This window comes from Schistocerca serialis, chromosome 8, assembly GCF_023864345.2.
Source record: "Schistocerca serialis cubense isolate TAMUIC-IGC-003099 chromosome 8, iqSchSeri2.2, whole genome shotgun sequence".
NCBI classification, from domain to species: domain Eukaryota; kingdom Metazoa; phylum Arthropoda; class Insecta; order Orthoptera; family Acrididae; genus Schistocerca; species Schistocerca serialis.
This window is the reverse complement of record NC_064645.1, coordinates 416,209,441-417,362,873: the sequence shown is the minus strand read 5'-3', so window position 1 is coordinate 417,362,873 and position 1,153,433 is coordinate 416,209,441. Positions and strand designations below refer to the sequence as shown.

The following is a 1,153,433-nucleotide window of genomic DNA, read 5'->3' as shown; positions in this document are numbered from 1 at the left end:
GTACTGTAACCAGATCAGACGGACAGTTACCTGCGGAATGCTTCTTACATAACAACGCGGAGGTAGTATTGTTCTGTATTGCTGGGCACTGGCGCGGAGTACACCACATCTGCGAATAACAGGCTACCGGTGTGGAATGATACCGTATCTTCGCACGGTTGCCTGCCCAGGACACGTGATGTGCAACGTAGCCACTTGTCGTTTGCCTTCCTCTGTGGGGGCTGCCTAAACACTGTCGTCCCACCGTCGCCTGGTGCATATGCAATTCCTACTATTACCTGTGCTTGACGGGTAGACTAAGTTATAGACGTTGTGACACACATCGCAAAGCTATAAGGGGCAGACGAATGAAAACGAGACAGACGGAAAAAATAAGTAAACTGTTCATTATTTCAAAAGTAATCGCTGCAACTGTTAATGCATTTATCCCGTTTTGAGTCTAGACAGGCAATGCCTTCATGGAAAAATGTTTGCGGTTGCTTATGGAACAATGATTGTAGCCAGATGTCCATCTCTTCGTCCAAATTAAATCGAATGTCTTTCTTCAGCGCTCCAAACAAACTGAAATCGAATTGGGAGAGATCGGCTCACTTCTATATTTACAAAGTGTCCTCCTAGAGCTGTACTTTAAATTGATGTGCCATGTCCGAGGAAGCCAATAAGCAGCGAGCCCTTGCAGTTAATACTACGGACGTTTCGCTGGGAAGTCCTCACACATCCTCCCTACAGTTCCGATCCCTCCCCATGTGCCATCCATATTTTTTGAGCCATGAATATATTCGTGGCCATCGATTCGCTTCGGACGGAGAGGTGTATGATTTGGTACAATCATGGTTCCATGAGCAACCACAAACGTTTTTCTCTGAAGACATTGACATCTTGTCTCACAGCGAAAAAAAATGTATTACAGTTATATGGCGATTACTTTTCAAATAATAAATAGTTCACTTACTTTTTTTCCATCTGTCTCGTTTTCATGTGACTTCTCCTTATTACACATATGTATTTTTATTTTTGGAACTTTCGGATCCTCATTTTCATAGCCTTACCTAAAGGTTTACTGAAACACAATAAGTCGTGACGAAATAGTTGAAGCCAACTGCTTGTTATATTAAGGATGCTAGTTCGATAGTCCAACATACGTGTTTACTTTCGTTTAGCCTCGTAACACTGGCAGAACCGTGTCTAAGAGTTAAAGACTGTTGCAGATAAGAAGCAAAAGTGTTACCTAGCAGTAGCAAATCAATGCGTACGCCTTCCTTTTACTTGGTCTTCTTCTCTGGAGTGATTACAGCAGAACAACAGTTTGTGTATAATAAAGAGATCTTGCACGTTACGCATCTCTGAAGAAACTACGATTATCCTAACCTGTAAGCAATATTGCTGCACTAGTATGAATACAAATACTAGCTGATTAAGCCTTCGGTTTATGATAAGCCTCTGATGAGACAGCACGTGCAATTGCGCACTGGGCTGTCAGTTTGTGCACTTGGCGACTAATATAACCAAAATACCGGGTGATCAAAAAGTCAGTATAAATTTGAAAACTGAATAAATCACGGAATAATGTAGATGGAGAGGTACAAATTGACACAGATGCTTGGAATGACATGGGGTTTTATTAGAACCAAAGAAATACAAAAGTTCAAAAAAATGTCCAATAGATGGCGCTTCATCTGATCAGAATAGCAATAATTAGCATAACAAAGTAAGACAAAGCAAAGATGATGTTCTCTACAGGAAATGCTCAATATGTCCACCATCCTTCCTCAACAATAGCTGTAGTCGAGGAATAATGTTGTGAACAGCACTGTAAAGCATGTCCGGGGTTATGGTGAGGCATTGGCGTCGGATGTTGTCTCTCAGCATCCCTAGAGGTAACGGTCGACCACGATGCACTTGCGACCTCAGGTAACCCCAAAGCCAATAATCGCAAGGAATGAGGTCTGGGGACCTGGGAGGCCAAGCATGACGAAGTTGCGGCTGAGCACACGATCATCACCAAACGACGCGCGCAAGAGATCTTTCACGCGTCTAGTAATATGAGGTGGAGCGCCATACTGCGTAAACATCGTACGTTCCAGCAGGTGTTTATCAGCCAGGCTGGGGATGATGCGATTCTGTAACATATCGGCGTACCTCTCACCCGTCACGGTAGCAGTTACAAAACCAGAATCACGCATTTCCTCGAAGAAAAAAGGCCCGATAACGGTAGATATGGTAAATCCAATCCATACCGTGACTTTTTCGTCGTGCAATGGAGTTCCCACAAGAGTTCTAGGATTTTCGGTAACCCAAATTCTGCAGTTGTGGGCGTTGACAGACCCTCGGAACGTGAAATGAGCTTCGTCGGTCCACAACACGTTACTCAAGCAATCGTCATCTTCCGCCGTATATGGAAACGCCCACACCGCAAATGCCCTCCGCTTCACTAAATCTCCGGGTAACAATTCATGATGCCGATGGATTTTGTACGGATAGCATCGGAAGGTACGCCTAGGTGCCAACCAAACAGTAGTGTATGGAATGACGGTGCGACGTGCGACTGCACGAGGGCTAACTTCCCCGTGCATAGACGAACCCGCTACAGTCTCCATTTGTTCCTGAACTGTCTCAGCAGCATTACGCCTTGTGCTCGGTCGGCCACTACGGGGTCTATCGTCCAAACAACCCGTGGCTTCGAACTTCGAAATAATTCTCGCCACAGCTGCATTTGTCCACGGACCTTTACCCGTTCGAATCACCTTCCTATGGCGATACTATCGTACCGCTGAACTAGTACATTCCCCATTCTGATAATACAGCTTCACTAAAAGATCCTTTTCAGGTAACGTCAACATGCGGCGACTGCTAGCGCATCTGATTCTCTCTCTGATTACAGCTCCCTTTGTACACGATTTTCATGCGCAGTCACTGACGTTTTGCTGTCCAGCGCAGTCTGTCGGACATTTTGTGAACTTTGTTTTTTTTTTTTGTTCTAATAAAACCCTGTCATTCCAAGGACGTGTGTCAATTTTTACCTCCCTGTCTGCATTATTCCGTGGTTTATTAAGTTTTCAAATTTATACTGACTTTTTGATCACCCGGTATATAAGGCAATGGAGGCATGTATATGAGCCAGGCAAACATCCTTGATTTACTCGTACCTATAATGTGTGTAAGTGCAAGTAATGTCTTTATGGGAAATGAATTTTTTTAAGTTTCATTTACATGCTACAACTAATATTAATTATGTAACTGACTTCAAGCATCCTTTCTTTAACCTGATGAAACGAGATTTACGGGAATCTGCTGTGCGCAGTAGTTAACGTTAACTGCCTTGAAAGGTTCTGTTTCTTATCTATTTCTGTTTTCATGTAGGTGACTTGAAGATGGTCCCTTGACAGAAAATTGTTGTCCATAAATAAGTACGCCTAACAGCAGCTTTTCGTGGTTTCGTGATGCCACTCTTTTAGTACACTTAAGCTGTATAGCTCTATTTATAGAAAAAATTATCACTCACAATGGTCAACCAGAAATTTTTAACAGTACTAAGCATTTTTATGAAGTTTATTTATTTACTACTGTGTATCTAAAGAAAGTAGTGCAATATATTCTGTGCACTGAAAATTCTCTGCGTTAACAGCATACGTTTTTCCTTGCCTCTAATAATGCAATATTAAGACACTAATAGGTTCAGTATCAATTGATAGTAAATATACACACAAAGAAAACATAAGTAGCTTTAAGGAATATAAAATTAATTTAAGTAATGTGTTAGGTTAATTCTTATGTAAATTTTTTGTCTAACCTTTGGTTTGTTGCTGCCTCGATCCATCTACGAGTTTTTCCTGCGCTGAGTGGGAAACTAATCAACATTTCAGCGACTTGTTCATTTCCTAGGTATACTACACCCCACATCTAGTCTTAAAAGATTCAAAATTGTAATTATAATTTATTGTCCTGTTCTTGTGTGACTTGGCAAAAACATCGATTCATTACAGTTATTTGTAAATAACAAAACCATAGTATTACTAATAACTATTGTATTTATATTACACTAAATTACAGTTACATATGATCTTGCTCACCACCACAACACACAACTTCACTTACCACATTGTGTTTTTAGTCTACTTGTGAGCTTGTCCTTTCATAGCACAACATTCGCATATTCCCTCTTATTCGACCTCCAATTCTTGTGGTAGCGTCTCTTATACGTGTTTTCCTGAACTTATTTAATTCATGCTGTAACACCCCAATTATAGAACCCATAATGAAAACCCTTTTGCTGCAAAAATAAATAGAAATATCACTCATCCTGTCAGTGATGACAGCTGCTAACAACAAAATTTACACTCTAGACAGTTTGATTAACAAGAAATACTAACGCTTATCATAAAGAAAGGACTGAATGAAAGAATACCATATGATAAGAAACAGAAAATTTAAAGAAAGAATTCAAAAAATTATTATTTACGAAGGTTAAAGCCCAGACCATAAATTGACCAAAGATAACATTTATCCTAAAAGAGAGTTGTAGCCGCATCGAGCTGTAAATTCGATGTGACTACGATGTAACTCGGCAATGGAGATGTTAAACTCACTTCTCTCTTGCACTCTTGCAATATTATTACGCATGTTAAGCTCTACTAGATTGTTTTAAAACCGATCTGAAGTTTAAAAGTTTTGCGGTTGGAAGTATTAGTCAGAAGTCGGACTGAAGTAAAATCATCCTTACCTGATTCCGATGGCCTAGGCGCGTCTTTTCCCCTTGTTCGTCAGAGCTCTAATTTTACGTGGGTCATTTTTATATGGAATGGTGCTAATCCCTACGGAAATCCAAGAAAAATTTACTTTAAAAAAGAATCATGTAGTGACCACCTTGCAGAATGTAGTATAGTGGGTCGGTGGCTCAGTGTTTTAGTGTCAGGCTACGAACTCAAAGATCAGGGGTTCGCCCACAGTTGAGTTCTATAGCTTTTATGTGTGAATTAAATCTTCTTTCACTTGTGGCAATGTTCATTAATGTGAAATATATCGATTTCCTGTGTCGTTTGGAGTACACGTTACTTTGTACATCTGTTGTCACTGACTGGGGAACACAGTCCCTAGGTCAAAGGAGAGAATGGCGAACATCCTCCAGTGAGGCCATACCTGGTAAATCATTGAACTCAGATTATGTGTTTACAACAGCTTACCATTTCTGTATCTTTTCCTGCTGTTGAAAAATTGTTGAAATACACCAATCATAGGTGATACTCCTTCGAAAACGTATTGTCTATGGTTACATTCCCTGTTAACGTAACCATGGTACATAAACGGAGACAGGTGAAATACTCCCAGACTTTAATATCAGTTTAATATTACCGAACTTTTGCTTTCCGCTGGCTACAAACACTACATGGTGTTTCAATATGTTGTTGTTGACAAAAGCTTGGGAAAGTCTGGGTTCTGAGACATGTGACGCTCATGCGCTTTCATACGTATCGCAAAATGTAATGTTCGAAAACTACCTCATATGAGGCAAAACTTTTTTTATCCGTCAATCGAAATGTAAATTGTTCGTATAAATAGTCAGTAATACACTTAACAGGGACTAAACGCCACCAACATAGTTCTAGTGGTGTCAAAAAATGAACGTGGTGTAACCATTTTATACTCCTTGAAATTTCTCAATTTTGCTTCGTTTCCCATTACCTTATTATAAAAGAAATTCGAATACATTTTTTTGTCATTCTGACATTCAGCAACGATGAGGGCAAAAATACGCGCGCGAAGGGCGATGCGCATAAGTTTTACTGCTGCTTATTCTAAATTTCCGTTATTTTTATAGTGCTTTTCGTTAAGTTATTGTTGTTGTTGTTGTGGTCTTCAGTCCTGAGACTGGTTTGATGCAGCTCTCCATGCTACTCTATCCTGTGCAAGCTTCTTCATCTCCCAGTACCTACTGCAGCCTACATCCTTCTGAATCTGCTGAGTGTATTCATCTCTTGGTCTCCCTCTACGATTTCTACCTCCAATAATAAATTGCTGATCCCTCGATGTCTCAGAACATGTCCTACCTACCGATCCCTTCTTGTAGTCAATTTGTGCCACAAGCTCCTCTTCTCTCCAATTCTGTTCAATACCTCCTCATTAGTTATGTGATCTACCCATCTAATCTTCAGCATTCTTCTGTAGTATAAATGTTTAAAAATTTTTATTGTTTCAAATATTTCACATAATAAACAAAAGTTTATTATTAACATAAGTTTATTTCTTTAATATTTATTTATTAATAAATAGCATTCGTTTCATTGCATATTATTTTAATAGTATACAGCTTGCCATCTCTTTCTATCGACAGTTTGCAAGACTAATAACGCATAAAATTTTTTAGCTAGTGCTAGTTAGTTGGCTTGGACCTTGCCGATTACGAAGTGGCTTGCGTGCCTCAGCGATACAGAGAGCCGTACCGTGGGTACAACCATAACAGAATGGTATCTCTGTTGAGAGGCCAGTCAAACGTGTGGTTCCTGAAGAGGAGCAGCAGCATTTTCAGCAGCTGCTGGGGCAAAAATGTGGATGATTGACTAACCTGGCTTTGTAACATCAACAAAAACGATCTTGATGGTACTGCGAACGGCTGAAAGCAAGGGGAAACTACAGCTGTAATTTTTCCCGATGACATGCAGTTCTGCTGTACGATTAAATGATAATGATGGCATCCTCTTGGGTAAAATATTCCGGAGGTAAAATAGTCTCCCTTTCGGATCTCCAGGCAGGGACTACTCTGGAGGATGTCGTCATCAGGAGAAACAAAAGTGGCGTTCTATGAAACGGAGAATGGAATGTTAGATCCCTTAACAGGGAAGGTAGGTTAGAAAATTTAAAAATGGAAATGGACAGGTTGAAAGTAGATACAGTGGGAATCAGTGAAGTTCGGAGGAAGGAGGAAAAGGACTACCGGTCAGGTAAATACAGGGCTATAAATATAAAATCGAATTGGGGTAAGGCAGTAGTGCGTTTAATAATGAAAACAGGAATGCATGTAAAAGCATGGTGAAAGCATTACCGTAGCCAAGACAAACACACCTGCCAACTAATTCCACAGATGAAGAGATTGGTGAAATATATGAAGAAATTATTCAGACAGTTAATGGAGATCAAAATTTAATTGTGATGGGGAACTACAACTCGATAACAGGAAAAAGAAATGAAGGAAGAATAGTAGGTGAATATGGATTGGGGGGAAAGGAATGAAATAGAGGCTGCCTGGTAAAATTCTGCCGGCCGCGGTGGTCTCGCGGTTAAGGCGCTGAGTCCGGAACCGCTCTACTGCTACGGTCGCAGGTTCCAATCCTGCCTCAGGCATGGATGTGTGTGATGTCCTTAGGTTAGTTAGGTTTAAGTAGTTCTAAGTTCTAGGGGACCGATGACCACAGATGTTAAGTCCCATAGTGCTCAGAGCCATTTGAACCATTTGGTAAAATTCTGCACAAAGCATAATTTAATCATTGATAACACTTGGTTTAAGAAACATAAAGAAAGTTAATGTACGTGGAAGAGACATGGAGCCTCTAATGCACCAAAATTTGTATTGCGTGAAATTCGCATTAATAGTAGGTGTCGCCTCATACTATTATCACAATTTGCTCTTATGAAAGGAAATGATGGTTTAATTACACTGAAGTGCCATAGAAACTGGTTTAGGCATGTGTTTTCAAATACAGAGATATGTTAACAGGCGCCTATATAAGATGACAAGTGCCTGTCGCAGTTGTTAGATCGGTTATTGCTGTTGCAGTGGCAGGTTATCAAGATTTTAATGAGTTTGAACGTGGTTGTGTAGAAGGCACACGAGCAATGGGGCACAGAATCTCCGAGGTAGTGATGAAGTGGTGATATTCCTGTACGACCATTTCACGAGTTTACCATGAACATGAAATCTTGCTGCGCCCGGAATAAGATCCTGCAACAACGGGACAAACGACGACTGAAGAGAATCGTTCAACGTGACAGAAGTGCAGCCCTTTTGCAAATTGCTGCGGATTTCAATGCTGAGCCATAAACAAGTGTCAGCGTGCGAATCATTCAACGGAACATCATCGGTATGGACTTTCGGAGGCGAAGGCCCACTCGTGTACTCTTGATGACTGCACGGCACAAGTTTTGACGCCTCGCCTGGGCCTATCAGCACCGACATGGAACTGTTGATAACTGGAAAGATGTTATCTTGTCGGACGAGTCTCATTTCAAATTGTGTCGAGCGGATGGATGTGTACGAGTATGGAGACAACATCATGAATCCATGGAACCTGCATGTTAGCAGGGGACTTTTCAAGCTGGTGGAGGCTCTGTAGTGGTGTGGGGCGTATGCAGTTGGAGTGATTTGGGAACCCCGATACGTCTAGATACGACTCTGACTGGTGACACGTACGAAAGCATCCTGTCTGATCACCTGCATCCATTAGTGTCCGTTCTGTATTTCGACGGGCTTGGGCAACTCCAGCAGCACAATACGACATCCCACACGTCCAGAATTGCTACGGAGTGGCTCCAGGAAAACGTTTTTGAGTTTAAACACCTTTGCTGGCCATCAAACTCCCCAGATATGAACATTATTGAGCAAATCTGGGATGCCTTGCAACGTGCTGTTCAGAAGTGATTTCCATCGCTTCGTACTCATATGGACTGATGGACAGCCGTGCAGGTTTCATGGTGTCGATTCCCTCCAGCACTACTTCAGACATATGCCATGTCATATTGTGGCACTTCTGCTTGCTCGCTGGAGACATACACGATATTAGGCAGGTGTACAAATTTCTTTGGCTCTTCAGTGTAGTTGTTCGCAAAGTGTCCTTACATGTATTTTGGTAAAATTTTGTAGAGATTGTCGCCTGAAAATATCTGAGCAGCAGAATTTGGTCAGTCAGCGAGTGTACTACGCGCAAGAGATTGCTGACTTGTGGCTTGCGGCTAACATAACATCTACGGGGCAGCTGTCCACCACAAGGATATAACGATAGCTGCAGAGAAAAAAATCAAAGCACGCAATAAAGAAATATTGCCTCTCCATTAATGTATTATTGGAATGGAAAGTCAACGCAAGCACTTAGGAAACGGTGGCTTTGCGATACTGTGGCAGGGATTTTTTGCGACTTCAGCGTGAAGGTCGGTATATTTTAGTTAAGGTTTGAAAATTCTTATACTGAGACACGAACTGTGTTATCTTGGTAACTAGGAGAACAAATGTCCTGCAGTTGTATGTGATATAGCAAGAACCAGTTTAATTTAGTAAGGACCCTTTCACGTGCGATCTCGAATTTAGTAGCTTTTCCTATAAAAGCCTAAATGACAAACCAAGAGCAATTGTTACTGAGGACACACTAATTTTCTCTCCTATCGTGCAAGCGCTGTTTTTTAAATGATTTCAGTAGTAGTGGGTCCGTGGAGGGGAAACACCTTAAGTGGGATTATTTTTGTGTCAGTTTTAAAGTTCAAGCATTTTAAAAGTGGCGGTGACACCCAGGTTTTTTGTTTAAATTCTTTTTACTATTCCGCTCAAAGGAGTTTGTTTGGTTGGCCAGCACTCGTAAAATCAAAGCTGACTTGTACCTGTACCTGAAGGAAAACAGGTTATAAAGACAGAACAGCTTCTGTTCTAAAAATAAAAATGGTCTCGTGAGTCTCATTTGCCTCATATTTAATATTCAAGATCTCGAGCTCTTCTGCCATCACAAAGATAGCGGCAGCAACCTGATTAATGATCAGGTTGTTATGAAAAATACGCGGTTCTGGGAATTGTTCGAAGATTTGTTGCTGGTAAACAGTGAAGGATTTGACCCAGGAGGAACGAGGTAACACCTTTTTTTTTCCTTTATTGAGTTTCGATTCCCCCAGAAGGGGGCGGGCTGGCAGCAGCTTAGTATGCCGCTATTCAGCCTACATAATTTTTAAAACATAAGAAGAAGATAATAAACAATAAAAGCAGGCAATAAAAACGGTGACTTAAATTGTAAAATGGCGAAAAATTGTGGAGGTGAAAACATAAAACAAAGTGTTGGCGATGCTAATAAAATACACAGGAGGCAGACAGGTAGAACAGTAGACAGACAATTAAAAAAACACAGCGACAGTCTGGTTTCTGTTCGCAAGAGATATAAAAATCACACCCAGCGACAGTATGATTTCCATTCGTGACACTTCGGAAAAGACGCACAACACTTAACACTCACTTGAAACACTGCACTCAAAAGTTGCCACGAAAATGACACACCACATTCAAGGGCAGATGGGGGGGGGGGGGAGGGGGGGAAAGACGACATGGACAGATGAGGGGAAGAAAAGGGAGGGAGGAGAGGAAAAACGGAGTGGGCAGGAATTGATGGAGGGACAGGACTCATAAGGGGGGACGGGCAGGACAGACACGAGACAGAGTGGGGAAAGGCAGAGGAGGGGAATGCAAAAGGACTCGGGGGAAGCTCAGAGGGGATAGGCGGGGGAAAAACAGGATGGAAGGGGGGGAGAGGTAGCCTGGGAAAAGGACAGAGGAAAGGAGGGGGAGGTGAGGATCGGAGTCGATAGGAGGGATAAATGGTGGGAGAGAGGGCATCATCTGGGAGGGAGAGTCAATGGAAGCCAACTTGTGAAAGGAGATGAAGGGTTTAGAGGTGGAGGGTACGGAGGACACAGCTGTGAAGGTGTGGCAGAGGGTGGGGGTTGGAGAGGAGAGGAGAAACCAGGGGATGAGGGGGTCAAGGCGGCGGGAGGTGTAGAGGACGAGGTAACACCTTTTTTTCTCCTTTATTGAATTTCGATTCCCCCCAAAGGGGGTGGGCTGGCAGCAGCTTAGTACGCTGCTCTACAGCCTACAGACTTCTTTAAAAATGTAAGAAGAAAAGAACAATAAAAGCAGGCGATAAAACAGTGACTTAAATTGCAAAAAGGCGGAAAACTGTGGAAAGTTAAAACATAAAGCAAAGGGGTTGGCAATGCTCGGGAAAAGGACACAGGAAAGGAGGGGGGATGAGGATCAGAGTTGATAGGAGGTATAAATGGAGGGAGAGAGGGCATCATCTGGGAGGGGGAGTTGATGAAAGCCACCTTGGGAAAGGAGATGAAGGGTGTAGAGATGGAGGGTAGGGGGCACACAACAGTGAAGACGTGGCAGGGGGTGGGGAGGGGAGAGGAGAGGAGCAACCAGGGGGTGGGGGGATCAAGGCGGCGGGAGGTGTAGAGGATGCGGATATGTTTGAGGAATAGGAGCAGATGGGGGCCACATGGGCGACGGGAGGCGTATACGGTAGGCGAGGCGGAGGTAACACCTGACGTCTTGCCAGTATTTACCAACCATTCGTATCATTCTGTACGAGTATGACGATTATAATTCTGAACCAACAGAACATCTTCCATGATATGCTAGTTCAGATGCATAAACAGTATTATTAACAGCAATTCAATATACTGGTTGTTTTGCATTTACAAGGAAAATTGGTTTTATGCGATAAAGAGGCTAGCATCCTCCATATCTATAGCGGAGTAGCCAAATTGCACCAAACATGCATCTGACTGACATTTGGCGCCATCTATAAACTATTTAGTAAATATGATGAAAAATATACTTATTATGTTTTAATAAAGAGAGATATAATATAATAATAAATATTTAAGCCATACGAGTAATAGGTGTATACAGCAAGTGTCTTATTGTGTTTTATAAATTAAAATAAAAAATTAAAATGCTTTACCCACCTGACGTAATTTAAATGTTTCAATAATAATAATGGACTCACAAGGAGTGAACATGGAAATTTTATTACTGGCAAATATAAGTCGGATGACAATGTAAGAATTTTACTTTTGTTTCATTTTATGTAATTCTCATGCGAATTTGAAGGGGTTTACTTCCCTTGAAGTTTATATAAATAGTTCACGTAGATGGCGCCATGTAACCAACTGATGTGTTCTCCATACAGCCTGCCTTCCGCAGACAGTAGCATTAAATGAACTGTGGATGAAGCACAACCAACAGGCGTTACATGCATTGAGCGAAAATAATAGTGGTATGCAATATACAAACCATATGAGTTAAGCCATTACTTGTAACTTTTTATTACGTCATCTAACTATGTACTTCTTGCATTCTTAGCATTGAGAATGGCTTCTAAACGAAATCTAGATCTGCATAATAAAATTTAAAAAGGACGACTGATCGCTGCAGTCTATAATTTACAGGTCAATATAACAGTCGCTGAGTGCAACAGCTTTTTGAATGGAAGGTAACCCGATTACAAATTAGGTCAATAGTAGCTTGACATATTAATACAAAACTATATAACTGGACATCATTTAAAAACAGCTACTGATAAACGATCAACAATGTCATAAAATATTTCAGTGAGATCAAATGACAAAAGGTTACAGTGTTAATTAAGATAATTCCTTTCTGCTCTCCAAAAGGTCATTCATGGGAAAATCAAGTATGGAAATTCAAATTTACAACAAATGTTATTCTTTTATCAAAATATACAATTTTTGTGTGCAACAACTTACTACTTTTGGAATATTTACAGACAATTTCAGTAAGAGAGGCAAGATCATATTTCATCAACTGAAGTTACATAACAATAGTAGTAGTATAATAGCGTTTGTAGGACACTTTTGATATCAAATTGATATGCAAGATAATTAAATTGATCAATTAGTCACCTCCACCCCGACCACTGCGGCCCAACCCAGCCACCGACCACACCCACCCCTGCGCCCGGGTGACATCACATGTTTTCTCAGCTGCATGAGTGCCCCAGTCCACTCCTCCCCCTCACCCCTCCACCCTCCCCTCTCCTCCACCCCTTCCCCCCAACCTACCCTATTGGTCGGAATTTCGAATTTTGTCGAGAATTTCGAATTTTGGTAGGTATTTCTTTTGTCCTAGGGCTGTGCTGACAATCCACCCCACCCAGGAATTGACGGGAAATTAAAAATGGCTGTGCCCTTTCTGAGACTCGACCCCCGATTCTACTGGATACAAAGCCCAAGTGCTCCCATAACTCATGGAAACTGTCCAGATGCGGGACAGGTTAGTATACACTATTTATTTTTGGTCGGGAAACTGACGCAAGGAATGATTCTAATTATGTAATTAATCACAAAGATATGGCCTAACTGGGTAACTACATGCACAAGGACGGCGTAAAAGCGCAGTACAGCTCAAAAACTGACGATACCATACAACTGGTGTTATTTCGCAATACCACTCGGAACAAGTGACAGAAACACTCAAACTCCACCCTACACCTAGAAGCTAGGAGTGAAAGAGGCAATCTTTATTCTTTTTGGTGGGAAATACGTTCAACTGACTAGATGCTGGTGTTGGACAGAGAGGAGTTTAAAAAGTATATTACCTGTAAGCGTACAGTTTCTATCGCTGTTTGACCTCAGAGTTCGCTACAGATGCCTGCTCAAAAACCATCCTGCAGCCCAGATAATCGAAGCCAATACATGCTACTACAACTCATGCAAAAGAAATGCGTCACAGTTCCAATTACACTTCGAAATTGTCGTGAAAAAACCAGCACTCAGAATGAACGGGTCATAATGCAGCACATGTACTGGAGGGGGGGGGAAGGGGGGAGGGGGGAAATCGCCGTCCTAAAAGACTGCAGAGTCCACAAGGGGTGGTAGTTGAACATGCGTTCTTCTCTATGTACAAACAGCCGAAAATCAAGGCCTTCTAGCTTCCCCTCACACCTCCCCCTCCCCCCTCTATGATTCTCTGCCGAGCATCTTGCGCCCCGCTACCACCATCTAAGGCTGCTGCCCGCCCTCGGCTTTCAACCATCTGGCCGCCACGTTAAGGTGGCGACTCTGCGCCTGCACCTCGTCAACCAAGCAATAGGAGATGAAAGGACGGAAATATAGCGAGAGCGCCCCCACACGCCGTCCTCCCCCCCCCCCCCCCCCGGAAAGAGAGCGGTTGTGTCGAGCGACCGCCACAGCAGATAGGCCCCCCCCCCCCAACCCCTTGGCCACAGCGGTCCACCATTCGGCGATGGAGAACTATTTTATTTGACGTCAACGCATCTCTAATCAAGCATCTATTACAAAAAAAAAGCAAAACACATTTGCGACCATAATAAATGTCCTCTTTCCACGAAAATAGGTAAAGTCAATTTTCTTTTAGTTTCATGAGCAAAATCGGTGTAGTTTTTACGTTCGACTGCAGCCGCATCTCATTATTTTGTAATGTCCAGCGAAGTGCACCGCCACCGATCACAACTGATCAGCAGAAACATGCCCACCCTGCGTAAAATCACGAAAAAAAAACCTTCGACTATTTTGATGCAAGAACTACCGATCACAGCAGAATGTCGTCGTTATTTCGAAACCGTCTTAACAGTAAAGAAAAAGCGAGAATTTAAACTCCAAAGAAAAAAAATCTGTATTAAGCAATTTCTTCCAGCTTGTTGAACAAATTACATGACCTGAGAGTGTCTGTAAATAAACTGTCATGCACGTGCGTATAACAAACAATCTTTCATGCCATTGGCACACATGTCGCAAAAGAAAATACATTCATTGGACGTTTGACAACCAGAAGCTATAATGCAAGAGAACGCAGCAGTTTTTGTACACTATGACAGGGCTCCTTTTACCAGTGCGATTCTATATCATACAAGCGATTACTAAACAAATCGTGATAGCCTGTCAAGAATCATTCCGTGGTTCCCTAGCCATCTCCTCCACCAGTCAGGTGGCACATCATTGATATCAATTTGATAGGCTCATTAATTAAATTGATCATGAGAGTCACTTTGTATGGAGAGAAATTTTTTTTTTTTCAGTAACAGCGTTGCATTCCATACGACCAACAGGTCGGAAACCGCAACGATCTAACATTATAGCGTGTTTAAAGTGCAGAACATTGTAGCCTCAGAAGTGCATGTATTTATGTTCTCTCTTACCAATACCTTATTGGTACCGACCCCAGACACTAGAACAATGCTTTAGAATTGCAAGCGTAGTTGATTTACGTAAAACACAACAAACTCCGTCCGTCTGGAGCTCCATCATGCATAAAACTACCCGTTTCTTGTTCTTAACCGTCTGTTATATCATCACAACAGTTTCATATCTATTGTTTAGCGATATGTGGTGCTAACCTCCTCGACATTCGCGCATCTGGTGAAATCTTGTGCACTTGGACGGGTGCAGGACAGCAGTCACAGCCTCAGTTCGCACTGTTCCTATAAGAAACGTGGAATGTAGCGGTCTACTTCTGGTTAGCTGCATGGAGCGTTTGTCAAAGACAATGCGAGGAGGTCTTTCGCTTCAAAATGGCTCTGAGCACTATGGAACTTAACATCTCAGGTCATCCGTCCCCTAGAACTTAGAACTACTTAAACCTAAGTAATCTGAGGACATCACACACATCCATGCCCGAGACAGGATTCGAACCTGCGACTGTAGCGGTCGCACGGTTCCAGACTGAAGCGCCTAGAACCGCTCGGCCACCAGAGGCCGGCAGGTCTTTCGGTCTCTAGCTGTATCCTAAGAATGCAGGAATGCCCTGTGACTCTAATCGACATACAGAAAGATAGTATGTTACACGCTGTGATCGAAGTGCTAGAAATATGTAGGTTGCTGTCTGGTATACTTTGGCGTATATGTTCGAGAATTAATCAATGAACATACTGCACAGTCATCTACCTACATTCGCGATGGTACTCACAAAGTAGTGGAGGGGCTGTTTAGCGATGATACAGAAATTGGTAAGCATGCTGCCGCATCATTGGTCGGTGTTGAAATTACGATAAAACTGCTAAAAGTGATCGCACTATCAACTATGATGCTTATTATTACAGCACATCGACAGTGTCTTTCCCATCCCAACAGTCCAGGAATGCTGTTGATTACCACATAATGTGATTTACACTGAGCGATGTCTAGTTTCCTGGAGGAGTCAATGGACCAAACATGTTAATGTCAGCTTAGAATCTGACACAGACGTTGAAGTCATGGACGGAAAAAAATGTATGGCAGTGTACAAAGCGTGTTACAGCAGAAAAGTCGGTGTATCAAACAATGAAACAGGGTCCCTCTCCTGCAACGGATAGCATGTGGGAGAAATTCTCATACAGTATAGGTGATGAAACTTTACATCGGTCAGTCCGGAACCGCGCGACTGCTACGGTCGCAGGTTCGAATACTGGTTCGGGCATGGATGTGTGTGATGTCCTTAGGTTAGTTAGGTTTAAGTAGTTCTAAGTTCTAGGGGACTGATGACCACAGTCCCATAGTGCTCAGAGCCATTTTTTTTACATCGGTCTGTACAAGCGACGGCGATCACTGGCCATCTGCTCCAATGGATAAATACCTGTATGTTTAAAAGGATCGCCGCACATGCTCGATGCTGGCAAGTAGATGGTATTCGTTTTCGATATATCGGAAGAGAGAGATGCGGTAAAAATCTGTCGGATGAAACTAACGTAGCTTTTATAGTTCGTAATTTTTTTCTGCTGGATGGTACAGAATAATGATGACAGAATGTTAGGGTGATAGACGTGAATCGATCCCGAGGGATGCGCATCTGCTTCGATGTTGACTCTTCCCAATTCTCCCAGCAAGAAACACCACTGTAACTGTTCTTAGTGTCATCGTGTTGCAGGAGCAGGCTTAATTTGGCACTGACCTTACACATCGTACACGGATGGCCAGGCTACGACAACATGTTCCCACTTCCACCGAGTGGTCAAAACACGCTCCTACAGCATCAACTCAGCTCACTCTGTTTCTAAACAGGTTGCTGAATGTGGTGGACATTACTCTCTCTGACTTCTGGGGCATCCGTACAGCAGAGAAAACACGTGACGTCATCCAGGGGGCGGGGGTGGTTGGGGTCAGGAGCGGGGGTGGGTGGGGGTGGGGGGTAATTAATTGATCAATTTAATTAATTTTCATATCAATTTGATATCAAAAGTGTCCTACAAGCGCCCTTACACTACTACTAACAATATTTTAAAAGGTTCTGAGAAAATAGTCTTTAAAACAGGTAGGCTACAAAGAACTATAGAATGTTTTTGACTAAAATGCAACAAATAATTCAGGTTTACCGAAAAAGTAGGTCATTAACAGGAAACAAGAAACAATAAAGCTCCTTGCTCCTTGATATGAAAGCACCACACGTCGGGCAATGTGATGCAGACAGACGAACCCGAAATTCCTTGGGGCAGACCCGATACATTGCTCACCACACTCCTTTCCTAAGCAACCAGTGGCAACACGCATCAAAGCACAAACCACAATGATAGCTTGATGAACAGAGAAGTAATATTTCAGTAACGAGTAGAAACTTAAGTCATGTGATTACATGCTGGCAGCATAGACGAAATGTTTGTGAAAAGTCACTAAAAGCTAACAGGTCAAGGCAACCCAGCCTTACTTACACCTTGTAGTGAAGACGGTCAGTGGACAAACGAAATTCAGCTTCAAATCACACCACGAGGTGGAAACAGTAAACACTGAGTTACATGGAACAATATTTGCCAAAGTAAGGCGCATAAGCTTACCGGCTCCAAGTAACTAAAGAAAGCGACTTGGTGATTTAGCGCAACAACGTATCAGAAAAATAAGTTTGAACGTCCTAAATGCCGGCCGCTGTGGACGAGCGGTTCTAGGCGCTACAGTCCGGAACCGCGCTGCTGCTACGGCCGCAGGTTCGAATCCTGTCTCGGGCATGGATGTGTGTGATGTCCTTAGGTTAGTCAGGTTTAAGTAGTTCTAACTCTAAGGGACTGATGACCTCAGATGTTAAGTCCCACAGTTCTTAGAGCCATTTGAACCATTTGAACGTCCAAAATATTGACATGTTGAACATTAAAGGGACATACAAAAACTGTACTTTAAAACGCACCACCAAATAACAATTATGACAGTTACCAAATGGAAGCTGTTATGTTTTTATACACATCGTAACAGGCAAAAAAAAAACACAATGAACGCTCTAAAAAATTGTTCAGATGGCTCTGAGCACTATGGGACTTAACAGCTATGGTCATCAGTCCCCTAGAACGTAGAACTACTTAAACCTAACTAACCTAAGGACAGCACACAACACCCAGTCATCATGAGGCATAGAAAATCCCTGACCCCGCCGGGAATCGAACGCGGGAACCCGGGCGCTGGAAGCGAAAACGCTACCGCACGACCACGAGCTGCGGACCAGAAACGCTCTAAATTTTGACTCGTTAAACATTAAAGGAACTTACAAAACCACAATATTTTAAAACTCACCATCAACTCACAACTATGACAATTACCAAATGGGAGCTATTATGTTTTGATACGAGCGACGAGCTTCTCAAATAGCCTGGCCAGACACAGGAAAAGAGAACAACAACAGAAGGCTGAACCGAATCCGATATGGAAGCAATAGGGCAGAAACACGCGGCGGCCCGGAGCGGCCGCACGGTTTGAGGCTCCATGTCAAGGATTGTGTGGCCCCTCCCGCCGGAGGTTCGAGTCCTCCTTCGGGCACTGGTGTGTGTGTTGTTCTTAGCATAAGTTAGTTTAAGTAGTGTGTAAAACCTCAGCAGTTTGGCCCCTTAGGAATCCACACACATTTGAACACAAACACGCACAGGAAGCGAACCAGTCACAATAACCACGCTCACATCGGAGAGCAAGATCAGACTTTACAAATGCCGCTTGGTCTCGTCACCGAATCAACGAGCTAAAAGCACCGAGCATAAAAAGCCGATGTGCGATGACAGGCTAAAAGCACCGAGCATGCAAAACTGATGTGCGATGACAAACAGTAAAAAAAATTTGAGCCACCAGAAGATGTGTGGATGACGACGACCCATCGCTCACCTCCAGACCCGGTGGGCCCGTTCCCGAAGCACGTCCCTCGTATCAGCACGATGCTCAGCCAGACGCACTTGGATGTCATACGGGCGTTAAAACAAACAGCCGGTCAGTTGCCCCGCAAACCACCGCTCGTCCATGCCTCCCCCGGAAAACGATCTCAGTAGCCCTCGCAGAAAACATGCCACGCCCCCTTAACGCCAAAGATCGTGTTCCATAAGACGTGATGCGAGCTATCGATCGCCCAATGGTTCGGAAGTATATCTACTCTCAATTAAGCTACAATTTGTAACAAACCCGGTAGCCGTACAGTTGCTCAGAAGTACATATTTGCAAATAGCAAAAGATATTACGTTTACACCGTAATTAAGAGCGTACAAATAAAATGTAGACTGACAACAGTAACAAAATCGCTTTTGAAAAGTGAAATTTATCGAAGTCGTATGTACACTGAGGAGACAAAAGTCGTGGTCTAGCGATATGCACTTATTCAGATGACGGTAGTACCGCGTACACAAGCTACAAAGGGCCAGTGCGTCGGCAGAGCTGTCAAATTGTAGTCACGTGATTCCTGTGAAAAGAATTCCGACGTAATGGTGGCCGCACGACGGCAATTTACAGACTTTCAGCACGGAATGGTAGTTGGAGCTACATGCATGGGACATTCCATTCCGGAAATCGTTAGGGAATTCACTATTCCGAGATCTACAGTCTCAAGGGTGTACCGAGAATATCAAATTTCAGGCATTGACTCTCACCTTGTCCTTCTTATTACCAACTAGTTGTGATGAAGAAACGTCTGCGTGGATCTTTATTGTTTCTAATCTATATAAACAATATAGAAAAAATTTGAGTATCCCTCTTACATTGTTTGCAGATGACATGTCATTTACCGTCTAGTAAAATCATAAGAAGTTCAAAACCAATTGCAAAATGACTTAAGATACGATATTTGTGTGATGCGAAAAGCGGCAATTGACTCAAAATAAATTTGGGGTGATTCACAAGACTACTAAAGGAAATCCATAAAAATTTCAGTTCCACGATAAATAATAAAAATATAAAGGGTGTCAATTCAACTAAATACATAGGATTTATAATTAAGAACAACTTAATTTGGAGCGACCACATGGATAATGTTGCTGGGAAAGACTGCAGTTTACTTGCAGAAAACTGAGAAGATAGCACAGGTCCACTGAAGAGACTGCCTACACTACGCTTGTCCGTCCTCTGCTAGTGTGTTGTTGTTCGGTATGGGATCCCTACCAGACTGGACTGACAGAGGACATCGCTAATGTCGAAGGCAGCTCCTTTTGTGTTATCGTGGAATACGGCGGAATGTGTCATGGATGTCATAAGGCGTGTTGGCGTAGCAATCATTAAAACAAAGGTGTTTTTCGTTGCGGCGAGGCCTCTTATCGAAATTTCAATCACCAAATTTCACCTTTGAATGTAAAAATGTTTAACTGAAGCCTACCTACCGAGGAAGAAATGATCGTCGTAATACAATGAGGTAATGTTACTTAAAATCCGTCTTGATTGCAAATTTTTTTTATTATTCATATGACCGGTTTCGGTTCATTCAGAACCATCTTCAGATCTGATAATTCAGTTACAGAAGTAACCCGTCCAAATCCAGCAACTTTCACATGCTACGTAGCATGTGAAAGTTGCTGGATTTGGACGGGTTACTTCTGTAACTGAAATACCAGATCTGAAGATGGTTCTGAATGAACCGAAACCGGTCATATGAATAATAAAAAAAATTTGCAATCAAGACGGATTTTAAGTAACATTATAAAATCACTGATTGCTGTTATCCCATAAGACATTATGTCTGTTTTTGCAAAAAATACAATGAGGTGACAAATGTCACGGCTAGCGACATGCACACATACATCTACATGTACATTTATACTCCGCAAGCCACCCAACGGTGTGTGGCGGAGGGCACTTTACGTGCCACTGTCATTACCTACCTTTCCTGTTCCAGACGCGTATGGTTTGCGGGAAGAACGACTGCCGGAAATCCTCCGCGCGCGCTCGAATCTCTCTAATTTTACATTCGTGATCTCCTCGGAAGGTATAAGTAGAGCGAAGCAATATATTCGCTACCTCATTCAGAAACGCACCCTCTCGAAACCTAGACAGCAAGCTACACCGCGATGTAGAGAACCTCTCTTGCAGAGTCTGCCATTTGAGTTTGCTAAACGTCTCCGTAACGCTATCACGCTTACCAAACAACCCTGTCACAAAACGCGCCGCTCTTCTTTGGATCTTCTCTATCTCCTCTGTCAACCCGACCTGGTACGGATCCCACACTGATGAGCAATACTCAAGTATAGGTCGAACGAGTATTTTGTAAGCCACCTCCTTTGTTGATGGACTCTCCCAATGATCTCAACCTGGCATCCGCCTTACCAACAATTAATTTTATATGATCATTCCACTTAAAATCGTTCCGTACGCATACTCTCAGATATTTTACAGAAGTAACTGCTACCAGTGTTTGTTCCGCTATCATACAATCATACAATGAACGATCCTTCTTTCTATGTATTCGCAATACATTACATTTGTCTATGTTAAGGGTCAGTTGCCACTCCCTGCACCAAGTACCTATCCGCTGCAGATCTTCCTGCATTTCGCTGCAATTTTCTAACGCTGCAACGTCTCTGTATACTACAGAATCATCCGCGAAAAGCCGTATGGAACTTCCGACACTACAGATGGCGGTAGTATCGCGCACAAAAGGTATAAAAGGTTATTGCAGTGTCGGAGCTGTCATTTGTATTCAAGTGATTCACGTGATTCTGGCTGCAAGACGGGAATCAACAGACTTTGAACGCGGAATGGTAGTTGGAGCTAGATGCATGGAGCGTCCCATTTCGGAAATAGTTAGGGAATTCAATATTCCAAGATGCACAATGTCAAAAGTGCGTCGAGAATGCCAAATTTCAGCCATCATCTCTGACCATGGACAGCGCAGTCGCCGACAGCTTTCGCTTAACGACGGACAGCAGCTGCCGTTGAGCAGAGATGTCACTGCCAACAGACATGCTACGCTGCGGGTAATAAAGAAATCAATGTGGGACGTACGATGAACTATCCATTAGGACAGTGCAGCGCAATATGTCGTTAATGGCCAGGGCAGTAGACGACCGACACGAGTGCCTTCGCTAACAGCACGACATCGCCTGCAGCGCCTCTCCTGGGTTCGTGACCATACCGGTTGGGATCAAAACGTTTAGACAACCGTGCCCTGGTCAGATGAGTCCCGATTTCAGCTGGTGTCGAGTATGGCGCGGACCTCATGAAGCCATGGACCTAAGTTGTCAACAAGGCAAGCTGATGGTCGCTGTGTAATGACGCGTGCTGTGTTCATATGGAATGGACTGAGCCCTCTGGTCCAACTGAACCGGTTATTTTCGGCTGCCTGGAGACCACTTGCAGCAATTCATGTCACCTAGAAGCGATGGAACTTTCATGGATGACGATTCGCCATGTAATCGGCCAACAATTGTTCGTGATTGGTTTGAAGAACATCCTGGATAATACGAGCGAATGATTTTCCCTCCCAGGTTGCCCGACATTAATCCCATCATACATTTATGAGACATTATCGAGAGATCAGTGCATGCACAAAATCCTCCACCGGCCACGCCTTTGCAGTTATGGGCAGCTTCGGAGGCAGCATGGACCAATATTTCTAGGACTTGTTGAGTCTGCCGCTCAGAGTGGCCGCGTGCTTTGAGGCATCATGTCACGGAATGCGAGGCCCCTCCGCCGGAGGTTCGAGTCCTCCCTCGGGCATGGGTGTCTGTATTGTTCTTAGCATAAATTAGTTTAAGTTAGTGTAAGTAGTGTGTCAGTCTAGGGACCGATGACCTATGCAGTTTGGTCCCTTAGGAATTCACACACATTTGAACATTTTTTGTTGAGTCTGTTGCTGTACTACGCCGGACAAAAGAAGATCCTACACGAAATCAGGAGGTGTCCCATGACTTTTTTCACCTCAGCGGTAATGTGGTAAGTCTTATTCCAAACCGAACGAGGTGGCGCAGTGGTTAGCAAACTGGACTCGAATATGGGAGGACGACGGTTCAATCCCGCGTCCGGCCATCCTGATTTAGGTTTTCCGTGATTTCCCTAAGTCGCTTCCGGCAAATACCGGAACGGTTAATTTCACTGGGCACGGCCGACTTCCTTCCCCACTCTTCCCTAATCCGATGAGACCGATGACCTCGCTGTTTGATCTCTTCCCCCAAATCAATCCAATCTTAATCCAAAGCGATTTCTCTGAAATGTAGCTTTGTACGGAAGTCAAGCGTGGATGATAATCAGCTGAGACAAGATGTGAACAGAAGCTTTGAAATGTTGTTCACATAATAATCAGATGCCTGGTACTGCGAACGGTTGAAAGCAAGGGGAAACTACGGCCGTAATTTTTCCCGAGGACATGCAGCTTTACTGTATGATTAAATGATGATGGCGTCCTCTTGGGTAAAATATTCCGGAGGTAAAATAGTCCCCCATTCGGATCTCCGGGCGGGGACTACTCAGGAGGACGTCGTTATCAGGAGAAAGAAAACTGGCGTTCTACGGATCGGAGCGTGGAATGTCAGATCCCTTAATCGGGCAGGTAGGTTAGAAAATTTAAAAAGGGAAATGGATAGGTTAAAGTTAGATATAGTGGGAATTAGTGAAGTTCGGTGGCAGGAGGAACAAGACTTTTGGTCAGGTGAATAGAGTGTTATAAATACAAAGTCAAATAGGAGTAATACAGGAGTAGGTTTAATAATGAATAAAAAAAATAGGAGTGCGGGTAACCTACTCAAACAACATAGTGAACCCATTATTGTGGCCAGGATAGATACGAAGCCCACGCCTACTACAGTAGTACAAGTTTATATGCCAACTAGCTCTGCAGATGACGAAGAAATTGAAGACACGTATGACGAAATAAAAGAAATTACTCAGATAGTGAAGGGAGACGAAAATTTAATAACCATGGGTGACTGGAATTCGGTAGTAGGAAAAGGGAGAGAAGGAAACGTAGTAGGTGAATATGGATTGGGGCTAAGAAATGAAAGAGGAAGCCGCCTGGTAGAATTTTGCAAAGAGAACAAATTAATCAAAGCTAACACTTCGTTCAAGAATCATAAAAGAAGACTGTATACGGGGAAGAAGCCTGGAGATACTGACAGATTTCGGATAGATTATTTAATGGTAAGACAGAGATTTAGGAACCAGGGAGAGCGTAAGGGAACAAATGGCAGGAATGGGGGAAAGAAATACAGTAGAAGAAGAATGAGTAGCTTTGAGGGATGAAGTAGATAGAGATTTAGGAACCAGGGAGAGCGTAAGGGAACAAATGGCAGGAATGGGGGAAAGAAATACAGTAGAAGAAGAACGGGTAGCTTTGAGGGATGAAGTAGTGAAGGCAGCAGAGGATCAAGTAGGTAAAAAGACGAGGGCTAGTAGAAATCCTTGGGTAACAGAAGAAATATTGAATTTAATTGATGAAAGGAGAAAATGTAAAAATGCAGTAAATGAAGCAGGCAAAAAGGAATACAAACGTCTCAAAAATGAGATCGACAGAAAGTGCATAATGGCTAAGCAGGGATGGCTAGAGGACAAATGTAAGGATGTAGAGGCTCATCTCACTAGGGGTAAGATAGATACTGCCTACAGGAAAATTAAAGAGACCTTTGGAGAAAAGAGAACCACTTGTATGAATATTAAGAGCTCAGATGGAAATCCAGTTTGTAACCTCCCCCCTCACTTATCGACCTTAATGACAGTGAAAAATGAAACCGCGTGTACCTAATGGGAGTTTTGGAAAAGCAATCGTCACCGAAGTTAACCTGTCGGTAAAGAGGGAGGAAAGGGTTACATCTAAATGAAAGGAAAAATGCAAATGAAACTGGTGGAAATTAATTTTGAAAAGGGGTAAAGTTAATAAAGGAAGTAAATGTGCGGCCGTTACGTTAACAATTAACTAGCGGTAATTAGATATTTGAGATTTGGGGGAAATCACGGTCGCCAGTCCTAAGGACAATTACTATAGTAACTGAAAAGAAAGGTTATTACACATATAATTAACACTAGAAGCGTGGCAACTGAAGGTTGACACGTGTAGTGTGAAAACTGAAAGTTTATCAGAAGTAATAAATTTCGCTACACTCTGACTTAATTTAGCAAAAGAATTAATAAAACCGGAAAATCGAAAGTTAATTTAGTGACTGAAGTTAATAGTGAGCTTTCTTTCTGAAGCACATCGAAATCCAGTAAAATACGGTTAGTCTTGGACTACCTCAACAATCATTTCAAAAGCTACTTGAATCTACGCAATTTAGAAATAAGAGATTTAACTTTGAACTTGAATTAAACGATTCTGAACAATTAACAATAGTAAAATGTAGTACGTACCAAGCTGAGCTGCAGTCACAGGTAAGCTAAAATACGGTAACAAAGCTCGCACTCTTAATTCGTGCTTGTGTAATCTGAATATTGTAGCCAGCTACTGAACTTTGAAATTAAAGCAGTGAAATCTAATTATATTATTTTAATGCTGGCGTTTGAATTTCAACGACACTCGGGTTCATTTCGGAAAAGGAACGGACCCTGCTTGGCAATGCAATCGGGACAATGAGCAACAAAGGTTAATGCTAAGTTGCTGTAATTTTGCGAGGCAAATGGAACAATTTGAAAAGCTGAGGTCTGCCATACAGTTCTGAAACTTTACGTGCTTTTAGTCTTCCTTGTTGGTTGATTGAAGGTTTGAAGCCGTCGATCGAGGAGGTGGCGACAGTCACTCATTGTCGGCCGTCGCTGTTGCAGAAGCTGGATGTTGGCGCGCCTTCTTCTCGACACGGTCACCAGGCGAAACGGGCTCTTGATGTGCGCCAGCTAATGCTTCCCGTCCGCGACACCATGTCAGAAACTATCATCGCGAGTCGAGCGCAATTACATGCTGCTAAACCCCGAAAGCGCGTCAACTCGCGGGAGCGTCACACAACACACCTGCTCCACTCGCTACTCCCGCCAGACTCCTTCTGTTCTGCCCGCGCTCCACGCGGCAGAGTTAACACTACTAAAGATCCTACACACTTTGATTCGTCACACGACCTATCGACGTAATCGTTCGATAGCAGTTTTCCCTAGGCAAGACCCAGCGTAAAAATACAAATAATATTTACGAAACAAACCAATTATACATCGACATGAGTGCATAAATATATATATACAAACAGTAAAACAATTACAATATATAAAGAGACAGAAATGTCATATCTTGAGGTAACAAAACAAGGAAAAAAAATAATAGTACAATAGATGGAAATAGGAGTATATGCATTTCCGGCGTTACACGTGCCCCACATTGTCTGAGGATGTTCGTGTAACGTAAACAGACTCAGAAAATGTCCCAAAAAAGAAACAGCGGAAATGCATATGCTCAAAACATCAACAAAATTTAGCATTCGTCTAATTAATCATAAATCAATTTTTAGACCATAATAATTGAGTGGGGACACTCCTAATTTTATTCCACTCTGTCATCTTGCACAAAATAAAACAGGTTGACAACATATTAAAATTCATAGAAGATATAGAAAATGGTTTAGCTATTCCAAAATCATTAAAATTCGTAACACTATGAGAAATGGAATACTATTTGCAAAATTAATCAGAGTACATGGTCATAAAAACAGGTAGATCAAAATACGCAAATTAATCATTAATTACATAGAATACACATTTTTACATAACCTTTTCATAATTAATATCTCGTCATGAGATTCCATTAAACGCTAAACAAGAAAATAACACACATCAGATCGAAAAAAACATAAATATTGACAGTAGAATTCTTTCAGCTGTCCAGGAAGAAAAACAATTCCGCCTTCCGTACTCGCAAGTACAAAGAATGCCGACAGCGGCCCAAGAGCCAACAGCGGCACAAGAGCCGACAGCGGCTCGCCTCGCCAGTATTGTTGCGCCCGCGTGTGCGGCACGCTTGATCTCACTCGCCCTTGTGACGGCGTTTCCAGAACGTCCGTTTCACTGAATTCTTTCGGTAAAACTCACTCCCGAGTAATCTCAAGGAGTCCATAAACACTATCACAGTGGATAACTCAACACTGTCCATCATCACAGGCATGTACTAGCCTGAAACTTAAAACAGCGTCTAAGTACATCGGCAATGACTAATAAAACACACATTCATGAAATCTGACAGCTAGTTGCAAAAGCATATTTACATTCCTTAATCTACTGTGACTCAGCTGAAAACTTAAACTAGCAGCTTGGATTTTTCAGTTGATTAGATCATGATTAAATTGATTAATATTAAATTGATTAATCAAAATTAATTACTTATTAATTACAACTTCTTTAATGACCTTGGTCAGTCAAAAGCATGGCAATCTAGCAAATCGTTAAATCTTACACTCTATATTTACATATTGTACAAATTACCCATTGTGTGGTATTAATCGATCCTAGGTTGGTACAATTTCAAGTCTACAATATTCCGTAAGCATTTGTGTGAGGTATACCAATGACTTTATATGGTCCATTATAAACAAACTTAAAATTAGAGATTTCATGGTCTATCTCGCTCGATTTCTCATGAGCTTTTACAAGTACTAAGTCTCCGATTGCAAACTTAGCAAAACGCGCTTTAGCGTCATGACGACGTATGCGAGCATCGGCTTTTAGCTTCATTACTTCTCGCAAACGATCTTTTTTCACACCAATACTAATGTTAATCCGTGGAGGGAATTTGATTATCTCTTCCAATTCACTTTCTACACTTTTGTCAATGCCGAAATTCCTCATGTTACGGCAGTTTAAACTTATTCCTACGTCAATGTCATCCGGCCAGTTAACAATGTGTATAGGCTGGTATTGCCTATGCACACCGTCTCCTGCCTCGTCAAAACCAACTACCATTGTTTTATCTAGTGACACACATGTCAAAGTTTTGCTTTCGCAGTTAATCACTGCACGGTACTTTAATAGCCAATCTAACCCGATAATTACTTCCGTAGTTAAGTCTGGCACGACGACAAACTCTTGTTCAAATCGTGCCCCACATATCTCGAAGTTGACAAAAATCTGTTTTGTGACCGGTTTACTGGCCTTCCCAGTAGCACCGATAATTTCCACTCCTGTTACTGGCATAACTACGATGTCGGGTCTGTCTTTCAGTAACTCAAATATTTTCCCAGATACAGCACTCAATTCTGCACCGGTGTCAATCAACACGTTTAGTTGTAGGTCGTGCATATTAACAGACACTACTATCTGTCTACACTTGTCCTCGACTGTTTCTTTATTTTCCCACAGTAAATCCTCGTCTATATCCAGGTCATTCCAGAAAAAACCATCCGGCTTTGATCCTAAATCCAGTTTATCTGGCGGCTTTTTCTGCCTCTGTTCACATACAGTTTTTATTTCAACACGTTTGTCCTGAGGCTTAGTCTGTAGCGTCGCCTCCAATACTGAAACCTTTTCCTGTGACTCGTCAACTAGTGAGTGTTGCTTTGCTATCAATTCATTAATTGTCACCTTCTTTGATTCCTCTTTGGTCAGATTGATCTCATCTGCCACTCTACCTGGAGACATGTGCCCAGTAGTATCTGCAATTACTTCCTCTGGATCTGCGCAACCCACACTGCTATCGTCTGACCGTATAACGTCAGCTCTAACCTCATACACACTGTAATCTACGTGGTTTTCTACCAATCGTGTCCGGCTATCACTAAAATTTTCGTAATCTTTCTCCTTAATACTCTCGCAATGTTTAAACTGGATGTTCGCATCGGATGGGTCGGCTACTTCTACCATTACAACTTTCGGTAAAGTCTGCCGGTTAGGGCCAGAACTTTCCGTCACTACTTCAACATTCAACTCCTGCGGGACGAAACACGACGAATCTTGCTCGTGCTCCCCATTAACATCAACTATTTCTAGTAAAGTCTGCCGGTTAGGGCCAGAACTTTCTATCATTTCACAAACACTATCTTCCTGCGGGAAGAGACGCGGAAAATCCTGCACGCGCTCCCCATAAACACTTCTCCCATACAGACCCCTATAATCTCTTAGTTCGTCGTATAAGCGACCGAACTGCCTTAACCAGACCTCATCCCTCTCTGCATCCCCTCGCTCGATGACGGACGTGTTATCCGACATCTGATCTTCTCTCAACAATTGCGAATCATTCTTAAACTCAATCTCCAGTTCCGCTGCGGGTATTACAGCTGCCACTTTATGATCGATTTCCGGAACACTACTTAAATTGTTCTCACTGACAGTGAATGTATTTTCTACTGCCGTGTCTACAGCTGATCTACTACTTGTGGGCGCACTCTTTTCTCTTAACACTGGCACACTCTCCCGCCGTTGATTATTCCATACGGAATTTCCATAACGACGACACCTCGGTTTTCTACTGTTATTGGGCCGCCAAAATTTCTCCACGCCCGGTCGGCCCCTCACCGGCGCGGATAATGGTTTCCCTGTCTCGTCCCAGCAGATACGCTCCCCGGATGCTGCTGAGGCGGCTGGTCACACCCTCTGGCGTTATTACTATTCTGCGCAGCCCGTATCACGCTAGTATGATACTGGTTTCTGTCATTCCGGTTATTATTTGCATTGTACCGATTGTTATTACGGTCCGAACCATTATTGTTATTGCTGCCATGGTTGCGGTATGCATTATTCCCATGGTTATCGTTGGTGTGGTTGCTGTGGTACCCATTGTTGTTACCACGGCCTCTGCCACTGTCGCGATTATTGCGCCAATTGTCCTCGTCCTCCACTCTTTCCAGGAAATCATTGATTGTTCTGTAATTGCTTCCTACGTATCGTTTTGTATCATCTGGAAGCTTCTTGTAGAGTTCCCAGACTATTTCGGATTCCGAGCGGCGGTCACGCAAATATTCCAACTTGCGGATCCAGCCCTCACAAAACTCCTTCATCGAACCGCGCGTATTCGCATCGAAAGGCCTCGATACGACAAATTCGCGCCAGACACTTTGCTGTTTTTGCTCTGACCAGTATTCAGCCAGAAACAAATTTTTAAATTCGTCAAAAGTCAGGTTCGTAATGTTGAGGTTTAAGCCCCAACGCTTGGCATCACCAGCCAACACATCAATAATCGCATTAATTTTTCTCTCATCAGTCCATGATCTGGGTAAAACTCTTTCACAATTTTTAATGAAATCCGTCGGGTGTATACCGCCTTTTTTCAAGGGGTCGAACCGCTCCTCTTTCGTCAACAACTCCGAACTATGTGCACAGATTGGCACATAGCTCTGTTTTTCGTCAAGTTTCCTTTCTAATTCCGACACCCTCGTAATCACTTGGCAAGTGGTTGTCGCAAGCGTTTCCACTTCCCTCTTTTTCTCTTCGCAGGTATTAGCCTGCTTCGTCACTTTGGTATCTACTTCGGATACTAAAGCCTTTAAAGTTTCCACCTTCTTTTGATCCTCTTTTTTCACTAATTGAATTTGTTCCGTCACCTTATTCTCGATGATCGGAGCAACTGATTCTCCTACACTTTCCTCGATTCTGCTAATTTCAGAATTAAAACGAGTATTTATGCTCGCAATTTCCGCCTGAACGCCTATCATTTCCTGTTTAAGATTACCGATTTCGGTATTAATTACAACAATATCTTCTTTGATTTTATCAACTTTTGTGTTAACAACTCCAACATTGTTGTTAACAACGTTAATAGCTTTGTTCTGATTGTCTAGCATCCGTTCAAATTTTTCAGACTGAGCTTCTTGCTTGACCGATTGACTCTTGATTTCGTTAATCAAAACGTTCAATAAATCAGTTAAATTCCCGGAAACTACCGGTTTTACTTCCGTAGCGGCTTCCTCTTTAATTGTCCCCCCGTATTCGTCATCAAGGGATTCAGATTTGATTTTCACTTCTGATTCCGAAACATTTTCTAAAGTTTGGAATTCCATTTCTGCTCTTTGTTGCGTTTCGCCGGTCGCGTCTTTCATGCTAGCCGCCTGCCCCTGAACAATGGGTACCGCGGTGCGCGTTTCCCACTGTTCGACCGATTGTTCCGTATCCAAGTCTACCAAATTTTGGCAATTGTTGCCTTCACTCATTTTAATAATTTTCAATATAACTGCCAAATCTCAACTCTAATTAGGATTCCTCACACGAATATTCTCGCTGACGTATCGACCATTTCGTAACCAGTACTTTGTTACGAGATTTGCACAATGCAAAATTCGTGTCCAGAACAACCTCAAATTTGAAGATTGTCCTGTCACCAGGTCGCCACGTGTAACCTCCCCCCTCACTTATCGACCTTAATGACAGTGAAAAATGAAACCGCGTGTACCTAATGGGAGTTTTGGAAAAGCAATCGTCACCGAAGTTAACCTGTCGGTAAAGAGGGAGGAAAGGGTTACATCTAAATGAAAGGAAAAATGCAAATGAAACTGGTGGAAATTAATTTTGAAAAGGGGTAAAGTTAATAAAGGAAGTAAATGTGCGGCCGTTACGTTAACAATTAACTAGCGGTAATTAGATATTTGAGATTTGGGGGAAATCACGGTCGCCAGTCCTAAGGACAATTACTATAGTAACTGAAAAGAAAGGTTATTACACATATAATTAACACTAGAAGCGTGGCAACTGAAGGTTGACACGTGTAGTGTGAAAACTGAAAGTTTATCAGAAGTAATAAATTTCGCTACACTCTGACTTAATTTAGCAAAAGAATTAATAAAACCGGAAAATCGAAAGTTAATTTAGTGACTGAAGTTAATAGTGAGCTTTCTTTCTGAAGCACATCGAAATCCAGTAAAATACGGTTAGTCTTGGACTACCTCAACAATCATTTCAAAAGCTACTTGAATCTACGCAATTTAGAAATAAGAGATTTAACTTTGAACTTGAATTAAACGATTCTGAACAATTAACAATAGTAAAATGTAGTACGTACCAAGCTGAGCTGCAGTCACAGGTAAGCTAAAATACGGTAACAAAGCTCGCACTCTTAATTCGTGCTTGTGTAATCTGAATATTGTAGCCAGCTACTGAACTTTGAAATTAAAGCAGTGAAATCTAATTATATTATTTTAATGCTGGCGTTTGAATTTCAACGACACTCGGGTTCATTTCGGAAAAGGAACGGACCCTGCTTGGCAATGCAATCGGGACAATGAGCAACAAAGGTTAATGCTAAGTTGCTGTAATTTTGCGAGGCAAATGGAACAATTTGAAAAGCTGAGGTCTGCCATACAGTTCTGAAACTTTACGTGCTTTTAGTCTTCCTTGTTGGTTGATTGAAGGTTTGAAGCCGTCGATCGAGGAGGTGGCGACAGTCACTCATTGTCGGCCGTCGCTGTTGCAGAAGCTGGATGTTGGCGCGCCTTCTTCTCGACACGGTCACCAGGCGAAACGGGCTCTTGATGTGCGCCAGCTAATGCTTCCCGTCCGCGACACCATGTCAGAAACTATCATCGCGAGTCGAGCGCAATTACATGCTGCTAAACCCCGAAAGCGCGTCAACTCGCGGGAGCGTCACACAACACACCTGCTCCACTCGCTACTCCCGCCAGACTCCTTCTGTTCTGCCCGCGCTCCACGCGGCAGAGTTAACACTACTAAAGATCCTACACACTTTGATTCGTCACACGACCTATCGACGTAATCGTTCGATAGCAGTTTTCCCTAGGCAAGACCCAGCGTAAAAATACAAATAATATTTACGAAACAAACCAATTATACATCGACATGAGTGCATAAATATATATATACAAACAGTAAAACAATTACAATATATAAAGAGACAGAAATGTCATATCTTGAGGTAACAAAACAAGGAAAAAAAATAATAGTACAATAGATGGAAATAGGAGTATATGCATTTCCGGCGTTACAAGTTCCATGCAAAGAAGGGAAAGCAGAAAGGTGGAAGGAGTATGTAGAGGGTCTATACATGGGCGATGTACTTGAGGACAATATTATGGAAATGGAAGAGGATGTAGATGAAGATGAAATGGGAGATGTGATACTCCGTGAAGAGTTTGACAGAGCACTGAAAGACCTGAGTCGAAACAAGGCCCCAGGATTACACAACATTCCATTAGAACTACTGACAGCCATGGCAGAGCCAGTCCTGACAAAACTCTACCATCTGGTGAGCAAGATGTATGAGACTGGCGAAATTCCCTCAGACTTCAAGAAGAATATAATAATTCCAATCCCATAGAAAGCAGGTGTTGACAGATGTGAAAATTACCGAACTATCAGTTTAATAAGTCACAGTTGCAAAATACTAACGCGAATTCTTTACAGACGAATGGAAAAACTGGTAGAAGCCGGCTTCGGGGAAGATCAGTTTGGATTCCGTAGAAATGTTGGAACTCGTGAGGCAATACTGACCCTACGACTTATCTTAGAAGCTAGATTAAGGAAAGGCAACCTACGTTTCTAGCATTTGTAGACTTAGAGAAAGCTTTTGACAATGTTGACTGGAATACTCTCTTTCAAATTCTGAAGGTGGCAGGGGTAAAATACAGGGAGCGAAAGGTTATTTACAATTTGTATGGAAACCAAATGGCAGTTATAAGAGTTGAGGGGCATGAAAGGGAAGCAGTGGTTGGGAAGGGAGTGAGACAGGGTTGTAGCCTCTCCCCGAAGTTATTCAGTCTGTATATTGAGCAAGCAGTGAAGGAAACAAAAGAAAAATTCGGAGTAGGTATTAAAATCCATGGAGAAGAAATAAAAACATTGAGGTTCGCCTATGACACTGTAATTCAGCCATAGACAGCAAAGGACTTGGAAGAGCAGTTGAACGGAATGGATAGTGTCTTGAAAGGAGGATATAAGATGAACATCAACAAAAGCAAAACGAGGATAATGGAATGTAGTCGAATTAAGTCGGATGATGCTGAGGGAATTAGATTAGGAAATGAGACACTTAAAGTAGTAAATGAGTTTTGCTATTTGGGGAGCAAAGTAACTGATGATGGTCGAAGTAGAGAGGATATAAAATGTAGACTGGCAATGGCATGGAAAGCGTTTCTGAAGAAGAGAAATTTGTTAACATCGAGTATAGATTTAAGTGTCAGGAAGTCGTTTCTGAAAGTATTTGTATGGAGTGTAGCCATGTATGGAAGTGAAACATGGACGATAAATAGTTTAGACAAGAAGAGAATAGAAGCTTTCGAAATGTTGTGCTACAGAAGAATGCTAAAGATTAGATGGGTAGATCACATAACTAATGAGGAGGTGCTGAATAGGATTGGGGAGAAGAGAAGTTTGTGACACAACTTGACTAGAAGAAGGGATCGGTTGGTAGGACTTGTTCTGAGGCATCAAGGAGTCACCAATTTAGTATTGGAGGGCAGCGTGGAGGGTAAAAATCGTAGAGGGAGACCAAGAGATGAATACACTAAGCAGATTCAGAAGGATGTATGCTGCAGTAGGTACTGGGAGATGAAGAAGCTTGCACAGGATAGAGCAGCATGGAGAGCTGCATCAAACCAGTCTCAAGACTGAAGACCACAGCAACAACACAGATGCCTAGATTGGACAATTAACGAAGAGGTACAGAATCTGATCAAAAAACAAAACCTACGGCAGTAACCGAATAAACGAAGTGTTAGTTTGGTAGGACACATTCTGAAGAATCAAACAATAATTAGTTTAGTAATGGAGAGAAGTGCGCAGCGTCGAAATTGTAGAGCGAAGCCAGTGCTTGACAACAGAAACCACATTTAAATGGCTACAGTTTGCAGTACTTATGCAAGGATGAAGAGACTTGCACACGATACACTAGAGCAGAGGGCTGCATCAGGTAAGTCTTTAGACTGAACACAACAACAACAAAACGGGATGAGACTTGCTGGCGCCCCAGATACGTCGGTGCAGCATTGTGCGCTGAGGATGCAGCGGGACGGATCGATGTTAACCCATGCACTCATTCACCGACAGAATGGAATCGCGCGGCAGTGGAGAAAGAAGCCACGTTATCTGACGGCAGCGGCGATAAATCTCTTTTAAGCAGAGAACAGAGCCGTGGAGTGGAAACTTCGGACGAGACCCACTGAGGGTAGAGAGGGCCGGAAGAGGTGCGGAGAGGAGGAAACAAGACGCCGCGCCGACAATGGGCAGAGGTGCACAAAAAGCGGACAGGCTGTTCGCGTGGGAGAAACACTCAGCGAACGTCTGGACGGCTACGTGACCGAGGAAACCCATCGGAGGTGTGGTCCCACCTCTTTGAGTCTGCCCGCCACGAGGGCAATTCGAGATTCTTTTGTTGTGACATTCACGAGATATAGTCGGCAGCGCATTTCTGGGATCAGATGACAGAGAAGCTGCCAGACGCTTTTACACGAGCTGCTGTCTTAGCTGAGTCGACCAGTCGTGTCAAGTGAGTCGACTGCAGCACTCCTGGCGTTTTATTCCTGCACTGCGTCTCGCCTGCTGCAAGTGGTCGTTCTCGCACACATGTCAGCTCCAAAACTGCGTGTGTCATGAGGGCTGTCTGCTGTGCAGTTTTCCACCTGAGCAGTAAAACTGAGATTATGACGCACAATCCCTTGTACGACAAGATCTAAATATACCGAAATAATACAGGAATGTTCAAAAATGTTCAAATGTGCGTGAAATTTTATGGGACTTAACTGCTAAGGTCATCAGTCCCTAAGCTTACACACTACTTAACCTAAATTATCCTAAGGACAAACACACACACCCATGCCCAAGAGAGGACCAGCCGCACAGTCCATGACTGAAGCGCCCCTGACCGCTCGGCTAATCCCGCGCGGCAATACAGGAATAAGCAATGACAATAGTTTGTTAATGAAAAATGCAAAATTAATATAGGATGTTTTCGATGTACGTTACGTGGTAAACTCTCCACTCTCCTTAGAACTAGAAGAATGTTTCGTCCAAACACTTCAAAACATCTACGAGGGCTTTTCGTAAAGTAAGGAACGATCGGTCACGAAATGAAACACGTTCGGAAAATCAACTGCGTTATTTTCAACAGTTAGCTACAGGGGATAGGCAAAATAATGTGAGCACCTGTACTTACTTGGGGATGGTTTGTTAATAAGGGGTGGGACCCCCATTTGCCTGTAACACAGCTGCGATTCTTCTTGGAATACCGGCACATAATGATTGTATAGTCTCCAGTGGAATGTTATGCCACTCTTCGATCAGAACCTCTTCTAATTCCTGTAGTGACGAGGGAGTCGGAAATCTGCTCCAGAGTCTGCACTCCAATACTGCCCACAAGTGTTCGAAAATGTTCAAGTCCAGGGATTGTGCTGGCATGGGAAGACGCTGCAGTTCAGTTGCATGCTCCTCATACCACGATTGTACTATCCTGGCGGTGTGAATGGGTGCATTATCGTCCGGAAATCTGGCATCATCGTTAGGGAACAAGATTTGAATCCTGGGGTGCATCTAATCGCCTAAAGTGTTCACGTAATCGTTGGCTGTAACACGGCCTTTTGGGGGTAATGATGGGACCAGCAGAATAACAGCATATGGCTGCCCACACAATCAGACTTCCACCTCCATGCTTAACCGTTGGAATCAAGCAATCAGGATTGTAGGCTTCTTTTGGCGTTCTCCAGACGTAAGCAGTCCCGGTGTTGGAAATAACGAAAACGTCAACCCGTCGGACCATAAGACGTGTTTCCACTGATAAGCCGTCTAGGATTAATGCTCCTGACACCATGTTTTACGCTTCTTTGCGTTAGTTGTCGCCACAAATGGTTTGGGTACTGCAGGTCGTCCATGAATATCCGCTTTACGGAGTTCTCGGCGGACAGTGTCGATAGATACGGGGTCTCGAAGATGGCTATTGAGCTCTTCAGTCACCATAGCTGCCGTAGTTTTGTGATGTTTTGCCACAATTCGTGTTAGCATACGACGATCACTGTCATTTAGTTTGGATTTGAACCCACTATTACGTTTACACGATGATGTCTCTCCGTGTTTTGTGAAGGTTGTCATGACTGTTGAAACAGTTGCTCTTGAAACATTCAATAAGTTGGCTGTCTTGGTCACTGAAGCTCCAGCTGATCGGGCCCCCACAATCTACCCTCTTTGAAACTCTGTTGGGTCTTTCATTGGAAGGCGACCTCGGCCTCTGAACGCAAATATGAAGTGTGCACTCGTAAACAACCTGAACTGATGGCCAGTCCCCACTGAACACGCATAGGCCAGCGCGACACGTACATTACCTGCATTGTTGACCGTCAAACACAACCATCAGATTACAACCACTGTTCAAATTTTTTTCCTATCCATACTGTACACCTTCCACATGCTTCTCTACATACACTTGTTTTGTAAATAAAACCGCCTTTCCCTGCTGTAACTTATTTTATTTATCCCAGTCGCGTTTCGCCTTTATCTTGTTCTAAGGCATCATCAGTGGGGTCTATAACGAAACTGTATCGTTGTAGATCCCACTGATGATGCCTTAGAACAAGAAAAGGCGAATTGCGACTGGGATAAATAAAATAAGTTACAGCAGGGAAAAGCGGTTTTATTTACAAAACAAGTATTTCTATGTTTGCTGTGGAGGATGGCCTCGCAAAGAAACATTTTTCCCACAGGCATCGCACCACATCCCGATAGTACCATCGATTAACAGTTTGTCCCTGTAGCGCGAATTCATCAAGAACTAAATCTTCAAAGCAAACAATCAGCATGGCTTTGACATTTGACCTGACCTGACAAGCATTTCTTGGTCTTGGAGAATCTTTCAACACCCTTTCTGAAGATCGAACCTTGGTCTCAGTATCATATTCGTAGACCCACGTCTGATTACCAGTTATGATTCTCATAAGAAACAACTCGTTCTCATTTGTACGACCCAAAAGCTCTTTACAGATTGCGGGGCGAAGGTCTTTCTGGTCTTGACTCATGAGCCATTGGACGAACGTGCGACAACACGATGAATTCCAAGATGCTGTGTCAGAATTTCACGATATGATCCAACTGAAACGTTACATTCTTCAGCAATCTCTCGGAGAGTCCGTCTTCGACCAGCACGCACAATTGCTGGCTGGCTGGCTCTGAGCACTATGGGACTCAACTTCTGAGGTCATTAGTCCCCTAGAACTTAGAACTAGTTAAACCTAACTAAGCTAAGGACATCACAAACATCCATGCCCGAGGCAGGATTCGAACCTGCGACCGTAGCTGTCTTGCGGTTCCAGACTGCAGCGCCTTTAACCGCACGGCCACTTCGGCCGGCACGCACAATTGCGCTGACCTTCCTAACATAAGCGTCGTTGGTAGACATCGAAAGGCGTCATGAACGAGGATTATCTTTAACTTCCGTCCGACCATTCGTAACATCAGTTACAGCTTAAGCACCCATCACCGTAGGCTTTCTGCATCATTTGGCATGTCTCTGTACAGGTTTTATTGAGTTTCACGCACAATTTAATGCAGATGCGTTGCTCCTATAACTCTTCCATCTAGAAATTCGCAAACTGTGCGACACAACTTTCTGGTCAATACAGCACTGAACAATAACTGAGATACAACAATGAAACATCCGGCAGTGAACACAGGAGTGAGCAGGGATGCCAACCGCATTTCGCTCCTAGACACCACTGGCACTAAATTACGAATGTTCTGAAAGTTTTTGAACAGAGCTCAGACATTGGGTTTGCATCCTAAATAGCCTTTGGATTATCTATATGGAAGATTTTATGGTCTTACAGTCCAGGAAGTTTTGTTTCCTTGACGGGTTTCCTTACTTCAAATCCTTTGTAGTTGAAACATTCTCGCTAGGCTCTTGTCGTTCATTTCAAGTGCCACACTGTTTCGCAAATAAGTCTTTAATTGTCAGCTACGTAAGTCTTCTTTACCAATTCATTATACAACTCTATGTACGTTTAACGAAGTACTCGACCTGTCTCTTCCTATTCGACTCCTTACTTCTTCAAGATCGCGTTCCTTAAAAATTTTCACTGCAACGTCCATCCTTCTGAAGAATTCTTCCACATTTTTCGTTGTCAGCTTTTTAACAGGCTGAAAAAGCTCGTTTTCTAAAATGAGATTTTTACTCTGCAGCGGAGTGTGCGCTGATATGAAACGTCCTGGCAGATCAAAACTGTGTGCCGGACCGATACTCGAACTCGGGACCTTTGCCTTTCGCGGGCAAGTGCTCTACCAACTGAGCTACCCAAGCATCACTCACGCCCCGTCCTCACAGCTTCACTTCTGCCAGTACCTCGTCTCCTACATTCCAAACTTTACATAAGCTCTCCTGCGAACCTTGCAGAACTAGCACTCCTGAAAGAAAGGATATTGCGGAGACATGGCTTAGCCACAGCCTGGGGGATGTTTCCAGAATGAGATTTTCACTCTGCAGCGGAGTGTGCGCTGATATGAAACTTCCTGACAGATTAAAACTGTGTGCCGGACCGAGACTCGAACTCGGGACCTTTGCCTTTCGCGGGCAAGTGCTCTACTGGCAGAAGTGAAGCTGTGAGGACGGGGCGTGGGTCGGCCGAAGTGGCCGAGCGGTTCTAGGCGCTACAGTCTGGAACCGCGCGACCGCTACGGTCGCAGGTTTGAATCCTGCCTCGGGCATGGATGTGTGTGATGTCCTTAGGTTAGTTGGGTTTAAGTAGTTCTAAGTTCTAGGGGACTGATGACCTCAGTAGTTAAGTACCATAGTGCTCAGAGCCATTTGAACCATTTGAACTGGACGTAAGTCGTCCTTGGGTAGCTCAGTTGGTAGAGAACTTGCCCGCGAAAGGCAAAGTTCCCGAGTTCGAGTCTCGGTCTGGCACACAGTTTTAATCTGCCAAGAAGTTTCGTATCAGCGCACACTCCGCTGCAGAGTGAAAATCTCATTCTGGAAACATCCCCCAGGCTGTGGCTAAGCCATATCTCCGCAATATCCTTTCTTTCAGGAGTGCTAGTTCTGGAAGGTTCGCAGGAGAGCTTCTGTTAAGTTTGGAAGGTAGGAGACGAGGTACTGGCTGAAGTAGAGCTGTGAGGACGGGACATGCGTCATGCTTGGGTAGCTCAGTTGGTAGAGCACTTGCCCGCGAAAGGCAAAGGTCCCGACTTCGAGTCTCGGTCCGGCAGACGGTTTTAATCTGCCAGGTCGTTTCATACCTCGTTTTCTGTTTCTCGTTTGTTACTGTCATCAATGAAAGTTATCAAATGTTCATTAGTCAGATCCTCGGAATGAGGAAGTCACGTATTCTCTTCATCGACATCAGAGGATCCAACATAAAATTGCAACATCCGCAATCTCTCTCGTTGCGGTGGTGATACCACTGATGTCTTCATCTTCTAGCACTGGCACAGCGTCTGGACACAATTTCTTCCATACACCAGTCACAGACTTTGGAGTGACGTCGGTTCGTAGGTCTCTAATAACATCAATCGTTCTCTTAATATTAAACTGTAGTCAGAAAATCTTGAAGGTATGTTCGACACTCGAATTACATTTTTCTACAAGATGGGAGAAAGATGTATGCCGGTAGTATTCCATGAATGTAGAAAGAACTACCTGGTTCATGGGTTCCCGAAAAGACGTAGTGTTCGGTGACGGAAACAAAACATGAGTGTTTTGAAAGACATTGTGTTCACGCTGTAAGGTGTCGGGCAAATCGAACACCTTCCATGAAAACCCTGACATGATAAGCAAATCCAGTAGTATGTCACATAGCTCCGAATAAATCGTGACATTAAATTAACCAAAGTAATACAAGTAACGAGTGAGCAAATGGAATACCACAGACTAACACAAGAATGCCTAAATGCATGTCATACCTTCCCACCGTGAGACAGACGCAGTTCCGAGGGGAGAAACGAGAACAGAAGCCGAGAGCAGAACCGTGTTAAGCGAGAAGGCCCTACGATAAGGGACGGACGGACACCCACTTCGCCAGCTAACTGCTAGGACCACACCACCCGCAAGTTTTTTAGCGTGAGACTTTTTCGCTTCTCTGTTACGTTGCAAACTTTAAAAACATTGCCCCACCACGAAAAGTATAACGTTTCTCATTGGATAGACAGAATTTTTGTAGGCGGAGCTTAAGGTTAACATTGAGACCCAGATTGGTCAGATGAAAACACAGCCAGATAGTTTTTTTTTAAAACCAACTTCGATAAATTGTAGTGAGGAGGAGTTAGGAAAGAGTTGCTTCCGAGAGGGCGAGCTGGACGGAGCTGTGCTGCCTGCCGCTCCCTGACGAACACCGACAAGGTAATGAACGCATGCGATGCCGCATTTTTGAGCGCATAAGGCTTCACTCAGAACTGCAGAAGTCTCATCTGTTACGTCCCCTTTTTGCGTAATACTAGTGTCGATCGTCAATTAAAGCTCATGGTGTTCACATTTGCCACTTGAAGTAAAAATCTGAAACGCGATGATTTTTCTGTTATATAGTTATTGAGAAGCCACATCAGCCACTGTAATTGAGGGTCACTGTAGACCATTTTGATAGTTTTCTCTTTTGTGAAACTTAATTTAAACCTAGATTATAGATGTGATATGGCATAGGTCATCCTTCGATCCACTGTAGAACTTGGAAACCCACTCAGGGAATATTCTTTCACATTTTTGTTGAACGCAGTTGGTTTTTACCATCCTGTATTAAAACATTTCCTTTTATCAATAGCACAATTTATAAACAATGTTTTGTGAGTAGAATAAAATTTCCAATGGTAAACTTAACTGCTTTTTAGACGTTATTTTACCAGCTAACTAAAATTAGGAAAGCCTTGAACCCCTTCCACTAAATTTAGTTAGTATTAAGATTCTTTTACAGGGAGTGCAGTGGAGCTGACGCTGAAATCATTAAGTATTTGGTTATATCATCGCTAGTCTCACTGAACTCTTCTGAATTCCACATGTCATGTGTGGTCTGGTGTCTCCTTACCAGCAACAGGTCCCAGGTTCAAACTAGTCAATTCCCTAAAAAAACACGCTCCGAGTGCCGTTGCGCGAAAGTGGTAGGGAGACACGATATAGAACAAACAGAAACCACACAAACTGTTTAGAAAATGGCGGCCCTGCCAGGACGGTAAAATACCATGATTGAAGGTCGACCACATGCCTAACTAGGTCAGAAAAATATCCCGTTGAAAAATTTTTGTAGTAAAAATCTTTTTTTTCCTAAAGTTTTAAATACTCGATAACATTAGCTGCAGCGATAGATAGTAAGAAAGTGTCAGAGACAATAGCATAATTAAGTTGTGAATTTTAATATTGTTAGAATTAAGTTTCCTCCTCAATGCAAGCGCACAGACGGCGGATACATCGTTCACAAGTTGGTTCTGACCCAACAAGTAAGTGAATGGATTCTCAGTCTTGGTAGTGTCAAGTCGTGTGAACAAAAAGTTTATGAAACGCGTGAGATCGTATGAGCGCATGTTGACGCGAAGTAGGGCGCGTGAATTGCTTTTAAAACGGAAAATAAGTTTAGCAATGGCAGATCGAGACCTTGACCGAATTGAGGTAGAGACCCAGCACGAAAATGGACAGAGAATAGAGGACAGTACAACAGACGATGCAGTATCGCGAGAAATAGGACATATAACGCACCATTACGAGGATAATGTACGTCAAGGCACAGAAAACCTAGGTCAGCATACGACAGAGGAGCAGGAAAGTAGAGAGACAGTCGATGAGGATTCTAACTTGCGTCTTGAATACGTAGAACCCATAGTACAAGTAATCAGAGCTCCCTCACCACAGAGTACAAGGAATGCGAGCAGAAACGTGTCACAGCACAGTTCAATGCAATCGGTTGCGAACCAACACTTAGGCGAAAACACAGAGCGTAGGACGTCGGAAGAAAACGCAATAGGACCCACCAATCTGGCAGAATTATTACAACAAATTACGGAAACTATGACAAGACAAAATAAAGAAATTGCGAACCAAATTCAAATTCAGAATGCAGAAACCACGAGACAAATGCGTGAGATTAAAGAACAAAACAAAAAAATTCAGTTACATCTAAGTCGTATTGAAGACGAGGCAAAACAATCTCGAGAAGTGATAGGAAACTTAATAACAGGTTACAATCAATTGAGAACAGACATTGACAAGGTACAAGTGGACATACAAACATTGCGTAATGACACTCAGGACGAGATCAAAACCTTACGTAACAACATCCAGGGAGAAGTCAAGAAACTAGAGAAACAGATAAACGTAATTACTAGACAAGCAGCAGGTACAGCGCGTGAAATTGTTGAAAACAGTACGTTACACAAACGTATCACAAAAGCAGCGCTGAAAAGATATGATAACCGCATAGTCAAAATAGAAGCGCAAACGAAGCGACAATTTCAGAAATTTCCAACAGAGTTGTTGCAAACCATTGAAGAGCGTAGTGAACAGGATCGAACAAGCACAGAGTCTGCAACCACATCCGTATCTCTAACAGCACCGGAAAAACAAGCAATTAACGAAGATATTACACATTTGCGATTCCAACCATAGGCGGAAAGTAACATACGTGAAATCAGACAGCCTGCACAGCAACAAACAGGTTTCGAAATTCTTGATGAACAAACGTCATCACAAACACATGCGGAACCACAAATGTATGTTTCAAGACAGTTGGGATCGTGCAATGAAGCAGCAAGGTTAGCCAGACAAGATACCGAACCAATACCTGATAATAGAAAGCCAGGTCGCGAAGAGTACAGTGCAATGCATTCAGCTACACGTTCACAACAGATGGAAGAAAATTATTGCGTACCACTCCAACGATACTACGCAAGGGTAGGCGAAAGTTACAGTGGACAATATCCAATGGATCTACCACAACCGGAAAGAACGACGGGAGAAATGATCAGAAACAAAAGTGGCGAAGAATCGGGAATTTCATATGGAACTATGACGAAGTACGACAACGATCATTTCCTCACAGTCAGAAAATTTCAACACTTTCGAGAAGGAAACTCATTACATCCACGAACTTTTATTGATCATTTCCTAGTAGGATTACCAGAACACTGGACGCTAGCACACAAATTAGACTTTATATGTGCACACATGTCCGGAACAGTCGCAGAAACCACGCAGAATGTTGCAGCGACATGCCGATCGTACGAAGATTTCAGAGAGAAGTTTCTCTCACGATATTGGTCCAGCGAAGCACAGAACAGAGTGAAGTACGAATTATTACAGAACCCATATTTTGAAAATTCAGGAGAGAAGAGTCCCGTGAAATTTTTCGAATTAATGGCAAAGAAAAATCAATGCTTAGATGTACCATACAGTGACGGAGAGTTGATTAAGTTATGCGCGATGAAGATACCGTTGAAATACCAGCAATCATTAGTAGGTCGCGGAGGCAATGACGTCGAAGCATTTAATGGTATTCTAAGGGAACTAGAGTTCATATTTTCGGAAGATGACGCAAGAAAAAGACGAAGCGCACGTGAAAACGAAAGCAAAAAGCAGTGGAATCCACAAGACACAGTACAAAGAAACTATAATTACGAACCATGTGATAACTTTGCACCAAGAAATGACAATAGATTTCAACAAAGAACCGGTTATGGATTTAGAAGAGAATATGGCAATAATTCACCCAGGAACGGCAACAACTATTACAGAGGGAATAACGACAGCCGGAACGGGTACTGGAGAACCAATAGACCGACAAATTATCAACAAAGAAACCACTATCAACAAGCTGGACAAGAAAAGAGAATAAAGATAGAAGAGGTGGAGGTAAGACCACCAAACCCCGATAAACGTTCGAATTGACAGCTAAGCGCCCATGCCAAAGAGAATGACGCACCGACCCAGGACAATTGCAGCACCTTGAACAGAGAAGTAAAAATCTTATCACGAGAAGAGAAGAAGGAAGAAACAAATCCGCAGGGACCAGATGAAAACGAAGACAAGAAAATAAGAATATCGTGTTGGGACGAAATTAATTGGGAGAATACCGACGAGGAAGATGAATTACCAGAGGCATGCACAACGAATGTAGGAGGAAAGGACGAAGTAATGAGTATTGCAGAGCTATTTGAGATGGAAACCAGGGAAAGCGAATTCAATGAGGATAATGCGCAGTCGACAGAAGTTGAAAATAAGTTACGAGTGGGCACACAATCCAACGTATATAATGAAGGAAGTTATGAAGCGATAATTAGAGCATTTAGATGCGATTATGTGGAAGTAGCGACGAAGAAGGAGAAGATAGACGAGGATGAGGAAAAAGTAGAGGATGTTGAAGAAAGCGTAAATGAAGGAAGAAATAGAGAAGAGGAAATAAAAGAGAGAGAAGTAGCAGTCGAAGCTTATCCTGCAGAAAGTTCGAATTCACAAGGGAAATTCCTAAAAAACTCATGTATGATTCAGTGGAGGATTCGTTGATGCAGGAAGAAGAAGAACAGGACCAACCCTTTCAAATTCAACCAATTGTGAAGGCCATGGTAAAGCATATCCCAGTCAATATTTAGTTGATAGCGGAAGTGAACTGACTGTGACCTCAGAAAATTTATTCATGCAGTGCAATGCCAATGAGGAATTGCCAGTTCTGAAAACACATAAGATTAAAGTAAGAGGTCCTATTAGAAACAATGCTGTGGAAGTTACGAGACAAACAAGGTTAACTCTTTTGTGCCAAGGTCAAAAGATCGAAGCCAACTTCATGATTATACCCAAACTAACTGTAGATTTGATTATAGGTGCAGATTTTTTAAATGAGAGACGAGCAATAATAGATATTGGGAAAGGTAGCGTAACATTCGGGAATGTCACACTTATCTTTGAGCAAAAGCTAAAATTAGAAGAAATACCAGTTATAAACAAACAATTAAGAATGACACGAGATAAAGAGGATGAAGAATTAGAATGGTATGCACAAAAGGGGGAATTGCCGCAACTCATATTAGAAGTCCATAAAGAAATCGACAAAAAATTGCAACAAGTTCAAGGTATTTCGGAACACTGTAAAAGAGAATTAGAGGGTATTTTACCAGATAAAGCAGAGGTATTTTTACCTAAGACTGGCAGTATTAAGCACTTTCAGTACAAGTTTGAAGATTAATTTTATTACTGGTAAATAACCAGCCCAATCTTTCAAGATTATGTTGCAGATAAGATCGTCAGGAGAAAAGAATGAAGAGAGAGGAAGGTGGGAAAAAGAAAGTAGTTTCAATAAAAACAAAAACAAAAATTACACCAATAGAACCATAGATTAAGGTGAAGGGGTAAAGCGTAGATAGTCTAACAGCATGAAATACTAAAATGTTATACACCATGACACTACACAAAAAAATAAAATAAAATAACGAATTTGAGGATTTCTTGTAGGAGTTAAGACTCAAAATATCTTAGAATTGTAACATGGAAAGGGCGACGAAATTTGTAAAGCTTTTTAAGAAAGCATAAAATAATGTAAGTACTAGACATATGTTAGATGATTATAAGTAAAACTTTTTGTAAGAACCATTGTAAAAACTCCAGCAAAGACCAGATGCAATGACCCACAAGTTGCAACACGAGAAGTATCAAGAAATAAAAGGACGTAATTAGCAAGACACGATTCCTACAAGGCAGAAGCGTCGAGAGAAGGGAAAGGACAGCAAGACCAACAGAATGTCCTTGTAACTGAAGTGGACAATAAATTTAACCGCTAGGCGGAACCCTGCTGGGACGGAACACCCTGCAGTGATGTGGTGCAACGCCGAACGCCGGAAGGGTCTCCGAGCACCTCCACTCAGCGGAGCGAGCAAAAAACGGCCTGACGAGAAGACCGCTTGGGCAAGCCACCACTGGCAAAAAATATGTGTAAAAGTCAAACTACCGCTATTATACAGCACGCTAATGCACGAAACTGAAGAAAACGTCCCCAAAGCAGAAATGACATGTCCAAACCATTCATCAAACTGTTACTAGGTGGAGAAATTCAAAGCGACTATATATATATTTCCATATCCTGCCCAGAGAAGAACCAAGAATCAAGTAAGAAGCAGAGAAAAAGCAGGAAGAACAGAAGTTGAAATTCACAAGATTGAGACCAAGAAAGAAGATGGGTGAAGAATAGACGACATACCTTCACAAATCCCTATCCTATTGTAAACTAGTCATCTGCGAAGTATTACAACGAAAAACGACCGCTTTCAGCGATACATAAAGATGACTTTTACGCATACAAAGCCAGTAAACCATGAGATTCTGCACTCACAGCTCCATTCCATTATGGGACCTCCACAACAGCAACACACACTTGCAAAGCCAACAAGGAACGACGAACGAAGCTGTACATCAAATACTTGCCCACATCCATCTCGCTCAAGTCCATCACGTTCATGCAAAAATATTCACCAACCTCATGCTTAAACATCCATAGGATTGTGTGAATGTGTGAAATCAAATTATGTGATGTAGGAATTGTGAAAAAGAAACGTGTGAGAAACTAAATAAGTTAAGCACACCAGACAGCTAATAAACTACAAAATAACAGTCATTGACTATGGACTTAAGTAAAAAATAGACTATCGATAAAAATAAGTCATTAGTTCTGAAATGGACAGTATATAAAGAACAAAAGTAAGGCATAATAAACACTAAAACTATATGCCACTTACTTTCTCCTCATAAAAATAAAAGAATAACTATATTTTACTTATTTTCTCCTTATAAAAACAAAGAATAAAAAATTATCTTGTTGGATGTTTTCCCTTCTTTTAACATTTGTACCATTTTTTAGGATAATATCTCAATACTTGTGTATGTATATTACTTTGTCAAAGTAATTCTTGGAAATAATTCGTATTTGTTAGTGTAACAATGTTGAAATGAGTGTTTAGAAACAAAAACATTTTACTTGTACATGATATTTAGAAAATGTGTTAGGAATAGATTTTACTTAATTACTACATTTATAAATATATATATATATATATATATATATATATATATATATATATATATATTTCTAAGAAAAAGCGATGTGAAAGACTCCTCACTTTCGATAACAAACTTCTTAAAAAACAAACTTCACACTTAAATAAAGAAAGAAAATAATTAAAAATTAATAATAACATAAAAATATTCTTCTCTTGTCATTTTTTATAATAATGTGGAAAAATATAAAAATATAAATTAGTAATAGAAACTAGCATAGAACAGAATAACGTGGCCTAACAGTAGGCAACAAAATTTAGATAAAGAAATAATTTTTGACTGACTTAGATAACGATTCAATCATTGCCTAACTTCAGTACAAAAATTAAGTTCGAAGGGTGGTGATATGTAAGGTGTCAGGCAAATCCAACACCTTCCATGAAAACCCTGACATGATAAGCAAATCCAGTAGTATGTCACATAGCTCCGAATAAATCGTGACATTAAATTAACCAAAGTAATACAAGTAACGAGTGAGCAAATGGAATACCACAGACTAACACAAGAATGCCTAAATGCATGTCATACCTTCCCACCGTGAGACAGACGCAGTTCTGAGGGGAGAAACGAGAACAGAAGCCGAGAGCAGAACCGTGTTAAGTGAGAAGGCCTTACGATAAGGGACGGACGGACACCCACGTCGCCAGCTAACTGCTAGGACCACACTACCCGCAAGTTTTTTAGCGTGAGACTTTTTCGCTTCTCTGTTACGTTGCAAACTTTAAAAACATTGCCCCACCACGAAACGTATAACGTTTCTCATTGGATAGAAAGAATTTTTGTAGGCGGAGCTTAAGGTTAACATTGAGACCCAGATTGGTCAGATGAAAACACAGCCAGATAGTTTTTTTTTAAAACCAACTTCGGTAAATTGTAGTAAGGAGGAGTTAGGAAAGAGTTGCTTCCGAGAGGGCGAGCTGGATGGAGCTGTGCTGCCTGCCGCCCCCTGACGAACCCCGACAAGGTAATGTACGCACGCGATGCCGCATTTTTGAGCGCATAAGGCTTCACTCAGAACTGCAGAAGTCTCATCTGTTACGTCCCCTTTTTGCGTAATACTAGTGTCGATCGTCAATTAAAGCTCATGGTGTTCACATTTGCCACTTGAAGTAAAAATCTGAAATGCGATGATTTTTCTGTTATGTAGTTATTGAGAAGCCACATCAGCCACTGTAATTTACGACAAGTTAGATAAGTAATTAAAGATAATTGAGGGTCACTGTAGACCATTTTGATAGTTTTCTCTTTTGTGAAACTTAATTTGAACCTAGATTATAGATGTGATATGGCTTAGGTCATCCTTCGATCCATTGTAGAACTTGGAAACCCACTCAGGGAATATTCGTTCACATTTTTGTTGAACGCAGTTGGCTTTTACCATCCTGTATTAAAACATTTCAAAAAAAAATGGTTCAAATGGCTCTGAGCACTATGGGACTCAACTGCTGAGGTCATTAGTACCCTAGAACTTAGAACTAGTTAAACCTAACGAACCTAAGGACATCACAAATATTCATGCCCGAGGCAGGATTCGAACCTGCGACCGTAGCGGTCTTGCCGTTCCAGACTGCAGCGCCTTTAACCGCACGGCCACTTCGACCGGCTAAAACATTTCCTTTTATCAATAGTACAATTTATAAACAATGTTTTAAATTTAGTTAGTATTTAGATTCTTTTACAGGGCGTGCAGTGGAGCTGACACTGAAATCATTAAGTATATGGTTATATCATCGCTAGTCTCACTGAACTCTTCTGAATTCTACATGTCATGTGTGGTCTGGCGTCTCCTTATCAGCAACAGGTCCCAGGTTCAAACTAGCCAATTCCCCAAAAAACACGCTCAGAGCGTCGTTGCGCGAAAGTGGTAGGGAGACACGATATAGAACAAACAGACACCACGCAGAATGTTTGGAACGCCAGTGACTGTTAAAATTTTTATTTCCACTACTGCAGTTTCGGCCTTAGGCCATTATCAAGTGCAGATGTTTTGGCTTTAAACCATGTCAACTTTATACACGCCGACACATTTATATGTCATTATCATTTGCTGTTATATACATGCAGATGACAACGACGTATAAATGTGTCAGCGTGTACAAAGTTTACATAGTTTAAAGCCAAAACATCTGCGCTTAATAATGGCCTAAGGCCGAAATTGCAATAGTGGAAATACAAAGTTTAACAGTCACTGGCGTAAACATGATGTCTTTCAAAAAATTTTACATGACTGTGAATCCCGGTTATGAAAAGTTAATTGAGTGATTTAATTTGAATCAGTAATGGAAAGCTGGAGGTTGGGAACATTACCAAGGAGGAGATGAATTTTGAAGTGGGTTTCTTCTTTACAGATATAGCCTTTAATTACCTATTTATTTAATTAGAGTAGTCACTGAAAATAGCAGAAGTCATCTAACCGTTATATTCTGTCTCCAGTGAACTCCCAGCTTCTCCTTGTCACAATCCTTTAGTGCTGTAGGATTTTGAGAGTACTAAATCATATGGGGTTTTAATTTGGATTCCCCAGCAACATTTCCTTCGAAAAGAGAGCAGCGTTAAATCTTGTCACTGTATATGCGTATATACGTACATGCGGCCAGGCATTCGTTTCGAAAATAAGCCCGTTTCGTTAAGGTTGAAAGCGTGCTTCGCAGTATAGTCATTTACTGCAAAAACTCTTTACACGCCTTTTTAAATTCCTCGGATCCAACGTCAATCACCCCAGCTGCCTCTCGTGTTATCTTATTGTTATAACAGTCAAAACGATGCTTGAAGCGATCACATGAACCAAAGATGGCCAAGAACAGTGCTGGTTCGTCCTCTCCTTTCATCAAATCTGAGTAGAATGTCTTGGCTATAGCCCGAGTAGCAGTTCCGGATAGAGACATGCGCTGTTGGTTGTGGTACCCAATCCAATGACTTGGCATTTTTTCCATTCTACGGCCTCCGATCGAGATTTGGTCACTCCAACTGCACTTACGTTTGCTGAAGACTGAGTAATTTTTCAAACTGATTCCGCATTGTCATGAATAGTTCTCACAGTGCATTCACTAAGCACAAAAGCTCGTTGAATGTTTACCGACTCAAAAGTTCTTTGCTTCTATTGAATACGACGTCCGTGGACGTTTATTTCCCTCGACGGGGACACATTCTTGCCTTTTACTCGACATTGTACACTGAAGAGCCCAAGAAGCTGGTACACCTGCCTAATATCGTGTTGGGCCCGTGCGAGCCGCAACACGACGTGGCACGGACTCGACTCATACCTGAAGTAGTGCGGGAGGGAATTGACACAATGAATCATGCAGGACTGCCCATAAATTCGTAAGAGTACGAGGAGTGGAGTTCTCTTCTGAACAGCACGTTGCAATGTATCCCAGATATGCTCAATGAAGTTCATGTATGGGGAGTTTGGTGACCACCGGAAGTGTTTAAACTCAGAAGAGTGTTCCTGGAGCCACTCGGTAGCAATTCTGGACGTGTAGGGTCATCCAATTGTCCTGCTGGAATTGCCCAAGTCCGTCGGAATGCACAGTGTACATGAATGGATGCAGGTGATCAGACGGGATGCTTACGTCCATGTCACACATCAGAGTCGTACCTAGGCCCCTAATAGGGGGTCTCATATCACTCCAACTGCACATGCTCCACGCCATTAGAGAGACTCCACCAGCTTGAACAGTCCCCTGTTGACATGCAGGGTCCATGGATTCATGAGGTTGTCTCCACACCCGTACACGTCTATCCACTCGATACAGTTTTAAACGGGACTCGTTCGACCAGGCAAGATGTTTCCAGTCATAAACAGTCCAATATCGGAGTTGACGGGCGCAGGCCAGGTGTAAAGCTTCGTGTCGTGCAGTCATCAAGGGCACACGAGTCATCGTTGGTCCTGTTCTTGCACGATCTTTTTCCGGCCGCAGCGATGTCGGAGATTTGATTTATCGGATTCCTGATATTCACGGTACATTCGTGAAATGGTCGAACGGCAGAATCCCCACTTCATCTCTGTCTCGGAGATGCTGTGTCCTATGACCTGTTCGCCGACTATAGCACCACGTCCAAACTCATTTAAATCTTGATAACCTACCATTGTAGCAGGAGTAAGTGATCTAACAACTGTGCCCAACATTTGTTGTCTTATATAGGCATTGCCGACCTCTGTGCCGTATTCTGCCTGTTTACATATGTCTGTATTTGAATACGTTCAAATGGTTCAAACGGCTGTGAGCACTATGGGACTTAACTGCTGAGGTCATCAGTCCCCTAGAACTTAGAACGACTTAAACCCAACTAACCTAAAGACATCACACACATCCATGCCCGAGGCAGGATTCGAACCTACGACCGCAGCGGTCACACGGCTCCAGACTGTAGCGCCTAGAACCGCTTGGCCACTCCGGCCGGCTTTGAATACGTATGTCTATACTAGTTTCTTTGGCGCTTCAGTGTAAATAAAGACCTTGTCAACTGGTCTGCTGACCTGAACTGACGATTCTCGTGTCGACGAACACGAAAGAAGATGCTCTTTGAGGCTAACTGCACTGGAACTTAAAACTAGAATCGTGTATATGCGAAAACGCAGGTAACGAATCGACGTATATCGAAATCCAACTGTAGGTAAATGTATAGCCGCGCGGGATTAGCCGAGCGGTCTTAGGCGCTGCAGTCATGGACTGTGCGGCTGGTCCCGGCGGTGGTTCGAGTCCTCCCTCGGGCATGGATGTGTGTGTGTTTGTCTAATTATGTTAAGTAGTGTGTAAGTATAGGGACTGATGATCTTAGCAGTTAAGTCCCATAAGATTTCACACACATTTTTTTTATAAATGTATAATTGCAATTTGTCATTTGCAATGCCTTGCGAAAACAATGACGGTAGATGTGGTACATGTAAATGCATAATGTTACAGGTCTGAAGACGACAGACACACCTGTCGAAACCGGCCAATAAAATATAGTTTTCAACGCGATCTTGGCAATAAAAGATGTAGTGAGAGGAAATGGCTTGTTGTGGTATAATGTATCCTCGACCACGCACCATATGATGGCTTGCACGATATTTATGTAGAAGTAAACAGATATTTCAGGTTAGCGGGCTGAAGATTTTACAATCAGCGCCAGTCGACCAGTCTTCGACCTCGTGCAGATATCGATCCCTGCGGGCAGGAGACGCAGTATCTGTGCCACTGTACGGGCCGGAGTTCCGGGCCCTCGTCCCTGCAGCGGTGCCCAGCCGACCCGCTCGAGCGGGCCGACTAATATCTCGTGGCCGGGCGGCGGGGAGAGCCTGCACAGATTTATCCTCGGCTATCGATTGCGTTCGGCAAGCGCGCGCTTCCCCGGCGGGCCTTCTGCCGCACAAACAACCGGCGGCGCAAAAACGTCCCGAGGTAACCGTCGCAATTACCATATTATGGAAATCCGCGCGCCGCGCCATTAAAATGCGCGTTGCCGGCACCCGCTACAAACAGATCTCGGTCCTTTGTAATGGCCTGTAGCGCCGCAGCTGAATCCAAATGGCGGCCCGCCAGACATCGCTCACGGGGCGCGCGCTGCCCGATGCCGGCCCGGGACCGGTGAAACATTAAAAGCGCGCAGTTGCCCAGCGGAGGGTTGATGGCCCCGGTAGGTGAAGGGGCGAAAGTATTCGCGGAAGTTGACAACTGAAAGGTCTGATGGAAAATAAGAAGTCCGGGAACCATTCTATTCTTTAAATTTTTTACATCCACGTTGCAACGACCAGCAAATACTTTTAAAAAGCTTTATTTTAATGCCATTGCGTGTTTCATTCTATCATGTCCATCGTGGCTGACTTTTCCAATCATTGCATCAGCAGTATGGCTTCCGCTTGTACCAATGGTACCCCGGGGGTAATTACCCACTGAGGGGTGAAATGAAATTTTCTGAGGGGTAAAAACTAAGAGATTTCGTTCTGTTTCAGTCCCGAAACTAAATTGTTTTCGAAAGATCATTACTATTATCACAATTTTGTAAGAATCTAATACTGATCATAAAAATTATCAATAATTATTTTTTCTCGGTTAGTAGCATTAATGCGGTGAAGGTTACAGGTTCCTCACATAGTCCACCCACTACATACATACGGGGTGCTTTGTTCCGGACATTACTCATGATAAAAGTTGGAAACGGGTAACAAATGATATCTCAAGAAAATTTCTTCTCCAAGTTACAAATAGCACCTGCAGATAAATGAATTAATTTACAGCACGACGCAGCATTAACTACATAAGTCTGTACGCAGTATTACTATTATTATTTTTTTGTTATTAGACTGCTTAGAGACAAAGAATTAACAGCCTGAAGTCGTCCAGTTCGTGCCGGTTCGCAAGTAAGGAGTCCAGCAACCAAGTGATTCACAAACAGTAAGTATAGCGCACACATTTGAACTTATTTGATTTTATATGGGGTTACAGTGTGCAGATCAAACAAATGTCGCAAAGGAGAGGAGTAATATAGGGGAAGTATGTTCAGTAACAAGTCTCTATCACCAAGGTGGATAGTTAGCTTTCTTATCTGAGAAGGAGTTGTGGGTAGCACTTGAGATGCAACGCAAATTGCTTCATCATTCATTCTATCTCTCCCTCTCATTCTCTCTCTCTCTCTCTCTCTCTCTCACTCACTCACACACACACACACACACACACACACGCACACACGCACACACACACAATATATCATTCACCTTTCATCATTTTAGAAATAAAAGTGTTCTAAGAAAAGTCTTCCATTCTGCAGTTTAGTTAGGTGCTAATGTTGGTGATAATGTGGGTGGGGGAGGGGGGCAACAAATGGCAGGTGTGGGGAAAGGTGGGGTTATCAGCTACGTCTGATTACACTCAGGGGTAATGGTTAAAAAAACGTTGGAACCACTGGCTTACACTGTATCTTCCAGTGGACGGTGTTCCGTCTTGCCTTGGTTCTTGCGCTGTTTCAGGACGATGAGCAAAGTGTTGCAGGGTAAGCAGTACACTTACTCTAAACAAACCACTGTGACACACAAACCGTTCATAAAATTCCTCATTCAGTATTTTCTAAACAAAAAGCTGCAATGACCACAGCAATACGAAACACCGTCCCAAAAAAAATGGTTCAAATGGCTCTGAGCACTATGGGACTTACCATCTGAGGTCATAAGTCCCCTAGACTTAGAACTACTTAAACCTAACTAACCTAAGGACATCACACACATCCATGCCGGAGGCAGGATTCGAACCTGCGACCGTAGCGGTCGCGCGGTTCCAGACAGAAGCGCCTAGAACCACTCGGCCACACCGGTCGACTACACCGTCTCGTGGAGTATATGACAGGAGTGGATGATATGTTACTCATAAATGCAGTAAGTTAATTGGAAAGGTCGGTATTCTGAAAAAGGGCATGATAGCTCGAAATCAGAAATGGCATTAAAATATTTCTTTTTGAAAGCGCTGCCTGACAGAAAAGGTGAACTATGCAGAAGGGAAGCAGGAAACAAACTGAAGCCTGACAGGTTGAAGGAATGTGGCGTTGTTTTAGTGATCACAAAACAGAGTCAAATTTACAAAGAGCTGGTCAGTATAAGCCTACTAGTAAGTGCGACGTTCCACCCCATCCGGCGTTCACGTACGCAGCGTCTCGGTTTGGGTTCGGATCCTGATCCGCCACACATTATCACTCGTTGCCGCTAACTTCGCTTGAAGTCCCTATGCAGCTGGCATCGGCCATGTCCGAAAGAACAGGCACCACACATTTATATATCCGTCTAATATGCTGCAAGTTCTGTGAATATACACACACAGAAAAGTTTTGCGTCACCTCGGTTCCGAGAGTTCCGGAACCTGTACAGAAAATTGGAATAGAGATCAACATAAACAACATTTCCGCCCTTTTTATTGCTCATGAAAAACCACACATTGCATCTTGTACCACCATACAGTGACACCTTCAGAGGTGGTGGTCTAGATTGCTGTACACACTGGTACCTCTAAATACCCAGTAGCACGTCCTCTTGCATTGGTGCATGCCTGTATTCGTCGTGGCATACTATCCACAAGTTCATCAAGGCACTGTTGGTTCAGATTGTCCCACTCCTCAACGATGATTCGGCGTAGATCCCTTTTCAATCTATCCCAGGCATGTTCGACAGGGTTCATGTCTGGAGAACATTCTGGCTACTGTACTCGAGCGATGTCGTTATCCTGAAGGAAGTCATTCACAAGATGTGCACGATGGGGCGCGAATCGTCGTACATGAAGACGAATGCCTCGCCAATATGCTGCCGATATGGTTGCACTATCGGTCGGAGGATGGCATTCACGCATCGTACAGCAGTTACGGGGCATTCCATGACCACCAGCGGCGTACATCGGTTCGACCTAATGCCACTCCAAAACAGCAGGGAACCTCCAACCTTGCTGCAGTCGCTGGACAGTGTGTCTAAGAAGTTCACCCTGACCGGGTTGCCTCCAGACACGTCTCCGACGATTGTCTGGTTGAAGGCATGTGCGATACCTCATCGTTGAAGAGGACGTGATGCCAATACTGAGCGGTCCATTCAGCATGTTGTTCGGCCCATCTGTACCGTGCTGCATGGTGTCATGGTTACAAAGATGGATCTCGCCATGGAAGTCGGGAGTGAAGTTGCGCATCATGCAGCCTGTTGCGCACTGTTTGAGTCGTAACATGACGTCCTGTGGCTGCACAAAAAGCATTATTCAACATCATGGCGTTGCTGTCAGAGTTCCTCCGAACCATAATTCATAAACGGCTCTGAGCACTATGGGACTCAACATCTGAGGTCATCAGTCCCCTAGAACTTAGAACTACTTAAACCTAACTAACCTCAGAGCATCACACACATCCATGCCCGAGGCAGGATTCGAACCTGCGACCGTAGTGGTCGCGCGGTTCCAGACTGAAGCGCCTAGAACCGCTCGGCCACCCGGCCGGCCAAGGACTAAGACCTTAAGTATTTAGCGTGTTCTGAATAATGCCAAGGAAGCATAAAATTAGAACATGTGACTGTGTCCAATTTGGAACTCACTGAATCTTCAAAAGGATAAATATTTCCTAGAATACAAAACCATGCTCCGTCAGATATCCTGAAGAATTAACAATCAGCAAAGCGAAAAACCGAAGACACGCAATTGATTTTGAACAACAATTCAAGTGAAAAATATCGGATCTGACGTTATAATATTATAGAGAGCAAAACTGTTTGTTTAGCCAGAACGGTAAAGTGAATTTAAAGTGCCAGAGTACGGCAAAAAGTATTAATGGAAAGTATTAATTAATGTATTACCAAGAACTGAAAGTGATCCGCTGCAAATATTTTCACCAAATTAGAGTTCAAAGCAACAGTATCGAGGCTGTAATCACACGATGGCTGGTGTTACCCGCAGGGAAAGTAGGAGTAGTGGCCACGGGAAACCGCTGTAGTTGTATTCCGAAGGGCTGTTGCAGGTGTTACTTGTAGCTGTCTTGTAAGACGTTGACAGTGCTACAATTAAGGAAGCTACTGGAGGCATCTGACGAAATGACGACTCAACAGGGTATAAAGTTCTGCGGACAACAGCAGCTAAACGTTACAAATGATTACGCCGAAGTGTAAGACCCTCTGTAGCCGAAAGCGGCTTCTGACAACTCCCCATCGCACCCCCCACAGATCTGATGGTAAAATGACTCTGTGGATATACCATCAAAAACTGAACACAGATCAAGCATAAAAACAGGAAGAAGCTATACTGAACTGTGAAAGAAGAAGCAAAGTAGAAACAGTGAACAGTCCAAGCTGAAGATGTGCAACATCGTGTGTGTAGTAAAAATCAATGCGTCGTGGTTGTGTGGTTAGTGTATTGGACTGCGAAGTGGGAAATCCGTATTCAAATCTCCCTCGTGCCGCATTTTTTCCGCAAAATTATGAACTTTCCCTCCAGTCACAGGGTTTCTGTTCTCCTTCTGTAGTTTTGGCAACTGTCATACTGGACACTGATTATAGAATATGGTATGTGGTAAGAATATTGAAAGGGCCCTGTAGTCCCCTTTCATTATCATTTTATTTGCTTTCCAGTGATACAGGACTCTCTGGCATAAATGAGTGAATGAATGTGGGTGTGTTTCATTTTGCTATACTGTGGTTTAGTCTGCTACAGAGAATCAGCGGTAGTGGTACAGAATGGCCAAACCTTGTAGTTTTCAGGTAGACAAAGAGGTTTGCTCGCTTTGTGCGAAAGCTACCGCTGCTAGGTTGGTGGCGGAAGCCTCATCTCTGGGTTTTCCTGGCCGCGGAGTCGCGTATGAGACGTTGGAATGTGTGAGACGGTCAGTCTGGTTCCAGCTCGCCGAGGGTCTGCAGCCGAGGTCTCTTCGAAGAAGGGTAAGTTGACTTAACCACGTGGCGCGCTGTCTCATAGATACAGGGGAGAAGTTAGTTTTTGGCCTCGCTTTTCATCTTATAAAGATTGTTTTGCTCGGTCGCAGCAAGGAATGCAAGGCTTTTGCAGACTTTCAGTTTGATTCCTAATGCAGGCTTTGATCCGTAAGAAGAACGTAGCACAAAATTGTTGCATATGTTGAAGCGCCCTCGGTTCAGTGTAAATGTTTGTGTGCCTGCAACTGCGTCTGTATACATTCTAATCTTTTCCTAAACTTGATAATTTTTGCCTCTTTGTGGATTTTCTTGTCGCATTGCTTTATGTCTGTTGGAAACCATCCACATGGGTTAATATTAGAGCATTATCCTTTGTCTATTCAAATGTGTCATACGTAAATTTGTTAACTGTCGCGACTGCGTGGTTTGATATCCCTGAAATTTGTCCACGGTACGTTGAAATTGTGTCCCCGCGAACCACATGGGCACACGAGTGTGTTGTAAAACGTATAGCGTTTCACAAGCAGCTGTACTTACCAGACAACAGCAGTTGTATATATGCCTTCCATCAATATTTTAAGGAATAAATAATTCCGCCTCCAATCTTATCCTGTGTACCGATGTTACGTTCCGTTACCTACGCCATTTACCTTGCAGTTTTTCTTGTTAGCCCATCCATAGCGTTTCCATGCGCACAGGTCCAATAATTAGTGTCCCATTTTATTTAAAACAAATGCCTTGGAATAGATCTTGTTTTCAGGAATGTTGCTGCAAGCTGCGCATATGCACAGTGTCCACGCACTCTTTGCTTTATTCAATATTTAATTCACTTGAACAATGTCTGGATCATATTAATAATTACATCCCATTCTTTATCAGTGACTTTACAATGAATGTTCTTTTCTGAGTTTTTCTTATCAATAAATTTAGTAATTTTCAGACTCAGTACAACTGAAACGTCCCCTTTGAAAAATTGTACAGGACTGTGCTTAAACTGACATACAATATTTTTAGCGCAACGCAATCTGACTTTCAATAATCCCTACAAAAGAATGGGCCCTGACTAACATTAAACTATACCTTTCACAAATCACTTACCTCACAAAAATCTTCGCTACTCAAGCTACTGCAATACAGCGAGCGCCACTACTGCCAGCTAAATAAAAGATTCAAACTACGGAAGGCACTAACTACTGATCGGCATAGTTAGCAAACGAAAGATTTTAATAGAGAACAAACAATGTATTTACCTTAAAAGTCATAATATATATAGCAGTTCATGACAGTCTTACAAATTTCTGTCTCCCCACATCCACCACTGCTGGCGGCTCACCTCCAACTGCGCAACGCTACGCGCTGTTCACATCCAGCTGCCGCTGCCCAACACTACAATGGCAGACAACAATGCAAACTAGCCACAGACTGCACACAGCACAGCCAGTGATTTTCATACGGAGGTGGCGTTACCAATAAGAAAACCTAAATAGCCTACTTACACAACCTCTTACTTGTCGTGTGGCTAGAGTTGGTGGCGACCCAATCTTTTACGTTGATTCCAATGTCAGATAGCATTTTCTTATCCAAAGTTCGCGTGGCTCTTCTAGCCATCAGGTACATTCAAAATGCGCTTCAGACTTCTTACACATAGCGACCTTTTCCTCACGCTACATGCAATATACTACCAACGCTAGTAAATGTGACGAATAGTGAGAGCAAGCTAGGTGCCACATAGACCTCTCACAGAAATGAAAGCAACAAATAATCGGATGTGAACAATGTTGCAACAAAGCAATTAAGGAGCCAAAACGTCCAAAACGGAATGCAAGAGTCGTATATGTGGTACCTGTGTAGAAGAAAAAGGAGGTACGTACATCTGTATGTCCCTTCCTTACACGTCGCTGTTGCGAACGGACATTACATCACAACACAGACACAAATCTGAATATAGCGAACAAGCACGTCAATGACCGGATGGACAGTTAATAGTTTTCTGAAAAAAAAAATATTGGGCTGGAGGGATATTTGATCACGGACCTCCCGCGGCGCAGTTCAATACATAAGTACGCGTACAACACCGCAGCTAGTTACATTCACTGGATGTTTCACAACTTGAGCTTGTACCGTTCGATGTTTCGAGTTTTCTTATTTTTCCACTATATCTTCTTCCTGTTTTCGTACTTGATCTGTGTATAGTTTTTGGCGGTCGATCCCCTGTGCCATCTTACCACTAAATCTGAAGGGGGTGCGACTGGGAGTTTCCCCTGTGAGGAACAAGTGGCCCACTTTCCCCTTTCTATGAGTGCTCGGCTCTAATTAACTCCCAGACATGTAGTACTACAGAAATTGTCAGTATGTGGTGCTAGGCAGTATCAGCCAGTGAAATGATTAGTAATACGACTGTGTCTCGTAAACTGTGACCTAATGTAAACATAAATCTAAAAGAATATTAAATAAAAATAAAAAAGCTTAAAGCTTTATTAAAATAGCTAAAGAAAATTAAAAGGAAATAAAGGTAAAGGAAATAAATATTAATAATACCTACAGTCTCAGTTATATGGACTTTGCGAACTTATTTAACTTGATTTGCTCCCCTCGATCTGCTCTATAATGACTACACCAAAATCGCATGAGGCCACCTTGAGCATGATTGCTACCGTGCTAGCATCTTTCATTGAGCTGCATCGCAGAAGAGTATGTCTGATGTACACTTCTCAAACAGTTAACGCAAGCATTCGTTCGTGCCAGACGAGTGCGTTTGGGCGGTCAGCCAGTCCCTAGTGGAGCATACATATCTCAAATTTTTCACTTCTCTTTTCCCCAAATTTATTTCATTCAGTTTAACTATATTTGTTTAATAGGCTGCGTGAAAAATGGGCCGTGAGGAATCCAAGACCACCATGTATAAAAATTACGCGCTTCGCCGGATAAAAAGCCAGGGAAAATAATTACTACCATAAATATCAGCGGACAAAATATTACACCAGTTGGTCGATAGGCTGCTCCACCTGAGCTCCCAATAAAGTGCTAAATTCATTTCGAGTACAAAATTTAGTCCGCTGTTGCCATCCTAATACTCGTTTTTCTGGAGCGTTGTACAAACGAATAAGGAAATAAATACGCAAGACTTAGCGTATACTTTAACACTGTTTTCAGATAGCTGTAAAACAAGATTCGTGACGTGATGTACAGGGTGTCCCACGAGGAACGATCAGTGATAAGGGATATGACAAGAGCTGCGATCACTTGTTTACCTTCGATAGAGTGAAACACATCTCTTCCTCTGAACAAGCGCTCATCGCATTTAACGTATGGATTTTAGAGTCCATGTCCTCCCCAGACACCCTGTGTGTGCATGTATCTACACAGACGCAGGGTATGTTCGTGAGTGTGCCTGTGTGTGTGTTTGTGTGTGTGTGTGTGTGTGTGTGTGTATGTCCGCGTGTGTGTGTGTGTGTGTGTGTGTGTGTGTGTGTGTATGTGTGTGTGTGGGTGTGTTTGCGTGTATGTGCAGAGGGAGAGAGAGAGCGATCTTTTAAGGTCGTCTCTACATTACGCAGTACAATTCTTTCGTCACCCTTGATGTTCGTTCCAAATGCATCAGCCTTGAAATTGCTGGCGTGTAGAGCTCCCTTTGCTTCGTTAAGACGTTTACTCTTCAACGACGGGATTCCATTAAGCTGTTTCGCTAAGAAGAATTTATCTCCACTCTTTCTAAAGCATGTTGAAATATTGCTTCTGAGTTTTTTCCTCTATTAAACTGCCACGCTCGACATTATAGTTATGTGGCAGACGTTCACGTCACCGCTCTGAGATGACAAGACCGACAAATATCCATCTCTTACCCGTAGACAGAGGTTTTACAAGTGAAATAGATTTGTTGACGTGAGTGATTACATAAAGATGATGAGATACTATCTCTCTGAGATGATGCACTCACAGTGATTATATGAAAAATGTAAATCACAGTAAAAATGGCTCAAATGAATCGCGACGTGTTCCTAACGTCACCATTACTGAGCGGTTCTTCCTGACAACTTCATTTCTCTGCATTTTCGATGCTTTCGAGTGTAGGGTGTTATCATAATTAATAGCGAAATATGATGCAAGTGCAAGACAACGGAAGCAAAAACTATCCGGCGGTATAAACAGATGCGCATGCGAGCAGTATGCGAGGTAGTTGCAAACGTGTGGTTGCGAGTAGCGCCTGACTTCAACATGAAATAGTGAATATTAAGTACAAGTGTATTTCAAATACGTATTTCTCAGGTAAGGCTCCATCTAATTGTACTCATATTTCACCAATTAATTCCGGAGACCTTCCCTTCAGGAGACGTGACTGCCATTCTAAACAGGCCGTATAAGTAACAACGACAGTTTCTTGGGATAGGCTTCAGTCGCAGATATTTGCTATAACAAGGTACGTTGTCCCATTTGGAGTCCTGATGGTTATACAATGGGCGGAAAAAAATGTTGAAATAGCAAAAACACATTACCATCCCTAGTACGGTGTAGGAAACCCGATGGCTGGAAAACAGCTTCCAGTCGTCTCGAAATAGATAAATACAGGTCGTGTATGGTTTACAACGGAATCTTATACCGTTCTCCCTGCAAAATAGGGGCAAGTTCAGGTGACAATGATGGAGGTAGATACTGATTAAGTAAAAAAAATGGTTGAAATGGCTCTGAGCACTATGGGACTTAACATTTGAGGTTCAAATGGCTCTGATCAGTATGGGACTTAACATCTGAGGTCATCAGTCCCCTAGAACGTAGAACTGCTTAAGCCTAACTAACCTAAGGACATCACACACATCCATGCCCGAGCCAGTATTCGAACCTGCGACCGTAGCGGTCGCGTGGTTCCAGACTGAAGCGCCTAGAACCAATCGGCCACATCGGCCGGCTGATCAAGTAAGTTTCTCTCCAAAGTAGACCACAAAGGCTCAGTAACATCGCGATCTGGTGACTGTAGTAGTAAGGAGTGATGCGACAATTCATCCTTGTGTTCACAAAACCAATCCCAGACGATGCGAGTGGTGTGGACAAGGGCCATGTCGTATTGGAATATCCCGTCATCATTGGGAGACGAATATCCTGTCATGGGATGGACAAGATCAGCCCGGAAACGTGACCCTGCAGGGTTATGGGACCTAAACTCGACCAGATGTTGGAAACAGTGTAAAACAAAACTCGTCCGACCAAATGACTTCCTTCTATTGCTCCACATCCAGGTTTTATGGCTTCGCCACCACATTTTCCTGTTCCAGACATTTGCATCACTGATACGTCGTTTTGAAATTCCACCTCGTCCTGCGATTTCCAGCTCATGGAGCTATCTTTGTGTTGTACATTCAGTTCTGCAATGGCATTTGCAGCTGTGCATCCTCTTATTTTTCGTCACTGTCCTCTTCAATTACCATCTATATCACTAGACACACATTTTCGTCGGCGTTGTGACACACCATAGGATACTTTTGCTTTCGTCCCTGTATGCGATGTAAACCTTGGATACTGTGCCTCTTCAAACACCAAACACTTCGGCTACCATGGTTACGAAAGCACGCACCATATGGGAATCAATAACTTGTCCACGTCCGAATATACTTAGCTCCGACGTAACGCACTCACAACATCACAGAACACTTACGACGTACTGTACTGAAAACATTGTACAGGTGGTGTTCGTGGTGAAATACAATAGTCATCCAGAAGGCTTGGCTAGCAAATGCATTTGTGCTCAAGAGCACATTTCTCGCGTGTTTCCATATTTTCGCCCAACCCCTATTCGTCTCTGTATTCGTGAACGCATATTTTCTCTACGGGTTCCCGATGGAGTTGTTACGATGAACGCAAGATAACCCTGTTAACGTCAATAGAACGCCATTTCACTCTGGTTCCAGAAATCCTTCTGATTGACATCCATTCTACCATGATTGGAATCGAACAATTTTTTTGGATATTTCCGTATTATTTAACATTTCGTCTCTGCCTTCACCATTAGAAAGGCTGCTAAGCCCTCTAGTGGTTGTCTGAAATTGATTCTTCGCAGTGCCACCTACCTGACCCTGATTACGGTGCTTGTTTCTCCAGTAGGATACAAACTGTCTCTTTTGCTGTCCTGGAGTCTCTGAATGCTTCGACAGCTTGGTGGATCACATTTGTGATGGGTTGTACCCGCTCCCGTAAGCCGTCTCGAAGTTCAAGCATCGTATCGCCAGCCGGAAGCACAGCTTTCAGCCTGCTCTGCCGAGCATCCGCCATGGCTGCTTCCTTCCAGGAACTGTCCTTTCTGGGAAGTGTGTCTGAGCAGTGTCTACGACGGCTTGGGACACTCGTACGAAGTGACTGTTTTGCAGAAAGACTCTTCCGAGGGGCCTAGGGCTCTTACTGGAGTAATAGGGTTTTTGCAGGTCGCTCAAATGCACACTAAAAATTTGTTTCCCATCTAGCGTCAAGCACAGTTAAGAAAGTCAATTCATGTGTAAGTGAGAAACCTGCTTGTGCTGACAGAATGTCCTGTAGTTTAATTCGATCTCTAGGTTGGGTTGAACTCTGACAGTTTGATTGTGATCTGGCGAAGCCAACGAATGTAAAAGCCAGAAACTACTTGAAGTGTCTTGGGCTCCAGAGTAATGTCAACAAATTCCATCTCCGCACAACTGCCACACCGCGCAACTGTCACAAACTCAACTGCAAAAGCAGGAAGTGAAAAGAAAGATCTATTACACGGAGGACATCATTGTCAAGTTCATTGCTGAACTCTATTCAGAACACAAATTGTACTACCAGTATACGGTACTCTATGCTGTGCGCGTGGTGCACATATTCGTTGCACCCCATAAGGTATGGTGAGTATTAGATCCAAAAATAAGTTAGAGGCGAAGGACTTCCTTGCGTAACTCGGTACGAGCCGTTCCGTCAGGAAGGTGGAAGATAATTTGTACAGAAGTTGGTCTTGAGTGATGAGTGACTAACCACAGTAATTGGCTGTAAGTGGGTGTTTGTGGTGCCTAAATTGGAGTGGTATGTCCAGTTGATGAACACATATATGCCGTCTTTTCCTTTTTCACCACTGAATCCGCATGTCCTCTACAGCAGGGGTTTCCAGATGAATGCAGGACATTTGCCACACCCGACATTTGCCACGCCGGACATTTGCCACACTTGCCCCTTTGCCAGGTAGCCTGAGTAGCGATCCCTCAGGTAAGGGACGCCCTTCCCCGCACTACCTCTGTCCGCTTTCAAACCGCCGTCTCCACATCTTACTCGATACAACCAGTACGTAATGGACCTTCTTCTTCGACATCTTGGCCAAATACAGAGCTTCTTTTCCGAAACCGTAATATTTATAACTTTTGCGAAACGAAAGCAATACCGACGATTATGTCAGTATGTAATTAGTTCTGCCAAGTATAAATACAGATTCCTCTGTCTGTACGGTAGCTTCCTTTCACGCTTACTGATTGCGATAGAAAAAGTCCATCGGCATGGGAGCAACAAGAAAGGAACGATGTAACGAGAACGCGAATGTACGGTAATCATTTCTTTTTGATCACTGCATTTGTGCCTACTTTAATTACTACAACTGCATACCCAAAAGACAATAGGGGAAGAATAAATGGGTATGTTTGAAAAGAAGAACGACATACTCCATATTAATTTACTCTCTAAAAACATCAGTTAATAAAGTGTAGCGGGACAATGTTCAAAACATAACTGAAAACACGTTCACTAAATTGAGATAAGAACATCTATGATTGACATGGCATCTAAAGTCGACTTACAATTTTAAAATGTTAGAAATAAGGAGATGAAGTAATAAATGCTATGCTTGTAACGTACGTTCTTATTCTACATTTTTTAGCTCTGGTATTTACAGGGTCACAGAGACAGCATCTTAGGTTTTGGAGGAAAAAGCCGTAATTGTAATTATCTGCACTACAACAGAAACAAGAAGGAGAACTTAAGGAAAAATGATGTAAGCTCTGAATCGACTTTGAAGCAGGTAGTTCCTGTGACTTAGTAATGGCAGAGGTTATGTTCGACAACCGGAATAAATTAATAACTGGTTCCTTTTACCGACCCCCTGTCTCAGATGAAACAGTAGCTGAACTGATCCCCCATGGTACACAAAACACGACAGAAAGCTGTTGCAGGAGCACCGCAAAAGGCACGTATAGTTTAGACGAACGCAAAACCTCCAAGATTGGTGAAGTTTTACTGAGGCTCGAAATTTGGTGCGGATTTCAATGCGAGATGCATTTAATAGTTTCCACAACGAAACTCGCTCTAGAAATGTGGCGGAAAATCGAAAGAGATACTGGTCCCATGTTAAGTAATCCAGCGGAAAGGCTCAGTAAGTACCTTTACTGCGCGACAGCGACGGTAATGTTACTGATGACAGTACCACTAAAGTGGAGTTAGTAAATGCATTTTCCGAAATTCCTCCACCAAAGAAGACGAAGTAAATATTCCACAATTCGAAATGAGAACAGCTGCAAACATAATTTAGAAGTAGACATCCCTGGTGTTGCAAAGCAACTGAAATTACACTGTCAGTGACAGAGGAAATGATCAAATATCTTTTCAAAAAGTCTCTAATGTATAAGAAAAGTAGGTCTAATACATTTCTTTCTGATGTTCTTTAGTAACAATTAATTTTAAGTAGTAAGCTCCTTGCCTTTACTGACCTGTTTAAAGATAATCAACAATTTAGTAAGACATTTTAATTTTTAAAGGACTATATCTAAATGTACTTAAGTAGATTTACATCTGCTATAAATGTTTGCTGCTAAACTTAAATAAAAAATATTTGAGGTGGCAAAATTGTCAACCTTAGGATCAGTTCAGTTTTGGGATAATTGTAGGTGCAATTCAAATGTTCAGTTCCCATTTTCTTTTACAAAACAGTATACTATCAGTTTAATAAACGATGATATTTTAGGTGATAGTTGCGATTCTGAAGCTTCAGAAAATTATTTTAGAAATCACAATTATTTAATAGTATAGGCATAATAAAAACGTTATCTTAACGTGACAACAGTAGGGATACTTTTGTGAGGCGTGAAACACTTTTTAATTTTTACATTAAAGACTGATTCGCTTCACACTTTGCGTAGGCTTTGGACCGTGAAAATGATAAATGACCATTTACCATTCTGGCGTGTGTAAAATCAGCCTAAAGACGCCGAACTAATGTACACTCTATTTACAATTACAACTTAAGACTAGCTCCTATAATGCTGCTTCAGTGTTTTAATAATTTTATCTCAGTAATCTGCGAGAACTCAGTGGTCCTCATAGTTTTTTAATACATTATTTTTAACGTATTTTAGTCCAGTTTCTGAATATGAGCAATGGCTTTCAAGCAAGGCCTAATGTAGCCAGTCTCTTCATAATTCTTTATGATTCTCTCTATCCTGTCGTCGAGCTTCAAGTACTTCTTCTTCCTCTTCTTACCTTCAAGATTCATTTACAATTTCATGTAAATGCAGTTTGTAAGCTCTGCTTCCTTTTTCAAGCACTCCACTAAATAGTTGATTCTAGGGTGAGGGTTTCCAATAATACTATTTATTTTGTTGTGCCACCCTTCAACAGCATTCGTCGTTCGGTGCCTTTTTCCGTAACAGTCCCACATTTCTATTGCGATATCCTCATTCTCTAGCCAGTTATCCACAAAGTAGTCAAAAAATTGAGAGAATCTTCCGTTATCAGGAGCTTCTGCATGAATCTCAATCCATCCATTGCTTACGTCCTCCGGTTTTACAACTGCCAGTTCTGCAAACACGCTGACGTGAAGTCTTAAATCCTCGTTCTAGCGGTACTCCTCAGTTAGACCGAGAACTCGAATTCTTCTGCATAAAGTCTTCTTCATATGGAAATAGAATCCATTTATTTCAGTTGTGGGAAAAACTTGACGAATGGCCAATATCACAGCTGCCTCAAAGTCCACCTTTACTTGTTTAGGACACCACTGAGAGACTGCCTGTTTTATCAGACGAAACAGACGAACATATGTGTCGTTCTTCTTATTACGGAGCAGTGCAAATACAGTAGGAAGAATGTTTGTTTATTTAATCGGGCCTCCTAAGTCTACGTGTATGGTGTAGATCTGTGCAAAATGCTTGCTGCATCTTTTAAATGTTTCATCCATAAAAAAATGGGAACATGTTTTTGAACTTTCTTTTCCTTTGCTTCCACTAAAAATCATTATTCTCACCTCTAATCTATTGTCTTCCAGAAGAAAACTACTGCCATCTCCCATTTTAATAGATCTTCATGAAGATTAGTTTCATAAGAGTTCTTAGGCTCTTGTTGGTTCCCCTGCTCTTGACTCCATAGACGACGAATGGTTCTCTTCATAGATTCTGAATTAGGCATCACTGTAACAAAATCATAAACTTTATTATGTAGATTTCCCATTTCATCCGATAACCTTCTCTTCGCCCTTTCCACTTGCTTTTCCACTTTCAGAGCCGCATCGTCAGGTGGTCCACAGAGATGTTGTAATACGTTTAACACTTCTCCGTTCCTCGAAAGCAGCTTTCCCTTGCAATGTTTCGCTTTTTGGCGTAAGCACATCCACGTAACAACACCTTCTTTAGATTCCCCCAGTCTAAGATACGCGTAACCTTTGTAATGAGCAGGAGGCCTGCCCTTGTTCTTTGTAATAACTTCCATACTGATGGTCACGTTAGGAACTTCGAAAGCAAACTGGGCGGGCGAGTGAGGAGGAGGAGGAGGAGGAGGAGGAGGAGGAGGAGGAGGGGGAGACAAGGGACCCGACCCTTCGGAGCAGGCAAAATCGAGGTAAATGTCCGGCGTGGCAAATGTCCGGCGTGGCAAATGTCCGGAGACCTTCCAGATTTTCCTCTGACGAACAATATGAGAATCGTGGCACCTTAATGTAACGTCTTGTTTATTTTGAAGGTTAATGAAATTTTAAAAAATGAGAATTCCTCTTCTGTGCCAACCTTTCCATCTCGGAGCAGGACCCTCTGTGGTCCAAATGTACATTCTCAGAAATTATTTCCTCAAATTAAGACCTATTTTTGATAGCAGTAGACTTCTCTTGGCCAGTAATGCCCTTTTTGCCAGAACTAGTCTGCTTCTGATGTCTTCCTTGCTCCGTCCGTCACTGGTAATTTTGCTGCCTAGGTAGCAGAATTCCTTAACTTCATCTACTTCGTGATCTTCAATTCTGATGTTTCTCGCTATTCTCATTTCTCGCTGTTCTTATTTCTGCTACTTCTCTTTCTTCGATTTACCCTCAATGCATATTCTGTACTCATTAGACTGTTAATTCCATTCACCAGATTACGAAATTCTTCTTCACTTTCACTAAGGATAGCAGTGTCATTGGCGAATCTTAACAGTCATATTCTTTCACCTTAAATTTTAATCTCACTATTGAACCTTTCTTTTATTTCCGTCATTACTTTTACGACGTACAAGTTTAACAGTAGGGGTGAAAGCTACATACCTGGCTTACACCCTTTTTATTCCGTTCTTTTCGTTCTTAGTCTTCCATTTTTATTGTTCCCGCTTGGTTCTTGTACGCATTGTATATAAGCCGTCTTTCCCTGTGGTTCACCTCTGTTTTACGTAACTAATAACACAGAAACCATAATCAAATTTTTGAAAAATTAGTGTCATCAATGAGCCGTGCTGACTCGAATCGGTCAATCGATCGCTAGATCACGATAGGGGGGGCACGATCTTTGTTGTTTGTTGTTGTTTTTTGTGGGAAGAGACTAGACAGCGTGGTCATCGGTCTCGTCGGATCAGGGAAGGACGGGAAAGGAAGTCGGCCGTGCCTTTCAAAGGAACCATCCCGGCATTTGCCTGGAGCGATTTAGGGAAATCACGGAAAACCTAAATCAGGATGGCCGGACGCGGGATTGAACCGTCGTCCTCCGGAATGCGAGTCCAGTGTGCTAACCACTGCGCCACCTCGCGCGGTGGCACGATCTTTGGTGGTTCCCTACGCGAGAAGCTTCGACCAGCACAAAGGTTGACAGAATTGGCGGGCTGAATTGGAAGGAGCATTTGCGGGGCGAAGCCCGTTTATCTCTGCTGTCTGGAGCCGACAGTAAACAGCTTTTGCAGAGCACACGCCTCAGCCAGCGAAGGCGGTGTTTTGGACTGGCTGTGATGGCGAGGGGACTCTGGAAATTTGCCTGCGCCGAGCGTGTGGAGATTTTGAGTGCCACTGCGCTATCGATTCAACAAATATTTAGATGAGACTCTTTCTGTGGCTTCTGCCCCTTGTCTGTTAAAGTCATAGTGCAGTCACTAGTTTCTCCTACCCAAGATCTGCTGTGTTTGCTCTTCATGGGGGTTCGCTCCGAAATAACTGAAGTTTACCTTCATGGAAATAACTCTGTTTCATTACAAACGTTAGTCGCAACTGTTTCTGTAATGTGTGAAAGATACATGGCCTGTCTTACAGAGTTAGTGGAGGAACATTAATCAGAATTGCCTGTTTACGTTGCTCATATTTCGAGTGGCTTACCGAGGAACATGTTGAGGGCTGAACAGTGTGTTGTTCTTTCTTTTCAATACAGTGAAGTCTAACTTTATCAGTGCCTTTCACAGAAATCATTTTAGTTAAGCATTTGCAAGACATTTTAGCGGGGTTAGTCTAAATTAATCAGAGTGCCTTTCCACTGTTATCATTTTACTTAAGTGCTTGCAAAAATTTTGGCGAGGTTGTTAGTTGACCCGCCCTGAGATTTACTACGGTAAATTCTGCTGCAACAAGAATGTCCTTTTCCGCTGTAGATGTTACGGGCAGCCCGGTGCACAGAGTTTAACATCTGAGATTCGGTCGCTTAATTATTTGAAATCTGGAGTTTACGTTAGCAAGAGCTGCACGATTCGTTACTTATGGCTATATTTTCTTCCATTTCAAAATAGGTTGAATGACTGTTCCTACGACCGGCCGCGGTGGCCGAGCGGTTCTAGGCGTTTCAGTCCGGAACCGCGCTCCTGCTACGGTCGTAGGTTCGAATCCTGCCTCGGGCATGGATGTGTGTGATCTCCTTAGGATGGTTAGGTTTAAGTAGTTCTAAGTCTAGGGGACTGATGGCCTCAGAAGTTAAGTGCCATAGTACTTAGATCCATTTGAAGCCATTGGACTGTTTCTACTGCATAATTAGTACAAGTGAGTGTTTCCAAATTAATTTTGCGGGCGCGTAGGCATTATTGGTTTTCTCATTTCCGTAAGCAAAGTGCTACCCAATTACGTCCTTTGTTGCTTATCACCATATTCGTTGATTGGGTAGATGTTCGTTTATTTATTTATGTTTGGCTCTTAAATGGTAATATAACGAAATACGTGTCACTCTGTAAAGCAATCCACTGTTACTAGTTTTCTAAGACTAGTTCTTAGGTTGCTGTAGTTCCGGTTGTAACGGGACCTGCGCCATCCACCAGCACAGCTCTGGGTGGCGAGTTCACACCGCCGATACTGTCCATCGAGTTATCCCGCCTATCGCGGGGCTTAATTGTGACTGCATAACTTCTCTTGGTTGTAAACGTATCCCACCGACATACATGACGCATTGCTTATGTTACTACTGTTGTTAACAAGTCTACTGCAAGCATTTAACATATTAAATGTCAACTGAAAAATTTTGTAAATTTAAAGATTTTGCTTATTAACATGCAGCCCGACTGACTTTAAACACCTCTTAATCTTAGACAAATTACTTAGTTTCTTAATTGTTCAAAAGCTTTTTTCTTGGCGTTAATTGCTGATCTCATTTTCATGTTAATAATCGAGATGTTGTTTAATATTTTACTTGTTTTTAAAAGCTATTTTACTGACGTCGTAAGTAGTTGACATGTATTTAAATTAAAGATTATCCATGTTTTCAACTGTGAACGCTGCTTTCTGGCCTCGTGGCCCAGCCCTACAGCCCAACATCGAATTAAGCTGCTTTAGGGTACCTATGCCCAGTTCAGTCAAAATGTCGGGAAAAACGCCACGTTTTTAATACGTTTTTCACGAAGGACTTATTCAATTCCTTCGGACCACCAGTGTTCAAGGCCGGCGGTTGTGGCCGACCGGTTCTAGGCGCTCCACTCCAGTGTTTGCGGAACTAGCACCCCTGGAAGAAAGGATATTGCGGAGACACGTCTTTGCCACACCTGGGGGATGTTTCCACAATGTCGTTCTGAATGTAAAATCTCTGTACTTTATTTTCCTACACAGGATGAACATAAATAAAACCGACAAATTGCAGGGATGGATTCCTGGCTGGAAATGTAGCAAAAAAGGCATTATAAATATGTGTGCGGACACTGTGTGTGCAACGACAACAAATCGCCCCGGAACACAGTACAGAGATGCATCACATCCACGTAACAATAGATGTTCAAAGTGGCCTCCATTGGCTTGCAGGTAATAGGGACAACAGTTGGTGTGTTGAAGGATACACATAATCGTACTTTGGCTTGCACCATGTTGGCGGGCCACTTGCCTGGAGCTTGTACTAGGGTTCGCCTCAGTATCTTGCAGAACCCGGTCCTCCACACTTGGAGTACGTACACTTCGCTGCCTCCCTGCTCGTTCCTCAGTCTGAAAGATTCCATTATCACACAAACGCCTAAAAAAGGATTGAAATGTTTTGTTATGGGTTGGTGTATGTGACGGTATAGTCGTTTCTATCTGCTTGGCCGTACACAAACAATATCTCGGCATGTTGCCTACATGAATACCGGACCATTCTGCTGCTTACAGCACGCTGCATCAATCACATAGCCTGCAACACCCAAAGAACACGCGGCACGTGGTCAGAGGAACTGTCATTCGTCAGCGCCATTTACCGTCAAAACGATGCATTTCCGGACACATCTTCACACGCTACTGGTCATTAAAATTGCTACACCAAGAAGAAATACGGGCCGGCCGGAGTGGCCGAGTAGTTCTAGGCGCTGCAGTCTGGAACAGCGCGACCGCTACGGTCGCAAGTTCGAATCCTGCCTCGGGCATGGATGTGTGTAATATCCTTAGGTTAGTTAGGTTTAATTAGTTCTAAGTTCTAGGGGACTGATGACCTCAGATGTTAAGTCCCATAGGGCTTAGAGCCATTTGAATTTGAACCAGTGCTCCCCGGGACACAGTATGGGAAGCCGTGCACTAAGGGATACATAATCTGTGAAGTGCGATTCTCGTAGGAATGTGGTTAACGATCTGGCACGTGCTAAAAGTCTCAGCACTTCCACCTGAGCTCTGAATCCCTTCATATTATAGAGACCAGCGATATTTACTAACTATTGAAATAACAGTGTTACTGAATCTTACATATGAAAGAAATGATTCAACTTTTAATTGGGTAAGATTCACCAGCAGAAAAGCGAGTTGTTACTACATTCATTTCGATTTTGCTGATTAAATTTCAATAATTTTAAACAAACCAATGCCACCTGCGCTTTGTTACTGTAATAGGCAGCGACAGGTTCCTGTCTCGCTACGTTTTACAGACACAGACAACTCTGTGAGGTTACAGTGCCATCCGCGCGCCTGCAACCTACTCCTTCCTGGGGAACGTTGGCTCGCAGCTGTTCCGTTCTGCAGCCGTGACTCGGTAACAGGACCGTCCAGGCTCAGTTTCACTCGTGCCTGGCTCGAGTACGTTCCATCGCTAACAGTTAACGGGAGAGAACTGGCAAGTGCCGTGTCTTTCAAATGCGGAAACCTAACACGTTTACATGTCCACAATGGTTGTGCATTTTTGACTGTACTCGTCTGTTCATGTGATATGAGTATCTGACAAAGTACAGGGTGAACATTAATAAAACCGACACACTGTAGGGACGGATTCCTGACTGAAAATGTAGCAAAAAAGATCATACACTACTGGCCATTCAAATTGCTACACCACGAAGATGACGTGCTACACACGCGAAGCTTAGCCGACAGGAAGAAGATACCGTGATATGCAAATTATTAGCTTTTCAGAGCATTCACACAAGGTTGGCGCCGGTGGTGACACCTACAACGTGCTGACAAGAGGAAAGTTTCCAACCGATTTCTCATACACAAACAGCAGTTGACAGGCGTTGCCTCGTGAAACGTTGTTGTGATGCCTCGTGTAAGGAGGCAGTTTCCGACTTTGATAAAGGTCGGATTGTAGCCTACTGCGGTTGCGGTTTATCATATCGCGACATTGCTGCTCGCGTTGGTCGAGATCCAATGACTCTTAGCAGAATATAGAATTGGTGGGTTCAGGAGGGTAATACGGAACGCCTCGCTGGATCACAACGGCCTCGTATCACTAGCAGTCGAGATGACAGGCATCTTGTCCGCATGGCTGTAACGGATCGTGCAGCGAAGTCTCGATCCCTCAGTCAACAGATGGGGACGTTTGCAAGACAACAACCATCTGCAAGAACAGTTCGACGACGTTTGCAGTAGCGTGGACAATCAGCTCGGAGACCATGGCTGCGGTTACCCTTGACGCTGCATCACAGACAGGAGCGCCTGGTATGGTGTACTCAACGACGAACCTGGGTGCACGAATGGCAAAACGTCATTTTTTCGGATGAATCCAGGTTCTGTTTACAGCATCATGATCGTCGCATCAGTGTTTGGCGACATCGCGGTGAACGCACATGGGAAGCGTGTATTCGTCATCACCATACTGGCGTATCACCTGGCGTGATGGTATGGGGTGCCATTGGTTACACGTCTCGGTCACCTCTTGTTCGCATTGACGGCAGTTGAACAGTGGACGTTACATTTCAGATGTGTTACGACACGTGGCTCTACCCTTCATTCGATCCCTACGAATAATGCACGACTGCATGTTGCAGGTCCTGTACGGGTCTCTCTGGATACAGAAAATGTTCGACTGCTGCCCTGGCCAGCACATTGTCCAGATCTCTCACCAATTGAAAGCGTCAGGTCAATGGTGACCGTGCAACTGGCTCGTCACAATACGCCAGTCACTACTCTTAATGAACTGTGGTATCGTGTTGAAGCTGCATGGACAGCTGCAGCTGTACACGCCATACAAGCTCTGTTTCACTCGATGCCCAGGCGTATCGAGGCCGTTATTACGGCCAGAGGTGGTTGTTCTGGGTATTGATTTCTCAGGATCTATGACCCAAATTGCGTGAAAATGTAATCACATGTCAGTTCTAGTGTAATATATTTGTCCAATGAATACCCGGTTATAATCCGCATTTCTTCTTGGTGTATAAATTTTAATGGCCAGTAGTGTATGAAGAACTGTCCGGAAATGCATCGTTTCGACGGCAGATTACGCTGACGAATGGATGTTCCTCTGACCACGTGCCGCGTGTTCTTTGGGTGTTGCAGGCTGTGTGATTGATGCAGCATGCATGTTAGCAGGAGATTGGTCCGGTATTCATGTCGGGAACATGCCGAGATATTGTTTGTGTACGGCCAAGCAGATGGAAATGCTCGAGAGGCAGCACGACTATACCACAACAAATACCCTCACAGACACCAACCACATAACAAAACACTTCAACCCTTTTTAGGCGTTTCTGTGATAATGCAATCTTTCAGACTTAGGAACGAGCAGGGAGGCAGCGAAATGTACGTACACCAAATGTGGAGGACCGGGTTCTGCAGGATACTGAGGCAAACCCTAGTACAAGCTCCAAGCAAGTGGCCAGCCAACATGGTACAAGCCAAAGTACGATTATATGTATCCTGCAACACAACCACTGTTATCCCTATCACCTGCAATCCAATGGAGGCCACTTTGAACATCTATTGTTACGTGGATGTGATGCATCTCTGTACCGTGTTCCGGGGCGATTTGTTGTCGTTGCACGCACAGTGTCCATTTCCGGACACATATTTATTGGGCCTTTTTTGCTCCATTTCCAGACAGGAATCCATCCCTGCAATTTGTCGGTTTTATTTATGTTCATCCTATGTAGGAAAATAAAGTACAGAGATTTTACCTTCATAATGATATTCTGGAAACATCCCCAAAGCTGTGGCTAAGCCATGTCTCCGCAATATCCTTTCTTTCAGGAGTGCTAGTTCTGCAAGGTTCGCTGGAGAGTTTCTGTGAAGTTTGGAAGGGAGGACACGAGGTACTGGCGGAAGTAACGCTGTGATAAGGGGGGCGTGAGTCTTGCTTGGGTAGCTCAAATGGTAGAGAACTTGCCTGCGAAAGGCGAAGGTCCCGAGTTCGAGTCTCGGTTCGGCACACGGTTTTAATCTGCCTGGAAGTTTCATTCTAGATTCAGTTTTTGTGTTTACATGTGGCTGTCAACAATGAATAAAAGACGAAGTCTTTCCTGTATGAGACGAAAATAACCAAAGTGTACAGTGGGACATATGTGTCAAGTGTTACGTTTCAAAGCCACAGTGAGCAACCTGCTACGAAGCGTGCTGTCAGAGTTACTTTTAGCGTCGTTGTATCTGTGATGAAGCACATACTTTCAGCTGTAACGAATCCTTTTCCAGAATTCGGATACTTATGTTCTGCTTTCGTCTACCGCAGGTCTCACTGTACTGCACGACGTAAGTGGAAACAATTTCAAAATTAATAGGTTTATGGTAACTCTTAAGTGGTTGGAACTGGAAAGTTGTAATCTTAACTTCATTAGTTTGCAAGTTCCTATTTACCGGCGAGGAATTTCATTCCCCTCTTCTCTCTTGCTCGCGCGCGCTAGAGAACTTTCAGGTTAGTCAGTATATACATCGATGTCTAGAAATTTATTTTTAGCGCCGGCAGTGAGTGATTTGCGATTCGACAGATTTAAACCCACTGCCTTTGATCTTTCCTTTGCTCTTTCCTGTGGGTTTCTAATTGCCTGCGCAGACAAGACTGATTTTCCTCGATGTTCCTTTAACTCTGCAGAAATATTACCCCACTACCTTGTGCACCAACCATTAAGTTGGGAACAGCTATGAACAATATAATATGTATTACCTTGCAGGTACAGGTATTAGTGCCGATTTCGTTGGCATCTGGCTGTGCAGGTGCTTCGTTTTCACTCTGGCGTTTTTTCAAACTGTGAGAAATAGAACTGCAAAAACTCCTGAAGTAGCAGATACTCGGCAAGTACCCGGTATTCTCTACTCCACACGTCAAGATTACCCCAGCAGTTGACACATTTCCACATACGTGAACACGAACTCCTAGACGTTGTCACAGAGAGAGGTGGCGCAGTGATTAGCACACTGGACTCGCATTCGGGAAGACAACGGATCAAACTCGCGTCCGTCCATCCTGATGTAGGTTACCCGTGATTTCCTTAAATCGCTTCTGGCAAATTCTGGGATCTTTGAGGAAGGGTATGGCTGATATCCTTCCCCATCCTTCCCTAATACGAGCTTATACTCCGTCTCCAATGACTTCGATGTTGACGAGACGTTAACCATTAATCTCCTCGCCCTCCTCCTACATCTTTTCATAGCTTCTCTCTATTCCTTCGGACTCGACATAAGGCCTGAAACGCGGAGCGATGTATGTTGCATGTTAGTAGTACTGCACACTGTCCACCAAAGCTGCCGTTCGCTTCGAATCAGGTTGTGGCTTACAGTCTCAGTACGAAACGTAGTTTTCACTTCTCTCGAATAATCAACGAAGCAAATACTCCACACAAGTTAGAAAACTTCAGGTATACGTATAAACCTAGGTTAGTTCTATCAAATCTCTAAAAGTGTGATTTCGTTCGACAACGCAAAAACACTGAAAACTGCAAACGTCTCAGGTTAATCATTAGTGCTATGAGATATGCATACAGCGACAGGAAATCTGGCCATCTTCTTTTACACTCAAAAAACAAACGATTGAACTACAAGTTCATTTCACGAAGGAGTTAAATCTCACGTTCTACATCTTCTTCCCCAGTACCTCTATTTACATACCAGGTACTCTATCATAACTATAACATAACTGTAGTGTCCTTGTTGTTTATCACCGTAAATCTAAATATTTCAGCTTCTTCTCCATTATAGCCTCACTTCTCTGCAGCAGCTTCCAAATGATCTATCTACGATCTCCGTTCAGGGGTGAAGCCTTTCGTGTTGTCTTCTGTGTGCATCTAAGCAAAAGCCTTCTTGGCTAATAATATTACTGCATTTCTCCCTCATCCTTAACATTTCTCTCTATTTTATCCTTTCTTTCCTGCATCTTCGCATATATTTTCTTACTTTTTCTTCCATTACCATTTCCGATTTCCTGCGCTGACCCTACTGTAAGTCAGTTTGCACTACAGTTTTACTGATGTGGGAACTACCGTTAGCGTTACTATTTTCCAAATTAACAGGTCCAATGCACGGGTTTTGGAAATTACATTTTTCTGATTTACAAAAGTCAAAGACAATCTAAGCGTTGTCTATACATACGAGTAATGAAGACTAAATATAAGAGACGCAATTATGTAAAACATGTTTGTGTTTGATGGAATAATGCAAAATACAAGGTCGAGAAAAGAGAAGGCAGTGACTCAGATATAATTATGGTGAAGACGGACATTAGGTTAGCTGTAAGAGACACTCATGATCGCTTCGGGCACTAGCGGTGAGTGTAGAGGTAGCGAATAGCAGAGACGTGATCCTGATAGCTGGCTGCACGACGTGCTCTCTATGGTGCCCGATTTTATATCGTATTATTGTTATTACAGTTGCCTTAGAAGTGGTATTGTTACTACACGAAATATCGAATGCTCATCCTCGAACAATATTGAAAGCTGCCTGTTTATTTGGCACTTTCATTGCTTCCCATTATGTTTCTTATTTAGCAGGTCACAATAGCTTTCTTTGCTCTAGTTTGTGGGCGCCTATTTTAATCAGTTTCGATTCATAAATATGAGCACTGCATCATCCCATTTGCATAGTTAAGTGGCCGTTTTATTTTCGTGGCGATTCTGTTTATTTCAGTTCGATTCGCTCGTGGATGTCATACCACGGGGCTCTGCTCGTCTGAAGATAACTCGCCTCGGTTTCGATTCTGGCTTGCGCTGTGCTCTAAAGCGACGATTCTGTTATGCTCTGGTGTCAAGAGGAAGACAGCCGTTGTTGGTCTTCGAGAATCTGAATATTGCAGGCTGAATGTCTAAGTAGTATGCAAATATGCTTCATTGTGTGTTGAGATAATGGAAATCTTTATTCAAATCATTTTGGATTTATTTCAAAATACCTAGTCTTTTTTTTTTATTCAGTGCTTGGGATCTGTGCCACATCGTATGTCGGAGTGGCAGAGCGGTTCTAGGCGCTACAGTCTGCAGCCGCCCTGCCACTACGGTCGCAGGTTCGAATCCTGCCTCGGGAAAGGATGTGTGTGATGTCCTTAGGTTAGTTAGGTTTAAGTCGTTCTAAGTTCTAGGGGACTGATGACCTCAGAAGTTAAGTCCCATAGTGCTCAGAGCCATTTGAACCATTTGAACTATATGACTCACATTCACTTTGATGGATAGGCAGTCAGCTGTTGAGTTGTCATTAAGAAGTATTAGTAACTATTAACTGGTAGCTAGTAACAACCGTAGTATCTGCTAGTGGTTGTCAGGGCCTGAGACTTATCAGAAAGAATGTTGTGGTTTCCCGATACAACGCGTGTCTCTTAACAATTGATTTATTGATTTCCACTCTTAACAGCTGCCATTATATTCCACTGCTCGTTTCTCCACCGTTCTATTTCCAGTTCATATAAATCATTTATCTAGATATGCTACAAGTATGTCTGTTAGTTGAGAATTCTCACCAATCGTTCGAAGAAGAGTGACTATTGGGAAACTGTAGGAAGATAAAATTTCCAGTTGATGTGATGAATGGCAGCTAGCCCTAAAAGTGGAAAAAATGTAACTTCATTCGGATGGATAGGAACATCAAATCATTAATGTTCGGATACAGTAGTATTAGTGTCCTGCTTGACACACTCAAGTCGTTTAAATATCTGGAATTATCGTTGCAAAGCGATATGAGGTGGAACGAGCATGTAAGAACTATGGGAGAGAAGGCAAGTGGTCGACTTCGGTTTTAGAAAAGAGTGGTTCACCTGTAAATGAGACCGCATACAGGAGGTTGGTGCTACCAATTCTTGAGTGCTGCTCGTGTGTTTGGGATCCGTAACAGGTCGGATTGAAGGAAGACATCGCAGCAATTCAGAGGCGGACTGCTAGATTTGTTACCGGTAGGTTCGAACGACACTCAAGTGTTACAGAGATGCTTCGGGAACTCAAATGGAAATCCCTGGAGTGCGGGCGACGTTCTTTTCGAGAAATAGTATTGAGAATATTTAGAAAACCGGCATTTGAATCTGACTGCCGAACGATTCTAATGCCGCCAATATACAGGGTGAGTCACCTAACGTTACCGCTGGATATATTTTGTAAACCACATCAAATACTGACGGACCGATTCCACAGACAGAACGTGAGGAGAGGGGCAAGTGTAATTGTTTAATACAAACCATACAAAAATGCACGGAAGTATGTTTTTTAACACAGACCTAGGTTTTTTTAAATGGAACCACGTTAGTTTTGTTAGCACATCTGAACATATAAACAAATACGTAATCAGTGTCGTTTGTTACATTGTAAAATGTTAATTACATCCGGAGATATTGTAACCTAAAGTTGACGCTTGAGTACCACTCCTCCGTTGTTCGATCGTGTGTATCGGAGAGCACTGAATTACGTAGGGATCCAAAGGGAACGGTGATGGATCTTAGGTACAGAAGAGACTGGAACAGCACATTACGTCCACATGCTAACACCTTTTTATTGGTCTTTTTGACTGACGCACATGTACATTACCATGACGTGGAGGACACATGAATTGGCCAGCCCGTTCTCCTGATCTTACACCTCTGGACTTCTTTCTGCGGGGTACCTAACTAACCTAAGGAGATCACACACATCCATGCCCGAGGCAGGATTCGAACCTGCGACCGTAGCAGTCGCTCGGTTCCAGACTGTAGCGCCTAGAACCGCCTGGCCACTCCGGCCGGCGCTTGCGGAGTATCTATGTGGATGTAGAGGCATAGTTCTATAGAGTACCTAGTTGTGGGCAGCAGGACATCGATATTAGGAGGAGAACAATGGAAAAACGAATTCCAATTTTTAATTTTTAGGGTTACGTACCTCAGACGGTCAAAACGGAACGCTTGTAGGTTCAATTTGTTGTCAGTCCGGCTGTCCGTCTCTCCGAAAGTTAAGACCGCTTTCTCTCAAAAACGGGTAAGGATAATTATTGTTGCTGTGGGCTTCAGTCCGAAGACTGGTTTGATTCACGTCTCCATGCCACTCTAACCTATGCAAGTCTCTTCTTCTAATATTGCTGCAACCTACATCCATCTTTATTTGCTTACCGTATCCATCTCTTGGTCTCCCTCTACCATTTTACGCCCCCCCCCCCCCCCCCACTTCCTCCAGTACTAAACTGATGACCCCTTGATGTCTCACAATGCGTCCTATCAACTGATTCCTTCTGTCTGTCAGGTCGTGCCACAAATTAGTCTTTCTATTCCATTAAGTACCGCCTCATTAGTTACGCGACCTATCCATGTAATTTTCAGCATTCTTTTGCAACACCACATTTAAAAATCTTCTGGTACTCTTCTTGCCTAAACTGCTTATCGTCCGTGTTTCCCCTCCACATACGTCTACATCAGGTTGAAATTTATGTCACTTACAAAGGTCTACGGTCCCTTGGCGTTGTCAAAAATTTGAGCTTCTAAGTCAATTCAGCCAAAAGGTATAGTTGTCTGTTAAAACCCTTTTTTCTCAGTAACAGGTGTAGGCATCACGCTCAAATTTATGTCAAATACTAAGGTCAAAGCTTCCTTGTGGTGTTACTAATTTAAGGTTCTGAGTCAATGTAGTCAAAAGATATGGCCATATATGTACATATTTTCATACTCGCAAACTCACTCATCCTACATACGAGCTGTCTACACACTCGTCCTACCTGGTGGTCAGCGGCAAGGGCGTTCCTGGAAGCCGAGAGTAGTGGGATAGACTCGCACATCAGATTCGTCTGATTTCGATTTAACCTATCCTTCACCTCTCGCCGATGTGAGGAATCGACAGAAACACGTGGCTCGAATCTCCTTTCCACCGTCGGATAACTGGTGTGGGTTAGGGAGGCGCAAATAGCCGAAGTGGCCTCTAATATAAAGACTTGCACCAGGTCATGAAGCCACACGAAATAATAATAATACCGGCACTAACCCCATTTTATTTTTATTTATTTATTTTTTTAATTAGTGGACTATTTGCCCTCGGGACCCCCGGGGCATAGCTCAGGTTGCCCCAGAAAAGTTACGCCCCTGGTGCCACATCGCAACATGTTGTCGCGAATACGATCCACGAAACTCGCTAACACCTAGGCTGAACTAAACTAGTGTCTACAGGATTGGGATGCAGTGCAGCTCGTAAACATCTTACGATCGAGGTGGCGCAGTTTTAAGAGATCGCACCCACATCACGGAGGATTGTGGTCTTAATCTGCTTCCAGGAGATCCGATTCGGGTGTCCCGTGATTTCCTTAATTCACGTGAGGCGAATACCGGGATGATTTCTTTGAAAGGAATTTGTCCTCCGTCTCCAATGACCTTGTTGGCGACGGGACGGTAAACCCTAACGCCTTAAACTTTCTGGGGAAAATAAAAGCACAAATACTCTCAAAATTTTGTTATCTTCCTACAGATAATTTACACATGTTACCGTATGCTATCTGATCTTTATTGAAAGCTAAGAATTTTTGCAGCCAAGATCATATTTTTATTTCCTCTATGACCTGTTTCGACAGGTCTAGCTGTCATCTTCGGATCTTCTGGAAATAATTTTACTGTCGTGGTTGTCTGATTAATGAATAGTAATACTCTTTCCAGTAGATCCGAAAATGACAGCTAGACCTGTCGAAACCGGTCGTTGAGGATAACAAAACATTTCAACATGCAATATTGGCTGCAAAACTTCTTGTTTATCTTCCTACAGAGAACATAAGCAATCACAAAAAAAATTTAAAGGTATTTAAAACGTAAGCGAATCATGCTGTGACCAAATTCCATCTCCCCTGATTCAGTCATCCCAGACAGTAATTGTTGTATCAGTAAAAAAGGAGAACACCTCTCTCGATCGTACATTTAAAACAATAGGGGGGGCTAAGGAAATTATGTGTTTCTAAGACAACCTATGTTCACTGAGAGTTCAATATTCTATTTGACCTTACTAATAGCATGCTCTGTAATGTCCAACATAGTAAGATGCATTTTTCCAGAGGCTAATTTACACATTAACTGAATAAAAAGCAATAAAACGACCCATTCACTAAAAATCGGCACTAAGGAACTGTTTAATCGCCTAAAAAGTGACGATTTTAACAATGTGATGCGCACAAAAAATGTGTTATTTTGGATAAGAAATTATTACCTCTCTAGCGCCTTGCACATGCAGCACAATTTCGTCCAAAAAGGAGCGGAAATAGCTACTGTCTGCGCTGCAGTGTCTCTAAGACATATCCATTACTCGAATTACACTTTTTCTTCTTGTTTCCTGTCACGACTCATTTTTAAGGCTTACATTTTCTTGTAGCGTATCCAACGGCCTTCTCATCCACTCAGAGCGAACCATACGTCATTTCTTCGGCTTCTCGAGGGATGCCACGTCTCTCCTTCCGACAGCCATCTATTTCTACCTCTCCAAGTTCCTGAATCATTTATAACCGTTAGCTATGGCTGCAAGTGCCCGATCTCTTTCCTTCCAGTATATCCAGAATAGTTCTATCCATCACCGAATACTCTCTCCACGTAATATATTCCATTCAGATAAAGTCTTGTCTGTTCTGGGCATTTCATTTGTAAGAAATACTGTTTCCTTTCACGTATTTTCTTGTTCTTAGCGTAATAGATCTACGGATATTTCTATTAGCGATTAGTCAAAGAATTTTTGATAGTGTCTTCATGCCATAGGGCACGGATCAGAAACTCTGTGACTAGATGTTATTTCCAGATGTTGTAAAGGCAATGTCAGTCAATCAGTGAGGAGCATCGGCCTAATAACGAGCCACATGCAGATTAGTATTCTGGTTCCACTGAGTGCCGGGTTAGTAAACTGTAGGAGACGGAAGGTAATATTCGGTAACTTTACAGTCAAATGATGCTAAGACAGAAAGTTATTATTTCTCAGAAGATGCAGAAGACGTTCATGACGCGTAAGGAACATTGCATTTAAAAATGTGATTGAGTAGTTTTACTGCTTCACCCTGCAACATTCCTTTCATCTCCGCGTAAATATCTTTCTTCTTCTTCAGTGTTGTTTCCCGGCTAAAAGAAACAATGATAAAGATTTATATCTTGAGGATACTAGCCCTCCGTTTCACCCTTCAACAGCTGAAGTGGAATGATACCTCAGAGGGAGAACAGTGTGATATACAGGAGCAGTAACGTTGTGGTTACCAAAAACGTTTCGTAAATCAGGATTCGTGGTCTAAGAGCATAGTCTCTTACTAGTAATCAAAAGCCCATAGGTCGCGGGTTCCACGGCAGGCAATGCTTAAATTATACATAAAAATCATCAGCAATGACTGCCGAAGACTTCCGGCACAAAGAAATTATCCGCGTTGTGCCAATGGCTTTGTCAAAGAGGGCGGAGGAGCAGACAGAGGTTCAGAGCTCTCTCTTGCCCTTGGGAGAGAAAGGGCCCCTGAAAGGCGGAAAAATCAGCACTAATCCGTAGGCAGGAGGACGCAGAAGGCTATGGAAACGACTGTATTGAAGACACATATGGGTATCCACAGAACATTATTTAACACATCAAGTTGCTGTATAATTTAACTGTACGATCAGTTTCGTTCAGAGACCATTTTCCAGTACCTACTGCTCTATGTTATGGATACAGTACAAATTTCGTACTAGAAACATGTTTGATAATTGTAGCAAAATAGAAGCAATACCCACAAATTTTTGTTAGAACCAAACGTTGTACAGATATCATTTTGAAGAGAAACCCTGAAAGTTTTTTTCATGCATACCGCCATAGCATAGTTTGGTAATTTCCCGATAGTCAGCGCTAGTCAAATGGTTCAAATGTCTCTGAGCACTATGGGACTTAACATCTGTGGCCATCAGTACCCTAGAACTTAGAACTACTTAAACCTAATTAACCTAAGGACGTCACACACATCCATGCCCGAGGCAGAATTCGAACCTGCGACCGTAGCAGCCGCGCAGTTCCGGACTGAGCGCCTAGAACCGCTAGACCACCGCGGCCGGCCAGCGCTAGTCGCAAACATGGTAAGTTCAGTTGCGGAAAGAGCTTTCTGTGTGCTGGAGTTCGACAAAAACAAGCGTGCTACAGCTGTTACACGGACGTTTACAACCAAGTACGGTAAGAAGCCACCAACAAGGGAGGCCATTTACCACTGGCACAACAAATTCGTTTCGACGGGTTGCTTGTGCACGGTAAAAAGAAGCGGACATCCCAGTGTGAGTGAAGTGAGTGAAGTAAATACGGAAGGCGTACGAGAGACTAGCGCTGACTATCGGCAAATTACTAAACTACGCTCTGCCAGTATACATGAAAAAAAAAACTTTCAGGGTTTCTCTTCAAAATGATATATAAAGAGGGGTACAAAAAAATGTATCTACTGTTTAAAAGTCCATAACTGGCAAACTAATTAACGGAGTTGTCTCATTTTTGGTAGTGCAATAGTTTGTAGTTACGGCAATCGCCACACAAGCGTTGTATTTCGTTGTTTTCTTTTGTCAGATGACAGTCGCCAGATAGTCACTGTTTTGTTCTTAGTTGCACCTAGTTACTCGAGTAAACATGGCTGGCGCAAGGCTTACATTCTATGAAAGGAAGTCAGTTTTGAAGTGGTATTTTAAGTACGAAAACAATTAATGAGGTTCTACGGCAATGACGAAATGACTATCAAACAGAGCCACCGACTCGTTTAACGATTCGTCGCATTCGAGACAAATTTGTAGCCGAAGGCTGTGTTAAAGATGTACACAAACAACGATGTGGACGACCTGTAACAGCAACAAGTCCAGCTAACTCCCGTCGTGTGTTACAACAATTCACTCGATCACCACAGAAGTCTGTGAGACAGTGTGCCCGTGAAACTGGAGTGAGTCGCTCAAGTGTTCGGCGAATTTTGAAGATAGCAAAGGGGAAGTGACACATCCCACGATTGCTACACGCAGTGAACGAGGACGACCCAGATCGTAGAATGGAGTACTGCGAGTGGTTTACTAATATGGTACGCAATGGTGAAGAGTTTGCAGAGATGATTGTGTGGTCTGATGAGGCACAGTTCAAACTCAACGGTACAGTAAATCGCCACAATTGCATCTACTGGACCGCCGAAAATCCGAACGTCCATGTAGACAAAGCCGTGAATTTGCCAGGATTAAATGTGTGGTGTGAGTTGTCTTACCGGGGCTTGATTGGACCATTCTTCTTTGACGGCACAGTTACCGGTGAGGTGTACCTTCAGAAGCTTCAGACATCCATTTTACCTGCCATCCGAGACTTGTACGGAGACGGAAGAGTTTACATTCAACAAGATGGTGCCCCAGCCCACTACCAAAATCGTGTTAGGGTGTATCTCAACGAAAATCTACCAGGAAGATGGATAGGCCGTAGATATGCTGTGGAGTATCCACGACGTTCCCCAGACCTAACTCCTCTGAACTTTTACCTGTGGGAACACTAAAGGACGTCGTTTGTCGACAAAAGCCACGCACATTGGATGAACTTCGAGAATCCATCGTACATTCATGCGCAAATATCCAAGTGAACACGTTGCAGTCAGTAGTTCGTGCTCCAGTTCGGCGGCATCGATTGTGTGTGGATGTTAATGGTGACCATTTCGAACACCTACAGTGATATCTTTAAGTTTGACTTTAAGCTACACTTTCAGCAAAAATGAGACAACTCCGTCAATTAGTTTGCAAATTATGGACTTTTAAAGAGTGGATACATTTTTTTACATTTTTTGGACCCCTATCTATATACATATATATTATCCAGTCACATTAATGTGACGCCCCGTCAACAGCCAGAATAACTGCCTTTTGCAGAGTGGGCCACTGTGAGGCGTGCAGGAAGTTTCGACAGGGATGTGGAGCCATGCCTCCTCTAGTACCTTGGCCAGATACGCCAGATTTGTCGGTTAATGATTCGTGGCGGAAAAAGCCCGATTGAGGTGGTCCCAAAAATTCTGCGTTGGGTTTAAATCTGTGGAGTTTGGTGGCCAGGGTAGCACTGTAAACTCATTATCCTGGTGCTCTTCGAACCACCCATGTGCACTGCGAACTGTGTGAGAAGTTGCATTATCCTGCTGGTAGATGCCATTTTGCTAGGAACAACAAACTGCACGAAGGGATGGATATGGTCCCCAAGGACGGATCCGTACTTGTGTTGATCCGCTGTGCTTTCCGAAATGTAGAGATTAATCAGGAAAGGTCACGAAAACATTTCCCAGGCCAAAACGCACCCTCCTTCGGCCCGAACCACTCCGACGATTGTTATATGATCTTTGCTTTCAGACGTTTCACGTAATACACGTCAATGGTCATCTGTCCGACGGAGCACAAGATGTAATTCATCTGGAAAGACCACTCACTTGACATACAGTTGCGGTATTGGCGTGCAAATTCGAGCCTGCGTCGCCAATTAACAAAATCTGGCATGGGTTCATGAACCAGGCACCTGCGGGTGTGGAGGCCGATATGCAGCAACTTTTGTTGAACGGTCGTTGAGGAGACACTGTTCGTAGCCGCTTGGTTCATCTGGGCGGTCAGTTGCTCAACATCTGGACTCCATGGCTGTCGTTCACCTCTGCTGCCCATGGCCCATGGTGCTCCGTAGCTGCCTCGAAGACGGTTTTGTAAAGCGTCATTTTTTCCATACTCTGTGCGCTTTAACCATGATGGCATACGAACATTTTATATATAGGGTTCAGCGACCACAAGGCAGTTGCTGCTAGGATGAATACCGTAATACCTACAACCATCAAAAAGAAATGCAAAGTATATCTATTTAAAAAAAAGCTGATAAAAAGGTTCTTAACGCCTTTTTAAGAAACAGTCTTCACTCCTTCTGATCTGATCCTGTAAGTGTACAAAAGTTGTGGAATATTCTCAAAGAGATAGTAACGACAGCAATTGAGAGATATATACCACATAGATTCATAAGTGACGGTACTGATCCCCCACCGTACATAAAACTGGCCAGATCGCTGATGCAGAAGCAGTGAAAAAAGCATGCCAAATTTAAAAGAACACAAAATCCCCAAGATTGGCAAAGTTTTACAGAAGTTCGAAATATGGCGCGTACTTCAAAGCGAGATGCTTTTAATAATTTCCACAACGAAATTCTGTCTCGGAATCTGGCAGAAAACCCAAAGAGAGTCTGATCATACATAAAGCACACCAGTGGCAAGACGCAGTCAATACCTTCACTGCGCGATAACAACGGTGAAGTCACTGATTACAGTGCCAGTGAAGCAGAGTTGTTCACACGGTTTTCCGAAACTCCTTCACCAAAGAAGACGAAGTAAATACTCCTGAATTCCAATCAAGAACAACTGCCAAGATGAGAAACATAGAAGTAGATCTCCTCGGAGTAACGGAGCAGCTTAAATCACTTAATAAAGGCAAGGGCCCCCGTCCAGATTGTGTAACAGTCAGGTTCCTCTCAGAATACGCTGATAAAATAGCTCCATATTTAGCAATTATATATAACCACTCGCTCACAGAAAGATCCGTATCTAAAGACTGGAAAATTGCTCAAATCACACTAATACCCAAAAACGGAAGTAGGAGTAATCCGCTGAATTATAGGCCTATATCACTATCATCGATTTGCAGTAGGGTTTTAGAACAAATACTGTATTCGAAAATTATGAAGTATCTCGACTTATTGACACATAGTACGGATTTAGAAAATACCGTTTTCGTGAAACACAACTAGCTCTTTACTCTCGTGAGATAATAAGTGCTATCAACAGGGGATGTCAAATTGATCCCATATTTTTAGATTTCCAGAAGGCTTTCGACACCGTTCCTCACAAGCGTCTTCTAACCACACTGCGTGCCTACGGAGTATCGCCTCAGTTGTGCGACTGGATTCGTGATTTCCTGTCAGAAAGGTCACAGTTCGTAGTAATAGACGGAAAGTCATCGAGTAAAATAGAAGTAACATCCGGCGTTCCCCAAGGAAGTGTAATAGGCCCTCTATTGTTCCTGATCTATATTAACGACGTAGGAGACAATCTGAGTAGCCGTCTTAGATTGTTTGCATTTTTACCGTCTTGTAAAGTCATCAGATGATCAAAACGACTTGCAAATTGATTTAGATAAGATATCTGTTGGATATTAAATAAGTAAAAGTGAGTACTAAAATAAATCAGCTAAATTTAGATTACACCATTAGTCACACAAATCTGAAGGCTGTAAATTCAACTAAATACTCAGGGATTAGAATTACAAATAACCTAAATTGGAACGATCACATAGATAATACTGTGGGTAGAGCAAACCAAAGACTGCGATTCATTGGCAAAACACTTAGAAGGTGCAACAGGTCTACTAAAGAGACTGCTTACACCACGCTTGTCCGCCCTATTCTGGAATATTGCTGTGTGGTGTGGGATCCGCATCAGGTGGGAGTGACGGATGACATCGAAAAAGTACAAAGAGGGGCAGCTCGTTTTGTAGTATCGCGAAATAGGGAGATAGTGTCACAGACATGATGCGTGAATTGGAGTGGCAATCATTAAAACAAAGGCGTTTTTCGTTGCAATGGAATCTTCTCACGAAATTTCAGTCACCAGTTTTCTCCCCCGATTGCGAAAACATTCTGTTGGCACCCACCTACATAGGGAGAAGTGATCATCACGATAAAATAAGAGAAATCAGGGCTCGCACAGAGCAATTTAAGTGCTCGTTCGAGAGTGGAACGGTAGAGAGACAGCTTGAAGGTGGTTCATTGAATCCTCTGCCAGGCACTTTATTGTGAATAGCAGAGTAATCACGTAGATGTAGATGTAGATGTACAAACTTAGGCGTCTCGGAAATACTCTCACTTTTGGTCCGAAAGCCAATGATCATGCCGTTTTGGATGTCAGATACATTGGTCCGTTTCCACATTATGACAACGACTGCACTGTTTTCCGCGCCTCTGCCAACATGCTTCGTATAGCCCCCACTGAAAGTGCTGTAACCTGCCTTCTGTGAGTGGTTGCTGCACGATGATGTCGAATGTAGGTGATTGTCGCATTAATGTGACTGGACCGCGTATGATAATAAAGTATTAAGAGGGAGTAAAATATGAAGAATGACTGTGCTGGCCAGTGCTGACCGCTACCACGCTGCAGCAGCGCTGCTCAGGCCCACGACTGCTAGGAGGGAAACGTTACATGCAGATTTTCTGTCCCATTCCGTTCGCGTACTGAGTGAGGGAAAATTGACTGAACGCCTCTGTACGTGCCCTTGTCCCTGTAATCTTACTGCCAACATCCCCTGCGTTAGAAATACAATGGTGGCGCCAGAATTGTGCTCTTTGAAGACAGGTTCCATAAACTTATCCAACAGTGTTATGCGAGAACTACGTCATCTTTCTAGGAACCCGCACTGAAGTTTCCTTAGCATTTCTGTTACACTTTTGTACGGCCTGCACCAACCTGTTACGACCTTAACATAGCGTCTCTGAATAATTTGTTGAAGGTTTGTTGTTAGGCCTACTTGGTGAGTACCCCAAACACTGGAACAAACTCTATAATTGGTGACAATAACGTCTTACATTTTTGTATATTTAAGGCAGAGTGTAAGTGTGTATGTCCAGGATCTCCTCCCAAACCACTAGATCTATTTCAATCAAATCAGGCACAGAAATAGGCCTCACAGGTATCTACAATGTAGAATTTATGATCTCCTAGTTCCAACAGAAGCATAGATACGGCCAGACAAGTGTTTTTTATAGCCTCTGGCTGCAGGCTGCGCTGCGTTACAGCCATTGTGTGTGGGAACAGTTCGATCTGGCAAATCAAGTTGCTTTGCAGTCCAGCCTGCGTGTCAGTTGATAAAAACTGTTATCCACCTCCTGACATAAAAGCTTCGCTGCATGATAGATGTGTTGTGTCGGAGTAGTAACAGCCAGCCAGCTTTATCAACCTGCTTTGCGTGGTTGCCTGTAAATCAGGGGCATGTAAGTGGTATTCAAGTCGCACCATTGACAAGCATGTTGTAAAAGTAGTGTCAGCCTGTTTTATTGAGCTGTATTACAGGGGCTATAAGTGCCGATTAGAATGGCTGGGGATGGGGAGGAGGAAATGAACTGATAGAGTGGGGACGGGTAGATTCATGAGGCAGGTGAAATACGAACTGCATCAAGTTCTAAGGCCTCCGATTAACTACTCACCCGAAATTGATGAAACTGGCGTTATTTCTCGACGTAATCGCCCTGCAGACGTACACATTTTTCACAACGCTGACGCCATAATTCCATGGCAGCGGCGAAGGCTTCTTTAGGAGTCTGTTTTGACCACTGGAAAATCGCTGAGGCAATAGCAGCATGGCTGGTGAATGTGCGGCCACGGAGAGTGTCTTTCATTGTTGGAAAAAGCGAAAAGTCACTAGGAGCCAGGTCAGGTGAGTAGGGAGCATGAGGAATCACTTCAAAGTTGTTATCACGAAGAAACTGTTGCGTAACGTTAGCTCGATGTGCGGGTGCGTTGTCTTGCTGAAACAGCACATGTGCAGCCCTTCCCGGACGTTTTTGTTGGAGTGCAGGAAGGAATTTGTTCTTTAAAACATTTTCGTAGGATGCACTGGCGGTTACCCGAAATTTTTTTGGTGGCGGTGAATCTGTGTGCTTCCATTGAGCTGACTGGCGCTTTGTTTCTGGATTAAAAAATGGCATCCACGTCTCATCCATTGTCACAACTGACGAAAAGAAAGTCCCATTCATGCTGTCGTTGCGCGTCAACATTGCTTGGCAACATGCCACACGGGCAGCCATGTGGTCGTCCGTCAGCATTCGTGGCACCCACCTGGATGACACTTTTCGCATTTTCAGGTCGTCATGCAGGATTGTGTGCACAGAACCCACAGAAATGCCAACTCTGGAGGCGATCTGCTCAACAGTCATTCGGCGATCCCCAAAACAATTCTCTCCACTTTCTCGATCATGTCGTGAGACCGGCTTGTGCGAGCCTGAGGTTGTTTCGGTTTGTTGTCACATGATTTTCTGCCTTCATTAAACTGTCGCACCCACGAACGCACTTTCGACACATCCATAACTCCATCACCACATGTCTCCTTCAACTGTCGATGAATTTCAATTGGTTTCACACCACGCAAATTCAGAAAACGAATGATTGCACGCTATTCAAGTAAGGAAAACGTCGCCATTTTAAGTATTTAAAACAGTTCTCATTCTCGCCGCTGGCGGTAAAATTCCATCTGCCGTACGGCGCTGCCATCTCTGGGACGTATTGACAATGAACGCGGCCTCATTTTAAAACAATGCGCATGTTTCTATCTCTTTCCAGTCTGGAGAAAAAAAATCAGAGGCCTTAGAACTTGAATGCACCTCGTATGTAGAAGAAATGGAAGATGGATTGGTGGAGAAGGAAAAACAGAATGGGGGACGAACATATGGGCAGAGGGAGTGAAGAAGAAGAGAGAAAGTGTGGAGGAAATGGAAAAAGATGATGAGACAGAGAAGTGGGGAGGAAGATGTAAACAGAGGTGGAAGGTGGACAGACACAGAGAGGGGGAGGAAGAGGTGTGTTCGACATGTGTGTCGAGCGCATAAGCGAGGAAAAGCTGGAGAAAGTTTAATGTACCGTATCCTTCACAGATGCCTTCTGTTTCACAGAATGACGTGAAAGAAAACAATTTCACACTCCGTCAATGGCTGATTGCCAGTATTTATTATTACATACGCTGACAGAAATGAAAAGTGTACAATGAACACCTTGCCCGAACGCTACCAACTGATACTCCAGTGTTTCCATATCTAGCGCAAATGTTGATTAAACATTTATCCTTATATTACCTTACCTTGAATATTTTTCACTGAAGTAAAAAAGCAGTTCCTAAGTATGATGAATGGTATGAACAGTTGATGCTTATTCATTATATCCAATGTTAATTGTTAGGGGTACAGGCTTTGATTAGTAATCAAATACGTCTTAAACACTGACTAAATATCATTAGTAACGGTAGCCGAAGACTTCCGCTATAAGGAGTCACTCTTGTTCTACCAATGGCATTGTGAAAGAAAGAGGTTCAGGTTACCCTCTTGTCTTTGGGTTGGGAAACTACCTATAAAAGGCGGAATAGCAAAGTAACAATTAAGGCAATGGAATCCACAGCATTAAAGATGCATAATATGTACCCACAGAACACGTGGCCTTTAATAGAAAAAGTGTCAAGATGACCTCTCCATTGCCAAAAGATTCCAGATCAGTCCCACTTCAGATCTCCAAAAGGGGACTGCCAAAGGGAAGATGGTCATGTGAAATATATGGTAATAATCAACGAAAGAGTAACTTTCTAATAGAATTAGGGCATAATGTCAGGAGTCTCAATGTCGTAGGGAAGTTAGAAAATCTGAAAACGGAAAATCAATGGCTAAAACTAGATATAATGAGAGGTTCAGTGAAGTGTAATGGAAAGAAGGTGTTTTTGGTCAGGCGAATGTAGAGTAAGATCAACAGGAGCATTAAATGGTGTAACAGGAATAGGATTCGCCATGAATAAGAAGGTAGGCCAGAGTGTGAGCTACTATAAACAATTCAGCTGCCACAACAATATGTCAATTATACACACCGAATATGAACAGATAGAGAATGTGTATGAGGATAGTGAATGATCAATTCAGTATGTGACGAGAGATCATAATTTAATTATCATGAGTCATTGAAGCGTTGTGGTCGGGAAAGGATAGAAGACAGAGTTACGGGAGAATATAAACTTGGTAGAATGAGAAATGGGAGAAACTAATTGAGTTCCGCAACAAGTTAAATACAGTCACAGCGAATACTGTGTTTAAAAATCTCAAAAGGAGGAAGTATGCACAGAAAAGGGCTGGAGGCGCATATAACCCTGAGACTATTCTAAGGTGTGTAACACTTAACGTTCAATACCCCCAATGTCGGAATAATTCATTAGATGTATGTTGTCATGCCTCGAAACACTGAAACAGTAGTTAGTCACACTAGTGCCTTATATACCATACCCTTCACAGATGATTTAACACAGTACACTTAATTAGAAATATAATGATAGTAATCACACACAAATTGCTTAACTAATTGACTAATTGACCCCCTTAATTGGCAATTTAATACATTAATTTTAACTTTCCTCAGGTATCTGAACCAAATAATGTGTTGCCTTAGTAAAGGCCCACTTTATAGTGGAGGTGGGTCATTTTAATGTCCTTCGAACAGTTAAATTCAGTAAGTCGTACGTTTCACAGAAGCGAAGATGAACAAGTGCACATAGATATGTATTTTAGAGCCCATCTTTACTAGACTTTTCTGCTTAGAACGATAGTTCCTACTGAAACCGAGGTAATAGGTTCAGGATAGAAAAGGATCAAACATCAACACATTGAAGGGAGATCCATCAGATAGTTCGTCGTTTTCACCAAATTAATATTTATTTAAGAAAAAAATACTAATCAATTAAATTCCAGATTAATAACAACACGAAAACCATCATAATTATACAAGGATGAGACAAATGAAAATCTTAAATATTTTTTAAAATATTATTTATTGTGCAGAAGTGGTACAAAGCTGTTTCACATAATCTCCCCCAATCTCAATGCAACTCCTCCAGCGCTTACAAAGTGCGTAAATTCTTTTATAAAAAAATTCTTTTGGTAGTCTGTGCAACCACTCATGCGCCGCGTGGCGTACCTCTTCATCAGAACGGAACTTCTTTCCTCCCATTGCGTCTTTGAATGGTCCAAACATATGGAAACCACTTGGGGCAAGATCTGGTGAGTATGGTGGATGAGGAAGACACTCAAAATGCAGGTCTGTGATTGTTGCAACTGTTGTACGGGCAGTGTGGGGCCTTGCATTGTCACGTTGCAAAAGGACACTGCTGACAGCAATCCACGTCGCTTTGATTTGATTGCATTCCGCAGATGATTTTTTAGGAACTCTGTGTAGTATGCACTGGTGACAATGGTCCCTCTGGGCATGTAATGCTCCAAAATGACGCCTTTTTCGTTCCAAAAAGAGAGTCAGCATAACCTTCCCTGCTGATGGTTCTGTTCGAAACTTCTTTGGTTTTGGTGATGAAGAATGGTGCCATTCCTTGCTCGCTCTCTTCATTTCCGGTAGGAGGAAGTGAACCCACGTTTCGTCCCCAGTAATGATTCTTGCAAGGAAGCCATCACCTTCTCGTTCAAAGCGCCGAAGAAGTTCTTCACAAGCACCAACAATGTTATTCTCTCATTTCAGGAGTCAACTGTCGTGGCACCCATCTTGCAGACACTTCGTGAAACTGGAGCACATCATCCACAATGTGGTGTGCTGACCCATGACTAATCTGTAAACATGCTGCAATGTCATTCACTGTCACTCGGCGGTTCTCCTTCACTATCGCTTCAACTGCTGCTATGTTCTGTGGAGTCACAACTCGTTGTGCCTGACCTGGACGAGGAGCATCTTCCACTGAAGTCACCCCATTTGCGAACTTCCTACTCCATTCGTAGACTTGCTGCTGTGACAAACATGCATCACCGTACTGAACCTTCATTCGTCGATGAATTTCAATAGGTTTCACACCTTCACTACGCAAAAACCGAATAACAGAACGCTGTTCTTCCCTGGTGCAAGTCGCTAGTAGGGCGGCCAACTTTATACTGATACTGCGACGGTATGTGTGCATCTGCACTATGTTGCCACCTACAGGCCATTCTGCACGCTGTTTGTAGCACGCTTACTAACTTACATGATAACGGCGCGAAATTTCGATTTTTTATTACAAATTTGTTTTCATTTGACTCACCCTCGTAGTGACATATAAAGTCACAAATTAGTGAAATTTACCAATATAAGCAAAAGGCAACAGTATTCAATAAACACAAAACATCCGAGTTTATGATCAGTAAGAATAAAATTTGAGTCGTTCAGTAAAGGGAAACTACATTTACCAAATACAGAGCACATCCGATTTTATGAAGAACAGGTACTAGGGAGTTTGAACACTCTTCTTTTATGAACAGCAAGAGGATAATTTACAAAGTTCGAGTCAATCCCGATAAACTCCACAGCCTGCAACCCTAGCGGCAGTCGCTCAACCCAGGTATAGCTCCAAGGAACAAGACAATTACTCAACTTATGCTAGGTATGACAGACGACGCAGCAAAGCGCTCCCGCGACAGTAACTTAGGCCTCGGGCGTTGGGCAGGATGCCGCCAAGGTAGCGGCCCAGAAGTCACGGCTGCAAACATCAAGGTAAGATGATAAGCGAGTACATGTAACTGACAAGGTGCAGGTACAAACAGAGTAGTTGCACTTAAACCCCCTGAAGCATAAATAAGTATTGCTAAAAATGCCTTAAGAAACGCTAGTTAAGGTGAGCTTACGCAAAGCGTATAATTTCACTCAGTAGCAGCCCTGCATAATTCAGTTATGACTAAAACACATCAACATAGGTTAGAGCAAATATACTTACTAAATCACAGTTAGGTTTCAGATTCATACCCAGTACCTGATACAGTACCATGTCATTGCCATCGGGTACAGTGCCACTCACAGGTGTTATCACTTCAATTCATAACATCGCGCCCCAAGCTTGTGCACACAAGCTGTTTACCAATTAACAGAATCACGTGGCTTTGGACGCACTAGCAACCATTGGCTACTCTCAAGCCAAGGCACACTGCTTAACAAACAAATACATATTATTCACTGAATAAGACACAATAATATTGTGCCAATGTTCCTTTAAATAATAAAAGCACAGGGCCAGAATGTCTATAGGCAGTATGTTCCCATGCACTCTCCCCACCGTCAATTATCCTTTTACCTCCTCTTCAAGGTCCCCGTCACCAGAGCTCCAAAGCACGACATTCGTCACCTTCTTTAGCGGCTGCCCAACATTCGACAAATCGCTCGGCGATCCGGCTGGGTACATAAGTTTGTCCAACCGACAACGGCCCAACCAAACCACGCCTACCTCCTTCCGTCACGTGCCGTTCACCACTCACTACCGCCAAGCCGAGCCTCTACACCTCAACCAGGAAAACCAAAGATAAGTCACAAGGGAGGTGTCTATCTCATACCAGTGCCAGAGGTAGTTAGACCAGCAAACGAGCCGCCACGGCTCACCTGCCTTATCCCTTACGGCATACGAAAGGGTAACATTCTGCGAGAAGTAGGTCGGAATGTCAGGAATCTCAGTGTGGTAGGGAAGTTAGAAAATCCGACAAGGGAAAAATCAAAGGCTAAAAATAGATATAGATGACCTTGTCCCCTGGGACACGCTATGTATTACTGTCTTGCTTTTTCTGAACGTTTTTGTACTTTCTTCTTTCGTCGATCAACTGAAGTATTTCTTATGTTTCCCAAGGTTTTTCTTCGCAGTTGCTTTGCTTGTAACTGTCCAACCCACAACGGCCCAACCAAACCCCGCCTCCAGGCACTGCCCTCTTTGAGCTGTCCATTCCTCTTCAGCTGAACTTCCCGTTGTTGTATTCACTATCGGAATATCTACAGCCGTACATATCTTCAAACGCACCTCATAATTTTCCAGTAGTTCACTCTCCCACTTGTTTCCACATTGATTCTTTCGGACAACTTTCATAAATTTCGGTCTGCTCTTCATCGTTACTAAATTGTGATCTGAATCTGTATCTACTCCTCATTTTGCAGCAAATTCAGTATGTGATTTCGGAATCTCTCTGATCATGATATAACCCAGTTGAAACTTTCCTTTTGTAAAGACGATGATTTCGAAGAGATGTAAATGAAACACCTAATCAGCTGCTCTGGCTGTCACAGTTTCTTGTTAGCAAATGAAAGAATTACTACTTGTATATCTTCTGTCCACTAACCGTGGAGGTATCGGACTCTTTCTCGTTAGGCAGGTATTTCTGTTGCCAGATAAATGATATTGACCAGGAACAAAGGGAACAGCTACAAACGAGTAACAGACAAGCAGTAAAAGAAAGCAATTTATATTGTTGATCAGAAGCAGATTAAATGTGAGGTATCCCTGTGACACCGGCAGTGGTGGCCGAGCGGTTCTAGGCGCTACAGTCTGGAACCGCGCGACCGCTACGGTCGCAGGTTCGAATCCTGCCTCGGGCATGGATGTGTGTGATGTTCTTATATTAGTTAGGTATAAGTTGTTCTAAGTTCTAGAGGACTGATGACCTCAGATGCTAAGCCCCATAGTGCTCGGGCCATTTGAACCATATCCCTGTGACACACTGAAATGAAATCAGCTCACGGTTGTGGATTACTCGCTAGTGTGCCGTCATTCTGTAGGAAAACTTGATAACATAGTAAATACTATAAAACAAAAATGTGAGATCGTGCAGGTCCTAGAGAGTTGTCTTCATCGAAATGAGATGAACTGTTTGACGTAAATATCTATACAGAATGTCGTTTGCCACTAGAAATGTCATTTACGGACGCAAATGAGGGAAGAGAGACAGTTCGTACCTTGTTATCATCGTTGACTGCGTGATACTGACAGCGTGGAATAAAGTTGGGCGGCGTGGATGCGAGCATGCTATCGCGACGCGCCGTAACTGCTAATCTGAATTTACAAAAGACTGCTTCCAATGCGATGGTAGCCAACACATGACAAATAAATACGGCGGCAACTTGCGAAGTGATATTTTGTAAGGTCTGCAACGGAATGGGTGCCAGTCTCAGGTCCACGAACGAATGGGGGCTCGGAGAGCATCTCTCAGTGGATTCATAGACTCAGACACATCACTGCAGCGTGCTACTCCAAGAGAATGTACTTCCTGTTACCAGTTTTAGCCGGGCTCGGAGTGAAGACAATTTTTGCGGCCTAGGGCCGACTAGGCGATGAGACCTCATTGCTTTATGGTTTGGAAACCTGTCATAGCACCAGGTCAGTGACCACAGCAGAGAATCGTTTACGTAAACGACATGGTGTGCCGGCAGTGGAAGCTGGGAAGCAACCGCTCCTTCAGTGTACTGTAGTTTGTTGTATCTGCTTACAGAGAAACCGTAACAGAGAAACTCATTAGGTGCTTTATTTGCAACCCTTCTAAATCATCGTCGTTACAAAAGGAAAGATTCCAACTATATTATATGATGATCAGACAGATTCAGAAACTGCACGCTGAATTTATGGTGAACTGAGGAACAGATACAGACCCAGATCACAGATTAGTAACGATGAAGTATAGACTGAAACTTAACAGAATCGTACGAAAGAATCAACGTGGAAAGAAGCAGAATAGTGCACTACTGAAGAATGTTGAGGTGCGTTCGAAGATTTGCAATGCTGTAGATATTGCGTTAATGAATACAACAACAGGCAGTTCGGCTGAAGAGGAACAGACAACTTCAAAAGGGCAATCACAGAATTTTGACAGATAAATGTAGGTACAAGTAAAGAAATTGCGAAAAAACCTTGAGAAATACAATAAATACTTCGGTTAACAGACAAAAGAAGAAAGTACAAAACTGTTCAGAAAAAGCACGAAAGCAATCAATAGGCTGTTCCAGGAGGAATTTTCATTATCCAGGGATATGACAGGAACTATCGTTCAAAGAAAAAAAGGCTTCGTAAACATTGGCTCTAAAATGCATATCTATGTGCACTTGGGCATCTTCGCTACTGTGGAACTCATCCCTTCTACTGAAGAAGTGCTCATAACTGTTGAGATGGGCATTTTAGAAACTATATTTACTATGCTTCTCTGCTTCGAACGATCGTCCTCATCACATCCCTGAATACTGCCCATTCTTCCTGGGGCACCCTACAGTTGAATTAGGATGAAAAAAATGAGAAGCGCAGGGAACTGCAGGGAGCTGCAGGAAAGATGCGTGAAATCGAAAAAGAAATAGTCACCCGAAGGACAGATTCAGTATATGGGAAAGTCAAAACGACCGTCGGTGAAATTAAAAGCAACTGTGTTTGTATTAAGAGTGCAATGGGAATTCCATTGTTAAATGTAGAGAAGAGAGCGGATAGGTTGAAGGAGTACAGTCAAGACACTTACGAGGCGGACAAATTGTCCGGTAACATAATAGAAGAAGCGTTTCACAGAGTTTTGGAAAACTAGGCACCAGATAAGGTGGAAGAGATTGGTAACGCTGTTTACGAATTCAGAAATTCTGAAATCATTGTGCGAAGTCGGAACAAAGCGAGTATTCAGCATGGTGTGCAGAATCTATGAATCTGGAGACATATCACCCATCCAATCCTAAAGACAACAATGCCAGATAAGTGCGGAAACTACTTCACAATCAGATTCGCATGTCATGTATCTAAGTTGTTGCCCAGAATAATTACAGAATAATGGAAAAGGAAACTGAGGTTTTGCTCGATGACGATCATTTTGACTTTACGAAAGGTAAAGGTAACAGATACGAGTACTGACGTTGAGCTTAATAATGGAAGTACGACTTACGAAAAATCGAGACATAGTTTTTGTCGACCTAGGGTAAGCATTCGATAATGTAAAATGGCAGAAAATGTTTGATATTCTCAGGAAAGTACATGTAAGTGGTAGGGAAAGACAGGCAATTTTGAACTTGTACAAAAACAACTGCGAGAATGGATGATCAAAAACAAACTGCTCGTTTTATAAAGTGTATATCAAATGATAGTCTTTCGCCCTTTTATTCAAGCTTTACATCGAATGAGCAATGGTGGTAATACAAGAAAGGTTCAGGAGCGCAGCTGAAATTCAGGACGAAAAGAAATCAACAACAAGATTCTCTGATAACAGTGCCATCTTCACTGCAAGTGCGGAAGAAGTGCACGACACGTTTAATGAATTGCTAACGAGTATAGAATATGAACCGAGAGTAAACGGTGTGTACTGAGATTTAACCGAATTACAAAATCAATGGATAGTTGTAAAAATGAGATTAGCGATAACTATAACATCAAAATTGGGGAAGGATGCTGCTACCTCGGAGGCTGGATAACACATGGAGGACGAAGCAAGGAGGACAAGAAAAGTAGTCCAGGACAGGCAAAGTGACTTTTATGGCTATAAGAAGCCTACTAGTATCAAACATTGGCCTTGGAGGAAGAAATTTCGCCGGCCGCGGTGGTCTAGCGGTTCTAGGCGCTCAGTCCGGAACCGCGGGACTGCTACGGTCGCAGGTTCGAATCCTGCCTCGGGCATGGATGTGTGTGATGTCCTTAGGTTAGTTAGGTTTAAGTAGTTCTAAGTTCTAGGGGACTGATGACCACAGATGTAAAGTCCCATAGTGCTCAGAGCCATTTGAACTATTTGAAGAAATTTCAAAAATGGTTCTAATGGCTATGAGCACTATGGGACGCAACTGCTGAGGTCATCAGTCCCCTAGGACTTAGAACTAATTAAACCTAACTAACCTAAGGACATCACACACATCCATGCCCGAGGCAGGATTCGAACCTGCGGTTCCAGACTGTCGCGCGGTTCCAGACTGTAGCGCCTAGAACCGCTCGGCCCGCCGGAGGTTTGAGTCCTCCCTCGGGCATGGGTGTGTGTGCTGTTCTTAGCATAAGTTAGTTTCTAAATTAGCGCAAGTAGTGTGTAAGTCTAGGGACCGATGACACACACACACACACACACACACACACACACACACACACACACAAACACACACACACTCACACGCAGTACATCTTGATAAATGAAGAACAGCAACAGTTGGTAAATAAACCCTTATTAAATATGCGTAGATCTGTATTTAAGCTGGCTAGGTCGCATAAAAAGTCATACAGATGGTGGAAAATGACTTCATTGATCACGAAGGATTATTTCTCTTTGTCAGAAAACCAAGTTGAAAGGTAGTACAGTGGTGTGTCATCTCACGTTACGTACACAACTGGTTACGCCCTTGTCATTGTGCTACCTTTGAATTAATGTGAAATGTAAACAAAATTAATCTGATTATAAAAAATTTAATTTAGAATATATCTTTCGCACTCTTGAAGATAAAGAGATGTTTGCGCTTGATTTCTTATTTCTATGTGAAAATTTAATGTCAAACTCAGAAAATTACTGAGAAAGAAGAGCAAACAGTTTTTCTCTAAGCCCAACAAACGACATTTATGTAAACACAACGGCTTCTCTAGGAACAAAGTGTGGCATCCTCAGTGTTGACAGCCTTTACCTGTGCCAGTAAAAAAATGATAAATAATGCGAAATTTCCCTCTATCATAAAATTAATTCATGTTTACTCAAGGAAATGAGAGCTAAGTAAACATTTTAAACATCATATTCCGTCATTTTAAATGGTAATGAGTAGCATTTAATTATTTTTTTATCTCTCACAGATATTTAGTGCAGACCATAATTCCAGTTTCTAAAAGAATCTAGAAGCTTAAGACAATATTTTGATCATGAAACATATGTTACTAAAACTTTATTTAATAGTGTATGCAAATGACTTTGCTTAATTTGTCATTCCTGTGTGAAGTTATCAATGTTTTCAAGTGCTATTCCCATTTACATAGAAATTTACATTACAAAGTGTTTTACCAAATATATTGATGAATTTTGGTAGTACACCTTACTAAGAGGACATGGTTTCAATAATGGCTGTCATTAGTGCTGAAAGTAGCTACTGAGAGTCTTTATCGCTTAAAAAACATGTTAATACCTTCAAATTTTTCTCACTTATTGCCAAGTCAGAATTGTTAATGATTGTAGTGGAAGTTGGACTTATTTAGTAATCGTTGTTGTTGTTGTTGTGGTCTTCAGTCCTGAGACTGGTTTGATGCAGCTCTCCATGCTATTCTATCCTGTGCAAGCTTCTTCATCTCCCAGTACTTACTGCAACCTACATCCTTCTGAATCTGCTTAGTGTATTCATCTCTTGGTCTCTCTCTACGATTTTTACCCTCCACGCTGCCCTCCAATGCTAAATTTGTGATCCCTTGATGCCTCAAAACATGTCCTACCAACCGGTCCCTTCTTTTTGTCAAGTTGTGCCACAAACTCCTCTTCTCCCCAATTCTATTCAGTACCTCCCCATTAGTTATGTGATCTACCCATCTAATCTCCAGCATTCTTCTGTAGCACCACATTTCGAAAGCTTCTATTCTCTTCTTGTCCAAACTATTTATCGTCCATGTTTCACTTTCATACATGGCTACACTCCATACAAATACTTTCAGAAACGACTTCCCGACACTTAAATCTATACTCGATGTTAACAAATTTCTCTTCTTCAGAAACGCTTTCCTTGCCATTCCCAGTCTACATTTTATATCCTCTCTACTTCGACCATCATCAGTTATTTTACTCCCTAAATAGCAAAACTCCTTTACTACTTTAAGTGCCTCATTTCCTAATCTAATTCCATCAGCATCACCCGATTTAATTTGACTACATTCCATTATCCTCGTTTTGCTTTTGTTGATGTTCATCTTATATCCTCCTTTCAAGACACTGTCCATTCTGTTCAACTGCTCTTCCAAGTCCTTTGCTGTCTCTGACAGAATTACAATGTCATCGGCGAACCTCAAAGTTTTTATTTCTTCTCCATGAATTTTAATACCTACTCCGAATTTTTCTTTTGTTTCCTTTACTGCTTGCTCAATATACAGATTGAATAACATCGGGGATAGGCTACAACACTGTCTCACTCCCTTCCCAACCACTGCTTCCCTCTCATGCCCCTCGACTCTTATAACTGCCATCTGGTTTCTGTACAAATTGTAAATAGCCTTTCGCTCCCTGTATTTTATCCCTGCCACCTTCAGAATTTGAAAGAGAGTATTCCAGTTAACATTGCCAAAAGCTTTCTCTAAGTCTACAAATGCTAGAAACGTAGGTTTGCCTTTTCTTAATCTTTCTTCTAAGATAAGTCGTAAGGTTAGTATTGCCTCACGTGTTCCAACACTTCTACGGAATCCAAACTGATCTTCCCCGAGGTCAGCTTCTACCAGTTTTACCATTCGTCTGTAAAGAATTCGCGTTAGTATTTTGCAGCTGTGACTTATTAAACTGATAGTTCGGTAATTTTCACATCTGTCAACACCTACATTCTTTGGGATTGGAATTATTATATTCTTCTTTAAGTCTGAGGGTATTTCACCTGTCTCATACATCTTGCTCACCAGATGGTAGAGTTTTGTCATGACTGGCTCTCCCAAGCCTGTCTGTGGATCTAATGGAATATTGTCTACTCCCGGGGCCTTGTTTCGACACAGGTCTTTCAGTGCTCTGTCAAACTCTTCACGCAGCATCTTATTTCCCATTTCGTCTTCATCTACTTCCTCTTCCATTTCCATAACATTGTCCTCAAGTACATTGCCCTTGTATAAACACTCTATATACTCCTTCCACCTTTCTGCCTTCCCTTCTTTACTTAGAACTGGGTTTCCATCTGAGCTCATGATATTCATACAAGTGGTTCTCTTCTCTCCAAAGGTCTCTTTAATTTTCCTGTAGGCAGTATCTATCTTACCCCTCGTGAGATAAGCCTCTACATCCTTACATTTGTCCTCTAGCCATCCCTGCTTAGCCATTTTGCACTTCCTGTCGATCTCATTTTTGAGACGTTTGTATTCCTTTTTGCCTGCTTCATTTATTGCATTTTTATATTTTCTCCTTTCATCAATTAAATTCAATATTTCTTCTGTTACCCAAGGATTTCTTTTAGCCCTCGTCTTTTTAGCTACTTGACCGTCTGTTGCCTTTACTACATCATCCCTCAGAGCTACCCATTCTTCTTCTACTGTATTTCTTTCCCCCATTCCTGTCAATTGTTCCCTTATGCTCTCCCTGAAACTCTCTACAACCTCTGGTTTAGTCAGTTTATCCAGGTCCCATCTCCTTAAAGTAGCACCTTTTTGTAGTTTCTTCAGTTTTAATCTACAGTTCATAACCAATAGATTGTGGTCAGAATCCACATCTGCCCCTGGAAATGTCTTACAATTTAAAACCTGGTTCCTAAATCTCTGTCTTACCATTATATAATCTACCTGATACCTTTTAGTATCCCTAGGAATCTTCCATGTATACAACCTTCTTTTATGATTCTTGAACCAAGTGTTAGCTATGATTAAGTTATGCTCTGTGCAAAATTCTACCAGACGGCTTCCTCTTTCATTTCTTCCGCCCAATTCATATTCACCTTTTATGTTTCCTTTTATCCCTTTTCCTACTGACGAATTCCAGTCACCCATGACTATTAAATTATCGTCTCCCTTCACTACCTGAATAATTTCTTTTATCTCATCATACATTTCATCAATTTCTTCATCATCTGCAGAGCTAGTTGGCATATAAACTTGTACTACTGTAATAGGCGTGAGCTTTGTGTCTATCTTGGCCACAATAATGCGTTCACTATGCTGTTTGTAGTGGCTTACCCGCACTCCTATTTTTTTTATTCATTATTAGACCTACTCCTGCATTACCCCTATTTGATTTTGTATTTATAACCCTGTATTCTGACCAAAAGTCTTGTTCCTCCTGCCACCGAACTTCACTAATTCCCACTATATCTAATTTTAACCTATCCATTTCCATTTTTAAATTTTCTAACCTACCTGCCCGATTAAGGGATCTGACATTCCACGCTCCGATCCGTAGAACGCCAGTTTTCTTTCTCCTGATAAGGACGTTCTCTTGAGTAGTCCCCGCCCGGAGATCCGAATGGGGGACTATTTTACCTCCGGAATATTTTACCCAAGAGGACGTCATCATCATTTAATCATACAGTAAAGCTGCATGCCCTCGGGAAAAATTACGGCTGTAGTTTCCCCTTGCTTTCAGCCGTTCGCAGTACCAGCACAGCAAGGCCGTTTTGGTTAATGTTACAAGTCAATCATCCAGACTGTTGCCCCTGCAACTACTGAAAAGGCTGCTGCCCCTCTTCAGGAACCATACGTTTGTCTGACCTCTCAACAGATACCCCTCCGTTGTGGTTGCACGTACGGTACGGCCATCTGTATCGCTGAGGCACGCAAGCCTCCCCACCAAAGGCAAGGTCCATGGTTCATGGGGGGGGGGGGGTTTAGTAATCGTATGGTTAACGAAAGCATGTCCAATTGGACGGGCGATCTTGTGCTATACTGTCGCAAGATACAGGTATTCGTCGGAAAGATATAAGTGTTGGTTTTTCCGCACGCTGTTGGAGAGTGGAGTAATAGAGTTTTAATGAGAAGATGGTTCGGTGAACCCTCTCTCAGTCACTTAAGTGTGACTTGCAGAGTAGCCACGTAGATGCGGATGTAAGGGACTGAAGTAGTATTGTCTGTTTTAAATGCATTAGACTCGCACTCTGTTCTATTCATATTTGTGTTGAACTTTGAATTGCTTTTGTAATATCGTAACAATAAAGTGGGGTTCAAACTGATATTTGTTTCTTTCAATCTCTGTGAGATGAAGGCCGAAAACTTTTCTATAATTTAGGTAACACTTCTACGACCAACATTACTGCAGACTTTATGGAAATTGGAGGTACTGTAGATTCAACACAGTTGGTGTTACATATTCCCTGTATACTGTCGGGTGGAATAGCGAGCAACACAATTAGAAAAAAATATTTGCTCTAGTCTGTATTGGTGCAGTCATTTTGTCTAATGACTAACTGTCCGAGAACAAAGTACCGTAGTCAGGCGATCCCTAGTAGGTGTGTGCCCTGATGATGGTACTTGGTAGTGGTCTGACGAAATAATAGTGCAGCTACGTATTAAAATAAATATTTTTTATTACAAATAGGTTACCACTGTATTCCTCACGACCGTGTATTGTTAAAGCAGACACAGGGGGACTGACCACTAGATGTCACAAGCTATGAACCCGCCAGTGAGTAGGGGAGTATTGTGTTGTCAATATAGAAACATTAACAGTAACGAAATGGACATCTCTAAAAGAGAAAAACATAGGTACAGAGAGGATAAGTGCTAGTAACACATGGGTAACAGAAGAAATACTTCAGCTAATCGATGAAAGAAGGAAGTACAAAAATGTTCAGGGAAATTAAGGAATACAGGAATACAAGTCACTGAGTAATGAAACGCATGGCAAATTCGGGGAAGCTGACACGAAATGGCTTCGTGAAACAAGTGAAGAAATCGAAAAAGGAATGATTGTCGGAAGAACTGACTCAGCATATAGAAAAGTTAGAACAACCTTTCGTGAAATTAAAAGCAAGGGTGGAAACGTTAAGAGTGGAACGGAAACTCCAGTGTCAAATGCAGAGGAGAGAACGGAGAGGTGGGAAGAGTACACTGAAGCCCGCTGTGAGGGGGATGACTTGTCTGATGACGTCGTAGAAGAAGACACAGGAGTCGATGTAGAAGGGATAGGATGCAGTACTAGAAACAGAATTTAAAAGAGCTTCAGAAGACTTAAAATAAGGCAGAAGCTATAGATAATATTCCATCAGAATTTCTAAACTCATTCGGGGAAGTGGCCACAAAGCAAGTGTCCACGATGGTGTATAGAATGTATGACTCTGGCGATGTATCATCTTACTTTCGGGAAAATATCATTCACACAATTTCGAAGACTTCAAGAGCTGAAAAGTGCTAGAATTATCGCGGAGCAAGATTAACAGTTCATCCATTCAAGTTGCTGGCAAGAATAATATACAGAAGAATGGAAAAGATAAATGAGGATGTGTTACATGAGGATCAGTTTGCCTTTAGGAAAGGTGAAGGCACAAGAGAAACATTTCTGACGTTGCGGTTGATAATGGATGCCAAACTAAAGGAAAATCAAGAGACGGTCATAGGATTTGTCCACCTGGGAAAAGCGTTCGACACTGTCAAATTGTGCAAGATGTTCGCAAATCTGAGGAAAATAGGAGTAAGTTATATGGACAGAAGGGTAATATACAACGCGTACAAGAGCCAAGAGGAATTAATAAGAGTGGAAGAAATAGTTCAAATGGCTCTGAGCACTATGTGACTTAACTTCTGAGGTCACCAGTCCCCTAGAACTACTTAAACCTAACTAACCTAAGGACATCACTCACATCCATGCCCGAGGCAGAATTCGAAGCAGCGATCGTAGCGGTCACGCGGTTCCAGACTGTAGCGCCTAGAACCGCTCGGCCGGCAAGAGTGGAAGACCAATAACGAAATACACGGATTAAGAAGGGTGTAAGAGAAGAATGTAGTCTTTCGCGCGTGCTGGTCTATAAATCGAAGAAAATGATGGAAATAACAAATGAAGTTCAAGAGTGGAATTCAAATTCAAGGGGAAAGGGTATCAGTGATAATATTCTTGATAACATTGCTATCCTCAGTGAAGGTGTAGAAAATTTACAAGATCTGCTGAATGATGTGAACAGTCTATCGAGTACAGAGTATGGACTGAGAAAAAATCGAAGAAAGACGAAAATAACAAGAAGTAGCACAAATGAGAACAGCGAGTATCTTATCATCAGAGTTGCGGATCACGAAGCAGATGAAATTGAGAAATTCTATTACCTACGGAGCAAAATAATTCATGATGGACAGAGCAAAGGAGACAACGATTGGCAAAAAGATCGTTGCTGGCCAGGAGAATTCTACTAGCATCAGTCACAGGCCTTAATCTGTGAAAGATATTTCTGCGAATGCAACTTTGGAGCACAGCACTGTATATTAGTGAAACATGGACTTCGGGAAAACCAGAACAGACGAATGTTGAAAATTACGTGGACCGGTAACGTAAGGAATGAGGAGGTTCTCCTCAGAATAGGCAAAAACAGGATATATAGAAAAAAACTGACAATAAGAGGCGACAGGATGACAAGACATCTGTTAACGCATCACGGACCAACTGCCTTAGCACTAGCGGGAGCTTTAGAGGGTAACAACTGCAGAATAAGATAGAGATTGGGGTTCATCCAGCAAATAATTTAGAGTTTGGTTGCAACAGCTGTTCTCAGAGGAAAGGGTTGGCACTGGAGAGGAAGTCTGTCAGAAGACTGATGACTCAAAAAAAAAAAAAAAAACTGGTGGCTCAGGAGCGCTCTGTGACTTCGGAAGTCACGTATCAACTACGAATAACATTACATTTACGAAAAGGCCATTGTCAAGCGTCTGATACCGAATAATTAAACGTCCAAGTTCCAGATACGCAAATATTAATTACAACCAATCACTATCATACAATAATACATAATTAATATTTTATTTTATTTTATTTTATTTATTTTATATTGGATGTCACCCGAGTAAGACCTGTCCGCCCCAACAGCTGCACGGTCAACGCGTTGGAATGCCACGCACGGGGTCCCGGGTTCGATTCCCGGCTGGCGTGGGAGATTTTCTCCCCTCAGGGACTGGGTGTCCTCATCATCATTTCATCCCCATTCTCGACGCACAAGTCGCCCAATGTGGCGTCGCACTCAATAAGACTTCCACTTGGCGGCCGAACTTCCCGCCTGGGAACTCCCGGCCACTGACGGCATAGGATCATTTCCATTTACCCGAGTAAGACACTCATCAGTTCTAAAGCTGCCGAAGTTCGACTGTTGGTGAGGAGATTGTGAAGTGGAAACGCGAGCTAATTCAAGACCAGGCAGACCTCATGTTCTGACAGACAGAGACAGTCCACCATTGTGGCGGATGTTCGTAAAAAAATCGCATGAAATCGGTCGAAGGAATTACTCGTGGGTTCCAAAATGTTAGCAGCAGTCCTGGTAGCACAATAGCTGTGCATGTTGAGTTAAAAAGAATGGGGTGCAGAAGTCGAGCTGGTCCTCGTAAGCCACATGTTTCTGTATAGCGCCAGTGTCAGGCACATTTGTAACATCTGAATTTCATGTCATTTTCAAATCATTCTTAATTATAAGTTCAAGGTACATAGTAGCCAAACAAAAGAAAAATTCGGAGCAGGAATTAAAATTCATGGAGAAGAAACAAAAACTTTGAGGTTTGCCGATGGCATTGTAATTCTGTCAGAGACAGCAAAGGACCTGGAAGAGCAGCTGAACAGAGTGGACAGTGTCTTGAAAGGAGGATATAAGATGAACATCAACAAAGGCAAAACGAGGATAATGGAATGTAGTCGAAGTAAATCGGGTGATGCTGAGGGAATTAGATTAGGAAATGAGACACTTAAAGTAGTAAAGGAGTTTTGCTATTTGGGGAGCAAAATAACTGATGATGGTCGAAGTGGAGAGGATATAAAATGTAGACTGGCAATGGCAAGGATAGTCTTTCTGAAGAAGAGAAATCTGTTAACATCGAGTACAGATTTAAGTGTCAGGAAGTCTTTTGTGAAAGTATTTGTATGTAGCCACGTACGGAAGTGAAACATGGAAGATAAATCGTTTAGACAAGAGAATAGAAGCTTTCGAAATGTGGTGCTACAGAAGAATGCTGAAGATTAGATGGGTAGATCACATAACTAATGAGGAGGTATTGACTAGATTTGGGGAGAAGAGAAATCTGTGGCACAACTTAACTAGAAGAAGGGATCGGTTGGTAGGAGGCATCAAGGAATAACTAATTTGGTACTGGAGGGCAGCGCGGACGGTAAAAATCGTGGAGGAAGACCAAGAGATGAATACACTAAACAGAGTCAGAAGGATGTATGTTGCAGGAGGTAGTGGGAGATGAAGAACCTTGCACAAGATAGAGTAGCACGGAGAACTGCAGCAAACCAGTCTCTGGACTGAAAACCACAACAACAACAACAACAACAGAGGCCATGTACTTGTAGTATAGCATGATTTGAAAATGACATAAAATACAGATGTTACAAATGTGGCTGACATTGGCGTTTAGTCGAAATTAGCTAATTTCACGATTAAATGGTGGTGGTGGTAAGTTCCTGTGGGACCAAACTGCTGAGGCCTTCGTTCCCTAGACTTACAAGCTACTTAATCTAACTTCAACTAACTTACGCTAAGGACAACACGCACACCCACGCCCGAGGGAGGACTCGAACTCCTGACGGGGGTAGCCGGGCGAACCGTGGCAAGTCGCCTCATACCGAGAGGCTACCCCGGACGGCCACGATTAAATAAACATCACTTTACAGCCCACTACGTACCATGTTTTCGTTCATTAAGCATCTGGAGACTGTGGACCCCCACAAATACAAAATTTTAAACACATTTCTGTAGTCATTTCTAAGCGAAGCTCGAGGTGGTGTGAAGAGATACGTCACTGGACACTGGATGATTGGCATCGAGTGGTTTGTAGAGATGATAAGTCACGCTATACAATCCCATGGAAGGGTTTGAGTTTGGCGAATTCCTGGGAAATGTTGTCTGCCATCCATCACGTGTACAGTCAACAGTGAAGTACAAAGGAGACGGTGGTAGGGTGTGGTGTGTTTTTATTGGTCGTGGTGTGGATCCCTTATCGTGCTTAGGAAAACGCTAAATGTGGAAGGATATGAATGCATTTTGCAGCATTGTGTACTGCATGCAGTAGAGAAACAGTTAAGAGACAATGATTGTATCAGTGTCACAATGCACGCTACCATAAGGCAGCATCTACGGGGCAACCATTTGTGGATAATATTTTTGGAACGGACTGGCCTCTGCCCAGACTCCTGACCTAAACCCAATGGAACACCTATGGAAACCAGAAACTCTGCAGCGGGATGTGAGCTGATATGAAACTTTCTGTCAGATCAGAACTGTGTGCCGGACTGAAACTCGAACTCGGGACCTTTGCTTTTCGGGGGAAAGTGCTCTACCGCCTGAACTACCCACGCACTACTGATGCCCGTCCTCACAGCTTGGATTCTGTCAGTATCTCGTCTCCTACTTTCCATACTTCACAGAAGTGGAAACGCGAAGGCAGGAGACGAGGTACTGGCAGCTGTGAGGACGGGGTGTGTGTCGTGCTTGGGGAGCTCAGTCGGTAAAGCACTTGCCCACGAGAAGCAAAGGTCACAAGTTCGAGTCTCTGTCCTGCAAACAGTTTTAATTCTCCTGGAAGGTACCTATGGAATCACTTACAACGTCGACTTCGCTCCAGACTGGCGTCCAGCTTCACTACCTTTCCTGGTTTCGGCTCTTGAGGAAGAATGGGCAGCCATCCCTGAGCTAGTGCACTGCTGGCGCCAGTCTCCATCGATTATAATCACGATCGTTGTGAGTCGATTTTCGATGCCTACTTATCTTCTTCGCATCTTTGGCGGATGGCTATTCAGTTGCGGTGCGCGCGCTCTGCAGGGGCTTGCCATCGAGTATCAGCTGTGTGAGCGACAGTGACGTATGATGCTGGCGAGTGGTCGAGTCGGTACGACGGAGGAGCGTGGGCAGCTGCTGCGGCGCGTTTAGCCGTATGAATGCAGATCCGCTGCAGACGGTGATTGGGATTTCCTTGAGATTTGAAGGACAGATTTCCTTCGCATCTGTTACATGTTACTCAAAGTGAATGAAATGGAGTCGTCGAATTGTTCCTTGGTGGGTTCTGTTCATGTTAATTGAATACCCGAGTGCACTGAAATTTGTCTTGATTGTTTCAGTTGCTTCTCACTGTATTTGGTCTGGCCGCCTGATATGTTGATGGTATTTAAGGGAGTGCTAGCTACGCACATCAAATAGGCATGAAGCCATGCTTAATGCTTAGCTAGAGGTCATCCCAAGTAGTACGTAAGTCTGCGCCTGACGTTCAAGATCGGGCCGAAATAATTTTCCTATTTCCTTTTCCTATGTTATTATTTCATTTGTTTGTCTAGAGAATTGGCTAATCAAATTTTAAGAGCCATTGCTTCAAATGGCTCTGAGCACTACGGGACTTAACATCTGAGGTCATCAGACCTCTAGAACTTAGAACTACTTAAAACTAACTAACCTAAGGACATCACACACATCCATGCCCGAGGCAGGATTCGAACCTGCGACCGTAACCGCCGCGCGGTTCCAGACTGTAGCGCCTAGAACTGCTCGGCCACTGCGGCCGGCGAAGAGTCATTACTGGGCAAGTTTTGACGTGGGTTAGTTCTGCTTGGGTTCATTTGTGCAGTGTATAATTAGAAGTTGGGCAGATATGTATTGCGTACCTGATGCTCAAGAATATTGTCTGCCGCTGATGTGTTTATATTACAGATAATTGCCAGTGGTCGACGCGAGCAAACTCCGATCGAGGTATCACGGTCGAAGAGGGAAATTTAAGGACCTGGATCGGTGTCTATGGTTATGTTGTTAGTGTCCTGCAATTTCATCTTTCCGTGGAGCGTTGTGATTTTCTGGAAGCTTAATTGTGGCTCAAAACTGAGCATAGTTCTACTTTACTTTTGGTCCTTGGATCTCCTGTATCTGGTAGAACCTTTCGGTCTGCTCGCGTCCATCACTGATTTTCAAGCCTTTTAAGACTGTTTAACATGTTATTTTTATATTCTGGCCATGAAATGTATGTGAACCTCGTACCTGTAAATAATACTATAGAGAAGCTTAGTTGAGTGTATTAATGTGGTAAAACTTTTAATTTGTTACAATTGCTTAAGATCAGTCCATGGAAGATGTCTTAGTCGTTGGAAGCAGTTTTAGACTTTGATATGAGTTCTGTGAAAGCCAGTTGCTATGTAAGTCATGAAGCATTCACTTATGTCAGTTAAATTTTATTAATGGTGGTTTTATGAACATTCTTTTAATTAGTGAAAATTGGTTGAGTAAATTTTGAATGATCTGTGTCTGTCCTACTTAAATGCATTAATGGTTCAAATGGCTCTGAGCACTATGGGACTTAACTTCTGAGATCATCAGTACCCTAGAACTTAGAACTACTTAAACCTACCTAACGTAAGGACATCACACACATCCATGCCTGAGGCAGTATTCGAACCTGCGTCCGTAGCGGTCGCGCGGTTCCAGACTGTATCGCCTAGAACCGCTCGGCCATCCCGGCCGGCTAAATGCATTAATGTATAATCTGAGAGCGGCTGCTGGTTCTGTGGCCAGGTTCGTTTTATTACAATCATTGTTACTGTTGGTTTCATTAACAGCATGTGTTTGTAATAAAGAACTGCAGGGCAACTACACGTTGGTTATGTGTTTAATTTCGATGTGTGGAAAGGAATAACACATCAATCCCTCCACAGACACCCTGACGCCTCATGAAATTGTTCTCAGCAGAGTTGAGGCCGCCATACAGACGAAGGGCGGCTACATCTGTAAGGTGTCAGGCAAATCCAACACCTTCCATAAAAACCCTCACATGATTGCAAATCCGGCAGTATGTCACATAGCTACGAATAAACCCTGACATTAAATTAACCAAAGTAATACAATCAACGAGTGAGCAAATGGAATACCACAGACTAACACAAAAACGCCTAAATGCATGTCATACCTTCCCACCGTGAAACAGACGCAGTTCCGAGGGGAGAAACGAGAACAGAAGCGGAGAGCAGAGTCGCGTAAGCTAGAAGGCCGTACGATAAAGGACACCTACATCGCTGTCCAACCCCCAAGACCACCCCCCAGCCCATGTTAAAAGATAGAGCCCTCCAGAAGAACAGTATAGATCTTACGATAACACTAAAAGGGCCACACCAGCTGCAAGTTTTAGCGTGAGACTATACGCGTCTCTGTTACGTTGCAAACATTAAAAACATTCCCCCACCGCGAAAAGTATAACGTTTCTCATTGCACAGACAGAATTTTTGTAGGCGGGGCTTAAGGTTAACATTGAGACCCTGATTGGTCATTTGAAAACACAGCCAGATACCTTTTTCTTAAACCAACTTCGGAAAATTGTAGTAAGGAGAAGTTAGAGAGAGTTGCTTCCGAGATGGCGAGGTGTGTGGAGCTGCGCAGCCCGCCGCCCCCTGACGCTGCCTAACCACCGACAAGGTAATGAACGCACGCAATGCCGCATAACAGCGCATAAGGCTTCACTCAGAACTGCAGAAGTATCATCTGTTACATCCCCTTTTTACGTAATACTAGTGTCGATCGTCAATTAAACTTCGTGGTATTCACATTTGTTACTGGAAGTTAAAATCTGAAACGCGATGATTTTTCTGTTATATAATTATTGAGAAGCCACATCAGCCACTGTAATTTACGACAAGTTAGATAAGTAATTAAAAATAATTGAGGCTCACTGTAGACCATTTTGATAGTTTTCTCTTTTATGAAACTTAATTTAAACCTAGATTATAGATGTGATATGGCATAGGTCATCCTTCTATCCATTATAGAACTTGGAAACCCATTCAGGGAATATCCGTTCACATTTTTGTTGAACGCAGTTGGTTTTTATCATCCTGTATTAAAATATTTCCTCTCATCAATAGCGCAATTTATAAACAATATTCTGTGAGTAGAATAAAAATTCCAATGGTAAACTTAACTGCTTTGTCGACGTTATATTACCAGCTAACTACAAATAGGAAAGCCTTGAACCCCTCCCACTAAATTTATTTAGTATTAAGATTCTTTTACAAGGAGTGCAGTGGAGCTGACGCTGAAATCATTAAGTATTTGATTATACAGGGTGTTACAAAAAGGTACGGCCAAACTTTCAGGAAACATTCCTCACACACAAAGAAAGAAAATATGTTATGAAGTCATGTGTCCGGAAACGCTTAAGCCGTCGGCACACGGACCGTGCTGTCGAACGTTAACGTTGAGCGTGCCAAGTTCAACGTGCTGCTGAACGCTCAGGAACGATGCGACTTATGCATACGGTACGTGGGCCCCAACGTGGTATACGCGATCGCAACGCAGTCCAGCGGCAGTTGAGCGACGTTTCTAGTCCGTAAATCACACTGTTTACTCAACGGACGCGCGTAAAATTAGCTCTATTAAAACGCACATTTCCTCCATCGTCCACGAAAAGGAAAGTACCATGTCCAATCAATAAGGACACAGGCTTATAAAAGTTCCATTACAAACAGTGCTGTAAAATTTAGAATATTTCTCCACATAAGATAAACATTATTTATCATTCCCACATTTTAGTAAAACTCCATGGTCAGTCTTGATCACTGTTCCTACCCAGTAGCAGAATCTTTGCAACATGTGAATTACGAAGCTTTAAAAGAAAAAGGAAGCAAAATATCTTTATATAAGTAGCGCAATGTGTCCTGTAGATTAAGCCTATCGAACAGTCACCCCTCAAAAAAAGGTGAACTTATATTTACATAACATCAAATATTATAGTATATACTTATATTAAACTAAACTAATAATAAAGTAGCAGAAACTAATAAAAACGGGAGTGTCAGGAAAAAAAATTTGGTGGTGTTACGACGCGAATCACCACCCCATCAAAATCTTATAATTGGTCAGAGACGCTACTCACTACGCTAAACCAACAACAAGCTCTTTGCATACAATCATATTCTTTGCTAAAAACGTTAATCGTAGAGAGTTATGGTACTAATTGAAATTTAATTGTAACAAATTGTACCAAGAACAATACGTTTTTTGGTGGATCTTCAGTGTGTCGCTGCCTACAAATAGCCTACTCTCATAATACGCAAGTTACAATAATTCTTTGACTTCGAATATGATGTTTATCCTTATTTTATTGGATCGAATCACACAACTAACAACGGGTTTTCCAGTCATTCTCAATTTGCTGGTGCTCAGAAACGGCTTATAGACATATAGGCTTGAAATGAATGCCAATATGGCGCCACACAACTCTGTACTGAAGGTAGACGGCCTGCGTGTGACGTAGGTGGCGTTGTGCCATCTCATTGGTCAACGCTCAGACGCACGCTCAGAATATCTGACATGCCAGATATTGCTCTGCGCGTTGGGAAAGACTCCAGAGCATGCTATTCCACGCTATGACGTCAGAAACTCGTCACGCTCAACGCTCAACGTTCGGATGCACGGTCCGTGTGCCGACGGCTTTACTTTCCATGTTAGAGCTCATTTTATTACTTCTCTTCAAATCACATTAATCATGGAATGGAGACACACAGCAACAGAACGTACCAGAGTGACTTCAAACACTTTGTTACAAGAAATGTTCAAAATGTCCTCCGTTAGCGAGGATACATGCATCCACCCCCCGTCGCATGGAATCCCTGATGCGCTGATGCAGCCCTGGAGATTGGCGTATTGTATCACAGCCGTCCACAATACTAGCACGAATGGTCTCTACATTTGGTACCGGGGTTGCGTAGACAAGAGCTTTCAAATGCCCCCATAAATGAAAGTCAAGAGGGTTGACGTCAGGAGAGCGTGGAGGCCATGGAATTGGTCCGCCTCTACCAATCCATCGGTCACCGAATCTGTTGTTGAGAAGCGTACGAACACTTCGACTGAAATGTGCAGGAGCTCCATCGTACATGAACCACATGTTGTGTCGTACTTGTAAAGGCACATGTTCTAGCATCACAGGTAGAGTATCCCGTATGAAATCATGATAACGTGCTCCATTGGGCGTAGGTGGAATAACATGGGGCCCAATCAAGACATCACCAACAATGCCTGCCCAAACGTTCACAGAAAATCTGTGTTGATGACGTGATTGCACAATTGCGTGCGGATTCTCGTCACCCCACACATGTTGATTGTGAAAATTTTCAATCTGATCACGTTGGAATGAAGCCTCATCCGTAAAGAGAACATTTGCACTGAAATGAGTATTGACACATTGTTGGATGAACCATTCGCAGAAGTGTACCCGTGGAGGCCAATCAGCTGCTGATAGTCCCTGCATACGCTGTACATGGTACGGAAACAACTGGTTATCCCGTAGCACTCTCCATACAGTGACGTGGTCAACGTTACCTTGTACAGCAGCAACTTCTCTGACGCTGACATTAGGGTTATCGTCAACTGCACGAAGAATTGTCTCGTCCATTGCAGGTGTCCTCGTCGTTCTAGGTCTTCCCCAGCCGCGAGTCATAGGCTGGAATGTTCCGTGCTCCCTAAGACGCCGATCAATTGCTTCGAACGTCTTCCTGTCGGGACACCTTCGTTCTGGAAATCTGTCTCGATACAAACGTACCGCGCCACGCCTATTGCCCCGTGCTAATCCATACATCAAATGGGCATCTGCCAACTCCCCATTTGTAAACATTGCACTGACTGCAAAACCACGTTCATGATGAAACACTAACCTGTTGATGCTATGTACTGATGTGCTTGATGTTAATACTATAGAGCAATGAGTCGCATGTCAACACAAGCACCGAAGTCAACATTACCTTCCTTCAATTGGGCCAACTGGCGGTGAATCGAGGAAGTACAGTACATACTGACTAAACTAAAATGAGCTCTAACATGGAAATTAAGCGTTTCCGGACACATGTCCACATAACATCTTTTCTTTATTTGTGTGTGAGGAATGTTTCCTGAAAGTTTGGAGGTACTTTTCTGTGACACCATGTATAATCGTAGACTCCCTGAACTCTTCTGAACTCTACATGTCATGTGTGGTCTGGCGTCTCCTTACCAGCAACAGGTTCCAGGTTAAAACTAGTCAATTCCCTAAAAAACACGCTCAGAGCGTCGTTGCGCGAAAGTGGTAGGAAAACACGACTTAGAACAAACAGAAACCACGCAGAATGATAGACATCCATCATTAGCGCCCACTAACAGGTGTCTAGATACTTTTGATTAGAATTTGTAGCCCATCGGGTTGTTGAAACAGCCCATTAATCGATTCCAATGAAGCTTCGATGGCAGTTTCTAGTAGTTTTATAAACTTTACCAAACGTGGACGTACTCTGGTATTTAGCTGCCGGACCTACTTTTTACCATCCGGTGCTGCCGTGTATAAGAGGAGTCCTGCATTCCCGACGTGTCGCCGCCGGCGAAGTAGATGCCTTAGGGTTTGCGATGCAACTCAAATCGCTTGATACGGGCAAGTCTTCAGGTCTAGATTGTATACCGATTAGGTTCCTTTCAGATTACGCTGATACAATAGCTCCCTACTTAGCAATCATATACAACCGCTCGCTCACCGATAGATCTGTACCTGCAGATTCAAAAATTGCGCAGGTCACACCAGTGTTTAAGAAGGGTAGTAGGAGTAATCCGCCGAACTGCAGACCTATATCATTGACGTCGGTTTGCGGTAGGGTTTTGGAGCATGTACTGTATTCAAACATTATGAATCACCTCGAAGGGAACGATCTATTGATACGCAATCAGCATGGTTTCAGAAAATATTGTTCTTGTGCAACGCAGCTAGCTCTTTATTCGCACGAAGTAATGGCCGCTATCGACAGGGGATCTCAAGTTGATTCCGTATTTCTGGATTTTCGGAAAGCTTTTGACACCGTTCCTCACAAGCGACTTCTAATCCAGCTGCGTGCCTATGGGGTATCGTCTCAGTTGTGCAACTGGATTCGTGATTTCCTGTCAGGAAGGTCGCAGTTCGTAGTAGTAGACGGCAAATCATCAAGTAAAACTGAAGTGATATCAGGTGTTCCCCAGGGAAGCGTCCTGGGACCTCTGCTGCTCCTGATCTATATAAATGACCTGGGTGACAATCTGAGCAGTTCTCTTAGGTTGTTCGCAGATGATGCTGTAATTTACCGTCTAGTAAGGTCATCCGAAGACCAGTATCAGTTGCAAAGCGATTTAGAAAAGATTGCTGTATGGTGTGGCAGGTGGCAGTTGACGCTAAATCACGAAAAGTGTGAGGTGATCCACATGAGTTCCAAAACAAATATCCGTTGGAATTCGATTACTCGATAAATAGTATAATTCTCAAGGCTGTCAATTCAGCTAAGTACCTGGGTGTAAAAATTACGAACAACTTCAGTTGGAAAGACCACATAGATAATATTGTGAGAAGGCGACTCAAAGGTTGCGTTTCATTGGCAGGACACTTAGAAGATGCAACAAGTCCACTAAAGAGACAGCTTACACTACACTCGTTCGTCCTCTGTTAGAACATTGCTGCGCGGTGTGGGATCCTTACCAGGTGGGATTGACGGAGGACATCGAAAGGGTGCAAAAAAGGGCAGCTCGTTTTGTATTATCACGTAATAGCGGAGAGAGTGTGGCAGATATGATACGCGAGTTGGGATGGAAGTCATTAATGCAAAGACGTTTTTCGTCGCGGCGAGATCTATTTACGAAATTTCAGTCACCAACTTTCTCTTTCGAATGCGAAAATATTTTGTTGAGCCCAACCTACATAGGTAGGAATGATCATCAAAATAAAATGAGAGAAATCAGAGCTCGACAGAAAGGTTTAGGTGTTCGTTTTCCCCGCGCGCTGTTCGGGAGTGGAATGGTAGGGAGACAGTATGATTGTGGTTCGATGAACCCTCTGCCAAGCACTTCAATGTGAATTGCAGAGTAATCATGTAGATGTAGATGTAAATGTAGATGTAGATGCCTTCGCCGTGATCCGCCGCTGCCCTCCTCCGGACCGGCAGTCACCGGTGGCAGCGGCTGCAAGTATGCGCGCAATGCGGCCAGGCGGCCGGGACGGGTTCACCTGCCGCGGAGAGCGCGCGAGCTGTCGCCGCAGCCAGGAATGGCAATCCCCGCGCTGACGCGCCGGTCGCGCGCTGCAGTTCGGCAGCCGTCGCTTCGCCCGCTGCGGCGCCGCCCGCGTGCCGCGTTTTGTTTTGCCGCGCGCGGGGCGCGAGCCACGCATTCCCCCATCGGCGACTGCGGTCGCGCCCGGGTATTCCCGAACAGTGCGCCGTATTTCACGAACTGGTGGGCTTCGTCGTCCTCAAGCACAACACTTCCAACCAAATTACACTGACAGTGGTATTTATCAAACTTTATTAAATGATTAAACTTGCATTCCATTGGGAACTGGTGTCCATCATCAGTGTCAGTTCCAGGTCTTTTATTCACTGTACACTACTGGCCATTAAAACTGCTACACCACGAAGATGACGTGCTACAGACGCGAAATTTAACCGACAGGAAGAAGATACTGTGATATGCAGAGCACTCACACAAGGTTGGCGCCGGTGGCGGCACCTACAACCTGCTGACATGAGAAAAGTTTCCAACCGATTTCTCATACACAAAACAGCAGTTGCCCGGCGTTGCCTGGTGAAAGGTTGTTGTGATGCCTCGTGTAAGGAGGAGAAATGCGTGCCATCACATTTCCGACTTTGATAAAGGTCGGATTGTAGCCTATCGCGGTTGCGGTTTATCGTATTGCGAAATTGCTGCTCGCGTCGGTCGAGATCCAAAGACTGTTCGCAGAGCATGGAATCGGTGGGTTCAGGAGGGTAATACGGAATGCCGTGCTGGATCCCAACGGCCTCGTATGACTAGCAGTCGAGATCACAGGCATGGCTGTAACGGATCGTGCAGCCACGTCTCGATCCCTGAGTCAAAAGATGGGGACGTTTGCAAGACAACAACCATCTGCACGAACAGTTCAACGACATTTGCAGCAGCATGGACTATCGGCTCGGAGACCATGGCTGCGGTTACCCTTGACGCTGCATCACAGACAGAAACGTCTGCGATGGTGTACAACGAACCTGGGTGCACGAATGGCAAAACGTCATTTTTTCGGATGAATCCAGGCTCTGTTTACAGCATCATGATGGTCGCATCCGTGGTTGGCGACATCGCGGTGAGCGCACATTGGAAGCGTGTATTCGTCATCGCCATACTGTCGAATCACCCGGCGTGATGGTAGGGGTGCCATTGGTTACACGTCTCGGTCACCTCTTGTTCGCATTTACGGAACTTTGAACAGTATTACGACCCGGGGCTTTACCCTTCATTCGAACCCTACATTTCAGCAGGATAATGCACGAACTAATGTTGCAGATCCTTTACGGGCCTTTCTGGATACAGAGAATGTTCGACTACTGACGTGGCCAGCACATTCTCCAGATCTCTCACCGATTTAAAACGTCTGGTCAATGGTGGCCGAGCAACTGGCTCGTCACAATACGCCAGTCACTACTCTTGATGAACTGTAGTATCGTGTTGAAGTTGCATGGTCAGCTGTACCTGTACACGCCATCCAAGCTCTGTTTGACTCAATGCCCACGCGTATCAAGGCCGTTATTACGGCCAGAGGTGGTTGTTCTGGGTACTGATTTCCCAGGATCTATGCACCCAAATTGCGTGAAAATGTAATCACATGTCAGTTCTAGTATAATATATTTGTCCAATGAATACCCGTTTATCATCTGCATTTCTTCTTGGTGTAGCAATTTTAATGGCCAGTACTGTAGTATGGAAGCAAACAGACTGTGTAATTCATCTTCAGGAAAATCGGCAAGCCTGAAACAAACTGTGTTCGTATTTATGAAACTTGCTGGCTGGATTTTCGTATAGAAGTATTCATCTTCCCACCGCAACACAGACACACTCTGTGTATAACAGATCAGGTGACCTAGCAGAAAAGCTACAGATCCATACATTCCCCAAGGCATTTGTAGTCTGAACTGTAGATTTTGGTCTTGCATTATCCTGTTCGAATATACCATGTCGCCATGGAGGATATGTCAAATCTTGATAAACGAAGAATCATAATAGCTGTTAAATGATGCTTTGTTCAAACGACTGGTTTCTCAGCTTATAGCTGCATCCTCATGTACACATAATCAATTCGCATAAAATCCTTACAAGGATTAAATGACGACCCCAACAGTCAAATCACAATCAAACATCTGCCGCAAGAACCGTAGTCAGGTAATAAAATCGGCAGAACGACATAGTCAACCACTCCAAATAGCTAGGGATCCTTTGCGAGATCCTGCCACGTAAATCTGTTATCATTTTGACTACTTTTTGCTAGGTGTGAGCAGGCCGCTGTGGCCGAGCGGTTCTAGGCGGTCAGTCTTGAACCGCGCAACTGCTACGGTCGCAGGTTCGAATCCTGCTTCGGGCTTGGATGTGTGTAATTTCCTTAGGTTAGTTAGGTTTAAGTAGTTCTAAGTTCTAGGGGACATATGACCTCAGATGTTAAGTCTCATATTGCTCAGAGCCATTTTGAACCAAATTTTTGCTGTAATTCATTTGCAAGAAAAGTCAGTTCTTAGTTAAACAAAACAGTAAAGTCAACGCCATTCGGAGTTCCCATGATTAACAGCTGAAAATTACAAATCAGCTGTTAATAAACTTCTGAGGACATACCAAGAGCAGAGACTCAAGATCCACTTCTTGGCCTCACAGTTCGAATTGTTTCTAAGCAATTGGGACGCTGTGAGTGACGGGTGCGGAGAGCGCTTCCATCAAGACGTTTCAGCAATGGAAGTAAGGTATCACGACATCTTGTACTCATGTATGCTTGCACATTATTGTTGGGATGTCATGAGAGATGTCCCTGAAGTAGATTACAACCGAAAACAAAACAAAACAAAATAACAGAAACGCTCAAACGAATATTTAAATAGGTAAGAGAGGAAATGGAGTAGTTCCTTACACACACACACACACACACACACACACATATATATATATATATATATATATATATATATATATATATATATATATATATATATACTGCTGGCAATTAAAATTGCTACACAAAGAAGAAATGCAGATGATAAACGGGTATTCATTGGACTAATATATTATACTACAAGTGACATGTGATTACATTTTCACGCAATTTGGGTGCATAGATCCTGAGAAATCAGTACCCAGAACAACCACCTCCGGCCGTAATAACGGCCTTCATACGCCTGGGCATTGAGTCAAACAGAGCTTAGATGGCGTGTACAGGTACAGCTGCCCATGCAGCTTCAACATGATACCACAGTTCATCAAGAGTAGTGACTGGCGTATTGTAACGAGCCAGTTGCTCGGTCACCATTGACCAGACGTTTTCAATTGGTGAGAGATCTGAAGAATGTGCTGGCCACGGCAGCAGTCGAACATTATCTGTATCCAGAAAGGCCCGTACAGGACCTGCAACACGCGGTCGTGCATTATCCTGCTGGAATGTAGGGTTTCGCAGGTATCGAGTGAAGGGTAGAGCCACGGGTCGTAACACATCTGAAATGTAACGTCCACTGTTCAAAGTGCCGTCAATGCGAACAAGATGTGACCCAGACGTGTAATCAATGGCACCCCATACCATCACGCCGGGTGATACGCCAGTATGGGGATGACGAATACACGCTTCCAACGTGCGTTCACCGCGATGTCGCCAAACACGGATGCAACCATCATGATGCTGTAAACGGAACCTGGATTCATTCTAAAAAATGACGTTTTGCCATTCTTGCACCCAGGTTCGTCGTTGAGTACACCATCGCAGGCGCTCCTGTCTGTGATGCAGCGTCAAGGGTAACCGCAGCCATGGTCTCCGAGCCGATAGTCCACGCTGCTGCAAACGTCGTCGAACTGTTTGTGCAGATGGTTGTTGTCTTGTACACGTCCCCATCTGTATACTCGGGGATCGAGACGTAGCTGCTCGATCCGTTACTGCCATGCGGATAAGATGCCTCTCATCTCGACTGCTAGTGATGCGAGGGCGTTGGGATCCTGCACGACGTTCCGTATTACACTCCTGAATCCACCGATTCCATATTCTGCTAACAGTCATTGGATCTCGATCAACGCGAGCAGCAATGTCGCGATACGATAAACCGCATTCGCGAAAGCTTACGATCCGCCTTTATCAAAGTCGGAAACGTTAACCATCAGTTGACCCAACACATTGATCAAACATTTTTCATTTGTAACAGTTTATATGCTATTTTCTCATAACTTTCAGTATTCGTAAAATCTATGATTTACATAGTGATTTATAGATTTCAGTTTTGCAAAAAGCAAAATATTGAAGAACTATTGACACACCAAAGTACAGAGTACATGTGACTACATTTCTTAGTGTTACAAGCTGACGCGGTTCGTCTTTGGACACCCCCGTAGAGCCCCATAGTCAAAGGTGCCTATGTTAATTCCGTGTTCTCTGATTTCCGGAAGAAACTCGTTTCAGCTCAGTACTGTTGTTTAGTGAACAAAATGCGAGTTTACCGAATACAGCACCAGTTCTGCAACTGGATTCAGCACTTCCTACCAGACAGAACTCAGCAAGTTGTTCTTGATGGGACGAAATAGACAGACGTAATTTTGGGAGTACTGCAAGGGAGTGTCACATGACCGTTCCTCTTTACAGTACTCATAAAAGATGTGGTGGATAACATCATAATCAACATGAGGCTGTCAGCAGAAGATGCTGTTGTCTGTAGCAAGGTTCTAGCGAAAAGCATCAATATCTGTGGAAGGTCGATGGTTGATTCGAAACCGGTAGGCCGACCCCGTACATGGATAAATGTAACGTAAAGGGCGTAAACAGCAGATGATGTCTATTATTGTTCGATTACGTTATGGACGATGAATCACTGAAATCATCAGCTACCGTAAAATACCGAAGAGTATACGTTCGTCAGAAGCAGCGTGCTGTCAAAGAATTCCTGTGCTGCGAAAATGAGACAGTGGGAAACATCTACAAGAGGTTGAAAAAGGTGTATGGAGATGCAGCTGTCGATTGCACTACAGTTAGTCGGTGGGCAAGCAGGTTACTTGATGAAAGCGGGCACGGCAATATTGAGGATTGTCCTCGCAGCGGCAGCCCTCGTACTGCACACACTCCAGACAATGTGCAGAGAGTTAACGAATTGGTGACTGCTGACAGACACATCTCATTGAACGAATTGTCACGCTACGTTGGGATAGGGGAAGGAAGTGTTTGCGGCATACTGAAATTGTTGGCGTTAAAAAAGGTTTGTGCCAGGTGTGTTCCCAGGATGTTGACAGTGGCTCACAATGGCTCACAAAGAAGCAAGGAAAACGGTATGCAGCGAACTTTTGGAGCAGTACGAGAATGGTGGAGATGAATTTCTTGGAAGAATAGTGACAGGTGATGAAACACGGCTTCATCATTTTTCACCAGAGACGAAGTGGCAGTCAGTGAAGTGGCGTCATGCAAATTCACCCAAGGAAAAAAAAATTTCAAAACCACACCTTCTGCTGGAAAAGTTATGGCTACGGTGTTTTTCGACTCCGAAGGACTCTTGCTTGTGGACATCTTGCCAAGTGGAACCACCATAAATTCTTATGCATATGTGACGACACTGAAGAAACTTTAAGCTCGACTGAGTCGTGTTCGACCACATTGGCAACAGCAGGCTGCTTTGCTGTTGCACGACAATGTACGGCCACATGTCACTCAAAAACTCATGGAAGCGATCACAAAACTCGGATGGACAACAGTGAAACACCCGCCTTTCAGTCCTGACCTGGCTCCATGTGACTATCGTCTCTTTGGGGTACTGACAGACTCTCTTCGTGGAACAAGGTTTGAAGATGATGACTCCTTTGTGCACACTGCCAAAGAGTGGCTCCAATAGGTTGGTCCAGAATTTTACCGTGCTGGTATACAGGCGCCGGTTCCAAGATGGCAAAAGGCAGTTGAGAGGGATGGAAATTATGTGGAGAAATGAAAATATTATTCCTAAAGGATGTATCTACACACTATAAAACTTTTAAACATGCAGAATAAAAGATGGATTTTAAAAAAAATGGTGTGCATTTCTTTTGGAGTGACCCTCGTAGTTGTTTCAATAAAGACGTGGCTTGTAAAACACTTCTTTGACCATTTCAAGAGTATTGTTCATCAGTCGGGGACATGTGACACTTCCACGGTGGCACTGGTCAGAAGACATCATTAATCAACCTTACACGTCACATGAACTTCTTACGCACCTTGAAGCACATTTCAAACTTAAAGGTGGCAACGGAAGACGATAACAGTAACCCTTCTGTTGCACCGTTTATTCATATACTTTGCAAAGTTGAAGGACATCCCGCTCACAACATTAATAATAACAATACTGACAGATCATTTTCGACGATGAACTAAAAACCTGTTAATTAAAGACTATTGTTTCAGTCATACAGGGTGATTTTATTAAATTGGGGCAAACTGCAGCAATAGATCAACAAAGGTCATAAGGGTACCTGACGGGAAATAATTTCCAACGGAAGATACTGAGGCCGTAGATAAAAGATATTTACAGTATCAGAATTCACTCGGGAGGACGACGGTTCAATCCCCCGCCCGGCCGTCCTGATTTAGCTTTCCATGATTTCCCTAAATCGCTTCAGGCAAATGCTGGGATGGTTCCTTTGAAAGGGCACGGCCGACTTCCTTTCTCCTCCTTCGCTAATCCGATGAGACCGATGAGCCCACTGTTTGGTCCCCTTCCCCAAAACCAACCAACCAGTATCAGGATCTTCAGGACCAGTATCATTATTCACGGTGTCAACGCCCAGCAGACTCTCCGCCAGCATGGGGTAAGAAAGACCACCATGTCGAAAGTTCGCCACGACAACTACCACTATCTGTGTCACTTACAACACGTGCAGATCATATTACCAACGGTCTTGCCGCCGTGGGGGAGGTTTGGCTGCTGGTGTGTCGCTCATGCCACCACGGGCCTGGCATCCTTCATTAACGCCTCACAGGCGAACATATTTGCACTTCCAGCGGATGACCCTGTGTCACATTCTGGAAAACGCGCCTTTAGTGATACGAAAATTAATGTGGCTACTTCACGATAGTGCTCCAGCTCACTGACCTCTTGGGTGTGGAGCTCAAATTATTCACCCTTTATTGGTGTGTTCTCATGCGAGCTTTCAGTTGTTGAAAATCTCACACCGTCGAAGATCTTCTACATCAACTTTCAAATGGGTGAATCTGTCGTGGAACGTATTTCCGGTCATATGATCAAATAAACTACCCTGGTCCTTATTCTCTCAGGAATAGTTTCCCGCATTTTCTCCCAACTTAGCAAAATCCTTCTTTACTGCACACGGGCCACGCATGAGAAATTAAAAATACTACAATATTAACCAAAAAATTACTTCTGTAGCAGTTGCATTAAGGCTCCACGTGATTAGTATGTTTACATTAGACACCCGTTGTGACATGATCGATATCAGCGAATCGGATTATGCTCAAATCGAAGGTGCTGGTCGGATCGAAATTCCATCTCCACAATGGCTCAAACCATGGGCTTCCCTCGTGCCAGCGTGTCAAACGTGTACCGCGAGTTCCTCGATTCAAATAAAAGTAGCGCAGCTAAACTGCCACGGCCAAGGCTGCCGCAATCAGCGGATACAAGCGGCTCATTGCAGCAAATCACTGGACGGTTCAGTACTGGGTAACGACTGTAACTGAGCAGACACACTATTCAGAATCATTTCCTCGCTATGGGGCACAATATTTGTCGTCCAAAGACATTAACACTGGTGCAGAAACACAGCCACTGGATAGCTCAAATCGTGGGAAAAATGTGCCCTGTACACGCCGATGGCAGGATGGGATTTCATAGAAATCAACACAAGGCCAAAGTGTCCCGGGAGGAAGGTGGCAGAGGCATTTTCACGTAAAAGTTTGTTTGTTTTTTTTTTTTTTTTTTTTTTTGAGTCATCAGTCTCCTCACTAGTTTGATACGGTCAGCCACAAACTTCTCCCCTGTCCCAACTTCTCCCCTGTGCCAACTTCTTCATCTCAGAGTAGCAACCGGCCGGGGTGGCCGAGCTGTTCTAGGCGCTACAGTCTGGAACCGCGCGACCGCTACGGTCGCAGGCTCCAATCCTGCCTCAGGCATGGATGTGTGTGATGTCCTTAGGTTAGTTAGGTTTATGAAGTTCTAAGTTCTAGGGGACTGATGATCTCAGAAATTAAGGCCCATAGTGCTCAGAGCCATTTGAACTATTTTTTTTTTTTTTCAGAGTAGCATTGCAACCGATATTCTCAATTATTTGCTGGATATATTCAAACCCTCTGATTCCTTTGACAGTTGCTATCTGTGCATCATGATCTCACAAGCTGTTACCAATTTTCCTCAGCCTGTCCCCGTTGACTAAAGAACAATCTGTGAAGATATTGTCTATGATCTTGCTGCTTGAAAAGAAGTTATTTAACAATATGTGAAGAGCTGTTGTTACACCGCCAATTCATTCTCACTTCCAGTTACTGCACGCACTATAAACATTGTTGTATAATTCAAAGAGTTTCGTGATGTTGGAAAAATTGCCTTGTGTCCCTGTATATTAATTCAGCAGTAACGCATCCGTGAAGATTCTTGTCATTACAACCTGCCTTTTCTCGACACTCTTAGGAGAAAAAAGAAAACTCTTAACTACAGCTCCTGAGAAGCTCCGTGGAGATTGTCTTGCGTGACTGTCGATTCTGAAACTTCTATCAAAACCTTATTATCAAAATATTAATAAAAACTTTACGTCAACACTACAAGAGAAGCTTAAATGTGTTGTTGTTGTTGTTGTGGTCTTCAGTTCGATGACTCGTTTGATGCAGCTCTCCATGCTACTCTCTCCTGTGCAAGCTTCTTCATCTCCCCCGCGCGAAGTGGTCGCGCGGTTAGAGGCGCCCTGTCACTGATTGCACGCCCCTCCCGCCGGAGGTTGGAGTCCTCCATCAGGCATGGGTGCGTGTGTTGTTCTTATCGTAAGTTAGTTTAAGTTAGGTTCCCGAGGGCATGCAGCTTTACTGTATTACATGATGATGGCGTCCTCTTGGGTAAAATATTCCGGAGGTAAAATAGTCCCCCATTCGGATCTCCGGGCGGGGACTACTCAAGAGGATGTCGTTATCAGGAGAAAGAAAACTGGTGTTCTACGGATCGGAGCGTGGAATGTCAGATCCCTTAATCGGGCAGGTAGGTTAGAAAATTTAAAAAGGGAAATGGATAGGTTGAACTTAGATATAGTGGGAATTAGTGAAGTTCGGTGGCAGGAGGAACAAGACTTCTGGTCAGGTGACTACAGGGTTATAAACACAAAATCAAATAGGGGGAATGCAGGAGTAGGTTTAATAATGAATAGGAAAATAGGAATGCGGGTAAGCTACTACAAACAGCATAGTGAACGAATTATTGTGGCCAAGATAGATACGAAGCCCACACCTACTACAGTAGTACAAGTTTATATGCCAACTAGCTCTGCAGATGACGAAGAAATTGAAGAAATGTATGATGAAATAAAAGAAATTATTCAGATTGTGAAGGGAGACGAAAATTTAATAGTCATGGGTGACTGGAATTCGAGTGTAGGAAAAGGGAGAGAAGGAAACATAGTAGGTGAATATGGATTGGGGGACAGAAATGAAAGAGGAAGCCGCCTGGTAGAATTTTGCACAGAGCACAACATAATCATAACTAACACTTGGTTTAAGAATCATGAAAGAAGGTTGTATACATGGAAGAACCCTGGAGATACTAAAAGGTATCAGATAGATTATATAATGGTAAGACAGAGATTTAGGAACCAGGTTTTAAATTGTAAGACATTTCCAGGGGCAGATGTGGACTCTGACCACAATCTATTGGTTATGACCTGTAGATTAAAACTGAAGAAACTGCAAAAAGGTGGGAATTTAAGGAGATGGGACCTGGATAAACTAAAAGAACCAGAGGTTGTACAGAGATTCAGGGAGAGCATAAGGGAGCAATTGACAGGAATGGGGGAAATAAATACAGTAGAAGAAGAATGGGTAGCTTTGAGGGATGAAGTAGTCAAGGCAGCAGAGGATCAAGTAGGTAAAAAGACGAGGGCTAGTAGAAATCCTTGGGTAACAGAAGAAATATTGAATTTAATTGATGAAAGGAGAAAATATAAAAATGCAGTAAGTGAAACAGGCAAAAAGGAATACAAACGTCTCAAAAATGAGATCGACAGGAAGTGCAAAATGGCTAAGCAGGGATGGCTAGAGGACAAATGTAAGGATGTAGAGGCCTATCTCACTAGGGGTAAGATAGATACCGCCTACAGGAATATTAAAGAGACCTTTGGAGATAAGAGAACGACTTGTATGAATATCAAGAGCTCAGATGGAAACCCAGTGCTAAGCAAAGAAGGGAAAGCAGAAAGGTGGAAGGAGTATATAGAGGGTCTATACAAGGGCGATGTACTTGAGGACAATATTATGGAAATGGAAGAGGATGTAGATGAAGATGAAATGGGAGATACGATACTGCGTGAAGAGTTTGACAGAGCACTGAAAGACCTGAGTCGAAACAAGGCCCCCGGAGTAGACAATATTCCATTGGAACTACTGACGGCCGTGGGAGAGCCAGTCCTGACAAAACTCTACCATCTGGTGAGCAAGATGTATGAAACAGGCGAAATACCCTCAGACTTCAAGAAGAATATAATAATTCCAATCCCAAAGAAAGCAGGTGTGGACAGATGTGAAAATTACCGAACTATCAGCTTAATAAGTCACAGCTGCAAAATACTAACACGAATTCTTTACAGACGAATGGAAAAACTAGTAGAAGCCAACCTCGGGGAAGATCAGTTTGGATTCCGTAGAAACACTGGAACACGTGAGGCAATACTGACCTTACGACTTATCTTAGAAGAAAGATTAAGGAAAGGCAAACCTACGTTTCTAGCATTTGTAGACTTAGAGAAAGCTTTTGACAATGTTGACTGGAATACTCTCTTTCAAACTCTAAAGGTGGCAGGGGTAAAATACAGGGAGCGAAAGGCTATTTACAATTTGTACAGAAACCAGATGGCAGTTATAAGAGTCGAGGGACATGAAAGGGAAGCAGTGGTTGGGAAGGGAGTAAGACAGGGTTGTAGCCTCTCCCCGATGTTGTTCAATCTGTATATTGAGCAAGCAGTAAAGGAAACAAAAGAAAAATTCGGAGTAGGTATTAAAATTCATGGAGAAGAAATAAAAACTTTGAGGTTCGCCGATGACATTGTAATTCTGTCAGAGACAGCAAAGGACTTGGAAGAGCAGTTGAATGGAATGGACAGTGTCTTGAAAGGAGGATATAAGATGAACATCAACAAAAGCAAAACAAGGATAATGGAATGTAGTCTAATTAAGTCGGGTGATGCTGAGGGAATTAGATTAGGAAATGAGGCACTTAAAGTAGTAAAGGAGTTTTGCTATTTGGGGAGCAAAATAACTGATGATGGTCGAAGTAGAGAGGATATAAAATGTAGACTGGCAATGGCAAGGAAAGCGTTTCTGAAGAAGAGAAATTTGTTAACATCCAGTATTGATTTAAGTGTCAGGAAGTCATTTCTGAAAGTATTCGTATGGAGTGTAGCCATGTATGGAAGTGAAACATGGACGATAAATAGTTTAGACAAGAAGAGAATAGAAGCTTTCGAAATGTGGTGCTACAGAAGAATGCTGAAGATTAGATGGGTAGATCATGTAACTAATGAGGAAGTATTGAATAGGATTGGGGAGAAGAGAAGTTTGTGGCACAACTTGACCAGAAGAAGGGATCGGTTGGTAGGGCATGTTCTGAGGCATCAAGGGATCACCAATTTAGTATTGGAGGGCAGCGTGGAGGGTAAAAATCGTAGAGGGAGACCACGAGATGAATACAATAAGCAGATTCAGAAGGATGTAGGTTGCAGTAGGTACTGGGAGATGAAAAAGCTTGCACAGGATAGAGTAGCATGGAGAGCTGCATCAAACCAGTCTCAGGACTGAAGACCACAACAACAACAGGTAGTGTGTAAGTCTAGGGACCGAGGACCGCAGCAGTTTGGTCCCTTAAGAATTCGCACACATTTAAACATTCTTCATTTCCGAGTAACTACTGCAACCCACATGCTTCCGAATCAGCTTCCTGTATTTACGTCTTGTTCTCCGTCTACGATTTTTACCCCACACATTTCCCTCTAGTATTAAATTGGCGATCCCTTTACGCGTCAGAATGTATCCTTCCGACCGCTCCCTTCTTCTAGTCAGAATGTGTCACAAATTGATTTTCTCTCCACTTCTGTTCAATAGCTCCTTATTTGTTACCTAATCTACGAATCCAATCTTCAGCTTTCTTCTGCAGCAGTACATTTCAAAAGCTTCTATTCTCTTCTTGCCTAAACCGTTTATCGTCCACTTTTCACTTCCATATATGGCTACATTCCATACAAATACTTACAGAGAGGACTTCCTAACACCAAAATCTACACTAAATGTTATTTCTCTTCTTTAAAAATGCTTTCCTTGCCATTGCTAGTCTACATTTTATATGCTCCCTAGTTCGACCATCATCAGTTATTTTGCTTCCCTAATAGAAAAACTCATCTACTACTTTGTCTCATTTTTTAAGCTAATTCCCTGATTTAATTTGACTACATTCCGTTATCCTCGATTTGCTTTTGTTGATGTTCATCTTATATCCTCCTTTCAAGAAACTGTCCATTCCGTTCAACTGCTCTCCCAAGACGTTTGCTGGCAGAATTACAATGTCATCGGCAAACCTCAAAGTTTTTCCAGAATAAGAATTTCACTCTGCAGCGGAGTGTGCGCGGATATGAAACTTCCTGGCAGATTAAAACTGAGTGCCCGACCGAGACTCGAACTCGGGACCTTTGCCTTTCGCGGGCAAGTACTCTACCATCTGAGCTACCGAAGCACGACTCACGGCCGGTCCTCACAGCTTTACTTCTGTCTGTATCTCGTGTCCTACCTTCCAAGCTCTCCTGCGAACCTGCAAGGAGATACTGGCAGAAGTAAAGCTGTGAGGACCGGGCGTGAGTCGTGCTGCCGACACGGTAGCTCAGCGTGCTCGGTCAGAGGGTTAGCAGCCCTCTGTAATAAAAAAACTGAGTTAATCGATCAACAACGTACTTAAATGGATGTTTTACGACGTCCGCCCCGAGCAGATGCAACGAACGAAAGCGAATAAAATGAGATTTCTTAAAAAAAAAATGATAGAGCACTTGCCCGCAAATGACAAAGGTCCCGAGTTCGAGTCTCGGTCGGGCACACAGATTTAATCTGCCAGGAAGGCTCAAAGTTTTTATTTCTTTTCCCTGGACTTTAATAGCTACCCCAAATTTTCCTTTTGTTTCCTTTACTGTTTGCTCAATACACAGGTTGAATAACATCGGGGATAGGCTACAACCCTGTCTCACTCCTTTCTCAATCATTGCTTCCCTTTCGTGTCCCCGTCTCTAATTTTTATATAATTTTAACTTTTATTGCGTGTGTAAATAAGTACGGAAAACTGAGAAATTTTTTGTTGTTGATATCCCTAACTTATTATGAATGTTAATGGCTTTCACAGTGCTATTGAAAAGCTTTTTGGTATTCAGCCGGGTGACAGTCGATCAGTATAACACTCATCATTTCAGTAAGATATTCACCATCAGAGTACTTCCTGCATCCGTGTACAGGAATTTTGCAATAACGGTATTTCAGTTATTCATGACACACGTAAGTCTTCAAAATATGAAATAGAATATCAATGTAGTGCAACTGTAAAATCAATTTACAGTGCGTTTCTTATATTGTGTCTGAATAAGTTCGCACATCCAGTTCTATAACGGACGATAGCCTGAAGAAAATTTCCCCTCTGTTTGGGACATCGATTCGTTGTTTCTTGTTTCCAGAGTATAGCTTCGTTTTTTTATGATTTTACAGCCACAGGCTCGGCGCAGTATTGACGCCTGGATCAATACCAAGAGCACATAAAACTTTTATCTGCCGGCCGTTCCCGTGGCTGCCTTAAGTCAAGCCATGAAGAATATTCTGTTTTAAACTTATCACACCAAATACGTGTTTTGGCCCTTTCGCCGAGGTATATAACTTTACTTACAGTAATCTAGATATTTAATGGCGTGTACACCATTTGTCAGATAATGATGTATTGATTGTAAAACGGCAGGAAGTGTTGCAATGGTGGGATGGATTGTGCTGGTGGATGTAGCTGACAAATTTCAGTTCCTCGGAGTCTTTCGCGGTGACAAGCTTCAATAAAATCTCCGTTTACAAGCCTTGTCGTTTTGAATAAACTTTCCAGCTTTCAACAGCTGTCTCCGCCATCATCATCGGGAGCTGAATCACACAGTTCAGGAGTTAAAATCACTGACTGAGTGATTTCAACTCATGATCTGTCGAAAGCTCAGTGTTTTATTCGAAACAACACGGCTTGTAAACCGAGTCAATTTCACTCAAATGTCAATTCATCATTTAGTAATAGTAAAGATCGAATATTCATTACACATAATTATTAGCAACTTCACGCTGGCTGGTCACAACAGTTTGATCTCAAAGCACAATTTATGACATTTGGCCGTTAAGACCAGAAATGTTAACAACACATTTTCAAATCGTATAATATTTTAACCATAAGAAAATGAATATTCGTCCTTACCGTTGGTAGCAAAGCATGTGTGGCTGTAATGTCACATACATCTACATCTACATCTACGTGATTACTCTGCTATTCACAATAAAGTGCCTGGCAAAGGGTTCAATGAACCACCTTCAAGCTGTCTCTCTACCGTTCCACTCTCGAACGGCACGCGGGAAAAACGGGCACTTAAATTTTTCTGTGCGAGCCTTGAATTCTCTTATTTTATCGTGACGATCATTTATCCCTATGTAGGTGGGTGGCAACAGAATGTTTTAGCACTCGGAGGAGAAAACTGGAGATTGAAATTTCATGAGAAGATGCCGTCGCAACGAAAAACGCCTTTGTTAAAACAAAGGTGATTGCCACCCCAGTTCACGTATCATGTCTGTGACGCTATCTCCCCTATTGCGCGATAATACAAAACGAGCTGCCCTTCTTTGTATTTTTTCGATGTCATCCGTCAGTCCCACCTGATGCGGATGCCACATCGCGCAGCATTGCTCCAGAATAGGGCGGACAAGCGAGGCGTAAGCAGTCTCTTTAGCAGACCTGTTGCACCTACTAAGTGTTCTGCCAATGAATCGCAGTCTTTGGTTTGCTCTACCCACAATATTATCTATGTGATTCTTCCAATTTAGGTTATTTGTAATTGCAATCCCCAAGTATTTAGCTGAATTTACAGCCTTCAGATTTGTGTGACTTATCGCGTAATCGAAATTTAGCTGATTTCTTTTAGTACTCATGTGAATAACTTCACACTTTTCTTTATTCAGGGTCAGTTATGTAGAGTAATGTAGAAAACGTAACTCAGATATGCATACCATTAACGCACAATGTTCACCAAAGCTGATGACAAAACTGAATGCAATGATCAACATAAAACCAAAGTCAGTCATGAGAAATACTTAAATTAGCAGTTACTGCAAATTCGCAAACAATGATACTTTCTTCTAACGTATCGCGAAAGGCATTTACAGGCAATCACCAAATTCTTTAATATAAACATTCACGTGAAAACTTTAATGAATACACACATACATAACCCATGTAGATCACTTAGCTTGACCTTAGCGTAACTGCTGCACTAAACTTCCCAGAATCAAATGGTGTCATACACTCTGTGACCAAAGTATCCGGAAACCCCCAAAAACATACGTTTTTCATATTAGGTACATTGTGCTGCAACCTACTAGCAGGTACTCCATATCAGCAAATTCAGTAGTCATTAGACATCGTGAGAGAGCAGAATGGGCCGATCCGCGGGACTCACGGACTTCCAATGTGGTCAGATGATTGGATGTCACCTGTGTCATACGTCTGTACGCGAGATTTCCACACTCCTAAACACCCCTAGGAACCGTGGAGGGACGTGTACAGCACAAAAGCGTACAGGTCGACCACGTCTGTTGACTGACAGAGACCGCCGACAGTTGAGGAGGGTCGTAATGTATAATAGGCTCACATCTGTCCAGACCATCTCACAGGAATTCCAAACTGCATCAGGATTCACTGCAAGTGCTATGAAAATTAGGGGGAGGTGAGAAAACTTCGATTTCATAATCGAGCAGCTGTTCACAAACCACACATGACGCCGGTAAATGCCAAACGACGCCTCGCTTTATGTAAGGAGCATAAGCATTGGACGATTGAACAGTAGAAAAATGTTGTGTGGCGTGACGAATCACGTATCTGCCAACGTGTGTAGGGCCAACAGTGAAATTCGGAGGCGTAGTGTTATGGTGTGGTAGTGTTTTTCATGGAGGGGGCTTGCACCCCTTGTTGTTTTTCGTGGCACTATGACAGTACAGGCGTACACTGATGTTATAAGCACCTTCTTGCTTCCCACTGTTGGAAAGCAATTCGGGGATGGCGATTGCATCTTTCAACACGATCGATCACCTGTTCATAACGCATGACCTGTGGCGGAGTGGTTACACGACAATAACATCCCTGTAATGGACTGGCTGCACAGTGTCCTGATCTGAGTCCTATAGTAGACCTTTGGGATGTTTTGGAACGCCGACTTCATGCCAGGCCTCACTGATCGACATCGAAACCTCTCCTCAGTGCAACACTCCATAAGAATGGGCTGCCATTCCCCAAGAAACCATCCAGTACCTGATTGAACGTATGCCTGCAGGGATGGAAGCTCTCATCAAGGCTAATGGTGGGCCAAAACCATATTAAACTGCATCATTACCGATGGATGGCGCCACGAACTTGTAAGTCGTTCTCAGTCATGTGTCCGGATGCTTTTGATCACATAGTGTACTTGCTTATGGCCAATATAAACAATTATTCAATCAAAGTAGCAGGTGAATAAAAGAAGTTTCACATTCGAAAGCAGCCCACTCATTTGTATGGAAGCCCCACGTGCTGGGTCACGCAGACAGCTAGCATTCCATGCTGGGCACGTCACAACACCCATACGGGCGCCGTAGTGCGTGCACGCATCGGAATGTCGCTGGTGCGACTCACGGCTGCCCTCATCACTCTCGCCTGAGGCGACAACTTCGGTTTACAACGAGGTGACAACTCATGGAAGACCTCCTAATATCGTGCCGTCTTCCATTTGGTAGGCGTAGGGCAGCAACTCCACCTGGCTCAGCCACCAATTGGAAATTCCCTGCAGAAATAGTCATGCTGCCTCTATAGTCGTCCATTTTCAGAAAGTGATGCCGGTGCAGGATTTTGCACGCAAACTGACCTTTCAGTTATGTCCCATATCTTCGATAGGATCCAGGTGGCCAACTCATTCGCTCTAGGTGTCCAGAAGGTTCTTCAAACCAATCGCGAACAACTGCGGTCCATTGACATAGCGCATTGTCACCCATGCAAATTCCATAGATGTTTGAGAACATCCATGAATGGCTGCAAATGGACTTCAAGTAGTAGCTGCACCAGACGACCCAGTCCATTCCATGTAAACACAGCCCACACCATTATGGAGCCACCACCAGCATCCACATGCCTTTATGACAACTTAGGTCCATGGCTCCATTGAGCCTGCGCCACACAAACCCTACCGTCAGCTCTTATCAACTGAAATCGGAACTCATCTGACCAGACAACGGTTTTCCAGTCTGCTAGGGCCCAACCGATACGGTCACGAGCCAGGAAGAGGAGCTGCTTGCGATGTCGTGCTGTTAGCTAAGGCACTCGCGTCGGTCGTCTGCTGTCATAGTCCATTAACGTCACTCGTGGCAATGTTCTAACGGGTACGTTCATCGTACGTCCCACAATGATTTGTGCGGTTATTTCACGCAATGTTACTTGTTTGTCGGCACTGATAACTCTACGCAAATGCTGTTGCTCTCGGTCGTTAAGTGAAGGCCGTCGGCCACTGCATTGTCCGTGGTGAGAGATAATGTCTGAAGTTCGGTATTCTCGGTACACTCTTGACACTGTGCGTCTCGGAATTTGAATTCACTAATGATTTCCGGAATATGTCTGGCTCCAACTACCATTCCGCATTTATAGTCTGTTAACTCCCGTCGTGCGACCGAAATGACATGGGAAACCTTTTCATATGAATCACGTGAGTACAAATGACATCTCCGACAATGCAATTTCATACCATGTGTACGCGGTACTACCGCCATCTTTATATGTACATATCGCTATCCCAGAAGTTTTGTCGCCTGTGTGTAGTGCATCCTAAATGCAGTGGTTTCCATTGGATTCCTCATTTCCATAATGCTGATCTACGCTGATTCTTCGGGCTAAGAGGGGCAGTTTACCACTTACTGACAAGAGCATGCCGCAAACGTTTGTCCACTGCTCCACTCTCTTTGACAGGGGCTACCATTCCATATTACAGCGACCATTTATGATTATCTACACTGCGTGTTTCTGGATTGGCTGGGATCGTACGTGGGCACACAGATGTTTTCATTACAACATACATACATACATAACAGTGATCTTAGGAAAAGGGAAGATTCAACAGTTAAATGGACTATCGACTACCAAAATAATGAAGTAATATGAAAGAAAAGCAAAGAAAAAAGCAAATAATTTATCATAATGGACAAAATGGCGTTTCAAAAGCACAATTTCAGAAACATTGTAAGAAAATTCTACAACATAGTAAGCTAGATGGTATGGGACAAAGTAGGCAGGACATAATGTGAAGCCTGGAATGTGAAGAATACCACTCTCCAACAAAAATTATCTGCTGCTTCCTCAAACTGCTACTGTGGTTACAGCTTCCTATGAAAGAGAAACAGCCCAAGATTAAAATAATGAGAAAGCAAGTGACAAAGTAACGTGGTACTACAGAGTAATACCACAGTAAAGCGAATGTAGAAATTTTAGAATACAGCACTCAGAAAAGGGGTTCAGAGTACGCAAATATCAGAAAATGGGATTGGTATTACACTATCTGGATCCGTCAACGTTTCCTTGTGCGAAGAGTTAGAGTGAGGGAGGTTAGCTATACTTCTTGAAAAAGTTTTCTTACTGTTCATTTTTTTCCTCTTTTTGTATTTTGCTTCGAATGTTGCTGGACGAAACTTTCATTACTTGCACACTGTCTGATAAAAACAAATACAGTGCCAAGGAGGAGAGGAGAAGCCGACGCTGAACTTCACGAGCTGAGAGGATATGTGATGTTATTTGGTTGATAACAAAATCGAGGCACATTTTAAGGAACTTGGCAGTATGAACCCACATATGAGTGTGACGTTGCACCCTCTCTGGATGCAAGCACTGATTCGGTTGCGAATAGTGTCACACAGCCATTGTAACCTCTGCTGAGCCAAACTGGCCCACAGCCAGATATCGGGGACACTGGTACTGGGATGGATTTGACGTCCGAGCAGCTCCCACACACGTTCTATCGGGAGGAGATCTGGGTAACTTGCTAGCTACGAGAGTGCCTCAGTGGACAGTTCAGAGACACACAAGATGTGAATGGACGAGCACCGTCCTGTTGGAAAATGTCATCACGATTCTGTAGGATGGGAGCTAACACAGGAGGCTTCAGGATGTCCATGGCATACTGTTGTTCACAGCATCACTCCAAACAGATGTTCGTGTCGTGGTGTTAATAGCAGCCCAAAAGGTCACTTCTCCGACTGTTGCTAGTCTCCAGCGAATGGCTCTGGATGACGCAGAATGCTGCACAGAGTCCATTATTCCTTCTAGGATGGCTGATGCATATGTGAAGAGGCTGTGACGTGCTTGTTGCACAATGTGGCGTTCCCTATGTTGTGGTGGTCAGACCTAGTCTACCGCAGTTTTGATGGTGTGTATGTGTGCCCCCATGTTTCCAGGCAGTCCAACATCGGGCTACCACCACATCTAAATGCCCAGTAAATCTAGATACTGCGTGAATCGACCAGCTGACCAGATGGGGACACATAATGAGAACGCTTTCAAACTCTGTCTGGTGCTGTCTCACACGAGTAAACGGAATCTCCTTCACAATGATCGCTCAACATCAGACGCTAGTCACGTCCCTTTTACACATTCTCATGCTCGGTAAAGGGTCTAAACACAAACAAAAATGTAAGTTTTCTTTTAAAATTATTCAAGTGAAAGTTTTCCTTATAAATTCTTTTTCGTTTGATTTGGAGCTCGCAACTGGCGTGGTTGCTTTAGCTTCGCTGTTGTTCAGCTTTGGGTGACTTTGTGCATTTCCAGCTGCGACAGAAGCTAAGGAAATCTGCCAGCGGGAATACAATGCGAATTTGCCCCACTTTTATAATCTCTCTAAAAAAATGTACAATCTGACTAAATCCTAAACTTTACAACTAATCTCTTTAATTTAACAAAGCGGTCCGTGTGCGTTAATGATGTGCCTAATAATACTGTTCATGGAATGGTTCCAGTGCGTTGTTAATTTGGTATCAAACTCATCCTGAAATGAAAATATCTTACCTCGTAATGGAATTGCTTGGAAACGTGCTGCTTCGTGCTCTCTATGCGCCAGCTGCAGATTTTGTAACTATATTTACCGAGAGCTTAATGCATTGCTACAGACCACAAGTAAGCTATTTTATACATATCACTGAGTGAGACACTTCTTTAAATAAAAATGACTTGGATAGAGGGTATGGACAATGCTCTTCGGTGAAATATTTCTTCAGCAAACTGTTTTTAAATTATCTGATGTACTATTGCCTGTACACAATTCATGTTAGAACACTCATTAATTTTGACTAAGAACAACGCTGATAGCAAAGTCTTACTTTCACAAATGTTGAACAAATTATTAATGAACACGAAAAATACCCTATGTAAACATTACTCAGTCTTTAATGAATAATCTAAAGTTCCCTGATATGGAAGTCTCATTCGACAATGACTCTAAACTACGTGAGACTGCAGTACCAATAAATAAAATTATTACAGTCCTGGTCGCGCAGTCGTTCAGTCCTCTTCATAATCTTTTCTGATCTCATGACATTTCATTTCATTCTAAATCTCTAATCAAATCTTTCTCCTCTGTTACACAATATTCACACACAAGTCATTGTACTTAAATACAGAGGTACACAACTTTACGTCTACATTGCCATGAGTCCTCTGCTAGGCGAATTTCGCTATCACCGTGCTAGTCGCTGCCAAGCACCGATGTCAAAACAAGCACCTCTTCCAGCGACACAGCTAGCCCGACCAAAGGCTGCGCGCGAATAATAATCAATTCAAAATTATCGCTTAGCGTTTGAGACAACCATAGCATGTACAAATTCCAGAAATGCAAATAACAAACTCCCAAGAGACCTGTTTCGAAACTAATCAATTCCGAATGCCGTTCTACCTGTAACACGGAATTAATAATCTAATGAACTCGCCGACGGTGCGTAAGTCTACAAAATTACATTGACATGTCTTCTGGGCATTTCACTCGTAACATCTCTTTCTAAAACATGGTCTCGAGAAGTGTGGCGCAGTAGTTCAGATACCTGTCTCGTATTCCAGAGGATGGTGGTTCCAACCACTCAAATATCAGCACGCAGGAAGAGTGTTAATTGCAGAACGAAGTTATTGCCTCCAGACAAAGGCAGCAATCATGTACAGACGGACAGGTATCGTGGATCACTACGAAGGGTAATTATAAAGAATCACATCAGCAGAAGAAGAAATTCCAAAGTGTTAGCAGCAAGCCAGTCGACACAATCTGACTGTGCGTAGGAAGTTAAAAAGAATGGGATACAATTCTCGAGCAGTTCCATAAGCCACATATTTATGCGGTCAGTGCTAAGCGACACTTGACGTGATGTAGAAACTAAGGTACTGGACAGTTAATGGCTGCAAACGAATGAACAGGACTGATAAATCACGATACAGACTGTGGCGATCCGAATGAAGGATTTGGCTTTGGCGAATGCCTGTAGAGCGTTTCCTGCCATCATGTGTAGTGCCAACAGTGAACTGTGGGAGAGCTGGCGTTACGGTATGAAAGTGCTTCTCGTGGCTAGAGTGTGGTTTCCTTATTGCTCTTAAGAAAACGCAAAATGAGTAACGGAAGAACACGTTTTACACCATTGTATTCTGCGTACAATAGAGGATCACCTCGGAGACGATGATTGTTTCAATCAGAAAGACAGTCCACCCTGTCACAAAGCAGCATCTGTGATACAGCGGTCTGCTGACAGTAACATTCGTGAAATGGACTGGCCTGAATCCTGCGTAACACTTTTGGGATGAATTTGATGTCGACTTCGCTCCAGACCCCTGCATACAGTATCACTAGTTTTTCGCGTTTCGGCTCATGGGGGAAAATGGGCTGTCATTCCACCACAGACTTTCAGACATCTCGTTGAAAGTGTCTACAGCACAGCTCAAACCGACATTTTAATGTCTAATAATACGTGTCCAGATACTTTTGGACGGGTAGGTTGGTTGGATGGTTGATTTGGGGGAGGGGACCAAACAAGGAGGTCATCGGATTAGGGAAGAATTGGGTAGGAAGTCACCCTGTCCTTTCAAAAGAACCATCCCGCCATTTGCCTGAAGCGATTTATGAAAATCGCGGAGAACCTAAATCAGTGTGGCCAGACGCGGGTTTGAACCGTCGTCCTTCCGATGGTCGGCTAGTGTATCAATTGTTTGAGATTTGGCGCACTGCAAAGCTTCGGTTCTTTTCAAATACCAGACAAGATATTAGTGGGTGGATGGGTTCCTAATTGACAATGAGTGGGAGGGTTACCAGTACCGGCATTTGGCTTAAAAACGAGGTAAACATGACAGTCAATATTATTAGCTGGCACTAAACACAGGGACAGTGAGAGCTAAGACAATGTAAGTTGTTGTCGTACGTAAGCCACTTTTGTGCTTCAAATTGACCAAATTGTTGTTGCTGTTGTGGTCATCAGTCCTGAGACTGGTTTGATGCAGCTCTCCATGCTACTCTATCCTGTGCAAGCTTCTTCATCTTCCAGTACCTACTGCAGCCTATATCCTTCTGAATCTACTTAGTGTATTCATCTCTTGGTCTCCCTCTACGGTTTTTACCTCCACGGTGCCCTCCAATACTAAATTGGTGATCCCTCGATGTCTCAGAACATTTCCTACCAACCGATCCCTTCTTCTAGTCAAGTTGTGCCACAAGCTTCTCTTCTCCCCAATTTTATTCAATACCTCCTCATTAGTTATGTGATCTACCCATCTAATCTTCAGCATTCTTCTGTAGCACCACATTTCGAAAGCTTCTATTCTCTTCTTGTCCAAACTATTTGTCGTCCATGTTTCACTTCCATACATGGCTACACTCCATACAAATACTTTCAGAAATGACTTCCTGACAAATCTACACTCGACGTTAATAAATTTTTCTTCTTCAGAAACGCTTTCCTTGCCATTGCCAGTCTACATTTTATATCCTCTCTACTTCGACCATCATCAGTTATTTTGCTCCCCAAATAGCAAAACTCCTTTACTACTTTAAGTGTCTCATTTCCTAATCTAATTCCCTCAGCATCACCCAACTTAATTCGATTACATTCCATTATCCTCGTTTTGCTTTTGTTGATGTTCATCTTATACCCTCCTTTCAAGACACTGTCCATTCCGTTCAACTGCTCTTCCAAGTCCTTTGCTGTCTTTTCCACGGATTTTAATACCTACTCCAAACTTTTCTTTTGTTTCCTTTACTGCTTGCTCAATATACAGATTGAATAACATCGGGGATAGGCTACAACCCTGTCTCACTCCCTTCCCAACCACTGCTGCCCTTTCATACCCCTCGACTCTTATAACTGCCATCTGCTTTCTGTACAAATTGTAAATAGCCTTTCGCTCCCTGTATTTTACCCCTGCCACCTTCAGAATTTGAAAGAGAGTATTCCAATCAACATTGTCAAAAGATTTCTCTAAGTCTACAAATGCTAGAAACGTAGGTTTGCCTTTCCTTAATCTTTCTTCTAAGATAAGTCGTAGGGTCAGTTTTGCCTCACGTGTTCCAACATTTCTACGGAATCCAAACTGATCTTCCCCGAGGTCGGCTTCTATCAGTATTTCCATTCGTCTGTAAAGAATTCGCATTAGTATTTTGCAGCTGTGACTTATTAAACTGATAGTTCGGTAATTGACCAAATTGCAAGGCTTATATTACTACAGCTCAATGCCTTGACCAGGATTTAATTAGGTCCTTTTAATAGGATTAATAGATCCAAGAGCCGACTTAGGCGCTTTTGTTGTCATTAGCTAAATAGTGCTATGGTTAGACGCTTCGACAAATATCATTCCTTCACATTCAAACACGGTCATCTTCTCAGCTTGCTGGAGTGACAGTATTGCCACGATGATGCCGCTGTACGATGCTGGTTCCATAGGCCAATAACGGCGGCGATTGAGGCTAGCTCCATTTCTCACTGGAAGTTCGAAAACTTGACGTCTCACTACGTTGCAGCTTTTGTCCAACGTAATTTCTGGAATTCAGTCTCAGACTGTGTTAGCACAGTCTAATTCACTGTGGACAGAACGCAGGATATAACACCTGAGAATCGGAGTTCTGAGACTTTTGCGGAAGCCTTAACTATTTTGGTACAGAATCTTCAGTCACTGACACGAGGCCAGCAGATAGTTTACTTTACAGTTTTACATTTACGATATTCTCTACGCTGCTCTTGTTTCGAAGTTCATATTCGCTAACGCACAAACGGTGACACTCCAGGTAACTACTTACGTTTCACAACTACCACATGAAGTTTTCGATTCAACGAAGAAGCACTACTGTTCAGCTTCTTATCAGCTATTATTCGATCGATATTCACTACCGTAAATCAAAATGTCTCGACAGGCTTTCCACATAATCTTTTAAAAACTATAAGATATTTTCAAATAAAATTAACATCTTCTTCAAAATATAGATTTTTTTTTATAGCACCACTCTTATGATTGGTTTGAGGAGGCCCGCCACGAATTTCTCTCGTGTGCCAATCTTTCCATCTCACAGTAGCAATTGCAACCAAAATCTAAATTATTTGCTGCATGTTTTCCAATCGCAGCCATCATCTGCAGTTGTTATCCTCTAAAGCGCCCTCTGCTACCAAGAATGTCCTATCATCCTGTCGCTTCTTCTTCCTTCTTCCTTCCTCGCCGATTCTGCGGGAAACCTCCTCGTTACTTTCCTTATCAGTCCACCTAATTTTCAACATTCATCTGTAGCATCACGTCTCAAATGCTTCGATTCGCTTCTGTTCCGGTTTTCCCACGTCTATGTTTAACTACCATACAATGTTGTGCTTCAAAGATACATTCTCACAAAATTTCTTTATCACATTAAGGCCTATATTTGATACTAGTACACTTCTCTTGCCCAGGAATGCCCTTTCTGCCTATGCTAGTCTGCTTTTGTTATCCTTCTGCCTAGGTAGCAGCATTCCTAAACTTCATCTACTTCATGACCATTAGTCCTGATGTTAAGTTTCTCGCTGTTCTTATTTCTGCTACTTCTCATTGGTTTCGTCTTTCTTCAATTTCCCCGCAATCCATATTCTGCTTTCATTAAACTGCCCATTTCATTCAGCAGATCATGTAATTCTTATTGACATTCACTCAGGATAGCAATGCCATCAGCGAATCGTAGCATTTTAATTCAACTCCTGAACATTTATTTTATATCCATCATTGCTTCTTTGGTGTAGAGACTGAACAGTAAGACTAGATCCTTGCCTTACACTCTTTTTAATCCGAGCACTCCGTTCTTGATCTTACAGTCTTATTGTTCCTTCTTGGTTCTTGTACATATTGTACATTATTCGTCTTATCCGTATTTTCCTCAGAATTTCTAACATCATTTGGTAACCATTTGACATCGTCGAATGATATTCCCAGGTCGACAGATCAATGAACGTGTCTATATTTTTCTTCAGTCTTGCTTTCATTATCAACCGCAACGCCTCCCTCGTGCCTTTACCTTTCCTAAAGCCAAATTGCCCCTCATCTGACAGACCCTCAATTTTCTTTTCGATAGCTCTACAAACAGCAAAACGTGGAAATACCTCACTCACGTCTGTTTCCACGATATTCCATTTTACCCTCATATCACCGTGACACAGAGAGGGCAATGATATCAAACTGTTAGTCTACGCACTATGAGGCATACTGATGTAAAACGAAGAATTAACAAATATATATGGAAATATAAAAATACACGGTTCAGTTACCTCTGTACGAAGATTCGTAGCATAAATAAGAACGTTAGCAAAACCACTGAAATGGAAACACACATTGATTGGTCTCCCTACAATTAGAAGTAGAACAGTTTGGAGTTGGCTATAGAGCTATGGTTTCCATGCTCTCTGGACCTCCCTAGTACGTATAACGTATAAACAACACGTTAAAAACACTTTACGGCTGTACTGCTCGTTGGTGTAAATCCAACTTCATTTTAAAACTTTGACCACGCAATATGTGTTTCCAGTCCAGTGTTACTCCAATGTATTTTAATTTTTTGTGTATATTGGTACGGCAACAATATGTTATTTCGATGTAACTGATGAGCATACTTTTATATTTTCGTATTTTTTATTAATCCTTGTTTTACTTGCAGCGACACATAACTTTTTTGGCATCACGTAACTTGATTGTGTCTAGTGGGTGAAATCAGCTATTTGTCAAATAATGAAATAGACTGTTTATTTTAAAACAAAAGAATAAAATAAAAGAACGATCTACTTGCTAAAATGACTTCCGTTTAGAAATTATTCAGCAGCTGAAGACCCGTATATAAGAAAGACTTTGGTCATCTATGTGTGTGGCCTATCATTCCTCAAAGTTGATGGATAAGGTTCTGAGACATCATCTAACGTTAACAGTTTTACTTTACTGTTTACTGTGTAATAATGCCTAGATTAAACTTAAAGAATTTAAATAAGATTGTATAAGGAACCTAAAAATTCCAAGGATACCTACACATAGAATACGATGAATCTACAAGAGTCTCGATAAGTGGGATGATTAATCAAACCGCCTAAAGAGTGCTAATTTCGTTTTCCAGCAATGGCTTCGATATAGATGGACAAAATATTTGCATCGTATTCCCAGAATAATTCGTACCTCTTACACATCTGCAGTTGACATGTCCGCCCAAGGCGTAGTTTTCATGACATGCTCGCTAGAATGTCCCAGAAAGAAACCGTAACTGACCGAGACTTCAAAGGCATTAATTTATCTGTGCGTGTAACTGAGGCGCAAGAAATAGTTTGGGGGATGTCTTCTACTCCCTTCTCCGACATTAACGAAAAACTTCATGGATTTACTAACAAACAACTACGTGGTAAATATGCTCCGCCAAAGACCGGAAAAGTATCGATAAAACCTGCACCTTGGCTGACTGAAGAACTAAACCGGCCCATGAATCTCAGAGACGCTGCACATCGGACGTCCAAACTACATCTCACGCCTGAAAATCGTATTGCCTACAAGCAGAAGCGGAATACAGCCAGTCAGTCCGTGAGAAATTGAAAACTCAAGCATGCCCATATATTAACCGATAACAGAGACAAAAATCTGTGTTGTCTTGGGATAGGCAAGGTTAAAGCCGCTGCTCATCCCACTGTCCCAGCCGAAGAACTGAACAGGTACTCTCCATGACCTACACAAATGTGAAAAACTATTCCCACTTGACCTAAAAAAGAAACTTATACAAACCTTTATACTGCCAGTTATTGATTACAGCAATGTAACCCTCCAAGGCCTTTCTCAGGAAAGCTCACAGTGCCTGTAACTGGTTATGAAAGCCTGTTTTCGTTATATCTGTGGTGTTCGACTCTCTGATCATATTTCACCACCATATGCACAGCTATCTTGGCTGCGAGCACACAAGCACAGAGCTTTCCATAAGCTCTGTCTTGTTTTGAGCGGGCACTGTCCCTCACATCTGTGCTAGACATTACGCTCTTAACTGAACATCATGGCAGAAATGCGTGTTCCCATCAGAGTAAAATCCTTTCTGTCATACCCCATCGTCCAGTCATCCCCTCGAAGTCCTTCTCAGTAGCAGAAACCCAATTCTGGAATAACCTCGTGTATTATTTCAGAGAACTGAATAAAATCTCCAACTTCAGAAGACAACTAATGACGTATCTACGAAAGCAACAATGAGCATTATCATTGTCCCTGTAATCACTCGTTACTCTTGCACATCCTTTACAACCAGATCTTCCTCTTTTCCCAGTCTTCTTATCTGGTAGAGCCTCCTGAAATTTCCTTTCTCCAGAACTCGCTATAATAGGAAACAGCTATTTTGCACATCTCTAAATTCTTCTTGTATCTGCAACTATCATTACTGATTTTACTGCTACTTTGTATTATATTTTCGGGTTGATCATCTAAGATCAAGTAACAATCTCAGTTCCTCGTCTTCCCTTGTTCTTTTCTACGCACCTAAAAAAAGTTTTGCATCACCTCGATTCCCAGAACTCCTGAAGATAGACGTTGACTGTGTGTATTGTATCACAGACACAGTACCTTTGACTGTTCAGATATGTCACTAAACCCGCCCAAAGATGAGCAGCGCCTATTAGGCGGAGGGGGTCCGACAGGCGATCAGTTCCAGTCATTCCACCAAGAAGGAGGTACACGGCTCTTGTTGTCTGTAATTCAACCATACCTAGACGGTCAATACCGTGGTTCGATCGCCTCCGAATTGTTACTTTGTGCCAGGAAGTGCTCTCAACAAGGGAAATGACCAGGCGTCTCGGAGTGAACCAAAGCGATATTGTTCGCACATGGAGGAGATACAGAGAGACAGGAACTGTCGATGACATGATTCGCTCGGGCCGCCCAAGGGCTACTACTGCAGTGGATGACCGCTACCTCTGGATTATGGCTCGGAGAAACCGTGATAACAACCCCACCATGTTGAATAACGCTTTCCGTGCAGCCACAGCGCGTCGTGCTACGACTCAAACTGTGCACAATAGGCTGCATGATGGGCAGCTTCACTGCCGACATTCATGACGAGGTCCATCTTTGCAGCCACGACACCATGCAGCACGGTACAAATAGGTCCAACAACATGCCGAATGGACTGCTCAGGATTGGCCTCAAATTCTCGTCACCGATGAATGGCGTATATGCCTTCAACCAGACAATCGTCGGAGAGTGTTTGGAGGCAACCCAGTCAGGCTCAACGCCTTAAGCCGTCGGCACACGGACCGTGCATCCGAACGTTGAGCGTTGAGCGTACCGAGTTTCTGACGTCACAGTATGGAATAGCACGCTCGGGAGTCTTTCCGAACGTGCAGAGCAATATCTGGCATGTCAGATATTCTGAGCGTGCGTCTGAGCGTTGACCAATGACATGGCACAACGCCACCTACGTCACACGCACGCCGTCTCCCTTCAGTACAGAGTTGTGACGCGCCATATTGTCATTCATTTCAAGCCTATACGTATATATGCCGTTCCGAGCACCAGCAAATTGAGAATCACTGCAAAACTCATTGTCAACTGTGTGATTCGTTCCAATAAAATAATGAGAAACATCATATTCGCGACAAAATAATTATTGTAACTTGCGCATAATGAGAGTAGGCTATTTGAAGGCAGCGACACACTGAAGATCCACCCAAAACGCATTGTTCTTGGTGCAATGTGTTATAATTAAATTTCAGTTAGAAAATATCTACGATTAAAGTTTTTAGCAAGAGGTAATCTGCTATCATTAGATACAGCAGATGTGATGTTGGTATAGCGTAATGAATAGCGTCATTGTTTACTAATGAGGTTTATTTGTTGGGGGCGGTGGTTCGCGTTCTGACACAACAGAATTTTTTTTCCTAACATTCGCGTTTTTATTAGGTTCTGATGCTTTATTATTAGTTTAATATAAGTATAGACTGTAATGTTTGATTTTATGTAAATAGAAGTTCACCTTTTTTTGATGGGTGACTTTGTTCGATTGGCTTAATCTAAAGGACAGCTTACGCTACTTGTATAAAGGTATTTTTTCTGCTTTTTCTTTTACGTTTCATAATTGACATGTTGCTAAGATTCTGCTACCGGGTACGAACAGTGATCAAGTAAGACTGACCTTGGGGTTTTACTAAAATGTGGGAATGATGAAATAATGTTTATCTTATGCGGAAAGTATTCCAATTTTGTAACGCACTGCTTGTAATGGAGCTTTTATAAGCCTGTGTCCTTATTGATTGGACATGGTACTTTCCTTTTCGTGGACGATGGAAGAAATGTGCATTTTAATAGAGCTAACATGGGAATTTTACGCGCCCGTTGAGTAAACAGTGTGATTAACGAACTAGAAACATCCCTCAACTGTCGCTTGAATGCGTTGCGATCGCGGATACCACGTTGAGGTCCACGTACCTTATGCACAAGCCGCATCATTCCTGAGCGTTGAGCAGCACGTTGAACTGGGCACGCTCAACGTTAACGTTCGGCAGCACGGTCCGTGTGCCGACGGCTTTAGACATGCTGTCCAGCGAGCGCAGGAACGTGGAGGTTCCCTTCTGTTTTGGGGTGGCATTATGTAGGCCCGACGTAAGCCCCTGGTAGTCATGGAAGGCGCTGTGACGGCTGTACGATACGTGAATGCCATCTTACGACCGACAGTGCAACCATAACGGCAGCATATTGGAGAGGCATTCGTCCTTCAGGGACGACCATTCGCGCCCCATCGTGCACACCTTGTGAATGACGTCCTTCAGGATAACGACTTCGCTCGATAGAGTGGCCAGACTGTTCTCCAGACATGAATCCTATCGAACATGCCTAGGACAGATTGAAAATGGCTGTTTGTGGACGACGTGACCCACCAACCACTCTGAGGGATATACGCCGAATCGCCGTTGAGGAGTGGGAAAATATGGACCAACAGTGCCTTGATGAACTTGTGGATAGTATGCCACGACGAATACAGGCACGCATCAAAGCAAGAGGACGTGTATTAGGTATTAGAGGTACAGGAGTGTACAGCAATCCGGACCACCACCTCTGAAGGTCTCGCTGTATGGTGGTACAACATGCCATGTGTGGTTTCCATGAGCAACAAAAAGGGCGCAAATGATGTTTGTGTTGATCTCTATTCTAATTTTCTGCACAGGCTCCGCAACTCTCTGAACCGGGGTGATGCAAAACTTCTTTTGATGTGTGTATTTTTCCAGTACGCCATCTTCTCTCATGTTGTCTTTCCCTTTCTTTTGTCCACGTTGTTACCGATTTCTTATTACTTATGCCTTCTAAATTCAGTATTTTATTCTGAAAAAGATTTATGTCTGGTATTTCTTCTTTGAGATTGTTTCTTTCTAGATCTTTCCTAAGTTCTATAATCCATGCTAATTGTCTTCTTCCTGAAATACAGGAATATTTCTTTCGTGAGCTAGTTCTCATGCATTCGGTGGAGGGGTCCATAAAGATTTATCTTCTTTTAGCCATTACTTCTGATATTTTCTCTGTATTTTTGTAGATGTCTTCGTTACTTCACATTTTCCAACCATCTTTAGTTTGTGTTCCACCGATTATTTTTCTAACTCTCTGTGTTTCAAGTACCTGTAGTCTGTCCAGCTCGTAGATCATAGTTAGGCATTCACACCCAAAAAACATTCTGGTAGTACTACTGTGGTACATTGTTTTAGTTATGTTTTTCTAGGTATGCATTTCTTGTTGTAAATATTCTTTGTCGAACCATATGCTCTCTCCATTTTGTTAACTCTTATATCTACTGCAAATTTTTCTAGTCTATTCTGTTGTACACTTTCTCCAAAATATTTGCATTTACTTACTCGCTCTATTTTACCTATTTCTGCATTTTTGATGATTTCATGAATTTTGTTTTTCAGCTGTAACTTTGAAAACAGTTCTATTTGCTATTTCTTTCAGATTTATTTATCTGCGTCTGTCACATTTTCCAAAAGTATTGCAAAATCGTCTGCAAAAGACGAGCTGCTTATCTTAAAATTGCATTTGTTTTCCTCCGCAGAATAAGTGGTCCCATTTTTTGATTTGTGCTATCTTATTGCATTTATGATGTGTGTATGTGTGTTGTCGAAACTTTAATTCTTATCAGACGTCACTTAATCTTGTGTAAGCCTTTTTGGGCATAATTCCTGTGCTAAGGTAGTGAAAGATAAAATTGAAGATTACGGTCAATAGGGATAAAGTCCATACATTTTTTTTATTTGTTTCTATGATTCTTACATATGCTGTTGCTAACTACTGCTACTCACTGTGCAGTTCGTCTAGTTGTAACAGGTGTTCATTGCACTTTACAAAGAAAGTACATATGAAAGTTCCCTGTTTGCAAGAGTAAAGACAAATCTATTGGAAATAATGTTTTCACATTATTATGCCCAATTAGGCTGGCGACCGTTTATTATTTCATTTACATTAAATCTGTTACTGTGATTTCTTACGAAGATTCAAGTCCTTTTTAATTTCTACCAACATCCATAGTTGCGAAATTCACGTTCGATTCCCTCTGTCTGTTAGGTAACACACGGTCAAAACTTTCAAAATCCTCTCAGAGGGCAACAGCCACTGTGCTTTTAAGTCATATTTAGGCAAATTGCAGCGGTAGTGCTATACTTGGCTTATTTGTGACAAGTTTGTAAGTTCCGTTATTTGGAAACAGTGTATCACGCGCAGCGCCGGTAATAGTGCTATAAGCGGATTTAATTTCAATAGGGTCTACATCTCAAACGTTGCGATTATTGTAAATCCGGTGGAATGAACCACCTTGGCTATCACAACATCCAGATTTATGGCCGAACAGTCATAACGCATCTATTGCACCTAAAACTGTATTGGAAGCTAGAAAACTAGACAGAGCTAAGACTTTCCTCATTCATTCTCCACAACCACCCTGGACGGAAATAGATTCACCACTGCTGAAGTTCTCTGCTTCAAAAGGAAACTCCTTCTGAAAACTGACAAGTGCGAAGAATTCACTGCAGAAGGGACAGCAGAGGCTCGTTTCCATTGGATGAAGACCGTGCAGCAAGAATGCTTCTCCTAAGAAGTTATCGTTCTAGTGAAAGGCCTACCACGTATTAGCACATCGAAGATAAAATGCTTCAACCCATATTTAGATGGTTATTTGTTACGTTTAGGAGGTCGCCTGCAGTTAGCGGAGGGGCCTTAATGATGAGCAGCATCCCCTTATTCCAGAACAAAACCGTTACTTCACCAAACTTGTTACCATGTACATGCATATCAACCACCACACCTTGGATTACAACGTGAGACAGTGTATCAGAAATACGTTGCACCTGCAACATTTCGTTCTCACCACGGTCACTTGAGAGAAGAACTAGTTCTTTTACAACAAAGAGGGTACTTCCGGATACTACAGTCCCAGCGTCTGATCAAACCTGTCATACGTAATTGTCTTCCCTGCAAAACTGCACATACCATCGCTGGTCACTGCCAGCTGATAGAGTGAAATCTCAAAAACAGACATCGCTATAAATATTGCAGTCTGTTAATCATCAATGCTGTAAATAGAGCTGCCCATTTGGAACTAACCACCAATTCAACAACGGACGGATTCTTATCAGTCCTTCAAAGGTTTATAGGTTGGCGTGGCATTCCACACACTATTTACAGTGATAGCACCCAAACTTTCCGTGCAACTAACGGAAAATTAACAGAAATATGGTGAGCCGTGCTGCGGCTTGCGTTGGTGCTGCTTGTAGGTTTCCGCCCTCTGTTAGAGGCCATACCGTATCCTTTAGTTGGCATGGTTGCGGTTGTTTCTCTTCTTCTCGTCTTGACTGGCGCCACTCGTTTCGCAAGCGTTGCCTGTCCGCTAGTGGCAGCAGCGGCGGTTATCGATATGTAGTAACTGTTGCCCTATCTTTGGGGCTACGTCGTTGTTTTTCCGTGTCTTGTGAGTGTGGCAGTTCGGTTGGGGCCTCAGGAGGAGCCAGGTCAACGCAATGCCAGAACACGTCGGGATCGCTGACAGCACGCATGGAGTGCCGGATGGAAGGGCTGTGGTCACGAGGGTGCACGACATCGTCGTAAACCTGATCCTGCAGGCTTTAAGATGAGTGCATTTCAATGCAAGTAGAGAAACCTCCACCATCGTGACATCTCGAGATTCAGTGATTCGGGTTCGTGCTGCTACTCGTAGTGTCACTGAGGCGAAGAGCAGCGAGTGGAGTGCTTGGGGAAAAAGGATCTGATTAGCTTTCCACGACTTCTTATCACTATTTACTGCGTCTGTGACTGATCCTTGTGTTTTATTATTGTATTATTTATTACCATACTTTGTAATGCCTACATTAAAGGTTAATGTATGTCTAGTTGACAGTTCTGGTCGCCTTCTGGAATAAATCTAGCAGTGTAAAGGTTGTGGTACAAGGTTACCATCATCTTATTTCACCCGTTTGGTGGTCAGTTGGTTGTTTCTTTTAATTAACTTTTGCTTGTATTTGCTGTTTTACAGCAGGTTTGTAAATTTTTTATGTAATTGCCGTTTCTGGCGTGTAAGGCCTTCAGCCATGATTGTGTGCTTCGAAAAAATAATTTGGTATTTTTATTTTAGCTGTAAGCCTGAAAACATTATTTACTGCTATTCCTGGCATCTGATACCTTCTACTGTGTTTGTGGCCACTTACTTTTTAATATTTCAATACCTGTAAGTTGTAAGTGTAGCGAGTTCTTAAACATTCTTAATTTATTACCATTCTTCGCGTGTAAGACCTTCACCCGTGATCACTGTGGCTTGTCTTTTTTTAAAGAAAAAAAAAAGAAAAAATTATCTGTATCTGCATTTTATGGTGATTTGCTAAATTGTAACGCAGTGAAATCACTATTATTTACATAGTTGATTATTCCTTCATTAATCACATGTGGTATTTTTTATTCATTGTTTAGTCTGGAATTACTGTTTTAAAAATAAATACGTGTAACTGTAAAGGGCAACCAACAGTCACTGATTACGGCCCCGTCCACAATCGTAACCGAATCCTGCCTTCCCTTGACTAACAGGTTTCATATGGACTTCTATCCCCCTGCTAATAAGACACACCGGTTCGTCGCGAAACAAGGTATCAAATGGAAACTTATAGTACCACGAGTGGCAGGGTGGGGAGTGAGTCGTGTCGCTCGCCGGCGATACATCGATTTGCACGTTTGTGCTTTCTTCCGCTCCCCTTTTGGCCTGGGCGGCAGCGCGGCCTGCTGACCGTTCTCGCCCAGCTTGGAGGTGTGACTCCGAGCCGCGGGCAGTTAAGGAGCGAACACCGGTTAACGGCAGACGTCTGAACTGGTTTCAGCACAAGCTGATGGCTCGTACAACGAGAGCCGGAGAGGTGCTCTTGCGGGGCCGCACCGCCGCGGCTAAGCTGTGGACGTGCAGCGGGGGCAACGCGCTTCTTCCCTGGGAAGCGGCTGGTGCGTTCCGCCGGACGCTATTTTCTTACCTCGTCACTTGCTAATGGCTAGTGCCAGTCTCATGTGACCGTGGTGAGAACGAAATGTTGCAGGTGCAACGTATTTCTGATACAGTGTCTCACTTTGTAAGCCTTTTGTGTTCGGAACCTCTAATGTGACCACGTGCCGCAGCTCGCTGTCTTGTTCCTAATTTAAATTGTACTCGATGTGCTAAACTACAGTGGTAAACTGCTTGTCGTCATCGTCTTAATTTGTTGAATTAATGACCTCGCTATTGCGTGGCTATTCTATGTATGAATTAAAGTTTGTGGAAGTTATAGAAGGGTCAGGGTAAGCAACACGGTTGATCGTATGTTTTGCGATTAAAGATCGCTTGATAAACTAAAGAGTGATTGCTGCTCGGAAATTTGGAAATTTGTGGTAAGTTCCTATGGGACCAATCTGCTGACGTCATCGGTCCCTAGGCTTGCACACGACTTAATCTACCTTAAACTAACTTACGCCAAGGACAACTCACACACACACACACACAGCCTTTCCTGAGGGAGGATTCGAACCTCCGACGGGAGGCGCGGCGCGAGCCGCTGCAAGGCGCCTCATGCCGCGGCCCTACCCCATGCGGCGATTGCTGTTCGTGTAAGTTTAAACGTGTATCATGCAAGATGAGTTCGAACCGGAGCTCTGGTTGCTTTAATTCTTTTTAATGTCAAGAGTGGATTCTGGTGTTGTAATCTATTGTTTGCCATAAATTTTCGAATTGGGGCTTTGAGTTGGATACACCCGTCGGCTTGCAGTTTGCCCTGAGTTCTTTCCTGCGTTCGCTACACCGGCCTGCCCGGTTTATTTATTCGAGCTGTTAAGCCATTGCGCTGCGTTTGTGTACTTGTGTCATTACAGCCTGCGTGACTGACTGCCGCGTGGCTGCGTTCACTAAGGCTTGTGTCCTCTCCCGCCCTGGATTTTCTTAGGTACCCACCAATGCTTTCATAAATCTGTTGACTTGCTCTGTATGTATGTAACTGAATTAGATCCATTCTGTTGCCACACTATGTGATCAGAAGTACCCGGACACACCCAGAAACATACGTTTTTCACATTAGCTGCATTGTGCTGCCACCTACTGCCAGGTACTCCATATCAGCGACCTCAGTAGTCATTAGACATCGTGAGAGCACAAGGGGCTCTCCGCGGAACTTACGGACATCGAACGAAGTCAGGTGATTGGATGTCACTTGTCTCATACGTCTGTACGTGAGATTTCCACACTAATAACCATCCCCAGGTCCACTGTTTCCTAGTGAAGTGGAAACGTGAAGGGACACGTACAGCACAAAAGCGTACTTGCCGACCTCGTCTATTGACTGACAGAAACCGGCGACAGTTGAAGAGGGTCGCAATGTGTAATAGGCAGACACCAGCCAAACCCTCACACAGGAATTCCAAACTGCATCAGGATCCACTGCAGGTACTATGACAGTTAGGCGGAGTTGAGAAAACTTGGATTTCATGGTCGAGCGGCTACTCATCACCCACACATCACCCCGGTAAGTGGCAAACGAAGTCTCGATTGGTGTAAGAAGAGTAAACATTGGACGACTGAATAGTAAAAAGACGTTGTGTGGAGTGATGAATCACGGTACAAAATGGTTCAAATGGCTCTAAGCACTATGGGACTTAACATCTGACGTCATCAGTCCCCTAGATTTAGAACTACTTAAACCTAACTAACCTAAGGACATCACACACATCCATGCCCGAGGCAGGATTCGAACCTGCGACACCGTAGCAGCGGCGGGGTTCCGGACTGAAGCGCCTAGAACAGCTCGACTACAACGATCGGCGAAGCACGGTACATAATGTGGCGATCCGATGGCAGGGTGTGGGTATGTCCGATGCCCGGTGAACGTCATCTACCAGAGTGTGTAGTGGCTACAAAAACATTCGGAGGCGGTGGTGTTACGGTGTGGTCGTGATTTTCATGGAGGAGGCTTGTACCCCTTGTTCATTTGCATGGCACTATCATAGCAGAGGCCTACATTGATGTTTTAAGCACCTCCTAGATTCCCACTGTTGAAGAGCAATTGGGGGATGGCGATTGCATCTTTCAACACGATCGAGCACCTGTTCATAATGCACGGCCTGTGGCGAAGTGGTTACACGACAATAACGTCCGTGTAATGGACTGCCCTGCACAGAGTCCTGACCTGAATCCTATAGAACACTATTGGGATGTTTTGGAACGGTAACTTCGTGCCAGGCCTCACCAACCGACATCGATACCGCAGCACTCAGTGAAGAATGGGCTTCCATTCCCCAAGAAACCCAGCACCTGACTGAACGTATGCTTGCGAGAGTGGAAGCTGCCATCATGACTAAGGGTGGACCAATACGATACTGAATTCCAGCGTTGCCGATGGAGGACGCCACGAATTTATAAGTCATTTTCAGCCAGGTGTCAGGATACTTTTGATCGCATAGTGTACTAGCTTATGGCCAATCTTAGCCTGTTATAGTCTGTTATGTGTGGCACCGTCGCGGTATCTCGCCTGGAAACGAGAGTGATTGGTCTGCCTTACTGGTGGGGTCGCGGTCTCAATTTGTATATCTTGGGATATTTTGCTGTAATTCTTTTTAATTCAGTAGTAGTAATTGAAGCCTGAAATGGCAAATTAATATGTGTTTATCCTATTGTGCGGGGCTAATTCACCCTCACACTGAATGTTCGAATAATCTAGTTATTCATTTCCCTGACCTGGAAAATTGTAAGAACTGAAGTCCTATGTTTTAGGTAAGCTAGTGTTTAGATTAGTGGTTCTCAACCTTTCTTAGACTATTACCCCTGAGTGCAATCGGACATTATTTACTAGCCTCCCGCCCTCACGCCCCCCCCCCCCCTGCGTCTGTTGCCCCCCTCCGCACATTAACACCAACTTCAGCATCTAACTAAAGTGTAGAATGAAAGACTTTTCATGAAACACTATATTTTTAAAATGACGAAAGGTGTGTGTGTGTGTGTGTGTGTGTGTGTGTGTGTGTGTGTGTATGTATGTTATAATGAATGCGAGGTGCATCGTAAGTGCTATCCACAACTCCTTCTCAGATAAGAAAGCTAACTATCCACAGTGAGGGTAGACACTTGTTAGAAAACATCCTTCCCCTGCATTACTCCTCACCTTTGCGGCACTTGCTTGACCTGCACACTGCGACCCCATTTAAAAATCAAACAAGTTCACATGTGTACACTACACTTACTGTACTTCGTAAATCTCTTCATTGCTGCACTCCTTACCTCTAAACTGGCAGAAATTGGACGACGTCAGGCTGTTAATACTTTGTGTCTAATCACTCCAATTATAATAATATTAATAATAATAAGACTGTGTACAACACTATACTAGCCCTTACGTAGTTACTGCTGTGTCGTGCTGTCAGTTTGTTTCGAAATGAGTAATGAAGCATTTTCTGGACTGATGCAGGTACTATCTACAACTTGGAGAAGGTATTTTCTTGAGATATTTATCATTCTTTACGAATATGGCTCACTTATCATCACTAGCGTACGGGACAAAGCACAACATACGTGTGTAGTGGGTGGACTATGTGATATATGTAAGCTCCACCACATTAATCCTACGAAAAAGTGAGAAAAAGTGATTATCGATAACTTTGTGATAGTGGTAATGATCTTTTAAAAATCATTTAGTTTCGTGACTGAAAGAAAATCGAATCGTTTAAGTTTTTACCACTCAGAAAATTCCATTTTACCCCTCAAGGGGTAATTACCCCGAAGCTGGGAACCACTGGTTTACATTCATTTAGACACGACAGTAGTTTGTCCATGAGATTGGTTGCTTCTAGTGTTAACGTTTATTAATCGTTCTTTTATTTCTGTATTTCCACTTTAGGTAAATTTTGGAGAAGTTGCATTTAATTGCCTTGCAGGAGCGAAACTATTTTTAATTGGGTTCTGTATAACTTGGTCATAGATGTGGGAAACTTGGCAGCTATTTGCCCTCCTGGTTAGATGTATTTAATTATTTTATTGTTGTCATTTATATTATTCTTAATTTTTAGAGGGCTTTTATGAACTTTAATTATTTGTACAGGGAGGACATTAACTATTTGAGCCTCTGCGGTCAAGTGCTGTCTCAACATGACTATGGTTTGCCTTTAGATATTCTTTGCAATATGAATTTGATATTTCTATGAGATGCATTGTTACATTAACTTTTGCATAAAGGGGCTGACTGAGTGCACATGTTTACTTTTCCTTAGGCGTGATACCAGTTGCTGAAACTCTCACTTATTGCCATATGAAATTTTATTAGTGTAATCATTAAAAACAGTTAGATTGAGTAATTGTTGTTCTGAACTTAAATAAAGAGTGTATAACTAATAATGCTGGTGCCCCTGTATGTTTTTGGGTTCGCCCTTCCACTCCACAGTCACTTGCGCTGCAGCTTGCGTCGTTTTAGCCCAGAAAGACGCCTCAGGTAGGATAGTGGGAAATGTTGATTGGTTCGACTAAACGATGCCTCCGCCAACTGCTAGGGCGCCGCAACATGGATAAGGACGGCCTGTAAACGATACTCGTGGACATAGAAGCCGCCCTCAACTCAAGATCCTTCACAAAAATTGGGGACCAAGTGCTTAAACCACTTCACTTTCTCATTGGAGGCAGGCTTACCACCCTGCCCATGGGCTCTGAGCTTAGGTAAGGCCACTTAAACTTAAGCTGAAGATACCCGAGGATTTTTGGAAGCAGCGGACATTCCATCACGTCAAAAACACTGGCAGACTCTGAAGGTCTGGAGTGAAGATATAGTACTTCTACAAGAGGATGTCCTTTCCCATCACATCTGGAACAGCGAAAGAGTAAAAGTACTATTAACAGGTTGAGATGAACTACCTCGAACTGTCATCATCGATACACCAGATAGAAGGGATATTACCAGGCCAGTTCAGCTGTATACCATAGTCCTGAATACTTTCTTTTTGTGCTTATGTTTATGTAATACCGCTGCTGTCGTATTGATGTAGTTAAGTTAATGAACAGTTTGAATCAAGTGATCGGTCTTGTACTTTTTTGTGTTCACGAATCTTCAGCGGCACGAAGAACCTTCGAAAGATAGATTGGAGACTCTATTTCGGCAATTTTCTTGAAAGAGTTTCATCTGCCTTGAGCGCAGGTCAGTGCCTGAACTACCCCTGCAGTTTAGTCCGGTCACAGATACGTTTTACTACAAATGTTCCGGCGTTGTTTAAAGATTAAAAACTCTGTAATCCAGATTAAAGAGCAGACGAACGTCCCCTCCCGCTCCTGCCTCCTGCCCTTGCCTCTCCCTCCCCCATCCCCCCCCCCTTGCGGGTGCTTATGCATTCTAGTCAAAAATATGCGTTGCCTACCAACACAGATTAAATAATATCACTCTCTACCCAAAAGAAAATAGCTCCCGTTGCGGAGATATTTCTTGGCCATCGATGGGTAAAATATGCAGTCCAAATGCACTGATGCCGAATGTGACATGAAAGCTGTTGTAGACAAGGGAGCTGAGTACGTATCTCACTGGCTCCAGTCGGGAGCTACGAGTCGTTTTTCATGTCATTCAGTATCGACTAGTAAATGTATCATATGAAAGGAGGTAGCGAGCTGTTTCCATATTTTTGGCACAATACCAAAGATAACACACGCACACCGGTTCCGGATACGAAAATAAAATAAAAGAAAGTCGCATGTTAAGCGACCGTTTCGGCTCCATGAGCAGTAACCACTATCCGTCTCTGACAACCTCCCGTTCCTTAAAGCACATTTTCTACAGATGATACCTAAAATTCAGCTTCATGAGATTCCATATATTTTCCCTTCACTTAATATTTTAGTTCCAGAACGAAACTTTCGTTCTGCGGTGGAGAATATATTACAAAAATTTCATGGAGAGTAAACATCGTGTGCTGTACCAATATATGTACCTGGATATCTCAACGGCGAGCAACATTGATTGCTAAAGGCACGGAATCGGTTTCGAGTCATTTCCCAGCGCACCGTTTTCGTACCTTACATCAATAAGTTATTTATTCTTAAAAGAACCGCTGGGCTGTACGTAAGCCAGTCTGATAGTGATTACTTAGTGGCTCCATCCTGTCCAATAACACACTATCTGGTCAAAAGTCCGCTGATATCCACATTTAATGCAAACAATCCTGTTGGAGGAACAACCACAACTGAGCATTATACCACAGGTTGAAAATACCGCTTCAGTTTTCAAATTCTTTTATTATCACAGGACTGGTTTTGGGCTCTTATACGCCCATCTTCAGGCGTCGTAACTTGGTGCTGCGACCCCCGAGCGCCACGGTTGACGTGTACAAGGCGCGGTGTGCTACCTATGAATGCAGAGCATGTGGAAATATTTAAACACATTTTACAGCATTGTGGCCTGTCTACACTAGAGGAACATTTAGGAGACGATGATTTTTTGCATCAACATGAGAATGTACCTTGTCATAAAGCAACACACGTGAGGCAATGATTTGTGGACAATAATATCCCTGAAATGGATTGGCCTGCGCAGTGTCCCGACCTAAACCCAACAGGGCATCTTTGGGAAAAATTCGAACGTCGACTTGGCTCCGGATCCCAGCTCCAACGTCACCACATTCTCTGTTTTTGCTCTGAGGAATGATGGGCTGCCATCACTCCACAGACATTCAGTCATCTCATTGAAAGTGTCCCCGGAAAAGCTTAAGTCGTCATATAGACAAACCACATATTGATGTCCACTAGTAGTGTCTGGGTAGCTTTGATCAGTTAGTGTACATCCTGGAGAAAATTTTTGCATTTTACAAAACTATGTCACAGATAAGGTCTGTTTAGAGCCGTGAGGTACGTTGAGTGCTCGTATAGTTCTGTCAACAAGAGCATTACCAGCTGAAAGATACACAGTGGATTTCAAGTCGCCTCAGACGTTTACAGTTTTAATCTAACAATCAGTATACTAACAAGCCATGTATGTGCTAGTACACTTACTTGTTTATTTATTTGTAAGTGGTTAACGTAAATTAACATACACTGAGAATGATGGTCTCAGCTATTTATAAGCAACCAAAACAGCATTACTTGTGTGATATTACAAGAAACAAAAATTGCCAGTCACACACACAGTAGCAAATCACTGACAGGAACTTCTACAAATGTATTTCGCTAGGTATCTTTGGCAGAGGATACTTCTGGCACCAGTCTTCCCTGATTGTTTCGTGAATGCCGTGTGTGAGACGGCTGTAGATAAACCTCCATACGGGCTCTAATTTTCTTTAATCTACTCTCTGCGTTTTTTTGCATGACTCTTCTTGGAATGTACGCTCTTACAATTTCAGCAGTAACCCTGTCATGATGCACAACGCCTCTGTTGTAGTGCCTACCACTGAAGTTCACTGAGAATCTCCATAACGCTCCTGCTCCTATTTAGAGCTATAAGGTAGGTAGCGTGCTTCTACAGTAATCTCACCTCACATAGAAAAATAAAATTAATGAAGGTAATCAAGCAATCTTGAATACCTGAATAACAAATAGAATTCAGTGTCAAGACAGATTTATTTCCAAAGACATGAATGACATGGAGCATAGCTCAACATAACACGTGTTATATTTATGCCTGCGTTCCTAAAATGAAGTGCGCTGCTGTACCGCAAGGATGGACAGGGGGTGGCAAATTGACTCTATTTCCGACTTTAAAAATGGATAACGCGATCTGACTGTGACCATTATAACTGGCACTGACTGTGAACTAAAACTACCACAAAGGCATTAAATAGGGCAGCGGCTGCAGTTGCTGTGGACACACAGTGTAGTGAGTGAAATTCACTCTGAAGGTGTCTAGTGCCAGTGCTGCGAAATGCTCACCACGCGCATGTAGAAATCTCGAATGCAGTGGCCAGCACACCTGTGCGTCAGGTTGAACAGTGTACCTCCCTGTCCTCCTCTCGTTCAGATCCACCTTAGTGTCTAGACTCTAGGGCCCAACCTCAGATCGACTTCCCTGCTCCAAGCCACAAGACTGAATCCACTTCCTTGCTCCATGTAACCTGACCATATTGTACCACTCGCCTCCACGCTACAAGACCGAGCTCTCACGTCCTCGCACTTCATGCAAGTCGACAAAACACTCTGCATACAGTATGCCCCAAACAGCTGAAAACCGCCAGTCGAAAACGGTAGCACTCTCCTGTGCCAGTCACATATTAGCCTATGCATAACATGGTAATAAACTGTTCCTCCAATCCTAACACATATCGGGGCATTGAACTGGTGTCCACTGTTACGTTTTCTGACGTTACAGTCGGAGACCAATCAACACACTGCTATTCTGCGTGCGCGGGAAACAGCGTGGCTGTCGTTCCTATGTGGTCTTGAAAACAACGCAACAAGCTCTCACAGTGACACAGTGTTGGGCGCCCTGCAGTGTGAGATCTCCTGCTATACCCGTAGGACAGGACAGATAGTTTAATTTGCGGAAAGGGGCCAAAATGAGTAGCTGTCGTTGCACTGGAACATACTACTTTATTCGTTTGACAAACATTACAAGAGTAAAGAAAACATTAAAAACAGAGCAGGCCAAAATTTTATTTTAGAACTTAATTTCCGTCTGAATGCACCATTCACTCTCACGCCTCAAGGGCAAAACAACTTTAATTTAAAACCGGCTGAAGGCAAATCACTTAAGACTCAAAAATAGGAATTTGAATTTAAAAAGGAAGAAGGCCTCATCTTACAATATTTCTCTAAATTAGGCTGAAGGCCCAAACAATCTCACGCCCTAAGGGCAAAACAACTTTAACTTGAAATCGGCTAGAATCTATACATAAACAAACAACAGGGACAAATGAGAAAGGCAGGACATCAAACGGTGCTCAGAAGTTTCCAAGGGTAGGCCTGGTATTCAAATACTAACGCTCGCTTAGGTGAGATAGGCAGTCGGCCCAACAATTCTCAATCCGACGGCAACCCAACCGACAGACATTCGACGGACCAAGCGGCAGGATAATTTCCGTCCACCCGACCAGCACACACGAGGGAGTTCAATGGAACAACGCAGAATGTATCGGCGCCCACAACGAATTACACATTCAACTGTCAAACTACACGCCGTGCTGGACAGCCACAACACGACGTGGAATATACGCTGTCTCAATTCACGTCAACGGCCAGGGCAGGTAACCGGAACGTTAACGGCGACAAGGCAGAAGATTCCGCTGGTGCACTTCAATTTCCAAATAATCAAGTTAAACTCCCCAGGACGGCGGCTGGAATTTCGCCAACTTGAAAACACACGGTGTTGCTCGCGGGAATGTCCCAACAGCCCACAACGAAAGTCAAACAACACAAAGTGAACAGTTCGGGTTGGCTGGTAGATTAAGTAAAGACTCAACTTTAGTGTCCGGGATCGGTGAGCCACGGACCTCGTAGCAATGGGAACAGCCCCTCACACTCCGACCGCTCGTGGACGCCGCCAGCGGCCCGGCCAGACACGAGCCACGGAGATTTCCTCGCTGCTCCACGCCAACCGACCAACTGCCCGGGCCCGGAAACAGTGAAAGAACCAAATATACGTCGGCCGATGAGACGACCAACCGAACGACCAACCAACTATCGTCCCGCTCCAGTCTCCCTCCGTCGGACAGTTCATGTGTGTCGCCAGCGGTCGGCGAGCACTGGCTGTCGGCGCGTCACCGGCGCTCCGTCCCCACTTCACTGCCCCTGTGTCCCCACTGCACTGCTGGTCCGTGCCCAACTGACTGCCAGACACACGACGACCCGGAAATACTATCGGTCGCTCCAGAGATGGTACGACAGTGCACTTATCGATACGCGCTGCTGCTGCCACTCACGGTCAAGTAAGGCAGGAAATTAGTGACGCCAGTAAATGGAATAAGAAAACGAGGTGGCAATACCGTAATAGAAGATGACAAACAATAAATGGCATGAACACGAGCCGTGCGCGACTCACAGTGCTGTCCCATTTTGGCCACTTTGGCGAAATGTATTCACAAGTCTAACTGGTACCGATCTGCAGAAACGGCGGAATCCCCTGCTCCTTAGCTGAGAACAATTGATAGTGCCTCGGTCCGTCGCAACTCGGCGAAAGTAGTCGTAAAGAGTTCTGCTTCAGGTGTCCGGGACAATATGCCGCGACCCACTGCAGGCTTGCCTCTTTCCGCGGCCAATGGACCCCCTTGGCTTACGCCATGCCCTCTGCCTCGGCCTCCGTTGCGCGAAAGCGCCGGCCAGAATTTACCTACCCTCTGCCCATACCTACTCTCGCGACCCACCGTGTTCTTCGAACTCGCAACAACAAATTTACCCTGGCTCAGCTATGGCTGTCCAACATAACAAGTGCTCGACTCCCACTAATAACTTCATGCTCCTACCACTGATGTCAGTGTTACAACCACTGTCAACCCTTGTTTATAGTCTCATTGGTCATAGACCCACCCTAAACTAATCAAAGTACCCCAGTTTTATCTGTCAGCTCAATTGAATAAATAATGTGGAAGAAAGGCAGGTCCAAAGCAAAGGACTTGCTATTTTTCATGCACAACGCCTCTCTTGTAGCATCTGCCCCCGAAGTTCACTGAGAATCTCCATAACGGCCAGTGTGTACTAAGCAGTGGTAAAACTTCCAGCTCTTCCTTGGACCTTTACTACCTCTTCCATTAAGACAACCTGGTAAGAGTCCCAGATTAATAAGTGGTAGTCGAGAATCGGTCTTATGAATATTTTTAAGCTGCTTCTTGCTGCGTGAATTAAATTTTCTTAAGAATTTCTTATGCATTTCATAGTGGCATCCGCAAGATCGCTCTGGGCAGTTATTGCTAGGTATTTTCCCATAGTTACGGGTTACAGTCATTTGTCGCCAATGGCGTAACCATACAGCAATGAGTCTCTTCACATATTTATTCATAGTACGTTACATTTACTTATGTTGAGGTTAATAGCTAATCTCTACACCAGTCATCGATTCTCTACAGGCTTTCCCAAAATCTTCTGGTGCTGTATAGAGCACAGCATCGTTTACATACAGTCTCATGGAGCATCAGACGTTTTCCATAGACCACTCCTATCTTCTATGAAGTGTAACTGTTAGGCCCTATAGCTGTTAGGAAGACCTCAATCCCGTCACGGTTGTGGTCCAGTACTCAGTAGCCCCGCGTTATGTTCGCTAAATGACAATGCCAAACAGGATCAAATGCCTTCCTGATGTCAAGCAACGTGGAATCAACCTGGGCAGTTGTCTACTATGCTCTGGTTCCCATGGACAAGTGGAGTGAGCCGTGTTGCAAGATGTCTGAATGCGGAGTCCTTGTTCATTGGTGTGATATTTTGGTACCTCAAAAACATAATAATGTGAAGTTATAAAATATATTCCATAATTCTGCATGTCTGCCTTCTCCTCCCAAATCCCTGGATCGATTTCATCCTAATTTGGCACTGAAACAGCAGGCCTCATTGAGCTCAGCACTGTGGCGATTATAGCCTGCTAGCTGTAATAGGAATTTAGATACGGTTGAAACTGCATTTCTTTTACATCACTACTGTATAGGCTGCTCTGCATGATAGATGTGTTATGGGAGTAGTATTGGCCTGTTTTTTCTACTTCTTAAGCAAGTGCTACTTCTGCTGAAGGGCATAGGTGGTGACAGGGTTGAGGTGGATAGAGGTGAGATGCATCGGGGAGGATGATGTGGACGGAGGTGGATGAGGAGAAGGATAGGGAAAGAGAGGGAGGGTGAGATGGATGGAGAGAGTGAGGAGGAGTAGATGGACAGAGAGGGGAGAAGGGGATGGACAAAGAGACAGTGGGGAGGAGGAGATGGACAAGGAGAGGGGGAGGAAGAGACTGGTAGAGAGAGGGGAGAAGGGCAGCGAGGGGGTGCAAATGGAAGATGTGGGAGGCAGGTAGAAGTGGTATAGCGTTAGTGGTCACGACGTGGAAAAGGAAGAAGGGGAGGAGAAGATGGACACACAAAAGGGGAGGACGATATGGTGAGATGGAGATGGGAGGAAGATATAGACACAGAGAGGGGTGGAGGAAAAATTACAAAGGGAAGGGGAGGAGGAGGTGTGTTCAGTATACATGTCAAATGCACACGTGAGCCAAGGCTAACAGACCTATACTTATATGTATTCGTCTGAACGAAGAGAATGAGAGGGTTTTTTTTTTCTAGTTACTCGCTATGCATCGTTGCTCAAGAGACCTACCATAGATCGCTGCGGTGGCCGTGCGGTTCTAGGCACTTCAGTCCGGAACCGCGTGACTGCTACGGTCGCAGGTTCGAATCCTGCCCCGGGCATGGATGTGTGTGATGTCCTTAGGTTAGTTAGGTTTAAGTAGTTCTAAGTTCTAGGGGACTGATGACCTCAGATGTTGAGTCCCATAGTGCTCAGAGCCATTTGAACCATTTGAACCTACCACAGATCACTGCTAGAACAGGAGGAGGTTCATTCGCATTATTTCTTTACAACTGGACAAGTATCTCGTCCAGTCGTGGTGCTTTTTCTCTGTTGAGGGCTTTTAGTTGATTTAATACACGATCACTTGACTCACTATCTCCGCTGATGGAAGGAAGAGATCTAACACGATCTTCCGCACTGAAACAATTTTAGGAGACTAACTTCAGTATTTTGTCCTTCTTCCTGTCATCTCTCTGACCATTTGTCCGGCCACTTACGTTAAGTGTTTACATTGTCCGTCAAATTTCAAAAAAAATTTAGAATTAACACTTGTAATAATTTTAATTGATTCAGCTGTGGGTTCTTGGCGAAACGTTGTACTTTGTATTAACTAGGTGAAACGAAGCTGATAAAGTTTTGTGAAACAATACAAAAAACTGTTTCGTTAAATGAAAATATCTAGTTTTGCTGATTACTTCGCCACAGCCTTTTACATAAATATATGTACATTCACTACGTTAGAAATGTTAAATATTATGAATTTCTTCAGAAGTTCGTTAACAAGTGAACTACACGGCAGTCGCATTTTTTGTACTTTTTATATTTATGGTACATCAAGTGCAGAACTCAAATATGAATCCCAAAAAGCAGTTAGATACGACTGTCAAACATTCTCGAGAAAATCTACTTTGAAATTTTCCGACGCTCTTCAGTGCTGTAAAATAAGGCCGACTTGTCGACAAGGCGACGAAGTGCTACCAACATACTATGCGCAGGTGTGAAATTGAAAAACTATCCGGACTTAGTCACACTGCTTTAAATCATGTGTAAGACTTTATTAATGCTGATTAGTCTGTTAAACACAACACATAAATAAAAGATATAAGTGAAAGAAGAAACGCTAATTAGTATGAACTGTACTAATAAAAATGAATTTCAGCTTATCCAGATGACACAACAATTTTAATAAGACAAGGTACCCCAGATCGTTACGAATTAGCAAAATATTATACGCATTCGGCCGCCAAACGGTCTGTGTCAACGTTCAGACGAGTCATACTGGATTACCGTTGCTGACCTACCATGAAAATGTGCAAATTTAGCAATGCGTGAAGATTCATAACGAAATTCAGTTAAAAATCATTCAGTGCCACACTTAACTCAGTTCAATTATTGAGAGAAGCGGAAAAACTAGGCAGTAACAAGTATGCAACTCTACAAGATTTTCGTATTTACATCCACAGGCCGCCGGTACAGAATAAAGGTAGCAATAAACCGTATTGGGGGCGCGAGAATTTCTTAAAATTGCTTTACTGATAGTCTATTTGCCTCCATCAAGATTAGAACCGAAAACAAACCAGACCTCTCTTCCAGTAGCAAACACCTTTCACTACGCTAGCAGACAAACCAGGAAAACAGCCCTCTATTATTACCCCAGACAGGAATAAGCCGGCAATTTCGCAATGAAAATGGCAAAATGATCTGCAGTTTCTGTTGCATAGAGCTTTCTGGACTCAAAACATGAATTTTCTACCTTTATGTTTAAAAATTTCTATGGGCCAGGGATGGAACCCAAGCCATCCAGTTGCAAAGTTAGCACTCTACCACAGCTCCGAAGTGCCTGTTGGGAAAAGAGACCTTACTTTGCAATATTAAAGACGCTCGGAAAATTTCAAAGTCGATTTTGTCGAGAATTTTGAATTAACTTGATTGGCGAGACTGGTATCTGAGTTCTGAACTTCATGTATCATAAACATAAAAAGTTACGGAAACCCAACTGCTGTGTGGTCACCTTGTAGGTTAATTAGAGGGCTCACTAGCACTACATCGTATACAGAGGTAGACTGTGTACACATAGCAACTATCTGAACTAGTATGTAGATTATCCCTGTGTCGTTACAGCAGCTCAATAAATGCGAAACACGTAGCAACTAGACCATACACGAGAAGGAAACCAGAGATATACTAATTTCTCCTCATAATGTGTTACAGTTCAGTTCTTGATGATAAGAACAGTCGCAAGGACCGCGCTACGAACACTGCAAGATTAATTCAAATGTATCAGTCACAATTTCTCCATACCAATGAATCTAGCAGAAATGATCGACTTCGCAGACGAAACTTTTCCTTCCTCAGTTATGCGGAGCTGAATGCAGAAGCTGGGTTCTGATTTAATCCGGGAACTTTTTTCAGCGGCAGGACAGTATTCGCAGGTAAGATGGTACTGAGAAATTTATTTGCGTATTGGGAGGCAAAAGTTCTTGCCGGAAACTGAAACGCCAAGAAGGCTGCACCGAAAGAGTCAGAAGAGCTAACTTTATTGAGCTTCCATAAATCCGGAGTTACCTAAGGAAAGGTGACGACCGGTCTTGACTCGGATTCTGCGAAATGAAAAATATGCAGATCACGACTCTTATAGAAGGAACTGGGGTGGGTTCGTCGAAGACTACGACGTTCTATGGGGCTTCTAAATGTACGTGCAACATGGTAGTAGCATCTAAAGATTGTTTCGTTTAGCTGAAACTATTAATTAATTTTGTTCAACAAGTAAGACAGTTAATTTTTCCACTATGTGTGTTTCTTTAACACACGGAACGAAAACAATATTTTAAACGAACTAGACACAATTTCTCAAATCAAACGAACTACAACACGGTTAAATTGCAATCGCCGAATGATCGTAACCCTAATAGGTCGGAAAAAAGGCAGTTGGTTTCGAAGCACAACCGAAACGTGTTGGAGCAAACTTACATTTACTATATAAAAATGGAATTCTCATCTGCTACTGGATTACGTGGTAGTTTTGAAAAAAGTAAGGCGAATCACTACCAATCGGAAACGGTGAAACTGCTCACTTATCGACAAAATTAAAAAAGAAAATAACATAATTATTACACATAATATGTTCGCCAGTCCAATACAGGCAGTTCCACTGCGTAACTGATTACTTATTGCAACAGTGAATCTCGTAATCTAGACAAAGACACGTGTTTATTATTACGTAAATGAGTCGTGGGTACAAAGAGAAAATTACCCTCTTCAAATATAAATCAAGTTACTTTAATTTAAAGGAATGTGTACCCTGCCAAATATTTAAGAAAGTCTACAACAGTAATGTGTAACGTAATTACTCAAATAACGTATCTTCGATAATGTAAGCCGGTCGTGACACAATAACTCTTTTTTACAACGTCTAATCTGTCCGAAACTACTAAAGTAACTTTTTGAATATCACAAGAAATAGTTCTGCCCTCAGAATGAAAATCAAGTCCACGATACTGTATGTTAACCCACAACAAGGGCAATTCACAGACACAATATGTCAGCAAGAAAATTTCAATCATCCGTGCCACATAAATTGCCATAACTCAATTACACCAAAGAGCCAAAAAACTGGTAGACCTGCCTAATATCGTGTAAGGCCCCCACGGGCATTCAAAAATGCCTCAACAAGACGTGGCATGGACTCGACAGATATCTGAAGTAGCGTTGGAGGTAATTGACACCATGAACCCCGCGGGGCCGTCCATCAATTCGTAAGAGTACAAGGGGTGGAGATCTCTTCCGAACACCACGTTTCAAGGCAAAAAAAAAATGGCTCTGAGCACTATGGGACTTAACTTCTGAGGTCATCAGTCCCCTAGAACTTAGAAATACTTAAACCTAACTAACCTAACGACATCACACATCCATGCCCGAGGCAGGATTCGAATCTGCGACCGTAGCGGTCGCGCGGCTCCAGACTGTAGCGCCTAGAACCGCTCGACCACTCTGGCCGGCGTTTCAAGGCATCCCAGATATGTTCAATAATGTGTCTAGGGAGCTTGGTGGCGGAAGTGTTTAAACTTAGAAGAGCAACCCTGTAGCAGTTCTGGACGTGTGGTGCGTTGCATTGTCCTGCTGGAATTGCCCAAATCCGTCGGAATGCACAACGGACGTGAATGGATGCAGCTGATCAGACAGGATGCTTCGTATGTGTCACCTGTCAGAGTCGTATCTAGACGTATCAGGGGGCCCATATCACTCCAACTGCACACATCCCACACCATTGCAGAGCCTCCACCAGCTTGAACAGTTCCCTGCTAACATGTAGCGTTCATGGATTTATGAGGTTATCTCCATACCCATACACGTTGCAGGGTCCATGGATTCATGAGGTTGTCTCCATACCCATACAAGTCTATCCGCTCGATACAATTTGAAACGAGACTCGTCCGACCAGATAACATGTTCCCAGTGTTCAACAGTCGAAAGTCGGTGTTGGCAGGCCCATCCCAGGCATAAAACTTTGTGTCGTGCAGTCATCAAGATTACACGAGTGGGCCTTCGGCTCCGAAGGGCCATATCGATGATGATTCGCTGATGGTTCGCACGCTGATACTTCTTGATTGCCAAGCATTGAAATCTGCAGCGATTTGCTGATTTCTATCACGCTGAGCGATTCTCTTCAGTCGTCGTCGGTCCCCTTCTTGCAGGATCTTTTTCCGGCCGCAGCGATGTCTGAGATTTGATGTTTTAACTGATTCTTGATATTCACGGTACACTCGTGAAATGGTCGTACGGGAAAATCCCCACTTCATCGCTACCCCGGCGATGCTGATTCTCATCGTTCGTGCACCGACTATAACACCACGTTCAAACTAACTTAAATCTTGATAGCCTGGGGTTATAGCAGCAGTAAAAAATATAACAGGGCCGGACACTTTTTGTCTTATACAGAATTTGCTGACCGCAGCGCCGTATTCTGCCTGCTTACATATCTCTGTATTTGAATACGCATGCCTATACCAGTTTCTTCGGCGGTTCAGTGTAAATTTGTTTAGCAATAGGAATGACTATGAACCTGAACTCCGCCGATTACGTTATCCAGGAATGTCTTCGAAGTATTTTGGTACAAGGGACATATGGTCTCCGTAGGTTCGTTACAGAGTTTTTGTATTTCGCTTGGTATCTTGTCCCAGTTAGCTTTGTATCTGTATAGTAAATATCAGTAGTGCTAATTTCAACAGTGCAAATGTCGACGGGGTGCGCTGCGTGTCTTGTTTGGAAACATTCGCGTTCCATTTATCCACAGCACTACGTTGATAACAGTAAACCACACTTCACTCTTCGGCTCACGATTGCTTTATTCGCGATCCATTTATTCACAGCACTACGTTGATAACAGTAAACCACACTTCACTCTTCGGCTCACGATTGCTTTCAGTACCGCACCGTACTATCCATAGTTCTTTGTTGTTATAGTGTTAATGCGCGTTAACAGAAACGTAGATGTATGGGTAGATTTACTGATGAAGGGTTGGCGATATGCACCTAATTGTTTGGATTGATCGAACGCAATGGAAGACCGTCACAACGACGCTATGCTGAGCTGTTCACGGACCGGCGACAATATTTCAGCACCTCTGCATGTGAAGGTTGTGGAATTACTGTGTGCTGTCTGGAACAAGCAGTCCAGGATAACTAGTATCAGGCTATACTCGGGACATTATCATCACCACGACGAGACGTCGAAGCAACCAGCCATCGACTCCGGTACGGCAGATCGTGTTCTTGCAGTAAAGAAGACAGCCTGGTAATGTATGTCACACCGGCAGATTAGAGAATTTTGCTACATGATAATCAGAGCTCAGCAGGGGCGCCTGTATCCATTCTTTCTATTTTGGTTCTGGCTTGGGTTTCCACTGTCTGACTTCTCACTACCGTTGCAGCGCAATTAATGTCGGGTTTGCTGGGTGTTTTTCTTAAGATCTGAGTTGTAAATAATTGGCTCCACATAGCACTTGGTCATAAATGTCACAAGCTATTTTATGGACAACTTCACCTTCACAGCAATTATCTGTGTATCAAATTGACATATTGTAAATGTTTTACATGTTTTTCATTTTCAGTTTAGTCAGAATAAATCCAATTGTTATCTTGAACAGATATTTCACTCTGCAGTTAGGTAGCGAAACCCTTTCATCTGTCACGACATTAATTAAACTTTCCACTATCAAATTAATTTGTATCAAATTAAATCATTGGAGGTGCCAAACTCTTCTCTGCTCCACTTGTAGGGTCGATTACAATCAGTTCGCTTTTCCTTTCTAATCCATGTGCAACAGGAAAAAGTCTGAGTTAGGAAAGGGGGGGGGGGGGGTTAGAGCATCATTTCCATATGAAAATTCTAGCTACATTTACTGCTACACTCACTGCTAGCCCCGGCACCTCGCAAGTGCACCGTGATCTTCAGCAATGAAAACAGTTTCTGCCTGTACGCAAGCAATGGTCGCCTGCGCGTACGACGGAGACCTGGTGAGCGTTGTCTAGTATAGTACATTCGTCTAGGACACACTGGCCCCACTCCAGTCTGGTTTCGGTAAAAATTGCAGCAACTTCCCTGGCCAGCACGATATCCAAACTTGTCTCTAGTCGAGCACGTATGGCACATAATTGGCGAGAAGTTACTCGTGCGAGTCGTCAACCAATAACTCTTACAGAACTACGTGAACAGATCGAACAGACGTGGCGTAACGTATCCAAGGACAGTATTCACAATATGCACAATCGACTGGATGCCAGCGTCAGCGCCTGCACTGCCCGTGGAGGCCACACAACATACTAGTATGGATGTTTCAGCGTGGTCGATAGCTGGTACCTGAGAAACGCTTCTGCTCGGGATCTAAAATTTGACGTCAAATGAAGGTAATTTGGCAACGCTTTAATCACATGTATGACTAGCAAAAAAACGGGCTTTTCGCCAGGCCGTGAGGGCTCAAGGAATGTCTAGTGGTCTTCGTGTCATCCCCTGCCTTACGGCGTCGTGTGGATGCAGCATGAAGGGTTGTTTGGTCAACGCGCCGCTCTGCCGCCCGTTGTGCAGACTCTCCAGACCGTGGGGCTGCTATACTCTTGTCAACTGGCTCCTCAATTGGCATCACGAGGCTGAACGTACGTCATACCACTACCCCGAACAAAGAAAAGTGCTTCGCAGTACAGGGAATCGGATCCAGGTCCTCCTTATGGCAGCCTTCTATGCCCATCACTTTTTTTCCCAATGAGTTAATTTTTGCGTCTATCTCCTTATCTGACTAAGCTTTATCTAAAGGAAAAATTAAACGAAAATAAAATCGACCTCTAACTGACACCGCCACTTTTACTTTACCATAAAAAAAGTGAACTAACTCTCTTTGGGTGTTATTCCCAAAAATCCTCACAAGGCCTTAGGATGCACGGAACTCTCATCACCTTTCAGCTACTCAGTGATGGAAGCGGGCTATACGACAAGTACATTCATTCATTACTCCATAGCTAAGCGACTCAATTAGTGCAATGAGTAGCGTTTTGCCTTAGAGTTCCCGTGTTCGTTTCGGGGCTTAGGAGCAATACAGGGCTATTACAAATGATTGAAGCGATTTCATAAATTCACTGTAGCTCCATTCATTGACATATGGTCACGACACACTACATATGCGTAGAAAAACTCATGAAGTTTTGTTCGGCTGAAGCCGCACTTCAGGTTTCTGCCGCCAGAGCGCTCGAGAGCGCAGTGAGACAAAATGGCGACAGGAGACGAGAAAGCGTATGTCGTGCTTGAAATGCACTCACATCAGTCAGTCATAACAGTGAAACGACACTTCAGGACGAAATTCAACAAAGATCCACCAACTGCTAACTCCATTCGGCGATGGTATGCGCAGTTTAAGGCTTCTGGATGCCTCTGTAAGGGGATATCAACGGGTCGGCCTCCAGTGAGCGAAGAAACGGTTGAACGCGTGCGGGCAAGTTTCACGCGTAGCCCGCGGAAGTTGACGAATAAAGCAAGCTGGGAGCTAAACGTACCACAGCCGACGGTTTGGAAAATTTTACGGAAAAGGCTAAAGCAGAAGCCTTACCGTTTCGAACTCATTGATGGGGACATGCTGCGCTGAGTGTGGGAGGAACTTGATTATCGGCTTGATGTCTGCCGAATCACTAAAGGGGCACAGATCGAACATTTGTGAATGCCTAAAAAAACTTTTTGAGTTTTTGTATGTGTGTGCAAAGCATTGTAAAAATATCTCAAATAATAAAGTTATTGTAGAGCTGTGAAATCGCTTCAATCATTTGTAATAACCCTGTATTTTACTTGAATTTCCAAATTTTAGACTGCATTATACTGTTTCTGGCTACTCAATCGTTATACAGCAATCGTAGTAGGTCTTACACAAAAGACGTCCAATTGTCAGTACTGGCACAGAAAAGAGAGTAGGAGGGCATGTTGCACTTTTCAGACTTTCGCCCCACTTATTACGTGCTGCAGTCTTGCAGTCTTTTTCCTTAAGTACAGAAATTACTCAGGAAAATTAAGGTTTTTCTGAATGTGGAAACGTCTACCAAGGTACAACAAGGTCATGTACCTACGAACAAATATTCTACTGAAATTTAAAAGCCCTGCAGTTGACAAAATGTTGTTATTACTGTACTTAATCATCTATCTGTTGCATTATTTCCCTACTAAACACCAATAATCAGTAGTTGAAATCAAATTAAGCAGAAATATTAACAAAAACCAGTTACAAGCTACATACATTTTGAAACAGAAGCTATCTAAATTTAAGAAAAATTACCATTATCAAGACAGGCAAAATTGTTAAGACATTCACAAGCAAGTATCACATGCTTCATGGTAAAAGACTTTCTTCTGTTTCAAGGTAAAAGACGGTGCACGACCAATGAGGTCTTGCTTAACTGTCCACATGTTACATACATATTTCTAAAATTATGTGCCATTTTACCTACCATAAAATTCTGTAACTGAAGAAGTGATAACATATTCAAAATAGCTTAAATATACTACACAGCACTTAAATGTCTAGAACAAGAAATATTTACAAATGCTGCACTGAACACCTTCTCGTATCCAACAACAACAAAAGCCGTAAAAATGACGGCAACTACATATGGCAGTCTCTAATTCACATTTCTACACGTCATGCTATAATCACTCCCTAAAGTGAAGTATCGACGAAAAAAGCATCCCGTGTTCCCAGCTACACTTCATTCCAAGTACAACACTCTCCTGCAGTTGTTTTCATTATTCGAATTTTAGTAGAAGAGTTCAATCCACTGTTTAGACTAGGTACGTTTTGCGAAAGACATGTTGCACTGATAATGTATTGAAAATACAAGTAGTAAGTATGTTTGAAATCTCCACACTGATAAGTTCTGCGGTTATTTCTGTGATGAAAGGTAATATATTTTTAACTGATAACTGCTGTTTATGAATATTTCTGATAAGTCTGACAAGTAATTTTTATTTTCAGTATTAAAAAAATTAAATGTGATTTGAGACTTTCTCGGCGTATTCCATTCGTGAAATCTTCTCGGGTGATCAGCCGAGTAAAGGCGTCGTCTTCTCGCAACGTTTCGAGGGGTTTCGTACCCATCATCTTCAAGCGAAGTGTCGAGATGCTGTGTTGCGTGATCCTATAAAGGCTCCTGGACCAGTGACTGATTCCGGGCGCCGACCAATCAGGTACCTGCGGAATCGGACGCCGCGCCAGTGGTGGGGGGTTCGCGGTGCGGACCGGGCGTCGAGTCCCTGCCGGTTCCTAATACGTCTGTGGCCGCTACCGTCTTCGTGCCGGAGCGTTCTCTTCTAATTTTAGTTATTGCGGGATTCCAAGCTGTACTAAGTTGGAAACCAGTGTCTCGATTGATCAGGTTGCTGTTCAACCGAATTTCTACAGCCTCTTTGAAAACTGAATCCCAAAATCCTTTAGCGTCACACAGCTTCTTCGTACCCTCAAAGAGGAAGGTGTGTCCTTCGTTAAGGCTATGTTCCGCTACCGCCGATTTTTCTGTCTGACCAAGGCGTACATTTCTAATGTGTTCCGAGCGCCTCTGCGTGATGCAGCGCTGCGTTTGTCCGATGTATTTCGTACCACATTCACATTCAATACTGTATACGCCCGGAGTCTGCAGTCCTAGGTGGTCTTTGACTGAGCCAAGTATGTCCTTAATTTTACTTGGGGCATGAAAAATTGTCTTGATGTTGTGTTTCTCCAGAATGCGGGCAATCTTGGCTGTTGGCGGTCCCGCGTATGGTAGAAATGCCAGGCATCTGGTCTCATCTTCTTCTTCTGGTGTGTCTACCTTCCTGCTCTTGTGTAGGGCGCGCGAGATTTGCGTCTCATTATAACCGTTGCTGCGGAAGGTCTTCCTTAGGTGTTGTAACTCTGCAGGTAGGCTGTCATCATCACAGATAGACTTGGCCCTGTGCACAAGTGTGTTAAGCACTGAGTTGCGTTGTGCTGGGTGGTGGCAACTCTGTGCATGAAGGTATAAATCCGTATGTGTCTTCTTCCTATACACAGCGTGACCCAAGGTGCCATCAGGGTGCCTCTTGATTAGAATGTCAAGGAAGGGCAAGCTTCCGTTTTCTTCCACCTCCATGGTGAATTGTATGTTGCTGTGTATGCTGTTGAGATGTCGCAGGAAGTCTTGCAGGTTCTCTCTGCCATGTGGCCACACGACAAAAGTGTCATCAACATATCTGTAAAAGCCTTTAGGTTTCAATGGGGCGGTGTCCAGGGCTATGTCTTCAAAATGCTCCATGTAAAGATTAGCGATGCCTGGAGCTAAGGGGGACCCCATGGCTACACCATCCACTTGTTCATAAAATTTGCCTCCACACTTAAAGTAGGTGTTTGTTAACACATGACGGAACAGCTTTATTGTGTCCTCACTAAAGCGTGTTTCGAGCAGCGCTAGGGAGTCTTCCAGCGGTACTCGTGTGAAGAGGGAGGTGACATCAAAGCTGACAAGAAGATCTTCTTTATCCAGGCGAAAGCCTTGTAGTACCTTCACAAACTCCGCCGAGTTCTTGACATGGTGCTCACAGTGACCCACGATCGGTTTGAGCAGTTGTGCTAGGTACTTGGCTAAACCATATGTCGGTGAGTTGATGGTGCTCACTATGGGTCGCAATGGAACTCCATCTTTGTGGATCTTAGGGAGCCCATATAGCCGTGGTGGTGCCGGTGCTCTGGGGTACAGCTTCCTGATGACGTCCTTTTCCAGTCCAGAGTCATTGAGCAAGGCGATGGTCTTGCGAGTCACGGAAGCTGTCGTGTCCTTGTCCAGTTGCTTGTAGGCAGTATCTTGTAGCAGTGAGTTTATCTTCTGCCAATAATCTTCTTTCCTCAGTATCACCGTGGCATTGCCTTTGTCAGCAGCTAGAACGACAGTGTCCTCATCCTCACGTAGGGCCTTAAGAGCCTTCCATTCAGCAGACGTTATGTTGCTCTTGGGCATTTTTGCCTTCTCCAGGACCCTGCACGTCTCTCTCCTAACTTCCTCAGCTGCCTCCGTAGGGAGGCCGCGCACGGCTTGCTCGATGCTGCTGATAATGTCTCGCTTAGGTAGTGTCCTGGGTACTGGAGCAAAGTTAAGTCCTCTCGACAGCACTGATATTGTGGTCTCGTCCAGTTCTTTGCCTGCCAGATTGATGACAGTCTTGGCATTGGTTGTGTGGTCGGCATGTTGCCGGGCTCCAGACAGTCTGGTGAACTTGCCACATTGTTTTTCCGTGGCTTTTCTCTTGTGGATCTCACTACTTGCATATGTGTTTCCATCGATCCACTCCCATGTGTGTGGTGGGAGATGGGATGCCAATCGAAGGTGTTGAGTAAGCAGCATCCTTGCGTTCTTATCTAACTCCTGCCTGGTGACCCGTATGTGTTCGCGCACCAGGGCCGCACCGGCTCGTTGTAGTATGCGTCTGGATCTTGTCGTGCTAACAGGGTGTCGCAAGTTGGCAAATTTCGGCAACACTTCTTTATCTCGACACCGTTGTAAGAAGGCCAGTCTGCTAAGCAGCTTGCCCGTCTTGAGTCGTAATTTCTGTAGCATCTGGTAGCTGCGATGGATATCCTCCCCGTAGAGGTATGTTAAATGTGATTTGAGACTTTCTCGGCGTATTCCATTCGTGAAATCTTCTCGGGTGATCAGCCGAGTAAAGGCGTCGTCTTCTCGCAACGTTTCGAGGGGTTTCGTACCCATCATCTTCAAGCGAAGTGTCGAGATGCTGTGTTGCGTGATCCTATAAAGGCTCCTGGACCAGTGACTGATTCCGGGCGCCGACCAATCAGGTACCTGCGGAATCGGACGCCGCGCCAGTGGTGGGGGGTTCGCGGTGCGGACCGGGCGTCGAGTCCCTGCCGGTTCCTAATACGTCTGTGGCCGCTACCGTCTTCGTGCCGGAGCGTTCTCTTCTAATTTTAGTTATTGCGGGATTCCAAGCTGTACTAAGTTGGAAACCAGTGTCTCGATTGATCAGGTTGCTGTTCAACCGAATTTCTACAGCCTCTTTGAAAACTGAATCCCAAAATCCTTTAGCGTCACACAGCTTCTTCGTACCCTCAAAGAGGAAGGTGTGTCCTTCGTTAAGGCTATGTTCCGCTACCGCCGATTTTTCTGTCTGACCAAGGCGTACATTTCTAATGTGTTCCGAGCGCCTCTGCGTGATGCAGCGCTGCGTTTGTCCGATGTATTTCGTACCACATTCACATTCAATACTGTATACGCCCGGAGTCTGCAGTCCTAGGTGGTCTTTGACTGAGCCAAGTATGTCCTTAATTTTACTTGGGGCATGAAAAATTGTCTTGATGTTGTGTTTCTCCAGAATGCGGGCAATCTTGGCTGTTGGCGGTCCCGCGTATGGTAGAAATGCCAGGCATCTGGTCTCATCTTCTTCTTCTGGTGTGTCTACCTTCCTGCTCTTGTGTAGGGCGCGCGAGATTTGCGTCTCATTATAACCGTTGCTGCGGAAGGTCTTCCTTAGGTGTTGTAACTCTGCAGGTAGGCTGTCATCATCACAGATAGACTTGGCCCTGTGCACAAGTGTGTTAAGCACTGAGTTGCGTTGTGCTGGGTGGTGGCAACTCTGTGCATGAAGGTATAAATCCGTATGTGTCTTCTTCCTATACACAGCGTGACCCAAGGTGCCATCAGGGTGCCTCTTGATTAGAATGTCAAGGAAGGGCAAGCTTCCGTTTTCTTCCACCTCCATGGTGAATTGTATGTTGCTGTGTATGCTGTTGAGATGTCGCAGGAAGTCTTGCAGGTTCTCTCTGCCATGTGGCCACACGACAAAAGTGTCATCAACATATCTGTAAAAGCCTTTAGGTTTCAATGGGGCGGTGTCCAGGGCTATGTCTTCAAAATGCTCCATGTAAAGATTAGCGATGCCTGGAGCTAAGGGGGACCCCATGGCTACACCATCCACTTGTTCATAAAATTTGCCTCCACACTTAAAGTAGGTGTTTGTTAACACATGACGGAACAGCTTTATTGTGTCCTCACTAAAGCGTGTTTCGAGCAGCGCTAGGGAGTCTTCCAGCGGTACTCGTGTGAAGAGGGAGGTGACATCAAAGCTGACAAGAAGATCTTCTTTATCCAGGCGAAAGCCTTGTAGTACCTTCACAAACTCCGCCGAGTTCTTGACATGGTGCTCACAGTGACCCACGATCGGTTTGAGCAGTTGTGCTAGGTACTTGGCTAAACCATATGTCGGTGAGTTGATGGTGCTCACTATGGGTCGCAATGGAACTCCATCTTTGTGGATCTTAGGGAGCCCATATAGCCGTGGTGGTGCCGGTGCTCTGGGGTACAGCTTCCTGATGACGTCCTTTTCCAGTCCAGAGTCATTGAGCAAGGCGATGGTCTTGCGAGTCACGGAAGCTGTCGTGTCCTTGTCCAGTTGCTTGTAGGCAGTATCTTGTAGCAGTGAGTTTATCTTCTGCCAATAATCTTCTTTCCTCAGTATCACCGTGGCATTGCCTTTGTCAGCAGCTAGAACGACAGTGTCCTCATCCTCACGTAGGGCCTTAAGAGCCTTCCATTCAGCAGACGTTATGTTGCTCTTGGGCATTTTTGCCTTCTCCAGGACCCTGCACGTCTCTCTCCTAACTTCCTCAGCTGCCTCCGTAGGGAGGCCGCGCACGGCTTGCTCGATGCTGCTGATAATGTCTCGCTTAGGTAGTGTCCTGGGTACTGGAGCAAAGTTAAGTCCTCTCGACAGCACTGATATTGTGGTCTCGTCCAGTTCTTTGCCTGCCAGATTGATGACAGTCTTGGCATTGGTTGTGTGGTCGGCATGTTGCCGGGCTCCAGACAGTCTGGTGAACTTGCCACATTGTTTTTCCGTGGCTTTTCTCTTGTGGATCTCACTACTTGCATATGTGTTTCCATCGATCCACTCCCATGTGTGTGGTGGGAGATGGGATGCCAATCGAAGGTGTTGAGTAAGCAGCATCCTTGCGTTCTTATCTAACTCCTGCCTGGTGACCCGTATGTGTTCGCGCACCAGGGCCGCACCGGCTCGTTGTAGTATGCGTCTGGATCTTGTCGTGCTAACAGGGTGTCGCAAGTTGGCAAATTTCGGCAACACTTCTTTATCTCGACACCGTTGTAAGAAGGCCAGTCTGCTAAGCAGCTTGCCCGTCTTGAGTCGTAATTTCTGTAGCATCTGGTAGCTGCGATGGATATCCTCCCCGTAGAGGTATGTTAAATGTGATTTGAGACTTTCTCGGCGTATTCCATTCGTGAAATCTTCTCGGGTGATCAGCCGAGTAAAGGCGTCGTCTTCTCGCAACGTTTCGAGGGGTTTCGTACCCATCATCTTCAAGCGAAGTGTCGAGATGCTGTGTTGCGTGATCCTATAAAGGCTCCTGGACCAGTGACTGATTCCGGGCGCCGACCAATCAGGTACCTGCGGAATCGGACGCCGCGCCAGTGGTGGGGGGTTCGCGGTGCGGACCGGGCGTCGAGTCCCTGCCGGTTCCTAATACGTCTGTGGCCGCTACCGTCTTCGTGCCGGAGCGTTCTCTTCTAATTTTAGTTATTGCGGGATTCCAAGCTGTACTAAGTTGGAAACCAGTGTCTCGATTGATCAGGTTGCTGTTCAACCGAATTTCTACAGCCTCTTTGAAAACTGAATCCCAAAATCCTTTAGCGTCACACAGCTTCTTCGTACCCTCAAAGAGGAAGGTGTGTCCTTCGTTAAGGCTATGTTCCGCTACCGCCGATTTTTCTGTCTGACCAAGGCGTACATTTCTAATGTGTTCCGAGCGCCTCTGCGTGATGCAGCGCTGCGTTTGTCCGATGTATTTCGTACCACATTCACATTCAATACTGTATACGCCCGGAGTCTGCAGTCCTAGGTGGTCTTTGACTGAGCCAAGTATGTCCTTAATTTTACTTGGGGCATGAAAAATTGTCTTGATGTTGTGTTTCTCCAGAATGCGGGCAATCTTGGCTGTTGGCGGTCCCGCGTATGGTAGAAATGCCAGGCATCTGGTCTCATCTTCTTCTTCTGGTGTGTCTACCTTCCTGCTCTTGTGTAGGGCGCGCGAGATTTGCGTCTCATTATAACCGTTGCTGCGGAAGGTCTTCCTTAGGTGTTGTAACTCTGCAGGTAGGCTGTCATCATCACAGATAGACTTGGCCCTGTGCACAAGTGTGTTAAGCACTGAGTTGCGTTGTGCTGGGTGGTGGCAACTCTGTGCATGAAGGTATAAATCCGTATGTGTCTTCTTCCTATACACAGCGTGACCCAAGGTGCCATCAGGGTGCCTCTTGATTAGAATGTCAAGGAAGGGCAAGCTTCCGTTTTCTTCCACCTCCATGGTGAATTGTATGTTGCTGTGTATGCTGTTGAGATGTCGCAGGAAGTCTTGCAGGTTCTCTCTGCCATGTGGCCACACGACAAAAGTGTCATCAACATATCTGTAAAAGCCTTTAGGTTTCAATGGGGCGGTGTCCAGGGCTATGTCTTCAAAATGCTCCATGTAAAGATTAGCGATGCCTGGAGCTAAGGGGGACCCCATGGCTACACCATCCACTTGTTCATAAAATTTGCCTCCACACTTAAAGTAGGTGTTTGTTAACACATGACGGAACAGCTTTATTGTGTCCTCACTAAAGCGTGTTTCGAGCAGCGCTAGGGAGTCTTCCAGCGGTACTCGTGTGAAGAGGGAGGTGACATCAAAGCTGACAAGAAGATCTTCTTTATCCAGGCGAAAGCCTTGTAGTACCTTCACAAACTCCGCCGAGTTCTTGACATGGTGCTCACAGTGACCCACGATCGGTTTGAGCAGTTGTGCTAGGTACTTGGCTAAACCATATGTCGGTGAGTTGATGGTGCTCACTATGGGTCGCAATGGAACTCCATCTTTGTGGATCTTAGGGAGCCCATATAGCCGTGGTGGTGCCGGTGCTCTGGGGTACAGCTTCCTGATGACGTCCTTTTCCAGTCCAGAGTCATTGAGCAAGGCGATGGTCTTGCGAGTCACGGAAGCTGTCGTGTCCTTGTCCAGTTGCTTGTAGGCAGTATCTTGTAGCAGTGAGTTTATCTTCTGCCAATAATCTTCTTTCCTCAGTATCACCGTGGCATTGCCTTTGTCAGCAGCTAGAACGACAGTGTCCTCATCCTCACGTAGGGCCTTAAGAGCCTTCCATTCAGCAGACGTTATGTTGCTCTTGGGCATTTTTGCCTTCTCCAGGACCCTGCACGTCTCTCTCCTAACTTCCTCAGCTGCCTCCGTAGGGAGGCCGCGCACGGCTTGCTCGATGCTGCTGATAATGTCTCGCTTAGGTAGTGTCCTGGGTACTGGAGCAAAGTTAAGTCCTCTCGACAGCACTGATATTGTGGTCTCGTCCAGTTCTTTGCCTGCCAGATTGATGACAGTCTTGGCATTGGTTGTGTGGTCGGCATGTTGCCGGGCTCCAGACAGTCTGGTGAACTTGCCACATTGTTTTTCCGTGGCTTTTCTCTTGTGGATCTCACTACTTGCATATGTGTTTCCATCGATCCACTCCCATGTGTGTGGTGGGAGATGGGATGCCAATCGAAGGTGTTGAGTAAGCAGCATCCTTGCGTTCTTATCTAACTCCTGCCTGGTGACCCGTATGTGTTCGCGCACCAGGGCCGCACCGGCTCGTTGTAGTATGCGTCTGGATCTTGTCGTGCTAACAGGGTGTCGCAAGTTGGCAAATTTCGGCAACACTTCTTTATCTCGACACCGTTGTAAGAAGGCCAGTCTGCTAAGCAGCTTGCCCGTCTTGAGTCGTAATTTCTGTAGCATCTGGTAGCTGCGATGGATATCCTCCCCGTAGAGGTATGTTAAATGTGATTTGAGACTTTCTCGGCGTATTCCATTCGTGAAATCTTCTCGGGTGATCAGCCGAGTAAAGGCGTCGTCTTCTCGCAACGTTTCGAGGGGTTTCGTACCCATCATCTTCAAGCGAAGTGTCGAGATGCTGTGTTGCGTGATCCTATAAAGGCTCCTGGACCAGTGACTGATTCCGGGCGCCGACCAATCAGGTACCTGCGGAATCGGACGCCGCGCCAGTGGTGGGGGGTTCGCGGTGCGGACCGGGCGTCGAGTCCCTGCCGGTTCCTAATACGTCTGTGGCCGCTACCGTCTTCGTGCCGGAGCGTTCTCTTCTAATTTTAGTTATTGCGGGATTCCAAGCTGTACTAAGTTGGAAACCAGTGTCTCGATTGATCAGGTTGCTGTTCAACCGAATTTCTACAGCCTCTTTGAAAACTGAATCCCAAAATCCTTTAGCGTCACACAGCTTCTTCGTACCCTCAAAGAGGAAGGTGTGTCCTTCGTTAAGGCTATGTTCCGCTACCGCCGATTTTTCTGTCTGACCAAGGCGTACATTTCTAATGTGTTCCGAGCGCCTCTGCGTGATGCAGCGCTGCGTTTGTCCGATGTATTTCGTACCACATTCACATTCAATACTGTATACGCCCGGAGTCTGCAGTCCTAGGTGGTCTTTGACTGAGCCAAGTATGTCCTTAATTTTACTTGGGGCATGAAAAATTGTCTTGATGTTGTGTTTCTCCAGAATGCGGGCAATCTTGGCTGTTGGCGGTCCCGCGTATGGTAGAAATGCCAGGCATCTGGTCTCATCTTCTTCTTCTGGTGTGTCTACCTTCCTGCTCTTGTGTAGGGCGCGCGAGATTTGCGTCTCATTATAACCGTTGCTGCGGAAGGTCTTCCTTAGGTGTTGTAACTCTGCAGGTAGGCTGTCATCATCACAGATAGACTTGGCCCTGTGCACAAGTGTGTTAAGCACTGAGTTGCGTTGTGCTGGGTGGTGGCAACTCTGTGCATGAAGGTATAAATCCGTATGTGTCTTCTTCCTATACACAGCGTGACCCAAGGTGCCATCAGGGTGCCTCTTGATTAGAATGTCAAGGAAGGGCAAGCTTCCGTTTTCTTCCACCTCCATGGTGAATTGTATGTTGCTGTGTATGCTGTTGAGATGTCGCAGGAAGTCTTGCAGGTTCTCTCTGCCATGTGGCCACACGACAAAAGTGTCATCAACATATCTGTAAAAGCCTTTAGGTTTCAATGGGGCGGTGTCCAGGGCTATGTCTTCAAAATGCTCCATGTAAAGATTAGCGATGCCTGGAGCTAAGGGGGACCCCATGGCTACACCATCCACTTGTTCATAAAATTTGCCTCCACACTTAAAGTAGGTGTTTGTTAACACATGACGGAACAGCTTTATTGTGTCCTCACTAAAGCGTGTTTCGAGCAGCGCTAGGGAGTCTTCCAGCGGTACTCGTGTGAAGAGGGAGGTGACATCAAAGCTGACAAGAAGATCTTCTTTATCCAGGCGAAAGCCTTGTAGTACCTTCACAAACTCCGCCGAGTTCTTGACATGGTGCTCACAGTGACCCACGATCGGTTTGAGCAGTTGTGCTAGGTACTTGGCTAAACCATATGTCGGTGAGTTGATGGTGCTCACTATGGGTCGCAATGGAACTCCATCTTTGTGGATCTTAGGGAGCCCATATAGCCGTGGTGGTGCCGGTGCTCTGGGGTACAGCTTCCTGATGACGTCCTTTTCCAGTCCAGAGTCATTGAGCAAGGCGATGGTCTTGCGAGTCACGGAAGCTGTCGTGTCCTTGTCCAGTTGCTTGTAGGCAGTATCTTGTAGCAGTGAGTTTATCTTCTGCCAATAATCTTCTTTCCTCAGTATCACCGTGGCATTGCCTTTGTCAGCAGCTAGAACGACAGTGTCCTCATCCTCACGTAGGGCCTTAAGAGCCTTCCATTCAGCAGACGTTATGTTGCTCTTGGGCATTTTTGCCTTCTCCAGGACCCTGCACGTCTCTCTCCTAACTTCCTCAGCTGCCTCCGTAGGGAGGCCGCGCACGGCTTGCTCGATGCTGCTGATAATGTCTCGCTTAGGTAGTGTCCTGGGTACTGGAGCAAAGTTAAGTCCTCTCGACAGCACTGATATTGTGGTCTCGTCCAGTTCTTTGCCTGCCAGATTGATGACAGTCTTGGCATTGGTTGTGTGGTCGGCATGTTGCCGGGCTCCAGACAGTCTGGTGAACTTGCCACATTGTTTTTCCGTGGCTTTTCTCTTGTGGATCTCACTACTTGCATATGTGTTTCCATCGATCCACTCCCATGTGTGTGGTGGGAGATGGGATGCCAATCGAAGGTGTTGAGTAAGCAGCATCCTTGCGTTCTTATCTAACTCCTGCCTGGTGACCCGTATGTGTTCGCGCACCAGGGCCGCACCGGCTCGTTGTAGTATGCGTCTGGATCTTGTCGTGCTAACAGGGTGTCGCAAGTTGGCAAATTTCGGCAACACTTCTTTATCTCGACACCGTTGTAAGAAGGCCAGTCTGCTAAGCAGCTTGCCCGTCTTGAGTCGTAATTTCTGTAGCATCTGGTAGCTGCGATGGATATCCTCCCCGTAGAGGTATGTTAAATGTGATTTGAGACTTTCTCGGCGTATTCCATTCGTGAAATCTTCTCGGGTGATCAGCCGAGTAAAGGCGTCGTCTTCTCGCAACGTTTCGAGGGGTTTCGTACCCATCATCTTCAAGCGAAGTGTCGAGATGCTGTGTTGCGTGATCCTATAAAGGCTCCTGGACCAGTGACTGATTCCGGGCGCCGACCAATCAGGTACCTGCGGAATCGGACGCCGCGCCAGTGGTGGGGGGTTCGCGGTGCGGACCGGGCGTCGAGTCCCTGCCGGTTCCTAATACGTCTGTGGCCGCTACCGTCTTCGTGCCGGAGCGTTCTCTTCTCATTTTAGTTATACTGAGGAAAGAAGATTATTGGCAGAAGATAAACTCACTGCTACAAGATACTGCCTACAAGCAACTGGACAAGGACACGACAGCTTCCGTGACTCGCAAGACCATCGCCTTGCTCAATGACTCTGGACTGGAAAAGGACGTCATCAGGAAGCTGTACCCCAGAGCACCGGCACCACCACGGCTATATGGGCTCCCTAAGATCCACAAAGATGGAGTTCCATTGCGACCCATAGTGAGCACCATCAACTCACCGACATATGGTTTAGCCAAGTACCTAGCACAACTGCTCAAACCGATCGTGGGTCACTGTGAGCACCATGTCAAGAACTCGGCGGAGTTTGTGAAGGTACTACAAGGCTTTCGCCTGGATAAAGAAGATCTTCTTGTCAGCTTTGATGTCACCTCCCTCTTCACACGAGTACCGCTGGAAGACTCCCTAGCGCTGCTCGAAACACGCTTTAGTGAGGACACAATAAAGCTGTTCCGTCATGTGTTAACAAACACCTACTTTAAGTGTGGAGGCAAATTTTATGAACAAGTGGATGGTGTAGCCATGGGGTCCCCCTTAGCTCCAGGCATCGCTAATCTTTACATGGAGCATTTTGAAGACATAGCCCTGGACACCGCCCCATTGAAACCTAAAGGCTTTTACAGATATGTTGATGACACTTTTGTCGTGTGGCCACATGGCAGAGAGAACCTGCAAGACTTCCTGCGACATCTCAACAGCATACACAGCAACATACAATTCACCATGGAGGTGGAAGAAAACGGAAGCTTGCCCTTCCTTGACATTCTAATCAAGAGGCACCCTGATGGCACCTTGGGTCACGCTGTGTATAGGAAGAAGACACATACGGATTTATACCTTCATGCACAGAGTTGCCACCACCCAGCACAACGCAACTCAGTGCTTAACACACTTGTGCACAGGGCCAAGTCTATCTGTGATGATGACAGCCTACCTGCAGAGTTACAACACCTAAGGAAGACCTTCCGCAGCAACGGTTATAATGAGACGCAAATCTCGCGCGCCCTACACAAGAGCAGGAAGGTAGACACACCAGAAGAAGAAGATGAGACCAGATGCCTGGCATTTCTACCATACGCGGGACCGCCAACAGCCAAGATTGCCCGCATTCTGGAGAAACACAACATCAAGACAATTTTTCATGCCCCAAGTAAAATTAAGGACATACTTGGCTCAGTCAAAGACCACCTAGGACTGCAGACTCCGGGCGTATACAGTATTGAATGTGAATGTGGTACGAAATACATCGGACAAACGCAGCGCTGCATCACGCAGAGGCGCTCGGAACACATTAGAAATGTACGCCTTGGTCAGACAGAAAAATCGGCGGTAGCGGAACATAGCCTTAACGAAGGACACACCTTCCTCTTTGAGGGTACGAAGAAGCTGTGTGACGCTAAAGGATTTTGGGATTCAGTTTTCAAAGAGGCTGTAGAAATTCGGTTGAACAGCAACCTGATCAATCGAGACACTGGTTTCCAACTTAGTACAGCTTGGAATCCCGCAATAACTAAAATTAGAAGAGAACGCTCCGGCACGAAGACGGTAGCGGCCACAGACGTATTAGGAACCGGCAGGGACTCGACGCCCGGTCCGCACCGCGAACCCCCCACCACTGGCGCGGCGTCCGATTCCGCAGGTACCTGATTGGTCGGCGCCCGGAATCAGTCACTGGTCCAGGAGCCTTTATAGGATCACGCAACACAGCATCTCGACACTTCGCTTGAAGATGATGGGTACGAAACCCCTCGAAACGTTGCGAGAAGACGACGCCTTTACTCGGCTGATCACCCGAGAAGATTTCACGAATTAAAAAAATTATTTGTAGGATAGATATCGTTTAATTAATAGTGTATACTACACCAGATCTATAATAGATCAAATTGTAAAATAAAAATAAATAGACAAAGACCCGAAATCGTACTCATTAACTCTAGCGTTCTAAAACAATACTTTACCCGCTGACCTATGTGGTGCGTCTTAGTGTAAAACCAAAACAAAAGGCGGTCCAATATCATTAACCCTATTTTACTTATGAATAATTCCCCATTCTGAGAAAGTTGTTTTATTGTGTATACACCATGACTTTGTCAGTGCAACATTCTGCATGCTTTTAGTTCCGATAAAAACCAGTTGCAGCAATATCTGTGATACCGTAATATTTGAGCTTCTCTAGGAGCTACCTGCATACGGCAAGAAACAGCTAAAATGAAGATTCCGCGTAGACCTCTTACTGTCTATGAGGTTAGCTTTCATCTACCATGAACTGTCGTCGTGGGCTGAATCCAACACAGAATCTCCATCATTGATACGAATCAGCTCACACGCAGATAGAATCGCCAGATATCACATCACTTGAATCCATTGTGTACTGGGATTAGCCGAGCGGTCTCAGGCGCTGCAGTCATGGACTGTGCGGCTGGTTCCGGCAGAGTTTCGAGTCCTCCCTCGGGCGTGGGTGTGTGTATTTGTACTTAGGATAATTTAGGTTAAGTAGTGTGTAAGCTTAGGGACTGATGACCTTAGCAGTTAAGTCCCATAAGATTTCACACACATTTGAACACGTTATGTACTACCATACACAAACATTTCTCACCCAGAAGCACGAAACTGCTACAAGCCGTATTAGCTACAGGGTATCTCTGTGGATACACTGTCTGCAAGAACGTTCTGTTACACCAAAAAAAAGGAAACGTATACTGCCCAATCAATTTTTTATTACATCTCCTTCTACTGCGACTTGGAATTTTTTTGCGGTTTTTTTGTTTTTCAGTCATCAAATTTCTTACTAATTGATTCGGTCCGCCATGAATGCCTCTCGTGTGTCAACCTCTTGCTCCCAACGTCCCCAACTAGGTATTTATTGGATATATTCCCCTATGCTTTTGTATTTTACAGCTCCCTCTAATTCTATGGAAGACATTCAATTATGACTTAAGAAATGTCCTATCATCCTGTCTGCTCTTCTTGACAGTGTTTTCCACATGATCCATTCCTCGCCATTCTGCGGAGAACGTCCTCAATTCTTATCTGTCCACTTGATTTTCAGCATCCTCCAATAGCACCTCACATCCAATGCCTCAGTTATCCACTTTTTGGTTTTCCAGCAATCCACGAATCATCAAGAATTGTAATCTCACTTCTGAATCTTTCTTTTGTTTCTGCTTCTTCGATATACAGGGTGAGTCACCTAACGCTACGGCTGGATATATTTCGTAAACCACATCAAATACTAACGAACCGATTCCACAGACCGAACGTGAGGAGAGGGGCTAGTGTAATTGTTTAACACAAACCATACAAAAATGCGCGGAAGTATGTTTTTTAAAACAAACCTGCGTTTTTTAAAATGGAACCACGTTGGTTTTGTTAGCACATCTGAACATATAAACAAATACGTAATCAGTGCCGTTGTTGCACTGTAAAATGTTAATTACATCCGGAGATATTGTAACCTAAAGTTGACGCTTGAAACCTTCGACGTTCAGTTGCGTGTTGTAACAAACACGGGCCACTGTCGGCGAGCAGCATCTGCAGGGACATGTTTACGATGACGACCGTGTTTACGAGTGTGGCTATAGTGCACTGTTGTGGTTTGATCTAGCTGTCGCAGTGTCCACATGTAGCGCTTACTGCTATTGTTATTCTGCATTCGTCTCCGCACGCAGACCAACTGTAGTACACAGTGTTACCAGACGTCTGTGACAGTGTAGTGTTGTAGGAACTGTGACCATGGTGTATTCGAAATCATGATACTCATCTATGGCGAGTGTCGACGAAATGCAGCTGAAGCCTGCAGTGTGTATGCAGAACGGCACCCGGACAGAGAGCATCCAACGTACCGCACATTGCAAAACATCTACCGCCAACTGTATGCAACAGGTATGGTCGTAGCACGCAAACGGGTCCGTAAGAGGCCCGTCACAGGAGAAGCGGGTGCAGTTGGTGTGTTAGCTGCTGTTGCCATGAACCCACACATGAGTACACGGGACATTGCGAGAGCCGGTGGACTGAGTCAAAGTAGTGTCATGCGCATACTGCTTCGTCACCGCTTTCACCCGTTTCATGTGTCACTACATCAGCAATTACATGGTGATGACTTTAATCATCGAGTGCAATTCTGTCAATGAGCATTAACAGAGAATGCGTTGCAGTTCTACCTGTTTACCGATGGAGCGGGTTTCACAAACCACGGGGCAGTGAATCTACGGAACATGTAATACTGGTCCGTGGACAATCCTCGCTGGCTCAGACAGGTAGAGCGACAGCGACCGTGGACTGTAAATGTATGGTGCGGAAGCATTGGCGACAACCTCGTTGGTCCTCACTTCATTGCAGGGGCCCAAACAGCTGCAACATACATCGCGTTTCTACAGAATGATCTGCCAACGTTGCTCGAAAATGTCCCACTGGAAACGCGTCGACGTATGTGGTATCAGCATGATGGTGCACCTGCACATTCCGCAATTAACATTAGGCTGACCCTTGACAGGATGTTCGACGGGCGTTTCATAGGACGTGGAGGACGCATAAATTGGCCAGCCCGCTCGCCTGATCTTACACCTCTGGACTTCTTTCTGTGGGGCACGTTAAAGGAGAATGTGTACCGTGATGTGCCTACAACTCCAGAGGATATGAAACAACGTATTGTGGCAGCCTGCGGCGACATTACACCAGTTGTACTGCGGCGTGTACGACATTCATAACGCCAGAGATTGCAATTGTGTGCAGCAAATGATGGCCACCACATTGAACATCTATTGGCCTGACATGTCGGGACACACTCTATTCCACTCCGTAATTGAAAACGCAAACCACGTGTGTGCGTGTACCTCACCCCTCATGGTAATGTACATGTGCGTCAGTGAAAAAGACCAATAAAAAGGTGTTAGCATGTGGACGTAATGTGCTGTTCCAGTCTCTTCTGTACCTAAGGTCCATCACCGTTCCCTTTGGATCCCTACGTAATTCGGTGCTCTCCGATACACACGATCGAACAGTGGAGGAGTGGTACTCAATCGTCAACTTTAGGTTACAATATCTCCGGATGTAATTAACATTTTACAATGCAACAAACGGCACTGATTACGTATTTGTTTATATGTTCAGATGTGCTAACAAAACTAACGGGGTTCCATTTAAAAAAACGTAGGTTTGTGTTAAAAAACATACTTCCGTGCATTTTTGTATGGTTTGTATTAAACAATTACACTAGCCCCTCTCCTCACGTTCGGTCTGTGGAATCGATTCGTCAGTATTTGATGTGGTTTACGAAATATATCCAGCGGTAATGTTAGGTGACTCACCCTGTATAGACTGAACAGTAATGACGAAAGACTGTATCCCTATCTTACACCCCGGGTTTCCTAAGTCCCAAGACCCGGGGTGTACAAAATTCCGTGTCAATGTGGGAAAGCTTACGTTGGCCGTTCTATTTGCACAGTGCATGACCGGTGTGTGGAACATGGCCGTCATACGAGGCTACAACAGCCGGAAAAATCGGCGGTAGCAGAACACTGCCTAAATCAGGGGCACAAAATGAAATTTGAGGAAATTGTTGTGGTTGCCAACATTTCCGGTTTTTGGAGCAGTGTCTATAAAGAGGAGATTGAAATTAGGTTGGCTGATAATTTAATCAACAGAGACAATGGGTTTCCTCCCAGCAAAACGTGGAATCCTGTATTATCTCGCATCAAAACTGAACGTTCTTCGGTGCGGCCTTGATTGCGATATATCGTTGCCAGCAGTGTTTCACTAAGGGCGGCGCCACCTCCCTGTTTTGGAAGGTAGAAACCGTGATGGGCGGCGCATGCGCCGTGTACTGAACGTTGGCCTATATAGGACGTTGATTTGCAACCTGGCGTCAGTTCTCAGCGGGACTCATCAGCAGAAGCAGCATTTCCTGAAGATGGCGAACAGTTGGATTGCCGAAATATCGAGTCAAGTTGATTTTAGGATGCGGCAGCAAACCCGAAGGGACTTTCAAGACTTATTACGCCGGGAAACCCTATGTAATCACTTCAGCCTACTCTTCATCATTACTAAATTTTGATCTGAATCTACAGTGGTTCGACAAATATATGAAAACACCGCGAGAAACCCATTGTTGAACATAAAAGCAGCTGCTCGCCAAGCCTCTAGGTTGCGCTGTTGTATTTGACCACCAACGGCGGCTGTCCAACGTCCTCAATATGCTATAAGTGTCAGTCGTGATCAGAACAGTGTTGTGTGTAGTTGTGATTGCGTTAAGTCAGAGGCAGGTGAGTCCAAACATGGACAGATTGCTGGTGCACGTATGTTAGGTGTTTCCGTAACCAATGTAGCCAAAGTGTTTGGTGTTTCAAGAGACAGCGCATGTAGGGAAGGCGGAAGAACATCATCAGCTAAGTCACGAAGCGGACGAAAGTGTGCTGACTGATCGTGACAGACAGTCATTGAAGATGACTGTGATGAAAAATAAGAGGACGACAGCTGTAAGAGTCACTGGAAAACTGAATGTCGCACTTGTGACACCTGTCAGCAATAAAACATTAAGAAGGGAGCTCTACAAGCAGGTACACTGAAGCGCCAAAGAAACTGGTATAGGCATGCGTATTCAAATACAGACGTATGTAAACAGGCAGAATACGGCGCTGGGGTCGACAACACCTATATAAGACTACATGAGTCTGACACAGATGTAAGATAGGTTACTGCTACTGCAATGGTAGGCTGTCAAGATTTAAGTGAGTTTGAACGTGGCGTTACAGTCGGCGCACGAGCGGTGGGACACAGTATCCCCGAGGTAGCGAGGGAGTGAAGATTTTCCCGTACCACCATTTCACGAGTGTACCGTGAATATCAGGAATCCGGTAAAACATCAAACTCCAACATAGCTGCTGCCGAAAAAAGATCCTGCAAGAACGGGACCAATGACAACTGAAGAGAATCGTTCAACGTGACAGAAGTTCGACCCTTCCGCAAATTGCTGCATATTTCAGTGCTGGGCCATCAACAAGTGTCAGCGTGCGAACCATTCAACGAAGCATCATCGATATTGACGACAGGAGCCGAAGGCGCACACGTGTACCCTTGATGGCTGCACGACACAAAGCTCTACGCCTCGTCTGGGCTTGCCAACACTGGCATTGGACTGTTAATGACGGGAAACATGTTGCCTGATCGGACGAGTCTCGTTTCAAAGTTTATCGAGCGGATGGACGTGTACGGGTATGAGGACAACCTCATGAATCCATGGATCCTGCATTTCAGTAGGGAACTGTTCAAGCTGGTGGAGGCTGTGTAATGGTGTGGGGCGTGTGCAGTTGGAGTGATATGGAACCCCTGATATTTCCAGATACGACTCTGACAAGTAACACGTACGGAAGCATCCTGTCTGATGACCTGCATCCTTCCGTGTCCATTGTACGTTCCTATGAACTTGGGCAATTCTGGCAGGACAGTGCGACACCCCACACGTCCGCAATTGCTACATAGTGGCTCCAGGAACACACTTCTGCGTTTAAACACTTCCGCTGGCCACCAAATTAGACATGGACATTATAGAGCATATCTCGGATGCCATGCAACGTGCTGTTCAGAAGAGATCTCCACCCCTCTCGTACTCCTATGGATTTATGGACAGCCCTGCAGGATTCGTGGTGTCACTTCCCTCGAGCACTACTTCATACATTAGTCGAGTCCATGCCATGTTGTGTTGCGGCACTTACGCTCGCTCGAGGGGGCCCTACAAGATATTAGGCAGGTGTACCAGTTTCTTTGGCACTTCAGTGTAATTTCAGGGCACGCTGGAATTCCAAAAGCAGTCGTCAGTGATGCAAATGTCCGTAACAGGACAACGTGGTGCCGAAACCATAAATATGGGGTATGGAGGAATGTAAGAAAGTCATTTGGTGGAGTGAGTCTTCTTTCACACTTTCACAGTTTCTGGCCGAATTTACGTCCGAAAAGTGAAACGTGACGGCCGTTTGGTGATGATTTGGGCAGCCACATTGGTGTATTCCCTGAACCTCTTGGTTACGTTGCAAGGCCGCATTACTGCCAAGGATTATGTGACGTAATGGCTGATCAGGTCCATCTCATGGTCATGTTTGTTCCCCAGTCTGGTGTCTTGCAAGGCGACAGGCCCCTTTTCACAAAGCTCGGTTTTGTGACCACTAAGATGAACTGTCACAACTACCCTGGCCATCATCATTACCATCTCTAAATATTATTGAATGCTTGTGCCTACTTTGCAGAGAAGGTTGCGTGATCACTAACCACCTTCTTCTTCGTTACCTGACATGCCACTATTTTGCAGGAAGAATGGTATAAGTTTCTCTTGAAAATCATGCAAGACATATATTCATCCATTCCGACAAGACTGAAAGCTGTTTTGAATGCCATCTGGTTTCCTACAGCGCATTAGGCATTTTGTAATCCATCTGGAATCTTACAGAGTCTCCACGCCTTTTCAAAGTATATCTCTTCCTTTTATAGTTTTTGAACACTGTATTCGCTGTTACCACCAGAACGTTATTGCAAATCTTAATTAGTCTTTCTCCTCTCTCATGGCCACTACCGAACTCATATTCTGTAACTCTTTCTTCTGTTCCCTCTCACAGATTTTCATCTCCTTCTGCGTACTGCATTACCCGTTTAGTGCCCTCAGCACTATACTCTGTCGTCTACCTGTGACGTCGGCAGGTATACCTGAATTACGGTTGCCGCTGTTCTGCTGTATGTTGTAATGGTACTTGAATTACGTAACCATTACGGCATCTCACCTCAATCTCTCGATACCAGCAATATTCTACTGTGTTTCTGTAAAATAGTTAACGTATTTCTGTGACAACATTCAGATTTGATTTCATTAATGTAGAGGTACTTCGATACATCGATATGTATATATTGCAATGATATTATTCTTATGTGTATTCTTTCTTTTGTCACTATGATCTTTGACGTACTTGTAACTCTGATTTTTGGGTGCGTAAGCAGTTATTAGAGAGTCAAGCTTTGGTCGTCATGTTATAAAGACGCAAATTGTAGTCAGTTTATGAAATGTGAACTTTAAGAGTGAGGAAGATGTTTTCAAGTGTGTTTTATATCGTGAAGTGATGTTTTGGAACGAGTTACAAAAGTAATAAAAAAGATGCGTAACTTAAATTCGGAGTGCTGATTACTTTTTTTACATCACCATTGTCCTAACTTGCAAAAGTTTAACCTTCAAGAATGGTTTGTAAAACACATCTATAAAACTTTCGAATATCGCAGAATAGCACCTAGGCCTCTTTGCACCCGAGCTTGGAATCATCACCACCTAGATTTTCGACGATTGAGCCATGATTTCACAACGAGACCAGCGTGGGAAACACGGAAAGATGAGTGCCTAGTTTATCCATTATTTCAAGAAATGACTTTATTAAGTGTGTTCTAATGACACCTGCCACATAATATAGCTTTGTTGTTGCCCGAAAATGCAATATTTAGCAGCGCGAGCAACACTACAATCATAATTAATTTTTGACCTTTGTTGTGGTAGAGTTGTTAGAATGTTCTAGTGAGAATAATCCTATCACAGAACTGTTCACAGCAGCCTACTATCGGCTTATCGCCTTATTTATGACAAATCTTAATATCCTTACACCATTTTACTCCTCTGTTGATCTTACCCTACAAGCATCAGAGCAGAAATTCCTACCCTCTTTCGATTTCAATTCACTGATCCCCGCTACATCTAGACTGAACGTTTGCATTTCTACTTTCAGGTTTTCTAGTGTCTTGATGATCTCTCCATCGGCGAAACATTCCGAAATAGTCCCCCATTCGGATCTACGGAAGGGGACTGCCAAGGGGGAGCTGATCATGTGGAAAAGATTGAATAACCAACGAAAGGATAACGTTCTACGAGTAGGGGCTTGGACTGTCAGAAGCTTGAATGTGGTAGGGAAGCTAGAAAATCTGATAACTGAAAACCAACGGCTCAATCTAGATACAGTAGGGGTCAGTGAAATTAAATGGAAAGAAGACAAATATTTCTGGTCAGATGAGTATGGAGTAATATCAACAGCAGCAGAAAATGGTACAACGAGAGTAGGATTCGTCATCAATAGAAAGGTATAGCACAGAGTGTGTTACTGTGAACGGTTCAGTGATATGGTTAGTCTCATCAGAATCGACAGCAAACCAACACCGACAACGATAACTGCAGGTATACCTGCCACCGTCGCAAGCTGAAGATGAAGAGATAGAGAAAGTGTATGAGGATATTGAAAAGGTAATACAGTACGTAAAGGGAGAGGAAAGTCTTATAGTCATGGGGGACTGGAATGCAGTTGTAGAGGAAGGAGTAGAAGCAAAGGTTACAGGAGAATATGGCTCGTGACAAGAACTTATTAAATGCCCTGTGGCTAGGGCTTCCCGTCGAGTAGACCATTCGCCTGGTGCAAGTCTTTCGATTTGACGCTACTGCGGCGACATGCGTGTCGATGGGGATGAAAGGATGACGATAAGGACAACACAACACCCAGTCCCTGAGCGGAGAAAATCTCCGACCCAGCCGGGACTCGAACCCAGGCCGGTAGGTATGACATTCCATCGCGCTGACCACTCAGCTCCCAGGGGCGGAAGGCTCAACGAATGAGAGAGGAGAAAGACTAATTGAGATCTGCAATGAATTTCAGCTAGTAATAGCGAATACTCTGGTCAAGAATCACAAGAGAAGGAGGTATACTTCGAAAAGACCTGATTTTACGGTATGTTTTCAGTTAGATTATATCATGGTCAGATAGACATTCCGATTCAGATACTGGATTGTAAGGGATACCCTAGAGCAGATATAGACACGTATCACGATGCAGTAGCGGCGAAGAGTAGGCTAAAGTTTGAGAGATTAGTCAGGAAGAATCAATACGGTAAGAAGTAGGATACGTAAGTACTAAGGAATGAAAAGATGCGCTTGAAATTCTCTAAAGCTATAGATACAGTAGTAAGGAGTAGCTGAGAAGGCAGTACTGTCGAAGAGGAACGAACATCTCTGATCAAAAAATGTTCAAATGTGTGTGAATTCCTAAGGGACCAAACTGCTCAGGTCATCGGTCCCTAGAGTTACACACAGCTTAAACTAACTAACTAATAACAACACACATACCCATGCCCGAGGGAGGACTCGAACCTCCGGCGGGAGGAGCCGCGCAATTAGTGACATGGCGCCTCTAACCGCGCGGCTGGACATCTCTGCAAAGGACAGTCACAGAAGTTGGAAAGAAAAACATAGGTATAAATATGATAAATGCGAAGAAACCATGGGTAGCAGAAGAAAGAATCTACGAAAGAAGGAAGTACAAAAATTGTCATATCCTACCCGCTCGTTTAATATAGGGTGCCTAGGAGGCTGTTTTCTCGGATCGCTAGACAACAATTTTTTTTAATTTTTTTTTTTTACTTTATTGTTATTTGGACACCTGAACAACCAGGTAGGCTGGCAGCAGCACAATACGCCGCTCTTCAGCCGAAGAGAGTACATGGAGATAAACAAAGAAGAGACATCACTTAGAAGAACGGCGGGAAAAAACAGGAGACACAAGAACATAAAAGCACAAGAAGCCGTTCACACTGGATGACAATCCACACTATGAACTGGAGACCCGACGCACAAACACTGAAGAAGACGATGGCACTGGTGAACAATGGAGCGTGACGGCGAAACTGAACACTAAACATGACGGCACACACGATACACTGATGGCGGTGATCTCCGGCAGACAACAATTCAAGCAAATCATATTTATGGAGTTTATTACAGTAAGTTAAGTTGAGAATACTTAACTTTGAGTGCTCACAAAAGTGTATCAAGCGAATAGCGACATGGAAATAATCAATGTCCTACGGTACCTAAAATTTCAGTGCAATCAAAACAACAGAGTTCGTAACTCACTGCTGTGGCGTTGTATGGCGGCTCTTCGTCCACTCACCCCGCGGCTAGGCTGAGCGGCGCTTACGTTCTCTTCGTACAGATACCGCTCCAATCGTGGTGTCGTCCTAGTCAGCGTATTATCAGCTGACGTCGTCTCACAGCCCTCTCTGCTGTAACGTTCCAGGCCGACGTGCCGACCCTTGATGTTACGCCGGAACAAAAACGTTCAGGGAAATTCAGAAATACAGAAATACAAGTCGCTGAGGAATGAAATAAATAGGAAGTGCAGGCAAGTTAAGGCGAAATGGTTGCATGAAAAATGTGAAGAAATCTAAAAATAAATGATTGTCGGAAGCACTGACTCCGTATATAGGAAATTCAAAACAACCTTCAGTGAAATTAAAAGCAAGTGTAGTAACGTTAAGAATGCAATGCGAATTCCGCTGTTAAAAGCAGAGGAGAGAGCGCACAAGTGGAAAGAGTACATTCAAGGCCCCTGTGAGGGAGAAGATTTGTCTGCTGTGGTAGAAGAAGAAACAGTAGTCAGTTTAGAAGAAATTGGGGCTCCAGTATGAGAATCAGAATTTACGAGAGCTTTGGAGGATTTAAGGTCAAATAAGGCAAAAGGGATAGATATCATTGCATCATAATATCTGTAACCATTTGGGGGACTCGTAACAAAACGACTACTCACGATGATGTGTAGAATGTATGAGACTGACTTTCGGGTTCCGAAGACTGAAAGAGCTGGCAAATGCGAGATTTATCGCGCAGTCAGCTTAACAGTCACGCATCTAAGTTACTTCCAATAATAATATACAGAGGAATGGAAAAGAAAATTGAAGATGTGTCAGATGACAATCAGTTTGGCTTCAGCAAAGGTACAGGCACCACAGAGGCAATTCTGACGTTGCGGTTAATAATGGAAGTAAGGCTAAAGAAAAATCAAGATACAGTCATAGGATTTGTCGACGAGCAAAAAGTGTTCTACAATGTAAAATGGTGCAATATGTTCGACATTCTGAGAAATATAGGGGTAAGCTATAGGGAGAGACGGGTAATATACAACAAGTCCAAGAGCCAAGAGGGATCAATAAGAGTGAACAACCAAGAACGAAGCGCTCAGATTCAAAAGGGTGTACGACAGGGATGTAGCCTTTCGCCCTTACTGTTCAATCTGTACAACGAAGAAGCAATTATGGAAATAAAAGAGAGGTTCACGAGTGGAATTAAAATTCAAGGTGAAAGTATATCAATGATACGATTCGCTGATGACATTGCTATCCTGAGTGTAAGCTAAGAAGAATTACATTACCTGCTGAATGGAATGAACTGTCTAATAAGTGCAGAATATGGTTTAAGTGTAAATCAAAGATATGAAAGTAATGAGAAGTAGCATAAATGAGAACAGCCAGAAACTTAACATCAGGATCGATGGTCACGATGAAAGAATTCTTCTACCTAGGTAACAAGATAACCAATTACGGACGGAGCAAGGAAGACACCAAAAGCAGACTAGAAATGGCAAAAAGGGCGTCCCTGGCCAAGAGATGTTTACTAGTACCAAACATAGGCCTTAATTTGAAGAACAAATTTCTGAGAATGTACGTTTGGCGCACGGCATTGTATGGATGTGAAACATGGGCTGTGGGAAAGTGGAACAGAAGAGAATCGAAGCATTTGAGATTTGATATTAAAGACGAATGTTGAAAATTATGTGGACTGGTAAGATAAGGAGTGAGGAGGTACTGCGCATAATCGGAGAGGAAAGCAATGTTTGGAAAACACAGGCAAAAAGAAGGGGCAGGTTGACAGGACCTGTTAAGACATCAGGGAACTAGTTCCATGGTTCTAAAGAGAGCTGTAGAGGGCATAAATTGCAGATTGGAATACATCCAGCAAACAATTGAGGACGTAGACCCTAGGTTCAAAGTACTACTCTGAGATGAAGAAAGGAGAGGAATTCGTGGCGGGACGCATCAAATCAGTCATAACAATGACGAAAAAAAAAATGTTTCTCCATCACATTCAAACTTCTTACATTCGATGCTCCGACTCATAGAATGTTATCCTTTCATTGATTATTCAGTCTTCTTCTCACGATCACCTCCCCCTTGGCAGTCCCCTGCCGGTGATGCGAATGGGGGACTAATCTGGAATCTTTTGCCAATGGAAAGATCATCATGACGGTTTTTCAGTCATAGACCAAATGTGACAACCAAAAATAAGAGGATACATAGAATCAGATGAAACCTTCATAATAAGGAGTGCACATTAAGGACAGGATATGAATTCACCATGTCCCAAGACAGCTCCACAATCATGTTATCACGTGTTCGATGTGTCTTTCAGTAACAATAAATTATTCTTATTATTTGCTCGTAGAGGGTTAAAATCTGTTGAATGCGTATAAATAAATATTTAATTAATTAACTATAAGTTATTCAGAGCAATGATTAATTAAGTTTGCTTGTGACTGTAAGTTTTAAATTATACATAATCTGATTTGGGGCGCGAAACTATTTTTACATCGGTGATCACAAATCTAAAGCATGATTCCACAAATGTTCATCGGTCAGACTTCGTTAAAGAAAGGAGACACAAAATAAAACGCTGTTTCACTTATTACTCATGAAGTATTCGTGAAATAATAAAATAGAGCTGATTTTTGACGAGGTGACTAAGTAATAACGTAATCGGTTTGTGGTACAGACACATTGACTGAAAATTTCTAAAATTTTTGCAGTATATATTCAGAGTTTTATCATATTTAGAAAATCCACTATTTATCTTTAGAAGAACTCGGCTCCCTTGACCGTACTTAATAAAAATTTTATTACGTGCCGCAGTGGCGGACAACAATGATATTAATATAAACACTCTTCTTATGCTGATATTGCGTTTAGGATACTATTTCTATATAAACCGAAAGGCCTTTACAGTTAACAAAACTTAATGTATTTTCAAGCTCACTAGTCACTGTTATACATTACAGACCTTAACAGGCAGTTGAGAGCCATCAGACATTGCGAGTATTCAGTCCAACAAAAAAAGAATCGAAGTCGCGACAATGTTCACATATAACAAAAGACAATGCCGCCGACTTTTTGATAACGTCTTTATCATCTCTGAGAGACTGTTCGTCTGTTGCTTATTCATAGCTCTTTAACCTCACAGCACTGTACATTCAGTACATTTATAGGGCTATTTTATTTATTATATTCCAGGTGAAGATGCAGTCTCTAAGAAGACATTCAGTGAGTTACCTGAGGATATTCGGTAACCAATGACTTAGTTGCTTAGAAATTGTGCCTAGTTACGAAAGAACCTGGGCTATGTAAAGTGCAAGAAACTACAGCAGTTTTACCTACTTCCGTGTTTGTTCCGACTTTCTGAATTTCATGGTGCACAATCACTCAGCAGCATAGCAGCCTATCTTATAATTAGGTTTATGACGAGGCAAGCTGGGATAATTTTAATTCCCCTCTTGTTTAGCCATCTGCCTCTTTAAATTCGTTTCTTCAGTTTTAACTAATTACCGTTAATATACGTGAATATAATCTGCATTTTCATAAAAGAGAAAGGTTGGCCCTCAGTTTTAAAGAATATAACACCAGATCTACATTTGTGCTTAGTTTTATGTATTTAATTGATTTTCTAATTTATTTTGACTATTACTAGTTAGTATCTTTTGTTACAGGGTGAAATCAGAAATTGTTTCGTAACTTAAATCCTATTGTTGACGTATAAACAAATATAAATTCTTCACTAATTATAAACATTTGGAAGACGAAATACTAGAAATCTTAAGGTATCTATTTGGCTTTAGTTGGAAACATGTTAGCAAAATCAGCCCTTAATTAATTACAAAGTAATTAACAGTTTTGTCCAAAGTATTGTTTGCCTAACTACATTTGTTAATTTCACGATGTAAGCAAGTAATTCGTCCTAACTCTTGTAATAGACGAAACTGTCAAAAAGACGCCATTTTTCGATGTATTCAGTTACTTTAATGAGTTAAGTTTTAATTGTAATTTCTGCAAATTTAACTTTAAACAATGTGTAGTTTCAGGTCCTGTTATATAGGGGCCCTATTTTTGGTCACGAGACAGTCAGTCCACGACCGAGTTTCAGATGAGGAACCTGTGTTTGTTAGAACGACAACAATGCTTCAAATCAACTGTGGAATGAGTGTTAAACAATTAGGCCGTGTATTAAAACACTGACAGTGTCTGCTCCATACGTACATGATTATTCTTCAATAATTGTGAACTTTGTGGTTAGGTTTCTACTGTTCGTAGATGTTCAACAGTAAACCATTGTAGCAGTATGTGGAGGTCCGTCTGCTAACTATTAATGAGGCTTATCGAAAGTTATAACAATAGTGCACTGGCCATATAACTGCGTATTATTAGGGGTTGTGAAGAGTGAAATTAAAGAATTGTGAAACGCAACTGTGCATATTGCGGCTACGTTATTTGCCGTAGTCGGTGTCCAAATTAAATACCCCAGTTTTCAGCCAATGTCGCGACGCATTACGTCGACACCAAAGACAACAAACGAAGAAATAAAAAGCAGGTGGAACCGCTACAGTTTCCATCTTATAATATGACTGTCATCAGATATCTGTACAAAAAGCAAAAAGTAAAATAAAGAAGATCTTCACACAAATCCGATGCAACGTCATGGTGTTTAGTAAGTACTTACACAAAGACTGCCATTAATTGTGATTTATTTTTTCAAATTACTGTTTCAGTAACAATATTTAGTAATGGAAAGCATTGATTAATGAATGGTTTACCTTGTATTTAATCGTAATACATTTACAGTACTATCGCTTTTCGGTATCACTGTGTAGACAAACAGCTAATGTCGGTCACTTACATACCACTTTTCCACATTTTTATTTATTTTTTTATTTATTATTTTTATTTTGTTCACACAAGCCTAATGATGATCAAAATTAATACTGTAACTGACTGTAAAACAGGTTGGCTGTAACTGAGTGTTTGTGCACCATGAAATTCAGAAAATTAGTTAATGCCAACAACCATCAGGTCGAAAGTCAATGTTTATTTTGATTCTTATCTTCATCGATAAGCTATAGTTGTAGGCAATAAACCGTAAAATTAACCATGTCTGTCCAGATGTGGCAGATGAGTAACACAATAAACACGGTGGAAGTCAGAGCGCGCCTGCAGCCTCTCAGTCGGCAACCCGCCAGACTCCTATGCCGTGCAGTTTCACATACGAGCAGTACTCACACCCGACAAGCTGTTGCGGACATCCGGCGATATCCAAGCATCCGTCTAGCGGCGGGACAGGAGAAAAATTCACAGTAATCAGCCTCAGTCTTTTTACAGACACTTCAACATCGGAATAAGAGCAATCACGTTTTTACAGCATCTGTCTGGTAAGATCATATTCGCCTGGAAATTCCAGTAAATCTAGCTTAATCGCATGCATTTTTCACATATAGTAAGAGATTTCAAGCTCCTTATGGAATGTATGATGGAAGATATAGTTACCATACTATGGCCTATTCTGTTCTTCATAGCAAAAAAGTTTCGTGTGGTATATAAGTGTTTTGACACTGACACTTACTAATTACGTAAGTTGCACATATACAAAAATTTTTGGAGCCAAGATCACGTACTGAACTATTCTTAATGTGCTGGCATTGTGGTCGTACGATGCATACACAGCAGTATTATTCAGATCCGAAGATGACAGGTAGATTGTCGAAACCGGTCACTGAGGAAATAAAAATGTTTCAACGTTCCAATTTGGCTGCTAAAATTTTTGTTTAAATTGCACTTCCGAAGATGGAGATGGAAGCAGCTATGGCCTTTTTAATGACTACACCTTCATGGGATCTTTAATTTCAAACCTTCCAAATACCAGTCCTCGTCTGGGCCAGTGCGCCATATAGTTCGCCGCTGACCACAGCACTGGGCCATTCTTGTGGAAATAAGATGGAAATGTTGCTACGTTCTTTATTCAATACAGTTGTCACTTCGCACAAGCTGTAAGCTAACTAACATAAAGGATAAAATTCCACGAATCGTGATTTTATGATGTATCATTGATCAATCATGTTCACCACTGTAATTACACCGACAAAAAAAAATTTCGAACACTGAAAAATAATTAATGTAGAATGATGAAATTTCGAGAGAACACTTGTCTAGGTAACATATTTAAGACTTATCGTTGCAAGATCACAGATTAATGGAAGTACGAGATAAGCCATTGCAAATGTGAAATGCTGGTACATTAATAACCGTTGTAACAGACAGAATGTTGAATGTAAGCATGCAACCGTGTATGCATTGTGTTGTACAGGTGCCAGATGTTAATTTATGCGATGGAGTTTCATGTCTGTTGCACTTGGTCGGTCAGTACAGGGACGGTTAATGCTGGTTGAGGATGATGCTGGAATTGTCGTTCGATGATGTCTCATACATGCTCGATTGGAGACAGATCTGGTGATCGAGTAGGCCAAGCCAAAATGTCGACACCCTGCAGAGCATGTTACGTTAAGACAGCGATATGTGGGCGAGCGTTATCCTGCCGGAAAACACCTCCTGGAATGTTGTTTACCAGTACAGCACAACAGGTCGAATCACCAGATTGACGTACAAATTTCCAGTCATTGTAAGTGAGATGACCACGACAGTGCTCCTGATGTCATACGAAATGACACCTCAGGCTGTAATTCTAGGTGTAGGTCCAGTGTGTCTATCACGCAGACACGTTGGTTGTATGCCCTCAGTTCACCTCCAACATAACAGACCTCCACCCTGCCATCCATTGAGCTCTCGCTTGACACCATAGAAGATTGGCGGTTATTTGGGGTCAGTGAAATGCACGCTACAGAGCGTCTGTTTCAGAGATGTCCTTGAAGTAATGGGTTTGTAACAAATCGTTGTGTCAGTGTCGTGCCAACTGCTGGTCAGATTGCAGCTGCAGAGCCATGCACCGAACACGATGGTCTTCCCTTTCGGTAGGGCTACGTGGCCGTCCGGTGCCGGGGCTACTTGCGATCGTACATTTTCGTGACCACGGCTGCTAGCACATTCTTCTCAAGTCTTCCTGCTGTATTGCGGATGGAACACCAGCTTCTTGTAGCCCTATTGCACGACTTCGTTCAAAATCATTCTGGTGTTGATAATGGTGTCTTTGTCGCTTTAAAGGCATTCTTTACTAACATCGACTCACCGCGTCCAGTCTCAGAGATAGACAAAGCTCACAGGCGTTACAATCCGCATTTAAAGCAAACCTGATTTTCACCCTGGTAGTGGCGCTACTAGCGCCATTCTCTTGCGTCAGACGCGAAATTCGAATAGATATCCTTCAGATGTAGAAACACACCTAAGAAATCACGCTTTCATTTATGTCGCACAACTCCTTCTTGTTGCGATTTCTTTTCCATGAGTGTAGTTGTTGCCCTTTTGCAGAACTTTCTGAACTTGGTGTTGCGAAACACGGGATGTCGAGAGGTAGAATCAAGGGTGTCGTGAGACTAGGAAATTCAGAATGTAAAATATATACAACGTTGTGATAAAACAAAACAAAAGACCTCCTCTTCGTTCGGTGTATTGTATTAAACTTGTGACGGTACAAACCCCCGTTACTAGATGGATGTTTTTAGTATGCAAGGATTGCTTTGTGGAGAGCGAGCGCTCCACACGGCCCCCGCGCGAGATTTGTAACGGTCGGCGGGCGGCCACGTGGCCTGCAGCTTGGGGCATTGTTTGGTTTTTTGCACGTTACGCGAAAACTATGTAACTTACGGTGAAGAGCGATGCGGCAGCGGATTGTCGTCAGCAATATGCACCTTCTGAAAAATCGATCTTTCCTTCAAGTCACGAGACGCAAAAGTTATAGTAACCTCAAAATCGGTTAATATCAAATACTGAAAGATTAATAAAAATAGTAAATACCGACTTTCAGGGATGCGCGAGCACTCATTAAAAACGTTTCGTCATAGCGCATCGAGTGCCGTAGTCATATGTTAAGATTCATAAATAATTAAGCCGGTGAAGAGCAATAAACAAAGTTTGAGGGAAAATTGTTTATAAAATTCAATAGAAAATTCAGGACGGGAAGAACGGCACTATAGAATAGTTTGGGTGGCATCACACGCATTTTAAACTAGTTAAGTTATACTAACACTTGACTTCCAATAGTTTTCATTGTTTGCAAATTATTATTAACATTTATCGCCCATAATTAATTAATTATTATAGATATGAAGATTTTGAGCAGCTCAATGTGTAGCTCGCTATAGATTACGTCTAAAAACGGTGATACATACAGTTCTATGTTAAAACATTGCAGCACAGATGTCAACAAACAAATTTGCGCTAACTGGAGAAGTTTTGCAACAACTAAAACTTGATTTACGAACGATAGAAAAACCCTAGAAATTAATGTAACATATTAAATAAGATGTACTTTTCAGCGCCGTTCCGATGGTGTAGTTATTTCTATCGAGGGATGTATGTATCATAATTTGTAACCTTAACTGGTGAGACTGGTACTTGCATAACGAGGGGATTGATGTCCGAGCCTATATAAGCGAGCAGCCATCTTGGCCAAGAGTCAGTCGTTGGTCAGTCGTTCGTCAGTCGTTTTGGAGGGTGGTTGGCGAGCAAGCCCCACTTGAGGATGGCCCGTGTGGTCTTTTGAGAATTCTTTCTCGCGCCGATTTATTTCTACAGAGAGTATTGTTTAATAGTGGAAGTGTGCAAGCATGTATTTGGTGAACTGGAAGTGCTACGATTATTTGTGTGAGTATGATTTACGAGGAATGCATCGTCGTAAGTGAACATGTGGCGATCTGTGATTTCGCGCCAAGACTGTTAGAACAAAGAGGACAGTGGGACTTGTGGATCTGTTCGAATTGACTGAATAACTTTAGATTATAGCAGCCTACATTACTGCTATTGGGGGCTCGGAGTCAAATTATTATTAAAGTAAAACTGTAAACCGTCTCACCAGTGCAACTTTCATTGTGTGAAGGAAAAAGACAACGCCAATAAATAGTGATTGAACTGTGTCGTGAAAAACTGATTTTGCTCTAATAATCGCCTAATTTTGTTCACTAGCATAAACTGTACTTATGTCTCAGTGAATAATTAATTCATGGATGTGGATGTGAACTAATGCACGAAGTGTGGAAATCATCCCCTGAGACTTACGTGAGAGCCAAAATTTCCAATAACATTTTTAACCAACATTTGTATATGAACATTCGTGTGAGCTCTCTGCAACTGCACTTCTGTCTTTATTTACCGCCCCGTCGCAAACTGGTGATCGGTATGTTGAATTCCACTATTTTGTACATGTAATTTTCAATTATGGCGCTAGATGACTCTCTTCTGCTGTGGTAAATTCGTGCTCTCTATCGGTCCATGTCTTAATAGGCTCTTCGAGCGGCGGAAGTGGGAGATTGTACATTTTCTCTTCACTCTGTTTCTTTGTTTCCTTCGTGAAATGTGGTATTATTTTACTTCTTTCAAAGTGATATAATTTTCAAAAATCATTATAAATTAATAAATTTATTAGTCAGAAAGAGACTTCTGGTAGTTTATGAAACACCAGATGTAGAGCAACAGGCAAGTAATGTCTGAAACTTCAGTAGATACAGAAGAACAATCAAACAGTGTGTCTCAAACATCTCTTTGTTACGCGTTGTCATGGAATAACAAGAACACAAAAGTGAGGTTCTGTAGTGAAGCTTGCTTGAAAATGGGATTCACGTGTAGAGGAGATGAAGGATGTTCTACGCCAGAGTGCGTGATGTGCGGAGAACAACTTTCCGATGCAAGCATGGTAGCGAATAAATTGCTGCGCCATATTTCAAAAAAACACAATCATTTGCAAGGTAAAGTCTGAGAGTTAGATGAGATAACGCGTGTGAATTTCTCCTACGTTCGAGCTAACTTAAGACACATTTGCTGTTGTGTCTAGACAAGGCAGCCTAGACACAATGAGAGGAAGCCGAAAGGCACGCGCTAAGCCAAAGCAGGGTGCGTGAGGTCTGAAACAGGATACGTAATGAATGCTATAAAGAAAAGTACGTAGCTTCTGGAATACTTAACTTTAATCCATCCTTTTGGTACATCTGGAGATTGTGGCGATACAAGTGAGACTCTTTAGATACATTCAATGTTACTAATGGCGCCTTGCTAGGTCGTAGCCATTGACTTAGCTGAAGGCTATTCTAACTATTGGCTCGGCTAATGAGCAATGCTTCGTCCATGTAGTCGCTAGCAAAGTCGTCCGTACAACTGGGGCGAGTGCTAGTCCGTATCTCGAGACCTGCCTTGTGGTGGCGCTCGGTCTGCGATCACACAGTGGCGACACGCGGGTCCGACATGTACTAATGGACCGCGGCCGATTTAAAGCTACCACCTAGCAAGTGTGGTGTCTGGCGGTGACACCACATTTGCAACGTTCGTAAATGAGTTCAAAATAGTGTTGTAAATTTTGTATCTATGAAAAATTATGTAATGTATAAATACAGTGTACGTAGAAATGAAATATAAAAATTAATATATTTACTTGTATGTCTGGAAGAACAGACATTAATGACGATTCACAACCGTCCGAAATAAATTCACTGACTGCGAACATCTTGGCATCAGCTGTTAGATGTACTACCTATTAATGACGGTTGTCTATTGTCGTTAATGTCCATTCGCCTAGACGTGCAAGTAAATATGACATGCCGAGGTGGGCGCAAGATGATAATAACGTACGTGTCTCTGTTCCTCGAAGTCTCTTTCTCACTGGTGCGGGAATACAGAGTAAAGTTGCGAGCACTAAGTGATGAATGTAGGGGACTATGGTATTGGGATGTAGGCAGTGTGACATAGCCAGTGTGGTGAAGGCAACCGCTAGTGGGAAGCAGGAAATACGGGTTCGAGTCCCGGTACGGCACTAATTTTCATATTTTAATAGTTAGTTTATTTACGCTTAAGCACATGATGCCAAGATATTCGCAGTCAGTGAATTTATTTCGAAAAAATTTATATTTCTTTAAAATATCATTTGTTTCAATATAATCTCTTCTATTAACGATTTTCTTGATGCCGGGCACCACAGCCGTACATTCGTTAAAGAACGTTTTGAAGTACTCCACCTCGGTTTTTTTTCACAAGTATTCAATTTATTATACCTTCCACGATTGGTCAACTTCCGCAGTGGGTGTCGATGTGTTGTACAGTTATTATCCTGTTGATAAACGCCGTTTATTAACAGGATAATAACTTTACACCTTATAGACACGTACTGCGCTTTAAAATGCCCCGTAACGCTGAAATTGGTCAATCGTGCAAGGTATAATAAATTGAATTCTTGTGAACAGCCGAGGTGGAACACTTGAAAATGTCTTTTATTATTATTAGTGAAAGGTATCTCGTGAACTTGTATGTATTGTAAGTGTATCGACATGAGGGAAAGTTTGGAAAGCTCTGCCCGGTAGGAAGGCGACTATATTGTGTAAGACAGTGTATGACACTATAACCTCCCAACAGTAAAAATAATTATATAGTATTCACATTTAGTGTAACCTCCCAACAGTTTATTATTCCGTAACCTAACAATAATAAAATGTGACTAATCTCGCAATAAAATTGTGGCTCACATATAAGTTTTCAATAATTAACTGACTGCGAATCTAAACTGGTAAATTTGGACGTCAGCAGTGCTGCGTCATGGCCCTGAAAGATCATTCTGAATAAATTGAAAACTCTTACCTCAATGAAGTCGACGGATAACGCGTATATATCTGCTCCTAAAGAAATTTTTCTGGCACAGCCCAGTGCAATGCTGGCCGCTAGTTTTGTCATGTATAAAAGGAAACGACTGATTTTTCTTTACGATAATCGCGAGGACCACGGATTGCAGAAATTAGTAAATTATTTAAATTCAGATGTATGATTGTCAAAAAGTTAATTTTATGAAAAGGATTATTATTAAAAGATTTTTTGAAACATTTACATGGGACGTGATATAACAATAGTAGAAATTTTGTTGCAACAAACTACAAATGCGCGCGATTTGTTTTACCTTATATTACGTCGCTCAGGCACCGCCATCGCTCCCTACGACCGCCCCAGTCAACTCCATACAAAAGACTGCTCGCTACTACTTACTCCTACTGACATAGCTCTTACTGCAGCCAACACCGCTCTCTCGTCTGAGATTCTCTTATAGCTTACATATCGCAGGCAGCGCGTGAGCAATCCATCGAAATTACATGTGCTCGAGTGCGCTAGCTATAAATTCCTTAGTCATGGACCTCTTACAACATATTCACCTGAGAAATTATGAGACGCAAGCTAAAAGTGACCTTTCTGAATTTCACGGTGCAAGAATTGTTAGATCACGGTCATTTGGAAAAAGTGTACCGAGTACTGCCCCAGTGTATTAACAGCACAACTGAGCCAGCTAACAAAGATAAGATCAATAGCGAGACACAATATCCTGCGCAAGACACGGTCAGTGAAGGTTGATAGAGGGCGACAACCTTTCCACATTTTGAAGAAGACTGTAGCATAGACCTACAGCGCTAGTTCCAAATGAGTCCGCACAGTGGTCAGATATTGTACGACCGTTCTCATCAGAATGCGCCAAATGTGTTATACATTTCTACCCCTTCCGCTATGAATGACGTCTAATTTGGACGCTAGCTATTAAATCTTAGGGCGTGGAGGGCTGCAACTGAAGCACAGCAAGTGACCGTTGGGGGTCGGTGGTCAGCTTGAGATCGGTTGGAGCTACTAACGAAATATGGAAACATACACTCCTGGAAATTGAAATAAGAACACCGTGAATTCATTGTCCCAGGAAGGGGAAACTTTATTGACACATTCCTGGGGTCAGATACATCACATGATCACACTGACAGAACCACAGGCACATAGACACAGGCAACAGAGCATGCACAATGTCGGCACTAGTACAGTGTATATCCACCTTTCGCAGCAATGCAGGCTGCTATTCTCCCATGGAGACAATCGTAGAGATGCTGGATGTAGTCCTGTGGAACGGCTTGCCATGCCATTTCCACCTGGCGCCTCAGTTGGACCAGCGTTCGTGCTGGACGTGCAGACCGCGTGAGACGACGCTTCATCCAGTCCCAAACATGCTCAATGGGGGACAGATCTGGAGATCTTGCTGGCCAGTGTAGTTGACTTACACCTTCTAGAGCATGTTGGGTGGCACGGGATACATGCGGACGTGCATTGTCCTGTTGGAACAGCAAGTTCCCTTGCCGGTCTAGGAATGGTAGAACGATGGGTTCGATGACGGTTTGGATGTACCGTGCACTATTCAGTGTCCCCTCGACGATCACCAGTGGTGTACGGCCAGTGTAGGAGATCGCTCCCCACACCATGATGCCGGGTGTTGGCCCTGTGTGCCTCGGTCGTATGCAGTCCTGATTGTGGCGCTCACCTGCACGGCGCCAAACACGCATACGACCATCATTGGCACCAAGGCAGAAGCGACTCTCATCGCTGAAGACGACACGTCTCCATTCGTCCCTCCATTCACGCCTGTCGCGATACCACTGGAGGCGGGCTGCACGATGTTGGGGCGTGAGCGGAAGACGGCCTAACGGTGTGCGGGACCGTAGCCCAGCTTCATGGAGACAGTTGCGAATGGTCCTCGCCGATACCCCAGGAGCAACAGTGTCCCTAATTTGCTGGGAAGTGGCGGTGCAGTCCCCTACGGCACTGCGTAGGATCCTACGGTCTTGGCGTGCATCCGTGCGTCGCTGCGGTCCGGTCCCAGGTCGACGGGCACGTGCACCTTCCGCCGACCACTGGCGACAACATCGATGTACTGTGGAGACCTCACGCCCCACGTGTTGAGCAATTCGGAGGTACGTCCACCCGGCCTCCCGCATGCCCACTATACGCCCTCGCTCAAAGTCCGTCAACTGCACATACGGTTCACGTCCATGCTGTTGCGGCATGCTACCAGTGTTAAAGACTGCGATGGAGTTCCGTATGCCACGGCAAACTGGCTGACACTGACGGCGGCGGTGCACAAAAGCTGCGCAGCTAGCGCCATTCGACGGCCAACACCGCGGTTCCTGGTGTGTCCGCTGTGCCGTGCGTGTGATCATTGCTTGTACACCCCTCTCGCAGTGTCCGGAGCAAGTATGGTGGGTCTGACACACCGGTGTCAATGTGTTCTTTTTTCCATTTCCAGGAGTGTATTTGCAGTCTGAACGCCAGAACAGAATACTTCAGCAATAGATATTAAACGAAACATACAACAGTTACAAACATGGATTAAAAGGTAAGCATCCCCATACATTTCTTGTTCAAATGGTTCAATGGCTCTGGGCACTATGGGACTTAACTGCTGAGATCATCAGTCCCCCAGAACTCAGAACTACTTAAACCTAACTAACCTAAGGACATCACACACATCCATGCCCGAGGCAGGATTCGAACCTGTGACCGTAGCAGTCGCGCGCTTCCAGACTGTAGCGCCTAGAACCGCTCGGCCACCCCGGCCGGCACATTTCTTGTATCATTTCTGTTTTTAAGTACCTGAGCAGTTTTGTGAAACCATTTCCAGCTTGTTTCCGAGCCCGATATTTCCCGGGGTGATAAAGATTTCCGAAACTGAGACATTACAGACAGGCGCGGCTAAAGGAGCCCTTGCTTGTTTGACACGTGATGCGACGCGGGAGGGTCCCTGCAGAGGCGAGCATAGATCGCGAGAAGGTCGCGGCTACAGCTGTCTGCTTACCTAGCAGACGACACTTCGGCTCTGCTGTCTGCGGAGTAAGAGTGCCACGAACTGAGCGGGCTGTCAGAAGCGCAGCAGGTAACCTGGTCGGTTACTGCGGGGAGGAATATCCGCAGGCGTGTCACCATTGCCGGTCCATTCGTCGCTTTAGGGTGGCGCTAATTCAGAGGCCGTAAGTTATTCCACGGCCGCTGTACAACTAAACTCCATAATAATAAAGATATAGAACAGGCAGTGACGACAAGTGAATGAGAAAACCGTGTCGTAAAAGAATGTATAAACAACTCTGTAGATAAAATAATATTTGAAATACAGAGGGGTCCAAAAATTGTATCCGCTGTTTAAAAGTCCATAACTAGCAAACTAATTTGACGGAGTTGTCTCATCTTTGGTAGTAATAGTTTGTATTCCTGCAATCGCCTCACGAGCGTTTATTGCATTGTTTTGTTTTGTCAGCTGACAGTCACCAGATAGTCAGTGTTTTGTTCTTAGTTGCACCTAGTTACTCGAGTAAACATGGCTGGCGCAAGGCTTACATTCGATGAAAGGAAGTCAGTTCAAGTGTTCGGCGAATTTTGAAGACAGCAAAGTGGAAGTGCTACATCCCACGATTGCTACACGGAATGTACGAGGACGACCCAGATCGTCGAATCGAGTACTGCGAGTTGTTTACTAACATGGTGCGCAAAGATGAAGAGTTTGCAGAGATGATTGTGTGGTCTGATGAGGCACAGTTCAAACTCAGTGGTTCACTAAGTCGCCACAATTCCATTTCCTGGACCGCCGAAAATCCGAACGTCCATGTAGACAAAGCCGTGAATTTCCCACGAGTAAATGTGTCGTGTGGGTTGTCTTACCGGGGCTTGATTGGGCCATTCTTCTTTGACGGCACAGCTACCGGTGAGGTGTACCTTCAGAAGCTCAGATATCCATTTTACCCGCCATCCGAGACTTGTATGGAGACGGAAGAGTTTACTTTCAACAAGATGGTGCCCCAGCCCACTACCAAAATCGTGTTAGGGCGTATCTCGAGGAAAATCTACCAGGAAGACTGATAGGCCGTAGAGGTGCTGTGGAGTATCCACCACGTTCCCCAGACCTAACACCTCTGGACTTTTACCTGTGGGGAACACTAAAGGACGTCGTTTATCGACAAAAGCCACGCACATTGGATGAACTTCGAGAATCCATCGTACATTCATGTGCAAATATCCAACTGAACACGTTGCAGTCACTAGTTCATGATGAAGTTCGGCGGCATCGTTTGTGAGTGGATGTTAATGGTGACCATTTCGAACACCTACGGTGATATCTTTAAGTTGGACTTTAAGCTACACTTTCACCAAAAATGAGACAATTCCGTCAATTAGTTTGCAAGTTATTGACTTTTAAACAGTAGATACATTTTTTTGACCCCTCTATATTAATACAATACAAATTTAGCTGTGAGGGGCAATATTAATTACGAGAGTTAAGAAAACCTTTTTTGCGCAAAGTAAACTGCAAAACAATAAATTTAGCAACAGTATTAGAGAGGCGCTACAGTCTGGAGCCGAGCGACCGCTCCGGTCGCAGGTTCGAATCCTGCCTCGGGCATGGATGTGTGAGATGTCCTTAGGTTAGTTAGGTTTAATTAGTTCTAAGTTCTAGGCGACTGATGACCTCAGAAGTTAAGTCACATAGTGCTCAGGGCCATTCGAACCATTTTGAATGCAAAAACCAATGACCGCAGCAGAAAACTAATTTCACCATGGACAAGCTGCTGAAATTACATCCAAATTCGAGTGTAATATTTGTGGTAGTGATGATATTAATGTAAATTTAATTTGGTGTGACGATAATGTGTAACAAGCAAATGACATTATGTAACAAGCAAATGACGTTGCGCTGAAAATCTTGATGAATCAACAATGAATCTAGTGTATTTCAACAGCTCAAAAGAATCAACATGCAGGCTCGAGTATTTATGTGGGCTGCATTTATTTGTGTTTATTTTGTAATAATAAGTACAAAATGTGTAAATTTGATATTTTTGCAACGGCAAATCGCGTCTATATAAAGGCGACAGCCATGGGCCTGGACAGTTCGCTTTGAGAGGTCACCAAGTACGGACATACTTCCTGATGAGCATCGTCTCCGTCGCGAATGTAGTGATCGAAATTTTTTGCGAGACTTGTTTAGTAACTTGTAAAATTGCTTTTGGAGTACGGGAACTCAAAAAATAAATATTCGACAAGTAGTTTGAATAGCATATCGGTTATGCACTCGTCAATTTATCCACGTATTTTCTGTACTTTTAACTTCGAGCAGGATCGTGTTTGGACCGGACTTTAACCCTAAACAGTACCGTGATGCGCCGGTCTTCACACAATCATAATCTAGTTGGTGATTCACATTTATTGTCGGTTCTCCCAAGCTATTAGAAAAGCGTTTTACAAACGTCTTATTACCAAACGTTTGTATTTAGAACATTATTCACTTCACTAACCATAATACTGATTACACTGTAATGAAGTTATTAGAAGTTAACAGAACAATTAGATGGTAACGAGACAGGTGTGTGGCGAACATCTAGACACCAGCGTAGCCAACCAAATTCAAATCGGTCATTCACTTAATTAAACCTCTGACACAAAGAGAATTGTGTCTGACGGAAGAAAAGCGCGGTAGGAGGTCAGTCTTGGCTTGAGTTTACTCTAACAAACGTTATGTCTCACTTGCCATGATTTTATGCGCAGTTGAGCAAATCGATGCTTGAAAAAGTGTGTACAGCCTTGGAATTACACTACATAGAGAGTAAATTTTGTGTAATACATGTAAATGGAGTTATAATCCACAAAGTAAAGAGACTTTTGTATGAGTTGTTTAGTTGAAGGGCACTGCTTATTTGGTTGCCTTCAATAAATATTAATTAATAGCATCACGTATGAGCATTCAATTCTAAGCACCACAACCCACTAGTCATCAGCATGTATCCCGAAAACGCCGATCATGTGAAGCCCAACTCACAGATTTCTCACATAAGATAATGAAAGCTTTTGATCAAGGTAATCTGATAGCTGCAGTATTTCTTGATTTCCGAAAAGCATTATAGTCAGAACTACATTTACCCATATTGTCAAAAGTACGATTATACAGTTTATAATCGAAATTTATGACTAGATTGAGAATTTTTTGGTAGGGAGGACGCAGCATCTTCGATGAACAGTCATCGTCAGATGTGGAAGTAAACTAAGGTGTGGCTCAAGAAATTGTGCCGGGACCCTTGCTGTTCACGTTTTATATTAATGACCTTGAGGACAAAATTAATAGTGACCGAGAATTTTTTCGCAGATGTTGCAGTTATCTATAATGAAGCACTGTCAGAAAGAAGCTGTATAAACATTCAGTTAGTGCTTGATAAGATTTCAAGATAGTGCGAAGGTTAGCAACTTCCTTTAAATGTACAGAAAAGTAGAATTGTGCACTTCACAAACTGAAAACACGTAGTATCCTATGACCATAATATCAATGAGTCATAGTTGGAATCGGTCAACTCATACAAATATCTGGGTGTAACACTTCGTAGGGATATGCAATGGAATGATCACATAGGCTCATCCGTGGGTAATTCAGGTGGTAGACTTCGGATTATTGGCAGAATACTGGAGAAATGGATGATCACTTTGGCTTCAGGAAAGGTAAAGGCATCAGAGAGGCAATTCTGACGTTGCTGTTGGTAATGCAAGCAGGACTAAAGAATAAGCAAGACACATTCATAGAATTTGTCGATCTCGAAAAAGGGTTGGACAATGTAAAATGGTGCAAGATGTTCGAAATTCTGAGAAAAGTAGAGGTAAGCTATAGGGAGAGACTGGTCGTATACAACATGTACAACAACCAAGTGGGAAATTATTATTGGACGGCCAAGAATGAAGTGCTCGGTGTAAAAAGGGTGTATGACAGGTATGCAGTCTTTCGTCCCTACTGTTCAAACTGTACATCGAAGAAGGAATGATGTAAACAACAGAGTACCTACAGCACTGTACCTTGGCCACCAGCCTCAGAGTACCTATAGTTAAAAGTCGGCACCATTCGTAACACTTCATGTTGACTTTGGTCTGTATCAGATTGCTGACAACCCATGCGATTGGACAATCGTGAGGCTATAGTTGCGTGGTGAAGTGTTGTTGGTTTTGCTACATGTGCGAATGCCTCCGATTAGTAACTGTATTTGTACCCACATTTAAATACACTGTTGAATGTGGGACACCTTATAAAGTATGATAAATTATTTAAATGACAGTTTTCTTCTTTCCACTAGGTTGTATAACCACAACTTTAATTAATTTAAAGTTCCTTGCATTTCAGGATGATAAGACGCATTCACGAATCCATGTTACTTCCGTATCAAAATTTATACCATAGCAACGAGTCGCGCAAGCCACTGCATTCTCAGTGTTGATAGACAAACAATAAAACATTCTCCCTCTCATATGATGTAACCCTGCAGTGGTAGCCCTACTTATAATCTGCCCCTGAGGGAAGCCATCATCATACTGATAACTCACGGCCCAATTCACCAACGTCAATTAAGTTTAAGTACATATTAAAATATTACTGACCCTGTACGTATTTTTCTTTGTTACTGATCAGAAAAAATATTCTTAAGAAGCTCTTAACGTTAGTTGACGTTTTTGGATTTGGATGTTAGTTGGTAGATGGATATTATTCTAACACAGACTGAGAATCGCAGACCGCGAAAATACTTGATTCGGGCCGCATGCGGGCTGCAGTTTGACGACTACTGCTATAGATGGATTTCTTGCCTTCGTTGACTACGAAAAGGCGTTTGATAAAGTCAATCAAAACAACCTGTGTGAAATTTTAAGAGACAGAGGGATCCCATCTCATAAGAGCTGTACAGGGTTTCTATATGAAAAACAAAATAGAAATAAAAACAGCAGGCAGCAGTCATAATGTGGCTGAAATTAACCAAGGAGTTAGACAAGGGTGTCTTCTCTCACCCATTCTGTAATATGTACATCGACGATGTAACCATATCTTGGGTACAGATAATAAATCATTTTAAAATTAACAACAGTACTTTTTTGCTGATGGTCAAGTGTCTGTTAGTCAGAATGAAAATGATTTACGAGAAGCTGTCTTTCATTGACGTAAAACAGCCAGAGAATGCAATCTGAACACCTCCATCACAAAGACAAAATCAACTGTATTCTTACGACACCAGCCCATGTGAGTTCAGATTCTAACTGACACGCAGATCATAGAACAAGTTAATATACAGAAATATTTAGGCAAATATACATGGCAAACAATGAAATAGAAACTTAGACCTATTTAACTATTTCTTTGGAAATTTACGCAGAACACAAGAAAAAAGACCAAGGATATACTTTGCGAAAGTCCTATAAGGTTATGCCAATTCCACGATAGCCATGGATGCGAAAACTTGACCTTAACAAGAATTATGAAAACACAATAGAAGCATGTGAAATGAATTTCCTTAGATACGTGTCTGGTTACGCTTTAATAGATAAAAAGATAAATGATGACATCCAAGCTGAACCGAATATACCAAATGATTGACATAATTGCCATGAACCCGATGGCCGCCTAAAGCCATCGACAACCCGTCAGACACTGAATCATCACGGGGCTGCATATGTACAAGGCGTTGGTTCCCCGGACTGCGTCGATCATAACAAGGACGACAGGCGGCAGGGCAAGCGCCACCATAGGTCCGTGTCAGGGACACACAAGTATTTCCTCCGCCGTGTCACGTGTGCGGAACTGGATCCGTACCCCAGCTATACAGGGCGGCACAAGCCAAGAAGTCGGCAGTTCGCCCCACCGAAGCTCTGGGCCAATTAATGTGCCGGCTCTTAGCACTCTGTCAGAGCCCAGTCGTAAGTCAGTGGAATGGGACCTACAAATTTCCAGCGATGTCCCGAGAGGCATCTGTCGGCCAACGTAGCCGAACGCTCAGCTTCCGTCGCTAGGGATTATCAGTGGCAAGGTCTTCAAGTGCCATTATGTTTTATTCACTGTGTGTTCCAGGCGAATGATTGTTAGTGTCTGAGAAGCTGCATTATTTTTTTATTGAGAAGAGTTTTTCCTTTGTAATTAAATCTCTCTACTGTGGCCGTAATAAATGCTTGTTCTCGTTTAGTTGTGTCTTATTATTTTTTATCAAGCATCTCCCTGTGAGAGATATAGCAATAATAAAAGAATATCACTTAATATTGTAAGAACATACATACCATATGCCAGATGTAAGAATCAGTGAAGCCATAAAATAATGCAAACGAAGAGGCAAAAGATCTTTAGGAAGATTAATGAAGAGATAGTTTGACAAATTTTTAGGGAGCCAGTGAGCTTTATAGTTTGCTGGAACAATCTGTTATGGCAGTAGCGATGGAGGGTTTTGGAAGAGAATGGGTGAGAAGAGTAAGAACTGAATGGATGACCACGGAGTTGTTGGAGGTTGCTGAGGGAAAGAAGAAACTATGTCATATATGGTTAAGCTCTTGGAGTTAAGAGGACTGGAGTAGTTACTTAAAAAGAGGGCTAAGAAATTATCAGTCAAGTGAAAGAAAGAAGAGTGGGAAAGAGTGCGTGACGAAAAAGAGCATTCGCTTTGATATAGATCGGCAGAGGCATGGAGGACGATAAGGAAGATGAAAATGGTTTGCAACCCCGCGCGCACGGTACAGCCTATGTCTGTTGGACAGTACTTTGGATAACTTCCAGTAGAAAAAAGAAGTGACGTCTACAACAAAACGAGTACATTAGGTAATACAGAACCTGTATTAGAAGAGGAGGTAAAAGAGATGCTGAAAAAAAAACAATAAATGGAAAGGCATGTGGGCCGGAAGGAGCTGTGATGGATTTGTGGAAATATGGACTCCCTCGAATGGTGAGTCTTAGACGTAAATCGCTCAGTCATATTGTGGACGGAGAGGAAATACCAAGAGAATGATGTGTATCGTACATATCCGCTATCTACAAAAAAGGAAGAAAGAAGCACCTAAATAAGTATAGGGCAATTAGTGTAATGGCTTCTATCAGCAGACTTATTAGCGCTGTGTTGAAAAACAGGTTGGAAAATGAGATTGAGGGAAAGATGCGAGTGGAACAGGCACGTTTTACAGTTGGACGATCTTATGTGGACCATATTTTTAGCGTTAGACAAATAAATGAGAAGATGTATTCTAAGAGTCAGGGAATAAACCTAATACTTGTGGATTTAGAAAAAGCGTATGATTCTGTACCACCGTAGGAAGGGATGGAGTATATAGATGAAGAAGCACAACAGACATCCCTGATTCAAAGAATATACCACCAGTCGCACACAGCAGTTAAAGTAGGGAGAAAGTTGAGTCAGACGTTCCAAACATTGAAAGCACGTAGAAAGGGCTGCAGTAAATCGCAGGCTGTTTAACATATATATGCAGTATACAGGGTGGTCGGAAATTCCCGTTACAGATTTCTAGGAGTTGTAGAGGGGAGTGAGTACATCTTATTTTGAATAGGAACCCATGTCCGGAAACGTCATCCAACGAGACTACAGAGCGTCGAAGTTATAGGCGCGGGCGTCTGTAAAGATACACGGGGTGATTCCGTGATGATGTTACAGACTTTCTAGGAAGATGGAGAGCGATAAATGTAATAATTTGAAGTAAGGATCCCTGTACCGGAAACGAACGAGTCGAACGTCATAAACGAAAACTGTTCTGATACTTCTGACAGTTGAATACATTTACCGGTTCTTGTGTTGCAAAGAGTGTAGTGCTGGTAACTTTCAGTGGTGGTAGTGTAAACAAAAACGGGAAAAAATGTCCAGTAATCGTGTGGAGCTATAACCATTCGTTCATCTTCGCTAATGTGAAACACATCTCCTCAACTGAGCAAGTGTTCAAAGCTGTTAACGTACGGAATCACCCCGTGTACTCGTAAATTTACAGACGCCCGCGCCTATAACTTTGACGCTCTGTAATCTCGTTGGATGAAGTTTCCGGACATGGGTTCCTATTTAAAATATGATGTACTCACTTCCATCTACAACTTCTAGAAGTCTGTAACAGGAATTTCCGACCTCCCTGCATATTGGAACAATGGAATCAGTCGTGCGGAAGCGTGGGATTTCCTTCTGAGCGTGGTACAATCTACTGATTATTATTTGCGATAATCAGATACTGGCAGTACAAAGTAGATAGGGTGTCAAATTTACGGTAAAGAAGTTTATGGAAGATTTGAATGAGACGAACTTTGAAGAAATATGAGCAAAACAGAATATCTAGTGGTAGGAGCAGCTGGAAGGGATATAGTACTGCCGCAAGGACCTATTAAAGCTGTAAAATAATTTAAATTCTTAGGACAGATTATCTGTTCCTTGGGAAGCTGTGAAGCAGATATGGAACGTCGGATCCCGCAGGCAAGAGGAGCAATTAAAAAGCCGGAGTTCTGTCGAGTTGGAAAGTTTCGAAAGAAACAAAGAAGAGGATTCTGCAAACAATAGTGGAAAGTATACTTACGTAAGGCGCAGAAGGATGGACCCTGGGGGAGCGGCAGAGCAGTAGAGCAGTAGAGCATAGGCAGTAGAGATGAAGAGAATAAGGAGGGCAGCCAGGATAACCAGGACGGAGCGGAGAAGAAATGAGGAAATTAGGAAGATAACGGATGTGGATTAACTACTAGTGCAAAGAACTGAGAATAGAACTCTTCAATAGTACGACCATAAACGGTGAATGGAGCAAGGGCGAAGGCCAAAAGCAATCTTGGAACGGTCGCCGTCAGCAAGGAGGATATGTGGACGAGAAGTGAGGACGACCGAGATTAACATGGAGAGAAGAGTAATAGGAATGATGAGGGAGAGAGATATGAAACAGGAAGACTGCCATGAAAAGCTTGCGAATGGGAGTGCAGGGCCACTGTTAAAGGGTGGAGAGGATCTTAAAAGTAAAAGTAAGTAATGTATTAAGAAATTCCTCTTTTTCAGAAATAGTTATCTTGCAACTGCCATTCTGTTTTTCATATCAGCTCTTCTTCGACCATTACCAATTGTATTGCTGTCCAAATAACAATACTAATCTACAACTACCAGTATCTCATTTTCTAATCTAAGTCCTTCAGCATCAGCTGGTTTAATTCTACCACAGTCCATTACCCTTGCATTACTTTTGTTGCGGTTCATCTTATTACATCTTTCCAAGATATTCTCCAGTCCATTGAACTGTCCATTCCAAGCTCTTTGCTATCTCAGACAATATTACAATGTCATCGACAAAACTCAAAAATTTTATTTCCTCTCCTTGCACATTAATTCTCTCTCTAAATTTCTCATTAGTCTCCTTCCCTGCTTGCTGAGCGTACAGAGTGAATAACGAATGTGATGCTTTACCACCCCGTTTCATTCACTTCTCAAATACTGCTTCCTCGATATGTCCGACTACTAAAATGTTCAAGTACTGAAAATAAGTGAAAACTAAGCGTTCAGTCTTCCGCTTCAGTCTTCCGTCCAAAAGCCGCATTCGATGAAAATTTATATGCAACATTTGTGATGCCCTGTTATTATGCTAGAAACATAACGTCAGATTTCAAATACCTAGGCGCCACGATACAAACAAGTGTAAGATATTTGGCTGAAGACAGAACAAAGAAAGCAACACAAGCGATGATGGCTATTTAAGAAATGGTTCACTTTAGATCCCTCAGCCTAGATGCAGCAATAGCGCTATTCAGAACCGAAATCTCGCCAACACTGAGGTAACGTACAGAAATATAGGAATAACACCACTAAACAGAGTAAAGGCAAAATATACGAAGAAGACGATCGGAGTGTTCAAAACAATACAAACAGGCTCCTATATACGTTGGCGAGGGAATCCATACTCCCTCAAAACCTGATGCTACCATCTGAAAAGAAACTATTAAAAGCAATGAAGGAAAAAAGAGAATACATACCTCCAGACTCTAACCAAAAAATGTTCAAATGTGTGTAAAATCTTGGGGGACTTAACTGCTTAGGTCATCAGCCATTAAGCTTACACACTACTTAACCTAAATTATCCTAAGGACAAACACACACAAACCCATGCCCGAGGGAAGACTCGAACCTCCGCCGGGACCAGCCGCCATACTTTAACAGCACAAGTTCCATGACTGACCAAACAAGGACAAGCAAAACTTCTAGATGAGATACGTCATTACCAGAATGGAAGTCCTTGTTTCCAGAACCTTATCTGCAACAATACACATGTCATGATCCAAACGCAACGTGTGAATGTGTACTGCGTAACCGAATATGTGAACGTTACCATCTAAAAACAAAACTGCAAAAAGAGGACAGTGGCAGTAAGTGACTATGGAGACCATAATATGTAAAATTTCTGCTTTCTAAACTAGTACAACTATTAACGTACTATTGTTATTATTGTCAGTATTACGCTAGAACCGCAGTTTTTGAAGCATTAAGTTTACTAAGTTTAATTATGTTAATTATGTCTTGATCTTCCCCCATGTTTTAGGCATTGACTTTTTTGTCATTCGAAAAAAAATCGGAGCATCAAATAAAGTGTAGAGTAATGAAATTTCAGGTATACATGTGTCTAGGTAACATATTTAAGAAATTAACATTACAAGATCACAGTTTAACGTAAGCGCGAAATACGCCATTGCAATCGTAAAATGCTGGTACATTAATTGCAACGTCCCCTTAGAAAAATTTATAAATGACAATGCTGGAAAACCTCTCCGTTATATGACTTTCAAACCGCTTAGCAAAACTGAACGTACTCAGACATTTCTCTCTTTACTTATTCTGATCAACACTAAACTGACACACAATATTTTTAGCGCAACGCAATCTGACTTTCAATAATCCTTACAAAAGAATGGCCCTGACTAACAATAACCTATACCTTTCACGAATCACTTACCTCACCAAAATCTTCGTTACTCTAACTACTGCAATACAGCGAGCGCCAATACTGACAGCTAAATGAAAAATTCTAACTACTGAAGGCACTAACTACAGATAGTCATAGTTAGCAAATGAAAGATTTTGATAGAGAACAAACAATGTACTTACCTTAACAGTGTTCAAAAGTCATTATATATATATATATATATATATATATATATATATATATATATATATCAGTTCATGACATCCAGTATTACAAATTTACTGTCTCTGATGGACACACGTCCAGATCATCCGATCTCAAAACCCCGCCATCTCTCTCTCTCCCCACATCCACCATTTCTGGCGTTTCACCTCCAACTGCGCAACGCTACGCGCTGTTCACATCCAACTGCCCAACACTACAATAGCGAATATTGCAACAATGCCAACCAGCCACAGACTGCACGCGGCACAGCCAGTTATTTTCATATAGAGCGCTACATGGTGTTACCAACATAAAAACCTAAACAGCCTACTTACATAATAACCGTTGCAACCGCCAGACTGTTGAATAGAAGCATACAGTTGGGCATGTATTGTGTTATGCATGTGCCGGATGTTAGTTTGTGGAATGGAGTGCCATACCTGTTGCACGTGGTCGAACAACACAGGGGCGGTTAATTCTATCTGCGGATGACGATGGAGATGTCGTCCGATATGTGCTAGATTAGAGACAGTCTGATCTGGTGATCGAGCAGACCAAGGCAACATGCCAATATTCCGTAGAGCGTGTGGATTACAGCACTGCTATGTGGGCGAGCGTGATCCTGCTGAAAAACATCCGTTGAAAAGCTGTTCATGAATGGCAGTACAGCAGGTCGAATCACCAGATTGACCTACAAATTTTCAGTTAGGGTGCGTGGAATAACGCACCCCAGACGCTAACTCCACGTGTAGCTCCATTGTGTCTAGCACACAGACAGGTTAGTTGCAGGCTCTCAACTGGCCTTTTTCTAACAACACACGGCCATCAGTAGCACAGAGACAGAACCAGATTTCATTCAGAAAACACAACAGACCTCCACCGTGCCCTCCAATGAGCTCTCGTTTGACACCAGTGAAGTCGCATACGGTAGTGGTTTGGGGTCAGTGGAATGCACGCTGCAGGGCGTCTGGCTCGCGATTATCCTTAAAGTAACCAATCTGTAACACTGTGGTGCCAACTGCTGCTCAGATTGCTGCTGCACATGCAGTACGATGCGCCAGAGCCATACGGCGGACACGACAGTCTTCCCTCTGGGTGGCGCCACGTGGCCGTCCGGAGCCCGGTCTTCTTGCGACCGTACGTTCTCGTGAGCACAGCTACCACCAATCGTGTACAGTGGCTATATTCCTGCCAAGTCTTTCTAAAATATCGCAGAAGGAACATACAGTTTCTCGTAGCCCTATTACACGACAGCGTTCACTAGCGCCACTCTTAAGCGACTGGCGCGAAATTTGAATAGACGTCAACTACAGATTTCAGACACACTCACACACACACACACACACACACACACACACACACACACACACACACACACACACACATATATATATATATATATATATATATATATATATATATATATATATACTCCTGGAAATTGAAATAAGAACACCGTGAATTCATTGTCCCAGGAAGGGGAAACTTTATTGACACATTCCTGGGGTCAGATACATCACATGATCACACTGACAGAACCACAGGCACATAGACACAGGCAACAGAGCATGCACAATGTCGGCACTAGTACAGTGTACATCCACCTTTCGCAGCAATGCAGGCTGCTATTCTCCCATGGAGACGATCGTAGAGATGCTGGATGTAGTCCTGTGGAACGGCTTGCCATGCCATTTCCACCTGGCGCCTCAGTTGGACCAGCGTTCGTGCTGGACGTGCAGACCGCGTGAGACGACGCTTCATCCAGTCCCAAACATGCTCAATGGGGGACAGATCTGGAGATCTTGCTGGCCAGGGTAGTTGACTTACACCTTCTAGAGCACGTTGTGTGGCACGGGATACATGCGGACGTGCATTGTCCTGTTGGAACAGCAAGTTCCCTTGCCGGTCTAGGAATGGTAGAACGATGGGTTCGATGACGGTTTGGATGTACCGTGCACTATTCAGTGTCCCCTCGACGATCACCAGTGGTGTACGGCCAGTGTAGGAGATCGCTACCCACACCATGATGCCGGGTGTTGGCCCTGTGTGCCTCTGTCGTATGCAGTCCTGATTGTGGCGCTCACCTGCACGGCGTCAAACACGCATACGACCATCATTGGCACCAAGGCAGAAGCGACTCTCATAGCTGAAGACGACACGTCTCCATTCGTCCCTCCATTCACGCCTGTCGCGACACCACTGGAGGCGGGCTGCACGATGTTGGGGCGCGAGCGGAAGACGGCCTAACGGTGTGCGGGACCGCAGCCCAGCTTCATGGAGACGGTTGCGAATGGTCCTCGCCGATACCCCAGGAGCAACAGTGTCCCTAACTTGCTGGGAAGTGGCGGTGCGGTCCCCTACGGCACTGCGTAGGATCCTACGGTCTTGGCGTGCATCCGTGAATCGCTGCGGTCCGGTCCCAGGTCGACGGGCACGTGCACCTTCCGCCGACCACTGGCGACAACATCGATGTACTGTGGAGACCTCACGCCCCACGTGTTGAGCAATTCGGCGGTACGTCCACCCGGCCTCCCGCATGCCCACTATACGTCCTGGCTCAAAGTCCGTCAACTGCACATACGGTTCACGTCCACGCTGTCGCGGCATGCTACCAGTGTTAAAGACTGCGATGGAGCTCCGTATGCCAAGGCAAACTGGCTGACACTGACGACGGCGGTGCACAAATGCTGCGCAGCTAGCGCCATTCGACGGCCAACACCGCGGTTCCTGGTGTGTCCGCTGTGCCGTGCGTGTGATCATTGCTTGTACAGCCCTCTCGCAGTGTCCGGAGCAAGTATGGTGGGTCTGACACACCGGTATCAATGTGTTCTTTTTTCCATTTCCAGGAGTGTATATTGAGTGCATAGATCCAGAGAAATCAATATCCAGAACAACCACCTCTGGCCGTAATAACGACTTTGATACGCCTGGGCATTGAGTCAGACACAGCCTGGATGGCGTGTACAAGTACAGCTGCCCATGCAGCTTCAACGACGACATCTGGAGAATGTGTTGGCCAGGGCCGCAGTCGGTCATTCTCTGTATCCAGAAAGGCCCGTACAGGACCTGCAACATGCGCTCGTGCATTATCCCGCTGAAATGTAGGGTTTCGCAGGGATCGAATGAAGGGTGGAGCCACGAGTCGTAACACATCTGAACTGTAACGTCTACAGTTCAAAGTGCCGTCAATGTGGACAAGAGGTGACCGAGACGTGTAACCAGTGGCACCCCATACCATCACGCCGGGTGATACGCCAGTATGGCAATGGGGAATACACGCTTCCAATGTGCGTTCACCGCGATGTCGCCAAACACTAATGCGACCATCATGATGCTGTAAACAGAACCTGGATTCATCCGAAAAAATGACGTTTTGCCATTCGTGCACGCAGGTTCGTCGCTGAGTACACCATCGCGGGCGCTCCTGTCTGCGATGCAGCCTCAAGGGTAACCGCAGCCATGGTCTCCGAGCTGATAGTCCATGTTGCTGAAAACGTCGTCGAACTGTTCGTGCAGATGGTTGTTGTCTTACAAACGTCCCCATCTGTTGACTCAGGGATCGAGACGTGGCTGCACGATCCGTTACAGCCATGCGGATAAGATTACTGTCATCTCGACTGCTAGTGATACGAGGCCGTTGAGATCCAGCACGGCGTTCCGTATTACCCTCCTCAACCCACCGATTCCACATTCTGCTAACAGTCATTTGATCTCGACCAACGCGAACAACAATGTCGCGATACGAGAAACCGCAATCGCGATAGGCTACAATCCGACTTTTATCAAAGTCGGAAATGTGATGGTACGCATTTCTCCTCCTTACACGAGGCATCACGACAACGTTTGACCAGGCAACGCCGGTCAAATGCTGTTTGTGTATGAGAAATCGGTTGGAAACTTTCCTCATGTCAGCACGTTGTAGGTGTCGCCACCGGTGCCAACCTTGCGTGAACGCTCTGAAAAGTTAATCATTTGCATATCACAGCATCTTTTTCTTGTCGGTTAAATTTCGCATCTGTAGCAGGTCATCTTCATGGTGTAGCAATTTCAATGGTCAGTAGTATATATATATATATATATATATGGTGAGTCACCTAACGTTACCGCTGGATATATTTCGTAAACCACATCAAATACTGACGAACCGATTCCACAGACCGAACATGAGGAGAGGGGCTAGTGTAACTAGTTAATACAAACCATACAAATATGCACGGAAGTATGTTTGTTAACACAAACCTACGTTTTTTTTTAAATGGAACCACGTTAGTTTTGTTAGCACATCTGAACATATAAACAAATACGTATCAGTGCCGTTTGTTGCATTGTAAAATGTTAATTACATCCGGAGATATCGTAACCTAAAGTTGACGCTTGAAACCTCCGACGTTCAGTTGCGTGTTGTAACAAACACGGGCCACGGTCAGCGAGCAGCATCTGCAGGGACATGTTTACGATGACGACCGTGTTTACGAGTGTGGCTGTAATGCACTGTTGTGGTTTGGTCTAGCTGTCGCAGTGTCCGCATGTAGTGCTTGCTGCTAATGTTATTCTTCATTCTTCTCCGCACGCAGACCAACTGTAGTACACAGTGTTACCAGACGTCTGTGATAGTGTAGTGTTGTAGGAACAGTGACCATGGTGTATTTGAACTCTGAAAAGGCGGAGATGATACTCATCTATGGCGAGTGTCGACGAAATGCAGCTGATGCCTGCAGGGTGTATGCAGAACGGTACCCGGACAGAGAGCATCCAACGTGCCGCACATTGCAAAACATCTACCGCCAACTTATTGCAACAGGTATGGTCGTAGCACGCAAACAGGTCCGTAACAGGCCCGTCACAGGAGAAGCGGGTGCAGTTGGTGTGTTAGCTGCTGTTGCCATGAACCCACACACGAGTACACGGGACATTGCGAGAGCCGGCGGACTGAGTCAAAGTAGTGTCATGCGCATCCTACATCATCACGGCTTTCACGCGTTTCATGTGTCGCTACGTCAGCAATTACATGGTGATGACTTTAATCATCGAGTGCAATTCTGTCAATGGGCATTAACAGAGAATGCGTTGCAGTTCTACCTGTTTACCGATGAAGCGGGTTTCAGAAACCACGGGGCAGTGAATCTACGGAACATGCATTACTAGTCCGTGGACAATCCTCGCTGGCTCAGACAGGTAGAGCGACAGCGACCGTGGACTGTAAATGTATGGTGCGGAATCATTGGCGACAACCTCACTGGTCCTCACTTCATTGCAGGGGCCCAAACAGCTGCAACATACATCGTGTTTCTATAGAATGATCTGCCAACGTTGCTCGAAAATGTCCCACTGGAAACGCGTCGACGTATGTGGTTATCAGCATGATGGTGCACCTGCACATTCCGCAATTAACACTAGGCTGACCCTTGACAGGATGTTCGACGGGCGTTTCATAGGACGTGGAGGACGCATAAATTGGCCAGCCCGTTCTCCTGATTTTACACCTCTGGACTTCTTTCTGTGGGGCACGTTAAAGGAGAATGTGTACCGTGATGTGCCTACAACCCCAGAGGATATGAAACAACGTATTGTGGCAGCCTGCGGCGACATTACACCAGATGTACTGCGGCGTGTACGACATTCATTACGCCAGAGATTGTAATTGTGTGCAGCAAATGATGGCCACCACATTGAACATCTATTGGCCTGACATGTCGGGACACACTCTATTCCACTCCGTAATTGAAAACGGAAACCACGTGTGTACGTGTACCTCACCCCTCATGGTAATGTACATGTGCGTCAGTGAAAAATCCCAATAAAAAGGTGTTAGCATGTGGACGTAATGTGCTGTTCCAGTCTCCTCTATACCTAAGGTCCATCACCGTTCCCTTTGGATCCCTACGTAATTCGGTGCTCTCCGATACACACGATCGAACAGCGGAGGAGTGGTACTCAAGCGTCAACTTTAGGTTACAATATCTCCGGAAGTAATTAACGTTTTACAATGCAACAAACGGCACTGATTACGTATTTGTTTATATGTTCAGATGTGCTAACAAAACTAACGGGGTTCCATTTAAAAAAACGTAGGTTTGTGTTAAAAAACATACTTCCGTGCATTTTTGTATGGTTTGTATTAAACAATTATACTAGCCCCTCTCCTCACGTTCGATTCGTCAGTATTTGATGTGGTTTACGAAATATATCCAGCGGTAATGTTAGGTGACTCACAAGTGTAATCGGCTGGCTCTTATACAACAGAATCAATTATCCGAGAATAACTAACATCGTGGAAAGAGTTGCTGGATATGTTAACGAGAAGCCCAGAGTTGGACACTCCATCACATCATTCTAATTGGACAAGGACAGAGGAAAGAACTGATTGTGGCCCTGATACAATAACAATCCCGAAATTTGTCTTCAGTAATTTTGCGAAACACAGATTCAGAGGGGAATTTGATCTCCATTCTTCCCGAGTGGGAAGCCAGTGCCTTTACAACAGCAGCACCGCGTACAGAGGAAACGGATAACACAGCAGCGCCTCTTGCATTCGCACACATGTTAGCCACACCCTTTTTATCCTAGGAGCTTCCAGTAATAGAATTGCGTTAATTTGGTAAAGCCGTAGAGGAGCACTTAGTTTAGCCAACTCAATTAAGGTTGCTCTTCTGGAGGGGGCAAGGGGTGGGAAGGGAGTCGTTCTTTTGGTAAAAGAAACAAAATTACAAGTAGGACAGGCCAGCGGAAAGAAGGTAGTACTACTACATGGGTTTGGACAACTGCTCGTTGTGGAAACATCGGAAGTAAAGCCGTTGACAGTAAAAAATCATGTCGCATCCAACTGAGAGGGAATAAACGGAACATTGACAAGTTACAGGAACGGGGAATTAAGAAATTCTGCTACACTTGTAACACTGATTGCAAAACGAAGCAAAATGTAATACGATTGTCACCTTTTCAAGTCTGGGCATATAGAAAAAGATACCACGAAGCGTAATTGATAACGGTGGAATTCATAGTGTATGGAAATTACTGGGCAATGGTGTATGGAAGATGCGCTTTCCCAGATTCACATGACCAATATTATGTGCATGCTTGTGCTATAGAGAGATTATTCATCGTACGTTGTAGGAAAATTACATGGGATTATATGTCTTCTCACCCTTATTGGGTCTCAAATTTACCTATTTCATAATCAAATTATTGTGAACAATGTGTTGGAAACGATTCCTAGTTGCAAATAAGGATAATGAGAAAGACTACATCGGGGACTTTGTAAACCGTAAAAACAACTTTACAAAAAAAATGGTTCAAATGGCTCTGAGCACTATGGGACTTAACGTTTGACGTCATCAGTCCCCTAGAACTTAGAACTATGTAAATCTAACTAACGGAAGGACATCACACACATCCATGCCAGAGGCAGGATTCGAATCCGCGACAGTAGCGGTCGCGCGCTTGGACACTGAAGTGCCTAGAACCGTTCGGCCACACCGGCCGGCTAAAGCTTTACAAACAATTTCCTTGCATCTGCTTACAAGGTGGAATATTTTTGCAATTATTTGTAATGGAAAGTTTGAACATGGATGACTAATTATTCGGTTAACAGTTACCAAAATTGAAAAATTGTGGTGCATATGCAAAACAACATCAGAGGTGACGGCAGAAGTATGGTGCAGAGGTTTTTGCCTGTTCGATGTGTGCATACTAGTAACAAAACCTGAAGAAAATGTTATGGAAGCGGAAAAGGAAGTGAATGAAGATGAGCTAGCCGATACTATGCAACGTGAAAAATTTTACAGTGCACAGAAAGAGGTAAGTCCAAAGAAGTCGCCTATAGAAGGCAACATACTCTTATATATATACAAGGGCCTGATGGAAAGTAATTCCTCCGAATTTTTTATTCTGTTCTCAATATCGGTTGAACTATTACATGTCATGCGTATTACTCGGTTGGCTTTTCAGCTTTAGTGACGCAAGAGGGCTCCGATTTGTAGCATGTAACAGGGCGGTGTGTAAACTAACATTCTCGGTGCGTGAGAAACAGCATCCTGTAATCGAAAGCACGAATTCGAAGAGTTTGTCCGCACCTGGAGCGTCCTCTACTTCAGCCTGACAATGCCAGACCACACACGAGCGTTGCGACATCTGCAACAATCCACGCCTTGTGTTCTCTGTCATTGGTCTTCTCCACACAGTCCCGACTTGGCCCCATCCAATTTCCATCTGTTTCCAAACCTTAGAGAACACCTTCGAGGAATTCTTTTGATAGTGCTCAAGCGGTGCAAGCAGAGGCGAGGTTGTGGCTTTGTCAACAAAGTCAATCATTGTACAGTGATGGAATCAACAAACTGCTCTCGGTAGGAGAGTGTGTTCATCGCCGGGGTGATTATGTTGAGAAATAAATAAGTTTACACGAAGAATAAAGACGTAGAATTTTTAATCAAAAAGCTTTAAGAGCTTTCACATAAAAAATTCGGAGGCATTACTTATCAGCACCTCCTGGATTGTCTGCAAATTTCTTTTCCTTGTATAGTCCTCCTAAATGCTGCTTCCAACTTTTCAGCCTTCCACTCTTTATGTAGTACTGCTTACTCAACTAAGCTGCTTCTCTGTTCTCCAAAGGTCTCATTAACTTTACTCTAGGCAGTATCTATCTTTCCTATAGTCATGCATGCTTGAACAGATTTTCTTTCCTCCTCTAACCAATGTTACTTCGCCATTTTGGACACACTTACAGAATTGTTCCATGTGGCCTCGTATATAAGTTATATGAGACAAGAAACACCCTCAAAATTCAAGCAGGGTGTATTAATTCCAGTTGCAAACAAGAAGGCGCTGGAAGGTGTGAATACTACCGATCCGTCACCTTAATAATTCATGCTTGCTAAATATAGACTAGAAAAACGGGTAGAAACGAACCTCGGGGAAATTCAATAGGGCCTACGTCCTCCGGAGGCTACTAACCTTACAACTTACCTTAGACGAAATGGGAAACTACGTTTACAGCAATTGTAGATTTGGAGAAAGCTTTTGTCAACGTTGAATGGAATACGCTCTTTGAATTCTGAAGATATTAGCGATAAGGTACGGGGAGCAAGAGGTTATTCACACTTTGAGCAAAACCCAGAAATCAGTTATAAGAGTCGGTGGACAGAGAAGGAAAACATTTGTTGAGAAGAGAGTGAGACAAGATTAGAATCTATTATTTAATCTGTAAGTAGTAAAGGCACCCAAGGAGAAATTTGGAAAGAGAATTAAAGTTCAAGGAGGAAAATTAAAACTCTGATGTTTGTGGATAACTATCTAATAGTGTCAGAGATGGCAAAGGACTTGGAAGATCAGATGAACTGAATAAATAGTGTCTCGAAAAGAGATTATAAGACGAATATCAAAAAAAGAAAAACAAGGGAACTGGAAAGCAGTCGAATTAAATCAGGTGCTGCTGAAACTAGTAGATGCGTTTTTCTATTTGGACAATAAAGAAACTCATGATGGCCGCAGTAAAGAAGATATGAAAAGCAGACTGGCTATAAAAGGAAAAGGAATTTTGAAAAAAAATAATTTGTTAACATATAATATAAATTTAATTATTAGGAATTCTTTACTGAGGATATTTGTCTGGAGTGAAACGTGGATGATAAACAGCTCGGATAAGAAGAGAACAGATGCTTTTAAAATGTTATGCTACAGAATAATGTTGAAGATAAGATGGGTAAATGTAATTACTAGGGCGGTACTAAATGTAATAGGGGAAAAAGAAATTTGTGGCACAAAGTGGCTAAACGAATGGATCAGTTGATAGCAGTTGTCAGATCGGTAATATAAGGAAGTTTGGGGAGGGGGGAGCGCAAATATTATAGACGCAGGAAGCGGGTTCCCTCGAATGTAGGTTGCAGTAGTTGCGCACAGATGAAGATGTTTGCACGGAACAGACTAGCGCGGAGAGTTGCATCAGACCATCAGGTCAGGCAACAGAAACAGCGTCATCTGTTTACACAACAGCTTCCGCAAGCAGTACGCACTATCACCTCACTGCCAATGATGTCGCAGGGGGACTCTATGTTGGAAACGACCTTGAATTGTATGTCCACGTCATGACCTTTCGAAAAGTCAATAGTGACGTCTCCACAATGAAATTTTCATACTGCAGCGGAGTGTGCACTGATATGAAACTTCCTGGCAGATTAAAACTGTTTGCCGGACCAAGACTCGAACTCGGAACCTTTACCTTTCTTGGGCAAGTGCTCTACCGACTGAGTTACCTAAGCACGATTCACGACCCGTTCTCAAAGCTTTAATTATGCCAGTATTTCGTTTCCTACCTTCCAAACTCCACAGAAGGTTCGCAGGAGAGCTTATGTAGAAATGTAGCAGACTTGGTACTGGCACAATTAAAGCTGTCAGAACGGGTCGTGAGTGGTGCTTGGGTAGCTCAGTCGGTAGAGCACTTGCCGACGAAAGGCAAACGTCCCGAGTTCGAGTCTCGGTCCGACACACAGTTTTAATCTGCCAGGAAGTTTCAAGTCAGTAGCCATTCAGTAACTAGCTGCAGTCTCTGATGCAACGTTAGTATCGATACTAGTGCGCTATTAGTATTTCCGTTTACGTACTCTTGCGCACTTTGCTGATTGCGCTACCACTAATAGGAAAATAATATGCCATTTGTGATCTTAAATCACAAGCTTAATTTGGGTAAATCTCCTTACGAAGAACTTTAGGTATCGCTAACCCATGTCCAACTTATGAACAACAATGTTGTGTGGAGAGCAGCTGACAGATTACAGTAGTTACCTCTTCCGTCGTCTTTGTTCCTACCTTTTAGTGAGTTAGATGTTCCTACACGTATAGAAGACTAGGTAGAAACAACGCCTGCAGAGAGGCCGCCAGTTTCATAGTCTACAACCTCCTCCTCAAGATAATCATAGTTTACAGCCTGTTCGTTTAAGCAGTTGCCAGAGAGCTACTTTCAAGAGTGTCCTGTAATCTGCACCCAGTGAAATTTGCACCGAGGGTAGGTCGTGGAGAGGTTCACTAATCTACTCGTCCGAAATTCCGAACTTCCACGACAGATAGAAACGAAACCATCGTGCGGCATTGTTGACCGGGAGGCACTGTCCGGCGGAAGTTCGGCCGTCGGGTGCAAGTCTTATTTCAGATGGCGCTACACTGGGCGACTTGCACGTCGGTGATGATGAGATGACACCCAATCCAAGGGCAGATAAAATCACCAACCCGGTCGGGAATCGAACCCGGGCCCGCGGCGTGGCAGACAATCGCGTTATCACTCAGCTAAGCCGGCGAACGGCAGATAGTAGAGCCGAGAACTCTTAGCCCTTTGACACGGGTCGTATTTTACGGCAATCTGCGGCTTCAATGGTGTTGCCGGCGACGTACCTGCAGTACGTGTCAATATTGCTAATAGAGAGAACTGTTGCGGTTAGTCACCGACGTACTGCCGAGCTTTTGTTCGTAGTGCCCAGCAAGGCTGGAGAATATTTCCTATGCACAGGCCATATCTGTCTCTGTCCTTGTTTCTAAACGTTTCTCTCTCACTCTCAGCCTTGCTTCCTCATTCTAACAACGACAGCGCTGCAGTGCCTTCACGTGACACACTATCACTCGAGTTTATGTGATCGCTCTAAGCTTGTGGTTATAGCTTGATACCAGTGCCTATCAATTTTAATTGTATATTACAGCACTGAGGATGGTCACTAAGTGACCGAAAATCGATTTTACTGACAACAAAACAACAAAAGACGGCCAATGCTGTTTTTCCTTCCAATGCTATCACTTCGAGAGTTAGCGCGCGTACGTAGAAGTACATGATGTGGTTGTTGTAAATACAGGCTGTTCGTAAATGCCAATTACAAACTTCCAGCACTTGTAAATGAGAGTGAGTACATAATATTTTGAACAGGAACCCATGTCCGGAAACGTCATGCAACGACACGGCAGAGCGTCAAGGTTACAAGTGCCGGAGCCTGTAAATGTGTGTATGTACAGGGTGATCTCGTGATGATGGTAAAAATTTTCAAGGATGGTGGAGAAGGATTAATATATCAATTTGAGGTAACGGTTGCTGTACTGGAAGCGAACTAGTCGAAAGTTATAAGCGAAAACCGTTCTGAGAGTGGAATACATGTAGAGGTACTCTTGTTGCTAAAATTGCATGGTAGGCAACTTACAGTCCGCAGCTCGTGGTCTCGCGGTAGCGTTCTCGCTTCCCGAGCACGGGGTCCCGGGTTCAATTCCTGGCGAGGTCATGGATTTTCACCTGCCTCGAGATGACTGGGTGTTGTTGCGTCGTCTTCATCATCATCGTTCATCCCCATTAGGGTCGGAGGAAGGCCATGGCAAACCACCCCCGCTAGGACCTTGCCTAGTACAGCGATGCGGGTCTTCCGCATCGTCCCCTACGCTCTGTCAAGAAGCATAGGACATCATCATCAGTATGGACTGAAACAAGAAAAAAAAATCTAGTAAACATTAACTCTAAAATGCATGCCTTAAGAGCTATAAGCACTTGTTCACCCACATAAGCGAAGATGAACAAATGTTCATAGTTCCTCAGGTATGCATTTTAGAGCTTATATTTACTAGATATTTGTTACATACCCTACATTCTTAGCAACAACGGTGCTGGTACATCGACTCATTCGTTTCCGAGCCAGAGACCCTTACCACAAAATGATGCATTTATCCGTCTCCATCTTCCTCGAAAATTTGTAATATCATCACAGAATCAGCCTGTATACACAAACATTAACAGGCACCAGCGCCTATAACTGTGACCTTCTGTAGCATCGTTGTAAGACGTTTGCGTACATGGGTTCATATTCAAAATATTATGCACTCACTGCCCTCTAGAAATTCATATTTATGACAGTCTGTGAAGAAACTGCGCAGCCAGAAGTGGTCAAACGGAACAACCATTAAAACCATGAATGTGATACGTGTATCTACGACCAGAGCTATTTAACACGGAAAATATATACGAAGACGGAATTCGTGAAGGAACATTCTTGCTGCTGCCATCTTCGTAGAAGGTCTGTATTAGCGAGCCATAATTTTATTCTACTTAGGTCTGTAAGACGTCTAAATATTTTTGAAGCTTCGTCACGTGTTACGTTTGGTTGCATAACCATCTTGCCCAGCAGCTGTTATATTTAGTTATTTAGTCCTAAGCTTACTGCAATCAAAGAGTGTTTTACGTCGAACGCGTTTTGCTTTTATTTAGATTGCATCTTCTATGGTCGTTTGTGTTTTTGATGCTCGACCACATAGTCTGAAAAAGGGAAAAGGCAGTGGTTTTCGGAATATGCAAACAAAAGGAAAAACAACGACCACAGAAAAGTAAAAGCGAAACGCATCTGGTGTAAAACACTCTTTAAAGGCACTAAGTTTTTTTTTATTGCGGTGCATGTTCGTTTAAGCAGCTGCCAGAGAGCAAATTTCATGTATCCTGTGAACTGTACCCAGTGAAATTTGCACCGAGGGTAGCTCGAGAAAAGGCTCAATAATCTCCTCGTCTGAACTTCCAAACTTCCACTTCCGTAACTCTCGTCGCAGACGAATCGCATTTATGAAATTAATAGATCTCTCACAGTACTGATGAATCTCCAGCTCACTATTAGTTCCAACTGTTTTAATAATTTCCTTGAGTCGTTCCACCAAAGGACCTTGTACTAAAAGGCATCTCGATGAGACGTTCACTTTAGAGATGTAAATCGGACTTATGTGTGAATCACCACTAGCCAGAAATTGAGGTGCACCAGCTCGTATACAGTCATTTATGTTGATATTTGTTTTGCTAATTCTCGGACGAACTACTTTTAAACGATACACTCAAAATCATGTGTCAATGTTCTGGAAAAGGTATCCATGCAGTATGAGTTCACGAATTAACGTTTCTAAATCAGCTCGTTTACTTTTAAAATAAAGAAGAAACACTCGTTCACGAAGCCCGATAGCCCCATTTATCTTTTTCTTGCCGACTTTTTCTTTGTGCTACGCAAATGAACGAGAGAGGCACTGTCTCGTCTTCGTTCATTTCGCAGTTAAAGTTTGGCTCATATAAACACTCCTGGCCTCGAAAGTGCTTTGCCACAGACATGGAAGAGCAACAACGGCTGGTAATGTTGCTGTACATACTGCTGCAACCCGTGTAGTTGTAATGTTGCGGGACCACACTGGTGGGAGGACTTTTGGAATGCAGACACTCGCAGAGTCGTGTCTGGTGGACGAGAGATATCGGGGTTCAGCTATGCCGTGACAGTGAGCAGGTAGCTTGCAATCTGAAATATTTATGTTTGATCGCAATTGTCGCGACGAGCAGTTTTCCTATATCGCCTATCAAGAGCCACAGACCAGGCATTACTGCCAAGACCAGCTATGCTGAACCTCGTGATCCGTGTTCGTACAACTCAGACGCTTTTTTTCCACTTCTGCTTGGGACTTCGTTGCTTGTTCATCTCTGCCCCTGGTTCTCAGCCTCTACTTTCTTTTTAAGCCAAGCTGGATTCCATCGTTACAAAAATAAAATGCCATATTCGGCAGCTTTCATATCGAAATTTGGGTACTAAGAAAATGCCGTGCTTAGATGCTTCAAAAATCTATGAAAGGAACGTCGTTTTTCGTGTAACTTCATACAGCTAAATTCGGGAAATAAGACGGAGGTGTATAAACGTGTTACCTTAAATCTATCTCTGTTTATACCGTCACTAATCAAGCTACTTTTTAATCTTGTACATCACGAAACCTATGCTTGCACATATGTAATAGCCACAAAATACACCCAGAAAGGACTTAGAACAAGCCAATTCGTCTAGCACACTGGAAAAGTGTTGCCTGTATTTCATTTCTCTTGGCAAGTTTTATTTAATTCCTTTATAACAAGGGCTATTTTTATACAGACAAAGTTTCTGTTGTATGAACATAGTGACACATTTTAAGTCTTGAGCACAAGCATTTAATTTTTTGTTGTTACTTACAACAGACGTAGATTATCTCAATATGTAGACACTGCTAAGATGTTAAATTGCTGAATGCTGGAAAAATAGGTCTTCTGCTTATGTCTTTTAGCTTTGTGCTGTTCATTTCTTTTTTCTGATGGAGAACAACGTCTGAGCTGCGTGGAGAGAGCAACCACTACATGTATCATGCTATTTAAACCAGAAATAGTACTCTGTCAGTCTCTGTTCTCGTATTGTATTATGCACTAAATCAAAACGAACGCTGTTCACTTTCAGACCACTGGTGCATTTAAGTTAGGAGTGTGTATTACGAAAGGACTCACTGCCGTCCCCTTATTTCCACTCCCCATGATGAGAAGGAACATAATCTTTACGTAAGAATACTTTATTCCGTATTATCTTACAAGTGCAGATGGTTGTATTCAGTAATACGTTAGCAGGTGGCCGTTGATCGAGACTTGTGTCTGCTCTCTGCAGTGTCTCCAGGCTACCTGAGGCATCAGCTCTCAACGACCGCACGGCATTACCTGCCTGAAGAAGAAACCTAGAAAGTCCAGATCTGCACATGAAAAGTTACAATATTTCCCGACAAGGAGCGAATTATACTAGACAGACTGACATGTCCAGTTTGCAATACGCCGGTAAGTGGCACTTGGAGTGGCAATTGAGTTACAGAACCGCGTATTCTTGTTATTAGCTATTAAGGTTCAGGACAGTGGTTCTACATAACTTCAAGGCGAAACTATCTGTTATCTCATTAAATTTTCGGCATTCCTATATAATGTCAGTCTATTGTGCAGAGCAGTAACAGTACCGCAATAACACTTAGAATGTGTGGGTTAAAGTTTTTTCATTCTTTCATTAGTGTGAATTAACGAAACCAAAATAAAAGTGAGGTGCATGAGAGTACAAAACTGTTCACAAAATATATCATACATATTAACCGAGCAGAATGTATGAAAATGATAAATCATGACATGCTGCTAGTCTATAATTTACAAAAGAATGTAATTCTGTAACTTTAAGGGAAAAAAACGCAAATTAAGATCTTAAAAGAAGGCTAAAGAAGTTGCCAGACAGGTGTCGAAATGTGTGACAGAAAAATATTGTGTTTCTCGGAAGGAACATGTGTAAAAGAAACCATTTGCTCTGCTAAAGCTGTCGATACAATTGAAACAAAATATTTTATTGCATAGTATTCATCAAAATCTGCAGCTAAGTCACCTTCAGGTGAACTACGTCTGCTCGTATTTATAGCATTAACTGAATTGACGTTATGTATAAAAAGAACAAGACAGTACAGAACACAACAAGAGTGTCACAATTTCGTAAATCTTACTAAAAAGGCTAATTCATGAGTCCAGATTCATACAGAAGAATATGGTATTAAGGTATAAGTTGTGGTTTTCGGGATGTCAATTCTCTTGTAGTATTCTCTCATGTTTGGTTCTTTGTTATGGCATAATGTGTGTGGTCTGTTAATGCTACAAGCACAAGAGAATAAAACACTTTGTTTCAGATAAATTTACTGCCTCGGAGGATAATAAGAATTTAGTTGATTATTAAAAGCCAGATTTCTTTATCTAACCGACAAAAATAACTCCAGTGTTCTGCAAGACGATAAATGCTACCAATAATGTGGAAATAAAATCAAACCAGAAAACTGAAATTAATTACGTATTATTTTAGCTTCCCGCCATCATGTGAATGTATTTTAATTCACGTTCAAGCTCCCAGTCACAGAACTCCGTTTTGTTTTCATTTTATGTGAAAGCTGTTCAGGAAATAAAAATAGAAAACAGTGAAATAACGAAACGTAACCGTGAAGACTGTTCCCACTTTAACTCAGAGATCTACGGGCATATCCGAAACTGACAGCTTGAGAGCGCCAGGAAAAACTCTCTGGGCAGGCTTTGGCTGCTTGCTAATCATTGCGTAAACAACCAACACACACACACACACACTCACTCCAAGTGGTCAGCAGTGGGAGGAGGCGTTCCTTGAGCGCGACTTTAGCTCTGCGCACGCGCCAGAGCCCGCTGGCAGCTGCTTACTGTTACTGTTACTGCTCCTGTTACTGGTGGCTGGTTAGCAAAATTTCTGGTGGCGCTGAGTGTATTTCACGGGGCGGGTGGCAGCCACTAGCCGATGAGCGGCTGTGGTAGAGCGAAGTTCCGAGCGCAAAGGCTTCCTCGCTGGGTGAGCCGAAACATGGATGTTACTGTAGGGAGGAATATGGTCATACACTGTGATATTATGTTGAAAATACTTAAAATGCTTTACAGGTATGCTACAAGAAAATTAGATGCAACACATAAATTGCGGCGATGAGACGAGTTGATTGCAAATTTAACCTTGATAGTAAACTTACTACTTAAAAAGCTATTGATGTTTTTCATTATTATACACGGTGTCCCAAAAAGAATGACCCGATTTCAACTTGTAATAATATTGAGACAAATGTCACTAGGTAATTGAAACAGCGCTAGATGTAATCGGCATGGTCTAGAGTTTCAGAAGAAATCCGCTAGATGTCGGTACGTGCGCAGCTTGTTCAATGCCAACGTGCCTCTACGTTGGATAGGGTGTTCAGGATGGCGAGACCAGGCTTTACTCTCTTGGCCTCTTAGGTCCCCTGACTTGACACCATGTGATTTGTTCCTGTGGGGATATGTTAGACAATGTGTTTACGTTTCTCCCTTACCTCGTGACACTGATGAACTAAAAACGAGAATATCAGCTGCTGCAGCTTCAGTGACAAAAGACACCTTACGTTCAGTTTGGGATGAATTCGGCTATCGGCTAGATGTCGTCCGTGCAGCCAGTGGAGGACATATTGAACATTTATGATGGATTTTTATAAAATTCTATCTTTTATGAGTAATTTAGTACGTAATTTGTTGGTGTTAAACCCTTCTGCCTAATAAATAATTCTACGAGGGTCACTCCAAAAGACATGCACACTATTTTTTTTAAATTCCATCTTTTATTCTACATGTTTGAAAGTTTTGCCGTGTGTAGATACATCGTTTAGGAACAATATTTTCATTTCTCCACATAATTTCCATCCCTCTCAACTGCCTTATGTCATCTTGGAACTAGCGCCTGTATACCCGCACGGTAAAATTCTGGACCAACCTGTTGGAGCCACTGTTTGGCAGCGTGCACAAGGGAGTCATCATCTTCAAATCTTGTTTCACGAAGAGAGTCTTTCAGTTTCCCAAAGAGATGATAGTCACATGGAGCCAGGGCAGGACTGTAAGGCGGGTGTTTCAGTGTTGTCCATCCGAGTTTTGTGATCGCTTCCATGGTTTTTTGACTGACACGTGGCCGTGCATTGTTGTGCAACAGCAAAACGTCCTGCTTTTGCCGATGTGGTCGAACACGACTCAGTCGAGCTTGAAGTTTCTTCAGTGTCCTCAAACATGCATCAGAATTTATGGTGGTTCCACTTGGCATGATGTCCAGAAGCAAGAGTCCTTCGGAATCGAAAAACACCGTAGCCATAACGTTTCTAGCAGAAGGTGTGGTTTTGAATTTTTTTTTCTTGGGTGAATTTGCATGATGCCACTCCATTGATTGCCTCTTTGTCTCTGGTGAAAAATGATGGAGCCACGTTTCATCACCTGTCACAATTCTTCCAAGAAATTCATCTCCACCATTCTCGTACTGTTCCAAAAGTTCGCTGCACATCGTTTTTCTTGTTTCTTTGTGAGCCACTGTCAACATTCTGGAAACCCACCTGGCACAAACCTTTTTTAACGCCAACACTTTCAGTATTCTGCAAACACTTCCTTCCCCTATCCCAACGTAGTGTGACAATTCGTTGCGTCTGTCAGCAGTTACCAATTCGTTAACTCTCTGCACATTGTCTGGAGCGTGTGCAGTACGAGGCCTGCCGCTGCGAGGACAAACCTCGATGCTACCGTGGCCGCTTTCATCACGTAACCTGGTTGCCCACCGACTGATGTACTGCAATCGACAGCAGCACATCCATACACCTTTTTCAACCTCTTGTGGATGTTTTCCACTGTCTCGTTTTCACAGCACAGGAATTCTATGACAGCACGTTGCTTCTGACGAACGTCAAGTGTAGCAGCTATCTTGAAGACATGTTGTGACGGCGCCACTCACGGGAACGGGTTGAACTAAGTTTGAAAACAAGCAGGAAGGATGTATCTACACACTGTAAAACTTTCACACATGCAGAATGAAAAGTGTATTTTTACAAAAGTAGTGAGTATTTCTTTTGGAGCGACCCTCGTATTTAAAATCGGGTCATTCTTTTAGGGACACACTATAGTTTTTAAAAAAATCATATTAAAGGCGATCAAAAACTTTTCGTTCGAAGGCCGTTCAGTCCAGATTCTGTATGCTAATCAGACCAAGTCACCGTGAGCTCTGAGACAGTCATCCATCGGAACACCACGTTGAAGATAGCCATTTCGTAAAGCACCGTGTCCTGCTGCGTGAAGAAATCCGTAACTACCTGCTGCACATCGTCGCTCGCCAGGAATTGGCGACCCTTCAAGCCCTCTTTAAGGGTCTGAAGCCTAGGGACAGATCAGTACTATAGGGCGGGTGCCCCAGTGTCTCCCAGTTGAGTTGGAGTAACTTCCGTGTGACTATACTTGCGATATGGGGACATGCGTTGTCACGAAGCAGCAGAAACACCCCTTGTCGCGGTTTTCTCGGACGTTTCAACTTAATTGCACGCCGTAATTTCTGCAGCGTTCTGCACTATCGTTCCCCAGTGATGGAGGAACCAGATTTTTTTTAAATCAATAAGCACTGGGCCCTGTTAATGAAAGAACAGGGGGTGTACCACCTTTCCAGCAGATGAGTGGCTCTTGAGCTTCATGGCACCAGGAGACGGTGGCTGACGCCACAACATCGTCCACGCTTTCGACTCCATTTTCCAGAGGTGCCACCAGCTTCCGTCGCCTGCAGCAATGCGCTCGAGGAACGTGTTGTCTTCAAGACTGAATCTCATTAGGTCTTCGGGCAGACAGACATTGGGTTCGCTTTTTCTTCGCCCGCTTCTTGTCCGTAATAGATGAAGCAGGGCTCTAAGGCCAACCGGCATCCTGTGTTAAATCGCTACCAGCATGGGACGGGGCGCACCACTCCACGATGGTGGTTTTCGATAGACAAGCCACCGCACACACATTCTTCATTCGCCGATGGATGTCTACTGTTGTTTGTCCTTCAGCATGCAAAGAAAAGTATAACAACACGTTGGTCCTGTTTGAACGCACTTTGTAACAACGTTACCATACTTCACATTTACGCAATTACCACACGCATGTCGGAAAGACATAAATGAAAAATTAATGCCCTGCCTATAAATCGCTGCTAACATAAGTTCATGTCAGTCACGCTGGGTTACATATGCCCTGGTGCGACGCCCTCAGAAGGTAACGTTCTGATCGTTCCTTGTAACAAAATGGTTCAAATGGCTCTAGGCACTATGGGACTTAACATTTGAGGTCATCAGTCCACTAGACTTAGAACTACTTAAACCTAACTAACCTAAGGACATCACACACATCCATGCCTGAGACAGGATTCGAACCTGCGACCGTAGCAGCAGCGCGGTTCCGGACTGAAACGCCTAGAACCGCTCAGCCACAGCGGTCGGCCCGTTATAACAGGTGAATGAAACATGAAATATACACTTGCAGTAGCCGGCCGGTGTGGCCGTGCGGTTTTAGGCGCTTCAGTCTGGAACCGCTTGACCGTTACGTTCGCAGGTTCGAATCCTGCCTCGGGCATGGATTTGTGAGATGTCCTTAGGTTAGTTAGGTTTAAGTAGTTCTAAGTTCTAGGGCACTGATGACCTCAGAAGTTAAGTCCCATAGTGCTCAGAGCCATTTGAACCATTTTTTAAACACTTGACATACATTATATGAAAGCTGACAACACCAGCAATTACGATGTCATGTTTCTTTTACAGTTAAACAGAAATATAAACAATTTCATCAGGTTACCTTCCATTAGGAAAGTGGGTGCACTCAGCGACTGTTATGTAATTTATAAATGATAGAGCGCAGTAATCAGTTGTCCTTTTTTATGCAGGTTTTATTACGCAAATCCAGATTTCGGCTAGTGCCTAGCCATTGTCAATGCACTATTTTTTAAACTCGATGCATGTTAGTTCCCTAATGTTCGGGCGTCAGTTACAGTTTAAAAAATAGTGCATTGATAATGTCTAGGCACTAGCCGAAATCTGGATTTGCGTAATAAAACCTGCTTAAAAAAGGACAACTGATTACTGCGCTCCATCATTTATAGATAAACAATTTGCTAAGTGATGCGCAAATTGTGCCACAGCTATGATTTATCCACATAAAAACATAGTATGAATTCAGCATAACTATCTCTGTCCATTACCCAACAAATCCCTACGTTTAAGAAAGCATAATTCGTTACTTCAAATATATTATTTTGTAGTTTTGAATTTGAATGAGAACACACTAATATCCCGGGTGTGAGGAGATATTCGTCAATTTATTCATATTTGCTAAAATAACATACAGATGTTTTAATACGAGTATGAGATCGCAAACTGCCTCTGTATACTCTCTAGTGTGTATATAGTGTGAAGTCAATGTTTAAAAACTGAATAGTGGTCATTTTGTGGACGCATGTATTGAGTTCGGTAGTAGTCACGTGACTAAATGCGTGAAGTAGCGCGCATAGTGGCTGCGTGGTCTTCTGTCGAGGTTCATTCGCGCTGCATTGTCTGAGGTGGCGTTCGGGGGACTTTATACCCGGATTAAAATTACTTAATAATTGACAGCTCACGCGCTGGAGCTGCTTTCCTCCAATCAGAATGTTTAACGTCACACAATAATTGGTCAGTTCACTTCCAATTCCTTGTCAACAACAATGATAGCTTGTCCAGCTTTCTTTCTTGATGTGTTTTCATCCATAATCCTTATTTCGTATTTCATCACACAGATAACCACGCTAAAAATAACACACACACACAAAACAATGGTAACGAAATACACACGTTTCACACACAGCTCTAACCAAACAGTACAAGATCATTCCGCACATTACGCGATTCAGCTTATATATGCAGGTATTGTAATCACAGAGATCTACTTACGCTGCATAAGCTTCCCACGAAACTGCGCGGAGTCGAAATTTTGAAAGCTGCAGTTCATCACTGTGACTTGATCACCAGAGTTATAAATACAACAAACTCTTGCGGTATAGTGCCCTCGCGCAGTATGTGGCGTATTAAACTCCCGTTTACAAGGTAGCAGGGTCGAATTTCGTCAAAGGCGGCGAAATCTTTTTTTTATTATTTCTAGATCTGATCACAAGACTTTCATTGTTATTTTCATGCAATTGAATGATTTAAATATAATTTTTTGTCTCTAGTACTTTGCCGCTTCTTTTTCATAGTCGTATCGACTTTCTTCTTCGCTCTTATTTTTCTTCCTATCATTCTTTTTTGTTTGGATTCTGCCTGTGTCGCCTATAATCACAGCCAAGTGTCAACCAGGACTGCTCATCGGTTTGGTAAGGCGGCAGTTGGCGTAGCCAGTGTGAGGATGGTTTCAGGTAACCAATGACAGCGAGAAATTGCTGTTTTCTTTCAGCGTTGAAACTGAAATTTTTGTCTTGAGTTTGCTCGTAGAGGTTAGTTTTAATCGCCATGAACAAAGAAATTGTGATTTTAGTTCTGTCGCATATAGTAGATTGCCATTTTATCGAATACATTGTACATCACGAAGTTGTGGTCGGGTTGGGATATCAGTTTAAATTTGAGGCTAGAAAACACGTCGTCTGCCGCACTGCAGTCATTAAAATTAGCTGTCTACAGAGCATCTCGCACTTCCGTCATACCTCGCTGCGGCTGCTTCCAACATTGGTCCACGTAACACATTAACTGCTAGTCAGATTAACAGCACTTGTAAAGTGATCAGCCGCGTTTGTGTGTTGCTAGGGAGGTGAGCGGCAGTCGATGTGGCAACACTGTAGAGGCAAGTGACAGACGTCAACTACGAAGCAATTTTAATCAGACTATAGTAAATTTCCGGTTGTCTCTAGCTGCACACTTAGAAAGATTTCGGGACTTAGAACAGTTAATGGGAGTGACTTTTGGACTTCGAATTCTGTCGAGATTTACAGACTTTCGTGTGGTTTTCAGTGATTGTTACTTTTGTGGCCGCGCTAACTTTATCGTTATTCAGTTTAAGATAGCTGTGTGTTTTCGCTGCATTTTGCTATTTCAAGTTGCGTAACGAACTAGTTAGATGTTTATCGCAATAACATTGGTGATTAATGAACTTTAGCTCCTGCTGATATTGTGAGTGATATTTCGCGCTGACGAACTTTAAGATTTCGCTACTGTTCCTCGTGAATTAATGCGTGGCATTATGTATTTAATTTGCGCGTCCTACTCTCTGTAAAGTGCTATGCCTGCACCACGTAACTACTTGTTGCACTACTGGCTTAACTATTGTTCAACCGACATCTCAATTTTATCTGTGTATTTGGGTGCGTATTTCTAAAATAAACATTTGGCTCTAACTTTAAACAATCTGGTTTAGTCCACATTATTTTCCCACTGGATTTCATTCAACAATTTGATTCTAATTTTATTAGTTATTTGTTATATATTTTATTTCGTTAATTTATTTCTGCTATTAGAATGGTTTAGGAATATTTAATTGTATCAGGGTTTGAGCTTAAAAGCGACGGTGCACGAGACCCCTACTGACTTCGGTGAACCTTGCAAAAGTTTAGGTCGCACATTTCCCACACCAAGGTATGACATTTCGCCAGTCGTAATTGAGATGCTTGTTCGGCGATAGATAGCCACTGTCAGTTTATTGTTAGGTCGTAATTTGGGACGACTCTTTCCGGGACAGACAGCAAGTGACTTTTGTTACGTTGCAAAAAGCCCAAAACTTATTCCACTTATAAATAAAGACGGAAGTTATACTCAGGGGAAACCTGCCACTGCTACTACGATGCTCATATCGTTGACTGTCGCTTGTCCAGTATCGTCTATTCGTGATTTAAATATTTTTGTTGGTCACATTGGACCAGTGAGTCGTTCCACACACATTTCTTCTTTGAAGTTTGTACTGTTTGGCTCCCTTAGTGCGCCCAGTACCTTTTGATTCTCTCTAGTCGCGATTTCCTCATTCGTATGGATTTTCTAAAGCATTTCTGTGTATTTCTCCTGAAAATTGGAAAGCCTTAAGAAGGCTGTTAACTTTGCCTCGTGTTCAATTGCTTTGAAGTCTTGCTGAATTTCTCGAAAACATTATTGCCCATCTGCTTTTCCAGTTTTCTCATCACAAGTTGCAAGATACTGATTTCTGGCAATCACATTAATTATTGGGTTACTCTCTCGACAGACAGTTTCGTTGGAGAAAAAATCTACTAATTCCTTCGACCTTATTTTTTTTATTGTTGTAAGTTCTGGTGGTTCTATTTGTAGTTTTGACGAACTGTTCAGCATCGTTTAAAACCATAATGACTGTTTATCCATTGTGATTGTTTCAAAGATGTGAAAAAGTTTCTCGGAGATCACTACCAGTCACAAAATATTGTTGACCTGCCTAAATCGGCCCATGCACGACATTGCACTGTACCAATTCGTTCCAAAAAGAGGCATTCGAAAGTGCGATTTTTTAGGGAACAAATGCCGGGCTCTATCGACCGCAGAAGTAATGGGCCAAACGTTTTGGATAGCTCTTAACTAAGAGAACATTCGAATGTCCATCAAAAGAACGGAGGCACTTCCTAAAGCCTAAGCAAATTGAGCAAATAGGTTGATTCCTTTGAGTTAGGTATGGTCTAGGACGCACCTTATGGTCTTATCAAAGCACCATTTCTCATGGGCGATTGGTGTGACAACCGGGAAAAATCATATCTTTTGGGTACCAAAATTCACAATTATGGGAATGGGCACTTCTATAAATTATCTGTAAATTATACTCAGGGTAAACTGTCGAAATTTTTACGGTATTTTCTTAAGATCACGTTCTCGGGGTTCCTCGAAATCTTTTTCGGTATCACAATGCGCAACCGAGATCCAGAGGTTCAAACTGACCATACTGATGCACGTAAAATATGTACTAATATCCATTCGTGGGCATGAATATAATTTTAGATGATGTAGTGAACATATAGAAATGGTTCTGGGATCGTCACAAGGATTTTTAGGTCACTAAACTATGTTTTTAGTCGTACTTCTTTCAGCAATAAAATCTTGTGATGCACTGTCTGTTCACAACAAGTGCTTCACGCCTACACGAGTTCTCTTGACCTAAAAATTATTCGATAGTGCCACCGGGCGGTAAGCACCTTAGAAAAAATTATTCTGCCATATGCAATTCATCGTAACTGCAAATCAAGTGCCACGTTTTTTGGTACACTATAGTTGTAGTCTAAAAATATTGTGCAGTTTAATGTTAAGTAGTGTAAAGTGAACCTGCGTTGTATAGGAGAAGATTTTGAGTCAGCCTTATATTATGCGTACTTATTTGATGTTTGTTTGCGTAAAAGTATACAAATATGTCGAAGTATATAAATAAACCGTCAAAACTTCACTGACTTTCTGAATTCGTTTTATATGAGCAGCACACTCTGCAGTAACAGGAAAAAGGAGGGAACCAGTTGAGAAATTCTCCTGTCGAAACGCAAAAAAGGCAAATATGCTCCTCTTTAAAAGATTTTGATAGAAAAGTGGATCCTCATTCCGCCTTCCTCGCGGAAAACTTCGGCATACGAATATATTCACGCTTTTCTGTGCTGGAAGAGAGTAGCAGATAGACTGTACGGAGGAAGAGAGAGGAGATAGTGCCAGAAAGAAAGAAGAGAGAGTGATGGCGAGTGAGCGACAGTGGCAGTAAAAGAGAAAGAGAGATAGATGGAGATAATAGCAGTGGGAGCCAAACAGGGAGGAGAAAGTGGGAACGAAGAACAATGATGAGTGGAGATCATACATACATACATACATTCGGAGCCCTCTAACGGCGGAGGGCTGCAGATATGTAGACATGAAGAATAAAGACGTATAATATTAATAACCTTTGTCATATTCGCAAAGCTTTAAGAGTTTTCACATAAAAAATTCGGAGGCATTGCTTTTCAGCATGCCCTCGTAGGAATAAATATCGTGACCTCGGCTGAAATTATTCCCCATCACAATAAAGAGTGCGTAGTCCAGCGGGCTACAGAACGTTAATTAAATTCAGGACAGTACAATTTTTCATTTTTCCATCTTTGGCCTTCCAACTATAGCAAATGCCGTACACTTAATCTCCAACAATGTTCGTTTTATCGTCGCTGGCTGTTAGCAGTATCTTTGAGCAGCAAATTGCATCGCCGCGGCTGCAGTTCCCTAGCGTCGCCTTGTTGCTTATCAGAACACCTCTGATTTATTCCAACAACGAACTCAGTATCGACACGAATATTTTATGCACATCAGTACCTCCCAGGTTGTTGAACTTACGCACCCTCACTAGCAAAATAGGTTTCGAGTATCTACCAAGAAACTAGAAAAGCGGGCGAAGGAAGCGAGCTGCTGAACTCCTCGGTTATTTGTACTTCGATAATACGGTATTACAAAGTCTATCAGGACTGTGTATCTGGAGGCTAAGTTTATTGCATCTCTATAGTTCATAGCACAAAACTTGTAACCTTCGCGTATAAATAAAAAATAAAAATAATGAAATTTGGATAATTAAATTCTGACGTATGAAAACTGATAAATCTTAACTAGTGAAAAACTGATAAATTTTGACGTAAGCGGCGCTACGCCATGGCCCTGTGAAATCAATCTGAATCTGTCCGAGAGAAATAAGCTGACAAATTCTTACCTCGTGATGGTGTCTCCGAATAACGCTGGCTATATATCTGCTCGTAAATGGCACGGATTAAGGCAATGCTGGCCTATCTACTAATACTGGAAAAAATTTGTCTGAGATCTGAATTACTAGAAAAACTGACTTTATTTAGTGACACAGCTGCACAGCTGGTCACTATGATCTGACTATGGTCTGACAAAAGTTCTGGAATATTTTAATTTAGATAAATGACTGGATCGGGACTGGCAGTGACTTAAGGGTAAATTATATTTTTATGGTTGACTGGTAAAAACAGTTATATTCTGAAAATTTTTTACGTTATTGACACAGATCTACAATCCGTTACAGGGAAAATCGAATATACTACAAATCTGGGTCAACTGGTGCTTACGAATTACAAAAGAAAAGATTGAAACAAATTCGTATTAACATCTCAGACATCTCTACGCGCATGGCAATAAAAATAATAAAATTTACCTTACAATAGATGGTTGACTTAATTACACTGTTGATTTTCATTATATTAACAATTATTCATTTGTTAATCATCATCTCATTCAACGGTATCACTTAGTTCTGCGGCTGATCACAATTATTGTTCAGTTACATATAATAAAATTTTACAATTCGTTCTGCACTGTGACTTTCGCAATTACTAACTATAAACTGCGGTGTACCAGAGACAGACTACAACTACACTGTGGCAGCGAGCGATTGCAACTGCCGCAGAGACTGCTCTGACCTGCGACTCTATTACAGCTCTCTTTTAACAGGGGCGAAGATATTTTATATCTCAGGCAGCGCCTGTGAATTGTCGTTCTAGCAAGTGAGCAATACATCGAGATTACATTTGCTCCAGCAAGGTGGTGAACCCCTTACAAACTTTAGTCTGTGAGACAAAATACAAAGTCGCTAATTATGGGTTTTGCAGGATAGGTTGTGCTCAGAAATAACTGTTCAGAATAAAATACTATACCTTGCGCCATTTCCGAGTTAATTAGCATTGAAGTGGGTCAATAGGGCCGTTGCGAGCGCAAATTCGAGCGGCTTGGCAAGGACTGTGTAACTAAACGTGTTCTTCCTTTGGTTTCCTAAAACACAATAAGAAAGCGATACAAAAAATCGGACATGAGGCGGTAGAAAGTATCGAACCCGAGCCGAGGGCTGTGCAACCTTCTGCGCTATTACCCACGCTATGAGAACAGCTGACGCCAATTGTAGCTGACGGGTCGTTCGAAGTTGCGTGCGCAAGAGCCTGATTGGCTGACTTTAGTGTTAAGTAACTCGGAAACGGAGGAACGTGTCGATTTTTTTTTTCTGAAAAATTATTCCTCAGCACAACCTACCCTGCAATACCTTTACAAGCTTTTCAGACCGGTTCTGACGACCCTGTATAAAATCAACTTCGTTGAATACAAGCAGGTAACTACAAATATTATCACAGAACTTACCAGTCAACTCCACAACAGCCCATTTGTTTCAAGAAAATCCTTTCATAGTTTACCAAGAAAATATGCAACCGTGATTACATGGCCGCTTCACATAGCTATTTTGATATTGCATCAAAGACAGCACAGCTTTCACCACAAAGAAGTTAACCCAGCTATTAATTTTGCCTGTGCTGTTCTGTATACAGTCTTCCTGTTTACCAAAATGTTTAGTAACCATATCACCATTATTGTTCTGCTCAGTGTTAAAAGAAATTTTGAGGAAACTTTCAAAATTTCGTCGTCCGTATATCCCGGTGAAGGAAAAGGATATTAACACTGTGTATGAAGCGTAGTTCAACAACGTTGGAGAACTTCGCTGCTGTTTTTTTAGTGACAGATCTGCATGTTGGAACTCACCACCAAGAATGGAGTTTAATCTATTTCAAGAGAGACAGTCTCCTGATATAAGAAAAAATATGACGTCTTTTCATGCACAGTCTGAAAGGGATTATCAGAATGCAGACTTAACATTTTCAGTGAATAGAGGCAGGGAAAAAAAACGGGTGTGCATGACACATCATGGTTTGAGTTGTTAAGCTTTTCTACGACATTTGCTGGCTGAAATGTGAATTACCTGCTGATAGTAGCTGACCTTTCTTTTAACAGTTGGGAGTAACTGGTAGCACTGTTGCCTCATCGCTCGTGCTGTCGATACCAGAGAGACGGCAACATTTAACGTTGCTTCAGCGTCTATTAGAAGCTTTTTCGTCTCCGAGCTGTTTCTAATAGCAAGGTAACGTTTCTCTGTATCAGTGAAAGTCTTTTATCGCTTGAAAATCACGCTTGACATGAGTAATAGCATGTATAACGTTCCTCTACAAATGAAAACTAGTGTTCACTTGAATCTAATATAAAATTATGATGCATAAATTAATTTTTATATATTCTAGTGGGATTAGTTGTTAAGAGTAACTATTTGTCCCGTGTCACATTTTATGTAATTTTGTTTTAAGACAACGTAAGACATTACAAAAGAAGTCGGAGACACGATACCAAAACAAAAATACAGCAGAGCCGAGTGGGTCTTCCAAGACGCACATCAACAGAGCATTTATCAAAGGTAATCATAATGAAACTGTGACTATTTATCATACGCATTAGTGCGTCAGGCACTGCCAAATGTTCTAACGCCAATATCGCGGCAGGAATGATGGCGACTGGCATCTGACTATTCAATAATACACTATGTGATCAAAAGTACCCGGAAACCTCCAAAAACATACGTTTTTCGTATTAGGTGCATTGTGCTGCCACCTAATTCCAGGTACTCCATATCAGGGACCTCAGTAGACATTACACATCGTCAGAGAGCAGAATGGGGAGCTCCGCGGAACTCGCGGACTTCGAACGTGGTCAGGTGATTGGGTGTCACTTGTGTCATACGTCTGTAAGCGAGATTTACACACTCCTAAACATCCCTAGGTCCACTGTTTCCGACGTGATTGTGAAGTGGAAACGTACAGCGCAAAAGCGTACAGGCCGACTTCGTCTGTTGACTGACAGAGATCGCCGACAGTTGAGGAGGGTCGTAATGTGTAATAGGCAGACATCTATTCAGACCATCACACACATCCAAACTGAATCAGGATCCACTGCAAGTACTATGACAGGCGGAAGGTCAGAAAATTGGGATTTCATGGTCGAGCGGCTGCTCATAAGCCACACACGACGCCTCGCTTGGTGTAAGGAGCGTAAACATTGGACGATTGAACAGTGGAAAAACGTTGTGTCGAGTGACGAAATACGGAACACAATGCGGCGATCCGATGGCAGTGTGTCGGTATTGCGAATGCCCGGTGAACGTCATCTGCCAATGTGTGTAGTGCCAACAGTAAAATTCGAAGGAGGTGGTGTTACGGTGTGGTCGTGTTTTTCGTGGAGGTGGCTTGTTGTTTTGCGTGGCACTATCACAGCACAGGTCTAAATTGATGTTTTGAGCACCTTCTTGATTCCCACTGTTCAAGAGCAATTCGGTGATGGCGATTGCACCTTTCAACACGATCGAGCACCTGCTCATAATGCACGGGCTGTGGCGGAGTGGTTACACGATAATAACGCCCCTGTAATGGACTAGCATGCACAGAGTCCTGACCCGAAGCCTTTAGAGCACCTTTGGCATGTTTTGAAACGCCAACTTTGTGCCGGGCCTCACCGACCGACATCGATACCTCTCCTCAGTGAGACACTCCGTGAAGAATGGGCTGCCATTCACCAAGAAACCTTCCAGCACCCAATTGAACGTATGCCTGCGAGAGTGGAAGCTGTCATCAAGGCCACGGGTGGGCCAACACCATTTGAATTCCAGCATTACCGATGGAGGGCGCCACGTACTTGTAAGTCATTTTCAGCCAGGTGTCGGGATACTTTTGATGACATAGTGTATACACAGGTCTGTTCAAAAAATTCAGAAACTTCGTCCACAAAATTTTTCTACGTTTACCTTTTACTTATTGTGCGTGGTATCCTTCGATACACTCTCCTCCACAATTAATACACCGCTCCCAACGCCGTTTCCACTTTCGGAAGCAATGTTGACACGCGTCTTGCTGGACTGTGTGAAGCGCAACCTGCGAACTTTCTTTTATGTCGTCTATCGTTGCAAATCTTCGTCCTTTCAGCGGTGTTTTAAACTTTTGAAGCAAAATAAAGTTCGCAGGGGCCAGGTCTGCATAGTACGGAGGATCAGGTAGTCCAGTGATTTCGATTTTTGTACAGTAGTCACGCACCAACAGGGATGAATGTGCGAGTGCGCTATCTGATGTGAGAACCATGAATTGTCTCACCACATTTCAGGCCGTTTCATATTTTCTCGTAGGCGACGCAACACATGCCGATAGTACCATCGATTAACAATTTGTCCCTGTGGCATGAGTCCATGATGAACTGATCCTTCGAAGTCAAAGAAAACTATGGTTCAAATGGCTCTGAGCACTATGCGACTTAACTTCTGAGGTCATCAGTCGCCTAGAACTTAGAACCAATTAAACCTAACTAACCTAAGGACATCACACACATCCATGCCCGAGGCAGGATTCGAACCTGAGACCGCAGCGGTCGCTCGGCGCCAGACTGTAGCGCCTAGAACCGCACGGCTACTGCGACCGGCCAAAGAAAACTATCAGCGTGGCTTTAACAGTTGTCGTGACCTGACGAGGTTTTTTTTTTTTTTGTCTTAGAGAACCTTTCCCGACCCATTGTGAGGACTGAACGTTCGTCTTAACACTATAACCATAAAAAATTTGTGTTTGACGTAATTCGTCGGGAGGCCCCTTACGGGGTAAGTCCGGCCGTCTTGGTGCAGGTCTTATTACATTCGACGCTACATCACATTGGGCGACCTGTGTCCTGGATAGGGATGAAATGATGATGAAGACAACACAACACCTAGTCCCTGAGCGGAGAAAATCCCCTACCCAGTCGGGAATCGAACCCGGTCCCCTTAGGACGGCAGTCCGTCACGCTGATCGTTATCGGGGCGGACTACACTATAATCATAGACCTCGTCTTATCACCAGTTATGATTCTCTTAAAGAACGTCTCGTCCTCATTTGTTAGATCCAAAAGCTCTTCACAAATTGCGAGGCGAAGGTCTTTCTGGTCTTAACTCATGAGTCGTGGGACGAACTTGGCGGCAACACGATGCATTCCAAGATGCTGTTTCTGGATGTCATGACATGATCCAACTGACATGTTATTTTCTTCTGCAGTCTCTCGGAGTCAGTCAGTCTTCGATTGACACGCACAATTTCGTTGACGTATTAGAAATGAGCACCGTCATTATATGTCGAAAGGCGTCTTGACAAGGGTCAACTTTAACTTTTGTCCGGCCGTTTTTAAACTGTGAGAACCATTCTTAAGACCGATTATAGCTAAAGCACTCTTCACCGTAGGCTTTTTGCATCATTTGTTGAGGCTCGGTAGAGGTTTGCGTGAGTTTCCCTCAAAATTCAATGAAGACTGAGCGAGAAGGCACTGAACAATAATTAACAGACATAGCAATGATATTTCCGACAGTTACACATTAAACACAGGCGCGTGCAGGGACGCCAACAGCATTTCGCTCCAACACACCATTGCCGTGAAATTAAGAAAGTTTCGGAATTTTTTGAAGATATCTGGTATTTGATGATGAAGAGTCTCTGGTCCACGGCCGTCACTGATCGTTCGAAACCTACTGAAAGCGAAAGGATATTTTACATAATTCCTTCCAGGCTTTCGCTGATTTTTATTGAAACTTTATTAATTCGTTATATGTCTATCACGATAAGCTCGTTTCTTTATTTTTGATATTTTCAAGTGATCCTGCAATCTTGGTACAATTTTTCGTAAAATTTTTACGAGAAATTATATCAGCACTGCAGGATCGCTTGAAAAATGGCTAAAATGGTGACACGAGTGCGTGCCTCCTATAACGCATTACTAAAGTGTAAATGAAAAAGCAGCAAAAACGTGGAATAATTTATGTAATATGTTATTCATCCTAAAACGCTCTGCAGGCCCATCAGAAGGGCGACTTTAGGATTTCATACCAAGAGAGGACATTGTTAATGACAGACCTATTTGTAGCATTGTTTCAGCTTCATGTTCAAAAGAAGGTGTTTTCGCACCAGAGACAGATATTCATGTTGGTCACTTATCACATAGCTGGCTAGCATAAGGCGATCTACAAGCGGAAGCAAAGGAAAGTGCTGTTTTCACTGACCCACCGGTAAAGCTGGCCTCATATCGTATAGCAGAAACAGTGACAACTGTGAAAACGAAGTTGTCACTCATTGAAAGGTAGAAAATCAGTATAAATTAAACAAATCTAAGATATATATGCGACGAGACATTTCATCCAGTGGAGTAATTCTGTGCTCCCCCCTATTCAGGTGTACAGAATGGAATAATGACATTTGTGAAAATTCCCATAAACGTTACATTTCCAAGAACAGCAGTTCTGGTAATGATATGAGGATGTTTATCAACCTAAGCCTTCGTGAAGTTAATGTTCAAAACTAAAGGACATCTTTCTACAATATCTACGGCATTTCCCGCTAGGTAGGTACTAGGAATAAATTGATCTAACCATGAATATGGATGTATGTCATTCTTAGAATTGCGAAAGATCTTAAATTTCCGAACAGTTAAAAAGTGTTTATAGTCAAAGTTTCCGCCTCGTGGCGACAAAGACCTACCGCGTCTGTCCCAGTCCGAATGTCGATTATTGTCAAATTCGCGCGCCTGGCGCTCTCTTGTTGCATCTCGTAAATGAAATAAATTATTTTCTTCAAAACCCGCTGCTATCTCTGATTCTAAATTTCTTCTGCTGTCTTTTCCTACGATTTCGCTTTCAATTTGTTTAGCTTGCTTTCGTAACGCCTCAAATTCCCTTTTAACGCGTTCATTAAATTTTCCTTGATTTTAAACATGTTTATTTATGTTCTGGTACTCTTCTGTATCTGCAAATGGCAATGGAGCTGTATCATCTGAATCTCTGTCCCCACTTAAACTAAGACTTGTCAATTTATCTGAAATCTCCTCAACTCTTTCCGATAAGTCACCTATTTGTTCCTTCTGTTTATTTACGTCTTCCGTAAGTGTCGCGACTCGGGTTTCAGTATTGACACATTTAGTAGTTAACTGTTCATATTGTTGTGTTAGGTTATTTATTCTATCATTTGGTACGGATTCCTCGATTCTTTCAAATATTTCTTCCTTATCATGTGCACGTTGTAAATTTAACTCTGAAAATTTTTGTACTATCACGTGATCTCTTTCTTCTTGGTCTCTATCCTGTTCCTTTTGTCTAATTTCTATTGAAATTAATCTATTATTGTGAGAATTCAAAATCGGTTGTACTTCTCTAATTTCTTTCTTTAATTCATCTTTCATGTTTTTGAAACATGTCCCTATTCGTGCGTCTAACCGTGTTTCCACTGTTCCCATATCAGTTTTAATTGTTCCTATTTGTGAGTCTAACCGTGATCTCAAATTTAATATTGCAGTCATCAACTGCTCCATATTAACTGGTTCGAAATTCTTTCCGCCCCTAACATTTCCCGTAAAACTAACTTCCTTCGTCATAGCAGTAAAGCTATCTGTGTTCGATACTATTCCAGAATCTTCTTTCGTTAATCTCGTATTCTGAAAATTTTTTGATTGTGAAATATTTAGAACTGGTTCCGGACTATTTTCCCGGCTTATTAAATTGTTTTCTACTTCATTATTCATCATACTGTTCTCCTGTGTTGGCGAGTTCGCCATGTTAACAATTTCGTCATTCTGACTGTCCATCATTTTTGCCTTTTTCATCGATCGCGTAGTCATTTACAAAACATACAAAACTCGTCACTATACGAAAATTACACACAATGTAACACTTTATCACCAACAATACCATTCACACGAAATGTTTCCTGACAAACACGATTAACGAACAACTGAAATCTTCATAATCGCACATAACTGTCAAACCCGTATACGACACATCAAAAATTAAGTTCTGCAAAAATACCATTAGAAGAATAACAAGACAACTACAAATGTTCAATTACCAAATCTACACATGCAATATAGACTACAATTATTAAACTACAAATTACTACAACAATACTACTATCTGCTGTTTTACTGTCAAAAGAATTCCAAGGGACGATCCGAAGCAGCGGTCGCCACGTGCATGGGGGCTTCATTATTAAATGAAAATAATTTTAGTAGCTGTGTGTCCAGTTACGAAGTCTCGTAACCGGTTGGCCCTGAGTAGTATTAGTACGCAATCTGACTGCATAAAATAACAATAAAGAATGAAAGGAAATTTCCGTTAACACAATTGATTATTTAAGTCCCCAGCAACTATAAAAGCTAAGAAACAACAAAGCAGAAATGTAACTGTTCTGTGTGTGGAAGTGTGATTCAACGTACATGTATCTGGTATGGTTCTTCCTCAATATGACAAGAAATTTTAAACACCATTTACAATGAAGTAATCAAAAAACCATAAATACGATAATTGCGCATAGAAACCAGAATTACAAGTCTAATACATGAACACGGCCCAGATGCTTTGTTGACTGGACCTGTGACCAAGAGGCATTGTTATTTAGGAAATTTGAAATGAAAGAAAATTTTTTGCCTCCATATATATTGACGAAAAATACACTGTGATTATTGCAACATCTTCCATATATGCATTACACCAACCGGACAGCATCAACTCTCTCGGCCAGCAGAAGAACAACTGCAAACGACATGCTCTCAACTAGTACAGCTCTCGACATCCTCTCAACAAGCATCTCCCACTACAACCTATGAACTACAACTGCCCTCGACATTCTCTGAACGACTACTGCGCCAGTGGAGGGGGCGGAATAATAGTCTTTGGCGCAATCTCTGGCGCTGTGACTCAGTGTAGCCACCTTTCAACAGGACTTGGTCTCATACGGAATAAAGAAATAGGAGCGCGGGCAACTACTGTGAACAGCATTATTGTAGCCAAGATAGACACGAAGTCCACACCTACCGCAGTAGTACAAGTTTATATGCCAACTAGCTCCGTGGACGACGACGAGATTGAAGAAATATATGATGAGATAAAAGAAATTATTCAGATAGCGAAGGGTGACGAAAATTTAATTGTCATGTGAAACTGGAATTCGATAGCAGGAAAAGGAAGAGAAGGAAAAATTGTAGGTGAATATGGAATGGGGGTAAGGACTGAAAGAGGAAGCCACCTCGTAAAATTTTGTACAGAGCATTACTTAATCATAGCCAACTCTTGGTCTAAAAATCATGAAAGAATGGTTTATACGTGGAAGAGGCATGGAGACACTGGAAGGTTTCAGATAGATTATATAATGGTAAGACAGAGATTTAGAAACCAGGTTCTAAATTTTAATAAATTTCCAGGGGTAGATGTGGACTCTGACCACAATCTATTGGTAATGAACTGTAGATTAAAACTGAAGAAACTGCAAATAGGTGAGAATTTAAGAAGATGGGACCTGGATAAACTGAAAGAACCAGAGGTCGTAGAGAGTTTCACAGAGAGCATTAGGGAACAATTGACGAGAACGGGGTAAAGAAATACAGTAGAAGAAGAATGGGTAGCTTTGAGAGACGAAAGAGTAAAGGCAGCAGAGGATCAAGTAGGTAAAAAGACGAGGCTATTAGATATCCTTGATTAACAGAAGAGATAGTGATCTTAATTGATTAAATCAGAAAATATAAAAACGCAATAAATGAAGTAGGCAAAAAGGAATACAAACGTCTCAAAAATCAGATCGACAGGAAGTGCAAAGAGATGGCTAGAGGACAAGTGTAAGGATGTAGGGGCATATGTCACTAGGGGTAAGACAGATACCGTCTACAGGAAAATTAAGGAGTCGTTTAGAGAAAAGAGACTCACATGTATGAATATCAAGAGCTATGATGGAAAACTAGTTCTAAGAGAAGAAGGGAAAGCAGAAAGTTGAAAGGAACATATAGGGGGTCTGTACAAGGCCGACGTACTTGAGGGAGATATTACAAGGCCGCAGGAGTAGACAACATTCCATTAGAACTACTGATAGCTTTGGGAGAGCCAGCCCTGACAAAACTCTACCATCCGGTGAGCAAGATGTATGAGACAGGCGAAATACCCTCAGACTTCAAGAAGAATATAATAATTCCAACCCAAAAGAAAGAAGGTGTTGAGAGGTGTGAAAATTACTGAACAATCAATTTAATAAGTCACGGCTGCAAAATACTAACACGAATTGTTTGCAGACGAATGGAAAAACTGGTAGAAGCCGACCTCGGGAAGGATCAGTTTGGATTCCGTAGAAATGTTGGAACTCTTGAGGGAGTTTGACCCTACGACTTATCTTAGAAGAGAGATTAAGGAAAGGCAAACCTACGTTTGTAGCATTTGTAGACTTAGAGAAGACTTTTGACAATGTTGACTGGAATACTTTCTTCCGAATTCTGAAGGTGGCAGGAGTCAAATACAGGGAACGAAAGGCTATTTACAATTTGTACAGAAACCAGATGACAGTTATAAGAGTCGAGGGGCATGAAAGGGAAGCAGTGGTTGGGAAGGGAGTGAGACACGGTTGTAGCTTAACCCCAATGTCATTCAATCTGTATAATGAGCAAGCAGCAAAGGAAACAAAAGAAAAATTTGGAATAGGAATTACAATCTATGGAGAAGAAATAAAAACTTTGAGGTTTGCAAATGCTATTGTAATTCTGGCAGAGACAGCAAAGGACCTGGGAGAGCAGTTGAACGAAATGGACAGTGTCTTGAAAGGACGATATAAGATGAACATCAACAAAAGCAAAACGAGGGTAATGGAATGTAGTCAATTATATCGGATAATGCTGAGGGAATTAGATTAGAAAATGTGACATTTAAAGTAGTAGATAGGTTTTGCTATTTGGGAAGTAGAGAGAATATAAAATGTAGACTGGCAAAGGCAAGTAAAGCGTTTCTAAAGAAGAGAAATTTGTTAACATCGAGTATAGATTTAAGTGTCAGAAAGACTTTTCTGAAAGTATTTGTGTGGAATGTAGCCAAGTATGGAGGTGAAACATGGACGATAACTAGTTTAGACAAGAACAGTAGCTTTCAAAATGTGGTGGTACAGAGGAATGCTGAAGGTTAGATGGATAGATCACGTAACTAATGAGGAGGTACTGAATAGAATTGGGAAGAAGAGAAATTTGTGGCACAACCTGACTAAAAGAAGGGATCGATTGCTAGGATATGTTCTGAGGCATCAAGGAATCACCAATTTAGTATTAGAGGTCAGCGTGGAGGGTAAAAATCGTAGAGGAAGACCAAGAGACGAATACACGAAGCAGATTCAGAAGGATGTAGGTTGCAGTAGGTACTGGGTGATGAAGAAGCTTGCGCAGGATAGAGCAGCATGTAGGGCTGCATCAAACCAGTCTGTGGATTGAAGACCACAACAACGTTCTTGACATTGCCTTAAAAAGGTATTGGCTACTACAGGGAAAGCATATACGGAGGCCAGATAAAACCTAACACTAGACCAAACAAACTTAAAAGAGAAACCGTATTTAAAATCCATCATCATACACAGTCACTGAAAGACCGTAAATCATATTATAGAATTTATGTAGCAAGCAGTTATATTTGCAAGAAGAACTTAATATTCGAAAGTTATACCTGTTTTATTCGGAGAGATCTCCTGCAAACTTGATGTCATATGTACAATATCGACGGATTTTTGTGACTAACTACAAGTTTTGGGTACCCCAGAACTGACACATGTTCAGTGTTTGACAGATTTAGAGCTAACTGTTCTGAACTTGATCTACAGATAATTCGCGAGTATGATGCTACTCCGATACTAACTTTGAGTAAGCAGAAACAACATGTAACGACTTAAAATGACCTGCGTGAGAGGAATGCAGAAAAGTTTTGCGAGGTTGAACTTCTGAAAGTTTGAGGTCCAGAAAACGTGTGATTAAGAAAACAATCTTGTATGGATTAGCAGAAGAATCTTCCGCTCTGTAATACGTTGTATTTCAGCCAATGAAGCATGTTATTGCATGCAACTATCACTTTATTCCCCTCAATATTAATTTGCTTTATTCCGGGAAATCTGTGTTTTATACATATGACGAAACACTTTCCAGCAATGGTCCTCATGAATTGTGTTCAGTGTTGTGGTATTTCTGTTTGGAAATTTTGCTGTCTGACAAAAATAACTGCAAACAATAGATCGTTGCTCCAGGGCGAAATCTCCACATATTCATAACAAGTTACGTATATGAGAAGAAGAACAATAAATTATATAAATGTATTATGTTCCTTATAAATTCCTAATACGCTGCAGTAGATCGAATAACTGGAAGAACTCTCTCCATTGCGGCATAAATTGTTACAACAGGCATAAACGGAAATAGTATGTTATTTTTCTGGTACCTGAACCTATGGAAAAATGTGTAATTAGTCTATAATATTGGTGCTAGATTATAAGACGAGTCACATCAAAAGAGCTCTACAATTTCTTGCAGAAAATTACTAAAAAAGTTCTAGCAACCAGCCCTGATCTACACAAGACGAGCTGGGTGGCTGGCGCATTGGCCGGCAGCTGCTGCCATCTGGCGGCAGCGCATAGAACTGCAGGTCGCTATGAGAGTGATGTTTGCCTACATCTACATTACCATAAGGACTGAGCGAACCGCTGTCTAGTGTACGGCAGAGAGCATTTCACATCATTATTTATTCCCCTCTGTGCTAATGCAGTAGCGAGTGAGGAGAACAAAAATTCTGTCTGTATTACTGCAGAAAATACCAGGAGCGGCCACACTTTTTTAATGATTTATTTATTTCAGCGCAGCTCGTAGCGGGTCTAAGTCCGTTGTCGGACGGCAAAGTGGCTTACTCACACAAATTTCATGTTTTTGTCCTATAATACAACAAAATAACCATGATTTTTTTGGTTTACGTAAGGTTTTCTTCAGATGCGGCGTCTATATATTTTATTTTCTTGACAAAAGGTTTTGTTATTTGAATCACAGCATACGAGTCCCATTACACAGCCGGTAACCTCCTCCTCACTTATCGACCTTAATGACATCTTACACAAAATAAAACAGGTTGACAACATATTAAAATTCATAGAAAACATAGAAAACGGATTAGCTATTCCAAAATCATTAAAATTCGTAACACTATCAAGCAACGGAATACTATTTACAAAATTAATCAGAGTACATGGTCATAAAAACAGGTAGGTCAAAATACGCAAATTAATAATTAATTATATAGAATTCACATTTTATGTAAACTTTTCATAATTAATATTCTCGCCATGAGAGTCCACTTAACGCTAAACAAGAAAATAATATTCAACAGATCGAAAAAAACATAAATATTGACAGCAGAATTCTTTCACATCAGCTGTCCGGGAAGAAAAACAACTCCGCCTTCCGTACCCGCAAGTACAAAGAATGCCGACCGGCACAAGAGCCGACAGCAGCACAAGAGCCGACAGCAGCTCCGCCTCGCCAGGATTGTTGCGCCCGCCTGTGCGGCACGCTTGATCTCACTCGCCCTTGTAACGGCACTTCCAGAACGTCCGTTTCACTTAGTTCTGTCGGAAAAACACACTCCTGAGTAATCTCAAGGAGTCCATTAACACTATCACAGTGGATAACTCGACACTGTCCATCATCACACGCATGTACTAGCCTGAAACTTAAAACAGCGTCTAAGTACAATTGCAATGACCAGTAAATCACATGTTTATGAAATCTTACTGCTAGTTACAAAATCATATTTACGTTCCTCAATCTACTGTGACTGAGCTGAAAACTTAAACTACCAGCTTGGATTTTTCAATTGGTTACTAATCAGTTACTCTTAAATCATTTAATCAAAATTACTTATTAATTACAACTTCTTTAATGACCTCTTGGTCAGACAAAAGCGTGGCAACCTAGCCAATCCTTAAATCTTACACTCTATATTTACATACTGTACAAATTACCCATTCTGTGGTATTTATCAATCCTTGGTTGGTAAAATTTCAAGTCTACAATGTTCCGTATACCTAATAGTTTTCCAGAGCTTGGACACTCTAAGCAACAAGCATTTGTGTGAGGTATACCAATGACTTTATATGGTCCATTATAAACAAACTTAAATTTAGAGATCTCATTGTCTATCTCGCTCGATTTCTCATGAGCTTTTACAAGTACTAAATCTCCGACTGCAAACTTAGCAAAACGCGCTTTAGCGTCATGACGACTTATGCGAGCATCGGCTTTTAGCTTCATTATTTCTCGCAAACGTTCTTTTTTCACACCAATACTAATGTCAGTCCGTGGAGGGAATTTGATTATCTCTACGTTTGACACACCGTCTACAATACTTTCCAATTCACTTCCTACACAATTGTAAAGGCTGAGATTCCTCTCGTTACAGTAGTTCAAATTCATGCTTACGTCAATGGCATCCGGCCAGTTAACAATGTGTATAGGCTGGTATTGCCTCGTCAAAACTAACTACTATTGTTTTATCTTGTGACGTACATGTCAAAGTTTTGCTTTCGCAATTAATCACTGCACGGTACTTTAATAGCCAATCTAACCCGATAACTACTTCCGTAGTTAAGTCTGGCACGACGACAAACTCTTGTTCAAATCGTGCCCCACATATCTCGAAGTTGACAAAAATCTGTTTTGTGAACGGGTTACTGGCTTTCCCAGTAGCACCGATAATTTTCACTCCTGTTATTGGCATAACTACGATACCAGGTCTGTCTTTCAGTAACTCAAATATTTTCACAGATACAGCACTCAATTCTGCACCGGTATCAATCAACACGTTTAGTTGTGGGCCGTGCATATTAGCAGACACTACTATCCGTCTACACTTGTCCTCGACTGTTTCTTTATTTTCCCACAGTAAATCCTCGTCTATATCCAGGTCATTCCAGAAAAAACCATCTGGCTTTGTCCTAAATCCGGCTTATGTGGCGGCTTTTTCAGCCTCTGTTCACATACAGTTTTAATTTCAACACGTTTGTCCTGAGGCTGTAGCTTCGCCTCCAATACCGACACCTTTTCCTGTAACTCGTCAACTAGTGAGTGTTGCTTTGCTATCAATTCATTAATCGTCACCTTCGTTGATTCCACTTTGGTCAGATTAATCTCATCCGCCAATCTACCTGGAGGAATGTGCCCAGTAGTATCTGCTACCGTCTGACCGTATAACGTCAGCTCTAACCTCATACACGCTGTAATCTACGTGCTTTTCTACCAATCGTGTCCGGCTAAAATTCTCGTAATCTTTCTCCTCAATACTTTCGCAATGTTTAAACTGGAGTTTAGCGTCGGATGGGTCGGCCACTTCTAACACTATAACTTTCGGTAAAGTCTGCCGGTTAGGGCCAGAACTTTCTATCATTTCACAAACACTATCTTCCTGCGGGACGAGACGCAGAAAATCCTGCACGCGCTCCCCATAAACACTTCTCCCATACAGGCCCCTACAATCTCTTAGTTCGTCGTATAAGCGTCCGAACTGCCTTAACCAGGCCTCATCCCTCTCTGCATCCCCTCGCTCGATGACGGACGTTTTATCCGACATCTGATCTTCTCTCAACACTTACGAATCATTCTTAAACTCAATCTCCAGTTCCGCTGTGGGTGATACAGCTGCCACTTTATAATCGATTTCCGGAAGACTACTTAAATTGTTCTCACTGACAGTGAATGTATTTTCTACTGCCGTGTCTACAGCTGATCTACTACTTGTGAGCGCACTCCTTTCTCCTAACACTGGCACACTCTCCCGCCGTTGATTATTCCATACGGAATTTTCATAACGACGACACCTCGGTTTTCCACTGTTATTGGGCCGCCAAAATTTCTCCACGCCCGGTCGGCCCCTCACCGGCGCGGCTAATGGTTTCCCTGTCTCGTCCCAGCAGATGCGCCCCCCGGATGCTGCTGATGCGGCTGATCACACCCTCTGGCGTTATTACTATTCTGCGAAGCCCGTATCACGCTAGTATGATACTGGTTTCCGTCATTCCTGTAATTATTTGCATTGTACCGATTGTCATTACGGCCCGAACCACTATTGTTATTGCTGCCAAGATTGCGGTATGCATTATTCCCATAGTTATCATTGTTGTGGTTGCTGTGGCACCCGTTGTTGTTACCACGGCCTCTACCACTGTCGCGATTATTGCTCTAATTGTCCTCGTCCTCAACTCTTTCCAGGAAATCATTGATTGTCCTGTAATTGCTTCCTACGTAGCATTTTGTATCATCTGGAAGCTTCTTGTAGAGTTCCCAGACTATTTCGGATTCCGTGCGGTGATCACGCAAATATTCCAACTTGCGGATCCAGCCCTCACAAAACTCCTTCATCGAGCCGCACGAATTCGCATCGAAAGGCCTCGATACGACAAATTCGCGCCAGACACTTTGTTGTTTTTGCTCTGACCAGTATTCAGCCAGAAACAAATTTTTAAACTCGTCAAAAGTCAGGTTCGTAATGTTGAGGTTTAAGCCCCAATGTTTGGCATCACCAGCCAACACATCAATAACCGCATTAATTTTTCTCTCATTAGTCCATGATCTGGGTAAAACTCAATTTTTAATGAAATCCGTCGCGTGTATACCGCCTTTTTTCAAGGGGTCGAGCCGCTCCTCTTTCGTCAACAATTCCGAACTATGTGCACAGATTGGCACATAGCTCTGTTTTTCGTCGAGTTTCTTTTCTAATTCCGACACTCTCGTAATTACTTGGCAAGTGGTTGTCGCAAGCGTTTCCACTTCCCTCTTTCTCTCTTTGCAGCTATTAGCCTGCTTTCTCACTTTAGTATCTACTTCGGATACTAAAGCCTTTAAAGTTTCCACCTTCTGTTGATCCTCTTTTTTCACTAATTGAATTTGTTCCGTCACCTTATTCTCGATGATCGGAGCAACTGCTTCTCCTGCACTTTTCTCGATTCTGCTAATCTCGGAATCAAAACGAGTATTTATGTTCACAATTTCCGCCTGAACTCCTATCATTTCCTGTTTAAGATTACCGATTTCGGTGTTAATCATAACAATATCTACTTTGATTTTATCAACTTTTGTGTTAACAATTCCAACATTGTTGTTAACAACATTAATAGCTTTGTTCTGGTTGTCTAGTTTCCTGTCAATTTTTTCAGACTGAGCTTTAATTTCTGCAGATTGACTCTTGATTTCATTAATCAAAACATTCAATAAATCAGTTAAATTCCCGGAAACTACCGGTTTTACTTCCGTAGCTGGTTCCTCTATATATGTTCCCCCGTATTCGTTATCAAGGGGTACAGATTTGATTTTCGCTTCCGATTCCGAAACATTTTCTTAAGTTTGGAATTCCATTTCTGCTCTTTGTTATGTTTCGGCGGTCGCGTCTTTCATGCTAGCCGCCTGCCCCAGAACAAAGGGTTCGGCGGTGCGCGTTTCCCACTGTTCGACCGATTGTTCCGTACCCAAGTCTACCAAATTCTGGTAATTGTTACCTTCACTCATTTTACCAATTTTCAATATAAATGCCAAATCTCAAATCTAATTAGGATTCCTCCAACTACTTATTCTCGTTGACGTAACGAGCTGTTCGTAACCAGTACTTTGTTACGAGATTTGCACAATGCAAAATTCGTGTCCAGAACAACCTCAAATCTGAAGATTGTTCTGTCACTGGGTCGCCACGTGTAACCTCCTCCTCACTTATCGACCTTAATGACAGTGAAAAATTAAACCGCGTGTACCTAACGGAAATTTGGGAAAAGCAATCGTCACCGAAGTTAATCTGTCGGTAAAGAGGGAGGAAAGGGTTACACCTAAATGAAGGGAAATATGCAAATGAAACTGGTGGAAATTAATTTTGAAAAGGGGTGAAGTTAAAAAAGAAGGTAAATGTGCGGCCGTTACGTTAACAATTAACTAGCGGTAATTAGATATTTGAGATTTGGGGGAAATTATGGTCGCCAGTCCTATGGACAATTACTATAGTAACTGAAAAAGAATGGTTATTACACATATAATCAGCACTAGAAGGGTGGCAAATGAAGGTTGACACCTGTAGTGTGAAAACTCAAAGTTTGTCAGAAGTAATAAATTTCGCTACACTCTGACTTAATTTAGCAAAAGAATTAATAAAACCGGAAAATTGACAGTTAATTTAGCGACTGAAATTAATAGTGAGCTTTGTTTCTGTAACACATCGAAATTCAGTAAAATACGGTTAGTCTTGGGCTACCTCAACAACCATTTCAAAATCTACTTGAATCTACGCAATTTAGAAATAAGAGATTTAACTTTGAACTTGAATTAAATGATTCTGAACAATTAACAATAGTAAAATTTAGTACGTACCAAGCTGAGCTGCAGTCACAGGTAAGCTAAAATACGGTAACAAAACTCGCACTCTTAATTTGTGCTTGTGTAATCTAAATATTGCAGCCAGCTATGAATACCTTAACTGAACTTTGAAATTAAAGCAGTGAAATCAAATGATGTTACTTTATTACTGGCGTCGGAATTTCAACGACACTCGGGTTCATTCCGGAAAAGGAAGGGACCCTGCTTGGTAATGCAATTGGGACAATGAGCAACAAAGGTTCATGCTACGTTGCTGTAATTTAGTGAGAAAAATTTAATAGTTTGAAAAGCTGAGGTCTGCCATACAGTTCTAAAACTTTACGTGCTACCAGTCTTCCTTGTTGGTTGATTGAAGGTTTGAAGTCGTCGATCGAGGAGGTGGCGACAGTCACTCATTGTCGGCCGTCGCTGTTGCAGAAGCTGGATGTTGGCGCGCCTTCTTCTCGACACGGTCTCCAGCCGAAACGGGCTCTTGATGTGTGCCAGCTAACGCTTCCCGTCCGCGACACCATGTCAGAAACTAACATAGCAAGTCGAGCGCAATTACATGCTGCCAAACCCCGAAAGGGCGGCAACTCGCGGGAGCGTAACACAACACACCTGCTCCACTGCCCTCCTCCAGCCAGACTCCACTGCCCGCGCTCCATGCGGCAGAGTTAACACTACCAAAGATCCTAAACACTTTGGTTCTCCACACGACCTATCGATGTATTCGTTCGATAGCATAGTTTTGCCTAGGCAAGACCCAGCGTAAAAATACAAATAGTATTTACAAAACAAACCAATTATACATCGACATAAATGCATATATATATATATATATATATATATATATATATATATATATATATATATATATACATATATATATATCTGTGTGTGTGTGTGTGTGTGTAGTGGACTGGCCAGACAGCCAATCCACTATGACCGTTAGCCGAAAGGCACGCGTTAAGCTCACGCAAGCTGGCGTGAGGTCTGGAACATTACAAGGAAATGACAACTTAGAAAAACGGACGCAGTTGCTGTAATACTTAACTTTAATCCATAATTGTAGAACATCGCTCTTGATGATACAGAATTATAATCTCAATATAAGCTGGTAATGGCGCCTTGCTAGGTCGTAGCAAATGACGTAGCTGAAGGCTATGCTAACTATCGTCTCGACAAATGAGAGCGTATTTGTCAGTGTAGCGTCGCTAGCAAAGTCGACTGTACAACTGGGGAGAGTGCTAGGAATTCTCTCTAGACATGCCGTGTGGTGGCGCTCGGTCTGCAATCACTGACAGTGGCGACACGCGGGTCCGACGTATACTAATGGACCGCGGCCGATTTAAAGGCTACCACCTAGCAAGTGTGGTGTCTGGCGGTGACACCACACACACACACATATATATATATATATATATATACACAAATAGTAAAACAATTACAATTTAAAAAGATACACATAAATGTCATATCTTCAGGTAACCAAATAAGGAAAAAATTTATAGTACAATAGATGGAAATAGGAGGATATGCATTTCCGGCGTTACAAGCCTACGAAAATGTTTTGATTAAGTAGTTAATTGACTATGTGATTGCTTATGCCACTCTTTACTGGAAATGCCTCATTAAACTCCAAGTCACTAAGTTTCAACAGTATCAGTCCTCTCACATGGCTATTTGTGTCTTGGAAGTCCTGGATCAATACCTGGTTGGTGTATTTTCAGGAAGGTTTTACACTTTTATATTATTATACACGGTCTAACCACATTAGTGTAACCACTGCCTATATCTGACGTCCAAGTACAACAACCACTCACGGACGGCAGGCGGCACCACTAGCAGTGTAGGATATGTAGCTGGTCAGAAACAGTCTGAAAAACTTATATGAATATTGCAGGATAGGTTGCTGAGGAAAAATGGGTGACCAAAAAATCGATACCTTGCGCCGTTTCCATTGTAAGGGGTTCATAAGGTGTTCATTACTATTCCCTAGCGCACTTGAGCAGATGTAATTTCGATGGATTGCTCACGCGCTGCCTGCGATATGGAATATCTTTGCTACAATAGAACCGCAGGTCAGAGCTGTGTTGGCAGTATAAGTCGAGTTTAGTAGCTCGCAGAGAGCTGTTGTGTTTTGTTGCTCGCACAGAGCACTTCGAGTTACGGAGTTCAGCGGCTGACTTGCGTTGGGCCGGTCGTGCAGAACGATGGCAGTGCCTGAGCGATGTAGTATAAGTAAAAAAAAAATATTTTTGTTCTTTGTTGCCGCGCACATATGTTAATTGCCACAACTGATTTAACCACAACTGTAATGTTAAAGTCCCATGTAATTCCTTACAGAAATGTTTCAATAATAACTTTTGTTCTGAAGAAAACTTTTGCCAGTCATTTATCTGAGTTTAAAGATTTTACGAATTTTTCCTGTGCATACTCATGTTGATTAAGCAAAAGAAAATCAGTTGTTTTCCTGCAAATGAAAATCTAGTGGCCAGCATTGCACTGGGCTGTACCAAAAATTTCTTGTAGGAGCAGATATATAGATAGCGTTATCCGGCGACATTATTGTGAGGTAAGAACTATTCAGTTTATTCAGGATGATTTCACAGGGCCATGACGCAGCGCTGCTGACGTGAAAACGTATTAATCTCGATATGCAGTCAGTCTTTAATGGAAGGTCACATTAAAACTTGAAATTTTAATATTGGAAAGAAATTTTTCTATTGTGAACTTAAACGAGATTTTTCTGTTGGGAGATTACACTTAATGTGAATATTATAATTATTTTTCTGTTGAGAGGTTACACCATGTTAATTACCTTGAAGTTAGCCAATCAGGACGTTGCGCGCGAAAATTCAAGCGGCGCGCCAGATACTATTCGTCCAGGTCCTAATTTTTTTATCGCTCTCTTGTTCGGTTTTAGGAAACCAAACGAAGCAAATGTTTGGCAGCACCCTATCTGGCGGGCCGCTTTAATCCGCATGCGAAACGGTCTGACTGGCTAACTTTAACGCTAATTCACTCAGAAACGGCGCAACGGATCGAATTTCTTTTTAACAGTTATTTCTCATCACAGCCTCCTTTGCAACACCCATACAAGCTTGTTAGAGTGTTTCTGGCCGCCTGTTCAAATCGTGTCCGCAGCAGCGGAAAACAGTGCAGGCGTCGTCGTAATGCAGAAACGGAGCGGTTTATCTGACGTCCAGAAGGGGGTTGTCATTGGATTTTGGGCCAAGGGTGGAAGCATTTTCGAAACGACTAAGTGCGGCATGGTTACAGTCTACTGTGCCTCGCAAAATGGCGCTACCCAAAACCGGCGCCAAAGTAACTGTCATGCACCATGAGCCATAGATGACAGTTGCAGAGATGTGTACTGGGGAACAGACGTGTAACTGCTGAGCAACTGACCGCCCAGATAAAGAAAGACGCTACAACAGTGCCTCTTCAACGACCGTTCAGCGAAGATCGCTACGTATGGACCTCCGCAGCTGGTGCCTGTTTCACACACCCATACTGACTGCTGTTCATCTGCTACAAAGGCTAGAATTTACATGCCAGAAGCGCAACTGGGCGTCCACTGAATGGCGATAGGTGACTTTGTAACACGCTCGGGTGTGCAAATGGGTGGGGTCCCTAAAACTGGTTGTCGTTTCGACCGCGCGCCCTGTCCACACCATGTACCTGGTAATTCAGCAGCGATCGTACTGTTCTGCTCCACACTGCTGCCGGCTTGCCTGAAATTATGTGTGTAATATGCAAGCAAGTTGGGGGAGCCACTCAACGTCAAAGCACAACACTGTTCGACGTCTGGTATGAACAACTACATTCTGAGACGCTAAAGAAAATCGCAGGTTGCACTGTTTACATTCTAATTCCTAAATGTTTATCCCAATTAGCAATCTTGATGATTATCTGTCCACAGTATCACTTGGACGAGCGTACGCGTACCGAACGTGGCGCGGATGATGATGCGAAAGCCGAGTAATCGAACGAAAGTTCTTACGCTCGCCACGCATACACAGATTTCTTTTGATACCAGTCCTCCTTGACACTAGTAATGATATAACACAGTTCGTAAAGTTAATTTTTCAGTTCTCAGTTGTACGAGCGTGCGCGTAACCGTCGCGGCGCGGTTGATTGTTGATGATGCGGAACGCGATGATCGAACCCAAGTTCTAACGCTCGCTACAAGACACTGGCACTTAAATGCTCTCTTTCGTGGTAAATAGTATTACCGATTCACATTAGTTCATTCTTGGAGACCGAACACGGCGCGGATGATTGATACAGTACGGTACGACACGCAACGAGAGGATACACAAATACGTTATCAGCAGCACTGCACATTTTTAAATTACTTACTAACGCACTTTCCTCTGAATCATTTGCTTATTTTATCACTTTACTGTAATATCACTTGTAGCATCACTTCAACTTCCATACTCACAATAGCTCTCACATACAGAGCTACACACAACACAACATAACAGTTCCGTGTCCCGCGTTCGACACTCTAGACGCGACTGCCCGCAAAGATACTCCACAATTAAGCCAGCGATATGGTAATACGCTTACAGCCTTTTCAGGTGCATTATGTATAATGCTCCGTCGGACAGACGACAGTTGGCATGTATGGCGTAAAAGATCTGAAAGAAAACACCCTGGAACAATGGTCGGAAGGGCCCACGCTGGAGCAGGAAGCGTTATGGTCTGGGGAATGTTTTCGTGGCACTGCCTGGGTGATCTCGTCATCTATCCTTGGCGACTATGTACATCCCTACATTCAGGTTTTTTTTTCCTTTCCACGATGGCATCTACCATTTGGACAATGCAATGTATCACACAGCTCGCAGTGTACGTGCGTGGCTCGAAGAGAACTGAGTTTACTGTACTCTCCTGGCCACGGAATACCCCGCATTTAAATCCAGTTGAGAATCTGCGGGACCACATGGATCGCGCTGTTCACACCATGGATCCTCAAGCGAGAAACCTGGGGCAGCTCACCACGTCACTGAAGTCGGCATGGCTGCCAGTATCTTACAGAACACCACTGACTGCCTTTCTGCACGTCTAGAGCGCTCCGCACGGCAGAAGGTCGTTCTTCAGTGTTTTGACAGGTTGTCACATTAATGTGACTGGACAGTACGCGAAGGAACTTGCCCCCCTTCTTGCAGCGGTGTACCGTAGGTATCAAGAAGAGCGTAGCGTTCCAAAGGATTGGAAAAGGACACAGGTCATCCCCGTTTTCGAGAAGGGAAGTCGGACAGATGTGCAGAATTATAGAACTATATCTCTAACGTCGATCAGTTGTAGAATTTTGGAACTCGTATTATGTTCGAGTATAATGACTTTTCTAAAGACAAGAAATCTACTCTGTAGGAATCAACATGGGTTTCGAAAAAGACGATCGTGTGAAACCCAGCTTACGCTATTCGTCCACGAGACTCAGAGGTCCATAGACACGGGTTCCCAGGTAGATGCCGTGTTTCGTGACTTCTGCAAAGCGTTTGATACACTTCCCCACAGTCGTTTAATGAACAAAGTAAGAGCATATGGACTACCAGACCAATTGTGTGATTGGATTGAAAAGTTCCTAGATAACAGAACACAGCATGTCATTCTCAATGGAGAGAAGTCTTCCGAAGTAAGAGTGATTTCAGGTGTGCCGCAGTGGAGTGTCGTAGGACCGTTGCTATTCACAATATACATAAATGACCTTGTGGATAACATCGGAAGTTCGCTGAGGCTTTTTGCGGATGATGCTGTGGTATATCGAGAGGTTGTAAAAATGGAAAATTGGACTGAAATGCAGGAGGATCTGCAGCAAATTGGCGCATGGTGCAGGGAATGGCAATTGAATCTCAATGTAAACAAGTGTAATGTGCTGCCAATACATGTAAAGAAAGATCCTTTATCATTTAGCTACAATATAGCAGGTCAGCAACTGGAAGCAGTTAATTCCATAAATTATCTGGGAGTAGGCATTAGGCGTGATTTAAAATGGAATAATCATATAAAGTTGATCGTCGGTAAAGCAGATGCCAGACTGAGATTCATTGGAAGAATCCTAAGGAAATGCAATCCGAAAACAAAGGAAGTAGGTTACAGTACACCTGTTCGCCCACTGCTTGAATACTGCTCAGCAGTGTGGGATCCGTACCAGATAGCGTTGATAGAAGAGTTAGAGAAAATACAACGGAGAGCGGCGCGCTTCGTTACAGGATCATTTAGCAATCGCGAAAGCGTTACGGAGATGACAGATAAACTCCAGTGGAAGACTCTGCAGGAGAGACGCTCAGTAGCCCAGTACGGACTTTTGTTGAAGTTTCGAGAACATACCTTCACCGGAGAGTCAAGCAGTATATTGCTCCCTCCTACGTATATCTCGCGAAGAGACCATGGGGATAAAATCAGAGAGATTAAAGCCCACACAGAGGCATACCGACAATCCTTCTTTCCACAAACAACACGACACTTGAATAGAAGGGAGAACCTATAAAGGTACTCAAGATACCCTCCGCCACACAATGTCAGGTGGTTTGCAGAGTATGGATGTAGATGTAGATGTAGAGACACTGTATTATGATCTTGAAGTCAAAATAATCTTCTACACTAACGGATCTTGAAACTAGAAGTGTACTGCAGGCGGTTGAATAGCGAAACGGATTAAAATGTGTCAGTGACCCAGATGGATATGTAAAGTATCTGCGCATATAACTCTGTGAAAAAACTGAATTCATTTATTTGGTCTGGATCAAAGAACATGCAACAATTTGCAACAATGGAGAAGTGGATAGAAAATTCGGCAAGACAAAGTCTGAACTCAAGTAAAGCGAATATTGTGTCAAGAACGGACGGAATACGTCAACCACTTACTTTTTTAAATGCAGAAGCATGTAAAACCCAAAAAAATTATAGAACTGGAATACTTTTTCTCTTGGCACTGAGAAATTAATTTATTTGCCTGTAATTAAGGACATTAATGTCAGAAAGTGATTTTTTTATGTGTGTGAAATCTTATAGGACTTAACTGATAAGGTCATCAGTCCCTAAGCTTACACACTACTTAACCTAAATTATCCTAAGGACAAACACACACACCCATGCCCGAGGGAGGACTCCAACCTCCACCGGGACCAGCCGCACAGTCCATGACTGCAGCGTCCCAGACCGCTCGGCTAATCCGGCGCGGCAAAAAGTGATTTAAAAGGTCTTTATGTTGTTAATAGCTGATAATCTAGACATCTTTCCATTATTTCTTGTAACGTGATTATTCCCGACGTCTTATGCAGTGTAAATCATATCTGGTAAATGCCTTGTTACACTTCATAAATTCGTTGTGAAAGTTATCTTCATCACCTAGGACAAAATCATTGTTGCCAACGTCTTGTGTACCCTACATTTTGTGTTGTACATTGATAAGGGTGTATAGTGCAGCTGCGTCAGTGGGCAAATAAAAATAATTGTAAAGACTTCCACACATGGCTATTCACATCCTCGCTACTAGTGTTCTAAGCAGAATATGAGCGTGTTGGAGACTGCTTTCATTACACTTTCCTCTCGTCGCTGTCGCCGTATCCACCACACTCACTGTTGGTCTTCACTGTACAGTGAATTTACAGTTTCCAGTTTCTCAGTCTGCTCTTTTAACCTTCATGTCTAGTTCAGCATTACACACCGAAGTCTAGGCATAACATCAACTTGTCCGAAACTACACGCGTGTTTGGAAATGGAGGAGTTACGTTGCCTCAGTTTCTTATTCCGGGCCGCAACATTGCTAAAATAATTTCCTCTCGGTATCCAGCATCTCTCTGGTGTCATTTCCAATGTTTTTAAGCGTATTACCAAAAATATTAATTACGCGATACACATAATTATTCACTGTTACAGACGAATAATTCCGTGCTTTTCACTTTTGGGAGAGTAATTACACGGAAAATTACCTACAAGTGTCCATGCAATTTTGTGTGATGAAAGACTTAGATTTCTAAGAATAGATTGCATTTCTCTCATCTGAATTTGATGACGGTGAAATCGTACGTCCTTGAAACTCGTCTCACAACAAAGAGAGGAAACTATTCCCAGAAACAAACCGAGGATGAGCATTTCATATATTTATTCGTTTGCTTTGTTGACCAATTCCCGTGCAGTAAAACTCGCAAATACTCTGAATCGCTAATCCAAATTCAATCATCGTACAATTTACTATAGTACTAAAAGCATTGCCAACATTTACGAGCGTTCGTCGATAAGGTTTTACTGCAGCAACGGCAACGACTGAAAATGGACAGTTGTCTAGCAAGTTTCATTATACTAAAAGCCTGCTGTTCTCAGAAGACAGCTAGACAGTGACAGGGAAACGATAAGAGAAGTTTGTTGTGCAATGCGCTGTCACAGCTGTTAATACTTTAATATACTTACGTAAAACACCGCCTCATCTGCTGTTAAGAAAAGCGTTCATTTCCGGTACGGGTTACGTTCGTTGAACATCCTCAGTTGATAATTGTTTAGGGTCTCGCGGAGTGCCTTGTTACACATGGAAACAGTTTCAATAGCATGTGTTTCTTTGCCACATCTCGCGACAGAACACTAAAAAGTCATTGCAGCGTAATGACGAGCAAACAAGTCGAAGTGAGCCACCTACACGTCGTAGTAACAACACTTTATGTATCTAGCGAACAACTGGAGTCACTCGTGTTGGGTCTTATTTGTAACAACGGTATATACGAGGGTAACTGAATTATTATCCGCAATTTAGTTATATTTTTTTATTTTGGTAATACTGTCGTTTTACGTTGATGACGCCTGCTTTGATTATTTGTTGTTGTATCTTTGCAATTTTCAAGCAGCTACGTTAGTTTCGTTATAGCTGCCGTGCTGTTAATCACGGCTGCTCCGCTGTCTATTTGCACCAAAGAAGAGCAACGTTCAGTGATCCGTTTTTTTGTGGTCTGAAGGCGTATCAGGGGCCGATATTCATCGAAGACTTTCGGTGCATTACGGGAACCGTGATTTTCCACAACGGAGTGTCTGCGAATGGAGTGAAAAATTCCAAAATGGTCGCACAAGTGTTACGCACGATGAAGAAGCCGGACGACCGTTTACCGCCACAACTGAAGGAACCATTGAGCGTTCACGTGAATTGATTCTCTTAGACAGACGATTAACTATTGACGCAGTGGCACATCGTCTGCAAATTAGTCACGGCTCTGTCTACGAAATCATGCACAACAGACTTGGGTTTCATAAAGTTTGTGCAAAATGGGTCCCAAAACAACTCACACAGTTGCATAAACAAACGCGCTTGGATAAATGTTAAAATGTGTGTGATTTCTTAAGGAACCAAACTACAGAGGTCATCGGGCCCTATGCTTACACACTACTTAAACTAACTTAAACTAACCTATGCAAAGAACAACACACACACAGCCATGCCCGAGGGAGGACTCGAACCCCCGGCGGGAGGAGCCGCGCAGTCCGTGATAAGGCGCCCCTAACTGCGCGGCCACTCCGCGCGGCGCGCTTGGACATCTGCTAAAAACATCTGGATCGCTAAGGTAACGAAGGGGACAACTTCTTAGACAGCATCATTGTTGTTGTTGTTGTGGTCTTCAGTCCTGAGACTCGTTTGATGCAGCTCTCCGTGCTACTCTATCCTGTGCAAGCTTCTTCATCTCCCAGTACTTACTGCAACCTACATCCTTCTGAATCTACTCAGTGTATTCATCTCTTGGTCTCCATCTACGATTTTTACCCTCCACGCTCCCTCCAATGCTACATTTGTGATCCCTTGATGCCTCAGAACATGTCCTACCAACCGGTCCCTTCTTCTTGTCAAGTTGTGCCACAAACTCCACTTCTTCCCAATTCTATTCAATACCTCCTCATTCGTTATGTGATCTACCCATCTAATCTTAAGCATTCTTCTGTAGCACCACATTTCGAAAGCTTCTATTCTCTTCTTGTCCACACTATTTAACGTCCATGTTTCACTTCCATACATGGCTACACTCCATACAAATACTTTCAGAAACGACTTCCTGACAAATCTATGCTCGATGTTAACAAATTTCTCTTCTTCAGAAACGCTTTCCTTGCCATTGCCGGTCTACATTTTATATCCTCTCTACTTCGACCATCATCAGTTATTTTGCGCCCCAAATGGCAAAACTCCTTCATTACTTTGTCTCATTTCCTAATCTAATTCCCTCAGCATCACCCGACTTAATTCGACTACATTCCATTATCCTCATTTTGCTTTTGTTGATGTTCATCTTATATCCTCCTTTCAAGACACTATCCATTCCGTTCAACTGCTCTTCCAAGTCCTTTGCTGTCTCTGACAGAATTACAATGTCATCGGCGAACCTCAAAGTTTTTATTTCTTCTCCATCGACTTTAATACCAACTCCGAATTTTTCTTTTGTTTTCTTTACCACTTGCTCAATATACAGATTGAATGACATCGGGGATAGGCTACAACCCTGTCTCACTCCCTTCCCAACCACTGCTTCCCTTTCATGCCCCTCGACTCTTATAACTGCCATCTGGTTTCTGTACAAATTGTAAATAGCCTTTCGCCCCCTGTATTTTATCCCTGTCACCTTTAGAATTTGAAAGTATTCCAGTCAACATTGTCAAAAGCTTTCTCTAAGTCTACAAATGCTAGAAACGTAGATTTGCCTTTCCTTAATCTTTCTTCTAAGAGAAGTCGTAAAGTCAGTATTGCCTCACGTGTTCCGATATTTCTACGGAATCCAAACTGATCTTCCCCGAGGTCCGCTTCTACCAGTTTTTCCATTCGCCTGTAAAGAATTCGCGTTGGTATTTTGCAGCTGTGACTTATTAAACTGATAGTTCGGTAATTTTCACATCTGTCAACATTTGCTTTCTTTGGGATTGGAATTATTATATTCTTAAAGTCTGAGGGTATTTCGCCTGTCTCATACATCTTGCTCACCAGATGGTAGAGTTTTGTCAGGACTGGTTCTCCCAAGACTGTCAGTAGTTCTGATGGAATGTTGTCTACTCCCGGGGCTTTGTTTCCACTTAGGTCTTTCAGTGCTCTGTCAAACTCTTCACGCAGTATCCTATATCCTATTTCATCTTCATCTACATCCTCTTCCATTTTCATAATATTGTCCTCAAGTACATCACCCTTGTATAGACCTCCGATATACTCCTTCCAGATTTCTGCTTTCCCTTCTTTGCTTAGAACTGGGTTTCCATCTGAGCTTTTGATATTCATACAAGTGGTTATCTTTTCTCCAAAGGTCTCTATAATTTTCCTGTAGGCAGTATCTGTCTTACCCCTAGTGAGACACGCCTCTACATCCTTATATTAGTCCTCCAGCCATCCCTGTTTAGCCATTTTGCACTTCCCGTTGATCTCATTTTTGAGACGTTTGTATTCCTTTTTGCCTGCTTCATTTACTGCATTTTATATTTTCTCCTTTCATCAATCAAATTCAATATTTCTTCTGTTACCCGAGGATTTCTACTAGCCCTCGTCTTTTTACCTACTTTATTCTCTGCTGTCTGCACTACTTCATCCCTCAGAGCTCCCCTTTCTTCTTCTACTGTATCTCTTTCCCCCATTTGTGTCAATTGTTCCCTTATGCTCTCCCTGAAACTCTGTATAACCTCTGATTTAGTCAGTTTATCCAGGTCCCATCTCCTTAAATTCCCACCTTTTTGCAGTTTCTTCAGTTTTAAGACAGAATCTTTACTGGTGACAAAACATGGCTCCATCAGTACGAGCCGCAGAGTAAACGGCAGATTGTAGAATGGAAACATCCAAATTCGCCGTTCAAGAGTAAGTTCAAGACCCAACCGTCCGCAGGAAAACCGATGCTTACGGTTTTTTGGGATGCACAAGGTCCAGTACTGGAACTTTATGGGGAAAGGGGCACAACAATAAAAAGCGTACGCTACAGTGAGATGCTTACTGCCAGGCTAAAGCCTGCAATTCGCTGCAAACGCCGAGGATTGCTGTCAAAAGGTGTTATGTTGTTGCACGACAATGCCCGTGCGCATGATGCTGCCCGCAGTGTTGAAACGCTCCAGAAACCCAAATTTGAAGTACTGGATCATCCCCCATATAGTCCCAATCTAGCCCCTTCTATCACTTGTTTGGTCCACTCAAACAGGTATCACGGGCCGCTGATTTGCCTCGGACGAAGCAATAAAAGAAGCGGTGCATTCCTGGCTCGCAGCTCAACCGATAACCTTCTTTTATGAGGGTATCAGGAAGCTTGTACAACGATGGACAAAGTGCGTTGAAACGCAAGGAGACTATGACGAAAAATGATGTTCTTGTAGGTTTCCTATTTCATTACAATAATATTTTATAATTACTTTACGAATAATAGTTGACTTACCCTCGTGACTTGCTGACTACGCTGCAGTGGGATTTGTGTTTATCAGACGAATCTGTGGCGAAACGCGCTCCTCTTCTTTGGAACTTCTCTATTTCATCTATTAATCCTATCTGGTAAAGAGCCCAAACTGAACAGCAGTACTCAAATATCAGGGTGTTGTAACGTGCCCTCTTCGTAGGTGGGATTGAGGATTATTCCGATGAATCTCGGTCTGACATTTACGTTTCCTTTTATGTGGTCTTTTCGAATCAAATCGCACCGTACGTTTATTCGCGGATACTCACTGAATGTGATGTTTCCAGTGACTGTTCGTAAAACATATAGTCATACAGTAATAAGTCTTCCCGCCTGTTTACGTCCAATATGTAACATTTGTTTATGTTGAAGGTCAACCGCCAATACGTGCACCAAGCGTCGGCCATCTGCAGGTTCTCCTGCACCTCAACATTTTCTACCGTTGGGACTCGTCTATAAGCAATAGTATGAACCTTGGCCACAAATCAACACCCTCGCCCCACGCGCCTCGGTACCATTTGAGCCAACGGTAGCAGCCTCAAGCCTGTGGACTGCGGAGGACGCTACCTCCATTTTTCCAACAATGGCCAATTCGCCTTTCATCTGTGCGCAACAGTCGCAGTTGCTAACCAACATAAAACTGCTTTCGTCTTGTAACACGCCCGGGGATACAATTGGTGTGGGTACCTTTTAAACTGATTTTTCACTTCTGGACCTTGTGCCCTGTCCACACCACGTACCTGATAATCTCGCGGCGGTCGTACTATTCATTGCCACACAGCAGCTGGCTTGCCTGAAAGTATCTATCGAAATATGCAAGCGAGTAAGGGAAGCCACTCGACGTTAAGCACAACACTGTTCTACGTCTGGTACGAATATTCTGAGGCGTTATGGAAATCACAGATTGCACTGTTTACACTCTAAGCCGTAAATGTTTATCCCAATTAAGAGTCTTGATGGTTATCAGTCCACAATATCATTCGGACGAGCGTACGCGTAACCGACACGACACGGGTGATTGTTGATGATGCGGAAGCCGAATGGTCGCACGAAAGTTCTTACGCTCGTTACGCATACACAGATTTTTTTTGGTACCAGTCCTCCTTGATACTAGCAATGTTATAACACTGTTCGTAAAGTTACTTTTTCAGTTCTCAGTTCTCACTTGTACGAGCGTGCGTGTAGCCGTCGCGGCGCGGCTGATTGTTGATAACGCGGAAACGAGATGATCGAACGCACGTCCTCACCCTCGCTACAAGACACTGGCACCTGTTTGCACTCTTTTATGGTAACTAATTTCTGCTGATTCACATTAGTTCATTCTGAGTGACCGAACACGGCGCGGATGGTCGATACTGTGCGACACTCAACGAGGGGAGACACAAATACGTTATCGGCGGCACTGCTCATTTTTTTTATTACTTCTTGACGCACTTTCCTCTGAATCATTTCCAAATTTCATCACCTTACTGTAATAGCACTTGTAGCAACATTTCTACTTCCATACTAACAATGCCTCTCACACGTAGAGCTACCCACAACACAACATAACAGTTCCGTGCCCCGTGTTCGACTCTGCAGACGCGGCTGCCCGCAAAGATATTCCGCAACCAATCCAGCGATATGACACTACGCTTACACTCTATTCAATCATGAATTTGACCACAAGCTGAGCAGTCGCTAGATGCAATCTAACCTTTGCTGCTGCCCTGATTCTGGCTACCATTTCACCACAAAATGATTTCAGGCTATAGCAAAGCTAAAACTTCCAATCAGAAAAAACGTTCATAAACATCAATGTAGTTAATACAGACAGTATTCATTTTTTCCCAGAAGCACGTGAGAAAGTGGTTAAACTAAACCCTGTGTACAAACAGGTGGCCGCCCGACGTGGCCGGGCGGTTCTAGGCGCTTCAGTCTGGAACCGCGCGACCGCTACGGTCGCAGGTTCGAATCCTGCCTCGGGCATGGATGTGTGTGATGTCCTTAGGTTAGTTAGGTTTAAGTAGTTCTAAGTTCTAGGGGACTGATGACCTCAGCTGTTTAGTCCCACAGTGCTCAGAGCCATCTGAACCATCTACAAACAGGCACTACTACTGTTGTTAGTTACGCCAGCCTCGGCGGCTGGAGCTCTACTGACTTGAAATACACTGCCTGACTAAAGAGGTGAGACACCCAGAAGACATGGTCGGAAGTCGATGTAACTTCATGCTATTCCGGCGTAACGTCAAGCGCCGGCACATAGGCCAGGGACATCAGAGCAAAGAGGGCTGTGAGACGATGTCAGCCAATAGTACGCTGACAGACCCCTTTCTAGGACGATACCGGGGCAGGAGCGGCCTGGCCGCAGCCCAGATGAAGTCTAGCCGATCTACGAGCACTACAGTAGCGTATTAGTGGACTTGTATTGGAATTGTACACACTGAAGAGATTTCTTATGTTGCATGTCACCCTTTGCTTGCGACATCTCATCGTACATTTCTCAAAGTTAAGTATTGTCATTTATCTTACTGTAATAAGCTTCATTAATACGATTTGGTTGAACTGTTGTCTAGCAATCCGAGAAACCAGCTTTCCTAGGCACCCTATTGAAACGCCCGCTAAACCCGCTGGGCAGAACAGGTAATTAGCATTGTGGAAAGGGCCAAATATGGTTGGCCGGCCGCGGTGGTCTAGCGGTTCTAGGCGCGCAGTCCGGAACCGCGCGACTGCTACGGTCGCAGGTTCGAATCCTGCCTCGGGCATGGATGTGTGTGATGTCCTTAGGTTAGTTAGGTTTAAGTAGTTATAAGTTCTAGGGGACTGATGACCACAGAAGTTAAGTCCCATAGTGCTCAGAGCCATTTTCAACCAAATATGGTTGGGGTCAGTTTTACCTTCTAATTGTAATTTATTGGAATTTAATAACACTTTTAAACCAAAGTGTAACATAGCCGAACCTTTACAACAGTTTCAGAATCTAAATCTTTCACAGCTGAAGGCCTCCAAACAAGGAATCTTAAAAAGCAACAAGATAAAAATGCAGTTAAAATGCAAATTAAATAATTAAAATATATATATTTTTACAGCTAGGCTGAAAGCCTCAAGGTAAAAGTGGATACACAAACATAGACAAGATGCAATACAAACGGTCGAAGGCCCACAATAAAATTTTCAAGATTAAAAATAAATTACCATAACCTTTCAAAGGCAGAAGGCCGCAATGTTTAAGTCTGAAAGGTAATTTTAAGAATAAGGTTGCAAGGCTGAAGGCTCACAATTGACTTACATAAATTGATTGACATAAAACATAATTAATTTTTTTTCTTTTAAAGCATTGTCTGTAGTAGATTACCAACAGACAATTAAACACCGGTGAGAAAGACAGTAAAGACAACGGCACTCAGAAGCCTCCAGGGAGGTCGGTCTGCCCTCGTTCACTTAGGTGAGACAGGTGGAGAGACCAACTACACTTGATCCATCGGAACCCAGCCACGGGAGAGCCACGGAACGACTGACAAACGACTTGCTTGCCACCAATCGGTACATGAGAAGTCAAACACGAAAAGTTACGAACGTGATTTTCCACAATGAAATATGTATTGGCTGTAAAATCTACACACCATGTTGGACAGCGACAACAGGTGAGGAAAGGACGCTGCCTGAATTACGTTAGTGGCCAGGTCAGGTAACTGGAACACTAACGGCCACAAGACAGAGAATTCCGCTGGTGCACTCGAATTGTATTCAACCAAAATAGTTAATTGCATCGCATGGCGGCTAAATTTCAGCAATAGAAACACTCGGTGTTGCTCACAGGAACACCTCCTGGGTAGCTGAAACCACTACTCAACTTTGACGTCCTCAGTCGATGAACCACAAAGCTCGTAGCGATCTGACGGCTCCACACACGCTCCGACACTGCGCAGGGACGGCCAGCGGACCCAGAGGACTTCACCGCGCGGAGATAACGTTCCTGGTCTGCAGCAACCGACCGACTCCTCTCAGAATGCCGACAACATATAAAATAGTCGTCAGTGGAAATAACGCCAACTACACACACAACCTGACAAACACTTGGACGAAGACATGAACTATACCCGACACTAACTAAACACACACGAAGACAAATCGGGAGTCAATGAAGACACACACACACACACACACACACACACACACACACACACACACACACAGCCGACTCATGGACGCTCGGCGAGCCAACACACACACACACACACACACACACACACACACACACAGCCGACTCATGGACGCTCGGCGAGCCAAAACGCGTCATACGGTAGGACCACCGACCGACGATCCAGAAAGACCGTGGCCCGGCTCAAGTGATGCGTGGCGGCAATGGTCGGGCGAGCCCACTGCTCCAACCCGACTGCACTAGTGGCGCATTAACTCCCGACTGGCAGGTCCGGACAGCGCTCCAGACACGTTACAATTCCCTGGCAGACGCGAACTCGCCTACGACAGAGAACGATCGGGAAGTAATAGCGCCTACGGTCAGGCAAAGCAGCAGCTCAGTGACTGTAGTAATTTAAATTAACGTAGTGAGGTGCAAGTACGTTGAAAACAGGATGTACAGTACATGATGGCAGGAACATGAGCCACGCAGGGCTCAAATGTATTAGACGAGTTGAGAGAACACAACACATACGCCAACGGTAGGTATGTAAATGATAGGAATTGCAATCCCCTGTGAAAGGTAGAACGGCCATCAGAGTGCGGTAGTGTTGTTCGTGTTTAGTGCTGTTACTACGCCTGGTAGGCGTGAACAGCGTCAGATGTTGAGAGAACACTGTGTAGGACACGGAGATGATTCGCTTTCGTACGAGACAGCGTTATCGGTAGCTGACAGGGTTTGAAATGGCTTCATTGTTGGTATCCACTTGGTCAGATGATCTAAGCGTGCAGTATCCAGATTTGTGAGGCATTTTGATGTGACAGCGCTCCGATGTTGGTCTGCATAAAAACGTAAGGGCAGTGCTCCGGTCGACCACGTCTGAACACAACAAGGGATGACGTCCGTATTGTGTACCAATTTCATCGTAACCCGCTCACACATCCGTCTGCTGCCCAAGAACAAGTGAGGAAGTCGCTGCAGCATTCTGCGTCATCGCGCACCACTTGTTGCAGACAGACAGCACCCACCCGATGCGTAGGCTACGTCTGGAGTGCTGTCCTGCCTGGGAAGCATGCACTGCTGGTGAATGGCCTCGCATTGTATTCAGAGATGAGAAACTGGATGACCATCGACGGAGAATATGACGGCGACCTTGGAGAGGTCCCATTCTTCCATTGTTTTGAACAGGCACAGCGGTGTTACTTCTCGTGTCACAGTGTAGCGAACCATCTGATGACGTCAGATCACAGCTAGTAGCGACGAAAGCTACTCTGACGGCAGAATGCTGCGTCACGAACATCCCGCGTCCTCACGTGTTACTTCTCATACGACAGTATTGTGGTGCCATTTTTCAATGGGACAATGCACTTCCACTCACACACGCCACGAGCCTCTATGAACTCTCTGACTGATGTTGAGGTACTCGCTGACAGAACACGTGCTTAATCGGCTCGGACGTCAACTTTGCCCCTGTGCCACTATCCAAGGACTGTCAAGGACTAGTTACAATAGTTGTGGGGCAGCTTTCCTCCAGGAGAGCCTACAGTGGCTTTAGGACACTCTTCCCAGTCAAATGAGTGCATGCTCTAGGCCAGAGGTGGTGCAACGTTATTCTGATAGAAGGGCTCATAAAGCCAGGTTCTTTGTAAATTTGACACCATCTTGTAATCACTGAATTAGCGTTACGTACTCTTTCAACTCGTGAAGTTTTTATTTCCTTTTCTTCTCCACTTCTGGATGCTTCACTTTGTTTAGCAGTCAAGGTACTACTTGCAAATGGTCGCGAAGCTGAAAGTGACTCAGGTAACAGTAGCGCTCATATTGGCGCGAAGCTTCATTTGAAAATCATTTCATACCAGATATTGCTCGAAAACAGCTGAACAAACTAGAGTCGTAATTTTCTTTCTGGAATAACTAAAACCTCTGTTGGGCTGGTATAACTTAAATCCCTTTAAGTGTAACCTAAACCTTCTTTGACAGGATTCCTATAATATAAAGCACTCCGTCTTCAGGCCACAAGTGGCCCATCGGGACCATCTGACCTCCATGTCATCCTCAGTTGAGGATGCCACAGTAGGGGCGTGTGGTCAGCACACCGCTCTCCCGGTCGTTATGATGGTTTTCTTTGACCGGAGCCGCTACTATTCGGACGAGTAGCTCCTCAATTGGCATGACGAGACTGAGTGCACCCCGGAAAATGGCAACAGCACATGGCGGCCTGGATGGTTACCCATCCAAGTGCCGGCCACCCCCGATAGCGCTTAACTTCGGTGATCTCACGGGAACCGGTGTATCCACTGCGGCAAGGCCTTTGCCATAATATACGTTGAACACAATTTTTGTGAAAGAGGTTATCCTGTTGCTCAGGTTACGAATGGACAAGTAAAGTCAACACAAGTAGAGTTGTTCCTGTATCAATGACGAACGGAAATTAAAAATACTCTCTCCTACAACAAAGGTTAAATATTTCTCAGAGCCATTGACAAGTAAACTAAGGTAATGTACATTACGTCACACCCTCCCTTAAATAGAGCTTTCCTTTCAAAGTACATCTGCTATGGATACAAATCATAAGTTCTCAGATTTCTTGGAAAATATTACATTGCGGACCTCATAGCTGAAAGCAAAATGTCCTTAGTTTCAAATATACTGACAATACCACTTGGCTGGAAATGGATCTTCTTCAAATGGCTCTGAGCACTATGGGACTTAACATCTGAGGTTATCAGTCCCCTAGACTTAGAACTACTTAAACCTAACTAACCTAAGGACATCACACACATCCATGCCCGAGGCAGGATTCGAACCTGCGACCGCAGCAGCAGCGCGGTTCCGGACTCAAGTGCCTATAACCGCTCGGCCACAGCGGCCGGCTGAAATGGATCCTCTGTCACGACCATTAACTTTGATTTTTTTTTTCGAAATATGATTCATAGTGACTTAAACGCTTTCATAGGCGTTAATTTTGAGTGGTTCCAGATTGTTATGCCGAGGTTCGACCACATCGATGGTCACGACACCCTACCTCTCCGTGTCTGTCAAATCTGGAAATGTGAGAGAGTGACGCCTGCGGCAGTGGCACAGTTTTAGCTCTCCTGACTGCAGTTTTTGCTAGATTTGGAGTAAAACTCAGTTGCAGTTAATGACAGATTATCCTGTTCACTTATTTTCCAATAAACCTCAGAGTCCTTAAAGAATCGAACCCCATATATAAAACAGGGCAAACTTCTGATTGTTTTACAGCTGAGTTAACGTGTTAAATGGTTGACGTTAAGCATGAAAGCGAGAAAAAGTTTAGACAAGGCTTTAAATGATGTTTCAAGTTTGTTGGAAGTCGCTAAGTGCCTTCATTCTCAAATACTGTATGAATATATTCAGAGTAATTTCCGTTCCATTTTAAGCAAAAGCTTGTTTCTCACATTTCTCAATGTTTATGACGTCATATTTCCTTAACTATATGTCGCACAATAATATAATCCTGAAGGTACACTGAGCGTATATGTGGATACTGTCTGCAAAATGTGTTGGGAATAGGATTAGTAGTAAAGTAATAATAAATTAAATCGTCATACCTGAAGCTGATTTTCTTGTACATAAACAGCGAAAATGTGGTAAGTGATAAACTACTTTCCTTTCATCATTTTGTGGGAGAGGGGGCTTGTCAGCAAGATAACGTTGCTTAAAGATTTTAGTTTACGTGGAAAGTTTGTTGGAAGTCACTAAGTGCTTTCTTTCTCAATTACTGGATGGGTTTAGTCTGGGTAATAGTGCGCTACGGTGCCTCAAAACTTTTACACAGTTTCTAACTGTAATAATTGCATTACTGTGCTGAGTGTTTAAAACAAAATTATACCTCTTAATGAGTAGAGTAATATAACATTTTAAATTATTGAATTAGTCAATAATTAAATTAAATACTGAACACAAATTTTAGTAGCCTCTTGAAGCCGTTAGATATCCGGTCAGCAACTGGGATCATGCATAATGAACCATCACCATGAACCGGGTTAGTCATGTAGCAATATAGGTTACTTATTCGCTTCCTAAACGCATATCGAAAAACAGCAACAACATGGTGGTGTTCATCCCACGGTGGACGTCTATAATCCAGAATTTTCATACACCTTATCTTGAAATCGTGCGGTAAAACAGATGGAATCAGTCTTCGATTGTTAACCTGTCCACAGAAGTTTTTAGCTAAACTGCAAACCCTACCGCAGAGCCGTAAGTATTAGTAATACAATAACAATGATAAAACTCATCTCGTTGACGGAGAAACTTCGTGCTTTTTGATCAAGGGTACATGTCTTCTTCGATGCAGCATTTTTTAAGGTCAGTGCACTTTGTCCAACATCTTTCGAGTGACAGTATTCAGTCCCTGAACTGTAATTCCTGAAGGTCTGCAAAATGCCCCACTGTGACTGCCAGGACCTCTAAACTTACCGTAAAATATTTTTCAGACTCGAGTTTCATTACGTGTGGGAATAGGTGCCTGACTTATAGTGTCACATCTGTTTAATAGAATGGATGACGCAGCAGTTACTGCTTAAAATTCCTCTTTTTTCCCATTGCTGATTCACTTCTATAGCCAGCTGTATTGACCTCTTAAAAGATGTTTGTTTTTCTTTTGTTATCCACGCGTTTTCTTGAGCATTCTTTCATCAAGTTGATCCAGAAGACTTGCACAGCAATTGTCAGTTATTGTTTAATTATTCCAAAGTTTATGGATAACGTAATTCTTTTTGCATCTCACAAATTCTGTCTATCCCGTCCGGCAGGTGACATATATACTTCAACGTTTAGGGCTACTAGCTTCTACCAACTGCTTTGACTGCTGCTTCCTTGATAGCATGAAGTAGTGGACTCAGGTCTAATTCAACAGACCCATCAGTGTACCAAATCAAGAGCTTCTTCGTTTCTGTGTTCATAGTGACCGAGAGTCCTCCATAATTAGTAGAGGTATTTCAAATCTGTCTGTGCTAACTGTAATAATTTTCGTCACCAAAGGCGTTTCTTTTTATCGATGTACAAAATCATGCTCACTTCTCTCACTCACTTTTCAGTCTCATAGTGACATTCAGTGTTGACTTTGCAATGGGTCAGGTCAATCCGCCCACTGTAGCCTGTTCCCTGTAACATAGAGCTGTACTTGTGAGCAGCTACTGTCCTTTTTTTTTTAGGGAGGTAAAGCTGAAAAGCCACAGTGAGCGGAAGCTGCAGTTGCCTTGAGACACTGCAGCAAGCAAATGTATCTCTCTTCCTGGCAAGTGTAGCAGTGAGTGCATGTGGCAGTTACCTTGGAGGCTCTGCAGCTGGCAGATGTATCTCTCAGCTAGGCAAGTGCCATAGCTAGCAGATGTGGCAGTTACCTTGAAGATGCTGCACCGAGCAGACAGATGTCTGAGCCAGGCAACTGCCACAGTGAGCGGATGTGGCAGTTACATCGGAGACTATGCAGCTGGCAGATTTATGTCTCAGCCACGCAAGTGCCATAGCTAGCAGATGTGGCAGTTACCCTGAAGACACTGCACCAAGCAGGCAGATGTCTGAGCCAGGCAAGTGCCACAGTGAGTGGATGTGGCAGTTACATCGGAGACTATGCAGCTGGCAGATGTATGTCTCAGCCAGGCAAGTGCCATAGCTAGCAGATGTGGCAGTTACCTTGAAGACACTGCACCAAGCAGACAGATGTCTGAGCCAGGCAACTGCCATGGAGTGGATGTGGCAGTTGCCTGGCTCAGACATCTGTCTGCTTGGTGCAGTGTCTTCAAGGTAACGACCACATCTGCTAGCTAAGGCACTTGCCTTGGTTGTCATATAGCATCGGACTATGCAGCTGGCAGATGTAGGTCTCAGCTGGGTAAGCACCACACAGAGGACGTGGTAGTTACAATGGAGACTGTGCAGCGAGCAAATGTGTGCATGCACCAGGCAAGTGCAGCAGTGAGCAGACGCGCCACTTACCTTGGAGACTCTACAGCAAGCAGGAGTTAGCTTGGAGACTCTGTAGTGAGCAGATGTGTGACTCAGATAGGAAAGCACCGAAGTTAGTGGACGGTGGATAGGGCAGCTACTGTGTGCTGCGAGCTGATGTATGTCTCAGCCAGGCAAGCAACAAAGTGAGTGGATGTGGGAGTTACCTACGAGACCATGCAGTGATCAGATGTATGTCTCAGGCAAGTGCCACAGTGGGCAGATGTGGCGCTACCTTGGATACTCTGCAGCGATTAAAAAATGGCTCTGAGCACTATGGGACTTAACATCTGTGGTCATCAGTCCCCTAGAACTTAGAACTACTTAAACCTAACTAACCTAAGGACATCACACACATCCATGCCCAAGGCAGGATTCGAACCTGCGACCGTAGCAGTCGCGCGGTTCCGGACTGAGCGCCTGAACCGCTAGACCACCGCGGCCGGCTGCAGCGATTAGATGTACGTCTCAGACAAGCTCTGCCAAGTGCTAGAACATAGGTAGAGTACCTACCTCCTAGCGAAAACACACGTTCTCAGTCATGCATTGCAGCAAGCTGGCTTTATTTTTACATAACAAGTGGTGTTCTGTCTTATCATTTGAATGGAAATGGGGGGGGGGGGGGCAGTGGGTCCTCTCGCACTATACACTCAAAACTTAAATGCACCAATGTATGACCAGAGATCTGCAAGTCAGCTGCCTACAGTGGTGGTATTTTCTGTCCGATTTTCGCTCGCATCAGGAAGTGTGTTCTGTTTACAAGTTTTTGATGTACTCCTTCGTTTGGCACTGTTGTGTGTCGTCTAATCCCAAACTGCTTTGCAGCACAAAATATCTTTTCATTTGAATCACGTGACGATGTACCTCCACTAACAAGAAGTTATTGTGCTACGTTGCCTTGTGCTTCACACTAAGAAATGAGCTGTGAAGGCATGTGAGATTATGTAACTATACGAAAGGAGCGTCCACCATGTATGATACAATATAAGAATGAAAGCTTTGGTTGAGTATCATATAGCAAACTAACAAAGTCGCAGCAGCAAGCTCGAGAAGGAGGCTGGATGATGACCTGCTGGCTGCTGTGCGAAAGCTGCCAGGAATTCGCTTGGGGGCAAGGGTTAACTGTGTCGGTGCGTGGTTATAGCTACTAAGCACCACAGCGATATTCTGACTGTTCAAATTGAAGTTTCAAATATTCATCAAAACCCTAAAATCAGTTCCAGGCAAGCTACGGAAAACGTGATGAAAACATCGAAATCACAGTACCAGAAGATTGAGTAAATTTATTATCACGTGTAAGGAACAAAATTATCAATATTTTCATGTAAACTTGTTTATTACACTGTAACAAAAGCTACAGACACTCTCCTTTGGTGCACGACACACCATTTGATAATTCTTGAAGCCAGCTGTAAAATGAGCATATTTATCTTAAAATAAACAGAAAAAGTAATGGTTGAAATTGAATTATTACCACTTGAAGGCGATGATTGAAGGAATCGCTTTGTTAAAAAGAAGTCTGCGGATGGATACCAGTGACTAGTTTTGCCCCTATTTTGATTGTATAAGAGGTGCGATTCTTCCTGCACATCGGTCAGGGAGCATGAAGATGCCGTAATGTAACGCTGAAACTGATAGCAAAAATAAAATAAAACAAGAAATTTAGACGGCTGAAGTTGTTTCCATTTAACATTTCTATTTTGGTATCCAAAGCTTCGAGTTCGATCCCCCATCTGTCGTAAGATTTTTCCTGCCACTTGATCATCTCTTTCACATTTGGCAATGAACTTTTAATGTGAAAAATGCCAAGTTGTATCGTGATTCGGGATCGATGTTGTGTTGTAGCTCCTCTCATAAATGGCTGCTTAAGTCAGCTGAAAGGTCGGAGGAACGTAATGGCCTACGACATATAGTAGGCATCAGGACAAGTAAAGCACTGTGGTGTTCAAAACAACCACCTGGTTAATTGCAGCGTTACCTTCTACCTTCCTTTCACTTCATGGATGATGGCTTCATGGGTGATGGCAGCATAGTGGCGAAGGGATATTGAACCCAGGCAGACGAAAAAGTAACACAGTGGAGAAAGATTTGTTCACAGGCGATGAAGAACATGCATTACCTAAAATAGTGCGATATGAAAGTTTGGAAACAAAGTATGGCGTACTCACATTAGAGACTGGACCATAGATTGTCATAACATCTGATAAACTTTCATGTTGAGTATATCATAGAGAAACTGAAAGTAAAACTGAGAAGTGTAGTGATAGCGCTAGAAAACAGATAACAATGTGAAGACTCGCCGAAGACGGTTAATTTCAATTGAAACTTTAGAGCACGAGAAACTTAATAGAGAGAATTTTGAGAATAGAGTTCCCATGGGAAAAAGTAAACTATAGACAAAAGTAACGAACAATAGAAAATGTGCGTTGGGAACGTAATTGTTACAGAAGGGTCCCACAAATTAAACGTAGAAATTACTTAAGAACGGAGAAGTATTAAACAGGATGGGGAAATAGCTGAAGAAAAGGGTTTAATAGGAATTATAAAGTCAGTCAGGACCAGTTTGTCTGGAAATTTAAACTGAAGTATGCGCAAAAAATTGGGGGGGGGGGGGGGGAGGGGGGGAAATAAAGCCTTAAATAGTCAACACAGAGGTCGGACTTAGGAAGCATCTGTCCACAGGTTATCTCTGGTAACAGTTGTCAGGCGCTTTTTCCCTGGTGTTTCGGCAGATATTTACAATCTCGTTTCTTCCACGCACAGCTGACGTCAACCCAAACGCCGGCCGATGTGACCGAGCGGTTCTGCGCGCTTCAATCCGGAACCGCGCTGCTGCTACGGTCGCAGGTTCGAATCCTGCCTCGGGCATGGATGTGTGTGATGTCCTTAGGTTAGTTAGGTTTAAGTAGTTCTAAGTCTAGGGGACTGATGACCTCAGCAGTTAAGTCCCATAGTGCTCAGAGCCATTTGAACCACATTCATTTGCAAATATCTGGCGAAACACTACAGAAAATCTTAGGAGAGACACCCTGTATAATGAGCTTGGGACAGCAGAGGAACGCATGGATTACCTGACAAAGCATATGACACGTTGAGAACACCAAAACAGTTTAGACTAGTTGCCTTTCCAGTCACTAGGTTTTGTAGTTTATTTGCTTTTATTTATCTCCTCTGAATGTACGCTGTATCCTCCCATGGAGCAATTAGGTACAGAGTATCTGCGCATCTGATGGATTTGTTTGGCAGTGGGATCTTTTTTTTTCGAATAATTCAGTCGTTGGCGTCTGTCGTTTCAAGAAAAACTGCCCCCGAAACGCGCTGGTGGTTCCCTAATCACCGGCACAGCCATTCGTTCGGCTGTTTGTAGATGCCGTTACTTCAGGGCAATTCCAGCGCTTGCCCCGATGGCTTACCCCCATTGTGTTGAATTGTAACTAACTCTAAGTTTCGATCTATATGGCGTCCAGCCAACAGATGGCTAGCGAGACCTTCCCCGTGAGCACAGTTCCTGGCAGAGACTAGGCTGAAAGTGCTGCGTGCAGAAGACCAACCGATGCCGTAACTAGCAGAATTGCGTTTGTTCCTGAAAGTGCATTGCAGAAACTTCGCAGTCGGATCCACATATTCGCACGCATATTTTATAGCGTTTTTGGTGGTGAAGTGCAAATTTTCATAACAGGTAGAGGGCAATAAATTAGTGAAAAGCTATTTATGTATTATTATTGGAATCCTAGCTTTATGTAGTGATGTTTCAGGACTCAACATTCACAAATTTTCTAAGAGCAATGATGTAATATGACGGCTTTCCACTGACTGATAAATTCCAGAAATAGCATCTAGAAATATATGTCATAGATTTACAAGGAAAATTTCTAAGAAATACGCAATTATGCTTGTCAGCATATACTTCACTGCCTTAGCTGGAAACTTGTTAACATATAATGTTTCTTTTATAAATAAGTGGTTGATAAATTAGACCTAAAAACTACACTTGAAACAACGAAGACCCGGAAGGAATGAATACGAATTTTTTGCACATTTGATAAAAACTGTACGCTGTGTCTGGTCATATTTACAGGTTAAACGCCCAATGACAAATTGCACTGAACAACAATTTTAGTGTCTTGTATAGCCTCCTCTAGTTGCTATACAGTCTTGCAATCAGAAAGGTATCAGATGGCATCTGGTTCTGCGTGACATACCACAAGCTTGAAAATACACTAACGTATGCGATTTTGTCATATGATGACATGGCTGGAAACCGTGGCTGTTATCTGAAGACAAATGTTGATGTTGTTGAGACAGCAACCAGCCACAAATTTATTTTCAGTCCCTTTACTCAAAAGGTACCGTTACCGGTTCCGAATCATTACGATTCATCGTCAGACTGCTTTCAAGCTTTCATTGCAACATGTGCTGCGTTTTTTACTGATTAGTTATCCTAAAATATAAATAATACATAATTATAAGCACGTCACAAAGATGATTGAGTTACAGATTTGCATTCGGATGTGACTCACGTGACATGTCGGTTTGTAGTACTTGTTTTCATAGTTTTCGTCTAGCAGACAACGTTTGAATAAAGGAACTTAAAATAAATTTGTGGCTGGTTGCTCTCAACAACATCAACACTAACGTATATTCTGAAAATCCTTAAATGTAACTAACCAGTTTACTTTTACATTTGATAACTGTTAATCCCATGTGTGTGACCATAACTATTTTCTCATTGTTCATACTGTACGAGTAAGTTGAGACTATTTTGTTTTCGTGACGTACTACTGCAATAAACTTTATAAGTATAGGCCTGGTACTGTTGGCAAACATTTTTTATTCACAAGAAGCACAATTCAGTTTCGTTATGTTACAGAATTGAAAAGCATTAGGTCGTTTCGGCTCATCACGGAGGAAGAGATTAGTGTTTAACGTCCCACTGACAACGAAGTCATTAGAGACGGACGACGAGTTCGGACAGGGAAGGATGGATAAGGAAAGTGGCTGTACCCTTTCAAGGAATTATCGAGGCTTATTCCTGAAGCGATTTAGGGAAACTACGGTAAACCTGAAGGAGGATGGCCGGATAAAGCCAGTGATAGTAACGGACGATTTCATTTCTTTTTCTTTACTGTACTGCAGTTAACCTAGTGCAGGCTGTTATGATAATTTCTTTGGGAAAACTTTCAAGTTGTGGCATGCTGCAGTTCGCGGAGCAGGGCATTCGGAGTGAAACAAGCGAAAGAGAACCCCACGGGTGAGGGACAAGCTGTTCTGAGATTTGGCAAGTGGCCGACTACAGTAAAGGTATATGGGGTGCCATTCTCTGTCCGCGTGAAAGTGGGGGACCAGACACAGCGACACCAGTATGACAGAGCCAATTTCTCTGAAAAAATATGAGCCAAGGAGGCAGAGACATTAAAAAAGGCGAGGTCCAGCTGGGGAAATGTGCTTTTTGAGACCTGCACCCTGTTAGAGAAAGGTGCCATGAAAGGATTAATTCGGCACAATAAAGGCGGCAGTTGGTCCTGGCTTGGCTCTGAGCACTATGGGACTTAACATCTCAGGTCATCAGTCCCCTAGAACTTAGAACTACTTAAACCTAACTAACCTAAGGACATCACACAACACCCAGTCATCACGAGGCAGAGAAAATCCCCGACCCCGCCGGGAATCGAACCCGGGCGCAGTTGGTCCTGTGTCAAAAAAACATTCTGAGCGATGGACTTCTCTTAGTCATGCTAAAATACATGGGGACAAGACTCTAAGAAATTGTAGCTTGCAAGTGGTCACCAGGCTGTTTCCAGGGGACGAAGTTACTTTCTTCTCTTACTTTTTTTCCCACGGCGAGAGGAAACCATGCTAGCAGCTAAAAAGACCTCTGATTGGTGGCTGTAGTGAGACGTCAGTATGACATAATATCTGAGTTTATTTTTTCAAGAATAGAGGAGCGGAAAGCGAGCTTATAGGATTTCATGTTTTTGCCAGTTTCTGGTGGGAGACTTTTAACAAGCTAACAGTTACACCATCGATGGAGAAAAATGAACTTTTTAAGGATTGGTAGAGGAAATGTTCTAGGAGCGAAATGCGGACAGTCTTAATTCGAACTCCTAAAAAGCCGGGACTGCGGTTTAGGACGTGGAATGAGAAATGATTCTGACTTCCGTAGTAGTGAAACTGTTGGCTTCGCTCACAGCTGGGGTGGCAGACTTCGAAGGCACCTTTCCTCTGTAGTGGAGACCGTTGAGTCCAGTGTTCGAGTTCACAGCAGAGCACTTCCAGGCGCGCATTTGATTGCTACTAACCACAGCACCAGCAGTCTGCTCACGTTACGTGTACGAGTAGTGTGAGAGCAACTTGCAGCACCTGCTCGTTAAGACGAACGGAACGTGGGGATTCAACATCATCTTGATGTTGAATGTTTGACAGCACAGTCACAGTTACAGATATAATTTCAATTTCTCTTTAAAGCCCCGCAATTAATGTTGTCAATTCATAGGCAGGTTGCAGTAAATTCGCTACGAAACGGAAGTGCTGTCTAGCAAATTTCAGTTCCCCTCCAATTAACTTTGCTAACCGTTATTTGAACTACCTCAATCTCATCGTAATCCATGTTCAACTGTGTACCAAATAATTTCATGTTATGCCTTTTTAATTTTTTGCGCATTTAAAATTTTGGTGCGCTATTCTGAGTCATGCAAATCATACTTTTGAATAAAATAGTTGAAAACTATGTATTATTATCTATATATTTTGAATAAAACAATTTTAATACTTCAAATTAAGTTTCACTGCTGGGGCCGGAAGCTTCTGTGGTGTTAATTTAATTCATTGAGTACATTTGATCCAGCACTGATTCTTAAGGGTGTTTCTTACAAAACGTCCATGGTGAGAGTGTATTTTGGTAACATGGGATACCTCTCCTAACTTCAGCTATGCCACTATAAAAGTATGCATAATAGAGTTTTTGGCTATCTAATTACTATTTTGGTCTAACTGAAGTGGATGTAATGTAATATATTTTTTAGCTGCTTTAAGTATGTCGAGTGACATGGCACAGTCGGTACCACACTGGACTCTCATGCGGGAGGACAACGGCATCTGGCCATCCTGATTCAGGTTTTCCGTGATTTCCCTAAATTGCTTCAGGAAACGGCCGATTTCCTTCCCCATCCTCCCCTAATACAATCTTGTGCTCCATCTCTCATGACCTCGTTGTCTATGGGACGTGAAGCACTAATCTCTTCCTCTTCCTCCTTCTGCTTTAAGTATCTATCACATAAATTAATTTAAAAAGGGTTATAGGGCCTGATATCTACTGAAATTGTGTGACTATACAGATTTACTGTCGAAAAACATTCGATTACCAAGTATAAGTAACTCTTGATTAGAATGAACACAAAAAGTGCTGCGATGCACTAGACAAAGTCGGTAATGGGTGGAGTCCCTACAGTACATTTCCCACTTAAAATGTGGATAACGCTATCTGACTGCAATTCACTAGGTTGTCAGAGACTGTGAAAGACAAACTACGTGCTAACGCGCGATATTCAAGTGGAGCTGGAACTGCTGCTGTCTGCAGAGGTGAACGCCGTATGCGGTGACCAGTTCACCTCCAACATTCCTATCAAGCCGGATCAGAGCAGTGCTTACGATGCGCCATCGGGAGTCTGCAGTGTGGTGAAATGCGTGCCACTAGACGGATTACCACAGCCTCCACTGCTCGATACAGGATCCGAAACTACGTCTCCAAACCAGACGCGAAAGTCTGAAGCCACGTATGAAAAAGGCTCTCGGTCAGAAAATTCGCTCAGATTTTCCTCGACCCGAGCTACCTCGCACCTAACACCGAATGTATAGTGGGCCATTTCGGCTACCACACAATATTTACACTTGTCTCACTCCGGGCAGTCTGATCACCAGTGTCCTCTGCCTCTGCCTTCCCGCTGTTCTCTGTGCACTTCTTCTAAGTACTCTCCAAACATACACTCCACATACGCTCCTTCAAAAAGTACAGGTGGGACATGAGTGACGTGTTTCGCCATTACAATATTTCTTAATACCCAGTGAAGCCTCCTTCCAACAGACGGGCAGATCGTGTTCCACAAATCCTCCCGTACACGCCTCAACGTCACAGTCAGCTCGCCAGTCAAGACACAGATTCACCAATCGTGCGGGAATACTGGTGTATGAGCCTACATATCCTCGAAAAAGGTAGCAGTTCTTGGAAAGCCTATGTGGCACACATCAAGCCACGATGACCCATTACGGCGAACGAAGCTAAAACGTTTCGTTTCACAGGCCGATAAGGCATTCTCAGGAAAGCCCACAGAAGAACATTGTCCGGGCTACCTCCGTCAGCCGTGGCGCACTCTCTCCTCTGCAGGGATCAACTACTAGCATCCAGTTCCGACGCGATCCGACAAATAAACTATAAAAACTGGGCCACTGGTATCTGCAGAGCAACGCTCTGCTCTGTTTAAGGTGTATCCCTCTGGGACACAGGCAACGCCCCTGCTGCTTAAGGTCCGTCCGCGACCGTTCCTCCTATAGGAGGAAGCAGTGACCAAGGCTCCTCGTCCATCGCCCCGTATACCTGAGCTCAGTCCTCCACATTCTCTAAATTGCCAGCAGCAAAGTGGCTGCCCTGCCGTGTAAGTCGCATCTAACAGCAGCGTCCATGTAGAAGATACGCTTTCAATATGAGCAGAATACTCTCACCGCAGAACACTACATTGCCAAGTCATATTACATACCTACCTAATCACTGTCAATTACATACACTGCTCACTGAATCACTGAGCAGTGAATACAAATCAGTAACATCTTGCACCGTACGTGCTTGAGCATTGTCCTGTAAAATAATGGTCAGGTCCTGCAGAAAGTGTCATGTCATCACTTCAAAGCTGGTCGTAGGCTGTGTTCCAAAAATGATCAGCATAGAGACAGAAGTGAGGACACTTTCTGCAGGACCTGAGCATCATTTTACAGGACAATGCTCAAGCACGTACGGTGCAAGCTGTTACTGATTTGTGTGACTGATGGGGCTGCTAAGTGCTTTACCACCTACTGCACTCCCCTGACTTAAGCCCTCGTGGGTTAAACTCGATTTCTAAACTGAAGGAAACATTTCACGGCAGTCGCTTCAGAACTGCTACAAATTCGTCGGGCAATAGACTGCGCCACTATAACTGTCAACAGAACTGGCACTGCTAAGATTCAAAATGGTTCAAATGGCTCTAAGCACTATGGGACTTAACATCTGAGGTCATCAGTCCCCTAGACTTAGAACTATTTAAACCTAACTAACCCAAGGACATCACACACATCCACGCCCAAGGCAGGATTCCAAACTGCGACCGCAACAGCAGCGCAGTTCCGGGCTGAAACGCCTAGAACAGCTCGACTACAGCGGCAGACCACTGCTAAGAGTATCCTACGACTTTAACATCGCTGGAACCGGGCTATACATATTGCTGGTGACTACTTTGAAGGTCAATAAAACTTCGAAACACGTATCTATTTTGTACTAGCTGTAAATAAATAGTTGCCATTATTAAAGTTCCAACCCTCGTGTGTACATAAACACTGCAAGCAGAAACATTTTCCATTTGCTAGCATGTACAGCTCACTTCTGTAAACATACTTTCGTCTAATTGTTCGCAATGTTCAAACCACACTGCAACACAGCAGTTGTAGAACTATTTATTTATTTATTTTTTATTTATTTATTTATTGTTCCGTGGGACCACATTTAGGAGAAGTCTCCATGGTCATGGAACGAGTCAATACATGAAATTATAACACGATTGTAGAAACAGATAAAATGAAATATAAGAAACATATTCAGGCGACAAGTCGTTAGTTTAAATAAAGAAAATCAAGAATGTAACACTGGAATTTGCTTAATTTTTTAGCTCTTCCAGGAGCTCCTCGACAGAATAGAAGGAGTGAGCCATGAGGAAACTCTTCAGTTTAGACTTAAAAGTGTTTGGGCTACTGCTAAGATTTTTGAGTTCTTGTGGTAGCTTATTGAAAATGGATGCAGCAGAATACTGCACTCCTTTCTGCACAAGAGTCAAGGAAGTGCATTCCACATGCAGATTTGATTTCTGCCTAGTATTAACTGAGTGAAAGCTGCTAACTCTTGGGAATAAGCTAATATTGCTAACAACAAACGACCTTAAAGAAAATACATACTGTGAGGGCAATGTCAAAATTCCCAGACTATTGAATAGGGGTCGACAAGAGGTTTTCGAACTTACACCATACATAGCTCGAACAGCCCGTTTTTGAGCCAAAAATACCCTTTTTGAATCAGAAGAATTACCCCAAAAAATAATACCATACGACATAAGCGTATGAAAATATGCGAAGTATACTACTTTTCGTGTTGAAATGTCACTTATTTCAGATACTGTTCTAATGGTAAATAAAGCAGCATTTAGTTTCTGAACAAGATCCTGAACATGGGCTTTCCACAACAGCTTACTATCTATCCGTACGCCTAGGAACTTGAACTGTTCCGTCTCGCTCATAACATGCCCATTCTGTCTGATTAAAATGTCAGTTCTTGTTGAATTGTGGGTTAGAAACTGTAAAAACTGAGTCTTACTGTGATTTAGCATCAAATTATTTTCCACAAGCCACGAACTTATATCATGAACTACATTATTTGATAATGTTTCAATATTACACACAAGATCCTTCACTACCAAGGTGGTGTCATCAGTAAACAGAAATATTTTTGAATCACCTGTAATACTAGAAGGCATATCATTTATATAAATAAGAAACAGCAGTGGTCCCAGCACCGACCCTTGGGGAACGCCCCATTTAACAGTGCCCCATTGGGACTGAACATAATTACCACTCTCAATATTGCGGAGGATTACCTTCTGCTTTCTGTTCTTAAAGTAGGAGGCGAACCAATTGTAAGCTACTCCCCTTACTCCATAATGTTCCAACTTCTGCAGTAACATATTGCGGTCAACAGTCAAAAGCCTTCGTTAAATCAAAGAAAATACCTAACGTTCGCAACCTTTTATTTAATCTGTCCAAAACCTCACAGAGAAAAGAGACTATACCATTTTCAGTTGTTAAGCCATTTCTAAAACCAAACTGTACATTTGACAGCAAATTATGTGAATTTAAATGCTGCAGTAACCTTGTATATACAACCCTCTCGATAACTTTAGCAAACACCGATGGCATAGAAATAGGTCTATAATTGTCAACATTATCCCTGTCTCCCTTTTTATAAAGTGGCTTCACTACCGAGTACTTTAATCGGTCAGGAAAGCGACCACTCCTAAAGGAAAAGTTACAGATATGGCTAAGTACTGAGCTAACATACATGGAACAATACTTCAGTATTCTGCTAGATACCCCGTCATATCCATGAGAGTTCTTGGTCTTTAGTGATTTAATTATTAACTCAATCTCCCTTTTGTCAGTATCATGGAGGAGCATTTCAGGTAACAGTCTCAGAACACTTTTTTCTAAGAGCGCTATATGATTTCCTGTTGGGACTAGGTTTCTATTTAGTTCACCTGCTATATTCAGAAAGTGATTATTAAGTACTGTACATATATGCGACTTATCAGTAACACGGACATCCCCACTACGCACTGATTCTATATTCTCGACCTGTCTCTGCAGACCAGCCACTTCCTTTACGACTGACCATATGGTTTTAATTTTATCCTGAGACTTAGCTATTCTATCTGCATACCACATACTTTTTGCCTTCCTAATAACTTTTTTAAGCACCTTACAATACTGTTTGTAATGGGCTGCTGCATTTAGATTTTGACTGTTTCTAACGTTTTGATATAATTGCCACTTTGTTCTACAAGATATTCTTATCCCTTTAGTCAGCCACGCAGGCTGCCTGTTTGTGCTAGTACCCTGTTTTGAACGTTCTAACGGAAAGCAACTTTCAAAGAGCACGAGAAAAGTCTTGAGGAAGGCATTATATTTATCGTCTACTGTATCAGCACTATAAACATCTTGCCACTCTTGTTCCTTGATAAGGTTTACAAAAGTCTGTACAGCAACTGGATCAGCTTTCCTAAAAAGTTGGTAACTATATTTAACATGTGTTGCAGCACAAAAATCTTTTAGACTTAAAATTTGTGCATCATGATCTGAAAGGTCATTCACCTTTTTGCTAACAGAATGCCCTTCTAATAATGTCGAATGAACAAAAATATTGTCTATGGTTGTTCTACTGTTCCCTTGCACTCTCGTTGGAAAGAATACGGTTTGCATAAGATTATATGAATTAAGGAGGTCTACCAGCATCATTTTCCTTGCACAATCACTTATACAATTAATATTGAAGTCACCACATATAACTAACTTTTTGTATTTCCTATAAAGTGAACCAAGAACCTCCTCTAGCTTTAGCAAAAATGTTGTGAAATCGGAGTCTGGGGATCTATAAATAACAACAGTAAGAAGTTTAGCTCCACTAAATTTAACCACACCTGCACAACATTCAAACACCTTTTCAGTGCAGTACTTTGAAACATCAATTGACTCAAATGGGATACCGTTTTTCACATACATGGCTACTCCCCCACACCGCAAAGAGCTCCTAGAAAAGCTGCCAGCCAACCTGTATCCTGGTAAAGGAAGCCTCTGAATTATCTCCTTATTTAAGAAGTGTTCAGATATACCAATAATGTCAGAGTCAACATCTATAAGCAGTTCACTAACTTTATCTCTAATACCTTGTATATTTTGATGAAATATACTAATTCCCTCATTAATCGGATACCCAAGCTTTGTAGAAAGTGGTTTCTTTGTTAGAGAGACTTCCCTTAAGCAGGATACCTATCAGCTGACTTCAATCTAAAAAAGGTACAGCTCTAACACCCACAACTACCGGAATTTTCCCATGAGTGATCCCACCACCCCCACCTATGCTGTCACCTATACGTTTTGCCAACCTCCCCTTCCCATACCTGTTGAGGTGCAGGCCATGTGTAGTGAAACCCATCCTACTGATAGACTCCACCGACACCACTGAAATGTGACTCATGCCTTCTGTCATCAGCGCACCCCCAAGTCTCATGTTATTACGCCTGACGGCTGTATTAAGATGAGGCCGATCGTGACGCTGAAACAGTTCCACGAAATGCACATTCGTGTTGCCAGTCTGAGTGGCTATCTTTTCCAGGTCACCATCTATGTCATACTCCCCATCCCTATCAATACTATTACCAGCCCCACCCACAATCACTACCTGATCCTCTTTAGTAAAATCCCTACATAACCCCTCTATGTTAAAAGTCACCTGAGCCAATCCTGCATTAGGCTTCACAATGCTGGTGACCTGGTACTCACTCCCCAAAACTTCCTGCAACTGCTGGCCTACACCTCTACCATGAGAACTACCTAACAGCAGAACCTTCTTCTTTCTCTTAGACTTTGCAACTGTCCTAGCCACCTTAACTGCTGAGGTCTGCTGCATACTTCCTACATCTACAGCTACTAGAGATTCCTCTCCACTAGACTCTGACAGTTGGTCATATCTATTACAAACACCAATAGTAAAACTATCTGAAAATCTCCTTCTCCTAGGAGATCTCTTGCCAACAGCCAGCTCCCATTCCCCAACCCCCTTCTCCCTCCTCATCCTATCTAGCTCCTCCTGTGCGTTTTTCAACTGCACCTGAAGGGCACAGATCTTACGCTCCTGCTCCTCTATCAACTTACTCTTGCTACATAACCTGCAGTTCCAGGAGAGGATCTCACCAGAATGCCCACTGGATTCCCCACTGCATTCCCCCCAGTGAAAATACTTCGAACAAGTCTCACACCGCAATCCACTACTCACGAACCTACGGCAAAGCCCACACTTCTCACTCATGGTAAAATTTTACAATTATTGAAACAAGAAAACAACTTTATCTAAGTTCCGCTACTACAATAAGAAGATGTTAAAAACTGACTACAATTATCAGAAACTTGCTCTACAAGGGAAGTAACTACTATTATTGACAGTATTAATCAACAACAAATGAGAATATAACAAAATACTAACACAGAAAGAAAATCAAACGTCTAATGACAGTAACGAAACTGAAAGCAGTTCGCAAAAATTTCTTCTGAAGTTATTTCACCGGGAAACACCAAGAACACCGCTTGAAGACTACTAAAGTTCCTAAATAAACTACTGTACACAAACAATTAATTAGTACTTAGCTTTCGATGCGCCGCTACAGCTGCAACTGGTCAGCGCGGAATGTAAACACGGGTAAGAGGTTAAGTTGCTCGATACGTTCTGTCTAACACAATTTACGTTATGATGAGACACTCTCTACTACCTAGCTAATCACGCTAGTCCCTCCTGCGCACACTGGGGACAAATACCATCAGTGCCTCAGATCTAATTAAAAGTGCCAGGACGCTACTCAGATGTTCAAATATTGCGTGAGGTGGAATGACAGTACACTCACAATCACTGAATGCATACCAAGAAGGTTGGGGCAAATGATCACGGGCCTGTCAGACTGGCGAGAGATTGAAAACTGAACTGGTGCTCTAAAAAAGATGGCCTGTTTAGGAGATTCCAAAGATAGTGTGAAAGCGATCACTACTTTTAATGTTTAACCTTGCATGCTTGCTACTCTCTTCTAGGATGTGAACTTTAATAAAAATGGCAAGGTAATGTTAATCAGAACACAGGGAGAAGTTGTGATCTAAATGGCAATAGATTTATTCATCCTTAACATCACAAGACAACAAAAATGACTAAAGAAACGTCACACAAACATTTTTATTTGACAAACGCTTTCAGTAACATGGGGTCTATGGTGGACAAAGTGATCAGCTGGGGATCGACACACAACACTAACCGGAACACTAATCACTTTACCTGCCTTAATACACGTGAATCTGGGTTAGGGCACAAAAACCATGCCACCCTCAAGCATCTATAATCTACTATTCCAAAAAAAAAAAATTTGGTTCGAAAGAACAGGGTGCTAAGAAACATACACTCCTGGAAATGGAAAAAAGAACACATTGACACCGGTGTGTCAGACCCACCATACTTGCTCCGGACACTGCGAGAGGGCTGTACAAGCAATGATCACACGCACGGCACAGCGGACACACCAGGAACCGCGGTGTTGGCCGTCGAATGGCGCTAGCTGCGCAGCATTTGTGCACCGCCGCCGTCAGTGTCAGCCAGTTTGCCGTGGCATACGGAGCTCCATCGCAGTCTTTAACACTGGTAGCATGCCGCGACAACGTGGACGTGAACCGTATGTGCAGTTGACGGACTTTGAGCGAGGGCGTATAGTGGGCATGCGGGAGGCCGGGTGGACGTACCGCCGAATTGCTCAACACGTGGGGCGTGAGGTCTCCACAGTACATCGATGTTGTCGCCAGTGGTCGGCGGAAGGTGCACGTGCCCGTCGACCTGGGACCGGACCGCAGCGACGCACGGATGCACGCCAAGACCGTAGGATCCTACACAGTGCCGTAGGGGACCGCACCGCCACTTCCCAGCAAATTAGGGACACTGTTGCTCCTTGGGTATCGGCGAGGACCATTCGCAACCGTCTCCATGAAGCTGGGCTACGGTCCCGCACACCGTTAGGCCGTCTTCCGCTCACGCCCCAACATCGTGCAGCCCGCCTCCAGTGGTGTCGCGACAGGCGTGAATGGAGGGACGAATGGAGACGTGTCGTCTTCAGCGATGAGAGTCGCTTCTGCCTTGGTGCCAATGATGGTCGTATGCGTGTTTGGCGCCGTGCAGGTGAGCGCCACAATCAGGACTGCATACGACCGAGGCACACAGGGCCAACACCCGGCATAATGGCGTGGGGAGCGATCTCCTACACTGGCCGTACACCACTGGTGATCGTCGAGGGGACACTGAATAGTGCACGGTACATCCAAACCGTCATCGAACCCATCGTTCTACCATTCCTAGACCGGCAAGGGACCTTGCTGTTCCAACAGGACAATGCACGTCCGCATGTATCCCGTGCCACCCAACGTGCTCTAGAAGGTGTAAGTCAACTACCCTGGCCAGCAAGATCTCCGGATCTGTCCCCCATTGAGCATGTTTGGGACTGGATGAAGCGTCGTCTCACGCGGTCTGCGCGTCCAGCACGAACGCTGGTCCAACTGAGGCGCCAGGTGGAAATGGCATGGCAAGCCGTTCCACAGGACTACATCCAGCATCTCTACGATCGTCTCCATGGAAGAATAGCAGCCTGCATTGCTGCGAAAGGTGGATATACACTGTACTAGTGCCGACATTGTGCATGCTCTGTTGCCTGTGTCTATGTGCCTGTGGTTCTGTCAGTGTGATCATGTGATGTATCTGACCCCAGGAATGTGCCAATAAAGTTTCCCCTTCCTGGGACAATGAATTCACGGTGTTCTTATTTCAATTTCCAGGAGTGTATATTGGAGCCCTACGCCATAGCAGCGAATACTTTACCCTTCTGCTGGTCGGGGCGTCACACCACGATGCTTCCGGCGACTGAATCTGTTATTAATGGCGCGCGCCCGAAAAATGCAAGTATGCGGTCTCGCGTTCCAGTAATTCGGAAGCGCCGGCCTTTTTGGCCGAGCGGTTCTAAGCGCTTCAGTCCGGAACCGCGCTGCTGCTACGGTCGCAGGTTCGAATCCTGCCTCGGGCTTGGATGTGTGTGATGTCCTTAGGCTAGTTAGGTTTAAGTAGTTCTAAGTCTAGGGGACTGATGATCTCAGTGCCACAGTGCTTAGAGCCATTTGAACCATTTAATTCGGAACGCAGGTACTTCCCTACGAGCCTCTAAAACCCCAATGGATTCCAGTGCGCAGGTGGACCCGTTTGCTGGTCTGCCAAATCAGTTTGACTCCGTGCCACAACTATGCGTGATGGAATATGTCAAATGTTTAGACAGCCGACTCACGACAAATAAGTACATCCACACATCACTCGTTTTGTGCATGATGCTAGAAGCAGTACCTCTAACATTTCAGAAGGTGACTGGCACAGGCTCCAAATGGCACACAAGCAATGGACACAAAACATAAATCTCACTGTTTAGGTAGAGACCTGCAGTTCTTTACCAGCGAAGCGCCAGTACAAGAGAGATCTTCTCTTTCTGTCCGCTTTCCTCCTCAGCCCGGTAGCAAAAGCCCATTTACATCTTAGGCTTCCTCACTTTAGCACAAGCCAATCACGAGCTGGAGCATGGCATTCGATGCTCAGAGAGTGCCCTTGTTCTGCATACACCGATTTGACCAATCAGAGACTTTGTAATGTCCCCACAGGACCTCTACCACGCACCAATTAATCATTTTCAATCAAACCATCCACATTCATTCACTGTAGAAAAGTTACCTGATCTGATTTTCTCGTAATATATGCGGCAACAGCTCGTCGACGCCAAAGTATTTTCTAGTGCATTTATTCTTTGAAATAACAGAGATGCATATATGCATTCTCTATGGTTGTTAGAGTGGTAACTAGGACAGCTTCTGGAGTATCTGTTGAGGGATTGACGTGCTTCTGAGAGATACATATTCTGCTTTTCTTCTCGCTAAAGCGAGCCAATTAACATTTGTGCCGCTAGCGGTTTGTTTTGAAGAGAAAGGGATTGTAAAAGGAAAATAATTAAGGCGTGGAATCACCGGAAATGTGGACATGTAATGGAGATGGATTTAATACACGATTTCCTCCATAAATAAGGTTTGTGACTTTTTTGTTCTGGAGTAAATGAACGAATGAGTTTTTTCTGAATCATTTGTTGATCACGTTGGCCCTGTAATTAGTGGGGAAGTTTCAGCTGTGTCGAAGAGAGCCTGCAATCACTGAGTCTGTGTTAAATCGTCCAAAAAGGCTTCGTACACATCTGGAATTCGCAATCTTTCATAAAAGGAACAAATTGTCCAAACGATTGATTCTCCCGACTGACTGCAGTGTTTAACAGTAATAATGAATGTAAAGATCTATGGGAGCCTTTATATTTTATGAAGTAACAGCTTTTTCATGAGATGAGAAAACATTTTATTTTCCAAGCACAGATCAAAAACTAACATGAATAAACAACTCGTAACCAAGCCGACTATGGCAAAGATAAATAACTATCAGCTGCAGCTTTCACCCGCTGTTTTTGGCGCAGTGGATAAATGACGTCGCCACATCAGCCCCCCTCCTTTTGAAACCGGGTGCTCCAGGTATGTGGGGAAACTTGCACTTTATTTTTCTACCAGATCTCGTGAAAACATCTGGTGCAGGCATCGGCTGCTCCTGTTCTGCACTTGCTGCCTCGTTGTCCTCTTCTGAAACCGATGGCTCGGCGAGACTATCTGCTGTTTCTTTGGCCTCCAAGTTTGAGGGTGAGTTTGCAGACCGAGGAAGGAGTGTACCCTCTTCGGTGTAAGCAGGTTTAAGCCGCCCAATTGAGACTGTCTCTTCTTTACCATCCTTATCGATTTTGAAGCTGTGGCTTCCTCTTGTGATTACCCTGTATGGTCCAGAGTAAGGCGAAACAAGCAGCGGGCGCACCGTATCATCCCTAAGCCACACGTGGGACGTTGCTTGCAGGCCTTTATGTACAAACACTCTCCGGTCTCCATGTCTGACAGGGTTAGTGGGTTTGATGTTTCTCATTCTAACGCTGAGTTGTCTCGCGAATTGCGTGCATAGCTCAGGGGCGAACGGCTGTGTAGATGCTGGAACGATAAATTCTCCAGGAACCCTCAATTGCTCGCCATAAACCAATTCTGCGGAAGAGCATTGTAAGTCCTCCTTCACGGCCGTTCTCAATCCGAGTAGGACCAGCGGTAGTGCTTCAGGCCATGAAGTGGAACTACACATTAATGCAGCTTTGAGCGTGCGGTGTAGTCGTTCCACCATTCCATTACTAGATGGATGATAACTTGTGGTGCGTAGGTGGTTGCACCCGCACAGTAGTAAAAGTTCATTGAAAAGTTGGCTTTCAAACTGCCTTCCGCGATCTGTTGTTATGTTTTGCGGAACGCCAAACCTGGAGAACCATGAATGCAACAGTGCTTTTGCAACCGACTCCGCAGAAATGTCTTGTATTACAACTACTTCTGGCCACCTGGTAAAACGATCAATGATGTGAGCAAATAGCGTTGTTCTGAAGAGCATGATAGCGGGCCCACAATGTCCACATGTATATGTGAAAATCTTGCCGATGGCGTCGGGAAGTCAGCAATAGGTGCAAAGACATGTCTGCTGATTTTATTACGCTGGCATGTTAGGCATGCACGCGCCCATGCACGACAATCTTTTTGTATTCCAGGCCACACTACTTTGGAGGAAACTAACTTGGCTGTTGCTCGTACTCCTGGATGTGATAGGTTATGTAGTGGACTATAAATCTCGCGACGATATTGTTCTGGTATGTAAGGTCGCTCCTTTCCTTTTGCTACATCACACCAAATTCCGTCTGGAACATTTGGGATAGACACACGACTGAGCTCCAGCGCAGTTCTCTGTTCCTCTATTAGACGGCGCAAGAAAGGATCTTCTCGTTGTTTAGACGCTAATTCGGTCCAACGAATTGAATTTAAACTGGCACAATTCCTAGACAGGCAATCTGCGACCAGGTTGTCTTTTTCCTGAAATGTGACGCACGTCAGTTGTGAACTGTGCAATGTACTCGACTTGCCTGCACTGACGTGGTGAATTGAGCTCTGTGTCTCGTTGAAATATAGCTACTAACGGCTTGTGATCGGTAAAAATTGCAAAGTGCCTCCCTTCGACAGACGTGCGAAAATGCTTTATGGCTAAGTAAATAGCAGGCAACTCACGGTCAATAGCACTCCATTTTTGCTGCTGTCGAGTCAGGTTTTTAGAGAAAAATGCGAGCGGCTGCCATCTGCCATCAACTTCTTGCTGTAGCGCTGCACCCACTGCTGTTTGGCTCGCATCAACCATGAGCGCTAAAGGAGCGCTCAATCTTGGATGTCCCAGTAGTGTTGCCCGAGAAAGACATTTCTTTAAGTCATGGAAAGCTGCTTCAGCATCTGGACTCCATGGAATTTTACGATTTCCTGTTGTATTTTTACCTGCAAGTAACGTTGTGAGTGGCTCTTGGGCGGCAGCTAATTTAGGTAAGTGACGTCTGTAATAGTTGAGCATGCCTAAAAATCTGCGAAGTGCTTTGTAAGTTGTGGGAAGGGGCATCTGTTGTACTGCTTCAACCCGCTCAGGCAAAGGTGACAGGCCTGCTGCTGAAACCAAATATCCAAGGAACTTAACCTCGCGTTTTCCAAACGTGCACTTTGTTTCGTTAATAATTATGCCATACTCTGTCAGACGGCGTAAAAGCTGCCGCAGATGTTCGACATGCTGATATACAGAACCAGAGAATACTAAAATGTCGTCCATATAACAAAATACGAATGGTAATTCTCGAAGCACCTCATGCATGGATCTTCGCCATGTTTGGGCGGGGTTTCTGAGGCCAAATGGCATAAAATTGTACCCAGACAAACCGAATGGTGTGATAACTGCTGTTTTTTTAATGTCAGATGGAGCCATGGGAATCTGGGAAAATGCTTTGGCGCAATCAATCACACTAAATATTTTGGCATTGCTAATCGTACCGTTAAAATCAGTCACATTGGGTACTGGGCAGCGGTCGGGAATTGTGCGGGCATTGAGCGCCCTGTAGTCTCCACATACTCTCCATGAATTGTCTTTTTTACGGACCATGTGAATTGGAGATGCCCATGAACTATCAGACCTACTTACAATACCTGTTTTTAGAAGTCTGTCGAACTCAGCTCGCGTCGCGAGTAGCTTCTCTGGAGGCAGACGCCGCGGGCAGAAGGCAACGGGTTAACCTTGTGTCGTGCTGATGTGGTGTTGAGTATCGTGTCTGCATTTCCTGGTTGCGTTGACGGGTTCGGTAAGTGCTGGAAAGTCTTGAAGCAGTTTACGAAAAAGTGATTCCTCCGACAGTGCTATGATATTGCCTGCAGTATACGAATCGTTACGACTGTCGGGTGTCTTCTTGCGTGTTGCGGGTACGAACTCGTATCACAATATCCCGACGCGGATGACGCGGTAGAGGAGCCGGAAATCTTCGTGCGGAAAGACACGGGCACATCGCACTGCACTTGAACCGACGCGGAAGACGCAGTAGGCAATATCTCTTCTGTGGGAACTGTCACCAAACGACGGTTAACCAGGTCGGGCGTAAGTCGGTAGTTCCGTAAAAAGTCCGCTCCAATTATAGGACTCGGCACATCAGCAACCACAAAAGTCCATTTTGGATGGAAGTTGGAATTCAGATGTAATGCCAACTGTTTCTCAACATAGGTAGATGTTCTGGAATTGTTTGCCGCAGTCAGCACATGTTGCGTTGTTGTCGTGAGTATATCACCTCTCTTTCTTGGATAAACTCTGACTTCTGAACCTGTGTCAATCAGAAACTTCTCACGTGAAGAGAGGTCCAACACGAACAATCGGTGTGATTGGTTGACTGCAGATACCGTGGCGTTTTCACCTCTTTGAATCACGCTATGACTCGGGCGCCTATGTTGTTGTTGACGAACGTTAGCGCCCTTTAACGCCCGCCTTTTAAGTTTGGGTAGCTTCCGGGTTGAATACATTGACGGGCAGTGTTACCGAAGCGTCTGTGGTACCAGCACCATTGATCTGTCAAATCCTGTTGGACAGCATTTCTTCGTCTTTTCCAACTGCGACTTCGTAGCTGCTGGTGGTGTGAAGTTACTTGCACGTTGAGTTTTGCCACTTGTGCTGCCAGTTCCTGTATGGTGAGTTCGGTCGATGAGCACTGCTGTTGGGAAGTATTATTGCATGTTCCTGGCTCACTGATGTGAGATTCCATCACACTACACGTTCTTGGGCCTCTATCCTGGCTGTAGTTGAATTCGGAACACGCAGAAACTTCGGTTAAGGTGTTTGCGATGGTGTCTGCCTTTTTTGCTAAGACTTGCAATGGTAAGTCTGTTTCTGCTGCAATGATGGCACGGATGTTGGCAGGAAGTTTACGAAGCCATATTAGACGTAAAGACACTTCAGGTAGGAGTTCCGGGCCGGCTAATGTACGTAAGGCTTTGAGTACTTGTGACGGAGTCTTGTCGCCCAAATCTTCGTACGCGAAAATTTTTTGTAGTCGCAAATCTGGTGACAACGTATAATGGTGTATGAGAGCTTCCTTTAGCACAAAGTAATTTTGTTGCGACAAGGTTTCTTCTACTTGCTCTATCACTTCTAAATTTAGATGTGAAACCACTATATTAAATTTGTCAATGTTGTTAGACACCCCACGCTGCCGAAATATGCATTCAGCCTGCGTAAACCAAAGCTGGGGGCGCGTCGGCCAGAACGCGGAAAGCTTAACATTTCCGTGTCGCGCGTAGGTACTCCCATCTTTTGCGTTAACATCTGTCGTTCCGTTTTGTGGCGAATCAAAGGGCGTGGACCGCGATCCTTGGTCGAACAGACTGTAGTCTTCAATCTTGATTCCACTGCCCCATGCTTTTGTCTCTGAATTCATTATTCTCGTCGGTATATATATTTTCTTTATGCTTCTGCTACGATTTTTCGGGGTCACCGCTATGGGAGCCTTTATATTTTATGAAGTAACAGCTTTTTCATGAGATGAGAAAACATTTTATTTTCCAAGCACAGATCAAAAACTAACAAGAACAAACAACTCGTAACCAAGCCGACTATGGCGAAGATAAATAACTATCAGCTGCAGCTTTCACCTGCTGTTTCTGGCGCAGTGGATAAATGACGTCACCACAATCTCTTACAGCAAGCCAGCCGCTGATTACCAGGAGGAAGGACTCCACCAAAGATTCTATTTGGCTGATTCTTTTTATCACTATATCACGTAATGAAATCTTATATTAAAAACTATGCATAGATAAAGGAGAGAAATAGAGAGAGCGAATGAAAATGGAGATAATACTAATAATCCTCCATTAGTCTAATTTTTCGCCTGTCTTACCACGGATCAGCCAAGAGCTGGGAGGGCCTTACTTTACTGTATAGACTTATGTGTGAAGGTGAAGGGTTCTTAAAGACAACAGATACACGTCTATACAGACAAGACATTACACAGAGATAGCGGCTAGCTGCATTGATCATCTATTCTTAGATTAAAGAGACGGCAACTTATTATACGATCATTAAAATGTTAAAACTTCAAAGTTAATTGGGAGAAAAGGAAAAACGATTCAGTTTCGCGGCCTCTTTCCCACGCATTTACGCCATGTCTTTTACTAACAACATGACTAGGGTGGAAACACACCCCTCCATAAAAAGCTTCTTATCTACCCTGTTGCGTCCATTCCGAAGTTTCCAAAGAAAGGCCATAAACTCGCTAAAAGCCTCGTGCTTTCACAAATATGTTTTGTAACAGAGTCTGGACGTCTGGGTGCCAATGACCTGTACCACGGAAATTCGCAGAACGCTCACAGTTGTCTTGTCGACTTCCTGCCTAACAAGGCCCCATCCTCTGTTTTATTGCTGGTCCACAATGCACTAGCCATTGCAATGGCGACTTTTCGGCGCTTATCAGTCTGCCTGTAGGTGGAGCCAATGTGTTTGCACAATGAGACTGCAGAACTCAGTGGTCTGAAAATGTTTCCACCCAGGTTCCGCAGAAAAAACGCCCTTCCCTCAGCCCACCGTCGCAATGTTTTAACTGCAGTCATTTAAATCGGCACCCTGTTCCTTTGAACGCAGGTAAAGCTTAAAGTTACTCCTTCCTTAGAGCACGCAAGAAGGTCATTAACTACTGTCCACCATTTCATCATGATGTATGAAGTCAAATTGCAATAAAGATAATATTCCCTAAGAACATGAAGCGGCATAACACCGAATCAGAAGTGAGAGTGCCCTGCAAGCTCTCTACCTGTGAGTACATAGTATATTGTGTTCTGCCCATTCGTCTAAGACAGGGTGCCTAGAAAAGCTGCTTTCGGATTGCTAGACAACAATTCAAGCAAATCATATTAATGGAGTTTATTAGAAAAAGAAATGATTATAAAACTTTGTGAGATGTCATCCTAGAGAGGGGTCCATCAGCATACTATTGGCTGATGTCCCACAGCCCTCTCTGCTGTAACGTTCCAGGCTGACGTGCCAGTGCTTGATATCACACCAGAACGTATTACGACTCCGATTTTAATGCCCAGAAACTTCTTATTTCTATGACATTTGACCCACAAATTAACAATTGCGCTAGTAGATTACTGAGAAAGAATATGCTGCAGTGAGCCGACAGGAATGACACATGCATTGCAGATAACTCTGCTCGATGTATTGTATATTGAATAATGCCTAACCAACAAAGTGATTCATTGAAAGGCAAAATCTCGAAGATTTCGTCGCTGCAGAGGACGTGTCTTGAAGATTCACTGCAACTCGTATCCATCTTATTTAGTTCAGTGTTCATTTAAAATAAAGAAATGCTGTTTCTGCTTAAGGTAGTTCATTCGCTCTCGTGGCTCAATTTGTTTGCGGATTAACTTAAAGATCAAAGGCTTTGAAACAGAGCGACGGAAGAAACCTAGTTTGGACGAAGACTGAAATTAAATTATTGCATTCTTCAGAAAGTTGATACAAAAAGCTCATGAATAATATCTGCAAATGTCCTTAAATGAACCATATGTCTTCACAGAACCAATCATTTACAAACGACATAAAAATAACCCCATTTTAATATAAACTTCTGTAAAATTATTTAATGAATGGGAAGATAAGATAGGCGACTTGTCTGCTCGGGTGACCAATAAGAAATTACGTGTACTGGATAAAAAGCAATGGCAGCACATGAGCCGTGTGCGGCTCGCGTTGATGCCGTTCATAGCTAGGCATCTTGCAATAGCGATAGTGGCGTCTCGTTTTCTTAGTGTGTTCACTGGCGCCACTACATTCGCTAGCCTTGTCTGTCCGTGAGTGGCAGCAGCAGCGCTTATCGATAGCGCGTGCTGTGGTACCATCTTTGGAGCAGCCTCTAGTATCTCCGGGTCGTGGTGTTTCGAGCTAAAGGAGTTACGGAGCAGCAGTGAGGTATGGACAGCCAGTACTCGCCCGATCGCTGGCGACACACATGCACTGTCCGACGGAAGAATGCGGTCGTGAGAGTGCACGACCACGTCAACGACCGGATTCAGCGAGTTTTAGTTGAATGGACCGTGATATTCGAGTAATGCAACTTTCACTTGTTTGTGTGTGTCCGCCTGTCGAAGTGACCTTATGGTAGTAAGTTGTCAGTCGACGATTTATACTAAGATCTTTCCCGTGCCTGACTTGACTGGAGACGACCGTTGATTGGTCGTTCGGTCGGTCGTCGCAGCGGACGACGTGTACTTGGTCTACCGACCGCTTCTGGCTTCTCTGTGCTTGTGCCGACTTCGTCCATGTTGTTTCACAGTGACTGGTTTTAGTATTGTGAGTGTTGGTGGAATTGTTTTCCCGGATCCGTGTGTATGTTGCGGTTTCGAATGAGGAGTTATTTTAATTCTGTCTGCATATTGGATTTGGTGAGGAGTGCCGAACGGACATCAGGTCGGTTGGGGGCGCAGCAGCGAGCAGGTCCGTGCAGCGCGAGGGGAGGCCAGGGCCAATGGCAGCATGCTGCCATTGCCGGATCGAGGAGGGGTAGTTGCGAGATCGACGACTTCGTTGCACACCGAACTTTGGACGTTTGAGTGAAGAGTTAACTGCTAATGCAATCTCGACCATTCTGAGATCTCGCCTTTGGTCAGCGGGTTGTTTCTCCCAGGGCGGCTGAGCCTGGCGGCAACGAGTGAAGTGTTTCGAGGCGGTGAAATATTACAGCCGTCTTTCTCTATTTGTTATTCAATTTGAATTTTAGTATCATTCTTATTAGTGAAGTGCAACCGGCAGCATTTTCTTCGTTGTGGCCGCTAACTCCCCAGTTACCTGCCCTGAAGGTTAGCGTACTTTTCTGGCAGTGTACTGTTCCTCATCGTGTTGATGCTGTCCGATGCAGCGTCTAGTTCGACAGCCTCTTGTATTGTACTGTGCATTTTTTTGTGAGGTCTACCTTGATTCTAGGGTCTCCTTCGGCCTTGGGCGTTTTCTGAAGACGTAGTGCTGTCTGTCTCATCGCCCTTGCCTAAAAACATTCCATCGTTGTACCGGTGATCGGACTTTATGCGAATTGGTTAGTCGATCGGTCGGCGCGTAAGTTGCCCCTAGTTTGAGTTGCCATCCTGTTACGTGAGTACAACTCTTGGCTGCCTGTCTCACCTTACCTTATGTTTGAGTTACCTTCCCAGGCCGACTCTTGGAACACTTGCTTAGAACCGCTTGTCCTGATTCCTTAGATTGTGATGTTTGTTTTAAGGATACATCTAATTTTCTAATTATTGTTGGTGTGGCCTTCAGCCGAGCAATAATTTCACTTCTTTCGTAATTAGGCCTTCAGCCATGTTACAATAAGTTTTTTTTTTAGCAAACTTGTTTTAAAGACAAAGTATTTGTTGAAACGTGTGCTTTTCGGAATTGTTTTCCTGACTTCCAATTCAGACCTTCAGCCGTTAGTTGTTTGAGGTTATTGTTGGTGGCCCTCGGCCCTAAAATTATGGAACTTTTTTTCTGTGATAAAGCCTTCAGCCCTCATACAGTCAATTGCGTTTTTTTTTTTTTCGAGAGATTCTTTTAAAATTTTAATTTCTTTAAATAAAGTTTACGTATTTGTTGGGTAACCGAGAGTAACTGATTACATCTCCGTCCACAATCGTAACCTTATCCTGCCCCATCCTGAGAAACCAGCTCTCTGCACTGTTATAATTCATACCAGACTTTACTGACAGACGTTCGCCATATCACATGCCCTTAATACAATCGCCTGCATCTCGATCACCTCCCCTCACACAGATGGAAGGCGTCGTACGACGTTAACGCGTCCACATCTGTCAAGAACAGTCCTGTAGCACGGTTGATGTCCTCTCATGTATTGTAGCGCTTGGCATGAAGAGGTTCCCTCGTTTTGGTGAACAGGTCGTAATCGCACGGGCTCATATCGGGTATACACTGTGCACGTTACAGTAATTCGCACCCCTATGTACACAGGAGCTCCTGCACAGGGCCGGCCGAAGTGGCCGTGCGATTAAAGGCGCTGCAGTCTGGAACCGGAAGACCGCTACGGTCGCAGGTTCGAATCCTGCCTCGGGCATGGATGTTTGTGATGTCCTTAGGTTAGTTAGGTTTAACTAGTTCTGAGTTCTAGGAGACTAATGACCTCAGCAGTTGAGTCCCATAGTGCTCAGAGCCATTTGAACCATTTTTTTTTTCCTGCACAGGGTTCGCCGAGTGGCATCGTGTGTTTTCTTGAAGCATGAGGGTATGCAGTGCCAAAATGAGCAGTCGGTTTCTTCTGTGCGGGAGAAAGGTGAAGTCGCAGGAAACTGCAGTCCTGCTACGCATTTGTGCCTTAGTGACCGACAGACAAAATTAGGTAAATAACATCCCGCACAGACGCGTACAAAGGGTCATACATCCCACGCTCCATCCTTGAAAGAAACGGCTAAACAGCTTTAATGTAAGGTAAAGATGAAACATTCCCTTAGAAAAATTAATGAATTACTGTGTTGATAAACCTCTTACGTTATTTGATTTTCAAACAGCTGAGCAGAACTAAACGTACTCAGACATTTCTCTCCTTATTTATTCCGATCATCACTAAACTGACACACAATATTTTTAGCGCAACGCAATTTGACTTTCAAAAATCCCTACAAAAGAATGGCCCAGACTAACAGTAACCTATACCTGTCATGAATCACTTACCTCACAAAAATCTTCGTTACTCGAACTACTGCAATACAGCGAGCACCAATACTGGCAGCTAAATAAAAGATTCTAACTACTGTAGGCACTAACTACTGATAGGCATACTTAGCAAATGGAAGATTTTGACAGAGAACAAACAATGTATTTACCTTAATAATGTTCAAAAGTCATCATATATACATCAGTTCATGACATCCAGTCTTACAAATTTCGTTTTTATGACGGACACACGTCCAGATCGTCCGCTCTCAAAACTCTGCCACCTCTCTTCCCACATCCACCACTGCTGGCGGCTCACCTCCGACTGCGCAATGCTACACGCTGTTCACATCCAACTGCCCAACACTACAATAGCGAATATTCCAACAATGCCAACCAGCCACAGAGTGCACACAGCACAGCCAGTGATTTTCTTACAGAGCGCTACATGGCGTTACCAACATAAAAACCTAAACAGCCTACTTACAAAGTGAGAAGTACCCTCCGGCACGCACTTTACGCTGTTTAGCAGAGTATAGCTGAAACTGCAGGGGCAGACGGTATGAGGGAAGGCCTGGCAAGTGAAGCCCCAGGCCGTATCCCAGCTTCCAACAAATGGTTCCTTGGAGCAACTCAACAGGTGGCGCTGTTGTATTTGACAATGAACGGCACCTGTGCAATGCCCTCAACATGTTGTATTAGACAATGAACGGCACCTGTGCAATGCCCTCAATACGTTGTATTTGACAGTGAACGACACCTGTGCAATGCCCTCAATATGTTGTATTTGACAGTGAACGGCATCTGTGCAATGCCCTCAATACGTTGTATTTGACAGTGAACGACACCTGTGCAATGCCCTCAATATGTTGTATTTGACAGTGAACGGCACCTGTGCAATGCCCTCAATATGTTGTTAATAATAATATGGCTCTGAGCACTATGGGACTCAACTGCTGAGGTCATTAGTACCCTAGAACTTAGAACTAGTTAAACCTAACTAACCTAAGGACATCACAAACATCCATGCCCGAGGCAGGATTCGAACCTGCGACCGTAGCGGTCTTGCGGTTCCAGACTGCAGCGCCTTTAACCGCACGGCCACTTCGGCCGGCCCCTCAATATGTTGTATTTGACAGTGAACGGCACTTGTGCAATGCCCTCAATATGTTGTATATGACAATGAACAGCACCTGTGCAATGCCCTCAATATGTTTGTAACACCATAGCTCTAATACTCTATTGATTTATTTTTGCCTTTTGTTTTATTTAATTTACATCGTTGAGCTTCTGCGAATGTGTTTGATTGAATAGATAACACAAAATTGTATACTCCTTTCTTTGTAAAATCTTTGATGTCACGGTTTGATTCTATGCAATGTAGTATATCTGTCATTTAAATTCTTTGTCCCATTTGGAGGGAGACAAAACTTATTGTATATATTTGGAATCTGTTTAAATAATTTTGTTTAGCACTACCTATATGTGCAAATGATATGTTCTGTTTAAAATGATTGTTTGCTGTTATGTAAACTGCAGACCTTCACTTAGAATTCTTAAGAGATAGTGTAGTTCCCCTCGGGAACGGAACTGAGTAGCGCGCGCAAATTGTGGTTGGCCCAGGTAGAAAAGGTGGAACACGAGTCAGTCGGGGACGAGCTACCAAACTGTGCACTGCCCATGTAAAAGTTGTATATTGTGCTGGTTCCGAGAGAGGCTTTTCCTGCCGCTTTCCAATGTCTCGGATGGATGGATAAAGAGCTGGAACTATTCTGGAATTGATGTCTTCCATCGCCACCAAGAAGGGACAGAGTCCAACAATTCTGCCTGCAAATCCACCTACCAACATATAGTTGCCACCACATTGCGCAATCACTGTAACTTAATATTATAATAATGTACAGTGAAGGATCAGCTTATTGGATGTTTTAGTGTGCACAAATATAAGGTAACTTATAACTGAATTTATGTACCTACCTTGATTTTTTCTCTATCACAACCCCTCTCAGGTTCCTCTCCATTTGAACTATGATTACCGAGTGTCCTAGTTTGTGGAAAAATTGAAAGCCTCAAAGCCAAATAATTAATTGAATAATGTTGTTTGATCTTTGGTAAGAAGGGAATGTTCAGATTTACTGTGGATTTAGTGAAATTTTGGGAGGTAGTAAATGTAGTTTTGTGAAGTTTCAAAGTCACCTATTTAATCATTTACTTGAAAATAGAAGATTGTGGTAATAAAGACAATTTGCTGTTTCTTTTAGAGATGAAAAGTTCTTAAAACTGAGGCTTATAAAGTTTTGCTTGGTTAATGATCATAGTGCTACCTGTAGTAAATTTTAAAGAGGTGAGTCAGGTTCTTGCAAATTTGTCAACATTGTGTCTCACTGAAGTAAAAGTCGTGAATTGCATTTATGGAAAGCTATATACTCGTTTGCTAAGTGTTTGTCTTTCTTGTGTATTGGAAGTGCATATTAATAGTATAACAGGATCCACAGTTCGTCTATTGTGTTAATGCTAGGTAACCAGTAACGGAAAGACCACTATCTATGAAAACATTAATGTCTTTATTCAAAAGACAGTGAGAAGTAACCTGTTAATGAATTCCATTTAACCTTCATTCCTAATAGAAAACTATTTAGTTGAGAGAGACTTACCCTGTGATCAGTTCATAATTTTGCAGTGAACTACATTTATAATTTTATGTCAGCTAGGAAAATGTTTGAACAATAATACTGAACCTATGTCCAATTAATGATTCTGCAGTGAATATTAATAGTAACGTTATAAAGACCATTCAGTTCGAATAAACCCTGAAAGTAATAGTGTGTTTCGTTACCTGTTATATTTTTGCAAATAGTTTGTGCTACTCTAGCTGTTAGTTCCAACACTAACGTTAACATATGCAGGTGTCAGAGTTCAATGCACTCGCGTGTGGTAAAGTATAGGTTGTGTTTATCCGTTAAAGTTACTCATACCTACTTTCTTAAACAAGAACGTTAACCTTTCTCTTGCCTAATTAGGCTCGCGACCGTTTTCCTTATTCTTTAAACAGTGTAGCTAGGTAAAACATTATTTGTTACTGTTTGAATAATTACGTAATTCTGACTTTCAGTTTCGATAAGCCACCTCCGTTAGGCACAACGCGGTCAATATAACAAAATTCCTCTCAGAGGGTAACACTGCTCTGCTTCTTCATACTATAATTACTAGAATAAGAATAATTTCTTTATACGAATTGCCTTAGGCTTTGAGGTTATGGTATAGTAGTAGCAGACGGAATTATATGTTGTATTTGACAATAAACAGCACCTGTGCAATGCCCTCAATATGTTGTGTTTGACAATGAACGGCACCTGTGCAATGCCCTCAATACGTTTCGAGTGTCAGTCGTGGTCAGAACAGTGTTCTGTGTAGTTGTGAAAGCATTATGTCGGAACTAAGTGAATTCGAACGTGGGCAAATTGTTGGTGTTCCTACGGTGAGTGCTTCCGTAACCAAAGAAGCCGAAGTGCACGGTGTTTCAAGCTGCACCGTATCGAAGATTTATATCGCGTGTAGTGAATGCACAAAAACGTCATCGACAAAAACTTCATTGAGCCGTGGCGCGGCTGGTGCCAGGGTTCTCGCAGCCGGCCGCGGTGGTCTAGTGGTTCTAGGCGCGCAGTCCGGAACCGCGGGACTGCTACGGTCGCAGGTTCGAATCCTGCCTCGGGCATGGATGTGTGTGATGTCCTTAGGTTAGTTAGGTTTAAGTAGTTCTAAGTTCTAGGGGACTGATGACCACAGAAGTTAAGTCCCATAGTGCTCAGAGCCATTTGAACCATTTTTTGGTTCTCGCACTTAGAATGGCATCGCTGCCATCGATTATAGGGTCGCCATCTTTGCCTTCCGCGATTCAGGCCGGTGGTCGGGTGGTTGACGGAGAGAGAAAAGAGACAGGGGAGTGGATATTCGCAGGGTCGGAGGTGGCTTGTTGACGTTTACCGTGAGGCCTGTGTGGTACGACAGCTGTACGCTATGGGCAGGGTCAGCGAGAGATCCCGGCAGTGACTTGATGGAACCTCGGGTTTGGTATCGCGGTGTTGCACTGTTGTGTTTTGGGGCTTTTCTGCTGCGAGGGCATGTATAGGTTCTTGTTACAGGCCACTGAAATTGAGATGTGTCTATGGCGTGACGGAGGAAATGTGTGATGCTCGCCGCTGTTGCATGTGAAAACGCTTCGTCTGCCTTGCGTCTGCGCAGGAAATTATGTCAAGTAAATAGCTGATACCACAGCGACGTCTTGCTCTCACACGTTGTTGAATACAGTGTGTTACAAAAAGGTACGGCCAAACTTTCAGGAAACATTCCTCACACACAAAGAAAGAAAATATGTTATGTGGACATGTGTCCGGAAACGCTTATTTTCCATGTTAGAGCTCATTTTATTACTTCTCTTCAAAATCATATTAATCATGGAATGGAAACACACAGCAACAGAACGTACCAGTGTTACTTTGTTACAGGAAATGTTCAAAATGTCCTCCGAGGATAAATGTATCCACCCTCCGTCGCATGGAATCCCTGATGCGCTGATGCAGCCCTGGAGAATGGCGTATTGTATCACAGCCGTCCACAATACGAGCAAGAAGAGTCTCTACATTTGGTACCGGGGTTGGGTAGACAAGAGCTTTCAAATGCCCCCATAAATGAAAGTCAAGAGGGTTGAGGTCAGGAGAGCGTGGAGGCCACGGAATTGGTCCGCCTCTACCAATCCATCGGTCACCGAATCTGTTGTTGAGAAGCGTACGAACACTTCGAGTGAAATGTGCAGGAGCTCCATCGCGCATGTTGTGTCGTACTTGTAAAGGCACATGTTCTAGCAGCACAGGTAGAGTATCCCGTATGAAATCATGATAACGTGCTCGATTGAGCGTAGGTGGAAGAACATGGGGCCCAATTAAGACATCACCAACAATGCCTCCCCAAACGTTCACAGAAAATCTGTGTTGATAACGTGATTGCACAATTGCGTGCGGATTCTCGTCAGCCCACACATGGTGATTGTGAAAATTTACAATTTGATCACGTTGGAATGAAGCCTCATCCGTAAAGAGAACATTTGCACTGAAATGAGGATTGACACATTGTTGGATGAACCATTCGCAGAAGTGTACCCGTGGAGGCCAATCAGCTGCTGATAGTGCCCGCACACGCTGTATATGGTACGGAAACAACTGGTTCTCCCGTAGCACTCTCCATACAGTGACGTGGTCAACGTTACCTTGTACAGCAGCAACTTCTCTGACTCTGACATTAGGGTTATCGTCAACTGCAGGAAGAATTGCCTCGTCCATTGCAGGTCTTCCCCAGTCGCGAGTCATAGGCTGAAATGTTCCGTGCTCCCTAAGACGCCGATCAATTGCTTCGAACGTCTTCCTGTCGGGACACCTTCGTTCTGGAAATCTGTCTCGATACAAACGTACCGCGCACGGCTATTGCCCCATGCTAATCCATACATCAAATGGGCATCTGCCAACTCCGCATTTTTAAACATTGCACTTACTGCAAAACCACGTTCGTGATGAACACTAACCTGTTGATGCTACGTACTGATGTGCTTGATGCTAATACTGTAGAGCAATGAGTCGCATGTCAACACAAGCACCGAAGTCAACATTACCTTCCTTCAATTGGGCCAACTGGCGGTGAATCGAGGAAGTACAGTACATACTGACGAAACTAAAATGAGCTCTGACATGGAAATTAAGCGTTTCCGGACACATGTCCACATAACATCTTTTCTTTATTTGTGTGTGAGGAATGTTTCCTGAAAGTTTGGCCGTACCTTTTTGTAACACCCTGTATATTTCGGAATTACTAAATGGTGAAGATATCCCATGTGTAAAGCAAACGAAGCCATTTTCGGCATACTAAGGTACTGTTTCATTCTGCTTAAATCTGTGTCAGTTATATGTGCATTTATATGCCCTTCTTTAGTTGCAGAAGTTATAGAAATATGTAAACAGAGAGCTATGTGGAAAGGGATGTAAAGTTGAAACCCTTCCAATAAGTGAATACACTCGAACTATGTATTACTAAAGATGCCTTTCGATACCAGCACGTACCTTGGGTAATAAGTGTTATTCGGAGGTTGTCATGGTACTGTAAGTAATTATTATACACAAAATTGTTTATTCAGATTATGCTAAATTCGAGATGTAAGGTCGGTTGTGTGCCGCTGTAAATTACTATTGTCTACTCAGTGTGGCAGTCTAGCATTGTCAGTGGCTTCAGTCATTATTCCTGTCATATTTCGAGTTTTGTATTCGCGGGTTAGCTTAAACTGACACTGTTAAGTTGAGTTGTAAGACCCATAAACAGGCAAGTCAAACTGAGTATTCTATGAGTTCAAGACGATACTCTATTACGTGGTACCTTAGTTCGTTATAGGTTAGACGTATTTTACGTGTTATTAACATTCTGCTGTTTGCTTTGTCTAAAGAGGAGCTAGTACTGTGAAGTAGTCGTTAATATTTTATTAGTGTGTTACACGTTGTGCCTTTTCATGTTAATTGTTTTTAAGAAGCTACAAATGACTCTGTGTACGTTGCAGGTAGCTTAAACTGACGTGCTCACGGGGGTCGCGTCCTGACAGGGTTGATAGCGGCCCTTTTTGCTACGGCACATCCGGCTATCCGCCTTCAGTACATTTGTCTCGCTTATATCGTTACTACGTTTGTCGAGTGGAATTAGGACTTACGGTATTCACCTTATATGTTGAAGTTAAGTATCTCCCTTGCCAGGGCGCGAACCTTCGTGGATGTAGTGTTAATCTCATCTGTAAAGATTGAGAGTGTTATTCATTTGTTCTCGTCACATGTATGATTATTTATCTTGTTATATTTAATGTCAGTAAAATCTAAGTGTTAGCGAGGTCCGAAGTGGGACGTCGTATTCACCTCTTGTGGAAACAAATTTAAGTAATTTGACTCCTTTTTTTAAGTAGCCTTTAGATGCATACATTCTGCCTCCATGTTTGATGTTTTTATGGCTTCCACGTTAATTAAAATTACAATAAAGGTAAATTTGGCAACGGGGGGTTTCGTGTATTTATTAGTTGCTAAGTGGATCCTAAGTTACTACCCTACTAATCATCACAAGGCGAACACAAGTGTGTGTTGAGTGATCGTAAGATACGGTCATTGAAGAGGACTTCGACGAAAAATAGAGAGGACAAGAATTGCTAAAGTTACTGTAGAACTGAATGTCGCACTCGCGAACTCTGTAAGCATCAAGACAACACGCAGGAAGCTCCGTACGCTGTGAATCACAGGACGAACTGGAATTCTAAAACCATTCATCTATGATACAAATGCCCGTAACAGGAAAAAGCGGCGCCGAAGCCGTAACAGATCGACTCTGTAGCAATGGAAAACTGTTATTTGGTTGTATGAGTGTTCCTTCACACTGTTTCCAACTTCTGGCCTAGTCAAACATGGCGGAGGGGTCCGGTGGCGACACGGGCAGCCATACCGTGGTGTCCCATGGTTTCCATAGTTACTATGCAATGTCGCATTGCTGCCAAGGATTTTGTGATCATTCTGGCGGAACAGGATCATTTCTAATACAACACAGAGAGTTCCAAAAAGAAAATTCATATTTCGAACGATTTATTAAACTGTAAAAACTTACTTTAATGAAACTTCGGTCACATACACTACTGACCATTAAAATTGCTATACCAAGAAGAAATGCAGGTGATAAACGGGTATTCATTGGGCAAATATATTATACTAGAACTGACAAGTGATTACATTTTCACGCCATTTGGGTACATAGATCCTGAGAAATCAGCACCCAAAACAACCACCTCCGGCCGTAATAACGGCCCTGATACGCCTGGCCATTGAGTCAAACAGAGCTTGGATGGCGTATACAGGTACAGCTGCCCATGCAGCTTCAACACGATACCACAGTTCATCAACAGTAGTGACTGGCGTATTGTGAAGAGCCAGTTGCTCGGCCACCATTGACCACACGTTTTCAGTTGGTTAGAGATCTGTAGAATGTGCTGGCCAGGGCAGCAGTCGAACTTTTTCTGTATCCAGAAAGGCCCGTACAGGAACCGCAACATGCGGTCGTGCATTATACTGCTGAAATGTAGGGTTTCGCAGGGATCGAATGAAGGGTAGAGCCACGGATCGTAACACATCTGAACTGTAACGTCCACTGTTCAGAGTGCCGTCAATGCGAACAAGAGGTGACTGAGATGTGTAACCAATGGCACCCCATACCATCACCCCGGGTGATACGCCAGTATGGCGATGACGAATACACGCTTCCAATGTGCGTTCACCGCGATGTCGCCAAACACGGATGCGACCATCATGATGCTGTAAACAGAACCCGGACTCATCTGAAAAAATGACGTTTTGCCATTCGTGCAACCAGGTTCATCGTTGAGTACACCATCGCAGGCGCTCCTGTCTGTGATGCAGCGTCAAGGGTAACCGCAGCCACGGTCTCCGAGCCGATAGTCCACGCTGCTGCAAACGTCGTCGAACTGTTCGTGCAGATGGTTGTTGTCTTACAAACGTCCCCATCTGTTGACTCAGGGATCGAGACGTGACTGCACGATCCGTTACAGCCGTGCGGATAAGATGCCTGTCATCTCGACTGCTAGTGATACGAGGCCGTTGGGATCCAGCACGGCGTTCCGTATTACCCCCCTGAACCCACCGATTCCATATTCTGCTAACAGTATTGGATCTCGACCAACGCGAGCAGTAATGTCGCGATACGATAAACCGTAATCGTGATAGGCTACAATCCGACCTTTATCAAAGTCGGAAACGTGATGGTACGCATCTCTCCTCCTTACACGAGGCATCACAACAAGGTTTCACCAGGCAACGGCGGTCAACTGCTGTTGTGTATGAGGAATCGTTTGGAAACTTTCCTCATGTCAACACGTTGTAGGTGTCGCCACCGGCGCCAACCTTGTGTGATTGCTCTGAAACGCTTATAATTTGCATATCACAGCATCTTCTCCCTGTCGGTTAAATTTCGCGTCTGTAGCACGTCATCTTCGTGGTGTAGCAATTTTAATGGCCAGTAGTGTACTTTAATGAACCTTCGGACACATTTTACATATCTCTCAAGTTTAGATTACGGGTGTTCAATACTTCCTGCACTTTCACCGGCTACACGAACAATATCACGTTGATAGTCGACTTCTTCCCAAACTCGAGTAAGTATGTCCATCGTCAGTGATATTATGCCAGAAGGATCCGGTTCTTCGGCTCTTCTGGGTCCTGTGATAGCGCTGGTGCATAAATGTTGTCCTTAATGAAACCCCACAGGAAGAAGTCACACGGCGTCAAATCCGGCGACCGCGGACAACAGCTGAGAAGTAGTAAATCGCCGGCTGTTTGATGACCAGTCCAACGGCTTGGTGGAGTTTCAAAAAAATGGCTCTCAGCACTATGGGACTTAACATCTGTGGTCATCAGTCCCCTAGAACTTAGAACTACTTAAACCTGACTAACCTAAGGACATCACACACATCCATGCCCGAGGCAGGATTCGCACCTGCGACCGTAGCAGTCGCGCGGTTTCGGACTGAGCGCCTAGAACCGCTAGACCACCGCGGCCGGCTGGTGGAGTTTCATTCAGATATTCACACACGTGACTTGTTGAAAATTGAAGTGTCCTTGTTCAGCCTCGGAAAGCACCAGATTTGTAAAGTTTGAAATCGTGCGACGTTTCCCTCGGAACCACGAGGGCGCTCAGGAGTCTTTCCATTACATACACATCTTGTGTCTATAGACTGTCGATACCACCTGCTAATGTTCCATGCATTTGGAAGATCAGTTTGGTACCTCAACCTGAAATGTTTGTGCACTGTAATCACAGAATTACACTTCGGAAACTCGAGAACTCAATTCGATTTCTGCAACATGTGACTGAAGCAAGCAAACAGAAAGCAGTCGACATCTAGCGACAATGAACGTAAACTGAACAATGTATTCGTTCCTCAAATAATCGAGCCGTGGCGCAGTGATCACTAGTTTTGGCAACATAATGATTCGTGAATCTCAATGTAGACAAGTATAGTGTGCTGCGAATACACAGAAAGAAAGATCCTTTATCATTTAGCTACATTATAGCAGGTCAGCAACTGGAAGCCGTTAATTCCATAAATTAATTGGGAGTAGGCATTAGGAGTGATTTAAAATTGAATGATCATATAAAATTAATCGTCGGTAAAGCAATTGCCAGACGGAGATTCATTGAAAGAATCCTAAGGAAATGCAATCCGAAAACTGCTTGAATACTGCGCACCGGTGTGGGATCCGTACTAGATACGGTTGATAGAAGAGATAGAGAAGATCCAACGGAGAGCAGCGCGCTTCGTTACAGGATCATTTAGTAATCGCGAAAGCGATTCATTGAAAGACAAAGTCTCGAAGATGGTTCAAATGGCTCTGAGCACTATGGGACTTAATTTCTGAGGTCATCAGTCCCCTAGAACGTAGAACTACTTAAACCTAACTAACCTAAGGACATCACACACATCCATGCCCGAGGCAGGATTCGAACCAGCGACCGTAGCGGTCGCGCGGTTCCAGACTGTAGCACCTAGAACCGCTCGGCCACCCCCTTGTATCTTACCTACTCTCTTTAGGAATTTCTGCGATATTTAAAACGTCAGTGCTCGACTGTGTGGCAGCTCAGAAACCCGAATGCACATCACAGTCCGCCACAAGACATCACACCACCGCACTTCCGAACTCCTTGCGAGCGGTCCTGCGCACGTTCCTGGACAGGCACTCCCTGGGAGAAGGATATGACAGGGAATGGCTCGGCGACAGGCGCGTGCTTGTTTCCAGAATGAATACCCCGCTGCGCGGCGGGGCGTGAGCCGTAATGAAATTCCTGCCTGGCAGAATAATGCTGTGCGACGGGCCGGAACTCAGTTCCAGACTATTGCGTTTCGCGGTCAGCGCTGTTTAGCACCTGAACTATTGCCCCCGCGGCTTACAACGTCGAAAGTGAGAGGTACCGGCGTATTGGAGCTTTGAATTCAGCCGTGAGGCGGTTCCGTCAGTGGTTAAAACGTTTTCAGAGAGAAGATAAGGTCGGCGTTCGAGCCCCTTTCGGATGCGTTGCGAGTTGTAGAGTAGTATTTGATTTCTTTATGAATCTATGAGTAAAAATGCTTGAGTTTTCCCCGATTTTGTTGGGTATGTATGAAATTTATGATTGGGAAACAATATATAACAAAACTGGAGAAAAAACAATATCAGTTACTGGAACGGTGATACAGAACGAGTCAACTAGGAAATGGAGGGTCCTGGTTGATTTGCCCTTCAAAACTAACATTGCTTTCAAATTACGCTTTTGTTTTCAACCCTGGTGTAATTACCTGTTCACAGCTTCCAAAGTTGTAAGTAAGGTTACTCACAATCCCATTTACCTTCAGAAAATATAAAATTTTGAGAAGGTGGTTTGTTGCACCTGTAATTCGTAATAACAATTACCGAATACACAATAAAACATAAAATGGTTCAAATGGCTCTGAGCACTATGGAACTTAACATTTGAGGTCATCAGTCCCCTAGAACTTAGAACTACCTAAACCTAACTAACCTAAGGACATCACAGACATCCATGCCCGAGTCAGGATTCGAACCTGCGACCGTAGCGATCGAGCGGTTCCAGACTGAAGCGCCTAGAACCGCTCGTCCACTCCTAAAACATTAAACACTGTAATCAAAACCAAATAAAAAAATCAATGCGTTAAGATTATAAATGTACAGCTTTCTTTCAAATTTGGCTGAAAGACAATTGGTCTAAAAACAGCTTAAGAAGATTCAGTTAATCAATGAAACAATTCAGCGCAATATCTTTTAAGCATAATAAACTTCCATTTTAGACAAGAAGAGAATAGAAGCCTTTGGAAATGTGGTGCTGCAGAATAATGCTGGCGATTAGCTGAGTAGGTCACATAACTAATGAAGTACTAAACAAAACTGCGAAGAAAAGAAGCGTGTGGCACAATCTGACTGGAAGAGGGGCTCGGTAGATAGGACACATACTGAAACATCAAGGGATCATCAGTTTAATGCTGGAGGCATAAAAATCGTAGAGGGAGACTCAGTCATGAATATAGTGAGCAGATTCAGAAGGATTTAGGTTGTAGCAGTTCTTCGGAAATGAAGAGCATTGTGCAGGATAGACCACCATGAAGAGCCACAACAAACCAATCTTCGGACTGAAGGCCACAACAAAACAACAAACTTCCATGCGACACCTATGGCAGCTATACTCTGGCACAAACTTAAACGCTGTATCCTAAGGCTCATTCAACTGCTTTTAAAGGTCTGATAGAAGTATAATTGTCCTAGAAGTAAAGGCGGTATAATCTAAAAGTGATAAGATAATAACTGCAAAATAATTCGAACTACAGTTCTAAAAGTGGCCACATGGTAATTACAAAATAAATCATACTTTAGCTCTTAAGGTCTTTGGACGATACGTGAAGGGTTCCGACGCACACTACCCGTTTAAGCATGGTTGCAACACGCTGACCACAGCAAACAATATCATGATCAGTTCCGAACAGCTAATTTCAAACAACTGCCGTTACAAGAACAAAGATCAATTAATTCAATCAAATTTTTTATTTATTTATTTATTTGCTATTTTCTTTTACTCTGTTATCTAGACACAGGAAGAGCCCAAATGTCGCACATGAATTGTCGTAGGTACAGCGGAAACACTGCCCTACGACTTCTCATAGACCATATGTTAAGAAAAGGCAAACCTACGTTTGTAGCATTTGTAGACTTAGAGAAAGCTTTTGACAATGTTGACTGGAACACTCTCTTTGAAATTCTGAATGCAGCAGGGGTAAAATGCAAGGAGCTACACGCTATTTACAACTTGTACAGAAACCAGACGTTAGTTATAAGAGTCGAGAGGCATGAAAGGGAAGCGTTGGTTGAGAAGGGAGTGAGACGTTATTCAATCCGTACAATGAACAAGCAGTAAAGGAAACTAAAGAAAAATTTGAAGTAGGAATTGAAGTTCAGGGAAAAGAAAAACTTAGCGTATTGCCGATGACATTGTAATTCTAACAGAGACAGTAAACAACTTCAAAGAGCAGTTGAACAGAATGGAGATTGTCTTGAAAGAAGGATGAACACTAACAAAAGCAAAACGAGGATAGCAGAATGTAGTCAAATTACATCAGGTAATGCTGAGGGAATTGGATTAGGAAACAAGACACCTAAAGTAGTAGATGAGTTTTGCTATTTCGCCAGCAAAATAACTGGTGATGGCCGAAGTATAGTAGGTATAAAATGGTGACAGACAGTGGCAAGAAAATCATTTCTGAAGAAGAGAAATTTGTTGACATATTTAAGTTCAAATGGTTATAATGGCTCTGAGCAGTATGGGACTTTACTTCGAGGTCATCAGTCCCCTAGAACTTAGAACTACTTAAACCTAACTAACCTAAGGACATCATGGGAAGTCTTTTCTGAAAGTATTTGTCTAAAGTATTTGTCTGGAGTAACCCCCCCGCCTACATGAACCATGGACCTTGCCGCTGGTGGGAAGGCTTGAGTGCCTCAGCGCTCAGCGATACAGATAGCCGTACCGTAGGTGCAACCACAATGGTGGGGTATCTGTTGAGAGGCCAGACAAACGTTAGGTTCCTGAAAAGGGGCAGCAATTTTTTCAGTAGTTGCAGGGGCAACAGTCTGGATGATTTACTGATCTGGCCATGTACCTTTAACCAAAACAACCTTGCCATGCTGGTACTGGGAATGGCTGAAAGCAAGGGGAAACTACAGCCGTAATTTTTCCCGAGGGCAAGCAGCTTTACTGTATGGTTAAATGGTGATGGCGTCCTCTTGGGTAAAATATTCCGGAGGTAAAATAGTCCCCCATTCGGATCTCCGGGTGGGGACTACTCAGAAGGACGTCGTTATCAGGACAATGAAAACTAGTGTTCTACGGATCGGAGCGTGGAATGTCAGATCCCTTCATTGGGTATGTAGGTTAGAAATTTTTAAATGGAAATGGGTAGGTTAAAGTTAGATATGGTGGGAATTAATGAAGTTTGGTCTCAGGAGGAACAAGACTTCTGGTCAGGTGAATGCAGTGTACCAGTGTACCAAAAATCTTAGCAGTACCCCAAACACTTTTAAGTCTAAACTGAAGAGTTTCCTCATGGCTCACTCCTTCTATTCTGTCGAGGAGCTCCTGGAAGAGCTGAAAAATTAAGCAAATTCCAGTGTTACATTGTTGATTTTCTTTATTTAAACTTACGAATTAGGTTGAATATGTTACTTACATTTCATTTTATCTGTTTCTACTATCGTGTTATAATTTCATGTATTGACTCGTTCCATGACCATGGAGACTTCTCCTTAATTTGGTCCCACGGAACAATAAATAAATAATAAATAAATAAACACAAAATCAAACAGGAATAATGCAGGAGTAAGTTTAGTGATGAATAAAAAAATAGGAGCACGGGTAAGCTTCCAAGATGCTACTCCAGTGGTGTGTAAAAATGAATGTGCGCAACGGAAAACACTGAACGCGAAAATGAAGATTTGGCCCTGCCTGACTAACCCCTGAAGCAGAGCTTAGGATCTCTTAACGGTGATCTCCTTCTTTTTGCTCATTAACATTTAAATTACAACATAAACATAAATGAGTAGTTAAGGGAACTAGTAACTAGAAATGATAACTGCTGTTTCTGCTTATACATTTATTGCGGATTAAAACAGCTTTACATGTTACAAATGTTTATATATCAATGGCCAATGGACATAAAAAGATACAAATGGATTGCCTAACTAATATGATTGGTCAATTTCCCAAATCTGCCCCTTTTTATGGCTATCCGATCTGCATAAATAACGCGAAATGACTGACATCATCTACGTACCAAACACTAGAAGACACTACTTTTCAAAGATGACCTACAGTGGTGTGCAACCTACGTGAAAATAAAAATCACGTGATCGAAGATGTTTAGCTTTATAGCCCTGATAAGCTGAAGCAGTTGAAAGGTGGCTACACTGAGCCACTGCGCCAGAGATTCCGCCAAAGAGTTTTATTCTGCCGCCTCCACAGTGCTTGGAGAGAACTCGTAGCAGTCAGTGCTTGTCGAGAGCTCGTAGTAGTCAGTGCCTGTCGAGGACTCGGGGTAGTCTGTGCTGAGATGTTGTAGCAGAGAGTGTTTGTTGAGATGTGCTAGTAGGCAGTGCTTGCCGAGATGTGATATTGGAGAGTTCTGGTTGAGATGTGATAGTAGAGAGTCGGTGTGAGATATAATGTAAGGATTAGAGTGATTTTCATCAATATAAATGAGGTAACTAACTCCGTTTCTTTTTATTTCAGTGTCCTAAATAATGCGTCATTACAGGTTCAGTCAACAAAGCATCTGGCGGGCGTTCTTGTATTAGAGTGTAATTCTGCTTTCCTTGAGCAATTATAGTATTTCTAATTTTCTTTTATCACGTCAGTATAATTGGTATTTAAAAATTCTTGTCTTGTTGGAGAAGAACCGTGCCAGATGTGTACGTTGAGTCACACTCCCACACACAGAACAATTACACTTGTGCTTTGGTTTAGTAGGTTTTATAGTTGCTGGGGACTTAATTAATTAATTGTGTTAACGAAAATTTTCTTTCGTTGTTTGTTGTTATTCTATGCAGTCAGATTGCGTAATAATACTAGTCAGGGCCAACCGATTACGAGACACAGCGTAATCGGACGTACAGCTACTAAAAACTAAAAATTATTTTCAAACATATTCAATTAAGCCCCCATGCACGTGGCGACTGCTGCTTCGGATCGTCCCTTGGAATTCTTCTGATTGTAAAAATAGTAGATAGTAGTATTGTTGTAGTAATTTGTAGTTTAGTAATTGTAGTCTATTTTGAATGTGTAGATTTGGTAATTGGCGATCTTCTAATGGTAGTTTTCAAAATTTGTTTTTTTTGTTGTCTTGTCTACGGGTTTGACAATTTAGTGCAATTATTTCAATTGTTCGATTGATCGTGTTTGAGGGAGACATTGCATGTAAATAGTATTGTTGGAGATAAGGAGGCATTGTGTGTAATTTTCGCACAGTGACGAGTTTTGTATGTCTTGCAAATGATTACGCGATCGATGAAAAAGGCAAAAATGATGGATAGTGAGAATGACGAAATTGTTAACATGGCGAACTCGCCAACAGAGGAAAACAGTATGATGGATAATGAAGTGGAAAACAATGTAATAAGTCGGGAAAACAGTCCGGAACCATTTCAAAATTTTTCTCAATCAGAAAATTCACAGAATCCGAGATTAACGACAGAAGATTCTGGAATAGTATCGAACACAGATAGCCTTACAGCTATGACGAAGGAAGTTGGTTTTGTGGGAAATGTTAGGGGCGAAAAGAATTTCGAACCGGCTGATATGGAGCAGTTGATAAGTGCAATATTGGGATCTCGGTTAGACTTACAAATGGGAACAATGGAGTAGTTACGATCTGAATTAAAAACAGATAGGGGAACAATGGAGCAGTTTCGATCTGAATTTAAAACAGAGATAGGAACTTTACGATCTGAATTAAAAAGTGATATGGGAACAATGGAAACACGGTTTGGATCTGAATTAAAAACAGAGATGGGAACTTTGGAAACACGGTTAGATTCACGAATAGGGACATGTTTCAAAAATATGAAAGATGAATTAAAGAAAGAAATCAGAGAAGAAGTACAACCGATTTTGAATGCTCACAGTAATAGATTAGTTGCAGTAGAGATTAGACAAAGGGAACAGGATAGAGAACAGGAAGTAAGAGATCGCGTGATAGTACAGAAATTTTCAGAGTTAAATTTACAACGTGCAAAAGATAAGGAAGAAATATTTGAGAGAATCGAGGAATCCGTACCAAATGACAGATTAAATAACCTAACACAACAGTATGAACAGTTAACTACTAAATGTGTTAATACTGAAACCCGAGTCGCGACACTTACGGAAGACGTAAATACACAGAAAGAACAAATAGGTGACTTATCGGAAAGAGTTGAGGAGATTTCAGATAAATTGACAAATCTTAGTTTACATGGGGACAGAGATTCGGATGATACAGCTCCATTACCATTTGCAGAAACCGAAGAGTATCAGAACATAAATAAGCATGTTGAAAATCAGGGAAAATTTAATGAACGCGTGAAAAGGGAATTTGAGGCATTAAAAAAGCAAGTCAAACAAATTGAAGGCGAAATCGTAGGAAAAGACAGCAGAAGAAATCTAGAATCACAGATAGCAGAGGGCTTTGAAGAAAATAATTTGTTTCATTTACGGGATGCAACAAGAGAGCGCCAGGCGCGCGAACTTTACAATAATCGACATTCGGACTGGGACAGACGCGGTAGGTCTTTGTCGCCACGAGGCGAAAACTTTGACTATAAACACTTTTTGACTGTCCGGAAATTTAAGATCTTCCGCAATTCTAAGAATGACATACATCCATGTGCATGGTTAGATCAATTTATGTACGCACTTCCACCAAATTGGCCACTAAGTCACAAACTGGAATTTGTGTGTGGATATTTAGAAAACGAACCGGTGACGCGGATGCGCGCACTCATTAGAGATTGTAATAATCTGAATGATTTTTATCATGCATTTCTATCGGCATATTGGTCCGAAAACACACAAGACAGAGTCAAACATAGTCTGATTATGCAGCGTAATTTTAAACAGTCTGAGTTCCGCACGCCGGCAGAGTACTTTGAAGACATGATTCGAAAGAATCAGTTCCTGTCCAACCCTTATAGCCCGACTGAATTAATTCGCATTTGTTTAACTAAGCTGCCACAATCCATAAGACAAATTGCTTTAGCCGGAAGATGTAAAGACGACATTGAGACTTTTAAGACTTTGTTGCAAGAACTCGAGTATGACAACGACGACGGGACTTCTTGTAACATTTTCAGTAACAGTAATTACAATAGATTTTCAGAGAAAAGGGATAGTGATCGGAACGGGCGTTATATGGGTAATTTTGAGAATGACAGACGTAACAGACAGGATAATAGATACCAGCCTTATGACAATAACAGACGTTCTAACAGAAATTACACAGACAATTATAACAACGGTAATTCGTACCGGAATGATCAATCATATGGAAACAGTAATCGGTATCATCAAGACAGAAATTATTCATACAGTAATAGAAATTCTTACTACAGAAATAACCAGGGTAGTAGATACAACAATAATTTCAGAAGTGACAGTCGAAATTACACAAGAAGTAGTTATGCAGACAGACAGGAAAACAGAAATTTTAATAACAGACACAGCCAAGAATTTGCATCTAACAGACAGGAAGGACCTAATTGGCATCCTCCACGTGACAGAACTTCAGAGAGACAAGTGCAAATCGTAGAAATTGATCCGCGAAATGACTCGAATACTCAAAGACGTGACGCAAACAATCGACAATGACTTGCAGCTTCGGCTTCTGGCAGCAATATAGACGGTTCAGAAAGTAATGACACTACGACTTTACACTACGTACGCCTGGAAGACATGAGAGACATTTTGCTAGACGAAAAGGAAAATAATGTAGACGCATTTTTACACCCTGTTATTGAAGTATGTGTGGGTAAGAATACGTTCACTGCAGTTTTAGATTCTGGGAGCCCATTGAACGTCATTAGTGAATCAGTTTTTCGTATATGTGAAAGAACTATTGCCTGTCCTGTGTTACCTATTTCTAAAACTACAATTCGAGGAGTGATTTCTGGAAAAAGTGTGGAAGTCAAACAACAGACCAACCTAAATTTCAATTGTCAAGGATACGAATTTTCTGCTAATTTTATTATTGTTCCATTACTCAGTACACAAATTATATTAGGTATGGAGTTTCTTAACGCACATAAGGCAATTCTGAACTTTAAAGAAGGAAGTGTAAATTTGACTGTTGCCGGAATGCCGAAATGTTTGAAATTTTTCGAGTGTTTAACAAGATCTGAGTCAGATACAAAATGTTTAAGGTTTCTTACTTCTGATGTTTTCGTTGAGCATTATGACGACAATGTGTTCATTCATGACAATGACAATAGATACAGGGACGTGATGGATGATATAATTAATAGCGAAGAATTAATTAATGAAAAGGTTAAGAAAGCTGAAGTGCCAGATGACGTTGCAAGAGAAGAGCTGCACCACATTTTGACTTCACATGCTACAGTATTTAGTCATCACACAGGAACTATACAAGGCTTACAATACTTTTTTAAAGTAAAAGAACACACACCATTTCGAGGAAAAACGTACGCTATTCCTTTGGCTCACAGAGACAAGGTTAAGAATGAACTTCAATACATGTTAGATCAGGGCATTATTGAGCCTGCGGTCAGTCCTTATACCAGCCCATTACACGTTGTTCTTAAAAAGGATGGATCAGTTCGTTTGGTTCTGGATTCCAGACAGATAAATAACATCATCATTCCTGAAACTGACCGCCCACAAAATTTAGATGAACTTCTTCAACATTTCCATGGAATTAAAGTTTTATCCACGATTGATATGCGCGCAAGTTTTTGGCAAATAGAACTCCACCCTGATTGTAGAAAATATACTGCCTTTTTAGCCTTTGGTAACTGTTACCAATTTCGGAAATTACCGTTTGGACTTACTGTATCTTCAGCAGCATTCATTCGTAGTTTAAATGAAATTTTACCTGTTTATCTTCGTGACAACATTACTTCATATGTTGACGATATTCTTATTGCTAAACATTCTTGGAGTGAGCACAACAAAATTTTGGATTCATTGTTACGTATCTTTGCAAGAGTTGGCATTACAGTAAACTTGGAAAAATCTGAATTTGGTCGCTCTCAGGTGAAATTTCTCGGTCACATTATTTCTACAGAAGGTATTCTTCCGGATCCAGAGAAACTAGACGCTATTCGTAATTATGCTGTTCCTACCACAAAACGTGATGTTCGTAGTTTCCTTGGTGTCTGTAATTTTCTTAGACGCTTTGTTAAATTGGACGATTTGGCCACACCTCGTTTATGTGAACTATCTGGAAAGAAATCTAATTGGTGTTGGGATGAGGAAGCTCAGTCAGAATTTGAACAGCTTCGTGATGCTTTAGTTGCTGCTCCACTTCTTTCACATCCGGATTTATCTAAAGATTTTTGTTTGGCGACGGACTCATCATACAAGGGCGTAGGTGCACATTTATTTCAAGAGATAGAAGAAAACGGCGTTGTAGTACAGAAGACTATTGCATTTGGAAGTCGTGTTCTTTCTAAATCAGAAAAGAATTATTCGATTACGGAACTTGAAGCTTTGGCTGTTGTTTGGGCTTTCACAAAATTTCGGACATTTTTGTTTGGCAGACATACTAAGGTTTACACCGATCATCGAGCTCTGGAATTTCTTATGTCAACAAAATTAACTCACGGCAGATTGTCACGATGGGCGTTGTCCCTACAGGAATTTGATTTTAGTATTGTTTACATACAGGGTTCTTCAAATATTGTTGGCGATGCTTTATCACGTGCACCTATGGGTTTGAAACAAAGTGCTGAAGAGGACTGCAAGGAAAACAATTATTGTTTGATGTATATACAAGGTGTTGCGTTTGAGAACTTTATTTCGTCTTCGCTCCAGGACATCGCTAAGGAGCAAAATAAGGATCCAATCTGGAAGGACATTAAAGAGAAGTGGAGGAGAAAGGAAAGCGTAGCGATTAGACAGCATTATTTAGTCCGCAATGACACTCTTTTTAAACGAAAATCGGTCGACAACTCCGTTTGGTTAGTTTGTATTCCTGATGAGTGGGTCAATAAATTGATTTGGTATACGCATTTCAAAAATGGTTGAAATGTGTTAACGAAAATTTTCTTTCATTGTTTGTTGTTATTCTATGCAGTCAGATTGCGTAATAATACTAGTCAGGGCCAACCGATTACGAGACACAGCGTAATCGGACATACAGCTACTAAAAACTAAAAATATTTTCAATTTTATTTAATTAAGCCCCCATGCACGCTTTTCGTTAACACAATTAATTAATTAAGTCCCCAGCAACTATAAAACCTACTAAACCAAAGCACAAGTGAAATTGTTCTGTGTGTGGGAGTGTGACTCAACGTACACATCTGGCACGGTTCTTCTCCAACAAGACAAGAATTTTTAAATACCAATTATACTGACGTGATAAAAGAAAATTAGAAATACTATAATTGCTCAAGGAAAGCAGAATTACACTCTAATAAAAGAACGCCCGCCAGATGCTTTGTTGACTGAACCTGTAATGACGCATTATTTAGGACACTGAAATAAAAAGAAACGGAGTTAGTTACCTCATTTATATTGATGAAAATCACTCTAATCCTTACATTATATCTCACACCGACTCTCTACTATCACATCTCAACCAGAACTCTCCAATATCACATCTCGGCAAGCACTGCCTACTAGCACATCTCAACAAACACTCTCTGCTACAACATCTCAGCACAGACTACCCCGAGTCCTCGACAGGCACTGACTACTACGAGCTCTCGACAAGCACTGACTGCTACGAGTTCTCTCCAAGCACTGTGGAGGCGGCAGAATAATACTCTTTGGCGCAATCTCTGGCGCAGTGGCTCAGTGTAGCCACCTTTCACAGTGAGCAATATCACCACATGTACTGCGTCCGGTGTGTCGGAGTGACTGTTCTCGTACACGTCTGCGACGACGGAAGAACTCCAGCCACAAAATATAAAAACAACTCATTTAAACACTAGGACGGCAGAGGACGGTCCTCTGACTAGTATAATTTAATATTGTCTTCTCCTCTCTGTGTTCTACAGACGAGGAACGCGAACTCCCAGCCACAAGGACGGAGTTCAGATAACGTCTCTACGTGAGTATAGGCAGAAGAAGTGCTCTCAATCACTGAACGCTGCGTACTCATCCGCGACTTCCTACCCGGAGGCGAAGTCCAGAATCGTATAAGTTCGCAACACTACAGTGCCTAACAGTTCTAACTATAAAATCTCCTGAGAGCAAAGACAGTAATTCCGTCTGCAGCAACAAAGCTGATACTGAGCGGCCATCAAACACAGGCGGTCAAAACGGAAGACCTCTTTCTTTCCAGCGCTGGCTTCCAAGCAAAGCATGGCTCCTCTCCCTCGTAACAGCAGAAGGCGAATCATATTCTCGAAACCATGGAATATTCTCCCTCTCAACAGATTCTTCCGAATACAAACCAACCATATTTTAGTCTTTTGTCGCCCAGCATGGAAAATTTGCCAGGAAATACCTATCCCCCTTAATTAGGAATTCATACAATGGTACGCTTCTCAGAGTAAAAACCCTCGGAAATAACCCAGTCTGCATCATTTCCGAGGTAACGCTTCCTCGTTCCTCTCTGTGCCGTCCTAGGTTGTCAGAGTTTTCACAACATTATCCTGTTATACAGGGTGCGGCAACGTTCATAGCGTAATTTGACTTGCGTAGTACAATGACGTACTGCAGGAATGCGCGACAGCTCGTGCCGCATTCGTGTACTAATGAGCTGCCATATCGAGTGTGACAGTGATATGGAGCGGTGGAGTGCACAGCATCGTGTCTTTGCTGTTGAAAGTTATTTCAAGAATGACGACTCTGTTAATGCTATCCAGCGTCTATTTCGGCCACATTTCGACTTGGGACGTCATGGGAAAGTTCCAGATGGACGGACCATTGTGAGGTGGGTACATGCATTTCGAACAACAAGAAGTGAAAGAACTGTGCGAACACCAGAAGCCGTGGAAAATGTTCGTGCTGCACTATTGCATAGCCCAAAATATAAAACAAACGGTGCGTATGGCCGATCCTGCTAGAACGGGACCAACGACGGCTGAAAGGCGATCGTTCAGCGTGACAGAAGTGCAACCTTCCGCAAATTGCTGCAGATTTCAACGTTGGGCCTCAACAAGGGTCAGCGTGCGAACCATTCAACGAAACATTATCAATATAGGCTTTCGGAGCAGATGGCCCACTCGTGTACCCTTGATAACTGCACGACACAAAGCTTTACACCTCGCCTGAGCCCGTCAGCAACGACACTGGACTGTTGATGACTGGAAACATGTTGCCTCGTCGGACGAGTCTCGTTTCAAGTTGTATCGAGCGGGAGGACGTGTACCTCAAAAATCCCTGAACCCCGTATATCAGCAGGGGACTGTTCAAAATGGCTCTTTTTAATGGTGTGAGGCGTGTGCAGCTGGAGTGATATGGGACCTCTGATACGTCTAGATACGACTCTGGCAGATGACACGTACGTAAGCATCCTCTCTGATCACCTGCATCCGTTCATGTCCATTGTGCATCTAGACGGACTTGGGCAAATACCAGCAGGACAATGGGACTCCCTACACGTCCACAATTGTTACAGAGTGGCTCCAGAAACACTCTTATGAGTTTAAACGCATCTGCTGGCCACCAGACTCCCCAGAGATAAACATTATTGTCAATATCTGGGATGCCTTGCAACGTGCTGTTCAAAAGAAATCTCCACCCCTCTTACGGATTTATGAACAGCCCTGCAGGATTCATGGTGCTAGTCCCTCCAGCATTACTTCAGACATTACTGAAGCCCATGCCACGTCGTGTTGCGGCACCTCTGTGTGCTCGAGGGGCCCCCACACGATATTAGGCAGGTGGACAAGTACATTTGGCTCTTCATTGTATTTATTAACAGTATCCTGTGTTGAGGGATAGCACAAACTCCCATTATAAAAGAAAATCCAAAAAAGTGAAGCCACCAAGAGCTGCACATACCAGGTGAGGTATAAAGGATGGACATTTAGAAAAAAGCAATATATCGTTAGCTGTGCTTCAAAAAAATTTTAGTTATAGGATAATACTCAAGTGATGTTGGAATTTTACAAAAATAGTGCTTGAAAACAACATCTCCCAGGTGACAGCCATTTTCAGCCATGCACTTCTCGAGTCGCCCACGGAAGTCAGCTTCCACTCCCTCCAACGTTGCTCTGTCAATTTGAACGACTTCCACACGATCTGCTTCCTTCAGTTCTTCAAGTGTACGTGGTTTATGCTCGTATACACGTGACTTGACGTAACCCCACAAAAAGTAGTCGCCCTTGGACAGGTCTGGGGGACAAGGAGGACAACTAATGTCACCAAAGCGGGAAATGAAGCGACCACGATAAACAGTTGTAACTCCATAATTAATTCTGTAAATATTTTGTACTGATTAGTTCTTTTTAATGACCAGTATGTATTTTTTTTACTATGTAATGTCTCTGACCTATTGTAATGAAGTGAAAAGTTGTGTAAAATGTTTTCTCTTTACCATTTAAATTATTTTTATTAACTGGAGAAACGTAGTATTTAATTATGGTGAGTTTATTTTGACTTATTACTGTGGTTAAATGTTGGGATTTCATTAAAGATGTTTGTTTACAACTATGTACAAGATGGTTCATACCTAGGAACTTGCATTGCATAAAATGAAAAGCAACAGTACTTCCCATTTGTAACGGACGTGAGTGGGCGTGCGCCAAAAAGTGGTTGGCGCGGGCTAAAAGATGGATGTGGCGCTCAGTCTGGGCGCCAAGTGAGAGAGCACAGGCAGTCGGCAGCTAGCTAGCTAGTTACTGGAAAGTCTGGTCTGAGCAGAAAGTGAGTGAACAGCGCAAGTGGCGAGTGAGACATTCAGTACCTCGATTAATATGGAAAGGCCTCGGATATGTGTACGACTCTAAAATGGTGCTCTATTATTAGAAAAGGCTCTGAAGTCGGTAATTCCGTCGCTAAGAAGAAAGTAATAGAGCAAATTACATCCAGAGGAAAGACCAGGTAGCCACTATGTACTCGCCACCAATATCACGCCATCACTTCAGCAAATCTAAGAGGTCAGATTTATGTCAAAGTGTGGATCAGTATATTTAAGTGTTGTTTAATTTGCAATAATAAGGCAAATTATGTTAAACTGTGTGTCTGACCCTTGAATTGGTTCCTCTCATCATACCTCTCAGGTTTCATTCCACATAATTTCGAACATCCGAGTATCCTGTGTGTGAAAAACGATTGAAAATAAGTGATTGGTGGTGTTGCTAAGTTTTGAATGCAACAAGAATATAGAAATACTGTGGATTTCATTGAAATCAAGGGAGGTAGTTAGTATTGCATTTATGAAAACCTCCATAATGTTTGATTTGTTTTAATTCAAAGTATTTGTGCTTCAAAGGTTAACTGCATTTAATTCTGTCAGTGAAAATTACTGGTTGTGCTAAAGACGAAAGGAAGCACGGTATTTTGAGGTTAGTTGAAGTAAACTGCATTTAAAGTCATTCTTAAGGACCTGTGTAAATGATCACTGACATTAACTGCTTTAAAAGTCCTGCAAGGTGAGTAAAATTAGTGAAAGAATAATACCATAATTTGCATCTCGCCATTTGCCTCAGAAAAGTGTGTTTAGTTTGTTTTTTGTAATTGATACTTCAAGGGCCCTCACTTTTGTGTTGCTTAGTATGAGAAAACATTCTTTAACAATGAGTTTATTAATTGCATTTTGAAGAAATTCTATAGTTTTGTGTGCTTTGTGTAGTAAAATTTGGAAAGACAGTTTGAGGGCCCCCACCTGTCTTTACCTATGAAACATAAAGTTACTGTAATTGCCCTTATCCATAAAAATAGAAATAATATTACTTCTTATTGAGTGTAAAAGCTTTTAATTATATTTGTACTATTTGGAAAGTAACTATTGAAATAGGACTAAGTCCATGTCCAATTTCTATTTTATTACTGACTTTCATAGCTTTTGGTAATCACATAATTCATGTATAACAAAGCAATTACTATTGAGAAGAAATAAGCCGTTAACGGTTTCTGTGAGAACTTGCATATGCTATTTATAGCTGTTAGCATCACTGTACCACTTGTTTGGTTATGGTAAAGTTCATTTACACTTCTCTGGGAAAGAAGTAATGGTAGCTTTCATTTACCAAAATTTAATGCAGATTCTTAAAAGTAATGTTTCATATTACTATGCCTAATTAGGCTGGCAACTGTATTTTATTTCATTTAAGTAAACTTGGTTACTTAACCAATTTTCCAAATTTCAATCTTTAGCTTGCTTGTTTCTACAGTTATATTAAATTCAGGTTCGATAATCCAAAACCATTAGGTAACTCACTTTCAATTTATTTAAATCCTCCCAGAGGGTAACATTTACTAATACGTAATACCATATTTGGTAATTCACGTTGTGCCAGTGTAACAAACGGCGCAGTATAGTGTTGCATTTGGTTTTTCCCGCTACAGTATTATCTGTTGGGCAGTAAGTGTTATACAGTCCAAATAGCGTCCACTGACATTCTTGCTCTGTGAGCTGTGGCCCCATCCTGCTGAAACCAAACTCGCCGGACAGGAATACGTTCTCTTCTCAGTTCATGTACGAAGAATTCAGTGATCATCCGCCTATAACGTTCCGAGGTTACACTTACAGTGTTCCTTTAATCGTGTTGCAAAAAGTATGGACCAATAACATCTGTACCAGTTACAACACACCAGACAGAGGCCGGCCGAAGTGGCCGTGCGGTTAAAGGCGCTGCAGTCTGGAACCGCAAGACCGCTACGGTCGCAGGTTCGAATCCTGCCTCGGGCATGGATGTTTGTGATGTCCTTAGGTTAGTTAGGTTTAATTAGTTCTAAGTTCTAGGGGACTAATGACCATAGCAGTTGAGTCCCATAGTGCTCAGAGCCATTTGAACCATTTTGAACACCAGACAGTCACATTGGGACCGTGTAATGGTCTCTCATGTATTATTTTTGGATTTTCACTGGCCCAACAACAACGGTTCTGCTGATTTACCATGCCGTTCAACTGAACATTTTCATTTGAACGTCATAGTAGATCAGTTGCATCACTCATAAACAAAATAATGGCATTTTGCTCAAGTATGGCCTCCATTTCTCGAGCAAAATTTAGAAGCTGCCCATAATCTGTATGGTTCAATTGTTGCACCATGGCCATTTTGTAGGGATGAAATACAAGATCAGTATGCAAAATAAGCTCTACTGGCCGATTACTGAGACGCAGCAGTTCAGCAGAATGTCTCCTAACTCTTTCAACATTTTTTGCAGTTCGTACTGAGCGAAGACCCCCGGCTGTTTTCCATTCATCACTGTTCCTCGTAAACGAAATGATTCAGCCCAATGTCAAATGATATTACGAGTGAGAGCACTATCATGTCTCGCAAGATTGAAATGGCGATGAAACTCACGCTGAGCTGCAACGATGGACTCACTATTATGCACAATAATATTGCAAGCAAACACTCGATGTTGCACAGTCGACAGCTCCATGACCTTGACTAAACAAAATAGCAGGAGCTACCAAACACGTGACCACATCAGATTCCCCCCCCCCCCCCCCTACCACTACCTGAACCTGAATACTATCTGTTCAAAGGCGTCTGTCCTTTATTCCTCACCCTGTACCCTAGGAACAATGTTTGATATCACTTTCTAGGAGGCTTTAAGTAAGAAAGGAGACTGGAGTAGGAATCGCCAGTAGGTGTCTGACCATAAGTGGCAACGACTCAGTAACTGGTATAGCTTTCCGAAATTTTCTGTCAGCCTTTGCTATCTTCAGTCCAACAAAATTTATCAAAATCAGATGAGGATATACGGCAAAATGTCTCGAAATTTATGTTTTCAACATGCAAGTAATCATCACGTCACTCACACTAAATCTTTTTCTGCTTCTGGAAACTGTGGTCATCCACCACCTGTGTTCTTTTGGGTCTTCGTTGCATCGTTTTCTGTCTAGTTCCTGAGCTAACAGCCGCAACACAAGGAAGGTGGCATTTGCCATAGCCACTTCGTCCATTTTTAAATTAGGTTCAAAATGGTTCAAATGACTCTGAGCACTATGGGACTTAACTTCTGAGGTCATCAGTCCCCTAGAACTTAGAACTACTTAAACCTAACTAACCTAAGGACATCACACACATCCATGCCCGAGGCAGGATTCGAACCTGCGACCGTAGCGGTCGCGCGGTTCCACACTGTCGCGCCTAGAACCGCTCGGCCACACCGGCCGGCTTTAAATTAGGAAGCTGGCACTGGTCACGAGTGACAGTACAGAGCGGATCCTAACGAGTCAAAGCCTGGCGAGCAACAGTGTGGATGAAAGTACACTGAAGCGTCAAAGAAACTGGTATAGGCATGTGTACTCAAATACAGCGATATGGAAACAGGCAGAATAGGCGCTACAGTCGGCAACTCCTATATAAGACAACAAGTGGCTGGCGGAGTTATTAGATCGGTTACTGCTGCTACAATGACAGGTCATCAAGATTTAAGTGAGTCTGAACGTGGTTTGTAGTCGGCGCACGACCGATGCGTCACATCGTCACCGAGATAGCGACGAAGTGGGGATTTTCCCGTACGACCATTTCACGAGTGTAGCTTGAATATCAGGAATCCGGCAAAACATCAAATCTCCGACATCACTGCGCCTGAAAAAGGTTCGGCAAGAACGGGACCAACCACGACTGAAGAGAATCGTTCAACGTGACAGAAGTGCAATCCTGCAGATTTCAGTGCTGTGCCATCAACAAGTGTCAGCGTGCGAATCATTGTGCGAAACAGTATCGACATGGACTTTCGGAGCCGAAGGCCCACTCTTGTACCCTTGACGACTGCACGACACAAGGCTTTACGCCTCGCCTATGCCCGTCAACATCGACATTGGACTGTTGATGACTGGAAAAACGTCTCGTCGGACAAGTCTCGATTCAAATTGTATCGAGGGGATCGACCTGTAGGGGTATGGAGACAACCTCATGAATCCATGGACCCTGCATGTTATCAGGGGACTGTTCAAGCTCGTGGAGGCTCTGTAATGGTGTGAGGCGTGTGCAATTGGAGTGATATGGGACGCCTGATACGTCTACTTACGACTCTGAGAGGTGAAACGTACGTAAGCATCCTGTCTGGTCATCTGCATTGATTCATGTCCATTGTGCATTCCGATGGACATGGGCATTTCCAGCAGGACAAAGAGACAACCCACACTTCCAAAATTGCTACAGCGTGGCTCCAGGAACACTCCTCTGAGTTCAAACACTTCTGCTGGCCGCCAAACTCCCCAGACATGAACTTTATTGAACGTATGTGGGATGCCTTGCAACGTTCTGTTCAGAAGAGATCTCCACCCCATCGTGCTATTACGGACTTATGGACAGCCCTGCACGATTCATGGGGTCAGTTCCCTCCAGCACAACTTCAGACATTAGTCGAGTCCATGCCACGTCGCGTTGCGGCACTTCTGCGTGCTCGCGGGGGCCGTACACGATATTAGGCAGGTGTACCAGTTTCTCTCGCTCTTCAGCGTAGAAGCAGCACGAGCGCGAACCAGACAAGTTAGACGAGTCTCCTGACAGACGAGAATGACGAGCACGAGTGTGGTGAGCACGAGAAGTGCGGAAGCAGCTTTACAGACATGCAGAAACGACTGACGTAAAGCGCGCCGTGTCGCCGTACATGCCTCATTCAGCCAGCCCTGCGACGATTAGATTAGATTAGATTAGATTAGATTAGATTAATACTAGTTCCATGGATCATGAATACGATATTTCGTAATGATGTGGAACGAGTCGAATTTTCCAATACATGACATAATTAGGTTAATTTAACAACATACTTAAGTTAATATAACAACTTTATTTTTTGTGTTTTTTTGTTTTTCTTTATTTTTTATTTTTATTTTTTTAATATTTTTTTTCTTAATTTATATCTAAAAATTCCTCTATGGAGTAGAAGGAGTTGTCATTCAGAAATTCTTTTAATTTCTTCTTAAATACTTGTTGGTTATCTGTCAGACTTTTGATACTATTTGGTAAGTGACCAAAGACTTTAGTGCCAGTATAATTCACCCCTTTCTGTGCCAAAGTTAGATTTAATCTTGAATAGTGAAGATCGTCCTTTCTCCTAGTATTGTAGTTATGCACACTGCTATTACTTTTGAATTGGGTTTGGTTGTTAATAACAAATTTCATAAGAGAGTATATATACTGAGAAGCTACTGTGAATATCCCTAGATCCTTAAATAAATGTCTGCAGGATGATCTTGGGTGGACTCCAGCTATTATTCTGATTACACGCTTTTGTGCAATAAATACTTTATTCCTCAGTGATGAATTACCCCAAAATATGATGCCATATGAAAGCAATGAGTGAAAATAGGCGTAGTAAGCTAATTTACTAAGATGTTTATCACCAAAATTTGCAATGACCCTTATTGCATAAGTAGCTGAACTCAAACGTTTCAGCAGATCATCAATGTGTTTCTTCCAATTTAATATCTCATCAATGGACATACCTAAAAATTTGGAATATTCTACCTTAGCTATATGCTTCTGATTAAGGTCTATATTTATTAATGGCGTCATACCATTCACTGTACGGAACTGTATGTACTGTGTCTTATCAAAATTCAGTGAGAGTCCGTTTACAAGGAACCACTTAGTAATTTTCTGAAAGACAGTATTGACAATTTCATAAGTTAATTCTTGTTTGTCAGGTGTGATTACTATACTTGTATCATCAGCAAAGAGAACTAACTTTGCCTCTTCATGAATATAGAATGGCAAGTCATTAATATATAATAAGAACAACAAAGGACCCAAGACTGACCCTTGTGGAACCCCATTCTTGATAGTTCCCCAGTTTGAGGAATGTGCTGATCTTTGCGTGCCCTTCCTGACGCACTGCAAAGACGTTGTGGATAGCTCGACACTGCGTTTGTTGGCTTCGGTGGTACTACCAGTATATTAGTACACTTTACAGCTGTCCTCCTCGTGCTAGCGTCGTCTCCGTGGTTATTGTTTACCGAGATGTGTTCGTAAAGTCGGCCATCACCGACTGGTCATGCCACACTCCCCAACTTTCTCGTTTGGCAATGGGCGGAGTCCAGGAAACCAGAGATAGCGCCTTGATAGCGCGCTCTGGAGGTTGCAATTAATCGAGCCACCGTTAGTCACGGCTCAGTTATCTCACATGAAATAACAACTGTACCCGGCCCTCTACGTGACCACTCGCCATGTCTGACTGCCTCTAAGGGAGCTGTTTCGATACGTTATTCGATCTTGACGCAACTCTGCTGATTTTAGCAGAGTACAGTATCTACTTGAGTATGAGACAACTGCAGTTTTTATTTACTTATGTAGTTTGTTGTTTGCCGGCCGGTGTCGCCGAGCGCTTGTCAGCGCTTCAATCTGGAACCGCGAGATCGCTACTGCCGCAGGTTCGAATCCTGCCTCGGGCATGGATGTGTGTGATGTCCTTAGGTTAGTTAGGTTTAAGTAGTTGTTAGGTTTAAGTAGTTCTACGTTCTAGGGGACTGATGACCTCAGATGTAAAATCCCATAGTGCTCAGAGCCATATGAACCATTTTTAGTTTGTTGTTTACACGGCCATCGTTAGACACTTTTCTGCCTGTCGTAGCCTTCAGCTTCTGATATAAGTACACCAGACAAATATTAATCGGTACCGGGAGACAATGTATCGCCCACCTCTCGGCTTCATAATGACTCATTTCAGCGAGGAAGGGAGCTGACAAGTTCCTTCAGTTTCACCTCGTCCAGCTGAACCCCTCGTTAGATCTCGTAGAGCAACGAAATTGTGGCGATGTTGATTGCTATGCTTCACCCACTGTTCAAAATAGCCTCCCACATTTTTGTGTGGTTAAGGCCTTATGGCTATGAAGTCACTCGTCGAGCAGTCTCGTGTGATATTAGAAGACAGTAAATGGAAGACCGAAATTATAAATGTAGCTTTTAAGAAATCGTTCACGCAGGAGAATCACACAAACAAACCGATCGTTTGAGTTCAGGTAAGCACCTGGTGTGGAAGGCTGTCCAGTTCGGTTTTACGAGTGACATTGATTAAGTAAAGGAACACTTCTTTTTCTGGAAGCAGGCTGGTTTTATTCAGGAGTCTAGTACACCATATTATTCCCCCTACTCTTTTGGTTACAAAACCCTGTTTTGCCTAACGCCACCTCACCGGGAGAGCCTGAATGCTCACATTGTACCGCTCTACTGGCCGACTTGCTTGATCAATAAACTCACCTTCATTCACGTACTGCTTACCGTGGAGGGCATCCTTCGTTGGGCCAAACGGATGGAAGTCGGAGGGTACGAGACCTGGGCTGTAGGGTGCATGAGGAAGAACAGTCCAATAAAGTTTTGTGAGCTCCTCTCGTGTGCACAGACTTGTGTGAGGCCTTGCGTTGTCGTTGAGAAGGAGAAGTTCGTTTCCATTTTTGTGGCGATGAACACGCTGAAGTCGTTTCTTCAATTTCCTCAGCGTAACACTTCATAGTTCATCATTGTACCATGAGTGACGTCATCAACTCCTTTCAGGGCCCCAGAAGACTGTCGACATGACTTTCGCGGCTGAGGGTGCGGGTTTGAATTTTTTGCATGAAGATAGTAACTGTTCCGAAAGAACAGATACCAACGATGACCATGCAGCTTCTCTAGAAAGAAATGATAATTAATCGTAACCCTCGGCTGCCAATAGGTGTTGTTGATATACCTCAATGGGGACAGCTGAAAATGTGCATTGAGGTAATCAACAACTCCTGTTGGCAACTGAGGGTTTCGATTAATTATCATTTCTTTCTAGAGAAGCTGCATGGCCATCATTGGTATCTGTTCTTTCGGAACAGTTACTATCTTCATATACTTAAAGGCTATCCGGCCATTGACCTTCTTCTGTGCGAATGCGCACACTTTGCCCGAACTCTTACGGGAATCGTCACCTTAGTTGGCGCAAGTAGTGAGTGAATGGGCAAATATCCTTGAGCAACATTACAAATGTAGGTTGTGGACACTTGGGAATGTGGGTCTCACGGGAAGCGTGCAAGGGATAAATCCCTGCAGTCGCGTTATCCTGTGTGCCCTCGGTGGCTCAGTTGGATAGAGATCTGCCATGTAATCGGGAGATCCCCGGTTCGAGTCCCGGTCGGGGCGAACATTTTCAGCTGACCCCATTTAAGTATATCAGCAACACCTGTTGACAGCTGAGGGTTTCGATCAATTATCATTTCTTTTTGAATTTTTTCTTCGGAGGAGAAGTGGTGAGGTGCCACTCCATGAAATGAAGTTGTTTCTGGTTCGAAGTGATGAACCCATGTTTCGTCGCTTATGAAGATGTTCGATACAAACTTGGCACGATCAGCCTCGTACCACGCAAGCAATTCCTTACTGATGGTGATTCGTTGTTCTTTATAGGCTTCTTTTTGATGGCGAGTAACCCACGCAGCATACACTTTTGAGTACCCCAACTGGTGGACGAATATATTAGCACTACCAACAGAGACCTGCAGTTGAGCAGCGAGGTGTTTAATTGCGATTCGTCGACCACATCGAATGAGAGTGTCCGCACGTTCTAACATAGCAGAAGTCAGAGCTGTGTATTCTGTAAGCGCCTATGAATATCTGCTTTGCTCTAGTTTTCCACCAAAAGAAACTCAATGACAGCTCTCTGCTTCGAGCGCGTCTCCGTCACAGATGCTATTTTGAAGGCTACGTATTGAGCCGATATCTATCAGAACTTCATGAAACTAGGGGCTGAAGTGGGAATATTGCACGATATTCCACAACAAAATCCGCATTTTTTCAAACCGAAACTGGCCGAGAAAAAAATCTGTTGCATTACTAATGTACAAAGAGTATTCCCTGCTTTCGTCCGTTACTTTATCGTAAGCCCCTCGCCAAGATAAAAGTGCCAAGCTGCTGGAAAAAGGCGCGGGTGAGTACTGTTTATAAGAAATTAAAAGAACGGACCCGCAAAATTGCTGACAAATAATTGTAACATCGGTTTGCTGCAGAACAAGTTCTCAGTTCGAATAAAATAAATTTCGTTAGGATGCAAAAGTTTCTGTCCTCCAGTCAGCACAATTTGGAAAGCATCGCTCGTACAAAACACAGTTTCCCTTTTCTCGCATTATATCCTGTGAGCTCCGAATGAAGAGTGTGAAAGATGGACGATAACCACTTTAGACAGGAAGGGAGTATAAGGTTTTGATATGTGGTGCTACAGAAAAATACTGGAGAGTACATGGGTACATCACATAACTAATGAGAAAACAATTGATTCGAGAGAAAAGACGTTCGTGGCACTACCTGACTAAAAGAAGGGACTGGTTGATAGTACGCATTCTGAGACATCAAGGGATCAGCAATTCAGTATTGGAGGGAAGAGCAGGTGGTAAAACTCGTAGCACGATTTTTAGACTTAGAGAAATCTTTTGACAATGTGGACTGGAATACTCTCTTTCAAATTCTAAAAGTGGCAGGGGTAAAATACAGGGAGCGAAAGGCTATTTACAATTTGTACAGAAACCAGATGGCAGTTATAAGAGTCGAGGGGCATGAAAGGGAAGCAGTGGTTGGGAAGGGAGTGAGACAGGGTTGTAGCTTATCCCCGATGTTATTCAATCTGTATATTGAGCAAGCAGTAAAGGAAACAAAAGAAAAATTTGGAGTAGGAATTAAAATGCATGGAGAAGAAATGAAAACTTTGGGGTTCGCCGATTACATTATAATTCTGTCAGAGACAACAAAAGACCTGGAAGAGCAGCTGAGCGGAATGGACAGTGTCTTGAAAGGAGGATAAAGATGAACATCAACAAAAGCAATACGACGGTAATGGAATGTAGTCGAATTAAATCGGGTGATGCTGCGGGAAATAGATAAGGAAATGAGATGCTTAAAGTAGTAAATGAGTTTTGGGGAGCAAAATAACTGATGATGGTCGAAGTAGAGAGGAAATAAAATGTAGACTGGCAATGGCAAGGAAATCGTTTCTGAAGAAGAGAAATTTGTTAACATCAACTATAGATTTAAGTGTGAGGAAGTCGTTTCTGAAAGTATTTGTATGGAGTGTAGCCATGTATGCAAGTGAAACGTGGACGATAAATAGTTTAGACAAGAATAGAATAGAAGCTTTCGAAATGTGGTGCTACTGAAGAATGCTGAAGATTAGATGGTAGATCACATAACTAATGAGGAGGTATTGAATAGAATTGGAGAGAAGAGAAATTTGTGGCGCAACTTGACTAGAAGAAGTGATCGATTGGTAGGGTATATTCTGAGGCATCAAGGGATCACCAATTTAGTATTTGAGAGCGGCGTGGAGGGTAAAAATCGTAGAGGGAGTCCAAGAGATGAATAAACAGATTCAGAAGGATGTAGGTTGCAGTAGGTACGGGGAGATGAAGAACCTTGCACGGGATGGGGTAGCATGGAGAGCTGCATCAAACCAGTCTCTGGACTGAAGACCACAACAACAACATGTAAAACAAATAATCTTCATCGATTATCAATCTCATATCATACTATTCAACTTTAAACATAGCAAATTAACTGGTTTTATTCATTTTTATACACCAAAGACGAAAATGCGGAAAACCTAGCCAACGTGGCATCTCTGTTCACTTTGGCACTGCAGTTTTATGATAGTCACATGGCAATCTTGCATACATTAAGTTACCATCTCTCATTAAATAAGCATGGATTTATGGGTTAATGTAACAAATCTCTCGTGCTGGATGAGTCTCAGAGTTCATAATCCCAAACGAATACAGTGACTGTAAACCTTCTGATTAATCAAAACGCTCGAGCATTCAGGATAGCAATTGTGAACCTGAGCCGGGTAATCGTACAGATGTCTGTACTACGTACTCTCTCAGTAATTATTCACGGATAGCCATAGTGAATGCTACTGTCATACGAATGGCTTTGTCGTAGACAAGCCGAGGGAGCGTTGTTGCTGGGGAATTCCGGATCCAGTTCATGTCCTAAGAAGCGCATTGATATCTGCTCCAGTGTACGTGGCTCATAGGCACAAGATGTGTACAACTAAAGCCTCTTCTGATCCATTCTCTGCACGTAACCACTGATTCCTACGAATTTTCTTTGATTCCTACGCCCTGCTATTATTTCCCACCAAACACTGCGTGCCTACCAATAACGAAAAATGCATACACGCTGGCCCAGTAGCGTGGATTCTCCCAAAACAAAATCCCGTCAGGACAATGTGCTGCGTACAACGCCAGTCACATGACAAAACACCTTCCCACTTCTAAAAATTGGCTGCCATACCTGCATCTCTGTGACGTCATCAACTACTTTATCAATGGCATACTTTAACTCCCTGCACTTGCCTCACATCAGAGGTCCTTTGAATCTGGAAAGCGTCTATTGAGGCTAAGCCATTATTCTCTGCAAACCATGTTTATTTCAGAAAACGAGCGAAGGTTACCTATAAAAAACTCTCAGTAAAATATGAGGCAGCAGCACTCTCTTACTGCTAACATTGCGTTGCGGGCACAGTTCGGCTGCCGGGCAGAGCCGAGGTTGTAAGTAACAATAACCGGCTGCAGCTACCAGCTGGCTAACCACTGGCATCCCAACGTCCGCGAAGACAGACGCCTGAGGCTCCAGGCTGCACTGATAGCAAATGACAGCTTTTTTAGCAGCATTCTCTGCCTGACCTATCCCAAATCCAACACACAGTGCTATGCTATTCACACAAAAATCAGATAACAAGCCATCGCAGCATCACATTAAATAGAAGGAAACAAACATACAAAGAGCGCAGTACGTCCAGTCACTGCCATTCGATACACTTTAGATAAAAACATTGTCCAAGGAATATGCTCCATTATCTTCCTCTATTTACCATTTCATAACATCCCCCTACCTATGAGTATTTTGTACGGTAAGTTAGGTAGAGGGCCTGTGGCAAGAAAAAAGTTACTACTCATTGACCGTTTGAAATTGCATCAAAATATCTGGTCTGCCCAAATGATAAGTCTTATTATCGACCATCAACATCATACCAAGCAGCTCTGTTAATCACAACGTGTAAAAGATGATTAAATGAAACATATATACAGTCCCACACACCTTATTTTATTGCTGAAATCGATGCTGAAGGCAGGTGCTTGTGAATTATGGGTTATAAAGTATAATAGCAAATAAGGACTAGAGTACCAGCTGAAAACCTCAGGAGCAAAGTCTTGTCCCAGGTTAGAGTCAACATTATGTTACAGACATACGCAAATACAAGACTAAAATCCCTGAGCTCTGCTCTGCCTCCCTTTATAAAAGCTTGGTCATGTGCTCCACTGCGTTACTTATAACAGCAGCTTACAATCTGAGTGCCAATCGTGAGACTTGACGTATGATGCAACATGTCGAGTGCACCAGTGTCGTATTAAGATGTTTACCCTGTAGCTGTTGAGCTTCAAACTTTTACTGCAGCTTCACTGATTTTGCTGTTTGGGTCCAATCATTTAATTCACATGCAGTACTGCCTGAAAATGTGCTGCCCTCGCTGCAAAATTAATCGCTTTTATCCTGTCTTGAAGCTATATTGTGTTCATATCAACTTACAAGAGGCCACCTTTCGAATAAATTTGCATATTATTTGAATAAACAAATAATCAAAGGTTAATACATTGTTTTTAGCCCAGACTAGTATCCTGCAGGATATCTTCCAAAAATCTTCCTTTTAATGATCACAATCTATATATTTGTTTAATTATATCTCTTGTGTCACTGCCTATCCAGGTGTTTGATGAATAATCCATGGTTCTATAATGGGCTTAAAGAAAAGTGCAAGATCGAACTCCTTTCGATCAGATGAACCGTGATGTGAAAGTAGTAATCGAATGCTACTGTTAACTCAGCCCAAACATCAATGGAAGCAGGAAACTGCTATAGTTCATTGAAGATAGCCCTTGCGCTCTACCGAGCGAGGTGGCGCAGTGGTTAGACACTGGACGCGCATTCGGGAGGACGACGGTTCAATGCCGCGTCCGGCCATCCTTATTTAGGTTTTCCGTGATTTCCCTAAATCACTCCAGGCAAATGCCGGGATGGTTCCTCTGAAAGGACACGGCCGACTTCCTTCCCTAATCCGATGAGACCGATGACCTCGCTGTCTGGTCTCCTTCCCCAAACAACCCAACCCAACCCCGGCGCTCTATGATTATTAAACACTTATCTGACATGGCACATCAATACAGAAATGTGGCAACACAATAAAAAAATTATTAAACACTCACCTGACAGGACATGTTACTATAGAAATGTGGCAACGCAATAAGAATTAACAAATAACATTTATTAAGAGTATTTTACAAAATGGTACTTTGGTACAATTTGATGCGTGACACTCGATGTCTTAAGCCTAATACAGTGATATCTAAGTTGCTTTGATCTCTCTTGGCAGTATACGACATTGTATCAACGATACTAGTGTTTACAGACACTCTTAATAGTCCAGTTACTCCTAAATAGCGACCGCTGATTCGGAAGTATTGTAATAAGCAGGCTGCAGACTGAACTGAACTTCTAACTGCTGGCTCGTTGTAAGGTGTCAGACAAATCCAACACCTTCCATGAAAATCCTGACATGATAAGCAAATCCAGTAGTATGTCACATAGCTTCGAATAAATCGTGACATTAAATTAACCAAAGTAATACGAGTAACGAGTGAGCAAATGGAATACCACAGACTAACACAAGAATGCTGAAATGCATGTCATACCTTACCACCATGAGACAGACGCAGTTCCGAGGGGAGAAACGAGAACAGAAGCCGAGAGCAGAACCGTGTTAAGCTGGAAGGCCCTACGATAAGGGACGGACGGACATCCAGGTCGCCAGCTAACCGCTATGACCACACCACCCGCAAGTTTTAGAGTGAGACTTTTTCGCGTCTCTGTTACGTCAGGACCACCCCCCAGCCCATGTTAAAAGATAGAGCCATCCAGAAGAACAGTATAGATCTTACGATAACGCTAAAAGGACCACACCAGCTGCAAGTTTTAGCGTGAGACTTTTTCGCGTCTCTGTTACGTTGCAAACTTTAAAAAACATTGCCCCACCACGAAGTTTCTCATTGGATAGACAGAATTTTTGTAGGCAGAGCTTAAGGTTAACATTGAGACCCTGATTGGTCAGATGAAAACACAGCCAGATAGTTTTTTTTTTTTTTTTAGAGCAACTTCGGTAAATTGTAGTAAGGAGAATTTAGGAGAGAGTTGCTTCCGAGACGGCGAGGTGAGCGGAGCTGCGCCGGCTGCCACCCCCAGACGAACACCGACAAGGTAATGAACGCACGCGATGCCGCATTTTTGAGCGCATAAGGCTTCACTCAGAACTGCAGAAGTCTCATCTGTTACATCCCCTTTTTACGTAATACTAGTGTCGATCGTCAATTAAAGCGCATGGTGTTCACATTTGCCACTTGAAGTAAAAATCTGAAACTCGATGATTTTTCTGTTATATAGTTATTGAGAAGCCACATCAGCCACTGTAATTTACGACAAGTTAGATAAGTAATTAAAGACAATTGACGGTCACTGTAGACCATTTTGATAGTTTTCTCTCTTGTGAAACTTAATTTAAACCTAGATTATAGATGTGATATGGGATAGGTCATCCTTCGATCCATTGTAGAACTTGGAAATCCACTCAGGGAATATTCGTTCACATTTTTGTTGAACGCAGTTGGTTTTTACCATCCTGAATTAAAACATTTCCTTTTATCAATATTGCAATTTATAAACAATGTTTTGTTAGTAGAATAAAATTTCCAATGGTAAACTTAACTGCTTTTTCGACGTTATTTTACCAGCTAATTAAAAATAGGAAAGCCTTGAACCCCTTCCACTAAATTTAGTTAGTATTAAGATTCTTTTACAGGGAGTGCAGTGAACTGACGCTGAAATCATTAAGTATTTGGTTATATCATCGCTAGTCTCACTGAACTCTTCTGAATTCTACATGTCATGTGTGGTCTGGCGTCTCCTTACCAGCAACAGGTCCCAGGTTCAAACAAGTCAGTTCCCTAAAAAAACACGCTCAGAGCGTCGTTGCGCGAAAGTGGTAGGGAGACACGATACAGAACAAACAGACATCACGCAGAATGTTAGATCGTAACTGTCTCAGAGTCTGTGCTATGTTTTGTTTTGGTGCCTGTCGGCGGAAGGATTTCCCTGTCTGGCACAATAAGGCAGAAGCAAAATAATCCGCAGTTGATAGCATTCCCTGGAACCTGATTGGTAGGTAATCAGAGAGCGCACAGGGTAAGGTTACGATTGTGGGATTGTGGATGGGGCTGTAAACAGTTACTGTGAGTAGCATAATCAAACACACAACTTTATTTTTCTATGAATCACTTATTTACGCATTGCTTTAAAAGATCACAATTAGACAATACGGCTGAAGGCCTAGTTTAAGAAAATTTGAGATGCTTTCTGGGCTGAAGGCACAAAACCGCAGCAGAAACAAGAAGGGCTGACGGCCTGGCTTAGAAAACCAAAGCAATTAAAAATAGAAGGTATAATTTTTTTTAAAAAGTACATACAACTGAAAACAATTAACGGCTGAAGGTCTGCACTACACGTCTGAAGGACAACTATAATTAAAACACATTAATATACATTTTTTTCTAACTAACAAATGTCTTTTTACACTTACAACAGAACAACCGAAAGCCTAATTAAAGAAATATCAACTTATTGCACGGCTGAAGGCCACAAACAAATTTGAAACAACGGCTGAACGCCTGAACAACTAGTCAGACAAACAATTTAAAATAAATCCCTTCCTTCTTATAAAAAATTATCCTTTAAAGAATACACACGGCTGAAGGCCTTATTGAAAGGGATTCACGTAAATCTTCGGCTGAAGGCCACACATAACACATTGAACAACTAATGACTTAGGGATTGGATTACAAACAATTTCAGGTAGAACAAATTTTAAGGAAAAATTTTTCGTTTTTAAAATAAAATCAATCTTCAAAACTTTAATTTAACACAGCTGAAGGCCTTTATGTAAAGTTTAAAAAGTACTGAATTAACACACGAATGAAGGCCTCGCACAATACTTCAAACTAAAATGAAAATCACAATTTGAAACAAACAGAACAAGTGATGCTCAGAAGTGTTCCAATGGTCGACCTGAGAAGGTAGCTCAAACGTAAGGTGAGGTGAGACAGGCAGCCAAGAGCTGACGTTAAATAACCGCATGGCAACCCAAACTAGGGACGGCCCAAGGACCGACCAGCAATTTAACCAATTCCCTTCCGTCCGACCAAAAGCACAACGATGGAAAATATCGGCCGAGGACAAGGATACGAACAGCACTACATCTTCAGAAATAGGAGTCTAAAAACAGCCAAGGGAACAATAACCACCCTAAGCAAAATATGAACCAAGCAACTTAAAAGGCTGTCGAACTACACACCATGCCGGACAGCATCAACACGACGAGTAAAGGCACACTGACGGCAAACTACTCTAACGACCAGGTCAGGTAACTGGGGCCTTAAGGGCCACTGGGCGGAAAATACCGATGGTGCACTTCACTCGCAAGTAACAGTCAATTTAATAATTAATCACAATATAGGAAGACAGCTGCAAGATTTCGCCGACTCGAACACATCATACTCGTACGTCGCTGCTAGGCCGAGCGGCCCAGGGAGCAACAATCTGCAAACGAACGAAGAGATGTCACAGTAGTTGAGGTTTCATAACAGGTTAACCACTCGACTTCAGCGTCCAGGTTCGGTGGGCAGCGAACTTCGTCGCTCTCGCAGCTAGCGCCTCACGATCCGACAGCGCGTGCACGCCGCCAGCGGTCCCAGCCTGGCATCGCGCCACGGAGAGTTCCTCGCTGCTCCGTCCCAACTGACTGACTGCCTGCAGCACGCAGACAGCATTAAAATAGCTGCACAGTCAAAACCACACAAGCTACATACGGTTCCACGAAAACACTTCCACAAACAACTCGAACAATACTAAAACCAGTGACTGTGAAACAAGGACGAATCACAAGTCGACGCACACGGAGAACCCAGAAGCGGTCGGCGACCAAATGCACGTCGTCCGATGAGGCGACCTACCGAACGACCAACCAAGGTCGTCCCCACTCAAGTCATGTGTGTCGGCAACAGTCGGGCGAATCATGGCTGTCCGGACCTCACTGCTGCTCTGTCCCGGACTGAACTCCCAACACACGATGACCCGGAAATACTAGCGGTCGCTCCAAAGATAGTACGACAGTGCTCTTATCGATAAGCTCTGCTGCTGCCACTCACAATCAGGCAAGCCAGCAACTTAGTCACGCCAGTAAATCGAATAAGAAACAGGACGGCAGTACCAAAAAGGCAAGATGACAAGCAATAAACGGCACGAACACGAGCCACGCACGGCTCACTCCCAATGGTGGCTGTCCACACTATTAGCAGACATATACGACACGCTGAAGGAAGTGACGCAGAAGCAGTAGGAGTTTCAAGTTTGTGAGTGACATCTGGAGGCCAGTGTCCTGAACTGAGAGAGACCAGGTGAACGTTTGTGCCTGTGCAGTGGCAGGCTCTCGCAGTATGTGATGTGTAACTCTTGCTTCATACACAACCATATGAAATCTAAGGTTGTGTACTCATGCTCTGGTGGTCTGCTGGCAACGGACTGACGTTGACTGGTGATTAATTTCTCATTATTGTTACTTGGGCCCCATTGATGGTGCAGTTGGTTTGGTCTTATCTCGGATTAAACCGTTGTACCTAGTCAAGTTGCATACTGCTCTAACGAGTAGATGAATTTCATCTCATCAACAGCCCTAAAACTGTAGCTATGCTGATATCTCCACTGTAGCCTATACCCCAGAGACAATACTTCAGCAGTTTAGCAGGTGAGCACCCATGGAGGTGACAGATACGTCGTATGGTGGCTACTGCAGATGTGTACGATGTGCTGGAGGAAGTGGCTTGGAAGCAGGAAGAAATCTGTACACGTTCAAGTCTTAAGCCATTCCATAAGGCAAGGAAATGCAGGGATCCAAGTTTGGGTCTTGGTCAAGCACACGATTTTAGCTTGTCACAAAGGTTCAAAGTAATATAATATAAAAACCAGCAGAAAACTGAAATGACTGAATATCTCAAAGTAATGTTAGGTATAGAAGACCTTAGCACAGTATGATGGGAACTTGCCACACTTTTTTTACTTGTTGTGTATTTATTTCTACTTTCTGGAAACATAGCCCCTTTTGTGGAGGGACGATTACGGTTTAACGTCCTGTCGAAAACAAGGTTTTCTTTTGTGTCTGAAGTAGGTCATGTAATACATTCACCATATTGAATGTTCTTTCTGTAATACACTGCCAGCCATTAACAATGCAATACTACGACGGTAGCTTGCAAGAAACGTCAAACTGGTATGGAATGTACACCATGCTTGGATATGCAAATGATTGGCATTTCAGTAAAAACATAGGACTAACGTCATCTACATTCCGTACATAACACAGCAGGTTTCACATGCAGAAGTCGCATTTTAATGCTGTTTGTGAGAACATCATGTTATGAAACCTAATATCTACCAGCACAGCAGAAGGATCATAGTCCATCAAGAGTGCGGTTTATCGTACCACGATATTTCTGCTTACATTACTTGGGATACTATGACCATCGTGCAGACAAAGAATCGACGGCTTCGGGAGAGACACACTTAAAGCCATGCACTATACCGACGGCCCGCGCGACTAGCGCACGGGAGGACAGACATACTGTTCATTCTGTCGTGCAGTACCTTACAAAGACAACTATTCATCCAGATAGTGTGACAACGTCTAATGGCGTACAGCATGGCAAATTTTGTTTCTGCTTTCCTCAACAGGGGAGCGGAGAGAGGTCCAAAATTCAAACGGCTCTGAGCACTATGGGACTTAACCTAAGGACATCACACACATCCCTGCCCGAGACAAGATTCGAACCTGCGACCGTAGCAGCAGCGCGCTTCCGGACTGAAGCGCCTAGAACCGCTCTGTCACAGCGGCCGGCAGAGAGGTGCATCTACAGTGGTGCACCCAATGACAACACTGGACACAGGAGAGGCATGACGTCACATTTTAGACAAGTCACGGTCCAGCGTATAGAATAACAATGGACGTACGGGTGTGTAGAGGATCTGAGGACAACGAACGTCGCCGAACTGCATTCGTCATCGTCATCCACCTCTCGTGATGGTACGGGGTGCCATTGGGTACACAACGTAATCACTTCTGCTACACATAGCCCATAAGTTACAAAACAGGTGTTACATTTCTGGCGTGTGTCGGTAGTGTAGTGGCTGTGCACTGTCTCCGAGATTTCAGTGAAGTTATGTTACAATAAGACCGCTTATTATCCTTGCCATACTGACAGATACAGTAGTTGTTTCACTGTTGTCCTGGTCAATTCATTCTCCAGGCGATGCTTTATTAACAAAATTAGTCCTGAACTAGAAATAAATCTCTAAAAACATAAAAAATTAATTACAACAAACTGCAATTTTGGTTTGCTGTCTAACTTCACTGGCTCCTCAGACTCTACTGTATTCGCTTTATTAGGTTATTTCACATTAGTGAATTCGGGAGATCCAGTCCAATCATCAGATATGCATGTAAATTAAAATATATCTATAGTGGGACTCCATCTCTTGATACTGTTCCCACTCACAGGCCTTACCAGATGCAAACTGAACATCCACAACGCTATGACACTGTTCAAATTCCACCTCCTCTCCATCGCACTAACAACAAACTGTGGCCGATATAAAATTATGCTGTCTCAAAACCACCATGAACGATGAAAACACTTGAAAGCAGTTTGCTTTGTTCGAGTTCCCGGCAGAATGTCAGCTAGGTTACTTCTGTCTAAGACACAAGGAAAGCAAGTGTTACATTACACGCTGGAGGCTCTCCAAGCAATTCCTAGAACGTGCAGGAGGTGAAGTGTATATTTGAAAAGCAAACGAAATTCGCAGAAGGCGATACGTCCAGCTGCCACAACACCGTCTGCAGTATACTCATTTGCTTCGCTACTGTGCTTTCTGCTTCCCGCTGCATATTACGCTTCCTGCAGTTCCGAGAACGTGCTGCCGGGTAACAGTTACACGCGTTAAAACACGTGACTCAACGACCGCCACTTCCTACAAGCCGTCGAGTAGCTGAACTACACCTTTTCCAAATGATACAACGAAAGCACATTAACAGTAACGATAAGGGTTCGAGCTTTCGTTGGTTTTAGTCTTTGATAAGCAGCAGAAAGCAGCAAATAGCCACATTACAGGAAATGAGCTCGTATCAAGTCGGGACTGTATCATTCTGCTGCTCAAGGTCCCGTAGGAAGGTTATTTCCTTCCCTGACGTGAAGTATCGACTTGCTCCTAACTGTAGCAGATAACTCCAAACTATTTTTTTGTTGATGACGGAAGTGTAATTGTTACAGCCACAGGCCCAGAACTGAATTATAGCAAAGGATACTCTGGACACGTAATGTTGATCCGCTTGTTGTCTCTGACTAGATAAGTACCGAGCTCGAACAGCTCAAACGGAAGAAAAATTGTTCTGCTCTATCACCCAAAAGGTCTTTTACACTATCTGCTCACAAATATACGTACACAACTATACAGTGCGGAAAAAAACAGTAGACGTCAAGAGACGCCGATATAGAAAATAAGATACGTACCAGTAGTCTACCTTGTTAGAGTCTCCTACAGAATTAATGCTCTTTTCCAAGCCACAAATATTTAACTAACCTTTCACATCAATAACAACCTTTCAATAAAATTACGTTCCGCCACCACTAGAACTTCGAAATATGATAAACCAGGCACATATAAAATTACATGTGGCAGCAGTAATAGCTTTTACATTGGCCAAAAATGAAGAAATTTTAAAGTGAGATATAAAGAACACATTAAAGGGAATACAATAAATCTGGCTTCTTTCTACATTTGATAATCAAAATCACACTGCTGATACGATCGAAAATACACTCCAGATTCTGCACAGAATACCGAAAGGTTCTGCAATGAACATTCTTGAAGAAGTAGAAATCTATATGTTCACGAGAAAGTACCCACAAGAAATATTAAACAAAGATACCGATTTTAAACACACGTACTACCTCAAAAACTTTATTGAACTTTTAGAACAAGGAAATGGTTAAATCGAAAGTAACATGTGCAACAACCAAATTCAACCGCAACAAATTTTAGTTGTAAACATGTATCGTCGTAAGAGTGGAGCTGTCACAATACTGTCACACCGTAATTAACATTTTATTTTCAACACAATGACATCATTTACCCTCTCATCAAAACAATCACAGTTATACACTGAAGAGCCAAAACAACTGGTACATCTGTATAATATAGTGTAGTGCTCCCGTGAGCACGCAGAAGTGCCGCAACACGACGTGGCATGAACTCGACTATTTTCTGAAGGGAATTCACACCATGAATCCTGCAGGGCTGTCCATAAATCCATAAGAGTACGAGGGGGGTGGAGATCTTTCCTGAACAGCGCTTTGCAAGACATCCCAGATATGCTCGAAAATACTCATGTCTGGGACGTCTGGCGGCCAGCGGAAGTGTTTAAACTAGGAGGGGTGCTCCTGGAGCCAGTCTGTAGCAATTATGGACCTGTGGGGCTGTCGCCCTGTCCTCCTAGAACTGCTCAAGTCTGTCGGAATGTGCAATGGACATGAATGGATGCAGGTGATCAGATAGGATGCTTAAGTACGTGTTACCTGCCAGAGTCGTATCTAGACGTATCAGGAGCCCAACACCATTCCAACTGCGCATGCCCCTCACCATTAAGCCTCCACCAGCTTGAACAGTTCCTTGCCGACAAGCAGTGTCCATAGATTCCTGAGGTTGTCTCCATACCCGTACACGTCCATCCGCTCGATACAATTTGCATCGAGACTCGCCCGACCAGGCATCATGTTTCCAGTCATCAACATCAACAGCTGAACATTAACATGGTTCGCACGCTGACACTTGTTGATGGCCCGGCATTGAAATCTACAGCAGTTTGCGAATGGGTATCACTTCTGTCACGTTGAACGATTCTCTCCAGTCGTCTTTGGTCCTGTTCTTGCAGGATCTTGCCTCGGCGATGTAGGAATTTGATGTTTTATCGTATTGCTGATATTCACGGTACACTCGTGAAATGGTCGTATGGGAGATTACCCACTTCGTCGCTACCTCAGTGATGCTGTGTCCCATCGGTCGTGCGCCGATTATAACACCACGTTCAAGCTCACTTAAATCTTGATAACCTGCCACTGTAGCAGCAGTAACCAATCTAACAACTCCGCCAGACACTTGTTTATACGAGTATATGGGCGTTGCAGACCGCAGCGCCGTATTCTGCCTGTTTACGTATTTCTGTCTTTGAAAACGCATGTCTATGCCAGTTTCTTTGGCAGCGCTTCAGTGTATGTCTTGTTGCTCGCCATAAAGAAGAAAAATTGTTGACGAAACAGTTTACACTCTGTGGGAATCCAATGGAACAGTATGAATTCACGAATGTCTGGAATCGTCACCTGCCGTCATATGCAGTGCCAACAGTGAAGTACGTAGGAGATGGTGTTACGGTATGGGTGCGATTTCCTGTTGAGGGTGTCGCGCCTTATTGCGTTTAAGATATGTCTTAATATTTCAGCATTGTGTGCTGCACACAGTAGACTAACAGTTTAGAGACGATGACTGTATCAGCTTGACATTGCGCCCTGACATATAGTGGCATCTATGAGGCAATGGTTTATGGACGATAACATTCATGAAATAGACTTGCTTGGCCTCGTCCCTACCTGAACCGAATGGAACACCTTTGGAATAGGTTAAAACGTCTACTTCGCTCCAGACTCGAAAGTCCAAAATCACATCTACTCTGGTTTCGTCTCTTCAGGAAAAAACGGGCTACCATTCTTTCACAGACATTGAGGAACATCTCTGAAAATGTCCCAGCAGGGTTCAAGCCGTCATAAAGGTGAAATGTTGACACGCTTCATATTAATGTCAACTAACAGGTGTCCAGATACTTTTAATAGGACATTGTGTCTGAAAAACTCTGCAGTGGTATATAATCGAAGTTGGAAGATCTACGAATCTGAAGACTGCAGACACATAGGTCGCCGAAGAAACGGTGTCGCGTAAAAGATTCACAAGAGTCATAAACAACATATAATATGGTAAAAAGCCAAATATTTGTTGCATCCAAAGTATGTTAACATTACAGTCACACTTCCCAAAGTAGAAATTGCTGTGTTGATGTACTGACACACGGTATTTATTTATTTATTTTTTCTCGTTCGTCGTCGAAGTACAAATGTCGAGTTTCAACGAAGTGATTAAAGCACAGCAGAGTAGAACTGCTGGTGACAAGGATAGGCGAGATCCGGTCCGTGTAGCTTTTGATATTGGATGACTTCAGTGCCGACACTCCGAAAATGGTACTGCGTGACCCCGCGCTGGCCTTGTTAAATGTGTCTACTACACTGAAGCGCCAAAGAAACTGGTATAGGCATGTGTATTCAAATACAGAGATATGTAAACCGGCAGAATACGGCGCTGCGGTCGGCAACGCCTATATAAGAAAACACCTGTCTGGAGCAGTTGTTACTGTTGCTCAAACAGCAGGTTATCAAGATTTAAGTATATACGCCGTTTCTAAGCACCAGCCAATTGAAAATCACTCGAAAACTCGTTGTTGACTGTGTGATTCATTGCAATAAAATAATGAGAAACTTCATATTTGTGGCAAAAGAATTACTGTAACATGCGTATTATGAAAGTATGCCATTTGAAGGCAGTGACACACTGAGGATCCACCAAAAACACAGGTCCGCAGCTCGTGGTCGTGTGGTAGCGTTCTCGCTTCCCACGCCCGGGTTCCCGGGTTCGATTCCCGGCGGGGTCAGGGATTTTCTCTGCCTCGTGATGACTGGGTGTTGTGTGATGTCCTTAGGTTAGTTGGGTTTAAGTAGTTCTAAGTTTAGGGGACTGATGACCATAGCTGTTAAGTCCCATAGAGCTCAGAGCCATTTGAACCATTATGAACCAAAAACACATTGTTCTTGGTACAATTTGTTATAATTAAATTGCAGCTAGTAACATAGCTACGATTAAAGCTTTTAGGAAGAGGCAACTTGTTAGGACGGCCGTAAATGATTTGTTGTCTGTTTAACGACGACTAAAACGGAATTAACAAAACACATCTGATGTGTCAGCACAGCATGAAATTCAAATTTTACACAACGACACAAGCTCAGCACAATAGGCTGGGGTGGTAGGACTAGACCAAGTGACACATCAGGGAATCACCATCGACAGTTGCACTGAACAGTTATTTGGCACTTATAAACAAGACAAATAACAAATCAAACCATCAACACATTTTTTAATTACCATTTAGGTGAGAGCAAGTTACTTCAAAATTTAAACACACATAAACCACGGCACTTATGGCCTGTTACACATTTAGTGAAATGAGTTAAAAATTATTTACTGAAAAACTATGATCAACCTGAAGAACATTTTACTAAAATTTAACCAGGAAATGTAGTCTTTCGTTACTGCAGTGATTGGTATTATCAAAAGTAATTCACAGTACAGTCAACAACCAATCAGATACCATAGCACACAACCACGTTACTTCAATGGCAGGCACCATACAATGTAGCATATAAAACAAAAAATTTCATGTGACCAAGCAACCTTGTGGGATTCAACGAACTGTGCCCAGAAGCGGACGCCCGCCCACTCAGCTGTTTCCAGTACAGGCTCGGCATGGACCCCCAAACGGGAGCAGCAACGGTCACGTATAGGCACGAAAAATCCCAGAACTACTAGGTATCTACAAGAGACTAACATCTGCATTAAGTAACTAGAAACACAATAATTTATTACAGCACATCATCTGTAGATGACCTATTAATGAATATCAACTAAGCAGTACAAATCTATTATCTTATGTGTGTAAGGCCAATTAATCATTAAGCCGCGAGCGAACTAGATACACCGCCAGCCGGCACTCGCGAGCAAAGGGGGCGGAAAATACACAACAGCACAAGCAGGACGCAACCCGGGACCCCGCACCCGCTACCAAGACAAACAGCAGAAATCTGGGGACGATTTTCGTAGTACTGACAAACATCATAATGTAAGTGTAGGAACAATTTTGTAAAGAAACTTCTAGTTAAACTTTAATATTGTCGTTTTTTGGATAATTTAACCGTCTGAGAGTTAATATTTAATATTGTTGTGTTTAGGATTATTTCACTTCTTGATGTTGACGGGATGTGTTATCCTGACAACTGTTTTTTTGTTGTCACTCTGAAAACTGTGTAAAATCGTGTATTTTTGTGCTAACATTGCGACATTAAACATGTCATTGCAACTTACACAGTTGTCTTCAATCCTAGAATAAGTAAACCACAAAATATTGCACCTTATAACACCATCATGAACACATTCCAAAAATCGTCAGGCGCCCAAACCAACCCCAGAAAAACAGAGCTGCTGCCCATTGGGAACCAACGACTCAAACCAGACAGGCAGTGGTACAAAATAGTAGAAATTCATTAAATTCTCGGAATATTTATACAGCCTTGTCCGCTTAGAATGGCCGCATACAACTGGAGAGACGCGCTACATACCAAGAGGTCTCTCCAGACAGCACCAGAACCGAAAACTAACGATTCACCAGAAAATAGACATGATAAACATGACGATCCTGTCGAAAGCATGGTACCTGGCGCAAATCTTAAGCATCCCGACCGAAACTGCCCTAGCAATTACGAGCGCAGTGTACCACCTGCTGTGGCGTCGAAATACATTCAAAGTGACGCAAGCAACGTGCTCGCGGCCAACGAAAGGTTCAAATGGCTCTGAGCACTATGGGACTCAACTGCTGAGGTCATTAGTCCCCTAGAACTTAGAACTAGTTAAACCTAACTAACCTAAGTACATCACAAACATCCATGCCCGAGGCAGGATTCGAACCTGCGACCGTAGCGGTCTTGCGGTTCCAGACTGCAGCGCCTTTAACCGCACGGCCAGGCCAACGAAAGAAGGGGGATTAGGTCTAGTGGATGTAAAGACCAAATATGCAGCTCTTCTATTAAAACGAACACTCACCATCCAGTAAAAAAACCCTGACAGCGTCACAGCCACAGTGATTGCAAGATACAAGCCCGCTTCAGAAGAAGAGTCGATCGACACGAGGCATATCCCCTTTAGAATGCGACACGTCAGGCTGCACTACGCCAACAAAAGCTACGCTCTGAACACAGCGGCGAAGCCCGGCCACAGGACAGCCAAAAAAATAGGAGAGAGCATACTGGGCCCTCAGGGGGAAGCCGGCGAAAAACAAAATTGAAAACAAACTTCCGCAGTAGAACTGGAAACAAATATGAGAAAATGTCTCCGAAAACGTGTTGCCTATAGATGCAAAGGAGACATGGTACAAAATAGTAAACAGAACGGTACCAACCAAACAAAGACTGGCGGAAATAAAACTCGTCGCAGATGACAAGTGTGACGTATGTGCCATGACCTACACCCTCGAGCACCTTTCACCTGCGGGAATGCCACAAAATATGGAAAGCATGCCAGCAGATGGTGGCGCACATCAACAGAACGTCGCCGGGAAGCATCACAGTGGAAGCAATCACTGCCCCAGACTCCAACCCATTTCCACGACCCAAGCGGCTGGTGACTCTCTGGATCCTCGCCATGACGGCACACGCTATCGTAGCGAGGAGGCAGACCGATCAGCTGGCCTTCCTGATGGACCTTCGGGAGGAGAACAAGACACCCCAGCAGCACAGGCGCTACTGCGAGAACTTCAAAAACTTCCTGCAGATTCCACTGCAGACGGCAGTCGGCAGAGTCCTCCCAAGCTTGTGACTCTCAACACCGCCACTAGCCACCCAACCACAAGAGTAAAGTGTGCAGTGAAAGTGAGCAGGTGCAACAGAAGAGATAAAGTGTTCCTCCTCTCGTCCCAAATAATCAAGTAGTAGTCTAAATTGTTTCTTCTCAGTGAAATCAGTGTTACAAAGTGCTCCCCACTAAGTACCTGTTATGCTCACGTACAAATCAGGGTCAAAAGTACTTAATAATAGTACTACCAGTTTATTCTAAACGTGTGTTTGTTAAAAAAAGACATTTATTTCCTGTCATGCAGTGTTGCATAGCATCCAGGTATACTTCATTATTGGTACCATATTGTGTTAGGATACAAGCATTACTTAGTGAAAAGTGCCTGATAAAATTTGAAAAAAAAAAAAAAACGAGGTGCGTGATATGGTGGTGGTGGTTCGCGTATCGCCAAGTCTAAGTATTTTTTTCCTAACATTTGCGTATTTTGTAGGTAAATGGAAATGGAAATGCCGTGTGCCTAGAGCCTCCCGTTGAGTAGGCCGTTCGCCTGGTGCAAGTCTTTCGAGCTGACGCCACTTCGGCGGCTTGCGTGTCGATGGGGATGAAATGATGATGATAAGGAGAACACAACACCCAGTCCCTGAGCGGAGAAAATCCCCGACCCAGCCGGGAATCGAGCCCGGACCGTTAGATATGACATTCCATCGCGCTGACCACTCAGCTACCAGGGGCGGACTTTTGATAGGTTGTGATGCTTTATTATTAGTTTAATGTAAGTATATACTACAATATTTGATGTTATGTAAATATAAATTCACCTTTTTTTGAGGAGTGAGATTGTTCGATTGGCTTAATCTACGGGACAGCTTGCATTATTTGTATAAAGATATTTTGTTCCTTTTTCTTTTACGTTTCGTAATTCACATGTCGAAAAGATTCTGTTACTGGGTAGAAACAGTGATCAAGTCGGAATGAATTTAGGGTTTTACTAAAATGTGGGAATGATAAAATAATGTTTATCTTATGTGGAGAACTATTACAAATTTGTGTCGCACTGTTTGTAATGGAACTTTTATATGCGTGTGTCATTGATTGGACATGGTACTTTCCTTTTTGTCTTAAAACATGTACATGGGTATTGAAGTATTTACTTGCGCATATTACATATAGAACAACGTGACTATCATATAGACAGTGCAGGAAATTTGCGTTTTAATAAAGTTAACGTGGGAATTTTACGCGCGCCCGTTGAGTAAACAGTGTGATTTACGAACTAGAAACCTCCCAGAAGTTCTGCTGGAGTGCGTTGCGATCGTGCATACCACGTTGGGCCCACGTACCGTATGCCCAAGTCGCGTCATTCCTGAGCGTTCAGCAGCTCGTTGAACTCAACACACTCAACGTTGACGTTCGACAGCACGATCCGTGTGCCAACGGCTTTGTAGTCGGTGCACGAGCGATGGGACACAGCATCTCCGAGGTAGCGATCAAGTGGGGATTTTCCCGTACGACCATTTCGCGAGTGTACCGTGAATATGTCCGCCCCCGGTAACTGAGTGGTCAGCGCGATAGAATGTCAATCCTAAGGATTCGATTCCCATCTGGGTCGGAGATTTTCTCCGCTCAGGGACTGGGTGTTGTGTTGTCCTAATCATCATCATTTCATCCCCATCGACACACAAGTCGCCGGAGTGGCGTCAAATCGAAAGACTTGCACCCGGCGAACGGTCTACCCGACGGGAGGCCCTAGTCACACGACATTTATTTTAACATGAATATCAGGAATCCGCTAAAACATAAAACCCCCGACGTCGCTCCGGCCAGAAAAAGAACCTGCAAAGACGGGACCAAAGACGACTGAAGAAAATCGTTCAGCTTGACAGAAGTGCAACCCTTCCGCACATTGCTGCAGATTTCAACGCTGGGTCGTCAACAAGTGTCAGCGTGCGAACTATTCAACGAAACATCATCGATACGGGCTTTCGGACCCGAACGCCCACTCGTGTACCCTTGATGAAAGCACGACACGAAGCTTTACGCCTCGCCTGGGCCCGTAAACATCGACGTTGGACTGCTGAAAACTGGAAACAAGTTCCCTGGTCGGACAAGTCTCGTTTCAAATTGTATCGAGCGGGTGGACTGTTTGGTCACCTGCATCCATTCATGTCCATTGCGCATTCCAACGAACTTGAGCAATTCCAGCACGGACCCAGGTCTGCTACAGACTGCCTCCAGGAATACTCTTGTGAGTTTAAACACTTCCGCTGGCCACCAGATCCCCCAGAAATGAACATTATTGAGCATATCTTGGATGCTTTGTAAAGTGCTGTTCAGAAGAGATCTCCACCCGTTCGTACTCTTACGGATTTGTGGACAGCCCTGCAGGATTCATGGTGTCAATTCCTTCCAGCACTACTTCAGACATTAGTCGAGTCCATTCGACGTCGTGTTATGGCACTTCTGCGTGTTCACTGTGACACTACACGATATTAGGCGGCCGTATCAGTTTCTTTAGCTCTTCAGTGTATTTCATTCTGCAGTATTTGAATCACTTCATTGAAATTCCATAATGGCACTTCAGTGAAGAGTTAGAGAAAAATACACTGCCGGCCACCACACTGCATTACTGTTGTTCGTATTCAGTGTTGTTACCAGGCCTGGGAGGACGTATAAGAAGTGTGAATAGCATCGGATGTTGAGTAACAGTTGTGAAGAACTGTGAGACACCGTGCACTCGTATCAGACAGTGTTATAAGCACCTGACGGAGTTTGAAAAGGGTCCCATTGTGGATTTATATCAGGCCGTCTTGTCGATTCCTGCCATATGCAGATGTGTGAGGCATTCGGACGTGACAGTGGACCGATGTTGGACGACATGGGGATCTGAGGGCAGGGCAGGTATACTCGTCGTCATCGTTTCGACTGACCCCGTCTGATCACCACAAGGGAGCATCGCCGTACTGTGCAACCAAGCCCATCGTAACCCATTCACATCTGTGCCCGCCATCCGACAGCAAGTGACAGAATGCCTGCAACATTATCTGTCATCTCGTACCATTGCTCGGAGATCAGTAGCAGCTGGACCAGGGCGTAGGCGTAGGCTGTGTAAGTAGGCTGTTTGGGTTTTTATATTGGTAACGCCACGTAGCGCTCTGTATGAAAATCACTGGCTGTGCTGTGTGCAGTCTGTGGCTGGTTGGCATTGTTGTAATACTTGCCATTGTAGCGTTGGGCAGTTGGCTGTTAACAGCGCGTAGCGTTTCGCAGTTGGAGGTGAGCCGCCAGCGGTGGTGGATGTGGGGAGAGAGATGGCGGAGTTTTGAGAGCGGATGATCTGGACGTGTGTTCTTCAGAGACAGTAAATTTGTAAGACTGGATGTCATGAACTGATATATACACTCCTGGAAATGGAAAAAAGAACACATTGACACCGGTGTGTCAGACCCACCATACTTGCTCCGGACACTGCGAGAGGGCTGTACAAGCAATGATCACACGCACGGCACAGCGGACACACCAGGAACCGCGGTGTTGGCCGTCAAATGGCGCTAGCTGCGCAGCATTTGTGCACCGCCGCCGTCAGTGTCAGCCAGTTTGCCGTGGCATACGGAGCTCCATCGCAGTCTTTAACACTGGTAGCATGCCGCGACAGCGTGGACGTGAACCGTATGTGCAGTTGACGGACTTTGAGCGAGGCCGTATAGCGGGCATGCGGGAGGCCGGGTGGACGTACCGCCGAATTGCTCAACACGTGGGGCGTGACGTCTCCACACTACATCGATGTTGTCGCCAGTGGTCGGCGGAAGGTGCACGTGCCCGTCGACCTGGGACCGGACCGCAGCGACGCACGGATGCGCACCAAGACCGTAGGATCCTACGCAGTGCCGTAGGGGACAGCACCGCCACTTCCCAGCAAATTAGGGACACTGTTGCTCCTGGGGTATCGGCGAGGACCATTCGCAACCGTCTCCATGAAGCTGGGCTACGGTCCCGCACACCGTTAGGCCGTCTTCCGCTCACGCCCCAACATCGTGCAGCCCGCCTCCAGTGGTGTCGCGACAGGCGTGAATGGAGGGACGAATGGAGACGTGTCGTCTTCAACGATGAGAGTCGCTTCTGCCTTGGTGCCAATGATGGTCGTATGCGTGTTTGGTGCCGTGCAGGTGAGCGCCACAATCAGGACTGCATACGACCGAGGCACACAGGGCCAACACCCGGCATCATGGTGTGGGGAGCGATCTCCTACACTGGCCGTACACCACTGGAGATCGTCGAGGGGACACTGAATAGTGCACGGTACATCCAAACCGTCATCAAACCCATCGTTCTACCATTCCTAGACCGGCAAGGGAACTTGCTGTTCCAACAGGACAATGCACGTCCGCATGTATCCCGTGCCACCCAACGTGCTCTAGAAGGTGTAAGTCAACTACCCTGGCCAGCAAGATCTCCGGATCTGTCCCCCATTGAGCATGTTTGGGACTGGATGAAGCGTCGTCTCACGCGGTCTGCACGTCCAGCACGAACGCTGGTCCAACTGAGGCGCCAGGTGGAAATGGCATGGCAAGCCATTCCACAGGACTACATCCAGCATCTCTACGATCGTCTCCATGGGAGAATAGCAGCCTGCATTGCTGCGAAAGGTGGATATACACTGTACTAGTGCCGACATTGTGCATGCTCTGTTGCCTGTGTCTATGTGCCTGTGGTTTTGTCAGTGTGATCATGTGATGTATCTGACCCCAGGAATGTGTCAATAAAGTTTCCCCTTCCTGGTACAATGAATTCACGGTGTTCTTATTTCAATTTCCAGGAGTGTATATTATGACTTTTGAACACTATTAAGGTAAATACATTGCTTGGTCTCTATCAAAATCTTCCATTTGCTATTTATGCCTATCAGTAGTTAGTGCCTTCAGTAGTTTTAATCTTTTATTTAGCTGGCAGTAGTGGCGCTCACTGTATTGCAGTAGTTTGAGTAACGAAGATTTTTGTGAGGTAAGTCATTCATGAAAGGTATAGGTTATTGTTAGTCAGGGCCATTCTTTTGTAGGGATTTTTTAAAGTCAGACTGCGTTGCGCTAAAAATATTGTGTGTCAGTTTAGTGTTGATCAGAATAAGTAAAGACAGTAATGTCTGAGTACGTTCAGTTTTGCTCAGCTGTTTGAAAATCAAATAATGTAAGAGGTTTATCAGCACAGTAATTCAGTAATTTTTCGAAGGGGACGTTTCAGCTGTTCCAACGCAAACGGCTGCGGGGTGCCAAGACTGTTGATGAATGGCATCGCATTGTTTTCAGCAACGTTTCGCGGTTATGCATTACCCCCAATGTCCATCGTCTATATATACATCTACATCAACATCTGCCTCGATATTCTGCAAATCACTTTTAAGTGCCTGGCAGAGGATTCATCGAACCACATTCACATTTCTCTATTATACCAATCTCGCATATCGCGCGGAAAAAAATGAGCACCTAAATAATTTCGTGCGAGCTCTGACTTCCCTTATTTTATTATGGTGATCGTTCCTCCCTATGCAGGTCGTCGTCAACAAAATATTTTCGTATTCGGAGGAGAAAGTTGGTAAATGAAATTTTTTGACAAGATTCCGCTGCAACAAGAAACGCCTTTGTTTTAATGATGTCCACCACAAACACTGTATCATTTCGCTGACGCTCTTTACCCCATTTCGCGATAACATAAAACGTGCTGCCCTTCTTTGAACTTTTTCGATCCACTCCGTCAATCCTATCTGGTAGGGATCCCACACCGCGCAGCAGTATTCTAAAATAGGACGTACAAGCCTAGTGTAGACAGTCTCTTCAGTAGATCTGTTAATTTTCTAAGTGTCCTGCCAATAAAACGCAGACTTTGGTTAAACTCCCACAGTATATTTTCCATGTGTTCCTTCCAATTTAAATTGTTCGTAATTGTAATTTCCGGGTATTTAGCTAAATTTATGCCATTAGATTTGACTGATTTATCGTGTAACCGAAGTTTAACGAGTTCCTTTTAGCACTCATATGGATGACCTCACACTTTCCGTTATTTATGGTCAACTGCCAATTTTCGCACCATACAGATATCTGTTCTAAGTCGTTTTGCAATTTGTTTTGATCTTCTGATGACTGGTAGTCGATAAACGACAGCTTCATCTGCAAACAACCTAATACGGCTGCTCAGATTGTCTCCCAAATCGTTACCGAGCGATGTGGCGCAGTGGTTAGCACACTGAACTCGCATTCGGGAGGACGACGGTTCAATCCCGCGTCCGGCCATCCTGATTTAGGCTTTCCGTGATTTCCCTAAATCGCTTCAGGCAAATGCCCGGATGGTTCCTTAGAAAGGGCACGGCCGATTTCCTTCCCCATCCTTCCCTAATCCGAGCTTGTGCTCCGTCTCTAATGACCTCGTTGTCGACGGGACGTTAAACAGTAATCTCCTCCTCCTCCTCCTCCCAAATCGTTTATGTATGTAAGGAACAGCAAAGAGCCTATATCACTACCTCGGGGAACGCCAAAAATTAATTCTGTTTTACTCGATCATTGTCCGTCAATTACTACGGACTGTGACCTCCCTGACAGGCAATCACGAATCCAGTCACATAACTGAGACGATATTCCATACGCATGCAATTTCAATGCAAGCTGCTAGTATGGTACAGCGTCAAAAGCCTTCCTGAAATCCAGAAATACATAATCAATTTGAAATCTCTTGTCAATAGGACTCATCACTTCGTGCGACAGGGTGTATACGAACCGGGAGATCCGGGAAATAGCCGGGAATTTTTTTATCCGGGAAAACCCGGGAAAAACCCGAGAATTTTTTAGAATTCCGGGAATTTTTCGTTGTTTTAATTTTCAGTTAGTTTTTTGTAATTTTGACTGGTAAGAACCGATACTCCGACGAAGGATATTACTGTATCCCGCTACTGCAGAATAATGCTGCAGCAACAATATATGAACGGGAGAATAAAACCTAAATTGCAAAGGAAATGCGTCATATATATAAAGACAGTGCTCATGCAAGCGTTTGCCATCAGCAAAATGTGTCAAAGGGTTTAGGAAGACTATGCAATCCTTCGTGACTACAAATTGCCTCCTATGAGCGTAACGTCACAACTGTTTACCTTCTATTCATTTAAGCAGTTACGAGCGGGATCATGCGCATGCGCAGTTGAGTCGCGTATGGATAGTACCTTCTCCCGCTTCTGTGTACAGAAATGTCGCTGTTGGTTGTGTCCGCAGCAAACCAGGGTATCTAAACCGGGCGGCAATTTTGCTGGTGAGGGGGGCAAATTCGTATTCTTGAGGGGAAAAAAAACCTTGTTTCACAAAGCATCTAGCGCACGCTAGTCTATCGATTATTCAAATGATTTTGAAATGCATCCCTGTTGCTTTTTTAACACATTCTAAGTTGATTTATGAATGAATCATAAGTTGCTTTTTGAATGCGTGCATAGTGTACATGATGTCCATGCCAGGGGAATCCTCGTCGCATCTAGAAATAAAAAGTACTTTCCTGCAGACAAAAGGTGACGGGGCTATACGAGCTGAGCGGAATAAAGCCGAACGGGTGAATGCCGTAGGTTTATGTGATTGATTGATTGGGTATGCGAATGATCAGCGTTGTTATAACTACTAGCTACGTCCATAGATTCAGACTACCAGAGTGGAAATAAACGACTAACAGGAATAACAGGTAAGAAAGATTACGTATTATCTTCTCGGTGTATCCAAGAAAATGAAATTTAAACAGAAAATTTTTGGCCACATCGCTACAATAGAAAGGGCAAGTTGTACATTTCCCGGCTAGCAGCCCCTAAGTTCTATTCTGGGAGTAGCGCGGAAAACGCGTTGAACGAACACGTAATAACGCCTAACCGGAGAATAATCGCTAGATAACTAAACAGTTGATTCTGGCAGGGTTAGTAGAGTTAACCGGAGAATGAGCTTTGACAATGGTAGGAATAGTTACAGAATTAGTGATGAGAAGATAGTTTGTTAGAACGAGGAAGGAGAAGAAACGGGGACATCACACAAATTATGGAATAATATGACGATTCCAAATTTATATAAACATTTCGTACTACTACTTTTCGATCTCGTGCTTCAAAAACTGGAGCGTATGAATGAAATGTGCAACCATTTCCTAACATTAAGCATTTTGCTTGTAGTAGGCCAAATAGGCATTTCATATTGTTACTTAGCGAATTATATTGTGTCGTATTATAAAAATGACCATCATTACCAAAACATTAGAAAGGCCTGTTTTCTTTTGTCTAGCAGACAGTGACAACATAGACGTAATCAGATCGAGAAACCACACCAGTCTTGGGTACTATTTGTATTAACTGCTTTTGCAGTATTAGACAACGGCATTTAAGTTTTTCATGTAGCAAAACGTTTGACGAACTTTGATGAGATAATAGATTCTTTCGCAGAAAGGAAAGCACACCATGTAAAGCTGTAGCAAGATTAGAGAGGGGGAAAAAAAGAACGCTAGGACTTAAGGATTGAAGAACTGTGTACTGTCTTGCTTGCCTCTTGTCATACCTGGTTTTGTGTATCCTGTATTTCATTTTATGTCACACAGAACAGCAAGTTATTAGCTAATAGGCAATAAAGAGTCCAAATTTTCTGAGGGGCTCTTGTTCTTCCGGTTACAAATAATCCCATTCACTATTAATTGAGGTGGGGGGGGGGGGGGGGGAGGCATGATGTCAAACCGGCTGACTGGGAGCAGGAGAGACACCACAGGACATTTTAATTTGCACTGCCCTGAATATAGTTTGATGGCACCCAGTACAAAATGTACACATTTGAGTTCCACAGTGCGAAGTACAGTGACGTGCGGTAGAAGAATGCTGTGTGAAGAGGCGTGGCACTGCCCTTGGCACACTTAAGACCAAATAACATGGCTTACATTTCCTCGAAGTTATATGTTTTATGCATCAGACTCTTCAGAAAGATGTGCACTACAAAACGAACATTTTTGAAAAGTTTTTTTTTATTTTTTGCGTCCTGTCTCAAATGCTCGATCGTGGATCCATGTGATATGTGTTTACATTTAGTGATTTTGCTGTTTCCTCTTCGTTTACTGCTCTCACGTCAAATGGAAAGAAAAGTTATTTCTGTGGCTGGGAGCTATCAAGTGAATTAAAATACATCCACATAATTATCGAAGGCTACAGTATGTTGTTAGTTCCAGATTTGATTTGATTTCCACCTTTCTGACAAGTCAAGCATTAATCGCCTTGCAGAACAATTAAGTTATTTTTGTCACTTTGCTAAAGAAATTCGGCTTTTATTTATCTTTTCCGCCGAGGCAACCAGTTTGTTTCAAACGAAGTGTTTTATTCCACACTATTGGCTAGTTTCAACTGTTCACTGCATTTCAAGCGCACGTTTTCATCTTCTACCACGTATGGCATTATGCCATAATAAAGAAACAAACATGAGACAATACAGTACTGGTACTCCAAGAAAATTTACACCCTGAAAACCACACTGAAAAGATTAATATTAGATCGAGGCCTACTTCGCTGGGTATCTGGACATACGAATGTGCACTTTAAAGCGAATTATTCATTTCAGTATGGTTCAAGAAATTCCGACTTTCGTGGAGTATCCTCTGATGTCTTGTTTCTTTTATGGCATAATGCAAGATCTTTAAATGTTTTACTCATATGAACATACGGGCTCCCTACGTCATCGTAGCTGCGCAAGCGCGGGGATGCATCTTATGTGGCATTCTCTGACAACTGCTGGAACAAATCTATTTGTAACAGACCTCGGAAAATATTGCGAATTGTGATTTGAAAAGCGTTGTTTTCAGAGTAAATTTCCTTTTGCGCAAGATGAATTATGTGCGAGAATGTACGATGAATTTCTTAAATCATAGAGCGTTTGGCTCTCATTTAAAAATCAACTCTTTAATGACAAGCCATTTAGAAGAATTTCGAGCCCAGATGATCAGAGATTTACGTTGGTAATAAACATTTTACTAGAAAATTTATGTGATGCCTTAAAGTATAAAACGCGCAAAAAAGATCGACGTTATATGAGAAAGCTTCTCTTGTAGCTTATTAATCTTCGCGACAAATATTAAAAATGAAAACTTTGCTTTTCCTGCCGAAACAGTGTGTATTAAATTAAACCATTAACTTTTCCTGCTTGTGTGTTTGCGCTACTGTGATGCTGTTGGCTGACTACATCACGCTACCTACGCTATGAATATCCGCTGTCATCGGCTAGTGAGATCACGGGAAGTGAGATGAGCTATGACTGGCTTACAAAAGCGCATCGCAATGTTTATTTCAATGTTTCAAAAAGTAACATGCGGTTTTTGGTGCAATTCGAATTTATACTTTCGTTATACAAAAATATGCAACGTATATGTTGCTGCACATTAAAGAACTTTTCAAAACGTGGTTTTCCTTCCCGAGTTTCGTTTTCTAAAGTGCCGGGAAATTCTAAGCCGCTGTATAAAACCATAACCATTCAAATGATTGATAAATTTTACTGCTCCGAGGAAACGTATACTGTCACTTTAACACGGAAAAAGTGTATTTTCACCCGGGAGAAAGTGTATTTTTAACCGGGAGATCCGGGAAAAATCCGGGAATTTTTTTTCCTTGTCCACGTATACACCCCGTGAGAGTAAAGAGCTATTTATGTTTCAAAGAACGATGTTTTCTAAATCCGTGTTTTTTTTTTTTTTTGAGGTAATTCATAATGTTCGAACACAATAAATGTTCCAAAATCCTGCTGCATATTGGCGTTAATAATATGGGCCTGTAATATAGTGGATTACTCCTACTATCATTCTTGAATATTGCTGTGATCTGTGCAACTTTCCAGTCTTTGGGTACGGATCTTAAGTGATTTAAGTTGCTTCACTACTCCGAGGATATTTACTTCTACGTTACTCATGTTGGCAGCTGTTTTTTATTCGAATTTTGGAATATTTACTTCGTCTTCTCTGGTGACGGAATTTCGGAAGGCTGCGTTTAGTAACTGTGTTTTGGACGTACTGTCTCCGATAGTATTTTCATTGACATCGCGCACAGAAGTCAGCGAGAATGGCGGCGACCTCTGGAAAGACCCCATTCCTCCAATGTTTCGGAGGGGCACAGCAGTATTAGTGCTGGCGTCGTGGCGTGGGGAGACATCGGGTGTGATTGGTTCTGACTGAGAGAAATCTGACGGCACGTCATGGAAATCTTGTGTGCTCATCTACTTTCTCAAATACGACACTACTGTGGTTCCATTTTTCATTTGGACAATCCTCGTCCACACATGGCACATCTCTGTCGATTACTTGCGTAATGTTTAGAGACACCCATGGCCAGCAGAATCCACAGGCCTATCCCCAATACCATAATGCCGATATTCAGGATACTCAGAACCAGTTACAGCAGTTGTAGGCTAGCTTGCCTGAGGAGAGTATAGAACGGTTTCATAACAGCTTTCTCAACTGAATCAGAGCTTGCATTCTGAACAGAAGCGGTGTAACCTTATACTGATAAGTGAGCTCATATTGCCGAGTACTTTGTAAATGTCTGATTCGACATTGTAATCACTGCAGCAGTATCACATATACCCTCTCAAACCGCGAAGTTTCATTTGGTTACCACGTCCCTTTCTGTGCTTCACTTTTATATTGTTGTACCATTGTTTCAGACAAGTACTTAGCTTTTAGTCAAACAATGCATGATTTACGACTCCTGCGAAGGTGTCGGTCACAATTCCCGCCTCACGGCACTGTTTCTGCAGTCTTCAGAAAAGTTTGCTTTTAAACACCGATTGTATACAAATGCAGAATTATACTGGTCAATTACTTTGATTTGTGGTAAAACAGAACCATCTCCATATTTTAAAACCATATTTATTCGATTTTAACCGTCCGAACAAAGAGGTGTAAAGTGTTCGTGCATTAAAATTATTTTCCTACTTTCATTAATGTTAATATGTTACTATTGCTGCAACACAAATAAGACAAAAGCTTTCAGTTTGACTTTAGTAATCTGCAGTTTCTCTCTGAAAGCCTTCAACTCTTGTGGACATCTACTGGAAGTAACGAAACGGCGTGCCTTTCATTGAGCAGTACTTAAGGATGTGCCTGCATTCCACGATGAAGACCGCTCCTCTTTCATTGGAACAGTGCTGCAGTTCGTTCTAACGAAGCAGATGTACTTAGATTCATTTGCATCAAAGCAAATGCGGTTAAAGATTTCTGTAGATTGCTCTTACTCCTAGTATTGATTCTGTGAAGAACAGAGATGTTAGTTTGAAAAGGGGACGCATTATTTGCGGCGAATGTTGTTAACGAATAAATAAACTGAAAAGCTGTTTTTGGGAGACTCCAACTAACTGTTTGAACAGGCACCTGTAACGTATTCTTCTATTAAAATTACAGGTATTTTAAGTTAGATGCTTTTTGACTCGCAAAGTTTTTGTTTGACTTGGCATTAACATAAGCAAATTATCTGTTTATTTCTTTTATCACTTAACTCTGACAACTTTTAACTTTCATGTAAAGATTTCGTAAGGCTTTTCAGTTGTTTTGCTCGCACTCTTCTCGAGTGAGCGAGTTAGTTACGATCCAAACAAATTGGTTTATCATGGTTACCTATTTTATACATACAACTTCATATTTATATGTATGGCTTCATACATGTTCTGAGCTACTTATAGCCTCTCAAAATTATTGTATCTACAAACATTCACTGAACGCTTGTGTGAAGTTGGTGGTAGAACGTACTTGACGAAAGGTCTGCTCCTAAAGACTGGAAAGTATCACGGGTCACACCAATATTCAGGAAGGGAAATAGGAGTAACCCATTTAATTACAGACCCATATCACTGACCTCAATTTGCAGTAGGATTTTGGAGCATAAACTGTACTCGAACGTTGTGAATCACCTTGAAGAAAATGACATATTGATACATAACCAACAAGGATTTAGAAAATATCGTTCTTGTGCAACACAGCTAGCTCTTTATTCCCATGAAGTAATGAGTGCTGTCGACAAGGGATGTCAGATCTATTCCATATTCCTAGATTTCCATAACGTTTTCGATACCGTCCCTCACAAGTGACTATTAATCAAATTGCTTGGATATAAAGTATCGTCTCAGTTGTGTGACTGGATTCGTGATTTCCTCTCAGAGAGTTCACAGTTCGTAGTGACAGACGGTAAATCATCGAGAAGAACAGAAGTGATATCTGGCGTTCCGCAAGATAGTGTCATAGGCCCTCTGCTGTTCCTGATGTACATAAATGATCTAGGTGATAATCTGAGCAGCCCCCTTAGATTGTTTGCAGATGACGCTGTAATTTACCGTCTAGTAAATTCATCAGACAATCAACTCCAATTACAAAATGGTCTAGAGAGACTTCTATATGAGGCGAAAAGTGGCAATTGGCACTAAACAAAGAAAAGTGCGAGCGAGGTCGTCCACGTGGGTACTAAAAGAAATCTGAAAAATTTTGGGTATACGATAAATCTTCACGAATCTAAGGACTGTCAATTCGACTAAATACCTAGGAATTACAATTACGAGCAACTTAAATTGGAAAGATCATATAAATAATATAGCGGGGAAGGCGAAAGGAAGACTGCGTTTTGTTGGCAGAACACTTAGAAGATGCGACAAACCCACTAAAGAGACAGCCTACATTACACTTGTCCGTCCTCTGCTGGTATATAGCTGCGCGGTATCGGATCGTTGCCAGGTAGGATTGACGGAGGACATTGAAAAAGTGCAAAGAAGGGCAGCTCGTTTCGTGTTATCGCGCAATAGGGCTGAGAGTGTCACTGATATGATACGCGAGTTGGGGTGGCATTCACTGAAACAAAGGCGGTTTTCTTTGGGGCGAGGTCTATTTACGAAATTTCAATCACCAGCTTTCTCTTTCGAATGCGTAAATATGTTGTTGACACCCACCTACGTAGGGAGAAATGATCATCACAATAAAATAAGAGAAATCAGAGCTCGAAAGATTTAGGTGTTCCTTTTTCCCACGTGCCATTCGAGAATGTAATGGCAGAGAAGTAGTATGAAAATGGTTTGATGAACCCTCTGCCAGGCACTTGAATGTGAATTGCAGAGTAACCATGTAGATGTAGATGTACTTGGTTTGTACCTCGTATTAGGTTTTCTTCCCGTTCCAGTCTTATATGCAGCGCGTGAAGACGGACTGTTATACGAGGGTCGTTCAATAAGTAACGCGACACATTCTCTTCTAGATTCCTATACACCATGTTATTCCTACTCTTTTGGCTACAAAATCCAATTTTTCAACATAATCTCCGTTCAATACGACGGCCTTACGCCAGCTTACAGGATGGCCTGTACTCTATATGGCACCACTCTACTGGTCGACGTCGCAGCCAACGTTCTGCTGCATCAGTAACTTCGCCGTCCTCCACGTAATGCTTCCTGCAGAGTGCATCCTTGAGACAAACAGAAGCAATTCAGAAGGTGCGAGATCCAGACTGTAGAGTGGATCAGGAAGAACAGCCCAATGAAGTTTTGTGAGTTCATGTCGGGTGCTCAGACTTGCGTGAAGCGATTCCGCAAAGATGGCAGTTCGTTGCTCTTCATGGTCTTCTGTTAGTCGGCGAGGAACGCAGCAGGCAAACCCCTTAGAATACCTCAGCCGCTGGACGAGTGTGTCAGCACTACCGGCAGAAACATCCCCTTGAGCACCGACGTGTTTGACTGTGATCAGTCGATCACGCAAGTGAGAGTGTCCGCACGTTCGAACATTGCAGAAGTCACAGCTGTGTGCGGCCAGCCGGTTTGTGCGAGCTTGTAGCGATGACGACAGACGTCTCGCCCAAGTGCTCACGATACTTTTGTTCACTACCAGGTCTTCGTAGACAGTCTGCAAGCGCCTATGATATCTCTGATACTATGGTTTTCCGCCAGGAGAAACTTGGTGACAGCTCTCCGCTAGGAACACACCTCACAAGGGGACCCTCCATATTGTAAATCACGGATTTTGATGCGCTCCAAACATGTTTTAGAGGCACTTACCCTGAGTACCTGGCTATCTGGTTTTTTAGCGACGGGCCCTGATTTTTGAGAAAATCGATTTTGAAGTTCATTGCGTGCTTTGTATACCCGTACGTTACAAACATTTCGATCAAGTCAGTGCAGCGCAGGGGTTAAATTTCACGGCTACCGCGCTGGAGGTACCGTATTCGAATCCTCCTCGTGAAAATTTTTTTTCTCAAAATCGACCAAGTTATTCAATTTTAGTTCAAAGAATATCAACGAACAGTGTAATGTGTGCGAAATTATAAAGATATATTCAGTTATCAATTTTTTCAAATATTCATTCGGTTTGTGGTTCGCAGTTGAGTTCTAAATGTTCGTACAACTGTCGCTTCTTGTATTGCCTGGATTCGATCTCCGCCCATTATCGTCCCCTCTCCCGTGAACACCGTTAGCCGTAACGGGAACCCCAGCTCCTAGTTGCGGCCAATGAGGATGCGAGTTGCATTCCTTTACGTTCGCATCTAACTACAGCGTCAGTTGCTCGCAAAGCGTCTCTAGTGCCGTGTGTTAGAAAAATTCTGTGAAATGGAAGAACCAAGTGTTTCTGCAGTAGTGCACCCAGAAGAAGATCCACAAGTAGAGGAGTTGAACGAAGAATCAAAAGGCGAAGTCACAAATGCCATTAAATACGCCGGAAATCTACTCCGCGATTTGAATCTCGTAACGAATACACGCCTAGCGTGATCTCTGCCAATTCCGTTGCAATTGGCGATGAGATATGTATCGCCATGCAGGATCTCTTGGCCGAAAGACAGATCATTATTGATGACGAATTGATAGATTTCAGCGAAGAAGATGAATTGGGAGAATATGATGCGAACCACAAACGGAAAGAATATTTGAAAAAATTAATAACTGAACATATCTTTATAATTTCGCACACCTTACACTGTTTGTTGATATTCTTTGAAATAAAATTGAATAATTCGGTCGATTTGAAAAAAAAAGAAAAAACCACAAGAAGGAGTCGAACACCGCACGCCTAACGCGGTAGCCGTGATCCTTTACCGCTGCGCTACGCTGACTTGCTCGAAATATATATAATGTTACTGGTATACAAATCCAGCAATGAACTTCAAAGTCGATTTTCCCAAAAACCAAGACCCGTCACTAAAAAACCGGATAGCCAGTTACTCAGGATAAGTGCCTCTGCAACATATTTGAAGCGCATCAAAATCCGTAATTTACAGTGTGGAGGGTCCCCGTGTCAGTTGCAGACACCATTTTGAACTGCACGTATAGCGTCACCATCTATCGGAACTTTATGAAACTATACGAGCTGAAACGGTAGTACTCCACGATGTCTCACAACAAACTCCACATTTTTTCAATCGAAATTGGCCGGGAAAAATATATTGCATTACATATTGAACGTCCCTCGTAATTAATCTATTCTTGTGTTCATCGTACCCTCGCGACCAGTACGTGTGCAAGTATAGCGCCATATTTGTTCGTTTAATACTTTACCTCCAAGCATCTGCCAGTGCAGGATTTAAGCGTTTCCTTGTCTCTCTCTGGTGAGTCACAAGACGGTAAACCATTCTTGCTGATCTTCTTTGTATACGTTAAATAGCTTCCTGTTGGTCTTCTACAGTGTGAGTCCCACATTCTTGAGTAATATTCTAAGGTGGACGCATTAGTGATTGTAAGCAGTCTCTTTTTTACACTGAATTCCAGCAGTATCCTCCCGATGAAAGGAAGTCAGTCACCTACCTTACCAACGACTGAATCTATGCAGCTCTCAGATATATTTCGATACACATAACTGAGAGGTTCCATGCCCTCTTTTGCATGACTCCTCTCATTTCCATCAATTTTATTAATGTTCTATGTCATTGCACAGCAGTAACAGACCAAATAAGGTTACTGTAATGAGAGTATTTGTACTGAGAGCTCAAAAAATACTCTACACCACAGTCCTAAACATGCTGGGTTAGTTCCCTGGGTGGCCTGTGCGAGGCAAGCATCGGAGCACATGGCACACGGCATTTCCGGTTGGGGGCTGCACTTCCCTGAATTCTGAGGAGTTCGTACAATAGGCTTAAGCGCCTGGCGGACAGGCTAACATCGGTCGAGTTTGGCCTGTTGTATGCAGGGCGAAACGACCTGCGAGACGTCTGAGTGTCACCGCAGTTTATGTGTTTACCATTCCGGCGCGTCCAGAATGAAGATTCCTGGCACCTACTGACTGCATTGTCCTCTTGATTCTGAGAATACTTGCGGACCATGCCCTGCTGAGTGCGACTGTCTGGCGCCGGATAGTCGGTGCTCTAGGCAGGTGGTTTTTGTAGCCGGTTAAACGGCAAGTTGAGTGCCCTCAGCTGAATAGCAGAGGCATGATTGGTCAACTTAAACTGAGGCTAGTTGATGTCATAAAGCCCTGCTCGAAACTGGAGGGAACAGTCGCTATTGGCGCGAATGGTGTTCTGAGACAGTGTGGGGGAATTTTGGAATCAGAACTGAATGCTGAATCGCTGTTTTTCGAGGAGAGTAGGGAGTAGAGCACTGTTGGCTTCGCTCTTGTGTTGCGCGGGCAGAAGTTTCGGGATCTGATCTTCCTCAGAGTCGGACAGTCTTGCGACTTGGTCGCTCGTTTTCGGAAGAACTTAGAATTCTCGGACAGCCTTCGAGGCCAGGGGTTGAAACAGCACAGCAGAAGTCGGCGCCTACATAATCGGGTCGCTGCCTACCGACGATGTGCTGCAGAGTTCAGTACTGGTACAGTATTTTGCGGCTCCAGCATTGTAGGACCTTATCAGTTTTATACTGAATCCCATAGTAGCACGCGCGTTCGCTTTGCTACAAGTCCGCCTTGCTTGTTTCTCCATGTGATCCCATTTGAGCTCTCAGTACTAATTGCGTTACTGCTATATAGTCGGGAGATTAATATTTGATTCATTAGGACATCCAGACATTATCGTCAACCTATTGCATTACAGAGAGTAGGAGCCCCTTGTTCTCGAGCCAACTCTTATTCTCATAATATTTCAGTATACCCTATCCTTTAATCTACTGTGTGTGTCGACAATCATGTGCATTTATGTTCTGATATATAATAAATCTCATTGTGATATTTAATCGGCATATCATTTCGTAGATATAGGCAGAATCCCATTTCCTGTTATTTATTATGATAAAGTTCTCTTTATTTTAGTAGATTACGATTTTTATTAAATTATTGTGAGTGTGCATTGCTTATTTTAACTACTAGCATGGTCTACCATCATTTCCTTCCGATACCGTTGTGCGCATAATTAATTACCTGGAATACAAGGAGGGGGTCGAGTGCATGTCTCGTTCTCATGCAAGATTCGTCAGAATCAGAGGTACAAACCTTTCTCCACCCCGGCACCTCGCATAATATGGCGATCCTTGCCTCGGTTCTTTCCTGTGACTGCTGAGACGCAGTCAGGGCTTGATCGATAACATTAATTTTCTTTGATGTAATTAGATTTCGCGATAGAAATATTTTGCGGCGCGCATGTAATAGCCATTGATTTTGTTCATTTATGTAGTTCAAATGGCTCTGAGCACTATGGGACTCAACTGCTGTGGTCATAAGTCCCCTAGAACTTAGAACTACTTAAACCTAACTAACCTAAGGACAGCACACAACACCCAGCCATCACGAGGCAGAGAAAATCCCTGACCCCGCCGGGAATCGAACCCGGGCGTGGGAAGCGAGAACGCTACCGCACGACCACGAGATGCGGGCCATTTATGTAGTAATTCCATGTTGTTTTATATTGTGTATGTTGGTTGATGTGTGTGGGCTCTGTACCACATCACATTCCGTTGAAATTGACAGCGTTGCTTCAGCGTTGAAATTATTTTGGTGGAGTTGTTTTATCGAGATTTGTACTTGTGGATTAAATTCTTTTCTGTAGTAGTAGGTGTCGATTAGTGCAATTTTCGTGTCAAGTGTTATATGGGGTTTTCGCTGTTATATTTTTGTTGCTGTTGATGTTCTGTGAATGAATGTTCACTCGTAGCAGGGCACGACTGTTCTCGGACGCATCTCAAATAAATAGACTGCACACGATGGAGCAGGATCAGGGTAGTAACAGGGTTGGGCCAGATGAAGAATTGTTGAGTTTTCCTATGGGACGGGAGGTGTGGAACACAGACGTTAGACGCGAATCGGAGGCAGACCGAGAACAGGAGGATTTGGACGGTGAAATCAGTGAGAAAGAAGGGGAGGTAGAAGTGAATAGGCATGTGGTGGCTCTTGTATATATAAATAAGAAGGCAGATGAGAACATACCGAGGAAAATTCGGCCTCGACAGTATAACAGTGCTCAAGTGTTCAGAGTAACATCACCAATATGTGAAGAAAGGCCTAGCGAGCTGAAGGATTTATTATTAGAGATTTTGGGGGTGGTAAAGGACATGAAGCAGAGCCTAGAAAAGAGAATGGATGAAGTAGAAAATAAGGTACCAGTAGAGTGGCACCATGTGGCCATACAGGCGCTCCTAGTTACGTGGCGTAAGGCTGTTGCATTGAACGGAGATTATATTGACAAACAGGGGTTTTCAGCCGAGAGAGTGGGGAATAATGTCGTGTACTGGAATTCTGAATAAAATCGAGCTGTTATTAGAAAAATGGGTTGTGTTGCTTACTGAACAACTCTCGTGTTGTTCGCCAACTCATTACTGTGCAATATGAACAACAAGGTTCCCTACACACTTCACCGACGCAGGCCCGAAGTTACTTCTCCTTCTATTGACATTCTCCATCTACGACAACTTACTGTGTCCTCCCTAGCAAGACATCCTCAGTACAGTCGAAAATTTTCTTTTATACCGCATATAACGGAACTTTAGCTAATAAATATTGTGATATCGAGTCACCCGCCGTGTGTGTTAAAGCGTAGCTTCTGGGGCGCGGACGCCCAGTGGCCCTGGATCGAATCGGACTGGTGGATTAACAACGAGGGTCGGTTTGCCGGCCACCCTGGATGTGGTTTTTAGGCGGTTTCCCACATCTCATTAGCTGAATACCTGGCTAGTACCCAATTCCCGTCTCAGTTATACTGTTCGCCAACGTTTAGGAAAAATTTCGGTCACTTTTACATGAACAACACTGCACGCAGACAGCTGGGATACATGAATTCCATCCCGCAGGCAAACGTGGTGCCGACAGAAAGGGCATCTGACCATTGCTTAAATTAACCATCCAAATCCGTTAATAACGATAGCGACCTTGCGGCGATGCAGGATGAGCCATGCGCGGCGCGTATTCATGCCATTTATTGTTTGTCATCTTCTCTTATGGTACTGCCGCCCCCTTTTCTTCTTGCAATTACTGGCGTCACTAACCTCCTGCCTTACCTGCCCGTGAGTGGCAGCAGCAGCGCTTATCGATAAGTGCACTGTCGTACCATCTCTGGAGCGACCGATAGTATGTCCGTGTCGTCGTGTGTCTGGAGTTCAGTTGGGACGGAGCGCCTGTGAGGTGCGGACAGCCAGTACTCGCCGACCGCTGGCGACACACATGCACTTGTAAGACGTTGTGGTCTCCTGACCTTCATTGCTTACATATTCCGCCCTCACAATCATATTCCGCACATCAAGACGCTTCATTCGAACCCGAACTCGATAAGATAAAGTCAATATTGTATGAATTCATGTAAACAATATGCAAATAACTAATAATTCGCAAGTGCGCACCGTGGTTGAAATACTCGAGGCTGGCGTACACACATACATTCCAGAAGCGACAGTCACAGGAGCTTTTAGTTCGAGAGAGGCAACCGCACACCAGGAGGCCAGTCCCAACCCACGTACGTCGGCCGGTGGCCGCCCTTGGAGCGGACAGCGTTTGCCCGAGTGAAATGGGGAACGACCCCGTGTTCGGCTTCAAAGCAAATTCCGCTACATTGTGTGGGAGCGTCCAACCTACGCATTCTTTACACATAGCACGCAGTTTCAGAGATTTTCACAGGGAGATAGCAAACGCCAAACGCTGATACTACAGATTTCCGGATTGGTCGCCTTAAACGAAGCGTCATTCTCCCGTTTTAGAAGAGCAATGCTGATTGGCAGACGATATTTCTGACGCCTTGAGCTGAAGGAGTAGTGGAAGAGACCGAAAGATATACCCCTTCATGTCTGGCGTGGAGAGGCGCCGTTCCGTTGTCGCTCTTGGAGCGAGGAACAAGTCTCTCCTCAGTACTTCACTGGGAGAGCACCTCTGTCCAGAGCGAATCGAAGTGCGACTCTATATTGAGTCCTTGCGATTAAGCGTTGTTCACTGTGTTGGCCGACACACTTATTGTGCGGTATGAAAGGACAGAGTTATAGTTAAACGCCTGCGGGCGAATTTTTGAGTGGCATCGCGGTGGACTGGTTATCTGACCGGTGTACCATGCCAATAGTTAGACTAGGGGCGAATAGGAATCCTTGACTTCATCAAGGCGTAGGGAGAGTTTGATTGGTGAAGGTGAATCCAGATAGAACGAGAGTTATCTTATTTGTCAGCAGTCATCACAGCTTACAGTATTGTGCGCTACAGCTATTGCGAGCCCCATACTTCCTCCACAACAGTACACTTCACTGCATTTCACACGCGACAGCCTCGACTGTATCTAGCAACATTCTAAAGGATAATTATTCAAGTTGAGTAGGGGCGCCTCTCAGCCATTCTGCCAAGTCAATAAAAATCTTAAACTTTGTATAGAAATTTCATTAGCGAATCCTATCCTTAAGAGGTAACTTCACATTCCCAAAAGAATCAGGATATAACTTGTTCAATTCATAATTGTGATTTCTCAGAATTTTTGTAAAATAAATAATAATTTTTGTTAGTTTCATGTATTTCTTACACTAACTTGCACTACTCCAGTACCCAAGTATCCCACTAGTTACGTAAGAAATTTTGTGAAGTTTTGTGTCATTTCCTTATAGTGGACGACTCCAGAAGATATTTATTGCTGAAAGTTTTTCAGGCATTTCTCTTTAGAATGTTAGGAGCGCCTGTCTGACTTCTGTAGTAGTGTGGGGGTGGAAATTGCATCTTGCAGGAGCCACAGGGTAAAGGGTACATCTCAGATTAATCTGTTGTGCAGAATAACAGAATATCAGATCAACCCCACGCTCACACACTGTCCAATGGAAGGAGACCTGAGCAGGGACGACCGTTGGTTGGTCGTTCAGTCAGTCGTCTCATCGGGCGAAGAGTATTTTGTCTTCCGATCGCTTCTGGTCCACTTCAATTGATCATCTTGCGGGACTTGGGTCGGTTCCTTCCTTGTGGAGAGATGTCGGATGACCATTGGGCAAGTGTTCCCTTTGCATGGTTGGGTCCGAGCCAGTGTCTCCGGGTCATCGTGCATCCGAAGGCAGTCGGGACGCAGTGCCAGTGAGGTCCGGATAGTCAGTACTCGCCGACCGCCTACGACACACATGCACTGTCCGACCAAAGGAGACTTGAGCGGGAACGACCGTCGTTTGGTCGTTCGGTTGGTCGTCTCATTGGGCGGCGTGTATTTGGTCTTTTGACCGTTTCTGAGCCTCGTCAGTTGGTCATCTTGCTGGAAGTGGGTCTGTTCCTTCCTTGTGCAGAGAAGTCGGGTCGCCAGTGGCCAAGTGTTCCCTCTGCATGATTGGGTCCGAGCCAGTGTTCCCGGGTTGTCGTATCTCCGAGTTCCGAACGGACATCGAGTTGAATAGGGTTGGAGCTGCAGTGAGCTCCGAACAGCCAAGACTCGCCCGACCGTTGCCGATACTCACAGCTTGAGTAGGGACGACCTTGGCTGCTCGTTTGGTCTGTCGTCTCATCGGAGCACGTGTATTTGGTCGCCCACCGCTTATGGAAACTCTCTCTCTGTGTGACTTGTCATTACTCCTTGTTGTTCCACGGTGATTGGTTTTAGGATTGTCGGAGTTCTTGGTGCAAGTGTTTACCTGGAACTGGGTGTAGCTTCTGTGATTTCCATTGAGCAGGTGAATGCTGTCTGCGTACTGGAGTAGCCAGTCGGTCAGTTGCGACAGAGCAGCGAGGAATAGTTCGACAGCTTTGGTGTTTTTCATTTTTTTTTTGTCTTTGAGTGGTTATTGTGCCTTGATTGTGTTTAGACGCCAATTATTAAGACATATTCCTGCTGATATTTTTGGTTGTCGTGCCGTTGGTCGGGTGGAAGGGAATTGATTAGGTTTTTGGTTGGTTCTTCAGCCGGCCCTAGGTCACGCTGCCACCCGATTATATAGTGTTACGCTTGGCTGCCTGTCCCACCCAAACTGTTGTTAGAGTTTCCTCCCCAGCCTGAACCTTGGAACACTTCTGAACACCACTGTTTGTTGTTTGTGATTGTCATTTTTTTTCTTCGCAGGTACTGTGCCAGGCCTTCAGCCGTGTATTAATATTGTCTGTTTTTATGTTTAGTATATGGCCTTCAGCCGAACTTCATAGCAACTTTAAGATTAAGCCTTCAACCGTGTTTCATTTAAAATTCTTGTTGCTCTGTATTTAGGTCTTCAGCCGCGTTTGTTTCAGAATCTGTGGCTTTAATATGTAAATCCTTGTCTGTAAGGTTTCTCTTTAATTATCTTGAATTCTTGAAATGGTCTTCAGCCGTGTTCTGTAAATGTTTATCTTAATGTTGTTTTTAATTATTCTTGAGTAGTTGTTTGAGCCTTCAGCCGACAAGATACTTCAAGTTGTCTTAAGATGTTTTTCTGTAGTACTTTGTAAAGGCTTATCATTAAAGCCTCTCTTTTATTATGTAAAGAAAATTATTATTAGGCTTTCAGCTGATGAATGAACTTGAATTATCCTAAATATGGCCTTTGGTTGGAATTTGTAAATGCTTGGCTTTTAAAGAATTTCCTTAGCTGATCTGAAATATTATTTCGGCCTTTAGACGATAAGATATTTTAATTTTACTTAAGTAAGGCCTTCAGCCATTACTCTAAATCGTGGTGTTTTAAAAGCAATCATTTAAACTTATTCTGAAGAAGTTACTTGGGCCTTCAGCCGTGAATTGACCTTTGTTGTTTTAAAGAGAAAACTGTGCATTGGTTTGACGAATAAAGTTGTGTCCGTGTTGTTGTATAACTAACAGTAATTGACCTTGGCCACTTTCCACAACCTGATCCGCTCTGTCCTGCGAAACCAGATTTCACGGGACAAAGGCACAAGAATAAGAAGTTGTGATACCGAGTCAAATACTTTCCAGAAGTCAAGAAATTCTGGGTCCAACTGATTCTCTTCATTTATGGCATTTAGGATGTCACGTGAGAAAAGCATTAGTTCTATTTCACATGATGTGTTTCCGGAATCCTTGTTGAATAGAATGGATGTCATTCTGTTCGATATGCCCTATTGTGTTTGATCTCAGAATATGTTTTAGGAGTTTACAGCAGACGTTGTTGCGACTGTACGGCAGTTTGTGGATGGCTTCAGCAACCGTTCTTGTAGACTGGATCGAAGAGGTCGTTGAGCAGATGTACGTCCGTTCGACTGCACGATTGTTTTATGGATCACTTCTGCTACCTTTCTTGAAGATGGGTGTGACCTATGCTTTCTTCCAACCACTGGACACTGTTTTTTGTTCATTTGTTAAAGTTGCGGTAGCCTGCATCGAATTTGACAGGGATTTCATCGGACATTGGGACGTGGTTGAACTTTACCAATTTGAGTTGTTTCTATGTGCCACTCATCTTCACAGTGGTACGAACAGTAAACTAGAGAGTACCTCTGTAGCTTTCTTTGTAAAGGAACTTGTGAAAATGGGCTTCAATGTGTCTGCTTTTGCTTTTCTACTGTCAGTTTCAATTCCTGCGCTATTCATTAGTGTCCGGACAATAACTTTGGCGCCGGCCAGTGTGGCTGAGCTGTTGTAGGCGCTTCAGTCTGGAACGGCGCGAGAAAAACATTTTATTTTCCACATTTGTTAATTGCGTACCATGCATACGTTCCAGGTTACAAACGTTGCTCAGTGTCACGATCATCTGCATTGGCGAGTGCCTGGAACCGCACAAGAGGCACTATTACACAATTGTTCGCAGCCCTCTTAGAACGGTAGACCATGGAATAGCTGTGGTGACACATCTCATGCAATCCTTGACGACTGCACATTTCGCCCAGCATTCTCAGTCATGGCAACAATAACTTATTCAACAAGTTGTGGCTCAGTTGGCCGTCAGCATTTCCCAGGAGCAATTTCCATATCGCCAGTTAATTGGAGCCTCTGAAACATGTTCTTCAAAGCCGGTGCGGAAAGAAGACCTCTTTGTATTCCTTTAACGCGTCAATACTTCCGAAGAGCACCCGCATTGCCACCCACGCCGCCCCCGCCAATCAGCCCGCACGCTGTTCGTTCGTTTCTTTCGTCAGTCGACTCGAGTGAATCGAGTTGTCGAGTAGCTGTACTTTCTTATGTAGCACGAGCGTCCACGTCATCGTATTTTATACGTTTCTGTCTGCCACATAGATAGCTGACACATACCTAAATGAAAAGTCGCGGCCATTCTAGTGCTCTCGATACGTAATTCTATCTGGCATTTGTTCGAGAAAAGTCTCTGTTTTCTTGTACAGAGAACCTTTGATACGTAGCGGCATACGAAGCCATGGCTGAGGTCGACAATGGAGGAGGATCGACTTAATGGTTTAGCTCTGTTGAACACTCACCCTAACATTGATTGTCCTATTGACGATGTAATTAACTAATTTGCCAGGAAGAATAGGCGCATAGAATTCATCATTTAAGGAAGAGAGCCACAATTGTAACTTTTTTTATATCGTAAGACGGCATTGTCTTGTATATGTGTATAATCAGTTGAAATAAAACTTTCTTAAACTTTGCATGTGATTTGATTATTTTTTATTACAGTAAAAGTAAAGGTAGCTCGAGATATCTTTAGCGCCCCTTCTTTGAGATTTTTCTGTATCCGCCACTGCCATACGGTAAATAGTTTTCCGTCTGCAATGGCTCAAGTAGTGAAAGTTTAATTATAAACACCCTATACATGAAAATGTCATTAACAACTATTTCTGAAACTACACCCTATTCGACACTTAATATAATGCTTTTAACATTTAAAAAATATAAAATTTGCCGCTGTAAACCTTTAAAAATCATTAAATCCACACAAGAAAAACCAAAGGCCCCAGGATGGAACTTTATGAAATTGGACATTTAGTAGTTTTGCACATAGTTTTCTTTTACCTTTTATTGACACTTCGAAAATATTGTAATCTAATCAGGTAATTTATACTTTGAAATTATGAAAGAAATATTTATTTTTTAATGGTCCATAAATGTTCCAATTTTTTCAGTTAAACTTACTCAAAATTTTAAGTTTTACTAGTAGACGTGACATTTCACTTTGAATGTCATACACAATATCTTCAAGTTCAGCACGCTACTTATACATCATTGTCTCTTTAAAAAGTATGTTTTGGGTAAAAGATAACAACAATTAAGGAAATTCATAACTTTTTAAATTTTTTGTGGTGGTCGTAAAGCACCTCCTCCCTCCCCCCTCCCTGTTAATAAACGTAATTTAAAATGTGTTGGTATTGCGAGGGTTAGTGCACCGTTCAACCGTTTAGTTCGATAAGAGAACTTTGTTCACACTTTCTGTCTGGAAAGCGGCTATCTGCCTCTCCTTAGGTCCAAAACGACGCCCAAGGCGCCCCTCCAACAGGTGGGTCGCTTTCACCATTCATCCACCACTTTGAATAGACGTCCACCATTCGGAATGTTGACCACGCCATCAATAGCCGACCGGAGCTCCACGGCCCTTCCTCAAATCGTAACTTACTGTTGCTGCTATCCGGGCGCGCAACAGTTTCGCGGCACGAGAAGCTGTCTCAACGTGCTTCATTACAATTAAATGTCTGGCATGCGCTCCGTAATAAAAGTTCATTGCAGTACTCCATTCTGTGATATACCACGTGTACATAGCCGCGTCAGTTGCAACTAGGGTAACAAAATTTCGTTATCAGCATGAAAGCATGAAAGGACGATATGTGCAGATCTAGAATTAATCCTCACCAGAATACTGACCTGTACCACGAAATAAATCCCAAATCCTTGTAAAATGTCTCATGCACGGAGTGTATGTGACACTGTTGATGGTTAGCCACCCGACAGTGCAAAAAAAAAAAAAAATGGTTCAAATGGCTCTGAGCACTATGGGACTTTAACATCTATGGTCATCAGTCCCCTAGAACTTAGAACTACTTAAACCTAACTAACCTAAGGACATCACACAACACCCAGCCATCACGAGGCAGAGAAAATCCCTGACCCCACCGGGAATCGAACCTGGGAACCCGGGCGTGGGAAGCGAGAACGCTACCGCACGACCACGAGATGCGGGCAGTGCAAAAATATGCCAGTTTCACACACATGCTCCACAGGATAAACAGAACACCTCTTAAACCAGAAAACTACACACAGGAACTAAATATAATCAAGCAAATTGCTGTTGAAAACGACTGCAAAACAGACATCATAAACAAACTCAACAACAAGTTAAATCGGAAACATGCAGTACACACAGACAACACAGCAGACCGCACCACTTCATAAAAAAGAGAGAGATGGTACACACTGACATACAGTAACAAAATATCACATAGAATAGGAAACATCTTGAAAAAGCAAGGGATCCCAATAACATTGAGAACAAACAGTACAGTTCAGAAAAGACTAAGACCAGTCAGAAAAACCTCAGACAAATTCAGCTGGAATACATCAACTCACTTGCAACTCCTGTCAGGCCCAATACATAGGACAAACAAGCAGAAATTTCCGACGAGGTACACAGAACACATGAGAGTTCTAAAGAGTGACAGCACACACTCAACTTTTGCAGAATATCTAATGAACAAAAACCATAACCCCACTAATATCGAAAACGATCTACACATGCTGAGAAACAGCAACAGTCTATATCGACAACTAACAATAGAAGAAAATTACTACATACAAAAAGCTATAGTCGAAGGTAAAAATGTAATAAACGAAAACACCAACACTTTGTAACAACACACTCTTTACCGCTCTGAGAGAACTGACCAATGACACAGAACAGAAAGCACTCACACGCAAAAGAACCACTTCCTCATCACACGCCCGCCGGAGTGGGCGTGCGGTTCTAGGCGCTACAGTCTGGAACCGCCTGACCGCTACGGTCACAGGTTCGAATCCTGCCTCGGACATGGATGTGTGTGATGTCCTTAGGTTAGTTAGGTTTAAGTAGTTCTAAGTTCTAGGGGACTGATGACCATAGCAGTTAAGTCCCATAGTGCTCAGAGCCATTTGAACCATTTTGAACCTCATCACACACAGAGACATAATTAATGAACAGAAGTCGTCGTAATTCGCGCTACAGTTTTTCATAGCCTTTCTCGTCACATGCGATACACCTCTCGCGACACATGCGAACAGCAAGATGGCGTAATGTTTCTGTGTATAAAAGTAGCCACATACCATCCAACGAACGTGAGTACACGAACAGCGAAGTAACAGCTCAGTACACACCAAATAACTGGTTTTCCACAACACTACCACAACCCCTAGTACATATTGCTGACATACTTCACCTTTTAGTATTTTGTTCAATAACAGCCGCTCACATGTTTGCAGATGACACGATGTTCGCTAAGTAAAAAACGGCAACAGAAAAAAAAGCGCACAGGAAATATGTCGTAGACAGCGACAATAATTGCTTAAAACATGCTGTAAAATACAATAAATAAGGTAGTATAAAAATGTGCATAGAAAACTATATTTAAAAAGCGTATAGTAAAAATGTAACAACGTGCTACTGTGTTTGTATAGCCATGCTATTTTCTGCATGTTGTAATATTGCTACATTAATTTTGCTATGCTGATATCGGTGCTAATTGACAATGAAAGTGGGTTAAAAGCCGTGATCTGTCTGGGGAGAAGTTAATCTTGCATTACTAAGCAACTGTTTCACGACTGGGTATCTAGTCTAGGTTTACCACATTACCAATCAGACTAACATTAATGATAATCTTTTAATAGTCATACCACAACCGGTAATATATATATAAAAAGGAGAATTTAAATAACAAGAAAGAAATCAGTTTATATTTGGAAATTTATTTTTAAGATTGGTCACTGAAATTTTAGCATATTAAATTCTACTCGTAACAAGCTGGTGCCTTATTTAGGATTGTGAAAATCTTACGGAACACATCAAATATGGAGCCAAGATTGGGAGACTGCATACAACCCTGCATTCACAAAACAACACCCAAAGAACGTTGAAACATAAGCAAGGAGAAATTAACCACAACCAACAGATTCAGTTTTCCCCAAAGAAATTACGTTCGTAACACAATCCTGTCCGTCATGTAATTACCACACACTGGTATACTAAATTCATATTAACTCTTTGTAAAATCTTCCCAAAAGGAATAGGTGAAGGCTACTTTGATGATTACACCACATGCTCCACGTGGTCAACTTGGTTTACAGAAAGCGTATAACTCCACAGTAATTTTGATAATTAAAATAAATTCGATCGAAAAGCAATTGACAAAAGAAAAACCTTGAACTGGTTACTAACGTCTTACTATTAACCTGATGGGTCAAACAGTTATATAAGCACGTGGTACTGGTCTCGCAAAGTACACTCCACGTGGGTTTGAACATAAAGAAAAGCATAAAGAAAAGTTGCTATATTGTAAAATATTGTCAAGACGAGACGTTATAATCACACAAGCATTCACATTTAAGATTGATGAACTTAGTTAGAGTTACTGATCAACACGTGGTTCCACTTTACTCACAAAGTAGTAACAAAGCAACAACCGGAAAATAATATGAACTTCACACGAGAATTACACTACGCTGCAATTTAAGATAACATCGGATATTTTAGACCTAAACCCGAAATAAGGGTGATTAAATTTTCAGTTAGGCTGAACTTAAGAAATCCATTGTCCTATGGACTTAGCAGACACGCGCTTAGCCGGAGATCTTACCACTTCAGACGCTCGCCACCACCAGACTGCAACTGCCTACTGCCGAGCGTGCTTCTTGAGACTGGCTCACAAAGACAAACGGAAGTGGCCAGAGGGGCAGCTTCCTATACCAACATGACAACGGACGGACAGAACCATACTAAGGATAGAAACCTCTCTGCTTTAAGAAAGCGTAGCTACCTGTTCCGACGTTGGTCCTACTGTTCTCTAGCAGACAGCCTTGTCTGCTACCCTCAAGCATGCAACTACAAACACATTTGATCATTCATCCTCTCACACAGAAGGGAAGGGGGATGACAGTATCTTATCATATACAGTATATAACAGAAAGCGGATGTAGGTTCCGTATGAGACTGTGTGACATGAAATTACATATAAACTGTGTTTTAAAGTGTAGTAGTGTGACAGATCGTTCTTGTTTACGTGTAAAAGTAACACGTTCCACTACTCAGTCTCCTCCCAGATAGTCAGAAACGCCACAGTAAATTTAGAAGAGGAATTTACTCCATAAATGACAACAGATTTAAGAAATTAAACATGAAAGGAATCCAACAGAGACCTTTCATAACCCCAACGCTCCGGGAAAAGACTGTGCAGGGAATTTTCTGGCCATGCTAGGACATTCCCAAGCAGGCTTCTCACACCCTACTTAAACCAAAAGTGTAAAGAAAAAGCAAAAGGTCACCAGCTACTTGCTAAAACACAATAATTTCAACAAATCTTTAAAATCTACTAATTTCAAACAAAAAAAAAAAACACAATCTGTGACACCTATTTAAAAGATAGTGTAGACCTAATTCGGTCAGCAAGTAAAAACAATGGTTCCTGTGTCATTAATATGAAAACAATTTCTGGTTGTTACCCTTATGGAGTTCACCAGTATTTGCTCATTGCAAGAGCCAACTGATCACAGGCAAATTTATGACTGTTTATTAACAAGCAAAATTTATGAAAGTAGCAAAGGTGCCACAGCAATTAAAAAAGAACATGAAATAACATCGGTATTATAAAGCAGAACATTACAATGCACAATCCGCAAAAGCAAAAGTTGATAAAAAAAAAAACATGTTTTACAAAGTGGTTATCGCAAAAAAAATTCTATATCTTATAAAACTAATAATTTGTAGAATTAACATAACTATGTGGCATTAATTTAATCACTCTACTATATTTCAGTTAGTTAGCAAACAATGAGCACTGTGTCATTATACCGAAAATACAATTAATTATGTGATTGTTACCCTTAAGGGGTTCCTCACTATAAATATGCCCCATGCAAAGGCTAATTGATCACAGTCCAATGAGAATGAATAGCAATCTGACTGATAAACTATGCAATGCCACATGAATGAATTTACGAAACAAAATAACACAAATCTAATACATCACACAAGAACAAACATTGATCAATAAAACAGTACAATAGTCAATATCTAATAAAAAACACCAATAAATAAAACACCTGCAAAATACAAGAGTCAAAGTCTAAACTAAACAATAAATAGAACACCTGCAAAATACGAGAGTCAAAGTCTAAAAAAAATTAATAAATAGAACACCTGCAAAATACAAGAGTCAGTCTAGTAAACACCAATAAATCGAATCCCTGCAAAACACACGAGTCAAAGTTTCTGTGACAGAAACACACGTATATGCATTGAACTAAGAACCGTATAATCACTGTTCACTGATACACTCACTAGTTCCACTGTTCCGAGGCACAATATAAGGGGAGGGGAAGGGGGTGCGTCGCCGCAGCTGTCAGTAGGGATTTTTTGTCCATCTGTTGCGTGCAATCCCGCCGTCTCTGCCCTCTCATGAAGTTTCTCTTGGTGGTCTGTGTCACGTACATTTCGATTTGGTTCCATGTTTGTGTTGTCAAATTCGTGCGGTATCCTCGATTGACAAGCCAGGTTGATTTCCCTGGGCAAGGATGGCACTTAGTGGCTCTTCTTTTGTGCCACCCTTAGCGACCAGAGAACATCGAACCATGATTTACTGTCGCTTGACAGTAGGCATCCATCAGGAAATGTTGATAGGCGTCGTTGAAGTCTGCCAGTTTCTCTGGACAGTATGTGTCAAAAGGCTCCACGCCCTTTGTGTTGTTACATTCTTGAGTTATCCTCAATTGACTCGCCGGTTTGATATTCCTGGGCAAGGATGACACTTAATGGCTCTTCTTTTGTGCCACCCTTAGCGACCAGAGAACATCGAACCATGATTTACTGTCGCTTGACAGTAGGCATCCGTCAGGAAATGTCGATAGGCGTCGTTGACGTCTGCAAGTTTCTCTGGACAGTATGTGTCAAAAGGCTCCACGCCCCTTGTGTTGTTTCTCCGCGGCCGTCTCGTCACGGTCGCGTGCGTGCGGTGCGTTGCCAGCAGATGGATTTCCGCGCGGTGGACCGCTCGCCCATCTCAGGTCGTCGCCTTCAGGAAAGGTCGCACGGGGCGGCCGCCCATTAGCTCCAGGTGCAAGGGAAAGTGTTTGCCGCATGCCCTTCTTTTGTGGTCGACCGCGCTCCCGAAGTGGCCCGGTTGACAGCGTCCCCCGCTGGGAAACCCGCCAGTTTACAAATAGTCCGGCTGCTCCCGCTGTCTCGTAAGAGTTTAGCCGGTTCGCTTTCACGTTCTAAACTGCATTCACAGAGAATTTTTTTTTTTTTTTATCGTAGTTATGTGATTACACAATGTCATACATAATACCACTTAGTATTGTCTTTCACAATTTTTAAGAACAAACGTGAGACTTAATTTTTTTTTTTTTTTTTTAAATTAGATGAATCGACAATCCAAAATAAAATTTAAATGACTTGACAATGTAAAAGAATAAAAATGAAATGACTTTACAATGTAAAAAAAATAAGAATTAAATGAACTGACAATATAATATTTAAATCCACATCACTAATGTGGTTCACTTACGTTTTAATAAATCCAATGCTACTTATTAATTCACTAAAATGAATAGGATTATGCCTTGTGCAAGTATAGGTCAGGACAGCATAGGGTTTACATGTTATTTACACACTCATACATGCACACCTGTTGTCTATTCTACAAACTAACTACCCATAAACATGCATTACTCAATATTCTACTTCTATCCACTACTAGTTAAGCCAATAAGCTACTTCAATGCTATTTCAACACCGTGTATATACTACTACAACATTGTTCTAATTCGTCCTCTTCTTGACGCTCGCGGCATACGTCTTGTCACATGATAAATATCGAGAAACTTTCCTTAAACATACACAGTAAAAAGAACAATGGTTATTTACACACCAAAACATTTATACCAGTTCGCACACCTGAAAAGAGACTCGCAATTATACATTTATCATACTCATATATTCACACATAAAACAGTAAGAAAATTTTACCTAAAATTACGTTATCACAACAATTAATCACGCAGATGACTCTGAGAAGGTTAAAAATATTTGCATTATACAGGTTATATTACATTTTCTTACCCATTTTGCTGCGATTTCGTTCCTTCTTTACGTTACCTTTCGCTTCCAAATCAGTTATTTCGCCTGTGGTGGTTATTCTGGACTCATTTCTCATGAATGGCAAACTTGTGGTCACCTCTATTCTGTAAAACAGTTTCATCTTAACATGTTGAACTCACAACAGACACAAAAGATCCGAATCCTCCTGTAGTTTAAATGACAAATGTTTTGCTTCATCCTTATTACCTTAAACCAAGCTTTCCTTCGTTCCCATAATCAAAATTATTTAATCATCCTCTACCTTCAAGAGGGAAATTTCCTCAGTACACATCATATAGGCTGCAGTGCATCCCGCACCAGCGAAAACAGTAAGCTGTAATGCTCACAGCATCAGCAAAAATACATAAACGTCGCTTTTCTAGGACAAGTATTAACGCAGAATAATTTTTTAGGCTTTGGCTCAACATCAATCAAGACTACAGAAAGGATCCATATTTCTGTATCATTCACCATTTGCTGAAAAACTGCTCGTATTTGACTGCCACAATAATATTTCAGGGCGACGTAAATTACAAAAACCACAATTCTTCTTTCACCTTGAAGGGAATAAATCTACTTACGAAATCCACAGACAGCACTTTCCGTACTCAGCTATAAAGAACAAAAAAGACATATATCATCAATATTAACATATCATCGCATATTGGGAAGCCAATGGTTAAACAATCGTATTATCGCGTCCTGTTTTCAAGATTCCAGATTTACTCATTCCTTTCTCAGAGTTCTCCTGTCTTAAATATTCATAACAGCACGCATACTATAGTAAGAGATCCTCATTTATACTGACAGATATAGAATAGTAATAGATAGATAGTAGCACTGAAAGCAGAAAATCGGAAACAAGGCTACTAACAGCTGGGGACCTGGGTTTGCCAGACCCATAATACCCACAGATCGGATATTCCCCTGAGTTTATGCACTAATTCAGCAACGATCTTGCTTTCCTCAGGAGCGACTCTTTTCAATTTACACACAAAAAAAAACATAAACAGCATTTCACTCGTTCACAAGGAAACCTTTTATCTTTACGTTTGAATCAAACTAAATCCTAATTGCACAAGGAAAGAAAACAAATTAACAACATCACTTCAATCAATCACATAAAAACATTTTTATCATTAATTTTTACCAACATATTATTCAAAATGCATGTCACAAATTTAAACTAATCAATTCATTCTCTTCACTATAAACCCTATGTACTCATTTGCCATGTCGCTCATTTGTTCCGATTGGCGCCTTCTGGGCTGATCATTTGTCATTGCCGGTTTCGTTCATTTCCATTTACTGGATTATGTCTAGGGTTGGCCGGCCGAATTTCAACATCATGTGGGGCTCCGCCTACAATCCTACTCCCACTGTGTTCATCGTAGTAACGATGCTGGTTGCCGTACCTGTTGCGTTCACGATCTTGTCTACGTCCTCGATCATTTCTGTTGTTCCACCTGTGTTCGCGACTGTCACCCCAGTTTCTATACGGCCGGTCCCGATTATTGTTCCGTTCGCGTCGCGACGACCAGTCACGCCGTTGATTAGTAATACGGCCACGACTGCGGTCGCGCTGCTGTGCCCCGTAATATCTTTGTGCCTGATTAGGCGGGCATTCTGCTGTATTATATTCCAACTCTTGGAGAAGTGTTTTAAACGTTTCCACGTCCTCTTTGCATCGTCCCGCAAGAATGACGTGCCGCAAGTGCATCGGCAATTTGGTGATGCATATCCTAATTAGTTCCGCAGGCCCGTATGGATCGTATAAAAATTGATTTGCCTGCAGCATGTGGTCGAATAGGCGTGCAGGGCTGCCGAAACCAGACTGGTTCAAATTTGGCAGCATAATTATGCCATGTTTGACCCTATCTTGTGCCGCTTCCGACCAATAGGCGGACAGAAAGGCTTGTCGAAACTCCCGAGTGGAGTTGCAGTGACGCGCTGCCGACCTCATGCGAATCGCCGGTTCGCCTTCCAAATAGCCACACATATATTCTATCTTATGTGAACTTGCCCAGTCGGGAGGAAGACAGAACTCAAATTGCTCGAGCCATGCTCGTGGATGTATTCCTTTTTGCGAATTTCGGAATATCTCAAACTTTCTTACCGTAAGGAAATGTTTGAAATCAAATCCCCGCATTTCCTCCTGTCGAGGCCCTTCAATGTTTCTATTTTTCTCATGTCTGCCCCTCAAATTACATTCTTCCCTGTCGTCAAAATCTCCCTCGTGGCCGGAGTCCCTCTCTGCACTGTTCGTACGGCTATTTTTAGTGCTATTGGCGAGTTCGGAATCACACGCCATGCGGTTTTCCAGATGCGCCACGCGTTCTTGTAATTCGCCTGTTACAGCCTTGTGTTGCCTGTTCACTTCGAACTGTGCCTTCTGAAATCTCAGAAGCGAACGCACTTCTTCGGTCTCTGCGGCCGCTACCGTTGTAGTACTGTTCTCGCTTTCCGTCAGCTTCATCGTGCCTACAATGTCCGCTAATGCCGCAATCTTATCATCAATTTGTCTCTTGTCCTCCGCCCCAGTCTGCTTCAATTGTTCTACTTGCTGTTCCAACGCGTGGATCGCTAAACTGTTGTCCGCTATTGTGTTGCTAACGGACGTGGGACAATGCGTTTCTGCCTCTTGGACCCTCGAGAGTACCTGCTGGTGCTCCCTTTGGCATTCTTCCCTCAGCTCTTGGAAATTCCTAAGTAGCCGTTCTTCGCTTTCTTTAGATTCGGCATCGCCCCTCCGCTTGCTCTGTTCTAAGGCTTGCAGACGATCATCGATTTGTTCAAATGTACGGCCTAATTCTTTCATAATATCACTTTTTATTTCATTTGCCAGATTGTTTATTCTTTGTGAGATATCATCAGACACTCTCTGCATCGACTTGTCGACTTTATTTGTCTGCTGGATTAGTTTTTCGTCTATTTGTTCGCCTAGCTCGCGGATAGATTTTTCAGATGACTCTTTTTGTTCTCTGAACGATTTTTCAAATGATTCTTTATTTTGTTGCAATAAGGTTTTCATGAGTTCTGCCAAATCAATTTGGTTAGTAGGAGGCAAATTTATTTCTGGCTCTGCTGTGAGCCCGTTCGTCCTGTTTTGCATTTCGTCTGAAGTATTTCCCATTGTATTTTCGGAACTGCCCGACGCATTAACATTCGAAATCAAATTATTATCTCCTTGGTCCATGTTGCTTAAGTTGTCGGACCGCTTACTTTTAGCTTGGTTACGTGTCTGCATTAGTGCAATTTATACCCGGTACGCGACACACTAATCAAGATAAATGTGTCCCCCAAAAATTACGACAGTCACACGAAAGATACCCAACCTAGTACGCACTTTTTCACACGCAAAACAAATTTTTATCTTTGATCGAAACAGTGCAATGTACAAGCGAGAACAAAAAAACACACACACACATATAAAACACACAAATATAGAAAACAAAACAAGACAAACAACACAACGCCGATCAACAACGCCGTGAATCTTTTGAACGTCTGCTAGGAAACAACGCAGAAGTTGTTTTAGCGCTGTAGGGAAAAAAAATTAAGATTATAACACGCTCGCAATCTAACGTTTCAGAGATTCCAGAGTCTAGCGGAATCACAGAGCAGAGTCGCCATGTGTAATATTGCTACATTAATTTTGCTATGCTGATATCGGTGCTAATTGACAATGAAAGTGGGTTAAAAGCCGTGATCTGTCTGGGGAGAAGTTAATCTTGCATTACTAAGCAACTGTTTCACGACTGGGTATCTAGTCTAGGTTTACCACATTACCAATCAGACTAACATTAATGATAATCTTTTAATAGTCATACCACAACCGGTAATATATATATAAAAAGGAGAATTTAAATAACAAGAAAGAAATCAGTTTATATTTGGAAATTTATTTTTAAGATTGGTCACTGAAATTTTAGCATATTAAATTCTACTCGTAACAAGCTGGTGCCTTATTTAGGATTGTGAAAATCTTACGGAACACATCAAATATGGAGCCAAGATTGGGAGACTGCATACAACCCTGCATTCACAAAACAACACCCAAAGAACGTTGAAACATAAGCAAGGAGAAATTAACCACAACCAACAGATTCAGTTTTCCCCAAAGAAATTACGTTCGTAACACAATCCTGTCCGTCATGTAATTACCACACACTGGTATACTAAATTCATATTAACTCTTTGTAAAATCTTCCCAAAAGGAATAGGTGAAGGCTACTTTGATGATTACACCACATGCTCCACGTGGTCAACTTGGTTTACAGAAAGCGTATAACTCCACAGTAATTTTGATAATTAAAATAAATTCGATCGAAAAGCAATTGACAAAAGAAAAACCTTGAACTGGTTACTAACGTCTTACTATTAACCTGATGGGTCAAACAGTTATATAAGCACGTGGTACTGGTCTCGCAAAGTACACTCCACGTGGGTTTGAACATAAAGAAAAGCATAAAGAAAAGTTGCTATATTGTAAAATATTGTCAAGACGAGACGTTATAATCACACAAGCATTCACATTTAAGATTGATGAACTTAGTTAGAGTTACTGATCAACACGTGGTTCCACTTTACTCACAAAGTAGTAACAAAGCAACAACCGGAAAATAATATGAACTTCACACGAGAATTACACTACGCTGCAATTTAAGATAACATCGGATATTTTAGACCTAAACCCGAAATAAGGGTGATTAAATTTTCAGTTAGGCTGAACTTAAGAAATCCATTGTCCTATGGACTTAGCAGACACGCGCTTAGCCGGAGATCTTACCACTTCAGACGCTCGCCACCACCAGACTGCAACTGCCTACTGCCGAGCGTGCTTCTTGAGACTGGCTCACAAAGACAAACGGAAGTGGCCAGAGGGGCAGCTTCCTATACCAACATGACAACGGACGGACAGAACCATACTAAGGATAGAAACCTCTCTGCTTTAAGAAAGCGTAGCTACCTGTTCCGACGTTGGTCCTACTGTTCTCTAGCAGACAGCCTTGTCTGCTACCCTCAAGCATGCAACTACAAACACATTTGATCATTCATCCTCTCACACAGAAGGGAAGGGGGATGACAGTATCTTATCATATACAGTATATAACAGAAAGCGGATGTAGGTTCCGTATGAGACTGTGTGACATGAAATTACATATAAACTGTGTTTTAAAGTGTAGTAGTGTGACAGATCGTTCTTGTTTACGTGTAAAAGTAACACGTTCCACTACTCAGTCTCCTCCCAGATAGTCAGAAACGCCACAGTAAATTTAGAAGAGGAATTTACTCCATAAATGACAACAGATTTAAGAAATTAAACATGAAAGGAATCCAACAGAGACCTTTCAATGTTTTAGGTTAAAAAAAACCACTGATGATTGTGATATTTGTCGCCGAAACTAGTTTGGGAGAATAAACAAATAAACGAATAACAAGGCGTTTTGCATCAAGGTGGACCCCATTTTCTGATATTACTGTTTTTCTATGCAAACACGGACCAAATGGAAAAAAATGGCTCTGAGCACTATAGGAATTAACTTCTGAGGTCATCAGTCCCCTAGAACTTAGAACTACTTAAACCTAACTAACCTAAGGACATCACACACATCCATACCCGAGGCAGGATTCGAACCTGCGATCGTAGCGGTCACGCGGTTCCGGACTGAAGCGCCTAGAACCGCACGGCCACACCGGAAGATTAGATGGGTAGATCACATAACTAATGAGAAGGTATTGAATAGAACGGTACTGGTCTAGCGCGATAGCCTTCTAGCGATGAAACAGGTGAAACTATGAAAATTACCACAGACATCATCCGCGAGCCAGAATAGAAAGCAGTTCTAAACTGCTGTCAATCGGCGCATGCGCACAAGGTAGCGATACCTCGGGCATGCGCACAAGGGGGTATCGCAGTGCTTCCTGCTTGTTATTCGCTTTTTATTCCGTAGCTAGCAACTAATTGCAAATTTTCGTGTTGGGGATTTTCCGCGTTTTTTTTCAGTAAGTAGGTTTTCATAAATGTGAGACTTTCTTTTATACTAGGTGTTTGTGAAAGCATTTTTTTCTTTTGATTACTTCGTGTTATAGAAATGAATTGGAGCAAAGAGGCATTAAGCGTCTAAATTCAGACATACACCGAGGAAAGGTTTTTGTATGTACCCACTGCATCATTAATACGATACGTTGGCAATCGTTTCTTTCTGAGTAATATGCATATAACGTTACACGGTGATTCTCGTTATGTATCGCACGAGAACTGCAAAACTGAGTAGCATATTTCATTTACCAAACTTGGAAAAGTAACACAAGTGCACCTTTAAGTATTGGTCCTTTTTAAAGTGTTGCCTATACGCGCAACAGCTTTTGAAATGGTGGGCTGTGCTATTCTGTGGCTGAAAGCCAGACTCGTAAAAGATTTCCCAGTCGCCAGGAAACGTTATGTTACAATCAGCCAGCAACTTAACAGGGTATGTACTTGTGGTGTTGCATATCTTCTTGTTATGTCCGTGCTTGCTACGAAAATAGGATGAGGACTTCCGCCTTATGCAGGACACATTTTTTTCTGTTTTGTTTCACCCAGATATGTTTCAGCACTTTTTGTGCTGGTATTTTATCAGTGACCTAGGCTGGTACGATCACAAAACATATAAAAATATGATTTAATTCTTACTTTAGAGAAGGTGAGATGGTCTCCCTCATGACTGTGTCACACTTGCTAATTCCATCTTCTGTCATAGACAGCAGCTTTCCGAAGCAGGCCATGTCCATCTTCACGAAGTTCCGAAATTCTTGCGGATCTTCGGGCCTCATTTCTTTCATAACCAATATAATCCTCTGCCTTCGTTCTTTGCCAGAATCGAACTCAACAGCGTCTGGCTTTTCGTTTTCGTCGTCGTTCTGCCCTAATCCGAAGATTTATTGTCACTGCCAGGGCAATAGCTCCAAAAACAAGTGGGTCCTCCATGTGCAAAGCGTAAATTTAGTTATACATCTACCTGTGTAACCAAGTGTCGTAATACAAAACTAACTGTCGAGTCTGTAATTCAGAACAGTAGTAACCTACATGATAGAATAACAATTACTTCATAAATAACGATACAAAACAATTTCTTATTAAATAGGAACCTTGAGCTCACACAAATAATTTGAAGGAATGACGTTTCAATATGTCACATGGTCGTCCTTGTGTTTCGCGCGGTAGAACGAACGTGATTACAAGAGAGCAGAAGGTTCTGTTTGCGTTTCGCACGATATTACTATCTACTGGCCATGTCCACATGGCATATCCCGCGTGGATGATGTAACAGATCACATGAACCACCATGTAGTTCCAGATATGCACGCTTGGGGCGCTGGTGCATAGATGTACGGTTTACGCGCATCGTGTAATAGGGGCTTAAGGCACGTGCGGCGCTGGACTGTATATGTTCAGTATGGACTAGGCATCAGCGCAGGTGGTTCACGAGTATTGTACACTTCGAATTTGCATTCAGAGTCCGACGTGCAATAAAAGCCTAATAGAGTTCCATAGAAGGCAGACTGTAGAGGCCCGATTAGCTGGAGCATCAGTAACCAAGGCAGCCAACTTACTGAATGTGAAACTTCCTGGCAGATTAAAACTGTGTGCCGGACCAAGACTCGAACTTCTGTAAAGTTTGGAAGATAGGAGACGAGGTACTGGCAGAAGTAAAGCTTTGAGGACGGGGCCTGAGTCGTGCTTGGGTAGCTCAGTTGGTAGAGCACCTGCCCGCGAAAGGCAAAGGTCCCGAGTTCGAGTCTCGGTCCGGCACACAGTTTTAATCTGCCAGGAAGTTTCATATCAGCGCACACTCCGCTGCAGAGTGAAAATCTCATGCTGGAAACTTACTGAATGTTTCAACAGTCGTAACAGCCTATACAAAACATGGAAAGACATCATCTTGTAAACGCAATAGTGGGCGTAAATCAAAACTAAATGACAGAGATCGTTGTACGCCAAAACGAATTGTGTCAAAACAACACAAAACTACGCCAATCGACACTGTCCGTCGACAACTCCATAAAGCGAATATTCTTGGGCGAGCTGCTATTACCAAATTATTAGTGACAACAACCAACGCAGAGAAGCGTAAAAGATAGTATCAGGAGCATAAATCCTTGACGGCTGATGAGTGGAAACACGTCATATGGTCCGACGACTCAATATTTTCGTTATTTCCAACAACGGGCCGGGTTTACGTCAGGAGAACGCCAAGAAACCTACAATCCCGATTCCTTGATTCCAACGGTTAAGCATAGAGGTGGAAGTGTGATGGTGTGGGCAGCCGTATTACGGTATTCTGCTAGTCACATCATTATTCTCAAAGGCTGAGTTGCAGCCAATGATTATGTGAACATTTTAGGTGATCAGGTGCACCCCATGATTCAAATGTTGTTCCCCAACAATGGCGCCATATTTCAGGACGATAACACATCCATTCACACAGCCAGGACAGTACAGTCGTGTTATGAAGAGCGTGGAACTGAACTGGAGCGTCTTCCCTGGCCAGCACAGTCCCTGGACTTGAACATTATCGAACCCTTGTGGGCGGTATTGAAGCACAGACTCGGGAGCAGATTTCCGCCTCCTTCGTCACTACAGGAGTTAAAAGAGGTTCAGAGCGAAGAGTGCCATAACATTCCACTGGAGACTATACTATCATTATATGCCAGTATTCTTTACTTTCTGGTTAAAAGTTAAAGAACAGTGTTACTACGATTATTCTCGTCTATTTGCATTACACGCTATCAATGAATACGGTTTCGTCAAACGGCACCGCACTTCGGTAGTAAGAGTAGCTGAAAAGAGGCAGTCTGCGGGCATTCTTGCATCGAAAGAACCTAGGTTCTCCGCGAATTTGTTTGCGTCCTTGCCTTCTGGTTACTTGCATTTTATCCACCGCCGTTGACTGTGTGTTGACGAGACCTTGTCTTTCGTACCTTGTCGTTCTTGCAGTCCGTGAGAAGCCTAACAGGTGACGTCCCTGAATAGTGACTACCTGCGGCGTATAAGAACTGTGATGTTTCTGCTACTCTCTACCAAAACTGTATAATGATTCAGTGGCCACTTAAATTGTCCATCTGAGAGAAGACTGCGTAATTTCGTATAAGACGAAGCAACGTTAGCATATCCTAGTACGGGGAAACAAAACTGAAATCGGTGATTTGGCAGAAATTCGGTTACATTTTTTATAGAAAAGAGAAAATCGAATATTTATCGACTTGTTTTACGTCTAAAAAAAAAAGTCTATTCTAATCGCGGACTTAAGGGGACCATACCCTGCCTATCATCAGTGGAGGACTTATGGAAGAATATGGCCCAAGCATCTCTCTTCATTGCCTCCAGATTTTCTTTATTTCTCCTAATTGCCTGCCCATGGTATACCTGCAAGTTTTCTATTTCAGTTTTAGTTAACCGGCCCTGTCCGGTCAACAATTTTCCATCTTCTAATTGCCGGCCGCGTTGGCCGTGCGGTTCTGGCGCTGCAGTCTGGAACCGCGGGAGTGCTACGGTCGCAGGTTCGAATCCTGCCTCGGGCATGGATGTGTGTGCTGTCCTTAGGTTAGTTAGGTTTAAGTAGTTCTAAGTTCTAGGGGACTGATGACCTAAGATGTTAAGTCCCATAGTGCTCAGAGCCATTTGAAGCCATCTTCTAATTTTTTTCCTCTCATACCAACAGTTTTCTCAGCCTTGTTCCCAACCGTTCTTGAACATGGCCTACACATTCTATTTTGCTAATAATGGCATCTCCATATGGCTTAGAGTTGACAGTGGGTAGGTTGACAGTAGGTGACTGTAAAGTGGGCGTGGCACATAAACACACGTGGTAGGAAAATGCTCTTTAAAAGCTCGAAAAAAATTTTTTCAGCAAAATCCTTTTCAGAGTGCTTAAATAAAACCTTAATCTATCGAAATATGATGAAAACCGAAAATGGATTTTTTTCAACCTGAACCATGCTGTGGTCCTCTTAAAAGCTGTTAAAACAAAAGAACACTGGATCGTCGTTCAAAAATGGTTAAGTGACAAAGTGAGTGTATTGCACGAATACAGTACATTTATATGTAAATGAGGCTATAAATAAGGTACAAACTAAGAAGAAGGGGTTCCGGAGAAGATTGGTTTTTAACGTCCCGTCGACAACGAGGTCGTTACGGGCGAAGCACAAGCTCGGATTATGGAAGGATGCGGAAGGAAATCGACCGTGCCCTTTCAACGCAAGCATCCTGGCATTTGCCTGAAGCTATTTAGGGAAAACCTAAATCAGCCTGACTGGATGCGTGTTTGAACCGTTGTCCTTCCGAATGCGAGTCCAGTGTGCTAACCACTGCGCCACCACCCTCGATACAAGGGGCGCCCTAGAGGGTCTGTGAGTTTATTATTGTATAAATGAACTGGAACGGGGTCGCATGTGACCTGCAGATGTGCTGCATTCCGAAAGCACGACTGAGGTTGTTTACGATGAAACTGACATAATTCCCTGTAGCGCGACACACCAGCGTCTCATTGATTCACAAGATACGTAAGCCTGTGACGTATTATATGACGAGTACAGAATCAAATCTGGAATGAACTACAGTAATGAAACATACGTGTACGCGGTGGGCGACGTTTCCGTTAGTTCCACGCCAAGAACAGCCTAGGAAAAAGTATGAAAATGATGTTTTAAAATTTTGATGCATACCACGGAGTCAGGTGTTGTTTTGTGACCGCAGACGAAACCAGAATCGACGGTTATTCCCGGATTCAAAGCTACGACCAAGAATGGAGAAATTGTACTAAGAACAGTCAAGTTAATTTTGTGAGAAGTAAATGTGAAGGATACTATTTTATGGTACTAACTATTGTTTTTGTCTATGGCTTAGAGAATTTTATTTCAAAAGTACATACAGTTAAGCTGACATAATATAAGATAAAATGATATGAATCACTACACGCAGATACATCTATACATATGTGTGTACAGGTAGTAAAGAAACCTAGAGAACTGGCGGCAGAATAAAGAAGTTGAGATATCCATTTTTCGTCATACACTGATTCAGCTGTATTTTCATCATGGGTAGATATCAAAAGACTCCAACCAGATAATTTTCAGCAGTTGTTGCGTCTACAGAGTCTTTCCAGGTATCTGCGAATTTCCTTTCTGAGCAGTTGGTAATTCCCAACTTGTGTAGTTTTGACTTGGTCACGACGTGGTCAGTTCTCATGCAGTTGACGGAGCTATACAGCTTTCTTGGTTGGTTCGCACGCTGGAACTGGATGGTCGGATATGTGTTGCCTAATTTCTTATGACCATCGAAGGAGGTCCACTGATTTCTCCATCCATCTCTTAGATTATAGCTTTCTGGGGCAAATATTCCAATGTTTACCCAGATTAGTAGTTTATATTTTAATCGAGTGCGTGTTAAGGTGTTTCATGCGTGTTAAGTTGTTTCATGAGAAGGTAACTTTGTGGATCTTTTGAGTTCCAACCATTCACGTGTTACTGCTTGTTGTCGTCGGGGATTTGAAGAGCTCAGTATTGGCGAGTACCCACAGCCATGGTGTTCGTGTAGATTTGAGAGTCTGAGGGTTAAAAAATTTCATCTTGTTGTACGTAAATAGCAGACACAGTAGAAAGAAAATGAATACCCTTTCTGGGTGAAGTGGAGATCATATTGTAGAACAAGATTTTGTTTTAATAGAAAAGTTGTTGATTACGTTATTTTTTAACTTATTAATTTACACTCGTGTTACTCTGACTCATTATTTACTTCCCGTGAGATTTTTTTTTTTTTTTCACAAAACTCATAGGCTCTTTCTCGACCTCAGTTTTCTGTCCCCATTTTCTTTCATCGTCCTCGCCATAAACAACATAAACATGACATCAGCCACCTAAGCGAGATATGTATACTACAGCTGGATCGGGATCAGAATGTGACTGTCAGACATGGTAAAATACGATGTTAGCAGTTCGCCGTGATGAGGTCCTCACGCGCTCAAGAATTATTGCGCAGCAGTATTGTGTTAATATATTGCGCGAAACTTCGAGACCAAGAAGGGCAGAATTTTATTGCACAATATTTATGCTCGGGAAGCCTCAGTTAGAACTCTGCCTTTGTAACTAAAACGTCTGTGGTCGACGATGTGGTACTCGAATGTACTGCGACTAACTTGCTCGCCTTGCAAAACACAAACAGAAATTATGCAGAACAGACGTAAAAAGTCTGAAAAGTTTCCATTAAACTTTTCAATTGACCAGGGGTTCATTCACAGCAGCATAGATTCGTAAACCACAACAACATTTAATTACAAATTAAACAAATGAACTGTGTAATTTACCGCGTACATGTGCAATTTTCTGTGTATTTCTCTACGGTAACAACTGCTGCAAACGAAAGAAACTATTATTTAATGATTAAGCACTACCGACTGAAAACTTGCACAGTCTTATGTCCGCGTTGTGACAACTGTTACGAGGGAAAAACAACGTGTTTGCCCACCGGACAGCTGACCTGATCTTATCTGCCAATTCTGAAAACTGCTGCAAGTAAAATAACCGTTTCTGCTTACTTTCATAACACCTGGTCTTCGGTTTCCTCTGCTGTTGTGGACAATGAGGTGTCTGGCGTTTCCTAAACGGTCAGGAATTTCATTTCTCAAAATATCGCATGGTGCTTTAATACACATCCTCCAGCACACTCTCTGACCTTTTGTCAGTTACTTTTTCGAGTTCTTTGCGGAAATGGTTTCGGAACGAATTGAACATATCTCTGTCTCGGCAAGAAGAGCCGTTTACTGGTTATACTGAGCGAGCGTCAACATTTTTAAGGCTCTGCAGTCTCCTTCAGTAAATAGCGCAAACCGTGAGTACCGCTCCCAGACGGACGGTGTTATTGCGCGTTACTCACAAGGGAACCTCCCCATCGCACCCCACTCAGAATTAGTTATAAGTTGGTACAGTGGATAGGCCTTGAAAAACTGAACACAGATTAATCGAGAAAACAGGAAGAAGTTGTGTGGAACTATGAAAAAATAAGCAAAATATACAAACTGAGTAGTCCATTTGTAAGATAGGCAATATACATGTGACTGTGAACACATGAGCGCCGTGGTCCCGTGGTTAGCGTGTGCATCTGCGGGACGATAGGTCCTTGGTTCAAGTCTTCCCTCGGGAGAAAACTTTAATTTTTTATTTTCAGACAATTATCAAAGTTCAGGCACTCACATATAATCAATTTCGCTCTCCAAAATTCCAGGACATGTTCAGATTTGCTTGGACATATGCAGGATTTGACGGTCTACACACGGAAAAATTTGAAAATGTTAAAAACATGTTTTGACAGAGCACAGACAAAACTGTGCGACTGTGAAACTGTTGCATTCATTTGTTGCAGTTTATGTGACAAACTCTTATGTTTTCACTTTTTTGGGAGTGATCATCACATCCACAAGAAAACCTAAATTGGGCAAGGTAGAAGAATCTTTTTACCCATTCACCAAGTGTACTAGTTAGGTGGGTCGACAACATATTCCTGTCATGTGACGCACATGCCGTCACCAGTGTCGTATAGAATATATCAGACATGTTTTCCTGTGGAGGAATCGGTTGACCTATGACCTTGCAATCAAATGTTTTCGGTTTCCATTGGACAGGCACGTCCTTTCGGCTACTAATCGCACGGTTTTGCGGTCCGGCCGCAAAACACAGACACTAAACTTATTACACTGAACAGAGACGTCAATGAACGAACGGACAGATCATAACTTTGCAAAAATAAAGAAGGTAAACTTTTTACTCTAGGGAAGATTTGAACCAAGAACCTCTCGCTCCGCAGTTGCTCACGCTAACCACGGGACCACGGCGCTCCTGAACTCGAACTCTCCTAGATGATGCTTATCTTGCACATGGACTACTCAGTTTGTACATTTTGCTTAGTTTTTTCATAGTTCCACACAACTTCTTCCTGTTTTCTCGATTGATCTGTGTTCAGTTTTTCAAGGCCTATCCACTGCGCCAACTTACAGCTAAATCTGATGGGGGTGCGATGGGGAGGTTCCCTTGTCAGCATTGCGCAATAACTATCGCGTGTGTGAGGACCCCTTTAGCTGCGCACGCTAATACGGCTGCGGCAGAAAAAGCTGTGCGAAATACTACATATTTCCTTCATACATTTCGGGAGGGATAGTGAGGTACCTGGAACAGAATGATCCCCTACATGCAGACAATATTAATAGTAAGCTCAGATTTTTCGCATATGATGCAGTTATCTATAACGCAACATTGTCTGAGAAAAGGTGCACAAAACTTACCAAGATTTCAAAGTGATGCAAAGATTGGTAACTTGCATTACACGTTCAAACATTTAAAATTGAGCACTTGACAACTCGAAGAAACGCAGTATCCTATGACTACGGTATCAACGAGTCAGAGTTGGAATCTGTCAACTCATACAAATCGTGGGTGAAACACCTTTTAGGGTATGAAACGGAACGATCACATAGGCACAGTCGTTTGTAGAGCAAATGCAATCAGTCTGCAAAGGAGGTTACTTACAAATCACTGATGCGACCCATACTAGAATATTGCTCAAGTGCAGGGGTTCCTTACTAAAAAGAATTAACACGGGTATTGAACGTATACAGAGAAGGCCAATACGGACGATCACCGTTTCATTTGGCCCATGGGAGAGTGTCACAGAGATGCTGAAGAAATTGACTTGACAAACACCTGAAGATAGACGCAAACAATTTCTAGAAAGCATGGTTCAAATGGCTCTGAGCACTATGGGACTTAACATCTGTGGTCATTAGTCCCCTAGAACCTAGAACTACTTAAACCTAACTAACCTAAGGACATCACACACATCCATGCCCGAGGCAGGATTCGATCCTGCGACCGTAGCGGTCACGCGGTTCCAGACTGAAGCGCCTAGAACCGCACGGCCACACCGGTCGGCTAGAAAGCATGCTTACCAAGTTTCAAGAACCGGCGTTAGAGGATGATTCTAGGAAAATACTACAATTCCCGAAGTATCGCTCCTAGGTATCGTGAGGATTAGATTAGATTAGTTACAACAGTCACAGAGGCATTTATACAGTCATTCTTCCCAGAGATCCATACATGTATAGAACGGGAAGAGGCCTTAACAACTGGTACAATGGCACGTACCCTCTGCCATGCGCATCTACATCTACATCTACATCTACATGGTTACTCTGCAATTCACACTTAAGTGCCTGACAGAGGGTTCATCGAACTACTTTCATACTACTTCTCGAATGGCGCGTGGGAAAAAGGAACACCTAAATACTTGTTTTGTAAAAAAAACTGCCTTTTTCTGCTGCTAGTTACTTTAATTACCCCCATACGCGTTTCGCCTTCTCGTGTTCTAAGGCATCAAATGGCTCTGAGCACTATGGGACTTAACAGCGATGGTCATCAGTCCCCTAGAACTTAGAACTACTTAAACCTAACCAACCTAAGGACAACACACAACACCCAGTCATCACGAGGGAGAGAAAATCCCTGACCCCGCCGGGAATCGAACCCGTGACCCCGTGCTCGGGAAGCGAGAACGCTACCGCGAGACCACGAGCTGCGGCCTCTAAGGCATCATCAGTGGAATCTATAACGATACAGTTTTGTTAGTTTTAGATTATTAAACAGTTCACTTCGCGATTTTTTTTTGTAAAAAAGTAATTACTTGTGATTTGCTGATGTGCGTTTCCTCACATGTGGTCTGGAGGTCGCACTACCACTGTTATCACTGCCATATAATCACACCTTTGTGTTCTCGCCTTCCACACACTGTTCACCACGTTTCTCACTCTTTCTTGTGGTGGAGTATTGTTCTTTTGTCACTCGATACAACTATTTAATCGTACACTGTTTTTTACAACATAAACATTGCGACACCATTACTTGTTTCATCTTCTTTGGTATGTTTACCTATTTGTTGCCGACCTAAGAAGTTTATGTTAGAGACTAACTTCTATTTATGATGTTTATACCGTGTGTGTGTGTGTGTGAGTGAGAGAGAGAGAGAGAGAGAGAGAGAGGCAGATAGAGCCAACGAGGGTTTTTTTTTTTGGGGGGGGGGGGGGAGGAGCGGGTGTACTAGCTGTCAGCGAGTGGTTGGAAACTTTGGTGATAGTTGATTTGACTTTTCGTTTCAATATTCTGTGGAGGGGTTCATGGATGAGTGAGTGTAAAAATGTTGGGTTCTATTATTATTATATTGGACAGTATTATTATATTAATACTTTTTGCGAACGTTAGTCTATTATTTTATCTATTAGTGTAAATAATGAATTGCTTGGTATTTGTACTTGGTCATTCAACAGTATTTTCCCCTCTGTTTTGGTTTTCTGTATGTGGTAATTTTCTTGCCTGGTTAGGAGATGTTTTTTATTGTTGATTCTAATTATTTTCGTGTTATCTTCTCTAGTGAGTGGTTTGTGGTCATTTTCTCTTAGGTGTTCTGCAAATGTGGAGTGGTTTGTCCCATATTTCCAGGCTCTCGTGTATTCTTTGTATCTGACATCAAATGTTCTCCCTGTTTGCGCTATGTATGTGCCTTCACAAGTGTTACACTGCAGCTGATATATACCTGCTTTCTGGTATAAGTCTCTGTCTTTCTTGTTAGTTTTGGGGTGTATTTTTGTATAGAATTGTCTGTTGCGTATGCTATCTTTATTCCCTGTCTTTTGAAAATGTTGGTGATTTTATGGGTGAGTTTGTGTTTGTATGTCATTGTGTACCATCTTGTGCTTTCTTTCATCTTTTTCTGATTATCCTGTGTAGTTGTTATGGGACTGCGTGTTTGTGTTTGGTTCTGTTGTGCTGTTGTCTGTAGTTTGGTGCTTTCTGCTTTCCGTCCGAGCTCTGATTTTTTCTTATTTTATTGTGATGATAATTTCTCATTACGTAGGTGGGCGTCAACGAAATATTTTCGCATTCGGAAGAGAAAGTTGGTGATCGAAATTTCGTAAATAGATCTCACCACAAAGAAGACCGCCTTTGTTTCAGTGACTGCCACCCCAACTCGCGTATCGAATCAGTGGCAGTTACACCCCTATTGCGCGATAGCACGAAACGAGCTGCCCTTCTTTGCAATTTTTCGATGTCCTCCGTCAATCCTACCTGGTAAGGATCCCACACCGCGCAGCAATATTCCAGCAGAGGACGGACAAGTGTAATGTAGACTCTCTCTTTAGTGGGTCTGTCGCAGCTTCTAAGTGTTCTGTCAACAAAACGCAGTCTTTCTTTCGCCTTCCCCACAATATTATCTCTGTGGTCTTTTCTATTTAAGTTGCTCGTAATTGTAATTCCTAGGTATTTAGTCGAATTGACAGCCCTTAGATATGTGCGATTTATCCTATACCCAAAATTTATCGTGTAAGTGGGCTGTTTAGGTTTTTATGTTGGTAAAGCCACGTAGCGCTCTGTATGAAAATCACTGACTGTGCTGTGTGCAGTCTGTGGCTGGTTGGCATTATTGGAATATTCGCTTGTGTACTGTTGGGCAGTTGGACGTGAACAGCGCATAGCGTTGTGCAGTTGGAGGTGAGCCGCCAAAACAAGGAAACTTGTAAAGATGGATGCCATGAATTGATATATGATGACTTTTCAACATTATTAAGGTAAATATATTGTTTGTTCTCTATCAAAATTTTTCATTTGCGAACTATGCATATCAGTAGTTAGTGCCTTCAGTAGTTAGAATCTTTTATTTAACTGAAGTTAAGTCCCACAGTGCTCAGAACCATTTTATTTAGCTGGCACTATTGGCGCTCGCTGTATTGCAGTAGTTCGAGTAACGAAGATTTTGGTGAGGTAAGTGATTCATGAAAGGTAAAGGTCATTGTTAGTCAGGGCCATTCTTTTGCAGGGATTATTGAAAGTCTGATTGCGTTGTGCTAAAATATTGTATCAGTTTAGTGATGATCAAAAAAAGTAAAGAGAAAACTGTCTGAGTACGTTGAGTTTTGCTCAGCTGTTTGTAAATCAACACAGTAATTCACAATTTTTCTAAGGGGACATTTCATATGGTGCCCCTGCCACGATACCTCACTGGAATCTTCTGATTTTTTCTTGTAGTTTGTGTAATTAGTGTAGTTATTGTTTATTGCTAGCACATAATTGCAGAGAGAATCTTCTTTGTAGTTGTAGTTTTTCATTTATGTACTGTAAAACAGTTGTGGCATGCATGTAGATTTGCACCAAATATTTCGCAGCTGTGCTTGCAATTAATTAGATATTATTTTTAGTGCTATGTTAATGTGTTTTCTTATTTTACTCTTCAAATTGTGCTTCTCTTTATTATCATGGCGTGTAAAAAACGTAATATTAGTCTCCAAAGTAAACTGAGAAATGACAGTGAAGACGAGAGTAGTGTGTTAGCGCCACCGTGTAATGAATTAGCTAATGTTCAACATAGTAATTTGGTAACTGTGCATAGGGAAATGGACCAGGCTCTAAATAATCGTGTAGACAATGAAACAGCTAGTGAACAGTGTAGTATTGTTGATCGATCGGTCGGCAACAGCTCACCCCAGGAGCTCGAAATGACAGGACACAATCTTGCAAATACCATAGATTCAGGTTTCGCGTCCACACCTTTTTCTCAGTTAAGTCGAGACACATTTCCTGCTTTTCAAACTGCTAATGTTGCCGGTGCAAATGCACTGCCGAAAACATTCAGGAACAGCTTCCAGACACCAATACATTATTATTGCAATTAATGCAACAAATGAAACAAAATCAGAGAAACACAGCAACAGCTTCAAAAGTTAGATGCAATGGAACAAAATCAAAAACAGTCACAGCAACAGATAGAACAAAATCAGAAACAAATTAAAGAAACACTTCAACAAACACGTGAAGATTTAACTACTGAGTTACATAACATCGAATCGAAATGTCAAAAAATCTGTAACGACGTAAAAACACAAATTTATGAGCATTTTCGATCTATTTTTTCGCGGCATGAAAATGAATTACAGAATCACGAAGCAGCCATAAAGGAACTGCAAACCATTGTTCATGAAAATCACGAGACCTTGCAGGCTAAAATTGACTCAGTTGCATCTACCAATTCGGTTACACAACTTGCAAAAACTCAGGAAAACTTGAAGGACACAGTAGATACTCTGAAACTTGCTTCAGAAAGACTCATGGAGGAAATCTGTTCATTATCAGAGAAAGTAGTCGAACTTGCGGATCAGCTAAATAATTTATCTACGATTGTAGATGATAATCTGAATGACACAAGACCAGTAGTCTTTACTGACACAGAAGAGTAAGAACAAATTAGGAAACTCAAACAAAATCAGAATCAAATTAATACACAACACAAAAGAGAAATCCGGGAAGTACAAGATCAGTTGGCTCAAGTAATACAACAATTACATATTTCAGAGGACACTCACGCTCAAATAAGGGAAGAAGGACGTAGAAATACGGAAAAGCCACAAAATAATAACACAGAGCATTTCGGAAATTATGAAAGAAATTGGCAAGGTGCACCGAATTTTGAGATGTAACCGCCGAAACGACGTAACAATGACCGATATATGACTCGCTGTCATGATGATTTTGACTATAAGCTGTTCATTACTACACGTAAATTCAAAACATTTAAGAATTCCGGCAACGACATTCATCCACCAGCATAGCTTCATCAATTCTCTCATTGTTTTCCTCCCAGCTGGTCATTAGAGCACAGATTGGAATTTATGTGTGGCTACTTAGAGAATGAACCAGCTGTAAGAATGCAATCGGTCATTCGCGACTGTCACAGTGAAGGAGAATTTTATCATGCCTTCCTCTCAGCATATTGGCCTCAAGCTACTCGATCGCGTAAAACATAGCATCATAATGATGAAACATTTCGGACAATCTGAATTTTCCAGCCTTGTCAAATATTTTGAAGACATGTTGCACAAGAATCAGTACCTGTCAAACCCATACAGCCCCTCAGAACTCATCCGCATTTGCTTAATCAAATTGCCTGAACATTTACGACACATTATTTTGGCAGGACGTTGCAAAGACGACATTGAAGCTTTTCAGGGACTTTTACAATAATTAAAAATTGACACTAGCAATCGGGGACCCGAAAACAGGAACACAACAATTACAGGTCACATCCGTCATAATTCCGCGATGACAGAAATAATAACTGGACACGACAAGGCTATTCTTACAACGCAAAACGTGACCAAAACAGCCCACTTACAATCGGATTTCTTTTAGTACCTATGTGGATGACCTCGCACTTCTCTTTGTTAAGTGCCAATTGCTACTTTTCCCACCATACAGAAATTCTCTCTAGATCATTTTGTAATTGGAATTGATCGTCTGTTGATTTTACTAGACGGTAAATTACAGGATCATCTGCAAACAATCTAAGGGGGCTGCTCAGATTATCACCTAGATCATTTATGTAAATCAGAACAGCATTGTGGTTTTTGCAGAGTACGGATGGAGACACAGATATATGAGTAGAACCTGCACTAATGATCTACCCTTAAGGATAATAATACTCTTGTCTGTTGACGGTTCACTTTCACTATTAGCTGCAGACATTCTTTTACGCATAATTAAAAAAACTGCACAAAGAAATAAAACCTGTTATGAAAACGAGTCAAATCGTCTACGCTAGCAGCTGCATTTATTGTCAGTGGAGCACTGTGACAATGGGAAACAAGACAGAAGGCACGACCACGTTTGTTCTCTGGTTGCTTGTTGCTATGGCAGGTCTTCTGTAAACAGCTAGCTGTCAGTCATTTTGTTATTCTGCTCTTCGCAATAGGAAGGTATCACTCTAGAGCGTACACAAGGTGGGCTTCGCAGTTTTGAGCGGCGTCTGGGTGCTCAAGTCACATTATGACTGTAATAAAACTTGAGGTTCCGAAAGTATCCACCTTCTTGGTTAGCAACAGTCAGTTGTATGTCAGTTCCATGTAACATGACATCGCCATTACGAAATCGAGGGCAGCTTAACTTGTAGGTCGGCCATTGTCTTCTTGTGTCAGCAGTCCGATTCCTGTAAGTACTTACTACTTCTTGCTTATTTTCGTGCATAATGAATATAATTATTGCATTAAATGCCACTCGTCTCAACATAATACGTTACAACAGGTGAAGATGATTTCCCTAAATAGTTTAAGGTGAATGACAGGATGGTTCCTTTGAATTTTTTTCCCCTTTCTTCACCAATCCTTGGTTGTTCTCCATCCCTATAGTCTTATTTAAACAAATTAGTATCTGTCGTTCACGATAGGAGATTGCGACGTTGTCGCAAAGTATTTTCTGCAGACGGCTGCAACAACACTCCGCCCTACGGAGCGATAGGAAATAGCTTTAAAATATTTTTTTCCTCCAAATTCACATAAAAAAACCTGAAAGTCACGTTTAGTGTAGATCCCTATTGTGAGTCTAAAAATTTCAAATACTTTTCCTTAATTATAATTAGGGAGAAAGTTATCTTAATTATTTTGAAATTGGTGAAATTTTCTTATCCGGTAAACACTTTCAGACTGATAACTTCGTGCCACGAAAACTACCATCTCACTGAAATACTTTTCTTTCCTCATTACCAAAAAACCTCTCTCAGCAAAGGATGATTCCAGAGTTACATATCGATTTGTATTTTCTGTGTTTAAGCTTTGGAAAACGGCGTTTTTTTTTTTTTTTTGTAGAGTCTTCAATATTTAAATCGTGTGACGTGTTAATCTTAACGTCTCTATCTGTTATCAAAATCATGTGAAAATTCTGAAATTTGTACATAGTATAGATCTCCACAATGTCTTTAATAATGTCAGAAATCCGTTTTTAAATTTAACTACTGTCGGAGTTTTTTTCTTGAAATAAACAAATTTCCCATGCCTGAGGAATTTCCCCACTTGAGAACTGGAGGCACAGTGCTTTGCGTAGGGGAAGTAGTAACAAAGCGAGAGCGACAGTATCCCAAGCTGCCATTGGTATAATGGTGGATGGCGCAGTCCAGTCCCCCAGTGGTCGGATGCCAACTACTTTACATTGGACCGAAATGACCTCATCGTCGACAAGACAATAAACCGAATCGCCCTTGCTTCTTCCTTTCCTTTAACGGCGAAAAGAAGAAATACCGTAAAATTAGCTTATTATTGTTCCTATGAATTTACAAATGAGTTCCATTTATAATCGTTTAGAGCTGTACACGTAAAACAGTTGCACATAGAACGCAGAAAACATGTTCGGATGTCGGGGTACGAAGACGTGCTGAGAAGTAACGTCTCCACCTTTATACGTGAAAACTTTTAAAAATTTTTGAATAAAACAAACGTTATTGACATTAAACATCTTTGTTCTTCACATCTACGTATTTGCAGTCCTCTGCCGCTAGAGAAATATGAATTTTAGCGTGTAACATTGCGGTGTGTAACGTAACTATGTCGGGACGTCAGAAAAAAGAACTATAATCGAGTTTCGATTTCGAAGAGTTTGTTCACACATACAGCACCTTCTCCTTCAGCACGACAATGCCACGTATGCTGCGATATCTGTAACAACGCGAAAGCCTTGGGCTGACTGTCATCGACCGTCCTCCATAATGTCCCGACTCGGCCCCAGCCGATAGTCACCTGTGTCCGAAACTTAAAGAACAACGTCGAGGACTTCACATCGATAGTGATGCAGCGGTGGAAGCAGATGTGAGATTGTAGCTCCGTCACCAACGTCAAATATTCTGCAGCGATAGTATCAACAGACTGGTCCCTCGTTGGGGGAAAACTGTTCGGCACCAAGGTGGCTACGTTGAGAAAGGAATAAATAGGCACAAAGAATAACAGCCTAGCACGCTAGTAGCATTCGTTTTATTTAAAATTATTTAGAAGTTTTCACATAAAAAATTCGGAGGCATTACTTTTCAGTACGCTCTTGTAACATTGTATATATACACACCACTGGCGCGTATGTACATGATTTATAGTTCCTATTCTCTGTGACAGGTGCGTTAGTGTTGTTCGTGTTCTATGTTGTTTCCAAGCCTGGTACCACATATAAATGGCATGAAAGGAGTTAGATATTGACTGATGCCACGTACTTGTGTGAGACAGCGTTATCAGCACTTGACAGAGTTTGAAAGCAGACCCACGACGGGTCTCCATTTGGCCGACTGATTTAATCGTGCAGTATCCAGATCTTTTGGGCAATCGGAAGTGACAATGGATCGATGGTGGACTGCATGGGCACATGAGGGCAGGCAAACTCGTCGTTAAGCGTCTTGTCGACCTCGTCTGACCACCACAAAGGAGGATCGCCATATAATGCACCACCCCTCGCGTCTGTGTCTGCCGCATGAGAACAGTAATAAACTGGCTGCAACATTCTGTGTTACCTCGCACCGTTGGTCGAAGGCTAGCAGCCGCCAGAATAGGGATTTACATCGTCACGTGGTTTGGATGTTGTTAACACCACAGCACAAAAGGGTTGCGTTCGGAGTGGGACGGTGACCAGGGAGCATGGGCTGCTGACGAATGGCGTCGCACTGTGCAGTTTCTGTACGATCCCGGATGACCATGGTTAGAGAGTATGGCGGCCACATGGGGAGAGTTCCCATTCTTCCAATGTTGTGCAGAGAACCAGCGGTGTTACTCTGGCGTCATGTCGTTGGGAGCCATCGCATATGACTTCTGGTCACGGCTGGTATGAGCAAGGGAGCTGTGATGGCACAACCGTGTGTGACGGACATCCTCATCCTTGTGTGTTACCTCCCATATGACATATCGTGGTGCCATTTTCCAGCAGGACAATGCTCGTCCATACATGTTAAGTTTCTCTACGAACTGTCTTCTTGATGCTAAGGTACTTTCGTGACCAACAAGAAACACAAATGTGACCCCACAAGAACATTTGCTGGACCAGCTCGGACACCAAGTCCGTCCCAGTGCCAGTGTCAAGGATATCAAGGACCATTTGCAATGGTTGTGGGCCAGTTTGCATCAGCAGACGACACAACAACGGCTTTACGACACCCTTCTCAACCGAACTAGCGGATGTACCCAGGCCAGAGGGGTGCAACGTCACATTGATAAGTGGGCACATGCTGCAAAGCTTTTTGTAAATTTGACTCAACCACAGGGAAAATCAAAAAAATTTTATTCGCAACAGTTAGCCACACGTTCCAGCTACCTCTCTAAATAGTCGCCGCTCCGATTTAGACACTTGTCGTGGCGTTGTACAAACTTCCCAGCACCCTCTTCATAGAATGCTGCCGCCTGTGCTTTCCGCCAATTCTCTACGCTGGTCTGTCTTTCGTTGTTGCGCCAAAATATTGTCTTCATAACCAGCAGTTCATGTGAGCAGAGATGAACAACGCAGGGAATCAGTTAACGGCTGTATTGTAGGTGATCAAACACGTCCCATCGAAAACGCTGCAGGAGCGTCGTCATTGCTTCTGCAGAATGCAGCTGAAAATTGTCTTGAATTGAAAGAAAGGCATGACGTTTATGTCTCTCACCATATCCACGTACTTGGCTGGGGACATTGTTCTTTTAGGCATTACTACGTTATCACTTTACGCTCTGAACCGAAAAAAGTGACTTGAAGCAATCGACAGGTGCACTAAAGACACTGCCCAACACATCTGTGCGAAGTTCCATCGGATTTTCACAGTGATTTCCATTTCGCGCCTAATCGAACCTTACTTTCCGAATACTCCTCGTAGTTTTGTATGGTCGTTTAACATTAGGTCTGTTGCCAATGATTTATGACCAGTACTGTAACCCAACTTTATCGGATCTCTTCGTCTACTTACACACAGTATATATGCTGAGTCGCAAAGTCTTTGCTTAGAAAAGACGGAAAAAAATGAAATTATCATGTTGCTTTGTTGGCCGGGAGGCGTCGTTGGGGAAGTTCGGCCAACGGGTGCAACTCTTATTTCAGGAGACGCCACATTTGGCGACTTGCACGTTGGATATGATGAAATGATGATGAGGACAACACAACAGCCAGTCCACGGCCGGAGAAACTCTCCAACGACGCCGGGAATTATACCCGGGCCAACTGTATGGTAGGCAAGCACGTTACCACATTTTTTTTAACACCAACGATATTACAGAGCTCTTCCACGTTCGACAGAGACCAACAGCAGACTGACTACACTTTTAAAGACGTACATGACATTATTTATTCATTCCGTTATTTCGTTGTAAGATCGTAATCGCTGCAGAAGATGTACAGTTTCAGGCTTCTTCTTAGGGAGGACAGCCGTCGATTAGCTGGCTATTGTATCTGTGTGAAGTGTAGCCGCACCCGTCTACGCTCGCCTTCACTGCATGAGAAATCCCAGCTCAGTGAATGCTTCAAGTTGGTCTTCTCGAAGGGTAGTTTCTTGGTTTTCCGTTTCGCGTCAGGTATGTATCCATGCTCTGGTTTCCCGAGTTTGGGTTTCTCTGTTTGTCTTCCCTGAACTCTCAGCGTCAAGCTCTGAAAGATCCTTTCTCCCAGCTTGGGTGCATCAAATATGAGGAGGGTATCACATTCATGTAGTCGTTTTCTTCTTTTAATATCCAAATGAATGTTGCGCATGAGTGCCATTCACAACAAATAAACGTAAAGTAAAGGAAGGAAAGTTGCTTCTTCTGTGGTGGTAGCTTCTCACCATTTGGAAATGAAATTTACTTCGCAGCAATATGTGACGTCAGTTTAAAATAAAGAAAATAAAAGCAAACAGGAGATTTCTCTAAGAAATTACGTAACATTTCTCCTTTGACTATTTACAGTTTTCTTGATTGGTGTGTGTACATGTGAATTTGTCGCGCTTGCGCTCCTCAGTTATGTGCAAGTTGCTTCTCCGAACATAAAGTAATACAATGTGGAATGGCTCTCAGTTTTGAGGTCAAGTGCAAATAAGGAAGTTTTGCAACAACTGTTTATACTTAGTTTTTTTTTTAAAGTTATGATGTTGTTCCTGAATATACAAAATTAATGCTTTGAGGTATGCATGTTGTTGCGTGATAATGTAGTAAGCTCATTGACCGAGGAGCCAGATATAACTATTGTTATTCGCGGCAGTGAACTAGTTCCAGTCAGGGCGTAACACATCGTTCACAGTGATGGCATGCTCTGTCGTCCTGTTAATAATCGATAGCTTTTTCCTCGTCCAGTTCCATATCACGATGTTCTCTCTACAAACGAATGTGTGAGCCAGTGTGTATAGATGACAATGGTTACAGTATAGTGTAGGGCGTAGTTTAATCGCCTGTGGTGATCTTTTGATTTACAGTGTCATACCATAGAGCAGCTAAATCCGTCGTAAGGATGGGGTTGGTGATGTTCGCTCATATACGTTTCCATGTTTTTCCGGGTTTCTTTTCGATCGGATTTCGTTGCTGTCTCTTTGTCAGTTCAAAGTAAAGTATAGAGGTACTAAAATATTGAGGCGACTGGTGCAGGTAGCGGTTTCCGTGAAGCAGAAGCGGGCGTATCCCAGATATTGGTTGATGTGCCCAACGCTGATTGGCAGCGTCACATCCTGAGGTATTGAGGAGGTGAACAGACTCTTCGATATCCCAGTCTGGTTGCTGCTGATTATTTTGTATGTTCTATTTAGGAAGATAGGAAGACACGGAGTGTGTACGTCCTTTATACGTAACCAGCCTGCATGTCGAGCCAGTGTTATCGTGTGAACTGGTGTTTTGAAGATGGCTGGCTCTGAGCACTATGGGACTTAACAGCTGTGGTCATCAGTCCCCTAGAACTTAGAACTACTTAAACCTAACTAACCTAAGGACATCACACACATCCATGCCCGAGGCAGGATTCGAACCTGCGACCGTAGCAGTCGCGCGGTTCCGGACTGCGCGCCTAGAACCGCGAGGTTTTGAAGATATTTCCTCTTCAGACAAGTTGCTCTACGGCAACAAGAAGCTCGTAAGCAATGTCAGTAGGTATCAGTAACACGGCGGCGATGTGATAGATTTGCAAGTAGGCTGTTTAGGTTTTTATGTTGGTAACGCCACGTAGAGCTCTGTATGAAAACCACTGACTGTGCTGTGTGCAGTCTGTGGCTGGTTGGACTCATTGTTGGAATATTCGCTTGTGTAGTGTTGGGCAGTTGGATGTGAACAGCGCGTAGCGTTGCGCAGTTGGAGGTGAGCCGCCAGCAGTGGTGGATGTGGAGAGAGAGATGCCAGAGTTTTGAGAGGTCACTATAAGCGGACGATCTGGACGTGTGTCCGTCAGAAAAAGGAAATTTGTAAAGATGGATGTCATGAATTGATAGATACATATATGATGACTTTTGAGCATTATTAAGGTAAATACATTGTTTGTTCTCTATCAAAATATTTAATTTGCTAGCTATGCCTATTAGTAGTTAGTGCCCTCAGTAGTTAGAATCTTTTATTTAGCTGGTAGTATAGGCCCTCGCTGTATTGCAGTAGTTCGAGTAACGAAGATTTCTGTGAGGTAAGTGATTCATGAAAGGTATAGGTTATTGTTAGTTCAAAAATGGTTCAAATGGCTCTGAGCACTATGGGACTTAACATCTGTGGTCATCAGTCCCCTAGAACTCAGAACTACTTAAACCTAACTAACCTAAGGACATCACACACATCCATGCCCGAGGCAGGATTCGAACCCGCGACCGCAGCACTTGCGCGGCTCCGGACTGAGCGCCTAGAACCGCGAGACCACCGCGGCCGGCTATTGTTAGTCAGGGCCATTCTTTTGTGGGGATTATTGAAAGTCAGATTGCGTTGCGCTGGAAATATTGTGTGTCAGTTTAGTGATGATCAGAATAAGTAAAGAGAGAAATGTCTGAGTACGTTCAGTTTTACTCAGCTGTTTGAAAATCAAATAACGTAAGAGGTTTACCAGCAGAGTAATTTTTCAAAGGCAACGTTACAGATTTTACTAAGAACATACATATTTATAAACTGCTCTCTTTGGAAGCGACTGAGGGATCTTGTCTTGTGTTCTTGCAATGTTGCTCTGACTGTGTTGAGTATAAGTCGACAATTCGTCTTGGTCGTGTCGCGCTGTTCTGGTAGCAAAGTCAATCCTAGTTGCTTAATCTTGTCAACAGTTTCAACCAAAATGATACCATAAGTTCGTCGAGTCGTCCGAGAGGAAGAATTTTAGGTTTCTGTTCATTTATCATCGCACCTGAGGGTTGTGCATATGTTGTGGTCATGCGGCGTACCTTTTCAGCTAAACAGGCGGACGGAAAGGACGAAGATCAAACGAAATTTATCAAAAACTAAAGAAATATTAGTAAACGTTAAAACATGAAACTGCAATGGAGGTTTATAGTGTGTGACGTAACTGGGTAGTTACATGTCGCTAAGCGGAAATAAATATGTTCGTTACTGTTGTATTACCCTAAATTTTCTGGATGGGGGAACAGGGCTTGTGAAGCCTGGAAGTATGAGTCCCCATTGTTGGAACGTGGTGAGGAAGGCCAGTTGCAAACTTTGGCTGTTGGGTGGTCGTGGAGCGCGGGAGGGGGGGGGGGGGCGTCTCAGCCAGAATTGACCACGGACTTACTTAGAAGCATAATACGCAGATAATGATCTACCGCCATTTTACTGTAGACAGCGTGGGAAAAGAGCTTCATGAGAGTCTGTACGGTGCCAACTTCTAGTCAGCTTATGGCAATTCAACAAGCGCTTGTGGAAAAATTGCTGTGGGTTTCCTCTGCATTTTAGAAACTACGGACAAATTTGCGTTTGTCACAGTAGTAAAATTGGTGATTCCTCCCCTCCAGCCGGTGGCTTTTAGGAGCGGGCTGGTAGATACACAGGTGGACACAGTTGGTGTTCACCGTACGGGACCACAGGGGCGATGTTTCGTCACGGAGATATCGAGAGGCGTGCGCTCCAGCCTGGCGCGCTTTTCGCAGCTTTTTTGACAAGTGTTGCGTTTAGCGTTTACGTTGCTATTCCTCTGTACAGTTCACAATTTGCGAGTCTATTAGGTAACTTGATTTTTCTCTTTGTAGTAACTTCTTTTTACTGGGATTGTGACTCGATCTTCTACAGTATTACAGCGTTTGTGAGCTGCTCAGGCTTTGAAAAATCATTTACTTGTTGAATAGCAGTCTCCCACATAGCATTCAGGTGCCGTTAGAATTTATACAGTGCTTTCAAAATAGAGCGGAAATTTGTCTCATTACCGATTGGTGTAATTCTGTTTGTAATTCCATGCTCAGTAATTTTTATCCTTGAAATAGTGAATTGTCACTGTAGTGTACCTTTATCTGTGGCTCATTTTTTTAGGATCTGTAAATTAATTGTTAATTTTAATTCAATATTATCATTTTTTGTCCTACAACTCTGTGACGAGGCCACCTTTTTTTCTCTCACTTCAGTAAATATCTGGCACCTCCATACGACTAAACCGTGCCGGCGTTCCAGAGTAAATGTTCAAATGTGTGTGAAATCTTATGGGACTTAACTGCTAAGGTCATCAGTCCCTAAGCTTACACACTATTTAACCTAAATTATCCTAAGGACAAACACACACATCCATGCCCGAGGGAGGACTCGAACCTCCGCCGGGATCAGCCGCACAGTCCACGACTGCAGCGCCTTAGACCGCTCGGCTAATCCCGCGCGGCTCGAGCGTAGAACAAGTGCCATTAACAGGAACATTTTATGTGACTTCTGAAATTTTCCCGGCGTATTTCTTCTTCTAATAATTTCCGGGTATGCAGCCGGATCCCGTCGACATTCTGCCACGATATTTCGGCCCAGAGACGTCCGGCCATCATCAGGTGAGTACACAACTACTGAAGAGCCCAGGTGCAGTCGCGGTATTTATGCCGAATCTCGCGCATGTGTCATTCGATACTCAATGACTAGATGAACCTTTATTTCCACCACCGAGGGCAGCACGTACAACTCGGCTATGCTGCGCATGTCAACACCTGACGCATGCGCTGTAGGATGCCAGTACATTTCACATGCGCGAGATTCGGCATAAATACCGCGACTGCACCTGGGCTCTTCAGTAGTTGTGTACTCACCTGATGATGGCCGGACGTCTCTGGGCCGAAATATCGTGGCAGAATGTCGACGGGATCCGGCTGCATACCCGGAAATTATTAGAGGAACATTTTAGATTAATCAGGAAGGTTGTTTCATTTCTTTCTTATGATTTTTTTGTTAAATTTCGGTTACAAGTTTTCGTCTGCACCTATACTGAGTAGTATGGGTGGTTATAATTGCCAGTGTCTCTCGGAACTAACCAACTCAGTTACATCAAAAAGACGATTTTAGAGTCTTGCTCTTCACCCTCCCCCACTGGGTAAACATCTACGGACATCCATGTGTGTACACACACGATTTACACAGTAAGCAAAAAATTATATGTTGAACAATACATATAGGCTGCTAACTGTACAAGGAGTAATGAACCTAGATGCGTCTCAGAATGACTGTAGATAACGAAAGCCTTTCCGATTAACACCTTGGCGACTTACCAGTGAGCATTGTTATGTGGCGTTTACATTTAAATTCTTTTGTCTCACGAAAGTTCGCAAGAAGATAGGAGTTGTAACTCGCCTTCTTGTTGTGCGCATCTCACAAGTGGAGGCTGCAAACGCAGGAAACAGGAGAGGCAGTGCCCTGTTCCACAGACACCCTAGGTGTCGGCACTCTTCTGCACTCCCTGCAATATCTCGAGGAGACAGCGACTGTGTCACTGTACCTGTAATTTCACTACTAATGGCTCTGAGCATACTGGTCAGTACCCGTTACATGTTCCGGCTTTCTCCAGACTGACACTTAATTTGTACGTCTGGTTGTTATGAAGGACAAACGACGAGTACAGTTTACGAAGATTTTTTTTTCGGTTCTGGAACAACGATCCATCACAGTATTCTAGAGATCGAGTAAACATTGGTGTTCCGAAATGATCTTCACAACTTTGATATCGTTTATATTCAAAATTGGAGGATAGGTGGATTAATTATTGGCGGAAATGACCGTACCTCCCCCCCCCCCCCCAAGCAGATGCCAAAGAGTGGGAGAGTTGAAAGAGATCAGATCTTACATCCATGTCCAGAGTAACTTCAGGACATGTTGCAGAAGCACACCACCATCACGTCCGACCATCAGACAATGGTACATGAGATTCGAGGAACCCGGAAGTCTCATGACGAACACGCGTTCTGGGTGTTCGAGCATGAGTGATTCAGGTGTGGAACAGGTACAACAGTCATGAAACTTCCTGGCAGATTAAAACTGTGAGCCGGCCGTGGTAGCCGAGCGGTTCTAGGCGCTCAGTCCGGAACCGCGCGACTGCTACGGTCGCAGGTTCGAATCCTGCCGCGGGCATGGATGTGTGTTATGTCCTTAGGTTAGTTAGGTTTAAGTAGTTCTAAGTTCTAGGGGACTCATGACCACAGATGTTAAGTCCCATAGCGCTCAGAGCCATTTGAACCATTTAAAACTGTGTGCCGGACCGAGACTCGCGGGCAAGTGCTAGGTGCAACAGTCATTTGTCTGGACCCCAACCAAATCAAGGCGTAAAGCGTCTCGACAGTTGCAGCTACCACTAACCAAGGTGCATAGGGTGCTACACAAGAGATTGAAGCTTCTTGCCTGCAAGGTCCAGTGATTCATTCTTCTGATAGGCCAAAGGGCAAAGCAGTTGACATTCTGGATCGCATCAACAATCTGAAAAACTTGATGTCCACCGTCGAAACTTGCTTTCATGTGTCTGGGTGGGCAAACAGACACAGTGTGAGGATATGTGATGCTGAAAAATGAAATGATCGTATGGCATTGTTGGCCGGGAGGCCCCATGCGTGAAAGTTCGGCCGCAGTATTGCATGTCCTTTTTGGCTGACGCCACTTCGGCGACTTGCGAGTCAATGATGATGAAAGACACACAACACCCAGTCATCACGAGGCAGAGAAAATCCCAGACGCCGCCGGGAATCGAACCCGGGACCCCGAGCGCGGGAAGCGAGAACGCTACCGCAAGACCACAAGCAGCGGACTATGAGATGGTGAGAACCCCAACTATAGTATGGAAATTGTGGGAAACAGTCAAAAGGTAAACGTGGTGGGACCGTTTTTCTCTGCAGAGGCATCAGTAACGTCGACATAGTGGAACAGTTTGCATTTTCACACATCGAAGAACTACAGCTTCATCTACATCTACATACATTCTCCGCAATCCACCATACGGTGCGTGGCGGAGGGTACCTCGTACCACAACTAGCATCTTCTCTCCCTGTTCCACTCCCAAACAGAACGAGGGAAAAATGACTGCCTATATGCCTCTGTACGAGCCCTAATCTCTGTTATCTTATCTTTGTGGTCTTTCCGTGAAATGTAAGTTGGCGGCAGTAAAATTGTACTGCAGTCAGCCTCAAATGCTGGTTCTCTAAATTTCCTCAGTAGCGATTCACGAAAAGAACGCATCCTTTCCTGAAGCATTTCCGTAACACTCGCGTGATGATCAAACCTACCAGTAACAAATCTAGCAGCCCGCCTCTGAATTGCTTCTATGTCCTCCCTCAATCCGACCTGATAGGGATCCCAAACACTCGAGCAGTACTCAAGAATAGGCCGTATTAGTGTTTTATAAGCGGTCTCCTTTACAGATAAACCACATCTTCCCGAAATTCTACCAATGAACCGAAGACGACTATCCGCCTTTCCCACAACTGCCATTACATGCCTGTCCCACTTCATATCGCTCTGCAATGTTACGCCCAAATATTTAATCGACGTGACTGTGTCAAGCGCTACACGACTAATGGAGTATTCAGACATTACAGGATTCTTTTTCCTATTCATCTGCATTAATTTACATTTATCTATATTTAGAGTTAGCTGCCATTCTTTACACCAGTCACAAATCCTGTCCAAGTCATCTTGTTCAAAATGGTTCAAATGGCTCTGAGCACTATGGGACTTAACTTCTAAGGTCATCAGTCCCCTAGAACTTAGAACTACTTAAACCTAACTAACCTAAGGACATCACACACATCCATGCCCGAGGCAGGATTCGAACCTGCGACCGTAGCGGTCGCGCGGTTCCAGACTGTAGCGCCTGTCACTCAACGACGACACCTTCCCGTACACCACAGCATCATCAGCAAACAGCCGCACATTGCTATCCACTCTATCCAAAAGATCTTTTATGTAGATAGAAAACAACAGCGGACCTACCACACTTCTCTGGGGCACTCCAGATGATACCCTCACCTCCGATGAACACTCACCATCGAGGACAACGAACTGGGTTCTATTACTTAAGAAGTCTTCGAGCCACTCACATACTTTGGAACCAATCCCATAGGAGTCTGCAGTTGGGCACCGAGTCAAACGCTTTCCGGAAGTCAAGGAATATGGCATCCGTCTGATACCCTTCATCCATAGTTCGCAAGATAGCATGTGAAAAAAGGGCGAGTTGCGTTTCGCAGGAGCGATGCTTTCTAAAGCCGTGCTGATGCATGGACAGCAACTTCTCTGTCTCAAGGAAATTCATTATATTCGAACTGAGAATATGTTCGAGAATCCTGCAACAAACCGATATTGGTCTGTAATTTTGAGGATCCGTCCTTCTACCCTTCTTATATACAGGCGTCACCCGCACTTTTTTCCAGTCGCTCGGGACTTTACGTTGGGCAAGAGATTCGCGATAAATGCAAGCTAAGTAAGGAGCCAATGCAGTAGAGTACTCTCTGTAAAACCGAATTGGAATCCCACCGGGACCTGGCGATTTTTTTTTTTCAACCGATTCAGGTGCTTCACAACCCCAGGGATGTCTATCACTATGTCCTCCATACGGGAATCTGTACGAGACTCAAACGGCGGTATGTTTGTACGATCCTCCTGCGTGAAAGATTTCTCAAATCCTAAATTTAAAATTTCAGCTTTCGTTTTGCTGTCTGCCGTTGCCAGGCCAGACTGATCAGTGAATGACTGGATGGAAGCCTTGCAAGCAAGCAAGCTTGGCATCGTGCTGCAACATGATCGTGCCTCTCCTCACTGCAGCTCGATCGTTAGGAAAGCTATGTATGACACATTTCCAGGTCGCTGGATTGGCGGAGCAGGACCCACTTCCTGGCCCGCAATGTCTGCAAACATAACTTCATTAGATTTTCTCTTTGCGGCTTTGTGAAGGATGCAGTCCGCCAGGCCCTGGTGCGGGACCTGAAGGAACTACTAGCACCCATCAGAGAAGCAATTTTGCGCAGATTAATGAGGACACACTAGACGCGGCTTGGAAGGAACTGGGATATCGCTTATATATCCTGCATGCTACAGATTGCAGACACATTGAACTCTATTTCCGTGAGTGTGGACTTTGTGCTGCATACCACATTCTTCTGCCTATCCCCATTTCTGCAATATTCGCGATCCAAATTGTAAGGATCAGTTTGGAACATTCTGTTCTTGATGAAGTTGCTCTCCTCTACCCATTGCTAGGTATGCCCATGGATTGAAAGTTTGTGCCAGTTGGGGACTCAAACCTTTCGTGAACAATTCTTTTCCCAAGTGAGCTATCGGGCTTGACTCGTGACATGCACTCACAGCTACCCTCTGACAATACCTCACGCCTACGATGAGCGTTCGGTAAATAATGCAACACTTTTGTTTTCTAAAAGCAGGTTGGTTTTACACAGGATTCCAATACTCCATATAACACCCCACTCCCTTGGCTACAAAAACCTATTTGCCCGCATCTCGTGGTCGTGCGGTAGCGTTCTCGCTTCCCACGCCCGGGTTCCCGGGTTCGATTCCCGGCGGGGTCAGGGATTTTCTCTGCTGTCCTTAGGTTAGTTAGGTTTAAGTAGTTCTAAGTTCTCGGGGACTTATGACCATAGATGTTGAGTCCCATAGTGCTCAGAGCCAATTGAACCAATTGAACAAAAACCTATTTCTCAACGTTACCTCCGTTCACTGGGACGCCTTGCGCCACTTTACTGGGAGGGCTTTTATGCCATCACGGTACCACTCTGCTGATCGACATCAGAGGCAATGTCTAGCTACATCAACAATCTCATCGTCGTCCACGTACTGCCTCTCACAGAATGCGTCCTTCATTGGGCAAACACATGGAAGTCGGAAGGTGCAGGATTTTGGCTGCAGGTGGATGAGGAAGAACAGTCCACTGAAGTTTTGTGAGCTCCTCTCGGGTGCGCAGACTTGAATGCCATCTAGTTGAGTAGCGAAGTGTTTGACCGTGATCCGTCGATCTCCTAGAATGAGAGTGTCCGCACGTTCGAACACTGCAGGAGTCACAGCTGTATGCGGCCAGCCGACATGCGACAAATCGGACAGGTTGTAAGTAGGCTGTTCAGGTTTTTATATTGGTAACGCCACGTAGCGCTCTGTATGAAAATCACTGGCTGTGCTGTGTGCAGTCTCTGGCTGGTTTGCATTGTTGTTGGCTATTGTAGTGTTGGGCAGCTGGATGTTAACAGCGCGTAGCGTTGCGCAGTTGGAGGTGAGCCGCCAATAGTGGTGGATGTGGGGAGAGAGATGGCGGAGTTTTGAAATTTGTAAGACTGGATGTCATGAACTGCTATATATATTATGACTATTAAGGTAAATACATTGTTTGTTCTCTATTAAAATCTTTCATTTGCTATCTATGCCTATCAGTAGTTAGTGCCTTCCGTAGTTTGAATCTTTTATTTAGCTGGCAGTAGTGGCGCTAGCTGTATTGCAGTAGTTCGAGTAACGAAGATTTTTGTGAGGTAAGTGATTTGTGAAAGGTATAGGTTAATGTTAGTCAGGCCCATTCTTTTGTAGGGATTATTGAACCTCAGATTGCGTTGCGCTAAAAAATATTGTGTGTCAGTTTAAGCACAGTCATGTATAATTGATCAAAGGGGACGTTTCAAGGTTTGCACGACGTTGTCACTATGATGACAGACGCCAGGCCCAGCGACTCGCCGTACTTTTGTTCACTGCCAGCTCTCCGTAGACAAGGGCCTATGAATGCCTGCGATGATATGGTTTTCCGCCGAAAGACACTCAGCAACAGCTCTCTGCATGGAACGCACCGCCGTTACAGACGCCATTTTGAAAGTTGCGTACAGCACCGCCACCTGTTGGAAATTCATCAAAGTGTAGGGGATGCACTGGAAATATCTCACGATGTACCACAACAAATTCCATATCTTTTCAATGGAAATTGGCCGAGAAAAGAAATGAGTTACATTAATTATTGAACGCCCCTCGTACTGTCCTACCGTCACAGACGCTCTCCTGTACGCACTGCTGGACCAGCTCTGGTGCAATAAATGATTTGACGTTGAAAGCTTCTACGGGACACCATTCCGAACTGAGTACAGGCTATTTATTTATGTCTTCCTGGGACTACTCGTTACTAATAGCTACAATTTTATTTTTGTACTCGGCTTCGATGAAATCCGTCATTCTCATTTTGTTTTTTGTGATGTCAATCTACATCTACATCTACATCCATACTCCGCAAGCCACCTCTCCGTTGTATCTTCTCTACCTCCTCTATCAACCCCATCTGGTACGGATCTCACACTGCTGAGCAGTATTCAAGCAGTGGGCGAACAAGCGTAATGTAACCTACTTCCTTTGTTTTCGGATTGCATTTCACTGTTCTGTTTCGTCGATTTCTGTTTTTATAGTTACGTAACTAAAATTCCGGAAGCATTTCGTTAGCCTGATTCATGGAGTTCGAAGAACTCGACCGACCCCATTTTGAAAGTGACTCCAGCGTCACACGAATGCCAACAGATTTGGTAGGCGCCCAGCAGCTTGGGCTGTGCAAGTTGACTCGCTCGTCACTGCCTCGAGCCCGTTCAGAAGAGGCAAATATCGCGCACGTGTCGCACAGAGCACTCATTCGTGCCAGGCTTAACGGTGCAAGCGAAGCTTTAGTGCTGTTACGTTGAATGGGCTACGAGCCTTAGCCGTGTTTCACCCTCTCCCTGCGCAAACACAAACACAGCGCTGCACTAAGCGGAGAGGGAACGTACCTAAGTATTTCAGTAAATCAGACAACCATCTGTAAAACTGGGCTACAGCTTTTTATTTTTAACAATACACTACTAAATTCTTGTTGAAAGTATACCGATACCACCAACGATTTGATAATAATCTCAGCACAAAGTGTGTGGAGAAACCAGTCTATAATTACATTAGCCACATTGTTGAGTACATATGGAGACCCTTTAATACCCATTATCGAAAACTGCCGAAGGACGCATCATGATAACCTTCTAATTTAAGTACAAAGATTTGCCTTTTATTTGAGCGATAAAGGTACAGCAGAGAGAGTAAAATTACGATATGAATTACAAAACGCTATGAAATGTTACACATCAAAATACAATTGTAAATAAGTTGTACTGCGGATGAGACCTGTTTAATACCATCATGTGTTTCGACTGCTTTGTCTAATAAGAAAGTGAGATGTCTTGTGCCTCGCCTATAGAAGATGGTTCAAAGAATTCATCCACCACTATATTCTTCTTCATTGTAGAATATAGCCTTCTTCATCGTAGAGAATAGTCTTCATCTTTGTAGACGGTAGCCTTCTCAAGTTTGTATGCCTCATTCCCCCTCGGAAATATTCCGTTCAGTTCGGTTCACATAATAGCAGCTATAGTCACTTACAGACATGACATCTTGGACACGAAAGTGCATCGCTCAGTTCATTAATTTCGTGGTTCATTTTCTTCTTCTACTATTTAAATCCGAAGTCTTTCTATGTTCTTTCGAATTTCCTTAGTCACTTTCTTCCTCATTTATTGATTCCCCTTCTTTATGGATGTGTAATACACTGAAGTGCCAAATAAACTGGTGTAGGCATGCGTATTCAAATACACATATATGTAAACGGGCAGAAGACGGCGCTGCGGTCGGCAACGCGTGTAAAAGACAAGTGTCTCGCGCAGTTGTTAGATCGGTTACAGCTGCTACAATGGCAGCATATCAAAATTTAAGTGAGTCTGGACGTGCTATTATAGTCGGCGCACGAGCGATGGGACACAGCAAATCCGAGTTAACGATGAAGTGGGGATTTTCCCGTACGATCATTTCACGAGTGTGGCGTGCATTTCAGGATTCCGGTAAAACATCAAATCTCCAACGTCACTGCGGCCAGAAAAAAGATCTTACAAGAACGGGACCAACGAATACTGAAGGGAATCGTCCAACGTGACAGAAGTGCAGCCCTTCTGCAAATTGCTGCAGATCTCAATTCTGGGCCATCAACAAGTATCAGCATGCGAACCATTCGACGAAACATCATCGATATTGGCTTTCGGAGCCGAAGGCCCACTCGTGTACCCTCGATGACTGCACGACACAAAGTTTTACTCCTCGCCTGGGCCCGTCAACACCGACAATGGACTGTTCATGACATGTTGGCTGGTCGGACGAGTCTCGTTTCAAATTGTATCGAGGGAATGGACGTGTACGGGTATGGAGACAACCTCATGAATCCATGGATCCTGAATGTCAGCAGGGGACTGTTCATGATGGTGGAGGCTCTGTAATGGTGTGGGGCGTGTGTAGTTGGAGTGATGTGGTATCCCTGTTACGTCTAGAGACGACTCTGACGAGTGACACGTAGGTAAGCATCCTGTCTGATCACCTGCATCCATTCATGTCCATTGTGCATTCCGGCGGACTTGGGCAGGACAATGCGATACCCCACACGTCCAGAATTGCTACAGAGTGGCTCCAGGAACACTCTTCTGAATGTAAACTCTTCCACTGGCCACCAAACTCCCCAGATATGAACATTATTGAGCATATCTGGGATGTCTTGCAACGTGCTGTTCAGAAGAGATCTGCACTCCCTCGTACTCTTACGGATTTATGGACAGCCCTGCAGGATTCGTGGTGTTAGTTCCCTCCAGCACTACTTCAGACATTAGTCGGGTCCATGCCATGTCGTGTTACAGCACTTCTGCGTGCTCGGGGGGCCCCTGCGTGATATTGGGCAGGTGTACCATTTTCTTTAGCTCTTCAGTTTATATCTTCCTAGATACAGCACTCAGCAATGGGTAAGTTACCGACTTTCGCTTGACAGAATGTTTGAGGTAGAGTATATACCGCTGCATTTGAGGTGTGTGAGAAAAGTAACGACACTGACTTTTTAATTTTTTTTTTTTTTTGAACAACAATATTGCCCCTTTCTAAGTAGTTCCCTTCTGCAGCTATACACCGGCAGAGTCATTTCCAGTCTTTGTAGTAGCGCTGAAAGGCTTCAAGTGATAGGGCCTTTAACAAGTCGGTCACATTCTTTTGAATGTTCTCTTGAGTCCCGAAATGACGTTCTTTTAATACATGTTTTCGATTTCGGGAAAAGAAAGGGGCACAATGACACAGATCAGGTAATTACGGGGGGATGTGAAACAACATGAAAGCCTTTCGAGGTAAAAAAATCCGTGATGGAAGTGGTCGTGTGACAGGGGTCGTTGCCATGATGCAGAATCCACTTGTCTGCTATTTCCAGCCTCGCTCAATTCACTCTTTTCCAGAGCATTTCATGGACATCTTTGTAAACATGTGGTTCACGGTTTGTCCTCAATAAACAAATTCACAAGAGCATGCACGTGTTCGGTGTTTTAGGCGGTTTTTGAGGTTGAAGGTCTCTCCAAGCGAGGTTCAACATGTTCTTGGCCTTCCGAAAATGATTTGTGGCAGTGAAAAACTTGTATCCTAGATGTGGAATTTCCCGTAGGCCTGGCTCAACTTTTTGGAGGTCACGCTCGTGGATTCCCAACACAAAACACGTTGATGTAAGTTACACTGTTAAATTTTGTAGCACACAAAAATAACACAACTTCACTGATTGCGCTCTCAAAGATCATGTGAAGGCTGGACGGAGCTGAAACTCGGACTGAGCACCCGCACAAGTAGAGCAACACAGCACTGCCAGATCGCCCCAGTGTTGTCAGTCACACTACCTTTCTCACACACCTCGTATGTTCCAATGAATACTTGAAATTATGCGTGAGTCTGTGATAGAAGCAGTTCTGACATATGACACAAATCAGTTTCTAGCTGCAATTCCGGAACGTAGTAAGTCGTTTTCTCCATAGTCGTTAGCCACAAACCAGTAGATTCTTTCTTTAATGAAACGTTCCACAATACACCTATCCGACGATGTCGTTTGCTTTAACCCTTTCCTCTCTCGAACAACGACCTCATCACATTCCTTCTCCCTCAAGAAGCCGATTAAAAAATGGAAGACTTCTATAAGACATTTCGCGTTTTGGTCGTACAAATATACAATATGTATTTCTTTGTTTGATGCACAATTAGACACAAGTTCGTGTTAACTACGCAGTCGGGTGTGTAGCTGCAGGCTCAAAATTTAGTATTTTGGGAGTAATGTCCCCAAGAGAGAAAACCTAACTCAGCCGAAACAGGATTTCCTATCAATCGCTTCTACACTGAAGGAAAAGTATGCTCAAAGGCAATATTTTCTCATTCTTGTTTGTATATACCTTTCAGGTCGTCTTTTCTTCGATATAACTTTTGAACATATACTTTTTTTCTATGGTCTCTCATTATACCACGAAAATAGGATTCGGCTTCCATATGATTCGGCTAGATCTGACTAACATACCCGAGGTACTATTTTGTTTTGTTTAGTCTACTTTATCTAAGAAAAGGTATTTCCGGATTTAATCTGACTGAAATAAGAATAGCGCAAAGAAAACATTGCCTCCTGTCAGTAAGAACAACACGTGCCGCTAATTAAAAACTCTAGTTATAGATTCCATGGATCCCATCGATGTTATAATACCATCACTGCCGTAATATCGCAACAACTCTCTTCAGTGTCTCACGTTTTGTTGCATACGACTGACGGCACTTTAAAAGAGTTGAAGCACAGCACGCAGGAATTTTCACTATCCTGACCTCGTTGATCAAGGCTTCTCTGCCCGGATACCGACGCATCTGTCGTGTCTCGTCGTGCATGTAAATAACTGGTAGTACTGTTCAGTTTTACATAGCTTTCTTTGTCGGGAGATAAACTGTCAAGTCTTAAGTTCGACGGCAAATAAAGTCCGTCTTATACTGTCCAGTACTGTACGCAAAGGATTTTTTTTTTTTTTTTTTTTTTTGCCACATTAATAACCAGTACGTCTCTTTCTGCTTTCTCCAAGCCTAAATAATTAAACACGAGCCTACTCATGTGGGCAATTATAACGCTGTATATACTATAGCGCACATGAGTAGGCGCATGTTTAATCCTGCTGCTGCTTTCTGCAATCTCGCTTTCGATGCTGGCAAGGACGAATACCGTCTATTTCATCGTTCCACTCTCTCTTACCGTAGTTTGTGCACTTAACTTTCACAAATGGAATAGTGTCTTGAACAGCGGTCTACGAAGAATAGCCGTGCGATGTTAATGATATGCAACACGTTCCTCGATTCTTTGTTTGTATTAAGCGACAAAGAGTATTTTCCAGGCTGATGCTTCCCGTCAGCGGATTCCCAGAAATATTGAAATTACATTTCTCCTATGTGACCCACATGTCGTGTTTCAGTCTTAGATAATCAAAACAGCATTTTTCTTTTTAGAAATGTCATGAGGTTCACTTGTTTGCCGGTTACGACGGCCCGTTGACGCATCTTCGTATCTTTCTCGCAATATATAGTTACACTCATGATTGTGAAACTAATCTGCATAAGTAACTTGTTTGAATTCTGAAATGAAAAATTCCAACGCTGCCCACTCACTGTCCGTAAGGAGAGGGAGTTTCGTTTTATATTATCAGCGTTTTCAGAATTTCGTGCTAGTTTACGTGGAATTCACACCTGTTCGCAGTTCTAGAAATCTGCTTCGCGTGGATGTTAGTGAAATAGGACAGTAATTTTGTTAAGCTATTCAGTTACTTTTTTTCCCTTTTACTGTTTTTTCTTTAGTACGTATACGAGAATTGTTCTATTTTGTAATTCTGTACAGTCGTCTACGATGGAGTATGATTACGAGTGCAGTTATTCGCTTGTAAATTCTAATAAAATTATTTTCATGTAATTATTGGCAACTAATAATCATAAGAGTAAGTGCGTAAGTCGGTTTCTATAAAAGGACTGTTTAATTACAGTATTTTCTGTACAGAGTACCGTACTTTTCCTTTCGTTGCACATTCCGCAGCATGCGAGCATGCGCAAGGCAGCCTTCACTTGTCGCCGCAACGTTCACGAGTCGCCGCGCCCCTAGCGGCAGCAGCTGGAACTACCGTCGTTGTTGAACATCAAACGCTTCACTTATTGTGTGGAAGTGGCTGGAAACGGACGTATTCGGTGTAGTAATGGCGGATAACTCTGCAGCAAACGGCGACTTAAACCGTAATAACAATATCAGTGGTACCGATTGCATGAGTGATACAAACAGTGCCAATGTGAAGTCTGAAGGAGACATGGAAACGCAGATACCGCCCGAGAAAGCTGGCGAATATGTTCGTGAACTGCTGCAAGAAAAACAGAGCTTGGATTCCTCGCAGTGGCCAAACGCTCTTCGTCTACTGGATCAAGGTATACGCTTCGTGTATATAATTTTTTAAATTATATCGGATAGGTTAGCCAAAAACTAACAACGTGAGGTTTAAATATTACGTATGTACGGGCAGACATCGATTTTACGTCGATTGTTCTTACGCTATCCTTGATACCGACATAAATGTTACATTCATAGTGATAAAAGTTTAAATCGATTGTTTTGTGTGCAAACTCAGTTTAGATGTATACCAGTATCGAAGTGAAATCGTTATAATAGTGACATATTATATAACATTCGATACTGAAACCGGAAATGACTGGCGAAGTATCACGATTGCTTTATATTTTATTTACTCTTAAGCTGCCCACTTTGCAGCAGAAATATTTCGTGGTTTCTTAGTAGGGATGCGGTATAAACTAAAGCTATTTGTGAAATATTAGGATATTTAATTTAATTATTCGAGTGTAAATTTTTTTGAATAATTTTGTGTTTGCTATGGAATAACATTGCAGTGTAGGATTCTTATAACGTAAACTGCATACAAATATTCATTATAGGATCGTCCACCACCTGCTTTATGCATGATATAAAGCATAGTGTAATGCTGTGTCCTTGTACAAAAAAATCGGTTACATTTCAAACTTACATCTCGTTCTTGTCGTGCTATTGCGTCCACCTACCGGCACCCTTTAAAAGCATATTTCCTATACGGTATGTTCGAATTTTTGGTTGTTTATAGTCCGATTTTAATAACCCGAATGCTGTATTAAACTTAATTTCCGTGCATTATTTTTATTACAGTACTTAAATTGTTTTCCCCTGATTATGTGAATGTCAAGGAGTTTGCATAATCAGAGAAATGACGGTCTTTGACGTTCGGTTGTTTGCTTTTACTATCAAAATCGCTGAATAAAACATCCCTTGATTTAAGAACGCGTAGAGCATCAGTCGGAAGCGTGTTTCGCAATTTTCATGTGACTGTATGAAAGTTTTGTATTTGAAGCTGGGGACCTGTGGCCAGCAGAGGAAACTGTTTCCAGCGTGCACTTTCCATTTTCCTTCCCCCTCACGCTTTCCTTCCCAAACTAGGATCGTAGTATGCAAAATGAGTAATTTTTTGTTCATGTAGTTTTGGCTCTTACTCCTCAGCTAATAGCCAATGTGTTCATGTTTGACTTCACAGAGGAGAGCTGTGAGGTACCTTTTATCACACTTGTAGCGTGAGCGTATTAAAGCGAATTAAGCGGGAATAACTATATCTAAGCAGGTATAAAAATAATTGCTACATTTGCTGAATATATTCTGTCGTTTTGGATTGTGTTATGCACGATGGTTATTTTTATTCATACTTAATTACGTTTTGTAGAGCTAGATGTGAACGTATTCAGGAATTACTACGTAATGACGCTCATTTCATAGTGAAAACAACCAAAGAAATGGGCGAGTATGAGGAAGTTCGATGCACTCTCTAGGAAGTGTTCCCGTGCTATTAACAATGTGTAGTGAAAATCACACGAGTTCATATAGAAATTTGTTTCCACTTGCTGTGCTGTTTACAGGAAGGCTCAAAAGCCAACATTTCTACGCTGCCTATCTACATGCGTATTAAAATAATAGACAGGAACGCCTCAATCTAGGCGCAATCTATTTCTCCACTTATTCGCTAGAGGCCTTGTTTACGTTGATCTAGGCAGCAACATAGTGACTGTTTTTGTCTCAAGCCCTATCTAATACGTGATCTACAATTACTTTTTCGTCGATCGGTCTGAATACATTTATTTTTACTTTTCCCTTGCATAGCCTTTTGTAGCTTCCTGTGTCGTTAGTCTAACGCGAAGGGTGCCCACATTATAGGTCATTTATGTAGACTGCTGTTCGGAAGTAGCATATCCTGTTTAGATTTTCTGTCTGCCATAAAATTTCGTTAGTCACGACAATATTACATTGTGGCGTCGCCGGAATCAATCTTAGTTTATATGCCATATCGTCATCGGATTTTACTGCTGTAGCCCATTCAGTTCGTTTTAGCGAATCTTAATTCAAGCTACTAAAGTTCTTAATCACGTAAGATGGTACTAAATTTGTTTGCAGAACCGGTAGTTGCATTAGTAGACAGACCTATCTCAGCTGCCCATTCTGCAAGCTATCCTGTGTACTTTTGTCTCCCGTAGTTAGTTTTATGTTGTTGTTTGTAATTTATGGGTGAAACTTTAGCATTTCATTCAGTTATTATTTACCTCACATCTTGGTTCTGTGGGGGGCCGAGGCTACATGGACTACTAGTACTATCTCAATGCAATTGGAGAGCATACTGCTTGTGAAGAGTTCGTGTTGGGTACGCAGATAAGAAAACGAACATTGGAAAAGTACCAGAACCGATTACAAAGGCTTCAGTTCTCTTATCACCTCACGCCAGTGTGTGTATTGTGGTATTATCAATTTAGACCACAAAGCCTTTATATTCGAAAGCTTCTATGCTACTAAGCCCTTCCTGCTCATTCGATTGAGGCGGACGTCTAATTCATAAATACTTCGTTCATGATCATCTTAATTTATTAAGCTTATTCTTTCGTGACCCAAGTATGGCAGTTATTAATTGCAGTAAATAAGTCGCCTCATCCTCACTCTCTCTGTTAAAAGCCCCTGGTTTCATATAGTCAACCATTTCGACGCATCTTAGACTACCGTAGCCGCTCCACGTGCGGATATACAACGGATTACAGGCCGTCGGTTATATGGGATGTGGAACCAGGATGAGCTTGAATGTACAATTTCAGTTTATCTTTCTTAAGGTATACATCATCTAATTATTTCGATTTTCTGACTGTGATATACACATTTCTCAGTATCATTGTCGAAAAAGTGGACACAGCTTCCCTTTGCAGACGCCCCAATTCGACTGCTGAAGTAGAGGGTCGTCGTGGCTAATTGCGCACAAATTTCACATATTAAGTTATATGTTACGTTTATTTTACACATGTCACACGGTTTGTAAGTAAATACAGCAAAACCCCTTTTCTGTGTTGATTTGTCGTGGTTCAAAGGTACCCCTAATATGTCAGAAACGATCCAAGTTATAAAATTTCAGCAGAAGATAACACGCAGAGGTTTGTTTTGTGTGCAAGTCTCAGTGAACTTTAGATCTCACCACTGTATTTAACAGAATGTTATAGCAACTTTTTAAATACAACTGGTGCTATAATGGTCTTGAATGCCTCAGAATAGATGACGGAAGTAAGTAATAGAACATTTGTTAATGTACATTTTTCACAGAAGAATCAGGCGATGTGCCAGAAGCTAAGTCCGCGGCTATCGCTGCACGCAGTATGGTGTTCACTGCCACATTAACATCGTAGTGAGACCGAAAACACAACTATATCTGCTGGTTTTGCTCAGAAATGTACCACGTGGCCCACTAATTGTATGATAGATTGCACCAAATTTTTTTGTATGTCCAAGAGGTATACACAGTCGTTAAAAAGTTCTGTTCCATGTGCTAAGTGTTGCAGCGACGTTCACGGTGAAAGTCTCATCTTACACCTAGTTAGTAATAGCATGTTGCATAGAGGGGGGCACACATTTGATTTGTTGCGTCTTAAGAGTTTTAGTAGTAATTTCCCCTGACGCAATTGACGCTGTAATTTACTAGACGATTATAGCAAGACGTTATAGGTAGCAACAGTTAGTGTAGTAGTCACGCATCGAAATACAACGCTAGCGTAAGAATGCAGTCCGTAATCCTTGGTATTCATCAGGCTTCGAAAGTGTGTGTGTGTGTGTGTGTGTGTGTGTGTGTGTGTGTGTGTGTGTGTGTGTGTGTTTAGTCCTTGTTACGCTAGTACAAGACCGTTCATTAACTACACTCTGCTATAAAATTTATTAATTAGGTCATCTGAGATTGGCAAGGACGGCAGACGAAGTTAGTCGCCGTCTTTGCGGAGTAACCATCTTGACATTGGCCTAGAGCGATACAGATAAATCGCAGAAGTGAATGTAGTGATTTGAACCCTGGTGCGAAATCAGGGCGTTAACCACCGCACCACCTCGCCCGATACATAATAACTGCGTTTGGAAACCAACGATCACACCGTATTATAATGCGTGGTAAGTCTCAAATAATGTACTTTATTATATATACTTGGGTATTTTTGCTGAGTCGAAACAACGGGAACGTGAACATCGAATTCACGTTGAGTTCTTCGTGGCCAACATATGTGTACCGTCGAAGCCATGTGTCACACCGGCAAGACACTGGACTGTAGTTAAGCAGAGCCTAGGTTCAATCCCAGAAGAAGATACTGCCAATTTATTTCTATATCCTTCCATATACCGAGCTTGTTTCCATGTAATATGACTTCATCGTCGTCCCATTTCCTTCTCTCGCCATGCGACGATCTTGAAATTAAAATGATAGCTCATAAACGAAACATTCGTAATTACGGTGTCATTCTTAGCGCTCAGTAGAAGGGAAAATAATTAGTATTTTAATTATGGTCTTGTGGGGTGTAAGTGCATTTCATCTTTGAAAGATCGAAGGCCGTAAGTAAGTTTTTAATCTCACTCTATATCTTCGTGATTATCATCATCATGCTTCTGTCATTCATTAACAGATAAAGGCTTCCTCCTAGATTTTGCCATTCATTAGTCTTCTGCTGTATGCATTCATCCGGGTTTTGCGTGTTTTGCAGTCATCTACCCACTACCCATTAGGTCGTTTCAGTCAATTTTTATCTCATGAAATTAGCAAATAACTTGCAGAAATAAGCGCTGATTGTAATTCTTGCATTTCACATGCATACATCGATATTTTATTTTTTTTAACCATACAGTCATCCTTCGCATTGGAAGCTTAGTTTCGAATATGTTGTTTAGAGTACAAAAGGCCCTCCAGGAAATTATTTTCCTTCTCTATATTTCTTCTCCTGTCCAACCAGTGAATGTCTGAGCTGCGCCAAATATAAAGTCGTCAACTAGATCTCTTGCTTTATTGATGCTACAATTTATTTTCAAGTCTATTTCAAAAATGCTGTAATAAGATCAGTTTGTTGCTCCAGTACGTGAGACAAACAGTGCAGTTTCATCCACAAACAGGAGACAGCAAAAATCATTTAAAGTATATGGTCATATCTGAACCAATTGGGGGGGGGGGGGGGGTGCAAAGTTAGTTCCTCTCGGCCTGTTGCGACCGACCAACATCTTATTATTATCACAAATGTTAAGCCCTGCCTCCTGCATGAAAGCTCTCTTGAGTCATTGCAGCACACTTGGTTGTATAAGGCAGGTCGCCCACCGGAGGGACGTGGCAAGTGATCCTGGCGGGTGAAACGGTGATAGGCAAAAGGCATGTGTCTAGCTTGCAACTTCGTGTGGATCAAACCGAGCAGGTTTACCAGACTGGGTCATCCGGCAGGCCACGTCATTACCAGATGAATGCACCGTGTTTCACCTTTGCCACACGGCGCGTCTAGGCCACTGACAGTTTACAAAAGTTTCTGCTTAGGTTGTGCAGTTGTCTTTGTGCGCGAAAAACTGGGACGATCCTAGGTTCGTTCATTTTGGTAGTCCTGTGGAGAAATACCTGCATATGTACGATCGTAGCACTGCTGATTATAGCAGTAGGAAAGCTCAAAATAAATAGTTGAAAAGAACTGCAATTCAAATGTCATGGACGAGTACAGTAAAGGAAATTAATTTCATTTATTTGTAGAGAAGAGAAAATACAAAGCTAAATAGAAATACCAGATAGTTTTTTCGTACAAAACATGTCTACAACTCTTTTTACTGATATGCTGGACCTAATGTAATGTCAAATCCTTTTAGTATGTGGCTTCATACGTACTTTGTTCTTAGAAGACAGTACTCCACTTGGGCTAAGCAAGAACCTGTAGACCAAATTTCCTAACACTGTAGATAGCTGTTTGTTTTCATGCTTTTGATATTAGTTTTTAATAGGGTATTTCTTCATTGTACGTAGAATATACGCCATCACGTATTCGTGTAAAGTTATGAAACTCTCAAATCTGTTTTGTTCATATCACATTTTATTGAGTATCCGACCCCACCAGCTTCGCGCCAACATATCAAAAGAACTATTTACAGGTATCTTGTCTCCATAGATATGCCGTCATTATATGCACCATTCGTTTTTGAGGACAGGATCTGATTACGTGTTTTGTGAGAGGAATAGCTTAACCCTCAGCGAAAGAGATTGTCACAAGTGCAGGTTTCGGAAGCGGGAGCTCCTGACCTGGTTCACTGAAAATGCTTCTTTTAATACTTCGCTGTCAATGTTGCTGCCATAATTCGCAACATCAAACATGATCAATCTTCATCTGAAACAACTTAATCATAAAATATTTCTCCATATTTACCAAGAGTCGTAACTCTGATGTCTTTCCAGTCGAAGATATCAATACAGCCGCAGATTCCACAGTTCCGAATAACGATCAAATGTTTTCTTATAGATTGAGTTAGTGTATGGAAGATTCAGACAGCAGACGTTTTCGTATCGCCTTCAACGTTTCAGCCACAATTCATCAAATGGTAATGTGTTCTCGGAAAAAATGACAGCAGAATTTACTAGGCCAGTAAGGCTGTAACCATATACGTCCTTTAGGATCTTGTTGATTAACATTAAGTCGATTAAGGTCAGAACACTTTGATCGAGCGAAGAAGACGTAGTGCCTCGTTACTAACGCCGATCATTTCTACCGCCTTCGAGTCACCCCACAATGACGCCTATTTACGGCGCCCAACGAATAGCATTTCACCACATCGATTCGCGGTCAAAACAAACATCTATGTTCTTCGAAACACACGTTACGTTTCATCGATCTTTGGAATTTTTGTCTCAAAGTACAACGAGATGATTAGCGGCCTCAGCGAATTTTAACCGATCGCCCCCTAGCTTTTCGTTCCCTGTCTTCATAGTTCAATTTATTATATGTCATGCACCACAGTTGTCATAGTGTAAAATGTTGATTGCAATTTGGGAATTGCGGTATTTACTTGGAGTATATAGGTACGTAAGCAGTGTCATTGATAAATTCGCCCTTTGGTTCAGGATGTATTTTATCTGCATCAGCAACGCAGTGCCACAGTTGTGGCGCGACAACCTAATTACCCATTCGCTGACAAACTCCATAACGATGAAATGTCTGACTAACAGAAGATAGAGACTACAGTAAGGTGGGTACACCAGCAGTTATATTCAGGGTTTTCGGAGGTTTCCCATGGCCTTGAGACAAATGTCGGAAATGTTCCGAACACCGCCCATATTCCTAATTGATAAGGAACAAACCGCCCCATACCAAAAACCACAAACATACTCATAACCGGAAACCTATTGACATCAAGTGAAAACAAATAAAGATGCAAGACAGATCCGTATACACGATTCATCAGTGGCCAAATCTATCAACTGGTTTTGCACACTTCCTGTAACAACGATGTTGTGTCTGAAGTACCCCCTCAACGTCAATTAAGGCCTGAAGATGGTACACTGAAGCACCGAAACTGGTAGCCATATAATAAATAACATCGTAAGGACTGCAGTAGGTGTTCCATTTTATTACGAATATTACTCAGGTGATATGATAAGACGTCTGTGCTGAAAGTATCAGTTTTTTCACTACCATAGTTCCAGATTATTCCGTGCTGTACATGTGTTTCACTGACAAGGAGAGGCCCCAGCATTGGAATTGACGTTTTGAAACCGTCTATAGGGTTAAGATCCCAGGTATCACACCCTACAGTCACGCTAGTGTTCCCTCGTTTGCAAGTAATGGACGAAAATTTTTTCAGAATTTCGCATGATGCTCTAAAGCCTTAAAGAGACCAAATTAGCCAATCGCACGATTTAAGTAAAAAACGTTTACATCACAGCCTACTACGGACCATGTTTTCTTTTGTTAATAAAGAAATTGTTGCGTAGCGTAACGGTTACACTCCTCACGTGTGGGCGTGGGCTCAAATCTCCTTCGGTGCTTCGAAATTTTTATTTTTAAATATATAAATGACCGCTCATTATTTTTATTCAGTTAATTGGTTTAAATTTAATTACTTTAATTTTTTTCACGTCATTTTAATCATCATATTAACTTTTTCATTTGCTTTCATTTTCTTCCTGTAATTCTTTTTCCACGTGGAATCAATGTGTGTGTGACTTTACTTATTTTTATTTACCCTAATATTTAAACATCTGAAAATGCCGATCTAAGGGTTAAAAAACAAAAGTAGTAGTTGTCTGTTTGTATTGACAGTGCAGTAGTTTAAAAAAAGTTTGTTGCACTATGGACAAAACAGCATTGATGAAGAGTTACATGAGGAAGGGATAATAAGTACAATGAAATTCAGTCATAATAAGTAATATAAATAATGAATGCAATAAATTGCACGATAAAACAGAAGAAATTTAATCTAAGTCGATACATAAAAATAAATAAAATCTCATGAACAAAGTTCCATGTGGTAAAAGAATTATAGGTAGAAAAAGAGAGCAAATGAAAAAGTTAAATCTGTGATTAAACTGATGTGACAAAACAATAAAATTAATCAATTTCCCGCCTGGAAGTTCTACGCACTTGTAGGGTTCAGCTCTTTCAGCAAGTATAAGTAAAGTTGATGCCTCATTCTTTCAGTATCAGTTTTTGAAGACCCCACTCACTTTTAAATCGAGAGAGTATCCTATTCACGTACCTCGAGATTCTAATTTTTATGCTGTCTTGTTTGAAGGCGCTATTGCCGGCTTTATGTTCGAAGTCACGCGCAAGAAATCTTTAAGCTTCAATAAATGGTGGCATTTATTTGGTAGCTATAAATTCGCTTGCGCGTCCATTTCAGGGATAAGATACGCCATAAAGTTTGCCCCCTTTAATCCATTTTCTATCGGAAGATTGAGCAGTATAAAATTTTGTTTTACGCCGCTCTATATCGGGAAAGCATTGTTCTTGCTGCATCACAGGCTTTAATATCGCTATCCGAAAGTGAATTTCAACTTATAAAACTTGGCCGTAACTTCCAGACTATATCAGACACAGACGGCTGTTTTCAGTCGACTGTTCGTAAAAATTGCGTCTTTCAGTTAAATTTTTCTATGTTCGTTAATTTAATACATAAGCGCGTAGAAAACTGAGTCGGCGTACATCAAACACACCTTGTATTTTTATAATTTAAGTGGAGGCTTTTCTCATCTCGGAAACTGAGTTGAAGTCTGGAAAATGATGTTATTTATTGAACCTGCACAGAACAGAATGCGCTATGTCGCATAGAGGAAAAACTTGTGACACTCCTATAAAATATTTTTTGCTCTCGGTTGTTGCTAATGACAACCAGAAATTCCAGTACTAGTAATTATGGCATGAGCAATTTTACATATATATTTGTAGAACTTGGATATGAGGAAATGTGACATAAGGTATAAGGTTTCAATGGTTGTGACGGTAATTTCGAATAAACGTATGGGACCATCTCCGTTGAACACAGAGACTAGGTCGTCATGCAAGACCTGAGCTGTCGACGTGAAATCACGTGAAAGTGCGCGTAGTGTGTTACCTTAGTCGTAAAATGAAAGCACTTTGTGAGCTTGTTTGAGTCCCATAAAGAAGATTTCTCACAAATTACATCTGTACCTAGTGTGAGTGATCTTCGATTATTGTGCCCAAATACTAGGCGGAGAAGTTATTCGTGCTCACTTAGGGATTAAAGGTGAAAGAGCTTCTCAGAACTGACAACTATGAAGTGTTGATTGAATGTCTATGGTAATAATATTCAAGATGAATTGACACCCAATTTCTGGGGGCATTGTTCTGACGCAGTCAGTCAGGATGAAACAACACATCTTATATTATTCATCTTATGACTGTTTTCTTTATTTTTTTAGAGGGCCACTAAACGGGCAAGAGACAAGTAGTCCATATAGTACTGTTCCTTTAGTGAGCCCCTGACACATTTGAGTTCGTTATTATCCTCATTACATGGTATTGGCGGTTTAATCGAAAGCATGTTTTACCTTAACGGGTACCAAAAAAAAAGGAATGGGTTTCACTGAATTCAATAATTCTATGTGAGGGGAACTCGTTAGTTTACTATTGTTTCACGGTCGATGAGGGTACAGAAGGTAGAATAATTTATGTTATTGTTTATTTTTATATATCCTTCCAAGCATTTCTGCTACTACGTCATCGTTTGTCAGTCTTAACGGTTCAGCCAATATTTTTTATGTTAGTACTAGCCGAGAAACTTCGTATTGTTCGGTTATTCATGTAGTTCAATCTTACGTTAAGTCCATCTCCTCCAGCCTCCTCTCTCTGTCTCTCTCTTCTTTCCCCTCGTCTCTGTCCACCTCGTCCTCTTCCGTTTCTCAGTCCATGTTCTCCTCTCCCCACCCTCTGTCCCATTCTCCCAAGTCTGTCCATCTCAGCCTTTCCTCCCTTCTGTCTCCACATCATCACACTCAACCCAACAGAAAGCGGGTGGTTCTTACCCCTACAGTATTTTAGTCCAGATTGTAACTAATATGTGTACCAAATTTGATCAAAATCGTTCCAGAAGTGTAGACTTTGCCCACATATGCATATGTCGAATGCATTTCGCACATATTTACGTGTATTTATACACACATTTCACCTGAACAGTGTACTATACAGTGATATAATTTTGCTGGTTCACCCAGTGGCATATTGTGAGTACTGTCTTGTAGACGTGTCGCAAATACAGTTAGCAGTAAAGAAGTACTAAATTAAAACGCCCCACTTCAGGTGGCAGTTTTACTGCATGAACAGACAAAATGTAGTAAGTGACAAACTTTTTTCCTTTCATCATATTGTGTTCATCAGCGAGAAAGAGGTTCGTGATTTAAAATTATGTGTAAAGTTTGTCACAAGTATTTAGTGCTCTCATTCTCAAATACTGGATAACGAAAGTACGGGTATCCTCCCGTTGTGGCCTATATCACAACCACCCCTTTTATAGGTTGGTAGTTCTTACCCCAAAAGTGATTCTTTCCAGACAGTAAATGATTTGTGTACCAAATCGATGTGTGACATCGGTCCAGTATGCGGTGGAACTAATGAACACATTAGCGACGGTACAATAGTATTTGCTGCTGATGGCAAAACATGTTTTGGGAAATGCCTGCGGATGTTGCGTTGTGCGGTGAGCCCGGAATCCACATTACACACAGCTCGCGTGCCCGCCCGTGCAACGCACCGGCGGCAGCTGTTAGCCGTGGCGGTGTTGCCGCGTTGCCTCACAACTGTATCTCAGCAGGCAGTTCCCCCCCGCAACAGGAAATCGGCTGACTGAGAGACACAGTCGTGCATTCCCTCCCGCAAGTGTTACACTGTTGTCGCCCTAAACCAAGCTACGAGGCTGGCCCGATGGCGCCGGAACATTGTGCGTCACAAGTTCCTATTCCATCCAAAGGACAGCTCAGTACTTTGCGATGACTGAGGTGGGCTGCGGTCAGCGTGATAGCGAATCTTCTGTGTTGCTCTGGTGTCCCAGGCCTAATATTTCGCTAACATAAGAAGCTGGTTTGGCGGAACGGCAAGAGGCACGCGAACCGAAAGCGAAGATTATTTCGTTATGGTTGAAGAATAGAAAGTGAAATGAAAAAGGGAAAGTCGAAATGAAATAGCCCGTGCTCCTGCTTTACCAATAATTGTAATGAATTTAAATCTCACGTTTTCCACGATCTAAATTCAGACTAAATTTTGTACCACTTCGATTCAAGCAAAATGCCAAGCACAGAAATATCAGTTTGGTTTTATGGAAAAATCAACCATGATACAAGCTAATATTTGTGGACGTGCTTTTGCGTGTTGCTTACCTATTATTTATGACACTACAGCTCGGTTGCTATGCAGTTGATAGGCTACAAATCTAAATATCTTATAAATGATAAGTTGTCGTGTTGGATGTCAGATCTGGATGTTGGATTGAATAAGAGTAGCTAACCGTTCTGTCGTCTTCTAAAGTTGTCTCCCCAGCGCTTAAGACAGCTCGTCGGTCGTGGAATCTTATTCGGCGGAGGCCGCTATGCTGTCATCTCGAACTTGAACCTGTGATTGTGCTTTTTATGGTATGCAACTTGACCAGGTTAGTCTCTGTATCTACTGGGGGCAAGATCTGTAGTACTGATAATGGAAAATGAAATGATCGTATGGCATTGTTGGCCGGGAGGCCGCCGTATTGCAAGTCCATTTTAGTTGACGCCTCTTCGGCGACTTGCGAGTCAATGATACCGAAAATGATGGACACACAACACCCAGTTCCCTGCCGGGAATCGAAACCGGGCCCCCTGCGTGATAGGCGGTAACGCTACCTAGGCGGGCAGTACTGAAAATGATGGTAGGCGACACTTCTCTATTAATGTATCCTGTTTGTTTACATTTTATATAATCATTTTTTACACCGTCTTCTACATCACTTCACAGCTTTCTAAATAGTACGGTAACTTTTTTGACAACTTCCGAATCTCATGATAATTTCTATGCAATTATCGTGCCGCATAATATTATCAATAGTACTTGATAATTCCAAGAATGTGACCGAGCGAGGTGGCGCAGTGGTTAGACACTGGACTCGCATTCGGGAGGACGACGGTTCAATCCCGCGTCCGGCCATCCTGATTTAGGTTTTCCGTGATTTCCCTAAATCACTCCAGGTAAATGCCGGGATGGTTCCTCTGAAAGGGCACGGCCGACTTCCTTCCCCATCTTTCCCTAATCCGATGAGACCGATGACCTCGCTGTCTGGTCTACTTCCCCAAAACAACCAACCAATCCAAGAATGTGATTAATACTTGGCTCTGATTATATCAATTATGGGGCTCATCGGCCCTTCAAAAATTTCGAACATTAAAGAACACATGCCTGTCCAAATCAGAGATACACTTCCGGCTCTGAAGAAGACTGTCGCTGCCGAAGTACTTCGTCGCTCAGGCGCGCCGCACATCGGTTTCAATATCGTTACTCTTATGTTTCTCATGACTAGTGAAATTTAATAAACAAAACGATAAACTAGTGGGGTAAGCATGAGAGATTGTCACACTGAAAACTGGGTTAAGTACAATGAAAAGTATATAAATAATTAATAAGAGAAGTTCGGCGTTTTGGCGCCTAACATGCGAATGTGCCGACCAGTCAGAATAAAGTTCAGTAAAATTTTCGGACTCTCCCACGGGAATAGTACGTTTGTACCATCTGTTGCTTGTACCTCACTCCACTTTTGTACCATATACTACTTCACGTGTACCAAGCTGCATCAAGGCGAGCTTCTAGCAAGATAAAATACTTCCAGAATGAGATTTTCACTCTGCAGCAGAGTGTGCGCTGATATGAAACTTCCTGGCAGATTAAAACTGTGTGCCAAACCGAGACTCTTAACTCGGGACCTTTGCCTTTGGCGGGCAAGGGCTCTACCACTTGCCCGCGAAAGACAAAGGTCCCGAGTTCGAGTCACGGTCCGGCACACAGTTTTAATCTGCCAGGAAGTTTCAGATAAAATACTGTCGGCTAAAGCCAGGAATATGACAATCTGGGGTTCAGTCCAAATTAATTTCTAAGATTTTGTGTACAATGTATCACGCCCTTCACCTCCTGCAACGATTCGTTAATGTGACAAATGCCAAGGAGCCAGTGTTACGGGTAACTGGCTGAGTCGGTCAGTACAGAGAGGTCGAAGGGAGCAAATACCTCCAACAGGACCACGTGTACTGAAGCAGTACGGGGCTTAAAGGAACCTTGTGTTGAGGAAAGCTTTGCATCACCTTAATGGAAGACTTCCTGCTCGTACAAGCACAATGCCTTTGATACCAATGTAAGAGTGAGCTAAGTTTTGACTCCATGGAGTTCATATTCTCAGACGAGGATATCACACGCTTTGTGAGCACCTTGCCGAAATTTGGGTCAGTGACGTTGCGATTGGTGAACACTGATTCAGTTTTTGAATTTGAATATTTATGCAAAATTGAGGATGTTGAAGATAGTTAAAAATGCTTACAGTTCACTTTTTTTTTCAACTTGGAAACATTAAACAGTGGAAGCCCATTGTACCAGTGCAGTAAAGACCGATGTCATCAGATTTATTTATTTCTTTCCTTATTGCAATATTAAAACCCGCCCTCCTCCGTGCTTAAAACAGGTCGTACAATCCATTTAGTACGTTGAAAGTTCTCTGCATAATAATACGCGCTCTGGTAATTGATCTGCGGAGCAGTGATTTGTAAGTAAAGTATAAAGACTGACTGATAGTTTTTCCTGTTTCCGAAGAATAATAGGGCTAGATCTTATGTGGTAATGTCGGAAAATATTAATGTATGTTAAATAGCAAAGAACCTTTTGGGACTCACAAGGACAAAGTGTAGGACGTAATGTTAAGCCCGACAACATGCACATTGGGTGATAATATTTATGCAGAACTTAGGAGACTGATGATTGTTAATGACACATTTCATACTTTTTTCAACGTGGAAACGTAAAACAGTGGAAACCTGTTGTACCAATACACTAAAGACTGATGTCATCCGATAGTTATGTAAACAGTGATATCTCTGTGTTATATGCGTGGCTGGTTGATTGATGACAAAACTATTTTACAGTTCCGGTCCGAGAATAACTACTAAAAAGAAAAAAAAAAGGATGCCCTTGTTTGCATACTCGTCTGTGTCACCTGAAACTGGATCATATCTATCGTGACTATAAAATTTGGTCTTTTAAAATTTCACGCACTGAAGTTATTGTAAAATGATGCATCTGGAGCAGGTTGTAGCATGTCATTGGCGAATTCCCAATTTTATAAAATTAATCCTTGAAGTCGAGTTTTCTCAAGTAATCTGATAATGCGTTTATACTGTATTTAGCATACTACTTAACCTGTCGTTAAATATTGTCATCTTCCTCATTTGACTGACTTAAAATTATGTTCTGACAAACAGCATAAAGACAGATACTGCCGCTATGTTTTTATGCCTACCAGAGGGTCTCATTTTCACTTTGACCGCCCCTACAAATACGAGGGATGTTCAGTAAAGACTACCTCTCATTTTCTAAAAACTTTGTTTCATAAGTTTACAAATTCAGGCATAAGTTGCCTTCAGTACGCTCTTCACCCAGTAGAAAGCACGAGTTAAATTTCTGTTGCCACTGTTGGAAGATTTGATAAAGACCCCTCTTTGTCATGGACTTCAAAATCACCTCTGAAACTTTCGCTGCCGGCCTGTGTGGCCAAGCTGTTCTAGGCGCTTCAGTCTGGAACCGCGCGACCTCTACGATCGCAGGTTCGAATCCTGCCTCGGGCATGGATGTGTGTGTTGTCCTTAGGTTAGTTAGGTTTAAGTAGCTCTAAGTTCTCGGGGACTGATGACCTCAGATGTTAAGTCCCATAGTGCTCAGAGCCATTTTTTTTTTTTTTTAACTTTCGCTGTCCGGTTTTCATTATCAAAACGACCTACCTTAATGCTCTTTTTGGCAGTGATGTAGAGGAGAAAGCCTTACGGTCTGGAGAGGAAGGTTCTTTCCTATTTTTCTCTTTTCCTGTTTTTGGACTGTGATGGTTCACTGGCACATGACCTGACTAGCAAGCTACTGTCATTAATGCTCTTGGAACCATCCGTTTGTAATCGACGAATGCGATAGCTATGGCCATTTTCGCTAACATCTGAACAACACGCTATTTATTTGAAGATGGTCGGCTGTGTTGCACCACTGTTTCACTTTTTTACATCTGGCTCATAAAGATACACCAACTTTTCAGCAGCAGGAATGACGATTTGGCTCTGTGTGTCATCCTTACCTTTAACACACTGTTTCCTACAGTGATATATCTACATCTACACGACTAGCGTGCAATTCACGATTAGGTGCCTGGCAGAGGATTCATCGAACTTCCTTCAAGCTATTTCTCTACCATTCCTCTCTCGAACAGCGGGAAAAACGAACACTTAAATCTGTCCATGCGAACTCTGATTCCTCTTATTTTATTACAATCTTAATTCCTCCCTATGTAGGTGGCGCCAACAAAAAATTTTCACAGACTGAGGAGAAAGCTGATTGAAATTTCTTGAAGATCCTGCCGCAACAAAAACGCCTTTGTTTTAATGACTGCTACCCCAATTCACGTATTATACTCGTGGCAGCCTCTCCTGTATTTCACAACAGCACAAAAGTGGCTGCCCTTCTTTGAACTTTTTCGATATCTGCTGGCGATCTCGTCTGGTGCGAATCCGACACCGCACGGCAATACTCCAGAAGAGGACGCACAAGCATAGTGTAGGCACTCTCTTTAGTAGGCCTGTTGCATTTCCCCAGTTGTCTGCCAATAAATCGTAGTTTTTGGTTTGCTTTACCCACGACATTATATAGTTGTTCCAACTTAAGCTATTCTTAATTGTAATCTCTTAAGTGTTAGGTTGAATTTACAGTCTTAGATTTGCGTGATTTACTATGTAGCCGGATTCCTTTTGGTATTTATGTGGATGACTTCACACTTTTCATTATTTAGAGTCAGTTGCCACATTTTACACCATACAGATACAGTGTCTAAATCGTTTCGCAATTTGATCGTGCGATGACTCTATACAGTGGTAAATGACAGCAATACCGGCAAACAATCTAAGATTGCTACACAGATCGTCTCCTAAATCGTTTATGTAGATTAGGAAAAGCAGAGGATCTATACTACTTCCTTGGGGAACGACGGATATTACTTCGGCATTAATCGATGACTTTCCATCAGTTACTAAGAACTGTGATATTCCTGACGGAACAGGCAATGACGAATCCAGTCGAACAACTGAGACGGTAGTCCACAGGCACACATCTTAAATAGAAGTCACTTGCGAAGTACGGTGTCAGAAGCCTTCTGGAATCAATTTTACATCACCTATCATTAGCACTCATTACTTCGTGAGAATAAAGAGCTGGTTGTGTTTTACAAGAACGATATTATGGGAATCCGCGTTGGCTCTTTGTCCCCCAAAAAAAAAAAAAAAACCTCCTTCGAGATAATCGTAATGTTCGATCACAATGTATGTTCCAGAATCCTACTGCAAATCGATGTTAGCGATATTGGGATATTGGTCTGTAATTCAGCGAATTGCCCCTATTTTCTTTCGTTGGTATTGGTGTGACTTGTGCAACTTTACAGTCTTAGGTACGGATCTTTCAACGAGCGATCGGTTGTAGAAGAGTGCTAAATATGGAGTTATTGTATCAGCATCAACTCGATACTAGTTACGCTCAGTAGTAAGCAGCCGCAGCATCTAGCACCCACACTATACACGTGCTAATGTTCCTTATAAACAGTGTGGACGCTTCCGTTCGAAATCTCCAGCTGCATACAAGATTGGCGATACGCGTGAATCACAGCGAATAATTACGGCTCCAGTACTGAAGTTAGTATTGTAACAGGCACGCCTTCTTCTCCCTGAAATTCTCAATCTTCCTGGCCACCTTGAAGTGCCTTACGTTAGCAAAAACAGGCTCCACGGGGCATAGCATAATCAGAAACTTCGTTTTCAGTTCGTCATCTGTTACCTGCTGCAACCCAAATGAGAGAGCAGGAAGAAATTGGTCTCTTGGTATGTGCAGAGTTTAGCGTATAGTTATCTCAGACAGTAGTAAATGGCTCTCCTATTCATTGCATGCGATTGTATTAGTGCTAGCCTTCATTTTACAGTTCTCTTAGAGATCCAAGGTGAGGGATCCATCGTTACTAATGATTGCCACTGAAAATCTCTAAGGTGCCGTTTAGAAAGGCAGGTAGATACATGCCACTGGCTCGCTGCTCCTCCATCCCGAGCCGAAAGCGATGGTACGGGGACCTGTGAGAGTTTGGGAGACGGACGAGGCTCTCGGCTGCCGGACGTGTTTGCGGCCGCGGTGTGCGGAGAGTGATGGCGGCGCAGAGTCGCTCCCGCGGGCTTTGGCCACCGCTTGTTTGGCTTTACTGCGCGCACTCTCTTCCCGCTGTGCCCCGTCGAGGCCATTCGTTTCCACCAACTGCCGATCGAGAAAGCAGGGGTCTGCCCAGCGGACAGTCGTATTTCTGACAACTGGGCCGAGCTGTGGTGACACCGGACATCCCCCTCCCCCCTTGCATTCGCATATTACAGGTTACAACCGAGCGCATAACGGGCAGAGGTGGTCTGTATTTAAACCAGTTTTGTGGCTGTCGAGGCCGTACTAACCTTGTGCTTCTGAGACTTACTAAAGCGTGTAATGTTATTTGTGCCTCACTGCTTTTTTTTAACTTTTTGTGCCTGATTTTATACTGAGCTCAGTAATGTATGTTAATACCGTAAATGTGATTCAAAAGTACTTGAAGTGAAGTGAAGCGCAGCTGGACAGCAAGAAACTCTTTAGCGCGCAATCCCCGCAACGATAGTATTAGAGAATCTTTGAGTATGGACTCAAAAAAAATAGATTTCTTAGAAAAAAAGAGGACTGTTAATCTGTATCTTGTGGAAAGAGGACGTGTTACTAGGCCGTCGCTCAAAACGTATTGTTACATTTAATGAAAATTGATATTTTAGTGATAAACTCGGGTGAAGTATGTGTAAGAGTTGCCAAACATTTATGTATACAAATCTTCTGGAAGTGAAGCATAGAAATATCTGGTTTTTGGAAAAGAAGGTAAACTTCATTGTCGTTACCATCTGTAAATCGACAGAATTGTAAGTGTACAAAGTTCACTAAAATATAGGAAAAGCAACGCATTCTGTATAGTTTCCATTCAATAAGTAACAATCTCTCATAAGTTCTTAATTACAGTGATTGGATTATGTTCTTGTACAATAGTATGGTGCTGAACTCCACTGACCAGTTTTGATGTAGCGGGACGTGTAGTTTGAAGGAAATTTGTATGCTAAGCAATCTCCTTTTCTCACGAAAAGCAGATTGCTCTTTGATCTTATTTACTTATAACAGTGGTCCCTTAGGTATGAAAAGCTACGAAAACTTGGGCTCAAAGCTATCCGCAATACGGCCAAGTAACTAACAGAGTAGTATATTGCAATACGTCAACAACTGGTGCAGAAGCTGATCATTCAAGGAGGCAGCACCCAAAATTCAGCTACCAGTTACGACAATTAAAAATTCTCTCTCTCTCTCTCTCTCTCTCTCTCTCTCTCTCTCTCTCTCTCTCTCTCCAAACACATATATAAATATTGATATTATTAAAAAAAGTCATTTTATAAGCGGAGGCATGAAACTGAAAACCAATAACGTTTGTTAGTATTTAGAAAGACAACTACACCTCGTGTGACAAGTCGTAACGATGTGCGTACTTTAATATCTACTGAAATGGTGTAATGAAGATGGATGGAGTGGGTGGGGGCGAGAATAAAGGTTCATTCTGTTGCAGAACGTTGCCGACACCGAATGAAATATCAATATAAATAGATAAATTCAGTGGCAGCTGGTGTTTCTTCTTTGGTTTATTTGACTTACGACAGTTGGCAGCTGTTCACTCTTAACTATGTTCTGTGGTTCTTCCTTAAGCTATTGGTAACTTCTGTCATTTTTAATCTCGTGAAGCATTTCAAGTTATCTTCTTCCCCTCTCTTCGGTGCGCTCTTCTCATCAGCTACATTTGGTTGCAGGCAATTTTGTCGCAGTATGTGTGCCAGGGGATAGGTGGACAGTGTTAATCGGAAAGTTAACTTTGCTAATCCTAAACCGGCCGTCCGCGGTGGCCGAGCGGTTCTTGGCGCTTCAGTCCGGAACCGCGCGACTGCTACGGTCGGAGGTTCGAATCCTGCCTCGGGCATGGAAGTGTGTGATGTCCTTAGGTTAGTTAGGTTTAAGTAGTTGTAAGTTCTAGGGGACTGATGACCTCAGATGTTGTCCCATAGTGCTCAGAGCCATTTGAACCAATCTTAAACCGTTACTGAAAAAAGTTACTTTACGGGAGACTTAACGGAATTAAAGTTAATCGTTAACTCGTAGTAGTGAGCTTCCTATGGTGGGTGTTGGGAAATACCTAAGATTTTTTTCCTCCTTCTTTCCTTGACAGGGCCCTGCCTTCAATGTTTATTCAAACTGTACATACTGCTGTTCGTGTGCTGTACTACATTGTTTCACATTAAGGCTTGAAGCGTGAGCCCAAATTGTTGATTTTTTAGTCAGTAACTGTTTGCAATCGAAAAGTTTTTTTTCCGAGGATACAGAATTAACGTGTTCAGATAAACGCGGCCATGGATTTTCGTCAGTTGTAGAGCTACACTCCTGTTCCAAGATTCGGGAGCAGGAGGAGATTAGTGTTTAACGTACTGTCTACAGCGCAGTCATTAGAGACGGAGCACAACTTCTGATGAGGGAAGAATGGAGAAGGAAATGGGCCATGCCCTTTCAAAGGAATCATCCCGGCATTCACCTTCAGCGATGTAGGGAAATCACGGAAAAACTAAATCAGGATGGCCGAAGCGGGTTTGAACTGTTGTCCTCCCGAATGCGAGGCCATCCGCTATTCGGGTCCCCACAGTCAGAACATTATTTTCGCGGGCGGCGCGGCGTCATTTTTGTCATAAATAGAACGCACCTAATTAAGGATTAACGTATTCAAAGTACGTTAATGGAATTTAAAAAGTCCATAAACGCTTTTTAAAATTAACTTAATAGTTAATCCGTTACTCGAAAACTTAACATCGTTAATTAACGATTAACGGCCTTGTGCCCAGCTATGTGTGCCAGCCAAGATGTTTTTCTCATTCTTATAGTTTTCACTAATTATCTTTCCTCATCTGTTCTTAGAAGTATTATTTCATTCTGTCAATACTTGATTGAACTTCCAGCATTTTTCTCCACATCCACATTTCAAAACTACCTCACTATTTTTCCTCATTTTGACTGTTTGTGATTATCTGCGATATAGTACCGCACTCCAGGCAAAACACTTCGCGAATGTCTTTCTTAATTCGATCTCAATAATTTCCGCCGGAGTTCGTTTTTTGTCAAAACAAACTTAAACTTTTTCAAAAGCACTTTCCCACTGATGTTCCCCTCTTTATTTCTTCCACGCGGCTCTTACTGTTACCAAACTTCCTAAGTACCTAAAAGATCTTACGTGTTCCAAGGCATTTCCTTCCAGTGATACTTGATGGAACTTTATTGTTCGCTGAATGTTATCACAGTGGTCTTTCGGACATTTATCCATTCCATACCTTTTTCCCCACTTCCACAACTCTCTCCACCATAAATTGTTGTTCTTCCTCGGATCCAGCCAGCAGTGCATCATATACACATTTGTCTTTATACTTTGTCATCCTATTATGCCTCTTGCTTTTCCTAGTGCTTTGTCTGTTAGTTTCTACATCTACATACACACACCGCAATCCACCATACGGTGCGTGGCGGAGGGTACCTCGTACCACAACTAGCATCTTCTCTCCCTGTTCCACTCCCAAAGAGAACGAGGGAAAAATGACTGCGTATATGCCTCTGTACGAGCCTTAATCTATTTTATCTTATCTTTGTGGTCTTTCCGCGAAATTTAAGTTGGCGGGTCTTTCCGCGAAATGTAAGTTGGCGGCAGTAAAATTGTACTGCAGTCAGCCTCAAATGCTGGTTCTCTAAATTTCCTCAGTAGCGATTCACGAAAAGAACGCCTCGTTTCCTCTAGAGACTCCCACCCGAGTTCCTGAAGCATTTCCGTAACACTCTCGTGATGATCAAACCTACCAGTAACAAATCTAGCAGCCCGCCTCTGAATTGCTTCTATGTCCGCCCTCAATCCGACCTGATAGGGATCCCAACGGCTCGAGCAGTACTCAAGAATAGGTCGTATTAGTGTTTTATAAGCGGTTTCTCAGCATAAATATTGAAAAGCATTGGTGTAAAACAACGCCGTTTTCAAAAACTTCTCCCAATACCTGTCTCATCTATTTCATCACCATGTAGTTCCTTCATATCTCTTTTGTCCATCTAGTCATTTAATATCCTCGCAGGAAGGCTAGAGCATAGTCGGGATCACAACCTGACACTCGGATTTATTTGTGTTTAGCAGACACACTGCTTGATCTACATTGAGTCAAGGGTTCATCTGTAGGTTCATACTGCCAGTTTTGTAATTATGTAGCAGATGCTATGGCCAGCCAAAGTAATCATAAAGTACTCCTTTACATAGCATCAGATCCCAGTCTATGAGTCTAGACATCTCCCATCCCATCACAGTGAATTGGTGTTGTGTGTCCCAAATGTTTTCATCAACGTGTAAACAGAAGTGCCTCTGACTTATTGAACTCGTACCAGAATCCATTGGTTGATGTGCCAGGGTGTTGGTGTTGCCATGTTGAGTGAGTGGTAAGCCGGTAGTGGACCACATAACGGTGACTGCTCAAAGGGAATGCCCATCACTGTAATCATTGCACCATCTTATATAGTTGCTTTGCTCAAGGCAAAGAAGTGAAATTAGCAGGTTGTGGTCTGTGACCAGGTGAAATTTTGTTATGAATAAGAAATTTGAGATACTGTAAGTAATAGCTAGTGCCTCCTTTTCTATTAGGCAGCCTAGGATATGCTCTACTCCACCCTGTCAGTCATTTTTTCAATTAGCAAAACAGATTTGTGCATACTTGTTAACTTCCAGTTTTCTTATTAGTACCATTCTCAAACATCAGAGAGCATCTCGTGTTCCTATTCCTACCTTGAACCCAAGATGATCCTCTCCCACGCAACAGACGTCCCTTGTAATCTGGCGTGTCAAACTGATTGTCTCGTAATCTTTGCGTTCGTAGCCGTTATATTTCTTTGATAAAGGGCCTAGAATAGGTATTCAGAGCAAGTACTCTAAAGTATCCTATTGATGATATTAGTTACGCGTAGATATTGATCTATTTCCCATTGGCTTTACAGTTTGAGCTGGTATTTTATCACAGCTCTTTACATTTCTCTTTCTAGGATCTTTAATGGCCTTCTCCACCTCACATCTCAGTATCTTTAGGCCACTGATCCTTTCTTCACATTTCAATTACGCACACTAATAATGCCTGTAATGAACACTGTACACAGTCATAATTCTGCAGTTGCAGGAATAGTGTAGTAGACAGACATATCGAGGCTAGCAGTATTATGAGTAATACAAGCTGCTTTCTGCACTTTATGCCCTTCTAAGATCAAGCTCTTCGAACTACTGTCCCGGGTAAACATTCTCAGCCAATACAAATGCTATTACGCGTTGCCCTTTTTAATGGGACCTGTCATAAAATATCATAAAGTGCTCATAATATCAATACTGCTTTTTTCCATTATATACGGCCGATATTGGGAAGTAAGAGTCCCTAAACGGAACGATTTTTTTTTTCGTGAAAATTATTGGAGACATGTCCTAAATAGATGTAGTGCTACAGGGCTAGTTACCGTTTGTAGCGAACATTTTTGGAAAAAGAAAGTGAAATATAGTATTCTGTGTATGAGAGACTAGAAATCAGTCTGACAAACAGGCTTTGTTGTTAGTGTTCACGGGAAGTAGAAGTGAAGGCTTAATATGAGCGGCAACCCCAACTACCGACATTTGGAATATTTCCCGGCACCCCTCACTTCTTTTTTTCCCTTCGAAAATCGTCGGCACAAACATTAAGAAGTTACTCCTCTTCGTACCTAGCGTTGTAGGAAGTATTTAAAAAAAATTTTTTTCCATCGATATCGTTATATATAAAAATGTTAAGTATTAACAGGACATGAAAGTTCCACCATTTAATGTGTGATCCATTTTGATGACGTCGAACCATTTATGAAATGATATGGATGTTCACAAAGCTAATGTTAAATTGTAATTCATTTGTAAGCAAACAATGATAATTTTAACTGCACGTAGCATGTTTGAAATAAGCCTCACCAGAATGGCACTTGCTTTACTCTCATTCAGTACTTTTACTTAGCTCAGGTGGACATAATTCATTATTTCATTTGCATGTTGAAGAATTTTTGGTTCTTTGTACTTCAGAGATACCCTTTGCCTTGTAGATTTAGTGAAATTCTATTATTAAATCAACGAGCAACTCATCACTTTCTTTCTGGTTTTCATTTCCATTCCCAAGTTCTCCTGCAGAAAATACATGTGATAATAGTAGTTTTTAATCCACCTGTAGATCACTTTTACAAGAATGTTGGACAAAGACAGATATTGCTGCCTAGTGTCTATAGGACGTTTCAACGAGGCCATCTGCGCATGCTGTTTAGGACTGTTTCTTACGGCTTCCAATTAAAAACAAAGTAGTAATGTTTCACTTTGCGTAGACTGTCCTTACAATATTCAGTCGTAATAAGTGCGTCTATTTCCGTTTCTGCGAGTCTTCATCGCGAAACACTGAAATTACACTTGGTACACATTTTGTTTTTTTACAGCTGGTAACAGTGAAGTAAAGTTACTTTATTGAGAGCGTTCTTTTATGCGTGACTACCATCATTTGGAAGACATTCAAAAAGACGAACTTGGCGCGCCGTGTTTGAAAGGAATAATCAGCAGACGTCCGGTCTGTGTGGCGTCTCATTCGCATTCGGTAGAAGGTGTCGAGGATGTGAATGTCGGGGTAGCGCCTGTGGATTTGCTGCCGGTGGCTCAACTCCACGAGCTCCTTGAGCCCGCCCGCACAGCCTTGAATCGGCGAACGTCCGCCGCATTGAAATATCGCCGTTTCGGGGGCCCATTGCTATGCTGTGGTCTCACAGCCACAACTTGAGACCGCGCCGCAGAAGCACCCAGCGGAGCTGCGGATAACAGGGCCCGAGTCCCTTTGTGGTGCAGCTGGCGGTCGGAGCACGTGGCAGAAAGAAATAATGAGGACAATTAAGAGCAGCCAGCGAATTCGGTAGAAGATGCTATTCGCCAAATGGCACGAAGCACCTGGAGTTACTGTTCGTAGTAAGTTGTGCAGTAGACTGCCGTGGACGTACTCGTGCAAATTGAAAAGCGCATTGGAAAATGTATTGGATAACAGCTTCAGCTTTATTACAAGTACTGAATTGCATATTCAGCGCAGCTGTAAGCCTTCTGGAATGCATTTTTGCTTTGTACGTGTCTTCCTAAACTGCCTTCCGGCTTTGGTAGAATTCTGCACGGTATACCTTGAAAAATTTAGTTTTGTAGTTTTGGCTTGCGCTGGTTGTAGCAGTTTATCTAACAGTTCATAGTGCAGTTCACTCGCAGCTCGCTCGCATTATGCTAGAGCCGTGTGTATAACAACACTCAACGACAAGCATAACTTTGCATATCCAAATTCGTTCATTCCCCCTTCTTAGAGGAACGTCATGGAGTAAGAATAATAAAGGTTTGGTGTGATGATAATACTGTTTAACTGAAAATGTTGAGCGTTAATAAAACAGTGTCCTACGAGTCGTGGTTGTTTGTGGTGGTGTTCTTATGTATTCTCCTTGTATTCTGCGGCTCAAGTGACCAAATATGGGGAACTGTTCGTAAAAGTCTCTAGACGGCAGTAAGTAACTTAAAAAGGATCCAAAATCCCGGGACAAACTAGGGTTTAACTGATACTTGTGTTAACATTTTTCAGTATGAAATTTGTAAAAAAGGCCCATTACGTATTAATATAAGAGATAAGGAAAAAAGGCAGACTGATTGTGTTGAAGTTAACGAGCCTGTGGTAAACAGTGCAGTCATTGAAACACGGCAAACCCCTTAAGAGAGAAAAAGTGCGGGAACAGACATATTATTTGTTTTTCAGTAGTATCCTTCTCCAGGAGAGAGAGAGAGAGAGTGCCAATTCAAAATCCAACCTTATTTTCAGTTTTTGTCGTGTCTAATAAACGCTGCTTGCAAAAAATACAATATGAATCGCAACAGAGAGCAGTTTCGGTTCCACCACTGACAAAAGCAGTTGTATCACATTCTTTGTATTCCTTAGTGAGTCCTGACAAGCCATTGTTCGTGATACTAATTGTCACCTGGATTCAAAGTACTTTCTATCTACGATCATGGATGCACGCAGAATCCTGCAGGTCACACCTAAGTAGTGCCAGTTTCTGTGCCTTTCTTCTGCATCCACCCTTGGTCAAAAGTCAGCTATAGCAGCAGCAGTGGTGGTAAAGTATCAGCTGGCCTCTGTACACCATCTTTACTATCACAGTTTTTTAGTAGTTTCCTATATGATAAAGTCGACTCGTCGTCCTGAGAAAGTTTCAGCTTCCGTGCTTTGTAAGCACGTTTACACCCATTAATTCAGAAATAGTTTTAAATAGCTGCACAGACTCGGCATAACTTGATCTATTCCGGTTTCGAAATGTCCTCCTGTTGAAACCGATAGATGGGGATCTTGACTTACAGCACTAAACAAGTTTTCTTGTATCTTCTGCAGGATACTTAACATTATAATCGTTTCAAATGGCTGACAACTAACAAACTGATGCTGTAATGCTTTATGCAGCATTGGAATAAGTTTGCAACGTTTTCCATTCTTTCAGAGAAATTTATGACTTAATTGCTCAGGGGCCTTGTGGCTCCACCATTAATGTGCTGTATCAGAAATAGAGAGTGGGTAGTCTAGTGTGGAGAGCTGCATCAAGCCAATCTTCGGACTAAAGACTATGACAGTAATAACAACCACTACCACCGCTGGTGGCACGGGCAGACCAGCATCTGTGGTAATTAAGTACAGTGGCACCGGAGTTGATTTGATGACAACTGTTCTGAAATCACATTAGAACAAAACTTCATCCACTATATTTATACGGAAAAGAAGTTTCAAATCCAGCATTTACGCAAAGTTACGATTGTACGATGCTTATCCGGAAAGTAAGATTACAAGAATTGAAGTACAAAATTTTAATAAAATTTAGATGCATTGTGGTATAGGTCTTGCCTTATTTTTCCACATAATCACCATTTACCTCAGTACATTTTGTCGTCCATGGGGCGAGTGTTTTGATTCCTGTGTCATAGACGTCGCCTTTTTCACCCAAGGTCTTCACTTCGTTTTTCACCTCGTCGTCGTCGCAGCAGAAGTATTTCTCACGAAGGTGTCCTTGAATTTAACGAACAGATGATAGTCACTAGGTGCGAGATCGGGGCTGTGAGAGTGGTGGCTTGAAACATCCCAACCGAACGAAGTCAACAACTTATGTTGCATGAGCGGTGTGCGGAAGCGCATTGTCATGAAGGAGACTAGCGTTGTCAGCATCCCGCGACGTTTGTTTTGTATGGCTCTGCGAAGTTTCTTCATGGTCTCACGATGTCTTGCAGCATTTATAGTTTTACCTCTTTCCAGAGAATCAACGAGCAAAACCCCTTTTCTGTCCCCAAACACCGATACCATGATTATCCTCACTGTTTGCCGAGTTTTCAATTTATTGGCTGAAGGAGAATGAGTATGGCGCCACTGCATTGATTGTCGTTTGCTCTCTAGAGTATGGTGTTATGATGAAACTTCATCCCCTGTCACTTCATTCTCAAGTAACGCGGGACTGACTCCGTTCATTTTATGTGCTTCGGTAAGCATCTTCGGCACTTACTGTGTACACAAATTGCGATAATTTAGTCGATCAGTTACGATTTCATGAACAACAGTTCGTGAGATGTTTGGACAAACTACATGCAGGTCGTCAGTTGTCGAACGGCGATCAGAGAGATGATGATCTTCGATTTTCTGCACCACATCGTCAGTCACAACAGACGGCCTTCCGCTTCAGCCTTCGAGAATTTCCGTCCTTCCAAAATTGAAATTCCGTACCCATTTCGTCACATGCTGCCTTGACATTATGCCCTCTCCATACACTGAAACAACTTCGCGATGAATCGCAGCGGCGTTCATGCTTTTAGCATCTAGGTAGAGAATTACAGCACGCACTTCTCACTTGGCGGGAGCCGGAATGAGAACGCTCATTTCTGTTACCACAACATTAATCGACGAGCTACTGATTGTTGTGAATGCTCGTTCCTTCCGCTGTCTACCCGCTACGCGGCAGTGGTATCAGCTTCCCCCACGGTCATTCCATGATAAAGCTACATGCCTTTTAATCTTAGTTTCCGGATAACCATCGTGTATGTGAAAATTCCTTGAACGTTATGCTGCAGGTCACTGAGAAAAATAGAGTACGTGTTGTGCTTTGCTATGTTCAACACATCACTTGTTCTGTTTTCGTGTTTTCTAGGTGAATGGGAAACTTTCAAGGGGAAGCGTCGCCGGGAAAGTGTATGAGAAATAAATCTCCCTCGTTACGTGCCGCCTGCCTCCTTCCATCGAGAGCAGACTGAGGAACAACAACCTACCTTCCCCGACGTCGCTAACCATTCTTTCACTTTCCGGCGCGAGCGAAAACAGCACTTACACGAGATAAATCTGTTAGGCCGGAGTGATTTATAGGTCTCATGCCACTTGCTCGTGACTTCCAGAGATTTTCCTGTGCCGGCTTTTAGGAATGGCCTCCACGGGGAGTAACTGGTAGCGGCAACAACTCGTTTTCCGTTCTCTTTGTTACGGAAACGTATCATGGATCCTGAAGTTACACCAGTGAGAAATGTTGGCTACACACCAATGTATAAAGGCTGAGGACGGGAGACACAGGATATATGCCTGGGAACATACAGTATATAAGCTCTTCGAGGACCGCTATGAGATTATCTGATATAAATGGACCGAGCGAGGTGGCGCAGTGGTTAGCACACTGGACTCGCAGTCGGGAGGACAACGATTCAATCCCGCGTCCGGCCATCCTGATTTTGGTTTTCCGTGATTTCCCTAAATCGCTCCAGGCAAATGCCGGGATGGTTCCTTTGAAAAGGCACGGCCGACTTCCCTTCCCCTTTCTTCCATAATCCGATGAGACCGATGACCTCGCTGTTTGGTTCCCCCCCCCCCCACACCCCCCAAACAATCCAATCCAATGATATAAATGTACGCCGTGCCCTTGATGGGAACTGATTGTTGGTCTAGGCTGTGATGATGGTGATTAATCCTAGCTTTTTTTTTTTCTTCTTAGCTGGTCGAAGAGCAGCAGAGAACGTTGCGATCGCGTGCATGTCACACTTGGTGCCACCAGAGAGAGAATTAATTTTTTTTAAGTCGCTATATCCTCTGGCATCTGCATACTAAGAACACCCGTTTACATAGGCACAGCTTATCTTCCATCGGCCGAGTGAGAAAGTATAGGAAGTGAACGTGTTTTATTGATTCAAGATGTGAGGGGCGATTACTTCTCGAAGTCTCAAAAGAAAATGTCCAGAGACAGAAACAGAATCTCATCGACAGACAAAAACTGTATTGTTAGTAAAGATTTAAGTAAATATTTGGAGCGTTGACATAACTATTTTATTAACTTCCTCATGCTGGAATCAAGTAATTCATGCTGATTGATCCTTTCGCTCTGCGTAACTTGTGATTACTAGCAATGAAAAAATTATAGGGTATTGCGTCCATTTTGTTACATGGGTTTTACGTGACATATTGTCGCTATTTTCTCAACGTTACACCTACCAGATCATGCCATTGTCACGACTTTCAAACTGTGTTAAGAATTTTGCGTTTATTCCTTGCGGAAACTTCCTGCGCGCATTCTGTGTATTGTTATGTAAAGAGCTGTAGCAAAGTAATCCTCGGTACGACTCTTTGTCTACGTATTGATTCACAATTTTAAGATTTTTACGTAGTTTTGTAAATCGTACAGGGCATGTCGGAAATTTAGCGTTTATCATGGCATTGAGTGATACAGATGTTATCCGCTCGCGTATCAGTCAAGTTATGGTTTGTAATCCTTTTTCTCCTGTCTTACCTTCCATTTATTCTGTCGTAGAAACGCTTAAAACTACTGATCTTCGACCGAACATTTGTGGCTTATAAAATTCTACTAGAAATCAAAATATGAAAACACATAATTGTATGCTATCAAATGGTATGTAGGTTGTGTAATATTAGGCAAGCATATAGACTATACATTTCAGTAGAGCCTAAAGTATAGAGCAAAATTCAGTTTTAGTCGGATAGTCCGTAGTTGCTCTATTTGTAGTAAAAATAAAGTACATGTGCTGAGATGAGGTTGACAACAATTTTTTCATATTTTTTGTGGAAGTGGCATACACGCACGTATTCAACAGTGTCTTTGACACGTGCATGAGGGCTCTGAATATTCTTCTGGGAATAACCCCGAAAAACACGACCGCCATCCAACGAGCCGTGAATTGACTTGCGTTTTTTCGTCGTTTTAATTGGCCTCTGCCGCTAGTTCATATGACAGGAATTTTTGCGAGAAAGTATTGGTTATGCTAAAACTTAAGGTGAAAAACAGTATAATCGTGTAAATATAACAGTAGTGCTGGATTGCAACGGAAGATTCATTCGCCCAGTGGTAACAAGTGTTTATGTTCTTAAAAAAGTCATGTTGGCGGAGACAGACTAGTGCGTTCTGTAAAAGGTATTATCATTGGCTAACTGACTTTGCACCCACGGATTGGAAATGTCGTGTGGCTAGGGCCTCCCGTCGGGTAGACCGTTCGCCTGGTGCAGGTCTTTCGATTTGACGCCACTTCGGCGACCTGCGCGTCGATGAGGATGAAATGATGATGATTAGGACAACACAACACCCAGTCCCTGAGCGGAGAAAATTTCCGACCCAGCCGGGAATCGAACCCGGGCCCTTGGGAATGACAGTCTGTCACGCTGACCACTCAGCTACCGGGGCGGACACCCACGGATTAAGAGAATATCCCTTGTGAATGTGTGACGAAGCTACTGGCTGATAAGGTTAGAGGGCAGATTGTACTGAAGAGTAAGGAAGAAAGTGATCGAAGCTCTGAACTGGGCAGTTACTTATTATCAGTTGATTACAAGTGAAGTACCATGCTTCTGTGTACTAGAGTCACATATTAAAATTGGGAGAGGATCTTGACAGATGTGTCCTGATATTCGCTATGTTCCGACTACCATCGTGTTTGTGGTGAAGTACCTCAAGTTAATTCACTGTAGTAAATTTCCTTTAGAACTGCTAAGGTTTTGCCGCTTAGTAGAGTGTAGGATAGTAAAAATACTTTTGCCATGAAGTAGTACTTTAAACATTTATTATCGTTGTTCAGAACTTTGGGTTTATCCACCAGTAGGAGCCTGGAAGAGTAGTTAGCATTTGCGTGATGTAAGCTTGCGTGCTATATTTCAAGCAGATAGCAGGAAGCAAACATGTTGCCCAGGTTTCGCTGACAGTATTTTCCTGTCTAGACTCGGATTATTCCCGCCCAAACTTTTGTAGGACCTGTAATTCCCATTGCATTTAAGTTGAAGATCATAGCGTGAATATATTGTGGGAGGAATAAAACAACCTAGGTCGTAGAACACTCATAGGATATTCGAGTTGATTTCCTCTGAAGTGATATTTGAGTTTTGTAGTGATAAGTCTCACTTGATAATTATAATCAGATCACAGTACTCAGTAACGACGGTTGTTAGAGATTATTACTTAATTTGCGCATTACGTACTTAACTATGAAAGTATATGGACATAAGTGTGTGAACAGCTTGGTCTGTATCTCAAGAGATTTCATTTGTCAGTACTGACTATTTGACTGCTCAAGCTACAACAGCAGATAGTGTGTTTGTTTTGAAACAGCTAGCCGCTATGGAAAAGGGTAATGAACGCCGCTATAGTTAGTTTCACAAGATAGAGTGGGTGCCTTGTATTAATTTATATTAGCCAAAACCCTGCCGGAAACAGGAGCCAAATTCGGGTGTACACCCCACCATGATTTTATCTACTTAGAGGTACCCAGGGGTGGGGTCAACTTTCTGAAACCACCTGTACTGTAGGGTACGGTAGGATTCCGGGTATCGCACCCTGGGCTTACCACTCTGTGGGGCCTTCAATTTGGAGTAAAACACGAAACAGTGTTTCAGAATTCCTTATGATTCACTAGCGCCTTGAAATCTGCATTGATTTCAAAACAGCACCATAGCACAGCGATTAAGTTACCTGAGAGGTATGCCTGAGGGCAGTGGGCTCGAATCATATCAGGCTCGGTTTCACTAAGGTTTTTTTAAATTTCTAATCACACTATTCTCATTTTTTGTCCCCGTTTTTCTTTCCTTCAGTTTTTTAAAATTAAAATTAGGAATCATTCTTCCTGTGTAACTATTGCAGTAACATGGACAAAGAAATAAAGTAACGAGAATGATAATGAATAAGAAGCAGCAAAAATAAGAACAAATAAAAAAGTTAAAAGGATGATAAAATGACGCAGCAAAGAAATAAAAATGATAAATATGTATGTGTAAACAAGTTAGTTGATAAGAAATAATGATCGCAATCATTTCGATAAAAATATTTTTAAAAATGAACCTGATGGTTTTGAACCCACAGCCGCATGCCAGCCAAATAACGGAAACCTTAAAGCATGTGATACCTGGGTGGTTTCAGAAACTCGATCCCTCCGCAGGGTATGTCTCCATCTCTGATAGTTATATTAAATGGATGTACAAACTACATTTATCGAAAAGTAATTATGAGATTATGCATAACCCTTCTGCCTTATTCCCTCTTGATATACAGAAATGCTGTGAAATTTGTTGGGTAGGTGTGGTACTGCAGGAAGCCCAGCTGTCGTGGCGGGTTGTGTCCCCTTTCTTGGATAGCTCTGTCACTCACACCATTGTCCGCAAAAGGCAAGGTTACAGGTCTCTCGGTCTGGTAAACCGTTTTAGTGTGCGGGAAATTTCAAAACTAAGTATTGCTGTTAAGAATGATTTGTCTATAGAAGGTACGTACAGTGGATTGAATAGAGCGCTGCGCTAGTTGTGCACCTGCTTCGAGTTTCGTTTACATTTGTCTCGTGTAAGTAGCCGTTTTTCAGACGTGTTGTGTCGGAAAAAGGTTCTAATTTTCCCTATTGTTCAAGAATATTAAATGAATCTTTTAAATATTACGTTCTTGGTACGTTTCTTACTGAACAGAATGTCGATTATCCCTTGTTGGGTGTGCCAGCTGATGTACAACAAGACTGCTCCGGCCAGAACTCGCAACGATTTTGGTCTCTTTGAGCGCATCATTTTTTATGTCTTAAGTTTCTCGTTACGAACGTATTATCTTTTGACCTGAAACAACGACTGTGGCTGTAGGTTGTCGTCAGGCAGTAGGATTTACTAGTTCATTCAGGGCTAGATCTACATTCTGTAAAGTCTTACGTTGTATTTATTCTTAGGGAGAGCTAAAGAGAAAGCGACTTTGTAAGTTTATAACCTACGAATTACTGAGTTACCTTCATCTGAAAGTATTGCTGTGACCCGTCTTAGTAACTGGCAATGTTTTCGTTGACGTAAACGTAAGATGTACGAAAGAAGTCACACACTGCAAAGTCATAATATTGGCAGCTTTCAGCTTATCCTCGATGAACAGACTGACGAGTACGGAGATGTATGGGAAGGGATAGAAATCATATTTGCCATATTTTTTCAGATTTTTGTTTCAGGCTCTGTGCTGTAGAGTAATTGGATGTAGCATGTACTATAAATCAGAAACGGACTTACTATGAATATAATGTGGAGGACTGCATACGATAGAAATCAAGGCGGCGCATTAACGCCAGTGCTATATACGGGCTACTTTCGCTCACGATTCAGCTCCGCGAGTATGGCGTGGCTGAGAATGCGGTTGCTTCTACTCGTCGATTCGTTATTTCTTACTGAAGCGTGCTGGAGTGTAAGGCTAGCTGTTGTGAAGCACCGCTGACAGGCCAAAAATGACCGACTGTCGGGATTAGATGGCCTCTAACGAACTTTTTTTGGCTATCGTGGGTGTAAAGACGAAAATTAAGTGTGCGGTATATAAAATTGCAAATGTGCTCCACTATTGGAAGAGCTATATCTGGGAAAAGATCAATGCTATAGTCCGCCCTTCATACGAGAATCATAAAAATTTCGCCCACTGCAATCAAAATGGTTGCATTCTTGTGTATCCCCCTGCACCATGAGAAAACAGCTGCTCCGAGAAAAGAGTTCGCAGCTTGTGATCTAGTGGTTAGCGGTGCTGCCTCTGGATCACGGGGTCCCAGGTTCGATTCCCGCCCGGGTTGAAGATTTTCTCTGTCCGGGGACTGGGTGTTTGTGTTGTCCTCATCATTTCAAAACCATAATCATCATCATTCATGACAGTGGCTTGATTGGAATGTGTAAAAACTGAGACTTTGTGCGGGCGCTGATGACCGCGCAGTTGAGGGCCCGACAAACCAAACGGCATCATCCGAACAAAGAAAACAGGGCACAGAACATCACTGTCACGCCAGTGCGACTGAAAAGCGGGCTGTTTGTGTACTCCTTAGGCCCTGACAACTTGAGTTTCTGGCCTAATAGTGAGCTGTGTAACGTATCAATCGTTTCTGTAACTTTTTCGAAGACTGTTATAAATTTATTTTAATAGCTTCATCCTCGGGTCCTGTTTTCTCGTAGAGTGTGTGTGTGTGTGTGTGTGTGTGTGTGTGTGTGTGTGTGTGAGAGAGAGAGAGAGAGAATATTCAGAGTTCTCTGAATACAGACTAAATATTAACATACAAGACAATATTCACAGCTAATCGACGTATCATTGTCTTGCTATATAATAATCGCCGTGCCAACGATTGCGTAATTTGCGGCAATCTAGCGGGTCTGTTACACTTGGGTATTCACTCTTTTTGCGCTGGTATACCTTAATCCCGACATCGGACACTGATGACGGGTTTCCAATTAAATGGGCAGCGGCGGAGGCGGGCTAGTCGTGTAGCCGAGCATACGGAGACGGCAAGTTCGCATATGACGTCATACCCGCTGTCTAACTTAAAGTGAATATGCAGAACTCATTTCTGATCTTTAGTATGTACTGAAAATATCCATGTAATTAAACAGCCGTCTCCACGTTGCATTTGTACCGTTATTGCCAAGATCGAAGTCACGTTTGTTAAGAATGAATAGGGAGAGAGTGCCTTAAAAGTGAAGGAACGCCTTTATTTAAAAATAAAAGGATTGATATAGGAATGGACAATAGTACTGAAAGCCAGTTATTAACTGATAAATGAATATTAAGCGAGCGCTACAGTTAGCTACGTTTCTGGCATCAGATAGAGATTTTCATTGAATCATAGAAACCTGGCTACAGTTATGATGAAAGACAGTAGAATTAGTACTCGTCGGATTATTGAAATGGCAGATATTTTGTACGAACGAGCGCACAACAGTTAGTGAAGGTATCCACAAAAACGTAGGTGCTGCGTATTAAATATTCAAGTAAGGTTGTTTTAGAATCTAGTTCGAAAAAGTTGCATAATATCATGGGTTTTTTCCGGTATATGCGAGTTACTCGCAATGAAACGTGTGACTACCGTTACACATCGAAGATGAAAATGAAATTGGAACAGTAGTTTGAAAAACGAGAAATTGTATGTTGTACAGCAAAACTTGGCGGGAAAGTTTGACAATTTTGGGAATCATGGTTAACAATTTCGAGAAAGGGCACAGTGGTTGTTAGTCCTTACCATGTAACTTGGTTTGTATAGTGAGTTCAAACAAAAGTGATCGGTATTAGTGCGTTTGAAACACGTCAGTACGCTCACAAATTATTGCTGTCACAAATTCTTACTGCAGAAAATTGCTTGGTGGTCTCATCGTATCTTGACTTTATTGGTGTCGTGAACGAGTATTCTAAAAACGTGGAAACACCTTTTTCCTCTAAGAGAGCAAATACTCTCGATCTCGCTGAACCAAATGAATGACTGTAGTAGCCATTATGTTCAAATATATATGTTGTTTTTATTTGGAGGAAAAAACGTTAGTTGTCATTAAATTCTTCAATACCTACTTGAACTACACTGTCCCTGTAAAGAGGTTTTTAGTTTCCATCGCCCATTTCGATTATGAAAACAAGGAAGCAGCAGATTTACCGGTCACCTCTCTCTCTCTCTCTCTCTCTCTCTCTCTCTCTCTCTCTCTCTCCATTTATGCTCATTGATGTTTCAGTTTGTATAGCGGTGACTGGACATGACTGTGTTCGTTCATGCGTGTGTACCGGCAGTGGGCACAGTTTGATCTCGGTCAGAGCGTGGCGCTGCCGCAGCGAGGTGGCCGGGCCTTTGACGACCACATTCCGTCCCGCAATTGTTCCCGCCGACCGCGCCCTTTGAATTGTGCGCGGCACGGGATTGGTGGATTAGCGCCAACCAGACGTTTGCGCATGCGCCGCTTCTGTGCCTTTACCTTGGCTCAGCAGCTGAACAATGCCGTCCTGTGTACCACTGGCCGTATCTTCACTCGCAATAATACCAACAGACAGAATCAAGCGAACCATTTCTCCGAAAGAATCACATTTTTAAAATTGGTGCTAATATAAGCCATAACTAATGGGCTCCAACGTAACCGTTTGGCTACACTTGCAGTGTGATCCGAGCTGGGCGACTGCTATCGGCAGCAAACGAAACGCCATTAGCCGGCCGCGGTGGCCGAGCGGTTCTAGGCGCTGCAGTCCGGAACCGCGTGACTGCTACGGTCGCAGGTTCGAATCCTGTCTCGGGCATGGATGTCCTTAGGTTAGTTAGGTTTAAGTAGTTCTGTGTTCTAGGGAACTGATAACCTCCGATGTTAAGTCCCATAGTGCTCAGAGCCATTTGAACCATTTTTGAAACGCCATAATTTGTAAACATGTTTCTTGCTTTATAGAATTACTAGGAGAGAAATCTGGCGTTGTCCAGGTGTTGGTTTATAGCTGTGCTTCAACACGCACCAAGCAGCGTCTGGCCTTGTGCTTAATGTTAATGACGTCATATCTCCTGAACAATGTGTCGTACAACGATATAATTTTGTAGATACATTCGGCGGCATATGTGGATACTCTCTGAAAAAATGTGTTGCGAGTTGAGTTAGCAACAACGAAGTAATAAATTAAACGTCACGCATTGATGCGCCAGTTTTTCACCTATCTCATTGTTTATAGCACCGTATCTCCAGAACTACTTGTCCTACAATTATATAATTTTGCAGTTACATTCTCTGCTCTATGTGCATAGTTTTGTTTTTTGAATGCAGCCAGTAGTAAAGAAGTAACAAATTATAGTCATGTTTCACGTGGTAGTTTTACTGCATGAGCAGCGGAAAAATTGTAAGCGATAAACTCCTTTTTCGTCATTTTGTGGGCGTCGTCAGCGAGAAAAAATTCATAAAGGTTTGAAATTGTGTGTAAAGTTTGTTGCAAGTCGTTAAGTGTCATCACTGTCAGATAGTGCGTGAATAAAGTAGAGGGTTTCGAGCGTTGCGGGCTACGCTTCTTTTTCACCTCCCCTACCATCCATTTGATAGGTAGGTGGTTCTTACCGCGACAGCGGTTGTTGCCTGACACTAAATACTTGTGTAGCAAATTTGTTTGAAATTGCTGCAATGATTTAGGTGGAAATCTCCGATATAACGGACAATGCGAAGTCACATTAATGTAATTGAGCGCGGCGGCTCTATGGCGTATGTTTCGGTGTAGATCCACAAACATCGTTTGGACCCCCACGGAATCAAGAATTTGTGTAGGAGATGTAATGGATGAGGGACGATGGAATGCAGCTTGCGATAAGTTGAGAATTTTGGTCGGACGGGAGGCGTGTCCCGGTGGCCGAGACTTAAGGCAGTTGTTCAACAGAATCGGGGCATCCGGTTTCGAGTCCCGGTATGGCACAAACTTTCAGCTTTCGCCACTGCTTTGCCGCCATGCCCTGTGCATCTGGGAGTCGTCATTTCTTACCTACCCCCTTCCCCTTCTTCCTCTATTTCAGAAAATACCTTCTTTCGCCTCATTCTGTTTGATCGTGACGTACACGTAACTAACTAAACACAGAGCTTTGCATAGGCACCGCTACTACAGTGATGGTAACTTTGAAGAAGTAGACAAATATTTCTTAATTAATTGCTTTAATTTCCATATCAGTTCATCCATTTTTAAGTGTTAGTATGGTTTTCTATTAGCAGAGCGAACTTGTAGAAAAAATTGGTGCACTTTTCGCAGTTACGTATTGAGACTCGTGTAGCGTCGTAGTTACTTCGTAATTTGTTGTTGAAATGGTTGTATATGCGCAAAATTAATGTGCTCAGAAGTTGAGAACACTACGACGAACAGCTCTCATTCTTGTTAAACAATTCTTTCAGGTCTGCCCCGACTCTCAGATTGAACGTTTTTTGGTACCAAGTCTACTTGCTGGTTTTTAGAACCGCAACTGCTCCAAGTAGACGAGCTGGCCCTGGGACGAATGAATCTGTCGCAATTTGTATAGTTACTTCCATTGTCGTTTGTCTCGTAGTCCAGTTGTAATTTATATGAGATTGGTTCCAAGAGTTTTCGAAATTCGAATTCTGCGCCCAGTTGTTTACGAGTCCTCTGCAATATATGTAGTGTCCTCCCCGTACATTATTCTTCAATCAGTACGGAATGCGGCTCCGTGCAGAGTGATGTGGTTAGCTGTTGAACATATTTGCATCGTGTTTTCTTGAGTTTGCACTGTGCGCTAGCTGAACTAAAAAAGCGGCGCGTCTTTGTAGCTTAGAAAATCCGCGGAAGAGACTCACCAGTGTTGAATAGAGCCTTAGGAGACAACGCTTTAGGTCAGACTGGTTTCAAAAATTGCCATGGACTTGTGCTGCCGACCATGCTGGTCGGTCGTCATCTGACATCGCATTGGAAAAGGTTTAGAAAGTGAGGCATCTGGTTTTCCAAGATCGTAGACAGACCGTTAAAGATCTCGCATCTCGGGCACAATTTATAAACCACGCAAGTGGTGTACGGACGACAGGGTACTTCACCATGACAATGCGCGATTGTATGCGGCCTACGTTAGTAAGGAAATTTTTACTGAAAAAAGGATGACAATTTTTCCCCCACCTATTTTAGTAATCAGACTGAAATCCGTGGAAGTCCTTTCTCGTTCTGAAGGGATGAAAATTTGGTGTCACGGGAGATAACGTAGGCCTTACCGAAGACCAGACTTTCAGAATACATTTTCAAGAGTGGCAGAAACGTAGCGACCAATGTATTCGTTCACAAGGGGACTGCCTTGAAGAATATGGTGTAAAATATTATCTGGGTAACATACAATAATTTTAATTAATATACCTCGGAAACTTTTGCATACTACCCTGTATTTCGAAGGATTTTATCATTACCGGCAGCGCTGCATTGTTACGTGTCTAGACCGCCGCGCCACGAATTGGAAGACAGAAAGCGATCGCTGCCGGGTCTGGTCTCTTCAGCTCCCTTCTTTTGCGGTCGATTCTTGTATTCTTTTTGCCACGGCAGCATTCTTATCTTTCTGATTCAGTGCACAGTGAGGCAATGTCTGCCGACTTGTCAGGAGGGGAACCTGCAGCAAAATTTGTCTTACAGTCTTGGCGAATTCGAAGGTCGAAGCACGTTTCTGTGATATACGTTGTGAAATCTTTTATCCTTGTTTGCGGAAAGTATATCTATATCCCCGACAGAAATTACTTCAGTAAACGATGACTTATTAAACTGGTGGAATAATAAAATACCTGTCGGCACATACCGTCTTTGTAATCATTACTTTCTTCTTGAAATCTGAGGGTATTATTTCACATGCTTCCAAAATAAAAAAAGAAACAATAAAAAACGTGAGTTGTGTCTAGATATATATGTTTCATGTGGCACTACATAACTCGGTTCTGTTAAGCCATGAATTACTAAACCAAGCTTTGCTGAGCAACAGTTGGATGAGAAGGTTAAATAATAGGAAAAACGCTTCTTTTGCTTTAATGGATGCCCACTTTTCGATTTGCATAACAAGTGAAAGTACGAAGTAGCGCAAATCCTAAATTATAGCAAGTGGTGAAATATTTTAATTCAAAAACAGTTCTTTCATTATCTATGTCTGCTGTTAAAGTCAACGCGCTACAGAGACCTTAGACCAGTTGAATCTAATCTTATCTCATGAGATAGACGGTACTTGTGTCGAGTGATTTCGACCCATAAGCGGTTTCAGGTCACCGTCCGAACGTTGTGAATCGTTTTTATGGCGATTTCTCAAAATTAGTTGAATTGTTTCTTCATACAAGGTCGTGATGTATTACTTTAATACAGTCATGTTTAGTTAGAATCGTACTCAGAGACCTCGAGATCAACGGATTCACTGAGTATGATACCGAAGAACGTGCTCTCTTGCTGATAAGACGTACTCCAGCCATAAAATTACGCTTTCCCTCAGAGTCCCTTGGAGATCTGCAAGCCAGCCGAGTCTCGGCGTATAAAGCAGCCGAGAACATCGAAGATACCGTCATTCGTCTACAACGCCCTAGGGTAAATACCGTATTGCATCAGGACACTTCGCAGATCTGGACAAACCGTAGACGGATGCAGCAGTGAAGGTGGCGTGCACAATACCTGCTTTGTTACACTGTTCCTTGCCCTTACACACTGTGACGTCGCATTTGAGCCATATTTCATGCGACTTTGGTAGCAAGTGATTCATAAAACTACCCTAGCGTTTTGCTACGACAATATTGTGTTACATAGAAGCACGCGCACGTATGATCAAAAACTTGGCCGATAGTAACATCTATAGCAAGAGACAAAATATACCACTAACTGAAATACGTTTTGTGAAGAAACGCCAAAAAGCATGATAAATCGGCCTTGTCGCTTTGTGTTCCAAATTTCAAATAAATTAAATGTAGCTTTGTAAGATTGGGAGTGTTTCATTTCATGTATGTACTTAGAGTAAACTAAAAGCTTTTCAATACTTAAAGTAGAATGAAAAACCACCTTCTGATACATAATACTATGTTAAATAATTTCAAGGACACTTTCAAAACCGTTGACCGACAGTCTAGTGTAGTTTCGAAATCTCGACAAGCGTGATCTCAATTCTTCATAAGACGTCCGAATTAGCCTTTCACTCTCAAGCTAATTGAACATTTTATCCCCCCTTTCTTCTGACTCTGTTTTATATGAGTACGTAGATTGCAATCACATCCATGTTTATGAGCTATTGTATGTGTTTTGGTTACCAACCCTAAGTTTGGTTTGATGCGAATCTGCATTACATCGCCGTCATTTCAACAGAACTGCTGCATCATACGTCTTCGAAGATCTGCCTTGCATCTACTTTTTTTTTTCCGTCCACCATCCCTTCACATAGCTTCCAGCAACGACTCGTGTGGTAATATGTAATGCTCTCTCTCGTCGATTCATCACGATCATTATTAGTATTTTTTCTCGTCGATTCGTTGCATCTGTAACATCACTTTTCAGAGGCCCCTGATAGTTTCATTTCGGTCTTCCTCATTGTGCAAGTTTCACACCCAACAGATTTATAAATCGATTATGCGCTCGATCTGTTCTCGCCAGATTTAGAGAAGTTGAATGGACACTGACTTCCATTATCGGTCGAGTAAAGTCGGATGACCGAAAAATCGATCACGCATGCCTATCGAAAGTTGTGGTCATAGTGATAACGACAGTGGTGGAAAGGCGCTGTCGCCGGAGGTCGCCCGCTAACATCGGCCTACTGTTTCACCAAAAACCGTGCGATCTAGGTTAGCTTTTGGTGGAATGGATGCCGCGACGATTCTATGCTCAGAGATTTGTGCTGCATTATGATCTGTGCTATTAAAACGACGCCGACAAATGGGTTTGAGTTACATCTGTGCCGAGAAGAACGTGGCGAATACCAAACACTTTGGTCTTCCTTACTGGAATAAACAGATAAGATTTACGAATATATGAGAATGAAGATAGAAATTTTCTGTACGTGCGCAAGATGATTGGTGATGAGAATGAAAAGCAGTACAACTTCAGAAAATTCGTTTTAGCCTAAGAGAGGCTGATCATAACCATACTGTGACTTTATTAATTCTGTTTAATACATTGTTCAAAAAATTGACGTTGCTGTATTTGTTGTTAATTTCAATTGTACTAGAATACTACACAGTAGAGCATCCCACACTAAGCGTGATGAAGTAATACAACGAACAGGGTCAAATCTGCATCCTTCAGTGTATGCAGCCAGTTAGTTTCAAGCGAATAATTTACGATACCTGCGGTTAACACACATTTCATCGTTAATAAAGAAATAATGTTGCAGATTTAAAATGACTATGGAATGAGAAAAATTTTGTTACAAAATTATCGATTCAAATTGTGCAAATGATTCCGAGATGTAATATTTCATCTATGAGATGTCGCAAACTCCTTTATTGTACCAAGGCCGTTCACTATTGTAATGCAACACATTGTTTTTCGCGGTCAGGCACAGTAGTTTCATGAAGCTCCGATACGTGGCGGCGCCATACATAGCGTTCAGAATGGCGTCTGTAACGGAGCTGCGTTCCAAGCAGACATGTCATAGAGTTTGTCTTGGCGGAAGAGCAGGGCATCGCAAGATATTCAGAAGCGTTTGCAGAATGTCTACGGAGACCTCGCAGTGAACAAAAGCACAGTGAGTCGTTGGCGAAGCGTCTGTCATCATCGGAAGAAGGTAGTACACACTTGTCCGATCTCCCGCTTGCCGGCCGGCCGCACACCTGCAGTGTTGTGACGTGCAGGCACACCCTCACTAGGTGATAGATGTTTGGGTCAAAGAAGATGCCCTCTGCGGGTAACAGTAGTGGATGGTGGGCAACTTATCGATGCGGGAAGACGTAGGCACCGACGTCAACCAATAGAGTGGTATCGTGCGGGCATACAAGACATTCCAGCAAGATGGCGTAAGGCCCTCGCTTTCAACAGAGGTAATGCTACATTCAGTATTAGAATCCTGAATGAAACCAACCTATTTTCAGAAAAAAATGTTTTCTTTTACTTATTGAACGAACGCCCAGCTATTAAGTTTCTTGCAATCCATATTTTGCATGAGGGGGGCGTCACCCTATTAGGCCAAAGGAATTAAATATATCTGCCCAAAGTCTGTTCGTTTGGGCCATGGGGCATTGAGATCGGTTGCATTGAGACCGCGCACGTACTAGCATAGTAATTGTAACTGTTCGGCTGACGTCGGTCGTTGGAGGAATTGTAGCGACGCGTCACTGTACCTATGTGACTATTGTTTAATAAGCGTTTTTTGATAAACTGAACGAAGAGGGATTTCGTTTCTGGTATGGAAATACGCCAGCACATCAATAATGAAGCGAGAGCGTTTGTTGCTGTTTGGTCGGCGCCCACTCTCCGCCCCCCCACCTAGTCTCTTTCGCTTTGTCTCCGTGTGACAGCACAGTTTTTTTTTTTCTGCGACCACTCTCCTCTCGTTTTGTCTCTGGCTTTTTGTACTCGACTCGGAATAAAATGAATTTGCCTACGTCCACTCCGGTTGTTCGTCAGTCATTGCAACTACCCGAGTGCCGCGACAAATAATCGGCGGCAATAAACTCGTATGCGGCGTTTAGTGCTTCTCTCCGCTCATTTTAATTGGGTTAGATTCCGTATTTGCTGACTGTGCCACCAAGAACACTCTTAAAGCAGCTGGCGTGGTTGTGGCGTTCCTGGTGATCGATTGGGAGTCTAAATCAGTGCAGCTGGATTCCCTGTTTACTTTATTATACAAATGGTGGTCGCTTCCGTAATTGTACGTCAGCATGCTAGACTGCCGTGGAGGACGCGTATTCAGTTCCCCGTACTGCCGTGTTATTTCCACTCCGACTTAGCCCCCGTTACAGAGCTTTCAGCTCGTACGACTGCCATGCAGGGCATGGATTCAACTCCCGGTATTGCTCGAGATTTTTCCTTGATACAGGACTGGAAAGGTGTGCACTCAGCGTCAGAGGCCAGTTCAGTCGCTGCTTGAATGACAAACAGTCCTAGGTCTAGAAAGCCGACAACGACCGTGAGAGTGGCGTGCCGACCTCATGTTCCTCCAGGCAGCTTTCAAACGACGCTATATGGCAGAGTATGACACGTCATCAGACCGGCATCTCATGATCCTCTAAGTTGATCTCAAAGTTAAAAATGTGCCTGGGCCATAAATTGTTCGTGAAAACGTCGGGATAAAATCATAAATGTTGCGTATTAATATGTAATTTAACCATCAATCTTCTTAATACGATGGTTACACAGAATAGGATACTGGTTAGAGTACAGATAAACAACAACTAGGGACTGTTGGTGGTCGCCGTGCGCCCGATGGGGTATCTATGTAATCGCTTTGCGCTCCTTTTCGACAGTACTAGTTCTCGTGTTCGCTCGGATGTGGACTTCATAAGCTTTTGTTCCCATTCAACTAGAGTTTTCCCTTTACTCGAGTTTGGTATAATTCGGAGAATATTTACGACTTAAATAAGACGACATATATGACCAATTTGTAGCAATCAATCTAGTATTGACTTCCATGTACATTCCAGTGAATATTTTTAATGCCTATCTTTGAGTCCCATATAAGTTTTTGTACAAGCTCTTCACAATGACATCTGAATCAATGTCCTAGCGAAACGTGTTTCCATGCTTCGCCAGTTTTTAAGTTTACGTAAAGCTAATTCGTAACAGTCGATCACCATCACTACCGCCACCATCGAATATTGACATTTCACGTCTTTAAGAATTAGATGTGTTGAGCCATCACTCCTTGTACAATAAAATCGGTAGTCAACGAAAATTTAATGGCCCCGAAGTCGTTTGATGCACTCGGATCAGAGGAAGGAATGGTTAGGGTACGAAGAAGACGAAACTAAGTCGCAGTGCGTTCGCCTACAGGGAGCGTGGCAGTAAATGAAGGTGACGGTGGGGACCGAGGATTGAGCCTTTCCGCCAGACGCGCACGTGCCGAGTCGTAAAGACGGCGGCCGCTTGCAGGATCGCGTATCGATCTAGTTTACAGGCTTAGAGGCTCGCGGCGCGGCGCGACGTGCCGCCGTAAAACAGCCACCCAGCCAGATCCAGCCGTGAGCCCCGCAAATGTAGTTTCCCGCCACGTTACGCTGTAGCTAGCTTTCAGCTCTCCCCCGCCTCCCGCCTGCGCTGTGCCCGTTGCTTTTCAAATGCGACGCGTTTTTCGGACCTCTCCCTGCCCTTCCCCTCCCGCACTTGCCGAGCGAATGGAAAAGCCACGCTTGTTTCGCTTGCCTTTTTCCCCCGTCGCCGGCTGCAAGGAGCTTTCGGGACGGGCACGAAACCCCCACTACGAGGTCTTCCATTGCCTGTCGGGACTATACGCGTTCATATTCATAAATGCTGTTTCACAGACATTTGAATATGGATCAGCGTTGTGATGCGGAAGGCTTCCGGTATTGTTCAGAAAAATACAGCCGTCCTTCCACAAGTCGTTCCGCACGTTGCTGTGCTCACCAGTCACTTAACAGGTACCCATTCGAAAGTCCAAGAAATGGTTTACAAGTACGTCGCGCATTTATGTAAGCTCGTAGCTGTATTACTCAAATATTTACGAAAATGGTATGATAGTTGGTTCAAATGGCTCTGAGCACTATGTGACTTAACGTCTGAGGTCATCAGTCCACTAGAACTTAGAACTACTTAAACCTAACTAACCTAAGGACATCACACACATCCATGCCCGAGGCAGGATTCGAACCTGCGACCGTAGCGGGCAAGATAGTTGGATTAGGTATGTTTTCGACAATTCGTGATACGCAAACGAGCGAGTGTAGTCAGTGCTTTTTATTTTATTTTTAGCGCCTTGTCATTTTTTAAAGTAGTGCACGATACAAACATTTTCCCTATGCTAGTTGGCAACGGCTGTGAAACTGCATTTCAGCGGCAGTCTTTAATATCACGGTTGGCCCGGTCAAAGTCACTTCCAAAATAGTTTTATCTTACGACCTCGCCACTGGCAAATGCAACATGTATGTTTGTAGTTTTCAATTTTGCTAACTATGCACGCGACAAAATATTTCATTTAGAAAATGAATTTCGAGTAAAAGGAAAAACGAAATAAGTCCCTGTGTGCTTTTTTTACACGTAAAAACTAAATTATCACAGAGAGTGAAGTTTTGCGTGTTTATTCTGCGAATAGTCACCAGTTCACGGAAGAGGCAGTAATTTATCATGCTATTATCATCATTTTCCTCCCTCTTTCGTAAGCCTGTCGACATTGTTATGTACACGGCTAGCCTGCCGCAGCGTTAAACACGCATCCTCTCTTTACGCCCCACGAAATTATTTATGGCTGACCTGTCGGCCATTGTGCGCCGCGGAGTGTTCACTCCTTTTAATGCAAGCCCAGCGTAAGCTCTCACTCCGTGCCTACCTGGACGCAAATGTCGATGCCCTGTCGAACAGAACAGTAGAAACCACTGCTCCACAATTCGCACTGAAATTGTTGACCGCCTTTGCTGTGTTAATTCAGCATATTCATTCCTCATTCTTCCTATGATCAGACAGCGAGAACTTATTGTATTAAATCATGTAAGGATCACGGTAGCTTACAAATCTAAAGACTTCTGCGACGTCACCGGACTGTCTACCGATTTTTTCTATCTCTTGTCGTAACTTTTACTACCGTTGAGTTTTGCTCGTATAGACAATGTAAAGTTATATCACACTCCGCATTCCTTGTTAAAATTGTAAGATCACTCATCAGCTGTCTCAGTTCACAGATCGCAGGCAGTCGAGAGCATAAATAGCCAATTGTACAGTGCCTAGAACACCTTGATGCCTGATCTACTTCTGTTAACGCACTAGTCGGGTCAAAGAGAGATGTTAGCCGCAAATGTTACGCCATGGATCTCGTGATACTTCTGTCAACCATTCCTACGACGGACAGAACATTACAACTTCATCACGAAACGTACTGTTGCAAGAGCAAACTTGAGATGACCGTGTGTGTCTTGTATCGACATAGATAAGTTTTAAAATTTTAGATGTGACAGAAATTACAATCAGTGAACTTTTCACTATGCAGTGGATTGTGCACTAGATTGAAAGTTTACGTAACTTACAACGGTGACTTTCTCGTCGGTAGCAGGAGCAGCTGAAAGAACTACGACGAGATACATGGCGCATGATTCTCGAAAGACAAACATCTTCGACGCGGGTAGTGTTATGCTTACGCCCTAATCTAATTCCGGCGAAATAAAGCACTCATCAGAAAGTATGGCTGGTTGCAGTGCCTTATTTAAGTGGTGTCAACAGAATGAGCTTTCTGCGCCGCCGGTTCTTTTCACTTTTGCCGTATCACAGTACAATGTTAACTGGCGTGTAGCACAAACGGATGCCGACTTACTGTCAGCTACTAAAACTTTTATGGTTCTTTTTCGTTTCGTGCATCGTTTCTCGGACGATGCAATGGTCTTAAGTGACGTACTGTCGCAACGCCACAGCCACACTGCACAAGCGTGTCCCAACGAATCGACGACGTCGCTGTCATACGTGTCGGATTCGGCTTGAATGTGTCATTAAGTTCGTCATTCTGATTGAAGTATAGTACAACACTTAGGTCTCTGTACTTAACAATGACGTTCTCGAGCCTTCAGGCTTTGGTATTCCAATACAGGAAATTACCAGGAAGAAACGTTCTTTAAAACTTGGAGATTATAAGATTGGATTGACGTGTTCCATGATTTCTGGGGAAATTTTACGTAATGAGTCCGTGGTGGGGCGAAACTAGTTGGTCTGAAATCCGCGAGAGGGATCAAGAGGCTAGTAATAATTATCTTTTATTCTACAGAGTTAGCCATTGCAGAGAGCGACAGGAAATAATGCATAATGCATATTTAACAAGTACTATGTATCAGTGAGGCTGTTCAAGATAAATTAAGCTATTTCCGTTGCACGGCCATAGACAAGACAAATATGAGCCTTTGCGACAGTGTCGAAATGTCCAGGGCAGTCGTATTCCTCGTCTATCAGTTCCAAATGAACATTGCTGCAGTATAGCTAGCCAACGTCCGGCCCTATTCCCCACAATGATGCTCCCCTCTCCCTGGTGCACAACTTAAAATGACAACAGTAGTTTACCTTTCTGCGTGCGCGAACAGAACCTGTGGTGGTTTGGCGAGACTGTTTTGAGTTTTAAAAACAAATTAATTTTGGTAGACTCCAAGCAAGAAGCAAGTTAGCAAGAGGAATAGTATTTTGTGCTCTACTAAAGGGGTGAAAAGTGTGAAAATCAAAGTTCGAAAAATTGTGTACACTAAGAGTGTGCTGTCTTCTCAAATTTCATGGAACGCTGCACAGAGGAACATGAAGTTCGGAACTTAGCAAGAGTTAGGAACTCCGCAACCCAGTTGGCATGGCAACACAATCATAGATTGAGGAAACGCACCGTCTTGGTTCAGTGCTAGGTCCGTTTTCCCACCATTCGATGTAAAGTATTGCAAGCAAACAAAGCGTAATAGATTATAGCAAAGCAGTGTAAGTGATACTTAAAGATTTATTTCTTAATCCTCCAGTTTAAAGCAGACCAGCTAAATGCAGTTTCTGCTGATACCTAGCAGTATTTCTTCTCTCGTCCTGAGTAGTATTTCCGATTTCCAATTTTGAGTGCCAGACTAATGTTGTTCGTATGCGAGTGGAATATATCTTATGTTGAGATCATTAACTCAAAGATGATGGTGCCAATCATTTGTTTATGAGATAAGCTTACTTTTTGTGCATGAATGTAATTTACGTTCAAAAATTATTGAGTGGATAACTAACAATCATTTATGATGCAATAAGTGTAGTGCACTTCTTGCAGATTCAGTTCTTGGGGCACAATACATCTTCAAATTCACCGAATCATTTGTATCAAAAATGGAAATTTTAGATTCTTTTCTCCTCTTAGATAAATTACTGCGGACAACAATGCTGCTGCACAGTTTGAGTAACGTTAATTTCGGTTTTATAGTTAAACCGCCGCATCAGTAGCAAGTTTGTCGTGATCCCAAGACTCAGATATTTGTCGACAAGTATAGAACAACGTTTCAAAGTCGTAATGAACGCGCTCCTGTAAGTTAACAGTCTTATACGAGTAACTTCTTGTCAGGGTACATGGTATTGGATGTGTACTCTTGTATCGGGAACGAAGGTCCTGTTTGCTGTAAGTGATTAAGCGAGTGCGTTTAACGGGAGTAGTGCGCCCTGTGGCTGACTGATTGAACTGTGCATTTAAACGGGTCTGCCAGGCCTTCTATTCCATAGCCGGAGAAGGCTTCCTGCCCGGACGGGGCGGGGGGGAAGTTACTGTGCTTTCCGTCTTCCGATTTCCGTTAATTGCTTTCAGACGTCGCGTCCGCCCCATGTTCACGTAATTGGCTGACGTTATTCTCCTCAAGTGATAGCTGCTTTCTGACCACTATGTGCCGGTTTTCAGTCCTCCCAGATCTTCTGGAACTTTCGCCAGTGTTCGGTTGCGAACGCTCTTCACGAAATACTGTTAGTGAACGTAAATATTGGTGTAGTGAAGCCCTTTTATTGTTGTTAAATTTTTCGGAGCCTGCCCCGAGTCGCGGGTAATGAGAGGTGTTGTCACACGCTCCAGGCACACTAAAATTCGATACAAGAGGGGGGGATGGGGAGAAATATTTTCTTCATCCTGTACAGATAATTTACATTTACATTTCTTGAATTCCTAGGAAAATAATTAGTAAGAAGTGGTACTATAGTACTACGTTTATTACTGATATATTGTTTTCGCTGTTCGTATAATAATAATAATAATAATAGATTATTGTTATTATTATTATTATTATTATTATTTCGTGTGGCTCAATGGCTAGGTGCAAGTCATTCAATTGAATGCCCATGATATTACGGTATATTGATAATTTTTATCTTATGGACCGTCTGAATACAACTGAATGAAACAATTTCCGTGCCATGCGTGTTTCGCCTTTATTCTCTGCAAGGCATTTTCAGTGACCTGAAATATGCACAAATTTTTACTATTTAGTTTACATTTTGGGGCAATGGACCTATAGGTTGTAAACAGTTCTGGTAGTTGGGTTTTGCTATGGTGTAGTTATATTTTAAATTCTACTTACAGGTTGCGTGGACGATTTTCTACATATTATGTGTCTGGCCCATTTTTGGTGCCGTTCCTTGAACTGTACTGATGTGTGTGTGCTCATTTATCATATGTTTGTTTTCTGCGATGACTTTCTGAATGTGGAAGTATTCCTGCATTTGTATAAGGTATTCGTCATGGTTGTTTATTCTCATTATTTTCAGTTCTTGTTCCATGTTTTTAGAATGGTAGTTAATATGTTTTAAGTGTTCTGCAAATGTGGAATGGTTTGTTTCGTATTTCCAATACTTGAAATGTTCTTTGTACCGTGTTTTAAAATCCCTGCATGTCATGCCTACGGCACGAAAATTGTGTGTCATTCAGTTTTAGTCTGACGGTCCAGAAAGTGAAAATTATCAATATACCGTACACGCAGCTGAGGAAGACAGGACTACAAAAGTTGAAGATGACTTTGCGGGTCACTAACCGTCCCCAGTTATCTAAGCGAGGAACCCTGCATCGTAACGTGGAATGCGAGCGACGTGTCGTTCCTGCCGACTCCACATTGTTCAGAGGTTAAAGGCAAACTGAAAATTTCCTTGACCCGATCGGGATTCGATACTGCAGCTTCTCGGTTTCCGGGCACGCTTTGCCTGTAAATCACGTAGTCTCTGGCCAGAAAATCGTTACGTAATTTCCTAAGTAGCTTTTCGCGAACTATTAGACGACTTCCTTAGGTCTTGCTTTTTCAATACTTGCTTCCTCTGTACCCTGAAACAAACCTGAAGTCATTCTGGTTTACTAAATTTTTTCCGTGTGCTATCGCCTTTCGGCTAACTCGAGTACTAATGCAACATACTCCGTACAAGCGCTTTGTAAGCACTATCGTAGTTTTTCACTTTCATTTCAGTACCTTACCAGGAATTAAAAGCCCGGTTACTCGCAACGTAGAGATTTCTCTGTGTTTAAGCTAGTTACCAGCCGTAAACCAGGCTGATGGTTTATTCATACATGACTGTGTACTAATGCGATTTTAGGTAATATCCTCCCCTATAGATAAATGTACCCTCCCCGAAAAGGCTGAGTTTCCAACAAACTTTTGGTTTAAAATAACTAACGTTTCAAGATAAAATTTCAGAAAAAGAGATGTCACGACGATCGAGTGGCTAGTGGATTAATATACACAGGTCTGCAAACCTTAATGACGAAAGTAACTTTCGTATGATTTGTCAGTGTCCAGAAACATAGCTCGATAAAACTTGGACCAAGAACTGATACAGAACAGTACAGAAGATAACTGAAAGAAATACGCAGTGAGACGAGCAGAAGTGACACGTCTATTCAAAGACAATTTATTTAATTTTATTTAATCGTGTCAGAAGCATCTTACATAAAATCAGAATGATTAACAAATACATATCAAGTATATAACAAATACAAAAAGAGTATAAAAGTATACAGATATATAAGCAGGGTCAAGAAGTTTTTTTTTATTTTATGAAGTCTTGGAACAGAACCTGGCCACGTCCAACGCTTCCGGGGTGGCATGCATCAAATTCTTTATGGTGCAGGTGCTCGGGCACAGCACACACTGCGTGAGGTGGATGGTGGTTTGAGTGTGTCCACAGAAACACAGCGCCGGTTCATTTGAGAGGCCCCATTTGCGCATATTCTCTTTGGATCGAGTGACACCAGAGCGCAGCCTATTAAGAGATTTCCATGTCGTCCATCCTTCCATATGGCTGGGAGGGAGTTCTTCGTTTGGGACTAACCATTCCCCAAGGTGCGCGTTTTCTTCTCTCCACATTGCCAGCCTCACTTGCTGCGGTGTCCCGACGATGTTTTCTGCTGTGTACAGCGGGTGGGCAGGTGAGGTCAACGCCCTCTGTCTTTTCCTTCCTGGCCGCTACTTTCCTTCTAATATCCGGTGGGGCCACGCTTGCCAGGCAGTACAATTTATTAGTCGGGGTTGGTATCAGACAGCCTGCGATGATGCGGCAGGTTTCATTAAGCTGTATGTCCACTTGCTTGCCGTGGCTAGAATTGTACCACACTGAGCACGCGTACTCCGCTGTTGAATAGCACTAAGCAAGAGCTGTGGTTCTCACTATTCCAGGCTGTGCCCTCCATGTAGTACCCGTTAGTTTGCGCACAATGTTGTTTCTCGCGGCTACTTTGTGTTTAGTGTTCATGCAGTGCTTTTTATAGGTGGGTGCTGTATGCAAGGTGACGCCTAAGTATTTTGGTGTTTCGCAATTTACCAGGGGCACTCCTTCCCAGTTAAGTTGTAGTCTTCTTGCAGATTGTCTGTTCTTTAGGTGGAAGGCGCAGGTTTGTGTTTTCCCTGGTTTGGGTTTGAGATGGTTTCCCTTATAGTAGGTGGCAAGCTGTTCGAGGGCTTCTGACAGATTCGGTTCAACAGTTTCAAAGCTGTCTGCTTGAGCGGTAATGGCGCAGTCATCTGCGTATATGAAGCTTTCGGTGCCTTGGGGGAGGGGCTGGTCATTAGTGTATATATATTAAAAAGTGTTGGGGCCAGTACGCTTCCTTGGGGGAGGCCATTTTTCTGTTTCCTCCACCAAGAATCTTCGATTCTGGAGTAGGTTTCCAATCAGTAAGGTTAGTCTGTAGTCCTTATTCATCGCGTATGTTTTCCCCGGGAGCAGTCGGTGGTTGACTGTGTCGTAGGCTGCTGATAGGTCTAGGAAGACAGCCCCGGTGATCTTCCTGTTCTCGAACCCATCCTCTATGTGTTGCGTTAATTTTAGCACCTGTGACGTGCAGCATTTGCCCTGTCTGAAGCCTGCTTGTTGTGGGATCAAGACAATAATTCAAAGACAATAGTTACACTGAATTCACCGCGATTTACGTTGTTCCCCTGGAAACTACAAGCGGCGGCCCATTGTTTTTAACAAGATGCTTGATAACCACGGAAAACAATGCATCCTCTGCAATGGAGTTCGGTAGGGAGCTCCATTCCTCCACCCTTGGGGTTGACAACTGCTGCATGGTCGTTGGTGCATATGGACGCGCCGCAGTATGCTTCCCAACGCATCTCACATTTGCGCAGTGGGATTTAAGACGGGGGAACGGACAAGCTGGTCCCTTCGCCGAACATCTCCATGTCCAAGAGTTCCTCTAACACCGCTGTGCGATGCGGTCGCGAATTGTCATCCACAAAAGTAAAGTCAGGGCCAAATGCACCCCAGAATAGACGCACATGGGGAGCGAGTACAGTGTCACATTAACGTTGTCCGATAAGTGCTCTGTGTTCAAATATTTGGATGTGAGCACTCTCACGCAACATTATGCCTTAACCCTCACCATAAGGCCTGGATCACCAAAACGATGCTTTTCGATAGTAACGGAACTTCCTGGCAGTTTGAACCTGTGTGCCGGATCGAGGCTCGAACTTGGGGCCTTTGCCTTTCGCGGGCAAGTGCTTTACCATCTGAGCTACCCAAGCGCGACTCACGGCCTCTCTCACAGCTTTAATTCCGCCAGTTCCTCGTCTCATGTTCGATAGTTTTCCTAGGTGCATTACGTGTTACGACCTCTAGCCATATGAGGATTCGTCCAGAATCACTGCTCTTACCCGAGGAGACATTTATGACAATACTACATGTTGTGTTGGCAGAAGAGCCAACACCGTGTTACTAGTGGAGGCCGAAATACACGCGTTTTAGCTCACGCAGGCTGGCTTGAGGAGGGAAGAACTATACTGACGTGAGGTCTGGAACATGACAAGGAATGAGAATTCAGAAAGCGGACATATACTTAACTTTAGTCCTTTAATGATGAACGTCGCTCTTGACGGTACATGATTCACAGTATTATCTGTGCAGAATACATTCTTGAAGAAACTGAATATGGCGCCTTGCTAGGTTCTTGCAAATGACGTAGCTTAAGGCTATCTTAAACTGTCGTCTCGGCAAATAAGAGCGTATGTAGATTGTCAGCTATCGCTAGAAAAGTCGGCTGTACAACTGGGGCGAGTGCTAGGGAGTATCTCTAGACTAGACCTGCCGTGTGGCGGCGCTCGGTCTGATATCACTGATAGTGGCGACACGCGGGTCCGACGTATACTAACGGACCGCGGCCGATTTAAAGGCTACCACCTAGCAAGTGTGGTGACCGGCGGTGACACCACACTACACGCCACAAGAGATCAAGAAAACAGATTTAGAGTGTATTTGCTGTTCTCCGTCGGCATGGAGTTGTTGCAAAGCGCGTAGCTGTCTCATTGGCTTCTGTCGATCTCAGAACATGGCAACGTTTCTAAACTATACCATTCGAAAGTAGAGGCTTCGACCAGTCATGTGCTGTTTGTTGTGAACCATTTTTCTTTCATCATTCCTGTCGTATATTTATTATTCCATAATTTGGGTTCAAATGACTAATACGAGTGGCTGGAACATCCAAGTACAAGATTCAGGAGTATTAGGCATAATGAAATTGCGATCACTTCATGCATAGGACATGAACATAGTGAGAATTTTAAAACTAATGTTTCTTATTTTTGGTTGTATTGAACATGGGGCCTTGCAAATTTAAGTTGCCGTAAACTAAGAAATGAATGTACCAGTCAGGTCATCAGAATCATTGAAGACCTTATGTACAAGTATAATGAATATATAAATACATTAACAGGTTTGATAGGTCAGATAATTTAGAATCAGTACTGAAGTAAATATGTGCAACCGCATACCAAACTTACTGTTCCTGCTGTCGTCTGTAATACGACTAATTGTTGTCACTTGGGTTTTCCCAGTGTATTGCATTCTGTTGACTTCGGTGTACTTTCTTCAAGTATTTTAATTCGTGTATGGCATCTTCGTACACGCACGTTATCACGTGACTCTGTTTTTTACCTTCTAGGGACTAAGCGTATCCGTGTGTGTAATTGATAATATTTTAGACGTAACTGTTCTTCGTTGTTTACTATTGCCTTCCTATTATTATCATGTGTAAGGTTTTGACCTGATTTTCATCTTCTGCTATGCCTGGATTGTAGAAATATGCCTCCACAATCCTGTCATTTACAAACAATGGTCTGGGTTTACAACTGCACCAAAAAGAATATCTTACCAATCTGATTTTTCAATAATTTCGAGCTGTGCGTGTCATACACTAAAGGAGCATTGTTGTGGAGTAAAACCACTTCTTTGCCCTATGAAGAACCATTTAGTAATTTTGGATACTTTCTCTGCTACTGTAGCCGCGCGGTCTAGGACGCCCTGGCACGCTTCGCGCGGCTTCCCCCGTCGAAGGTTCGAGTCGGGGGAAGGTTCGAGTCCTCCCTCTATCGCGCGCGCGCGCGCGCGCGCGCGCGCGCGCGCGCGCGCGTGTGTGTGTGTGTGTGTGTGTGTGTGTGTGTGTGTGTGTGTGTGTGTGTCCTTAGCGTAAGTAAGTTTAAGTTTAAGTAGTGTGTAAGCCTAGGGACCGACGACCTCAGCAGTTTGGTCCCATAGGAACTAACCACACGTTTCCATTTTCTGCTATTGTAATTGTTCAGTGGTTGGTTCGTTGTCAAGCTTTAGTATTGGAAGCAAAGTTCCATATATGATGCTGAAAGTTGTCACGTTAATGCGGATCTCTTTAATAAATAAGGATGAATATAACGTCTAGTTTACGTGCAGTGAAAAATAATGGACAACTACAATATGTAATACCTAACACAGCACGTGTGCTTGAAAATTACATGTCATCGAAATTGGCCCATCGCACGATTTTAATAAATATCTTCTACATTACAGCCTACTGTCACTTACGTTTTCTTTTGTTATTCACAGTGTGCCGTTCAGAGAGAGAATCGCAAAAATTGACCTTTCACTTTGTCAAATATTGTCAGTAATACTGTCATAAGATAGTAGCTAGGCCTTGAATTTGTTTTCGCGTGGCAGCTTCGAGTGCTAATCGGTGTGTACTGTGTCATATTCTAGTAAACTGCTAGAGATCCCGAAATTTCAGTGTCTCGTTATTGTCCTCCTTGCTAGATAATTTTACAGCCTTTGGATCTCGTTATATCACTATCGTAAACTGTTAAGGCGGTGACGTAGTTCTGCACGTTCTCCCCGTTGGATAGCGGTTTAACGTACAGCGGCTGCAGACGGCACTCGTCGAAGCCACGTTGCGCGGCAGTCAGCGGCGACGCGTCAGAGGGCGTTATCTAACTGGGTTTCTATTTGCGCCTGCGCGGTCGCCTGGCCTGCACTGAATGGCGCCATTGGTTTGCGGCCGTCACCTGGCAGCGGTGAAGTAACCTCGACGCGTCAGCCGCCTATCAGCCAGCAGCGGCCGGTTATTCTTGGTGTGCCGTGCCACATACCCCTGCCAAAAGTTTCTTCCTCGTCCCTTGTCCAGTTGTGGCGTGGACGTGCCTGCTCTGCTCAGAGCTAGGCGTAAATTATTGGGAGGGCTCTAGTTATGGAACATGGCGTCTCTCAGGTTTTGAGATAGAATTCGTATGTAAGACACGGTCCACGTCCAACACATGATGTACCATCTCCCACGTTTTGTCGACGTTCTTCATTAATGGTGTGCTTTCAGGTGTACGGCCGAGTTGATTCCATTGCATGCCACTACGTGAATCATTATGCTACCGCTTGTACTCATTACGATGTTTATGCTTATCGCCAAAGAAAACTTCATTTTTGCATAAAATGGGATGAACAACCCGGCTGTATACCACAGCCCTCACACGAAAGTTTCTCTCCTCCTCCCCCTTCTTCCCCCTCTCCCGCTTCCACCCTCTCTCCAGCGAGAGCGCTCGCTGTTTGGGGTGGGGGAAAGCTTTAGTTTATTCTCCGCGTGCGCCGTTGTCGCGTCCTCAGCGCAATTACTCCATCTTGCGAATGTTATTGCCAGTGTACGTGTTCCTATCCCTAGCATCTGCAGCTACAGAATTGTTTTTAAAATTGAATTTCACGTTACAACAATGCCTAGTTATTTATATTTTAAAAAATCAACAATTTCAATTTTTTGTACCTAATATTCTTATAGGGATCAAAAATTGATAAAGGAACATGCTCCAATATAGTTATACAAGCGACGAATAATAAAAATGTAGGTAGCCAAGGCATTCACGTGGCGTTCAAATTTCAACACCATTATACAGTAGTGCTCTTTGTAATACTTTTTAAACTACCTGAATCTTACGTATAGGTTAATTCATCCGTGTATAAATAAATTTATGAACAACCGTACTTGATGCACGATTTTTATGTCGGCTTCTTGAAGATAATCTGTTGCTACATGGTGAATTTTGATTGTATTTTGATTTATTGTGGTTCAAATGGCTCTGAGCACTATGGGACTCTTAACTTCTGAGGTCATCAGTCCCCTAGAACTTAGAACTACTTCAACCTAACTAACCTAAGGACATCACACACACCCATGCCCGAGGCAGGATTCGAACCTGCGACCGTAGAGGTCGCGCGGTTCCAGACTGTAGCGCCTAGAACCGCTCGGCGACCCCAGTCGGCGATTGATTGTGACTTGTGTGTTTGTTGGCAGACTAATCCTCATTTTCGGTTCTCCCCCCTCACCCCTTCTGTTTTGGTGCAAAGGGTATTCAGCGCATCCCAGTACTACCTTGTTCAGAACACCCTCATCTTGTAGGTGTTCAGTATATCTTGAAGGGTGTGTTACTCGATCCTCTATAGGTGCAGAGGAGTAACGCTCGTGTTCCTACGTTATTCGAATGATTGTCACATGTCTTCATCAATGAATCTCCTGGTCTTAACACAGTATTGTTGATACGGTGATTAAATAAAACGTATGTCATCCGCGTACCTGCTGCTTTTCGCATTCGTGTGTCATTTTTGTCGAGATTTGCAGTGTCCGAGTATGGTAGTTGCGTAAGTAGCTATCATCAGTCATCTGACCGGTTTTATGCGACCCGCCACGACTTCCTCTCCTGTGTCAACCTCTTTATCTAAGTAGCGCTTGCAACATATGTCCTCAGTTATTGCCTGAATATATTCCAGTCTCTGTCTTCTTCTACAGTTTTTACCCTCTACAGCTCCCTCTAGTACCAAGGGAGTTTTTCCTTCATGTCTTAACAGATGTTCCACCATCCTATTCCTCTGTCTTGTTAGTGTTCTCCATATATTCTTTTCCTTGCCGATTCTGCGGAGAACTCTACCACATTCCTTTTCAGTCCACCTAATTTTCAACATTAATCTGTAGCAACGCATCTCAAACGCTTTGACTGTCTTCTTTTCCGGATTTCCCACAGTCAGTGTTTCACTATTATACAGTGCTGTGCTCCAGGCGTGCGTTACTAGAAATTTCTTCCTCAAATTAAGGCCTGTATTTGATGCTAACAGATTTCTATCGGCGAGGAATGCCCTTTTAGCCAGTGCTTGTCTGCTTGTGATGTCGTCCGTGCTCCGTCCGTCTTGGATTATATTGCTGCCTAAGTAACGGAATGTCTCAGCTTCATCTACTTCATGACCACTTATCCTGATGCTAAGTTTGTTTCTGTTTACATTTCTTTCTTCGATTTACTCTGAATCATTATTCAGCACTCGTTAGACTATTCATTCCATTCAGCAGCTCCTGTGATATTTCTTCGCTTTCACCAAGGATAGCAGTATCATCAGCGATTCGTGTCATTGATATCCTTTTACCTTGAATTTTGATTCCACTCTCGAACCTTTCTTTTACTTCCGACATTGCGTCTTCGATATATAGGTTGAACATTAAGGTGTGGAAGACGACATCCCTGTCTTACACCATTTTTAATCTGAAAACTTCGCTCTTGGTCTTCTACTGTTATTATTATTTCTTGGTTCTTGTAAAAATTGTGTATTAACCGTGTTCCCTGTAACTTACCCCCATTTTTCCGCATAAATTTGAACATCTTGCACCATTTTATATTGTCGAACGCGTTTTCCAGGTCGAAAAATCCTGTGAAGGAGTCTTGATTTTTCTTCAGACTTGCTTCCATTATCAACCGCGACGTCAGAACTGCCTCTCTGGTGCCTTTACCTTTCCTAAAGACAAACTGACCACCATCTTACAGCAATTTTCTATTCTTCTGTATATTTTTCTTGTCGGCAACTTGGATGCATGAGCTGTTCAGTTGATTTTGCAATAATTTTCGCACTTAGCGGTTCTTACAGTCTTCGGAATCCTGTGAATGATGTTTTTCCGAAAGTCTGATGTACGAGGGTGGTTTGAAAAGTTCTCGGAACGAAATATAAAAAAAGTACTTACATCACAGAAGCTTTTTTATTTTTTTAATGTAGTCCGAAGTTAATCTTCGTCCACCAAGAAAAATATCAGTTTTGGGAAGCGATGTAAGTTTGAAGGAACCATATCAGGTGAATAAGGCGGGTGTGGCAACAGTTCATACCTTAGTTCGTGTAATTTTGCCGTGGTGACGGGACATGGGCGCGGTCGCACATTGTCTTGATGGAAGATGACATTCTTCCTTGCTAAACCTGGCTATTTTCGCGTATCTTTTGTTTCAATTTGTCCAGGAGGTTAGCTTAGTATTCTCCAGTAATTGTTTGCCCAGTGGGGAGATAGTCTACAAACAGAATCCTTTTTGCATCCCAGAACACTGATGCCATGACCTTTCCCGCCAAAGAAATTGTCTTTCCTTTCTTTGGTGGCGGAGAATCAGCATGTTTCCACTGCTTTGACTGTTGTTTTATCTGCGGGGTATAGCAGTGCACCCAAGTTTCATCTGTGGTCACAAACAGTGACAAAAAATCTTGTTCGTTTCTCCTAAAACGGGCTAAACATTTTTCCGATATGTCCATTGTCATACGTTTTTGATCCAGCGTCTTGCAGATAATTTTTTCATTTCTAATTCTTCAGTTAAAATGTGATTATACCTTTTCAGATGACATCTGGCAAGCGTGAGCAATTTCACCCATTTTCAGTCGGCGATCTCCCTTGACCATTTTGTGCACTTTTGCTGTTATTTCTGGAGTACTGACACTTCTTTGCCGACCATTGCGCGGATCGTCTAAGCTCTCCCGACCAAATTTAAATTCATTTGTCCACTTGGCAACCGTTGAATATGAAGGAGAAGAGTCCCCAGTGTTTTCTGGAAATCGGCATGAATATTCTTTGCTTTCATACCTTTCTTTATGAAGTACTTAATCAATCCAGAATGAGATTTTCACTCTGCAGCGGAGTGTGCGCTGATATGAAACTTCCTGGCAGATTAAAACTGTGTGCCCGACCGAGACTCGAACTCGGGACCTTTGCCTTTCGCGGGCAAGTGCTCTACCAACTGAGCTACCGAAGGACGACTCACGCCCGGTACTCACAGCTTTACTTCTGCCAGTACCTCGTCTCCTACCTTCCAAACTTTACAGAAGCTCTCCTGCGAACCTTGCAGAACTAGCACTCCTGAAAGAAAGGATATTGCGGAGACATGGCTTAGCCACAGCCTGGGGGATGTTTCCAGAATGAGATTTTCACTCTGCAGCGGAGTGTGCGCTGATATGAAACTTCCTGGCAGATTAAAACTGTGTGCCCGACCGAGACTCGAACTCGGGACCTTCCAAACTTTACAGAAGCTCTCCTGCGCAGGAGAGCTTCTGTAAAGTTTGGAAGGTAGGAGACGAGGTACTGGCAGAAGTAAAGCTGTGAGTACCGGGCGTGAGTCGTGCTTCGGTAGCTCAGTTGGTAGAGCACTTGCCCGCGAAAGGCAAAGGTCCCGAGTTCGAGTCTCGGTCGGGCACACAGTTTTAATCTGCCAGGAAGTTTCATACTTAATCATTGCTCGAATCTCGATTTTTTTCCATCTTCGCAAATCACCACGCAGAGCTACGGCACCGCCATAGCTCTCTTCCAAGAGCACTGAAGTGGCACATGTTTACAGGCAACAGTCCAATGAATATCTGAGTGACCACCATCAAACGTTCATTTCTGAGGAAGCGGATGTGGAACAAAAATGGAAACATCGTCCAGTACGCCTTAGATAAGTTCGTACCGACTAAGGTCCAAAGCGAGGGGAAAGATCCACCGTGGTATAACAATCATGTACGAAAGGTACTACGGAAACAAAGAAAGCTTCATCATAGGTTTAAGAGTAGTCGAATCATAGCTGATAAGGAAAAGCTGAACGAAGCGAAAAAGACCGTAAAGAGAGCAATGAGAGAAGCATTCAACGAATTCGAACATAAAACATTGGCAAACAATCTAAACAAGAACCCTAAAAAGTTTTGGTCATATGTAAAATCGGTAAGCGGATCTAAATCCCCTATTCAGTCACTCGTTGACCACGATGGCACCGAAACAGAGGACGACCGAAGAAAGGCAGAAATACTGAATTCAGTGTTCCGAAACTGTTTCACTGCGGAAAATCGTAACACGGTCCCTGACTTCAGCCGTCGCACGGACGCCAAAATGGAAAATATTGAAATAAACGATATCGGAATTGAAAAACAACTGCTATCACTTAGTAGCGGAAAAGCATCCGGACCAGACGAGATACCCTTAAGATTCTACAGTGATTATGCTAAAGAACTTGCCCCCTTTCTATCAGCAATTTATCGTAGATCGCTGGAAGAACGTAAAGTACCTAGCGACTGGAAGAAAGCACAGGTCGTTCCCATTTTCAAGAAGGGTCATAAATCAGATGCGAATAATTATAGGCCTATTTCGCTTACGTCAATCTGTTGTAGAATAATGGAACATGTTTTGTGTTCTCGTATTACGACGTTCTTAGATAATACAAATCTCCTTCATCATAACCAACATGGATTCCGCAAACAGAGATCATGTGAAACTCAGCTCGCCCTATTTGCCCAAGAAATTCACAGTGCCGTAGACACTGGCGAGCAGATTGATGCCGTATTCCTGGACTTCAGGAAGGCATTTGATACGGTTCCGCACTTACGTTTAGTGAAAAAAATACGAGCTTACGGAATATCGGACCAGGTTTGTGATTGGATTCAGGATTTCCTAGAAGAAAGAACACAACATGTCATTCTTAACGGTTCAAAATCTGCAGATGTAGAGGTAATTTCGGGAGTACCGCAGGGAAGCGTGATAGGACCTTTATTGTTTACAATATACATAAATGACTTAGTTGACAACATCGGTAGTTCCGTGAGGCTATTTGCAGATGACACGGTTGTCTACAAGAAAGTAGCAACATCAGAAGACTCGTACGTACTCCAGGAGGACCTGCAGAGGATTAATGCATGGTGCGACAGCTGGCAGCTTTCCCTAAACGTAGATAAATGTAATATAATGCGCATACATAGGGGCAGAAATCCATTCCAGTACGATTATGCCATAGGTGGTAAATCATTGGAAGCGGTAACGACCGTAAAATACTTAGGAGTTACTATCCGGAGCGATCTGAAGTGGAATGATCACATAAAACAAATAGTGGGAAAAGCAGGCGCCAGGTTGAGATTCATAGGAAGAATTCTAAGAAAATGTGACTCATCGACGAAAGAAGTAGCTTACAAAACGCTTGTTCGTCCGATTCTTGAGTATTGCTCATCAGTATGGGACCCTTACCAGGTTGGATTAATAGAAGAGATAGACATGATCCAGCGAAAAGTAGCGCGATTCGTCATGGGGACATTTAGTCAGCGCGAGAGCGTTACGGAGATGCTGAACAAGCTCCAGTGGCGGACACTTCAAGAAAGGCGTTACGCAATACGGAGAAGTTTATTATCGAAATTACGAGAGAGCACATTCCGGGAAGAGATGGGCAACATATTACTACCGCCCACATATATCTCGCGTAATGATCACAACGAAAAGATCCGAGAAATTAGAGCAAATACGGAGACTTACAAGCAGTCGTTCTTCCCACGCACAATTCGTGAATGGAACAGGGAAGGGGGGATCAGATAGTGGTACAATAAGTACCCTCCGCCACACACCGTAAGGTGGCTCGCGGAGTATAGATGTAGATGTAGATGTAGAATATCTTATGAACAATTCGTTGCGCTAGCGCTGACATGACTTGTTGATTCTGAGAACTTTTCAAACCACCCTCGTATATCGTCAGTCTTAAAAATTTTACGCACCAACGTGAGAATAGTCGTATATTTGCCACTTCCACGAGGATTTTAGAAATTCTGATGGAATATTACCTATTCATTGTGTCTTCTTCGATTTTAAGTCTTCGAAAGCTCCTTCAAATTTTGTTTCCCCATTGCACTCCAAATGTTGTCACCCTTGCCTGTAATTTCACCGAAGGTTGTTTTGACTTTTCTATATCCTGAGTCAGTCCTTCCGACAATCATTTCGTTTTCTTCACATTCTTGATTCAGCCATGTCGCCTTAGCTTCCCTGCACTTCCTATTTGTTTCGTTCCTAAGTGACTTGTATTTCTCTTTACCTGAATTTCCGTGAACATTTTTTTATTTTCTTCTTTAGTCGTTCAACTGAAGTATTTCTTCTGCTACTCATGGTTTCTTCACACTTATCTCCTTTGTACCTACGGTTTTCTTTCCAACTTCTGTGATTTGCCTTGTTAGAGATATCTATTTCTCTTCAACTGAACTGCATGCTGAGCTATTCCTTATTGCAGTATCAATAGCCTCAGAGAACTTCAAGCGTATGTCTTCATTCCCTAGTTTCGCGTGTCCCACTTCCTTGCACCTTGGTTCTTCCTGACTGGTGTTAAACTTCAGCCTACTCTTCATCATTACTACTACAATGTGATATGAGTCTATATCTGCTCCTGAGTACGCCTTACAATCCGGTGTCTGATTTCGGTGTCGTACCTGACCATAGTATAATCTAACTGAAATGTTCCCGTGTCTCCCGGCCTTTTCCAAGTATACCTTCTACTCATGCTACTCTTGAACAGAGTATTCGTTATTATTAGCTGAATTTATTGAAGAATTCAATTAGTCTTTGTCCTGTCTCATTCCTGGTACCAAGCCCATAACCTCCCATAACCATTTCTTCTCCTCCCTCCCTTACAGCCGCATTCCAGTCCCCTGCAACGGTTAGATTTTTATCTCCCTTTACGTACCGTATTACCCGTTCAGTATCCTCATATGCTTTCTGTATCTCTTCCTCTTCAGCTTGCGACATCGGCACGTATCCGTAATTATCTTTGAGGTATTGGTTTGCTGTCGCACACCGTCCTTTTCACAGTAACTCACTCTTTGCCCAGCCTTCATTTCACGACGACTCCTACTCCCATTTACATGTTTCTACTGCTGTTTACATTGCCCTCTACTCAGCTAACCAGAAATCTCTCTTTTTTTCCATTTCATCTCACTGACCCCCAATATCTTGATTAAGCATGTCCTTAACAGATTTCCTGATTTTCCTACCACGTTCAAACTTCTGACATTCGACGCCCCGACACGTACAACGTTATCGTTTCATTGGTGATTCAATCTTGTTCTCATGGTCATTTCCTCTTCGCAGTTTTCTTCCGGAAATCCGAATGGGAGACTATTACGGAATCATTTGCCAATGAAGAGATCATCATGACACATTTTTCAGTTACGGGCCAAATGTCTTGTTGATACACATTGCACGTCTTTAACGCAGTGGTTGCCAATGTCTCCTGCAGTCTCATGCCGTTGTTGATTGCTGATTCTTCCAGCTTTGGGGGCAGCTTCCCATCCCAAGGACAAGTGTGTGCCCTAAACCTCTCTCCGCTCATCCATCGTCTTTGATACGACCGTTGGCAGAATTAGGGTGACTTTTTATGCCGAAAGCGTTCGGTCGCTACTCTGATTATTTTTATTCAAAATCTAAGCGTTGGGTGTGTTGGAACCTGTTTTGATTAGTACCTCTAGACCACGGGTGAATCTCATACACACTTCTTACTGACTAATGTTTGAGCGACCCTTAAAGCACATCAATAGTTTTGTGATTGTTTCTGGCTGTCATTATGCCTAAGTTCGCATCTTGTACTCTAGTGGTAGCTGGTTCTAGGTCACGCGGACCTGGGTTCGATTCCCGGCCGTGTCGGAGATTGTATCCGTTCGGGGTCTTGGTGTGGTGTTGTGGTCATTATTTCATTATCATCGACGCACCAGTCGCTAAAGTAGCGTCAGGTAAAAAGACTAGGACTAGTAGGTCGAAAAATCCCAAATGGTGTTTCCTGCCAGTAATACCATACGATCATTTCATTTTCATTATTACTAAGTCCACCACACTACAAATACAGCTACAGGTATAAGATATGCTTATCTGATGTGAGGCTTAGAAAGCACTTCAAGAATTAACGTCGCTCTATGTGTTTGTACCAAACATATCTGCTTCTTCTGTCAGTGTTCCTGCACACAGGTCACTTGTGATAATGAAAATTATTTCCGTTTTGTAGAACGTGAGGCAGTATTACTCGAAACCAACCTTCTCATTTGTTTTAAATCCTTCCCGTATATTATATACATACGTATGTCTGGATATCCACTTTCCATGTCATTCGTTACTTACTTTCTCTGTTAACTCATACTAGCTTCTAGGTACAGGATGTGAGGTTGACAGAATGTTATTTTGTGATTAATAAAGGCAACATTTGATCTGAAACTTCTGTAGACCTTCATTAACAATGGTGTCCTTTTGCTTTCGTCTTGGTGTCTAGTAGGTTAGTTCGGACCTCAGAAGTTGGAAATTACTGTGGTTCTCTAAGCTTGTTGAGGATCATTACTTTGACTTCCATTAGAGTGACATTATTTAGTAAAACGCTCATTATTCCTAGGCTCTGCCCAATCGACCGACTCTGGTAATATAGCATAACTTGGGTAGTCCGGTAGAGAATGTATCAGCCCTCAGTACGAACCAAGGTATTCATAATGGCCTCTCTTTCATATGCTATTTAAAGCGCGTTAAGTCGGGTTTCCACACGCATAAATTTTGGACATGCACATTCCTCCACCAATACCATTTCATGCACGTCAGCATTTCCACACGCCTGTATTGGAAACGCTGCCTCTGCAGCATAATCAACAACACGCGGGAGACACGGTGATTTATCATGTCGCAGCGAACAACCCGTCTAAACAAAGTTCCTGTGCCAAAAGTAAATTGTACGACTGCTTGGCGATATTATAGCTTATTCGGTGCGAAATTTACGTCGAATAGTTGTTCCAGAGTTCGTTTCACGAAATCAAAACACACAGTTAGCACTCTCTGCACCAGTGAAAGTGCCATTTTTATTAACTGTGCGCTTTGCTGGAACTCCTGGTGGCGGAATGCGCAACGTGAATCAAACTTGAGGTTGCTTTCTATAAAATGACACATCTACCGATTAAGTAACTTATCTCAATAAATTTCTGTATCATTCCAAAGTCGTAAAGTTCTTTTGGACTCATCCTGTATACTTGTACTTGGTAATACAATTCAAGATATTTAGGCGTGTGCCGGCTGGAGTGGCCGTGCGGTTCTAGGCGCTACAGTCTGGAGCCGAGCGACCTCTACGGTCGCAGGTTCGAATCCTGCCTCGGGCATGGATGTGTGTGATGTCCTTAGGTTAGTTAGATTTAATTAGTTCTAAGTTCTAGACGACTGATGACCTCAGAAGTTAAGTCGCATAGTGCTCAGAGCCATTTTGAACCATTTAGGCGTGTGCAGCGCAATAAGGATGTGTTCTTTTGTTGCAGGTAAGCGCGACAAGCAGTGCAGCCGTTGCATACGTGAGTAACGTTTTCTAAAGAGCTCCGTTAATTTTGGGTGACAGAGCCGGTGCCGTCAGAGTGTAGCCGGAAGTCAGTGCGCGCTGGCTCTGGCCTGTCATAACCATAGCCGCCTCGCTGCACGTAATTCACTGATTAAAGGGTCTAAAAAAACCAACGCCACATGGACACGTTGGTCGCCTGCCCCCGTTAGCCTCCAGCTTCCGCAGTTCTAATGAATCTCTCTCTCTCTCTCTCTCTCTCTCTCTCTCTCTCTCTCTCTCTCTCTCTTGCTCTGTCACTGACGTGTGAATCGTTGTCACTGAATTACAGACTCGTGTCTCAGGGAAGGGCTGTAGTTTCTCTCGTTTGTGATCATTCAATTTAGCTCTGTAACGAGCGTAGCTTTCTTCGACTATTTCGTTCTCTGTGATTGCAGAGTGTGTCGTCATCTTTGTCGAATTAGTAGTGTAGGGTATTCAGTGCTTGTAACTCGTGTTCAGCAAGCTCTCTGATGTAAGAGGCTTTTGGCTTGATCATTATCGCTGTTCACTTTATAATGACAAAGTTGTGTAGTAATTATAGACGTGCAACTGTTGAGCGACTGATTGCCCAGGCGAACCAAGGGGGAATGTTTTCGTGGCATTCCATGGATGACTTCATCACTCTGGAAGCCGTAAAGAATCAACATAAGTATGCATCCATACTTGCTGATCGTTTTGAGACCTTGGCATGATGACATCTATGAGCAGGACAGTGCAACGTGTCACACAGCTCGCAGTGTACGTGCGTGGTTCGCTGAGCACCAGGATGAGATTACCATACTCCCCTGGCCTCCAAGCTTTCCGAATTTAAACCCAGTCGACGATCTGTGGTACCATCTCGATAGGACTCTTCGCGCCATGGATTCTCGCAGCGAAACCCAACTCAGCTGGTCGCAGCACTGGAATCGGCATGCGCCACACCGCTGTCGGTACTTTCCAGAATCTCATTGACACTCTTCGTGCACGTCTCGCGGCAGTCCGCGCTGCAAAAGGTGGTTAACCAGGCCTTTGGACACATTGATGTGACTGGACCGTGCACAACAGCCTTACGATGGGGGACCCAAAAGAAACCGGATTGTTGTCAAAAAAAAATTTATTGATGAACCTCTTTACAAAATTACTTCAGTCACATTCAAAATACTCTCCATTACATGCGATGCACTTGTCAAGTCTCTTTTCCCACTGTTGGAAGCATGCTTGGAACTCTTTAATTCTGATATTGTCCACTGCCCTTTGCGAAGCTGTTTTTACCGCCTTCACATCGTCATAACGTTTTTTTCATTCGTGGAAATAGGAAAATGTCGCACGGGGCTAGGACCGGCGAATACGGAGCGTGGGGAACGACAGACCACCTCTGAGATGCCGAATAGTGGGTCACTCGTAAGGCCGTGCGTGTGTGCTGATCGCCAAAGTTCCGGGCGTTTCCTCCTCACATTCTCTCGTAGACGCCTTAAAACATCCAAGTAAAAGTGCTGGTTAACAGTCTGGCCAGGGGGGTACGAATTCCCGATGCACAATTCCACGAACAGACAATGATCATCATCTTCACATTTGACCACACTTGCCTTGCCTTTTTTGGTCTGGGAGATTTGGGAGTCCTCCACTGGCTTGACGCTTGCGTGGTTTCTGGGTCATACCCGTAACACCAACTCTCATTTCCTGTAATGACTTTAATCAAGAAGTTTTGATCACGTGCAATCTCCAAGTCCTGACACACATTCATGCGGATGGTTTTTTGTTCCTGTGTGACAAGGTGCGGAACAAATTTAGCAGCAACACGTCTCATGTGCAAATCCTGACTCAAAAATCCGCTGGCACGAGCTGCAACTGATTCCTGTCTCTGCCGAAATTTGGTCGATCGTCTGGCGACGATCTTAGTTGATCTTTTGGCGGACCTTTTCAGTGTTCTCATTTCGCGATGTTGAAGGGCGTCCAGAACGAGCTTGGTCTTCAACACACATCTCACCACGTTTAAAGCGCCCATACCACTCGAAAACCTGTGTGCGGCTCATAGCGTCGTCCTGGAAAGCTTCGTGAAGCATTTGATGTGTCTCAATTGCAGTTTTTTTAAGCAGGAAACAAAATTTCACACACATTCTTTGTTCTTTCAAAGTTGCCATAACGACTTCGCAGAGGTAACCCGCCAACAGACAAACACAATACCACACTTGCACGTTCAGCTCTACACTGACGCCGTCTGCATAGCTGTTTCATGAAGGTCTCTACTAACACCATCTAGCGTGAGAACCCAGCACTACGTCTACGAGTGGCAACGCCCTCGGAGTCCGGTTTCTTTTGGGTCCCCCCTCGTTTATGGCAGCAAATCGTGGACAGTTACAAATAAAGAAGAAAAATACTTAGCAAGAGTTCAAATGTAGCTGTGGAGAACGATGCCTAAGGTTCCAGGGGACGGACTTACTTACGAAGGGAGAAAATAGGAGAAGAAAGATGATTATTGAAAGTGATCAAAAAGAGGAAAGCGTGGCTATGGCGTAGGAATGGTCTGCAACAGGGAAGAGTGGATGGAATGAGAGGCAGAGGTAGGAAAAGAACTGGAATGGTGGATATTAAATGGAGAAAAGAGGTGAAGAAAGGTGCTCAAAACAGGATACGATGGAGAGCCTGTAGTTGAAACCCGTCATAAGACGGAAACACAAAAGACGAAGAAGACAAAGACGTTGGAGACGTAGAAACGAAAACGCGTGCCTTGTGGAGGCTAGAAGCATGCCGTAGAATGGATGGAGACGCGGCTGCAATGGCAGCAGCTGGCCTCCACAGCGGCGCGCAGCGACAGGCCTCGCCGCTGGGGGCGGCTTTTCATGGCAGCCGCGCGAGACGCCGGGGAGCGTGAGGCGGCCGCAGATCCTGCGGCGACAGGCGTCGGCGTCGCCGTCTTCCCCGTCGGGGGCGGCGCGGCATAGCACGGCGCCGCTTGCTGGCGGCACTCCGCCTAATGCGCCGCGTGCCTGCCTTTCTCTCCGCCGCTCTTTCAGCCCGGGGATGCCGCATCGCAGCCACTCCTTTGCTCCCATTCTTTTTCTTTCGCCGGTGGCTGCACGCAAGCCCCGTCCGTCTCGAAGCGAAAATTCGCTCCTTCCGCCGCGTGCCCGATATACGCGTCCCCTAATGGAAATTTGATGTTATTGTGGTTGCTGCTCCTCGGCTGCCTCTGCAAGCTGTCTGTAAATCAGCGAAGTGCAGCTCGCTGCCACCGCTGCCGTTTCTTACAAACGTGCGACGTATGCAAAATCAGCTTGCGGGCGTAACGCTCTCGGAGTATTCCCTCCTTATATATATGTGACTCCCAACCACAGCATGAGTTTACCAATGACGGGCAGTAAAATTTGATATACTGTATGCAAGGTGTGGTCAAAAAATAGGCGGATTTTTCTATTTCTTAATGATCTTTATTGAATCATCCTAATCCACATCAATTTGTACAGAAAGCAGATGGCAGTCATACGAGTCGTGGGGCATGAAAGGGAAGCAGTGGTTGGGAAGGGAGTGAGACAGGGTTGTAGCTTCTCCCCGATGTTATTCAATCTATATATTGAGCAAGCAATAAAGAAAACAAAAGAAAAGTTCGGAGTAGGTATTAAAATCCATGGAGAAGAAATAAAAACTTTGAGGTTCGCCGATGATATTGTAATTCTGTCAGAGACAGCAAAGCACTTGGAAGAACAGTTGAATGGAATGGACAGTGTCTTTAAAGGAGCGTATAAGATGAACATCAACAAAATCAAAACGAGGGTAATGGAATGTAGTCGAATTAAATCAGGTGATGCTGAAGGAATTAGATTAGGAAATGAGACACTTAAAGTAGTAAAGGAGTTTTGCTGTTTGGAGAGCAAAATAACTGATGATGGTCGAAGTAGAGAGGATATAAAATGTAGATTGGCAGTGGCAAAGAAGGCGTTTCTGAAGAAGAAAAAATTGTTAACGTCGAGTATAGATTTAAATGTCAGGAAGTCGTTTCTGAAAGTATTTGTATGGAGTGTAGCCATGTATGGAAGTGAAACATGGACGATAAATAGTTTGGACAAAAAGAGAGCAGAAGCTTTCGAAATGTGGTGCTACAGAAGAATGCTGAAGACTAGGTAGATCACATAACTAATGAGGAGGTATTGAATAGAATTGGGGAGAAGAGGAGTTTGTGGCACAACTTGACTAGAAGAAGGGATCGGTTGGTAGGACATGTTCTGAGACATCCAGGGATCACCAGTTTAGTATTGGAAGGCAGCGTGGAGGGTAAAAATCGTAGAAGGAGACCAAGAGATGAATACACTAAGCAGATTCAGAAGGATGTATGCTGCAGTAGGTACTGGGAGATGAAGAAGCTTGCACAGGATGGAGTAGCATGGAGAGCTGCATCAAACCAGTCTCAGGACTGAAGACCACAACAACAGCAGCAAGCAACATCAACTTTCTCCCATTCAAAGCAATCCCCTCAGATATAACACACTTGTGTCAGCGCTTTTTCCAATCTTGGAAACACTTCCGGAACTCACTTTTCTTTATGGATTTCAGCTACTTCAGCGATTCTGTTTTTATCTCCTCAGTGTTGACAAAACATCACTTTATGGTTCTCTTCAGCCTCGGGAATGGAAGAAAGTCGTAGGGGAGCATGTCTGGCGAATGCTGTGGCTGAGGCAACATAACGATTTTGATTTTTGGCAAAAAATCACGAACGAGCATTGAGATGTGAGCGGGCGCGTTATCGTGATGCAATTTCCAGGAGTGGTTTCCCACAATTATGGTCGTTTTCTTTGGATTGCTTCACGCAAACGGTGTGTAACTTCACGTAGTACTCGTTATTGGTAGTACGACTAAGATAGGAAATCATGATGCACTATACCACTGTAATCGAAGAAAACAGTGAGAAGAACCTTCACATGTTAACGAATTTCTCGATATTATTATTATTGTAATTGTCTTGGCTCGTTGCGCAGTTCCCATTGGTACGACGGGGCCTTGCTTTCGACGTCATACCGTATACCCATGTTTCATCAGCTGTTATATCCTTCTGTAGAAAGACTGGATCGTTGTCACTTTCATTCAGCAATTTCCTAGTGATGCCTGCGCGACGCCGTTTTTGGTCGATATTCAACAATTTCGGAAGAAACTTTACTGCTCCATGTTTCACGCCCAAAATATCCGAAGAAATTGCTTGGCAAGAGCCAGAGGATAAACCGACATCAGCAGCAACATCTCTGACGATTAGGGGATTTTGCAGAACTGTTTTTTTCCTTCTTCCACATTGTCATCAGCAATACTGAAGTGCTAAGGCGTCCAGGGCGGTCGTCGTCTTCAACGCCTGTCGACGCTCTTTGAAATGTTTATACCTTTTGTAAACTCTTGTCTTATAGTAGATTCGCCAAAAGCCAAAGCCAACATTTCGAATGCGGTGCTACATTTTATTCCGTTTTTCAAGCAAAATGTAATGCAAATTCTTTCGTCCATCGGTTTCGAAAAATAAAAATTCCCCGAGCACTCGAAAACACGTATAATCTTTTCGACTGTCAACAGCGAACTAAATATTCAAAACATCTGAAAATGCAAACATACATCAGCAATATGTGTGCCAAAATAACAAAAAAAAAAATTTGAAAATTAGATATATAAATCCCGCGAAATTAAAAAAATTACCGTTACTCTTTGACGACACCTCGTATACAAGGTTCGGTACGTATCTTTTCCTTACCACCTGTATAATCTTCTGGCACACTGTGTCAATTGTAAATTTAGAGTATGATTTTGAGAGTATTGACTGAAATACACTTTCCAAAATTCTGAATTTAGCAGCGTTAAAATACAGGAAGCGAATGTTGTCTACAACTCCGCAGATTGAAAAACGGCAATCACATGAGTTGAAGGAGAGAAATACTAGCAGTAGTTTGGAAGGAAGGAGACGGTGTTGTATCCTATCTCCTTAACCAATCTATACAAGCAGTAAAGGAAACCAAGGAGGAATATGGAAAGGGCATAAAAGTTCATGGACGTTTGCCAAGGAATTTGTAATTTTGTCAGTCACAGAATAGAACTTAAAGAACGGTTAAATGAGAAGTATAACGTGAATAACAGCATGTAGTCGTACTAAATCTGACGGTAATGAGGGAGAGAATTAGATTAGGCAATGATAAACTAAAAGTGGTGGATGCGTTTTGTTTTTTGTACAGCAAAGTAATTTACGAAGGTCGAAGTAGAGAGTATACAGAGCAGTGTGGCCTAGCACGTAAGTGAAATGTGGGCGACAAACTGTGCGGGCAAGAAGGGAATAGAAGCTTTTCGGGTGTTACCCTACAGAAGAATGTTGAAGATTAGATGAGGAGATTAAATAACTAATGAGGTGGTACTGTATCGAATTAGGAGAAAATAATTTTATGGCACAACTTGATCAGAATAAGGGACGGTCGACAACACACATACTGAGGCATCAAGAATTAACAGTTTGGTAATAGAAGTAAATTTGGCGGGTAAAAATTGTCGGCGGAAACCAAGCAGTGAATACAAAACTGGTGGAAGCTTACACAGGATGTACTGGGTAGTGTGGAGAGCTGTATAAAATCAGTCTTCAAACTAAAGATCACTGCAACAAGATCATTAATCCTACCCACCTACACCAAAAGCCACAGAGCGTACATAAAGCTTTGAGCAATAGGTTTCTGAGGTTTTCCAGCGTCGTTCATAGCTTTACGTTTTTTTCGTGTTTCGTATGAATACAAAAAAGGAAAAGGGGGCGTAAAAAGATGCCAGCTATATAAATCTGAATAATACATCGGAGTAAAAAGGGAAAAATTCGCGAACCCGGCATTTGACAGTAACAGGTGTAATTTACCTTGCAAAGCATCCCACTGGTAATAATTCCTCGGTCAGTTCCCCTCTTAGCACCGGAGAAGACGGCAAGGTCAGTTCTCGAAATATTCGTGTGTGTGTTTGGGGTGGGGGGGGGGGGGGGGGGGAGATTTCTGATTTGGACTGGAAGCAAGAAAATATACGACCTGTGACCACCAGCATGTTTCCGTAAGTGTACTGGACACAGGAGTAGAGGCATCAATTTCTTTTATTTTTTACTACAGTTTACTGCGTTTAAGATCAAAAATAATAATCAATATAACATCTTCATTAATCTGATTAGAGTTCACTACACTTTATACTGACTCTTGTGCTTAAGATTGATTCTGTGGCACATCTCACGGGTGTTTACGCCACTGGCAGTGCAAATATGTTTCAAGGACAGAAGTACACGGTGTCTGGGTTAAACGTAAAATAATGTAAAATGTAATAACTTGGGGCGTAATTGATACAGTTATTGGCTGTTTGCTTCTACATACATGGTAACTCAGCAGGTTTTCTGTGTTCGCTTGCGGCAGTTGCTATCGCGTGCACATGCGCGCAACTGCATTGTTCGCGTAAACGCGCGATAGTATCCGTGTGAACTCCACAGCAGTTGTTCTGTGCAGTTTCTTTCGTGGAGCTTAATTCTGTTACATTGGTTCAACTTCCTTTTCGGCGTGATTATGGACTGCGAACGACTGACGAGGTTCATACTTACGTAACAATCAAGAAATGGGACAGGCTACTTCGGGACATTGGGAGTTTGCTTTTTGTGTAGGACCACCACGCCAAGCACGCAGTTCCTGAGGCTATTGTTGAGTTAATCCGTACGTTCTTCCACCGGAGACCTCGTAAGACAATCCGAGGAGCAAATAGGCAGTTATCTCGTCGTTCAGTACACGATGTCCTCCGTAAAAGGTGTCACCTACTGGCGCACGAGCAGCAGCTTCGTCACAAAATCAAGCCTGAGGACAGGCCGCGACGGAAGGAATTCACGGAGTCATTTCGGGCTAAAATGGATGAAAACAAGGCATATTATGTGTGTGATTTTTTTTTTTAAATTGTCACACTTGCAAAAACATACCTTCAGTAAATATTTCAATTACTTCTCAAGTTATTATGAATTAAAGACATTAGCTGCCAGTGAGCACTGATTGATATCAATAGGGCAAGTTGAAAATTTTTGCGGGACTGGGATTCGATCCCGGATCTTCTTCTATTTACTAATCAGATGCCGCTGAGCATTAGGCCATCGGGGCACTGTTCACGACAACCCCACGGATTACCCTAAAGCGTGCCTCCCGTCAGACTAAAATTCTCCAACTTACACCACACATTACTGATGCAGTGCCCATGTTCATTAGCCTCGATACTCGCAGGTGCTTGCCGATTTCCGTAAGAGTTAGAGCGTGATACTCACCTGCGCTGAAGGTATCATTGGCCATCATCGCCTTCATTATATATGTGAGGCTGTTCTTTCGGACAAGCCCTTATCATTTAGTTTGAAACTTTGATTTCCATTTCTAGATCCGAGTCGCAAGCGTAGATGCCCTTGATTTCGAGTCTTCGAACGTTCGGATATTGCCTTTTTCAGTTAAGTTTTCTTAATGTTGCATGATTTGGTCGCTTGAACAGAGATACCGTCAAATTAACACATTCTTCACAGCAAGAAAAATGATACATGTAAGCGTCTTAGAGCGGTGCGTCTGCGAGTACGTAAATTTTATAGCAGCCGTGAATTGGGTCGAACTGTGTTCACGATTTTAAAATAAAGGGAAAAAGTACGTTGTAGATGTGCTCTATAAAGAGTGACAGTTTTTCATAGGAAAATAAGTCAGATGCTTGAAAAGCATAATATTTGTTTAACAGAAATGAAAAACATTTCAGTTCTTAGCCCTGCTTCGAAGCAAAACTAATACACGAAAATATTTGTCGTGATTCCTTAGGAGAATGCGTGTCGCTGACTGAAATGGAGGTCTTAATTGTGTATTGTTTATTGATTTCTTAATTTTGTAACCAGTTGCTTGTTTGATCCCTCAACTAGTTGATTTCGGAGACAGTTTCAGAGTGGATTGCTTGTTCTCTCGATTTATTGCTCTCTGTCGCTTTACGGTCGTGCGTTATATCTTGTGGTCGTATTTTCTGCCCAGTTTCTGTAGCAATTTTTAGACTTTGTTTTCACAGATTGCATTTTATTTGGTATACGACAGTCACAGTGAAATACGTTCTCGGCAAATTCAATATTTTTCCCATTTCGCATTGTGGATTTTGCGCATTTCACCCAGTAATTTTTTTCCATCTTCTTGCAATCAAATAGTGGTTGTCTGTGGCTTTGTGATTAGTTGTTCTCGTTGAGGTATTTATTATTCAGTTGCATAGCAATGCAAGTGCTCGTTTCAACCACCTACTTCGCTGCCACTTGCTAACTGAAGGGATCTGTAACTGCTGTACGTGTACGTTTATATCGTTCTTATTAGACGTGTCATGTAGTTTGATTTTTTCGTTAATGGGTTGTGGAGCGCCGTGACTAACGCATATTATTGATTAGGCTTTGTAGCTACCAGCCACTATTTAGGATGGTGTATTGCAATTCGCCGAAGTGGCTTCCAGTTGAAAGACTTGCACCAGGCCAGTGAGCAACACGAAATTAATTAATTTTTACTTAATTTCCGTCAACGTATTCGCTCCTTGTCACTTCTATCTTTAGAAGATGATTATTTGGTTTAACTTTATTCAAAGCAAACAAGAGTCTTGGCGTTGTATGTTTTCATGTTTCCCAAGTTTTTCACTCTCTTCAGTGTTACTACGGAATTTTTAACAACACGTGACGTTTTGATATTCCTCTGAGGTACTGCATAACCAGCAACATGTTGCGGCGTTCTAGGACCGAAAGTTGCAACATGTAATCACTTATGCGCTAGTCGAAAATATAAAAATCGATAATAATGTCCCGTTTCCAATTCGCCATTGCATGTTGCGTGCAGTGATCTTACGCCTGACACATACAAAGTGTAGCAGCCTAAAGTGTAGCAAATAAAAGTGACCTAGAGAACAGAGTTCGAAGGTACAAAGAAACACAGCCTAGGAAAGCAAGTACAGGACTAACCTGACTATAGCAGATGTTGAAAATGGCCACCATTCATCTCTTGGCACTTGCGGGCGCCAGTCAGCAAGTTTCTGAAGGCGGATTGAAACTGGACTGCTGGAATTGTTGCAGTCTCATCCGAAAAGTTCTGCTGCAGTTCTCCAATCCTATGAGGGTTGTTCCAATACAGCTTAAACTTGAGAGCTCCCCACACAAAGTAATCGCACGCTGACAGATTAAGTTATCTGGATGACTAGCTAGGGTCGCGACCAGACTGACTTTTGCTAACATCTCTGTCAGGCGTTAAGATTGTGTAAATGTGCTCCAAGGAACCCGTGTGGATCACGTGGCGGGCGTACACGTGGTGTGCGCGTCACGGGGTGTGGTTATATGCATACATTCACGTCCAGTTGTATCCATCTGTCCGGACCACTCTTATTTGTCCCACCCTGTTGTATTAGGTATACTTACAGCCATACTGACAGTCATTGAGTTGAGAGGAAACACAGCAACGTAAGGGCAATTCTTGCTTTGTATAGTAGTACGTAAAAATAACTGAAAACTGTCAAGGGTAAACCCCCAGTGGGTCTCCACTCCTTCGTGACTACATGCTCGATCAACAAAGGACCCCAGCCCTTGCAGCGCTACTTCCCTCTCCGTGCTTTAAGCCCATCTTTCTACTATTTTTTGCCCCCTTGCATTCCACTGGATGGTCTTATTGGTGTTGACCACGCTTGGATTTCGTTTGACGTATCATTCCTTTTCCAAATTTACAGAACTGCGGATCGAGCAACGTAGGTCGCCCAAACCTGTGTATGTTCCACCTTCGTGATTTTCTTTCTTTGAACCCTTCCTATCAGGCAACGGTAATACGCCCAAAACGCAGCACGCTAGCCATCCCATTGACAGGAGCAGGTGGGCTTTTCAAGTACGTGTGGTTATAATTAAATTGAAGCTACTCATGAAGGTCCAGTCTAATTATTGTATGGCAGCGAGACTTGGTATACATGCTAATGCAGAAAAGTTTTACGCTGGGGAAAAAAATTCACGCTGTCATTTGACAAGCCGTAACATGAGTGAACAGTATGGCTATCTAGAAGAGAGACCGTGCGCTGTTTTTGGAACGGCAGCAATTATAGTGCTGACCCGTTTGTCAAGTTGGATATTAGGCTATCTACTTTGGAAGTGGGGGGTACCGGAAGCAGACCTTCAGTTGACTTCACACCATCAGTTGTTGGAAGTGTGGAACACGGAATGATGTGTCCTGGTTTCCCCGAACAAACTGCCGGCAATAAAGAACCCCGCGACAACATGACTGTCATCCTTTAGTGCTTCTCCCAGGGAATCCACCATTCTATGTCATCATTGCATTGGCCACATGTGGCTGACCCATGGCCATATCTTGTAATTTGAGGATCCCCCCCCCCCGTGGTGTGGGGCCGTCTGACAGTGGCCCACATTCTACTATATTCCTCTACATTGGTTAACTTACAGTAGAATCATAAACTTGCTGACACAATGCCTCTTTTGTGATCGGATGATGACAGATTAGGTCTTACGTTTTATTCGTGAAGACGATTTCTACTCGTTTATTTGAGGTGGGGCACTTTGGCCTTGTCGACCGCTTGCCCCATCGCCTTGACCCATGGAGCCCATGGGCGCTCTTGCTCAATGGTCCGGCATGGCTCCTGCCCTTCCCGACATTTAATTTTTCTTACATTTTTACATCCGTCGTTTTAATGTCTCGTCGTTTTTCTTCTCTTTCCTGAGATTTTATAAACTTTTCCACATAGCCACTTTTCGGAGGGTAAGGAAACACTGGTCAGATGCAGATGGTGTGTCTCCCACAGGATAAACATGTCCCTGGGAGCCTCCATCTGCTCCTTCGGCAGAGCAGCTCACCCACGTTTCTCCTTCTCATTCCTATCACTTCTACTTCCTTCTGTCTCATGGTCTTAATGATTATCGATTGCAGTGGTATTATTCAGGATTTTCTTCTGTATCCTTCCTCTGTGAGGACTTTCCAGCCTTGATGTACTCTTATGTGATCAAAGGTACCCGGACACCCCCAAAACATTCGTTTTTCATATTAGATGCATTGGGCTGCCGCAGACTGCCAGGTGCCACAAATCAGCGACCTCAGTACCCATTAGACATCGTGGGAGAGCAGAATGGGACACTCCGCGGAACTCACGGATTTCGAACGTGGTCAGGTGATTGGATGTCACTTGTGTCATACGTCTGTACACGAGGTTTCTACACTCCTAAACATCCTTAGGTCCACTGTTTCCGATGTGGGAGTTAAGGGGAAACGTGAAGGGGCACATACAGCACAAAAGTAAATAGTATGACAGTTAGCCGCGATGTGAGAAAACTTAGATTTCATGGTCGAGCAGCTGCTCATAAGCCACAAATCACGCCGGTAAATGCCAAACGACGCCTCGCTTGGTGTAAGGAGCGTAAACATTGGACGATTGAACTGTGGAAAAACGTTGTGTGGAGTGACGAATCACGGTAGACAATGTGGCGAACCGATGGCAGGTTGTGGGTATGGCGAATGCTCGGAGAACGTCATCTGCCAGCATGTGTAGTGCCAACAGTAAAATTTGGAGCCGGTGGTGTTATGGTGTGGTCGCGTTTTAATGGACTGGCGTGCACGGAGTCCTGACCTGAATCCCACAGAACACCTTTGGGATGTTTTGGATCGCCGTCTTCGTGCCAGGTCTCACCGGCCGACATCGATACCTCTCCTCAATGCAACACTCCGTGAAGAATGGACTATCATTCCCCAAGAAACCTTCCAGCACCCGACTGAACGCATGCCTGCGAGAGTGGAAGCTGTCGTCAAGGCTAAGGGTGGGTCAACACCATATTAAATTCCAGCATTACCGATGGAGGGCGCCACGAACTTGTAAGTCATTTTCAGCCAGGTGTCTGGATGCTTTTGATCACAGAGTGTATCTAGGTTGGAGGGACACATTACCTCCGTGGAACCCCATCAACCCAACCCAATCCTATCGAGAGTGAAAAGAAAACCTCCAAAATTCTTAACAATTACTGTTTTCTGTGTTACACAATATTTAACTATGATAGAAACAACTGCGTACATTTTCAGGTACCTGTGTTTTATTGTCTGGGGCCTATTTTGGTGATTATTCGATGGAGTACTTTAGACATGATCTAACCGACGTTTTGAGTCACCCTTTCGTAGACTCCACGTTATCCCGAATAACAGTTACCGAACTGCTTCCCGTCGTAAAGGGAAACAAGTGAGTAGACTTCTGTTTTTTGTAACATAAACATGTCTCAACTTTTCCTCTTGTTAAGGACACTGTCCGTGATGGCCATTGGCCGGAATGCTAACAGACCTAAGTCCATATTCATGTGGAATTGCAGTATGTTTGTTTTAATTCGAAGTTCTGTGCTTTCTGGTCGACATGCAGGGTGAACACACAGCTGACTCACTAACTTCGACACCTTTGTGTTCGTATTGATGCACGACCACTCCCTAGGCGAAAAACTTTCATCTCCCACGTGAGCAAAGTTTGAAGACTTGGTGGTTCCTTACGGGACCTTACAAAAACCCGATCCATCCTCTTTTCCGTATTTTCGTCGTGCTTCCCTTCATGGATCCATACTTATTTCACAAAGCGCTGCGCCAAAGTGAAGTCGCTGGTGTCTGCCGTTTCTCTACAAACACAGAAAGGCGAACAATGAAATGGTCTGTTAACAGACTATTCTTCTCACCGAACAGTCACGAGACAGTTACGTGGTAATCACGTTGCAATTCACTTCAGCACTGTTGCAATATAAATGACCAGGATGGGAGTTTCAAATTTTAAATATCTAACGTTGTTGACTCATTAGTTACGGTGTAAAGGAATTTTCTGGCCACACTACATTCTGTAGACGTAATGATGGGAATAGCGTGCTGCGGGAGTTGAATATGGAAGACCGCCCCCGGTTCCCGTAACTTCACCAAGGTGTCATCCTGAGATTTATTAATTCTGGCAAATTTTTCCAAAAACGACAAAAAATTTAGGAAAACCACTCCAGTCATCCAAAGACCTACTGCTACGGGAGCTTCGTTACATAGCCTAGCATATTCATTTCTCATTATGAAGCGGTGCCGCAAACAGTACGTGAAGTTGTGGAACACTGGCGAAGGGCCTGAAGCAGTGTACAGGGTTATTACAAATGATTGAAGCGATTTCACAGCTCTACAATAACTTTATTATTTGAGATATTTTCACAATGCTTTGCACACGCGTACAAAAACTCAAAAAGTTTTTTTAGGCATTCACAAATGTTCGATATGTGCCCCTTTAGTGATTCGGCAGACATCAAGCCTATAATCAACTTCCTCCCACACTCGGTGCAGCATGTCCCCATCAATGAGTTCGAAAGCATCGTTGATGCGAGCTCGCAGTTCTGACACGTTTCTTGGTAGAGGAGGTTTAAACACTGAATCTTTCACGTAACCCCACAGAAAGAAATCGCATGGGGTTAAGTCGGGAGAGCGTGGAGGCCATGACATGAATTGCTGATCATGATCTCCATCACGACCGATCCATCGGTTTTCCAATCTCCTGTTTAAGAAATGCCGAACATCATGATGGAAGTGCGGTGGAGCACCATCCTGTTGAAAGATGAAGTCGGCGCTGTCGGTCTCCAGTTGTGCCATGAGCCAATTTTCCAGCATGTCCAGATACACGTGTCCTGTAACGTTTTTTTCGCACATTGTGTCTGTTCACTTCACCATTAAGAAAAAATGTTGCTTCATCACCGAAAACAAGTTTCGCACTGAACGCATCCTCTTCCATGAGCTGTTGCAACCGCGCCGAAAATTCAAAGCGTTTGACATTGTCATCGGGTGTCAGGGCTTGTAGCAATTGTAAACGGTAAGGCTTTTGCTTTAGCCTTTCCCGTAAGATTTTCCAAACCGTCGGTTGTGGTACGTTTAGCTCCCTGCTTGGTTTATTCGCCGACTTCCGCGGGCTACGCGTGAAAGTTGCCCGCTCGCGTTCAACCGTTTCTTCGCTCACTGCAGGCCGACCCGTTGATTTCCCCTTACAGAGGCATCCAGAAGCTTTAAACTGCGCATACCATCGCCGAATGGAGTTAGCAGTTGGTGGATCTTTGTTGAACTTCGTCCTGAAGTGTCGTTGCACTGTTATGACTGACTGATGAGTGCATTTCAAGCACGACATACGCTTTCTCGGCTCCTGTCGCCATTTTGTCTCACTGCGCTCTCGAGCGCTCTGGCAGCAGAAACCTGCAGTGCGGCTTCAGCCGAACAAAACTTTATGAGTTTTTCTACGTATCTGTAGTGTGTCATGACCATATGTCAATGGATGGAGCTACAGTGAATTTATGAAATCGCTTCAATCATTTGTAATAGCCCTGTATAAAGGTAAAGGTAATTGAATGAAATACACATAGTGTGAGATATATATTTATCGAATTTGTATCCGATAATAACAATAATTTACAGATGTTGTATTATTTGAAACTCAACAGAGCCGCCACTGCGTTGGTTGAGTGTGTCGGGGGAAACAGTGGTTGTCAGCGTACCGGTCACATCCGCACACACTGACAGTTCCAGTTTTTCTATACAATTCCACGTCTGCCTCATATAGCACTTCGTTTAATTTGTGTTTCATTATTGTTTTCTGCAATGGAGGCAGTTCTAGCAAAATACATACCACATGTTTGCCGAACAGCAGTGTTGTTCTGCTTCTGTTGACCCCCTCTTGTTGCACCTGTCTTCGAAGCTGGAAGCGTCTTTGATGCTATATTTCTTCCTGCCCATAAGTTTCTGTCCCTCTGTTGATCGTACTACTTACATTTTATAGGTGCTCCTCTGATATAACGATGTTAGTTCCGCAGTTTGTTGTCCCGTCCACTCCACTATCGGAATATTTACTGAACAATCGCAATATCTCAGACTTAAGGACACCTGTAAATATAAACGTAAACTAAAGCCATGCAGTGGTGGTGTGCGGTAGCTGGCCAGAAACAGTGTTCCCCCTAATCTGTACAGACACTGGCAGGTGTAGCTGTTTCTGTGTATTCGAACACTTTGCAGCATAATGCAAACATTGGCTTTCCAGTAATAGCTGGAAACATTGTTTCAAAATTGTTGAAAACTCTGTGTGTTTACGTTTTACTGGTATTTTAAATATGTAGAGTAGGGCCTATGTAATTACCTAGTGTTAAAAGATCTCCCTTTACTAGCCTTATTCGCCGAGGATTGACTGGAGGCAGTAAAAACGCCGTTAAGATGCGTTGTTTGGCAGTGGCGCCGGTCCCGTCCTTGACAGCGCAGCCCGGGAAAGCCCCTGGCGGAATCGTTAGGAGGCGGGCTGCGCCTGGTTGCTAGGAGACGAAGCGTCGCGCCAGGACTCCAGCTCATTGCGGGACCTCGTCTCTCTCTCTGCAGCAGATTTGCAGCCTCGCGTTGCTATCCTGCGCCCCTCGTTCCGGCTCTTCGTCCTGCTCAACAAGTGTCGACTATGTATATGTTCTTATTCGGATTTTCAACGATTACAGTTAAGTCATTCTGCACATAAGCCAGGTGCGTTACAGATTGATTAATAGGCGGTTTAAAATCAAATTGTTTCGATTGTATTGTACAAGCACTACGACTGAAGTATTAGTCATCCCTATAAAAATAGCGCATTCGTCGCTGTGAGACGTTTTAAATGGCGTAGAACTTGTACCAGGCTGCCTTAACCCTTTCGTGGGCAAAATTTTTGAGCAGTTTTTTTTAATGAATGGAGAGCAGATAGTAGTTAACAGATAGGTGGTGGTGGTTGTTGGGATGTTTAAGGGGGACTAAACAGCTAAGGTCATCAGTCCCCCATAACAGATAGGTGTATTTATTATACAGAATATCAAATTTGCTCCAACTGTGAAAGTGAGGTCACACAACAAGGTGGGTAATATTCTTCTCACTGCCCTTCCTTGGAGTTAAATGACAAAAACAACTTTTTCAATATATGTCATATTTATTTGATAAATTTACTTCTCTTGTTACAATGATTGTTCACAATTACTTGCCATGAAATTTTCTGAAACATGGGTCTATGCAAAGTGGTATTTGACAATATGTACAAACACAGATAGTGCTCTTTTCTGCAGCTTTGGTACTACAATGACGGGCCTGAAAGACAGGTTTTTGTCCGCGCCTTTTTTGGGATGAGAAGCCAGCGATCAGTTGTCTGGCTAGATGGATCCTGTATGTGATCATACTGTCCACTTTCTCTTTTACTTATTTTCCACAGGATAAAACTGTTCACTGCAGCAACGTCCACCAGGAAATAAAATATTCTGTGCCAACATTTTACAGAACGTCTGCCAATAGCATACCTTTCTCGTAATTGATCAAACCTATCGACACCACCCATTATTTTGTTGTATTCTGCCACAACTTCAGGACAAGAAATCTCTGTACTAGTACCATCCTTGTTTTTACTTTTCACTGTGGCTGTTTCTCATGGGTAATGAATTGAGGACAGGAAAGTGACTGGATGGTTATCCATCCATTTTACTGCAGAAACGGCTCCTTTTGTTTCAAACTGGAATTCTCCTCGTTCCAATTTTACGTTTTCCTTCATAAATTTGGGTAAATCGAAACTATCTACCTTATAGTATAGCTTTGAGGAAAAAATCATAAAATGTCACGCATACAGCACTGAAAGGCTCCTCTACAGAGCAACACTCAGCTATACAATGCCTCTGCGCGAAGGGACAGCAAAAACGACGGGAACTTCCGATTGGAAGTAGTACCCTATACTGTTCACTAGGTGGTAGCACCGTACAGAGGTGGGAGCTGTGAATCCCACGGGACTAGGAGCGAGTTCATTGTAGTGGGAAGCATGTTTCCCACGGCTCACGAAAGGGTTAAGTCATTGTCTGTGAAATGGAGTGAATATGCCACGTCTTGGTTATATCATCGCGGTGAGTGCAACATGTGCGCAAGGAATGGTGTACCACTCGCGGCCATATAGTACCGCGTAAGACGAGTGGTCGTAAAAAGATCTGACAGGAATAGGAGACGCCTTGTCACTGACAGGAATGGCTGCGAGCAGAGAATATAGGTATCTTTTAACCACTTTCCGAGCTCACATTGCGAAGGGGACTGCTTGCAATGGGCGTACATAGTCGAGAACTTCGCAAAAGGCCATTGCTCACAGCTGCAAATGTGGATGCACATCTGCAGTTGCCCAGAATCTGGACAGGTGGTCCGGCGGGTAGCAATGTTGACTTAATTTTTTTTTTTTTTTTTTTTTTTTTTTTTTTTTTTTTTTAATGTAAGGTGTTGATTCAACAGCGACTCAACGATACGTTTGCAGTTCAGTTCGTGGAGGGTGTAGTTCAGGCTGAAGGTCGATCTGTAAAGTTTTGGGGTTGTAAACTTAACCAGCATGTTTATTTCAACATTTACAGTGGTGAAGTGTACCCTTTTATTCTACATCTTCGTGGTGAATATTATATGGGTAGTCGTACGTTCGTGATTTGACGAGACGAACACTCAGCCACCCTTTCGCGCTTCGACGTGCCCACTAAATCGTGCTATATTCATACCAGCGAAAATGCCTGGGACCACTTTGAACAGCGTGTAAAACATAGTCAGCATCCTCACATTTTGGTAGTTTTACGGGATCCAAACACCAATGCTCGACTCATCATAAATAGCTCGACTCATCATAAATAGAGAAAGTTTTAGTCTCTTATACTCGCAGAATTGTGTCCATTAGAAAAACTAGAGGCGGTGTTGCACGGTATTGGTGTGATACCTTCTGGGGGGACTAAATTTTGCCTATTGTGGTTCTTTACTATGTTTAGAAAAGGTAACTAAGAACCACAGCAGAGTCCTTTATTGCTGCGTAGTTAGGATGAGGTAAGCGACCATGGTGCGTCTCAGTGTACAATCCAGACGCTCACGCTGTGCAGTTGATGGAACACAAAAGGTGAGGAAATTGATGGTGGGTCACTTTATCGGGAACATTTATTGATAGGCCACTCAAAAACCCGTACTGAAGAAGCGCGGTGCATCAACAGTGCTTCCTTGTCGATTAAGATTAGTGTGGAAGATACAAAAACTCTCAAATGTCAAGATATGAGGGCTCTGCCAGTAAATCATCAGCAGCGCAGTCTTCGTATTTATCCCGGGCTGAGATTCAGAAGCAACCAATCGTGGGTCGAGACTGCTGTGAAGATGACTGTGCCGAGCTTCGGAACTTTTCGATGTTCTGAACTAACCTATCGGAGTCCTGAAGGGCTATGGATCGGGTTGTCATGGAGCCTAGTGGATATGCGAATTCCTGGGTCGTCGGAATCCCGGGCAGGATGAAAAATTATAAGTAGCAGCGGACTAACGGAACTGAAACAATGGTTTGAGGGCATGAGGCACACCCAGCTACATTTGCACCTGCACTTCGCTAACCAAAGTTTGGCTAAAAGACGTGGATATTTCAATCTCAACTGCTTCTGATACAGGGTATACATAAAGTCCGGTAACACTTTCAATTATTTATTGCACAAGAACCAAACATTTTACAGATATCATACATAATTCATTTTGAAGAGAAACCCTGAAAGATTTTTTTTTTATGTGTATCGCTACAGCGCAGTTTGATAATTTGCCGATAGTCAGCGCTAGTCGCAAACATGGCGAGTTCAGGTGCGGAGCGAGCTTTCTGTGTGTTGGAGTTCCACAAAAACAAGCGTGCGACAGCTCTCAGCTGATGTTCAGAACCAAGTACGGTAAGAAGCCACCAACAAGGAAGGCCTTTTACCACGGGCACAACAAATTCGATACGACGGGTTGCTTGTGCCCGGCGAAGAGAAACGGTCATCCTAGTGTGAGTGAAGTGAATGAATGTGGAGCGCGTACGAGAGACATTCATAAGGAGTCCAAAGAAACCGGTGCGTCGTGCATCCCGTGAAATCAAAATGGCTTCAATGACAGTGTGGAAAGTCCTGCAACAGAAGCTGTCTATGAAACCATACAAATTAGACCTAGTGCAGAAGCTCAATGACCACGACAAAGACAAGCGTTTTGAGTTTTGTTCGCAGTTGCAATAACTGAATGAGGATAGTGATGGCATTGTTGATCCCTTAATTTTTAGCGACGAAGCCACTTTTTACACTATTGAGAAAGTAAACAGGCATAATTCTCGAATCTGGGGTAAGCATCCACACGAATGCATTGAATTTGAGCGTGATTCCCCAAAGGTAAATGTTTTGTGTGCCTTGTCACGTCGAAAACTGTACGGGCCATTCTTCTTCGCCGAGAGCACTGTCACCGGATATTCTTACTTAGACATGTTTCAGCAACGGCTGATGCCTCAAATGCAATCTGACTCTCCGTTCATCTTTCAGCAGGATAGTGCTCCACCCCATTTTCATCGTGAAGTTCGTGGGTACCTGAGCACAGAGCTGCCGCCTCGTTGGATCGGCCATGCTACAGTAGGGGGGTAGCTGTTTCACCAGATCTCACCCCGTGTTACTTTTTTTCTGTGGGGACACATTAAAGATCTGGTGTATGTACAGCCTCTACGACGTGATGTAGCAGCGCTCCGGGAGAGAATACGGGAAGCGACAGCCACAGTCGACGACGCCCTGCTGGGACGGCTATGGCAAAAATTCGGTTACCGTATTGACGTCTGCCGGGTCACTCATGTTTCGCATATCGAATGTTTATTAAAAAAAAAACACTTTCAGAGTTTCTCTTAAAAACGCAATGTGTCTGTCGTCTGTACAATGTTTAGTTCTTGTCCAATAAATAATTGGAAGTGTCCCCGGATCCCCGGACTTCATGTACACCCTGTACTTACTAATTGTGGTCAGTAAATAATGATGAACTATGGAACGCGAAGATAAATTAGTGGGACTGGAAGAGATATTCAGTAAGATCGTTAGAGATGTAGCGGGCTTACTAGAACTGAGAGAGAACGAAGTAAAATTATGTCATCTGTTCTGACACGGGGGAAGATATTTTAAATTAGACCCATTTTTGTGTGCTGTAAAGTTAACAACTATGTTATAATTATAAAATCTCAGATATAATTGCAAGACTTGTTTTAAAAAAAGAAAAGGTAAATGTTAATTTATCCATGGTGGCTTGCGAAATCCGTAATCGTTAGTGACAGTAGCCCCAAATACTTTAAAAATGCCTTTATTTCAGAGCCATAAACGATGTCGGGCATTCATACCCCTCTTTAGATGGCCAGCTTTTCCGGTTACGTAAAAGTTTTCATCAGCTGCATCTCGTCAGCTCCAGCACTGCATAAGAATATTTGAATATTTAGTGCCACTTTTATGTTGTTTCGATGGCAAAAACATGCTAATATGCTTGCCTTTCCTTAGGTTTAAGGTGAAACAGTTGTATTCACTTAACGTATGTTCCAGTGGACGGTACTTCGTCTTGCCATGGTCCCTATGCCAGTGTAAAAACTGTTGTATTGTACACAGCACACACATTCTCAGCAAATCGCTGTGGCACATGAAGCACACTGCAAAATATTCTTCTTGTGAGCTTTGGGTTCACACTTGTGCTTTACACTTCATGCTCTTATTTACAAAGCAAAGAGCACCTCTAAACAAAAGTGTCACCGATTTCTCACTGAGAAAGGATCTAAATTAAACAAAGGAAGTATGTTGACGATGCAGCATGTTGAAAACATCAAAAGCTTTTACTCGAACTTATACTCCCGGAAAAAATGAAACACCTTCGAGGACTGTGTTCAGTGGCCCAAGGGTATAAAGCATGTACATACTAATGGGCTGTAGCGTTTGTGATTCGTTTTTCAAGGTCGACGGCGATCAGATTGCGCGTATGAGGCCTATCTGTGCACCTTCTGGTTTGACTCTGCAGGCGGTAACTGTGCTAACTTTAGAAGTGTATTGTGGTGACGACATACTGTGTAGGGTACAGCCATGTCCCATTGACGAAAAGCCTCAGCCATTTCAACGGAGTCGCATCATGGGGCTGCGGGAGGCAAGCTGAATGGGTGCATCGACAGACTTGTTCCAAATGTTGGACACAGTGTATCAGAGGGGTGTCGCTGCTTTCACCAGTGGGCTGTGAAACATACCCACGCCAGTAGACCAGGTTCTGGACTTTGGGGAAGTCCAGACGCACGTCAGGATGGAAGTATTGTGTGATTAGCAGTGGCCTACCGATTATCGTCCAGGAACGACATCTGGACAAATGCTGCACCTGCTTTGTCATCGGGGACCATTGGGAACCGTCTGCTTGTAGCATGATTAAGATCGTGTGTGCTTCTGGCCATGCTATTGCTGAAAACGACGACAACACCAATCGTGGCTACTCTGGTGTCATGAAAGAGTTGACTGGAGATAGGAATGGCGCTCTGTTGTCTTTGGTGATAGGAGTAGGTTCTGGTTCTGTCTGTATGTGAATGACGGACGTAGACGTGTATGGCGTAGACGTTACGAGCTACGTATCCTAGTGTGTGTTCACCCGTGACACACAGATCCGATTTCAGGCTGTATGATGTGAGGGGATGTGGTGTCAGTTAGAGGTCGAGGTCACATTTGGAGTTTCTGCAGGATAAAGTAACCAGTACCCACTACATTGCACAGGCTGTGCTTCTTCAGCCGGACACTGCGTGTCCACCGACGGCTGCTGCAACGCAGTGTACACTTCGTGCTGCACACTAGCCAGTAAGATCACCAGACCTCTCGCCAGTTGAACATACGTGGAACATGATGAAGTGGGAACTTAATCGTTCTCAAGGACCTGCAAGGACCATTGCTGAATCGCAACAAAAGGCGCTAGGTGCTTGGGAAAGTCTTACCACTGGATTCCATTCGGCACGTTTATGATCGCTAGCATGCGAGAATAAACACGTCTGCGTTGCCCACAGAAGGGGGAGAAGGGGGTGATGGCCTTGTTCGTGAGGGTGTTGCATTTGTTCTGGCAGTGTATTTAAGGACGCCGGACTGTTGTTTTCAGGACTTCTAAAATTTGTTTTCTTCATAATAACTAGCAGTGGAAATTTTAGCGAAACATTATAAAACCAAAAATATATATAATTATACTTACCACATATTTTAGGAAACGCTGTTAATGCAAATATTTGTTATTGAGATGTTCTGAGAGTCCATATAGAGTATAGATTTTGGTCTCTGTTCGTTTTCGTCTGTAGTATTTGTGAGGCTGTACGGTGCAGGAGTTAACTATATTGCAGTGTGGATACTCTTGTTCAGATTTCCGACTGTTTCGGATCCATGTTATATTTAAGTTGCGTGAATAGGTGAAGGAAATTATGTGGTAATCGTTTATTAGTTGCTCTTTTAGAATGTACTGGGGTAAACTGAGGGTTTGCAAGTATATTTCTACTTTCTCTAGGAGGCCCATTTTCTTACTTTTGTTGGTGGTATGTAATATCTGTAAGTTATCTTTAATGTTCGAAACGGTCTGTCCACGTTAATTCATGTGATTGAAGATCGCAGGTTTATACAATTTTTTTTTGTCTAAAGGCACTATATTAAAAGCTTGTGCCAATCTGGCTGAGATAAAAATATGGGGCAGTTGTCACAAATAATCTTGTAAATTACTGGTTTTTTGAGGCCTAGTGTTTTGGTGCTGCGTACACTAGTTGCACGGTGTTATTGGTGTGGAAACCTCCTGTCTTTCGGAGATGATTTGCTAGTTTGCGTGAGATTGTGAATAGAAAAGGAATACATCCAAATATTGTTTCTGTTGGCGATTATGAATTTACTGAACCTAATTTTATACCTTAAATTTTGTTATAAAGATGGTCAGTTATTATTTTTACCACAGATAAAATTATAAATAATTCTTCATGCCGCAGAATGGCTTAATAAACTGTATACACAAAACTCCACGTAGTGCATCAGCCAAAGAGAACGAAATCAGTAAAATATATTCCAGTACTTTACACAGGGAAAACGAAGTAGCAGTGCGTGGTAATGGATCACATCTGAACCACTTCCGTTTTGTTGGTAGCAGACCAGTTTGCCTATTGCATTAAGAACTTAAAACATGAGTCGTAGATCTTACAAGGCAATTTTGAAACTAAGCGTGAAAATAAGTTATGAAAGGTCTAAAATAATGTAGTGTAAACTGGTGGGTAAGAAAATTGTTCAAATTAACGATCAAGTCAGAGTGCAAGTTGAGTTTTTGCATTCAGGACTGTTGAACAGAACGACGGGATAGTCTGTAAAGTAAATAACTAAAAGTGTAAAATGTCCAGAAGTGCGTTTGGTAAACTAAATAGTGTTTACAGAACTAAGATGCAATCAGTATGTATTATTATTTATGAGTTACGGCAGTAATGCACGAACTTAATATCTAAAAACCATTCAAACCGTTGTTAACTGGACGAAGGAAGTTATCTGCTGAATTGCAGAAGATAAGACGTAACATAGACAACCAAGTAAATCAGGGTTGATAGATGATGAAAAATGAAGAGGTTAGACGTTATTGGGGGGGTGGGGGGGGGGTGGGGGTGCTACGTGGAACTGTGTAGATGAAGACTAATGTGTGGAAAAGCTAGGAGGTGACTCAAGTCACTGTCAAGCTGTTCACGAAAATAATGACTGTTTTTTTTTATTTAATATCGAAATGGTCTTGTTTCTCATTTTTTTGCCTGCTTTTTGCTTAGCCATTTTCTTTTTCTCCTAGCACTTTGTTCCCTTCTTAATCTGCTCCGTGTGTAAGTTAACCCACAGCGCAGCGCACCGAAAGCCCGCATTCCTAAAAGACGCCAGAAGAACAATAAAGTGGAAGCAGAGGTCTAACATCTTGACAGTCACTCTACTGGCGACTATGGAACCTACAGCTGTAATTGCCAAGGACATTCATCGTCTTTGTCTCTCCCCAAATGATCAGACCATACCTAAATAGACTTGTCTTTTGGATGGCTATCAGTACATTTTTCCTCCTCCAAGTGATCTCATTGGGATGTTGTACAGCAAACGTAAAATCTTCTTTTATACATACTTCGATTCTGAGGCGCACTTAAGGTTTATGCGGCGTGAGAAAGTATCACATAAATAGCGTAGTTTATTAACGATTGAGAGAGGACGTTTCTTGTTCTTCACCACTGAGACGACAAGATTAAAATGTTTGATTGTTTTCCGCTCCCTTCTCATTCTGTGGTCGAAGGATCGTAAACTTTCAGTGGACCGTGTCTGTAAACGGGGTTCGTTTTTCCCGCGCGCTGTTCGGGAGTGGAATGGTAGAGAGATAGTATGATTGTGGTTCGATGAACCCTCTGCCAAGCACTTAAACGTGAATTGCAGAGTAATCACGTAGATGTAGACAGTTTGTGTTGCTCAGGCAGAAACTGCAACTTCGGAGTTATGTTATTGTGCTGAGTTGATTACACCCAAATTTTACTTGCTAGTGATAATTAGGAACTCAGGAATGTCTTACAGCTATTATCCACCTTAAATTAGTGTATCATCTGATGCAAACTTGACAGGAGGTACTTAAGTTCGAGGTTAGGTTCTGAATCCCGTTTCACTGCTAACAGTGTCGAAGTGATTATAAACTACACGTTTTGAACACCGCATGCTACAGCAAGCTATCGCTTGGTTTTGAAAGCCCGTGGAGTCAAGAATATATTACAGTAAAGCGTTAACAAATTAACGTTGGCACAAATATTCCTGTTAGAATCTGGTACAACTCATTGACGAACCGCTAATTGACGGAATGCAGAGATAGGGTTAGCGGTTCGCGAGTTGGCAGTCTTGGCGAATTTCGTGTAGAAGTAGCGGCGCTGTTGTCCCTCCGTTGCCTGGCCATTGCAGCGTCCCCGGTTTAATCCTGCAGACGGCCTGCGGGTCCTTTCTCCCTAATGGCAGTCCATTAGCGCGATAAGCCGGCGTGTGTGTGGGTGGTAGGGAGGTGGGGGGGGGGCAACGCCTGCAGACAGCGGCTGTAATTTGACGCCCTGCTGAGCACGCCGGCCAAGTAGACTGCGGAACGCACTGCCCTCCTGTCTGCCGGCACGCCGCGTTTGGAGAAGATGTACGGCCTCTCCTGTCCCGCAGACGCAGCGCTCGCTCCTACCCTAGAAATGAACACGAGGTGTGCTCTAAGTAATTCCACACCCAGTGTGCATTACTGTATCTCTAGGGTTCAGCTTGCGCAAGAAACAAGGGGCGCTCTTGGAAGCAGAGTTCCGAGTTTCGCCATGCAGGTATTTCGAAGAACTGTGACATCACGCAGTGAGGGAGCGATATCGAGCCCTGGTACAGACAAAAATGATGAACAGTAGATTTCAACCCTTGAAGACAAAGAACAGTGCATACGAATTGGTGTGTTTTTCTTCTTATGCCATTTGTGTTTTACAAACTTCTGTGTTTGGTTTGCCAATTTTGTAATACTAGAAATTAAACCAGGTAATCGGCCACCGTATAAATATAATCGTTTTTATATTATTTCTCGTATGCTTATATACAGGGTGGTCCATTGATCGTGACCGGGGTAAATATCTTACGAAATAAGCGTCAAACGAAAAAACTACAAAGAACGAAACTTCACTAGCTTGAAGGGGGAAAACAGATGGCGCTATGGTTGGCCCGCTAGATGGCGCTGCCATAGGCCAAGCGAATATCAACTGCGTTTTTTTAAAATAGGAACCCCCATTTTTATTACATATTCGTGTAGTACGTAAAGGAATACGAATGTTTTAGTTGGACCACTTTTTTCGCTTTGTGGTAGATGGCGCTGTAATAGTCACAAACATATGGCTCATAATTTTAGACGAACAGTTGGTAACAGGTAGGTTTTTTTAATTAAAATACAGAACGTAGGTACGTTTCAACATTTTTATCGGTTGTTCCAATGTGATGTACCATTGTGAACTTGTCATTTCTGAGAACGCATGCTGTTACAGCGTGATTACCTGTAAATACCATACTAATGCAATAAATACTCAAAATGATGTCCGTCAAACTCAATGCATTTGGCAGTAAGTGTAACGACATTCGTCTCAACAGCAAGTGGTTCGCCTTCCGTAATGTTCGCACATGCATTGACAATGCGCTGACGCATGTTGTCAGGCGTTGTCTGTGGATCAGGATAGCAAATATCCTTCAACTTTCCCCACAGAAAGAAGTCCTGGGACGTCAGATCCGGTGAACGTGCGGGCCATGGTATCGTGCTTCGACGACCAATCCACCTGTCATGAAATATGCTATTCAGTACCGTTTCAACCGCACGCGAGCTGTGTGTCGGACATCCATCATGTTGGAAGTACATTGCCATTCTGTCATGCAGTGAAACATCTTGTAGTAACAACGGTCGAACATTACTTAGGAAATCAGCATACACTGCACCATTTAGATTGCCATCGATAAAACGGGGGCCCATTATCCTTCCTCCCATGATGCCGCACCATACATTAACCCGCCAAGGTCGCTGATGTTCCACTTGTTGCAGCCATTGTGGATTTTCCGTTGCCCAATAGTGCATATTATTACGGTTTACGTTACCACTGTTGGTGAATGACGCTTCGTCGCTAAATAGAACGTTTGCAAAAAATCTGTCATCGTCCCGTAATTTATCTTGTACCCAGTGGCAGAACTGTACACGACGTTCAAAGTCGTCACCATGCAATTCGTGGTGCATAGAAATATGGTACGGGTGCAATCGATGTTTATGTAGCATTCTCATCGCCGACGTTTTTGAGATTCCCGAATCTCGCGTAATTTGTCTGCTACTGATGTGCGGATTAGCCGCGACACCTACTTGGGCATCATCATTTGTTGCAGGTCGTGGTTTGACGTTTCACATGTGGCTGAACACTTCCTGTGTCCTTCAATAACGTAACTATCCGGCGAACGGTCCGGACACTTGGATGATGTCGTCCAGGATACAGAGCAGCATACATAACATAGCACACGCCCATTGGGCATTTTGATCGCAATAGCCATACATCAACACGATATCGGCCTTTTCCGCAATTGGTAAACGGTCCATTTTAACACGGGTAATGTATGACGAAGCAAATACTGTCCGCACTGGCGGAAAATTACATGATACCACGTACTTACAGGTTTGTGACTATTACAGCGCCATCTGTCACAAAGCGAAAAAAGTGGTCCAACTAAAACATTCATACTTCTTTACGTACCTCACGAATGTGTAATAAAAATGGGAGTTCCTATTTTTTTTTAAAAAAAGAAAAACGAAATTGATACTCGTATGACCTATGGCAACGCGATCTAGCGGGCCAACCATAGCGCCATCTGGTTTCCCCCTTCAAGCTAGACGAGTTTCGTTCTTTGTAGTTTTTTCGTTTGATGCTTATTTCGTGAGATATTTGGCCCGGTCACTATAAATGGACCACCCTGTATAAAAGAAGGGAGTTGTGTGGCTGTACGATAGCTTTGCATTTCTACTGCACGCAGTTCGTAAATAATATTTACGATATGAATAAAGATGTAAAGGCATATCGAGGGCTTTGCAAACTGGCAGTAAATTATGCCACCACCTGCCATGAACAAATAAATGACACAAGATTGTTGTTGTTGCTGTGGTGTTAAGTCCGAAGAGTTGTTTGAAGGAACTCTTCACGTTGTTGTCCATCATGTACAAGCCTCTTCATCTCCAAGTAACTACAGCAGTCCACGTCCATTTGAGCCTGCTTACTCTCTTGGTCTCCATCTGCAACTTTTACCGCCCACAATTCACTCTAGTATTAAAGCAACGATTCCTTGATGTTTCAGAATGAGTCCCATCAGCCGATCCCTTCTTTCTGTCAGGTTAAGCCACAAATGCCTTTTCTCCCCTACTCTATTCAGTACCTACTCATTAGTTACGCGACCTACCCATCTAATTCAAGAAACCAGTAACTTCTTCTTCTTATTTTTATTATTATTACTTATTTGAACAATATTTGCATGTTGCCTGCTGTTTTTATGGTGAATTCGACCTTGAATGCTTGGTTAGCTTTTGCTTCAATTTCCATTTCAGTTCATCTTTCGAAGAAATAACTTTTGCGTTTTACTTCCGTCCCGAAATCTTCGTGCATTCTCCGAAAGATTGAGGTTCAAAGGTTATGAAGGACTTACAGTAATCTCAGGGCAGCTGGAAATTAGCTACTGTATAAACAGTCTTGCAGTAGTATGTCCTTTTAGTTAACTCGAAAGTATAGCGGATACTGGAGGAAGATGTTAGTAAAAACAGTGGCAAAATTTGCGCAATGCAAGAAGGCTTACTACAAAAGGGAACTGTTACTTGTTACCAGAAGAAGATTGATGAAAAGATATGTTTGGAGAACTGCTCTGCATGGATGAGAAACGTGGGTGGTGGGGAAGACAGAGAAGAAATGATTAGAAGCCTCTGAAATACGGTGTTGCGTGAGAATGTTGGTACTAACGCTGTTATATGATTTTAAAACATTAAATTTATTTTTCCGTAAATACCTTATCACGTCACCATTTAGGATTCTTAATAACATCGTTTTCTGCGAATCCAACATTTTTCTACGACATGGGATCTAGCTTTGGGCTGACTTTCTTATAGTCTTTTCAAAAATGTCATAAAGAAACGGGACTACAGTGAAGCCATAGAACGAGTCTACCATCTGTACAGCGTGAGTCACTAACTGTTGTCACCTAGAATAACTCCGAAAGTGTGATAGTACAGAAGGTGTTCGAAGTGATGACCATTGGTCATTGCAGTCCTGAAATCTTCTGATCAGGGATTGAGTGGTATTCCTTACCACATCGGCACTTATCGAAGCACATGCTCTGACAATTCTCTCTCGCACGTCTTGTGTAGTTGGAACTTCTTTATAAACAAATTCTTTCACGAATCCCCACAAGTAAAAACCAGAGGCGTCAATTCTGGCGAACGAGCCGGCCACGACACATCTCCTCCGCGTCCAGTCCAACGATTTGGGAATTGTCTCTGCAACTCATTTAGAGCTATCAGCGAAAAAGTTGCCGGACACCCATCTTGTTGATCGCCACATTCTGTTGTTTGTTCCTGAAGGTATTTCTTCCAATAACAGACCTAATGTTTCTTGCAGGAATGTGGTGTACTGCCATTAAGATTTCCTTCAATGAAATAGGGCCTTTAATTCTGTCCTCCAGAATCCCACACCATACATGCACTGACCACGGTTTCTGGTGTGCAAATTGCCGCAGCCAACATAGATTTTCAGTTGCCCAATGCAATGTTATGCAAATTAACATTTCCATGGTTCGCGAATGTAGCCTCGTCAGTAAATAAAATCAATACATGTGTCATCCCTCTGAATCTGAAGTTGAACACATAGGCAGAATTCAGTGTGAAGCATACAATCCGTACCAATTAATTCTTGGTGGAGACTGATATGGTAAGGATGATGTTTACGGCGCTGCTGAATACCAACAACACTACTGTAGCTCATTGCCAGATTCTCTTGTGATTTGAAGGGAACTAACACAAGGATCTCGAACCACAGTAGCAAGAGTATCAATTTCCGTTTCCTCGTTAGTAACATTCCTTTGCCGGATATGTTTCCAGTTGTTCTCAATTTATCATACACATATTTAAATGTACGGCGTTTAGGATCAGTACGTTGAGGGTATGGTACGAATGTTACACCATTCGTACCTTTGAGGACCGATGCCGAGAACATCAACGGCACGCTAGACTGCAACAGCCCAGTAAGTCGGCAGTCGCTGAGCATTGCCTGTCGGAACTCAACAGCATGGATTATGACCAAACTAAAGTCCTAACACAGACTCCCAAATACTGGGACTGTGTCATCAAAGAAGCCATAGAGATCAGAGTAAGGGAGCCACAACTAAATCGTGGCAGCGGTTACCTTCTTAGCAAGGCGTAGGAACCCGCGATCACCCGGATTAAGAAAAAGGATGTTTTCCAGAGTGTACCGAATACGGGAGAGGCGGGAAGAATAACGAGAGCGGTGCCGGCAGCCACCCTCCTGAGCGAAAAGACCTAGGATGCAGCGCCCAGACGGCGGGAGAACGGACGCTGTACCTGGACCGCACCGATTCATAGGAAGCGCCTGAGGGAGGAACGGGAGGGGGATAGTTGTATATATACCTGGCGCCGGCCCACCGCCGGTCAGTACATCAGCGCACCTCATGATGGCAACGTGGTCGATTCCCGAAATATTGTGTCCTATGCACACTCATACCAGGCTGTTCACCCGAGATTTATTTCGTTATTTTTGAAAACAGTGCAATGTGACCATGTCGTTCTATCGCTGTTACAGTTCCAATAAATGATAGAAAAAGTACTTGGTATTTCGTTGCAGCTTTGGGCGCGAACCCACTGGGAAATTTTAAGCTGATTAAACATGACAGAAGTAACTGTATGAAGTTGTATGTGCATCCAGTATATGTAAAATCTATTGAAGTGACAGCGGATGCGCACCCCATATACTAAGGAAACCCATAAAAGCTTCTCGTGTGATGTATTGTCGAATCGGGATATAAATATTGGTACTGCTTTCTCCCTCCAAGCATTGCACTGTATCGAGAAACGTGTGTACTCGTATGTAACAGTAACTGCTTTGCTTATTTGTAGACGTTCCTCACTCGTATGTGGCTTCCATGTTCTTAAGTTTCCGAGACAAGATGATAATCTTCCTCCTCACCCTCTTTTACCAGACATCTTTTCTCGAATGTTCTGCAGTAGGGTATACCTGTTTCTGTTCCTCATCACACAGTTGAGATGTAGTTTTATGCGTTTTATTGTATTTGGGACTCCCTTTTCTTTCTTCACTTTACGGAGAATGTGGTTGTTAGTAATTTTATCTGTCTTTGGCATTCTTAGCATTCTTCTATGCAGCCACATCCAAAATGCTCTCAAGTCGTTTGCTGGTCGTCGCGGTCAAAATCCAGGGCCCAGCTCCATAGAAATAGATGGGAAACCCAGACAACTTTATTTCGATTGGTTGTGGTACGTATTAGTCATTAAAAAAAATGTGGCTCTTGCATTCTCAATGTCGACTTGATTTTTTCTTTTTTACGAGCTATGCCATTGGTTGTTAATGTTAGTTCCCCGATGTGTGTATTTGTTCACTTGTTCAGTAAGTTTACCATTAATGTGTAGATGACAGTTTCGTATATCTTTCTTGCTCATGATAACCATTAATTTGTTTTACTTACGTTGATTTCTAGGCTATCGCGTTCACAACTTTTCCTTGATTTGGGGGTATAAATGAAGACTATTTAAGCTGCCAACAGATACTAGATTATCATACTGTATATTTTTCAGCTTTTCTTCATTGAAGACGATTCTTTCATCATTTTCAAGGGCTTCTTTGAATATACATTCCGAATAAAGATCAAATACCGCTGGCAACAAAATAGAACCATGTCATACTTCTTTAATGTATCAGATTTCTCTTTTTTTGCTCTCAAAGCAGTCTTTGATTCCATTATAGATTATGATCAGGAGGTATTGTCGTATATCCCACGGTTTTTAGCTCCATGGTCATCTTCTAATGTACGCTATCAAAAGCCTCTTCTCTCCCCCCCCCCCTCCCCCCGCCTCTTTTCTTTTTCAAACTCTGATGGAAGACATTTTTGAGTAATGATACTCGAATTATAAATTTTTTGAATAGTTTTGTCACAAATTCATTTTTTCAACAGGAACTGAGGAACTGATAATACATCCAATACGGTCTTTGCTGCCGATCTCACTTCTTCTGTTATAATATTTGGTTGTGTTTATCCAGCGCACTCCGGTGGATGTGGTCTATCGTCATGAACAAGATCTTCTTCCTACTTCTTCCAACGATGTGTTCATTGGTTTTTTGTCATGATCGGCTTACCATCATTATCCACAAATGTTTCTTATGAACGCTTAAGTTCTCGTGCTTTGTAAAGTTTCAGTCTCTGGGCATTTTTGTTTCAGTTCTTCTTTTGTTCCCTTATTTTCCCCTGATAATTTTATTCAGTCTTATATATTCACCTGGGTTTGCTTTGCAACTTTCTCTTTGATCCATTAGTTATAATATTACGTCAGTCATCCATGAATTCCTTATTTCAGACTGCAACATTTCTTTTCCATGATCCCGAGTGTTTAACATAAATTAGTAATCATTTCTGGGAACTTCACAACATCAGATGGTGCTCTGAGATTTTCGTTAATGGATAAATTAAGCGTTGTTGTCTGTTAGGCGCTACGACACTGCGGACAGGTTACTGTAAAAAATGGCTTCATAAAATAAATAATTTAAAGTAAAACTTCCGAGCAGCGTATTCTAAATTATGGACTGAATATAAATTCTAAATGAAAAGGAGCGAAGAATACACAGTTAAGCAAACTATGTTATGAGGGTGGGAGTTAGACTCGAATTACGCCCCGGATAACAGGCAAGAACAGCATAAAGACGCTACATAGATGGTATTAACGAAAAACTTACCGATAATGGCAACCATTATCTTACAGGAGAGGTGTAGAAAAGCCTCTGGTCAGCTCGGCCAAAGTAGCGAAGAGAACGACAGTATTACATTTTAATACCTGTATGTGCAAGTGTTGGGCAAAGAAAGTACGAAAAGACTAATTAAAATAAAAGAACATAACTGATTTCAGTCTCTTCGGTAAATTGCGTGTTATTCTCAACGGTTATCTGCTCGAGCACCTCGTTTTGCCCTACAAGGCTGAGTCGACCCCCTTTCTGTGCCTTACCATCCGAGGAAAATGAAAATGGGCATGCAACCCGGAATTTCAGTCAGTAGCATTCTCTACTATCCATTCAGTCGCGAAGGCAGCCCTTGACTAGACTAATTCTCATGAAGCGTAGAAGATAATAGAAACCAACTGAACCGTAGTCGACCTGGGAGCAACCACTCTACCTCCAAGAAAATCATAAAACTCGCACAAATCCTAACGTTATGCATGAGGAGACGACATCGCACAGTGATTGGCACAACGTGTTCGTGTTCGGAGAAAATGGGATACAAATGCGCTTCATGATACTCTTTGTGTATATTTTCCGTAGTTACCGAAAATCTTTCAGGGGAAAAGTGATATTCTGTCCTTTGCAAAAGGCGATTACGTTGTTTGATTCCGCTATCGTGGAAAAATATGTGGAAACAACAGTACGTACGAGTAACCGCCCTGAATGACATTAACTACCTAAACGTAGTTGCAGAAATAGGAGATGCTGAGTTGAGATTAATTGGAAGAAACCCAAGGAAACTTGTTTCACGAAAAAGTGTGTTACGAAACCATTTTTCGATCAATTCTTGAGTTTTCCTCGTTGATCAACTAACTAAAGTGGGTTAGTAGAAAAGATGGAGAAGATCCAATGCCGGCTGGAGTGGCCGTGCGGTTCTAAGCGCTACAGTCTGGAGCCGAGCACCTCTACGTTCGCAGGTTCGAATCCTGCCTCGGGCATGGATGTGTGTGATGTCCTTAGGTTGATGATGATGATGGTTAGTTAGGTTTAATTAGTTCTAAGTTCTAGGCGACTGATGACCTCAGAAGTTAAGTCACATAGTGCTCAGAGCCATTTGAACCATGAAGTTCCAATGAAAAACTCCACGGTATCTTTTAGTAAGTGCAAGTGCATACCGGTGATGCTCAGCAAACTCCAGTGGTCGTAATGTCAAGAGAGCAGTGGTTGTAATGTCAAGAGAGAGACGATGTGCAGCATTGAGAGGTTTACTGCTGTGATTCCGAGAGCGTATGTTCCAAGAAGAGTCGGTTGACATATTACTTCCTCTCAGACACGTCTAGTGAAATAAAAGCAACAACAAGATCAGGGAAATTAGAAGCCATGCTTTTGTTTATCGACGGTCATTCTTCCTGCTGGCCAGTGGCGCCTGGAACAGAAAAGTGAGGAAACAATAGTGGCACTAGAAGTACTATCCGCCACACACCGTGAGTGGGTTTGTTGGGGTATAAATGTAGCTCTTGGATGTTGATAGTTCCCATGTAGAAAGTAGGTTAGATATGTCAGTAACGTCATGACTGTCGATCGTCTATGAAACTTCAAACGTTCTTCGTAATGTAATACGTGTAACTGAATCGTGGTTAAGTGAAGAAACGTAGAAGCGGCCATGGGTGTATATATTGACACTGGGGCCGGTAATGCAGTGGCACACTTGGTGCAGACGTGACCGGGAGGGCTTGACAAGAATCTGGTGTAGTGTATGCCGCGTGCAGTGTGGACGAAGACCCGGCGTCTGCGAAGCGTGTTATTGCGAGCGCGCCTGATGCATTCAGATTGCGGCGGTACGCGGCCCGGTGGGCTGCGCAGATTGGACGTCCCTCCGCAAAGCTGGCGCGATGGCGCGGGTCCAGCAGCGGTCTCGCGCCATGAATGGCCGATGGCGGCCGAGTTGTTCGAGTTGTGTGTGCTCGTCTCGCCAGGAAACCGTATTTGATACCGCACCGACAGGGTATCCTGAGAGATTACGCGGCAACGCTGTTAATTGGAAAGGAGGACAGTCGATTTGGTACATGGCACGATTTTTAATCGTTCCACCCCTATATATTTTGCTAAATGTTATTGTAATATGTTTTTATGCCCCTAGTATCAACGTTTATCTTGCAAAAAGTACTTCTATTGTGGAAAAAACTTGCGTGGCATGAGAAAAACCTTGTCTAGCGTCTTTCCAGGTTAAAGGGACGTGGACGTCATGATCTGTACTGTTTACTAGTATCTTGAAATATAAAACTTAATACTTCTTATTGAAATGAAACTTTAACCAAATAATAAGTTTTGTTATGTCTTCCTTTGCACGCCGGTTCTATTGCGCATACAGGAGCGAGGAACAGATGCTATTCATGAACAGAGAATTCAGATATTAATTTATTCTACACTTAATATCAAATAGTAAATATAACACACAACTTTGTTGCACTAGTTGTAGCGTCATTTACTAACAGTAAATTTGAAACTTATAAAGGTAGTGCAGACTTATACATCTTTCTTTCTTCAGTATAATGTCCATTCAGATGATGTCGAGCCCTGTCCACTATGAAAGTTTGTAAATGTTATTCAACTGGCAGACACACAAAATGGGTTCAGTGCATAAATGTTCGAGCTTAAGTGCACTCGTCCTTGGAGCTCCGAAGATGCTTGCATGTCATTGGCAGCGGCGTAATCATTCGTGGCAGCGCCCTCGTGCCCCGGTGGCGGCTGTAGGAAACGCGGCGACGTAACTGGCGGCGCGCGTATTTGAAAGAGTGACTTGCCGGATAGCGGCCGATTGTGACCTGTGTGTGACAAAAATTTAAGTACTATGGAATTCATAATGAAGTGGAAATTGATGTTTATCTTACATACTGAATTACGTGGAATTTTTATTTTAGGTACCCCCACACTATTCAAAATAAAAGGTGAAAACAAAATTCATTATTTTAATTTCTAACGTACTAAAAGAATAAACGAGGGATATTTGCCAGTATCTTGTTTTGTGTATTTAATAGAAAATTTCCCCCAATAATTTCAGAGCATATGATATGCTGCAACTTATAATTAATACATCATTGAATAACCTGGTTCACTGTGAAAGCATTAACTGTATATTATTATTATTATTGTTATTATCATTATTTCCGCAAAATTTTGTTCTTGTAGCTTTAATATTGGATGAGTTTGGGAAAATGTTGATTACAGGTAACTCAAACGTGTCGTTTTATTCTCAATGATAACATGCCAAAACATTCCAGCTCCACGATCTTGTCGATTCTGAGTGTACTTTTCATCTTCTGTTGTTTTATTTCTTTGTTATTCTGGCTTCCTTTGTCTTGCTTTTCAGAAGCTCTTAACTTCAGTGACACTTTGCCTTTCCACAAGTAGAAGCAATTTTTCATGTTGTCCTCTGTTTTGATGTCTAGGTTGTTTGTGGTTTATAATCTGCTCGTTATTCCACCGTTAAAGCATATTATGGCGTCCATCACACCAATCTGAAAAGCCGATACACCAACAAAACAAACAGCTTTTGGCAATCACTCCCAAATGCAACCACTGAAACTTTCATTCGGATTCTGTATTTTGCCATACAAACATTTTTCTATGAGTTCAGAGTCTGCAAGATTTCTATACATGTTGGCTTTAGTTCGAACATGTTTGTGGCATAGGGTGTGCATGTTTGTTTTTGTCCATAGTCTGACAGCTAGGCATTTACAAAAACATGCCCCGCATCTCCTTTAAAAAGGCATTTAAACAGGAATATATATAAAGGTGATACATATATAATTAGTACTGTTAGAATCAGAGTTTTATTAAATAAAAAACAAAATGTTCTATTTTTTGTGCCCTGATGACGTCCAGGTCCCCTTAAGTTAAAGCACTTTTTCGCGTTACATACGTCAATTTTTTATATAAGAAAAAGATGCGTTTGTCATTGTTTTAATAATTACTGGAAAACTGGAACAAAATTGCGAATGTTGATTCGAGGTAATAAATGTTGTCCAAAGTCTGAAAAGAGAAAGTAATCACACCAAATGATTTTCACGAAATGGCTTCGTGCTATATTTTTGAGCAACATGTGCTCTTAGGTTGGAATAGCCACGTGATTCGTAGGTAACGAAAAGCAGTGCGTTAGATCGATATCACCACAGTCATGCACTCATTTGCGTTGCGAGTAGGGTATTGTGTCTTGGTAAAATTTACAAATTAATACCACGATCACTATTTGAATAGGATAGAATCTTCTGGATCCTTGAAGTTTGTCAGACACAGGTTGTGGTGTCAGCAGCACTGAGTGTTTCGCAAAGTGTCTTTTCCAAGCTTGATTGACCATTCAGAGGCAAAGTAAATGTTCATCGCAGATCAATAAAAAGTCTACCATGAATAAGCACCCCCCTCTGTATCGAGTTCGGACCTAATTCCATGACGTTCAACGGTGAAAGACAGCAATTAGTACGTCGCACGCCCGGCACTGTGTCCATCCGTGTTGCAGAGGCGTACTCATTTACTGTACAGTCCTAAACATCGAGACTTGGTTATGAATGAAGGAAAATGGTCTTCGCATTTCCGAACGGAAATTGGTTGCAGGTCCAGTTATAGGAATACAGTGCGAACAGACACTTCGTGAGGGGGTGGATGTATGTATGAATGTACGAAGCTTAACATCATCGTTGGAGATAGCAGGAACGCTGTCAACGCCCAGCGCTACAAATACGAGGTTTTGCATAACTACACGTGCGTCTTTTCAGTGCTCCTCTGGAGAAATTCTGTCGCATCAAGGAGTCACTCTGATTTCCATTCAGCTGTTTAACAGTATTCACAAGATGACCGAACGACTATATAAATTTGTCACACTGAATACTGAAGCAAAAAATTATGTGATTAGTTATCGGGCTCCCCGTTAAAATTACCAACCACAGAACTATTGTGTTAGGGATGATGCCACGTCCCTCCAACCACTTCAGAAAACTTTGTTTGACCGTGTAAGGTGGCAGAATAAATGGTCAGATTCGCACCTTACATGTGACCTTTAAAAATCGCAATGAGATGGTGAAGACGACACCTAACGTAAATCGACAGTTATGAGAACATTTGCCTATCAATATGTAATGCAAAAAGGGATGGCAGTCAATCAACGGTAATTAATACACCATTCCTATACAATGCATGTCTTTGAGTGGAAGGTAGAACAGGGAACGCAAGTTGAGTCTCTTTTGGAAAGCCAGCTCGACAACGGCGTAACGAAACCGCGCTGCGGGAGTTACGCAGGCGACCACTTAAAGGGGGTGGCAGGAAAGAGGACAGTGACCCTAGGCCAGGTGATTCAAGCTGGAGGGCCGCCTGTAGCGAGGGCATCGGTAGAAGAGCAGAGAAGAAGCTTTAGAAAACTGCGTTTAGAAATTCCAACGGGATACGAAGAAAAGCAAGTGACGCATTTTCGTCCAGCGAGTGCGACACATGGAAAGGTCAATATATTTTAGGCGTCTAGAATGGGCACAAAACGTCCAATTGGCGGAAACTCACTAGGAAAGAGAAAACTACTTACGTTTCGACACAGTTTGATAGAAGGGACGTTGCGATTGGTAGAGGGTGTTTCTACAATATAAGAGGAACGCTCCTATTGGTCGAAAAAAGCCTTGACGTGAAAAAGGGACCCAAGTGGAGGGAGGCAGTTCTGCCACGAGTAGGACAAGAGAGAAACTGGTGTCAAGTGCAGAACGGAGCGCTTAACGCTCCGTACGACGCAGAGAAGAAATTGGTGTGGACACTGCGTTCACAGCGGCTGCACTCCAGCTAAAATTAGCTGTAGCGACGTTTAGCTCCAACTGTGAAGAAACGAACCAGCCAAATTAGTTAATTGTTCTTGCGAGAACTGAGAGGGCACTATAATGTGCACGCTGCTCCAACCATGCGCGTGTATATCGCCACATAATAAGACTAGGGCTGAGTACATGACGAGAAACATAGGGAAAGTTCAGCAAAGGCCAGATTAGTTTTGTAGGAATTTCAGTGGGAGAGAGCGGCGTTGCAGACAGTAGGACGTCGCAAATTAACGTAAATACCGTGTGCAGCGACGTAAATTTTGTTAGTTTACCAGCTTGCGTTCACCGTAAACTCGAGCGGCCTTGGGTAATCTTTCACTCAAATATGTCACTTGACTAACCATTCACCGTAGACTTGATTGTCATCCTAAATAGTACCGACCTTTGAACCGGAATCGGACTGACCAACATGATAACGTATGTGTACTAGCGATTTTGTAAAGAAACGTCCAATTAAACTTTCATATTATTGTGCTTAGGATTGGTGTAAAGAGACTTCCAACTAAACTTTCATAATATTGTGCTTAAGATTGTTATTTCAGAGAGTTAATATTTAACATTGTTGTGTATAAACTTATTTCACTTTTTGATGTTGGGAAGATGCGTTACCCATTGCGCTGTTTTTATGTTGGCGAGTTGAAAACTGTGTGAAAAGCTGTAATTTGGTGAGAAATATTGCGACATTAAACTTGTCATTTCACCTCACACAGTTGTTCTCAATTCAAGAATATGCAAGCAAAACCAACAAAAAAAACCGCAACCCTACAACCGTATCTCTTATTGCGTTGTTATAACAGATTTCATGAATTCCTAGCTGCTGTATTTTTCCTCAAATGTGTTACCGTGATTTCCGAATTGTTCTAATTACACATTTTGAGACACACCTCAGATAGACGAGAGCCTTATCTTGATGTCTTCACATGTTGACACCCTGTTCAAGAAATATGCTTTTATTTCTTGTACATGGACATGTGTAATTTTGAAAGGAAGGTCATAATACACGTCCGTGTATAACTACTAATTTTTATATTGCTGAGCGCAGAACAATAATTTCTGTTGATTTAGGACAACGATTTTTTAATTGCAACGAGGATACCTATAATTAATCACGTGATTTTTCGCTTCATTTTCAGTGTAAACAATCAGTATACTCGTTCGATGCTCCTGTGAATACTTACATGGAAGGCCAAGTTTAACATTATTTTTGATGCTGTGTTTATGTAAAATGTCTGTTTCCCAGTCTCCATTCAGAAATAGTAATTTTATAGTTCGTTTAAAATTACTTGATAGTTAACGTCTGATACTTGGCGCTACAGTGTTGCTACATCTGCTATCGCTCGTTTAGAGGCGACATGCAAACATGGCGTGTCATTACCAAGTGCTGAAATGAAATGCTGTTCATATAACGCGGAGCAATGTTGGAAGCTACTGCCATCAGGACTGGCGGAAACGCAAGATGATCTGCCCACGACTGATTTTAGATGACCGGTGACCGAACTGTGGCATACAACGCGTTTTGTACCCTAAATTTATACTCGTGTTTTAACCTAACCACAGCCTCGTGATGTGCATGTATCCGAGAAAACGGCGGTGAGCAACCTGCGGCCGAACTATTAATCACGCTCGCTTTGCTCACGGCTTTTAAAGCTGACACGTTACCACTGCGCTACGGAAGAGAGTGAGACTATAATGCTATATTTATGTATCCATAGAACGAGTTGCAACGATTATTTTCTGCCGTCAAAAAGTTTGGTTGTACACCATGTCGTACGAAGTTTACCTGCGCTAGTCTGATATCTGTGATGGTAATGGAATATGTAGCCGAATCGCGTCTTTTGCGAAAGAATTTAGCAGTCTTCGGCTAGTGGTGTGGTGTGTGTACGACCGTGTGTGTGTGTGTGTGTGTGTGTGTGTGTGTGTGTGTGTGTGAGAGAGAGAGAGAGAGAGAGAGAGAGAGAGAGAGAGAGAGAGAGAGAGAGAGAGATAAATGAAATGCGAAATAAAAGGGACGATTCTTCGGAATTCAGATACAACATGAAAAGAAAGCCAGACAACGAATTCGTAGTTAACTGACCGTTGTTGCGGCAGTTTGGCAACGACGAACAGTTCAGGCTTGATGCTGACCGCCCTAGTTGGAGGAAGGCACCTCCAACACGTAAAGTGTCAACTATCAAGTAATTTTAATCAGACTGTAGTTGTACAATAGTTACCAGCAAATACATTTATCCTGATATGACCGTTACGGATATTAAATGTGGTTGTTTCCTTTCACAGCGTGTTTACCATACCGTAAGCTATCATGAATTTCATGCAGTAAGGGGTAAAAACTAGTTTGTTGCTCGTAAAACATTACCGAACCCGGTGGCTGCTTTTTAACACATTACCGAGTGCTGTGGTTTAGTATTTCAATCATTGAACACGTATTTGCCTCTGCCCTAGTCTTATTTAGGCTTTTGTATGGTAATACATAAATGATACCAACTAAGTAAGTTTCAGGATCGTCCAAAATGGGGTGACGACATACACGTTTTCCCCCTTTTGTCCATTTGAGAAAGTGTTCCGTCTCGTAATGACGTGACTGTCGCTGTAATGTTCAAACTATTTCCCCCCCCCCCCTCTCTCTCTCTCTCTCTCTCTCTCTCTCTGTAGTGGGAATAGTTGACACGTTCTCTTTGGCTGCTCGCTGCCTGACTACTTTGCGGGTTTACTTTGGCAAGCGTTCGTAGTTCTTCCAGAGGGACTTCACGTTCTCAGAAGTCTGCGCGCCAATTAGTGACCACATTATTCTCTGGAGGAAGACGCATGTCGCGCTTTTGATTCACGAGCCACGCATCTGTTTGTCGACGAAGTATTTTAGCTGCAGTGAATAACAAACTTCTCGATCTTGTTTTTCACATAATTACGCTCGTATCATTTAGTTAATATTCACAATGTTATTTTTATACCTGGAGTTTTGCCACTTTGAGACATCATTCACAGTACTGAAGTGAGCAGAACACTTTTTTTCCAAAATAAATAAAAATGATTTCATAATGCCCGTCAGTTGGCAGCACGCCGCGTTATAGTTATTAATTTTGCTCAGAACGTGATGTTACGTCGCATTTGCCAATTTCTCGGACAGATGGGTGTTAAGGTTAAAAGCAAAAAGGGCGTGACTTGGTCAAAAAGAAAACAAAAAATATACGTGGTTAAATTGCAGAACACCAACTGCAAGTTTCCTTATGGACGTAACTTGTTCAACGTTAACGTTAGTGTCATGAAACCTGATTTTCTTCTCTACATGCACAGTTGAGTATTGTACATTAAGAGCGAACTTGATTGAGCGAGACGTTATGGGTACTAAAGTTTGAGTCGCATACAAACGAAGAAATAGAGTGTCCATCTCTCTTCCATCTTAACTGACAAGCAGAACGGCTAGAATCGCTTACCTTCAAGTGCTGCAATTCTGTCTTTACAGTCGTTAACTCTTCGCAGTATTTGCCCATCTTAGAAGTTAACACTGATTTGTGTAGGTATATAACAATATTTAGGGCAGTGGCCGTTACTGGACAAGTAGGTCGGAATTCAGTATTACTCGATGAAGACCATCGTCTTAGTGTCACGAATAGAATGTATAGTAATCCACAATGGGCAGATAATATTCGATTTGCCCGCAGTACGATGGATATGTGCTGCAAGAAACATCAATGTCGTTTTTCTCAGAATATAGTCTCAAATGTGAAGAACATTGCCTATCCGTCTGCCATTAGCTACCTTCTGAATTTTCGATTAATGTATAACAACTTCCTGCCCCATTTTATCCACGTGAAAGTAAACTCTTTCATGAAACCTCTTTGCCAGTCACCATAATCTCGATGTTTTCGTTGATTATGAATTTCAAAATCGCACTGATGTTTCTCATTGTCATGTTGCGCCTCAGTGGCGAAAACATTTCGACAAGAATTCAAATTAATTACTCATAAACACATTAAAATGTCAGAATTATTTTTATGTATTTATTTATTTGTCGTCTGTCTACTGATTGATTTGATGCGGCCCACCACGTATTTCTCTCTTCTGCCAACCTTTTCATATCAGAATAGCACTTGCAGGCTCTGTTGTTGATTATTTGCTGGATGTATTCCAGTCTCTGTCTTCCTCTACTACCTGACATCTTAACAGATGTCCTAGCATCCTGTCCCTTTATCTCGTCAATGTTTTCCATATATTCCTTTTCTTACGCGATTCTGCGGAGGACCGCCTCGTTCCTTACCTTATCCGACCACTTAGTTTTCAGCTTTCTCTTGTAGCACCACGTCTCAAATGCTTCGATTCTCTTCCGTTCCGGTTTTACCGCTGTCCATGATTGACTACAATGCAATGCTGTGCTGCAATCGTATCTTCTCAAAAGTTTCTTCCTCAAATTAAGACGTATGTTTGATACCAACAGATTTCTCTTGAGCATTTTCGTCCGTGCTAGTATACTATCTATGCCCTCATTGCTCTGCCCATCACGGGTTTTTGCTGCCTAGGGAGCAGAATTCCTTAACTTCATCTACTTTGTGATCACCATTCTCATATTAAGTTTCTCATTGTGCTCATTTCTGCTACTTCATTTACTTCTGTCGTCCTCCTATTTGCTCTCAGTCCATATTCTGTACTCATTAAACTATTCGTTCCATTGAACAGATCCTGTAATTCTTCTCCACTTTCACTGAAGACAGCAATGTCATCAGCGAATCTTCGCCTAGAATGAAATCCCATTCTTGAACCTTTCTTTTATTTCCTTTATTGCTTGTTTGATGTATAGATAGAACAGTAGGAGCGAAAGACGACATCCCTGTCTTACACTCGTTTAAATCCGAGCACTTCATTCTTGGTCTTCCACTCGTATCGTTCCCTCTTGGCTGTTGCACATATTTTATATTACCCGTCTCTCCCTGTAGCTTACATCTATTTTTCTCAGAATTTGGAGTATCTTGCACCATTTTACTTTGTTGAACGCCTTTTTACAGGTCCGCAAATCCTATGAGCGGATAGGTGGGAAGAGTACATTGAAGACCTCAATGCGGGTGAGGACTTGGATGATAACGTTACAAAAGAAACGAGATTCGACAGGGAAGAGTTAGGGGATCCAGTATTATGATCAGAATTTAAAAGAGCTTTGGAAGATTTAAAGTAAAAAAGACAGAAGGGATAGCTAACGTTCTATCAGAACTTCCAAAATCATTGGGGGAAGTGGCAACAAGACGACTCTTAACGTTGCCGAATATTGGTAGAGCCGACAAGTGCCTACATTATCGCACAATCAGCTTAACAGCTCCTGCCTCCAAGTTGCTGACATTCTAATACAGAAGAATGGAAAAGAGAATTAAGGATCTGTTATCTGACGATCAGTTCAGCTCTCGTAAAGGTAAAGGCACCATAGACAAAATTCTGACGTAGCGGTTGACAATGGAAGCAAGATTGAAGAAATACCAAGGATGTGTCGATCTAGAAAAAGCGCTCGACAACGTAAAATGGTGCAACCTGTTCGAAATTATGAGAGAAATAGGGTAAGTTAACAAAATGATAACCAACAAAAATACACAGTTCACGAATCCAAATAAGAATAGCAAGAAGGTACAGACGATCGCATTACGGCACCAGCCGTCAGAGTAACATCCAAAAATTCTCGCCGAGACTACTCGACATGAATTCAGGAGGCATTTCGCTCCGTTTCGTTAACGATTAGTGTGAAAGTTCAGCTTTTAAATTACAGGTAAATGTCACCCTATATAACGCCGTTGTACCGTTCAGCATGAGAAACCGATAAGGCTTGTATGGCGTCAGCTGGACATGGGGGACGGAACTCTCTTCTTTGAAGCTTTTATTTTTGTTTGCTTATTGGTTCATTCCTATGGCTCGTGGCTTGCAGGCATTACCGGTTGACGTAGTTACATTGGCTTGCGCGCGAAGGATAGCGGTTTAATTAGTGAAGCGTTTGAAGACAAATGGTGAGACTGAAATCCAGTGTCGACCGTAACCGTCTAGAAAACTACAACGGAGGTTACCTGGCTTAACTTCCTCATTTGAAAAAGAGCAACACAGCGCTGGATATTGGTTTAATGTTTGCTTTATGACTGGGAAACAGGCAGATGCATAATCCGTGTATGTAAGACAACGCAGACGAATTTCAATGACGTAAAACTAATGGTTCAAATAAAACTGTAAGGTGTCAGTTTTTTGTTGCGATATTACCTTAAAATGTAAAAATGAAATACATTGTCTTTCAAAGCTGCATCAGTCAGTGCTTGGTGTACTTTTACCGTCTGATGCATCAGCTTGAAATGTTCGGAACTGTGGCATCACGTTTTGCGCTTTTAAGTGCAAAACCGACCGGCCTGTGAGCAGAATTTGATTCTTACACCCTGTTCATCAACGTTTGTGTTGATACAACATCGTTTATGGGTTGTAGATTTTGTTATACATGTAAGCTGCTGTTCGTGAAGCACTTCTACACGATTTCATTAATCCGTCGTCTTAACTCACCATATGCATCGGCTAATTTGATAAATACCAACCAGAGAAGATGCCCTGTCAATCCTCTTTCAGTGTATGATGTCTTCTGAAGAGCATTCTGAATTCTGTAAGTTGCAGTGTGTTAACTAAGCGTACACGACGGAAACAGATAGTGTTTTCTGCATGGAGCGTTACATACACGCAGAATTACTAATGTCTTCAAACATCACGGTGTGATTTCTTTATTACGTATTTTTCCGTAATTAATGCCAAAGTGTCAGAAATTTACTGTAAACAGGCAGGGTGTAATCTTCCGACGACGATCGGAAAATTTTCCTGACATTTAAGGAAATGTTATGCAATTTTATTTAACCACATGTTAAGTGCTGCTCTTCAGTTTTAATTATCAGTCGTACAATTGTAGGTGTAAAATTAGACCGAATGTGGGTCAAAATTACTGCAGTGTAGTGTGAAATAAAACTCAATCGTCGCGTTAATCAGTCGTTATAGCTGCAGTCATTAAGAAAAAGTTAAGGTGATTTTAAGAGTTCCTTTATCAAATGCCCTCTGAAGATACTGAAAGTACAACACAGCTCTTGCCTCCTAGACTCTTGTTAGTTTGCAAAGTTTTTCTTATGCGCTTGTGTGTCGCTGCATACCTTACTGTCGTGTGAGGTACGGGTGCAGTGCCAGAGGTCACATTTGCGTTCTCGTGTAGCACTCTTGACATCTTTGGCCTCGACGGGAAATCTTCACAATTCCCGTAGCAAGGAGCTGGAGAGCGATCGGGTTTCGAAAGGATCATTCATTGGTTAACAGCTTCCTCTGCTGCACACAGAGGGAAGGAAGGTCCGCCTTCGATTTTCGATCCTCCGCGAAATGCGGCGGCGCGGCGCTGTGAGGGTGTCGCTCCCCACTGGTTAAATGTTAAAGGGAGAAGTTCCGCACGGCAAAGCGCACGCTGTTTCACAGCGTTACGGAATTTCGTTACCACATTGTGCAGAACTATCTGGCGAACTGTGCACTCGATGCTTGACGCGCAGTCGTTAACTGCCGATATGGCGGGCGCCGAGTTGATTGCGTACTGTCATTCGTTGACAGTCATTGCCGCGATTTTTTCGTTTTGCGCATCATTATGCAACTGGTTGTGATAAATCTCTCCAGACCTTTCTTCTTCTTTAGTGCATACATTAAATGATGATGGAGGTAAGCCTGGGATGGCTTATTGGAAATAGCTAAATTCTCATCTTACTACTGTGTATGTCGAAACTTTTGCAGTTTGTGATAATAAATAAATACACGTACTAGGCATCTGCCTGTAGGGAACAGTGTGACCATCCCAGGTCACGCAAACGGGTATCAGTACTGTTTTCAACTTCCTAGAAGGTCGTCGTCTGATTATCTGGGTTACAAGAAAGAAAAAAAGTGGGTTAGTAAAGTTCTAGGAAATATACCAACGTCAAACTAAGTTCTTAATAGACAACTACACGCACTTGAATACGCTTCGTAACTGTACTTGAACGTGTTAATGTGTAATGTATTCACGTATGTGTAACGTATAGAAGTTCTTTAGTTTTGTAATTTTAGTTATAGTATTTTGCTGTCTCTCTTTTTAAACATATCTTCTGATTGTTAGGTTGAAATTGGGAATGATGTGTAATACGCGTACTTAAAAAAGTAAAGAAACATTGATCCATCTGTAAACTACCATTGAATGAGATTCAATTTGATGACTCGTGAGATTTACTTAAACAGATCTTTAGCTTTACGAAGTCCAAATGGTGGATTGTAAGTGAATAAAACAACGATATTTTTATGTTTTCCAAAAAAAATTGCCTCCCACATTCTGTTTAGAGCGATGTTTACCGTCGTCTATGGGTCTTCATTTCTTTCCAGACCTGTTGCGGGATATGCTTTTCAGTACAGTATGCACCCTGCAACATGGAATTTTGTATTGACGGGTTTGTAGTAAATGTTTTCTGGCAAGTTTACATATTTACAACGATATTAGCCGCAGAGTCTGTTGTTATCCTGACGTCGGGACAATTTTACTCCCATCTATATGAACTTCGTGCGATATACACGTAGCTAAGACACACCGTAGACTCACATACTGCTAGATATACCAATACGAATAAAAGCCGTTTGGACAGCAAAAGAAGCATATGCTAGTGACAGGATTGCCTGAGGAGATGTGAACAGAGGTGGGGGACATTGGTAATATCTTGCTTTAGCATTTGATAATGTTGTATTGCTTGCTCGGTTATAGGAGAGAGAGAGAGAGAGAGAGAGAGAGAAGGGGTACTTGGTGTTATATACCTTTTCTAACCGTGGTATGAATTGATGTTGCACCCATCTCATTGCAGGATGTCATTAACCGTTGTGCATCCTGAGTCAGCTTCGATACTTCTTGCCCTCGAATAGTAAGAAACTTTCGTAGAAAGGATATGGCGTTGCAAAATCACGAGTAATGCGCTGAAACAGGCCGAACAGGAAAAATGGATGATTTGGCTCCCGAATGTGGCTGAGAGATGCCAAAAAAGTTGGCTGCCCGCGAGCGTCGGAGGCTGGCAATTTCTGTTATCTGCGGACGACCTGGACGTGACAGCAGGCGTCGGTGATAGCTTACGTTCGCCCGAGCGGCAGTGATAAGGATATCAGCTAAAACGCTCCGTTGCGCAACTGCACGTGGCGCGCCGATGCCGGTTTGTCGCACAGTATCTGCGTGACTAAAGTTGCCCTCACCGTGTAAGCGGCAAGACAGCTATTGAAACACGTCGAAGTAAACTAATCGAGCACGGTTGTAAAGTACGGTTTGTGGTTCAGATCCGGGAACGCCATCTTTAATGTACGTTAAATTACTATAGGACGTTGCAAGGCTTGTTCAGCAACAAATAACTGCAGAATCTTTCTGCATGAACGCGGATGCTAATGCGTAGTGGTTCAGTAGGAGATTCCAGCGTTGTCTGGTTGTTCTTTTCGGAAGCTGCCATGGTTTACGTTGTCAGTAGTGAAGTGGACCCTTGCTATTGCCACTTCTTCTGTGCTAGCGGTGTTAGAGACCGCACCTTTCAGGATACTGTTTTAAATTGGTTTAAGGGCAGTTCAGAAAGCGATGTTGTATCAGATAGTGACAACGAAATTGAAAGTGAAGATAATACAGTATAAGAATAATGCGAAAGTAGGACGAATTTATTTTGCCACCTGTCAATTCCTTGAATGAAACAAGTGATCAGAGTGATGACGGAAGTGTGGAGACTGAATCTGTAGATAGAAGTTCTGCTTTGTTCTGCTTTGGACATAAGTTCTTACAAAGACAATACTCAGGCGAACGGCTTCAATTTTTGAAGAAGCTTGTAAACGGATAAAAAGCGACTCAACAAGTATCACATACGAGGTCTGTTCAAAAAATTTCGGAACATTCGTAATTTCATGCCAGTGGTGTCTAGGAGCGAAATGCGGTTGGCATCCCTGCTCACTCCTGTGTTCATTGTGTAACTGCCGGAAGTTGCATTGTCGTATGTCAGTTATTGTTCAGTGCTGTATTGAGTAGAACGTTGTACGCGAATTTCGAGATGACAGAGTTAGAGGAGCAACGCGCGTGAATTAAATTTTGCGTGAAACTCAAGAAAACCAAGAGGCAGGAAGCCTACGGCGATGAGTGCTTAAGCTATACTCGGTGTTAGAAATGGTTTACACGATTTAAAAATGCCCGGACGTAAGTTAAAGATGACCCTAGTTCAGAACGCCCTTCGACGTCTACCGACGACGCCCATGTTAGGAACGTCAACGAAGTTGTGCGTGCCAGTCGAAGACTGACTGTCGGAGAGATTGCAGAAGAGTGTAACATTTCAGTTGGATCACGTCATGAATCCTGACACAGCATCGTGGAATGTATCGTGTTGCTGCCAAGTTCTGAGAACGGCTCATGAGTCAAGACCAGAAAGACTTTCGCCTCGCAGTCTGTGAAGAGGTTTTGGATTGCGCAAATGAGAACTAGATGTTCCATACGAGAATCATAACTGATAATGAGACGTGTGTCGACGGTTATGATGTTAAGACCAAGGTGATTCTTCACTATGGGCCGGGAAAGGTTCTCAAAGACCAAAAAAAGCTCGTCTGGTCAGGTCAGGTCAAGTCAAGTAAGAGAGCCTTGCAGTAAAGTTCTATGTACTGACTTGGCAGAAAATCCTAAGAAATTTTGGTCTTATATCATAGCGGTAGGTGGATCAAAACAAAATGTCCAGACACTCTGTGACCAAAATGGTACTGAAACAGAGGATGACAGACTAAAGGCCAAAATACTAAATGTCTTTTTCCAAAGCTGTTTCACAGAGGAAGACTGCACTGTAGTTCCTTCTCTAGATTGTCGTACAGATGACAAAATGGTAGATATCGAAATAGACGACAGAGGGATAGAGAAACAATTAAAATCGCTCAAAAGATGAAAGGCCACTGGACCTGATGGGATAACAGTTGGATTTTACGCAGAGTACGCGAAGGAACTTGCCCCCCTTCTTGCAGCGGTGTACCGTAGGTCTCTAGAAGAGCGTAGCGTTCCAAAGGATTGGAAAAGGGCACAGGTCATCCCCGTTTTCAAGAAGGGACGTCGAACAGATGTGCAGAACTATAGACCTATATCTCTAACGTCGATCAGTTGTAGAATTTTGGAACACGTATTATGTTCGACTATAATGACTTTTCTGGAGACTAGAAATCTACTCTGTAGGAATCAGCATGGGTTTCGAAAAAGACGGTCGTGTGAAACCCAGCTCGCGCTATTCGTCCACGAGACTCAGAGGGCCATAGACACGGGTTCCCAGGTAGATGCCGTGTTTCTTGACTTCCGCAAGGCGTTCCGCAGACGTTTAATGAACAAAGTAAGAGCATATGGACTATCAGACCAATTGTGTGATTGGATTGGAGAGTTCCTAGATAACAGAACGCAGCATGTTATTCTCAATGGAGAGAAGTCTTCCGAAGTAAGAGTGATTTCAGGTGTGCCGCAGGGGAGTGTCGTAGGACCGTTGCTATTCACAATATACATTAATGACCTTGTGGATGACATCGGAAGTTCACTGAGGTTTTTTGCCGATGATGCTGTGGTGTATCGAGAGGTTGTAACAATGGAAAATTGTACTGAAATGCAGGAGGATGTGCAGCGAATTGACGCATGGTGCAGGGAATGGCAGTTGAATCTCAATGTAGACAAGTGTAATGTGCTGCGAATACATAGAAAGATAGATCCCATATCATTTAGCTACAAAATAGCAGGTCAGCAACTGGAAGCAGTTAATTCCATAAATTATCTGGGAATACCCATTAGGAGTGATTTAAAATGGAATGATCATATAAAGCTGATTGTCGGTAAAGCAGATGCCAGACTGAGATTCATTGGAAGAATCCTAAGGAAATGCAATCCGAAAACAAAGGAAGTAGGTTACAGTACGCTTGATCGCCCACTGCTTGAATACTGCTCTGCAGTGTGGGATGCGTACCAGATAGGGTTGATAGAAGAGATAGAGAAGATCCAACGGAGAGCAGCGCGCTTCGTTACAGGATCATTTAGTAATCGCGAAAGCGTTATGGAGATGATAGATAAACTCCAGTGGAAGACTCTGCAGGAGAGACGCTCAGTAGCTCGGTATGGGCTTTTGTTAAAGTTTCGAGAACATACCTTCACCGAAGAGTCAAGCAGTATATTGCTCCCTCCTACGTATATCTCGCGAAGAGACCATGAGGATAAAATCAGAGAGATTAGAGCCCACACAGAAGCATACCGACAATCCTTCTTTCCACGAACAATGCGAGACTGGAATAGAAGGGAGAATCGATAGAGGTACTCATGGTATCCTCCGCCACACACCGTCAGGTGGCTTGCGGAGTATGGATGTAGATGTAGATAGTTCTCTTTGACTTTTTAAGGGTTAGTTTATCATGAATTCGTGCCACAGGGACAAACGGTTAATCGATGGTACTATCAGGACGTGTTGGGACGCTTGCGAGAAAATGTGAGAAGAATACACAGAAATGTGGAGAGACAATTCATGGCTCTTGCGTCACTATAACGCACCCGCACATGCATCCCTGTTGGTGGTTACAGTTGCACAAAAAACGAAATCACTGTGTTGTCTCATCCAGACCTATCCCCTGCGGCCTTTATTTTATTTCCAAATTTGAAAATCCCGTTGAAAGGAGGAAGATTTGCAACGATAGACGAGATAAAAGAAAATTCGCAGACGGCGCTTTGCGCGATCCAGCAAGAGGCGTACCAGGACTTCTTCCGGACGTGGAAACGGTGTTGGGAGCGGTGTATCAGTTATGGAAGTGAGTATTTAAAAAGAGACCATCCACAGTAAGCAGAAGGTAAGCGTAGAAAAATTTTGTGGACAAGTTGCCGGAATTTTTTGAACCGACCTCGTACACTGGGAACTTTGTGCAGCCTTCTCCGTGTTTTGGCTGTAGCAGAACCAAGAGTAGAAATCATAGAACGATTGAAAAAACATACAACATGCACCACCTTTGATCCAAAAGAGAAGGGATGGACACTTTATATTCGCCTTTGTTGCGAAAAGCCAATCTGACTTGAAATTGAATTTCCAGCCATTGCAAAGAAAACCCCTCAGAGGAAACTACTAGTGCAGTTTTCAATTTTTAAATTTTTTTTTGGAGATTTTTGTTATTACGTGTGTAATAAACAATAAAAATACAGCAAAAAGTAAAGTGGAGTGCGGCGCATTTGAGTTTTCATAGCATTAACGTTATTATATAATACTATGATAATTTTGTTTTGTTTTCTGCCTAAATGCCTTTTGTTTCGTAAAAATGAACTTTAAAATTATTGGAATATATTTTTTGTGTGTTTATTAATATAAGATTTTACATAAAGTCTGATCTGTTCCACTAAAATTGCTGAATACAATTTATATGCCCCCCCCCCCCCCCCCCCCCCCCCCAGGGGGTCCACAACTCTTTTGTGGATACGTGCGTAGCGAGCACGGGACCCCGAGCTAATGTGGCCCTCCTTCCTTTCCGGGCTGCATACCTTCCTTTTCCGCATCCTTCCCTATCCCCCATCTTCGCCCCCCCCCCCCCTCCCCTCACCTCTGGCTCTTTCCTTCCCTTTCTCCCCCTCTGGAAGTATGGTTTGTGCCTACGTCCGGTGACGGACGCTCGTAAATGTAACGCATTCTTCGCCTTCCCTGCTTGTATGTCTTCATCCTTCCTTTGTCCTTCTCTTTGCCTTACCTCTTCTCTTTACCCTTTTCTCCGCTGCGGCGTTTGAGACCTCTCTTCTTTCCTTTCGCTTTCTTTGTTTTTCCCTTTCTCTTTCTTCCTCCCTGTGCGTGTCTGAAGGCCGACCCACGCATTTTCGTGCGTAGCCGGTGACGGGGTAACGCGTAATTCTCCGCCCCGGGTAGACAGGTAGGACACGTACGTACCCCCTGGTAACGGCCAGGCCCAGGGAGGGGTGATTACCCGAGCTGACACCTTCCGAAAGTGCCGATTGGTCCCTCCGTCCGTTTGTCGGGAGGTGTGACCTGAGGTGTGAACAATCACCTAAGGCGAGAGTGCCCTCAGAGAGGGCCCCCACAAGGAAGGAGCGCGCCATCGGAGACGCCGGTAATCATGGGGGATTCTTCCGCAATGGTTTCCTCACCTTCCACTATGTCTGCTCACAAGCGTAAGTTCACTGAGTCTCAGCCACAGACAGTTCTTCCATCGTTGCCACAGTTCCTTGTTGTTTCCCGGTCTGACGAAGGTCACGACTTCTCTACGGTCAACCCTTTCATTATTCAGAAAGGTGTCGACGCAATTGCAGGTCCTGTAAAGTCTTGTTCCAGATTACGGAATAGCACCTTGTTGTTAGAAACAGTCAGTGCCCTCCAGGCACAAAAATTGCTGCGTACTTCACTGCTCCACACCTTCCCTGTCCGGGTTGAAGCACACCGCACTTTAAATTCCTCGCGTGGAGTCGTTTATACACGCTCCCTCGATGGACTGTCTGACGAAGAAATTCAGCACTACCTGTCTGACCAGGGCGTAACGGCTGTTCATAGAGTTATGGAAAGGGTTGACACGAACATCATTCCAACCCGCACTGTCTTCTTGACGTTTGACGAAGTTCAACTCCCATCGAAAATCAAAGCAGGCTATGAGATAATTTCCGTTCGCCCTTACGTCCCAAACCCTACGCGTTGCTATCGGAAATCAAAGCAGGCTATGAGATAATTTCCGTTCGCCCTTACGTCCCAAACCCTACGCGTTGCTATCGGTGTCAGCGGTTCAGTCACACCAGCCAGTCCTGTTCCAATCCGGCCAAATGTGTTACGTGTGGCAAGGATGCCCATGAGGGTGCTTGTCCACCTCCATCCCCTCGCTGCATCAACTGTATGGGTGACCACGCTACTTCCTCTCAAGATTGCCCCGTTTTTAAAGATGAAAAGCTCTCCAGGAAATCAGAGTGAAGGAAAAGGTGTCTACCTTTGCTGCTCGAAAATTATTCGCCAGTCGACAGCCCTCCGTGCCTCAGACAGGAAAATACAGCACTGTCCTTGCTTCTCATCGGTCAACAAAGGAGGCGGCCACGCAGACTTGCGACCTCACCTTTAGTGCCCCGGTCGTCAGATCGGCCAGCACAAAGATCGCCCGTTCAACCTCACCACTTTCGCCTGCCCACTCTATGGCTTATCCTTCATCGGGTTGTACTAAATCTCGAGCCCAAAAGTCAGACACCAACATTTCGAAAAAAGAGCATACTCGTGAAGAATTTTTACGTACCCCAACTTCACAACCATCGGTTCCTCCTCCATCTAAACATCATATTTCCAAGAAGGCTACTAAGAAACCCAGTTCATCTCCTTCTCCGCCAAGGCGTGTCCCATCTACAGCACCACCTGGCGGAAATCGCCCTCGGCCGTCTTCTGTGACGCCGAGGCGCACTGCTGGCGGCCGATCAACAGGCCGATCGCTGGTGGTAGGAGCTGCTCCAGAACAACCTATGGATCAGGATCTTCTGCCTTCGGCTGAATGCCATTCCATGCTGTCGGTCGCAAGCTCTGAGCAGTCGATGAGTTGACAGCAACCTTGATCACATTCCTCCATTTTCTGTTCACCCTATGTCCATTATCCACTGGAATATCCGCGGCATTCGAGCCAATCGGGATGAATTGTCGATCCTCTTACGATCCTACTCGCCGGTCATCTTTTGTCTTCAGGAAACAAAACTGCGTCCCCATGACCGCTTTGTTCTCCCCCGTTTTCAGTCCGTCCGATTTGATCTCCCTTCTGTTGAAGCCACTCCAGCCCATGGAGGACTCATGATTCTTCTCCATGATACTCTCCATTATCACCCAATCCACTTAAACACTTCCTTCCAAGCTGTCGCTGTCCGTCTTTCCCTTTCTGGATATACCTTTTGTTTGTACTGTATACATTCCATCGTCCACATCAATGGCACGAGCTGATCTCCTTCATCTTCTTGGTCAGCTTCCACCCCCCTATTTGCTGGTTGGGGACTTCAATGCCCACCACCCGCTTTGGGGATCTCCACATCCTTGTCCACGTGGCTCACTATTGCTAGACGTCTTCCACCAGGCGGATCTAGTTTGCCTCAACACTGGGGTCCCTACAGTTTTGTCTGCCTCCACGACAAATTTCTCTCACTTGGACCTTTCCGTCGGTACTGTTCCGCTAGCTCGGCGCTTCGAATGGTTCGCCCTTGACGATACACACTCGAGTGACCACTTTCCATGTGTCCTTAGACTGCAGCCTCAACTGCCATATATGCGCCCGCGACGCTGGAAGTTTGCCCAAGCCGATTGGACACTTTTTTCGTCTCTAGCGACATTCGATGACCGTCATTTTTCCAGCGTCGACGATGAGGTCACACATATTACCGACGTTATTCTCACAGCTGCGGAACGTTCAATACGACGCACCTCCGAATTGCCCCGGCGCCCCCCAGTTCCTTGGTGGAACGAGGCGTGCCGTGACGCAGTACGTGAGCCACGACGTGCTCTTCGTGTTTTCCGCCACCATCCTACTTTGGCCAACTGTATCCGCTATAAGCAGTTCCGAGCACGATGCCGTCGCGTCATCCGCGATAGCAAGAAGGCAAGCTGGAAATTCTTTATTAGCTCATTTAACACCTTCACTCCCTCCTCGGAAGATTGGAGTCGGCTTCGACGGTTATCAGGCGCGCCTAGTTTCTCCCCGGTCTCTGGGCTCACTGTCGCGCATGATACATTAGTGGACCCCGTCGCAATTTCTAACTCATTGGGTCAGCACTTTGCTGAGATTTCGAGCTCTTCAAATTACCCGCCAGCGTTTCTCCCGAAGAAACGTGCAGCGGAAGTGCGACCTCTTGCTTTCTCCTCTCAAAATCGCGAAAGCTACAATACTGTTTTATTCCGAAAGCATCGTTCTGCAGTTGACCATCTTGTTGCTCTCTCCACGTATATCATGAACAATTTTCTCCGGAAACGCCAAACAGTAGCAATATTTTTTGATCTGGAGAGAGCATTCGATACCTGTTGGAGGACAGGCATCCTCCGCACACTGTTCTCTTGGGGCTTTCGAGGTCGGCTGCCCATTTGTCTTCGCGAATTTATGGCGGAGCGCACATTTAGAGTGCGGGTGAACACTACTCTCTCTCCCGTACTTTCTCCCAAGAAAACGGGGTACCCCAAGGCTCCGTGCTGAGTGTTGTACTGTTTGCCATTGCCATAAATCCAATTATGGATTGTATCCTTCCTGATGTCTCGGGCTCCTTCTTTGTGGACGATTTTGCGATCTACTACAGCTCTCAACGGACCAGCCTTCTTGAACGACGCCTTCAAGGATGTCTCGATCGCCTCCACTCTTGGATCATCGAAACCGGCTTCCGTTTTTCTCCCAGTAAGACCGTTTGTGTTAATTTTTGGCGACGTAAGGAGTTTCTTCCACCCTCCTTACATCTAGGACCTGTCAACCTTCCGTTTTCGGACGTCGCTAAATTCTTGGGTCTTATGTTTCACAGAAAACTGTGCTGGTCATCCCACGTTTCCTATCTTTCGGCTCGCTGTCTGCGATCCCTCAACACCCTCCGTGTCCTGAATGGTACCTCCTGGGGAGCGGACCGAGTGGTCCTTCTCCGCCTCTGTCGCGCCTTAGTGCGCTCGAAATTGGACTATGGAAGCATACTTTACTCCTCTGCTCGGCCGTCTATTCTTCGGCGTCTCGACTCTATCCACCACCGTGGATTACGTTTAGTGTCTGGAGCTTTTTACACCAGCCCTGTGGAAAGCCTTTATGCTGAGACTGCTGAACCTCCGCTGTCCAATCGGCGAGCAGTCCTTCTGAGTCGTTATGCTAGCCATCTGTCTTCCATGCCTGCTAATCCGGCCCATGACATTTTTTTCGACGCCTCCTTTGATGTAGGGTATGCAGGCCGCCCCCTCCTCCCTACTACCACCGGGAGTCCGCTTCCGTCAACTGCTCCATTCTCTTTCCTTCCGCTTTCCTAAAACCTTCTTGACAACTTGGGGTACAGCACCGCCTTGGCTCCGCCCCCGGATCTGCCTGCTCCGTGACCTTTGTCAGTTTCCCAAGGATGGTACCCCTTCACTTGTTTATCGTCGGGCATTTTCTGCTCTATGTGCACAATTGACGGAAGCCACATTTATTTACACTGATGGCTCAAAAACATCGTTTGGTGTAGGGAGTGCCTATATTGTTGGCGACACCACAAATCAATTTCGGCATCCCGACCTGTGTTCGGTGTATACTGCGGAGCTTTACGCTGTTCTCCAGGCTGTCCACTACATCCGCCGCCATCAGCGGATACAGTATGTTATCTGCTCAGATTCTCTCAGCTCTCTCTTCAGGCTCCAAGCTCTTTACCCTGTCCACCCTCTGGTCCACCGGATTCAGGACTGTCTGCGCTTGCTTCACCTGGGGAGCGTCTCGGTGGCGTTCCTCTGGCTCCGGGGACACGTTGGTATATGTGGAAATGAGGCGGCCGATATGGCGGCCAAGGCTGCAGTCTCCCTTCTTCGGCCAGCTATTCAATCGATTCCCTTCGCCGATCTACGTAGCGTTTTATGTCGTCGTGTTGTTCTTTTATGGCACGCACATTGGTCAACACTTCCCCATAATAAATTGCGGGACGTGAAAGCTTTTCCTTGTGCTTGGACCTCTTCCTCCCGAACGCGTCGTCGGGAGGAGGTAATTTTAACTCGACTCCGGATAGGGCACTGTCTTTTTAGCCATAGACATCTTTTAAGCGGCGATCCTCCCCCACTCTGTCCCCACTGCTCTCAGCTGTGAACGGTAAGACACCTTTTAATTGAGTGCCCCTATTTTACTCCGTTACGCGCCCGTCTACAGCTGTCGCCTGATATATCGTCAATTTTAGCAGATGACACGCGCTCGGCCGATCGCGTTCTCGAGTTTATTCGAGCCAGTGAAATGACGTCAGTCATTTGAAGCTTTTTTTGGGGACAACCAAGCCCTTTCTGTAGTGGACTTTTAAGCCTTTCTTCTGATTTTAGTTTCTCCAATTTTTTGAGTTTCGTTCCCATTGCTGCTGGTTTCCATTTTCGGTTTTTTACTGTTTCCTAAGTCACGGACCGGGCGCTAATGACCATAGCAGTTTTGCGCCCTAAAACCACAACAACAACAACAAAAATTATGTGGCTGTTTAAATATAATCTACCATACCCTACCCTACCCTACCCTACCCTAACCTAACCTCGTAGCGTTCACTCAGACCGCACGTGGGACCGTGTGTGACCGAAAAATGAACTGGGAAGCTAAGGGTTAAAAAACGACAGTGTTGCACACAACAGAAGTTTGATACTAAGCTGATTGTGAGGGCAATGTAGAAACTAGACTTAGTTTTCATTGAGTATCGATAACACACTTCATTGTTTTTGGTTGAAAATTGTATTAAATGTGCAAACAAAGTTGACACTTGGCGCGCTGGCTGATAGGAGCGGCTGTGAATGGGAAATGCCTTTGTAGTCGCCCCCGTCAGCCAACGCGCCCAGTGTCAACCTTGCGCGTGCAAAACATAGTCCTCTCACGGTTAGCACCGTATCGACTTCACACGGTAGGAGAGGTTCAAAGGGAGGGCGCACGACCAACTGTCGGACACCGACTATTCTGTCGATTGCAAGGGACATAATGCACGAGTGTGCTAATAGAGGCAAGTACACGACCTACAAAATACTCGGGACCACAAAAAAAAGATATCCGATCCGGTTGTCTGTGATGACCATTAAACACATTTAATAGCCTTAAGTACACGATCATCAGTTTAACAGTCATCCTGTAGTAGTCATGCTGTGTTGATGCGATAACAATGGATGTTGATACAGGGAGGCTGATTATTGAAGTGCAGAAACATCGGTCTATGTATGATACTTCCAGTACAGAATATCATGAGAGATCCATAAAGAAAAAACTATAGTGGCCATATAATGTATCTTCAAAGCGAATACCACATTTCTTCTCTACATAGCTGTGTCGAATACACGTTGCTTACTTGTATGAATAGAACGTTCCAGTATGTTCATAATTTTTACTTATGAAACGTCTGACAGCAACTGAATAAAACACAATTTTAGTGCCAAATGCGTTTCGCCTTTATTTTCTGCAAGGCATCATCAGTGGCCTGGAATATGTATGTATGTTTGCTATTTAATTTACATTTTTCTCGGTGTACCTATAGGTTATAAACAGTTCTGGTGGTTGGTATTACCTATTAAGTAGTAATGTTTTGAACTGTACTTACAGGTTGCGTGGACAATTTCTTACATATTACGGCCCTGTTGCATTTTTGGTGGTGTTCTTCTTCTTATGAATGCCAATTTACGGTTTTTTCCCACATTCCACAGCACTATGAACTGAACGCTTGTTTCAATGCAATGTTTTGGTTTCTGTTGCCGACTGTCAAATTTTTTTTTGCCAAAGACAGGAGCGTAATATGTAAGAAATTGCCCACGCAACCTGTAAATACAGTTCCAAACATTAGTACTTAATAGGAAATGCCAGCCACCAGAACTGTTTATAAACTATAGGTACAGTGACAAAAATGTAAATTAAATAGCAAACATATGCACATACTCCAGACCACTGATGATGCTGTGCAGAAAATGAAAGCGAAACGCGTATGGCACTAAAATTGTTTTATTCAGTTGCTGTCAGACGGTGCATAAGTAAAAATTATCAATACACCGTAATAATACACGCAACTGAGGAAGGCAGGACTACAAAAGTTGAAGAATGTTCCAGACTAACGTCTAGGTTTTTGTGGGATACCCTCAATTTTCTAGCTACAATTCTAAATTAGCACTCAGTCATACGTCTTGATACATAATCTATGGTTAAAAATAAATTTCTTCACATCCAGGTATCGAGTAGGGTAGCGTCTCAAAATGTGCGTTGATGATGCAAGTGCCTGACCTATGGAAACAAATCGCAAAAGTTTAGCATGTTCATCACGAGGTAATTGTCGACCACATGTTATATTCAAACGACCTTTAGTCAAACGTTTCCAAGAGATGTACTTCGAAAAACATTAGAGTCGCTAGATTTGTCCTAATATCGTATATCAACACATATGAAGCAGTAAGCTGAGTTCACCACAGCTGGGAGTACCAAAGATAAAAGTTGTTGATAACTGAAGTAGTTCGAACCAAACATAGGCGGCATTTGTGTGCGTATGTGCATACCATCAGTGGCCCCTAAACAGTTAGGGAAACTGGTCGTTCCATAAAAATCGTTAGAAATTTCCAACCGTGATACGTTTACTGGAGATGGTATGTGTGATTTCATTAAGATTTCCGAAACAGCTTGGCATATTTCCTAAAGAGTTTTGCGTATAGTTGATGCATCAAGCAAATTTTGAACATTTAAAGATAGGAAGGAGCTGCCTGTTGCCAAGTACCTACAAAAAAGATAGAAAAACAAGTAGCTATGTACGTATACCTTGTGTTACATGTATTGAACTTAACAGAAGACGGGGTTCCCTACGTGACTGCTTCAGACGAGAACGAGCTCTGAAGGAGAAAGCATCTTCGGGAAGCTCTGCAAAGAAAAGGCGGAAGTACATCAACTTAGAATAGCTACTGTTCCTAATGCCTCATTCATAAATAGAAGATGGCCATATTGTAAAGAGAAAAAGATTAAAAAGAGAATAGAAAGAGAAAAAGATACAGAAATTTCGCAGGTCCTTAAAGAAGAAAATAAGTCACCCTCAAACTATGCCAAGAGCAATTGATGAAGATGAGTATCTTTCTGCTCTCGATTATTCCTGCTTTCAAGTACGATCAAGAACAAAAGTAACCGTTGAGAATATAAATTTTCAACACTATCGTCAGATTCGGGCAATCTCAGCCGGTATCAAACCACGGGTCAGGAATATTTCAGCACACACCATCAAACACGCAGCAGATAACATCCATCCACCAGTGAATAGGCCCAACAACATGGCATGCCTAGAACTGCTACATTCATCTTATAGGTTTGCAGATCTTGTATGTCTTCGGTGTTTGCAATTACAGTTACTGGATGTTGGTTACGCCTTTTATGCAAAACACTGTTTTTTCTTGTTATCCAAACGTATTTCAGCTCCTCTGTGCCATTATCAGTGGGTTTTGTTTATTGGACAACTGTAAAAATGAACATGTTTCAGGTTGTAACTGAACCAAACAGGACACGATACAGATGATCCTGCAAAACCATATAACGTAAAATCACGGTAAGAACAACAATGAACAAAAACTGTGTAGGTGTCATTCTATTAGATCAGTTACAACCTAAAATACGTTCAGTCTCTCAGTTGTCCAATAAACAAAGCCCACTGATGATAGCACACAGGTTCTGAAACATGTTTGGACAACAAGAAAAAACAGTGCTTTACATTAGAACCTACATTCAAGAGTTTAAGCTGCTACATTCAACACAGACGAACATTCAGCCAGTGCCTGGGGTCAACGGCATTGCCATGGACGATAACCTGTAGTGGCAATACCCACACCTGCAGCGAGTCGTCCTGTGATATCGCCACAGTATCTTAATGTGATATTTTTGTGACGTGTGCGCTCTATCTATGCTTAACCATATCAGCCCATTTTGACTTCGAAGGCTAACAAATATTGTGCTTAAAAGGGCTGAGATGACGTTCTGCGAGCACCGATTGAATGTGACTCCGTAGTAAGTGGAACTTGGCTTATATAACTAACTGGTTTTGTATTCGAGAACCCAACTCATTGCAGATGATTGCCAGAATGATCCCTCGTTACATACTGACTGAAATTGACACCGTTGTCAATGGTTCGTTACAATTCTTTAACTCTCTCTCTTCATATAGGACCAGTCAGCTAATTTTATCGTTTAACTTGGCTATTAATTCGAATCAGAAATTGGTACGGAACCCAACATCCCTTTACATATTAAAAAACTCGTCAGTATTTTTACTAACGGGAAGAATTTACGCGCATTCTCACATTTTTGCCCCTCTTCAGTCTATTGATATTAAACTAGTGTGGTGGTGATGTCCAGTAACGAATTACAAAATTATTTTTCCTTGGTGTAATGTCTGACGTTGTGTTTATGTTAAAGTACTATACACACTTTATATACCGCGACATATGTGCTATACGTGAAAAACGATATCATTTATTTATTGATCCCCATGACGGTATGCCATTTACTTATTTGTTCCGTAGTGTAACGCCTTCGATAGTCTCAGTGTTTATTTTTATGTAGCTCATTTGACTTTATGGATAATTTAACTATTTCTGGTGAAATGACTTATGGTACTAGTAGATTAATCTCAGGAGAAGACGCTTCCAACCCTTTTCAAAATGAGAATACGTCACAGTCACACAGAAATGCCAACAACGTGGACTACCGTACGGTGACGGGGTCACCTGCTCTCGTTCGTCAGCTCGTGACCCACCACACCTGTTCTACTTTAAAGCGCGCAGAGCTGCCAGATCGCTCAGTCAACACACGTTCTAACTAAAGGCCTTTTTGCGCACGCGTCCACTATCGCAAGCGCCTCTGTATCAGACGCAGCAGAAGGGGCAACAAAAAACCGCCACCCGTACAAATGACTGCAGCAGAGCATCGTCAGATTGGGCGCCCGCACCACATTGCATACTGGGGCCAACTGTGCAAACACTTCGCCCATGGCGGCACGACGTTTCCATGTCAGCAGCAGCTGGAGGGGAGACTGCGGCGTCTGCGGTTAAGATGACACTGTCGCCTGCTCGCTAGACCTCCGCGTGTGTGTAGTGCTGGTGCAAATTGCTGTGATGTTTGTTCATTAGCCGAGTAGTGGCTAGGACAAACACTGTAACAACGTAACACAAACAAGAACCGAGATTGGCCATGTCCACCGCGGGATATGTACAGCGGACCTGCGTAAGGGTGTTTTCGCATATCAGTGATTCAGGGATGTGGAAACCTGCAATCGAACTGTGTGGAATCCGCACACACACCCCACTTTCTCTCCAAGTGTGAACTCTGGTCTCTAGTTCCAAAAACGAAGATACTATTTCTTTTCATTTACTGTACTCTCGTAATTCTTCAGGCTTGCACGGCGATCTAATGACATCTTGGGTTGTCTTGTGTTCTGCTGGATATCAGCTTCGTTCTTGTACGATATTTCGGTAAAGTAGCTCGTATCCATCAGGTGCGACCTGAGACTGCTCCTCGAGTGGACCTGGTTCAGTATTTATGTTGTGGCCTTCTCCCTACGCCGGCAGCGCTCCAGCAGGTCGCGGTCCGCGCCCGCTCGCCGCGACCTGCTGGAGCGCTGCCGGTGTAGGGGGAAGGCCACAACATAAATACTGAACCAGGTCCACTCGAGGAGCAGTCTCAGGTCGCACCTGCAAGAACGACACTGATATCCAGCAGAACAAAAAATGGCTCTGAGCACTATGGGACTCAACTGCTGAGGTCATTAGTCCCCTAGAACTTAGAACTACTTAAACCTAACTAACCTAAGGACATCACAAACATCCATGCCCAAGGCAGGATTCGAACCTGCGACCGTAGCGGTCTTGCGGTTCCAGACTGCAGCGCCTTTAACCGCACGGCCACTTCGGCCGGCCCAGCAGAACACCCGACAGCCCAAGATGTTACTGCACTCTTTATTTTTGACACAACCACAAGAACATTTCAGTCATACAATGGCCACCTTCATACTCTATCCGCAAACGGCAACTGCTGAGATTCCTCGTGCCCTCATATCCTTGTCACACAGTCGTGTAGTAAACAACGCAACGTGACTCCTGGTGGCACTGCATGAGGCGTGTGCGAGTAGTCTGGCGATGACCAGTTTGTGGTTTAAAGGGGTTATATTGTGAAATAGTCCAATATTGCAATAGAAAAAAAAAAAAACACTACAATAAGTGAAACACACTGGCGAATGTCTTTCAGTATGATGTATATTCTTTTTGGCATCTGATATCTTTGTATCATTTGACTAGTACATTAAACTATTTGTGTTTGCTGATGCAGTCGCTGAAAAATAGTCACCGCACAGTCAGCCTTCAGCGTACTTCCCAAAATAACAAAGCAAACCTATGTCGCTAAATACCTAACTTTAACAACATCCTCTGGAAATAAATATCGTGATTACTATTGTCGTATAAATTAGGCTACTTGACCAAAACATAGGCAGTTAGGGGCATTAATAGTCAGGCTTCGCACAAATTACTACAGATAACTAAATAGTGAACAGCGTTCATACCATGAATAAAGTGATGAAACTTTTATCGTAAAAAAGACAGCCTGATCGAAATGATTTCGTTAAGTTATGCAGTCGACAGAAAACCTGTATCTTACGAGATGTATCCGCATTTTGCGAATCTGGAGTGACGCCAGCACACTCGCACATGTCCGCAGCTCATGGTCTAGTGGCTAGCGTTGCCTACCTCTGGATCACGGGGTCCCGGGTTGGGGATTTTCTCTGCCCGGGGGTTGGGTGTTTGTGTTGTCCTCACCATTTCATCATTCGTGACAGTGGATAGATGGGACTGTGAAAAAAATTGGACTGAGAAAAAATCGGGACTTTGTCCGGTTGCCGATGACGGCGCAGTTGAGTGCCCTACAAACCAAACATCATCACACGCACATATCGTCATTCGTGCGCAAGGTGAGACAAATATTTCATCGTCATTTTATCTCGTCGAGGCATGGTTACGTTATTTATGGTTACATTGTCTGTGTTTTCACAGTGATTGTGTCACATTACAGTGTCCTTCAGATATTGTAACCATCAATAAAACGTGCGTCAACGTTGGTATAATGAAAACAAGGCGATATGCAGAAGGCATAAGTAATTTCTGGTACTGTATGGTATATTATCATAGTATTTGAAATTTTATTTTATGTTGCCTTAGAGACGAACATAAATAACATTTCAGAGATAAAAAGAAAAAGAAAAAGAAAAGCGTAATGCAATGAATAACTCTTGTGACATTATTTCAAATATTTCTTCAGCGTGACATTGCAGAAATCACCAGATTATCACCACACTGCTCCATGATTTTGTAAGTAGCTGTCTTTGTACATACAAATGAAGCAGCCTAATCAGATTCTTTTAATAAAACTTGACAACAAACTTTTGTTGCTCAACGGACATTCCAGGTAGCTCTATTCTGTATGAAATTAATATACCATAATTATCGTAAATAAATATTCTGTATAAAAATGCATCATCTCTGGCTGCTCATGTCAGACGTTTCATTGCATTAATCTAGCCATTTCCGCTTAAGCTTCTGAACACTTTGTAACATTAATAATTAAACCCAGGCTGACGGTGAAAAATATTCGAGACTGAAAAGTTTATTTGAGCTTAAAGATCGGATATGAAATCCAATGCGGAAAAATTGGAGGAACCAGAAACCTTGCCGTCATCCACAATAGTTAACAGAAATTATAGAAGAGCTGAATCGATGTTAAACAGACCATTCTATTAGGTCGCATCATCTCGCTGTTTGCTGATGTATCCTTTGTGTTACGCTTTTATCAATATAACTTGCTGAATGACTTGTATGTTAGAGAATACTGCTGCAGCGTATTTACTTTTTCTCCCAGAGAAATGAAATCAAACGTGCAGAAGGTGGCACATCGGTGCCGATCTTTGGGCGGAAAAAAGGTATTTTTATAAAAACCAATTTTTGGTGAGGAATGTTTAATTCATTTAGATTTCTCTGATAATCTGATTGGACATTCGTGAACATTAAGTGACAGTACAAATTCGGATGCGGCTGTAGGGACTACTGTAGTCGTCAGGCCGAAAAACAGTTTCTATTGTTTGGATCTTCTTTTAATTGTATTTATTTGGCCTCTAGTTGCACAGCTTTGTAGACAACTGCATTATTATTTGATATCTTTACAAATTACATATTGTCGCGCCAAATAACACAGACGTATAAGCTTTCATATTATTGTCGTTTTATTTTATTTTCTGTATGAAGTACATAATGATGATGATTGGCGGTCGAAGTTCACTAGCAATTAACCCTGTGACGAAGTAAGCAGTAATGAATGGTAATGAATGTGATTGCAGACGATTCCTTCGCTACTGTGGCTCGTTCGCATGACGGAACTGAGATATGAATGGTCGTATCTTGAAAATATCTTGCGACATGGACATAGATTTCTGCATGTCCGGATGGGTTCGTGATGCTGGTCGGTAGGGTGCTTCACAGTTTGGCGATTGCCGCACAGAGTTCAGTAACCGGTCATTGGCCTATCGGGAACAATGTGAGTGATTTGCATCAGGCAGTTCTGAACGATGATCTTTGCGACGGATTCTGTGGAGATGCGCATGTCCATTTCACTTCCCGATTATTGATTCTGAATGACATTGTGGAAGTTCGAACGCTGAGTACCACGTTCTCTGTAGGAATGAATGGTTGAATCGTGCAGAGTTTCTCTTCCTCTTCGTCTTAAAGATTGTCCAGATGCCTTACGTACCGTTCATCACGTTCCCCTACTTTCAGAGTAGCTAAAAAAAAAAAAAAACCTAAGGAGACGGAGAAGAGGTTAAAGTTTCATGTTTATGCCTGTGCAACTTTCCGTGCGCACTAGGTGCATGCTGCCGTTCCACGAAGAGCCAAGGAGTTGGATGAAAAGGTGCAATTACGTACGTCCCTGATTTCTGCACACGAGCCACCGGGCGCAGATGCAGGTGTCATCCCCAACTCAGAGGGGGCCACACGTGCAAGAGTGGCGCCTGTCCACGTCTGTTCGTTTGGTGCCTTGTTTTACTACGTCTCGCTGTTAAAAATTTCAATTTTTTCCCATGCATTCAATTTGACATTGCGTTAGCAGTTTGGTCCATGAAAAATGCATGCAATTGTAATCATGCATGGCGTTTTTTGTGATTCATTAATTCTGGGGATTGTAAAGAGATAGTGCAACGAATAAACAAAGGCAAACTTTTTAACTAAATGAAAAGTCTTCGTATATGAAAAGTACATGTTGAAGTAGAGTAATTCTGGGCCATTTATAAACGAACAAGTCCTGGTTCCTTTATGACCCGTTTTGATTAAAAAATAGTTTGCGTTCCCGTCTTGGTTCCTTTACGAATCACTTTGGTTCATAAATAGTTCGCTTTGACGAGGGCAAATAAAATAACACTGAAACCGTGTTTATAACTGAAATACCTGCTTCCATTGTGCTATGAGTGCTGCAAAATCTTATGTTTGTTACCCGAAGCCCACGCGCAATGCGGGAAATTCGGCTCACGTCAGTATCTCGCGCTCCATTAACCCCTCTTCGCTAGCGATTAGAGGCTGAAGGTAAACAAAATAGAAACTCTAAAAATTTAATTAAACTCTTTCCAGTCTATCCCTCGTCGCCCCCTCACACCACCACCACCACCACCACCACCACCACCACCACCACCACTACCACTTGGAAAACTTCTGTGGTCTTAGATCTCGATGCAGTAGTCATCTATAACTAAAACTTCAAACTTGAGGTAGCTGTCTCTAGTAGCATGAATTCGAAGTGTCAGAGGTACCCTTGCCGCCAATAGTATAGCGTCTCAATTTTGTATTTTGCTTCATTACCAGTGGTCCCTCATGACGATCTATTACTTAAAAATCACGGGTACCATCTTTTCTCCACGCTCGTACATGCGTTACACTAAATGTGTTAATTATTCCAATATATGGGCTTATTTTTACGATTTCACCTTACCGCAAAACACACGACTATGCCGGTATGTGCTGGTAGGAATGCAGACAACTTGGTCATTGGAACAGCGTGCGTGGTTTTATGTACGTTTGAATTGAATTATGAATGGGCCCAAGTCGAGAAAGAGATGCGCACCCACACGCTTGCGTGCATACCTCTTGTTGCGTGTGAGACAGACATAGGCACGTGACGTACAAGAACGAATACATCTCAAGAAACTGAGTTCGCGTTGCGAAAGGGAACGACTTCAAATGCCCGGCCGGCTATCCACATTTAAGGTATCTTGGGACTTTTTTGATGTGGTTGTTGCTATGAAAAGACACTGCCGATTTCTTACCTCGCTACAGTCCGACCTTTATTGCTTCATCTTTTACTAAGTTCGACCTCTGTGGGACTCCTCGTGTGAACGAAGTTGTAACGGTGTTGCGCAGTTACGAATCCCGTCAGACCGAAAAGCATCGCAGCTGTGATCCATCTGGAATCGCCCTCTCAGCACTTACCGAAAGTGTGCACCCGAGACCGCAGACGAATGGGTCTGGTAGTGAGTAGTCAGGAACCTTAACTGGCCGCAGGCAGCGGTCCATAACTAGTACTTGGCAGGCGCGGGGTGCGCCGCTGGGGCAGTAAGCGTTTACTGGGGGTCGTTAGCCCGGTCACACGGCTCAAGTTACTGCCGAGGATGCGAATGGGCTGTAAAGTAACTCGGTCACTGGGGGCCGTAGCCCAGGTCCGAGGAAGCGCCGGCAGAGCGTCTGGAGGTCGATCTACGCTAGCAGAGGCGCCGTCCATTCGCGAAACTAACCCCTGGTCCCAGTTACGAGCTGTTCCTGGCGTACGGGGCACCAACCTGTCCGCATCTCATACAGTGTAGTGCGTATCCCAGAAAACTGTCTTAACCGCATCGGTGCTATTCAGCTACATTTTACGGTCTGGACAACCGTTATAGGGGAGCGCGACCAACATTGTTTCTTTTTCACAACAGTAACAAGTCAATCTGTGGCCAGGGGTCGGCGCGCGAAAGAGAAAAAGATATGCGCACCGCAATCGCCGATGCGGGCACTAACTATAGTTAAATCTGCATCCGCAAATATTGCAAACAGTGTAAACCATTATTATAACCCGTTAGGTATGCTAGAGCTATGACGGTAGAATTATCCCAGGCCTAAGTTTTGGTCTACTGAAGTCCACCTCGTAATTTACGTTCCATTGACAGAACACTAACACCAGTCATGACCATACTTTAATACAGCATAGCCTGTTACATTATTGAGACATTCTGTAAGTTACAACTTTATGTCGTCATTAAATACAAATTTTTGTGAAATTGCCTGTGGAACAATCCTGCAACATTGGAAAGTCAAATGAAGCATTCTAGCAATTTGTTACATATTGCATACTACTCGTATTTAAGTTATGCGGTTCATTTATCAAATGTACGTTAATTCACCATAATGTTAAGTCCTGTTAAAGTTCGTACACTTATTAATACGAGGCGGTACGTTTTGTAGGAGGTATATTGACTGATTCACTGAACCTGCACCAAACATAATTGGATTTGTGACGAATGTGATACAGAGGCAGGACTCGGACCATAAAACGATGATTTCAATGGATACTGACCTAGAATGAGATAAAGTGTAGTTATCTGTGCTTATGTCAGTACATTTTACTTCTGCATTCAAGAGGTTAAGGGGCTCGTACCAGTTGATATCTTTAACTTTTCAGTCTGTTTTTTTTTTTTTTTTTTTTTCATTTATCTTAATCTACAGAATTTCTTCCTTTCAATGATATACAATACATATATACAGCTGCCTTATTTCTGGTTTATTCATTCATTTAACCAAAACACTGTGGGCCTCGAGGAAAGCAGTATGGACAGTTTCGTTTCACCTCTTTTCAATAGACGATAAACCCATTCACGGCCTAAGCTCTCCGCACGGCGGATTTGTGCCGAGGTCCGGTGAACCGGCCAGTCTGTGGATGGTTTGGTTTTAGGCGGTTTTCCATCTGCCTCGGCGAATGCGGGCTGGTTCCCCATATTCCGCCTCAGCTACACTGTGTCGGCAATTGCTGCGCAAACAAGTTCTCCACGTACGCGTACACCACCATTCCTCTACCACGCAAACATACGGGTTACACTCATCTGTGTGAGACGTTCCTTGGGGGGTCCCACCGGGTGCCGAACCGCACAATAACCCTGGGTTCGGTGTGGGACGGCGGAGGAGTGAAGTGGACTGCGGTAGTCGTCGTGGGGTTGTGGACCACTGCGGCTGCGGCGGGGACGGAGCCTCTCCGTCGTTTCTAGGTCCCCGGTTACCATACAATACATACAGTACAATACCTTTAGCCATAGTCGAGGTCTTCAACGAAACTTTGTGATATTTGTCAGTTGTAAGACCGTTGAAGAAATGTATCCTGGCCAGCACCCGGAATCCTAACGATTCCGTCAACAGCGTAATCTGGACCAGAATTCCTAAGAGAGTGTTAGCATAAATTAGAACACTGCATTTTTTTGCGTCTTTAACGCAGTGACAACGACCAGTGAAGGGAATGTTACAAGGTGTGAAGTCCTGAAAAGATAGCTACAAACAGTTGCTCGTTTCTACATCTACATTTATACTCCGCGAGCCACCCAACGGTGTGTGGCGGAGGGCACTTTACGTGCCACTGTCATTACCTCCCTTTTCTGTTCCAGTGGCGTATGGTTCGCGGAAAGAACGACTGTCGGAAAGCCTCCGTACGCGCTCGAATCTGTCTAATTTTACATTCGTGATCTCCTCGGGAGGTATAAGTAGGGGGAAGCAATATATTCGATACCTCATCCAGACACGCACCCTCTCGAAACCTGGCGAGCAAGCTACACCGCGATGCAGAGCGCCTCTCTTGCAGAGTCTGCCACTTGAGTTTGCTAAACATCTCCGTAACGCTATCACGGTTACCAAATAACCCTGTGACGAAACGCGCCGCTCTTCTTTGGATCTTCTCTATCTCCTCCGTCAACCCGATCTGGTACGGATCCCACACTGATGAGCAATATTCAAGTATAGGTCGAACGAGTGTTTTGTAAGCCACCTCCTTTGTTGATGGCACTTCAAATCGTTCCGTACGCGTACTCTGAGATATTTTACAGAAGTAATTGCTACCAGTGTTTGTTCCGCTATCATATAATCATACAACAAAGGATCCTTGTTTCTATGTATTCGCAACACATTACATTTGTCTATGTTAAGGGTCAGTTGCCACTCCCTGCACCAAGTGCCTATCTGCTGCAGATCTTCCTGCATTTCGCTACAATTTTCTAATGCTGCAACTTCTCTGTATTCTATAGCATCATCCGCGAAAAGCCGCATGGAACTTCTGACACTATCTACTAGGTCATTTATATATATTGTGAAAAGCAATGGTCCCATAACACTCCCCTGTGGCACGCCAGAGGTTACTTTAACGTCTGTAGACGTTTCTCCATTGAGAACAACATGCTGTGTTCTGTTTGCTAAAAACTCTTCAATCCAGCCACACAGCTGGTCTGATATTCCATAGGCTCTTACTTTATCAGGCGACAGTGCCGAACTGTATCGAACGCCTTCCGGAAGTCAAGAAAAATAGCATCTACCTGGGAGCCTGTATCTAATATTTTCTGGGTCTCATGAACAAATAAAGCGAGTTGGGTCTCACACGATCGCTGTTTCCGGAATCCATGTTGACTCCTACAGAGTAGATTCTGGGTTTCCAAAAACGACATGATACGCGAGCGAAAAACATGTTCTAAAATTCTACAACAGATCGACGTCAGAGATATAGGTCTATAGATTTGCGCATCTGCTCGACGACCTGTCTTGAAGACTGGGACTACCTGTGCTCTTTACCAATCATTTGGAACCTTCCGTTTCTCTGGAGACTTGCGATACACGGCTGTTAGAAGGGGGGCAAGTTCTTTCGCGTACTCTGTGTAGAATCGAATTGGTATCCCGTCAGGCCCAGTGGACTTTCCTCTGTTGAGTGATTCCAGTTGCTTTTCTATTCCTTGGCCACTTATTTCGATGTCAGCCATTTTTTCGTTTGTGCGAGGATTTAGAGAAGGAACTGCAGTGCGGTCTTCCTCTGTGAAACAGCTTTGGAAAAAGGTGTTTAGTATCTCAGCTTTACGCGTGTCATCCTCTGTTTCAATGCCATCATCATCCCAGAGTGTCTGGATATGCTGTTTCGAGCCACTTACTGATTTAACGTAAGACCAGAACTTTCTAGGATTTTCTGTCAAGTCGGTACGTAGAATTTTACTTTCGAATTCACTGAACGCTTCACGCATAGCCCTCCTTACGCTAACTTTGACATCGCTTAGCTTCTGTTTGAGAGGTTTTGGTTGCGTTTAAACTTGGAGTGAAGCTCTCTCTGCTTTCGCAGTAGTTTCCTAACTTTGTTGTTGAACCACGGAGGGTTTTTCCCGCCCCTCACAGTTTTACTCGGCACGTAACTGTCTAAAACGCATTTTACGATTGTCTTGAACTTTTTCCATAAACACTCAACATTGTCAGTGTCGGAACAGAAATTTTCCTTTTGATCTGTTAGGTAGTCTGAAATCTGTCTTCTATTACTCTTGCTAAACAGATACACCTTCCTCCATTTTTTTATATTCCTATTTACTTCTTATATTCAGGGATGCTGCAACGGCCTTATGATCACTGATTCCCTGTTCTGCAATTAGAGTCGAAAAGTTCGGGTCTGTTTGTTATCAGCAGGTCCAAGAGTTACCTCCACGAGTCGGTTCTCTGTTTAATTGCTCGAGGTAATTTTCGGATAGTGCACTCAGTATAATGTCACTCGATGCTCTGTCCCTACCACCCGTCCTAAACATCTGAGTGTCCCAGTCTATATCTGGTAAATTGAAATCTCCACCTAAGACTATAACATGCTGAGAAAATTTACGTGAAATGTATTCCAAATTTTCTCTCAGTTGTTCTGCCACTAATGCTGCTGAGTCGGGAGGTCGGTAAAAGGAGCCAATTATTAACCTAGCTCGGTTGTTAAGTGTAACCTCCACCCATAATAATTCACAGGAACTATCCACTTCTACTTCACTACAGGATAAACTACTACTAACAGCGACAAACACGCCACCACCGGTTGCATGCAATCTATCACAGTGAAACAAACGTTAAATTTAAACAAAGAGTTACGACATCAGAGACAGCTATTAGAGACCTCGAAACAAGAGCAAGAGAACGCAGACGAGCAGGAAAAAGGGCATTGCTAGATGAGACGCAAGAGTATGCAGACAACCCATCTTACGGATCTGGAATGCATTGATAATTTTAATCACTGTTTTCTATTGGTTGTATTTTTTAGGAATCTCAGCTTCTATTTGTTCAAATTACAGAATACACTATTTTAACACAGGGTTTTCCTATTTTGTAAATCTCAGAGAAGTTACAGCCTCGTGTACCTAGAAAAATGTACTCAGTTTCTTATTTTGATGTCCACTTTTACAAAAATAATTATCATCTTAAAACTAATAAATAATTTTTTTAGAAATCGTATTGTTAAAGTGGTTAGAAATGTGTGACCTGCAAGCCATATTTTTTACAAACTTTCGTTCCCGGTAGTTTATGATAAAAGGTACCTTTCATATGGATAAATTTTACATTTTTTTAAAAAAAGATGGGGATTACCAACTTGCCCGGACCCTCTTAAAAGTGATTGCAGGAGCACAGAATTTGGAAGCCGCGTTTGGCTGTCAACACTTCATCACACAGGAAGTCGTGGCGAAGGTTAATGATACTATTACGGGAGATAGAAAAGAGGAATGCGAACGAGATAGGAAATACGGTTGCAAACGAGATAGCAAATAATTGCTGCAGGAGTCTTCACCGTCCGCTAAAATCGTTACGAAAACTTGGACATGAAGAGCCTCTTTGTGTACTGAGTATGGTTGTTAATGGCGACACGTTGCCCGGACCAAGGCAGGGGTACGACGGTTACTTGTGTTACTACAAAACCTGGAGCTGATTTAAAGATTACTTAGACTGACACATATATCTTTTCTTTAATTCGCATTAGTTCTACTGATGTACACTTGTCCTGCCACCGCAGAACTGTTATTGCATGGCACAAAGAAGACGGTGATTACATTTCGATCGTTGTTTCGATCGTTGCCGGTGGGGCCGCTAATGATGGTGTTAAATTCAAAGGCACAGTTGGTAACCATGTATCTGACTGTCTTTCGTTGAATCTCACAGGAGGTCCTACTTTCCTGAAAAGGAGTGTAAGTCTTCCTTTGGGGCACCGTTCTCAATTATCAGTTTCGTTGAGCAAAGCAAGTTGGCCACCCCAACACCTGTTTTTTTACCGCTCTTGAGAGCTTGTACAGAGTCCAGCGGAAAATGGTCGCCATCAGTGTAACGCCTAAGACGAGTCACAGTAACGAAATATAACTTTAGGCAAAATATACAGTGTACATTAAGGTGCTATTACAATAAGTGCGATTTGATTATACTGATACACCATTTGTTCACATCTCTGTATAAAACTTACACGCAAATAGATTCGAATGTGCTAACACTGCAGTCCCGGTAAGGCCTAGTTTCAGCCCAGTTAGGACATGTTCTGAAATAATGGCAGATAGCTTATGAATTATTCCATACTATTCATGTACTACTCTTACAGCTTTTTCATGCTCATCCTCAGATGAAGCAAACTGATATTTACATATATGTACTTGTAGCATGATGCTGCGTACTGGAGGTTGCTTCACTCTGTCAGAAATCCTACCGCAATTATGGGTATGTAAATTTGTCTGAATACGCTAGCAAAGTACAGTAGAAAAATTAACAGATTTCATATGTGGTTGGTTTCAGCTGTCTGTAGTTATATTTCATTTAATACACATGCAAGGGGACCTACATTATCCATGACGGATGAGTGAAATTCAAGGCGATGTGTACATAGTACGGCACTAGAGCAGAGCTAGTCAACCTTTTTTACCTACCGCCCATGTTTGTATCTCGATTACTATAAAAATTTTCTAATCGCCCACCGGTTCCACAGTCCCGGTAGGGAAGTATCTTTACTTTATAAAATTCATGAACCAGAATGGCAGCAAGTATATAATAATAATTACTTACCAAATACAAGTCATAATTTTAGGAAAATCTAATGAAATTTTTTAAAACCTGTACCACCTGCCACCCACAATTAAAGTCGGAACGCCCACCAGAGGGCGGTAGGGGCCAGGTTGACTAACACTGCACTATCTTCGCTGTACTCATGCTTCTTGTTTAATAAATATCCGTTTTATTTCTGTAAAACGATCAATTATTAACTTTAATATACGTTAAATTACTTCCATAGTGATTTTCAAAGCTGTTGAATCCATTAGAGAAAGTAATAGATTCCATGAATTACCATAGTTCCTAAGTTATCTAATGCATGTAAAAAAAATTGTCTGCCCGACATTTCATGAACCTGTGAAAGCCGGAATATCGTTTACAACTAAGGTTAAGGAAGTTATTTCGTGCCCAGAGAAGCCGAAACCACTTATTTAACTTCGCATGCCTGATATTTACTGGGTGTAGCGCTGTAGACATAGGTTGGTAGTAGGGGAAGGCAAATGCTCGACGTCGTTTCATTTCGAGATATTCGGAAAAATTTAGCTCATCTATAAAGGAGACGACGTATAGAACGTTAGTACGACCCATTCTTGATTACTACTCGTCTGTTTCGGATGCCCACCAGGTCGGATTAAAGGAACACATCGGAGCAGTTTCAGAGCCCTGCTAGACTTACTGTCGATACGTTCTATCAGCACGCAAGTGTTACTGAGATGTTTCGTGAACTCAAATGGAATAGCCTGAAGGGAAGACAACGCTATTTTTGTGAGGCATTAATGCGGAAACTTAGAGAACCGGCGTTTGAAGCTGACTGCAGAACGATTCTGCTGCCGCCAACATATATTTCGCGTAAGGACCACGAAGATAAGATGCGAGAAATTGAGGCTGTTTTTTGTCATCGGTCTTCTGACTGGTTTGATGCGGCCGTCACGAATTCCTCTCCTGTGCTAACCTCCTAATCTCAGTGTAGCACTTGAAATCTACGTCCTCAATTATTTGCTGGATGTATTCCAATCTCTGTCTTCCTCTATAGTTTTTGCCCTCTACAGCTCCGCCTAGTACCATGGAAATTCCCTCATGTCGTGATAGATGTCCTGTCATCCTGTCCCTTCTCATTGTCAATGTTGTCCACATAATCCTTTCCTCTCCGATTCTGCGCAGAACCTCCTCATTCCTTACCTTACCAGTCCACCTAATTTTCAACATTCGTCTGTAGCACCACATCTCAAATGCTTCGATTCTCTTCTGTTCTGGTTTTCCCACAGTCCATGTTTCACTATCTTACAATACTGTACTCCAGACATACATTCTCATAAATTTCTTCCTCAAATTAAGGCCGAAAATTGATATTAGTAAACTTGTGTTGGCCAGGAATGCCCTCTCTGCCATTGCCAGTCTGGTTTTGATGTCCTCTTTATTCCGTCCGTCAATAGTTATTTTACTGCCTACGTAGCAGTATTCCTTAACGTCATCCTGATGTTATGTTTCTCTCTGTTCTCATTTCTATTATTTCTCATTACCTTCGTCTTTCTTCGATTTACTGTCTATCCATACCCTGCACTCATTAGACTATTCATTCCGTTCAGCAGATCATGTAATTCTTCTTCACTTTCATTCAGGATAGCAATGTCATCGGCAAATCTTATCATTGGTATCGTTCCACCTTGAATTTTAATTCCATTCCTGAACCTTTCTTTTGTTTCCATTATTGCTTCCTCGATGTTGAAAGGCTACATCCTTGTCGTACACCCTTTTTAATACGAGCACTTCGTTCTTGGTCATCAACTGTTATTATTCCCTCTTAGCTCTTGTACATATTGTATGTGACACGTCTCTCTCTCCCTATAGCGTCCCCTACTTTTCCCAGAAATTCGAGCATCTTGCGCCATTTAACATTGTCTAACGCTTTTTCCAGATCGACAAATCCTATGAACGTGCCTTGATTTTTATTCAGTGTTGCTTCCGTTATTAACCTCAACGTCAGAATTGTCTCTGTCGTTCCTTTACCTTTCCTAAAGCCAAATTGGGATTCATCCAGCGCATCCTCAATTTTCTTTTCCATTCTTCTGTATATTATTCCTGTCAGCAACTTGGATGCATGAGCTGTTAACCTGATTGTAAGGTAATTTTCGCACTCGTCAGCTCTTGCCTTCTTCGGAATTGTATGGATGATACTTTTCCGAAAGCTAGATAGTATGTCGCCAGAGTCATACATTCTACACACCAACAAGAATAGTCGTTTTGTTGCCACTTCCCCCAATGATTCTAGAAATTCTGATGGAATGTTAACTATCCCTACTGCTTTATTTCATCTTAAGTCCTCCAAAGCTCTGTTAAACTCCGATTCTAGTACTGGATCCCGTCTCTGTTCTAAGTCTACTCCTGTTTCTTCTTCTATCACATCAGACAAATCTTCCCTTCACTGAGGCTTTCAATGTATTCTTTCCACCTATCCGCTCTCTCCTTTGCATTTAACCGTGGAATTCTCGTTGCACTCTTACTCTTATCACCATGCTTTTAATGTCACCGAAGGTTGTTTTGACTTTCCTGTATGCTGTGTCTGTCCTTCCGACAATCATTTCTTTTTCGGTGTCTTCACATTTTTCCTGCAGCCATTTCGTCTTAGCTTCCCTGCACTTCCTATTTATTTCATTCCTTAGCGACTTGTATTTCTCTATTCCTGAGTTTCCCTGAACATTTTTTTACTTCCTCCTTTCATCGATTAATTGAATTATTTCTTCTGTTACAATTGGTTTCTTCTGGTTTACCTTTTTTGTACTTACGTATTCCTTCCCAGCTTCTGTGATGGCCCTTTTTAGAGATGTCCATCCCTCTTCGAACTGTACTGCCTACTGAGCTGTTCCTTATTGCTATATCTATAGCCTTGGAGAACTTCAACCGTATCTCATCAGTCCTTTGTACTTCTGTATCCCACTTCTTTGTGTATTGATTCTTCCTGCCTAATCTATTAAACTTCAGCCTACTCTTTATCACTGCTAAATTGTGATCTGTGTCTATAACTGCTCCTGGGTTCGCCTTATAATCCAGTATCGGATTTCGGAATATGTCTTACCGTAATGTAATCTAACTGAAATCTTCTCGTATCACCTGGCCTTTTCCAAGTGTACCACCACGAGATTCTTGAACAGAGTATTCGGTACTACTAGCTGACGTTTATTAAAGAATTCAATTAGCCTTCTCCTCTGTAATTCTTTGGCCCAAGCTCACATTCTCCCGTAACCTTTTCTTCTACTCCTTCCCCTACGACTGCATTCCAGACCCCCCTTGACTATTTGATTCATCAACCTTTACGTGCTATATTACCCTTTCAGTATCGTTATATACTTTCTTTATCTCTTAATCTTCAGCTTGAGACGTCGGCATGCATACCTGAACTGTCATTGTCGGTTTTGGCCAATTGTCAATTGTGGTAAAAACAACCCTATCACTGGACCGTTCTCAGTAACACATTTTGCCATACCTTCCTATTCATAACGAATCCTACTCCCGTTATACCTTTTTCTGATGCTGTTGCTGTTACCCTATACTCATACGACCAGAAATCCTTGTCTTCTTTCCACTTCACTTCACTGACCCCTACTGTATCTAGATTGAGCCTTTGCATTTCCCTTTTCAGATTTTCTAGTTTCCCTAAGACGTTCAAGTTTCTGACATTCCACGCCCCGACTCGTAGAACGTTATCCTTCCGTTGATTATTTAGTCTTTTTCTCATAACAACCTCCCGCTTGGCAATCCGCTCCCTGAGATCCGAATGGGTGACTATTCCGGAATCTTTTGCCAATGGAGAGATCATCATGACACTTCTTCAGTTACAGGCCACATGTCCTGTGGATACACGTTACGAGTCATTAATGCAGTAGTTTCCATTGCCTTCTGCATCCCCATGCACTTGATCATTGCTGATTCTTCCGCCTTTAGGGGCAGTTTCCCAACCCAAGGACAAGAGAGTGCTCTTAACCTCTGTACGCTCCTCCGCCGTCTTTGACAAGGCCTGACAAGGCCGTTGGCAGAATGAGGGGTGACTTCTTATGCCGAAAGACTTCGGCTGCCATTGCTGATATTAGTGTGTGTGTGTGTGTGTGTGTGTGAGAGAGAGAGAGAGAGAGAGAGAGAGAGAGAGAGAGAGAGATATTCTTGATATAAAAAGAAAAATTTTTACTCGAGTATCTGAGTCTCTTAACCGGTCAACAGATTATGGTGTCACTAAATGCAACTCATGAGTCAGCCAGAAAATTTTCGTAATAAAAACTTTTCAATACGGTACCGTGTAATGTGCACAACGACCCTTCAGTTGAAGTCGGTGCAGCCTGGAACCTGCAGCCATACAAATAGGCACCCGTTACTCGTTTTATGGGATCGGAAAGAAGGCGACAGTTTGGAGGAAACCTCTGCCAAACCTCTCTCCATTCTTAACACTAATCATATATAAAAGGCGCATCTTTCATTGGCCAGGATGGCTTTCTGGATTTAAATTTGGTGGCAGGTATATTGTATAGCTGGTTATGCAGAAGTGATTTCTGATTAGTAGCACACTTTTGGAACACCCGTACAGCTGCTGCTTCTCGTCTTACTGGCGTGTAATATGAAATGATGAACTCATACTAGATGCAGAATCTATTGCAGTTACTGCTGATTTTCGTATTTCCCGTACCGTCAATAACAACAGTTGAGATGCTGGTAGTGCAGATTCCGAGTTCCGCAATACCCTGTCCCGCTCAAAATTTGCATGTATACTCCGTAAGTCACTACACAGTGCATGGCAGTAGTTACGTTGGATATTTTCTATTCTATTTGGTGTGGAGCGATGTGGAAACGACCGTCCTTACGCCACCGTATGTACCATAACCTCTCTCTTGTCTTCCACACGAGATACGGCCTACGCGGGAGACAGTAAAACTGTTGTTGACTTTCCCGCGTTTACCGCTCCTCTAAATGTACCAAACAAGGTTTCACGAGAAGAATGGCGCCTCTCTTCCGAATATTCGCATTTAAATTAGCAGAGCGTCTCTGCTACATTTTCATGTGGGCTGCTCCACATTATTAACACTATTAGGGTTGCAGCTCTTATTTCGTTCGATGCCTGTCCTCATGATTACTCGATAAGAACAGCACTAATCCAGTGTAGTACTCAGAGTTAGTTGCATTAGCTCCTTACGTTCCCGTCCTCAAATGATGCTTCTAACTTTCCTCAAACCCTTTTAACGAAGTTACGTCTTCGCAACTAACGTCACTTTTTCTCCGCATCTCATGTTGCTTATTAGTAAGCAGCCTATGTAACTGTGTGACGGGCTACGTAAATTTGCTACTGATGTTGCAGTCGTGTACTACGAAGTTCTTTCCAGTTGTTTCTGAGTGTTGTCTTACATTCTGTTTTACCAATCTCTTACACAATTTTAATCGTTTACCACAAAAGAATGACCTCTTAGACGGTACCTCACATCGGTCATCAGAACGACAGGCAGATTTCATGGTCTCGCTTTCTTGACAAATTCACTGTGTCAGATATTCATCGAGGATACGAATCGTCGGCGCCAAGGTTGTAGCGGCGCATCAAACGCTTTGCGTATACTTACTACTTCAGAGATTGCTACATTCCTCCTACTCAAGCGACGGTTTCCTATCGGAATGAGGCCAGTTAAACGCGGTCGCTCAATTAGCGCTAGATACATGTGTGTGTGACTGACAGAACTGATTTTTTTTATATATTTTTAAATGCTCTATAAACATTACTCTGCTTAACGTTTTTAAAGCCATTTATTACTTTTCTGCCCTTCTGAAACGAAAACACTAACTTTCTTAAAAGTCGAGCCATCAATTTCTCGATTTGAACTTGTTACGGATTGAGGACGAAATCAGTGGTGGGTGACTTTTGGGTCTGTACCCCCAGTTCAGATGAAATGAGGGTGATGCTGTTTAATCTGGATGTCTGAACTCTCGAGTCGCTCTGTAAGTAGTGAACGCCATTTAATTATTCTTCTGAGAGAAGTATCTAAATATAAGCGTGTAGAGGGCCTCCAGTCGTTGCATCATCACAGTCGGGTACTCCCTCAGACCTCGAGTATTTCGAAATGAAGCTGTGTGCAGTCTGAAAGCGACAGTTAATTTCTTTCGCAATATGGCTTACAGCGCCTATAACGCTTTCCTTTACTCAGTAGCTCAACAGATCGGAACTACACGGGGCGGTATGAAACTGTTAGCTGGGAAGCATGTTGCGGGTTAGGTTGTGCTGAGAGGTAATTGTTCAGAAAAAAGGTAATTGTTCAGAAAAAGAATTCGTTAAGTTGCGACTTTTCAGTGTTAATTGGCATTGAACTTAGCCAGTCAGGCCATTGCGCACACAAATTCAAGCGATCCGCCAGAGACAATGTCGTCAAACATATTTGTCGTTTGGTTTCCTGAAGCCGAAGAAGAGAGCTATACAGAATTCGACATTGGACGGTAGAAGTATCGAACTCGAACCAAAGTCTGAGCTGTTCCGTACACTATCATCTACGCTATGAGAACAACTGACACTAGCTGTTAATAGCAGTTCCCTTGAATTCGTGGGCAACGGCCTGATTGGCTAACTTCAGTGTTAATTAACTTGGAAACGGCGCAACGTATCGGTATTTTTAAAATTATTTCTCAGCGCAACCTGCCCTGCAACACCCTTAAAAACTTTTCAGACTATTCCTAACCACCATGAGATTGGGGAAGTGTGGTGCGTTCTAGATACTAACCACTGTTGTACTTTCTAATATGCTGGTGTACTGGCTCTGGCATGTATTGTTGATAATAGCTTTCATTACATGTTGTTGTGGTCTTCAGTCCTGAGACTGGTTTGATGCAGCTCTCCATGCTACTCTATCCTGTGCAAGCTTCTTCATCTCCCAGTACTTATTGCAACCTACGTCCTTCTGAATCTGCTTAGTGTATTCATCACTTGGTCTCACTCTATGATTTTTACCCTCCACACTGCCCTCCAGTGCTAAATTTTTGATCCCTTGATGCCTCAGAACATGTCCTACCAACCGGTCCCTTCTTGTCAAGTTGTGCCACAAACTCCACTTCTTCCCAATTCTGTTGAATATCTCCTCATTAGTTATGTGATCTACCCATCTAATCTTCAGCATTCTTCTGTAGCACCACATTTCGAAAGCTTCTATTCTCTTCATGTCCAAACTATTTATCGTCCATGTTTCACTTCCATACACGGCTACACTCCATACAAATACTTTCAGAAACGACTTCCTGGCACTTAAATCTATACTCGATGTTAAGAAATTTCTCTTCTTCGGAAACGCTTCCTTGCCATTGCCAGTCTACATTTTATATCCTCTCTACTTCGACCATCATCAGTTATTTTGCTCCCCAAATAGCAAAACTCCTTTACTACTTTGTCTCATTTCCTAATCTAATACCCTCAGCATCACCTGATTTAATTCAATTACATTCCATTATCCTCGTTTTGGTTTTGTTGATGTTCATCTTATATCCTCCTTTCAAGACACTGTCCATTCCATTCAACTGCTCTTTCAAGTCCTTTGCTGTCTCTGACAGAATTACAATGTCATCGGCGAACCTCAAAGTTTTTATTTCTTCTCCATGGATTTTAATACCTACTCCGAACTCTTCTTTTGTTTCCTTTACTGCTTGCTCAATATACAGATTGAATAACATCGGGGAGAGGCTACAACCCTGTCTCACTCTCTTCCCAACCACTGCTTCCCTTTCATACCCCTCGACTCGTATGACTGCCATCTGCTTCCTGTACAAATTGTAAATAGCCTTTCGCTCCCTGCGTTTTACCCCTGCCACGTTTAAAATTTGAAAGAGAGTATTCCAGTCAACATTGTCAAAACCTTTCTCTAAGTCTACAAATGCTATAAACGTAGGTTTGCCTTTCCTTAATCTTTCTTCTAACTAAGTCGTAAAGTCAGTATTGCCTCGCGTGTTCCATTATTTCTACGGAATCCAAACTGATCTTCCCCAAGGTTGGCTTCTACTAGTTTTTCCAATCGTCTGTAAAGAATTAGCGTTAGTATTTTGCAGCTGTGACCTAATAAACTGATTGTCCGGTAATTTTCACATCTGTCAACACCTGCTTTCTTTGGGATTGGAATTATTATATTCTTCTTGAAGTCTGAGGGTATTTCGCCTGTATCATACATCTTGCTCACCAGATGGTAGAGTTTTGTCATGACTGGCTCTCCCGAGGCCGTCAGTAGTTCTAATGGAATGTTGTCTACTCCCGGGGCCTTGTTTCGACTCATGTTTTTCAGTGCTCTGTCAAACTCTTCACGCAGTATTGTATCTCCCATTTCGTCTTCATCTACATTCTCTTCCATTGCCAGAATATTGTCCTCAAGTACGTCGCCCTTGTATAGACCTTCTATATACTCCTTCCACCTTTCTGCTTTCCCTTCTTTGCTTAGAACTGGGTTTCTATCTGAGCTCTTGATATTCATACAAGTGGTTCTCTTTTCTCCAAAGGTCTCTTTAATTTTCCTGTATGCAGTATCTATCTTATTCATAGTGAGACAAGCCTCTACATCCTTACATTTGTCCTCTAGCCATCCCTGCTGAGCCATTTTGCACCTCCTGTCGATCTCATTTTTGAGACGTTTGTATTCCTTTTTGCCTGCACTGCATTTTTATATTTTCTCGTTTCATCAATTAAATTCAATATTTCTTCTGTTACCCAAGGATTTCTACTAGCCCTCGTCTTTTTACCTACTTGATCGTCTGCTGCCTTCACTACTTCATCCCTCAGAGCTACCCATTCTTCTTCTACTGTATCTCTTTCCCCCATTTGTAACAATTGTTCCCTTATGCTCTCCCTGAAACTCTGTACAACCTCTGGCTTAATCAGTTTGTCCAGATCCCATCTCCTTTCATTACATGAAGTATTCATATCCGATAGCTTCGGTTTACAGCGAATTGTTTATTATTTGCTAAAAACTCGTTTTGAAAGATAATTTCTGGTCCTTGTTTTCTGGGAATATACGGTGTATATTCAGAATGGGAGCAGTTGAACGGAATGGGCAGTGTGTTGAAAGAGGATATAAGATGACCATCAACAAAAGCAAAACGAGGATAATGGAATGTAGTCGAATTAAATCAGGTGATGCTGGGGGAATGAGATTACGAAATGAGACACTTAAAGTGGTAAATGAGTTTTGCTATTTGGGGAGGAAAATAACTGGTGATGGTCGAAGTAGAGAAGATATAAAATGTAGACTGGCAATGGCAAGGAAAGCGTTTCTGAAGAAGAGAAATTTGTTAACATCGAGTATAGATTTAAGTGTCAGGAAGTCGTTTTTGAAAGTATTTGTGTGGAGTGTAGCCATGTATGGAAGTGAAACATGGACGATAAATAGTTCAGACAAAAAGAGAATAGAACCTTTTTAAATGTGGTGCTACAGAAGAATGCTGAAGATTAGATGGGTAGACCACATAACTAATGAGGAGGTATTGAATAGGATTGGGGAGAAGAGAAGTTTGTGGCACAATTTGACTAGATGAAGGGGTCGGTTGGTTGGACATGTTCTGAGGCATCAAGGGATCACCAATTTAGTATTGGAGGGCAGCGTGGAGGGTTAAAATCACGGGGGGAGACCAAGAGATGAATACACTAAGCAGATTCAGAAGGATGTAGGTTGTAGTAGGTACTGGGAGATGAAGACGCTTGCACAGGATAGTATAGCATGGAGAGTTGCATCAGACTAGTCTCTGGACTGAAGAGCACAACACCATTATCCAAAATGGTGGGTAAAGGAAATGATAGTCGTGATAAGAAGCCATATAAAGAATTTTTAGAAAGTGAATACAAGAAGTATGGATTTATTTCATTTCGACCTTTCCGGTTAGTAGGGTGCAGTGCATTAAGAAGTTCTGGCGCACATACTTGTCCTTGATTAATTGTACTGGAACCCTGCCGGGTATGGACTGACCACCTTCCTTGACAAACTGCTAGCAATATTATCGACAATGTCATTCAGTTAATTAGCCAGTGTTTGTTGCCCGGGGGAAGTCCGTAATTCGCCCCTGTCACCAAACAAGACAGTACTCGTAATTGCCTCATAAGTCAAAAACTGTATCAAATCTAAACCGAAATCAGACCTTCAATAAATACAGGAAGTTTAAACAAGGACTCTCAAAATGTAACGAATTCAGAAATGTGTAAATATCACTCGGGGTTTGCTTGTTAACGAAACTATTGCTCAGCTCAATAAAACTCGTATCCCGCGTTTCATGGGGTTTTATTTAAAAAATTGGATTGTTATTGGATATGTATTTGCATATCCTGTTACGACAAAGCCTGTTAAGTCATATGAAGTTGGATAGTAGTTAAGTCCGCGAAAGTGTTTTGCTGTAAGATGATGCTACTACTAGTGTAGATGTAACAGGTACTGAAGCCGAAAAATGTCGTTTTTGCAATAAAATCTTATCATATATGACACTCCCCTATTTTGGGATGTTAATCGTTGTAAGAACTATATGGAAACATCGATACTTGAAGTGAATCTGCTACTAAAACTCAAAACTGTAAATCTTCAAGTAGCCCCAGCTAGCGGCGAGGAAGAGGAAGTACATCTGAAAGTCACATGCCACTGACGTAGAACAACGGTAGACGAAGCATTGCCGTTACAGGTGCTTGCTCCCTGACCGCAGCCGATATTATTAACGGAATTCCATTTGCCAACATACAGGTTGTACGTGATATGATTCGGCCAGTCTCTCCGTTCACCTCAAAACTGGCTGCCGAATAATGTTGTAAATATTGTTACTCTGCATGTAACACGCTTCAGGTTACTGTATTACGAACATGAACTTTTTATTTGTTCCTTATTTAATTCTGGCTGTAATTGCTAGCGATATATCTTGTTACTCACTTCAGGAGAGACAAAAATAGCGTAATCGGAAACAGCGTGAACAGTTGTGGTAGTCGGGATAGGAAATTGAATAAGTTTGTAAGGAGAACTTTTATTTCGGGAGTGGAGATCAACTAGAATGCAGAGAATGATGACGAACTCCTCGGGATGAATGCATCATAATTCAGTTTTGAGGTGGCTAATCAGGCAGTACTTACTACACTGAAGAAGACTTCACTAATTATTATACTTTTATAAATCTAGTACTTTCAGCTAGCAGTATTTGGTGTGAAATGATGTGATGTTTGTTATTTAATCATCTTCCACAAACACATCGTAATTATTAAAACCAATTACACTTACTTGTATAGTTACATATAAGGTAAGCGTTAATGGAATCGATAATGTAAATTTCTTTCGTGTTGTTTCAGGTGAGTACTGCAACTACACTGCTGAAAACGATGTTGCATTTACGACACACCAGTATATGGGTAAGAGCACTTCCCTGCTAAGACGCTGTGTGTCTCTCTGCGTGAGTGTGTGTGTGTGTGTGTGTGTGTGTGTGTGTGTGTGTGTGTGTGAGAGAGAGAGAGAGAGAGAGAGAGAGAGATAGAGAATGAATGAGTATATTAACGGGTTCGTAATATTTTGCCACAGCATTATTTAGATTCAGAATGATTGCGACTAGGTGCTGAAGTCTACCGGACGGCTAGTTTTACGAGTCTGCCTACGAATACCAAACTGTATGATAAAACAGTACACGATACTGTCAAAATTGGAAAGTGGTTGTCATAGTCGTGATATCGTAGTTTCTTCTCACATTCTCAGGGCTGATTTGACGCCCAAGGGACCCAAGCCACCACTTGGAGAACTAAGCCGTGATGAGCTTCAGAGAGGCCACATCTGTAAGATTTTTCTGCATATAGTGCGTTTAAAATAAGTTGCTGCTTTCGACAGTTCAGTACGGATCAAGTGGAGGGAAGCGCAGTTGCCAGTGTGTGCTGAACGCGTCGGCAGGCGACGATAACGCCAGGCCTGCTCAGCTGTCAGCCGCGTAAGCAGGCCGATCTGCAGTCTTTCTCTCTCGGTTTTAAAGAAACTATACGGTAAGAAGCTCCGAGTCTCGCACGTCTTACAGCTTCAATCGTCAGATTCGTGGTGGATTACCTATAATTGCGTTAATGGGCATAGTTATTGTGATATTTCGGTATAAGCTAAACTACTAAAAGGAATTCTTAAAGTTTATAGCGAAAAATAGAAGTCTGTATGAATTTGCGTTTGGTGTGTATAAGGTCGTGTGTTGGTGCATATAAAACGTAGATGACAAATTATTCTTTACACGTCGAAGGATATCACTATTGTCTCCAATGCCGAGAAAATGGACTGTATGTAAAGGGCTCCACGAACACACTTGCCAGTGAGAAAGCCATAATGAAATATTCATAAATCCCTCGTATCTCATAAACGGTCTGAGACATCGAAACAATATTTTGGCAACTGATAGCACGCAGAGAGAAGAGTATTCTGACATACGATTAATAAGCGAAACTCCCATATCTACCGCGATATTCAAGCAACTACAGATTCTTTTAAATGAAATAATATAATTTTGAAGGACCATCATCAATAATAGCCTGTGAAACGAGAATGTGTGTGGGTTTTGCAACAATGTTAGTAAGGAAGCTGCATATTTAGTTTTATACTGAGAATGACTTATCCCATGAACCTTGGACCTTGCCGTTGGTGGGGAGGCTTGCGTGCGTCAGCGATACAGATGGCCGTACCGTAGGTGCAACCACAACGGAGGGGTATCTGTTGAGAGGCCAGACAAACGTGTGGTTCCTGAAGAGGGGCAGCAGCCTTTTCAGTAGTTGCAGGGGCAACAGTCTGGATGAGTGACTGATCTGGCCTTGTAACATTAACCAAAACGGCCTTGCTGTGCTGGTACTGCGAACGGCTGAAAGCAAGGGGAAACTACAGCCGTAATTTTTCCCGAGGACATGCAGCTTTACTGTATGATTAAATGATGATGGCGTCCTTTTGGGTAAAATATTCCGGAGGTAAAATAGTCCCCCATTCGGATCTCCGGGCGGGGACTGCTCAAGAGGACGTCGTTATCAGGAGAAAGAAAACTGGCGTTCTACGGATCGGAGCGTGGAATGTCAGATCACTTAATCGGGCAGGTAGGTTAGAAAATTTAAAAAGGGAAATGGATGGGTTAAAGTTAGATATAGTGGGAATTAGTGAAGTTCAGTGGCAGGAGGAACAAGACTTTTGGTCAGGTGATTACAGGGTTATAAATACAAAATCAAATAGGGGTAATGCAGGAGTAGGTTTAATAATGAATAAAAAAATAGGAGTGCGGGTTAGCTACTACAAACAGCATAGTGAACGCATTATTGTGGCCAAGATAGACATAAAGCCCATGCCTACTACAGTAGTACAAGTTTATATGCCAACTAGCTCTGCAGATGATGAAGAAATTGATGGAATGTATGATGAGATAAAAGAAATTATTCAGGTAGTGAAGGGAGACGAAAATTTAATAGTCATGGGTGACTGGAATTCGTCAGTAGGAAAAGGGAGAGAAGGAAACATAGTAGGTGAATATGGATTGGGGGGAAGAAATGAAAGAGGAAGCCGTCTGGTAGAATTTTGCACAGAGCATAACTTAATCATAGCTAACACTTGGTTCAAGAATCATAAAAGAAGGTTGTATACATGGAAGAATCCTGGAGATACTAAAAGGTATCAGATAGATTATATGATGGTAAGACAGAGATTTAGGAACCAGGTTTTAAGTTGTAGGACATTTCCAAGGGCAGATGTGGATTCTGACCACAATCTATTGGTTATGAACTGCAGATTGAAACTGAAGAAACTGCAAAAAGGTGGGAATTTAAGGAGATGGGACCTGGATAAACTGAAAGAACCAGAAGTTGTAGAGAGTTTCAGGGAGAGCATTAGGGAACAATTGACAGGAATGCGGGAAAGAAATACAGTAGAAGAAGAATGGATAGCTCTGAGGGATGAAGTAGTGAAGGCAGCAGACGATCAAGTAGGTAAAAAGACGAGGGCTAGTAGAAATCCTTGGGTAACAGAAGAAATATTGAATTTAATTGATGAAAGGAGAAAATATAAAAATGCAGTAAATGAAGCAGGCAAAAAGGAATACAAACGTCTCAAAAGTGAGATCGACAGGAAGTGCAAAATGGCTAAGCAGGGATGGCTAGAGGACAAATGTAAGGATGTAGAGGCTTGTCTCTCTAGGGGTAAGATAGATACTGCATACAGGAAAATTAAAGAGACCTTTGGAGAGAAGAGAACCACTTGTATGAATATCAAGAGTTCAGATGGCAACCCAGTTCTAAGCAAGGAAGGGAAGGCAGAAAGGTGGAAGGAGTATATAGAGGGTTTATACAAGGGCGATGTACTTGAGGACAATATTATGGAAATGGAAGAGGATGTAGATGAAGACGAAATGGGAGATAACATACTGCGTGAAGAGTTTGACAGAGCACTGACAGACCTGAGTCGAAACAAGGCCCCGGGAGTAGACAACATTCCATTAGAACTACTTATGGCCTTGGGAGAGCCTGTCATGACAAAACTCTACCATCTGGTGAGCAAGGTGTATGAGACAGCCGAAATACCCTCAGACTTCAAGAAGAATATAATAATTCCAATCCCAAAGAAAGCAGGTGTTGACAGATGTGAAAATTACCGAACTATCAGTTTAATAAGTCACAGCTGCAAAATACTAATGCGAATTCTTTACAGACGAATGGAAAAACTGGTAGAAGCGGACCTTGGGGAAGATCAGTTTGGATTCCGTAGAAATGTTAGAACACGTGAGGCAATACTAACCTTACGACTTATCATAGAAGAAAGATTAAGAAAAGGCAAACCTACGTTTCTAGCATTTGTAGACTTAGAGAAAGCTTTTGACAATGTTAACTGGAATACTCTCTTTCAAATTCTGAAGGTGGCAAGGGTAAAATACAGGGAGCGAAAGACTATTTACAATTTGTACAGAAACCAGATGGCAGTTATAAGAGTCGAGGGGCATGAAAGGGAAGCAGTGGTTGGGAAAGGAGTGAGACAGGGTTGTAGCCACTCCCCGATGTTATTCAATCTGTATATTGAGCAAGCAGTAAAGGAAACAAAAGAAAAATTCGGAGTAGGTATTAAAATTCATGGAGAAGAAGTAAAAACTTTGAGGTTCGCCGATGACATTGTAATTGTGTCAGAGACAGCAAAGGACTTGGAAGAGCAGTTGAACGGAATGGACAGTGTCTTGAAAGGAGGATATAAGATGAACATCAACAAAAGCAAAACGAGGATAATGGAATGTAGTCAAATTAAATCGGGTGATGCTGAGGGAATTAGATTAGGAAATGAGACACTTAAAGTAGTAAAGGAGTTTTGCTATTTAGGGAGTAAAATAACTGATGATGGTCGAAGTAGAGAGGATATAAAATGTAGACTGGCAATGGCAAGGAAAGAGTTTCTGAAGAAGAGAAATTTCTTAACATCGAGTATAGATTTAAGTGTCAGGAAGTCGTTTCTGAAAGTATTTGTATGGAGTGTAGCCATGTATGGAAGTGAAACATGGACGATAACTAGTTTGGACAAGAAGAGAATAGAAGCTTTTGAAATGTGGTGCTACAGAAGAATGCTGAAGATAAGGTGGGTAGATCACGTAACTAATGAGGAGGTATTGAATAGGATTGGGGGGAAGAGAAGTTTGTGGCACAACTTGACTAGAAGAAGGGATCGGTTGGTAGGACATGTTCTGAGACATCCAGGGATCACCAGTTTAGTATTGGAGGGCAACGTGGAGGGTAAAAATCGTAGAGGGAGACCAAGAGGTGAATACACTAAGCAGATTCAGAAGGATGTAGGTTGCAGTAGGTACTGGGAGATGAAGAAGCTTGCACAGGATAGAGTAGCATGGAGAGCTGCATCAAACCAGTCTCAGGACTGAAGACGACGACAACAACAACTGAGAATGTGCTTTCTCATAACTATTGACGTGTCTCGCCTTAGTTGCTAGTTTAATAATACACTGTTTTAGGATTTTGCTACAATTTCAACTGCATTAGAACGTTAGTAAAATGTGTACCCGTAAACGCTGCTGTGTTTAGGCAAAAGAAGCAGATTTGGACACAGAACAATACGCGTAACATATTACTCAAAACTCTATACTATCTACACGTCGGACCCCCAATAGTACCTCAGGTTGAGCGGGCCATATGTGCAGACGACACTATGCTGTACACACAATGGCGTGAAGTACTGATTCCATGACTCCAAAGTGCTTGCAACACACTAGAAGAATGGGCAGCAAAATGTAGAGTAAGTTTCAACTCTGCAAAGACCCAAACGATTGTCTTCACATTGAAACACGCTAGGCCTCAGCGTAGACTCCGGATCTGTGGGACAGAACTCGAGTGGAAGGGCTCAGTTCGATACCTGGGCGTCCTCATGGAGAGAAGACTCACCTGGCGCCTCCACATTGAAGATGCTCTCAAGAACATTAATCAACGGTTTGTAGCACTGTTCCCAATCATTAAAGAAGGATCATAATTATCGATCGCCAATGGGATCTTCATCTATCGACTATACCTCAGGCCCCTGCTCCACGATGCGTGCGAAGTACGAGCTGGAGCAGCGAGGACTCATATCCAACGGTTGCAGTCTCTCCAGAATAAAATCTTGAGGAGGGTCTTCCATGTGCAACCGCAATTTCCACGTGTATACCTGCACGAAACAGTAGAGGAACTTGAAGTGCTCCAGAGACACCAGAAGATCGCAAGACGATTCTACCAGAAGACGACCTAGTCCACCAACCCCCTCATCAGAAGTTTGGGGGCCGCCTATGACGTACACAAAAGACATCGAAGACCGGTCGCAGTGCTAGGAAGATGATGCAGTGAAAAGAAGAAAGAAGATTTTAATTCGCTGAAACTCAAGTAAAATAAGCGTTCTGCCAACACACGAGCCACAACAAAAAAATAAAGTAGTACACAAAAACACACCATACTAAGCAGATGAAGAAAATGCTGACAAGTAAACCCTTCCTAACCCAGCTCCTTAATAGCCTCAAGAAAGCGGACGTAGCAACTAATTTTAAACGCACTATATAGGTCGTACCACAGTTAGTAGCGACCGCTTGGGTTGCCAGCGCGAGAGAGGTGCCCAAGTGTAGTGTGTAGTGTTATCGCAATTATTACCGAAAAATGACGTGGGTGAAAGTATTTGTGGAAAGGGGCGGAGGCGCCATTAGAAAATTCGTATGTGTGGCAAAATGTTGTTGAAGCGTCATTTCCATCCTCCTCCATCAGAATTCAATAGTTTCGATATTTTTCTTCTTGATAGCCGCGCGGGATTAGCCGAGCGGTCTAGGCGCTGCAGTCATGGACTGTGCGGCTGGTCCCGGCGGAGGTTCGAGTCCTTCCTCGGGCATGGGTGTGTGTGTGTGTGTGTGTGTGTGTGTTTGTCCTCAGGATAATTTAGGTTAAGTAGTGTGTAAGCTTAGGGACTGATGACCTTAGCAGTTAAGTACCATAATATTTCACACACATTTGAACATTTCTTGATAAATAGAATTAATTGTTCCTATATAACGAGCATTATCTGTTAGTGCTTAAGCCAACTTACTTAGAGATCGTTGTAAAGGAGCACTAACTTAATTGGACGAGGATCGCGCAAAACATTTGTAGAGGCGTTGGCGGAAGTGGCATATCGTATTACAGTTCACGGGCAAAGAAACCCGGTAACACTTGCACTAAGCGAAAGAAGCAAAATGTAACTGTTCCTGTTAAAAAAATCTAAGCAAGAAAAGAGGGACTGTCTTTGTATAACTGATCGCCAACATGTAAAGGGGCTATGTTAGCGCCTCGCCGTTGCCGCCACGCATTAGGCCGCAGCCGTACAATTAATTACTGAATTCCTTCGTATGTTTTTCGTCTTTGAGGGTCATAATAGCCTTAGCCTTATAATTTTGCAGCTCACTTTCGCAGTTAGCTGCAGACATTCTATTGGGTATTAAGAAAAAGTCAGCTTAAAGAAACCGAGCACATGTTGAAAAGAATGAATGAACGAATGAATCACAACAATTACGATAGCGGCCGTAATAAGTAGCTGTCAGTCACTTTGTTACTTTGATCCTGGTACAAATAGCGTTTGTTGCGACTTCACTGTGGGCTTGTAGTAGAGACACAGCATGCCAAACAAGTAATGAAACTGATTTTTTTCTAGGAACGCTTTCAAGGAGCGCACCAAATGTGGTTAGCATTTCATCCACAGGAGTGTGGTGATGACGCAGCCGCTTCGATCGTGTCGATGACTCAGCCAGTGCATGCACAGCAGCCGTGAAAGTTATGTTGTGCAGGGAGCGGCGGTCGATCGTACCAATGTAGATCAAAGAGCTGTGACAAAATTTCACTGTAATTTAGGAACCACGCCACAAGAAGTTTAGAAAGGCTTGAAAGGTACGGGGATGATTGTCTTAGTTATGCACAAATATTGAGATGGTTTTCAGCATATAAGAGTGGAAGAGACTCCTTAGAAGGTGAACGACGCGTTATACGTTCTGTGTCTGCTCGAGCGGATGAAAATGTGGAAAAACCAGGAAAATTGTTGCCAGTGAGAGACAATTTTCGCCAGAATGCTTGCACTCAAACTTCGTGTCAGTAAGGCAACGGCCAGGTTCATTTTAGAGAAAGATTTGAGAGATTTGTTCCCGGTTTGTGGCACATTCATTGGCAAGAACAGAGAGAACCGAGCTGCGTATTGCAGTAATTTCATCGCTATTGTTGAGGATCTAGTTGCGGGTACTAGTAGATGGGAACAATGGCAGGAGGGTGTCCACAATGAGGTAATCAAAGAAAAACTGGGAATGAACTCTATAGATGTAGCAGTCAGGGCGAACAGGCTTAGATGGTGGGGTCATGTTACACGCATGGGAGAAGCAAGGTTACCCAAGTTACTCATGGATTCAGCAGTAGAGGGTAGGAGGAGTCGGGGCAGGCCGAGGAGAAGGCACCTGGATTCGGTTAAGAATGATTTTGAAGTAATAGGTTTAACATCAGAAGAGGCACCAATGTTTGCACTGAATAGGGGATCATGGAGGAACTGTATAAGGGGGGCTATGCTCCAGACTGAACGCTGAAAGGCATAATCAGTCTTAACTGATGATGATGATGATGATGATGATGATGATGATGATGTTGAGGATCCTAATCTGTTGCAACGAATTGTAACTACGGATGAAACTTTGCGTTTTCAACTCTACGCAGAGACAGAACGCCAGGGTATGGAATGGCATGGGACATCGTCACCGAGGCAAAAGAAACTCAGGTTGCAGAAATCACGCATCAAGACAATAGTGAATGTTTTTCGTTGCTTGAATGTTTTTCGTTGCTTCCATAGTGATCCATCGTGAATATCTGCTTGAGGGTTCAACGGTGACCGGATAATACGACTTCAGGAGTCAAGTAACGTCTCTGCTAGCCATACGGCGCGCCATGCTACCTCTCTTTCAGAGTAAGAATGGGGTGGTTCTGCATGACGACACGCCGGCTCTTGGCACACTACCCGTGAAATAGTGTGTAGTATCAAAACAGATCCGTGTGACTGAACACCCACCCTACTCGCTTGATTTGGTAACAGCAGACTTTTCCCTATTTCCGAAAATTAAATGTGCTTGAAGACGGGAACCTATCAGTGACATTGAAAACATCCAGTGTGCTACGACCGATCGACAAGCTGAAGGAGGCACTGTGAGGACTTCCAGCGTATTTTTAACAAGTTTTATGTTCAATGCAAACGTCATGGAGGAGGTGCAATGGAATTGTTTTGAACCCATGTCACGGCGAAACTGAAGTTCTTATTTTGGGTGTGGTAGTTGCTTCATTACTTATTTGGCGCACTGTGGACCCGATGTTCTGTAAGGAAAGGATGATTCATCAAATGGTACTTCACAGGAAATTGAAGGAGACATTGAGGAAAACTAAGGTTGAGGCGAGGGAGAAGTTACCTCGAAGTGTAGATAGATTAAACTGGAGAGGTAGGGTGAATGAGATTCACAGGAGTCGAAAAATTGCTGCCCAACCGCAGTGTTGGTGGGGTGCTGTACATCGTCTCGTTGATGGTATTGACGATACCATTTGCGAATCCACAGTAAGTATGATAGCTGTCATCGAACCGCATCATAAACTGCTGCTGGCCGTGAACTGAAACGAGTATGCGTACTCGTATCGTAACGAGGGGCGATGAACTCTTTGCTTCTTTCCCCTTTCCTACCCCGCCACGTGCAGTAGGTTTTGACGCTGCATGCAGTGCTGCAGTTGTTTTGCCGCGCTGTTTGCCCGGACTGGTCTGGCGCACCGCCAGCCCGGCTCCCAGCTCCCGACTCATTCACAAACACCAGCAGCCGCAGCAGACACACACCTGCGGGCGTCTCGCGCGCCACGATAGCGCCTGCCGACGGTGTGTTGCTGTTCTCTCGCCAGCACCGGCACTAGAGATTCTGGAACAACTTTTTTCCACGGGAATGCAGGAAATGCGTGGGTGGCATCTGTTTATTTCCGCAGCAACGGTTTCGTACAAGACCTGATATAAACTGAAACGAAGGAACTTCAGCTGTGTGCCCTACGTAACATCTACGACACCGATGTGTAATAAACTGATCGAGATATGGAAACTAGATTTTTGACAAAGAATTCCACGCATCGGGGTAGAATTTTGTGCTATGGTTGCGGCAGTCTGTCGTCTAACCGGGTAGCTACGCAAGACGAGGTGCGTATGACATTGGTGGAGATAGGTAACACAAGAACTCGCTCTAAGGATCGGAACATAGCTTACGAGCCCCATTTTTCTCCACTCAGGGACTGGGTCTTGTGTCGTCCTAATCATCATTTCATCCCCATCGACGCGCAAGTCGACGAAGTGGCGTCAAATCGAAAGCCTTGCACCCGGCGAACGGTCTACCCGACGGGAGGCCCCAGTCGCACGACATTTACATTAACAAACAGTTCATTGGTAAACCTTTCTCAACAAACGCAGCTTCTCGGACACAAGAATGAAACAGAAAGAAGCTACTTCAGAAGAGGTTCACACCCAGTTGATTCATTTCTGAAGTTATTTATTTCCTGCCGTTCCTGTTATCATGCAAATCCGTGACAGCTATCAATGCGTTAAAGAAAATATGTACAATCAGCATATGTTTGTAGCTGTGACGTTCCTCAAAGGTGAAATTGTAACTCTACGCAAGGAATAAAATCATAATAAATGAAGACACCTTACCGATATCCCAAGAACTGATTTATAAGATAAATGTTGCACTAGCGCAAGCTTTCGAAATTCCATAACTGATTTTTACGTACGTACGTACGTGTGTGTGTGTGTGTGTGTGTGTGTGTGTGTGTGTGTGTGTGTGTGTGTGTGTGTGATGACACACAGCATCTGCGAGAAGACCAAAATTCAAAGCTTGTACTGTTATTTGAACTAGGCAGCTCTATGACATCGAGTGCACAGTAACGCTATTAGCGTACTTAACAACGTCGATAGAATTGGAATCTGGACGTACATTAATACGGTTGAACTGTGTGTGCTGTTTTACAGATTACGATCGCCTGCCTACTTAGTTAAAATTGCGCGAAATAAGTTAAACTGAAGTGCACTCAACCTCAGCACTGCAACAGGTTTGTGGAGCTTGTGATGCTAAATATGTACATACAGTGTTCTGATTATATTTTAATGCGTAACGTTAACGGCAGTTCTCCATTAGTAATAAATAAGCAGCTGATAAACGCCTGTTACCAGTAAGCATTGTATGAATGTGGTTTCCCCTTCACAGAACATCTGCATGGTATATGTTATAACGATTGAATTAAAATTTTACGTTCGTTACTCTTAAAGGCAGGGTGCTAGCTAAAGAATGTCTTAAAATTGCGATTAAAAACTAAGGGACAGACTATGAATCCCACACCGAAAAGAAGAAAAAAGACTAACATCGGTGAATGGATGTGGTTTATTTATGTTCTACAGTTGACAAGGGCGTCGCCCAACAGATTGCAGCAAAATGTAACACAGCAATTCTGCTCCTTCGCGGATGGATCACTTAGAACCACACATAATCAACATTTCTTGGCCTTCCTTTTCGCCCACTATTCCTTCACTTTTTATATATGTCATTGCATCTAACATCTGTTGCTTCATAAAGAATGTTCTTCACAGTGAGACCTAATAAATTGGTACCAAAAATTATGAATTACTCAAACGAAAAGAGGAGTTGAAGTGGAAATTTCCGTTTTGGAATTATATATAAGCTCATATTTTTCCACGAGTATAGGGCGCCAGGGTGGGATCGAATTTTTGGAACAATCTGAACGGCTGTGTATGTTGACTCCTAAGTATCACGCCCTGCGGCCATTCACCCTGGTAGAACCTCGTTTACGATTAAGCAACGAAAACGAAATGTCACGAAAACGTGACAGTGAAAGAAAAAAGGAAATTTTAATGGTTTCGCATGGTTGTGTCGATCAATGGGATATATTTTGCTACATTTGTGACTGTTAAACGACAGGAAAAATGGTAAATCGCTAATCCTTTCGTGAAAAATACTTTGAAACCACACCAGCAAATCAGGGCAAAGCATGTACCGCACTCCGGTGGAGCGGTCGAGAAACTTGAAAAATGAATAAGTATCGTTCGAGGTATTCTTGGTATGGCGTGAATTCCGCATACTATCATGGGCCACATCTAAAAGGCAATGCATGTTATGGAACTTCACGTGAACCTTAACGACAGTGCGCAGAGAGACATCGTGATGTAGTCGTTAAGGTAAATTCATGATTTGCAGATGGTTGTTGGTTCGAATCTTGTCAGGTACTGCAATTTTTTTATTTTTAAATTTTTATTGAAATTACATTGACCATTATTTTTATTCAGTTAATTGATTTAAATGTAGCCTTTTTGCGATTTCCAGGTCTTCGTCAGGTCATTTTAATTATTCTGTTAAATATGTCATCTGCTCCTATTTTGTCTTCCAATCATTATTTTTTATTTGATGCCTGTGCAGATCGTTTTAATTATTTTTGTTTATGTATAGTAATATTTAAACGTTTGAAAGAGCTGATGTATTGGTTAAAAAACAAAAGACGTAAAATCTATTTACATTGGCTTGAAAATGTGTCATAATGTATAAATATTTTTGATCGCGTCATACAGGCATTTAAAATATAAACCCTTGTTGCACTAGATTCAAAATAACGCAGATCAGACTTAAACGAAAGAAAAGATTATAAATAAAACGAAATTCAAGAAAATGAGGAAAAGTATAAATAATTGTCCAAAAACGTGGCCAAAAATATAAGATGATAAAATGAAGAAATTAAATCGAAGTTAACAAATAAAAATAACTAAATTGATAATAAATAAATAATTGGTAGAAGTAATTAACATTGATATTCCAGTCTGGAATTTCCATTGTCTGCTCGATTAAATTCACAAAGGCTGCAAATGAAACAAAAATGATTACAAGACAAAATAAGAGAAAAATGAAATAGTTAATATAATGATTAAAATGCATTGAAAAAGGTTTGGTAATTTAAAAAAGTGTACTTTTAAACCAGTTAATTGAATTAAAATAGCGATCGAGATCATTTCCGTAATGATTTAAGAATAAAAACATTTACAGCATCTGTCGATATCAGAACCCGTAGCTTTCCGCACAACAGGAACACATTTTAAGAACAGTGCCATAAACCCTCTGTGTGACTGTTTCACATTATTAAGAGTCACGCGAAATAACGAGATTTTTCTTCTTCGTCGATTGCTTCCACATTATTTATTTTCTTCTTGTTTTTATTTTTTGGAAAACCTTACTCACAAAGATATGCAGCATATAAACCACCTTATCCTTTTTCTGAACTCACTCGTTATGGAGGAATGTTGATTCGGTCTCTAGACTAGCAAATTGGGTGTTACGGTACACAGAATGAAAACCAAACATCGTCATGTTGATCCTGACATCAGCTGGTTATGCATGTAGTGTGTCATTATGGAGTAATATGTGTATATTTGTGTGGTGTCCAGTGACTGAGAGTGAGAAATGAATGAACAGTGTAGTCTTCACATTATTAAATACCTTCTTTCCAAACAGTATTGTACACTAGGGATAAGCCAAATGAGGTAGCACTGTTTTTAAACAGGCTGGTCTTTTAGTCTGGGCAGTGGTGGCTCCGGTCTTCGTTGTGCCATCTTGATTAAGGTTTTCCTTGGTTCCTCTAAAATACTTTAGGCAATTGTCGGGATGCTTACTACTGTAAGGCCACGGCCAACTACCTTCCGCGAGACTGCTACGGTCGCAGGTTCGAATCCTGCCTCGGGCATGGATGTGTGTGATGTCCTTAGGTTAGTTAGGTTTAAGTAGTTCTAAGTTCTAGGGGACTGATGACCACAGTGCTCAGAGCCCAATGCAAATGCAACTACCTCCCCTTCTGAAACTAGACCGGTAATTATGTAAATGCTTGTAATACACAGCAATGCACAAGGAACTAGTCGCTCCTGTGTCCGGAATGGGCTAATGCCTTCTGCACGAAAAGACGCAACACGTGGCTGGTACTTATAAAAAGAAAGGATCGGTGTCAGGATTTGTGTGTGATTTATATTGCCACGTCAACGTAAATTTTCACCCATTGTCAACTTCTGTAATCACAGCAAATCGTGACGTTATTTTGATCTAAAATTTCACTTTCGTGATTGTGTGGTTTTCCCTACACATCTTAATGTCGTCTGTCCGGAGAATATTTTCACGCACTACAAACTTTGCCGTATTATGATACCATTAATAATTTAGAGATTTGGGGAAAATACCGGTTATTATTTTTTAAGGCAGTTTTCGTTTCCTGTAGGACAGTTTCGTTGCAATACACTTCCTCCATTGGAAACAGTTGAATGACCTTCAGAATTGCAGTTGGTGTAATAAGGGAATTTGAATTTTGTGTAGTTTTAGTAGGTGAAAAATAATTGTGTAATAAGACTACGAGGGGAAGCATTAACTAACAAAATTCGACATTGAATTCATATGACGTTGGTTGACGTGTCCTGCAAGTGACATTGTAGATGTTGCTCGTTTCTACAGTCAGACCGGTGAATGTTACGGTTATTAACTAGAACCGTTCTCCCGCAATACGTAGTAATTTTTCTGTTTTTCGCTGTCAAGCCTAATTCACTTTCGAAACGCAGTGTCACAACGTCAAGTAGCCAATTTTTTCCTTTTTCTAATTAAACAGAACAGCGGCAGTGGGAGAGGACGTAATTGGAGGGTCTCCATGATGGCTGATGCAGCAGCAGCGTCTTCACGCAAGTGCTGTATCAAGAGCAACTGCGGCGTTTATTTACAGAGCAATTCTGGCCGCCTTAACCCAGAAAAAGATACGCCCTCGAGAGCTATGAGGTCGTGTGCCTGCCTCCCAGACGCCAGTTACCAGATAAGGATGTCGCCTAAAAGGAAACTCAAGAGCTTGGTAGCTCCGTTTCAATAAGGCAGAAGCAACAGCCTGTGTTAAAGCGCAAATCTCAACATGGCGTTTGCATTTGTAAATGTTACGGACTTCCAGCCATTGACTATTGCTAAATAGTTCGGTCATCTGGTTTATGTTCGGCTGTGAAAAGGGCATTCAGGTTGATGTACGGCGTGAGCTTCTGCTGCTCGTAGACTGAAATGACTACTTAAACTCAGCGCAATATTGAGAGGAATATCACTATAAATATCCTGGTAACATTTTGCTCCTCATTTTATTCCTGGCTTTGACTTTTTACAATAACAGAGTGTCATCTAAAATGACAAATGCTCATGTTAGCTCACACAAAGTTTCACGTGTTCAAGTGGTCTCTTTGCCACACACACAGTATTCTGCCCCGTACATGGCAATTTTATATCATTTTGAAGTGATGAAACGACAAGAAAATAGAACTGATTCGACCCTGCGCATCGGTTCACTTTACTGATTAGAGGTTAATTATACTTCACAACTGCATTCTCCGTTCCCAGCTACGTTCTCCGTTATCATTCGTACATCAGAAGTGATATTTCTTTCTTCAAACTACTTGCTATAAACTGTACATGCAGAACCACAGTGCTGTTTAACGCTTCCGGGTATTATATTTACCTGTCAGTTTCTGAAGTGTGGAGATATCCTCGTTTCGGACATATTCATCGGTCGTGCTTTGCGAACTCGTCGAACAATATCATCCTCGTCGGTGAAACCATTCTGCAAAATGACAATAGCAGCGATCTGTTTTCAAGTTGACGGTGAGCAGAACAAGCGAGATGCAGATGGACGTATTGTGGTGGCTGGCCGGATTGTTGTGTCGCTCCATTGTTTGCGCTTGTGCGGCGGACAGCGTCAGTGGCGGGCCTGTGGGAAGTTAATTAGGCGGAGGGGAGGGATGGTATCTGCGCCTTCCGGCTGCCTCTGCCTGCGGAATCTGGGCTGCGGCCGGCGTCGCTTTGCCGCAAAGCCGCCTGCGTCGTCTCCAGCAGCGGGCTCATTCCGTGCTGCGCGTCTGTTCCGTGTTGACCCCCCCTCGTCTTTAGAGTATTGCGAAAATATAACGTTTTTATTAACTTTCTGGTTGGAAATTATTAAAATTATTTGACATGGAGCTGGCTTCCACCAGTTCGAACGCACAATGTCACGCCGCAATCGTTCTCCGTTGCTAAACTGCCACAAGAATTGATCATTTCACTTGCAATTCCTTGATCGGCATTCTTTCTTAATGTGTTTGAATCCCGAATCATGGGTCTGGCATTTTATTTTTTATTTCATCGTACATGATAACCATACCACGAACACACGTAAACAAGTTAATGAAATATATATGTTTCATACACAGCACTGACTAAACACCACTGGACACTTCCCCACAAGGTGCGATTGGCCGTAACATATGTGGTTATAATCACAGAGATCGGCCTACAGTAGATAAGCGTAGCACGAAATTGCGTGAAACCGAGTTTTTGAAGGCTACAATTCATCATTGCGACTATTACAGCTAGGCTCTACGAGCAAACTCATGAAAGAAAAAACCCAGTTTTGGCGCTAAAAGCAAGCTATAATTCCTTGCTATCATTGGTTACCGGAAAGTATCCTCTCAGTGGCTACACGAGCTACCGCGTTCAGATTCCAGACGAAGAAAGAATGATGGCAAGAAAAATCAGTCATTTTTGTAACAGCTTGTCTTGGTGTTTACATCTGCGCAGTGGTTAGTGTAGTAACCTGCCAAGCTGAAGATTTAACGTCGTCAAATGTAGTGACATTTTTTTAATTTCTAAATCTAATCGAAATGGTTTATCATTTTTATGCAGTTAATTGGTTTAATTTTTATTCTTTGCCACGTCCTTTTCATCATCGTATTGCCTTTTTTATTTGCTCTATTTTTCTTACCATCATTCTTTCTTCGTCTGGAATCTGTGAACAAGGTAGCTCGTGTAGCCAGTGAGAAGATGCTTTCCGGTAACCAATGATAGCAAGAAATTACAGTTTGCTTTTAGCGCCAAAACTGGGCTTTTTCTTTCATGAGTTTGTTCCTAGAGCCTAGCTGTAATAGCCGTGAACAAAGCGATCGTGATTTTAGTTCTGCGCAGATTGTCGACGGCAGCTTTGTCGGATACATTACACATCACGAGGTTGTGGTTTGCTTAGGACATTAGTTCAAATTCACGGCTACAAAACGCGTAGATCAGTCATAGATCATTTAAAATCAGCTGTCGATAGGGCATCTCGCGTTTCGGACATGTCACGGGGGCCACATCCAACATCGCTCCGGTGTTACACATTAACGGCATTTGTGAAGTGACTTGAGTTTGTGTGTTACCGAGAGATAGCCGTCGGTCAATGTGCAACACCTTAGCGGCAAGTGACTGACGTCAGCTATCGAGAGGACTACAGGTAGATCGCCGTGGTCACGGTGGCGCCCACCCCCTCCCCCTACAGCTGTCCCCTTCCCGCACTGGGCCCGACGTGCCCTCCCTTTCCCTATCCCGCTACGACCGCTTCTTCCTTTCTCCTGAGAGCGAGCGCGGCTGCCGCGGGCTCTCATTCGAAAGGAACGGAATCCAAAACCCCTTTCGGCTATCCTGATTTAGGTTTTTCCGTAATTTCCCTGAATCACTTAAGGAAAAGAGGTTCCTCCAATAAGGCCACGACTGATTTCCTTTTTCATTCCCGTCTTGCTGAAGTATTTCTCTGCTTGGCTGAGATGATAAAACCGCTGACTTACTTCCATCCCACGGCCTCGACCAAACGTATTCACAAAGCTACTTAAATTGAACGATAGAATGAGGTGGACATTAAAAGGATTCGTGTTCCTGTTTACGAATGCTCCTAGTAGCGTTGCTTTTCTGGTCGTTCTGCGAAGAAAAAAATAGTAGTAAGAGGCAGAGCTAACGCATCACGACAGTTCATACTTCCAATAAATCAAGCCGCTCTTAGAAATTCAATTTATACGACGTGTCATTGGAATCAGTAGATTGAGGCTAAAAGAAGAGCAAGAAATAGTCGTCACACTTGCGAAAGTTTATCTCTGTTAGAGGGAATTAAAACAGTTCACTTCCATAGTGGTTCCTTCATTACCACGACATAATGTATAGGGTACTAAAAATTACGCATTTGAAACGCGATGATATACGAGAATTCTCCAGCTTGAATGTCTCTTCACACCGATTCGACTTCAAATCTAAGTTTATCATTTATTTTAGATAAAGAATTTTGGAATACTGATCTACAACGCGAAGCGAAGACGGAAATGTGGCGTAAAAAGTCGTCATATTATTGAATATTATGAAATGAAATGTGTCAGTCGGGAGAGGACGACGAAGAGTTTCTGAAACATTGAAGCGATACTGTCGTATAATGTACCCGGACATTGGGTCAAAGTACAAAGCAGTCTCGTTGAAGCATATGTTTCTGAAACAGAGAAAACATTGATACTGAGCTAAAAGTATTTATATGTGATTTAATCTCACAGTGACAGTTACTGTTGTGTCAACGTAGTTTGCGTATTCCTAAACTCAAATGAGTACACTAAATGACCCCCATTCTTTACTACAGCTTCTTACTTGAAAGTAGATTGTCGACTATCAGTCATGAACTAAGACCCAAAGCAAAATTATCCTATTCGTGGCAAATCTTAGTGCTGATTTTTTTTTTTTTTTATAGAAGACATTTTGCAGACATATTCGTCGAGCAGGTGTTCTGTGGCGCAACGTATAGCGCATCTGACTCCAGGTAAAGAGGGACCAGGTCCGAATCGTGCAAGGACCATATATTTTAAAACGTTTTACACGATATACGAAAATAACGTTAACAAGAACTCATTGTAAGTTCTTTCGATGGTGGGATGCATTATATATAGCTTCACATTAATATCTGTCTGAGCAATGGACATCTGAGGCTAAATGCATTTACTTAGCTTACAAACAGTCCAGTTTTTTTGAAAGCATTCCTAGTAGTGAAGGTCTCACCATACGTCCACAGTATAGCGAGGTGTAGGAAGATGAGGATTTGTATACGGAGAGATACAAAGCTTGTACAACATGCAGGTGACACAAACGTAGGGGCTGTGATGTTAGTGAGTGTAAACAAACGTCAGGATCTGCAGCAGACTTACTTCATCTTCATTGAACGTGACGTGTGTGAAAAACAATTGTAAACGAAAGCGCATGTAAACAACAAGGAAAACACAATAATTGTTTCTGGTCGGTGTGGTGAAGTTCTGTAATTGTGATTTGGTTTTCATATGAGAGACCAACGAGTCCTGAATTCGAACCAGCGGACTGTGAATACCATCCTGTATAATACGACAGTCCACCGCTCTTAACAATTGAGATACCGAATAATGTACGTGAAACTGCAAAAACAACTATTTTCACTAAGAGCATAATTTCGTTGAATGACGCTACCCTTCCTTGTAACAGTGGGAAAGCATATCTCTGAGGTAAATTAATGTTAACTTCAGACTACAAGACATTTTTAATGAAGTTAGGGAACTTGTGCGTCGACTTGGTGGCATTTTGCCGGTGCAGTGCAACTGCATTTTACGCATCTTCTCATTCTTTGGAACACTCAAAAACAATTTTTCAAGAGTTTTTATAGCTGTATTTGTACTGTGTGGCAATACACGCCATTCGTAACCCATTTTCCAAAACGTAAATTCCGTAACGAGACATCACTTTGAATGAGCTTCATGAAAGTAGGATCTGGTCAGCGACGTCACAAGCTTCACGTGACTCGAATGGAGCGTTTTAGCAGACTTTCAAACTGTGTGATAATTTCATTTCCGTTTTTTTGTATAAGAATACTGAAAATCAAGAAGAAAAAGCATGTAATGAGCATAAAATGACATAATTAACCATTTAAGACGATTTTCAGAAAGCAGTCTGTTTTTCAGTTGACTCACTTGCACCGATGTTGTAATATAATTTTAATTATCGGCGAACATTTATCCGATCACGGTAAAGTTTTCTAGTTTATTGCCGTTCTGTGATTCCTTAATTTCTCCAGGCGTATTTTATGACGAAATAAATCTCTGATGTACTGATGTACTGCGCAGTACATCAGTGCACCTGATGACGGCAACGTGGTCGATTGCCGAAATATTGTGTCCTATGCACACTCGTACCAGGCTGTTCACCCGAGATTTATTTCGTCACAGCGCCGTTCTTATTTGCCAGTTTTCTGTGATTTCAATGCGAATGCTTCGCAAATAAATTACAATCAAAGATTGCTGTAAAAACTGCACCGAGTGGTTCCTTTAAAATCACGGTTCATCGCCGCGGCAAGCCGCATACAAATCTGTCAAGCCACCTTGATTCTATCATCACTACAAATTCTCCGCTGGCAAATGTCGTGATGGTTCCTCACTTCCAGTTTTCTGGCGTATCCTTTTTCCGTTACGATATTGCCCTGTCTGTTGCGATCTTTAGCATTCCTTCAGATTACCTTTCCTAACATTCACTGCGTTGATCTCGTGATTCCAAGGCAGGCGAAGGTTAAATCTTGACGCTTGGGGCACAACCTATCAGGTCATGTTTCTTTTCTATAACACAGGAAATCAGTTTGAAGATCAACGTTGCAGTCCCTACCTTGTTATCATCGATGATACAGCATGCAGGGAACACTCGGACGTCTTACGAAACCACCTCCTCTGCCACGTCAGGGCACGAAAGATCTCAGTACGTCTCTGTCTGCAGCTGCAGCTACCGCCGGACTTGCATACAGCCCACCACCTACAAGAATTGTTATGTTCCGTTCTCACAAATCTTTCTTGGCCGTCCCCGTTCTTTCATAACTTCAGCCTTTACTTCCTTCTTTGGCAACATGAAGTGTTCTTTTGAAATTCGCTGGACACACCACTTCAGTTTATCTTGAGTGGTCTTCCCCACTGGCGTTGAAATTACATTTTTCCGAGCGGCTGTGTGTGGTTTACTGCGTCTCGTGATAAATGTTTTTCGATTTCTATAGATGTCTCAGCTCTGCTGGTTGGATGTAGCCATTTGTAGCCAAGATTCCGGAAATATTGTTCTATAAATAACTTTGGCCTCTTAGATGTGTCTAGCTAGTTACATTCTGTCCGATTACCTGCCCGCCGCTCCAGTTGTTTCCCAAATTTCTTCATCAATCTTCTAATTCGATAGGCTTTTGTGTGTGGGTGCTCCTTGAGCGAAGTCATTTTCCTGCATTGGCCATTTTTTAAAATAATTAATTCGCTTCATTATTTAGCGATTATCTAAGTTTACCCCCTTATGCATTTCTGAGATACATCACAGTCTAAAAATATTGGAATGCTAATAGGGTGATACGTTCCACACATCTATGTAGGGGAAACGTCTGTTCGCGTCCCTAATGAGGGATTCGAACAACCATAGTAGTTCTGGGCAGAACTATTACCGACATGAAATAAATTTATGATGATATTTTCACTGTATCATCATACAACACATTAATATATTGTGTTGTAACTACTTAAAATGAGAATACAGATGGTGTGATTTGTGTCTTAAAATTAGAGTCGTGCTGTTACGTTCGTTAATATGCACTTCGTTTGATTTTGAAACACTGATCCGGCGATATATGTGGGTTGCAATAAAACAGCCTAAGCAGGAAAATGATTTCCCATAAGAAACGTCTCATTCGAAATGATGATTGAGTGTACTTAAATTTGGGTATCTATAGTAATGGCTTTCCGTATTTAGAAGTCTGTCTTTATTCCCCATTGCTGATAATATTCGGCAGTAACCTCTGTACGATATTCTTTGTAGAGCTATGGAACACCAAACCTGTAACCTAAGAGTGTCTACAGGAAGAGCGACTGGAAGAGACTAGTACTTGGATATGGCGCGCACCACAACCTTTCATGACGGGACAGCAAGCGAACCGGGATTATTGTGTGCAGCACCGGGAATATTGCATGCAGCCATTGTTTGGTCGGACGAGGGAGGGAAGGTATTTAATGCGGGAGGAGCAGATCGGTATCTGAGCTCTCCAGTGGAACCGCGCCAGCCGCGCAGCGTAGGGAATCGGGACAGCAAGCGTGTTGTGTTGGTGCCGTTATTAGAGAAAATTACGCAATAAAAGCGAGCAAATGGGTAGGCGCCGGACTGCGGCGGGTGCCGGACTAAAAGTAAATAGATGCCTCGGAGGGCGTACTCGCGCCCTGCTTTTTCTAAATTAAACGAGCATTCACGGGCAGCGGCGAGCGCGGCGCCCGGCTGTATCCTCTTAATTTGAGAGCCCTCCCGCAAGTGCCTTTCCCAGCGCGCGGTTTCGAGAGGCGTCACACAACGGCCGCGTGCCAGCCGACAGCGAGAGGAGAGCCGCACCTCATGCCGCGCCGCGCCGAATCGATACCGTTTCACGACGCCGTAATTGCCTTTGCTGCTTCCTGTGTCGAGGGTGGCAATCAGTTCGGAAGCGTCCGTACCGTAGCGCTAGCATTGCAGAGTAAACAAGTCTTTCTCGCGTCCTCGCGCACTGCCGTATTATCGTAATTATTTCCTGCGCCATTTACGCATAACGCTCCCACTGTTTTATCTTATACGATTTTTCAATTGCTGCCGTAGTGCGTCTACTGCTTCCTGTAAATTAGTACTCTGCAAACCACAGCGAAGTGTATGACAGAGAATACTTTCCATTGTAGCACGCGTTAATCTTTCTTCCAGTCCCCTTCATATATCAAATGCGGGAAGAAAGATTCCTTTAATGTCTGTTCATTTGTAATTAGTCTTTGTCTTCGTGATTCCTGCGGTAGTGACAAGTAGTCGCTAGCTAATTCTTAGACTCCCCACCTCGTACAGTTTCTGGGAACTTTGTTAGAAGGCTCTCGCATGATTGATGGCGTCGATCTGCAAGCGTGTGCCAGTTCTGGTGTTAAAGAATTTTGTGGCCGCATCCCGCGAGTCAAACAAACCTCCGATTATTCGTGCTACCGTTCTTCGGGTATGTTCAATATCCCCTGCTAATTGTATTTTGTCTGTGATACATGCACGTAAACAGTATTCTAGGACTGGTCGAACAAGTGTTTTGTTAGCAGTTTTCCATGTAGACTGGACTGCATTTCCCCCTCATCGTACTAATGACCAAAAGTGTACCACGTGCTTTATCTACATTTGAGCCATTTTGATTATGTTACCACATAATGTGTCCTAGTTACTAGGAAGTTTGCAGATCAGCTGCGTATATCAACAGAATTCTCACACCATATGTTTCAGTCTTCAGAATACCTATTTCATATTCCTACAGATTGTTAAATTCTAAATTGTATGACTGATTCTAGTCGTGACTTACTGATGTTGTAGCTACAGGACACTTTTTTTGTTTTTTTTGTTGTTGCATTTCTGAACATTCAGAGCACGTTCCCAAAGTTTGCACGACTTCAAATTCTTTTGAACTGACTGAATAATTCTGACTGAATAATTCTTTATACAGTGCATCAAATACATAACTGCATCATCTGCAAAAAGTCTGAGGTTAATACTGTTATTGCCTGTAAGGACATTAATGTAAAACATGAACAGAAAGCCTTCTAACAGACTTTCATGGACAAACTAGAGGTTGCTTCGTCTGCCCATGTCTCCTTATATCCAAGATAACGTGCAGCGTCCTAGCCACTGAGAAATTCTGACGCCTACTGCGTATCGGTGGATGTCGTTCACAATATGATCTGTGGTCAAAAAAGTAAAGGGACTTCTTTTTAATTTCCCGGCCTTTATACAACCGATTTTTAAAAATAGTTTCTTTTTGTTCGTATGCATGTTTCTGATGTGTGTTTGCATATTCAGCTGTTTTGAGTATTTAGTTTATTGTTGACAGTCGAAAAGGTTATAAGTGTTTTCGAGTACTCCGCAAATTTTTACTTTCAAGGAAGACGCATCAAAGAATTTGCATTAAATTTTGCCTGCAAATGTAATAAAGTGCAGCATCGTATTCGAAATGCTGACTGTGGCTTTTGGCTAATCTACTGCCAGCAAGACAAGAAATTAACGTTTCAAAGAGGGTCGACAAGTCGTTGAAGACAATGACCGCCCTTAACGCTCTAGCACTTCAATACTACTGACGACAATGTGGAAGAAGGAAAAATAGTTATGGAAAATCGCCGAATCACCATCAGAGATGTTGCTGCAAATGTTGGCATATACTTTGGCTAATGCCAAGCAATTTTTTCAGATGTTTTGGGCAAGAAACGTGTAGCACCAAAGTCTGTTACGAAATTGTTGAATTTCGACCATAAACGACCACGCGCAGGCATCATTCAGGAATTGCGGAACGAAGTCGACAACGATCCAGAACTTCTAACTGCCGGAGAAACATCGGTATACGGATGTGACATCGAAATCATGGTCCAGTCGTCCCAAAGGATACTGCCCTAAGAACCAAGACCGAAAAAAATAAGGCATGTTTGATGTCATATTCTTCTCACAGTTTTCATCGGTTGTGATGAATATCATGAGTTCTACCTTATGGTCAATGTGGAATACTACCAGGAAGTTACAGACCATCTGCGTTGAGCAGACCGGAATTGTGGCGAAATCACCCGTGGAAATTGCAACACGATAATGCTCCCGCCAACACCTCGCTTGTTCGTGATTTTTTGGTAAAAAAACAAAACCGTTATGTTGGCTCAGCCACCGTACTCGCCGGATATGGCCCCCTGAAACTCCTTTCCACTTCCGGCGCTGAAGATTACAATGAAAGGACGTCATCCTACTACCCTTGATGAGATAAAAACAGAATCGCCGAAGGAGCCGAACACCATAAAAAAGGAGTTCCAGAGGTGCTTCCAAGATTCGAGAAAGCGCTGGCACAAGTGTGTGACATCTTACGGGGGTTACTTTGAAGGAGACAAAGTTGAAGTTGATGAATAACTAAATATTCTTTTCGAAAAGCAAAACTTATATGATGTCTGTAACTACATCGTATGTAGAACAGTAGCCGGAGAAAGTAATTCTCATCCAGTGTCGAGAGGAAAAAATATGCACGAAACTATAATTCGGGAACTCCTTGCAAATGAGTGTGTAACACTGAATATTGATGGAACACGTGTAGATCGTATATGTTTAACTTCTGAAGAGACTATTCGTTGCAACTTGTATGCGTTTAATTCGCAGGAAATGTAAATAGGCGAGATGCATCGAAGGAAAGAGTGATGAACACTATGGAGTTATCGATATGTGGTAAAAATACGGGTATCTTGAATTAATTCTAGAGTCTACACAGCGAGTAAGTGCTTCAGATGGTAGTTGTATTTCACACATATATATATCCTCGCACGAGAATTATAGTCAGTATTGGAAAGCCGATAGACTTGTTTAGAGTAAACTAAAATCCTGGATAGAGTATTTGGCTTCAGGCTTCAAAGATGCATAAATCGACGCTGAAAGGAAACACCGCGAGCACAATTTTTTTGCTTCCTCTTACTGTTTTATCCTGGCAGTGGCAGGCGATAAAGTATTGGGGAGAGGAAAAAGGACGACTGGTTTATGTGAAGGGTATCGGTCGCAACAGATGGGCGCCTCTGTCCAGTGGTCTGACAGGCGCACAAAGGAGTGCCCGAGTGGCGTCGCACACAAGCCTTCGCCATCCGCGTGGTTCCTGCTCCGTGCACGAATTTTCATCGGCAAGAGAGCAATTTTTTCGGCTACTGCTCGCCGTTGGCGCACGTTGACTACAAAAGCCGTACGTATGTGCACTGTTCTGGGCAGTACACTGTTCTGACCAGCAGCGTCTTAAACAAACCGTGTCTGGAAAATATTTCGCTAACAACAGTATACTTGTGGTTTCGCTTCCTCAAATATACACCATGTGATCAAAAGTATCCCGATCCCTTAGCCATGATGACAGCTTCCACTCTCCCAGGCATACGTTCAATTAGGTGCTGGAAGGTTTCTTAGAGAATGGCAGCCCATTCTCCACGGAGAGCTGCACTGAGGAGAGGTATCGATGTTGGTAGGCGATGCGTGGCATGAGGTCGGCGTTCCAAAACATTCCAAAGGTGTTACATAGGATTCAGGTCAGGACTCCTGTGCAGGCCAGTCCATTACAGGGATGGTACTGGCGTGTAACCACTCGGCCACAGGCCGTGCGTTATGAACAGGTACTCGATCGTGTTGAAAGATGCACTAGCTATCACCGAATTGCTCTTCTGCAGTGGGAAGCAAGAAAGTGCTTAAAACATCAGTGTAGGCCTTTGCTGTGATAGTGCCACGCAAAAGAACAAGGGATGCAAGCTTCCTCCATGAAAAACGCGACCATACCATACCATAACACCACCGCCTCCGAACTTTACTGTTGGCACTACACACGCTGGCAGATGATGTTCACCAGGCATTCGCCATACCCATACCCTGCCATCGGATTGCCACATTGTGTACCGTGATTTGTCACTCCAAACAACGTTTTTCCACAGTTCAATCGTCCAATGCTTACGCTCCTTACACCAAGCGAGGCGTCGCTTGGCATTTACGGGCGTGACGAGTGGCTTATGAGCATGAAATCCAAGTTTTCTCACCTCCCGCCTAACTGTCATAGTACTTGCAGTGGATCCTGATGCGGTTTGGAATTCCTGTGGGACTGTTTGGGTAGATGTATGCTTTACACATTACGACCCTCTTCAACTGTCTGCGGTCTCTGTCAGTCAACAGACGAGGTCGTCCTGTACGCTTTTGTGCAGTACGTGTCCCTTTACGTTTCCACTTGACTATAGCATCGGAGACAGTGGACCTAGGGATGTGTAGGAGTGTGTAAATCTCGCGTACAGACGTATGACACCTGACCACGTTCGAATCCTTGAGTTAACGCGGAGCACCCCATCTGCTCTCTCACGATGTCTAATGACTACTGAGGTCGCTGATATGGAGAACTTCGCAGTAGGTGGCAGCACAATGCAATGCACGTAATATGTAGAACGTACGTTTTTGCGGGTGTCCGGATACTTTCGATCACATACAAGGGGAGGTCACGACGTTTGGAATGCGAATTTACTGCAAACTTCGTACAATCCATGAGGACAACAAAATGTGTAAGCATTAGCGCGTGCTTCTCAAGCGTTATTGAGAAAATCGCAAGATAATTTCGGTCGTCAAATATGTACATGTGCGTGGCCATTATTATCACAAAGCGGAGCCATTATTAACACGAAGCGGCGGCGGTTGAGTGGTTAGCGTCCAAGCCCCGTAATCGTAGGTCGGCGGTCGCTGGATCGAGTCCTGTTCGACACTATTTTTTTCCAATACAATCATTTTCTTTACTATTTATATTACAATTGACATAACGGGAAAATACGTGTAGCCAGATGAACTTTTATTATAACTACTGACTAGTAAACGAGCTAACGCATTAGTAGTAGTAGTAGTAGTAGTAGTAGTAGTAGTATGGTATTCTGCCTTACGGCAGGTCTTGTCATGGGTTAAGCCTCTTCCACTTTTGTCTGTCCATAGCCAGTCTTTTCATTTCTGAATATTTTTCTCCTTTGATTTTGTCCAGCATTTGATATCTTCTTCTTGCTCTTCCCCATTTTCCCTTCACCATTCCTTCTATTCCTTCCTCCAATAAACAGTCCCTCCTCAAACAATGTCCAATCCAGTTCTGTTTTCTCTTCCTGATAACTTTCAGCATGTTTCTTTCTTCTCCAACCCTTCTTAATACTTCTTCATTCCTTACTCGGTCTTCCCATTTCACTTTTTCCGGTCTTCTCCATATCCACATCTCTAGTGCCTCCAATCTTCTTTCATCTTCCTTCCTCAATGCCCAGTTCTCAGCACCATATAAACCATATAAACACATAATGAAAATCTTTGCTTGTCCGTGATTTGAGAAATCCCTCATACCTGGATGGAGCCCGAAACTACTTGTTACCTGCAGGTTTTGACTGCCACAGACAACTTTCGAAAGATGTACAACTAATCGTCGCTTTCAACATTACGAGTACAAGCTGCAGGATGGTATTTTTCGTAAAAACATGGAAAATGTTAAGTTAAACGGCACCAGTTGCGTTGAATAAATGCTACGTTTCCACACAAGCAAGGTCTTTTGAGGTTTTCCATGGAAAAACAAACCTCGCTAACATTTTTAAAAACCTCTCTTTCATCCGATAATTTGGAAGCAAACCATTCGTAACACAGCATTTGCTTAAATATCGGCGCTGATAATTGGTCATGTAGTATCGAGTGTATTTTAATAGCGTCTTCACGAGAAGCAATTTCTCGTTCTCTTTCGATTAAATAAGAACAATTTTTAAGACATTTAAATAACTTGCATGTAGAGATAAACATCACATGGGTGGCAAAGTGGCGTGCATTTCGGAGGTACGACTTCAACCGTACATGTTCCAAGTTCTTCGTTATCGGTGAAAATTTCATCGTACAAACAAGGATTCATCTGACCCCCTCCTCCCCCCAAGAATCTTTTATTAATAAGAATTTTTCCTTCTTCACGTAGGGAAGCATGACGCTAGATAAAAATGAACTATATAACTGCGTGGTAAGTTACCCGGATTTCGAACTCGTTACGACGACATTCGGAAGATCTTTCATTAATTTGTCAGCGGTGTTCTGAACCTTTGGTCCAAAGTTCCTCGTGGCTTCTCGCAAACAAAGAAACACGTGTGGCAATAGTTCGCCACACAGTGTTATCGCATATTGTGCCGTGTACGAGTGCGTCACCTTAATGTCGCGCCTTCTGACAAACACGGTCTTCGAATTTCTTTCGGCGAGAGTTCTGTTGTATGTGGACTGGTGCTGGCAACCTATCTGGTCTGTATTAATAACAATTTTTTTTCCCCCTCTCGAAATTCCGGATGACTGCCCTCGTCTGCAATTGAAACTTTCTCGCGGCTTCCAGCGTTTCTTCCTCAGACACACATTCCCTCGAACTCACATACTGCGTGATCTTCCTCTGCCAAATTCTATGCCGTAGTTTGAATTTTTTTATCCATGACAGCGATGCTTTGAAGATGAAGTCCTCCGATTGGAATTGGCCTGCAGCAGCCAGAGTCCAGTGCTGTAGGTTTCTCGTTGTTACCTGAAAAGTAAAATCGAAGTTTCATTTTATTAATATAATTATTTCTTCGAATGAGTTGTTGAAGATACAGAAAATTGGATGTAGAGTGATAAAAATGAACACTTACTTCCTGATAATTTTGGCGAGACTCCACGAAACGGTCATAGGTCCACGAATCAGCTACGCAATATTTATCGATCGTTGATCTCCAAATTTTGTTTTCTTCCAATCTCTTCAATTTGTCTTTTCTTCTCAAACTTCTAGACCCTTTTATCTGGAGAGTTCGAAGACTCCATTTTGGGTGGTCTTTCTCCAGTGTAACAACGGAACATAATCGCCTTTTCTGCTGGCTCATAATTTTCATCGTCGGACGAATTTTCTTCACGGAATTGATCTTCTTCGCCTACTCCATCAAAATGAATAAGGTCCTCGTCGATGAAGAGTATTTTTTCTCCGAACATTTCCTTGGTAGCCCGATACAGTTCTTCTCCAATCACCATTGCATCGGCAGAAATCGTTGCTGATGCTTCTGTATCAATGACGTCCGCTTCTTGAAGAAGACTCTCACTTTGTGAACGCATCTTTCAAACGACGTTTCGCAACTGCACTATGGATTGAATATTCATGACATTCCTCGTCCGCAGTTCTCGACGAACCGGGTGTCACTTCCATTTTTCTAGTCACGATGTAAGGTTTTATGAATATGACTGTGTTGGGAAAAAAAAGTGACGAACAGGACTCGATCCAGCGACAGACGACGTACGATTACGGGGCCGCCGCTTCGTGTTAATAACGGCCGCCGCTTTGTGATAGTAACGGCCACGCACAGGTATATATTTGGCGACCGAAATGATCTTGCGATTTTCTCAATAACGTTTGAGAAGTACGTGCTACTGCTTACACATTTTGTTGTCCTCATGGAGTACTTCGGGTGTACGAATTTTGCAGTAAATCTGCGTTCCAAACGTTGCCTCCCCTTGATAGTGTAGCTCGATAGATTTCTTACCAGGTTGATAGGTTTCGTATAGAAATGCCAAGTTAGCTGCCAATGTTCTGGCATTTTTCCCCACTTCGCAAGAGTATGCTTTCGGTATTCGCAGGGCTCAAATCAAGCCTCAAACAACAGCACGTGTAGTTCCATAGACGTAAATAACTGAAAGCGACGTAACGTAAACTCCCCGTAAAGACTTAAAGCTAACGCGACATTTGTTTTGTCATTTTACTCTCTTCATTTATGCACAGCTACTCCACTGATACCAGATGGTTCGTACGTAAATTTGGTAGCCAAAACAGAAATGTGTATTCGCTGTGAGGATTATTAGAAAACGACGGCTAAAAACTAAGATGAAAAATTTGTAGAATCGTAAATGTCTTCCGTATGAATCTTAGCCATAGCCACGCTGGTCAGTCCGATTTTATTCAGGATGTTACCTGGATACCAGTATGTATTGTCATTACTATTTCTGCTGCTTTAATAAAGTACGCTATAGGATGTTCTCTATGTTTAGGTAATGAACGTAGAAGAAAGTAATCTGAGATAGAGAACTTCATATCTTCGATTTTCAGTCAATGAATCGTTTTTGTACTTAAAACGCACGTGCTGTTCATAATGTATTGTGTTTCGTTACTCAGTGCGATAAGTGAAAATGTTACTTTCATGTACAGTAAGATATTATTTATTGGCATTTATGGAATCTTTAAATAATGAAATTGAGAATCTCTTCCGGAAAAATATGTAAGGAAAAACATAAGATACCAGTGGTGCGTATTATGATAACGGGCAGGAGTAAAATACCGGTCCAAAGTTAGTAGTGTCGATGGCAATACTTAAAAGACGCCTGTGATGAACTGTTCACGAGATTTTAGATTTTAGAAACTTCTCCGCCGTTTGGTTCTTATACACACCAAAAAAAGTTTTGCATCACCCCGGTTCCCAGAACTCCTGAATATAGACGTTGACTGTGAATATTGGATCACAGACACAGTCCATTCGCTGCTAGAGATGTCACTAAAACCGCCCAAAGATATAAACAACCATGCATGAGCAGCGCCTATTAGACGCAGGAGGTCAGGCAGCTGAACAGTTCCAGTCATTCCACGATAAAGGAGGTACACGGCTCCTGTTGTCTGTAGTTAACCACACCTAGACGGTCAATACCGCCGTTCGGTAGCGTCCGCATTGTTACTTTGTGCCAGGAAGGGCTCTCAACAAGGGAAGTGTCCAGGCGTCTCAGAGTGAACCAAAACTTTGTTGTTCGGACATGGAGGAGATACAGAGCGACAGGAACTGTCGATGACATGCCACCCAAGGGCTACTACTGCTACTGCAGTGGATCACCGCTACCTACGGATTATGGATCGGAGGAACTCTTGATAGCAACTCCACCATGTTGGATAATGCTTTTCGTGCAGCCACAGGACGTCGTGTTACGACTCAAACTGTGGACAGATGGCTGCATGATGCGCAACTTCATTCTCAACGTCCATGGCGAGGTCCATCTTTACAACCGCGACACCATGCAGCACGGTACAGGTGGGCCCAACAACATGCCGAATGAACCGCTCAGGATTGGCATGACGTTCTCTTCACCGATGAGTGTCGCATATGCCTTCAACCAGTCAATCTTTGGAGACGTGTTTAGAGGCAACCCGGTCAGGCTGAATGTCTTAGATACACTGTCCAACGAGCGCAGCAAGGTGTAGGTTCCCTGCTGTTGTGGGGTGGCATCATGTGGGGCCGACGTACGCCGCTGGTGGTCGTAGAAGGCGCCGTAACGGCTATACGATACGTGAATGCCATCCTCCGACCGATAGTGCAACAAAATCGGCAGAATATTGGCGAGGCATTCATCTTCATGGACGACAATTCGCGTCCCTATCGTGCACATTTTGTGTATGACTTCCTTCAGGATAACGACATCGCTCGACTACAGTGGCTAACGTATTCTCCAGACATGAACCCTATCAAACATGCCTGGGATAGACTGAAATGGGCTGTTTATGGGCGACGTGACCCACCAACCACTCTGAGGGATCTACGCCGAATCGCCATTGAGGAGTGGGACATTCTGGATCAACAGTGCCTTGATGAACTTGTGGATAGTATGCCACGACGAATACAGGCATGCATCAGTGCAAGAGCACGTGCTGCTGGGTATTGGAGGTACCAGTGTGTACAGCAATCCGGGGCACCACCTCTGAAGGCCTCGCTGTATGGTGGTACAACATGCAATGTGTGGTTTTCATGAGCAGTAAAAAGAGCGGAAATGATGTTTTTGTTGATCTCTAATTCAATTTTCTGTACTGTTTCCGGAACTCTCGGAACCGAGGTAATGCAAAACTTTTATTGATGTTTATGTTTATTTGTTGTAGATCTTTGTGGTATGCTGGACTGACTTTGTCACTATTTTGTAATTTGTAGTGAAACTAGGAATTCGAATTTCGGGACAGCATTGAAGTGGACTCTGTGACGAAAGAAGTATTCGCATTAACAACTTTAACTACTTATTTATACCACAGAATGGCTGTTTGTGTAAGAGAGTGGAGTTCCCACTTTAGAAGCGGTGGTGGTGGTAAGTTCCTATGGGACCAAACTGCTGAGATCATTGATCCCTTGGCTTTCGCACTACTGAATCTAACTCAGTCTAACTTACGCTAAGGACAACAACAACAACAACAACAACAACAACACACACACACACACACACACACACACACACACACACACACCACCTCGGTTCCGATAGTTCCGGAACCTGTACAGAAAATTGAAATAGAGATCAACAAAAACATCATTTCGGCTCTTTTTACTGCTCATGAAAACCACACATTGCATGATGTTGTACCACCATACAGCGAGGCCTTCAGAGGTGGTGGTCCGGATTGCTGTACACACTGCTACCTCCAATACCCAGCAGCACGTGCTCTTGCACTGATGCGTGCCTGTATTCGCTGTGGCACGACAGGGGAGGACTCGAACCTCCGATGGGGCCAGCCGGGCGAACCGTGGCAAGGCGCCTGAGACCGCGTGGCTACCACGCGCGGCACAGCTCAGAAGTGAAGCTGTTTGGACCGTTGTACGAAGATGGTTTATTTTAATTGCACATAGCATTGTGTAGTGTGAAGTCAGATTCACTGATGTCTTAGATGACATTACTGACTTAATGTGGACACCGCACATTCGAATCCTTATGTCCAAACTTCACCCAAACGTGATATTATGTAGTGGGAGTCCCTCTGGACTGTGAAGTGACATAAAGAGCCTCACGTATCTCATTAAACAGCGTTCCTACAAGCAAGTCGCCTAAGTAACTGCAAATATAGAGGCTCCAACCAAGCTGAGGGCAATGCGAAGTTGCTAAGCAACTGCGTGTGCTTTTGCAGAAAAAAGATATTGTAACATTACGAATAGTTACTGTCCACATCGTTACTGTATCTTAAGAAGTGTCTCGCTTCTTTTCATCGCTGGTGACCTATTTTAGAGTTAATTCTGCATATTGCATGCACAACAGACGACAGGTATATGTTTTTGTAGAACGTAAATGGTTTATGCTCTTTACTTTAAAAACGCGCTTAATAGCCACAAAGAAATGATTCATTTGCTCTGCCATTGTATTTTTTTTTTCTATCATACCTATTTTATCCACAATAAATAAATATCATGTTCCGAAAGAATACATTCTGTAGTGGATGAGAAAGATTGGACATATTTGTGAATTTAGAGATACATCGAATTCGTTTACTTCAGCAGTTGCCGCATATCCCATGCACGCTAAATGTAACAACAGAACGGACGTTTTAACATTGGGATGTGTAGAGGGCGGGTCGTGGCTGTGTACGTAATACAGCAGAAGAGGCAGGCAACTACAGTAATGTATGGGTGCGCTTCGTCAGCGCAGGAAATGCTGCGCACGTATTTCTCTGGTGGGGAAAAATTGCCGACGCTGGTGTGGTCCTGCTCGCAACCATTACACATAAACATACGACCGATCGACCGGCCTCGAGTGTCGTGACTAACGGGATACAGGCCCGCGCTTCCCGCCGTTCACATTCACCGCTTGTAACTGTGTTCCTTTGTTACCGGTACGCCATTTCCAGACACAGCAAATGAAGTCACTGGCGGAGAATCAGATAGCGTGTCATCGTTACTGATTCGCACAGTAATGACGTATTGCACAGGCTGTTCTGTTATGACGCCTGCCATTCTATTTTTCTGCAACGATTTGGATGTTTTCGGTTTTGATTGACATGCACGTAATGCTCATTACGGATCATAAAAGTTTAAGCGGGGTACTCACTGCATTCATCACCGTAATTTTCCGTAGTAACTTTAGCCCTCATATGTAACGCATTGCCGTCCTTCAAGCCTAAGTAGATAATGTACGCTGGGTCGGTGGCAGTGCATCTCGAAACGAAAGAATGTGACAAAGTTGATGACTCGTTCATTTGGTGAATTCATTAAACAAGGTGGTTTCGACTTTCACTTAACAACAACAACAAGAAACATGACATTACTCTCCAAATGCAATCGTCTGTCACCGGTATTGCGCAGCTCGACTTCCGACATGTTAGCTACGAAGTATATATTTTGCGTGGTTTCAGATTAACGCGAAGTTCCAGATGGTTGGTCTGCGATACTATAACACTCTAATGCTAAAATGCAAAAGTTTAGAGTTCAACGTATTTTCGACATCGACGAAGCGAGACCCGACTACTAGTAAGTTGAAAAAGAGTGGTGAAGGAATGCGATCCGGTTTTTATTTGTTTATTATTATTATTATTTTTAATAAGCGCATCCCGGAATTCGTCTCATATAATTCGGAAAGAGTCGCAGAGATCCAAAATCAGAATGATCGAATTCGTGTTCAACACGCGCGTCAAATAGGAGTTTTATGGCCTCATACTATGCCACCCATTTGACACAAACATGACTGCCTTGCGGAACGCGCACACTATGTTCACAACAACATATCAGCGATCCGTATCAGCAAGTACTAATTGTGCGCTAGTGACCTAACTGTCGCCTAGAGGTTACATAAACACACAAAATTTATATGTATTGTGTGTCTGTGTGGAGGGGAGAGAGAGAGAGAGAGAGAGAGAGAGAGAGAGAGAGAGACGGACCGACCATCAAGTGGAGAGACAACTAGCGGGAGATAACAAAAACAGTTTCCTTTCCATAAAGTTTTTGACGCCGATCTGTATTGTATCTGAAACTTCTTTTCATAAGTCAACGATACGCGCATCGGAAACGTACCGTCAGAGCTCCCTGTGGCTTCTAGCGCGACCCAGATAACAGAGAAACAGAGTCCATCATGCTGCGCTAGCGTTAATTTCTGTGGGCCGGTAGAAAAGTTGAGTTCTTCCTCCGAACCCAGTCTGCATCACCACGACTGCGACCCCCTCCCCTAACTCCCTACTAATTCATCTAAAAAACACGTGGATTTGGCATTCCACTTCCTTGCTCGTTAAATTCCTGTCCCAGTAGCGATATGATATGGATTCAGAATTCTGTTCCGTGCCTTGCCCACCAGCGCATGTAACCGATACAAAAATGTGAAACAACTTGTCTCTTTACGTAAAAGCAACGAGTGAGGACCCATCAGTTATTGGTAGAGTATTCCTTACATGAAAATTTTACCATCGGAGAACTACGTAAGGAAAGGCTGTGAGAATGATCCTTCAAGGTTCGAGGGAGGAGGAGGAGGAGATCAGTGTTTAGCTTCCGTCGACAACGAAATCATTAGAGACGGAGCACAATCGGATTCGGGAAGGACGCGGGTTTGAACCTTCGTCCTCCGGAATGCGCGTCCAGTGTGCTAATCACAGCGCTGCCCCTCTCGGTTCAGGGGACGAGTGACTATGGTTTCCACTCCTCCTCTTCGCCATTCTTATTTTATCAGCGGCACGTGAAAACTCCATCGATCTTCCACATTTGACGTGCTTCTTATCCAAGTTTACAGTATAATATTTGACACATGACCAATTAATATATCGTCCTACTACTATACACTTAATACTTAGTGTTAGTGTGGTGTATTCGTATGTTTTCTCTGTATATCTCGTATCTGGATGTGAGAGGAAGTTTAATTCTTCTGTTCTCATCATCTCACTAGCGCCGGTCTATGATATTCGGCTTAATTTGAATTTGGTTAGTACAAGCTCCACCTATGATTGTAATTAAAATCAGTGTTCTTGCGCTGTTGTAAAAAATACAATTATATTTGAACATCATAATTTTAACTTCAGGTATTTGATGTATTGTTGTTAATGCTAACATACGTCGACAGTATGTAGTGTATTCAGTTGTAAAGAATGAATGAAAATTGCGAAGTCGAGCCTCTGCTAAAAAGTGAAAATACATGAGACGACAGTAATTCATAGCAGCGGTCCTCTCATTTAGTGATCAGCACGTGGTTGAATAGTTTGTCTGGCGACCATTTTACCAGTATTTGGACATGGCTGGTTACTTACTCGTTTCTCTCTGTAGTAAATTGTGATACTGGCCGAGGTATCGTGCTTATTTGCCAATTGAATTCACATTATCTATAAATTGACATGAACACCACACCTGTGACATTTTATTTGCTGCTCGCCAAGCAAAAGAAACTGTAACATTTACCAGTTACATGGTAAATCATAGAGAAGAGGCGCTCACTTTCGTCAACTATATGGGCAACATACATAATACTGCCTTTTGTGGATCATGGAAAACAGCGTTAGACGAAATAAAATGTTACATTTGTATGGCTTTGCAGATATTTTTTTGACTTTTTACCATTATTCTAATGAGAATGGCAAGCAGCAGGACTACATAAGTCAGAAAATAAAATCAGTCTCTCTAAATGTGAATTGTACGATTAGTAATAACTGAGGTGTCTGGCTTCAGAGCCCTGTGTTATTCATTGGATGCTCGCTGTTGTATCCTTGAGTCATATAGCATCGTTGCTGGCTGTTCAAACTCAGCAGAGGTCTTCGCGCGAGATACAAGCAAATCCCTCTGTCATGGAGTAAGCCTCTGTATTTCTAAGTTAATCACAGAGAATCTTGTATCCCACGTACCCGCTCCAAATTCGCATTCCATCACTCTCTTCTCGTGAAACGCCATTGGTTGTTGCACGATTGCCGCCTACCGTTAAACCCTTTTGCGGTCCAATTTCAAGAGTTTACGTTCATTACTCGGCACGTAACCGCAAAGAGTTAATCGTGTTATAGCTGCGCTGACCGCCATGTCCAGAGCTTCTAGTACTGCCACCACGAAATGCATCCACCGCCCTTGTGCCCGTTAGGCTATTCCGATGCAAATTGGCCGGGCAGAGCAGTCCAGGTACTTTTGCAAAAAATAATTTCCGGGAATCGCCAAATGCGTGGCTGGGTATTAAAAAGAAAAAAAAGCACTTGAGAGGAGCGATAGAGGCAGTGGCTGGAGGTTGTGGACTGGGAGCTCTATAATACATCAGAGTAATTGCCGTATGAGGGGGATGCAATTTTGCGGGGCCCCGTTCGCACCGCCTCAGCCCCTGGGACACACTGGGCTACGGCCGTTTCCTGCCGCGCCGAAAAGAATTTTATGGGGCTGTCGGGGGCGGAAAAAAGTAATACCACCGCTCGCCGCTCCTGAACTCGGCGTGTGACAGTGCTGTTGTTTACAGGGCACCACCAAACACCCTTCTTTTTTGCCCGATAACTCGGTTTAATGTGTCTCGTTCGCGCAGCGTAACGATTACGTTAGACTACATATGTTACGATCGATCCTGCATCTTTTTTAATGTCTGCTTTTCTGGGACGAACAGAATAATAAACGAACTCTACAAACCCAAATTGTTGACCATGCTGTGGGACACTGACAGTATCTTTAAATTTGTCTCGTCCAGAGAAATATTGTGTGAAGGTGTCTCGTTCAGGGAAGTATTGTGTGAAGGCCTCGGCTGTAGAATAGATGACCTCAAACGAAGACATGCAGAACGGATGTAATTAATTTCATAGTAGCTTAATACCATGTGAAATAGCATGAAAATTGAATAAAAGTGAACAAGTTACAGAAAAAATGGCGCATTACATCTCCTTTTGAAGACTTCGTCCCATACTTTCTGTTGCATGCCTTGTTACTAGAACGACAGCACTTCACTCTTGATGAATGACCAGATACTGGTTGCATTAAACAAAAGGGATTGAATGAACTGCAAATAGTGGCAGAAAGCGCGAAGTAGATGTCAAGTCAGGGTCCACATATTGCTGCTCACGTAGAACGAGTATGTGAACGATGCATATAAATTTTTTTGTTTTATTTCTTATGTTTTCAACTGGAAATAAGAATGAAGCATGACTCAAAGGTCCCGTCGAAAGAAATGCAACATGTCGAGTTACTATTCATTAACCGCCATGCGAGCTCCATATATATTCAGATTTTCATTGTCAGATTATTAAGTTGAGTATCTTGAAGCAGACATAACTCACTGTAGTATTAATAAGAAAAATACTTCACTGTGGTCGGACTGTACCAGACTCTCGAGCGTCTGACAAACGAAAGATAGCAAATATGCAAAAACTTTGTACAAGAGTACCCATCCAGGCATAAAATGCAAAACGCGGCCCCATGTGTAGATGAAATTCTAATCTCTAAATATTGAATTACTATATTTCCATTGCTAATAGTGTGTTTTGCTCTCATCACAGTCGAAATTTATTTCGTGTTGTGTATCTGCTGCGAGAATGTTTACTTCCAAGCCTCTAATCAAAATGATCAATATTATTATTTATTGATGTATTCAACTGAATATGAAATAAAATTAAAGAGCCAATGTTCTGAAGCTTCACGTAAAATTACTGGCCAGTAACTAGTATAACATCACAAATTTTCAACCTAGTTGCCTTCATTATGGTTCAAAAATTCCTAAATTTCGCAACGCTCGTGACAGTAGCGTGTTATGGTAGAATGCACGTCAATCGTAATTTGGATTCAGCATCTAATAGACGACTGTATCTATCATGCTTCTGAAACGTCACTTTTCTTGCAAGCAGTTTAAGGTGTCAGGCTGGTTGTAGCATTATACGAGTATTTATGTAGACCTTGGCTTTGGAATTAATCATTATGTCGTTACCTGATTGGGAAGGGAGACCCGTTTAGATAACAAGAGGATATAATAAATGGAAAATTATGTGTAACATTTACTGCCTGTATTATACTCGTAGTCCTCCGAACAGCTGCTAGCATGAGTTTCTTAGAAGTAGATACCTTAGGGGTTGCGAAGCAACTCAAATCGCTTCAGGTCCAGATTGTATACCGTTTAGGTTCCTTTCAGATTACGCTGATACAATAGCTCCCTACTTAGCAATCATATACAACCGCTCGCTCACCGATAGATCTGTACTTACAGATTGGAAAATTGCGCAGGTCGCACCAGTGTTTAAGAAGGGTAGTAGGAGTAATCCATCGAACTACAGACCTATATCATTGACGTCGGTTTGCAGTAGGATTTTGGAGCATATACTGTATTCAAACATTATGAATCACCTCGAAGGGAACGATATATTGATACGTAATCAGCATGGTTTCAGAAAACATAGTTCTTGTGCAACGCAGCTAGCTCTTTATTCGCGCGAAGTAATGGCCGCTATCGACAGGGGATCTCAAGTTGATTCCGTATTTCTAGATTTCCGGAAAGCTTTTGACACCGCTCCTCACAAGCGATTTCGAATCAAGCTGCGGGCCTATGGGGTATCGTCTCAGTTGTGCGACTGGATTCGTGATTTCCTGTCAGGAAGGTCGCAGTTCGTAGTAATAGACGGCAGTGATATCAGGTGTACCCCAGGGAAGCGTCCTGGGACCTCTGCTGTTCCTGATCTATATAAATGACCTGGGTGATAATCTGAGCAGTTCTCTTAGGTTGTTCGCAGATGATGCTGTAATTTACTGTCTAGTAAGGTCCTCCGAAGACCATTATCAGTTGTAAAGCGATTTAGAAATGATTGCTGTATGGTGTGGCAGGTGGCAGCTGACGCTAAATAAAGAAAAGTGTGAGGTGATCCACATGAGTTCCAAAAGAAATCCGTTGGAATTCGATCACTCGATAAATAATACAATTCCGCTACGGTCGCAGGTTCGAATCCTGCCTCGGGCATGGCTGTTTGTGATGTCCTTAGGTTAGTTAGGTTTAACTAGTTCTAAGTTCTAGGGGACTAATGACCTCAGCAGTTGAGTCCCATAGTGCTCTGAGCCATTTTTGAAATAGTACAATTCTCAAGGTTGTCAATTCAACTAAGTACCTGGGTGTTAAAATTACGAACAACTTCAGTTGGGAAGACCACATAGATAATATTGTGGGGAAGGCGAGCCAAAGGTTGCGTTTCATTGGAAGGACACTTAGAAGATGCAACAAGTCCACTAAAGAGACAGCTTACACTACACTCGTTCGTCCTCTATTAGAATATTGCTGCGCGGTGTGGGATCCTTACCAGGTGGGATTGACGGAGGACATCGAAAGGGTGCAAAAAAGGGCATCTCGTTTTGTATTATCACGTAATAGGGGAGAGAGTGTGGCAGATATGATGCGCGAGTTGGGATGGAAGTCATTAAAGCAAGGACGTTTTTCGTCGCGGCGAGATCTATTTACGAAATTTCAGCCACCAACTTTCTCTTCCGAATGCGAAAATATTTTGTTGAGCCCATCCTACATAGGTAGGAATGATCATCCAAATAAAATAAGAGAAATCAGAGCTCGAACAGAAAGGTTTAGGTGTTCGTTTTTCCCGTGCGCTGTTCGAGAGTGGAATGGTAGAGAGATAGTATGATTGTGGTTCGATGAACCCACTGCCAAGCGCTTAAATGTGAATTGCAGAGTAATCATGTAGATGTAGTAAGAAATATAGGAGAGTTCAGTAATAGTGCACAACGTTGTTCTTAAAGGCACACTTTCAACTTGGTCTGTCGCTTGTCAGTAACGCAGGTACGTAAACAAATCTTCAAACCTCTGTTTCTTTTGTATCACAAGCGTACCAAGAACTGTAAAAGCGATTTTGAAATGCCTTGGAAGTTCAAGTCTGATGCAAAATTAAAGTTGCTTTTGTTGTATTTCATATTATTTCTCCTTTACGCACTGCGTAGCACTGTCTGCAGAACTGTTGAAACGCTAGTGGCACCCTCCCCGTCCCCCGAAGTTAACTTCTGTTTTACTCTGCACTTACCAGCTCTATAGAGCTACGAATGGTCACGGAGCTGTTCTTTGTACCTAGCAAGAACAATAAAAAAGTGGAAGACCTCTGTCTGGAAGTGCTGAGAGATAATGCACATTGTAGGGGAGTGCACTTAAAATCTGGTGTGTGAGTGGAATCGACATGGCTGCACACAGAGAATGTAGAAGGGAGCGCGCGGGAAGCGTCGCCCCCTCTGCTCTCACCTTGGACGGCGTGCCGTGTTTGTTAATCAGGTTAGCCGCGCCCGCTGCCTCGGAGTGGCACATCAAAAGCCTCGCACAGAACGCGCTCCGGCTTGTGGCTCTCCTACACACCTACGGAATTCCCTCCTGTTTCCCCTCTGTGAGCTTCCGCTACCACACTCTTCCTTGCCCAATTATCGCGATTAAAAACGTAAAAAAACTTACGAGAGACTCGTTCACGTATATCTTTCACTCAGGTTTTTGTTCTGCTTCAAAACTTGCCTGAGAAAACTGAAGAATAGATCGTTATTTCCGATACGTTCTATGATTGCAGCGTGTAATTATGAATATTCAGTCGCTCGTTAAAGCTTCTTGTGCTGTAATTCAACCTTCAAGGGAGTACGATTAAACTTTAGAATTATTTAGACTAAAGAAAATGAAGCTCTTGGGGGTAAATATTAATACGGAAACTTTGGTAATTGAGTGTGGAAATTTGCATATCAGTTTTGTGTGTGATGTGAAGCAAGCCGAGAGATGATGATGAATAGAGAATGACAATACAGGAGAGGTATTTTCTTTGATTTTCTGCTGTTTGTGTTAAAAAGGCTACTAATTACCACACATTAAAACCAGATCTTCGCAGAAACGCTTTCACTAGCAGCGAATACACCTGCAAGGTGAAATCGGCTGCAACTGAACCGAAGAATCATCCATGCTGCCGTTCTGATATCACCCGAAGATCTACTGCCCCTACAGCATCCTTTCACACAGTCTCTCTCTCTCTCTCTCTCTCTCTCTCTCTCTCTCTCTCTCTCTCTCTCTCTCTCTCGTCCGCATTCATTTTCTCATACATTTGGGAATTTATTATGTGTGATTTTCTCCGCCGACCGAGCAGTGACACACTGTCCAATACCCTGTACAAGTTGAAGTACGCTTTGCGACTGATTTCAGACCTATCACATTGAGTTTCTTGTGTTTCTGTCTGAGTTTTTTTTTTTTTTTTTCAATATATCTATTTCTTCGTGCCTGACTACCAATTTTACGTACGTAGCTTTGAAGTCCTCGCCCCACCCTCTCCCCCTTCGTCCATAATGTCAGTTAGTAACTTGATTGCATCACTGTGATGTAAGGCTATTTATGCCTGCAAGTACGAGATGAAGCTAATGCCTGGGTCATGGTCAGGACAGGTAGCAGCAGAGAGAGGGCTTTCACAAGAGTAAGGTACTGTATATCTCTTACGGTGTTAATTCGTATCCTTACTGTTGAGGCAGAAATTTTATTAATACAAAGGGCGTAAATGTACAGCACTGACGTGATTCAAATTTTGTGTTTGTCTGTTGTAAAAAAATTCCGCAATAATAATAAAAAGTTCGTGCATAAGTTCATAGTGTTTTTCCATAAGTTTAATAAACACAACAGGTACACATAAGAGACTTCAATCATAAATAATGCATTCTCCTGCACTATTCACAACAGTCCGCCCAATGCTGGGGTAACTTTTCGATTTGCATCTGTAGACATCACGGGGTTTTGAGGTTAAGGAATCGACAAGCCATGTTGGTAGCGAATTCTCATACGGAAAGGAAGTGCGTTGAGGGTAGTTCGATAGAGAGCGGAAAAGGCGGAAATCCGAGGGCGCAAGACCAGTTGAATAAGGTGGGTGCGGAATGACTTCGAACGCGATTCCTGTGTAGTGCCTTTTGTCAGTTTGGCTGAATGGAAGCGGACGTTATCGTGGATTAGCATCAGTTCACGCCGTCTTCCTGGTCGTTGCTCTTGGATTACGTCTGCAAAACGTCTCAGATGTTAACAATAAATGTCAATAGTGATGGTTATGGTTACATCTCGGCAAAGCAATGCGTTGTTCTCCACACCGTCTCTTTCCCACCAGGTGCAGGACATCTTTTGTGGATGGGCGCTGGTCTTCGAACGGGGAGTTGCTGCTTTGTTTGGCCTCACCTGTTTCTCTCTTTTCCTTACGTTGCATAAGACACCATTTCTCGTCACGAGTTACGATGCAGACTAGAAATGGTGGTTATTGTTAACGAACCAATTGATGACGAACAAGCGGAGATGCACATACGGCCACCCGCCAATTTTTGCGGTTTTGGCTGAGAGCTTGCTGTACCCATACACCCGATTTTTGAACTTTCTCCATCGCATGCATATGTCGCCCGATGACGTAGTGATCATAGTTCAACACACATGTCAATTCTCGAGTGCGCTGACGTGGATCATTGTGGATCAGTATGTTTAAACTATATTCAACAAATTGCAAGGTCTCCCTGAACGTGGTCACTAATGTCAAAACGATCCTCCTTGAAACTAGTAAACCATTAACTGTCAGTCCTGTGTCCAATGGGATTATCCCCATACACAGCGTAAATGTATCTGGCTGCTGTCACGTCTCAGTTGATCTAACAACAGAAGATTGTCAAATTTTGCGATTTTTCCACTTGGTACTCCATTTTCTAGCGACCGCTGGTCCACCCACTATCTCGAAATGACGAAATAACAAAATCTAAACTCAAGTAGCTGCAGTGAACTAAAAATGAAAGATCTTTCGGCACTGCCCTCTGTGTGCCAGAATCATTGGGACCATTTCCACTGGCTTACGCCAGAGTCGCAGTAGTTCGATTTTCAGGTCGTCGTATCTGCCAAATTCTTAAAGTTGTTTCTCGTCGATTCTGCTCTCAACTGGTATCTCAGTGTCAGTGATGAATACTTTCTTTTTCTCCACAATTGTGATGTCTTTGTGCTACGCTCCAGAATTTCGGTTGCGTGAAGTTGAAAGTCCCACAGTAATTATTGGCATCGTCGTTTTCAACAGCTTTTTCTAGCCTGTGGTTCCACTAATTCCTTGCCACCGGCAGATGGTAAATTTGGCATAGGTTCCAGTGGATCATTCGCCTCACATCATTGTGCCTTTGATTGGAATAAGTCTGAGCGATCTTTGTGCAACAGCTCAAGATACAGTGAGTTGTTTCGTCAGCTTCTTTACAGTGTCTGCACTTTATGACTTATCGTAAGAGTGCCTTATGATCTATGAGGGGATGAAAGGAAATGCAAATGTTGGCAAGACAGACCTCAATTTGAAAATTACGATGTGGACTGTTTCGAACGTATACGCGGCACGGGTAAAATCAAAAACTGCTGTGTTAAAACACTGAAGATACACTTAATATAAAAGGCGAAACGCACCTGGAACATTAATGAGTATTATATTGTCACAATAAAAAGATGATTGACTTTATAAAATGGATAGTAATATACTCTCTGCGGGAAATTGGCCACACCATCAGACTTGCTATTTGGTTTAGATGTGGGATACAATTTATACCTTTGTGCGCGTGATGGATTGCCTAGACTTCCGCAAGAAGTGCTGAATGTTAATGAGCTTTTATGCTGGGTCAGAATAGTTTGCTTTCATGAACACTGCGTAATCTAATTTCGGTTCGCAGCGGAAAAATGTTTTGCTAATTAACCAGCAAATTTGAAATTGTTGTTTTTGTAAACATTACCTCGAAATTGCCTTCGGATCGGCGGCGTTCTTTTCCACTGTTTTGCCTGTGCACTTAACGCATTATAAATTATCGCCAGGCGCTATCAATCTTGCCGTCAGCCTCGGCGGTAGACACGCTAGCTGCCTAGCTCCTGCGGTCGCCCGCGGACTTGACGCTCCATTGGCGACCGCTGATGCCGTTCCATATGGGCGCGCACCGGCTCCTATGCGATGACGCGTGGCCGCGTACTGCTGCGCTGGCACCGGCACATCCCAATTAGCGCTGCAAGGGCCATTGTTAGCGGCGACGGCCGATGGCAGCCAGCTGCTGTTCGCTCACGCTGCCAGCTGCCCGCGGCGTTCCATCAGCCTAGTTGCCTGCAAGCATCGGTTTACGGTCCAGGTTGCTAGTAGGGTTCCTTCATTCTTGCAAACTCGTAATAGAAACGTTTGCTGATGTTCATGTGATCTAAATACCTGCGACACACGAGACTGCGCTATACGACGCACGAGGGTAGTTAGCAGGTACTGATCGTTTGCCTTTCACAAATTCAAGAAATATCCATGATGAACCCAAACTTCACCAACAAAATGTCGGAGGGTATTCAGGGATATTTTGTGAGTAATTACAGGGTGTCCTACATAAAAATGATACGCTGCACGCCTGTGATTCAAGTAACAATGAAGTAACTAAAAGAGAATAGATAACAGTAACATCAAAAAACACGTTGTTACCTGCTCATAAGTGTGCTAGAAGTGGTGGCCATGGGCATCCAAGCACCGTTCACATCGTTTGATGACGTTACAAGCAACACGCTGTAATTCTACATGCATGATCTTGTTAATTTCTCTAATAATGTTCCCTTTAAGTTGTCTTTTGTGCGATGATCGTCAACATACACTTCACTTTTTATTAAGTCCCATACATAAGAGTCCAGGGTCCTTGGGGGCCAGAGGCTTTGCTGGCAAGTCCGTCTTCAGGAAAGACGTCGCTGCTGTGGGCCATACTTCGGTTGGCTGTTAGAGCGGTTGCTCCATCTTGTTGGAATACAGTATACAGATTTCTGCATCTCAGCTGTGTATAGAACGTCAAATATCTCTAGAGATCTGACACTGTTTAAGGTGTAACTGAAAAATGTGGACCAATAATGCGCATACCGGACAACACACACCAAACACCTATCTTCTGTGAGTGGACAGGTTCTTCATAGAGATTATGTAGGTTGTCCTGCGACCAGTATCTGCAATTCTGGGAGTTTACATAGCCTGACAAACGAAACCAGGCCTCTCCTGTCATGAAGAAAACCGAGTGGCCCAAGTACCCCTTAGCAATTGATGTTAACAGTCGGTTTCAGTGAAAAAACTTTTTTTTTTTATCGTCAAATTTCAACTCGTGCACCGCAGTGACACGATAGGCTTTTAATTTCACATCTTTTAGTACACGATGTACGAGACACAACAACCTGCTGCGATAACCCCCTTACTGACTTGCAGTGACTTCTCGTAGTGGCCATGCGAGCTCTAATTTCTTGGGTTCTCACTGTCGGTCGCCTAATTCTCTGGACATTCGGAACGTATCTTATGGCCCTCCATTTCTTGCACAGATCTTGAATAGTGTTGGTCATGGGGAGTTTCCTACCAGGATACTTCGCTTGAAACATTTCTTTACTCTCGTTGGTGGAGCTTGTCTTATTGTTAATACTCCACAATACCAATTCGCTGTTTTAATGAAAACTGGCCCATTCTTCCAACAACTCAATATTAGACGCTTCTCAGAACTACTGACGCACGAATACATAGCTGCACTTAACTTTCCGATAAAATACAGGGTAGCCAAGTTTCGAGCAGTGTTGCCACTTCACAGGCAATTCGACTAGAGATGATTAACCGGTACGTGAGTCGTACCGGTTTTCTGTGGGACACCCTGCATGAGGGTCGTTCAAAAAGAAAACTGGCCGGAGGTTGCAGAATGAAAACCGCTGAACGGACCGTTAATATCATTGCCTATGGAAGGAAGGTCTCGTCCCCGTAAAAGTGTTGAGGCCCTCAAACTCGCCGCTAGACGGGTATGGGCGCACGCATCCATGAGACCTCAGAGCGAACACGTGCAAGTGCACACTGTGGTACCCAATACAGAGAAATAGAGGCTCCGAAAGAAGAGCAAAAGCGGTGTAGTGCGCTTTCTTATAGCGGAAGGAGTACGGGGAATGGAAATCCGTCGAAGAATGGCGCAAATGTACTTCATGCCCGTAGCAATCCAGACGCCCAATCCCACCTCTGAGGCAGTGACAGCCACCGGAACTCGCCAGTCTTCAGTAACGAGGACATCCACGTGCTGAACAGCGGTATCGGTAATGCAGTGTGGCGTTCCGGATCGTGCGTCATCGGCCGACAACATCCGTCGGCCTTCATTGAATCGTTTGTGCCGCGCCTTTGCAACTGACATGCAGTGCTATTCGTACACTTGTGACTTAATACGATGAATTTCCGGTCAGTGCTCTCCTTCCGCTGACAGGAAACGCAATGCACCCCTTAGCTGCTCCTTTGAAGCCTCCATTTCTCCTAATTTCAGCGCTATTGAGCATAGAGGACGGCTGACGCGTGCACGTGCTCCTTGTGCCGTCACATGGGTGTTCGCCCATGCCACCCTAACGGCGATTTTGGGGCCTAAACGCTCTCATAGGGACCACACCTTCTTCCATAGGTAGTGGAATTATGATCTCTTCAGCGGTTTTAACTTTGCAGCCCGTGGCTCTTTTCTTTTTGAATGACCCTAATAATACAAAGTACTCGTAGCTTTCGGTGCTTCATTACAGAGTAGTTGGTTGTATTGTACTGAAAATGTAACCAACATTCGATGCTACAATTTTCCGCCACAAGTTGTCGACTGTCAGAAGGGCGAGTGCCACGGTAAGAGGAATGTGCTTTTTGCGTCTCTTCAACGCGAATAGCGAAGTTCTACTGACAATTAGCCGTCTCAAAAGTTCGTCGTCGTAATGTTGTCCAACGTTGTAGTCCAGGTTGCAACGTTGGCGCCAGCTGACATCACTGCAAGCTGCTGAGACTTCTGGCACCCATATGGTGTCAGTTCAAAAGTTAAAGGAAGGTTACGGTATAACTCATCCAGTATGTCCGTGCCTAGTAAAGCACTGCAGTCTTCAAACAAACCGTCGCACAATGGGTCTAAACTGCGAAAACATAGTCAGGATTCAAACCTCTGTCAAACCTGAGCAGAAATTGTCCTTATCAATAACAAATCTGACACCCAAGTTGAAAAATTCGGTACGATGAGGAACATCCTAAGAAGTAACAAAAATCGGAATCTCTGGATATTTGACCTTCTTTATTCTGAATTTAATTTAAAATTTGTGAAAGTCGAAAAGATGGTACCGATATGGAGGATAAATTCATGATTTGTCAAAAAGTCACTATTTATATGCCCAAGTTAGTCTGAAAATGCTTGTTATCCTCTTCTCCTTCAGATGGGATGGAGGATGGGACGTCTCTTACAACCTTTGGAGCCTCCTGTTTTTCTGGAGCCATTACGCTGCGTATGATAGCTCAGCAGTTTTGTAATTCAAAGAAAATCCTCTTTCTCCTTCGTTAATAATAATAATAATTTGGTGTGGCTCAGTGGCCGGGTGCAAGTCTTTCAGATGGATGTCCCTTCGGCGACTTGAGTGTCGCTAATTAATGCACTTTCCCTGTCGGGGAAAGGGGACCTACGGTTTAACGTGGAATCCGAAACACGTGTCGTTACTAGCGACTCCTCACATCGTTGAGATATGCAGGCCACATAATTTGAAGGTAGATTGAAAATTAACTTCGTCTACCTGGTATAGGATCCTGCGACCTCTCGGTTTCCGGGCACGCGCTTTACCACTATCTCCAGGTCCGACTTTTCTTTCATTTTGACCTTTCGAATAATTCTTTATGGTCTTTGAGTAGATCTGATGATATCTTCCAAGGCTTTTTTTTTTTTTTTTTTTTTTTTTTTTTTTTTTTTTTTTTTTTTTTTTTTTTTTTTTACAGGAAAGAACACTTCCACTATTTAACTAGTTGTCAGACGTATTATAAAAGTAACCATTTCCATTCGCTCCCTCTTAATATTTTCCCCGAGTTTGATCAAGTTCAAATAATTTGTCTTGTTTTGTGCGACTCTTTGATGTAACGTCAACATTTCTGTGTTTGGTCTTTTGTGGTTGCCAATAATCCCGTGTAACACAAAACACTCTCCTAGTAACTTCGAATGTGACGCCGGAGGAACAAAAAATCAACATCAATGTATAGTCTTTATTCCACATAACATAACTTTCACTTTTGGTTAATCATATTTTGATTTTCGTTCTTCTCATGGATTGATGTAATTTTTGTTTTCTATTTATCCATGGTAAAGTACGTTTAGCATTAGATATCGTTTAATGTCCTACGTGTATAAATCTGACGAATAGTTAAACATTAAATTTATTTTCACGAAACACACGAACGACGGCATATTGTTGCTGCCGTTTCATTTGTGGGTTATTACTGGGGTAGTGATTCTAGTATTTATTTAGAGATGGATCACGAAGAAAATGATAAACAGTTCATCGAACAGTTCGACGTGTATTGGAATGTGACGGAATATGAACATTAACTCTCGTTTTTCATTACGCTTTGACATTTTATTTTTTGGTTCGAACGTTGATTAAAAAAAAAACTCTTAATATATGATAAAACAGTTACCCTAGGGATTTTCCTTTAATTATATGCATCATCCAGCAGACTATTTCAAACTTTCATGGTCTGAGTAACTAGACTGAAAACACTTAACGAAAGACACACAGTAAAGTCCGACCTTTAGCGGGAACACGGTAGAGCTAAGAGAAAAAGAGGAAGAATGGGCAAGGGGCATTACTCTGTAATGTGTAGCATATGGTGATTTGGGTCGAACACGAGACGTACTCGGATAGCCGAATGGTTAAGGTGACAGCTCGCGTAAAACGGGAAATTCGGGTTCGAATCCAGGTCTATCACAAATTTTGAGTTACTTCATTGCCCTATTGCGCCAAAAGTAGGAAATTTTTTTCAAGTGTGTGTGTGTGTGTGTGTGTGTGTAGATATGGTACGTACATAGGATTGATAACATCCGAAGTGAAATGCGTGATACTGTCTTCGCCCGGCTAACCTTACGCGTCACGAAAAGCAGAGCGGTAACATTGACAAGAACAACAGTTGCAATAAGCTGCTGAGTGCAGCCAAGTAGCTCAAATAACCCAAGTAGGAATATTTTCTTTTTCAGTTTTGATCGGAATTCCGACCCACTGTGCGCCGTCGGGTCTGTTTTGTTCAGTTCCGAAATTTGTCATGATTTGAAACCGTAAGTCCTGATCACAAACACGCGTATTTTTTTTCCTTTGGTTTTCCCAATTGATTTCGTCATAAGAGATCTTCATATATATAGCCTCCAAATTTTTTTAGCCACACATGTTTGAACACACACCGTCCTATGTACGTTCCGGTACCATTCACATTAGTACGGATTCACAAGGAAATTTGGACATTATTACTTGTTAATTCCCTTTGGAATTCTTAATATTGTCGTATAAAATTCTAATGTCTAAGGCGATGAGGAAACTTTAAGTGATTATATTAATACTCTCTCTGAATTAGCGGTTGATGATGATTAGTTCTGACGTTCTTCGCAGGCGATATTTATTGCCTTATTTTTCCCACAGCCATAATTTCTTTAACTGTGGTATTTGTTTTTCTGCTGATTCTGCAGTGAATGCTGACAACTAGTACGTATTTCCCAGGTGTGTCGACACTTTTGCGACTAGCTCTGCAGGTCTGTGCGTTATCAATACTCATCAGGAAGGCTGGAATGAAAATAATTTTGAATATCCGTGCTCATCATCGGGCTATTATCAAAATCACGAACGCACATGGCAACGTCCATTTCCATTTGCTACAAAGTTACATTTAATGGAGCGGGCAGGCGCGGTTTTACACGTGTTTTTGGCTCGTGACAGCGCTGACACATTATCGCATATCGGTCGACAACGGCGAGAGGCATAATTGCCTCAGCTGCACTAGGCCGAACAGCTGGATCATCAGGTGGTGCTGTTAAGCATCTTTACGGGTCTCCGTACCCACATGTCAGTGCATAACCGTTGCTAGTAGCTAAACGTTGCAAACTATCTGCAGGGACGTTAGTGTGTTCAAAGTGGTGATTATTAAGCCCATCGGATGAAGTGTTCGTCATGCAGCAGTACGTACTTCAATGTGCGACACCGCATCTAGCTGTGACAACTACATAAAACTTGTGAGCAGAGAGATTTCTACTAGATTCGTGAGTAAACGGCCACTCGCTACGCAAGAAATCATGAATTTCTGTATGTTACGTTGGTGGTGACTGACATTCTGTTTGCATTACGTCCCGCATTATCTTTCTAATCCAAATATGGTCGTCAATTCACTGGAATACGTGTTCGTGAGGAACCGGCAACCGTCTTGCTGAACTCTTTACGTTGTCTTAAATAGGTTCACCAGGATGTTTCCTCCAACAGGGCCTCAGCTGATTCTATCCATCATCATTGAATCTCTAATGACATCGGTTAGAAGTTCAGCTCTTAACATTCCTTCGTTTTCGAGCTGAGCCTTTAATGGCCCTTAATGAGAACGTTTAACCTCTGTGTAACTCAGTTACGGTGAGCTACACAGTGATGTTGATGTTGTCTAACTTGAAAGCATGTTATCACGGAGAGAGATGTTATGGAAAGTTTTGTTCTACTGGAAAGAGTGTTAGAATTTACAACTGTTTAATTTGTAGATGTTAAATGTGTAGATGCCAGGAAACGGCGGTAGGGTTAAGTAACTCAGATCCCCCCAATGACGTTTGTCCATGAACTCTTAATGTGAAAAGACTAATTTGCTGTCCCTATACTATGATTTGTGTGATATAAGTCTTCTTTCTTATTGGTGTTACATGAATTTAGTTTCAAGTATTGCAGTGTCTCTAGTGACGGAAAAGTTGGGAAAGTCAGATGGCAAACTGTACTCATTGTAGGAACCGTTAGGAAATTCAGTTTACTTAAGAGAGAAATAACTAACAAAAGCCACTTGTTTGACCAAATATTGCACGTCAAGCAAGTAGGGTAATAGAGGATTTGGAGGAGATTCGAAGATGATTTGCGTACTTCGTCACATGTTCTTTTAGTCCAGTAGATTCTCATCTCACACCAGTGGCAGGCACTACGACAGAGGTTGCGCGAAAGAGACTGACTTCATGGTTAAAATATCAAAAGCGCTCGTTCCAGTAAGAACAAAGAACTCCGTCTCCCACACATATTTCACGAAATAACGTAAGTGTAAAATGAAATTCGAACTTATGCAGATGCTTTCTGACAGTCAACTTTACCGCGCACTCTTCGCGATTAGGGATAGGCGGGAGGGACAGTAATACATCAAGCATTTTTTGCTGCGTATTGTAAGGTGAATTCTGGAGTGATATTTATTTTAAGCTGTACAGAGCATCAACCCTGCATTTGGCCTGATTTCCGGAACGAGGCGGCACACAGGTAAGACATTGGACTCGTGTTTGAGAGGAAGCCAGTTCATACCCCTTCCACCCAGATGATGGTTTCCGTCCTTTCCGTAACTCGCTAGAGACAAATGCTAAGATTGTTCTTTTGATAAGGTCACGACCAATTTCCTTTCCCAATCCAGCCTTGCGCTTCGTCTCCTATAACTTCGTCGTCTATTGGACGGTAAGCCCTAATCTTCCTTCTGTTCTTTCCTAATGGTTCGAAGCATCTTAATGTAAGATGGTCGGTGGTAGATATCAGTCCTACTCCTTTAGAAAATTGCTGTGCTGTGTGCAGCTGATTCATTACGCGTTGCGAGATTTTCGTGCTGCGCTGTATACGCGCGGGTGTATTCTACCAATCGATGTCAGCGCGCCAGAAATGCGCTGGACATCCGGGAGCGCGCCTGCAGCTTAACGGATCTTGCGCGCGGCAGGCCGCAATTTCGTTACTCATGGTGGGGCGGATCGGCAGCGATTTATCGTCCACAAATTGCGGCGCCCACGCCGCCATTAGTCCGTCATTAGACGCCTCATTTCATCAGTATTCATCAGCGCCATCCGCCGTGAGACTCGACGTCGTCCTTCCCCCAGTGGTCAATTCTCATACCACACCACGCACAGCAGCCGAATGCCAGGCCGCTATCGCGATTCTCTCTTTACAATTATGTCACGGCTTTCCTAGTCGTTTGTGTGCAAGAACAATCTCAGCCATTCCCTGTTAACAGGAATTTCGAATTCATTATCGATGGCAACTTCTCACGGATACTGTTTGGAGAGGGAGAGGGAGAGGGAGAGAGGGAGAGGGAGAGAGAAGAAGGAGGAGGAGGAGGAGAAAAGAATACTTTGACCAGTCATCTCTCATGCACCCTGGAGAGAAACCTTTTGTCATTATTGCAAAAAGCTGAAAAATGGGACATGACGAAAAACAGGTGATAGGTGGAGCACAGCCGCATGTTTCTCTTCCTCCCCCCCCCCTCTCCCCTAATTGTGTATTGTTCATGTTTTTAGCTGGTATGCTGTAGCGTGTAACTCCGTTCTGGTATTTCCCTTTCATTGAGTGAGATGGCGTAGAGGTAATGCTCGTGGTTTACATTCCGGGGAGCTACCCAGGTTGACGTTGTCCGTGGTTTGCCTAATGGCTTAAGGCAAATGCCAGTATAGTTTATTTGAAAAGACACGGACCGCCGGTTTCATTCCGCAATCGTAGCCTGTGTTGCATTTGTAGTGAGTTTTCCGCTGACTGGACGCCAACTTTTAGCCCGCTCTTCAGTTTCATTGCATTGTAAAGCTAATTTCGTTTAATAAATTTACTCCATCCATCGATCAGTAGCAACTATTACAGCAGTCACAACTGCTGTTCTATTGTACGGTATATTATTCTTGTGCTCTTTCTTGTTGTTTGTGTTAATTTTTCAGGATGATAGTCGATAAATGTATCTCAAAGCAGAAAATTAAATACGGGCGCCACTTACGAATGATCGAATCTGGCGCTTTTTAGCTTTGTGTATATATTGAGGTCATAAAAATCCGTTGTCCTTTGTCATCGTACGTTTCTCGTCGTTGATACGTACGTTCCGAAAGAGGCAACTAGGGACAGCAGCTCGTGGCATTTGTCTCGTGCCGCGACGTTTCATTCTTCCCGATAGTTCGGAACGAGCTGCAGCCTGCCAAACCCGCGGAAGGAATGAGAAATGTTGGGGGGAAAAAAGGCAGTAAAGCAGCAGAATACCGCCTCGGGCACTCACATCAGTGCAGACATGATGGGAGCCCAGGAATCACACACGCGCCGTTCATTATCGCCGCCGACTGCTGTCGCTTGTCTGGTTGGGGCTGCTGCCAACGTAGCAGCTCGCCGCCTGCTGTTGTGTCGCCTTCATTTCCAAGTATGCCAAGTTTTTTAATTAACAGCCGATTCAGAAGCACTCGGTCGGCGGTTTATCTGGCTGCGAGTTTCATTACTGGCTCATTTTCGAGAGGGTTGGGGCTCGCCGCCCGCTATCGGGCGCGTGGGACTCCCAGTTTAATTTTAGATAGCGGCCGCTCGGACTTTTCTCCATTAGGCGGCCAGGTCCCGCTGTAATATTGAATATTCCGTAGCCTGCGAGTTTCCTTAGCTCCGGCCCTGCGTGTTGTTCTGCCGAATAATGGATGAGGCTCAGCTCGGGGATTGCGCGCGCGCCGTAAAACTGTTACGGGGGCCGACTTGCTGATGTAAGCCGTAGTGCGTCCACATGTTAGTTCGCCTGTCTCTGCTCATACGTGGTTACCAAAGTTACCCGGAATAGTTACCTTGTAAATGATGTTGATGTGCTTATCAGTCCCAAGTCTGTTTTGATGCAGCGCTTCTCGCTAGTCTAGCCTGTACAAGCCTCTTGTATGCGCAACTACAGTGACTTAACTCCTTGTCTTTCTCTAACATTTTTTACTATGGACACTTTCTTCCGTTACCATATTAGCTATTCCGTGATGTCTCGGTGTGTCTCTTTTTAGTCAAATTGTGCCATCAATTTCTTTTCTCCCAGTTCAATTCCGCACCTCGTAATTATCCAATCTCCTATCTAATCTTCGGCGTTCTTCTGTACAGCCACCATTTCAAAAGCTTTTACAGTCTTTTCGTCTGTGCTGTACCTCGTTCACTTACATATAGGCTACACTCAGAAGACTTTCAGAAAAGACTTCGTAGCAAATAAATTTATATTTGATAACATTTTTCTCCGTTTCAGGGAAAAGTTTCCAGTGTACATTTCATATACTTTTTGCTCCGACTACCGTTGATTATTTTGTTGCCCCAACAGCAGAACTTGGGTACTTCTTTCAGTGTTAGCTGTCTTGGTTCAACTACACTCCATTACCCTTCTTTTATGTTTCTTTATGTTCGTCTCACAACCTCTTTTCGAAGCAATGTCCACTTCGATCAACCGGTTTTCAAAGACCTTCGCCGTCTCTGACAAAACTACTGTATCATCGGTAAACAGTAAAGGTTTATTCCTTCTCCATGAATTATGGTTCCTTTTCGAATCTCTTTCTTGTTACCTTTGCTGCTTGCTTGATGCACAGGTTGATTAATGTGACGGATAGGCTGTAACGTTGTCTCTTTCCATTTTCGACTATTGCTTATGTTTCGTGTCGTCCTACACTTTTAACTGCACTGTTCTCTTTTTAAACTTAGGCAACGTTTAACTTCATTCATCTAGTCCCGGTTACGTCATAATGCCAAAGGGAGTAGTACAGTTAACTCTGTTATAAGCGTAGAAATTATGTTGCTACCTCCGCAAATCTTGGCAACTTTTCTACATTCATCTGTTTACAAGCTAGACCGTTTTGATGAGAATGTTGAAAGATAGGGTCTTCCAGATTTTTTTTTCTTTTTTTTCTGACAGATTGCTTGTGATTGAACCGAGGGACCAGCAGCAACTGTTCTATGAAATTTTCCTTATGATCCAGTGCTACCTGCAACTGTTAATTTCGTGTTACTGTACAATTTTAGCTGTAACATGACGACCAGTAATGTTTTTCTGGAACTCTCATTATAAGTATTTGGGGAGTATTCTAAACCTGAAGGCAAAAATAGTAAGTGAATTATGTTATTATTTTTCTATGTATCCATTTAGACCGTACGCATTTTCTGTGGCTTTCAAGCTGACTCTAATTTTGTCTTGCCTATAACCCCATAATTGCTTGTCGACAGCGAAACGATAGGCAGGCCAGCCAGATACTTTTTCTCGGTAAGCCAGGTTATAAATTTGAGTACGCCTAGAGCAGTACATAAGAGACTGGAGTCGTAGTTTCAGTGAAGATTAAAAATATGCGTACTTTAGAAGCATTACTAGTGAAATATGAATGAGTCGAATGCTCTGTCTTCAGCGGAATAGAAGTTCTATCTGCGTGTCCACTGGCTAAGGCATGGTTACCCACACCTCAGTGTCCACCTCTTACTGGAATGCCCACTTTTAGCCGCTCTGCGGCAGACCTTTAACTTTCCCAGCACCCTGCCTTCGGTGTTGGGCGGCAATGCCTCCACAGCAGCTTTAATTTTACGTTTTATCCGTGAGAGTGGGTTTTATACTTCTATGTAGGTTTTAGCACATGTCCTTCGTCCGTCTGTGTCCTCCACCGTAGTGCTTTTAGGATGGAGTTTTTAATGTGTTGCAGAGTAGCTGGCTTTCCCTTTTTATTCAAGTCTTCTCAGTTGACTCCATTTCGGTGACTTCCTTGTCGATGACGATGAAATGATGATGAAGATAATACACAGCCCCTTATCGGAGAAAATATCAGTCGGGAATTTAACCCGGCCCCCTCGAATAGCATTCTGCCGCGGTGACCATTCAGCGATTCCAAATAGAACTATAACTGTCGTTGTTCATTGAGAAATAAATATAAAATCGTGTTTCTTCTATTTGATGCTGTATTTCCCGTAGTGCTATCTTTCTAATATCATACACAATTCTGCCTTGACTTAGTGAAGAAGTTTACAAGATTAGGTGATATCCTTTTAATCTGCCACGACTTTGATATGATGTCGAAGTATTGTGCATTTAAATACTCCTTCTGTCTTCCTTTCTTCTTCTTCTTCCATTACATCTCCTGCCTTCGTCAGCCCACCCGTGATTACCATTGAGTATAGGGAAAATTTTCGAGGTGTGTGAAAATAGGTGAGCCCTCAAGCTCAGTTACTGCGGCAGCAAAATCCGCCTGGTCTGGACCAACTGTACTATCCACAGCACTTCTCTGGTGCCGCTGCAGCTGATACCTCCGACCAAACAATCGCGTTGTTGTGGGGATCGCTTCACGCGAAATGTATGTTGTTACGTGGTTGTAATCTTCTTTCTACGGAAATACAGTTGTATTTATACCTGTACGTTTATCTTTCTGCTTCGCGGCTCGCAAATAGGTGGAAAGACCAGGTAATGGGGAAACTAATTCAACTAATGAACACTATGTAGCGGTGCATTTGACTTGCACTTACAGCGCACACCCTTCGACTTTTTCCATCTCCTGCCAGACAGCCGTTGCATAATCCGGAAAATAAAATGTTAAATACTATTTACTTGTATGTGGGACTGGTAAGAACGACCAGCAGCGGACTACCGATGAAACATCGTATGCATTTACGAGGGCTGCCCAAAAAGTAATGCACCGCATTTTTTTCTTCAACGAATCTTTATTGAACAAACGAGAATTACACACACGAAAGAGTAGTGTTTTATCTACACACCCTATTTTTCTACGTAATCTCAATCCCGTTTAGCCTTCCTCCAGTGCGAAACAAGGGCGTGTGTGCCCTGTCGGTACCAGTCCTTATCCGGGTGGCGCTGTGCGAATCACCACCTCATCGTCCTCAGAATGTCTTCCACGAATGACATCCTTTAATGGTCCAAACAAGTGGAAGTCCTAGGAGGCTCACTGCAACATGTCAGGTGCATCAGCCGTGAATGTTCTCCCCGACCGCTGCAAATCGTGGAGCTCCTCCAAACCGCTTTCTGATAATCTCACCCTCCGTGCCCAGCGACTAATTGTACTCCTGTTACAGCGGATGCTCCATAGACCTGAGCAAGCGTTTGTGAATGTTCTCCACAACAGTGAGAAATTAATGACCGCACGTTGCTTGTAACGTACATCACCTACAGACGCCATTTTGAAGCTGTCTTGCGGCTACGCTATTTGTCGGAAGTGACGGTAACTGGGTGGCGCTCTCACTCAGGAGACTTCAATTAATACATACGTAACGTTTCGCATTCGTGGCTTCGGCTGAGAAAAAAAAATGCGGTCCATTACTTCCTGGGCAACTCTCGTAGTACAATTTATGAAAAAATGGTTGTTGAATACACAGTAAAATTCTAGGACCACATTCACAAAGCATCTGGCGGAAGCATACGTTAGCTGCGGGGGAGAATATCTTTCTTCAACAAATAGTATAGCCGTGTGATAAATAAATTATGTCGTGTGAGAGCTTATTTTAAAGATTTCAGCGTATAGCCGAGCATTGAACTCATTTAAGGCGTTGCTTGGAGTCTGCGGTCGAATATGCTCTGAGTTCATTCCAGACCTCGAATATTCTGATTTCATTCCAGATATTAATTCGAGAAATGTAGAGCACTATTCAAACAGCCATCTACTATTTTCATGTCTCGTTTGCTGTTGTGTAACCTGTACTGCGTGCTAGAGCTGGTCACCAGATCCGGGTAATTGAAGATTAACGCGGAGTTACTGTGTAGAGCTCTCCGTTCGGATATCTCCTGTAAGACTGTTTTTCCGTGAAAGCCGACGACCATGTTGGAGGCCGGCCGGAGTGAACGGAGCGGACGTTAATATGACCGGAACAGAGACGGCCAATGGACGCGGAGTTAACGAATAGAGCGCTCCGAACGGCTGTCAGTGAAAATAGGCGTAAATGGTGGCGCTCATTTGACGTAAACGTGCGAATGTACTTTCACATCGTGTGTTGCGGTACGTTCCACATGTCACATAGAACAGCAATTTATTTGGAACACGATTCCATTTGATACCGGCTGTGGAGCAGAAGCAAAGTAAATGCATGGAGGAATACATCAATGCGGCAGCAGCGGACTTCATACTGATTCAGGAGGTACCGTCCTTGAATTTAGGTAGCATAATCTCCTATACAATCTTACAGAATACAAGCACCGCTGTCATCGTGAAAAGAGGCATTAAAACCAAAGTCATTAAAATATTAGAAGCAGGTCGGGGCGTCCGGTGTACCGGAGGAAATACGAGAATTATCTTTGTTCCGTCAGGCATTAAAAATAGGTAAAACCGAAAATTGTTTTATATGTTGTATAAAAACGAAATTTTTATTGTAATGGGATCCACGTCCGGAGGGCTACATATGGAATTCTATTAAACATATTGGATCATAGTGAAACTGCCTCTCATGGAAATGTTTCAGAAAGCAATGTGGACTGTTCCTAACATTTTGTTTAAAAAAAAGGTCCGTTTCTCGCTATATCATAAGAGATTATCCGCCTTTGTGTTGCTATGGCACACAAAAAATAAACGTACAACAAAGAAGTTACGTGCCCAGATGGGGATGAAGAAAAGAAATGAGGTTTCACGGTTTCAGAGACAATGTGATTACAAAGTCAAGTCAAATTTATGAAGAATTTCGCAAGATGGCCCACTTTTATCGGTGTAAGTTGCACCCTCCCTCTCCTTGGATGCACACACTGATTCGGTTGGGATGGGCTTCGTAAAACCATTGTATCCTACCTGAGGCAAGCTTGGCCAAAACTGTTGTGTAACTAGACCCTGTATACTGGCTCTGGGACGCAGTTGACATCCGAGCTGGTCGCACACATGATTTATCGGGGACGGCACAGAATGGTGCAGGCAGCCTGACTTGTTCTCGGGTGGCAGGTGCAGATGTGAAGGGGTTACGATGTGCTTGGTTGCACAATACGGTGAACCTGCCTTGCGGTGGTCAGATTTGGTCCATCGTAACCATGACGAAGAGTATGCCTGCTTTCATGTTCCAGTAGAAGCCAATGTCAGGCCAGTGCCACATCCGAATGTCTCAAAATGTGGATGTTGCACTATTCGATATTCCGAACAGCCGGCCAGCTGGAGACCCGGAGCGAGGACCCTTTCAAACTCCGTCAGGTGCTGATAACGCCCTCTCTAATGAGTACGTATACTTTACAGTGATCACTCAGCATCTGACGCGGTTCACATCCCTTATATAACCTTACCAGGCTTGGTAACAACACTAACCACGCACAACATTACTGTACTCCGGTGACCGTTCTGTCACAAGGATTGCAACTATAAATCGTTTGATACCCGCCAACTATGTGTAAGAGTACGAAGTTACATGGATATGCGACCATGTGTCTGGATGTTTCACTTTTTTTGTCAGGCAGTGTATTTTCACAGGTCATGTGGCGTCAATGACACATGAGTACGATTAGCGGTAAACAGAAAATGACCTGGATTAGTTTCACTGTTGTGGCGCCTGTTAGTTTCATTCATCCTGCAGATAATACATAAGTCGGATCCATTTCCATTGGCTTGACAACACTGTTCACTGCAGCAGGAACCTATCGCCGAGCGTGTGTTTAACTTTTAATGCTTAAACTTCTAATGAATGTGTGGCTGTACTGTATACACGTCGGTGCGGAAACTTCCTGTTGGATTTATTGGGAGAGTTAACATGATTCGAGCAGTAATCCGAGCAACCGCCAGTGCCACTTCAATTTACCCGTTTGATTCCTATTCTTCCTGCTCCTCTGTTTGAAGCAGTACAGTTATAGAAGCACGGGAAGGATAAGAAACACTGCACGCACATGCGCTGTGGTAGTGGGCAGCCAGCTTTTATCTTGTAGTGTGCTGTTTGTTTACCGCTGCTTCCGTCGAGCTCGCAGCCCAGTGCACAGACGCCATTTCTCAAGCGCCGAGATCGTATTTCCGTGTTCCCAATCCAGGACATAAGCTGAGATTCAGCAACGTGAAAGAAAAGCAACAACAGCCACCGATTTGATTTCTTATCGTTGTCAGTTCCTTCCCCGCGTCCAAGTCAGCAACCTACTTTGCAGCCATAATAATTCCATGTGGCTAACTGGAAGAGTGCGGCTCTATAAATGCGACGCCATTCGACTCGACGTGAGAGTCCCTAAACTATCCCGGTTGTATGCTCATTAAAACAGACGTTCTATCAATTCCCATGTATTATTAGCACGTACGAATTTTTCATGAAATTAAATGGTATTTCTATGATTAGGTCTTTCATGTCTTAATTGAACACCATACCTATATTAAATATATGAAAAATGCAATACATTCTCGTACAACTCTCATACCCAAGTTATTTCTTCAGAAAAGTATATTTCCACCACAATTGGTATTTGTAAACATGTATTCAGCAAATTAGAATTTTGTAAAATTGTCTGTCGAGAGGTACAGCAGTGGTTGTAAGTCTGTAAGTGACGGTAGATCTGAAGATGACTCCTAGCCACTGATATTGGCAATCATCTGTTCGCCATCGTAAATTTGACTGTAACAAATAATCGGCTGTAAATAACAGCTTGTTATTACGGTCTTCTTTTGCAGTTTTGCCATCAAAGTATTTTGTGATAACTTGCGAAATATTCAATCACGAATATATTTACCAGAGTTTTCAAACATTTTGTCAGTAATTGGGAATACTATGTTTTAGTAATTTAATGATGAATACTCTTCCGTGATACCCGCTAAATTTTTAAAATTAACTTACGTGAGATATTTAATCCTTGGTACATTACTCTTAATTTATTTTGAGCTATCGTGACTATCCGGCGTTGCCTGGATATGTATTCCTTCCAGTCTTACAGTAGTCTATCACCTCCTTCCTCCCCTCTCTCTGCCCATCTATACCACCGCCTCTTTTGTCAATCTCCTTCCCCCCCCCCCCACTATCTGTCCATCCTCTCCTACCCCCCTCCCCCAAATCAATCTGCTCGCCTTTTCTTCTGTCCATCTGCTCCTCATCCCTCTGTCCAGCTCCTCCTTCCGCCTTGTAATTCCATCTCCGCCTCCCTGTCTCTTTGTTAATCTCCTCCTCCCACTCCCTCTGTCCATCTCTTCCTCCCTCCCTGTATTTCTCCATCTCCTCCCCTCTCTCTATTTCCTCCTCTCCCTCTGTGTGTTCGTCACTTCCTCCCCCATCTCTCTGCCTATCTCTTTCTCCTATTGCTTCTGTCCATTTCTTCCTCTTTCCTTTCTCTTTTCACCTCCTCCTCACCTGTCTCCTCCTCTATTTCTCCCTCCGCTATCTCTGTCCACCTCCTCATCTTCCTATCCGTGTCTGTCTCCTTCTCCCTCGCTGTCTATCCATGTCATTGTTTTCCCGTCACTCTCCGTGTTAACACACTCATCGCAATAGGAGGCTTGTGGTTCTTACCCCTACATTATTTCTTGCCAGATAGTAACTAATATGTGCACCAAGCTGATTGAAATTGTTCCAGGGGTTTCGGATGAGCTTTTAACCTGTGGCTTTGCTCGCACACGCACCTTGTTGGAATGAATTTTAAAAGAAGCATTCTAGTTTTTGTAAAACTATTACTACTGGCGTACTGTGTGCGGCAATGCTTAGTAAATGGAGAAAGTTATTAAAGCGCTTTTAAAACGGTTTCTATTCAGTGAAACAGTGCTGGTTGCCGCGCGGTTTGAGTCGCGATGACACGGACTGCACAGCCCCTTCCGCCGGAGGTTCGAGTCCTCCCGAGGGGCGTATATGTGTGTGTGTGTGTGTGTGTGTGTGTGTGTGTGTGTGTGTGTGTGTGTGTTGTTCCTAGCATAAGTTAGTTTAAGTAGTGTGTAAGTCTAGGGACCGATGACCTCAGCATTTTGGTCCCTTAGAAATTCACACAAATTTGAACATTTAGTGCTGGCTGATACGAGTTCAAGACGTAACACATCCACTTGTGTTTGTGGACCTGCCCTATCCAGGCCTGCGGCTGACTCTGTACTGGTAATATAGATTTAACAAGTACTGTTTTTCAATTTATCGATACTTTTTTTTTACTTAGATAAAAAGTAAAATTATGGGAATTTTTGTGTTAGGGCAAATTTCGTGATTTCTTCTACCTACAGAGGCAATGAAGATTTTTGTTTTAGGTATGTCAGTTAGCCCAAAATAGTGAGATTTTGAAAGGAGGTATGCGACGACACAGATTATGATATTTTCTGCGTGTACGATACGGCTCGGACGAGCATCTTGACCCTCGTGTTTAGATATTTACCGACTATTTTGCGAGGAAGGTACTTTTTTAGGTGTGTCGAAATTCAGTCCCCTATAACGTAAAAATATCGGTGATGGTGATAACTAATAGTAACTATATTTAGGCCTTGTACTGCAAATATGCGAAAACCATGTGTTTTAAGTTGAAAAGTATATGGAATATTTAGCATGTACATCTTAAAATAGAAACTAGAGATTACTATGCAAAGTCCTTTCGTGATAATATATTCTCATTTGTTATAACTCACTCTGAGTATAAATAGTAGGACACACAGCAGACAACGTAAACAGAAATATGAAAGCTCGCTCGCCCAACAAAAATGTTACCGCTTCATCATTTTATCAGTCGAGTTACTCTTGATGACGCGTTGCTGTTCAGGTAGGGGCGCTATTTATAAAAAGAGACTCTTTAATCCTCAGCAAAATTTGCAGTAACTTTATTACACAATTGGAAAACTGGTACGTTTTGCTTACTGAAAAATACAAATATCGAGCGTCCGTTAAGCTGTTCCTTCTGCGGTATGATCAGAAACACTATTTCATGTCCCGTCGACTGTTCGGAAAGACTACTCGTAGTCTGTCGGAAGCTCGGAACTGGTCATATTGAGTGGAAAAGACGATTATGCATTTACAACTCGAAATCGATGTTCCAATACAGCTTTTTGTTCCGCTCTGTAGAATGAGCGTATTGTTTTCGCGTTACGCGCAGCTACCTAGTGATTGGAACTGTCTTTGTTGGTTACTCGTGTTGAATACTCCCAAATGCCGGAGTTCGTTTAGCCAGTTCACAGACATCGATGGTTAATCTCGTGGAAGTGGTTCACCAATTACTCGACGTTCAGGCTGTTGGGTAGATCTGACAGGAATCACGAAAAATGACGTAAGTGCTTATAAAACAGTCATTGAGTCTGGCGGACATCTAGATGCGCATTATACAGTTAATCATGCTCATAGGTAACTGTTTATTTATATATAAGAAAATTTAGAAGTTATTTCACATATCTTTGTAATATCCTCAGAGAACACCGAGTTTTAGAAGAAAATAATTACCTCAAACTTATCCAGTGTGAACCGTATTTTGCGACCACAACTGCTGAGGTGTGTGCTGGTGCATTGTCGTGATGAAAAGGGCTTTTTTTACAGTCCAATCGCCGGAGTTTTTCTTGCAGCTCGGTTTTCAAACGGTCCAATAACGATGAATGATATGCACCTGTAATAATTTCACCCTTTTCCAGATAGTCGATGAGGATTATCCCTTGCGAATCCCAAGAGACAGTCGCCATAACCTTTCCGGCCGAAGGAATGGTCTTCGCCGTTTTCGGTGCAGTTTCTGCCTTGTAACCCATTGTTTAGATTACTGTTTGGTCTCAGGAGTATAATAATGTATCCACGTTTCATCCACAGTGACGAAACAACGCTTAAAATCCTGAGGATCCTTCCTGAACAGCTGCAAACCATCCTTCCAACACTTATTCCGTTTTCGGTAAAGCGTGAGCAATCGCGGAACCCATCTTTCGGATAGCTTTCTCATGTCCAAATGTTTATGCAGAATATTATGTACCTGTTCTTTCGAGATGCCCACAGCACTAGCAATCTCACGCACCTTAACTCTTCTGTTATATCATGGATTTTATCAATGATTTCCGGAGTCGTAATCTCCACAGGGCGTCCAGAACGTTCAGCAGCACTTGTGCCCATATGGCCACATCGAAAATTTTGAAACCCCTTATAAACTGCTCTAATCGAAGGTGTAGAGTCACCGTAATGTTTATCAAGCTTCTCTTTAGTCTCCTGATGCGTTTTGCCTTTCATAAAGTAATGTTTAATCACCACACGAAATTCTTTTTCGTCCATTTTTTGACAATCAGGCGACTTCCTTGATTCATAAGAATGCCGAACACAAAGAAATAGACCAATATGGCTGAAAGTGGTGTGCGTTCTTTCCAAAGATGCTACTAACTAAACATGACCTCGATACGCGCCGGTGGTGTGCCATCTCTCGGACTTTGCACGGACTTTTCAAACGCCTCTCGCATTTCAGGAGATACCTATCGCGATCGTGACACATTGTTTATTGCGATAAAGTCTAATAATTGGTCAGTAAAGTTCATGGAAATTCGAAGCGTCTATTTTGAGTATTTTGAACGAGATTGCTGCGGGATATAATCATAACAGAAGAGAATAGAAAACACGGTAGTTTGATCAGTTTGTCAACATCCTTCGTGTATTTACTGGTGTTGCATAAAACTGAAGATCAATCGTTTCGTCTGCACCATTTGTTCAGACGTATTGTTCCTTGTAGACGTACTGCGGAGATCTTATTCATGCCTAGAACACGACACGTATTCATAGTGGGCTGTTCTTGCGTAATGGCCTAGTAAATAACCCAATATTCCAGGCAATTGAGCCGAAGTTGACATGAGAATGGCTGTCGTGAACAGCACTCACTACTACATTGAAGCATTTTACAGCATTCGTTCGTCTTTCGTCCGTTTTATTTCTTGTTCCTTGCAGCCGTTTGCATAAGCAGAATAGTTTGCTGTCGTTCGAATGCATTTAAGGCAGCTCTGCTATGCTTCGTAGTGCAGTGTTTGCATGAGCTGGCGAGGTAAAATGATCGTGACCGATGTCTACATGTAATACCCAGAGGCTACACATGGATGCTGTGTTGCGAAATTGTGTATGTTCGTGTTACAGCGATGTGGTAGGACTTTTCAGTCCTTCGCTACTCGCTGTGAATCGAGTGCCGATTTTTTAAAATATCAAATGCTCACATTATCTTTATCTACAACTAAGGACTAGAGTATAGGATCTTCAGGAGAATGGTCTGGTGTTCTTCCTCTGCATTTCACCAGACAGCGTTATTTTGATAAATTGACACAGTGCAGTGTAATAATGTGACAGATGAGATCTTATCATAAACGTGTATCACGTTGCCTGAAACAGAAAAATAAGGTATTTGTTGGACTAGCATACTATTTTTGCCAGTTATTTCATCGGAATTTAATATTGGATTGCTTAAATATGGCCGAGAAACGTGTTTATGTTCCGTATCTGTATGAAGGTTTAATATTAGCATTTTACAACATTTCCTGCTTTTGTCCGTGACGTTGATTGGTCTCGACCACAGTACTGACAAGTTTATTCTTCTAAACAGCTGAACCTCCTTATTCGGTAAGCAATGCATGCTTACCGCAGTGTCACATAATCAGAGGCTTCTTCGGTTGACTGCAAGACCGCTGAAGGAAGAGTTGTCGCGAACTTGAATTTGAGTGTGGGCAAAAAGTTACTCCATGTAATAAAAAGAGACCGCCATGCGTTCTGAATTATTTACTGCTGCTTCGTTGTCGCTGGTGTGTAGTTGACTCCATAGTATAATGGGCATAAATTGCAATAAAGAAAGGGTAAGTGAACAGCATAGTAACAAACGCCTACTTTCACAGACTTCTCGTCAAAACTTACTATTTTACTGCTTAGCTGGAATGTGTCGCGTTCGCGGTTTCCTTTGGTCTGATGTCATGATTCTGTGCTGCTGTCTTTGAGAACTGTGCCTTCTGGAGACGACAGTTCGGTCGTCTAGAGTGCAAAAGGAAGCCCTAGAGAATGCTTCCTTAGCGTTATAGGAAGTGTCCTCTCAGCGCTTCATGTGATAGCTTGTACTTTTGCGTGTCAACACGCCCTCCCCCGCGCGGCACGTGGCGTGCAGTAACGCGATACACGCAGCTATTCTCAGCTGACTGCCAGCCTTTTGTTTCACACGGATGCTCAGAAATACCTACACTAGCCGCCGCCGGCGTGTGGCGCCCTCGAGCTTTGTGATTGCGACATAGTTTTCAAATAGCGTCTTTTGTACACGTGGAGGTTGAACACGCCTCTGAAAAAGTATGATTTCGTGATCCGAGAGGATCGTACTTGGTGGCCAAAATGAAACTGATACTAATGATACTCACTTTTGTGAGAACGCAGTGTTAGAAACAAGGAAATCATTTAACGGCCACAGCTACTACTAGGCGGCATACACCTTCTCGTGTTTCTTAATAAGGATAACTTATTTCGTTTCAGGTAGTTAGATTTTTGGACCGTGTATTTACATATTGGCGGGGATAATGACATACAGTCAAACAAAATGTTCATAACGTCTTTTCTCTCCATGTAACACACATTTGACGTGGAGGAGGCAATATGAATGATGCAACATACTTTTATTTCGCGTAGTTGCACGACATAAATCTTTCTGCAGAAAGATATGCTATTGGACGTTGAAGATTATAAAAAAAACATTATTCAGTAATGTTTTTTGTAAACTTTCCAATGGGACTGTAGGGATTTTTGAATAGCTTTCTGTATGGAATTAATTTTGTTGCAGTACAACGGATACTGAAAGTGTCCGCTTTTACTTATTAGTAGGAACCACCATCTGCGCATTTCTTGGACTGTCAGACCATAAAGGAACTATAAATTTGTATTTAAAACATCGGTTATAAAGTTTTAGGGTATTCATAGTGCGTCAGAAAGTTGATGAAATATCGTTACCAGAAAGTTTCATATCAAGTTTTAGACGTACGAAAGTGAGCGCTAGAAAAAAGAACTAAATTCAGCAAAACATAGCACTTGTTTCCATTCGGAATGTCTGAAAGAGACTATTAAAAACATTGCCTTCAACTGTCGCTATAACATGAATGACAGTAAAAATCAGTTTTGCTCTCCGTTGGCTATAATCGTTTTAGAGTGGGTTTACAGCCCTAGTGATGTGTGTTAAAATCTAGAGCGAAACTGATGCTGACACGGACTTGATGCGGCTCGTATATCTTTTACAGTTTTCAATGCCTTGCAGCTCCTGTTACTTTGATATAATCTGCTGTAGACGAAGCATTGTTAATTGGAAGAATACCTGTCGCAGGGTTTTTTCACTAGCATTCCGAAAGAGTTACGTATCTACTGCAGTTCACAGGGAGCAAGGCACCACTTTTACCGTGTATTTCTCTATCTCACACTGCCGAATAGCATGTGGGAAAAATGAACAACTAAATCCTTACAATCGAGTTCTGATTTTTCTTATTGCTGTGTAAATGAGAAGCAACAAAATATTTAGGCTTTCGGAGAAGAAAGTCGTCGTTACAAATGTTGTGAAAATGATTGCTGTGCAGTAACAATCGCTATTTTCTAATTACCATGCCAACATTCTTATCATATGGATAACACTCTCTCGCTTATTTCATGATACCAAAAAATGATTCCTTCTGGATTGCAGTCATATGTGTGCGCAGCAGTATTACTCTTAGAAGAGAGAGGACAAGCGTAATGTAAGAAGTTTCTTTACTTTATTTGTCGCAGCTTTTAAGTGTTGTAATAACATTCTCTCCGATCCGACTTTTCTGTATTTTCGCTCCAATTAAAATTGTTTATAACGATTCCTAGGTATTTGGAACTTGTTGTTTGCTATGCGTAGGATGTCCTTAGAATTCTGAGACTGACGGCGGAAAAAAAAATTTTCGTATTTTTCTGAAACCTAATGATTTTCTGCCGCCTCATTAAGTCCTTTTCACTGAGACAGTAGTAGACTGTTTCGAATCGTAGGTCTCTATACTCATGTAATTATAAATTTTACTCTGTAACACATCCACGTTATGTAAGATCGTATGGGACCAAACTGCTGAGGTCATCGGCCCCACATCCATGTAATTAACATTATTAATTCCATCTGCAAAATAGGACCTGAACAGGATACAGCTTGAATGTCGGGCTTGCTAGAACGGTTAATAAGCTATGTTTTGATGCGTTGCCCACAACACAGGGCGTTGCTGTTTTGTGACAAGTCTTCAGCTTTCACCAAGAAGCGGATTAACTAACACCCCTGTACTACTTTTGAGGTTAAAGTTTTATGTGGATTACTGATGGACCCTTATGAATACCAACGAGATTGCATCATTATAGATGCTAATGAGAAGGGCTAGATAACTGCTCTTTGTAAGAACTGGCTTATCTTAATGTGCTGCCAACATTACTGAATCCTCGACCCGCCTGACCCTTTTTCCCTAGTTCTGTCCTTCTTTTACCATCTCATGCGAAAGAGATTAACCCACAGACCGTGTTATACTGCGAAATCATGTAGAATAATAAACTCCCGGCAACTACAGTGTGCTCTATGTATAAAATCTGAAGATGACAGAACACGTATGTCAGAAGGTAGTTAATATTATGCTGAGTATCAAGCTTTCTTGAAGTTCAATTCATGTACATTGCGTGTGAAAAATGATTACTTATACGATTGTTTGCTAGATTTTATTAACCTGCATTTTATTTTCACGATTGCTACACGATCTATTCGTAGGATACCTGTCAATTGCGATTTTTCAACATTACTTTTACGTTCTTGTGGCAATGAAACAAGTGGGGAAATGAGAGAGAAACGAAGAGGGAATATAAAAGTTTAACGTCTAGCCGACGACGAAGTCATTGGAGGTAGAAGAGTGGGGAAAGAAATTGGCAGTCGTTTACAAAGAAATTGAGCCATCGTCTGTTTTTTAGTGTTTCCGGTGAACCAGGAACCTTAAACTTGTTTGTGACCATTTGCGTCACCTCCCTTTGTATACTCTCCTCGTTCCTCGTTAGTCTGCCCTCGCATCGACCTCGCAGACTTGAGCAGTGTTAAGTATAGACTGTACAAGTATCCTGTTAGGAATGTCTTTCGCAGACAATTTCGGTATTGTACCAATAAATCGAATGCAGCCATCTAAGATTTCAGTTAGTACTATCCGCTGAGTTACTTAATGTGTAACATGAAGCACAAGAGGTATTACAGACGTAGTCTAGCTGAATCTCCAACCAGGAGGCCGTGCTGCACTCTGCCTGTCAGGAAATTTTCATTTCAAAGACAATCAGATAGCACTTTCAAATGCGTGGAACTGAATTGACAGGTTTTGGGAAGTACATTAATGCCGAATCTCCTGTCTTCTCCAACCGTGACGAAGTATTTTGGCGAGTTGGATTTCTCGTGAAAGGCGTTTTCGGAATCTGTTTTCATGGATAGTTCATTTTATTGCAGAAAGGTTCCTATGGGTGAACTCCGAGAATGTTTTACAATTTCGCAACAAATAGGCACAGGGCGCGGTAGCACAGTGGTTAAGGAGAAGTGAGGGTTGCGTTCTCCGTTTGGTCATCAGTGTTCAGATCTCCCCAGGTTTCCCTAAATTGGGGAAGGACAATAGCAAGATTGTCGCCAAAGAGTAATAGAAGGCAGATTTCAGACTACCTAACAGATCAAAACGAAAATTTCTGTTCCGACACTGACAATGTTGAGTGTTTATGGAAAATGTTCAAGGCAATCGTAAAATGCGTTTTAGACAGGTACGTGCCGAGTAAAACTGTGAGGGACGGGAAAAACCCACCGTGATACAACAACAAAGTTAGGAAACTACTGCGAAAGCAAAGAGAGCTCCACTCCAAGTTTAAACGCAGCCAAAACCTCTCAGACAAGCAGAAGCTAAACGATGTCAAAGTTAGCGTAAGGAGGGCTATGCGTGAAGCGTTCATTGAATTCGAAAGTAAAATTCTATGTACCGACTTGACAGAAAATCCTAGGAAGTTCTGGTCTTACGTTAAATCAGTAAGTGGCTCGAAACAGCATATCCAGACACTACGGGATGATGATGGCATTGAAACAGAGGATGACACGCGTAAAGCTGAAATACTAAACACCTTTTTCCAAAGCTGTTTCACAGAGGAAGACCGCACTGCAGTTCCTTCTCTAAATCCTCGCACAAACGAAAAAATGGCTTACATCGAAATAAGTGTCCAAGGAATAGAAAAGCAACTGGAATCACTCAATAGAGGAAAGTCCACTGGACCTGACGGGATACCAATTCGATTCTACACAGAGTACGCGAAAGAACTTGCCCCCCCTTCTAACAGCCGTGTACCGCAAGTCTCTAGAGGAACGGAGGGTTCCAAATGATTGGAAAAGAGCACAGATAGTCCCAGTCTTCAAGAAGGGTCGTCGAGCAGATGCGGAAAACTATAGACCTATATCTCTGACGTCGATCTCTTGGAGAATTTTAGAACATGTTTTTTGCTCGCGTATCATGTCATTTCTGGAAACCCAGAATCTACTATGTAGGAATCAACATGGATTCCGGAAACAGCGATCGTGTGAGACCCAACTCGCTTTATTTGTTCATGAGACCCAGAAAATATTAGATACAGGCTCCCAGGTAGATGCTATTTTTCTTGACTTCCGGAAGGCGTTCGATACAGTTCCGCACTGTCGCCTGATAAACAAAGTAAGAGCCTACGGAATATCAGACCAGCTGTGTGGCTGGATTGAAGAGTTTTTAGCAAACAGAACACAGCATGTTGTTATCAATGGAGAGACGTCTACAGACGTTAAAGTAACCTCTGGCGTGCCACAGGGGAGTGTTATGGGACCATTGCTTTTCACAATATATATAAATGACCTAGTAGATAGTGTCGGAAGTTCCATGCGGCTTTTCGCGGATGATGCTGTAGTATACAGAGAAGTTGCAGCATTAGAAAATTGTAGCGAAATGCAGGAAGATCTGCAGCGGATAGGCGCTTGGTGCAGGGAGTGGCAACTGACCCTTAACATAGACAAATGTAATGTATTGCGAATACATAGAAAGAAGGATCCTTTATTGTATGATTATAGGATAGCGGAACAAACACTTGTAGCAGTTACTTCTGTAAAATATCTGGGAGTATGCGTGCGGAACGATTTGAAGTGGAATGATCATATAAAATTAATTGTTGGTAAGGCGGGTACCAGGTTGAGATTCACTGGGAGAGTGCTTAGAAAATGTAGTCCATCAACAAAGGAGGTGGCTTACAAAACACTCGTTCGACCTATACTTGAGTATTGCTCATCAGTGTGGGATCCGTACCAGATCGGTCTGACGGAGGAGATAGAGAAGATCCAAAGAAGAGCGGCGGGTTCGTCACAGGGTTATTTGGTAACCGTGATAGCGTTACGGAGATGTTTAATAAACTCAAGTGGCAGACTCTGCAAGAGAGGCACTCTGCATCGCGGTGTAGCTTGCTCGCCAGGTTTCGAGAGGGTGCGTTTCTGGATGAGGTATCGAATATATTGCTTCCCCCTACTTATACCTCCCGAGGAGATCACGAATGTAAAATTAGAGAGATTAGAGCGCGCACGGAGGCTTTCAGACAGTCGTTCTTCCCGCGAACCATACGCGACTGGAACAGGAAAGGGAGGTAATGACAGTGGCACGTAAAGTGCCCTCCGCCACACACCGTAGGGTGGCTTGCGGAGTATCAATGTAAATGTAGATGAAAGAGACGCTAAACCCTAAACTTCCTACGTTCTTGCAAATAAATGAATATTAAAACACTATAGTTCTTCGGAGCGATTTTGCAGCCTATTTTATGGATGTATGTTGATCTTTTCCCAATTCCAGTCTGGCCGAGGAATCACGAATAAATTATCTTCAAGAGTGGAGTTGCTTCCTCATATTTTCTGTATAGAAACTGACGGGATTTCGTCGGTTCTTGTTACTGATGAGTGATTTCACCTACCTTTCAAATGTACAAGCACCGATTACCATGTCCCATATCAGTGCAGTTGCACTGCTGTTGCATAGTGGCTGTCCCCCCCCCCCCCCCCCCCTATGCTTTTAGTGGAAGTAAAATCAACTGGAAGTAGTTAACCTTACTTGAAACGTTGAATATTGTGGGGAAAAAGGTATTTTTCGCTGTTATTTAACATTTTCATTTGAAAGATTAGAAAATCGCTTGAGTCAAAACTACACTGATGTTTCTACATTTGTATTTAATAATATTTATTTCTAGATCAGTGAGTAAAACCTGTTTCCAGAGCCACCTTGGCCGGCCGGTTGAGACGTACTACATGAATCTCTTGAAACAGTTCATCTGTCATGTAGCGGTGGAAGAGCGCAATAAAATGTACGTGGGAAAATGATAGTTGACGTATGCACGTCACGGAAAACGTTACACGATCATCACCAAACTTTGGACATGAAGAAAGTTCATTGTGTACTTGCTAAATATCACGTTTATTGATTTTATGATCAAAGAGGACAGCGAAGGAATGTTTCAACCCAGTGTTAAGGCTCATCGCTCTGCATATTTTCGGTAGACTGATGACTTTAAACAATAATCAGAACTATTTTGACGGGGGTACACAAAAGTGGGCGGCTATAGTTTTTTGGGTTGAAAGATGGCCGTGTCAGCGTTTTAGGCTTTCCACGATGGTATCACGATGGATCACTCGGGCAAATGTAGAACCATAATTCATTATTATTGTGTCTATTAAATGGATTGTTTGAACAAGAGTTCATTGTACAGTGACCAAGAATGAGACAAATGAAAATACAGGGCAGTTGTAATTACACTACGTGATAGGGCCCCCATGAAAATAGTTTCTACATGAGAGGGTAACATTTGTTAATTGCGTACCATTTGTACGTTCCAGGTTACAAACATTGCTCATTGTATTTACGACGTACGCATATACGACAGCCTGGAACCGTGCTATAGATACCATTTCACAATTGTTCGCAGCACTTTTCGAACCGTAGACTGTCGTGACGCAGCTCGTGCACTGCTTAAAGATGGCACATTGCGTCCAGCGTTCTCAGCCATGGCAAGAGTAACTTCTTCAACAACTTATGACGCAGTTGGCCGTCGGCCTCTCCCAGGAGTAGTTTTCAGATCTCCAGTTATTGCGATCCTCCGAATCATGGTCTTCAACCTCGGTCCGCTATTGCTGTTGTGTAGGTAAATCAGCTTTACGAGTGAAGCCCTGCTCACCTTGTCCAGAGCTATGTTGACTCTCCGCGACTGTAATGCACATTCATGCTTTTGTTTTAGCCCTACGTCACCCTGCCAGTACCGGCCCATAAGTGGTGACTCGAAACCTGTTAACGCAAATCCTGCAGCGCACAGTCTGGACATCATTCCTGTGAAGTTGGGTACCCGTACGGTTACTAGCTTTCCGTCTGCACCACCTCAAGTAGCAAAAGTTTAATTATAACCACCATGTACTTACACGAGCTTAACTCTTCAATGATCACTGTAGCAGTCATGCTAGGAAATGCGTCCGTTGGGATTAAGATTAGTACTTTTATTTTGATCGTCTGATTTATCCCCAGGTGATTTATTCCTACTCTGCTTCTTGGAAATTTGATTTGGTGCTAATCAGTGATCTCCTTTATAGCGGAGTATTAGCGATAGTTTGACCAGATCTGTTTATCGGCTAAGTCGTAAACATTAAATTTCGCTGGGTCGAATATGCGAGGGGTAGTCATGAAGTTTTAATTATCACTTTGAAAAAAAAAGTTGCTTATTCAATTTTTTTGTTTTGTTTTCAGGGACGCATTGAAAACCGAGCATCACATAAATTAGCGCGTCGCTAGAAAAGCAAAAACGAAATGTCAGAGCCTATTGATAAAATTTTTGACAGCAGCGGAAATGTTGCAATGTTTCAACGTAATCCAGATAACTGCTTCAGCCATCTGCATTGCCCTGACATACCTGCAGCGTATCCACTGCTGCTGAAACGAATTACCTCGTGGAACAGCACTTTATCAGTGGGCTGTGCCACTTTGGCTGAGCTTCTCTAGAAGCGTGCTACGCTATTGTGGCGCAGGGATTTCAGTGTGTACCAGTACTTCCGTCATACACATGCGAACAAATAGTACGCTTTATTTTTGGAGATGATAATACTTCGACTTCCCACGTAATATGTTGAAGTACAAAGTGTTTCAAAAAGGAATTTCCTGATTCCTAAACTCCGTAGTTATTCATAAAAGCCGCACGTGATTAGCCGAGCGGTCTGGGCGCTACAGTCAAGGACTGTGCGGCTGGTCCCGGCGGAGGTTCGAGGCCTCCCTCGGGCATGGGTGTGTGTGTGTGTGTGTGTGTGTGTGTGTTTGTCCTTAGGATAATTTAGGTTAAGTAGTGTGTAAGTTTAGGGACTGATGACCTTAGAAGTTAAGTCCCATAAGATTTCACATACAGTCTTCTTCTTCTTTTATTCATAAAGACATACCACATAAATGGGATCAATTGCAAAATCCTCCCAAAATCTTTGTTTTAGCTGTGCACTTAAGAATGCTCTGTACACCCACCAGCAACGGTACGAACAACGTATAGACGATAGCTAAATTCGTATCTGCTTTTACTGTTCTTGTCGCGAAGTAAAGGGGCTCTGTTCTCGTCACGAAGCAAATGAAAAATGAACACACATTGCTTCACATGTGCCCCCAAGAAAAATGTTGCAGAATAGGTTTTTTCCACAACTACAAGAGGATTGCTATGGTTCATTTTCGAACAGGATGGAGCGCCACCACACTGGCATAACAACGTTCGTCGGTTTCTCAATGACACTCTGCCTCAATGCTGGAAAAGGCGCACAGGACCTCCAGACACTGCCCTGCATTCTTGGTCTCCAAGGTCGCCAGCCATGACCCCCATGCGATTTTTTCTTGTGGGGTTATTTGATGGAAAATGTACTCATTTCCTTTTTACCTCGTGTAAATCAGGTAATTCTTTTTTAAACATCCTTTTTTATAGTTGACGATGGAGAATTTTTTTTTTTTGTTGTGGCAATCGCTAAGTACCTTGCTAAAAAATGTGGCTTGTAAGGCCACAACAGCAGATGTTATTTAGAGGTGGGCTAGAATTTGACGCTATTCCAAACATTCGTCACCACACCTGTAGGGCTAACGTTGGTGGTAGGAGCGCGAGGCGCGGGAATGACCTTGCTCGCTGCGCAGAGAGACGTAGCGTGGGCATTCTTATTTTTCTGTCCGCGTGCGGGAGGGCGCATTCCGCACGTGCCGGGGCGACAGGAGAGTGAGTGCACGCGGGTCGCGGCGTCTGGGCGCCGGCCGTCAGCGTCGGCAGGGGAAATCTCGCGAGAGGCGACGCTGAGGGCAGAGCGCGGCGGCAGCAAGCCGAGCGTGCACCGCGCGCAGGAAAGGCACGTGGCCGGCGCGCGTCTACCTTCATATTGCACTGGTTAATCTCTGTGCGTTCCAGTGGGAACCTCCGCAGACGCTACTATGTCCCTTTTTTCCGCTCTGTTCGTGTATGTAGGGACGGGAAAATCCTTGTGCACAGTTGCAGAAAGTGTCGGAAGGCACATCGCGTCCGAATAGTCATCAGTTAATGCTGCCTTCATCGAACGTGGGACGTTCCTTCCGTCTGACTTCGGAGCCTCCGAGGCGTAGCGTGGAGCCGCACTAGCAGCCGCTGCTGGACTGCACACTTAAGGTGCACGAAAAATATTACGCGACGTATCGCTTCACAAACGTGCTTGGAGACGTTTTTGGCTTATCCAGATTGGTCCCCGCCACTATTGTACTATTAAGTCGGCTATCGAGGGGACGCTGCGGACTGGCCCTCTTAGATTTTCTCTACTTAACAGAATTTGAAAGTGCGTGCCCGGACGTATATTCCCTAAAGCAGTGAAACGAAATTCCGTAATAAAATTAGAAAAAGTCGCTTTTGAATATGAGAACCAATGTTAACTGCAAAACATTTCATGGATGATGACGTAGTTGCAAGTAGCTGAAAGCGTAGCGTATAATTCTAGTAATCGTGAAGTGATTGGTTCGAATCTCGTTGGTAGAAAATGTTTTTGCTTGTGTTTAAATTCCATATCGATTAAAAACGAAAATGTTAGATAACAGATACTGAATCACATTTATTAAATAAAAGAATTTTATGGTTTTAATTATGAATGGCATTAAAATGCTAGTATTCGCAGTACAATAAAATTTCACACAAAAATGCGAAAGATCCAACAAAGTAAAATACTTCTTATTCTACATTATCATTGATGTGTATAACCTTTCCATTTCACAATAAGTCATTACATTTCCCCTTGATAGACGAGTTTTAATTTATTTTAATGCGATTAGCAATTAAAAATAAAAATTTTATTTTTATTAAAAATTGATTCGAACCAAACTGCCAGACCATTACTAGAAAGTCCCACACACTATCTACTCAAGTACTAGCAACTAACTACGTTATCCACTATGAAATGTTTTGCAGTTAACACCGGTCATCTTCAGATTTTCAGAGGCAGTTCTTTCGAGTAAATCACTTACCTTGAAGTCCTTTAGGTTCGCAGAACATCGATGAGGGCCAGTCCGTAAGGCCATCTTCTAAATAGGTCACCCACCTCGCTCCAACTCGTCACAGGGTGTTATTCCAAATATCTATATTATCTGTCAGCGTTACTCGGCCCGATTGATTAATGATGTGCTTCTTTGTGTTCAACCGAGTTATTGTTCCCATTTTATGCGCAGAATTGCGATAGTCGACCCAGTCGTCGTCTTCTGGTGCTGTGACTTGGACTGCTGTGTGCACTGACTGTCTGGACTTCAACCAGACTGTTTGGAAGTCTGATTGAAGTCCAGGCAACGAGTATATGCAATAACCTAATTCACAGCGGCTAAGTACACGGAAGTGAACTGTCTGATTTCTCTCTCTGGAAGATCACTAATTCCGACCACTTGACGGAATATGAACTCTGCTAACAGTTAACACACCGTCTCCTAATCGGTTTTGGCATATTCTGCCGATGATCTCCACAGAGTTGAAGTCAGCAGGTAATCAGTCTCACAAAAAGACCACAGTCCGTTTCCATGGAAAAACTGTGATTTTAATTAAATCTCAGATCCCCCCCCCCCTTGAACACCACCTTCCTCTAGCTAACGCATCCGCAATCTGATACAAGGCGCTTTGCCTACCATGTGCACGCACTCTCACAAAACCGAAACACTGCTCTGTATCAGAGATTCCACCTATTTTTCTTACTTTCCTCAGCTCTCCTCATAATTGACACAAAAATGGCCCTCGATATGCGTTTACTTCTGTCTGTTACTGTAGCTATCATTTGCAACAACAACAACAACAAAAACAATAATAATAATAATAATAATGTAATAATTACTGAGTATCCTTCGAAAATACCGGAGTTACTTTTTTTCTTTTTTAAAAAAAGGGTATCATATCATTCAAAGGTGGTAAAAGTTAAAATTACAACTAGCTTATAAATTATCATGGCTGCCTGTACAGTTATTGGAACAGAGGAAACTTCAGTGACTGCTTACTGCTTCCTCCGGAATAGAATTCAAGCATTTCCATTGGCAGACCTGCTCTCGTTAATAGCACCCAGCACAGAGCAGACTTCTGTTTTTCGAAGTTTATTTCCAGCTCGTGCTGAAGAAAGACCGCATATCCTGAGGAAATTACTCGCCTTTAAAGTCAGCGTAGCAGGCCCCCGCCACAAACCCGTTTAGACGGGGCGTTATTTCCACGTTGAGAAACATCCACGTCGCGGTCTGCGATGCCGAAATAATGATAGCTAACAGCATTAGCACTCAGGAAATGGTACGTTCCAAGACTTTAAGGCAGCACAATCATGCCACCATTGGAACCTGTTGATAAAAGTAGTTTGCGCCAATGTTGTGTTACTTATTTCTGTTGAGTGCCAAATTTCCAAAATGAAGTAAACCCTACTATTTGTTTCCCAAACGATGATACGCATCAAAGCAAGATTTTTCCACAAACGATATTGCGCTAAGGGAACGAGAATTCTGTTGCACTATCAATGCTCGTAACTTCTTTCTTTTGCTGAAATATTGCAGGTATTTTGGCTTTCTTAGTGACGCAGTTCCCGTTTTCCTGAAAGCTGTTAGAGAACTTTGAGACATTGGTTAACATCTCGGTTACAGTAAATCGTTTTTGCAAACATCATTAGAAAAGTGGTAAATGTGACGGCCAAGACTGCCTCATCTTCATTGCCTTTTGAGTAAAAAAAAAGTGCTTTCACTCTCTCGGGTCTCCACATTCAGCCCGTTACGACCATATTCTTGGGATAAAGTTCACTGTAAACAATAATAATGGTATTACTATATTTTATTGGTACCCATGTACTATAAGACACTTTCAATATTTTAAGGCATAAAATAAAGGTGTGACGAAGAGGATGATATCGTCGTACCTGTGTGTCACGTATTATAGTAACTTGGGTTTTCAGTACACTTCTACACGCTAGTCTGTCATTGTTCAAAGCTCTTCATCTCTGCACCTACAGCCATTCGAACGTACGTACCTACTAATTCGAGTCATTACCTCTTCATTGCCCGCAGCTCGTGGTCTTGCGGTTGCGTTCTCGCTTCTCGCGTACAGAGTCCCGGGTTCGATTCCCGGCGGGGTCAGGGATTTTCCCTGCCTCGAGATGACTGGGTGGTGTTACGTCGTCTTCATCATCATCATCATCATTCATCCCCATTCCGGTCGGAGGAAGGCAATGGCAGACCACCTCTGCTAGGACCTTAACTAGTAGGCGGTGCGGGTCTCCCGCATCCTCCCCTATGCTCATCGGAGTTTGAGACCTCATCATCACCTCTTCATTAGTTATTCTATTTATCTAGCTAATCCTCAACATTATTCTGTAGCACCACGTTTCAAAAATTTCTTGTCCTAACTTTTTATCAACAACGTTTCACTAAGGTAAGTCGTAGGGTCAGTATGGCCTCATGTGTTACTACATTTCTCTGGATCCCAAACTAATATTCCCGTAGGTCTGCTTCTACCAGTTTATTTTCCATTTTACTGCCAGTAATTTGTGTCTGTAATCATGGCTCATTTCTGTTAGCAGGGTGACGAAATGATTATGTGAGTATCATCACGGCCCATTCGTATCATCTTCCTTGTTCGTGTGAACTGGTAAGCCGTATCTTACGATGCCACGCTCGATGATTCTTAAATTAAGTAAAAAAAAAAAAAGATGAATCGGACGAGATGATCCGTCGCAGACAGGACAAAGGAGTCATACTGCTGAGTAGCTGCATATCTCCACGTGAGCACAGCAGAGAGCAGCACCTCCCATATGCAGCAGACAGGCTGGCCCTGGGAACGAAGCGCACAAGAGGAACAGCGGCAACAACAGGGGGCGGGCCCTCTGTGGCGAGAAAGTGGCCGAGTTGGCAGTGGGTGCGCGCGGCTGCCGGTTATGCTAACACGACCGGCTGGACCACGAGTTTCAGTTTGCAGACGGCTTGGCGCGTTAATACTGTGTGGCCGGGGCAACTCCGCTGTCGCTGGGAGTGCCCGTACGTCAGGAGGGTGGCTGGCTTACTATGCGGGAGAGAGAACTCGTGCGTAGCGGTGCACAGGTCTCATTGTTTTGCTGTTAGACAATGGTGGGGTCACGTGCGTTCATGTTAAAGAGCTACGCTTCAAGTGCACGACGGCTCGCACCACCGGAACAACTTTCCGGGAACAATGGTGGCAGCTTCTATCGTAAATCTGTCAAGATTCTAAAGAATGCAATCTCCAGTACTCTTCGCTTTCGCCACCACACACTTTTATCAATCTTTAATGTTTTATTTGGGCTTTTTTGTTTTCCTCGTTTATTGGTAACCTTCTAAGTATTGTGTATTTTTGTTAAGAGGTCATTAATGCTGTTTCCAATTATTTGATATTATTATTTTTCAGTTCTCTTCTCATTCTGGCGAGGCGTACTATCGTTCACTTCTTTTCACGGAAGTACAGGACATTTTGTTGTGATAATGTGTTGTATGGACATTTTGTTGTGATAATGCGTTGTACGCTCAGTAGAGACGTTAGAAAAGTTAATGTTTAACACATCATTTCCCAGCTTACTTTAGTTTATATTACGCCAGTCAGTTTTGGTATCGGTCACTAAAGGCACCTCTCGTACGTCTAGCATACTCAACAATCCTGTTTAAGCACTTGAATGCGTGTAAAGTAATAAAAGTCTGTCTACAGCTGGAGCACTTGTTATAGAGACATTTCGTTAACTCGTGTTTGTAACTCTTCCTGTTTTTGAACATTAACCGTAAATTCTTCTAAATCGCTCAGATGTAAATGTTTTAAGGTCTCATTCAATTTTTTTACCGCAGATAGTAACGGTAATGACAGTGTTTTAATACACGACTTAGCATTATTCAGCTGTGTAATAGGCTCGGAGCGTAAGTTAGTATTTCCTTTAAGTTAGTATTTCCTTTTCTGCCACGTGTAGATCATCTGGTATGATATAATTGGAGCACGTAAGAAACACATTCCGGCAAAATCTTGTCATATCTCAGATGCACCCGGCTTAGTCTCCGCATCGGCCTGTAGCCCATCAATAGTCAGATTTTTGCAAGTGTATGTAGACGAAATAATTCATTGTGAGTTAGATGAAGGTTCAACTCCAATAGACTGTGTGTGCTTGTCATTGTTAACATTCGCCGTGTAAAATCCTATCATTGTTAGTGTTGCTGGTAGTTTCAAATGGCTTACTGATATCTTTAGTTGTGTGGAAAACGATTTCCATCACCTCAAGAAGCTGTTACATCCTACCAAAACCCAATTTTTAGAATTCCAATATCAGAATGGAGAAAGTTCCTTCGAACGTGCGTAAAAGTGTATAAATCTTAATCAGATATCGTGAGAAATTATGATTGGTACCAAAAAATTTTATTTTACTGCTTATATGAAACCATAAAAAACGCGGCCCTGGCCAAAGGGATGTGCCAGTTCTCCAGTTCTGACCATTAGAGGCGCCGTTGCACAGTAAACTACAAAACCAGGGAGGATTGAGAATTCAAGTATTTTCTTTTACTGAGTCGATGACTTTCTATTTAGAGTGGCAGCAGAGAACGAAAATTACCAATGCTTCACAGGCCTTAATGTGCGCGGGACAAACAACTCATTGAGCATGTTTGGGTGTGGTTGTGGTTGATGAGCCACTGATACGCCACGGTTCCCCAGGATTCTCCAGCAACCACTAACGACGTGATGCATATTCGTTAGCAAATTGCGTATGGGTGGTGGTGGTGGGGGGGGGGGGGGGCAGTGGGGCATATTCCCCAGCAACGTATCCATGTGAGTCCATGCAACTTCGTCATAGTTCTCAAAGATTCTCCAGTAGCCGCTAATGATGTGACATAAATTTACTGTTAAATTGCGTATGGGAGGTGGAGGGGTAACCGCGGCATATTCCCTGGCAACGTCAATCCAAGCAACTACCTTTAGACTCAAGCGACAAAATTCCTGCTCAGGTAACGCATGTGAAAAGCTGTCCGACGTGATAATGGCTGCATGGCGGAAATTAATAGGCTTTGAACGCGAAATGGTAGTTGGAGCTAGACGCATGGTACATTCCATTTCGTAGATCGTTAGGGAATTCAGTATTCCGAGATCCGCTGTGTCAAGCGTATGCCGAGAATACCAAATTTCAGGCGTTACCTCTCACCAAGGACAATGCAATGGGCGACAACCATCCACCTAACGATCGAGAGCAGCAGCGTTTAATGGAGTTCTCAGTGGTAAGAGAAAAGGAACACTGCGAGAAATAACCTTAGAAATCAATGTGGGGCATACAACGAACGTATCCGTTCTGACAGTTTGGCAAAATTTGGTGTTAATGGGCTCTGGTAGGAGACTACCGATGCGAGTGCCTTTGCAAACAGCACGACATTGCGTGCAGCGTCTCTAAAAAAAATGGTTCAGATGGCTCTGAGCACTATGGGACTTAACATCTGAGGTCATCAGTCCCCTAGAACTTAGAACTACTTAAACCTAACTAACCCAAGGACATCACACACATCCATGCCCGAGGCAGTATTCGAACCTGCGACCGTAGCGGTCGCGCGGTTCCAGACCGAAACTCCTAGAACTGCTCGGCCACACCGGCCGGCCAGCGCCTCTCCTGGGCTCCTGACCATTATCGGTTGGACTCTATACGACTGGAAAGCAGTGGCCTGGTCAAGCGAGTTCCGATTTCAGCTGTTAAGGCCTGATGGTGGTATTCGAATGTGGCGTAGACCCCACGAAGCCATGGACCCAATGCTGTCAACAAGGCACTGTGTGCAAACTGGTGGGGCTCCATAATGGTGTGGGCTGTGTTCACACGGAATGGACTGGGTCCTCTGCCGAACTGATCATTGACTGTAAATAGTTACGTTTGGCTACTTGGAGACCATTCACAACCATTCATGGACGTCATGTTCCCAAACAGCGATAGAATTTTTATGGATGACAATGCGCCATGTCACCGAGCCACAATTCGAGCTAACGGTTTGGCCATCCACATCGCCAGAGATGAATCCCATCGAACATTTATGGGACAAAATCAAGAGGTCAGTTCCTGCACAAAATCCTGTACCGGCAATACTTTCGCAATTATGGACGGCTGTTGAGGCAGCATGGCTCACTGTTTCTGCAGGGGACTTCCAACGACTTGTTGAGTCCATGCCACGTAGAGTTGGCGCTCTACGCTGGGTAAAAGAGAGTCGGACACGATGGTGGGAGGGATCCCGTGACTGGTCACCTCACTGGAGAGTCAGTAATTTCAGCAGTTGGAGGCTCACTCCATGGTGAATTCCCAAACTCCGAGATCTTGTAGGCTCCAGTGAACCAAAATATTTATGTACTGTATAATATTTAACCTGTGATGTAACAGAAATTTTTGTAGCATGCATCCTTCGTGATGTTACTGTTTTCTCAAATCTCAGAGTAAACGAGGTAATACAAGTGTCATTGATTTTGGATGTGGAATGGGCAGGAAAACATTTAACTCTGATAGACTTTGCTTTCGCAGCAATTCGTAATGACTGACTTGACTATCCGAGGTGGACTGCGATGTGACACACACGTCGTCATCTGCCATCCACGCAAGATGCTCTTCAGTGTTCAGTGCGCAGCTCTCCGCGTGAACGTCAAACGGGGTTTATCAAACATAAACCGTATTACTAATGTGTTAAAAATAACGAAGTTTTATTACAGAAGCCGGTTCGTACTTGAGTCCCACTGAACATCGGAAAATAGCCAGGTATCTATGCAGGTGCAGTTCAGCTAGCGAAATTAATGCCGTTCACAGGCAGCGCGGCCGCCAAATTGTTGGTGCCCACGCTGGCCGTGCCTATTCCTGGCCCACCTAGAAAAGAAACTCTCGTCGTCACAAGTTATAATATCCTGAGCTCACTCTCACCTGCTTCCACAGGTGTACGCGAGCTGCCGCTCTGCCTTTGACTTTCCACGCCTCGGCAGCCTTCAGAGAACTTGGGCACTAAACCGTGGAAGCATTTCCTGGTGTGTAGGTACTGGCAAGGTGAGAGCATGTAAATTAAAACTGAATAAATAGCGTGCAGTATATTTATAAGGCGAAGAACCTCGTGAGTGATTTCAGTTTATGAATGAATTTCAGGTAGGAAATAGGCCTGACCGATGTCTTGCCCTCGTAGCTTCCGTCACATTTTATTCTCACGAGCAGTTCCATTGCAACAGGATGACTCTGTTCTGCCAAGAGTGATTCTCCTTGATGTATGGCTCTACGCAAGGTGGAGCCGCGTAGGGCGCCTGTTTCGTCATTTATTAGTAATGACGTTACCTTGATTTATGTTAGTTCGAACTGTCTTTGAGCCTCGTCTTCGGACTCCAGTGTGATAAATACGCATGGTTAATGTAATGTAGCCGGCCGCTGTGACAGCTTTTCTGGGCGCTTTAGCCCGGAACTGCGCTGCTGCTACGGTCGTAGGTTCGAATCCTGCCTCGGGCATGGATGTGTGTGATGTCCTTAGGTTAGTTAGGTTTAAGTAGTTCTAAGTCTAGGGGACTGATGACCTCAGATGTTAAGTCCCATAGTGGTTGGAGCCATGTGAACCATTTTAATCTAATGTATAATGCATGTGCCGTTGTTCAAATTTGTCGGAATTGCAACTCTGCCATACGTGTAGATTTACTCCAACATGAGATTCGTTTATGACAATACTGACTCATTCAAAAGAAACTGAACGCTCATTCAGTGTTCACTAGACGGAAAAACGATTTGAACGTGAATAATACTACCCAAGATGTGCACAGAAATGTGAGCACTGCTCAGCCTGTTCCATTTCTAACGGGCTTCCAGCAGAACTGGAAGGGAAAAACTTGATAAACCGTAAGTCTTCACATTTAGATTCAACAGTTTCCTCCGGGCACAGCCTATCTATTCTGTACAGGAGTTCTTCGCAGTAGTTGAGAATGTTTCTCTGTAATATTTTACTTATTCGTATACTGTGTTACAATTTTTTCGTGTTTTCTTAATTCCTTTTTTATATAAAATTTCTAATAACGGTTATGTAAAAATGTGTACCGGCTCTTTCCAAGTAGGTCTGGCTAGCATGGGCCCAAGGAACTTTAAAAAGAGAGAACTGGCATGTGGTTCTATGAGTAGTCGTAGGTAACCGATATTGGGCTAGTATAGTGTGTACTCATCTGTACTGCTAGCCGCCTCTAGAGAGGCTATGTCGGAGCCTTTGGCCCGTCAGGTAATTTTCAAGAAGTTTTCGAGGAGTCATTGATGAAGCTTTTTAAGTAATTTGTGGGTTTTCTCGCGTCTCTTATGGATAAAAGAGGTAAACTCATTTTCATCCTGATCCAGGCGCTTAACTCCCAGAATGTTGTATAGACTTTCGCTGAATGCATTTAGAATGGTTAACATTTCTTCCAATGGCCGCTGAGTTAAGATGATCTGCTCACAGGAGCTCCATATTCGTTGTAACGTCTTCTTGATATGAGATTATCTGTTAAAATTTAAAAATGTCCATACAAACAGCATGTAAATTTTATGCACACTGAAATCAGCTATAGAGTAGGTGAGATCTAGCTGGATAAAATATGCTTAGATAAACGTTGCATCATCTCTTAGAGTTTGTTCCGTTTTTACAGTTCGTTATAATTAAAGTTGGATTTTATTTATGGCGTGGCGTCAAGCGCAAGAATTTTCAAAGAAAAAGGTACTTATACCTTCAGTGAAAATGTGAATACCATGTCGACGGATTTGTTCCGTATCTAGAACTTTATCTTCAATTATGAGTGTAGATACCATATTCTTACGTGCTTCTCTTTCAGCTTAATTTGCGCCTATATTTGTATTGAATCTTCCCCGATAATATCGAGATGCGGTTGCGCAGACCGAGCCCAACCCTCAAGTCTGTTCATTTTTGAGCACTGACGTCAGCGCGGATATGCACCAGAGACTAGAAGTTCTTCATAAGTCGTCACTGCGGCGTTCTAACAGTCTGCAGTTGCATTAGTGACGTCAGAGTTACTACTTGCCTTAACCATACAGCAGTAACACGTGTTAGGTTTTTGTAAGCTACGTAGACAAGAAGCAGCAGTCTTTAAGTCTTCGAGTGCAGGAAGACGCGATGGCATTCATCTGGTGTCTACACGTAATTTCAAGCTTTGAAGCGTTCATCACATTTGCTTCGGGTGGCTAATTATAAGTTTTTCTGTGAGGAAAATTAAATTAATCTGCACTAGACGATTCTGTTCACAGTTAGAGTAATAGTTACACTCAAGCAGCGGTTGAGAAGAAAAATAAGTAGATACAAAAGCCACATGACTGACGCCGCGACTGTTATGAAAAGTGTTTCATCTAGTGTGCTTGTTTGCCAGGAATAAAATCTGAATTGAAGTTTGCAATGATCTTTTGTCATAGTTGCAGTATTCGTTATCGACTGGCCATTCGGTTCCTAAAATTACTGCAGATATCAAGGAATTCCACAAATGGTAGCATTTCATGGTTTTGAACATTATGATATAATGGAAGGTGGTAGATACAATGGTTATCGTGATCTTCGCTTCTGACAGACTAACACCAGAAAGCGATATTGCGCCTCGCCAACCGTTCATTTACTGAATACTCTAGACACCAATACAGAACAAACATGTATCACAGGCGCCGAAATGGGCCACTTTAAAGAGCTACAGTTTCACTCTCGGCTAATTATTCATCTCTGCTCTTCTCGTGGTTGCAAGTGTCGACACATTTACGACAGCTGTATGTTAGTGCTTGTTCCGTTTGGTGCCAAGAGCTAGTGGCGGCATGTCACAAGGTAAACCTACGCCCGAAACTTATGACAGTTCCTTCTAATATATCTCTGTTTGCTGATGGCATCAGCTTGGTAGTGAGGGATGTTCTGTGCAACATACCCATTGTATCAGATACTGCAGTTCAAGGCATAAGTTCATAAAAAAAAGGTCACTGTAAGACACAGTTTGTACAGTTTCTAAGACACTGTTCACCTAAAACTGACATTTGGATTGCATGTATGGCCATATGCTTAGTGAGCCTGAACAATTCAAATTTCTAGGTGTTCAGGAATAGAAAGTCCATGTTCAGGATTATGTTCAGAAATTGAATTCTGCTGTATTTACCACTTGGACAGCATCAAATAGCCCGCTTTTCTTATTTTCACTCGCCTCTGACAAACGGCATTACATTTTGTTATAACTCCCCCCATCGACAAAAGGTATTTTGGTTTCAGAAAATGGCAGTTGGAGCAATAGCTTATGTGACGTAAGTTCGTGAACCTCTCTTCGACCCCTGTTCAGGAGTCTCGGAATTCTGACATAGGCCTCTGAGTATTTTCTTTAATGTAGTTTGTTGTTAACAGTATGAGCTCATTCCCACGAATTAGCATTTTTCATCCAGTTAATACTAGGCAGAAATCCAATCTGCATTTGGATCGCAGCTCCTCGACTCTTGTGCGGAAGGTGTGCAGATTTCTGCTTCATCCATTTTCAACATACTACCATGGGAATTAAAAAATCGTTGCAGCAACCCTCGCACATTAAAGTCTAAACCGAAGAATTTCCTCATGGACCACCTAATTCCCCTGTCATATTGCTGGTAATGGTAATATATACTCGCAGCTTGTCATCTGCATAGAATTCGTCTACATTTAATTTCATTTATATTTATTTCATGTACTAACTCGTTGCATGATCATGGGGATTTGCTACTTAGTTTTGCACTACGAAAGTGGACGTGTAAAATAATGAAATAAATAAATGAATAAATAAAAAACTTATTTTAATGTCATGGTCACGAAATCCAAGTAAATTTCGTTCGTGAAAGAATTCGTGTTGTATTGCCGTGGATTCTTAAAGCATTGTCCCAAAATTGTCCCGCACCAATTACGTAATGGAGACTCTGTTTTGCCGATGAAAGTAAAGGGGTATATTTTCGAAAAAAGTACATTGCTAGAACTTCTCAGCAGTCTACAAGTGTTTGCCGGATCGGGACCCGAACCTTGCTTTTTGGGGGCAGGGCTCCTGCAGAGAGCGATCTTGTCTCGTCTGATGACCTGTCCTTACATCTTCACTTACCTAATATCTCTCTCTTTTCCGAGCTTCACATAATTCTTCTTTCGTAACTTTTGGGAATAACACTTCTGGAAGAAAGGATTTTGCGGAAAAATTGCATTTCTTGTTATTTGCGGGCTTCGTTTTCTTCCTGTCGTCGTTTGAACATTTGCACAAATTGTGAATTTCCTAAAGATAATAGAAATAATTGTCACAATCTCCAAACCATGATCAATTGAGTAATAAAGTCTTGTTAGTGCTAACGAAGGTGTTTAATTTTTGACATTGACTGTGATGCCGTTTACCTAATGAGCGTGAAATCTCATTTTGCACCTGGCAGAAAAGATGTTCAATAATTTCCCCTCCAGCACGCTGAAATACCTCATGGATTGTTGAGTGCGTGTTCAGGAAGAAGAGAGAACAGATTCTAGACGTAGGGGTACTAGTCCTAGACGTAGGGGTACTAGTCCGTTGGCTTTCGAACACTAATTTCGTAGCAAGTGTTAAGCTCGTGGCATTTTTTACAGCAGGTCGGTTGTAGTGAACTTGAGGCTATTTATCATCATGTCTCGGCGAAGACTTCCTTAATGAGCCTGTTGACTCAAAGATATTAACAGCAGTCTCAACAACTGTAAAACACCGTTTGTGGTAGATACTGAAATAACAATAGAAAAGACCATAGATTATGTGCTGTTATCAACATGGTTTACTGTACACATAACAACCCAAAGAGCAGCCAGAACAAAGTTACCATCTTGGGCGACTCCTTTTTAGGAATCTTCTTATGAAAGAATGTTTTGTAAGTTGGTGACATTTCGTCCGCAGATAACAGCGCAACGTACTTCGAACGGCAATCGTGAATTCGAAAAGTTGGTCGTTGTAGGCCCATGGCTATCCTGCGATTAGACTATGTTATCTTTCAATTACCACGGAACAGAAAGGGTAAGAAAAAAAAACTAGTTGATCGGTGTTCGGAGCAAATATTGGACTTCGTCACACTGGCGCTGCGAGCTCCGCAAGCCTCCCAGTTAAGCATGGGGTCCGCCATACCCGGGCGGGAACGGCTGAAGTTCGTGCGTTGGGGTCAGCGTAATCCCCGCCCCTCCCCTCCCACTCTCCGCACCACCGCCACCCTCCCTCTCATCCTCAAAGTGCGCTCCCTTCTAGCACTGATTAGTCACAAAGGCCGTACCACGGAACTACACAGTGACCCTGTAACATAAAGCGGTTACACTTTCATTCGTCATACTATTTCAGGCGCGAGCGTTTTAAAATAACAATAAAAATGTAGCCGCACGCCGAATATATAGACAGGTTTGAGTGCTGGTTGAACGCTACAAGACTGTAAATGATGAGTTCAGTTCTCTCAATCAATTTGCGGTTTGTCATGTTCAATAATCGGGTTTTTGCCGGTTTTTCGCGTCTTTGGTGCACGATATTTCAGCTGCGTGACTCGCAGACGTCTTCAGGTGCTGTTCTGCTACCGGTCTTTCGTCACTTCCGTCAGACAGCACCTGAAAAAGACTGGGAGTCACGCAGCTGAAATATCGTGCGGGAAAGACGTGAATAACCTTCAGAAGCCCGATTATTCAACATGACAACGCCTTGTCGGAGAGCCTGAAGAATTACAATTTGTGGTTTCTTTACGTACATTTCATTTCCCATCTGCGACCGAGTCATTACACAGTAAACACTAACCTAGATTTGATACGGAATGCGACGTTCTTTTTCAAAGTATGTTCCTCCCCGACAGGAATGTGTAACACGTTGTTGTGTAGCGAGAGGCAATTTTTTACCACCTGCCTCGCCTTTGAAACAAATTCTTTAGGCCGTACTAGGTAACGGCGACGTCGTCGTCGTAGCAGTAGTAGTAGGTCATAATATTTTCCCTTTTTTGACGGCACTAGTTGATTTCCAACAATTTCCGGAAATGAAAATGGTTTCTACAGTAAGGCTGATTCTTAATAACTCTATGTGTACTAAGGTTACAATGTGAAATGGCTTTATGGTCTAAGGATCAGTACGTCAGAGTCCAGTCGATAGCAGCGTGTTTTAGCTGTCAATTCCACTTACGTCGAAATGGCGACTAGTAGAGAAGTTTACGGGAGTACGTTAAGGTTTTAGAGTAACTGGATCCATGGTACTATTCCTAAAATGTTGCTAAGTTTTCACATTGTGTGTGTGAATTCCTAAGGGACCAGACTGCTAAGGTCATCGATCCCAGACTTAAAAAAACTACTTAAACTAACTTACGCTAAGAACACACACACACACACACACACACACACACACACACACACACACACACACGCCGGAGGGTGGACTCGAATCTCCGCCGATAGTGGCCGCACTGCTAGGCTTTTGTCTTGATTCACATGGTATAGCGTTGATGGGACAATATAGCTTTAGTTTCCAGAATGTAAACAATTATACACGGTAGAGATCGCTAGTACATATTCGTCACCTGGCAAATGAGTAATTTTGATGACGCGATAATCAAAATATTTATTGCATCTCCACCTCACTTAAAATATAAATCGTTACGAGTTTTGCGATAAACGTTGATGTTTTGGGGTCATTTGTGTGTCTTAACGACACGCACCGCGGAGACTAGGCTACCTCACACGTCATTTCAGTAGAGGGCTCTTGGTGACTTCATTATGTTAGTGCTGTACTGGTTCGGATATGCCGTCAGAGCTGTACGTTTAGTCCGGAAAGGAGACTTGTGAGCGGAGCTTATCTGCCGGCGTACCACGCCCTATGAATGCGACCGTCCATCCGGTCGCCCATATCTCGGGAATACCCTCCTCCAGCGCCGCTCAGCATATTTTCCTTCTTCCCTCTACCCTTTCCTCCGGCTGTGCTGCCCTTTCTCCTTTTCTCCCCAGGACATCTCTACTCCGCCGTTGGGAGAACAAAAAGGCTTGGAGACTGCCGGAGGGTCGACGTTTGATGTGATGTGAACGTGGCCGTAGCCATCTACTCATGTTGTCCCTGTTCATCCCATTGGCCGGCCGCAAGGCACGCTCACGGCTGATAGGAAGACGCTGCGCAGGAAGACAGGCAACGAAAGGACAGGGTTCGGGAAAAAGGCTTAAGTATTGGGAGCTGCTTCAAGATGGAGTTACGAGATAACTTTTGCTCTTCAGTGAACAACATTTGTTGGTGAATTTATTGTCCAACATTTAACTAGAAAGCTTGGAGACGTACTGTTAGACAATCAAGCTCTGTACTGACCCGTTAAAAGTGTTCTTCCATCACCGCCCGCAGTCCTTGTTAACCGCTAATCCTAAAATCAAAAGAATCTAATATAAGTACCATTGCGCCAACTGTAGTGACATAGCAAGTAGAAGGCGCGTGCGCGAGGGGCTTGACGTAGTACACAGCTTCACGCCACCGCGGTAATGGCTTGTCAACCTCTTCCTTACTTAAGCCTCAGACTAACAGCACTCTACTTAAGTATTATTTTTCCAGTTAAATCCAAGTGGGGTGGCGTAGGCTTTAAGACCTGACTGAGTTACAATATCGGTTTTAACATCCTTGTATAAGTTTTCCTGGATTTCTCTTAATCACGTCAGGCAGGATGATTCCTTCGCTGATTGTACAGTTGATTCTTTGACGTCACCCTTGTTTTAAGCGAGCTACCTATTTTTTGCCAATATCGCATGTTAGTTAAATTTTATTGTGACATTGGTTTTTGTAAAGCCATACTTCTTGGGAAAACGGTCATGTTTTATAATATCTTGGTCAAGAAACAACACAGAATGAAGGTAATCTCTACATATTATTGCCTGAATAATGCAAGAATTTGAAATCTGACCATGGAAGTGCTCTTTGTCTTGTCGTATTCAAAATCTAAGCAGTTGTCTGTCTTTAATTATCTCGCTTCCTGCGGGATACAAAACATTTACCAGAAGCAAAATATTACAGCCAGAGGTCCTGTGTATACGCAACGTACAGGCGACACACATTCTGCATGCGTTAAAGTTTGTAGGGATGTTACATTCCTAAGTAATATTGTATATTCGGCATTAAAGTCGAGGTCAGTACTAATAGGTGCTTGCCTTCTTGTTTCCAGGTGAGTAGGCAGGTTGCAGCGACAGCGCTAGATTCCACAAAGCCGTAGGTATGTCCAACGGAGGCGAGATAGTGTGTCGAAGCTGTAAGTATACTCGTCGTTGCCTAAACTTTGGCAGTGTTTTTCCTTTCCGAATATGAAAAAAATAGTAAATGTTCGTCCTTATGCTTCCACGAAACTTACTTTGTGCATAGTAAGCCCTTAGCTAACTTCAGACGGTTTAGTGGCTTAAATTACGAATCCAGTAGTTCAAGATTCCGTCCCCAGAAATAAGTAGTTTTGCTGCAATTGAAACCAAATGTGCCTCACAAAAGCTGCTGTCAATTAAACAAAAGTCGAATTGCACCATGATTCTGAGTTTACGTTAAACTGCATCGATTGAGAGTGAAGACAATCGCATGCCATCTTCAGCAGGTCCACTCCTAACACTGTAGTGCTCAAATTACCTGTGCGGTTGCTTATTAGATTTACTTTAAACTGAATTATTCCTTGCGAAATTTTTGTGCTGTTTCTCTAGAAGTTACGACTGTTCTTCTGATTGTGGTCAAAACTCGACAACAGGGAAGATTTTTTAATTTTTTTTATGCCGTTACACGAAACATTGCAATTTTTGGAAGACAGTACTGCGAGAGTAGCTGCTAAGGTACTACGTTGAATACGTTCATTGAGGATGACGCACGAATGTGCTAGCAATATTACTTTTTAGTACTGAAATCTCCTATAGAAAATTGCTCATAAAGTGTGCGTCTCTTCTTAACGTAACGGTCGCAGCGTGTTTGCTAGAACCATTTCCTCACATTCGGTATAACGGCGTAGCGAGAGCCGAGCTGCGTTGCGTAAACGATACGGTAACGTCGTAAACATGAACCTCTATGTACACAGCAACTTTTATGCTAGCTCGTTACAAAGAGCGCGCGACACAATCGCTTTTGTCGTTTCGCTGCCTCTGGCAGTTCTCTTTACCGAATGACGAAAATATGAAGTACTTAAATGAGACAGCAGTGCTCTCATACCAGCTGGCAATTCAAGGCCGTAGCCAGCGAGAGGAACGTGAGTGGGCAGCTCACACCCTCACCCTCCGCCATCGCCTCGAAAAATAATTACGATCTTCGCAAACAGAACTCACATCCCGACCCCACACACAGACGTACCAATTCAGCATCAGTTTGAAGAAACCCGGAATATGAAATACGTGTTGACTAGTGGCAGTTGTATCCATAGCCATTTGTCTTGAAATATCAAAACTGTTCGCCTTTCGCCAACAGTCTCATTGCAAACGAAAAGGCCAGATGACTCTGGTTTCTAATAGCGTGTATTTTCAGTTTGAGATTTTTTTCTCGTGTTACCAGCTAGTGTCAAAAACTACTGAAACTGCACATACGGAATATATTGCACGCATCTCAGTGTTAAGTGTATAACAGAAAACTATTGTGTAGAAATCTTATGTGAACTGCATTGTCACAGGTAATTACGACACCAGTATGAGTTGCACTCCCACCCGCAAGTGTAAGATTTCAGCCACATATTGTCACATTTAGGGTTCCGTACCTCATTCGGTGAAAACGGAACAGTTATAGGATCACTCTTACTGACTCCGACTGTCTGTCCGGCTGTTGAAAATCGTTTCCCTCAGGAGCGGGAAGACACATCAAGTTGAAATGTATGCCACATATTAAAGTCCACAATCCCTTGGCGATATAAAACATGGGAGCTTCGATGTCATGCAATTGAAAGATAAGGCCGTTTACGTCACTTACTTTCGATACTCGCAAACTCACGAATCAAAACCTCTGGGGTAACTTGACCTGGAATCATGAAATTAGGTAAGAAGCAAGGTTTCACAATACAACTAAAGAAAAAAATCTGAAAATTGTTAATGTGTAATTACATTACACGAAAAACGTGTTTTAGATAATTTGTTTTGTTTTCACACTGCGTGCTTGCCTGTTAAGACCCCGTTTTGTAAGGAACGGGTAGACGTATCAGGTTGACAGTTATGTGACATACAGAGATATATGGTCCCTTGACGGTGTAAAATACCTAAACTTCCAAGTCTATTCAATCAAAATATGCGGCGACATACTTTGAGATCATGCCAGTCTCTATAAACGGCAGAAATCGTCGAAATTCTCGATCCCGAGTATACAGTATCTATACACATAATTCAGTTTGTACGGAACCCTCGGAGCATGAGTCGTATTCGCACTGACCAGAATTTTTCCATTAAGTCCCCACCATTCGTCGTCAGCTTTTGCCGACGGTGAGCAAGAGCCTGCATGCTGCCTGCTGTCATAATAATCTGATCTGAGGCTAGCCACTCTCCAGCTTTGACGATAGCATCTGAGCAAGATAAATTTTGGACATGCAAACCAACTTCCATAGGCCCCAAGAGATAGAAGCCTGAAGGTGCTAAATCAAGACTGTACGGTGGACGTGGTTAGACAGTTCAGCCATATTTGCCAATGAGTTCGACTGCCGCAAGACTGTTGTGGAACACGGAGTTACCGTGTTGCAAGCCTAAATTTGTCGTCTTCTGTGACCTAACGCTGGAAATTTGCACTTTCAGTGTAGTCAGCGTCATATTGTAGCGTTATGAATTGACAGTTGCCTTAGGCTCCGAGACACTCAGAAGAACCACACTCTGCGTAGGCTAGAAATGATGACACCACGTCTCTCATCCGGTGATGATAGTTTTCAGAAAATTATCACTTTCATATTTGTATCGGTCCAGTATGTCCCGACAAACTTACTTGATGATTTTATTTTTGTCTCGTGTAACCGTCCCTAGCACGTACATTGCAGTAAGCAAGGTACTTTAACATCTTGTCTGAGGCCTTACAGCTGACATTCAGCTGCGCACGTAATTCAGTGGTGTAATCTGCCCATCATCACCAACGCATTGATCGAGACTACGTTCATTATGATCTATGGCCGCTGAACAGGGTCCACTAGGGCCTGCCAGACGAGTCGTGCAGATGCTTCCCACCACTACTGAAACGCAGTATCCACAGTCTTCCGTTACTCAGCTGTATAGTTCCCTCGATTGGCTTCAGCTGACGCAGTTTATTCGGCTATGAGGAATTTAATAACCTTTCACGCCCCCATTCTCCTGCTACTGTGACCTGTTACAGGACAGCGAAGCCTACCGGCTATTAGTAGGATGATTAAAAAAATTAGTACTAACCAACATAATCTGTCTCGGATACTCAGAGCCAACTGAGAAAAGAAATGTAGCCATTAGTTTAGAAAAGACTCTCGTACTCCTGCAGATATGTGATTTTGAATCAAATATTGTAGTCTCATATCTGTGACCAAGTTGCTACAGTAGAGGAGCATGGATATGTTTATTTAGTCTCCCCTATGTTACTTACAAATTAGCAGCACAGTTCAGTCGACTTCCCACTCCCTTTCTGTTCTCAACATAATGATCTTTTATAATTTGATATAAACAGAGACTTGGGTTCCACGCTCGGCCAGCAGGATATTGGGTGCCAGATATACGAGGACCATAAGCCCCAGATGGGCGAAGTTTCCATCGCCTGACGCGTCTGCTCTCGAGGGAATTTCAGCCCGGACACGTATCGTGCCAGCGGCAATTCCCCGGGAAGCTGGCGTGCTCGTGCTACGTCCCCAGGCACGGGTTCTGGGTTAGCCGTTCTGCCAACACTGGCTGTCAGCTGCAAACACTCGTCGCTGGCCTCTCGCCTTTTATTTTGCCATGTCTGGTGCGCAGCTGCTGCTACTTCCATTCCGCAGAATCGTCCTCTGCTTCAGGGTAAGGACATGTGGGCGAAGAACAGCTTCTGCAGAGGGGCCGCCAGCTACTTTCTCCCACCCACTGGCATCACAGAAGTCAAATCAGAATAATTTGAACAACCAAGACTTCACTGTAGGTGAAGTAGTGTACTAATGAGTTACTTGCGGTATTAGCTCTGTTCCAGTTATATGAACATGACATTCCTTCCCTCCCATTAAAACAGCCCCTATAACCTGAGGTCTGGTATGATCTGCCTCCAAATTAATTGTAGCGTCGACTCGTATTTAGATCACGTTTTTATGCATGTCTCCCATGAAGTGTGGCTGTCGCTTTTCCCGTGATACTTCATTATATGCGTACAGCAAAGTTCCTGTTTGGTTTAGGGCAAAACTTAAAACATTCTCAGTAGTAAACATTCAGCCTTTGGCAAGCACCGGGTAGTATACTTTGTCAGAATAAATGTATTGGCAATATAATCAGATAACGTCTGGTGAAATAGTACAAAGGACAACTGACACATTTTCCAACCTATTTTCATTTTGTTGTTGTATTTGCCCGAAGACTGGCGTGATGCAGCTGTCCACTGTAGTCTGTCGTGTACAACCTCACCTTCACCGCTCAATTACTGCAACATGCGTCAGTTACTGTATTCAAGCCTTGGAAAGTCTCCCTTTGCAATTTCAACCCCCCGTTCCCGCCCCCGTATTTCCTTCCATTGCCAAATTGACGATTCTTTGGTGCCTCATGATGTGTACTGTCAGCCGATCCCTTCTTTTAGTCACGTTGTAGCATAAATTCTTCCTTTCGCAAGTCAATTCAGGTCCTCTTCATTAGCTATGTAATCCACTCATTTAATTTCGAACATTTTTCTGTAGCACCAGATTACAGTAGCTTCTATTCATGTCGGAACTGTTTATCGTCCACGTTTCACTTCCGTTCGAGGTTACACTCCATACAAATATGAAGGGAAAATACTTCCTTGCTCTTAAATTTATATTTCGAGCAGGATAGGATAACTGGAATTGCCTATGTCGACTTAGCTGCCTAAGACACTGTCAACGACAGAAAGTTGCTGAATAAAATTTGCAATCGCACAATTGATTACGAACTAACATCCCTCGTAGGAACTGTCTGCAGAATAGAATCTTCCAGACCTCTCTCCAGGATAAGAAGAAAAAATGACATGTTTTTGGGCGGTGTCCGCCTTTAGTAAAACACATATTTGTTTTTTGTCCCAGACATGTTTCATTGCAATTGCAGCATCATCAGTGTTTTTTTTTTAATGGCTGTTAAACGTAAGGAATGTTCTTCACTGTTTAAATAGCTAGAAATGGTTTCTAAATCGTAATTACAGTTTTTTGAAGAGCACATGAAATTGTGTATTCACACCTACTTACCACATGACGTGGTTTTCTTGCTGTATTACGTTTTTACAGTGTATGTTTTAAAGAAAAAACATACACTGTAAAAACGTAATACAGCAGGAAAACCACACCATGTGGTGAGAAGGTATGAATACACAATTTTATGTGCTCTTCAAATATCTGTAATTACTATTTAGAAACTATTTATATGTACTTAAACAGTAAAGAACATTTCTTACGTTTAACAGCTATAATAATAATAATAAAAAACACCGATGATGCTGCAACTGCAGTGAAACATGTCTGGAACAAAAAACAAAATTGTGTTTTGCTAAAGGCGGACCCCGCCCAAAAACATATGTTACTGTTAAAACAAACGCAGACAAAAGAGCTTCAACCTCAAGATGATTAGAGAAAATGACGCTTACGAAAGAACGGCCCACCTCACGGCAATGTGCTCACAACTGAGTTCTTCAATAATTACCCTAAACATCAGCCCCTTACAGAACTCTCCAGGCAGCCCATGTACGCTGATGATACGCTGCAGAGTACGCTTCACCTGTGTGGATTTATATGCTCACACCAAGCAAGCTGACACTGTAGTCAACCAGACGGTCCGAATCTTTTCAGGATGTATGAAGCCAAATCCAGATGGTAAATTGCACCCGATTGTTGGAATAGCTCCACCGTCAGAAGGACCGCAGTTGCCGACGCGGCGAGGACTAAGCAGAGTGATGATTTCTGTCACCTATTATATGATCATCAAGTTTTAGTGTGTCGATTTGAATGTAGTGGTAGTTCGCTGCTAGGCCTCAGCAACTGAAAGGAACGCAGTAGTCTAATCGCGTCAGCAGACAGAAGAGCGAGCTGCCGCCGGATATCCTTTCAGAGGAAAAATTAGCCTCGGGAAACCATCTGCCCCACCCTGTTAGATCACTCAGTGGTCTTACGGCTGGCGTTCCCCGCTGCTGTACCTGCATGCAGAAATGAAGCATTCTTCCAACTTTCGGAGACGTGTCCTGAGAGTGCAGAAGAACACAAGATCCGGGCCACTTGTTCATGTGCCCTCTTATGGAATAACCGTGTTACAACACAGGACTTGATCGAGGCAAATAATAAGGCCGTAGGAGTTGTTGCGTTCTGGAAATCAACAGACATGGAAATGAATGAATCTGTATTCGATCTTAAAATATTTTTGCTTCGAAACGCTTTGCTTGCTATTGCCAATATGCATTTCATATTTTGTTTACTTCGGCCATCATTGGTTATTTTCTGGACAAATAGCAAAACTCAATGACTACTTTCAGTTCCTCACTCCCTTATTATGTTCCTAACCCCTCAGACATAGATAAAATCCCTTTTTCGCGGTGAAAGTATGTTTGACTACATAGTAGGATGTCCCAAAGAGAAAAATTCAGTTATCTGTTTCCTTGGTCACGTCAATAACTACGAAAAAATGAATTTAAAATTGGTGCATCGCTTTCTTCCTCTGTCTGGCAGTGATGTCCACAGATGGTGAATAATTACTTAAAATATTTTGGATCTCTCTCTGTCCAACTATTAATACTGTTCTGTTTTTTTCTTGAGGTGAATTGAAGAGTCGCATTCTCGGAACGTATCTGTCTTTTACTGTGATCAGGAGAGCAGTAATCTTACTTTCCATGTAACTGGCCTTCTTGAAAGCCAGAATGAATTACAGAATACGCATTATAGTAACCGCAACATTTTGATTTCCTGCACACTGATGCAATTGCTCAGAATATGGAGACGACACGGTTTATAAAAAAAAAAGGCTCTTAATGTCGTCATTTTTAGCTGTGTGTGCGCGCGCTCCCTGTGGAATACTTCAGGATTTCAATATAAGCAAAAGAATATAGTGTCATTATTAAATGTCATACATTGTTAGCCTATAAGCAAAAGCAGCCACTTATCTACTAGCCTTTCCAGTTTAGTTGAGTTTCTTTTGTTAGTAAGTAACAGTGCATTAATGTCACCACATTTCATGTTAACTTTTCATCGTTAATATAGCTCAGGTGACGTAGCACTGGCCTCAGAAGAAGCAGAGATATACTTTCGCACCCAAGTTCTTCAAAAGCATTTACTGGTGGCATTGTGCTCATGGGAGCAAATCGTATATGAGAATTTGGTTGAACTTTTTCCTCGGCGTGGCGATATGACGTGGCGTCTGAACATCATCATTTAACGATGAAGTGACATCATAACGATGTGTTGGAGCGAAATGCGGTTGGCATCCCCTGTACACGCCTGTGCCTAACGTGTAACTGCCGCAAGTTTCATTTTTTTATGTCTGTTAGGTAGTGTTCAGTGCTATGTAGAGTAGAACGTTATGTCGCAGAGTTTGCGAATTTAGAGAGGGCAGAGTTAGAGGAGCAACGCGTCTGCTTTAAATTTTGCGTGAAACTAAAGAAAATCTTTGCAGGGCACAACAAATGATTCAGAAAGCCTACGGTGGTGACGAGTGCTTAAGCCGTATTTGGTGTTACGGATGGTTCACACAATTTAAAAATGGCCGGACGAAAGTTAAAAATGACCTCGTTCAGGACGCCCTTCGACGTCTGTCGACGACGCTCATGTTAAGAACATCAACAAAATTGTGCTTGCCAATATAAGACTGACTGCCCGAGAGGTAGTAGAAGTATGTAACATTTCAGTTGGATCATGTCATGAAAGCGCGACACAGCATCTTGGAATGCATCCTATATCCGCCAAGTTCGTCCCACGGCTCTTGAGTCAAAAACCTTCGCCTCGCAATCTGTGAAGAGCTTTTGGATCGCGCAGATGAGAACGAGATGTTCCTTAAGAGAATTATAACTGGTGATGTGACGTGGGTCTACCATTATGATGCTGAGATCAAGGCTTAATCTTCACAGTGAGTCGAGAAAGGTTCACCAAGGGGGAAAAAAAACCTCGTCAGTTCAGGTCAAATGTCAAAGCCAACATTCAGTTGAAAACCCCGTTGAAAGGACGAAGATTAGCAACGGTGGACGAGATAAAAGAAAATTCGCAGACACCGCTTTGCGCGGTCCAGCAAGAGGCGTACGAAAACTACTTCCGGAAGTAGAAACGGAGTTTGGGAACGGTGTATCAGTTGAGGAGGAGAGTATGTCGAAGGTGACCATGCAGAGTAAGTAAAAGGTAAGTGTAGAAAAATTTTGTGGACAAAGTTCCCGAATTTTTTGAACAGACCTCATACAGAGTGAATCATATAAATCTTGCACCGCAAATATTGCGGAAATGGAAAGTGCTATTGATGTGCAGTTCCCACAGAATGGAGTGGTACTCAGGGGCTCGTATTTTAGCCAGTAAACAGATTATAACAGTACTTGAAAAGTGTATTTTTTGTGCAATTTTAAACTTTTTTGAATCGAGCAATTCCTGTTGATATAGAAAACTAAAAGTAGTGTAAATGAGAATGTCAACGGTGTTTGTTGCAGGATTCTAGTGCAAATCGTTTACGAGATATCGTATTTTGAAACGTTTCATGCCGACATCCTGTGTAGTTGCCAGGTACAATGTTGTTATGTTTGCTTCCAGTGTGTTTGTGTATGTTAACAGTCCCCGTTGTCTTCGTCAGATGGAACGTCAGCGTCCATGGAGTGAAAGAAATGGTGTGGTGGGTAGTGAACCATTGTCTTCTAGGCCCGTTTTTCATAGACGGAACATTGAACGCACACAGGTATTACAGCCTCCCACCAGACCATCTTCCACAGAAGTTAAAAGACGTTGCTCTGCAGACTAGGAGGAACCTGCGGTACCAACATGATGGCCGGCCGAAGTGGCCGTGCGGTTAAAGGCGCTGCAGTCTGGAACTGCAAGACCGCTACGGTCGCAGGTTCGAATCCTGCCTCGGGCGTGGATGTTTGTGATGTCCTTAGGTTAGTTAGGTTTAACTAGTTCTAAGTTCTAGGGGACTAATGACCTCAGCAGTTGAGTCCCATAGTGCTCAGAGCCATTTGAACCAACATGATGGCTGTCCAGTCCATAGTGCATGAAGTGCTGCAGCAGGTCTTCACGAATTGTTTCCAAATCGTTGGATTGGACGCAGAGGACGTGTACATTGGCCGAATTTGCCCCCGGGTTTGACACCAGTAGACTTCTTTTCTGAAGGGAAAGCTGAAAGACGCTGTCTACAAGAACATACCGATTACACTCGACGATATGCAACGATGTATTACTGCAGCCTGCTCGGACATCTCCGCCGAAATGCTATCATGTAAGCAGCAGTTGTTTCACACCAGACTGGAAGCGTGTGTTGACGCTGTCGGTGGTCATTTTTAACATGACCTGTGATGTTCAGTTGCCTCGTTACTGGACAAAATCCACGTAAATGGTTTGTGCACTTGTGTTGTTCTTTAGTGTATACTACCACAAGGATTGTACTAGTGTCGATGGGGGACCTTCACAAAATGCGATATCTCGTTAACTACTTCCGCTAGAAATCTGTAACAAACAACACTGACATTCAATTTTACCCCACTTTTGGTTTGTTAGACATTGTTCCATTAACACAAAATATTTGGCACAAAAATTAATTTTGTAAGTTTTGTTACCATCTGTTGATAGGCTAACAATACGAACGTCTGACTACCAATCCGTTCTGTGAAATCCGCACATCAATACACTTTCCTTCTCCGCAGTATTTGTGGTGTAAGTTACTGGTAGTTCACGCTGTATATTTGGAAAAGCATTCCTTATTTTACATTGCGCTATAGGAGTCCCCAAGGGGCGCTGCTTATGACTATGTACTTCTAAATTATTAAATAGACTGGAGATTGACAAATCGGAACGAATGTCACTTTTCGACGTAATAAGTCATGTATCACTGATAGACGATCCTTTGCTAACGAATAGTAAAGGTTTGTCAGCTGAGCGCATGCGGAATAAGTTGTACGCTTGTGCCCCAGTCTTCCACGGACGCACACATCCGTCGGCGCTACCTGTGCTTCGCTAAGTGGTTGAGTAAGCGTTCCAATTTTATTGGATGTTTCGCGCAGTTGAGACGGTGTATTTCGAAAACAGAGTACCTGAGACGCTTCGCCCACACCGGCCAACTCGGTGGTTGGCACCAGTGAGCAGGACTTGCGCACAGCGGCGGTGTGTCGTAAGACGCACTGCTCCCCTAAGTATAGCACAGCCTTGGCTTTGCGGCACGGCGACCGAGTTACACGACGGCTGGCAGGCTAGCCAACTGGCGGATCGTGAGTCAGCACCTCGTCTGACTCCGCAGGGTGCAGCGTTGAGGCTGACCTGTCAACTGGACTTTCCCGGAAGTACTTACAAATACTCTTACGTCTTACGGCGCATTTGAGGGATAGTATGAGCAGCAATCAGGGACTGTTTGCTAATGACACTGTCTTGTGCGGTGAAGTATTGTCGTTGAGTGACTGTAGAATACAGGATGAGTTGAATAGAATTTTAGTTTGGTGTGAGGAATGGCAGCTACCTCTAAATGTAGAAAAATGTAATTTAATGCAGATCAGCAGGAAAAGCAATTTTTTAATATTTGGATGCAGTGTTAGTGGTCTGCTGTTTCACACAGTCAAGCCGATTAAATACAAAGTCGTAATACTGCAAAGCAATATGCAATGGAACGAGCACGTAAAGACAGTATTACGGAAGGCGAATGGTCAACTTTGGTTTGTTGGGAGAATCATAGGAAAGCGTAGTTCATGCACAGAGGAGACAGAACGCTTGTGAAATCCATTGTTGAGTCCTGCCCGAATGTTTGGGATCCCCGCCACGTCGAATTAAAGGAAGACGTCGAATCAATTCACAGACATGCTGCTAGATTTGTTACCGGTGAATTCGATAATACACTTGTATAATTGAAGTGCTCCATTAATTCAAATACAAATCCCCGGAGGAAAGATGACGTTATTTTCGCGGAACACGATTGAGAAAATTTAGAGAACCGACATTTGCGGGTGACTTCAGAACGATTCTATTGCCGCCAACGTACATTCCGTGTAAGGCGCGCCGAAGACGAACTTAAGAGAAATCAGGGGTCGCACGGAGGCGTATGGAAAGTTGTTTTTCCCCTCTCTCCATTTGCGACTGCAACAGGAAAGGATATGACGAGCAGTGGTGCGATGTACTCCCCACTGTGCGCCATACGGTGGCTTGCACAGTATGTACGTAGAGTAGATTGATATAAGCTGTAAGACAAAAATATGCGTTTTTAAAAAATCTAAACTAATAATTCAATTTATAAAAAAAGTAAATAATTGATAGTTACACCCAATCGTAAAATCGGCAATGTTTTGATTTCCTTAATGTTTTGAAAATAGCATCATCCAAGTGACTACCATTTCAACCACGTTGGCAGATCATCAGTTTAAGACATACCAATAACTGTAGTTTTGCTTAACGATGGTGACACAGAACTGAACGTAAGCCTTGCGGATCCTCCACATTAATTTTATAAATATCTTATCAAGTAGTCGTAGCACAAGATGGGGAGGATGCTAACTATATGTGCAATCAACTAGCAGTAGCATACAAAACTTGGGGTTTGAAGATTAATTACCAAAAAACAGAATACTTGACTAATGATTCAGATGAGCTGTACATTGAAGGAAAGAAAATCAAAAAGATAAACACTTTCTGTTATTTGGGATCCATTTTAGAAATCGAGGGAAAATCAGAGTCAGAAATCAATAAAAGAATTAGTAGCGGACGGAGGGTCATTGGGATGCTTAACTCAGTCTTATGGAGCAGGAATGTAATGAGCAGAACTAAAAAATTAATATACAAATCCATATCAGAGAGTGTGGTTCTGTATGGAACAGAGACCTGGACAATTAACATGAAGCACATTAAAAAATTACAAGCTCTAGAGATGGACTTTTGGAGAAGATCGGCAAGAATCTCCAGGAAAGAAAAGATAAGGAACACCGAAGTAATGAGAATGGAAATAAAAGAAAGAATATATGACGTAATGGATAGGAAGAAATTACAGTGGTACGGGCATGTACGACGAATGGAGGAAGCCAGAATACCAAAATTGATACTGGAGTGGGAACCGGAGGGGAGAAGAAGAAGACGACGACCTGTGACCACCTGGTTCCAAAATGTACAGCACACAATGAGGAGAATGGGCGCAGAGGAAGAGGACACGCAAGATCGAAACACCTGGAGAAATATTTTGAGAGTATAGTTTAAGAACGTTTATTGTTTGTATTGTAATTTCCAAGTAAATTGTTATGTTGGAGATAAGCCTCTGTAATGAGGAAAAGCTCAAAAAAATATATCTTATTGTTTGTTAAAGTATTGTTGTTAACGGATTTTAGACACATTCCATTTAACTGTTGCACAATTAGTATCTCGTATCGCTGTAATATTAAGCCCCATAATGAAAATTCTGTGCTCACTATGAGAAGTGTGTCTCATTTCTGAACTGAGCCGACTAACAGATTGTCTCAGCAGCATTATTCATCCTTCGTACTGCTTGTGTGTATACAACCTTATGACCTACATATTTGGGTTCTCGTAAGTGATCTTGCCTCATCACAAATTTTCAATTAGATCTTTTCCTCTCGTGCCAGTGGGAACAGAACTATGCCTACCAAGATGGTAGAATAAGAAAACGCTATCAGTCTTTGGTAATATCGGGAACTTACCCTCGTGTCTACTGAACGTTTATCGTGTTGGAGGAAGCTGTGTGAACAGATGTTGTCAAAGAAGTAGTAGGGTATCTTCAACTGCACTTACTAAGAGGTTTTTCGCGTTTTTAGGAGGAAGGTTGGCAAGTTCCCAGACTCCCCATCCCATCCCTCTAGCGCGGATAACTCTTAACGCAAATCAGCTGCTTGGCGAAATGCGGTGGAGCTCTCTGTCCCTAGTTGTGACAGTGAGTACTTATTCAAGATGATGGGGAATAAAATGCTGTATCAGCCGTCGGAATACACTTCCTATGTCTTTCCACTAAATAACTCCAAACAGATTCCAGAATAGGTAGGGTACATCATCCAACAAGGCTACTTCGTTTTGAATTCATTTTCCGATTGATTTCGGAAAATGCAGCTACGACATACTGGATGTCAAAATCCGTTAAAAGGAGTTGTAAATCAGGAGAATTTGAGCCATTGAGAAATATGTTGAATCGACGAAGACATCTTTGAATACCAAAACAGTTTATGGCTGTCTGTATTCAAATTGCGTTTTCTCCGAAGCAAATATTCAAAATCTTGACTGTAGCAATCTCGACGTAGTGTGCAACTGCCGAAAGTCGCAAGGGATATGCAATACATGTTTTAGCAGCGCCGTCATTATTCGTGGAGGAACTATCATTACAAAATAGACCCTGAACTGCTTGGTCGTAAAAAGTCGTCAACGACACTTGGCATTTGTTAGCGATCCAGGCCTAGAAAAACCGTGGTGAATCCACAAACCTCACGCAAGTGTCTGTGAGTTATAAATAGTAAGTTGGCTGCGGTAGGTGGAGCACGCAACAAGGCGTGCCACGTATATTAGCCCGAGAGAGATATGTCAACTTTTAGCTTACCATCTCGCATGTTGTAGTCCAACACGCTAGGTGCTCATTCCCATATGCCGATGTGTTTTGTTTTGGCATGGGCAATAAATGTTATACGTTTGTGCAGTCGAATGCTTCTGAGTACAATAGGACAATTCCAGAGTGCCCGAACGACGAAGAGGTCGTTAGACAAAGCTCAATCTCAGGACGATCAAGGGACAGAAAATCGGTCGAGGCCTCAGAGTGCTCTCTGAGAAACATAAATCTGGATGGCTGATGTAGTAATTAGAACTCCGCTCCTCCCGAAGGAGAGCATAGCGTCTTCACCATAGAGTGCTTATTTAAGCATCATGAAGCAGTATCGGAGGTTCGAGGACACTATATCGAGCTTAGATGTCGATACCGATTACAGTGTATCGTGAGTAAGGAAAATATTCGTTACTGTTAGAGGTTAAAATATATATAACATTATATACCTTAAAGAAGAAAAGAAAAGAAAAGAAAGGTGCAGACTTCACAGTAATTCGACATTGCTGAGAACAGCCATTTAAAACCACACAGGCTCTGTCAAGATTTGCACCCCTGTGTTCCATAGGTTTGAAAGAGGCAAGTGGTAGTCATGCACGTCCAAATGTACTAGGACATTTACACAAGTAATATTTATTCAAGATTTTTAAAATAAACTCTCTTCATTCTTAAAACCGGATATCCTTAGCAGAAATAAAGCGAATTCACGTGCTGCAAGATTAGGCAATGGAGAGCAGGCGTTGGCGCTTAGTCATGCCTAGATACTACAAAGTCTAGATTATCTGCTTTGGCGTTTTGTTGAAACAACTACCGGCGTTTCTGTATAGGACTTAAGCTTCTATCACCTCTCTGATTAAAGGCGGCCGTTGTTACGCGTGTTATTTATCAGTGACTGTCTTCTGAAAGTGGAGCATTTGTTTGCTGGTTTTAAGATGAAGCACTGATACTGTCTCGACATACCGTAATTTTCTGACACTACCGGAAGCAACCTCGAGTTCAAATCCACATTTCCGTGTTTTGTAATTTAAGTTGGGTGGTGGGTAAAAGAGGAGTTCCCTCATATTTAACTATACTAGCTGCATATCTAGGTGTGCAGTTTTTTGTAATTTGGGTATTACTTTACACCACAAAACACAGTGTGATACCTGCTTCCCTGTTAAGGAGTATGGTTGAAAAAGAATTTCAGCATGAAAGTAACGTCGCAGAATGGTGTTAATTTCAGCCGTAGTCATTCCCACAGGTTTCTCTGTTGCTGCTTATCTTTCTTTGTCATTTTTCGTTATGCTGAAACATTTTTTGAACGAACCTCAGCTCGTAGCAGGTAGGAATGCGCGACCTCATGGATAAAGATATGAGTTTGGTATTGTAAAGTTTCTACCGTGTGTAACCGACCGGGTTGCTGTTGGTCATGCAGTGGACACGTGTTACATTTAAAAGACTCCTTTATCTGTGGTAAGTGCTATGTCTTCTGACCGTGGACACGTGCAATGCTGACGTCGTAACCATAAAACACAGTTGCTTTCACGCCGGAATTGGAAAAGCGCAAAGCTGAAAACGCCTGTAAGCTGTAAAACTAGTCGTGCACGAAGAGTTGGTTTCCTTTTCAGTGCAACTGATAGTATCTCAGTATTGACTGTCGAAAAACACCTTACAGTTCGCCAGAGCTAATTAGGACAAATTTCTTGTATATAACTGAACTATTTTTAAGTTACTTTCGACGATTATATTTGGCACCCAGTTATTATGACTAAACTATTCAAATCTATATGTAAATAAATGACTAGGTCCGCATATTATTAATTTCTTATCGAGATTGTCAATAACGGCTGTATTGCGAGATGGAACTGCTCACATTTGCCACAGACACGTCGAAATGTGTGATGATGGGTTGAGACTTTGGAGTGGTCACTAGCGCTTTCTGTACTCGTACATGGCACGCGACGTGGGCGGTGCAAAATGTCACCCACCTACGTTCCCTGCTCTCATGGTGACCTGCCGAGCTGCTCTGCGTCACTACAGAACCACGATGATACGTACCTAGACAAGTTGCACAGCTTATCTGCGTTAGAAGTCAGTAGGATGGGTAATGAAGCATATAGTCGAGCAGAAACTGTTGCGCCACATTTTATACCGTTCTGTGTTAACTGGCTGGAAAAGCCTACGACTCGTCCATGGCTTCGACAGCACAGTACAGTGTAGTTAGGTTTCTTCTGATTCGTACTACCAAGCGCCACTCATATTTCATGAACATAACGGAAGTAGCAAATTTATATACTCCTTATCAATGATTTACGTGTTTTAGATAAACCTCATTCGTTATCAAATGTCATATTTGTAGAGTATTTTGCCGTTCGATATTATCACATGCATAACATTTATCTTAGATAAAGATTAATTTCTCTAGTGAAACGTAGTACCGAAACTTCGCTTTACATGTCGCCAGCAAGCTACTAGTCTTTCTCTGTGGTTAGTATGCAATGTTTCGTAAAAGCTGTCTCTCTAGTTTTATCATCTGATTAACCTTCTGCGCTTTGATTGATTGTATTTATGATATTCTCCTGAAATGTCAGAATACTGTACACGTCTGATTTCTTTCTTTCAGATTTCATGATAAACTGTGTTCCAAGTGCCATCTTACTGCAAATAATATGGGTAGTACTCAAGGACTTATAAATATAGAAATTCTCATTTTTGTTCTGCCAAATAGTACATTCCATCCCGACAAAACAGTGAACTAGAACACACATTTTTATGTTGGCTTTCGGATCTGTCACTGATGTGTTGGCTTTTGAATCTGTTAATAATATGTTGGCCTTTGTGCCAATTAGTGAAAGGTTAAATACGTATTTATGGGCTGATCACTAATTTTAACAACTTCTTGCTGAGAAGTCAGGTTTGGCCTTGATGTGGCGTCTGTTTTGGTTCCGTGATTATTTTCTCAAAAAAGATGTAAGTTACAGCTGCGTATTTACATTGGCCCTGGCGCAATGTTTTCTGTGTGGCTGTTCCGGAATTAGACTCCGCTATTTCTCCCGCCGCAGCAAAATCCCCGCGCATTCTTCGTGCGTCGAGCCTCAATATTCGTGACGCAACCCAGGTGTAGGCACCAACAAAGCCACAGTGTTTTACCGCACGAAGAGAAAATTTCTGCTCGCAGAATCACATGCTCCTTGAAAGTCTCTTCAGTTTTATTCGCACCATTTGTACACAGTGCTACCTCAATAAGTCTGTATCGTTTCAGTTACACAAGTGTCCCGTCTCCCAGTAGATATTTCTCTCTAGAGATGTTATCAAAATTTCTTTCGCGTGAATTCTTTTCTCTGATATTAGAAACAGGAATCCCAAAATTTGAATCTAGACAGTTAGATAATTTCAGATGAGTGTAAGTAGCTATAAATTTACGGCGCGGCATTGTTTCATCGATATTCGATCTTTATCTTTGCAAAAAAAAAAAAAAAAAAAAATAACCTCGAAGATGGGTGGTCAACAACTTTGTCCACAGTCGCCTTGAAGAGGCAGTCATATTCAGTGTTACTTGTATACGACATTTGATACACACCCACAAGGAAACACTCGTGTAAATCAGGCATCTGCTCTGATCAATTCAGTCGTATAGTTATTCAGCCAGACATCGACTTTTGATTAACAAACTTGTGTTTCATTGTTTTATGGAATCAGTTATCTTGAGGGTTTCGCGCGAAAGTGTATTGGTGTTCCACATGAATTCGTCTCTTAAGAGGGAAATAGCTTTAAAACATTTAATCACAATCAGATTTGTAACTCAACTGGTGGTTCTGTCATAAATGGAATTAAGGCATTCCACGCGACGAGTGTTATACGTTGTCACGTTGCAATACAGGCATAAAAAGCGGTACTCCCATAAAGCGCTGCAGTGGGTATTTATAGATGTGACCGATCAAGCTGGTAAGACGCTAGACTCGTATTCGGGAGGTCGGCGGTTCAGACCACCTTCCGCCATCCAGATTCAGGTTTACCGTGAGTTCATTAAATCTCTTAAGGAAAACAGTTTCTTTGGAAGGGCACGGTTACTTTCCTTCGCCACGCTTACCTGATTGGAGCGTGTGTTCCGTATCTAATGGCCTTGTCGTCGATGGAACGCGAAACCGTTATCGTTCATCCTTCCTTCGTTGTAGACGCTATCAAGTTCTTTGTTGACGCGAAAGAAAGATAATACTGATCCTCTCCTATGAAATTCCGCGTCACAATCAGGAGAACAGTATCGATTCGTCCACACCCGTAAAATAACATACATTACCTAATTTTCGCAACCTTGTGATGTTAGTGAAATCTAGAGACACGAAGTTTTTCACATAAACAAGGAACACAATGAACCTGCCTTGTGTTCAGTCTAAAACATTTTACAATAATTTGTTTTGGCCGTGTCTGATAGCTGTGGTAACAACCAGACCGATATCTGAAAAAAAAAAATTGCTTTCGAATCTTGCGAACGGCAAGTTCCGTACTCAAGATATGCCTGTTGCATCCATTCCAGAGCTAAAAATAAGAGTGGCTGATGCTTTTCTGCTGTTGCGTTAGATGACTACGAATAATAGGTAAGTTTTGATTCCTTTCTTGCGGCTACTTCATGGTCACTCCGGTGTTCATTTACTCGTTTAGAGCGTGAAAAAATTCTACATGGAGAAATGCCATAGCGACTGCATTATGCCTCCCTCTTTCTTCGATATAAACGCGACTAAGGACGAGTCTACAACTTTTATCGTCCGGTAATACGAAGCGAAGAACATAACCTCGGTTAAAATTCAGTCCGTTTATTCAGGCGTCTTACATCCGTACACAGTTCACAGGACGCCGTGACTACACCCATATCTCTTGAGAACAGACGCAGTTCTGTTACCTGCTGCTGACCGCTTTAAGTACTGCAAGCTGTCGTAGAAATGTGGCACATGTGTCTCCTATGGATGTAGAATGAGGTCTGTATATAACCTCTCGTCAACATGTGTTTTTGAGAGAGCTCGTTGGTCAAGGAACCATCAGAGTATTCTTTTGAAGTGATGTAGGGAAAGAACGGGTAGGCTTCATCACTGTGACACGCAGTTTGTGCCTTTGGGCGTCAAAATTAACATTGTCATTTATACTAACAGTATTAACAAAGAATCATCCTACTGTTTACAGGAATGCTGCTCTTTTTCTGTCGGTTTAAATGCCTTTCCTTAAGTGATCAAGGAACAGATCTTGCAATGCAGTCGGTATGTTCGATCATAACCATTCAATGTCGCCTGTAGCTTAACAGCAACATAGTTTCTACTTCGGAACCGTCATGCTGTGACAAGCCAATAGTGTTGGCATGTAGTAACATTACTGCCACTGTAGCGTGCAAACAATTGCGATAATCCAGTAGGTTAGTTTACCTTTTTAGGTATGTAAACCGAACTAAAGTACTCGCGTTACACCAGTTCCAAAACACTTGGTTGAAAGAGAAACGAAGGTAAAACTTCTAATCCTTGTATTCGTTCGTGTAGTTTTATAAAACATCGCAGTAAACGAAACGCGAACGTATAGACCTACACTACTTTCGTTAACTTCACTGAACGCCATTGTGTTTTTCTGTTATCCGTTTTGTGTGATTTACGTTTCAGAATAGTTGTCACCTTCAGCACTTTTACTCCTGAGATGTTTGAAGAGGACGAGGATGGGAACATAAACCGTCAAACCAAAAACCGTCAAACCAAAAAACATTCTTTGAAGTTGTCGGATCACGGGTGATCCGTATGAGCTGTGATCATTGGCGATTTGACGTCCACTGACGGATATAGGCTGTCTCAATAGTTTTCCGTGCATTATGATCGTCAGCAGCACGATTTTCCCTGAACTGTGTCGTAATACGTTGCTCTACAACATGATCTACGTACGGGACGCTTTCGAAGTCCATAGATCTTACACATTCAGCGTAAAATTTTATTCATTGATTTCACGTTAAGTCAGAACTATCCATACCTATTAATCACTGTCGCCTTGCTAGAGAAAGAGAACCCTCTTTTTGTGTCAGTAACATGTACTTTTTGTGATTATAACGTATGTAAATAATCTTTGTCGTAAATTATTTTGATGCCTCTTCAGTTGCATTAAATGTACATCATCCGCGACAGTGGACTTCGAAAGTCAATGAATTACTGCAGTAGTAACTTCACTCTTCACAGTTTATGTTGTTGACATCGATCATTGTTACCTTATCAGGTAATAACCTGATCCCTACATTTGTTACCTAACCTTGTTCAAGAACTGCAATTTGTAGCCTTGTTCCAGACACATACGTTAGTAGATGTTAACCACTCCGTAGAACGTACTTGTTCTCTCCAGCCATCCACGTTTAGGTTTTTTTATGGTTTTCTTTAATCACTTTATGCAAATACCGTGATCGTTTCCTTGTGAAGGACACGACCGATTTCCCTCCTCCATTTTTCCCCAATCCGAGCATGTGCTCCATCTCTATTGCCTGCCTTCCTTTCATGTACACTCAGCGGTCATCGTGTCAGGTGTGTTCATTTCTTGTTGTTGTCTCCTATTCTTCTCGTCAAAAAATTACGTTTCTATAGATGCACGAGATTTTCATTGGGTTCCGCATGTAATTTCACTAGGCAGTCCTCGGATATTTACTTAACTGTGAAGATACCTGTATGTAGTTCAGAGTGTCAACAGCGTATTGTACTTCGTGTTATCACCCATTATTGATTTGTATTTATACAGAACTAGAGCAAGCTAATTGTCTCGCCTAAACCGTTTTTCCGCGTTCTCCAGCGACTACATTGTCATTTTCAATCAACAGTAATAACACCGACAGAGGTCTATTGTGAAGTTCGTCATCCTCGAATCGGTTGCGTAGTAGAGCGTACCATTGTTTGGAGTGTGAGGACAAGTGAAACAATATAGTCATTTGAGTTCTTTTCTGAAATATTCCTAGGATTGTTTTGGCGTTTGTAATTAATCCTAGAAATGTTTCGCACTTAAACATATTAAGTCTCAACTTTGGATTCCAAGTAAAACTGCACTTCGCGTCACTCCAATAATTAGCTGGGTGAGTTGATTCACAGATCAGAGAATGAAAAGATCTCACTACCACCAGTGGAGATTCTTTAGCGATGTTAAAACAGAATATTGAGTTGATAAACACACCATTTCCCCGATATATGTAATCTGGCCGGCTTTGGAACCTACGGGAAAACGTAATGAAAAATCAGGTCCCATCAGAATAAAGTTAGTATTGCGTAAAATTTTGTTAACTAATTACAGAAATCCTTGTCAGCTGAGTAAGCTGTTCATGGATTTCACGTTTGTATTTTTAATGTGTATTAATTGTAGGTACATCATTCGTTATTAAGGCACTTCTGCATTGAAGCATCTTTAATTTCTGCTTTTGAGAAAATACTGTTACGTCGCACAATAGTATATTACATGAGAGAGCGAGCTGCTAGATCGGTGAGTTGCACTTGGCTGTGTTCACGTTCCCTATCTGGCGAGCGGCTATCACTGGGATTTTTTACAGTCCGTCAGTTTCCGGTGTGCTGGGGTTGTTGATTGGCAGCACTCCAGCTCATGGGTGGCCCGAATGTTTACGAGACACCGTCAGTTTCTTTTTCATCTCACTCAATGATTACTCGAGTCTTTCGTAATAAATCGGCTGTCAGTTGTTCCGTCTGGATATTTTGAATGACTTTATGACTGACGTGCATCTATATTTAGTAAGGAAAAGAGCAATCGGAAGTCTCTTGCGCACGTTCCAGTATCGCTATTCGACGCCATTGGTGAGATGAAGCGGTGTTTGTTTCAGAATATTTTGTAAATTTCCACCAGTAAATAAACTTTTAAAACGGTTTGTAGATACCGGAGGAAAGGGCACGGTATAGTGCATGAAATAACTCTTTGGAGCAGTGTAAGCAGAATCAGTTTAAGATTATTTTACTTTTTTACGGCTGTTGTACAACATTTTGAACTACTCTCGGATATTTAAAAACAAACAAACAAACAAAAAAAACCTAACAGAAGAGTGACCTTACCTAAGATTCTCTCCCAATCCAAATGTTATGATAAGCCATGTAATAAGAATCGCTGTCCGCTTTACCGTCAGTCGACTTAATTGTGGTCAATTACCTCGATCTGCCAATTTGAGCTCGTTTATTTATGCGTAATTCGTGACAAATGTGTCCATGATCTAAATTAATGTAAAGTATCACCTACGTCACTCTGTCGTTAAAGCACATTCATTTTGCTTTACCTCTGTATCTTCCGCACATTTACTTATACTTTTTCATCAACTTCGCGTATGATTTAGATTAATTGAAGCTTTATGACTTGATGATTCATTGGATGCTTACTTTGACATCTGTAATATTTTATTGATCTGTCCTCCAACTTTTTGGCAGAGAACGGCGGCCAGGAGCGAGAATCAGAGCCCGACAATTCTACACGTGATGAAGACAGGCTGTAATTGTGAAACCACCTCAACAGTTGGCTAATACCTGGCTGGAGTGAGCTTTGCTTAACGAAATGCGTTCATTTAAGACGCGAATTGGGCCTTTCTTCTTAAACAATTTGCGAGCCGTTATACTCCTGGACTGTTGCGAATAAAAAGTGCGGCGGGAATCTCGTATGTTGTTCAGCGCTGCACGTTAACTGTCGGCCGGCGAGTTCTCGGCTGTGCTTGGCTCGGCGAACAGTTTCTTGGCGAGATTCCAAGACGAGGCAGTAATGGGTGGCAAGTTTAGGGGGCGGTGGCGGCGCGGGCGCGAAGAACGCGCGTCTATTGAATTTTCAGCGTGCCACCTGCAGGCGGGTGCGCGCCTCATCCTGTGAGCTCTTAATTGGAGCAGAGCGGGCTTCCAGCAAGCGATAAGCGTTGCCGCCTCACTGCCTACAGCAGTATCAACCGGGCTATCGTCCTCGCTTGTCTGTCTGCATCAGTAGTAAAAGGATTTCAACCTAAGTCCGCTTTCACAGTATTCGGGACGCATCTGCGCAGGTTGCTGATGTTGCGTTACTGATTTATTTGTAATGCACTGAAATTTCCATTTGTTTCCTCTTTGTATTTTGATTTTCCTGTACATCCCATCACCTTCTTGTGTGAGTAGGTCAGATAATACGCTCTCAGGGGATCATAATAAAACTTTTAATTTTTGTCTAAAATTAAGAAACTTCGTTAATTATTGTGTATCCAAATTTGCATATAATTTTTATTTCCGATGTGAGGGCGACCGATAGATGGCGAAGTAAATAATGTAGCTGATGGGGTATTTTCTCATGATTTTTATTGGTCATCTACTTCTATTTAAAAGTTACTAATTGTCTCTTGTCCTGTTTGGTTTAATTTAACACATGCTAAACAGTTCGACATAGCTCTCAGTTACGCCCGCAGAATCATAACAGGTTGCTTGAAATTGGCTACAGTCGGATGTCTTTACCCCTCGCAGGAACATAGCGTAAAGGAAGAGCTACGAATAAGGAAAGACTTACAATCGAGCAGGATAGAGCTCATCTTCTGTGAAGACAAGAACGACTGAAGTCAAAAGGAGTAGTTTTCGTAGAACATCGACAGCACTTAAAACCACGGCTGAAAAAGCAACTGTGGAGAGCGACGACCTACTTATCTTCCCCCCTGGCTACAAGAGTGTTTCTGGAACGTTACCTCCTGACTAGGATGAGACTGGGCTGTTTGGAAGTCCCTGAATAGACTGAGATATGCAGTTGTCAGGTATAAAGGTTAATTTGACAAAATGGCGCTACACTGATCAGGCTGATATTCAGTGTGAATGTGGAGAAAACCCTGATGATGTACATATTGTGCTTTAATTCCGAGTGTGTGCTGCTTCCTGCAATGAAAATAACACATCATCAAGGAACAGAAACTGCATTTGAAATGACCAATGTTTGTGCAAGGATAATATAGTTATTAGTGCGTATAACTTGTATGTTTCTGATGCGAGAATAAATAAATAAAACTGCCAAAATTGGAATTCCATTAAAACAAAGCAAATGGAAGGCTTTCTCGCGCAGGAATACACCTACTAGGTGAAGTTAGAAGTCAAAAGACGCCAATGCTTGGCGACTTTACGTCACAGAGTGGTCCTTTTAGAACTACTGTAAAACAACACAGTTTGGTTGTTCATAAAAATTAGTGCCACCTTGATCTGTTGATTTTTTTTTTTTTTTTTTTTTTTTTCCCTCTGGGAGCCGAGGTTATAAATAGCACTCAAGACGAGCAGGGGCTGTCACTTTTTGGATCATGCACGTTTCAGCGATGGGTACCGACAGCCTCTTGGGTCACATGGATCAACATTTCTGGTGCCATGTTGTAGCGGTGAATGTTGCTTTTTGCTGACACTTCAGAAATTTAAGAGAAGCCTACCCGTTTTCAACGACCTCACTGTTTAAGCATCTCGTTGCTCGCTCGTTGCAACAACTCCTAGGAAATATTACGATGATAGCTTGGAAGTACGACCGCTATCTAACGGTAACTTTCCTTGCTGCCGCTCACGTAGTACTAAACGTTCTTCTAGTGTCGTAGCAGTGACTGCCGGTCCGGTAACCTGTCGCGAACTCAACACTTCAAGCGAGCTTTGCCATTCATTCCAGTGCTGTCATATTAATTGATTAAATGAGCTGCTTATACTAGTATGTGTGCGCTTTACTTAATATACCTGTTTATCTTCCTACAAATCTTATTTACATACCTGTGTAAATCCCCGTTCAACTTAAATTTCTGTTAGCGGCGTTTCCATAACCACATTAAGCTGGACATGAAAGTTAATTGCGCCTACAAGTATGAGAGCTAGCTGATGGCAGGTTCGCGGTCAGGACAGAAAGCTTGAGGCAAGTGCGCATTTCAGCAAAAGTAGGCAACGCCAACGGGAGGGGTGTAACATAGAGCGGAACGGATGTTCGTTGGTGCGAGGATACAAAACGTGGTCTACCGAAGAATGGAAGCATCGTATAATCCGAGAAGTTCACGTTTACACTGTTCTCTCTGGCAGATAGTCGTTACGTATGGAGAACACCAGAGAAACTATGAAATTCTTTTTTTCTTTCAGTTGTGGAACTTGGGGAAGATTGTGTAATGAACAGTTTTCTTCCTTCACTTTTGTATATCCTGTGCTTCACTGAATGGACATTTTAGAGTAAACATTACGTTTGTTAATATGTTGTTGCCACTTCATTATAAAGTGAGAAATACTATTCGAAGTGAACAAGGACTCGTTTGAATGCTACCTTATCATGTGACAGAATCGACACAATACGACCGTAAATAAATGTCTTAAACTTTTCCTTTAAAAATTCGTGGTAGAACCCGCAACAATCCACGCAGCAAAATATGCCTGCAGAAAGCTTCAGAAAACGACACTGAAAAGAAAGTAACCATACGGCGGGACACTTGAATTCCTGAAAAATAAACTAGAGACGGCTGTTTGTATGCTCCTGTAACAGTACCACAAGTTTCACAACGTTCGAGTTGCATCTTTAGGTACATTTAATAAAAAAGAATAACACATAAAGGAATTAACAGTATAAGAAAAATATTTTTTTTGTAGATGGCTGGAATCTAGGAACAAGAATTGTACCATACGAAATACGTAACTGACCAAAGCAAATTTGAATAATAGAAGTCAACTTACTAAATTTCAGATCAGATGCTCATATTATGAAGTCCCATACCGTGGCAGTTGCTGTAGTGTAAATGACATTGCTGTGATGGTGGGCGTATGTCATTCCTCTGTTGCCAAATACCTGGGATAACTTGGGATTTTACAGCTATTTGGACAGTCCCCTTTTATGAAGAAATCATTGAGCACCACATGCATCCTCGTCTGGAAATACACCCCTCCACCGTGTTTCTATTCTCGGCCGACAACACTGCCGCGAGCATGCGTCTCTCTCTCTCTCTCTCTCTCTCTCTCTGTGTGTGTGTGTGTGTGTGTGTGTGTGTGTGTGTGTGTGTGTGTGTTTGGGGGGGGGGGGCGGCACCAGTTTTTATCGTCGCTTCTCCCGAGGGAAATACTCGTCGGCCCCTCAATCTCGTGGTTCGACTCGGATTGCATTTTGACGGCTGCGTCTCTTGTGGGACGCCTGGCGCAGCATGATATACGGCGTCCACGGACGAGCTGGCCGGAAAACTGCAAACGGGGCGACACGAAAGCGGCCAGGCGTGTTTTGGCGCTACCGGGTGCCCCTACATTTACATTGATACTCCACAAGCCACCGTACGGAGCGTGGCGGAGGGTACCAGGTACCATTGCTTGTCATTTCCTTTCCTGTTCCACTCGCAAATAGAGCGAGGGAAAAAAGACTGTCTATGTCTGTGTATGAGCCCTAATTTCTCGTATTTTATCGTCTTGGTTCTTGTGCTAGGTATACGATGGCGGCAGTAGAATCGTTCGATAGTCAGCTTCAGACGATTCTCTAAATTTTCTCAATAGCGTTTCTCGAAAAGAACGTCGCCTTCCCTCCAGGATTCCCATTTGAGTTTCCGAAGCATCTCCGTAACACTTACGTGTTGTTTGAACTTCCCAGTAACAACCCGCCTCTGTACTACTTTGATGTCTTTCTTCAATCCGACCTCCTTCGGATCCCAAACACTCTAGCAGTACTCAAGAATAGGTCGCACCGGCGTCCTATATGCTGTCTCCTTTACAGGTGAACCACTCCCTTCTAAAATTCTTGCAATTAACCGAAGTCGACCATTTGCATTCCCTACCACAGTTTTCACGTGCTCGTTCCACCTCATATCGCTTTGCAATGTTACGCCCATATATTTAAACGACTTAACTATGTCAAGCTGGACGCTAGTAATACTGAATCCGAACATCACAGGTTTGATCTTCCTACTCATCCGCATTAACATACATTTTTCCAGTGATCACACCAACTGGAAATTTTGCCTACGTCGTCTTGCATCCTTTCACAGTCACTCAACTTCGACACCTTACCGTACACCACGGCATCATCAGCAAACAACTGCAGATTGCTTCCCACCCTGTCCGCCAAATCATTTATGTTTATAGAGAACAACAACGGTCCTGTCGCACCTCGCTGGGGCACTCCTGATGATACCTTTGTCTCTGATGAACACTCGCCGTCGAATACGACACACAGGGTTCTATTATTTAAAAAGTCTTCGAGCCACTCACATATCGGTGAACTTATTCCACATGTTCGTGTCTTCGTTAACAGCTTGCAATGGGGCATCGTGTCAGATGCTCTCCGTAAATCTAGAAATATGGAATCTGCCCGTTGCTCTCCATCGACAGTACTCAGTATATCATTTGAGAACAGAGCAAGCTGAATTTCGCACAGGCGATGCTTTCTAAAACCATGCTGATTCGTGAACATAAGCTTGTCTCAAGAATGTTTATTATATTCGAACTGAGAATATGTTCATGGATTCTGCAGCAAACAGAAGCTACTGATATTGGTCTGTAACTTTTTACCCTTCGTATATTCTAGAGTGACTTGCGCTTTTTTCCAGTCGTTTGGGACTTCGTGCTGGGCGAGAGATTCAAGATAAGTGCAAGCTAGGTAAGCGGCTAATGTCGTAGAGTACTCTTTGTAAAATCGAACTGGGATTGCATCCGTACTTAGTGATTTATTTGCTTTCATATCTTTCAGTTGTTTCTCTGTGCCAGTATGCTTACTACTATGTAATCCTCACGGGAGTCTGTCCGATGGTCAAAGGACGCTATGTTTGTACGATACTCCTGTGTGAACGATTTCCTGAACGTGAAAATTGAAACTTCAGCTTCGGTTTTGCTATCTTCAACGGCCACTCCAGAATGGTCAACGAGGGATTGAATGGAAGCCTCAGACCTACTTAGCGATTTTGCGTAAGACCAGAATTTTCTTAGGTTCTCTGCCACTGTCGTGTGCTTCGCACACAGATCCTTTCACAGACGCACGAATCTCTACTAACCTTTGCTTATCGTCACTTGTGCGTTCCCTGTTGAACCGAGAGTGCAACAGCCTCTGCTTGCTCAGCATCCACCGAATTTTGTTATTAAACCATGGTGGGGTCTTTCCCATCATTTATCCACTTATTATGCACATAACTGTCCAGACAGCGATTTACAGTCTGCTTAAAATTTGCCCATAACTCTTCTACATCCATCTTAGTGGAGCTAAGTGATTCCAATTCGGTGTCTAAGTGAGATTCTAATAACTGCTTATCTGCTCTATCTAGCAGAAACACTCTCCCAGCCTTCTTGACTGATTTATTAACTTCCGTAAGCATAGTTGCTATAACGACACCATGATTGCTAATTCCCGTTTCTATACTGACATCGTCGATAAGATGCGGCCTGTTTGTAGGTACATGGTCTAGGATATTTCCACTGCGTGTGCGCTGCCGAGTTAGTTGTTCAATGCATTTTCGGGAAATGTGTTCAAAACTTTGTGCATGACAGGCTTCCAACTAGTATTGCATGATCTGGGTATTTGCACTCTACTGACTGTAGACTTGCTTTGAATGATTCTAGTACTGTCACAGCAAAGTCGAGTGACCGGTAAAAACATCCAACAATGAGCTTGGTTTCACCTACACCTGTTATGGCTTCACTGCCACACTCAACTTCGACGTCGAGACAATATTTTTTCTACTGCTATGAACACTCCCCCTCCTATGGCTTGTAATCTGTCTTTCCGATATACATTCACGTCTTGCTAAATATCTCAGAGCTTTCCACTTCGGTTTTCAGCCAGGTCTGGGTTCCAAGAATAAGTGTGTTTTCGCAGCCATTTACAATTCGTGTGGGCTCATAAACTAATTGTTCAAATTAATTCTCAGAGAAAGCATTTAGTACAATTTCGGAAGATGTTTTCTGTCTACCACCGGCTTTGAACGTGTATTTTCTCCAACAAATCGAGGATAGATTGAAGTCTCCACCAATTATAACTGTATGAGTGGGGTACTTATTTGTAATGATATTCAAATTTTCCACAATTGACGTAGTCGGTATTTGCATTCCAACCGCATAATCCATTGTGACGTACCGAAGTTATTGTTGTAATATTATCCAATTCAAATACGTGTAACACAGATCACATATGAAATTCAATGGGCAAAAGCTCCTTTATAATTCGATGAAAACCACAGTAGATATAGATGTCAGTACTAAACAATTACTTCCTTCATTATACTAGCGTGCGCTTGACCGAATCTCGACGCGGAGGTTCAATAGGTCGGTGTGAGGTACCTGAAACTACCTGTTGAGATTCGAACAGTCTAACCATACATGTTGTTTGTTTTGTTTCATTTGTTTTTTAAATGAAAATGAAATCCCATGCTTCTCGACCGAGCGTAGGGGAACGATGCGGGAGACCTGCATCGCCGTACTAGGTAAGGCGGTGGTTTGCCGTTGCCTTCCACCGACCGTAATGGGGATGAATGATGATGATGATGATGATGATACAACAACACCCAGTCATCTCGGGCAGGTGAAAATCCCTGACCTTGCCGGGAATCGAACCCGGGACCCCGTGCTCTGGAAGCAAGAACGAACCACGAGCTGCGGATTGTCCAAAAACAACTAGGGTCATACGCGCCCATGTCATAGTTGTAGAACACGGAGACAAAGAGAGGAGTTAACGATAATCCTAATACACAATAATCCCAATCGACGGAAAAGAAGGCAGCTAAAAACAGGTGCGTGGAGAAATATCTGTAAAATACGCCATATAGAAACGAAGGTCCTGACTAACGATGAAATGTCCTTCGCCATATTGGTGCGACGAATGAAAAGTAAAACACGGTCGACAGCTATCGCTTCGTTCGGTAAAATGGCCGATAACTCAGACGGCAAACACAAATGAGAACGTAAGTGGTTAAAAAAAGGGCAATCCGTCAGGAAATTGCGAACCGTGAAAGGTTGAGGGCAACAAGCACAAATTCTCGATACGCAATGTAGCTAAAATTATCTCCCCTCGGCGTGAGGGCCGAGGGGAGGTCGTCCAAGCCGCTGGGAGAGGCTTAATAACCCGGAGCTTGTTCCCATGAATGTAGGACCACTTATGATGCCAAAGTGACACCACCTGCTAACAGACGGCAACACAGAGATCATCGGAGGGAATGTAAGAACTAGCGAGGACTGCAGCTTTGGTAGCAGTGTCAGCGCCCTCGTTTCCTGTCAGACCGACGCGGTTGATCATTGGCCTTCTGACAAGACAAGAGAGGTCGACACAAGGCTATTCGCTGTACCCTCGCCTGAAAGACTATCGATACGCCAGCGATACACCAGTACGCTTACATAGCTTCACGATGTACGGGCAATTGAATTGACATTGACGTATAGAATCGCCGGCTAACTGTCTAGAAGCAGAGAAAACCTTTTTTTGCAGCTGCATTTAGTCTTCATGTCAACCAAATTTGTTTCGCTTGTTTTTAAAACGTCATTGGTGACTGTAATAGTTGCGTTGTTAAAACGTCATTGGTGACTGTAATAGTTGCGATTTCGCTTTGTTTAACCCTTTGACTGCTACAGTAGGCCGAGCGCACCGTGCGCTGGTTGCCACTGCAGTTCAGCACTGCTTTGCACCAGGCGCTGCCGACGGCTGTAGAAGTTCTGAGACGTTCGCCCGCCTATTATTTAGCTGCGCTTGAATAAGACGTCTGTTTATATGCAGCGCTACTGGCGGACCTCACCACACCCTAGCGTTTGCTCTAACCTCAACAGATGGCGTTTCAATATGCGGAACACAACTGCATTTGAAGTCGATGTCAGCGCTTTCAGCGGCCCTCACAGCACTTGAACTAGTAATTTGCTTTACACACAGCAACAAATTACGCTACTGTGATTTCTGTCGAACTGTAGTTTCGCACCTTTCTACAAGCCGTCTGGATTCGTGATTTCCTGTCAGAAAGGTCACGGTTCGTAGTAATAGACGGAAAGTCATCGAGTAAAACAGAAGTAATATCCGGCATTCCCCAAGGAAGTGTTATGGGCCCTCTGTTGTTCCTGACCTATCTGACCTATATTAACGACATAGAAGACAATCTGAGTAGCCGTCTTAGATTGTTTGCAGATGATGCTGTCATTTACCGTCTTGTAGAGTCATCAGATGTTCAAAACGACTTGCAAAATGATTTAGATAAGATATCTGTATAAAGCGAAAAGTGGCAATTGACCCTGAATAAAGAAAAGTGTGAAGTTATTCACATGAGTGCTAAAAGAAATCCGCTAAATTTCGATTACGCGGTAAGTCACACAAATCTGAAGGCTGTAAATTCATCTAAATATTTAGGGATTACAATTACAAATATCCTAAATTGGAACGATCACATAGATAATATTGTGGGTAGAGCCAACCAAAGGCTGCGATTCATTGGCAGAAAACTTCGAAGGTGCAACAGGTCTACTAAAGAGTCTGTTTACACCACGTTTGTCCGCCCTATTCTGGAGTACTGCTATGCGGTGTGGGATCCGCATCAGGTGGAACTGACGGATGACATCGAAAAAGTTCAAAGAAGGGCGGCTCGTTTTGTGTTATCGCGAAATAGGTGAGATGGTGCCACAGACATGATACGTGGAGTGGCAATCATTAAAACAAAGGCGTTTTTCGTTGCGACAGGATCTTCTCATGAAATTTCAATCACCAGTTTTCTCCTCCGATTGCGAAAACATTTTGTTGGCACCCACCTGTATAGGGAGAAATAATCATCGCGGTAAAACATGAAAAATCAGGGCTCGCACAAAAAAATTTAGGTGCTGGTTTTTCCCACGCGCCGTTCGAGAGTGGAAAAGTAGAGAGACAATTTAAATGTGGTTCATTGTACCCTCTGCCAGGCACTTTGTGAATAGCAGAGTAATCACGTAGATGACTATTCCTTGTTCAGACATGAGTCGTCTGTTATTCACTTGTGTTTGCATAGTGAATTTATGAATTGCGGTGGCATGTAAAAACCACCTCACCTCCGAAGAGATAATACAGATGTTCATGGAGAGTGACTCTGAAGAATGGCTGTGCTCATCAATAGACAGCGATTCAGATGAAGATTCTGTTACGTATAGTTCACAATCTACAGACGTTGTTGATTATCATTCATCTCCATCTGTAATTACTAGTGCTATCAATGTACCACAAAGCTGAAATGCCTCTGACTTCAAAAAGAGATCGGAAGAGTGATCTAAAAATGAAACCGAGTGTGCTAATAGATTACAATAAGTCAATGGGACTAGTCGACCGAAGCGGCATGCAAATAAAAACAGTGGAAAGTACACGAAAGTCGTCTAAGCGGTACAGGAAATTGTTTTCCATATTTTGGACATGGCAATGTCCAATGCCGTTTGCTTGTACCGGAAATATGGGATTAAAATGAAGTAAGAAAAGTTTCACCTCAATGTAATTAGGGAAAGTTTCGCGACTTTGTACTCCAATCGCAAGGCAACAGGTGGTGCTAAACGTCAAGAGTACCCTACAAGACTAAACGTGGCGACACATTGACCAGATCAGTGGGAAAAGAACAAATCTGTGCCCGACATGATGTTAGGAAACAAACTAAGTTGTGCTGTAAGTTATACAATGTAACTATTTGTGCTTATCCGTGCTTCAAAACTTATCACAAACAATTTCAGCAATAAAAACGCTTAAACCTTGTTTTGAGAGAATGTAAAAGTATATCACTATTGTAAACGTCTTCATTTGTATATACATTATAATAAAATGCACCTCACACGAAAATGAAGTGTAAATATTTTAAATAAATACCTGCAATTCTTCCAAAGCTAGTCCAAAGACCAGAACAAAATCGAAAGCCGAAAAACAGCGAGCGTGTTTGAAGCATTTGCGTGGCGAGCGCGCCAGAGGCATTCAGCACCCAGCGCACGGCGAGCGGTGCAGCAATGCACCACAAGAGGCGCGACCGCCGTGTTGCACATAGTAGTCGAAGGGTTAATAAAGAATAAAGATAGTCCCTGTGCTTAAGTTTGGCATTGCAATACCACATTTATTATCTTAAATCGCTGCTCACTTGTATTCTCCTGGATGCAGGCTTTAGTTTTTCGTTGCAGTGGAGCATTGGAAGTAAGTTCCACAGATGAACTTTTTATTTTTTTTGTAAGACTTGCCTCAACAGGTGATGGAGCAAAGCGTGCGTATTATTTTTAAAAATTAATTTTTTTAGAAATCTTTTAATTATCTTGATGCAATATAATTTTGCGGTCATGACTAGTTTCAAGGTCTCAGCCTCATTCTCAAGCTCTCATTCTGGCTCACATTAGCCAAGCAGGCATATTGCATCCTGGTATCACATCTGTACACATGTTGCAGCGTGACAGTTTGGCTATCATAACGATAACAAATGCCTGAGCATGGGTCTATGACTCCAGTGCAAGTAGTGAGCAAATGGAGAGTAAAAGCATGGCCGCAGAACTGTTAATTCCAAGAAGGGGAATATATAAAAATTTCCATATGTAATGGGAAATATCATCAACCATAGGAATACCCAACAGTAATTACACAATTCAGTTACTTACAGCTGTAAGAAGTTCGCGATTACGTTCGGCAACAATAATACCAAACTGCTACGCGTACGTCAATATTATTATTATTATTATTATTATTATTTTTAATTGCTGTACGGGATGCCGCCGACTTCTGTTTACTTCTCTGCGTGTGGGTCAGTGTCCATTGTTACTATTAAGTGGAGAGGTGAAGGCAGACGGCCGAGTTCGCGAAGTAGGGCGTCTAGCTTCAAGCGTAGAAAGCTGCATAATAACTGTTGTGACCCACGTACTACATTGTATGGCGCAGCTACGCACGAAGCCTGAGAAAAAGGGGTTACGGCGAACAATGGACATCCCTCCCAGGTTTTTGCGGGGACGATTATCAAGGGCTAGGGGTCACGTCGTCACAGAGCTTGCGAAGTCATCCACGTGGTGCCATGTGAATGCAGCGTCACCCAATAATCACAAACGGTGCGTCACATCATGTACGTTGTGGTGGATCCGTCAGTCATATAATCTGGCGCCCACACTACAGCCCGTACTACCAACATTAGGCCACGTAGAACACTTCCCTCCTACTGTGGATTTCATCCCTCTGGCAGTGCACAACTCGTGACGCTACCGTAGTAATTTCAAAGTTTAAATATACTACACTAACTCAGTGTCTTGTTGAGGTGTGCAGGACGGCGTAACGACATTTGCTCTCGTTATTTAATAAAACTGAATGGCTGTACTCCGAACTGCCCAGGAGACAACTCTTTCCTTGATTACAGAGCACCGTGATGGCCCAATAATTATTTTTTTCCAGTGTGTATAGAAATTTGACGGATTGTATATGCTGCCAGCATGCTTTCAGCATCGTAGATTGTACGCTATTTTGTCAAAAGTTGACGTGTTGAGAGACATGGCTGTAGTAAAATTATGAGATCTATAATTTGAGCAGCAACCTGCGACAACTCTCGTTAATTAACGCGAACCATTACCAGTTTCGAATTTTTACAAATCCATCTTAAGATGGCTTCTCACAATTATCATTTCTTTTTTGTTGGAGCCTCGTTTTGTATTAGCTTACCACACCACTAACAAACACACAATGATGCACCAGTAGGAAAGGAAGGAAAGCTGTAAGAAGCCAACTGAAGATGGATTTGTAAAAATGCGAAACGGTAATGGTTTGAGTTAATTAAATTCTTAAATCATACTTGTGGCATGTTGATGCTTAAATTGTAAACCTTACAATCGTAGAGTGTGACAGAATAGTGCCACTCCTAAGGATTTACATGCTGTGTCAGATAACAGGAGTACGGAAACAATCATTTAGGTTCACATACTGGTTGGTCAGAAACTGTCTGGAAGACTTGTAAGAGTTTCGCGAGGTAGGTTGTGCTGAGAAATAACTGTTAAGTTATGTCGTTTCCCAGTTAATTAGCATTGAAGTTAGTCATTCAGGCCGTTGTGAGCGCAAATTCAAGCGGACCGTCATGGACGTGATTTTCCTTAGGTTTTTTTAGAACCTAACGAGAGGACAATACTGAAATTGAACGTGCTACGGTAGTAAGGATCGAAGCCGAGCCAAAGGCTGAGCGGTCTCGTGCACTATTATCTACGCTATGAAAGCACCTGAACACTTATTGTTTCTGGCGGACCGCTTGAATTTGCGCGTGTAACGACTTTATTGGCTAACGTCAATGCTAATTAACTCGGAAACGTTGCAACGCTTCGAATTTTTTCTTAACAACTATTGCCGAGCACAACCTGCCAGGTAACAGCTTTTCAGACTGTTCCTGACCATACTGTAGACAGAAAAAATACCACTTACAAGGGGACCATCAGAAGTGTAAATAACGGATTTTGATGGGCCTCGGATATGTTGTAGAGAGACATGCCCTGAGTATGAGGCTATCCACTATTTTAGTGAGGGGCCTTGCTTTTCGAAAAAATGTGCAATAGATCCCTCACGGAAAAAGGGGCAAGAACCGTTATGGTGCAGAGAAAAGATTTAAACAAGATAAGTCATTCGTACACTGCACAATACACTCTAACTGCGTCAGAAAAGTGATCCCGTACTTTTTTTTTTTTATGTATGGTGGAACCGTCGGGAAAAGAGTGGATGAATTAACCCTCAAATTTAAAAATGTAGTTGTGTCCTGTACGAAGTCAGGGAAGTTCACGAAACTGGTGTACGAAGACTTCTTAAAATCTGTGATTCTTCCGTACGTAGGACAGGAAAAATTTGTGTATACCATTGATACGTGGGGAGGGCAGACCGATCTGATCGTCTACGATCACATCTTCGTGGATGAGAGAAAAGCGTGCACTTGCACCGTAAAAGTTATCCCACCAAAGTGTTCTCCACTTTACCAGGCTTGTGACATATATTTTTACCGACAGGTTAAAATTTTCACGAAGAAAATTCAGAATGCTCTCGATTTGTTGAAGACCAACAGAGCAATCGTGTCCATGGACGATTCCATAAAACTGCACTCATTAATTTTACATCAATTCAGGGCACCAGTTTTTCAGATATGATAAAATACGCATGGTTCGCATAAAAGATTACGGATGAAAGAGAAACCTGTTTGAATGCAAATGAACTATGTTTTTCCGGTATCACTCTAAAACTCCGTGCGCCTCCAAGACAGTAGCTTTTATGAAATGTGCTTGGTGCTGTAAAACATTGTGGTTCGGTTGCTTTTACGACAAATACCCAGATTTCTGTTGTGGCGTAGCAATCGATGCAGGCGCTAGCGAGTAAGAGTTTGTAATAATGACGTGAAAATTAAATTACTGCGGCAAAATTGAATATTTCTTAATAATTTCACACAGTGTACACTGTTTGTTGATATTCTGTAAAATAAAATGGAACAATTTCGGACTATTCTGATAGTTAAAAAAAAAAAAATCACGGAAAGGACCCCATCACGGTACCTTCAGCGTGGTAGCTGTAGACCTTACCCGCTGCGCCACGCTCTCTTGGTTGGAACATGGCTGACGTTACGCGTATTACAGCTCGCGGGAAACTTCAAAATCATTTTTCTCGAAAACCAAAGCCCGTCGCTAAAAAAGCGGATAGCCTCATAATAAGGGCATGTCCCTCTGCAACATATCCGAGACCCATGAAAATTGTTTACATTTATGGTGGTCCCCTTGTTAGACGTCGGCGAGGTTGCCTTGAAACGTTTAACATCAATGAAATAGGAGTGAGTGTAGCATGAGATGTGATTTGGCGTGTTTTCTTTGCGTTGTTGTGGGCTGTGAGCGATTTTGTCTAATTTGTTTGTGCTTCTCCTGGTGCAAACTTAGTAGTAAGTTATCTTTACGTACTGCCATTTTGTTGCTGTTGAATCTTCCGTGTTATCTGGTTGTACCCCACGAAACTTTCTCATTCCTTTCGTCCAGAGCTGCCTCTGACATCTTCAGAGGTGCTCCGGGTTCCCGCTGAGATTTGCTGTTGAAGATGTCCAATGTAATTATGGACAAAACGTTAGAAATGAGAAAGTTTGAGGAATCGAGACCATGCAACCGGATGATTCACTAGCAATTACTGGTCGTATAAGCCTTCGTTATAATTATATATTGCCACTGTTCGTTAAACGACTTGCTCTATGGAGAGAAAAGCAAACTCTTTGTGAATTGCTAAATGTGAATGTCCAAACGAGTATACTTATGATGTAATAACCGCTATTATGAGGAAGCACCAAAGTCCCGCCAGTGACTAAATAAAGCGTAATTTTTGACAATGTAGGAAGAAATTGTAACCTATATTTTTGCATTTCACGCTCGAAGCTTCCGTACCGTTCCAATCTATACTTGCCCTTCGTTTTTCAGTAGCTTTTAGAAAATCTTTACTTGTTGGGCTGCGTCGCGACTAGAGATTAAAGCTTCGTATGTGCTTTTTGTCCCTCTCATATTTTTATCCTCCAGTCGTTTCTAAAATATGGTTGCAAACGCTTGCAGTGGTCGGCGCCTTGACTCGTGGCGTGTATTTGGTTTGCTTCCCCGAATGGCGGCAAGTCGTTACGCCCGTGAGCTGGCGGGCTGCTGGGCTAAGCGCCGTTTTGCGACGCGGGTACACAGCGGGCGCCGGCGCCTCTAATGGCCGCACATTCAGCGCCACTGTCGCCGCCTTAAATCGCGTCTCGCTCCCCCGCTGCGCCGAGCGACGCCCGGCCAGATGGCTCGGGAAGTCGGGCAGCCCGGCGCGTGTACTAACTGCTCCTCTTTACCTGTCATTCTTACCGCTGTGACGTGCGTGGCAGACGGCCCTTCCCAATGCAAACACGTTTTAGGGTTTCTTTCCGTTCCGTTCGCATAGGGAACAATGGAAGAGTGACTGTTTAATAGTCTCCGTGCGCGCGATTATCATTCTTGTCTTCGCCGTCTGTGCGGAAGCGTTACTATATTTCTAGATTTTTTACGCAGCACTGGGTGTCAGAGTAAGCAGGCTGTTGTGGGACAGTCCACACATTTCTTCAAACATCTGCCAGATAAAGCTTTTTTTACAGTTTTGTGACGCCCTCCTTGAGTTAAATCTGTGGTCATTTGTGCTGACCTCCTTTGTATTCTCTCTAAATCCTCCGGTAGTACCATTTGGTTTGGGGCGCACGACTGTTTTGTAAGCCATCTTCGCTGCAGAGTGATTGCATTCTCCCGGTATGCTACGGGTGAACTTAAGTCTACCACCTACTGTACCTGTAACGAAGCCTGTGTGATTATTCTATTACACCCCCTCTCAAATTCTTACAACCAGGTATTTGTATGAGTTGACTGATTCCAGAAGTTAAATGTTGTCATACGATATTATATATTGTGTGGTGCACAGTTTTACATTTTTGTATGTTTAAAGCTGGTTACCAGTTTTTGCGCCAGTGTGAAATCCTAGATCTGACCGGAGATTTCTCAAGGGTTGTTGTTGTTGTTGTTTTTTTTAAGATAACTATAGATAGCAACATATCTCCAAATAAGTCTGATTAATATTGTCAGCCAGGTCATAAAGTTGATTGTAGCTTGCCGCATCGGTTCATCATGCATAAAAATAAACTGTATAATTTGTATACTGGACCTGTGTGTTTTGCTTTTCTCGGTATTTAGATAATCGTTCTCCAATCTCGGAACGCTTTGACCTTATACATGTTTATTGTGGTCCGTAGCTATCGAAGATTCCTACAGAAAAGCTGATTCCGTCTCTTTTGTAGTTTGGCTACCGGAAACTAATATAAGGCGGAAAGAACTGCGACACAGTCTCTACAGTCACGACTGAAAGCACTATCGTTTTGAAAGATCAGATACTGCCCTCTACCCCGTGTAGTATCACACTGACGTACCCCCTTCTTGTTGTGAGCTTCTTTCTATAGACTTGCTTCCTCATATATTATTTCTGGTTTTTGTTCGTTTCGTACTTCATCTAGCTTCTTAATTTTTTAATCATCTAGATGCTCCACCTCAACTGAACTTTTCGGAGACTCCTTATTCAATCCGACAACAATTTTCGACACAAGAGGAAAGCTTTATGTTCTTCACCAGTTTACAAATGTTTTTCTCAGTTCAGCTATCTTGTTTCTACTATTCTCTTTATAATTTTCGATGATTGTTTACATAAATTTTCTGCTTTGTAACTCATTCATTCCGTGTAATATTTATTCAGTCTTACATTTGACCACTAGAGTTATGTCACCTTCGAATCCTTTTCCATAGCATTTTATTCCTGCAGGGACTACGCCTACTGCTAAGGGGCACACAGTGATCGTCGTGTAGCGAAGTTATTTTGTTATATTTTTAAGCCTCGGGTCACACAAACGGTCATGACTTGTTAACTAGGCGAAACAGGTCATGATACTGTTTCCATGGCCTGGGGCAGAGCAGCACAATAAAAGAATTTTATACTTGTTTTGAAAAGTGCTTTTACTTATTTCAGAATGAACGTTGTTATTAGGTAGAATCCTGTGTCATGGTCTTCTGAATACGAGTTGGACTCTCTTGATTTTGTGTTCGTAGACTTCCGTACCGCTGTAAGTTAATCAGGCTAATTTATTGCTAGACTGATTTAACCGTTCCAACAAACATCGGTCTTTCGTTGGGAAGCAGTTTGTGTGCTCCCGAAATAACTGCGCAGTTTCTTACGAAAAAAGGTAAAGTGAAGGTTTTCATTATTCTATTAAACGTTCATTACTTCTGCTTAGATATAGTTATTAGCGACTATGCCGGAAGAGCACACTGAAACATAGCTATAAAGTTGGAATAAAGAATGGTACATAGTTCAAGAAAAAGCTGATTTAAAATATGCATGTGAGTGCTGTTCCACACTGAAACTAGTAGCTTGTGGAAAGGTGAAATAGAAACTAAATCCTTTAATTCATGCGCGTAATGTAAAACTGTTTAATTAAATGAAAATGTGAATTGTATCTGTATTCCATTTACTTTAAGCTTGCAGCTGTGGTTAGTAAATTACCTTTCCCTAAGTTTTTGTGTATTCTGATGTCTGCTGTGAAGCCTTTATTCAGGACGGAATTACAGTTAATCAGCAGCCTTCCATCTACATATATGCATCGGTGGAGGACGGAGGGATAAAAGCAAAACAGGTGCTGATTACAGTAGGGAATACACTGTAGGATGTGTCCATAAGGACTAAAGTAGTGTGATATAATTAACAAAGAACAATACGGTGAGCATAATTATTCGTAAATATTTTTACTATGGCTTGATTTTAATCAGCAGCTTTATTTTACACTGTACTATCTTTGAAGTTATATACTATAAAGTCTTCAAAGGCGTCGAAGCTTAGATCTGTAACGTCGTTTTAGCGGTTAATACTTCGCTTAATCAGAAAAGCCATTCCGAAAATTTTTCGATACCATCAGAAGACATAACTCTCTTGGGGAAAAGTTAATGGGTCTTGTAGTGCTTTTAAGACCTTTGACTTTTTCCCTTTAGTATAATTACAAATATGTAGATTTATAATTGGACTCCACAAGTTTTGTATTTGTTTTCACGAAACACTCTTAGTTCAAACGCGTTTTCGGACGTGTACAAAATAGATTTCGTGTACTGCTGCATTAGGAACCCGTGCTGAAGGAGCAACATTCTCACTAATGACTGATTTACGCCTTGATCTACTAGCTTAAGCGTCCACGAATACTGCGACTTGATAGATGAAAACTGTTTAGCGCCGTCGAGTGTATATGCTCTTTGTGTAGATTCTATTTTAGGGAAATCAGCAGCCATTTAAGATTGACCAAAATATAAATATATGGATTTTTATAAGTAGGTTAAAGAAGCAGCTAATCGTGCTAGCCCGCATCTCGTGGTCGTGCGGTAGCGCTTCGCTTCCCACGCCCGGGTTCCCGGGTTCGATTCCCGGCGGGGTCAGGGATTTTCTCTGCCTCGTGATGGCTGGGTGTTGTGTGCTGTCCTTAGGTTAGTTAGGTTTAAGTAGTTCTAAGTTTTAGGGGACTGATGACCATCGATGTTAAGTCCCATAGTGCTCAGAGCCATTTGAACCATCATCGTGCTATAATAAAGAAATTTAAAGGCTTTCAATCCTGCAATTTTCATACGTAATTTCTCCTTAGTCTGTCCCCAGTAATCGTGTAACGAGAGATACGTGAATATATCTTGTTCTTGTCTGTGTTTCAGCTAAATGCATAGGGACACACCTAGACTGTATTATACGCCACGCGAGGAATGCCATGTACGCGTGGCTTCGCCAGTGCACGGTCTCTGGGGCATGCGTGCGCATTCCAGGCCCGTGCACTATTGTCACATCGCTGCAGCCATTAATTTAGTGTGACGCTTGGCATACCGTGATGACGTTACTGTCGCTGGCGAAAGGTTGTGATGTATTGGATACTCTCTCCTAGCCCAGTGAGAGTTTGAAATATTGTAGCTTTCTTCGTAATTTAACTTTATTCTCATACTTTGGACAGGTTGGTAATAAGTTGCTGAAGAATGTGATGTGTAGCTGCTTCAACTGTCCCCCCCCCCCCCCCCCCGCGCTCTCTCTCTCTCTCTCTCTCTCTCTCTCTCTCTCTCTCTCTCTCTCTCTCTCACACACACACACACACACACACACACACACACACACACACACACACACTGCCCCCCCCCCCTCCCGAGAAGTATTTAAAAATTGAACAGACGGCGTTTGTAGGAACATTCGTTTCAACAGACTGTTGTAAACAGTCTTGTTGCGGTCACTGTTATCGAAATATAGTTTAGTGTGTTAATTCTGGCGTAGCATACAGCTATTCTGTGATACTATTGCAAGTTCGTTTCTTTTAACAGTGGCTACACAGGTATTGTACATGCTTTGCGTTTCTGCATCACGTGAGCGAATCTTATGTCGAAGACACGGCGTAAAATTATTTCCGTACAAGGTGAAACGAATAAGCAATATTTAGGCTCGTGTTAGCCTTATTTTGTGTCTACTATGTTGGGTTAGTCATCAGTGAATTTAAATTCACCCTCAGTTCGACGGGAAATCTGGTCAGGATTGGTGGTTACCCCGGGTGCAAATAACGATCTTGTTATCATAACGGACAATTCTGTATGGCTCTAACTTAAACCAAATTGTAACCACATATTACTTCAATTAAGAGTACAATTAGCTGTAATCTTTCATTTAACGAAATAATTATTTACTGCCTGTAGCAGATAGCAGATTCTGCCTAATCCTTGATTGTGACTTGGAAGAGTTATTAGAACAGGAAACACAAAGGATGAGTTCACTATGATGGATTTCGTGTTTTAGCGTTAATAGGATGCTTTCCAAGCTTCTCTGACTACATGGCGTATGGGAAGGTAATTTGTCCAGATACTAGTATAGTGCCGTTTTGTAGTTGGCAGTTGGATATTTTTTTCAATGTCAGTGTTATTCAGGCGCCCACGAAGAACTCACGGCACTGTTTCCAGTGTGCCGAGAACAACTGGAACTGCTTTCATTGGTTTAAGGGCGTCACTATGCAGGCTGATTTCAACTTTTTGTACTTATCAGCCGGCCGGAGTGTCCGAGCGGTTAAAGGCGCTACAGTCTGGAACCGCACGACCGCTACGGTCGCAGGTTCGAATCCTGCCTCGGGCATGGATGTGTGTGATGTCCTTAGGTTAGTTAGGTTTAAGTAGTTCTAAGTTCTAGGGGACTTATGACCACAGCAGTTGAGTCCCATGGTGCTCAGAGCCATTTTTTGTACTTACAAATTTTTCAAGTCATTTCTCGTTGATTCTGCTATCACCTGATATGCAAATATCAGTGATGAACGCATTCCGTTTCTCCACAATATTTTAATATCTGATGTATTGTATTCCGAATTGGACAGTAAGCACAATCACGTAATGGGTACCGTATATATATATATATATATATATATATATATATATATATATATATATATATATATATATATATATATATATTTTTTAAAACCTGCCTATTACGTGTTAAGAAGCAGTGTGCAGCATTTGCTATACAATTCATTTAACTTTACGAAGTCCTTAGTTAAAGATTATTTTGATACGTGAGCTTTGTAAGGCAGTCGTCGGGGCTTTTCTATTTAATAATTCTGCTTAATTACGAGATGCGACCCTGAGTGCACCGGATTGCTCAACACGGTGTTAAACGATAACTGCAAGTTCACACAATTATGGACTCTTACTTTTGCAGTTGCACATTTTTGAAACTGGAATTTTAAAGCTAGAGAAATTGTTTCGTGTTGTTATGGTAAATGAAAGGCTGACATTACAGGGTATCTAAACAAAAAAGTCTGCCACCTCCATCAAAATTCGTCACTACAATACTGCAATCAAACCTGAGGTGCTATACGCCTGCCAGACACAGACGCTGCGCATAAATGGCTACCTAGAGAAGATCCTCACCGAGGAAAGAAAAATTATCAGGAAAATGATTGGATCAAAACTCATAGACGAAGGATACACGTTTCACTCCGGAAACACCACAGAGAAGTTTTCCAATCTCGCAGCGGACATCAGAAAGAGACGACGAAAATTTTACGGCCACATAAGCAGACTCCCACAGCAAGCAGACTCCCACAGACCAGACTCGCCAACAGAATACTCAGATAAACACAGAGGCTCAAAACCACTACACCTTGAATGGCACAAGTCAAAATTGATCTGGAAAAAGCACAGATAGATTCAGCGGACATAACAGACAAAAGCGTCTATAGACACAAAATACACAAGTGGGAAGTAATGTCAGAGAAGACAGCACCTAAAACCCAGAGAGCGAAGAGGACCGAAGAAAGGAAAAGGGCCTGTAGCGAACGAATGAAAGAGTACTGGAAGAACGGGTAGTCATAAATGCTTCGCGTGGTCTGGTAAAGTAATACTATTATTACTTTACGTAAATACATACATACATACTTGCAAGCATTCAGTCTATGTTACTAATCACGCATAGGTAACACGACTGCTGTAGTAAAAGATACTGTGCAGGTATTGAAATTACTATTTTTACTGCACTGGCGGAGAGATTTCAGTGAAACGACTTTATACGACTTTAGGTTCCAAATTCACAATTGCCATATAGCGTTATGTTGCAGAACAAAAGAAAGCGAGTTCATTGCATTGTCTGTTATTTGTGCCGAAAGAAACACGATATAGTAAGTATACCAGCGTAGCTGGATTGCTGCATTGTTGCCGTGGACGTCGCGTATTTCGGTGGCATCTGTGTAACACACTTACATAAAGTCATACAGTGCAGCAAAGTTCTTCCTCCTTCCGTTATATATCGGCACAGCAGTTACGACAAGCCACGCTGTTCTTCGAGATAGCACATTTTCATACCTCTGCATTCCGAATACAAACGTACTGTCACGTTGCCAGGAGTCCACATACTCTTACTCGAAGCTTTTATAACAAATAAAATCTTTGTCCAATTAGTGTAGTTCCTCACAGATGTAATAAAATTATGTACATGGCTTACGATTTAACACTACAGAGTTTATATAATACGTATCACATAAATAGTAATATCTATAATTACAGTTTCACTCAGAAACAAACTGTAAACGTTTATGCAAACAGTTCCCTGCGCCATTAATAGGCGGCCTTAGTTGTTGCATTTATGGGACATTGGCACTTACATCGAAATACCTCATACTGAATTGTCAAATAAAATAAACAAATGAACTAACGAAAAGCATGTTGTGCCTTTATGTTTTAAAAGTGTGTGTCTCAAATGTGATTGAATGTTTTGATTTAACTGTGTCATTACAGCTTGTTCAGTTTCTGCCCATAGAGTATTATCGATATCAGGCTTTGAGTAATGAATAGACATGACGTTTATATTTGGTGTTGAATTATTGTAACATGTTGTGGCTAACACAAAATCAGAAGATTGCTGCTTTTTTGCATATGAATAGTAATTTACTGAGTAGAAATCGTAATGTTGCTTGTGTGTTCTTCAGTTTAGTTGAAAGGTTGCTAGCTAAGAGTTACATAGCATTTCGTTTAATTTTTAGTTGTATCGGGGTATGTTTTTGTAGTTGAGATGGAAGGGGAAAAGAAATGGATTTAGCTGGTTTGTTTCACTTCTTCTTTGATCCTTACTTACGGCGAACCCCGAACCGGAACACTGCTGCATATAGGCGACAACAACGAGAAAGTAGTGATAGTCTGGCCGTCTTGTAGCACGCAGGTACTCTTAGCTTGAGAGTTGCCATGTCGGTGGCACATTTGAGTACGTTGCTCCGTTTGTGTGTCGGCGGGGGCCACGGTACCCTCGGCGTGCTGGCCTCGACGGCGGTCGAGAGCAGCCTCAAGGGCCGTCGAGCAGGTGAGGGCGACCTATCGACCAGCCCCGCCAGTGGTCGTCCCCTCGCTAGGGACGCGGCACGCACGGGCCCAGCTTGAAAGAGCCCGTGTTATACGATGCACGAACAAAATAAAAACCCCAAGATAGAATTAGTTTTAGACTGGTACGACAGCAACTGCTAAGAAAATACCTAGAATTAGTTTTTGACTGGTACGACAGCAACTGCTAAGAAAATACCAGCGAACGAGGAAAGTGTAATAAAACAATACTGGCTTGAGAAGCTCGGATGACGATAACTTCAAGTTCGTGAAGTGTTATGACGTCCATAAAATTAAACAGATTCCTTAACTGTAAATGGTGGCCGTTCTGTACTACTTAGGGAATCGTCACTGCCTCGGAAAGCGGTGATTTTGGGCTCGTTTCCCGTTTCGTACGTAGGTGATGGCTGTGGGTTTTAAAGGCGTCGTTACTGTGGGTGTCCTCTAAACACTTGTTTCCATGAACTTCCATACACGGGTTCAGTATTATCGTCATAACAGCACTTTAGCACGGTTGCGTGACTGGAAGGACAATGCATCATGGCTCTTCCGTGAAGTTATTATCAAGCTGGCAGTGCTGATATTCAGTCACTATAGAAGTAGGAAACAGTCACGCCTAATTGAGCTCGTTTACTTTGTGGTATTGTAGTCTGTGAAGGCCGAACATTATGTCCTTACAGAGTCCACCTACTGAGCTAATATAAGTTTGAAAAAGTACTCAAATTCCCTGTAACTGCTAAACCATTGTACGTGATTCGTAGGAGCTTCAAGCAATGTATTAATGTGGTCCCGGTTGATAAGACTGCTTGGGAGTGTGTGAGATGAGGTGGACCCGCCGCCATATCGTACCCATGCCAAATTATTGTCAAGATTTGATGGTGGCCCAGGGGAGCGCCAGATGAACTGACAGCGAGATTCGTTTCCCAGGTTAAACTGAGACTCGTTTATGAATACTCCTCTTGCGGTGCGCAGCTTCCTATCGCGAAGCCACGTCGAGCCTTTTGTGAGAGCAGTGCATACGGCATGTCCGCTGCTCGTGGTGTAGTGGTCAGCGTAGCCGCTTCTGGATCGTGGAGCCCTGGATTCTGTTATCGGGCGAGTCGGACATTTTCTTTGCTCGGTGACAGGTTGTGTCGTCTCAATAATTCGTCTTCATCGCGCCGAAGTGACATCAAATAGAAAGACGTGCACCAGGCATACGAAACAATCGCAGACGATGTCACCTGAACAGTATCTGGCTGGCCGCCGAGCACGCAGAATAAACCAGCGATATAAAACTTGAAGGTAGACGTGTGACTCAAGAGGCTGCCCCGAGTTGGTACTTAAACGTCTTTGGGCACTCAGTGTAAGGTGACGAAGAAAGTGCCGGACAGAAGGTAACGATCGACGTTTTTCGTACAGCCATTGAAAGTTACTTCCTCCTAGAATCATTTAACAGCTGTGAAACGGAATAGTGACTGGTGATATTGGATTACCTTCACACATCACGCTGACGGTGATCATCAGCCTGTTTCTAATCCGACAATGATCGGGCCACAAGCAGTGGCTACTAAATTTGTTCACTCTGCCATTTTATTCTCTACGAGTCGAATACTACGTGCCCAACACACGCAACACTTAACCGTAACCAACTTACCCAAGGCATTTATTTGCCTTCACGAACTGCTGCAAGCACACAACTTATTTGTACTTGTGGGGCATGTATCCCTCGTATTTACATGTTAACCCGCTAAAGATTGTACAGTAGCGCCATAACTCAGCGTCCTTAGCGTAAGAACACGTGTGTTCACCAACGGAATAACGTGCAGAGCTAGATTTCAGCTATTAGTGCCCTTATTCGTACGATTGTAGGAGCAAATGGTTTCACCGTACTATATATATGTAATTTAGACGTACATATGCCCTCATCGTTGAATAATCTGTAGAAAGATTACCGCTGGAATAAACGTTGAAGTTCAGCGCGCCTGACTGTTAGTTTGGTAGAAATAGTCCATTTTTATGTACTGGTACATAGCCGTTATAAATTCCTTTAAAATGTGGCATAAAGGCGAAAAAATTTACTTCATCCTTTTGCACTGTTGATAATGTGATTGATTGTCGACTTTTTCCAGGTATGTGACTGCCTCTTACTTCGATGACGTAAAATAGTACTCACTGTTTCATGTAATCTTCGCCTTAGAGGCGCTTCTAGACAGTGATCACTGTATAGGTTACATTTTGGTTACTTCTTGAGCGTAGATGATGAATCTCTACATTGACTCGTAGCTTACAATGTGCTGTGTAAAAGTCACGCGAAACCTTTATATAAAACCAGTTTCTCTCCTCTGACCTGACCAATCTTCAGCATCCATTCGTATATCCGACCAGGCGGCACAAATAGGAAGCTTAACTAATAGATTGTGCTAGATGCTCATTGTTGATACTTCATTAAAATACCAGCCGTCACAAATGACCGACACACAAGCCTTAATCACCGGCTGTAATTGGCGCGAGATCTCAACGGAAAAGTCTTGCAGAATGTTACCGCCATCTAGCATTGAATGTACAATTCTCCTTGATCTTAAGTGGGGGCTGTATTCTGCCCGACTTTTAGTAGTGTAGACACTAAAGCTTCCTTTTAAATTGCAAGGATATGCTTTACCCGCTCTAAAGTTTTTCTTGTGCGACACGCAAATCATACACAGCGACATTTTCGTCCAGCATCAGTGCTGCAGGCGGCGTTCCTGGTTTCCTTTCGGGTACGGGAAGAGCCGAGCCAGCGTGTTAGTCAGTTGACATCCTGAGAACAAAGCTGAATACCAGGTCCGCCATTTGCGGTGGACCACCATACCGGACGCTTTGGTAACGAGAGCGCATCCCGAGTGCGGAGCGATGTGTCGGTTTACGAGCGACCTGTCCGCATTGTCCCTTTGTGCGGCGTGCTACGGCTAGGTCCTTAACCCCCGGCCAGCCGGCCGGCCGGCCTTGGAACTAACATGGCGCGAGGCCGAGGCCGCAGCCGTGCGTGGCCGGCACGGCACGGCATGTCACGTCACAGGAATTTTCATCGTATTTCGTTTGCCTGCGCAGCCGTACAAGGTGCACCGTTCTCTAAACCGGTCTGGGACTCGCCCCAGAGCGGCCTAGCCCAATGTGGTGTCAGCCTAGCGGTCCTATGGCTCCAGCCATTTTCCAGTGAGAAAAACTCTTCTCCGGTTCTACATCAGAAGACTGTACGAGGTGTACTCAAATTCCAACACCTCCAGTTTTTTTTCTTCTCAGAACTGGAAACAGATACGAACGTACGGTTGGTTTTTTAATCCCTTGCACACATTTAGCATGCGTGAGAGAGATAGAAGCTTCGTACTCCATACCGAACTTTAGCGGCAGCGACGGAGAGAGGGCAGTTTTTATACTTTAAATGGCAACGTTTTCATCACAAGAGCAGCTTTTAATCATACGTTTTCTCCATTGCATGGTGTGATACCAATTGAAATCCATCACCAGTGAAGTGAGACATGTGGTGACAGTGGATGCACGTTCGTGGATGCGACAGTTAAACGAACGGCGATCGTCGCGTGACAAGAAACAACGACAACCTCGGAGAAAGTTGATGTTAAGGATTGCTGAATAAGTGTGGACCACATCCTCTCTCAAGTTGGCTTTTCCGGAGGATGGGTGCACACAGTCATGCATGAAGACCTGAGAATGCGAAAAGTGCCCTCTAGGTGGGTGCCACACATGCTAACGGACGATTACAAGGCTGCGCGCGTGGCGTGTTGCCAGGCCATGTTGACGGGATTGTGACGGCATGAATGGGACTTAATTTTCAGTGATTGTGACATTGTGATAGACATGCATGTTGTTTTTTAATCCTGAAACGAAACGCCATTCACGTCAATGGAAGCACACTCTCATCGCCACAAAAAAAAGAAAAATAAAAAAATTCTAGTGATGGAACAGCGATGGCATAATCCTAACCTGGTCCGTTCCAAAGGATACTACGGCGGCAGGTGCATCTGTCCAAGATGTTTTTAAGAACAAACTCCTTCCAGCATTGCGTGGAAACTTCTGGAAAGACTGCACGTGCTCTCTTTCATCAAGACAACGCAACAGCGCATCTGGCGAACGCGACGCTACATTTCCTTCGTAATAATTTTGAAATGATTTCTCATGCTCCGTACTCATCCGACCTCGCTCCTATTGACTCTTGGCCGTTTCCAACGGTCAGATACACTCTCCATGGTCACACATTCACTAACGTGTGCGGCTGCAGGGGGATTACATCGAGAAGTGACCCAAGCCTCATACTTTCCGTGTGATGAGTATGTGAGAAAAAACCTCGGTGTTGTTGTAACTTGAATGCACGTGTTACCGAAAGCGCGCGGACAGCTAGCTTTAAGAGGGTTTCTTAAAGAAAATAATTTTCGTCCGTATGCTTTTGTTAAAGAAACACTTCAATTCATTATTTAGCAGTTAGTTAATTTCACTTCATTATTTTTTTATTATTAAACTACATCACAATAGAAATTGTTGTGCTTAATTTCCACACATCAGCTTTTTATTGACGCGGGGGTTTGGAAATTAACATCTGGCATCTGTAATAAGAGTCTGGCCCATACACAGGAGGTACAGGGGACAGTTACGACAAACACGAGCTTCACATCTAAAATACAAAGATTTTAACACTTATGTAGCTCTTATTATTGTGCCAGGGTACGTAACACTATAAACATATGCTAGCGTAACTAATGAAATTGGAACACACATGACACACAGTAACAAAACTTGCAGAAGGGCTGCACTTCTCCCTTTCTACATATGGATTTTACACCGGTGCGAGTTTTGCCCTTACCTTCAAGTTTTTGCGAAACTCTTATTATTAGACAAGCTGTCAGATGAGTTTTTTCCTATACTGATTTGTGGAATATATCATCCTGAACGCATAACAATTTTTGTGATGTAGCTTAATAATGTCCAGTGCTGCACTTCGCAAACTCGTCATGTCTCTCAGGCTCTGTACATTCCATATACATGCTTGTACTCAACTAAGTATTGCACCAATATTATAGAATCAGAGTCATGTAGACCAGGGACTGTCAACTTATGGCAGAGGGCCACTTCCATTGTCGCTCGGTTCAGCGCTAACAGTTGTTATCAAGGAGAATTTAAGTAGTTGATGACTAAGTTATTTAGTTCTACTTGTCTGTCTGAGACGCTACTAACTAAAGGTGGTTCTATATGTGCCTCGACCCGAAGCCATTTACGTAGTACGGGGGGTAAGTATTCGTCAGATTATTCTGAATGTCTGTTTTAGTTCGACATCAGTTCTAACAACGTGAACATTGTTACACCAGCCATGACGCAAGATTTTTCCCACGCTACATAAAATTCTCGGAGCCGAAATGCTTACAGGCCTGTACTGCCCATCTGCCAGTGTACCTCAGAGTGAGTTACGGCTATTTCTTTCAGTAATTTTGTTTATGATCACCATAAACGTATTCGATTTATCTTTCCTCTCAGATATTTGAGGTTGCCTTCTTGGTTTGTGGTATTACCCATTTATAAACTGTTGTTGTATTCTAATTGTTTCTCTGTTTGTGGGTGCATCATAGTAGTGCTTCAATTCTTAAAGTTAGAATCCAAATGCCTCTTCGTATGATACTTGTGTTTACTGACCAATGTTATTTGCTACTATTTGGGTACCAGTGCATTTGCAAAAGTCTAAGAAACAATAACCTTTCGTAGTTAATGTTATTTCGCTCCTCAAGGAAGTAAAGTCTTACGAAAAAAGAGATCCTGAGAACACTGAGGCCAATAATGTAGTAACAAAAATAAGCTGTTTTGCTCTTGTTATTTCGCGTCTTGCTCCGTTGGGTCCACATAGTTGTGTTCGACACAACTGACCAACAATGAAAATAGTCCGACCAAGTGACGTGTGTCCTTCGCAATGAAGATAGCATTGTGCGGTGGCTTGCTTCGAAATAAAGCAGATGTGTACTCGGGCCATTCGAACAGGAACAATATAGAGTACATCTGGTATTAATCTGGATGAGTGCGAAAGAATAAGGAAGAAAAACGATGTGCAACTCACGTTGTTCCAAAAGTGCGCCGGTATACATCTGGGTACAAATGATACTGTTCAGTAATCGGTATCGTCGACGCTGTTCCTTCTACTGCGCACTGTCGATACTCTAATCTTACTGCACATTTCATTTCTTTCGGATGATCGATTTTTCTCACAAGCGAACGCGCGTACATCCCTGGCGACATTTTTCATGTCAGTGGAAAGGAAACTGAGCAAGGAAGAGTAAAGACGCGAAAACTAAATGCCGTGATGGATGAAGATTGTACCGTGCTGCTGTGAAATTGCGAGCCCAGGAGGCAGAAAAGACGACACTCTGTCGAGCTACGCCTGACTGCACACATGAACATGTCACGCGGCGGCGGCAGCGGCGACCGCTGAAAAGGCCGCCGACCAAGAAGGATGCGACTAGTCTCGTCCGTAGATGGCCGTCATTTATTCCAGCGGCGAGACTCGGGTAGTGCAGCAAAGCAGCAGGATGTTCCAGCTGCGCTTGGAGCTTCGATACTGTGCTGGCACCATTTCTCTCTCCGACAGTAAGAAGAGGTGGGATCGACTCCGCAAGATCTTGTGTTACGTAATCGTGAAGTAAATTCGCAGTAGAGAGATTGAAAAACCTGTGGTGAAATACGATTTTTAGCTCTTAACCATAATTTTTAGCGTAATATTCCGTCTGCTGCTTCTCGAGGCAGCGTCAGATAGTGGAGTCCGGTGTGTTAGTTCTGCGACATAAGCTGCTTCCGTATACGTAAAGGTCAAACTAGTTTCTAGTAGCAAAAGAAAGATGAGCTAAAGTGTTCATTCATATTCGCGCAATGGCCACAACGTTCTGATGTCATCCGAACGATTTGTTGATCACGTTATACGCTCAGTCTGTTCCCATCTCTCCGTGTAAATTTTATCACGCATCTCTCAATTGTCCGGTAGCAACAATCAGGTTTTGATTTAGATCCGCGTTGAAAGCACATGTCCTATTGCCCTAAGTCAAAACTGGTATCACATCCTCGCTGTGAAGTGTCCTCTGATAAATAGGTTGCTTGGTGTTGAAAACTGTTGAGTTTATGAAAATTACTCTGGACCATTTTACTATTCTGTTACTCTCGTTTCCTGTCCATCTAGACATTGTACTCAACTACTCGAGAAATAAAAACTCTACAACTGTTACCCTTAGCGTTTTTGTTAGTTCGTACAATTTTATTCGAACGCGTTTGTACATTTAGTCTTATTGTATTTGATTTTCAAGCCTACTTTGAATCTTACTGTATTAAATTCGTCCATTCGTTGTTGAAGTTTATCTGCACTCAAAGCCAACAGCACGAATCAGCTAAAAACAACATGTGTGTCAGGTAAGTTCCATTAACACGTACACTGCTGGCCACCGTAAATGCAACACCCTGAAGGAAGCATCCGAATCAAGTGAAATTTACACCATGGGTTTGCAGCAATGAGATATGCAACTGATTAGAATTTCAGCGCAGACGCACATCACGCGCGCCTGTGGCGCCACCTCATAGCGTCATTTAAGGCTTGGCGATTTCGACGAGTGTACGTTCGGCACGTGTGTTTACTTTGTGGTTGTTTCACAAGACGATCAGTTATGCCTCGTAGACAACAGCGAACATCGTTTGATCAAGTATCCGAGTTCGACAGAGGAAGGATAGTGGCTTACCGAGATTGCGGATTATCATACAGAGAAATCGCTAGTCGTGTTGGACGAAACCAAACAACTGTAATGCGGATATGTGACCGTTGGATGCAGGAGGGTACGACGGACCGACGTGGACGATCGCAGTCACCTCGGTGCACCACTGCACGTGCTGATAGGCAAATTGTGCGCATGGCAGTGACGGATCGCTCAGTGACATCCCGAACCATAGCACAGCACATTGCGTCTGCGCGTACCATTCGACGCCGTTTACAGCAGAGTGGTCTGTCCGCAAGACGTCCATTGCTTCATCTACCATTGACGCAGAACCACAGACGTCTCCGTCGCCAATGGTGTGATGACAGACGGATGTGGACGGCAGAATGGAATGACGTTGTCTTTACTGACGAGGCACGCTTCTGTCTGCAGCACCACGATGGTCGATTCTAGTGTGGAGACACCGTGGAGAGAGGATGCTGGACAGCTGCATTATGCACCGCCACACTGGTCTTGCACCGGGTATTATGGTATGGGGCGGTATTGGATATTACTCTCGCACGCCTCTAGTACGCATTGCCGGTACTTTAAATAGCCGGCGTTACATATCCGAGGTGCTGGAGCCAGTTGTCCTTCCTTACCTTCAGGGCTCGGCCACAGCCACATTTCAACAGGATAATGCGCGACCACACGTGGCACGCATTGTCCAAAGGTTCTTCGTCAATAACCAGATTGAATTGCTTCCCTAGCCGGCTCGGTCTCCGGATCTTTCGCCGATAGAAAACATGTGGTCCATGGTTGCTCAACGAGTGACCCAGATTACATCCCCAGCTGCCACACCAGATGATCTTTGGCAACGTGTGGAAGCTGCTTGGGCTGCTGTACCCCAGGAACACATCCAATGTCTCTTTGACTCAATGCCGAGACGTGTGGCAGCGGTGATCTCCAACAATGGCGGCTACTCTGGCTACTGATTCTGGCAGGAACCACATGTCACAAACGTCTGTAAACGTAATTATTTGATACTTGGTCAACATGTTATCTACAAAATAAATTTTGTTGTGCTACCTCTTGTCTTTCTTGGTGTTGCATTTACGGTGGCCAGCAGTGTATTTATTCTTCGGTTTCCCAATTTAAGAATCTGAAAACTCCTTGTAATAATGCTGAGATGAGTTTAGATTTTGAATTCCTCACCACCGTAATGCTGCATACTGTAAAGCTGTAGCGATATTGAAGAATTCCTTCAATTTTAAATGCGAACATTTTAGGTTAGGCTTTACTGTGACTGTTATTGACATTAAATGAAACAACAAGTTTACTGTTACCAGTCACAGGAGGTACTCTATTTTACTTATTTTATGTTTACCGTTAGATATCAGTTTAGTTTTTGTCAGAAGAAACCCAAAACCATGTTCTGAAATAGTGTCTCGTTTCTCCAGTAGACAGTGCCACAAATTCGTCCAAAAATCGTAACACATCACACACACTAATGTAATACTAACTAATGTAAATCCACCTGATGATGGAGGTTTGAACCTTTGAAACGCTTCGTGGAAATAAATAAAACGGTGGCTGGTAACTGTAAACTTCTTGTTTCATTTAATTCCTTCAGTGTTACTCCTCATAGATTCAATAAGTGCCTTCGTCCTCAAGATCTGACATTACATATTTTGTTAAAACTAACTGTACCTAACCTCTCTCTCTCTCTCTCTCTCTCTCTCTCTCTGTCTCTGTGTGTGTGTGTGTGTGTGTGTGTGTGTGTGTGTGAACTGTACCTAACCTCTCTCTCTCTCTCTCTCTCTCTCTCTCTCTCTCTCTCTCTCTGTGTGTGTGTGTGTGTGTGTGTGTGTGTGTGTGTGTGTGTGTGTTATATATATACTGCTGATAATTTTACTGAATATCTGGTACGCTATAGGAATGATCATTTCCTCACGTACAGTAACAACCCCAATTATTAATAGTAGTCGCTTTTTGCTGCGAGTTAGTATTGTTTCAGCATTATGCAATACTGTTTGCAAGTTTGTTTTTTATTTTATTTATTTATTTATTTTTTAATGCAGCAGCTACACAAATTTCTATGCGGAACAGTCCGCCACCCAGTCATTGAACCATGTCGGAGCACTACGTTGTTCATCGTGCAATATCCGAAACAGAACTTTCTCTGATTTTGTATGATTACAGAAGACGTTTAAATGCTTCAGATTCGGCAAATAAATTTTGGAGATCTTGCAAGTAAATTTTCGAGCCAGGGTAGACAATTGGTGAATTGAAATGAGGAAGCGACATGCAGCTGTTGTAAGTTAACTGATTTCATATAACCACGCCCTGCATTGTAACTGAAAGACGAAAGTCCACACACGGAAACGAAGCTGGTGATGGACAGACTACAAAGCAGAAAATTACCTAATAACACACCGCAGTCCTTGACAGTTGACTCATATTCGGGAGGAAATGTACTCATATCCTCCTCCACCCATTTTGATTCATATATCTCGCGTGGTTTTCCTAGATCACCGTAGGCAACTGGTAGGATTTATCAAAAAATGACATGTGCTCATACCTCGTCCAATTCTCCTCCTTCTATAAGTTAGTTGTTTGGACATAAAGATTCAATTGAAGATGCTAAATGAGTTCTCGATGAATATGGTTATGATTGCATCTTACTTCTCACAAAAGAGAATCGTTGCAAGAGATCCGTCTTGGCATCCGCCCTGAGTGCAATGTATGTTGTAGTTATTGCTTTCTTTGTTTTATTCTTTGGGCATGACGTCAAGAAGTGTGTGGTTGCACTAACACCCGACAGAGATACCAGAGTTGATTGAACGATGTAAATGTCGAAATAATCTGCTAAGCATTTGCTGATGGTGCATCAGGTTCTTAGGTGCTCATCCGTTCGTGAAAAATACGGAAGGAAGAACGGTCGAGATTAAATGGTTCTACTATTAAGAACTACCGGAAAAAAAGTTGCTGAATAAAATAAACTGTTCGAATGTTTTGCCACCATAGTGAATAGACGCATCATAATTTTTCTTCTCGTCTCCTAGGCGCTAAAAGTGTTGAACGTTTTAGTTACGCGTCCCACGGACGTTTATGGCCTCACAGAGTTACCTGCAGGTTTTCGAAGTGATAACCGATTTAACTGACTCGACAACAATAAAATGGTTCTTGGTTCGTGACAGCCTCATATGCGACAAAACGACCGACGATTTGGCTGCTATTGGAGGCAGTTTGCATCAGGATGATTACTTGTCGTTTGTGGCTGCGACTTTGTATATATTATTGAAACTGACTAGGCGTTCTGGCATACTAAGCTTTGACTAGACAAGATCAAGGAGTCAGATGCTTATTGCTGGGAATATTTGAAATTAATTAAAAAAATTAATTGCATATCAAACGTCAAATCAGGGCGTAAGAAAAGGTGTGACAGCTTGACACGACGCAGAAAGCAATTATATCGATTAAACAGCTAGATTTGCTTTACGAAGGCCTTTGCAGTAGAACGGATGTAAAAAATCAGAAACACCTAAATAACGTTGTAGATATATTTAGAAAGCTGCGGGCAAATTTGCCGAAAAACCGTTTGGCAAATTTTAAGAACATATATTCGAGACAGACTGTAAAATACATGCCCCAATCGTAGATGTGACGTCGAGAACTACAGTTTGCATATACATTTCTTCGCGTGATACTTCGAACAGGAACTGAAGTAACAGATAATTTTAAGAGATGCTAACTGCCATGTATTGTGCAGTTGCATGCCGAGTGTACACCATCTGGTAAAAAGTTTCCGAGACCCAAGTTTAATTGGAATTGACCACGAGATGTAACTAATGGCGGACTCGGCAGTATGAAAAGAGGCAGGGGGATTATTGTGTTGTCAGTAGATCAACAGTAATAGCAGAGTCGGTCGGTGGAAAAAAAATCAGCGGAAGGAATCATTCGGTAGTTCCAAAGTGATACCAGAAGTCTAGCTAGTACAATGACTGTGCGTAGGTAGTTAACAAAGAATGCGGTGCGGCGGTCGAGCAGCTCATAAGCCACACATTTCTGTAGTCAGTGACACATTTCTGTACTCGATGGTTAACGACGCTTGAGCGCTTGAGGTGATGTAAAGAGCCACTCCATCAGACAATGGATGACCGGAAACAAGTGATTTGGGCTGGAGACGCGCGCTGTACCCTGTAGCAGCCCGATGAAAGTGTCTAGGATTAGCCAATGCCTGCAGTGCCTCGAGGACGTTGCCTGCCATCCATCATATGTAGCGCCATCATTGAAGTGCGAAGGAGGCGGTGTTATGATATGGGGGTATTTTTCGTGATTGAGGTGTGGTCTCCTTATTGCGCTAAAGAAAACGGTAAAAATCGGAATATACACCCATGTTGCAGCATTGCGTACCGCGTGCAGTAGAGGAACACTTAGCAGACGGAGGAACAGTTAGCAGACGGATAATTGATAGTACAGCATGACACTCATGTAGCACCAACATGAGTCAGTGGTTTATGGACAGTACTATTCCTGAAACGGACTGCACTGCCCACCGTCGACCTGAACCTAACGGAACAGCTTTGGGATAAAGTCGACTTCGCTCCAGATCCCACCGTCCAACGTCACTACCTTCTCTGGTTTCGGCTCTTGAGGAAGCATCGACTGCCTTTCCTCCACGGACATGACATTCAGGCTCGAAGTTCTGCAGCAGAGTTCAAGCCACCATAAAGGCACTCACCTGTATTAATGTCCATTAAAAGGTGTCTGGTTACTTTTGATCAGATAATGTACATGTGTTTGAATGGTGCAGCAGAAAGTAAATTATCGTAGTGATCGAAGTATGTTACTGCAGAAGTAGTTTGATACAGTCAAACAGCAGTGTCGATGAACACTTCGAATTTGAATTAACGCATATAGTTTGACTTAAATATTTCGGGACATTCGTAGAACTTTGTATCCATCCCTTCTATTAGGCTTTCAAAATCTTCATGTTGACATCACTTTGTATTGAATTGTAGTTAAAATGGCGCGAGACTTCATGCGGAAATTCTTCCTGCACAGCGGACGTCGCACGAACAGAGCAGTGAAATGTCAGTCATGATAAGTGGCAGAAGTAAAGCTGAGGACGGGGCTTGAGTCGTGCTTGGGTAGCTCAATTGGTAGAGCACTTGCCCGCGAAAGGCAAAGGTCCCGAGTTCGAGTCTCGGTCCGGCACACAGTTTTAATCTGCCAGGAAGTTTCATGTCAGCCATGATGTATAATCGCTACCAGCACTCCCACATTCTACGTCGACCATTATACAAATGTGATGACGCAGATACTGTTACACGATTCTTGTTGCGACGTATACCTGTCGCGATTCGTGCCTCCCTTGTCAGAATATGCGAATCACACGTAGCCAACCTACCCACCATGGCGGATATAGCCAGACGTAACAGCGGATGCGCCAATGACGATATATAGCACCGATAATAAACGACCATGTGTCCGTCGTGTAAGCTGGGACGCTTATGCTAATACGAATTTATGTCCCACCCGATGAACGAGAGGAGCGTGATGGATACCTTGTACGCGAATTCTAAAACAGTTTCTTAGTCGAACAGTGCAGCACACCTTGATCGTTTGTTGCAGTAATCTATAGTGTTTATAGAAATAGTAATCCGATTGAGAACCAGGTGTGAATAATGGTGGGATTAAAAATGTCGTGACTAGAGTTTTTTTTCTAGGCTTGCAGATCGGTTGAACGTTTTTTGAGTGTTTTGGCCTGTGTTTTTATCTGTTCGCAAGATTATTCAGACGTCTTTTAATATCCCAGCATTGAATCACAATCTGCCGGATGAAATGGCCATCGGTAAGATTTTGGAACGAATATACGTGTATCTAAGACAGTTACAGAAACTTAAAAAAATCTTACGTGGTAGTTTCACTGGTAAGTTCCAAAACTCTGCAGGAAATAATATCAAAAATTGTGTTAGTAAACCTATACCCTTAGGACGACGACATACTCCTAAGACTCGGTCTGACAACCAACTTTCGACTATGTATATCAACCCGCATTTGCAGCTACTTCAGTATTTCAGTCAGTTTCACGACTTTCGTGAAATGCGTCTTCAAGCACAGGCGAACAGTCCACCCTACCTTCTGCATCTGTGCTATACTTTTCACCCACTGGCCCAGTAGACGCTGTTACACCCAGATTATCATCAGTTACCCGTAGCAGTGTTTCAAACAGTAGAGATAGTAGCTACATCAGTGTGTCCTCCAAATTGTGTATCATGTGTGTGCCCTATTGTACTCTCTTCCTAGCAATTCATTACATGACCAGCGAGAACTTCATCTGCCATGGAACTATACCACCTCCGTTATTTCATTCTTAAAGATCTAAAAGAAAAATTAATGAATGTCAGTAAGATCTTCACAAAAACCAACCGAAAATGAGTAAGTACTGTGCCTATTACATTCAAGTGTGTGCAGAACTGTTTTTGCATATTTTCAGTAATCATTCTACATTTGCACTGTCAGCGGAAACAATTTATATTATCTCAACGGCTAATGTTTCCGAGATAATTTGTGAAACAATGTTATGTGCAGTGTTCATTCTTAATTAGAAAAAGCACTTCACAGCGTATAACAAGCAGAACTGAATGTAACTAAAAACTGAATTCACGACAACCTTTTTGCTTACGTGTATAGCACGAATGGAAGCGTAACTGTAAATATGCTTACGAACGACTCCCATATTCTCTTTTAATCTAGGAAACGTCAATGTGAATTGAACGTACAACCTTTTATATCAGATGATGTTATAAGAGTAAAGCCAGAGGTGAAAAATGGTAGATGAACACAAAACCACTCCGAAGACTAGTGCCTCAAAGACCATCGGTAAATATTCTTACCAATACCCACGTGTTCGCTGGTATCTCAAGCCTACCAACATCGAAACGTACAAATGGCATACATACTGACCAGGGAAACTATTTTCAGTATGTTAATACAAAATAGATTGCTTACTGTAAATTAGGTAATAAGCAGCATTTGAGACCAGTGGCATAAATATTTATCAGTTTCACTGAAAGGCCTAAGGACAGCTTTAGTATGGTGGCGGTAGAATGATTTATGAATGGAAACCTATTTCCAAAATTAAAATAGTTTACGCATTCTGCGTGAACACTGGTAAGACGTAGAGCTTCTGTGATTGTCACTGCTGATGTAATTTCATTTTCTGTCTCATGTTGCATGTGTAACTAAACTATGTTACAGCTGTTCAGATTTCGTTCTTTTCTTTGAAGTCTGGTTTTGTGGTAGCGTATTAATCATCGTTCAAAGATCCCGTGTTACATAAAGCAGTAGTCAGTACGAACGACATCTTGCAAGCCGCATACTGCGAGAGAAAGGGATCGCAGTTAATGAAATGAAAATTCATGACGATTCTTAACGTGATATCTGGAGCGTAGCATTGTTTGGAAATGAAATGTGGACCACAGAAAATCTGTAGACGTAGTAACGCTAAGACTTTGACGTGTGGATGTGTCGACGAATTAAAGTCATCAAATAAGGCGAGAAACGAAGAGTTAACAAAACGAATGTTCGAGTAAGGTAGTATATGGAAAAAATCGTACCACAAGAATGAACTTGATCCTGAAACGATTAATTGCAGGATCAGACGAAGCAAATTATAAGAGTTCAAAAGGTTTCGGGACTAGATGAACAAAAAATAGAGAAAAGTTAAGAAGGCGATTCTGATACTTCGGTTGTTCTATATTGTCTCCCCACAACGCACAGAACGATCTTACAACCTTGGAAGAACTCCCAGAAAAGACAGTGTTTGGGATGTTATTCAGCTTGTGCGTCTTCGGTCTTGGCGACGATCGTTGACTCATTCTGGGATTTGTGGTAGGCTCGTATTCATAACACAAAGTCTTCGTCACCCATGATGAGTTTTTCCAGAAAAAAAAAGTCCGCGTTTTTCATTTCAATCAAGTAGAGGCAGGCGTCATCCGTCATTGTTCATTGTTGGCGAGTCAGAGGGTGCGGGACAAACTTTGCACACACTTTTCGCATCGTAAAAACATTCTGAATTGTATCTTGAACACTTGATTTCGAGATGTTTAGTTCGTTGCTCGATTGTTTTGTGACACTCTACTGTCGCACGTCGACTTCTGATCGCTGCCTGCTCGCAAATGACTGGGCAAATGCACGCCTGTTGTTTACAATTGTTCAATTTGCCACCGTAGCCAATGCACTTGAGTCACTTGTACGCCAGGAATAAAATCATTGTCGAACATTTTGGACGGTCGGTGTATATTGTAGTAGTTAGATGGAGCCAACGAAATTAGCAGAAGTAACAAAAAGATGAAAGACCGCACAAACCGGTCGAGATATTTAGACTTCAGAGATAAAAAGCATATATGCTGTTTACAGCAGCGTACCATCGTTGAAAAGTTAAATGTAATTAAGAAATGAAAGCATATTTCCTGGACAGAATGTCTGGTTGCAGACCGAGATAGAGGTTAATCATAAGACGTTTGGCACATACCAGTTCCCAAAACAAGTGACCAGAAAACTCTGAGCCGACAACAGACATTGAAAAATTGTAAGAAAAGCGAAAATTTGATCTACAGTTTAAAAAGTTAATTATAGGTTTTTCGATTATGCTTAGCAGCCCCAGGAACCTTGACAGTAACGTGGAATGCTCTAAGTTGATTAAAGAGGTGTATAGATGCTTGCTTCTTCTGACAGCAAGGTGTGCAGAATTCGGGAATAGTCCTTGAGGTAGTAAGCTGGCTGCGGTTTCTTCCCATTGTACCCCATGTAGACTGCAACTTCGAAAACTTTGGCGGTCAGAGGAGGCCGCTGCGGACGTCCGTAATCTTCCCCGTACAGGATCTCTCTGGAGAAGTTACCTATACGAAAAATAGTATTAAGCGTTGTAAAACGTAATCACTATACCTATGAACAGTTATACAACTCCTCCAATCACCAACTAAGGTGCGATGCTCCGTACTCAGTTCCAACATTATGTGCAATCAGCAGCAAAACTCTACCTCCACCAAACTAGTCTCTCTTTTTCTGTGATTGTATCACACATAATTTTCCCTCCAACTGAATGTGCGACTGGATGAAGTCTGCAAACTTAAGCGGGATTCAGTTCTCAGTATTCAACATTCAGTCCCGAAATTGTTTCCTCCACAATAAATGGACTCATCTCTGCAGTGGTGGGGGTTGGTCACTTACTGTCTGACTACAGACACACAGAACAACTGTTCAAAGTCTCCGATGCTCCATTTGTCGGAAACAACTATACTCCCTCGAACAGTTGTCGTGGTAATGTTGTTGGAATTTAACGTGCAGCTTAGGCTGCTTATTCATCCTGTTGTCAAGTGGTTGGACTTTCCAGTCTTTTACTCTTCTACGAACGTACTGGTGAGCCAAAGAAATTGGTATGACTGCCTAATATCGTGTAGGCCCCCCACGTGCACGCAGAAGTGACGCAACACGGCGCGAGATGGCCTCGACTAATGTCTGAAGTACTGCTGGAGGCAATTGATACAATCAATCCTGCAGGACTGTCCATAAATCCGTAAGAGTACGATGGGTGGAGATACTTTCAGAACAGCACGTTGCAAGATATACCGGTTTTGCATAATAATGTTTTTGTATGGAAAGTTTGGTGGCCAACGGAAGTGTTTAAACTCAGAAGAGTGTTCCTGGAGCCACTCTGTAGCAAATCTGGAGGTGTGGGGTGTCGCATTGTCCTGCTGGAAATGCACAATGGTCATGATACAGGTGATAAGACAAGATGATTACGCATGTGTCACGTGTCACTGTCGTATCTAAACGTATCAGGGGTCTCATATCACTCCAGTGCACAGGCCCCACACCATTACAGAGCCTCCATCAGCTTGAACAGCCCTCTGCTGACATGCGGGGTCCATGGATTCACGAGGTTGTCTCCATACCCGTACACGTCCATTCGCTCGATACAATTTGAAACGAGACTTGTCAGATGATACAACATGTTTCCAGTCATCAACAGTCCAATGTTGGTGTTGACGAGCCCAGGCGAGGCGTCAAGCTTTGTGTCGTGCAGTCATCAAGGGTACACGAGTGGGCCTTCGACTCCGAAAGCCCATATCGATGTTGTTTCGTTGAATTGTTCGCACGTTGACGCTTGTAGATGGCCCAGCACTGAAATCTGCAGCAATTTGCGAAACGGTTGCACTTCTGTCACGTTGAACGATTCTCTTCAGTCGTCGTTGGTCCCGTTCTTGTAGGATCTTTTTCCGGCCGCAGCGATGTCGGAGATTTGATGTTTTTACCAGATTCCTGATATTCTCGGTACTCTAGTGAAATGGTCCTACGAGAAAATCCCTACTTCATCCCCACCTCGGAGCTGCTGTGTCCCATCACATGTGCGCCGGCTATAACACCACGATCAAACTCACTAAAATCTTGATAACCTGTCATTGTAGCAGAAGTAATCGATCTAACAACTGCGCCAGACACTTTTTGTCTTATATATGCGTTGCCGACGGCAGCGACGTATTCTGCATGTTTCCATCTCTCTGTATTTGAATACGCATGCTTATACCAGCAGTTTGGCAGTTCAGCGTAATTTGCTGCTCCTCTGAACAATCGGCGAAGCGTTAAATTGACGCTTGACAGCTCATTGAATGTACTAAGACTGAGCTAACTCACACGCACGATCCTCACAGTGAAAGAGTAGACAGGGCATATATGTCTATTGCACTAAAATTCATTCGGGTTGAATCAAATACTTAATGAAGAATAAGTAAGACATTCTGTAAACTCAGAGCAATTCCGGTTTCTGGGAAAACCTGCACTCATTTACAATGATTTCTTTGCGTTTCTCCTTGACATTTTTCTCTTTTCTAGATTAAACTAACTCTGTGACACAACTGGTGGTGGTTTTTTTAATCAGTACGTGGAATCATGTTTATGGTTCAGAGCGATAAAGCAGCGAATTGACACGTGTAAAATTTGCCGAAGAGTTCAATTTTTTAAAATGTATATGGATACAATACTGTAGCGCGTGTGCTGATTACAGGCAAGAGAAACGGTAATAAATTGGAGAAAGGTTGGTTGTCAGACTCTCCCATTGGGAAAACAGATAATTGGAAGCTGTGTGAATCAAGCTTGTCTTGCTGTCGCGCACGTTCTTAAGGTAACGAAACATTCTCAAAAGCTATTCACTTTATCTTCACAGTCCTTAAGACATTAAATTCGTATACGAGTGGAGCAGGCTTCAGCTCAGTCTCCAGTGATCCAGATATAGGTTAGCCACGCTTGCTGTAAATGGTTTAAAGCGAATGTGCTGGTTCGTGTAGAAAAAAATACAACTTCCCTTTGGCAGCTTACGTCCTATCCGAGGTGGTGTATGACCTCGTGGACAGGACGTGAAACATCGATTTTTCTTCTGTCCTGGCACCCACCTACTTACCTATCTACACGCCCAACCTTCCTTCCTCCCCCCACCCCGTGTTGTCTTTTGTTTTCGAATATAGTACTGACAAATTTACAATTTTCTAAAACCAGTCCAGAGCTGCGAATGTATCGGCAACAGCAGTTTTATGGAAGCGAGCACACGGGCGGGTTATCTTCTGCAGCGGTCACTATTTTTGAAGTCTGCCCAAGGTTCAGGCGGCGCCGAGTTGCGTCACGGACCACGCCAGGTCACGGTCAGGCCAGTAGGGAATTAGGCGCGACGCTCCACGATACAAGCTCTGTCGGTGGCGCTGAGGTCAGGCAGGCCTCGCAGGAAATGCGCGAGTGGTGCGGGAGCAACGAGTTGCAAGTATGCTTGGGCGGGAACTAGTGAGTGTCCTAAAATTTGAGTCATAAAAATAAGTTCATTTTAATTAATATGTACGTAGCGTCCAACGTTACCAGAACTTTCGTTGCTGTCATACTAAAAATGAAACGGTTTGGAGAAGAAATGTATTCAAAAAATGGTTCAAATGGCTCTGAGCACTATGGAACTTTGCTGAGGTCATCAGTTCCCTAGAACTTAGAACTACTTAAACCTAACTAACCTAAGAACACACACACACACATCCATGCCCGAGGCAGGATTCGAACCTGGGACCGTAGCGGTCGCGCGGTTCCAGACTGAAGCGCCTTTAACCGCTTGTCCACACCGGCCGGCAAGAAATGTATTCATAATCACTTTAGTCGTAACTGTCCACTAGTGGAATAATGTTAACGGGCTACTTCAGGCTCATCTTTTTTAACAGAATAAATGATTTCAGTACACGCAGATATGCGAAACACTCAAATTTAAAAGACCATATAAATAATGGGATGAAAATAAAATCACAGTGATTGCCATGTGTATGCACGACAGTACAAAAACAGTGTAAAAATGTTGCATGTAAACGGTTTGTGTTTGTGTGGCTGGGGGGGGGGGGGGGGGGAGAGGGGGCGTGCGGAGGGTTCCGTGGAGAAAGTGGAAGCGGAGAGCCAGTAGGCGTGTTTACTGAACGTGCCCATGGGGTTTTACAAACGGTCTAAAAAAAAGTAATTTGAACTACTGCCAACATCTTCGTTCAGAATTTTTTCTTGGTTTTGTTAACTTATTATTATTATTATTATTATTATTATTATTATTATTTTCAATTCATGTAGGAGCTGGCGAATTGGAGGAACCAAAATATAAGAAGTGGAAGGCCCATGTTACGATACCATAGCGGAGGATGGCAGCAGCGCTCTTGCTAGTAAGGCAGTAAACTTTGAATACGAGAAAACAGCGCGAAAATCCGTATTTATTTTTAATTCAGAATACGCGACTTAGATGACTATATTTTTCATTTATGCATTGTTGTTGGACCTGGTAGTCTAGCAGTTGAATTGCGTGCCTGTAAACCGAAAGGTTTTTGTGGCCTTGTTATGTAATATATTCGAGAAATCTTAATCAAAACCAATATTAACTTCTTGCAGCTGCGATTCACAATCTTGTAGAAATTCTTGAATGAACCCGCGATCGACTTATGACGGTAAAATTATTTGTTCGTAAAATTGTTGCAAATTCGACTGCCGCATTGGGACTGTAAAATTATTTGTTTGTAAAATTTAATACTGCAAATTCGGCTACGTAACCGTAATTAAGTGGACATAGTTGCGCCTTAGCACGTGCCTGAAACTCAGTCACCCGAGATAACATGATGCAGAAGCTGGTTTCGTAGCATTCTGTTCCTGATTACCACTTTTTGTGAATAGGTTGGCCATACCCAGTTTTATTTTTTCTCGTATTCGTAAAATTGAATGTAGTAAATCATTCCTTTTTTTTGTTTCATTTAAAATAGAAGCTGGTTTCCTCTCATAGTGTTCTGTGGACTCATGTATGTCTGTTCCTGCTTCCGAATCCGTGTGTGAACCGCTCGATTTAAATGTTGTAAGTATATTGTTCATATTCTGCATTTATTTTAGTCCACTTCTGTTCCTCGTACTTTCTCTCTGTTAATGGAAAATGTTGGCAGCATGTGGCATAATTCGTATTCAACTTTACTACACATTGTCACAGAATGAGCATGTGTTTCTTCTTTGAATGTTGTTGCTTCTTACCACGGACGAGGAGAACACGGTAAATGCCATAACCTCATTTCCCAGAAACCTGGGGACTGGTGACCTCAAATGTTAAGTCCCATAGTGCACAGAGCCATTTAGCCTAGAAACCTCGATCACAATGGGATCGTACGATCTTCTCCTGACCGATTTCATTCATAATGACAGGATTTGTAGGGCACGACCACGACTTCAACGCATGTAAACAGGAAGATGAACTCTCGGCCGTCTTCGAGAATAAGGAGTTTGAAAATTTCTACATGTATTTACATACACACACTAAAAAAAAAAAAAAACTTTTATATCACCCCGGTTCCCAGAATTCCTAAAGGTAGACGTTGACGATGGATATTGTATCACAGACACAATCCCTTTGACTGTTCAGAGATGACACTAAACCTGGCCAGAGACGTATACAAACATACATGAGCAGCGCCTATTAGACGGATGGGGTCCGACAGCCGATCAGTTCTAGTCATTCCTCGAGGAAGGAGATACACGGCTCTTGTTGTCTGCAGTTCACCCATGCCTAGACAGTCAATACCGAGGTTCGATTGCGCCCGCATTTTATTTTGTGCCAGGAAGAGCTCTTAACAAGGGAAGTGTCCTGGTGTCACGGAGTGAACCAAAGCGATGTTTTTCGGACATGGAGGAGATACAGAGAGACAGGAACTGTCGATGACGGCTCAAGCCGCCCAAGGGCTACTACTACTACTACTACTACTACTACTACTACTACTACTACTACTATGGTGGATGACCGCTACCTACGGATTACGGCTCGGAGGAACCCTGGCAGCAACGCCACCATGTTGAATAATGCGTTTCGTGCAGCCACAGGACGTTGTGTTACAACTTATGCAGTAGGCTGCATGATGCGCAACTTCACTCCCAACGTCCATGGTCAGGTCCATCTTGGCAACCACGACACCATACAGCGCGTAATAGATGGGCCCAACAACATGCCGAATGGACCGCTCAGGATTGGCATCACGTTCTCTTCACCGATGAGTGTCGCATATGCCTTCAACCAGACAATCGTCGGAGACGTGTTTGGAGGCAACCCGGTCAGGCGGGGAACGCCTTAGACACACTGGCCAGCGACTGCAGCAAGGTGGAGGTATCCTGCTGTTTTGGGGTCACATTATGTGTGGCCGACGTACGCCGCCGGTGGTCATGTAGGCGCCGTAACGGCTGTACGATGCGTAAATGCCATCCTCCGACCGATAGTGCAACCATATCGGCAGCATTTTGGCGAGGCATTCGTATTCATGTACAACAATTCGCGCCCCCATCGTACACATCTTGTGAATGACTTCCATCAGGGAACTACATCGCTGGACTAGACAGGCTAGCATGTTCTCGAGACATGAACCCTTTCGACCATGCCTGGGATAGGGGCTGTTCATGGACGACGTGACCCACCAACCACTCTCGGGGATCTACGCCGAATCGCCTTTGAGGAGTGGGACGATCTGAACCAACAGTGTCATGATGAACTTGTGAATATTATGCCAAGTAGAATACAGGCATGCATCAGTGCGAGAGGATGTGCTGCTGGGTATTAGAGTTACCGGTGTGCAGAGCAGTCTGGGCCACCAACTCTGAAAGTCTCGCTCTGTGATGATATAAGATGCAATGTGTGGTTTTCATGACCAATAAAAAGGGCGGAAATGATGTTTATGTTGATCTCTATTGCAATTTTCTGTACAGGTTCCGGAACCCTCGGATCTGAAGTGATTCAAAACTTTTTTTGATGTTTGTATTTGTGATGGTTGCTGGTACTCAAGATGTCGGCAGACGAGCTTATTAGACGGTTAGCCTCAGGAACGCGAAGTCCATAGATAGAATATACCTGCCTGCACTTCTCTTTTTTCCTTCGAACGTAATTACTATGTAAGTGCAATCCGTCACTATTGATTGAGCCATTTATTATTTTCATTATCTTTATCCTAAAAAAAAAGAACAAAAATTCGTAATGAGATTAGAAACAATCAGTACAGTTTTGTGTCGCAAGTATAATGAATGACGAAGGGAATAATGTACGAATCATAATGATAATGATCGGGACCGAGCGAGGTGGCGCAGTGGTTAGACACTGGACTCGCATTCGGGAGGACGACGGTTCAATCCCGCGTCCGGCCACCCTGATTTAGGTTTTCCGTGATTTCCCTAAATCGCGCCAGGCAAATGCCGTGATGGTTCCATTGAAAGGGCACGGCCGACTTCCATCCCCGTCATTCCCTAATCCAATGAGACCGATAACCTCGCTGTCTGGTCTCCTTCCCCAAACAACCCAACCCCAACCCCGATCCTTCCGTTGAGTATACAACTGGATAATGATCGGAGGAACATGCGGAACATTAATTATTGCGACGTTCAGCAGTTGTAATGAACCCCGAATCTTTGAATGTGCATGTGTTTTCTCAGACTTTGATTACATTCGAAGCGGTGATCGGTCATCGCTCATTTTCACGGCGGAACACTCATATCTGTTGTTAAAATTACATAGAAATGACATAAGAAAAAGAGTACCGGAAGCGAGATTCGATCTACCGACCTTGCTTTTATGAAACTGAACTTTTACTCGCTTGGTTGGGAACTATGATTACTAGCGACTCATACGAAGTATATAAGCGCGCGTAAAATGTCCAAACTTGACTTTCTCGAAAGCGGTTGAGAGTTGGGCCTTGTTGTTTACGTATGTTGAAGTCCTAGTCGTCCCTTACCCGGCCTGTCAGTAAGAATCGAATCGGTGAGCGGAAGTTCGTATGGTCCCCTTGTTAGGGGAAGAGGGGTCAAAATAAGCGAACATATTTCTCGACTTGTCGGTAGATACTCGGCCATTTCTGAGAAGACGACGGTCAAAGTTTTCGAGGTACTTTGTGTGCTTTTTAGCGAATAAATAGTTCAGCTGAAGCGGTGGGACGGTAGCTAGAGTCACCTCTTCACAGTTTTGCGCTCTACGTTCGAAACCCAACTACCATTTTAATTTTTGTTCTTCATTTATCTAGTCATATCCGTAGAAGATTGCTACACGATTGTTTCCCATTGTAAATTGAAATGGCGTTTTCCTTATTCGTTTACTAACTGTGTGTCTGGCCCATGAGTTAAAAAAAAGTAAATGAATGAGAAAATAATTTGAAATTGTTTTTGGTGAAATTTCTGTTGTCTATCTTGATTCATAATCAATTGCAAGCTCCAGTTTTCGGTAAAGTGATCCGTTATGCGTGTTTTGCTGCGAAATTACTGCCAATGCGTGAAATCTTAAACAGTGTTACCGACGTTTCTTTCCCGAATGAGATTTATACGAAGAAATGTCACGTCGCGCGATGCTCGTAGTGTTCGGTATTTCTGTTTAGAATGTTTGTACAATCGGTATCATCCAAGGAAATGGACGAAATCATCATGAAGAATAAACTTGAAATAAATAGAAGAATAAAACATAAGAATTTATGTAAGAATAAAATATAGGAGTGTGGTAAGTTAAACCGTTTGTGACCCCTGAGAGTACCATTCACACATATACTATAAATGTTTTTCCGTTAATGTGAAACCCAATTGTAATTTTACAGTTAATCTAACGCCCTGGTACCCTGTAACTCGATAAGAAACATTCGTGTAGTAACCTACGAACATGGAAAATATAAGAGAAATAAAAACAATAATCTGGTTTCGAACACGTGGCTCAAACGTTAGCCTCTAACGTTTGAGCCACGTGTTCGAAACCAGATTATTGTTTTTATTTCTGTGCCAGAATTTCGCTCCACCCTAAAAGGCATCTAAATTACGTCAAAAACGTTGAACGTCGTTTTCTTAGAAAAGGTCCATTATTTACGGATATGCCGAGACTCGTTTTCGCTTATTTTGACTCCTCTTACACTGAGAGAAGTTTCTGTGAAATCGGGTTATGGCACTTGCCGTGTTCTCCTCTTGAGTATGTTTAGTAGTGTTGACTTAAGGCCGTGCGGAGGGGCCGCACTGTTACAGGCGCCATGTCACAGATTGCGCGCCCCCTCCCGCCGGAGGTTCGAGTCCTCCCTCGGCCATGGGTGTGTGTATGTGTGTGTGTTGTTCTCAGCATAAGTTAGTTTAAGTAGTGTCTAAGTCTAGGGACCGATGACCTCAGCATTTTGGTCCCGTAGGAATTCACACAGATTTGATTTAGTGACTAAGGCAGTCGCCGTTGGAAATGTTATAAATGCAACATCAGTTACTCGAAATCGTTTACACGTTAACAAGAGCTACAAACGAGAGGTTTTAGCAGAAATGAATGCACTACAATAATCGCCCCACTCCAATGAAATTTGAAAGCTAATAATACACTCTCTCATTCTTTCATTTTTGGATCTGTTATTGAATTACGTAAATTAGAGTTTACTACGAGGGTAAGTCAATTATTATCCGCAAAGTTGTTGTAAAATTTTATTATAATCAAATAGGCAGCTTACAAGAACATCATTTTTCGACGTACTCTCCTTGCGTTTCAACGCACTTGGTCCATCGTTGTACAAGCTTACTGATGCCCTCATAAAACAAGGTTCTCGGTTTAGCTGCGAGCCAGGAATGCACCTCTTCTTTCACTGCTTCGTCCGAAGCAAATCGACGGCTCCTTAATGCCTGTTTGAGTGGACCAAACATGTGATAGTCAGAAGTCGGCCGGGGTGGCCGAGCGGTTCTTGGCGATACAGTCTGGGACCGCGCGACCGCTACGGTCGCAGGTTCGAATCCTGCCTCGGGCGTGGATGTGTGTGATGTCCTTAGGTTAGTTAGGTTTAAGTAGTTCTAAGCTCTAGGGGACTGATGACCTCAGAAGTTAAGTCCCATAGTGCTCAGAGCCACTTGAACCATTTGATAGTCAGAAGGGGCAAGATCGGGACTATATGGAGGATGATGCAGTACTTCAAATTTGAGTTTCTGGAGCGTTTCAGTAGTGTGGGCAGCAGTATGCGGCCGGGAATTGTCGTGCAACAATACATCATCTTTTGACAGCAATCCTCGGCGTTTACTTCGAATTGCAGGCTTTAGCCTGGCAACAAGCATCTCACTGTGACGTACACTGTTTATTCTTGTGCCCCTTTCCCCATAATGTTCCAGTACTGGACCTTGTGCGTCCCAAAAAACCGTAAGCGTTATTTTTCTTACGGACGGTTGGGTCTCGAACTTCTTCTTGCACGGCGAATTTGGATGTTTCCATTCCATAGTCTGCCGTTTCCTCTCCTCCTCGTAATGATGAATCCATATTTCGTCACCAGTAATGACCCTGTCAAAGAAGTTATCCTCTTCGTTACCATAGCGATCCAAATGTTTTTTGCAGATGTCCAAGCGCGTTTGTGTGTGCAACTGTATAAGTTGTTTTGTGACCCATCTTGTACAAACTTTATGAAACCCAAATCTGTTGTGGATGACTTCGTAGGCAGAACTGTGACTAATTTGCAGACGATGTGCCACTTCGTCAATAGTTAATCGTCTGTCTAAGAGAATCATTTCACGTGAACGCTCAATGGTTTCTACATTTGTCGCGGCAGACGGTCGTCCGGCTCCATCATCGTGCGTAACACTTGTGAGACCATTTCGGAATTTTTCAATCCATTCATAGACACTGCGTTATGGCAGAACACTGTTGCCGTACTGTACCGAAAGTCTTCGAAAAATTTCGGCCCCTAATACGCCTTCCGGCCGCAGAAAACGTATCACTGAACGTTGCTCTTCTTTGGTGCAAATAGGCAGCGGAGTAGCCATGATTAACAGCACGGCAGCGATAATGAAACTAACCTAGCAACTTGAAAATTGTAAAGACATAACAACAAATAAACAAAGCAGGCGTCATCAACGTAAAACGACAGTACTACCAAAATAAACAAAAATATAAATTGCGAATAATAATTGACTTACCCTAGTAAATGCAGTAATATTCAGTAAGGTGGAAGTACCATTGCACATAATCCCATGTACAAATACGCACTTCGATAAAGTATGTTTTTGCTGCGTAATACTACCTGACACAGTAACTACGTACTCTGTCACTGGTACAAGAAAGCATTCGCAGTGGCAATAAGCAGCACCATTCAAAGCAGCCATTCCGTGGCATGATGCAGTAAAGTTGAATATCAATTCTGTCAGAAGCTGCTGTCTGAATTTCTCCATTAAATGTAAGACAGTACGAAAGACCGATGTGAATAAAAACAACATAGAATCCTAACAATATGCTTACAACGCATTGAAATTAAGCAGTTCACACGTGGGTTTGTAGGCTGGAACCAATGTCTACAGAAAACTATACGATGATAACAGGTTCTGTTTCATATGGAATCATTTACTCCATCCAATATTATGGATGCGGACGAAGATACAGTATAATAAAATGAACATATCCACGATTCAAAGAGTGCGAGACAAACAGGGAATTGTAATGTGGATCATTGTGTGATGAAACCGCCTTCAGTTGACTATGAAACTGAAAGAAATGTGGAAAACTTCGTCACCCAATAATAAACTTGGATTCCAAGTGGCCTTAAAATTTTTCTGCCACTACACAAAGCTTAACCGAGTTTGCAAATCCTTTCTCGTCTGCGGGCTTCAATTCCTATTATTCAATTTCGATGTCTTAGTTGAGTATTCGAGCTTAATGCGTATGCACGTGATCGGTCAGAACAGTTTCTCTACCAGAAACATAAATCTAACTGAAGGGGCTTAAACAGTTCAGATTCCGTGGAATATTGAAGAGTGGTGTTTTCGTGCTACCTTCGGTCTTCTGCCTATTCCTGTTTCGTCTGGGTGGAAACAAGCAGCAGTCGTTGCTAGGGAATTAGCTGAAGGTGGTTTTTGAACTATTAACGGTATGCGGTGTACATTTTCCTGTCTGGTGGTCGGATCTCTGAGTGAAGTCAGATAGCTACAAATAAATAATCATGATCTTTGGGAGCAGTAATGAAAAGTTTAAACCAGTGTCGCGCTCAGAGCGAGACTGATGGGCTTTATTTAGACTGGTTTTAAATGTACAGTGCAGAGAAGAGACCCGTCAATAAACATTTGCTTCTAACTCCACTGAGTAATACGTAGCACATTGCTAAAATTGGGTGGGTTCTAGCTGCGGCCGCGAGCGATAGTTCGATCGACGTCATCTCCGAAGACGAGACGAGGGAACATTTAAAGGCACTGAAACTGTTCACAAAATGAGTGACAAATTCAAGTGGTACGCTGTATTATAAAAAGTTTAACTTCCAGACTGCTTGGAGTTAATTATTAGTAAGCGAAGCTACCAGGAAGTGGAAAATCGTTAATGAAGTTATCGGCTGAAACTCGATTATTTAAACGATTTAACCCATCAGTAAAAATAATTTTCATTATTCATTGCTCATGCATCCACAGTGAATTTCTCGCACTGCACTGGGATAGACGCTGTTGCGGGACGTTCCTATCGATCAGAACTTAGTGTTAGACCGACACCCCATTCAAGACCTTTGCCTTTCTCACGCAGTGTTTCTTTTGACTCGTTTTACTAGGCACACGTTATGGATTGCTTCTGCGCTTAACCGGCTGTTCAGGAGGAAGCGATTCTGATTAATGTCCAGGGCACGATGGTAATCTGTCACGAATTTGCGTATTTCCAGAATACCTTATACTGTGTACCTTCATAGAGAACGGAACGTAGAGCAGTACGTGTAGAGGGCAAATATTCTTTTTTTTTTTAATCGATACTGTAATGCGACGATTTCCACAGTGGTGGCGCTGCATTACTTTGCTTCCCTCAATCAAGTCTGAAGGGGAAAAAAATTAAAGTAAGTGTCATCTTGCTCTCAGACATCGTAAATTGATGCGGTACATCATACTTCAAATGCGGAAGTTTTAATCTGAAAATAAAATACGCGGTAACGGAATCCGTCCGTGCTGCTTGGAAAGAAACGGCCTAATTTCCACCGCGTATTTGTGAGCGCTGTAGAAATATTTCCGTGAAATTTCCGCCTGTAATTCGGTCTCCAGGCGGCCGCACTGCGGAGTCTCTCTCACTGAAAGGAGGGGGAAAAAAGTTGGACGAGGATGTGGCACCTTCAGGGCACGGTCACCGCCCTCTAACCGGGAGCGACCGGCGCGTTACTGCGGCCTTTTATCAGATTACCGGCCCCGCGGGCACCCCGGATTAAAACAAACGTCTTTCATTTCGCGCCGTGTTTGCCAGGAACGCCCCGCAGTAAATTTTCTCCCTCGCGGAATGAGTAATCGGCAGTCCGCGTGCTGGTTGGACTCATTGTGAAGGCTTTCTTTGTTTTGCCGACGGTGTACCGTTCTGGGCGCCAAAGCAATTCACTGGGAAATACATTATTTCGATTTCTGGTTATCATATTTTCTATAACGAATTTCCGGCTTTCTTGCAGAGGTACTAAATGAGGTGACACTCAGACAATGTTTCGAAAGTTCTCGATCACAAGTATAAACACTGGCGTAAAATTCTAGTCTTGTTTTTCGAATGCGTACGCCATTTTATTTTAGGCGGCTTTGTTTGGTGTTATTAGTTTCATGGAGACATGTTTTTTGTCATATTGCACTACCGTACGTGACGCTAGCAAGCGTCTTAACAGTAAAACCGCTGCGCGAAGCGATGCGACTGAAACGTATCCCAAATCCAGGTGACATTTGTTACTTCCGATGCTGGGGTTACTGCCCGCAGTCGCCGGAGGCACGTTACAAAAGGGCACCGTAACACGCAGCCGGGGCGGCAAGAAAAACGTGCTGCATGCATTTTATGCAGCTATAGTAATATACTGCATATTTATCACTACAGAGCCCACTGCTAAAATTATAGCTAACGTTTGGAAATTATTAATAAGAGAAATAAATTCCCTAAAAGACATAGTAATGTACAGTAACCAAGTTTATTCATATCTTGTTCTAATCAAAATGACAGATCTGATGATGGCATTAGCGGGAACGTCGCTATAGTGATCCTTTCTTCTGCTTGAAAAGGTTTTGTCGTTTAAGAAGGACTAATCTGAATCTCGACCCCAGTATATTTTTTCCTGTGCTTACCACAGCAGTAAATTCTGCAACGATATGTTTTCTGCGGTGGCTTACTGTTGAGGGAGTTGCGAAAGCATCGGAGCCCCGAACTACTGCAGCCGGACGCTGAAGAAATTCAGCCAGCGTGGACTCCCACGTAAGTTTTGCAGAGCCGTAACAAGGAGGACCGCTCGAAACTGGACTCGCATATATTACGAGCGGTGTTCAAATCTCCGCCAATCAAAGACATATAGGCTCTCTGTGGTTTCCCTAAATCGCCTGAATCAAAGGTATGTATGAACTTTCTGTCAAGGAGACGACCAAGCTCTTTCCCATCCCGGTCAATAACGAGCTACAGTTCCATTCCTGAAGAGATCTTTATTGTCAGGATGTTCAACCGAAACCTCCTTCCAGCTTAAGAATGGAATTTTACTATTCTCTCCACACCCCCCCCCCCCTCTCCCCTTCGGTGCCTCTGCATTATTCTAGTTACGTATCACTTTCTTTCAAGCTGGCTTCTTAGTTGCGATTGCTAAAGTCTGCTTGCAAGAATATGACGAATATCAAATCCTCAGGCAGTAAATGACACCACACTGAGGTGCACGTTGTACACGTGTGATTGTCTTGAAGGATGGACTAAGTCATTAGAGGAACGCCACAGAGGAAGTCAGCCCAAATGAATATAGATAGTGTGTGTATTTGGCCCAGTGAGATATGAAAATAATGCAGTCTGTGAGCAGATACACTGCGATTTTGCTATTCTGTCTGTTCGGCCAACAAGGGAGTGACTTCGTACAACAGGGGGAGCAAGACACATGACATTTCCATAGCTAACACAAAACCATAAGCAGACTGTGTGTTTACAGCTTTCTGCAGCGGAGAGAACTAAAACGAAAGCTAGGCACCCATCGCAAATATGCATTCGACCATATGCCCCACGATCCATTTTCAAATGGAACAGGAAAAGTAAAGAATAACACTGTTAAGAAAGATCGGCCACTATTCAGTGAACATGCTAAAGGTGTAGTACTACTACGTTTGAGAAACGTCGTCGATTTTTGCTGTCTTCACATATAATCGTCCCTTAGAGTAATCACGCTCCGAAATCCATTTTATGTCCTCTGCTGCGTCGTGAGTTAGAGATTGCCTTGCGTCTGAGAGTGGCGGGCTTAATCAGAAGTCGTCAATCCGCCCTCGCATCCCAGCAGGAGGCGCATCCCCGCTGACCCAATCAACAGCCGAGACCCTTTGCTAGAGGCAGCCATCTGTCCGTGTCATGTGACGGACACTTGCCTCGCCTAGACTATCGACCTCGACTTCCTCCTTAAGAAAAGAGACAGCTACCCTTTTCCCTGTCAGTTTACTCCGCCAGTCTGCTACCGTCCACCCTCTACTATCGGTGATTAGTTTTTGAACCAAATTAAAATGAAAATAATTTGTTGCTTCGCTGTTATTCGAACAGGCCACCCCAATTTCAAACGTTACAACATTGGTGTGCGTTATCGACTTCGATCCTAGAAGTGAATGCGTATCTACGAGTACGCAGCTCATCAACAGACGAGATAGACCACAGGATGATTCTGAATGGATTCTGCTTATCAGCAGAACAATACGCCCTTGCAGAACATGCACCATTTAGAAGTTTTTGTATGAATCAGTTTAAACTTTCGGGAAAGGAAAAACTTCGTTCAAGTAGTTCACAAAGCTGTTCGTAAAATCTTCTGACGAGGTCACTACTAGGCATGAAAAAATTTAGCATATCCTAAGATCGGTGAGGCGTCGTGTTCAAAGAGCTTTGCCCACAGGCCTATCTTGGAGAAATCATACGAATGTTGTTTAGCGTTTGCGTGTTACGCTGCTTTTCAGCAAGAACTGCAAGACTGATACCATAGCTCGTACGCACTGCTACCCAGCAAGAACTGCTAGACTGATAACGTAATTCATTTGAGACCATCACTGTATAGCAGGTTGAAGTGATAATCGTCTGACAACAATAGACTCAGATATGCTGCATGACTGCGCAGTGTTCATGTGCCCATGAAAGTCTGATGCGAATTGTGTTTTTTAATCAATGAAAGCTGATGCAGTGACATGCATGCTATCAGTACAGGTAGTAGCATACGGCGAAGAGACGTAGACGCAGATAGGTTTACAATCGTTTCAGGACTCTCATTGAGAAAACAGTCTGGACGAAGCTGTACTGCCTGGTATGGCTCTGCAGAAAATACATCATCCTCTGTCGAGGTCGAATTAAATGTCGAGTTCACGCTTGTTGGGCATGCAGCCTTGTTCTACCCGCTGGCCCCCACACAACGCATCATTCTCACAGCGACATTACCAGTACGAGCCGATACACAACCGTATGAGAAACAACCCGTCTATAGAGGATAGGTCCTTCAGATGTCGCTTACATGCAGACACGTCACCGACACATTCTGGCACTTGTTTTCCCGTTTACAATGTATATTTGCGAGGAGCATAACGGACACAAGTGTTTGCGCTTGGTTGCCGTACCCGATCGCCATATCTCTGCAGTTTTTAGTACTTACGCTAGCGCACTGTTCCTACGATCCGTTTGGGCACTTTCTTTATTCCGGATATAGCTGTTTTCGTGAACACCAGTGTGTATCATCACAGGAACAAAATAAGGGTTACTACTAGAAGATAAAATTGTTCTGTTTTGCGAAATAGATCCCGAGCTAAGTACGGTGTCGCGGATCACAATATTTCACGGTAGAGAGCGCTTGACGCCAGCCGCTAACCTGGTAATTATGGCCCCCTGATAATTACAGCAGCCGGGACGGGCGTCGGGGCCTTCTGAATAAGTGAGGGCGCGCGCCCTGCAAAATTCACCGCCGCCGGGCGACGGCCGCCTCCGCATCGCCCACGTGCTTCCCTGTCTAAAGTCTGCCGCTTTAAACGCTTCTCTCTCCACCGCCATGTCGGATGAAAGACTCCGCTGCTTGTTACGGTGAAAATTAACCGTGTCAAATCTTTGTTCACGGTGAGTGCCGCATTTTGTGTACACTGGTCAAGAACCGGTTAGGAATCAAATTTTTCGGCGATGTTCGGAACTACGAGTGCTGCACCGCATTTTTTCGTCAACTATTCTTTATTGAACATAAAGAGAATCACACCAAAGAATGGTGTTTTATCTACACACCCTATTTTTCCACGTAAACTCCATCCCGTTCTGTGGCCTTCTTCCAGTGCTAAACAAGGACGTGTATGCCCTTTCGGTATCAATCCTTGTCCTGGTGGCGGGCCAGTGCTTCAGTATGTGAATACTTCCTCATCGTCATCAAAATGTCGTCCACGACTGACTTCCTTTAATGGCCCAAACAAGTGGGAATCCGAGGATGCTAGGTCAGGGGTGTAGGGTGGATGGGGTATCACTGTCCAACCCTTTTTTCTATGTGTTCAGCAGTCCTCAGACTTGTGTGGGGCCGAGCATTATCTTGTTGCAGCAAAACTTCTCCTGGGTTACTGTGGCGCCGAAGCCACTGGAAGCGCGTCTTGAGTTTTGTTAATGTGTTAACATGTGCTTAAGAGTTAATGTTACCGTCTCTTGGTGTCACATCAATGAGAATCACACCTTTACAGTCCCAGAACTCGGTGGTCATGGCCTTATCGGCGGAAACAGTTTTTTTGAATTTTTTCGTCTGTGGGGAATGGGAATGGAGCCAATCATTTGACTGTCGTTTTGTTTAGGACTCAAAATGGTGAAGCCAGGTTTCATCACCTGTCACAATCCGGGACAGTAAGGCCTCCCCCTCAGCTTCCAAACGTTGCAGCAAATCAAGACAAATGTTTTTTCTGTGCGATTTGTGATCCATCATAAAGACACCGCAGGACAGATCTTGCTCATACTTTTGAATATCCAAGAGAGGATAATTGCAGCCACACGTCCTTTCCTGAATGACAGGTGCAGCGCCAACTGGCGAGTCGTAATGCGTCTGTTCTCGCGATTGACAACGTCAGCTCGCTTCTACATGTCAGGTGTGACAGCCGGAGATGGTCTCCCCGACCCATGCAAATCGTGGAGCTCCGCCGAATCGCCTTCTAATGACCTCACACTCCGTGCCCAGCGACTACCTGTACTTCTATCGACAGCGGATGCTCCATAGGCTTCACACAAGCGTTTGTGAATATTGCCCGGTGCTTGTGATGTAAATCACCTACAGACGCCATTTTGAAACTGTCTTCCAGCTACGCTATCTGTCGAAAGTGACGGAAACTTGGTGCGCTCACTCAAGAGATTTCGAATAATACATACGTAACGTTTCGCATTAGTAGCACTGTTTTCGGCCGAGAAAAAAAAAATGCGGTGCATTACTTCCTGGGAAACCCTCGTAATTTTGTGCGCCGATTTGATACTGGAGATAAGACGGCAGTCTCCAACTTCGCGCAGAAAAAGAAACTGTTACCAAAGCTGCGGATAGAAGGCAGTGATCCTGCACGAGAAAAGGCGAAGTCGATTTCAGCCTTCGGAAATAATTGGCGTATTGATTTATAGGGAAGAAAATAAACTTCGTTTTCAACCATTAAAGTGATAGAAATCGTAAGCTGTGATTACCCTGAAGGCTGGTTTGAACACGAAAGGGTCTTCTAGACGCAGAAAACGTTATGTGACAGTACAGATACCAGAACTGATCGGGAATCGACCGCAGATTTCTGGACCCAGTGTGGCACATACGAAGCCGAAGCTATAACTGACGAGGACTACGCAAAATCTCGAATAATTTATATTGGTTACATAGCTACCGCCTTTGCGACTGTAACGAAAGTCTAAGACCAAACGCATTTCGCTTTATTGTAAAGCCTCTTCAGTGGTCCTGTTTTTGTTGTTTTTTAGGGCATTCTTTCTGTTCTTCCACGTATGTCTCTGGTCTTAGCATGCAGCACTTTCACTGACACCAAAGATATGCACGTTTTGGTGTTGAGAAGAACCTTTGTCATCTCGCTATTTCGTGTGTTTTCTCTTCCTCTTCGTCCAAGTGTATGTGGTTGATATCAGCACACGGGATTAAAAACAAAATAAACGAATTGGCGAGATGACAATGGTTCTTATAACACAAAACATGAGTATTTTTATTGGCAGTTACCGTGCTGTGTGCTAAAATGTGACGCACATACGTGGAAGACCAAGAAGAGTGACGTAAACAGCAGAAAAAAAATCAGACCACTAGATTTTTTTTAGAATGCAGCGAAACGTGTGCGTTTGGTCTTGATAAGACCTGCATTACAGTTGCTAAAGACGGTAGCTATTTAAAGTATATAACTTGTATATCTGCAACGGCGGAAAAAAGAGGCCAAAAAACAAAAACGACGTCTTGAATAATGCACGTGAAATCACACCTAACATTGAAATATCCTTTGCGAAGTGCGATTTTTTGCTCTTATCCACGATTATCTGCGTCTGTTATTATTGTTTGCTGCTCTGCAAGACAATTGGATGTAGTGGAGTTAGGTGCTTTAATTTTCCGAGGTCAGCAGCTAGGAAAAACGTGAAGTTCAAACCAGTTTGTAGTAGCAGAGGCAGGAAAGCTAAAGTGTTCATTCATATTCGCGCAACGGTCACGGCCGAGGTCTTCTAGAGAGACAAGCCGCGGCGCCTACGTCACGGACGTAGGCCTGAACTCGCTCGCTCGGCTCAGCAGACAAAACGCGTTTCTAAACCTTGTCTCGCAGCTGGTCGGGTACGTACTAACGAGAACTGCATCTTCCATTGGGCTCCGCTATTATGTAGTCTTACTGATTAACAGCACTACAACAAAATTAAAGATCAATACTCGATATAAAGGCTACTTTATAGCATTTAGTCTCTTCTGATTAACAGTCCTCATTTCATACAAGAAGTGGTGCCTTATGAAAATGATAATCAAGTCAGACTCCATAATAGGGGATCCCAGAAGAAGATGCAATTCTCGTTTGTACGTATGCACCTACTTAGGAGTTCACAGGTGTAGAAACGTACTTTGTCTGCTGAGTTCAGCGAGTGAGCTCAGTCTTACCTTCGTGACGTACGCGCCGTAGCCTGTCTTTCTCGTAGGCCCCGGTCACGACATTCTGACGTCATTCGAATGCTGTCATAGATCGAACCATGACGGGTAATTTTGGCTCTATCCAATTTGTGTCGACGGTGTCCTCGAATCTCTGCCATGTGGCGATAGACTTGCTTAGCGTCAAGGCTTGGAAAGTACATAAATTTCAGAGAATCACATGTCGTGGTCTCTTTGCATCGTTCGATATTACGTCCGCAGCTCGTGGTCGTGCGGTAGCGTTCTCGCTTCCCACGCCCGGGTTCCCGGTTCGATTCCCGGCGGGGTCAGGGATTTTCTCTGCCTCGTGATGACTGGGTGTTCTGTGATGTCCTTAGGTTAGTTAGGTTTAAGTAGTCCTAAGTTCTAGGGGACTGATGACCATAGATATTAAGTCCCATAGTGCTCAGAGCCATTTTTTTTCGTTCGATATTACAGATCTGTATATTTTACGTAAAAACAGTTGGTTTTTAGGGTTGATGTGACTTCTTTGGTTATCACTATTCACACCTGGCCGTGTTGACAAGTAAGGGCGATTCTAAAACGTTCCTGTTGTCGTCAACGGAGGACGCTACGTCATAGCGGAGTAGGTCTACTTAGCTAGCTCCGTCTCCGTAGCTTCGCCACTATGTCACTGTCCCTTTAAGCGTAGGCAGCTGATTCCAAACTGTCCTCAGGCATTTATGTGGATTTTGAATGTCATTGTTGTGAGAGTTGTGTTACTAGAACTAATGACCATTTGTGACAAACACAACCAATTCCATAACCCATTTTTTAAAAAGTTTTTAGCGTCCACTTACGTTTCCTTTTATTTTCAGTACTGTCTATTTATTGTTTTTCCAAACTCGAGGTTGATGACGAATCAGTGGATAATTATTCTTGTAGTTTTGTTTTACACCAGTAGCTACAGATCTAGGACATTTTTTAAAGCAGCTTTGTCTTCCGGCAGCAACTTTTAAATGAGTTACTTTTCGTTAGTCTTCTAACGGCACTTTCGACACTAGTTTTAAAGATTCAGAAACTAAGAAAATCAAAATAGGCATTCATATTCGCTATGAAGAATTAATAAGAAACAATACCGCATGCACGTCGCATAGCGTACGAGGAATTACTGTTTTATCCTGTGTGTTATGTTCCGTCGTTGTTTTGTTGACGACGGAGCCAAATCCGAAATCGTCAGTGAAGTACGATGCATATCACTGGCTGCTCTTACATTATGAACACCAGCGTATAGCCAGAACATAACTGATCTCCTGAACGGAGAGTTCTTCTGTTTATAGAAACATCTTATGTTCCAGAATGTACAAACCTTAGAAACGTAAGAAATTTTGAAATTCTTCCAGGTATGATAAAGAGTAAGTAACAAGTAATTGCTAGCGGTCGGGTTTGAAATGGCGACGTGCAGCACGCTAGCTAGCGCCGCTAACCGGCTTTCGGCAATATTTACGAAAGTGCGAGAGACAAATGAAGTAACTTGCGAATAGCTTAAATAACAAAGTTACTTCATACGAATTTGTATAGTCCTATTCGAAGAGCCACTCGTGGTTGAAATGCATTACTTCTCTCTCTCTCTCTCTCTCTCTCTCTCTCTCTCTCTCTCTCTCTCTCTCTCCCCCCCCCCCTCCACTCTCCGTCCCTCCCTCACTCTCTTCCGTAGTCCCCACACTGCCATTTATAGAAGTACGAATAATTCAGGTAGAATTTGATAAACATATTTATGTATGAAAGAGTCATCATGAGTTGATTTACTTCCGTGGCCATGTTTTACGAAATGCGCTGTAAGACTGTCTTCCCCCCATGCCTGTGTTTCATTGGCTGTTGTTTTTGTTAACCCTTTGCGGCGTTACCACTGTAGTAACTTCCATGATGCTTCGTGAAGCTTTCTCTTAGGAGGCGTTCCTTTTTTATGGCGAAAGATCCTCCGTTCACTAGAGAAACCGGTTGTGAGATCTAGTGCCCGTTTCAGTGAGGCAGGTTATCCTACCTTTCTCTAACGGTGCTGGCAGATTACTGCGGTGACCTATAGACAACGGGATTCACAGACGCAGCGCTGCGTATGAGAAATAATAGTTGGAATTCCAACAGATTCTGGTGAACTTCTGACTTTCCAGAGAAGACACTTGTTTTCAACGACCGTTGTATCACATTGTTCTTCTTCATACAGGACAGTGCAATCGTTGATAGCCATACTGGCACCTTTGCTGTATCAGTATTTAATTATATTGGATTTTTTTTTTCATCTTACTCGTAGACTGGTAGCAGATCACAAGGGATATTTGTGGCTAGCACATGTGTGTGAAATGCACTGTCCATCTGTCTGCTTGTATCTTGTCGGGCTGTATAACGGTAAAATGTGTGTTAGAGGGAATTTAAATGTTTTGGGTCAAATCATCAACTGGCTTGAATTAACAAGCAGCGTAACTAATTCCCAAGCCGCTGAAGTGGCGATAAATCACAGACAGTGGAATGAACCACCACCAGGTATCGTTACTTCACGCTGCGACTAGTTTATTAACTACGAGCGGTTGGAAAATGACAAACGACTCGGTCACCTGATATTTATAGATAGCCTATATCTTAATTATCATAAATATTCCCATCGTGCATTCTTTCAATTTACCTCCTCGCTTCTTATCGCAAGTTTGATTTTTGAGGGTAGTGACTGTGTTTCTTCTTTTGCTCAGAATTCAGATAAAAGCATATGTAGTACCGCTATTATGGTAGAACATCCATTGTAGCTCAAGAAAGGAACTACGGTACCACTTGATTATAATAACCATTCAAACAAAGCTGGGGCACAGTGACAAACTAGGCATGTTACGTAATGTGTGTGTCATCCTTCCCTCTGTCAATCAATAAATAAATGCCGTGTTTTTTTTTCCATATGACTAAATCAGAACTGCGGCGAGTTAATGATTTGTACACCGAACAACTGCCTCTAAAGGCCGTGGCAAGTACTATAGTTGACGTAACATTACTCTGTGCGTATGGATGGAGAACGCGCTTAAAGCTCGTGACCCAAACATGCCAGTAAGCTATCTAAGTATGTAGTGACAGGGAATTCCGTTTGCCTTCGGTGTAATCGAGAATGATGTAACAGTAAATATTGATCCATACTCTTGTGAGTTACTAAGTGATTCAAACATACCAATTAGCGCGGTAGCAACTCCTTTCGTCGTTATGGCCGGGGCTACACTTCGTGGCATGAACTCCATAAGACACCAAAAGCGCCGGGTAGGCTTCAGAACTGAATTGCCGCCCATAGCTCGTTGTGATCAACTGGAATTGGGTCCAAGGCACGCACATTTTGTTCTACAGCGTCCCATTTTAGGAGCACTTCGTATGGATTGAGATCAGATGACCTGTGGCTGTGAGAGTGATCAGTCATGCACCCACCCTTATAATTCGTCAAACCATTATGATACACTATGAAAGCGATGGAGTGGTGAACTGAATTGATAAACGCACACCTCACGTGCAGGGTGCTGTGGGCGAGCACGTGATCGAACAGGACATTCCCGTATCATTAGTCGGTGAGACATTCTGGGAGATGTATCTGGGGCACCTATTTTATCACATCTGGCCGTCCCCAACACGAGAATATGTCCAGTGGCGCGCGGGATTAGCCGAGCTGTCTAGAGCGCTGCAGTTAAGGACTGTGCGGCTGGTCCCGGCGGAGGTTCGAGTCCTCCCTCGGGCATGGATGAGTGTGTTTGTCCTTAGGATAATTTAGGTTAAGTAGTGTGTAAGCTTAGGGACTGATGACCGTAGCAGTTAAGTCCCATAAGATTTCACACACATTTGAACATTTTCGTCCACTGCCTGCCTGCCTCAAAGGTTCTATGTTGACAAGCTGGATGCATTGCCCCCATCTGGTTTTCGGCATATTAGTACCTTGTCGTTGCGTTTACTAATGTATTGTGACTAATCACTCATTGCGACCATTTTCCATGATGCAGTCGCCCAATAACAGTATTTCTGTTCCTGTGTTTAGCTCTGTGGCTAATGCCTTGGGATGAACATATGCGTAAGAGTGAGGCCATGGTTTATATGTTCATAGCGAGGTAATGTTTTTATATTTTATGACTGCTTACCATTTGTTTTTGTTGTTGCCCAACACAGAATTTGGGACTGATCTAGCCCGTCTGTCCGTTATTACTTTTGCGACTTCAAGCAACATACACTGAGGCGACGAGAGTCGAGGGATACGTAATAATTTCGTGTCGGACCTATTACCCGGCGTGGTACAGCAGCTTGAGGTGGCATGGACCCAACAAGTCGTTCCCTGCAGAAGCATTGAGCCAAGCTACCTCTATAGCCGTCCATAACCGCGAAAGTGTTACCGGAGCAGGATTCTACACACGAACTGATATCTTGATTATGTCCCGTAAATGTTCGCTGATATTCATGTGATCTGGGTGGCCAAATCTTTCGCTCGAATTGCCCGGAATGTTCTTCAAACGAAACGCGAACAATTGTGGCTTGAAGACATGGCGCATTGTCATCCACCGTTGTTCAATTACTAATCTGTATAATATTAAACATGTCTTGAAACATCTAAAATCTTTCCCATGCTACCGCAAAGGTTGTTTTTGGAAGAAATAAGAAGCAATGGCTTTTATTATGCTTGTGCAATGGTGGATGGTAAATGTTTGTAGATAGGACCGAAATCGTAACAGCGTAAAGTTTCGCGCATCGGGCAGATAAGCTTACATTATTGATTATTCGCAATAATAGAGGTGGCATACTTACCAAGGATGTTCAGATTTATGCTAATGCCCGCTCGCTTACGTGGTTAACCTCAACCACAGGCTACAAGCTGACTTCCTACTGTCCCCAAAGTGCTAAAAGGAGTACAGTGATTGTTCAGTTCTTTATATGAGTCGAATCGTGCCTCACTGGACGATTTGGGGATGGACGAAAATGTCACCCACTGATGATGGCGACGGATTTTTTATTTACGCTGCGTGGGTTTTTTGAACATCATCTTGTACAACATTCACATATTGTGCGGTAAGAATAATTTAGCCAGTCAACTCTGATAAGATTCGGGACAGAATACAATCTCGCATATAGTAAAATAAAAACTTTTTTAAACATTCCAGAAAAAGAGAAATAAAGAGGAAGTCAAATACAGGAAATTCGATACTATGGACCGAAAAATACATGCCTAGCTCTATCACAGCTACTGATGTTACAAACGATTATTGGAAAATACTCAAACTGTTTGACAGCTTCGTATCGTTGCATTCAGATTTGCTGTCTTGAGAGTTTTGTAACGCGAGAGAAGCGGCCAGTTGCGTGTCAGTCAGCGAGCTGACAGCCCATTATAGACGTCCAGCAAAATAAATCCTACCACGCAGTGCGGTAGCGGCAGCGAAAGAATTTGCCAGTTTCAGCGGACCAAAACTGACGCCGGTTTTCAGACAAGGGGAGGAAATGCAGTCTGCTCTTTTGACAGTAATCTGGTTCAGAATAATACGTGAGGCGTGTGCATTGATAGAATAGTTCTGTTTCATTCTTAGAACGTGGATAGCAAAGCAGAACAAAACTGACTCATGTGATTCTAGCTTTGTTGTAGTAGTGTGCGAGTTGCGAACAGTGAAAGAAATGGGCTTTTCCTCCGTGTAGTTTTTGAACCTTGGAAGCTGGCAGGAGAATGAGAAATAAAACATGCACTTGTGGAAGAGAATTTTTTCGGTAAAAACATCTTTATTTCAATACGTAGTGAACATTCTCTAGGGTTTTGCTGTGTTCACTCGAAATGAGTGACTGCAATTTTTAGTTTGGTGATGTCTAAAATGCACCTAAGGATAACACAGAACTGAAATTGTTCTACTCTCTAGCAACTTAGCCCTCTATTTGCTGTTGTGTCCGTCTTATACAAGGCTAGTTTAGGAGGAAGCAGCCGATAAAATATGCATATACTTTTCCGTCTCTTAGACGCATTAGGCTGTACTCCTTAGACAACTGTCAGTATGATTAAGAACGAATGACTATTAGTAATTGAAACACACGCTCAGGAAACGGGCAACCCAGAAAAAGTTGCGAAGGAAAGAATTGGAATTAACTCAAACTGGCGTTCTCGGACTTAGGGAGAAACAAAGGTTGACACAGGACCATAGAAGGAACTTGAGCTGGAAGATAAAGATATTCTAGGAGAACAAGCAGTGAAATGCATCAGTAAAATAAGCTCATTTGTATTCCACTGATTGGTATGATAATGTAAATTTAATAATAATAATAATAATAATGATAATTACCGTATCTCTTTACTTCGAAGCAATAACTTTCGTATAATTTTATTTGCTGTACATTCTGTTTCCAAACCCAACCATTCGGTATCTTAAAACGTTTTTCTTTTCGTTGCAGGTGAGTGTGGACTATAAATTTATATGGCTGCCACCAGCGAGCCGGTCGTTGCCGCAGCTTGCGCTATGAAACCCACATCCAGGTAAGGTGTATTTCGTGTTACCGATTGCAGTTCGTACCTTAAAACCAGTGAAGGGCTTGACTGAAGTGGTACTGAAATCAGGTAAACGTGTAGATCCGGCCCTGTTTCAGTGCGAGATGATCGTTTTCTGCCACAAAGTTTCAGGCCAGAACACCGAAACGACATATTAAGAAAAATGTCTGCGGAGTAAAAATTAACTAAAACCATTGAAGACAGAAAAGGAATTAGACCATCGTTATTCATACAGGCTGTCCCAGGGGGAATGGTCAATTCAGTGATATGACAGGAACGATCATTTGAAGGAAAAAAAATCTGGTAAACAAGGGCTCTAAAATGAATATTGTACGGAAAACACTTGTTCATTTTGGTTATTAGGGAACATATTTCTTCTGCTGAAGACATGCATTTTATGTCCCATGTCTGCTAGTCTTTTTGCAGCGAATGGTCATTCCTGTCATATCCTTGAATACTGACCATTCCTACTGGGACATCTGGTATGTATGTTGTCCGAATGAACTTGCTCTTCTTGAGGTAGCGATTCATCTAAGTCATGAGCCAACGGATGATTCCAAGCAATTGGAGTAAATGCAGAGGCTTACCGTTTTCAAGGAGGATAAATGCACATTCATCTGTTTCGCTGACGTCAATGTTTTTCAGAATTACAGAATAGGTTTTGTGCCTGCATATATGGCTATTTTGAAGAATGAGAAGCACCGCTACAGTAGTCAAGCAGCTTTCTTGTGATACTCCAGCCGTTCGTCCATGAGATCCACATAAAGATACCCCAGAGAATCTCGTGTTCACTGACTTCGGGAAGGCGCGTGTCATGCCGCGTTTTTGCCTGGTGAACAAAATACGAGCTTACGGAATATCTTACAAGTTTTGTTACTGGATTTATGTCTTCGTAGGCAATAGAAAACACCAGTTTCTTAATGGCTCGAAATCGTCGGATAGAGAAGAAGTTATTGACGGTACATCACACTAATCAATACCATTGGTGATATAAATGAAAATAATCATGTGAAGTGTCATTATGTATTTCACCCTCTAAAGTGATAGCCGACAGAATTCTAGTTAGTGCAATCCTTGGGTTGTGCTCGTTAGACTGGGATTAGCACCAGGTAGGATTCATAGGAGAGATAGCTAAGATCAAACAGAGAGTAGTACGGTTCTTCAGGAATTAGTTCAATGTTCACGTGAGCGTTAGCCGATAAGCTTACTTGACTTCAGTGGCAGACGCTACAAGAGAGGCATTGTACATCACAGAGAGGTTTACTGTAGAAATTCTGAGAGCATGCGTTCCAAGAAGAGTCGATTAGCATAGTACTGCCATTCACATACGTCAGACGAAATTATGATGACAAGAAAATCAGGAATTAGAGCTCGTACGCAGACTTAACCAACAGTCTTTCTTCCAAGGTACCAGTAACGATAGAAATATGGAAGGCGGTAAATTGTAGTGATACCAGAAGTACTCCCCTCCACACACTGCAAGTGGACTGCCGAGTATAGCTTTAAGATATAAAAAGCACGGGCATGGGTGCGTGTGTGTGTGTGTGTGTGTGTGTGTGTGTGTGTGTGTGTGTGTGTGTGTGTGTGGTCCTTAGCGCAAGTTAGTTTAAGTTTAAGTAGTGTGTAAACTTAGGGACCGATGACCTCAGCGGATTGGTCCCCTAAAGACCTTACCACAAGTTTCCAATTTCCATATGGCATCGTAAGAAGGCGATTTGGCGTTAAGCTGCCATGAAGAGCTTTGTGTTGGGTCCATCAGGTGGAAACCTAGGCAGACACAAGAAAACAATGTGTAGAACGATTAACATGTGAGTAAACTAGAAGCTATTTGTAAACAAGAAACTAACAATAATTGGTCTTATCCCACTATATTTTGTAATTGTACAGGACAGTTCTATTCGTTTTTAAATGTAACGCATTTTGTCAGTATGTATATGTAACATACATACGATTCGCGGAGGAGTATCGTTTGTAAATATATTTCTCGTAATCCCAAATTTATATTTATTATCTAATACACACATTTGCTTCCGCTCAGGAAGAGAGACATAGCCATTATGTGTATTGAACGTAGTAAGTGGATCTGCTGTCCTACACAGCGAGTGGCGCCAGTAATAGCAGTTCCGTGTCGGCTGGCCTAGCGCATTATTCCGTTGAAGTAGGTAAACAGTCCTCAAGCTGGCTGACAAGCGCTCTCTCAACTCTTCGTGCCGTCACCCTGCAGTCAGTTGAAGTGATTTAACAAGCCTCGCTGTTTTGGAAAAAAAATTTCTTGTTTTGTTGACAATACTTGTTTGATAGCCACCGCTTCTTATTTTACTGAGATGCTCTGTTTCCTTCTTTGGTAAACAAACGCTTGCAAATTCACGGTCTCCATGAAACCATTTAGACATCTGCGAGGGTTCCAACTCTTTTTCATTCATCTATGCATAATTTATATTAAGGCTAGTTTTGGCGTCTGCATTGTTTTTAAAAAGACTTTTAACATAACAAAGTTACCTTCTGTTCAGCTTCCTTCTTCTACAGGATATAATTGGTTGTGTCGAGGAGTGGTTAGACAAATGTAATTTCAGTTTGAGTGCAGAACTTAATTGTGTTCCTTTTTGGAAAACATGTAGTTTACTTTCAGATCTGGTGATCATTCGCTTAAATTGATGGTTGCTGTTTTAGGTCGATGTGCTTTAAATGCTCTTCTGGAAAGATCAGATGATACGGAAATCTTGATTAGTGCATTGCTGTTTTGATTTCGGTAACAGTTGACGTAGCGTTCGGAATGTTATAGGGCCTGGAGGTACACAATCAAATATCCAACCTGTATTCATGATCGATCTCTGTGAACTCTGTACTAGTTATTTAAAGGTTATTGAAAGGGTCTGCAACAAATTTGAGTATTCCAGACAGTCGTTAATATAGTTAGTTCTATAGATCATTTGAATGAGTCATTTATCGAAATGACGTAGAGCGAGTCAGTTTGCAGGTATACATGGTCGGTGTTAACATTAATGAAGATTGTTTCTTGGTCCTACTCATGCCACTACACTTAACTACTTTTTTTTAACGGACTACCAATTTTTAAATAGAATTTCGTCCAAGGAATAGGAATTCTCCACAAGAAATGAATTTAGGTTGGATTTCAAACTCGTTTTGCTGCCTGTCAGTCATTTTATCGTACAATGGGGTACCCAAAGGAAAACGAACTAATTTTGTGGTGGGCAGAGCTTCCGTAGTACCGCGTTTTGCCGCTAGGAGCGAACACTCCAGTCAGTAAAGAAATTGCCGTCGCTGAAAGGTGGCCACGACTACTTTCAGTAGAGTTTATAGTGCCAACTGTTTTGTGTGATTGTCGTTTTTGCCGTGTCAATTTTTCGTGAACAGCGTGGAGCTTTGAAATTCTGCTTTTTGCTCGGAAAAAGTGGAACAGAAACTGTTGAAATGTTGAAAATGGCGTACAGGGACGATGCTGTGGGGAAAACTCAGGGGTATTAGTGGTTTTCCCGTATTAAAAATTGGTGAAATGTCAGTTGATGACAAACCTCGTTCTGATCGCTCTTCCACGGCCCGAACACATGAAAATGTTGAAAACATATGTACAATCATCAGCAAAGATCGACGACGGACCATTTTATAAATTGTTGAGCTCTCGGGAGTGACTTGTAGTTCAGTGCAGCGAATTGTGACAAATGATTTGGGAATGAGAGTGGCTGCTGAACAGAAACAAGGTCGCGTGAGGCCATGCTGTGCTTTGAAAGAAGAGTCCCGAAATGATTTCAAACTTTTTTTCGAAAATTATCACAGGTGACGAAATTTGATGTTATCCTTACGATCGTGAATCAAAGCAGCATCAAGTCAGTGGAAAACTCGCGCCTCTTCCTAAGAAAGCTTGTCAGGTGAAATCAAACATTAAAACAGTACTGTTCTGTTTTTCAGATGTGAGAGGAGTCGTCCATTCAGAGTTTCTTCCGCAGGGTCAGGTGGTTAACCAGGCTTTCTACTTCAAAGTTTTGAAAGCATTGCGCACCTGTTTGCGACGGAAGCGCAAGGTAGCATATTCGTACCAATACTAGTCCTGATGTACATCAATGACTTTCCCAGTAGTGTTAGTCATGGTGAAAAATTTCTCTTCACTGATGACAGCAATATTTTAGTTACTGAGAAAACAAGAGAACTCCTAAGAAAGCAAATGAAACTCTCGAGGAAGTTTATGATTGGTCAATAAGCAATAAAGTGACATTGGACATAAAGAAAACTGTAATGAATTTCAGTTTGAAGAGGGAAAGTGACAATGTTAAATTAAATGTAGATGGCACCTCTATAGACTGTGTAACAAATTGAAAATTTCTAGGAATGAATATTTATTCTCAGTTGAAGTTGTGTGAACACACAAAGGTACTTGCGAACAGAATGTCATCAGCAAGGTATGCGCTTAGAATCCTGTCATCAGTGTGTAACATGCTGTGTCTTTTAGTCACGTACTATTCTTATGTACCCTCAGTTCTTCGCTGTGGCATTCTTTTCGGGGAACAAATTCACAAAATATGAACACAATTTTCAAACTCCAGAAAAGAGCCATAAAATAATAACCAAAAACAGTAGTCAGTATCATTGTAAAGATTTGTTCAAAGCACTGGGGATATTAACTGCTCTGTGTGATTAAATTTACCAGTCAGTTGTACACATCAAAAATAACATTCGTAATTACTGCACAAACAACTCTGCCCATGACCATGGAACAATAGCTAGACTCAACTTAACATTTATCAAGTAAAAATAAACATAAAACTCAAAACAGCATTTTCTACCAAGGAATAAAACTGTACAATGAATTACCAAAAGAGATTAAAGAAATTGCAAAAATACACTTATTTAAAAAGGCAGCTAAAAAGTACCTGTTATGCAATACATTTTATACATTGAAGGATTACTTAGATAAAACAAGAGTAGGGGTTTGATAAAAAAATTGTAAAAATAAATGACAATAATGATAATTATAAAACATCCAACGTGCCACACAACACCTCCACAGTGTGTTTTTTCCTTCTTTTCTACTTTTCTAGAAAAAGTTACCCCCAAGCTATGAATAGCGCAGTACTAACACTTCTTCCTCTTTCTGAGCTCAACATCTTACTCATTATAGAGGGATGCTGACTCAGTTTTTCAGGATAGCAAATGGGAAGTTGCAGTACAGAAAATCGCCCAGAGATCACCAGTGTCTTTGCGTGTGTAGAGAGTGAAGTTTTATGAAACAATGTGTGTATAGTGCGTGCAGTGATTGATAGTGACATATGCGTGAACATTGTGGTATTACATTATTAAATAAGTTATTTGTAAAAAAACGTATACCAGGAGTAAATCTAATGATTGTCTCTAACTAGAAGTCTGTAATTGTATATGTATTCGAATTAGCGTATTTTAAATTGGTCTGAACTTGTAAATACTTTGACATGTCCTATGTCCTTGTAAAAAGAGATCTACGGATGAATAAAGCTGCTACTACTACTACTACTACTACTACTACTACTACTACTACTCTCCATAAGATATTAAACTCGTTGAAACACTTTAATTACGCAAAGACTGGCAACCTTGTAAAGGGTCACTTAAATCTTTTCTAAAATGAAGATTTGCACATTGCCAGTGGATGTAACGAAATTCAGATTCGATTACAGCCTCCCAAAACAAACAAAATCTGTGCAGACCATACATTCTGCGCGAGCGAAGCAGTGGACATAAAATGGCATATATTCGCTAATCGCCTCGGGCATGGATGTTTGTGATGTCCTTAGGTTAGTTAGGTTTAACTAGTTCTAAGTTCTAGGGGACTAATGACCTCAGCAGTTGAGTCCCATAGTGCTCAGAGCCATTTGAACCATTTAGCCATTCGCTAATTAAACTTGTCATAATACATCATAATTTAAGAAGAACAGCGAAATCAGTACAGGTCATGTTTTCCTCTAGTGTTTTATTGATATCACTGTTCTTCTTAAATTGCGATGGATTATGACGAGTTTAATTAGCGAATATATGCATTTAAAATGCCCAGTGCCTTTAAGAGGTACCTACGTGACGGCAACAGGTGAACATCACATGTTGTTCTTACAGTTGGTTTTTGTGCATTCAATATTTCCTTGATGAGTTGCCCCAGAAAATTGTTCCGTAACTCATTGTTGTGTGGAAATAAGAAAAATACATGTTATTAGGAGGTTGATTCATTTGTTCCCAGGAACCGTGGGACTGCTACGGTCGCAGGTTCGAATCCTGCCTCGGGCGTGGATGTGTGTGATGTCCTTAGGTTAGTTAGGTTTAAGTAGTTCTAAGTTCTAGGGGACTGAAAACCACAGCAGTTGAGTCCCATAGTGCTCAGAGCCATTTGTTCCCAAGGTTAAGCAATTACACAATGAGGAAAAGCAGCTGAACGTAATTTTTTTGGAAGCTCAGTAATGTGCTTCTTCCAGTTCAAAATAATCAAATTCGTGTAACTAACTATAGCTGTCCTCAAATCGAAGCTTGAGTTGAGCATCACAGTGCTGCAGTAATAGTGATCCTGCTGGATGTGGCATATCCTTGCATTCCCCCGACTTGCAAACTGACTTTACAGGTGGACATCGAGTTTAGATTAGACTCAGACTACGGTGCAATAGGATAGTTTTTACGTGTAAAAACATTGCCAGAAGGGAAGGAAGCGATTAGTGAAAAGGAGTCCTAGATCCGACTTAGAATTTTTAACTCCGAACATTAGAACTTTGTTTGAAACTTACCAATAGGGCCACACTCAGATAGTAAGGGAAGAATTGAATATAAAACGTATAGAGCCCATCCTGACGGCCATATATTTACGTACACATTATTTATGTAGCGACCGTCTTCCGTTATGTAGTGTGTCGCACGCGCCATGTACGTTTGTTTGCAGACACTGCGCTGTCAAACATTTTGTGCCAGACACCAGAGGCGCTGTTTTATGTATGTGTTTCGGTTTTGTGTGTTCTTTGATTTATGCTCCATGTTTTTTATCTTCAGTGTCCAGTTATCAGTGCATAGTTATCTAATAACTTGTGTGTACTGTTCCTTGCGGATTAACGTTTGAGTTGTGGGCTCGTATTCTCAGAAGCTATTATATTTCTATGCCATTTCACCTGTGACCGCATTCAGTAAAGTTTGTCATGGTTTACACGAGTGAGTTTCTCGTGTAGCCCAGTTTCGCCGTATCGAGATACACGCGAAATGACAGCCTACCCGGCTTGAACTGGCATTTACACAAAATGTTGTAAAATATATTTTGCACCACCGACATATTAGCGATCCTGTGTGGACCTACATTGAAGGTGAGCAAGGAATTAAATAATAACCTTTTTGAAATTAAATTTAACTGTGGAGGAATAAAGTTACAACTAAAATAAAAGTAGTCTGTTCGAAATTGCACGTCGTTGCATGTCAGTGAAATAATAATTTGCTACTGAGTGACATTCAGTAGTGTGTTGTCCACCCCGTACATTGTAACACGCTTGGATTCTGATTCATTTAAAAAGTACCACGGCTAGACTGTTGACTTCGTGAATGCGACAGAAGAGACCCTCTATTATAGCAGTAATATGGATGTTTGTTTGTGGTTTGCAGCTTACTTTGTTATGCACTAAGGCTTTCGCTTCTTTATCTGTATGTTTATGTCTTTATTTATACTTTCGAACGTATAGCTGAATTGTTGTCTGTATGGCTGGACAATAGGTTGGAGAATTCCGTCCCGATGCTACACAGCCCCTTAATATTATACTTCATAGCGATGAGACGCTTCCTACGTGACACTCCTCTGAAACGTAACTGAACCATCCCCGCTGAACCCCTTGGACAATGCCATGAGCGTCAAAAAATGGCAGTGAGCATTGTCTTCATTTTCGAATTGCCATTCGCACCTTCTAAGATCATGGCGAACCATTAGAGACCCTTTCTACAATTAGTCGTTTTATGGCAGTTTCGTATTAAAACACCCAGCTTCCTCACTCATGAATTCGATTACAGCGTGTTGCTTGTACCGAGTGCCCCCCGTAGACACCATTTGATGGTTCAGTACGGATCTTCCATCTGTCGGAATTGCATAGAACTTCGCACATCTGTCGTTTACAGTAGTTAGTTGAAACTGCCATCGCAGTTAATCCGCTGACATCGCCCATACCCCAGGAATAAAATCAGTATCTGGACTTCTTGGTCGGATGATGCATTTCTCCATCACACCTAGGAACGAAGAAACTATATAGTAGCACCAATTAATATTGACTGCAGCAATTTCGTCGCCACTAATAATAAACTGCTTCTCTTTTCTGTACTGGCAGTCGTTTTAAGAAACGAAGTACCAACTTTAACGCTTGAGACGCCTTACGCCTCTTACGTACTAACTCTCCACGGATCCACCAACTCTGTCATCGCCGCTGTTAGCTAGAGACGAGAATTTTAGCCCGCGACCAATCGCAGTCCTAAATCGGGGTTACGGTTATACGCCGCCATAAAAGCGAAGCTGTCGGCTAGCATAATAACCGCTGTATCGACGAGAGCGGCGGCGCATCAGCTGCGCAGAGCCTGCAGGCAACAGTAAAACTTGGACCTTACGGGTCCTCGGCAGCGCGCTCCGGAGTAATGGGGTCTTTCCAGTCGCCTAATGCGACGCACAAGTTTGCTTTCGCAACCACCACTGGGTCGCTCTGGCGGTGACGAAAGCGGCTGTAATGATCGTGTTGTCAGTTTAGTCGCTTTCCATGAAGGCTTAGTGTTAAGATACTTTTTTGTGTTGCACTGAAACTTGTCTCCATCTGCCTGCTGGTACATAATCATGTCTCCTCATATTTTGTGCTGCTCATGTTGTAGCTATACAGAGTGAACCCGAACTCGACCACCAAATAGTTTCACGACAGTGAAAAGGCCTGCAATACGCAATTTCCAAAATCTACCTGCTCGCATAACGTGGACGAATACGCGCGCAGAGTAACGACCGTGGGCTGGTTCAACGGCCAGCCGCAGTGTGGTTTTTGGCGGGTTACCAGGATTTATTCGTTGGTACACATACTTTCCAATCCTTGTGTTTTCTCTTCTGCGCTGCTAAAGTCTGTGGATATGAGAGTATCGGAAGTTCGAATGGTTAGGTGTGGCAGGATACGATCATTGCCAACATAACTTTATGAGCGAGTTTACCAACGATCCGAGTTTGTGAGATGAGTCAAAGATATACGATAGGCTCGAATTTTAGATCGTGTCACATTTCCCAGGCTGGCATGTAAAAGCGCTGGTACACGGCTTTCGGAAGGTACATTGTAGACACACATTTCATACCTGCCCGGAGCCGGCGAAACGGCACGCAGCTGTCGTGCTGCTGCCTGCGACGGCAAACCTAAGTGACCATCGGAACATGGGCTACGAGACATAGTTGGCGTTCACATCTGCCGGTGTTTGGAGTTTGTTGTTGTAATCCCCATTGTTTTTGTGTTCTTTCGTGTACTTGTTACCTCTTTTTATCATGGTGGACATTGAAACATTTTAGAAAGTAACATTAGCTAAAGCAGAAGGAAGAAAACCAGATCCAGGTGCCTTGAAACAAAAGCAAGATCGGCATACGTCGTTTTTCAGCCGAACAATTTCGTTCTTAGGCGGTTTTAATGACGATGTCGTATTCATATCCCAGCAGAGAGAGTTCCAAATACTCTCCGAAACTCAAGGGAAAAAACGCAAAAAAGACAGTAAATGCAAGAGTGGCTATTTATCCTTAAACATTCCATGGACACCAATCAGCACGGGATAGCCATCGCCATAGTGTATACAGTTCCGTTACAAAGATTGCACAGGGACATTTTGCACGTCACGTGCTGTCTCAGAACCATCATTAAATTCGTTTGGTTTTTTTTTCCGACATTAAGCGTCGTTTTGCATATTACAGTATTGTATTTTACTACATAATTTTTGATTCTTAAATATCTGTCAAATGCATAATGCTGTGTAATGTAGTAAAGTACTTTGAAACAGGAATAGGAGCTAAAATAAAATTTATAATATGTAATTCTTCTTATTGTGATTGCTAACAAGCCATAAGTTGGATATATTCGCTGAACAATGTGTTGCGGCTTTGGACTGAATACTTTCTTACACGCAGATCGTCAGAAGTTTGCATACTCATCCTAAAATAGTAGAAAAATTTCTTACCATTGTTTGCCAAGTCCAAAAAAGTATAAAGCAAGCCCTGACATCGTCTCATGTAGATTGGGTGAATCTGCTGCATCCTATTTGGTCTTTTTTTTCAGGAGACTATAAAAGAACACCCACGTAGCTAATTTATTGCGATCCATTTGTTTAGTTTCGTGTGAAACTGATGTGGTGCTGTCGCTGCAGCCTGTCAGGGATTGTCGGCACAGGCTGCCGTGGCGTTTGCACGACAGCCGTGTTGACGTGAAAAGTGCGTATCCGGCAGCCGTGCACCTGGCTCTGTTAATACGGTAGCTGGACAAGTGTGAAACGGTCTTGAGGCAGCAACTCACAGACGATACATATACACTGGTTGTTTCTGGTTGACATCGCGGTGGGAAAAGCTCAGTTGTTGCTTCGTTCCATTGCGTGCAGTGAACCGTCACACGAGGTATACGTCGCCCAAGTGTCATTGTAAACCTGTCCATATTTGTGTGTATCACTGTTACTTTTCGGCTAACACTACCGGAAATACAAAATGGAGAAAGAACTGAATGCAAGCTTCCGGCTGAAATGTGAAATCGCCATTACTGTTGGTTCATTCATTCATTCAAATTACATACCGTTGGCAAGTTTTCCCAAACAGAACACACAGCACGACAGTGTTGTGAGGACACCTTCAGTGCAGTACAGCTCAAAAAATAAGTGGTCAGAAATCAAATGAAATGCAATTACTCTGTAACTAGTAACCGGAGACCACGAGTCCATAACACATAATTTTATCGGCGGAGTTCGGACTCACCCTGTGTGTATCAGTTCAGCAATGCGCGAAATTTATCTTTGAAGGGGGTCATAACAATCACAGCGAAAGGAACACGAAGTACAGTGAAAAGCCTTACACTGCGTATAATTTTCTTCATCTGAGGAACACACAAGACAGAAAGAAGTGTGCAGATACATCCATTTATGTTGAAAGTAAATTCCACGTTTCTAATTTATTCAGAGTGTGATTCATATTACCAACAGTTCGTGTTATGTTCGACGTAACAATGTCTGCTGTGATGGAGGGTCAGCTTTATGCTGAGTCGTGTCTTAACGTGGATTTCCGTGGGAGAGGTCGGGAAACTGGCGTCTGCCAACTCCCATTCCACTTGTGGGTCTCAGCCCTCCACGCGATCTTTGACGGGTGCAGGACCGGCTCGCTATGTATGAAGGTCTATCCAGTTGTCTGACATACCACAGTACCTTTTTGTACTAGAACTGAATACAAAATAGTACCCAAATATACGAGTACAGTTATCTAATTACTGATATTGTCCGTGAATGGAGAAACCGGACTTTCTCGCTTTCGTGCCGTGTTTGGTAACGTATTGTCTACTGCTTCCGCTCTTTTTTCGTGAGCTCTTTTAAGTGTTAGTAGGGGTAAATCAAGGACGATGATACGTCCTAACGGTTCTCGACAACTATTTTCAATTTATATTGTTGCGTCTACTGTGTTCCACATAAAATTCCATAAGTTTGCTTGCGTGTGGCCCTCTGCTGTCCATGAAATTTCATCTAATTGATGACTAACTGAAAACCTCAGCTGCCGACAGGTGTTGTTGATATACCTCGATGTGGACAGCTGAAAATGTGTGCCCCGACCGGGAGTCGAACCCGGGATCTCCTGCTTACATGGCAGACGCTCTATCCATCTGAGCCACCGAGGACACAGACGAATAGCGCGACTGCAGGGTCTAATCACTTGCACGCTTCCCGTGAGACACACATTCCCAGCTGTCCACAATCTACATACGTAATGTACTTAATAGATATTTGCCCATCCACCCATTACACGCGCACACTAAGGTGACGATTCCCGTAGAGTTCGGGCAACCTGTGCACATTCGCACAGACGAAGGTCAATGGCTGGGTAGCCTTTAACTATATATACGAAGACAGTAACTTGTTCTCGAAAGAACAGTTACTGTTGATGACCGTGCAGCTTTTCCCTGGAAGCGTGCAAGGGATAAGTCCCTGCAGTCGGGCTATTCATCTGTGTCCTCGGTGGCTCAGATGGATAGAGCGTCTGCCATGTAAGCGGGAGATCCCGGGTTCGGCTCCCGGTCGGGGCACACAATGGCTCTGAGCACTATGGGACTTAACATCTGAGGTCATCAGTCCCCTAGAACTTAGAACTACTTAAACCTCCTTTGGGGCCTTTTGGGCTTGCAACACAGTTGACCACAGTGGTCTAGTATTTAGTGTATGTGGCTTCTGACCCGACTTGGGCATAATTTCCAGGGATCTGTTATGCCTCGTAGTGACATGGAGCCGTATGCGCTCAGCGACATGAATCTAGTGAAGGGGCCTCTTGAATATACTAGTAACTGACATGAATCGCATTTGATTCGAATGGCATCAAGTCACGAGGCTTCTTCCATCTCCCGGTTTTCTGACTTCATTGTCTGTAAAGTATTTATTGGATACGCAAATTTTTGTCCCTGGGGTCTCCTGATGCACTTTCCTCATACTGACATGACCCCAACTTACATCATTGTTACCTACTTTCTACTGCATTTTTTTGGGATTTTTGGAATGGGCAATAAATAGTCGAATCCAATTAAAAATTCTCGGGACAACATTGACAAGCATTAACAAAAGCGAACAATTTATGGATTAACGAAGTCATTCGAATGGACGTAAATGAAAGTATATGAAATATTCTCACCATTATCTGTTTGTAATCTTAATGAAACAAACAGCACCAGCAGAGAGAAAAACAGTAAGATTTTTATATCTTTCATGTTAATTATAGAAAGGCAGAAGGCTGATGCGAACATTTGCTCGAAGAGTTAGGAATTTTAGGCATATCGTGTTTTTACCACTCCTATCGCTTCTAATTAAGAGTTCTCATAAGCATTTTCGTGATATTTTAATCTTTATGTATACTACAGAGGAACGGATTATAAATTATGTTTTTCTTCCCTAGCAGTTCAGTCTTTTCTAGTACACCTGCATAGATGGAGGGCAATACAAAACGTAATTTGCTGTTGCCAACGGTGTTCTACCCAGTGAAGTTTAAGTGTAGTGGAAACAACGTTAATGAGACACTAGTCCTCCGCAAATACAGGCATTGCCCTAATGCGATTCGAGAAATAGAAGACGAAAAAATCAGTTTCAGGTGTCATTCTGGGAGTAATTACGGCCAATGTCGGTGCTTCGCTGTGTGCCACGCCCTGAAAATATATCAATACTAAGACACATTCTGCACTAATCAGGTTTGAAGACAAATCGAATAGAAATCTGTTGACTTACGTTGCACTACCACAACTTAACGATGGCTTTCTCGTTTTAACGTATAGTCTCGCACATCACAGTTACAGCAAAATATGCACACTCTTCTTGATGAATCACACCAGTATGCCCTACACTTGAAAGGGGGTGTCTTTGCCAAACTACCACATTTACGTAATGCCCTTCAAAAGATAAATATCTCCCTGCAAGGACACAATATGTTCATTTTAAAATAAATAGATGATTTCAGCGTTCGGAAAAAATTACTGTTACGTAAAAGAAAAAATAATGAAGATTACACCACTGGTTTTTTGTCTCATATTTCAGGAGTTTGTAATACCAATGAAGCTCATTTGTCTCCCAATATGAAATTCTTTTTTTTTTTTTTTTTTTTTTTAAGACCACCCATCATTGTGTGTCGGTTACGAACAATAATATCGACGAATTCGCTTTTTAGAGCCAAACTTTCATTATGTCCTCCTAGTTTAGTTTCGAGATGTGAAAAGTTGGTGGGAACAAGCATCTCATTCGTTAATCGTATTAATAATAGATCTGTTCAATAAATTATTTGTCACTTAACTAACCTGACGGTATCCACTGCATTAAGTAGATCAATGACTTGACGTGGGGCGCCGCGGATATAATCCGTGTTGAGAGAGAGCCAGGAGCCAGAAAAGTTTAGAAACTACTGGATGAAGTGTTTCCCGCGTTGTTTCCGTTCTTCACAGTCCCTTTTTTCGCTTTATGTTTGTGTTACTAGGTGCAGTTCGTCTTTATTTCTTTTATTACTACTTTAACCCAAAATAGGGGCACAAGCCGTTGACACCATCTGCTTACGAATTGCATACATTTATCTGTGCCTTTCAACCTATTTGTATGTGTTGTTTTGAGGTGGAAAATAGGAACGGAAACTGCTCCTGATTCACCTGAACGCATTTGAGGACACTGCCTACTAAGTATGCCCTTACAGCGTGGTGTGTAAGAAGGATGTTCGTTGACAACCGGTGCTGTGTTTAGATTTAGCACACCACCATGTTTCGCAAGCTAACTCTCTTTGTCTTAATATAATACGAGTAGCTTATTATGGACGGCATGGTGTTAACTATGTGTGGAAAGGATATCATTTGATTGACATTAAGGAAAACAAATTGTATTGATTTAAACGGAGGTGGTCTTGTTGCCAATGGACCATTCTGCTTTCAGTTGATGTTTCTTGATATGTGTTACTGTTCTGCTCTCTTGGGGTACAGCGTACACGCCGCCCAAGAATAAGGTATTCTTTTATATTTAGCAATCCTGCGAATTTTTTGATTATTATTTGTTATTCGTTTTAGGCGAATGCCGTCATGAGTCCATTAGAACGGTTGCGGCATATACCTGCCGTGTCATTTTCCAATCAGACCTGCTTCTTCATTTATGGTGAGGTGGGTTACAAAATCTGGTTTTCCCTTTTTCTTCTAAGTTTGGATGATGAAGTCTACTAAACGCTGATGTTTCGGATACAGTTAATGCCAAACACGATCCTGCAATTGTTGTTCTTAAGTTGAATAGCTAGTACACGATGGGATCGCTGCAAGGTGCTGTAATAACACGTCGGAGCCACGTTGGTGTGGAATGCTTGAGTTGTCCCGCGTCAGCGAAAGCCGTGCTCATCCATAATGCCCGGCTACTCTTCCTCGAGAAGTGGTAATAATTTGATGTGGCCGCAAAGCCGCTACGCCACCGCGGTGGTGTAATTAACCTGTTATTCATAAATCATGCCGTGTGAATGGATGGCGGCTGCTTTTCAAGGGGGGGATGCGGCAAATCTGCCACATGCGAGCGTATCGCTGTCATCCGGCCTCTCTCTAATTTGAAATGTCCACTTACATTTGAATTAGACGTATCTCGGCTGGATTTGCTCATTTTCTGTTGTGTTAGAGCAATTGGATATTACTCTGCTATCAGGAGTATGACCTTTTACCACCTTCCGTGTGCCTTTCTTTAGTTGACTTCCATAGCGTAAGGCTCAGCAAGGAATTTTAATTTCTTTTCTTCGGGCACTGGAAAATTTCCCTACCTAACCCATCTTCCTTGAAACTCTTGTCATTCTAATATTGAATGATAAACTTAACGGCCCTTCCTTTCGTTTCAGTTTTGTAAGAGTCCTGCGGAAACGTTGGTCAACTTTGAATGAAGTATGAGTTCAAGGTAAATATTAAAATGTTATTGTTTTTCTCAGCTTCCCAGTTTCAAGTAGAATGAAGATCATGAGGTTCCGATGATTACGTATGAGTTGGTGTAAAGGCGTGTGAAACAAAGATTCCCACTTGATAACGCTAAAACGATGGCTATAATGGTTTTCATTTAAAAAATCTACGAACACTTTTTTAATGGCGATTATAAATAAATAGCTCCCTGTTGGATTTACAGGGTATGAAAGGTTGATGAACTTCACTCCACAAGTGACAGCCCAAACTTGATAATTGCAGCTCTGCGACCAAAGTATAATTACAGAGAGTAAGCATTGGAAGGAAATGACATTTATCAGCGACGAAGGTTCTGTTCTCAGTGTTTCAAGAACGCTATATTTTGACATGATCAACAATATTGAGTGCTGCGAACCTGGGTGTGAGACACTATGCTTATGAAGTAAATCTCTTTTGTGCTTATGTTCTGCTACAGATATGAAGATTAGAGCTACGTGCTGGATTTGGAGAGTAGTGCTACCATTTGACAACAGACAGAATACAACGAAGCTTTTCTGCTGCATGTGACTGACGCACTTCACCTTGTATCCTGATATCCAAGACTGCAGCCGTGCAGGAAAGTAAGAGAGCCACGAGAAACTACTGACGCTGAGGATCTTCTGTGCCTCGACGGGTAGAATTCTGAATTAGGAACAGCTGGCCTCTTCCGCAGTTTTCAGAAGAAACTTTCTGAATCCCTTTTGTAAGAAAAAAAGGAAAATAAATAAACGAGCAAGGCGCGACAGCAGGATAAGATGAAACTTCAGAAAATTAGCGACTCACGTTTCTTGTTTTTGTCCTCTTCTGCGGGCGTCTCGTGCGAGTGGGTGGTGTTTTGTGCAGGTTTCATCGCGCGGGCAAAACTTCGTGCTTCCATCCCGCTTCTCTAACTCTAGCAAGCTCTCAGGCTTTCTCGTTCGGCTTGCTGCGCCGGTGGAGACGAGCAGGTTCTCGAAATTCAGCCGCATCTGTAGCCTTTTTCACAATGCAGTTTACAAACGAATTATGAGCTTCTTAAATCTGCAGACCGTGTCATCATTGAAAAGGAGTAATAATGACTGTGTGGCTGCGTAAAAGATCAAAAAAAGTCGTCCGGGATTCGGTGCTAGACATCTCAGTGTATTTTTGGAAAATTAGTATGCAAGTCACACGTGGCTGTGCTGTGCGCATGTATACGAACATCGTCGTGGTTAAGCTTCGATGTTAAGACTACATCGCAAATTTGCCATATGACTGACTTGGTGCACTAGTAATTAACGACTGTAGGCTTACATTGTTTACTGAATATCGACGAAAAATCGCGGTTTTGTCATGAAATTAAATCATAATGTACGTAGACCGTTAAATTGTTGCCAATGAATGTAACTTCTACTTTTTACTTCACACGCGAAAAAAGCACGCGTTCTTTGAATTCCATATGCAGATACGGTACACAAAACCTTGAATTTGAATCATTATTACTAAACCTGTAGGGAGATTACCCCAAACATAAGAGGTGACCGCCGGCCGCTGATGGCCGTGCGGTTCTAGGCGCTTCAGTTTGGAACCGCGCGACCGCTACGGTCGCAGGTTCGATTCCTGCCTCGGGCATGGATGTGTGTGATGTCCTTAGGTTAGTTAGGTTTAAGTAGTTCTAAGTTCTAGGGAACTGATGACCTGAGATGTTATGTCCCATAGTGCTCAGAGCCATTTTTAAGAGGTGACGAGCCATTCACGAATTCAGTATTTGGCTATCACAGTAATATACTTAAAGTGTGAGTGAGTTAAATGCAACTACTTAAATTATAATACTTGACATTTTAACTTACCGATATCACTGTGTCATAGATGTTAGAACGCGGACTTTATATTTATTCTCTTCTCGTCATCACCGTTTTCACTCTTTCCGTATTCTCAGCAGTGTTTTTTTTTTACATTCTTCTTAGCTGTCAATAATGTTCCGTAAAGTGGGCTTGGGATTGCATAAGGATTTAAATATTTAATTACTTGGGCAATATTTTAGTGGATCTGCGACAATGTTTGGCTCAAATAATTTGTCCTTGTCTTAGTCGCTGAAATTCATTTATTTTTACTCTTAGTAAACGTTCCCCTTCGGATAATGTTTTAGCCCACTGCCTAACTATTTTTTTTTCCTCGTGAATTGTTGCGTGTGAAGGGCTACGTTGACCAAACAGTAAAGGGACGGTCCAGCACACCTCCAAGTTCCGTAATTCACCATTAAGAGGTTTACATACCTCATGTCTTGTGAAGTTTTTTCGATGTCCCAATTGGTCTCCTCCGTCGATAGTGGCTCCAGACGAACATACAATCGAATGTGAATAATGGAATGGGAAACGGGAAATTCTGAAATCTTAGTGAAATTCTCCGAGTAATGATCCTTGTTTTTTAATGGAAAAATAAGGGAAAAGTCAGCCTTGGGAGCCAATCCAATGGTAAAAAACATAAGTTCACCGATTCTAACTATCACATATCCGAGCACCTTTTCATACTCTAAAATTATCTCCACACAAATTTAGTGACAGTTCGAAGTCGGACACTCCGAGGCACTTTAACTCGCTAAATCACTTTACGCGAAAACACATTCAGTTCATTGCACATGCTTGGTGTGTGTCCAGAAACTAGTCAAAGACCGAATAGTAAGGTAGCTGCGGTGTTTCACCCCTGCTGGCACAGGGCGCATTTCTGAATGGGCGGTTTACGTTCCGTGATCATCTAACGTTTTATGGGATGCAGCTTGCCACCGATCCTAAGTGATTCTGGCTTAGAGCAGTGAAAGCCTTGTTTCCAGGGCTCTCGGGTGTCCAGCTGGATGCGGTCGTTGAAATCCCACAATATTTCGGCGAATAACCTTTCCGCTATCGTCAGGTGGTTCTGGTGGAAAGCCCGACTGACGGACATTAATAACACCGACAATGAGCAGACAGACCATTCCATCAGAACCACCTGATGATGGCGGAAAGGTTATTCGCCGAAATATCGTGGGACTTAAACGACCGCGAGAGCCCTGGAAACAACACATACACCGGGAAAAGCCTCCGATCACATATCATTGTAAGCCTTTCTACGATGTATGGTGAAGTATGATTAATTATGGATTGACGTGGGGTACAAATGCTGTAGCCTGACGCTTTTCGCTGTACAGCATCTTCCGACCTGTTGTACAAAAAATGAAATAAGAATGGATGCAAATAGATTTTATACAGTAACAAGATGTAGCTTAAGTCTTAGTAGGGCGTCAAGTTGAATTCATACCTTAATGGATACAACGTATCTAGTAAGCATTGGACATCTTTACTCATCGTGAGTGGCCAAACTGTCGCACGCCGCACGGTGCGTTACAAGGTAAACATATTAAGCCACCAGGTGGCGTTTGGGGCATGGTTGCCAGGTCCAAAAATAGAAAAGCCGGACTCGTCGTCATGTTTAACCGGACATTTTGCCCCAAAAGCCGGACTTCCTCTTTATTTTAAATAGAAATAAAGTCAGTCGGGTGTTTTCAGTCGTTTATTAATAATCAGTTACAGTCAGTTTTTTGGGAGATTCACCACAAACATGCTTAAACTAAAAAAGAGATCAGTAAACAGCCTCAGAATTTGACAAGATAATCTTATGTCAAAATAAACGAAAACTTCTTCCTTCTTTTGATCACTTCAGTTACGCTTATTAAAAAACAGCGAGAACCTGTAGTTAAGCATTAATATTTTTCATTTGAACCCACTTTATCAAGACTGTAATTTTTCTTGGAAATCGTTTCTTCTGCTTCATCCCTGAAAAGCCTAACGAATATTGGACAGACCGAACGTAACAAATACTTGGTCGGACACGACCGTAAAAAGTTGGACATGTCCGGCTAAAGCCGGACACCTGGCAACCCTACTTATAGGCAAGCCCAAACATTGAATTATGATCTGTCATCAACGTTTTTAATTATGAACAATTCATAAAGCTTCCTTAAATATATTGCAATTTATAAATCTTCTTTAAATATTACATTACAAATGAAAATGAGATTATTATTTTTATTGAAGTGAGTGCTACTATGCGAAGGACCTAAGCAACATTAATCAACACTGGCTACATCATTTACAAATACACTCTTTTAAAAAACACCAAAAACTGGGTGTTAGGTATGAGGGGGAGAAACGTACTTCATTAGGACACCAGGAAGAGGAGGCAAGATTCCTTTTTTATTACTTCCCAAAGGAAGTACACCTAGAAAGGTAGGGGGCCAAAATTTTGTCGTCGTCGTATGTTAGGACCGACATTAAGTCCTGAGAGGTTACGGAAAAGTCTACCGATTGTTACGTAAGTCTCTGAATTTATGCTCCACTGGAAGGCAAGTTACATTTGAGTTGTAACATACTAAAGCAAAAATAGAAATACAAAATAAGCGTTCGTAATTTCGTTCACCATAAAAATTCTATGAAGTACAATTAATTTAAACATTGTACGCAGTTTCACCACAGTGAATCACTTTAATATCATGAATGAACAGTCTTTTCAAGTTTTTCCATGCTTCCATAGATGCGTACAATATGAATTTGAAAGTCTCTGCAGATAAACAGTATGTATCGTGGAAACAAACTAAGTATTTCGTGTAACGAATCCATTTCTCATCCCTCGCTTTTTCCCATGCCAAAAAAGTTACACCCTTATGAATATCAAACAAGTCAATGTTTAATAAGAATACAGATTTCTACCTTGGGACGAAACTAGGAACCGCACGGGGGACGAAGTTACGAACAGTCTCAGATTTATTATATTGGCCACTACAGCAGTGTAGGCCAACCTTTAACTATGCCGATTGCACACCGGAAACTACAACACACGACTGAAATACCTCCCAATATTTGAGTACAGATCAGTGCTCACGCTTGGAATTGCGGACGGTTAATTTAACTGCTAAGCAAACTCACTTCAGCATAAAAAGTGAATTCTTTCGTAACGCAAGCTTCACGTGTGCTCCACACAACAAACACGCTCAACAATACGAAGGACAGAGGTTACGCATTTACGCGCACCTAAACTTTCGTTACCAACTGTGGAAACAGAAAATTCCTGAGGGGACGAAATTAGAAGCGGGGACATATCACGGCACCTCACCTATCAGCTCGACTCAACTACTGGTTCCGTAAAAGAAAAAGAATAAAAAACGCGTAGCTTAATCTTGTAAGACATACATTGTCCTCTGACCTATCGATTATGAAGCCTTTCGGGCATGTTAAACGTCGAGCTGAGCTGTGTCGCTCAAAGAATAGTAAAACGTCTTGGAAAACATCCAAGGCCCTTACCCTCCGAAGTCATGTAGCCTTTCGCCTATATAGTCGCTGACTAAATCGTGTGGAATTATAAGTCCTTATTTATATATTTACCATCATCTCATTGTAGCACACTTCTTCTTCTCCCCAAGGTTAGGGAATTACCTTTCGCGGGAATATCATCCATGAAACTTAACACGAAACTGCGTACTGATATTCCTCCAGTTTTCGTCGCTATATGCAACAACAGTTTTCAGTTATTAGCCATGGAGACAGTTTCTACAGTACGACGTATTTGTTTAAACTCTGTTTTTAATCGATTTCCAATCAACAGTTATGCAATTTTGTTCCCTGTATTTAAAAATTGCCCTTTTTTCTTTTTATGGCGACCATCGATAATTCAGTGTATGTGATGATGCTCTGCAGAACGTCTTTTTTTACATATATAGTGTGTGTTCCTAAATATCTAACCCCTAACGTGACTTCTATGTGTTGGTGTCACCTGAAACGCATTATTTTGGGACTTGCCGCTTTGATAAGTAAGACACCCAGGAAGAACAGAGACATTGTTGTGTTGAAGTAGTCTGGTTTGCAGTCCACGCTCCGTTCAATTCACGCATATAAGGCTTTCATCCGTATTGCATGGAAACTTCTTAATCATAATTCGTTTTTCGTTGGCTGGAAAGTGTGCATAGTCTATAGATCTTATAAATGGATGTCTCTGCACATTGTACTTGATGCCGGAAAAATTGTGTAGTAGTAAAATGGTTCTTGGTAATTAGAGTCCATCTCGCGACCACAGATATTTCCACTTCTTCCACAGACGCTACGTGGTCCTACCTCGTGGGGTATGTCGGACGTCTCTGCGATGCATCCTACTTGCTACTCTCTCTTTCCCGGGTTTTATGGCACAGGGAAGCTCTAAATCTCTCTACCTGCCAGCACTTCTTATTGCAGCCTTTCGGTAGTAAATTGTGCTGTATCCGAGCACTGCCTTTCCAAGGCTAATTTACTTCAGGACAGGTAGCCGTACATTGGTGAATCCAGACACCCTGCAACCGGTAGAAGGCAGGAAGTGTAAGAACCACGTATTCGTTTTTCGTGCTTGCCGTCTTTGCTCACAAATGCAGAAAGACTTTATATGAAATGAGACATACTGTTATCTACAAAATCCCGTAGAATACCCGAATATACCGCTTGCAGCTTAAGACTGCCTTGTAAGGAGAGAGAGAGAAAAAAAAGGTGACCCTTGGGTAAAATATTTGTTTACGAACCTCTCTCTCTCAGCCGGAAATGCATAAACTGGGAAAACCAAAGTTTGTGAAAGCTGAATAGCAAGCTCTGTCAAACAGAAAACTCCAAAAATTATCACTGACAGCTTGCAGTGCTGTTACTAGCTTTCAACTGCGAAATGCAAACAACACTCACTGAAAGCCGTATATAGCTACATAACACTGCGGTAACACCAAATTGCCGATGCCATAGAAAATTAGCAAAATCACGTCGCGTGGTTGACCGTGACAGACTTGCGGAGCAGCTACGTTTTAAAGCTACAAGCAAATCTCGTTACACGCGATAGTTACGTTCCGCGGAATCGCCGCGCCTACGGGATTCACGTAAATTGTCATTTTATATGTAAAATATGGGGTTAGATTCTATTTTACTCACATATTAAGTTTACAATAGCATCGTTTCTTAGTACTTTTAATAAAAATAATTATTATTTTAGTGAAAAGCATTTTAATCCGAAATTTATACATTTAAAAATTTAACACTGAAACACAACAATTCCCTGAAGTTATTTCATCTACAATGAACTCCCAGCCCGCTCTTGTTAAAACCCCGTAGTGCGCCATGATTCTGAGAGTGGTAGATAATAAGGAGCTTTAATTTGCAATCCGCTGCAGCATTTACTCCGGAAAGAAAAGTGCGTAGGTCCTTGGCACACTTATATCCAGGTGCTGGTTTTTCTTCAATAGAAATGAACGTAGGGCTAGGCATTCGTTTCTAAAGTAAGTCCATTTTGTCAAGATTGAAAACCTGCTTCGCAGCATAGTCTTGTTGTGTCATAATTACTTATATCCTGCTTTTAAATTCCTCGGATCCAACTTCGTCTGTCGCAGCTGCCTGCCCTGTTATTTTAATGTTTCGAAGGCTGAAATGGTACTTAAGGCGATCAAACCCGAGCTGGCTGTGAAATGTGTTGGCTAGTATTTTTCTTTCGTTAAAACTGTATACCAGCTCTTGGCTTTAGCTTGAATAGCAGCTGCCGGCCGCGGTTCTAGGCGCGCAGTCCAGAACCGTGGGACTGCTACGGTCGCAGGTTCGAATCCTGCCTCGGGCATGGATGTGTGTGATGTCCTTAGGTTAGTTAGGTTTAAGTAGTTCTAAGCTCTAGGGGACTGATAACCACAGCGGTTGAGTCCCATAGTGCTCAGAGCCATTTTTTTGAATGGCAGCTCCAGACAGAGGTTATGTTCTGTTGGTTGTTGCGCTCAGTCCAGTGGCTTAGCATGCTTTCCCCGTTCTTTCCGTCGCTTACCTGCGAACTTTTGTCAGTCTTATCATACTTATGTCAGCTGAACAGTGAGCAGTTTTTCGAAATGATTTCACATTGTCATGAACAGTTTTGACAGTTGATTCACTTGGTCCCAAGCACACTGAATGTCAACAATACGCTCCCCTTTCTCATAGCGATCCAAAGTTCTCTCTTTGTTTCTAATGAATACGAACTTCGTACACGCTTCGTTCCCTCGACAGGTGCACTTGCTTTCCTTTTACCCGACCTTTTAAGTAAAGGCCATGTCAAGTACAACTCCACAGCTCTGCTGACCAGAACTAACGATTCACGTCTCCACAAACATGACAGAAGATGAACGTTGAGATGCAGTAATGCATTTCTGTTTTCGCGTACTGTTAACAGCACAGTATTTAAAACTTAAATCGCTATTACACGAAAACGCGGATAGAATCCTCATATAAAGGGGTCTGCCTACACTTACCGTCTCTTGCCGTACGGATTACTAGGCGTGGCCAACTCGTCCGTTAATATAATATTTAAATTCTTGTTCATTTAACCAGTTGGAAATTATTACTTTCTTTACTTCGCCTTTTGTACTGTAAGTGTTCTATATGTAGTATTTCTTGTGTTTTTGCGTGTTTTATGTGTGTAAATGTATGTTCATATCAAAATGTTGATGTGTAGTTTACTTTTGAATTTTGATAGTTCCCTATGCCAGGCTGTGCTCCCAGGTGTAGTGGCAGAAATCACACGTAATTCGGCAATGTAGTGTGGTCCTATTTCGACAGTAGTTCATTATTCTGGTCATAAGTAGACTTGCCTGTGTTACGAAATGGAACATGTCACTACATATTTCTTGTGTGCTGCGTGTCAATAATTTAAAAAATTTATAAAATTATGCTGCCTAATGCGTTTCCGTCGTAGTGAATCTTGTTGACACAAGGCCGGAGGGTCGGATGGTGAATCTAAAACTTTGCGTTTCGGCAGAGCACCTGCCCCTCTTCTTCGTCACACTTAAATGTAATAAGCAGGTGCCGCATCAGCACTTCGAAAGGATTGAGCGACTTTATCCGACGCAGCGCTGAACTGCCTCAGCATATGGTAAAATTACGTACAAGGTATTTTAGCAAGCTGCCCCTCTTGACACGCTCTTGAACATTTTAAAAGCTTTGTGACTTTGACAGATAGCTCTTTTCTTACATTCATCTTATGTTGTTAAATCAATCTGTATGGAACAGCGTATTCGTATTCCTACAATTGGTGTCACAAAATCGTTATCTACAGATTGTTGGTGAAAACGACGAGATTCGAATGGTCACTACCGGTAATGTTTTTCGTACGTGTAACGGAGACAATATTTTTTTTTTCTTTTTTCCCATCCGGGAACCATCCTCTCAGAAATAAGGGGCTACGAGTTACAGAGTCGTGCGTAGTTGAATACTTGAGATAAAAATGGCCTTAAGTGTTATAATAAGGAATTAGAAGTTTTGTGTGAAATGGAGTGTACGTGCCAAGACCATTAATGTGTAGAAAAGGCTCAAACTACAACGAATACATATTGTAGTACTAAATGCAATCAACAGATGGCATGAGGTTTAACAGCCCCCGCTGTTAACGTACGAACGGCTCAACGTATCGCACATTTAATTATCAGCAGGGGTAAAATGGCGGCGGCAGCAGCAGATGTTTGTAACATTTTGCGAGGAGAAACGACGAATTAAAGGAAAAGTTACAGTGGTAGCAATGAGGAAAAAAAACCTGAAAAATGGAGGGAATGAATACATAAGCATAAATGTATCCCTACAAAAGCTCGTCCAGCGAAGGAGGTAAGTCTGATCGCTAACCTACGCCACAAATCGGCAGAATATTTGTTCTTCAGTTACCAAATGTATTGTTACAGAAGATTTACAAGAACATGATACAGCAATCGAGACAAATAAAGCCATTTATCATCGGTAACATGAATGCGCCTGACTTCATAAAATTTGTAAAATTCAAGAACGCAGCGGATTGTAATACAAGCACGGCAAATCTAAACATAATCCAAAGTACAGTGGCTATAGTTAGACAAACAGAAGTTAGACCAGCAGAAGCTTAAATGAAAATGAGGCCTGGGAATGTATCCCATTTTGAGAAAAAGTGTAACAAAAGCAGAATGAATTTCCCTATCTTTTTGGTGAGTATTGAACTGTGCCACTTAAAACTTTTTATTGCATTTCCACTTTAAGTAAGTTTTTCATTGTATTACAATATAATGGTCACGATATCCTTTGGAGACTAGCTCCATATTTTTCTTAACTTTCAAATAAAACGCATTAATGATACTATTATGACCCTTAATCATCTAGCATACTTAACTCATCTTCTGAAATTCATGATCTTGGCAGTTACAACATTTTTTATTTCAAGTCTTCAGTCGTGTCAATGTCATTTCGATGGACATACGGAGAGACTTCTAACATCCCAAAAACATATTTCGTTGACGATTTCCACCTGGTGTATAAATATTGCCAAATATACATTGCAATTGATGGATATATCCTTGGTTAAGAATACCAGTGACGTACTTTTCTTGCGCACGGTGTTTGATATAACTTTTCACAACCTTGGAAAAGCGTGAATGAACCCAGCGTAGTAATTCAATTAAGATGAAAAAGCGACCTAGGTGGACTAGGGTGTCGTTGCGTAACGCAAATCAAAGGCGACCGCCCGCGGGCAGCGGCGTGGCGTGGTGTGACTAGTGACAGCGCGCTGGCCGCTAACGCTGCCGTTGCCTGCCCGGTATTGATTGAGCCGCAAGCGATGGCTGCTGCCAGCGGCACGCCGATGCCACGAATACAAAGCTCCCGTTCCCTCTCCCATTCTCCCATTGCCGTAGCCTACACGTGCCTCTAGTGTACTGCGCAGTTCGTACTACCATACGTACCGTACACTGCCTCCCAAAAACAAGGACAAGATAACAGTAAGCAAAACCAAATTCTTTTGTCCAATCAAGCAACCTGACGGTGTCCAGTCAAGCATCATACTGATACCGACGCGGCAGCCACTCTGGTCGTCCTCCATATCGTACATTCCTCCAAAGACGCATTTATGCAGTGTTGCACTAGTCAACCTGCACGCACTGAAGGACCTGTTGCATATGCGCCAGAGGCGCCAGATTCGATGAAACCCCAAGATTGCAGCATCTTGCATGAGATGGGGTAGTGTAGAGAAATACTGACACATCGTTTTTCCTCCAAGGTATGTCAGCTTAATCTTGTAACCTCTTTAGAATTGTCTTCAGATTTTTAGTGGCAGAGGAGGATTATAAGGCATTAAATAAATATATTATCCCGTGAAAAGTATGCAGTTGAAGGTTAGTCGTTGAGAACCACTCAAAATCAGAAAACCAGAAAGTTATGGGACTAGAAACGTACTACACTTCAGGTAAACCTTACAGAGATTACATATTACAAATTAAATATTACAAAACAGAGCGCATTAATTAGGCTAACAAGTTTGTTGTTATGGCCATTTTCCGTAGCTAGTGTGAAAGTCTTATAAACTTAAACGCCTTTTTCTTGCTGTAATTAATAGTTACTCTCGATAAGCGCTTGGCTGTTACATCAGAGGCCTATTCAGTGGATTTTTTTTTTCTGGAGTAATACAAACAATACTTATACAGTTCATACCATAATTTTTACACAAATAAAATTTTGCATACAGTTGTCCGACCTGTCAAAATCTGCGTTTCCTTTCATCTGGTCGAAGGGTAGAAGACACACTTCCACACCACTTACTGTATTTTGGCATCTGTTCACGTCGAGATCTCCAGGCTTCCTTGTTTTCATACTTCGTTTTTTGATAACGAAATTATACGAAATGAACTTCATCGTTGACGTGGCAAGAAGAACCTCAGATTCTGTTCTCGTCCTGCAATGTTACGTTGCTGCTGTTGTTACCTGAAACAATTTTTCCTGGTTACTATTATATTCGAAGTTGCCCTAGATTTCAATAAGATGGTTGGTGCTGCTTCACCACACGCGAATCTCATCATTCTGTGTAAAGGTGTTGTCAAAAGCTGCAATTATTTTCTTGAGAAAAGTTCAATTCCTGTTTGGTCTGTGGTCTTGCCTCACGTTCTCCCGATGTAACGAGATGAAAATTGGAGGCAGTGGAATCGTTCCTTAGTTTGTTGCAAATGCGGGTTCTCTAAATTTACGTAGCGAAACGCTGTTGAGGATGTGTAGATAAACAGTATTTGCGATGGACTGTAGAACAATTCTACTAAGTTTAGGGCCGCAAGGACAAGATAATGCGGCTTCGAAGCAATCATTTTTCCCCTTACTCTGTTTATGGCTGGAACAGCAAAGAGAACAACCTGCAGTGGCACAAAAATATTCGCTGCGAACTCTGCAGTGGCTTAAGGGATGCGTATGTAGATAAATTTCTAAAACTCAGCCAAGAATCTGGAGGGGTAAAAAGTTCAAAGCGAATAACGACGCTGTCGTAACCCAAGGAAAGTGTTCACACGTACAATGAAAACTATTGAGAGATAGATAATTTTACAAAAGATTTTGTGGGATCCTAGGGGAGAGATGGTATATAGTGTACAAATATGTAAGGCTAGTGGACTTTTACTGAAAGGAGGACTGTTCTACATACAGGCGTCGTGTGTAGGAAGAGGTAATTTTATATGTGTTACCCAATCCGGCGCAGAGGACACGGCGACCGACTGGCCCCGTTGTGCTTCGTCGGAACGTGGCGTAGGCAGAGCGTCGCAGCCGGGCAGATCGATGTGTCGCGGCTCATACCAAGCTTGACTGGGGCCGCAGATTGAAGCCTGGCTGGCGGGACTCCATTCGCCAGGTAACGGCTGCCGGCTGGCTTCCTACGTGAGCCCCTAATCCGCGGCTTAGGGATCGATCCGTAGTAGCTCCTAGGTTCCTCCCCCCCCCCCCCCCGCCTTCCTGTTACCTGTGGTTGTGCTTTCTGTGCATGAAAAAATGATGACATACGTAGATGTAACACCAAACTTAAGCAACTGAATGCTTCAAAACCAAAATAGTAGTTGTCAAAAAAAAAAAAAAAACAGTGAAGAGAAACAAACATCAAGATACATAATGAAACCATACAGCAGTGCAGTCGGTTCTGCACTCTAGGCAGTACGTGCACTACGGAAATCGGAAGGAGAATTGCACCTCCGCTAAACAGACCTAAAGTAACAGGAAATACTTCTGATAAGCAGGCGTAAACGTATTAAAAGCTGGAACGAATTCATCAACAGATGTGTCTGTGGTGTTCTGTTATATCACTGTGAAATAAGGGTCCTAGTGAAACAGGATATACAGCACCTGGAAGCTTTGGAAATGTGGATGTGGAGAAGGATGCTGTAAAGAAGATGGAGAGAGAGTGGGACGAGTAGGTCCTCAGAGTAGTAGATGAAACTGCCACAGAAAAGAGGAAAACAAAATTAGTTTGCCGCGTGATACGTCATAACAGATTCTTGACTGGCATATTGGAAGGAAAGACTTTAGGGAAGAAAGAAAAATGAATGGACTTAATCAAAAAGTACACTGCCTCGAAACACTCAACAGAGGAGACACTATTAAGGCTGCAATGATAGCGCCTTAATGTTAGACGACGACGACGATTATGGTGATGGTGACGATGATGATTTAAGATCTGTGATTTGAACACTGCTATCCTTTACTAGGTATGGTGGTATTTAAAGTTAATGGAGAAAGTGCAGTTTAACTGTGTGTCCGAGCCACAGAAAAACTTTATTTTCTCCACCTGCCTATTTCAGCCACAACGTGTTGCGAGAGGCGAAATCCACAAGTGGGTAGAAGAAAAATAGGCAGCCACGTGTGAATGGATTGCGGGTCGAAATCCGAAAACTCTTTGAGTTCGCTAACTTAGTGAGAACCTAATTTATGCCTCTGAATATTGCATGTTCATTTACGCCGGAAGCATTTCGCTTTTTATCCAGAGAAGCGTAATCAGTGGTCTGAAGTTTCCTAAAGCTTGTGAACAGCGCTCCAGTTTACTGATCAGTTGCATATATTGTCCAACTTGTTTCGTTGGTTTGCTGGTGAATATTCCGAGTTGTGTGGTGTAGTGCATGAAACAATTTTGTTCCCGACGGTTTTGTCCAGAACATCTTCAGAAGTGCTCCTGGATTATTGAGGAGCTATAGGGTAGTTTGTGAAATGGCGAACTTTTTTTTATAAATCAAGCCATACAAATTTATTTTTAAAAGGCAAGTACTATTTTGTATTTGTTCGGATTGAATTCATATACGAGTATACCTCAGTTGGATGTTATACAGTGATTGTACCGGAAAATACGTGTTATCAAAAACATCTGCTAAAAAAGAAACGGAACTACCAAACCTTTACATTCGTAGTCTGACAGCAATTGGAGGAGCCCGAAACTATACAAAATACCCTCCCAAAATCTGCTGAGTGTGGATTCTCAGGTTGAATGAAAGGCAAGACCATATGACATTGTGTGATGGTCTAGTAAAGCAGTATAATAGACAAAGGGGCGTTCAGTTAATAGTATTTCACATAAAGCAGCCCATTTCTCTCTCTTCCAAAGACACATAGGACCAATCTAGAAGTAATCTCTTCATTGCTCATATGCCCGTAGCAACAGGTTTAATTTGGAAGTAGCCCTTCTGAAAACGAAATGTGCAAGAATACAAGAGCAGCATAACGCCACTTCAAGGTTTAAAAGGGAACAGATGAATATATTTGTGTACATATTGCGAATGAAAATAGGAACATGAAGCACCTCCATTCGAAAAATGGAGATGACAGAATAAGGGACCAATACATACGGGAGCAAGGTAAAAGCGGTATATACCTGGCCGTAAAAGTCAAAGTCAAACAGATGTTTTGGCAGTCGTAAGTTCGGTCAGTGCACTTAAACGTTTTCCCAATGAGTACCTCATGTTACTGAATGTCATCACAATAACCTTCTGTTGCTAGCACACACTCTTCGTTTAACTCGAAGAATGTCTCTGGCAGTAAGTTTCTTTGGTTGTGAGAATACGTGTTAGTGAAGGTCAGAATACAAATGTGGACTGTAGGATGGATATTGGACCAATTTATAATCCATGTCTCACATATTCTCATCGTCAAAGAATCTTTGTGGGAAACTCTTATTTCCTACGTTGCTGCAATGAAACATCTTTGTCTTCTACAATCCAATAGCCTTCACCCTTTTTATTTAATGTAGGTGATTCGTGAAATGTACGTGACATATACCATTTATTGTGTTATCAATTGCAGGGTAATTTTTGCATTATAGGACGCACGGCCGTAAGCTTTTCTATCAGCGAAATACAGATTGCCTGGTTTGGTGCAAGACTAACAGCTCCTACCCATTGCTTCAATTGCATGTTCCTGAACATGCATCAAATGTTGGACGTGAATGTCTCGTGTACAATAAGAAATCAGAGCACAAAATACGGTTTTTTTTTAAATTCCTCAAACATTGATGAGAAATTCTTACGCGCATCTGCTTTTCTTCACGATCAACTTCGGCATCCATTGTACACAGTATTCCCGCCTATTTAATTCTTCTTGTAGAATATATTATAATCTTTCCTCTTGTACGCCAGCATCATCAGCCATATCAGATATGTAATAGCTGATAGTACAATATCATATTGTGCCTTTTCTCGATGTTTTCGTCTGTTGTCGCAGTTTCATGACGCCCTTCATGTGAATTGCGTTTGAACCCATCTACTCATTTTATAAATGCTGAAAATGAAGTAGACTATGTCGTATAAACGTATAAATATAGAATTTGATGACGGCACGGTTTACGACTTATCCAGTTGAAGGAATACATCTACTTTAAAATTTATTGAATCATTGTGTTCATAACTTTTCTGCGTAGAGCGTAAAGTACACCACTGCGCAACATTTACAGAATAGATTTTCACAAACAGAGTAGCATGTCGGAGATAGCAGTGCCATCACTTTGCCAAACCGAGAACGTTCCACGTCGCCCCACATCTGCACCTCAAGAGTTCCAAATTCCTCCGTTGTTCGAGGCATACACAACGCAGAAGTACACGTCTTGTCGTTTATATACTTGCTTAGAAGAGCTGTTTGTAGTCGCATCAAGCAAAGTGAAAGCTTGTTAGGAGAGCAGTGTATTTTGGAAACTCTTGATGTGCACTGTCCATCGTTTTTATGTTTGTTGTTCCATCCATCTGGAGAAGGATGGGTATACATAATGAGCTGCATTTCTTGCGAAGCACAGCTTATTACCGTTACAAAAAACAAACTGCGCTTGGCCGTGCTAGAAAGGTACCGTGTGTGTGTACGTGCAGGAGGATAGCATATGTTTTCCGCAAGCTTACTTGCATATTATGTCACGAATCTCATTCTTTAGATATCCAGATATCCATCTAGACAAGACGTACGTATTATCCATTCTGTAGCGTCCTGAGGATAATATAGATTCAAAAAACAACGGATTCCCTGTGACTACGATCCCGGGGAAGTTCAGGATTGAGAGATTTCCGTTTAATCGGATCACGAATAATCTCGTTGCCTTTGGACGATTTTGCTGCTGCTGCTGCCCCGCCGCCTATTTTAACATCTTCTGCCCTGGAAAGTGCTTTTCGTTTGTTGTATTCGAATAGTCCATCGCATGTCTTAGTGTTTTATCAACTTTACTCAAATTTATGTAGTCGCATAACTCATTAAATTTTAACGCATTGTGTGTTGAGTGAAACGAAGTGTGAAAGAAAGTACTAAATTGCTATTTTTAGATGTACGTTTCGTTTCTCAATCAGGATTTTATGTCTGGTTTTTATTGAGTTCCTTTACGGGTGGTCCATCCCATGAACGTCTGGGGAAGTAATTCCAGTGGTGGTTTCCTGTTACCTTACACTGTCCTCCACATCCTGTCGGCTCGCTGACCCAGTTTCCCGCCGAGGTTGGTTACCCAGTCGTCCACTGGGTAGCTCAGCTTAACGGGGGCACCACGTGTAGGTAGGATTGTGGAGAATTGAGGTGAGAGACGCTAAGAGAACTCTTGTTGAGTTCTTGTATTCGCATCTCACCCTCATTTTTAGCCAGAGTCGCAAGGTTGTAGCAACGACTCCCCCAGGTAATCTCCCAAGCCCCAGGAAGGAGAGGAGCCTGTGTAGGGGGTCGGAGAGTGGAGTGTATAAGATTTGCAGACGACATGGTTGTGATGGCAGAGAGTGCAAGAGAGATGGAACAAATGTTAGATGATCTAGACACAAAATTAGAATAATATGGAATGAAGATTGACAAGAAGAAAACGAAGAGCATGGTAATTGGAGGAAAAGGGAGAAAATGCCGTATGAAAATAGGGAGAGAGGAAATAGCGCAAGTGAATAACTTCAGTTACTTGGGAAGTGTAATAATGGATGATATGTATTGCTCAACAGAAATTAGGAAAAGAATTGCAATGGCAAAAGGAGGATTTAAGAGGAAACAGAAATTACTTTGTGGACCACTAAACAAAGATCTGAGGAAAAGACTTGCCAAATGTTACATCTGGAGCGTTGCACTATATGGTGCGGAGACCTGGGCATTGAGGAAGTAAGATGAAAGAAGATTGGAGGCACTAGAGATATAGATATGGAGAAGAATAGTAAAAGTGAAATGGGAAGACCGAGTAAGGAATGAAGAAGTATTAAGAAGAGTTGGAGAAGAAAGAAACATGCTGAAAGTTATCAGAAAGAGAAAGCGGAACTGGATTGGACATTGTTTGCGGAGGGACAGTTTATTGAAGGAAGGAATAGAAGGAATGGTGGAGGAAAAAGAAGATACCAAATGCTGGACAATATAAAAGGAGACAAATATACAGAAATGAAAAGACTGGCTATGGACAGACAAAAGTGGAAGAGGCTTAACCTGCGACAAGACCTGCCGTAAGGCAGAATACCATACTACTACTACTACTACTACTACTACTTTACTGGTGGTGTTAGCATCAATGTATCGCAGCTCTTGACCAGAAAAGATCAGCGATTGTATTTAAGGAGTCCGAAGCTTCAATTTCTAAAGGAAATTTAGAGGCTAGTATATTTTCTGTCATTTTAAATTAATATTCACACCGCATTTACTTCCGCAATCATGAATGTCTTTCAGTGTTGTTAAAAAGAACAATAGCTGTGAAGTGCCCCGCCGGCCGTTGTGGCCGAGCGGTTCTAGGCGTTTCAGTCTGGAACCGCGCGACTGTTACGATCGCAGGTTCGAATCCTTCCTCGAGCATGGATATGTGTGATATGTCCTTAGGTTAGTTAGGTTTAAGTAGTTGTAAGTTCTAGGGGATTGATGACCTCAGATGTTAAGTCCCGTAGTGCTCAGAGCCATTTGAACCACTTTGTGAAGTGCCCAAGGTTATTTTCGGTTTATTATTCCTAGGAATAGATGGTTAATACGTAATTTTTCAGGCTTTCCGTGGATTTGCTAACATTTGAGTTACTCGGCAGCGCACCGACAACTCAATGCCAAGCAGGCGGACGTAACCGTCCTAGAATCTGTACGATTTTTGGTTATGCAGTTGTAATGGCATGGGGCTAACATTCGGAAGAAGTGAGAGTTAAATTCACGTCGATCTGCTCGCATTTTAAGTTTCCTGGAGTTTGCCAGAATCTAGCAAGGCGAATGTCAGCATGTTTCCTTTCAAGTGGTCACGGCCTAACCACCACTTCATCCCCATCCATCTCCAGACTGTTAGTGTACTCCTTTTCTAATGACTTCGTTGTTGGCGGATCATTAATCCCCGCTGGACAGGATTATTACTGGAACTGATGAGGCGTGCTAGTCTCGTGCTGTCATTAACTTTGAGCGTGGTCTCGTAGTAGCGTAACGGGTGACACTCAAGGTATTTCATTGCACGTTTATGAGTACTCCTGTATAAAAATAAAAACGGTAATGCATAACTTATATAATGAGTTTGAAGTAATATACACTCCTGGAAATGGAAAAAAGAACATATTGACACCGGTGTGATGGACCCACCATACTTGCTCCGGACACTGCGAGAGAGCTGTACAAGCAATGATCACACGCACGGCACAGCGGACACACCAGGAACCGCGGTGTTGGCCGTCGAATGGCGCTAGCTGCGCAGCATTTGTGCACCGCCGCCGTCAGTGTCAGCCAGTTTGCCGTGGCATACGGAGCTCCATCGCAGTCTTTAACACTGGTAGCATGCCGCGACAGCGTGGACGTGAACCGTATGTGCAGTTGACGGACTTTGAGCGAGGGCGTATAGTGGGCATGCGGGAGGCCGGGTGGACGTACCGCCGAATTGCTCAACACGTGGGGCGTGAGGTCTCCACAGTACATCGATGTTGTCGCCAGTGGTCGGCGGAAGGTGCACGTGCCCGTCGACCTGGGACCGGACCGCAGCGACGCACGGATGCACGCCAAGACCGTAGGATCCTACGCAGTGCCGTAGGGGACCGCACCGCCACTTCCCAGCAAATTAGGGACACTGTTGCTCCTGGGGTATCGGCGAGGACCATTTGCAACCGTCTCCATGAAGCTGGGCTACGGCCCCGCACACCGTTAGGCCGTCTTCCGCTCACGCCCCAACATCGTGCAGCCCGCCTCCAGTGGTGTCGCGACAGGCGTGAATGGAGGGACGAATGGAGACGTGTCGTCTTCAGCGATGAGAGTCGCTTCTGCCTTGGTGCCAATGATGGTCGTATGCGTGTTTGGCGCCGTGCAGGTGAGCGCCACAATCAGGACTGCATACGACCGAGGCACACAGGGCCAACACCCGGCATCATGGTGTGGGGAGCGATCTCCTACACTGGCCGTACACCACTGGTGATCGTCGAGGGGACACTGAATAGTGCACGGTACATCCAAACCGTCATCGAACCCATCGTTCTACCATTCCTAGACCGGCAAGGGAACTTGCTGTTCCAACAGGACAATGCACGTCCGCATGTATCCCGTGCCGCCCAACGTGCTCTAGAAGGTGTAAGTCAACTACCCTGGCCAGCAAGATCTCCGGATCTGTCCCCCATTGAGCATGTTTGGGACTGGATGAAGCGTCGTCTCACGCGGTCTGCACGTCCAGCACGAACGCTGGTCCAACTGAGGCGCCAGGTGGAAATGGCATGGCAAGCCGTTCCACAGGACTACATCCAGCATCTCTACGATCGTCTCCATGGGAGAATAGCAGCCTGCATTGCTGCGAAAGGTGGATATACACTGTACTAGTGCCGACATTGTGCATGCTCTGTTGCCTGTGTCTATGTGCCTGTGGTTCTGTCAGTGTGATCATGTGATGTATCTGACCCCAGGAATGTGTCAATAAAGTTTCCCCTTCCTGGGACAATGAATTCACGGTGTTCTTATTTCAATTTCCAGGAGTGTATATATATATTATTATTATTATTGGTGTTTTGCCCTTAAAGAGCGCATTTGGACTAAACTACATGGCCAGTTCCTTTTGCTGCCTTCCTTGCTGCCCAAACTTCCCTCATTCGCTCGCTGTGTTTCTGTTTCCGGTCCTCTGTCCATGCTTCTTGTCGGCTTCGTGTCTTCGGCTTCATCTTGATTGCCTTTTTGGTTGCCCATATTTCTTTCATCTTCTGGCTGTGATCTTGCTTTCGTTCTTCGGTCCATTTTATGCCTGTTCGTTTGTCGCATTGTATCACATGTAGTTTACTTTTCTTAATGATGTTTCTGAACTTATATATATATATATATATATATATATATATATATATATATATATATATATATATATATATTTTTTTTTTTTTTTGAGCGCACACAATTTTAGCATTTATTCTTTCCACACAAGCAGTGTCCATAAATGCCCATACAACTAAATATGTACAGAAACATTTAACTCGAACATTCGGTTGCAGGCCTCTCTTGCTTCGTGATATAGCGCGTCTGTTACATAGGGCACATGCGGTCAACTTGCGTGCAGATACAGAAATCAGAAATATAAACAGCTAAACAGCGTGCGATAGGAGGACAACATCGATGACCTCGTGTAACATTAATCGTGCTATTCGCTCAACTTACCTTTGACTGGTATTCGTTAAGTTTTTGACGGAGAACAGTGTGTATTATTATGAAATTTACTGAGTGCTGTACGTTAAATTGATGGTGCAGTCTTCTGCAGTTAACTTTTGTAGTAATATTTCGGCTGCGTATTTTGGAACCATCACCTGTGTTCGTTGATATAGTTGCCGTAGAGAAGTTTATCTTACAGGCACTGCCAGCGAGAAAGCGAGTCTACCACAGTTATTAAAATCACAGAGATGTCGAAGGTACAGTCATTTCCAAAGGCTTTACTTTTAGGACGAAACACTTCTTGTGTTGAATGTATCATAGACGACAAAGGCACGTCTTCTTTCTGGTGCATTGAAGGTTGGAAAGGGACACACGTTCCAGAAGTTACCGAGATAAAAAAAAAAATCATCAAGATACTTCAGAATATCCACCATCGATATTTTCCAGTCTTTGTTGATAACTTGAATACTGAGTGATAGATTGCAGACTTACTGGCATTATCATAGTTCATATTAAGACCAATTCCAATGATATGTTAAGCAGCAGCAGATTCGTTCCACTGCAGATGATGTCGCTAGCTGCAGTCCATTCAAGACGCCGCGTTATTCGTAACACATTATCGCTCTTTCCACATAAAATACCAACGTCTAGGTTGAAATGATTGTCATAGATAATTTGTAAGATATTTCAGGGTGTATACGCCACGGAACAACCGCAAGAAAACGCGGTAGTTTTTTCATCCGGGAAAAGTCCAGGAATTTTTAGAATTTCGGAAAATTTTTCTTTGGTTTAGTTTTCAGTTAAATTTCTGTAAATTTGGCCAGTAACAACTGGTAATCTGACAAAGAATTTTACTGTAACCCGCAGTTACAGAATAATACTGCATCAGCACAACGTAAACGAGAGAACAACACAAAAATAAAAACTTTAGTATGCGTCATTTACGACAAAACACGGTGCACACACAAGCGTCTGTCGACAGCAAAATGTGTCTAAGGTTTTAGGACGAAAATTATGCATTGTGCATCTTTGTAACAACAAACTGCTGTCGATGAGCATGACGTCACAAGTGTTTCCGTTTCTAACAGATTTCGGGAAAATATTGCGAATGATTGTTTAGGAAGCGTTACTTTCAAAGTAAATTTCCTTTTAAGCAAGACGAATTATGTTACACGTGATAATGTGCGACGACTTTCTTAAATCACAGAGCGTTCGATTATCATTCATAACTTAAAACTTTGGGAACTGACAACCTAGAAAAATTTCGAGCCCAGTAGACCAGCGATTTATGCCATTATTTAAAATTTCACTGGAACATTTGTGTTGGATATAAAGGGTGACACACACTAAACACCACCAGTATTATATGTGAAAGCTTAGCTTTTGTTCTAGGTATATTGTATGTATATTAATTTAAACCATTAACCTTTCCTGTTTGTGTGTTCGCGCTACGTGACAGTGAGGTTGCCGAGGTGACTACTCGTACATCACGTGTCCTACGCTCTCAATATCTGCTGTCACTGTTTGGCGACATGACCTGACGTGAGCTATGATTGGCTGGAAAAAACGCATCGCAATCTCCATTTCAGTGCTTTGGATGTTACCGTGCTGCAATAGGTGGAATGCGTGTTTGTACTTCAGTAATACGAAAATATGTAGTGTACACGAAAGCGTATGTAAGATCTATCCAGAACATGTTGGTTTTTGCTGGGTATCGTTTCTTAAAGTGCCGGGAAACTCTACGACGGTGTATAGTATCTTTACCATTCAGAGGACTCATAAGTTTTACAGCTTCGATGAAAAATATATTTTCACTTAAAACGGAAAAAAATGTACTTTCAGCCGGGATATATTGTATTTTCACGCGCCAAAAGTGTTTTTAACCGGGAAAAATTCGGATTTTTTTTTCTTGTCCACGTATACACTCTGTATTTGGAAAGCTGTGCGCTTTCGGGCCAACGTTTTACATAGAGTTTCAATTAAATTCAGATGTACATTTTGAGGAGATTCGTGTGTTAATAAAGCAAACGGAACGAATAAACCACATGCGAACTTCAGTGATTCAAGAACGGCATGTGGGGAAGGCCGCTAGGGTATTACGGCACATGGTTGCGGCGACCACGGCTCTGCAGAGTCCCCTGGCTTTGTGCAGCCGGCCGCGCCGCTGCAGATTACGGGACTTTGCGCCGCTTTCACGGCGGACAGGTCGGTTGCTCGGCGGTTTTTCACTGAAAGCCCGCCCCGGCTGAATGCGCGCCAGGCGCACTCGTCTCCGCCCTCGAGCTCGGCAACTGAATCGAGGGTGTCGCTAGGCGCTGCGGCGATCAAAAGCCACCTCCAGCTTTTCCCGCGCTTCAATGATGTTGGGACCTTTCACCATCCTGCGATGTTCGCTTAGTTACGTTGTCGCATTTTGCTGTCTTTGAGTTGACAGTTCCTGTCTTTACGTTAAAGCGAAACACGAACCGTTATAGGTGGAACTCACCCATGACAATTATCATCATTATCAACTGTAACAGGATCCGAATACCTCTTTTCGTGATTTGTGATCCGCTGCTTTTAGATCTTGAGACGAGGGAGATGGTGCTCTGAAATTAAGCGTTACCGAGTCACCCGTTACTCTTCAAACGCGTGGGTCGGCTTTCAGGAGTGCACAGGTAGGAATATGAAACAGATAGATTTCATGAAACAGGATCCTCCAGCCTCTGCGCCCTGTAGCAGTGAGTCCTCGAAGCCTGGCACTTAGCAGCCATCGAGGTCACTGCCCTTCACTTATTCCGTCCTCCCGATTCCCAGTTGTGGCTCTTCTCCAATGGAACGTTCGTGGCATTAGATCCAACAATGAGGAATTACGGCTGCCTTTGAAATCACAGTGTGTGCTTGCGTATTGCCTCCAAGAAACGAAATCTCGAGTTTCCTTCTGGTCCAGTTCGACTTGTCCGAGAGGCTACCTCTTGACTGACCTTCTCAATTAACTTAACAATGGAGTACACCATGTTCCTTTGAAATTCCATGCACACCTGTTTGCATTTGGACCTCCCGTTCTGCTTGCCCATCATCTCGATTTGTCTGTTCTCTCTGATACATATTCGAGCGACCATTTCCCTGCACTATCCGTTTGACGACTGCTGTCCAACTTGTGTGTAAACACAATTGGCAGCTTTCTAAGGCTGACTGGAGGCTTTACTCCTCGCTGGCGACCTTCGACAAACATTTCCCCATTTGTGGTGACCGGATAGAGTACCTTACGAACATTATCCTTACCGACACAGAATGTTCCATACCTCGCACTTCTTTACCGCGCTGCGTTCCAGTCCCCTGATGAACTGAGGCATGCTGCGACGCCATGCGCGTACGGAGACCTGCTCTCCGCATTTTTAACCGTCATCCTACGATGGAGGACTGTAATCATTATAAACAGCTGCATGTGCAGTGTCGTCACAGCTAGCAGAAAAGCTGCCTTAATTTCCTTTACTAGTTCTTTTGTTTCACTCCCTCTTCTGTTGTGTCGGGCAACCTCCGTCGGCACTCCGGGACCGAAGTTCATTTCCCGATTTCCGGCCTGGCTATAGCAGGTTATGTCATTGTGGACCCTATTACTATCTCAAACACCTTGGGTCGCTATTCTGCGGAGATTTCGAGCTCCACCCACTATTACCCGCATTCCTCCATCGAAAATAGTGTAGGAGGCTCGGGTGATAGCCTTCTCCTCTCAGAATCATGAATTCTACAAGGCCGCCTTTACTAAGAGGGAGTTTGACCATACTCTCACCTCCTCTCGATCTTTTGCCGCAGGGCTGGACGATGTTTACATTCAGATGTTGCAGCATCTTTCTCTTGCAGGCACTTCTTTCCCAAATGCTGGCGTGGAGCCACTGTCATACCCATAGCTAAGACGGGTAAGGACAACACCTCCTTCTAGCTACTGCCCCGTTTCTCTCACCAGCTGTGTTTGCAAGGTGATGGAATGTATGATTCATGGTCAGCTGGTGTGGTGGTCCGAGTCTCGCAATCATCTAACCACTGCATAATGTGGATTTCGTGCGCGCCTTTCTGCAGTTGAACATCTAATCACTTTGTCAACCAATGTCATGAACGGTTTTCTGCAGAAATATCAGACTATGACCGTGTTTTCTGATTTGGAGGAAGCGTAAGACACCTGCTGGAGGATAGGTATCCTCTGTAATCTACTCGTGGGGCTGCCACATTTCCTTCACCAGTTTTTAAAAGACCAAGTTTTCAAGTTGTGTGTGGGGCTCGGCCTTGTGGGACACCTTTATCCAGTTTCAGGAGAACGGGGTGCCACAAGGCTCCAACCCGAGCGGCGTCCTCATCGATATTGCCACTAACCCTAATATGGGACTGCCTCCCACCAGGCATCTCCGGCTCCTTTTCTGTCAACGAATCTGCGATCTATTGGATTTCTCCACGGACTAGTCTCCGTGAGCGGCGTCTTCAGAGATGTCTCGATCATCATTACTCGTGGAGCATCGACAATGGCTTTCTCTTTTCCACTGACAAAACCGTTTCGATGATTTTTTGGCGGCACAGTGGATTTCTTCCACCATCTTTACATTTTGAAGCTGTTGCTCTTCCATTCGCTGGAACTACAAAATGGGACTCATGCTTGACGTGAAACTTTCTTGGTCCTCCCAGGTGTCTTACCTGGCCACACACTATACCTGGTCTCTTTAATGTCCCGCGTCCTAAGCGGCACTTCCTGGGGAGCGGATCGGTCCACCCTCCTCCTTTGGTACTGATCCCTTGTCCATTCGAAACTAGACTATAGTTATTTTCATTTATTTCTCTGCACGTCCGTCTTTTTTACGCCATTTCAACACAATCCAACGTCGTGGAATACCTTTGGTTATTGGCGCCTTTAACACTAGCTCGTTTGTGAGAGGCTCTGTTTAGAAGCTGCAGAACTAACAGTGTCACACGAGCGTGATAGCCTATTCAGTTAATTCGCATGCCATTTATCTGCCATGCTCGGCCGTCCGTCCCCCTCCTCTGCTACCTCACGGAGTTCACTTTTGACTCCTGCTCTGGCAGCTTAACTTCACGCTACCTGCCGCGTTCCGCTGGCTGTGAACCCTACACCGCCTTGGCTTCCTGCGGCAGCGCGTGTTCATCTCGGATTTCATTCGCTTCCCACTGAAGCTATTCCAGATTCGATGTGTCGTTTAAGTTTCTTGACCTTCGCATGCAAGTCAGCGATAGCACCTCCGTGTACACAGATGGCTCTAACACCGGCTGTGGTGTCGGCTGTGCCTTTGTCATTGGCATTGATCATTATCGGTATATGCTTCCAGAACACTCCTCGGATTTTTACAGCAGAGCTCTTCGCCCGTTATCAGCCCACCCAGTATATCCGGCGACGCAGGCTTTTTAATTGTGTCGGATGCTCCGATTCTCTCTGTGCCCTTTAGAGCCTTTGTGTGGTGTACACAGTCTATCCCTTAGTTCAACGGGTCCAAGGAACTCCCACATGCTCGATGTTGAGGGAACCAGCGTGATGTTCATGTAGGTTCCTGGTCATGTCGACCTGACGGGAAATGAGGCTGCTTACAAAGCTGCAGTCCTCCTAATTCAGCCTTCTAGCTCTTCCAATCCTTCGGATGATCTCCGTGTTGCCGTCTGTCGGCAGTTGGTGTTACCTTGATATAGTACTGGTTTTCTCTTCACGGGAACAAGCTCGCTCCAGGGAATTAAACCTCTCCCAATGACTTGGCCGACTCCCTCTCGACTCTCTCGTCGTGAGATCATTTTAGTTAGGTTGCATTTTGGGCACTGTCATTTTAGCCATCTCCATTTGTTACGTGGTGAACTCCCACAACTTTGTGCTCATTGTCATCAACCTTGCACGGTTCGCCATTTCCTGACCCAATGCCCTTCTTTTGTTAACCGCATGCCGTCTGAGTTACCGACCATTTTGGGGAACAACTCACGGGCTGTCGATCGCGCTTTACTTTTTAACCGTCGTAGCAGTATGGCGGAGGACGTTTAATCTTTGGTTCGGGACCTCCGCTGTCTCTAGGGCATATCTTGTGGACCTTTCTCCAAGGGGAAGTCTTTGTTTTTAGCTCTGTTTCCTTCTGTCGATTGGGATGAACCTATGGTCGCTTTTAACTTCCTTTTATGATCACTAGCGTTTTTGTGCAAAAAAGACTGTGATAAAGTGTTTCTGCTGTGCTTAATCTCAGACGCGTTTACAGTTTTTACTTTGCACGAACATCCTCGCATGCGACGACTGGTATATATGACTAGATATGTGTTGTTGTTTTTCGAGAATGACATGTCAGGCATTTTGTGGTCTGTGCATAATGTTCCTTAAATATGTATTGATTTTTATTTTCTTGCTAAATTTTCTCTGCACTATACGATCCATACGGTGTATTGAGTTTCAGTTCATTTTTTGCATTTGATAATGGCTGTAAAGCTAAAATTGCAATAGAGTGAAGTAAATTAAATTTAAAACATGCAGTCAGGTGGCGGAAGTTTTATGCAAGAAGGAGATACATTAGATGGTCACTCCTCTTAAGTGCACAGATACATTCGGAATGATAACAGTTAAATTCTCCATAAAATAGTGTGTTTGTACTAGTGCTGTGTACTATTTTTCGTCAGGATACACGTCTCGTTTTATTCAAGTAAGATATCGCCAATGGCAGTTTTCAACCCCGTTTCTCAGTTGAATACCATGTTGATCTAATGTGCGCATGCACGCATCACTAGAACTTTCCCAATTTGATACCAGTGCTGTACATGAGAAATAAGAGAGATTGTATCCGGCCAACAGTGAAGCACCACAAAGCTGACAACGACATCGTGCCTCAGAACAGACTTCTGAGCAAACTTCATATATAGGAAGTTTCGCTTGATTTTTGCGACTGGATTCGTGATTTCTTGTCAGAAAAGTCATAGTGTGTGGCAATCGACGCAAAATGATCGAATAAAACAGAGGTGATCTTCGGTGTTCCCCAAGGAAGTGCTGTAGGACCCTTGCTATTTCTAATCTACAGGGTTATTCTAAATAATGAACCCATTTTCAGAACTTCATATTTATTCAAGTACAAATCCAAAATGAACAAGCTTTATGCCAATTAAAAGAGGAAATTTCGAAGTTTTGGCGGGCGGGTGGTGATGGTTTCAGAAGCGGCCTGTTACGTGAAAGAAGCTGTTTACTCCCCGCCTCTACCAACCATTCTGAACGATGTGCGGACCCGGATCACTGCTGCCGTGCACCCAGTAACAGCAGGTACGATTTCGCGTGTGTGGGACGATTTTGGCTACCGCGTCGATGTTTGCCATGCAGCCAACGGTGGCCACATTCAACATTTATAACATTTCTAATGATTAAAAACATTTTAATTACAAATTATTATAAATTATTCAATTTATTAAACTGATATTAAAAATTATGAAAAAAAAACTTTGAAACTTCCTGATTTCATTGGTATAAAGGTTGTTCGTTTTGGATTTGTACTTGAATAAATACGAATTTTTGAAAATGGGTCCATCGTTTAGAATAACCCTGTATGTAAACTACGCAGAAGACAATCTGAGCAACCCTGTTAGATTATTTGTATATGATGTTCTCATTTACAATATAGTACAGTCGTTAGAGGATCAAAACCAATTGCAAAATGATTAGGCAAGGCGTATGTATGGTGCGAAAAGTGGGAGTTCAATCTAAAATAATAAAATGTGAGGTCCTCCACATGACTGCTAAAAGGAGTGTTTTAAATTTCGGTTACACCATGAAGCACACACATTTAAACGCCACCAATTGAATTAAATGCCTAGAAATTGAGCTACGAACAACTTAAATTGGATCGATCATACAATTAATGTTGTTGAAAAGGGAAGGCAACGACTGCATTTTAGAAGGTGCAACAGGTCTTCTAAAGACTGCCTACACTGCGCTTGTCCGTCTTCTGCTAGTGCGTTGCTGTGCGGTATGGCAGCCTTACCACATACGATTGGCGGAGGACATAGAAAAAGTGCAAAGAAGGGCAGCTCGTTTTTTATTATCGCGAAATAGGGGAGGAGTGTCACGCTAATGATAAGCGAATTGGGGTGGCAGTTATTAAAACAAAGAAACTTTTTCGTTGCCGCGGAATCTTTTCATGGAATTTGTCACTGACTTTCTCCTCAGAATGTAACAGTATTTTAGTGTCGCCAATCTACATAGGGAGAAATGATCATCGTAATAAAACTAGAGAAATTGGAGCTCGTACAGAAAGATTTAAGTGTGTTCATTTTTCTGTGTGGAACGATAGTCCCTGTCAGGCACTGAATTGTGAATGGCAGATTGATCATTTAAGTATAGCTGACGTCTGCAGGTAAGGGAATATTTTTTGGACGGCTGATGACACAGTGGGTAGCCTCGAGACTGACGGGAGCAAGGGGAAGGACTGTTTCCCCGCCTCACCTGTTGGAAGCATTCTTCTCATTTGCATAACGATACTATTTCTGTAGGTGTGCTGTGAGCCTACGGTAGGGTTGACGGGTATCGCTGAGACAACCGGTTTTCGGTGATACCGTTTAACCTGGTCGTGTTAAAACAGCTCAAAATAACCGATTTCTGAAATAAACCGATTTTCGAAACCGGAAAAAGTGTGAAAAAGCTTGACACTCTTAGTTTCAAGACACATAGAATCTAAATATTAAATAAACAAATAGTAAAAAACTTAGTCTGTTCACCGTTCGTTGGTTTTCTCGAAAAGTGATGGGTGCTTCAATACTACAAAAAAAGTGTTTTCCTGTTGATTCGAGTTTTTTGAAACTCGGTTAAAAAATGATGACGTAATCGGTTATTACCACTATTTGGGCATTACGAATAGTCGGTGCTAAAGAGTGAAAACTGAGGTCGAAGGACTCCATATTTCATGTTAATTTGTCCGTTTTCAAGGGCTACAAGCCGATAGAGGCATATTATGTAGACCCAGGCAACAATCAGCCGCTATTTCTGTTGCATAATATGAATGAATTGCTGTAAAGTTTTTATTTTATTGCTGTTACCGTAATTTCCTTCCTCGTTTATAATGTAATAGAAATGGCCGACAAATCTTCAGTCTTTTAAAGCAAATAAAGTATTGTACTTCATTGCTACGTCTCTGTGTGTGAAGTATTTCCAAACTAGGACTGGTACCATACAACGGATATCCGGCGACGACAGCGAGGAACTACCGTATAGATGAGGTCGGGAAGTCTTGCACACTGCACCTACACACGGCAACATGGGCATTAATGTCTCAGCAGTGCTGTACCAATTCTTATGCCATGTGTTTGTTGCTCGTTTGTCAGCATTGTTATTAAAATAGCACTGATCCCTATTCCCGTTTTCTATAATAACGCAGTATTATAAACTAATGCAGATTTTTACGAATAAAAATAACTCCTTGTTTAAAAGATTTATATTAAAACGAAAATTTTCGGCTCTGCTGCTATGGCTAGTTCATAATTTCGGATTTTTAATCTGCTATTAGTAAAAGATTAAAAAGACACCTGCTACAACCGATACCAAACAAATAACGAAAAATATCAAATATTTTGAATTAAAATACCGATATCGGTTTTGACCGTCCGCTTTTTCCCATTCCTACCAATGAATATTTGTTCTCAAATTGCCTTGTTTCTGACGGAGGAAGGAAGACAGAGAAAACAGAAAAAGGCAGAGTTAACTGTGTTACTGGATGAGGAGCTAGCGGCGGTTGTGCCCGACACGCTTCACCTGTCGGGGGGGAAGGCAGCAGGCGGTTGCGTGTGCGTGCGGCGGTGTAGGTAGGCGCGACGTGCTGGGGGCCGTATCGACCGCGCCGCCTCCGGGGGACGCCAGCCACGGCGCCGCCACGGCCGCCTCCGTGTCCCACGCAGTCTGTCTGAGTTCGGCTGTACCAAGTGAGGTTTGCACCGTCTGCGGCGACATAGTATGTTAGAACAGATTCCCACGCTCTAGTGCACTTAACTTCCGCTGAACTATCAACATTGTGTTCATGCAAAAACAAAAAAACACACACACATTTAACATAGGACAGCATAGTGGTTACTGTAAAAATAGTTTCTCAGTTCACTTTCCAAGCTATACGTCGACTAAGCGGTGCCACTAGATCAGTGCTACAGAAGTAAGGACACTCTTTTCATCAGCGTGTATCCGTCACTGTCGACACGTCTATCCGTTACAAAGTGTCCGTTACTTAAGGTTTAGACCAGCGGCCGTCAAATTGCGGCTCGAATCAAGTGTTAGTGCGGCTCGTGGTTCTCAAACGTATTTTGCAATACATTTACATACATACGCCGCAATCCACCGTACGGTGCGTGGCGGAGGGTACCTCGTACCACAACTAGCATCTTCTCTCCCTGTTCCACTCCCAAACAGAACGAGGGAAATATGACTGCCTATATGCCTCTGTACGAGCCCTAATCTCTCTTATCTTATCTTTGTGGTCTTTTCGCGAAATGTATGTTGGCGGCAGTAAAATTGTACTACAGTCAGCCTCAAATGATGGTTCTCTAAATTTCCTCAGTAGCGATTCACGAAAAGAACGCCTCCTTTCCTCTAGAGACTCCCACCCGAGTTCCTGAAGCATTTCCGTAACACTCGCGTGATGATCAAACCTACCAGTAACAAATCTAGCAGCCCGCCTCTGAATTGCTTCTATGTCTTCCCTCAATCCGACCTGATAGGGATCCCAAACACTCGAACAGTACTCAAGAACAGGTCGTATTAGTGTTTTATAAGCGGTCTCCTTTACAGATGAACCACATCTTCTCAAAATTCTACCAATGAACCGAAGACGACTATCCGCCTTCCCCACAACTGCCATTACATGCTTGTCCCACTTCATATCGCTCTGCAATGTTACGCCCAAATATTTAATCGACGTGACTGTGTCAAGCGCTACACTACTAATGGAGTATTCAAACATTACAGGATTCTTTTTCCTATTCATCTGCATTAATTTACATTTATCTATATTTAGAGTTTGCTGCTATTCTTTACACCAGTCACAAATCCTGTCCAAGTCATCTTGTATTCTCCTACAGTCACTCAACGACGACACCTTCCCGTACAACACAGCATCGTCAGCAAACAGCGACACATTGCTATCCACCCTATCCAAAAGATCATTTATGTGGATAGAAAACAACAGCGGACCTACCACACTCCCCTGGGGCACTCCAGATCATACCCTCACCTCCGATGAACACTCACTATCGAGGGCAGTAATGTGAACCTAGCAACTAACAGCTGAAACCAAAAACCTCAGCTAACGTTAAGTACTTCTTAATAGTGTAGGGCCGCCCGGAGTGGCCGAGCGGTTCTAGGCGCTACAGTCTGGAACCGCGCGACCGCTACGTTCGCAGGTTCGAATCCTGCCTCGGGCATGGATGTGTGTGATGTCCTTAGGTTAGTTAGGTTTAAGTAGTTCTAAGTCTAGGGGACTGATGACCTCAGAAGTTAAGTCCCATGGTGCTCAGAGCCATTTGAACCATTTGAATAGTGTAGGCTTCCTGCTAAGTAACAAGCAAACATACAGATACAGTAATTTTTGAAGACGTGCTTAATTTTAATTGATGTTGGTGAATTCGGCCGTGAGCTAAGTAATGTTGGGTGCAATGGGTTAAGTAGCGCGTTCATTGCAGGGTTTGAGAAAGGGAATGTTCTCCAGCACTGACAACTCCTGGTCGTTCGCGATTCGTACCTGTCAGAGGGTATGCCATAAATTTCGACACAGACGTACCATAGATTCGTGAATAAACTACTTTCTTGTAGCAAGAGCCGTTAAATGATTAAGGCTTTTGTGTTACGACTCAATGAGTAGAAGAAAAAAGATACTCAAAACGTGTAGTAAACATTTGTGATCGTGTGTCACGTTACTTAATGCGTTTAAATATAAGCACGATTATTGTTAATAATCTGTTAATGATCCACTCATCTATACAATACAACACAGCACAGCACAACACCACGCCACTTCGTCACGCAGTCACACCTTAGGACTGCCTGAGAATCACAACATACAGAAACACAGAACACTCGACACGAATGGCGCTCGCTTCTAACGATCAGTACTTGGAGGCCGGTGACCAACTTATCGCGCTGTAGCTGCAGTTAGTCTATTGGGGATTTATAACATCGTAATTTATGTAGATTACCAGTTAATAATATCAGCACTTTCACGGTCCGAGGTGCTGCCCCACAGTGTCCGGTATTGGCAGTTGAGCTGAACAGTTTGACGACCACTACTTGAGGTAGTTAGGTAACAACGCGTCGGATTTATCGTTGCCACTGAGCAACCAGCGTTTGAAGTACTTTTTGATATACGAATAGTGAGAGGACGGGGGAAGCACTATAGGTACACTTTATTTCGAACATTGTTTGCGCTGTGTGATTACAGTGGGGAAAAAAACCTTGTTCGAACTAATTTGGACCTGCTGATTCCGAAGCTGCAGTTAGTTTTTCACCACCGCCCTCCGGTTTGTATTTACGATGGTTTATAAAACAAAAAAAGTATGGTGACGTTTAGAATACAAATAGATGTACAAATTAATTTGCAAGATGAATGTAAAACTACTCGTTCCACTCATGACGATTTATCGTGCAAAATGATCCATAGAGCATGAAAGTAACTATCTAACTAACTAATCTTTGTTTGAAAACAGAGACTATAGTGGGCTGTATAATTCCTACACCAAATTTGTACAATAATACGAGTAATATACTTCATGGCAAAAAACTAAGTTACTGTAGTGTTCTAGGCCTAACATAAATTTTTAAATCAAACCGACAACATTCTTTTGCTGGATGATGATGGTGATGATGGTTATGATGGATGGATGGATGTGGATGGATGGAGGGATGGATGGATGGCTGGTTGGATGAGTGCTTTTGATGACATTCTCCTTCTCTGGAATGAGTATCTTCGCGCATCAAACACGAGCAGTAGTCACTTGACACTGAAGGTTTCCGTTTACCTTTATAGCGGCATTCAGTCAGCAATATGTCGTGATGGAATCTGTTCTGTCTCCATGGTCGTCATTATCTAAATGCGAGTGAAGGACGTGCAGTTTTGAGGTATTGTTTATCCACAGTTTTTATAGTTCTGTATAAGATTTCCCACTAATACGTCACTGTTTCTGCTCTTGTATCCACTAGGAAACCCTCAACGACACCCCAAATCGCTTCAGGCAAATGCCGGGATGGTTCCTTTGAAAGGGCACGGCCGATTTCCTTCCCCATCCTTCCCTCACCCGAGCTTGCGCTCCGTCTCTAATGACCTCGTCGTCGACGGGACATTAAACACTAATCTCCTCCTCCTCAACAACATCCTTAATAGAACACCACACTGCAAGCTCTGACTGGCTCAAATATTTCTTCAAAGTAATTATAGGCCATTAACTTCATCTGTGGCTCACTAAAAGTCCCTTCTTCCAGTTTTGCGTTGCTTAATTCAGGGATACTGCACTTAGGTGCGTAAACCGTTTCTATAGCTCCCCTTTTTAAAATCTTAGTAAGTCCGAGTATTATATGCACTCGAGAAAGAAAGACATTTTGAGAATCCACCAAAGGTTCATATTTTCTTTCACTGGAGCCAATCCCTCTGGTTGTGGCCATTGTTTAACTGTATAATGTCTATCTGTTTTACGGCTGTCTCGAAGACAAAGGAAACAACAGCAACACGTTGTGAGATACTCTGGAGACCAATTAGTAAGCCACGTACCTTAAGATCACCACATATTTCCCATTTGTCTTGTTCATAGTTAACAGCTCAAAGTATCAAATTTTCGTAATTCTCATTGTTACAGAGACTACTATAGGTAAAGACGGCATTATGTAATACGAATAGTGCACCCTTCAGGCTTATCTTGGATGATAGTGTGGTATCAAATCTTTATTACTTTGCCTGAAGTGAGTAATTTTTGTTTCATCGTAAAGTTTCCATTCCTTAAGATGTGAAGATAAAATTTCTGCCTGCTCTTTGAATTAGTATGAACCACTAACTAGCTCGTTCATGGCTACGTGTGTTACTAAAAGTGCTTCTCTTCACTTGATGGATATTACGATTCCCCTGACAATGAGTTTGTAGATTAGGAACTTCTTCGCATGTGAATGGAAGACCTGGCACTGGTAGGTCTTCATCACAGGGAACGGTTCCAACTGCCGATGGTAGGTTAGGGTACACGATATTCTTTGATAAAAAACTGAAACAGAAGTAGCAATTATCAACAAGGTTTTAAGGCACCAGATCATTTGGTATACCAAATGGGAAATAGTCTTTCTTACCTGTAAGACATTATGTTGGTTTAGAATTAGACGTAGTGCCCGTTACGTGAGATGTTTTGTTACTATCTTTACCTTACAGGCATTTGAAGCATAAACGATATGACACCTTGACTGGCCGTTTTTGTGTCGTTATTGTGAATTCACTTAATCCGCGGGGGCTATGTCAAGTCGTTGGTGTACGAAACGCCGGCCGGTGTGGCCGAGCGGTTCTAGGCGCTTCAGTCTGGAACTGCGCGACCGCTACGGCCGCAGGTTCGAATCCTGCCTCGGGCATGGATGTGTGTGGTGTCCTTAGGTTAGTTAGGTTTAAGTAGTTCTAAGTTCTAGGGGACTGATGACCTCAGATGTTAAGTCCCGTAGTGCTCAGAGCCATTTGAACCATTTTTTGTACGAAACCCCTGTAGAAACGGATAACACCTGCTTGCTGGTCCAAGCTGCCTATCTCTTGGTACAACAGACACTTGAGATATCTGAGAAGTGTGTTTCAGACCTTCTCGCGCCATTGCCGTGCATGAATTGAGACTGTCGGTCGTACTTTCCGTGTCCAAGTAGGTGCCTCCCATAGTACACCCCCCCCCCCTCCCCAATATCCAGGAGAATGGCGTGCCGCAGGGCTCTATATTGAGTGTCTCTCTATTTTGAGTGTCCATTAACGGTCTAGCAGCAGCTGTCGGGCCCTCCATCTCACCAATGTATGCAGATGTCTCTGCATTTCGTAGTGCTGCCGCAGTACTGGTGTTGATGAGCGTCGCCTACAGGGAGCCATCCACAAAGTGCAGTCATGGGCTGTGGCCCATGGCTTCCAGTTTTCCGCCATGAAGACGTGTGTCATGCATTTCTGTCGGCGTCGTACCGTTCATACGGAGCCAGCACTTTATCTTAATGACGATCCACTCACTGTAGTAGAGACATATCGATTCTTCCATCTGGTTTTCGACGCTCGTTTGACTTGGCTTCATCTTCTTCTCGTCAGCTTAAACGGAAATGTTGGCAGCACCTCAATGCCCTCCGCTGCCTGAGCAACACCAACTGGGGTGCAGATCGCTCCACGCTGCTGTAGCTCTACAGACCCGTGTTCAATCCCGCCTTGACTATGGCAGTGTGATTTATGGTTCTGCGGCGCCCTCAGTATTGCGTTTGCTCGATCCATTGCACCATTGCGGAATTCGACTAACGACAGAAGCTTTTAGGACGATTTCGGTGACAAACGTACAGGTGGAGGCTGGAGACCCTCCGTTGAAGACCAGACGTATGCAACTGCTCGCCAGTTAATGTTGCACACATTCATAGCTCCCCTGAACAATTTAATTACCGTCGTCGTTTCCCAACCACGGCGGTTCATCTCCCGCATAGGCTGCCGAGGTCAGGCCTTAATATTATGGTTTGCGTGTTGTGTCTGGAGTCCTTCCCTTCACCACCTCTCCTCGAGGTCCATTCACGTACATTTCCGTGGTGTAGCTGTAGGCCAAAGCTTCGCCTGGACCTTTCGCGTGGCCCTAAGGACTGTGTTAACCCTGCAGCTCTCCGCTGTCACTTCCTCTCGATTCTTGAAGTGCTCCGGGGCTCGGAAGTGGTTAACACGGGCGGTTCGATGACTGATGGTAATGTTGGCTTCGCTTTTGTCCACAGAGGCCATATTGAACAGCATTCCTTGCCCGATGGCTGCAGTCTCTTCACTGCAGAGCTGGTGGCCATATCTCGTGCACTACAGTATAGCCGTTCGTGCCCCTAGAAATCATTTCTTCTGTGTACTGACTCCTTGGGCAGCCTACAAGCTATCGACCAGTGCAACCCTGGCCATCCTTTGGTGGCGTCCATCCAGGGGTCCATTTACGTCCTGCTCCGGTCCCGTCGTTCAGTGGTGTTTGTGTGGACCCCAGGACACGTCGGCATCCCAGGCAACGAACTTACCGACAGGCTGGCCAAAAAGGCTACGCGGAAACCGCTGCTGGAGACGAGCATCTCTGAACCTGACATGCATTCTGACTTACGCCGCAGGGTTTTGCGGCTTTGGGAGGCGGAATGGCACAACAGTACACAGAACAAACTGAGTGTCATTAAGGAGACTGCGAATGTATGGAAGTCTTCCATGCAGGCCTCTTACAGGAAATCAGTTGTCCTCTGCCGGCTCCGCATTGGCCACACTTGGGCGATTCACGGTTACCTCTTGCACCGTGAGGACCCGCTTCAGTGTCTGTGCGGCGCCTGATTGACAGTGGCCTATATTGTGATGCACTGTCCCACTTTGACTACCCAGCGACGAAATCTTGGGTTACCGGACTCGTTGTCGCTCATTTTATCTGACAACGCGTCATTGGCTGATTTAGTTCTACGTTTTATTCGTGAGGGTGGGTTTTATCACTTGATCTAAGTTTTAGCTCATGTCCTTTGTCCCTCTGTGTCCTCCACCCTAGTGCTTTTAGGGTGGAGGTTTTAAAGTGTTACAGAGTTGCCTGGCTTCTCCTTTTTATTCTCGTGGTCGGCAGGCTACTATAATCTGCTTTCTTGTTTTACTAGCGTCTTTGTTGTTTTCTTGTCCTCTTTTGTTCCTTTTAGTGTTCGTTGCCTTTCCTTCGTTCTTGTGGTTTTTCCTTTCTTTCCGTTTTGTGTTATATGTCTCGTCTGTTTTATTCTCACACTTGTGGCATTATTTTATTAGAAACAAGGGACGGATGACCTCGTAGTTTGGTCCCTTCCCCCTCTTTTAAACCAACCAACCAACCATCCATCCTACCATCCTATCAGTGTTTTCCACATATTCGTTTCCCTTCTGATTCTCCATATATTTGCAATGAAAACTGGATTTTTGTATGCGATATACAATTAGAAATAAAGAGGACATGCTATTTTTCATGGAAATAGCAATTAGATATCTGTTAGTTACCATACATTCGATAAATTTTATATTTAAATGAAATAGGTATCCGAACTGAACGGAAAAGGACGAAAAAGTAATAACCGAAACGAGACTCGAATCAGCGATTACCAGTCTCGAATGCAAGTAATTTTTATCCATCTTTATGTATTTTAAATTTCACGGTATTGGTAGTAGGACAGGCATCTCTGTTTGAAAATTTGCATCAGCCGGGAATCTAACGTAAAACCCCTATGTGGTAGGCGAGCACTCTACCCCACAGCCACGGCCACACGGTTTGGCGATAAAAATCGACCTTGACAAGCGTATTTAAGACGGTCGGAAATCTTCAAATTCGATTTTCTCGATAATTTTTTGAGAATTTTATCTAATTATTTTGGGGGATTAATATTTTAGCTCTGTACGTCACGTACCATAAATATAAAAGTTTACAAAACTCCGATTGCCCTGTGGACCCATTGTTAGTACGTCCGTATGTAAATGAACCCGGATTTGCGAGTAGATTGAAAACACCTGTGCCGGCGGAATGTAACATATTATCCGTTATTTGTTATACATTTAATGATCCGTAAAACAACAATTAAAATAATTAATGAATGTTAATTTACGTATACTAAATAATTTCAGATTTGCCCAGGGAAAGGCGCTAGATTTATTACTATTCACGTTTCTTAATGCAGCAGTCTCGAACTTTCCGAAGATGTGATTATCTCTCCGGAACTGTTATGTAATCAAAATTAGCGAATGGGTTGAACTTAACGATACCAGACGTCGGCAATGTCCCGCGACGTGACGATGTAGTGTGTGTCACGCCATACATGTCAAAAAATTAAAAAATATTTATTTACGTTATCTTGATTTTTGCTATGCCTATCTGAAACTGAATAAATTTCTGTGGTGCCGTTTCGCGTTAATTTATTAAGGCTTATTCAGTAGTATTGTGTGCTGGTGTTACATTAAATGTGTGCTTTCTATTCTACAGGTGAATCTTACCTTCTATCAAGATCATTAAGAATTCTTGAATAACTTGAAGGAAAGGGTTCGTGGGTAGAAGAATACCATCACCAACAAAATATCAAGCACACATGTATAACACAATCACATACTGTCACTGAGGGATCTAAATAAATTAAGACGAAAGGCGTCTGGTGCAACATAAATTGCTTTTATTCAGTTGCACGTAAACAAAGACAATCTAAAAATAATTAATGTAACTAGCTTCTGAGGATTGGTATATCTACAACAATTAAAATTTTGCTTAGATTATTTTTGGAATGTAGGTCATGCTGACAGACTGAACTGAAATGAAACGTAGTGGAGCCAGGTCCAGTTAGGTTTGGAAGGTGACATTTGATTCTGACTTAGGGAAGCTAACGAATGTGATGTTATGAGAGTAATTCTATTTCTTTTGCGTTGAGTGTTTCAGGCATAATAGATTTTAGGTGGTGGTTTGTGTCTCTATTTCCATGATTCAAAGGTGATGGTAGATATCGATGGGTTCGGTATTAGCAAATTAGCACATAATCTAGATAAATGTATAGTTGCGCAGACTACATGTGTAAAGCCTACGGGATTATTGAGTCTCCACTGGAGTCAACCACGCCTAATACGCCTGGAAGTAACAGTCTGTGGGGATGCGAAATATAACGATCAAATAATTTCGCTTCCAGCTAAGCCTAAAGACGGTAGAATACTGTGGAACTGCAGTTCATCTGTGAAAGATGCGGCTAATAAAACGTATGTACCAGTCTGTGGGATACTAACTTGGAACATGATGTGTATAGCGAAATGGTGTTAATTCATATTCAGAACTTTAACTTCATACGCTAGGGATATGCTTCATTAGGTTCCCCCTCTGCGGGTTCGGGGGTTAGAATAGGCCCGCGGTATTCCTGCCTGTCGTAAGAGGCGACTAAAAGGAGTCTCAAATGTTTCGGCCTTCTGTGATGGTCCCCTCTTGGGTTTTGACCTCCCTTTTTTTTCCAAATTTCCGTTGTTAGTGCGTGCCATTTGGGGAAGGACACCTTACGTGCTGTTTTTCTATTGGTCCATCATGCTCCACCATCTTGCATGTTACCTATTGTCGTGTGGGGGGGACTACGCCCGACATCTTCTGGGTTGTCTCCTTCTCGCCTTGTGCGCACTCTTCTTCTTAGCGCCTACGACAACTGTGGACCCTTTCAACACCTAAAATCCAGCACGGTAGCCAGTCCGTTGTGGTGGGGTCGTCATGTACCCTCTTGGTGGTAGCCCCCTGATCACGCAGGGATCGCACTACAGATGCCAGAGCTGTTTCCTCCCCATGCATGCCAAGGAGTATGTGCCCATCTTGTCTGGGGCACGGGGACTCCAGGCAACGGGATATCGGCCAGGTACCCGTTGCTTTGGCTGGGTGGCGCCCTTGGGGAGAGCCCTCGTTCGGAGTAGGTGGCATCTGGGCGGATGTGGCGCAATGAAGCGCAATAAATCACACCAAGCTGGTGGTCGCACGGCCACCAGCGTCTCTAAGCGTGGTAGAGTAGACTTTGATGCTGCACAATATGACCCTCAGTCGTTCCCCTTGTTGGCTGCGCCATGGGAGGGACGCCGATCTAGTGCCAAGCGGGAGCCTTACGTACCGCAATACCTTGTCTGCAGCAGGACTGATGGTGACTCCTTTCTTATGACGAAGCCTCTGTTTTTTGTGGAACACCTGGAGGATAAGTTTGGGGAAGTGGCGGGGTTGTCTAAAATGAAGAATGGGTCCATCCTCCTCAAGACATCCTCCCCAGCCCAGTCACGAGCGTTGCTCTTGTGCGATAAGCCGGGTGACGTCCCTGTTACCGTCACTCCCCACAGTAGCTTAAATATAGTCCAGGGGATTATTTACCATCGTGACCTCTTGTTACAATCCGATGACGAGCTGAGAGCCGACTTGGAATGACGTGGTGTACATTTTGTCCGTCGTGTACATAGAGGGCCCAAGGCTAACAGGGTGGCCACCGGTGCCTTTATCTTGGCCTTCGAGGGTGATGTCTTGCCCGAGAAGGTCAAGGTGATGGTTTACCGCTGCGACGTGAAGCCATACATCCCTCCCCCGATGCGGTGCTTCCAGTGCTGGAAGTTTGGGCATATGTCCTCCCGTTGCCCATCCAGCGCTACATGTCGAGATTGCGGACGCCCCTCTCATCCCGATTCTCCATGTGCGCCTCCGCCTGTATGTGTCAACTGTGGGGAGCACCACTCTCCACGCTCGCCGGATTGCCCAGTTCTTCATAAGGACCGGAAGATCATGGAATTTAAGACCCTGGACCGGCTTACTTATCGAGAGGCAAAACTGAAATATGAAAAGTTGTCTCCTGCTTCCATTCGACCATCTTATGCTGCAGCCACGTTATCGTCGCCCACGCGAGCGACGGTTGTCGCCTCATCTGTGCCGCCTTCAGTGGGCCCTCGGGGCCGTGTATCTCTGTCTGCCCCCCTCGTGTCTGGGGGCAAGCCTTCCTCTGTTGCCCCCTTAGCAGTTGGGGGCAAACCCTCTTCTGTCGCTCCCCCCACGCTTACTTCGGGAGTGACATCTGCTCCACAACCGGGAGGCTCGATCCCTCCCCCTCCTTCTCCGCCGGCGTTGCCTCCGCCTGTTCCTCTCTCGCGGAAGGGGTCCCTCGGGGCTCTCCCTTCCTCCGTTTCTTCTCCTTCCCAGCCAGATGTCAGCCAGTGGCTGAAGGTTCCGCCACCTGCTGGTCGTAGGGCTTCTGCGTCGTCGTCAGCCTCCGACGCTCCTTCAGAGAAGCTCTCCCAGCCCTCTCACCCTAAGGGCCGACGTGAGAAGAAGGAACGGCATGTGTCCAAGAAGGACGTTCCGGCGGTTTCAGCACCGCCTGCTGTACATAGTCTTGGCTCCGGGGATGAGGTGGAGATCCTCGCCTCTGCCGCGGATCTCGCCCTCACGGAACCCTTGGGGGCCTCTCCTATGGACTCAGCTGACTCTCCCCCGGTGGCGGCAGTTGGCTCTGAAGCGCTGTCTGCCTCTTAGTCGGATTCGCGCCCTTCCAGTCCCTTCGTGCTTCCATTCTCCAATGGAACTGCGGCGGTTATTTCCGCCACCTGCCTGAGCTCCGGATGCTTCTGAGTGATTCCCCTGTTCTCTGCATTGCTCTGCAGGAAACTTGGTTTCCTGCACTGTGGACCCCCGCCCTTCGCGGTTATCGGGGATACTATAAGAACCGTGCTGCCTGTCAACGAGCGTCAGGTGGGGTTTGCCTCTTTATTCACCACTCTGTCTGTAGCTCGCCAGTACCCCTTCAGACGCCTTTAGAGGCAGTTGCTGCCAGGGTTGAGCTCTCGCCGGCTATTACTGTTTGCTCTGTTTACATTCCTCCGGATGGGGAGCTCCCCCGACATGTCTTGGCTGCGCTGCTGGCTCAACTCCCGCCACCATTGCTGCTTCTGGGCGATTTCAATGCCCACAACCCTCTATGGGGTGGGACTGTCTCTGATGACCGCGGTCGGGCTGTGGAGCATTTGTTGGCTCAGCTCGACCTTAGCCTCTTGAACACCGGTGCTCCCATGCATTTCAGTGTTGCCCATGGCTCGTTCTCGGCCATCGATCTCTCTCTTTGCAGCCCCGGACTTGTCCCATCCCTCCACTGGAGGGTGCACCCTGACCTGTGCGGTAGTGACCATTTTCCCATCTATTTGTCACTACCCCAGTGTCGTTCTTCTGGGCGCCTGCCCCGCTGGGCTCTCCACAGGGCAGACTGGCCGGCTTTTACTTCTGCTGCAACCATTGAGTCTCCCCCACAGGGTGACATTGACGAGGTGGTCCGTGTTTTAACCACGTCCATCATTTCAGTGGCCGAGGCTGCCATCCCCCGATCTTCTGGCCTCCCTCGGAGGAAGGCTGTACCCTGGTGGTCGCCGGAGATTGCTGAGGCTATTCGCGACCGTCGGCGGGCTCTCCAGCGTCATAGGCGGCACCCGTCTCTCGAGACCCTCATCGCCTTTAAGAGGCTCCGTGCCTTGGCTCGTCGTCTTATTGCACGGCGTAAGCAGGAGTGCTGGGAGAGGTATGTCTCATCCTTGGGCTCCCATGTCTCCCCCTCACTCGTGTGGTCCCGGATCCGGCGGATTTATGGATACCAGACCCCTATGGGTGTCCCTGGGCTCGCCTTGGACGGCGCTGTCTGCACGGACGCTGCCGCCATTGCTGAACGGCTTGCCGCGCACTTTGCTCAGACCTCTGCGACTGCATCTTATCCCCCCGCCTTTCGCTCTCTAAAGGAGCGAGCCGAGCGGACGCCGTTCTCATTCCACACGCGTCGTTCTGAAACATACAATGCTCCTTTCAGCGAGAGGGAATTCCTCGCTGCCCTCGCCGATTGCCCTGATACAGCACCAGGCCCAGACTGCATCCACGCGCAGATGCTGAAGCATCTCTCCAGGGACTGCCAGACACACATTCTCGCGATATTTAATCGCATTTGGAGCGAAGGCGTGTTCCCGTCGCAATGGCGAGAGGGTGTTATTGTCCCGATCTTGAAGCCCGGTGCGGACCCACTGGCGGTGGACAGCTATCGTCCCATTACCCTCACCAACGTTTTGTGCAAATTGCTCGAACGTATGGTGGGGCGGCGTTTGTGTTGGGTCCTTGAGTCGCGCGGTCTCCTCGCTCCATCCCAGGGTGGCTTCCGCCGGGGCCGGTCTGCAGTGGACAATTTGGTGCGGCTGGAATCTGCTGTCCGTACGGCCTTTGCCCGACGTCAGCATCTCGTTGCTGTATTTTTCGATCTACGGAAGGCGTATGACACCACATGGAGGCATCACATCCTCGCCACGTTGCATGAGTGGGGTCTTCGTGGTCGGCTCCCGGCTTTTCTTCAAAGCTTTTTATTGCGCCGCTCTTTCCGGGTGCACGTCGGTGCCACCTCTAGTTCCTCTTATATACAGGAAAATGGGGTCCCACAGGGCTCGGCGTTGAGCGTCTCCTTATTTCTAGTGGCCATTAATGGCCTGGCTGCAGCAGTGGGGTCGTCGGTGTCTCCTTCTTTGTATGCCGACGACTTCTGCATCTCATTTAGCTCCACGACTACGGGAGTCGCCGAATGCAGGCTGCAAGTCGCCGTTCGCAAGGCAGCATCATGGGCTCTGACTCATGGTTTTCAGTTCTCTGCTGCCAAGACTCGAGTTATGCACTTCTGCAGGCGTCGGACGGTCCACCCTCATCCTGCACTTTACCTCGAAGGCCACCTGCTTGCAGTGGTGGACACTTGCCGCTTCTTGGGACTCGTGTTTGATGCCCGGCTCACATGGGTTCCTCATGTTACTCAGCTGAAGCAAAAATGCTGGCGGCACCTCAACGCCCTCCGCTGCCTTAGCCACACGTCTTGGGGTGCAGATCGCTGCACGCTGCTGCGATTGTACAGAGCCCTTGTGCAGTCCCGGCTTGATTATGGGAGCCTGGCCTATGGGTCTGCGTCACCCTCAGTGTTGAAGTTGTTAGACCCCATACACCACTGTGGGGTTCGGCTTGCAACTGGCGCTTTTCACACCAGCCCCGTGGATAGTCTACTGGTGGAGGCCGGGGTTCCCCCGCTGCGGATTCGCCGCCGTCGTCTGCTCGCCGACTATGCTGTCCACGTGCATTGCTCGCCAGGCCATCCCAATCATCGCCTGCTTTTCCCTGCCATGGTCCTCCATCTGCCCGAACGGCGACCTAGGTCTGGGCTTTCCGTAGCTGTCCGTGTCCAGTCCCTGCTGTCAGAACTGGGGTCCTTCCCTCTTCTGCCTCCCTTCCGGGTCCGTACACCGACGCCTCCCTGGTGTTTGTCCCGGCCGTCCGTCCGTCCGTCCGTCCGTCCGTCCGTCCGGATTTGGCACAGGGACCTAAGGACTCAGTTCCGCCTGTGGCCCTCCGTCGCCGTTTTCTTGCGCTCCTCGAATCATTTCCGGACTGTGAGCCTGTCTACACTGATGGTTCCCTGGTTGATGGTCGCACTGCCCACGCTTTTGCTCACGTTGCCCATGTTGAGCAACGCTCCTTGCCGGCTGGCTGCAGTATTTTTACTGCAGAGCTGGTGGCCATCTTGCGCGCTCTTGAGCATATGCGTTTCTGCTCAGGTAGGTCCATCGTCATCTGCAGTGACTCCCTGAGCAGCCTTCAGGCCATCGACCGCTGCTATCCCTCTTCTCCTCTGGTGTCCTCTATTCAGGAGTCTGTTTCCGCCATTGCCCGTTCTGGTCGTTCGGTGGTCTTGGTTTGGACGCCAGGTCATGTTGGCATCCCGGGGAACGAACGTGTTGACAGGCTGGCCAAAGGGGCGATCGACGCCCCAGCTTTGGAGATCGGCCTCACAGCTCGCGATCAGCAGCTGGTGTTGCGCCGTAAGGTGCTTGGGGTGTGGTCTGCTGAGTGGCGAGGCATGACGTCGCCTAATAAACTGCGGGCTGTCAAGGAGACGACCGATGTGTGGCACTCCTCCCAGCGGTCTTCTCGCAGGGACTCTGTTATCCTGTGTCGGCTCCGCATCGGCCATACATACCTGACGCACGGCCGTCTTTTGCGTCGGGAGGAATCCCCCCCTGTGTCGGTGTGGGTCCCGGCTGACGGTCGCCCACGTTTTATTGGAGTGTCCCCGACTGCGCACCCTCCAGCAGTCTTTTAATCTCCCGGGCACTTTGCCTTTGGTTTTAAGCGACAATGCCTCTGTGGCAGATGACGTTTTAAATTTTATCCGTGGTAGTCCTTTTTATTGTTCCATTTAGGGAGGTCCTGCTCCTTTTCCTTTGTGTGTCTCTTGTCCTCGAGTCTGTCGTATTTGGTTGCAGATTTTAGTGTGTAGTCGGTTGGTTGACTCTTTCCCTTTTTTGTTGTCGTGGTCAGTCAACCAGTCTCCGGTCATCTTCTTTTGTTCTGTTTCCTTTTGTCTGGTGTCTTCATGTCTGTAGTGTTCGTTACCGCATTTGTGTTCTTTCAGGGCCTGGGGGGGGGGGGGGGGGGGGAGTCTCCTTCCCCTTGGGGTTTTACCTGTTTCGTGCATTTCTGTCTCGCCTTTTTTTTTTTGGAATGGGGGACTGATGACTTTAGCTGTTTCGTCCCCCTTAAACACCCCAACCACCACCACCATTAGGTTCCAAGGTTGATCAACCCACCTACAGTCAAAGAATGTCGTGTTTCTAGTGAAATATCAGCAAATAAATTGTAAAAATCAGTTTCGTGGTGGAAACTACTGCTGCTGCTGCTGCTCCTCCTCCTCCTCCTCGGCCCCTAACGGACTGAATCCGTGGAAGCCGCAAATATAAAATAGGAATATAAACAGCACGCACGAAGGCATATAAGTAGAAATAGTTTCCAAGCTCCAGCCATGGATGGAACAGAAAGGACCCATTGTATATGTAACGATAAATGGTTCCCCCTGCATAGCCGATAGAGGGTAGATATACCTGTGGGTCTAACGGTAAGTAAGCCATTTCGTCATTCTGAGGCTGCAAACTTATGTTACCCAGCCGATAGCGTGTTTGGCTCCTTTTGTGTGTGTGTGTGTGTGTGTGTGTGTGTGTGTGTGTGTGTGTGTGTGTGTGGAGAGGCAGCTTCAGTTGATAGCGCACGGTAGGCCATGGCATGGCATAGCGTCAGCGTGGTCGCGTCGTATTGATCTGCGTCGTTAGGCACGAGCGTCCCCGGCGCCCGCATGTTTGTCTCGGCGCGCAGCGCAGCGCTGCAGGTGCGGGCGGACAGCGGCCAATAGCCGCTGGCGGTCGCCGAGCGAGTCGGGGGGCAACTGACGTGACCCGTGGGCCGTGCGCTGAAGCAGGCCGCAGCGGCGTGCTAAAAGTTGAGCAGGCTATCGGAAGTGTCACAGATCATAGCTACAGTGTTCAGAATACGTTATCAAAGTTGTGGACCCAAGTGTACTCTTTTAAGCAACTACAACATCCAGCACACTTAATAGGTGTCCAAACTTGTATTTTAGACGCTGTTCCAGTCTTGGCTCCAGCTACCAGTTGCTCTACAAACCAGTGAGCGGCGAGAACGGTTCTGCAAACTGCAGTGAGATGATAGGATATGGGTTTCGCCTTTTTGCAAACACGCGGTTTTTTCTTTTTACCCAAACTTGTTTCAGCACCTGTGTGCCATCATCAGTGGGTTTTTGTTCATTGAAAACTGTAGAAAGTAAAAATATCTCAGGTTATTATTGATTTAGCAGATTGAGGCCTAAAGAAAGTTTTTGTTTGTTCGTTTTGCTTCTTACCGGGATTTTACATTAAATAGTTGTGCAGGATCAACTGTAAGGTGTCCTTCACTGATAGCTTACCATCTGCAAACCAGTTTACATTTACATGTCGCATTTATCATTGTATTTCGTCCCCTGGGCAAGGCCTATTTTCGGGGTCATTGTGAAGTCGTAAGACTTAGTCTTGTACTATTGCAAGGCGAACTTATCCTGTGTTTCGGAACCGTTGCCAAATTCCTCAAAATGACGTTTGCAGTTTTGCCGAAATGTCGATTTTGTTGTTAGAATGTTTCTAAATGGGTTTTTACGCATAGACCGCTGTTAACTATTTGACCTTGTTGGTATACACAGAGATCGAGTGAATTCATGACACAAGTAATGAAGAAACCAGATTTCAGGCTGACGTTCACTGCAACAATGTTGAGGAATTGTCATTCATTCTTGAAGAAAATACATCAGTGCTCTAGTTCTAACAATTTTTGTTCATTATTGAATTTGGAATTACTGTGCAGTTAAATTAACACAAAACTGAAAAATTGCGCTGGAGGTACGTGCATTTCGGAAATGGTCAACCATCATGAGAGCGAGAACCATGCTGCAAAGCTGTTTGCGCATTGTGGAAAATCTTGCTCTCACAGTTCTGTGAACTGGCGACCTGAACCAATTCCTTGCCAATTCCACCTCACCTCACACCATACATTTCGCGTAACGACTATTAGGATAAAATTAGATTAAGGTTAATACGGAGCCTTACCGAGATTTGCTCTTGCGGCGCACCATTCGCAAATGGAATAAGAAGATGGAAAATCAGGCTGGTACTCCAATACCGTTCCCCTTGGTGGAGTGCACAGCTGCAGATGTAAATAAAGGAGACACAGAACACAGTCATCCGTTCCTTGCATCTTCCGAGGGTTGGAGCGTTATGGTAACGTATCTAGAAAAGCTTGTAAACCCCCTCTCCCCCTTCCCCAAAGCGAAGGCTTTAAACCTGAAAGAATGGTTGCGCGTTTTGGAAGACCCTTTAGGAATGTTTACGTGAGTTGTCTTTGCTAATGCTTCTCCTGAGGTGTGTGTAATTGGGTTGTAGTGCACGTCTTCCATTAACATCCAAAGAACATCAGAGGAGAATTGCTCTCGACGTCAATCTCTCTTCTTGGATAGGTCTAGTCAGATGTTCATACTATCATACGACCTGTGGCATCCTAAGTCCATCACTTTCCTGGCCGATCACATTTACGTTGAAGATGATAAGAAAATGTGCTGCTTGTAATCGCAACAGGCTCTATTTTCCATCTGGAAAATGTGCTGATGCATGACATGGATTAGCAAGCTGCAAAAAATTCACAAGTGAGCTATAAAATATTAGATACATGTGATTGGCAACAAGTTGTTTTACCGGTTTATTTTACAAGTCACACGTCTGTAAAATGCGTTATACACATACCTATTGAAGCTGCTGTAATGACAGGGTTCTCAAGAGTAATAAATTTCGTATCATCAGGAAAGTAATCTAGTTTTAGTGAAGTTCTCGTTTTACTAAGGTTTAAAGCTCCTCTTGACGCTTTTCCGTGTTTGCGATTTAAAAATTGGTTTGTCCTGAAAATCATCCTACACAAGCACAGTTTATTCATTTTTTATTTTTATATTTACCCAGACATATTTCGACACCTATGTGAGTAGTGGAACAAACTATGTTTCAGCACAGTTTGTTAGTGCAGGTTGGCTATATCAGGGACAGGTATGCACTCAGGGGCAAACCTGTTGTTCTGTTAAGTGCTTTTCCATGTCAACATATTATGTTAAGTGCTTTTCCATGTCAACCTATTGTTCTGCTAAGTGCTCTCCCATGTCGCTGCACTTAACCTATTGTGCCCCCACCCCCTCCCACTCCCCCACCCCCTTAGGAAGGGGGATGCTGGCGCATTTGCTTAGTGTGGGTTGCCAACATCAAGGGCAGGTATGCACTCAGTGGCAAACTTATTGTTCTCCTTTGATTGACAGGTACTTCACCTGTTGTTCTGTTAAGTGCTTTTCCGTGTCACCCCTGTTTCCTTTCGACTGACAGGCATTTAACCTATTGTTCCCCCAACCCCCTCCCCCATCCCTGCTACAGGTACAATTTCAGATCTGAGTTATTGTAATAGGCCCCCTCTCACTCGTATCAATTTGATTGACTACATAATGAAACTGATCAGTTAATTAACCTCTCTGTTGGGAAAGTGCCACCCCACCACCACGCCCCCCTGGTGGGAAGTTAAAATTCTATCAGGACAATGCAACCTCTACTAACCTAAGAAAATGCCAGGAAGATAGGTCACATTGACTACTTAATTAAAGTGATCAATTAATTAACCTCTTTGGTGGGTAAGTGCCACGCCCCCTGCCGCATTCCCTGGGTGGGAAGTTCAAATTCCATCAGGACAATGGACCCTCTACTAAACTAAGGAAATGGCAGGAAGACAGGTCACAGTGACTACATAATTAAAGTGTTCAATTAATTAACCTCTCTGGCAGGAAAGTGCCATGTCTCCCTGTCACGCCCCCCTGGCAGGAAGTTCAAATTCCATCAGGACAATGCAACCTCCACTAACCTAAAAAAAAATGGCGGGAAAAAAGGGCACCTCCACTAACCTGCGTGAGTGCGCCTTGAAGTTCTGTGACGTCACTATAACTCTCGAAGAATACTAACTATATACACGAAAATAGACCCAACTTTCACCTGCAGTGGTGTGATAACAGTGGCTCGCGGCGGGGACGGCGTCGACGTCAGGCGTCATGTCACGGGATGTGTTTGTTATGAACACTCTTTTGTTTAAATTATATTCCATCGATTTCACCAACCAATAGGATGGTGCGAATTAAGAAAAACAACCCCATACATGTGAAGAATACAGATTTAATTAATTTGCATAAATTTTTTATATCAATGCGGTGTTATTGGTACAGTAGTTAATGGGAGTGAGTGAGTGGGTGACATGGAGCAGAACAGCAGGTTGTGTGCAGAAACTACGTTAATTTGCATAATTTTTATGTTATACACAGTACAATTAGTTTAAGGGGGTGGGTGACAAAGAAGAATGCCCCAGAAATGGCGTTGAAAAGCATGTGAAATTCGGAAAGTGTACAAGAAAATGGTGAGAGGAAGTAACTGATTACTTAATTTGGTATCAAAGGCGGTACAATAGTTTAAGGAAATGGGGGTGACATGGAAAGCCAGGTAACGCAACAATAGGTCAAGTGCCGACAAAGGCCCAAACATTAGGTTAAGACACCCAGAGTCCAGTACCGAACCTTAGGTTATGCAGCATGTTTGCCCTATGTAATTGCTTCTTGCAAGACCTACATGTTTCCAAACAGCAGAGAATGATGGGCAAGAGAAAGCCAAACCCCCAAAAACGGAATTTTTTATAAATAAATAATGTATCCTTGAATTTCCTGTTACGAGATCCTTCCTCTCCACCAATTTCCATATATCCCATACAATACCTTGAATCCACTAAATTGTTTAAATAAACAATATTCCACACAATGTCGAAATTGTTCAAACAATATTCCGTACACTACAATGGAATACCCTCCAACTGATCGATCAACTGAGTCTTTTTCCCTCCCGCCAACAATAAGTTTGCCCCTGAGTGCATACCTGCCTCTGATGTGGGCAACCCACAGAAACAAACGGTGTCGAAACGTAGCTTGTTCCACTACTTATGTGTCATCTTCTGTGGGTCAAATTTTGAGTTCTGTAAAGTTCAATATCAAATTTACAATAATTTATCTCTTGTAGGCCTAAGAACTACAATATGTGCATTTTGCTTTGTTCCTTGTTTCAGACTTTTGCCTTAAGATTACATAGCTAAATGAACTGCATTATTATACATCGATTTTTGTACCGCTTTTCGTCGGTTTTTTGACAGCATATCATCTCTAAAACTAGCCATGAAGGAAAATTGGGTACTTGTGAACTATTTCGTTGGTAGAGGTTATGTGCATTTCTGTACTTATATTTTTCGTCCCGTTGCGTGTCTCCAGTTGATGTCTCGATCAACTGCTACTCAGTGCACTGTTTCCGTGCAGTTTTCACAATTTTTTTTTTTGTTCAGTAGTTCACCTCATATTTACCTTTAGAAAATGTGACAAAATGTGATCTGAGCAGACACTTCTTGATTTCTGTGGCGCGAATTTTGAATGTTTCGTCAGAACTAGTGTGGTGTGGCTGTTGGGAGAGGGCAGGATGGATGGATGTGTGTGTGTGCGTGCGTGTGTGTGTGTGTGTGTGTGTGTGTGTGTGTGCGCGCGCGCGCTGCGCCATGAAAGAGAGAGAGCTGGAAAGAGGGGTGTGGAGGGAACCGAGAAAACAAGAGGTTTTTTTTTCGATATTTGAGACTGATTATGTTTTATTTGGGGATGTGCCTTTGTATAGTTCATTGAGTGTTCCAAACAGAGTTTTGTTGCACAGTGTCGTATTTTCATTCAGGACCCCTCTTTCCTTGTATTATTGCTTTCTGTTTCCGCTAGTTCTCCTCTATGGTGAGTTTTTGATAGACTCTGTTGCTTTCTCTGAGGATCTTAATATCAGTCTCCATGTTTTTTGGATGGTGGTTTTCTTGTATTCGATGATCTGCAAAAGTGGAGTGTGTACTGTCACTTCTTAGGGCTCTGAGGTGTTCAGAATACCTCGTTTTGAAATTTCTGCATGTTTGGCCTATGAAGACTGACTGACTCGAAGAACAGGTTAACTAGTATATTCCAGCTTTTGGAGACTTTGTCGGCAGAAGTGTTCTTAGTGCTTAGATTTTTTTGTACTGTGTTATTTGTGCGGAATGATATCTGTAGCCCTTGTTCCTTCAGTATGTTTCCTGCCCTGTGGACGTTTTTGTTACTGCATGTTTGTACGTGCCATACTGTACTCTATGTAGGGTGTTCCTGGTTCCCTGTGTTTCTCTGGAGTTTGTGTTCTTGGTTCTCTATTGTGGCTGGTGATTTGTTCATGGTTTCTTCTTTCGTAATTTGTGTTTTAATTTTGTTTTTCAGTTTGTTTGTCATTTACGTGTTGTATCCATTCTCTCTGATTATCTGGCGTATTGTGTTTAGTTCTTGTGTGTACCTGGGTTTGTCCAGTTAAGTTCTGTGGAGCCTGTGTAGCATGTGTCCGAAACTTAGAGTTTGTGTGCTTGGGGATGGTTGAAGCTCATGTGAATGGCTGTACTTGTGGCTGTAGGTTTCCTGAAAATTCCAAAGTTGTTTGTTGTTGATTCTGTGTATGGTAGTGTCTAAGAAATTTTCATTTTCTCTTCTTTCTCAGTGGTAACCTTCAGGCCCCACACGTCATAGTCGTAAAATCGCTATGCAACAGCTCTCGGTGGCCACCAAGAGCTGTTGCATAGCGATTTGATTCACGGATCCAGTTATATGGCTCCTTTAGTGTATAGCGATTTTACGACTATGACGTGTGGGGCCTGAAGATGGCATCAATGTAATGCCGAAACTGGTAGCATATAAGAAGTTCATAAAATAAATTTCTTCAATACATACGGCTGTTGGTAAATTATTGCATCAAGAAATACATGCTAGCCGTTGTCCCACAGTCCATAATGGATCAACGAAGAAGCGCACCTTTCGGTTGTGTGAAGTCAGCCCAGTACAATGGGCTCACGTGGAGAGGAGACAAAATGAGAGAAAAGGTCTATGTAGATCGGAGTTCGCCATGACCAGTCGTGAATGAAGTTGCCCGATTTGTTGTATCAGCGCGGGCTGTCCAGTGGATCTACAATGAACGGTGTGCCACTTGAAGCCATTTAACAGGGCGTGGGAACGGTGATCATAAAATGACCCTAACCGAAAGGGACCTGAGACTCGTGTCACCTCTTGTCAATAACAGTTGGTTTTAAACTCTTTCCAACCCGATAGGAGTAGTTGCAGTCGTTGAATGCAGGTCCATCTTAACCGATTTTCGAGACAACAGTTGTCGGTTACCTCGCAAAATGCCATTGCACACAGTGATACACAAAGCTGCACCTTTTCATTGAGCCTAATAACAAGAAAAATGAATAGTAGCTGGAGAGTGTAGCGTGGTCGGACGAGTCACGATTTTACCTCTTTTTAAATGACGCAGCGTGGCGGTAGAACTTAAGATCCGATGAGGCCAGCTTTTGTTGAGAGCACTGTAGGCAAGAAGTATTTCTGTGATTTTGGTGGTTTTACGTACCATGACTTGGGCGCACTCACTCAGGTTACTGTGAATACGAACCACGGCGTTAATTTCAGCATGTCCTTTCTTCTGGATCTTCACCAGCTGGGGGCACATCGCTATTCACAGGACTGCACGCATGACTTCCTGACGTGACGGAACACTCAGACACCCTACCACACCTCGACTTATTCTCTGAATCACCCGACCTTAATCGCATGAAAATGTCTGGGACTATTCGAAACAGCGAGTAAGGCATGGCGGGCAACATCACCGCAATTTGGCGGCTCTAAGGGATCTAATCATTGATTCGCTTTAACTGGATATGGCAACCTGAAGAAATTTGTGAGCTTTCTGGCTTGCCTATTTCATGTTGTTGTCAAATCTAGAGACTGTTTTACACGCTATTAGCTTTATGTTTCCCGTAGGTGACTAAATTTTTGCCTGATGTGCTTATTTGCACTGAAATTTGGAGAGATATGTCCTGATGTGGCATCTATCCCATGTGTTTTACTACCATAATATAATCTGATCGATTTCTTAATAAAACAGTACAATATTTATTAGTGTGAGAAAGTTTCCAGTGCCTTTAGACGTTGTGAAATTGGACATTAAATACTGGTCTTGACGTTAACTATGGCACTATGCGGATTTCAATATGGTAATGTATACAAATAACATATATGATGATGTGCCTCGTTCGTGTGTCTGCAAAAAAATACAAATTGTATAATAACCATTGCATTGTCTTCGTTTGAAGCGAACGTGCTGAGTGTAAATGTTTGTGTCGTTCCAGAGGTGACGAAAGAGGTGGCCCGCGTGCAGGCGCAAGGTCGTCCCCTGCCCCGAGAGAGCAAGTATGTGGACATTTACCGCGAGAAGCCCATCCGCGTCGCAGTCAAGGTGCTCGTGCCCATCAAGGAGCATCCAAAGGTGAGTACTCTCAACGAGTCCATCTGATTCTGTTTTCTTTTGAGTTATTTCTCGACTATCACTTCACTTTCCCTAATGTTTACCAATATCACCCACACCACAGTTTCAAGCTTCTACTACTTTTTATACGAAAACCACCCCTACCACCTTACCCTTCGTAGCAGAAGTTGGTAATTTGTAGAGTCTGTTACATCAGCAAATATCTTTTCTCTAGACACTGAAAAAAGGTCGTAGTGGCGTTGTCTTTAATCTAAGTAATCTTAAAAAGTCACATTGTTATGACTGTATCTTGGAGACGAAGGTTACCTGTCTAGAGCGTGTAGTTTGTAGTGTGTGTTCGTTGATGCGCACCGATGAAGTGAGCAGGGTTTGGCATGCTATCTGTACGCATTTCCCTTATTCCCGTAGTCGCTGTAACTTGTTGTTGTTGTTTCCGCCTTCGTCGTCAGTCCGAAGACTGGTACATGCAGCCCCTTCACGCTACCCAGTAGTGTGCAAGCCAACTGCTGCAAGCTACATCCACTTGAATTCACTTACTGTATTGACGCCTTGGGCCTCCCTCATTAGCCTGCACACTTCCCTCCGGTACGAAACTGGCTATTGCTTGTTGCCTCCTGATGTTGATTCCTTGTTTTAATCAAGTTATGCCATAACTTTCTTTCCTCCTGAATTCTATTCAGTACCTCGACAGCAGTTACGCGATCAACCTATCTAATCGTCAGCATCCTTCTCTGCACCACATTTCAAAAGCTTGCCTTCTCTTCTCGTCTGAATTGCCCGTCGTCCACGTTTCACTTCCGTACAAGGCAACCTCCAGACAAATACCTTCAGAAAAGACTTTCTCTTCTTGAGAAATGCTTTCTTGTCATTACCTGTCTACATATTATAGTCTCTCTACTGCGGCCGTCATAAATTACTTAACTGCCCAAAAAGCAAAATTCGTCTACTGCTTTTAGTCTCTTTCTTAATCTCAGCATCGCCAGATTTAATTCGATTACATTCCATTACCTTTTTTTTTTTTTGCTTTCGTTGGTCATTTTATATCCTCCTTTCAAGACATCGTTCATTCCATTCAACTGATCTTCCTAGTCCTTCGTTGTATGTGGCAGAATTAGAATGCCATTGGCAAACCTCAAAGTTTTTATTTCTCTTTTCCCTGAACATTAATTCCTTCTACAAATTTTTCTTTGGTTTCCTTTACTGCTTGCTCAATGTACAGAGTGAATAACACCGAGGATAGTGTAAACCTTGGCTGAATCCCTTTTCAACCACTTGCTTTCCTTTGATGCCCTTCGACTCTCAGGACTGCCTTCAGTTTTCTGTGCAGGTTATATATAACAATTCGCTCGCCGTATTTTACCTCTCCTTCATTAAGAACTTCGAAGAACGTATTCCAGTCACCACTGCAAAAGCTTTATATGTCTACAAATGTTAGAAAAGTAGGCTTACCTTTCCTTAACCCATCTCCTAAAATATTTCGTAGAGTCATCAGTGCCTCGCGCTTTCCTATATTTCTGTAGAACCTGAGCTGATCTTCCCCGACAAAGGCCTCAACAAATTTTTCCATTCTTCCGTAAATAGTTTGTCTCAGTGTCTTGCAACTATGTCCTATTAAACTGAAAGTTCGGCAATATTTAATTCTATCAGCATTTGCTTTCTTCGGAATTGAAATTATTGTGTTCTTCTTGAAGTCCGATGGCATTTCCTCCGTCTCCTCCATCATGGCTGTGTCACCCAAGGATATCAGTATCAGTAGTTCTTGAGGAATTTAATCTACTACAGTGGCAGTGTTTCGACTTATGTCTTCCATTGTTTTATCAAATTCTTCTCGCAGTATCATATCTCTCATCTCATCTTCATTTAGGCGTACTTCCTGTTCCCTTTCTGAACTGTCCAATCACATTAACGACCTTTCGCAGGGCGAACTGGTGCGAGACTTGCAGGAAGTGTGTCAGTGAGGTTCTGGAAGCTACCGCCAGGAATGTGGAACCATGACGACTCCAGTGCCGTAGACAGCTGCGCTAGGTTTCTCGGATGAGGATCCATGTCGTGCACAGCCCGATCGAAATGGTCCCACATATTCTTGGCTTTAAATCCGGAGAGTTTTGTGGTCAGGGGAGTTCGGTAAACCCATGCTCGTGTTCTTCGAACCATACGTACACAGCGAGCTGTGATCCATTGCATTGTCGTGCTGATAGATGGCATAGTACCGAGGAAAAGCACGCTGCATGTACTGGTGGGCACGGTCCCCAAGTGTGGATGGACCCTTGCGTTGATCTGTTGTTCCTTCTACTCCCACCTCTGACATGGACCCTTCAGACGATTGTTGCAGGGCCAAACGCCTCAACGACCATCTATCTGATGGAGAATAAAACGTAATTGATCTGAAAAGGCCATCTAGTGGCGATACTGGTTGCATGAACCAGGCACCTGCTGCAGAGGCCATTATGCGGCAACATTCGCTGAACAGTCGTTACGGAGAGACTGTTGGTAGCCCCTTGGCTCGTTACGGAGAGACTGTTGGTAGCCCGTTGGTTCATCTGGGCGGTCAGTAGCTCAACAGTTGCACGAACGTTGCACGTCCATTCGCCCGCACACATTTCCGCTGCCGTCGTTCACCCATGTCATCTGTGGCCTTCGGTGCACCACATCTGCCTCGGCACCGGTTTTGTACAGCCCCATTTTCCCATGCACGGTTTACTTCAACAACGGCGGCACGCGAACAGTTAACAAACTTAGCCGTTTTGGAAAAGCTTCCACCTTTGTTCCTAAAACCGATGATCATGTCGTTTAGGACGTCAGGTAAGTTGCTACGTTTTCGCATTGATTTCCGCATGCTGCTGACACCCTGGGCTGCTAGTACTGTCATCTGCCCTGTCTGAGTGGTTATTACACGTTGACGTCGAACATAGGCGGTGGCCACTTCAACATAGCCGGACTGTGCACAGTATTGCCGTGAAGATCATTTCCCCAGATTAGCCACACTCTACATCCTTTCCACCTTGCAGCTTTCCCTTCTTTACCAGTAATGGTTTTCCATCTGAGCTCTTGATATTCATACAGCTGCTTCTCTTCTCCAAAGGTATCTTTAATTTTCCTATAGGCGGTATCTATCTATCCCTTAGTTATATATGCTTTTGTGTCCTTACCATCCTCTAGCCATTCCTGCTTAGCCGTTTTGTACTTCGTCAGTCTCATTTTTAGGCGTCTGTATTCCTTCTCGTCTGCGTCATTTCTGCGTTTTTATGTTTCCTTTTTTCATCAATTACCGTCAGTATCTCATGTGATATTCAAGGATTTAGACATGTCCATGCCTTTTTACGTATGTAGTCTTTTCCTGCCTTCCTTATTTCGTGTCCCCAAGCTACACATTCATCTACTTTATTCTTTTCCCTAGTTTCCGTCAGACGTTGCCTATTGATTCTTTGAAACTTTCAACAGTCTCTGATTCTTCCAACTTTCACCTGTCCCATCTTCTTAATTTCCTAACTTTTTACAATTTCCTCATTTTTAGTCTACGGTTAATAACTAAAAAATTATAGGTAGAGTGTAGTTCTGTTCGTCTTTCAGTTTAAAATCTGCACGGAAAGGAAAGATAGCCAGTTTTCTGGACAGGAAAGGAGGCATATAGATCATGCCCCGGCTTTTATGACTCGCTTGCGTGTAAATGTCTTAATGGCACCATTGTATGTCATGTTTTCACAGCACTTAAGGAAATACTGATATTACTCTTAATTGACGCCGCGTGGGATTAGCCGAGCGGTCTAATGCGCTGCAGTCATGGACTGTGCGGCTGGTCCCGGCGGAGGTTCGAGTCCTCCCTAGGGCATGGGTGTGTGTGTTTGTCCTTAGAATAATTTAGGTTACGTAGTGTGTAAGCTTAGGGACTGATGACCTTAGTAGTTAAGTCCCATAAGATTTCACACACATTTGAACATTTTTTTCTGAATTGACACACATGCGCTCAACAATTCCTTAACTGGAATGCTGCTGATAGTCGACGGGAAACATTCTTTGGAGATTCACGTGCTCTGCTCCCTAGGTCAGATGGACGCCGTCGTGTATTGCGAGACGCTTTGGAGCTCAAACTCAGCGCGACCATTGCTGGCAGCGCTATGATCTGCATAAAGTTTACGTCGCATTTTTTGGCGCCATTAATATATTTATGACGCACTCTAACTGGTTACGAATCCATACGAGTAGATCTCGTTCAGCCATTCGTGATTTTGTCTTCTCTTTCGAAGATTAAATCTTTAGCCACATTTTGCACTAAGTTATGTGGCTAGAAGTGTTCACCAGTGGATGGAAGAAGATAGTCGAGAGTTCAAAAATACTGCCCTGGTCTGCTGATTCACAGGATGGCAATGGAACTTACCTTGTGTATTTTCGGTTGTCTCTTAACCATTTCAAGCAAATTAGTCGGCGACTCACATCCTGAAGACATGAACAAGACAGGAATTAAGTCCGAAATGAAAGCACTTTTGAATATTGCGTCAGCTTGTTTCTAAATTGGTAACCAAGTAACATTACGAAACGGAGAAAAGGTTGAAGTAATTTCAGTCGTTTCCAGTTAATTTATAAGGGAAAAAAATGCAGGCCCTACTAGTGCGAAATCAAGGTCAATTCTTACCTTTCGTGAGCGCTTTAGCCAGCAAATGACAAGGAATGTTAGAAAAAATTGTCTTAAAGACAGAATAAATAGCAAATAACCATGGTCTCAAAATTTCAGCTGAAGGAACAAAATTCGTGACAAATGTAAAAAATGCACCGGAATTCATAGAAACTGAAATAGGTAAAATAGACTAAGTAAATTATGCAATAGAATGAACTTGAAAATTTTGCAGTAGCTATGGAAAGAGCATATGGTTTGACAAAGTATATTTACAATAAGAAATGCATTTTTAGACAAATAAAACTTTTAACACTATACCACAGTGGTATGACTATAAGCTGGACAGAATAGAGGCACCTGAGCGACGGATTGTTAAAAAGATAATGAGTGCAGTACAAACTACAGATGGCAGCAAATGGGAAGTAATGAGGAGATCTACAGAAATATAAGGAAAATAGCAGAAGTGACGGCTAAGCGAGGATTAACCCTTTTGGGTCATCTCTACTGAATGAATGAGGACTGGCTAACGAAACAAATATTTCCCCGTGTCTGGACGAAGAATTCGGCAGTAGCATCCGGATTAAAGAAATACCTAGGAGAAACATGGACAGAAGAAAGGAAAAGACAACGCGGGGAGAAACTGGAGCACTGGAAAAATAGGAAACACCAGAGCAATTGAAGGTGTTACGTAATTCTGGTTGGTGAATTCGAAAGGAAGAAAAAAAAATTTAATGACACAAGTATAACGTAAAAACATATTTGAATGACGTCGGGCGAACCTTCTTTGTTTTTCACATATTCCGTGAATCATGTTTACGAAAAGCGTCTTGTGATTTATAAAAAGCCGTTGCTGATTTGCTTAGGGAACGGCGTTCTACGCTCCTTGGCATCCAAATACTCGTATTTGCTGTCGTTCAGTGTGTGCTCTGCAAGGAGTCTTTCTGATGGTAGACACCAGCATAATATAATGTACACTGCTGTATCTTTATCGTCCTGTCTTGCCAATCTCAGTGGTCAGCGCGTTACGCTGAGGAGCTTGAAAGAGAAGTGAATTACTTTTGGAGGGCCAGCCGTTGTGGCCGAGCGGTTCTAGGCGCTTCAGTCCGGAACCGCGCTGCTGCTACGGTCGCAGGTTCGAATCCTGCCTCGGGCATGGATGTGTGTGATGAAGTTAGGTTTAAGTAGTTCAAAGTCTAGGGGACTGATGACCTCAGCTGTTAAGTCCCATAGTGCTTAGAGCCACTTCTGGAGGAAACATAGCGGCATTGAATATGCACAATAGGCAGTGATATGTGAAACATTATTTTCAAGTAAGCGCCGTAGGGAAGTGGTAAAGAAAAGTTTCGAAATTCTACTGAAACCAATTGTTTATCTTATGCTCCATTCTGAAATTGAACAGAAAGGAGGAAAATCAACAGCTTTAAGAAATATTATGAAGGAAGTGGCTGATAGCGAACTAAGAATGTTGAGGTAGTATTCGCAGCATTTTTACGTATCACCAGTTATAGTGCTACAGTATTTGATGTTGTACAATCAGACTCTCTCTTCAGGCTGAGAGCAAAGAGGATAATTGGAAGTACTAAACCTTGTTTCCGGGGAGAAGGCGCTCGCCCGCTAAACCAATCCATGCACGCTGCAGGGGGCCGCCGTCTGGTTGCGTCGTGTGACGGGCGTTTGCTCCGTATCAAGGGGTGCTTTCTGCGGATGAACCGGCAACGAGTTCACCGATCAAGTTACCCGGTTCATACCCCCCCTCCCCCCCTCTCTCTCTCTGCGTGCGGGTGTGTGTGTGTGTGTGTGTGTGTGTGTGTGTGTGTGTGTGTGTGTGTGTGTGTGTGTGTGTGTATGTGTGTGTGTGTTTCTCATTGTTATTACATTTTGAGAGGGCAGGGCCAGTGGAGTCTCGTCCCGTCTCTAGACTGCTAATTATTGAGAGAAGCTAATCTCATGTTGAGGCTTACACTCTCGTAGATTAAATCAAAAGTGCTGTTGTCGAAATGCAGGCGTCGGAATTAAGCCCGGATCAGCGCAGGCGTCAAGTTCAAGTCCGGATCAGACAATCAGTTGTACCTTATTACAAATGTTAAACGTAGAGTGCACCCACCTAAATTGTAAAAACATCAGATTGCACTAGCATCTGCTAGGCTTGCGAACAACAATACTCTGGTGTTGACCGTGTGCATGTTGTTGGGCGTATTGTAAACTGCTGTAAGACTGTATCATACACCTATTACTTTCAAAAAGAACGGGTCATCCGACCTATTTGTTTGGACAGAGAGATGTAAGGGTATGTCCATTAAATTTCGGGCATGCAGCCGCGCAAATAAAGTTTCCTCCGCTGGTATTTCGGCCGCGTATCGTCCGGCCATCCTCAGAGTGAGTTACAAGACTGACGACAAGATGCCAAGCGCGGCCTTATATGCTCCACCGCGGCGGTACTGCGCATGCGAGTCACAGATGCTTGTCGGCGGCAGAGAAATACGCTTACACATGCGCCGCCTGTGGCGAAGGCGTACAGACATTCGATTCTCTTATCGATGTATGATCGGCGGCAGTGACATCATGACGACTTCTCTGCAGTTTAATTAGTCAAAGAGCCTGATTCCGTGCTTTGTCCAAATTAAAACCACCATCTCTATTTATGAAATTATTAGCTAATCTAATCTCTATAGCTTTCTTTAAGACAGATTCCCAAAAGGAAGAAATGGATGTTAAAATCTTCACATCTCTGTAATTCATGAAATGCCCTGTATCGATACAATGTTCGGCCACAGCTGACTTGTCTGGCTGTAATAAGCGTGTGTATCTTCGATGCTCCACACACCTCTCGTGATCGGTGCGTGTTGTTTGACCTATGTACGACTTCTCACAATTTTCACAAGGAATCTGATACACACCCGCTTGACGAAGCTGTAAGTCGTCCGTGAGCCGAGTAAGGAAAGAGCGCACACATGGCAAGAACGCACTACATCTGAAGGAACTATCTTCTTCCCCATCACATACCTGCATTCTAGGTTTTTCGTTCAGTGCTCTACGAATTTGTTGCGGGGAAAATGCATTCGATTTAAAAATTCATTTGAGGTATGTGAGCTCTTCTTGCAAATTGTCTTAGTCGGATATACAGTGTGCCCTATGCAATAAGGTCTGTGAAAATGCACATGTAAGGGTGTGATTATGAGTGGGTTGTCTTTGGTCGCTGAGTAGTCCAGGCCTCCGTAACACGCACACCACTTTCTTAACAGCTTGTTGGGAGTCGCCTCAAACTTGATGCCTTGGGACACACTACCTGTTACAGTGGCTGCTGGGTGCCGCAGTGCCGCCATATCCTGTGGCGTATGTAGTACAAGCAGCAACACGTGGCCACAGCCGCGCGTGCTATCTTGCGAGCCAACCGCAACATCCGAGGCGCGGCTAGTTCCGTTATATCGAGGCGCTGATGCTACTATATGGCACACCCAATTTACTATGGTGTGCAGCGCTGTTCTTACGAAAACAGGCGGCGCCGTGACTTCACAATCACTCGGTGCGCTTAGTACACGCACCAAATTTAGCACTGATGTTTAGCCTAAAGTTTGTGCCTGACTTACGGAAACATAAGAATGGCATAATAGCGTTATAGAAAATACATTTGTCAGAATTTTAAATTACATACGTACACAATTGATGTTAATCATTTCAGTTGAGTATTTCGAGGGCTGGGAGTTACGAGAGAACTGCGTATTTCGCAAATGCTGTTGCTGCAGCTGATACCAATTTATTAATGTGACTCGATGTAAACGTATACTGTGGCAAAAAATAAACGCCGGTAGTGGGCATTGCTTGTCAACATAATTTACAACCACCAGAATCTGGTCCCGTTTGTTTACAGCACCACAGTGCACGGTACCAATATGTTCGAAAAAGCCGGGTGCGAAAATGCTATTTTAGAGAGTCAAATGTCTGGTTCTGTTGATCACAGAGATGAAGGGTCAAGTGTTCTGGATAGCCCCTGATGTAGCGATAACTGCATACTGTTCGCGCAAAGTGAGTTGAGACGCGGCGCAGTGGCTGATGGGAGCGACCGTAAACGAAAAATCGGCTTACAGTCGTTCCCATCAGCCAACGGGCCGAGTGTCAACTTCGTTTGCCGAATACTACCTGTCGGAAGAACGGGTATACTGTAGCTGTCCTACAGCACAGGGTCAAAATTTAAACAATACACACTTCCTCCAGCCCAGGCAAATCGAGCAAATCGGTTGATTCTTTTGCGTTGGGTGTGCTTTAGGATGGACCGTAGGCGTGTTAAAGCACAGTTTGTTCTTGCGTAGTTGCAGAGAAAACAATGAAAAACTATGATTTTGGGTACGATAAGTATTGAGGGGACGGCCATTTCGGTAGTTTCTACTCATGGCAAATGGTCGAAATTTTTACCGTATGTTGTTAATAAGATGCTTTTGGGCTATTGAAACTTTTTTCGACATTGTTATCCGTTGCGGAAATCCAGAGGTAATATCCGGTTTGAGGCGTAAATGTAGTTTTAGCTGACGTAGGGAACACATGTCAAACGTTCTAGTGTCATCACAAGTGTTCTGAGGTAACAAAAATTGGTTTTTAGTCAGCATTTTTTCACCTGTAGTACTGTATGCACTGTGTAATGGGTTCTTCACGCTCATACAAATGTGAGCAAAGTGATACTGCAGCGACAAAAAAATGGGCTAGAAAGGGTCTTAACATGCCTGGAAAGAACATGAAACGACTACCAAAAATTATGTAAAACTGGAAAGACTCCGAATTGAGTTAAGCATTTCTTATAATACTTTACTGTTTTAAGAGACAAATAAGCTGGCCGTTTTCTATGAATTGCGATCGACTGGTAAAGTATTAAAAAATGTAAAGCAAACGATTCTATGTGAAACTTACATTTTCCACACTTTTTGTTTTGTCCGTGAATGGGGAACAACAAATAATAGTAGGCGTGAGTAGACAGAAACTTTATTCCGCAACAAGGGAAAGCCGAAAACATAATAATACTACACTACAATACTGGGCTAGAGCAGCCATTGGAACGACAATCAACAGAGTTTGTGGATGAAACAGAGGCTGAAGTGCCGTGAAGAGGAATCTCTGAATGGTCCAGTTCCAGAGCGGGTTTGAAATCCAGATGAAGGCGAAACCAATAGCATGGCGTCTTGGTATCAGCGGCGTTGGAGTCCAGGACGAGACTGACTAAAGTCAGATCCTGTATGCGCTTATAAAACCGCAGGAGGCCCGCAGCGGATGAGGCAACTGCGGCGTAGCATAGCGTGATGGGCTCGGTACGGTCTTGCAGCCATCTGACATGGGCACGCCAGCCGGGTGTTGCTGTGTTACCGCTGAGGCAGCTATATGCATGGGCCGCGCCTGCGTTGTCCAGCTAACTGGCCGGCGCTGTGCATGTGCTATGAACGACTCGGCGTGGACTGCGTAAACTCAAAACATTTACTGAGCTAAGTAATTCGTTTCATGTAAGCAGCACACCCTGCTGTAACAGGGAAAGAAGCGAACCAGTTGAAAAATGCTTCTGTCGCAGGACAGAAAAGGCTAGTATCATCCCTTTAAAAGACTTACAGGAGAGTGGGAAGCAGTTTCCTCATTCGCCTTTCTTACCAAAAGCTTTGGCATGCGATCATATTCGTGATTTTTTTGTGCTGAAAGGGAGTAGCAGAGAGACAGTGAAGGCGGAAGAGAGAGGACACACTGCCAATGAGAGAGAGAGAGAGAGAGAGAGAGAGAGAGAGAGAGAGAGAGAGAAATGGGTGGAGATAAGAGCAGTGGGAGCAAAAGAGAGGACATAAGGAATGCAGATGAATGGAGATCATACGTAGGCTAGGAGATCAGGACCTTCCCAGACCTGCGTAGTTTATCACATTAGTGTAGGGGAGGACGCATTTTGAACAAAATTTTAAACACTTGCGTGTAGGGGAAAAATAAGTTGGAACCACAGAAGTTTGGAGTTACCGAGCTGTTGAAGATAGTGGCAGTGGGAAAGAAATACAAAAAGATACAGTTTAAGTGAGAGAGGAGACAGGGATGTATTGTAAATCAACGGTAGAAAAAGGAGACAGTAGGAGAAGAGAGACACACACACAGCAGTAGCAGTGAGAGGGTCCTGAGTATGAAGGCTTAATTACAAAAAGAGACTGGGTAAAAGGATTTACAACGCGTTAAAAGAGCGCTAATGTGTTGGCACACCAGAATATCTGGTGAGGAAGACGCTATGAGGACTGCGGCAGCTGATTCCCCGCTTTTCTGCCAGTCTTATAAACAGGAACATATTCGCCGTTTTTGTGCTCCGACAGGAGCATTTTTTAACTGCTTTTCAAATGACTGTTCCCAAGAATTTTGAAAAGAAAACCTTACCTCAAGAAAAAATTGAACAAATAGCTACTAAAGCGGGAAACTCGCATCGTTGTAATAGTACTGTAGAACCCCTTGGTCCAACATCTTGAGGACCACAGCCATTTGATTTATGAAACGATAGCCATCGTTAACTGAAGAGTCGAACAGTTTCAATCATCGACTCGGAGAGATTGTTACATGAACGTGGGCAAATACTGATGCCATCAAGAACGTGTTGAAATCAGACAGCCCTTCGCTGTCTGAACGCTCCAGCTATACTTGATCAGCTAAAGCTGGCCGACCTAATGGCGGACGCTACAGGGCTGCAAATTTTCCTAAATAGGAAGAGAAGCATGTTATGTACAAATTTCAAAAGCAAACAGATGGACAACTGCTGTAGGTAAATTTTGCGTGAAGTGGAGGGTTTTGAGCAGCTTTTACAGTCGATGATTTAAGACACTTATAAATTCAGTGTAAAGTATTTTCACACGTAATGCAGTAAGTGTAACTAATGATCAAGTCGCATTACTTTCAGCTTAAATTTTTTTTGATAATAACTGCATTGAAAATTTGAGATCAGATGAAATTTCAAATGATTCAGAGATCAGCCACACTTGCAGGTTCATCGACGATGAAAGTGAATGCTGCCGTAAATGGCACTTAGCACTAACAGTGTACATTGCAACATCGTACTAAAGTTAGCATACTCCTCGCAAAATTTTTAGCACCTCTGTGCTCTGTAAAATACTGGTAATGACACTAGCACTGAGTACGCTTGGATATTTGCATATTTGTACCTCAAAAACCGCGCATGAAATGTAACAGAAGAGAATCAAACAGTGGAAGTCCAGGATGGAATGTAACAATATTTTGAGAAGGAAAGTTGCTATTCATCATCTAGCGGAGATACTGAGTCGCAGATAAATTACAGCTTTTGGCCATTAACCTTCCTCAACGACACACACACACACACACACACACACACACACACAGGCAGTGTGGTTCGTTTGCGTATGTGTGGCTATTGTTGACGAAGACCTTAATGGCCGAAAGCTTTAATTGTGAGAGTATTTTTGTTGTGCCTATCTGCGACTGAGCATCTCCGCTATATGGTTAGTAGCAACTTTCCTTCTCATAATAGAAGATGGACACCGAGGTTTTGGTATTCGAAACCTTTCCTTTTCTTATGGCCGCGCGGGGTAGCCGACGGTCTGGCGCCTTGCCACGGTTCGCGTGGCACCCCCTGTCGGAGGTTCGAGTCCTCCCTCAGGCATGGGTGTGTGTATTTCCCTTAGCGTAAGTTAAATTAAGTAGTGTGTCGCCTAGGGACCGATGACCTCAGCAGTTTGGTCCCATAGGAACTTACAACAGATTTCCAATTTTCCTTTATTACGGCACCTAATTGTGTCGGTGTTTTCAAATAATGACGCACAACGCGTTAACACGATGCCTTGCAAATTAATTACGTCTTTACAGTAAGTAAAGAGCATAATTTTCAACAAAGGCATACAGAAAAAAAATTCGTAAATATCGAGCCATATAGAGAAACGTGCTCAGCGGCAAGCAAGTCAACAACAACCGGAAAACCTGCGCAGAACTAAAGATGCGTATTCTGCTAAAGACTCAGAGAAGACAATAACAAACAAAAAAATTTCTTGCGTATGTAGGTATGGTCGCATTACATATTTTCCTTTCCTAATAGTTTCGACGATGGTCAATTCTTGATACACGTACGAATAATTTCGTGTAGTGAAAGCGTCACGAGTAGATAGAGCGCACCTGCTTAGTTAGAAACAATGCTCTAGCCGAAGTTTGTGTGCTTCGGCAGACATGTGGCTTTCTGTGCGGAATTGCTCCTCTCGGTAGCTGACGCACGGGCACCCAACCACGTAATGTGCCCCCCCCCCCCCCCCCCCCCCCCCCCCCCCCCGGGAGGCGCGTGTGATTGCATTCTTATCGCGGACCGCCCAGCGCATTCTCCGCCCGAGGAAAGTGAATTCGGCAATTCCGTTAAGACGCCGGTGACTCCCCGTGGAACCAATTTCCCCGTAGTTTATGAAGTCTGTGGCCGAAAGTGGAAGGGCAGCGGAGACAGAAAAAAAGAAAAAGAAAAGAACTTTTTACAATCAAGCGGTCCATAGAAACGACTTCTATCAGGCAGAGATTCAAGAACATTTCACGTAAATACCTACGTATGCGAATTGCCTGCATGAATTACAAGCCGGCCGAAGTGGCCGAGCGGTTAAAGGCGCTACAGTCTGGAACCGCACGACCGCTACGGTCGCAGGTTCGAATCCTGCCTCGGGCATGGATGTGTGTGATGTCCTTAGGATAGTTAGGTTTAAGTAGTTCTAAGTTCTAGGGGACTTATGACCACAGCAGTTGAGTCCCATAGTGCTCAGAGCCATTTGAACCATGAATTACAACGCTGTTCGTTGTAGAAGATCAATTTTTATTCATTATCAATGTCCTTTATTTTTATTCGTGTCATGTTAGAGATTGTATTGATAATTTAGAGCGGGAAATAAGGTCATCCAGAGTCTTAGCGCAGCCTGTGTTACTCTTTTCTACATCATACTTTATCGAGTGCTAAACCTCTATGTTTCGGCAGTACTGAAAAACAATAATTATTCGTTTTTCAAACTGCCACTTGATATGACAATTACTGTGTTTAGTAACTGATTCAAGTGCGAGATACTTCTACCGTTGACCTCCTTACTGACAACGAGGACCAAGGCGTCATATGTGTAACTCTGACATTGGTTAACTGTGACCATTTTTTGTGGAGGTAACCGTGATATTCTGCCTTTAATTTTAAAGACGAGAAAAAAGGGGATGGTGAAATGTGATACCAGCACATAACCTACACCTTTAATGTAGCATCATGTTTTCCATCTGACGTTACATATAGACACTGTAGAGTGATTAGGGATTTAATGCAGGACCTTGATGGAATCTCTGGTGGTCATCTACTTGTCTTTTCGCCACCTACCCTGTCCGCGTTAACCAAATACGGTTGAAGGAAGAACACGTAATTAAATGCGTGTAGTCTTGTAGATCATAATCTTTACTTTGTTGTTAAATGTGTGTTGCACTTGCCTTGATTAGTGGCGCCAGACTAATTTGCCCATTCTTATCAAATTTAAACCTGTATGTTATTTAGTTATCAGTAAATGGCCAACATGCAGCCATTCATGAAAAATCATGCGTATGCAACCTGTAAACTGATTTGTTCAGCATCATTGTAGATAGAAATTGCGCAGTCGCAAGTGATCTATGAAGTCTGTAATTTTCTAACATGTGTCGGCGACACGTTCATAGTTCGACTCAGCGATGAGGATAAATTGGTATTTCTTGAGCAACTGGACTACATTCATGAAAAGATAGGGTTTACCATGGAACGGGTAGTGAATTGCTGTGTACCGTTCTTGGATGAATCAGGTCGACGTTAGGGGAGTGGATTGTTAGGCAGTTGCGTGCACCGTAAGCCCACCCATACTGATTTACGCTTGCAGGTGTCCAACTACGACCATTCTTCGCAAACTATCAGCGTACTCAAAATTTTTTTTACATACGATCTATGTAGTAGTGTCCGACTGTGGCAGCCTACGGGACGAACTGGTACAGTATTGCTGAAAATGGATACACAAAACATCAGAGTAAGAGAGCTCTGCAAGCGAAAACACCAGACCAACCAAAGGGAGAGCAGGTAGAAAGTCTGTGGCGTTTCTACCGTAAGTGCGAAATGTTTTTCGAAAACGCAGGTTAATGAAGAAGCGTAAAATGAATGTGCCTTCGGCCGCAGGCCAGGACGGGCAGATATTCTGGGACCTGTGAAGATGATATGTTTTAACGGAAAGCAAGTATTTATGAAACTCTCTGCGGGTGAGGTGTAAGTTGTTCAGGACAAACAGGACTCACTGTGCAATAACGGCGCATCGAACACAGCGACACACACACCTCCTCTGCAAACAAATGTGCAGCAGTGGCTGAAAATCGTTTCACTGGCCATTACATGGATTAAGGAAATTGAAGATGCTGGCCACAGCCCTATCCTGTTGGGACTCATTGGGTCAGGAAGCTGTGGAAGTACAGTTAGCAGATAAACAGTTATAACAACGCTTTTGTTGCTGTCTGTCTTCTCTGTACCGAGCATTTACTCCACAGTGTTGTGTCAATTAGTTCTAATTTCGACGGCACACCTTCAATATGTCCGTGCGGCTTATCAGCCGAAATATTAGAAGGCGACAGTCGTATGCTGTTTTGGATGCACACTGCGAAAATTGCTGGAATAACTATACTACCTTATCCAAAGTATTGCGGACACCCATATGTAATGCGGAATTAACAGTTGGGCACCCCAGACCAGAATTACAAAATGGCTCTAAGCTATATAGGACTTAACATCTGAGGTCATCGGTCCCCTAGAACTTACAACTACTTAAACCTAACTAACCCAAGGACATCACACACATCCATGCCCTACACAGGATTCGAACCTGTGACCGTAGCAGCAGCGCGGTTCCGGACTGAAGCGCCTAGAACCGCTCGGTTAAAGCGGCCGGCAGCAGAATTACAGACCACTAGTCAGTCAAGGTTGGATATGACGTATTATCGGAGCAAAGTCAGAAGAGGAAGGCGGTGGCGGTGGCGGGCGTGGCGGGGGGGGGGGGGGGGGGTGAATGTCATGCCCAGGCAGAGAAAGCGTCTTCACGTTGTGCCACGCTCTTGCGGCGTCATGCTACCTACACGTGATTTCTCTGCCACGGTCCTGACTGTCTGTTCAAAAAGTAGTGCGTAACGGCTTGTTCGCCAGCGTATTTTACGGGAACAAACATCCTGTGCTGAGATGACGATTCTAATCGGCACACGGGTCACCGTAATTGATATCCGAAAACTAAAGACAAAAGTTTAAGTAGAAAAAATATAAAATTAACAACAAAAATTTGCAATACCGTCTGAACTGATTAGGCGACCTGCATAGTAAGCTCATTTCTTGATCGCTCTATAGTTTGGATACCAGTATTCGCTGCGCCCGTTTTAAAACATTTATTTCTTAACGTTCCTATAGCTTTCAGGTGCTTAATTACTTGAATGGTTTTTATCGATTAATTATTCCGTCATTTTGGCACTTTGTAGGAGATTCCTCAACCCTGCTCAGTCGTTTTCTGGTCGTTATTTCTAAGCATATTATGGGCGTTGGGAGGGAACTCTCAAGGGATTGCATTTTCCCGCCAAGGCCAGCTGCTGCACGACGCATTCCGTCGCCGTCAGGCGCTATGAGCAGACCTGCTTCCGCGAGACAACCGCCATTCGGAAAGCGGTCACGTGCCAAGCTGCTCTTTGCGCGCTTTGGTGTGCCCTCGCTCGGCCGCCATCGCTAATCCGCTTACTGGCCCCGGGGCTCGCTGCGGGACTTGTGTGATTTAATAATCTGGCCGAGCGCGCCAATCGATGCGTGTGCTGTGGCTCCCTCTGGGCCGCCGAGACAGCATTCCATGTCGGGGGAAGATGCTTCCCACGGACACGGAAACTGCTGCGCCTAATCTTACAAATGCTGCTGGTATTTATTCGTTGGTGTCGGGAATTGACAATGAAAATGTTGTAAAATAAAATCCCAAATTCAGTAAATGCAGCGTAACACCATCTGACTTCCAACATAATAAATGGCCTTAATACTCGCAGACGGGAGAAAAGATTATCTATACTGAAGCGCCAAAGAAACTGTTACAGACAGGAATATTTAAGTACAGATATATTTAAAAATGCAAAATTCGGCGTTACGGTCGGCAACGTCTATATAAGACAACAAGGTCCGGCGCAGTTGTTAGATCTGTTACTGCTGCTACAATTGGAGTTTATCAAGAGTTAAGTAATTTTGAACGTGGTGTTATAGTCGGTGCTGGAGCAATAGTCTCCGAGGTAGCGATGATGCGGGAATTTTCCAGTACGACCACTTCAAGAGTGTACCGTGAGAATATCAGAAATCCGGTAATAAAACACTAAATCTCCGACGTCGCTGCGGCCGGAAAGGGATCCTGCAAGAACGGGACCAAGAACGACTGAAGAAAATCATCCAACGTGACAGAAGTGCAACCCTTCCGCAAATTGCTGCAGACCATCAGCAAGTGCCAGCGTGCAAACCATTCAACGAAACATCATCGATATGGGCTTGCGGAGACGAAGGCCCGCTCCTTACTCTTGATGACTGCATGACATAAAGCTTTACGCCTCGCCTATGCCCGTCAACACCGACATTGGACTGTTGATAACTGGAAAAATGTTGCTTCGTCGGACGAGTCTCGTTTCAAATTGTATCGAGCGGATGGACGTGTACGGGTATGGAGACAACCTCATGAATCTATGGACCCTGCATATCAGCAGGGGACTGTTCACTCTGGCGGAGACTCTGTAAAGGTGTGGGGCGCGTGCAGTTTGAATGACGTGGGACCCCTGATACGTCTACATCCGACTCTAATAGGTGACACGTACGCAAGCATCCTGTCTGATCACCTGCATCTCTTCATGTCCATTGTGCATTCCGACGGACTTGGGCAATTCCAGCAGGAAAATGCGGCACCCCACATGTCCAGAATTGCTACAGAGTGGCTACAGGAACACACTTCTGAGTTTAAACACTTCCGCTGGCCACCAGAGTCCCCAGGAATGAACATTATTGAGTATATCTGGGATGCTTTGCGACGTGCTGTTCACAAGAGATCTCCACCCCTCTTACGGATTTATGGACAACCCTGCCGGACTCTTGGTGTCAGTTCCTTCCAACACGTCGTCTTGGGCACATCTGGGTGCTCGCGGGGGGCCTACACGATATTAGGCATGTGTACCAGTTTATTTGGCTCTTCATTGTATAATAAACATTTATTTCAAATTACCACAAAACAAAAGTTGCTAGAGATCCTTCATGTACATCGAATCGTAGCATCTCACTTATTTCATCATGGCATCAGTACTTCGTGTTTGCTCAGCACTGCGACGTTCAGTTTCACAATCGGTTTAGACACCTCCGCATGTTCCAATTTGGATATAATAATTACCATGTGATATCTCTCTAGCTTTTCGAAGTTCTCTGGTTGTTACACCTTTCCGTTTTGCGACATCATCCCAAAACCAAGGTCGATGTTTTCTGTCACAATACATCATATTCCATCATTAGCATTGGTAGAGTTCCTCCAGGCTGACGCATCTTTCTCGGAGGCACGAGAGTACAGTCAAGGGATGACACGCTAAAGGAACTTGAATGTACACCTCATGCGGTGTTTGTGATGCGAATCTTCTGCTTGATGTCCTCGCAGCGGAATTAAATTGCGGGAGTGCAGTACGTATTTGTATTTGAAAGTTATAATTAATTATCTGTTTTAGATTAAAAGCGCATATCTGCGTTTTTCCATTATTAGGCTTAAAGTCATCGTTTTAGTAGGAATTGGATAGTGCTTAAATGACACGAATGATGATGTTTTTTGTGTCATTAAAAGATTTTCGTTACACGGCACCTACATCAGTATGATTTGCTTATTTTAATGCTCTGGTTTTGAGGTTTATAGTTACTCGTCAGTATAGATGTTATATAACAGGGGTGGAAAGCAATACCATTCCTTGAGTTAGTTCGTTTTTCTGTATTCTACAACGGGATTTTGTATGCTGCAAAATGACAAGAAACGTCTATCAAGTAACGGATTTGATGAACTTAATCGATAATTCGTTACAATTAGATACGACATGTTGAGATACTTTGAAAAACAAAAACTATAACGATAGAAATAAATCTTTTATGGTTGTATTTTGTTAATCTCTGACATGAATACCGTAGAGAAAGACATTTAAATGAGCACAGTTGTAATTAGGTTTCAGCCACAATGTTGCCAACATGTAACCGAATCTTCGAATGAGGTGACCGAGCGTGGTGGTGCAGTGGTTAGCACATTGGACTCACATTCGGGAGGACGACGGTTCAATCCCGCGTCCGGCCATCCTGATTTTGTCTTCCATCATTTCCCTAAATCGCTCCAGGCAAATGCCGGAATGGTTCCTTTGAAAGGGCACGGCCGATTTCCTTCCCCGTCCTTCCCTAATCCGATGAGACCGATGACCTCGCTGTTTGGTCTCTTCCCCCAAACTACCCAACCTTTCGGATGGAGGGAATTACAGTCAGTTCCACAAGAAAGTGGACGCCGTTATCTGTATGAAATGAAAAACACTATTATAAATATGTGTTTACATGAAAATACTTGATATTACTAATTGCACAATTACCTAATAGTTAATCCAATCGCCGCCATTATCGATTCCAGCTTGACACCTTAGCCCTCTCCCCGGTAAGTCGTCCACGTTTCTAGCGACTAAATATCGTTTGATCCACTTCGCAACGAATGTCTTTCACTTTCTAAGAATTTTAACAGCAGCTCCATATGATAGCTTTGGTTCCTTTGGGTAGTTTAGAAGGAACACTGCCTCGTGGCGCTTCACATTTAAGGGGCGTTCAAAAAGAAGCGAGCCGGACGCATAATTACAAAAACCAGTACCTTTATGTGAGAAGAACTGACCCTGGCTGCTGAAACACTTGTCTCACTGTGACACAAGGCGGTGAATGGCTGTCTCGTAAAGTTCCCGGGGCTGCGATGTTAACCAGTTCCGCACGTACAGCTGGACGTCGTCGTCCGAGGTGAATCGTTCGCCCCCCCCCCCCGACCCTTTTTAAGGGGACCAAAAATGGCCCACTTCTGATGCACTTACTGCAGCACGGAACAGTGAATGCCCAGCCTTACTCGCAATGCTTGACCACCCTTCGCCAAGCGATCAAATCAAAACGACCAGGCAGTCTCACCCGTGGGGTCATCTGCTCCACGACAATGCAAAACCTCATACGGCCAACACAATCATGGCACCTCTGCAGAAATTCAAATGGGAGGTTCTCGACCACTCCATACAGTCCGGACCTCTCTTCCTGTGATTGCCACATTTTTGGTCCTCTTAAAAAGGCTCTGAGGGGCAAACGATTCACCTCGGACGACGATGTCCAGCTGTACGTGCAGAATTAGTTAACATCGCAGCCCCGAGAATCTTATGAGACAGCCATTCACCGTCTTGTGTCACAGTGGGACAAGTGTCTCAACAGCCATGGTCAGTACTTCTAACATACAGGCACTGATTTCTGTAATTACGCCTCCGGCTCGTTTCTTTTTGAACGCCGCTTATATTTTGCACTCATTTAGAATTGCAACTGACAAAACAGAACATAACATTCAACTCTCACACTTCTTATCTATACACTGCGCAAAATTGCATTGATTACAGATTCGAGACCACTACCAGAGACGTCGTTGCGGACATCATATTTAAAATTATGGTGTACACTTTCTTGTAGAACTGACTGCATATATGTTTAACGGCCATATGTCTTAACTCCCACTCACCTCGCAGTGTTCAAACCACGTTCGCTTTTCCCCCTCGTAGTACTGGACTGCAACGATGCTGGAACGTACCTGCAATGTTCAAATAAGTAGTTAGGGGAATTGGGGGGGGGGGGGGGGGGCTGCTGCTTCACTACCGAGTGATGTCACACGAGCCTGGTAGAACTTCGATTATTATTAATATTCGTGCACTTTTTACAGCGCTGCACTGTCCACACTCTAAACATGTTATTCTTGTGGTCATATTCATATCCATTCGTTGCAATCCAACAAGACGATGTTCGTGGGAATGATGTAGTTAATCCAATTCTCGCGTGGTGCGACGCGGGAGATGCGGGGGAACATCAAATCGTTTTTTTTTTTTCGCGTTTTGACTCAGTTCTCTCATTTCACAAACTACTGCTGCATTCGCGTTTTGCGCACGAATGATTGAATGCTGATGCGCACGAACGACTGCACGTCGAGGATTATACTTGTGTCACGATGTTTACAACACTTTTGCGGGCCCAAGATTTCCGCGGTTCCGTCGTGTTAGATAGCCAGCCTCTCACTACTGATCACTTGGCGCCAAACAGATGCGAAATCAATAGCGCCACCTCACTACCAATAGCAGCGATGCTAGTGAATATGAAGCTTACAAAAACCTAGGGTTCGTTTCACTGTGCTAACCTACCTGTGAATATACGAACAGACATTCATGCCATGTATAGATATCGATTAATAATACCTAAATTAGACCTTAATTTCATGCAAAAGATGGTGTGAGAAATAAAGTTTCACGAAAGGTTAAAAAGAATGTTAAGTTTGAGCATCGTTTGTCGTCGACATCGAGATCCTTAGAGACTGATGACTAGGTCATTGGCAGTAGAATAGGGTACGGAAGCGAAAATGGTGGCTTTAACGAGCCAGCGCTATCTCAAGTGATACAGAAAAATGGTGAGTATGGTTGAAAGGGGATTCGGAACATGCTCCTTTGGAGTTCGAATTCAGTGCGTAATCACTGCCTCACTATCATCGGTGATGGGTTAAACTATCTTCCTGAGTGGAAAGATAGAATTTGCTTTTTGCAGGAAACGTTGAAACATCTGACCCGTCCGAACACACATCACATACACATATTTTCACTGTACATCTACAGTATCCTTTTTATTGCAAGCTCACAGAAACTGTCTTGGGTACTTACAGGTATTGAAGTTTTACACTGCATACTCTCAGCTCCTGAGTGAAAGATTCACTAGAAAGGAGAGCATTTTTTGCCAAGATTTTTAATCATCTCGTAAGCGTGCCGACGGCAAGTTAGAATGTTACACTGTTGCGATTCTTTTGGAAAAAATCTGGAATCCTCAGAGAATTATATTTTACCTAGAAAAATTGGGTAATCTCAGGGAATTTCAGGAAGACACAAAATCACAAGAATTCAGCGTTTTTAATCTGCCATTAAAATTGAGTATTATTGAGTTTTATAAACAACAAATTTTAAAATACTCAGTATTTCGAAGTGTGTTAAGTACATGAATATTATTCCATATAAATTGCCGTGCCGGATTAGCCGAGCGGTCTAAGGCGCTGCAGTCATGGACTGTGCGGCTGGTCCCAGCGGAGGTTCGAGTCCTCCCGCGGGCATGGGTGTGTATGTTTGTCCTTAGGATAATTTAGGTTACGTAGTGTGTAAGCTTAGGGACTGATGACCTTAGCAGTTAAGTCCCATAAGATTTCACACACGGACATATAAATTATCGATGTTTAAAAACTGCAGTTAAACTACTGATTATGGCTGGTACACAGCTCAGCTCAGAGGAAAGAACAGTAATTATTGTGGTATGCGCTGCCCCATCGCTGCTCACCATTAATTTCCAACAGGGGCTTCATGAGACCATCTTCCTCCTCACACCTGAAATTCTCAGGGAGGTTTTTTTTCCCCCCCTCCAAGTGTGACTTCTTCTTCTTCTTCTTCTTCTTCTCCTCACCGATCACAGGCCGTGTAGACCACGCGTTACATCAATGATATGCTTCCACTGCCTTCTATATCTCGCAGTCTCTCTCCACTCTGTGGAAAGTCCTAATGCTGCGATGTCCTTCTCTATGTCATCTTTCCACCTTGTACGAGGTCGGCCCAATGGTCTTGTTGCCTGGAGGGTTCCTTCAAATGCTTTCTTGATGATTCTGTTATTTTCCATTCTAGCCACATGTCCTGTCCATTACAGTCTCCTACTTTTTAATTTCTGTATGATAGTGGGTTGCTTCATTAACTAATAAATTTCATTGTTCTTTCGAACTCTCCATACGCCATTCCCCAACACAGGTCCCCAGATTTTTCTATCGGAAACATTCAGTTTTTCTCTTTCATTCTTCGTAAATGACCAGCTTTCTGGACCATATAGTAAGTACTATGGGGCACATTATAGTGTTGTATATTTTCATCTTTTTGGTGCCTGCCGGCCGATGTGGCCGAGCGGTTCTGGGCGCTACAGTCTTGAACCGTGCGACCGCTACGGTCGCAGGTTCGAATCCTGCCTCAGGCATGGATGTGTGTGATGTCCTTAGGTTAGTTAGGTTTAAGTAGTTCTAAGTTCTAGGGGACTGATGACCACAGATGTTAAGTCCCATGGTGCTCAGAGCCATTTTTTTTGGTGCCTGACAAAGCTTTACTTTTTAGTGGGTTGCTTAGTCAGTACAGACATCTTGACCGTGGGCTGTTTTTTCGTTTATATCCATTGTTATAATATTTTTACTGTTGAAACGTGATCGAAGGTATTTAAACTGAAGAACTCTTCTGAATTTAGAATGTTGGGTCAATTTCAAAGTAAGGATTTGGACTAGCCACCCTGATTACTCTTGCTTCCTTCCTTCCCTCTTCAAAAGTTATAAAAGGCATTTGTGTCTGGGACATTATTTCTGTTACCTTCGTTACAGATACTTTTAGAAAATCTTACTCCATTCAATTACGGTTTAGTAAGTCACAACAACACGAATCTTTTGTCATTAATGTGTTCCACGCACTGAAATTTGTCATCCTATACATTTCGGGGTATGCGATGCTGTTACATGTCAGATTGAGAATTCGTGCCGAGGATACGGGCATTTCTTTCTTGTGGCTCATGTTTTTATGAGCGTTGCAGTCGTAAACAACAAGGAATTCAATTTCCGCGGCGTTCTTGGGGTTAAATGTTGGTCGTTTGGGCAAATGTTACTGCTCTCCTGCGTCGCAGTCCCGCGGCCTGGCGTCCACAGTCGTAAAATCTCCGGCGGATTATACTACGTGACGTTCAGACGTAATGTCTTAATCGTTGTTATAAGTCGTAAAAATACTCCGTCGTCTCCGTGTTCCACAGGTCTTACATCCGCCACTTTCCTCTGCTGGTCACGGGTTGGGGGTGCACTTTTGTGCAATCTCCGCGAAACATCGCTTTGCCTGCTGGCTGTTTTTCACGGTTCTGTCGAGCTCCTTACCCTGCGCAGTCTGACAGCGGTTGCGGAAAGCAAATATACGTTTTCGTTTCCAGTGAGTCGGCTGTACTCGATTCCTGGTTAATGTTCTGGCGTGCTGACGACAATATGGTAGCGAATGACGACATTTTGTAGTAAAAGTTGATTGTTGTAGACTAGTGGGCCATAGTGTAGCACACGGTGATAACAAGGAAATTACATTCAAATCCTATCGTAATCATTTGTGCAGACTACGTATTTCAATCTTTTCTATGATTTTTTATTGTTTTATATCCACACGACGTATTTATTATTTACTGGTCTATAAGTGGAGGTATAATGTGTTTCTGTGATACTCTGTGTCACTTACAGTAGAAATGAATTAACCAGTTGCGTATATGTTTAATGTTGAAACAGTTGTATAGTTAAGCACGTCAAATTAAAATGTTAACTGCAACTCCTATGAGTAATTATTTAATGTCTTATTTAATTCCGTCAATTCCGTGAATAGAAATAATAGTAAATATAATACTCCATCACGTCATTGTAACATAGGTTAATACGCACCTTTGGAGACTTGTAGTACTGTAACAACCATGTTAGGTTAATATGCAGTTAGGAGTCAAGTAGTACTGTAACAAACACGTTAAATTTTCAAAATGTAAGTGCAAATGTGGAAGTTTTTCATCAGTGTAGAAGACGAAAGTTGCATCATCAAGTCCGCAGCTCGCGGTCGTGCGGTAGCGTTCTCGCTTCCCGCGCCCGGGTTCCCGGGTTCGATTCCCGGCGGGGTCAGGGATTTTCTCTGCCTCGTGATGACTGGTGTTGTGTGATGTCCTTAGGTTAGATAAGTTTAAGTAGTTCTAAGTTCTAGGGAACTGATGACCATAGATGTTAAATCCCATAGTGCTCAGAGCCATTTTGCATGATCAAACGTACGTAATATGTTACTAGACTTCCTCTCATTCCTCAAACATTGTTTCGTTAACCCCTCTGGAAGTATAGTTTATCTCGTAAAACGTAACAACTGCGTCGTTCTGTGACTATTAGGCGAAAAACGTAAGCAGATGTTAGCCCAGTATATCCATACAGTTCTTCAAAATGGAGTTGTAGCTGCGAAATGTGCTGGACAAAATAAAAATAAAATTTTTGATTGGCGACGAAATATTGTTAATTAATAATCCATGATCTAGTCGTTTCCAATTCGTTACTGTGATTTGAGGGACTATTCACCGGCAGCACAACTATTCTGGAATATCCGGAGTTTTCTCATAGCCATAGTGATAAGAGGCAGAAGGATAGATTATATATTTAGAGCTCATTCGTCATATGGGGAAATTATGCCTGAAAGTGCAGTAAAAGAATAATTGACTTTTCTCTTGTATTAAAACGGCAACAAAATCATTAAGTTTTTTCTGAGTCCAAGGTGGTTCATTCGTCAGCGTTTAACGCAGTTTCAGATACTGGGATCAGTATTTAATCATGATCATGTGCACAGTGACTTTGCCGCGTGTTAAAACTACATTAATTACCAACGGTGAAAAGGATTTTCATGTTGGCGTTTTATTTTAGGACTGCAAACGATGTGGCATGTGGCATAGTTCGTCAGACACTTGGTTAATATTGAAGGGGGAAGGAGTGGAGCGATTAAAAATTCCGTCAGTACGTCATCCAGATTTACATTTATTTCTTTGGTGACATTGGTTTTCAGGGAAATAGGCCGTGGTCCAAAGCATATTTTCTGCCTGTCTCTCCTATATAACAGTAGACAGCCTCAGAAGCAGTGGAGATGTCTGTAGGTGATTCTCCTACGTAAGCTTCTTTTTAACAGCCAATCAATGTGCACACTACTTTCTCAGGCAGGCAAAACCGGCAAACTATTTACCTAAAACAGTCGATTCGTGACGTTATTTAACCATGACCTAAGATGTTACGGAACTATACAGTAGTGTAGAAGCATAGGTGCTGTTACTTCTATTTAGCAATAAGCTCCATAGCTCCTTCCATTTCATTTTGGCGTGTTCAGCTTGCTGTGCAAGTGCAGTGTACAATCATTCGCTTTTAAAAGCAGTTCACACTAGCTACATCTATCTCCATTTCCTCTGGGGATGCTTTCCCCAGAAGGAGAGGAAACGCCAGCACAGAAACATGCATTAAACTTCGACCTAATTCTCAGAAGACAGGTGTGACTAAGGCTGTAAATACTGGCCTTGAAAGTCTACGTTATATCATTTACGTTTATTGTTTTCCGAAAATAATTTAAAGTGAATACCGGAATGGTTCCTTCAGCAAGACTACGGCCTTCTCGCTCCCCAGTCTATTTAGCATATATATTCCGCTGATAATTCTATAGCATATGACGGAGGGTACCCTGCACGAACGTTATACATTATTCTAGTCCAGCCTTAGCTTGTAATCTTCCCCTAATGACACCTACTTCAACGATGCGTCAAACTCGCAAGTTCTATGTTTGTTTTAAGCAAATGCAAAGTTTTATTTGCGATAGTCGGTCGCCATTATTTTGGGCTCGCAGCTCCGCCGGCTGTACCCGTATTCGAAAACTTGATAACAAAAAAGTATTACTAGACATTTTTTAGAAAAACCGGTAAATGGTGTAGAGCATCGCGACATGTTAAAAAACATCGCGTTTGTCTAGGTAGAGGTATTGCGTGCTACTATCATATTACCATCAGAGGAATACGGAGATACGCGCCATTCATGCACGGAGGGGGAAAGTGTTGCTTGAAACACCCACCACCAAACACCAAGAGGTGTGTTCATCCTCTGATAAGTTAATTACGCCATTTCGTTCCTATGGAATTCCTATTGTCAAGTTTCTTAAAGGTGCATTGGTAGCGAAACGGGCAATTAATGCGTGTGTTACGAATTGTCATCCACTTTCTTATCCGTAGACCCATTGCAACAGTTTCAAACACGATTTAATAATAATTTTTACGTTTGTTAGCACCTTACCTTTGTACATACTCAACACAGCTCCCAAGAGTTTGTTTCTCTTGATGACCAAAGTAAGGGTTTATTCCACCTGCTGTTCCCTTCTTGAGCGGTTGAATTTGCTGTGTGGATTCCGCTTCTATAAACAGCGGGGAAACCTCGTGTGTATAATAGCTGCCCAAGTATTCTACAGAACTGATTTTTCTGATATGCATGCAAAAAAAAAAGAGGCTACACACTCGAGGATAAGCAATAGCGTGGTAGGAGTATATGATAACAAATTTAGATCGAATCCAGTACGCCTTTTACAGTATTCGCACCAGTACGCAGTGTAACGCCCTATGGCGGCAACACAGGTGTGTATTATGGCATTCGAACGATCGTAAAGGTGCCGAATGGCATCCTGCGATAGGTTGTCTCAAGCACCTTGCGCATTTTCTTGCAATTCGGCAGTGGTTCTCGCAAAGCCCTGGAGAAAGAGTTAAGTTCCCGATGAGGCGCTTCTTACATCTAGCCGGGCGTTCTACATATTTCATATTACAAATGATACGTTAAACGTATTATATAGAACATCAATTACTACATTTAGAAATTACAGTAGAGCAGATAAAAAGTTCACAGTCTCTCAAGATAAATGCAAATAGTAAATGCAGATTACGGGAAGTAAGGTTTTAACTGTGTGTGCTGGGAGCAATGGGCGTCAGAGAAAAATTCCGAAGTGGGAGGGAAAGAGGAAGGTGATAACAGGCAGTTAATGAAGATGGAAAATAAAGACGCGTGAGTCGTATGGAAAGGAAGATGTGTAGCTGGAAGAAGAATGAAGAACTGCCTTTGCTGTCGCTTAGTATTCAGAACTCTCTGCACATGCGAGAGAGAAGCTCCAGAAAGAGGCAGCAAGGTGCCTAAAAGGCATTTCTTGTTAGCAAGATAGACCAACAGATATGCTGAATGAGGCTTTTAAGTGCGAAGCGTTATCGCGCCAGAGAGTGGCTGCTACTCCGCCTACAGCGCGCAAGCAAAATCAAGACAAGGTCGTCCACCAGTTGATGCGAATGAATGCCGCTTCTTTCTCCTACATACCGAGGCAAAGAGATTGATAGGGACGACACGTGACGTTTTCAATTTGTCCGTTACAATTACTTGTTATCATAGTAAGGGATAAAAATGTAGATTATTGCTGTAAATGGTAGTGACAGAACTAGCATAAAATTTTTCTTACTAATGGTAAGAAATATCTACTGCATTTAATGGATATGAGACTAGATTGTGAGAAACTGGACAGTAAACTGGACAGTAATCGGTTGTGTTCGAATGAGTGAATTAGTGTAATGGTGCACAAGCAAAAGAAAGCTGATAAAAGACGACAGTTTTGAGGTCGAATGCGTAGGTGCATTGATAATTTTAACACGCACACACACACACACACACACACACACACACACACACACACACACACACACACACACAACAGTACCACAGCACCAGATACTTTCCAATTACAGCGAATGTAATTAAAAAAATTATGGATTCATATGGAATGGGGTACACAAAATTATACGAATCAGTTCATATTTGGTGGTATTGCTCTCTATATTTGTAGAAACAGATCGTTTTAATATTTCATATAAATATCTATGTCACAAAATTAAGTCTGCTCGCCGCAGAAAAGTATGACTCCTTTGATCTGCTCACTAGCTTTACTACAGTGTCTTTCGAGAAAAAATAGTTAAATCCTGCTGTGTGAGTTTTACTATAGCGTCATACATGCCATGTATGACACTTTTTCCCTGTATTCCTTATGTGTCTACTTGCTACTGTTAGTTTTTAATGTGTACAGGTAAATTAAATTAAGTCATTTTCATGAATAAATCCAATAGGGCAATAAATCATCTCACGATGTGGACAATGAATTTTATAAAATTGTTCGTTTACATAAATGCATTGTCAAAAGCTTTCTCTAAGTCTACAAATGCTAGAAATGTGGGTTTGCCTTTCCTTAATCTAGCTTCTAAGATATTAGCATGCGATAATTTTTTGACAGCAAATATAGTAAAGCTCCCCATCGATGGTTCGAGTCGTCCTTCGGACATGGGTGTGTATGTTGTCCGTAGCGTAAGTTAAAGTTTGATTAAGTAGCGTGTAAGCCTAGCGACCGATGACCTCAGCAGTTTGGTCCCGTAGGAACTTACTACAAATTTCCAAATAGAAAACCGTGACTAACATACAGTATTATTCTACTGTAGCTGAGGACGTTTCATGTTCGTATACTCGTTTCCTATGGCGTGAGATGAATACTGGCTCTGCGTTCACTTAGTGGCATACGACAAATATTCCACATTCAACTCCTCTTACATTACGTCTAGTTTAGTTTGTTTGGCTAGTCTAGTGTAAGGGCTGATGCGCTTCATTTGTCCCTGAATGGAAGTAAAGTAACTGAAGTTATTCGTTAATCCCTGTGGACAGGAGTTAAATTTTATCAATTGAGAGAATGTCCGGAAATCTGAAGAACGTGCCTCATATTATGAAGTATGTTGCACTCAACGCGATCGATTAATGTTAAATAATGTAGCTTTTAAGTAGCTCTCATAACTGAGAGTTTCTACATACAGCCGACCGTGGTGGAAGAGCGGTTCTAGGCGCTTCAGTCTGGAACCGCGCGACCGCTACGGTCGCAGGTTCGAATCCTGCCTCGGGCATGGCTGTGTGTGGTGTCCTTAGGTTAGTTAGGTTTAAGTAGTTCTAGTGGTCAGAGCCATTTGAATCATTTTCTGCAAACAACCCGTTGTTTGATGTGAGACATGTGAAAAATGAAATGTAATTTTTTATCTCATGCTATTTATTTATTTAACAACAGTTTCTTCACCATAAGAGCTGTAAAAATAATGAAAACTTTAATGGTGTGTTATATGCCGTTTGGTGTTTAAAAGCTACTTCATTGTTCTTTTGCAGTTCAACTTCGTTGGAAAACTTTTAGGACCAAAGGGCAACTCTATGAAGAGACTACAAGAAGATACGATGACGAAAATGGCGGTTCTTGGGCGAGGCTCCATGAAAGACAAGCAAAAAGTAAGTTCACCTCTACAGATTGGATTATCGTACATAAATTTCTTTTCTGGTTCTGTATTCTGTCGTGTTCGTCTGATGATTACTTATTTGCTGATGCTATAAATCGTGCCCGGCGGTTTAATCTGTTGGAAACGACCCTTAGGTATACGCACCATCCAATCCAGTATCTGTCTTTTTTAGGTGAAATTTTATCTCGAACACATACGAGAAACGAGAAGAGATTTCATAAAACCCACTCAAGACGTATGTACTGGGCAGTAGTAACCGGTTGCCAAATGTCAGAAGCGCGGTCCTGGTTGTGATGAATTGCCAGTGCTTTTTGATTTCGTTTCTTTCAAGTGACGGCAGAATTGTTGAGCATGGTGACTAGTGCGTGATCAACGTGAGTGTTTTAGATGATTATTTGGGTCGATACCAGTTTAGAATGTGGCAATAGATGGTAATTTGTCTTCCCCCAGCGAGATACACAAAATAATTCTTGGACCGCCTATGTTTGAAATAATGATTTCCTAGTTGTGCTTATCAGTAATGTCGGATATTCCGCTTAGACCTTACGAAATGTATGGCTTGTGCCATCGTCATGGCTTTAATATCTGTTCGTAAATTGTCATTTCTGCACAAATAATACACTTCACATTTCTTGTGGAGCATTAAAGCTTTCAATCCCCCTTCTCTCTCTCTCTCTCTCTCTCTCTCTCTGGCTTTTGTGAACAGCAGTACATGTTCTGCAATTTCTAACGACCTCTATACCCGTAATTGAAGCATAGATTTCAGAAACCTAAGTACTAATGGACCGTGCGTGCTGCCATTTGCACCGAGTTCGTGCTTGAGAAGGAAGCAGCAGTAGAAATGCGGGCACGCTGCCGAGTGCAGGGAAGGGACTCAGTTAAGAAAACTACCTGGCTCCACAGCCGTTGCATTTCGCCAGTGCGTTTAAAGTTAAAACAGGGAAGCGGCGGCGACGCACTGAATGCTAAAAGGGAGCGTGGCGGCAACTTGCTAGCAGAGCAGCAGGCATCCAGAGCCGCGCCAAGTTACCTTGGCGGGGCAATTCTTGGCGGCCAGTTAGCATCCTCAACTTCAGCTCAACGGAGCTGCGAGAACAAGCCGCGTCTGAGCGTGTATGTGGACTGTGCCAAGGTTGCGGCTGGGAGGAAGGAGGCTAAGGAAATGCTAACTTTCTTGCTAAAGAAATATTACAAAATATTCCACCTATTTTGAAGTTTTTCCCTTCATTTATCACAGAATTTTCTGGAGTCATTCAGTCAACAGAACGTGCAGTACTTGAAAGACTGTTTCTAAGCACAAGCTATGTACTCCGACAAACAGTTATTTGAGTTTCGCAGGGCAACTCGGAACTAGGAAGTTCTATCTTCTTAGTGTGTCACCAACAAAAGAGAACAGGTTTTCGTTTTGTGTTTCGTGCGAAACATATGTAACTATTAAGGAGATTGCTTAAATATTTCGTGTACGAAATTGAAGTTATTGTAGTGTAAATACTTTGCTGCTGCAAACACACATGTGATTCAACTATGGCGTTGCAGCTAATTATGTTCTATACAGTATTGTTTGTAAGTAAATAATGGCAGTTTGTGACTTACCTACGTTCTTTGTCGGAAGTGACCTGACTTGAGCAGATTAAGGAACGAGGAGCCGATAGGAGAAGGAAAAGCTGAAAGTGCGCGAACATTAACTCTGTTGAAAGTCTCTTCGGGTTTGCTGCCGGAGTATTCGAGTATCGTCCCTGAGTGCAATATATCGTTGCCGCCAGTGTTCTAAGGGCGGCGCCACCTGCCCAGTCTTGGAGAGCAACAACGGTGAAGGGCGGCCTATGTACGATGTCGACTGGCAGCGTGGCGTCAGTGTCAGCGGGACTCGACAGCAGAAACAGCGTTCTCCTATACATGGCTACCAGTTGGATCGCCGAAACATCGAATCGAGTTTATTTTGGGATCCCGCAGCAAATCCGAAGAGACTTTAAAGACTTATTACGCCGGGAAAGCCTACGATGTCACAGTAACTGTGTTGGCAACAGGTTTTCTGGCGCTGGAAATACTGTTGACAGAACATCTCCCCCCTGCGGGTCCAGGGATTAGAATAGGTCCGAGGTATTCCTGCCGGTCAAGAGGCGACTAAAAGGAGTCCACTTTATGTGATGGTCCCCTGTAGGGCTTGACCTCTATTTCTCAAAATTTTCCCGAAGAGCGAGCCAATTGGGGAAGGGCGCCTTACATGGTGCATAGTGCCCACCATGCGCTGAGAGCTCTCACATCCTTAGTCGACGTGGATCTGCACTTCCGCTCATTCCCCAGTTGTCGGGCATGGCCACCCTCCTGGGAGCGTTTTCCTCCGTACTTCGTGCAGTATCACTTTCTGCGCTGTCGGCGATAATGGATAGTTCGTTTGCGGCTGATAACTAGCACGGTAGCCAGTCCATTGTGGTGGGGGCACCATGTACCCTGTTGGTTATAGCCCCCTGACCACACAGGGATCGCTCTGCTGATGCCTGCGCCTTTAACTCCCCACGTATGCCAAGGAGTAGAAGCTCGTCACCCTGGGGGCATCGGGACTAGCAGCATTGGCCATCCTGCAAGGTGGCCTTTGCTGCGGCTGGTTGGCGCCCAGGGGAAGAGCCCCTGGTCGGAGTGGGTGGCTTCAGGGTGGATAACACGCCATGAAGCGTACTATGTCATCTCTTACTGATGATCAAACACCAGCAGTCTCTAAGCGGTCAAGGTCGCCAGGCGAATGATGGCAGCATAGCTTATTCGCCACTGTACCTCGTATGTACGAAAGTTGATGGGAATCTATCTTGTCAATGAAACCTCAGTTTTTTGTGCAGCATTTAGAGGACAAGTTTGGGTAGGTGGAGGGCTTGTCCAAAATGCGGTTAGGATCGGTCTTGATCAAAACAGCATCTTCTGCCCAGTCACAGGATCTATTCGCCTGTGACAAGCTGGGGGATGTGTCTGTTTCCATCACGCCCCATAAGAACTTAAATATGGTCCAGGGTATTATATTCCACAGGGACCTTCTTTTGCAGTCTGACGATGAGCTGCCCGTCAATTTATAACGGCGAGTTGTCCATTTCGTCCGGCGCGTCCACCAGGCTCTGGGGGATAATGATGTTGCCACCGGTGCCTTCATCTTAGCCTTCGAGGGTGACACATTACCCGTGGTTTAAGTGCTGGAAGTTCGGCTGTATGCCTTCCCACTGTACTTCCAGTGTCACCTGACTGGATTGTGGACGTCCTTCACATCTCAATACTCCCTGTGCCCCACCTCCATCCGTGTCAGCTGTGGAGAGCACCATTTGCCTTGCTCGCTGGACTGCAGGATTCTCGAGAAAGAAAGAAAGAAAAACAAATTAATACAAGACCCTGGATTGACTGACCTAAACTGAGACTAAGAAAAAATACGAGAGGCTACATTCTGTGCATATGACATCAACCTACACCGCCGCTACGTCAACGGTTCCACCATCTTCCCTTCTGCTGCGTACAGTTGGCTCCCGGATCCGTCAGACTCCACCTACCCCCTTGACGGTGGGGGCACTGGCTCCATGTCAGGGCGGCTTCCGCCATGGTCGCTCTACCACTGATAATCTTGTGCCCCTCGAGTCTGTCATCCGAACAGCCTTTTCCAGACGCCAACATTTGGCTGCCGTCTTTTTTGACTTAAATGAAGCATACGACACGACCTGGCGACATCATATTGTTGCCAAATTGTGTGTGTGTTGTCTCTGGGTCCCGCTCCCGATTTTTATCCAAAACTTCCTGTCGCTCTGTACTTTCCGTGTCCAAGTCTGTGCCTCCCATAGTTCCCTCCGTATTCAGGAGAATTTCGTTTCCGCGGACCACCGTATTAAGTTTCTATTTTTAGTGGCTATTAACGGTCTAGCAGCATCTGAAGGGTCGCCGGTCTCACCTTCTCTGTATGCGGATGACTTCCGGATTTCGTACTGCTCCTCCAGTACTGGTGTTGTTGAGCGGCGCCTACAGGGGCCATTCACAAGGCGCAGTCATGAGCTCTATCCCACGGCTTCCAGTTTTCAGCCGCGAAGTCGTGTGTCATGCATTTCTGTCGACGTCGCACCTTTCATCCAGAACCAGAACTTTGCCTTAATGACGATCCATTCACTGTAGTGGAGACCTGTCGATTCTTAGGACTGGTATCGACGCCCGATTGACTTGGCTACCTCACCTTCGTCAGCTTAAACGGGAGTGCTGGCAGCACCTCAATACCCTCCGCTGCCTGAGCAACATCAACTGGGGTGCAGATCGCTCTACACTGCTGCAGCTCTACAGAGCTCTTGTTCAATCCCTCCTGGACTATGGGAGTCTGGTTTACGGTTCGGCGGCGCTCTCAGCGTTGCGTTAACTCGACCCAGTGCACCATTGTGGCGTTCGCCTAGCGACGTGAGCCCTTAAAACGAGTCCGGGGACCAGTGTCCTGGTGGAGGCCAGAGTCCCTCGCCAGTTATGTTGCACACGTTTGTAGTTCTTCCGCGCATCCGACTTACCGTGTCCTTTTCCCAACCACGGCGGTTCATCTTCCGAATCGGCGGCCCAGGTCAGGGCTCATGATTGCGGTCCGCGTCCCTTCTGGCTGAACTGGAGTCCTTCCTGTTACCACCTCTCGTCGAGGTCCAGTCACGTACACCTCCATCGTCTACACCTAGGCCGCAGATTCTGCTGGACCTTTCGCATGGCCCTAAGGACTCCGTTAACCCTGCAGCTCTCCGCTATCACTTCCTCTCGATTCTCCATCTGTACTGGGGCCTTGAAGTTGTTTACACCGACGGCACGATGGCTGACGGACACGTAGTTTTTGCATATGTTCATGGAGGACATATTGAACAGCATTCCTTGCCTGATGGCTGCAGTGTTTTCACTGCTGAGCTGGCGGCCATATCTCGTGCTCTTGAGCGCGTCCGCTCAGGCCCTGACGAGTCATTTCTCCTGTGTACGGACTCACTGAGCAGCCTACAAGCTGTCGACCACTGCTACCCTCGGCATCCTTTGGTTGCGTCCATTCAGGATCCATCTATGCCCAAGAACGGTCCCGTCGTTCAGGGGTGTTTGTGTGGACCCCAGGACACGTCGGAATCCGAGTTAACTAATTTGCCGACAGGCTGGCCAAATAGGCTACGCGGAAACCGCTTCTGGAGATGAGCATCTCCAAAACTGACCTGCGTTCTGTCTTACGCCGCAGGGTTTTTCGGCTTTGGGAAACGGAATGACATAACAGTACGCAGAACAGACTGCGTGTCATTAAGCAGACTACAAATGTGTGGAAGCCTTCTATGCGGTCCTCTCGCAGGGAATCAGTGTCTGCCGGCTCTGCATTGGCCATACGTGGCTAACGCCTGGTTCGCTCCTCCGTCGCGAGGACTCACCTCGGTGTCGCTGTGGCTCAGAAATGACAGTCGTGCACCTGTTGCTCGAATGGCCAGTTTTAGCTGCTCTGCGGTGGCCTTTTAACTTCCCCAGCACCCTACCTTGGGTGTTGGGCGAAAATGCCTCAAGAGCAGCTTTAGTTTTACGTTTTATTCGTGAGGTGGGTTTTATCATCTAGCGCATGTACTTTGTCCCTATATGTCCTGCACCCTAGTGTTTTAAGAGTGGAGGTTTTAATGTGTTGCAGAGTGGCGGCTGGCTTCTCCTTTTTATTCTCATGGTCAGCCACCCATAGTTATCTGCTGCCTTGTTTTGAACTCTTCTACATATTTTTTTGCGTGTGTCTGTAGTTTTCTTGTCCGATTTTGTCCATTTTAGTGTTTGTTGCCCTTGTCGTTTTCTCCTTTCTTCCAGCCATGTTTTGTATGTATGCTTTACACTCTTTACGAAGAGAGCGTTCGACTGGCGCACCTACGCACTGTGTATCCGTCTTCGGGAATAGTGTGTGTACCCACTATACGCTTTGTGTCACAGAAACAACTTAACCAGTCGTCTTCCTGAGGTAATGTATTATACAGGAATAAGGTGATTTATTTATTTTCTTTAATGGAAGTACGGTTAATACGTTCCGAACTCTTACGAATAAAATAAAGGGACTAGTTACCCAATATTAAATGGGTTACAATTTTTATTCTCACTCTTCTTATCACCAGCGGCCATATTGTGGTTAAACTATGGCCTAGCACACGTTTAGGACTGTACGGTGAATTGTTATTGACTACTGTTTCACTGAATGTGAGACAAGTTACCAGCGACAGCTCTTCCGCCTCATCTGCAAAATACGCGTGTTTGTTAAGTAATTCGTCGCCGATAAGACAGCGCTATGTAGCAGTTCACACTTTCCTGCGGATGAACAGCGGTCTGTATAAACAGTACGGGTACGAATTTTCTGAAACCACTCGATAGTCCCTTGTCGAAGAGTACATTCCTTCAGACGAGTTCGGGAATGTCTATTGTGTCCGGTTTAACACTGTTTTGAAAGTTCTGATTATTATTATTGTATGCAAACATATTGCTTATGGTGCATACACTGATGAGCCAAAACGTTATGACGAACTGCTTAGGAGCTTGTTCGTCCATCTTTGAAACGAAATACACCACTTATTCTGCGTATCAGGGATCCGAAAGTTTGTTGGTAGGTTTATGGAGGTATGTGGCATTAGATGTCTACAAACAGGTAATGTAATTGGCATAAATAACGGGCCATTGATTTGCGTACATGGTGATTGCGCCCGATAGCGACCCAAATGGATTCCATAGTATTTACATCAGGCGAATTTGTTCGCCGAGACATCAATGTGAGTTCACTATAATGGTTCTCAAACCACTGTAGCACGGTTTTGACTCGGAGACACTGACAGTTATACTCCTGAAAGATGACATCGCCGTCAGTGAAGACACCAAGCATAAAGGGATGCGATTATTACCACAGATCCCATGTAAGCGCAGGAGAACGTCCCCCCATAGCATAATACTGCTCCCAACAGCCTGCTTTCGTGGTACACTGCACGTTTTGAACCGCCGTTCACCTCGATGACGGCGTTTTTGGAGACGACCATCGGCCTAGTGAAGCTAAAACGTGAGTCACCCGAAGAGTCGACACGTTTCCATTGACCGACGGTCGAATCCCGATGGGCCCGTGGCCCATTGCAGTCGTGATTGACGGTGTCTTTGCGTCAACATGTGAACACGTATGGTTGGTCTACAGCGGAGCTTCATATTCAACAATGTACGATGCACGATGTGCACCGGACCACTTGTGCGTGCACCAGCAATGTGCTCTTTCGGCAGAGATGCCACAGATCACCATGTATCCTATTTCACGGAGCAGACAAGCCTCCGAACCCAACGTTCTGTGAAGAGTAGTGGACGTCCAATCATTTAGCGCCTAGTCTACTTCTTTTCATAAATGCTCACGACAATAGCACGTGAACATTGGACCAGATTCGCCGTTTTCGTGGTAATCATTCACAGGCTCTGCGTAATAATAATAATAATAATAATAATAATAATAATAATAATAATAACCAGACTTAACGTCTGAGAAAGTAAAGAAATAATTATAATAATAATAATAACACAAATCCAAATAGAGGTGTTTTGCAGGATATGCTCCCTGCAACCACCCTAGAAGGAAAACAAAGACAGAGGATGAGATGGTCAGATGAAGTTAATCGACACCTCATGTTCTGTTATTACCAAGCAACAAACCTAGGAACCAACACAACTGGATACAGATCACAAGTATACACAACATTTATTACAAGATACCCGGAATTAAAATTTTTAACAGAACAACGACTAGCTGATCAGATCCGTGTAATAATAAAAAATAACAGGATACCCCAGTCAGAATTAGAAAACATCAAACAACAAGTACAACAAATACTGGAACAAAATAATGTGCAATCAGAAGAAGAAGAAAATACAGTAATGGACTCAAACATCCCAGAGCAAACAAACAAAGACCAACACGCATCAATTAAACAATCAGAGGAAAACGAAATCTTAAGACAGCCACCAGAACAAGCACAAATAGAACACGAAGAGACACAAGTGTTAGATATAGAAGAGAAATTTCAGCTGACATATATAGAATACAAAGACACAAATACAGACATCAGACCATTCTTGCATAGACCGCCAAATAACCCACAAGTCGAAACAGCAATAAAAACTATCAACACAATCATACACAACAAAATAAATGAAAATACAACTATGGAAGAGTTACAACTACTGGTTTATATAGGAGCACTCACCACACTAAATATACACACTAGGCAGAGATCAGAACAAACCAACACACAGAAGAAACCCACAAAACCAGCATGGCAACACAGGCTACAGATCAGAATAGAAAAACTAAGAAAAGACATCGGACAGCTAACACAATTAATAAGAAATGAAATATCAGACAAAAAACGAAAAGGTTAGGTAAAATCTCACAACAAGAAGCAATAGAGCAATTAGATGAAAAGAAGCAGAAATTACAAGCATTGGCCAAACGACTTAGAAGATACAAAAAAAGTGAAAATAGAAGGAAACAAAACCAAACATTCAACACAAACCAAAAGAGATTTAACCAAACAATAGATAACACACACATTAAAATAGACAATCCACCAAACATAACAGGCATGGAACACTTCTGGAGCAACATATGGTCAAACCCGGTACAACATAACAGGCATGCACGGTGGATACAAGCAGAAACAGACACATACAAGATGATACCACAAATGCCTGAAGTGATAATTTTGCAACATGAAGTCACCGGAGCAATTAATTCTACACACAATTGGAAAGCCCCTGGAAATGATAAAATAGCAAATTACTGGCTAAAGAAGTTCACCTCAACACATTCACATCTAACTAAATTATTTAACAGTTACATTGCAGACCCATACACATTCCCTGATACACTTGCACATGGAATAACCTATCTGAAACCCAAAGATCAAGCAGACACAGCAAACCCAGGTAAATATCGCCCCATAACATGCCTACCAACAATCTACAAAATATTAACTTCAGTCATTACACAGAAATTAATGACACATACAACACAGAACAAAATTATAAATGAAGAACAAAAAGGCTGCTGCAAAGGAGCACGAGGATGTAAAGAGCAACTGATAATAGATACAGAGGTGACATATCAAGCTAAAACTAAACAAAGGTCGCTACACTACGCATACATTGATTACCAAAAAGCCTTTGATAGTGTACCCCACTCATGGTTACTACAGATATTGGAAATATACAAAGTAGATCCTAAATTGATACAGTTTCTAAACATAGTAATGAAAAACTGGAAAACCACACTTAATATTCAAACAAATTCAGATAACATTACATCACAGCCAATACAGATTAAGCGTGGAATATACCAAGGAGACTCATTAAGTCCTTTCTGTCTTGCTCTGAACCCACTATCCAACATGCTAAATAATACAAATTATGGATATAATATTACTGGAACATACCCACACAAAATCACACATTTGCTATACTTGGATGATCTAAAACTACTGGCAGCAACCAATCAACAACTCAACCAATTACTAAAGATAACAGAAGTATTCAGCAATGATATAAATATGGCTTTTGGAACAGACAAATGTAAGAAATATAGCATAGTCAAGGGAAAACACACTAAACAAGAAGATTACATATTGAATAACCACAGTGACTCCATAGAAGCGATGGAAAAAATAGATGCCTATAAATATCTAGGATACAGACAAAAAATAGGAATAGATAATACAAATATTAAAGAAGAACTAAAAGAAAAATATAGACAAAGGCTAACAAAAATACTGAAAACAGAATTGACAGCAAGAAACAAGACAAAAGCTATAAATACTTATGCTATACCAATATTGACCTACTCATTTGGAGTAGTGAAATGGAGTAACACAGACCTAGAAGCACTCAATACACGTACACGATCACAATGCCACAAATATAGAATACATCACATACATTCAGCAACAGAAAGATTCACATTAAGCAGAAAGGAAGGAGGAAGGGGATTCATAGACATAAAAAACCTACATTATGGACAGGTAGACAATTTAAGAAAATTCTTTCTAGAACGAGCAGAAACTAGCAAAATACACAAGGCAATCACTCATATAAATACATCGGCTACACCACTGGAATTTCATAACCACCTTTACAACCCTTTAGATCACGTAACATCAACAGATACGAAGAAAGTAAATTGGAAAAAGAAAACACTACATGGCAAGCACCCGTATCATCTAGCACAGCCACACATCGATCAAGACGCATCCAACACATGGCTAAGAAAAGGCAATATATACAGTGAGACGGAAGGATTCATGATTGCAATACAGGATCAAACAATAAACACCAGATATTACAGCAAGCATATTATTAAAGATCCCAGTACCACAACAGATAAATGCAGACTTTGCAAACAACAAATAGAAACAGTAGATCACATCACAAGCGGATGTACAATACTAGCAAATACAGAATACCCCAGAAGACATGACAATGTAGCAAAAATAATACATCAACAGCTTGCCTTGCAACATAAACTTATAAAACAACACGTTCCCACATACAAGTATGCACCACAAAATGTACTGGAGAATGATGAATAAAAATTATACTGGAACAGAACCATTACAACAGATAAAACAACACCACATAACAAACCTGACATCATACTCACCAATAAAAAGAAGAAATTAACACAACTAATCGAAATATCCATACCCAATACAACAAATGTACAAAAGAAAACGGGAGAAAAAAATTGAAAAATACATCCAACTGGCTGAGGAAGTCAAGGACATGTGGCATCAGAATAAAGTTGACATTATACCAATTATACTATCAACTACAGGAGTCATACCACACAATATCCACCAGTACATCAATACAATACAGCTACATCCAAACTTATATATACAATTACAGAAATCCGTAATTATTGATACATGTTCAATTACCCGAAAGTTCCTAAATGCAATATAACATATACCGTACAGTTAAAAGGAAGTGACGCTTGATCAAGGTCCGCGTCACGTCCCATTTTTTAACCAGACTTAACGTCTGAGAAAGTAAAGAAATAATAATAATAATCTGACATTTGTCAAAGTCGCTTTTCGCAATGGATTTGCCCATTTGCAGCCCATATCTTCGCTAGGGTGATCCTCAGCCCGTGTCTGCTCCGCATACATACTTTTTTTTACCGCGTCACATGCCCGCAACGCCACCAGCAGCATGCAACGTCGCTGTGGACAGTGGTCATAATGTTTCGTTTTGACGTTTTGTGATTGGGAGAAAATAAAAGTGAATATGGACAATCCTTATCAAGACGCAACCTTCGTTGTATTTCTCTGCAGCTACTCAGCGATAATTCTGTCTTCATTTATCGAAGAGAAGCACTGCAGATTCCGTGCCACATGTGGAAACGATTGACTTCAAATTTGTCGATACTCGTCAGACCCATGCATGCCGTTTTATTTGGTTCTGAATCGGCTAATTATTATTAAGAGCGCAGATTTCGTTCGCATTGATTACATTAGCATTTCGAAAGTCTTTTCCCATAGGTCGAAAGCTTTTTTATGAACCGATTTTGGAGATCAAAAGCATCTTTGTAGATGCTGCCTCAAATCTGTGTGTAGAGGGATGGCCTCAGTTTACTCCGCACAATAACAAAACCTTATTTTGAGATATCACGAAGGGATATTGAGAAACATCGGGAACCACACGGCAGTAGACGACGTAATTGCACCGGTCCCCCCTTCCATATTTGCCGATTCATTCGCCACATTCACTTTGTTCTGGAATTTCGCAGCTTGATTTGTGACTTGGTTGGTAGGTACACGTAGTCTGTCCATTGTTGTTTCGAAGCACTTCAAAGTCATCGTGCTCCTCTCCGCTGGTGGGCCGAAGTGACACTGTGTTTTCCATACTGAAAAAAAAAATGACGGTTTAGAAGATTGAAACAGGTCATAATGGTTGGAAGATATTTTGAAAAATGATGAAATTAAGACGTGTAGCACTGTAAGTCCCAGCAAAAAGTTCACTTGTTACACTAGATCATGTTATATTTGGAGGATGATCTCGAAGGTAATGAACGCGTCGTTGGATTTTCTGTGTATTTATGTAACAGTATCTCATCGTTGCCTCAATATACTGTTTCCTTGTTTCTCAGTGACGAAGTCGCAATATTTTGGAAGCCTTACTGTTTCATCTAAAATATCTTTTAACTTGTCGGATGCAACCAACGATTACCTGAAACTCTTCGAGAGAAGGGAAACGATCCCTCCACACAAGACTCGTGCCAGAACAATAGGAAACCTGAGGCAAAACGTGGTACTAGTATTTGTCTAACTTCTGTCTTACAGCTTTTACAAGCTGCTCGCATTCGTGTTACAGCATCATTTTGCTCGTGTTCCAACAACTTAGGTTGGCCTTCGTCATTTCTCAGCGCAGTTAACAAATATCCGTGACACATGTTCCACAGGGAATACTTGTCTTGCGTATTCCTTGACGACCATAATTTTGATTTCCAGTTGAGAGCATGGCCGCGTGTTTGGTCGTGTTTATGCTGGACTCACTCTCTCCAATCAACGCTCAAAGCATATCATCTGCGTTTCATCAATAGCAATTCAGGAATCGTAAGGCGACCATAGTTCCGTGTTTCACACATTCAGCGTATTGGTTTTGACGTTCTTGTTGTGGATCATCGTTTACGCTCGCACAACATTCAGGGAAGCTATTCCATTAAAATGAAATTGTGCTACGGCATCTGATAACACACTGTCAGCTTGAATTCAACACTTTATATTCCTGTCGTGTTAATTCACAGCAAGACATGGTGCTTGGGGATTTAGTTATAGGTCGTCGTTGCAAAGCAGTGGTTAATTCTGATGTTTCCTCTGTGACGTGGGGACTTCTGAGGCTAGTGGGTGGTTAATTGCTAATCACGTCTGCCGTGGGATGGGGGCCAATCCGGAAGCCAGCCTTGTGGCCGGTACCGCTGCCTTGGGCCAATTTCTCTGAAATATCCATCTCTTTGCTGCTGAAATGAGTTGTAATAAGACCGAAACGAGAGCCGTTTTATTTTGCGCCCTCTCCGTGGCTGGAAATAAAGTGTTTGCGTGCCGGCCCTCGCGCTAATGGCGCCTGTGCGGCGGGTTTCATTTGTTTCTTGCGTAACGAAATTGGCCGCGACTCGCCGCGCGCTTTGTCTCGGACCTGCTTTCCATCTCTGTGTGTCCCTCCCCTCCATAACTTTCCGCAAAGAGTGCCGGAGAAGAAATTCTTTCAGATCATTTTCCCGTCTGAAAAATTGCCGGGCGCCGACATTTGCACTTGACGGAGTTGAGCTTCAAACGCCAGACTCTATAACACGTTCAGAATTGGAAGTGGACTCATAGCCTTTAAGTAATTACTGAATTTAGTCACTCTGCATATGACCGTTAAAAATATTTAATGAGGAAGTTGGATGATTTTTACTTCGTTCGTCTCAGTTACATTGTTATAAAATTCAGCTGCAGTGGTTACCGGTTTCGGGTTGATACGTCCAGTCGCAAAGCACACGCCTTGCTATTAACGATAATTAATCGTACGGTATGGTGTGAAAAGACAGCAAAGTATTCATTGGGCAATAAGTACCCTCGTTGGTATTAGACTATGCATCCGTTGCTACTGTTGTTATAATTATTGTTAATGTTAACTTCATATATAATTAGTTTTTCTTTCAGTTAACGGGTAAAATTACTTTTCAGGCTCTGTACGTAACGAACTTCAGTTTTTAGGAGTAATGTACTCACAAACTGAAAATAAAAAAAAATTCTATATCTTGTTAAGACTTGCTGCGGTGTCTGTAGCTTTCTGTTCTGTGCTGTGTAACTGTTACTGTTACATTCCAAATGTAAGTTTAATGTCAATACGTTCTCTATGGTTGCAGATGAAAACTGCTGTACTGCAAAATTCAGGAAGCTGCATAAACCTAAGCATGTTTTTAAAACTACTATGTTCAGAAAACAAAAGCAGTTTTTCCAGTTTTTGAAAGAAAGCAATAAATAAACCACTGAAGATGCTCAACGATACAGGTCTGGGCAAAGAAGAAAAAAAATCCAAAATCAAATTTATTTGTAAGCAACTACGGACACAAAAGTTACCTTCAAGCTCAAAGCTAACGTTGGTTTTTATACATCGTTAAAAATGCACTTCGGTGGCCGAACTTTAAAAATTAATAACATCAGGCCAAGTGTTCCTTGAACGTGTTTTGATAATAACCCAAATAAGTCCGATTGACAGGTTATACCATGATCTTCCAAATGGCTGTGTAGCAGAAAGCGAGCAGTACTTAAAAAGACAAAACGAAAATGATATTGTAACCCAACCCACGACAACCAGTGCAGCATATTGTGATTTAAAAAATCTATTTCGGCTAATAACTTCGTTGCAACTAAGTTTCTGTCAGCAGCTGAGAAGAAAGTGCGCAACGGGAACGCTGCTGCAGGTGATCTAATCTACGGCAGGATACTGTGCAAACCACTGGGAAGTGCGTGGTACAGGGTACTTCCCTTTCTATTCGTATGTGTGCGCGCTGGCGTGAGTATAATTTCGTCTACGTGATCTTCGTGTAAGGGATACATAGGGGGCTGTAATATATTCCTAGATTCATCACTGAAAGTTGGTTCTATGAGTTTTCTAACGAGATTTTCATGGGATAGTTTGCTCTGTCTTCAAGCGTGTGCCACTTCTTTTAGCGTCTTTGTGACACACTCCCATGGATCGAACAAACCCGTGACCATTCATGCTGCAATTTTTATCCGTTCCATATCCGCTGTTACTACTATTTGGTATGGGTCCCCGATACTTCTGCTATATTGTATGAAGGCGTTCAATAAGTATTGCTACATTTTTTCCCTCAGCCAGTTTCGATTGAAAAATGTGGAATTTGTTGTGGGACATGTTTCACGAAGTTCTAATAAGTGGCGGCGCAGTTCGTAGCGTTCTGATTGGTGCATTCCAAGCAGACACAGGTCACTGAGTTACTTTTGGCGGGAAACAAGAACATCGCTGATATGCGTAGGCGCTTGCGGAATGTCTACGGAGATCTGGCACTGAACAAAAACGCGGTGAGCCGTTGGGCGAGGAGTCTGTCATAATCGCAACAAGGTAGTGCAAACCTGTCCGATCTCCCGCGTGCCGAGCGGCTCTCAGGAAATTGAAGAAAAGGCTTCAGCGTGCTCGTCGCCACAAAAATGCAAACAAACTTTCGCTTCCCCATGACAACACTAGGCCCCACATAAATCTGCACATCCGACAGGAGCTCACAAAACTTCATTGGATTGTTCTTCCTCGTCCACCCTAAAGCCCTGATCTCACACTTCCGCTTTCCATCCGTTTGGTCCATTGAAGGATGCACTCCGCGGGAAGCAGTAAGTGGTTGTTGGCGAGGTTAGTGATGCGGCAAGACGTTGGCTACTACGTCGACCATTAGAGCGGTACCAGCCCTCCCAGAAAGGTGATTTAATATCGTCATATTGAAAGAGGGTTATGTTGAAAAATAGTCTTTTGTAGCCAAAATAGTGGGGAATAATGTGTATTGGAATCCTGGATAACACCAACCTGCTTCCAGAAAAAAATGTTATACATTACATATTGAACGCTCCTCGTAGGATGGGTCGCACGAGCTATTGTATGCAGCCTCTTCCTATGAACTTTCGTATCTCCTTTGTAGACTGATGACATTTCGCTAGTATTACACCATTCAACTGCAGTGGACTCTTAGCATTTTCCTAGTGTTATATCACTAAACAGCAATCTGTCACTGTTTTACCTACGACTGCGACTACGTGACCATTCCATTTCATGTACGTACAAATAGTCACATTCAGGTATTTTATGAATTGACCGATTCCAGCTGTGACTCATTGATGTTATAGACATGGGCTACTACGTTTTCCCTTTTTCTGAAGCGCGCAGTTTTGTATTTCTGAACCTTCTAAGCAAGTTGCTAATCTATACACCACTTCGCAATCTTACTAAGATCTGACTGAATATTTGTACAGCTTGTGTCAGACAGTACTTCATTATAGATTACTGCACCGTCTGCGGAAAGTCTGAGGTTACTCGCAAGTTCATTAATTTAAAATATGAACAGCAAGGGTCCCAGTACATTTTCATGGGTCCCATCCTAAGTTACTACTGCACCTGTCGTCTGATCTCCATTCAAGATAATTTGCTGCGTCCTCACTAAAAAAATCTCAATCAAGTCACAAATTTCGTACGTTGATAATAGGCGTAGATGTGATATACTTCAGTGTCACGAGAATTAAATTGAGACGGTAATCGTGGGTTTCTCTCGGTAAAGAAACGTTGGAAAACAGTGCGACTGAATACTAACTTTGGTACAACTAACAGCCACCACACATTGCCAAAACCGTATTTTAAGGAATGACACGAAATTTCGTTGAGCACGATTTAAAATTTGTGTGCACCAATTCTCAGGAGTATTGAATATTTTTATCGTGCATGCCAACTGTGACCGTGCGCCATATATTGAGTGTTGACACTATTTGACCCCTTGTATAGATGCCACCAGCAGCTACTCAGTGTGTGAAGGGCCAATTAAGTTGTTTCTACGTACGGACAGTAGCTAAACCGTAAAAAATGTTAAGAATAATTAGGGTTAAATAATCAAATGTCGGAGACTCCTGTACAACACCATGTAGTATAGCGTGAGTGAATGAGTTTAATCTCAAGATCCAGGTGTTTGCGCGATGCCCCTGTGTAAACAGCAAAGAAACCTGCGTCTCCTGTTACGCAAATGGCAGCTTGAGGTGCAAAGGCGGTAGCGAAGTCGAGACCTCGAGTCGGACTTTCCAGGGGGGCGTAGAGTTGGTGTGTCTGGCTACCCCTCCAGGGGGGTCCGGAAACCGCGACGGCTCCAGCGTCCGCGCAAAGTGAAAAGGCGCCGTGGTGCCTCTAATTAGTGGCGACCATTAGCGAGGTCACGTGGCCCCCTGGGAGCGCTAATTGGTCGGCGCGCTGTAACGCCGCTTTTAAGGGTGTTAGCGCTAAACTCGGCCGCCATTAGGGAGCCCAGGCGAGCCGTTGGCCGCGCGCGCGCGCATTCCGCGCCCTGCACCCGCGCCGGACGTCCGGCCGCGGTGCATTGTGGGCCGGGCCGGCAGCGCCGTAATTCCTGCCCAACTGCGTTAAGGCTAGGAGATACGGCGGGGCGCCCTCTGCCCGTCAACGCAGCTGCTGCCGGTAATACCTGATCCGGCTGGTCTGGGGGTGAAGTGTAAGAGTATTTTGAATGCGCTCTACTGCTGCTACTGTTATCTAGCTTTCTTTCTGTGTGCCTTCTTGCTTATGCGATCTCGCGTAACATTACAGTCGGTACGGAGTTGGTGGTGCTATCAGTGAAATTTTATTTTTATTGTTATAGAATAGGTCGCTTGTGTTCCTGCCTGTTTGACACGGAGCTATTACATTCTTTATGGACTACGTTGTGAGAACAGCGTTTGCCAGCACGAATGAAAGTATTAACATTTATTCGTCGTTGACAAGATAATCCTCTGTCTCAACAGTTGTGATATCTTCGTCCAGTTCTTTTTTGTACATGGTTTTAAATTAATTGTGTTTTTACGTCCTTTGTTCAATGAATAGACTCTAATACCGTGACTTCATAAAATATTAGATTGGTAGAGGTACTTCAAATCCGTCTTCGGACTTCTGAAATGCGCATTTATTTCACCATAGGCGTTTCTTTCTATATATTTAAAGCATCGCGAGCAGCCCGGAGTCAAACATATTTGCAATTTTGGTTTAGTACTAGATTTCAGACATGAAACCGACGCAGTTTGGAATGTTAAATGATATTTCGTGGAAGAGATGAGAATAGTTGCTAATGGCAGAGCAATAGAAGCGACGCCTAGCTTTCTTTCAATTTTTAATGATATCTACCTTCGCCCCTCTCCTCCCCCTGTCTGGACTACTGCTACAATAGATTTAGGTTGTTTGCACGTCTCTGCGGCATTTTCATCGAGTACCTGTTCTGTCGTTGTTTCGAAGCATTTTCGCAAACTCGGTCGTGTTAAGACTTCATCGGGAGAGGCAAGGCCAAGATTAAACGAGAGAGTAATATTCATCAGGAAGAAAACAGAATTAAAAAAGGGCCAGCGACATTTGTTTCTGTATCACTTTCTTGTCCGTATTGTGTCGCGTTTCCTTCTCGCTGATAATACAGGCTGGCGCTTTGGTGGAGACGACAAAAGCCGACACTGTCTGGTCCGATGCACACACAAATTTTGGTTTACGTAGCTGCAGAGCGGCAGCCCAGTCCCGTTCTAAGTCCCGTTGCTTTGAGGGCCTGTCTGAGCAACGCTGACAACCACCACCTTAACAGCATCCTTCGATTTGTGAATCTTTTCGCTAATGGCGTTTGCTGATACCGTGGTAGGAATGGCACTTGGGTCGTTATTTAAATTACATATTTTTTCCTGACTTTATTGCTCGATCATGTTTCTGCAGTTAGGTGTCATCATCAGCAGTTTGCTCCTCTTGAGTATTCTTGGCGACAAACACTGTACATATTTCGTTTTATAGTTTCCGAATCCACGAAGTTCCGCACCGCACTAGCTTTACAAAACGCTATGTTAACATTTCTGCTAAAAATATCTCTGCATCTGGCGTTTGTTTGCTTCCCTTACATTTAGCGTGAATTCAGTCAGTTGGCAAGTATTGTAGTTACTTGGTAATATATGAACGACGCGCTATTCACTATGCACACATTCACAACTCCACGTGTGTATTATTCTCTCATAGCTTCGCACGTGAATGCGCGACGTTCTTTGGTAAACCTCACAGTGGCCGTATTCTGTCGCGAGGCATGTGAGCATAAATTTGCCTACCCTCAGAATCGGACAATATGTTCAGGGGCATAGTTGATGTCAGAACTGATCTGGTAGAAGTTCGAATAGCGATAGATCGAGGCTCATTACGCCTACGAGCTTCGTATTGGCTAAAAACGTTATGTCCAACCGATACTCGACGCAGCGTCGTTGCTTTTCGTAGTGTCAATCTACCAATTATGCCATCCGATCGTATTTCGCGAACCGAATGAGATTTTAAATCAATGAGAATTGCCCAGCAGTTTCATGCTGTGTACAACGGATCCACAAAATTTCAAGACTAGACAATTTCAAAGAACGGAGTGTAGAAAATGTCTTGGATAACATTGAGATGTCTTTCAGCACTCTCTTGACATGTTTAAATTACGAAATGCCTAAGGGCACAGTCTTCGAGTAATGGGGATTTATCGGCATCTTCATAATATGCGCTAAGGGCGTTGTGTGCCCCTGGTTTCAACAATAGCCTACTTTTAAATGTGATATTATTAACGTGTCGGGCTTATGTAGACCTACTTTGCCCCTTCAATTCAGATTTTTGCTCGTAGTTTGTGTGCGGGAATGGTGCTGTGTAGGTGCAAACACGAAGCAAATTGTTCTGAACGTCCGCTTCATCTTCATTTTCGGAACTCTTATCGTTCCAGTGCTATTTCCGGAGTGCCACTGTATAGTTCACGCTTCTTTAGCTTCATTGCGACATTTGATTCGAAAAACTCAGTACTATTGTGCATCACTTTTATGGATGAGCAATATTTGTGACATGGGTATAGAATTATGTGACTTGTGCATGGCTTTATTGAATATTTTTTCACGTTTATAGAAAGGTTATTTAACATTATTTACAGCTGGCGTTGGACAAGTGTGATTTGAGACTTGTATACCAATTGTATTCACATGCTGCACTTTTCGTAAATGTTGAGGTCTCTGACCCACAATTTCGTAGGCTGGCTGTTAAACACCATTAAATATGCACTTCAGCTATTTTAATTTTCAGAGCGTGTAATTATTCTGTAGAGATTATTTGAAAATGTATCAATCGGCACTTCGTTGTAATTTCGATATACGTGCGGAATGTTCATTTGTTTGACTATGACCCCCCCCCCTCTCCCCCCTCCAAAACACACACACACACACACACACACACACACACACACACACACTCTCTCTCTCTCTCTCTCTCTCTCTCTCTCTCTCTCTCTCTCTCTCTCTCTCTCTAAACATTCTTTTCCTGTGTCTACGGGAATGCAAAAGAAAGTGACGGACTGCCTGTAACCGAGTTGTTAAAGTGAAGAAGACATTCATCTCAAGTTACGCCCTTGGTAAAAACAAGAGAACAATATTTCAGACAGATTGTCAAACAGTCTTTTTATTTCCAGTATGTTATCCACAAGAACGAGGCTAGGGTAAGAGTACTAGGATGTATACGTAGCCGCAAAAACAATTGTTAATCTCTGTACATAACAACACAAAAGCAAAGGGAGAGGTAATAATAATACGAAGTATTTTACTCTATTCGTTGTACACTGATCATCGGGAATATATGAAAGAAGAATAGAAAATTAGTTTCCCACCGAGTATGAGAGTACTGACGTGCTTGTCGTCATCATCGGTAAGACTGTTCAGTCTATCATCTGTGATATTTTTATAAAACTTTTATTTGTTTTTTCTTATTGTTCTTCGGTCAGAGCGTCATATATATATTTTAGCAAGACAAGCGCTTATTAAATGCGGATTAAGACTAAGCCACGGCGTGTTAACTCAGCCACTTGAATTGCGTGCTGCGGAAGTAATAAAAGCTTTGACGAAAAGCCTCCACAAGAGTAATAGCACACGGGAAGATGAAAAGCACAGAGGCTTCCTCTGACGCAGAGTCGGAAAAAAATTGAGTTACTTAGAAGATTATATAGTCTCTTGCGAAGGAAATACGACCTTTAGGCCAACGGAAAACTTGAAAACTTTCATTATGTCGTAAATGTTGCAGGAGAGGTGATGGTATGTCGTGGGACATAAGATCGAAATATAAAGAGGTAGAAAAATACGTGCTCACGAAAGAGGAAATCATTCTTATGGAAAGAGGTAGAAAAATAGCGCTCACGAAAGAAGAAAGCATTCTTATAGGCTGAGCACTGTATTGAGTGGATTGTGGCAAAAATTATCATTAATATTTAGAGTATGCTAGCGCAGAAAAATTTCGAAGATGAACTTCTATATCTCTAAAGAAAGAAGGCTAAATGGAAAAAGTATGAAATTACCAGAAATTATGTTGCTGTAAATGAGCATGATGTCATTCTCGCAGGTCGAGCGAGATTGCACCGTAGTAAAGACACGAGAACCATATCGGAATTCAAATCCCTGTCAATTCAATCTGAATTAGGTTTGCCTTATTGTTCTTGATTCGTGCAAATGCCCAGCTGGACTCTTACACAGATTACGGCTGCTCCTTTTCCTCTTCCCGCTCCAGCTCGGATAGTAATTGTTCTGTTATTAACCCCAAGTTAACGGGCCGTTGAAACATTTTTCGTAACAGTGGTACAAAGAGCTGTTTTCCTGAAAACTTTTTTTTAAAACCTATTTCTTTGCGTTAGTGCATCTTCTCGAACCACTTGCTCCAGGGTGCAATTAAGTCACTTCCTTCGGTGTCAGAAAGAAAAAAAGACAATATATGTATCTTAGGATGATGAATCGCTAGGTGGTTCGAAACCGGCAATGGAATAATAAAAAAATAAATGGAAGAACAAAAGGCGACTGGTTGCAGTAATTTCAAGAAACCTTTATTGTATAGGAAAGGTACCGATATATAACTGTGAAACGTTATATATAATGTAATTATCGAGTAAGTAGAGTCATCTGTAGATGCGCCTGCGTAAAGTCTCCCAGCAAATTAATTGATCTTGTTGGGTCGGCAGTCGTATCATACATTCATCATGGCACAATATTTCAGCTATATGAACCGCTGAAATATTGTGTCAAGGTGACCGCATGATCCTGGTGAAAATCCGACAGAAACTCTATGCTTAGTTTGGAAAACAGAAGCAGAACACTGGCAAATTTGAAGGCTTGATTTGAGACATCAGCCGTGTGTCCGAGAAGTATTACCCCCACAGTGTAAGCATACGTGTTCGAGCCCCTGGTTCAGCACACATTTTCAATCTGTCGGAGTTATTCATTAAAGCGTGCACCCCACAGCAGAGAGGACTATTAATTATTAGTTTCGAATATCTTAGTTTTCATCGACCGCTTGGTCATCTGAAAGTTTCCGATTGCGTACAATTAATATCTCGCAACTATAAATGTTTTAATTGATGGTTTTCCATCAGTGTTTATTACGAGCAAGGATTATGAAAATGAAACTCAGTTAACAGGATAGGTATAATTTTAATAACTGCTAAGAGAAACTTACTGGTGTAGTGGAATGTTTTTCTTTCACCCAGCTTGAAGGTAGCCAGTTTTTAGACTATTGTCGGTAGCAGGCTGGCGGTTGCTGGCCAACGTTAAGAGAGACTACCCGTATTTCTTCTTCTTCTTGCGCTACGTCCTCTCTAGGACCACAGGTAGCCCCTTCGTGGACTGCATTTTTCCTCTCTTCTCCCAGAACCTCTTCATTCTTTCTCTTCTTTTCTCCCGCTCTTCATCCGAGATCTTCAGTGTCCTTTCTCCTGTCGGCTCCACTGGTGGCACTCTTAATCTTTTTCTGTGTTCTTCTCTGTCGTTGATCTCCGGCATATTGGTGGGTTTATATTTGTTCCTCCAATTCCTTTCCTTCGACCTTGATCCCCAATTCCAACCAGTCCTTCCGAAGTTCAATTGTCCACTTGATTCCAGTCTTTCCCGTTGTCCTTCCTGTTGTTTCCCACACTATCTTTGTCATTCTGTCCATACTCAGCCTAATTATATGTCCAGCAAACCTTACCCTTTTGAGTCTGATTTCCCAGGATATTGTTTTCATGTTCCGGTACAGTTTTTCCCTAGGTCTTCGCATCAATATCTCTCCACCTCTTTTGGGACCTCTTCTTTGTGTAGTTGTTCTGTCCCATTTCTTCTTAGTGTCATCGTCTCAGCAGCATATAATACTGCATTCCTCACCGTTGCCTTGTACAGGCTTATCTTTGCCTCTGTGGATAAGTTCTTTTTATTATATATATCTCTCGTCCTCTCTGTTATTCCCTCCTTGCTCCTGTTCCTTCCTGGTATAAGTTCTCCCAGGTATTTAAATTTGTCCACTATTTTCACAGTGCCTCCCGGTGTTTCCCAGTCTGCGGTGGTATTTAATGTCTTTGTCTTGTTATAGGCGATCCACAGTCCCACCTTTCTGGATAACTTAAGTTGTCGATTTGTGTCTTTGCGTCTTCTTCCGTCTCACTTACTGTTGCTACGTCGTCTGCGAAGGCTAGGCTGTCCACCTGAGCCCTGGTGTCCTTGTCCCCCCACAAGGGTCTTTGGTATTCCCATTTCTTCGTTTATTGCTCTCCACTGCCTGATCACTTCGTCCAGTGCTATACTGAACAACAATGGTAACAATCCATCTCCCTAATTAACACCTGTCTTGACCTCAAATTCTTTTGACAGTGCTCCTCTGAATCTCACTCTTGCTTTTTTGTCTGTCAGAATTTCTTTTGTGAGTTCTTGTGTAGTTCCATCTAGTCCTCTGTTCTTCAGGATCCTAATAAGGGTCTGTCTGTCGTTGGAGTCATATGCCTTTGTGAAGTACACGAAGGTTATTACTCTCTTTTTGTTTCTTAAGGCCCTATGTTCTGTCGGTTGCTTCAGGATAAATATCTTTTCTATACTACCATATGTTAATAATGTCATTGAGCTAATGCCATTACGTGTTACAACGTGGGTGTCGAGGGTTATAATCGAAAAGCGTGAACCGGAACGACGCCGAGGTGTCGCTTTTTACACGTTATAGGCCGGTCCTCGCCATGGCGAAACGAGCATTCGCCATGCTGTTTGGTATTAGGCGGACGTGCGTGCCCATCTCACACGCAGCGCTCTACGCGCCTGGACTGTTGCCAGACCGGATACGTGACGCTCTGCCGTGCGGGCTGTTGAATTGAAGTGCGTGAACTGTTGCTGCGGGTCGCAGGACCAGCTGGCTAATGAATATACGCATCGTGCACTCGTTTCGAATTGACACACCGTACATTTCTGATTCGCAGTGCCACCAGCTATCGCGCCCCGGTAACGAACCCGACGGTCCATTAATAAACGTATCGTCGTGAAGATATTTCAAAGCAGGCCTGTTCCATGTGTTGTTCTGTAGGTCACTCGTGACTGGATGAGTGAACTTCTCTTTTCAAACTCTGGTACATGTAAGTAAGGATGTAGCTAGATCGTGGTATGTCTGTTACCTTTCAGAAGAGAGAGTCGCTAAAAGCAACTGAATTTCAAACATGACCGTTCTATTCATCTAAATGTTTTCGGTGCTAGTCACCATACGCTTTTTGGTGAAAGGTTTGTGTTTAGGTCAACTAATTTGTCCAGGTTCGCCATCGTGGACTGTGCGTCATATATATGACTTGTCTTCAAACGTCCGCTATGGCACCTCCAAGATAAAAGCTTTCCGTTGTGCCCAATATCTCTTAGTGTAGCATGTCTCATGGGACCAGCTCGAGTTTTTCGAGTTGTTCTGCTTCTCTTTGGAGTGGTGTAGGCACGCCCTTGACGAGTCATCCTTTTCTGGCTCCTTATCTCTTAGTGTCTGTCTCAATAAGAATTACAAATTGAGACACAATACTTCGGACACCTTGGGTCTACTTTAGAAGAAACCACCTTCATAGATCTGGTATACGCATTCTCGGAAACAAGATTTTTGCGCCCTTCCGATCTTTAGTTTTCCAGGTCGATATCGTAGGTATTCTATTGGTGCGACTAATTCCAGTCATTGATCGATGATGACAAAAATTAAAAAGACTACAAAGTTACTTTCTAGTGCTGAAGATATTCAGAAGTGATTACTCCATCTTTTAGATTATCTATCTCATGGAGTCGGTAATTTTGGTGTATAAACTTCTTGTAGGAATTGTATCACAGAATCTCTTAAACCAGTGCGTGCTTTTGGAACAAATTACCGCAGGCGAACACATTCTCGAAATTCTTTTACGATCTCGGTTTTGACACCTACCTACCTACCACAACCCATATAATCACGTTTCCACAACATTTACCACGGGCTTCCTATGTAGACTTGATATGGACAGAAACAGAAGTTGTATGTACACGAAACGAATAGTTACTAATTCCCATGGACTGCCGAAAAACGACAGCTGTTGTGTAGCTGGATACCACCAAGACGAGAAAAAAGCTTTAAATTCGTGAACTGGTTGACATTAGAAGGAAGAAGAAACAGTCATAATGGTTCTTCACATTTGGTGTTTTGGAAATATTTATTTCTTGGAAATATTTCTTGTTTAAATCTAAGAATAACGAATCGAATTTCGTTTGCACGCTTGATATACGTATACAGCAGTGCTGATGGTGTCAGAAAGAAATTTCCACTCTGCAGCGTAGTGTGTGCTGATAGGGAACCTCCTGGCAGATTAAAACTTTTTGCCGGACCGAGACTCGAAGTCGGGACCTTTGCCTTTTGTGGGCAAGTGTTCCACCAACTGAGTTACCCAAGCACGTCTCACACCTCGCCCTCACAGCTTTACTTTCTCCACTACCTCGTCTCCTGCATTCCAGACTTCACAGAAGCTCTCCTGCGAACCTTGCAGGACTAGCACTTCGCAGTATCCTTTCTTCCAGGAGCGCTAGTCTTGGAAGGTTCGCAGGAGAGCTTGTGTGAAGTTCGGAAGGTAGGAGATGAGGTACTGATGAAAGTGAAGCTGTGAGGACAGGGCATGAGTCGACCTTGGATAGCTCAGTCGGTAGAGCACTTGCCCGCGAATGGCAAAGGTGTCGAGGTCGAGTCTCGGTCCTGGACACAGTTTTAATCTGCCAGGAAGTTTCAGCTTGACGGAGTGGGGCGAAGGGTACTTACGGTGCCTTATTCTGATCTCCCCGTCCCTGTTCCATTCATGAATGGCGTGTCAGAAAAAAAGATTGTCGGTAAACCTCCATATTAGCTGTAATATCTCAAATTTTCTCGTTACAGTCTTTTCGCGAGATGTGTGTGGGAAGAGATAACACATCGTCGGACTCTTTCTAGAGCAAACCGTCTCGCTGAAACTAAAAGACCTTGTGACGAAACGCTCTGCTCTTCGTTGCATATCTCTCTCTCTCCCTCTCTCCCTCTCTCTCTCTCTCTCTCTCTCTCTCTCTCTCTCTCTCTCTCTCTCTCTCTCTCTCTCTCCCCCCCCCACCCCCTCCTACCTGGTAAGCGTTCCAGAGCTATGAGCAATACTCAAGAATCGGCCGAACAAATGTTTTGTTAAGTCACTTCTTTAGTAGATGAGTTAGATTTCCGTAAAATTATTTCTTTGAATCTCAGTCTAGCATCTGATTTTCCTATTTGTTTTATATGGTGATTCCACATAAGGTCTACCTGGATGCTTACTCCGGGATATTTTGCGGTAGATATTGTTTCCAGCATTTTGTCGTCTACAGTGTAACTGTACAGAAGTGGATTTTTTTGTCCTACGTATGCGCAATACGTTAGGTTCCTTGACGTTAACGCTAAAGTCGGTTCCTGCACCATTCATCAATCCTCTGAAGGTCCTCTTGCAAATCGCTACGGTTTTTTTGGCGTTGTTACCTTCTTGCAGTCAACCGCATCAGCTGCGAATAGCCTTACGGAGTTTCCGACGTTTTCTCTGCTAGATCGTTCATGTGTAATATTGCTACCTTTCCGCGCCGGGAGTGGGTAATGAGCGCGCCTGCTGCTTTCCTTGCATGTGGTAGGCGTTTCTCAGGGGCGTAGGTAATAAAATTTTGATGTTTGTAAACATGATGTACTAGCAGAAGACGTGATTCACGAGCTGAAAAACACACACACACACACACACACACACACACACACAACGCGCACCAACTAAAGTACATATGTGAATTTCTATAACGCTGATGAATCGTGGGGTGTAGTACCGAATTCGAAGTTCATAACGGTGACGTAACTCTTTTCCACGAAATTTTGGTCAAATGGCTGGTCAACTTTGTGAATCCTAACCACTGTTAATAGTAAGGTAATCGAAGAGCATTCGTCCAGCTTATTGCTTTAAGTAATTGTGAACGATACAATTGTTCCATTGCGCAATCTTAATTTGGCGTCCGTGGAGTAATTTGGCGTCTTTTATGGCATCTTTTTCCTTTGAAGTTTGAAACAAGTTTAATAGAAATCACTCTGTCTCGGTCATTAAACGAGGAAGCGAACTAGTGCGTTATTTATTGCCGAGTAAGTGACGAAAACGTCCACGTGGGCCGCACGCCAGCAGGCTGACGTTTATTTAACTACTGGTTGCGAAACGTAAGCATCCTGCATCCCGCCGTCGCTGCCAGAACTGGGGCTTTGTAAACGAGCCTCGCTGCGCCACGCGTCGGCCTGGTTACGGAACTCGTGGAGACAGTTGGCAACAGACGGGATACTCACACAGTGCTTTACTGTCCCGCCCGCGAGGTTGAAAACTGTAGGCAGCTGAAACAGTTGTTCATTGCCTGAATCAACGCTTTGTGATGTACCGTTCTATCCTCCTCCTGGTAGCTAGCTTCAAAACTGTAAGTGTGGTTAGCTAGCGGACCATATTGTGTTTTCCGTGATGTGCTTTCACCGAGTATACGGTATTAAATATTTATTCGATAGGAAACAAGTTACACTTACAACTTTTGAATGCTGAGCCCTATGATGCGTTTTGTGAATGTATGTTATCAAGGGGGAACCCGCCATACGTCGCCCTGTGGTACAGTCGAACTTGGCATGGTGAAAGAAAGGTGAAAATAAAGGGTCACCAGTTTGTGGCTAAGTTGCCAACATTCAATAGTTTGCGAACAAATGATAGTCAATGTTTCAACACTGCCGCATCAGTCCGCTGCCGCACGTGTATCCACATGAGCTGTCTGTACAGTGACTATGCCCACCCCACGAATCAGTAGTGTACAGAAACAGTTTCATTTTTACATAACTTGTTGGACTCGAGGACAAAATTTGCCACTGACTTATTAGAGGCAGATACTGATGGCAACAGTATTATGGAAATGTAATTCCGTGTAAATTTTGATGGTGAAAGATGTTTCTAATAATATTTGAAATGCTGAGTTCTTTTATCAAGAATTCCTTTGTATTGCACGATGTCACAAAAAAATACTGATATCACGTACTTCCACGTGGTTTTGAACACAGGGCGCAAAAATTCGAAGCCGTGCTATCCGCTGCGCTACCATCTCATCTAGATACACACCGCGCAAAAATGCTGATAAAGTGGCAATGACGCTCTGACCCTGATTCTCTGGGAAAAGAGTGACTGTTGGCACCTGAGCCAAAATTGTTGTCCCTTCATTTTCGACTTCCGTTCACCCGCCGAGTGTCGATTATCAGAGTGCGACCTATGGCGGATTGTTAGACTGGTTTTTCTTTTCGCCCGTAAACTGATTTTGAACATACAGATGGAAAGAAATTTTTATCTTAGTTTGTATCATTGCGTTTGAGGTAGTTCGAGCAATTATTGAGTTCCACATGTCCTCAGAAATAATGTAGAAAATATTTTCTCACGTAACTACCTTGTTCGCTCCCCTGAATGATTAATAGACCTTTCCACTTTGCCATGTACCACTGGCTACAAACAACAGTGACTGTACTGGAAGCAAAGGATTCACGTTATACCGTTTCCCACGAACAGCATTTCGCAGATCTCCATTCTTCAGTTTTACGACGAATTGCTGAGGTGAAGAATTTCGTGAATGCTGATAGAAGTAACATTTTTGTCTTTGAGCTGGGTAGTTAACCCTGTTAAAATGTTTTTCATTGAACTCTACAGAATATTTGATGAACATATGCCTGATCTTAAAGAGCTCCTTTTGATTCTGTTTAAGGTTACACGTACTAAAATATTGATTTATATGTGTGAACGGTACATGGGCGTTATTTGTATCTGTGCAGCAATCGTTATGCCATATCGTACTTCATTGATACTCTATTTCTTGATCTCGTTACCGGCTGAGGGGGCGCAGTGGTTAATGCACTGCGCTCGCGTTGGGAAGAGAGAAATCGAATCTCCACCAGACCATCCAGATGAAAGTTTTCGATAATCTCACCACGTCAAATTAAGCGAATTCCTTGGCGCTTCCTTTGAAGCCGGTAAGGCGAATTTCCACCTCCACCATTGTCAATTTGAACTTTTCTCCGCCTGTAATGACTTCGTCCTCGACGGGACATTAAACGCGACCCTCATTTCTTTTCGAATTCGTTTCATGAGAAGTAATAGTGAAACACTGCAGCTACGTTTTCCTCTATATTGAAATGGACAAGTCGTTCTTCTAGACACGAAGACATACACATTTAACGTTATATCGTTTTGACGGGTTAAATCACGAAGTTGTATTGGTTCATAACCATCTGTTCAGAATGATACCCCACACTAAATATAATCTGTTAGTGAAGTTCGACACATGAGTTGCTACAATTAGTTTGATTTCATTACTTCAGGAGTAAAGCACCCAGTTTTTAGAAATAATCCTTACGTTAATGTGAATGAACAGCCTCTAGCCACTTTCTTGCAACATGATATTAAGTTATTTTACCGTTAAAGTACTGAACTGGCTTTTATATTTTCATCAGAACTACCTAGTTGCTGAGGCGATTCAAAGGTCCATAGTCGATACTTTCTAACCTACGTCCTCAATTATTTGTTAGCTGTATTCCAATTTGTGTCCTCCTGTTCAGTTTTTACCTTCTACAGCTCCCTCTAGTACCATGGAAGTCATCCCTGATGTATCAGCAGATGTCCTATCATTCTGTCCCTTCTTCCTGTCAGTGCATCTCATATATTCCCATCCCCGCCGATCCTGCGGAGAATCTCTTCATTTCTTACTTTGTCAGTCCACCTAATTTTCAACATTCTTCTGGAGCACCACATCTCAAATGCTTCGATTCTCTTCCGTTCCGGTTTTCCCACAGCCAGTGTTTCACTATTCGATATTACTTTTAAAGTGGGAAAGTCTGATAAGGCGTTAGACGTATCAGAAGAGCTGCTGGGAGAACACGTGTCTAAAATATTCCAACTTTTTAATCAAGTACGTAGTGGTTGGTGATCGCTCAGATTCAATTTCAGAGTTAAGAGGATAGACTCCCATGTCTTGCTAGACGTAGAAGCTGGATAAATGGGCTGGACATAACGTGGTTTTTCACGAAAAATTATTTTGTGTGATAATGTTTAGAACATGCCGAAACCTCACCCACGTACTTCAGTGAAATACTAAATGATGTGTTTTATTGCACTGTGGTGTAGCCTTTTTATTTTTTGGAGCCAGGCGTTAATGATACAGTCTCTAAGTATACGATACATACAGACGAATCGTTGGACCTTTACCAAAATATTTCTTAGAGGAAATATTCCTTTGTCATGCAGTCATACAAGACAACAGCACAGTGCCTCGAAGATATAGTTCTCCATACGTTTCGCATTACGTCGAATCGCGTGTTTGATTGTGATATTTTTCTGGCCCGTATGGTTTTCAGACTATCTTGTTACTCAAAATTATCTTTTATCTCATAAGGCAGCGAAACGTTTGTTCTCCCACCGTTATTATCAAATATAGTAATGTTATGATCATCTCGAACGTTGGTCTGAACTCCATTTGCTTTGCTAGGCCTGGTCCTGTTGGAGGTGGTATGCCGTTGCGTTCCTCCAACCTGCGAACTGACTTAACTCAAACAATGGGGAATCTAAAATTTAAAGTGGTCTCCGAGCCAGGTTCGGCTCGGCGTTTTTCACATTAACGAACATTGCCAGAGGTGAAAGATGTGGTGTATGATAGATAAAAACCCTAGGACTGCCTCGAGATCGAACTCGATATCTTAGGACCCGTATTTTACCAGTGATCCAGCGAGCCACAACATTTTAAAGTATATGAGCCCAAATAACTTTATGTACGACGTAAATATTCGGTCGTAAGATGGATGCTGTGTGTAATTAGCAGACTTTTGGTACCGCAATGTCAGTCGCTGCACTCGAAGACATACCGTCACGCCATCGTTGCTTGCAGACTCAATGAAGACGTTAATCATGCTTGTTTCAAGCTAGAATGTTAAGTCTTTGTTGAACTCGTACTTTATGCAGGGTCTTTAATAGGCCTCTGTAGAATTTATTTATTTTCACTATTACAGTTTTTGCCTGCAGGGGGCTACATGTTGTCGTACCAGAGCCATCTATGACATAAATCGCAACAAACCACTGTTCTTGTACATTGTTTGCATTAAAACTGAGCCTACAGTACACCACCAGGTCGTAATTGCGATAATCAATATAAATAATTTCTACAGTCAGTGGCGACTACCATGTCCTTTTAAAAGTTTTAAGTGACTGTAAAGCCAACCACGATAAGTTAATATTTCTGCCGGGTGTTCCTCCATTTAGCCAACTTTTCGATCATTTATTTGTTTCGTGTTTCCACAGGAAGAGGAGCTTCGCGCGTCGAAGGACCCAAAGTATGCTCACCTGAGCGATGACCTGCACGTGGAGATAGCGGCGTTCGCGCCCCCCGCCGAGGCGCACGCCCGCATAGCGTACGCTCTGGCAGAGCTGCGCAAGTACCTCATCCCCGACTCGAACGACGAGATCCGGCAGGAGCAGATGCGCGAGATGGAGCTCATCCAGACCGTGTCCGGCGAGCCGGGCGTGCGCGTCCAAGACGCCGCCGCCGCCGCAGCCGCCGCCGCCGCAGGACGGAAGGTACTGTTGCCTAGTCAACCCCTGCTGGGCGGCAGCCCGTACCAAGCGAAACAGGGTTTAGCCGCGCAGGACGCTGCCGCAGCCGCCGCCGCCGCCGCTGGACGCAACCATAACCCTGTAAGAAATTCTTTAAATTTGACATCATTTATGTGTAGTCAGTAATTTTATTTGAAGTGGTGGGAGTGCACTATTTCATTGCTGCAATGTGACTGCAACACACAGCAATATTGCCGTATAGCCCGGCATTATTGGTGATGCAGCCAGCTGTTCCAGGGGCGGGGTGGCTATTATAAACAGAGGGTGTTCAGAGTGCTGCAGTGCGGGATGTATACATCGCAGGACGCTGAAACGTCGTTGGTATGTTGATCAATCGGTGCACTCGCGGAGTAGGCTTAACAAAATAGTTGTTCCACTTTCTACCACCAAGCGAAAATCAGGCGGTGTAATTAGCCATAAAGCGAAATCTTTCCTGTTTTGATGTCAATGTGCTGTTTGTTGCTGGCGACACGTGTCGATTTCTTATATGAAGAGACTATTGGTATAAAGGGTTAACAAGGTTGAAGTTTTCCGTACGAAACGAAATGGCTGTTGAGAAGACAAGTGAACTAGGTGCTGTAGCACAGAGAGGGAGGCGGCCCGTTCTCGTGGCAGTTGTTGCTGTAGCTATAGCCGACCTGTAGCCAGTGCTCCTAGAATAGCTCGCTATAATCATAGGGTCGAGCCGTGCACATCTGCTTTCGTGCCTCGCAACTAATTTGCTGCAAATAATAACCTGCAGCTGTGATCCTGTAGTCAAATAGTCTGTGCTTTGACTAGAATTCCGTTTCGCTTGTAGTAGGCCTAATAGGCATTTTGATATCGGCACCTCGTGAGTTGTGTTCTGTCGTGTTGTAAAAATAACATTTGTGCCAAAACAGTCACGTTTATTTGGTGTGTTACAATTGCTGCAATATTAGGCAAGCGTATTTCGTTTTATCTAGCGGATCTGTTACCTGGCGCTCTCCGGCAATTGCTGAAACGAACCTATTTCTAACAGGTTGTGGGAAAATATTGCGATGGTTGTTTGAAAAGCGTTACTTTCAAAGTAAATTTCCTTTTACGCAAGATGTACTACGTGCGAGAATGTAAGATGAATTTCTTAAATTACAGTGCGTTTGACTTTCATTTACAAATCAACTCTCTGAGGACGACTATTTAAAAGAATTCCCAGCCCAGAACGTCAGACGCTCATAGTAGCGTCGAAACCTGGTCAATTTTGACTTAATATTTGTGGCCGAGGGCTCATTTGTTCTAATATACATTAGACATTCATGTCGTCGTCAAAAATTTTACTGTCACATTGATGTGATGTGTCTTAAAGTGTAACACACGCAAAAAAGATCAACATTATATGTGAAAGCTTAGCTTCTCTTGCAGCTTATTAATCTTAGAGACCAATATTATATGTGAAGGCTTTTCTTTTCTTGTAGCAAGGCTATGCGTATTAATTTAAACCATTAATTTTTCCGTATTTGTATGTTCGCGCTACATAACAGTGATGCTGCTATTGGCTGACTACATGTCCTATGCTCTGAATGCCCACTGTTGTCCGCTGGCGAGATCATGTGACATGAGCTATGACTGGCTTACAAAAGCGCATCGCAGTCTTGATTTCAATGCTTCGGAAAGTAACATGCGGTGTTTGGTGGAATCTGAATTTATACTTTCGTAATTACGAAAATAGGTAGTGTACATGTTGCTGTGCATCAAACGTCTCTCCAAAAAGTGTTTTTTTCCCCTGGGTTTCGTTTTCTAAAGTGCCAGGAAATTCTATGCTGGTGTATAAAACTGTAATCAACGGACTGATAAGTTTTACAGTTACGAGGAAAAGTATACTGTCACTTAACACGGAAAAAGTGTATTTTCACCCGGGAGAAAGTGTATTATTAATGGGGAAATCCGGAAAAAATAGTGGAATTTATTTTCGTTGTCGGCATATACACCCCGAAACAATAATTCCATCTTGACAGAAATGTCTTTTCCTTCTCTGTTCAATTTTGGTGTTCGCTAACACATGAATTTGACCACTTGTAAGTTAACACACTTCTTTGATAGCACTTGCTATCGACACTTTAATAAAGCTACTGGCAAAATAGTAAACTGTTCATTAAATAAATGCACAACTATGACAAAATATGAGGTATCGATGCTGTGTTCATTTGCTATGTAAATGTTGAGAATACGATGTTTTGACAAACACTTCCATAATAAAAAGATACGGTGTAATTAATCAAAAATAAAATAGATACAGATACATAGCTGTCCAGGATGATAGCTGTTATCTGAGATACTGGATGTTGAAATCTCACATAGCGTTTAAAATTTGTTAATTCAGAGGTTCATTGTGAAATTGTTCATTCACTGTTCAATATTAATTTCTATAGTTCTAAAGGTACTGAAATTATTCTTGTGTCGCTGGATGCGCCTCATTTTTCTGGGATTGCTCATGTATTTAGATTTGCGTTAGTATTTGACTGTAAATTGTTATAAACTCTCAAAGAGCCATAATGTAGCTGTCTTTAAGATTGGCACTGCTATTTCTTTGAGCATTGTCTCTTGCCAAAATTTTCAATACTGGGATTAACCCACATCTGGTCCTTTTCTGACACACCTGGCTTGCAAGTAATGGCCGTGGTGGCCTGCCCAGTCTGTGGCGAGGCACTCTCCACTCTGAGGCCACACGTCTTCACAGACACATTCACCTTACTCACCTTACCTTGTACAAATTCTAGGTGTACGACTGGCTCATCTACATACATGTAAAATTACAAAGTGTTATGAGATACGACTTGGGCTGATGAACACAGTGTTCATATGGCGCAGTACGTACAAAGAAGACCTTGAGATACAGCTTCGACAAAATTTACAGAAATATACCAAGGATTACAAACAATGTGGGAGCTTACTTTGGAAAGTTAATGAAAGGATGAACAAAATGAGATCGTGTTCCACAAATGGAGGAAGTCTGCTAACCAACTCAGTTCTTGAAGAAAAAAAATAATTTGGCTGTCAGATATTAATTCCACACTACAGATCAATGTACTGATTGGTCTCATCCAATTGACGGGATGTTAGTCTCTAATCTTTCTTCCTTCTGATTGATTGGAAAATGCAGGACATTTTACTGTGGTTAAGAAACCCGACAGAAGAGTAGAATAGAAATTTGGAATATGTTTTATGTAACATTGACTAGCTGAATGGATGTACAGATTTACTGCAGGTTATCGAATAACAGGCATTCACGCTACAATAGACTACACAAAGCCATTGACTTTCAAGTTCAGACAACTCAATACACTCTAAAATTACGTCTCATATTACACCTACTGCGAATCAGGAGGCTAGAATAGGCCCGAGGTATTCCTGCCTGTTGTAAGAGGCGACTGAAAGGAGCCTCGCACGTTTCGGCCTTTATGTGATGGTCCCCTGTAGGGTTGGACCTCAATTTTTCAAAATTTTCCCGAAGAGCCAGCCAATTGGGGAAGGGCGCCCTACATGGTACATTGTGTCAATCATTAGCTGAGACCTCTCACGTCCTTTGTCGGACGTGGATCTGGTCTTCCGCTCATTCTCCAGTTATTGGGCGAGGCCACCCTCCTGGGTACGTTTTCTTCCACCCTCTGTGCAGTATCACTTTCTGCGCTGTCGACGATAATGGAATTCTTAGTTCGTTTGCTTCTGATATCCACCATAGTAGCCAGTCCGTTTTGGTGGGGCCGCCATGTACCCTGTTGGTTGTAGCCCCATGACCACACAGGGATCGCTATGCTGGTGCCTGCGCCGTAAGCTACCTACGTATGCCAAGGAGTAGATGCCCATCACCCTGGGGCATTGGGACTCCCAGCAATGGCTATTCTGCCAGGTATCCTTTGCTGCGGCTGGCTGGCGCCCATGGGGAGGACCCCTGATCGGAGTGGGTGGCATCAGGGTGGATGACACGCCATGGAGCTTAGTACATCTCCTGCTGATGGTCAAACACTAGCAGTCTATTAGCGGTCAAGGTCTAACTTCAATGCTGAGAAATACGACCCCAAATCGCCCCCTCCCCCCGCCCCAGCCACACCATGGGAGGAACGCCAGGCTAAGGATGGCAGCAAAGCTTATTCACCCCAGTACGTCGTGTGTACGAAAGTTGATGGGAATCTTTCTTGTCAGTGAAACCTCAGTTTTTTCTGGAGCATTTAGAGGACAAGTTTGGGTAGGAGGAGGGCTTGTCCAAAATGCGGTCAGGATCGGTCTTGATCAAAACAGCATCGTTTGCCCAGTCATGGGACACTACTGCCTATGACAAGCTGGGGGATGTTTCTATTTCCATCACGCCCCGTAAGAGCTTAAATATGATCCAGTGTATTATATTTCACAGGGACCTTCTGTTGCAGTCTGACGATGAGCTGCACGCCAATTTAGAGTGGCGAGTTGTCCGTTTCGCCCGACGCGTCCTGAGGGATAATGAGGTTGCCACCGGTGCCTTCATCTTTGCCTTGGAGGGTGACGCATTACCCGAGAAGGACAAGGTGATGGTCTACCACTGTAACCTAAAGCCATATATCGCTCCCCCGATGCAGTGCTGTAAGTGCTGGAAGTTCGGCCATACGTCTTCTCGCTGCACTTACAGCATCACCTGTCGGCATTGTAGACGTCCTTCACATTCCAGTACTCCCTGTGCCCCACCTCCCATCTGTGTCTATTGCGGAGAGCACCATTAGCCTTGCTCGCCAAACTGCAGGATTCTCCAGAAAGAAGGAAAAATAATAGAATACAAGGCCCTGGATCGACTGACATACACTGAAAGTAAGAGAAAATGTGAGACGCTACATCCTGTGCACATGAACTCAACCTATGTGCCACTACGACAACTGTTCCCCCATTTCCCCTTCCGCTGCGTACTGTTGGCTCTCAGACTCGTGAGACCCCACCTACCCCCTTATGGTGGGGGACACTTCCCTCCTTGTTGGTCCTGCACAACCTACTTCAGGAGCAACACCCCCCCCCCCCCCCCAACCATCGGGGACGTAAGTCCCTACTTCCCAGCCAGAGAAGCGTAAATCTTCTTCAGCTCCTCTTTCCAGGAAGGGATCCCGTGGGTGACTCCCTTCCCAGTTTCCTACCAGTGGCAAAGCTCACACCCCCCACTGGCTGAAGCAACGAAAGGTAGTTGGCCATAGTACTTTACGGTCCTTCTCAATCGCTGAGACTGAATCAGTGAAGGCGAGAGAAACCTAAGGTGCAGCGAGAGAAACCTAAAAAGACCCCCAAGAAACAAGTCAGTGCAGTGGCACTCACACCACTACTACCTACAAGCTCTGTGACTGAGGATGAGGTGGAGATTCTGCGGCCACTGAGGACATAGATATCGCTGGACCCTCAGACACAATGGATGTCTATCGCACAGGTACTCCTCCGGTAGCAGCAGGTGACCCTGGGGCGTAACTGCCTCATTGAGTGTGTAATGCCTTCCCAGTCTCACGATCACGTAATCCTCCAGTAAAATTGCGGCGGTGTTTTCCACCACCAGGCTGAGGTACGGCAACTGTTATCAACTGTTAAGCTTAACAGCTGCTATCTGCAGCCGGCTGGTGTGGCCGAGTGGTTCTAGGCGCTTCAGTCTAGAACCGCACGACCGCTACGGTCGCAGGTTCGAATCCTGTCTCGGCCATGGATGTGCGAGATTTCCTTAGGTTAGTTAGGTTTAAGTAGTTCTAAGTTCTAGGAGACTGATGACCTCAGATGTTAAGTCCCATAGTGCTCAGAGCCATTTGCTTTGTGCATTGCCCTCCAGGAAACCTGGTTCTTGGCATTGTGGACCCCTGCCCTTTGTGGCTATAAGAGATATTACAGGAACTGTAGCAACTGTAGTAGAGCGTCAGTTGGAGTTTGCGTCTATGTCGTGATCTCGGTATGTAGCGAACCTGTGGCTGTTCAAACCCCTGTTGAAGCTGTGGCTGTGAGGATAAGGACGACGCAGGAAATAACTGTCTGCAATGTATACCTTTCCTACTTTTAGGAGATTTTATTGCGCATAACCCCTTGGGTGGTGGCTCCATTCTTACTGGCCGAGGTAGAGTGGTCGAAAATTTACTGTCACAACTCGACCTCTGCCTCTTAAATATTGGGGCCACCACACATTTCAGTATGGCACATATTCGGCTATTGATCTCTCAGTTTGCAGTCCTTTCCTTCTCCCATCTGTCCACTGGGGAGCATATGACAACTTGTGTGGTAGTGACCACTTCCCCATCTTCCTGCCACTCCCCTGGTGTCAAGCTCACGGACGCCTACCCAGATGGGTCTTAAAGAAGTCAAACTGGGAAGCCTTCACATCTACATCTCCCCCACATGGTGCCATGGATCATGTCGTTGAGCAGATCACTGCAATGGTCGCTTCTGCGGTGGAAAACGTGAATCCTCGTTCTTTAGGTTGCACCGGCGAAATACAGTCCCTTGTTGGTCCCTGAAAGTCGCTGAGGCAATTAAAGAGCGTCGGCCAGGTCTACAGCGACATAGTGCACCTAATAGCCTTTATGCAGCTCCGTGCCCGCGTTCGCCAGCTTATAAAATGACGGAAACAGCAGTGTTGGGAGAGGTACATGTCGACCATTGTGTGTCATACGTCACCTTCCCAAGTCTGGACGAAGATCAGACGTCTTTTTGGGTACCAGACTCCACAGGTGTCCCTGGCATTAACATCAATGGTGTGTTATCTACCGACGCATACGCGTTTGCCGACCACTTTGCTGAGCACTATGCTCGACCCTCTGCATTGGAGAACTACCCCCCAGCCTTTCGCATCCTCAAACGACGGTTGGGAGGGAAAGTCCTCTCGTTCACTACACGCCACAGTGAATCCTATAACATCCCATTTACAGAGTGGGAGCTCCTCAGCGCCCTTGCACATTGCCCCGACACAGCAACTGGGCTGAATTGGATTCACAGTCAGATGATTAAATATCTCTCATCTGACTACAAGCGACATATACTCGTCATTTTCAACCGGATCTGGTGCGATGGCGTCTTTCCATCCATCAGCCTCACCAACTGTCTTTGTAAGCTGCTGGAACGTATGGTGTGTTGGCGGTTGGGTTGGGTCCTGGAGTTATGTGGCCTACTGCCTCCATGTCGGAGCGTATTCCGCCAGGGTCGCTCTACCACTGATAATCTTGTATCCCTCGAGTCTGCCATCCAAACAGCCATTTCGAGATGCCACCATCTGGTCGTTGACATAAAGCATATGACGCGGCCTGGAGACATAATATGCTTGCCACATTGTATGAGTAGGGTCTCCATGGCCCGCTCCTGATTTTTATCCAACCCTTGCTGTCGCTCCATACTTTCGGTGGCCATTTTGGTGCCTCCCATAGTTCCCCCGTATTCTGGAGAATGGCATTCTGCAGGGCTCTGTGTTGACTGTCTCTCCATTTTTAGGGGCTATTAACAGTCTAACAGCAGCTGTAGGGCCATCGGTCTCACCTTCGCTGTATGCGGATCGCTTCTGCATTTGGTACTGCTCCTCCAGTACTGGTGTTGCTGAGCGGCGCCTACATGAACTCTAGCCAACGGCTTCCAGTTTTCAGCCGCGAGGTCGTGTGTCTCACATTTCTTTCGGTGTCGCACCATTCATCCAGAACCAGAACTTTACCTTAATGTCGATCCACTCACTGTGGTGGAGACATATCGATTCTTAGGACTGGTTTCGACACCCAATTTACTTGGCTACCTCACTTCTGTCAGCTTAAGCGGAAGTTTTGGCAGCACCTCAATGCCCTCCGTTGTCTGAGCAACAGTAGTTAGGGTGCAAATCGCTCTGTGCTGCTGCAGCTCTACAGGGCCCTTGTTGAATCCCACCTTGACTATGGGAGTCTGGTTTGTGGCTCGGCGGTGCCCCCAGCGTTGCGTTTACTCGACCCATTTCATCACTGTGGCTTTCGCCTAGTGACGTGAGCTTTTAAAACGAGTCCGGTGACCAGTGTCCTGGTGGAGGCCAGAGTCCCTCCATTGAAGGTTAGGCTTGCACGACTGCTCGATAGTTAGGTTGCACATGTTTGTAGTTCTCCTGCGCATATGAATTACCGTCTCCTTTTCCCAACCATGGCGGTTCATCTCCCGAATCGGCGGCGCAGGTCAGGGTTTAAGGTTGCGGTTCACGTGCGTTCTGTCCTATCTGAGCTGGAGTCCTTCCTGATCCTACCTCTCCTCGAGGTCCATTCACGTGCACCTCAATGGCTCGATGGTCACGTAGGCTTTGCATATGTTCGTGGAGGACTTATTGTACAGCAGTCCTTGCCTGATGGCTGCAGTGTTTTCACTGAAGAGTTGGCGGCCATATCTCGTGCTCTTGAGCACATCCACTCAGGCCCTGGTGAGTCAGTTCTCCTATGTACTGACTCCTTGAGGAGCCTACAAGCTATTGACCAGTGCTACACTCACCATCCTGTGGCAGCGTCCGTTCATGATCCCATTTATGCCCTGAAGTGGTCCCGTCATTCAGTGGTGTTTGTGTGGACCCCAGGACACGTCGGAATCCCAGGCAACTAACTTGCTGACAGGCTGGCAAAAAAGGTTACGCAGATACCGCCACTGGAGATGAGCATCTCCGAGACTGACCTGCGTTCTCTCTTACACCGCAGGGTTTTTCGGCTTTGAGAGACGGAATGGCGTAACAGTAAGCACAACAAACTGCGTGTTATTGAGGAGACTATGAATGTGTGGAAGTCTTCCATACGGTCCTCTGACAAATTATCAGTTGTCCTCTGCCAACTCTGCATTGGCCTTATGTAGCTAATGCATGGTTACCTTCTCAGTCGCGAGGACACACCTCGGTGTCACTGTGGCTCACAAATGACAGTCGTGCCCCTCTTGCTGGACTGCCCACTTTCAGCCGTTCTACGGTGAACTCTTAATTTTCTCAGCACCGTACCTTCGGTGTTTGGTGACTGTGCCTCAACAGCAGCTTTAGTTTTTCATTTTATTCGTGGGGATGGGTTTTATCATTTGAGCTAAGTTTTAGCGCATGTCCTTTGTCCCTCTGTGTCCTCCACCGTAGTGCTTTATTCGTGGAGGTTTTAATGTGTTGCAGAGTGGCTGGCTCCTCCTGTTTATTCTCATGGCCAGCCAGCCATGGTAAACTGCTCTCTTGTTTTGATCCCTTCTACATGTTTCTTGCAATCTCTCTGTGGTTATCGTGTCCAGTTTTATCCATTTTAGTGTTTGTTGCCCTTGTGTCATTCTTGTGGGGGTCTCCTTTCTTCCAGTTGTGGTTTGTATGTCTCGATTATCTTACTCCCACCCTTGTGGAATTATTTTAATCGGAATGAGGGACCGATGACCTAGCAGTGTGGTCACCAGCCCTTCCCCCCGCCCCCCCCTCTTTTAAACCAACTAACCAATCATAATTACAATTCGTAAATTTATTCGGTACATTGAGAATGTTTATTCGGTACATTGAGAATGAAATCACTACACTACCAATCTAGGAAGCTGTCTGTTTGTTCTACCCTACACATGAAGTATAGTGCACTCTTACATAGTATATTCTTATTTAGAAATCTCAGGATTGATGTTAAATCTTTTCTCAAGAGTGTTCATATAATAACTAGTGTGATTAAAACTGACAACCAAAGAATGGAAATAAAATTATTAAAATTCACCCACTGAGTAACTCGAATACTTTCTTCTGTGAACTGGGCACAGACCAGTCTGTACTTAACAACCACCAGCAGAACAGTAAGAGCCCTCTCCACACAAAAGCATTAACCATTTCCGCCCACCTGTCGTGTGGAAAGCTACCAAAAATGCGATTGTCGTTACCTGCAACTTACGTGTTTTACTCACTGTTGCACTGCCTCTGATGGCCCTACGTGACATTTTGACTTTCTGTTTCCACTATGGCTATTGGAAAAACTGCAGCCCCAGAGAAAAGCTGCTGCCGCAGATACAAAGCTACTGGCTACTTTCACGAAAAACCACATTTATTCATTGCGCGCGCGCGCCCACACACACACACACACACACACACACACACACACACAGAGAGAGAGAGAGAGAGAGAGAGAGAGAGAGAGAGAGAGAGAGAGAGAGGTGTGCGTGTGTGTGTGTGTAATGTGAAACGTTTGTCTGTGAAGGTTACCGTGTACTTGTTACCTTCCAGTGTCTGGTTAAATGGACCCAAAATGTCCATCTTCACCATTTCAAATGGCTTAGATGTCTACGTTAACTTTTGAAGTCATGTTTGTTGATGGCTGATGAATTGCACACAATTTATTGCGCATTGGTCAATGTCCCGTCTTCGCATCCTCCACCGAAAATTTTTCAGCTAGTCTACAATTTGTTCACCCTGCATGTCTTGCTAACATATGATGGTGAACCTCTTGTAATTCTTCTTCCCTCATTGCTGAGGTCCCATGATATGTGGCCTGAACCTTGTCAGCTACACAGTACTTCATTTTGCATAATGAACTGTGGTTTCATTTTAGAATGGGTGGCAGTTTGCATGAGTGCTCTGCACCTTCTGCCATTCTGCAAGGCTTTGGCTATGCTTTTTTTATGACCCCCCAGTTTGGCTGCTCAAACCATCTGAAATGCCATGCTTTCTACCAGATTTGTGCACTACCTCATAATCAGTTTCGCTAAATTTTAATGCCCATCAGGTCAATGTGATTGAAGGATCTTTCGGTCGTAATAGCCACTTTAATGCCATGTGGACGGTTACAACTTCAAATTTCCTGCCTTACAGATAACAACGAAAGTAAGTGATACTTTAGATCAAGCTCAAAACCTCCTTTTATGTAGTTGAGTAATTCTGTTTGGTTTTATGCCTCGATTCATGTGCTGTTGGGTGCTCTTTACTACCGACTTTGTAACTCGGAACGCATCTCACTGCATGATTGCCCTCATCACAAGAGGATAAACTTTTTTATTTTTTTTTATTTTTTGCAATTCAGAAGTACTAACACATGTCTAGTTGTTAGTGCATTTTTGAATCCCTCAAGTGGGGGACTGACAGTCAGCCGTCCACTGAAATTTCCCACCCTTCTTCAGCAAGTGCGTTACCGGTCCAGTAATGTCAGCAAATTCTTTGACTTATTTTGTGTAATAATTCCGTAATCCCAAAAAATGATTGCAGTTGTTTCCCTGCTTGTGGTGGCGAGAAGTCAGACTGTACAGATCACTTTCTTGTCATCCTTGATGCCATTGTGGCTAATTACATGGCCTAATAGCTCATTCCTGCCACTGCAAAGTAACGATTTCAGTGCTAACTGGGAAGGCAATGTCGAAAAGGCATGTGCCCATATTGGTAACGCCGACATAGGATGGTAATTGCAGTCTTCGGCTGGTCCTCTTGCACTACTTCCTTATGGTATTAACCACATTGTAGATCCATCGGTGAAAAACGCTTGCCCTGACCCAGGCTGTCCAATGTTTCCATGATGTTCTATGTAGGATACGCATGCATGATAGTTCCGACGTTGAGGTAACGATTTTGGCAGTAAGACCTGTATTTCCATGTTCCTTCTGATGATATTTTGGGCTTAATGACAATGGGGGCTTCACATATACTACAACTCCCTTTAAAAATGCCATCATTCGGCAGTTGATTGATGAGTGTCGCTGGTGATTCTTGAACTGTATAACAAGCTTGTGTTGCAAAAAGAGAGAGCCAGAGTTGCAACTCTAGCTGTCTCTTTTTGCATCACAATCTGAAAACGAGTTTCTGTGTGACATTACTCACACGCTAGAGTTACGCATATATCAGTAGCATTTCTATGGCCACCCTATCACTCTCCTTCAAGTGCTGTACTTGCAGTTGCAGTTGCAGTGCAGTGACAGTGACAGTTTGCACAGGTCTACACTTGAACTTTCTAAGGTGCTCTCATGCGGGATAACCAAATAGGTAATTAATAACCCCTCCAGTAAAACAACTTCGTCAGAGTCAAAATCATCCACAGTAACTGGTACCAAGTACTTTTCATTCACATTTTGAGTGTGTACCATGCCTGTGTAAAACATAGTGCAACATATCCAAATTGTTATTGTGTTCCAGTCGCTCTACAATACACAAAATATCATTTGGGAGGTCAGTACCTACACTGCGCCTTCTGGTATTTTATATGTGAAGTGAGCCTCAGTGACGCTACGGTCGCAGGTTCGAATCCTGCCTCGGGCATGGATGTGTGTGATGTCCTTAGATTAGTTAGGTTTAAGTAGTTCTAAGTTCTAGGGGACTGATGACCTCAGAAGTTAAGTCCCATAGTGCTCAGAGCCATTTTGAGCCTCAGTGATTTGTGTGCTTTTTTAATGGGTTCCACCTTCATCTTAGGAGAACCTTGTGTCAGCAAACACTGATCAGCCAGAACATTATGACCACCGACTTACTACCGATACAGAAGCGTACAGGCGATAACGTCATGTGGCGAGGAATGCCTGCTAGTCGGACACAAGCACAGTGCATGTTGTATCGGTGAGCATGCTTATCTGTATGTAGAATGGGGAAGGCACATAACTGAGGGCAGATTGTGATGACTCAGAGGCTCGGCACGAGCATTTCGGGAAGCTGACGACTTGTCAGGTGTTGAAGGAGTGTTGTGGTTAGCATCTTCAATAAATGGCGAAACCAAGGTGAAACGACGTCCAGAAGTCATGGGGTTGGGCAACCATCCCTCATTGCAGATATCGGACGTTGTAGGCAGGGAAGACTGGTATAAAAGGACAGGTAGCGTACTGTGGCGGAACTCTAACATCAGACTAAATGCTCGGCAGAGTACAAGTGTGTCTGAACACACAGTGCATCAAACGCTCCTTAGCCGATGACCCATCCACGTGCCAAGATTAACACCACGTCATCGACACTTACGATTGAAATAGGCACACGACCATCGGCAGTGAATGTTGGCACAGTGGCAGAGCATTGGTGGTCTGATGAATCCCGATACATTCTTCATTACGCCGAAGGGAGGGCGCGAATCCGTTGTCTTCTGGGGGGGAACAGCTCATTGACACCTGTAGTGCTGGATGGAGACATGCTGACGGCGGCTCCATTATGCTCTGGGGAGGATTCACAGGAGCATCCATCGTCCATTGGAGCTCATGCAAGGCACCATGACGGCCAAGGAGTATCGTACACTGGTTGCAGACAACATACACACCTTCATGACGGTCATGTTTCCTGACGGCGGTTGCATTTTTCAACAAGATAATGCGCCATGTCACAAGGTGAGGAGTGTGATGGATTGGTTCAAGGACACTGGCGACTGCCAATTGATGTGTTGCCGCCCCCCCCCCCCCCCAGATCGTCGGGTCTGAACGTGATTGAACCCATCTGGGATGTGATTGACCATGGAGTCTGAGCTCATCACTCCCCTCCCCAGAATTTAGGGGAACTAGGCGATGTGTATGCAGATGTGCCAGCTTTCTCCAGCGACGTACCAAGGCCTCATGCTTCCATAAGGACATGTCGCCACTGTTGCCTGTACCAGTGTTGGACACACCGACTGTTAGGTAGGGTGGTCATAATGTTCTGGCCAATCAGTGTATATTCGCAGCTGTTTCTCCCAGTAGTAACACAGCACATGTTCGACATTGTGCTGTGAAATATAAATTACTCTGTGATGCTTATTCAGTAAATCCAACACCAGGATTCCAGAATTTTTTAACACCAGGTTTGTTCAGTGCCCCTCACTGGATTGCAGCAATACTTCCAGTTGCTCTCGACAGTTCCTCGCTTACATATAACAGTTGACCCTCCATTATGTCGGCCAAACAACACTCCACCTCTGCATATGTCTTTGTGGCAGTGAACTTTTCTGGGTATGCTGTTTGATGGTTGTGGAATAGTTTTTCAGTGACCTTTACCATCCTGTTTCTCATTCCTACAATCCTGAATATGGTGCCCTACCATTTCACATTCATAGCACTGTGATTGCTTCCAAATGTGGCGCACATGTCGACGCTTGCGTTTTACCTTCGAGGAAAATGCGCGACGTGTATCTTGCACTTGGTTGCTATATCCTCTTCCGGCTACGTAGCAACCTCAATGACAGAAGCAAAATTATTTGGATTTTCCACCTGCACTCTCCTCGAAATTTTGGGTGGAAGCGTCCTCAAAAAAAAATTGGCGCACTGTGCTTTTTCCCTTGGAGGATAGTTTTGTCTACCACCTCGCACTGTGTCAATTCATAATTTTGCACATTTATTTTCCTAATCGTATCTGAGAACTTTACCACCGAATCATTCCGTTTTTGGGGTATGCCGTTGAGATGATGACTAAAGAATCTTGTACTACTCTGTTTACTGAATTCTATTTATGTTGTTCAACACCTCATGTTGCATTATGTACGTCTTTGCCTCGCCCATTAACCATAATTTAGCCATGTGCAAACATAGTTCACCCGAACAACACTCCAGACTAGCGGCTGCTTCCAAAATTATCAGTAAACACTGACGTATCCTCAGTCGTTTTACCTGATAAAGGGGTCCGTCCGCAGCTCGTGGCTTAGTGGCTAGCGTTGCAACCTATCCATCGATCACGGGGTCCCGGGTTCGATTCCCAGCCAGGTTGGGGATTTTCCCCGCCCGGGGACTGGGTGCTTGTGTTGTCCTCATCATTCCATCATCATTCGTGAAAGCGGTGGGATTGGACTGGGTAAAGATTGGAAATTTGTACGGACGCTGATAACCGCGCAGTTGGGTGCCACACAAACCAAACATAACCTCCCTGTATAGCCTCATTGCCTCCTGTCAGTGTATCCACCTGCCTTTCCAAAGTAGCATTAGTTTCCTCCTGCTTGGTTACATGTTCCACCCATCTTCTGACCGCTTTCAGAGTCGTCCTTGCTCGTGTTGGTGACCCTGGCTTTTTTTCATAATCTATCAACAAAAAAGTATAATAAGTAGTCTGTTTCCTATAGTTATCTTCTAACCGAGACACATCTGCTGGTGTCCTTAACGTTTCATGCATCGTACCTGCAGGTTTCTGTGCATATCAGGTCTCGCTACCAACGTTGTCCCGTGCCCAAGAATGGAAGAAGCCACAAAAATAGGAAGTCCACTCACAATACTTCTACCATCAAAATTAAAACCCGTAGTTGGCGATGATGCCACAGTTGGAGCATCCTCTTGATAGATGATAATCTAAGCTGCAGAAACTACTGACCCTAGAACACTGGGACTGGGAGTTGACCCTAATAGTGGTGGAGCAATCGGTTAATCGTAGGTCATGGATGTGTGTGACGTCCTTAGGTTAGTTAGGTTTAAGTAGTTCTAAGTTCTAGGGGACTGATGACCTCAGAAGTTAAGTCCCATAGTGCTCAGAGCCATTTGAACCATTTGATATTTAAGGATATGCAGGACGATTTAGACAGTATTTCCTCCTGACAGAGATAGGTTGATTACGGCACTGAATTAACATTTGGGTAGAGCGGGTTTTATACTTCCTGCCGCCCATGCAGATTGCGGTTTCCCGTGGTAGTAATAACTAGAATGCAGATGTGCGACTGAAATTAGTTAGTATGTTAAGAGTGCAATGTAACGCTAGGTTTGTAGAAATTCTGGAGAACTGGTCAGTTTCGTCGTGTGCTTCTTCAAAGGGCAGGTTAAGACAAGCACTATAGGATAGTTTTTAATAGCTATACTAATAATTTCATAGACTTAGACTGCAATGAATGATACAGTTTGTCTTTATGTTTTTAGCCAATAATACTTTTATTACGGTCGCAAAAGACTGTGGTATTCTCGTATAATCTGTATTATTTTATAATGAATTATGATTATTTGCATCCAGATTACAACTGTGTGTTTTGTTTTCGGTGACACGCAAAGCCAGTGTTGGTTGTATAGTAAGTTTCTTCACCCTCTCACTCAGACTCTTATTTAAACGTATTCTCACTTCGTCGCGCGAAATTTTCGTCGTAGCTAGATTTATGTGTGAGTCAACATATGTCCAAGTTGCTGGAATTTTTCTACTCCGTGACCTTTACTTTAAAGACGTCGTTGTGTATTCCTTGTGGCCTTGCCGAAAAAGTTCAAAGTAACAAAGACATTACTGTTCATGTTTGTCCTTGACTTCTACAGATCATACGGAATTTTTACCAGATGCATAACAGTAGCAAATATTAATATATCTATGTTGAGAACCTGGTATTAGCTTGCAAGTCATAGTGAATAACCGCTTGCTGAGTTTTATTTCGTGTGTCACTGGATGACAGAGAGCCATTGTTTTCACCTAAGGAATTATTTGTTCACATTTCTTCAAAGTCGTTTGGCAAGCGCAGTACTTGGTCACCTGCCTGCTTTTCAAATGGCTCATCCACTCCACTGCTCCTCAGACGTCACCTGCTCGGTTCTTAAAACTGCGTCGTCGTTTCAGAACAGATACTCCATTTATAACAGAATGAAAGGTGTCCTGTTTTCAGGCATTCTGCTGTCGTCGTGAGATTAAGCGTCCATGTAGACATCAAATAACGTTGTGCTTCTTAAGGTACGCTTTGTTGGAGAAAATATCGAGGCAGACTCGGGTACATCCGAGCTGTAGCAGATCATATATTCTGAATGGATTCTTTGTGATATTTTAAGGACACGACTTAAGCCTAAATATGACGTTCAGTATCTCAAGAATGGCCGCGTGAACTTGTCTCCTCATGCAAACAGCTGGCAGCCTTGAAGGGATCTCAGCTCACAGTGACACCACCGCTCTGTATGTTAAGTTTTAATTTTGGAATATGCAGTCTTTCACTGATCTTGCCTCTTGCTGCTGCAACAGACTTAGGCAAACAGCTAATTTTGAAAGCTTCGATTCCCACGCCATTTAGCGAGAAATGTCAGTTTAGTTCGGATAGCCCCACGAAAAAAATACCATAATCAACCGAATTTATGAGGTGAATATCATTAGAGGCTGTGTTCAATTCTCAGCTAGATCAGAAGATAGGTACGGACAACATGAAGGAAACAAACCTCTCCGATGACAGAGGGCGAGTTGTAAGATAATTGTGGTTGTCATCAGACATTGTACTTTTGTTGGACCTTAGTTTGCGAACTGTCGTATCCGTAACAGATGCCTTGTGTAAATATGTTAGGAATGAAATGACGGAAAGGTTGAACTGGGTTCGTCGTTTGAGGCACCACATTCAAGTCTCCTCCTCGTGCGAGTATCTTCTGCGACCGTAGTTTTTTTTTTATTTTTTTAATTTTTTTTTTTACGGTACCACAAAGTGTAAGATTGAGCAAATTACGTTTAGTCATTCGACTCCGTTAAATTGTTACTTTTAGCAAAGTTTAATTAACATTGTCAGTTGACGACAAAGAAAAGTAATAAAAACGCTACTGGTCATGTTGGCTTGCTTGTCATGGCAGTCATTCGACTCCGTTAAATTGTTACTTTTAGCAAAGTTTAATTAACATTGTCAGTTGACGACAAAGAAAAGTAATAAAAGCGCTACTGGTCATGTTGGCTTGCTTGTCATGGCGAAGTGAGACTGTGTGACGATCCGCAACACAATTTGAAATTTTCACATATAATTAGAAAAATACATCTTTGCAAAGGGATGAATAGGCGTCATTCAACCACAGTTTTTTCCCTCCGTTCCCCGCAGTTAAAATAAGATTTAGTTGGCGTTTATCTACATGCTTTTGCAGTGGCATTACTGATTTTCAGTGTGATTGTATTTTGGGTCACTTTATTTACTTCCTTGTTATGGTTGAGATGGGCTGCCGTAAGCATGTCTGAAAGTGAAACTGTATAATTTCGAAATCGATCTCGTGGATTGAATACCATTAACAAAAAACTGGATGGATCGTCCAATAATAGTATACATATATCTCTCTCAGTGTTTACTTTGTGATATATCGAAACGAATCGCCTGATGCTGAAATGCTTCTGATACTTGCGTCAGCCCCGACATGTCTTCGAAAACATTGAGGATGCTGTAGAAACTGTCTCAAGACCATCTACTCTTAGCTTAGCCTCTTAATTGCTTCCGAAGGAAGTATGTCCCCATATGCGAATAGAATTTGATTTTATAGTTCCTGGAACGGCTCCCGTGGATTTAATGCCAGACATTTTGCCTGTGCTTTGTAATTCTGTCACATCAACTTCGCTGTATGTAAAATTATAAACTGAATTAAAACCCGAATCGAATTATTATATTTTTTCTATGGTGATAGACAACTGTTTACAGCAAATATGTACATTTCTACACAGATGCACACAATTTCAAGTGTATAATGGGTTTGTAGCCCTACAAATATTTAAATGTGTGTGAAATCCTAAGGGACCAAACTGCTGAGGTCATCGGTCCCTAGACTTATACACTACTTAAACTAAAACTGAATTATGGTAAGAACAACACACACACCCATGCCCGAGGGAGGACTCGAACCTCCGGCGGGAGTGGCGGCGCAATCCGTGACATGGCGCCTCTAACCGCGCGTCCACTCCGCACGGCTTGTAGCCCTACATCCAGGTTCTGCTCTGAGGGAACATTCAAATGTTACATGATGTACAGTTTGTTGCCTTCACCGCGGTCACATTGAGGAGAGGGCTTCTATCCCCATGAGCGCACCAGTGCTCCACATCTGCCCCGGTCAGTTCTGATCAGATTCGGTATATACCATTGTCGTCAAGGTAGATGAAAACGTGCTGGTCGCTCTCGAGGAGTTTTAATTAGTTAGTGATATACTACGGAAATTTGCTCCTACCACCGGTTGTTTCAGGCATATTGAGTGGTGAAATGAATCTTCTGCAAAACGATTGAAGTCCGCCACGATAGTTTTCTAGACCGCAATTATTAGGGTTCTGTTAATGGAAATTCTGAATGAATTGGTAACTCAGATTTCTTTTTTTCGTTCACACGTTCAGCAATGACTGATCTTCTGAATGGTGGTGGATTATTGGTGAGAACTGAGAACTGGTAGCCAGCCATTGCTTTATGACGGGGCGAATATACCCTGTGATGAGACGTATTGCTTTGGTTAAGCTGTGCGTCAATTATTTTTGTGTGAACACTATTTAGCGATTGATTAAGGAGGAAAGATGTCCTTCTCAGGACTCTCAAGTTATTAAGAACGGACCCGCAATATCAATTTGCCTAGTGAACATAAGTATAGGCATAAGCAGAGCAACAGCGAATTTTTACCCAAGTAGCATTATTACAGCAAAACCGTGATTACGCACGGGTCGGGAACCGTGCATCGCAACGATGCTGAATGGAGGTTTGTTCTCAGGTGCCGCGCGGCCGAGCCCTGCCGCTGCGCAGCGCGGTGGCGGGCAGCGGGGTGCCAGCAGGCCCTCCGCCGCCCCCGCGCGGTCGCGGACTGCTGGGGCCGCCCCCGCCTCCGCCACCGGGCGCAGTGCGTGGCCCTCCCGGCGGCCTCCGCAAGCCGGCGCCACCACTGCCGCCCCCACCGCCCCCGCAGGCTCTGCTGCCGCGCCCCACGCCCACCAAGACCAAGGTCCTCAGCATACTGGACCGCGCGCGCGCTGCCATGGAGGAGACCGGGTACGGCGGCGCAGGCGACGAGGAAAGGGCTGCCGCAGGGACCTTCTACGACACCGCCGCCTACGACTCGTACGCTGCTACGGGGTGAGTAGCCGACCAGCTCTCTGTCTGCTGTCTGAATGTGCAGTATACACTCGTCGGCTTTTTACCTATTCAGGTCGGACCTAACAATTACCTAATTGTAGTGTTTTTGTTACGCCGTCTTTTGCAACTGCAATAAGTTTAGCTGTACTTCCAAGCAACGTCAGTGATCACCTAAAACCCCCTTTTACACCATCGACTTCCATATCTCAATGAACTCTTCGAGACAAGCGAGTCTACTGCACCGCTCTTAGCGTTTCATTCTATACAGAGTCTCGTCTGTCTTAAGTGGTTAGTATGTTTACACGCCAACGCTAAAATTGAGTGTGTGGTGAGAGCTGCCTGCTGTGCAGTTCGACATCTGACAGGTGAAAGTGAGGTTAAGACGGACTCTCCTTTTTACAAAAAAAAAAAAAAAAAAACAATGAAATCTCGTAACAAAATGTAGGAACAAGCAATGATAATAGAGTTTGTTAATGACGAAATCAAAATTTGTCGCGGCTATTCTTATCGAAGGTTGTGTCATAAATTGTCTACAGGCTTGATAATTCAAAGAGCAGGAATAGTGTTGTCCAGACAATTAAATGCGTATATGTACTTGCAAATCAACCAAACAGTATCTATAATTCAATTAATATCGCCTTTTTACTTTATCCTTTATATATCGTTTTCTCGCTAATTGCAAATAGCACCGAAAATTATGAGACCCGAGTTTCTCCCGGCGTATTCAGTGTTCAAATAACTTACGGGAGTCCAGCCGGTTAACGTCGTCGACAACCGGCGATATTTCGACAGGAGCACGCCCTCCAGTTTTCAAGACGAAACTGCAGCAAGAAGGGCTGTGCAAGGTAATTTAAATTCTCGGTTTTCAGAGAAACACCGGGAAGATCTCTCTCTCTCTCTCTCTCTCTCTCTCTCTCTCTCACACACACACACACACACACACACACACACACACACACACACAGCAAACACTAGCGCCATCACAAACCATAGGTGAACGACGTCAGAACTTACCGACATTTAAATCAATAATCAAGGGTGTGGTAGCATAAACTCTGCCCTTCTGTTTTGTGACAAGGGACAGAGCAGGAGTCCATGCCGAATTTAAACAAAAACGACCATCTCTATTTATAAGGTTACGTGATAATTTTATTTCAGTTGTTTTCTTAGCAACAGAGCTAGGCCAGTGCGTTGCTTGATGAGATTGGCGGCAGGAGAATTAATATAATGCACAGCTTCGGCAAACGTTGGATTGATCACGACCCCTCAGCAGAAACGATTGTGCACATTACAGTCTTAACCCACTGGTGCGAAGTTTATCAAAAATGCGCAAGCAACTATACGTTTCCTCCCCCAAGAGGTAAACAATGTGGTACCTGAGTTTCCCCCGACGTATACTGTGTTAAGTAAGTTAAAGATGGAGAGGGGACAAAGGAAGGGAAAGTGAAGGAACTGATAATGAAACTAACTTCGTCAGGTCTTTATGCGGGATCAGCGGCGACAGCTGAAGAGTTTGCCGGGGGACTGGAACCCGGGATTTCCTACTTATTTGCCACTTTCGTTAGCCACCGTGCCACACAGACACACTGTTTATCACAAATGCACGGACCATCTCGTCACACTCTCACCTACGGTCACCTATCCGCAGTTCTTCGACCGCCATATTAGATCATGGTCCTTTTAGGTTCCATAAAGGATGATCTTTGTTTCCGTAGGGCGGTTGTCTGCCGTATTCCTTGCCGTTGTGACATGTCGTATGCTGGTCAGGAATGTGGATGACACGTGTACTGGGCATAAGCGGCACACTAGCTTTCAACAGCTGTGCACATCTGCCACTGGAGAACATTATCTTGACCCCGGTCATCTGTGGAAATGGAATACAACACGGAGATTCTGGCATGCACTTCATGCTGTTTGGATAGTGTTATTAAGGAAACTGTTGAAATTAAATTAGGAAGTAACCTTATCAATAGAGATGGTGGATTTTGTTTAAATTCTGCGTGGAATCCTCCTTGTCAAAAAACAGAGCGACAGAGTTTATGGTACCTCACCCGTTGATTATTAATTTCACTGTCGGTAACTTCTGACGTCGGTCGTATTTGGTTTATGGTGGCACTGGTCTTTATTCTCTCTCTCTCTCTTTCTCTTTTTCTCTCTCTCGTCATCTGGCGGAAGTTTCATAAATTATTTGAAGCATCAAAAATTATTTTTTTGTCAAATAAGTCTGACTTTTTCGCTTTTGGAATAAATTCCATTTCTCTATTAACGTTCTTATTTGTGCTTGTCTCCGCTTTTTCTTCGTGGAAAAAATGTGTTTGCGCATTTATAGGAGTACACTAGTAGGAAAGATTCTTATTGTGACATCCCGTGCAACCTTTCCAGTGTGTCGCGAAAGCACAGCAAACAACGCAAGATAGATTAAGAGACGCAAAAGCACAAAATCCATTTGACCACCGGCAGCGATGGTTTGTTAGGAATCTACAATACTTGGGCGCGTTCAGACTTCCGTCTATGAAAAACGGGGCTGTGAACTGGTGGTTTAGTGTCCCAAACCACACGTTAACCCTCCATGGACGCTACGTTCCATCTGACGAAGCCAACCGGGACGGTCAGCAGACAAGCAGTGCACGTTCCGGCAATTTACCTGCCCATAATTGGTAAATGTATCTTCGTCACTAAATAAGATACATGATTCATCTGGAGAACCATGTCTTAATGCCTGTGTACACAAGTTAACACGATTCTCATAATCGTTTCCTTGCAGCTCTTGATGGAGAGAAATGTGATGGGGATGGAACCTATGTCAATGGAGAATGCATAGGACACGTGCCTGACTCACTCTACTTCCTCGTGCAATTGCATGGAAGTTAGTGTGCATGAACTGCAACAGCAACAAGAACATTAAGTTCTTCTCTTCTGTCGTCACTTTCTTCCTTCTGTTACAATGTCTGTGTGATACACTACCACTTTCACGTAATTCGTTGAAGAGTTTGATACATAATTGCCAAGATAGTTGACGTCTATTGGGATATCTCGCCACATACATCCTACAAGAACTAACTGTATTCCTTCTACACTCTCCATACACCATGAGCATGTCGACTTTTTCTGCGTTGGTAAATCCTATCGTCCATTCACGACCTATTGCCTGGACTGTCCACACGCTGACTGATACGCAGCTCGCCATGCACTCAAGGACCACACTAGCACACTGTTAGCAAGCATAGCAACATCATACCGAACAACTATGCAGGTTGAATGGCTCAAAGAATCGTCGGTGTGGAAACTTTACAAAATCCGATATCTCATTAACGTCGCGCTATAGAATCCTTCAACAAGCACCACAGACATACTAATTTACCCTACTTTTCAGTTGGCATTTTCCATTTGAACAAGTGTATGTTTGCACAGAAATACACTTTCTAAGTATTATTACAGTCGGTTTATGGCCAACAGTACGCACCCCAGACTACCAATCCATTCTGCGAAATGCGATCAATAAAATTTTCATATTAACAGTATCTTCCGTCGGTTCTTGGTAGAACGACATTATAATAAATGAAAAGCACCAGTTTGCTTTTGTTCTACAATATTACTTTTTATTGCTAACCGGTTTTCGGCTTACAAGGCCACCTTCAGACATTTACAATACTGAGTAAATGTCTGAAGATGGCCTTGTAAGCTGAAAACCGGTTAGCAATAAAAAGTAATATTGTAGAACAAAAGCAAACTGGTGCTTTTAATTTATAATAAAATTTTCCATTCCGCAAAATGTACGGTGCAAAGTTTAGGCTATTCACCCTGTATAAACGATTTAGGAGACAATCTGAGCAGCCCTCTTACACTGTTTGGAGATGATACTGTCGTTTACCGTTTAGTAAATTCATAAGAAGATCAAAACCAGTTGAAAAATGGTAGGGAAAGATTTGTATGGCGCGAAAAGTGGCAGTTGGCTAAAAATAATAAAGTGCGACATCCTCCACGTGAGTACTACCTGGAATCCGCCAAATTTCGGTAATACGAGAAAGCACACATATCTGAACGCTGTCAATTCAACTAAATACCGAGGGCTAACAATCACAAACAGTTATGAACGATCTTACAGACAATGATGTGGAGAAGGCGAATCGGACTGCGTATCATTGGCAGTGTACTTGGAAGACGTAACAGATCATCTAAAGAGAGTGCCTATACTACACTTGTTCGCCTTTTCCGGAGTATTGCTGCACGGTATAGAATCCTTAGCAGATGGATTGACGGAGAACAAAAAAAAAAAAAAAAAAAAATTCAAGCAGGGGAGAGTGTCACGGGCATTATTTGCGATTTGCGACAGCAGTCATTAAAACAAAGTCTTTTTTGTTGCGTCGAGATATTTTCAAGAAATTTCACCAACTTCCTTCTCCGAGAGCGAAAATATTTTGTCGACGCACACCTACAGAGGGAGAACCGTCATCTTAATAAATTGACTCTTCATTATTACTATATTGGAGCACCACTTAAATAATTTGACAATCCAGATGCTTCCTTTACCAGGATACATATTAGCTGAACAAGGAGTTCTTTGCGTAGTGGGGGAGTGGCGACTGGCCACATACGTAAAACAAACAGTATTCCATTTGAGTGCGTAGACGTATCACGGAACTGCGCTGAACAGGTGTTGGAATGTGTGCAGAGGCAGTTGAATTTAGTGAAACTAAACGTCAAATTATTTTTCTGTATGGGTCCCCTAACACTGACTTTAGAGCATTTTTGCTCAAGCTAGAGAGGGTTCTTGGTTCACTTTATAGGAGGTACCAAGCAGACTGCGTTTTTTCCAACCAGAGGGGAGATTGAATCAGTAATTAAATCACTGAAGACTAAAAAGACTCTCATGGATATGATGGAGTGGCTAGCAGAATATTAAAGCAGTGTGCTGCACATGTTAGTCCTGTACTGAGTCATGTTTGTAATTTTTCCTTTAAGAATGCTCAGTTTCCTGAACGACTAGAGTACTCAGTAGTAAAGCCGCTTTATAAAAAGAGAGAAAAGGATAATACAGACAAATTTTAGACCTATTACTATGCCATCACTGCTAAAGTTATTGAAAAGACAGTGTGTGTAAGGATAATTTTACGAGCATTTCAAATAATTTACTGTCAAATGTACAGTTCAGTTTTAGAAGTGGTTTGACAACTCAAAATGCTGTGTTCTTTTTTCTCTGTGGGGTACTGGATGGATTAAATAAAGGTTTCGAAAGCTAGGCATCTTTTTTCATTTAGCTAAAGCCTTCGATTTTGTTGATCAGAAAATATTGCTGCAGAAGTTGGACCATTACGGAACGCGGGGAATAGCTCACGACTGATTCACACCTTAGTTTAACGACGGGCAGCAGGTGGTCATTATCCACAGTGTTGAGAACGTCGATGATGTGGGGTGTCAGTGGGGCATGGTCAAATAGGGGGTGCCCCAGGGATCACTGTTTCGGCCGCTTCTGATCCTTATTTATATAAATGATATACCCTCTAGTATTACAGGTGGTTCTAAAATATTTCTGTTTGTTGATGACACTAGCTTGTTAGTAGAGTATGTTGTGTGCAACATTGGCACTGTTTCAAATAGTTCAGGTCACGGCTGGTAGAAAATAATCTGACGCTAAATCACAGTAAGACTCAGTTTTTACGGTTTCTAACACACAATTCAACAAGACCCGACGATTTTATTTCACAGAATGGGCATATGATTAGTGAAACTGAACAGTTCAAACTTCTCGGTGTTTAGATAGATAGTAAACTGTCGTGGAAAGTCCATGTTTAAGATCTTGTTCAAAGACTTAATACTGCCATTTTTACAATTCGAACGGGATCTGGAGTAAGTGATAGTGCGATTCGAAAAGTAGTCTACTTTGCTTATTTTCATTCGCGTATGGCGTATGGTATTATATGTTGGGGTAACTCTTTCTATTCTGAAAGGATATTTTTGGCTCATAAACGGGCAGTTTGGGCAATTAGCGGTGTAAGTTCGCAAACCTCTTGTTGACTCCTGTTCATTACTCTGGGTATTCTGACATTGGCCTCTCAATATAACAATATCAGGTTATTCCCAGGAATTAGCAGCTTTCACTCCGTTAATACCAGGCAGAAATCCAATCTGCATTTGGATCGCACTTGCTTGACTCCTATACAAAAAGGTGTACAATATACTGCTGCATCCATTTTCCGTAAGCTACCACAAGAATTCAAAAATCTTAACATTAATCCTCTCGCTTTCAAATCGAAGCTGAAGAGTTTCCTCACGGGTCACTCGTATTCTGTCGAGGAGTTCCTTGAAAAATTAAGCTGATACCTGCGTTACATTGTTGATTGCGTTTACGTAAGCTTATGGCTTGCGTTTTTTGGGTTCATAAACAACATTTTATTTTATCTGTTATTACCTTTACGTTGTAATTTCTTGTACTGACACGCTCATGACCTTGGAGATTTGCTCGTCGATTTAGCACTACGGCACTAGACGTGTAAAATAAAGTAAGAGAAATTAGATCTCGCACGGAAAGATATAAGTGTTCATTTTTCCCGCGCGATTTTAGAGAGTGGAGCGGTTGAGAGAAAGTTTGTCGGTGGTTCGATCAATCCTCCGTCTGGCAATTACTTGTGAATTTCAGAGTAGTCATGTAGATGTAGATGAATTTTCGCTTCGTAGGAAGTACGGAAAGAAATCTTTATTCGGTGACATAGGGCAAACTAGATTTAAAATATCAGCAGTACAGTAGGTGATACTGACATGAACAATAAACTGTTTTTAGGGTATACACTCTTATTGAAACACTTTTTGGGTATATGATTACCGCAGTACGAACTAAAATGTATTCTAATCCGACATGTACGAATTTACTTACAGTTGAATAAAAGGAAACCCAGTGATGATGTTGTAACATAAATGAAACGTGTGTGGTCAGAGGTAGAAAACAAGAAATTTGTATTTTCAAGATAGGAACCACGGAACCTATTTCTTTTGTCAAATATTTACTTTGCTGTATTGGCACTAGTCTTCACTCATAGCTCTGGTAATGTTCTCCTATACGCTGGAACGTTGTAAGAAGATTGCAAATAAAAGTACTGCAGAGCGAAAATTAAGCGTAACAAATATTTTCGATCCAGTTCAACCATGACAAACGGTAATTGTGACTGGCCACTGGCGATGCTCAGAAGTAAAATACAAAGCTTTTTGTGGAGACAAATGTCAACACTGTTTGCGGACTTACCACCACAAAAAGGGTAGTGTTTCTTGCTTGTGATCATCAACAGGACCGAAATTCATGGACAGATTTTGCGGAATCAAGAAAAGAAACTAGTTTCGAAGTGTGTAGGCACTTTTCCACTAATCAGAGGAGATAATGGCGAAATGCGACTGTTGTTCCTTCGATAACATATTAATGTCAGGAAACATTTCGATTATAATAGCTACTATGTATTTATCACTTCTTTTGAACCTGTAACTACCTCAGCAGGAGGCGTGAGCGTTCGATACATTAGTCAGGACGTATCGTGTATTCAAGAAGCTCTTGGCTTAGCTCAGTGAGTTAGAACATCAGGCAATTTCAGATCCTCCAGGGATAAACGAGCAAACTTTGAGACGTGAAAGTTTGGATAATTCCGAGGAAAACATCACACCGAGTATTACTAAATTTCTGTTAGTCTCTTTAAGGGCTTGCAGTTGTTCGAATACGTATCATACAGAAGTGTACTGTTTCCGTGCTGTAAGCATAGGTACAAACATGTAAAAATAATTGATTACACGTTCCATGGCTGCCATCTGAAGAGGCGATACTATTTCATTGTTACAGTTAATACATTCCTGACCGATTAACTGATATGTGCATTATTAACTACGGTTGTGATTGTGTAAAATTATACTTACCAGAAGTAAACGAGACATGAATTCTACAGCGTAGTATGTGAATGATAAGGACGTAAGCTACCCAAAATGAGAAGTATCATCGTTACTACAAATTATAAAACTATGTAACAGGAATGTGGACACACGTTGTATAAACACGTGCTCTGTTCCCAAATGTTGAGATGTATAGCAGAACCTCAAAAATCCGTCCTCTACGGGATCGGGAGCGTGGTCGGGACCCAGAAAGGCTCAATTATCAGAGAAACTTTTTTGACGCGCAGCATCACAATACAGTACAGTAAAATTTTTGTTTTCAACTGGAAATACTGTTCCATCTTAAAACGAAAAGAAAACGTCGACGCATTAAAGTATTACACGAAACTGTAATGTGAAGTAATGCCTGTACTTTAAAATACGTCTGTATCGTACAGTAATATACTGTTACTGTGAGTGAAACTTTAACAACTGTACGTTCCTTATTACAGTACAGCATTGACACACAACTGACTTGCAGTGGCCCGCTCTGTTTGAAACGTCAGGCCACACTGTGAAAAACGTTAATTTCTTAAGCAGGACGAAAAACTACTTTAATGTTCTTTTTCTGATCAGATTACAACCTTCATTTTGTCGCGATGTGCCGCCGTTTCCTAATCCACTGTTCGATGTATTGAAGGGTTATATCAAATGAATTTTTAGCATCTATACGTATTACTCAAACCACAGGTTCATTGTCTTCGTTGTCTTCATCTTCTTTCTTGTTCTCGGTGTTGCAGTTACAGCGTCAGTGATTTTGTTATCAGTTAACTCTTGTTATATCGTACGGTGAACGTCAGGTTGTATTGATCCACTTACGTCTCTGGGCTTAGAGTGCGGTTGTAAAGTTGCAAATCCAAAATCAGTGGAGTGTTCATTCCTTAACTTTCATCGCCTGTTGCGTGGACTGTTTCGTCATGATTCACCTCACTCGTTTCTTTTGAAGTTTCATCTTTATTTTTATTCGTTCTTAGCCACAGTTTGCACCAAGATTTTTCGAACGTTGATGCCGTCAATTCTTCCCAAGCTTCGGTAATTGTATAGATTAAATATTTTGTATTTTTTTTATTTCATCGCTTGAAACAAGCTGCTGCATTTTTGTGTCCGCTGTAAAATTGATCCAACGTATTTTCGACGTCATCGCCTCTTCGGCCACACAGTGCTCCTCTGGGCCAAGGGTTGGATTCTGCATATTACTACGTTGGTAGGATGAAATGATGCATTTATTCTACTTTTCTCCAAGTCCATATAGAGAGAGATGAGAAGTTACTTAGCCAAGTATCAGTATAGTATAGCTCTCTCTCTCTCTCTCTCTCTCTCTCTCTCTCTGCACCGTGAGTGGTAATATAGATATCAATAGTAATTATGTCTTTGACAAGTTTTGTACCAGTTACAGACTCATTCTGTGCAACAAGAGTTCTTGTAGGGAGCATTTTGTAGTTTGGCTTAAACTCATCGATATGTACTCTCATGAAAGACAAGCTTAAGCTCTTCAACTAAGTTCTCAGATTTCTAAACAGATTTATTGGCAGCTGTTTCGTTAGCAGACAGCTTCAGGCAGAAAACACAGGGTGACAGTTATTGAACTATATGAAATAAAATCGTCGTAACTTCTGAACGGTTTGCGTTAGAACATCCAGACTGCATGGTTGGCCGCGGGGTATGGTGGGAATTAGTATGCGCATGCAGTTTGTCTTTTTGACGAAGCCCACTTTCATTTGGATAGATCTGTGAGTAAGCAAAATTGGTGCATTTGGGTGACTGAGAATCCGCATTTCGCGATCGAGAAGTCTCTTCACCCTCAACGGGTGACTGTGTGTTGTGCAGTGTCAAGTCACGGAATAATCGGTGCGATATTCCTTGATGGCCTTGTGACTACCGAACGGTACGTGAAGATTTTGGAAGATGATTTCATCCCCATTACCCAAAGTGGCCATGATTTCGACAAGGTGTGGTTCATGTAAGACGGAGCTCGAGCCTATCGAAGCAGACGAGTGTTTGATGTCCCGGAAGAGTGCTTTCGGGACCGCATTCTGGCTCTGGGATACCCAGAGGCTACTGGTATTATCCTAGATTGGTCGCCATGTTCTCCGGACCTGAACACATGCGACTCCTTGTTATGGGGCTATGTTAAAGACAAGGTGTACAGCAATAACCCAAAACCATTGCTGAGCTGAAAACAGCATCGATGTTCTGACACTTACGCGGGTCATGCAGAATTTCGCTATTCGTCTGCGCGACGTCATCGCCAATGATAGCAAGCATATCGAACATGTCATAACCTAAATCCGAAATCCACAGTGAAGTTAACATGTTGAAAAAATTGTGTACACGCCGTAGTTTGTAACTATTTTCCTTTTTTCCATATAGTTCAATAATTGTCACCCTGTGTTACAGTTCAATAGTTCACCCTCTGGTATAGTTCAATAATTGTCACCCTGTGTTTGCATTTCTAATGCCGTCTCGTTTTTTTTCCACAGATGTAGCCAGCCTTCACTTGCTTAAACTTTTCATTCTCATTGTCTGCATCTAATTTTTTACTGAAAATCAGCCCCTTTTCTTTCATGATTGGTTCAGACAACGGAGTTCTTTTCTTCTCTCCTGCTCAAACCACATTCACAAGAATTTCACTTTCAGGGTTCTTCAGAGTCTTTCATAATTTAAATGCTTTCTCATCATCAGTGTTCACTGGATATCTTTCAAGAGTTTTCTTATATTTTCTCTGTCTTAAACAGTGTTGTTAATGCCAACCTCTGCCTCACTTACAATGTTTTGAAGGGACTCACCTTTATTTAACCTTTCAGAGATATTCAGTTTCGCCGCTAAAGACAGCGTCACATGTTTGCGTTTAGTTGATGGCTTAATTTAGTTTCACACACTTCGGTATGTAAGAACAACACAGTCACTAATTTATAAAAGAAATGCATGCACACTAGTAGTCATTAAGCGAGATAGAAACAAGATATTTCGTGGTAAAACTGATCGAACTTCAGGACCTCTCAAAGGTCAGCTGCCTACTGAGCCATATCGGAAGCGATGAGTCAACGACTGACTTAAGTGGCGGCTCTTATACGTAAACAAATACCGGAAACGGGATAGCGTGACTAAGAGGAAGTTGGACCGTCCGATGTCGGTTTTTACAAGGTTTTACTGTACATGCGTTTGACACTGTAAGGAATGGAAACAGTGTAGGTGACGGTAAATTAACAGGTGACTACTTCCTGTGTACCGTAAACGTAAACACCCGTCAGGGCTTAGGCTTCAGGCCTGTTCAGACTGGCCGAGACATGCGATCAACATGTCTCCAATACCTCCAGCATCATTGCCAGTAAATAATTCTTGATGATTATGTTGCTGCTTACTTATTGAAGCGGCTTATCATTTGTCTCACGAGACTGAGTGGACCCTGTTCCAGACTTAACTAACTCAGAAGACTGAACACAGGTCTTTCCGCTCCGAAGACAGCGGCGCTAATTATTCGTCTGCCAAGGCAGTTACTTCTCCTGTTTTATTGTCTGTTTATTTTTACCGCTTCTATTAAAAATGCCATCACCAAGTTCAGCGTGTTTTACAAGTCGTTTAGACAGACTTTATAGTGTTAAACTGAACCTGGGTTTACGTTTTTCCTTACCATGCGAGTAACATTCAAAAACGGGCAAGCAGTTCTTCTCGTGTTGGATTTTTTGTACCTAGTTGACCGCCGCCGCCGCCAAAAACAAAGAGACTTGGAGTTACCTCAGAATTCTTGAAAAGAATTCATAAAGTGAGACTCATAACATAAAACTTCGTTGTTTCCATTCCTGGCTTCGTAGGAGCGGTGTCTTGGAAATCATAGAGTGGAGAGCGTATTTCTGTATTATGAGTTTCCTTCAGGATGGTCCATACTGTCACTTCAGACTTTTTCCTTCCATAATGACTGTGTTTGTATACGATTTGTAGGGGATGGACAAAAATAAGGAAACACCGCGAGAAATGCACGCCTGAACAGAAATGCAGGTTTCACAATTGTATTTGACCACGAACGGCACTTACGCGATGTCCTCAACACGTAGCAACCGTCAGTCGTTGTCAGAACAGTGTTCTGCATAGTTGTGAGTGCATTTTGTCGGAGCTCAGTGCATTCGTACATGGGAAAATTATTGATGCTAATATGGTGGGCGCTTTCATAACCAAGATAGTTGAAGTGTTTCGTGTTTCAGAAGGTACCGTATCCAAGATTTATACTGCAGACAGGGAAATCGGTAAAGCAGCATCCGCTAAGTCACAATGCACACGAAATTGCGTGTTGAATAATCGTGACAAACGATCATTGAAGAGAATGGTGACGAAAAATAAGAGGATGTTAATTTAAAAAATCATTGCAGAATAGAATGTCGCCCTCGCTAACATTGTTAGCTCGAAAACAATACGAAGGGAGCTCTAGAGGCAGGGAACTGCAGCTCGAACTGGAATTTCAAAGCGACTCATCAGTGATACAAGTGCCCGTGGTGCCGAAGCCTTAAAACCTTGCCTATGGAGCAATGAAAGAATGTCATGTGCTTGGATGAGTCTTGTTTTCAGCTTTCACAAGAACGAAACATGGCGAGGAATCAGTGATGATTTCTGCTGCAATATCGTGGTATTCCGTGGACTCCGTGGTTACTCTGCAAGACGGCATTACTGCCAACGATTACGTGACCATTTTGACTGATCAGACCGATCCCGTGATACAATGTTTGTGCCCCAATCGTGATGCTGTGTTCCAAGACGATAAGGCCTATGTTCACACAGCTCACATCGTCCACGACTGGTTTTGTGAGCACGAGGATAACTGTAGCGTCTCTTCTGGCTACTACAGACATCTCTTCTGGCTACTACAGACACCAGATCGCAATGTTATTGAGTCTTTTTGGTCTGTTACGTGATTGTTATGCGCCTCCATCACCATTACCGTAACTTGACGCTGTTTTACAGGAAGAATCCTATAAGATTCCCTTGAAAGCATAAAACAGGTTATTTAACTATTCCGATATGACTGGAAGCTGTCTTGAATGCCGGCAGTTTTCCTATACCGTGTTGGTGATTCCATATTTTTGTCCACCCCTCTACCCTAACCTACTCTACTCTACTCTTGCCCCAAAAACCTGCCCACATCTACAGATAGACGTTTCTTCGCGTAAGAGGATGTGGTTGATGCACAGTTTTGGTTTTGAATTTATATTTATAACTCTGACATCATCAAAACACAAAGAACGAATTTTTGCGTTAAGGTCATTTCGTGTACACGAAATCACGAGATGAAATGCCAAATTATTGTGACATCGCGAAAATGAAAATTACCTACTTTCTGAAGTTGCAGAAACATTTCCTGCCACATACCGTATTTGTTACAGCGCCGTAATGTTGCAATCACGAACTTGAATAAATCATTTTTGGGTGCTACAATATTGTGAGTGACGTCTAGAGTAATCGTGCATGCAGCATTATACTTAAGTTGCGTATGTAATATTATCCGGCTATTAGGCTTGACATTGAGACATCGTTATAATTGACGAAACTGTCTTAAGTCTATAATCTGAGATCTGGGCAGTAGAGTGTTTAATCTTATTATTCATTCGTGAATTAAGTGCTGTAGGAGCTATTGACGATAGGTTATATCCTAGTTACATTACAGGACAACCCTTACAACGTTACTTTCTGTAAGACTTACTACCACAACGCGTTCCTAAGACTAATGACTTACTAGTTATTACATGATTCTCTGTTAATTTAGGTCCGACATAACTACATTTTGTCTACTGAATGATTTATCTCGAAGCACCGTCGTGGAATAAGGTAAAGTGATTGTGACAATTTAATCGTGGAGAGACAGAATTTTGATGGATATATAAACATAACTTTTAAGTCTGTGGCTGTTTGTAGTTTTATTTCATTTGACAGTTATTATTATGTAGCGTCACTGACTAGTCCCGTGGTCCAGTAGTTGGCAACGCGTGGCCATCGTCGAGATGCCAGCTCTGATTCCTGGCGAATATCTCGAAAGTTTCTGGGGCAAACATTGCGTCGTTTGATCAAATGAGAAGCAGTATAGACATGTAAATCGGAGAATTGCGACAAACCGAAATGCTTACACCATCATGTGTGTCGTGCGTCATTTAAGCCACTTCATTATAAATTTTGGGAACATCTGATGTTTCACACCCATTATCTGATCAGATATATTGAATTTAATGTAGGTGAAGAGATGGATAGCGTACGTTTACATGATCTCGTAGCACAGGACGTCAAAGACACGGCGCGACTACCCCTAATGAAATGGAGGCAGAACGGTAGGGGGAATCAGGAAAGAGAACTGAAGAGGGAAGATAACATTAAGAGTACTGAATAAGGCGCAATCCTCATGGTTTTGAGGTTTTCGGAAAATCTGCTATTAGAGAATCGAATAGCTGTTTCTGGATCAAGAGCTTGTACTGACGCATAAGTGCTTCATTTAATTCCGTGATAGGTCATGAAAGTTTGACGTACGTGCTGACGGCCAGTGTGTCGCCTGAAGAGAGTTCCTGTTGGTACACTGAATTTTAGACAGTGAAGCAGCGTGGTAGTCTTACGTGAACAAAGTAAAACCATTAATGGTGATGTCACGGTGTCAATAAATCTCCCGAAAGTAACTGCTGCTGCACTACCTATTCTTCGGCAGCATATGTTCCTGTGACAAGAGACCATGCCTACTTCCACGTTTACATTAGTGTCCCGAAAAGACCCGAGGTGAAGTGTTACAAATAGAAATGAATGTCCCAATTAACATAGCATGTCATATAGGGGGAGCAGAAACGAATTTTCTGTATGACGCTTAGAGGAGATAAACATAATCGTCTTTTCGTAGTTGGGAATAGCGCAAGAGTCGTGATTTTATCGGCGCAAGTACTAATTCGAAATGAATTCCCGTCGTGAACAAGGAACTTAATTCCTTTCCTATTGGTTCTAAAGATGTCACCTGAAATAGTTGTTTTGTAGGAATATGTAAATGACGGGGGTTTGACGTAATGGACGACATAGTAGTGCCCTAAGTTACTGCCCGTTCGACTGCTGAGTCGGCGTTAACGGTGTCTTGTACCTTCCACTCAGAAAGATACTTTGTCGGGGGCCTTAAGTAAATATCAAAACATTGGAGCGCAACTCGGTGACTAGGCCTGAATAAAGTATTTCTTCATTCCACCCATCTGCATGGGAATTGTGCGCCACAGTAACACTCCAATTTAGTTACTTTGAATCCAGATAATAGGGTCTTTCTTAACTTCTGTTAATGTCTCCTAATAAAAAGGTAACAGAAGAATGCTCTCCGTATTCCAAACATTACTGCTGATGCTCTTCATTAATCAAAATTGTTTCTTGCTACTGGTTTGCGTGGATTGTTGCAATAATAACCAATCTTCTCAACTTGTTTGATTCGACACTCAGATGCACTAGTTTGTAACCTCATCTAGGCGGCACTTCATACACTTTGATCTCGCCCTACTGCCCGTGATGCAAGCAGCACAGAAAGATTACGGTCCGCTCCAAAAGTTTTGAGAATGACTCTCAGTTCCAAGGAAGACTCTCAGTTAGTCTCACCTGTTCTCAGAAGTTTCGACGCAGCTAGTAACATTGGTGGAAGGGCGTGCTTTGCCGAGCTAATACTCGGTGTCCAGACACTTTCAGCTATGGAGTTGAAAACGACTGTTCCGAAGTATGAATGAAGACAAGTGACATAAGTAATTGCGTTTACCATTTGGAGATTTCGTGCCACGCTTCACCAAATCCAAGAAGAATGTAACATTTTTTAAGGAGAAACTGGATCCATGCAGAACGCAGCAGAAACCCGAAGAAAAGTCCTTTATTGGTTGGAGGGTGACTCTAGAGAATACAGCCATAGTGAAGCTAAACTAAATTCTTGGATGAGGGCCTGAAGGCCACTCATGTTGACCGGCCGCCGTGTCGTCCTCTGCCATGTGCTGTCATGCAGATGTGCATGGGGTCAGTACACAGCTCTCCCAGCCGTTCAGACCTTGGAGTCTCTACCTGTCAATCTGACAGCTTCCCAGTTGGCATCACCGAGTTGAGTGCACTCCTTGCCAATCCTCCTGCCATGGGAAAATCTCTTGCAGTGTCGGCAATTGAACGCGGGTCCTCCGCAAGCGAGTCTGACGCGTTGACTGTAGGGCTGCGGAGGCAGACTTCTTAACCATATGTTGCATCATATTCATTGTGTTATTTGGAATTAAATCGCCGTATTAAGATTTTTCGGCTTTTATTGTGACTTAGGAAAATCGATATTCAGTACCAGAGCAGTATCGACGAAAGATCCGTACCCGAAGACTGGAAAGTTGCACAGGTCACACCTGTATTCAAGAAAGGTAGTAGGAGTAATCCACCAATCTACAGGCCCGTATCATTAACGTCGATATGCAGCAGAATTTTGGAACATAGTTTTCGAACATTATGAATTACGTGAAAGAAGACGGAATTAGAAAACATTGTTCATGTGAAACACAGCTAGCTCTTTACTCGCACGAAGTGTTGCGTGCTATTGACAAGGGATTTCAAATTGATTTCTGGAAGGCTTTTGGCGCTGTACCACAAAAGCGGCTTGTAGTGAAATTGCGTGCTTATGGAATACCGTCTCAGTTACGTGACTGGATTCGTGATTTCCTGTCAGAGAGGTCACTGTTCGTAGTAATCGACGTAAAGTCATTGAGTAAAGCTGAAGTGATTTGTGGCGTTCCCCAAGGTAGTGTTACAGGACCTTTGATGTTCCTTATCTATATAAACGATATGGGAGACTATTTGAGCAGCCTTCTTAGGTTGTTTGCAGATGACGCTGTCGTTTAACGACTAGTAAAGTCATCAGAAGATCAAAACAAATTACAAAACGATTTAGAAAAGATATCCGTATGGTGCGAAAATTGGCAATTTCCCCTAAATAACGAAAAGTGTGAGGTCATCCACATGAGTGCTACAAGGAATCCGTTAAAATTCGGTTACACGGTAAATCAGTTAAATCTAAAGGCCGTACATTCAACTAAATACCAAGGAATTAGTTACGAACAACTTAAATAGGAAAGAACACACGGAAAATGTTCTGGGGAACGCCAACCAAAGACTGCGTTTTATTGGCAGAATACGTAGAAAATGTAACAGATCTACCAAGGAGACTGTTTGCACTACGCTTGTCTGTCCTCTTTTTGGAATACTGTTGCGCCTTGTGGAATCCCTACCAGATGGGATTGACAGAGTACATCGAGAGAGTTCAAAGAAGGGCAGCACGTTTTGTATTATCGCGAAATAGGGGAGAGTGTGTCACTGAAATGATACAGGATTTGGGGTGGACATCATTATAACAAATCTGTTTTTCGTTGCGGATGAATCTTCTCACGAAATTCCAATCACCAACTTTCTCCTCTGAATGCGAAAATATTTCGTTGACGTCGACGTACATGGGGAGAAACGATCACCGTAATAAAATACGGGAAAAGATATACGTGTTCGTTTTTCCCGCGCGCTATACGAGATTGGAGTAACAGAGAATTGTGAAGGTGGTTCGATGAGCCCTCTGCCAGTCACTTAAATGTCATTTGCAGAGTATAGATGTAGATGTAGAGCTGGTGAGTAGATTTGTGTTTTTTAATTTAACTCAGCGGCAAGCTTCAAAACTATGCATCTTGATCTTCTTTTCTGTCCCATCAGAAGTAAAGCACTATGAATGTGGCGAAAAGACTGGTAGGAAATTTCTTCAGTGCAAGTGGACATATCGCTATAGTCTCACTTCAAGTAGGTAAGACAGTAATAGCTTGTGGGCTATGTTACACCGCTGAAACCTCGAGTGTTATAAGGGAAGCCAGGTGGCGGTTGGAGGCATTTGGAATATGCATGTGGTGGAGAATGAAGAAGAAGAAAAAAGTTTTGACAGAGTGAGTTGGAGAAGGAAGACATTGTTGGATGTAAGTGAACATAAAATAAAAAGTGGACTGGGTGTCTAATGAGAAAGCATGAAGAAAATTTCATAACAATTTGAAAGATATTTGGACGGGAAGAGAAGGCTACGTCGGAAGAGGACTCATATCCTGGATGATCTGCTTAATGGATATAAATATAACAATAGAAGGAAGCGATTGACCATAAAAGTAGAGACATGGACTTGCTCACAGTACAGAAAAACTACTACGACGATGATGACGACGATGATTTCCTAAGTTTTCGATTCAGTTGTGGAAGTATGATCCAAGGCGAATTTAAGCGGAGTGTTGTTACATCAGTACACCACGTCTGGGGTCCTAGATGACCAAATACAAGTATTTTTGGGGTATCACGAATATACTTTGCATCTCATACGTGGCCTGCTGTGTTGTTGCTTCCATGAAATCGGAGTTTCTGTAACAGAAACGTATGGAGAGCGAACTCCGTTCGATGTCATGGAAGCAGTTATTTCTATACGCAGAAACTTTAGTACAATAAATACTCCCTTATTCTTGCAGTTGATGGTACAGATAGAAACTATCCTGATAGAAACTACGAAAAAAGTCCTATATGCGTATGTCCGAAACAAATATCTATTGAGACTGATCCTCGTTACTGTTACGTGCAACATTCAGTTCCTCATAATGTAGGCTTCATTTCTCTTGAAGTTCTTTGTGCTTACTTTTTAATGTTTATTTTTCTCTGTTCTTAGTCGTCTTCTGACTGTGCTGCTGACTTCTATCGTTACAAAAGTGCATCTTCCAACAGCCATTCCCCATCAAGATACTGTATTGATGTGCTAATAACAAAGTAAAATGAATGTACTTTATCAGTATCAGCAGTGTTAGAGTTGACGTGAGATCTGTAACTCTACACGAGAAATGCCAGACAAGGTAGTCTCTTCTGATTTAACGACAAAACAAAACTCGCAGCTCCTTAAGAAGGCGGTTGGGTCGGTCATCGAAATATGCCATTTTATAATGGCAACAATAGTTCGGCTGAAATCCCATAAATACATCTTCAGTGGCGTTACTGTACAGGACCGCGTCGTGTACGTCCGTCAATATCCACAACTCTGCATACCGTCTGAAAAAGTGTTATTCCAACGATATTCAGACGCGCGATCATTTGCAACAAGGACTAGGTCACGGTAGCACAGCACAAATCGAACACCAGAGATGGAGGGGCAACTATTCTGACATGTAGATGAGGATCATGGAATAATTGCGCGGAAAATGGCAAGCCTCATTCTTATGTGGTTAGTCCTGCAAGAGTAGTTAATTTATCCAATTAATTTATAGCTCAGGCCACAAAGCACCATACTGCACGCCAGTTTAGCCGGTGGCTTCAGAGAAAGAGTGCTGACCGGCAGTCGACAACGTTCATTTTGTTTACATTCAAGGTGGAATTTCCAAACAGCGGTATAATACATTGCCACAATAAACACGTGTGACAATGGCGAATCCTTGAGCTCTCATGGAAGCGAGGCATCAGATTTGCTGTATTATCAACTTCCGGGCGCCAGACTCTTTAGGGTGGTTATTACCTCCACAGATGGGTGTACGGGGTGTCGTAGGAGAAATGGTCAATATTCAGGGGCATGACAGGAACTACCATTCGAAGCAATATAGTCCAGTAAACATGGGCTGTAAAACGCATATCTCAGGAGCGGTGAACACCTGTTCATCTTCGCTAATGCTAAACACATTTTTTGTACTGAGCAAGCGCTCGTAACTCTTCAGGTATATGCATTTTAGAGCCCATGTGTACTAGATTCTTTTGCTTCGAATTATCGTTCCTGACATGTGTCTGAATATTGACCATTCTTCCAGGAACGCCCTGCATACGTGTTATTTATCAAAAATTCTGCGGTGTTGGAAAAAGTTACCTTTGCTGAGAAATGGGTATGTCTTATGCTTTGCGGGACACCAAAAACTTTTTTACGCATCCTACCGACTTTACTTAACCCAAAAGTTCAGTGAATGGTGAATTGATTGAGGCCATCCACTTTTCTTTCAGCTGGGCGTAATCTTTCCGATTTCTTGCTGTGCTGGCTGACATTTAAAATCACATCTATAAGCGGACAACTTAGTGGAGCAGGAAATCATGGACAGACAAATGTGTTCACACCAGTTACTGATACTTTGAGAAGGGAGCTGATGGGTGTCATTTAGTGTCAGTAGACAGATGGCTTTCATGGGACAGAATAGCGTGTTAAAACGACACGTATTTTGTTTTCAAACGTAAATACATAGGACTTCTCCAATTTTGGCCACTACTGTGTCCTATAAGAACTGTTTTTCTTTCAAGAATGCATGGACATGATTCATTCTTACATTTCTCAAAACGGAGATACGGTTGGTTCCATTTCTGCCCGAGTAACTAGTTGTGCAACAACTTCGCTCACTATTATGCGAAATTTCTGTTTGGATCAGTAAATATACAACATATTTCGCTGATAAGTGGCAGCTCGTTAACCAGAGCTTGTCTGATTTTAGAACGCTAATGAAACTTAGTTTTCGTTATGCATATATGTAGGAACGTGTTCGATGTTGAATATTATGAATACAAGTGGTAGGTGGATTATGATAAATGTGAAAGACTCTTTTTGTAAATGAAGAATTTACTTTTAGCGTAGAATACAAGGCTTGCTTGGCAATTTTTCTGTCTTTCTGACTATGACAGTGTGCGACAACATGGCAGACAGCGTAGCTCTGCAATTTTTGGGCCGATTACGACCAGAAGCGACATTTCTTCGTTTCTAGATGCATATAATCTTCTTACAGAACTGTCGAAAGTTAAGCTTAAAACTATGGAAACTATGTCAACTTCACCAATTACAGGGGTAAAAGGAATCTTGCAGAATTTTTGTTTTCCATGTAGTACACAGGAACGATAAGGAACTCTAGATTATTGGGGGAAGGGGGGGGGGAGAGGGGGAGGAGGAATGTGTCCTCCCAGTGCACGGTGTGAATGTTACGGACGTAATTCGTATTACTCACTTCTACCATTATAGCCTGTCTCCTAGTTTCTAACGAAAGGTAATAGGAACCATCAACTGTGATAGGTGAAACTGAGATACGAGGCAGTCGATTTCTGCAGGTTGACCTGCAAAACGTGGTGCAAGCGAGTAAACTCTTATCAGCGGAGGAGACGATGCTTCACGTTGCAAATGAGTGATTTTTGTCACTGGAGGAGACGATGCTTCACGTCAGTACTGCTTTTAGTAACCTCATTGTGTCCCGTAATCCGTTGGACCTTCTTACGTAACACCACTTCATAACCAATGACTTCGTGTCATCAGCAGTAATACTGCCTGCAACTACTGTACGTGAGATTTATGTGGTGTCAGATTAGAGCCTTCATCAGTGTTAGGCTGATAGCTGTTATTGCACCTACGGCTTATGACAGAAACCTTATATGTGTCAATGATTTTACTTGATGTTGCATGCATTTGTTTTGATGTGGTATGCACAGCAATAGTTTTATACTGCATGTAGGTGTTGTGTGTGAACTTTTCTTTCTTCAGCAGTGGACTTTGTGTTTCTTCGACGTTTTATCGCAGCATGCGACTGAAACGATTCCATTATTGGTTACAAAAAAGATTCGCATGCCAATACAGTATTGTTGTGGTAACGTACAATGACGTTCATTGAACAAGACACTGTGCCAAAATTTTTCCCTAGGCTTTATATGGTAAAATATGCTTTTTTCTTGGTACGTGTTCCGTGATTGTTGAGCTTTACGTTGCCTGTAGCTGCAGTGCAACTGTAGGTAAGTCTGTGTTACGAGTCTGAAATGACCGTGATCCGTCGTGCTATTAACGTTTCGTGGAAGTGTAACATGAGAATATTTTCATCAAGGATAGACTGGAAGTTGCTGCATGTTAGTAGCATTTAAGGAATACTACGTTGGCTTTCTTCACTGGACCGCCTTCGAAAGACTTACTTGAAGGACATTGAAATCACAATGCCATTAACATACGCCTACAAGAAACGTAAGTTGATCCCTGTCAGATGATGGTACAGAAGAACTTAAACCAGCAGAGTCTGGTCACGAAATAATCGAAATGGTTTCTAATACACGTATTCTTGCACCGCTTCATAGGGTGCGTGACTTAGTTGTTGGTATGTTGTGGTTTGTACTCGATTAGGACATTGACAACTTGACGCTTCTCTCATATCAAGAAATCGCTCTGACGTGTCTCACATGCCCCACGAATAAAACTCACCTGGGGCAGCATGAACGGTTATCGGGAGGGCATTGCATGGAATCAAGCCATTGACAAGTTTGCGATCTATACAATGGAAAAAGCTGGGACACTATGAGAATTTAGCCATGTGGCCTGTTTCCAGAAGCAACCCACGGACATAAGAGTACAGTGTTCTTTTGAAACTGGATGTATGGTCGTCCATTGAGGTATCATGAAATATTATCTGGTCATTATTCACAGTACAACTGTTTCAAGCTAAACTATCGTCATGAGGAGAGTAGATCATTCCCACTGAATTCGACGCAACATCTGTATCGTAATCCCGAAACGAGCAGACTTGCAGAGCAACATAGTCAAGTTACTACGTGCTAAAAAAAACTCTCTCTTCCCAAGTTTGTGACACCCATCTGAGGATCGCATCACGTACAAATTGAAAGACGGACTGCAGACATTTAGTTGCCCAGTATTTGTTTACGAGGTAAATTTATTTCTGTGGTCTCGCTACTGTTACTTGTCGATTTCCTATTCGTGGATATTATTTCACTTTAGAGCATTCGATAGAACTATAATGTACGAGAGCTGACTGCTGGAGATGTAATTTCAAACGGGATAATTAGTCACGTGCAAGTAGTCATATAAAGTTAGCCCTATAACTTCACACCAACGGCTTGCGGTGAAATCTGAATCGATGCCATTTCGCCAAAACTTGGCATTACAAACTTTCTGGTATACTTATATAGATGTTAGTTTCTTATTTGTGATATTCATATTTTGGTATCTCAGACAGTTCTGAACTTCATTTCTGCAAGGAAAATGTTACAGAAATTTGTGGATGACAAGAAAATTAGCTTTCTAAGTCTTTGACATTTAGACCCTCACGAAGAAGGGTTTTAATCGTTGTTTTAAAAGCCACATCACGTACAGCGAATGAACTGTAGTGAGAGACACTGTGAAAACACTTTCATTTTCTAAAGTCGTTGAGACTCTAACCTTAACCATCTTAAAGATACTGGCTAACACTTTTTGGAGGATTGTTACAAATACACAGGTGTATCGGTGTCAGCTCTACCAGGAATGCTTAATTCTCAAACAAATAATAGTATCACCTTGCATTTTTGCGTGTATTGTCTTTCACAAAGAGTAAAATGGTGCAGTGTTGAAACACTGCACTCGCACGAAGATGAAACTCCGTTTCAGAGTACAATTTCGTCGTTGTCGTGTAGGTATCATCAAACCATCCCAGGAGAATGCAAGGACTTCTATTCAACAAGGCAATGTGACACACATTTTGTCATATTGAACTGATGTTCGTGTCTTAATGTCAACACTATTGCGGAAACAAGCTCCACCTTTTTCGCTTTTTGGTTCGTCGTCTTACCGTCAGTGGAATTCTTGGAAGAAATACGTGATGCCATTGTATTCAGTCAGTTGACATATGTCGTACGCCCATGGCGATATGGACTGTGCTGACGTAATTCAACGTGAGGTGACGTGCTTTCTCACTTTATATTCTTGTACTTAGCAGACATCAACTGAAGTGTATTGTTTGTAACAATGAACTACTATGGAAAACATTGAGCAACGGTTGCGCTACACGCAAAGGATAGGTCAGCCATTAGAACTAAGTTTACATTGTTGACCAACAGAGGATGAGTAGCTCTGGATTTAGGGTAGCCGTGGTCGCTAACACAAATCCTCATTTCTGCGGAAATAAAGACTTACCGGCTCGTCATTCACTTACGGGTTTTGAAGTGAAAGGGGCCCAAGTAAAAATCTTTCTCAGATTCGTTCTGTCGCGTGTACGATGTCCCACAGTCATGAATAATGTAAATTCAGCGGTAGCGGGACATGTATTCTCTACAAAGGATTCCAACGAGGTTATCTTTCAGCGCGGCTACCGATCGATTCGTTTGAATGCTTGGGAGGTATATACGTGAAAATATACTTCCGAAGTAGTTCACCGCGACGCCCAACATCAGTTTTTGGATCCCTTTCCGGCATTATCAGTATGCACTGGAAAAACGTCGCAGAATAAATAAACGATTACGTCCATTGCTGCAAACGGTTTGCTACTGCCGAAGATAACAGATTCCAGGCAGCCACACAGAAACCTGCGGTAGTAGCCGATATATTGCCGACAAATGTTTCAACTGATGTTGTTAACCAGTCTAAGCTATCTACATGTTAAATCTAATCAAAGCGTGTAAAAAACAGAACTAAAGTTACTTATCCAGTGAAAAGAAAATTACTGGGAAGGTCTTTTAATAATTCAAATGTTTTTATTTGGATTTTCCTGAAGCATTCGGACTTAGGGCCACGTAGTAAGAGTTAACACATAACAGCGAGTTGCACGAGTGACAATGAATTTAATTCCACTGAAAATTCTTACTAATGATTAAAAAAGTAGACCGTTGCATAACTTAAAGAAAACTGTTGAAGAGTTGAAATGCTTGTTCGAATATTGCATAAAAAGGAAGTATAATCTAACAGTAGCAGTAACTACATTGTGTTCTGATTTAAAAAGTACGGAAGAAAATTACATAGTACCCAATGATAGATAAGATAAAACTGTACGTATTAATACCTGGTAGTTGTAATTCAACTGACAGAGTTCCAATGCTGAAGTGCAAGCTGTATAAATCGCGGGACGCTGAAATAACGTAGTTACGTTTATTAATCGGTGCGCTCACGGAGAGCGCTGAGAAAATAGTTGCACTTTGTGCCACCAAGTGAAAATATGTCGCTATTAGCAGCCAGAATGCGGAATGTTCCCTGTTTTTACGTTAGTATATTGTTTGTCATCTGGCGACGTGTGTTGATTTCTTGTTTGGAGTGAGTGGTGTAAAGTATTAAGAAGGGTGAAGTTTTCTGTACGAAACGCAGTGACTATTGAGAAGAAAGACTGTGTACCGCTGGTAAAACTGTTTTATCAGAATAGCAGCACAGCATTGCGGGGATATCGCAGGCAGAAACATCTGCCAGGTAGCCCCACGTCAGTGAAGAAAGTGATCAAGAAATTTGAAACAACACGTAAATTAGGTGATGCGGCAGAGCATTCCAACGACAGTTGATGACGTGCTGTAGTTATAGTCGACTGTACAGAACATGCCTCAAATTCTGCAGCCAGCGTTCCAGCTGTGTCAAGGGAATTCTCTCTCCCCTAGTCAACAGTTCAAAAGATTTTACGGCACAGTTTCCATTGGTATCCATTCAAGATTCAGAATGCACCAAATGAAGCCCCGTGATGGGCTAAACTGCCATGACTTTGTCCTTAGTTTTTTTTTTTTTTTCGCATGGAAATGGATGGCATATGGCTAGAAATATACACTACTGGCCATTAAAATTGCTACACCAAGAAGAAATGCAGATGATAAACGGGTATTCATTGGACGAATATATTATACTAGAACTGACATGTGATAACATTTTCACGCAATTTGGGTGCGTAGATCCTGAGAAATCAGTATCCAGAACAACCACCTCTGGCCGTAATAACGGCCTTGATAAGCCTGGGCATTGAGTCAAACAGGGCTTGGAAGGCGTGTACAGGTACAGCTGCCCATGCAGCTTCAACACGATACCACAGTTTATCAAGAGTAGTGACTGGCGTATTGTGACGAGCCAGTTGCTCGGCCACCATTGGCCATACGTTTTCAGTTGGTGAGAGATTTGGGGAATGTGCTGGCCAGGGCAACAGTCGAACATTTTCTGTATCCATAAAGGCCCGTACAGGACCTGCAACATGCGGTCGTGCATTATCCTGCTGAAATGTAGGGTTTCGCCGGGATCGAATGAAAGGTAGAACCACGGGTCGTAACACATCTGAAATGTAACGTCCACTGTTCAAAGTGCCGTCAAAGCGAACAAGAGGTGACCGAGACGTGTAACCATTGACACCATTGACACCCCATACCATCACGCCAGGTGATACGCCAGTACAGCGATGACGAATACACGCTTCCAATGTGCGTTCACCGCGATGTCGCCAAACACGGATGCGACCATCATGATGCTGTAAACAGAACCTGGATTCATCCGAAAAAAAAAGACGTTTTGCCATTCGTGCACCCAGGTTCGTCGTTGAGTACACCATCGCAGGCGCTCCTGTCTGTGATGCAGCGTCAAGGGTAACCGCAGCCATGGTCTCCGAGCTGATAGTCCATACTGCTGGAAACGTCGTCGAACTGTTCGTGCAGATGGTTGTTGTCTTGCAAACGTCCCCATCTGTTGTCTCAGGGATCGAGGCGTGACTGCACGATCCGTTACAGCCACGGGGATAAGATGCCTGCCATCTCAACTGCTAGTGATACGAGGCCGTTGGGATCCAGCACGGCGTTCCGTATTACCCTCCTGAACCCACCGATCTCATATTCTGCTAACAGTCATTGGAAGTCAACCAACGCGAGCAGCAATGTCGCGAAAGGATAAACCGCAATCGCGATAGGCTACAATTCGACCTTTATCAAAGTCGGAAACATGATGGTACGCATTCCTCCTCCTTACACGAGGCATTACAACAACGTTTCACCAGGCAACGCCGGTCAACTGCTGTTTGTGTATGAGAAATCGGTTGGAAACTTTCCTCATGTCAGCACGTTGTAGGTGTCGCCACCGGCGCCAACCTTGTGTGAATGCTCTGAAAAGCTAATCATTTGCATATCACAGCATCTTCTTCCTGTCGGTTAAATTTCGCGTTTGTAGCACGTTATCTTTGTAGTGTAGAAATTTTAATGGCCAGTAGTGTATTTGTACTTTGGACGAACTTTGCATGGTGCCTTGAATGCACAGAACTGTTGGATGTGGGGTTCTGCTGCGACACGTGTGTGCAGAAAGTTCCACTGCACTCAGCTGATGTTACTGTGGGATGTGACTTCCCTAGCTCCCCCATTCTCGGTCAGCTTTTCTTTGAGGAAATGACGTCTCGCGGCCTGTAAGGTGTATTAATGTGTAAAGTGACATTCGCTCGTTATAAGGACCCCCTTGTGCAACACGTGATCCTACTTTTTCCAGAACGCAACATTGTCCAGACCACTATTTTCATGCAAAATTGGGCGACACCATCACACGTCACTTGGGAGGTGAAAGATATGCTTCGAGAAACCTTCGGTAACGCCCGCTTCATTTCTAGGCTATTTCAAGATATGTGGCCTTCCAGAGCCCTCGACCTAAATCCATTTAACTTACAGTTTTGCGGGTATTTCTAAGATCATGTTTATCAGGGATGATGACGAATAAGATACGACTACATATCACTGATTACACTGGACATGGTGCGAGCAGTTGTCGACCATGCCATGTCCCGGCCAACAATGCCGTACGCTCATTTCATTTCAAGGATGCAGCGTGATGCTGAGTTGGGAGACGGTGTGAACGTGTTTCGTAACTTGTGATCATATCCTAATTAACGTGCCAGAACCTCATGTGCGATGTGTTTGATCGTTCCTCCCTTTTTCTTGCACTCGCACCACATTCCGACTGCTTGCAGGGCAGATTTTCACTTGGTGGCACAAGGTACCACTATCAGTTTTTTTTCTGCGAGAAGGCTGATTATTGAACATACCTGTAATGTTTCAGCGTCCTTCGGTGTACACAGCCCACACTGTAGCACTAGGAACACTGTCACTTCGATTATAAGCACCTGGTATAAGCAATATTTAGCCACACACAGTCTGTCTACAGTTTGTTTCAAGTTTAGTTCATTATTTGATAAAAAATCATAAAAGTAGTGCTATCATGTCTTACTCGCCTTAATGACATGCATTACCATAAGTTTTACTAAATATCGTATGAATAAATGTATGATACCTGTTCAGTAATGTAATAATATATTCTAAACTAATTTGCAATGTCTTCATATAAAGTTTAAAAGCTAACATTCCACGTAAAGCTGTCACATGCTCCCTTTTCCATTTGTTTTAATCTGTGTTTAATATGGTTAATAATCTAAAACTGCCAATAATAGATAATAGTCACTGCCCGAAAAGTTAAGTAATTTATCGTCACCAAACAATATTAAGAAATCCATTACCAGCAGTACATATAATTTATGTTTTAAGACTTACAGATTTTGTTAATAATGTTCGAAGATTTCCAGTAATTAAATTGGCCATAACCTCAGTAATATTGATTTCTTTATTTTGTAAAGGAAATAAAGTTTTCTCTTGTGGTTCCTGCAAAAAAATATTGTGATTTTGCGGAAGATTCTTCAGTAATGAAGTTTTAAGATTGATCATTTATGATAAAGCTCCTTCCGGTACGTGGACTTGAATCAGGACTGTGCTCTTCGCAGACCGTGCTTTTCCTGTCGATCTGTTGGACTAAATTTCACAGATGTTCTCGAAGCGTCAACTCTGCCTCCTCGCCATGTCTTCCTAACAATTACTGCGTCTGTTTCAAGCCTTGGGGCAGTTAGCAGTGTGTGCTTGATTGACTAATCGAAAGTGCTGTGTCCGTTAAAGGGAATGTTGGTGTTCGATTTTCGGTCTGCCATAAAGTATTTTTTTTAAAAAGTTAAGCACAGCCGGCATTCTGCCATGCAAGAAGAGAATCATCTCAATTAAGGATGGTCGTTCCTTCAGACTAGTGTGAATACGCCAGAAAGGTAAAGAGTACACTTACAATAGATACGTGTCATGCTTATTATTCTTTTTTCCCACTTTGCTTAAAGTGTTAGAGGTAGAAAGGTGTACAGCTACTCAATTTGTGCTCGTTGAGAAAGAGAAAACAACGTTTCCAGAATGAGATTTTCACTCTGCAGCGGAGTGTGCGCTGATATGAAACTTCCTGGCAGATTAAAACTGTGTGCCGGACCGAGACTCGAACTCGGGACCTTTGTCTTTCGCGGGCAAGCGCTCTACCAACTGAGCTACCCAAGCACGACTCACGCCCCGTCCTCCCAGCTTTACTTCTGCCAGTACCTCGTCTCCTACCTTCCAAACTAGACGAGGTACTGGCAGAAGTAAAGCTGTGAGGACGGGTCGTGAGTCGTGCTTGGGTAGCTCAGTTGGTAGAGCGCTTGCCCGCGAAAGGAAAATGTCCCGAGTTCGAGTCTCGGTCCGGCACACAGTTTTAATCTGCCAGGAAGTTTCATATCAGCGCACACTTCGCTGCAGAGTGAAAATCTCATTCTGGAAACATCTCCCAGGGTGTGGCTAAGCCATGTCTCCGCAATATCCTTTCTTTCAGGAGTGGTAGTTCTGCAAGGTTCGCAGAAGAGCTTCTGCAAAGTTTGGAAGGTAGGAGACGAGGTACTGGCAGAAGTAAAGCTGCGAGAACATGTTGTGAGTCGTGCTTGGGTAGCTCAGTTGGTAGAGCACTTGCCCGCGAAAGGCAAAGGTCCCGAGTTCGAGTCTCGGTCCGGCACACAGTTTTAATCTGCCAGGAAGTTTCAGAAAACAACGTTACTCTGAAAACAATTGGGCAATACATTTTAATTGCCAGTACAGACTATAAAACGGGCATGTTCATGAAGCCTTCGTTTGCTGCAGCTACGGTACGTTCCGAAATCAGGGCCTTCATTGTTACTACGTGGACAGGAATCAGAATCTGGATGCCTGTACTAAAATTTTCTGTTTAAATTGCTAGTACAAGTACAGAAAAAATCAAAGCGAAGGTCTAATTTCTTTTATTTCATTCGATACTAAATATTGTACGCGTTGGGGAGCGACGTCGGTCGTCGCTTATTCTGGTGGGGTATTGGGCAGTGACTGCTTACATGTGTAGAACCCGCTGCACTAGGTGCGGCGGAGAGCGAGTGCCTAGGCTAGCGGTGAGTGTTGGCGTTTTTTCAGGTACAGCGGCTATGAGGACTACGAGGAGGGCGGCGGCGACTATTACGACGCGGCAGCTGCCTACCCAGGTAAGTCGTGACCCTCGCTGTCAACTCTCCTCCTTGCTGCGCATCATCTCTTCTCTCTCCTTGCTCCCACGCCGTCTCTGTCGCTCTAACTTCCCACGGGATTGTAGTGACTCTCCAAGCATACTCGTCTTTTCTGTGCCTGAGACTGCATTTCACGACCACCGTCTCACTGTCAAAAGCGTAAGGAGAATGGTTGATAACGGTTCATTGATATGTTGGTTATTATGCAACCTGATACTGGCCGTGCACATTAATGTAGTTTCATTGACGATAATCACTTTCAGGTACAAAGAGATAGCTGCATTCTTTTTCTTTTAAGCCAGCCTAACTATATGCCTGTTGTTCTGTCATCTGCTTCCATCTCTTTTTTGAATTATAATTTTTGGCCGATTTTTCTTAAATTCATATGCATCCTTAATAGATTTTTTACGGCCTCGCTGTTTCATTCGTACATGTCTTGACGGTCTTTCGATAGTACTATACTAGGCACTTGAGTTTCTGTCTCTGGTGGTCCTTGGTGTTATCCTTGTCATGGTGTCGCTGAGTTTTTGTCAAAAATAGGAAAATTGCAGCAACAGCTATAATAACGTAAGAAATGGAAATAACAAGGAAATGAGCAATCAGTTTTACAGAAACGTACACCGGAACCTTTCTTAAAAGAATGACATTTAATGTTTCACAGTCCTTATTTTCCACCCGTTTCGTCGAACAAGCGTCATAATTAACTAGGCTATCTTGCTGTGTTTACTACGTGTCACTTCCTACCTCGAAAGGGAGGAACAGAAATAAGTACACTTCATGGTTGTGATAACAGACACCTATATCTGACCAGTTATATTGCTAACAGAATAAAAGCAAGGATGCTTATCACTGGGCAAGACTTCTACAATTAATAAATGAAACTGGTAGGAATCCCAAGATCGCACACTATTGGTATAACATGGAAGTAATCTCCCTCTGCAAGAAAGGGAAACGCAGTGACTGTAAAAACTATCATGGCGTCAACCTTCTAAACCCTGGTTACAAACTGTATTCAAACATAGTCTATAACCGCATGAAAAATATCACAGAACATTTATTCCTGGGGAACAAAATGGATTGAAACATGACCTTAAAAGATCTTGAGAAGGCCGGCCGGTGTGGCCGTGCGGTTCTAGGTGCTTCAGTTTGGAACCGCATGACCGCTACGGTCGCAGGTTCGAATCCTGCCTCGGGCATGGATGTGTGATGTCCGTAGGTTAGTTAAGCTTAAGTAGTTGTAAGTTCTAGGGGACTGATAACCTCAGATGTTGAGTCCCATAGTGCTCAGAGCCATTTGAATCATTTTGATCTTGAGAAGGCCTTAGCCATGATAGCATATGGAAGATATGTCCGAATAGATATCCATTCTGGCATATCACCTATAGAGGTAATGAAAAGTCTTTATAAAAATACACAAACGCAAATAATGGTGTTCTGAGGAAAGTATCCAGTCTGATCAAAAATTGTGTTAGATAGTTTACCTCCAGAACAATCTTGCGAAACTGTTACTGAGGGTGTGATACTGAAAATACGATACACCCATTGTCAGTGTTACCCTTAGCAAAACTTTAGGGAATAAAGGCCAAAAAGAGACCATCAAAAAATTCAATGAAGTAAGGGCATGCCATGGGAAAAAACTGAGTTACGACAAAAATAGAACAACGAAATTTGCACAGGAGACACTAGGGTTCCGAAGAGGAGGAACGGTCTTACATATCTCCAAAGTGAATGAAAAATCCAAAACTATCGTGAAAATAGGAGATGAACAATTCATGTGAATGGCAAATCATAGAATTCAGCAGAAAATTCTGAAACCAAAGCCGAACGGGAAAAGAGATAATGGAAGACCTCAGAAAAGATGGGAATGATTCTGTTGGTGATTTCGGATCAGTCAGTAGCCTGATCATCGAAAGGAAGACGACGACGACGACAGCAAGTACAGGCATTGTAATGATACTTATGTTAACACATTGTCGTGCTAAATGATGAATTTTTTTACATTCATGATAGCTTTATGAATTTTTCATGCCACTAGTATCTGCATCATAGTGACACTCTTGAACGTAACAGTATTTAGCCCATTTCTTTATAATCCCTCCCCTCTTCCCCTTCTTCTACAAATCATCACATTATTCCAGTGTAGCTCCCTCCAGCGCTATCACTTTAAGTCACCGAATGTTAAACTACTTGGATCACTCGTACCCGCCCGCACATCCGTATATAACGCGGAAATGACCTCAGATGTGGCGCAAGTCGGACCCGCCATTGTAAGAGCAAGCGGACATTCTTGCATTGTGCGTAACGAAGATGTAACAACAGAATGTGTCGGTCAAAAGATCTCAGTGACTCCGAACGTGGGCTTGACGTCACTAGTAGTGATGCGATTTTGAAGTTGAAATGTGAAGGAACGGACAAGTAATGTCGAACGTTGCGGAGGAGGATGTGAGAGTGTGAGCATGAAATCAACGGGAGGAATCATTGGTGAGTTTCAAAGTGCTACCAGAGTGACGGTATTTAGGGAGGTAAAAAGAATGTGGTGCAGTGGACCGCCAGCTCCTCATAACCCACGCAAAATGGTTCAAATGGCTCTGAGCACTATGGGACTCAACATCTTAGGTCATAAGTCCCCTAGAACTTAGAACTACTTAAACCTAACTAACCTAAGGACATCACACACACCCATGCCCGAGGTAGGATTCGAACCTGCGACCGTAGCAGTCCCGCGGTTCCGGACTGCAGCGCCAGAACCGCACGGCCACCGCGGCCGGCTTAACCCACGCAGTTTCGTAATTTGTGCAAAGAGACGTTTGAGGAGGTGTAACGAGAGACTCCACTGGGCAATGGATGACTAGAAAAAAGTAACTTGGAGCGATAAATCCCGCTGTACCCTATCGAAATCTATCGAAGGGTTTGGGTATGACGAATATGTGGAAAACGTTACATATCACCATGTGCAGTGCCAACGGTGGTGTACGTTGGAGATGAACTTATGGCATGGGATGTCTCTCGTGGTTAGTGTGTGGTCATGTTATTCAGCTTAAGAAAACTCTAAATCGGAAGGAAATGAACACATTTTACTGCACTGTGTACAGTAGAGTAACCATTCGGAGACGAGATTTTTTTCTAACAGCACAAGGTGCCTGCCGTGAAGCAACATCTGTGAGGCATAGTGGTATATGGACAACAGTATTCCTGAAATGGACTGGGATGCGTAGAACCCCGGCTTGAACTCACTGGAACACAGATGGGATGAGTTAGAACGTCCACTTCACACCAGACTCCAGCATCCAACATTACTTACCTTCTCCGATTTCGCTTTTGAGAAAGAATGAGCTGCCATTCCTCCACATACATTCAGACGCCTCATTGAAGACGTCCCCAGCAGAGTTCAGGGAGTCATAAAGGATGGACACACCGTTCAAGTGGTCCGCTAATAGGTGTACGGAGACTTTGACCAGGTAGTGTATATGCAGTTGCAGTCCCCCAATTACCGCTCCAATGCACGGAACCTATACCTTTCTTCCTTATTCCTAAATCTCTCTCCTGATTGTAGTAAGCCGAGCTATCGCAGGTCAGTGTCTCCATCTGTTCACTGGGACCATTAGTGAAAATCGGTCTCAGTGCTGCATGGTCTTACATTAATACACATTATCACTCGTATATTGTAAAATGGTGGTTCTGTTCTGTTAGGCTGACGTCATCGATGTATTACTACACAGATCAGCGTCGCACGTAATTCGTTTCTGCAAATGTACATCGCTTATGAACTTGCAAGTCTCTTCGATCGAACCTTGTGGATGTCGACATGAGTTTGGGGTTGTTTCGTACTTTGGACGTTAACCAAACTACTCGCTGTGTTCCTGTATCAAGGAAGATGGCCGTAAAAAAGGGATTTAGCTGTACTTGCGCATCATGTAATTGAGTGATGTTTTCTCCTGCATTTAGAAGTGAAGACTCAGTGAGTGCTTGGAAATTCCTGCTTGGGTTCTGCTAACTAAATAGGCGCTGATGCTATGTCACTGACATCTCACATTGTGCAGTATGAGTTTCCTTATTGCTATTCAGACTTCTGCTGTCGCCTATATCTTAACGATTTTCCCGGCAGCGAGCAATTTTCACATTAATCGGAAAAAAGCATCTAACGCCACTGCTCCGGGATTAATTGTTATTGCTTCCACGCCTATCTGACCCTGGCTGCTCCGTTGTAATAAGGTAAAATATGCTGTGGTGCTCTCTTGGAGTTTCGTGATAGTATTATTGGCTACGCAGAGACCGTGTAGATTACTTATGTAGACAGTGCAAAAACCTGCGAACAGGGAACAAACTCCTTACATGACTAAGAAATTATTTGTCGTGGGTTATTAATGCGCAACTATTTTCCGATGAATGTGGCCTGACAGTTTTATAAATTGCATAAAAGTTGACCAGCTCAGTACCATTCTACGAGCTCTTTACTCCTGGCGGAAAACGTTGTGCATGAGCTATGACTCAAAACGAAGCTGATGTAGCTAATTTGTGTTCTAGCCAAATGGCTTTCATGACTGGCAGCTGTCTTCAAATTAGAATCCATTCAAGTCCAAACAAATACTGATTCGTTCCTTCCCATGGTCAGAAAATTTATGCTTGTTGTTTTCCATGGGATTCCACAGGGACGGAGAGCAAAATCACGCCTGTAGGTGCCACTGCCACTGAGTTGATGGATTTTGACGAAGCATTTCGCTGTATAAGAACACAGTGCGAGATAGTAAAACCCTTAACACGTCACAAAAAAATGTTTTCTTAGCAATGCAAATAGTCACGTTGGTGTTTTGTCACAGATGTACGTTGCATGTTGCCTAGCACTAAATAGCAGCGAGCGGTCGTTATTTTGCGTCTTTGGCCGCACACTGTATTTACGTGGTAGATCGGAAGAAATGTATGTTAATCTGTATTGCCGACGTGTTCAGGTAGCATCTCGCATTGACGGCTCTAGCTATCCCAAAGCGGACGACTCTACGAGCAGCCTAACACGTTGACAAGCATCAGCAACATGTGCTGTGGCGTATGTAATGTCACAAATGGCGCCGTCTGTCGGCGAGTACCGGATGCATGGTGCTGTATCCAAAACTTTTATTCAGCCATAGTGGCACCAAATGCTGCGCGAGATACTGGAACGACGGCCTTTTCATGCTGCGTGTGGTTGCGGCAGGCGTCCTGCTCAATAGTCTCGTTACTATGGCCCGGCGTGACCACGTGGCAGTGCCTCACGCGCTGACGGGTGACCGTGCTTGCGCGACTATCGATCTGACGGCCGGCGTGTAGCGCGGCGCGCAACTTCATGTATATTCATCACGCCGGGAATAGGAGCCGCCGCGGCCGCGGCTACCACGAATGGCAGTTGACAGCCGCACCACGGCGGATTGCTGGGCTTGCGCAGTTTCTAAGCGTACAGTTACTCGGCCGGCGTGGCACAGTCGCCCGACTTGAAATCTGAAATAAAACTTGATCCCGAAAACATCAATTTGGAACACAGAGGCTTTAGTTACACACAACACTTAAAGTTTGCCAGTATACACTTCTGTCAAAGAGCGAAGAATACATTAATCAAAACTTACACGTTCTAGACTAAATCAAATCCTTAAAGAAACTCGTTTTAAGTGTGATGCTTCTTTTTGTCCCCGTAGTCTTTCACGGTGGCAGGCGTCCCACAAACCAGCCAACCAACCACCCAACACCCAGACCGCCCTGGCTTTTCTACAGCGTGCGTGTAGCTAGTCTGTCTGTTCTTTGTTCAGCTATCCATGAAGTGTTTCGTTTGCTGCAGCCTCTGCCCGGTATTATCCGGAGTAACATCTCGATTTACTTCTTCTAGCAGGTGCGAGGCCCAAAAATACGCTAATATTCACAAGTTACGACGCTGTAATCCCTAGTACTTGCGCCGTGTACCTATTCAACGTTTGGAATCTACAAATCAAGGTGTCCATTGAGGTATTTTTTCTACTGTGCCCCACGCAGTGCCTCGTTTTCATTGTGAAATCCATGGAGGATTTATTCATAATAATGTGAGTCTTGTACTGCTGTTCTAGTGACGTGTGGATTCGCATTATTACGAAATATTGTGTATATAGTCAGAGATAGATCGGGTACCTAATGGTTTTGTGCAAGTAATCTAGCAGATGCCATAATTCGCACGAACGCAAAGTTTTAAGAACGGCTTTTAAAATAGCCCCAGCGCACCAGCAGTGGCCATTCTGAGTTCGTGCATCAAAGGTCAGTCGCTGCATATATCAAGGCCAAATTATCATGTGTGTAATATGCAGAGGAATGCAGTCTACCGTGGGATGTATGTATTACTACTCATTCCTTCACTACGAACAAAAAGAGTGAATTAGTGACGTGACGTGGATAGCAGAGAGAGATGTAAAACGCAGTCAGTGCAATGTGTTCCAATGAGACTTCATTTATTTTCTATATTATTTCACTTTTCTCTGAAGGATGATGACATTGCAGCTACCTCTTTCAAGAACACAGGTTTAAATCCCCACTAGTACTTGTAGTTCGCCGGTTTTGGAACCTGCTGACGCATATCGATGCTGTAGTATGAGTGCTTAAGTGTGTCACTGACGTAACAGTAATTTTGTGAGCAAACGCTTTGCGGTTTGTTTAGGTGCAAACACACTTGATTATACGCCCTAATTTTGTGTCAAATATTCGCTGTTAAAGAAATGTCTTCATTGATCAGAGTCCATCTTTCGCAAGGATATGTTAGACACGAGAGAAACACGTCTTCTTCTTCGGATTCGAGATTACCCCGACCCCAAGTCGAAAAGGATGTATTCAAACATGCAGTCGTTCCAGATATGTCGCTCTTGTCAGGAGCAAAGACCTGAAAATAAACCTAAAGGAAAGTATGGAGGTGACACGGGTGTTGAAAAAGAGGAACGTTTACTAAAGAGTGAAATTCGTCAGGCATTTATGCTATTGCCATCAGTGTGACATGAGTAATAGTCACTGGTATCCAGTCTAAATTTGAAAAACTTTTCTCAGAATTCAGGCTATGTAGTTTGTGATAGACAAAAATATTGGCACCAAAGTTTGTTACCAGTACGATACTATTTATTAGCATGCATTTTATTACTATTTTAAATTTGTTAGTCGTTTTACTCTGAATTGCAGTCTTGTTAGTTGAATGTCATACAGTAGTAAAGTTAAATTTCTTTGATTGCATGTATGAAATTCATTTCAAAGCATAGGCATAAAGTTTGTTTATACAGTATTTGTTTTCCTACACATCTTACTTCTCTTTCATTATAAAACTACGCTCATCACGAAAGAAGGCTGATGCTGGGAATTTGACTTTTCGGAGGTCTGCGACCAGGAAGTTGGTAGACGGGTGTTTTGAATGTTGCAGCGCATGAAACATTCCGTAGATATTTTGTCATTTATACGTATTAGCTGCTGAATATTTTTACGAGCATGACTTTCCCAGCAGTTCTAATCCTTGCCTTTCTCTTTCTTGCATGATAAGTCTTTCCTTCATTTATTCTTTCCTTTTAGAAAGTACGGCAGGTGCTGCTAGTCTTAAGTTCCGTTGTGTCCTGTCGACGGGATTCGTTACATCTGCGAAGAAATCGCATGCAACTGCGAAATAATAACAGGCGGTTTCCCACAATGCCCCGGATAAGAAAATTATTTTTGAATGGAAGTGGGTGGTCACATCATAGAATCTTACTGTCTTTCTTTGGCCTTAAAGTAACAGTACGTGAAGAAATATGGGAGGCAAGACACCAAGGGTGCCTCCAAAGAAGGTAGATAGCATCTGCGGGTGGTGCAGACCTAGTTCACTGCTAACTCCCAATGTCTCCAAACATAGGCCGCTATCGCATTCATGCTGACATAACCGTCACTTCCCTTCCTATCAAAACACACTGCGGCCTACAACGTACCTTCAGTATCACCATTTATGATCTCAAAATCTCACCTGACACGTTTGTCCTACCCTGTATAGCTTCTAGCTTCTTTATCTTCCCTGTGAATCAAATCCTGTATAGCTTGTAGCTTCTTTATCCTCCCTGTGAATCAAGGCTTGCTTACTTCATTTTGATTATGTACCAACAATAACAACAGCCGAATCGTCCAGACTCAACTCCAGCTTTCACGACGCCTTGTGACCAGCCCAGTAGTACAAACCCTAGTGGCGCAACACACATGTTCAGTACCCTGACATGTCGTCTTTTGTGAGGGGCAGATCCACCAATGTAATGAACATCGTTTGGCGCCGTCCTAATTACAGTACTACCGTCAGTCACAAGAACGCCACGAATAACGTGGTGGCGACTACTGTAGTCTTCATATTACTATCTCGTATTCGTCAAACCTGTTTAACTCATAATTTAATCGAATTAAAAAACACACTGTGTTTAAATAAAGTAAAATATCTGATGCAGATGACGAGCATCGTAACTGTTGCCATTCTCTTCCCACATGGAGACAGCATGGGGTTATGAAAGTGATGATAATGAAGGAAAGCACCATACCGATAGTCGAAACGTTTGATAGTGACAGACACACCACTGTAGAAAATTTGTAGACGATTTGCTTGCAAATAAAACTGTGGTGAATCAAGTCATCCAGAGGTGTGACAGGTCAAGACTGTTCTGGGCAGGCACTCGAAGCCTGACATTCACCTTTTGTGGGGAATTTCTCTCCAAATTAGGTTTCTCATTTCTGATCCGACTGGTTGTTCTTATTCGTGAGGAAATTTCATTTCATTGGCAAGCAGTGAAATTTTTGTTTTAGGTGAAGAAGCTGTGTTAGAACGCTCAGAGACAGCATTTCCGTTTCTAAAGCAACTCCACAGTTACGTAGGTACGAAGCTGCATTTTCCGTAACCGAAATAGACATCACATTTGTTTTTACGTTTGATCGAACGCAATATCCGGTTTCGCAAAAAGACATACGGAAACTTTAAACAGTGATTTCGGTTTCCATTGTGGATGGTGTGGATACGCGTGATACCACAGTTTCAGAAACCGACAGAGCGGACTACAGAGCTGGCGAGGGGGCCAGCTGCACAGTAATTAAGCATAGACTTTGCGCTTTGGTTTGGCAATACCATTTGCACACTTCTACAACATTTATTCGCATGCGAATCCACCCGTCTGTTTTTATCAAAATTATAATGTGGTGTACACTTTTTGAAACTTCGTCGTTTCGTTCGCGCACATGACGTGTTTATTTTGTCACGATACTTAACAAAATTCCGTAGATAAGGCAAGTTTTCTCAGAATTAACTTGCTAACTGTGACGTCGAGTTCTGTGCAACACAAGCTGTGAATTTTTGTGAGGTTGGTGTTCCTTTGTATTATTCATAATACTCCAGAAATATCTGTCTAATAGCATAACAGATCTAACCATATCCTCCATGGGTTACTTATTGTGTGAACTATGCCACTAGATACTGGAATTACACTCACACTCCGCTCATCGTCTTGTCCCTCCTGTTATAATACGCACATCATCAACTTACTCAACTTTTGCAATACATGTTTGTTGTAGAATAATGGTCGGTCACGCGCATAGTTGTCTGTCCGTACATTTCCTGTCTGTCTAATTTGTACTGGTTTCACCTATCACATTTTCCCATGTTGGCAACTACGCTCCATTCAATGCTGGCATTATTTGTTTGGAAAATTAAATTGCAATCTCTGCTTACCATTACTGGCACACAATCGCATACGCTCTACATGATTCGTTGTTTCTCTGGGTCTTTCAGAATGCGAAAAGGCTGGCTGTGAAGTTCCACACGTTAACAGTCATCAGTTTCTGTCTTCAGTACAAACTTTTTATGGCATCAGGCTCTGTGTGCATCACTATGGTTTTAAAAATTTTTGAAATTTAGATAACGTGTGAATTGAATTTACTTTCTTGTAACCGAATTGTGGACTCTGCGTCCCTCTAATAAGGAAGTCGTAAATTGGTTTCTCCATCTTGGAGACAGTTCGTCTACTGGACAAAACTATGTGGCGTCATTCACCTGCTCCTTAACAACTTCCTGTAATACATGCATTCTTACAACTCGCATCACCTCGTGGCTTTGCTCCTTTCCCAAGCGACACTGCAAGAAGTTTGTTTTAGTAGTAGTGGTAGTATTTTTGCCTTCATATCACCACAGTGGATTCAATGATAGTGTAACAGTCAAGGACGCAGTCTTTTACGTAAGGAATGTCTTCGCGTGATAGTGTTGCTGCGAATTCCAGCGCTGTGTTTCTGCGACCTGGCTGAGTTTCGATCCACAGCTTAGGCGGTAGTGGTGTTCTAATAATTATCCGCTTACTAAAACTGTCATCATGATTACTACTTTCATTATGTGAAAATTGTTCCTGAATTCCGTCATGGAGAGGATCAGGGGCTGATGAAAGTAGATTTCGATCCCAAAACTGTGTTTTGGATCTCCCTGTGTACCCAAGAGGGAATAATTTTGACAGATAGGATTTACTTTACACCCATTCATGTGTATCAAGTTCCATAAACTCAATAAAAAAGTACTGTTATCGCAGGATTGGGGGCGTTGTGGAATGGCATATCGGTTTACTAGGCTCTGAAAAGCGCAGGCTCGAGTTAAAGACCAGTTAGCCGCTAAATAGTTCGTACAGCAGGATACCATGTCCCCGAATTTCAGACAAGGGAAGCGATTTTCACGCAGTTAATAATAGCTACACTGAAAGCGATTAGATACAATAAATTATTGTTTCCCCACATTATTCCACATGTCGATATTAGGGGAAAAACAGTGTACTTAGTGTTCTTTTACACACTGCAAAAGACTGAAAACAATTTCTTCAAGAATCAGTGAGATCAGTAGTCACTTGATGTATACGAGGTTCATTAACTTCCAGGACATCGGTACAAGTTTTCGAAAAGTGATAGGGAAATGAAATTTCATCCTATGTGTTTAATACGTGTAACTTTTTTTCCCCTACAGAGGTTTTCAGGGCATTATGCTCATTGTAATGGAGGGATTTTCTTTTATGTCGGCAGGTGAAACTTTTCAAAGAATGAGCGTAGCGACACGAAGCTTGTCAAGATTTACTTTGAAATTTTTGTAGAAAGCAAATAGAAATATTATAAGTATGGACGCTAAGAACGCCGCCGTAACGCTTACCATGTAAATTACGGGCAACGGGTAGGTCCTCCGCTTTACTGGCACGCTTGGCCGTGGTATTTCGGACATTCCCCGCCGCCTTTTTAATAAAAGATTTTTGGGAAGATTTGCACAACTTTCACACTTAGCTGCGGAGCATACACGGTATTGAAACTGTGTGACGAAGCACCTGGTCATCATATTCGCGCGTTGTTATATACTGTTAGTGGAATACCTCGATAGAAATATTGTCAATGTGCGGAGCCAGCGCGTATCTGTCGATACTTCGAGAGCATCAGCGGAATGGCGGTGGAAAATAGGCTGTGGTAGGGCCTCTCGAATACGAAGGCGTATAACAGTGGTTTATTACTTCTCTACATCGTCCTCGCTAATCGACGTTGTTTTAACGTTATCTGCGTCTAGTCTTACTCCTCTTGTAATTTTCCTTTTTTAAAATTTTATTTGCATGTGGCACATTTGTCACAACTAGTAAATCAGTGTCGCAATCTAGTCATCATACAAAGTGTTACTAATTGACGCCGATTTCCTTACTTTTCATTTTATTTTCCGCTTAGGCACATCTATGCCAGAGGCGGGTACCATCTCTTCATCAGCAAACGACGGTGCCCCCAGGCCACGGAGGCAGGCTGCGTTGGTTAAGCTTCTTCCTGTGTTTATTTCAGAAAGTTAAATGCTCTTAAAAATACAATATTGGTGCCATACACGATTAAGGCACTAAATGCAGCCGTTTCTTTTCCTGGACCTATGTTAAGCAGGGCGCTGCCCGCATTTACAACAATGGTAATTTACTGACTCCAGACGTAACCCGAGGAAGAACTGTGATCCACGGCTGATAGTGCTAAAATAAAACCTCTACGGCGGACAACGCAGCATGAGAAGTATGAAGCTAAGATTTGCGCTCATCACCTTCTGATTCGACAGTTCTCCTTACAGTATAATTTCAGCGACTTACTTAAAAAATACTGATACTTAGTACGTGCCCATTTGTTTTCCGCCACGACAATCAGTGTGCAGCTTGTATCTTCCGCCAACAGTCGCCATCTACGGCCTGAAAATAAAGATACTAACGGATGTTAGCGACAGCGTCAGAAAACGTTCCTGTCATAATCATTTCACCTTGGATGAGCTTGGAAGTACTCTTCAACACAATGTCACTGAACAAAATATATAAAGTCCACCCTTAAAAGAGCGTATTGGTCGCTTTGGAGCACTGCAGATGGTGTCGAACTGTCACTAGACGGTGATGTGACCCTCCGCCGTGGAGACGTGACTGAATGTCAGAAAGAAGGCATTGTATTTGCATGTGGGCCTGACCACTCTGTGAATGAAGTTCCACATATCGTCACATTAGCGCTGATTGCCCAAAGTTCTGTAAGGAATGGCTACCACTTGCAGCCGTGTAACGCAGAATAAGACCAGGGGATGCAAAAATATCCAAACCGGCAGAAACGAGAAACGGGTTTCACGTTTTGTCAATGTCAATAGATTTCAAGTCCGACAGGAATTGATGCTGTCAGTGGATGTAGGTCCAACGTAACCAATTTCCGAGCTAGCATTCCGAACGGAACTGCGTGCAGTGGAATTGGAGTCGGGTACCTCGCAAAAGGCCCTTTCTCGTAGCGGCACATAATTCTGTACTACTTCAGGGGGCCAAACAACACAGAAACTGGACAGTAAGTGACTGGAGGCATGTAGTGTGGTCTGCCAAGTCGTGATTTCGCGTTGTATTAAATGATGCAAGGCTACGACCCACTGAGGCATTTAATCCCTAGTGTGTGGAGTGTGTATTTCAGGGCTAAGGCGATTCGTTAATGTCTTAGGGAGTTTTTCGTACCATGACTTGGACCACCATCAGTCTTCAACATAAACCATTTATATCAAGTATTGAACTTTCTTTTGAGTATTCATGATCAGTTTTCTGTGGAGAGTTCTGTTTTCCAGGATGACATCAGCCATGATCGTCCTGGTTTGATGTATATTCAGGCATCCTAACATATCTCCACTGGCCCACTAAATAACCCGGCATTAATCCCTTAGAAAATGGGTGGGACTGTCGAGCAGTGGGTGAAACGTAGGTATCAATAGCGCCGCAATTTGGTCGCTGTATGGGATGTAATCGTCAATGGGTGGCATCAGCTGTGTGTGTGTCATACGTGTACAACCTTGTGGACTATCTCCCTTTCTATATTGAGTCCATTAAAAAGGCTAGAGACAGTGTCACAGTGTATTAGTCTGATGTCTCCCTGGGGTGACTTTTTACCAGTGTGCTTATTTGAGGCATCGGGAAGTTGTTCCCGTTTCCAGTGCCCTCCGTTTCTCGAGTTCCAAGATAGGCTCCGCACCCGGTTCCCTCGTCTCCTTGCCACCTCTTGTTCGCAGACGACTCCGCCAGCCGCTGGAAGGCCTTCAAGAGCAGCACTGTGGCCGGGGTGAGCACGGACCGGCCGCGCTACCGCCCCACTCCGTATGCGCGCCCAGCCAAGTAATGAGCGCCACGGCAGCGGCGGCTGCTGCGGCGGCGGCAGCGGCGGCGGCGGCCCGCCCCCACCATCACCACCACCATCACCACCACCACCAGCATGTCCACCAGCAGCAGCAACAGCAGCTGCTGCACCTGCACCACCACAGCCACCACCTGCAGCAGCGGCAGCGGCACCCGACCCAGTAGCAGAGGCCGGCGCTGCCAGTGAGTGCCGCAGCATTGCCTAACCAGTATAGCCTAGCGCGGGCCGCCTACTGACTCCATAACCAAAACACGGATACTGTACCAATTACAGACGCTCGCTCTCACCTGAGAAGATAGAAAAGTGGAGCGAAGCTTGGTGTCAATTCGAGTTTAAGAAAAAACATTAATCTAGTCCTACTCTTTGGACAAGAAGAATAGGGATGTCTACACCATATACAGTAATTTGGTGTTAATCGTTAAAACAGGTTAACGACAGATGTATTTAGTCTATCCTTTGCATTAGTATCGATTGGTTCGACATTCATTCATTTATTTAGTTGAACGTGAAGAGTCGCATAAATGTTTTTCCATTGTATATGTGCTTCACATTTTGACTATCTCTTGTGTTCTGACATAAAATTCTGTTTGAACCAGGACATTAACATACAATTTATTTTCCTTAAATTAATTAGTAGCTCTGTTCTTGCAAAATGGTGTGTAATATTTCATTCTTTTGTCTCCCATATTAACATCATTCATGTTGGTAATACCAAAATTCAGAATATTTTTTCACACACCATAGTGTGAGAGGAAAAGCTAAAATTTTATTTGAGCCGTAAATTTTGTATGTTAATGAAGTGTGCAGTTACATGTCAGAATATGGGCAATAGACTCAAATAAAACATTTATGTGACAGGTTGTACTGGGATAGATTATTCCACTAGTACACTACATGGAGTTGTTTCACGATAGAGAATGTGGCTCAGCATAAATTTTAGTACACTTCTATCTCACCCTAGCTACTCCGTCCTCCTGTATTCGACAAGGCTGGATCAGAATTAAAAACGTGACACATCTCTTTATAATCATTTTGAACTAAAATTTTGCAAATTTTAGTTTTACTTTTTTTGTTTTCTAATTGTACTGGGCTAAAACACTTATAGCTCCTAGTGTAGATGGTATATGGTACTGCATGAAATATGTAGATGTTTATAAATGTGTTCAATGTGCAACACTTGACTGTAATTGTTTTGTGAGCATCGGCAGTGGGAATTAGTTTTGTCGAAGCACATATACAATTCACAGTACTGAATATTAGAAGTAAACATAGTATTCTTGTCACATTTACTGTAACATGTGTTAGTTGAAGTCAACCAGTATTTAGTAATTTTCTTCATATTATGATAGACCTAAAATACTACTAGTATTTTATGGTAGTGCTGTAATCTTTTCGTTTCTAAATCAGACATCATGTAAAAGCCAATGTAAATCCTATACTTTTGTGGACAGCGTTTACTTTCAGATTTGGTTTCACATGCTTCACACAACTACAGAACTTACATACAATTATATGTATATATCGCATTTTTGTGGCCAGTGGTGTGTACTAAAAATTTGAATGGAAACTATTGTGGGATTTTATGTGTGTTCTTGAAAGAATCTGGTTGAAATACCATTGGATACAGGGTTACTTCACAGCAGTTGTTTGAAAGTAGCATTCAATGGGATGACAATCAGAACACGTGTGGCACTAAATGTTTGCCATGGTACCTATATTTCGGTTTGTGGCTGATGGTGTCTTGACTGAATTGGTATTACTAAAGTGGTCCAATCTATATTAACCCACTCTTGGGCTTTATTCTTACGAATAATCTGTTGATATCAAAATGTGTAGATTTAGCTACTTCACATCTCACTATTTAAATTTTCTGAGAAGCCCGTTGTCTAGGAAACATTGTTCAAATGAAATATATATAAATATATTTTCATGTGTACTGATTTTATTGGAGAATTAAATACATTTGTGAATGATTTTTATTTAAAGTAGGCCTAAATCGCACAGTATGTAGCTCAGGTTGCTGCAATATATTTTTACAAGCAGATCATCTGAAATACCTATCCAGTAATTCAATAATTTAGAATTTGTGCAAATGACTTGAAAACTGTATCTAAAACAAACATTGTAAATATAACCCCAAATGTTTTGAGGCTGTCAGTATTGATGACTAAAAAGGGGCAGGAAAGAATTTTTAATCACTAAAGTAGATATCTGCGTAGACGGAAAGCCTTTACCTAAAGGGCAGTGAATAAATTGTTATGATTGGTGTCCTTATTACTTTATTGTCCATACGACAAAGCAGCCTAAGTCTTGAATTTTTGTGTGTGATGCAAAATACTGTAGTGTATTCTCCTTAGCTTCTGAAATGTTTTAGATATTTTAAATCTCAGAAATCATACTGTAATTAAAGATAATTAGTGTCTGATAAGTAAAAAGGCTGAGTCATCTATGGTCATGTTTGCAGGATAATGGAACATGTGGTATGTTTAGAGCCAAGTGGTGTTCTTGGACAAGAACTTTTTAATAGCCTTTAAAAGTTAGTGGTGTGTAGTACATTATAAAAGAAGCATTTAAAATGTTCTAATTTAGTTTTATTTTTCTTTCAATAATCTTAAATTAATTTCTTTAAAGTAATGTTGTTAGTAGTTTTGTGAAATGTTTAAAAAGGATGTTACACGTAGCATTAAAATATAAACTTGTAAAAGAAACACAAAAATATTACATGAGCAGTTTTCATTAGATGTAAAAGTTATGGTTAAAATTGTATGTTTTTTCAATGAAGATTTTGAAATCTTCCATAATTAAAATTTATGAAATCTGCTTCTGTCTTTTCTTAAAACACAAACATTTATTTAAAAGCGGCAATAACTGATATCAGGTGCTCATAAGGAGTGCAGAACACTGCGTTTTTACACACACAAAATTTCAGAAATCATTTATTTCAGTGTATGCAGTAAGGTATCCAGTGTCCTTTTAGAAATCGTCTATAGTTTCTTGTTTGTTGCGTTCTTCATGTCTAATTTGAGATCTAATATGCTCTTAAGTGCAATTTTAGAGAAACCTCAAGCAAATTCCAAGTAAAAAGTATAACTCAGTAACTATAAATTCACAAGTTGAAAATTCGAAAAATAAATCATAAATCAAACGACATGTCTGAGTAACAATGGAGCATCACCTCTGGAGAAATTTGCAAAACAGGTAAATAATTTATTTAAATATATAATTTAAAAATATAGATATGTATTATGATTTATTAGAATGTCGGTGAGATTTTGTTTGTGGCTACTTCTTTAAGTTGTAGATTTTCGTCTGTGTTAACTGGAGCGTAAGGCACTGCTAAAATATATTGTTTACTGTATGTGCATTACAAAAATGAATTTATAACTAAACATCTCAGACATGTAAAGAGAAAGTTATGCTCCTTCTTCGCTGACGAATAATGAAACTTAATTAAGTATGACCACAAACACTCACAAGCATAAATAAGTCATAATAACTAATGATGTTGCAATTCTTTACTGATTTGGGATTAGTTATGTTTATTGAAAATGCTAATTATAAATTCCTTTCCATTCATCTCATATAAAACAATTCTAAACATTTTAAAGAATACATAGAATGAAATAAAATGTTAACTTCTTAAAGAGATCAGTTACTCAAATGAGTTCAGGTAGTCTAATAATATAATTGTAATATACCAGTAAAATAAAGGTAAATTCATGTTTAATGTTGTTTTAAAATTCAGTGTTATGAATTTATAGTTAGCAGAGGAGCATCTAACAATATATGTTTCACCAGCATTAAAATAAATCATTTAAATTAATATAGATCTCACTAACATTTCAGTATAATTGCTTTACACACTCTCAGCCTAAAATCATATTTACTCTGAAAGTTGTTAGGTTAGCTTGTGATTTCAGCCCTTAGCTACAGAAAACACCCAGTGTTCTCCACATGTGTTTGTGGATTTAAGTAATCAGATTTACATCACCCACAGCAATAAATATTGAGTTGCAAGTATTGATCTCATTTTAATGACTGATATAAAATGACTATAGATATTGAATATAATATCTGTATTTGTAGATAATTTGTGATGTATAATTAAGCGTATTTTGGGATGGAAGTAGATTATTAACACAAGTGAAGTGAGAAATAAGTTACTTCTGTTCATTAAGAGCAAGTACAAAGGGCCCCAAAATGTTGATAGTTACTAGTACTATTCTTGTTATCCCTGCCTAAAGTCAATTAGCACTGACTTTATGTCTCTCTTTTGTATTTATGTTTGTTTATTGACAAATGTGTTCACGTTTGACCCTGTAAAGTCTTTTGTAGTAAGTGAATTTTGATAGCCAATGTCACAGATCAATTAACAGTTCAAATATTTGTCGTTGTCTGACTTGTAAATAATTTTGAAAAGGCTGTGATATGTAAGTTTACTCTCTTGACTTCTGGTTTTGATGATGTATAAGTTAAGAAGTTTATTTGTGTGGATGAATTTGTACTGTAATCTTCCTGATAGTGATTAACTAATCAGTAACATTCTGCTTTCCAGCTGCATGGATATCAGTTCAGAAGATTCGGCAAGAAAATTCATATGGGTGATGCTGCAGTGAATGTTTTTAAAGGGATATGTGGGACCAAGTTCCTTATACTCCATAAATGCTTGTTCTTCTAGCTCAGTGAAGATGTACAAATGATAGAGTATTAATGAAATATATTTTTAATTATTTTTCTAAATTTAGTATTTACTGAACGTTCAACTTGTAAGTCATTTATTTATGTATGTATTTGAACCTGCTATATACACTTGTTTTTCAAGGACATCATTTTTGGCAGACAACAGAATAAAATTAGGATATTAATCACACACACACACACACACACACACACACACACACACACACACACACACACACACACACACACAAACTTTCTGATATATTTACTTTTCTCTCAATTTTTTTACAATTGGGTTTGAGATAATTATACTAGCCAGATACAAATTTCATACAATTTCATATAATCCTACTGGTCAATTATGTTGTGTGTTACTGCATCATCCAGTGCACTACTATTTCAAGCATTCAGAGTTTAAATAATAATTTCTGTCACAAAAAACACATACCAAATTGCATAAAAGATAAAATGACTGTGTATTGGGATGTCATGGTTGACAACACTAAAGTCTCTAGGGACTCAGGTAAGGACTTCATTACTTTCAGGGGGAAAAACTTGAATTGGAGAAGTTACAGCATGGTGTAATAAGAAGGCAGCTATTGTTATGAAGTTTAATCCTGCAGAGCATGTACCCTCTTCCTTGCAAAGTATCACAAATGTAAATATTACACAGTATCAGTAATGAATAATTATAGAAACAGTTATTTTCTATTACTGTGTCTGTTAGAGAGAGAGAGAGAGAGAGAGAGAGAGAGAGAGAGAGCGAGATTCGTGAAGACATTTCTGGAAGGTCATGCCTGGATGAAAAATAATGTTATATTTGTAATAAAATAGCATTTTTTTAACACTCTGTTACCAATCCACTCTTCAATAATGGCATATGTTAGAGTTGACAGACAAATAGCACTTCGCCTTTATGGAAATTTGAAAATACTATATGATCCTTGTAGCTTGAAGGTTTGGAAGACTGAGGATAATGTATTGTAGTTCATCATTTGTGTTACTTTTGCTTCTTTCCTGTCTAATATGAAGAGTGTTGTGGTACATTGTCTCATTCCTCAGAAAGGTGTTAGTTCTTGTTCAAGATATGTAAAATCATCATAGTTTTTACTGTGAAGTGAGTTATACAGACTACCTATTCAGTTTTTCTGAGGCAGCATTACACACTTGGAGAAACCTGCATGTTCATGGAGACATGTAGTGAAGTCACACGTGAATGTTCACCAAAACCGCATGTGTGCATGTGAGAGAAATGAGAGAGAGAGAGAGAGAGAGAGAGAGAGAGAGAGAGAGAGAGAATTTCATTTGTAAATGAGTAGGTTATTTTAATAACAACATGTTAATTTTTTTTGTTATTTATTACCACAGCACACAGCTCAGCTGGAATCCTCATGAAGATAAACTTATATCTTTCAACTTTTTTGCTGTGGATACCAGCAGAATTAAGGATAAGTTTTATACTCTCATGTATTCTAAATGTCTTCAATCTTTCATGCAACAAGAGTAATGAGTTTGTAAGACAGTTACAAAATATGTTTGTTGTCCACTACTACATCAAGAAATTATCATGTGCTGTTTGTGATGCAGTGGACTGTAAAAGGGAAATAAGTTGGAGAGGGTTTGACACTCTCCATTAGCAGTTTTTCTCCTCTTTGCATCAATTTTTTTTATGCTTGAGGTATAATTTCTTTGTGCCTATTTCCCCACAAGCAAGGAAATGTGGTGATATTATTCTCTCTCTCTCTCTCTCTCTCTCTCTCTCACTCTCTCTCTCTCTCTCTCTCTCTCTCTCTCTCACAAACACACACACACACACACACACACACACACACACACACACACACACACACACACACACACACTCTCACTCACTTTTGAAGGCGAAAGTGGTATTTCACTGATGTACAGTGCCCTATTATGTAGTGTATCTGAAGAGTTTTGTCATCACGCATTGATTTTAGTCTTATTGAATGTTTTCAAATAATTGAAGGAACATTTTAGATAAAGTATATACATCGTAGTAAATACTGAAAGATTCCTCGCCAACTGAGACTGAGTGCCAGTATTTCATTTACTAAGGTAATTACTGTGTCTCATAAGTCCACGTTAAATCTGTTTCTCGGGTTTTAGTAATTATGAAGTTGCACCGGTGTAGCTTTAAAAACCTGGGCTACGGTCAAATGTTGTCATTCCATTGAACTAGTGTAGCTGCCAACTGGGTGAGAGACGGAAGCATTCGTACACAGTTCTTTCCGCAGACTGGTTATGCAATTGATGTAAAGCTAAAAGACATTGCCTGTAGCAGAATCATGTGACCAAGCTAGTTGCCTGGTAGCACGTAGAGTACAGCCTTTCCTCACTTTCATTTCAGGGCTGAGCGGACATGCAGCTGTTCTGGAGGGACTGAACTGAGTAAAAATTCTCACTCCTACCTACAACTTCCAGTACTAAAATCTAGCGCTCTACCTACTAGACCACCATGGCCTCTAATTTTGTGAATGTGTGGTTCAAAAAATGGATTGTCTATGAAATGCAATGTCAGGAGGGATATCGGCATTTTATGAAGAGCTTCTTGTGTAAGACGTAGACGTCAAATGGCAGTGTCATCTCTAAGGCTCACACAAACTTATTGTCTGGATTGTGCAGTGCCACTAGCCAGGCACTGTGAAGGATTTCCAGTACCCCATTTAAATGCAACTGCCAACTACTCAAACATTTTTACACCTTTTGCCTGTTACCATACAGAGGTTACATGATGACAACGACATTCTGGTAAGCCTGTTGCTGCCTTGCACTGGTATATAACCTGCAGCAAGTATAACGCTAAGGCAGTATGCTGTCGGCAATGTTTGTGGCACCTGGTGCATCTATTAGACAGGTGCGAGGACTGAGCAGCATGATACATATTTTCATTTTAGAGCAAGTTCTTGAAGGAGGTGAATTTGGAGCACCGTACAACGTCCGTCAGTGCACTCAGGCATGGACAAAGCAACCATGTTGGATTCCCATTGCTGGACCAAGGACTTTGTGAGTACTTAAATATATACAAAGAGTGACTGTGTCTGTGGGAAGCAAAATCCAAAGAGGACCTAAATAAAAATTTCAAGACTGAGGCCTATGTCATGGTGGTTGCGTTTCTCTATATGTAGGTTAGACATGTTACATGATGGGGGCAATCTGTTGATTTAATGTAAAGAAATTTCTTTCAAAGCCAACATAACTAAATACTATTTATTTCACAATGACCGGTTTCAACAGATGCTTGTTCTCGTCATCTGATCCGCAGAAATTAAAAATTTGTGCAGGTCAGCCACGTAGTGTGATTACATTCCATTTGTAATACAAAATAAGCCCATTGGTTTGTTAGCAATACTAAGATGTAAACGTACAATACACATAGCGCCAAATGTGTTCACTGAAGTGAAATGGCATAGGTGTAAAATGTATATGCAATTTCTCTTGAGTGAATACATTTGGCGCAATGTGTATTTAATATTTTCGTTTTTTTTTTTTTTTTTTTTTTTTTTTTTTTTTTTTTTTTTTTTTTTTTTTTTTTTTTTTTACTTGTATTAAGAGCGGAATGTGTTCCCCCTGTGAGAACAATATGTACGCACTTCAAATGACCAAAGATTGGTTGATGACCTCAAAGTTCTGCTGAAACCAGTTATCGTGAAATAAAGAATATTTAGTGGTCTTGGCTTCAGAGGAAATATCTTCCGATTAAACTTTTCTAGATGCGAGCTGTGAGTTTTTTTATAAGTACTAGGCATAGGGTCCCCAGTCGGGAAGGAAAGGGAGGAAAGTTTACGAAAGTAAGTGTGGTGGTCCGTCTGTCAGTGATACTTCTGTACCAACTTTGTGGTACTAAGATTTACTGCGAACCGAGATGTTCAGAATACCTCAATATAAACAATATTATGATTCGGTGAGTGTGGATAAGTCACTTCCTGACTGTCAAAACCATGAAAATTTTACTGACCAGGAAGACAGTGATAAAAGTCAACAAGGGGCAGATGATAGCTGGAGTGCATCATAAAGTGCCTTGTGAGTCTCTGGAATTGTTTTGGACAGCGAAGATGCAAATATTCTTGTGGTAACTTTAAAATCTTCGTAGGATGTACTCGCAGCTACAAGAAGAGTTGCTGTAATATGTAATAATTAAGATTATACGTGCACTTTTATCCCAGAACTATGTTTTCTGTTTTTACGTTCATGTTGATAGCTGCAGTGCCAACTGCTGTAGTAACTATAAAAATGTGTGTTTAGTTAATTTTCACACAGAGTATGGGTGCCACTGGCCACCCAGTTGTTAGTACTCTTGGTGTGGTTTGAATCATTTACATACATAATTCTGTGTGTGGGGATCTGGAATGTAGATCTGTACGCAAAAGAAGAACGTGTCATCAAAACTCCTTATCCGTATCTGATTGTCAGTTTTGTTAATGTTCATACATTCTGCCATACTCAGACTAACAAGGGATGGGCAATTCTCATTACATGCTATCATTTTTGGACATCAGATGAGTCAAAGGAGGTGTTGTCTGTGCTGTCAAATGGCAGAGCAGTATGAGGAATGCAGTCACAGTGGCACTGACAACTGTCACTGGACGTCACCATAAGAGGTTGCCTGATGAATACAGTCAAGAAATGATCCACTGCAGTAACTTCAAACCTCAAAATCGAAATATGCCTTTTCTCCCCTGAATATGTAATTTTGGAAGAGTATAACCTAGGCCTATAATTTTCGGTACAGATTTTACCTGTGATGCAGATGTCATGCTGCAATAAGTATAGACAGGAGCCCTAAATGGCTAGACAGCCACAGGACAAGCAAAATCTAATATGATATCGGTGGAATCCTCAGATGTCGGTGCCACTGTGATGAAGCCATACTTCCTGCAGGCAGTTGTTCCGGACTGTGGTATCAGTCTAATATCTAAGCAGACAGCCCCAGAGTTCATATTCCATGTATCTTCTCAAATGTCAGTCACAAAAGGGAGGGTTGACTACCATTTGAATAACTGAAAATACATGTATTTTCTAACATTGTTGTGGTGATGTTATTTCAAATGACTTCGCCAAGAAGTTTGATGTCATAACAATGTATGACACTGTCTAGCCATCGTCTAAGGTATTGTGGGGACGGCCAGAGTTCAGACGAATGTTGAACAGAATGACGGGTGTGGCAAATCATTAACTGACACAGACTCTTCCATTGGCAAACCAATCCGCGATCTCTGCACCCCGCACTCCCCCACCCCCCAACTGCGATGACCCCCAATGGTGTCACAGGCTGCCAAACAGAAAGAGATGGGAGTTCATGCTGCAGGAAGCTGCAGCAGGCCTGAGTGCGCTACAGAACTCTTCCTAGCAGCGGCATATATCGCTGCTATTACATAGGAGTTTGACAACACTCCCTGACAGAAAGAAGTGACTGAGCATTGGAAATGGCAGACTCAGAATTTGCTCCTCAACAAATATAGCAAGAAGGAAAGCCTCATATTCTGCTTACAGGCAGAGCCACCTGAATGTGAGCCACTGAAACAACACGAGGAGAGGCAGAAGAAAGAACTCCACCTTGACAAGCAGCGTCAAGAACGCTGCAAATGACAAACAAGTATGATCCGTGAGTATGGTGAATGGAAGAGAAAACAGCTGCCAGAATTCGCCGTGCCTGCTATGGGAGCAAGAGTAAGGCTGTGGTTGACAAGCGAGGCTGGCCTACAGTTGTAAACAGCCTAGTAAATCGAGCACACACACCAGATGCAGATAGTCTCATAGTTCAGTGGCTCTGGCTGCACATTCACAGTCGTAGACGAAGAAGACGTTGCTGGCACGTCAGCCGCCATTGCAGATGAAGATCTTGGCACGAGCACCGTCGGCCCATGATCTGCCAAACAGGACCTTTCATTATCCAAGTGACACGATTGCCGTCGATTCCTGCAACGGGTTTCACAGTGTCAAGTTCACTGTGAAATCACCGAGAAAGGAACTGGTGCGAGTCAATCTCCACAGCTGCAAAGACGTGACGAGTGAACTGGCCGCATACCAGAGGCCGTTTTACCCCTACGCCACGAGTCTAGACAAGCTGATAGACTCTGTGTTTTTCAGTTTCATGCTGACAATGAGGTCTGATCACCTTGGGTTCAGGGTGCTCACCATGGTGCGTAAGGACCCCGTGAACACAATCAAAGATGCTCCTCTCCTTCCGGCCGTCGCCACGGGCAACTCCGAAAATCAGAAGTTGTTCGGACTCGCCCTAGTGGCTAAGACGACGGTCACCACGGAGAACCTGAGGTCGCGACGAGGGTCGCTGGAATTCTTCGTATGTCAGAGCACTGGTCACGTAGCACGCCACCGCTCGATGCCTGACGCTTGCGTGACGTGAGCTGGCGGCCTTCAAACCCAAGGAGAAGGGGCCGACGTATGCGGACTGTTGTGGAAAATGCGTGACGAATAGCTCGTTAACGTGGAATACGCGTAAGAGGCGCCAAAGAAGACGGTGGCCCGCTCCACGTCCCAGATTGTGACACAAGCCATCTGGTGGGGCGCTGCAACCGACGCCCGCGCCCGAACACTCACGCCTGTGAGGGCCGGGCGGGCGATGTCGCTGACGAAGAGCTGACACAGCGGACGGTAATAACAGACGCAGCAGCCGTGCCACTGCAGCGACAGACCAGGGCGCGCATGCGTCAGAAAGCGCACGCAGCAGGCGCGGGCTGGCAGCCCACACGAGATGGAACGGGAATGTGGGGCGGCCCACACGCAGCAGTGGAGGCAGCACAGAAGGAAACAATAGCACGCTCTCAACCAGACATGCTGTCAGAAGGGGCGACATCAGCAGCGTCATCGTCATGCTGTCGAGGATGTTCGGCCGCGTTGTAGGCATGGTCGAACAGATGACACAGCAGAAGCAGCCAAGCAGCTAGGTGGACAACTGTAGGCGGTCCGTTCCTGCCGCTCTGTGCGCCTATACGCGCAAGCTGTGCTATTGTTCGACCTGCCGACCACGACCGTGCTGCTGTGCCAGCACCAGAAATAAAGAAATTCTGAAAAGGGTCTCCAGACATGAGATAGTCCACATGTGAATGGACAACCACGTCAACGTGTGTGAAGGCGAACGACGTGCGCTTTCTGGCACCCAACAATACACCGGAAGCTGTAAGGGGTCCGTAGACCCTTACTACAACTTTGCACTCGGCGCAGGTCGATAGGGCTAACAATCGATTGTGACGTGTTACGAGAGCGAGTGTCGAGATGCGCCAGAGTGGTTGGCGGGAATGGTGTATGTATGTGGAGGCCATTATGGGAATACAAGGTTTTTAACCGAGAAGGGTGTCACCATCGCCGTGGTTAGACCCCTAAATAAGAAGTACCGTGATAGTGATGAAGTATCTTTATAAAAGTGATCAGTGACGTTACTAGTGCCGATATTTAGTTTCGCGTCTACCGCGCCGGCCTAACCTTGGATTGCAGTGTTGGATGCAGTGATGGATTAGCGTGTGACGATAATGGCAAATGAAAGCCTGAGCTGAGATTAGCCGTAATTTGATGTGTATGACGAAGGCAGTGGTTGTCTCCTTTTTGTGTTTTGAGAAGAATATACGTTCGTAATTAGTAAAACTGTGTTGGTGTTCCTTATTACCATACATTCAGTATTATAGTATTGAACAGGACGAACTGGAAAGTAACAACTTCCGTAGCAGTCAATTCCGATTACCAGCCCCATTAGGTTCAAGGTCATGATAATAATAAATATTGGGCTGCTATTCGATCAGATCAGGTCGGGATAAAAACGGAGATGTTAAAAGCTTAAGCGGACCTTCGTGAAGAGTGATCCGCAAGAAAACAATACTCATTCCTTTTTGTTTTGGCATAGGTACCTCCGCTGGAATTTCCAGCTGTGTAGTATTTCCTGCGGAACTGAGCAGTGCCTAGTCTCAGACTATTTTTCTATTCGGAAGTCTTGGTGATATAGAAATTAAACAAAAATGATGTGCATTTTCATAGTTTCTAAAATTACGAATTCATTTATATATACTAATCGGAAAGAATACGTAACGGAATCTAGTAAAAAAAAAAAAAAAAATAGCCTTAGGAAATGCTAACATGGAGCTCGTGATGAGGCATTTCACATTCTGGAATAACTTCACAAATTATTCTTCTTTTGGAAGAACTGTAATGAAAGTTTAGCAGCCCGAACCAATTCATATTTGTGTCGCTGTACGCGGTTTTCTCGTGTGTTTTCATTCTGCCACGCAATAATAAAATTTCGTCGCTTTAAGAAATATTGAATATTTTCATCTTTGACTAGGAGAGAGACTAATAGTTTTAGTAGCACACTGGACTCGCATTCGGGAGGACGACGGTTCAATCCCGCGTCCGGCCATCCTGATTTAGGTTTTCCGTGATTTCCCTAAATCGCTCCAGGCAAATGCCGGGATGGTTCCTCTGAAAGGGCACGGCCGACTTCCTTCCCCGTCCTTCCCTAATCCGATGAGACCGATGACCTCGCTGTCTGGTCTCCTCCCCCAAACAACCCAACCCCAACCTCGCAGTTTGGGCTCTTCCCCCAAAACAACCCAACCCAATAGTTTTACTTAAGGGACGCATTCTGAACAGGAATAATAACGATAACCACTTCTTTCTCACAGTACAAGCAAATAACAAACATCGTCATCTTCCATGTATAGTGGAGTCTCGCTGAAAACAACCCGTAACAGTAGGTAAACACAGACTAGGTTAAGGAATAAATGAATCACTTTGCTTGCGGATTATAGTTACTGAAGTGCTCATAGAAGACGAAAATGGTTCCTTGCCTTGAAATGAGAAGAACTGAATTACATTGTGTTAAGTCCGTTTCGTTCGGTGCACATTCAGAACAGCCAGAATTTCCAACCGGAATGATTAAGAGATGCGCTTGGCGGCAACTTTTTTCCATTGTAGCCCTCTCAGTTTACAACCCATTTTTATCGCAGTTTGATCTCAGACAATGCTATTCCCAATCATTACAGCCAACTTTGTTCACAGTGAACGTCAGCTGTTCTAACAGACCACTGCACCGTTGGATCTTCTGTTTCGAATTTTATTTGAAGTCAACCACAACTTCGGCAGCAATACATAAACAAATGATCCCGCTATTGGGAATTGATTTAGTGTTACTTGGCCCCATCTTAACGTCGCGCGGCGAATGCGTGACTGCGTCGTGTGAATGATTGTAATAAGAAAAATTTAATTAATCACTTCTTGGTACATTGACTGTGGATACCAGAACGTCGTCGAAGCTGTTTTTCCTCAGTCAGTAGCAGACTGAGGGACGTTCGCTGTATCTGTTTCTGTGGGCATAAAAATTCCACTGTAAAGCCAATGTATTCTACCAGTAATAAATGACTGAGCGTTACCAAGTCTCACTGATTTTGTGGAGGTTGCTTTGCAAATGCGTCACATTCGGACTAGTAGCATCATTCCACGTACGTGCGTTTCTTCTGCCAAGGACAGTGGTAATGATAAAGAACTCGTCTGCAGTGGCTATCGGGACATTACTAGTGAACGTGTCTTATGCGTTGTCATTAGCTGCCTTATCTGGCTCGTGCCTCTTGCTTGGAATTTATTTTTCATAATTTTATTGAATTTCAAGTACTTTGGTGAACCTTTTGCGGGAATATATCTATAATCTGTGTTTTTCGAAGCCTTAACGTTCAGTTACATAGTGTTGACTACTTTCGTTTTGTTACTCGCCTGAGTAATGCAGAGGCTAATATTCACCGATTAGTATAAAAAAATTTCGCCATAAACTTCTTGTGTTTTAATATTGCACTAGGACTAATATTTCGTTGGGGAGAGGGGGAGGGGCGGGGGAGGTAGACTATTCTGGTGTGTGTGCTGTGGCTGGTCGGCGGTGTGTTGTCACGTGGCAACTGGCGCAGTCGCGCACTCACGAAAATCTCTCACAGTAAACTAATTTTCCACGTCTCTTTTCGCTCGATTTTGAGCATCGCATTGGTGGGGTTCAGGATGACTCGAAAGAACTAGTTTTTTAAATATTCGAAAGGAAATGTTTAGCGACAAAAACACTGATGGCAATACTAGTTGATATCCAAAGCTAGCTGTAGATGATTGTCACTAAAACTTACGGCTTCAGAAAGTGGGCACGCTGAGTATTTTACAATTTTACGTTCAACTTTAGTTCAGACATATTTACAGAATATTATGATATAAACGACGAAACTTATTTGATGATGAAGACGTGGAAAATTTATCTCGAAGTTGCTGAAGATGACGCGGTTCAGATAAGATTTCTTTTCGCCGAAGCCTGCTTCATCGCATTCCATTTGGGTCTTTTAGTCAAAAATCTAATGCGGATGAAAGTTCTCGTTCGTACATACAAATCAGTTTTTTCTTTTCGATTGCGGGAAATTTTGATTGTTCTAGTGCTGCTAATGATTCCTTCACACGTTTGCTCCAAGAGAAAACGCAAAAATAATTTTGAAATTGATATTCCAGCAAATTACTCAGGTGATGAAGAAGGAAGCGCATTTTTTGAAAGTACGCTTATCTGGTCTTGTTTAGCTATTAATTTTGGATTTTGCTGTTGTAATTCCTAACGAACGGTCGACGTTTTTATACTTGAATGTGATGTATCCTGCCAAATATATTAAAGTATCGTGAGTGACGTCTTCACAGGAGTTTGCTGAATCTCGAAGATCGCCATCTAGAAGCAAATCATCTTCATCTGAAGTATTCTAACATGTGACAGCTACTTCGTTGCACGACTCACTAGAAATAAATTACTCGAATTCGCCCACAGTGTCTTCTGCGGAAGTTTGATCTCTGGAAGACTCTGACGACAAAGGCATACTTGTCGCTTTGCCAGTACGTGTTGGTAAGTAATTCTATTTTTAACCTCTAAGGCCATCGGATTATTCTAAAGTGCACCAAGACCACGAATTATAGAAAACAAATTTTCGAGACGCTCTTGAAGCAGTCTGGCAGTCACGATGTAACTTGTCCCGTCAAAGGAGTTAATTTAATGATGTAACAATTCCTTTTGAAACGAGAAGGCACCGAATTCGTCCTTTGGTCAAACATTGAGAAAGTATAGTTTTAACCTCCTTATTTCCCGAATTCTTACTAGAAGGAACACAGGTTTTGAGAGGTATACACTGTTTCTTAGCTTTCTTCACAGTTGCAATGTTTTTGTCCAGTAAAGCGTTTCTGCTCTTCACAATAGCCATTTTTTTTTCAAATCCTTATTTTCTTGCTCTTTGCCTATTACTATCGTATCTGAAGGGATTTCTGTACTAACTGACGTGTCCAGTTTTGTTTTCCTGGGAGACAAAACTTCCAGTGTTTTGAGAGCCTTTTCCCGCACTATTGTGATGTTACTACCACGTTCCTTTTCTGTTACGTTGTCTTTTGTTTTGTCAGAACCTGCAACAAGTTTCTTTCCGCACCAGTTAGATATTTTCTGGGATTGAATTGCATCTGACTTCAGCAACTTTCTTCTAGATATCCCCAACAACTCATTTTACGTGTCTAGTTTGTAATCCTGGGGACGAAAATATTTGGAACATAGCCTTGCATTTTTAATATTGACTTTGCCCTCTCGTGAACAACGAGACAATCGTTCACCCCAGAATTCTAAACCTCGGAAACAGGCGTTAAAGAACACCCTGTATTCTACGCCCAGAGTTACTGCACTCGGTAACAACACAGTACAACGTGTTTTTCGCTGCTTTAGTTAAGAAACTACTGCGAACAGCTGGCAAGATTACAAAAGATAACACTTCGTACCGTAATGCTTCACACATCACGAACTGCACTTCAGGAAGCGATAACACAGCACTACCAACAACGCAGCGAATCCGGTGGATACGGTGCAGTAGCTGCCCAGTACATCACGCCTCGCCGAGCTTGGCGACCTGCAAACGTGCAGAAACCCGGTATGCTCTCCCCTGTGCTGTACAGTCAAGCTTAACCTTTTTTTGTGTGTGTGTGTAACTTCGGCACACAGCTCTACAAGAATTGTAACTACATGTGCTAAGACAGGAAAAGTTTAATGTAAGTAAAGTTTTTTGTTATAGTGTTGAAGACCGATGGAGAAGTAAATACATCAGTTATACGCATTTGATGAACGTGCGGTATTAATATTTACAGAGCTTTCGTTATCAGAGTTGACGTATCACAGCTTGCGGGCTTTCCAAAATTAACTGCGCACCCTCCGACTTAGAGTTCCAATAGTAAAGTTTTGGCTGGTTTCGTTGTCTAGGGACTGGGATACGTAGTAGCCGCATTACAAGCCAAATACTGTTGAGTCTACAGTATACCATATGAATAAACATATGAATCGAATGGTTGAAGGTTCTTATCACTCGGCAATTGTTAATTATGAAAATAACTTTATAAATGAAAGATTGCAATTAAATAAAATATCCAGGTACTATCTTAACGACTTTAAATGATGAGTACGACAGTAGAAGTACTTTCGAGAATGCGGTATATTTCTACAAAACACTTATTGGTGTCGATGGTCCAGCAGTTAAATAAAATATAAGTTGAATAACAGAGAAACAATAGATTCCTACAGCACGTAATTAGTTATGAACAACAACATAGCTCGCGAGACATTCACTTCTAAATGCACACTACGTAATCACTGCAGAAGCCACGGAAATCACACAGGAGCACAGGTCGGCACTCCGAAAAATTTCTGTCTTCCGCGACCACGCGCAAACTGCCCCACTGTCCAAGTGTTTCCGCCGACTGCGTCTGCCGCGCCGTTTAGCACTTTCCGTGTCCTGTCCTGTCCAGCACTGTCGCACCGCTCCCGAACTCCTCATTCACGAGCGCTGTGATTGGCTAGAGCGCTCGCGCCATGTCTTCAAGTCAACGCACCCCACACACAAACGTATCGAAACAAATAAGACATGGTGGATTTACATTTAAACAACGTGTAATTATATAAATATTCCTACGGCTGGGTGTTACTTGTATAATTCACCGTCAGATACTAAACTTTAAACTAATAAAGATATTGAAAATCTGATTACACTATCAGAATCGTCGTGCAAATAATAGTGATGTACACTCTTTTTTTAGGTACCATGATTCATCTGGCTACTTTTTTTTCTATACGAACTGTGAAATGTGTGCCATGATGGTTTCACATAGTCCGCCATCTTTGGCACTCCCGGCATAGACGTCTCCTTCATCGACACAAAGCACCGCCCTTGTCACAGCGGAATTCCCAGCCACGCGGCTGGACCATGCGCTGGGGCTACCGCTCTCGTCTGGCTAACGTTTGGCACCACGTGTTTGCTGCTGGGCCGCGGCTTTGACGGGCGCCACAATTCGCCCGTTACCTCACAAGCTGCTACTGCTGAGAGCAAAGGCATGTGTCTGGTTATGCGAGCCAGTGGTGTTATCGCTGGCGATATTTGACAAGAACAACAGTACATAAGTGAGGTTAAAGTTTACAGTGCAGAGGATGGCTGACGTTAAACCTACTGGAGACTTAACATTCGTTGATAGACCAAACTACGTGATAGTATAGTAAATAAAAATTGGGCAGATGACACGGCACCGATTGAAAGCGACACTTAATATTTCACCATTTTCTTGCGGTAAACCGTATTTATGGTACAGTACTTTAATATTACATTTGTATTTGGAAATATTTCTGTTTATACTGTTAGTCCGGCCATAATTATTCAGACACTTAATAGTTTTTATAATTGACGATAAGAGGAACTCCTGGCCAATTCCTTACGTGCTCCACGTTGGCCCAACGCCTACATTGACATCTGTAGTCCACAATCACAGTTTAATTTGTGAAGCGTTGCCGGCGGGGGTGGCCGAGGTGGTTCTAGGCGCTACAGTCAAAACCGCGCGACCGCTACGGTCGCAGGTTCGAATCCTGCCTCGGGCATGGATGTGTGTGATGTCCTTAGGTTAGTCACATTTAAGTAGTTCTAAGTTCTAGGGGACTGATGACCTCAGAAGTTAAGTCCCATAGTGCTCAGAGCCATTTGAACCAAACCATTCCACGAGCAGAAAGGAGGATCACATGCCTGTTCAATGGAATCATCAGTCTCATGCCTAAGGTGCAATGCCGTTTTATGCTCTCTACATACGCATTAATTGCGTTTAGCGCAAAATTCATTTCCATTTCTGTCGTTCGAAGGATGAAGCAAGTTGAATCGTCTGCGTTTCGTTTGCAAATTCAGACTGGGTGTGACAGAATCTTTGCTGCAGTGGACAGTGGCTCGTGCACGTATGGGAAAGGAATATTGGTTCGAATTATGTTTGAAAGTATCTCTGTGGTCACTTTCTGGTTTTCCAATAGGTAGTCTTAACCTTGTAGAGTTTGTCCAACACGTTCATTCCACCTATTGTTGGGTTACAAAATTCAGTAACTCGCACCTTCCTTGAGTCATCGCTTATTGTTCCTTTGTGGTGCGTTGATGACATTGGGATTACCTTTTTATAATTTTTAGGGTTGAATGAAAATAACATTTTGTTATCTTGATAGCAATCTTTGCAGTTCCAGCTGGTGCTGGTGACAATGTGGGTAATGGTATCGGATGCGTATTTTTTCGTAGTGTACCTACTAAAGTAAGTTTTCTCTCTTATAATTCCTCTGCCAACTCATAAGAAGTAAACCAGTCGTCAGCTGTCACATTTCGATTGCTGTCACTGATTCAGTGAGTCTGAGAAAATACTTGTCGGTATGGATAGATCACGCTTCATTTTTGTTTGTTCTTTACAGGTACATAGGACGCCTGAAATGAAATAGAGCACTCTGACGGCACACATGCTATAAACGTTTTGAAGGAACACAGACCACGGAAACTGAGTGAGGTTTCATCAATCCTCAACTACTCTGATGGGTTTACAATAGTATCTCACGTTTCCCGAAAAGCAGCAAATTTATCTTTTGTCGTTCTCGACTACCTAGTTCTTTTATCATCTAATCTCAAATTTTGTGGAAGGGGTGCGAATCTTCCCTGAGAGACAATACGGCAAAAGATAGGTCACTCATGAAACGCGGGAAACTTATCGTGACATAAACCAGAATGTTTCAAGACAGCACTCATGAATAAGAGATCAGTGAAAACTTTTATCTCAGTCACATCCTTCGAATGTAAAAATGTTTGTACTGGAGATTCATGATCCATGCTTCGTTATTAGTATGATGATTCATACATTTCATCCATCACAAAAAGTGTTCGTCTGTAATCCCTCTTGCTTTGCCAGACAGGTGAGGAAATCATATTTGAAGAAGAGATTCTCCAGTATCTTGAGCGCAAAGGCCTGTTAGTCCAGATTGTTTACGCGTACATCCCTAATGGAAAATATGTTATTTATTCCCTCTTCATCACTCTTTTAGTAGCTCATCCTCATCGCCACAGTCGAAAACATCTTCCTTCTATATCACTATACGTGAGACTTGGATTTTCAAATGCGAAGACGGGCTCCTCCAGGTCAAGGTTCGCCGTCTTCCTGCTCCTAAGAAGCCTCCTGGCGGCGAAACTCAACTAGACCTGCCTGAAGTGTGCCTAACAGTTGTTTGCAAGCCGAAAAATTAGTAACGTTACTAATACGATCGGGTCGCAAACGATCTTGAATACAATAAAATGAGTGTCTAGCAAGGCCGTGAAGGCCCACGGGATGTCTACTGGCTGCCGTGTCATCCTCCGCCTTGCGGCGTGATGCGGATGATGTGCGGAAGTGCATGTGGCTAGCACACTGCTCTCCCGGCCGTTTCGCAGACTTTCGAGATCGTGGAGCCGCTAAGTGAACCTCGTACCAGTCCTCCCACGAACGAAAAATAATTGATCGTACTTGGAATCGAACACGGGACCTCCAGATGGCAGCCATATACACCGACTATTTTTAATTTTTAATACAACAGCTCACGAGAAAACTGAAGGTAGGATGCCAACGTCACCTAAACTATGGTAAGGTTCAACAGCCTTCACATGACTGGCTAGTAGAGTTCAAGGCCGGATCGACTCCCTGCACTGAGATTACCAGAGAAGGGTAGAAGGAAAATGATCCGTTGGATCGGATCTGACCTCCTCCACGCCGTTTGAGGTTCTTCAGTATCTTGAGCGGAAAGGCTTGTGAGTCCAGATTGTTCACTCGTCCATCCCTAATGCAAAATATCTGTCATTTATTCCTTCTCCATCAATCTCTTGGTAGCTCATCCTTGTCGCCACAGTCGAAAACATCTTCTTCTGTATCACCGTGCGTGAGACTTGGATTTTCAAATGTGGAGACGAACTCTTCCAGGTCAACTTCTACTGTTACCGGTACCGGTGCCAGTACCAGTCCAAAGTCCGGATCCAAAAGAAGGATGGGATGTATGCACTTCATTTCGTCACGTGTAGTATCGTGCGCCCGTTCGCTGACACATTTCTGTGTACAGTGGATCTCGTTTTCGCAGATTGCATAACAAACAAGACCACATTATGCGGCCACCGGCGATGTTAAGCGGTTAGGAAGTGGAGGTCTCGAAGTCATGCCACACTTCAGCTTCCTCGGAAACAACACAGTTTATTCGTATCTTAACAAAACTCGCCATGTTCGTTTCTTTTATTAACGACTCGTCCCGCTAGATATTACCTTGAGCATCTAATGCAAGCCTGCCACCGAATAACAACCCACGATCAGCTGCCGTTAAAAAATACACCTACCTGCGTTCATGCGACGTTGTTCGTCTTACGCAACTCAGAAATATTCCGCGGAGGTTTCCTATCATCCACAAAGGAGAGTTGCCTCTCGCTCAGAGCCTTTCTTCTCGCTGCGCCACTTGAAGTGTAATAAAATCTCTTTCTTCAGTTCAGTCTTGTTGCTGAAACAAATAGTAACATAATTTGGCAAACTAATTACCGGTAAAGGCCCTACGGCGACATAGGTAACCGTCTGAACACACTGCGCGGGGAAGGCTTTTCAGAGTGCCACACCTTACTCGGAGGTGGCAGAATCACCCGTCTCCCCTGACAAAGGTACCATTCCAGTTACGGCGCTGCTTCGAACGTTTTCCTAAAATCCAATTGAGGCTTGCACCCTTGTCATCGACTACAGCCGTCCGCTACGCAGGAGTTAATGCACGTTAACATTACTCTCCTGATGGAATCTAGGTAAAGACTAGCTCCTCCGATAACCCATTCCTGTTTTCTTCTAAAAGATCCCAGTTTTGTGTACCCCCTCGGAGGATTTGTATTAACTATAACAGAATCAACTTCAGCATAGACTGATCCCCGTATGCCGAAATTGATTTACAGTATTTTCTGTGTATTATCTCTCTGCTTATAAAATGTGTTTCAGGTGCTCAACATTGTAACTCAGTAATAATAACAAACAAACATTTGTTTTGTCACTCGTGGAGTGCAGCAAGTGAGGGTTCCCGTAATGTGCTTAAAGATATTTTCATGTTCAGTACACTCCTAACACAACTGTACATCTTTAAAAAGTGTATTGTTAATATAAGGCAACAACAATTAAGGAATTTCGTATTTTGTCTCAATTTTTTAGGGTAGGCGGAAAGTACCCACCCCTTCATCTCTCCTTGGTAATGCGAGTTATGGAAAATACGTTGGTAGTGCTAGACTTAATCTGATTTAGTCGTGGGGAAACCCAGCAACTCCCAATCTTCTTGGATGAAGAAGACTTCAGTCGCTTCGAATATCTTAACGACTAGCATACTGAAGCTCGAACACTTTTATCCATAATTGAGATTCGTTCGGAGCAATTTTAATTTTTTTAAATTTGACCTTAATTTAATCCTGCACTTACAGGTATGCTAATAGTCACGTGTTAGTCTTCCAGCTAAATCTGTTTACTTATTTTCAGCAGTATCTGTTTGGAATCGGTGTCCCAGCAAGGACGCAACTTACATTAAACTGCATGTCATTTCCTCATCTTCAATTGACGAGAAAGGATACTGCGTTAATGGTGCTGTTAGTACATATTTTATTTTACATCTTGAGGGAATCGGGTGAGGTAGCGCTGTCATAAGACATTGGACTCACATTCTGTAGACGATGGCTGAAATCCTTCCGGTTACTTAGATCAAGGCAAATGAAAGGATGGTTTCTTAAGAAGACTGTCCCGATTTCCCTCCCCATTATCCTCCTCTCCGAGCTTGAGCATCGTCACAGATAACTTCATCATCGACGGGACATTAAACCTCAACTTTCCTCCATTATTTGTTGTCAGGTTCGAACGGGTGTTGTTCAGTGAACGCCATCGTTGGGCGTCATGTGTCGGTTAATGAAATAGAAAGGGCTATGACAGAGAGTTATTGCCAAGGAAAGTAGATTAGTCTGATTGCTAATTATCATTACACAGTTTGCAGTACATGTTATTACGTATGTGGACGGGGTGAAATAAAGACATTTCATGAATTGCAGGAAAAATTCTGGAGAGTTAGTTACTTCAATTTCACAGTGCGCCTACAAGAAACGTAGTGTTTCGTAACAGGTCATCATTGTACTGTCCCGATAAGCAGAAACTAGAAACGCACGTTTCGGATGTAGCCGCTCCGTGTTTCGCAAGTGCATGTCCCATGTTGTACCTTGTGGAGACACACAACACATAAGCAGCAGCTTCATTTATTTGATGTATCCTATGAGTCGATGGTTCTGTTGGTTAAGTCTCACTTTAATTATTCAGTGGCTTGATACGTGACTCGTGAAGTGGACAGAGGAAACGGCGTTCGGTTTACAACAGAACGCGGCCTAGAAAAACAATGTGATACGCAAACTGGTGGGTACAGCAATTCCTTTTGCAGTTCATCTTGAGGATTATTAACAGACGCTAATTTAAATATAGCCGTGAAGAGTTTTGTTGTTCAGGTTCGCATATAGTTTTTCGTGACACTGTCATATAAGCTGTAATTGCATTGCTTCTTCGTGAAATATAGACCGCGCACGTCGTTGGACACTTCGGCATGTATCCATGAGACTGAGTTACTTTCAAATTTAGTTAGGAATTGTTGTTTTGATCGCGTCTGTCATACCTCTGTTCACAATACATCACTCTGCGGTGACATATGAATTTAGCTTTCCTAACAATACAACGCATACAATGGTTCTCACTTGTACTAAAAGTTTAGAGCAATTTGACAGATTCTTAAGCTATTAAATAATTCAGCTCAAATCATCACTTTCCTTTTCTCTTCCATTTCACTGCGGTACAGCATGCCTATCGTCTACGAAAAATTATTTCCTTGGTTGGGTTCTAAATCTGCACTTCACAAGAGATGAAGAATAATTACTGTGCTATAATTATTTTTTCCTATATACTGCGTAGAAGGAACGAGTGCCCGTACGATTGAGTTACTTTATTTTACGGTCGTAAATTTTACACTGTTTATGTGAAGACATGTTTTGCCTCTTCTCTCGGAAGAGAGATTCCCAAAAACTAAAGATGAATCTTTTATGTTACACACACACACACACACCATTAATATGTGCTGAACGTTTCAGTGACAAGATTACAATGGCGCTATTTGTCCGAAGTGCAGAAATACGTCATACAATTCGTTTCACGTTTGTAAAAAATCGACGGTCAGTGCTGCTTTGTTCCTGCATTTCGTCATGTCATGGCACGTGCTGAGATGGAATCCGTAAAAGCAATGTCTTTTTTTCCGGCTACAGATTTCCATTTAAATTACTTTTGCTGTCCCATAACAAAGGGCAACGCAGCCTTCGCACACCACTATCCCTCAGACCAGCATCAATACATTGCACACTCCTCCATCGACGCTACGTTATATCACTGGTCATCTGGATTATCGAAAATCTAGAAATTAATTAGAAGTAGTGACGTTGATTAGCCGCAATGACCACACATATTATTTTCACATTTGGACTGGATATTGAAAAAAAAGGTCAGTTTTTTACGTCGAAATATTAAGTTCCTTTTGTGTCAGATTTGTATTTCCTTCGTGTGCAGCACGATACCGCAGGCATTTTACGAGCATTATTTTGGCCGAAGCAGTTTCCGCTTGGCGTTCCAAATGAACAGTTATTTCATGCTCTCTGTGTACCGTAAAGTCTTAAGTACAGCTTCAACCTCGCCAGATAATCCATCATCACTATCGTCGTTGTCTGTAGGCGAACAAATGGCTATTATTTATCATCGAATATCATTCTATCATTTACGTCATGTCTGAGTATTCAGGAATGTTTGCAAATGCTTCAGCGAACTCCGGCGTGTTGTCGTTGTCATTTGACTCACAAATAACTGACCATGCAACATCTAATATTTTGTCCATCGAGACTGCCATTTTTTCGTTTTTCACGCCATTTTACACGCACCACAGAGGCAATATAGTGCCGTACAATTATATTTTAGATTGCTTCAGCATTCCTGTATGGCAGGTGACAGAATTTAAATTTGATGATTGACACCGTCGACTGCTGCCGCTGTTACTTCTGGACTATTAAATACTGTACAGTTCTTCTTCACTTTGACTAATTCCGATCTCCCACTTCTGTTAGGTCAAGACTGTTTTATGAAAAGTTTAAGGGCCTGGCATTCAGCAACGTGCTCTGTAATTACCTTCACAGTGTCCTACAAGCAGCTTCCCCCACTTTGTCAATTAGCTCATAACATCTGAAAGCTTCTTACTGCACATAACCGGTAGAGATGTTTGGCAAAACGTTAACACCTTGAAAAGTGTTACGATTAGAGTCACGTACCTGTCCACTTAATCCAGAGCTAAGCAGACTTCCTATCCTGGACCAACAAGTGTCAGCTTTTTTTCTAGTAGATAGCGTCTGTCTCTAGGAAAGGCTGATTGACTTCTCCGATACGGCTCACTTGCACACTTTAATCTCACAAAATAAATACATATAACTTAGACACACAAACAGATAAAAATATGCAGAAATGTTATTTAGGTACGTGTTACTGTTACAATAAATAACTTTAGGTTCCTGTTTGCTAATGAATATATAGACAGTGCAACTTTTTAGTACTAAAACTTCTTCACCAAGGTAATAAATTTAATACGTATTGTCTTACTACTGTTAGCAACTTTGATTTGTTAGTATTCAGAATGCTCTTGGTGGAAAACTTTAAATATTAGGCAGTATAACCAGCAAACAAGTAAACGTCAAAACAGACGAATGAGTGAAGGTGTGGCTTGGAATGACGTAGCTGTAAACAGTTTTGACTTTAGGCTTGTAAATGGGCTGTATTGCTTGACGAGCACTATCTTTAATAACGTGAGTTCACAGCATCAATAGAACAAAATTGTTCATTCTTTGCTCCAGTGTCTTCAAAATACCATTAGTTAAAGTATGACTTTGGTGTTACCCCGAATTAATAAAGTAATGGAGAACTAGTGCCCTTAGTATAACCGTAATGTTACCACACTTTGTCAGGCGACAACTAGGGAAAGTTGTAATACTGAAATACCCCCAACAGCACTAATGTAATTTCGATTTTAAGTGTTACTGGAGGAGAACTGGTGAAAGGTAAATCGAAAACGCACTAGAATCTTTTTAACACAGTTTAATAATATTTTGTCTACAGGAGTTTGTATTAATGCTCAGTAGCAGTGGAAGGTCGATTGACAATCGACAGTGTGGTTGCAGCTTCCTAACTGTGGAGGTAAAAATAAGGGTGGTTGTCATGACATCAAAAATTTGACGCCGACGTCCACCATCTTACAATTAGTTGCCCCAAAACATTACCTTCAGGTGTTTTGATTGTTTCGAGTCGTGAAAGTTGTTCGACCAAAAATGCCAGCTTGCGTCGTTTATGGACACGGGGAAAATAATGAATGCAGCTCCTGGACTTTTATTTGGTCTTCACCGCCTCGCAGTCAGGTGAGTTTTGCGTGTCACAGGAAGACATTTGATTGAATTCCTTAATTAATCTGTTCATTTCTACAAATGGAACATTCTGAAAACATCTCATTCAGCAATTGTCACCTGTAACGTGACTCATTGCCCGTAATATTTTTATAGAATCAGAAATACGCCTGAACACTTTTCTTTTCCTTGTAATTGTATTCTGCACAGGACTGGAATGCTCACCTTCATTCTCAGACAATTCTGGTGCCTTCCATTTCACTTATAAAATAACTCGGTGCACAATCTCGGTAATACATGAGAATTACTGCTCAGCTTACCAAAAAACTCCTTTTCCAGCCTACTTTGGATGTTCTGTTGAGCATTATATATCGTTTTTTTTTTCTTTTTTATAAACAATGTAACTGTTCGAGCTTCGTTTACTATGCGTGAATGACTGGCAAGTGTTGTAAAGTCAAATAACATGAAGCTACATCATTATAAGATGAAACGTAAAAGGAGATAAGAAATCTCTAAGTAGAAAATCAGGACCGAGTGGGCATTGACGGTTTTTCTCAAGTGCATCAGAACTTTGACACAGATTTTCGAGCACTTTCATCGTTTCTACAAACAAAAAAAAAAAAAAAAAAACAATTATGACACCTTATATTACTTCGAATCCTCTGTAAGATGGTGTCACTAAATAAATTTTAGATTTTGATGGAGCTTAATCGTTATTCCCGTGTACCCTTCATCTAATATACATAATATTTCTTATTATGCACTCTGATGACCATGATCGTATCTGACGAATACACTGCACCAAATTTGATCTCCTGTGTGATGGATGAATGAATAATAACATCAAAACTGTCTACTGGTGACATAGATTGAATTGAAAATTGCTGGAACACGCTTTAAAAGACTAATTGGTGTTTATTGCTGTTATTGGCTACACACTGAATGACACTTCATGGGTAACATTTCAAAGCAAGATGATGTGTAAACTACAGCGACACTAACGCACTGGCAGGCTAATAAAACGAGAATGGAGGTACACCTCTTTCCTCATTGCTGACATTTATGGCCTAACAAAGGAAACGTAGGTAAGGGTTCCTTACGAACGTGAAAATTAAACATTTTGTCCATATGGTGTGAAAATATAACGAGTAAGGATCAGTAAGAGCAAGGAAACAAGAATTATTTCCACGTACTTATCCTCTTGGTTATGTGAAATGTACAAAGGAAAAGAAAGTTACGTTTATGAGGGAATAATGCGTCATGTTACTGGATGAAATACGAATTTAAGACCAGAAAAACAGTCGAAAATGCTTTCCTGACAATGTCTTTAGTGTAAGCACTATATTTACTGTTTAAAACAACTGTTGCGTGCACGAGTCAGAAATTACGAACAGAAAGCAATCGTAAACAATCTCCATGTTGCCTCCATGTTCCGACCTAAGACGATGTCTCGTTGATCACTGATCCGCCAAAATACACCGAAATAAACTTTCCCTGTTTCCCTACATGGAACAGAACTGGACTAGTCGGGTTAATTTAATATTAAGATCATAAAGTGTCAGAAGCGACAGCGGACGGCTCGTCGAATGTCAACCCTGACACGGAGTCCGCCCGATTATTTGGACATCACCAAAATTAAACTCTTTACCAATATTAAACCGTTCAGGAACCCGGCCCTCACAAAGACTCCGATACCCTTCTGAGAATACCCAACCAGAGACTACACAGTTTATTGCAACTGATAACAACAGTCCGTTTTACTCAAGGTATTCAACTCCACTAACAGGTTCCACTCCATTGAGCTCACCTTCCTAATTGGCCGAAATTCATTAAATTACAACGAAATTACATACATTCCTGGGAAATGACGTGCAATAAATAACGTTATTGGTTTTATATATTACATTACACTTGTTAAGTCATTATAATCCAAGACAGGCAATGTTAACAGAGAAGAAGAAAAACAGAGGGAAAAAAATCATATATAATTCGTTAGTGCTTGTACGTTTCGGAGAAATTATTCAAGGGGAATAGTGTGCGGTCATAAAACATGTTTTGTTTAAAAACGTGAAATTCTATGCTAGTGCAAATTGATTCAAGGCAAGTTCTTGGAGGTCCTCCCATAACACTCAGAAGAGCTGTTCATTGTTGAGTAAATGAATACAAATGTAGACAGCGCTGCTGATATAGCCCGTTTGATGTTCATTTTGAAGCAGTGATCTATAAGATTCACGGTATCGATCGTCGCACTAATAGTCACATGACCGATTACATGGTGGATATCTCAGAGGGTGAGTACATAATATTCTGACCGAATTCTACATTTTATTCAGCTAAGTGCACTATGTGCTCCACCATCGACTCCAGGGCATAAACGGTGGGCAGACGAAATGCGAAAGTTCGGACTGAAAATGTTGAAGCATAACCTGAAGGAATGCGTGGTCATATACATAACGGGGATGGGCCGTTACACTCTGAACGCAAACTTCAATAGAAGTGTTGGATTGGTGAAAGGAAAAATTTGCAGGAAGATGCGGAAACCATTTAATTGGTGGATAAAAGGAGCTAGATTGTTTCTGGGATTCATGGGTAGTATCATGATGGAGAAATGCAGTGGTTGTTGCACATTACGGAACGTTACTGGGCCATTCACAGACTGTTATGAAGTAGCAACGACCCAGATGAACGTCTCTTCAAGTGGGCGCCAGGATAACACGCATGTTTGGAGACAGTACACTGAAGTGGTAGAAGTTTACGGGCTGGGAAAAAGCTGTGCACGTCACTCCCCAGATTTGATTCCATCTGATCTTTTATTCCGTTCCCTAACATCTCATAAATAGCTTGGTGTGGGGGGGAGAGGGTTTTTTTTTTTTTTCTAATGATGAGATTATCTACGCCGACAGACGTATTACGCAGACACGAAAACTATTTGCAATTTATTTTCCTTGGAGGCAAAGAGTAGAATATCACTAGAGCAACGATCAGAACTCAATGGAGATTGTGTCGACAGACTACACCTTTGTCTGCCATTTACAGTTTGCAGAGTTGACGCTGTAAGCATTGAGTGGTTAAATTAAAACTTCGAAAGGACTGTACAGACTACAATTCAACATACGCTATATATTTCATACAACGACCGGTTACAGTGCAATATCCATAAAATTCACACATAAACTGCGTAATGCTAAATTCCATGGAATTGGTAACTTAAGCAATGCCAAAAGTGAAATTCCAGGTCTTTGAAGACTGTTACTGTTTTGGATTGCTGTTTAAACATTTCCTGTTTACCAAAATTTCTTAAAAAATGAAATAAGAACATAAGTGACACACTACTACTAGAATATGTTGCAAAAGTGCAAGTGAAACTGCATTTAACAGAGACAAATCCGCCTACTGTGTTTTATTCAGTATCAGTTGGATTTAATCCTTTTCGTTCCCGTTCTGGCACAACATATGTTTTCTGTCCGTGTTCAATGTGTAAAATTCCGTATTAAGATCAGATCGATCCGTCGAAAAGGTATGCGACTTTTACAGTCTGACACAGAACACTCGCAAGTACCACGAAGACATACAAGTAATATAACGAGATACAAATTTATCTATGTATGTTTAAAATATAGTACGCTGCGAATGTGTTACATAAAAATTCATCTGTATTGTCGCAGTAAAGTTTACCTGGGACGCCTGGAGGACATTTATAAGTACTTCATATGAGAAACAATACAAAACGCTAATAAATGTGTTATGAACTGCTAAAACGTATAACGACGACACGCTTCCTATACTGTACAGAGCTTCGCACATCATATGGTTTATATGAGGGGGAAAACTGATGAAAACGTAGCAAAGAATAGAACATCCTGTCTGCTTGAGAAGTTCGAAAGGATTAGACGAGAGTTTGAGAATCTAAGAACAGGTAAGTACCACTTTTCAGGTGTAGCCATGGACAACAGGTGGAAGAGACCAAACATCAAATTCCGTGGCTAAGTTTTGTGTGAAACGCAGATAAAAAGGAAAACTAAGTAAAAGTAAGGAGCATTTTACGAAGAAAGTGAATTGACTAAGTAAACAAGATAACTGACAAATAAATCGTAGAATTAAGTTTTGATCACGTTTTATTTGCCGAGGTAATTTGTTTCGGGATTACAGCCAACATGAGAGCTGATACTACAGCGACACAGAAAGAATGGGTAGTCGTGAACTGAACTTTACAAAGGTCATAGCGACCTCTCTGCATGTATGTAATTGACATAATTAAAGTAAAAGCACCGGCAGAACGCATTACAGCAAAACAATTGCAGGCCACATTGAGACAACAGCAAATAAAAGCACTACTGGGAGAAGATTAAATTACTGTTACAATAAGGGAACTTAAAATAACCAGGAAAATGGATGCAGTGAATGAGAGAATAAAACAGAAGGAACTGTGGGGAGTTTACAGTCTCGCTGGATGATGAGTGTTACATTTTTTAAAGAATTTGTTCAGTTTGTTTTGCCAACGATACTCTTTCATAATACACGTAAAAGCTTTGTCACGCACAAACTCCTTCTTGGGCACACTCCATTACAGTGGTCCCGACCGAAGTGAAAAGAGAGATTGACTCTGCGAGGTCAAAATTATTTATCCACGACATACTTACAGTAACACTTGTAGCATCACTTTTGCTTAATATGCCACATTACATAGAAAGTACGGATATTACAGTACAAATGCAAGAGAAATGGACTGCTTTTGTAAGTGCTTTTACTCAATGCAGTTTTCGTAACACCTCTATTTCGACGATAAAATTATTCTGAAACTGTCTTAATGACAGGGAAATTAAATCTCAGGGCCAGATTGAGAATCGAGAAAGTTTCTATTTGTGCAGAAACATGTAAGTGCGCGTGCATTGCTTTGGCAGAAAACACTACAACATACAACACTGTTAAAAGGAACTTGTCAGATGTGAGGATGAGTTGTTTGTCTTAGGTCAGCCTGTCCTAATTTTAAGTAGTAAAAAACCTGTAAGGGTTCTTTTGCCTTTCCCTGTTGAGCAGTAACAACTTTGATCCACAGAAGGTAAGTAACGACATCAACACACCCGCACGCATGGAGGTTGGAAGACTACATCATGTGTTCGCCGCTTGAAGACTTGTAAAGGCTGATCTGGAACTTGGAATTATAGAGCGCTCTCCCTACTGAAATTTTTGAAAATATTGTACAAAACAATTACAGTGGACTGTACTAAGAGAATTGTTAGGAATTATAAGGCGAGTTGGGAAGACCAGTCGCAGTGAATACAAATTATACAGTTGTACTGGCACAACAGTGCATTTCTGAAGGAACATTGCATAGTAATTCTTAATGACGCAGCCAGTGCTATTTCGTATTTATTCGCTAATGCCAGGCTTTCAACCCTCGATAATAATTATGGTCTTCGTGAATGGGGATGTATGTAACGTTCGAATCAGGCTGTGAAACACGGACGACGGCTTATGGAGGTTTGTGTCTGGACGTGATTCGTGCACAGACAGCCCGAGCGGCTAAGGCGAGCGCTCGCGCAAAGCGGAAGGTTCGGGTTCGAGTCCCAATCCGGCACAAATTTTCACTGTCGTATTTCCAGTGTGGTGATTCACATTCGTAACTGCGAATACATTTCTTGTAGTGGACTCCCCTTGTCCTTTATTGCGAGTAAACAGATAGAGCCGAAAATTTGTACACACATCATTATTCACCAGTTTACGTTACCAACAACTGACATCATTTAGATTTGGGCCAAACGGCATGATAACCTCTTAAGTTTTGCCAAACAAACCGCTAGGTTGCTCTTCGGTAAAAATGCTTTGATTTGTGATGTACTGGACACTGTCAAGGGCAAATCAAAAACTCATTAACAGTTTTTTTTTCCTCTTCCCAAGTAGAAGGGACTAAAAGTGACACATTGATACATATTTGAAACAAAATTTCTTGTGCGATTTAAGACTTTCCCGACATATTAACTGCCTCATTGGATCATGGCCGTCGCGTCGGAAGCAAGTTGCGGAAGCTGCACAATATTTCGACTAGACAGCTGCTCGTCATCCCTTGGTGCTTACTGACGTGTTACTATTGTTTTTTCTCTCTTTATTGTAATTTCATTCCCCTGCCCCATATGGGCAGGGGAGGGCTGGCAACGACACAGTCCATCGCTCTTCAGCCAATTGGCTAACAAAAATACAGAAGGATGATTACACAAAAAGGGGGACATAAAAAACAGAGTAAATGGAGGTTAAAATATACACTAAGATGGGGACATGCACTGGGGGACAGTTAAAAAGTCGACATAAAATTAAAAGAACACAGCTGGCAAATCAAAGTGCACTTAAAAAAACACTGGAGGCAAACACAAGTTAAAAGTCGGCCACAGGATAAAAGTAACACAGAGCATGACACCTATAAACCACTGGAAACGATGGAGCAGTCATGAAAAATAAAAGAACCGTTGGTAGGGGCCTGCCTAGGGACTGGAGGCTGGAGTGGAGGGAAAAATAGGGGACGAAGCTGCAGTCGGGGGGGGGGGGGGGGGGCGGGGTAGGGTGTGGGAGGGAGAGGAAAAAGGGGGGCAGGAGGCGCATCAAGGGCAGGAGACGGGCAGGGTGGGAGATGAAGAGGGAACACAAGGCAGGAGACACCGAAGGGGAGCACCGGAGAGGGAGGGGATGTTGGAGGGGGAAAGCCAATCTGGAGAAGGGAGGGGGAGGAGAGGGAACCCTGAGGAGGAGACAGGAGGAAGGTGTGGTTAGAGTTGGTAGGAGCAGTAAACGTCAGGGTGAAGTTCATCATCTGGGAGAAGTAGATGCTGGAAGTTGCCTTGGGAAAGGAGATGGAGATGTGGAGATGGAGAGAGGGAAGGACACAACGGAAAAGCGTGGCAACAAGCTGGGGGTGGAGAGGAAGGGGAACACCAGAGTCCGGGGAGGGGGGGGGGGGAGGCGGCGGCTCGAGTTGGCAGGCAATATACAGGGTGCAGATGTGTTCAAGGGAAAGGAGAAGGTGGGGAATGGGGATGAGATCATGGACGTTGTCCGCAGGGGACGGAAGGCAGATATGGAAGACAGGGCAGAATGGATGGCACTCGAGGATTTGGAGGGTGCTATAGAACTCTGGCATAAAAAAGGATGAGGTGGCTCCAGGATTTTTAGGTGTGAAGGATAGTGGAAGGATTCAGTCCCCATGTCCGGGAGGACAGGAGTTTCAGGAGTTGGAGTCGGTTATGGGCTTTGTGTTGGATTGTAAGGAGATGGGGAGTCCAGGTGAGCTGGCGGTCGAGGGTGAGGCCAAGGTATTTGAGGGTAGGAGTGAGGTGGATAGGACAGCCATAAATGGTTAGGTAGAAATGGATAGGACGGCCATAAATGGTTAGGTAGAAATCATGGAGAAAGAAGGAGCGGGTGATGCGGCCTATGATGATCGCCTGGGACGGGTTGATACGAAGGAACCAAATGGTGAACTGGTCAAGGTGGATTTGGAGGGTACGCTGGGACCGTTGAAGGGTAGGATAAAGGGCTAAGAAGGCGGTGTCATCGGCAAATTGAAGGATATGAACAGGCAGAGGAAGGTTTGGGACGTGTTACTGCACTGGCTCGCCAATATACACACTGACTCGCAGGAAAAGCGCAGACGCCACGGTTTGAGGAACTAACGTCATCGCAGACGAATCGTAGAGCGCGGCGACGTCCAGTGCCCCCTGCTGTGCAAACGGGCTACGAGCTTCTCATTCGGGACGCGGGGAAAGCGTGGCCTCAAATAGCGGCCCAGCGCGCGTGCGGGCAGAGTGTTGGCGCCGAGATTAAGTGTGCAGATGTTGATTCGTTGTCTGTTTTGACTCAGATTCATTCGTTTGCGGCCGACGATGCCTTAGTACCGCCAGTGCTGGTTCCCATGCCTTAACGAGTTGAAATCCCGTGTCTCTGTTGATCAGGTAGTTACACGACTTTCGACAGCTTTTTTAATGATGGAGTCTCAGTACGTGGAAGCGGACGGAAGGATCTTCGTCTCTGCGTAGTTTATGCTGTGTCCCGTGTCAAGACAGTGTTCAGCCACAGCAGACTTTTCTGGCTGACCCAGTCTCGTGTGACGTGTACGTTCAGCACATCTATCCTTAACGGCATCACACGTCTGGTCAACGTATGATTTCCTGCACTGGCACGGGATTTTATATATCCCTGGTCTCCTTAGACATAGGTCGTCTTTAACAGAATCCGGCATAGTTTGCACTCGCGCTGGAGGGCGGAAGACACATTTTGTTCGATGTTTTTTTGAAAAGCCTGACAATCTTAAAGGACACGCCACCAACATACGGTAGAAGAAAGCCTATGGCCCCTTTGTACGGCAGGAGCCACTGGATGTCGTCGTGCTCTATGATTCGTCTACGATGACGTTATAGTCTCAATCCTTGGCGCCTGTGCTCTTCTTGCGAGTCAGTGTATATATTGGTGAGCCACTGCAGCAAAACGTCCTTCGCGAACATAAAATAGCTTATAGCCGAAAATGAAGGCAGCACACGACTACAGCAGTGAGATAATGGTTATGAGGCATGTCTCTTTTATGTAGCACTGGTGTTCATCGACACGGTAAGTAATAACTGTTCACAATACAATCATATAAAACACTTAATCATGACTTGATGAAAATGAGTAAAACCATTTGTTGTTCTAAAATACCACAACTGTCTACAAAGATCGTTACAAAATTCACATAAATTGGGAGCTGTTCAGTTAATAGCCTTAGCAATGCGCTACGTTTCCAGAAAAAAAAATAGTATTAGTGAGAAGCTGGTGAAAATGTAGAATGACTATTAAAAATACAGCTGCACCGTTTGTTTTAACTCGGATACCGTATGCGCAGTAAACTACTTTGTTTTAGTGTAGGAAAAGCAACACAGATCTGTCAAAGCCAAACAAGAGGACAATATGAGTCTGTGTTGCCTTAGGCTGAATTCTGAAATTTCTCTTTATAATCTCGCTTTTTTCTTGCTTTATTTATGTGTATCTACATCTTTCAGATTGAAATATTTCTCTAAGTAAGTGTGCTGGAGGTACACCTCGAGATTTTTCTACAACAATAAAATATTCGGGATTTTATTAATACAAATAAAGAATCCGAAATGTATTTATATTAAGAATTCAAACATTTATTCAGACGTAAAGCTATAATTCAGAATATGGGTTAGCATCGCCCGTGAAATGTATATAGAGTGAAAATTAATAAAACCGACGAACTGCAGTAACGGATTCGTGACTGGCAATGGAGAAAAAAAGGTCCTATGAACTTATGTCCGAAAATGCACCGTTGCCACCGTAAATGCGGCTGCCGAATGAAAGTTCCTCTGACCACGTGCCGTGTTTTCCTCGTGTGCTGCGGGCTCTGTGATTGACGCAGCGTGCTGCAAGCAGCAGAATGGTCCACAATTAACGACGGAAACATGCCGAGATCGTTCCATAAACTTTCGGGCGTGCAGCCGCACGAATTCAGCTTCTTCTTCTAATATTTCAGCTGAATACCGTCCACCCATCTTCAGAGGGAACCGAGGTGACTAACGCTCCAGCACTTGCTCCGTCCTTTTACACCCGAGGACCGAACCGCTGCGTACGCGGCCACGATACACAAGGCGCCAGAGACGTTGATAGGCGGCATAGAGGTGTAACATATGCATGGAAATCAAATCTATGGCTGCGCAGTCGATCTCCACACGGGGAGCTGCACCGTCGCGACGACTTTGTGATTTAATTACAGAAGTTGACGGATTCCGTGATTAGTCCAAGCTGAAGCCGCTATCTCTATTAATTAAATTCGCCGCCAACCGAATTTCAATTGCTTCTTTCACTACTGAGTCCCAGAAAGATGAAGGACACCATAGAGTGTCCAGTGTCAATACAGTGCTCCGCTTCCGCAGATTTATTATGCTGTAAGAGACGGGTGTACCTGCGGTGCTCTGTGCATCTCTCATGGACTGTGCGTGTCGTCTGTCCGATGTATGAACGGCCGCAGTCAAAGGGGATCTTATAAACCCCAATGATACGTGTTACAAACCGGACACAATAGGAAGGACCAGGCCCCTTTGCTTTTTTCTTTTATCACTCGTTTATTACATCAGGGAAATACACATTTTAAGACAAAATTTAACTACATGAAATTTTGCTCCCAGTAAAAGTTAACATAAGCAGTGACAAAAATTAGTTCTCTTAAGGGTTTCTGCTGGCAACATATTTTAAGGAGGCACTGTAAGGTTTATATCAATTTAGCACAAACACGTAACTAGTGATTGAATCACGACACAGACACTTTAACAATATCGGCAACAAATAAATAGCGTGAATTTGTACTCACAGTAACCAACTAATAAACAGCCTTGCCATTGAATAAGTAGTAGGCCATTTGGAACGAGTTATCAACACCCAGCAACTAGGGGAGTTAATACCAACAGTCTTTAAATGTCTTGCTCCCCGTTAAATAAACAAACTTAGAAGCACTCCGTCTTCAGGCCACGAGTGGCCTACCGGGACCATCCGACCGCCGTGTCGTCCTCAGGGAGTATGCGGATAGGAGGGGCGTGGGGTCAGCACACCTCTCTCCCGGTCGTTATGATGGTATTCTTGACCGAAGCCGCTACTATTCGGTCGAGTAGCTCCTCAATTGGCATCACGAGGCTGAGTGCATCCCGAAAAATGGCAACAGCGCATGGCGGACTCGATGGTCACCCATCCAAGTGCCGACCACGCCCGACAGCGCTTAACTTCTGTGATCTCACGGGAACCGGTGTAGCCACTGCGGCAAGGCCGTTGCCTAAATAAACACACTTAACAGTGATTAAATGAATAACAAATCAAACACACTACGCTCCACTCAAACTTTTCAGTGGAAGCCAAGCCAAAATGAAGATTCCATTAACTGACTAGCACTGAAGTCACACTAAAGCTCATCTCTGTGTTCCCAGACACACATGGGGCAAACTTATACAAGACAAGATTTTGAAGGGAGCACATCAGTAAAACCGGTAGTGGGGCTAATTCGTGCCACTGAAAATTAAGGTACTAGACTGGGGCACAAGGTGGTATACAATGAGGTTGCCTTAGTGCTTAACTGCGCTCCAAAATATTAATTCAAATGTCCAATTCAAAATTAAGTACACATAAACCAGCATTAATTAACGAGGAGTGACACCAGGTCGCTCCAAGGGATGACTAGGCTTAATTGAAAAAACGAATGCCGTAGGCGGCAGTAACATCAAACACCTTCTCCGAGTTTTAACCAGGAGTCACTTCCCGCTATACAAGTAAACATTTAACCAAGCACAAGGAAGGAACCCCACAGAGAAAATTCAAATAAAACCCCCAAAAGATTATAAAAGACAAGGAACCCCATCTATTTAAATTTAAAAGAATTAGCTCTCCCCAAAGGCAATGTAAACGCTAAGGCCACACTTAAGAGGCCACCAAAATTGGTTACAAAAGTCTTATACATTTGCTTCTTTTCTTTAAAAGAAACACAGGACTGCTTAACTTCTGCTGGATGTCCGGTATGGCTCGTGTAGGTTACACCAGGCAGCAACCCAAGCTAGGCGGTCGCAAGGCACTGAGAGCAAAATCAGGAGAGCAGACAGGCAGGCAGCCAACACATATCCTCCATCCTGAACCGGCAGACCGCTTACAACCAACCCCACATGTACGTGGTTGCTTCCCACCTCGTACCTCGGGGCGTCTCAGCAGGTAGCCCGAGCAAACGCCAACTGCCACTCGCCCCGCGAATGCGGGAAACAACAAGGCAAGCAAAGATAAGAAACATCGAAGGATCGATAATGGACATCCAAGTGACTCGCGCGCCAGTAACGAGCGCCACGGCACACCCAGGCTTCCGAAGCATCAGATCATGCGGCCGTTTTAGATATTTTTTGTGCATAACAGTCTGCTCTACACTTACGAACTTGCTAGTCTGTGAACTTCAGCGTGACGGAAGTTTCTAGAGAAGTATTCCATGAAATAAATTTCACTTTTAAAGTGAGCCAAACAGCCAAAGGTTGTAATCTGCCACAACGGTCCCCTTCTGCATGCCAAGAAAAAATCAGATAATAGACGGATGCAGAAATAAAACTGCGAACGTGTAACAAGTGATAGTAGCAGTTTATTTTCGTTTTATACGATCACGAAAGGCTTCAACAAAATTTAACTGGTAGTTGCTCCCCCTCCCCCAATAGTCATTGTCAGAAGTAAATGAGAAGTTGAAAGAAAGAAAGGGAAAGTGTACAACGTTTTTCAGTTCTACGAATAGAGGAATCTACGAGGGTTGGAACTTAAATAGTGGCAATTATTTATTCACAACCGATACAAAAGAGTTACATGTTTGTAACTGTTATTGACCTTCAAAACAGTCACTAGCGTTGTGTAGAACCCGTTGCCAGCGATGTGGAAGGCGTAGTATACCGTTAGCAGAGCCTGTTCTGTTGATCGTGCGAATGGAGCAGTCTACTGCCTGTCGAATCTCTGGAACAGTTTCTGAAGCGAATGCCACCAAGTGGTTCCTTCATCTTCGGAATCAAATCAGTCATAAGGACTCAAGTCCGGGGAGTATGGTGGATGGTACAGTACTTCCTAGTCCCATCGACCGAACAGAACAGCTGCAGCTTGCGCTGTATGCGCCTGCGCATTGTCGTACAAAATAAGGGGTGGGTTGCGCAGAAAGTATCGCCGCTTCTTTCGCAAAGCTGGTGCCAGGTCATGCTCCTAAAACGAACAGTAATACTGTGCATTGACGGTTGGCCGTGCAGGAACGTAATGCGTTAGGATAACACCATCACAGTCGTACACAGAGAATCACCATAACTTTAGACCGCTCCATTCGCACCATCAACAGAGCAGGCTCTGCTAACGGTATACTATGTCTTCCACAACGCTGGCAACTGGTTCTACACAACGCTGATGACTACTTTGAAGGACAATAACAGGTGCAAACATGTAACTCTTTTGTATCGGTTGTGAATAAATAGTATCCACTATTTAACCTCCAACCCTAGTATGAGTATAAGGGGCGATCAAAAAGTTTCCGTTTGAGGGCGTTACTGCAGCGTGTATACGACGTAGCACGACTACGATGCGGGAATATAAGCACTGACCTGTAGGCAAGGAATTAATGTGGCATTCGTGTCTTTCCAAATTGCCTGCGGTAAAGGCGGAAACGTGAACTATGGGACGTTATCACCAAATGCGTCCAAACAAGACCAACATTTTGTTATAACTTTTTTATCGTTCCTTATACACAAATAGATTACATTTTACAAACACAACATAAAAGTATCGAATTATTATCACAGCGACACGCAATGCTAAGCAATAATGAGCAGAGCACAAGTAGGAAAGGGTTATTCAAGCTTTATTGGATGCAGGTTCCGCCATTCATGCAAAACACTGTTTCTCCTTGTTAACTAAACATACTTCAGGACCTCTGTGCCATTATCAGTGGGTTTTGTTATTGAACAACTGTAAAAGTGAACATATTTTAGGTTGTAACTGATCTAATAAAATGAGGCCTAAAGATAGTTTTTGTTCATTTTTGTTCTTACCTCGATTTTATATTATATGTTTTTACTTTACATATAGTTTTTCAGGACAATCTGTATGTTGCACTGCACTGATTGCTTGTCATCTGCAAACCAAACGATGTAAATGTGGATTTTATCAGCTAGTTAACATATCCCTTGATTTTTAAAAACGTGAATTTGGTGTGGCAAAATATTTTGTGTATACATTTGTTATTACTCATGTTTTGTTACGGCTGATACTTCTTCTTTCTTGTTCCGAGGTCGCTTCACACTCACGTTAAATGGTTACAAGCCCCGTATGATAGAGAAATTAAACCAACAAATTTGTAAAAGGAGAAAGGACTGACGTACTACAGACACACAAAACCTTACACAACGCCTAACAACACGACGCACAAACAATGACCACATACAAGACACGGCAATGTAACAACACACACAAAAAACAAAATGGCACATACTCACCTACAATACCAAAATTGTTCACAGAATAGGCAACATATTGAAGAAACAGGGACTTCAAATAGGATACAGGTCAGACAACACAACACAACACGGAAAAAACTCAGAACACAGGAGACGCCCACCGATAAATTCAGCAAATCAGGAATATATGAACACACATGCAATACCTGCCAATCCGCGTATGTGGGTCAAACATGCAGGAAATTTGAACCAAGATACTGAGAACACCTCAGAGCACTAAAAAATAAGAGCATCCGTAGCACGTTTGCTGACCACCTGATAGCCCGTAACCAACATCCAACTACATTAGCAAGAGACTTAAAAATACTGAAATTAATCCGCAGGCTATATCACAAACTGACAACAGAAGAGAGCTTCCACATACAGAAGGCAATAGCGGAAGGCAAACAAGTTTTAAATGAATGCACTACACTCTAAAACGCATTATTCAAAACATTAGAGGAACTTTACAGAAAAGGCAACACAAGCAGCTAAAGGCACTTACACACACACACACACACACACACACACACACACACACAAGAGGAAGACAGATAAAAGTAAACAATATTCAAATTCCTCGCCAAACTCACTCAGGAACAAATGAACGCCGACAGGATCTGGACACGCAACAACATTGTGAACACCGCGTCTTGCGAAGTGAAAAGGGGACTGCAAAATCGAAAATACGCGAAGTACATTTAATATGTGTGTGCAGTGCCCTCGGAACGAGAAAGAAGAAGAATCAGTCATAACAGGACGTGAGTAATAACAAATATACACACAAAATATTTTGCTACACCAATATCACGTTTTTAAAAATCGAGGGATATATTAACTCGACGGCAAAATTCACATGTACATCGTTTGGTTTGCACATGAGAAGCTATTAGTGTAGGGCACCATGCAGATTGTCCTGCAAAACCGTATAATGTAAACTCTAGTTGAGAACGAAAACGATCAAAAACTGTCTTTAGGCCATTTTGTTACATCAATTACAACCTAAAATTTGTTCACTTTTGAAGTTGTTCGATAAAGAGCACTCGCTGATGATATGACGGAGGTACGGAAACATATTTGGGTCACAAGGAAAAAACAGTGTTGTACTTAAAAGGCGGAGCCTATATCCAATAATTTTAACTGCAAACACGGAAGAAATACAAGAGATGCAAATTCAAAAGACGAATGTTATTCAAGCTGTTTTTTTTTTTAAAAAAAAGGGTTACATGTTCCTAAAGTGAGTAGTATTGGTCAACATAGAAGAAAAATATTTTAATTATTTGTCCGGAAACCAATTGTTGTCGAAATGGAGGCCATTTTACTTGTTACGATTGATGTGCTATGTTCGGTGGTGTTGGGTTCGCAAGAGATGGCCCGGTAAATTAGCACAATGCGCGCGTGTGGACGGATGCAAATCCTAGAGCAATCAAACAGATTAGCAGGTGATGTGTGTCACCAGTTTCTGCGCGGTTAATTGCCAGCGCTATCTGAGGACGTTACTGCTGCAGAAAGACAGCGGCTTTAGTTTATGAGCGACGGGGCACCATCCGATTTTCTACGGATCGTGCGACAGACTGTACCTCACCGTAACGATTCATTGGCGATGGATTGGTCAGGGAGATCGGGTAGTACGGACGTACTGTTCACAGGACCAGAATCCGTTGGGTTTCTGGTTGCGGGGGCACTCGAAGGCACTGATTTATGCCCAATCCATCGAAAAGCGCAGACGTTACAAGAGATTCTGATTAATGCAAGTGACGCAATCCGAATGGAGCCAGGTGTATCTGAAAGAGTGCGTGATTAATTGCGACGAATGGCTGAAGAATGTGTCAGGATGTGTGGTAACGATACGAAACTCTGCCGCTACTTTCTACTTCTACAGAACAGACAGATCGGGAAGAGAGCACAGACTGGCCCATATTTCAATTGGCATTGGCATCTGTACCTATCATTATAGGAACTTTACTCCTAGTTGTAATCAATACTACTTCCTTCAGTAACATGTTACACATTTTTAAACACCCTATATAGTGCTCAACCCTCTCTCCCCCAAACCCTCAGACACACACACATGAACACTGTCAACCACAACAACAACAACAACCACCACCACCACCACCAACACCAACAACAACAACACTTCCAGTGTTTCTATGATATCTAGGTGTAGAATGTAGCTGCTATACGAACTGATGATTTCTCATCTAGTGGTTCTGGTCTAAGTGGAAATAAAACGTATTCTCTCCAAGAATGTAAAATGATGAGTTTGATGTACTTTTTCTGAAATTTAGAAGTGAAACCTTGAACAGTCAAGATCGCTGATTAAATTCCATTTCTGATGACCGGTTTCGGCAACGGACCTGTAATGCATACACAGGGTGTTTCCGTAAGAGCGTGCAAAAATTTAACAGGACACAGAGAATGCTCCACTGTACAATTTGAGGTAGGGAACCTGCGGTCGGAGAAGCCAGCTTAAGGAGATAACACGAATAAAATCATATTATCTACTTACATTAGTTACAGTTAACTACAAATACCATCATTGACATAATGAACGTACCATTTGTACTGTATCTTACAAAATGTGGCGAAACTGACGCCCATCAAACTCAATGCAAACATGACATCGGCGAACAAGATTCTGATGCACCCTGACAAGTATCCCTGGCGTGTTGCGAATCACATAACAGGCAGCTACAATTCTGGCAACTAATTCCTGTTCCGTATCCACTGGGGTCTCATACACAATTGACTTTAGATACCCCCATAGGAAATAATCGGGGGGATTCAGGTCAGATGACCTCGCAGACCATGGAATAGGGCCTCCCATTCCGATCCAGCGACCGGGAAATACTGTACCGGACTGTTCCATTGTATTGCACTGTACGTTTCTGAATAGCACTGAGTAATGAATGGATTTGTTGTTGACTCAGCACGTTCTATCATGGGACAATGTAAATACGATACAAAAGAGCCACCTTACGGACAAGAAGGAAAACAAAACCTGCATCATGATTTCTTCGCAATCAGGTTCGTCCCCCTTGTTGCCTTGTAGGAAATAAGAAATGTACATGTAAATAAACAGCACAGTACGTGTGAACTTGTACGCATGTTAGATGTAAGTAAGCTGGAAAAGAGTAATGCTAGACAAAGCGGTAGAAAGTTTACTTCCATATCTCCTTCAGCTGGTTTCTCCGAGCTCAGGTTCCCAACCTCGAATTGTTCTGTGGAGCATTCTCTACGACCTGTTACATTTTTACACGCTCTTATGGAAACACACTATAAATCTCAAATTACGAGGGTCATTCCGTAAGTCGCGGCAACAATGGTATACATTGCGGTAGTAAGAGAATTCCACGATGTGGAATGTTGAACCAGTACGGCAGTGTGCATCCGAATGCCAACATAAAATAGGGTTCCAGTACAGGAGGTCACGTTAAAGTTAGAAATGAAACGCACGCATTGGAACTCTGTGTAAATTTATTGTGGACGAGTAGAAGTGGAGCAAAAATGAATGAGAATCAAGTACTGTGCTTCAAAATGGACTCACAGTGCATACACATAGGTTTGCCAACGATGGGGAACCCGTTGAATGCCACTGGAATAGCTGTCATTTTGTGCCACCTCTTGGCCAAATGCCGTGAGGACATAAGCCCTGTTTGCAAAGCTCCTCCCACGCAACGGTTTCTTCAGTTGTGGATTGAGATCGAAGTCACATAGACCGAGTTCTGGAGAGTAGGGTGGGGGGTGGGGGCGGGGATGGAGGGGGGGGATCCATCTTGTAGCACGGCCAACCCCTCGCGCAGTATCTTTCAGGCGCTGGTACCGAGCCATCACCGCATGCGACCGCAATCTGTCGGTTTAGTTCGGTAATGTTTGCCGCAGGCTTTAGAATGTATTTACTGCGATTACGGTGATGCCATATGTTCGCACGATATACCATAGTTGCCATGACTTACGGAATGGCCCTCGTCCAATCATAATTAGGTAAGGTGGGGTACATATTTTCACATATTGGGTATATGCACATACCTTCTGCAAATATACCTTAGTAAATCTCCATCATACGTACAAGGCATCGTGTCAAGTCTTCACACGTCATTCCAGCAATGTGAAGACGGTGATACTTCGGCGTATCAATAAGAAGACAATGTTTACAAAAAATATCGTGGATACTGCTACGACTACACAAGCTCATGTTCATAGAACGGATGAAAGGAGACTAAGGATCACAAGTCAGAGCAATAGTGACGTAATAGGAGTAACATACAGAAATACGATCATAACAATTGTTTATTCCAATATACTCTACTTTGGATTACTTATGCTATATAATTACATACTAAAGTGTATATATTACATTATATTGTCGATTTTTAAATATAACTTCTTCCTTATGCTTTAATGTTACGATTGTATTTTTCTAAATTTACTGCTACTGTGCCACCTGCTGCTAGTTCGTAAATCTTTGCTTTGACTTTTGGCCCAGTCTCCTTTTGTCTCTTCTGTGAATATGACCTTGTGCAGTCAATGCAATATGCATGATATTTTACACAGATCTTGTTTTATTACTAACACTTGTCATTTTCTTCATGTTCCTGGAATGACGTCTCATGACTTGACACGAAATATTGTACATATGGTGCAGATGTTTTGAAGTCTATTTGCATAAGGCGTATTTTATATATCCATTTTGTTGAAATATGTACCCCACCTTATAATATCTGACCTGATTATGACTATAATTCGCGATCTATATGCTTACAGATCCGATGATGGCAACTTAGATTTGCCGAAACCAGTCACCAAAAGTAAAATTATAGCTAGCGATCTTGGCTGTTGAAGTTTCTACTACTGTATTCCAGATCGCCCCCTTCCTGAATGATGTCAAGCCTGCAGAGTAGTTCTTTCTTTTCCCAATACCTCTTCATTCTCTCGCTTCTCCTGGTTCTCTCTGCTCCCGCGAGCTTAATCTTGATTCTAGTATCAGTTCACTTGCGACTTTTCATTGTATTCCTATAACTGGACCTATCTTGCGCGGCTGCGTATGAATCTTAATCACTTAGTCCAGTTGTTTTCCAACCTCCGTGACTTCTTTCACACTGTTGTTCCGTGTTAAGCATTACGCTTTCCATATACTCCAGACCAACGTGTTGTCCTCCGTCGTCATGGTGTTCCCCGTAAATGTCGGTCTTCTCTTCCGTGTGCTTGAAATTGGTACAACACCCTTATACATTTCTTGCCTTGATCATGCATCCAGATTTCACCTAGTTTTTTCGTGTACCAGACGTCTCTCAAGATCTTAGTTTCCGCCGTCCCCAGCCGGATGCAGGCATTTTGGTCCAGGGTGATCGTCTCCATTGCGTAAAAAGCGGTATTTCTGATTATTGGCTCACTGTGTTTCATTTAGGTGTTCCTCGACTGTGTTTCACTTCCATAGATTGTCTTTGCTACGTATCATAATTTCCGCAGCGTTTAGGACATATTTATTGCGCTTTTCTTGGTCTATCACTTGCCTGTTATGTTTTCCTCCACGTAGTAGAAGCGGTTCACATGCTCCAGCAGTTGACCATTCAACTTTCAGTTGGTTTCTGCATTCAGATCCTTGGTCTTTATACTTTCTTCAGGCCAACTTTTGCTACATCTACAGCAAGATTTTCCGGTACCATTTTCCCATCTTCTTTGTTCTAATGGAGCAGTGTCATATAACCGGCATATGTTAGGCAGTCAGCTGTGGTGTTATATTCTTTCCTGTACCCAATTTTTACACGTCAACAGCCATAGTTTTGTTCACCTGTCTCCACTTCGTACCACTCATCCAGTGACAACCCAACTGAATGGCGAACTCCTGACTTTAGTGCAAAGCTTTTCCCCATCAAACTTTGGAACCCGACCCAGCAGTTGTGTGTTCCTTACTACTGTAATTCGTGTGTACTGTGCCCCGTCCTCTGGCACGATGGACATTCAACAACACATTCTTGTGTACTGAATCGTAAACGTTGGTATAGTCCTCGGAGGTGACTACAGTATCTTTCCCTTCTCTGTTACGGTTTTCTAATATACTTTTAAGTCCAAAAATCTGTTCGGTGTAGTTCCTCCCTTTTAGGAAACCAGCCTGATAGTCTCCAATGCTTGACTGTAGCTGGTCTCCCACACTACTCGACAACAATCTAGTGAGTAACTTGTACCCTATGTTCAGTAGGGACATCTCCTTGTTGTTACCCAGTATTTTTTTTTGTTCGCCCTTCTTATGTATTTGTACAGTTATAGTTGTAGCTGTGTGATTGCAGTTCTGTCAGAGACAGCAAAAGACTTGGAAGAGCAACTGACGGAATGGATAGCGTCTTAAAAGAGGGATATGAAATGAACATCAACAAAAGCAAGACAAGGATAATGGAATGTAGTCGAATTAAATCAGGTGATGCTGAGGGAATTCGATTAGGCATTGAAACACTTAAAGCAGTAGACAGGTTTTGCTATTTGGGCAGCAAAATAACTGATGATGGCCAAAATAGAGAGGACATAAAATGTAGACTGGCAATGGCAAGAGAACCGTTTCTGATGAACAGAAATCTATTAACACTGAATAAAGTCTTTAGTGTTACGAAGTCTTTCGTGGAGGTATTTGTTTGGAGTGTGGTCAAGTATGGAGGTAAAGCATGGGGATACACAATGTAGACAAGAAGAGAATAGAAGCTTTTAAACGTGGCGCTACAGAAGAATGCTGGAAATTAGATGGGTAGATCACGTAAATAATGAACAGATACTGAACAGAATTGGGGAGACAAACATTTGTAGGCACAACTTGACTAAAAGAAGGGATCGGTTGATAGAACAGATTCTGTGACATCAAGGGATCACCAATTTAGTCTTGGAGAGAAATGTGTGGGGTAAAAATCGTAGCGGGAGACCAAGAGTTGAACACAGTAAGCAGATTCAGAAGGATGTAGGTTGCAGTAGTTATTCGGAGATAAAGAGGCTTGTGCAGGATGGAGTAGTATGGAGAGCTGCGTCAGACTAGTCCGTTGGCTGAAGACCACGACAACAACGGCTTCTTTTCGGTCTTTCGGTATCTCTCTGTTCATCCACACATCCATTATTATTTCGCACGTACTGTATTTTACCGCCAGACCACCCCATTTGATGTACTTAGCGCAAATGCCATCGTTACTTGCAGCCTTATTGTTCTCGACAAACTTAATTGCTTTTATCACTTCCATTATCGTAGGTTGTGACCTCTGTTGTTTCACCTGTTGTGCTGGAGAGTTAGTGTTTCTGTAGGTGTTCCAGTGTTTAGTAGATCAATGAAGTGCTTCACCATTTCCTTACACGCATCTTTTTCTACGTAAAGTACGAGAGAGGCAGCCACTGATCTATAGCGGATCGACGCGTGGACCACAGTAACAAATAACAGAAAACTGCACTTAATCTAGCTTTCGAACACTAGATCATTTTTCAGCAAGAGTACATATATTCACACATACAACAACACAAACACCCAAACGCACATACTCCGTCGAGGAAAGATAAGGAAAGTTCATAAAAAATGCGTGGTTTGATGTTTTCCAAAACATGAACGACGAGAAAAAAATAAATACGATAAATAGGTTATTCAGTCACGTAAAGAGGTTTTATTCTACTATTTTCGGAAATGTGATTACACTGAATGGCGTGATAACAATCTTTCCAAAAATAATGTTGTAGAGAAGTGCCAGTTCACAGTATCAGCTGAAATCAAAAGTTCTCCATCATTTTCTTGTCAAAATTATTTGCTGAAATTTCACCGAACACCTGTCTAGCTGTTCCACTTGCTAAACCCCAATTATTGATCATGCGAAACGACATAGACTCACACATTATCTACAGAAAAATCAGGGCCTATGTCGAAAGATATTTGAAATATTCTAGTAGTAGTAGTAGTAGTAGTAGTAGTAGCTTTATTCATCCGTAGATCTCTTTTTACAAAGATATAGGACATGTCAAAGTATTTAGAAGTTTAGACCAATCTAATATAAGCTAAGTTAGACCTAATCATTATATTTGCTCCTGGTACACAATACTTTTTTTTTTACAAATAACTTATGAAATACACACACACACACACACACACACACACACACACACACACACACATACACACAGACACTGGTGATCTCTAGGCCATTTTCTGTACCGCACCTTCCCATCCTTCCCAGTTGCTATCCTGAAAAACTGATTCAGCATCCCTCCATAATGAGTGAGATGTTGAGCTCAAAAAGAGGAAGAGGTGTTAGTACTGTGCTATGCATAGCTTGGGGGTAAGTATTTCTAGAAAGGTAAAAAGAAGGAAACAAATAAAGTGAAGGTGTTGGATGTTTTATAATCATTATTATTATTATTTATTTGTACAACATTTTTATCAAACCCCTACTTTGTTTTATCTAAGTAATCCTTCAATGTATAAAACGTATTGCATAACAGGTAATAAAAGCTGCCTTTCTAAATAGGTGTATTTTTGCAATTTCTTTAATCTCTTTGAGTAATTTATTGTGCGGTTTTATTCCTTGGTAGAAAATGCTGTTTTGAATTTTATGTTGTTTTTTTTTTTGGTAAATGTAAGTTGAGTCTATCTCTTGTTCCGTGGTCATGGACAGAGCCGTTTGTGCAGTAATTACCAAATTTTATTTTTGATGTGTGTAACTGACAGATAAATGTATTCACATGGAGCAGTTAAAATCCCCACTGTTTTGAACAGATCTTTACAATGAGCTCGACTAGTATTTTTGATTATTATTCTTATGGCTCTTTTCTGGAGTTTGAAAATTGTGTTCATATTTTGTGCGTTTGTTCACCAAAAATGAATGCCATAGCTAAGGACTGAGTGTACATATGAATAATATATAACTAAAAGACAATGCATGTTACACACTGATGATAGGATTCTAAGGGCATAACATGCTGATGACATTCTGTTTGCAAGTACCTATCTGTGTTTACACCACTTCAACTGAGAATCAGTATTCATTCCTAGAAATTTTGCATTTGTTACACAGTCTGTAGAGGTGCCATCTACATTTAATGTAGATTGTTCAAAATGGTTCAAATGGCTCTGAGCACTATGGGACTTAACTTCTGAGGTCATCAGTCCCCTAGAACTTAGAACTACTTAAACCTAACTAACCTAAGGGTATCACACTCATCCATGCCCGAGGCAGGGTTCGAACCTGCGACCGTCGCGGTCGCGCGGTTCCAGACTGTAGCGCCTAGAACCGCTCGGCCACCGCGGCCGGCTGTACATTGTTGCTCAATATTCAATGTAAATGAACGAAGAAATTGCTCGTGAGACTTTTGAATGATAATTACCTTATTCCGCAGTTGCTGCAGCAGTTTATTACCCACTGAATTACGATGTGCCGAGTACAAATTATTAAAGACCTTACCGTATGCTGAAATAGTATTTTTATTTCATTTAACTGATGACGACAGCCAGCGTTTGTGTAGTTTGAACAGATTCCCTGAAGAATGTGTTCTTGCACTATAACGCATCCTTCAGTCGCTCAAGAACTTAACCGAGTGTTGATACAAACATTCGAACATACGGAAAGAACTTCTCAGGACCGCCACGGAGCTCTCGAAATAGAGCGCGCCACGCCAAAATTTGTTCCTTTTTTAAAGTAATTGGATTAATCCACTGTATCGCGTTCCACCTTCTTTTTAAGCAACGATAAACTGAAACCTACGCCAGCATTTGTTCACGTTTTATTTTGCTGGGACTGTGCAGAGACTGGGAAGGAAGAAAATGAAGGCAGTTACTGTGCCGTGCCGCGCACTGGCATAGCTGCAACCGGGTAAATGTGGAAACGCCGCTGCGACATGCCGCATGAGCGGTGTCGTTTAGACGGCGGTCGGACGAATGTGAAATGGGCGTTGCGATGAGACGACTGAAGTTTGCCTGCAGCAAGCATTTCGCTACTCGTGTTGCCCTCGTGCACGGGGCGCTTCCCTCTTCCTCTCGCCTCTCTGCCGACAGACTTTGTATCAGTCACATTAGGCGGCCGCAATATTATTGCACCTTGGTTTGAGAGCTCTTCAGTAGTTTTACCGCGAGTCATGATGTAATGGGGGTTGATTGTACAGAGATATTAAAAAAGAAGGAGCAGATTTTAAACGTTTACTGCTTCCAAACTACAAAAGACAGAAACCAAATTCCAGCGTTCCTGGTAATAGAAAAGTTCAAATTCTTATGCATTCAATGTGAGCACCGTGTGTTACTCGACCAATATCAAAACGGTGGCTCATTTCGAGCCACACACAAAGCAACTGGTCTCTAGTTATCGAATTCACAAAAAAAAGTCTCTGAGCACTATGGAACTTAACTTCTGAGGCCATCAGTCCCCGAGAACTTAGAACTACTTAAACCTAACTAACCTAAGGACATCACACACATCCATGCCCGAGGCAGGATTCGAACCTGCGACCGTACCGGTCGCGCGTTTCCAGACTGTAGCGCCTAGAACCGTTCTTCCACCCCGGCCGGCTCGAATTCACAGCTTCAACAATGCGATGTCACAAGAGTGCCAGGCATTTGGTGGATAAAAGCGAGGTCTTTTACGTAACCCCACAGATAAATGTTGCAGGGTGTGGGGTATGGAGACCTGGGAGGCTATCGGCGATGAAGTTCATCTTCTGTTCCTCCTCTTCCAATCGAATGCCCTGGAATGGTGTCATTCAGGTAACGTTGGACGAGCATATTCTCCCTCCCAGATCTCCAGACCTCGCATCTTGGGACTTTTATCTGTGAGGTTACGTAAAAGACCGCGTTTTATCCCCCTATGTCTGACACTGTTAAAAGTCGCGACATCGCATTGCTGAAGCTGATAATTCGATAACAAGAGACCAGCTGTTTCGTGTGTGGCGGGAAATGAACTACCGTTCTGATATTTGTCCTGTAGCACATGGTGCTCACATTGAATGCATAAAAATTTGAACTTTTATCTTTCCAGAAATGCTGCAACTGTGTTTTATCTTTGGTAATTTTGAAGCAATAAATGTTAGAAATCTGTTCGCTCTTTTTGAATAGCTCTGTATATGCACAACTGACCCGAAAGCATAGACGGTACGATGACTTTTCCTTATTCATCCCTTCACTTGCTGCCGGCCGGTGTGGCTGTGCGGTTATAGGCGCTTCAGTCTGGAACCGCGTGACCGCTACGGTCGCAGGTTAGAATCCTGCCTCGGGCATGGATGTGTGTGACGTCCTTAGGTTAGTTAGGTTTAAGTAGTTCTAAGTTCTAGGGGACTGATGACCTCAGATGTTAAGTCCTATAGTGCTCAGAGCCATTTGAACCTTCACTTGCTTATTGGATATCACCGCTTGTTTCCGATAAACACCAAGTCTCAATAATGTCGTGGTTAAAACGTCCGCTATTTCACTAATGCAGTAGTGCAAAGAATTTTTCCCAGGTACTCCGATTAACAGACTTCACCTGCGGTAGTGGAATTACGTAGCGTCCTTTCAATTTGGAAAACTGGGCAAAATCTGAATCAGGATGACTGGACAACAATTCGAGCTCCAGTTTTCTAGAAAACTCGATTCGTTTTACGGAAACCACAGTCTACCGTATCAGTCGCTATCCTCCGTCTCGTTTTTGCTACTCCAGCAACAGCAGCGCCACAAGCGGGCACCAAACGAAACTTTTCAATACGATATCAGATGGCTGCGAGTACTATCGTTTATACTATTTTGTAACACAGCTTTTACATTAAGGAGAGTATGTAGTGCCATATAAATGGGCAATAACTAAAAAATTACACCACATTTGTAATTACTTAGTTTGCTAAAGACCTTGGAAGACACGAAATCGTGCATTAAAGGACAATTTTTTTACGAATCTCATGTGACGTACAGATATTTACTAAATGACGTCTTTTCCTTTAAACAGCAAAAAATTGCTGCTAAACACCAGAAGACCTGACCTTTCAGATTAAGGACGTCGTATACCTATCCAACAAAGTAGTTTTGCTCTCTACACTTTCAGCCTAATTAGCAAATACGGAACGTAGGAAACCTATATGGAATGTAATACCTGTATTATTTAACGTTATCAAATAAGCCTCCCCAACTGTGGCTTAAGGAAAAATCACGTATACTTCGCCAAAACCAATAAAATTGTTTCCCAACACAGGAGAAAGCAATTCCACGACTGTTGCTAAATCTGAGCCATAAATGGCAAGAATGTATAACACATTCGCTTTTGAAGCAAAATTACAAAAATATTCGCGTATTTGAAAGCCTAGCGAAGTGTAAAAAAGGGCGAATCATAGGACTCCATAACAAATTTTTGGTGCCAAGGAAACGCCTATGACAATAACAACAGAGACAACAGAAATATATGCTTTCAGGGGAAAATGCTGCAAATATAGACATAGTCCAAAGAATTTCTTCATAAGTGAGTTGCAGCTTGTGTCACTGAATCAGCGTGATTCGGCTATTTTTACGTGTTTTTAACCATAATTCACGTCGCTTGTCAACTTACTAACGCAAAAATGTAACAACTGTTCCGTTAATTAAGCAGAAAATAATTGAAAACCAACATTATCCTTACGACGCATGTGACTGTCAGCTTTCTCACCGCCCGGAGCGCTAGTGTTGCTCCAGCTGTCAAACCATACCATCTTTTTCACCAGAGAGTATCGTGACTGTGCAGAAACAATGATGTTCATTCTATGTCGCTGTCCTTTTTTGGCTACCCGAAAAGCATTCAGCTCACACTCGGTCTTACAGTTTATATAAATACTCATGCCACTCGTGACATTACATAAAAGTAATTAATACAAATAAATAAATGATAAAAAACCATACGATTCTAAATTTTAGTGTGCACTCATGCATTGTGTTTCTGTAAAACTTCGCTGGATAAACATACAATACATGCAGCGGGCACAATATTTGCATTTGGAGAAAGGCCATTCCGAAATTAATGCCATTTATTTTTTGTGTTGACTTCGACCGTCCGAGTCAGATTATGTTGGTGTAACTTAGAGCTGATGTATTTATCTTCCCACTAATGCCCGACTGGTTACGTTGCCCAACGACAGATAGTAACAGTAAGTGAGCGTTCCAAAATGGCGTCTAACCTTGAGGTGCTTATAAAACAGACATGTATTATTGAATTCCCCGACACTGGAGAAATTGCGGCAATTGCAATCCTTCGAAGCTTGATAGTGATGTATGAAGTGTTGGAGACAGATACAGTATACGCGAGTAACGTGAGGCGGTGGGTACTGCGTTCAGTAGTGACGAAAAAGCTGTGCATGACGAACCACGCTCCAATCGACCCTGTTCATCTGCCATCCTCATAACGTGCGTATCGATTGATTCGTCTGTAATGAGCGGTGGATGACAGCCACGGAATAATGAGCACAGCTTAATGTAGCCTGTGACGCCTTAGATAAGACCAGTAAATCCCTGATTCGTCAAAGGCTCGAACTCTCCTATGTAAAACAGCTTCAAACATGTGATTACTTTACAGATGAGTTGATGTGCTAAATATTTAACGTTAATAATTGGCAACCAATGTTGCACAATCGCAACAAAGTCATGAGATGTTCAATTGACTCTTTTATTAGAACATGTTACGCGTTTCGGGATTACACCCATCTTCAGACATCTGTTACAAAAAAGTACAAAACATAAGTGAACAGCACACTCAACACGTCTCAACGTTACAGGAAATGAGATCTGGTCATATGAGTTACATACCACAAACTTCAACTCCTTCCTAACCAAACACCGAGCGAGGTGGCGCAGTGGTTAGCACACTGGATTCGCATTCGGAAGGACGACGGTTCAATCCAGTGTCCGGCCATCCTGATTTAGGTTTTCAATGATTTCTCTAAATCGCTCCAGGCAAATGCCAGGATGGTTCCTTTGAAAGGGCACGGCCGGCTTCCTTCCCCATCCTTCCCTAATCCTATGAGACCGATAACCTAGCAGATTGGTCTCTTCCCCCAAACAACCAACAACCTAACCAACCAGGCGTACAGCCTTGACAACTCAAAGAAAGCGTCGAATAACATATGACTGCGACGCAAGCAGTCTTGAAGCAGAACGTATACTGACTCTAAACAAGTCAACTGGCAGCGAAGCGCCCTCGGTAGGGGGCGCTGCATGGTCATGTGTTCCATGCGTTCACATGTAATTTAAAAATAATATACTCAGCATATAACATGTAGCAGGGTGTAATTACGACTAGAAATCGGTATAGTACTTCCGTACATGTTAACACTAAAGTTTATTTTTAAATTAAAAAAAAAAGTCCTCTAGTGTTAACGTGTACGGAAGTAATATTCCGATTGCTAGTCGTAATTACACCCTGTTAGATGTTATGTGCTGAGTATATTATTATTAAATTACATGTGAACGCATGGAGCACATGACCATGCAGCGCCCCCTACCGAGGGCGCTTCGCTGCTAGTTGACTTGTTTAGAGTCAGTATACGCTCTGCTTCAAGACTGCTTGCGTCGCAGTCATATGTTATTCGACGCTTTCTTTGAGTTGTCAAGGCTATACGCCTGGTTGGTTAGGAAGGAGTTGAAGTTTGTGGTATGTAACTCATATGAACAGATCTCATTTTCTGTCACGTTGAGACGTGTTGAGTGTGCTGTTCACTTATGTTTGGTACTTTTTTGTAACCGATGTCTGAAGATGGGTGTAATCCCGAAACGCGTAACATGTTCTAATAAAAGAGTTAATTGAACATGTCATGACTTTATTGCGATTGTACAGCATTGGTTGCCAATTATTAACATAAAGATGATCACAGGCCTCATACGGGATTTTATGTCCTGTATATCATATTTAACGTTAAGCATGTGAGCGAGAAACGAGAAAAAGTTTGGAATTTTTTTAAAAATTATGCTCTAAGTTTGCTAGAAGTTGCCAAGTGTTCTCATAATGAAACACAGGATGAACATAGTCTGGATAATTTGCGCTCCATTTGAAGCAAATACTAGTTTCTGATGCATCTCAATGTTTATGACGACATATCTCCCGAACTATGAGTCGTTCAATGATACAATCTCAAAAAAAAAAATTAAAATAAAATAAAATAAAAAAGAATAGAGAGAGAGAGAGAGAGAGAGAGAGAGAGAGAGAGAGAGAGAGAGAGAGAGAGAGACAAGAAACAACGACACACCGTCAAAGAATCCGAGTGGGGGGGAAATCGATAGCTGTATGGATGTGCTGTACATATACAGACAAACGAACGATTATAAATTCAGAAAAATTGGATGATATATTCAAAAGAAAGAGTTTCACAAATTCAGCAAGTCAGTAATGCCTTGTTTCACCTCTTGTCCTTTTGCAAGCAGGTAATCGGCTTGGCATTAATTGATAGTCATTGCATGTCCTCCTGTGGGGGATATCGTGCTAAATTCTGTCCAACTGGGGCGTTAGATTGTCAGAATCCCTAGCTGGTTGGAGGGCCCTGACTATAATGCTGCAAACGTTCTAAACTGAGGAGACATCTGGCGACTTTCCTGGCCAAGGTGAGGTTTAGCAAGCACGAATATAAGCAGTAGAAACTCTCGCCGTATGCGGGCGAGCGTTATTTTGCTGAAATGTAAGCCCAGGATGGCTTGCCATAAAGGGCAACAAAACGAGGCGTAGAATAGTGTCGAGGTGCCGCTGAGCTGTAAGGGTACCACGGATGGCAGCCAAAGGAATCCTGCTACGAAAAGAAATGTTATCGAGACCATCACTCCTGGCTGTCAGATTGGTATTCCACCACAGTCCAGATCGTCTCTAGGTACGTCTTCACTGGTCATCCGGGCTTCTCCGGTCAATCAGATTCCAGTCGAAGACGTGTCTGGAGACGCACTGGATGGCGGTGGACTACCAACCTGACTGTCGCCTGCCATACGGCTCGACATCCAGGAATGATGATCTGGGGTGCCATTTTATTTCATAGTAGGACCCCATTGGTTGTCATCCGCGTCACACTTAAAGCACGGTGGTACGTCGCCTACATTCTACACCGCCTTTTGTTGCCCTTCGAGGCAAGCGGTCCTGGGCTTACATTTCAGCAAAATAATTACTACCCGCATATGGAGAGGGTTTCTACAACTTGCCTTTGTGCTTCTACGTTGGCCAGAAAGGTCGCAGGATCTCTCCCCAGCTGAGAACGTTTGCAGTATTATGGGGAGGGCCCTCCAAACACCCTTGGCTTTTGACGATCTGGCGCGCCAATTTGACAGAATTTGACACGATGGCCCTCAGCGGGCTATCCAACACCCCTATCAATCGGTACCAAGCCGAACAACTGCTTGCCTAAGGGCCGGAGGTGGACCAACACGTTATTTACTTCCTCAATTTGTGAAGCTCTTTCTCTTGAATGAATCATCCAATTTTTCTGAAATTATAATAATTTGTTTGTCTGCACATGTATATCACATCTACCGACTTCCGTCGCTTTCGGATAATTCCTTCGTGGTGAGTCTATTTTTGTTCTTAGAGTGTACAATTTTGCAGGTACATTCTGTGATATAAGCGGATACTGCATGAAAAGTGTGTTGCGAAAAGCTTTAGTAATGAAGAAGTAATAAATTAAAACGACATGCTTGCGACATTTTAAGTAGGAGCTAGTTTTCATGCAGCTAAATGTCTATCACTCCATATCTCCTGAACTATGTACCACACACTGGCACAATTTTGCAAGTGCATTCAATGATGTATGTAGATAGTGCCTGCAAATTCTGCCGTGAAAAGCTTAATTATTGAAGAAGTAATAAATTAAAACGTCATGTCTTACGCTGAAGTCTTATTGTATGAACAGCGAAGGTGTAGTAATAGATAAACTTTTTCCTTTCATCGTTATGTGGATGGGTATGAGCGAGAAAAAGTTTCGTAAATGTTTGAAATTATGTGTAGAGTTTGAAAATTTCTCGGTTATTCAGCTGGGTAGCGTCGTCCAAAAGGCGCGATATTTCGCCGGGAAAACCTCAGATCACGCATGTGTAAAGTTTGTTAGAAGACGCTAAGTGCTGCTATTCTCAAATTCTGGATGAATGAAATTCCCGTATTTGCACACTATTACGCTGCCTCAAGAAAAAACACACAATTTCTAACTGTAATACTTAGCTTCTTGTGTTAATCTTTTAAAATAAGTGTATAACCTCCTAAGGAGTAGACTGCGACAATATTTTCAATTTTTAAATACGGCGATTAATTACACGAAATACTGGAAACCAAATTTTTGTTGCCTCTGGCAGCCGTTAGATAGGCATCCTACAACTGGTTTTGAGTTCCTTGATAGTCAATCAGCAATAAAGATGTTACGCGTCTTCGATATTCGGAAAGTTCGGGCGTGATGCGTTTCCCAGACGATTTAACAAAACTAAAAAAAAATTATCAACTGGAAATTTGGTAGGGCCTGCTGAACAAACACAAAGTTGAAAGCGACAATTTTCTGACACCGCCATTACCAGAGATGAGACTTAGTGCCTCCACTAGGAGTCGGAACGCAAAAGTCAACCCCTGGAATGGCGAAGTTTGAATCATGAAACCATGACGTAGCCATCTGCAGGCAAACTGATATGGACAGGCTTCTAGGGTAGGCATGATGTAATTTTTCAGACTTCTTGGAGCCTAAAGCAATTGTCGGTTCGGGACGGTACAATACTACACTGACTATGCTGGAAGCCTGATTTCCCAGATACCAGCCATAGAAGAAGAGAAACATCCGCTTGCAACAAGATAAAGCCGGGTCCTACAACGGCTTTACGACCATGAAACTGATTGCTAATTTTTCCTGGACTGTCCTAAAACATCCGCAGCACCTTCAGACTTCATCTCTTTATGCCCATGAAAAATGGACTATGTGATGAAGTTACCAGGCTCACTGTTGTCGAAGTTTTAAGAATGTGCAACTTTTTTCAGGTTTTTACGAGCGCACCATATAGACTCCTACACATTGTTGGGAAAATATGTAAGGAATAAACCATGTGGAAAAATGAGAGTATTCGTCGAAATTTTGCTCCAGTTAACTGTGTTATTCTGTCTTCTGTATCTTTTGTAGTCTCTTTGAAAATAAATATGAGACCTTGTGGTTTGAATCCGTTTGGGCTTTAAGAATGGTATACATGCGCATTTTACTTTGACCGACTAAGATAGTTATCGTGTCCTAGTGGACCTGAGAAAATCGCAGTTGTGCAGGGGGACATTGCATCGTTACCTTTACTATAGCTTAACAGGATCAAGGGCTAGTATGACAAATCACAGTTCATCGCATTAGCATTAATTCATGCCTGACATTGCTTCTGTTTGCTGAAGACGAGGAGACAACATGATGGTATTACGAATGCTGTTTAATTTGCTGATTTGTGTAGCAAGTACAGCTGTTACCGACCGTAGTTCGATACATCTGTCTGCTAACATGGCTGAACAAGTTCTAACATGGTTGAGCTGTCAATATTTACTCAAAAGATTTGAGGTGCTGTAGATAAATGACACGATTAATCGATAGTCCTCGCGGTGAATCTGGACTCCATAGACAAAATTTCGTAAGTTGTTTAGGGAAGTGTTATGAGTAATTTACTAAGGAAAATTGGCAAAGGAATTAAAGTTCAACGAGAAGAAAAACAAAAACTTTTAGATTCGCCAATGAGCTTGAAATTCTGTCAGGGAGGGCAAACGACTGGGTAGAGCAGTTAAGCGGAATGGACAGCGTCTTGAACAGGCTTAAGTTCAATATCAACTTAAGAAAAATATAGCAGTCTGAGGGAATTACAGTGGAAAGTACGACACTAAAAGAAGTAGTTTACTTTCGGGATCTGAGCTGCAAAACCTTGGCTGTAGTAGAGAGGATATAAAACGCGACCTGTCAATAGCAAGAAAAAAGAGAAGTTAACATCGGACATAAATTTAACTTTTAGGAAGTCTTTTCGGAAGGTATTTGTCTGGAGTGTACGTGGACGGTAAACAGTTCGGCCAAAAAGATAATACCAGCTTTACAAACGTGATTCCAAGGAAGAATACTGAATATTAAATGGGTAGATCGGATATCGAATAAAAAGATATTGAATGGAACTGCGGAGAAAAGAGCGTAGCGGCACTAAGTGAGTAGAAGAAGGCATCAGGAGACATTCTGAGACATCAAGCAGTAGTCAATTTAACAATGGAGGGGAGTGAGGGAGATAAAATTTGTGATGGAGATAAAATTTGTGAGGGAGATCAAGGCTCGAATGCAGTAAGCTGTTACATGTGGATGCAAGTTGTAATAGCTATGCCGAGAAGAAGTAGGCTGCACAAGATAGAGTAACGTCGTGGATAGTTGTTCCGAACCAGTCTTCAGACAGAAGACCACAACCGCGGCAATAGAACCACACCACAGACGAATACCTTCGTGACTCGTTTTGAGGATAATATGGTGCAGCAGACTCTTGGGATCGACTTTAAGGCTAGGTCGGTAGAAAAGTCACTTGGAAAGAAGAGAGTCTCGCTGCTAGGGAGCAGTACCCAGGCGACAGAGAACGCAGGCCTCTTGCGTAGAGATTTTTATGATAAGGATACGGTAGTTACAGAAGAGGAGCAGTAAACAGCCTGTCTAGAAACTTACAGCATTACAGGTGACTTGGAGGAAATAGGAGCTCCAACGGCACACGTTCGTGTGAGTTTGCCGGAGTTTTGCAGCGTCGTGACCCGCCTTGAGTTAACACAGCTGTTAGCCGTGTGAACAAAGAGCTGGGCGAATTGCTTTTGACTGAAATAAAATTTAATATCTATGCCGTGCCTGTTACTGCGACTGGGATTTGGGGATATACAATCATGTTCTGTGCCTCTCTGAACGCGATGTTATCACAGGATGGAGACGTTAAATTCTAGGAATTATAGACTTACTTCATTTTCGTGTAAAGTTAACAGGGAAATGGTTGCAACATTTGTAAAAGTTAAACATAAAGTCAAAAACATTGAAACAATTTTTTTGTGTTGGTTAAAACCCTAAAGGACGTTGTTACTGTAGAATACTTCTCTGGTAATTTTAACAGTCTACAGATACCCTCTAGGAAGCTTTCAGCTGTTTATGAGAAATCTAGATTCATCAATGAGCTATCTGTCAGACAAGAAAAAGTTTGTGGAGGTTTCAATGTAGTTTTATTAGAAGATACGGACAGGAATAACGAACTAGAGCAATTTTTAGTTTGATTCTTCAGTTTCTCCCGGCGTATTTGTTGCTCGAACAGTCCACGGGTATACTGCCAGTTCGTAGTGTCCAACGGGCACAATATTTCGGCGATCAGACATGTCGTCATCGTCAGGTGTGCTGACGAACTGAGCTGATGAGGGCGGGCGGCCAATTTAAATCCGAGGCCCCGTAAGAACACCTCAAAACCGTGTTCCGAAAAAACGGGTACTCGGAATGGCAGATTAGACGCGCTCTCCGTCCCACCACCACAGCACAACCAGTGGAGACGGATGAAGTCACGGAAGAAGAGGTAGCCATTGCCTTTATTCTGTACAATGGCGCACTATAGGGGAAAATCGGCCGTATATTAAAGAAACACCGAGTTAAAACCGTCTTTTTCCCGCCCAATAAAACACGGGCATTACTGGAAAGTGTGAAAGATGACCTCGATTTGAGGAAGGCCGGCATATACCAAATTCCCTGTGAGTGTGGGAAGACTTATATCGGACAAACAGTACGCACCATCGTAGATCGTTGCCGAGAACATCAAAGGCACACTCGATTGAAATATCCAAATAAGTCGGCGGTAGCAGAGCACTGTTTGTCCGAGAAACACGAGATGGATTATGAGCGTACCAAGATCCTGGCTCAGACCTCTATATATTGGGACAGCGTTATAAGGTAGGCTATCGAAATTTGCACCAGGGAAGATCATATCAACCGAGATTGCGGCTACAATCTCAGCAAGGCTTGGGACCCGGCATTGAATGTAATTAGGAAGACTCTCAGCAAGAAGTACGAACTGGAGACTAGGGCAGACGTAGCAAGCACATCGACGCTACGACAGATTCCGACGCCCACGCGGGCGCGGACGGCGAAGAGAGCGGCCCGCGGGGGGAGGGGATTTAAATCGGCTCCCCGCCCTCAGGAGCTCAGTTCGTCAGCGCACCTGACGATGGCGACATGTCTGATCGCCGAAATACTGTGCCCGTTGGACACTATGAACCGGCAGTATACCCGTGGACTGTTCGAGTATTTTTTGGTTGTTTCAATCTAATTTCAGTAGTCGGTTTACGAAATCGTATGCAGCAAAATAGTAGGACACTGATTGAAAGCATTTTTATAGACGGTACTGAGACTGAAACAATTAATGTGTACACAGTTGCTAATGGACTATCGGATCATGATGCACAGTTAATAGAAATAAACAGTATGGCACCTTACAACCCAGAGGCAGTTTCATACAAAACGGTAAGGTTTATTAATGAGAATAAGATGCAATGTTTTAAGAGTAAGCTGAAAATCGTGGTATGGGAAGAGGTATATGTAGAAACATACGATAATGTCAAATTCAATTTATTTGAGAGTAAATTTACTTCAATGTTTGAAAGTAAAAAATTGTCCACAAGATCAATTGAAAAAAACAAACAAACAAATAAGCTGTGGGTAGCTGAGGGAATTAAAGTGTTATGTAAGAGAAAGAGGGAAATTTACGTAAAGGTCAGAGTAAGCGATACTATGACAGAACAAACGTGTTTGTATCATACTGTTAGGCTACTGACTGCAAATTTCTCCCTACCTTTTGCATTTTATCCTGTCAGTGCCCTCTGTAAGCTTATCATACGGTGAAAAATCTAAGTTGAAATGTGTATATCATGAAAATAGATTTGTAGATTTCCAAAGTTACCTTTTCTGTGTGTACTTGAATCTTTCATGAATGAGATGAGAAAAACGAATTTCTTTGGTGCAAGTTTCCTAAGTCAGATGCAACTAATTCTAGTAAGACCTGCATACTGCAGACATCATGGCATGAATGTAAGTAACGAAAATAATTAATTATTTTTGCGTTTTAGACAAATAAGTCAATTGATTGACATTAACATTGCTTTAGGAAATTAGATTCGAATTTTATTTAATTTGTCTTAAAACTTAGAAAAAAATATGTGTGACGTATGGTTGGGTGAGAAGTAGTCCTAAGTGTATTGTCTGTTGTGGACAGGATAAAGTCTTGAAGAGCAGAGATGGAGGAGGAAGAAGACGCCGATATACGCCAAAAACTGGATGCCAGCGATGAAGTTGAAGTCGTTCTGATTCCTACTTTGGATGGATAACACAAAAAGCTCAAGTCCGGAGAATTAAACATACTACTGTTGGACATAATGACTGACAAAATATTCTGAACATTTGTGATGAAAGTGTGGAAACAAGAAATATTTCGAATAATCCAATACCAATTTTTTTCAAAGCAGAGACTTAATGGTCTTATAAATTAGAAAAATAGAAGTAAAACAGTTACAGATGAGTTTATCTGGCAAGAAAAGTATGTAAAAAAAAAGCTAAGTTAGTGACAGCTTTGAATTTAAATATAGAACCAAAGTCAACGGTTGTCCAAAAATAACACGAAAAAAATGCCGCACCCATGGTTTTTGACAGTGACGTAAGGGAAAGGCAGATGACTCTGGTACAAACATACCAGAAAGTGCTCTAAGCCTAACACACAATGGGCAGTGGAATCGATAGAAAGCGGATCAGCATTCAGCCAATTATCGTTCACCATTGCAACCATGATGTGAGAGGATCTGCTCTCATTGCTTAGCATCGAGTGCTCTACAGAGTTCAGATCGCTCCAAAGAAGTGGGTGTGGCCCTCCTTGATATTTCGCCTAAGTGGTCCAATGGTCAACATGCGGCTATTGTACATTACCTCTCTATGTATTAAACGATATTAATAAACTGTTGTCTCTTATTGTTGCAGGTGCTGTTATACATCTAAATCGAGCTCCAAGAGTCCTCTTACACAATGAGCACGTGAATTCACGAACGACCCCATAAAGGAAATTCAAAAAGCTTGATTTCGCTGTAACGTTTCAGAAACCTTCCCCACTATAAAGAACAGTTTTACGGTGGGACAGAGAGCTCTTTGAAGCAGGCTGTATAAAAGATAAGCCCCGCTCAGAACGACCACCAACACTTAAACCTTAGTTTTCAACGAATTAAGTGATAATGGCACACGAAAACATCATCAGGCTTGTGGGCGAATGCTAGATGTCTGTACAACTCTTTCTTCAAGGAGGAAAGTACAGGGTGTCCACAATGAGACTCCGACATTTTAATATCCTATATCTTTCTCATTTCAGATGGTGGACCTGTGAATCTGAAGGGGCAGAGAGAGCAACTCAACAAGTTTGTGGTGTGCAAATTTGATACGCCAAGTGGTCGTAGCGGAGCTGCAATCAATTGTTTTAGCAAAATGGAGGATATGAAGGAGCGTGCACAAGTGGTCTGGTGGTATGCAGAGACAAAATCGGTGACCCAAGTGCAAAGAAACTGTCGTCGAGTTTACAACAAAGCTCTCCCGTCGTAAAGAAGTGATGTGCTCAGTTTTTGGTTACTAGGAGTGTTGCGAAAGGGCATGGTGGTGGTAACCCTGGGATCAGCGAACATCATGTGGAACAAGTGCGGCGGTCATTCGAACAAAGTCCACAGAAGTCAGTGCGACAGGCAGCACGAGAACTTCGTATGAAACGTTCAACAGTGCACAAAGTGCTTCATCAGCGATTACGTTTGTACTCATATAAAGTGCAGGTTGTGCAAGAAATCAAGCCTGGTGATCGACCAAAGCGAGAAGAATTTGTATGTGTCATGTTAGATCGCATTGCCAATGACGAGACATTTTTATCACGCGTGATGTTTACTGACGAGGCAACGTTTCACGTATCAGGGGCTGTCAATCGTCACAATGTGCACATCTCGGGGTCCGAAAATCCACATGCACCTAGGGAACACATGCGCGACAGTCCGAAAGTTAATGTGTGGTGTGGTTTGATGATAAATCGCATTGTTGGGCCGTTTTTCTTTCAGGACCCGACTGTGGATGGAGCCATCTATCTGGACATGTTGGAAAAATTTGCCGTGCCACAGATAACAGACCCGCAGCCAAATGTGATGTTTCAACAGGACGGTGCACCACCCCATTGGAGGCTTGATGTCCGAAAATTTTTAAATGACACATTCCCTCAACGGTGGATTGGCCGTGGAGGTCCAATTCCTTGGCCTCCACGTTCACCCGACATAAACCCCCTCGTTTTTTTCTTGTGGGGTTATGTGAAAGACCGGGTATACGCTACACCAGTAAAGGACCTGAAAGACTTGAAACAGCGCGTAAGAATTGTCATCAACTCTGTCACAGAACAGATGCTCCGCAACACATGCCACGAAATCGATTATAGACGTGATATTCTTCGCGCTACCCGTGGCGCCCATGTTCAAGTGTACTGAACCGTCCACCTGTGTATGAAAACTTGATGAGCTGCTGTATGATTTACCTGTATTTGTTCGTCAATAAAATGTGTTTCCTCTCAGATTTTATGAGTTCAAATGTTGGTGGAGTCTCATTGTGGACACCCTGTGTTTTTGTCGGACGAGTGTGCAATACACTACAGTGAAAAAGCAAGAAACATTTGTTTAAGGAATAAAGAAAGCCCACATTTTTATGAAGAACTCGAAGACAAGCCACCACACGTCATGATATGGACTGCAGTGTCTGCGACCGTCTTGGCAGGTCCATATTTATTTGACGGTGCTGTGAATCACGTTGCGTATCTCAGCATGTTACGTCATTGGTTTCTTCCACATCAGCAAGCTCGGAGACAGCTCGGTCGTGTATGGTTCTACGCAAACGCCGCTGCTTTCGGTCGCTAAGCGAAGACCGTCGGCCACTGCGTGGTCCATGGTGAGAAATTTGGTATTCTCTGCACACTCTGCATCTCGGAATATTAAATTCCCTAACGATTTCCGAAATAGAATGTCCCATGCATCTAAATTCAACTACCATTCCGCGTTCAAAGTCTGTTAATTTCCGTAGTGCGCCCATAATCACTTCGGAAACCTTTTCCCATGAATCACTTGAATTACAAATGACAGCACCGCCAATGCATTGTCCTTTTACACCTTTTGTAAGCGATACTACCGCCATATATATATATATATATATATATATATATATATATATATATATATATATAATGTCCATATCGCTATCCCATGATTTTTCTCACCTCAATGTATATCACATATTAAATGAATGTAACATTATTGATATTCTGTTTCTTAGCCCTTTTTAATTTTCAAAACTGATACTTAGGTCTACGAGCTAGTTCTGTGGGGAGTTTAGAGATGATCAAGGTCATGTAGACCCCTGTGCTTATCAGAAAAAGGAAAATGTTCTCCAATGAAAATGGCAACGAACTCCTGCGAGTTGTCGTTTCTGTTGCCTTCACTCAGCGATACAGGATGTGTTTGCTGGCACGAGCGCTAGATACTCACAAGCTCTCAAGCCCTACGGAGAACTATTGGAGCAGCTTGCCACAAGATCCCTGTCAACCATCATTCTTGTTTGTCAGTCTTGAAGTTAGCCTGTTCAATGGCTTGACAAATAACGCACAGTTTCACAATCTCAGTTTGTCAAACCTGACTTTAATTGATGAACAATTCTCAATTTTGTTTTTCGGCAAGTGAAAATATCTGTTAACGCAGACAACACATTTCTCGCATTTACTTTCCATTCTGCATTAAGAAGAAGCTAAGAATAATTTGATCCAGGAAAAAGGAATGTTTAAAAACTGAAAATCTGCTGAAGGCAATATTGCCCTTATAATCTGGTATATTAACGTCCTGCAAGCGCAAAAAAGAAATTTTAACGAGTTGTTGGTACTATTTGGACCTTCTACTGAGTAAAAAGACGCGGTTGTAGGGAAAATATATTCCTTTTCCGTTACATATCACAGTTTAGACAACAATAGGAGGGTCAGAATGTACTGAGTTCTTGATTTTCTTTTTCTTTCACTTTCAGATTGTGCGTAGAATATTAATTTTCCACCTGCTCAATAGGGGTATGGATTTTATTTTGCAGGAAGGACCAAGAGCCTCACATATTGTTAACTTGTCGCCTGACACCGGGCAATGGCCACAGAAAATAACAGATGACATGAAACGAATTCTTCTAGAAAGGGGCTCTCTTTTCAAATAAATGGTTCCCATCCCTTGAAAACTTCTTCAGTAATAGGACCCAGTACGTTGTCCTCGGGGGCGAGTATTCGCCGGAGACAAGAGTATTGCTAGGAAGGCCCTAGGGAAGTGTGATAGGACTGCTGTTATCCTGTATACAGGATGGTCCATTGATCGTGACCGGGCCAAATATCTCACGAAATAAGCATCAAACGAAAAAACTACAAAGAACGAAACTTGTCTAGATAGAAGGGGGAAACCAGATGCCGCTATGGTTGGCCCGCTAGATGGCGCGGCCATAGGTCAAACGGTTATCAACTGCATTTTTTTAAATGGGAACCCCCATTTTTTATTACATATTCGTGTAGTACGTAAAGAAATATGAATGTTTTGGTTGGACCACTTTTTTCGCTTTGTGATAGATGGCTCACAATTTTAGACGAACAGTTCGTAACAGGTAGGTTTTTTAAATTAAATAGAGAACGTAGGTACCTTTGAACATTTTATTTCGGTTGTTCCAATGTGATACATGTACCTTTGTGAACTTATCATTCCTGAGAACGCATGCTGTTACAGCGTGATTACCTGTAAATACCACATTAATGCAATAAGTGCTCAAAATGATGCCCGTCAACCTCAATGCATTTGGCAATACGTGTAACGACATTCCTCTCAACATCGAGTAGTTCGCCTTCCGCAATGTTCGCACATGCATTGACAATGCTCTGACGCATGTTGTCAGGCGTTGTCGGTGGATCACGATAGCAAAGATCCTTCAACTTTCCCCACAGAAAGAAATCCGGGGACGTCACATCCGGTGAACGTACGGGCCATGGTATGGTGCTTCGACGACCAATCCACCTGTCATGATATATGCTATTCAATACCGCTTGAACCGCACGCGAGCTATGTGTCGGACATCCATCATGTTGGAAGTACATCGTCATTCTGTCATGCAGTGAAACATCTTGTAGTAACATCAGTAGAACATTACGTAGGAAATCAGCATACATTGCACCATTTAGATTGCCATCGATAAAATTGGGACCAATTATCCTTCCTCCCATAATGGCGCACCATACATTAACCCGCCAAGGTCACTGATGCTCCACTTGTCGAAGTCATCCTGGATTTTCCGTTGTCCAATAGTGCATACTATGCCGGTTTACGTTACCGCTGTTGATGAATGACGCTTCGTCGCTAAATAGAACGGGTGTAAAAAATCTGTCATCGTCCCGTAATTTCTCTTGTGCCCAGTGGCAGAACTGTACACGACTTTCAAAGTCGTCGCCATGCAATTCCTGGTGCATAGAAATGTGGTACAGGTACAATCGATGTTGGCGTAGCATTCTCAACACGGTCGTTTTTGACATTCCCGATTCTCGGGCAGTTTGTCTGTTGCTGATGTGCGGATTAGCCGCGACAGCAGCTAAAACACCTACTTGGGAATCATCATTTGTTGCAGGTCGTGGTTGACGTCTCACATATGGCTGAACACTTCCTGTTTCCTTAAATAACGTAACTATCAGGCGAACGGTCCGGACACTTGGATGATGTCGTCCAGGATACCGAGCAGCATACATAGCACACGCCCGTTGGGCATTTTGATCACAATAGCCATTAATCAACACGATACCAACCTTTTCCGCAATTGGTAAACGGTCCATTTTAACATGGGTAATGAATCACGAAGCAAATACCGTCCGCACGGTCGGAATGTTACGGGATACCACGTCCTTGTACGTTTGTGACTATTACAGCGGCATCTATCACAAAGCGAAAAATGTGGTCCAACTAAAACATTCATATTTCTATACGTACTATACGAATATGTAATAAAAATGGGGGTTCCTATTTTAAATAACGCAGTTGATATCCGTTTGACCTATGGTAGCGCCATCTAGCCGGCCAATCATAGTGCCATCTGGTTCCTCTCTTCAAGCTAGACGAGTTTCGTTTTTTGTAATTTTTTCGTTTTATGCTTATTTCGTGAGATATGTGGCCCGGTCACATCAATGGACCACCCTGTATATATAAATGATCTGAAGGTCAACGTGAGCAGCAGTCTGCGGTGTTTGCTGATGATGCTGTGGTGGATGCGAAAGTGTCGTCGTTGAGCGGCTGTAGGAGAATACGAGATGATTTAGACAAGATTGTAATTTGTGTGATGAATGGTCGCTGGATTTAAATGAAGAAAAATTTAAGTTAACGTAGATGAGTACGAAATACAAACTCGTAATATTCGAAAACAGTACTGTTAGTGTAAATTGACACAGTCGTGTCGATTAAATTTCTAGGCGTAATGTTGCAAAGCAATATAAAATGGAACGAGAATGTAAGGATTGTAGAGGGGAACGCGAATGGCCGACTTCGATTATTCGATTTATTGGGAGAATTTTAGGAAAGTGTGGTTCATCTGTAAAAGAGACTGTATACAGGACACTAGTGCGGCCCACTCTTGAGTGCTGCTCGAGTGTTTGGGATGCCCACCAGGGCAACCATCGAAGCAATTCAGAGGCGGTCTGCTAGATCTGTTACCAGCAGATTTGATAAAAACGCAAGTATTATGGGAATGCTTCGGGAACTCGAATAGGAATCCCTGGAGGGAAGGTGATGTTCTTCTTGAGGAACACTACCGAGAAAATTGAAAGGACCAGCAGTTGAAGGTGACTGCAGAACGATCCTGCTGCCGCTAACGTACATTTAGCTTAAGGGTCGCGAACATAACATACGAGAAATTAGGGCTCAGGCGGAGGCATATAGGTAGTCGCTTTTCCCTCGCTCTGCTCATGAGTGGAACGGGAAGCAATATGGCTAGCAGTAGAACAATGTACCGTCCGCCATGCACCATACAGTTCTTGCGTAGTATGTATGTAGATGTGGATGCAGAGCCGATGTTAACTTTTCTGATGATCAGAGAGGCAGAAGATTTACTCCTGCAAACTGCAAAAGAAAATTGACTGGCAGTGAAAAAATCCGCAGAGTGTATCTTATTTATTCGGTTTCAAAACATTGCTATTTCTTTTTTACGAGTGTAGTTACGTCAGGTGGGAAAATAAATCATGTAAATGCACACCTGTCTCGGTGAGAATTGCACTTGCGTTTGCGTCTAGCCAAAATACTAGATGGGTGATTCATTTATACTAAGACTGAACATTGGTTTCATGTGTTAAAAAGGTTGCTTTCCGTAACACAGTAATGTGGAACAACAGATGTTATCTTTAAAGAAGGTAAGGGGAATTTATTGAAACTAATAGAACACATTACTACGTTTGATGCTGTGGTGAAAGAGCATTTGCGAAGAGTAAGTTATCGTACTAGAGGACAAATGTAGGGATGTAGAGGCGCATATCACTAGGGGTAAGATAGATACTGCCTACAGAAAAATTAAAGAGACATTTAGAGAAAAGAGAACCACTTGCATGAATATTAAGAGCTCAGGTGGAAACCCAGTTCCAAGCAAAGAAGGGAAAGAAAAAAGGTGGAAGGAGTATGTAGAGGGTCCAAACAAGGGCGATGTTTTTGAGGACAATATTATAGAAACGGAAGAGAATGTGGATAAAGATGAAATAGGAGATATGATACTGCCTGAAGAGTTTGACAGAGCACTGAAAGACCTAAGTCTAAACGAGGCCCCAGGAGTAGACAACATTTCATTAGAACTACTGACAGTCTTGGGAGAGCCAGGTCTAACAAAACTCTACCATCTGGTGAGCAAGATGTATGAGACAGGCGAAATACCCTCAGACTTCAAGAAGAATATAATAATTCCAATCCAAAAGAAAGCAGGTGTTGACAGATGTGAAAATTACCGAACTATCAGTTTAATAAGTCACGGCTGCAAAATACTAACACGAATTCTTTACAGACGAATGGAAAAACTGGTAGAAGCCGACCTCGGGGAAGATCAGTTTGGATTCCATAGAAATGTTGGAACACGTGAGGCAATGCTAACCCTACGATTTGTCTTAGAAAATAGATTAAAGAAAGGCAAACCTACGTTTCTAGCATTTGTAGACTTAGAGAAAGCTTTTGACAATGTTGACTGGAATACTCTCTTTAAAATTCTGAAGGTGGCAGGGGTAAAATACAGGGAGCAAAAGGCTATTTACAATTTGTACAGAAACCAGATGGCAGTTATAGGAGGCGAGTGGCATTAAACGAAAGCAGTGGTTGGGAAGGGAGTGAGAAAGGTTGGAGCCTATCCCTGATGTTATTCAGTCTGTATATTGAGCAATCAGTAAAGGAAACAACAGAAAAATTCGGAGTCGGAATTAAAATCCATCGAGAAGAAATAAAAACTTCGAGGTTCCCGATCACATTGTAATTCTGTCAGAAGCAGCAAAGGACCTGGAAGAGCAGCTGAACGGAATGGACAGTGTCTTGAAAGGAGGATATAAGATGAACATCAACAAATGCAAAACGGGGATAATGGAATGTAGTCGAATTAAATCGGGTGATGCTGCGGGAATTAGATTAGGAAATGAGAAGCTTAAAGTAGGAAATGAGTTTTGCTATTTGGGGAGAAAAATAACCAATAATGGTCGAAGTAGAGAGGATATAAAATGTAGACAAATGGCAAGGAAATCGTTTCTGAAGAAGAGAAATTTGTTAACATCGAGTATAGATTTAAGTGTCACAAAGTTTTTTCTGGAAGTCTTAGTATGGAGTGAAACATGGATGATAACTAGTTTAGACAAGAAGAGAATAGAAGCTTTCGAAATGTGTTGCTACAGAAGAATGCTGAAGATTAGATGGGTAGATCACATAACTAATGAGGAGGTGTTGAATAGAATTGGAGAGAAGAGAAATTTGTGGCACAACTTGACTAGAAGAAGGGATCGGTTGGTATGACATGTTCTGAGGCATCAAGGGATCACAAATTTAGTATTGGAGGGCAGTGTGGAGGGTAAAAATCGTGGAGGGAGACCAAGAGATGAATACACTAAGCAGATTCAGAAGGGTGTAGGTTGCAGTAGGTACTGGGAGATGCAGAAGCTTGCGCAGGAGAGAATAGCATGAAGAGCTGCATCAAACCAGTCTCTGGACTGAAGACCACAACAACAACAAGATCTCGTAAAACTAATGCTCACTGTCTAACTAAAGTAACACAAAATGAACTAATTACTCTGTTATCATTACGTATTCAAAATTAAATTTTAGTTGAGCTTAAAAAAGCAACATGTCATTCATTTATTTTAGACTATACTCATGACGTGAGGCACACAGAACAAACGTCACTGATCTTTCATTTTGTTAAAAGAGAGCCTGCTGAAGAATCAGTTGTCAAAGATTATTTCCTACGTTTCATTCTACTTACGGACACTGTAAGGGTACCCTCTGCATGTGGCATTTGGATCGATTATGCGCAGGCAACAGAGGGTACAATTGTAACTGTTGTGGAGCGACCGAGCTTGGAGGAAGCAGCTAGCGTTCAGTGGGAGTTGACAGTCGGTCATTGGAAGCACTACCGTACAGGCAGAGCAGATGGTCGATCATGTATAGACCTATGGTTATTGTGTAATGGCACACAGTTTCTTTGAAGTGTTCTTTTACTGCGTCAGTGAATATCAATGCTCGTGTGTTCAACGCAATAAATACTGCATAGGAAAATCCGCGAATTGCTAATTTCAATAGTATATCGCCCAGCATCACTTACAATAATGAGTAGAGTTAACATCGGGAAAGCAGGATTTTCAACCTAAATCAATTAAATACAGGCCACCCACTGACAAAAATGAGTGTATTCGGTGCGCAGACATGGGGAGTAGCCTTGCAACACTACTGGTGAATTCTAAACGATGTCCTATTAAGCCCTGTACAGACGGAGACATTTCTTGCGCCATGACTGGCGTAGCGAGTAAATTGCTTCGTGTGAACGGTTATCTTGCGTGCCATCTAGTGGCTTGCCACCGCATTGCTAGTAAATGGAACGCAAGCAAACGAAGCTATATTCCGCGCCATATGGCTACCATTTGAGTGTATTCGTTGTTTGCTTTTGCTATCGGTGGTACACTGTGTGATAATGGTCTAAGGAAGATATAGAAATTTTTTTGCGGCATACAGACACGAAATACGTCTTTATGACACAAAATCACCCACGTACCGTAACATACACGCTAGGAAATAGGGTGCAGAAAAATTTCCGCTACCAGTCACAATAAGAAGTTATTTATTTGCCACACCACCGGTTTCGGGCTTGCATCATTATTGTAATTACGCTGTGGTGACAGTTTTATGTAAGTACAGATATATTTTCGACTAATGCTGCCTTGCTACTTACAATTGTCCCATTTGCATCTGTTCAGTCATCAGCAAATAATTTTTTTGCATTTATACAGTGACCTCCAGTAATATAAACACGTACTTGAATGTATGAACACCTGAGGATGGGTTCAAACCCGAAACGGGTCGTGTGACAAATAAATAACCCTCTATTGTGACTGGTAGCGGAAATTTTTCTACACCCTATAAAGGAACAGTCACGGAGTTCAACAGCATCCACTATGGAATATTTTCATTTACACTAGGAAATGCTCACTCTACAAAATAGTTGATTCATTGAAGGAGGTTAGGTTTTCGCCTCATGGTGAAATCATAGCGAAGATGAAAATTTTAAGCACGGAATGGGATCTGCTGGCGTGCATGAACCCACGCTGTGGTATTTTAAGAAACCTGTTTTTGCGAGACCACGTTTCAGGCGAGGAAAGGAACTTGCAGCGCAGAATTGGCACAAGAAAGCGTGGACTACACTAAAAAGAGTAATGCCACAGTAAGTAATTTTTTTACCTATTCAGTTTTCTCTGTAGTTAGTACCGTAAGTGAAAAAAACTAACCTGATAACTGGTTTGCCTTGGCGAACTTCACAAGACACATTATACTCACAAACATGCGATGTATGTCAATAGTTCAGTTGTCTGATACGTTTAGTTTACAGTTCGAAAACTGTGGGATTGAACCCCACTAGTGTCCATATTTTTTTCCTTTGTAACTTAAAATTAAATACGTTTGAAGCTGAGTTCGTGGTCCATGATCTTGCACAGTGCCTCACACTGGCCATAAATATCCAATCACAAAAAGTATAAAGCGCACACTGCAAGTTGTATACTGTTGTAATCATTATTTTTCAGGATGACTGTCTTGTCAGTAAGATCCCAGAGTCTCCCACTAATGTTAGTGAGGAATTCTTAATTATAGATGAATGTGAAGTTGCACAAGATGGCCAGCCATTTCAAACAGCACCATCATTATCAATACCATCATCATCATACAGCAGTCCACGTAGACGAGGTATGATCAAGGGAACAAAAAGGAAGAGTGCTTATAATGAAGAAGAAAATGCTCTTTTGAAAAGAGCTGACAATATACTGTCCAGCGTAAATAAACTAAAAACTGCTCCAACTGATGTTGAAGTCTTTGTTTCAGTAATTGCTTATCTGCAGCAAATAAAAAGCAAAGCTCTGGTGATGACAGCTAAGAGAGAGATATTTAACACGTTCTTTGTACTGTACAAGAGGAAGGGCTGGGCAGTAATGAGTAACAAGACTGTTTATTTGTTTATTTTTTAGTAAGAAGACTGTTTATTTCGAGTAACAAGGTTATTTATTTGTTCATTTTCATTAAACTGTAATCGCTTAGTATCCATGAAATACAAATTTGGTGTGGATTGTAATTATAGCAAACTCAAATTACAAAATTTATTGCTAATACCAACTAAGTTACTTTATGTATATCATCTCCTACATACCATATTAAGTTCTCAGTCATAATTTACATTACTTACTTTCAAGATTTGGCACTGTATCAGTACCGAATTTTTTTTACGTATTCCCACTGCCCCTGTACATACCAAGCACTTTTGAAATATTCCTGTTGAGTGTCCCTCACTTTCCTAGCGTCTTTAAGTGACTTGTGTTGACCTAATCTTCCTATTCCTCTCAGATTATTTTGCTGCCATTGCCCCAGAATGATAACACATTGATTTGTGTCCTCTTTCTTCCCCAGTTGTCCAACATAAGTCTTCCAACGTGTGTACAGTAAAAAGTTGTGTAGCACACAAGTAGACAGTGTGATTTTCCCTACAGTTTCAACAGGTAGCTCCAATTTCTTAAGAAGAAATCTGAACCTATTGCTCAGTATTCCAAAAGCATTTGCAGAAGTTCTTCTTGCCCTACTCAAACGGTAATTAAATATTTTCTATTCCTGTGTGAGTTTCCCTTATATAGCTTCATTATATGCTCTGATAAGGAAAAAGCGTCATCAGCTACAACTATAAAAGGCACTGGTATAGAAATCTTCATTAAATTTTCAGTACCACTAAGAATTTCACAGAGTGGACTGTTCTAGAACACTCCTCCATTACTGATCCTCCCATTGTAACCTACATCTACACATGTACATTTATACTCTGCATCAACAAATGCCAGTAACACAGTGCTGTTACCTCCGTTGTAATTGTGGTAGTATGACCCCATACAGCTTGGTGGTAGGAATACCATATGCTTCCCGTCTAAAGCGCGAAGACAATTTGGAAAGTTTCAAATGTCTTGGAACTGTTTTGATGTACGATTCCATTCATTTTCTGTCAATGGCATTTGAAAGACACAAAATGTGATGTGAATATGTCAGTGTGACTTACATACACGAAACTGAAAAATAAGTATGCTCTTACAGTCTGAAACCACTATGTATCAGACACATCTTCCCTTAACATCTGAAAATGATGAATTAAGAAGTACACTGGTTTTGTCTGAAAATTCCACATGTAGGGGGGAAAGAGTTTTGACCTATAAATTGTTAGGTTCAGTTCTTAACATAAACTTTTAAAATGTAGGGATACGTTTTGAATATAATGGCCGAACTATAAAAATGTATGATAATACCTGGACACAGGCACAACTGAAGGTTGGATCAGAGATACATCCTTCCCCCAAAATACACTCCTGGAAATGGAAAAAAGAACACATTGACACCGGTGTGCCAGACCCACCATACTTGCTCCGGACACTGCGAGAGGGCTGTACAAGCAATGATCACACGCACGGCACAGCGGACACACCAGGAACCGCGGTGTTGGCCGTCGAATGGCGCTAGCTGCGCAGCATTTGTGCACCGCCGCCGTCAGTGTCAGCCAGTTTGCCGTGGCATACGGAGCTCCATCGCAGTCTTTAACACTGGTAGCATGCCGCGACAGCGTGGACGTGAACCGTATGTGCAGCTGACGGACTTTGAGCGAGGGCGTATAGTGGGCATGCGGGAGGCCGGGTGGACGTACCGCCGAATTGCTCAACACGTGGGGCGTGAGGTCTCCACAGTACATCGATGTTGTCGCCAGTGGTCGGCGGAAGGCGCACGTGCCCGTCGACCTGGGACCGGACCGCAGCGACGCACGGATGCACGCCAAGACCGTAGGATCCTACGCAGTGCCGTAGGGGACCGCACCGCCACTTCCCAGCAAATTAGGGACACTGTTGCTCCTGGGGTATCGGCGAGGACCATTCGCAACCGTCTCCATGAAGCTGGGCTACGGTCCCGCACACCGTTAGGCCGTCTTCCGCTCACGCCCCAACATCGTGCAGCCCGCCTCCAGTGGTGTCGCGACAGGCGTGAATGGAGGGACGAATGGAGACGTGTCGTCTTCAGCGATGAGAGTCGCTTCTGCCTTGGTGCCAATGATGGTCGTATGCGTGTTTGGCGCCGTGCAGGTGAGCGCCACAATCAGGACTGCATACGACCGAGGCACACAGGGCCAACACCCGGCATCATGGTGTGGGGAGCGATCTCCTACACTGGCCGTACACCACTGGTGATCGTCGAGGGGACACTGAATAGTGCACGGTACATCCAAACCGTCATCGAAGCCATCGTTCTACCATTCCTAGACCGGCAAGGGAACTTGCTGTTCCAACAGGACAATGCACGTCCGCATGTATCCCGTGCCACCCAACGTGCTCTAGAAGGTGTAAGTCAACTACCCTGGCCAGCAAGATCTCCGGATCTGTCCCCCATTGAGCATGTTTGGGACTGGATGAAGCGTCGTCTCACGCGGTCTGCACGTCCAGCACGAACGCTGGTCCAACTGAGGCGCCAGGTGGAAATGGCATGGCAAGCCGTTCCACAGGACTACATCCAGCATCTCTACGATCGTCTCCATGGGAGAATAGCAGCCTGCATTGCTGCGAAAGGTGGATATACACTGTACTGGTGCCGACATTGTGCATGCTCTGTTGCCTGTGTCTATGTGCCTGTGGTTCTGTCAGTGTGATCATGTGATGTATCTGACCCCAGGAATGTGTCAATAAAGTTTCCCCTTCCTGGGACAATGAATTCACGGTGTTCTTATTTCAATTTCCAGGAGTGTATGTTGCGGAAATTCTTAAGAATGGCACTCTAAAGAATTTGTTGCTACTTCTAATGAATTTAGCAAAATAAAGGGTGTGCTAGGGGTTTGCCAACTAACTGAACGTAACAAATAAAACTGAATCAAAAAGTTGTGGCAGAGGCACCCAAAATATAACCGCACCCCGAATTATATTTCTTGTTGAGAGTAACACATACGAACAAAATGGTTCCTTTATTATACTTCTCAGCTTATTGAAATATGTTATTACATTAAGTTGTTTTGGTCATGTTATCATGAAATTTAACAATATCAGCGTACCTTTATGCATGAATCCTTCAAGCACTGCTAAATTGCCTCACAAGTTTCAGTAATAATTGAGACATCGTGTTTACAGGTATTCTGTATGAAAACATTAGGCTCCTGTAGCTGTCTCCAGCAGCTAAAAATCTGTGTTAGAACTAACCTAAAGAAAATTATGGAATTAGTTACAGCTTGCAAGTATGCACTGTATGTACAGCAACCTAGTAATACTAAGCTTATATAAAGGTATCTACTCATCTTTTTGAACCTGAGAAACGTTCTCGCATAACTGTGGACCTACTAAACGAAGCAATATGAAGAGTTCCGTCTCGCCCATTCTCAGAAAATTTGTGTGTGATTCCCTGCCCTCCAATCGCAGTTCATAGTGCATTAGACTGCGCAATTCCCGACCGCCGTCGTCTTGTCTTAAAATCCAAGGTCTACTCCGCCACCTTCTATCATACCAACGTAAATGTCTTCACCGACGTAGCCGAGATATTATTGCAGTAATGACTGCATAAGCGGCAGCTGCCACTGTCAGTTCATTATTGGCCATTATCTAAAATAATGTTGCACCATCTGCAGTCATTGTGTGTACAAACGCAGCTACCAGATGGCATGCCAGCTCTTGGAGCAGGAAGTTGCACCATCTTATTGCACCATTAGTGGCGCAAGATGCGTCCTCGCGTGTGCAGGTCTTTAAACGAGTTGACAAGACGATAGATTCTTTTGAAACGTTTGTGGGACCAAGGAGATGAGTTCGAAAAAGGTTAAAGTGCTCATCGTTAAACTACTGTCGTGGACGATGCAGTGACATCATATCGTGTTTTTGTCAGTTTTTCCAGAACTTTTGTAATTCATTTCAGTACCTACTTATCGATGGGGTATTTTGAAAAAGTATGTGTCTAACCTGACGGTGTAATGTCTCTGTGGTACTCGTTGCGAAAGCCGGGAAATACCTTGGAGCCAGTTAACTACTACATTTAACAAACGTTTGAGACTGTTTATGAATACGAAATTAGTCAAGCTTCTAAAGTACATGCTTTCCAAAGAAGCAATACCATTCCTGTTGCGAGAAAACTACAAGAACTTATGTTTGTTTGTTATACAGTGGTCTGGTGATAAATTATGTTTAGGGTCAAACAGATCAGTAAAGTTCCCAAAAGAGCTACTGCAAACCATGGATTTCCGCAAAAATTTATTCAGTAGGTGGCGGAAGGGGAAGACTTTAAAATTGCCATTTTTGGTATAAATGAGTAGGTCACTGTAGAGACATGTCTTGCCACACCGTGAAACATCTCCTTAGAAAAATTAAGTTGACTGTGCTGGTAAAACTCTTACGTTATTTGATTTTCAAACAGCTGAGCAAAACTGAACGTACTAGACATTTCTCTCTTTACTTATTCTGATCATCACTAAACCGACACACAATATTTTTAAGGCAACGCAATCTGATTTTCAATAATCCCTACAAAATAATGGCCCTGAATAACAGTAACCTATACCTTTCATGAATCACTTACCTCACAAAAATCTTTGTTACTCGAACTACTGCAGTACAGCGAGCGCCAATACTGCCAGCTAAATAAAAGATCCTAGCTACTGAAGACACTAACTACTGATAGGCATAGTTAGCAAATGAAAGATTCTGATAGAGAACAAACAATGTATTTACCTTAATAATGTTCAAAAGTCATCATATATATATCTATCAATCTATGACATCCATCTTTAGAAATTTCCTTTTTCTGGCGGACACGCGTCCAGATCGTCGGCTTATAGTAACCTCACAGAACTCTGGCATCTCTCTCCCCACATCCACCACTGCTGGCGGCTCACCTCCAACTGCGCAAAGCTATGCAATGTTCACATCCAACTGCCCAACACTACACAAGCGAATATTCCAACAATGAGTCCAACCAGCCACAGACTGCACACAGCACAATCAGTGATTTTCATACAGAGCGCTACGTGGCGTTACCAACATAAAAGCCTAAACAGCCTACTAACAACTGATAGAGGTGGCGCAGTGGTTAGCACACTGGATTCGCATTCGAGAGGGCGACGGTTCAATCACGCGTCCGGCCATCCTGATTTTGGTTTTCCTGATTTCCATAAATCTCTCCAGGCAAATTCCGGAATGGTTCCTTTGATTGGGCACGGCCGACTTCCCTCTCCATCCTTCCATAATACAGTGAGACCGATAACCTCGCTCTTTGGTCTCTTCCCCCAAATCAATCCAATCCAATCTTGCCACTATAACTAAATTTTATTCTGATCACAAAAAACTTGCTATATTTCATGGAACGGACTGTTATCCACTCGATGTTTATCATTGGCCGATTAATTTGATACCTGAAACGTAAGAATGATTTCATTATTATCTTGAAAATTCATGTTATTAAAATGACACATTTTTGAAGTTAGTCATTTAAAATTACTTCCTTATGTGATTAGTTCTGACAGGTATCCATCAAAATGATCAATAAGTCGAGAAATAAATCAGCAAAACATTTAGAAAACTTATTTTTATTCGTATACCAATAATGTTGGACTGATACTGAATATGAAAATTTTGGAGTAGAAAAAAATTAGAAATGAGAAAATTCTGTCGACGGACACTGGCCAAATTTACTACCTACCAGTTTTAGGTTTTGCAGTAGTGCAAAGGGGACGCAGGTCTCTCTGGAAATTGATGGCGGCCTGTCGATGTGTTGGATCGGTCCTTTTCTGTACTCCGAGAAGAGCGGGAATGAGGGCTCGAAGGGCAAAGATTGATGACTCTATTTTAGCACTGCCCTCGAAATGTCTACATCTGCTTTGAGTTTACGTTAGCGCAAAAATACAGCTGCACCAAAAAGTGCTTCATGATTTACCATAAACGTTATGACGTAAGTTTTTCTATAAAGCAACTGTCAAAGCCAAAGTATTGTCTCACTGCGTTCATCCATGTAATTATGCAGTTCGCTAAACGAGATGTTTAGCAGACTCACAGGAAATTACTTCTAGAAGTGAACGAGAATTCCGAAATGAATAAAAAACCCTGTATTCCAGATTGTAGGGAGGGAACATTTCCCATTGCGACCGCCTATGTTGTAAGTCTACAGAGCGCTGTTGATCTATTTGAAAATGTCAGCAGTTTTTGGAATAAGATAAGATCAGAATAGGGCTTCAGTAGCGTGATGCCGGATGGAAAAGTACTTGTTTATAAATGTGGATCTGTTTCAGACTTTGAAAAAGAAAATTCGTCTCAGGAGAGTGAAGAAGCAGTTTACCTATGAGTCTGACGATGAAGCTGCTGATGAAGTTGTAGCATAACACTTCTTTGAGGAACATTTTTTCTACCTTATTGACAATATAGCTGTCTGAAACTTCCTGACAGTTTAAAACTGTATGCTGGACCGAGACTCTAACTCGGGACCTTTGCCTTTTGTGGGCAAGTGCTCTACCATACGAGCTACCCAAGCACGACTCACGATACCTCCTCACAGCTTCAGTTCTGCCAGTACCTCGTCTCCTACCTTCCAAAGCACGAGCACTTGCCCGCGAAAGGAAAAAGGTCCCGAGTTCGAGTCTCGGTCCGGCACACAGTTTTAATCTGCCAGGAAATTTCATTTCAGCGCACACTCCGCTGCAGAGTGCAAAATATCATCTGGAAAGAGCCCCCAGGCTGTGGCTAAGCCATATCTTCGCAATATCCTTTCTTGAAGGAGTGCTAGTTCTGCAAGGTTCGCAGAAGATGGTTCAAATGGCTCTGAGCACTGCCATGGTCATCAGTCCCCTAGAACTTAGAACTACTTAAACCTAACTAACCTAAGGACATCACACACATCCATGCCCTAGGCAGGATTCGAACCTGCGACCGTGGCAGTCGCGCGTTTCCGGACTGAAGCGCGTAGAACCGCTTGCCCACTACGGCCGGAGGTTCACAGAAGAGCTTCTGTGAAGTTTGGAAGGTAGGAGACGAGGTACTGGCAGAATTGAAGCTGTGAGGAAAGGTCGTTAAGTCGTTCTTGGGTAGTTCAGTTGGTAGAGCACTTGCCCGCGACAGGTAAAGATCCCGAGTTCGAGTCTCGGTGCGACACACAGTTTTAATATGCCAGAAAGTTTCATATCAGCGCACACTCCGCTGCAGAGTGAAAATCTCATTCTGCTCACTAACTCAGAAATAGTAAGAGCTGCAGCTTTCTATGCCATATTCATGATCTACAGACGTGTAGGATATTTGAAACCCGAAATCGGCCTGCATGGCTATTGAGAATGTGTGAGCGTGACATCAGTGGGAAGGAAGTAAACGACGAAGTTTCGATCTTAGCGCTCATTCTTCCTTCTGGACGTTTTACACATTGCCCATTATAACATGAAATTTATTGATATTCACACTAATGCTTATGTAAGCTTAGAAATCCCGCTGACCTTACCTATATCTGTAACTAGTTGTGAAAGCAGCTTTTCAAAACTGAAGTAGATGAACACTTTCTCAAAAACAATTGCGTTTACCATCAACTTCTGCTGTTAAAAGCGGTACCTTCAAGTCAAGTCAGAGTCTGTTTCGAAAGATCTTGCTAAACTTAAAGGCTAGAAAAATTTAAATAGAATGGTTTTATTCAAGGTAAACAACTGTCAACTGAACAACTGTTGGAATTACACACAACTATCTTAACAGAATATTCCTCTTTTGTATCATGCACAAATTTGTTTCTTTTCCTTTACACACGACTTCTTAACAGAACATTCCTCTTTTGTATCATACAGAAATTTGCTTCTTTTCTTCATTTTCAGTTAAATACATATGAATATGGAACATGTTTATCGATTTACACCTCCGTTCTTGTGAATTTTCTAATTTTAACTATGTACTGGTGAGTGTTGTTGACATGCCACACACAACCTACACAAGAAAACGGTGTCATATGTTTAAGGTGTCACTTTAAAATTAGACGATATATTTTGTGTTGCTGTCTTACTTTTTCGTGATGAAAAGTGAAATAATTTGTAAATAACAGAATTAAGAAGTTTAATTATAAAACTAAAAAATATCAAAAAGTTTGTTTTCATTTTCCCATTTAGTTTAATAGATGACACATGTTTACGGACGCTAGAACAATATTACAGGACTGGTTCTTTCAGTTTTCACTAAAATCTTTTAAAAACCTCAGGAGTATCTAAAATGGATAGGAAGGGTTTCTTCTTTAAATATTTAACAGTCGAATTGTTGAGAAATTTATTTTCGTTACAGAGTATGTGGGATTTATTTTAAAAGAAGAAACAGTCCATTTCCACGATCACTACATTTCGATCTACTTTTAAACGTATTACCAAGAGCCCAAGGAATAGCAATTAATGTCTGAGGGAGGAGGGGCAGGGGTGTGAAATAATACGTCACTTGTGTTGAAAAATGTTCTGGAGCAGGCCCTGATCTCACACCTTTCTTCTTCTACTCTTTTTTCTCTTATTTATGATAATGTCCACGGAGAGCCACTTACTTATCGCAGAAGATGAGTATTGCAAACATTTCTCTGGTGTATTTTAAACCCGATTTCTTCTGCACTCTGAACATCTCTAGCCAGATAACATTTTCAAATTTTTTTTACAGCTCAACAAACGTATCAGGTATTGCCTTACTTTTCTGTATTTGTTGTCCATCAAAATTGCCACAGTCCATAGTTATCAAAAAGCTAAGGCGATTCAGTTACTTTTATGCGTGTAAACATTAACTGCAGTTATTGACAATGTCGATGATATAACAACCCTAGCAAGTACAGAAATTTCATATTCAACAATATCGTTTTGTGCTACCTGTGGTATGTTCTGTGCAAGGCACATACTTTTTTATCATCAAGTAAAAGTCAGTTACGGTGGTAGCGTTGCGCGTTCCTTTGCCTTTTGCAGCGGCGCATCGCCAGAGAAATGGCTTGATGAAGGCGCTCTTTGTACTCGAGAGGCAGCGTAACGAAATTTGGCTGCAAGAAATTTTGTTGAGGCACTTTCTTAGCGACACACCGTACCTCTACGGCTTATAAAAAACCCATTGGATCTTAACTGATGCTGGAGTATTTCAACAGTGTTTAATTATGCTAATACATCAAGTTCACAGACATCCGTGAATGATTAAGTAATACCAATACCATGAATTATTCTGTCGTGAATTTCTTGCAAAATCTTTCAAAACTGGTGCGATTTTTCTGCACAATGGCAGGTGTACAACTGACGAAGGATGTACAGTAACCAATCACTACTGATATTTTATATTTTGCGCTATTACGTTCGATTTGTTTTGAATGTTTTCACTTTCACCTTAGGAAAGTGTACAATTATCTTAACTTTCAGCAAAGAAAATAACAGTCCTGATGTTACGTTTCGCCTCCCAACCCCTTCTTCTTTTTCGTCATCACTATGAGGATGAATTTAGTACTAAATTGATGCTAATTGGAATGCAGTGAAGTGGGGGGGTGGGGGGTGGAAGGGAGATGTCATGGGGTCAATGGTGTGCATTTAACGTGGCAGGATACTAAAAAAATTTACAGATTAAACAAGTTTCATTGTGAAAGATGTGGAATAAAGCATAAGTGATTTAGCGAGTAGGATAGTGGATAACATTAGCTAACGGCTTAAGAGTCTCTTAATTGTGTAGGTCGTGGGGAGCTGACGTGGTAATTACAACGATAAATAACCACTCGCACTACCGTCACTTACTATGCATACTTCTATTCTCGCAGTGTATACACAATGCGTGTAGCATAGAGGGCATAGCATAGAGAACTCATGTGGCAAAGATACAGTTGTTCCTGCTGCGGTAGGCCAGCGATATTATTGGAGGGTAGAGCCAGTGGTACTATGCCCGACAAATGCTACAAAATACAGTCTCTTACACAGAATTCTCGCACAAACAAAATTATACTATCACAAGATGAAAACGAAATCGGTACACACTAACATTTTAATTTCTTGTGTCTGAAGATGGATGAAAAACTCTCTTTGAAGCATCGTATTCAGACTCTTTGATGAAACTAAGTGCTTCAAGGAATACTTTCCATTGTCCGTGACAGTGAAACGAGAAACTTATTTGTTTTGCACAGTTTTACATTGCTAGTTTCTGTTGTTGTTGATGTTGTCTCTAGTCTGAAAAATGGCTTGATGCAGCTCTCCACCCTGTGAAAACCTCTTCATCTCTGCATAACTCCTACACCCATTTCAATCTGCTTACTGCATTCAACCCTTGGCCTCCCTTTGCTAGCGTTACCCCGTTCACATCCTTCCATTGAGAAATTGACAATTAGTTGATACCTCCAAATATGTGTTCTCAACCGATACCTTCTTTTAGTCAAGTTGTACCACAAATTTCTTTTTTCCCCAGTTCTATTCAGTACCTCCTCATCTGTTACTCGAACTACCCATCTAATATTTAGCATTCCTGTGCAGCACCACATGTCAGAAGTTTCCATCTACTTCTTGTCTGAATTGCCTATCGTCCACGTATCACTTCCATACAAGGCAATGCTACTGACAATTACGTTCAGAAGAGACTAGACACACTAACATTTAAATTCATGTTAGACGTTAACTAATTCCTCTTTTTCCAGACATTGGTTTCTTACTGTTGCCAGTGTGCGTTTTGTATCATACCTACTTTGGCCACAGTCAGTAATTTTACTGCCTAAAAATTAAAACTCCACTAATTTTAGTCCCTTAGTCCAGTCCCTTCAGCGTCGCCTGATTTACTTCGTTGACATCCCATTTCCCCTCTTTTAATTTTGTTGTATTTCATCTTACAATCTCGTTTCAAGGCACGATCAGAGCAGTGTCGGCTCTTATCGATTCCGGTCTGTACATCAAACTTCTGGTTCGTTTTCCTTCTGGTAGCCGGGCGGCGCTCTTGCGCCGCGTCTTCTGGTTTGAAACGTTTGGTAGGCGGGCGAGTGGCGGAACGGTCAGTCTTGAGTCAGTCATCGGGCACGAGAGACCGCACAGCTCGTCGTCTAGTGATGCCCGCGCGATAGCTCAGTGCGTTTCTTCAGAAAGCCGATTGTCCTCTGTAATAAAAAAAACTGAGAAAAGAATCGAGGATCAACTTGAACGGATGTCATGTGACGTCCGCCCAGACCAAACAATCCTAACAATACCCAACAAAATTAAAAAAAAAGTGACTAGCGTCGCTGCCTCAAGATCACGGGGTCCCAGGTTCGATTTCCGGCCTGGGTTGGGGATTTTCTCTGCCCGAGGACTGGGTGTTTGTGTTGTCCTCATCATTTCATCATCATAATCGTTCGTGACAGTGACTAGATTGGATTGTGTAAAACAAATGGTTTGTGTAAAAATTGGGACTTTGTGTAGGCTGTGATGACCGCTCAGTTGAGCGCCCCACAAACCACACATCATCGTCATCACTGGGGACGAGGAGGAAGAATGTCGGTTGGAGGAAACGTGTTTGTACGCGCCGGTGGTCGGTGTTTAGACCGATTCGCTCTGAAGGAACCGTTGCAGTCGGAACGACTTTGATTATCATTAGCTGTTTTCGGTGCTCTGAAAGGGCATTTCATTCCTGTTGTCAGGCCACGTTGTGTGATCTAGCTTTTCGGTGTGAGCGGACTGTTGTTACTGCCCTGCCCTATGTGACTCTTCCCTGAGTTGTGAATTTGTACTTTCCGAGAGGTTTGGATCCACCGTAATGTGGTCTGCATTGCTTACACAAACTGTTTGAGCCTGCCCACCTCTGTGCCCGCTGAGCTCCCTGCGTTACTTTCTTGAAACGTAACTTAGTTGTAATCGGCGGGGTTGACGATTGTGGTGATAGTTTTTCATTGTTTGGTTTTAATAGTGTTACTCACTGCCAAATGATCTGTAACATTATTACTGTCACCGACTGTGCAAGTGGTGGGAATGTGACGGTGGTCGCAGGTGATACTGGTGCTGGGATGAACATTTATGATTAATGTGCTCTTTAAATTACGCTTTAGATTCTGATCTGGCCGGATCTATTAGTGTACCGGGTGCACTGCCGAAGAGGTGAAAAATTTTCTGTGTTGCCTACCTTGGGTGTTCTTGGACCCTGATTAGGCCTGCGGGTCGTCTTTTACTGTTGTCTGACCGTTAGATTATTAATAGAACCAGCATTCGAGCCCAGAGAGGAAGTTCAGCCCGCATCTCGTGGTCGAGCGGTAGCGTTCTCACGCCCGAGTTCCCGGGTTCGATTCCCGGCGGGGTCAGGGATTTTCTCTACCTAGTGATGGCTGGGTGATGTGTGCTGTCCTTAGGTTAGTTAGGTTTAAGTAGTTCTAAGTTCTAGGGGACTGATGACCATAGATGTTAAGTCCCATAGTGCTCAGAGCCATGTGAACCATTTTTTTGAAGAGGAAGTTCAGATGCATGCTTTAAATCTACTTAAGCTATGTTTTGTAATTTGGTTATGTTAATACGCTTATTCTTCGTTCTTACCAGTGTTTAAATGGTACTGTTCTTGAAATTCTTAGTTTAATCTGTTAATCGGCGTTTGCCGAGGTTGTTGTGCCTTATTCTGGATTGCCTCACATTGCAATCCCCAATTTTGTTAGTAAAAAAATACCACAACTGTAGTTCAGCTACAGTGATGGCCAACAGTTTTATCAGGGTGAGATGCAAATTGCAAACACTCTGAGCTTGCTTCAGATTCTCTTTACAAGAACTGTCTTCCAAAAGGAATGATTAATAATAATTTAATTTTTATAATTCCAACAATAGAACCATTTAAAATAATTTGTATGAAAAATATTTGTTATGGTTGTAGCAGGGAAGTCTGTAATGGAGTATATGCAAATGAAGAAATAAATGTAATTGTGCTTTTGAAGTGTGTGGGTGATGAGAACAGCTGATTGCCCTTTCTTCCCACAAGTGGAATTGGCTATGAAAGCTGACATATGCACACTTACTGATCAATGTAGGATGGAGGGAGTATCCTTCAAAGGAAGATAGAAAATATCCAGCATTGACATATTATCACTGTCAAACTATTTCACAGTGTACAATTTACAGGACAGAACAGCGCTCCCTAGTCAGCTTGCCCACTTGCAACAGACATCTCAAAGATGCTGCAGGAGGGGCCTACATGTACAGATTCACGATACCACGCTTGAATCAGTATTGCGATTATTGTTGATCATTCATAGCTTGTCTTGTAGCAAGATTTCTTGTGGAGTCTAATTTAAATAAAACAAGTGCACTACAAGTCTGTTTGCTGAAAGTTCGTTATCGTACATATTGACCTGTTGGTGGTTCTAGGCACCTTCTTGTCGCGTGTCGCTGTTGCCTGATGGGTCAGCTACTTACTGTTTCCGCAGTCTTTGCGTGCAATTGACCCGGGCTGACAAGGCTGAGCGTATCGGCGGCACGGTATTACTTCACAGCATCTGGGATTTGCCGCTACCGTTACACTATGTGAATCAGCTCTGCAGCACGGTGACTGCTGTTCGAGTTAAATTTTTTCTTCTGTATCAAGTTTTTCCCTAGTCAGCCGGGCCACTTGCTGGCCCTTGTGTCGCTTAAATTTGTCAGCTCTCTCAAAAGACTGTGTTAAATTTTGACTCATAATTTAAAACCATTCTGTCATCTTGGACGTTTAAATTGTTTAAACATTTTACCTGTTACTAAATTGGTGCTAATCGTCGTTACATTTGACCTTCAGAAGTTGGTCTGTAATTTAAAAGCATTCTGTTAGCTTGGGACATGTAAATTGTTTAAACAGTCTCTCTGTTATTAAATTTGTGCTAGCCGTTGTTACGTTTTACAGCAAAAATTTTGGTCTGTAACTAAAGCCATTCTGTTAGCTTGGGACATTTCAACTTGTTTAAACAATTTACCTGTTACTAAATTTGCTCTAGTCGTTGTTACATTTGACCTTCAAAACATATGATTTAAATTTGTCAAGACCGCTTTAAATCTTGGGTTTGTAATTTAAAACCAATTTGTTAGCCTGGTATCATCTTCCTATTTCTACAAGATTATTTCATTGCGCTTTATTGCCTTTAAAAAAGAAAATTGTTTAATAAATGTGAATCATTTCGCAAATAATGTCAATACCTAGGGCACAGCCTTTCTAACAAGGGATCCTCCCCATCGCACCCCCCTCAGATTTAGTTATAAGTTGGCACAGTGGATAGGCCTTGATAAACTGAACATAGATCAATTGAGAAAACAGGAAGAAGTTGTGTGGAACTGTGAAAAAATAAGCAAAATATACAAACTGAGTAGTTCATGGGAGATATGCAACATCAAGGACACTGACAACGCAGGAGCGCTGTGGTCTCGTGGTAACGTGAGCAGCTGCGGAACGAAAGGTCCTTGGTTCAAATCTTCCATCGAGTGAAAAATTTAATATTTTATTTTCAGTTTATGTGACAAACTCTTATGTTTTCATCACTTTTTTGGGAGTGATTATCACATCCACAAGAAAACCTAAATCGGGCAAGGTAGAAGAATCTTTTTACCCATTCGCCAAGTGTACACGTTAGGTGGGTCGACAACATATTCCTGTCATGTGACGCACATGCCGTCACCAGTGTCGTATAGAATATATCAGATGTGTTGTCCTGTGGAGGAATCGGTTGACCTATGACATTGCGATCAAATGTTTTCGGTTGCCATTGGAGAGGCACGTCCTTTCGTCTACTAATCGCACGGTTTTGCGACGCGGTCGCAAAACACAGACACTAAACTTATTACAGTGAACAGAGACGTCAATGAACGAACGGACAGATAATAACTATGCAAAAATAGACAAAGTAAAATTTTCACTCGTGGGGAAACTTGAACGAAGGACCTCTCGCTCTGCAGCTGCTCACGCTACCACGGGACCACGGCGCTCCTGAGCTCACTTTCTCATGATGTTGCCTATGTGGCGCATGGACTACTCAGTTTGTATATTTTGCTTATTTTTTCACAGTTCCACACAACATCTTCCTGTTTTCTCAATTGATCTGTGTTCAGTTTATCAAGGCCTATCCACTGTGCCAACTTATAACTAAATCTGAGGGGGGGTGCGATGGGGAGGTTCCGTTGTAAGAATTTCCGTTAACCGGCTCGCTTGAGCACACTATTCATTTCGTTCGACTGCTTTTCCAACTCCTTAGCAGTCTCTAACAGTTTTATAGTGTCATCAGCAAACCACAAAATTTTTCTTTCTTCTCCCAGAACTTTAATTACCTCTCCAAATTTTTCCTTACTTTCCTTCACTGCTTGCTCAATGCACAGATTGAACAACATCGGGAACAGGCCACAACGCTGTCTCACTCCTTTCTCAACTACTATTTCCCTTTCATGACCTTCACCTCTTACAACTGCACTGAGGTTTCTGTACATGTTCTATGCGACCTTTCGCTCCCTGTATTTTACCTTTGATCGCTTCTAAATTTCAACGTATGTGGTCCAATCATCGTCGAAAGCTTTCGCTAAATCTAAAAATGCTATAAGCGTAGGTTTGCCTGTAATAGATTCATTATCGCCAGGGATATTCCTTCATTTATCCGGAATCCAATTTGAACTTCCCCAAGGTTAATTTCTGTTAGTTTTTCCATTCTTCTGCAGATAATGAGTGCCAATATTTTGTAACCATGACTTCTTAAAATAATATCCTATAGTATCATATTCTGCGACAACTCTGCCTCTTCACAAAACATTTTCTTAACCTACAAGACGGTGGTCAGGCAATTATGCGGTGTTACTCGATTTGTCCAAGAAAAAATTGTTTTTTTCGTCTATTAGCTTCTTGTACCTTTTCTTTAGCATTTGTGCCACCTGGCAGCGGGGTCAGCTGAGTGGATTTGCTGTCTCCACTTTGTTAGACAGTGGGCCTTGTCTGGATGAAGATTTGCTGCCTTCAGGTGACTGTGCAGAGTGTCGGCCAGTCGTTGTCTAGGTCGCCCCTTGGGTCTGCTTCCCATGACTTCTACTGTGTAGGCTGCCTTTGCAGTCGCATTTTGTTATGTGCGTAGCACATGTCCAAACCGTCGCAGATGGCTTTCTCAACATTTTCTTCCGGATCGGTGCGACCCTTGAATGTTTCCTGATAGTCATCTTTTGGATCTGTAGCTCTTGTCTTTCTTTCAGATTCTGCGGTTAAATTATAGGATATAAGTCCCGCCTATATGCAAAAACACTGTTTTTCTTTTTACTCAAACACGTTTCGGCACCTCTGTGCCATCATCAGTGGGTTTTGTTTATTGAAAATGTGATTTCACACTATATGGTTTTGCAGGACCATCTGTGTGGTGTCCTGCACTGATAACTTGCCACGTTTTTTGTGACTGATCCTTCTTCTTTTGCGTTCTGAGGGCACTGCACACACATATTCATATACTTTGTGCGATATCTTTTTTTATAAACACGTTTTCATTTGGAAAATGGCAGTGAGCAAGTTTTCAATAAACAAAACCCACTGATGATGGCACAGAGGTGTCGAAACACGTTTCGGTAAAAAGAAATAAAAGATGTTTTTGCATAAAGGCGGAACCTGTATCCTATAACTTTCATGATAGTGTCATTCGGGGCGTGGTCTAGTGATGCCACTGTTCACCTACGCAACTTAGTCTCCGTGACCTCCAGTCTTCTTTGAGCCTCTTTTGTAGCTGCCCAGCACTCAGTGCCCTAGGGAGCAAGAGGATGGATGACAGTCTGATTGATCTTTGACTTCAGACGATCCTTAATCCGACGATCGCAGGTGACGCCTGTTGTCATTCGACACTCCAACCAGGTTGCCTGTGTCCTTGCGTTGACCTTGTCTATAGGCTGGCCATCGCTAGAGATTCCAGAAACGAGATACTTAAATTTTGTTACTGTTGGCCGGCGTTCTCCGTCAATGCTCATGGATCTGATGCCGTGCACACAGTTTTGTTTTTGTTGAGCCGCAGGCCACATCGCACGAGTCGCTCATTCCACTCTTGTGTTTGGTGCTAGAGATCAAACTTGTTCTCCACAGCCAACAAGACGTCATTAGCATAAAGAAGTGTCCATGGTCGCGGCATCTGCAGGTCTGATGTGACAGTGTCGATTACAAGAATAAACAGCAGTGGTGATAAGGTCGGGTATTGGTGGACTCCTACTGTGATGCGGAAGTCATCTGACGCTCCTGTAGCTGCTTGGACATAGCATCTCGGTCCTGCATACAGAAACCGTACCCAGTTGACAAGGTACTCCGGAACGCCTTGGTCTCGAAGCGCTAATCAGATTACGCCATGTGGTACCCGATCGAAAGCCTTTTCGAGGTCTAGACAAACAAGGCGCAGTGACTTGCTCTTTTCGCGGTATTTTTCAATCAGCAGCCGCGCAGCACGGATTGCGTCAGTTGTGCCACTAATTTTTTTAAATGCGACTTGGTTGCTTGTGATTCAGCTATTTCGCGTATCCTTTCTGATAATTGGTACTTACTGGAATTAAGGAAAACGTGGAAGGGAGGACCCACCTTTATAACCTTCTTTTTGGATGTGAGGTCCGCCACTTATGCAAAACATCGTTTTCCTCTGTACCCAAACATGTTTCGGCACCACTGTGCCATCTTCAGTGGGTGTTCGTTTTTATTTATTCTTTACATTTGGTGTGCATGAATTTTCTGGATCACGTTTGTGTTAATTACTACAGGTAGCTTGTCATGTTTTCGTCTGGCAAGCACTTCCATTCTCCGCATCATGCTGAGATGTTGTGGTGCATACGTAAATGTAACAAGTATTTGTGGAAAAGTCCTTGCCACACGAAAACATGACAAGCTACCTGTAGTAATGAACACAAAAGTGATCCAGAAATTCATGCACACCAAATGTAAAGAATAAATAAAAACGAAAACCCACTGATGATAGCACAGTGGTGCCGAAACATGTTTGGGTACTGAGAAAAACGGTGTTTTGCATAATTGGCGGACCTCACATCCAAAAATTTTAACTGCAAACACGGCCAATACAAGGAGCTTCAAATCAAAAAGATGGATACTATAACCTTCTTTTCACACAACCTGTTTATTTAACAATGTATATAACAAAAAAATTTTTTTTGACAATATATCGAATTTATAGATTGGAGCCACCGGCGATTAGGCAGTGAAATATCATGCAGAGTAATTAAAAACGTAAGTTCTTAAGGGGAGACGGAAGGCACGTGGGCTTCAAAAATTCGATTTTTAGATTTTAGCATATCTGAAATGCCTGGTCTGTCCTGCATGAATCAGTTTTTGTTTTATATAATTACGACAATTTTTGCGTGAGATATGATGCTCTTCCTGGGACACTGTGCAATATGGTATTTAAATGCCACGCCTTCGTTTTCTCGCCGTGCAGAGAGAATGCACAGCATTTAATTCAATGAAATGAAATTAAACCCATATATAGAGACCTTTGTAAAGATACCTTCTTGAAGATATATCTTCATGGGAAAACCAAAAATTTAATTGACTGTGAAAATTCTGTCATTTGGGACCGGTTAACGAAAACTGAATTTGTTCAGCTTACAACCCTCAATTTGGTGTTTATGATGCTATTTTATGCTTCAGTGATGGTGTAATTAGAAAATGGGATGTTTTGGAATTATTGCGCATAAAGTCTAGTGGAAATACTGCAAAATCCTTGGTACAAATAGATAAAGAGAGCATCCGCAAAGCAAATATCGCTAATTTAAAATGCGCAAGAGAAGCCAGACAGAAATGAAGGGGGACCAAGAGAAGAAAAGGTCAGTATGATTCAGATGATGCTCAGTATGGTGCAGGAAAATATTAGTGGTAAGTAATTCTCAGCAATAACTATACTTGAATTGCAATATTAAACTTTAAATGGATTTTTCTCAAACCTACATTTTTTTTCATTTTCAGGTACCAATATTTGATAAACTAATGCGGTTAGATTCAAAAAATGGTTCAAATGGCTCTGAGAACTATGGGACTTAACATCTGAGGTCATCAGTCCCCTAGAACTTAGAACTTCTTAAACCTAACTAACCTAAAGGCATCACACACATCCATGCCCGAGGCAGGATTCGAACCTGCGACCGTAGCAGTGGCGCGGTTCTGGACTGAAGCGCCTAGAACCGCTAGGCCACCGCGGCCGGCAATGCGGTTAGAAACATGAAATTTGGTCAGTTTGTACTGCAGATGGTAGTAAGTTACAAGTAAACTGAGAACCACCAAACAATAATTAATGTACAAAAAAGTTAAAATTTCATTGTTGTATCACTTCTAGTTCTTTTGAAAAGTGTACCTATTCAAAGAGTAAAATAGCATTGGCAGAATAGGGATAAAATTGCCTTCCGTCTCCCCTTAAGAAAAAATAGAATGTTTGTCTATGACTGCCTCAATGTAAAAGAAAATCAATGCTAGGTATGGCTAGTGAAATTATATGTCAACTGAATTTAAACTTCATATTCAAATATCGCAATTCCATAAAAAAATTGAACATCACAAGTGTTCAGCCAATCCCTTATCAAGGAGACTTCAAGCAAGATAGTTTTGCAACATTTAAATAAACTTATTTTAGAGAAAAATAAAGAAACACCTAATCCTCCAAACAGCAATATTTAGTTTGTCTATTCTGCTGCGTGATGGGCCAATAGAATCAGTACCCTTACTTGCTGTTACTTAAAATACCGTGATTTACAACTAAAACATTTCTTTTAAAAGAAAGCACTTTCTGACCAACATTGTGTTGTTGCACTACGGTACCCTTGAGAGAGCGTACTGCGTTCGATGGCGGCAGCTCCTAAGGCAGCCCCGGGTGACACAGACAAACAAGTTTCCCGCTACAACACTCGGAAAAACCAATAAATTTTTAGCATTGTGTCTTTTGGGAAGCCGTGAGCCTTTTACGTTGCACTAAATTAAGGCAGCAAGCACTGAATTAACCGATCAGCAGAATCAATTATTTGGTAAGTATCACACAGCTCGTACTGCGGCTCATAAATATCAACTTTCAGACAAGGAGGCGAAAAGTAATGACTAATCGCATTCTACATGTCCTCTTAAGATAATCTCAGTGAAAACTGACAGCATATTAGTATGTTATAGCAGCAGTGGGTGATTAGGAGGCTTCAGTAACCTAAATAACACCGGATACCAGTAAGGTTCAACGGAAAGATTTGAAAATTTCAGTGTTTGTAATGATACAAGTCACCGCGAGGATTACAGAATGTTACTCCCTTTTATCAGCAAGCAGTTCCATGGATCCACGGTGCGTCGTAGCGGTTACTGAGTGGTGCCGATGAAAGCCAGGTAGAAGAGGGCAGCCAGGCCACGAAGCGGTCGTCCGACACGAATGTTGCCAATCAGCCGACGGGATGTTGGCCTGCTGCTTGTAGTCGACGCTGACCTCGGTGAAGAACTCCGGCATCTTCGCTCTGCTTATGCCCTCCTTTCGCAGCTCATGGCTTCGGCCTCTCGGACCTCGTGATCACCTCTTGTCGCGACGCTTCCGCCAATCCCCAAACTTTGTGGCTCCTCTCGGGCCAGCGAACCGCGCATATACACTCCTGGCAATGGAAAAAAGAACACATTGACACCGGTGTGTCAGACCCACCATACTTGCTCCGGACACTGCGAGAGGGCTGTACAAGCAATGATCACACGCACGGCACAGCGGACACACCAGGAACCGCGGTGTTGGCCGTCGAATGGCGCTAGCTGCGCAGCATTTGTGCACCGCCGCCGTCAGTGTCAGCCAGTTTGCCGTGGCATACGGAGCTCCATCGCAGTCTTTAACACTGGTAGCATGCCGCGACAGCGTGGACGTGAACCGTATGTGCAGTTGACGGACTTTGAGCGAGGGCGTATAGTGGGCATGCGGGAGGCCGGGTGGACGTACCGCCGAATTGCTCAACACGTGGGGCGTGAGGTCTCCACAGTACATCGATGTTGTCGCCAGTGGTCGGCGGAAGGTGCACGTGCCCGTCGACCGGGGACCGGACCGCAGCGACGCACGGATGCACGCCAAGACCGTAGGATCCTACGCAGTGCCGTAGGGGACCGCACCGCCACTTCCCAGCAAATTAGGGACACTGTTGCTCCTGGGGTATCGGCGAGGACCATTCGCAACCGTCTCCATGAATCTGGGCTACGGTCCCGCACACCGTTAGGCCGTCTTCCGCTCATGCCCCAACATCGTACAGCCCGCCTCCAGTGGTGTCGCGACAGGCGTGAATGGAGGGACGAATGGAGACATGTCGTCTTCAGCGATGAGAGTCGCTTCTGCCTTGGTGCCAATGATGGTCGTATGCGTGTTTGGCGCCGTGCAGGTGAGCGCCACAATCAGGACTGCATACAACCGAGGCACACAGGGCCAACACCCGACATCATGGTGTGGGGAGCGATCTCCTACACTGGCCGTACACCACTGGTGATCGTCGAGGGGACACTGAATAGTGCACGGTACATCCAAACCGTCATCGAACCCATCGTTCTACCATTCCTAGACCGGCAAGGGAACTTGCTGTTCCAACAGGACAATGCACGTCCGCATGTATCCAGTGCCACCCAACGTGCTCTAGAAGGTGTAAGTCAACTACCCTGGCCAGCAAGATCTCCAGATCTGTCCCCCATTGAGCATGTTTGGGACTGGATGAAGCGTCGTCTCACGCGGTCTGCACGTCCAGAACGAACGCTGGTCCAACTGAGGCGCCAGGTGGAAATGGCATGGCAAGCCGTTCCACAGGACTACATCCAGCACCTCTACGATCGTCTCCATGGGAGAATAGCAGCCTGCATTGCTGCGAAAGGTGGATATACACTGTACTAGTGCCGACATTGTGCATGCTCTGTTGCCTGTGTCTATGTGCCTGTGGTTCTGTCAGTGTGATCATGTGATGTATCTGACCGCAGGAATGTGTCAATGAAGTTTCCCCTTCCTGGGACAATGAATTCACGGTGTTCTTATTTCAATTTCCAGGAGTGTACTTTTTAAGGACACAACCCACAGATGCCAACTCTTCCTCATAGATATTGGCAACGGGGCCGCAAGAGGGATACACCTGAGGCAGTGGCACCAGGCAGAACAGTCTACTAATTCAGTAATGTGATCGGGTGGTAATTAGAATACTCAGCAGGACTTCCTTTCTTTTCGAACATTGGTACAGTGATGCTCCGCTGCCAGTCTGTTGGTATTCTACCTTCTTTGATGATGTGTTTGAAGAGATTCGTTAGCCAGCTCGCAGCATTCCACTGTCGAGAACGCCATAACACTGCTGGGAGGTCATTGGGGCCAGTAGCTTCCCCTCTCTTCATCTCCTTTAGAATAGCCTCGATTTCAGCAATCTTAATTTCCTTGACTGGTCCTTCAACAGCTGACATGGTTGGTATTTGTGGATGGTGAAACTCCTCGGTAGAAATTCTCTCGAAGTAGTTCCGCTAACGTTCCCTTCCTTTCTTCCTGTTGACCAGTAGCTCAACCGTTTCGTCGTTGATGCCGAGATAGTGTTGGATGTCTTCCGTTTTGCGATGCTTTGATTTGGGTAGTAGATAAATGTCACGCTCTCCTTAGCGTCTGTGTAGTTTCGTGAGAGATGTGAATACTTGTCTACTTTTGTAACTGAATGACCTCCTTCGCCTATCTATGGGCTTGTTTGTAAGCATTACAATAGGATAGTGTTTTCTCTGCAAGAAATTTGTGGCACAATTTTTTCTTCTTGCGTAAGCCATCCTTAACAGCGTCATTCCAAAGCCACCCGCCTTTGCTCATCCTTCGTGGTCCTGGTTTCGTTGTTCCGAGAGTAAAGCGTGGAGCTTCATGAAGAGAGATTCTCAGTTTAGTCCAGCTGTCTTCGACTATGGTAATTGGTGGCACTATAATTTCGGTCATAATGACTGCCTCCTTTTCCTTGGATTCTTGATGGTTAGTTTCTGGCAGGGTACCCAGATCTTGGTGGGTTTATTCTGAGCTTACAGATGACTGGTCGATGTTGCATTGAGCCAGTTTCGAAAAGAACAACTTTCATGTTTGACATATCTTTGAGATTCCAAAGTCTTACTAGGACGTAGTCAATCTGAGTTGCGTTTCATCCACTACAGTACGTGATTAGATGACTTTCAAGTTCTTTGAACCAAGTGTTCGTGATGACCTGGTCATGACTTTCTGCGTAATCTAAGATTTGCTGGCTGTCAACGTTTTTCTCTCCACATCCGTGTCCACCATGGGCGTCATGATCTCATTTCCTTTGTCCGACATGTCCATTCAGGTCACCAGCGACTATGAAGTAATCATCTGCTGGGACTTCAGCAGTCTTCTCGACAAGCAATGCCCAGAAGCCATGTTTGGTTTCTTCACGCAGGCCGGTTTGTGGGGCATTGGTACTGAAGAAGTAGATTTTTCATCTGTCTGCAATATAGACAACTTTTTAAACCGATCGTAGTAACGCTGCACCTCTGAGACAGAACCATCGAATTTCGCTGATATGACAGTGCCAACGCCGTTAATTGTTCTGGGGGTTCTGTTGCATATCAGTTTGTAAAATGCTTCAGATGGCTCTGAGCACTATGGGACTTAACATCTGAAGTCATCAGTCCCCTAGAACTTAGAACTACTTAAACCTAACTAACCTAAGGACATCGCACACATCCATGCCTGAGGCAGGATTCAAACCTGCGACCGTAGCAGCAGTGCGGTTCCGGACTGAAGCACCTAGAACCGCTCGGCCACTGTGTTCACTGTCCCAATGGCTAACTTGTACGTCTAATCTGTTTATCATACTGGGTTTGTTAGACTTGTTCATTTAGAAAATTCATTATTTTACACCTCTTCCTTTACCTGCCAATTCCACCAGGTGTCTTTTGCCCCCATGTCTGAATCTTCAAGCTTAGTTACATGGGAAACGTGTTCTGTACACATACCTTGCAGTTTGCTGGGGAGCAGGGCCTACACTGCACACATGTACCACAATTGCATTTTTTTTTGTAAGAAATTTCAGTCATCCAGACAATTTTCTGAGTCCCTCTTTGAACCCTCACAAATGGTGTAACACCCCAACCATCACTTATCTGGTTTTGGCGTGTGTTCACCCCAGGTAATTGACTAACAGAACAACAGAGAGTGCAAAACTGCCACAATGTCGGGTAACGCAATTTAAGTAATAAGGCCCTGTGACTCCTGATTGAACTGCGGTGACAGTGTTGACAGTAATTGATTCAGAATTGATCCCTTTTAATTAAAAGGGGTGCACATTGATGTTATATTCAGCTATTGAACACCAGATGTAAATGTTGAACATAGAATTAATTAAGAAAGTGACTTGGGATTTCAACTACTTGATTGAAAACAGATGCAGTCGATTAGCACAAATTTATTGTAACTCACGACCTTCAATCATCACATTACATGACTTTCCTAACAGGCAGTGGTAATAAATTGCGTTTGCGTGGAGTAAAGTGCAATAACTCAAAAGTAATTGCTATCGACTGACCCAGGCATAATGCGAAGTGCAAGAAGAATTCTACAATACACGACCTATAAAACCCTCATGGAAACTTTGCCAACGTGATCCAACAAGTTAATCAGTGGCCTAACTCAAGCTGGAGCGGGTGCAATATCACCGAATTCAGCGTGGCAGGGCGTCGTCATTGTGCAGAAATCGGCCGGCCTCGTGGTGCTGCAAGGCTGCACTCGTCTATTCACTCCTAACTATCTTGCTCAGTACATAGCTGAACCAAAACTTTCTATCTCCAAGCTCAATCGTTCCGTTTGCTAAGTCCTAAACTTCAGAGATGCTCACTCTCTCTCAGACAAGCTGAGTAAAGAACACCACGTCCACACTCTAGGCAAGATGGAAACGGAAGACCACCATGGAGACTTCTCCCAGTTCGCTCTTCGCCTCTATTTCCCCTCCAGCAAAATCACTTATGCCAATTGCAGCGCAAGTCGTGTTAATTATGCATCGCTTCCCAGCGACGAGCAATGCCTGCTCTGGGATGTGAACAAATTCCCACAAAATTTCCCTTCCGCTCAACTTCTGCTATTTAACTCCTCCCAGGCCACCCATCAAGGTTAGCATCTACTCAAAACACCATTTTTTCCGGAATTCTGACTCCCAGGATAGTACTTCAAATTCCTCGGTCCTACGTTCCAATCGGAGGCCGGTGTATTTCATTCTGTCGCTCCTCACCTGATTTATTTCAGACTGCGGACCGTGAATTCAGCGCGAAGTTGCTGTAGTCACGAACACGCATATTTTGGCCTCTGTTGACCACTCCACCGTAGCTTTGTGCGGCTTTCTCGCATGGTTCACTGAAAATGGGACGATGGACATTTATCAACAGGTGTACAAGTTCTCTGTCTGCTTCCCGGTACACCAGCATGGGGTCAACCACCCATTCACTGTCACTCATCTTAAGGCAGCTGGAGGCCGCGCCCCGTCACCGCTTTCTCAGAGCTTGAGCCGCTCTAAGCTGCCTATTGTTGCTTCCCTTCGCTGTTCCCCAGCTGGCCACGGTCAACTCTGAATACTTCCCTGGGATAAACTAGCCTCTAGTAAATCGACGCGTTTCCACGAAGTTTTCACGTCACGTGAATTACTTTAAAAACATCACCCACCACTAATTATTCCAATATGCCCATACCATACCCTCTACAAGATGCATTGTGCCTTGTCAGTCATTTTTGTTCAGCCCTACTGTTCGCTCAACGTGAGTTTGGTGATCTTTAATGACTTCATGTAAGGGGCATAGTTCTTGCCATCTTTCAATGGCAGTGTCGATTTAGTATTATAAACTGGGGAAAAAATATGGAGTGTCATGTGAAAAATAGTGCAATTTACTATTTAGTGAGCAGCTTTATCTGAGCGGGTTGCTTTACCCAGCTGCACGAAAATAAAAATTTCGCCTCGTTTCTGTAACTTGCTTTTTGTTATGTGTTCGAATAACCAAGAAGGGAAGTATGTGACGTGAAAAAGCTGCTTTTGTAATCCAGCATTTTCCTCAATGAGTACTGACTGTCTACGTCCTCTTTCCTAAAATGCTGAGAAAATATTTTAATATGTTTAGTCAGTTTCCAGCCTTTCCTTATCACAGCGTTCACGGGAAACTAACATGGGTGATGTCAGCTTCAAGTTTGTGACAGCTGCCCTTAGTATACCTTCCAATGTTACTTCAACTGCAGCTCTGGCTAACATAATTCTCATTATGAGAGATTCATCGAAGTATGAGAGTGATGTAATTTTTACAGTGGAGTACTTAGCTTTGAACTGTCAAATCTCCTCCACCAATATAGTCCTCTGGGAGATGTGTACTGAAAATTTGTCTGGATTTCGGATAGTGTTTTGTCTGCAAGAAACTTGTGGCACTATTTTTTCTAATTTGCGTACGGCATCCCTAACAGTGTCATTCCAAATCCACTTGTCTTTGCTGATCCTTCGTGGTCCTGGTTTCATTGTTCCGAGAATAAAGCGTGGAGCTTCATGAAGAGAGATTCTCAGTTTAGTCCGGCTGTCTTCCACTGTGGTAACTGGTGGCACTATAATTTCGGTCTTAATGACTGCCTCCTTCTCCTTGAATTTGATTCTTGATGGTCAGTTTCTGACACCACAGACATCCATGCCCGAGGCAGGATTCGAACCTGTGACCGTAGCAGCAGCGCGGTTACGAACTGAGGCGCCTAGAACCGCTCGGCCACAGAGGCCGGCTATCAGTTTTTAGGCACAACCAGTGTCATATGACTTTTGCCCACTCCACCTTGTTTCTTGCACTGCACAGATGTCGATGCGTCTTCTTTCGAGTGCCGTAGCTGGTTGTCTGCAGCGTCCAGTCGTAGTCCCGACGTTCAGTGACGCGAGGCAGAATGTGTGGGCTCACATGTTTAGCCGTCGCCGCCCTTGCGACGGTAATCCTTGCATACTTGCCACGCTGACTGAGCCCTGCCCTTACCGTAGTACCGAATCTCTGGGACAGCATTGCCGTAACGACGTGGCACTGGTTTCATGACCTTTAGAAGCTGCTGCCGCCATGAAATTAGGCCGCTCCTGCCATTGAGAACAGACGCCTTTTGTAGCCGCTCCTCTGAACAGACACAACTTTTTTTTTATTTTAGTTATCTGCCAGCTGCACCGTATCGAAGATCTGTATCTCCGCTGTAGTTGCCACTTAGGACTTCTTTTTTGGTGTAAAGATGGTTGCGAGGTGCTGTATCCCTTTAATTGCAGACGAATCTTGCATGGGAACGAGACATGCACTTGACCCTTATCTACCAGCTAATTAATTATGTGCATAACGGTAACGGAAGGAAATGATGGTGGACCCTGCTAGTTGGTAAAATAAGGAGTACACACTGACACGTGATGGCTGGGTGTTGTGTGATGTCTTTAGGTTAGTTAGGTTTAAGTAGTTCTAAGTTCTAGGGGACTGATGACCATAGATGTTAAGTCCCATAGTGCTCAGAGCCATTTGAACACACTGACAATAATTTAATGAAAATCGTAATCTACTCAAAAAATAGAACATAATAAACAACAGGAAATGGGATTCTGCCTATATCTGCGAAATGATATGCCGTTTAAATATCACAATGAGATTTATTATATATCAGAACATAAATGTACATGATTGTCGACACACACAGTAGGTTAAAGGATAGGGCGTATACTGAAATATTATGAGAATAAGAATTGGCTCGAGAACAAGGTGGCTCCTACTCTCTGTGATGCAACAAATTGACGATAATGACTGGAGATCCTAATGAATTAAATATTAATCTCCCGTCTATATAGCAGTATCGCAATTAGTACTGAGAGCTCAAACGGGATCACATGGAGAAACAAGCAAGGTGGACTTGTAGCAAAGCAAACGCGCGTGCTGCTGAGGATTCAGTATAAAATTGACAAGGTCCTACAATGCCGGAATCGCAAAATACTGTACCAATACTGAACTCTGCAGCACATCGTCGGTAGGCAGCGTCCTGATGATGTAGGCGCCGACTTCTGCCGTGCAGCAACTCTGTGTTAACCCCTGGCCGCAAAGGCTGTCCGAGAATTCTAAGTTCTTCCGAAAACGAGCGACCAAGTCGCAAGACCGTCCGACTCCGACGAAGATCAGATTCCGAATCCACTCTGTGATGCGATGCAAGCAGCGAAGCCAGCATTGCTCAACTCCCTACTCTCCTCGAAAACCGCGAATCAGCATTCGCGCCAATAGCGACCGTTCCCTCCAATTTATAGTAAGGTTATATGACGTCAACTAGACTCAGTTTAAGTTAACCAATCATGCCTCTACTATTCAGCTGAGGGCACTGAACTTGCCGTTTGACCGGCCATCCGGCGCCAGACAGTCGCACCCAGCAGGGCACAGTTCACAAGTATTCTTCGAACCATGAGGACAATGCAATCAGTCTGTGCCAGGAATCTTAGTTCCGGACGTCCCGGAAACATAAACACATAAAGTGCAGCGACACTCAGACATCTTGCAGGCCGTTTCGCCCTGCATACAACAGGCGAAACTAGACCGACGTCAGTCGATCCGCCAGGCGCTTAAGCCTATTGTACGAACCCCACAGAATTCAGGGAAGTGCAGCCCCCAACCGGAAATGCCGTGTGCTGCGTTCTCCGATGCTTGCCTCGCACAGGCCACGCATAGGACTAACCCAACATGTATAGGAATAAAGTGAAAAGTATTTTTTTGAGCTCTCATTACAAATACTCTCATTACAATAACCTTATTCGGTCTGTTACTGCTGTGCAATGACATAGAACACTGATAAAATTGATGAAACTGAGAGGCGACGTGCAAAAGAGGGCATGGAACCTCTCATGGCTAATGCGCGTTTTCCAAGGCTCAGGCGTTACAGACTGCCGTCTTCAAAGCCGTTGACCATCCTCACTGAGAAGTAGAGGTTGGAAAATGAAAGACACCCTAGACCTCGAGACCTAATAGCATCAGGGTCGTAAAAAAAAAAAAACAGGAGGAGGCCGGAGTTGGCCAGAGAGATAAAGAGAAAAAGAGAGGAGCGTGGCATAAGTAAGTGGAAGCAATACCAGACCACCGAGCCAGGTGGCGCAGTGGTTAGCACACTGGACTCGCATTCGGAAGGACGACGGTTCAAACCCGCGTCCAGCCATCCTGATTTAGGTTTTCCGTTATTTCCCTGAATTGCTTCAGGCAAATGCCGAGATGGTTCCTTTGAAAGGGCATGACCGACTTCCCTCCCCATCCTTCCCTAATCCGATCGGACCGATGACCTCGCTGTTTGGTCCCCTTCCCCCAACCAATCAACCAACCAACCAACCAATACTAGACTCAGGTCGAGACCCGTGGTCGCTAACCACGTATTCACTTGGTGTGAGTCCCTTCGGCGTAGCAGATTGTCGTCTATTACCTACGCAGCCTAGCAATCTGAAAACACAGGGCTTGTATGGTGAAAGCTACGATTTAGAATGACTTCTTTTCCGCCGCAGCGTGTCTCGAAGAACTGCTCCATCGTCGTCTTGTGAGGGACCAGTATTACCCACTCACAAACTTATTTGATTTTTGCATTGACTGGCCGTTCAGCCGGTACACGGTAGAATATTTTACACCTTATGAATGATTTTGCCCCTTTTTTTGCATGCCAACAAGCTATGGTTTTCCCTCCCCATCTACAAGATCAGATTTTGATATGCAGGAATTCTCTTTTTAAGATGAAAATACGTGATTCGCTCTGGACCATCGATGGGAAAGGAAAAAGATTTCTGCTGGCAAACATTGTAACTCCAAGAATAAACTCAGTTAATGGAGTGTAGCCATTGGCTGACAGATGACAGTATGTGACTTGCAAGTAAGTTGTAATAGGACTAGTTACAGAGTAGTTAACGAATGTTCAAAAATGTTCAAATGTGTGTGAAATCCTATGAGACTTAACTGCTAAGGTCATCAGTCCCTAAGCTTACACACTACTTAACCTAAGTTATCCTAAGGACAAACACACACACCCATGCCCGAGGGAGGACTCGAACCTCCGCCGGGACTAGTCGCACAGTCCATGACTGCAACGCCTTAGACCGCTCGGCTAATCCCACGTGGCAGTTAACGAATGCTTCGATACCACTAAAAGTTTAGCAGATTGTATATTACCCGATCTAGAATGCGTAATGGACAAAACTTAGTTTTTCTTAATTACTATCAGCAAATTAAACTGTATTGTTCACTTATATACCGAATCAACATCACTATCATTTTTTCAGGTCATTCAAATGTAATTAACAAAAAGTTATAATTAGCTATAAAACTTGATGTCAATTAACACACTGTCGTAAAATTCAGCAAAATTTATAATTTCATTCTCGTCACCGCATTATTACATTCCCATGGAAATGGTAGTAGAAATATTTATATTGTAATCGAACAAATAAGTAATTAGCAAGATTCGTAAGTTTCACCTTACCTAAAACAGACTTTTGGAACATTTATTTGACATCTGATGTATTTAACCTGACTTGTGCACTTTATGTATCACGTTAAAAACGAAAAACCAGCTATATCAGTAATAATTAACTTTTTCACTAACGATTCTCAAAATGCTGTTAATTTTCACACATTTTGTTATTACGAATATATCATACTGAACTTTAACTGGAAATTCCGTTTTGGCATTTTGTACTTACCTTAGTTAATGTCAGGAATAAAATTCAACTTGAAATCAAGATGTAACGAAAGATTTTACGATATGTGTTGTTGCCTTAACTTCATAACCAAATTTTCGCACGAAAGTCAAAAGAACAATGTTTAGAAATGTGGTCAGAATGAATCATCATTTATTGTCTTTAAAACTGTACACACAGTTTGTTGTAAATCAATAATTTTTCTTTATAAATCAGTAAATGTGACTGATTTGACAATAGTCCAAAGAACATACATTGTTAAGATAGGATATACATTAGGCGGTGCAAAGCGCGTGAAGTCTGTCGTAGTTTGGCCAATGTAACGACGCAAAGTCTGTAACAGTTGCTGTTTTGTCAGTCACATTGGTAGAATACAATTTATGTGTGAATATCTTTGTAAATGCTTACGGAAAATACATCTGCTGTTAAAAGGATTCATCAATGTGTTAGAAAATAGTATTTTAACATCCAAGTTTTCATCGCATCCGAAATCCAGGCAAATTTGCAATACACATCTCCCAATGGACTATATTGATGGAGGAGATTTGACGGTTCAAAGCTAAGTATTCCGCTGCAAAAGCCGGCCGCGGTGGTCTAGCGGTTCTACGCGCTTCAGTCCGGAACCGCGCGACTGCTACGGTCGCAGGTTCGAATCCTGCCTCGGGCATGGATGTGTGTAATGTCCTTAGGTTAGTTAGGTTTAAGTAGTTCTAAGTTCTAGGGGACTGATGACCACGGATGTTAAGTCCCATAGTGCTCAGAGCCATTTGAACCATTCTTGAACCACTGCAAAATTTACATCACTCTCATACTTCGATGAATCTGTCATAATGAGAATTATGTTAGCCGGAACTGCAGTTAAAGTAACATTGGAAGGTATACTGAGGGAAGCTGTCACAATCTTGAAGCTAACGTCTGCGATGTTAGTTTCCCCAAAAGCTAACTTCTGGTGGAAGTGTTTTGACAAAAAAAAAATGCCAGCTTGCGTTGTTTATGTGTGTACTAATCATTCTGATTATACTTCATCCGTAACTGGACTCGTTCAAGCCATATTTTCTGTTATATACATGAATGTTAGTTGCGGTGTTTACTGTAGTGGATTAATTTCTGTCATTTAATTTTAGATTTCCCATCAACTCGAAACGTTTCCTGGGTGAACGATGTGGGAAGGACAGGCTGGAATCCGACTAAACATTTTGAAATATTTTATCAGAATTTTTGGAAAGAGGACGTAGATCGAACACCAGTTTCGTCAGCACGCATTGTGAAAAATATGGATTACAAAAGCAGCCTTTTCACGTCACATACTGCGTCGAATTACTGGATCAAATATGCATAGAAGACCAGAAAATGCCTGAAAATGCCACTCTGACGCTGTTTTATCCACGAAAGCTCGGTAATATATTCTGTTTAACACAGCTGTTGCTTGTACACGACAAAAATTAAGAACAAGAAGCAGTCGTTTGGGACAACTAACATGGCGGCCCCGGCTTTAAGCAACGTACATCGTAAGTCTGTAGCGCCATCTCCTCTTGTTATACCTCAATGTTAAAATGGTTAAAAGAAATAAATTGTAGTCTGATAGAAAGAATATTATATCTTTGATGGACAACATTCGGTGAAAAAGAAAAGATTTTATATAAAAAAATGGAGATTGCTGTTTATTAATGTAGGAAGAATAATTTAATGTTTAATGTAAAATAATGTTTGATTTTGTCTTTGTTTCTCTTCTTTCGTGTTATTGAAGAAGGAATGGAAAGTCAATGTTACCGTTTGCCTCAAAGGAAATATAGACAATAATTTGAAAAAACTGTATTATTTTTTTAAAATAAAATTAATTACACTTCATAGTGTTTGCCTATTATCTGAGCTGGTTGTAGAGAGAAAGCTGAGTAGAAATTACGCTTCTGTAGTTCAATAGCTGCAATGTTTTTGTAGACATAAGTTGACTGGGGATCAAAATAAAGCAGATCAAACAGGTATATTGGAAACTATAATCGCTGGAGTACACATCTTCTTCTATCTTCATCGATATTGTTAGCAAATAAAAGAATAAAATCAAGTCTTTTCCACATTGCATATTTGTGGCAAAAGGAATATTTTAATCGCAGAAAGAATTATTTCCGAGGAAGCATTTTTTTTTCGTGTGACTGGGTAAAGCAACCTACTTGGATAAAGCTGCTCACGAAATAGTAACTGTTACTATTATTCACATGACGCTCCGCATTTTTTCCCCAGTTTATAGTACCAAATCGACACTGCCAGTTGCGAGGGTTCAAAGAGGGACTCACAACCTTACCTGGATCACTGAAATTTCTTAAAAAAAAAATGCAGTTGTGTCACATGTGTGCAGTGTAGCCCCCGCTCCCCAGCAAACTGCAAGGCAAGTGTACAGAACACGTTTCCCATGTAACCAAGTTTGAAGATTCAGACATGGGGGCGATACACACCTGGTGGAATTGGCAGGTAAAGGAAGAGGTGTAAAATAATGAATTTCCAAAATGAACGCGTCTTACAAACCCAGTTTGATAAACAGATTAGACGTACAAGTTGGCCATTGGGACTGTGAACACGTCAGTTGAGAATATTTACCGTCCCTCACAGAATAAAAGCAAAAAAAAGTTTATGAATAGCTTAGAAACATAGTCACAAATAAGAGAAGCTGCTTGTAAGCCACTGGAATTTACAGATATTTAGCACAGAGGCGGATTTCGATCACCACATATTCTGAAGCAACTGAGAATGATAAGGAAAGACACAAAATTCTGCATGGCACATTTGCAGACAACACGAAAAAAATGACGATTTTACCTGACGTGAAAAGAAAGATTTAATGTCTCAGCTAAATTTCGTACGCAGCAACATATACTACTGGTCATTAAAATTGCTACACCAAGAAGAAATGCAGATGATAAACGGGTATTCATTGGACAAATATATTATACTAGATTTGACATGTGACTACATTTGCACGCAAAATTTAGGTGTATAGATCCTGAGAAATCAGTACCAACAACAACCACCTCTGGCCGTAATAATGGCCTTTATACGCCTGGGCATTGAGTCAAACAGAGCTTGGATGGCATGTACAGGTACAGCTGCCCATGCAGCTTCAACACGATACCACAATTCATCACGAGTAGTGACTGGCGTATTGTGACGAGCCAGTTGCTCGGCCACCATTGACCAGACGTTTTCAATTGGTGAGAGATCTGGAGATGTGCTGGCCAGGGCAGCAGTCGAACATTTTCTGTATCCAGAAAGGCCCGTACAGGACCTGCAACATGCGGTCGTGCATTATCCTGCTCAAATGTAGGGTTTTCTAGGGATCGAATGAAGGGTAGAGCCATGGGTCGTAATGCATCTGAATTGTGACGTCCACTGTTCAAAGTGCCGTCAATGCGAACAAGAGGTGATCGAGACGTGTAACCAATTGCAACCCATACCATCACGCCGGGTTATATCGCCAGTAAGGCGATGACGAATAGACGCTTCCAATGTGCGTTCACCGTGAAGTTGCCAAACACGGATGCGACCATCATGATGCTGTAAAGAGAACCTGGATTCATCCGGAAAAATGACGTTTTGCCATTCGTGCACCCAGGTTCGTCGTTGAGTACACCATCGTAGGCGCTCCTGTCTGTGATACAGCGTCAAGGGTAATCGCAGCCGTGGTCTCTGAGCTGATAGTCCATGCTGCTACAAACGTCGTCGAACTGTTCGTGCAGATGGCTGTTGTCTTGCAAACGTCCCCATCTGCTGACTCAGGAATCGAGACGTGGCTGCACGATCCGTTACAGCCATGCGGGCAAGATGCCTGTCATCTCGACTGCTAGTGATACCAGGCCGTTGGATCCGGCACGGCGTTCCGTATTACCCTCCTGAAACCACCGATTCCATATTCTGCTAACAGTAATTGTATCTCGACCAACGCGAGCATGCAATGTCGCGATACGATAAACCGCAATCGCGATAGGCTGCAATGCGACCTTTATCAACGTCGGAAACGTGATGGTACGCATTTCTGTTCCTTACACGAGTCATCACAACAACGTTTCACCAGGCAACGCCGGTCAACTGCTGTTTGTGTATGAGAAATCGGTTAGAAACTTTCCTCATGTCAGCACGTTGTAGGTGTCGCCACCGGCGCCAACCTTGTGTGAATGCTATGAAAAGTTAATCATTTGCAATTCACAACATCTTCTTCCTTTCGGTTAAATTTAGCGTCTGTAGCACGTCATCTTCGTGGTGTAGCAATTTTAGTGGCTACTAGTGTATTATGTAACATGCACCAAACGCAAAATCATAGCGACTCCTTCCATTCATTACAAACTTTTTAGAACTTCATGCAGTGTTTTACTCCCACGTAAGTATCACAATAACTATGACCATTAACGAAATGATGTTGACACATAAAGCTTCAAGTAAAGCAAAAATTAGTTTTTTGTACCGAAAAGTTTCTGTAAAATCGCTTGAGGAAGGTTGCAAGATGTGAGCCTCGATTCTGTCGTCACCTACTGGCGAAGACGGTGTCTGTCTCCATTTCCGAATAAGTGAATGAACTCGCCAGCGCTTTGGACGAAAACTGGTCACAGCGCATCGTCCACCGTATCCTGCTCGGTCTCACTAGAGAACGCATTTCAAAAGCAAGGAGGAACTAACCAAGTAACGCGCGCCTAACGCTTTGTTTGACTGGGTCCTGTCAAAGCTTTGTCCTGATTTTCTGTGAATGAACTATTACCTTACACAGAGCTCGTTTTTGCGACGTCAAATCTATGAAAGTCGCATGTTACGAAACGGCCACCTTTGAAGATCAACTCTCTGAGACTACTATGAGAAATGCAAGGAGACCAAAACTAAAGTAACTGCAGTAGAAAGACAGAACCCCATTACCGAAATATTCATCGCTAGAGATTCAGAAACTGTGTTGATGTTTAAATATTTATCGTCTATTTTGCTTTCTCAGTTGTACATTTATTTTGGCGTTTTGAGATAAATTTTACATTAGCAAGAACGAAGTTCGAGAAAAACAAAGCTGAAAATGAATTTAAAAACAAAGCTTGCTGATTCCTACATTAATATGGAAATGACTTTTTTAATATTATTGAGAATAACAAAAAAGAAGATGCTTTTCAACTAGCTTTAAGGAAAACTTTCCCATTCCGTTTTATAAAGAAAACAACAATGTTGATCGAAAACTAGTGTCTTTATGTCTGAAAAGAAATTAAGCATTCTCAGGTAGAACACCTCAGAGTCTTTCAAGAGCTGAATAAAATGTAATTTTATTTTTCTGGTTTATTTGAAGGTTGGTGTGAGGGGAAAATGCTGTACAATAGTGGCTCACATTCAAGAAAATGACCCTCATTACTTTTCATAAAACTGTCATCAACTAAGAAGTGAATGAGTGGTACTGCTGCCAAAACATTTCGTCACATACCCAATGGCATTAAATGCCTGACACTTAGTAAGGCTAAATTTTAAAGTAATCTTACAAAGTACTGGGCTTCCTTCTGTTCCTTATTAATGACGAGAGCTGGTGTTCCAGCCAGTCTGGATATGATTTAGGTGTTTTCCCCCATCCGACTAGGGGAATACTGGGCTGGTCGGTACCCACGTTCTGCCTTAGTTATACTTCTTGCAACCAGTTCCAAAAAAAAAAAAACGTTGACACACTTTCACATTGGATAACACTAGATTCAGACAGCAGGTGGGGTACAGATATTCTGGTCCTGGAGAGGGGCGAGGAGGGGGGGGGGGGTGGCAACTGGAAGAACATTCGGGTATCTTCCACTAATAACACTGCCAAATCCAGATTAAGATGCTGATTCCTTGAGGATAGGTGCTAAAGTCGAGGAAAAAGAAGAAGCATACGCTGCCAATTTAAATACTAATTACGTTAATATTCTGTAAACGATACATCGCCCAGTGATCCTGAAAAAATTTAAGTTCTAAACTCCCGGTTGGTGGTCAAAATTCCCCTCTCCCAAACCCACCTCCACAAACTCCCTTTCCATTTGAAATTTTTATTGATTTTCCATCTCCATTTATCGTAACAGGAGAGGAAAATAATAAAAGAAGACGATATTTAGAACACTCGCATTAATCTTCTATTTTTCGCATTTTGTTTCCAGATAGGTAAAGTTTCTAAACAAAAGGTGTGCAAAGTTCAATTGCAAAACTACGAAGACGCAGAGGACTTATAAAATAAAAAAATAAAATAAAATATTAATTATTGTATATGTATGATAGTGATTGGTTGTAATTAATATTTGCTTATCTGGAACGTGGACGTTTAATTATTTGGTATCAGACGCTTGACAATGGCTTTTTCGTAAATGCAATGTTATTCGTACTTGACCGTGAAATGTAACTCAAATAATCGGACTTCGTATTTAAATCGTTTGCAAAGACTGCTGCGGTTGCTGCGGATTCAAAATCTCAATATTAGAATAATTTGCCAGCCATGTCAATACGTCGTACAGAGCTCACTGTCTACTAAACATAAAAAAGTTTACACAGTTAGTTAAATCAGATAGATTCAACGAATAAGCCTATAGCTAAATAATATAGAATGTTTACAGAGTCAAGTGTCTAGTGAGATTGCAACTCGCAGTGTTCTTATACAGGTTGTTACAAAAAGGTACGGCCAAACTTTCAGGAAACATTCGTCACTCACAAAGAAAAAAATATGTTATGTGGACATGTGTCCGGAAACGCTTACTTTCCATGTTAGAGCTCATTTTATTACTTCTCTTCAAATCACATTAATCATGGAATGGAAATACACAGCAACAGAACGTACTAGCGTGACTTCAAACGCTTTGTTACAGGAAATGTTCAAAATGTCCTCTGTTAGCAAGGATACATGCATCCACCCTCCGTCGCATGGAATCCCTGATGCGCTGATGCAGCCCTGGAGAATGGCGTATTGTATCACAGCCGTCCACAATTCGAGCACGAAGAGTCTCTACATTTGGTACCGGGGTTGCGTAGACAAGAGCTTTCAAATGCCCCCATAAATGAAAGTCAAGAGGTTTGAGGTCAGGAGAGCGTGGAGGCCCATGGAATTGGTCCGCCTCTATCAATCCTTGGGTCACCGAATCTGTTGTTGAGAAGCGTACGAACACTTCGGCTGAAATGTGCAGGAGCTCCAACGCGCATGAACCACATGTTGTGCCGTACTTGTAAAGGCACATGTTCTAGCAGCACAGGTAGAGTATCCCGTATGAAATCATGATAACGTGCTCCATTGAGCGTAGGTGAACGAAACTAAAATGAGTTCTAACATGGAAATTAAGCGTTTCCGGATACATGTCCACATAACATCTTTTCTTTATTTGTGTGTGAGGAATGTTTCCTGAAAATTTGGCCGTACCTTTTTGTAACATCCTGTATAACATCAAATATGGCGGTCTGCAAGTTAATAAAATATACGTGCTTCCCGCACCAGCTATTGTACAAGACCTACTTCTTCTTAATGAAACGTAAGAGTGTCGTAATTGTATTTTGTTTTATCAGCGGCATAGCGCTGCAGTTTTGTGCCATAGGATTTATTTATTTGTCAGAGATTAATTATTTAATTAAGATTTCGCGTTTCCGAGGAAACTCACGCACGGCATGCGAATGTGCCTTTATAGACTGGAGATATTTCGACATCAATGGTTACCTCGGAGCACTGTATCTGGGATAAACACAGGAAGTACCGCCTGATGATGGTGCAAAGCATCTGAAACACATCGTAAATAAAACTTTAGAATTTAGTAGTGCCTGGTTACATTGTGTCTTTTTTTTAAATCTGTATTTTAAACAGTCATGGACAAGCGTACCAAACATGTTTATATGTAAAATGTTTCCAGCGAGCAATAAATCTCTGCAATACAGTAGGAAATGGGCAATAAAAGGTTGAAGGCAAGCTCGCTGCAATGAATAGAGAAGGCTGGTAATTTAAGCGACATTGACAAATGATGCATTGTGATGGCGTGACGGCTGGGAGGGAAACCACGGAAACGGCGAGTCTCGGCGGCTGGACACACACTGGCCGCATTGGTACGTACTGAAGGAGGTGAAGGAATGAGCGTCAGTAGGTAACGAGATATCAGGCGGTTATACTGCCTCCAAGTACCTGCAAAGGTAAGCATTTGCATCCGCTCGCCGCAAAACCTACGCATTAAAGAGGAGAACGTTTAGAGAGGCGCCCACATGCCTTGCTCATACTGTGGCACCAAGCAGTCAGGCCTGAAAGATGAGTGGTCTGCCAAGCGTTGGGCTGATTCTTGTTTATCGAGTAACATGAACTCTAGTACTCACAATTAAGTTACAAGTTATTCTCCTGTTTGAATATTACGCAACGGAAACGCACATCTGACTATTAGTAATTTACACTACTCTGTTCACTACGCACTGGCAATACCACATTTTCTTTTTTTTATTTAACGGCTTTTATCAACATGTGGCCATCGCACTGAATATGAATGGCGCACACATTATAAATTCTGGATATCATGACAACATACAATTCGAAGGAAAAGGCCACCAATCTTTTTCTTTTCACTATCTTATTTATTCCGATAAATTCTATAACCTAAACACACGAATTCTATAACCTACAACAATAACACATGAGAAATTCCGCCCAGTGGGCATGGCTTTACATTGGTGATTCTCTATCTTATGGTCTCTTAATTATTTAACGCTACAGTGCACTTTCTGGATAGGATGGTGGATCTTTCGCTGTATCTCACACTTCGACTCTCACAACCATCATCACGAAACTTTCCCCCCGACCGAGCGGTACAAAAAGGAACATGCATAATCCACTGGCTATGAAACTATCTTGTTACTCTCCCATGACAACCACACATACTTAAATTCCATGAAACACATCACACTGGCAACATACAATACAAGGAATAGTCACAACGTTATAGTCACATCACTTTCAGCTTTCCCACTGCAATTCGTATTCATCCCAGTTTCACACGACACTGCCCCACTTCGTAATGTCTCATACACAGATTGAGACTCACACAGTACTCACCACGTGGAAGTACTCGCCTCTAATTTCAAGTCCTGCACACGCCATTTCTTAAATATTTCAACTTATAGTACACACGCTAGTAATTCAGCTTAACTTAAGCACTCGGAAGTATTTCAACCTATTGCTACATGTGGTTTCGTTGTGACCGTTGGTCACTTCCGAAGATTACTACGATCCCCTTAATATTACCTGCCTGACATTTAATTCTCCCCACAAAAGTTCCTGAAATAGAGAAATTATTATTCCAAACTACTCTCAAGTATTTCACATGCATACCATGTCTCCACTCTTTTGTCCTTACGGAGCACGCCTAAGACAGGTCTTACCAACACTAGATCCAGCGGCAGAGTGCTTAAAACATGGCCGTTCTTCAGGTCTTCTCGCACCTCTGCCGAAGTGGGGGAAGACCGTGCTACCCATTGGTCAGCGCCACATTTCAGGCGCTCAAAGCTGTGGTAAATTTCATCTCTTTGGTTCCACCAAAGGTGACCAAAAGACCGTCTCCAAGATGATCATATATTCACTTTCACTATCTGTGGTTAGCAGACGACCATACATTCATTCATTTCACAGATCTCACCAAACTGGATGTAGGGATTTATTTTGTGGGAGTGCACATTTGATCAATTAAATAAATAGATTGTCATTCTTTCCCACACTGGTATCCGGCTTCGCTGTATTAATTGAAATTGAGTTATTATTAGAAAAAAATATGTTGTTCTGACAAGAATATCGAAGAATGTTGTACCTATGTTCAATGTCGGGCGGTACTGTACCCTTTCAGTTTATCCACTTACATCAGGCGAGCGTGCGTAATGTGTATTTTCCTGTACTAGCTTTGATTTCTTTACGGTAGTTTTTTTTAGTTTGTATTATATCGCCGTCTCCATTACAGCTTTTCAGCCTTTTTTATGACACTTTCTTTACAGTCCGATAAACAGTTAAGATTCTTCCTGTAATAACCGTTTTGATTTACTACTCCGTTTTGCAGCCTTCATTTGAGCTGTACAAGTAAAGTGTATTTTCTGATTGTAGGTTCAATTTCTTTGTAATTATTTTTTAATTCGTACTGTGTGTCGTTGTGCCCATTCCAGCTGTGGAACTTTATTTACGATACTCGATTCATTTTCTTTTCGATGAATGTTAGTCTCAGTAATCTGTGATTAGCATCGTAATTATATCTCGTAAGGTTTTTTGCCGATGTACTAAAATTCTCAGCCTATATTGGTAGGCATGCATGAGCATGATTAGGAAAATCTTACAAAACGCCGCGCTTAGAAACGGGGTTTCTCCGGGGCTCATACCTTGGTTTCTGTTGGTGATAGAAAAGTAGGGTCAGATGTTTTGGATAGCCTTCGTTGGGGACGATTTGTATGTCCAACAGAACAATCTTCTTAATGTTATTATCCTATAGTACAGCGTCATAATATGAATATTGTACACGTCCTCCATCTTAGGCAAGTAGGCTGGTTCCTTCTGCATTTGATGTGGTCTACCGTGGGGCGTTAAGGGGCTTATGGCGGTTCGTGAGCGGTTCCCTAGAAAATGTGATAGAAGCGTTTTTAGCATTTTTTTTGGTGCCAAGGACAAGCAGCGGATTCCAAGGCAGCTTTGCTTAAATGGTATGATTTTTATGATGTATTCGTAACATCTCAATCTCGAACAACAACCTTGAAAATTTTCTTGGTATCTTTATCCATTTTCCAGATACAGATGTTCAAATTTATCCTACTCGTAGACGTAAAATACGCAAGTAAATTCCGATGTGACGCGAAAACGTAGTTTGTAAACTGACGTAGCACGGCTAAAAATGCTGTAAAGTGTCTCCGTTGTCATCATAATGGTTCTCGGAAGCCCATGTCGTAGTACTGACCAAATGCAAAAACGTTGTGCAAGTAAAATGTGGTCTGAGGTGTGAAATCAGTTTTGCGATGTTTCAGTTTCACTCAAGTAAACTATAAAAATTTTGCTGACCCGTACATTTGTTTTCATATGAGTGACACGCCCTGCTGTAGCAGGTAGAACCAGCTGAAAAATGTTCTATCGGAGCACAAAAAATGGGAATATGTTTCCGTTCATGTAAAAGAATCTGACTGAGAAGCGTTGTCTCATTCAATCTTAAAAAATTTCCCAAAAATTTTAGCATCCGAACATATTCGCGCTTTTTTGTGCTGGGAGAGCAGGAGATAGTGCAATATGTAAGAGACAAAGAAGTAATAAATACTGGAAGATAGTAGATAGTGGTGTTGGTATAGAAAGAGCGAAGAATAGAGTGACAGCGTGAGAGAAAGAGAGGGGCGTAGTAGCTGTGGAACATAGTTGACAGTGATAAAAGAAGTCCTAGAAAAAGAGTGAAGAGACAGTGCCGATGGATGAGGAGTTAAGAGAAGGAAAAAAGTGGATGTGGTTGAGAGCACTGTTCGAGGGTCGAACGGTAGGGAAATAGTCTGAAGATGGTTCGTTGAATCCTCTGCCAGGCACTTAATGGCGAACAGCAGAGAAATAATGTAGTTGTAGATAATGAGAGACAAAGCCTGTGGCAAGGACAACGAGGAAGAGGGAAAGATAGTGATAGTGAGAAGAGAAAGCAGCAGTAGGGAGGAATGAATGAGACAGTAGCAATAAGAGAGAGCAAGAGGGAGACAGTGAGAGTTAGAGGAAACTATGGAAGTAATATAGACCGAAGGAGACTGTGGCTGTGACAATGGAGACAGAGGACACAAAGACATGATGACAATGAGTTGGGCTGAATGAGTCAATGAGAATGGGCAAGTGTGAGTGGATGGGCGTGAGCGACTTACAGCGAGGGACTAATGGATGTGAATGTGTTACAGTTAGGGGAACTTCGGGGAGCCAGAGGTGAGCTGCATGTTAAAAAGAGCGCTAACGTGCCTGCATGCCAAAATTTTTGGGATAATTTTTAAAGCCGGCCGTGGTGGCTGAGCGGTTCTAGGCGCTACAGTCTGGAACCACACGACCGCTACTGTCGCAGGTTCGAATACTGCCTCGGGAATGGATGTGTGTGATGTCCTCACGTTAGTTAGGTTTAAGTTCTAGGGGACTGATGACCTCAGAAGTTAAGTCCCATAGCGCTCAGAGCCAATTTGATAATTTTTAAAGGTGGTATCCCACGATTAAGACGGAGTCGTGTGTGATGTTTAGTGTGCGTGAGACTCTGCACAAATGGACCATAAGAAAACTGTAAGTACAAATTCTTCTAAATTTCGCCACTAACTTCACAGAAAGACCGATAACGAACTAAAAAAAACCGTGTTTCTTGTGTATTGCAGTAAAGTCAACGAAAAGAAGTGGGCTCTCACACAGCGAAGACATCACATAGAAATGGCATAATACACACAAAAAAGGCACATGAAAATGAGATTCATTTCCCGAAAGGCGTCTTGTGAAAAGTAAGTAAATAAAATCTTGACTGATAGCAGAAGAATTATTTATAAACAAACCCATTATATGATTTTAAAACGGAGTCTTTAAAAGAAACACGAATATATTAGCATTCTTTTTTTGGTCCGATAGGAGCATTTTTCCGCTGGTCGTTTGTGTTTCAAAATATCGCCATAGATGTGACGTTATAGTCGCCATGCTGTTTACGTCGTCTGACGCACGTTCACGTCAGTGGTCAACGCCGACTGTTGTTAGCAGATTTTGCAGTTCATTCGTATGCGCGCTGTGCTCTCTCCATTGTACGATTTGAAGCTGAAGCAGTTTGGGTGATCCTTTACGCCACTGCGTGACACTGAAGAAGTGACTGATATGTACGAAATTATTATTCGTGCTCCTCGATGTCCAAAGGGTACACGCGGAAGGGAAGTAGACGTAAAAGGCAATGGGTACACAATATATACTGCAAAAGGTACGATTGTTATGAATTTGCCACAAGATATCAATATTTTTCTTTCGCGAGATCCAAACAATTAATGCCGCTGAGAACCTCGCCTCTAAGCGCCCCTAAACACACACACACACACACACACACACACACACACACACACACACACACCTATTCACAAAGGTTGTTGTCATAAAGGAAGGATTGCCGTTTGCTGCGTGGTGACCTAATTTATGTTAAACTAACTACAGATTAAACGACGTGTCTTTAAACGTAAATGATTATTGATCTAAGTATTCAGGAGGCAGCATCTGACATAGCTGTTAGTCCTTAATTGCTTCTGTTTTTCCCTCAATTTTTGCAGCTGATTCCTGCACGATCAAGTAACTTCTGTTGAAAAGCATTTTCATCACTGCAAAACAACCCTCATTTTCGTTGCTGACAAATAATTTTAATTTCAAATTCGTCTCGCAGTGAGGATATTTTGCCCGTTTAGGCCTCATTGAGATATAAATGTGTTTCCTGACAATTATGGTTTTGTGTTATCCGTTGAAGTCTTCTTACTACACAAAATTCTCCAAGAGCAGCAGTTGCGAAGTATTATTCATTAGCTTCGTTTGTCGTGCTGCTTCCTCTTCATTGCCTAAAGTGTGCCAATTTGAAGGAGTGGAAATGCATAGTACTACAGTCGTCCTCATTAAAATGAGTTTCAATTTGTTGTGGGTTATATAACTTTTTAAATGTTAATCAAAATAACGTCATGAAACAGGGAAACTACAAAGAGCGCACAGTTTTGTTGACTGACTTACATAATTTTGTTTGTAACACTGGAGACATAATCACAAACAAATATAGTTTTGTTTCTAACACTGGAGACATAAGCACAAACCAAGACACCACCGATGCTTATGACTCTTAAAATTATCCTCTGTTGCAGGTTTGGCCATTTATCCACTTCTAAGTGGAGTAAAACAAAAATTTTGTGCTTCAGCAATTTCAGAATTTTAAAAACATCTGACCTGTTGAAACGTCCCCTTAGAACAATTTCTGAATTACTGCGCTGATAAACCTCTTACATTATTTGCTTTTCAAACAGCTGAGCAAAACTGAACGTACTCAAACATTCACTAAAGTGACACACAATACTTTTAGCGCAACGCAATCTGACTTTCAAAAATCCCTACAAAATAATGGCCCTGACTAACATTAACCTATACCTTTCACAAATCACTTACCTCACCAAAAATCTCCGTTACTCGAACTACTGCAATACAGCGAGCGCCACTACTGCCAGCTAAATAAAAGATTCAAACTACTGAAGGCACTAACTACTAATAGGCATAGTTAGCAAATGAAAGATTTTGATAGAGAACAAACAATGTATTTACCTCAATAGTGTTCAAAAGTCGTAATGTATATAGCAGTTCATGACATCCAGTCTTACAAATTTCAAAACTCCGCCATCTCTCTCCCCACATCCACCACTGCTGGCGGCTCACCTCCAACTGTGCAACGCTACACGCTGTAGCTGCCCAACACTGCAATGGCAGACAACAATGCAAACTAGCCACAGACTGCACACAGCACAGCCAGTGATTTTCATACAGAGCGCTACGTGGCGTTACCAATATAAAAACCTAAACAGCCTACTTACAATGTATACATGACTTTACTCTTTACATCCAAATGATGAGTATTTAATGTCAGCGTTTTTGGCGCCTGTTTCATGACTGACATTAAACCTGAACATGAGTCCTCTGTTTGATGGCAGCTCAACGCTGTTCACTTTTGAACCGCAGTTGAGTTGACGTCAGACAGTAAAAACATGTTAAGGTTCAAAATGATGAAATGACCAGAATTGCAAGAATGGATTTTATGAATAAATAGTTTTAACAGTCAGAGGCGGCAATGACATTTTACAAACTGTTCTGTATGACTGAAGAATTAATAATGAAAAACTCACATATATAGAGACCGATATTCTAGCAAGAAATAGTATTGCTCAAAACTAAAACAAGGGCCTTAAAATATTCTCAGAAACAGATATCTTTTAAGATATGAGCTAATTTAGTGTGTCGAGATTTCTCAGAATTCAGTGGTGTAGAATATTTTCCTGTCGAAGTTCGTTGCTCAAGTCCTATAGGAGGTATAAGTGTGTTTATACTCGTGAGGTAGATGACAGTCATAGTACCTACAGCTAATTCTTAAGTCACCCATTCCTTCAATACAGTAGTATGTGCTTAGGTCCGAAACTGTCAGCTTGCATTTTATTTATGGGTGGGTAGGGACTCACACGGAGTTGAATAATAAATTGTAGCAATAACAACACATGGACACATAACAATCCTTGAGAAACCAATGAAGCAATGAATCAAGTTCGATTTAGCAACTACGCTTAGGAGGGAAAAGTAGGTGTCAGATTCGCATGGTGGTAAACTTAACTAGACTCATAAACAGTTGCTTATTATTAACAATTTTCGCACGATGAAGAACCCCCACTACTGGAGAATGTAGCAGAAAGGCCCCAACAGCATCCCCTGGTTACCTTGTTACGCATTCGAAGACTTCGTCATGATTATGCATGGTAAGCAAGATTTTTCTACGATAGGTCTCGCCCGCGATTCCTATAACATTTCGTTTGCTCTAGATGACATCCGAAAAACAGTAGCTTGCACTCTTAGGATAAACTTATTGCCAATCAGATTATTAACTAGTGGAAAAATCTTACAGTGTTTTATAGACTACATAATACGTTAATGTAATAAAGATGGGTCCCCCTTTTTGCAAGTTATAGTTCCAACATCCAAACATGTTTCACTACAGCTGTGTCATCCACAGCGTTTTTTTATTGATGATGATGGTGATGAAGTCCCAAACTCCGTGACGGAGCGTAGGGGAACGATGTGGGAGACCCGCTCCGCCGTACTAGGCAAGGTCCTAGTGGAGGTGGTTTGTCATTGCCTTCCTCCGACCGTAATGGGGATGAATGATGATGATGAAGACACAACACCTAGTCATCTCGAGGCAGGAAAAATCCCTGACCCCGCCGGGAATCGAACCCGGGACCCCGTGCTACCGCGAGACCACGAGTAGCGGACCGTTTTTTTATTATTTTTAGCTTAAGGAATATGACACATCAGATTTTGTTGTCATTTAAACCGCATGTACACATTACCTCTTAGTTTACAATGTGTGTGTGTCCAGTGACTGCCAACCAAAATCAACCTCAGGTCTAAATTAGGACACCATGTCACCTAAAAAGTTTATGGATGTTAGAAAATCGTCTGCTTTGAATTTTTGTTTATTATGCGATCTTTAAAGTATATTCTGGTAAAATTCCTGGCATATGCCCGTTATTATCCTTACCATTATAATATTTTCCTAGCCATTAGCTGTGAAAAGTTTGTTTTTATATCAAACGAGTTTTTGTGTAGTTGAACTTGGCCTGAGAGTATCGATAAAAGTTTTGTAAAGTTTACATATGGGGAACTATTTCATGTGGTTTGTGTACTCATGGATTGTGTATTGTATTTTGACAGAGTTTGCGAGGTGCCGGGGCTAGCAGTGTATTTAACACTAAATTCTAGAATCTACATATGTAAATGATGCTCTAAACCCCCCCTCCCCCCCTATTCTAACTCCGACTTTTGCTGTTGCACAAGGATTAAAAAATATACGCGAACTGACTGTAATCAACCCTGCAAGTGGAGTAGAAAAGAGTTTGGCACCTGCAATTATTTAATTTGATAAATAAGTTAAATAAACGAAGGTTTCATTAACATAGTGAGGAATGATAGGTTTGCTCTACCGATTAACAGAATGAAAGTTCTGTCCAAAATAACAATATGATTTATTAAGACTAAACACAAAATACTAAACCAAAACACATGAAACATTTACAATACATCAAATTGGCTCAAATTGGATACTCATACAAACACTGTAAAGGTGAAGTTGTCCCTAAACTAGATTGTGAGGTTTAAGACGAAGTGGTATGTGGAGCCAATTCCTTGCTACTCAAATCATAAGAGAGACACACAACTAACCCAACCTTAATTGCTGGTACTCAAGACAGAACAAAGTTAGAAAAAGACGAACAGGCGCGCTCTGCTGAGCTCTGATTATCACCTAGGAAAATCCCTATCTGCCGGTGCTGCGGACATACATTACCAAACTGTCTTCTTAACTGCCAGAACACGATCTGGCGTACCGTAGGCGATGGCTGGTTGCCTCGACGTTCTCGACCGAAAGGCGAAAGCCGACTACCCACAAGAGCACCCGTACAGGCCGAACACAGAACATTCCCGCCCCCACGACAGTGGCCGTGGTTAAACGTTCCATTCAGCAACTCGAAAACCGGCGGAAAATTCCACCCCATTACCGGAGCACTACCATTCCACCAATGGAGATTCTTGGCGCCAACTTCTGCGCTGATTTTGCTACGTCACGGAGCTATGCCTTGAGCAAGCCAATCACAGTTACTATTTTGCAGAAAGCGCGGGAATTTTCCCGCCCCAACTGCCTGGGTACACAAGTCATTCCCACGCCTCGCTGGTAGCCCGCCAGAAAGTGTTTTCGCTAAGTTTCTGCGAAGTAATGGAACCTCTAGCCCAGCCACTACTTCAGGCCCCGGCGGGCGTGTCTCTTGACAATGTCGGCGTCTGGAAAGCATTCACTCGACAGCCTCACACACGTCGGCTTAACCCTCTCGAGATCAGTGGAGCCCGCCTGCCACCGGACCACCTGGGTGACGAGAGACGCTGCGTGGGAAGTCCACGTGTGAAGGAATAGCAACTTTCCCACCGCATGCAATTAGAGAGGAGAATCGTAAGATAGAAATATGAGAGGGGGCTCATGCCACCTCTCAAGTTTACTCACGTTTTCTCCTGTTCGTTCGCAAATAGTGTGTCCTGATATGTCGCTGTGGTTTGGACACACATTTCACCGCACAAATTTACGTTTCTGACGGGCTTCCAACTGTCGTTTGTTTACTGTTTTGTTTTGGTTTGACGTCCACGAACTTTAAATGTGTCTCTGTGTGTGTGTGTGTGTGTGTGTGTGCCTTTTATTTTGTGTTGACCGATACTTCGTTCAGAGTGTTGAATACTGTTTTGTTACATAGTACTGTTTGGTCATAGATTTTTTTTCTCTGTGCGATAGTTTTCTGAATGTAAATATGGTACATGTGGTTACTGTGTTTTAGGATCTGGAGGTCTGTTACTATGCCACTGGAGTGGTGGTCGTTTTTGATGAGGTGGTCTGCAAATGCGAAATGTGTGCTCTTAAATGCTCTGAGTACCTTATCCCGAAATTGCTTCATGTCTGTCCGAGGTATACGGTGAAAGGGTACAGTACCACCCGACACTGAAAATAGGTACAACATTCTTCGTTATTCTTGTCAGAACAACATATTTTTTCTAATAATAAGTCAATTTCAATTAATACAGCGAAGCCAGATACCAGTGTGGGAAAGAATGACAATTTATTTATTTAATTGATCACATGTGCACTCCCACAAAATAAATCCCTACATCCAGTTTGGTGAGATCTGTAAAATGAATGAATGTATGGTCGTCTGCTAACTGCAGATAGTGAATGTGAATATATGATTATTTTTGAGACGGTACTTGGGTCACATTTGGTGGAACCAAAGAGATGAAATTTACCTGAGCTTTGAGCGCTTGAAATGTGGCGCTGACCAATGGGTAGGATGGTCTTCCCCCACTTCGGCAGAGGTGCGAGAAGACCTGAAGAACGGTCATGTTTTCAGCACTCTGCCGCTGGATCTAGTGTTGGTAAGACCTGTCTTAGGCATGCTCCGTAAGGACAAAAGAGTGGAGACATGGTATGCATGTGAAATACTTGAGAGTAGTTTGGAATAATAATTTCTCTATTTCAGGAACTTTTGTGGGGAGAATTAAATGTCAGGCAGGTAGTATTAAGGGGATCATAGTAATCTTCGGAAGTGACCAACGGTCACAATGAAACCACATGTAGCAATAAGTTGAAATACTTCCGAGTGCTTAAGTTAAGCTGAATTACTAGCGTGTGTACTATAAGTTGAAATATTTAAGAAATGGCGTGTGCAGGACTTGAAATTAGAGACCAGTACTTTCACGTGGTGAGTACTGTGTAAGTCTCAATCTTTGTATGAGACAAAGGATAAAGAGAAGTACTCGTCCATGGTATCAGTTGAGGACTCGCGTGTGTGACGAATATGTTCTTAATATTACTTTGCATGTTATGTTTCCGTGTGACACGTGATTCAAACTATAATACTCTGAGAGTGAAGCAAGGTGAGTCAGCCGTCTATCCAGCAACGCCACTTGGGATTGCATTGCATAGGAAGACGTGCATATATCCTCCAGAGTTCATAGTAGGGAAGAAAAGTTACGAAGTGGGGCAGTGTCGTGTGAAACTGGGATGAATACGAATTGAAGTGGGAAAGCTGAAAGTGATGTGATTATAATGTTGTGACTATTCCTTTTGTTGTATTCCATGTTGCAGTGTGGTGTATGTCATGTAATTTAAGTATAGGTGGTTTGCATGGGAGAGTAGCAAGGTAGTTTCAGAGATAGTGGGTTATGCATGTTCCTTTCGTACCGCTCGGTCTGGAGGAAAGTTTCGTGATGATGGTTGTGAGAGTCGAAGTGTGAGATATAGCAAAAATCCACCATCCTGTCCAGAAAGTGCACTGTAGCATTATGTAATTACGAGACCATAAGATAGAGAATCACCAATGTAAAGCCATGCCCACTGGGCGTAATTTCTCATGTGTTATTGTTGTAGGTTATAGAATTTGTGTGTTTAGGTTATAGAATTTATTGGAATAAATAAGATAGTGAAAAGAAAAAGATTGATGGCCTTTTCCTTCGAATTATATGTTGTCATGATATCCAGAATTTATAATGTGTGCGCCATTCATATTCAGTGCGATGACCACGTGTTGATAAAAGCCATTAAATAAAAAAAAAAGAAAATGTGGTATTGCCAGTGCGTAGTGAACAGTCAGATTAGCGTAAATTACTAATAGTCAGATGTGCGTTTCCGTTGCGTAATATTCAAACAGGAGAATAATTTGTAACTTAATTGTGAGTACTAGTGTTCACGTTACTCGACAAATAAGAATGAATCCACTCGCTTGGCAGACCACTTATCTTGCTGGCCTCACTGCTTGATGCCACAGTATGAGCAAGGCATGTGGGTGCCTCTCAATGGAATCACAGTCTCTGCAGGTTAGTTGATATACAGGGTGGTCCATTGATAGTGACCGGGCCAAATATCTAACGGATAAACATCAAACGAAAAAACTACAAACAACGAAGCTCATCTAGTTTGAAGGGGGAAACCAGATGGCGCTATAGTTGACCCGCTAAATGTCGCTGCCATAGGTCAAACGGATATCAACTTCGTTTTTTAAAAATAGGAACCCCCATTTTTATTACATATTCTTGTAGTACGTAAAGAAATATGAATGTTTTAGTTGGACCACTTTTTTCGCTTTGTGATAGATGGCGCTGTAATAGTCACAAACGTATAAATACGTGGTATCACGTAACATTCCGCCAGTGCGGACGGTATTTGCTTCGTGATACATTACCCTTGTTAAAATGGACCGTTTACCAATTGCGCAAAAGGTCGATATCGTGTTGATGTATGGCTATTGTGATCAAAATGCCCAACGGGCGTGTGCTGTGTATGCTGCTCGGTATCCTGGACGACATCATCCAAGTGTCCTAACCGTTCGCCAGATAGTTACGTGATTGAAGGAACCCGGAAGTGTTCAGCCACATGTGAAACGTCAAGCACGATCTGCAACAAATGATGATGCCAAAGTAGGTGTTTTAGCTGTTGTCGCGGCTAATTCGCACATCAGTAGCAGGCAAATTGCGCGAGAATCGGGAATCTCAAAAACGTCGGTGTTGAGAATGCCACATCAACATCGATTGCACCCGTACCATATTTCTGTGCACCAGGAATTGCATGGAGACGACTTTGAACGTCGTGTACAGTTCTGCCACTGGGCACAAGAGAAATTACGAGACGCTGACAGATTTTTTGCACGCGTTCTATTTAGCGACGAAGCGTCATTCACCAACAGCGGTAACGTAGACCGGCATAATATCCACGATGGCTGCGACAAATGAAACATCAGCGACCTTGGCGGTTTAATGTATGGTGAGCATTATGGGAGGAAGGATAATTGTCCCCCATTTTATCGATGGCAACCTAAATGGTGCAATGTATGCTGGTTTTCTACGTAATGTTCTACCGATGTTACTACAAGATGTTTCATTGCATGACAGAATGGGTATGTTCTTCCAACATGATGGATGTCCGGCACATAGTTCGCGTGCGGTTGAAGCGGTATTGAATAGCATATTTCATGACAGGGGATCGTTCACCGGATCTGACGCCTCCGTATTTCTTTCTGTGGGGAATGTTGAAGGATATTTGCTATCGTGATCCACCGACAACGTCTGACAACATGCGTCAACGCAATGTCAATGCATGTGCGAACATTATGAAAGGCGAACTACTCGCTGTTGAGAGGAAAGTCGTTACACGTATTGCCAAATGCATTGAGGTTGACGGACATCATTTTGAGCATTTACTGCATTAATGTGGTATTTACAGGTAATCACGCTGAAACAGCATGAGTTCTCAGAAATGATAAGTTCAGAAAGGTACATGTATCACATTGGAACAACCGAAATAAAATGTTCAAACGTACCTACGCTCTGTATTTTAATTTAAAAAACCTACTTGTTACGAACTGTTCGTCTAAAATTGTGAGCCATATGTTTGTGACTATTACAGCGCCATTTATCAGAAAGCGAAAAAAGTGGTCCAACTAAAACATTCATATTTCTTTACGTACTACACGAATATGTAACAAAAATGGGGGTTCCTATTTAAAAAAAAACGCAGTTGATATCCGTTTGACGTATGGCAGCGCCATTTAGCGGACCAACCATAGCGCCATCTGCTTTCCCCTTTCAAGCTAGACAAGTTTCGTTCTTTGTAGTATTTTCGTTTGAAGCTTATTTCGTAAGATATTTGGCCCGGTCACGATCAATGGACCATCCTGTCTACTCGCTTTGTTGAACTTGTTGATGGTTGCGTTAGGTATTTTTAATCTTTTCTGAAGAGTGTTGTTTGTTTTATATGCCACATGTATCTCTCGTTTGTTCATGATGATTCCTATTCTGTGTATTATTTTGCTGTCTAATGTTAGGGTGTACCGCATTTTCTTGTTTTTTTGTTTTCTTCATTTTCTGTGCCTTGTGTGTTCTTTGTTGTGTGGTGTGTTGTGCTGTGATACTGTTGCATGTGTTCTGTGAGTTGTGTTTTTAGTCTGTGGTTTAGTTTGTCAACAAGATTTATTCGCTAACAATTTTTTGTGGCAATCCGATTATGCTTAGTTCTTGTGTGTAGCTGTCTTTTCCCACTGGAACTACACTCCTGGAAATGGAAAAAAGAACACATTGACACCGGTGTGTCAGACCCACCATACTTGCTCCGGACACTGCGAGAGGGCTGTACAAGCAATGATCACACGCACGGCACAGCGGACACACCAGGAACCGCGGTGTTGGCCGTCGAATGGCGCTAGCTGCGCAGCATTTGTGCACCGCCGCCGTCAGTGTCAGCCAGTTTGCCGTGGCATACGCAGCTCCATCGCAGCCTTTAACACTGGTAGCATGCCGCGACAACGTGGACGTGAACCGTATGTGCAGTTGACGGACTTTGAGCGAGGGCGTATAGTGGGCATGCGGGAGGCCGGGTGGACGTACCGCCGAATTGCTCAACACGTGGGGCGTGAGGTCTCCACAGTACATCGATGTTGTCGCCAGTGGTCGGCGGAAGGTGCACGTGCCCGTCGACCTGGGACGAGACCGCAGCGACGCACGGATGCACGCCAAGACCGTAGGATCCTACGCAGTGCCGTAGGGGACCGCACCGCCACTTCCCAGCAAATTAGGGACACTGTTGCTCCTGGGGTATCGGCGAGGACCATTCGCAACCATCTCCATGAAGCTGGGCTACGGTCCCGCACACCGTTAGGCCGTCTTCCGCTCACGCCCCAACATCGTGCAGCCCGCCTCCAGTGGTGTCGCGACAGGCGTGAATGGAGGGACGAATGGAGACGTGTCGTCTTCAGCGATGAGAGTCGCTTCTGCCTTGGTGCCAATGATGGTCGTATGCGTGTTTGGCGCCGTGCAGGTGAGCGCCACAATCAGGACTGCATACGACCGAGGCACACAGGGCCAACACCCGGCATCATGGTGTGGGGAGCGATCTCCTACACTGGCCGTACACCACTGGTGATCGTCGAGGGAACACTGAATAGTGCACGGTACATCCAAACCGTCATCGAACCCATCGTTCTACCATTCCTAGACCGGCAAGGGAACTTGCTGTTCCAACAGGACAATGCACGTCCGCATGTATCCCGTGCCACCCAACGTGCTCTAGAAGGTGTAAGTCAACTACCCTGGCCAGCAAGATCTCCGGATCTGTCCCCCATTGAGCATGTTTGGGACTGGATGAAGCGTCGTCTCACGCGGTCTGCACGTCCAGCACGAACGGTGGTCCAACTGAGGCGCCAGGTGGAAATGGCATGGCAAGCCGTTCCACAGGACTACATCCAGCATCTCTACGATCGTCTCCATGGGAGAATAGCAGCCTGCATTGCTGCGAAAGGGGGATATACACTGTACTAGTGCCGACATTGTGCATGCTATGTTGCCTGTGTCTATGTGCCTGTGGTTCTGTCAGTGTGATCATGTGATGTATCTGACCCCAGGAATGTGTCAATAAAGTTTCCCCTTCCTGGGACAATGAGTTCACGGTGTTCTTATTTCAATTTCCAGGAGTGTATGTTAAGCTTGAGTAAGGAGGTGTCTGAGGCTGGCCTGTTTGTGGGCTGTCGAGTATAGTGGTTGGTACTGGTTTTCTGTGTATTGAGAACCAGTATTTGTGGCTTCTTCTGTTGTGATGTCCAGGAAATCTATATTTTGTCTCTTTCATTTTCAAAGGTGAAGTGTATTTTCGGATAAGCAATATTGATATCTCTTTGTTATTGTACGAGGGTCATTCAATAATTAAAGAGACAAATTGGTCTTGCGAAAAAAATTGTTAGTAGAGCAAGTTTGGTACTTTTATGACTTTAAGTTGGCATCACTGGATAAGCCTTGACCAGCTGATGTATCAAGATTGTTTTATTTATAACCTCAAAAATACATTTGAAGATGGCGATTCCACTAGAAACGTCCACATTAGTTGAACAACATTCTGTTATTCGGTTTTTACTTGCTGAAGACGAGAAACCAATGAATATATACTGTAGAAGGTCTAAAGTTTATAGTAAAGGTTGTATGAATCGTGCAAATTTTTGCAAGTGGGTAGAGCAGTTAAAAATGGTCACGACTCAGTGACTGACGATCACCGTTCTGGCCAACCAGTTGCAGTTTCAACTCTCTCACTTGAAAATCGAATTGTTGACGTTATTCGTGCCGACTGCCGTGTGACTGTGGAAATGATAGATGATAAGGTTAAATTAGTACTGGTAAGATTCATAACATTATTTGTAACAAGCTTGTGAGATTGTCCACACTTTGTCTCTGCACAGTGAGTGGATTAATGTGTGCGAACTTAGCTTACCACTTAGCGCACAAATGGACAAAACAGCTGAACAGTTTTCTCAAGCCCAGGGTGTTAAGCAGACATTCTATATAAATATGGTCCCGTAAGGCAGCTACTATCAGGTGCGGATCGTAAAAAAATTCATTAGAAATGCTGCTGTCACGTAACTAGAATGCATGAATTAATAAAAGTGAAAGTTTGGGATCTATTCTAGAAATAAAAAACAACTATTCCCTTTTTTTCCTACATGTAATTTATCAACTGTGCTGTCAGGGGTCAACTGATACTCAACAATAATGTTCAATTACTTTTGACACTCAATAAGAAAATATTTAACTCTTGGACATTCGAATTGACGATTATTAATATCGTTATCTCGATATATGAAATTCTTTTATCACAGGAAAGAATGATTAAAATCTTCATTAGCTCATTGACATCTACAACGTCATAGCTGGTCAGTGTACTGAGTTGATGGAGAATAAATTTACTTTTTAAACCAATGAAAATCTCTCATGTACTCAATGTGAGGGTAGGTTAGTATTCTGGCTTTTGATATTCAATGGTCAAAGCGTATGCAAGTTGGAGTGAGCAATATTTCGACTCAACATTTACTGTGGCCTAATGGGTGATGGTACTTTACCAAGCGGCATCTGCAACGCCATGCTGGATCTGAAACGCTAATTCCCTACTCTGGCCTTGACTGAATTCACTCAGTCTCAACTTTCCTGTGTATCTGTACAGATACTTTTGATGATCGTTCTGTCGTTGCTCTTCCCAATTCCGGCTCTTGTACGTCACACCTTAACCTATTTATTGCTGCTGTCGCCTTGTCGTCTGTTTCTGCAGGAAGTGTATTATTTGCTTGAACTTCTGCAATACCTAACGTCAGTGAATCGTCACGCTTCCCAGGATTTGGTGGTCGTAATTCAACCTCCATCTGTGGTTCGTTTATCCGGTAATTACCGAAAGTATTTGCCTGTGGCTGCGTTCTTGCACCACCTAACCATCTGCTTTTTCTCCATGGACCTGGAGATCGCTAATTAAAATCAGTCTGTCGGTTATTCTGAATTCTCCAGTTTCCATTCCTATTTTCATCTATATTCCGCCTATTCCAACCACTATTAAAACCACATCAATTACGCTGTGGTCTAGTGTTTCCACTACTCCCATTTAAATAATTATTCCCATTTCATCCATAATTCAATCCCAGTACTTGCCTACCATCGCTACCATTATTATTCTCTTTACTATTACGTGTTCTTTCAAAATTATTCCATCCTGAGTCGCGACATCCTTGAGCATTGTTTTCATACATGAATTTTACTTCTCTCAAAATATCTTTGAAAGTTTCTACATTATCGCCCCCATCCCATCAAGGCTTGTTGATACTTCGTCGGCAGTTCCTTTTTGCATATCTGAATCAATTCTCCATCGCTGTATGGGTTATCTAGGTATTGATTCTTTTTAGCTATTTTCTCAAAGAATTTGGCTGCTGTTTTCTCACAAGAATTTTCGAATGAAACATTTTGTAATAATTCATATTTTATTGTCATCTGTGCCTCAGGTGACCAATATCTTGCTATAAAGGAAGCTCTAAACGAATCACACGAATCACAAGTTTCTGCTGTCTTCTGCATAGTTTCACCAACACTTCCCTCCAAATTTGCACAAATGAAATCTACTTATTTTTCAATGGCCAATGTGTCGGTGTTCCTACTTTAAATTAGTCAATAAATGTGCGGGGATGGAGAGTATTTGCATCTTCCTTATAGTGCTGGTATTTCCGCACTGTGAGAAAGTGGCTATCTTCAAAACCTCTCCCTTTTCTCTGTGATGTACCTTCTGGGTTTTGAAGACTGGAATTCTGTCCTTTGTTTGCATCAAATATACGCAAACGTGCGTATCTTGGTTCATTCTGTGTGTGACGTAGAATCACTTGCAGGTCTCACTGCGCAATATGCCTGCATAACGCCCGCTACCGGCTCTGTATCTTGATGTGTAAGCAATTCTGGCTCGTTAGACGCCATACTGTAACCTGTCGGTATTCGTCCTACAGGTTGTGGCGTTGCGTAACGCGTCTCTATGGTTTGATCAGTGTATGTCACTCTTTGTGCTTAACGTACTGAACCTTGCTGCTCTTGTATTCCCAGTTGGCCTGTTATTCTTTCTTTAACAAGTGGTCGCAATCGACACTGTCCCCTATGGTTACCGCGATGTTCTGGCATACGCTGGTTTGGCCTAATTTCCCATTCGCGGTTTTCAGTTTCGGACTGGCATCCACATGTGCCTTTCCGTCTTGCGTCACACGTAATTTCGCGTACCCTTTGTCGTATTATCGGCAACTGTTGAACCGCAAATTCACAGTAGTATCTACCTACACCAAAGTGGATTCTGTTGTGGTCTGCGACTCTTCACTAACGCTCTCTACGTCACCTCGACTTTCTATCGAACGTAAAACTTCCGATCTTAGCCGTTGAAATTGGTGTTCGGTTTTCTCTTGTATTTTTAAAATACGAGCATCGAATTTATTTGATGCTGCTTTTGTCGTGCTTTTGTGAGACGTCGTATCAGGAGTAATATGTTTCGCTTTCGACGTTGCTTTGATGGCAAAAGCTTCGACCTGTTGTTTAACCTTTTTGACACTGTGTTGCGTAACTTCATGTAACGTTATAATGTCTGTTTGGACAGTGTCAATGTCTGTTCTCATTTGTTTGTGCCCTGTAACGAGTGTTTGAAGCGTGATTTGCGCTTCCTTAGCTTCAGTTCGTATTTGATCTAATTGGCCTTGAATGTTATCACGCGTTTTTTGTATTTCCTTGTTGGTTCAGCTCCAGTGTTAGTTGTTTTTGCCCTTGTGTTATGCGCCCTTGTAATTATTTTTACCCTTGTATTATGCACCCATCTAATTCTTTTTGCCCTTGTGTTATGCGACTAACTATACGCCTTTCTGATTCCTGAGATTGTTGTAATAAACGCTGCAACATTACATATATGTTGACGTTTTCATCTACACTATTTTCGCCAGTTGCCATCAGATGCAACCGTTCCCTATCTCGTTTTTCGTGAACTATTTCCTTCACTTCCGAACATAGTGTAGGAGCACCAGCACTCGTTCTTTCATACAACTACAAACGTGACTGATTCAATGTGATTACGTTTGGTTCAATATGCTGTAAATCACTATCCACTGACTCAGCGTCCGATTCATTAGCGATGCTGTACTCATGTCCATTCTTTGGACCATATTGATCATCATGTGTTGCATTTTCGGTCTCATTCGGTATTTCTACATGTTCTGTCTCGTCTTATTCACGCTGATTTACCTGTTGCGTGTCCAACTCGGTCCTATCGAGATCTTCCAAGACTTCTCGTTGTCTTAATCGATTATTTTCTGTCATTTTTGAGCATTCCACTAAGCGTTGTTGTTCGCGAATTTTCCGAACCTGACTACGCATTAAATTCTGATCATAAGACTTGATTCAACTTCAAAATAACATCCACAGTCCTGTATTCAATATATGAACCTGTTTCCTCGTCTTTTATTTAGCCTTTTAGTTAATGGAGATGAGTCAGAAGTCAGCATAACCCAATTCAACGATGTGTTGCCAGCAAATACATGAATACAATTCTATGTACACTTACTACACATTTGAGTCACATTTACATTTTTTTTCAGTTTGCGTCAGCTTATTGTTTGGGAGGATTACGTGTTTTGTAGCTATCAAAATCAAACCCTCAATCTATCAGAATGCTATAATTTCGCATCCTGGCAGGGTCGCCATTTTGTGAGATTGTCCACACTTTGTATCCGCACAGCAAGTGGACTAATGTGTAACTACTTAGCGTACCACTTAGCACGCAAAGGACAAAACATCTGAACTGTTTTCTCAAGCCCAGGGTGTTAAACAGACTTTCTATATAAATATGACCCAGTAAGGCAGCTAATATCAGGGGCGGATCGTAACAAAATTCATTAGAAATGCTGCTGGCACGTAACTAGAATGCATGAATTAATAAAAGTGAAAGTTTGGGATCTATTCCTGAAATAAAAAACAGCTATTCCCTTGTTTTCTACATCAACTGTGCTTTCAGGGGTCCAGTGATACACAACAATCATGTTCAATTACTTTTGACACTCAATAAGGAAATATTTAACTCTTGGACATTCGAACTGACGATTATTAAAATCATTATCTCTATATATGAATTTTTTTATCACAGGAAAGAATGATTAAAATCTTCATTAGCTCATTTACATCTACAATGTCGTAGCCAGTCAATGCACTGAGTTGGTGGAGCATAAATTTACTTTTTAAGCCAATGAAAAAACTCTCTTGTACTCAATATGAGCATAGGTTAGTGTCCTAGCTTTTGATATTAAATGGTCAAAGCGTATGATAGTTGGAGTGAGCAAAATCTCGACTCAACATTTACTGTGGCCTAATGCGCGATGGTACTTTACCAAGTGGCACCTGCAATGGCGCTGCTTCTGTGCTGTATCTGAAACGCAAATTCCCTATTCTGGCCTTGACTGAATTCACTTAGTCTGAATTTTCCTCCGTTCTGTAGAATGTTAATTTTTCCCTAGTCGAAATAATGGCTATTGCACACTTGCTAAGGGTTTGAGTGACATGCACAGTCTTTTTGTGCACAAAAATTCCTGCAGGGCTAATTAACTACTTCTTTGCTATCTGTCGCCACGATACGTGAAGTGTATCATCCACAGTTCGCAGAAAGCAAAGCTCTCAATGCGCTATTTACTTTCCACACATTTGTGCTGTCTGCTGCAAGGCGAGATAGATAACTAGAAATTCAAAATGCTTTTATATAATGGTGATCTCCCCACAGTGTTGCGTCTGCATCACCCAGTATGGCTTCAGCCAATCACCATCTCATTAGAGGTGAATTTTATTTTCCTTGCTGTGTCGCAGCCTAGCTCTGTTAAAGCCGTCCAGCCACTTACCTTCGTATTTACATAAAAAGGAATAATGTATTGTTCTGGCCTTATTCCTTTCTGCATTGAAGCTCGCTGTTCTCTTGTTAAGAGAGGTTTTCTGATGCCATTAACCACCTGCTCGGTTCGTCTCCAAAACGTGTTTCACTTTAACTTGTTTATTCATGCCCCTGTTCATATATTGGTAGATATCGTTTTGTTAGTTTTCGGTACATGAGATTACTGCCGTTGCCTTTTGTTGATATAATACAATTATTATTTTCTGAGGATCTCATATTGTATTGTACTGTCATTATGGATCAAGCTCATGTAAGGTCCGTAAAATACAGACACCTTAAAAGCTGAAGTACTGCAAAACATGTGCAAAGAAGTTGCTAAAGAAGGTGCCAAAGAAGTTGACGCGACTACACAATGAAACAAGGTTGAGATTGTGCACAGAGCTAAAGGAACGTTATGAAAGACAAGGTGAGCACTTCCTCAACTAAATTTTAACTTGTGATGAAACTTGGGTTCACTATTATGAGCCAGAATCAAAAAGACAAAGCATGGAGTGCAAGCACATCAAGTCACCTGTCAAGAAAAAGTTCAAAAACTAAGCATCAGCAGGAAGTCCTGTTGGCAGATGCTGAAGGTCCAGTTTTTGTGACTATCTCGAAGAGCAGCGTACAATGAACAGCCAATACTGCTCGGATTTCTTTTAAAGAAGGTAAAGTCAGCCATGAGAGAGAGACGTTGTGGATCTCAGAGGAGAGGTGTGATTCTTCAGCAAGACAATGCACGTCCTCATATTGCTCATCTAACCTGTGAAACTATCGACAAAATGGGCTGGGAAGTACTACCTCATACCCCTTACAGTCTTGATTTAGCACCTAGCTTTTTCCATTTGTTTGGTGCACTGAAGGAGGCATTATTTGGGAAGACGTTCCAGGACAATGAGAACGTGAAAAAGTTTGTGGGCAATTGGTTCAAACATCAAGATATAGAGTTCTTTGCAGCTGGTATAAAAAAGCTTGTAGCCCATTAGAATAAGTGCATGAATGTTCAAAGGCATTATACTTAAAAGTAGAAAAAGTATAGTTTTGTAAAAATAAATGCTTTTCCCTCCAGACCAATTTGTCTCTTTAATTATTGAATGACCCCCCGCAGTATGCGGTTATGTATTCATCTATGGAGTGTATTATGTCATCAAGATCATGGTACAAATATATTAATTTGTACTATTGGTTTTTTGTTTTCAAGGTTGTTAAGGAAGATGTTGACCAGCAGGTCACTTAACGTTTGACCCCATGGGGGATGTATAATTCATCTTTAAATCTTTTTGTCCTATGATCACCTTCAAAATGATTGAGACTTTTTGTGTCCGTGTTTGCGGGATAATGTTTGTCTGCCGTAGTTGTTTTTCAATTATTTTGATTGTCTCTTCAGTTGGTGTGTGTGGGCGTACATTGTTGTAATGTCGAATGAATGTAGCTGTGTTGGGTACATTTATATCTTTGATTTTGTTGTTCAGGCCATTAGTGTTTTCTGAGATTCTGTATCCTCCCCCCCCCCCCCCACCTCCTATGAACCATATATCTTGCATCAGTGGGGTGGCTTCCGTGCCTCAGCGATACAGATAGCCGTAACATATGTGGAACCACAACGGATGAGAGGCCAGACAAACATGTGGTTCCTGAAAAGAGGCAGTAGCCTTTTCAGTAGTTGCAGTGGCAACAATCCGGATGATTCACTGATCTGGCCTTGTAACACTAACCAAAATGGTCTTGCTGTGCTTCTACTGCGAATGGCTGAAAGCAAGGAGAAACTACAGCTGTAATTTTTCCCAAGCTGTACCGTATGCTTCAATGATGATGGCGTCCGCTTGGGTAAAATATTACGGAGAAAAATACTCCCCCATTCAGATCTCCGGGCGGGGTCTACTCAGGAGAAAGTCGTTATCAGAAGACACGAAACTGCCCTGCCATGGGTTGGAGGGTGGAATGTTAGATCCCTTGATCAGGCAGGTAGATCATAAAATTTGAAGAGGGGAATGGAGAGGTTGAAGTTCGATATGGTGGGAATTTGTGTAGTTCAGTAGCAGGAGCGTCTCATTTCCAAATCTAATTCCCTTAGCATCACACGACTTTATTCGACTACATTCCATTATCCTCGTTTTGCTTTTGTTGATATTTATCTTATATCCTCCTTTCAAGACACTGTCCATTCCATTCAACTACTCTTCCAAGTCCTTTGCTGTCTCTGACAGAATTACAATGTCATCGGCGAAGGTTAAAGTTTTTATTCCTTCTCCATGGATTTCAATACCTACTCCGAATTTTTCTTTTGTTGAAAGGTGGCTACACTGAGCCACAGCGCCAGAGATTGCGCCAAAGAGTATTATTCAGCCGCTTCCACTGGCAGTTCTTGTCGAGAAGTCGTGGTGGAGAGTGCTTGTCGAGATGTGGCAGTAGTCAGTGCTTGCTGAGATGTCGTAGTGAAAAGTTCTTGTCTAGAAGTCGTGGTGGAGAGTGTTTGTTGAGATGTGCTAGTGGAGTGTTCTTGTCGAGAAGTCGTGGTGGAGAGTGCTTGTCGAGATGTGGCAGTAGTCAGTGCTTAACGAGATGTGGCAGTAGCGAGTCGGTGTTGAGATGTTGTAGTAGGGAGTGCTTGTTCCATGTTTTATGCAGTTGTTTGATGGGCTAGACAGCAGATGTTGTTCGAATGGAGATATTGTAATGATCAGAGTGCTTCTCGTCAATATATATGAAGGTAAAAAAATTCCCTTTTCTTTTTATTATTTCAATGTCTTAAATAATGCGTCGTTACAGGTTCAGTCAACAAAGCATCTGGCTTGTGTTCTTGTATTAGAGTGTAAGTCTGGTTTTCTTGCGCAATTATAGTATTTTTTTTAATTGCTTCAGTATAAATGGTATTTAAAATTTCTTGTCTTATTGAAGAAGAACTGTGCCACATGTGTACGTTGAATCACACTTCCACACACAGAACAGTTAATCTTGTGCTTTGGTTTAGTACGTTTTATAGTTGCTGGGGACTTAATTAATTAATTGTGTTAACGGAAATTTTCTTTCATTCTTTGTTGTTATTCTATGCAGTCAGATTGCGTACTAAAACTAGTCAGGGCCAACCGTTTACGAGACTTCGTAATCGGACTTACAGCTAAGAAAAATTAAAAGTATTTGCATTGCATTCATTAATATTTAATTTAGCCCCCATGCATTGTTTCCTTTACTGCTTGCTCAATATGCATATTGAATAACATTGGGGAGAAGCTACAACCCTGTCGCACTCCCTTCCCAACCACTGCTTCCCTTAGATGCCCCTCGACTCTTATAACTGCCATCTGGTTTCTGTACAAATTGTAGATAGCCTTTCGCTCCCTGTATTTTACCCCTGCCACCTTCCGAATTTGAAAGAGATCATTCCAGTCAACATTGTCAAAAGCTTTCTCTCAGTCTATAAATGCTAGAAATGTAGGTTTGCCTTTTCTTAATCTATCTTCTAAGAAAAGTCGTAGGGTCAGTATTGCCCCACGTGTTGCTATATTTCTACAGAATCCAAACCGATCTTCCCCGAGGTCGGCCTCTACCAGTTTTTCCATTCGTCTGTAAAGAATTCGTGTTAGTTTTTTGCAGCCATGACTTATTAAACTGACAGTTCGGTAATTTTCACATCTGTCAACACCTGCTTTCTTTGGGATTGGAATTATTATATTCTTCTTGAAGTCTGAGGGTATTTCGCCTGTCCCATACAGATGGTAGAGTTTCGTCAGGACTGGCTCTCCCAAGGCCGTCAGTAGTCCTAATGGAATGTTGTCTACTCCCAGGGCCTTGTTTCGACTCAGGTCTTTCAGTACTCTGTCAAACTCTTCACGCAGTATCTTATCTCCCATTTCGTCTTCATCTACATCCTCTTCCATTTCCATAATATTGTCCTCAAGTACATCACCCTTGTATAAACCCTCTATATTCTCCTTCCACCTTTCTGCTTTCCCTTCTTTGCTTGGAACTGTGTTTCCATCTGAGCCTTTGATATTCATACAAGTGGTTCTCTTCTCTCTAAAGGTCTCTTTAATTTTCCTGTAGGCAGTATCTATCTTACCCCTAGTGAGATAAGCCTCTACATCCTTACATTTTATCCTCTAGCCATCCCTGCTTAGCCATTTTGCACTTCCTGTCGATCTCATTTTTGAGACGTTTGTATCCATTTTTGCCTGCTTCATTTACTGCATTTTTATATTTTCTCCTTTCATCAATTAAATTCAATATTTCTTCTGTACCCAAGGATTCCTGTTAGCCCTCGTCTTTTTACCTACTTGATCCTCTGCTGCCTTCACTACTTCATCCCTCAGAGCTACCCATTCTTCTTCTACTGTATTTATTTCCCCCATTGCTGTCAATTGTTCCCTTATGCTCTCCCTGAAACTCTCTACAACCTCTGGTTTAGTCAGTTTATCCAGGTCCCATCTCCTTAAATTAGCACCTTTTTGTAGTTTCTTCAGTTTTAATCTACAGTTCATAACCAATAGATTGTGGTCAGAGTCCACATCTGCCCCTGGAAATGTCTTACAATTTAAAACCTGGTTCCTACATCTCTGCCTTACCATTATATAATCTATCTGATACCTTTTAGTATCTCCGGGATTCTTCCATGTATACAACCTGCTTTTATGATTCTTGAACCAAGTGTTAGCTATGATTAAGTTATGCTCTGCAAAATTCTACAAGACGGCTTCCTCTTTTATTTCTTCCCCCCAAACCATATTCACCTACTATGTTTCCTTCTCTCCCTTTTCCTACTATCGAATTCCAGTCACCCATGACTATTAAATTTTCGTCTCCCTTCACTATCTGAATAATTTCTTTCATCTCATCATAACATTTCTTCAATTTATTCGTCATCTGCAGAGCTAGTTGGCATATGTACTTATGTAGTAGTCATGGGCTTCGTTTCTGTCTTGGCCACAATAAGGCGTTCACTATGCTGTTTGTAGTAGCTTACCTGCAACCCCATTTTTTTTATTCATTATTATACCTACTCCTGCATTACCCCTATTTGATTTTGTATTTATAGCCCTGTATTCACCTGACCAAAAGTCTTGTTTCTCCTGCCACTGAACTAATTCCTACTCTATCTAACTTTAACTTATCCATTTACCTTTTTAAATTTCTAACCTACCTGCCTGATTAAGGGATCTGACATTCCACGCTCCGACCCGTAAAACGCCAGTTTTCTTTCTCCTGCTAACGACGTCCTCTTGAGTAGTCCCCGCCCAGAGATCCGAATGGGGGACTATTTTACTTCTGGATTATTTTACCCAAGAGGACGCCATCATCATTTAACCATACAGTAAAGCTGCATGCCCTAGGGAAAGATGATAGCTGTAGTTCCCCTTGCCTTCAGCCATTCACAGTACCAGCACAGCAAGGCCGTTTTGGTTAGTGTTACAAGGCCAGATCAGTCAGTCACCCAGAATGTGGCCCCTGCAACTACTGAAAAGGCTGCTGCCCCTCTTCAGGAACCACACGTTTGTCTGGCCTCTAAACAGATACCCCTCCTTTATGGTTGCACCTCGTACGGCTATCTGTATCGCTGAGGCAGGCAAGCCTCCCCACCAACGGCAAGGTCTATGGTTCATTGGTGGAGGGGGGGTGATTACGGTATGCAGATCGAACCCTAACAATCCTCGTCCATCTAGGCGGCAAGAGAGAGAGGACATTACACAGTCAGCGGCCAGCAGTTGTACAGTCCACCCCGTGGGTGACAGGTTGGGCATTCGGAAGCCGAATTGTGTTGAAGTTGCCTCGGATGTGGTTTCGGCTGTGATGTGGCGCTCTTGTATTGTGGAATTGGTCTGAAATGATTGGTGCGTCGCCAAGAAGAAATTTGAAAGGGGCCTTGAGCTGCAGGAGGTGAGACCGGATAGCTGTCACGTGCTTGCTACCTTTGTTGCGCCACCGTTGCACCAGCTTCAGAAGGTCAGATGTGTGTCTTGGTATGGACCAGTATGTTTGTGTGTGTGCTTTTTCAAAGATAATTCGAATGACAAAGGTATGTGTGTGACCTTCGAGATTTCCTGATCATGGGGCCGTTTTGTGGTCCTATCCTGGACGTGCAGGGGACCGGGTGTCCTGTTTCTGAATAGACATTGAATTGTTTCTGGTTTGAATGTGCCAATGTTTCAGTGTTGCAGTGTATAGGTGATGCTGGTTAAGCCACCTACTGAGGGGGGCGCATGGTTTGAACTTTCATGAGGCTTAACTTTGTTGTGACTATTACTGGGAACTGGTCTCTGAAGTTTTATTTGAGAACGTTGATTGAGTGAATTTCTATATAGTGTTGAAACGTAGACGGTTTCAAGTGGGGTTGGAAATCCACATTGGTGTGGTGCAATTGTCTCTGAAATAGTTACAGCATTAGCCTATCGAGTGAATGACAGTTTGTGGGCTCCCACTATGTTCTTCTACACTATGAGAGATTCAAACTGAGGATTTTTTTTGTTGATATTGGAGGAAATCTGTGACATTGCTAATAATGATGGCATAATAGGTGTAGGTGTGGGATTATTTAGTTTCGTCTGTGATATGTGTGTGTTGGCTGAAATCGGAACTCTTTCCATGCCCGGTTTCAGTCCAGTGTGTCTTTAGTGACATCTTGATGTTGAATTGATAATGAATTGATTAATGATTGCAATAGTAACTTTGATTACTACTATGATTGAAGTATTATTTGGTTCTCTGTGTTTGCTGGTTTATGTGAAAGGTTGTCTACTGCTAGCTACTGCGTGATTAGTTCGTTGGTTGTGTGTAGCCGTTGCCCTGTTTGGGGGGAGCGTTGATAGAGGTCTCTTCAGCAGTCCACGTTCATTTTTCTTTGAACTTGGTGTTTCGAAGTGTTGTGCCTAGTTGGGCTGGCGGCCGTTTGGTGTTTCATTTACGTGAACTTTGCTGCTTTCATCACTTGCAAAATTAAAGTCTTTCAGCTTTCTATTAGCTGCCATAGTCGCAGAATCCATGTTCGATACCCTCTGTCCATTGGGTTGTCACCCGGTCAGACCTCAAAATTCCTCACAGAGGGTAACGCTTCTTGTATGTTTGTGACAACACACACTTGGGGGTTATATCGTGAAAGCGATTTCACACAGATGACGCTGCGCAATGAATTTCTTTCGGGCATATCGCAGCACGGATTCCATTTTGTACGGCGTTTCACTTGTTCGAGATACTGTTGGTGTTTGCTTGTGGGACTTTCGTTTTAATTTTCCCCACAAGTAATATTTCAGAGGTTTTATATCTGCTGAGACTATAGGCTGTTTTTTCCCGAATGACCAAACAGATGATCTCCAAATTTCTGTTACAAAGGTCAGTAATCATTCGTGGAGAATGGACGGACTTGCGTTATATTGGTACTACATGGATTGCATTATGTCCAGTGGAATGTATTCCAACAACTACGGGAAGATATCTGTTAGAAACTGAAGATACTTATGATGATTTAGAGTCTCATCAGCACAACAACGACGAGATCCTTGGAAAACCGGACCAAGGGTATTTACTGTATTATCCATTTCTCTCAGCCATCGTAGATTTTCAGCAGAACTGTAGTGCATATTGGGAAGATTGATTTGCCGATAGTCTGTCAGTGACGTTTCATCCGTGAACAAAATCTTGCACAGAAACGCCACATCACGTGGCAGTTGTGTAGACACCATTCACAAAATTGTGACTGGTTTTGAAAGTCATTGCTAAGAAGTTGTCGTTGGAGTGAAACGTGTGAAGTAAGAAATGTGTTTTAATGTAGTATTTGCAGAACATTCCTTTGGATGATGCCTCTCGCACATTCCATACTGCCTCGTAATTACCTCTGCAAAAATATTGATCGCATTTGTCTCATTAATTTTCTGTTCTTTTTTGTTGGCGTATTTCATTTTTCACACTTTCAGTTTCTTGAAATTTTTTCTGATGTTTGCAAAGACAGATAGCGACTGCTTGCAACGATCAGTATACTTCTAGCCTCGCCGCTGCTCTGAGAGTCGGCTGATGTTTGGCACAGACGAATGCTACACCGGTAATTTTTTTTAATTACTTTATACCCTCCTGGAAATTGAAATAAGAACACCGTGAATTCATTGTCCCAGGAAGGGGAAACTTTATTGACACGTTCCTGGGGTCAGATACATCACATGATCACACTGACAGAACCACAGGCACATAGACACAGGCAACAGAGCATGCACAATGTCGGCACTAGTACAGTGTATATCCACCTTTCGCAGCAATGCAGGCTGCTATTCTCCCATGGAGACGATCGTAGAGATGCTGGATGTAGTCCTGTGGAACGGCTTGCCATGCCATTTCCACCTGGCGCCTCAGTTGGACCAGCGTTCGTGCTGGACGTGCAGACCGCGTGAGACGACGCTTCATCCAGTCCCAAACATGCTCAATGGGGGACAGATCCGGAGATCTTGCTGGCCAGGGTAGTTGACTTACACCTTCTAGAGCACGTTGGGTGGCACGGGATACATGCGGACGTGCATTGTCCTGTTGGAACAGCAAGTTCCCTTGCCGGTCTAGGAATGGTAGAACGATGGGTTCGATGACGGTTTGGATGTACCGTGCACTATTCAGTGTCCCCTCGACGATCACCAGTGGTGTACGGCGAGTGTAGGAGATCGCTCCCCACACCATGATGCCGGGTGTTGGCCCTGTGTGCCTCGGTCGTATGCAGTCCTGATTGTGGCGCTCACCTGCACGGCGCCAAACACGCATACGACCATCATTGGCACCAAGGCAGAAGCGACTTTCATCGCTGAAGACGACACGTCTCCATTCGGCCCTCCATTCACGCCTGTCGCGACACCACTGGAGGCGGGCTGCACGATGTTGGGGCGTGAGCGGAAGACGGCCTAACGGTGTGCGGGACCGTAGCCCAGCTTCATGGAGACGGTTGCGAATGGTCCTCGCCGATACCCCAGGAGCAACAGTGTCCCTAATTTGCTGGGAAATGGCGGTGCGGTCCCCTACGGCACTGCGTAGGATCCTACAGTCTTGGCGTGCATCCGTGCGTCGCTGCGGTCCGGTCCCAGGTCGACGGGCACGTGCACCTTCCGCCGACCACTGGCGACAACATCGATGTACTGTGGAGACCTCACGCCCCACGTGTTGAGCAATTCGGCGGTACGTCCACCCGGCCTCCCGCATGCCCACTATACGCCCTCGCTCAAAGTCCGTCAACTGCACATACGGTTCACGTCCACGCTGTCGCGGCATGCTACCAGTGTTAAAGACTGCGATGGAGCTCCGTATGCCACGGCAAACTGGCTGACACTGACGGCGGAGGTGCACAAATGCTGCGCAGCTAGCGCCATTCGACGGCCAACACCGCGGTTCCTGGTGTGTCCGCTGTGCCGTGCGTGTGATCATTGCTTGTACAGCCCTCTCGCAGTGTCCGGAGCAAGTATGGTGGATCTGACACACCGGTGTCAATGTGTTCTTTTTTCCATTTCCAGGAGTGTATTATAAAAATTATTATTGGGGCTTTTTTTTAAAAGAAATTGATGACAGTTAACATACATTACTAGATATGCGCAAGGCTGCTTCTTTACCTTCTACAACAATACTCATCCTGCAGAGTCCCGACCAGAGCAGACTGCCGACACGCGCAGACACGCGCAGACTACCGCCGACTACTGCCGACTCACGCAGACTACTACTGACTACTGCCGACTAGCGACAAGCAACAACTAACTACATACTGCTCTCTGGTCAGAGACTCTCCTAAGTCTTGCCTGTTTCAGGCAGCGCATTTAGCGCATACCTCTTACAAGGTGAACAAATGAAACACACCAGAATTGGGTGTTTTCAGTACAGTGGTACAGTTGGGCTGATGGGAACCTCTTCTCCAGACGTACTTACGTTGGGCCGTGTCGCTATTGTATTGTTACTGTTTGATAAAGTTCCACACATGCTACGTCGCAGAAGTGTCCTATGAATGCCACAGGAAAAGATATAGTTACATTGAAAAAAGAACGTGGTTGTCATTATGCAGTGTTTGCAAAAGTTAATAAATGCTGTACTTGTATATGTCAGCAAGCTCGCAACATTTTCCGCTGTTACTGAATGAAATCGTCGTCTCGACATACGAGGGGCGTCTGAAAAGTCCGTGCAAAAATAAGAACTACTTCCGTGTTTGGGGTAAACCTTTTCTATTTTTCAACATAGTCTCCTTTTAGACTTATACACTTCGTCCAACGCTGTTCTAATCTGTTGATCTCTTCCGAATAATAGGAATTGTCCAAGTCTGCAAAATAGCTATCAGTTGCTGCAGTCAAGTTCTCGTTTGAATAAAATCTTTGTCTCGCCAGCCATTTCTTCAAATTGGGGAACAAATAGTAGTCCAAGGGAGCCAAGTATGGAGAATAGGGGGGATGTGAAACGAATTGGAATCCTATTTCCAAAAATTTTGCGACCACAATTGCTGATGTGTGTGCTGGTGCATTGTCGTTATGGAAAAGGACTTTTTTGGGGTCCAATCGCCGGCGCTTTTCTTGCAGCTCGGATTTCAAACGGTCAAATAACGATGAATAATTTACACCTGTAATAGTTTCCCCCTTTTCCAGGTAGTCGATGAGGATTATGCCTTGCGAATCCCTAAAGACAGTCGCCATAAACTTTACTGCTGAAGGAATGGTCTTCGCCTTTTTTGGTGCAGATGCTCCCTTGGTAACCCATTGTTTAGATTGTTGTTTGGTCTCAGGAGTATAGTAATGTATCAATGTTTCATTCAAAGTGACGAAACGACGCTTTAAATCCTGAGGATTATTCCTGAACAGCTGCAAACCATCCTTGCAACACATATTCCGTTTTTGGTCAAGCGTGAGCAATCTCGGAACCCATCTTGCGGATAGCTTTCTCATGCCCAAATGTTTCTGCAAAATACTATGTACCCCTTCATTCGAGATGCTCACAGCACTAGCAGTCTCACGGTTCTTCATTCTTCTGTCATCCGTCACCATATCATGGATTTTATCAATGATTTCTGGAGTCGTAACCTCCACAGTGCGTCCACAACGTTCAGCATCACTTGTGCCCGTATGGCCATTTCGAAAATTTTACAACCCCTTATAAACTGTTCTAACCAAAGGTGTAGAGTCACCGTAATGTTTGTCAAGCTTCTCTTTAGTCTCCTGAGGCGTTTTGCCTTTCATAAAGTAATGTTTAATCACCACACGAAATTCTTTTTCGTCCATTTTTTGACAGTCACCCGACTTCCTTGATTCACACGAATGCCAAACACAAAGAAATAGACTAATGTGGCTGAAAGTGGTGTAATTTCTTTCCAAAGATGCTACTAACTAAACATGACCTCGATACGCGCCGGTGGTGCCATCTCTCTGACTTTGCACGGACTTTTCAAACGCCTCTCGTATTTACTCGTTTCCTGTGAATTTGGTGTGGCCTGTGATGAGACCATTACGTTACTCACAGTATATAAGCCTACATGGGAGCATCAAGCCGACTATCTACCCAACGAAGCACTGCAATGTCGCAGAAGGGGATCCAATTCCACCCTACACCAAGCACACGAGCACTACGAGATCGAAACGGGCACTTCGCGGCCCGTGTTCTCGTATTCCCCATCGTTCGCTGTAGCGTTTCTGCAGTTTAGACTGACTTTGTTCTCCGTAAATGTTAGCCTGTAGAATGACGTTCATCACGGAGTTTCACCTTGATGGGCTCGCGTTTGCTTTGTAGCGTCGCCTTTCAAAGCCGGCATCGAATCGTATTCACCGGACCGTGAGAGTGAAGTTTCGCCGTTCAGCTGCACTACTGTTTTGCTGCAGTGTTCTCGCCACGTTGGTATCCTGGGCCGGTGCTTAAACGTGCCACAGTCCAGTTCCCGCTAGGCTCCCGGATTCCCAACTTTTACGTTGCTGCCGTATCCACCGTCGCGCAAGGCCCCCAGGAACGCTTTACCGTTCCCCCGCCTCAGATACCGACAATTCCCTTCGTCTACAAGTAAGGACGTTCCAATATTACTGGAAGAGTCTGTTTTTCAAGTCTTCATAAAAACCAATGAAAGGAAACCATATTTTGGTACAAATCGTTTTATTGGTTCCCAGAGTATTTACCTGTAAAATTAATACGCCTCTTCAGGTATTTGAACCAATTCTGTAAACATTTCTTCGATTGTTGGTACATTAATAAAACATATTTTTGGAATGATTCCAATCTAAGAAAAACCTATACCTGCAGCGGAAAATACGAGCACACATTGGGAATGAGATGACAGAGGGAAGCACAACCGGAAGGGGAGCGAGGCAAGGCTGATGTCTCTCCCAAATACTGTTGAGCACATACTTCGAGCATATAATTCAGAAATGTTTAAAACAAAATAGAGGAGTTGGGGTTTGGTGGTAGGAGAATAGAACGTATTCGATTTGTGGAAGATGTGGTATTATTAACAGAGAGTGAAAGAACTATGACTGGTATGTTAAAAGAACTGTGAGGAATTCGGAATGAGAATTAATACGGAAAAGATAAAATATATGGTGATAAGAGTAAGAAAAGTAAGAACAACTATAAATTTAGGACAGGAAGATATAGAAAAAAATAAGTTCAAATGTTTCTAATGGCCCTGAGCACTATGGGACTTAACATCTGAGATCATCAGTCCCCTAGAACTTAGAACTACTTAAACCTAACTAACCTAAGGACACCACACACATCCATGCCCGAGGCAGGATTCGAACCTGCGACAGTAGCAGCCTTGCGGTTCCGGACTGAAGCGCCTAGAACCGTTCGGCCACCGCGGCCGGCAAAAAATAACTACTTTCAAATATATGGGAAGCATTATTACAGACGCAAAGAGATGTAATATGGAGGTGAAAACACTTATAGCAATTTCCATAGAGGCCTTTAATACGAAGAGAAGGCTTCCCTGTGGGCGCATGGATAGGGACCTGAGGAAGAGACTGTCCAAGTGCTTCATATGGAGCATGGCATTGTACATAGCTGAGACATGGACACGGGGAAAGAGGAAGAAAGAGGAATAGAAGCATCATGTCGATTTGGAGGAGGCTGGAAGGGGTAAAATGGGTTGATAAAGTGAGAAATGAGGAATCTTGAAAAGAGTGGGGGAAAAGTGAGAAATTTTAAAGGTAATCAGGATAAGGAAACACAACTGGCTTGGACATTGGGTGGGAAGAGTTTGTTTACTGATGGATACTACGGAAGGACAGTGAATGGAAGAAGAAGAAGAAGGGGACGCAGAGAGAAACCAGACGGTGGACACTACAAGAATAGGAAACAATTAGCAGAAAGCGTTGAGGGTAGCAAATGAGAAGACTGCATCGAGAGCTGCCCTTGGGCAAAACACTGATAATGATAATGGAAGGATTCAACAGCACATTAAGATGATGAAAATTATTTTCCTTGCATCTTTTGTTAATTTTTTTTGAGTAATCAATTTCTTGATTAGTTTGATGCTGCCCACCACAAATTATCCTCTTGCACCAACCCCTTCGTCTCAGAGCAGCATTTGCCTCCAACGTCCTCAGATATTTGTTGAATATATTCCAATCTCTGTCTTCCTCTACAGTTTTACCTCTACAGCTGCCTCTAGTACCATGGAAGTTATTCCTTGGTGTCTTAACAGATGTCCTATCATCGTTTCCCCCCTCATTTTCAGTATTTTCCAAATGCTCCTTCGTTCGTCGATTCTGTGGAGATCCTCCTCACTTCTTATCTTATCATTCTACATAATTTTCAACGTTCTTCTGTAGCACCACGTCTCAAATGCTCCGATTCTCTTCTTCTCTGGTTTCCCACAATCTACAACTCACTACTGTACAATGCTGGCCCCAAAACATACGTTCTCAGAAGTTGATTCCTCAAATTAAGGCCTGTGTTTGATATTTGCAGATTTCTCTCGGCCAGAAATACTCCCTTTGCCTGTGCTAGTCTGCTTTTGACGTCTTCGTCTGCGTTATTTTTCTTCCAAGGTATCAGATTTCTTTAACTTCGTCTACTTTGTGGTCTCTAATTTTGATATGAAGTTTTTCGTTCATCTCCTTTGTGCTACTACATTCGCCATTTTTCTGTTTATTCCTCATTAATGTCCTGTACTTGTTAGGCAGTTCATTCCGCTTAACAGGTCTTATGATTCTTCTTACTTTTCACTTGGGTAGCAATGTCATCAGCGAATCACTGAAGTCCTTTCACCCTGAATTTTAATTCCGCTCTTGAACCTTTATTTTATTTCCGTCGTTGCTTTTCGATGTAGAGGTTCAACAATAGATGCGAAAGACTGCGCTATTGTCTTACCACCTGTTTAATATGAGCACTTTGTTTTTGGTCTTCCATTCTTGTTGTTCCCTCTTGTTTCTTGTATATGTTGCATATTACCCGTCTTTCCCTATATCTTACGTCTATTTTCCTAATAATTTCGAACATCATGCTCCATTTTACACTGTCGAACAATTTTTCTGGATCGACAGATATATCGAACGTTTGTCTATTTTTTAAAAATCTTGCTTATACTCTCCCGGAAATGGAAAAAAGAACACATTGACACCGGTGTGTCAGACCCACCATACTTGCTCCGGACACTGCGAGAGGGCTGTACAAGCAATGATCACACGCACGGCACAGCGGACACACCAGGAACCGCGGTGTTGGCCGTCGAATGGCGCTAGCTGCGCAGCATTTGTGCACCGCCGCCGTCAGTGTCAGCCAGTTTGCCGTGGCATACGGAGCTCCATCGCAGCCTTTAACACTGGTAGCATGCCGCGACAACGTGGACGTGAACCGTATGTGCAGTTGACGGACTTTGAGCGAGGGCGTATAGTGGGCATGCGGGAGGCCGGGTGGACGTACCGCCGAATTGCTCAACACGTGGGGCGTGAGGTCTCCACAGTACATCGATGTTGTCGCCAGTGGTCGGCGGAAGGTGCACGTGCCCGTCGACCTGGGACCGGACCGCAGCGACGCACGGATGCACGCCAAGACCGTAGGATCCTACGCAGTGCCGTAGGGGACCGCACCGCCACTTCCCAGCAAATTAGGGACACTGTTGCTCCTGGGGTATCGGCGAGGACCATTCGCAACCGTCTCCATGAAGCTGGGCTACGGTCCCGCACACCGTTAGGCCGTCTTCCGCTCACGCCCCAACATCGTGCAGCCCGCCTCCAGTGGTGTCGCGACAGGCGTGAATGGAGGGCCGAATGGAGACGTGTCGTCTTCAGCGATGAGAGTCGCTTCTGCCTTGGTGCCAATGATGGTCGTATGCGTGTTTGGCGCCGTGCAGGTGAGCGCCACAATCAGGACTGCATACGACCGAGGCACACATGGCCAACACCCGGCATCATGGTGTGGGGAGCGATCTCCTACACTGGCCGTACACCACTGGTGATCGTCGAGGGGACACTGAATAGTGCACGGTACATCCAAACCGTCATCGAACCCATCGTTCTACCATTCCTAGACCGGCAAGGGAACTTGCTGTTCCAACAGGACAATGCACGTCCGCATGTATCCCGTGCCACCCAACGTGCTCTAGAAGGTGTAAGTCAACTACCCTGGCCAGCAAGATCTCCGGATCTGTCCCCCATTGAGCATGTTTGGGACTGGATGAAGCGTCGTCTCACGCGGTCTGCACGTCCAGCACGAACGCTGGTCCAACTGAGGCGCCAGGTGGAAATGGCATGGCAAGCCGTTCCACAGGACTACATCCAGCATCTCTACGATCGTCTCCATGGGAGAATAGCAGCCTGCATTGCTGCGAAAGGGGGATATACACTGTACTAGTGCCGACATTGTGCATGCTCTGTTGCCTGTGTCTATGTGCCTGTGGTTCTGTCAGTGTGATCATGTGATGTATCTGACCCCAGGAATGTGTCAATAAAGTTTCCCCTTCCTGGGACAATGAATTCACGGTGTTCTTATTTCAATTTCCAGGAGTGTATTTTCAAGCGCAGCGTCAGAACTATCTCCACGGTTATATGGTGCCTTTGCATTTCCGAAATTCGAACTTATCGTCGTTCAACAGGTATTCAGTCTTCTTTTCCGTTCTTCTGTGTGTTGTCCTTGTTGCCGGACGAAGTGGCCGTGCGGTTAAAGGCGCTGCAATCTGGAACCGCAAGACCGCTACGGTCGCAGGTTCGAATCCTGCCTCGGGCATGGATGTTTGTGATGTCCTTCGGTTAGTTAGGTTTAACTAGTTCTAAGTTCTAGGGGACTAATGACCTCAGCAGTTGAATGCCATAGTGCTCAGAGCCATTTGAACCATTTTGTTGTCCTTATTACTAACTTGAATTCCTGAGCTATTAAGGTGTCGTGTGATATCTCTCGTACTTGATATAGTACGCCTGCTTAGCTGAGTGGTAACATGCTTGCCTACCATGCAGCGGTCCCGGGCCCAATTGTTGGCCGGGTTGGAGATTTTCTTTGCCCGGGGACTTGGTGTTGTGTTGTCCTCATCATACTTTCATCATCATCATCATCCACTTGCAAGTCGCCCTGTGTGGCGTCACCTGATATAAGACCTGCAAGCCATGACCGAACTTCCCCGGATGGGGTCTCCTGGCCAACAATGCCAGATTATCAGTTCATTTTTTTTGTCATAATTATCTGCCCTTGACTTCTTCACGAGAATGTCGACGTAAGTTTTCAGAAATTCCGATGGCAGATTCTATAAATCAACTTGAATAGCCATTTAGTTGTCACTGAACCCAGTTAATTTAGAAATTCCAGAGGGGTGTTATCCATTCCTCCTGCCTTATTTAATCGAAAGTCTGCCAAAGCTCTGTCATACTCTAGTACTAGACCCCCTAAGCTTTCCATATAGAGTCTGTTTCTTCCTCTATCATGTCGTCAGACAGTTCCTTTCCCTTTTAGAGACTTTCAGTACACTCTTTCGACCTACCCGCTCTCTCCTCTGCGTTTGATAGAGTGGAATTGCCACTGCACTCTTAATGTTACTGACCGTTCTTTTAATTTCACCGAAAATAGTTTTCACCTTTCTATATGCTGTATAAGTCCCTCAGATGACTACTTCTTTTACGATTTCTTCACATTTTCCTTGCAAACATCTCGACTTTGCTTCCCATCACTGTTTCCATATTTTATTTCTGCCTGACTTACATTGCTATACTCTTAAATTTCCCTGAACATGTTTCTTCTCCTTTCTTTCATCAATCAATTGAAACATTTCTTCTGTTATCCGTGGTTTCTCTACAGACGCCCTCCTTGTATTCGTGTTGGTCCGCCCAACTTCGGGAACTGCTGGTTCTAGAGCTGTCCATTCCTCTTCAGCTGAACTGGCTACAGTCTTAACGAACTTCAAACACGTGTCGTCATTTCTCAGTACTACAGTATCCCACTTCCTTCAACAATAATTCTTCTGGACGATTCGCTTGAACTTCAGTCTACTTTTTGTAGGTGGTTTTCTTTATGTTAATGTGGAACTGAATGAAATTGGATATGTCCCCTTTGCCAGAAAAGTTCCACGACAGGTTTTCCAAAAATAGAAAATTCCGCTTACCAAGTAACGATCCTAGCTCTTATAGAAATTGTCCCCTTGGCTACCTATACACAACTGCCAACGTTTTTGCAGGTCTTGGAAGCATGCAGGAAAATTTTCAACTGCGATGCCTGTAAGCTCATGTGTAACAGCACGCTGGATGTTTGCGATATATTCATGAAGCTTTCCCTTCAGTTGGCTTTTCACTCGCAGAAACAAGAAAAAACCGCAAGGTGAGAGGTCGGGCGAATATTGTGGATGTGGGATGACAAAAAATGACTGTCTGGACAGATACTCGGCACCAGATAAACCAGTATAAGGTCTTGCATTGTAATGCAGTAAGAAGCAGTCCTGAGGCGACGTCGAATTGCTTGTCACAAACGTTTCAAGACTTAGATGCAAAGAGTTTGGTTCACTGTTCGGCCTGGAGGAACACAATCATGGAGAACTAACCCTTTACTGTCAAAGAATGCGACCAATATTGTCTTAGTTCTCGTAGGTTGTCGCCTTACTATTTTAGAGGCTGGTGATTCAGGACTCCGCCATTCAGCAATTTCACGCTTCGTGTTAGGGTCAAACTGATAGCACCAACTTCCATTCCCAGCAATAATCTTTGACAGGAATGTGGAATCAAGAGTGGCTCAGTCCAGTAGTTCAGCAGAAATTCATCGTCCTTCCTCCTTCTGTTTGTCCGTTAGTGCGTGAGGGACGAGTTTGCATTAAGTTTTCTTTTCCGTAAATCTTCGCGTAAAACCTTATGACACACGCCACGATTCAAATTAAGTTCTTCTGATATCGCACGCACAGTTACAAGACGGTCTTCTTGCAATAACTACCTTACTCGCTCCACGTCTGCGTCGGTATGTCCTGTAGGCGGACAACCCGCTCTAAGATGATCTTGTACTGGTTCTCTGCCTTCACGAAACGTTTTGTGACACTCCAAAACACTACTTCTTGGAAGTGCTTCTCCTGAATATGCTTGCTTAATCATTTTCCATGTTTCACTAGGGGTTTTGCCGAGCTGAAGGCAGAACTTAATGTTCACTCTTTGTTCACAATCAGCATCCATTGTGTCACTATAAGTAATACGCCAAGAACCCAAACCGTGTATTGCTAAGCACAGCGCTGCAACGTAGTGAGTTTGCACAGAAACATGGCCAAGTTCATTTCAAGGATGGACAAATACCAGATAATATAAAAACAACATCTGTTACTTTTTGGTATTGCAAACTCAGAAAAAAAAAACTCTCCCGGAACTTTTCTGATAGAGGGAGTATTAATAATTTGGTTCACTTGTCACCTAGACACTCATAATTATGACAAAAAAACTTAATTCTCTGTAGTATTTGATAAAGGCATCCTGTGGGAACACCTCGATAAATAGTTACTTAAGAAAACCTGTGCGAACGCAAATCCGTTAATGTGACATGGGGGTTGGGGGGAAAACTGAAAGTAAAGCGCGTCAGTTCTGAGTGATGCCATGAAATGAGTTAGTAAAAGGATAGAACTGCTGAAGGGAACTCGTAGAATTATGGAAGGTAATATTTCACACCTTTTGTCGAATTTGAAAGCAAACGTTTCATGACCTGCAAGATAACGTGTTAAATGTCAAAGCTGTAAATTGATTTGACTTTCCTTACGTCTTACGCAGAAGGGGCTCAGTCTCACTGTACTGTAGCTTTTGGCGGCAGAAATACGGCGACTTCGGTCTGCGGCAGTGTCAATGTCTTCCCTTCTACATTGGCGCCATAGTATGAAGATTTGTTATGGAGATCTAAGTAGAACTCTTGCGGAGAAGGTCTTCGAGACGAACAGGAGGAGAGAAGAGTAAGATGAATTGTGTGTGACGTTTTTGTGTGATAGAGTCTGTCAAGGCTATGTTTAACCTTGTTAACCAGTGAAATTCTTCCTAAAAGTTTCCTCGAAAAAACTAGTTCGCCGGATAGTTACGTGATTTAAGGAAAAAGGAAGTGTTCAGCCACATGTGAAACGTCAACCACGACCTGCAACAAATGATGATGCCCAAGTAGGTGTTTTAGTTGCTGTCGCGGCTAATCCGCACGCCAGTAGCAGACAAAATGCGCGAGAATCGGGTATCTCAAAAACGTCGGTGTTGAGAATGCTACATCAACATCGATTGCACCCGTTCCATATTTCTATGCACCAGGAATTGCATGGCGACGACTTTGAACGTCGTGTACAGTTCTGCCACTGGGCACAAGAGAAATTACGGGACGATGACAGATTTTTAGCACGCGTGCTATTTAGCGACGAAGCGTCATTCACCAACAGCGGTAACGTAAACCAGCATAATATGCACTATTGGACAACGGAAAATCCACGATGGCTGCGACAAGTGAAACATCAGCGACCTTGGCGGGTTAATGTATGGTGCGGCATTATGGGAGGAAGGATAATCGGTCCCCATTTTATCGATGGCAATCTAAATGGTGCAATGTGTGCTGATTTCCTACGTAATGTACTACCGATGTTACTACAAGATGTTCCACTGCATGACAGAATGGCGATGTATTTCCAACATGATGGATGTCCGGCACACAGCTCGCGTGCAGTTGAAGCGGTATTGAATAGCATATTTCATGACAGGTGGATTGGTCGTCGAAGCACCATACCATGGCCCGCACGTTCACCGGATCTGACGTACCCGAATTTCTTTCTGTGGGGAAATTTGAAGGATGGTTCAAATGGCTCTGAACGCTATGGGACTTAACTTCTGTGGTCATCAGTCCCCTAGAACTTAGAACTACTTAAACCTAACTAACCTAAGGACATCACAAACATCCATGCCCGAGGCAAGATTCGAACCTGCGACCGTAGCGGTCGCGCGGTTCCAGACTGTAGTGCCTAGAACCGCTCGGCCTCTTCGGCCGGTAGTTGAAGGATATTTGCTATCGTGTTCCACCGACAACGCCTGACAACATGCGTCAGCGCATTGTCAATGCATGTGCGAACATTACGGAAGGCGAACTACTCGCTGTTGAGAGGAATGTCGTTACACGTATTGCCAAATGCAATGAGGTTGACGGACATCATTTTGAGCATTTATTGCGTTAATGTGGTATTTACAGGTAATCACGCTGCAACAGCATGCGTTCTCAGAAATGATAAGTTCACAAAGGTACATGTATCACATTGGAACCACCGAAATAAAATGTTCAAACGTACCTACGTTCTGTATTTTAATTTAAAAAACCACCTGTTACCAACTGTTCGTCTAAAATTGTGAGCCATATGTTTGTGACTATTACAGCACCATCTATCACATAGCGAAAAAAGTGATCCAACTAAAACATTCATATTTCTTTACGTACTACACGAATATGTAATAAAATGGGGGTTCCTATTAAAAAAAAAAAACGCAGTTGATATCTGTGTGACCTATGGCAGCGCCATCTAGCGGGCCAACCATAGCGCCATCTGGTTTCCCCCTTCAAGCTAAACAACTGTCGTTCTTTGTAGTTTTTTCGTTTGACGCTTATTTCGTGAGATATTTGGCCTGGTGACGATCAATGGACCACCCTGTATATATATGTGTGTCTGTGTAATTTGTGTGTATGTGGGGTGTCTGTCCTATATCTGTCCTTTTATATATACGTGCGTGTTTGTGTGTGTGTGTGCGCTGCCTGACGTTGGTGATAACTTCTGTGCGGATGCACACTATCGCCGAAGTTTTGCGGGAATCAAATAAAGCTGTGTGCAGTGAGGACAATGGATGGTGGCACTACGTGTGTAGTGAGCGGCAAGTTGAGAATTTGGGTCGATGGGGAAGCATGTCAGAACAGCCGAAGCGCTTAAGGCGACTGTTAACGTAAAGCGGACTCGAGAATCCCCGTCTGACACGATTTCTTACTCGTCGTCACTGAACTTAATCCATTGCCCAATTGCGGCAGAGATTTGTATTTCTCTTAAACCATGTACTCCTATATATTATGTCTATTCCGTTTGGGCTGCTCTGAAGTCAAGGGCTGTTTTGCTCGTGTATTATTTGGTGTGCTAACGAGCTTGGCTGCGTTAACATATACTGAGAGAGAGGGAGCCATGCGTGAAGGGAGCAATGGGCTTGTATTGACGAAGTGCTTATAAAAAGTATTTACGGCTCTTTTCTATACACCTCTTTTGCAACGCGAAGTAATGTGTTTCTTTATTTTAGGGCCTGCCGACATATATTGGAACACTGAGGATGCTTTGGCAATGTTGTTGAAAGAATACCAAAGTGAAAGTCGCGGTTCCAATAAATATGGTTCAGATCCAATTCTGTTTACGTTTGGTTTGGTTTTGGAAAGTCGATATTTCATTCTCCAAAAGGTTTTGCATTTTACATGTTTTTGGTTTTCAAATCACCGTAATGCAACAGGTCATTATATATATGATCAAGCAGGGAGCACAGTGTGAGTCCTTGATCCTTTTGGGATCAAGTAATAATCCTTACCCGGTCGGAGTAGCCGTGCGGTTCTAGGCGCTACAGTCTGGAGCCGAGCGACCGCTACAGTCGCAGGTTCGAATCCTGCTTCGGGGAATGGATGTGTGTGATGTCCTTAGGTTAGTTAGGTTTAATTAGTTCTAAGTTCTAGGCGACTGATGACCTCAGAAGTTAAGTCGCATAGTGCTCAGAGCCATTTGAGCCAATAATCCTTAAACTGAAAGAAAATCTCTTGTCTTTATTTCTGTTTCGCTCCTTTCATCAGTTTAGTTGAGTGAGGTATTATCTTTCAAGACTGTTGTACTGAGTAGGCCTAACCACGAACCTTCCACTAAACCCCATGCAGAGGTAATTACAGATATATTTTCACGATTTACTTTGGAGCCACTTCTGCCTCGAGTAATTTAGTAAAATATGAAACATTTCTAAGCGTTATTATATTATTTTCAGACTGCAGAAGGTACGTTCACCTTGAGCATTTCTGGGTAGCAGGTGTTACGTCGTCCCATTTTTTATGTTCCGTGACAGCTTTACATTCCTAGGTCAAATTCAACAGATTATGCCAAGGGAAGTTCCATTGTGTTACGTATGGTGACTGTAACGAATCATTCTCGAGGATAGTCAGATCGCATAATAATATTATTTCCTTTGGACTTTTTCACTTGTAAAGGGGACGTCCTTATTCAGGACAATTTCGAGGGAAACTGTTACGTCCACTGCAGCTAGTGAAGTCATATCCAATTTAACAGATACGATACAACCTCCATACAGTGGTGGCAACTGCTATAAAGGTACGTGGTTATCTGTGGAGAAAACTTGTTTATTTACGTATTTGTTATTCATGCATTTTTCCCGTACATTTAACAACAAAATAAAGCAAAATACATTCTTATTTTACCATTAACATTGGTGTCTAAGGAATTTAAAGAAACAAGACAACATTAGGGGTGAAAATCTGTATAAAGGAACTTACGAAATGTTGTCGGAATAACCTAACGTACACAGTAAACAGATCACAAGTGTGACCTAATATTTAGTCGAACGTCTGTTGTTCTTAATAACTACGGAAATCTTCTTAGTCATTGACTATATAAGGGCAGTGATCTCTTCTTCCAAGGTTGAGGTACACTCCATTCGAATTGCAGTTTTCAACTCCGCCACAGTCACAAACTGCCGTCCCTTACGATAAACACGTCGTGCTAATATCCCGTGGGATTTAAATCCGAACTTCTAAATGACCACCTCAGAAGTGGAATTCCCTTACCTTGAAACCACAACTTTGTCTTGGAAGACTTGTTAATTCCAGCGTTACCTTGTAGGGATAGTGAATTATCATCGTAAAATTCCTCATACATATGAACGAATTCAATTTCCGGTATTCCTGTATAATAATCGGACTTCATTTTGGGGCGCAGCCGTGCTCTTTTGGAGTTACCTAAATCACAAATGCTGGCCAAATCGTAATGCTGCCACCGCCAAAGTTCCTACTCATCCGAATGTGTTCTTCAGCACGGATATCAAGCCAATAATAGTGAAAACCCATCTAAATCAAACTGCTCCTCATCACTGAAAATTGTCCTATACCATTCAATAGTCCACGACATACGTTTTTCTGCAAACTTCAGCTGAGCCTCCTTAGGCGCATTGTATAAAGGTGGCTTATGGAGCCGTTTCTTGAATGCCAGATTCGCGTCTTGAGTCAGGGTTTGTGTAACGCATCTGCCGATTGATAACTATAAATCAGCCACGATTTAAGAGGAACACAAACTGCTGACTTTTGCTTTACACAGAATCAAAGACATATGTGATGCTGATGGTTTTCGAGCCTGGCCATATTTTTCATTTTTGCCATACTGTGCACGCAGTCTGACGAAATTATCAATAACGCAGCTGGAACGCCCTGATTTCTTAACAATCTGTCAACTAGCCAAGCCCATTTCGTTGTACGCCTTAATCCTTACTTGCTCCTCACCCGATAGCGGCTTTCCATGTGGCATTAAGACAATAACTGCCGTGCGACATTAGCAGTTAGCAGATACACCTCCAATCTGTAACTGCATCGAACTATTGACATTTACGCCTGTGGGTGTCATCTAGCGGACCTGCCATTATACCAACTTCCGCCTCTTCCTACCCGAACGATCGCCTCTTCTTCAATTTTTAGACACTGGGTCTGATGCTAATGGTAGAATGACAATGTATTTTGTTTTTTTTGTTGTAAACTGTACGGGCAAAATGCGTACAATACTAAATACACTGGTGTCCAAAGTTAAAGCAACAAACCGAAATTTTGCAAGGTTGCGGTTATTTTACCACAACATAGTATAATCAGATGATAGTAAAGTAGAAACAGCATAAAGAACAGAGAACGTAAACAACTGCAACATGCATATCGGTAGACAAAAATGTTCTTCGTTTTCTCCAACTTAATGGACTTACCTACACATTCCCACAACTGGTTAATGGGCTCAGTATGAAGTGTGACCACCTCTGGTAGCAATACAGGCGTGACAAACGACGTGGCATGCTGTAAATGATGTCATCAATCTCACGTTGAGCCAATAGTGCCCATGCTTACTGCAACGCTGCTCGCAAGTCTCGGAGAGTGGTTGGTGGATGCTGACGTGCTGCAATCCGTCTCCCTAGTGCATCCCAGACGTGCTCTATGGGATTAGGCCTCGCCATGTGTGCATTATCTTCCTTTTCCAGGAAAACATCAACCACCTCACAACAACCGCAGATAACGTCCGAAGATCTCGTCACGGTACCTGACAGCAGTTAAACCTTGCCAACGTCACTGTACAGTTTCATGATGAGGTGTTCGAGTGGTCAACATAATCCATGTCAACGCAATTACGGATCGTCCTCGATATCAGTCTCTTTCCAGAATATTTGGGTCCAGAAATCGGGATCCACGTTCCCTTCAGAAGCGAATCCGTCGAGAATCACCGTCCACACCAAATCGAGACTCCCTATGGAAAGAACATTGTCCCACTGTTAGACCGTCCAGGTGGGCATGTTGACGACTCCACTTTAGACGTTCTCTTCTGTGAAGACGCGTCGGAGGTACACATGCAGCAGGTCTCCGACAATAAAGGTCACTCTTCCGGAGCCTTCTGGACGCCGTTTGCCTCGATGCAACACGTCCAGTGGATGCTGCGAGGTCAGATGCCGGTTACTGTGCACCACTAAGGCGGTACCACAGTGCCCTTACAACCACATAACAGACCTCTATTTTCTGATGTTACACATGGTCGCCCCACCTGGTCTTCGAGATACAGTTTTGATCTTTACAAACTCTCTGCACATCCAAAAACCAACAAAACTATCCACGTTAAGCCTGAAACGTCCCCTTTGTAAAAATTTTGAATGCCTGTGCCGGTTAATCTCTTACGTTATTTGATTTTCAAACAGCTGAGCAAAACTGAACGTACTCAGACAGTTCTCTCTTCACTTATTCTGATCATCACTAAACTGACACCCAATATTTTTAGCGCAACGCAGTCTGACTTTTAAAAATCCCTACAAAAGAATGGCCCTGACTAACAATAACCTATACCTTTCATGAATCACCTACCTCACAAAAATCTTCGTTACTCGAACTACTGCAATACAACGAGCGCCAATACTGCCAGCTAAATAAAAGATTCTAACTACTGAAGGCACTAACCTCTGATACGCATAGTTAGCAAATGAAAGATTTTGATAGAGAACAAGCAATGCATTTATCTTAATAATGTTGAAAAGTCATCATATATATACACTCCTGGAAATTGAAATAAGAACACCGTGAATTCATTGTCCCAGGAAGGGGAAACTTTATTGACACATTCCTGGGGTCAGATACATCACATGATCACACTGACAGAACCACAGGCACATAGACACAGGCAACAGAGCATGCACAATGTCGGCACTAGTACAGTGTATATCCACCTTTCGCAGCAATGCAGGCTGCTATTCTCCCATGGAGACGATCGTAGAGATGCTGGATGTAGTCCTGTGGAACGGCTTGCCGTGCCATTTCCACCTGGCGCCTCAGTTGGACCAGCGTTCGTGCTGGACGTGCAGACCGCGTGAGACGACGCTTCATCCAGTCCCAAACATGCTCAATGGGGGACAGATCCGGAGATCTTGCTGGCCAGGGTAGTTGACTTACACCTTCTAGAGCACGTTGGGTGGAACGGGATACATGCGGACGTGCATTGTCCTGTTGGAACAGCAAGTTCCCTTGCCGGTCTAGGAATGGTAGAACGATGGGTTCGATGACGGTTTGGATGTACCGTGCACTATTCAGTGTCCCCTCGACGATCACCAGTGGTGTACGGCCAGTGTAGGAGATCGCTCCCCACACCATGATGCCGGGTGTTGGCCATGTGTGCCTCGGTCGTATGCAGTCCTGATTGTGGCGCTCACCTGCACGGCGCCAAACACGCATACGACCATCATTGGCACCAAGGCAGAAGCGACTCTCATCGCTGAAGACGACACGTCTCCATTCGTCCCTCCATTCACGCCTGTCGCGACACCACTGGAGGCGGGCTGCACTATGTTGGGGCGTGAGCGGAAGACGGCCTAACGGTGTGCGGGACCGTAGCCCAGCTTCATGGAGACGGTTGCGAATGGTCCTCGCCGATACCCCAGGAGCAACAGTGTCCCTAATTTGCTGGGAAGTGGCGGTGCGGTCCCCTACGGCACTGCGTAGGATCCTACGGTCTTGGCGTGCATCCGTGCGTCGCTGCGGTCCGGTCCCAGGTCGACGGGCACGTGCACCTTCCGCCGACCACTGGCGACAACATCGATGTACTGTGGAGACCTCACGCCCCACGTGTTGAGCAATTCGGCGGTACGTCCACCCGGCCTCCCGCATGCCCACTATACGCCCTCGCTCAAAGTCCGTCAACTGCACATACGGTTCACGTCCACGCTGTCGCGGCATGCTACCAGTGTTAAAGACTGCGATGGAGCTCCGTATGCCACGGCAAACTGGCTGACACTGACGGCGGCGGTGCACAAATGCTGCGCAGCTAGCGCCATTCGACGGCCAACACCGCGGTTCCTGGTGTGTCCGCTGTGCCGTGCGTGTGATCATTGCTTGTACAGCCCTCTCGCAGTGTCCGGAGCAAGTATGGTGGGTCTGACACACCGGTGTCAATGTGTTCTTTTTTCCATTTCCAGGAGTGTATATATAGACACTTTGTCAAGTATCAGAGATATGTGAGAATAAGATTAACGTACCAAGACCAAAGGAACTTCAGATTGTCAATTGTAAACAGCATCCAGAATCAAGTTACGTAATGTCTATGCTTTTTATTATTTTAATAAATGTGTGTGAAAATTAATCAAGTTCTGTTTAAAGTTGGTCACCGTCAATCTGCTACTCTAAGCGTGCAAGGTGGCATTTCTATCGTCTGACCTAACGGCAGAAGATAAACACGCCACGTTAAGACCACTAGACATATTGCTGACACTCGTCTACTTCGTTAGAGCGACAAGGCAAATAATCTGATGGTGTGTGTACCGAAGGTCTTACAGTATGCACACCACAGGATTATTGAAAGTCAGCTTGTGTTGCGCTAAAAAAATATTGTGTGTCAGTTTAGTGTTGATCAGAATAAGTGAAGAGAGAAATATCTGAATACTTCAGTTTTGCTTAGTTGTTTAAAAATCAGATAACGTAGAGGTTTACCAGCACAGGCATTTATAAATTTTATTAGGTGGATGTTTCAGTGTGAGAACGTGTTCTAAATATTCGCGAATCGTATAACTGAGGCAAGACGTGGGCACCAGCCCTGTATTCAAACAGCCAACTGTGGGAAACCGCATAAAAACGACATCCAACTTGACCAACAGTCGTCAATGCGCCGGCGGAAACGATCCGCGGCCGGCACAATTCACCGAGTCCCGGAAGCGTGCGCTTCGAATGTTTTATAATATATTTTTCGTGTGTGTAGCCCCTGGTCCGATGGAAGACAGGGTCTGTAACTCTATCTCGTCGGCCTAAATAAAGCGATAAATAAAGAAATACGGTTTGACGTATGTTATTTAGATAGTTAGGGTTCTGCGGAGCTGTACACGTGCCGACGGCTGCCGACGGGCGCGTAACTGGGACACGGGTGGCGACCCACGAGCCCGCAAGCACGCGTCCCTACCCTTGTCATCGCCACTCTCCTGCCTGTCACGGTTCTTTTACCGCATTTTAATTGGTGTTTGCTTGCTGCTCGCGTCATAAAAACCTCAGTAAATTTTCTCTCGTGTCAGACGAGGAACGTGGATGACCGGGTTAGAATGCAGACGGCGCTGAAAAATTCCTGCCAGCCAGTTACGTCCGATACACGTTGCACACTGCTCCTCGCGCAAAGCGATAAAATGCTCCAAACCTCCCTCCCCCCCCCCTATCCCTCCCCCACCCATTTGCATTTTTATTGCGTGTGCAGCCGCAGTGTAACGTGCTTCTCAAGACTGGGTACGGCGAATTATGTTCTGCGGTGCTAAGGAGAACGAATAGGTATATCGATATAGACGAAAGCTGGACGGTGAGTTAAATGACCGCATTTTTCTTCGAGCTACTCTGCTTACGAGGAAACACTTAGATGGAGTCATTCTTTTGCACTTAAAACATACCGTGAAGAAAGGGACAGGGAGAGAATAAGATAGAAAGAGAGTGGTGGATGATGGATGGTTTAGGTGTAAAAACATAGGTATAAGGCGTAAGATAGCGGACTGTGCGTATGTATGTGTGTACGTGTATCGCCAGTCGGTATTTTTTGTGACCTTTCCATGGCGTCTGATGTCATACATTACTCTCTTAGAACAACTCAAGTATTATGGAATTGATGGTTCTACACACATCTGGTTTGAATTACGATTGACAGACTGCAAAAAGTTATGCTGAATAATTCAGACAATGTTGGAAAGGCAGAAAGTTTTAGTGAATGGAGAAGAAGAAATATCACGAATTGAGCCCAACAGGGTTCAGTTTTGGGTCCGCTCTTATTCCTTATAAATGTGAGTGACCTTCCACATAAGATTCAGCAAGTGAAATTGGTACATTTCGCTGACGTTACTAGTGCTATAATAAATTCCATTGGAGAGAAAGCAACGGAATATTTGGTAAATGATATTTTGCAAAGAATTATTAAATGGTTCTCTGAAAATGGACTCTCCCTAAATTTACGATAGAAAAAAATTACATTCAGTTCTGTACAACGAATAGAGCCGTATCAACAACTGATGTAGCACACAGGGAGGAGTCAAAAACTGGGGTAGAATGCTCCAAACTTTTTCTGTGTACATACTGATGAAAACTTGAACTGGAAGAAGTATATTACAGAGCTCTTTAAACAATTAAGTTCAGATAAAATGTCTGAAATAGTGCTAGAGCGAATTGATACGATGAATCCTGCTGTGCTGTCCATAAATCACTAAGAGTACGTGGGTGTGGAGATCTTTTGTGAACAGCATGCTGCATGGCATTCCAGGTATGCTCAATAGTATTCATGTCTGGGGAGTTTGGCGGCCAGTGAAAGTGTTTAAACTCAGAAGAGTGTTCTGGAGCCACTCTGTAGCAATTCTGGACGTGCGGGGTGTCGCATTTTCCTGGAATTGCCAAGTCCGTCGGAATTACGACTGTACTGGTCACTACACATTGAAGTGTTTGGTTCGAGCCCTCGCGTGCTATGGCACGAATATATATATGAGCTGCTCGGGGGAACACAATGGTAAGCGCCATCGCCGTGTATTTTGCGGTAGATGGCTAATGACACCACCTGTGGGATGCACAATGCAGTAAACTTACTAGTAGTTCCAAATTCACTCAACAGACGTCAGAGCCGAGCTTAATGGTAAGCGCCACTGTCCGTCTGTTGCGGAAACATAATGGTAAGTGACAGAGAGAATGGCGGCAAGTAAAAACATCTCCGAGATTATGGCAACAGTGAACATGGCAGAAGACGAGAAATATACTTCCAATGATACTAATATCTTCGAGAGGGATCCAGAATACATCCCTAATGATTCATATGACTCAGAGGTATGTTATTTTGTAAATACACTGTCTTTAGTACTTTTCACGAACATAATCGTAAGTGCATGTACATACCATTATGTTCCTGAAGTACGTTAATTCTGAGATTATTTTAGAATGGCTACAATTTTTTGGCTAAGTGGTGTGCGAATGCGCATTTCTCATTTATATTGTTACATGTAATAATAATAATGGTAACGGTAGTAGTAGTTTTCGTTGTTATACAGGTTAATAGCGAATCAGATCATATTGCCCAAAACAACAAACAGTGTATCGCTCCTGCAGAAACCATTCAGGAACAGACAAAGAGGTCGTCTCGGAAAAGGTGCTGCTGTGGCCAAAATAAGTACTGGAACATGGTACTGTTTTGGAAATATATAATTTCAACTGGTAGATTTCGTGTGATTGAACACCACTTCCCCGTGAGCGGGCACACAATGTTGCCGTCCTATAGAGATTTCGCGACATTTGAAAATTAAGTTTGCCGACAAGTACAAGATGTGCACAGTCCAGATCAGTGGCGCGAGATAATCAAGAAGTCGGCTAAGAAGAATCCATTGCTTGCATATAATATGAAAAGAGAGGACTTCTATGAAATACGATACTCTAAAGAAGTGTTTGTCTTCAGAAAGAAGACAGTTGATGATCGAGATGTCAACCTAAGGAAAGTATGTAGGTGGAAGGTGACCTCCGAATATCCATCATCTTTATTCATCAGCGAGACATTTTGTCATGACATTTGGCATGAAAGAAGCTTCAGGAAAGTTGGAAGGCAAGGACCAGTTCCTATGCTTCGACTTAAATACAATGGGCCAAGGCTTATTGAAAAGAAGGAAGTTGCTGACGTCCTGTCGCTCCTAAATTACATACCTCCTGTCCACCATGGATTTATCCTGTCACTAAAGCCAACAGTTTTGGATGAAAAAGACATTAGTAATGAGAGTGATGAATGATTTTGCAGTTTCAGTTAAGTGTTGAGGACTTACTGTAAAATTTAATATGTAATGTTCTATCACTATGTGTTGATAATGGTGTATGGTAATGTAATAATTTTTGTATATTTCATTTGTTTTAGTCAGTTCTGAGTTTCATTTACGTCTGTATAGTAGAAGATAGATGTTAGAATCACTACAGAATAAAAAACTGTTCAAAAAAAATATTCAGATTTGCAGATCAATTGAAACTTTAGGTGCGCTGTATCTCGAAACTGTGATTTTGGCGCTTACCATTTTGTTCCCCCAAGCAGCTCATTATATTTGTTACACTCAGTTTAATGGGGTGGCCCAGAGATGTGGCTAGTCTCAATGTTTGGCTACAATTTTCATCGTAGGGTGTCAGCTCACACCTGTCGTAAACTCAATTTTTAAGCTGAAATAAAATATAACAGAACAATGCAAGCAGGTATTGCTGTGAAATTTAAAATACTGAGTCACTCACGTTGACTTATAATTTGAACAAGTAGTTTATTTTTCTTCAGTATGTTCACTAAACACTTAAAATGCAGTGTGAGGGGCTCTTGTGTAAGGGCGGTCTTTAATAACTCACGCTACAACACTTCACTATAAAATTCATATGTCGCGATCACGCTATTCGACAGTCTGTTCACAGTTCACAAAATACGCTCTTGTCTGCCGTCCTAAACGACTATATAGCGCTCCACTTCATCGCTTTCCAACGTCGCTTAATACATATTTGTCCCCGAACGTGGCTACCAACTGACTACACCCAGATGCGCCGCACGTCCGGCTCCTAGGGTCGCTCAGAACAATGTTTCACAAAAATTACGAATATTCTAAAACTAAACACAAAAACATATACGAGGGTGAATCAAATGAAAACCTTAAATTTGTAATAACGAATCGAAACTTCGCGCCATTGTCCTGTAAGTTGGTAAGCGTGCTACAAACAGGACGGCCGCCCCACTTGCGACTTGCACCAGGGAAGAACAGCGTTCTGTTATTCGGTTTTTGCGTAGTGAAGGTGTGAAACCGATTGAAATTCATCGACGAATGAAGATTCAGTACGATGATGCATGTTTGTAACAGCAGCAAGTCTACGAATGTAGTAGGAAGTTCGCAAATGGTGTGACTTCATTGGAAGATGCTCCTCGTCCAGGTCAGGCACAACGAGTTGTGACTCCACAGAACATTACAGCAATTGAAGCCATAGTGAAGGAAAACCGCTGAGTGACACTGAACGGCATTGCAGCATGTTTACAGATTAGTCATAGGTCAGCACACCACATTGGGCATGATGTGCTCCAGTTTCACAAAGTGACTGCGAGATGGGTGCCACGGCAGCTGAATCCTGAAATGCGAGAACGACGTGTTGATGCTTGTGAAGAACTTCTTAGGCGCATTCAACGAGAGGTGATGACTTCCTTGCAAGAATCGTTACTGGGGACGAAACCCGGGTTCACTTCCACCAACCGGAAACGAAGAGAGCGAGCAAGGAATGGTGCCATTCTTCATCACAAAAACCAAAGAAGTTTCGAGCAGAACCATCAGCAGGGAAGGTTATGCTGACTCTCTTTTGGGACGAAAAAGACGTCATTTTGGAGCATTACATGCCTGAGGGACCACTGTCACCAGTGCATCATACTCAGATCTAAAAAATCATCTGTGGCCTGCAATAAAATCAAAGCGACGTGGATTGCTGTCAGCAAGTGCCCTTTTGCAACATGACAATGCAAGGCCCCACACTGCCTGCACAGCAGTTGCAAAACAATCACAGACCTGCATTTTGAGTGTCTTCCTCATCTACCATACTCACCAGACCTTGCCCCAAGTGATTTTCATATGTTTGGACCACTCAGAGACGCAATGGGAGGAAAGAAGTTCCGTTCTGATGAAGAGGTACGCCACGCGGTGCATGAGTGGTTGAACGGACTACCAAAAGAATTTTTTTCTAAAGGAATTTATGCACTTTGTAAGCACTGGAGGACTTGCATTGAGCGTGGGGGAGATTATGTTGAAAAGTGATACAGCTTTGTGCCACTTCCGCACAATAAATAATATTTAAAAAAATATTTAAGGTTTTCATTTGACTCACCCTCGTATGATATAGTGAAAAATATGGAAACAATTTAAAGTCCAGTTTTTTGTATCTGCCACCGTTTTTCCACAAATAATGTTCTTGTGGCGTGATATTACTTTTCCCGGATTTTTGATACTGAACATAAATAAACAAATAAAAATACATACTTAATTATTCATGTAACTCTTTAAACTTCAGAATTATGCCGCTAATTTCGTCTCTTTAAATTTATTTATTACCAAAAACACATTTCCTCTCAGTCGAATCCCATATTCCGACCTCTCATTCAAAATTAGTACATATTGAGCTAAATCAGCTATGATTGCTCAATGCAGCTCTACTAGCCGCATCCGTAAACACTTTGTTCATATTAGTCGGCGAAAACATTGCCGAGATATTAACTTTTGAACGTCCATAAATTTACCATTTTTAAGACGACAATAACTTTTAAACTATTACATATTTTTGTGGCGCATCTAGATAATTTAGCTTTACATACATTTCTGTCCATGAGTGCCAGCTCGCATCTCCGTGTCACTCTTAATTCTGTTTTTATCAATTCCTCCAAGAGCGCGTACACGCCCATACGCTCCCCTGCTAAGCGCCCACTCGGGTTTTCCCAACTCCGCGTACACGCTAGCCGTTCGCCACGGCCTCGTAGCAATCGCCAGCCACGTGCTCTGCGGCGGGACACTGCCGCTCTAATCTCCTGCCACAGCTTATACGCTCACAGAATGCAAATGGGCACGAATGGATGCAGATGATCAGATAGGATGCTTACGTACGTGTCACTTGTCAGAGTCTTGTCTAGATGTATCAGGGGTCCCATATCACCCCAACTGTACACGCTCCACACCATTAGAGAGCCTCCATCAGCTTTAACAGTCCTCTGCTGACATGCAGAGTCCATCGATTCATGAGGTTGTCTCCATACCCGTAAACGTCCATGCGCTCGATACAATTTGAAACCAGACTCGTCCGATCAGGCAACATGTTTCCACTCACAACAGTACGATGTCGGTGTTGACGGGCCCAGATGAGGCGTAAAGCTTTGTATCGTGTAGTCAACAAGGGTACACAAATGGCTTTCAGCTCCGAAAGCCCATACCGAAGATGTTCCGTTGAATGGTTTGCGCGCTGACACTTGTTGTTGGCTCAAATGGCTCTGAACACTCTGGGACTTAACATCTGTGGTCATCAGTCCCCTAGAACTTAGAACTACTTAAACCTAACCAACCTAAGGACATCACACACATCCATGCCCGAGGCAGGATTCGAACCTGCGACCGTAGCAGTCACGCGGTTCCCGACTGAGCGCCTAGAAACTTGTTGTTGGTCCACCACTGAAATCTGCAGCGGTTTGGAGAAGGGTTGCTCTTCTGTCACGTTGGACGATTCTCTTCAGTCGTTGTTGGTCCCGTTCTTGCACGATCTTTTTTCGGCCGCAGCGATGTCGAAGATTTCATGTTTCACCGTATTCCTGATATTGACGGTACACTCGTGAAATGGTTATACGGGAAAATTACAATTTCATCGCTACCTCGGAGATGCTGTGTCCCATAGCTCGTGCGCCGACTATAACACTACGTTCAAACTCACTTAAATTTTGACGATCTCCCATTGTAGCAGCTGTAACCGATCTAACAAACGCACCGACCGACACTTGTCTTGTATAGGCGTTGCCGACCTCAGCGCCGTATTGTGCCTGTTTACATATCTTTGTTTTTGAATACGCATGCCTATACCAGTTTCAGTGAACAGAATTTACCTAGATAACTTATTTGTTCAAAACAGCTTGTGGTCTAAAGACTGACAACAGTTTTAATGACACACGATCTAAAAATGTCCCGTTTACTCTCTGTCCTCCTATACGTAACATCGCTAAATGACCCTTAACCATTTCATTAAACTAAATATTCGTACTACTAGATAATTCCTAACTGAAACAGATGAGTTTGATGACGCGTTGGGTACGGTAATTACTGCTTATGGAAATTAGGTACATACGTTGCAAACTGCCCTCCCGTCGCTCTTCTGCGTTCACTGGGCTTAGCGAGAATCCTCTATGTGGTAGTAAGGCCAGATGACCCCTGAGCCATAGGGTGATCAAACTGAAAGAGCAGTTGTTCTCGATGTTCAAATTTTGAAGCTCTACGTTGTGAAGCTATATTCTTCGGTATAGTCTTTACAAGCATTTTGTTATACCACAACCAAAATTTACAATTTGCTGGTCGTGCCATTTTTTGGAAACTAATATACATTCTTAGCAGCTTCTGCCAATGGAATTGGCATCTACATAGTTCAGCAGAATAACAAATGTACTGGCAGACAGATTGAGAATGAATTTACATTAGTATAAGTAATGCATGCAAATACGTAATAATTTGTAAAATGTTTTGGTTCAAATGGCTCTGAGCACTATGGGACTTAACAGCTATGGTCATCAGTCCCCTAGAACTTAGAACTACTTAAACCTAACTAACCTAAGGACAGCACACAACACCCAGCCATCACGAGGCAGAGAAAGTCCCTGACCCCGCCGGGAATCGAACCCGGGAACCCGAGCGTGGGAAGCGAGAACGCTACCGCACGACCACGAGATGCGGGCAATGTTTTGGTGGATGACAACGGATATGGGAAGGAACCTGGTAGCATATGCAGTAAAGTAATGAAGGCTTGCACGAATATTTCAGTTAGGTATTACAGCAAATACTGAAAATACCGCAGCGTGAAGACGTATGCGTACCATTCTTCATTCGTTTCTCCATCTGCCAACATGCAGATCAGTCTTATTGTAGCGACGACAGAAACTCCGACACGTCTTCTCAACACAAAATACTCCTTACACTTTTACTGCGATGTAAGTATTCTTCTTTGCAAACAATGTAACTATGCCATAGGTGAATCTTATGTTTTCCCTCCCGCAGCACTAAAAGATATTCCGCGTGTTTCTCTCAGCGATGATACAAGGAAAACTTAATGTATGCTCCATGCGGAAATCGTTGTCTTTTCAGCTTAATTAGCAAAGAGATAATTTACGTCGATGTTTTTACTCTTCTAGCCCTAAAAGCTGTAATATCAGCGAGAACAGCAAATAATGAAAATTACTTGTTGTGCGTGTACTGTACAATGCAGCGGTTCCGAACCTTTCCGAGACCGTTACTCCTGAGTGCAATCGACTGCTATCTAGAAGATCCTCTCCCCCCCTCCGCCCCCCCCCCCCCAAATCAGCAACGTTGTACCTAACTAAATTTAGATTGTAAGTGAATTTTATTTGAACGTTTTTATTTTTTAAATGACGAAATATAAGTGATATTTAGTATTTGCAGGAATTTTATTAAACCACGAACTAATGAGTCGATGAGACGACTTCTACTGCTAACTATCATTTCTATAAAGTGATGAATCAGTTCTCACTGCTTGGCGAGTGGTACCTACATCATATTCCCAGAAAAGAAAAATAGTTCTCCATATCGAGGATAGGCACTTTTTACAAAACATCCTTCCATTGCAGCATACCTTCCTCAAGGAACACTAGCTTCACCAACACACTCTGCCTCATTTCAAATCGACCATGTTAAAATGCATGCTCTGCATTTACTGTCTGTAAATCACTTGACTGCTGGACTCCTCACTTCAGAAACAGCAGAAAAAGGGAGACTTCAGGTTGCCACTGCTTTGTGCCCGACCACTGCCACTAATAGTCCACAGAAATAAAAATTTAAATGTTCGCTTGTAGAAAAACGTGAATCCCCAAAGGTTTTTCATCGATTGCTTTGAAATTTTGAAACAACGTTGCATTCGAATACGCGTCTAATTTTATATACCTATTGGAACGCCAATTTAATTATAAATATATGTAGAAACAATGCCGGAAGAAAACTAGTACACCTGGCAAGACAACGTCGATTTCATCCGATGAATCCTATCTTACAAAATAGATTAAGGAAAGGCAAAGCTACGTTTCTAGCATTTGTAGACATAGAGAAAGCTTTTGACAATGTTGACTGGAATACTCTCTTTCAAATTCTGAAGGTGGCAGGGGTAAAATACAGGGAGCGAAAGGCTATTTACAATTTGTACAGAAACCAGATGGCAGTTATAAGGGTCGAGGGGCATGAAAGGGAAGCAGTGGTTGGGAAGGGAGTGAGACAGGGTTGTAGCCTCTCCCCGATGTTATTCAATCTGTATATTGAGCAAGCAGTAAAGGAAACAAAAGAAAAATTCGGAGTAGGTGTTAAAATCCATTGAGAAGAATCAAAAACTTTAAGGTTCGCCAGTGATATTGTAATTCTGTCAGAGACAGCAAAGGACTCGGAAGAGCAGCTGAACGGAATGGACAGTGTCTTGAAAGGAGGATATAAGATGAACATCAACAAAAGCAAAACGAGGATGATGGAATGTAGTCGAATTAAATCGGGTGACGCTGAGGGAAGTAGATTAGAAAATGAGACGCTTGAAGTAGTAATGAGTTTTGCTATTTGGGGAGCAAAATAACTGATGATGGTCGAAGTAGAGAGGATATGAAAATGTAGACTGGCAATGGCAAGGAAAGCGTTTCTGAAGAAGAGAAATTTGTTAACATCGAGTATAGATTTAAATGTCAGGAAGTCGTTTCTGAAAGTATTTGTATGGAGTGTAGCCATGTATGGAAGCGAAACGTGGACGATAAATAGTTTAGACAAGAAGAAAATAGAAGCTTTCGAAATGTTATTCTACAGAAGAATGCTTAAGATTAGATGGGTAGATCACATAACTAATTAGGAGGTATTGAACAGAATTGGGGAGAAGAGAAATTTGTGGCACAACTTGAGCAGAAGAAGGGATCGGTTGGTAGGACATATTCTGAGGCATCAAGGGATCACCAATTTAGTACTGGAGGGCAGCGTGGAGGGTAAAAATCGTATAGGGAGACCAAGAGATGAATACACTAAAAACGATTCCGAAGGATGTAGGTTGCAGTAGGTACTGGGAGACGAAGAAGCCTGCGCAGGATAGAGTAGCACGGAGAGCTGCATCAAACCAGTCTCTGGACTGAAGACCACAACAACAACAACGACGGTATATGCCACCTGGGGGATAGTAGACGTAATGGTAACGGTTCAAACTTCGTCCGCCAGCAGACAGCGTAGTGACATAGCTACCGGAGCGCCATCTGTGTCTATCCTTTGATAGGGAATGCTGACAGACAGAAGGCTCAGTGTGGTGTGAAGCAGGCAGCAACCATGCCACGGAGACGCACTGGTGCTTCGTACAGCCAATTGAGCGAGTCAAAGTGTGGGATTGGACGTGCTGCGTCAGTTTCGCAACGAAGCTGGTATCAGTAGGGACGCGAACATTCCCCGTAGACGAGGTTCTGCACAGACGCCCTCCAGGACCGTTGTATAATAAGGGCAGCAGTGGAAGATCGTACAGCTACCGCAGCACAGGTAAGAAGGCTTGTGAGCCCAGGAGTGTCAACACCAACTGTTGCGGACTCGTTGTTAGCAGTGGTACTACGGGTACACACACCTGTAGCCCGTCTTCCAACGGTTCGACTGGTGACGTCAGAGGATCACTTGGGAGATAGAATTGCGCGCCGTGGTCTTTAGTGATGAAACCAAATTCTGCCCACACTCTAGCTAAGCGCGTTTTCGTGTACAGTGTAGACCTGGTGAGCACTGTCTCGTAGAGTGCTTTCGTACAAGGTACAGTGGCCTTATGGTGTGGGGTGCGCTAAGCCAAAACTCTTGTTCACCTTTGGTGTTTCTGCAGGGTACGCTAATCAGCGTTCGGTACATGCACAATGTTGTTAGACCCGTTATTTTGCCGTTCTTGCTATAGGTAGGTGATCATTTCATGTACTCCATAAGTACTTTTGCAACAAGAATAGACAAGGTCAAGTTGAGCGGCTGGAAAAGCGAGAGTGTAGGACATTAAGGAGAATGCTGGGTAATAGATGGGTTGTTGGACAATGGTTAATTAGAGCAAATGAGGACTTGGACAGCAATTCAGAATCTACCACACCATCCATTAAGAAGAGACGATTGTTATTTTATGGTCATCTCATGAGGATAGATGGTGACCGACTAACAAAAAGAATAGTAGAGTTTCATCCACTCTAAGAAATCAAGGCCGAGATGGTAACGAAAATGTGAAAAACATATTAGGCAGATTGGGTATTTCAGATAGAGAAATTCCTGACAGGAAAAAATTTAGAAGATTGATGAACAACTACCAAGGTTTTAAAATGGCATCAACGTCCAATAGACGGAGAGGACCTTTGTCAGAAGAGCATAAACAGGCACTTCTTGGTGGGCTCAGAAGATACTGGCAGGAAGTCAAAGCTGGAACAAGAAGAAACCTAGACACTAAAATGAAATTTGTTGTTACCACGCTGTCCTTAGAGGCTCAACCCGGCATAAACATAAATATATATATATATATATATATATATATATATATATATATATATATATATATATATATATATATATGCCGGGTTGAGCCTCTAAGGACAGCGTGGTAACAACAAATTTCAATTAATATATGCAATAGATAAGTTTAAATATCATGTGGCGCTCCAGCAGGTACATAAAAACGCTCCCACATTCAAATGCAGCGTTGTGTCAAAATTACAAAGAAATTGGTGAAGAACTTTTGGAGATTTACGATTTTGTACAAACGAAAATCTATATAAATAAAAATGTAAATTTTTGTTTGTACAAAATCGTAGAGGACCGAAAGTTCTTCACCGGCTGCTTTGAAATTTTGGCACAACGTTTTATTCGAATAAGCATTCGTGTTTTTTTGCACCTACTACAGCGCGACATATAATATGTATATACACAGGCTGTTAGTACTCATCGGAACAAGAATAAAGACGGGTCTGGAAATGCATACTTTCTGAGACGTTCATTGATCATGCGTCTGGAAATGCCGCTATAAACACGTGTTTACTGGAGATGTTCAATAATGCAACCCTCTGTCCTCTGGTATAAGGAATGACGCGCCCTTTGAAGTATATCCGGTTGCTGTTGTACCTGCTGGCACGCACTGAAGGCGCAACCCTGTAGTATCTGCACATCGTTGATTGGCGTGGCGTAGACCAATTTCTTCACGTGTCGCCATAACCAAAAGTCTAGAGGATTGACGTCTGGGGAACGAGAAAGCCAAGGTGTTGGACCCCCCCGACCAATCTAGCGGTCCCGAAATGCCTGCGTCAGATGTTCGCGCATATTATGACGAAAGAGTACTGGTGCATCATCGTGCATGAAGCACACCTGTATTCTTTGCTGCAGTGGCACACCGTCCAGCAAGTTAGACAATACATTAATGAGGAAGTCCAGATAATGCGCACCAGTTAACCTTTGTGGTAGCATCTATCGCCAAGTACGCCTGCCCGTGCATTGATTGAGAATTAGTGTTGATGCCTTATTTTCTGAATTGTTTGGGGGTTTACATCTGCCCATACATGCTAGTTCTGGAATTTCATGACATCATCTCTTGTGAACCCTGCCTTATCGATAAATAAAATCTTGGATGAGAACAATGGATCCGTGGCACCTTGTGAACCCTACCTCATCGATAAATAAAATCTTGGATGAGAACAATGGATCCGCGGCACATTTCTGCAACAGTCTTGACAGAACCGCCGTCTGCCATGATGGTCCTGTGGCCTTAGAGCCTGAACGCGCTGCGGGTACAGCAGTTGTTCATGAAGTACGCCGCAGATAAGAGAATGAGACACGGCTTCTGCTGCTGCTAATCGTCGCACACCGGTCCCAGGCGTTTCTTCCAGCGAGCGGAGTACACACTCCCCCATGTCAGGCGTGCGTACTGTGCGGGGTCTTCCACTGTTAGTCTTCCGAGGTGCAGGGGTACCTGTGTCCCTCAGACGCTGGAAAAGTTTACCGAACAGCTTATCAGAGGACACTCTGTGCAGTGGACATTTTTCAGCGTAGAGGGTACGGACTTGGAGGCTATGGCCATTTGCTCAACCTTAGCCGAATACCATATCAACCATTTCACTTACCGAGTAGTAGGCTTCCATTGCTAACAAGTGGTGGAAGAGAGAAAATGTAAATGTACTACATGATTTGTACACACAAACAGTGCAGTAACAGCAAACACATAAGAGAATCCGCATTTGGAAGAAGGTAAAACACCATGATCCGTACCCAGACTGATAGCACTTTACAATAAGGCACACAAACACTATGACAACTAACGTAGCCTACAACACGACTCGAACCACACAACTGACAGCAGACCACCTAATGGTAGGTAGAGTACTGTAAGTAAGACATCATAATACCCTGCCGCCACATTTGACGGAGCGCCACTGCAACGTCTGTGCCAATAGCCGCAACCAAGCGTCGCGCAGCCCTTCCTATAGACACGTGCTTATCACAGAAAGTATACGTTTCCGGACCCATCTTTATTAGACTTATTTTTCTTGTTTCGATGAGTACTACAACTTGTCAAAATATTCGACACATTTTTTTGAGTAGCCTGTATATGTAATAATGATAGGGGAAATCAATAAAAACGTAAATCCTCATTTGTACAAAACTGTTGTTATCTGAAAGTTCCTCATCTGTTGTTTTGAAATTTTGACGCAAAGTTGCATTCTAATACGCCCGTGTTTTTATTTACCTATTATTTAAATCTGTATATTGTATAAATAAATATGTAGTATATAAATTGGAAACGCTATTACCAAAAATCTCGGAAAGTTCTGACCAATTTTCTTCAAATTTTTACGCAGTTCTCTAATGAATAATTGGACGAATGTCGGTTATTTATTTTTAATATGTAAAATATATAAAAGTGAAATGTTGTTAGCAAACAGAAAAGTTGTGGTTATAGCTTATCGGCTACTACACACTGTGAACATGCAATAACAATAAACAAGGCAAAGCTCAAAGAGAGGGGAGGGGAGGAGATGGACACAGGAGTGGGAGGAAACGGAGATAGAAAATGGGAAGGAGGAGATGGACAGGGAGAGGGGGCAAGAGGAGATAGTGAGAGAGGGAGGGGAGAGGAAGGGCATGGAAAGATAGAAAGGGGGAGGTGGTGGTGGACAGAGAGGGGGGAAGGCGAAGGAAATACTGAGATTCGTGTCTGACCCTCCAGAACGCCCAAATAGAGTGACTAGCGCAGCCGAAGTACTTCTCCCAGGCACGCCAAAACGACCTGAAGGTGTCCGAAGCACTTCAGTTGCAATATCGTTACTTTTATGTTCCTCAAAACTAGGGACAATTAATAAACAAAAACGATAGACTCGTAGCGTAACCATGAGAGATTGTCATACTAAAAACTGGGCTAAATAAAATGAAAATTATATAAATAATTGATAAGAGAAGTTAGGCGTTTTGGCGCCTAGCACTCGAACGCACCGACCAATCAGAAGCAAGTTCAGTACAATTGGTAGACCCTCCCGCGGGACTGGTACATACTGTACCATCTGTCGATTGTACCTCACTCCACGTTTGTACCATATGCTACTTCATGTGTTTCAAGCTGCATCAAGACGAGCTTCTAGCAAAATAAAATACTGGCGGTCACAGTCAGGAATATGACAGTGGGCAATGAGAGAGAGAGGAGGAAATGGACAGACGAAGGGCGGGTGAAGGAGTTATGACTAATTCTCATGCGTGTCAGAAAGGCATGCTTTCTGTTTTCTTTCTTTTCTATTTGACGAGACTGAGTCGCAGCAAAGTGGGGCCGGGAACACCTAGTATTGTTAATA

The 1,153,433-nt window shown here is 42.9% G+C and overlaps 1 protein-coding gene and 1 non-coding gene across 2 annotated transcripts; one reads left to right on the top strand and one right to left on the bottom strand.

The window, feature by feature from the left end:
* The first annotated feature begins 449,440 nt into the window (after nucleotides 1–449,440).
* On the top strand, nucleotides 449,441–979,129 carry LOC126417043 (KH domain-containing, RNA-binding, signal transduction-associated protein 3-like). The gene is made up of 8 exons (XM_050084934.1): nucleotides 449,441–449,727; nucleotides 851,405–851,541; nucleotides 881,266–881,382; nucleotides 912,811–913,203; nucleotides 932,335–932,693; nucleotides 962,574–962,641; nucleotides 974,360–974,435; nucleotides 976,110–979,129. Exons 1-8 carry the CDS (start codon nucleotides 449,505–449,507, stop codon nucleotides 976,471–976,473), a joined length of 1,737 nt encoding a protein of 578 aa, XP_049940891.1. The 5' UTR covers nucleotides 449,441–449,504; the 3' UTR covers nucleotides 976,474–979,129.
* Trnat-ugu (transfer RNA threonine (anticodon UGU)) lies at nucleotides 793,369–793,442 on the bottom strand. Its single transcript has one exon. It is a non-coding gene; the product is annotated as a tRNA-Thr (tRNA).
* Nucleotides 979,130–1,153,433: the final 174,304 nt, after the last annotated feature.

Bases quoted from the DNA above. Each gene is read 5' to 3' on its own strand.
- LOC126417043 (XM_050084934.1), top strand. From the start codon at position 449,505: ATGGCGGATAACTCTGCAGCAAACGGCGACTTAAACCGTAATAACAAT. The intron at 851,542-881,265 runs GTGAGTACTCTC...GTTCTTTTGCAG, and splicing joins CCATCAAGGAGCATCCAAAG to TTCAACTTCGTTGGAAAACT. The intron at 881,383-912,810 runs GTAAGTTCACCT...GTGTTTCCACAG, and splicing joins CCATGAAAGACAAGCAAAAA to GAAGAGGAGCTTCGCGCGTC.